Raw genomic sequence first — 995,976 nt, 5'->3', positions numbered from 1 at the left:
CATCATTACCTTCAATGTCTGAGGACAGTTTCGACCAGAGACACTGAATTCACAACCAGCTTGAAGAGTAACTGGTCTAAACTGTGGACCACGGCCGTTTCATCACCGAGGACAGTCTTGAATAAGTCACAATTTAGGGAACGTCATCACCTTCAATGTCTGAAGACAGTTTCGACCAGAGACACTGAATTCACAACCAGCTTGCAGAGTAACAGGTCTAAACTGTGGACCACGGCCGTTTCATCACCGAGGACAGTCTTGAATAAGTCACAATTTAGGGAACGTCATCACCTTCAATGTCTGAAGACAGTTTCGATCAGAGACACTGAATTTATAACCAGCTTGAAGAGTTATAGGTTCTGACCTGATGAACCTTGGTTTCATCACTGAATCTAGAATTGGAAGACAGGGAATCTTCATAGAGTATCCAGTATTGAGAGGAAAACCTCCCCCCTCTCCCAGGCCAAAGTCTCTCTGGACTTCCTAGTCAGATGATAGTCCAAGTTGTTCATTTTCCCATCCCTTGGCCTCACATGAACAGTCTTGATCTGGTCACAATCTGGAGAATGTCAACACCTTCAATGTCTGAGGACAGTTTTGATCAAAGACACTGAATTCACAACCAGCTTGCAGAGTAACAGGTCTAAACTGTGGACCACGGCCGTTTCATCACCGAGGACAGTCTTGATTAAGTCACAATTTAGGGAACATCATCACCTTCAATGTCTGAGGACAGTTTCGACCAGAGACACTGAATTCACAACCAGCTTGCAGAGTAACAGGTCTAAACTGTGGACCACGGCCGTTTCATCACCGAGGACAGTCTTGATTAAGTCACAATTTAGGGAACATCATCACCTTCAATGTCTGAGGACAGTTTCGACCAGAGACACTGAATTCACAACCAGCTTGTAGAGTAACAGGTCTCAACTGTGGACCACGGCCGTTTCATCACTGAGGACAGTCTTGAATAAGTCACAATTTAGGGAACGTCATCACCTTCAATGTCTGAAGACAGTTTCGATCAGAGACACTGAATTTATAACCAGATGGAAGAGTTATAGGTTCTGACCTGATGAACCTTGGTTTCATCACTGAATCTAGATTTGGAAGACAGGGAATCTTCATAGAGTATCCAGTATTGAGAGGACAACCTCCCCCCTCTCCCAGGCCAAAGTCTCTCTGGACTTCCTAGTCAGATGATAGTCCAAGCTGTTCATTTTCCCATCCCTTGGCCTCGCATGAACAGTCTTGATCTGGTCACAATCTGGAGAATGTCAACACCTTCAATGTCTGAGGACAGTTTTGATCAAAGACACTGAATTTACCACCAGCTTGCAGAGTAACAGGTCTAAACTGTGGACCACGGCCGTTTCATCACCGAGGACAGTCTTGATTAAGTCACAATTTAGGGAACATCATCACCTTCAATGTCTGAGGACAGTTTCGACCAGAGACACTGAATTCACAACCAGCTTGTAGAGTAACATGTCTCAACTGTGGACCATGGCCGTTTCATCACCGAGGACAGTCTTGAATAAGTCACAATTTAGGGAACATCATCACCTTCAATGTCTGAGGACAGTTTCGACCAGAGACACTGAATTCACAACCAGCTTGCAGAGTAACAGGTCTAAACTGTGGACCATGGCCGTTTCATCACCGAGGACAGTCTTGATTAAGTCACAATTTAGGGAACATCATCACCTTCAATGTCTGAGGACAGTTTCGACCAGAGACACTGAATTCACAACCAGCTTGTAGAGTAACATGTCTCAACTGTGGACCATGGCCGTTTCATCACCGAGGACAGTCTTGAATAAGTCACAATTTAGGGAACATCATCACCTTCAATGTCTGAGGACAGTTTCGACCAGAGACACTGAATTCACAACCAGCTTGTAGAGTAACAGGTCTCAACTGTGGACCACGGCCGTTTCATCACTGAGGACAGTCTTGAATAAGTCACAATTTAGGGAACGTCATCACCTTCAATGTCTGAAGACAGTTTCGATCAGAGACACTGAATTTATAACCAGATGGAAGAGTTATAGGTTCTGACCTGATGAACCTTGGTTTCATCACTGAATCTAGATTTGGAAGACAGGGAATCTTCATAGAGTATCCAGTATTGAGAGGAAAACCTCCCCCCTCTCCCAGGCCAAAGTCTCTCTGGACTTCCTAGTCAGATGATAGTCCAAGCTGTTCATTTTCCCATCCCTTGGCCTCGCATGAACAGTCTTGATCTGGTCAAAATCTGGAGAATGTCAACGCCTTCAATGTCTGAGGACAGTTTTGATCAAAGACACTGAATTTATAACCAGCTTGTAGAGTAACAGATCTCAACTGTGAACTACGGCCGTTTCATCACCGAGGACAGTCCTGAATAAGTCACAATTTAGGGAACATCATCACCTTCAATGTCTGAGGACAGTTTCGACCAGAGACACTGAATTCACAACCAGCTTGCAGAGTAACAGGTCTAAACTGTGGACCACGGCCGTTTCATCACCGAGGACAGTCTTGATTAAGTCACAATTTAGGGAACATCATCACCTTCAATGTCTGAGGACAGTTTCGACCAGAGACACTGAATTCACAACCAGCTTGCAGAGTAACAGGTCTAAACTGTGGACCACGGCCGTTTCATCACCGAGGACAGTCTTGAATAAGTCACAATTTAGGGAACATCATCACCTTCAATGTCTGAGGACAGTTTCGACCAGAGACACTGAATTCACAACCAGCTTGTAGAGTAACATGTCTCAACTGTGGACCACGGCCGTTTCATCACCGAGGACAGTCTTGAATAAGTCACAATTTAGGGAACATCATCACCTTCAATGTCTGAGGACAGTTTCGACCAGAGACACTGAATTCACAACCAGCTTGTAGAGTAACAGGTCTCAACTGTGGACCACGGCCGTTTCATCACTGAGGACAGTCTTGAATAAGTCACAATTTAGGGAACGTCATCACCTTCAATGTCTGAAGACAGTTTCGATCAGAGACACTGAATTTATAACCAGATGGAAGAGTTATAGGTTCTGACCTGATGAACCTTGGTTTCATCACTGAATCTAGATTTGGAAGACAGGGAATCTTCATAGAGTATCCAGTATTGAGAGGAAAACCTCCCCCCCTCTCCCAGGCCAAAGTCTCTCTGGACTTCCTAGTCAGATGATAGTCCAAGTTGTTCATTTTCCCATCCCTTGGCCTCGCATGAACAGTCTTGATCTGGTCACAATCTGGAGAATGTCAACACCTTCAATGTCTGAGGACAGTTTTGATCAAAGACACTGAATTTTTAACCAGCTTGTAGAGTAACAGGTCTCAACTGTGAACTACGGCCGTTTCATCACCGAGGACAGTCCTGAATAAGTCACAATTTAGGGAACATCATCACCTTCAATGTCTGAGGACAGTTTCGACCAGAGACACTGAATTCACAACCAGCTTGCAGAGTAACAGGTCTAAACTGTGGACCACGGCCGTTTCATCACCGAGGACAGTCTTGATTAAGTCACAATTTAGGGAACATCATCACCTTCAATGTCTGAGGACAGTTTCGACCAGAGACACTGAATTCACAACCAGCTTGCAGAGTAACAGGTCTAAACTGTGGACCACGGCCGTTTCATCACCGAGGACAGTCTTGATTAAGTCACAATTTAGGGAACATCATCACCTTCAATGTCTGAGGACAGTTTCGACCAGAGACACTGAATTCACAACCAGCTTGTAGAGTAACATGTCTCAACTGTGGACCACGGCCGTTTCATCACCGAGGACAGTCTTGAATAAGTCACAATTTAGGGAACATCATCACCTTCAATGTCTGAGGACAGTTTCGACCAGAGACACTGAATTCACAACCAGCTTGCAGAGTAACAGGTCTCAACTGTGGACATCGGCCGTTTCATCACCGAGGACAGTCCTGAATAAGTTACAATTTAGGGAATGTCATCACCTTCAATGTTTGAGGACAGTTTCGACCAGAGACACTGAATTTATAACCAGATGGAAGAGTTATAGGTTCTGACCTGATGAACCTTGGTTGTTTCATCACTGAATCTAGAGACTGTCATCCAACAAATGTTCTTGATTACATCAAGTTGATATGAAATGACAGTTAACTCGAAGGAAAGGGCTCAAATACCTCGAGTAGTAGCCTACTTCCCTTGATAAATGAAACTTCTAGTAGCAAGAAATACAGTAACTTTGAAGGAAAGAGGTAAGATACCTCTCAACATACTTCCACTGATGAAAATAGTAAAACAGAGATGGCAAATTTTGTGTATATTTACATTTTATTAGCATAAGGAATAAGTCTCTATTTACAATGAATACTCTACATTAAAATGCACTGGTTCTTCTATGTCTTTATACAAGGTGTGGAATTCATTCAAAATACTTATGCTATTCATAGACTTACATGATTTAAATAATAAAATTTATCAATAAACTTTCCAATACTTAATCAGAGCGACAGAAACTAATCTAAAATCATTTTACTTAAATGGAACTTAGGGGGAATTTGGCTACTATCAGGAGCCAGCATTAGGATTCCAGTGATAGTGATTAATTGGAAGATTCCTGCCCTGGTAAGCTTACTTTATTCAAAACACATTTTATAGCACTTACTGTAACAAGCAAAGCATTTCTAACTCATTTTTGATAAATATTTTGTTGGTTGAAATCAGCTGGTCTGGGCCCAACAGAAGCCCAAAACCTAACAACACAGATGCAAGATCAAACTGAAGCCAAAACTGACACTTGGATACTTATTATGCAAATCAGAACACACTGCACTCAACATGCTCAATCAAATAGTGGAACTTGAATTGGGAGCGGCAGGGGTGAATGGCATGAAATTTTACAAGATATCTAAGAAGAGGTCTTGGGCCACATTACTGTTAGAAAGGGGGAGGTGGTGAGTATTCGAATGTTCCTTCTTCCCAATATACACCTCACTGGTATAGGACCATGGCAAAGACGCATTCCTTAGCTCAGGAAGGGGCTTAATTGCCACATCCAGCATCATTAATTTCCAATTAGGCAATAGACAATGTAAATGTTATAAATGGGAAAGGGCTTGCAATTATTTATTCACAAAATCATTATTTTCATTTGTCCATTGGTCCCTTAATTATATTCAGCATAGTCTGTCATATATCTTATGCATCCACTATTCAATTGAAAAGAGTACGGTCTGTATCCCAGCAAAATACATTTTAATTATGATCTTTTCTCTCAACATTAGATGAAAAATATACAATTTCATCTTGAATAAAAATAGTCTAAAAACAATTACATCCTTTCAGTAATATGTTTTCAAAGCCTATGTTTTTTTACGATTAAAATTCCACTTCTAAAACAAGTGACTCGATGGACAGATATCCCAATTGGGATTTCAAAACATATTTTCAAAGTCAGCCACAGGGCTCTCTGGACCTAGTAGGATAAAAGGTCCACCAGCCAAATTTCACGAGTAAAATATGACCAGTACATGGAGAAATAACTCACCATAACATCTGTTACCCATAATTATCATTGTGTGGGATTTCATGTCCTGTTTCCCGCAATTATAATAGCTTTCGTTTTCACTGTTATCCAGTATGATAAAGTGTGGGTTTTCCCAATAGAGCCATCTTCATTTTGATGAGGCACAAGCACAATGACTGACTTTGAAAAACAACAACAATATTTTCTTCATTTGCGAGACGGAGTCAAAAACTGACATGACAATCGTGACTGAAGTACAAACAAGAGCAATCTTGTACCCAAGGGTTTTTCACTGTGTATTCTTAACCATGCAACAGTCCAGATACATACCATGAAAGTCCCTTGGGCAAAGGTTGGGATAACATGATAACTGACAATGTACAACATGACTGAAGTATATGTGGATTTTTTTATGAAAACACACAATTCCAACAATGATGAAATTGAAAGACCTCGATTTGTTTATAAGACTAAGTCACTGGTCAAGTGGAAGGTTTTCACTAATTAATCTTCTGTTTTGTATTCTTAATAAATTTATAGATTCGCCAATCGCCATTTTCCATAATCTAAATACATGTGCTTGTGACAGGTGTCAATTGAAACCTGAGCAGACGTCCCGAATTCTTGCTTAAGGAAGTTCATGAATTGTTGCAGAATACATACAGGAGACACCACTGCAACTGCATCCTGCATCAAACAAAAAAAATCCACAACTTTACATAGCAAACAATAAACAATCAAGGCAGTCAATACAATTATCAAAACCTTTTCATGAATTATTGCATCCTTTTTTTGGAAAAACCTTCAACCTGACCAGCATATAAACAATTTCTCACAACAATTAATGATTAAAATCACGTTGCTTTGCAACCATGAGCAAATGATTTTTAAGAGTCCTATGTACAAAATTTACAATTTCTTTCTGGAAGATAAAAATAACTAACAAATGTACACACAGAGATGAAAAGGACCGACGCCCTAATAATATTTTTCCTATTTTTTTTCCCACCAAAGTTTTTATATGTATTTCTAAATAAATATCATCACGTATAACATTTGATAAATTTTTTTTTACTGCAACAACTCGACAAGTTGACAATAGATTGCCAAGTTCCCAGACTGAATGAAAAAATGGCTGTACTGAATTAGGAATTGGTCTGACTGGTCAAATAACTGAACACAGGTTGGTTATAGATGAGGTAAAGGTCATTTCAGATCCTTAGCCAGGCATAATCACGGTTTCACACCACAATCTTCTAAATTTGCAGCATCATTAAATCCAACAGTTTTTTGTGTCAAATGAGGACAGTTTATTTCTCCTCAACACATCCCTTTCACTCTAATGTTTAATTGCTGCTGAAAGTTCACAGGACTAGAGTGTAACTTTGGCTAAATGCTAAAACAGAAAGTAAATGATAAAATGTGAAACTTCTAGGATTCCTAAACGTCAACACGATCCAGAAATTTCACTGCAGGGTTATTCAAAATATATTTCCATTTGAATATGCATGCAAGGTTCAAAGGTCACAACACATAATCCCAATTCCTCAATCATGACATTAGAAGTCGAAGGTCAAGGACTATCCACCTGGTTTCTACAGGCAACTCTTCCAGAATTCACGTCACTGCCGTTAAATCCTGTATGCCAGAGACTGCATTTACTGCTGGCCTTACTGACCAAACATATCCACTGGAAGATCAAACTTAGGCGTTATCCACAAGTTTCTGATCATAAAGTTTGACCTTCTCTCAATTATATATTTCGTATCCTCCATTTTTATGATTTCCTTCATTTTGTAAAAATAGTAACTATAACATGATGACAGATTAAAACTAACTTATTCCAAAAATGCGCAGTTCAACCTTCGAAAACTTTGGATTAATTGGTGGAAGAGTCCACATAGATTTCGAATTTTTTATCACAGAACGTAAAATGCACTTTTGTTCTTCCTATCTCCATAACAACAATATTTGCCAGTTTTTCAAATTACATTCATGATTGCAAAGAGCTTTATATGTTACGATTTGATAACTTTTTTTCAACCTCTCATCATAAACTGTTAGGAAAAATACCTCACTTGAAATTCAACGTGGGCTCAGACAAAATTTTACCCTCCCAGCCCAAAAAAAATTCAGCAGAAATCCTACAGCTTATGATCCACCTATCTGCGGTCCTCGAAGATGAACTATATGATTGGAAGATGCGAATCTAGATAACATGAACGAGAGCGACAATCTCCCAACTTCTGATCAAAAACAACAATTTCGAGGGGAAAGTAAAAAAATTTTAACCAGATGTTTATGTTTTTTTAAGCCCTTTTGATATCACATCGTATTGGCATCTTCAGCTTTTTTTGCACAAAATACTCAAATCTGACTAAAAAACACCTCACAATTTTGGTGAAGAGGGGAACATTTTTATAAAATTTTTGAAGGCATCCCTCTAAATTGCCATTTTTGAATGTTGTTTTGAGAATTTCCTAAGAATAAAATAAGCCTAAAACTAATGCAGTAATCATTTCTTTTTCTTCCGACTACTGCCTGGTTTTGCCTTAAGGTTTTTTGGCGCGTTCAGCGGCAACTCAGTCCGTTGTTCTTCCAAGCGACTTGATTGGACGCGTTGAATTAAACTAAAGAAATCCTCGTCGGGAACGGTCGGCGCCATCTTTTTATTCTCCGGGGGCAAGGCACTACGTTGTTCTTCTATTCTTGATCCCTGAAAGTGGAAATCAAAAATGATAGTTGTGACGTCAATAACAACATAAGTATCATTTTGTCATTAGACCAGACTTGTCCACTTGGAGTAAAAACATGTTAGCCGTTGCCTTACCAGCAGATGATGATAACATCATACCAAATTCGGGCTGAAGAGTCATAAATGAAAACAGATTTGGATCAAATTATTTTTTTTCAGATGTACCTGACACCGCATCAGCATCTCAAAGAAGGAGTCATCGGGTATTGTTCCCTGTTTCTGTAATAATTCCCTGACAGCCTGGCTTTGATGGAGCCCCGGGAACTGTGGCAGATTTGCTCGCTGGTCGTTCATTCTCTGACTCTGGAGGCCGGCCACCATGTCGAGGAACTCTTCTTTATGTTTGGTTGTGGCTGAAAATGGACAGGTATATCACATAGAATGACTTCAAATTGTCCTCATTCTTCATTCACCATCGACAGACAGGTTGTTCCAATGCTTACAACTGATGGACTAACTGATACAAAGAGGAGAACACAGAAATTGCCCTAGTAGTTTGAGGCCATACCTTTTCCTACTTCTGGTTTGGGAGCAGGTTTTGGGAGACCGACTGAGTTGCCAACTGAGTTCTGGTGTTGTAACAATCGCATTGAACATCGCTGATCCTCCATGCGTCTGCTCTGGAACTTGGTGATCAATTCAAAGAATCCATCTTCATCCGGGTTCACTTTCTGAAATTGCGACATTGTGATATAATTGTTAACTCCATTAAACTAAATTAAAGCTTCAAGGACCTATGGTGTAAGAACCCTGCTCGGTTCTATGACCTAGCGGCCATGAGGTCACCTGTTACGATCCCCACTGTCTGCGTGAGATGAGGCAGGGAGGTTGTTGCACTGATTGCTGATAATGATTGGTGAGAACTAACCTTTGTTGCCTGTGCTGTTAGAATGGGCATGTCTGACGTTGATACCGGCCGCTGTCGTTGTAACGGGTATTTGTGTAATCCTGACCCGCTCAGATCAGACGATACTGTCGCTGCCTTTTGAACTCTGACCTTTGGCCTGGCACCGTTCGCGCCCTTCGCTTTCTCTTGTTGTTCAAGCTGGAAATGTGAGAAATTAAGATAAAATGTGAGTCCAAAGTTTCATTGGAATACACTGATACCTGTAAAATACCCCTCCAGGTTTGAAATTTCGAAAGAAAATCCTGGGATTTTGGTTGGAGATGATTGTGTCAACATTCAAAACAACATCTATTTAGACCTATCTCATTATCCAAGCTTTATAAAACTCTCTGCTGGACATGAAACATCATTTCAACAATGAATGTACTGACCACAGAGGGTTTAAATCGAAAAGCTGTGTGCTCACGCAAAAAGCAATATGTCATAGCTAAGTCAAGCGAATACGAGGTTTGTATCAGAGAAGAGAGCCCCAACAACTGAATGAGAAAAAATAACCAATACCTATCAATCGAAATATCCACGATGTCCAAATTTATATCGGAAATCCTGGAGTAGGTGCATGATTCAGAGATCCAAGCCGCACTCTGAGACCAATACAATGTCGTCAATTGAAGTTCCAAGTACCCAGGGTAAAATTAGGTCGATACAGATGAATTGGTTGTTTATTGTCATATATGGTAATGACAAAACTACTCTGATACTTTGATTGTCAGATTCTTCAGGATGCTTTGGGCTCAGTGGATTTTGATTGTTTATGGTTTTTACTCTTGATATTTTTGAGAAAAAAGATTAAACCATTGCTTTTTTTATGTGAGCTGATAAGAAACAATAATTTCTTTGGCCTAGACTTTCCCAGGAAGACCCCAATCATCTGACCAGCAATAAACCAATTATCTTGATATAAATGACTAATTGGTTCAATATTTTGTTTACATTTACTCAATTACAAACAAGTTAGCAAATGGTAATAGACCCAGATAGATAAGGCACATAAGCATTCCTAACTAATTGACCATCATTTTAACCCCTCAAACGAGAAACCAGACACAAATTTCGTAAGCGGCACTAACCTTGTCAGGTGTCAGACTCATCAATTCCATATTTTCCATACTCCGCCGCCGTGCACGCGGGATTTTCAGACCTGAAATAACAAATTTTGGCCATGGTTTGATATGATGCAATTACTAATGGAGAAAACTCAAAGTTGAACTCTTTTGAATCTACGCCTTCCATGCAAAAATAACTTTGGCGGTTAGCAGTTTCCAAGTTCAGTACAGAATCCATGATTAGAACTTTTGAATGACTGCAGCTGTGTGTTACACATAAATGGATATTATTGTTTTTATCCTAAGTACCAAAGCCATGCATGACTCTGATAATATACAACCCCAAATTCCCTGTGCAACAGACCATAAGAATGACTCTGGCAAAAAAGTGTCCGGCAATACCGCAAATGTGTTCAAATATTGATCGGACACTAATGGGCTGCGATCAATCCCAGCTTCCTTCACCATCGTTAAATCAATACCCGCTAATAGATATTGGATAGATTTATCGTCTAGATCTACCAAGTGCGAAGAAATTGCCTTATCGACACCTTTATAGTATCTGTCTAACTTCCAGACGTCAAGTCGGTACACTATGTACACAGGGTGGACCAAAAAGTTTTACATTTTATTCCAAACAATAAGGAAATATCCTTTCCAAAACTTTTCAAAATGTTCAGCTTTAGGCTTGACGTTTGGCACTTACCTGTTTCATCTGAATCTGTAGTGGTGGAAGCAATACTGCTACGGTCTGTCGTATTGAGGCTGAAATGAAAGAGAATAATAATAAAGGAAAAAGGCCCTTGTGGGGGAGGGGAGGTGCCATGAGTGCAACATATTCACAACCGATGTGAAATTGAGGGTCACTTGCTGAATTGAAAGCATTTTATATGAGCTTTAATGCCACACCACATGACTTGGACATACCTAATGTTTTCAGCATTTTCATCAATAGATTTCGAACTTGCATGAATTCCTAGGACAGTCCTCAGATCAGCGAGATTCATTTGCGCTGTCGCCTGGCCGGTATGATCTCCAATCTAAAATAAAATAGAGAAATTATATCGAGTTGCTTGGGCATGTCTGCATCTAAAGGTCAAAGAGAACCAGAGGTTTATGATTGCTTTTTTTCCTGACTAAGAGTGCGAGGGGGAGATGTAGTGGCACAGTGAAAGTGTTCCACTTGAGTTGGGAAAGTCATGAAGAAATGGAGAAAAAATAATGCAAAAACCTACCTCTTTTGAAATATCTAGATGGCGAGTGGCATAATACAACGCCTTCTCATGATTACCGAGCGCCGTGTGAGCATTGCCTAGACTCCAGCACGCCCGACCCTCACCGACCCGGTCGCTTAGATCCTGGGCGATCATCAAATGTCTCGTATGATATTCGATCGCACGGTCGTAATCTCGTAATAATGTGTATGTGTTCCCAAGGCTGTAGCACGCTTGAGCCTCGAGCGCTTTATCACCGAGTTGTTTGGCAATTTGTAACGTACGTCTGAAATAGAGAAAATCAAGATTATATAGGAGTTTGAACACCAATCTTAATTCAAAGTTTGGACTTATTCACTAGCATTACAGCCCCAAGGCAAATGTTTAACTTTTCAGAACCCATCTGAAAAGGCATTTAGAGATAAATGTTTCATGAAACAGTCCATAGTTTTGAAGTACTTACTTGTAATGGTCTGCTGCTAATTCAAAATCTCCTAGAAATATGTGAGCATTACCAAGATTGCTGTACGCTCGCCGTTCAGCACTTTTATCACCAAATTCTTTTGCAATGGCTAATCTCTGGAAGCAAGAGAACAGGTTAGTTTTAGTAGAATAAATCACAGCACATTGATTACCTCTTCCCTTCTGGTTATTCGTCAATAGATGAACACTGATGCCAAATATCTGGATTCTTTTCTTCGATTTGTGTCCACAATTGGGAGCAAAAAGACTCAAAAAGTTTCCACCATCACTTACCTCTTCATGGTATGTAATGGCTTGTTTGAAGTTCCCAAGGAGGTAATGAGTGTTTCCTAGGTTACCACAAGCCCGGCCCTGGGCCGCTCGATCTCCAAGTTCCTTTACAATGGCCAAATTGGCTCTGGAATGAAGACCCACACAATTACATATTGGGAAGACAAAGTCTGATTTCTAGTATAAACAGGATGACAGCATATACGATGGTAATAGTCTGGTATTGATGCAACTTTTCCTTGATTGTCAACAAAGGGGACGATAGCAAAACTAAGCGTAGCATGTTTTATAGAAGGGTTTTGAGAATGTACATTCTACTGATACCACAGAAATCCTAGGGCAGATCGCATTTGCCTTTGTTTCTGTGTAACCGTAACCTCATGACTTGGCGTATCAACGATACTACAATGAAACCTAAAGATTAGATTTGATCAAACTTACTCATAATATTCAGCTGCCTTCTGTAATGAGTCTTTGACTTCTGGTGGGAATTCCCCCGGGTCTTGATGAGCACTGCGCCCCGCATGTTTTCCTTTGGCATGGTAAACATTTCCGAGGTTGTATAGCGCCCTTGCCTCCCCCACCTGTAAAACGTACGAAGAATGTGGAAGAGTTCAGAAAATGCTTCAGTTTCACAGGAGATTTCGACATAAACATTATTGACAAACGTTGTTATGATGATTTAGCAACTGAAAAGATAGAATTGGTCTGCCTTGTTCCTTTTCTGATCATGAAACTCTGCTTTTTCAATTACTATCAATTTTGCCTCACAGATAGAGCTGGATCGCCTTTTTTCAGCAAGCAATGTCATAGGTCAAGTGCCTGAATTATTCACAAACAACCAACCTTATCGTCCAGTTCTCTCGACACATCAAGGTGGCGCTGGCAACATGCTATCGCCTCATCAAACTTCCCTAAAACTTTGAATGTGTTCCCGAGGTTCCCACTGGCCTTGGCTTCTCCTAATTTATCACCGAGAGTCCTGAAAGATACATATTCCAATCATGACTGAGGAAACCGCAATGTTATTCATCTTGGAAGTGCAGCGAGAGCAAGATCCTTTTCAAGGCAAGTGTGAATTGATGAAAGGCTTGAACTATTACCTCCGTTTTGCCAATGGCAATGCTACTTCAAGAGGGACAGGTGGTATGGATCAGTCTTCCAAGAGCAGTTAAGGATGGGATCCAAGTGAGATTCATGCGAAATTAAGGCGAGGAAGGCACTGCATTGGAGGAGGATAGTATATCTGTTCATTGTTCACCTCAACTTACCTGGCTAAGTTTAAATCGTGTTTATGAAACTCCAAAGCTTTTGCATATTCCTGGAGATAAAAGTATGCATTTCCCAGCTGGCTATAAATGGCGCTGAGTGTCTTGAGGTCGTCTGTGCCCACCTGTACGGCTGCTTCGAAGAACTGTACACCTCGGCGGCAGTCGCCCGCCTTGCAAAGCCGCTCTCCTTCCAAGGCTAGTTCCATACAACTGCCTTCCATCGTGTGGCGCTGACCTGAAAGTGAATCAACACAGAGAACGATTATTAAAAGAGCTGTGCACATCTGCTCCTCCAATGAAGAACAGAAAGGATGGAAAGTCAGTGCATCTATGGCAGAACTCTCTCAGACAGCCAACTTCGTTCCACCAAAAACAGAAAGACTGCCTGAGCTTGCATGTCAACATTTCTAAATTCAGAACATGATGGCCCTGATCCAAAATGAGTAATATGGAGCTTTCATGTCCGAGAACACTGAGTAGAGACACTAATTTGTTCCCATGCTTTGTTCAGGACAGTATGTTGCATTCAATCATGGCACTACAATGACCATGGTAACCGTCAGGCATTACAAGAAGCCAAGAACAATTCATGATTATGTGGGAGGGTCGTTCAAAGTCCCTAATGAACAGTACTGTTTCACGCAAAAGTAAGACAATACTCATCATTAGGGATCTTCATGAGACCACTATCTGCAGCAATCAATCATTATCAACAATTCTGACTTGAGATAGGGCAATCATATTCATTGTTATTTGCTTGGCAGTTGACAGAAGAATATTACCTTTTAAAAGAAGTATCACGAGAGTCTTGTCGCTTACGTCATGATGTCAATGCTGGGTGTGTGAAGGTCCAACAACTCATCAAATACCTGCAAATAAAAGAGAAGACTGATGGTGAGCCAGAGAGTGCTTTCAGGTTTAATCTCGGGCATGAGCCTCACCGTTTCTGGCGACACTGAATAGTCACCAATATGATCAATGTATCCACCACTATGTACATGTATCATCACTACCACTGCATCAAAATCGTGACAATATTACAATGAGGATGCACGGCATAAAACCAACGTAAGAGACATTTCTGAAATGAAAGTGAAAATGATTTGGAAGCTTCCTGATCTGAATGATATGTATAATACAAAACCCCATAGAATAACGCCTTCATGACTTTCAGGTTCCGAGTCGAGATGAAAGTGAAAAAGATTTGGTAACTCCCGGTAGATGGTCGGATTAGAAGACAATTTGGGGTTGGATTGGAATGGCACAACGGGTTAACTCCAAGTTTGCCAAACAACAGCATGGCAATAATGTGGTACCAACACATCATGACACTTGGTGCTTGGCTTCGTACCTAATGAATTTCTGCCTGTTCTGACGAGATTCAGTTCAGTTTTTGCATGAAATCTAATTATCCTAGTTCTTATTATCAGATGCATCTGTGCATTAATTACATTTTTTACATGTTTCTATTCAGAGAAGCTGATTGGGATGTTTACACTACAGATATTTTCAGCTCCAGGCCATATATTAAAGAAATATCCACCAAGAAAAAAAACTCGAAACCGACAGTATCAATCACTTTGTCACGCACGTCTTCAATGACGTCAGACGATGAGTTAACTGTATCTGATTGACTGCTGGATGATCTTATCTTCCCCCGGATCGACAAGGGGTCATCTCAGGTGGCCAATCACGCCTGTCAGACCTTATAAACTATTGACATATTACGATGCTTCTGATCAAAATGGTATTGTTCGAAAGACGCGTCTCAATCAGAGACAGTTTGTCTCAAAACACATCAATCGATGTATTATTAATGGGAATTGACTGTTGATGGATTCTATCAAGTCTCCAATGAGAGTATTCGTCTGTATTTTATAAATTATACCTCAGTCTTTCTAGTATTTTGTAATCTCACCAACGTCCACGCAATCCAAAGCCGAGATAGAGAAGAGCTTGTTTCTTTTATTTTGATCGCTGATCAGACCTCAATTTATACTCGTGGCACATGTAGCAAGCTTGTACGGAGGTAGGTCGCACAGATAGAAGAAACGGCATCGAACATCCATAACATGCCTGATACATTGTAATGCTTCTTGGTGATGTTTATGTAACCATGGCAACAGACGTGTGGGACATAGCGAATACCGACTGTGTTTGACTTGCATGTGGAAAGAATTCACCACTTGTATGCAACAGATGGTAAAATTCGGAGGGGAAAGAACAAGATGCATGCTCACAGCGTTCTCCAATTTCTTGACAGCAAGGTGCAGATTCATTCCTAACTTCACCACCACATCCCAAGGAACTGCTAGTCCACAATTCTTAAATAATTGTAGGGCATTTGCTCCTGTGTTATGTTTTTTCTCTTCTGATCCAAATTTTTGTCTACCAGAGTTACTTTTTATTCTATTACTTCTTACCCTCAATTGTACTGTAGCAAGTGGTTGTACTGGTTGCAACTCAGGGCTGGTCTAGTGTGATTAGTGAAGATTATGTTGTCTTATGTTGGCGTCGACCGTAAATGACAATGTCATGACCATGATACACTGGACCAAATTATCGGTCTACCGAAATGAATGGTTGACCCTAAAGTTAGTACAAATGTAAAGGAAAAGGATTGTTTACCTTTTTATTCCAAGGACCCAGAGGTAAATCCTTTAAACCAATCAGAGGTATCAGAATCACACACCCTCCGCATGAGACAGACTATGTCTGCACCAAGCCACCTCAAGCATCAATCCCATAACGCCAGAGAAACAGGTCAATACAGCGAATGGAAAACAATATCAGACTATCACATAAACCTCAAATGCAATTTTGCCTGATAAATCAATTTGTGAAAACGTCTCGAGGTGACTGGGAAATCCGCCAATACAGAATACGTTACCACAGCATCCCGAGACTGTCTCCGTACTGTGCCTAAACCATCGCATCATACAGTAACCATGGTGACAAGATCCAGATAAATATAGCCCGTGTGATTGTATTTAGTAGATGTATGTCGGCTCTTGCCTTGGATTTGGTGAACAAGTCGAGTGAATGGTACCATAGGAGCAACAGACGATACACTGCTGTGAGAGCAGGAGGCGAAGGTCTTGGACTCGGGGAGGTGATATCAATTCAGTCAAGGACAAGCTCATTGCTGGTTTTGTATGACTTCTACGGGGGGAGAGGGGGCGCCCTTTAGACGATTACTGATAAGGGACTAATGACCAACAATACAATAGTTACAGCGCATAAACTACATGTATAATGATTACAGTTTGAATGATCGAAGTCATGAGGATGAGGACTAAATGATCTGAGTGATCACAGAAGAATGGGCTCAGAATAATCACTCTAGAACAAATTTTTTTACATAACAGTCTTGTTTCTCCTTCTAAAACGGGAGGGGGTCCTGGGAGAGGTGCCGCAAACTGTAGGTACTTAAACCCAAAGGCTAGGTCCTGGTTTGCGTTAGCATGATTCTCTAATCTCTCATCTCCAATCAACACTAATCAAAGGAACACACATTTTCGCCTCCCAAAACAAGAATGTGCCAATGATACGTGAACATGAAACATTACTGCCCTACATGCAGCAGAACGCTTCTCGAAAATATGTACTGTTAGCCCAGTCTCAGTCTCACAAGTTACCATGGTTACACAACAGATTCCTCAAAAAATAATAAACATAGCCACAAAATTTTGCTTAGCAAATGTTGCAAACCAAGATTGGTACACCGAAGATATTGACTAACTCACAAATCAGACTTCACTATAAATTTGCTCACTGGAATGATATTTTATTCTATTTCTAGCAGCAATGCCGGGAATGGTTGTTTTATGACAATGAATCGAATGACACCGTATTGAGATCTGACAGAGCACAGCAATTGTGCATGGACGGCCTACCCAAACCAGCCTCCAGATCTTTTTCTGGCAAAATACATTGGAGGACTAAATGAATTGCCTTACTGGTTTCTGAAGAAGGATGACTGCCTCCACTGACTACCTGCATGTTATGCACACTCGGAACAAGTTTGAAATGATAAATATTCTTCAGACAAAAGACCACATTCAAAAATCAGCCAGTGGGAAACAAAAGCGCAACACCTGTAGTAACATCTGTACACAATGGGACAGTATATCATTACCCACTGACCGACATTCAATTTATGAAGCCATAAGCTGCTATAAAGGTCCAGTTAAAGTATGACTGCATGGTTTAAGAGCAACAAATTTTGTCAAATCCATCAATAATAGGGCTTCTGCACAAAAGCCATAGGCCTACTGTTCTATGGCGTTGTGGCAAATTTTAGGACATGCAACATCGTCACAACCTCATCCATCTCATCGACGATTTCAAAGCAGAGAGCTCTTGTTTGGGTGCAGACCAGTCATGCGTTCACCTGGAACAAAAGGACGCAGTGGCTTAAGGCTTTGTGCCTTCTGACCCTGACGTGTTCTGCGTGAGCCCATTTTATAATTTGTTTTGTTTGGGACCTGGTTCGTCTCTTGTCGGAAAGGTCCAATGGCGTTGTGGCAACTTTTAGGACGTGCAACATCGTCATAACCTCATCAATCTTGAGGACGATTTCAAAGATGCGTTTCAGTTTCACCTGGAACAAGAAGTCACAGTGGCATTGTCCAAAGTTTGCTTAAGCCTCCTGACTGTGATGTGTTCTGCGACTCTGTGGGCGCATTTTATGATTTGTTTTGTTACTTTGGCCGTTCGTAGTCTCTGTCGCTGTTTGTCGGAAAAGGCATTGACAATTGTATTCATTGTATGTAAACTGCCCGTATCACATACATTGCCACAGCAGCATGGTGGCTGGACTGAATGAAATGAAGAGATGGCTATGACTTATGTATGAGCCAGCCCAATGGCAATGCTAACAGTCAGAGGAATGGAAAACATAATACAATACATTACTCATTACTACATTAGACTTAGAAAATTTGGATGCCTTTTGGATTTTCTGTGTCAACTTCAGACTTCTCCCTAAAAGTACAGGAATCATTAAAAACACTAAAAATACAACATTTAAAACCTCATGATATAGTAATTATATTTACCAATCTTCTTGAAAAATCACCCAGCTCCAAAGATGGTACTTTGTGAATAATTTATGTCAAATTGTGTGTGACGGTTGTTGGTTTCCTGTTGACTTCGCGCGAAAACGCATTTTCTCGCGAGACATTTTAATTGTGGTTGATTCCATTCAAAAGTTATTCAGGGGGTGATGTTAATACTGTTTACTCAACACCCCTTTGAAAATTGAACTTCTCCAAACAAGATGTCTGCGCCCATCGCGAACACGACGTCCCAGTAAAAGTTTTAAAAAGCTAATTTTTGCTATTCTAACGACTCGATTACTTATCAAAATATTCTGATCAGAAGGCAGAATATATCTACCAACCATGCCAATATCTGGAGACCAGCAAAATATCATATTCGTATGTATTTTTTGATGAAAATCGATTTTTAAAATGTTCATCCTATCTTCCCTGTACATTTTGTGTACATAGGGGATAGGCTGGGCCTACCCCTGTACATTTGAATGATCCTTTCATCTACTGATCTATATGCCCTATTATGACTATTGAGACAGCAAACTTGCATGCATGACAGATATCGCAGTTGTACACCCTGTTGTTTCGTACATCAATTGGGGAACATATGAGATGCCTGTGGCTGTGCAGGTTTGGTACTCGATGGGCAGTCAGAGTCAGTACAATGTTGGCCTACTTGTACAATGTCATGAATGTACGTACTGTTATGTACCTGTTGGTGACCGGTGCACTTGTACCAAAGTCATCAGACTGTACCACCATCTTGGTTTCAGTGAATTTTTTGGCATTTGTAATACGAGCTTATTGTACACTTACCTACACACATATCCCTACGCATTATTGATTCGATAAATGCCACTACAAATACAGCTTGCGGTCACTGCATTCATTATTCTCCACTCATACATTTCTGTTTACTTCAGGAAGAAGATGACCTTCCATATGAAGAAGATATCTTGAGAAATCCTTTTTCTGTAAAATGTTGGTTGCGATATATCGACTTCAAGAAAGGTGCCGCAAACAAAGTGGTCAACCTCATATATGAGAGGGCTTTGAAGGAACTGCCAGGAAGGTATAGCTATCTTAAGTTCTGATTTACCTATTGTGTTGTAGGTTATGTAATAGATGTAAAATTGCTTGCACTGGTACATTGGTAGTTCCACCCTATGTTTGAGATGAGTCGGTCCTATCCAAGGACACATGAATTGTCAGAATCTCCAACAACTTTAACTCATTTTTAAGTTCCTTTTTCAATCCGTGAAAAATTGTGATATCTTTTTCTTCCAGTTACAAACTATGGTATAATTACTTGAAGTTACGCCGGAAGCAAATCCGAGGTCGCTGTATCACTGACCCATCATATGAGGACGTCAACAATGCATTTGAAAGAGCATTTGTGTTCATGCATAAGGTCAGGAATGAATAATTGATATAGAATTATTATGAAATTCTTGTTTTGCTAAATCATTGATTGGAGATGAAGAATTTTCTCTATATGTCCACGAAATGAACCTGAGTTAAGTTGTACTCTGAGTTAAATGTTTTTTAAATTAGTTGCGATCAAGTTCAATAAGAGCATTTGAATTTTGACGAGGTGACTTCCTCTATCCCTCCTGGACAGTTGACTCAGCTGCTGCTACTTACTGCAGAGAGCCACTTTGGATACCAGGATTCCAATAATCATCTTAAAGCACAGACAAGCAGATTCAAATTAAAAGAATCGCTACAGAAAACTAAATATCATTGGTCGAAATGACTTACTTAACTCCGCTGTCTGTGTTGCAGATGCCGAGAATCTGGCTGGACTATTGTCAGTTCCTGATAGACCAAGGAAAAATACCGAGAACTCGACGAACCTTTGATCGTGCCCTACGAGCCCTTCCCATCACCCAACATTACAGAATCTGGCCACTGTATCTCAAGTTTGTGAAAATGTACCCATTACCTGAAACAGCTGTCAGAGTCTACAGGAGATACCTCAAGGTATTGTGACCTTTAGCCCTAAATATTAATTGGGGAAGTACATGTTGTAAAAATAAATTTGGAGATAACTTGTTTATTTTTCATGTCACAGATGACAAGTTGAAAAATTACAAGTTACGTGTGAAAACGAGGCATCAGTATAAACCCAGTAAAGTGCTGTGATAAACAGGAGAGTAGGAGGTTAGCACAAACTGGATCCAAACAGTTTTCAATTAGGATTCCCGCTCATTTGTGTGTTTTCTCACAAGCATTCTAAGGTCATACCTGCATTTTCAGCTTCAGCCAGAGAATACCGAAGCGTTCATAGACTACCTGAAATCAGGTGACCGCCTTGATGAAGCAGCACAAAGACTTGCTGACATCATAAATGACGACGACTTTGTCTCTAAGGAAGGCAAATCGAAGCACCAGGTAGGATTAGAGAATATGGATGAATGCAAACTGATATCAATATTGCTTTTGATTCTTAGAGGTACCTGGGAGCAGAATGTGTAGAAAAATAGATGTTATCAAAACCCTAATGCTCACTTTAGTGATATTTGCCTTCTAAAGACGGGACTTCCTCCCAGCCCCTGTTGCATTGGCTGCTTGATTCTTATCAAAGTTCTCTCTTGGTTTGCAAACATTTGTATTCCTTGATTTTGCAGCTTTGGAATGAATTGTGTGAGCTCATCTCAAAGAATCCAGACAAGGTCAAGTCGTTACACGTAGACCCGATTATTCGCCAGGGAATCAAACGCTACTCTGATCAGATTGGTTTACTATGGAACTCATTGGCGGACTATTTCACCAGAGGTGGTCATTTCGAAAAGGTATGTTTGGAAATGTTCCTTTGATTTTTGGGAAATCGTGAATCAAAAACAAGCAGGTAATTCAAATTGAAGCCTCATTCAACCGCGAGAATTACATCATATCGTCATGAAAAATTTGGACTCAATATTTTTTTCCTTCAGGCTCGGGACATATATGAAGAGGCCGTGCAGACTGTGATCACAGTGCGCGACTTCACTCAGGTGTTCGACGCATATTCTCAATTCGAAGAAAGTATGATCAGTGCCAAGATGGAAACAACGGCAGAATTGGGACCATCAGAAGAAGATGACCTTGACCTTGAGTTGAGATTGGCGCGTTTAGAGGATCTGATGGATCGGCGGCCTCTCTTGCTGAACAGGTGAGAATCACGTGACTTCATCAAGAGAGGCGAATCATTTTTTTTGTGAAGACGTCTGGGTCTCAAAATCCAAACGTAGTGGGTCAATTCTGTCTGGCACAAGCGGGCCTGCAAACTGCCCCTTTAAGGTTCTAATCTATCCCAGGGTTTTAAATCAGAGTTTTCCTTCTCCTAGACTGGTTGCCTGCCACAAGTATTTTCAGCACAACCAAAGCTACAATGTAATGAATAACTGACAGACTTGTCGTAAACTATAATTTCTCCTCTGTATTCCATTGTGCTGTATGTGTATGCTAAGAGTTTAAATATATTTCAGTGTGCTACTTCGACAAAATCCTCATAATGTCCACGAGTGGCATAAACGAGTCAAGTTGTATGAAGGCAAGGCGAGGGAGGTAAGGTCTTACACTCTAGATCAGAAGTGATTCCCATGGCTAAAATGGTATATATTCCTTTGTATTTTGTTGAGCTGAAATCTAGCCTATAAGTTGTGCCCAAAGACAGTACTATCAAAGTATGTTTTGTGTTTGACGGTACTATCAAAGTATGTTTTGTGTTTGAGAAAGTTGAAAGTATTTCATCAATGCATTGGATATATCATTAAACCCAAACAATGACACAGCAACTTTGATAATAGGTGTGTGGCTTCTTTTCCATCTCGATATTGTAAACATTCTCTCCTTCAGATCATCAACACATACACTGAAGCAGTCCAGACAGTTGAACCCAAACTGGCCACAGGAAAGTTACATACGCTCTGGACAGCATTTGCTAAGTTTTATGAAGATGCAGGACAGGTAGAAGATGTAAGTATTAATAAGTCATGACCAAGTCCCTGAATTCTTTTAACCTATTAGTTATGAGCCTGGCGCTCTATCTGCTGTATCATAGATCTCCCTTAAACAATAAATATTTTTATATGCACGCGTATTCATTCTTTTATTTTAGGCCCGAATCATATTTGAAAAGGCAACCAAAGTACCGTATAAACACGTGGATGACTTGGCGTCAGTCTGGTGTGAGTGGACAGAAATGGAACTTAGGCATGAGTAAGTTTGACACATTCCTGCGAGCCGTTAAAAATATAAATATTGCCATAGAGAATAGCTTTGGTTCTGGTATAAACACAAATTTTCGTTGCCAAAACTCTTAATTCATTCATTTATTTATTTATTGACCATGTTAATCATATCTTTTTCAGGAATTATGAAGAAGCGCTAAAGCTGATGCAAAAAGCCACAGCACCACCTCCAAGGAAAGTGGCGTATCATGATGAGGTAAACAAAACCATGTCCCACTTCAGCAGTTGAGCTTTTGATGTTGTGTCGGGGTAGATGTGTTGCTCAGCTTGACATGGTGGTTTATATCCTTGAAATGGCGTGCTCTCAAGAAGAAGTAGAGTTGATCGACTCAGACCGACAGTCCTACACACCACAAGTTTGAAATACAACAAGTTCTGTACTGGTAATACTGATTGTTATTAGTAACAGGTAGTAAACTCAAAACTGCCTGCATTTATTTCCTTGAGAACTTAATGTCTTTTCTTTGATGATCTTTTTCAGGCGGAGACTGTGCAAGCGCGGGTCCATAAGTCCCTGAAAGTTTGGTCAATGTATGCAGATTTAGAGGAGAGCTTTGGCACTTTCAAAGTAAGTATCATTCGTTTTTTTCGAATTTCTCAGGATGAGTCGATTAATCCAAGATCTTCTTGGCACTTTTTCTTTTCACAGAACATGAGATGATTTGCAATGCAGTATGATGCAAAGAGTTGCAGATGTGAGTTATGAGGAGCGTGGTGGTCTAGTGGTTTACACTGCTGGCGACCATGCTGCAATTTTCTATTGTAAAATCATTTTCTCATTTCAGTCTTGTAAAGCAGTTTATGATCGAATCATCGACCTTAAAATAGCCACACCTCAAATCATCATCAACTATGGTATGTTTTTGGAGGAAAATAAGTACTACGAGGAGGCATTCAGGGTAAGATATTTTAACCTCAAAAAACTTGCCGCAGGTGCCTGTTTTTATAATAATAACAACAATAACCCATCAGACCATGTATCCCAGTTCAAATGTATGAACTGACTTTAAAACTTTTTTTTCCCCAGGCATATGAAAGAGGCCTTGCCTTGTTCAAATGGCCGAATGTCTACGACATCTGGACGACATATTTGACAAAGTTTATCGAGAGATATGTAAGTAGCATTTTTTTAAAACATCAACAGATCTGTGATGGTGATGTTAATGTAGAATGTAGGATGTAGAATTTGCATGATCTTAGTTCTGTAAAATGGTTGAAAAGTTAGATGTTTTACCGGTTACTGCTACATGTAGCATGATGAGGTGATAGATTTTCTGACAAAATGCATTTTTTTTCAGGAGGGCAAAAAACTGGAACGAGCGCGAGATCTTTTTGAGCAGTGTCTTGAGGGATGTCCGGCCAAATTTGCGAAGACCCTTTACCTTCTTTATGCCAAGCTTGAAGAGGACCACGGATTGGCTCGTCATGCAATGGCGGTCTATGATAGGGCGACACGTGGTGTGCTCCCAGAGGAGCAATATGAGGTGAGATGTTTTCTCTTCAACAGATCACTTACATGTCTAGCACGGCACCATATATAGCCTCAATGACACTTTCACTGGAATGGATAGGAATTCAGTGTTTGTCATTTGGAGACATGTCATTTCAAATCATTGTCTTTTCAGATGTTCAACATCTACATCAAGAGAGTGGCGGAAATCTACGGCGTCACCCACACAAGGGCGATCTATGAAAAGGCGATTGAGGCATTGAATGAGGAACAGACTGTTGACATGTGCCAGCGCTTTGCTGACCTCGAGCGAAAGCTGGGAGAAATTGATCGTGCTCGGGCCGTCTATGCTCATTGTTCACAAATTAGTGATCCAAGGGTGAGGAACTCTTTCTCATTTCACCCAGTCCTTACTGGGTTTCAGCCTTTTCTTGTCCTTCATGTTTTTTCTGTGGTCTGCTGTAATATAAAATCATGCAACTTGGTTGCCTCCTCCAGACCACTCTTTTTACCAGAGCTTGAATGCACCTCTTTGCGATGTCAAGTTTCTGATTTGGCAGTCCTGGTGTATATGCGCTGGTCTGATCTGACACCTTGCACTGGCACCTTCAAGATACCCTCGCATTCTTTCTCTGGGCTATTTGCCTAATTACTTTACCAGTGTTTTAGTGGATCAAGATTGGTTCTAACAAAATCTTGCTTATATTTTAGGTTTATCCAGGCTTCTGGAACATATGGAAAGACTTTGAGATGAAACACGGAAATGAAGACACTCTGCGAGAAATGTTACGAATCAAGCGTAGTGTCATGGCGACGTACAACACACAGGTCAACTTCATGTCATCGCAGATGTTAGCCGCTACGCAGGGCCAGAAACAAGATGAGACACAAGGTAGGGTAATTTCAAATGTGTGATAGTACTAGTCTTCATATTGGCCACTGTGAGTAACACTGTTGGTCTCCCAGGCAATAGGGTCCAGGTTTGAATTCGTGGTGAACCCAAAAAGAGAACTCATGGCCCTGGCTTTGCCATGGTGAATGTATTGCAGAATTTACAGACTTGTGTGAATCTCTATTGCATGGTAAGTGTGCTAGCAGGGCCAATTCTCATGAGATTACCTGGATTGTACTCTCCTCAGGCGTTTGGTTTTATCATGTTTTCCTTTTACTCAAGGTGAAGCGCCCCCAGCTGGTGGTGAGGATGACCAGATGCGAAAATTGGAGGAACGTGCTCGTCAGTTGGCAGAGGAAGCTGTACAAGAAAAAAGCAAACCCGATAAGGGAATTCTCTTTGTCAGGTATGTGAGAACAGCTGCTTCATCCTTACATTTAGATGTTTACATTTTCATTTGTGTTGTACGGTACTTGCAGCCCTCATTAAAAGTAAGCAGAGCTACTTAATCTGTGCCTATTCCAAGCATTTCTGACTGACTTCTACGCCTGGGTGGAGTGAGGCACGTTAAGCAAAGAGACCTACCCAGAGTCTTACCCTCACCCAGTTCTGTATCAAAAAGATTTGGTATTCAGATCAAGGGTATTTGCCAAAAATATTTTGTGTTTAGAAATGGCTTGGAGCAGCATTTTCATCAGTTCTCCTCACATTTATTGATTATTGTTATAGGAGCACCACCACGAATGAAGAACTGAGTGACATGACAAAAACAAACAACCCGGAGGAAATCGACATTGATGCAGATTATTCTACAGATGAGGATGAGCAGGTTGAAGGTCAGTATGAGACTATTGACCCACTGGTTTAAACGGGCCTTCTGCCAATGAGTAACTTAACTGTATACAGGTAGAACAATTGCCTGTCCTCATGTTTCATTGATAGAGAGGTTTTACTGTCTCAGTGCAGGCCCTGAAACATTTTTTTCAAAAGATAAACCTGTGGCAATTGAATATGTGCTGTGGAGTTTACACTCAATATTGCTTCACCGAGTCATATAGTGGAAACCGGTGATTATTTCAATGTGTTGGAGTGAATTTATAAAAAGTTCAAACATTTATTTGATTTATTTTTCAGAAGTTCAAATTGGTCAGCAGCCTGTGCCATCTGCTGTATTCGGTGATTTAGATAAGGATGATTCAGACTCAGACTAAAGCAGCTGTATTCTAATGACGAATGTTCATCTGTCTATTTTGGATTATCTGTAAAATCAATCTCATGGAAGCAGATACTATGGAAAGGGCACCATGCGTCTTGAATTGTGAAAATTTTTTTTGAAACTGATCAAGAGGGAAATAGACACCTTTCTTGAAAAAAGTGTATTCGAACCCAGAAACTGGAAGGATAAAAGCTTATGAATAGAAGTGAATTGCTTTTGAAGTAGAGCAGGCCCCTTAACTCAAACAAAATTATGTTATTAATAGTATAAAAGAATGAGCCTTGAAAGAATGTGAGTACATGCAGGTGGCATAAAAGTCTGATAAAATAAACAATATATTGATGTATATCTTCTCTTTTTCTTTGCTCCAAGTCCCTGCACATCCTGCTTTCTGGCAGGTTTGGTATGTGCTGTTAACTACATCAGAGCTATCAAGATAACATTGTAATCATCCCTTGTCGGTCAACAATGGGACATTGTCATATGTCCTGGACTCCGAGGACCAGTTTTATTTTCCCGCCCAATTAGTTATGATGGCCGGTATTCCTGTCTAACACATCAATAAACACAGTATGTGCTGGCAATCTGGAGCAACTGTATGGCCAAGTTCAAATTTCCCACCCTCACTCCAGCATCATCAGCAGCTAGTTCCTTTCTTATCCAATAGGTGTGTTAGTGATGCTAAACCAGAATTGATTGATTTTTCACATTTTTAGCAAATTTCTCTCCATCAAACAGGTTTGATGAGGCCGGTATGTGTTGTACAAATATATTTGTTAAATATCTTGGTGTCATAAAAGTCTGTGAAGTTTTTTAGATGGCTTGAGAAGCTGCTGAATGACAGACATAACCATGGAAATGAACAGCAGTCTGAAACATTATATACATGTACATGATGTACACTGCATTGATTATCATGATGTGCCTCTATTATCAGTTGAACTGAATCAATGACTGTTACTATCTGTTTTGTGTGCCACAATTGTTTGGTTCCAATTGGTGCCTTAGTAGGAGATGAGATAATTCCAAAGACAGTTGTCTCTATAGGAAGGTTGCCTAACCATAGCCGCGGCCGCCAGAACAAGGCACCCCTGCCCAAAGACATCACTATTATCATCTTTTAAAAGGTCTTTGAGAGTCTGTCCTTTCCTATTAAACTCTTTATTTCAATTTCAGGACATTTCAAATGGTACACCACCTGTGAGCTGGGATCAACAGACTACAGGTTAAGAGACTGCTAGACATCCCTTCAAGACATTCCTCTGAAAGCATCAACATGGCAACAGGAGGTCAAGGTCATTCATATCCGAGGGTGAAAGAATCACCAGAGAACAGTTGGCCCTATTATATGAAGGGAGATGAAAAGTTTCCAATGACATGTGAAATGGGGTCATTTTTATATACTTGTCGTAAACATCAGACGAACTTGACACTATACCAGTTATGTAAACAAATAAACAGTGGTGCAGACGTCAATAGCAATGAGGGTGGATGGTCTCCATTAGATGTCGCATATTATAACAAAAACTATCTGATATTACGAGTTCTGTTGGCAAATTGTGCGATGGTTTGTAACATTGCATCGCCACTTCATATTGCCATTGCCGGTGGTTGTTTCAGAGAAGCGGAACGGTATCTGAGTAAAGTACATGGTTTGGATGTCTCAAAGCTGCCATCTTTAGTTGGTGAGAGTAACTATACTGAGGGTAACCCGTATGTCGATCTCACTAAGGGAGCTTTGGGAGATGATGTCGAAGGGGAGGAGGAAGAATTTGTCGTTGATGAATCCTGTCTGGATGAGCGCTTGAAAAAGGACACTGCCGTCGAAGTTCAGAAAATTGTACATTATAAATTCCGTTACACACCAGAAATGAAAGCAAAGGCAGGAGCTAATGTAGAGCTAATGCTGTATGATATGAAAACTTTTGATATTAACTTGAAAGATTGCAACTCTGACACGCCACTTCATTTGGCTTCTATCGTCGGAAATACCGGTTTGGCAGAACTTCTAATCAAATGTGGTGCGAACATTGACTTGTGTAACTTGAAGGGGTACCCACCACTTCTCTATGCCTGTAGTAGCTGTAACCCAGATGTTGTCAACTTGCTAATCAAATTGGGCGCAAAGGTTGAGCAGTATTACCGAGGCGATGATGGCATTCTACGGGGACCATTTTTGCATGCAGTTGTTGGCATGGGTAAAGGCAGTTACAAAGGTGTAGAGAAGCTATTGGAGAAAGGTATTAATGTACAGACACCAGATCAAGGAGGCTGCACAGCACTCCACCTAGCGGCACGTTTTGGAGATGTCGACTGTGTCGGTATACTGATTGAACACGGGGCCAATGTCAATGCTGTGGAGCCAGTTACAGGGAGAACTCCGTTATACTTTGCCTGCAATGCTCACCATTATGATGTAGTAAGATATTTGGTAGAGCATGGTTCCAACATGGAAGCCAAAGATCGTCTCTCGGAACCGCCGATTATCGCAGTACTCGAGAACATGGATTACTTGAAAAACATCAACCCATTTTACCTATATTTTGCAAGCATTGTTTACACAGTTCCACGATTGACTCACACGCTGAAAGAACTTATCAACCATGGTTGTCGACTCGTCTTCTTATTCAATGTTGATCTGATGTTGCGTGTCTATAAACGCACCAAGGATATCTTCCGATATCTTATGAGTTCCGGGTCGCAGGTACGAGGGATTTCAGTGAAAGTCCATCGGAAAATCGTCATGGAGATCGTCAACGAAACTGATTCGGATAGCATCATGATGCTGCGATCGTGTGGCTATGACTTGAGTAACGATGCATCCATCATGGGTGGCGACTTGATATGTGCTTTGTATGAACCTTTGCCACTCATGAGTCTGTGCCGGTTGACCATACGGGGGCTGATACACACAAACACGGTCACCATTGAACCGCAATCAAGGCTGAAGAGCTTTTTCAAGAAGCTTTCCCTCAAACCTGACATTCCAAAAGCAATACCTTTGTCAGCATTCGAACCACTCCCATTGCCAAAAGCACTGAAACTATACCTGTGTTTTCAAGATTTCATTGACGTTGCGATCGAAAATGATGTTTCGTATGTTGATTGTTCAGCTATCCGTCTTCACGACAAGGTGACCAGTTTGAAAGGCGATACGGGGAAATTGGAAAAGATGCTCTTGGATGAAGCAATGCAGGAACTGGGACTTGAGAGCAGGCACATGTTCAAAAGTTACTATGAAGCACAGAAGAAGCTATTGAAGGCAATGTATCGGTAAGAATCAGGTGGCATAAGATGGATGGTATAATAAGTATACAGCAGAGGGGTCATGTCTCTTGTTGTTGTCATTCAATTTGACCTCTTTTATCAGGACATCTCTCTATCAAGGACTTCACTTGTCGATTTCACGGTTGAAAATAAGGAGCCTCTATCTTGTCGATGGCATCATTGACTAAATAGGTCTTTGGCTTATTACAAGGCTTAACTGAATGATGGGTGGAGATATTTTTAGGGCTCATTAATGACATAATGGATGTTTTGGGTGTTCTGTTTGAGTTTATTCTGAATGTACTAGTACTTGGAACCTCGTATGAGGTATTCGGCCATACATTTTCATGCACTGTAAGGAAGCGATAGTGTTCTGCATTCTGGATGTTGTAATATCTGTACTAGTTTTAAAAGATGCTCTTGAACCTATTGAAGGCAATGCATCGCTAAAAATCTATGTTATGAGAGACATAGGTTGTGACAAGGGGTGATATGAATAAAGACTAGCAAATGCTTTTACTCCGGTTTTGTACAGGAAGGCCTAGTGTAAATGTACATGGAGATTTAGATAAAAGCATTTGCTAGTCTTTATTCATATCACCCAATGTCTCCAATTTTGGCCAACAAAAGACCAAATCTGTGAGTAGAAATATTTTGTTGTGGCCTCAGGTTCAAGCATCTTTTACTAGTTTTAAAAGGAGTGTTTCGACATAATGTTGTGCTGGCACTTACAGAGTTGACAGAACTCCTATAGGGGGTACTACAGATGTATTAGTAATAAACTTCTGAAAATGTGCGCATGCAGTTTCTTGAGAACATTGAAGTACATTCTCAAATAGTTCTCAGAAACCTTCTCTAAATTCTGTAAACAACTGGTTTGTACCAGTTCAGCTGGCATTGTCTCAAGGCATTTTTTCTCTAAATCTACTTATATATCTTATGGTATTTTATGGGATATGTGAAATATATTTCACTGCCACTATTAAAAGCTGAACTAAAATGCTTTTGATTCAGCGAGTGACTGATGATGTTGTTTAAAAATGACATGCAGATCATGAAAATATAACTTTTATAAAGTGTTAAATGATCAAAGTCGAAGAGACATAAGGGAAAGTGTTCGATGATAAAAGAGACATAAGTGAAAGTGTTCGATGATAAAAGAGACATAAGGGATAGTGTTCGATGATAAAAGAGACATAAGCGAAAGTGTTCGATGATAAAAGAGACATAAGCGAAAGTGTTCGATGATAAAAGAGACGTAAGGGAAAGACAAAAAAAAAGTTCAAAGTACATTGCAGACAAATATTGATGTCAGTTGAACATAGTAAGAGAGGGCGTGGCACATTCTGTGATGTCGCCAACCTTTTTTAGCTCGACTCTGAGTTAATTTTTGTTGGAGGTGATTGTGTTTTAGTTCAGCTTTAACTTACAAACTTGTCATTTTGTTCCGAGTTATTTTGATCTAATAACTTGTGGAGTATTATCATGTGAATGAAAATTGTGTAAGAGCACTCGGTGATCATTTTGCTGCCATTTGCTTTCACCAGTGTTGACTTTGTTATCTGTGATAGAGTACAATTCAAAATTGATTATAGCTATATGTTATAGAATTAGCAGTGGTTACTATCATTTTCTTTTGAAGTTGCATTCTAAAATTTAATCAGCAGTTCCATTTACTGTTGTACTGTTTCAGCCAGTTATCGCATCGATAAACCTATTTGCTTGGATGTGCAAGGGAGGCAATACGGATTATGATGTGCAGTCTAACTGTGGTCACAAGAGACATAGGCTGTGACAATGTCTCAATGTTCAGCCAAAAAAGTCAAATCTGTGAGTAGAATGATTTTGTTGTGGCCTCAGGTTCAATGAGGGTTAATGAGCAATATGATAAGATAAGGTGTAGATTCACTTCTGAGACATCAGAATATTGCAACAGTATCTAACCAGCTAGACAGATATAGTTTGTGATGATGTCTTCATGTAAAGAGACAAAAATGGGCCTAGAGTCTTCATGCCTTGGTGGGACCTTGTGACCCTGTATTCTCAAGAGACGGTGTAAAGGAGGGAAATCATATCCTTGTGGGACCCTCATCCTCGAGGGACAGTGTGACTGTGGGAAACATAATGTCCTGGTGTGACCCTCGGAGCCCCATTCTCATGCTCAAGGGACAGTGTGCGCTCGGGTCATATCCTGGTGGTACCCTCATCCTCGAAGGACAGTGTGACGTTGGGTTATCATGCCCTGGTGGGACCCTAGAACCCTCATCTTCAAGGGACAGTGTGAGCTCGGGTCATCATGTCCCAGTGGGACCCTAGGACCTTCAGTCTCCAGGGACAGTGTGAGTTTGGATCATCATGTCCTGGTGGGACCCTAGGACCCTCATCCTCAAGGGACAGTGTGAGCTCGGGTCATCATGTCCTGGTGGGACCCTAGGACCTTCAGTCTCCAGGGACAGTGTGAGCTCGGGTCATCATGTCCTGGTGGGACCCTAGGACCTTCAGTCTCCAGGGACAGTGGGAGCTCGGGTCATCATGTCCTGGTGGGACCCTAGGACCTTCAGTCTCTAGGAACAGTGTGAGCTCGGGTCATTGTGTCCTGGTGGGACCCTTGGACTCTCATTCCATGGGGACAAATTTACCGAAGGCCATGATGAAATGTAAAGTCGGTTGTGTACCCTACAGTTCAAGAGACAGATTGACGGGATTAATAACAGGAGCATCATTTGCTGACCAGGTACCAAAATAAAAAGGTCAAGACATATTGTGTCACAACCAACCCGGACAGCCACAGTGGTGCTGTCTAAAAAAGGTCAAGACATATTGTGTCACAACCAACCCGGACAGCCATGGTGGTGCTTTCTAAAAAAGGTCAAGACATATATTGTGTCACAACCAACCCGGACAGTCATGGTGGTGCTGTCTCGCGGGAGAATATGAAACTGAAATCTTCGATCAAAACTTTCAGTTTCATCTTTTACCGTTAGGCGGCACATCCTGTTTTCGGACTCCCGAGGATGACGTCATCGCGCAACCGTCTGCACGTGGTGAATTCACGAGGCGGGGGCTTCAAAATTTCTCCGCTAAAACCTTCGATTTTACGTTTCTTTCCGCGAACAAAGACATTATTGGGCGGTAAGTTGATAGCTTAGATTTCATAGCTCATCCATAGATCGATTGTAAATTGTGTTTTTCAATTTTGATGCCATATTTCGTTATTTTTCTGGAGGTGCGCAAAGATGGGCAATGGCGCCGACATTTTTGGCAAGTGGACGCTCAACCCGGTTACCCCCCAAACAAATGTCGATTGGACGGTCCGGCATCCTGACCAAGTTATCTAAGCCAAATATTTGTGTTCTTTGAGTATTTTCACTTCTTGTAAGTGAATTTTATCAGTAGTTTGAGCGTTTTTTCTCGTGAAAAACGTGAACAAAAAAATCGTTGGTGAGAGAACAAAATACACTGTTTCAATGCAATTGCGAATGCATGTGGACCATGTGCATTAGCCATGTGCATGCGTTTCCCAGATGCATTGGGAGTGTTTCCAAATATATAAAACTTGGCCTCTATACTTTTGCAATTTTATGTTAATGCTAAGGAGATCTGCCTTTAGTGGGGAAGCAAATAAAGGATAATATTTTTCTTGTTCTTTTTTTGCCACAGAATTGCATGTTTTCTTTATAACCAGCCCTAATTTTTTAGGACATTTAGTGAGATTGGGCACAAATATTATAAGGCGTGTCTCTGGCTTATGAAAGCTGACACATATATAATAATTGTCACACTCCTTTCACATTCCCATGTGCTGGCTTTATGATCTAAGTTTTGACCCAGCCCAAACTCTGCCAACCCCTTCCAAGCCTTATTTGCATTTGGGTGACCGTTGGAAGTGCAGGGATAAATTGATTCAAAAAACATTAGTAAAACACAGTTTATTAGTTTTCAACTGAGAGTAACTGCCTCTACAAAAGTTTCCACATGGATTCTCATGATAACCACTGTCCGTTAAAAATAAGCATATTGTTTTATTGCAGACAGCCTGGCCAAGAGATGTCTCTCCAATTGTGTTATGGCCAGTGCAGAGCTATGGATTCATGTCACCTATTCGCCATCCCCACTTCCAAGCAATAGTTCAGTTCAAGAGCATGTCAAGGTAACATTTAACATGATTTCAACCTGAATTGTTGCCTTCTCCCTACCTCCAGGGATGACATACTTTATAGTCCAAGAACGACTTAGTGCAGGGCCATGAAACATTTCAAAGTTGTGCCTGAGGAGGACAACCACAGTTGTACATTATGTGTGAAGAATTACACCAATACAATTAAGGGTTGGACATAGAGGAGATTCTGGATGTTTCCCTTCATTTTTAACGTTGGCTGTGCACTTGGGGTTGTCATGTATTATTTATTCAGGGAGAATTTCTCCACCAAGGAAGGATGACCATTTTTGTGCGACTACATTTAGGTGCCAGTTGGGTTCGTTTGCCTAGTGACTCTTTTTTTGGCCATCTGGCGTATGGATGTGACCATGACAAGTCAGTTCAATATTCAGCATAAAACTTTTGAATTGTTTCGTTGCAGATAGCCTGGCCAGAGGCATATTTCATAGTATAATGGCAAGAATGGAGCTATATGGTTTCACTTCACCTCACTGCCATTCATATTTCTAGAAAGGAACAATTCAAACGTGGACATTATTGAGGTATGGTGTTTGTTTGACACTTGATTCATCTAAAATCGGCCTTTTAAAGACAAAAGCTCATCCAGGATGCCCGTATAAGGTAACTAAGCAATTTAAACCTAAGGTCTTTTGTGGGCCATCCTTGGGCGGTTAAAGACAGATGAAACATAGAAGGTTGTGTCTGTTGGGGACGAATCGAGGCAGAGTCCAAGGGTACCCCTGACAAGGACATGAGATCTGTAATGTGTCCAAAGAGACTCGAAAAGGCCACAAAAGTTAGGCGGCTGTTGTTTGGTTTATTGGCCCAGTGACTCGGCCTTCGTCCGTCTGGCTTATGGATGTGACCATGACTGGTCAGATACATTTCAATATTCAACAAAAATTTGAATTGTTTTATTGCAGGCAGCCTGGCCAGACCTGTATCTCCTGGTATTATGACAAGTACAGAGCTATGGTTTCACTTGACCTCGCTGCCATCCCGTATTTCTAGGAAGGATCAATTTATACGTGAACATATTGAGGTAACATTTTTCAACCAGGATCCCAATATAAGATAACTTTAGCAATTGAAACGTCTTTTGTGGGCCATCCTTTGGCGGTCAAAGACAGACTCATAAAAGATTATGACTCGGGACAGGGTCCATAGTTATCCCTGGCAAGATCAGTGTTGTGTTCAAAGAGACAAGTGTCTTTCAGTTGCCTCCAAATCCAAAATGTGAATTGACTTGAGGTCAAGCTGGCTGCCATGGCAGTGGTCCATGTTTGTCTTGTGTGAATAGTGAATAGTCTACAATAGTCTTTTTTTCCCAGCCTGTTCCCAGATCATCAAGGGCATGGATGTCATCGACGCTGTCCAAGAGAGACCCAGCACCATATGACAGGAGAAAACGACGAAGGGGTTTGGCTGGGCATGGCTAAGTATCGATAGACAGACTGTAAAAAAGGGGTTGCATGGGACTTATGTGCCCCCATGAAGTGCCTCCATGTCAGTTTGTTTGGTGACAAATTCACTTGCTGTAAATATACAGATAAATGACTTTCTTGCCTGTGATCTCAGAGATACAGTGTAAAGAGCTGCAGAAACAGCGATGTCAATGAACTTGTGACAGTGATAGCTTGCCAACACTGGGACGAAAAATTGGAGTTAGGCAGAGGACAACCCAATGTTCACACCCAAATTGCATTAACCGCTGGACAATATAAACTTAACAGCAGCATAAAATAGGCCTCTGATAGAGAGGCTATGTCTTTGCAAATAGGATGCCTTGCCACATGTCAACAAGGTAGCCACCTCAGTTGGGGCAACATTGCCAAGAAAGAGCCAGTCAACAAAAGGAGGAACGCGATGAGGATGTCAAAGGGACTAATGGTTTTGAGGTCGGAGGATAGGGATTTCAAAGCTGCTGAGAGACAGTTCTCGCCCCTAAACACCAGGCGTCACCTGCATCTATAATTTAACGACTACATCTGTAATTCCCGCCATGTTACCAGTGCCACCAATAGCAGAACTGATCAAGGTGGTTCCAGTGGGAACTAATGGATTTTTCTTTAAGTTTTTAAAGGTATTCCAAGTTTTAAGTTTGAAATAGATATGAAGTTGAATTGTCACTGAGGTTGCACAAAAGAGTCTCTGCACCATACAGTAGAAGGACAAAGTAGCTTGGTTTGGGCAGTGCCAATGTTACACAGTGGCTGAGTGCTGATTAAGTATTCAGAAATTAAAAAAACTACGTGAAAAGGGTATGAAAAAGAAATCAGAGAATCACACCGAGATTAAGAATCATTAATAACTGGTCACAAATTTATGCGTTCTAATTGTATGGTTTCAAGAAAGATGGGAAGGAGAGATGCAACCTAAAAACAATGAATTGTCTGTTGTATCGGTCCATACACAGCCGGTGAGATCCTGAATAGGGAGGCTGAAAACTGGTAAAGATGCAAATATTTCTCTTAAGGAAACTGTTCTTTGCAGGCCCTAAACTGGTTGAAAATCTTTTAAAGCATTGAACTTTTCAATAAATCCGGGTCAAAAGAATATGTGGCCAAGATTTCTGCTCATATCATGAACCAAAGCCTCCTCAAGATCAGATCACCACAGACTGCAGTCTCTGCTGGGTATACTGGTGTTGGCTTTGAGTGTTTCATCAGATTCGAACATTGTCAATGACATGAATGTGATGAAATCAAACTTACACTGTGGTTTCCAGCACACCCACCTGACGACCAAAACTGGAAAAGAGCAAAGGCCACATCAAGGCTCAATGCAAATCGTCCTACTGGTAACCAAGCCAAGATCAGTCCACATGCTCTGTGAGGGTTGGCAGCACATCACTACCAACATTCCTCCCCCGGCGTTTCTTTTCGATCAACGGAATCAGCAATATCTGACTGGAAACAAGGTTAGTGTGCATGGTCAACCTGTGTATGATAGAAAACACAATATCCTGCCTGCATGCTAATCATAGAGATGTATCAGAAAGCAAGTGCGCAACAGAATGTTTATGATAATAAGAACAAATTCATAACACACTTCTCAGTAGTAAAACTGGTAAAGTTACAGTTGTACGATATGATAGTCTGTGGTATTTGATTCAGATTATAATTTGCAGTCGTTAAAAATTGGTCATTTAGTGTGGACAAAGTCACAACCGGCCTCCAGAGACCAGACTGCTGCGATCAATTCACGGGGTTCCATTTCTACAGTTGCATTAGAAATTGGGGTGCATCCACCCAGATTAGTAAGTCTGCCCGGAGCACTTCTTTGTGCTGTTTCTTAAACAGTCTGTCTTGGTAGTGTCTTGGTAGAAGACGTCAGAATCAAAAGTTAAAAGCGAGTTGTCATTTTCAGCACCCCTTCTGGAAGTCCTCGGGCAATTGAAGCTGGTAGAGAATCATGACTTCTCTCGTAAAACAATCTGGACATGGAAAAGGATGACTTTGACCATGAGTTGCAGATCCAAATCGCTGTCAACAACTAAACAATAGGACCCCTGCCATTCTGACTGGAGAAGATGTCATCTATGCTGGATGTAGGGTGGTGAGAAAGCATTTCCTGTGCTTGTCTAGAATGTGCTTGTCTAGAACAGCATTCCATCACATCTTTACGTTGTCCTCCATGGCTCATAGTCGCCCATTTTATTGTCATTTGTCTTCTAGTTGCTCTCTTTACTTATTAAGGCATGCTTAGAAATTGCTTATGACAAGACCCATTTGGGACCATGATAAAGAGAGTCCTGCCAACACAAACGGAGGTGATAGAAAAAGGAGGTTCCACTGTATAGGGCATGAATTGAGTGTCATAGACCCTCTTAACCTTAAGAGTGAAGGATCAATTGCGGTCGGAAAGACTACTACACCTACACAGTAAAATTAGAGCAAAATGAGATCATTGAAATGCACTTTACAGAAAATTGAACGACGTAAATAATCTTTCTCTTCTTCTCACCATCAGTCCTCGTCATTATTTCAGCTTGTTCCCTGGTAAGGACATCGGATGGTGAAGTACGTGCAGGACATCCTGGGCATGAGGAAAATTGTGGAAGACAGCACCAACAATATCTGGACTTTCACTTGCTCAACTGAGAAGGAACTCTTTTCAATTTAGGCCTAAGGGTTCAAAAGTTATCTTTTAATTCTGTAGGACTATGATTGACTCCTCAGTGGAATATCGGGACAAAACTTTTTGGCCTCTAAGAAGTACCACTCCTCAAACCGTCAAACTCCTGGATGCAGAGAAAGTACCACTCCTCAAACCGTCAAACTCCTGGATGCCGAGAAAGAATATAGTGGTTAGATCTCTCTTGTTGGCTAGTTTTAGAGTTAGTTTTGGTGTTCAAGGATAAAGACAAACAAAATTGGGAGTGGTACTTCAGAGAGGCAAAAAAGTTTTGTCCCGATATTCCAGCTGCTGTAGCTTAGGTAGTGTAGTGAAGATTTTACATTCAAATGCGATTTGCCACACTGAAGGTCCCTCCAGAGATTGTTGGACTGGGTCCATTGAATGTGACAAAAATACCCAACACCTGTTTACAAATGAAGTGAGGGGTCAGCCTTTTGGTGTAACTCCATATAACTGTCTGGTGATTTCGCTCTGGGCTTGTGACATTCTGATCGGTCTGAAATAATCATTACCGCCCATCCCTCAATTTGAGGCCTGTGTCCCGATGGTGGCGTTGAATGGCAAAATCAAAGGGGCATGACGGCGGTTAAACCTGTTGCGAATGGGCAGCATCATTACCAGTTCTGAGATCTGGTGTGGTGTAGGATATCTGGTTACCATTGCACACATCTCCTGAATCTGCGGTGGGTTGGTACCCCACGCTACGTAGGGGGAGGTTGCTGGGTAAGACTTGGTCCACGTGAATGGGTAGTACCTGAAAGATGAGAAGTTGCGAATGGACGCCCTGTGAATATGTCCTTCGACCAGCCAGTGCTAACCCGGTCACTGTCTCCAGGTCACCATGCCTCGGTCAATGAGCGGGCGAAGAACCCAATGGCTCCGTCAGGAGTACATCGTCAACTTCAGCCCGTAGTCAAACCGGTGCACGCACAAATATCTTGGCTGAGAGTGGGGGACGTACTTGCTTCTCATCGGGGTAATACAGTACCACTGTATACAATGACCCCATTTTATTTGGATTTTTATTGAGGAGTGGACGATAATGAGAATTTCAGGCCAGTCCGATTGTCACCAGTTCAGAGGGAGATTACCTGATAGTTATGTGGCATTCCGTCAAACGGTTAACTCTTTCACATCCTTTGTAAATTAGTGTTGCTTGTTACATGTCGCATTCAATGGCTCATTTGAGGATAGTTTCGGTGATTCTACTTGACCACGAGCAGGCCCATTTTGGCCTATAACTGTGTAGTTAGTGCTCTGTAGTAGTATGTGATTTGAAAAGTTGTAAATCTGGTTATTGGAGTAAAGATTGTACAATGGAATATCCACGGGATACCCTAATCTGAGAGCCAAGAGCCAAGACTCCGTTAAAGAGCCAATTAAGTGCCACCAGATGAGCCAAAAGCCAAAGAAAAGGAATAGGCTTGAATGTATATAATTATTATCTTTGGGAATCCTAAGCCTACAGGTACCCTACTTGATAAAAAATGGATTTATTTTGTAACCGTTTATGACGTCGTAAGACATCGCCGGCTGGATAGCGGTATTGTTAACAGTCTACCATGCCAAGATTTTTTATCATACTGTTGTTACGCCGTCTATACAATACGGCGGGTACAGTGTACATTGAGTCTGCACTTCACACCCTGCTTACTCACACGTGTTTGTCATTCCTGCCGTATCATGTAGCCTTGTGCAAATAGTGCAATCAAAATTGTTTTAAAAAGGCATATTGCGCAAATTTGTGAATTCTTAATTGAAATTTGCCAATTCAAGCAATGAGATAGCGTAGTGATACACTATCACTAGGGCCTACCGGTACTCTGCATATCTGTACTGTAAAAAAACGGTGCTCGCGGCTCTTGGCTCTCAGATTAGGGTGTCCCAATAACCACACCTGGTATTTTATAAGTAACTGCAGCTTAGCTCAGTGGAGTGACCTTTTGTTATCACTTTTAAAAACCTATGCGATTTGCCGCACTGAAGGTCCCTCCAGAGATTGTTGGACTGGGTCCATTGAATGTGACAAAAATATCCAACACCTATTTACAAATGAAGTGAGGGGTCAGCCTTTTGGTGTAACTCCATATAACTGTCTGGTGATTTCGCTCTGGGCTTGTGACATTCTGATCGGTCTGAAATAATCATTACCGCCCATCCCTCAATTTGAGGCCTGTGTCCCGATGGTGGCGTTGAATGGCAAAATCAAAGGGGCATGACGGCGGTTAAACCTGTTGCGAATGGGCAGCATCATTACCAGTTCTGAGATCTGGTGTGGTGTAGGATATCTGGTTACCATTGCACACATCTCCTGAATCTGCGGTGGGTTGGTACCCCACGCTACGTAGGGGGAGGTTGCTGGGTAAGACTTGGTCCACGTGAATGGGTAGTACCTGAAAGATGAGAAGTTGCGAATGGACGCCCTGTGAATATGTCCTTCGACCAGCCAGTGCTAACCCGGTCACTGTCTCCAGGTCACTATGCCTTGGTCAATGAGCGGGCGAAGAACCCAATGGCTCCGTCAGGAGTACATCGTCAACTTCAGCCCGTAGTCAAACCGGTGCACGCACAAATATCTTGGCTGAGAGTGGGGGACGTACTTGCTTCTCATCGGGGTAATACAGTACCACTGTATACAATGACCCCATTTTATTTGGATTTTTATTGAGGAGTGGACGATAATGAGAATTTCAGGCCAGTCCGATTGTCACCAGTTCAGAGGGAGATTACCTGATAGTTATGTGGCATTCCATCAAACGGTTAACTCTTTCACATCCTTTGTAAATTTAAGTGTTGCTTGTTACATGTCGCATTCAATGGCTCATTTGAGGATAGTTTCGGTGATTCTACTTGACCACGAGCAGGCCCATTTTGGCCTATAACTGTGTAGTTAGTGCTCTGTAGTAGTATGTGATTTGAAAAGTTGTAAATCTGGTTATTGGAGTAAAGATTGTACAATGGAATATCCACGGGATACCCTAATCTGAGAGCCAAGAGCCAAGACTCCGTTAAAGAGCCAATTAAGTGCCACCAGATGAGCCAAAAGCCAAAGAAAAGGAATAGGCTTGAATGTATATAATTATTATCTTTGGGAATCCTAAGCCTACAGGTACCCTACTTGATAAAAAATGGATTTATTTTGTAACCGTTTATGACGTCGTAAGACATCGCCGGCTGGATAGCGGTATTGTTAACAGTCTACCATGCCAAGATTTTTTATCGTACTGTTGTTACGCCGTCTATACAATACGGCGGGTACAGTGTACATTGAGTCTGCACTTCACACCCTGCTTACTCACACGTGTTTGTCATTCCTGCCGTATCATGTAGCCTTGTGCAAATAGTGCAATCAAAATTGTTTTAAAAAGGCATATTGCGCAAATTTGTGAATTCTTAATTGAAATTTGCCAAATCAAGCAATGAGATAGCGTAGTGATGCACTATCACTAGGGCCTACCGGTACTCTGCATATCTGTACTGTAAAAAAACGGTGCTCGCGGCTCTTGGCTCTCAGATTAGGGTGTCCCAATAACCACACCTGGTATTTTATAAGTAACTGCAGCTTAGCTCAGTGGAGTGACCTTTTGTTATCACTTTTAAAAACCTATGCGATTTGCCGCACTGAAGGTCCCTCCAGAGATTGTTGGACTGGGTCCATTGAATGTGACAAAAATATCCAACACCTATTTACAAATGAAGTGAGGGGTCAGCCTTTTGGTGTAACTCCATATAACTGTCTGGTGATTTCGCTCTGGGCTTGTGACATTCTGATCGGTCTGAAATAATCATTACCGCCCATCCCTCAATTTGAGGCCTGTGTCCCGATGGTGGCGTTGAATGGCAAAATCAAAGGGGCATGACGGCGGTTAAACCTGTTGCGAATGGGCAGCATCATTACCAGTTCTGAGATCTGGTGTGGTGTAGGATATCTGGTTACCATTGCACACATCTCCTGAATCTGCGGTGGGTTGGTACCCCACGCTACGTAGGGGGAGGTTGCTGGGTAAGACTTGGTCCACGTGAATGGGTAGTACCTGAAAGATGAGAAGTTGCGAATGGACGCCCTGTGAATATGTCCTTCGACCAGCCAGTGCTAACCCGGTCACTGTCTCCAGGTCACCATGCCTCGGTCAATGAGCGGGCGAAGAACCCAATGGCTCCGTCAGGAGTACATCGTCAACTTCAGCCCGTAGTCAAACCGGTGCACGCACAAATATCTTGGCTGAGAGTGGGGGACGTACTTGCTTCTCATCGGGGTAATACAGTACCACTGTATACAATGACCCCATTTTATTTGGATTTTTATTGAGGAGTGGACGATAATGAGAATTTCAGGCCAGTCCGATTGTCACCAGTTCAGAGGGAGATTACCTGATAGTTATGTGGCATTCCATCAAACGGTTAACTCTTTCACATCCTTTGTAAATTTAAGTGTTGCTTGTTACATGTCGCATTCAATGGCTCATTTGAGGATAGTTTCGGTGATTCTACTTGACCACGAGCAGGCCCATTTTGGCCTATAACTGTGTAGTTAGTGCTCTGTAGTAGTATGTGATTTGAAAAGTTGTAAATCTGGTTATTGGAGTAAAGATTGTACAATGGAATATCCACGGGATACCCTAATCTGAGAGCCAAGAGCCAAGACTCCGTTAAAGAGCCAATTAAGTGCCACCAGATGAGCCAAAAGCCAAAGAAAAGGAATAGGCTTGAATGTATATAATTATTATCTTTGGGAATCCTAAGCCTACAGGTACCCTACTTGATAAAAAATGGATTTATTTTGTAACCGTTTATGACGTCGTAAGACATCGCCGGCTGGATAGCGGTATTGTTAACAGTCTACCATGCCAAGATTTTTTATCGTACTGTTGTTACGCCGTCTATACAATACGGCGGGTACAGTGTACATTGAGTCTGCACTTCACACCCTGCTTACTCACACGTGTTTGTCATTCCTGCCGTATCATGTAGCCTTGTGCAAATAGTGCAATCAAAATTGTTTTAAAAAGGCATATTGCGCAAATTTGTGAATTCTTAATTGAAATTTGCCAATTCAAGCAATGAGATAGCGTAGTGATGCACTATCACTAGGGCCTACCGGTACTCTGCATATCTGTACTGTAAAAAAACGGTGCTCGCGGCTCTTGGCTCTCAGATTAGGGTGTCCCAATAACCACACCTGGTATTTTATAAGTAACTGCAGCTTAGCTCAGTGGAGTGACCTTTTGTTATCACTTTTAAAAACCTATGCGATTTGCCGCACTGAAGGTCCCTCCAGAGATTGTTGGACTGGGTCCATTGAATGTGACAAAAATATCCAACACCTATTTACAAATGAAGTGAGGGGTCAGCCTTTTGGTGTAACTCCATATAACTGTCTGGTGATTTCGCTCTGGGCTTGTGACATTCTGATCGGTCTGAAATAATCATTACCGCCCATCCCTCAATTTGAGGCCTGTGTCCCGATGGTGGCGTTGAATGGCAAAATCAAAGGGGCATGACGGCGGTTAAACCTGTTGCGAATGGGCAGCATCATTACCAGTTCTGAGATCTGGTGTGGTGTAGGATATCTGGTTACCATTGCACACATCTCCTGAATCTGCGGTGGGTTGGTACCCCACGCTACGTAGGGGGAGGTTGCTGGGTAAGACTTGGTCCACGTGAATGGGTAGTACCTGAAAGATGAGAAGTTGCGAATGGACGCCCTGTGAATATGTCCTTCGACCAGCCAGTGCTAACCCGGTCACTGTCTCCAGGTCACCATGCCTCGGTCAATGAGCGGGCGAAGAACCCAATGGCTCCGTCAGGAGTACATCGTCAACTTCAGCCCGTAGTCAAACCGGTGCACGCACAAATATCTTGGCTGAGAGTGGGGGACGTACTTGCTTCTCATCGGGGTAATACAGTACCACTGTATACAATGACCCCATTTTATTTGGATTTTTATTGAGGAGTGGACGATAATGAGAATTTCAGGCCAGTCCGATTGTCACCAGTTCAGAGGGAGATTACCTGATAGTTATGTGGCATTCCATCAAACGGTTAACTCTTTCACATCCTTTGTAAATTTAAGTGTTGCTTGTTACATGTCGCATTCAATGGCTCATTTGAGGATAGTTTCGGTGATTCTACTTGACCACGAGCAGGCCCATTTTGGCCTATAACTGTGTAGTTAGTGCTCTGTAGTAGTATGTGATTTGAAAAGTTGTAAATCTGGTTATTGGAGTAAAGATTGTACAATGGAATATCCACGGGATACCCTAATCTGAGAGCCAAGAGCCAAGACTCCGTTAAAGAGCCAATTAAGTGCCACCAGATGAGCCAAAAGCCAAAGAAAAGGAATAGGCTTGAATGTATATAATTATTATCTTTGGGAATCCTAAGCCTACAGGTACCCTACTTGATAAAAAATGGATTTATTTTGTAACCGTTTATGACGTCGTAAGACATCGCCGGCTGGATAGCGGTATTGTTAACAGTCTACCATGCCAAGATTTTTTATCGTACTGTTGTTACGCCGTCTATACAATACGGCGGGTACAGTGTACATTGAGTCTGCACTTCACACCCTGCTTACTCACACGTGTTTGTCATTCCTGCCGTATCATGTAGCCTTGTGCAAATAGTGCAATCAAAATTGTTTTAAAAAGGCATATTGCGCAAATTTGTGAATTCTTAATTGAAATTTGCCAATTCAAGCAATGAGATAGCGTAGTGATGCACTATCACTAGGGCCTACCGGTACTCTGCATATCTGTACTGTAAAAAAACGGTGCTCGCGGCTCTTGGCTCTCAGATTAGGGTGTCCCAATAACCACACCTGGTATTTTATAAGTAACTGCAGCTTAGCTCAGTGGAGTGACCTTTTGTTATCACTTTTAAAAACCTATGCGATTTGCCGCACTGAAGGTCCCTCCAGAGATTGTTGGACTGGGTCCATTGAATGTGACAAAAATATCCAACACCTATTTACAAATGAAGTGAGGGGTCAGCCTTTTGGTGTAACTCCATATAACTGTCTGGTGATTTCGCTCTGGGCTTGTGACATTCTGATCGGTCTGAAATAATCATTACCGCCCATCCCTCAATTTGAGGCCTGTGTCCCGATGGTGGCGTTGAATGGCAAAATCAAAGGGGCATGACGGCGGTTAAACCTGTTGCGAATGGGCAGCATCATTACCAGTTCTGAGATCTGGTGTGGTGTAGGATATCTGGTTACCATTGCACACATCTCCTGAATCTGCGGTGGGTTGGTACCCCACGCTACGTAGGGGGAGGTTGCTGGGTAAGACTTGGTCCACGTGAATGGGTAGTACCTGAAAGATGAGAAGTTGCGAATGGACGCCCTGTGAATATGTCCTTCGACCAGCCAGTGCTAACCCGGTCACTGTCTCCAGGTCACCATGCCTCGGTCAATGAGCGGGCGAAGAACCCAATGGCTCCGTCAGGAGTACATCGTCAACTTCAGCCCGTAGTCAAACTGGTGCACGCACAAATATCTTGGCTGAGAGTGGGGGACGTACTTGCTTCTCATCGGGGTAATACAGTACCACTGTATACAATGACCCCATTTTATTTGGATTTTTATTGAGGAGTGGACGATAATGAGAATTTCAGGCCAGTCCGATTGTTACCAGTTCAGAGGGAGATTACCTGATAGTTATGTGGCATTCCATCAAACGGTTAACTCTTTCACATCCTTTGTAAATTTAAGTGTTGCTTGTTACATGTCGCATTCAATGGCTCATTTGAGGATAGTTTCTGTGATTCTACTTGACCATGAGCGGGCCCATTTTGACCTATAACTGTGTAGTTTGTGCTCTGTAGTAGTATGTGATTTGAAAAGTTGTAAATCTGGTTTTTGGCGTAAAGATTGTACATTGGAACTAGTCTCATTTTGTTTGTCACTGTAGTTTAAGGTATTTCAGTTTGAAAAAGCCATCATGATCAACTGCATTTGCATTGATCCCTCAAAAAATTGTTGGACTGGCTCAACTAGATGTAACAAAAATATCCAACACCTGGTATTCTAGTTACTGTAGCTTGGCTAGAGTAGTGACCTTTTTGTTTTCACTTTTAAAAACCTATGCGATTTGCCGCACTGAACCCTCCAGAGAGTGTTGGACTAGGTCCATCAAATGCGACAAAGATATCCAACATCTATTTACAAATAAAGTGAGGGGGCAGCCTTTTGGTGTAACTCCATATAACTGTCTGGTATTTCACTCTGAACTTGTGACACTTGGATCGGTCTGAAATTATCATTACCGCCCATCCCTCAGTTTGTAGCCCAATTGGCCCGATGGCGGAGAAATGGCGATGTCATGACAATGGTTAAACCTATTGCGAATGGTCAGCACAACTAACCATTTACCAAAGACCTCACAATACATCAGGCATGCATCTGGGATCGGGCAGAAGGAGAGAAGAGTTTCCATGATTGAGTTTTACCACAAGCAGGCCCATTTAGCATACAACTGCAGTTTCAGTGCTGTATGTGATCTGAAAAGTTGTGCACTGTTTATGTTTGTCGAATAAAAAGTATACAATTGTACCAACGGTGCCATTTTGATTGCTTTATGGTATTGCATTACACTATGGGCAATGATGGGATTCAGTGGAGGAGCTGCAAAAATGATTTGAATAGGCAGAAAAATAAATCAATTTATTAACAACTCTAATAAATTCAAACTACAGTGGCTCTGAAGTTGGGCCTGATTGGTCTCTGGTTGCATGGCTGACACAATGTCCCAACCTGTCATTAGTGCCCTTTAAACTGATGTAGATTAGTATTAGCTTTGAGCATCTACACAGAGACATGTCAGTGAAGACTGAAGCCCCTATACGGCCAAGAACTGGTGCAACCAAAAAGACAACATTACGTGTGTACCATCATTGACGGCCGCAACAGCTCCTGGCCGTTTTACAGTCGGCCACGAGTGATCCGCACAACCACCAAGGACAAGAACATGTCCCTGCTGTCACGCCAACCGCATGCTGTTTTGCACGGCCAATGACCACATGACATATACATTTTGCAGTAACATAAATACTGCGCCATAGGGGTGGTGGTGTGGTTACTACGACAAAAAAAACGGTCCCGTTATAGTCACAGAACAGTAGAAATTGTCAAACCAGTGATCTGTTCCGCCCGATCAAGATTTTTTTTTTTGGGGGGGGGGGGACACTGCCACAAAGGAGGCACACTGACAAGTCTTCCACCAACCCAAATCCAGCACCAGCTGACATGACTTGTCGTTGCTTGGTGGTCTTGTCGTCTTGTTTGAGAGGTAGCCCAGCTTCTACTTCAAGTCCATTGTCATAATTAACCGCCTCCTTCTAAAAGAAGGCGAAAAAACGCCTTTTTTTCCACAGGCACAATGGATATGTGTTTGATTACAGCCGAAGTATAGTGCAAAGGCACATTACCCCCCCCCCCCCCCCGCATCAAGTCTATAAAATATAAAGCCTATAAGGAACCCCCAGGGATGGTCAACACTGGGGCACTAGTAGTGCTATCTAGCGGAGAAAGATGGAATTGAAAGTTTTAATCGAAGATTTCAGTTTAATTTTTTTCCGCGAGACAGCGCCACTGGCGCCTACGCAAATTGGACACTGGTTTTGATGTATTTGGGGATTATCCGCGCTTCAAAAGAAAGGGAATTAGATAGCAATGATGTCTTGTTTAAGCTGTCAAAACAGTTCAAGCACAGCCAGAAGCCATCTTCTAACACATTTGAGTAGATGCCACCGTGAAGGAGGACGATTCTCTGAAGATGACGATGGACGAGATTTTTGAAAGTTGCAGGCTCAGTAGGGGATTGCTCATTCTATGATCAGGTTTTTGACACTCCTACCTCGTTTTAAATATCAAGAGGCGGAGTATGTTTAAAACCACTGGTTATGTCAGGATGGGGTTTGCTTGGTTTACCGCACTGCAGGTGGAAGAAAACAGCAGTCAAGTTGGTGCGTCAGAGCTAGGTTGTGACAATGTCTCCATGTCGGGCCCTAGGTTCGAAGACCTTTTTTTATCGTATTTCTGAGTCATCTTAACCGTAACAAGGCTGGTGCGAAATAGCTAGTTTGCGACAGTATACATGTTTGGAAGGCCGTCTTTTCTAATATCCTGTATAGCAGAGCAGATACAAGTATCTTACTGGTGTCAGGGACTGAGATAAGCAGTGGCAATGCCTCGATTTTGGGTCATTACTTACACAGCCTTTAGATCAACCCCAACCCCAATTAAGCCCCTCAAGTAAATAGTATACTTTCTCATGCGTTTTGATATTTTGTCTCTTGATCTTGATGGATAGAAATGGCATTCCTTTTCCACGTATTTACCCAGATACCCGCCGTTTTCTTGCCGATTTTACAGTAGTAGCGTGCCAGCTAGACCCTGTTCTATAAAACGCGGGAGATTGGTAGTCTTGCATCCATGTCGTAACTCCGAAATAGGGAGCTTCCGCATCGTTCACGAACTACGGTTACGTACACAAGGATTTCGTCTTTGAATATCTTAATCCGTGTGTGATGCGGACCCTCACTATCATCAGATCAGCTCGCCCTATCTCTTTTGCTATCATCGATGATGGACCCCACCTGAATAGCCCTAAACGAAATGGGTACGCATAGTCTACCTAGAATGAAAGAATGGGAAAGGGCGGGCGTTGAGGGGAACAAATAATTATGCGTTATCCGAATAACCTTTATTTTGTTGAATTGACAACTGGTGACAAAGATAAACATTGGATGTGAATCCAAAACATCTCGACGCAATACTGTTAGTGAATATCCAGCGCCTCTCGAGTGAAGAGTTCGGTGGGTTCTGCGGAGAATCAAGGAAGTTATATAAAACTTCTTTGGGAGATTAAACGAGCCTATACTTAATCAATGGCGCTATCTTTGCTTTTGTCAGCACTTGCTGCATGTACACTGTACCCTAGTCCTGGCGAACATTGAGCGAAGTCCGCAACGAAAGTCCGAACACATGGCCACATAAACACCAAATTTCCACAACGAATTCCCTAACGCTATCCATAGAAAATAGAAATGTAACTCCTTTGGAGATACGATGCGTAAGTTCACTATTTGGTCCAGCTGTAAAATGCACCATGGGACCCATGATAAGAAAAAGATTAGTCCTATCACAAAATTAACGGAGTAGTATCTGGGGCGAGCAGAGTCCGCCACGGAACTTGATGATTTTTCAAAAACTTCTTTCTTCGCTTGGTAATGCTTGGTAAAAATGTATGAGTTTGCGAACATTAAGCCTACTGTTGGTGGGAGTGTCACTACTATTCCTGATGTGATGAAATATGCCCTTTGGAGGTTCCAGTCTATGAGACAGATGTATCCTTCTCTGTAATATTCCGCGCGCGCCACCCCGAAAAGTGGCGGACAGCAGAAGCTGAGCGAAGTTATCCAACAAAACATTATCCAACAGGCGCATCGCACTGGCGACAGCAATGCCGAGTGTCTGTCTGGTTTTCGAATGGCGACATAATGGTCCATGCTGATTAGCATCATGGAATATACGGACGCGAGCAACAATATTGCCATGACGTATGCAGTTATGTGGCAGACGTATTCCCCAAACACCCAGCGGTCAAAGATGGAGGACACGAATGCAAATGGCGTCACGAGAGCGCCCATCAGGAGATCAGATATGGTCATGGAACAGAAAAAATACTTGTTGACACATTTCAAACCGTGGGATCGAAACAGAATGAGCAAAATCAGCGCGTTGGTAAAGAGGATGAGGATTGTCAACACAAATGTTATGACGCATTCCATTCGGGAACGGGAAGAGTCGCCATCTTGCAAACTTGCAGACGACATTGTTGACATTTTGATGGTTGTGGCGTTCGGAGCAAGGCTAATTCCCATTGTGTTGCGAAATCCGTGGTGGAAATTGGATGATCCCCGATTTCGACTCTTGTCGATGAAATGCTAACTTCCTTCTTACTTTGCCTTGAGCAATTTCTGTGACGATCATCCCAAAATGGCCGCGATGACCGCCATCTTTGATAACACTTTGAATTGAATATTCAACTATCACGCGATCCCACTAATTTGCCAGTTTATGTACTTTCTCTGAATTATTCATCAAAGTGTCGCCTTGATTATCACTCGTAGAGCTGAATGACCACACACTAAATAACCGCAGAAATGTCACCATTGGCTATCAGCACAGCATTTCGTCAAGATCAACACGAGCAGGCAGCAACTTATTCCATAGACAAGACACCCAGAAACAACCCGCAAATGCATCACGACATATATTCCAAGCGCATGATTATCTGAATACAGATTTGACCTTTGAAGGACACAGTATCTCATAAAAGATGTCGTTTTTTTCAAATGATCACAGCTTCATGTCGTCAACGCTGAAGAAGAAGCAGGCGGTAACTTATTCAAAACCAGCAGCTTCTCTTGATGAATTGAATTCCTTGTGCTTCAAATCCGAATATCACACAATATCTCACAAGATACTGTCGCCCTGCTGAAATGGTCACAGTTTCTTTGATCCGCTAATTCATTATTCCATTAATGATATCGTTGACAAAGACCCTTCCCGTCTTTTTCGTCGCATCCCTGAATGAAAGACACCGACGGTTGCACATTGAATATGGTACAATCTGAATGGAAAAGCTGATATTTCATTTACACGCAGCAGACACTTTATGATGTACTTTCTCCGTAGTGGACCGTCTCGTCTCTTCTTTAACGTCACCTTTCATCAGTCAGGAGGATACACTGGAGTGTTTCTGAAAAAACAGGAATAAATACTTCATGAAAACTGGTTGCTATGAGAAATGGTGACAGTTTGTTGATTTGAGTGGGCGAGAGGTGCGGGATACGTTTCACCACACTCCTGCTAATGGTTCAGGGATGTAGTTGTACATGTACAAAAGGTGTACATGTAAAATCAAATGGAAAATCAAATCACATGGAAATCAAAAACATATTGCGATACCAGTTGGACTCTCGTCCATATCGGGTCTAACGTATCTGACATTTGATTCGGACAACAACAAGGCTGCACAACATGCTTTCGCGAGGTGAAAAGGTTGATAGCATCCAATGTGTTAATACCGGGAACGAGGCTGTTTACTGAAAGGAAAGGTGACATTTTGATTGGTCCCTTGGCAATACTACGTGATATTTTGATTGGTCCCCTGGCAATACTAACGTTATAGGTCTGCAGGCAAATGATGTAAAGTCATGCGATAAATCATGTAGAGATCTAATATATTGACAAGAGATGAATAAGGGAAAATTATCTTGAAACCAATTAGGTTATGTTTCGACTAGAGTCTGTCAGATCTCCCCTCCCTCAGCATGAAAATTTTGTATTTGTTTGACTTTACTGCCAAGTTGGTATAGAAAGAATTCATAACTCCCCGGACATTCCATCCCAGGACATTTCAAACTTCTTCACCGGAAATTGATCTTCGGTCTCGGAACAAGACGATCGAAGCGTTTCAGATTTTAAACCAATAACACTCGATAAATAATTGATTGCGTCAATAGCTGTCAAGTTATCATGTTACAAGACTCCAAGATCGTTAACTTTTGATATTCGCGTGGTATATACATGTATGAACGATCAACACTCGTCCATTCACGGTTTTTATAAAAAATCGATCACCACAGCTAAACAATTATAATCTAGCGATCCACGTGATTGTACTAATTATATCTGGTATGATATATTAAAGTATTATATCCAGCCAACGCCCTGCGCTGTCGACATGACACGATAGAACTTTCTAATTAATTGCACTCTATTGAGAAAATGATGACGCCTTCAGTTTGGCAATCGTCAACTAACACCATTACCCCATTTTTCGCCTACCTCGCTGTTAAAATAATGCAGGCCCAATACACGGTCTATACATGTATTGATAACCTAATTGATAACATCGACCCCACGAACCTGCTTCCATGGGGGTCGAAGAGCAAATAAACGTATGTACATTATGTACACCACGTCCTGACAGCTGAAACATGAAATGAGATCTTCAGCTAACTATCAACAATTAAAACAAATGGGAGTTTAGTGTTCTGTTTTCCCTCCATCCACAATGGGATAACTTGCCTTCGGTTACACCTGTAAATGCTCAAGTTAGTTTGTATTCTCACCTCCAAGTCAGTAGTATTACGCACATGCCTCATATAGAATATATGGCTGCATGACCACGGCTATGGGGCTTCGTGGCTATATTCTCCCTTTCAAGAAAGCAGCAATAGTTCTAACGATTAAGCATCATACCACGCGAAGTCTTCTACTGAGTGTTCTCATCATACCAGTCGATAGACATGATAGCATCATAATAATGCTTGTAATTGCTTTGTTGTTGTTATTATCTCTGATATATCGGAGTTATATCGATTTATCCCGGCGGCTAATATCAGTCACCGTCAGCTGTATCACGAAGCAGAAATTACCTGAACAGGTGTACTTATCATCAGATCATGCGTTCACTTGAAGGGGTCTGTGCAAAACACTCCGTATCCATTTTGGCCACTTTTTGAAAACCCGATGGAAGTGGAATTTAAGGAATTTATTTGAAAGTGAATGAGACATTAGGACGCCTGTAACACAGTATTACAAACGCTAGTAGAACAAAAATAACAGAATGATAAACTCCTGCCAAGGCATGATCAGAAATGCTAAAATCTGTGTTTGTTGAGATATGGTATGAGTTAGGTGTTTATTATTTACTAATGTATATATGCGTTCGAGTGCACATGCTGTGTAAGTTTTCAAAACAGTACAGGTACATCTTCCGGAATGCCCTTTTAAAGGTCATTGGCAACGGCAGTAGCGTGGCGCATGTATGTGCGCTTGTTACAGGAAATTGACCTCCGCCTCCAACGACTTGAAAAAGCTGGATGATAACAGAAAAAATGCAGGTGGTTTGAGCCATACTCTTAAAAGCTAAACATCTGTCTGAGATGTACATCTGCTGTTTTTGTGAGTTCAAAACCTAAGTAAACCCCAATTAGTTGGTTTACTGCACGTGATGACACGTGAAACAGCTGAACGCTCAGTTTCGTCTCTAATAGACCGTTTGCAGTTAGGTCAGGAATTTGTTTCTAAGTTCCACCAAGCCACATATCTGATAAGGTCTTCTACTCCCAGACTTTTTTCTTTAATCTTATCAAAAGTAACATTTCATCCTGAGAATCGGGTCATTTTTGGTAGATACGGCCGGCATGCTGGGTATATCGAGGAAGCATGGCGGAATTCGACTACATACATTATATAGCCACTGGACTCGACGCTGAACTTGAAAGCAAGGTGTGGGGTGGGGGTGGTGGCGGAGGGATGGCTAGATAATATACCTTGACTTGGGAATGCTAACTTTGTGACTGCTACACAATTAGGAATATTTAGACCCTTCATTCAATCATTACAGAGCGGAGCGAAGGGTCGAAGTTACCTGGACAAGAGAATATCGATCGCAGAGGAAGTGAATGGTAAATCACATGGTTAGTCTGGAAATAACACTCAACCGATGCATAAATCAAGTTGTCAAATCTGGGTATGATCCACTTAAAAACCGGAAGTTTATCTTTGGTTACCAAAGCAACCCAATTACCGTCTGCGAACCAGGGGTGCGCAGCAACGACGAGTAATGATATTAATTTTGATTTCTAGATGTCAGGAATAATGACCAAGCTGGTCTTTATTAGAAAATCCGAATGAAAAAGCAAGAGATTTTCTCGGTGAAAACAGGATGAGAAAAACCCTCCAGCTGACATCGCATCAAATTCTGCAAGTTCCTTATAATGCAACCACCAATGAGGTTGTAAGATTCTTTAAATCTAACGTCTCCATCTCATTCAAAACAGGTATCATTTCTTAACATAGGAGAAAGTCAGACCAATTCAGTACGGTAGGTATGAAATCAAACGAGGTCTTTTTTATCAAACTGATATTCCTGAGAGCATTCTTGTAAATACTTTTGTTATTAGGTTTAATGTACTTCCGAATGGAATAGTTTTATTCAATTGAATCTGTTTTCGTCACTAGTTTCTTCATTAAATGAACTTTCGTGGGAAAAATCATCCACGAAGTTGCACCAGGTAGGTATATAAGAGTAATTGAAAAGCCATCCATGACAAACACCGAACAGGTGAGCGAGAACTACAACTAAATACCGCGCTAAGTTGATTTGGACGCTTTTTAAGAAAATAACATTTTACAAGTTGCTGGATATTTGTACAGCGTAAATAGAAACAGGTGCTCGAATAATGATAGTTTTTAGGATTTTTTTGTGGAAATAGACAGGTGAGGTAGGGAAAGCGTTGTAAAGTACATGTATATCTGTTTGCCACCGGCAGTCCACGGGGCGCGATGATTCAGTATGAGGGAGCCGTTATAATTCTGCTAATCAATTCAGTTTATATTCGACCACCATGATACACCACCCACAGAACTTCAAAATAATAATGAAGGCATCATTACTGTGAGTTTGATTGGTGACCAATGAAACCTGTTTGGGTGCAGAAGTGTCACAACATTTTAATTGCTATTCAATAACTAATGCAGGTATCGGTAATGAAATCAGACCTGAAACAATGATGGGAAGGGGAAGAGAATGATCGAATCTCAATCTCTCCATATCCTTACATGATATAAGAACGCACAACATGTAGAAGCTTCTTATGGGGGCTAGTGCTGGGAAGGAGCACGTTCAGTGAAAAGAGAAACGCGCACTTTCACTGTGATATCAGTTACGCTATCACGGCAACGGTGACGAACACCAGAACACCAAACATAATGAACTACACTTTCTGGAGATTGATAACGGTGATGATATTGCCAATTACATGTTCTTCACAATCGAAACTTTCGACTAGGAAAGATTTGCGTTGTATCAACAATATCCTGTGGTAAACAGAAGTGAAATTCTGAGAAAATGAGCAAGAGGGACATTTCGTAAACATACTCCACAAAGCCCATCACCTCCAACTGCAGTGCTCTGAATCAACGAGGAGAGTACCCTTGCAGATATAAAAGCTGCTGATGGATAAAGATCTAACACACTCGAAACAAAAAAGCAATTTTCACCTTATTGTGTATGTATCCTGATGTATTACGAGAAATCACCGATAGTCCTCCACAAGAAGAACGAAGTAAACACGCGTTTCCTTCGACGATAATGCACATCTGATGACTGCGCCCCTCAAACTCTCGCAATGTCTGACAAACAGCACGTTGCCTAGCAACTGGAGCCATGATATCATCAGATTCCGATGAAATCGATGAAGAAGGATGGGAGGGGGGGGAGGACAACTTGCAACAGGTCGACTGATAGTCCTGGGGTTAACCAAGAGCATAATTTGTCCCCAAAGTGTTGTCACGAATTCAAAAACTGAGCCCATTTTAGATTTGGCCCACGGCCTCCTACAATATCTACATTTCTATAGTTTCTTAATAATTCAGATTATCTCCGTCACTTACCGTCTACGACATTCATTGCATCTCAAATATGTCAACATGACGATAGCGGGCCAGGAAGAGCTATAAAATGTCATGTCGTCTGGTAATCATCGTCTATACGTGTACAGGCAGATTAATCGTTCCATCAGACTCAGTGTGGGAAACCACACCAACTAACCCTGAACCTCGAATAGCAATCATTGCAACTGCACACAGGCAAAGTCACCCCTTTAGAAAGTCAAATCGCTAGTAACTCATGGTAACCATGTTGATTTGCATCTCTGGGCTGACCATTATTCAAGCAATGACGAGTAGATACTTATCTCGCTACAGGGTGTATATATCTTTCTCGGATTAGGAAATCAGGACCGAGACCAATGAAGTTCCATTTGCAGACTCAGGTTTTTGATACTCTTACGCATATACAAATAAAATATCGAGAGACGGAGTAAACCGCTAGTGCCATGATGATGAGGTTTATGAAATACACTCGAGCTCACAACTCTGTGCAAATGAATGAGTCGATCCGCGACTGCATGCCTCTACAATTCAGTACGCCAATCGAAAAAAGCTTCGATGATTTTTGACATTTAATAGCGAATGTGCTTCTCAACAACAAGGCGACCTTAACAATGTATTTGAGTTTCGACCCATCGAGGAAATTACTGTTTATTTTCAATAACCACTTTCTCCTCAAGTTAGGTCGTAAGAACCATGTGCGGGGTTGTCATGGACACGAAAGAATTGGTGAATAATTTAGCAAATTTCCCTCTCTAATTTAAGTAAATACTAATTTAAGTCAATTTGATTCGCGTTTCCGCAAAAATCCGTGCGTGTGCCGATATCCGGTTTAAAAAGTACTTTTCTGTTACCTCTCATTGAAGACAGAGCTAAAAATCATGAACACCATGTGAAAAATCACATAACGGCAATGTTTTTCCTGTGCAGAAAACCAGATTGCAATACTGATATGGTATCAAAACATCAATGTGTAACCAAGTATGACTTTTTTTCAGTCAGTAATTGCAATTTGTAGTGTCAATTTGACATTTTGTGGTACGAGCTATGACAACCTTTTTATTTTGTTGCGCTTATCGTCGCGTTAATTGACATTGCACGAATACTAGAGGTAATAAGTTCACTGGCATTGTGTGTGACAAATGAAGAGATGTTGACCTTTGAAGGGAGTCAATAATCAGGAGCCATCACGTGGGTCAGATTAAGCTGCACGAAGTTGCCGTTAGAGGTATTTGCTTTCTCACAGTACATCGTGAGTAGTAGGGCATGAAACTAGGGCCAACGCTAAATAGGTCAACTGTAGACAGGAGTAAACTACATACTACTATCGTGCACCAGCACATATTTATCACTGAATCAAACACTACTGGGTCCCCACTGTATCACCTGTATACAACGACGAAACACCTTTACTTTTAATCAGTCTGACTTGAAATGAATGAAAAAAAGAACCTTTGAGTTCGTGGGAATCGCCAAAGATGAATTCGCCGCACAGCCTAATTTTCATGGAATTGAAAAATCAGAATTCTCCACTGGTTTTGGATTTCGCTGTTCCGCCACGCTTTGAGCAGTGTTGTAAGGTTTCCATAGCGACCAATTATTGATGTAAATGCGGTAAATGGAAAAAATGAAAGGATAAATTGGACTAAATGATCGTAAAGTCCGTTCTGGGAGACACCAGTAAAATCAGTGCGTTTCATAGGTCTGTAATCGAGCGCTGGTGCCTGGTGCAACACTAAGAGGAATTACGCCCCGCCAAAAAGGCAACGTGGCTTTGTCTCTTGGCGGGACATGATTCGTCTCGTGGTGTCTCTCTCCATCCTTCCGTGGAAGAAGATAATCTTTGCTTGCTGTTACGTACGCTTGATTCCAAGACAGCTCCTGTCGATATCAGATCGACAAATGGGCTTGAGATTCGTATAGCAAGGCTCATTACAAAAGCTAATGAGCGCCAATGTTTCCATTCCGGGTAAGTGGACCGATGGCTAATGGTCGACCAGGGCAGCTAATATGGGGAGAGATTGGCGAAAGCGATCAATCACAAGAGGATCGATAAACGCCGCGATTTTGATCAAGAATCGAATAGAAATCTTTGGTTATAAACGAACTTTAGGCTAAAACGGATTTTCTATCGTCAATATTTGACAATTGTGCTCAGAGATGAGCATTTGCTGAATTTATGATTTTTCGATGATTCTATTTTGAAAAGTCACTGTCCTACTAGAAGCCATTTTTGCCAGAAAAACCAACATATCTCATGTCCATGTCGTCCCTTTAAAGGAACACAAGCACAAATTATATATGTGTTTGATATTAGAATCCCATCAAGCAATCTATCAATCGGTCACGGATCTATGACATCTATGGTATGATTGATATCTTAATAGTCATGAGATATCGACCAATATCTGCAATTGTAAAGATTAAAGGCTTGTTATGATCTTATGAGCAAGCAGCCAACTTTCCAAGTAATCGAAAAACGTTCCGCAGCAATCGCGGATGATGAGACAGAAGGGAGAAATCTCATCGTTCGTAAGGGTTGCGAAACGTGCCTATAGTAATGCTTGGTCCCTTCACCAATGATTAATCACGCTGCTACATACATGTACCATTATCGGGAATCGAATTTAGCAGCAGCACGCTTTTGAGTATCGGGCAGAGCTAGCGGTTTATAGTGCATGGACACGATAGCTCATTTCTTTGTTATCAGGATTTCTAAAAAAATATCAAGCGATGTCCTTTCCCAGCCATCGTAGCCTGTTATTCACAACTTACGCGAGGCCAAAAGCGCAAATATGCATAATTATCAAAGTTCATAATACCACTCAGGTATAATTGGTATCATAACCGTATTTTGATGACGATTGGGTCAATTTATACTTTGTTTGGTAACATTGTTGAGTACAATTGTCATGTGCTACTGTAATGTATGTATGGGCCTTCTCACTTTTTTTGTATAATGTCAGTGACAAAATATTCATCACTTGACCTACATGTATCGTTGTTTTTGTGGTGTTTTTTGTCAGAGGAATAGCAGACCTATTATGTACTGAAGAACAATGAAATGATTGGGTTGCAGAGGATGTGACAAATGCAATGCATTCTAGTGCAGATGGTGAATGATTCACCATATAACGCTGAACAGAGAGGAAAGGCGTACAAAGACATGTTTTTGAACCTTTTTTCCAAAACAGCGACTGACGTCTGTAATCAGCGATATAAGAATGTGAAGGGCGTATGGCTGTGGCAGAGTTTCTGAGCGAAGAATTCAGACCAGAAGGGCACTACATGTTATTATACGTTGCAGGCGTATTGGCGATACTTGCGGTATCATTAGGTTACGACTCAGTGTAAAGACCCACCTGAATAACTTAAAGAAACATTCCTAGGCCTCAATCACGTTCTGAGATCTATGCGATACATAACCACAACAATTTATATGTATGTTCCGTTACAACGGAAAATAAAACGTCTTACCCACGAAAGCTTCTGATTCCAAGGTAACCCTCTAGCTGACAACTCCAAACAAGAACTTCATTCCGCCTGCAATCCAGTTATCACCGATATGTGGAATAACACTTTGACCTTCCGACAGTTAGCCTTATCATAGATGGTTATTCCCTCATCAGTATATCAAACACATAATAAATGATGTTGTCTTACTTATCTTCCTCCCTGTTTTTGTCCGACAGGCTAGATGTTCTGTGTTCGTATTTGTCTGTGAAACTGCTGCAATACAGTGCTACAACTTTCAGTACATTAAGCCTATACGTATGACACACCTAAAACTGAAAGGTACTCTACAATCATAGTCAATGATTACTCCATGATTTGCAAATTACTGGTACAAAATCAAACACTCCGAGCTGGTGGTACACAGGCTTCTTGCAATACTCTCTGATTCGCTGGAGAACGCCGCTCCTTCAAATAATTTGCTCTATACACCATCAGCTGACACCTTTGTGATTGTGATTGATTTCGGATTCACTGCGCAGTGGAGCTGCATAGAGAAACAAGGAAAAATATGGATTTTACTAAGCTATCAATGGTTGATATTTGCTTTTTGACCAGACGGGGCTTTGCATGAAACCCCCGCAGGGTAACGCCCACTTCCCTTGCTGGAGTCAAAGTGCACTGCGCTTTTTGAGGCTACATATAATTAGGACGATGTTTGAGTCCGCCAAAAAGTGTAAAATAGGCTCAGATATTTTCTGAATATGAACCTCGCCAACAATATCCTCACCAAAAACTTTGGTGAAGATATACTCTCTTGCTCACCCAGTCGCACGATCCAAATACTATCCGTTTTATCGACACGCAAGTTTATATGATATTATGACAATATATGAAGGTCGTACAAAAATGTATTTGTATACATACTATATATCAAGCTCGTTTTCGCGGCCGATACCTAATTACATCTAGTTGACCAAGTCATTATCATAGTAATTCAATGTTAAGATGGTTAATGAAAGCCACCCACTGAATATTATACATGTACTTCTGCTACGCGAATAAGTCAAAAATGGATGGAACCCCGGCCATTGCAAACATCTGGGGTTCCTGTCCCAATCAAGGCACCTTTTTTTCTGTACGTTTTCCATTCTTTCTTTATATATGAGCCAGTAATTTTAGTATCTTTGCAATGTTCGAATGTTTCTAACCGAGCTATAAGCAAACAGCCTTGGCCTAACATCCGTGCCATCTAAATCGGAAGATAGGCTAGCTTGAACCAAATAGACGATGCTATGCCAGTTTCTTATTTTGAAACCAAATATTTGTGCTGTGTATTCAGTTACCAAAACCCTATGGAATCTTATTACAGATACCGTAAGTAAGACATGATAATTCGGCGCATAAGAAAGGTTGGCAACCTGATGCTTTCACCATCTGAAGAATACGGGGGCTATATATACATGAATGTTAAACACAAGATATGGCATCAACCTTAACGTGTACAATAGGGGGCGGTGCAAAGTACAGGAATGACGTCAGGCAAAGAGTCGCGGGAAGGTGATTTCTTGCACGGAAAGAAGTTTAAAAGAAGTAGCATTGGGTCGAATATCGTTGTTGATATCCAATCAAAACACAGCTGGGAGGCCTATCGAACACTCATACACCTGTAAGATTTTATGGGAAATTAATATCAACTCTCAGTGAGTTTTTGGACTTCTATATACTTACTACAACTTTATCTATAATGCAGGCTAGTTTCTGGAGGGACAACTTGGGAATGAAGCTTTTGAAGCTGATAACACTGGAAGTGACGTGAAAAAAGAATCGTCAAAAAACCAATCGTGACGGTGACGAAAAAAAACAAACCTATAACATTTCTTCCTCTTCTTCGTCTTCTTCTTCTTCTTCTCCGTGAGAGTAGGTCTCAATTTGAGCGTAATTTACTCTGTGTTTTCATTGGCCTAGACATGGAAAAGATCAATCAACCGAGATTTCTTAATCTGACATTGAAATGTTCATCGATTTGGCCGAGGAGATAGTCTTATCAGTTGGCGATGCCAGGGAAGAGTAGCTACATGTTTCTTTCGCTACAAATGAGCCGGGAAAATGAGCCATCTGAAGGTCAAGGTCATTAACAGGTGGATTGAGTTGTTACTAAGCGATTTTTCGCTCGGTAAACATCTTGTATAGGTTGGTTTGGCGAACACCGGGTTAAATGTTCACAGCGGATAGTCATTGAGACGGTCTGACGTTTTTTTTCAGCATCCACAACTATGCTCCTCCCCTTTAAAAAAGGTTTTAAAGGTCATGTGAAAAAAATGGTTTAGTTTGCTATCGATATTAAAATCATTACGGTAAAGCCCACGGGTGATGGCTGTCACTCGTGCTTGAGTGACTGACCCGCTGCCAGAATTAATGCCGACAGTTTCTTGGCGCGACCCTCTCTCCTGACAGTTTATATGGATGCTTTCGGACGCACAGGCTGTTTTATTACTGAAAAAGATAAATGTATGACTGCTGATTTATATCACTGTAGTTTGAACTGATTTGAACCCGAACCAGAGCTGCTCGCGTTACCCTGGATGCCTTCGCGGTGTAACACGAACCGCCATTAGCATGGTTAATAAGAGTTATGCTGTATGTAGGGGCTCTAGCATCATATTCTCACTCCAAGTGCTTTTCCTCATTCCTAAAGGCCCGATTCCACTCGAGTATGTCCCCACTGCTTTTTCCACCGCGGCACAAAAAGTTGTAGAACTACCAGTGTAATCCGCGAAGGTGAACGTGGAAACGATCCAGCGAAGCTGCGTCTTGAGGTTGGCTGTACTTGTTCTTCTCTCAAAAGATTCTTATTGACAGTTCTGCAACAACATCAGCCAAATGGTAGTTGGGTTGTATGTCTACTTAAAGAGCAACCCAGAAGACTAAATCTTGCTAACGAGCTATCATTACCGCCTAGGTACACAAGTTAGCGCCTTGGAATGCTCGTTTTAGTTGGGGTGGCATGAGTGCTTTGAAGGTTGGGCATATCTCAAATTTTGGGCGTTGAGGTCTCCAGGATAAAAGCCTACGAATGTGTTAGGCCAAATGTAGCAGTGTAAAATTTCGTCTGCATTGAATAGCCTATCTATTGCTTGAAATGTCAAACGTTCAAGAAAGATATTCAAGCATATGAATCATAATGGCTATTAGAGCCACGAATACTCACATACGCAATTCGCCCAATCCCCACCCTTACAGGTACCGGCGGTACCGTGGTCCCTCAGCTTGAGAAACATCGAAAATATCTTTTCAGTTATGGTGAATGTATATGATCTTCGACACATGCATTATGCATGATATGTGTAAATGAGCAATGAGTACTTGAGTAACACCACATTGCACTGAGAAATGAATTGGCTGACTGGGACTTGGCCTATCGAATCATAAGTCATGCAAGTCCCGTTATCTCAGCCTGCCTTTCGCCATTCTCTCACCACTTCCAACCGCAATCACTTGGAACAGGTGAATTTTATCACCAATAATGATTGCCTGGTTCGTACTTCCAGAACCTTGACTTGAATGTCTATTGTCAGTGATGGTTAAAACTGAGTGTGATCACTCCTGTGGGCCAAGGCCTGTAAACCAAAGGCTCAACCTTCAAGTCAAATCAAGGTTGCTGGCAGCAAAGAAATTCAGATTCACCAAATTAACAATCAAACTTAACCTTGACTGTAATATGCATGGAATCCTCCCAACAAGATCTTGTGTTTGGTGAAAATACAAGCAACACTTCGGGATAAATACATTAGGTGAAGATGTTTCTTAAAATAGAAAACTTCATCCTTTTTAAACGTCGGAATGAAATGTCGATTAACATGCCCTTGATCAAGATTGTTATTCGACCTTATTCTAATGGATGTTAAGCAGGTTTCGCACCTTTACGAACAGCTACGAACGACTTAGTAAGGAAAGGTACCTTATCGACGAAAATTTCCCCGATTCTGCTTACAAATAAGTATTAAAGGTGATTTACATGTTGGAGTGTCGCGTAAATGACTTGGCACATGACTTGACAGACCTTCGTAGTTCGTACTGCGACATTCGTAGGGGTTGCGAAACCTCCCTAATGATGTTGATGAAGACAAGGGGGTCGAGTTTGAAACGCCTTTAGAATAACCTGAAGGAAAGTTGTCCTATTTAGAAGAAGTGTAGGAGTGTCATGTCCTATTTACAACAAAGTCGTGTTGTTCTGAATGAAACAATGCTTTTGTAGGAAAGGAGAAAGATGTATCTGTGGGCCTGTATCAAAAGTGCTGCAGACGATTGTCCGTTTTTGGGACATCTTGCATACAAGTACCAGTAGTCAGAAAACAATAATCATAAAATTTATCTTTGATATACGCTTCGTCTTATTGTTTCTACGTTGTGTATTCCGTCCTATATGTGTTTAATGACACAGTGCTACAAGATACTGAGAAATCCCCCTCCCACCTGCCAAAGAATCCAGTGTGCACTTGTTCTTGAATTCATACCAGCAACTTACAAATGTAACACGTAAACTCTACAAGTTGGGATGATTTCTCAAGAAAACTAGGAGGTAGAACGAGAAGTAATGAGATAAAAGGTTGTATGGTTCTTATTACACTCACATCAAGACTTTCTCAGGAAACCAGTTTGAAAAAGAGGTGAAGTTTCGTGTACGGTACGTGTAGGGTCGGTCTGGAAGCAAACAATAGGTAATACATCAGATGATCAGATGATAAAGATACTAGCTAGCAACTCTTACCTGGGAGCAGGTTTGTTTGATGATGATATTTTGGATACTGACCGCCTTAATCTGTATACGAATCGTTAAAAGCTTTGGCACAACTGGATCAACATTCCCGCATGGTGCAGAAATAATAAGCCAAAATAGGATTCACATGTTAGAAGAACACACATACGACCTCATCATGGTACGCATGATCTTAACCAGTTCTGCAAGTAGGCATCCTTCCGCGTTTTTGAAAAACCATAAAAAAGCTTTTTCAGCCAACATAAATAATGTACGCACCCCGTAGACGAAGTTTTTCAGAATCTCAACTCAATCTCTGTATTTCAAAAGGTCAAGTAACCTTTTTAGACTCACGTTCATCGAGAAACTCTAAAACCTCTTCAGTCGTCTGCTACAGGTTGTTTATTGTGGTTTAGAAATCCTGACTAAGTCAGCTCTTTTGGATCTTCCCGATGGCGATGGCCGGCCAGGAACCTCTGTCTATTCATCGATCAACAGGCACACATTGATATCAAATTATGATGATAGGTTTGTACTTTGCTGCTTATGTACTTCTACGTGGGACCCACCGCCATTTGATATTTGATGGAATCCCCATCGATGGATCTACCATGCAAGGGCCATCATAGAATCTATGATGGGATCCGAGTGTAAAACGTGGTTTGTAATATTCATCATAGATATATCTATCGGCCAATCAATAATGCTATAGTATATACACGTATGTGATGGAAACGTTTGCGTGTGTACCTGGTTAAAGATCCCTTGAGGTCACCCCTCCCCTCTGAGCTGCATACCGAGAACAAGGAGTATATCATTACAACCACTGATCAGATGATACCTAGTTAACGATTACAGAGATACCAGGCTGATAAGCTCGTTTCACAGGCCAGAACCCAAGTTTGGTTTACGCCAGATTTCGCACGAAGCGCGCTTGGTGCCCGTCTAGCTCGGTCAGCTTCATTGGTATTGACTTATGTCGCCGTCACTGGTCAGTCTTGTTTTGACTGACTGCCGCATTGGAAAATTTCTTGAAGATGGGGAGGTTGAATCAATATCAAAAGTCACAGACCCCTTATATTGGTAGCTGGGTCTTCTGGGTTCTGAATACATGTACATGTATTCTACAGTTGCGGCTGATGGTGCAATCGTGATCTGCATGGTATTGCAACTGTTAAGCATCGGGTCGTTAGTTGGAAATTGGAGTTAAGGAGGGTAAGTTGAAAAAATAAATGTTTGAATGATGTTTACATCTACATGTGTCAGGGTTCTGTTGGCCGATAGATTCAGATTGATCGTGATCTTTATATGGTCTTCCAACTGCCCGCACGTTTGTGTCAAATGGTGGCTTTTCAGGGATGACGTATTGGTGAGCATTAACAATATCGTAGCACGCAGTACACAATATGGAGCAGAAAACGATCCGAAAAAAGACCTTGTGCTTGATGATAATGATGATGATGATGATCGATAACGATTTATATATAATAATAAAACTTGGTCCTACCTGCTGTGTTTTAGTTTAAAGTAATCCTCTCCTTTCAAGTTTCTCGTACTGCATCGCAGCTATAGGAAACCTATATATGCACATTGGATGCAGACAGAATCATCACTAAAGTTATTTCGCTCCGATACGCTTAACCTGTTGGAGTGTCGATGCGAACCGCGAGGGCGCGTCTTCATCTCGTCTCACCATCGGAAAAAACATCATACCTTTTAAGAAGCTGCCAAATCGATAGGAGACTAAAGTCCAGAGGCCTTAAACTGTGGGAGAGTTTAGCGCTTCGTTTCCGTACAAGGGATACTGCAGTTTCTACGACCACCCAGATACCAAGTACCTTAAATTTTACGTTTTTCTAGAAAGGCCCCATACAGAGCCCTGTTGAATATGTTTGCTCACAAAATTCTGTTGAGTTCTACCTTCCCACTCCTCGATATCAGTCGTCAACAGAGGCGTCTGTTTCGGTGATATCATATCAGGAATGAGCAGCAGTCAGCAATTAGCTGCACAGCGACATCAGACCCGTAAAGTTGTCGATGACAGATTCATTCAATGTCGGAACCGCGCAGATTCATGATCGTCGGTTGAATACAATATTCATATCACAGATAAATAACACAAAAGACGAAATGATGTTGTTTATAATGCGTTTAATTTTGAAAAGCTAAAGGAACTGTTGTAAAAATTTTGCTGCTATAAGTGAATATCTGTCTAGAAAGTTACTTTCGGCTTGCCCTTGGCGAGAAACCGTAGACTGTGCCTTGCCGGGTGAGACTGGCATCGATACTTGGGGTGCGCCTCGTGGTGATCGGCGTACTGAATAAAGCCTTCCTTGGACTTTTCGCTCTACTTCTAACTGAAACCTTCTGTGGGCTTCTCAATCGGCTCCGTGGCTCGTGGTTCATAGGATTGGAGTTCTTGGCGAGTGGGAGCTCGGGGCTGGCACCAGGTGGGTTTGTTCGCCTGGGAGACGAGCTCCGGAGAGATCTTCTGTATGCTCGTGCAGCGCTCCGCGGAGTCCGAGCGAACATGTTCCGTACTCTTCGGAATTTGATTGGACACACGTAGCAGATGGAAGCGGTACAGTAGGCTATCGCGACAACAACACTCGAGAAGGAGATCCAATCCTTGGCTGCCGCGAGAACCGTCGCGATGAATTTGTTAAGCGGGATCCAAACGAAATTGTACACCGCATACAACTTGATGACCTTCTTTGAAAATCTGGAGACTTTTCTGAAGGTTACTTCTCGCACTTTCTTGAAAAAGCTCGGAAAGAAGAAATTGATACTCCCTGAAAAAATGAGACAAAATAAATCAAAAATATATTCAGATGAGTTACGCATCGTAACTCCGCCGCCTCAAATTTAATATCGGTCAAGTCAACACGTAACTTAAAGACACAAAAAGAGGAGAATGAATGAAAAAACCTCAATTAAAACTTACCGAGAACAAAAATCCAGGAGGCAATCGCAGGGGAATATGCGACCCCACCATCAAGACGCGTTGCCATGGCCCATAGTCCACTGACCGCATCAACAATGCCGGAGATGCCGGGTATATTCTGCCAGATTCCTTGCATGTACTCGAAGGTAGGCGCGCCAGTAGGCCACCCAATGTATCTTGGAGGTGGAGGGCGGAACCACCCAAACATTTTGCGAAAACTTCGAGGAACTTTGTGAAAAACGTAAATTAATTGGGAGAGTCGCGCACGAGCTCTGCCCTTCTCGTTCCAAGTTTCCAAGTGAATACGTTGCTAACGTAAAAAAACGTGACGCCAGATGACGTCAGAATTAGCGCCCCTGGTGGAGGCCATTAGAATTAAACATGACGTCAATGACGTCGCGCAATTCAAATTTGATTGACGGCACGTTGAAAATTATTCGATTTCCTCGGTGTCGGCATCTCTGTCGTTCTTTTCGGCTTTCAACGTTTATATATACCCTCACAAAATGTTATCCCTTCGGAATCAAGATATTTCATGTTCTGGTTGATTTTTTGGATGAAAACGTTTCAACAGACATTGTAAACTACGTCCCATTTTCAGTGACGTTTCCGGGTCGACGGGTGTCAAACGGTTTTGGCACACTCCACGGTGGAAGTCTACTTCAAGTTCTATAGTTGCGACCCACCCTAATAGAAATGAAGCTGAGACACAACCTGTGTGAAACCCTGGAGGGCTATCTGAACGTCCAAAAGAGGCTACTGGGGATCACAACAATACACCAAGAGCAGTTCACCACGCGCGTCTTGATGGAAGACCTTCTTAGAAGCGGTACAAGCCTGGGGCGACTTGCGGAGGACCTCGTCAAATTCACACAAACCAGAAACCAAACGGTCAAATACTGCCATAGTTTCTTAAAATGTTTCCTTTTCCATTTGTGTTGGAACCACAGGTATTCGGATCAAGTTGTCATCCGGAAGGTTTTGATGGAATTTTGGAAATGTTCGCATAGTTTTCATCATTTGTTCGATAATATTCACATCATGCCATTTCTCCAGCCAAGCAGACGTGCAGAGGTTTTGGCGAAATTGAGTTACTTTTTACAGCACGCGGCGTCGCTAGAGGTTGAGACGAGAGACGGGAAAATGCGTCTGGTTGACGCCTACATGGCGGGAGAGGAAACGCCACTGGCCTTAGCTTGTCGGTAAGAAGAACATGTTTATGATAGGCCTTTGTTGTTTTATGAAAAATATTTCAGTTTTAGATTTGCGCAGCATTAACTGTTCCGCAAGATAATTTCTTCCTTCTCCATGTACCCCTCATTAAGACCAGTCACGGGAATGGCCATGCTGGGTTGGCCAGTTGAAGTGAACCGTTGTTGTTGCTTTTTTAGGTTCCGCCAACCGGCCATAGTGCTCCTTCTCCTCCGACACGGCGCGAGGACAGAATTGCCATATGCCCGTCACCAGTTCAGCGACTGCCTGGAGGTGCTGCTGACATCTTTATACTTCGTCCACACCACGGAGAATGACCATGAAAATGTGGAAAAAAGTTTACAGTAAGGAAAATCAGTTTCTAGTACCGGTAACTGTGATGAGAACAGAACTAGTTTGTATGATCACAAGAAGAGAGACTACATGGTGTTCGATTCCGGGTGTTTGATACTTTTCATTGTGTTGATCTCAAACCAATACTAGAGGACAAAGTCACAACCGAAAGGTGGGAACAAGACCACTTCATGTTGGCTTGTTCCCGGGGGCTATTAGACTCCCGGGGCGCGAGGTTTTTTACAGGTAGGTTCGTACCATTGTGTACATTAAATTTATTATTAAAATAATTAAGTAAATGAAAAAAAAGCAATAAAAACAAAAAGTGCATAATTGTTTGGGTCCTTCCGAGATTCGAACTCATATATCGCTGATCTTGTTTACTGACTAACAACACGTGCGTTTCTTACTTGATGACGTCAGGCGAAGTTACTGAGCTCTGATTGGCGGTCAATGTACACAATGGTACGAACCTACCTGTTAAAAAAAAACTCGCTCCCGGGGCAGTCCATATATGCTTCAACCTTATTGGATTAATCTCCTTATGGGCGGGCGGCGACAGGACGAGGCCGGTCCAATGCGTCCGGATTGTATGTGTACCGATCACGATTGCCGCAGTCTACAGGGCTAATGTGATAATATTGATATCTTTATCCCGGGTTTTCAGATACATCTGCCGCAGTGCTGAAAGAATCAGCATGAAGCGCCTCGAGCACCGCTTGGCGGACAACATGTACAAACCATCACATCCATCATGGCGGGAAATAATCCCAAGCAGACGACACAAAGATCCCGCCGAATTGCAGCATCTTTGCCGCTGCAATATCAGACGGCAGCTGCATAAATCCTTCTCCCTGCCTAATGGTATAGAAAAGCTGCCTTTGCCTAACAGATTGAAAAAGTATTTGGACCTGGAGTTTGATTAGGCAAGAGCACCTAGCCTACGAAACTGTTGTCCTTCGACAACGATATCAGGAGCCGGGAAATGGAACCCAGGGCCGTATTTAACTTTTTTGTCCAGGGGGGGCAGTGGGATAGATCGCCGAAGGCGATCTGCATGCGCCGCAGGCGCATCCGAACGGGGGGGGGTCTGGGGGCCCTCCCCCGGAAAAATTTGAAAATAAAAGGTCTGAAATGGCATTTACCTGGCATTTGGAAGTGTGAATCAACAGTACTTTTACTCTAAAAAAGGACCACTTTTATGAGAAAGAAGACTAGGGATTTTACTATATGACTTGTATGAAACTCCTCTGTCAGAATAGAATACTAGGGTCAGGGCACTGGACTGGTCAGATTATAAGGGTTGCACCTGAGTTGATAACATCTGCTAGCCATATGCTGCTATCATGCTGGTAAAGCTATGGCTAAGATTAGTTTGTCTTTTTATTACGGTCTGAACATTTTTTTTTCAACATTTATTCCACAGGGGGGGCAGCTGCCCCCCCTGCCCCCCTCTAAATACGGCCCTGGAACCAGCCAAGACATTTGTTTCAACTATACAGCCTTTTGGCAACCTCCTATATACATTGGTGCTATTCAGTTCATGAAATAAAACGGCTCTGTGAAATGAACATGTCTTCTTGGGGGCTATCTTTTAATTTATTGGGAGGGACATCCATGAAGGAAAAACCACCAATGATTACGGCATTGAACTGGAAAGACAAGACAAATATACTTCCCTGTGCGTAATGATAATGCATGTGAGATATATAAAAAGATCGTTGTCTTAATGATTATATTGAATGGTCTATAAAAGAGGCCCTAAGCAGTCCAAACGTCCACAATACCATACACCTTCTGCTAAGCCGGCCCAATGTGTGCTTTTGCTATTAATGAATCTACATATCAAGAAGACGTCCATGATCATGATTCATGTTTCGATCAGTTTATGAAATAAAGTAAGGAGCCAACGCAAGACTTTTGCTTTACTTAATTTGCTAGTCTCCAAACACCCCACCCCCGACCCGATCGTCTCTGAAATAGATGTGGCATACCCAAGGCAATGAGTTGTGACAACCTCCAGCCAAGTCCTGGAGGAAGAAAGATTGCAGCACAAACTGCTGCGAGATAGATAAACATGTGTTCTATTGGCTTTTCCTCTCAGCAGTGTCAAATGTTGGTGCCTCAAATGAATCTACACAAAATATGATTCGAAGTCACTAACTCACAAAAAACAACAACACAGCCATGTTCAAATCAAGTTTTCTAATACATTTTAATAAATAAAACCAAAGAGTTTAGCACAAATGCTTGCATAAAGAAAAACCCACTCTTACACAAGCACTGCTTATACATTTAGGTATCAAATACTATCCACTATCTCCAGAGAAATAAGAGTAGAAATTCACCACCTAAGTACAGAGTGATCCGTTCTTGCAAGTCATACATTTGTTCAAAATAACCAAATTTATGGCACCAACAGCAAACATCTTCTTTCTTCGAAATTTCTTCTCAAAATGGCCCAAGTTGGAAGAGTCACAGAATCTTAGAGGTAGAATGATTGGTCAGACAGGTGAAACTGGACAGCTTTCCCATTAGACCAGCACCAGTGGTACATCTTCTTCGTGACAGGACACACGGCAGTGACAGTCCAGTCACTCCATCTTTAGTGCTAGAATTTGAGACACGAGTATTATTTCTGAACAGCTTGGACTTACAAACTGTAAGTCATTGGAGGACAGTTTTGATGGCTCCAAAGTTGGAATTACGCCATGGAGTCAGTGCTAGCCTCTTCCACTTTCCTTTTCATATGCCGCATACTTAATGGGAGAAACTGGAATTCCTACATGCATGTAGGACAAAAGTCAGCACGAAATTCATACAGGACATTTCATGAACAGTTGGCATGACTGCATGCAGTAGTCCGTAGTCTATCGATGACACACTGCACTGCTTCGGCAACATTGTCAAACACAGGAACTCCGTCTCGATTGGCAACATCAGTCAGATACATGCGTCCTCTATTGTAGTCCTTAACAGCAAGTGGTGTCAGCTGAAAGAACAATTTGAAGTATTTATTGAGCATATTTGTACAGAAATCCCAAAAGCTCAGAATGTAGTCCATTGTGGTGTACCAGCATCCAATCCAAGAGTTATGATACTTCACTATACAAAGGTACCAGAATGAACTCGTGAAGTAAAGAAAGCTGGTAGTAGATGAATATCTCATCTCAGTGTACCAGTAATCCCATTTGTAAACTAATCACTCTTTAAACTTCAGAATTTATTTATGCAAAAAATGCTTACCATTTCTCCCTCAATAACTGCCCCTTTTGGAATGCATTGTATACACAGCACCACTTCACAGCCCAAACCAACATAGAATCCAGCTTCCAACATGGCCGCCGTTGCCCGGGTATCACTGGAAATCACAAACAGCAGCAGACGACAGTTGTTTTTCGTGTTTGCTTCCATTGGGATGTATCGGGCACTCCATTTTGGCATCTGGGGGTTAAAGAAGGAGAGACCCTCCTTCCTGAAATTTAAATTTAAAATCATACTTACAATCAAGTTTTATGGTCGTTAATAGAATTAGAATTACAAAAGTGTCAAGTTTTTTTCCCCTTCACAATAAAACTCCCTTGATGTGTGAATAAAGATAATCAGGAACTAACGCAGGAAACCTTCCCATATGAATGATAACAGTTTCACCTACCTCAACATAGGTATTGCCACATCCTTCCTCCAGGTTGATTCTCCACAGCTGCCCCCGAGAAAGACATCACGCCGACTGAACACATTATCACCCATGTCTTCCCGGAGCGCCCGAGAGGAGGCTGCAATATTAGAGCAAATTATTTATTAAAATGCATTCTGTGCCAAATAAATTTCACCCAAGTGTGTAAATAAGGGGTCGTTTATTTAGTATGTACACAATAAGGAGGGATGGCATGTCCATGTGTACAGGTATGCATGTGTGTGTGGGGAGGGGATTATGAATATAATTTGCCATAACAAGTCGCTAAGTATGAAAACGATGAAGAAAAATGCATTGATTTTGAACAGAAGAAACCAAATGAAAATAAAACACACATGTACTTCTACATATACATGTACAGTACAACATGCCAAGAGAAGAATGCATACACTTAGTTCCTCGAGAACGCCTTGACGTTGTGGCCAATCTGTTTAGTAAAAGATTATAGCCAAGAGATGGCGCTGGGTGTCCAAGAGTCTGGATGAGCCACGCCTGCGTCAGGTGAGACACTATCGAAACAGAAAAATGAGTTGAATTAAACATAGAGAAAGGAGAGGTTTTGACAGATGTGTCTATCAAGAGTGCCTTAAAAGAGGGCGCTTACGGGAAGTATCAGAAAGTGAACATATATGTGCGCTAATATGCATGGTACAAACGATCTGCACCCTTCCAGATATATGTCTGTACCAGTAGGATACATTGTGCCATCCTGGCCGTGTTAAAGTATCCTCTGTAACTCCCCCTTTGCTTTGGCACTAGAATATGACGGGCACATAGTCATATATCAGTCCAGTAAGTGTTCATTACCCACGAAAATATTTCATGTAAGGCAAGAATACTTACAAATTTTCCAAGACCATGAGTAAAGCTGTTTAAATAAGTCTTTAAAGAAGCCTTTAGACTGAAAATAGACAAGGCAAGTGATAAGTATAAGTGGAACAATCTTTCCAACAAGCCTTGCACTACTACAATAATCTATTACAAGATGATAGACTGCTTCTCCAAGGACACCTTGGACATGGTATTCTATCCAAAGCTATTCAAGACATTTAATTATTCTCTATTTACTGAAATAAAGTGATTTTGTTATAGATTGTAATGCATACTTACGCCATATTTAATCTCAGTAACTAAACAACAGAACTCTTCAAAAGAAAATGACTTTTTGTTGGAATGTTTAAGTATCTTTTGGAAGGAAGAGTCGAGCGGACAGTTTGTCAGCGTTTTACAAGCAAGGGTGACCTAGAAATAAAAGAAAAATATGATACTACAAATTGTCATATTGAACTGTTCAGACAGCTACACACACGGACACAACATCATCAACAGTATGGAAACTCCTCTATAGAGTGGATGTTTGGATGTGTCTTATGAGAGGCAAGTCTGTTTTATATACACTTACATCTTCTATACTTATGCTGCCTTCATATTTGACATCGACATGATTAAATGCCTCGCCTAGTTTCCTGAAAGACAGAAGGAGGCATTTTAGATTCATTGTACCATATTTGCAATAGCACTCATTGATTTTTTCACACAACACTTCAAAGAGATCAGTAAATATATAGTCTTTATTGATACCTGACAAAACTAACTGATGTTTAATCACAAAATGATTGAGAGCTTTCAAATAAATGGTCATGGTTGTGACAGTTCTAAGTCTGGTTGATCATAATTTTTTGTAATTTGCGTTGCCCATCCTCATTGGAAGCAGCAGGACTTGGGCTGTGTAGTACCACTTTGAGGACTATAAACTTACATGTATTTATCTCCAACCCTGACATGCGTGTAACGGACAGGTTGCACACCATCTCGCAGTGTCAGCTCTGAAACATCCTGCCCCTTTTGTAGCACATGAGCAGTACACTGAAGAGCTGTTGGTATATCGGCGAAAACTGGAAGACCGCATCGCTCAACTAGGTCATGGAGAAACTCGTGTCCTCGCTGCAGGGATTCCAAATCACTTGAAAAGAACACAGGTCACATTATAGTATAAGTAGTCAATTGCACATCTAATTTACTCATGTGGTGAAGTGCACAATGGACGAGCATGAGGTGCGGGAGCCACAAGTGCATTCGATTTTTCCCATACTGGTACTGGCAGATTTGATATGTTGATAATTCCACTTCCAGGCCCAATGACTTACGTTTTGGAAATCGTTTCTCCTGCTATCACAATCTCAGGTCCCACCAGTGGTATCAGGACCAGCAGCAGCTGTCTCCCACATCCAGCAAGATAAGCTGCCTCGACAAGAGATGCTATGCAACGTGTCTTGTTGTTTATCACAAATAATAAGACCTCTGCTATATGTTTGGCTTGGTCTTCTATCTCGACTAACTCAGGCGTCCAATTTGGAACTTGCTGCAAAGACGATGAGAATAGATTGAACATGGGCTATCACCCATGGCATTTCTCTATTATGATTGCCAGAATAAGCCAATTAATTCACATTTAAGATGCTTGAGTAGAACTTGGCAATTTGGCTAATGCTTCAACATAAGGAGAGTCAAACTGAACTGTCCACCTCCTATTTGGCAGAAGAATGGATTTTTGCATGAGACACAACCGGTGACTGAGATGAGAATGACAGAAACCTGCAGACTTAGGTGTGAATTGTGACTTACTGGATTATAATATGTAATACAATGTTGTTTTAGAAATGGGATGGCTTCTGTTGTCCTCCACTGTGTAGGATTACAGGCCCCTCCAAGAAATACTGAAACAACAAGACAGTTTACAGCTCAATAACAAGAGAAAATACTGACACTGAATTGTCTGAATGATCAAGTAGACACAAACATTTTTCCATCAGGAGGGACCGCACAAGATATGGTCACTTAAAATCTGCTGTTCAACAGGGCCTCAGAATTTCATACTCATCATCAACACTTAACTCCTCTGATGCTGCCAAGAACAAATTCTCACCTTGAAAATTTGTGACGATACCAGTTACTTTTCTTTTCTGTCGCTTCCAAATAATCTCATCTTTGTCCTTCCTTGAAAATGGATTCACCCCAACCATGCTGAAAAAATAAACCAAAAATCTAAATTAAATTTTACAAGCAGGGCCACAACTCATCATGTTTTCTTGGTTTTATTGTGTGGCAGCAAGAAGTGTAAACCAATAGGTTATGTGACTCCCTGTGCAAAGACAACTAATAGATTTTGAGGCTCCTCAATCTACAACATCAAAATCAGCAGTTTCTAGTCTGTCACAATAAGTATTAAACTCATGATTTCCCTCTCCAACAATTTTTTTGTACAAATCGACAAAAGAAAATGCAGTCCTCTAAAATTTGTGTTCTGGATATGCGATATTCTTACCCTTTTTTATAGCCCTCTCTGAGCTCGGAAGCAAGAACACAGAACTGTGCAAAAGACACTTTTTCCTTTTCATGTTTCTCGTAATCTGAACTACAGTACAGGATCTCATACACTGGAAGATAAAAGGACAGAACAAATAAACATGAGGTATGCGACCATGCTGTCATGTGTTTTCCTTATACTGCTATTCAAAACTTACCCTGGGACTTGGTCGGATAAAGTTTCAACTCATTCAAAGCTCGTCGAGTCTCTTCAATGTTCAGATAACCATCTCGATCATAATTTTCAAAACAGTCTAACAGACACCTGAAAAAGACAAAAAAATTAACTTCGAAAATCGGTCAGGGTGTCATAACAAATGCGCAATTCACGTGCACATCATGATATTCGATATGATAGGAATTGAAGGTGTCGAATTGAATTTTTTAATTTCTTGTAATCGGCACTTTTTTCCCTCAAATCCCTGTGTCTAACCCCAGACATGTTTTTTTGTGACAACCTTTAGCAGTTCTTATAGAATATTGCGCAATTTCAAGGCTGTGTTATGCACTTTTTACCAAACTTACACCAGAAAACTAACCTTGTGTAGTCGCCAAATACAAAGGTGTTGCCATGCAACCAATTTCGGAGCGAATCGTCCTGTTTCCAAAACGGCAGACGCGAAAAGACACTGCCCAGCATTTCACAACAATCATTTCACAAGTTGGAGGGGTTTCCCAATACTATCCGGGCATTGCCACGTTCAAAACGAGGCTGTTGGGAATTCCGACTAGATTTTGGTTCAACAATTTTGCGCTAGACGGCGAGTGGGCGACAAAAGACCTAATACCAAAACAAAGACCCTAATGTAAAGACCGAGGAAACCCAACCTAGCTGGCACCAGTTTTTTTCATTATACTCTGCCTCTCGGTATTTCGATTTTGTATATGACGTAAGAGTATCAAAGATGAGAGTCACGACTCCAAGGATATAAGTTTAAGATGGGTGCGGAGGGTCCCGCGCGCGGGCGGAAGATGGAACATTGTAGTTGGCCAACACTTTATCCCCAACACCGGTTATTCCAGCCAAGACGCGCATAAACGGGTTCCACCATGGACAGGTACATGATATTGGACCATCAACTGTGACCTATCAATTGAATTCACGAAACTGATCGAATAATGCCGATTGCAAAACGAAGTGTAAAGATCAATTTTATTTTTTCTAAATTTTCAAAGAGATACATTGCTTACTGACTCCCATGGCACCTTCCACAATTCGCCACTTCCGGGCCTAAAGCTGGATTTGTTTATTTGGAGCATCCTCGCTCGGTGAAAGAGGTATTCAGGGCCAGCCAGAAGCCCCTGAACTCTCTGGTTCCGGAGACAGTTCTTGCATTCTTTCAAGTACCGAATTTCTCTTCGGTGTGGAAAAACTCAAGGGCGTCGCTGAGTTGTTGAAGTCACTGGAAAGGAAACGACAGAGAGGTGAAAGATCTGCCCTCCAGAAGTGGTGGAGGCTGAACGTCTACATGAGATGCAGTAAAAGTACCGACAACGAAATATTTCGATAAAGAATTCCACTGACCAACAAGCCGATCTAGCGTTATCGTGTGTGATGTTCACCGCTGGTTAGTCGGCATTGATGAACAAGGTCTACTCGAAATATTGGATTTATGTTTGTGACCTGCCCGATGCTACGGTATATATTTTAGCAAATTATTTCAGAAAACGAAACTCACTCAGATTCCATAGTGTCATTAATGGCAAGATTAGACAGATTGATTGTGCGGTCTTTATATCTGTTGTAGAACTCCTCTTCGCTCCCTGATGTCAGCGACAGTTCGTCCACGTCCAGTGAAACCTGTGGAGAGTTCCTGAAATGAACCAAACTGTAAAAAATCTGCGACGTGACCGTTATTTAAACTGTGGCCATGATGATTTCATTGTTCAAGGCGCTGGTCATTTCAAGGAAAGTATAACCTTGTCAGTATTGTGCGTCACACCAAAAGAGAAATGACCATACCCGTCATATCGTAGCCGATAAAACATGATCGAATCCTTATAAATATACATGTAATATACAAAATAAAACTTACAGCATAACAATGTAATTTCCACCACCTTTCTGTTGATACAACCGACTCAACTTAATGTACTCTGGCTTCTTCTTCTTCGACTTGAACTTGAAGACATCTATCCATTGGATGACAAGGCGACAGAGACACTTCTGGGGACATCCTGTCCTCCGGTACTTCTGGACTATCAGGAAGATGGACATGGCTGTGGTGAGAGCTGCCGCGATTATAACCAGTACGAAGAGGGCGATGGGCCAGTTAGATTCTGAAAAGAACGCATAGATTTTTCATTTGCAATGGCAAAGTGAAAAGACGGAAAAACATATCTTTGCAAATCTCATGGTCCTGATGATCAGCACTCACCAATCGTCGTCGTCATCCTCTTTTAATACAATCACCTTTTAGCGTGCTTTACCAAGACCTGAAAACTGAATACCGTTATCGACATCGTCGTCGTTGGCGTTGCCATCAAACCCAAGCATGATTGAGATTGATCGATCTTAGTTTTTACTAAAAAATGTTTGATTTGTCGATGTTTACCTTTGTGTCAAAGAGAAACTGACGTTCAACATACCCTGAGATGAGCGAAATACACCAATGACATCATCTCCTAAACCCGCAGAAACGAACGAAGTCGAGGGCTTTTTCAACATGGCGCCTGCAGCTGGATCGGCCATCTTGGGTGCCGGAGAAACAGATGTGGTTACTTCATTCGCATAATCGTCGTAATACAAATCATAAGGCACACTATCTTTAAATGATTTGCTGCTAGGATTATGAAAATGGGGATAAATCGGGTCTTGATCTGAATCGTGAGTCGAACTCGAAGCATGTTCCTCATCCGCAAAAGTCTCTGGTGGTTGTTGCGATTCATGGGCCTCATCATGGGCACCATGGTCGGGCCGGAACGGTTGAAGCGGACCTTTGCCCCAAAACCGAATGTCACTGAGAAGATGGTTAGGGAATCGAATGGTTCTCCTGGACCTGATGTTGAGGCGGCCCGGCGTGCCTGGTGGTCCCATTTTGGCGGTTGCTTACAAAATCCGTAACCAATAAGAACAGAGTCATGAAGTATTCGGAAAAACGCAACTCTGCACAGGCATGACAGGGCCCGTAGTGTCAGTCATGTCAGTCACAAATTTTGGCAAGGCAAGACGCAACGTCGCCTGGCCAACACTGCGCGAGACACTTTTTTACGGTACCCGATAGGCCTACGTCATTCTGCGACGACGTAGATTTACGTCTATCGTGCAAATCCACTGGCGCCAAAACTGTGCTTTTCAATTTGGCGCGCTTTCAAAACTATAGGCCTACCTTACAGAGAGGTTCAAAATACAAATTTACTACGTGCATCAGATGGATGGCCGACTCTCAGGCTGAGCTCGTCTGGAAACTAACCAATTTCATTCATTTTGCGCTGACCATCAGAGAATATCACTGGCCAACATACTGCGTAGATATGACACCTCTGATCTATGGTGGCTTCAGAAAGACCCGACCGCCTCGCAGCCACTAACTGAATCTACAAATCCCAAGAGACATTGCGAACAAACGTTTTCTGCCATTAATCAAAATGGCGGAGCATTTTACCGAAATACGTCATTTGGTAGCCGCGTAATTACAGCGTAAGTAAGTTTTGACAGAAGTCAACGTCTGGAGGTGTCTTCAGTTCTCTCACTTTGAAAATGAGATCAATGGACAGGATTGGTCTCACTTCAAATATGTGAGTGGTCTGTAACTTTGTTAGCGCCATTAACCAAACTCATCATCACAAACTTGTAAAACGTCTGCTATTTCTGGATAGTGGGTGTGAAAATTGTTGGGTCGGGCGTTTTCGTGGTTTTTAAGTTTTTGACTGAAGCATTGATGTGGCAGATGTGACGTTTTAACTTTTTTGCTTCTTAAAAAGTCGGGTGTTGTCTTTTGCGATTATAAACGAGCTTACTTGTAATTCAGCTCTCGGATGCTGTCTGGGTTGGAGTGCTTTATGCTAGCAACCCACAACCCCGGTGTGACATTTTAAATTGTTCCCGTTTCTCCTTGTTTCCCCTCAATGTCCGTGAAGGAGGTTGCTTCTGGGATGAGATTTTAGCTATCTAACCAGGCCCCTAGATTATAAGTGGTAATCTTGAGTACATATAGGTATAGAGTTGGTTTTCGGAATATCTACCTGAGGCGAGGTTTGCAGGCATCATAAATGACATCAGAGCCCAGATACACAAGCATCAACATCCAAAATGACAACTCAACCAGGATGATTGAATTAATCAATCTATTGCATAAGGCGCGTTAATGGAACCAAGAGGGGACGTGTCGCGTCCAATCACTATCATAACGGACGCAGAAGCCTCTTCAAAACCACAAAGACACTACGCCATTATCAACGCTTTGAGCGATATGCCAAAATGGCCGCTGATGTTAAATCGGGACTAAAGATCAAAAACCACGAAAGAGATGCAATTAAATTAGCCATAATTTGATTTTGGGGGACTTATAGTTTGTTTGGGTTGACAAAACGTTTGATCTCATCAATTTGTGCGAAATATTCATATACTAACAGTATACCTGAAGCGGCGGGTTTAGCCGGATGAATTTTCATTGACTGTGGATTTGTCGAGTCGGTGTCACTTTTTACACCGACACTACTGCATATTTTCTTGTAAAAGTGCACTTTAGGGGCATAATTTGATTGATTTGTTTAAATGGTACACGTTGATTTGATATTCTCACTGGCACCACTGAACCTGACAACATCTCTTAACTACACATCCGGAGTTTTCTGAGAGCAGAATTCGGGTGTACAGTTTCAGGAGGCCCTATTTGGGGGTAAGTTCCGGCCTTGCAGAAATGGATGGACGCCGTTTGCGTTCGCGTTCTCTGCAAATGTCAATGTTTTGTCTAGCTCAGAAAAGGCACCGAAACTAAATCTGTTTCCTTCCTTCAATCTCTTTCTCACATATGCGGCGCTTTCGTCAGTGTGAGAGAAGATCAAATCGGACCTAATTACAAAACGCCATATGCTCGGAAGTATTGGGTGTTGTCTTGCATTATATGTTACATATCCGGGTTATACTATACGGTTACCAGTAGATGGGGAGATTGCTTCTGAATCGTTCTTTCTTGCCTTTACAACGAGGAAGCTCTGTCTCGAGTCTGCTCCTGGAACATTTTCTTCTTGTTCATTTTTTTCTGCTTTAGCTTGATTTGGTGACGGCGTTAAGGAACGGGAAAAACACATGACTACATGGAACCAACACCCCAAAAAAGCCCTCTGATTGGCTCGTTTCTAATCAGTGAGCACGCCTGGGATGCTGAATTTCACTTTGGATTGGATATATTACGACCCGAACAAGCACACATAACTGCTTTTGGGTCCCGACCTAAAAATATAAAAGGTGCGGTTGTAGACGGGCTTAGCAAAAGTACGCAAGTATCACTATAATGGCGAGGCTATAAGAGATTGTAACGACCCTCGACTTTTTTTACGCACGACAACGGTGAAAATGACCACGTGTACCTTTATGTTCTTTATATCATTTCCATTTTTCCATACGAATGATCAAAACGTATTATTTTTTAGCCGGTTACATGACATTGAATGCCGCTCATAGTTCGCGCCGGAATGGTGGCAGTACGTTTTCATCGGATACACTTCCGTTCGTAGTGCGCCGTGATGAGGCATCGGCTCGGACGGGGGTCGGATTACTACAACGCCATGCTGTGCGTTATTTCCCTTCACTTACCTTCTGCTTCGAAGACTGGACACTAATCAAAGCAATATCTGCATCCTGAGCCGCAAGATCTATACCCCTAAAATGTAGCCTATAGGTATAACCTTGATGAACTGCAAAAAAACTGGTGAGATAAAAAGATGCGATATCAAAACTCTCCAATGACTGTGTTATAAGGAAATCGTCTGTTTAAAAAAGGGCCGGAGAATCGAGACAACACAGAGAATCGCCCAGCGGAGAATCTTTCGCGAAAGTTGGTAGGCCTACTGATCGATATTTGTTTTCTCAATGGCTCAATCGTTGATGAAAATTGTTGGAACATTCTATGATTTCACAGCGAGAAGCACTGTAATATTGCGCCGCTTAACGCTTCTGCTATATGTCACCAAGTCTGCTTGTAGCCTAGCTGGAACGATGAGTGGACGAACGGGGATTCCATCACCACAGTAAATTACTCCAAGCTTGAATTCAATGTGTCCGGACCAAATGTTCTTTCTTAATTAGAACTGATTTACATGTACACTATAGTCAGCTTTTATGTTTCACTTCTGGCATCTTGACTCTTCTATATTAAATGGCCTTCGGTATGGCGACATTAATTAGGAGTCTAACCTTAAATGCGCTGGCGGGGATCACGAGACGACTTGGTCATTGATATGGATACCGACAAGATTGTATTCTGTTTGTTCAAGATCAAAGTCAAGATCACATCCGTGAATTTGATCGCGTAAACCATCGATTGGATCTGCGAACCAAAGAGATTTGTGTAACTTTCACAAAACACTACAAATGTACAGCATATTGCCGAAATCCAGAGGGTTCTGTTAAAACATGTTCTTTACATAAATCCCGATCTGATGACTGCAATGCTGGTGTCAGTCGCATTTGAACATTGTTCAGTTTGTGACAGTTCATACGTGAGTGGAAAACAATGCTAGCAGTGTATTACAATGTTCTTCCCTTTGTTAAACCACTTATAGCGCAGATATGATTAAGAGCGTTAACGAGAGGAAAGGGCTCAAAATGCCTTGGCGTCACAAAATCTTGTTCCTCAAAGATCCATCCAGGATCTGAGACTAGGGCGGGTCAGTGATCGCCCGCAGCATGTGTCACCGGTCTCACGGCCGTACGCCGGCTGCTTTGAACCTCTCCGCGTCTCATTAGAGAGTAACGATTATCACTAGCTGGTGTAATAGACTCATGGGTTTTTGAGGAGCGAATGTTTAATGAATATTTAGATACGATGTGATTGATTTTTCACTTGGCATGCGATCAAGAAGGTGAATGTAGACATAATTATAGCTGTGCGCTTGATGACTGAAACTTTTAATTGTCACATCGGTTGAACATGCCAGACCTTATGCTTGCTGTTGATAACAATCCTTTTGAGAGAACAGACATTGTGCTTACTGTTGATATCTTACTTTTAAGAGAAAATACATTGCGCTTACTGTAAGTGATATACCTCCTTTTGAAGAGAACAGAACCTGAAACTGAAATTGCCGAATAACTGAATTTTCCGTCTCCTGTCATTTTCCATGGCCAGGTGAGAATAATGTGATTAGTTCATGAGAGTTGCTTATTGGAGAACGTGAGCTTTCTGAGGGAAGTCGTTTTTGAAAAAAAGAGACCTCAGTAAAAACCTATCAGAAAAGTATCTTATCACACGACATGCAACATTTCCCAGTCAATTATTTACTGCTGGAATTGTAGCAATTATACAGGATAATTCCAATTAAACCAGTTTCAAGCACAACTCAAAGTCATCCTGGTGAATAGGGCGGCATGCAGGTGCTTTGCTTAATTGCCGCTTGGTTTTTGTCGATTTTTGTTATTAAGTGGGCTTTTACAGATTTTAAACACGAATTCCACCATAAAGTATACTTCTAAGCGGACGAAGAGAACTCTACTCAAGGTGATGGAAATGGCGTATACTTTCAAAACAAAAGAGCGTCAAGGACGAGAAGCTATAGGAACGTGAGACAGGATCGTTTTTCAATCGAAAATGGCTTCCAGCATGGCCCTGACTTCTCCAAACAGGATTCTTGAAAAAATATTGAACTGCAAAAAGCTGTATATACACTAAAACAAAATATACCAGCAGGCTCACCCGAAATAGGCAAGCCATTTCCAAAAAACTCGCCGTCACTGGCAAAAGTCATTCATTGCAGATTAGCCAAATGTAGGCTATTGTGTATGATGGTAGGTGACGGCGAATGGTGGAGATTTGGGTTTTTATCACATGTCTCACTGAATCCCTCTTCCCTCTTATTTCCCTTTAATACACCACAAAGGAAGGCGATGGCTGGGGCGACGATGGATAAAATCGTGATGAAAATTCAACTTACAAAAGTGTACTTGCAAAAACCGGTCAGGTCGGCGCGTCTTATCGATTCGCTTGTACACTTGATCACCAGAGTGTATCACCTTAAAGGGCAGGGCGAGTTATCCTCACGATATGTCTGTTCTTCTCCTGTTGCATTATTAATCAACAAGTAGTTTTTAATATGATTTTGCGGGGTCTTCAATTTTCAATTTTCATAATGATGATGATGATGATGGTGGTGATGGTCAAGAGTTTTCTGTGGAGGCAGGCCGGACAAATGTGGTCATTACGGACGACACGCATGGCGTCAACCTCGTCTCCGGTGATTTCCTAATTCAAAGCAGTACAAGCTCACCACGCGAATCCTGTGACACCGCACCCCGTCTGCCAATAGCGGCTCAGCATTCCGAGCGTCTGCCCCTTGTTATAAGTATCGAACTCGGTAAACTGTCAGATTGTTGTAACTTGCTGGAATTAACAAGCAGGGTGGATGCAAGGTAGGACCTCGTCATGTTTCCTTTTTCCTTTTTCTCTTCAATGTTTAACTTTTCATTATCAATGCATGGTGATTCTTACTAATAATACAGACCTAGTTTGTCTTAGTATAGACCGCTACTTTGTCATAGTCTGATTTACTCTACATTTTCCGTTAGATAATGGGTGTTTTTCGTAAGTCTCTGATGAATTTATGTAACCCAGTTCATGAAATATTGCACATTTTCACAAATCATGTCGCTTCCAAATTAGAGCTTCGATGATCGACCTAACTTATGTTACTTAGATCTTTTAAGGCGATACGCCGGCGACACTTTGTGGGTAATGAGGAGATAAATCACGTTCGAACCTTAAGGTATCGTCACTGTTTAGTTTTTCTTGTTTCTTTTAATTGTATGATACTTCAATTGCAAGGTTTATATGCTGAAGGATCTCACATTCTCGATTATTCTGGCCTCTTTCTCATGCTTCCCTAACGATTTATCAGGGATTTTGGCATTTAATGGTTTTGATTTTCCGAGTACATGTACGTAACTATAGCAGGGCCTCCGGTCAAACGCATCAAACTCATTGAAATCGCTAATAAAACTGCATTAATTTCGTTTTTACTGTATACATTTAGATTTGAGTGCATTATATTGACGCACAATCATTAATTGTTTTCTATATTTTGTTTTTATTCTCTTGCGAAGTATACGATGATTCAAGTTATTAATGCAGATGTTTACTTGTACTGATATCGAATTCTAGTGTTTTCACGTATCAAAGCGTAAAATATCTGACGGAACCGAATTCTGATCACTTTCCTTGCACTTATGTTCAATTTATACTTGTTACCGTTACGACGCGAGATAGTGCTTTATCAACATACTTATAATTGATTGTGACATTCTGCAATTTCTTCTTAGAGGAGGTCTGGTGATGTCTTTAGATGTATAGACATCACAAGTTGATGCCCATATAAGTCAACTTTCTAACTAGATATCTTATAGACATAAAACATATATGTCTATCAAAATATCAACTGGTTGATGTCTGACAGACATATGAGAATTGTCAGTTCGACATGCCTAATAGACATCTATGATTTTCGGCATAATGCAAGGGCGAATGTCTGGTAAAAAATCAACGGAAACCAGTTGAATAAGTACTGAAACCCGCAAACCTTTGTCTTTCATCTGGCGAGGGCAGGCCGAAACATATGAAACTGACGGATCATCAAGAGCCAGCATGGGCGAACATAACACTGCATTGATTTACGTTGATTCGTCACAACCTTGTGAAAGGACACGTGCTTTTTCTGATGACAACTGATCACAAAAGGTGATGTAAAGGTCAATGTGACATTGACGAATCGGGAAGAAATCTCTAACTGGTTAGAGGACATGAAAACGCAATTCAATTGCAAGGTTTCTTACGGGAGGGTGTTTTTTAGAAATAGAGAAGAAATTAGAAATATATGATGAATTGCTGTATTATCTGTACATAGAAAAGCACATGTAAAAATATAATGAAGCACTCTTAAAAATATAATAGTGCGAGTGAAGCGCTCGTAAAAATACAATGACGCTTATTCAGGCGCATGCCGAAATATTTTAAAAATCTGGTTATCTTATTCCAACTTCTGCGGATCGTACAGTGCTGATTCAGAGTCCTCAAAAGGAGAATTTTTAAACATTTCTCAAAAAACGGCTACGAAAATCAATCGACGTCTAAGATTCCTTCCGCATTGATTGAAACTGGTAGGTTGACGATGATGACCATATTGGACCGCACTTTGCTATGAATGAGAGAAATATGAAAAATATTGTGAATCTGTAAAGGACTGGTTCCACTGCAGCGATTCAGTTGCCACTGCAATTGACGATCCAATTACTTCGCCATTGTAAAAGTTATAAATGAACAACCGTAACAGAGACGCCCAAGACGATGCAGACGAGGAATACCCTTATACTAGTAGCCGCTATAGTCACACCCTGTTGTGAACAAAACGGAGGGGAAACGATTCAAATAAGCCGGCGGATCTAGGAACTAAGGCTACGCGCTATTGTTCAGCACTTCCGTGACAAGTCTTAAACCACAAGCTTTTTCTAAAACTATATATGGGGGTCATTCTTCAAAGGATGGTCATCAAAGACAGAATGCAGGAATCAAGACACGTATAATCCTTCACATGTTCCTTTGTCTGTGACTACAAAGAAAGAATAAGGAAGGTCCTCATTAAGTAACCGACATGCATCCCATGGAAATGATACGGGATATGGTCCGGTTGTCATAGAGTGGTCAAACCGATACGTCCTCTTTTCATCCTCGGAATTAAAGTTTGGAATAGCAACTTGAGGCTGTGCCTTGCGAAGAAATTTCATGCACGGTGAATCTTGCTTCGCCTCTCATGTACATAGTTAGATAATTCTTACTGAAATATTTCTTTGTGAGGCTTTTTGTGCGTGAGCGTGGACGACCAATATGACAACCACAAGCATGTACCCAGGTGTCAGATGGACAGAGCAGTCTTTCTGTCGTCCGGCACCAGATGCTTATCAACTTTCTTGTTAATTATCGAAGATATATCCTAGACTAGACTTTTGATAAACCGGCAATGATATTGGGTCATTTTGATATCGCATGAATAGTCTTATTCTATGACTCCCCTGCACACGACATAATGAATAATGTGCTGCACCGACATGATTCGGGTTCTTTTTAATAAGCCTTCGGATATTCTTCAGACAACGTCTCACCTTTTTCAAACAGCATTTTTATTTCAAATGAAATTATAGGGGGCCCAGAAAATAGACTGAAAATTCGAAACGAAGATGTTTTCCAGACAAGACACCTGAGGGTCGGTGGCCTCACTTTTGAAGTGTACCACCTGAATGTAACTTAGTACGTCTTAAGTTGACTGCTGTTTTTATCTTAGGGCGTCGATATTAACCTTCCACAACATAGATAAAATATTTTACTTTTTCTCACACATGATGACACATGTTCTCAAAAAGACCCTTCGCAAAATCTTTTTTAACCGATACGGCTAATTTCAAAGAAAATACCCCCGCCAAGACGAATTTGATTCAAATTCACATCAGCCATGTCTGTAGGGTTTCCACAATGACAAAGATTAAAGACAAAGATGATGTTTTCACTTGAAATATTGAAGTCAAACCAGTCGTTTGAACAGGTTTTTTTCGTCGTCGACCTTCACCGGCCCCCGAGGGAAGGGGCCATGTACGAGCTCTCATCTCAATTAAGCCTTGATTAACCACCAGAATTAAACCTGGGAAAGATACACAAGGGATAAGTGGATAAATTGAAATATATTGCAGTCCTTCTTATCAAATTAGAATGCCAGTTCTAATAGTTATTCGCATTAATTTTTGTTGTAATTTGACGATAAAAAACTTCAGTCTACGGATAAACCGTCACCTCGGTCATTAACTTGGCCCAGGGTGTTCTCGGCGTGTCTCGCGTGATCGGTTTCATCTCCTGAGGTGTACAAAAACAATATGTGATCAAGATTCCCATAGTGCAATTTTCCACGTCAATGTCGCTTCAGCTTGGTCTGCGAGAGTCAGATTACCCTTTTGGCTAAATCTTGCTTCGTCAGCACAGTTTTCAGAATCGAACTAATCAAAAACCCCCTGTTTACCACCCATATCGGCCAGTGTCTACTTCCGGTCAATTTTCGTTGCTAAATAACAGTTTTTTTTTGCTACGATCAGCATAGAACTGTTACGCATGTGAAGTTTGCGTCGAAAAATTTGTTAACAATCTCTCTCAGCATGTCGCGCACATGCGGCAACCTATTATCTTTGTCGTGGTAATGGGGCTCAGATGATCATTACCCTTGTCGATAGGAAAATTCAATATGCCTATTTTAATGGCACATACTGGCTTTCCTTCTGAAAACACGCCCATAGAGATCGATACCTTTGAAAGAATATTTTATCGTCTTAGTGCTAGTATCCATATAATATGACCCTTTAAATGAAATAAGGAGGTTACACTTGAAACGTAAGCAAACCACAATTAAAGTAAAATATTGGTTTCGTATCTCAACCTCCTGTTTGATCAACCAGTTGTTTAATTAGATGAGATCACTGACATCTGCCGAAATGGAACCATTGGGAATCGATGTGACATGGATTTCAGTGTCCTTGTGTAGGTTACTGTTAGTTTTGTTATTTCGTGACGGTTGTACATCGCCATAGAAATTTAAGACAAAAACATGCTAAATTTTGTATTCCGATTGAACGTTTCGTTGTTTTTCTGTTCTCAGTAAAAAATACACAGTCACTTTCAACGCTAGAATATTCTTTCAACGACTACCTTTACAAAGTAATAAAGGAACAAATTGGAATCCATTTGAGATATTGTGTTATGATCAAAATATTGCATTCCACATAACAGAGTGTTTTCTGTAAAATATATTTTGACAAAACATTTCAACATCAAACATGTAAACACTCCAAACAAAACAACCCCTACTTAAACTCTGATCGATGATAACAGTAAATTTTGACACAAAATCTGTTGATGACAAAATATGACTTTGTGAAACGTGAATGCGACTTCAATCCAATTTTAAATGTCAACTTGAGTTAGAAATACATATTGGTATTTCTGATTTTCTATTTCGCAATCATTTACAAGTTTGCATTAAAGGTTTTATTTACTGTCAAGGTCAGAGGTACATATTAGGTACTGTTCCAGTACAGTGAAAGCAAGGTTAGAAGATGAAAGTATAGATCGACCATTATATTCATCTTTCACAGCCACTGATTCCAATTCGCGACTTTCCTCAGAAAGACTTTTACGACCCCAAGTATATACTTTGGGCCAATCAGATGTGTTCAATGTTACTTCCTGTACCAAAAAAGCATATTGAGGCCTGCTGATTGGCCGCTATTGCAGTCCAAAATAGTGCCTTTGGTGACATAAGTTGATGTGTCTACCTGAGAAACGCCACCAAATATCAATCCTTTAGTCGCGACAACTGGCGTGGAAACATCCCTTCGGTTCTTACTTTCAGGTTTAAGTAACGAACTATAGCATTGGACTAATTTGTTACTTCCATTTGGTAATTAGTGGTCTATGAAGTGAGTGTCACAGATGCTGTTGTGGATTAAATCTGTCAGATTGACAAACCAACTGAAGCAATTTCCAAATTGGAGTGGAAACATGGTGTTAACTCGATGAATCCACTTTGAGGTGAGGATCAGCTATTTTTGGTGTCAGCAGGCCTACCTCGTGGTGACCTAAGGCAGAATTCCCTGCGGAAGGAGACGTTGCTTTATACATCCCCATTCTCTCTCAACAATTAAATCCCTAACGCGAGGTTGGATTGTAGTATACTCGTTGATGGACATTTGTTTGTACATTCGGAGTCGTCTTTCAATGGTTATTTAGTGGGAAGGGCCAGGCTGGTCTTGATGAGACTACGATAAACACAATAAATCAACACCCAATCACGTGACTGTGAAATCAGCCAGAAAGCGTCATTGCGTGACCAACCTTTAATGTAAGCAGAATCTTGCCTTTCCTGTCCATTTTATTGAAAGATTGTCTGATTCTGATTATCAAGGAAGACATCAATGGCGTACTATATGCTTATAAATATCGGACAGGGTTCAGATTCAACACCATTGCAATTTCGCATGGTGGAGAGCTTATAGTCAATGACAACGAATTCGAAATTTTACGAAGTGCCTGACGACCAAAGTAACCTTTGACACAAACAATCCGTTCTCTTCCCTCGCAGCAACCCAAAGAATATAGACTGACTGAAAAAACCTCCGCCAAGGAAATCCGTCATAGGAGGAACTAGTGTAATATTACACCAGTGCATATAGTACAGCCTTTTTCATGACGGAATACATCTGTCTTGGTTGAGAAAATCACATCGGTATTCTCTAACTTCTTTTAGAAACACTGTCACCGCTGAAGGAATCGATGCCGGTTTGTAACTGTTTACTGTTCAGTCGAAAATCGAATGCACTACATGTAACCAAAAACGTATTACTTCAAATAATAAATTTGATGTAACTGATATGGAGTGTTAACGGATTTGCTCTGAAAAGCGAGATCACTTTTTAGTACTCCGTTCGAATTCAAAGGTAACTTTTTGTTCATCGTCATTTCTTAAACACCGTAAGGTTTACTTCAAGGTTTTAAACTCCGTTTCATCTGTTAATGAAATAACTGGTGCTTGGAAACCTTATTTGGGTTTTTGAGTGACATATATGGGTTTAATTAGAACAGAATCTATCAGGAGTTTACATCGGATCCATGGATTGACTATGGTTATCGCTAACTAATTTCAGATCAATTGATATTCAAGTGAATTACTCATATCTAGAGTAACTAATAACCAGAATAACTAAAAGTCATAACTTCTTTTCCGAACAACGAAGTACTAAAGAAACTATGTACGTAAAGTAAGGCGTCCCAAACCTGCTTTTAGGAGATAATCACGTGGTTTATTGGCTTGAAGAACATTTTGCGTGCAATTGAGCCTTTTGAACACGTACAATAACGTAGGAAGTTCACTGAAGACACTATAAAAGTTCCCAATCGAACCAACCAGGAAAACCTCTTCGAAATTCAATGCTTAACGTTTTCTTTGTGAATTGCATTTTTCTAGATCTATAGCGAGTTTAACCACGCGGATTGCCGATGATAGTTCATGCCAGTTTGGCAGCTCAACCGTTGAAATCGAGAAAATTCCCATATCACGCCATTAAGCGCGCTCTCCAATTAATTATTCATTTATCGACAAAAAAGAAAAAAAAGTGGTCCCATTTTGAAACGAGTAAAAAACCTATAGCGCATGTCAGAACCCCCTTACTTTTCCAATGCTTTTTCTTTAGTGGGTGTATCAATTTTCGCTATTTGTTGCTGAAAGAGTTTCTTGTCGTTCTGACTTGCTGAAAGTGAATACACCTGCAAAGTATTCGGTATCATTGACGAAACTGGCTGCTAGTTGGCACATTATCACATTTCCAAACAATAGGGTTAGATAAAGACGAAATTTGCCGGTGTCACTATCTCCGGTTTGGATGTAGATCGGATGGTGATGACACACTATATTTTGGTCACCAGCAAACGCCAACGTTAGCTCCAAAGAAAGCCTAATACCAATACATTTCCGTCTGTCATGTCAAGTGTTATCAAGTATAGATCCATCCATACTGTGCATTAGCAAATATCCGTCGGCTCTTTCAACTTCGTGAGTGGGCAAACACTGTTACATTTAGTCCAAGATGAATGTTTAATGAACTGTTCGGATGAATGGTCATGGCATAGCTCGGTTTTGCATCGGAAACTGTCATTAACTGACCAACAGCTATCGATATGACTATCCAATTGAAGATTGTCGTCAAGAATACATGTATACATGATTATTTTATTGTGTAGTCAAAAGATGCTGTGCGTATACACAGGTAGGCACAGCAACTATAGGTACAGTACCAAGCATATAATTATATAAGCGAATAAAATCTTCTTGACAAAAACCCCGCAGCCCATTTTTATTTGAGGAGAATGTCCTTAACCATGGATACCGGCCCGAGAGTCAACAATTGGAATAAGGAAGATGATCCTTTGATCAGTGTACCGGAATGGTGGGCACGGATTTTGCTTAGACAAACCCTCTTCGCGGTGCATTGACTTGGCTGAGTGGTAGATACAAGTTGGCTGGTCGGAAGGGCATGTCACCTTCACTATACCTATAGTTTAAAATGGACAGTGTGGCCATTATTTTGTTGCAGAAACAGTTGCAGCCACATTTTAGAAGGCTTGGTGAGGTTTAGCGGCGGATGTCGCTCTACATGTACATGTATATTTATTGCAAGAAAGTAAACATAAATTAGAGCACAAATTGGCTCATCCAAAAACTAGAATTCATCGAAATGATCCGAATTTTGAAAAGTCTTTTGCGACGTACACATAGATGGGATTATGTTTGGTGGTATAGGGGCGATAGATTTTTGGTTTATTTAGCTGTTTTGGAGAACTCCCGCAATAATGTTTGTGGAATTGGAACAGGAAGAAAGAAACCAGAACATGAGTGATATCAATATGGTCCGCAGACTGTGAGTCTGGTGCCCATAAAAAACGTTTTCAGCGAGTTCCCGGTCAATTGAAAAGGCATCAGTCCCCATCGTAACATGACTGCAGAAGAAGCCAATGAAAGCTCCCCTGCATGTTCCCTTCTCGACGTGTTGCTTCATCAAAGATGCGACCAAATATTGGCATGTACCATGAATAAAAAGTCAGGAGATCACAATCCATTACTACTTCTTATCCTTTATTAACTTGTGAATCTTGCCTGAAACTTCGACAGAAAATTCCTTGCGATTTCTTTCTTCGCCAGGTGGTGTAGAGCCACAAAGGGACAGGTTGTAGTTCAACGATTGTTCAAGTTTTTACACCATCGGCTCGAATTGTCTGCGATATGAGGTATCTTTGCTAAAAATAATACAGTACATGTACACGTATTTAAAAAGATTGACACATTAATTCTAGTCCTTAGGCGTTGACTTTCTTCAATCCTTAGGCGTTGACTTTGATGTCATGAACTTCTAGGCGAGATATTCTAATGCAAATCATGAAAATAACTGTTCGTATAGCGATGATGGCAAAATTGCCAAAGGCTGTTTACAATTGAAGATGTACGACGTGGTTATCACTTTCGTCAAACTCTCGATATTTAAGCTATTGAGCTTGGGATTAGTTGTGCAAAGGGAAGCAATTTGTATATACTCGAGATCAGATCTTTCTGCATGTAGATGAATGCGACAACCCGCCGAGACATCTCGAGACACAAAAACAGAAAGATAAAATATTGCAGACCCGATCGAATTTAGATGGCAAAATTGATTACATGTAGGTAGGCGCTGACGTTTGACCTCATCACAATTGACACAATCTCGAGTCGTGTTGTAATTTCAATTAAAAGAAGTAAGAACGTTGATATTCAACGAGGGAGCAATTAAGGGGATGGAACGAGATTTGAAGTCGCTACATGTCCCGGTATCACGTTAAGAGGAGCTTAAGTGCCGTGTTCGACGGCATTTCAATCGACCAATGGTTACCATTGTCTATTGCAATGATGATAATGGGGAGGATATGTACACACAAGGGAAGGCTTACATGTTCTCCGTGTTCAGAAATATATACAAGAAATGAGTTGCTCATCGGCAATATTCCTCAAATATCGGGCTAAAAATCGACCAATGTCCAGGTTGTCGAGTGATGCGAACATTGATACCTCCTTGATTACCTGACACATACTTCGTGGCAGCGAAAAGGTTGCACATGCCTTGTACTGATACGTTTTTCCCCATACTTGAAGCCGAGGCCAATCACAATTCTCTCCTATTCTTTGATAGTTAAACCTTCATATATCGGACTCAGCAAAGAATAATAGAAAGAATAGTAATGTAGAATCGCCAATTGATACGGCTTAAAACTTCTAGCAATTGACCTATAAAACAATGGCAGTTTTCTGTCACCGAGACCTGCGAAATATCGTTGTCTTTGAATGAGTCAGATAACCACGATGTACATGTATTCCACTCAGAGGAAGAAAGAAACATGCGAAAAACAACCGGCCCCTGATTACTGATTGGTAACGGTAGATTCTGTAAGAAAAAGAGCATTGCTGAACAAACGCAAGGAAATTGCTTAGAAGATCGCACTAATGGTTTTATCACGGGATGGTTTTTCTAATAGGGCCGTTTAACTATAATCATTCGGGGTTGGATCTTCGGCAATGGAATGATATGGTGAATTGTCAAGACATACGAATGGCGGCGCCTGGAACACTCGATTTGCCACAAATTGTCTTGCGGACATCCCAGATTTACTTGAGGGGAGAGCAGTAAGGGCCTATTTCCCTACTCATTTTCTAAAACCTTTTTGCTTTCAGAAAAGATGTCACGTCCAAGCGAACAGATGTACCTGCACATAGCCTTGGTGATCTTCGTGTGTGTCCTGGTGATGAGCACCAAGGCAGAATGCAGCAGCTTAAATGGCGAACACATGGATAGAGACAACAGGGGCGACAAAGTACCAAAATCAGGTAGGCAGGCGGCAAAGTATCAAATGACGTTAACCTTTCAACAATGTATAAGAACTGGAACAAGAAGAATACAAATTCTGGTTTTTGCCATCATATTCTAATGTCGTGTATCAAATGTCTCCGTCGAAACAAAAACACGGCATTTGTTACAATCTATTGACCATCCGACTATTAAAGCAATAGGTAGCCTCTAACCCCATAAAGAATTCATTACTGATATCGAGTCTCGTTCACCTTTTTAAATATGGAATATTGAATCTATCACCTGTGAAACGGGCTGAAATCAGTGATGTGCAAGACGATATCGGTCTCAGTACGTGCCATTTTGCCATTGAGTGAAAAGTTTGACAAAAGGCGCCACAGGCATTCTAAGCAAGAATATGAGACTTCCGCTGAGTCAGAAGACACCTTACATGCTGCCCCGGCTCGGTAAGTCCTACACAGCTTCTGATTGGCTCATACATCGTAGCCGTAGTCTTATATTCTTGCTTGAGGGAAATGGTGTCAAACAGAGTTAAAGTTTCTCCAAAGCGTTTCATCGCGTGACTCAAACAATTCCCTAATCTCCTCCTCCTCCTCCTAACAGAAAACGACAAGAGTGGCGCCTAGTAAATGCTGTTTAATTGTTTGTTAAGAAATTACTATGTTGCAGGCGAACGTTTCCACTGGTTTACTTACTGAGTAAATGGTTGGAAAATAAGCTTTGTGAGGAAAGGATGAAGTATTAGCACTTGCGCTTTCTTTTGGACCTGCAATGGGGCCAATGTTATGGAGGTATATAAGTTCAAAAAAAGTGAACCATTTTGTGTCAGACATATCAAAAACACGCCTATTATCGGCGGTGATGGGCGTCAATCTCCATCCTTGAGAAGGGATACCTACGCTCAACGCCGATAAAGTGTAGATCGGCATGATTGAAAACGCCTTATTTTCACTTATGTTGATAACGTCTCATTCAGCTATACGATACGCCGTACAACAGTCCGAAGTTACCTTTTCTGTTTAAAAAGTAAGTGACAAGACAGAAACTACTTGAGAATTTAATCAAGTTTATCTATAACTTAGTACATTACTGTCTTCACAAACAAATTGAAGTTTTTATTGAAACGTTTTGTAAAGTAAAGAAGGTGCAATTATGTGACATTTGATATTTATATATCCGATTGTGAACTTGTTTTGGCATTAGGTATCATTAGACACCATCTAATGTTTTCTGCCTGATGGCTATATTTGCACATGAGTATCGATCACAATTAAAATGACACAATGTTGGCTATCCCGGGGCGCAAAATAATTGTCTAAATCTGAAATTTTTCCGATACGACTCAGAAATCAAACTTTTCGGACGTTTGTGAAAGGTTCCGATATTCGATCTTTAATGTACAAAGTACTCACCGAAACTGTCCCCTACGGCACCAAAGACCTTTTGATGAAAAGTGGATTAATTATAAATGAAAATATTGGGCTGCAGGTGATATTTTAGCTCTGCGTATGACGTCAATGGCGAGAGAGGTGTCCGGGATAATGACCAAAACAACATTTTGTTCTAGATATCCGACTCCATGTCAAATCTAATGTACCTGTTGCTTTACCACGTATCTGAGTCAAATGACATTAAGTGATCGGGTCCCGTTTTACGGAATGCGAATCGCCTAACAAGCAAGATAAAGTGAATGAAATTCTTATTAAAATATGAAACTCAAGTCATATTTTCATCAACACAGCGACGAAAACGGTTGTTCATCAAAAGTGTTTCCAACGGTGTTATCAACTCATCCAGTCTGAGGAAATATGCCTGGGTAGAATCTTCGCCGCAGGCCAACAAAAAATCATTTGGAGTTGACAATAGCAAAGAGAACCTATCATCAAAAATATAGTGGCGCGAAATCTCTCCAAGTAGTAATCAACATCCGCATTCATATTCAGCCTTTGTGATTCCACTTTTGGCGGATACAGAAACTACTATAACCCGTATCGATGAGATACAGAACCTGTTTTGCCATCATCTGAGCGGGAAGACCATGTCAGTGTCCGACTGCAGGGCTGCGCCTTGAAGGATAATGACCCGAATATTATCTTTCATGCAAGCCAGAGCGCGAGAAAGTCTTCTTGCCGGGTAGAGTCTTTCCAAAAAGAAATTAATTTCTGGTGTCATTCTCAAATGACGCTATGGCCTTCCGGTCGTGTTATTGTCAAGGATCATCAATCCTGTGTTCATACCAACCTCGTATTCAGGACATGCTCTTTTCGCAAATATACACGAAAAAACGTGCATGGTGGCCTTGGGTTGAGAAACGAGGGGAACAAAGTCTCGTACTCCTTTCCTGATCCAAGCGGGCATAAGTAACATCGAAGGTATCGCTCTTACCGACAGCTATACCATGTGGATTCCCGGGAGGGAATTATCATTCGTTGTCAGGTCTGTTTACCGAGATCCAAGGCATCCTAACTAAGTTTTCGCGTGCAGCTTCCCCGAGGTCCTCCTGTCAGTTGCATTTGAGACTTGGCACAAAAACAGATGGACAGCATATCAAGAGGCGACACGGGGTCGGATCTAAGGAGAAACTCCTGAACTAGCCACTGGCTAAATGACCACACTCTTGCCAGAGTGACATCCACGCAATTCCAGTCGCGCTCTCGAGCACTGTCGTTGGGATGTGCAGTCGGGAACCACCCAGGCCTATTCCTGGGGTACTGCGTCAGACTTCATGGTGAAATTGGACGCGTAAATCCGATGGTAAGCCAAAATGATCGGAAACAGGTAACTGTGCATCACATGCCACTGAGATTGATCAAAGCATCAATCCTTCACCCGAGATCTCCACAACAACTGGCGCAACCATATATATTTCGACAATCAAGCAATTGAAGGTTTACATGGGTTACGATTGATATTTAGAATCTTTTCCCCTCTGCGCAAGTCGGTGTTTTGCTGGCATGTTGCATAGTGTCATCATCCCATTCACTTGAACACGTTCTAAAGGCCATGAAAAATGACCAGAGAGGCTATTGGACTATCAGCTCCAGCCTCAGGACGGTTGGCAAAGCCAGAAGTGACAGCCTTGTTCGCTCACCATGGTCCGAACCCCGCTTCTTGTCGCAGAGATCTAATTCTTTGAACTAGGTTTTCGTGTTACCATCACAATATCTTAATGGCAACCTGTCACTCGTACTTCGATATCGGCACGTACGACACTGGACGGGGAGGTAGCCTATTCAACTTCTGTATTGATGTCATCACGCAACTGTGGTTAAACAATATCGTCGAGTGATTGAAATAATTCGTTTCTTGCCACGTTCGATTTTGTTCGTTGTTTTACAAACATTGCCGCTGTTGCATCTTAGACTGGTAGTGGTTTGTTCTGAAGATGTAATCAAATAGTTGATATCAATTAGTAAGCTCATTATTTCTATATATCAGATTAGAAAAAGAATGAGGAAAACATGTACAAGGGTGCATATTGGTGTTGGCCGAAAAACCATCTGAGGTTTTTCAGAAACTCAAAACCTTTATTTCTATGAGTGCAGTAAGGCTCTCATACATGGCTTACACCCTATGATATCAAACTCTCCGAGTTAAGAATCGACGTATCGGTGTTTGTTGAACGTTTGTCAAAGTAGTATATTATTTCATCCCAAGCACACTATGGCTCCTAAACAATGGCAATCAATGAGAAAATTGGAGGCAATTGCCCTCTTCCCGTGCAACATAAAGGGAAAGGTCAAATCAGGTATTTTGATCGACGACCACAACAAAAATTGTTGTTTGTGTTCGATCCTTTACGCCATCCGCCCGCGCCAGAGGTAAAGACAGGCGGACTAATCCTTCGACCAAACAAGAAAAATTATGCCTTTGACAAATTCTGTTTCTGCCAAGAATGACCAATACTTGGAAGAGGAAAAGCGTTGACCATGCACCAATCTGTCCTCTTCCAGATAATTTGATATCGTTTACAGTAAACAGTGTTATCTTTGCGCCACAATGTGACTGAACCAGGGGAAGCGATGATGATGAATTCAACCTTCTATTACACACCTTTTTAAGGTGTCGTGCATACACATATACACATATACGTATATGCGTAGTGATATCATAAAATAGTTAACATGGAGAGGCTTCTAGAAAAAACTCGCCTGTGAATGCAGTGACCACAAGAGCTTTGTATGTAAATGGGACTACCGCAAAATAAATGTGGGTTTCCTTCTCGACTCGTCGATATGGTCGTAAAGTGGCCATCGAGAAATGGCAATTAGAAGTCAAGGTTTTATTAGAGCTTTTCCTATTCTATACTTGCAGGTGGTCTGAGTGGTCTTTTACTTAAACACTTACGATTTCGAGAATTAGAAGACCCCAACGTCCCCCGGGAATCCAATACTATTGACGAGGAACCAGGAAAAGGTACGTAAACAATGTGGGGATACTTCCACTTATGTTGGCCAACCAGGGGCGTTCAATTCTGTGTCGCCGGTGTAATCTGTAGGAACGAACGAATCACAAGACATTACTTTGGGGTGACTTCATCAGCCGGTATCACTGGACCAGTTTGCTCAATCAACGTCTGCCTTAACTCCAATGCTAAGCCTAACGCAAACGAGGGAATTTATTTCGCTGTAGGAGATAGCACCAAGTTAGGTTTCAACGTCAACGTAGGTGCCTCGCGCTGATGGAGTAAACACAGCATTAAAACTTCCTTTGACCAAAATGTTATTTGCATTTACTACATTTTGCCTTAAACTGATAACAGGGGTGTGAAGAAGATCAGACCGCATCAATGCGCATTAAAAAATGCATTAATCTCGGTAAGCCCTTAAGGCATGAGGCAATATCGACTGGTGTTGCAGAAAACCAGAACGCGTCTCTGGAAAATGAAGCTTTACACTGTTTTTGTTGCATTGACCCTGCTAGAAGCACATGGTGCCTTCCAGTTAACCATTTAGGGTCATTCAGATAGAGAATTCAGACCTATCAATTAGACAAGTACATATTATCTAGAGTGGAATTCGGAAGATATAATCTTTCGCGCCCTGCTTGAAGCTTCTTCAGGTCAGAGTGATATTGACCTTGACCTTAATTTGATACGTTTTCAGAATACAGCAAACGATCAGACGACAGGGCCATCTCTGCCCTTGCTGATGTTCTGGCCAGCATGAGACAGAAACAACACGGGAGTGGCTTCAGGATGCAGACGCTCCGATTCGGCCGCAGGAGGTAAACAAACGACCTTGAAACGGATGTGACGTCACTAAATCCAGACTCGTCCACGCGTGGCCAAAGATATTTTCTTCAATTTTGTTTGGTTTTTATTATGAGACGCGTGTCGATCACCTGTGCCAATCTGACAATACCCCTTGTGTGCCTAAGACTGATAGTCATGTACCTGTAAGAAGCAACTTTAATGAAAAAACATTCTCTCCACGGTTATTTTGTTGTATTCGTAACACCAAGTTCATAGTTGCCAAAGTAGGCCACTATCATCAATGTGAATCCCCTTGCATTACTAAATAATGTCAATCATGGTGCATCTCAGGCTGTTCCCTTGGGGTTTAGTTTAAATTAAGCCGCACGTTTTCTGAATACAGGCGTGTCGTTGTGGAAGATACTCTGTAAACTGGTTTAAGTCCCTAGAAATCCTGTCATCCGTTAGCGTGTTCAGGCACCTTGAGTGCCTGCAATGCTCTACTAATGCCGTTCGCACAAAGAAAGATACCGGGAGGAGATATGTTTTATGGATAAATCGCTGGACGTTTCAGAGCGCCCCGCTCTACAGATAGATTAGCTTTTGACCCCGAGTTTTGATTTTCGAGCACGTATTGTAAAAAAAATAGATTTCAAAAATTGCTCATTTCATCTGCCCGAACCAAGTCGCTAATCCGTTGGAACCTGATGTATTTTGCATATGAATAAAATGACTTCGAAATATACTCGTTTCTTGATATGTCTTTCTTCTTGCTAAGTCTTTCTATTTGACTGCCAATCCGTATGTTGCAGTTTTATATTCGCATATAAGTATCATCTAAGCAATGATTAAAAGGAATGAAATAAGAACGACATTTTCTTGCTACACGTGTAAAATAATGAAGTTATAGAGAGATCACAACCTTATTTACAAGAGTACAACATTCGACAAATCCCTAGTGAGCCAATCATGCGATCATCGCTTTGCTACATCCCCAGCCTCGCTTTGAACTTCAACGACTTCTAAAACTTCTATCGGACGCGTGGTAACCCTGAGTGTTAAATTCTACACTCCTACGCAGCAATTTACATTGTCCAGAGTGCAGCGCACGACGCCACTGCTTTTTGGGAGTCCATCAGTCCATTTGGGTGTGCCCTAAACTGAACACATTACTCAATGCACGCATAAAAGCATAAATAGGTACAAGATATTCATACTGTTTTTGAAAAGTATGTATATGTATGTTTTATAAGTAGTCTTCTTTAGCATTTTTAACACAGTGATATAAGCACGACCTCCCCAGTTGATAGCTATACATTACCCCGTTGCCATCGAGGTGACGGAAACGAACTTTTAAACATTTTAGCACATTTTGACTCAGAAGCTCTCGTATTTTGGTCGTGCGGACAATCCGTACAGACACGATAGATCGGGTCCATCTGAGTTATTTCGGCTTGATGATTCTTTTTCTCTGACGTCATCACAACACGCCATCTTTCGAAACGTGATGAAGACAACATGTTTTTCGTTCCCGTTTTTCTTGAGACACGATCCAGTATTGCTAACAGGACTGAGCAGCTATTTCAAGATATCTTCCTCATTTTCCACGTCGTCCTCGATCGCAGCTACCTGGAGAGGCAAAACAGAAAACTGATGAAAGGTGAGGTTGCTAGCATGTATACCCCACACAAAGACAGATGTCTTCTTTCTCGAGCAGAAAAAGTACCTTGTCAGGCAGATCCTTGCATCAGATCACGATGAATAACACGGTATTTTGACGACCTTCATAAGTTTACATGTATGTTGAACACAGGCAAGAAGTCACAATAAATCTCTTATTTTGTTCAGAGAGAGTGCTGATCGAATCCGGTCGTGTTATCTGATTCGGCGGGGTCAAGAAAACCCCAGAGTGGCTACACCTATACGTACATGATGCTAATCTCTCCTCCAAAAGTCCGATCTGGTCATTCAGTGAAGTCAACCTCTCCTCAACGTATGGATCAGGCTCATAATGGGTCAAACTCGCCGCGACAGGCACATCGCCCCGCTTCGGTGGGGTCGTCCCACTCTGTATGTCCAAGAAGGGGTCCTTGAGGGGTTTGTTTGTGACTCTATACGACCGGAGTAGCTGTGAGATCTTCTTCTCTATGGACTCCCTCTGTATCTCTTTGACATCCCTGAGGGCCTCTGTGTATCTGTTGGCCGTGTTTTCCATGGCGAATTGGTAGGAGAGAAGAACATTCGTTACGTTCCTCTCGAGTTGTTCCTGGAAAATGAGCAACATTGGTAAGAAACCATCGCACGAGAAGGTACATGTAGCATGAAATTTACTCAGACATGTGGGACTACCAGATATATAGTTCTTCCAGAACTTGAGGAATATCGCAAAACCAAAGCACTTCACGTTAAAAGATCCAGATTACCAACGACCATGCCACTATCTAGTTGATGACAACCAATTGTGGATTATTCGCCAAGCTGACTTCGGGATTATAGTTTGGGATAACCTATCGCCACTGTGACAGCAGTTTGGTGTCGCGAAGGTACGAAGAAGAACAACCACTGAATGGTTTCTTAAAGGTGCAGTAGATGGTCAACAGATGGTTCAAGTCTACATATCACCACCACGACACCACCTACCTTCTCCTTTTCAAGTACATCCATCTTTCCCATAAGAGCTGTGTGGCTATGTATAAGTTGCTGATATTCTTTTATACAGTTCAGGCATACTGAAAAGAGACGAAGTATGAAGATATTCTGGCGGAGATGTGGATATATGTAACAAAGGTTAAGAACAGATGAACTGCCCTGACCATATAAAGTGCTGAACAAATGCTGCTACGTTGGAACCCTTCCAAACAAAGCCCCTTTGCAACCGGAATACATTTCCCAGGGCAACGACCAACATTCCATTTCTTTCATCGCGAATTGCATCAATGCGGCATCAAGTTTTTGTGTTAAGTCCATTCGACTTACATTTACACTTTTTCCTATCGTAATCCAAGTTGAAGCCTTCGTAACAGGAACACCGGTAACTTCCGATAGTGTTCTCACACTTTTGCATACAGCCGTGGCGGTCGGAGGTGCATTCATTCAAGTCTGCAATACAAAAATACGCCGCTGTATGAATCAACCAGATGGCAGAAACGGAGTTGAGCTACAAAAATGAATCCAAGAACGCCAAGTTCATTTAAGAAAGAGGTATGACTTCGTCTTATCGTAGCGTCAGCTACTTCGAGATAGATGGAATTGCTGCTGCGATGAAGCGGCTGTTCGACAATCGATCGTAAGTGGTTGTCCGATACGTCGATATGTCAAGAATACCCAAAGAGAGTGTCAAGGAAACCGAAGATCTGTTAGAAAACCCTTGTCCGCAACCTGTACGACCAGGACTCTTCCACTTGCCAAGACCGCTGTGTATTGTCTGCTTGTCAACCAACTAAGGAAATGGCCAACGGCTAACTATGGACAGGCTCAAGCTATGCCTACCAATCCCAGGCCAAATCAAACCAGAATATAGTAAAGAGTCCGTAACCGCAGCTGGGCTCCTTCCCATCGTTGCCATCGATAGGGAAACGGAAAGAAACAGCTTTGTCTTATCCCTGTGGTCGTCAAACAAATGCAAGACTTACCCGTCCGACAATCTCTTCCGTTCCAGCCGTCTGCACACTGACATCTTCCAGGCGATACACACCGACCGCCATTTTGACAGCCGCTTGGGCATATAGCTAAGGAGAATAGAGACATTTTTGAATTGATCCTTTTCCGCAATATCGTTTCGTTTGCAAATTGTTGCATGCAAATGGGAGGCTACCTGACCTTGGTTGCTATTGAACGAGGAGAATTCGTATAAATGTACGTTGATTACAGCTCTTGCTACTCCCAGGCACCAGGACCGTTTGATAATTTTACAGACACCAATCATTTAGGAGTTTCGTCTATTGTTTGGACATGTCCTACTGGCTGACCAGGGGACTCCAAACTCGTCGTCTCGGCACTCACATCAATCACGAAGTGAGTGCTTTGGCACGTATGATACACTGCATGGGCCGGGAACAACAACTGTGACAAATGTTATAAACCGGTCACATTGCAACGGGTACAAGCCCCCAGACTCACGTTTTAAGCAACTTCTGTCATGAGGTGAAAATTTTGACCAGCCATTACAGCAGCCATACTTCATCTCGGTTGTCTCGTGTGTTCTGTACACCTCTCGATAAGCTGTTCTGTAGACCACTCTGGAAAATAAGTCAACATGAGGTTCTTCAGCGGCATCATCAACTTCTTTCCTCGAAAAAGTTTTTCAAATACTTCCTGTTCCTATGAGCCAAACATAAGCTTTTTATCATGTTTCTTCGACGCCAGACGAATGATAGGGGGCTTTAGATTGGCAAATACAGACACTCAGGAAGTCTATGCCGCGTAGGTAAGTTCTCGCAAGTTCTCGTAATTACACGAGGTGACCTGATCATGGTTCCGACGGACCAACAGAGTGAAGTTATCATGTTGCAGGCCTTTGATTACTTCCTTCCCTCCTAGAGGCTGATTCTGCCAATGTTATGATCTTTAGCTTTCTGAACGACACTCCTGATACTATCATACTGTGAATAGTCCTCATGGTTTCTTACCTAAAACTGCTGCACATGCCATAACCTGATCTGCATTTCTGGACAACTCTCCGATAATCTGGTTTACAATAGGACTGCATGGTCTTCACGTTCACCAGTCGTTTCGTGGGTTGGAGACATACATGCCGACTAAAAAGACGATGAGAGATGCGTTTTTACCATTACACCAGCGGGATGAGCTAGAACGAGCTATGATCAAAATAAATACGGCCAAAAAATGCTATTTGTGTAGCTTGTTTTGCAATGACCAAATACGAAACGCTGTAACTTCATACATCATATGGTCGCTCCTAAGGAAGGGATGCAAAACTATCCCAGTAAACCTGAACACTAGTAGGCGAAGACATGAAGAGAGGTTCGAACGGAACGTATAAAAACAAGAAGGCCCCTCTTAGTATTAGCAAGATAATTAGTATTTCCTTGTGAAGTGGTACAACTGAGACACTCAGCTAAAGGGTAAAGAATATTGACTCAGTTTGTTACTATCATTCTGATGGAAGATTGCATTTACCACATTTGAGTGTTTTTGTACGATAACGCCGTTATCGACGAAAACCTGGTACTCAAGCACTGGAAGTGCTATATAAAGTGTGATGGGAGGAAAAAAATGTGTTCAGCTCAATTTTGATAACATTGACCTAGCTAAGTAATGAGTGTCATCCTGACGGGAAAAAAAATCGTAATTTCGAATCTGGTTCAAGTTCGTAATTACGGTTTGTCTTTGTACTTGGTTACCTTTACATTTATGGGTAGTTGGCAGTTTGTCCATAAAAGATTACGGGGAACCTTTGTCGCCCTGATGTTGGTATTGTTAGCTCTATTAATTAAATGTATCTTAGGAGAATTTAACTGCTTGTAGAATGCTTTATGTTCCGAAACCAATAACAACAATTCCTAGCTTTCGGGTGACCAAACAGACCGGGCCCGTTGATGGTGTATACGTGTTTTGGGACTGCTTGGTTGAGAGATGGTTATAGTTTCCAATCAAGCATGTTAGGAATCTAGATTCTGCGTATAGTATATGATTATAGTCATAGAAACCCCCATCACATGATGTTATGTTTGGGAAACCTTCTGAATAAAAATGTATCTTTCGATCCTTTCTGTTGATCTAATTTAATTAAAAGTTGGTTATTGGCCAAGGATTAATCACACGAAAACATTACCGTTTCTGCGAAAGTTCCTCTTAAGCGACCCTGGATTAGAGACAAGTCGTATATTTACCTCAAAGTTTTCTAGTATTTAGTCTCAATTCAAATATTTACAGCTACCTGATTAGTGCAATAAAATCACTCTTTATTACTGGCTTGAAGCCAACGTGGGAAGTTCTTACAGGTGCAAATACATATTTTGGTCTGGGTTACGGCCTCGCCCCTCCTACAACGAAAGACTTATATGTTGAGGATGACTATCGTCTGCCTTGGGAGTCTCATCCTGAGGGACTCAGGGTTCGCTTCTTGAGTCCATCCCTGCGGGAGTCTAGGTTAGGTTATGTTTGACTTCAGAGGGATTCAAGATGAACCCATGGCTTCTGAGATACGGCAGTTAACATGGTTTGATGCTGCAATGGATAACTCCCTGGTTGAAATTAACAATTCAAGTTAACAGGCTTTCAGTTGCTATTTAGCATCTACCTTGTGTCTTCAACGCCGAAAAGCGATAGAAAACTCGTCTATTTATCCATATTGGCATTGAATTCCAAAAGAATGTTGATTTTAAATTCGGAATTCATAGTGAACTTTATATGACCAGAAATGCTAAACACTGACACTTGATGACGGTGAAACCAGTTTTCTAATCAAGACTTATGCAGGTGAAATAAATGATTGTTTAGTCGAACATGATTTGTGGTCAAAATAGTAAGTTAAGTGGAGTGGTTGTTTACTTTGGTTGTACACTATACGTCTATGAATCAACGGTAAGATTTATGTATGATTTACTTGCAGGTTTTCTTCTCAAGATCGAAGGCAAAACATTTCGGTTGCTACGAAAAGAGAGTATACTGAGGAAATGCCAGTATTGCCATTAAGCATTGATGACCAACGCAAAGGATGTATTTGATAAATACATGTAGTAGGTTCACAGAAACAAAAGGGGTGGCAAGATAGAACTCAGTCACTTCACTGATATTTCCGGCCATGTCACTGCTGAGAATCAAAACTGTGCAAATGATAGAGGATATTGACAGACAGGTGATGGGTCCAATTTCCTTGCTGTCTGTCAAACACTTAAGTGGTGAAGTAAAAAACCGGATAATTATCGTAAAAACACGGAGATGTGGTGACACTTTATTATAATACGTGTTTTTTTCGAAATTGATACGGACGACCACTTGAGCGTTAAGAGTGATGAATGTCAGGTTCATTATGACGTCAAGTAGCCTACAAGCGAAACAGGTCAGGCCGTGATGCACTTCTGATTTAGACATTATTTAAAATGAATGTTGCTCATTAATGGATCAACTCAATATTATGATGCATATGCCCATTTGCCATGAGCTTATCTCAAAGATTTCATCACTCGTTTTCAAAATTCTTAATCAAGATCTTTGATTCCGAAGACACAAGGAAGTATACACTCCGAACGCCGTGAACCGGCCTCGTCCCTCATATGAGACAGTATGAAAAGGATGACGAGATGGACTGCCACGGGAGTCTAACAAAGTAGCGCTCCACGCATGAGCAAAACATGCCTTGCGCAAGATACGCGGTGTGACAGGGGTGCGTGGAGATATCAGAATTGAATGGCATCGAGAAGTGTCGTCTGCGACTGAATCGCGTGACATGTCGTCTGCTGAAAGCTGTTTAAACCAAGAAAAAGTGTGATAGTTACAAACTGATGGTGTATGTAATGCGCAAACAATGACCCAATTACCAAATATTTCCTAACGATTTATCTATTCAGTCATAATTTATGCCATATCAGCAGACTGTTGTTTTTTGGTTGGCACACTCTACTCGGCATCTATGAAGCTCCAGCATGTAAGCAAAGGAGGTTTTTCAAAGATGACAACCTGACATTTAAAACCAGACGTTGCTGTTTGTGTCCTGTATTATCCGCTTTGTCATCTACGTGATTTAAAAGTCTTTTTTGTTTAGAAATGTGTAAAAAGACTCGAAATGACAATCGAGCGAAAAGAACTTTATTGAAGATGTGCAATGCTTCAGGGCGGGCAACGACCTGACATGCCTGAGGGGTGACATTTAACGGATGTCATTTCACATAAAAATAAAAGTGACTTTTAAGCGTCAGTCTGATACACAACAGTGCCGATGGTGTGACAGATTTGACAGTGCCTTGTTACAAGCAAGACCCTAAAAAGTGATATTAAAAACTAATTCTTCCAAACAGGAGATAATGCAGCTAACGTCAGTGACAACAAGTGACGATTATTCTCTGTGTTTTTCATTATCAACATGACCAGGTCATAGTTAGTGTGAGTGTTGAAGTATATATTTCAATTAAGTATAAACAGAAAAATATCCCCCGGAAACTAAAAGTGATTTGAATATCAAAGGTCATGTCGCCTGTAATATAAGGTCAACATGTGTCTAATATCACAGTCATGTCACCATGGAGGTCACAATCACGACCAGTGTCGGTTGCAGTGGGCTGATAAGTCTGTGCAAATTCCACTGGTCGGAACGCTAATGTTCTTTGAAATTGATGGCAATTAGTAATATACTGGTGAAATATACTGGTGAAATATCGTCTGTGGTTCGGGTCTTCGCATCCATCTACTGACAGACACGTACGTATAGGGGATCCCTCAACATTACCCTTTACGCACTATTTTATGTATTATAATGACTGAGTGTGTCTTGTCATTCCGCACCATGGTGTAGAAAATCAGGTTTTATTCTCAGAAGAATAAAACCACTTGAAGTAAAGTATTTCGTGTAAGACTGAAGTGTTCAAATTGGCCCTTTTTAGTGATTGTACAAACAAGAAACAGGTTATTTTCTCTCAGGAGGGCTCATTTACAGCAATATTATGCGGAAGACATTGACAAACCAGAACTGACGGACTGTAGGTTATATATTGGGTGGGTTTTTTTCATCGACAGGGTGCCTAATTGTCAACTTAACTGAATGGTAGTTGTTAAGATGATTGAAGGGGCGGTCTATCCTGTTTCGACCAGTTTAGTACAAACGAATTAAATTCGTCTAGGTTTAAAGTAGTTTTCCTTATCGCAAATCATGGTGGAGAAGAATTTGTTGGAGCGACGACTCGAGGTCGTGAGCTGGTAAGGATACATTGACAGTGTTAAGGCAAAAGATGTACAACAGCCCGACTCCATGCACCACCTTCCACTTGATCCTATACCAGTAAGCCGCACCTTGGGCGCGGCCCTTTGAATGTAGTCATCAGGACTCTAGACGAGAAGATACAGGGACGATTACCCAGGTTCCAACGAAGCATGCAGATTTTCTTGGATTCTGTGGTTTGCTTTTAAGTGGTAACAATACCACCATCGCCATTCACATCGGCGACTACCTGTCGATTCAGACATAAAAAGCGGTCCGTTTCTCTGAAGAATTACCAATGCTTCCACTGGCAGTTCCTTGGTATAACTCAATTAAACATATACTTATTCTGGATTCTACTAATAATATCACTTTCCGCACAACCTTGGCCGATATCTTGAGAAGAAAGAGATCTCTACCACCTGTGCCCCAGCACATCTTCTAAAAACAGTATTACAAATGTCTAAACTCTCGCGAGTAATTGTAAACTGCTTTAAACTCAGCTCAAACAAACAATCTTTGAGAGCACCCCAGTTTTTGTGCAAAGCCTGTGTAACATCGTTGAGATGGAGCGTTCTGCTTTCTTTTGGCAAATGTAAACAGTAGGCTATACACTGGCGTTCGATCGTTGTACATAGAAATCACCGGACGTATAATTCACATCTTTTCACATGAAAAAAGGGAATTTTTTTAGGCAGGCTGATGGTGTGAAGAACACAACTTTTATCCTTCGGAATTTTCACTAAATTGAATTGAGTGAAAAACCTAGCCAACATCAGTAGCACACATGTTGAACAAAAACGTGTTTACTACCGCGACTACTGGTTTCATTGATGAAAGCGTTCGATCCCTCTATCAACAGATCAATGGCTTTGCTTTTTCCGTCAACGTAAACTATATTCTGACCTCTTCCAGGTGCGCATGCTATCATTACCTCACCAGGTCTGACTTCACCTTGGCTAGAAATCTGGTCCTAACTTTCGGCAGGTCCACTGTTGCTGCAGACGTCAACGTAAACTATATTCTGGCCTCTTCCAGGTGCGCATGCTATCATTACCTCACCAGGTCTGACTTCACCTTGGCTGGAAATCTGGTCCTAACTTTCGGCAGGTCCACTGTTGCTGCAGACGTAATCCATACTACGTCTTGTTGATACATACTTCACTGGCAGGTATTATCAACTAATCATGTACTGGTCCCATTGGGGCTTACTTTTCAATAAGTTTATGCAGTTCGAACTTCATTTAAGTGAATGTTCGCTACCCAATGATGAGTAAGAATAGGGGTCGATTTCAAAGCATCTCCATGCATGAAGATGGCGCTTTCAAACACTCTTTCAAACACAAACATTCTAAATGAAGTCCAGGTCGATTGACCGACACTCCAAATTACCCATATTGGACTCGAATTTGTCAGAACTAAGTGAAGTAGTTGTACCTTATGCCTGCAAGAATGGACACTTCATGTCAAGTGCCAAGGCCTTGGTTTTACAACTAATCTCGAGAGCAAGGGTCTACGTCTTTGGCACCAATGAATAAATATTTCGACCAAAAAACCACTTAACCTGTCTTATGCGGTAACCCGATGAAAGGGTAAATACGCTAGGATGGGAACAACTGTACTTCGAGTATCTGTTTTTAAAAAGCTATGGAACCAGAAAAGCAGTACATGTACATGTAATAGGAGCTAAAGTAACGGTGTTTGATTTGACGAACTAACTGCACGAGAAGTAAAGGTCCTGAGTGCCCCGGTTACGATTCACCAAATCATCTGATCATATATAAAAGGGCTGGTAAGTTGGACCCATTTCGAAGGGTTTTTGAAAGCAGCATAAGGATACTTCCGGCGGTGTAGTTCGACCGGAAGTGCTTCAGATATGAGATAATCGGGTTAAAACACAGAAGAAGATTGTGGGAGATTGGAACACGAGGGAAAAAGAAGTTCTTGGACATGATTACTTTCTTAAAAAGAGCAATAAATCATTACAACTTAGGAAACGTGTTTGCCAAGCTTTTCTGAGGTAATTGGCCAAACAAATTTAAACTTGTCGAGCCATCGATGGGTCTTCTTTCTCACCATTCAGTGTCTCTGGTGTTGACACAGCTATAGGCATATAAAAAGTTCAAATCATTTGTTACGTCGAGACCATTATTGAAGTAATGTGGGTATTTTCTGGCCATTAGATTTGCGAATAGGCCAATAGTTTGACGACATGTATACATGATTATCATCTATCAACATTGGTGTTACATATAGTCGCGATTTTCAAATGCTTCCGATAGACCTACTAATTTGGGACAACGCCATTGTTATAATTTGGCCGAGAAAGCTTTTTGAAATTGGTGATGAACTTGTACAGTATAGGTGTCTTAAAATGATTAAACTGTTTGCTTTTTGGCAAAACAGGCTTTATTGGTCTGTTATGTATAAATGGCCAAATTTCTTTTTCACAAACCATCTATTGTACACTTACCCATTCGGCTGTATGTATCCTTGGGAATTGGTCAAAGTCACGAAAAAAGCGTTTATCACAAATATTCCTATCGTTAATACATTCGCCATTGTGATATCCTTCAAAGTCGTCATCTTTGATTCATGAACATCAACTTGAACACCCTTATCCGGCAAAAATGTGGCTTGAAAATATCCTCACAGGGACGGAGATTCTCCTTTGACTTATGGCAGCTTTACAACACACTCATGTCCAACGATGTGATCGAGCTCCACCAAGTACAAGTATAAACAAATAAATAAGAGTCCTAAGTTTACATCTCGAACTCCGCAATCCTTTAAATTTGAGCAATAGAATTTTAGAGAAACTAAAACCGACAAACGTGACTGAACCGCACACGCAAGCTATCATATGGAGTGAATTCAGAGCTAATCGGCCTGCACCTGGCCTTCTCTGTCGGGCGTGACTGCAATGTCGTCAACTCGTCCTACATTCGCTTTGCGCCCGATATCAGGTATCAGAACCTTTTTAAGAATGATACTCTCGCAAACGTTCCCGCGCGAATGAATTGCACTTCCCAGTCATGCCAGTGCTACCTTTCCGAGCTACCGACCGACCGATAACGAACTGGCCCACGACCTTGTCGCCTATCGGGACGAATTTCCCGGTCCGATCTGCTTATTGAAGCACTCGGAGTTTCAAGAGTTATGTTTTTCTGTGTCCGGCCCCCGTTTCCTCTCGTCCACATGCAGTCGTTTGTAATCTAAACATCGTCTGCTCATTTTATGCTCACTTAAACATAAGGTCACCCCGGGAAATCAGATCTGCGAACTGACGATCGGAGTGCCATCCGCCCTGTCAACCTCATCTCAGTGTCATGAATCAGCAATTAAACGGTAATAAGTTAAGAAAAAGACACCTCCTAAATTTCTCGTAATGGTCTTGTCGACGTCATGCAAGTATTTCAGATCATCGGGTGCATTTTATACCCGGGATGGTATGCTGTATGGTTTATGGTAGCAGTAAAGTTTGGCAGATAAGACAACAATTAAACAGTAATTATCAAAAACAAACAACAGTAGCGACACCCGTCTCGACAAGTCATAAATATTTCGATCACACCAGAATTCGATCTCAAAGTGCAATGATGAGTCGATACGACTATTTCGTTCAAATCGGTTAGATACATGTATGATTCCGTCGAGATTTTCATGATCGGCAAAGAAGTGACCACCGCGAAATATTTCCAAACATTATCTATATTACTTCTTAGTTGTTATTTATCAAAACTTTCAATTGGATCACCTTCATGTACTGATTAAGAATTTGGTGCCATGACGTCCTTTACTTCTGACTAAACCACATTGAAATGTCCAACGTCTATAAACAGACGCTTATTTGTTTACACGTGGCGTCCGATTGTTTGTGACTGAGTATCAATTTATCTGTTCCCCAAGGCCTGTTACGAACTTATATTTGCCACTCAATGATCGAACAAGGTCAATTGTACTTCATCTATCCTGTCTAATGATATTGTCGCCAAAATGTGGCTTTGGTCGGTCGCCATTAGGTGACCATTTTTCATTTGATAATTCAATGATTCATTATTGTGCCTTCTCGATTCCACTTGCTGTTACCCTTCGCCGGCGCTGACCTCCCTGACCGAAAGTTGACCAGCTAATACTTTTCACCAATCCCAAGCCAAGGAAATGACCCGTAGATGACCACAAGATAAACAATTTGTAGCTAATTCCAAATGAAAATATAACCAAAGCAGACAGCTGAGACGGCAATTCCCGCCAAAGCAGGGAAGCGGCAAAAACACCAGACCAGAAATCTGACGCTTTTTAGGTCTTCTGGACAGGGCATAAATCAGATAGGAAGGATAAACTTCTTTGGTGTCAGCCGCCTGAATGAATCGCCCTTTCTTTAAAACCTAAACACCACTATTTGGAAAAATATTATTAGAAATGGTTCAATATTTTTGTTTTGGTCAAGCCGCGTGTGGCCGTGAGAGTGCAGGACCCCAAGTTGCTGAATGAGTACTAGTACTGTGATTTGTTTGTGGTTGCAGATGGTTTTGACTAAAGGGCTGTTTAAGCAGACGACTTAGTATATGTGAAATATCACTTGGGAAAGCCAGGACAGGCAGTACCCGCCGACCTCTGATCGACGAGACGGGAGGCTGAGCTGAGGAGCTGTGAGGTCAGTATTAAAATCTGGTTCGACGAGAGGTCAGTCGTGCCTTTTGGGAAATGAGCCTTAGAATTCCATCAAATATAATGATGGTATGGATGACTTTCCCACAGCCTGATAATGAATTTGTATTGTCTTATTGGCACGGATTGTCTGATTGCATCCTCTCGGTTGGTGATGAATTATGCTGTAATTGAAGATATGGTTCAAAGGCCTTGTATATGAGCAGTGAAAACGAGGACTATTCAACTTGCCTATCACCCAAAACACCAGATCCAACAGTAATCATAAAAACCCGACTGTATGAGGCTACAGGCCCAGCAGGTGAATAACACTGAATCACAACTCCGGACAAGCGGAACCTATACAGGAATGCTACGGCCAATTTCTTAAGTTACCATTGTTTATTTCTCGAGGAAATCAAAGGACTTTCAAGGCAATTAAGGACATAGCGAGAATGACTTATGTATACACACTTTGCCTCCCTCAAGGCGATTGTTATCTCTTCCTCGGATGATACAGGCGGGATCGTGGAACCGAACGAGTAGAAAAAACACACAAAACATTTTTCTTTTGTATCTCAATTTATTAATTGATCTGAAAGACTAATCAAGTATCAAGTATAAGTGCGAGTCGACCCACCCCACCCAATAAGTGCGATAGCATCACAAAAGGTTTTAATTATTAACACTTGGGTCACTGGCTTGTTTTCCTGACGGCTGCCCATTTTCATCATCATGGTCGATTTCTAAGTCCGCCGCATCTACTCTCTGTTCCTCCTTGTGTTCTCTTAGCGCTTCCGGCACTTTACACTGTAGTTCCTTGAACCATTCCGCATTAGAGAAGTGAGCCTGGCGCATCAGCCGCCAAAGTTTGTAACGACGGATGTCAAAATAAGTCTGCACAACTTCCCGGCCTGAAAACAAGAACATGAAGATTAGGAAAGAAACCACCTCTACCCCTTTCGCGTACCCGCCAAGTTCCCGCCACGTGAGCTTGCCAGGAACATATTTGACGGGAGTTTGACGAGAACATGACGGGGTCGGCATAGATTACCCGCATTACGTCATCTGAATTTGAAGAAAAACGTTGCTGGGTGGTCAGACAGTGCTGAAGAAAAGAACACTGAGTAGGCTAGCACTGCGCCGGCAGTAGAGATGCAAGGCGGCAGACGATGTCCATTGTTGGGGTTTCGTACACTGATTTACATACCTTCAACTGATAATTCTGGAGGCGACTCAAAGCGCACACTGTTTGGTAGCATCGTCTTGTGGAGTTCTTCAAAGACCTACAGAAATAAAAAGACAGTTTAACTCGTAAGCCGAACTCCTCCTTTTGCGAAACTCACCGACCTGTCAACTCTTTTTCCATACTGTCGAAGTCCCATTCCGTTTTTGTGCAAATAATCATGGACTCTTTGGGGGAAGTTGGACATAAGGAACGAGTAAACCTACCTTATAACCTTGTTTGTTTCCTAAGAAAAAGCAACCTAAAACGTAGATGACTGTCTGCGCTGGATTTAGTTTGCTCATGCAACCACCGAGTTTGTTGAAGAAACTGTAATAAAATCATAGAATACTAGAAAATTAGACTGATAATACAACAGGTGATCATATCTCGGAACCATAGTTATCAATTTATCAGTCTATTGGACGACTGCATAAGCCTACCTTTTCATGGCAGGTTGATCCCTCCTGACCAACTTCTGTGGCGTTAAGACTCGGTTCCTCAGCAGATACAAGAACCCTGGTCCACCTTGGCAGTATAACAGTATAGATTTCGCCCGACAACCGGGCCGATATTCTTCTAATTTCTTTCTGATTTCCTCTGAAATAAAGGAAAGTTGGAATGGGTTCTGTTTCGAAATATGACATTACAAGAATGAATCATAACCGTGTGCATTCTTAACATAACTTGTCAACACGTGCACGTCAAAATCAACCATATACACCTACAATAAGTACTTGCAGGAACGTATTTTCGCTTTGTCTCAAGAAACTAAACTGTGTATAAGCTTACGAAACATATATTGGATACTTTTTATATAAAAGAGAGATAGACAGAGATGCATTTCCAAAATCCTCAATTTCGGACTTTCACTCACCTAATAATCGATCGAAATCCCACGTTTCAAAATCCTGAAAAGATGAAGTTTTGACATAACGGCAGCTAACGTTGATGGATACGGAAGTATTTTGAGTTTCGATTTCTGAGAACCTACATGTATAATAGGGAACTGCTGGCTCGCCTTTTCAGAATGATACTCATACCGAGTGCTCTACGTTAATACCACCAAAAATGCCTAAGAACATTACCTGTATGGATCTAATACGGTACGTTTCGTTCAGAGACTTACGTAAGTTATCACCAGAATATCGTCCTCCTTTTTGATTGCATCTACGAGTAAATCCACTTTCTTAATGTTTGAGGACATCAGCTGAAACAGAAAAGGTTTTCAAAGCTGCTACATTCATTCGTTAAATGCATGCAAAGATGCAGTATATAGTCTTCTCGTCAGTCAGGCAACCTTTCAGTCAGCAGGGCTGTATTTGTATGATCTTATATCAATTATACTTCTAAATTATTCATGTGTCGAGATGTGTCTGCCGTGGAGTTGAGGTTTTATGCATATATATCGATTGACAGCATAGCAATTCATTTTGTTGCAGAATCGCAATGGTCTTACCACCAATCTTGGCGAGGGCGTATCCGGCCCCGTAAGCGATTTCTCCATCGTCTGCTCCGACTTCCATCGCGTCCTTTCAATCTCTGACCGGAACACCATCTGGGTCGTCGGGTCTTCAATACCCTCTGGAAGAACACGATTGCTTTGAATACTCGAGACGAAGTTGGAAAAGATGATGAGTTTTGATTGAAATCATTTAGGCTAGGTCTGGTCGTGAACTAACTATGGGTGCTACCAAAGATTTGGCGAATAGTTATCTTACCCGTTGAGATCATTCCTATCGTCCAAGGCCTTGACCTCTGAACTCGCTGCGACCTTCGGCTGTCAAGGTCACAGCAACATTGCCGGTGATCATGGAAGGAGGACTGTTCGTGGGTCTCCTTTCTTCTGAAGAGAGGACTACTTTTTGGTCTGAAATGGATGAAGCAAACGACCTTTTCATCTCGCCAAAAGGTAAGAACTTGTACAACTTTCGCTTCTAAGATTGGTTATTGGATAATTGTGATCATGACAAAGAACACACTCCTCGTCAATCCAAGATGTTTTGAAACGAACGCAAAGGTTACTAACAAATCGTAGAGAGGCAGAAGGCCAACATGACAAAAAGTATATACTACATGTACTTCATATTCAGTTGACCAACCTCATATTCACCGATGCTCATGAAGAATTCTGCTTTAGTTGTGAAATGCGAAGTAGCAAGGACCACGTAAACATATTTTTTGTACCTTTCCGATAATCCCTCCGTTTCTCGTATTTCCTTAAACCGTGCACTTAACCAGGCTAAATCAATCTCTGGTTTTGGTAGGCGGTCGGACCCGCGACTTACTGACGCCTTACCTGTATCCAGATGTGCGCTGCATGTTAGGAGCACAGAAAAACACGAAGTGAAACAACGCAATGGAATGAAGTGAAGCATAATGCACACATGCGGATAAGGATGAAATAGTAACAGGGACGGAATTGCCCAAAGCAACAGATTGTGATGGTTAGGATTTGACTCTTTTAAACGTAAGAAAAAATCTAGTGACTGACGTTAAAGTCGAAGCGTAGAAAATAACGGGAAAGGAAGAACACATCATAAATTGTTATCAGTTTTCTAACACTAATAATAAGACATAAAAGGAGATGAGATGTTTGGTTATTATTCTATATCCTACTGGAACCCCTACATTGAAACTACGGTATGTGAACTACCTCTCTATGCATATATTTGTTATCTTGTGAAGAGTGAAAAATAGATATTTACTCCTGATCATCTCTTTCTGGTTGCGCCATCTGCCGGGGTGATAGTAGTGTCGTTTGCTGCGCATGCGTATGAGTAGATGGTGTCCTCTGCTGAGCGTGCGCATTCGAAGCTGTCGTCTCATCATCTGGCCACGTGTTGGCACGTGACGCGTAGTGGCTGCTGACGTCGTCGCCCATCCCTTCGGAAACCAAAACGTCCTTAATGGCATCGAAGGTCATGCTTGAATGGCTGAGGTCAGAGCGACTGTCAAAGAAATTACCAGATTTAACTTGCCGTTTCTGTGTCGACGTGTTTCTAATACTAGGCAAAATACGGCGAAATGGTTTTGTTAGTATGTCACGTTGAGTTAGAGTCCGTGGTTTGTACAAAATACTGTTTGGCGGAGGGTACACCCGAAGATTACCATCTTGGGTCGAATGCGGCTTTGTTCGATCCGCATACGAGTGTTCTGTTGCTGGACTCGATTGCGGGTGGAAATCAAACTTTTCTCGCGATGTTCCAACATTTTGGAAAGTATCCTTTAAATCATCACCACTTCCGATCAAGAATTCACTTTCTCCCAGAACAGGTAACTTAACCCGATTGTCTGCTGCGACATCGCAGCTGTCGTGCACGTGGGATTGCCCGGTTTCTGTGGGGATGTAATGTCTCCGAAGTCTGTACTTCTTTTCTTCAGAAGTCTGCTCCGCGGTAGGGGGCGCTTGGCCCCGGAAGTGCCCAATTTTCATCCTGACCCTACCCCTACAAGACCTGCGTCTCGCCCTGTCTCCTGTAGACCTAGGCCGACTATAGAACTGACTGATATTGTTATGAACAGACATGTTAATAATAAATGACAACAATCTATGTTGTTATGTATTGTGCGAGAATTTCATCAATGGCGGAGATGAGTCTGTTTACCAGCCTGCAGAGTCCATCCAGAGAATCGCATAGAATATTCATGTCACGCTCCGTCATTATGGCTGCTGCACAGGAGTTATCTGTCTCCACACAACGCACAGGACTAGTTTAGACAAAGACGACCAACATAACCCCTGCGTACAACATACTATTCCCTTGCAAAGAATTCTGAAATAAGCTGTCTACAGTTTTACCCATTCGGGTTTACCATGTGGATTAAGGCATCACGAAACATTTTCTTCTAAAAGGAAGTTCGGAAGTTCGGAATGGCGGCCAACCGCAGAAACTACGTCCCTGCTGCATTCCGTCCAAAGACGCCTTTGAGAATCGAGCGCCTATAACCTCTCGTCCTGGCATCACACGCCACTTAAATCGGATCGACCAGTATGTGTTTTTTTGCTCAACACAATCCATTTAACACGACCGCCTCTCCATAACAGCATACAGTGAACAATTAGCACGCATCTAGTAAAAAAATCGCTCATGATACGTTATAATGATTAGTCCATTCTACTCTTATGAAACAAGATTAATCGTGACTTGGTGTAATACGATAGCTTAATATCATTGCAACCTGGCAACAAATCACATAATTGTTATGTGCATGGCATGATTATTGGTACTGGCAAAGAAAAGCTCCTCGGTAGCAACTTTTATTAGAAACCTTCTTCAAGTTTAGTTTGGCGGTAAAGGTCCAGCTGATTTTACTCCCAACTGTCACGTAGCGGTTTTGACTCCATCTTCGAGGCGTTTGATGCATTCGTAATGACTATTAGCGGCCGGTATGAAAATCGTAGAATCCAATGAATAGCCTCCGTATGAGAACGAATTGTGCATTATAAGGTATGCGCGTTGGGTTGAGAGTGATAGACAGGCCGGCTAAAACATCAGAGTCAAGCTTGATTAAGGAATTAAGCTTGAAGTGGACTACGTCTAAATCTTGACAGTCATTTCCGGGTAGGCGCTGAATCATGAGCGGATCCCGCCTCGCCTCGACTCATTTCACAAGTTCGTGTCCGCTCTACCAGACAAACCGGGCTACATTCTCAGTTGTAAATCCATTTCACGCTTTGTTCACCCAAGTATTCAGATACATCAAAACATGGCAACTGACTTCCTCTCTATATGTATCAAATATTTCAAGCCTCTTCAACTCACACTTAACTAAACTTGTTAAAACCGTTGGTATGGTAACCGACTAAGCGGCTTGGTTGTTCCAAATAGCTATATGGGCCCGGTAAATTTATAGTGCCCGCGCAAAAATCCATATTTTCTGGTTCAAGAGTAATTTAAATTGGACTTCCCCCATCAAAAGACAATATCAAGTCTTCTCTTTGATACTCAATCCAGGCCCTTAACTAGTCACATCTTTAACATGAAGACTTTCAACCCCGAGCTCTTATACATATATATATCTTAAGGTCAAGGGAAATACGGTGCGTATGTATACATCATACAACAAGGTACATGTTTTCAGGGAATTTGGAAACCACCGTGAAAAAGCTGCATTGCAACCATTGGAGCAAACAGTAATGAGAATGTTGTACGATTTCAGATCAAACGTGCGATGGGTGAGCCATCTGCAGGTTCCTACGATAACTAGACTTTTAACGGAATTTGCGAAAAACGAACGTCAAAAATGATAGGAAAACGGAATGACCCCATCGGAGCTTCTGAGAAGACCCAGCGTGCCTTTCCCCAGAGGAAGTCTCACCTGCTTTTTGGCCTAGGTATGTTTCTCCTCGTTGGTGTCCAGGCAGGTCTGGCCGATTGGGGCCGTTGACGACCGGTGCGATTGTCCTTGCTATAAGAGATCGACAACCAAAAATGGAAGAAAAAAAAGTGCAAAGCAATTTGAAAACCGAACGAATAAGATGACAGTAAGTAATTATAAAGAAACTATAGTGTTTACTCGGTGATTTGACCACAAGATGTAACCATGCTTTTTCAAGTAGCATGGTGAAACAATTGTGCAGTCGATTCCAGGACCCAACATATTATTAGATAAAACCTGGTTGATTGGGAATGTCTTATAATAAACCAAACTGAAATATCAAGGGTGCTGATGTGTACGTCCTCACGTGTTGCCAAAGTAATAAATGATCGACAAGATGATGGTTTAACGAAAATGACAGTTGATGCCGTCGGAAAAGTAATCTGCTATTGCTGAAGATGACCGAGGTGTGCTTGCTTCCTCTTATGAAGAACGTTTAGTCACTGGTCGTGCATTAATTAATATAATTCATTGCCAGTCAATGAAATTATACGAAAAAGCAAGTCAATTCCTGCTCACCTCTGCTTAACCGATGGAGCAGGAGTTGTCATCAGCAATTCCCTGATAGGGGGCGCTGACATCGCCCTACTCGGCGGCCTACTCCGGCTATAGTAGTCATCCTGCGTCCGCGCCCACGACCATCGCATGACGTAATCATCGTTTTTCTGATCAGCATGGCGTAATGGGACCGCCTGGCCGGAAAGTTCCAGTGATGGCGATTCGGGCCTCTTTCTATTGAAGGTCCCGGGCGAGGTGTTATATAACCATGCTGTGCGAGCCTAAAAAGCAAGGACAATACGTTTTGCTTTCGTTAAATTTTACCGTTCTTTGTTAATATGATTCTTGCAGTAACAATGTTTGACGACATTATAGTAAAAAAATGTCTACCTTACAGCCACACTTGGTGCGGACTGAATTCAAGAAAATTTACACAAGGAACTTTAAAAAAAGAAGATCAGAATGAACGTAACGTGATGGCTGGCCTAAAGTTACAATGGCAGGTAAGCTATATGAGTGCTCGGTCATTTGATATTGAAGGCGTTAGCTTGGATCATGCAGCTAAGCTTCATGCTAGGATTTGAGTTATTAGTGGAGATTTTCATTCGAATGATAGCATTTTCATCTCGGTTTCCCCTTTCAAGACTCGTGAACTCGGTCGCCACAGGGCTTGTTCTCGAAAAATGGCGTCTTCGCAATAATCAAGAAAGACAACCACAGCTAAATGTTGCTATCAGCAAAATATATAAAGCATACTTTTGGGATTAGGCACATGACACTATACGACCATATCAGTTTGATATATACTAGAAGCATGACGGGTTAGGCAGGATGCTGATTTAAAAAACGTTTTGCCTACCCTTCCAACGAGCATTTTCGGCCTCTAGCAGTTCTAGAACAAATAAACAATCGGGCATAAAGAAAACTGAGTGAAGACAATATGTTATCTTTGGTTTGATATGCGTATACTCCGAGGAATATATCCTAAAAATCAAGAGAGTTGTAGGCCTGGGTATCAAGAAGTTACGTTTAACCAATCATGCAAACACACAATAGTGGCAAGATATTGCAATCCCACGCAACAATGAACCCCGTCGCCGCAATGCTTGTTTCATCTGCAATGATGACCCCCCTCGCCTCAAAGCTTGTTTCATCTGCAATAATGACACCCGTCGCCGCAATGCTTGTTTCATCTGCAGGAAGCTTGCTGTATCCATGATTGCGTCTTTGAACTTTGTTTTGCCTGTTGACTGCATGAGCGATACCGTCACAATGACAAGAAGCCTTCTCCAAATTACATCTTCCATCTGCGATTGCACACTGTGCCATGATCAGAACATCGTATCGATAAAAGCGCACACAACAAACCGTTCTTAAAAAAGGGAAACACCAGCTTATATACCAAATAGAATGTGAAATTCTTTCTGATGAAGATGTCCCACGTGCTATAGGAGGGTGAAAGAATGGCGATGGCCTTACCCTTCCAATCAACATTATAATCCAATTAATATCCTAGAGATTTGTTTGCAGAATCCAAGAATGGCGGTCTTTTACATGTAATGACACAAACTGCACAGTGAGTAGTTCGACCACCTTTCTGTGTCCATATCCAAAGATTTATGCAAATTTGTTCTGGTAATGCCTTTCGATATAACACAGTTCTGATTATGATGGTTGCAGATCTGCTTTTAAATTTATAAGGCAGAGAGTAGTAACTCGTTCTGGTGGTCTTGGCAACGGTTTCGCAAGAAAGAGCAACACAAGGAGACTGCGTCCGTTGTCAATTAAAGCCCGTTCATGGACATCAGTCCTATTGACGTGCGGATGGGGTATACAGTAGTCCGCCGATGCTGACGAAATGGGCCAGTTCACATTACAGCAGTGTGACACAAAATAATCGAGCTTATCAAAGAAAATCTCAAACCCAATGAGTTATTCATTGGTTGCCAAATATTGACTCAGAAAGAAAAACTGATGGATCGATCGATCGGAGAGAGAGAGAGAGAGAAAAAAAAAACCCGACTAACGTCGATATCAATTCCCAAGTTAAAATAATACAAAAATATTTTGAGGAATCAATTCTTAGTGTACTTCAACAGTATCCTATTTGCAGGTCAAATGATTTGGGGGATTTATCCAGGCGTTTATAATCAGTTTATCCCCACTTTGTTCCAAAGTTAGAAGGAAAATATCCAGAGCAAACATATAAAGGACAACCCATTAACTCACCGTCATAACTAAAGAATGAATAGGATAGAATTCTAAAATCTGTTATCCGATTAGTTCAAGGCAAACGTCAGCCATATTGCTGTTTTCCATTCTCAAGTCATCGAAATTTAAAAGAAGATACGTCCCGAACTTTACAGCTTTCTGCAAATTTCTTCTTGTAAGTATAGCCAACCGCGAAAACGTATGGTACACACAGAAGTAAGCACTTTGGTATTATCCTCTTTCCAACAAAAGACAGTAATAAATGTCCCTAACACCCAAAAGCTAACAGAAAATATTTAGAATCAACACTTGAGGGTGTGATAAATATTATTTCGTCAATGAATGGAGTTTGTAACAATGCTGTTTCATTGCAGCGCCAGTCTGTTTTGCGGGAGACTATGAAACTAAGCTGTCATCTCTTGCTAAGTCGACTTAAAAGGGCCATGATCATACAATTTTTTCTCTTCATTCACGTACGTATCATATTGTTATTACTATTATCATTATCATTATTATTACCATTACCATACACATGTAGTAAGCCTATCACCAACATCTACATCATAGGCCCCCTGTATTTAGAAAAAATTAATATTACCAACCACGCCCCACATAAGCAGGGCTTCCTAAATATTCCAAAAAGTGGGATCATTGGGTGAATCCTCGTAGAAAGTGAATGTAATTGTGGCATAATAGAATATGAGTGTGGCTAATTCTCCACTGACCATTGACTTAGCACAGAAATATCCAGATATCTACAAGAAAAGGAATATAACCTATTGGCCTATCTTTTATTTGCTTCAGAAAAGAAGGTTTAGCACAGAGCGTTCTTAAAGAATACACCAGTAGGCTTAATACATGTATATGTAGTATTTCTTTAATGTCTCTGTCTTAGTCTTAAGTCTAAAGCCCGCTGTAGTTATCTTATAGTTTGTCGTGAACCAAGCAAAGAGTTTCCCATTCTGCGCAGTATATACATGTATATAGACATTTATACATTTTACTGAGTAAATTCGTTAAAATATAAAGCCCAGTTATATGCTTATGGCAATTGGAAATCCTCGTAATTCTTTAGGTCAACATGACCAAGATGGTAAATAAAGTTAAATTCTTGCCAAATTGGAAAAGCAAATTTTCATTTTTGAGGACAAACGTATAATCGAATTTTAAAACCTTCAGGCAACAACTGAATATAATGCCTACGCGAATTGGGACTGTGCCTGTTGTGAAGGAAGATGTAGCCCGGGATGGATAGGGAAACAGCTGCTCTCACTTCTTCGGTTCAGATTAACATCCTTGCCAATTGCTTCTCGCTTGCTTCTCGCTTACTTCAAACTCCGTCTTGTCCTCAAGGTTGTGAATGAAACTTTTTGGGTAGAAGGAGTACGCCGACGCCTAGCGCTAATTCGATGATCAACCATCAGCTTGTACATATGTAAGGGGAAGTTGTTATATTAATTATGTAGGTCAGAGGGATCTGGAGGAAAATTACTTTGATAAACTCTGCGCAAGAGAAAAGAAAGCAGCTTTTTAGAAGAACATCAAGGCGGTTTATCCGAGGCCTCAGGATTTGTGCGAAAAACGACCGTCTTCGAAAACGGTCACTTACCCGAAATATTTCGTTCTCTAGTTGTTGTTTCTGTGATATCTTGTAGAGTTTGAAGACCAGATCATTTGAAGCCATTGGTCAATGGTGCATAAGAATCAACATGTCCTGAAACCAAAATGCAGTCGCTTGAGTCGTGTGGTCTAACTCTAGTCCACTAGCTAGACCGTTGAACAAATTCTATAGCATATTGATAGGCCTAGTATGTAGTGATCCAATGACGCTAACTGAGTATGTTTCTCGTAATTACAAGTTCGAAACGTTTGATATCCGATAACTGAAAAAGCACTCACTGATGACTTGACCAGAAAACGCCCAACTTGCGTTATTTGTGCGATCCGAAAGTATCGTTTGCCGATCTGGTTTAGGCACGTTATAGGCCAAGTCACATTATCCGAAATATTTGCACACAAACCAACAAGAATATAATGAGAAGAATCAACTCCTTTCAATGACTTAGCGAATGTACCCACTCAGCAAAACCTATCAAAATTCAATTAATTCTGTCACCTTATATTGTGCCTTTGTATCATATTTATCTTTCTCGACTAAATATAGGTTAACTTAGAAGAAAAAAAAAGTGTAGGTTATTGCCCAACCGTGGGTAAATGTCCTTCAGCTGATCGATCGTGAATACTGGCAACTGGTGTTTTGATATCCGACGATATACATACATTATACTTGACTATAGTTGAAGTTAATAGAGCCTATACTTAAAAATATCTCTGAAAAAAGACGCTTTATTCTGAGTCTAAAAAGTGCTCTTGTTTGATGATATACAAAGTGTCACGAAGGACTCCGCTGGGAATACACAAATAGAGCTGATTACCCTTGTCCATCCTAGCTCAACCATAGTTGTCTCGATTCAAATTTAAGTCCATACCAACACACTGAACTCATGCGGTGCTTGAGATATTCAGAAATCATAAAATAATATGTAAATGCAAACTTACATAAAAAAATACATTAAACTAATCCAGATATCCAATTTCCTTGGCAGAGACCGAGTCCACTCAGCCATAGAATCTGACAGTTAATGGACCAGAGCTGTCAAAATGAAAGTATGACGATTGCTTCGCTTTGCTACACTCCGGCTGCAGTGGATCGGCCGCGTTCCTCCTGAGAAAGACTGCGTTTAGGATGACTGTGGACTGCCTCAGGAGTCTACCTTTGGCTGACTGCATTAGTATTGAATTACGCAGAAATAACAACTCACACTGTATTGCTGTACAGTTGCATTCATGATTCAGTTTTAGATTATTGGAAAATGATATCGATTCTGAGCTCTGTTGGAACAATGATTTTCCTGGGTGTGCATTAACCACTTCAGGCTTGAGAACAACTAAACTTCAAACATTTGATACTGATGCAGAAATGTACTTAGCTTCTGTCCAATATATGAGATCCGGATGCCATTGCCAGAAAAAGCCAGATCATATACCGTTGTGGCAGTCGTCTCATAGGATTCCTCTGTTGCAAATGGCAACTGGTGTCTGAAAGGAGCCTTCCTTGCCATGCAAATTCATTGCATTTCCCAACATGAACCCTATTGTGTTGTGATGGAAAGACTTTGGACATAGAGAGAGAGAGAAAGTCTGCAAAAAATTGGATTATGATTTCCATACCGGTAACCAAAATCGAACTTGTGAGGACAAAGTCACAACCAGGAGGCTGAGATAAAGTACAGTCCTCTTTAAATGATCAAACAAAATGCCTCAAGAGACCAAACAAATCTTAACAATATCACTACTTTATACTCAAAATTAAGTTTCTTTATTATCTTAAAAATCATTGAGATGCACGCTAACAGTATTTACAAAATAAGTCACGTGTTTCCTCTAAATTTTAACATGATAACAAGTGAGTGTTCGTCTTTATACACAGGCATATAAATACTGACATCTAAGGCTGACGAGGCCATTCATGTAAGTGCAAACACACAAGAAGGGAGGCCATCATTTCAGAAGATTCATGTCCAGTTGAAACCTAATAACGACATCCTTATCGATGACAAATCCTCTACTATAGAGTCGTCCAGATTACAGAGGTCAACTTGGAATGAAAATGACCAACCTTTGACCAAAGTTAGTATCCTTGAAAAGGGGTGTCCTGCTTAGAGAGGTCTCCACTAAAAGAGGTTCCACTGTATGTGCATGTCTCTGTAAGTGCACTAGGTACATAATATGAAGAATGAAATAAAGTCTTTATTTATCTTGATACATTTAAAATCAACTTGTATACTTCGATGTCCTTGAAGTAAACTCCACAACGTGTGTGTCTAGACTGAATGAACAGACCCTTTTTAAATACACGTACCGACTGTTATTGAGTAGAACCCAGTGCATGCTGTGAAGACTGGAGGTGAATAATGTCTTCTCGGTCCCAAGAAAGGCACAGTGCGTCACAAGACAACAATCCTTTCTTATATGGGTGAAAATTAGCATTATTTGAAAGTGATCCCTTCACTGGCAATCTTTTTATACTGGTGATTTATGTGCTGAGTTTGGAAGTGCCACTTGTTGCAATATGCAACAGCCAACTGGAGACGATTTCACAACAAAACTGGGGCATATTTGAAAATATGTTGGTCTGCCAAAGAAACGTACCATAAAGTTGACCAACCCTGATCAAAAACAAAGTGAGAAAACTAATGTCACTAGTCTGGCAGTTTCTTTCTAATTTTAATTTTAATTGGAAAAGGGAAAAGATTTAAAAAAATCTTTTCCCTTTTCCAAATACAACAAGAAGTTGTCAACCTTACAACCATTACCTGCAGTAGCATGACACGAAACATAGGGTAGAGTTGCTGTAGACAACATGCTTTTAAGGACGACCCCAGTATTAGTAAGGACACAAACATGACTGATACGATGTAATTACATATATGTAAGAATTCAATACCACAGCAATTTGGCAGAGCACCCTGTTGACAGATATGCTACAGCTGGATAAATGGATAACATACAAATAGTCTATGAGCGCACAACAAGACTGATAAAAAGGCGCGGACAAAATCTAATTTTGAATGAGCTATTTGAATTGAAATATCCTATTTAATCGAGCTATGAAACACTGATACTGGTACCGAATGTTGGAGGTATACAGTACTAACACTAACATTTCCCAGCGTGCACCTGTATCATATTCAATCACTTTGGTGAGCACTGACACTTCTCGACTTCACAGATAAAAGCTTTCTTATGTATCTCTCACACTGATGTCATGATTTACAGAAACGCTTTACAGAGGACCTGATGAGAATTCCTTTGTGTTTTGAAGTGTCATATACCTCCAACAGTTGCTACTTCGATGAGAGTCTCAGAGCAAGATTAAAATGATATGGCCAGATACAAATAGTCAAGTTAAAACTAGCTTCCATCAGCGACTGATAATTGGATAACACACAAATAGTCTACATGTTCAAGTGCACAACAAGACTGATGAAGGACATGTCCATGTACAGAGGTGACACATACACTTACTAACACCGAAATTTTGAACCAAAAGTGAACTGAAATTACGTATAACTTTACAATGAATCACGTCATATCACACAAATGCAGCAAAGGATGCCATCAGATTTCTTGGACTGTAGTGCCACATATTCTTCAGCAAAGAATTAACACTACAGGTGACAATACTATCAGAGCGTACATCTCTTGACTACACTGATTATCCAGAATGAATATACAGGTTATGGGCTTGAACAGAAATGCATTAAATACAAGTGTATAGTGCATTGTTCTTTCTATGATCCATGACAAGTTTAATCATCCTGTCGAAACAGTACTATCTTGACAGATTAAGCGCTGGCTGTTAAAGACAAAATACCCCCTAATGCTGATTCGTGAACCATGAACTTCCACGTTATACAATCTTACACTGGTGTTCAGTTAAAATGATATCTACATTTAGGAAACAGATATTATGCAAAATGTGACACTTGCAGGTACGAGTCTTAAAGGAGTAAGCTTCTTTTCTTTTGTTTCAGGGATGGGTCCTGATCGTAAAGCCACTAAATGCAATTTCACCACATACATGTATGTACTTTGCCATTCGTTTTCTTTTAAAATATACTGTTAAAGCCTGTTAAAACTGTGGTATGAATTCGTTTTTGGTCCTAGATTCGAAAACATAACATTTGCAGCTGTACAGATTAACACCTTCACATGACTAAACTAGGATTGTCACAAAAACATTCAAATATTACCATCCCTTGTAACAGGAACTTGGGAGGTCCCACACATTTAAATTGATGAATAAAATACTCTAAAAAAATAATATCCACACATAAAACTTTTTAGGGTACTCAAATTAAAACAAAAGTGGCCTCTGCAAGGACAAAAGCACCTCTGATGATGATTCACTTGTCTTCCTACAGTGATAGTCAAAATGGCTTTGGAAGACCAGTTGATGCAGTATACATCAAGTATGGGGCCAACAGGAAAACAAGTCAAGGAATATAGGAAATGACTTTGAGCAATTAGTTGTTATCAGTAATGATTTGCTTTGAAGTTTCGAATTGAAAACATCCCTTTATGTACATCTGAAGTATACATTACAATATTCGAAGAAAAAAAATTAAGAATGCTTTAGCGGCACCCCAATATTTTGAGGAGAAACGGGTACTATTTGCTTTTAGTGAAAAGGAAAAAAAAAAAAGTCAATCCTTGCAAGAGCCCAACACCAAAGTAGAGTACGGCACAAAACAGAAACCACCTTCCAACCTCACTGAAAGTTAACAAAAGAATAAACGGTTATCTGAAAACTGACCACTTCCAAAGATGATCCTCGAAAACCGTGACAACACAACACTGAAATCATGATCATAACAGCACACATATAATTATAAATCATTGAAAGATACCCTCTGCAATTATCATAATCGAAATAATTTCACATTTAAAATAGTGTGCCCAAAAGTAAGCCAACCAGCTACACTGAACAATTACAGAATGTAACCTTGAGGCGGAGCCTGGGGAGACGACTGTGACCCTGATCTTGACAAGCCTTCTTCTTGACTGCCAACCTCAATTGTGACCTTGACCTTTAACATAGTTGAAGTTGAAGGTCACTTCTTGTCCTTGGCCATCATGGCTGAAGCTCTGTGTAAGTTGCCTAAAACTTGTTGCCTTGAAAAGAATCCCTCCTCTCATATAGTCATTGGGACTTTCTTGATACTAGTTTACGCTGTCTACTCCTACAAAACAAGAAGGAAAGAAATCATTGGCCACAAGAGAAAATTCTGAACGATCAAGATTTACATGCAACTATTAACCGACATTGCAAAAGGAAAACAAGAAATAATGAAAGAAGTACATGTACATAAAACCAAATTGCCTGAACACAGATACCCGGTATTTGGACTGCCGATCCATTGCTCAACCATTGAGTTATCAAGGTTCATTGTTTTCCTGCTCGATGTGAAACCATTATTGGAAACACCTGAGATTTTACGCTTATTAAACAACACATAAATATTTATCATGATAAAACATATTAGAATGAAGCTATGCATGATCTGGACTTTCAAATGTAGAATGAGCCAGCAACTACAACATGAATCTTACAGCACAGTGCAATGAGATGTAAACATACCTAGATTCTTGTCTAGATGACGTATATTCGAACCACATAACATTTGGTATTAATGTTGAGTCCCTAATCATCATGAATTCTGATACTGGCCTGAAAGTAAAGGAAAAAAGAATTTAGAAAATTAGGTACGAAATCCATTTTCTGGTTTTTACACAGCAATATGTACAAAATACATACATGAATACAGACATACATTGTAAACAATCACAACCTAGCCTATGCCACAAAAAACAATATTTAATACAATTAAAAGACAATTACACTTACCAGGCTGCGATCATTGGGAAAAATGGAGTAAAAACTAAATGCACAATTAAAAACCAAAGTGTTCCAAGTGCAAGTCCAGTCAGAGCTCCTAACACGACCTGACTAGGAGAATGATAGCCTAGGTATACCCTGGAATGAAAAGAGGGATCAGTTAAGTATTTGTTCAGCATTTAAAATGACACAAGTCAAGTAATACTGCAAACATCATTATCATCAGTTAGATACGGATAGACTTTGCAACATTGTTTTCAAACAACTTGCAAGTCAATGAACAGTGAAACATCAATGCATACTGAACTTACAGACTGATATATGATACATACCTACTATATCCAACTAAAAATGCTAGAACATAAGTCAGTAATGCTAAAGCAAACTTCCAAAGGTCTTCAATGATGTTGTAATTTCTATGGACCCTGAAAGATAACAAAAAATCTATTGCAGTAATTATCCTACTTGTACTAAATAATATATCAAATCTGAAAATGGTATTGAAGGTAAAAGTAGAATGACTAGGACTTTTAGATGGCTTACCTCAAAATGAGAAAGAATGATAGATAGGTGGCATAGAACCACATGAATTGTGCATGACTTGAAGGCATTCCATACTCGGTAAACACGGTTTCTCGATCTGAAAGTAAACAAACAGAATCAGAGCACGCAAGTGCAAGTGCTATTCATTGTTTAGGTATTTTTCACTCTTCCAGCTCAGAGGTTTTCCTCTTTCAGCTTGTTTTACAATCAAACAAAGAGTTCCAAATTATTCATGTGAAACTTAGTTGCTTACCCCTTTTAGGTCTGTAGTCTTGTATCATATGCTTTAATACCAAGTTCACCAGTTCATTCAGCAGTAAACCACAAAAATAACAAATCTGCAAATGAAATTGAAACAGAAAATGTCAGGGGCCATACTTTATTTGTAACCTCTATTAGACACTACTTTCACTGATCTTGATGTTCTGGTGACAGGAATTTCTAGTGGAAATCAACATGACCAGGCCTAAGCACAGGTGGCCATTGATTGAAATGATGTGGTTTCTAATTATCCTGTTCCGATAATCTACATACTTACAGTGTGCAAATCTCTCCTGAACAGAATGAGTGTGATGAAACCAATCATGATGAAAATAGGAAGGAGGCTGAGCCAGGCTAAACCCATACCAAATAGATCACCTGAAAGGAACAAAAACAAGATAATCAGCTGGTTGAATTGGTCGTTATTTTACCGGTTTCTCATCAGATCTGGAAAAATCCATCAATCAGGACTTCAGGTAAATCAGGAGCAAACTTAGGCCTATAGTAGCAATTCCTACAAACATAGTTTGGGCCACAACGATAGAGCCATACACTCATGATGGCTTATGACTTAGGCCTACACACAATGTAGCCCCCCCTCCACACACAGACACACACGTAACACATACACACACTACATATACAGTGAATTTCATGAACATGATGTACAGTGAACTGTAATGCATTACAATGCGTGTACAAAGTGGAGGCGTGACTAGTGCTCGTTTCATGCACCAACTTCAACATCAGATTTGAGGGTTATTCGATGTTTTGTTTGGCCATATCTTGGTTTTAAATTTACCTTTTGGATATTCTACATGGGTTAAGGAAATTGCTTTCCATTTTATATCATCGCCAGATGGATAATTTGCCATAGTTTGTTGATTTTTTAGAACTTTCAGCACATCGTCAGCCATATTACTACCCTTGTCGAACCTCGATAGAAGATGAATTTTGATTGGTTCTAACGATTTTTAGGATCTGGATATTTTAAAACAGACATTTTCATTGGTGGCTATTTTAGAACACTAAAAACATGGCAGGCAAAGCTGCACATGCTCTAAGTTTGAGGATAATTTCTGAATGTTCTACATCAAAAGCAAGATGCTGCAAGCTCACATTGCCGCATCATGTAGTTGACACCCCAGTGTTCATGCCTGTAGGCACTCAGGGTACATTAAAAGGCATGATACCCGATCAATTAGAAGAATTAGACTGCCAAATCATCTTGGGCAACACCTATCATTTAGGTCACAGGCCAGTGAGTTATCCCACCGAGGAAAAAAATTGCCTCTGTTTTATTGATGAAAGGCATTCAAACGATTTGAATTAGGGGATCATTTTTCGGGACGTGCAGATTGCTAGAAAACGTCAAAGGTTGACACGTACATGCTGGGCCTGACACGTCCCATTATGATCTTATTGCGACCGTCTCGTCACAAATCTGTCAAAAATGGCAAGCCGGCAGTGGCGTGTGTAATTTTCATGGAAATAACCGCCAAATTAAACCAACGTATAAGCTTTTCTGAAGGACTTAAGGAAACCTATCTTCCTAAAAATGGTCTCTGGTTTGTCTTCTGTAATTAATTAATTAATTCTTTTTTCAGGGGCCAGATGTATTAGACAAAGCTGGCGGATTGCACAACTTCATGAACTGGAAAAGGGCTCTGCTTACAGTGAGTGTCCTGCTTTTAATACAGCAGTTGAGAATGTGAAGATCTTTCTAAATATAGGAATTAATTTTGTGACACAACTCCGTCAGTTATTGATAAGCATCAATTCGTTTTCCAGGATAGTGGTGGGTTCCAGATGGTTTCTTTGCTAGAACTTGCAGAAATCACAGAAGAGGGGGTCAGATTTAAATCGCCACATGACAGCAGCATGATGTTACTTACCCCAGAACACTCAATGGAAATACAGAACTCTATAGGTAAGTGGGAGATGATAAAGACCATAAATGAAAGAGGGCAGTAGCATCATGAATGAAAAAATGCCTGTGTAGGGCAGTTAGATGGCAGAATCTATTTAAACATTATGTCTCCAGGAAGACAAAACTAAATTTCTTTCTTCTAAAAGAAGAGTTTTTTTATTTTGATCGATTGATTTCTGTAATCTGTTTTATCTTCTGCAATTGCAGGTGCTGATATTATGATGCAACTAGATGACGTTATTCACAGTTCTGTTACGGGACCACGTGTTGAAGAGGCCATGCATAGATCAGTTCGATGGTTAGACCGTTGCATCAAGGCACATAAAAGAACTGACAAACAGAACTTGTTTGCTATTGTTCAGGGTGGACTTGATGTTGAGTTGAGGAAAAAGTGTGCTCATGGTAAGGCTAGGGCTTAGTTGCATGGTACCGGAAACAAGCTGCAGACCTAAATACATGTACTAGTAATATAGATCTATCTGCATGTGGCATCCCGTTTGTGACAAGAGGAAACTATGGCAGATCAAGGTTTAAAATGTGACCAACTGTCTATGGTTAACTTGATCCAAAACTGAAAACTATCTTTTCTTTGGTATGAAGGTTAATGGTACGAAAACAATCATTTGCATTTACTGACTCTTGACCATGAATGTTCTAATATTTTCTTTTGCAGAAATGATAAAACGGGATGTACCAGGATTTGCCATCGGTGGGTTAAGTGGTGGAGAAGAGAAGTCACATTTCTGGAGAATGGTCACACTTTCAACGGACATCCTCCCTAAAAATAAGCCAAGATATCTGATGGGAGTTGGGTAGGTTGTGCAATGCAAAAACTCAAGACATCCTAAATCATCTGCATGAAACTGTTCAGATTTACTAACATCAGTGTTTTAATCTCATCACCTTTTGAAGGACTGGTAGTGATATCTGTTTCAGTTAGAGACAGGAGAACTTTCCCAAGTAATGGTATTGTCAAAATCTATTGACACTTCATTTGAAAGCTACTACGAGCACTTTGTGATGACACCTGTGTTGTGATTGTAAATAGACAAATGGCTAAAGTTGCTGAATACTGTAAACTTCCTCTCATATTTCTGAAGGTAATAAAGTTACCATCGTACCTTGTTGTCTTTCAGGTTTGCTGTTGACCTTGTTGTGTGTTCAGCCCTTGGATGTGACATGTACGACTGTGTCTTCCCTACAAGGACAGCGGTAAGCTTCTCCTCTCAATGCCAACACCTCCAGACACTTGTATATCTGTTAGTGCGGAGATGGGATATTCTTCTTACCTCACTTTTATAGAAGAAGTTGTCACTTGACCAACTCTTTAAAGCGTAAGCTTAAGGACATTTAAAGAGGAGAGTGGTTATGGCTGACCTGAGCTGCAGTTGGTGTGGAAGGGAGTAAATCCTATGCTTGTAGCTGTTACTTTAAAATGACTGACTCTTTCATCTGTTTCAGAGGTTTGGCTCAGCCCTTGTCCCTTGGGGTCAGCTGAATCTAAAGAAGAAGAAATTTTCCCAGGACTTTCAACCTATTGACAAAGACTGTCCTTGTCCTACATGCAAGCAGTATACAAGAGCATATCTACATACTTTGGTGACAAATGAGACTGTCGCTTGTCAGATGGTCACTATACATAATGTTCAATATCAGGTGAGCTTATTTTTACGGTAAACTGTGTGTGTCAGGATTGGCTAAGTTGCATCATCCACTTGGTAAGGCTAGACTCCTCATTTATGGATGTGACTCTCAGGAATGCTGTAAATGATCTGTACAGGGGTCAATCTAGAGTAAAGTCATGTAAAAAGAATGAGCAAACACCTGACCAGGGATGCCAAAATGTTACTTACTCTGAGGGTCACAGCCTGGCCCGAGATGAGGCGCCAGTGCCAAAAAGTGGCTGCGGCTGAGCTCTAGTAAGCTTTGGCTAATTCTGTTCTGTCGTCCTTTTTCAGCTGTCTCTAATGAAGAATATTCGGGAGAGCATCATGGAAGACAAGTTTCCTGAATTCGTTCAAAGTTTTATGGACAAATTGTTCCCTGCAAAGAATTTCCCTGAATGGGCTGTGGAGGCTTTAGCTAGTGTCAATATACACTTGAAGAGCTGATTGTGATGATCAACCCCCCTTTATTTTAGTGAGCTCAAAAGACAACCAGCACAAAGAAGATCTGGTCATCACTATCGGTATACCAAGTAGGAAGCGCCGTCTGTCGCTACGGTATGAGGGTTTTAAGGATGCCTGCAGAACAAAATTCGGCATCGGGATGTTCGCAGCTTGTAATGCTACCAGTGACACTGGTGCAAAAGGAAGACAGTCCAAGTTGGATATCATAAGCATTTTATTCCAAAACATAAATAATGATACATTGTATGTACAGAAGTGTTCCATTTTTTAAGAAAATGCAAATACAGTGATTGGAAATGATATTATTAAAATTATGATAAAGAAATTGAATCTCAGATTCAATGTTTTTGTTCATTGGGTGAAGTGATATCAAAATTCATTTATACCACTCAACCCTTTGCTCAATATGAAAAGTTAGACAGTTCTGTTGAATCGAAGTTGTCTTTCGATGACTGTTATTCACTATCAATGTTCGGGTCTGAATGGGAGTCTTGAATGATGTGCAATCTCTCAATTGTGACAGAATTTATTGAAAATATCACACTTTATTCTCTTACAATTCCTCGTTCCCTTTCCCCGCCCCCTGATACAGTTTACTAATGATAGGTTGGACCACTTCCTCCAATTCCTTCTTTTGCTGCTTTAAAGTGTCTGTATCTGCTTCGGGATTATTATCCAACCAGGAAATCTTCCCGTCTACAGCTTTTTCAATAGTTTCCTTTTCCTCACTACTTAACTTGGCACCCAATTTCTCCTTATCATTTAGTTGATTTTTTAAAGAGTATGCATAACTTTCTAAGTCATTTTTCGCTTCGACGCGCTCCTTAATTTTTTTATCGTCCGCAGAGAATTTTTCAGCGTCCTTTATCATTCGTTCAATTTCCTCCGGCGTAAGGCGATTCTTGTCATTATTGATAACAATTTTCTCTTTAATACCAGTACCTTTATCTTCAGCGCTAACTAGTAAAATACCGTTGGCATCTAATTCAAAAGATACTTCAATCTGCGGGACACCTCGTGGGGCTTTTGGAATACCCTCCAAGTCGAATTTTCCCAACATATGGTTGTCTTTCGTCATGGGGCGTTCACCTTCGAAAATTGCGATTGTGACTGTGGGTTGGTTATCGGCTGCCGTGGAGAAAATTTGAGATTTCTTTGTTGGTATGGCCGTGTTTCTGGTGATTAGTTTCGTCATGACTCCTCCAACTGTTTCTATGCCAAGGGTGAGGGGGTTGACGTCGATGATAACGGCATCTGGACTTTCCTCATTTCCTCCTAGGATTCCACCTTGGACGGCTGCGCCATATGCCACTGCTTCATCTGGGTTGACACCTCGATTGGGCTCCTGAAAAACAATAGTAAAACATTAGATTTGGATTGGTAATGTTACCCACCTGATGAAGACATCCAGCCATTTTGTCCGTTTTCCTCAATTGTTAATATTCAAATTTGGATTCAAAGGAGGAAGCTCTGATTCCATATTCCTCTTATTAATGATGAGGTACCTCGAATAAAAGGAACTTGCAAATGAGTCCTCATCCCTGGGCGTAAATGTGAACCTAACCCTTTAAGGTGGATGCCGTCTCGGGATGTCGCATACAGCCGTCTTTGAATCGTCCTTTAAAGAACAATGTGAATCCCTCTTACCTTATCATTGAAGTATTTCTTGACAAGGTCTTGTATTTTGGGGATTCTTGTTGACCCTCCGACCAGGATGATCTCATCTATAGCTGATGGTTGGAGGTCTGCGTCCTCTAAAGCCTTCCTGACTGGCTTGAGGGTGGTTTGGAACAGATCCTTTGGGAGGCAAAATAAGAAGTTCAGCTTGAGAACTCTCTGCATTCCAGTGGTTCCCTTGGCAAGCTCTGAATGAGCACTTTTCAATGAATGGTCATGGCAATAGGTTTTGAGAGTTCTTTTAACCTCGTAGTGAAATTTTCATGTACAGTTGGTCAGATATTACTATTTCCTCTAGCTCCGATTTAGACCTTTCCAACAAATATTCATGTCTGCAGCTTTGACTCTCATCTTGGCTTCTTTGAGCATTCTCTTTATCCTCTACTTTGCAGCAGATGTCCCCAATGCACCTAGAAGTCTTAACTTACCATATTGAGTGCCTCAAACTTGGCCCTGCTTAGCGTCTCGGAGAAGTCATAACCATCGACTATCGATTCAATCTCAACCTTCGCCGTATGGGCTGATGACAGTGCCCTTTTTGCCTTTTCAACCTCGCGACGTAATTTCTGGATGGCCCGGTTGCTTCCACGGATGTTTAGGCCTTTCTTCTTCTTGAACATCTTGATAAAGTACTCCATAACTCTTTGGTCAAAGTCTTCTCCTCCTAGAAGACACAATCAAGAAAAAAAATTGCAAAAAGTTGTCCTCAATTTTGCAACACACCCATCGGGAGCCGACAGGCTGTGCTCAAGGACAATGTCACAACCATCACATTTGGCAAGTCCTGAAACGTGCCACAAGGACACTGCCGCAACTCTCCCTCATTATTTCGGCACAACACCTCAGACGAATGCAATAAACAGCTAGAACCTTCCATTCTGTTTTGACAAGCCCTGAGAAAAATGTCGTTAAGACATTGCCATGTCAAAGAGTCCCAAGACGAATGGCGAAATGCTACAAAGACCCCCGTCACAACATACCATCTCATTTTAACAACTGTCCCATGGCATACTCCTGATGAGACAAATGGATTGAAAAACATTTCCACAACCACCCCATTACATTTCGGAAGCAATTCCTGGGACAATCACATTCAGTAAGGTATTGGCTGACCATGAAGTTAAGAAACTGTACATGCAAGCCTTTACCGAAGACACTGCCACCCAAATTCAGCTAGAAACTGTGGAAAAATAAATCCTCACCTAAATGTGTGTCTCCATTTGTTGAGATGACTTCAAAGACTCCACTGTCAATGGTCAGGATCGAGACGTCAAAGGTTCCACCACCGAGGTCAAAGACAAGGATGTTCTTCTCCTCCTCACTTTTCTTGTCCAAGCCATAGGCAAGGGCAGCAGCGGTCCTGAAATAAAGGAAGTTTCGTACTGTCAAGGACATCCTTTTTCAACAGTTTCCTTCTTTACTGTATCACTTTTGGAAAGAAGTGTCATGCTGTTATTGTATAATGTCCCAGCCAACACCTTCGCCGACCCACCCCTTCTCTGCAGTGACAAACTGACTCCAACCCAAATAAGACCAATTATTTCAACTTCCCGACTTTACAATTGTGCTCGTTTTAAAGGGTAATTGACATCAAGTGGAACAAAGGTCTCTACCGCAAGCCTGTCGGACTCCATTGCTTAAGATACCATCACCTATCATAAAGAAGAGACAAACACTTACGGTTCATTAATAATCCGCATCACATTCAAACCAGCAATGGCCCCTGCGTCCTTGGTGGCCTGTCTCTGGGCGTCATTGAAGTAAGCAGGGACTGTCACAACCGCATGGGTTATCTTTTCCCCAAGGTAGGCCTCTGCCGTCTCTCTCATCTTCCCGAGGACCATGGCTGAGATCTCCTCAGGGCTGAACGTCGTGGTCTGGCCATCAACCTGGACTTGGATACTGGGCTTGTCATTTTGTTCCACAATCTGAAAACGTTACAAGGGTTCTGAAAAATCGTTGAGGAACCGTCGCGACTTTTTTAAGTGGCAGCAATAATGATATTCATGTGAAGCAGTCTGAAATGTCCCCTTGGAAAAAGCTCCGTCTCTATTGTATGATGAAGAATTAAGGGTTTTCTGTTCTATCGATGCCATGACCAGCACAATACCTCTGAGACTAACGGCGTAATATAGATTCAGCGCCACCGGACACTCTATCCTGGAGAACATTTCAAACGTTTACACCCGTTGAAGGCGAATAAAAGGCACAGCTCTTGACTGATTTTACAGTTACTTATGGCACTAGTTTAGACATTTACAGATGCAGAAAATGAACTAACCTTGAATGGAAAAGTCTTGATGTCTTGCTGGACTGACTTCTCATTCCATTTGCGTCCGATTAGACGCTTGGCGTCGAAGACAGTGTTCTCTGGGTTAGAGGTCAACTGATTCTTGGCGGCGTCTCCGATCAGACGCTCTCCCTCGGGCGTGAAGGCCACGTAGGAGGGTGTGATACGGTTACCCTGGTCGTTGGCGATGATTTCTACACGTCCATTCTTGTAAACACCAACACTGAAAGGGTTCGAAACATTTCATTATTTCCTAGTTTCTTTTGAGGAAGAACGAAATTTGGAGAGAGACATGGTTATAGTGTCTCCAAAATGTCCCATCCGTCTTCTCAGGTCTACGAAATGTCCCGTCCATTTTCTCTGCACACAGGACAGGGACATTGATGATCACAACGTCTCTCCAACAATTGGGACACAACTCTACAGTAGGCTCAATATTGTAGCAAACGCTCGATAATCTATAACATCGCCGTCAAGCTGTGTCACAGCAACTTAGTTATAATCTGTCACACGTCATCTTTCTCAAGTTTTCTTTGTTTTATTTTTGGGACACTGGCCGTTCCAGTCGGCCTATAACAGATTGTCCTGGACTTAACCGAGTTATACGTCCGTAGACGATCCAGGACGCGTCATCGTTATCCTCATGACTGACCCGCCAGCCCCACCATAAATCAATGCTGACGTGATTCGACTGTCATTTTTTTCAATGGCCCGGCCCAATATCAGAGAGAAATCTATAATCTCGCGTGCTATTGAGCTAGATTAATCATGAATGGGTTTCTTGACTTAGAGCAAACCTCCTTGAATTTTAGACTAAGTTGTGACAGTTGTCTCTTAGCTCTCGCGGAGAATACGTTTTCGAATCCACCCCTGCCGCCGTGACGGAACGTCCAGATATCGCATCTTGTCCTCACTCTATGAAATGTCTCTCCTGTCTTTTGGGAGGCGAGAATTTGGGATGAACTTACCATGAATATGTTGTCCCCAGATCAATTCCTATCACTGTCCCGATAGAGTCTTTCTTCTTACCATCTCCTCCGAATACTTGGCTTGCCATTACCATGGCAACCAGACACAACCACAAGACGCGCTTCTCCATCATGGGTTGAGAAGGACTAGATGAGGGAGAATGAGAAGGTGCGTTAGGTTTTGGCAACACTAAAATGAATTTGCGGTCATTTCACGACTACGTGTATGTGTATAAAAACTTAAAGGGAAATTGTCCCCAATACTTAGAGTGACCCAATACGGGGCTTGGGGTGAGACTACCCGGCCGGAATTCATCACTCTGATCTAAGAAAATGGGAAAGCCTTATTCGTCTGTCATTGCGTGGAGAGGAGGGATCAATGAGGTGAGAAAATAAAAGTATAACTTTTCAGCAAAGATGCGAAAAAACGAAAACACTTTGTCACAACCACGTTTCCGCCATTAGGCGCGGCGCGCCTGGCGAGTTCACCTACCTTCAATCAAATTAGAATTTCTTGCCGCAAAATCGGATAAGAGTGTGAACACTAATTAAAAGTGAAATTTCCTGACGAGCATATGTTTTTATACGATTCTGTTATCAAAATGTGTCATTTCTTGACCCAAACCCAGTTCAAATAGTGAGCGAACTTATCGTGTTGTTTCTTGATTGGACATTGGTGTATGAGGTTACCTCGTGTTCATGTTTACAAGATCAACAATGTACAAAAAGAGCCTATCTCAATTCGATCAATTTTCCTGGATATAAGGTAGACCCGGTATGTGACGTGTCCGTCCATCCATTCTCCATTGGCAGAGCTTTCTCAATGACTCGCTATCTAGCTTGAAGTTGTCGAACCTTGTACTGAAGAGTGGCACGCCAAGCATGTCGTCTGCTAATTTTTCTGAATTTGCGCGAAATATCTTCGCGATGATGACGCAAGTGGGCAGAAAGTGATGCAAATTCCATTTATTTGACGACGTCGTGTCTTTTTCGAGTGTCCTACCAAGGTAGAATAAAATCCATTATTCTACCTTGGCCCAGTTAACCCTTTTAGATCTGCGATAATATCATATAGATAGGCATATACCCATCACAACTGTTTTCTTTTTCTTTTCCGTTGCCCAAAATCAGATCATGATGGGGGTGGGTCGGGGGCTAGAGCATCAAAAAACCCGCGGAGGACACCCCCCCCCCCCCCATCTTTCAGCCAAGACCTGCACTCAAGCCCGAGGGCCACTTCAAAAGATAACCAGCATCTAATCTGCTCTGGGCCCCTTTCCATCATCAAACTTTAGGTAACTCCATACCCTATGATCAATAGACTCCTATGCAGTCCATTTCGCCACCCTGATCATACTGGGTGACATGACGAGGCCGGTCCACTGCATCCGGAGTGTAATGATCAATTGCGCTCCATTCCCATTCATGTTTTTCTTCTTCTTTTCCAGTTCATAATATTTCGTTTGACATTCTTATCCTGCGTTGAATTGAGTAAAATAGTATAGTTGTTTTGTTTTTGTAATGTTACAAGAAATGTGAGGTCCGGGTTGTGGCCCGGGGGTGCGGCTTGTTAGACCCCTAACAATGAACCTGCTGGACCACGCCCACGCGCGAAAGAATTCGGCGGACCGGTTGCCGGTTTCCGGTCTGACTTTTAGACTGACCTCAAATTAGGTCAAATAATTAGGAAATACATTGTTGTCAAAAAACTTTCTTTCAAGTTTATCCGATGTTTCCCCCATGATTAACTCACTAGAGAGCTGTGTTGCCTCAAGTTGTGAATGTAGACAACATTAAACAACACCATGGCGTCGATTAGAGATGTAATTTACGAGGTTTGTAGCACGAAAACACTTGAAAGTGTCCCAAACTATTTTTGGCATTGCTATGCATGGTTGGGTGTACATCAAGGTGTACATGTACATATTTACATTACCTGTGTATACTGTATGGGTTTATAGGTGTATTACTGTGTATGGGGTGTGTGTATGGTATATTTGTAATAGTAGCAGTGAAAATAAGAGCTCAATAGCCCCTCACAGGCACAGAGCCGCCCCGCCCCCTCGTCTCTGACGAACACAACCCCACTGACAACACTCGTTAAAGAACAGGTAGCCGAGATTGTATGCTTGTGAAGTGCATTCTATTCTAGGTGTTGTCAGTGAGTAGGGTTGTGTTTGTCAGTCGAGGGAGGGGGGCTATTTAGCTCGTATTTTCAATCACCGATTTGACCCAAACTTGGGCGTCTTTGGCTGTGACATTTTACACTTGTTTTTGTGATGATGTTACTCGTTTTTGAGAGATTGTAAAGTAAAGGGAAAGAGGTGGACCAACCTGCACCTCCTAAACCATCAACTTTAAGGAAATTAAATGTGTGTGTGTGGGGGAGGGAGGGGGGGACTATAGGAGAGTGGAGGGTTATTAGTTTGAACATTGTCTTCTTGAGATTGTGGGAATGTAGTATCTATGAATTGCTTTAGGAAGTCATTAACAAGTTACGTCAGGAAATCCTGAAGAATTGAATATTTCCTTTTAGGCCTGTTTATTAGGGGTTTCTATTAAGCAGGTTTCTCTTTACTTTAATAGGCAAAAGGCTGTGATGTTCTTTTTAGGAAAATGGTTGTTTGTGTAGGCTGTCACAGGTATTTTGCAAAATATGATTGTTTTTTAGTGTGCAGCTGTCATTGTGGCATGTTTACTTTCATTCTGACACATGTGCAAGCATTATGCAAGAGTAACACATGTATTGTTATGAGATACAGTGAAAGATATCTAAGAGTTGAAAAAGGTTGGATCTCACTGTGAATGAACTATTTTTTTATTGGGCTGTGTTCTCTGCACCATTTCAAAAATGGATTGACGACTCCATTATTGTTAACCCTCTCCTTTCCAGGCATGGTTCTTCCGTCTTTCTGGCGCCATTAGTGCAAAGGAAAAGAACGGGAAACGGTTGTTCAAATCCAAGGGCAGCTGGCGGGAGAAATACTTCATTTTGGTGAAACTCGGTGACAAGCTTTTCCTGGAATGGTATGACAAGAAACCGGTCAATACAAATATGCAGCCCAAAGGTGAGCAAATCAATGCAAAGAACTTGCAAGATTACAAGAACTAGTTGAAGAAGCTATTGTTTGTTTGTTCATTTCAACTTTGAAATAAAATAGATACAAAATTTCAAAACTATAACGGGTATACTTTGGATTTGGTGCTTTTCAATATTTCGCTGACTTTTCAGATCGCCTTTCCTTGTGGCCGTCATATCGGCTAACCAAGTGTCACGCTGATCGATATGTATGTTCAGTATCAACACCAAATGAGCAAGTCCATGTTGGTGCGACAGATCAGAGTAGTATTGACACGTTTGCCTTTAACCTGCAGACCCAGACTGTACTCAGGGAGACCTTAGAAGGTAAGCCTTTTGCTAAAGAAATTCTTTTATATCTCGGGGTTTCTGCTAGGAGCAGGGACGTAGGGTACACCACATAGCCCCCTTGGCTGGAAGAAGGGGGTACTCTCTGTGCGTAAATATACGCTCTTAATGAATCCTGGCAAAAACCCTAATGAATTTTGATATAATTGTCCAGCAAAGGTTGCTTCGCAATTATCGAAACTGTGAACTGCCATTGCCAATTGGATCATGTCTTCTTTCAAAATCGGAGAACCAAATGAGCTGATAAATCATGAATTGTCTATCATTTATTGCCATTAAGCTTTCGGCTAAATAGGTTAGATGATTAATCTAGTATCATCTGTTATCATGCAGTTATTTCCGTCAAGCAGTCTCTCCAAAAAAATTGGAAATAGATTGTCTCTGCAGTGTTAGATGACCAATTACCTACCGTTTGACCCAATTACCTTCAGTTTGCTCTTTGTGTGTATGTATTGAAAATGGTTTGAAGCTGCAGATATAGACTATAGTCCATTTCCTGCTTCAGGTACATCATTCACAGTGCTTCCAGAGAATACTTTAGAACAGGATAGACTAGGAGCTGTAGGCAGTGTCTGTGTCCTCCACGTATCTCCCTGGGGCATCAGCTTAGCTTTACAGGTAAGTTTAGATGTCATAAAATGGTCATGAAGAATGTCGCAATCCCTTTCATGACCATTCTCAGCGCAGATTGCTACAGAACTCTCTTACGAATAACAGAAGATGCCATGGAAGGAATTGATAATGTTTTTACTGAAGATGATCTCACAGCAGATGTCTTCCATGGATGTGACAATATCTTTTGTACTTTGTTGTGTCTGTGACATAACAACCTTAGCAAAGTTCAACAGCGTCCACAGGTGGCTCAAGATATTCTTGATGGATACAGGCCATCATCAAATCTTTGACGATTATCCTTCTGTCGAAGGCTGATTATGACAGGACCATTTGCCTGTGTACAAAGTCCAACTGATCACAACTTAATTTTTCTTGTTCAATGAAACTTTCAAACCGAGTGTCTTCTCTTCAGCAATCTCGTTCCCTGATAGCTCACTGGCCGCTGAAGTGTGTGAGAAGTTACGAGAGCGACAGCAGAGGTCACTTTACCTTAGACAGCGGGAAGAGGTCTCCGTTCGGTGAGGGGACTTACGTTTTCCAGACAAGGAGGGGGCAAGATGACGAACTCTACAACATCCTTGAGCATTATGTGATGCAGGCAGCAAGTTTAGCTGATGTAGGTGAAATCACAGAAGGACCTCCGGTCCTTTTAAGGATCAATGGCTTTATTAAGGCCATTATAACCAAGCTGTTGGCTGCCCAATCTCCTTCCTTCTACAGAAGTAGTTCCAATCTTTGAAGATAAAAGAGCATGTTAGCAAACTTTGCTCATTATTGGCTCATTGTACAATATTTGGTCAAGTTGTGCTAAAGGAGGAAACTTGGCAACCCAGAGGTAAGCTGGTGTCGAAAGTCTTGCAAAAGAGTGATCTTTGATATGGATTCGGGTGTATTTTATGAGATGGTTGAAGCCACATAATGCAGCACTTTCTTCAACTTATCTCATTATTCATGACATTTCTTTCAGAACTATCCTACAGAGCCAGCAGACGAAGAAGAGACTGAATATAACCATCTGAAACGCTTAACAATCGTCCAACCTCGTCCACGGGAAACTGTCCGGGCCAGTATGTGTTGTTCTGGACTATACGACCATATATTACAAGACTATGGGGACCGTAACTCAGTAGCGACCACTGTGCCAGATATTGTCAGCGATTCAGCTCATGCAGACCAAAAGAACAGGTAATTTGATTGCTAAAATAGTTATGAATGGTGAGAAAGGTGCAGAAAATGATGGTCCCTCAATCCTAGTTGTTTCAGAAAGGACTTTGTTGTGGGGTTGGGGTAGTAGTTGCTCTATCTCTGTTGTTATACCTGTTTAAGAGTTTCTTTGTGTTCATTGCAGACAAACTGATGCTGATATTGGCCACAGTTACAACATCCCGTCACCTAGAGACTCTTCCAAGAGCAACCTGATGAGCTTTCACGACTACCCCGAACTTGTAAGCCCAACAGAAACACGCCAGGTCATGATTAAGCCACGAACTCTGATCGATAAATCCATCATAGTGTCGCAGGATTTACCAAAACCTCTGAGTCTCGCCGATGATCTTAACCAGTATGATGAACCGGACGAGGATTTAAAAGCTCTGAAAGGAACACAACAGCGAGTGAAGCCGTTACCACCTTCAATACCCCCACCGGGCCCATTCTCCAAACCCCCACCTCCAAAACGTAGCGACAGTAAGAATCAACTTGATTATGAAGACCCAAAGGTCGAACCAGTGGAGTATGACGAGCTAGGTCTTCCATGCGGACCACCTCCCCCAATCCCTACGGAGATGACAAATATTCCGCGCCTGCCCCCACCACCGATTCCCACGGACATTGACATTCCACGCATGCCTCCTCCACCTGTCCCCATGACGACATTCTCTTCCAGAAGTCATGTGCCACTTGTGAGGGACAACACTTATGTTGACGAAAGTGACATGAATCCGTATGATGATCCTGATATGCCACTTCAACCACCTCCACCTGTTCCGTTAAGGCCGCCTCCAGTCCCCCCATTTCCATCCACCTTGGCAGTTGATAATGGCAATTTGAATGAATATGCTGAAATGAGCGAAAGTGTTCCTGTTGTAATGGACCCAAGTATAAGTTTAAAACAACAGAGCAAGTTTGAAGATCCCTATGCAGATGCTCGGGACTTGGAAGCGATGAGGCGATTGGCAGTAAGCAGTAGGCCAAATGACTCTGTTGAATATGTTGGCCCAAATGATTCAGACGAATATCTTGGTATGGACTCTTTAGGAGCAAGGCCACCAGCACATTCTATATCTAATAACAGTTCAGTTGAGTATTTAGAGCCAAGTGACACTAATGAATACTTAGGAATGGATAGTTTGGGAAGTGACGTTTCCCAAATTCAATTACGTCGGTCGCCGGACCCTACTGTGATGAATATGAGTGAGAGTGGGGCGTGGGAAGAATATATGAAAATGTCAGACGTCCGTAAAAGTGCACCAGTGACTGTTCCAGGTGGTGAGATGAGTCGTCCAAATTATTTCAAAAGTAAGTCAATGTGTGAATTTGAGCGATCCCCTCACATTGTGGATATTGACATTGATGGGCCTGGGGTGCCTGAAGTTCGGGTGACGCCCGTTAAAGGTTACAAGGGTAAGGATATCAACCGGAATACGATTGGTGGTGACCAGTTCAAGACATGGTCGCATAGGTCACGTTTACCGGATCCTAAACCTGATGATGGTGATGATGATGTTGGGTACTTGCTCTTGCCGCCAAAACTCAGCCGTACACGATTGCAGTCACAGAGCTGTGAGGAATTATCGGAAAGACAGCGGCAGAGTCAGGTACAGGAACCAAATGAGGAGGGTTATTTTGAAATAAACGATGACGGAGTTGTTTTGAATGATGTACCCATGCCATTCACTGGACTCCTTGATATGAAAAATATGAAAAAAGGTGAAAAATCTCCCGTAGGTAGTCAGGAAAATATGCAAGGTGGTCTAAGTGTGCCAGCTACCCTCCGTTTTCAAAGATCTGTTTCGAATCCAGACGTTGCTGGTAAAGGACAGAAAACGTCGCATGGTAAGCGAGAATCGGAGGAGTCGCCTCATAAGCGTCAGTCAAAGTTCTCAGCTTTTTTGTACGGAACTCTGCACAAAAAGAAGAGCAGACCAAAAATTAATACAGATGGGGATGCATCACCTACAACTACACCTCGTTCCAAACCATTGAAGGCTACATCCCCGCAGGATAAACTCTTGAAACCTGACTATAAATCACCGAAAGATAAATCCGATAAACACGAAAAACATAAACGAAAATTGTCGGGACAGGCTGGGAGCCATACAGATATCGTTGGAGGAATTGAGATCATCACCCCAAGAGCAAAATCATTCGTCAAAGTCAAAGCGAAACCCACGGCAGACAAGTCTGGTCCACAGCGAGGTACCAGTTACCCTAATCAGCCAACCATAAGAACACCGAGTCCGAACATTGGTGGTCGACGACTCCCAAGTTTGCCGTCGGAGTTTGATGATCGTGACCGATTGAATGCACCAAAGGCGAACATAAAACATGCTCAAAGTCAGCCCAATCTTCTGTAGGCCATCCTGAAGTATCAATGTTTAAAATGTACTCTAATCTGATGTGAGAATTAGGCCATGTTCTCTGAGGTAATTGCATCACATCTGGACTACGTGGGTGATTGTATGGGAAGGGAGCTGTTGGAAACCAGTCTGTGCATGTAAATGATGATATATTCTCTGATGTAAAGGTGAATGCTCAAAATCTCTACTTAAAAATCATGGTTACAGGAATGTTTGTATTTGTACATGTTGTACATACAGTTTGTATTAACATAGAATATTCCATATACATGTATTATCTTATATCGAAATCAAGATCTTCTATTTCATAAGAATACCGTTGTTTTCGTTTGGTATAAAGTCATGACTTTTATAAGAACGGTAAGCCCTGTCAAATAATTGGCGTGCGGTAACTTGTGATTTCGAACATAATGATCTATGCAGGCCTGGTGACCCTATGATAAGTGTTTTAATTTCGAATTGATGCATAATTTTGCAATATATTTTGAAGAAGTGTTTTTGTGAGTAAATATATCCTTTGACCAATAACTGATTACTTCCATTTTTGATTGATCTACATGTACAGCTGATTTTTGTGTGGCTTTACACCACAATTATATGATTGTAAATTTACAACATTCTCTCACCAATTGAGTCAATTAAAGGAGGCCGACGAGTAGGAGTTCCTGCCATGCCGGCACTAATGTATGGTCTTAAGTTCCTGTTTTGAGTGTGCTCATGGATACAAATGCGATAGTTTATGCAAATTAACATTCCTTTAAAAGTGAAACATAGCTTTATATCCAAGGATGACGTCTGTATGGGGCAGAGAAAACTATTTTTGTAACGTTGGGGAGGGGCAGCACAGAAGTAGGCCTATGTTTATTGCCAGGGCGAGCTCTAACTTGGTTTGACCACTATGAATTTGATAGATTATATTGTATGATAGATATTTTATGAATATATCTGTAGCGGTTTAGGTTATGCTTTTATAAAGACTATTCTGTATATTATATGCTTTGATAGTGCAATGATTTACGCTTTACACGTGGTTTCTATGATATTCATGAGGACACAATACAAGTTTTTCAAAAATGGCAGTACAGGTAACCAGGTGATACATTCCATATTTGAGCATCAGGGGGAAATAAATACAGTGCTTTGTTGGTTTTAGGTGCAATTGTCTGTTGAAGCCATTACCATTTATATTTTGTTAGTTCAAAGCGTTGTGTATGTAATCACTGTAAACTCTGTCAATCATAAGGCCCTATTCTGGGGTAATTTCTGGTCAGTATTGCTTTTGGAAATGGATCAGAGAAAAAAGTTCAGATGGCTCCTGACTGATTTCACAGCAATGGGTCCTTATGAATGTCACAAGAAATTTTAGACATTATTATGCAATAACTCGACTTATATAGATGCTAAACTCTGTAAATAAACCAATCATTGATTAAAACCCATGCATCATCTTGCTTCAATGACATGGAAATAACCGTAGTGGTCAAGTAAGTCAAGTTAAGTAATACCATATAAAAAAGGAGGAGATGGCCTGATTTGATGGTGAGTTCGATTTTGAATTTGTGATGAAATCATCACACCCCACTTGAATTTAAAACTGATCTAAAGTATAACATCTTAATTCCTCTTTAAAATGTTTTGGCCAAACAGGTTGTTATAGAATATTGAATAAAAGTTTAATGCATGTTAATTGATTTTCTTTGTTTTCAATTTGCTTTGTGTCCAGCGAGTCTATCATCCTGATATTCAGGGTTATTTCACTCGTTTGCCATACGCCGAGGCACTCTAACGTTCCGGGTCCAACGAGTCATTCCCAAGCTCCTAGTTTACTTGAACGATTACCACAAGCAGGACAGCTTCAAAAACCTGCTGTGTTCAAATGAGACATTATACTGGAGCGCTATAGCAAAAGCTCACCAATGAGTTGCATTCCTGAATTGTGACCAACAGTGCGCTCCATAGAGTGCAAAATTTTCAACATGGTGGACAAAGCAGCCGACGCGCAATATTTTCGCGTTGCTCATCCAATATGGCAAGTTCTTATCCTAGTTGGCTTGACAATTGTTACAGTAAGTTTTCTAGCTTCCTTTTGACTCTTTTCAATAAAAATGATTTATTTTGATTGGCCTTCGCGTTATGTGAATACTTTGTATAAACTGGGTTAAAAATATATGGAGCGCTAGACCCATCAAAATCTCGTTCACATTATTTTGTGTACCCTTGGGCAAGTTACCTGTCTCAGTATTGATTGATGACTGATGCTACCTTGGACAACACACTTTTTGGTATTAATTGATGTAACTTTAGGGAAGCCATTTGTAATTGTGTTGATTGATGTCACCTTGGGCAAGTCACTTGTCTTTGTTTGTATTGATTGATGTAACTTGTATTTTTACGATTGAAGTCGCCTTTTTATTATGACTGATAGCCATCTACTAGTCTGGGTTTTATATAAGCTGTCTTTTGTTTCAGCTTTGTCCATTCCGCCCCGATTTGATCCCCTACCAGTACATGGGACCATTTGGTTGGTTCGTTAACTGGCTGAATACAACTTACCCCAATGTTGTGTTTGCAATGTAAGTACCCTAGCTTTTTTTGGTCATTAAATATGATTATTATGATTAATAATAATCATGATTTATTGTTATACAGATTTTGCCAATTGCAGTGAAACCTCCCTTTGCAGACATCTCTCAATTGAAGGATGGTGTCTCTATTAAAATCACATGACTTTTTTTGGCCCAAATTGGTTGTTCCCATTCAATTTGACCTCTAGATATGTAATGAGGACACCTTGATCTACTGAACCATATATTTTTTTGAATTGTATCTCTTCAGATTTGTTGTGGCCTTTATCCTTCATGTCGGAGAAGCCTTGTTCGCTATCAAATTATGCCAGTGAGTATACATTATTCCATCAAAACACATTCCCTTAGTGTTGACCTCTATATGTGTGCCTGTACAGAAATGGAATGTTGATTGTCATTAACAACTTATTGGAACTGATTAAGAAGACCTGTGGATCTGATGACGAAACATTTCAAAGACGAAACCAGTCTGAAATTAACTGGTAGCGCAGAGTGATGCCCTGAAAGAAATTTGTCATGATGACTTCCTAAGTCCCTTCATTTTCTCCTTCCAGGGATAAGATGATAGAAAGTCCTGCCAAATGGAAGTGGACCGTCCAAACTTTCTTTTTCGGGATCGCGTCTCTGGGCATTCTCCTAAAATATAAGCCGAAGAAACAGCCATGACCTTCATGTATACTTTACTCACAGAACGAGGCGTTGTACTTCTGAGGAACTATCATTTTCAGGGACAGGGGAACATCTTTAAATACACCGGAAAAAATAACAGGCTTCATCTCCCCTGGTCGAAAAACGAGATAAAATACTTCGGCCGGTTTTTCATTTCTAAATTACATGTATACTAGCATTGTACCCGTGGCGCAGGCAGGTTCAAATGGGGGCTCAAATGGGCTATACCTTGAATAGATTGAATTGCAATGAAAATCTAATGCAATATCAAAGGAGCCATACCGAAGAGACAAATTAAACCAACCATTTGTCCACAGACTCGGACCTAGCTGTGGCGTGCTGTATGCGTGCATATAAAAGTATATCAGTTGGTCCGATAGTGATGATGAGGCAATGCCTCGTTCCTTTAATAGTCAGCAATATGCGCCAGGTCTCGGCCAAGGCACTTACTCGACAGGCAAGCTAGACGTTCAGCACCGTGAGCAGCTCCTTGATAAGGCCATTTCAGGTTCAGCGCGCCTCTTCAGATCAAGTATCATTGAAAGCTGTGGTGAGCACATAAACAGACCATGGTAACCTTCATTTGAAAATCCCTTCATAATCAAGGGCTAGCTCTGGCTAACACAGCACCCATAAACAATAGACCACCAATTTGACCCCAGCTCCTTACTGCGGGAAAACCCAAGTCCAGCAACCGAAAGTACCAAAAATACATTTTTGTTTACATTTGAACTGCACACATGCGTTTGTTTACAATTTCTTTCCCCGCGAAATCTCGAACATCAGGTGACATGCAATCGTGGATTGAAAATAACATTAACCTTAGTTCAGCAGGTCGACATGTACAGGCTCTTCCAATCATCCCCCTACGGCCAGCTGTTCAACAGGTAAAGTTACCCACCCCACAGGGAGTGCAGGTAATTGATTAAGCCCCTGCATAACTAAACACCTATGACTTGGCTTCTGTGAGTGATAAGGAGAATTGACAGTGTCCGATTCAAAATACCTCATTACTGCTCCGCTGAAGTAAATTTCCGAAAATAAACATGACGTTGCATCAGGATAACATATCACCTGCAAACGTGCAAAATTTCGAGACGAAACACGACCCCCAAATGGCACTTTAGCGAGCCGCCTTATAGTATTATGATATAGATATGACTGGTAACGATCAAAGTTGGGTTTTACATGAAATTTCCGCTCTTCCCTTATACACGGGTCGTTGGTTCTACAATACAACTAATGATTTGTCAATTTTGTAGCACGAAAGAATAAAAAAACAGATGTGATTTTCATTTCTCTTGGCTTGGGTTATTTCTAGTTTAATTGGTGGTGTTTTCTTAGTTTTTCCTCTAGGTGTTTCGGGGGCGAGCCGGAGGAGTAGACGGCGCATGGGTTCGTTGGTTTACTAGACGGGTTTATGGCACTTTTACACAGATAGCTGGAAAGGTTTACAATAGTTAGGGCTAGTTATGTTTTTCATCTATAGTACGTTTTCAAGGTCGGAGACGCTTCTGTCTTAAAGGAGCGCACAAAAATGGCGTATGGAGACCACGCCCAACGCATTGGCGAATGGGTTGGCACAATCTTGACCCTTTGCCTTACTGACAGATGAGCCTTGCTTTAAATTATGACTGACCAAGAACGCCTGTCAAGACAGAATGGCTAAAGACGGACAGGAAGGTTGTGCTCCAGTTGGACAAGAATGTCTACAAGGGGATTGATTACCTTCCAGCGACGTAAACCACATTTGCGAGGATCCAAAGCGGGAGAATTTTATTCTTGTGGTGGATGGAGGAGTGGTGAATAGGCTAGTGGTTCCTAAATATATTTCGATATTTCAAACGAAATTTGTATACGCCACCAGAACTTCTTGAAAGAAGAGGTTGCAAGAAAGTTGCGCAACCGTTATCCGAATATGAAACAGATGATGTGGACGGCGGGCGAAAACGTGCGGCTGCGACATGTACGGTTTGAACGAATAGACGAGAAAAGTTGTCAGTTGTAGGGTAAGGTTTTTTCAGTCATGGGCTTCATAGAACCATATACGCTAATCCATCCCTATACAAAAGAGGTAAACACTTTTCCTGGGGGATATTATTCACTGCTACACCGGCGTTTGTTTGGGGATTGCCGTCGGAGGTGACACGACCTGGTCATTTCTAATAGGCGATAGTGTCACAATCAGTAGTTGCATGTATAAATCGAAGCACGATATATAGGCCCTATGGCTGTGTTCAAAGGGCAATACAACTGTAGGCCAGCTGATATCAACTGCCTTTCAATGCATAGGTTCACAGTACATGTACTATGCAGTGTCGTGACTGATTTCGTTTGTCGAAGCTCTCCATACGGAAATGTGTCAGGAAGACAGTTATTGATTTGCGACTAAAGTATGTGCATTTAAATTTGGAAACCTCCGAAAATGGCCACTTGTTGGGGAATATTAGGAGCCGGTGATATCAGTCATGACTTCGCCCTCGCGCTGCAGTTATTACCTGCAACGGAACACAAGGTAGGTCCTCCCGTCGTGTGTTGTCGTTGCAAGTGGTTGTGACAGGACTGCAGGGTCAAAAGTTAAGCCTTTACTCGTCCTCTTCTTCTGCCTTTCAATCCTAGGTGGACAGCCCTGGCAGTGGCTGCAAGTTGCTGTTCAATTTCACCCCTGCACTGACTGCCGTGTATTGCCTAGATGAGATTTTAACAAACCGAGACTGAGACGGTGGTTCCTCACATGTGCGTGGTCTGCCGTACGAGATGTATGGTACCCCGCACCTACAAGGACCACTGCCAGCGAGTGACTTTTGTCGCCCGCTTGTGATTATTACCGCAACTGGGTTGCGACAGAAGTGTATCTCGGGGCTTTTGTTTATATCCACATCATTGTTCGTAACAGGTTGTATGTGTTGCAGCCAGAGATTTAAAGAGGGCACAAGATTTCGCAAATGATGAGGATCACAAGATTGCAAAAGCGTATGGGGCGTATCAGGACCTGGCATCTGACCAGAATGTTGGTAAGTTCGTTTATCTTTGGCGACAGGATGACATTGAGAGGGCCATGCGGATACATCAGAATGTTTGTGTTGTTTAATTGGTCTCGCGGTTTCGTCCAACATAACCGGCCGTCTCTTAGAAATAGTGTCCCCCAAATTTCAGTTTTACTAAACAAAAGACAACGAGGGAGACCATGAGGTGTCAATAGGGAAACATAGAAAAACGTGTCGATCGAGCTGTCTTTCGATTAGCATTCCAAGCTCATATGAGCTAATTGTGGTCCAAATTTCAGACGTGGTGTACATAGGCAACTCGCACCCCCACCACTTGGATGCAGCAAAGCTGATGCTCAACGCGGGAAAGGCTGTCTTGTGTGAGAAGCCTCTGACCATGAATCTGAGACAGTCCGAGGAATTGATAGCCGTGGCCAAACAGGAAGGGAAATTCTTAATGGAGGTAAGGATAAAGATATGGAGCTCTTGAAGCAGTTCGATTTTGCCATCTAATGCTTTCTCTTGGGGGAGGGACGAGGCCAACTCCACTCCGTCCGGAGTCCCATGCGTGTCTCCACCTTGGACCTATGTCAAAAGTGCTACAGAAGCCCTTGTGATGATAAAAATCGTATTATGTCAGACACATATGCCATATCAAATTCAACTTATTTTATTGACTTCAAACAAGCCCTATTGGGCGAAAGAGTCAAAATCTATAAAAGAATGTTCAAATGCTGCAAACTCGGCTAGAAGCCGTCACAACCCCGAGGACTGGAACATAACATACAGGCAATGGTTGTCGCAACGGCCCCTTACCGTTTTACAGCAGTGGAAATGTCGTTGGTGCAAGTGCGGATGAAGTTGTATTATAGTGTCATGCAATTCCTTCCTTTTTTATGCATTTCGTCATGATATATAATCCTCTAAATCTCCACCCAGACACCGGCAGACGGGTCCTCACGGTCGGGCCCACTTTTTCTATCAGAATCTTTCGGGATCAAAATACAAATGATTGCGACTTTTCCAGGGCATTTGGTCTCGCTTTTTTCCAATCTATACGAAAATCCGTGAAGAAGTCACCAATGGAACCATCGGAGACGCCATGCACGTTTCCGTGAAGTTCATGCACAAGATCGCCTGGAAACCTCGGATGTCGGATAAGGCTCAGGGCGGTGGATGTGTGCTCAACTACGGGCTGTATGCTATTCAGTTTGTCCTCTGGGTGTTTCAGGACGAGCCAGAGGAGGTGAAGGCTCAAGGGATAGTGAATGAGACGGGTAGGGTTAATCTTTTAAATCATGTCCTCCTCATCATCATCAACATCATCATCTTGGTATCTTGCGAGGACGACGCAGCCTAGGATCGCAATGCCCAATCCAATAGCTTGTTATAGTTGTAGGGAAGTGCTTGCACGGCGACCGTCGTCGTTGTGGAGTGGGCAGTGTCGTTTGCTGAAACAGTACTGAACATACAAAACACTTTGTTGGGATGGTAAAACATCTTGACACGACATATCAATTGATCTACTCTTGCTGAATGCTCCAAGATGAGGTTTATTATTTCCGTTTTATTATTCTTTTCTCTTAGGAGCGGAAGATGCGTGTACAATTTCCATGAAGTTCAGCAGCGGTCGGACGGCCAACATCTACCTAGATTCCCGGCTCAACGGAGACAGCGAATCAATCATCTATGGTACCAACGGAAAATTAGAGGTACGAAGCCTGGTCAGGTTGTCCGATGTCGATCTGAAGGTGTGGTCAGTCCACTGGCACATGAAGATCAAAACGCCTGCCCTTTATGGGTGTTGTCACTGGGGCTGACGTTTCTATCTTCATGTGCCTGTGGTCAGTTCCATTTCTCGTTACAGATTCATAGCCGAAATGGAGCTTCCAACGATCGACTGTATAACTAAATGTTGCAGTGAATGTACTTGGAAACGTCATTCTGAAGACAAAGTTCTTCAGTGGTTTATGACTCGGTACCTCTCCAATGACTGATCCCGGTTGTCCATCTCATGACTCGTCAATTACCTGGCTCATCCTTCTTGCGGTGCGCCGGTCAAGTGGGTCACAACCTTCGGGAGTCTTGACTATCCTGTCGCAAGGACAGAAGCGAAGACCACTTTCCCTCTTTCGATTTTGTCAATCTGTCGGCCTCAGTGCGTCCGTGTACCCCAGAAAGATGTTGACCTGTATATCTACAGGGCCATTCCCGACGTTTATTAATAATTTCCATTACAGGCCCTTCCTCAATGCATAAAACCTGTTAAACTAGTCACTCCCTCTGGGACATTAGACTATCCCGTCCCGAGGACAGAGGCAAAGACCAACTTCTTGCATACAATGGGCTTCACGTACCAAGCCCAGTGCATCAGAGAATGCCTCCAGAAAGGTAAAACAGACTTGAATGACGCGAGAGTCCTACTCGGTGATAACTTAAAGTCAAACCATGTTGTGCATGATGGTGTCTCACATTTGTTATGCTTTGACTTACCTGAAGGATTAACTATCCTGGAAGACACCCATCTCTGGTTCGAAAACTGACCTGACACACCGTTGCACCAAAGATATGTTTAAACATGGAAACAACTTCAGGATTGCCAGTGCTTTAATTGATAAGATAACCTAATACCAGCATTCTGGTTGTGACTTTGTCCGTCCTCAAAAGACTGGTTTGGAATGAATAGGAAAATCACAACCAAACATCCCACCTCATAATGATCATCTGTCAGGTGTCTCCACCTCAACACAAGGGTCACCTTGAACTCACCTCAGCCCATTATATTAACACAACATGAATTAGAGCTGTAATTTTTGCAGTCCACAAAAGAATTTAAGAATATTTGCATGGCGGGAAGACGAAACTATAGAAGAAGTGTACCCCTTGAATAACTGTATAATCGAACAAATGTTTTCTCTCACCAGGTCTATTGGAATGCCCCACCATGACTCATCAGGACAGTCTCCTCCTCTCTTCTCTTGTGGACAATGTGAGACAACAGATCGGAGTCGACACAGCCGTCTCTGTCACATCCAGTAGATACTAGTCTTCAGTAGTGCTGTCTTCCTGTCAGGGAACAGTTTTCGCATTTGTCTTTGCTGGCTGACTTAATCCTACCTCCATGGATATAAACCAGGCAAGACAACTATTACAGACTGACAAAGTTGTAGGACAACAGCGCGAGACATTGTCACATCCAGAAGACATGTCAGATGTGTAATCTTCTCCTAGGCTATCATTTTGTGTCTATCTTGGCTCGTACAAGTCCATTTCCTTTAATAGCAAACAGTGCTACATCAGCGTCATATCCGGGGAGACATTGTCACATCCATGGGAATACTGTCACACATCCATTGGGACATTGTCACATCATAGCTTTGTATAAGGTATCCGCAAGCAGGCAAGACACACTAGATACATGGATTATTGTATCATAAATAATAACGTCTCATATTTGGCAATATATTTCTTTTCACATCAAAATAAATATCATATTCTGATAGACATTTCACAACCATTTCCTAACCATGTTTGGCACATCCCACTCAGTGGACAAAAGTTTCACAACACAGCAGCACATAGCATATTACATTTCAACAGACAAAGTGTTGTAAGAAAGATACCGAAGGCCTTTGAATCATCATCTTTACAGTCAATTGTAATGGTAGACCATTCTAAGTACAATCACATATCACAATCAGGCATAAATAAAATCATACTAAAAACTAAATCTAAAATTCTATCAAAAGACACACAAAAACTATCCATCCCTACTCGACTACATGTAAATATTCCAATGACTAAGCATGATGGCTCAAATGGGTCTGAAACATAACTTGCTACATATAGTTCAGACCCAGCACCAACATTAAAATAAGTGATCCTTTGAGATCATGCAACTAATATATATAGATATATAGATGTTTAAAGACATGTAAATGATTAACAAAAATAACCTAAACATTTAATCAAATAGGTTTGGCTGTTCAAAGTCAGTTTGTCCTTGGCCTTAAATTTAGCTTGTCGTTAAATCTAGAGGGTTTAACTGAGAGCAGTAATGGGCCAAGGAGAATAGTCTTTCCATCTCCCCAATTATTTTCAACTTTACTTCACAGCAATAGTCATCACAATATTTCAGTGAAAAGCTTACTGGTAGTTTCCACAGAAACAAGTAGGTTTCTGTAACTACAGGTAGGTTTTTATAGAAACAAGTTACTTTCCTTAGAAAAAAGAATGCAAAAAGAAGCAAACTCGGTGGGGAAATCCACTGGAACAACAATCACTGAATAGTCCAAAGAGTCAAATTTAACACCACCGCTCAAAAACATCACTTCTTCTTTTTCTTCTTTCCCTTTCCTTTTCCCTTTTTCTTCCCTCCTTTCTTCTTTCCACCTTTCTTTTTCCCTTTTTTGCCTTTCTTTCCCTTTTCCTTCTTTGGTTTAGCACCTGGGATTGAATAGTCTGGCACAAATGGCAGTTCGTTTATATCCTCAATCTCTGGCAAATCTCCAAGTTTTGCATTGTGAAGAATCTGCCATGATTCCTTGTCATGACTCACAAGATCAGCTGGCTGATATCCGTCGCGTGTTTTTGTTTTCATATCTGCTCCACCTAGAATCAGATGTTTCACAGTCTCTGTGTGATTGGCTGGAAGGGGGAACAGAATATAGATATTAATTTATCTTTGTGAAAGGCAGTATCCTTAAACAGAAAAATGAAAGATTTTCACCAGGGGCATTGCCTTCAATGGCTAATTCACTCTTTGATACGCAGACTAGCAAACGACTAGGAGGTATTAATTACAAGTTAATTACACCCAGATTGTTGCTGAATAAAGGATGGTAAATTTGGTGATGGGTCAATGGGGAGAAAATCTTATATATGCTCCACTAAAACCTAGCCTCGTAATTGTATAATAACCTGCTGCTGCCAAGTGGAGGGGTCTTGTCAGGACTGCATTGAACGTGTTAGGGTCACCCTTAGCTTCTAATAATAGCCTTACGACTTCAGCATGACCACCTGCAAGAGATGAAATTAAAACATTACTGAGCATGAAGCTGTGTTTAAGGCCTGGAATATACATGTAATATGCTGACATATTCTTTTGAAATAGGCCCCCCCTATAATTGTCTTAGGATCAAAGAACAGAAAAGGTCATACATGGTAATTGATAATGATTGTCCTATGTCCTCAAACTAATTTGCCTCTCCGCGTGCTGCCAATTAGTAGAATTACTTAAAAACTAGGACTAGTGAAGAAAAGCATAATATAAAAAGTCCAGTCTGTTTCTTTTATTCTTTAGTGGCATACTCAACACTGAATGTTGAACTACAAAATGAAAGCCATGACAATATTGACATTCCTAACAGGCTTGGGGGTATTGATCAAATTGCCCTTCAAAATTTCACAAAACAGCCCATTACAACTCGTCATTCAATCATCATGTCGTTACTTTGACAAGAAGAGAAGGGGCGCTTTTGGTCTGGCTTTGGGTGGGCTGTAAAAATCATTATAGCAATCCCTAAGTACACACATTTAAAGCTTTACTAAGCACTCAATTAGGGCTAAACTCTGAGGCCGAAGGAAGTGAGCGCAGTTGGTCATGAGAGAACACTGAGAAAGATATGTCAAATTAATGTTCCTGCCCCAACTCACCAGCAGATGCTCTTGCCACAGCAGTAAAACCACTCTCATCCCGAAAATTGGGGTCAATATTTTTCCGAAGGAGCTTTTTAACTGTGGCTATATCACCTCTGCTCGCAACCTCTACAAGCCTGGCCTCCATTATTGAGAATAAATACCAGAAACAATAAAACAATATTGATCATTTGGTGCACTTTTTTGTTTACATGTTGTCAAGTCGCCATGCTTTACCAGGGAGCACGGCCTTGACCTTTGAACTTTGAACCCAGCAATATTTGCTCAAAAAGTTCAAAGTCAATGATTTCAACATTTCTCCGCAATTTTGGTAGAATTCAAGCCAAGATAACGCAACCACTAGTGTCAGATGGATTTATATTTAGTAGAAGAACCGTAAGAACTTCATTTGGTAAGTGCAAAACTTGGTTACTCTTGTGAAAAGGACTTTTTAAGTTTTAATTGGCTGGTGTATTTTTATGGGGCGCCCAAGCAGAAATAAGTAGCTATTTAGTTTTGCATGTTGACACTTGGTGCGCTCACCAGAGGGTGAGATGAGTGACAGCAGTTGGGCTCGACGAGACTTAGACTAGCCTAGAATGCTTGTAGCAAGTTTGATTACGTGCCGCGGTTCCCCTCCCCAGGCACTTATCATATTCTTATCCAGAGACAAAACTGAGTAAGTCACATCCTTGCCCTGTTAGTGTTGGCAAAGACAACGAGTATCTCGCAGTGTTCCCCTTATGATTATCAAAAAGTGCAATGAGAAATTCACAACCTACCTTGTCCGGCAAAGACAGCAGTGTATGACACACAACCTTTTCCTGTCATCAAAGAAGCGGACAACAATGGGCATGTCACAACCAGACTGGCACATTGGTGTCTTTGATTACATGACAAGGGTGTAAGAAATCATTGTTGTCTTTATAACAGGACAAGGATAAAGCAGTAAGACACTCATCGTTGCCGGCCTGTTACCAAAGACCAAAATGTGGGCTTTGCAATCTTGCCATCGTGCCATCTTATCAATAGCGAGTGAAGTCACAACCTTGTCCTGTTATCAAAGACAAGAACTTTGTCACAACCTTGTGTCCTGACATCAAAAACCAACGGTTAGTATTTTTACAGCGTTTCTTTTACTTCAGTTCGATCAAAATCTTCACGAACTGTAGATCTGATCATGCCCACCAAACGACGCTTCATCATTGACACGGATTGCGGGCTCGATGATGCCCAGGCTATCCTCATGGCACTGTCCCAAGGTGTGGATGTTGTTGGCATCACAACATGCAGTGGTAACACTGGTGTGGACCAAGTCTGTAAGAATGTGCTGAGAGTGCTGAAGCTTGCTAACAGACTTGAGGTAAAGAACAAGGTGTACTTGTTTCTTTTATTCTGGAGATTTCCCTGTTAATTGTTTAAATCATCTTTTTACTGGAACTTTTTGACTTCCAAAGTATGGCCAACCTTTTAGAAGAATCACTATCTTCCTCAAAATGTTGCATGTTCGTCTTCTTCATCTGATTCTGATCAAATTGAATCATCTGAGAATACAATTCCCTTTGGCAAGTCACCTGACTCTCCTTTACCAAGTTTTTGTGATCAGTGCTGACATCCTGCACCTTTCAGATTCCTATCTGAGTGTCTCTCTCCTGCGAGACGCCCCCTACCTTACTGTGCTCTATTTCGGACTACCGACCTCTTTCAGATCCCTGTCTTTAAGGGCACCAGTGCCTCCCTCCTGCGAGACACACCTGCCTGTGATGCCTACCATGGCAAAGATGGCCTAGGAGATGTACCTGATTCAGAAGCACCTGATTCCAGACTTGTGAAAGAGGAGCATGCAGTGAATGCCTTGGTACGGATGATCAATCAAAATGCAGGTAAAAAGGTGTTCCTTTAGGAGCTTTGTCTCCCAAATGGTCCTCCAGCTGATGATGATGAAATTGTGGTCAATTCAAGTCTACACGTGGCCTTTCTGTACAAAGTTAAAGATAAAGCATTTGCTAGTCTTGATTCACATGATCCATTGAGTTGGACACCTAACTTCTTAATCCCTCTGGCATGACATTGAAAACTAGTACCACATCTTTTATGTATCGCTGTTAGGTGAGGTGACCCTGGTGTGTCTTGGACCCCTGACCAACATTGCCCTGGCGATACAGATGGATCCATCTATTGGCAGCAAGGTCAAGGAATGTCACATCATGGGTGGAAACTACGAAGGTAAAGTAGAATCATTGTTAAGTTGACCTTGCCAACTATCTCAAGCATTCAGGCTTTGGCAAACTGTCTTTGTCAGCAGTCTGGAGATGAGGCAAATGGTAGGTCTTACAGTGATGACCAGTCAATAAAGATGTGATGTTATTTTGACTAAAGCTATTTCATTATTGAGCTTGATAGAGATACTTGACCACCTTGTGTGTTGTAGAGTGTTAATCGTCACCATGTTGACAGAATATTTGAGTTTGCTTCTTTTATTCTACATCTCTTGGTCAAATCATCAGGTTTAATCATAATAATGGAAGCGTAATGTTTCATTTCTATAATTTATTCTCATTCCAGCCAAGGGAAACATCACAGTCTCCGGAGAATTCAACTTTCGGGCCGACCCAGAGGCAGCAAATATTGTCTTGAATCAACTTGGTTGTCCTGTCACTCTGGTCTGCTGGGAGCTGTGCCTTAAATATAGTTTATCGTGGGTAAGTAGTGTCTCCTTCGACAATTCACTTCGCCAACATCATAACTGATCAGTGCTAAGGACTTCAGGGCCACGACAAAAAGTTTTTGAAACCATTACTTAAAGGAGGGAAGCTGGGGATTATACAATAGAATAAGCTTAGTCCCAAATAGAGGGCAGTTTTAAGATGTCAGAAATGGGCACCAAAAGTCTACCAACATACTATGTAGCCAACATAATGGATCGAATCAGGTGCGTCTCTATGGGCACTCCTGCCCCAAAGTGGGCAATCCAGTCTTTGATTTTGACTGTGAATTCTCAAAATTGAGCCCCGAGTCCAACCTGTCTCTGCTGGTCTTGGATCAGCCCGTGGGATAGGCATCATCTCCTGCATCTCCAGTTTTTAAAATGCTTTCAATTCATGCAAATTATTTTTCAGGATTATTATGATAATCTAGTTGGAAATGGCTCCCAAGTTGGACATTTTATAAAAACATGCGAAAAAAATATTACAGCCAAAATGCGCCATGAGCAGTCCATGGAAATGTACATGTGTGCAGACCAGTTCTCCATGGCGACTGCCTTGGATAATTCAGTTGCCATGGAAACATTGAATTGTTTTGCAACAGTAGAGCTCCATGGAGAGTTTTCCCGTGGGCAGTTGGTTTTGGACCATTCTGGGATGCTGGGGCATAAACCTAATGTTGACATAGTCATATCTATCAATATGGAAAAATTCAAAAGTGTTTTGGAGAAGTCTATTGAAATCTGAAGGTACTGTGTATTTGTGAGTATATTTTTGGTATGTTATCTGCATGCAAAGCTCATGTAACTTATGTTCAATCCTGTGTTCAGGTTGCACAAATGCTCCGCCCAGGATCCATGTAACTTTCATGGTGAGCTGCAAGCAACTTATTATCGTCATGTGCATGTGGCTTATGCTTATGCGGCAGAAGTTAGGTTGTGTCGAGCTAACGCAAAGCAGAGGGTTTGTCAATTGTGACTGGGACTGTAGCTAATCTGAAGTAACATGCTGCCATCATCCTTATCCATCACAGCTCATAATTTATCTGCCATATTTATTCCAGATTTCCACATATTTGACCATTGTAGTTACATTTGTATATAACTAACCTCAATGTGGAGCAGGAGTTCATACTCAATTAGTAGCCATTTTCTCTATAGATTTTTGAACAGAGCCTTTTTACCTGTGCAGACATGGTGATTTCCTAATGGTGTCAGGCAATACATATTGATATTAAATAAATTCTATTCCTTGTGCTTCAGGAGGAATACAACGAGCTGAGATTACCCCGAACAAAAAAAGCCAAATTCCTCTACGCAGTGGAAAAAGGCCTTGTGAAATTCTCTCTGGATAAAGATTGGCCGTATCTACCCTCTGACGAACTTTGTATGGCAACAGCACTTGAATCGAACATCATAACCAAACGAGAACTTGTCTATTGTACCGTGGAATTATCCGGAGAATATTCGAGAGGACAGATGGTTGTGAACTGGAACGGAAGGTTGAACAATCGTCCTAATGTTGACTTGGTGCTAGAACTCGACAGGAAAAAATACTTTGATTTAATGAAGCAAACTGTTCAGTGAACTGTGGGCCCTATAATTGTGTTCTTGTTGATCAACAAAATTATACAAGGGTCAAGAGAACTTTAATGCTTTGCACTGCTGTTATAATCATTTAGGTTGAAGACCCAGAAGGGTTTACTGTAAACCTCTTCATCTCCATGGCCCTGAATGTCTGCTGAACAACAAGCTTGTGAAGTTCTACATTGTATATGACTGGGTCAGTTGAAACATAGGTTCTTTAAAGCAACTGTACCTGTGATAATGAAGTCGAACAGGTACACAAAGGTCCTGAACTAAAGCATTCCATGACTATTTGTAAAATCACAGACAAACACAAACAATTGTTAACAGAATATCAATGGCTTTATTCAAAGTATATCTGGCAGCAATCCTAACATCACTTTGTATTGTTGAACCTCTCTGAGGGGCACTTTGGGACTGACAAATGCCTCAATTTAGAGGTTAAATTGAAATAAAAGCACCAGACCTACTTTTGACTTCACAGTACATGTATCTACAGACAATGAAATGTTAATTTTATGATTTGTCTCTAAACTGCCATCTTGAAATGTATACCAACAGCTCCTTCCTGTGTTGATGATATCTACATGGGTTTATTGTTACTTGATGTGATTTGTATTCAATAAACTATCTTAATGAACTTCTCTCTCCTTTTGGATTTTGTCAACATGTTGTTGGTTCCTTGTCAGAAAGGAGTTGATAACAGAACAAGGAAACCTCCCAAGGACATTGGCTGTCCAAGTCATGACAACTTGGTTGTTCTGAAGAGGTTTATTTTTCTGTGTGGCCCTCTACCTCTGTCAAGTAGATGTACATGGAACTGTGTGGATATTCAGTTTTAATGATCATGAGCTTGTGACCTGTGGACAAAATCAAGTTGTCTGCTTAACTTAACCCATGAAAAGGACACATCGGAAGGATGCCAAGCTCGAAAGGACCAACTCCTTCCTATCCAACCTTCACAAAAGGATACCTCCATGAAGGACTACAGCGGTTGTCCGACGCGAGGGTGTTCCTTCGTGGCATGTGCCCATGTCCCCATTAGCCTGAATCCATCAGCTTTACTTGACAGAAGAGATTTCATGCCACCAGTGCTGCCCTCTTTTAACACGAGAAGACACTATTAGGTGATTATGTAAGGAAGCGTCGTAGCGGAACGAAACCAACGCCATTGTGTTTAGTGATGTCCAAAGAGGCTGCATACCAAAATTCAGCCTCCTAGGACCTCTCCTTCATGGATTCCGACCCCTCCCCCCTCTTTTTTGAAAAATCTTCACTTTTGCTTTGAAAATAATCTTGGGTCCAGGTAAACCAAATTGTTAGATGTACAACCAATGCATACAGTTAAGAATCACTTAAGACCTGGGACGAGGTATTTTTGATATTTTCAGAGGGGGTCTGCATTCGCAAACGATACATGATATCGCTTTGAAAATTTGAGACATTGAAGAAAATTGTACCGACATACAGGTGCCAAAAGGAAATTTTGATACTGCAGTTAGTTTTATCAGAATATCACGAATATCGCGAAACGATAATTGGGTCTAATATCAAGCAAATTCAAATTTTGATAAATATTTTTGATGTTATAGGCAGATATAGTTAATCTAAATCTAATTTCAAAAGCAGGAGGTGAAATCTCATTTACCCAACCAAAAACGAGAATTTGAAATTTTTCAAAATGATGAAATATCACGAGTGAAAAAAGTACTTTCTGCACAATTTTGGCCCAGAATGTGTCACAATATGAAAGAGTATCACTAAAATACCCCAGAAAGACACAAATATCCCATGGAATTTCAATATGGAATGAATAAATCCAAATTATCACCACAGACCTAACAAAAAGTTAAGTGTGACCTCATTAACAATGTCAACTCACAATCACAATGAAAGTAAAATATGCTAGTTATGTACTTCTATGTCCAACGATGCTGCATGATAATTTTCAGAAGAAAATTCCTTCTCTTTCATGCCTTTTTCCCACTTTTTGCAAAAATTATCTGACTTCTCATTGTAAGCAACTCAACATATACAGGGTGTAAGGTAAAAATGCCAACAATTATTTCACATTTTTCTGCATTCTGACCCTGAACAAGTAAAACCTCTTTTAATACCGCTGTCAGCAGGACACTCTCCAGATTTCAGGACAAACATTTTGTTTTGAAATTTGTGATTTCTTTTCAATTTTACCTTTGTTATCATGTCACATCTCTATTAAGGACAGCATCTGAAAGTTCCAAGAGGCTCCATGTTAAAGTCCTTGAGATCAGTCCGCACAAAGCTAGACGGTGTCATTAAAGAAAGGGATTAGATGAAGTTCCCTATATGTCATGGCACTTGCCTGGTTAGATGCAAATGTGCCTCACCCAAGACCTTGAGCACCCTCCAGCAAGGCTCCCTAAGAAAGATTTAGTATGAGGTTTTGACATTGCCCTACATCTCATCCTGACATAACCAGTGATTTTCAATATACTCCGCCTCTCGATATTTCAAGCAGCACTTGTTAGTCCCGAGGTTGTCCTTAATAGAGAAATTCTAATGTCCTTCTGAGTCACTTAAGGTGCTTTCAGTCTAGGTCACAGGCAAGTGTGTATACTGTGCACCGTCTTGGATTCATTTTGAGGTTGTCCTCGACACAGAGGGATCAAATTGATTCCAAGGAGTAGCCAAGTTGTGGCCAAAACACCTCATGGAATACAAGTCCCGAGTTATGCTTTTGTTGTAAATCCTCAATACAGAAGGGCCAAATTGGACAAGAATAGCCTTGTTGTGGCCCAAACGTCCAAAGAATAAGTGTCCACAGATGCTTTTGTTGTACACGTGTACGTCCTCAACACAGAGTGTTCAAACTGATTGGGATTAGCAAAGTCGTGGCCAACACACCACATGGAATAACTTCATGGAGTGATATGTCTGTTGTATGCACACTACCTGCGTCAGCATGCACAGACACAAAAAGGGTGACCCAAAACTCATATTTCAGGAGGTGCAAGCCGAGAACGATCATTTGAGGGCATGTCCTTTTGGCAGATGAGTCCAATAAGCTGTTCTTCTGACTGGGATTATAGTGCTTTTTCCAGTTTGCCGCCAAAAAAGTATATTGTTCTTCAGCGTTATGACAAAGATAATAAAGACTTTGATGTTGTTTTACAAATGTTTTTGTTTATTACTCACTCACTCTCTTTTGAGTTATCATATGGCATAGTAGAGCATGATTTACATAAAACACAGTCGTGGCTTTACTCATACAGTTTAGACAGTGAGATGCAATACAAGCCATGAGGTACAATCACACCCAATACAGAGGATACAGGCAAAGACATTACAAAGCAAAGTCTTCCGGCAAATCAAATTGTCTTGAAAAAGGTGGCTACAATACCAAATAAATGATCAGATCCTTGTTCCTATTAGGCCCATCTGCCAAGGGGACACACTCTCACCCTTTTTCTTGCAAACTTCAAGAGAAAGAGATTTTTACAGGACAATAGGAAACTACTCCCTCTGACAGTAGTAATACATGTACCCACACGGGCAATACCACTGGCTTGAAGACTTCAGAAGCAAAAGCTGCTTTAAAGCCATTCTGAAAGTAGTTGAGATAACTATTGTCAAATGAAACTAGACAGTATCCCTGAATCTGGCAGAATATCAAAGCGTTACAATGCAAACCCACAAAATCCTTCTACGGAAACTCATGTAATAAAGCAGACAGAGCAAAAGCTGCAATTGCTTGAAAACACTGGAAATGGCTTTAGTATATTTTGCATCTGTAGACTCCAAATGTCTCTAGGTTAACACTATACATTGTACATTGTATGTACATGCAGTCCTGATTTAATGACTTCATTAGTTTTTACCAGTCTACATAACCCCTCCAGACAAACAGTACGTAGCTATCCTTCAAGCACAAAGGTGCATTTTACACATCCGTCTTCATCATAAACATATAGGTACACTACTCATTTAAAAGAGATAATTAAAATGTCCCGCATTTCTGAAATCACCAGACTCCCATTATATACACAATGCACTAGGAACCTGTTTGATGAGATGCTTCCTTAGAGGCCCATACGAAGTATGAAGAGAGGATTGCAACTCAAATACAAAGCAAAATAAAAAAAGCCTTTTGATGTTAGGCCTTATGAAAGCCAGACAACAAGCACAAGTCATTTTCACCGCAAGGGAATCTTGACAGTATCTCAAGCCTCACATTGATATTGGATCACAACTAACAATCATAGAGTATTTTAGGCTGGTGAGAAATTAGTACAGATGGTGAGTACAGGCCATTATTGAGGCTTGGTTTCACTCCATAGGTTTACTATAAAGGTTTTGCCAATTTTAATTAACTCGTCAAGAAACAGCAAAGAAATTTAAATTAAATGTCTGTGTCGGCTGTAACAACCACACGTATGGAGCTGTAGACACTGGAGTGGAATCAAGCCTTTAGTACACAAGGTCCCCAAATATCCACCTACATTTTCAGTACACACTCAAATAATCTTTAGTTTTAGCTTTAGCTTTAGCTAAAATGCACCCGATTACTTATATCAATACAAGAGGCAACAAAATCAACAAATATGCATTCAACCAATGACACCTCCCTTTTTGATTCTCAACTGGTTAAAGTAACCTTCAAGTTTCTGCACCACCCAAAATTTAAGATCAACAATAATGCAATCAGCCAACTGGCTCATAAATAAAAGCCTTGCCCTTTTACGGACCGGTAAGTTGATCAAAATAAGTACAACAGATTAATATCAAGTTGTTGAGATCTATCAACGATCCTTTCATTTCTTGAAACCACCCTCAGTCAACTATTACAAAATCCTAGATAAATTTCCTCAATGAAAAGATCAAAATTCATAAATAAAAGAATTTGTACAATTCATTTTCAACCCATTTCTCACATCGAAAACAGAAGGAATACAAACCCTATTCAAGCGTTACGGCAAACGAAGAGCATCAATCAATGAAGGTCTGCCATCTCTCTTAGTTCATCCGCAGAATCCCAAAGTTCATTCACAGAGTCCCAAATTTCATCCGCAGAATCCCAAAGTTCATTCACAGAATCCCAAAGTTCATTCACAGAATCCCAAAGTTTATTCACAGAATCCCAAAACTTTCACAGATTTTCACAAAAGTCTGTCCAATAATCCTTGAAACTCATTTCTTAGAGTCTTTCACAAAATATTCCTCCGTTTGTGGAAATCTTTCCGATGAATAATCGGGATCGTTCTGTAACCGTTCTCGTATATCGCTCAGCACCTGTTGTTCGTAAACTGAATGCAATGTCGAATTCGCTGCCGCATCCTGTTCAATTTCGTCAAAGTTTGTAATTGGTTCAACACCTGCGGCGGCCACAGCCTGCTTTACTGACTGCGGGATGACAGCAGCCGCATTTCCCTCATTAGAGGCGACAGCGCCCGCATTTTGAACAACCTGGAAAACATGGATCACAGAATCAGTTACGGGGTTCAAATCTCGGAGGATCATCAAAGGGCAAGAGTAAAAGCTTAAGAAGGAGATGCATTCAGAAATCAGACTCCTAGGGCGAAATGATACTTAATAAATACAATTCATCGCTCTAAGCTGATAAACAGCAGCTGGCTGAGCAATCAACTCCAGCTGAATCTCCATTGAAACGATTCCTCCCAAGAGCCAAACTAGAATGAGAAGCTGTCTTTTTCTACCAAGATCTTATTCAATGCAGGAAAGGTAAATATTGTGTACTCACCTTCCTCCTCTTGGCTGGCATCCCACTGATGTAAGCGTCACTGAGAGGAACAGGGGGAGCCTGGCGTCTTTGAGTTTGAACATCCCGCGAGATGACAGGGATCCAATCCTGGAAAGGCAACAATAGGAATGAACGTAAACAAGATCGACACGGGGACTTAAATGATAGAGCACTTTGCCCTTAACAAAAGGATGTCACTCCAAACAAAACAGATCAAATATTCTCAAGGTTGATAGAATTTTGGTTGGTTGATGTTTTTTGGCGAATTTTAAAAAATAGTGAAAAATGCATACCTCTGGTAGTTCTCGATGCCAGGGCTGAGAGCCAATCACAACATCTGGTAGATTATCCCGATTGATCACAGAGGGCGTTATTGTATCACCATTCATATGTCGTGTTGATTGTTCTGAGCTAGAGGCCACTGTGACAGGTTCTCCAGCTGCCTCAGCCTCCATCGGCTAGATAATGAAATAGGAAAGATGAAGCTATCTGCATCTACACATGTTTATTTGAGTACATTGATTATATCCATGACATCATGATATCACAGACCGGTATGATCATTTGATCAAGCATAGCATCACAGTAGTAAAGTGGTTAAATTTAGATGCGCCATTCTCACTAAGTTTTGTGATAAAGATTTTTGGCAGCGAGTTGATCACAGTTGAGTTTCAACGTGCTTCTCATTTTGAGAATGTGAAAACCGTCAAGTCAGCTGATGAAGTCCACCATAATCACCCCAGACCTAATACCTAGGTTCCCTTTCCTGCCAAAACAAAAAGGCCAATAAAACCAATCGTACATGACTTAACTGAATCAAACACTAATTGCAATGGTACCCAGGTTGGAGTACCCGACGACATGTATCCCCCGGTCAACCCGGATGTTTACTAGCCTACCTCGACAGCCGCAGAAGTCGCCTCCTCCATCTCGACACCACAAGATGGTGCTTCAACGACGGCTGCCGCTGCAATCGACTCCACGGCACGTACTTCCTCAGCGGCGCTCTCTGTTGACATGAGGGAAGCTGCCTCTGAGGTTTCTGATAGTACCGGACTTGATTCCATGCGCTGACTTGTCCTGATGATGTAATGCTGGATATCATCGTCACTGATGCGTACGGAGGGCAGTATCTGGTGAAGCTGTTGCGATGACATCGTCTGCATCCAGTTTTGTATCATGGGGTTGCTGATGTCTGATGAAATATATTGCTGAAAAGAAGAAGTAATGAGTCAGGAGACAACTTGAGATAAACCAGCAGCAAACTGGGAGTAACGAAACGGCAGGTCTTTCGATTACATAGATATTGAGCAGTTGTGAGCTAACTGAGCGGAGGACAACTTGAACAAGCTATTTTAGAACTATGAACGACACTTTTTATACTTACTATTCTTGAACGTAGAAGTTGATCACATCCGTCAATACCATTCCTCAAACAAAGTCTACACAGTACAATAGCTTCATGGATGCATGTCCTACATTGGTTGAACAGACACTGGCCAAACAAGGGATCATTATCCGTTGACCTAAGTATCAATTTAATCAACTTCTTCATTTGTTGTCGAATGAACTCAGTCAGAGTTGCCTTGAAATCAATGTCATCTTCTACACTAAGTCCAGGCTGTAAAGACAATTGACCAAAATTATGTTTTGATTAGAAAGCCAGGTATAGGAAAAGGGGACAGGTGTCACAAGTATGATGAGGATGAAGCCCAGAGCAGTCAATCAAGAAACCTCGATAGCTGAATTGGTTGAGCAGTGGACCGGCATTCCAAGGATCTGTGGCTCAAAGCCCAGTCAAGGCAACTTGATCCTCCTCTACTAATTTCATTTGACCAAATACTTTGCTCACAAACATTAAATGAGAAACACTTCATCACTTGCCTCGGCACAAAGAAGGTCAATGTGCTCCTGAACGATTCCGATGGCTCTCTCCACCGCGGCGTCCACATTCTCCTCCGTTGGTTCTTGGTCATTCATGATGCGTTCCTGTATAAACGTGCGGAGAGGTTCCCGTAGTTGTTGCAGTGGCTCAGGGCGCCCAAAGAACACTTGGAGAAGATCGGCAAAGTTCATGTGCTCACCAATGAGTTGGAATAAATCGTTTAATAAACCTTCAAAGAAAGGACGAGGTATTGATTATAATTTTTAAGGCAAATATTTTTGAGCATAGTCAGACATTAAAGAAGTTTTGCAGTTGTGCTGTCTAAAATGGTTTGTGTGTATGATAAGTTGTTTCAACTAGCTTTAGGGAAGGGTACCCTACGTGACGAAGAACATCGCATGAAGTCATTGCAGAAGTGAACAGACTATAATAACACTAACCCTGTCCTTGAGTCACATTGTAATTCTGTTCCATCGATCGTATAAAGTCTGTTATCGTTGCACCCGACCCGCCCCCACTCATCACTGTACTGAGTTGACTCCCAATGCCGCTCACTAGCTGTGCAAACATGTTATCACTCATGGCACCTGAACTCACGCTTGTACCAGTCGGAGGTGTAGATGCTGGCCCTGTGGCTCTGCCCTGAAAATATGAAAAGATCATTACTATCAACACCACAGTTCAGTGAATTTGCCTGTATAATACCTGCACAAAGACTGTGTTTATTTCTTCCTAGTGCAGCAACAGGAAAGTACTCTGAACAAGAATGAAGTAGGATTTTAAGCTTACAACCTTCTTGCATCAATTGGAATCAACACACGACAATATTGGATACTCAGTCATGATTGATGTGAACCCAACAGGACCACCTCTTGAAAAATGGCACAAGCTAGAAATGTCCCTCTAATCTGAAGTCTAGGTCACTGGTCACTGGTGATATGCACCGCAACTACAAACCAACACGGACAAAGAAGAATTCAACTCATTTTGCAAGTACCTCTTGTAAGATCTGATGAAGTCTTGATGCAAAGTCGTTCATGCCTGGTGTGTTCGCAGTCCCTGTACTCGCACTGCTACCTGTGGTTCGTCCTTGACTACCAGGGGTAAACAAGGCAGCAAACGGGTTCAACGGAACTGATGAAGAGGTGCTAGTAGTCGTGCCTGTAGACGAGTTTGCACTACTAGTGGCGACACCATTGCCAGACTGGGCAGTTGCTCCGCTCCCCGTCTGTCCTTGTAGATGTGGATTCGGTTGACCAATCAGTGCACTGACTAGATTGCCCACAACATCATTCACGGATTGTTCGCTACCATTCTGGAAAATAATCGGGAATCAGAACTAGGCGTAAAAAAGTTCTGTGGTACTTGTGTTGAGCTAACCATTAGGAAGTGCTACTGGATGGTTAGCAATGATGAATGCTTGACAGCTACCGACATGCTGCGCCGTGCTGAGGTATCAAGAACGTGGAGAGGTCATGAAGTTAAACAGCATATAAATGAGGGGGCCATTTCGATAAAATCGAAGGCATACTTGAATCACAAATATCAGGGAGAACATTTCCACTCTTTTAATATTTCAAAGGGAGTCCAATAGATATGATCAGTGCAAGGTAGAACTTACGGCTCTTCTAGTACTCCTGACCATAGCAAAATGTCTTGAACTACACGGCAGATAGGGGTCAACCGCTCGTGAGTCTAACGCCATCAGTGCTGGCAGTCTAAAGCCTGACATTGTTGGACTCCCTGCATTTGGAGCCGTTGAACTTTGAGCATTACTCGAGGTCGTGGTGGTGTTGGTGCCCTGGGCGCTAGAAGCGGTACCAGCTGTGCTAGTCGTAGAGGTCGCTGAGGTTGTGGTACCCATGGAGGCAGTCACTGTCCCATTTGGTGATGACGTCACACCCGTTATACCCCCTAACAAGTTCAGATAAAGGCAAAAGTTAAGTGCAGCAAGACTATGTATTTCTACACAAAATGTAACAACACACTGATAATTGGACATATCAATCAATGTTCATTACTATACTTCTACAATCAAAAACTTTAAGTCACATCGTGTCGCGGGTGAATTGGCCGAGAGATTCGTCACTTGATGTCACTTAGGTCAGTGGGTACACTGGCAGCACCGAATCACATCAAAACTCTGCAGACTTCTTGTTCCTCAAAGGGATTAAACTCCAATACCACCCAAAACTGTGTTCATGAATGAAAAAGAACTACTTACCAGACATCCTCTGTGCAGCAGCTTGCAGTGCCATCTGAACCAATCCTTGCATGAGCTCTGGCGGAGCACCAGGAGGTGCAGCAACCGTCACTGGTACAGCTCCAGTCGGAATCCTTCCACCTGTGCCTGTCATCGGTATAGACCCTAAACGAATCGGAATAGCACCGGGAGGCAAAGAAAAACTCCCCCCAGCAAAACTTGCCGACGATGTGGTTGAACTTCTGGTTGAGGTTGATGATGCAGAAGCTGTAGTGGCAGTATTTGTCCCCGAGTTCCCGTTACGGTCCGAGCTGAACACGTGAGCACTGATTTGGTTGACGCTCAGGGAGTTCGGCCCGACTTCCATGAAGACATAGGGATTGGTGCTTCCTTGGTGTGTCATGGGACGGGTGGTCGGGGTTGCCCCAGATGTGGTAGTAGTTGCACTGGCATCTGCGGTTGCATTTGGTGCATTTTCGTTGGACGTTCCCTGAAATTATGAGGTTTACAATTAATTTTCCAAGTCAACCACAGAGATTTGGCAGAATATAATCAAGTGGCAGTGCACATTCCTGTCTACATCTATAGTTCACAAATATATTGACTAGCGGAGTAGAATTAGAACTAAGCATTAGGACAACACTCCATTGTAACTGCAACATGGCCACAATAAAAGCAATGACTTCTAAGTAGGAGTGTCTCAAAATAACATGGTCTGGCTTGCACAAATGATAACTACAAGAATTCCCAATGCAATGCAGATACCAGTATACATCTGAAAATGCGCACAAACAGTTTATAGAAAGTTTGTCTGCACTTTCTGATACGTCCCAGAACTGCCCTCTATACAGGAATACAGTAAATATCAATGGTGCGAGGCCAGCATTGGCCATTATCTTGTCTTCATTGTGGAACAGGCCAGGGATGTGACAGGAAGTGCAGTGCCCAGCCTGCAACCAATTTCTTCGTCTATAAAGCTGCGGGCATTACTTCTTTGGCATTTTCTACTTTTTCATTTTCGAGTAAACCTACAAATATAAAACATGTGGCCGGACTTCTTTGTACCTGTGATGCAGTAGAACTGGTAGTAGTCTGACTGTTTGTTGCAGTTGTGGTAGCCGGCTGTCGTCGTAATAATCGTGGACTACCAGCTAAAGATGTGTTGACACTGATCTGGGCCTGAATTACAGAACAAGGCAAACATTCATAAACGACTCAACACGACAGACATGCCCCACTTTGCCGAGGAAATGGAGGTGCCACATCGTTTTGACTCCAGGGAGGTCTCTTTTGTCTGACTTGCCTTACTCCACCAAGATGCATAGTCAGAAATACTCAGGTTGTGGTACTGACTGACTGACTGACAAAGATATGATTAGTCCACCCCCCCCCCCCCCCCAGAAGGAGAATCTCATATTTTAGTCACATGCCCATTCCAAGTGAAAACCGCGACTAAAAGCTCACACAACAACATAAGGATGGCTATCACGAAAACAGAACAAAAAATTCAACTCACCTGGACTGGTATCGTCTGATGAATGACAGCCGTTGGCGGCGGCGGTGGTGCAGGCACCGCCCTCAACTGGCGTGGCTGAGAACTAGATAGGTCAATGATAAGATCACTGATGCTATGGTAGGCATGACTAATGTGGTGAAGGATAACCGACACCTGGTTGATCACACGTTGATTGTTACGTAGTTCATCGTCCTGAAAGAATACAATATCAAAACTTGAGCAAGTCATTTTGAGTTTAGACATGAACTTTGCATCTGCCAAAGCAAAGGCCGAGATGAAATTGTTTGCCTGGTAAGTGGTAATATAACTACACATCTACAGACAAGTCCTCAGAATACCTTTAAACCTGACAAACTCATATCATCAGAAAGAGTTTCCTGAAAACTACACATCTTTGAGAGGAGAAACTCACATTTCCTTCGAAGTTTGGGTCATTTTGTAAGACTTCATTATACTGTGCCAACCATGGCTGGAATCTTTCTTGCAATTCTAGTAGTTCTGTCAAGGCAGAGGAGAGCACAGTAGTGTGGGGGTGCCTGCAACCAAAAATAATGTAATCAAATAAAACGTCTTTATTTACAACAAGGAGAACTCCGAGGCTGTCCAAAATAGACCTGGCACGAATCTGCAGACAGGCTGAGAACTGAAGAGGGAATAGACTGAAGATTGAATTCTCAAGTGCCTCAAAGAGGTCCAGGTAGGTAAGAAATAATATTGGCCATATTGTGAATGATTTTTGATTTGACAGAATATAAAGCCCATAAATTTTGCTTCACGTTTTATTTGTTTCATAGGTAAATGCATGAACAACATATTTCAGCATTAGGAATCATAATTCAAAACAGAGGACCAGTCCCAAACTTTCATTAAACAAATCTTATCTGAAGGTGATTAAACTGTTGCATTAAAAAAGTTTGTTTTTTACTTAGCTGGAAAAAAATCAATACCAAAGTTGAAGTGAATTCTTACGCTTGTATTCTCTGTCCATTGGCATTTGTTTCTGTAGAGGTAGAACTAGTCTGCGTTCCGCTACTCGTAGCTCCTCCTGTTGCTTCGGTTGCAGGTCTGGTCTCTGAATCGACACGGCTACCGGTTGGCGGTGAACCAGAGGGAGTAGACGTTCCAGAGCCTTGTGGAGAGCTCTCACCAGATTGCATGTTCTGTGGGTGGGAAAAGATGAATATAAATTTTTATATTGCAGCACTATTAACAAACAAATGATGAATGTTTGCACCCTCATAACAGACGAAAGAAACATCATTGGATACAGTAAGGGGGGGTCTAACCTCCAACAGCAACTTATTTAGTTTAAGGCTTGAGGCCCAGGGGTAGCTCATTATTATGCGGCTGGGTGGTTAGCTGCCAGCTGGATTGGTAATGACTACAAACTGCCTTCTTCCCAAGTGTCTGGCATTAGAGTCAGGAGTTTTGAAATAACCTTGCTCTTAATGTGGCAGGCCCTTTCATTAGGGGTGACACTATGATAAACAAACCTATTCGGCTGTGAAAACCCTGTAAAGAATTCTATAATCTCAATTCATTCAAGTAGTTCAGCAATAGGTAGAAATGTATTCCCTACCTCTAGTCTATCAAGGGACTCTCTTATCAGACGTATCATGCGATGGACCAGATTTATCCTCAGCTGAGATTCACTCTGCACCATGGCTGGTCCAGACTGATTCAAGTTGATGTGGACATCCACGGCAGAACCATCGGGCTAAAGTAAGAATCAGACGAAATTGAGTATAAATTTAACCAGAGCAAAAAGTTAAAGTGCAGGTTAAAACATTTCATACTTTGAAACAGACTAAGAATGATCACGTACAGGGATGGTTGTTCGCAGTATGAGCCACACAAATAAGACCTGAACAAAGGGTACTCCATGAACCAAGGCTACTTTGCCATGTGACATGCATCCAGGAGGGCCAAGAAGCTGCTATGATGATGAAGACATCTGGGAATGCCAGCCATTCTTTCCATTTTTAAATTCCCCCAAGAATCGCAAGGAGCATCAGGGAAGGGAAACAATTTGAACATCATGACAGATGATGTTAGTCATATTATAAAGTCCTATTTTCTTGTGATAACTGGTATACTTACTGATGTTCTAGAGGTCACACGAGCATGCTGTCCAACATCACCCATCCCTGACAACACTTGCTGAACAATACTCTGAAAAGTACACACCAACAAATTAATGGACTTGTTTGCCTCAGTCATCATGATATCCATCAGGCAGACACTCGATTTATGCCACCAAGCAGAACAGGTATTTTCTTAAACTGAATTTGATATCTCTGCTCAAACCTACGAAAACCTAGGCAGTTTTGTCCTCAGCAAAGGGATCAGGTCTCCAATCTTCTGTCCTGTTCAGTCCTTTAGCTTGCCATTCAAGAAGAGTGAATATCAAATGATGATGTGCAGCAAAACTATAGACAACCAAATGAAAATGCCCGAACTTATACTTTTATCAGCGTGCATTTGTTTACAAATACACACACTATTGATGCCTTTCAATCCCCAAACAATATCATGTGAACACTTTTTTACCTGAACTTGAGATGGATCCATTGGGTCTGGTACAGCGAATGCTCCAATGGCGAAATCGCGGGGCGGGAACCCTCCAGATGGCATTGTAGGTGGCGTGTCATTGGCAGTGGATGCACCTCTAGCAGACGGTGGCGCCCTTTGGACAACATGAATAACTTTGCCGTGAACGTCTGAAACATTGATATGAAGTTGATTTTTAATTTGTTGAGAGACGCTACGTAAAGAACTAGCCGGTGGCTCCTACGCTGGATAATACCATGGGCTCACCTGGGGGTGTCAATACATCTTTAAGGAATCAGCACGACAGTCAGCATGAGATTTCCAGGTTAATATAGCTGGTTATGCATGCCAATGCATTTCCTGTTAGTATATCTTAGCAGGCACCCTGCCTTTTCTCAATTTTCTTTAACTACCCCGTCTTCTGTGGCTAATACATTTCCATTAATAATAAGGCATTGCACCTGGCCTTCTTCTGACTGTGCCCTTTTCTGCCCTGCCCTTTTCAGATTTCTAGCTGAAACAATACATCTTTACATGTAAAAAATCATAAACATAACACTGCCTCACCATAATCGTTTAGTTTTTTATCATCCTGGAGAACCCGTCCTTGATAAATCAGCCTCTGGCGATCTTCTGGAATATTCTGGAACAGAATGCAAGAAACGATGACACAATGCCACCTGCTGGTCATACTAGCAACCTCATCTTTGACCATGAATATGACTAGGAAATGCATCACAACCTGAAAGTAGCTTCATCAGGGCCTACTCTACAATTTAGCGAAATCCACATTTTTATATGCAGATATTTCTGGAATTGTAACCTGTTTCAACAATAAACCCATTCCTTTTAAATATTTGAGCCAAGTTCAAACAGATTTCAGCCAATCAGGTTTGAGTATAGTTTTGCCGCAAATAGCAAGTTGATACACACTGGCCCTGCTTTATTGTGATATTTTTAATAATCTCATTGGATAGTAACAAGTGCCAAGTGTACATTCTTGAGGAAGGCTGGTAGGGGAAGGGTACTTTCTTACCGAGACTCAAGATAGACACCCAACAACTGTATGTATTGAGCATTATACGGTTCTTGCAACAGAGGGGATGACGATGAGAATGACTTTCACAGGGATTCGGAAGCTCAAATCACGTAAATATATCTACTTACTATTGAGCCGGCTATTTTCTCTTTGAATTGTTTAACAGTCGTCTGAAAAAAATTATAGGAAAAATCAATAGCAAAATAGAACAATAGAATTAACGGTGTCAAGATCCATAGATTATCCAGAGAACAGCGGTTTTGCATTTTGAAACACTAGAATCCAGGTATTAGGGCTGTGCTCCTAAAACTCTGCTCAATTCGTGCACTTAGGATACTTGCAATTCAGCCAAAAGAGTGGCCTAACTAAAAAGAGTATTCAGCACACTTTCCATATCTTCCCTTTCTTGATTTACCTGAGAATTTTCTGCAGGTCACATGCCCTTACAACTGTCCACCATCGCATTGTGCAATTCACTAATAGGATTCAAATAATCTTTATAAATTGAAACTTACAGATTCAGGAACAGAAAAGCTCCGATTCTGTCCATCCAATGTCTTGACGGTAACATCCAACATGGTCTATCAGTGAAGAGGAGACCAACTTGAAGAATGATTGTGCTACGAACTGAAAGTGCCTGTAACAGTGAAGATAGATTGATAAGAATTTGTCAAACCCATTTCAAAATAATGCAGTGTGACCTTCACTGGCACATAATGATCTGAAAGGCAAGAGAGAACTTAAAAGTCAAGAATGTGAGAATTTGCGATTTTTCTTGCAGCAAGGAACCTTGCCATATCTGTCTGCAATATAAATGGACAATGAACAGTGTTTGTTTGCTTTGACATGCTCCCTAAAAACTGCAGTCCCGGATACACCAATGGTAACAGTTTGCGCATAACTGACCAATAAGCTAATACGGCAAGCAACTCACGCAAATCTTGCAAAATCAGGTGCACAACGTGATTTGCTGCAATGGCTGGCTCTGTAAGCTAAGTCATATACACAAAGTGTCTTATTACCGGTCGTCTCTCTTCCTCGGCATTTTCCATCAAGACAAATCCAATGAGTGATATTACTGTTCGAACATTTGTTTAGACGGTGTTGGCGCTGGCCGCTGGTGGGTACTTCATGCAGTCTGGGACGACCGCAGCCTTATTCGACACTTAAGAAATTGGCCCAGAAGTTGCAACGGTACGGTTTAGACAATTGGAGACTGTTAAAATGTGGAATGGGGATATGACACTTAAGAAGTTGCGACGGTACGTTTAGACAATGGGAGACTGCTAAAATGTGGAATATGCAACTGGCAAAGTGAGGACGCAATTATTCCCGATTCCACATTTTAGCAGTCCCCCATTATTGTCTAAAAGCATAACATCGCGACTACCGGGCGGCCAACTTGAACTTCTTAAGTTGTCGTATTACAACAAAGACTAGTGATGCCAGTGCAGTAGCCTTGCTTGATGTAACAATGTATGCATTTGCGTGGTGTAGAAGCCTACACTGTCAACACTAATGAACACCACACAACGACTGTAATAGAGTACAGTCAGTAGTCATCAGCCATGACGACATTGATGATGACATTGTGACTGTCAACACAACAGTACATTACACAGTGCATGCATGCAGTGTGAGTGACTGATTCTACAGTCAACAGTGACCGACTCGTGAGCGAGTGGTCAAATGTCTGGCTTCTTCCTGCATAAATTAGCAGGAATACTGCGGTTCTGAGCAGCAAATTTTGACAATCACCTTTTAATGTGTCCGTTTTTCAATACGATACTCCAAATGAACTAATAGAACTGCCAATTTTGGTCTATTTATTGAGGAAATTCAAGGAGAAATGTGTGGAACTTTCTTTTTACACAACCGGAAATTATTACTACGCATGCTCAGAATGGGTTTCTCTAAAACGCGGAACGATTTCTGACGGATTCTAATAGGGACGTTCCGCAAGCCTCACGAATACGTTTTTGGGGTATGATATACATATGTGCAGGCAGACCCTTTTTTGGATCTGGTGAGGACATAATCAAGTTCCGTACTGTATCAGATCTCTGTGATAAAGACATCATGATGCGACAGGGAAATATGACACAAAATACCAAGAATTGGCAAGACTAAGGTCGTTTCGATATGGTCCATATTTTGATACTTCTCATGAAAAAAGTCATGAAAATAATAAAATCAACTTTGTCAGAATCCCGTTTACTATTGCAACGTCACAGTGTCAAATTAGCCTAGGTCTCGTTAGGGAGTTTTTCCCGAATGTACTCGATGATGACGTGCCCCATTAACAGGACGTAACATCTATTTTAAAATGCGTTTCCAAAGTGATTGCATGAGGACAACCCATTTGTGGCGTATATCACTGGAAACCCCCGATTCTCCTGATTCTGCAGGATGTTAAATCGGGCATTTTATTTCTTTGAATAAATCATCAGCGTCGCATTTGCTCCTAGCTCTGTTCACCATCCCAAATGGCAATATTCCCAATTGGGCCGGACAATCACGGAAAACCCCAGATATTATACATTTTTTCCTGAATAATTCTTACAGTGACCATTCTCCCGTGAAAGACAGTTGCTTACTCTACACAAATTTTTTTTAAAAATCGAGTGTCAACCATTGACTTTTTGAGATATATTGAATTTTGCACAAATCAGCGAAAAACGCACCAACTGGCACTTGACGGCATTTCAACACGGGGCCGACGCACACCTCAAGTTCAGTGTACACATACGTCGGCTACAACAGTAAAATGCGTAGTTTCTTGTTAGCCGCCTATTGAGTAACACTCTAGGTTTCAGAAACTCAAAAAAACACGTCTTTGCCAAAACAACTGCTAAATCAACACTGGCATACTGTGATAACCAAGAAATCAATGATTTTTTGGAACTACGGCCGCGCATGACTACAAAAAAAACTCCCTAATGTGACCCTAGGCGTCGGGTGGCGATACTTCGCGGGAGGATATGGAACTGAAATCTTCGATCAAAACTTTCAGTTCCATCTTTTACCGTTAGGCGGCACATCCTGTTTTCGGACTCCCGAGGATGACGTCTTCGCGCAATCGTCTGCACGTGGTGTATTCACGAGGCGCGGGCTTCAAAATTTCTTTGCTTAAATGTCATAGCTCACCCATAGATCAATTTTGATGCCATATTTCGTGTAATTTTTCTGGAGGTGCGCAATGGTCAATGGCGCCGACATTTTTGGCAAGTGGACGCTCAACAGGTTAAAAGAGAAATGTTGTTCTTTAGACGCAGGCTGTTTCCATGTTCATGAATGGGTCCAACCTGTTCCAAATTTTATTTACTTTGACGCCCTGGCTTAGTTTCCATGCGCAGAGGATCTTTGGCGATTTTATGAGCCTAGAATTTGTTCCATTTGAAGCGGGTCCGAGTCCCCAGTTTGACCTCAATATGTAACATACCTTCCATCTGCCACGCGAGGTTGGGCGTAGTTGTGCGAGTGTCAATTATGCTCGTCCAAATTCTAGGCCATAGAGCGAAAAAATAACCGATATGACCCATGTTTTCACATCAAATAAAGAAACTAGATGCATTTGGCTTCTGCCGGTTGTTATGGTGCCTATGTTGGTATGATTAGGCCCTAGCAGGAACTGAAAGACTACCACGTGTCGGTTGCCCGGGGCATATTTGACGCCGCCCTCCGCACTGTGTCACGCCACCTGAGTCAAAAAAAGGCGGCCGGAGATGACGTAATGCGCATGCGCAGATGTCTCATAATCGTCTGCCGCACGTGGTGAATTCAACCAGACCATGCAGGCGGGAACTTGAAAACTTCTCCGCTAAAACCGTCGATTTTTACATTTCTCTTCTCGATTAAAGACATATTTTGGCGGTAAGTTTATAGCTCAGATATCCTAGCTCACCAATGCATCGATTGTATGTCGTATTTTTCACCTTGGCTTCATTATTTCGTGATTTTTGTGGAGGTGCGCGAAACATTGTAATGGCGCCGACATTTTTGGTCAAGTGTGCGCTCGTCTCCTCCAAAAAATGTCAATTTGATATTCCAGCATCCTGATCAAGTTATATGAGCCAAATATCTATGCTCTTTATGTATTTTTACTTCTGGTAAAATGGACTTTATCAATCGTTTGAGCGTTTTTTCTGGTGAAAAACCCCGTGAAAAACGTGCTAAAAAAAGAATGTTGGTGAAAATGGAACACAATGTTTCAGTGGTCATTGCGCATGCGTGTGGGCCATGTGCTGTGACAATGGCGCTGTGACCACGTGCGTGCATTGGGCGTGGATTTTCTTTGCTGCTTTCCAAATATTTATATAAGACGCGGTGCATGACCAGAATTTGGTAATTGCAAAATATTTATGCTAGACCCACTTCCTTCATGCCCCCCCCCCCCCCCCACCTCACAATTATAGATCATCACAGGTTGTATACAGTATGACTACGCTTGTTCCTTTAAAACACCCCTCTAGTCTCAGGGAATGACCATGAATTTTTACCCCCCTTCCCATGGCCTTTTTAGCTTTTTGTACCTCTGTGCGAGTCGAGTCATGAGAAAATACCCCTTACAAGGAGAATTATAAAAGGTACCCCTTTGACTGCTGGGATGCTAGATCCCAGCCTTCGTTCCTCATCCCAAGGTACCGCTTTGACTGCTGGGATGCTAGATTCCAGCCTTCGTTCCTCATCCATTTGGGATGTAAGGCCACAATGCATCTCTCCATTTCTTTTGGTACTTCCCAACCATAAGAAAGGCCAATCTTTCTCAACTTGGCGGTTATCCTTCTTCCACATGTGGTCCTTGCACAGCCAGGATTCCTTTTGCCCTGTAGTGTCTGCTTCAGGGCAGTCTTCCTCTTTCAGTCGCAGTTCCGCTCAAGTGAAAAGACCTTCTCAGTCAGGTCCTACCATGAAAATGTCTCGCGAGTCACAATCTTGAGCATGTAAGATGTTTCAGGAGTTGCTAACTTTTTATTAGTCACAATCTGGGTCTCAACTTTGGAAGCTTTTCCAAATGTTACTGTCCTGGATGTCTATCTCCTGCGGATCCAAGGTTAGCCTGGCAGTTAAGAATAATTTCATCTTTTTCTGCAGGATCATGATTGCAAACTGGTCCCGGACATGCAAGAGTAGGGCTGAAAACAAAGACTTGCCTTAAGGATGGTGGCACCAAGGCGCAAAGAGTGGACATTACTGTCAGGGGAATGGACGGCTAGAGCCTTTTCTGGTACAGGGTAATTATTGTTTCATATATAGGTTTTCGTTGATATCTTATTCAACTTCCTGATCAACATTTATGCCTTCACCTGATTGAAGAAGATATGAAAGGAAGTTCCAAGTCCTGAAAATTTGAAATATCGAGTTGATAGCTTTATAGCGTCAATGAAGACATTCTTTGCTCTTCAAACCTTGCAATTTGTGATGCAATGCAAGAGGAAACTGAAGAATCCGCAGAGGAAACCTCAGCTGTCAGTCCTTTATATGACATGCTTCAATAGCACTTGTCATGTAGTCGCTCTTTTGATCAGACTGGAACTGCTGTGATTTTCAGGTTAATTTTCCCAGTCAGATTATTTCCATAACTTGGGACACAAGGATTTTGTGAGAGATTAGTTTCATTTGAATTTATTTGCTTTCTAAATTGTTTGTGTTATCCAAGACACTGTTGATTGATGCATTTCATGCTGTGGTAACCGTTGCTGTTGGTATGGTGCCTTTGAATAGGTCAGGTTACAAACACAATGATTTAAAGAGTCTGAGCTCTGACTGCAAATAGATTACAGAATTCCTGACAAACTTGGAAGAGCTAAGATGAGACGAGCAGCTGACCAACTACACTTCAATGCAGTGTTTAAAATGATGTCGGAAAGCATGCTAGCTTAGCATCTAGTTCAGTTTTGTAAATGTGTCTTGATTGACAACTTACGATGGTACCAAATTCAGCAGGTTTTTTTAATGAGAAATGTACTAATTTTTCAGGCAAAGTTGTAAACCATGAGCCATGTAAAGACGACCAGAGGGGCACATAATGTTTGAGAGTGAGAACAGCACAACTGGGGCAGTAATGGGGTTCCAACCAAGATCAGCACTGGAGGGACAAATGTGTGATCTAAAGAGTGAGGACAGTAGATATATCTACCAACATTCTGACTGCAGATTTCTACAAGCGCATCACGTTTGGAGAACAAAGCTGGCAATGCTAGTTTGAGAGGTGAGCCTAGGAATCCTGGTTTCTTATTCTTGAAAACTTCCCGAAATAAGATCTTGTATCCTGGGGTGCCTCACCCTTTGGCACGAGTAGAGTCCAGTTGGTCAATTTGAACTTTACCATGTTTACTACAGTATCTGAAAAGGCCAGTTAATGACGATGAGGACGGAGGAGGATCTTGAACCAGAGGTGATTACACATATTGCTGCATTGGGGAAGTTGGGCATCTACCTGAGCTACGCTACCTTGTTATGATAAGATATTGAGAATTGGTAGGTAAAAGGATTTAGCTTCAAAACGTTGTCAAAGAATCTTGTGGGCGGTAAAAGCCTACAAATTACATGCATGACAATTCATTGGTTCGAGTTCTTTTTTCAGCCTGTCTGATATCAGGAGCAATGGTAACACCAAGGCTGTCCAAGAGAGACCCTGGCAACATATTACAGCAGGAAAGACAAAGCTAAGTTTGGTAGCATGGCTAAATATCCACTGACAAACTGTCGAAAAAGGGTGGTGATTTGTGTGCCTCCTAGCTAGACATGAAATTATTTTCACAAATTCACTCTGCTGTAAATATACAGCATGAAATCATTCCTTGCCAGTGATCTTAGGCGAAGTGAGAGCTGCTGAAACAGATGCCAGTAATTGGACTTGTGACAGTGATGGCTTGCCTGCACAGGAACAGATATTTACAATTGGCCAATTTAAGGACAACCAAAAATTGACATCACATTGCATTTACAGGCATTGACAACATCACAATAGGCCGAGAGTGAGGATAATGACAGGATGCCTTACCACATATCTACAAGGTAGCTGCCTCTGCTATGGCAACTTGATGCTAAGAGAGGAGCGAGAGCAGCCACTCAATGAAAGGATGAATGTGATCAGGATGTCAAAGTTAGCGATAACTTTTTGGGTACCTCAGAGGCCTACAGATTTATGATAGTTCTAATTTAATTTCAGCATGGTTTCAAGATCGGTCGAGGACAGGGATAACACAGGCATGAAAACAACACCACTTAGCAAGGATGCACTTCGAAACCTCCCATCTGAAACACGGGCTGTGAACGAGAGCTGAAATCGCACCAAGGAAGACATTGGAGGCTTTTTTCATGTACTGGTAAGCTTTCAAAGTTTCAAGTTTAAATATGAACTGGAATTGTCACAGAAGCTGCCCAAGTGAGAGTCTACACCGTAAAATAACCGAGTCATGAGCTGGATGATTTTAAAATATCCACTGACGAGGTGCCCAACATATACATGATTGAGGGCGCTGAATATTGAGTGCCGAATTTGCCGTCTTTGCAAGAATGAGCTTGTTAGTTGTTTTGTAACAGGTACACTCTACTGTAAGCGGGCATTTGGAAATTGTGCCTTTTGCCTGTGAAATGAGCCAGTTCGAGACAGTGATGCAGATCATAGCACTCGCAGGTCAGACAGAGACAGTTGTTTAGGAAGAAGACTTGTCAACGTATGTTTGTTTAAGAAGATTAAAAGGAATTTGGCTGCAGTCAGGACGTCCTTGCAGTAAAAAACTTGAGGTTGTGCCAAGTTGCACAATGTTTAAAAAAAATAAGAAGTCATTTGGCTGCGGTGAAGTTGTCCAGATCCAAGGTTTGAAACAGAATGGGGCGGCGGAGCTGCAGTCGCATTAGATATGGGGCTGCCCCAACCCAAACTAGTCAAAAGTATGGTAAAAATATATACTTTTTGAGGAGGACATGGGCTGGAATTCCCCTCTGATCTTGGAGCTGTTTCTAAAAACTCTGTCTTTGTAGAAGAAGTTATCAAAATCAAAAGTTATAAAAGAACTATTGTCATTTTCAGCACCACCAGTAATTGAAGCTAGTGCACCATGACATCTCTCGTAAACAAGCTCGGTTATGGACAAGGATCAAATGAACAGAGTTCAAATTTCTATGTCTTCTTTTCATTTGGATCGGCTGAACACGATAGGACCCCTTCCATTCTGACTGGAAAAGACACCTTCATCTGTGGGTAGTGTATGATCAAGGGTATCCACAGTTTCTTAGTTGGGCAATGGAAAACAATAGAATTTAAGGATGGTGTGGAGGCAATTCCTGTCCTTGCCCAGAACTATTGATGACATCATTACACATCATCTTGCATTGTGCACAATTGTTCATGAAGGGCGATTTCATTGTCATCTTTTCGTGGCTCTCGGTATTCATTATATAAAAGGTTCAGAATGGTTAGAAGAGCGGTATTGACAAGACTGGTCATTTGGGATTGATATCACTGTCCCTGATCAAGAGAGGCTCAATCATCAATCGCGTAAAGACTCATTGGCTTTACAGCGTGCCTGGGTCAAACATGGCCGTGGGAATCACCACAGTGAAATTAGTGCAAGAGGAGATCATTGAAAATCACTTGCTTAATAGTCATGCATGTACCTTTTTCTTTTACTCACATTCAGTCATTATCATTATTTCAGCTTTGGTTGAACAGATGCGTCCTCAGATGGTACAGAACGCACGGGACTTTGTGAACATGGAGAATACCGTGAAGAACTGTATCACACCAAAAATACCTGTCTGCCTCATGGACATGGAGTTATACGGGAGTTTGTTTAATGACAAATTCACTCCACTGTAGATACCGGTATACAGTTTAAAATGATGCCTAGTGATCGGGCAACAATCTGTATACAGTGCCAACACCCAAAAAGGTGAAAATTATGGTGGAGACTACTAGATCAGCAGAATGAGGAAGCACTCAGGTCTGCTGGAAGTCCTGCCTGATCTGCCCAAATAACTTCTTAGTGCTGTTTCTAAAACTGTGTGACTTAATTGGCGGAATAAGACATCAAAATACCAGTAATTATATGCAGACTTAAGCTTTGCTTTGAAGCTATATCAGTGCTACACTTGTGAAGCAGTAGCAGTGTTCAGGGTCTTTTTGTCGAACAGGCACATTTGCATACCAGTAATTATGTGCAAACATCATTTTTGCTTTGAAGCAATATCGTTGCTACACTCCTAAAGCAGTGGCTGTCTTCAGGTCTTTTCTGCCTCGCGGGCAAATCTGCATACCAGTAATTATATGCCGACTTGAGTTTTGCTTTGAAGCAATATCAGTGCTACACTTGTGAAGCAGTGGCAGTGTTCAGGTCTTGTCTGCCTCACTGACATATCTGCATACCAGTAGTTATGTGCAGACTTGGCTCTTTCTTTGGAGCAGTACAGTTGTAAGATAAATCCTGTTTGTAATTTTATAAATTAGTTGCTCATAAAGCGCTTACGAAGGTTTTGATGCCTTGCTGGCATATCTGCATACCAGTAAATATGTGCAGATTTATTTCTTGCTTTGAAGCAATATTGTTGCTACACTCCTAAAGCAGTGGCAATGTTCAGGTTAAAAACCTATGCGATTTGCCGCACTGAAGGTCCCTCCAGAGATTGTTGGACTGGGTCCATTGAATGTGACAAAAATATCCAACACCTATTTACAAATGAAGTGAGGGGTCAGCCTTTTGGTGTAACTCCATATAACTGTCTGGTGATTTCGCTCTGGGCTTGTGACATTCTGATCGGTCTGAAATAATCATTACCGCCCATCCCTCAATTTGAGGCCTGTGTCCCGATGGTGGCGTTGAATGGCAAAATCAAAGGGGCATGACGGCGGTTAAACCTGTTGCGAATGGGCAGCATCATTACCATTTCTGAGATCTGGTGTGGTGTAGGATATCTGGTTACCATTGCACACATCTCCTGAATCTGCGGTGGGTTGGTACCCCACGCTACGTAGGGGGAGGTTGCTGGGTAAGACTTGGTCCACGTGAATGGGTAGTACCTGAAAGATGAGAAGTTGCGAATGGACGCCCTGTGAATATGTCCTTCGACCAGCCAGTGCTAACCCGGTCACTGTCTCCAGGTCACCATGCCTCGGTCAATGAGCGGGCGAAGAACCCAATGGCTCCGTCAGGAGTACATCGTCAACTTCAGCCCGTAGTCAAACCGGCACGCACAAATATCTTGGTTGAGAGTGGGGGACATACTTGAAATTGCTTCTCATCGGGGTAATACAGTACAACTGTATACAACGACCCCATTTTATTTGGATTTTTATTGAGGAGTGGGCGATAATGAGAATTTCAGGCCAGTCCGATTGTCACCAGCTCAGAGGGAGATTACCTGATAGTTATGTGGCATTCCGTCAAACGGTTAACTCTTTCACATCCTTTGTAAATTAGTGTTGCTTGTTACATGTCGCATTCAATGGCTCATTTGAGGATAGCTTCGGTGATTCTACTTGACCATGAGCAGGCCCATTTTGGCCTATAACTGTGTAGTTTGTGCTCTGTAGTAGTATGTGATTTGAAAAGTTGTAAATCTGGTTATTGGAGTAAAGATTGTACAATGGAATATCCACGGGATACCCTAATCTGAGAGCCAAGAGCCAAGACTCCGTTAAAGAGCCAATTAAGTGCCACCAGATGAGCCAAAAGCCAAAGAAAAGGAATAGGCTTGAATGAATATAATTATTATCTAGCGTACAGGTACCCTACTTGATAAAAAATGGATTTATTTTGTAACCGTTTATGACGTCGTAAGACATCGCCGGCTGGATAGCGGTATTGTTAACAGTCTACCATGCCAAGATTTTTTATCATACTGTTGTTACGCCGTCTATACAATACGGCGGGTACAGTGTACATTGAGTCAGCACTTCACACCCTGCTTACTCACACGTGTTTGTCATTCCTGCCGTATCATGTAGCCTTGTGCAAATAGTGCAATCAAAATTGTTTTAAAAAGGCATATTGCGCAAATTTGTGAATTCTTAATTGAAATTTGCCAATTCAAGCAATGAGATAGTGTAGTGATACACTATCACTAGGGCCTACCGGTACTCTGCATATCTGTACTGTAAAAAAATGGTGCTCGCGGCTCTTGGCTCTCAGATTAGGGTGTCCCAATAACCACACCTGGTATTTTATAAGTAACTGCAGCTTAGCTCAGTGGAGTGACCTTTTGTTATCACTTTTAAAAACCTATGCGATTTGCCGCACTGAAGGTCCCTCCAGAGATTGTTGGACTGGGTCCATTGAATGTGACAAAAATATCCAACACCTATTTACAAATGAAGTGAGGGGTCAGCCTTTTGGTGTAACTCCATATAACTGTCTGGTGATTTCGCTCTGGGCTTGTGACATTCTGATCGGTCTGAAATAATCATTACCGCCCATCCCTCAATTTGAGGCCTGTGTCCCGATGGTGGCGTTGAATGGCAAAATCAAAGGGGCATGACGGCGGTTAAACCTGTTGCGAATGGGCAGCATCATTACCAGTTCTGAGATCTGGTGTGGTGTAGGATATCTGGTTACCATTGCACACATCTCCTGAATCTGCGGTGGGTTGGTACCCCACGCTACGTAGGGGGAGGTTGCTGGGTAAGACTTGGTCCACGTGAATGGGTAGTACCTGAAAGATGAGAAGTTGCGAATGGACGCCCTGTGAATATGTCCTTCGACCAGCCAGTGCTAACCCGGTCACTGTCTCCAGGTCACCATGCCTCGGTCAATGAGCGGGCGAAGAACCCAATGGCTCCGTCAGGAGTACATCGTCAACTTCAGCCCGTAGTCAAACCGGTGCACGCACAAATATCTTGGCTGAGAGTGGGGGACATACTTGCTTCTCATCGGGGTAATACAGTACCACTGTATACAATGACCCCATTTTATTTGGATTTTTATTGAGGAGTGGACGATAATGAGAATTTCAGGCCAGTCCGATTGTCACCAGTTCAGAGGGAGATTACCTGATAGTTATGTGGCATTCCATCAAACGGTTAACTCTTTCACATCCTTTGATAATTTAAGTGTTGCTTGTTACATGTCGTATTCAATGGCTCATTTGAGGATAGTTTCTGTGATTCTACTTGACCATGAGCGGGCCCATTTTGACCTATAACTGTGTAGTTTGTGCTCTGTAGTATGTGATTTGAAAAGTTGTAAATCTGGTTATTGGGGTAAAGATTGTACAATGGAATATCCACGGGATACACTAATCTGAGAGCCAAGAGCCAAGACTCCGTTAAAGAGCCAATTAAGTGCCACCAGATGAGCCACAAGCCAAAGAAAAGGAATAGGCTTGAATGGATATAATTATTATCTTTGGGAATCCTAAGCCTACAGGTACCTTACTTTATAAAAAATGGATTTATTTTGTAACCGTTTATGACGTCGTATCATACTGTTTTTACGCCGTCTATACAATACGGCGGGTACAGTGTACATTGAGTCTGCACTTCACACCCTGCTTACTCACACATGTTTGTCATTCCTGCCGTATCATGTAGCCTTAATGTGCAAATAGTGCAATCAAAATTGTTTTAAAAAGGCGTATTGCTCAAATTTGTGAATTCTTAATTGAAATTTGCCAATTCAAGCAATGAGATAGCGTAGTGATACACTATCACTAAGGGCCTACCGGTACTCTGCATATGTGCACTGTAAAAAAACGGTGTTCGCGGCTTTTGGCTCTCAGATTAGGGTGTCCCAATAACCACACCTGGTATTTTATAAGTTACTGTAGCTTAGCTCAGTGGAGTGACCTTTTTGTTATCACTTTTAAAAACCTATGCAATTTGCCGCACTGAAGGTCCCTCCAGAGATTGTTGGACTGGGTCCATTGAATGTGACAAAAATATCCAACACCTATTTACAAATGAAGTGAGAGGTCAGCCTTTTGGTGTAACTCCATATAACTGTCTGGTGATTTCGCTCTGGGCTTGTGACATTCTGATCGGTCTGAAATAATCATTGTTGCCCATCCCTCAATTTGAGGCCTGTGTCCCGATGGTGGCGTTGAATGGCAAAATCAAAGGGGCATGACGGCGGTTAAACCTATTGCGAATGGGCAGCATCACAACCAGTTCTGAGATCTGGGGGTGGTGTAGGATATCTGGTTACCACGCACACATCTCTTGGATCTGCGGTGGGTTGGTACCCCACGCTACGTAAGGGGAGGTATTTGGGTAAGACTTGGTCCACGTGAATAGGTAGCACCTGAAAGATGAGAAGTTGCAAATGGACGCCTTAGAATATGTCCTTCGACCAGCTAGTGCTAACCCGGTCACTGTCTCCAGGTCACCATGCCTCGGTCAATGAGCGGGCGAAGAACCCAATGGCTCCGTCAGGAGTACATCGTCAACTTCAGCCCGTAGTCAAACCGGTGCACGCACAAATATCTTGGCTGAGAGTGGGGGACATACTTGCTTCTCATCGGGGTAATACAGTACCACTGTATACAATGACCCCATTTTAGTTGGATTTTATTGAGGAGTGGACGATAATGAGAATTTCAGGCCAGTCCGATTGTCACCAGTTCAGAGGGAGATTACCTGATAGTTATGTGGCATTCCATCAAACGGTTAACTCTTTCACATCCTTTGTAAATTTAAGTGTTGCTTGTTACATGTCGCATTCAATGGCTCATTTGAGGATAGTTTCTGTGATTCTACTTGACCATGAGCGGGCCCATTTTGACCTATAACTGTGTAGTTTGTGCTCTGTAGTATGTGATTTGAAAAGTTGTAAATCTGGTTATTGGAGTAAAGATTGTACAATGGAATATCCACGGGATACCCTAACCTGAGAGCCAAGAGCCAAGACTCCGTTAAAGGGCCAATTAAGTGCCACCAGATGAGCCACAAGCCAAAGAAAAGGAATAGGCTTGAATGAATATAATTATTATCTTTGGGAATCCTAAGCCTACAGGTACCCTACTTGATAAAGGTTTAGGCCTACAACTGTGCAGTTTCAGTGCTGTATGTGATCTATAAAGTTGTTCATTGTTTATGTTTGTCGAATAAAAATTGTACAACTGTGCCATTTTGATTGTTTTATGGTATTGCATAACACTATAGGATTCAGTGGAGGAGCTGCAAAAGGATTTGAATAGACAAAAAAAATTATTTACAGTCAGAGGTGTGGAAAAACTGGGCAGTATTTCAAGGATCTACTTGGAGAGCATCCGGGAGATACATGGCACATTTTGGGAGTAGAATACCTGAAAAATATGCTCTGTATTGTTGTTGTGCATGGAGATCTATAAATTTAAACTACAGTTGCTCTGAAGTTTGGCCTGATTGGTCTCTGGTTGAATGGCTCACACAATGTCACAACCTGTGATTGATGCCCTTTCATCTGATGTAGAGTAGGCCTAGTATTAAATTGGTAGCTATGAGCATCTGTACAGAGACAAGTCAGTGAAGACTGAAGCCCCTACGCCCCTTTACTATAGCAAAACAGACGAGCTGAACTTGTGTTTCTCTCAACCATACAAAATACCATTCTGTGAATAGAGCGAAGAACCGGTGCAACCAAAAAGACAACATTATGTGTACCGTCATTGACGGCCGCAACAGCTCCTGGTCGTTTTACAGTCGGCCAGGAGTGATCACAACCACCAAGGACAAGAACATGTCCCCGCTGTCACGCCAACCGCATGCTGTTGTGCACGGCCATGACCACATATAAATTTTGCAGTAACGGAAATACTGTGCCATTGGGGTGGTGGTGTGGTTACTACGATGCCAAAAAACAGTACCGCTAGTCACAGAACAGTAGAAATTGTCAAACCAGTTATCTGTTCCGAGCTGTCAAGATTTTTTGGGAACACTGCTACAAAGGAGGCACACTGACAAGTCTTCCACCAACCCAAATCCAGCACCAGCTGACATGTCTTGCCATTAACTTGTTATTTATTGCTTGGTGATCTTGTTGTCTTGTTTGAGAGGTAGCCCAGCTTCCACTTCAAGTCCATTGTCACAATTAACCGCCTCCTTTTTTAAAAGAAGGGGCAAAAACGTTTTTTTGCACGGTGGATGTGTGTTTTGATAACAAGCTGAAGTATAGTGCAAAGGCACATTAACCCCCCCCCCCCCCCCCCATCAAGTCTATAAAATCTAAGGCCTATATATAAGGAACCCCCAAGGGATGCTCAACTTCATTGCTAATTCGCTTAAGCACTAGTAGTGCTATCTAGCGGTAAAAGATGGAACTGAAAGTTTTGAGCGAAGATTTCAGTTCTATTTCTTCCCGCGAGACAGCGCCACTGGCGCAAATTTGACACTGGTAGATTGACTGGTTTTGATGTCTTTGGGGGGATTATCCTCGCTTCAAAAGAAAGAGAATTAGATGGAAATGGTGTCTTGTTTTAGCTGTCAAAACAATTCCGCCACAGCCACAAGCCATCTCCTAACACAGTGAGTAGATGCCACCGTGGAGAAGGTCAGAAGTTAACATCTCACTGCTGTCTTCATGGCAAGCAGACCAGGTTGTTCCAGCAGCAGATGCCATGTAATCACACTGTTGTCTTCATACCATGACTAGGTTGTTCCTGCAATCAAATTGGCTCTTTGGCATATAGGTTCTGTTGATTCTGCTGCTCATGATATGCAAACTGAACTTCCAGCTAGCGGCACTGCCTCCAAAGCGTTGACTAAAAGCTGAGCAATGTCAAAACACGGAGGGTCAAGATGATAATACGTGGCAGTCCTGATCATATTTGGCCCTTGCCTCTTTGACCATGGTTGCATTCAAGAGAAAGTGTGTACATGCGAAACGAACATGGTCTGGCTGTGGTGCCAGAGCACAACTTGGGACGCATTGATTGCCTGGCAAATCAAGCAAAAAGGAGTCCCAGCAAAGATTTGAACATTCTGCAGCTTGCAACAAACAAAAAGCATATCCAAATCAAGACACTTGTGGTACAGATAAGTTCCTTCAAAGCCAGCAACTTTCTTTGGAACAAAACCACTCGCCAATTGAATAATAAAGTCAAATAATGTCTTTAATTTATCATATGATATCTTTATTTAATACAGATTATAGGTCGTCATTTTCACAGAAGGCTTTTAAAAAATGTTATTCCAGTCGCTCAGACATGCAATCCCACACAAATGGAAAATTCACCCAAACCATGTATTGAGCAAAACACTAAAATTTGAAAGTAACCAGTTTCTTGTCCCACTGCACTTGTGACCAATACATTCGACAATTAGCTTGTGACTATTCAAGCTTAACACCTTCAGCGCCGAACCACGTAGATCTACGTGGCCCAAATCCCCTCTCTGAGCTGGTTATCGGAGTCTCATGGACTTCATGAAAGAACTACGCCATCGCCATCTTCAGGGCAAGGCTGGAACTGAAAAGAAGAACAAGACAAGTCTTTTCAGTTCCTACCTTGCCCTGAAGATGGCGATGACGTAGTTCTTTCATGAAGTGGTTCTGAACTACGCCATCGCCATCTTCAGGGCACGGGAGGAACTGAAAAGATCGTTCGGTCTTTTCAGTTCCTATCTTGCCCTGAAGATGGCGATGGCGTAGTTCTTACATGAAGTCCATTAGACACCGATAACCAGCTCAAAGAGGGGGATTTGGGCCACGTAGATCTACGTGGTTTGGCGCTGAAGGTGTTAAGTTGTCTCCAAGATCAGTTTAAGTTTATAATGCATGTCAGATTGAATTTACTGCTTTTTTCTTGATGCACTATCAATAGCACTATGTAGATGTCATCTCATCGAAGAACTCGCTGAGCTAATTTGGCAAGCAGGGCTGTGGATGATCAGATTACAATGACATTGCACCACAGCTTGAATGCCCAAGTCGTTTGCGTAATTTCTATAACACTGCAAGCCACCAACATAACACCAGTTAACATCACAACATACTAACATCATATTTTTGAGCCCCATCATGAAGTAACATTGTTTTGCCAATAGCTCTATTAACGAAGGTCAAATAGATATTTTTCCTATAGTTTTGTTAAGGCACAGCACCTTGTCATTAGATTTAAGACTTGAAATTCAAACAAAACAGGAAAACTGGGCACATTCCGACTGCGCCTAAGTAGATCCAGCCTATTGCCAGCCACCACTCGAAACATCAAAGGATAAACAATTTGTTACGAAACAGAAATAAGCAAGCTGATCCAGTACTGTAACACACAAATTTCATCAAATTTCCTGAAATGCTGATTAAGGCTTTGGGGATTGGATATAATGCATGGCCAGCATGTAAGACTTGAATCATCATATTTAGAACACTGGATGAAAAGTCTGATTTGTGCAGTGGTTACGTTCAAATGGGTATATTCTTGGAGATGAGTAAGAAGCAACCTACAAGTGAGAATTCAAAAATTATGGTACCCTTCTTAACAAAAATATTAGGCATTATTGTTTGCATTCGTGTCATTTCTTCGAAGGAGAATCCTAATTGATAGTAGGTATAAAGTGTAACATTTTAACCCTACTTACTTACCTATACTCTATTTTAGTGAATGACAGCAAGTTACTTACTTTCTAAGCTTAGGTTGTCAGCATAAATAAAGCAGTCAAAAGTATGACGTAATATATCTAGAAGCTAGAAATGCAAATGCATGTGAGATAGCACTTTAATACTTCCCCCCTCTTCCTCCAACCCATACGTATCTGTTTATCAATAAAAGCCAACTCAATTACCCGCAACATCTGGAACTTCACTCTTGATAATTATCATAACACAGAATAAACTCAGTCGTCCATAGTTTTCATGTTGGGGCGAAACATCCAAGCTTTTTGGTGAACCACCAACACCTGACAATGGCATCCACACTCCGTAAAACTCAGACAAACATCATCATCGAGCCATATTACTGGAACTAAATCAAAACACAGTTGATATGAATATACATGATGTCATGAGTGAATGTTTTCTACTGAAGCTGATGACTGTGCTACATCATTTGAGGAGAATCTCTGAATAGTGAGCGACTGCTGCACATTCAATATTCCACCTAACCATTACTGTAATGTCTCCACTTGGTATCAGCCATGGCATGCTGACTTTGCACGTAATTGTACCATTTGATGTACGAGATAACCGTGTTGAAGCTAAGTATCAAAGGTAGTATGCCACAGGAGATACCCACTCTCTTTGAATGAAGGACTAGCTCAAAAGTGCAGACGCATTACACTGAGTTTGACAAACTGACAAAATATCCCACATATGAAATGGCAGGGTCTGGTTGCTCAATCCACATTCGCAGAAATGCTGGCTTTAAGTCCTGAGAACTCTTGGTGGAGCTAATGCTGGTGTTTGTCTCTAATGCTGATGCAGCAACAAGGCCCTGGTTTTCACTCAACACCCATCAAGTAGGTACTGTGACAAAGCACCCCTTCAAAATATATTTCATTACTGCGACCTACAACAATCATTCCTGGGATGAGCGATCATTCAGCCGCAGGATAAACCAATAATCGCTGGGTCAAATATTTATTGCAGGTCACCATGACGACCACTTCTTGTCTCAGGCACCAGCCTGCGATATTAACTTGTGATGGCAAGTCACAAAGGACATACATCTATAAACAACATCCTACGGGAAGGTCAGTCTGGCTTGTTCCTAACACAGACTAAATTACTACACAAGATAACGAGATCAATGGGTGCATTATGTCAACATAACAATTTACATCAGCAATTACAAATCAAGGTGGGAACAGCACTAATTACTTTTAGCTATAAGCAACTGAAACTACTGGTATTGAAAAGTTCCAAGTTTGGTCAGAGGACAGCCAAAAGTAATTAGTCTAAATGCAATTTACCCTCCATCCCACCAGGTCTCAGCATTGGAAAGAAATTATGAAGTGATTCTGGTCAAACGTTGCGAAACATTATGATAGAGGATGAAGATATTCTGCTCCCAGATAGATTTTTGCAAGAAAATGATTTGTGGTATTTTGGTAAATTATTACCTCGCAATTTCTCTTGTGTTGGCCCTCTTTCTCTTGACTTTGCCAAAGTCAGGTTGCATTTTAAATTAATATAAACCCCTCTTAGATTATTCAATTCAAGTCCACAGTACAAAAACTATTCACAAAGCCCATTTGCGTAGATTTACAAAATGTTTGTTCACTTTAGCTATTTCGATTCATACTCAACTGACTATTAGTAATACATAAAATATAGTTCACAAAATGTTACATCTTGGATGAAAACAAGAATTGAGTGAAGCAAATCAAAATCACACACCATTATTTATGCAAAGATTCGCTTGACCATAAATATAAATTGAAATGCACATTTTACAAACACACATGTACATACAGTATACACCAGTTACGTCCATCCGTCCGTCTATAAGAAATATGTACATTTTATCCACGACGGTCGTGCGAAACTCCATCATAGCCATAGCAAGGCTTCAACATTAAGTTTAAGCACCAGTCCTGAGTTACACACCAATGCATTACAATCCTTCCTAATCCAACCACAGAATACCTTACATTCGGCCATATTTTTGCACAATCTATTAAACGATACCAAAGATTACGATTATATATTTTTTGTCGTTTCTCAACCAATTTCAATGAAAACTATTTCTTCTTTTGGCATTGATACATGAACTTTAACCACCATTTTTACATAGAACCACAACATCAATTATTTTGGGAAATATCAAAGAACATCTTCAGAAATTGCATCCAATGCGAATCAAACATGGTCAAGTACCATCGAAATGCCATTTAGAACTCTCAAAACTCAAACACAGAACGGTCTTCATTTCAAATGTAAGGCAATATTTTGTGATTTTTTTTTCTTCCTGGGAAATATAAATAAAAAAAACTTAAAAGTGTCCTGTTGGTTAATTTTTTATGAGACTTCGTGTCGTACACAAATGGGTCAAAAGATCACTCACAGACACACAGAAACTGCTGATTATTTTTAGAACAATGCATCTGGGTAGTGCAAATCTAATTAAATTTTGTGCATAAAATGGAAATAATTTTGCATCAGTTTTAGAATACCAAAACAACACACTGCAACTACGATCAAATTCCGAACTCTTTCAAGTGTGAACTTACAAGCAAGTTTTCAGGGAAAGCTTTCCTACAATCTCATTGTCGAGAGAGCCTTGGCACCAAGTCCAATAAAGTGAGTAAACACCAAATATGAACTGCGTTTGAAAAATCAATGATTGTGTAAGCAAGACTTTTGATATGAAAGTAAGACACGCGATCATGAACCCTTTGACGGCCAAAAAGCAACCTCCCTTCAAGTCCAGGAAGGAGAAAGTGAGCAGTAGTGACAGTCTTCTCCAACCACATGCCCAACTGTAAACACATACTTTTTTGCACTTCAATTCAAGAAACCAATGTATTCCAGATTCAAATGAGAGAAGATCTACCCTAATAGTTCACCCCAAGGCACTCACAACCGGACGAGCAACGTGGCACGGCTTCGTACATTCCTGTCATAGAAACAATGTAGCCAATACTACCGCAGGTACTATGCAGCCATTGCAGGGCCATAACACTAGGTACACTATTACACAATACAACACATCCTATCAGATACAACGGGACATGCTATTTTACAAATGACGTCAAGACAACTTGGAAGCCTACTGACAATCACAACCACTATGACGTTACACCAATTTATGCTATGTTATTCAAGTTCAATGCCTTCTATTTTTACACGAATGTTGGTGGTAAAGCCACTTCCTCACCAGGTGACTTGACTCATTTTGACCAAACTTTCAGCAAACCGAGACCAGTTCTGGCAAAACCATTTGCATGTTGTCAGGTAAATATTCAAACATACATGTAATTGGACAGAAGTCTTGTAATGGCTGTCAAATCACCAATTTTCAAGATTACTGGAAGATCAATGATTATTTTAAAGCTGTTCAAAAGATGTTAGGTGACCCCTGGGGTTATCGGGTCTGATTGTCTGTGTGCAAACTCATATTTTGTTGAAATGGTTTGCCAGAACAGGCAACAATTGGTTTCTATATTACTTCTTATGGTCCCTGGGACGCACAATCAATTTGGCACAAGTCTCTAGAAGATAAAGAGACCGTATGGTCGCTTTGCCACAAGTCACCAAGTGCCAAGTGACCTCTTAGCTTTACTTGTTTTTAATGCAAAATTTTAAGGTAGACAAATTCTGGTGGTAACAAAAATGTTTATCTCGGTTACAACTCCTGCATAGATTGTAAATCAGGGTCAACTTCGACTTGGCAACTCAGAGAAATTGGACAAACTGAACCAGAGTGATTGGGAAAGACGGAAGACAATCTAGACATATATTTCGAACACAAAATGGAATACTGGTCGAGCTCATACTTGGAGTGAATTGTGAAGTGTGAGATTGAAAGGCACAGCCTAAACATTCACAAGCACTTTGTCTGTTTTATTATTAACAACATGAATATCTCTGACACCTCTAAGGGAAATGACAAGACAAGACATGGAATAAACTGAGGTGTAAGTTGAGGTACATGTAAAGACCAGGAGGAAGGACGTGGGCTTTAAAAGTCTACACAGGCGCACTTAAATTAGTGGGTGCCTCACATCTGAATACACTTCTGGCCTGCTGCAGATCAATTAGTCGGTGCCTCCCCTCTGAATACACTTCTGGCCTGTCGTGTTGATTTCTGGTATTTCATCACAGAACATTCCACAGCTTCCACCACAGAACCTTCAAACAGTCTCGAACTCAATACAACATGTACAGGCACCCATCAATCAACCATTGGCACTGGCTGACAAGAATGCTAGGCATGCCAAAAAGTCATGAAAGAAGTGAATTGTCCCTGGACATGTCCACTCCTTCAATTGCGTATCACTATAACATTTCCTCAAACGACGCCATCAATTCACTCTGAGCATTCATGTCGATACGATTGGCTTGCTGCAATGGAAGAGAAAAAGCTGTTAACTCAAAGTATATCAGCCAAATTAAGTAACTCCTTCAACAGAGGCTTTTCTCTAGGTCATTTCCACTGTGACAGAACTACCTCCCGGTATATTTAAAGCATACATGCAAGTAATTGCCCCTCACACAAGAACATAACATGAGAACCCAAACCTCATGAAGATGGCTTGCTTCATGATCAACAATGTCTCAACAACACCACTCATTTTTAGACCACAACTGCTTGCGATGAACATCATCTTGTCAGGAGTTTTTCTCTCAATCAATTTCAATGGCACAACCCATGATTTAGGGAGAGAGACTTACAGCTGCCCTCCTCCTTCTCTCCTGTTCACGTAATCTCTCTCGCTCTTTCTGCTGCTGGAGTGCCTTATCACCTTCCCTTGACTGATTCATTTCCTCGGAACGTGATTTCTTCGATCGGTTTAGTGCTTCCTCCTCTTCACGTTCTCTCTGTCGTTCCTCTTGCTTTCTGAGTCGTTCTCTCTCCGCCTGCTCCCGCTGCTGTCGCCGGAACTCTTGTTGTTCTCGTTGTGCTCTTTCCTGGAAAAGCAAATATGTTTTTTTAACCAGCGCACTATTTCAAGGCACAGAATAAAGAACTGGTGACGTATTCCCTTCCAAAATGAAAAAGAATACTCATTGCACTTGAAACAGTGATTGCTTGAAAGATTTTAATGGAATATTCCATCAAAATGCAACTGCTTCAAAAAAACATTGTGCCCGAGCTTTGATATTGGCTCGCCTCTTTCTCCAGTGAATCAAAATGCATTTCAGTTCAACACTGATCAGACACCAGAGCATGTACTCCAGAATTGCCCACTCTGGGATACTGAGAGATTGGCCACAGGGTCATACGATGCATCATTGCAGACCAAGCTCACTCTGGGATACTGAGAGATTGGCCACATGGTCATACGGTGCATCATTGCAGACCAAGCTATCTCTGGAACACAGAGATTGGCCACATGGTCATACGGTGCATCATTGCAGACCAAGCTCACTCTGGGACACTGAGAGATTGGCCACATGGTCATACGGTGCATCATTGCAGACCAAGCTCACTCTGGGATACTGAGAGATTGGCCACATGGTCATACGGTGCATCATTGCAGACCAAGCTCACTCTGGGATACTGAGAGATTGGCCACATGGTCATACAGTGCATCATTGCAGACCAAGCTCACTCTGGGATACTGAGAGATTGGCCACATGGTCATACGGCGCATCATTGCAGACCAAGCTCACTCTGGGATACTGAGAGATTGGCCACATGGTCATACGGCGCATCATTGCAGACCAAGCTCACTCTGGGATACTGAGAGATTGGCCACATGGTCATACAGTGCATCATTGCAGACCAAGCTCACTCTGGGATACTGAGAGATTGGCCACATGGTCATACGGTGCATCATTGCAGACCAAGCTCACTCTGGGATACTGAGAGATTGGCCACATGGTCATACGGTGCATCATTGCAGACCAAGCTCACTCTGGGATACTGAGAGATTGGCCACATGGTCATACGGTGCATCATTGCAGACCAAGCTCACTCTGGGATACTGAGAGATTGGCCACATGGTCATACGGTGCATCATTGCAGACCAAGCTCTGGGAATTAAGGGAGGAACTAGAGACGACAGCCAGGTTAATAAGAGACATAGACCTGGTTGTGTAGTGTAGCCATAAATAGTAAATCGAACGCTAAAAAGAAGAAGAAAAGCTCAACACAGTTGAGGCCAGTTAGACAAACAGCAAAGTTGAATGTGCATGTAACCACAAATTTGTATTTCTGAACAAACCAGACGCGCTCTGCAGTGGGGAAATGTTATCTTACCCGTTGTTCCTTTTCTTTAGCAGCCTGCTTGAATACATTGAAGCTTGCCATAGCTGTTGACTTCTTTGTGGCACTTGATGACCCTCCTCCACTCGACATGGTAGCAAGACTTGACCACGAACCAATGTTCTTTAGAGGTGGTTTCACTTCCTGAAATTGAAACAGCGGAAGTGAGATATCGACAAGTTTATTACATAGCACAGACACACAGACACTACGGATACAGTTTGTACCCGATCTTCTCTCTAGATTGAAGTCTGAAATTAAAGGCATTTAAAGGATGTGAACTTCAATGTAATTTTCACCGTGCCTCTAGTGACAAGCAAAGTATATTTCAAGGGCACCCAATATTAAGTGATTGCAAAATCTGACCTACCTTTTTTGTAAATGACTGTGGTAATGAATGTGATGCCTTCAACTGCTCAGCAAGCTTTCTCTCTCGTTCCAGGGCTGTAGGAGGGGCTGAACTGACTGGGAGCATCACACCAACACCACTTGAGGCTGGAACAGCAGGTTAGACATGTAGAATGCTTTGCTTCATTTGCCAAGACACAGTCACAAAGGTACTGGACTCCACAGTTAAACAAGGCAATCACGAGGGACTTGGCCAAATTCACTAGCAAGGTGGACCTCAATGGGCAAGTACTCTTTCAAACCAAGAATCTGACACCCTATGGAGATTCACTTACAGATTGTGGCTCCAGGAGGTGCTGGTTTTGGACTAGGTTTTGGGCTATTGGAATCGTCTCCTATAATGAACTTGACAGGTGGCTCCCTCCGTTCTATAGCAGGCGGCGTGGCAACCACTGCCGGGGAATGTGGTTTCTCTGGCTGAAGTTTAGGTGGCGCCGAGATCAATGGAGGGGGAGATGGTGGCAGCCGAGTGGGTTGAGTGAGCAGTGCACCGAGGGCTGTATTCTGTGGAGCAGGCATAGATGAAGGCGGAGGCACGCTCACTGAAATGAGAACAGAGATACACAGGTGAATGATCAGGGATATGTTGGACGTTTTTTTATTTTTTATTTCACGGATTGTCAATTTGGAGGCAGCTGCCAGGTACTATCAAATCTTACCAGGATGCGGCTTAGGCTGAGGTTTGGCAGTAGCAGTTGCAGTGGGTCTACTCGGTTGTTGGGGCAACTGGTGGCTGGCAGGCCTCATCGTCGGAGCAGTGACCGAGGAAGTGATAGGTGGCGGAGAGTAAGATTCTATTTTTAGTGGTTCCTCCTTGACCAATGGTGGCGGTGCTGGCTCTTCCATCTTTGGCACAGGTGGGGAGGGTTTGCGCGGTGATGGCATTCTCTTGATTGGACTCTGCAGAAATTATTGATTTGAATCATAATTTTGATGCTTACTAACACGTGTACCATCAAATTGGTCAGTACTTGTACGTAGCTGTTGCAGTGTTTCTGCTGTTTCACTGATAAATTTGAGGTGTTCAGGTGCGGGTGCCGAGTTCTACTATATTTGCTTTGCAGATAGCCCATATGTACCAGGCATCAGTTCCAATTCAAAACCTTGGCTAGTGTCGGTGGCGCAGGCAAATTTGTCTTCATTGGAAGGTAAACCCCAATGCATTTATTTTATTAGACGAGCCTCTGGTCTGGTACAGCGAAATGAGGGCCTAGTCACAATGAACCAATTCTTTTTCTCTAAAATTTTAATAAGTGAACCAGGGCACTTACAATTTTCACTGATTTCACTGGTGGAGAATTGACTATATTGAGAGATTTTGGTGGATCCGCTGTTTTTGAACCTTTCAAGTTTGACATCTTCTTCCGTTTTGGTCCTGAAAATAAGCGCACACAAATCTCACACATAGCTCATTACCAGGGGCAAGGTACAGGTGTCATGTAAACACGAATTAGTAAACTCCACAATCAATCAGCTAATGAAGAACATATTATTCTGTATGCTCCATTATGTCCTTAGTAACATGTTGTGCAAACTTTATGCATTTCTGCAAATAAACCCTGGCAAATCAGCATCCAATTCCCTGTGGACACTACAGTTGTCTGTGGAGATAATAACTGTTTTGTGTGGGTATTAAATAGGGTCTTGCATGTCTTAATTAGGTGCATACCGTGATAAAAATTGGACGGTTACGCATACCCCAGCATAGTCCAGTGACGTTTAAAGTGGTATTGTTATCCATTGTATATGGTGTTGGATGCAGAAAGCGGGAATACTGAGGAGCCAGGATGATGAATACTGCATCTGGCGATACGTTTCTCAAAAGCCTCATGGTGGAATAACCAAACCACCATATCTCATTTTAGATGGGAGTAAACCTGGATCTCTTCCCAGCTTAAGATTGTATCAGTGGACCTTCCCCTCAAATTGTTCACATGTATCATTATGGTGAATAAGCTGCTGTTGAGATCCCCTTCTTTTCTCCAAACAATTATTGGTGCTGGCAAAATTAAACAGCCTGTGAAAATGTCCAGGTTTACATCATTATGGCTTCTGTTTAAGGAGACAAGTTTATAAGTTTGCTTCAGAATGCAAGTTCTTTCAGACACACACATGCACACACACAGACATACTAAATTAACTTCAACGAAGGGAACTTTTTCCTCAAATGGAGACGTTAAAACATGTCGCCAGAAAGAAGTTTGTTTCTTGGGACCAAATCTCCTATCAAAAATAGATGCGAGACAGATTGGAAAGGTCAAGAGAGACCAAGAACAGCTGCAAAGCCATCCTTGCGCTCAAACAATATCGATCAGTATTTCGGGTTCTTTTCCCCGAAGAACATTTCTAGATCAAACCATCAGCGCATCACTTCAGCCTGATCAGGGCTGGCAAAGCAGCTACAGGGGGTGGATCGAAGGCCTATCCAATTAATATGACAACATCCCTTGCTGGCAGAGTAACGGAGGGTGGGACTTTTCTCAAATCTATTTTGGCATATTGTTCCTCATCATATGCCACAAACTATGCTTCAAATCCAATACTTGATTTGACTTTTTACTGCACTTTGCAGACAAGGTGTAGTATGGAAACACTAGTTATGATTCGGCTTGGTAGGAGCAACTTCTCTTTCTGCCCGAAGTGCTGTGAATACGCCTGGATACAGGAGTACCGCACCCTACCTTTGTCAGTGTAGTCTCCAGGCTTCTTTTTACCAATAAATTTATGCTGAAACACCAGTCATCTTATGTTTACAATACAACCAAGTTAAACCAATTCAATGAACATCAAAATACAACCTTCAGTGGACATAAAAATTACAGAGTACATACAAAATATCCCAGTCATTCAAGAACCTTTCAAACAGAAGCAAAACCTTATAGAATGTCAAAACAATCCAGTGCAGAATGTGTTTACATGAGGCCCACTGGTTCCCACTCTCACTCGCACAGAACACAAAGACAAAAGACATCATGTTATCTTCATATGACAGGTTTATTGTGACACAAGAGTACAGGTCTGTTATAGATTGAATGGAAGCATATGTACACAAGTCCGATAATGTACTAAATTTTCTACACACTCTTGACTAGCTCGCCAGATGAGAATCGCTGCAGCTTCAATGCAAGTGTAAGTAAAAGGCATTATGTACAGGAGTAAAACGGAATAACACAAAGCGGAAATGTGACGTCCTGGGAGCCAGGTTTCCAAGGTTCCAGGTCAGACCTGTTGACGAGGTTACCAAGGCCACAGGGATATCTCATATTGGGATGGCTACCAAAAGTGATATGGTGCCAAGAGGATTTAAGTAGGCTCTAAAACAATGGACTGGATGCGTTTAGATCCGTTTGTTTACATGCGTTCTAACACTATGAGTAGCCAGGAGTGCGAGTGGTGTTTCCATGTGAGGCCAGCATGACAAGCTGGACGGTACGCCATGGTAGGAACAGCCCTGGACATCATGGCATCCTATAGGAGGGATGACGAGCTGCTGGGTAGTTTAGATGTACTCCCTGCTGGCCATACCATAGTCTTCTGAACATCAAGACGGTGACACGGCGATGCTTCGAATGATCTCCCCCAGAACTCCGGGATTGAAAGATCGGCCTGCTACAGCAAGAAATTTCCCCAAACATTCACACGCACACTCAAACATATATAAATACACGTTCATCAAAAGTCCCCAGCCGGCCTCTCATGTAAACACATTCTGCACTCAATGGCTGTCAAATAATGTAATGTCAGGCCCATAGTGAGCTAGTCATCTGAATGAGATCAGTACAATTGATTCAGTTGCCTGTACCAAACAATAATCAATACACAAGTTCAATAATAAAAACAAGGTGATTACATAAAATCTCTCGTCAACAAACTATGGGGCCTGCATCAATCGAGCAGTAAAAGAAGAACCCTGTCCACCAGATATCTTAAATTACCAGTTTGTAAATGGAAAGGACTGTTCACAACAAAGCTTTGATAAGACTGCTAACATCAGAGCCGCTACTAAATATTATCTCCAAGCTTAATTACTTTCGATGAATTTATGACCTTAGTTTCTGGAGCAAGCTTGCTTCAATAATTGCAAAAGTTACCATGATTACCATGCGATTTGCCTCAAAATAAAGCCCTTTGATCACATATTTTTTGCGAAAATTAACAGCGCAGAATTTTCAAAAGGATATATTTCCAACTTTACATTAGGAAACCAAAAGATTACCAAATTACCAAATTACAGAAAACAATATTATTGTTTGGTGATGAAAAGAGTACAGGTGAACAGGGCAACTTGTGAATGAGTCGAAGTAAATATTCCAAATGCAAATACAACAATGAATGCTTGGAGAAGGAATTGCCCTCCTAATCAAGAAGACTTTGCTGTCGTAATTAATCTAAATTTTTTATCAATTCGTTTTACAGACGGAAGTTTTTACTTTTCTTCACTCACAAGCTCAACCATGGCATTGAAAAAACAAGTTCACATTACAGCAATTGTAAACTGAAATGTAACCTTAGCAACAGCTACAATGAACTAAACAGGTTTCTTTGATCTGAGCGAGTTCCAATGTTCCTATGGTTAGTTGAAAGTCTTTCTGCATATATTTCTTACGTTTTATATACAATAATGTCAAGATGATGTACAGGTGTGATGAATCTGATGATGCCAGTAATAAATACATGCAGAGAGGTATTTTGTGTTCATAACTCCAGATCAAGAAAGAATAGGCAAAATGCACTTTCTGTTTCGCACCATTAGAACTCTATAACTTGCACAGCTAGAGTTGTGGGCTCAAACGAATGCGTCTCTAAGGCGTTCTTTAAAAAGTTCATACTTTCACATTATCATTGAAAAATTGTCAAATAAAAATATATATCTACTACATGTATTTGGTCTACATTTACACATGACAGTTTCTGAATTATGATATAAATAGTGCTGTATTCTGCCTTGGCGGTTTACTGTGACCTATCAAAGATCATGACTGGCCAGCATCAAAATCAAATGTCAACCAGGAAATCCAAAACGTTTTTTGAAAACACTCCTTGATTTACTTTGAGATCCTAAACACCATCCCAATTAACTTTCCTCCCCTCACATCTTTGGACTAGCAGTGTGAATAGATAACCAATTTTCCGATCAAACCGGATCAGATATTTTAATTGATTTGATCTTCGTAAGATCACAGAAAACGCCAAAGCAGACTCCTTCATAAATAAATGCTCGACTTCTCTTAGAAAAAAGTTTATACAAAACCTCTGCTTTAAAAAAGAAATTCTCATAACTTCTTTCATCATTCACAAATTCACACATTTTTTATACAACGCATCCACATTTGAAAATGCAATTAGCCATTTACAGTTTATAGGCATCAAGTTCAGTGAGTGCCTCTACGATGTTTTTAACAGATCTACGAAAATCAGAGGTGAAACTGCACGAAGCTTTCTACAAGCTTTCACAAAGTTCACATGAAAGGAATGCTGAACATTCAAAAACAAAGCCAAGGTAAAATGAACAGGGACTTGCTCTGGCATACTTTTTGATTTTCACCCACCCTTTTCAAGAAAGCCTTGCCTTGTCAAATCAAGCAGAGACCCAATGCCAGCAGGGATCCATATTGCTATCATTACAATTGAAATTAAACCATCTGTTTGAAGTCACATGTAAGACCAATTCAAGACATCTGTTTGGTTGCTACCAACCTGATGCTCATGGCCAATACTGCAACAAGCAGCAGAGTAGCGCGAATCAAGACTTTTACATGTAACCTTAGACAAGTACCATTGGTGAATTGAAAATGCCTAAATTTTGGTAAAATACCATAACAGAGTCGTCCATCAACAAGTTGGTGGTAAATTGGAACTATTTATTGAACTTACTTGGTGCAAGAACCTATGGTTAAGAGTGTATTCAAAATGAAGAGCATAAATCCCAACCATTTATTAGGAATAAGGCAAAGCCAGAGCAAGGACAACCTGTGAAAATGATTGAAAAGCAGGGATCAGCAGTCGTCATCCACCGGCTTTGCAACATTTGGTAAGACATAAATAACGTGATAATCAGGAAAGTTATCAGTCTAACCTGATTCAGAATCACTTGTGTCGGATGAATCAGACGAGCTGCTATCACTACTAGAATCGCTGTTCGACGAACTGCTACTGCTGGCACTGAGACGACTGGCACCGCCCACCACGTCTACGTGGGACTCTTCAAAGGAATAAGGATCTGAAAGACAGCACACGATATCAAATAAGCACTGGTGAACCTAAAACGGTGAACCTTTTTTTAGACACTGAACACTCCTGCAACTTGACATGGTGTGAATGAAAATAACGTCTCCATTTTCATCATCGTTAGGAAAATCACCATTTGTCAATCAGTTTAATTTTTGCTTCCTCCCCACTGCCAGGCATCATGATTGGCCGTTGAGACGCGAATCAAAGGGCAATGATTCAGACTTAATACTGCAGTCCATGACAGCAACAGAGCAACAACATTATGCTGGCCAACGCCAATCTTCTCCATGGAATTTTCTGCGAGAGGGGTGGAAACCATAAAACATTTACCAAAGGGGAGGGAGAAAAACGAAGACGGGGGGGGGGCAAAAATATTTGTAAGAAGAGGGGTCTACGATTTAAACCACTTACCTTTTTTAGGAGGTGGTTTTTTGTTTGTGGGAGTTGGAACAGCCCCCCCAAGCTGCTCCGTCACATCCTGTAATCTCTTCTGTAACTCCTGTTTCTTTTCTTTTTGTAATTCTTCTTTTGATTTACCAGGCGTACTTCTTTTTGCTGAAAAGGGCACATAATTGTTTTACATCAAAGAAAACATGCAATATATCCCAATACAATGGTCCCAACCAATTCAAAGGCCAACAAATATTGCCTCCCAATGTTCATGCGCATTTGTGTCACACAATCTATCTTCTTTATCTATCCAGAGCCGTTGAATCAAAATTTTACCATCCCAAAGACGAAGTGTACTTACAGTAAGGTTTCCTAGCTTTTTTCTTGAGACAAGACATTACGTAAGCCTCTAATTCTCTAAGTGTAGATGGTTTGAGAGTTTCAAAGTCTATTTCGATTTCATCTGGATTTGAGTCACGCAAGGACGGCTCTCTTGACTGGATAATATGTACAACCCTCCCTAACTTATCACCTGAAAAGAGCACACATATATGAGACATTGTGTTGCTGACCATTCATTTTTACCAACAAGCCAACTGGCTAAAATCCCTTTGAGGTATCTATCTGAATGAGGCTTTAGAAATGGCCAGAATGCCATCCTTGAGCCGTGAGAAAGGAGAACTTCCAAACAATCCACTTTCGTATATCCACTAGAATTTAGTTAACATATCACTTTGCAGATTCCTCACGAGAATGAACACACACACACAAGGGTTGTCCTTCTCAGGCTTTTCTGTGTGACACTGCCAAAAGATACACAGGGGATTCAAACACTTTTTGAAACCTAACTCCCCCAGACAGCATTATCATATCTATGATAACAGACAATTTCAATCCATAAAAGCAAATTCCTGAAGAGCCATTGAGCGTGTCACACAGAAATGCAATTGAGGAGCACCCAGCATTCTGCCTTGGTATTTACCTGGCAGTTTGTTGATATCTAAGCTCAGCTGTCTCTTTTCATCATACGTCATGGGCTTAGCATTGTCCTCAGCATCACTATCAAACGCAGGTATCACTGCGGCTGCTTTGTTCTTTTTAGATGATTTACTATTCGACCTCGGCCGTTTTGGAGCAGCCGATGCCGGAGTCTTTGGAGTTTTGGCATTAGTCTTTGCTTTATTATTGGTGGTAGGTTTGGCTGGCGTTGGTTTTGCAGGCGTTGCATCAGTATGCACTGGCAAAGTGGAAGCGTTAGCGCCTAACCCAGCGCCACCCACAGCGTTACTAGCACCCAATGTCGCAGCCACTGCAGCATTAGCAGCAGAAGCCACAGAAGGCGCTGAACTTGGAATATCCGGTTTCTTGTCCAGTGCATTCGTTTTTGTATCCGGCACTTTTTTCTCCCGTTTTTTCTTCGTTTTGGGTTCTTTGCCTCCCGTTGATTCTCTAGCATGCTTTTCCTTACTTCGAGATATATGTTCTTGTGTTAATTGTCCTAATTGATCCTGGACAGCTCGTAGCTGAAATATATAGAAGAATACGATGACAAATAATCACCACAAGGCGTTATAAACATAGCTACCTACCTGAATAGGAGAGTTTTTTGAAACATACGAAGGAACAGTAGCAGTCAGGACTGTGATCCTCAATATCAAGTCATGTTTTCAATAAATATCATGTCCAGATGTCAAGATTTTGGAACATGTCTAAGAAAACGTGCCATACTCCTGGCACAGGTCACATTTCACTTGGCAATAGCATTGCTTAGGTGAACTTGCCTGTTCCTGTAATTCTTTTAATTGTTTTTCACGCTCTGCCTCACTATCTCCTGCAGCCGCTGCCGCTGCCTCCTCCTCCACCTCACTAACTTCACTTTCAGAAGAACTCTCGCTTCCAGACGAATCATCATCATGCAGAGGACCGTCTGGCATACGAGCAAATTTAATTTCAAACACATCCTGAAAGATGGAGTGAAACTTGCGTTCAAACACGTTCTGAATAAGAAAGACAAGGAAAATGTGTCAATGTTAGAAATTGATTACCGTACACAAGGAGAAAGAAGTCGTGATTAAAAGGAGGAAAAAGTTATGCAGTGATTCTGAAATTGGCAGATTCTATTCATTTGGACCTTTTTTAAAATTTCAATTGTTACTAAAAAGTCGATGATCCCTTGCATAGGGTCACCATTTTGATGCGGCACACCACCCATGGATAGGTCCACTTAGCACTCCCATGATTTCCAACCATTGCTCATGAACACTCACAACCTGATTTCAGACAACCCACTTTTTAGAACTACTGAGAATTTTAGAACCACTAAGAAAAGACAAGTAACAAAGGATGACATTGATATAGACAAGGGGGGATGACGAAGGAAGTGAGTTCCTGAAACAAAGGTTCTTGACTTGGCTGAAAAGGGGAGAAGGGCTTACATGGAGGGTGATGAAACTGATGTTCCGAGTCACAGACTTTACTTCAATACAAATGGTATATTTAATTTGAACCATGATTGCATCACTGTGGTTCTAATTGATCAGAAGAGCCAAATGATCACACTGATTGACCCTCCACCACCAGTACTCAAACAATCCAGCAAAACACCAGAGAGGCAAGCAGCAAGTAGGGTAGTCATTCTGTCAGATGACACGCATGATAGTCGAGCTTCATCATTTCCTGCAGACTTATAATTTGGTCTTCACTACTCTGAAATACTTCTATTCTAGCTACTCTTATCATGGAAGACAAGCTAATTTTGTGACAATAAAATCACATCATTTATGTCATCAAACGCACCTGTAGTTTCCTTGCCATCTGAACGACATCACTGTCAGATGGGTTGTACTTGTAACAGTTTGTGAAAATGAGCCGCACTTCCTCAGCGAATTCTGCACCACTTCGATATTCCCTGTTGTCCATTTTTTGCTAAAAAACAAATTTGTTTTTTGGTTATTTATTTGCTACAGCAAAACTTCACATAGCATCAAGAGTATTTTGAGACACCCACTTTTGGAAATTGTCTCACCAAGTTGTCAGATAACCAAAGAAATTCAAATCGTTTTTTTTCTGTGATTCTTAACACATTTCCAAAGACAGACCTTGCACAAAGCTCAAAGTTCCAGTTCCAGATCAGAAAAGCCAAATGATCATACTGAACAACATTTCCACTGCCAAAGTTACACCAATCAAGCAAAACGCTTGAGAGATGAACAGTAAGCAGGGAGCAGCCATTCGGTCAGATGACACGCATGATAGTCAAGCCTCATCATCTTCTGATAGTGACACAGCGCTAAAGTCTTGTTCAAAGACAGTAAATGACTGGCAGCTGTCAACATACAATGAAGTCTTTGTTGAGCTGGAATCTGATGCAAGTTACACTCACCTTGACAGTGCCGAGGTCCATTGGTTTTTTTATAATGTCAAAATAATCATGAAGACCCAGCATGTCAGCATCCACAGGCTTGTAGAATGGCCACGCATAACCCTAAAAGAGACAAGGACATCTTCAATTCGCTATCAAATCAGCAGATATGAAAACCACGAGATCAGTGTACGTTTAGACTTGCCACCATTAGCCTCCTTTGTGAACACAAACAAGTCTGGCTCACACAAGATATATCCACCAAACAAGATCCCTCTGATATTTAATTCTGAAGATCAGAAAAGCCAAATGATCATACTGAAAGACTCACCACCACAAGTGCCAGACCTATCAAGCAAAACGCGAGAGAGGCAAACAACAAGTGAGGTACAGTCATTCTGTCAGATGACACGCATGATAGTCAAGCTTCATCATTTACTGAGGCAGTACGTATTTTTCAATGCTTTCAAAGTTACAACTGGAACATGTTTATCAGATATTTACCGCATGCTTTTTTGCAAAGAGTTCCTTGAGAATCGTATTACAATATTTCAATTGTTCATTGAGCTTCATCTTTTTACTCTTTGTACTATGCTGCGCTTGGTCTTCCGGGAGATCTTTTTTAGGCTTCTTGATAGGGCGACTACTGCTTTCTCGTCGATTTGGCGGTTGCAATCGGGGTACTACTGGAGGCCCCTTCACACCAGGGTCAAACGGAGGATCAAATGGGGAGGACGCGACCACAGACGTAGGCGTTGTTGTGTCTGCTTTCCTTTTCACTCCCTTTTTCGTCTGTAGAAGAATAGTATAATCAAGCAACTGAAGACAAATGACTGGTTAATTGACAAGTCAACATTTGTAACGCATGGTTAGCAATTTAAAATAGGCCTTCACTTTCCACACTTTGAGGAAGGAAACACTGCCTGCCCTTCGAAATCAGACCCCTGGGCCATCAGGCACATTTGTGTTCCTATGTATCTCAAGAGAAGCACCAAAAGGCAAAATAGATTGAAAAATTTCAAGGCAGTTTGGCTGCGGTGAAAAAAATACGACTGAAGGTTTTTTATCTCTTGTGACCAAAGATAACAGGAGATTGGTGGACCAGCATGACATGTCAATATCAAAGCCTAAAGATGTGAGGTCTATTTGCCATGAAATACATGCACAAGAAGGAAACTGCCCACTGGAAGGATCGAAATGATAAAGGACGAATAAACAATGACAACATTCACAAGTCCAGTAAAGTGTACTCAACTTCTCTTTGACGTGGTTCTCCATGATCGGCTGTCCACTCACCTTGGTTGGCTGTGAGGGTGGTATGACTGCTGATTGCATAGCTGGGGTTGAACCAACCAGATTATTTGTCGGGCTAGTGACCTCTGTAGGCGTGGGCAAGGTTCGTGAGGGAGGTGAGTATGGGACTGTCGTTGATGGCTGTGCATTGGTGAGAGGAGGTTGAGCTATTGATGAATCTGTTTGTGATAATGATGGCGGTGATGCTTGTGCTGCAAGCTTCTTTTCTAGCACCTCCTGAAAGTGAGAAGAGAATGGTTAGATCTCAGGTATACTGGTAAAAGCTTCCATTTCAAATGACTATTACAACAGGACTGTCCAAGAATTGGCAACGACCAGACACCAAATCACAACAGCGTCACACCAAATAGGAAACTCATATCTTGGCTTCACCCACACCACTGGAGCTATGAGATGAGCTGAGATACATCTCAGTGGATCAAATCAATAGGGCAGGGTGGTCGGTACTTTTTCCAACATTGTCGAACAGGTTCCATCAGAACAGCGCTTGTTGGTTGAGCAGCCGGGTCACAGTGTACTTGTTCTCAAGTTCTGTCATGCTGCAGGCATGAGCTCTGCTGCCAAACCTATGGCTTGGCTGAAGTTCACTGAACACCTTCAAGGAGGAAGGATGCTCACAAACTTACCTTCGATGAACTTACTCGCGGTGGCACTTTCCGCGTCGGTTCGGACGTAGAGGAGACTGCTTGAGCTTGTCGTATATGGTGTTTCGCAGACTTTTTTTGGGGTGGTTGTAACTCACATTCCTGCTCAAGACGGGGAGAAGAAGAGAACTCCAATCTTAATTCATGGGTAAAAGAAAATCCCAAACATCATGACTTACTGGGAGGACCCCCCCTCCAAGATAACTTGAAAATAGGACTCTATCATCATTGTAAATCTCAAGTTCTATTAAAAACAGCAAACAAACAAGCGAAGTTAGGTCAAACAAGACCAGGTTAGGTGGAAACTTCAAAGAGTGTTAAAACACTTTCACAAAATCAAAGTTTCTCCACAACTTTTTTACACAACATACCACATTCCCCGCTTCACACTGCAACCAGAAATTTTGTAATTTTAGTTGAAAATCATTCAAGACTAAGTGACAAAAACTGGCGGCAAATGTTGGTAGTCTTGTAAAATACAAGAGCAGTTCTCTTGGTGTTTTTCAACTTACTTCATGGGGCATCTGTGCTGTCTTGTTCAAGAACAGTTTCTCCAATGCTTGAGCCATCAACACAATGTCCTGGAATGAAAAGTGACAACGGTTCACTACTTGTTGTGGACTGTAGCACTGCAGCAGTGCCAAGTCTGAACAAGGCACTTGACACAGACTGGACACTGCCATAGTGCCACTACAGCAGAATTGTTGAGGTGAACACCAACCTGGTCTTCTTATGAGTGGTACACTCGATAGACTCGACGAGCTATCAAAGACTTGCCCTCATCCTCCAGATTGACAGGAGGATATATCGTAGATATCTCATTACTCGATAAAAGCCTTAGCACACACTGCACAGTTGAATAAATCCTGTATGAACGACGTATGGAACTGAATAGGCAGCTAACTGCGTCACCTCATTTTGTAGCTATCCTAACTGAGTACTAAGAATTAATGATCACACAATGGACTGTACCTCGCCAGGTTTGTTGTACGTGTAACAATTCGAGAACATGATATTGAAGTCCATTATACAGTCTTTAGCACTACAGTAGAAATGGCTTTCTAGTCTCTTTTTTATTGTTCCCAAATCCATTGGATGCTTGATGATTTTATGATAGTCCTGAAATAAGAAAGCGGAAGGTCACCAACAAGAAATAGGCAGGTTCTTCAGGGCTTGCGTAATGGCTTGTCCAGACAGCCAAACAAACGTCTTGTTTGAAGTGTTGGCACAAACCATGCTGGCTACCCTTTGAAGAGCCTGGTATAGAAGCAGGCCACCTTAAATTGGACTTTCAAAGGATGGAGAGATGGTATGCATGAAGATTCTAACTACCTCTTGGCAAAACTACACAGTATGCCCTTTTCCTTGCTTGGAGGTGATACTCCTCCCCCTAAAAACTTACTAACAGCCTCGGAGTCGATCAGACCTTTTAATCCACCAACTCTCGGTCTATTTTGACAACAGACAACATCCAATTTATCAACACCTCAATACTTACCGGTAGATTTAACTTTGATGCGTCTACTGGCTGGTGGAATGGCCATGCAAACTGATGTTTCCAAACGGTTTTCATCACGGTCTTTGTTAGATATTGCAACTGATTCGTCATACGACCCTTTTTATGTACAGCGTTCGTCTGTTCGCCTTCTGTGTTGTTTTGCAGGGCCTTCTTATAAATATAAAATCCCTGCAAAATGAATACAAGACCTCAGCCAAATGTTGTGGTCAAGAATGAGACGATGAGAACACTAAGCTGCTGTTGTAGGACATACCAAGGAAATCTCTGAATTGTTCTCAATAAAGCTTGCCACAGGGAAGCATCCTCAGTTCAAATCAGTCCACAGTTCACGTGGCAGAAAAACACTCAATGCACTCTAACTTACCTCGAACTCCTTGCACACCAAGCCAAGCTTGGCACACACTTGACAATTTCCATCCTGAAAGAAAAACAACACCATTTAGTCAAACTTTATGCATGAATGCATGTATTACTCAGTTCTCCAAGATAAGTTACTTTTTAGAGAAGCAAGACGCAATGCATTAAGCCTCAAGGCTTTCTGATTTCACTGTCTACTGTAGCTTCTTCTAAAGGGGCTACACGAAGACCAAGTGGTGACCAATTCTTTTGGAAGTCAGCAATATACCCTAGAGTACAACTTGACATGGCCGCGACTCACTACAATAAGCATGCCGATTGACCCTCAAAAATTCATGACCAAGTTTATTACATGATGAAACCTGTCACACCCCAAATTAAGAAAACTCACGTTGCCATCATCTCCATTGGTGCTAGCTCTGCAAAGATAAAGAAAACACAAATGAGTTTTAGAATGAATGAACCCAATAAAGACAGTCTTAAGTTCACATGATACATCTTGCAATGTATACCATTCATTCAGTACACTGGAATATGGAACCAATCCCAACAGGCACAACTTCTACCACAGTAAATGATGGCCACACTGAAAACCTGAAAACAGACCTCTCCCCCCACACAAATGACCCGAGTCCAAGTCACAAAATGATACATTGTGTCAGTAACGACTACCAACATCAGCGACAAGAGATCCAATTCCAACCAACAGCTCTTCTTGAGCAGGACAGAAGACAATATGATAAATTCAACACCTGGCCCTTTTTTCATGAACTGTGGAATTTCCCTTGTCAATGCCCTATTGGTTTGATTTGTTGCCTCCTTGCATGCACTGTCATTTTCTCTCTGGTTTTATATTCTTACAATACTGTAAGCATTGTTGCACATGTTAATTCTCGAAGTCCTTCATATTTTTTGACATGGAAAGGAGCAAGAATGGAGTCACTGAGATAAAAGCCAGACATCTTTTTTCTACACCAAGACTTAGTGCTGACCAATTCTTTGGGAAATCCAACAGTACCCTCTTGAGATTGACTTGACAGAAGACCCCATATAAGCTGCTGAACTAGCGCATCACCCAGGCATATCCCACCAGTAACCATACATACAACTGGCTTTGTGTCAGTTCAGGGCCTAAGATAAGACCTGAAATCATCTTGATGGCACAATAACCACAATCTATTAAGCATCAACCTCAACCAAGGGGACAGGTCCGAGGTGTTGGGACTGTTATGACACCAGGGTAAGGGATCTGGCTTGAAACCACAAATATTCATAGGGCAAAGATCAGATGGAATACACATTAAACCAATACACTGAATCAATATTAACCTATTGTTAGCAGCTGTCTCCTTGACAGCAATGATAACAGAAAGGCTACAACTCTTTTAAACTGTCTCCGCCCGGTGCAAAATCAAGATTCATCCTGGAGATGTATTCCATTCGATTCCATCAATGTTTTATAAACGTCACACCAACCTTTTTGCAATGAGGCTGTCCTAAAGATATCGTTTGTATGATGTAACAACTACATGTATCTCCAAAAACTTAAGGGTTGGTACAACAACAAAACAAACCAACACTTTCCACTCAAGAAATCCCCAAAGACCAAAACTTTGGAAGAACAAGAATTTTCCAGACAATTCATGTTTCCCTCAACTCTATATTTTTAGAGGAGGGGGTATTTTCTATGGGTAGGTTACATCAGCAAACAACTTAGGGCAGTCTGAAAGAGGGAAGGCTTGAGGTGATATCCGACTGGGAACAGTATTTGTACAAGAACAATTACTTGTCAACAAACTCATAGTTATCGAACAATACATTTTGTATCAATCAAATAAAATTTTTATTTGCTGTAATTACACTAAAAAATGATTTTATATTGCAATTGAAACCATTTCATGGAAAGGAAAAAATAGTGAGACAGAGAATGTATTGACGATTGGTTATTCGTGCTGTCACTTGACAACGCAGTACATACATTCCATAACATTACAATTCACTATCAGTATCAGTCAAGACAGTAAGAATCAAGATACTTCTTCAATGCCATCAGTAATCTTCTCAATTAAATTAAGGTCTTTGTCATGTCAGTTGCATGTAGCCTGTTGTCAAAACCACACCGGCGTTAAAACTCAAGAGACCGACAAGACTAATGAGCAATATAGACCCAATACTTTCGTGACAACAGATAGTCACGATAGTGAAAAATCACCTAGTTTGGAGAGAGGGCCACATGAAGGCGATACCAGTAACAATGATTGTTTGGTCATATAACACACTCATTCCGAGTCCTAGACAATCTGTCTAGCGAAATGTTACAATTTCATTACTGTTCGATGGATTGGACGCTGCAGCGTGTGTGACACGTCACATTTACAACGGGTTTACTGTTGAGATCACTCACAACAGTTCTATTTCTAAGCAAGCTACCAGTCATCCCCCTAGGTTGTAATTTGCTACCAATCCACCCGATGGGCATGGCCAATCGCCATGCCATTGGCCTTCGTCGTCAAGTCTGCGAGGCCTACTTCAAATTTAAAGTCAAGTCTCAAAGTCATGACTAAACTGACATGTGACATGGTGTCACTGTCAGTGTCAAAAAAAGGTAAAACACAGAAAAATGGTGTCAAAAAAGATCACACACCATTTTAACACACCACTTTTTGCATGCCTTGACAAGAATGACCTTGACCAGTGTGGAAAATTATGCACTGAGACCGTGTGCATTGTATGTGTACTACACACAAAATGTACAGCGAATCAATACCTTTGTCTGATGAAACATGATGGACGGCGCCAAATTACCGGCACCGGCTAGACGCCCATAGATGCAAAAATACACACAGAAAACATGGTTTATGATGACCCAAAGGCTCTACAGCATGTACTTGAATGAATGGTCTACATAACGACAGTGCGATGATGCTGAAAAACGCCTCATTTGAGGCGGATTAACAACGACTTTATGGCAGCCATTTTCCAAAATACATGGAAAATCGCAATTTTCGGCAGAATAAATTCGTCCTTTTCAGTCATTACGGACGAGTTTCTGCAGCAAATACGTACACTATCATAAAGCTTGTGAATTATAGACCAACTAGGAATCGACATTTAGACAAAAGAGAAGATGTAAAAGCAGTTATTAGGGTGAAATATTTAATTACGCCTGAATTTTCGAGACGTTTCACAATGGCGGTGCCCAGGCACACAATAATCGAGTCATTTCACAGACATATTTCACCTTAACAAATGAGATGAAAATGAAAAATTTGGACATAGTACCCTGAGGATGAGTTGTGTGAAGTCTGCCGATAGCCTTGCAGTGCCGGATGGGTCTTCGGGTCCATTTTGTGGCTGGATTCTTCCGAACACTCTAATCCCCAGTCCACAGCAATGGCTTCCGCACACACAACAACAGCGCTTTTATACCACCTATTCAAAATCTAGCGCTGTGATTGGTCGAAAGACGTCACATGACACATTCACCTAAATAAAATCTCAATTTTCTCGTTGATATCATAATATTTCTTGCAAATCAACATGCGTTGATATTCCTGATTGTTCATTGTAGTCTCTCATATCAAATAGTCCAATAAAAGTTTAGTTTTTAGTCCATTTTTCAGGGAACATCTCCCCGCAAAATGAAGTCCACCTTCTTCGTAATGACTCAGCGTTCGCCAGGTCACATGCCATTGGTAAACACAAATCAGGTGACTTGAGGCTCTTTGGTAAAACTCATTTTACAAAGCAATACCCGATCAAAATTTTAATCCAGGTACATAGTTATAGTCCAAATGATCTGTTCTCCACGATCAAATAGAGGAATCTATCATACAGATGCTAGAAAGCTTGTACTTAAAGGATTTTTTAGGGGACGACATTACTCCATTTTCAGAAATCTCGCGAGATTATCGCACGCACCTGCGCATGCGCGAGTTCGTCCATGCTTTTCGCCGGCGAAATTTATGCTGGACAAAGTGATCAAAATATTGGATTTTTTGTATCTTCCTTGGACTATTTTGTGATTTCATTACATTCAAGGTATGGGTAACATGATAAGCATATGATATTATGAGTCGTTTTGGCGTTCAACATTTGACAGAATAAGAAATTTAATGTAGAAGAGTTATTGTTGTCATATTCAGGCCATTTTATTGACAGTTTATTAGAGGCAGTATTTATCTCCCTAAACCTGCAGATCTGCTTTGAGCACTGTTTCTCTTTCAGTGCTTGCCACCATCATAACGATGTCAAGTGAAGACACCCAGAAGAGTTCTGAGGGAGGTGACTCAAAGATCTCAATCCCTATTTCTACTCCAAGTGCTACTCCAAGTAGTGGCCAGAAATCAGCCCAGCCTATGGTAAGAGCCTCACTAAGAGGGGAACCATCCAAGAAACTTTGTACATGGAAACCTAATTCTTACAGACCCTTTGACTTGACGACCTTTAGTCTCTGCCGGGATCCCACTACTTATGGAAGATCCAAGACATTGCTTGGACTGTATAATGGACCGAGATCTAAGACAAACTATTTTCGTTTGCAAATTATTGGAATTTTGCTGTTTCATGTTTCGGTACACTTCGAATATGTGCTCTTTTGTTTTGTAGAACAGTTGAACAAGAAACTTCATAAAATGTAAAAACCTTTGCATTCAAAATGCAAAATGGTAACACAAAAAAAGCTGTTGTCACTGTTTGATAATGCCACATAACTTTCACTGGTTTCCAGTAATCAGAGTTCTTCTTTTATTTCAGAAACCTAATTACACATTGAAGCTGACTCTAGCTGGGCATACAAAAGCAGTTTCGTCTGTAAAATTCAGCCCTAATGGAGAATGGCTTGCTAGTTCTTGTGAGTAGTCTGCAAGTTAGTCACCTAAAATCCATTGGCTGTATTTGATGATCTTTTAATCATGCTTTTTAAAAAAGCAGCTGCAGGATGACTTAAGAATTGTTGCAATGTTGTCCCAGAGACCGTAAGTATTTATGCAGAAGGATTCATGATTCGATAATGCATGTACTGGGTATTCTTTTTGAATTACTATAGCAACTGCCAATACTTATTCTGTCTTTGTAATTACAGCTGCAGACAAGCTTATCAAAATCTGGGGTGCATATGATGGAAAATTTGAAAAAACTGTAATGGGACACAAATTGGTAAGTTATGGACATTCTTCTGTCGGACGACAAAAAGTTAATGTTTCAATTTTTTTCTCCGTCGCTCCGTATAAAATGAAGCTCAGCTTAACACCAGCATCACAGCCAGGATCTACTTAAAGGAATGATGTTAGCAACTTCATCAAATACGTCCATTTCAACCAAAGATGATGGGAGCAAAAGTTGCGTCGGTGCCAACCAAAGGTGACATAGACCTCTGTGTCTGTGATTTTAATTGAAAAATGTAATCACTGGTGTTCTCTAGGAGCAAATTGGCATTATTTTAGCCATTGGCAACATTGTCTTTACTGGAAGCCTGCATCATGTACCTTTTAATTAGTCACTCCTCAATCTAATTCTTCTTTCCCCAGGGAATCTCTGATGTTGCCTGGTCTACAGACAGTAAGTTATTGGTCAGTGCCTCTGATGATAAAACACTCAAAATTTGGGAACTAGCATCGGTGAGTTTTTAACATATGATATTATTTGCTAAGAGTCACTTTTGTCTTAAGAATAGACAAGTTCATAGTTGACTTCTTTATCATGGCTGAAAAACTTCTTGCATGAAAAAATTAATTGACAATGTAAAAGCAACTTAGCCAAGAAAGAACAATCCATCTTGTACGCAAAAGGTGTTAGCAAGCTTGTAAAACCTCAGAACAGACTGCAACAAAGGCAAGTTTTGAAGGTTGTTCTGCATTCTTACAGCCTTGGAGTCGGTATCTCTGATTATTTCCATATATTCTATTTTCCTAGGGCAAGTGTTTGAAAACTTTAAAAGGACACAGTAACTACGTCTTCTGTTGTAACTTTAACCCACAGTCAAATCTAATCGTCTCGGGTTCAGTAAGTATCTTTGAACACAAGGTTTCTATGTTCTGGTCTGAATATCTGACACAATAGAGACATTCTGTAACTTTCAGTTTAGAGGAAGCAAATGCATACAGGTATCACTTTCAGAAAGGAAGTAGTCATGTGTTTAAAAAAAGTAATAGAGTATTCATCTGTGTTTCAATTAAGAAGCTGCTGTGCTCAACTAGTGTACATACCGCCCTGCTATTCAATGACCTTGTCCATAAATGATAAATGTTGCTTCCAGTTTGATGAAAGTGTTCGTATCTGGGATGTGAAGACCGGTAAATGTTTGAAGACACTACCTGCTCACTCTGACCCTGTTACTGCAGTTCACTTCAACAGAGATGGCTCACTCATAGTATCAAGTAGTTACGATGGACTCTGGTAAGTTTTGTTCGAGCAACTGTATCCTGTTTGTCAGAGAGTTCACGTACAAGTACCTCTTGATAAATGATCAGATGCCAGTTCATGTCCACTTCCGAAATTCGTGAAGATGAAGGAGATTCTTCTCTCATGGTTATGCTTACACAATGTTTGAAAATTGCCTTCATTACTCTTCTTTCTCCTGGCGTTTACATGCTTTATTCTTTGTATTTTAAGTCGGATATGGGATACAGCCTCGGGTCAATGTTTAAAGACATTGATAGGTAAGACTTTTACTTCCATTGAATCTGTTCAAACAATATTTGATAAATAAACTCAAATTCAATCAAGAGAGCCCCAGTTTCAAGTTTGAATTGGTTAAATTTAGTGTAGAGTTTGGCTGTCAGGCTACTAGTACTACCCTGTTTTTGCATGTTACTGGTCCAGTTATATATTGTTTTCCATTTCAGATGATGACAATCCTCCAGTGTCGTTTGTCAAGTTTTCACCAAATGGAAAATATATTCTCGCTGCCACCTTAGACAAGTATGTATGTTCTGCCTCAAGACTCATCTTACTTATACAAACTTTGCAAATTAACTTTATTTTCGGCTTTGTCGATATGAATGCATCTGTCTGCGACCTGGGGTCTGCAAGGACCCCTTCTTTACACTCTGAGCACAGTGATAAATAAAATTGAAATCATAAGTAGATATAACTAAATATCATTCCTCAATGTGTCTTTTCTCTTTTCAGCACATTGAAGTTGTGGGACTACAGTAAAGGCAAGGTGAGTTGAAATGGGAGCGAAAGTGCGACCTTTCAAACCAGAAATCATAGTGCTGGCATGACAGCTTTGCCTGATTGACAAAGCATGAGTTCTATGATTTTGGTGTAGTTTTAAAATCATTCTGCTTTATTGTTTCAGTGCCTCAAGACCTACACTGGACACAAAAATGAAAAATACTGCATATTCGCCAACTTTTCAGTCACTGGTGGAAAGGTAAGTCTTATGTTCATGTCCTATATGTTTAGTTCTCACTATCAAGGTACGGCAAAGACTTTGTCATTTCCTTTAACTCAGAATTAAAGGGGTTTGCAGTACTTCATATGTCAGAAGTACAAGTCTTATTGAAACTTCTAATTCTTTGCAGTGGATCGTATCTGGCTCTGAGGACAACATGGTGTTTATATGGAATTTACAGACAAAGGAAGTAGTGCAAAAGTTACAAGGGCACACAGGTAGGGCTATCAATTTCAAGATTTGATTACTAATCTCATTTGTCTTTAACATCCTGAGTAGTCGGGAGTTAATCAAGAGTTCGAGCAAATCATGCTCTGAGAAATGTGAGACCAACGCACTTGCATTACGGCCAGACCGCAATCAGAAGAGTTTTCTTGTTTGTTCAGATATTCTTGGGCCCTCTTCCATGACAACACTAAGGGTCATTTTTATTCTCTTTCCAGACGTTGTGTTATGCTGTGCCTGTCATCCATCAGAAAACATCATTGCATCAGCAGCGCTGGAAAACGATAAAACGATTAAACTCTGGCGGAGTGACGTGTAGGACTGTGGCACTGTGCAAAAACAACCAAAATTCGTATGTGAGAACAGTATTGAAAGAACTGTGAGAGGTGTTGATTGTTCAGAATTCATGGTGGTTACCTCCAGTGCAACAATATGCATTGCAAAATTAACTGAAAGATAGATGAACTTCTCCACAAAGCTGTTCTGGGCTGAATGTGATCGCTAGTACTCACTGATCTGGAAAGGAAATTGGAGAATGGCAGGACTGTGCCGCCTCGGACTTCGTTGTGTACAAAGGCTATGAAAGGAATACTTCCGAGGGTTCAGAATGGGCAAAACCCTGACACAAATCTAATGACTTAACTGATACTTGGAAGACAATAATGTCTCTAGTGTCCAGAACATATCTGAGGACATTGCTCCTGCATTTCTTTTTGGTATCACTGTTTAAAATCATTATAACAGGTCTATCTATAGGTAGACAGGAGACACTGTCATTGTCTTTAGTCAAGTGATGGATTTGTCATTCTAAAGACTTCAGAGCAGCCGGTGTTTTTCAGTTGCTGAGCCTATCAATGTTTAGGGTTGAACAAGTGAGCATTTAATGTACTATTGTTCAAGGTGGGGAGAATTCATATAACTCCCACAAGACTTCTGTGGACCCGTTACTACACTTTAATAGAGAATTTTTTTGTAAACTTTTCAGTATCCCTTTACCTGAACAAAATTGGTCTGGAAAAGTATTGATTGTTTCTTTAATCTGCATTTAGTTTGGAAGAAATTTTGCATTCTTGCAGGAGCATTACATGTACTTAGCTAAACAGTGTTGGTTAAGCACAATTTCATACCAAGAAATAGACTACCTTAGTTAGTACATATTCTCTAGATTAATCTGTGTTGTCCAAGATGTGAGAACAATTGCATTTCTTTTCATGTGCTGTAAATATATCATTAATATCACTTCTTTTATATCATGGGAATTTGTAAAAAAACTTGTATTGGGAATAAAGGGAACAATCATTAATCATGACTTTCTTTTTTAATTGCTTGCTTGTAATGGTTACATGTATAAAAAAAACTATTGAAATGAGGAACTTGCGACAAGAAATTACACTTCAACCTGAAGACTGCTTGTCACATGTACAAACTGTTCATGGTGAAGATCTCACAACTTCATCTCGCAGAAGACAGACACAACCTGCGTTTATATTGAAGATGTCACAACCACATATTACTGATGATGGTGTCACAGCTTGCTTGACTGAAGATGGCCTGAAATCGGTTTCACAACCTGTCTATACCAATTTAAGTTTGTGTCATACTGCAGATATTGCACTTCTGTCCCAACCGGCTGTTAGAACTGAAGGTAACACAGCCCCATCTTGCCTTATCATCTTGCTCTCATACTAAACCAAAGAAAGGATGTGTGTAGTGCAAAGACATTATTTATTTACAATAAAACAATATTGTACAAAATTCCATAAATATCTTCTGCATTTGTATCTACCATCTTTATGCCAGAAGAACAAGAGCTGACTTTATTTTCAATGACATGGGATCAGGATACTCCTCAAAGCCCTGGCTAATAACACGAATAACCAAATCCCAAATCAGTTAAGTACATGCAACTCCACATGACGGCAAGAATTTATGATGGTAATGTCAGTACACAAGTGTCCACCAAGCACAAAGAAAATGAAATTCCATCTCGTCTGAAAAACCAGTTTATTTCAGTTATTTCACATCCTTAACGTCGTCCCTGATGCACTGTGTTTGGAATTTGAATCAGTCCGACTCAATTTGTTCGGCTTTCCCCATGTGGCAAGTTCCTGTTTTATAGCGACCTCTTGTCGTCGTATGTGATCCTGATCGAGCTCTTCGTTACTCGGATGCCACAATCGTTGAATAATCCGTTCCATATTCATCGCGTAAACTGTATGTGAAGGTAGCGTACTCCGGTAGACCTGGAGAAAAGAAATCATAATTATTTTGAGACAGTGAACAACATTGATGACAAAGCATAGATCTGATTACAGCACTAAAGTTCAGATTACATGTTTTATTGACAGTAGAACTGTAAGTTACAAATGTTTACCTGCAGTGCCTCAGCAACATCATACATGTTCACTGGTCGCCGAGGCGGTTCCTCCGAACTGCCACAGGCTACCTGAGTCGCTCCGTCCATTTCACCGATGTCCCGCCCTGGTTTGATACTCGGGATGACAGCTCCTTGACTAGAAATATCAGTAGCATGGCTGCAAAAGAGGAACTGTGGCATTAAAGGGAAATTAATGAAAGAAAATTGTGGAGATAATGCTTTTTGCAAATAAAAATAAACACATTTACAAGGTGCATAAAGGAATTTCGACAAAAGCAGGATGGGGATAATGTCCCCACGGTTAGGATGATGTGATATGTATGTAGTAATTCCCAACGGCAGCCAACCTAAGAGATTACTACCTACAACCTTCCCCATGCAACGGTATCCCACACCTCGCATAGCCCAACCTGCCAGTAGCGTGAAAGCCAACACGTCCTATATATGTTGTGCAAAAATTCACAACAAGAGTAACTTGGTTTAACCTAGATTAAGTTCAGGAAATGTCTTAGTGCATTGATACATGCATCAAGTACAGAAAACTGAACAAATTATCATTAGATAGCGTAATGAAATATATCACAGTAAATAATGACTGCATTTTTTATTATCAAATAATCAATGAGAATTCGTGTTGCAAAGTCAAATTTTGTTGAATGACAAAATTATGCTTGAACACTGCTTCATTTTCCAAGATTAGGTTCTAAAAGTTACTACAGACAGACCCTTTATCAATCCCGGTATGTTAAACAGTTGTATTGAAACTGAACATGAGCATACATTTAGGGGATTCCCATCTGGTAAGCTGAATCATATTGATTATACTGGTACTATAGCATTTATTGGAAGTAATTTAGTACCTAATATGTAGGCAGATGGCAACACAGATGTTAACATGTGTGGATCAGGTTAGTGATCAAAACTGGATCTTCAGTTTACAAGAAAAACCAACTGTACCTTCTGTAGTGCAACATTTAAGTGACTATGTTTCAGATAATTTCCTTTTATCTACTAAGACATTTCTTTACGCCTTTCTCTGTAAAGTCTCTAGTTCAAAAAAGGCTCCAGCTGATTGTCCCTGACCAAAACAGTCTGTATTATTTCCATTTTTGAAGGTTTGCCCATAAGACAGACATCAGCCATTGATTTTTACATATTTTCATAGACAGTATGATAGCTCTATTATGTGTTTTGGCATCTAGTGAGGCCAGAAAATGATGTACAATACCATGCAAGGTGGAAAATATGACCAACCTGTCAGTTGAGAAATCCAAGATATCATTTGTGTTTCGTAAATATGAGCTTGGTGCTTGGGTTCCTATGGCGTATTTGAATCGATTCTCTCTCAACTTGTAGCCATTCCGCCGCAAGAGAATTGCTGATATGATATTTTTGAAAAGTTGCTGAAAAACATCAGATACAACTTTGGCAAAACGTCTGGACTTCAGGGACAGTGTACAAGACATGTTACCAAAGAAGAAAAGGGAATAACTTGACATCAATGTTACTTCCTGTAATGTATGGCGCTAATCACCCCAATAAGCATACTGCTAGATGTCCCTTGTGAATGACAGAGTGGCACTGCAGTAATTGGCCCTGCCTTTCTTTAAAAAGGAGTGCACTCTTTGCATTGGAAATCGTAATTAATCAAGCAACCTCGTACACATGCCTCGTACAGTGCATTTGAGAAAAATACATCAATTCATAGTCGAAGCTATTTTGAAGCTAAGTTAAACTGCAAACATTTTCAATTTTATATGAAATGCTTACTTCAGTAGCTGCGAGCATCATCCTCACAGCATCATCCTCAACATTATCCAGGCCAAAATCCCAAGCAGTAACAATCATTCGGCCATGTATCGTGGAGATTCCAGGAAGGATCAACTCTCGCGAACAAAAATCTGAAGAAAGATTTATACTACTCAGCAATTCTGTCAGACAATTCCAATTTGTGACTTAAGGCAACATGGCATAGAGAAGACAATCATAACAGAGAATCTGTAAATATCAATCTGTCTCACAATTCAAACAATGATACGAAGGGGGCAGGGGGTTGAAAGGGATCCTTGGATTGATTTTATCAAATATCACTGTTTAGACAATACTAACAAAGGGGATGTGGTAAATGCCATCAATCAGATTGTGGAGGGGGGACGCTTTGAGATCAAATTTATTGACAATCTCTTCAGGAAATGATATCATTGTGAAGTTGACAAACCAGTATCAGGTATTGTCATTTTTAATCCAACAAGGATGTTACATGTATGGTACATTGTTGGCAAGGTCAGAGCTTCAAAGAGCTAAAAACTGGACTACCTCAGCATTGAAGGACTTGCAAAGTAGGTTACTCACGGATCCCTCCCTCATCTTCTGGCCCCTTGACAACAGCCAGTGGCACATTCTTCAAGGGGTCAGCAGGGACGAAGCGCTGTTGAAAACTTGCTTTATTTGATGACGACTTTCTCTTTAATCTTGGCTTTTTAATCTGTTTAGGACTTGACAGTGAGTGACTGGAGCTGTTGACATCTTTTGGTGCTGCAAGATAAACAGTTAACTTTAAAAAGAGAGCAGAAACAAACATATATTTAAATGTTCATGTCGAAATTTTTCCAGCATCCTATTAACACAGGGGAATGGTATATGATAGTGGTGCAGCGTCTTGAAGGCTAGGGTATTTTGGACAAATAATGTTGAAGCTATGTGTAAACTGTAACCATTTTAATTACATTTTTTTAATGGTTCCTCTGGCATATGTTTGCAAGCTCAAGCAAAACTTTTGTTTGTCTATTTAGAATACCAGTAGAGGAACAAAGATTAAGAGGTCAAACAGAGGTCTATTCATCTGATCTATGGTACAAGTAGTTGCTGCCTGACATTGTCATGCGATAACTCACCCAGTGCTGAAGCAAGACTCTGACATTTGCTCAGGATGGCCAGGAGGAACTCATTATGTAAGTGGACTGAATGAATGGAAGGAGAAAGTGGTATTTTAGAATGAGATTTAAAGGTTTTGCAAGGAATTTGTTTCAGAATCACTCAGGTATGTCGCAAGAATTTTACTCCCTCTTCCAGTGATGCTTTGTACAGTAATTGACAGTGATTCTGGATTATTTTGATGCTGAAAGTATTAAAGATCAATGTTAATCGAGCGACATCATTCATTACTTGAGGTGGCAGACCACAAGCAACTTTCTGCACCATGGGAGGGATGCAGCTCTACTGATTTAAAAAAAAATTCATCCTCCATCATGCGTCCATCACCTCGTACCTGTTTCAGATGTGAGCAGCTTCCGTGCCTCATAGTCAAAATCCTCCCTTGATATCTTTTGCTTAAACCATGATTTCAAAATAATCAAATATCTGAAAAGATTATAAGGAATCCTCATAGATGCAGTGATGACTTCAATATTGTACCCACTTGATCAAATCGATCCAAATGTTTGTATACACTGCCGCTTTACACGTAAGGATTGTGGGATTTGACTAAATATATATGTGTTTGTTGGGCGTCCGACGACGACACTCAAGAGGTCCAAAAGCACCACTGACATGGCACGGGGATTGATCACAAAATCACACATCATCATGTAACTCACTACACCTAAGATTTGGCAATAGATTTGACCTTTGGACGGATGTCATTTTCAATCAATGGAGACGGCAAATCAAAAATATTGTCAGCGATTGCGACTCGTTGAAATACCAAATCAGAAAAAAACGATGCAAATTGTCTGAATCATCCTGATATCAGGCTTTTTTCACTATGCCATGTTTGAAATATCGACAGGTGGAGTATATCGAAAACCACTGGTTTTGCCAGGATGGTCTGAATGGATTGAAAGTACAAAGCTTGCCCACTTGACTTAGGGAGCTGGCGAAATTAAGTTCCTATTTTTCTACAGCTAAGGATAGACACCTCTCTTTATTCAAGTTTACCCACCAGAAGCGCTAGTGCATCACATAAAACCTGAATGAAAGTGAACATTAGACATTCCGATATAAGCTGAATACAAATATAACGTAATTTACGTTTTCATTGCGTCCCCAAGGACGTCTGAAAGATTCTTTTTGGCGACATTTAGTTCTGTGGAGGCTGACATCTTTGTTTACGAGCACCTGTTCGGCGATTCCGGAGATTGCCGAACCGCAATGGAGCTTGCGGATGAAGACGTGGCAGCCCTGCTATTTACTGTTTGCCCTCCAAAGAATATTTCATTATTTTCAATAATACTTGCGAAATATATAGTTTTGTGCAAAACCAAAACATCTTTCCTGCATATTTATGCTTTTCTAAATGTACAAAGTATAACTGATGGTTCTTATACTGTTTGAGGTAGTCTGATGGTGGATGAATATTTTATGAAGGGGGAAGGCAAACACAAAATTGCACCGAGATTTGACGGGGCTTTCCGATATTCGACGATTTGCCCTGTTTCTGTAGTGTACGTGTCGAGTTGTGAATGAAACACTCGATTAAAACGCTGTGATGGCTCAAAGAAATGAATTTATAGACAAGGCGGAGGATTTTGCTGATCAGGTACATGCTTGAGCTAGTATTTCTACTGCGATTTTAATCTGAAATTGCATGAACATTGCAAAAACTGGTTTGATTGTTGTCCACTTTTTTTGGCGTCTTCTCATCCATCAGACAGTACTGTTCAGATATGGACATGCCGGTGTGTACTCAACAATCATGGCACGTGCATCGTGCAAGAACCAACTACCATGATTTTTTCACATCTTGATTGGCAGTTCCAAAGCCTACCACATTTTCCTTTGACTTTTGTCATTGAGATGTACCGGTAGATAACATCAACAAGACACCCCATTTTTAAAGGATTGTTGATTGCGTGCATCTTTTATTCTTACCTTCCACTCGAGTCCCGGAATTCAATTAACGACATGACGTGAAAGCTGCTACAATCCAGTCTATCATTGTTGATATTTCATGATGTACATCTGCTCTTGTCTACGAAAGTGCTGTCCAATACTCTAAAAATGACATGGCCATGGGTTTGAATATTTTACTTTCTACTTTCAGGTCCTCCGTCATGGCAAACACATCTTGCCGCATGTGGCTCGCCTCTGCCTCATCGGCACATTCTTAGAAGATGGTATTCGCATGTGGGTCCAGTGGGACGATCAGCGGAACTATATAAATGATCAGTGGAGCTGTGGCAGCATTATTGCGACAATGTTCGTCATCATCAATTTACTTGGACAGCTTTCTGGTTGTATAATGGTTCTCAGTAGGCAGCAGGTTCCCATTGCCTGCGGTATATTATTTGGAATTATTGGACTACAGGTAAGTGATTTCGAAAGCCGAGGTAAATTTTATCTCAGATGTTGAGGGTTCGTGGAACAAAGAAGATGAAGCTGTGTTACGTAGGAACGTTGTTTCAATTTAAAGGCGAGACTTTTTTATTGGTTGGTACTCAGAATAGCCTTGCCTACTTTTGGTTGGTGTCTGATTTTGTGTGTGTCGGTGTGTCATATTCATCACTGAAGCTGAATTCATTGATCAAGGGAAACAACACCTAATTTTCTGTTTCTTTTCAGACGGTTGCCTACAGTATCCTCTGGGATATACATTTTTTAATGAGGTGAGTTAAGTCTTAGATAAGCTTTTTAGAATCCGTTTTGTCCTTATGTGCAGGTGTTTAAACAGTACACACGTGGCAGTCTGAGGAGAATACGATAATTACTCACACAGGTGGTAATACTTCAGCTGAACAATTCAATATTGATTTGAAATGATAAGCCGAGATAATCACTGTTCTGATCAATATACAACTTTTTCCATTGTCCTGTGAACTGCACTTTCTTGTTCTGTCTTGAACCTAGAGCATTCAAACTATTGTGTCAGCTTCATGACACTCTTATATCATTGTGTAACAACTGATCTTGTATTTGTGTTTGCCATGGTTATTGAAAGTTATTCTAATTGTTGCTCTTTTCACATTCCAGAAATCTAGCTCTGGCTGGTGGGGTCATCCTTCTATTGGCTGAGAGTAAAGCGGAGGGTAAGAGTCTGTTTGCTGGATTACCCTCTCTCGGAGAAAACACATCCAAGACGTACATGCAGCTCAGCGGTCGTATCCTCCTAGTCCTCATGTTCCTCACAATCTTACGTTTGGAATTAGCAGTGTTTCAGATCATACAAAATCTCATCGGATTGGTCCTGATCGGGTTCATTGGAGTCGGCTACAAGACAAAATTAGCGGCATTAGTTCTTGTTTGCTGGCTCACTGTGCTGAATTTCTATTTTAACGCTTGGTGGAATGTGCCATCCTATCGGCCAATGCGCGACTTCCTCAAGTACGATTTCTTCCAGACATTTTCGGTTATCGGTGGTTTATTGTTAGTTGTTGCTTTAGGTCCAGGTGGCGTCAGCATGGATGATTATAAGAAGAAATGGTAAAATAAGCTTATTGTTAGGATATTTTTCTGAAATATTGACCGTATGTGAGAGTTGTTCTGTTAGTAGCCTGTGGATTTGAAGTCACCCATGGGAGCATGTCAAAATTATATTGAAGCCAAAAAAACAAAAGCTGTTCGTCCCCCTCCCCCTCCAGAGAAACAGTGTTAGTTATTTGGCTTCAGTATAATTTTGGCCCGCTCCCTCATGCAGAGTATGCCCTCTGGAGTTAGTCAGAATAGACTCTGAAGCGCCCATTACAAGCTCTGAGAACGACTCGCATGTATTTTTCCAATCAGTCTGTAAAAAAATTGCCAAACTCAGTTGTATAAAAGTGTAAAAATACTGTATTTGTACTGCGTGTAGCTTAGGTGGTTTTCATCATTCTTTATAGTCGTACTTGTGTGTACATTAGACTGAGTGGGTGATGTGATCCCTTACGAAGGATGCCTCTGTTATGTCCGTCTATATTTTCTGAGAGAGTAGAACATTCATATCGCAATTTGACCCTTGAGAGTGAATTTTGGAATCTAAGCACATGTTGTGTGTCGACGATAGTAAGCTGGTTGAAGGGCGCCTGTACAAACTGCCTATATTATGTGTGTTGACCTATTCAGCAAGTTGCTCTTCCTTTTGCTGACTGAGTTACTCTGATTTTGTTGGTTGCTTGTGGGCTGGGTGAAGGTGTACATGTGCCCATAGTGTGCCCTGTCCTCAGCTGAGCATCCTTTCCTTTTATTGTTTGGTATTAGAAAACCTGTTGTTTTGTTCCAAATCGTTTGAAGAACTCTCATTTCAGTTCAGTAACCCATGTGCTTCCAGTGCATTGAGTGATCCTTGCTGTAAAGTTGGCTATGAATGTTGCAGTATATTGTCATTTTTTGTAAAGATGAACAGCTAAGCTTTTTCTGTTTGCCACATCTCTCTTAATCTTTATCTTATTTTGCATGTAATTTGTAACATCAATAGAACTTGATGTCATTTCCTCTTGCATATCATTTACAGTGTATTTTTGTACCCCAGGCTAGTCAGTGACAGTACGTTGTGCTGATATGTGCAGAATTTTGGTTTCTGATCTGTTCTGAGTTATGTTGTGAGGAAAAATCAAGAAAACTTGTCCTGATGCTGTTACTGTGTAGAATCCAATTCCCAGGCATTACATTAATTTTGACTCTATTAGGCTTACATTACCGGGTACCCATATTCAACCAGTTTTCTTGACTTTTGCTTTGTTATTCATGATTGCACACATAAATCACCAATTTGTACACACTCTGTTTTGCTTGCAATCCCATCTTTTAAAAAACTAGACAGAACGGAAGACAAAACAATACTTCTTTCAGTTTGTTGTAAAATGTTAGTTGTCTAAAACCTCTCAGAATATCTTGTATACATGTACCTGTCTAGATATAAAGACATTTGAAACTGCCAAATTTTTATTGAAGGTTCTTTGCAAAAATTTTCGGATCACAGTTCATTTGTTTAGGTATTATTAAAGATATTATTTAATAGTAGTCAGACAGTAACCTCTTTTGGTGTAGAAGGCAGGGTGCAACACCCTGCTTTTAATGTAAATGCATTGGGCTCTGATGAAAAAAGCAACACAGCAGGAGAAAATTGAGAAAAACCAGGCTGCAACCTGCTGAGATTCTTTAGCTGAAAGGTATCTGTTGGCCTTGTGTGGGGCATGGCTCTATTTTAACTAAGGCCACTACCCGCACTGCCATGCCCTCCGAAATGGCCTTCGTGTCCTCTCAAATTTTGTTCCACATTTTCCGGTACCCAAGGCCAAAACGGTTCTAAAGTGGCTGCCCTGATTATTTTCTGATCTGGAAATGGGCCGTCAGGGAGGAAGTGGTCAGATTCTGATGCCAGCTGTTGTTCAGTCAATGGAATTGAGAATGATGTCGATGTGCTCACTAGACTTGAATAAGATTGGGTAAGATCTTTGTACTATAGGCTGGCTCTGTCTGACAATATCAATTGATGTTATGTACACATATGTTCATTATGAAACTCTCCGTAACGTAGTTACAGTTATGAATATGGTGCTGTTAAGTTCCTGAACACATTGTTGATCTTTCCAAGTTGTTCCGTTGACTGGGCAATCAGTTGGATTATTTTATGATAAAAAAAGTGATGTAGTTTGTGTTTACATTGAACTATGATTCTCCGGATTATTGGAGAATTCATTATATAATTATTAAAAATCAACATGTAAATCATCAAATTATATTGAGTCTTTGCTTTTCATTTTGGTTGATGAGACCCTTGTTGGGATTGATGTACTTCATGAATATAGTATTCAGTTTCTAGAATTCTATATCGTAATATGTTGTCAAAAACTACTTGTCTTGTACCTCAAGAATGAGTCACAGTGGATGATTTCAGTCTTATAATTTTGGTGTTGGCATCTGCTGCTTCACATCCTAAAACCTCATTGTTGACACCAAATTTCTAATCGCCCACTGTGTGCCAAAAGACATGTTCATAATGTAATACAGACCGAACAACAGCAGCAGGTTGTGAGAGCTTTGGTTGTCCCCTCAGTTTTTGGGTCCATGCTTGCAGTATGTTTATGTCTTCCCTCTATGTCTTGTTGGTTGTGACAAGACTTCCTTGGCATTCTGAACTCTGTGTCTGTGACACTTTTTAGAAATGTATTGATTTGGGGCCAGCTGTAACTCGTCCCATGTCTGACACAGAAGTCTGCGGCAGCACATCAAATGATACCGTCCACAACCTTGAAGTTTCTAAGCCCTGACTAGACACGGCCTATATATTTCAAGAAAAGATATGTCACAACCTACTGTCCTAAAAACTAATCCAGGAATAGAATGAGGGGGTAAAGTTCATTGACATATTGTTCCCAAAGACCATCATGTCTGTGTTCAGATTTTTCCTCACTCCTTGCGAGGACCTCCAGGATGGAGGGGTGCCATATCCTCGCTGACGGCCTGGCGTTGTTCCTGCTAACCATGGCTCTACTATTCCCAAAGGGGCACCCCGGCAAAGCATTTTTGGAGAATACCAATAAAGGTAAGATGGTTGTGTTCTACCACCAAACTTCAGTATTACCAATTAGTGGCTCATCCGCAGAAAAAAGGTCCAAAGTGAAGACTGTGGGTCATTGGTAAGAGTATCCTGTGTCGATGACGGATTAGGTGTGAAGCTTTGGAGACTGAAGGTGCCTCCATCATACTGATAATGTACAGATTTCAGACGCAGCGTCGGGGCTCCGATAAAAATATAGGAACTTGAAGATAATCCTGTTTCTTATTATGGACCTATCTTTTTGTCTCATACAAAATGACCGTTTAATACATGTCCTTTGTCTAACCCACATCGGTTTAAGCTGACCGCTTGTTGAGTTTATGGCTGGCATCAATCTAAACTGCAACCAATGTTAAATTTTCACAGCAAGGACAAGGTAGATAAGTCATTGAAATATGTATGCTGTATGATAAAAATGCGACCTGGATATTGCGACGTCCTAAGCATAGCAGGACAACCAAATCAATACGAATGTTCTCGACGCGTTGATTATAGACGCGTCACGATATGAATCATCAATCAGCATTATTTCGCATCGAGGTTATCACAACCTAGCCGACCTCATCCTATTTAAATACCAGGGCAAGCCTTCGATACGAATCCCACATATTCATCTTCGTTTTCGAATGAATCCCTATAGGCGAATATGTAAATGAGATGATGATGATGATGATATGTGATTTGTGACCAACAAACTTGGATACTAAATCGTATCAGTCACCACCCGAGTGTACGCACTTGTATGTCTGATTTGGACGTGTCTTATGAATATATGTTCTGCTTATCACTTCTGTTTTAGAGTCGAAACCCACGGCAGCAGGCGACTCCGAGAACGTCTGGAGCCATGTGGAGATCGCCTTCGCTCTGATTGGGGTTGGAACCATCATGTTGGTCGGGTTGCTCTGGTGTTTCTGCAACAGGTCAAGACGATGCAACAGGAATCGGAGATCACGCAGCAGGGAGAGGTCGGTCTCAGTCATTCACATCACTAACAACACCACAAGTAACTGTGTCCTTTTGGAGCGGCCCCCGTCCTACTGTGACGCAATGTCGACCCCTGAGTGTCCTCCCCCGCCGTATCCGGGGTTCGGCTTGGAGAATACTGATATTGGTCGCTACCACTGCCAGAGGACACCACCGCCGGCATATCATAACATGGCGTTTGATTCTGGAAGTGCAGACGTCTTGTCCTCGTCCATATCGGCAGGGACAGGCATGAGAAGAAGCGGTAGTTTTCGTTACAGAGACACTGCGTTCCATGGGGACAGTGAGTTCCGAGTTGAAACTCTGATTCGAACTGATACGGGAAGTCAGGTCGATCAACAAGAAGGGAGAGAAAACCAGGGATTCTTAGACAGTGATAACAATAATAATAGACAGTCGGAGACATCGACGAGAACAATAACTGTATCTAATTCGTCCGACCAATTGGTCGTTCCTCTCCAAGAGGCATCAGACACTCGACAAGACTTGCGTGCAATAACCCCTTTGGACCAGGACAGTGACACATCCATAGGAGAGAGACGGGATGAAAATAGCTCTGAATGCAACTCCTTAGAGGAAGGGCAAGACAAAAATGACTCGAACAGCAGCTCTTTCAGGGAGAGGCGAAATGAAAATGGCTCGGACGGCGAACACGAGCCGATGGTGGCACTGCGGGATATTTCCCTTGAAGATGACTCACATAATAGAGAAAGTGCTACCTCTGAAACTGGGTTGCTAAGAGAATAAGTGCGCATGCTAGCGTTATCCTGGATGAGGTCAGCTGCTTCAGGTACTTTGAATATTGAATTAGTCTGAAACGCCTCGAACTTCAAACCAAAAGATTTGTTTAAAACATAAAGTTCTCTTTCACAGTACATACGTGCAACCACATTGCACATACATCGCTGATCTTGTTTACGGACTAACAACACGTGCGTTTCTTACTTGATGACGTCAGGCGAAGTTACTGAGCTCTGATTTGCTGTCAATGTACACAATGGTACGAACCGACCTGTAAAAAAAACTCGCATCCGGGACAGCGTCCTCCTTCTCCATACATGTTCCCTTCTGCTTACTCAGAGGCAAAGCCTTGAACGGTCCACAGAGCACGCACTTTGATGCCAGTGTATCGCCTTCTTGGTTCTTCCCGATATTCCAGTGTAACCATACACAGCTTTGGAGAGCATAAGACTTTAGGGGGTAGCAGAGAAAAACGTATCAATCTGTCTTTCAGCGTTCCCAAACATTGACTTATACATACATTGTACATGCATAGAAGTCTCCGTCCCAAACAATCATCATCAAAATATTAAGGAAGTGAAGAAATCAAATCACTTATATATGCATTTTGTTTAATAATTTTTAATTACAAAATATATTTCTTTCAAAAAAACATGTGTCGTCTTTTGACTCGTATCTTTATCACGCGGAGATGGTGTCTCGCATGAGACAACGGAGTCCGATGTTTCTTACTGGGATGGCTTGGATGGCTTCCCGAGAGACATGAACTTGGCCATGAACTCCTCTTCAGTTACAGCCATGTCGCCTGAAGGAGAAAGGGGTACAAAGATTTTGAATGCATAGAACTGCAGAAGAATCTTAGCCAGTGTAATGTGTAATGTCACTACTGCTACCAGTATTTAGGCCATACAATTGCCCAGAAAACAACTTTGAATACTAGTGCTTTCGCTTGCGTTGTCTTCACTTCTATAACTGCTGATGCTGCGTCTTCACAACCATGTCAACATTTCTCTCTGTCCCTCGGTCGTTTCGGGTGCGAACAATCAAGCAAAGCCCTCGCCCCACTAAAGATGGTCACGAATCTGAGGGGTACGATATTTTTAAATCACCGGGTTTTATCTTACCATCAGCGTCGAATGAGTTGAACATAGCGACCATATCGGACTGGTCGAGGTTACCGCTCTTGTCAGAGTCGGCCATTCCAAAGAACTTGTTGGCGGTAGCGGCATCACCGAAACCATTGGCGGTCCAGAGGGCGACGAATTCACCGTTGGTCACTGAACTATCACCTGGAAGTGGAAGACGAATTAGACATGGTTTCAAAATATAATGTTTCAAATAAGGACGGGTGGACTGATATGGTTTTCTAAAAATAACACATTATATCCTATGATTGACAATTGTCTAATCGAAAATGAAGAACACTTTTTGTTCCAATCAAATATAAAGGATAGTGAAATCTCGAAGGCGCTCAGCAGAACATTCTCGAAAATTCGGTTTCGGTCTTTAGCGATCATGCTGTTAGATCGTCTTTTCTTCATGTATATAACGGCGACAGGACGAGGCCGGTCCACTACTTCAGGGGTGCTGCATGTTCCATGTAATAGGAGAGAGAATGGTCTCACCGTCAGCGTCGAATGATCCGAAAACCATGGCGAGATCGTTGGCACTGATGTCACCATTACCGTCCTTGTCGGCTTGCATAAAGAGCCCAGCGAATGGAGCCTTTTTGACGAGCTGGAAAGGAAAAACCTCTTAAATATCATAGTTTCGCCAGGCGCGATGCCTAAATGAAATGCCCGGCAGTACACCCATCCTCTAACATCAGGGTCAGTCGTATGCTTCTCCCATTTGCATACATTTAGCTCGGATGGTGCCCCGAAGTCGGAGATAAAGGTTTTTGATACTCCTTCGTCATATACAAATATCGAGAGAGTCATATTGAAAACCGCAGGTGCTAGAATGCGAACCTCAAGATGGATTAAACATACCTTGAGGTAATAACACTATATACTTACCATCATCCAGGTTCCGACGAATTCCTTCATATCAACCTTGCTGTCCACTGAAAAACGGAGAATTTTTGCCTTTTATCTCATTGGAAATCATTACATGTTTATAAAGCCTGTCAGATCTACTTTTTTGTCAGGACGAGGCAGGGCCACTGCATCCGGATTGTCATGATGGATTGGCTATATACTTACTGTTCTTGTCCATGTACTTCTGTTGGAGAACACCATCAGCGCGGTCGATCATACCGTCTTTGTTCATGTCAGTCATGGCGAAAACAGTGCTGCATTCGAAGGTATTCTTTCCGGTGAAGGACATGCAACCGGCGTTCCACTCATCTACGCTGAGTGACTGGCTCGCTGAAAGTATGAGTAAGTGACTTTACTTTCGCGGACCCAGCAGACTGAGAAAATATATTATTACCGCATGTATCCAAAATTGAAATATTCTCTTCGCGCGCGGATCCAGTAAGGGAAAAATGTCACGACGTATCGGATCCAGTAAAAAATTATTCATGTACATGTATGCCAACTTACCATCAGCATCCATGCTGGAGTAGAAAGCGGTGTGCTCGGCTTCGGACAAAAAACCATCCTTGTCGGTGTCTACTTTCTGCCACATGGCCATGGGGATAGCGGCATCGTCCAACCTAAGACAAATTCACAACCTTTTATTATTGAATCAGCACTTTTTCTCGACGGATGTTGTCTTTTGTGACAACTTGATTTCTTTTCATATTATTTGCATCGTTAGTGAAAATGTTTTTGCGTTTCACTCCTAAGACAACTAAATGTAGTTGTTTATCAGGTCTGGGCTATTCATTCAAAGGCAATCACCAAATGAACGAAGGTATACCTGATGGACCTGGCGGCAGCCGCGGCAACGAGGGCGAGGACAATGGCGAACTTCATCTGAAATTATTACCGGTTTAAATATAAATGCATGTTAAATATCGGAAAACGAAATTAAGATAATTGTAAATTCAAATTCAAATTGTGTGAAAAGGCATTATCCAGTGAAAAACTGTGACAGGGGACCGTGAAGCCGGTTTGAGATCACGACGTTTTGCGCATCATAACTCCGTATGTGAATTGGAACTACTAAATGGTGATGTGAATTTTACTTTTGATGTTTGGCAAAACCAAGGCAAAACGGCCATTTCTGTATGCGTCGGAAAAGGCAATAATTGCCCTCGACTCATATTTGACCATGGAATACATCTGACTAAAGAAATATCCATCTTGACCAACTGGAACTAGAACAAGTTACTTACCTTCAGATGTCTATACCGTAATGTAACGATGGTCCTCATTTCCAGTGTATTTATAGGCTTTCTGGTGGGAATTCGACACTTGTTGATTGGATTAATGATTAAGGGATTCCGCAATCATATCAAAATATCGTATCAGTAATAATCGTTTATATCACCAAATTACAAAACATGAAAGAAAAAACTTGTTTTTCAACTTGTTTCGCAATATGATCAAGTAAGGTCGAAGGCTGCATTGTTCACATTTCAAAGACCCAAAATTTGACCATTGCTAAAAGGGTGACAACTCTGGGCAATGTCAAAGAAGATCAGTACAATTTTTGATACGGGGATACCTGAGCAGTTGAGGCGTGTACTCCCGGACGCAGTAGTGGACCGGCCTCGGGGGAGGGGGGGTGACGGGAACTCATTGATAAGCAGAACAATTAACCTTTTGAGGTGCGAACGGGCTTTGTTTGAAGAGAATAAACTGCGGATATACTAACTAAAATCTAACAGCGTTTTGTGACAATGGACATTATATTCCGAGGACAACCAGCGCCGTTTACACCGACGCCGGTTTTCCGCAGTGCGTGAGTTTGAATTTTCCGAATTTTCTACCAAACCATTATGGCTGCGCCCGTGTAACACGTGATTTAGAAAGTTCATCAATATTTTGGCTAAAAACGCCTATTTAGTGTGACTAAAACTATACAAAAATCAGCTTTGGTTAATCTGTTATATATTTTCAAGTGATTTACTGCAGAAAATGGGTGTTCATGCGCAGTTGAGTAACACAAAACGAGATGTAAGTCCCAGCTATATACATGTGTACATTATTGTGGTAATGCATACATATGACGTCGTCTCTCGATCTCCGCCCTAAAAAAATCAAATACATCTTTGTAGATGCAAATATTGCTAAGCTCCTGCCATTTAATGGCAATGAGGTCAGTCTGACTCAAGTTTGCGTTTTGCAAGATCTCTTTTTATATATTCAAATCTTGAACATTCGCATTCCTTTCCTTGGCACATTTTCTTCCTAATTATATTTCAGAAACAATCTCGAAAATGTTACAAAATGGGCAGGATCAAAAAGAGGGAGAAATATAAGAAGTTTCCAAAGAAAGTTGCTGAAATCATGGACCCTGAATTAATGACTATTCATCATCTCAAAAAAAGAAGGTATGTACTTGTACAACTGTTGCTTAGATACTGAAGTAAAACCTCTCGGGCGATACCTAAGTCTGCAATGGCCTTTTGAAAAGACGTTTGTCACCAAAAAAAAGCTCCTGATATCACAAGTAACCTTAAAGATCTTTTTATTTGGTCATTTCAGGACACATCCTCGTGCAAATATCACATTATCAGGAAAAAAGAAACAGAAGATCCTGAAGCAATTGAGAAGGAGTGTGAAGGAGAAAAATGAAATGGAAGGTGAGATTCTGCAGAATTCTTGCACATTGTCAATGGGGATTCAATAAAAGGTTCCTAGCATTGAGGTGAAACCTTAAAATTTTAAAAGTTGAAGGAGTACATGCATCTGTCTTCCTGACCTCAAATGAAGAATTCTTCTTTTAAGGCAACTTTCGGCAGACAGGTGTGTTTCTCTGCCAAAATGTTGTGGGATGTCTCATTGTGTATTTTGTTGAAAACCATTGCCAATGCTTGACATTGTAATTGAACCACTTTGATGATCCTGATTTGCTGACATCTCTATTGAGCAATTATCATCTTTTTTTATCTTCAGTTGTTGCTCCAGCACCAAGCACAAGTAAACCAGTCTCGTCTTCACAAGAATCGAGCAAAAAAGGTGGAAAGAAAAAGAGGAGTAAGCAGTCTGCTTCAGAGGAAATGGAAGTTGAGGAGCCTGAAGAAGTATGATATAAGGAAACAGTGACTTCGTAATTATTCAAAAACTTTGACTTCATGCGCAGAGGATGTATACTACATGTATACAGTGGAACCCCGGTAACACGACCACTCATGGGACCGTGGTCGGAGTGGTCGTGTTACCGGGGTGGTCGTGTTAGCGAGGTTGGGAATCCCCAGACGAAATACATGATTATTTTTCCCGCCAAAATTGCCGACTGCATGGCGTGTGTACGCTGTACTACCATAGCAACGCTGCCTGATTGAGATGATGCACGCTCCAAAGTTTTGTTATCATGCCTCGCAAGAACAGTTCGTCGATAAAATTACATGTTACATTCTCAGAATGAGTTAGAAAAGGTAATTTTGTAACTCATTTTATCCACAAAGTTTCATTATCTGCCCGACGTGACGCATTTGCGGGCAATTTGGTGAATCATCCTCCATGTACCCGACTGTTTGTGACGATTGAAGTAAACTTATCTTATGATTTCACCTGAGAAGATGAGTTGAGTAATGCTACAGTTTTAATCAAGTCTATTTTCAGCCAAAATATTTAAAGAAATATAAAATGATACTGTAGTAAATCAACCAAGTTCTCCATATCATAAAACATTCAAACGTCTCGCAAGCTTGTTATTGTCATAAGTGTGGTCTTCAAACTACCCGCCGTTTATTATCAGTTCATATGCAAATCACGCAAATCACATGATTTTGCTGCTGCTGAGTGCGCATGTCGGGTGCTGAACTGGCTCAGTAATGAATTGAAAACAAACCATGAAAACGTTAGAAAAGGAAAGTTTATTTATTCATTTACACTTATACAATTGATCATACCTGCAAAATCACATTGTATTTTTTGTTTTCATATGTATTCCCATGGCCATTGTCCCCGTCTCAACAAAGCTTGGCAGCGAGGTGCTAATTACTATGCCGCGGTCGCGACCGATTACGGCAATTAGGCCTGGTGGTCGGGTTAGCGGGGTTGATTTTCAGTTTGGGACCGGCCAAGCCAGTGGTCGCGGTCGGGGTACCGGGGTGGTCGTCTTAGCGGGGGTCTCTTAATGGTAATTAGAGAGGAAACCATTCGGGACCAGCGAATCGTGGTCGCGTTGGCGGGGTGGTCGCGTTACTGAGGTGGTCGCCAACCGGGGTTCCACTGTATATTTTTTAATATACTGCTGTGGGGGAGGATGCACACACCACTCCCCGAGAAGCAAATACCAATTTTAGACCTGAGATGGCCAGAAAACACACATTTGGCACATCAAGTTTCTATGAGGGTAAAAATATTTGAAAAGAAACATTCTCTTAGTTTGAAATTTAACTACTGTACATACATACATTGATAAAATAAACTCTGAAATTGGAATACTTCTTTCCTTTGCTTATTTCATGAGTAGGAGCTGTTTTGCTGCTGGTTTTTGCTGCACTTGCAACAAATATTAGTATTACTGGGACACAGAGTTCTGTCGTAGTAAGTACACCCAGACGGGGTCGTCAGTTCTGACAATCTGTCCTCGCTTGATAATGCTATTTTGAACTTTTAAGCTTCCTTTGCTTGGTTGCAACTTTTCTATTTTAGACCATGAATCATTTACAATCTCACAATTTGGTTTTGTGACTATGGACCAGTATTTTTGCTTTGATAAACTAGGAATGGCTTGGTTGTGAGCCCTCGACTGATCGTCTGATCCTCCAGAAGAAATGATGTCGCTCCAAATTCCCTCTTTCATTTTTTGTCATTTGGAGCGGAAAAGATTTCACGCAAAGATGTTGTGAATGACTTCTTGTTATATTTTTTCATATATATTTACATAGATACATACTATTGTGTTCTTACAGTGTAATACACTGATATGGAAATGTTTCGGTGACAATATTTATTGTGAGGTCAAGGCCAACACTGAACAATTTCTGCAAAACAATTTTTATCACAGGTGATGCACAATAATAATCGAATGTATAATCTTGGTAACAATACTTTGGAACCCTATCGGCCGTGAAATATTTTATTCTTTAATTGTAAGACCTTTCATTAACATAATTCACTCCCCTCATGGAAACAGAAATTTCCTTGTGATGAAAATTACTGAATGATAAAGACAACTCATGAGATAAATAAACACTCTTCTCTAAAATATCTTCAAATTACCGTTTTAAGGAAGAAGGAAAATGTCTGATTCTAGAAAACAAATGAACTTCATGCCTCTCCAAATGTTTGTTGATGCCCGACATATTCATCCCAACCTTTCCGGCACGTTCTCACGATCCAATCATGCTCATCATCATCTGGAAAAAAAATCGCAAATATTGAGAAAATTATCAGAATGAATATGATGGATTCATTCAAACATGAGTTGCCCTGCCAGCCTACCATAAACTTCTCCCTCCCAAAAGAGTGGATTATTTACTCACCAGCATTTCTCAGAAACTTGTGATTGTAGTCTACAATGACTCTAGTTTTTGGATTATAGAAACCGTCTCCACAGTCATAGCAACCTTCAGGGATGTCTCGTGGAGGAATACGATTTGTTAGTTGTGACCGACCTGAAAAAGGTAGATTACAGATGGATTAATTTTAGAACACCTCACTAAGCTGTACAGTAGATGGTTATACCATGTCATGAAAATAAAGCATTTGACACACGGGAACATTCAAATACAAAAAAACCTCCACAAAACATAATGACTTCAAATATCATATTTCCCAGCAACATCTTCCATGAGGATCAAGCCATGCAACATGTCAGTTCAGGATATGTTTTCTTTGTTTCTTTCAAAAGTTCTGATAATTCATTGCTATTCCTGTAACTGCATGCTCAACCAATGATCCTACCTGCAGGTTTTAATCCATTGCAGATCTCTGTGTAAAACCTTCTATCATAACCATCACAATATAGCCAGTCCTCCTCTTCATATTCAAGACCATCAGCAAATGTGTACTTTCCCTGAAAGAGTAGAAATATGTTGCAGTTGAAATTGGCAAATATGATTATAGCAAAACTTGGAGGAAAACTTCATCTATCTTGGTTGCTCTACTTTATGGCACTTTATCAATGACATGGAGCTTGGCTTAGTGCATGTTGTCAATGTTATTGTATTAAAGGTACTACACTACAGATATTTACGACTTTTACGACTAAGGACAGCATAATTTTGCCTCATCTTCAAGATGATTCAGCTCACACACCAATGGCCAAGCCTATGTGAACAGAACAAGGTGGAACCCTTGCCCTAGGCCTAAGCAACACCTTGACCTTGTACACTTAATACACTTCTATAAGAACCAGTCGTCAATTTCATATCTAGGAACATGTTTTACCTCCACAGCTATTCCATGCTCCCAACTTGCAACATATTTGCTCCCATTTGGGAAATACAGTGTTCCCTTTCCATGAAACTTTCCGTCCTTCAAGTCACCCTCATATCTCGTCTCTGTTGGGAAGGTGTATTTCCCGCTGCCTTCTAGTCTGAAAAGATAAAAGGAGCAACCTTTGATGAGGATGAATATAAACTCAAAGTGATTGCAAATGAGCAAGCACGAGCATGATTCATTGAATTAAGTGCAGGGTGGATTTAAGAAAAAAATAAGTAGGCCTCAGCCAATCTCTTCGAGTGGATCTACCCAAAGCCAGCGAATGTTTTGGCTTCATACGCTTTCATAGAGCAAAGTTACGCTTCCCAACGATGTTTGCAGGAAACTTTATTAACTCTATTTTGATAATGGACAAATATTTCTGCCTTAAAAGCAGTATTAAGGTGATAATTACCGTCCGTTTTTGTAATCCCCATCATAACTGCTACCCGTGTACTCCATCTTGGCGTCGTCGTCGTCGTGACAACATTCCTTAGCGTCCCCTATGAGCACGAATGTAAACAAAAAAGTGTTGTTATACAGGGTGGTTCAATAAAAACGTTTCTATTAATTTTGCTCACAGTTTTTAAAAATGCAGACCGACTTGGATATTTAAAGGAACCAGTAAAGCAGTTAACCCTTTCACGGTCTTTTAAAGTTTGATCCTAAAAAGTTTTTTCACGCGAAAAATTATTTCACTCAAATGGATTGTGATTGCAATTATTAATTTTGATTAAAAAAAGGAAAAAAGGAAAGGTCCAACTCTATTGGTCGGGCTACTCGCCGCTGCCTATTCACGAGTGCTATCCCACTACTGCTCAACACGGGAACTTTTGCCTGCTGTGTCTCCACCCTGGGCCGGTACGTTCCTCCTTAGGCAACCTGGTCGTCTCGGGCTCCCCCAAGATCACCATATTGATGCCAAGCTTAGTGCGGACACCCGATCAACATAGAGCGACGACAAGCAGAGCTCCCGACCTCAAGCCGTTCACATCCCTCAGCCTCCAGGTCACTGGATTACAGGAGCCCGCCACAACTCCCAGCTGATAACGTGCGGCCTCGAACGGGTAGTCTACCATATGGATACCTTAGCATAAATTATGTGGTGACGTCCTAAAATAAACAGGTTGCAGATAACAATGGAAATCCCCTTTTTGCACGTTCATAAAACAACCAGATGTTTCAGTAAAAACAAAAGGATTTGTCTGAACATCAATACTGCACTAACGTTTAGCCTATCAGTGATTTTTATTCAAAACAATTACTTCTTTGGAAATTGGATGGGTGCTAATTCTCAGAGCGCATCTCCCAGTGCAAATTAGCATTATGCATGCAATTAAATTAACTAACAAAATCATCAATCATTCACAACATATTCACAATAGTGAACAATAGGTTTGCGTTGGTGTATGCGGAAAGCGCTTTAACGGTATATTTCGTTTCGTTCCCTTTCGTTTCGGGTTTTATAATTTGACCAACCAACATGGCAGCCCCAAAAAATGTGAAAATCGAGTTTAGGTGAGGTATTTTCCTTGCTTTCTCCTCTGCAAAAGTAGTTAACGTCAATTGATTATTTCAGAATGATAAATCTATGTTGCTTCTATTAGTTTTCTAAAGTGGTTTTATTTTACTTGGCCGGGACAATGTAATAAATACATTTGAAGTGTGTGGTCATGTGCACAGAGTAATGGCGCCGACTTGTGGCAGGAGGAAGAACTATCGTCTTTTTCTTGTTCAATGTGAAAATTTTGTTTTTATATTGTGTTTTACATCTTTTCAGTGGTGGAGCAGAACTTTTATTTGACAAAATCAAGGTCCATGATGTTGCCCTTCCATTGGTTGCTGATGGAGCCTGTAAGTTTGTTCTCAATTCCATCGAGTTATGTGACTTGCGGGTCGAGTTGGTGAGACAATTGCACAACTTAATTTTGTGACATGTGACCTGCCCAAGTCATGAAGAGAGACATATTCTTGATGTTACTTCATCTGTCACCTTCAATGAAAACACTGTTTTTGAATCTATCCTCCAAACACAGCCTGAAGTTATGAAGTGTCAGAGACGCCAAGCACATCTCTTACAGTATTTCCTGAGAGGAGATGCACATTCTCTCTGAGGTGTGTTCAAAGGAGAACCTGTTGAATGTGTCTTCAATGGAGAACCATTTCAATGGTGTCTTCAGTAGAGACACTTTGACTTTTGCAACCCCTAGTATATTTCCTCAATTATCTTATTCCAGGGAACATAAGGAAGCTCTTGGTATGGATGAAGGAAAACATGCTGAAAGAAAGACCAGAGTTGTTTATACAAGGAGACTCAGTGTAAGTATGTTCTTGAAGGGTCTTTTATCTCAAATTTAGTCATCATGATTATGCTGTTAATGAAAAAAATTGATGTGGATTCTTACTAATTTCATTTCAGTCCCTTTTTAGACTGTGATCATTATTTTCATGACTGATTGTATTCTGTAGGTTGTCTCGTGAAGTGAAAAGAAAAACATGTTATCGCATAACTTCTTCTTCTTCTTGGTTTCAGGAGACCAGGTATCCTTGTCCTTGTGAATGATGCTGACTGGGAGCTCCTGGTAAATAGTTTTATGAATGATGTCTTGTTTTGATACACAGTCTCAATTTTCATGCTGCATATCTCTGTTCTTGATAGTTGTAAATAGACTGCTTGTAGCTTATCTGTCTTCAGTGTAGTGACTCGAGGTACTTCAGTATTGAACCAAAAAATTTCTAAATTGACTTCAATGTAATAGAAAGACCTGTTCATCTGCCAAACAATTGTGAGAAGATTTGAATATTTTCCTTGTTACCTTTTTAGGGGGAACTTGACTATGAGCTTCAAGACAAGGACCGGATAGTCTTCATATCGACGCTGCATGGAGGCTGACACACAAATTCTGTAAGGACTCAAAAGACAATTTCAGCATGCAAAAACACAGCTAACAATCCAGAACAGTGGGTGTTTGACTTGTTCTCTCTCGTGTGTTCAGGACGACACTTGTGGACGGGGCATTTGCAATAATTTATGCATGAATATGACACTTCATCACGTCCCCGTTCAAGGCTTACCAGCAGGTGCACCTCCTTTATGAAAAGACTACACAGAATTCCGTTTTAAAGGAGTACAAAAGGCTGGAGCGAGGGGATTGGTACTCTTCAGGTTACTAAATAGCTAGGTTAGGAGATAAATATTCCTCATACAATACACCAATAGTTTCACTGCACTGAGGGACAGTAGAGACACCGCTTGACAACATTTGGTAACTTCAAATACCCGACCTACCTGCCTTCTGCCTGTAGTCTCCCTTTAATGTATCGATCTGAATTTTCCTGCAGAAAAGAACTTACTGGAGTAGAGTTCCTTTTGGCCAAACAAAGCTATGTTGCTTAATCGTATTAACAGAGTAGAAACAAAAATTCAAATGCTATTGATAATCTTGTTTTTGCTATCAATAAAATCTAGAACAACAGTACATGTATCTTACTTTCTGACCAATTGTCTTTGACGACTAGTATTCGAACAATTAAGCCTCATGCAAACAATTGAATTAAATCACTGCTATACCTGTGACATAAATTGCATTGTTGTTACTGTAAGATGTCTCCGTCTTCAAACACACTGGACCTCTGAGCACCTAGATCTGCCACTGACATCTTAGAGAGGACAATAATAGTCCCATTTGCCACGAAAGTATGGATGAGATGTTGTCTCCATCTTCAAACCTTCTGGACTAGCTCCGAATCACATCTTCATCTTGGACAGAACATTAGTTTTGTCATATTGCTGGTCAAGGAGGGATGAATTCAACAGTGTCTCAGTCCCCCTTCAAACCCCTGGAATCTCTACCACTGGATCCATGATGACATACTCGTATCAGGCAGGATTGTAGTTTTCCCATGCATAAATTGGTGGACGTATATGACAGTGTTGATGGTTGTGACATTGTCTCTGTCTTATGGATCTGACATTGTCTTCGTCTTCAAAACCGTCTGATCAGCCACTGATTGATCAATAACCTATAACAAAGAACAGTATTCTGCTCTTTTGCTGTAAACGGATGGATGTGACATTGTTTCCGTCTTCACAACCCTCTTTTATCCGCCACTTATAACTTTGTAACATCGAATACAGGACGATGGTAGGTTTTCCCTATTGCTGAGAATACAATGGATATGGCACTGTCTTCTTCCAACCCCGGAATCCCTCCTTGTATACGCCATTGATAACCATATTATTACACTGGACACACAGTCTTCCCCGTTGCTATGAATTGATGTGACAATGTCTTTGTCTTCAGACTCCTCTCCAACGTGTATATGTTAACAGACTGGTATTAAGAAGTACAGTATTTAGAAATGTCAAACTATATAAGTTTATTTTTAAAACCATTTGTTTGCATTTACTTTGCCCCTGGAGTCAAAACACACTAATAGCCACGCATAGGCAGAAGGGCGCTTGGAATCAATTCCTGGTGTCTTATTTTTTTACTGGCCAGAATTGCAGTCTTTGATACGGCAACTTCAGCAGTGAACGGCGGGGAGAATATTGCAATCCCATAGCAGTGGTGTCGGGCAATTGCATATCCCATATGGTAAAATTATGCTCAAAACAACAGTATACTTGAGTAAAGTAGGAGTCAGTGTCGACCATATTACACCAAAAGACCAGGCAAAGATCATTGACCGTACATGGAGTTGAAAATTTGGATTACTGTTTTTGACCTGTTTTGCCACCTAGAAAGTTTTGGATTATAATATTTGCTGAGGATTAATCGGGCATATGGAACGTTGTGGTGACAAATATTGGTAGTCTGCAAACAAGGCCGACGCCTTGCTCATATGGGGTGACTTGTGACGTGATCGTCGAGTGAACACTTCATGATTACTATCATTATCACGAACCAAGAAAACAAGTTAGAACTCCAAGCCCAAGTCCTTGTTACCGCCCCCCCCCCCCCCATCGCCCCCGCGCCCCCCCCCCCCCCGAGAAATCTGTCAAGCTATGCAGTCCGTCACTCCCCCTCTTCGTCAAGAGTTGTCCCAGCTGCAGGAAACTGCCGAGAAGGCCTCCAGAAGAATCTCCAGTTGTGATGACAATTGGCATCTCTTTTATCATTGGTTGTGATTATATCTCTGATCTGGTTTAGAACAACATTTTCTCTCTTTAGTGTACATTTTGTACTAAAAAAATCCATGTGTGTGTACTGATCTTTCGATCGCATATTTTTTCCGACAGAACCGATAAAAGGCCACTTTAAAGGTTGAACCATGTAAGTGAATTATTCAATTCAACAGTGGGTCCTACCCAAATATTAGTATTGCTCGTGACAAAATAAGTTTAGCATTTCGTGTCAACATTTATAACTGTTGCTTTAAGTAATGGCTTGAAAAACTTTCTTTAATCGCTTGAATATTACATCACACTATGACGTTTATAGAAATCTTGCACGTGTCTAACTTTTGAAAGCACATTGACGTTTCAACGCCGAACGGACTGATTTGAGCAAGATTTGGTGTTGTCGCTGTAACTATTATCAACGTCAATATAGTCCTAGCCCGAAAGGGGCTATATTATTCAAGGGGTCAATTAATTTCGGACATTTCAAGCCTGGAGTTTCGATATGCAGAAGTTAATTTTCGTCTTGGTTTGCGTCGCAGCCGCCGTTCAGGTAAGTAACATTAACTACCTTTTTACTTTTGATTTTTTTCAAAACTATACTTTTTAGGTAGAAGAACCGTTTTTCTCACGAATATAATTATTCCCAAGGATAGTAGATCGTCAATATACCACAGGTTACACAAAAATTATTGAATCTGAACTTCAAAACTCAATCCAACAATCACAGCCTCTCGTTTCGCCTTTCATTTGTGAAAATACTCCAAATGCACGCAATAAAGCTCAGGAAGTCATTTTTATGAGAATCCGATGTAATAACGTGTACTCTATAATCAACTTTGCTCCACCTGTTCTAGTAAAGATATACAAAGATATATATGTTTTTCATTCGCTTCAAGGCGGATCTGAAGGTCGGACTGCAAAGGTCCCTGGTGCAGAAGTTCAACACCTCCGAGCAAGTTTTGCTACAGAACCTTCAGGAAAAATTCTTCGTGAGTAAATATTTTCGATCTCTCCGCATTTCATTAAAGTGCATAAATAAAAATCACGCGCAATGACCAAAAGTAGGAAACCTGAACTGAGCAAGTGGATCTACGCGGGGCGGGTAGTGGATAACCAGACATCTAAGGGGCAGAGATACCAATTACACATTGCTTGGATGCTATCTAAGATATATTTGGAGAACAATTATCAACGAATATATATATATGTATCTATAACGAGTGACGATGGGTCAAGGAAAAAGCTGCGGCGGGATTTATTTGCGCGAAGCTGTTCTGACAGATACTGCAACGTCAAAGGACTGAGATTGTTGTGGAAACACATCAGTACGCCCAGCAGTTTGATCTAATAAACTTGAGCAGTTTTCAAACGGCAGTATTCAGGCACATTCTCTGGGACCGCTTTATCACATGATATATAGTACTGCCCAAGGTACGCCTAATGGCTAATGAACATGACTAAACACCGTCGCCCCTGAACATAACCTCGGCAACCCTCCCCTATAATATCTTGTACTTCAAGGCATGGAAGGACAGTGCCACTCCCAGCGACCAGACCTTGATGGCCGAAATCACAGATGAGATTGAGGTGGCACTGGTTACTCTGTACCGGAAATGTGAGGTAGGTTCGAGCAAGAGTTATACAAGGTATCTTTCAATCCGATGTTTATTAGCGATATGATTGATAATTTGGGTACGAACATATATATATTCATCTTACGCCGATCAAATTAACGATTTCAAGTATTGTCATGAAAATTAAATTAAATTAAAGTACTGCATGGTGCCGTCACGTTTTTGATGTTCCCCATAATGCATCGTTTCCATACAATAGACAGCTAGAGAGACCATGACTTTTTGATCTAGGGGGAACAAGACAAAAACCTGTCAATCTGTGTGGGAGTTCCCAAACAATGAAGGGAAACACTCAGACACAGAAACACTCAAAAACGTTACACCAGTAACTACGGAGTTGGGAATATGAGTTTTAAATTGCTTTGTTTCTAATGCTGTATCATCTCGCATAATTGTAACTCTATCTGCAGAGGTTGGCAGCCAAAGCTGGGATGTCTGAGATCCCAGAGGCCATCAAACTCGCCATTGAAAAGAAGTTTAACTCTACTGGATACGGAATGAGGGACGAAATTGTCGCCTTGTTCCAGGCTTACCTAGGGGACAGGGATGAGGTTAAACTCTTCGCGGCTGTCAAACAGCGTGTGCCAATGAGGATGGGGCAGTTGATGAAGAAGATCGAGGTTAGTGTGATTAGAAATTTTGATTTGGAGTTTATTCTTGTGTCGTGCCGTACTCTTTGGCGAATTTAAGTCAATTTTTTAAACTAATAGTTCCAAGGATCTTTTTTGAACCAGTAAAGACGTCTAATTAGCTCGGTCGTTTTGGGCGGCCAGTATTGACATACAGCGCTAGATTTTATCCGCTCGCATGGTATATCGTTGAAAAAGGGGCATATCGTCAATGAAATGTGAAATGACATGGGGCCATGTGCTCACCTGTTGTATCGCAATAAATTGACATTTGAATATTTCAAAAGGACGAGCTGGACATGTGACATGCATGTTTTTTAATATAACCATGTTGCCCCTTTAAGATTTTCATTCATCAATCAAGATGATTTTCAGATTGTCGTTGAAAAGGCCGAAAACCAAGGCAACAAGGGCAGCAACAATGGTGGCAACAATGGTGACAACAATGGACAGGGTGGAATGACCCCAGAACTCGAGGGCAACATCAGCGACATGTTCAACACCACAAAATCCAGTCTGCTTGGAGAGCTCCAAGGAAGATTCGAGGTACCTATCTCTTCTGGGGGATCTTTGGTTATCAACTGCTTTCAAATGCATCTATGTAATGGTGCCTACTATAAAAGAGTCAACAGTAGCGAGAGTTTCATTTCGATAAAACTTCCTTTAGCCTAGTTGTTATCCATGAATACTTCTTTTCTCTCAACCATCTCATGAGATAGCTTAAGCAACAACCAGCATGCATCATGGTGCATTACGTTTATTTCAGGCATGGAGAGACAGCCCCACCCCCAACGACCAAGTCCTGATCCAAGAAACCACCGATGTCATTGAGGGATTCCTCATTAATTTATTCCAAAGTGGTGAAGTAAGTATGATCACTTTCTTAGTCCATTTTGCCAGAACTTAAGTTTTAATTTATTGTCGTCAAATTCGGAGGGATGGGCAGGCTTGTAGTTTTAGTACAGCTGATGCTGTATTTGCTCACAAAAAGTCGCGTGTCTGGAATAGGGGGGGGGGGGGGGCCTACTTGGTAGTTTGAAACTAGTATCGTGGTACGGTTGAAAAATAACATCGTCTCTTTCCCTCATTTTGCAGCAATACATTATGGAAAGTGGCAACTACAATACTGAGGAGATTCCATCAGATGCCAAAACTGCTCTCGAGAAGAAGTTCAACTCCACTGGATACGGAATGAGAGACGAGATAGTTGCTGCATTCCGGACTTATCTGGGGGATCGCGATGAGGGCAAACTTTTCGCCTTTGTTGAAAACACTGTCCCAAAGAGGATGGATGCCTTGATGTCAAAGGTTGAACAGGTCGTTGGCAACGCTGCGAAGTACGACAAGCCCACTCAGGGTAATGGAAACAACAACGGAGGTGGCCAGGAACAGGGTGGAATGACCCCAGAACTCGAGGGTAACATCAGCGACATGTTCAACACCACAAAATCCAGTCTGCTTGGAGAGCTCCAAGGAAGATTCGAGGTACCTATCTCTTCTGGGGGATCTTTGGTTATCAACTGCTTTCAAATGCATCTATGTAGTGTTGCCTACTGTAAAGGAGTCAACAGTAGCGAGAGTTTCACTTCGATAAAACTTCCTTTATCCTAGTTGTTCCATGAATACCTCTTTTCTCTCAACCATCTCATGAGATAGCTTAAGCAACAACAAGTATGCATCATGGTTCATTACGTTTATTTCAGGCATGGAGAGACAGCCCCAACCCCAACGACCAAGTCCTGATCCAAGAAACCACCGATGTCATTGAGGGATTCCTCATTAATTTATTCCAAAGTGGTGAAGTAAGTATGATCACTTTCTTAGTCCATTTTGCCAGAACTTAAGTTTTAATTTATTGTCGTCAAATTCGGAGGGATGGGCAGGATTGTAGTTTTAGTACAGCAGATGCTGTATTTGCTCACAAAAAGTCGCGTGTCTGGAATAGGGGGGCCTACTTGGTAGTTTGAAACTAGTATCGTGGTACGGTTGAAAAATAACATCGTCTCTTTCCCTCATTTTGCAGCAATACATTATGGAAAGTGGCAACTACAATACTGAGGAGATTCCATCAGATGCCAAAACTGCTCTCGAGAAGAAGTTCAACTCCACTGGATACGGAATGAGAGACGAGATAGTTGCTGCATTCCGGACTTATCTGGGGGATCGCGATGAGGGCAAACTTTTCGCCTTTGTTGAAAACACTGTACCAAAGAGGATGGATGCCTTGATGTCAAAGGTTGAACAGGTCGTTGGCAACGCTGCGAAGTACGACAAGCCCACTCAGGGTAATGGAAACAACAACGGAGGTGGCCAGGAACAGGGTGGAATGACCCCAGAACTCGAGGGTAACATCAGCGACATGTTCAACACCACAAAATCCAGTCTGCTTGGAGAGCTCCAAGGAAGATTCGAGGTACCTATCTCTTCTGGGGGATCTTTGGTTATCAACTGCTTTCAAATGCATCTATGTAATGTTGCCTACTATAAAAGAGTCAACAGTTAGCGAATTCGAAATAGTGTCATTTCGATAAAACTTCCTTTAGCCTCGTTGTTCCATGAATACTTCTTTTCTCTCAACCACCTCATGAGATAGCTTAAGCAACAACAAGCATGCATCGTGGTTCATTACGTTTATTTCAGGCATGGAGAGACAGCCCCAACCCCAACGACCAAGTCCTGATCCAAGAAACCACCGATGTCATTGAGGGATTCCTCACTAATTTATTTCAGAGTGGTGAAGTAAGTATGATCATTTTCTTCGTCGATTTTGCCAGAACTTAAGTTTTAATTTATTGTCGTCAAATTCGAGGGGATGGGCAGGATTGTGGTTTTACTACCACTGTTTAAGGTGTTACTACAGGTTTTATTGTAACTGATGCTGTATTAGCTCACAGAAACTCGCGTGTCTGGAAATATTTGGTTGTTCGAAAAATAGCTTCGTGGAACGGATGAAAAATAACATCGTCATTTTGCAGCAATACATTATGGAAAGTGGCAACTACAATACTGAGGAGATTCCATCAGATGCCAAAACTGCTCTCGAGAAGAAGTTCAACTCCACTGGATACGGAATGAGAGACGAGATAGTTGCTGCCTTCAAGACTTATCTGGGGGATCGCGATGAAGGCAAACTTTTCGCCTTTGTTGAAAACACTGTACCAAAGAAAATGGATCAGTTGCAGTCCAAGGTTGAGGTAAAGTTCCGTAACCGTGGTTACACTAATGTGTTCAAATGATAATCCGCTTAATAATGGGAAGAGTGAAAAAAAACAAACATGAAAAGTTGCTGTCTGTTTTGCCGCTGAAGAGGAATCAGAAAAGTTATTCTGCTTTTTGAAGAGTTGGTTTTCACTTCAATTGATATCGATATCATCAAAGGGCTTATACCATTTACCCAAATGAATTAAACTTACCGATTGTATCAATCTTCTTCAGGGAGTTGTTGGCCAGGCCAATAAGTTCAACCCTTCAAAGGGTGGCGAGACCAAGGTTGACGGGGTAAGCATATACTTGTATAATTCACGACTTCTTGAAAGAGGTTTCCTGTCATTATAGCAAACCATGACCCTTCGTCGCAGACTCCAGAGTTTAGCCTATCACTATCTTGGCTAATAGTGTCGAATATTTAGCCCTCTGGTCCCTTGTTAACATGAACTTGAAGGTATTCTCTCAAGTTGGTAGGTCTAGTCTTGTACGACTACCCTGCCGTCGACTTCACTTCAGGTGAGGACAGTATCTTGTCCGAGTTCTACACTCCTTATAATCTCGACTCTTCTCTTTCCATAGCTGTCAGACAAAACCAGTGATGATCTCGCCAGTCGTTTCAGCGGATCTTTGCAAGCCCTTCTTGATGACATGCAGACCGTTTTCGTGGTAATTATCATCTGTTCTCGCTCTCCATTACACTTCTCTGAAGGACATAGGTAGAATATATCTTCTGCAAAGTTTTTTCATTAGAAACTGCCAACCGCTGTTTTTAGGAACATCTAGAGGGTAGGTGAACTATCATTTTGGCGGGTGAACCATATATAGATCAACATCCTCAGCATCCGGCGTCATGGGCAGCCCTGCTCGTTCTCTGCCTCCTCTGCTAATATGGTACACAAGAACAGAGTTTGATGAACTCGATAAAAACTGACTGAAAGTGCTTGCGTAAATGGGTGTGTGCTGCTTGTATACAAACTTAACTTCTCTTTGGTTGGTTGCTTTAATTAACCGACAACTGCTTCGCTCTTGAACGTGTCGTAGGTACTTTTTAAGGGTGTGGTTTGGAGGCTAAACTTTATTTGTCTTCAATATCAGATGTCTAAAACGTTGAGTGACTATGTTTTTCTCCTATATAAGTCCAGGAATACTCAATCACATGTATTTCAGGATTGGCAGAGCCACGGTAATGATGCCAAACTTATGAAAGTCGTCGAGAAGAAGCTCAACAAACAACTGACCTCCGCGCACAATAAGGCCGCGGTGAGTGACAGTTTGCCGATCTTTGTATGAAAATTCTCGAAAAACTTCAGCATAAAAGGAAAGTCTGTCCCCCGAAGAAAGAAGTGCAATCGCTAGTGTCCAGTGAAACATTGGAGACATCGATCGGTCGCTAGCCTCAGTCTGGCGCGCCTGGTTTACACGCCAGTGCAGTGGACCGGCCTCGTCTCGTCGCCTCTACATGAGACGAGACGAATAGGATGACGAATTGGACTGCTCCCAGGATTCTAATCTGGTTACACTACATGTTCATATTTTTCTTTTGCAGAGATTGATGAAGATGGTGAATAATGGTAAGAAATTATCATCCAAGGTCAAGGCTGAACTCGCGAAGAAGTTCAGTTCTACTGGACAGAAAATGGTTGACGAAGTCAAAGGTGCATTCGAGGTCAGTATTAATTATTAACGTAGTTTGATCTTACGGTCGAAATGCAGGGAAGACGTCTTCGGTGTTCCAGATTTTGAAAAAGATTAATGACAGGGTCGGTGATGCCCTCTCGCTCTCCCCCTCGGGAACTGGTAATTCTATTTGGATTAAGACAGTACCCTCTGCTTGATATCCTGGGCACGCCCCCACCAAGGCTCTTTCTTGGAGGAATGTAATACAATAACTGGCATCTCCTTTTTTACAGACGTTCCTCCAAGATAAGGATCAAGAAACCATGTTCAGTAACGTCGAAAGCATTGTCAGGATGAGGTTTGGAAACCTTGAAACAAAGGTTCAGGTATGGTTTGATTTTTCTTTGGTTTAAATTTGTTAGAGTTTAAGCTTTGTAATGTTATCAAGTCCTGTGCGAATTCATTTGCGTTACATTCATTCTAAAAGTTGCTTTCCTCAGGCTTACAAATCTAATTCTTCCTTTCAGGGCGTTGTCAAGAAGGTGGAGTAATAACCTTATATCAACCAAGGGACATTGCAGAACTAAAGTAAAGTAGAAAGATTCGTAATACCACCCATGGTGTTAAGGCACCGCATATCTTCTTCCCGAGCGCCATGGGCTTATCAAAGTTAGAATGGATCACGACAGGAGGCAGTACAACCAGCCTCAGAAGGCAATTCTGATGATGGGACCTTTGGAATCCTTCCGCAAAACTATATAATTCATATTCTTCCAATTAATTTCTTTTCACGTCTTTAAGGTCAGTGGCAGAAATTCATTTTCTGGCTCTATCACTGTCATTCTAGATGAATAACTTGGACCGAGGGGTCAAAAGTATAATTCTGCAGGACTTACCTACTGCCCTCATAAAAGTCAATAAAGAGTATCTATATATACTAAGAATAAAAACGATGTTTTTATTACCTACTCTTTTAATACTACTATATTATACATGTAAAATTTTGAGATTTATATAATTACCACACTAGTCTATTTGCGGTAACGATTTATATTTTTCAATAAAAAGCATCTATGAACTTGAATCACTTTTTGACGTGATGATGTCTCTTTATTTTTTAGAGTTTTGTGGTTTCTTGTCTGCCGACTGATAATCGCATTCGTTTGTCTTATGACCTTTGAAGATTGTCCGTTCAAGGTCAATGGTCAGTGGAAGTACTGTGACGTCATTGTTGAGGTAGATCAATGCACGCGTTCTGGAGTCGGGCACCCGGAGAAGCTGGGTGTTTTTTCCAACGAGGAGTACAACCTTGTTACCTTAAAAAGAACCGTAAAAAACGTCAAGGTTGGACTAAATGGTAACCAACTGGCCTACTATAGTCGCTGTAACAAGATGATGTGATTCCCTTCATGTAGAACCTGAAGAGGTTCACAATCACGATAAATCGTACCACCTCCCCCCACCCGATAAAGCAAGGGGACTAAAACGCTAGGGCAAGATCGCCAGCAAGCATTTGAGCATTCCCCAGGTCGATCTCTCCGTTCCATTAAGGGAACTTATGTGGCAAATTTCCCCGGATATCTTGCTTTGATGTTCGAATAACGGGTTTCGAACTTACCGACATTTGCCAATATAGGGCATTCACATTCATCGGGGAGGACCCATTTAGTATAAAGTCCCATTGGCATCTTTTGAGCAGGGCGGAGATCTGCCTGGATTTTCAGTGGCCAACTCTCCGTAGACGCTTTCCTTATTGTAGTCTTGTAGGCTGAAATTTTAATATGATGGAAATTCATTAATAAGTATATTTTCTGCCAAAGTGCTTTGAAAATTGTCAAACTGGCGGCATTCACTGAGTGAGATGTCAATTGCTCTCTAGATACGACCAGCGGAGTTAGATAACGTCTTCTTCAAGAAAGAAGTTGAAGGTCAAATTACCAAGGATATATTAGATAAATTTCTACTTTGTCATTCTCAGCTCAGAGATTTGTTGGGAGAGCCCATTGCCAATCGAGCCGCGGCATGGAGGCAGGATCCATGTTCACTCACCATTGTTGGCCAGACAGAAAACTGGAAATATCCTCTTTGGCACCTCCTCCATACATACAGGACAAGCAGACGACATCACGCAGGGGGGTGCTGTGGGTCTGATCACGCATCTCTCCTCACATTGCTCAAGCATCTCGAATCGATTCTCATTTCCTAGGCAACCACCAAAGCTAAACTCTTCGCATTTCTCTGACTCGTTGTTGTAGAAATATCTCCGGATATTTGCGTAGCAAGGACCAGCCCGCCTTGGCAAGAGGCAGACGTCTCTCGTTCTGGTTGTCGTTGAAGCTGGTGTATTAAATCCCATTCGTTCAAGTGCAGCCGGCACCGGGGCACATGCCTTCTCACACTCTGCTGATGAGTCAAATCTGTTATCATTCCCCTTGCAACCACCATACATGAATTTCCGACATTTCCCGCTGGACTTGTCGAAGAAATATTGCTTGAACAACCCAAAGCACGGCCCGTGGTCTTTGCGCATAGAGCACCTGTCAGCTGGCATTGGTGGCGTGGTGTCCTTTGGCATTGCTCTCGTTGTGTTAAAGCCCATCATTGTGGAATTCTGAGACACTGTAGAAGCTGATGTTTCCGTAGACTGGTTGGCAACAGATGGCTCTGTGTCGGGTGATTCCGTAGGTTGGTCTGTGGGCTCAGCAGATGGCTCTGCAGCCGGCGATTCTGAAGACAGGTCTGTGGGCTCTACAGATGATGATTCCGAAGGCAGGTTTGTGGGCTCTGCAGATGGCTCTGCAGTAGGCGATTCGGTAGACATGTCTGTAGGTTTTGTAGATGGCTCTGCAACAGTTGACGCTGTAGACCTGTATGCAGGTTCTGCAGATGGTGATTCCGTAGATTGGTCTGCAGGCTGAGCAGATGGCTCTTCATCTCCTTCATCTGTGGGCTCTGCAGACGGGCGAACAGTCGTGTCTTGATTCTCATTGCCATCACCTGAAGCGGTGACACAGATCATTTCACACATCTCAACAGTATTGAACCTATTGCCATTGCCCCTACATCCTCCGTACAGAAACTCCTCGCACTTGTTCGACACTGGGTTGTAGAAGTACCTTAGAAAAGATGCCTTGCATGGACCAGTATCTGGGCCTATGGAACAAGCATTGGGAATTGCAGGAGTAGCAGTTGTCGTCAGGGCAGATTCTGTGGGTTGTGCTGGTACTTCTATTGAACGTTCCTCAGGCATGCAAATCATTTCGCACATTCCAACAGTCAAAAACCTGTTGCCGTTTCCCTTGCAGCCTCCATACAAGAATTCCTCGCATTTGCTTGTCTTACTATTGAAGAAGAAATTCCTGAATACTGCTCTACATGGACCTATCTCTACATCCAGCAAACAAATGTCAACTGGAAGAACAACAGAAGTTATGTTGACCTTTTTGTCATCTGGTGCCGTGGACGGACTTGGAGTAACTGGAACAACAGTGCCCTCATCCACAACTGACATCGCGCAGATCATTTCACACATCCCAACAGTTGCGAACCTATTACCATTCCCTTTGCACCCTCCATACAAAAACGCCTCGCATTTCCCTGTGCTTGGGTTGTAGTAGTAATAAGTGAAGGCTGCTTTGCACGGACCAGTTTCCGGGCCTAAAGAACAAACGTCAACTGGCATTGAGAGAGTTGTTGCTGATGGTTTAGGTGCACACTTGTCTTCGCAGTCTTTCAAACTATCAAAGCGATTATCATTACCAACACACCCGCCGTAGACAAATTCCTCACATTTTTTGGTCTCTGCATTAAAGAAGAACTTCGTAAGAGTCGCCCGGCACGGGCCGCGATCTAGTTTGAGGGAGCAGACATCTGTAACCACTGGGGATATACTGGTTACTTCTAGCATTTCTGTTGTCTGCAAACATCTTTGTTGACACAGTGTCACGGACATAAACCTGTTCTGGTTTCCTCGGCAACCGCCGTACAAAAATGGCTCACATTTCTTGGTGGATTTGTTGTAGAAAAACATCTTGAAGGCGGCATAACACGGTCCAGAATCTCTTTCAAGTTCGCAGACATTGTCATTTTGTGTAGGTTGTATCCCTACATCTCTGCTGGAATCTGCAGGGGTCACTGGGGGAGACGTAGTACTGACAGGTAAACATACATTCTCACAGTAACCAGGGCTGTCAAAAAGGTCGCCATAACCGTTACAAGCGCCGTAGACTACCTCACATTTGTCTGTCGTGCTGTTGAAGTAGTACTTGATGAAGGAGCGAAGACACGGCACACCGCCGCCGATATCTGTCACAGGTGGTGCACACAGGACCTTTTTATTTACTTCTCCGTTTTCGCCCCCGTCTTTGCCTTCACTTTCAGGACCGACAACAATATTGACGACATCAGTTTCGATCTTGGAGACGCAGGCTCGTTCACACTCCTTCAATGACGGGAAGCGATTCGCATTACCTTGGCAACCACCGTAAACAAATGATTCACATTTTGTGGTCATAATATTATAGAAATAGCTGAGGAAATATCCGTAACACAAACCGGCATCTTTTGGTAGCGAACAGTTCGGATTTGTGGGCTCGAGAATAACACTAACATCGACAACCTGTCCGCCGTCAGTAACAGGCCCTGAATATCCCGGTGGAAGTGTAGACTTCACCACCAATCTCTCAGACTCCGGGACGCACAAACTTTCACACTTCTCTAAGCTATCGAATCTGTTACCCCCAGAGAGACAACCACCGAAGACTAGCTCGCATTTTGAAGTGTAAGGGTAGTAATAGTACTGCCTGAACTGGCCAGTGCAGGGACCGGAGACCTTCGGCAGCTTGCAGACGTTGATCTGCATTGGCCTCTCCGTCACTTCTGGCTTTGGGAATGATGAGCAGGTTTTTTTGCAGTCTTCCATGGTGCTGAACCTAATAATTGTAAATAAGATGCGCGAGTGAGTCCATTACATACAACTCTGTCGCAGCGTATCATGCAATAACTATCGGTGCTACGAAAGTACTGAGCCACCAAGATAAGCATAAGAATCCCTCATATTATTTCAAGCTTGTACATTTGCAAGGTCAAAGTCTTAAAAATGGAAAAAACGACTACAAGTCGTTTTGCCAAGACGTTCGCTTTGTTTTCCGAACCTTTTGAAACCAAACGGTCATCCGCGATGGTACACTTCGGAAGCAGTGGACCGGCCTCGTCCCTCCCCATGAGGAGAGACGAGGAAGAAATGTACTGTCAGGAGTCTATCCGATGGAAGTGCACGGTGTTTTTCGCGGTGCATATTCTCCCCTTACCTGTTGTCATTGCCCTTACAGCCTCCAAAGACGAACATTGCACACTCGCCAGTAAACTTGTCGAAGTAAAACTTCCTGAAGTAACCACGACATGGGCCTCTGTCCATCTGGAGATCGCAAACCTTGTTGACGGGCTGGGGTCTAAAACGAAAAGAACGGAGATTCCAGAGAAGAGTTGGAACAAAATAGAAAATCTATGCAGAATTGGCTGGTGTTATACGCGCGCAATTCCTACTTCGTACAGCCGCGAACCATCTCTTATAAAGAAATTCGTTTCGGATATTAACACCATTTTGATATCTGAGGAATTAGCCAGGATAACCATTACTGAGTAAACAACATCGTAACCGGATATCAAATGATATCTTGCACTGATATTACGACTTTCGCGTCAACTTGAGCCGTTTGCCTGATAAAACAGTACATGTTTGCAATCTTCCATAGTTTTAAAGAGGGAATGTCAGGGGCCCGTCCAGGCTTCTGAGCACAGGGGGGTCTGGACCCAAATAACAAATAAGAATCAATCAGTTGTAAAGGGCAAATGTTAGATTCGGCTGATCAATATATAGCATCAGGTTTAATGCGAATTGAACTCACCCCGAGATATCCTCATTTTCGGTTGAGTTCTCTGTATTCTCTTTAAAAGCGTCCAAGACCCGATGAGGAAAAATCACTTTGTCCAAAACTATGTCTCCAAAGTCGCCTGCGTTGCCCTGGTTTCCAGCACCAGTCATCCCTGCACCATCTGAAACACCCGGACCATTCTCCGACTCCTCGACCGCAGCCTCTCCGCCCACATTGTTTGCACCTGCAGCACCAACATTTGCGTTCTCGCTTCCGGTATTAAAAACTGCGGCGAGTTTACCCCAGAATGTCCTATCAGCTTCTTCGATTTCAGAATCCGTTGCATGAGCAAAACAGAGAGCAAAAACAAGAACAAGAAGAACGCCTAACTTCCCGCGTGCCACCATCATTGCACAATTTTGAAAGCCGTGTCACGGACCTTGGTCGTCCAACTGACAAGTCGATGTGAGACACTAAATCGTGTTGGCGTATTAGATATTCTGTTACGTAAATCTCTTCTTGATAAGATATGTCACTGACCCCTGCCCGCAAATATCCGTGATCGGGTTTGAATGAATATCTCCTTGACAAGGGCCGAAGCAAAGATTTTCTTGAGATTGCTCTACCCGTAGCGGGAACTTCCATTTATACAGCCACCCCCACGTTATTTGATCATCTTACCTAAACACATGTGTAATGATAAACGGGAGGGGATTGATTTATCTTTTCCCCGTCTTCACACCATTATAGACCATCATTACTATTCAAGAACCTTCGACCTCGACCTACTATTGAAGGTCACAAGGGTGACACTCCGAAGTTCTCTAAATGTGGTACAGTTTGTCCCAATTTGTCCTGGAATCTTGGATTTTGACATGAAGACAACTTGGCCAAGTGAAAATAATTGACAATGAATCTAGGTGGATGTGACCTTGTTATCTGGTCAATAACTAGGTCAAGGTCATATCTTGTTCAGGGTAAGCCATGGCTTCGTCTGTGGGAACCACAATTATACGGACTGATTCATCCTAAGGGAGGGGTATTGTGAGACAATTCAGAGCCAACACGAGGCTGAAACTATTCACTCATCATTTTGTTCCTCAAGGTGAGCACAGTGTCTCTCAGACATTTCATTTTTAAACTACAGATTTCTGGCAGCTCAATAATCAGAAGAACAATAACTAAAACAACAAATATTTACAAACAAATATATTATGTATGATTACTTATTATCAGATATCTACACATACAAATACTGAGGCGTCAACACACTTTCAAAAATACCTTTCTCTTAAAGGGACAACTTGGGCACAGGATATCAGTGTGTTGGTTTTACAAACACAGCTTCCTGCTAGGCCATGACTTCTCCTAACAGGATCACTGATCAATCTTTAATTTTTGATATACACCACTATAATGGAATGCCACTATAGGCCTACCTGAAATTCACAATCTTTGTCAACAAACAGCCACGCAACACTAGTGAAACGTATAGAGATCAGCAGTAGTGTGATACTACATGCAGCGCATCATCCTCTTGGCCACCTTAATAATCACATGATCGATGACCAAGTTGTCCCAAAACAACACTTTCATTGCACTTTCTCAATTGTGTGGGATCAAACAAGATGCAATGGTTCACACAGTGACCCTCCCCACAATTTCATACATCCATCAGGGAGGGGTGGGGAGGGGGGGGGGGCTACAAACTCTAGCCTTCCCAATTTATAGGGATTTACAACATACAAGTAAATCATTGCTAGAGGGTGATGGTTGTTAGATGGTTACCAATCTACTCACTGGAACTAGTACTGCCTAACATATAGCGACGATATGTCTGCACAACAGACAGTAGGATGAACTTATGTCTCGGACTGCCGACATCGAAACTTCAAATCAGCACTTTTATCATAGCAGTGGTCATGTTGTGATAACTGTCATGGAAGCCTATTGCAGCAAATAAAAAAGAGAGAGGGGAGACTGGTTACTGTGTGCCACAAACGAACCTGAAGCAGTCAAAAAGCATCAGCACTAATAGGAAGTGCAGATCAATTAAGCGACATATACATACTCAGCAGACATTGAAGTCATAGATACAAATTATAACCAACCAAGGGTAAAGTCTTTCCCTGTCTTTACAGATTTTGATTCCCTTATGAATCCCTTATAACTTATATATGAAACATTTAATGGAGGGTTTTACAGTGGCATTGATGGTCAGTCATGGCATCAGCTATTTGGGACATCCATGGTCAGCGCGTCACGACATCAGCTATTGGGGACATCCATGGTCAGTCACAGCATCAGCTATTGGGGACATCCATGGTCAGCGCCTGAACAATCCAAGGGTCACATTTAGACCCTTCTCGAAACTCATCTTTGGTCAATTTACCATCTCGATTCTGAAATAAACAAGATTTTAAACAATATTACTTTAGAGACCAAACAATGGCATTTTCTCTTACTCCCACCACTTAATGCAGCCGAAAGTCCAATAATATTTAGCAGAGTTATGAAATGCTTCTAACTGAGGGGTGAACTTACCGTGTCCATCTGTGCAAAGATTTTGTTAACTCGTTTCTCGGGGGTATCTTCATCTTTTGGAAGATCCAGCATGTTCCCCACCATACTATAGATGGCGTCCACGATGTCAACCATCTCCATTTTTGTGATGTACCCATCATCGTCTAAATCATACAGACTAAATGCCCCTGAATCAGTAAAGGACAAAGTCAGTAAGACTATCAGAGACCAAGAAGGGAGGTTTTCTCCCCGTTTTCAAATTTCTGGTATGCTATTTTAACACTAGGTGGACATACCAAGCTGAAGACAAGCCCTCCAAGCACGATTCGATATTGCAGTTCGCGCTTTCAATTCTGAAGGCAAAACCACAGTGCCTTGTCATGAGATTCACATCACAGTTGCGGCTTCAGTCAAGTGTTGTAGGTTGATATTTTAGATCTTGTGCTTCAGCTTTAAAGTCGCTAATATCAATACTTCAAACGAATTGTTGATCCATTTGATACTCACAGTCTAACTTTTCATCCAGGGAGCCCCTTGATGTCACCGATAGTGCAATGATGAATTCCTTAAAGGATATATACCCATCCTGAAAGTGGACTTTTATTGAGACCAAAGGAGTAGCAATCACTTGGTCTCCAACAACATTGATGGAAACTGAATGAAATCCTTCTGATTGTGTGAAGAGATGCCATGATTATTAATTCCAAGAACTGTACATACTCTTATTATTACTACCAAGAACTGCAGATACCAAAATATTACTACCAAGAATGGCAGATGCCCTAATTTTACTTAAAGATCTGCAGATGACCTAATTCTCACAACCAGTAAAAGAACTGCAGATGACCTTATTCTTACCAGCAAGAACTACAGATGACCTAATTCTTACTAGCAAGAACTGCAGATGACCTAATTTTTACCAGCAAGAACTGCAGATGACCTAATTCTTACCAGCAAGAACTGCAGATGACCTAATTCTTACTAGCAAGACCTGCAGATGACCTAATTCTTACCAGCAAGAACTGCAGATGACCTAATTCTTACTAGCAAGAACTTCAGATGACCTAATTCTTACCAGCAAGAACTGCAGATGACCTAACTCTTACTAGCAAGACCTGCAGATGATCTAATTCTTACCAGCAAGAACTGCAGATGACCTAATTCTTACTAGCAAGAACTGCAGTTGACCTAATTCTTACCAGCAAGAACTGGAGATGCTCTAATTTTACCAACAAGAACTTCAGATGCCATAATTATTACAACTAAGTATGACAGATTGGACATTTCTACAACATAAATACTATTGCTCACCAACCTTATTGGAGTCAAAGACATTGAAGACGAAGTTAGCAAACTTTGTTGGGTCACCATTTGGGAAGAACTGCTGGTAGATATGCTGGAACTCCTAAAAAGACATACATGTATATACCATAACGTCAAGTATAGATTAGATATCCATACTTGATAACTTTGATCAATTTTAAACTTTTACCAACTCACTGAATGACGCTCTGTAGGTCACATGAAATATTGGTCAAACATCTTTAGCCCTAGAGAAAACAAGTCAAAGGATTATGATACCATTTCTAAATAATGGTGTAGGTTTGGGGATTTCTAAATCTCTGTGTGAAAATAAAAATAAAAAGAGCTACTTTCCTCTAGAATTGTATCTAAAATATCACAGAAAAGCATAATTTTATAATCTTATTTAATCTCAAGAACAACATCTTATAAATTTGACTCTTAAGAGTAGAAAAATATCAATAGAAACTTAAATACACAAATTAAGTGACCAACTAAACATTTGAGTCCTTGAGATAACAAGTTATAGGATTGAAAGGACCATTCCCTAAATAGTGTAAACGAGTAGAGTCAATCTTTCGTCTAAAGGTGCAAAAACACACATTTTAGGGGTCATGACCTACAGAGCACTTGGTAGAAAACACAGGGAAATATTTCCATCATACAATCTATGATGGTGATCAATCATTATAGATTCTACCATGGGCATCAGTGATTCTATGATGAAGAATCTCCATCATAGAATTGTTGATGGAAACACATGGTACCATGGGCCCATAATTGATTCTATGATGAAGAATCTCCATCATAGAATTGTTGATGGAAACACATGGTACCATGGGCCCATCATTGATTCTATGATGAAGAATCTCCATCATAGAATTGTTGATGGAAACACATGGTATCATGGGCCCATCATTGATTCTATGATGAAGAATCTCCATCATAAAATTGTTAATGGAAACACATGGTACCATGGGCCCATCATTGATTCTATGATGAAGAATCTCCATCATAGAATTGTTAATGGAAACATATGGTACCATGGGCTCATCAGTGATTCTATGATGAACAATCTCCATCATAGAATTGTTGATGGAAACACATGGTACCATGGGCCCATCATTGATTCTATGAAATGATGGAATCTGTCATAGAATTTTTGAGGTGCCATCAATAAGTTTTATTCGAATAGGAACCACTCTTATTTTCACGAATTCTGAAGATTGTTACTCCAATGGGTTTATTCTTTCAAATTGATACTCAGGTGCACTTCGGTGGGACGAACCGCACACCACCAACGAGAGAGTCTTCTGTTGCATTCAATAACTATTGCAGGTTGCTATGACAAAAATCTCTTGCTTGTGGGTGGGCACTTACTTTAGCATAGCGGCCAGGTCTGCGCTTTACGAAGTAGATAATCTGTACTGTGTCATCAGTTCATTTGAATGTCAAACCAATTTCCTGAATTATTTTCATACATCAAGCACATCGGAGCGGTTAATCAACCCTCCAAGGAGACAAAGGATTTAGGAGGAATTGGTATCAGGGGATCATCTTTTTAATTTACCCAAGTGAGCAATTTATATCATCCTTTAAGCTATAATGCTTTACAACACATATATTGAGGCTTTAAAACATATTTTAATCCATTTCTGAACTACTTTTTTAGTATTTAGTATTTTACATTTTGGCTGCATCAAGTACTCTTCAGAGATAAGAGAAATGTGCATCTTGGAAAATGGAAAACATTCTAGATCTTCAGAGACACACAACACTATTCAATGTTTCTGCCTATTTGCTCAAACATCCAGCTGAAAATATGTTCAATGGTTTAAATCATTACTGTCGGTTTACATCTGGCTAATTTGTTTACCACTTAAAATTTAAAATTTACTCATTAAGATGTGGCAAATGATCCATGCCAGATTGTTCATTAACCCATTACTGTCACAACAAGTTTGTCCAATCAGTCCGACTCCTTGAGTTGGTTTGTTAAATGGTGGTTCCATACTTACCAGAGAATATACTTGAACATGTAGTACGCTGGCACAGAAGTGCATGCCATAAAACTGGTACATGCAGAACAAGGACTTTGAAATTATTGTCAAGGCCCTACAAGATCCATTTTTTTCAAATGATACCGACATTTTCTTTCACCTTGAGACAACTCCCTGCTGTGTGGTCAAGGTTTTAATTTTACCAAGTTCACTAATTGGCAATTAGTATCTGAAGTTAGTTAACTATCAAATGGTATTTTAAAATTTGAATGGGGTCACAAGGTGGTAAGCCCCTTGACCTGTCAGATTAGGAAAAACATAGCTTCTTATGCTTTGATAAACCTCGTAAAAAGAAAATAATTGGGATTCAGGGTGTCTCAAAAAGTCATTTTGGGTAGATCAACATGGTAAAGACCAGTGTACTGCAGCTGACAAATATACCCCCAAGTGAAAGATTTTTTCAGTTTAATCTGATTAGCTGTTAGCTAGTACAATCCTCAAGTCAACGTGGCTCGATTTTATATCACTCTATGCCTTTGATACGTATTACCAATAACGAATACAAAATAATGAAGAAAATTCTCCATTAAATATTCAAATACTGATGAGAAACAAGGACGCACCTCATATAAACCCAAAACCACGAGGCCAATTTAAAAAAAACTTGACCAATGCCCCACTGGGCAGAAGTGGCATTGTTGACACATAATCTGTATTTTAAAATCATCCACCACAGTTCAAGCCGTCAGAATAGTATTAAAATAATCACCTCTTAATCGCTGAAGGTATGCCACCATAGTTAGGAATTAAAGGATCATATTCTCTCTCCATGACGAATATTATTTCACCCAGAAATATTTCAAAATTTTTATTTTGGAAGAATATTGGCCATTCCTTGGAGTTAAAGGCATGTTTTTTCGTCCACCACCTACTGTACGTCTCATCATAAGCCCCAAATTACAAGACTGCCCTAAATTTATAAATGAGCCGGGCTAATCACTCGATAATGTTCTTGCCAAGACACTGATATGTCACACCAGGCATCAGAATTAAGTCTGCAACAAAATGTGATATCATCTGCAATATTATAATGAATGACTTCATTAAAGAACTGAACCGTTATGATAACTGCCATATGCTGTCTTTCCATATTGTCAAATGTCCTGACAACTGAGGTCAAGTTGAATGGCAAAGATCTGTGCCTTCTTTTAAAGGGGGCCTACAGGCAAGGGCAGGTGGGCCTGACTACGTTACACAGAATTGCAGACAGGTATCTCTCCTCATTCTTCTTCTTCATCTTGGTATGATCCTTGCGGTCATTGGCAGACACTTAGCAGGAGCTCCCCAACTGCTTGCATACTCGGATATTCACTACACAAACAGGGACCCTGGATGTGAAACTCCAGCATTCTGATGCATTTCTATTTAAAATGTTTAGAACATCTTTCAGCAACACACTCATGGACATTACATGCAACACATGAAGTTACTTATGACAAGGACTTTCCCAAGAAATAAACAACAACTTATTTCTACATAATACATTTATCCATCACCGATACCATACCAATGGCAAGATATACAGGAATACATTCATTGTATTAGAGAGATAGTGACAGGTGAATTAACATAACTAGTAAGTTCTATCTTTTTAACATTGCTTGACTTATGATTGTTTGGTTTATTTATATATTCATGTAGCAATTACTTTTTATTGATACGGCCACTCCATCTTTCAATTTGAGAACCAATTCGTGATTCTAGACTCCCTAACTCACAAAATCAATCAAAAAAACACACATCTATTCAAATGGATAAATGAATACATGGATACAGAAAACTAATAGTTGCACAAAAGACCCCGATTAAGGTTTTATTCACTGGGGAAATTTGCGTCAATCGGATAATCTTAAGGATCATCTTTATGATTCATGCAATATCATCAACAGCAGAAAGAAATGAGTATGAACAAGGATTATTCGCCTAATAGGTCGCCCACAAAAGTTTTTTTCACTCACGCATCAAAATTCATGTTTTTTAGCAACTCATATTATGATTATCATCCTTCTGAGCACAACAAATAAATTCTATAATCTCAAGAAAAAAATTGCTAATATTATACAGCTTAGAAGTTTATGATAAGTGCAAAAATACAGAGGTTTTTTTCCAGTATCAGTCTTAGCATATTTCTAAGCCTAATAAATAAAAATACAATTTGTTGCATTCTGGTAATTAGAATCGGCAATCAATTTGACTATCAATTTGAAAATACCCAAGCTAAAGGATAGCTACGAGTCCTCTTGGCATAATTCTCCTCTGAAATCAACACGGCTGTGAGCAGAAAAGAGTCTTCACTGATGAATTGATGAAGAGTTCATGACAATCAGCTTTATTTGTTAAGGTTTTCGGAATGTCCAAAATGTACAACTTCCTTCCTCCAAGAAGAACCAGTGCAAAGAAAGTTACTAAATGATAAAAATCCTTCAAAAGTTAGATATTTCAACAGAACTGATGGAATTTTGACACATGCTGGATCATCTTCATACAATTTAAACGTTGTCCACGATTCTAAACTGGTCCATTCTGTGGCCAGTGGTCCAGTTCAGGCAAGATGCAAGCACAGATCAATCAAATTTCTGCAAAGTCAAAAGTCCAGCTTTTTACCTTTGTTTTTCAAGATTTCAAGAGCCTCTGACAGCATATGTGATGTATTTCACTGGCCGACTGTGTGGATCTGGGGTTGCCTTATTTTTCCAAGTCGTAGATGTCGTGGGACGTGTTAGTCTTTGCACAATTTCATCCATTCGCTCCGGATTCACTCGCTTATTTCCCATATATTTGGTGTCCAAGTCGGGAATGTAAGGTAAAGTTTTTAGCCTTGGTGTTTTCATGTACTCGAAATCCTTCTCAAGAAGGTCTTTCCCACCTGTACTAGCCGACGTTGAGCGGGTGACACGGCCCGTGATACTGTCCATTTCCTCCTTAGATACCGTACTGCAGCCCAAATAATGTCTGTCCATCCCTGGTAACCATGGCAAAGACTTGCATGACGACCGTGATGGTGGTTTACTCTGGTTGCTAACGCTCGCATCCCCTTCACTAGATTGTGTTCCGGAACTCATACTCCTTGGTGGCACTGAAAATGACGATCCTGCTGATTTTATCCGACGAAAAAGCAAATTTACATCCCTGTTCCGCTGTAGCTCCTGGTACGGGTGAACCCACGGATCCTCTCGTTGTAAGAATCGGATATGTGCCACTTGGGGATCGAAAGCAAATCTGGCCGCGATCGACGCATTAGTTGGAGTTCCTGCCAAACGTTCTACAATAGTATTAACATTAATACTCCCATCATTGTAAATTGGTCGTCTGGCCATTGTGGGAAATAATACACCGGCTTAAGCAGCTTAAAATATTTATACAGTCAGTCGTGCCAATCTTCCAGAACTTTTTCACGTCTCGCAAGTCCTTCGACAAATCGACCAATCGTCCTCCGTTCTCAACAATGATATATTGCCCGAAAGTTGACTTCCAGAAGAATAGCTGTAATCTTTTAACACCTTAAATCCAAGTTTTAGCAGGAAGTGGGTTAATCGTTGATCATCTGTGGTCTAAAGCTTGATCTTTCTAACTCAATATATGAATGTCTCTGACCAAATTCCTGGCTCAAAATACTTGTCAATGGTGGGTGAATCCTATTTTATAGATAATTTGCGTAATCCTTCATCCATTGTTATTAAATGAATGATTGTCATTGGTTGATCACCTCTTCCTCCACCCACGGCAATGATTTTGCTTGTACTGATTTTAAAATAGTGGCTTGTGGGTTATATCCCGCAGTCTCCAAGCGAATAAACAATTCTGTTTATTGGCGGAAGTTAGTATCCAAAGGCCTCGTGACATCATTAGACGAGACCAACAACCGAGAAAATCGTAAAAGGTTTTATTTGGCATTCTAGAACAACATGAGGTAAACTTCCTAATATATTGTTGTAGAAAACACAAGCAAATTGGTCAACTTGTAATAAACTTGTTCAGGCAAAACAAGTATAAGAAGTGTTTCACAAGAACATCACTAAACCTAGTCATGGTGGTGGGAGGGGGGTACTGTCATGTAGATAACATATCATGTTTCCATTCGTTACCTCTAACGTTACTTTTTAACCAAGAAACCGCGCTATTTGTGGGGAAATTGAATAAAGATACCTCTGTTTTGTTGGCTCTGGAAACAAATGACTTGAGTTGTATCAAACATTTCTGGCATCCTTTTGTATTTTAGTTATTATTTTTTGAGAACTAAGGGCTAAAAAGTTCAGCTTATGGGAAGAAGACCTGTCATAAGTGCCAATTAGTGCAAAGTATTATAGTTGACCCACAGGGTCACACTCAACCTTATCAATCAAACGTGATTTGAGATCGATAATCTTCTACTTTGCGCAGGCCGAGAAAAAATTATAGGGGCAGGCTGATTGAAGGGTGAGTAGTGCCAGCGATTTGGCACTGGAGTTACAGATATCATAATAAGTCACAATTTAAAATCCACGCCACAGTGAAAAAAGAAATATTCTGGTTTAATATTTTTTTTCATTGATAAAGGGACAAACAATACTATTTAGATATTTTGAAAAAAATCCAAAATCAAGCAGATTTATAAACTTTACAATGAAGAAATATCATTTGATGAGCAAAAGTAATTGCACTGGCCTGAAGAATATGGTGCAAAGTATTCCAGGAAATAACCATATCAATAACAACCGTGTGAAAAACGAATACGTCATTTTGTACAATTTGTGATTCACACCCAAAATGCAACAACCAACGTATTCCAATGACCTAGATACTCGAGTACCCTTATTTTTAATAGCCAGCACCTCATTTTGGCAGAAATTGAATGAACAGTATTTTGGAACCATCTTTAATTAGAGGAGAGGGTAAACCAATTCTTCAAGAGAAACCACAACCCCATCTATATATCTAGTTTTTCACTAAGACAGCAATCTGACTTGAATAAATTAAACCACAGCTCGGAATCTTAAATTTCCACCAGATTTTTTAATCAAATAATGCAGACAACCGCAACCCAGTTCCCCTAGTAATCAATCTAACATTGGTACCAGAAATATTGGTACCATCTCATCAGCCCTGCGGACAAATAGAATCTGTCTGCTTTCACAGATGGATAATATGCCAAGGCTGGCTTAAAGGGGGACTAAGACAGGAATCAGAAGACTGGGTCATATTTGATTCAGAGATGAATCAGCATCCATATCAAAGCATCTAAGCGAGTAATCTCTCCTGGTACTTTTAAATGATTGCACAAGTGATTGACTATGATAGATACTTTTAGTTGATCCATTTATCAAAACAGCCATCCCCTCTTACCCCAAGGGCAGGATTGGACTAATGGAAAAAGAAATTGACCATGTGGGCAATCTTGCGCTTGGCCAGTTTAGATCATATTGGGTTAGGCAGATGATGTTGCGATGTATTGGTGAGCAAGATGATATAGCTTGGTGTTCTAAATTAGCATTAGCAACTGTCACATCAGAGGTCACTCTCTCCAAAAGCATATGTCCTGGAACACTGACTTCTCACCACAGAATTCTCATTCACTGTAAACCATGAGATTTTTGTGATGCTGAAGTTTGAGGAATTTCCCCATTTTCACTTGGCGATAACCTAAATATCACATTGGTAAAGGCATTCGAGTGGAAATTTGTGTGCTTTTTAGTCCTGTCTGATGGTGCATTTGCCAAAATAAAACACTTGTGAAAACAGTTTATGGTATTTGCTTCACTCAATTCTTTTTCTAGCTCTGGCATGGTGTCTGTTATTGTAAACAGCTACACATGACATCCAAAGGTATAATCACAATAGCGGCATAGCATTCTGCGATACGTGACAATCCTGTACCAACGTGCAACTTTCGTTTTTCTCTTGGTGCACTGATTGTATTATGGTTGCCATGGCACCCATGTAAATACAAAATAGCAGTTTGATTTGTGTTGACAGTCTACTATTAAGAATCTATACTGAATATTTATTAAGTCCAGATTATGATTACTTTTTGATTCGGATTAAATGGTATAGCAATATGTGCAAAGTTCTTAAGCCTGCAGTTAGATGGCGCTGAAAAGCCATCATAGAAAGACAAGAAGTGTTAATAAATGGAATGAAAAATATCCTTGTCACAACAGCCTCGCTGCCACGATATAAGAAGGACATCCTGTTATTCTAATAAAATAATTAGTGCCGTGTTTCCATAGCAATACCGCGATGTGATTGTGATGAAGCTGAACGACACAATGCTAATGTACAGATGACTTTTACGTGGTTGAGGAGACTGAGATAAGTGACATCAAAAGTAATGCCGTAAAGGAAGACACATTTTTTCTTGGTAAGATGTGACATTAAGGCTAATGCAGTTACAGCATCCAGCCACCTTATGTGACTGTAGCATTTGCACACTGCAACAATCCATTTCGACTCAAATTGTCATGAAATACCCTCCCATATGCTGTTTTGGTGCATGTCCGTGAGTACCTATGCTACCAATACTGCTTCAAATGATGCCAACATTTGTTGATTTCCCAGTAGAAAGAGCAGTTGACAGCTCAATTGAACTGCCCTGGTAATTCGGTCACTCTGGCAACAGGCTATCAATAAAAGCATCCTAGGATAATAACAATTAGTGAACCAATTTGATTATGACATGATGAAATAAGGAACAAACTGACCGAGGAAATTGTGAAGACTTTTCAGGACACCAGCGATACCCAAAAGTCATGTCAAAGACAATAGCTGGTCCTGATAGGAGAAGTTACCTGTGCAATACTTACCTCTTTCTTTAGAAAGCCACTTGGACAATCCTTCATAAAATCCTTATACCTAAAACAAAATGTATAATTTCAGAAAGTTAAAAATATGAATTGCTTTTGTAAAAAGGTAAACTGCTTCATGTTTTAACACAGCAAGGTTGGTGACTGAAGAATTTTTGAAAGTCCCAGTCAATCTGTTTTAAAATATTTGATTTATAAGAAATGTAGTTTGAATTCAAAATTTTTACTTTTCTGAATATGCATATTTCAACAACGCTTATGCAGGGATATGATATACATGCCAAGTTTTATCATGATAAGTTGATGGTGGAACAACCTCACTATGGGTATGTGTATGTATGTTTCCAAGTTATAGCGGAAAACAAAGAAGGTGCTGTGGCAAAATTAAGGCCACCATTAAGGTTTTAGAGAACTGTGCCATCCTCCATAATGAACTGTATAAAAACCACTTAGCACAATCAACAATTGGACAATTTATGCAAATACTTTAAAACAACAAAAACAGGCCAGGAAACAATGGGTGAAAACATCACAAATAATGATGATAATAACAATAATGATGATTGATGTTACACCACACATAGCGGGAAGTTGATATATCTATTACAGCTGATAATGGCTAGGACCCCTCAAAGAATAGACAACTAATTGCAGATCAAATAGTCACTAATGATATCATATGCTAGAATAGAACATGACAATGAGAACTACAGGTATAGAGTGGGACATTACTTATGATGCAGAGCTGACATTGTTCATTGCGTTGGCAACCAGTTGCGTTCATTTTCCCCAACTCATTTTGTCCTTATGTATAAAATGCCATGTCAACAATTTAGATGGCATTGGCAGACCCCTGTTTTAATGCACCGGTAATCTCTCATATTATCAGCTTGAAGTGAAATGTTATAATGAGAACTACAGATAGAGAGAGCTTTGACATGGTTGATGGTAATTGCAACAAGTTTGACTGTAAATGATGAAAAGGTTGCTTTATCTTTTATTCAAGTACATTGAAGTGCCAGCCGTAGCAACCATGTTCCACTTCCTTCAACAGCGGGAGTTATCATCACTTACCATTGATGTATTTCTTTCTTGTCAACTGAAAAATAAACCATCAAGAATATTTACAAGAATCTTCGGACTATTCATTTCCTCGGAAGGACAAGTTATCGTTCCAATCTTTTTCAAATATAACACTATTATCACAATGCATCAATAAGGATCCCATCACGATCGGCAGCAGTCATAAGGCTATATCATGAATGAAACTTGCAGCCAAAAATATCTCTGATAATTGATATATTAAACCTTCTTTATAATTGGTTTTCTCATTACGGACTAACAACCTCAGTGGTAATGAGGAGAATCTAATAACCCAAGACGATATCAATAGGAAAGTTAACCCTTTAACTGCTTAAGAATGGATGGCAAGGTGGTTCTGTGATGGAAACTGGGCCCTGCATGCCATTACCTCGAGACCATCTTCAAGTTTTAGTCACAATCTAGTGACATAAGAAAGAAAACTCCTCCGACAGCAATCTTTCTCAAAGGACTGTGCTTTCTAGATGACGTTAAACCAAAATCTCGGCTGTCTAATTACCTTGATTATTGACCACATCGTCATTAATCAATCTATCCTGATTATTCAATAAGATCAATCACAATCTAGAACAACTTTGAACACTAGAACACACAAATTTTACAGATTCTATGATATTGCCAACTAAGCCTATGACTGTGATAGGCAGCTCATTGTTTTCATCATTAAAAAATCAATATATTGATTACTGAGCCAGTAGGCCTAACCAAGGATGACTCATCTGGTAAATTGATTTGATATTCTAATGAACTAAGTATGATCACCCGTTCAGCAATGCCATGCTACACGGAGTAGGAGCCACTGATTTCCAGCTTATTCTTAGTCTTACTGAATGAATGGGGAAATAAGAAGCATAAGATTGCACAGTCTTTTTGCCATCTTTTTGTAAAATACACTTTACTGTTGTTCCATTAGAAAGTGCATCTTTTCAACGCAATCTTTAGAGCATACCACTGAAATATGTATAGGGCTGTAAAATAAAGGGGTTTGTCTCATCAAGAATAACTAGTACTTAGTGTCATATATACAGTGGAACCTTCCTTAGCGGACATCTCTCTATTTAGGACAAGCTCTCTATTAAGGACACTAGTTTTGGTCCAAAAATTGCAGTTTCCATCCAATCTGACCTCTCTAATCAGGACACCTCTCTATTGAGGACAGCACTTGTCAGTCCCAAGGGTATCCTCTATAGAGAGGTTCTACTCTATAAGGATTGTCATTGAAACCAAAGCAATTTAGATTGTACCGGTAGAGAAGACTGACTTAATGTTGACATACCAAGTGATAGCTCCCTTCCTCGACCCCACCCTCATGACACCTCTGGCATACAGCAGTATACAGCATGACTGCCACCCATATCCTTATAACGGTATATAATGTATCTTTATACATGAAATGTACAAGGGAAATAACTGAGAAAGATGCGCTCGCAATAAATCGATAATTTTATTAACTTACAATAAGTGCACGCCGTCAGATCTTTCACTTCTCCCGATGTCAGCTTACTCGAAGGTTTCCCCATCCTTGGTGAGGTATCCAAGCGTTTTATTCACATTTTATATCAATATTTTTTACTCAGCAGCTTGACAGCAATTTTGGTCCGTCCGCCATATTGAACAGCCACAGCAACCATGTATCACATGACTTGCATCTCAAAATGACGTAATGGTGATATTGGTTGTTGGCCTTTGGCAAGACACTTTACCACGCAAGATATTGATTATGGCTCAAGGGGTTTTTCACACTTAACGGGAAAGGGACTATAGACAGGGGGCAAAGCATACCTTATTACAACGCTATATAGTTAATTTAATGGCCTTGACTGTCACTCAGTGTGACCATCGGTAACTTGTCTGTCACAGAACTTGGACCAGCCACTTAGTAAAGAGTAAAGGATACTGAAACTGAGCTGAAAGAAAATTAGTGTCATCTGGCAAAAAGCAAGACCAGTTTTACGATACAGAACGAACTTTTGAAGTAACAATGTTTTGTAAAAAGAGCTGTTTTATTTCCGAATGCAAACTTTACTGTGATAACATCGTGTGGGCGATGCGGTCGAAAATTGTTTTGAAGAACTTGCTGCAGCTCTCTCTTTTAATGGACTAAAGACTATTTCTGATATACCGACAAAACTAAAACATATGGGCTTGAAACAGAATCAAGCCTTTTTGTAACCTCTCTAGTATATATTTCTAAACCTCTCTAATATTTTAAAACTACATTTTTCTGCACCATTTCGAGAGAATTTGTGCCTTGGACCTTTCTTAAATGGGGGACTGTGCGGATTCCTTTAGCACATAAAACGTACAAACGTTCTAGACGTCTCTATTATGACTCCAAAATGTCTTTCCTTTGCCGAATACAAAACTGTCTTTCGTCCATCAAGACATTGTGTCAGGTGATGATTAAAAAAGTCCATTTGGTTCAGGTGCCACGGAGAGGGTCCAGACTGTCTCCAATTCATTCTGAGCAGCACCAACGACCAACTTCACGGAAAATAGTTCGGTGTATAAATCCTAAACGTGGGTGTTGCATTATTTCCATAGAAATTCAGTCCGCTTGGCTCGCAAAACACCGCTGGCAACGCCGTGTTTGGTCGAGACGTAGGCACGTCATTGCGCAATCGATCCGTCTGTCCCTGCCATGCATAGCTTCCGAGAGTCCCACATTTCTGCTTTAAAACAGGACTGGGTATCCTCTTCGAGTCTGGCGGACCCTTTTCATAAGAGGACAAACGAGACGAGATAAAATTCTGCTCCTCGAAAGTGAGCTGCCGATAGTTACCGACGAATCTGTCTGGATCGAGGACAGGGAGCGGTGAGATTGTCACAACCCGTCGCCTGCCCGCAGACTGATTTCCCACTGGTTTGTTGCGGCTTGGTGCCTGGGCCATCATCGTACTCCGGGAGCTGCTTGACATTGTGGGCCGAGTCAGGCGGCTCAAGATGAGCTGCATCTCGCTGAAGGTGACTACGCGCGGGATGGCCGAAATGCGGTCCTCTCTCTTTCGGCGGCGCCGGCCGACATGAACGGTCGTTGCTGGTTGTTCCGCCATGATTGTCCGATTATGACTCAAATGTCAATATTGCTCGAAACAACCACAATTCTTTGATCCAGCAACCAGTCCTGGTTTTGGTGAATGTCGAATTGGACTAACCTCGTGCCGTTGCGGTTTTGAAGGGTTCCCGGCGATGTCCAGAAAAGGCGGATTTCTGAATTGTCTTACACAGTATATGTACCGAAAGGAAAAGGAGTGCTTGCCAACTTCCGTCACCGATGTCTCTATGGATTACGTATAAATCCTGTTTGTGACAAACTGACACTCTGCCCTCAACGTAATGCCCTTGAACGTATTCTCTCAGTCCAGTTTAAGTCGCAACCTCACAGTCTAGTTTCAGTCACAATCTTGATCCGGCTCGTTTCACTTTCGGGCTAGCTCCATTCAGAAAGCCAGTAATTTTCCAAAAGACGCAAGTCCTATTGATCATATACTTAGCAGAAAGTTACTGATATCAAAAAGTGCATACTTCTCACCTAGAATTTCACGAATATATGGATTGAGTTCACTGACCTCACTGCGAAGTCACAACTTGTTATAACGCCATGGAAACCTTAAATCGTTCTTATTGATATACCAATATAGAATTGAAAGCAGTTAATTTATTTAAGGCAAAAATAACATTTTCTTTTAAACTTTTGTTTTTAAAGGATTTATGACCCATGTACAAATTGGTTATCGCCGTATATGTCGACCAAAAAGGATATAATCTCTGCCAGGGCTGAGTTAATCTAAAAGCAAGATGCATGTTCTTGGGCTACCGTAGTCACCAGAGTTTATTTATATTCTTCTTCTTCTTCTTCTTCTTGATATTATTTCTTCATACGGTCGGATTTCTATGTCTCGCAGACCAACGACGACATGATCATTTCCCCGATTCATGATTTCCCGATCAAAACCCAATGCTTCTGTGGATATGTTAACGAGCTAACATAATGTACCAAAACACTATCAAAAGATTTCCGAAGGCAAAAAGCGAAACAATCAGATTTTAAAAAGTTTATTTATCTTAACTAAATTTGATTTTACGAGTAACACGCGAGTTTATTTAAAGCTAAAACTAATCTCATTTCAATAAAGTTCAACAACTGCTATATTTTCTTTCCTTGCTAATTGATCATTTGCTCAATAATCAATCAATAATGGATAAATACGATCAAGCATTCCAAACATTGGAGAAATAATATTTGATCGGCCAGAGACGCAGATGATCGTTTCAGGTCAGGTTATCGCGGAATCGAGTACATTCGGGTACAGCCTGGGTTGATTTATGCTGTACTTTTGAGTGATTTTTTGGATGTTTTCTACCATTCGTTAGTTGGAACAGACAGTAGGTAAATTTTCCTCAATTTGTCCAAATAATCATTTGCATCTGGTAAGATTGTATTTACAAATGTACGTGCGATGTCGGCAAGTTATGTTGAAACCGAGCTCTGTCCAATGGAAGTTCCGTTATAGAACCATGCAACAAGTTTCACTCTGAGTTGCCAAATCGAGGAGTGTAATCGATTACAAATACAGACATAAATCTACATACTTCTAGTGTGAAATTAAACTGGAATGCAAATTAATAATGCATTAATTGATTAGTAATATACTGGCTACCATAAACATCGTGTCAGTAGCGTGACAACCAGAAAATGGTACAACCCGAGGAAAATTCTACATTTTGAATGTTAACAGCATTACCTTATCAATTGAGTGGGATAGAAATTTAGGACAGTCAAAAGGCGAGGTACGTGTTTTTTAAAGGTTTAGATGTTCTTTTATTATACATGTAGACGGGGCTCCCCCCTTCATAGGCCTGAATATCATTGATGCACTGCGAAGCACAGGTTTTTTCATAATCATCGTTGAAAAAATGAGTTTTAAATTTCTTTCAGAGTGTGTATCGTAGACAGCCATAGGCGATAGGAAGTAAGCCCATAGAAAGATACTATATTTTCCCAAAAGAAATGTAATTTATGATTTACGCAAAAAAACTCGTATTCTTGCTTTTAGAATTGAAGATTTACACTCTGGTAGGCCTACCCCCTGGCTACATAATTGAAGTGTCATCAGGCTGGTATAATCCTGTATTCAAATATTTGCTAGGAATGTGCATACTAATTTTGCAGGGGGGATATTTAAGGCTGATATAAGTTCAAGTTGTCCTTGCCTTAAACATGACAATGTCCAATTGGTGACACTTGATTACGATGTTACATCGTGACGACATGGAACTTTTTGATGACATGGTAAGCCGAGTGGTAACCACGAGAAAATGACTTCGGTAGAAGTCGTCAAAAAGGGCTGACGGGGAAAGGGGTTTGAGTGTAAACCATCGATTTTGCTCGTAATAAGCCAGATTAATCCGCAATTCTAAAACCCCTTTATTCTGTTCAATATATTCTTTACAACCCTGACACTCGCCTCCATTTGAACTAACAAATATCGACCACATGGGAGTTAATTAGTGACAGTAGATTTATGCTTATTTAGATATCCTAATTCAGTATTGTCGAAGAATGTCCTTACATTTTTGGTATATAGTGGATTAGGGCCTAACAACCATCCCAATATATCTAAGGCAAAAGTAATGTCAGGGCAATAGTACACGAATAACCTAGCTACTTGGAAACTGGAGCGAAGTCTTTCAGCAAAAGCTCTCCTTCCTGTCACACCTCCAAGTCATGTGGTTGAGCGGCGACCTCACGGCAGCCATGCGTTTCCCGCTCCTGCATCCGCCAGTTCTGCGGGACTATAAGGTTCGTCTTCTGTTTTCGCTTGCTTCCCACCTTCGGGTTGTCGTTTCACACATTATCTTTTCAGAGAACACGACCCATGTGTTGTCATGTCTTCGCAAAATCAGTTGTTGGAAACGTAGCTTATGCTGTCGCCAAAGCGATGCCCGACAACCCCTTTAAAACAGAGGAAAACGCCATTGTTTCACTTCCTCACCTTTTCCCGAATTCTCTCGTTTCAGGTTGTCCAGGAATCCAAAATGGCCGAATCCGCCATAGATGTATACTCACCAATCGGACAGGGACACTACACGGAGAGCCAAATCGATGACATCGTTGACCGAATGCAGCGCCCTACGACCTCTCACGCCCGCCATTCGCGACTTTGGTCCCGGGAGAGGCGGTACTATGAGCAACAGGAGCTCGAGGCTGCGATCACGGCTGGGAAGGACGTCTACCGTGGAGTGATTCTGTCCAAACACTACCCGGGGACCTGGCGTTCAGCCGACCAATATGAGGTTCAGGGCATCGTCAGTCGAGTCAACCGGCCAACTGTCAGTTACAAACTCAGAGAAGCGTCGACAAAGATTTATTGGCCGGTTTGGAAGAAGCCCCAGAAGGGAGACTGGATAAGCAAAAGTTACGTTGAGTTGCCTGAATGTCCAAAAACCTCTCGGCAAAGAGAACCTCCGTCCCCAGTACGGAGTCGGAGCCTCTCTGCCTTTGATCGGTTATCCAGATTTAAAAGGGCTGATGAATTCAGGCCTCAGTTTGAGAAACCAGCGGAAAAGAAAAGCTATCTGATACCAAAACAGGGACCGGAAAGTGCTTCAGAACAGAAACAAAGAGACACGGTAAACACCCCCATAAAGCAAAACAAGAAAGCAGCTACACCGTATGTCGTTCCAGCCGCCAAAAAACAAGCAACGTCAAGCAATATTAAAAGAAATGACATGACGTCAGCGAAAGGTCGAAAGACACCAGTAAAGGAGTCATCAGCAGGCAAGAAAATCTCGGAACATCCGGCAACCAGTGTCAACAAAACACAAAAGCAGACGACATCCCAAAATGGCGCGACAGTGGAGAATGAACTGGAGAATATACGGGAGGACCATGATATCGAAGATGGTCAAGGTCACGTAGAGGTTCAGGGACAACAAATAGGTCAAGATCGAATAGAGAATCAAGGTCAAAGTCCGAGTGAGAATCAAGGTCAAACTGAGTATCAAGATCAGGTGGATGTGCAACGACAAGAAGAAACTGGTACTGAGCCTACGAGCCGAGGAACTCCGATCGGGACAGAAAATACGAATGAGAACGAAACAAACGTGGCCCATAAAACTGGTTTGGAAAATGCAGAAAGCGATAATGATGTAGTTCAAGGTCATCAACAAGAAGGTGGAGATGCGCCCAATGAAAGAAGGCGCAGCAGCAAAGGGAGTCGGAAGAAAGGGTCGGGAAAACGGAAAAAGTCGAAGGGTAACCTTGAGGACACGGACGATATTGCGGAGCAGTGATGTCATCAATCGACACCAAATCGGATATGATCTAATTAGCAACGGACAGAATTGCCTTTCACGCCGGTCAAACGAGGAAGAAAATGATGACGAGTAGAACAGAGAAGCTTTCGTGTCGTCAGCTTTCAAAGGAAGGGAATGACACCAAAGTGACAAAGCTGAAACTTTATATTCATGTGACTAATGTGAGAGACGCGGCTCTCTGTGTCCGAGCCGACACACTCATCATATCTGGTGGGAAGATATTGTTTGCTTTGTCCATGGATATGGGTTGATAAAGAACACCCAGAACTTTGGGTTCGACCGGCATGTTCTTAGTAGAAATTCTGGTGTAGCAGTATTTATGTCCCCAGGAAAAAGTTTCCTTCCCTGATATTTGGTAATGGATCAGGTATGGTTCTAAAGACACACGGGACCTTCAATACCTAAGGCACTAAATACTAAAGGCACATGATAGAAAGGAATGCTCTCTCGAATGGACACTGTCCTCCAACCGATCTACAGTCTTTTTATAAGCCTCAGTCAATTGTCGCGTCAGAAATATGTGGCTGTTTGTTCAAATAATGCATTCTTATGATGTTTGGAAGTATAGAGTTCATATTACTGTAAATGATTATTGTCCATTAAAATTTATCATCAGTTTACCTGTTGTGGTCTCATAGATACGCGTATATACGTAGACGGCTCCGGAGTCTGTGAACGCGGAAAGTGACTTTGACGAGTGCCTGCGCTGGTAGAGCTTGAGTACAGTGCATGCACGGACGGAGTAGATCAGCCTCGTTTATCTCATGAAGAAAGTAAGAAGGATGACGAATGGGCTACCTCCGGAGTTTAGGTTATACCATAAATGACCAACTCTGCTTTGCCTGCGTGGTTTGATACTGGAGACAATATCACAATCTGTCTTCAGACGTTTTAGTTCGTGTGTGTGAGCACTGGTGTCTCTACTGTACATGGTGTAACCATAAGAGTAGTCCTACAATAAAGTTCGCCAATGCAATGCGGAGATTGTGTAACTCTGATGTCGGATGGGCTATTGAAGGAACTGACACCAAGAAGATGACACTTTATGTACCATTTCATCTTCAACTCCAAGCATTTTCAGGCATTTGTAATGACCGCGGCCGCGACGACACTATTCATTTCGCAGTCACAACCATGTCTGTGGCACATGCTGTGGTCCGCTGTTGCCGTCGAGGAAGGAGTGGATTTTTTCAAAACTGTATACATTCAAATTCAAATTTCATCTTCAACTCCAAGCATTTTCAGGCATTTGTACACGAACGACAAGTACGCAGACTAGTTCGACATCACATAAAATGTACATTTTTTATACATATCATACCAAGTACCAGTCTCCTATGCGGAAGTGGAAAGCTCATGACTTCGAATCGCCCACTTTTGATCTGAAATTTCTCTTAATTTCTTCTTAATTTGGACCATGATTACTACCAGATAGTGCCAACATGTTTAGTTTAGGTGGTGACGAAGATGATCATGATTTCATGTCTGGTGGTAGCAGGTAAATGTACAAAATATGTTCTGTTCTGACTGTGCAGACGAATTTTTTGTCTTGATCAGTCAGATTGAGATTGTAAAATGTCCATGAAGGGTTTCTCTTCTGCCTGAACCCTTTTACTAGACCCCTTATAACTGACGCATGACTCAGTGGCATGTGCCCCTGACATCCCTGACCCTGTGGTTACCCCCTCGGCCTCAATGTTGAAAATAGCCGAGGTCAAGTAAAGTTAGAAAATATTAAAATGCTTGTGATGTGTTGTGTATAGTATACATTAGTAGGCCTGGGGCTATGAACAGTGCTAACGCCACACGACTATCATTATTGTGCATGCATTTATTTGTAATAAATGTATACCATTGCATACAGTTATGGACAATATTTCATTGGATTTTGTGCTAGTAGCTGAAGCTTACTAATGGGTTGATTATCTGCTATTTCAGCTCCAAGCTTGCTAACTTGTTTGGAGTAGACAAAGCTAGCGGCCAGGGCGGCAATGAATCATTGAAGTATACAGCTCCAAAACAGCCAAAGAAAGGTATGTTAGCATTGTTACAGTATCATTTGGAAAGGCTATAAAATCACTTGCATTCTATTGTACAATCTGTATTCCTTGATTTGTTTTAATTTGCAAAACAACTATTGGATGGATAGAATAGGATTGTCATTGTACATGTTTTAAGTGACTGTCTGATGATTCGGAGTCTGTTTAGTCATTCATGTCTTCAAACTTGTTTCAGAGCTTTGTCATTTGAAAGAGATGTCATGATAACCAATTCATTTGTTTGAAATATTTCTGTGTTTTTGCAGAAGCTCCCCAAGCTCAGCAGAGTGGTGGTGGACAAGCCTCTTCACTGATGAAAGCATGTGCTGTTCATGCATATAAATAGTAGGTGTAGTTGGCAGAAAAGTTCAGATACATAAGGTCATTAACAGTCCCTTGAATGGGATGAAGGAGATGTAGAAGTATGACACGTCGCCATGAACTGTGGGGAAATAGTGTTTTCAGCTGATGAAATGAAACTAAGAATTTAAGTATCAATGATAGCTCATCTTTCTCTATACAATCGTAAATCTACAGGAACAGTGTGCATGTTTTGTGATTCAAATTGAAACTCTAAGGCCATGCTGTCTTATATTTGATGCCATTCTGGCTATTTGAGACAGAACCTGCCTTTGGTCTGTGATTCTTGTACAGAGATTGCTTTGAGAATAGCACTTTGCACTTTTCATTTTGCATCAATCATGAAATAACTTTTCTTCTTCAGTGTTGATAATCAATATGCAAGTCAAGGAAAAGTAGGAGCAGCTGTGTTAGGACATCCACAATCCAAAGATGTGAGTTTTGTTGATTTCGTACAGCACCACATGTAAAGTCACCATGTTTTTGAACGAAGTTTTGAATTCTCACAGATTGCTCAGTTGCAAGATCTGTTATGTGATTGCACTGCAATCAATGTTGAAGCTATGTACTTTAGATAGCAAAACTGACTAACACTCTCCTTCTTTCTCATCTGTGACACCCTGTAAAACACTAGTCAATGTGTTGAGACAATAATGACCTGTACATCAACTACTTTTTATTTGCAGTACAAGATTTTACTCTACTACAGTAAAACACAGCCCCTGACCAGCGCCAAGATATCAGCCAACTTTAAATTGACAGTAAGTTTAGCATGTTGTGGATGCTTCAGTCTTGTCACACCCTCTTCGAACACAGCATATTTCATTATAGCAGTTTTTCCAACATTATTGAATCCCTTACCCATGACAGACCATCTCGTACATGTGAGTTGGAAGGCCTACCTGAATCTCTCAAGTTGTGCAATAGATTCTCCAGGAAGATTTCATCAAAATGTACTCCATGCGTCATCTTTCTCTTCAGGTCCAGAAAAATAGATATGCAACATTCTATGATGATTCCCGCCAAAGTTGGTCCATGTTGTTTGACACCGATGCAGACATTATAGAGTTTGCCAAACAGGTGGCGCTAGGCATAGCCAACTGCTGGACACCAGGCCAGGAGGCATTAGTTTCCCAAGATCTTGATCTCGGCGAAGGGCCAGCTCTTGAAAATGATGACTCAGTTGAGGTCCGTTACACTGGATGGCTCCTTCAGAATTATATGTTTGGACAGGTTTTTGATAGCAATTTGTCTGGAGATAAACCATATAGGTTTAAGATTGGGAAAGGCAAAGTCATTAAGGTGAGTGTTGGTCCTTCTGGCATAAGCTTTGACCTTGTAATACTTACCTCTTATATAAAAAAGGCAAAATGATGGAAATGGCATTTGTTATTTTCTGATACAAACTTTTTTATTCATTCCCAATTATTTTTCAGGGCTGGGATGAGGGTGTCGTTGGAATGTGCAAAGGTGGCAAGCGTCTTCTTGTTGTCCCACCATCCCTGGCGTATGGAGCTCAAGGCAAGAGCAACCGCATCCCGCCTAACTCTACCCTTATATTTGAGACAGAAATCGGAAGGGTGAGTTGGAATTCTCTTCAGTAGATCATGGGTCGATCATCTTTGAAGTTTTAAGATCTAAATGTTTTCAAGGAAATTATATAGGAAAAGAAACCTGTGGTTTGAGGTTTGTAGCTGATATCTACCAATAACAATCCCAGCGAGTAAATTATCAAAATATTTTCAAGAGAAAATAAGTCTTCACACATCATCAAAAGCGCTATACCTGGCAGTTATCACTATAAACACTATTCTGTTCTCAACCAAATCAACTCTAGTCTCCACAGTTTCCATGATTTAAAACCTTTTTCAGACACATTATCCTTCACTTTCTTTAGGTTAAGTTCTCAAGAGACCGTGAATCACCAGAGACGAATGCTGTCCCTCTTCCTGCCTTGCCGACTCGAGACAGCTTAGACCAACCTGAGGAGACTGTGAAAGGTCGATCAAAATCTATATCGGAACAGTTATCACAGGTAAAATATCTTCTTTAGGAAAACACCAGGCCTGCTGTGCATTGACAAAGAAAGCATCTTGGCCGAAGTCTCCTATGATGAAGTCTGTCTCAGGCTATGTGGCCATGGTGTTCAAGTATCTCCTGACTCTCTTTCATCTGCATTGGAATAGAACCCAAGGTTTTTGAATATTGCCCAAATAACTACACCAGTTTGGATAGCTAGATAATTATAATGAAGATTGCCTTATTTACTTCCAGGCTCCGAAAAGTGACAAGGCTCGTCTTCTTTCCCGTATGAAAAATTTGGGTCAAGCGATCATTCCGTCTGCTCAGTCACAGTCACATGATGGAGATGATGAGGCAACAGATGCTTCAGCAGAGGTAGGTTGTTGTATGAGTCATAAGTGTGTGTCACTTGTTAATCTTGCTTGTGTCAGTTATGAAAAGGACAATCCAGAATGTAGCCTATCTCATATCTTACCGAAGTTTGTATCTCTTTTGAGGCTTGTCTGTGCCAGTGACAATACGGATGAGACAAGTTGTTATTTCATATACCCAAAATTAGGGTTAAAAGCCCAGTATTTCTTGTTGTCAGTCCAGAACAATGCAACTGATAACTCGCCCTAACTTATATAACTGAACCAGCCTGACCTGTTGATTACATGTAAGCAAGTCATAGTTTATCAAGAATTTAAAAAACTGGGTCAGCATCTGATTATCGTAATAGAGGGGCAGGAGACTTACTATGAATGTAATACGGTGTCATGAATGAACTGATAAGTTGAAAAATAGGACTAGGCCTCATGGCATCACATGGCTTGGAGATTGTGTTAGTCAGGTGACACGCATTTATCATATAGATTGTCCATTTGTAGGTCTGAGTGTGTGTGTTCAGGTGACTGTATTGCTTTACTGTACATAACAATGGAAAGCAGGAAATGATCCGTTATGTGAGAGATTGGCCATTTTACACCAATTTGAATAATTTTGTGGATATTGAGTGCAAGGAAATTCTGACTCCTTAAACATTTGTACACTGGTGATGGCTACAAGTGAGTACTGGCTGAGTATCCATACACATACACACATCTGTTAGGTATCGGTGTACATATATAAGTCCACAGTGGGTCATGACGGGGTTGGTTTAGTGTGTGTTCTCACCATGACAGGGTGTTGTGTTGAATCATGTACCCTTTCATTGAAGGAATAGGAAGGGGGTACCATTTCACAGCCAACAAACTATTTTTCTTGACATGAGAATTTCAATTCATTTGAATAACATTTCTACTTTCCTTTTCCTAGGAGTCACCTGAGTCACCTCAAGTGATGGAATCCCGCCCACATGTCAAACCAGCCCTGCCGAACAAACCTGTGATACACCAACAACAGACCATGCCGGTACAAATGAATCCCATGATGCAACAGCCCATGACGACGCAGCAACAGATCGCCGAGAATATGATGACTCAGCAGGCGATGCTGCAAAATATGCATGGGGTGCAGGCCCAGACGTCGCAGTTGGCGCTGTTTCAGCCGATGCAGCAGGGTTTCCAGCAGCCTGTGTACGGCCAGCAGCCACCACAGTATAATCAAGCATTTCCTCAGCAACAGATGCAGCAAGGTCGGTGCTCCATCATCCTCCACTAGGGAGTGTGACATATGTCATTTTTGGTTCTGTTAGCTCATCCCGCCTGACATTGTGTAATGTCATTTGAAATAAACAACAGACAACAGAGGGACGTCAAGAGCTTTTGACCTTGAAAAGATACTTGACTAGCGTCACTATCTACAGGAGTTTGCCTCCTCATTTCATTATAAGTGTGGTGTCCTCTTGCCATCAAACAATAGTCCTAACATTGTTTACTTGCATTGCAGCCCCTGCCCCAGTACCAGTGCAACCCCCACCTCCTGCCGCAACACCACCACAGTCTCAGTCAGATGCAAATCTTCCGGTGTTTTTCTCTGAGGCTCGCCAACAAAGCACAGAAGTGCGCCTCTCCATAGGCAAAGTGTCGGACAAAATAGATAGGATTATGGAAAAGGTAATACAATCAACTGTTAGTGTAAGATATGTGGTCCAGGGATGTGACATTTCCTATATTTAAGGATCAGATTTTCGTTTTTTCTCCTCCTGAAAGGTTAATGGGAAAGATGTGTGCTGGAGCTCTCTTTGGAAGTTAGAATTTTCAAAATTGAACCAGAGAAAAGCATTTTCGAAGCTTATTTTGGCACGTAAGACCAGTTCTTATGACAGCTTTTAACACACTGAAAATTTGTTCTCATTGAAAAACTGCAAATCTTGTTCGGTGGATGTCGCTTTCATTCAAAGTTTATATTTCAGATGGACTCTATGCAGAATGCTGGTAACTTGAATGCCCAGCAGTTGGCGCTACATTCCTCGATGCCAAATATGGAGGCTGGGATGCTGATGCAGAATATCCAACGCCTCGTCCAAGACAACGATCGACTGAAGAAAGATTTATTCGAGAAAAGTCAAAAGATTGAGAGCCAGAATGAAAAAATAGCAGAACTTCTCACTAGGAATCAGACGTAAGATTTTTATAAGGTCTCTAAACGTTTTCACCAGACTGTCAGAAAAGTTGTCTCTGTGATATTATACGGTAGCAAAGATGATCTTACAGTTTCAGGTACAATACACTTCTTGATAGTTGAGTCAGGTTTTGTGGAAAAATAGTATCGTGTAAAGAATAAAAAAGACTTTTTATTCTTTCTTAACTTCTGTTTTTTCATCTTCAGGGATGTTGAAAAGCGTAATACATTTATAGAAGAGAGGAACGATGCGTTCAAATCCACAGCTACACAATCCCAGGCAAGGGTTCTACAACTTGAACAGGAGAAAGTACGATTAACAAGCAACTTGAGTGAAAGGACTAGTCAAATCAGTACACTGCAGTTGGAGAAAGGAGAATTGAAGCGGACAACGATAGAATTACAACAGAAATTAGACAATGCTTTAAGTGAGCGACAGGGAAAGGGGGATGAGATGTCAAAGTTAAGAGCTCAGCTGGCCGGTGAGTTGAAATGCTCTGGTCTTATATCTTGTCATTCCACGCAAAAATGGCAGTGCATGAGAAAAAGCCTAGATTTGAAAATATTTTGCTTTAATTGGCACATACCAGGGAATGTATTGTCCGATTCTGACAAAGGGAGTATTTTTGTATGCAACCTTATAGAATAGCTGATGCTGCACTGATTTCAATCAGTGTGTGATATTTCCTGTTATCTTTTATTTACAGAATTTGAAGATCAATTAACAGACGTCAAGCGATTACACAAAGAGGAGAAACTTAGTCGTAAAGCCGCTGAATCTAAAATCGATGGCGTCAAAGAAGAACTTTCAGACATGAAAACGTCCAATGAACTGCTAACGAAAAATCTAAGCGAACGCAAGAAAAAGGCTTTGACGGAAAAAAGACGCTTTGAGGAGGAGGTCGAGGATTTGAAATCGCAGCATGAAGAAGAGTTGTCGCACTTGAGGGAGAAGCTGCGTAAGGTTAAGATGTCAACAACGTCTAATACTAGCGAAAAGGTATCTAAGAATGATCAGCAGGTTTCGATGTGTATAGCAACTTCTCACTGTATAGCTGTATATATGTTCGGCTTAAGCACCAAGCTGTAATTCATAGGTTGGTGGTACTGGGAAGGTTTTTCAACATGATTAGGAGATCAGTTGAAATCGTTAGCCATGTTCCTACAGGCAATCTTAAAATGAGGCTTTACTTTACCGGTAGTTTTATGTAATTTGTTTTTCTGTTACTTTACAGCTTAGCCAAATAGAAGAAGAATTAAACTCAGAATGGCAGGCAAAATATGACAAAATGCTGGCAACAACACAAGAAAAACATGCTCGGGCGATGCTGGATGTTCAAGAGGAGAGACAACAGTTGGAGAACAGATTAGTGGAAATGGAGGAAAAGGTAGGTGAAAGCCAATTGTTCGTGTATGAGAGCTTTTTAGATAAATATCCCTCCCTGCTTTAGTGACCTTGTAGTCTATGTATCTCTTGTTCTACCATCCTGCTTCAGACTTTCAGTTTGAAATTTTAGAACGTTAGAATGAAGCAGGAAGAGACTGCCAATACAAATAGAGTCTTTTTCGCAGACATATATTTTCTTTATCATCTGTAAACGTGAAAATAAAGGTATCCAGCACTGGGTTTACAGTATTTAACCTCAGGACGTGTTTATATCTGGCTGCCTGTTTCTGTATTACGTTGTGTTTGTCATGTTGTGACATCATCGGTGTCAACAACTTGTAACACCTGTCCCTGTCGCATGTTTTGCTCGTCTCGTCGGACCGCTCTAACCGCTTGTCTGCATGTGCTTTTCTCCAGTTCACTAGTGCCAAGTCTCAGCATGGCCACAGCAACCAGCAACTATCCAATCTCCAAGAACAGCTGGAAGAGATGGGAGTATGGAAACTAAAGGTGATTTGAATAACCACTAATTTGGTCCTTTTGTTCAATATTAAGTTTGGACATGTTTATATCCAGTCCTTGCTGTTCTCAGTCCAATTGAGCGTTGATTGTTCACATCGAAAACTTGTGTCAAATCATCCTTAGGGATGTTCACAAGTGTAGCTTGGCAAGAGTTGTGCATATGGCATGAAACTTCAATACAGGTTATTTTAATATGATGAATATTTCGTGTTACTGCTCTCTTTTCGTTGTTGAGTTCAGAATTTGGAAGTCTGATCCTAAATTCCTGAGTACGAGAAGAACCTGAAGAATCTCTTGATTTCCTGCACGTGGAGTATAAAAGTTCTGGTTTGGGTCGGATTTGACTGTCTGTCAAATGTTTATTTCGTAAAATCCATTTCAGCATGAAAAATTACAAGGTCAGGCCACGACAATGAAAGGAAAGTATGAAGACAGGATCACAGAACTTACAGACGAAAATGAAGAATTGACTGAGAAAATGGCCACCCTGCGGAAACGGTATGAGGAACGTATTACTCAGATAATCCAGGAACGCGATGAGGCCATTGAGAAAGCGAGTATATCCGTTCAAAGGCCGCCTCTAGAGGAAGCTGCAGTGGATCGAGAGGCCATGGTGGCGCAGGTCAAGAAGATCATGAATACTGTCTTCCATGGATTGCGGGCCAAGTTTGATGTGAATACGAAGTACTTAGGGAAGGATATATTGCAGGCACTGCTGAAAATTATAAAGGTATGCAAAAAGAGTGGCATGAATTACTGTTGGCCAACAATAAAACAAGACATTTTTACAGAGTGCTTGTAGTGAGGGCGCTACAGATATACATTAGAAGGTACACACAAACTGTTGGATCTAATTTCCTTGTGATTTTCAAAACCTTTGCTGATTATTGTGTTGGGATTTTTTACAGGAAACCACATTGAAACTATCCAGTGGAGAGGAGAGTAAAGGAGACAAAGAAAGCTCCGAGGAAGAAGAAGAATCCGAAGAGGAATCCGAAGAATCTGAACAGGAGGATGAAGAAAAAGTTGAGCTTGTGGCGGAAACACCATTGAGGGCTGCGGTGGGTTGAACAGTATTGCTTCATTTTTAAGTTCCCACACAATAGCTGCTGAGTTACACTTACCGGTAGTAAAAATTTTGAATTCATTCCCAATGTCACTGTCACATGCAAGATTTGTATAAGTGCCACCTGGCTAATAGTACTGATGAAATGATCTACTGACCATATTGCAACTTTAATTTATTTCTTTTAGAGTGTACGTGTAGAAAGCCGAACACAGCAAGAAGCCAGTCAAAGCCCAGTAAAATCCGCTGGAGATTCTTTTGCGCAAGACAGCGTGTCGGAACCGATAAAATCTATTCAATCGGAGAGTGATGATGACTTTTCATCAGATGAGGAGGAACCTCAGCCTGTCGTTAATGAAGTCGTTAGCGACCACAAGGTGGCAGAACCAGTCTCTCCTACTGTTGATGTTGTCCAGGAGGAGGCAGCACCAGTGCCTGATGATGTCAGTTCAAGCAAAGAGGTGGCAGCATCCGGTGATGTGGTGATGTCAGAGGATATGACCCCCGTGACTGATATTGATACATTCCAAGGTAGTTTTTGTCATTTGATGAAGCACATGGCTCTGGCTGGTCTACTGTTACCAGAAATCTATTCTCAACTCAAAGTAGTCTTATCGATTAGGAACTGTGATGACCAATGTTCGACATTACATTTGTCCAGTCGAGTGAGAAGGGTCACTTGCCGTCATCACAGGGATCGTCACAAAAGTAATTGAACTATAAAAGGACTTGATTAGATATTTTGGGGTTCATCAGGAAGGGGGTTGATAGCCATCCTCATCTTCATATTGTTAGCATCCAATGTTTGTGGGTGAAACTGGTAGGGTTGTTGACTGGGGTTCAAATCTTGGATGCTTTATTTGGTGAGACTTTAAAATCTGTTCTGCTTCCAGATGTGAGTGATTCCAAAGATGTAATGGCAGTAAATGGTGAAGTGACAGAAACTAGCGATGAGGAACTATATACTTCAGGATCAGGTAAATCTTTAAATAATATGATGTAGTTCCCCCCCCCTCAAATGTTGTAACTTTCAAGTTTGCATTAGTCTTTGCATTAGCATTGAGCTGGCAAATGAAAAGTCACATATTTGTGTTTGATATTTTTCAGAAGCGAGGTTGGAGGGCACAAAAAGTCCTGATGATGCTTTTGTTGATGCCAGTAGTGCGTCTCCGGTGGTCGATGAGAAGTCTCCTGTGGGCAGTCTGGTGGAGAAAGTGGATGTTGATGGTATGTAGAGCATTCTCAGAAATTGTTTGACGTACTGTGGTGTGGTCTACTGTTGGTATGTTCACACCTATGCCTGACTGGAATCTAATTTAGACCTCCTCAATCCTTTCATCCTCAGACATGTTTGCCTAGCTTCTAAAGTTCACAGATCAATGCTTATTGCCCAGTACCTCTTCTCATTCAGGAAATCTTTTGACATTGGCAAGCTTATAACTTAGATTGGAAACACACAGCCATCTTGTGATATTGGCATATAACCTAGCCTGGTGGGGCAGTTTGATTCCTCCGATTGACATAAAAGATATTACTGGTTACCTTCTTAAAAGCTTCTGGAAATTTTCAGAAAAAGATGTGTTAGAAGTCGACCTTCCAACAATAGACGTTATAGCTTCCTCTAGTGAAGGTGATGCAAATCCTTCTGAAACAGAGACGTCCCTCGGTACGGGAGAACCACAACAGTTAACAGAAGAGCCAAAGAAAGACACCCTTGATCCTTCCAAGGATGTGTCAGAGTTGGAGAGTTCAATGGAGTTTGAGGATTCTAGTCGAGTGCCACCTCCTGTTGATGATCACAAGTAGGTAGTCTTTTGATATTTGGAACTGGTGGAAGTCACTGCACTGATGCACTCTGCCTGTAAAGCTCATAATTCCTAGGACATCTGCTGTATCTGCTGAGGTGACAAGGGCCAGGTTACGTAACTGTACCATCTGTAATTGCTATGGGAGACTCTGCGAGTGGTGATATCACTGCAGACAGCTCTTGCTATCTTAAATCTGTCACATCATTCAAGCTTGCCTCCTCTTTTTGCACAGGCCCTTGTTTGGTGCTGACAGCGATGATGAGGCAGATCCATTTGGTATTGGGTTTGCCGTGAAGAAGGAGACGCCGGTCGTCGATATCAAGCGAGATCGGAGCAGCAGTAAAACTAAAACGGTGAAAGAGAAGATTGAAGAGGACAAGAATGACACTGAAGATGAGGTAATTAGCCTGGGTCGCAAAAATCCCACAGGCAAGGGGAAAAAAGATAGTTTTAGCCTCTGTTTGAAGCACTCCCTCAAGAACTGTCAACATTGACACCAAAATGGAAGAAGTGGTGATTGCCTGAATATTTTAGGATAAGATATGCTTCCCACAAAGACAAAAAAACTTAGTCTACTGCAAGAGCAGTTTCTTAGTACATAAAGTTACGCTGTGGAGATCTTTTATAACAGCCATTGTTATCACTTACCTAACCTTACAGCTACTTGTACTTGCAGGATGTAAAACCACAGCCTCCACCCCCTCCACTCTTTGGAGATGACGACGACGATGATGACCTTGACTGGTTCAAATCGAAATAATCAAGGTCAGAAGTTGAATCAATTATGGGCCAAAGACACGGAGCATATCGCATGAAGTGAACTTTTGAATTGAATGTGATATTCGTAGGAAATATATTCAAAAATTGACAATTGTCATCAATGACAGAGATTATGGATTGATTTTCAGGCAAAATATGAAAATACTTTGTTTAGCTGTCCAAGTTCAGAGTCATGAGGAGACTCAGTGCCATTGTTTTACCATTTAAAAATGGGTGATCTTTTGTAACTTAATGACCTACCTTGTACCTGTCTGTAGTCTCCCTAAAACCATTTTGTGCTTCTTAATTACATGATATTCACTCAAGACTCCTTTGAAATGTTTGTATATTTTCTAATGTATGTGATAATAGCTTGACCAATTGTGCCTCTTCTCTCATCCTTTAACCATGTGCTTGAGCTACAGGTTTTAACATGAGTATCAAAGGTATAAATCTCCCTGATACAAACCCAGACTTGAAGCTAGAAGCTCGAGTGTAACCTATATTTCGTTTTGTATGAATAGCAAGCTGTGAGGCGCATCTTAAAAGTAATGGAGTAGTCAAGTACAGAAAAAAGAGCATGCCAGGGTATCACCTTTGTATAGTTCCTGTGTCAAAGTCTGTTAGGCTGCTTCCTGTTACTTACAGGCCTGTAGCTAGCTTTTTGCTCATGGGGGGGGGGGGGGCAAGTACCATAGGTCTGAACAATCTGCTTTAAAAACACCTCTTTTGTGACCCTTGGGAGACATTAGCCCCCCTACCCCTCTAGTCCCTGATTTTCAAAGACGTTCTACCACATACCTGTGTACATTGTTTGACGTAACCTTGTGCTGCCCACATCACTGTTATCAGACATTTCTGATGGTTGTCTTACTACGTTTCGTTTTGAAGTATTTTAACAAAATTATTACATCATGATACCTACATGTAGCTATGAGAATATTATTATGTTAAACATCATCTTAAAAATCAGTAGTCGTGGTTGCTGTTACCTATATGGACAAGTATAATTTTTGTAAATAGCTGAGAATACCAAGGTCAATTCTGCTTGAAATAAATCTGTGATTCTTTCACTAGAAACAAGTTTCTCTGTTTTTCTCTACTTCCTGGAGGAGGGGGCTACCCATGTTAAAAATACTTGCTCCCATGTTTCTTCGGGGAGGGCATGGGAGAAACAGTTGAGATAGAAATGATAAGTCCCCAGGATTGTCCCTTGGTTGAAGCACAACCTAGGACACCCTGATGTGACGTGGAGACAGTCTGATGAGAAAGAAATGACAAGTCCCCAGGGTTGTCCCTTGGTTGAAGCACAACCTAGGACACCCTGATGTGACGTGGAGACAATCTGATGAAAAAGAAATGACAAGTCCCCAGGGTTGTCCCTTGGTTGAAGCACAACCTAGGACACCCTGATGTGACGTGGAGACAGTCTGATGAGAAAGAAATGACAAGTCCCCAGGATTGTCCCTTGGTTGAAGCACAACCTAGGACACCCTGATGTGACGTGGAGACAATCTGATGAGAAAGAAATGACAAGTCCCCAGGGTTGTCCCTTGGTTGAAGCACAACCTAGGACACCCTGATGTGACGTGGAGACAGTCTGATGAGAAAGAAATGACTAGTCCCCAGGGTTGTCCCTTGGTTGAAGCACAACCTAGGACACCCTGATGTGACGTGGAGACAATCTGATGAGAAAGAAATCATTCTTAGACACATGATCTGAAAGCTGTTAAAGCGAAATTGATGAAAATATCAAAAGTTATCTGGATGAGAGGAAATATCGTTTTCATGATATTTAGAGGAATTATCGCCAAACCAACATTGATATCAAAAATTTCACTTTACCACCATTCAGATTATGGGTGTTTCAGCTTCACGTGACACACCGTAAGCAGATGCTGGCCACTTGGCCAGGGACCAAATGACCGTATGGTTGTGACGTTCCTCATTCCTATGTCTCCTGTCTCATATGAAACGTATTGCAGTTGCTATGTGATTGTACCCAAGTTCTCTGTATACCAACAGGATCCAATGCTGCTAATATAATAACAGACAGAGAAACTATTTGTACAAACGGATGGGTGATCTCAGTGAATTTGCGCTCGCTGGGCAATCGCAACAAGCTCCGAAATGGCCAGGAACCAAATGACCGTATGGTTGTGACGTTCCTCATTCCTATGTCTCCTGTCTCATATGAAACGTATTGCAGTTGCTATGTGATTGTACCCAAGTTATCTATATACCAACAGGATCCAATGCTGCTAATATAATAACAGACAGAGAAACCATTTTGTACAAACGGATGGGTGATGTCAGTGAAGTCGCTTCTGCTACGCAATTGGAGACAAGGCGGGACGACCGACCATACGGTTGTGACATTCCTATATTCCCATCCCTGGGTCGTTTGTATCCTCCAAAACGTCTTGGAGTGTCTCTAGTTGTGGTAACTAGTTCCTCTCTGACTTGACCCCAGAGGCTGGTCTCTACGATTCGTTGTTCAGCCATGTGACCAGTCTCCACTCAGTGTTCCAGAGTGGGCAGTTCTGGGGCCAAGCTCCGGTGTCTGATCTGGTTATCAAAGTCATAGGTTCTGATTAAGTATTAATGGGCCGTATTAGTTACAACCTTAGATGGGATGGATTGGTTGTGACAAGAGAGCATCATATTCAGAGTGGTTGTGACAATCACCGCCACCACTGTTCATGACAGAGGGAGACCTTGCATTCGATCAGGTTGTAATTGATATAACAATACAGAAACTTATCTACTCAGCTTTATTCTACTCTGATTCTGTTGCAAATATCAACATTTTGACCTGGCATTATAAAACTCTGATTGTGGTCAATCTGAGACAGTCTTCATTTCCAGCTTATTAATAGAGCATAAAAGAGGTTCCACCTCATGACGTTGCCTTTGAAGTTTTATGATACCGGGGCTGGGCCCAAAGGTACTTTACATTCTTAGCAAATTTGACTTCATCTGTTTACAGGACATGACACCAAAACCATTTTTTTCACATCAACAGTGTCCTTCAGTTCACATTCTCTTCTTGCCGACAATACCAACCAAGCAGCTTTTGGTCATTGCTCAGAGTTGGACAGCACCTGGATCATAAATGCAGAATTCCATAACACACAGCACAGCATTTGTTTCCAATGTAATGGGTATTCGTAGGTCAAAGTAGAAGTCAGTCTACTGGCACGACAAGCAATGGTTTCCCATTAGTCTTTTCCAATGGGTATATCAAGACCCAGATCATTGCAAGTCTTCCCTTGGGTAAAAGCAAAGCAAGACAAAGACCGTTCTAGATGCCATTCCCGATGAGTATCACAAGACAATGATCAAAGTTCATATCTTCCTATGGATACATGTAAACAAGACCGATTTTTCCATAAGTCTTTTCCAATGGGTAAAACAAGACCCTGATCATTGTGAGTCATTGCAAGGGTTTAACAAGGCAATGATCATTACACTAGTCTTTTCCGACAGAAAAGCAAGGCAATGACCACATCCTGCACACAAGTTTTTTTCCGTCCAATTCAACCTTGACCTTCATTCATATTCATCTTCCTCTGTTGCGGGTTGTTGTTGCATCTGTTGTTGTTGTGCTGCCTGCGCCGCCTGCTGCATCTGAAGCCATTGTTGTTGCTCTATCGCTTCCTGTTCTTGTCGGGCCTGAAGAGAAGAAACTCAACTTTAGAAAAATATTTTCCAATTATATTATAATCCTAGAGATCACGGCCAGTGTGATGTAAAATATCAGGAAATCATATCCTCTGGCCAAAAGATAAGGAAACATAACACAGATAATCTCTCCAGGTGCAAAACAACAGTCATAAGCACTGACTATTTGTATATTTCCTTGGAGGTCACGACTGTGAAGACTACCAGTGATCCTCTTTGACCTTAAGGATGGAGGGATATACCACTGGAGTTAGAATTTATGACGTGAAAGAGAGGTAACATACTTGAGCAAATAATTCCTGTTGCTGTCTCAATAACTCTTCCTCTGGGATGCCCAGGTTTTCTAATCTGGTGCTCTGGCGACGCTTCTTTGCTGCTACTGCTTTTGCCTCTGCCATGACTGCTTGTGCTTCAGCCCGATATTCACCAAATCCCAAAGCTTCCAATGCTGAAAATGATAAAAAAGATTTGTGGTCCTTGCAGGAACTAGTCTGCTGGCAATTACATGAGATTTCAGAAAGCCCAAAAATTTGGTTTATTCCAAATTGATTATCCGATCAGATCAACTGAGCCAATCAGAAGGCTCTATTGAGGGTTCAATTCATTTTGATAATGGGTGAATTCTAAAGGACTGATAAGGTTAGTTCTCCATCAACTCAGCCTGTAAGAAAACGGCTCCAACGTACCATTTAGAACATGATCAGGAGATATTGTCTTCTTTTGCTGTTTATTGCATATATCGTTCGCCTCTGATGACAACAGGTGTATAAACTCAGTGCAACAGTTTGATATGAGTTCTCTTGCTTCGTTAGCTATCCTTGTGTGTGGAAGTAGTTCTTTGATCATTTTGTTGAGGGCTGCTCGAGGAATACCAAGATCATCATCTTCACGGTTCTCAGCCATCGCACCCCCTGCAACAAAAACCATCACATTTACTTTTACCATTTAGGTAATTTGATTTTGATCTAAAATTTTACGATCTGTCATGCCTAAAATTATAATAAAAGATGTTGTAATTTAACAAAGAACACCAACATGGATTTAAAGCCATAAAGCCAAAGGAGCATTGGGCCTATTAAATTGTCTGCAAATTCATCTCAAAACGTAATTCATTCATCTCTCAGGGGCTGGCTGCCATAGCCATAGTGCATGCAATCAGTGGTCTCCTTCCTGGAGTGTGTCGTCAGAGTCAGTCCCAGTACACCAAAACACTAAAACTGTAGTGTAAGGGTAACTAACACTACAGCAGTCAGCAGTGCACTGTGCAGTACAAATGACAGTAGTACAAAGTTGAAAGATTTTCATATACCTTTTTCTGTTGAACTACCCGTGAAAACTTTTTAGTTCTGCATAAACAAACAGAACAGTTAAAGGTCTGCTATTTTTCTTAAACGATTCAAAATTTAGTAATTTAGTAATTTAAAACGGAGGAGTTTTACGACGAGCTTTAAAGTTTTAGTAGAAAATTTAGCATCGTTTATACCACGTACAAATTTTATTGACTAATTTCTACACAAAAATAAGCAACTTTTGTTAACTGAAATAGTTATATTTTTGTTTATGGTGGGTAAATAAATATCAAAATTACTCAGTTTACTTATCAACTCTTAGTAAATTGGCAAAAACCATATTTATTTTTAGTGATAGAAAATATTTTGTAAAGGACTTCCCCCGATAGATGTCACCCTTGTCGTTCCCGGATTTCCCCTCTTGACGTTTCAGGAAACAACATGAAAAAGTTGTGAAAAACCTCTCTAAATATGTATCTAATGATTCACGATGAGGAAAGTATTAAAGTGGTGAAAAACATATGTCTGAGGGATGGCTACCTGCCGTCAGTGGACTCTTATTCACCCGTTGGAGAAGGTATGAAACACTGTTTACATACTTGATTCATATTTTGCAAGATTTACACTACAGGGTGTCTGAAAAAAACTCTTGCTCCTTTCTGGATAAAACTTACAGATTGGTCATACTTTTGCCGAGACAAATACACGTCATTGCACGTCATTGTAAGATGTAGGTTGCCTGTGAGTCGACTGTCGTGGAGCGTCGTAGGCCCATCTTTCAAAATTACTTTGCAAACCCCCCCCCCCGAGTCCTGTGTCACCGCGAGCCAAGACGACATGACCTCTATGTATTATGTACAGTGTACTTGATTAAATCTACAGCTATTGTTTTATCATCTACCTATCTTCATGTGCTGAGATGTACATCTGGCCTTGGCCTTGGGATCTAATCACACTTGACATCACTTTTAGATTCAGAAAAATCTATACGGCCAGTTGACATTGCATCTTTTGGGTTGAGTTTTGATATGTTTATTGGCCAATTACTGATATTGATTTCTGGTGAAGAGTGCTTCATGTACTTCAGTACTTGTGGAAAACAGAACGCTACACTTTGGCTGACATAGAATGAAAAACTTAACCCTCCATGGTTGACAGACCTGCATTAATGTAGTGGTAAATGAATTTTTTAAGCTAACAAATTCGGGTATTCCAATATCCTGCCATACAACTTGGTGTTCCTAACATCTGGAGCTTAGGCTGCCCATTTTTGGCCCTGTATCATATGTGACATAATTTGAGGGAAAATGACAACAAAATCAACAAACAATGTTCTGTGTTGCAAAAGGAAAACAGATAAAAGAGAATTGGTCAGATTTCATTGACATTCCCAGTTACAATTAATAAATATTATCATTTAAATCAGAAGTTTGACACTCGTACATCGCTAATCCCATTAAACAAACATTGTTTATTCTCTCAATTGGTTTTCATTAAAAAAAACACCTGTCTTTCTCTTTTCAGATGGCCTTCCTGAAATTGAACCTGGTATCTGGTTCAAAGCGGAAGTCTTCGCCGGAGTCCTTGTCGATTGCACCCAACGTGTCTTGAAATGGACAATAGAGGAAGAGACGATTTCACTCGACACATCATTTGTCACCAAAGACCGCTCAGACTCAGGGGTGGATTTCAGCCTTTTCACGCGGCATCTTTATGAAGGAGAATGCTACGATTTTGAAACTGGTATCGATGATTTGTTTGACACGGCAGCAAGCCTCTTGGAGAATGAACGTGCACGTTCTTCCCGCGGGAAAAGGAAAACCTCTTTCAATTCGAGCAAATTGATCATCCGCATTCTTCACTGTCATATTTTACCGGCGATCAAACTCAAACCGACAGATTTGTGGAAGGTTGAGGACATTTACAAGCAGCAGGAAAAGGTCCTGCAGGGGTTGAATGCAGAATTGGAGAAGAAAGCCCAAGATATTGACAACACGAAACTCGGGATTCAGTTGAAGCGAGAAAGTATGGTGAACGAGCTGCAGAGTATAAGCATGGTTGAGGTATATCCGCGAGATATATTACTGCTCCTGGAAACTCAAATCCAAGGGGACATTGAACGTAAGTCGCGTGAGCTGGATCGAGCACAAGGAGAAGTAAACCAATTAAAAGAAGAACCTAAGTCTGGTGATCTACTTTTGAAGAAGCGCAAGGTGCGTGACTGCATACATGAAAAGCAGATTCACTTGATTACAGTGCGGGAAAATGTTGTTCAAGTTCTCAAGACGATGGGGAGAAGGAGTAATAATAAGGCGTCTGCTATAAAATGGCAACCGGCTTGTACCCGTGGCAGTGAGATGATGGATGAAGAGATAGTCTGCACAAGAGGAAACAAGGATTTAGCAAGTCAGTACGTCATGTATATGAAGGTTAATGACTTGTTACAAGAGCAACGGAACAAGCGTTTCATTGTAACGTCAAAGTTAGAGTTTATCATAAGCGTCAGGGAGACTATAAACGAAGCATTGCGGGACTTAAGAAGCGGGAAGGAATCAGTGGGATTTTCTCGTGATCGTACAAAAAGAGGGCGCTCCACTGATATCCTGAGGCATACGAATATTCCGGAGGAGTGGCTGACCTTGACTGAAAAGGTCGGTGACCTCTTGATGGAAGGGGACAACCCATTGCGGAAGCGACACCAAGAATTCGTCTCTCAGATCCGTGATAAATTCCTGGCGGCAATCAACGTAGCCACGGTCATGCTTGATCGTGGTGTGGAGGAAACCAGTAGGCGGCGCCAGCGTCACAGAGCGAGGAGTTTAATGCACAAAGAGTTTAAAACGATTGTGACTATCACTGGTGACGATGACGAGGACATTAAGTCACAGACTGCTACAATACTTCGCAGTCGGGCGCAGTCAAGTAGAAGCTTCAAACGTCGAATGGATAGCCTTGTTGGGATGCCCATTGAAGAACCAAACAAAGAAGATGATGACATACAGAAACAAATCGGGACTGAGATTTCTTTTCTGCAACAACAGATTCATGCACATTTCGACTTCATGAGCTCCGAGTTACAAATAGCAATCGATCAGTTTTCTGATACAGTGTACTATAAAACGTGGTTGTGTTACGAGGGACATTTCTATCGTGATACAATGGACCGAATCATGGCTTTGTACAAATTGAATTACCGCCAGGTTTGCAATAACCTGGAAAAGAATGCATCTCTTGTCACAACCGAGGATCTTGGAATAGAAGATCGTTGGCTGATGAACTTCTTTGTCCAGGAACCCCTTGAGAAAGAAAATCTTGCTCAAAGGCAGATGGAGGAGGATGGATTTATCTGTTGGTCCAGTCCACCACTTGCTAAAGATAATGAAAGCACTGCTACTTGGGTTCAGAACATTTCTCCTTTGATCGGTTCAGCTAGTTCAAACCAAAGTCAAATCACTGGGGTTGAAGTCGAGTTGAAAACTGTCACAAGGAAACCGGAGGAATTGATGGGGACAGTTCCAGAAGAGGAAGATATCCCTTCTGGATTGAGTCCAGATTTAGGAGGTTGTGTCGACACTGCTAAGGATGGCCTTTCAGGCACTGATGAATCAAACACTGGTGCTAATCTTAGTGGTGAAATAACCGTTGATCATGCAAGTCTTGCAGATGCAGATAGTGTGGCAATCACAAAGGAGTCGGTTGATGATGAAAGTTTTGGAGAACACAAGCATGAAGCTGACCCAGGATTCCTGAATCCTGCGTATCTTGAAACTGACATTGATGCATTTGAAATTGAAGGAGGGAATATGCAAAACAAAAAGAATGTCAATTCAGGCTTTGTGAATCCGATGTTCCTTGTAACCTTAGATGATAAATTTGCAGTTGATAACGTAGTCTCGTCAGAATCCGCTACTGATTCTCAACATCCAGAAGGCGCTGTTGCAACAAGGTCTGGATATGAACTGTCTCGAAATGATCAAGATTGTTCTACTGCTGTTTCCGGGAGAGAAGACACAGATGATAAAGACCCTGACCCTTCGATGGACATTGGAAATCAGACAGAAGACGGTGACCGAGCAAGTATGAGTGAGCAGAGTGGCACAATAAAACCTTCCGTTCTTGATAACGGTAGCTACAGCTCGGAGGAATCTGTAGATTTCCCTGGTGATCCGCAACGCGCGGTGACAGAACTGGTCCAACGCAAACTCAAACCAAACCAGAGCAGAAAGTTCATGGAGGTGTTTGCGCCAGCAATAGCGTGTGTGGAAGCCATCTTGAAAGAGTACATCCCACTGAATAAACTCCAATTGATGACGAAGTGTGTACGTACGGTTCAGAAAATTGTGGCCCAGATTCAGAGCGAAATCAGCTCTGATTCCCAAAATGTGATGTGCTGCGATGATTTTCTGACCATCATCCCATTGATTTTGCTCCACGCTGATCACACCTCGATGGCTGAGTTGTACCCGCATATCATTTTGCTAATGGATTTAATGGCACCATTTCTCACAAATGGTATCCATAGCAATTCGCTGACACATTTCTACGGGGCGTACCAGATTTTGTTCTCTATGATGGTGGTGCAGACAAAACATTAAGTAGGTATTGGGAACATTTCTACCCAGGAAATAAACTTACAAGTGTTTGCAGAGTATTTTGTTGGCAGAAACAAGAAAACTATTTTAAAGAGGGGGATGGTCGTTTGTGGGATGCCAGTATTGGCCTAAATCGGGATTTCCAGGGTACTACTGTACCATCATTTTAGCGGGATTCAGGACAAGCAGATGATCACATTGGGATTGGGTTGAAATTGCTTATCAGGAAACGGGATTGGGTAGTTTTTATAAAGGGAAGTTTGGGACACAAACACCCTTCCCCCCACTGAAATGCTACCGATCAAAAGATGTATGGTGCTGTATCTAACTTGCCTGTTACAGTTTCTTCCCAGTTGTACTTACATTTACACCACTTACTTTCTTACTCATTCACAGTTGGGCAGTTTAACCCTTTTATAAAAATTTGGTACAACAATCATGTGTTTGCATCATGAGCTGATTTTCCATAATCTCTTTGTACATATTGTGTATATTCAAGTACGTATTTCAATGTATACTTTGATGGTGCTAAAATGTATGCTATGTAAAGATCTCACACTGTTTGTAAAGGTAATAATGTGGCTTTCGGGTAATCTTACAATTTATGATGCAATAGCTACTTGTAGAAAACACTTTAGAGGTCTTGATGCAAAACTTGTGATATGTTCAATGTTAAGTAATGGAATTTGAAAGAAACTTATATTCTAAAATGGTCTGTTTTTACTTTGGCTGTGAGTGGTGGAGATTGCCCAATTCACCTTCGTCACAGGCATTGTAAGATAGCTTTGAAAGTTAATAACTGGGGCCACTCCCAATTCACAGCAGCAGCTGAAGTGGAATCAGGCCTCAAGACCTAAAAAAGTCCATCCAGTCATTCAGTTAGATAATTGGTGAACCCAGAAGTGTCAACCACTGCGCATTGCTGTTTTTGGGCTTTCAGCAAACATTAGAACAATTGGTCAATTGCATATGTACACCACCCACTGCAACTCTTGACCTAGTTCAATGTCTACTATTACTATTGACTTTGGTCGATCGCTATCATTTCTGCTGGTACTCCTAATATGTACGTGTATTATTCTTGATTCGAAGTTGGCTGAAATCATGTTACATTGCCGTATGACAGTGTTTTTATAACGTTACTACTGAGGTTAACTTTTTCTGTTGCACGGGATATCACAAACCATTACATGTAGCAGAATGCTCATGAAATTTGACATCCCAAAACGTGAATGCAGTAATTTTTCATCAGAATGATGGGGATGGCTAGTAGTAACACAGTTGTATGTCCTAGCACCTCCTTTTGAAGAACACAGAGTCCCATGGGAGTCAGGAAATGGTAGCCTGAACTATTTATCCACGCACTTGTATTCGATGTTCATGTACTTGTATAGATGTTGATAACATGATTAGTCCACTTAAGTCTTATTTCCTGTTAGCCTTCATCATTTGTACAATTGAGAAATTTTTTTTCTATTTGTGATAATTATTATGCATGTATTTATTTGACTTGACCTGCTTGGTAATGAAATAATATTAGTAATTGGACAAACCAGTTAACTCTTTGATGCCCGAGATGACACTATGTTTATATTTTTCATTTTGTCTTAAGGAGTTGGATAAATGAGAGGAAATTTCTTTTCCAAGTGCTTTTGGACAAACAGTCACCAACTGCTGAAAGTTATGATATGCAAATTTCAAGACGTTTTTGATGTTTATACTCTATACAATGGATCACCCACCGAAATGTTTATGAAATATTTTATTCAATATACTGTAAGGCCTGGATTACAAACCATGTGCATGCGACCTAAAGATGTGATACAGCTTTCAGAACAAAAGATTGCCTGCCTATTTTTCATATCTGTCCTGGCTAAGCCATTTCCTATTCCTAATGGAAAATATATATAAAGCTCGCTTATATATTTTTGCTAAATGAGTGTGTATAAATATCGTGGTTCCTCAAATAGAACATTCCTTCCAGTCTTTGGATTCAAATTCAGTCAAATCGATATCTTTTGAGAGACCACTGTATAATGTGACTATGTGCTAATTTACATTCAACTATCTCATCTTGCAATAAATTAAAACTTTGAACTTAAAAGCTGTTTAAATTTTGGTTATTAGTTTGGGACTATATCAGAATTGCTGGCTGCCAGAAAAAACTACAAATGTTAGTTTTGACCTCAATCGTGGACCACCAATGAGACTCACAAGACAGTGTGGCATATTGACGTTGTGGATTTGCAAATGATGCTATCTCTCCACAGCCAGCTGTGTATCGTGAAGAGCACACCTGGGCTACCCTTGGTTTTGACACTGAGTGATTGACCATGTTGTAACATTGTAAACAAACTTCAAACTTGTGACTTTCTACAACCAGTTATGTCTGACGAAGGACTCAACTTGGCTTTTGATCTACCCTTGGTTGTGACACTGAGCTGAGCACTACTCATTTCTAAGTTGTGCACTGTCCAAAGTACACCAATCATGAGGTCCCACTTGTACTAGCTTAGTCATCACGAACTACACTAACAGAGAGACTTGTGAGTGAAGTGTGAATGTGTCACAGAGACTAGATGAAGTACACCTTCAGCCTGACAATGAAGTAAGCCTTAGGCAATGTGTCTTTTTAGGGCTTGCCCAGACTGTCCTCATCATATTGGGGTCTCTTGCAGGGTAGTGGACACTTCACAATATTTCAACAGTTCAATGCGTAGAGCCTGTAAAAGCCAAATGGAGGATAAGGATATGAACCAGAAACATCAAATTCCATTGAGCTGTCTCCATGGCCTGACCGTCCGATGACGTCGTTCAGTAGCCAGAAAGCCAGGTGCTAAGGGATAAAACACCTTCAGTGTGTCGGAAGGTGGGATTATGGTTATGTTGTGTTCTGTCACCAGGGCTACACCCGTACTGCCGGTTTACACTGAGATGCGATACTCTGCACAGCACTTACCCCAGGGTGATAGTCACTTCTCCTGCATCCTTTACTGTGATATGGTCCTTTCTGTAGGCATGTCTGACATGCATACCCGACACTGGCAGCACTTTCTATGGAGTTCTTTCTTTTCGGTAGGGACACCTGTGCTTTTGTGTGTCAGGAGCTGTGTTGTGATATGTGAATGGACTGGATAAAGCCACTTCCCAGTCCTTATTAGGGCCATTTAGACTAGTCCTCAAACATATGAGGTAACATGATTATCTGCTCCCACCTGCAGGTTGTGTCCACCTATTGTCAGGGGCAGACAAGCTGAAGGCTTTTAAAATGACTATCTGCCATGTGGGGTAACACCCAGCTCTGCAATTCTGCCAGTATCACAGTGTACCTCCTATCGACCCATCCTCGGAAGCGACAGGCATCACTACCTTGTCTTGTTTATGATTCTCAATTCAAGATTGGTCAGTGATTAGCCTAGTGGCCCAGTGACCAACTTAGAGTCAATTCAGTATCTAAAACTTCAAGGACAAGTTTTTAATGCCAAGTCATGACTATGAAGTTGCTGGACAGTGTGATCGACAAGACCATCGAAGTAGGATTTGTACTTTGATCCGGTCACATGCCAGACCGAGTTGTGACATGCTTTTACGGTCTTCTCACAAAATATTGCCCGATCTGACAGGAAGAAGCCTTTGTTGACAATCCTGAGAGCGTCAACATTACAGAATAAAGACTTTATCCAATGAAACTCAATTATCACGATATGGATTTCATCCAGAAGTCTGTAGGGTCAGATTATGACGGTTCAAACAGCTTTTTGTGAAACAATCAAATTCATACAAAATACAGTCAAGTAAACAAGTCAAGAATTGATTCTGAGGAAAGCAAATGTTTATTACGGTTCCAACTCCAAGTTACAGAGACATCTTAGCTAATCTGAAAGCTATGGGTACATCATTATATGGCTAGAGAATCAGAGAACAGAATACAGAAGATATAGTTTTTCAATTCATATTCATCAAACATGTCATATTTTTCGATTTTTTTCGGAAGAAGATTATCACAGGTGAATGGATGTCAACAGGACGGTCGAAGTACTGCAGATGTTATGTATCAACTGTTCCATCCAGTTGCCTGTGACAAAATCCTGCAGTTCATCATTTTCATAATGTAGGACTCCGTCTTGACACAACTTTTGTTAAGGTTTCTTTGTTTCATGTTAAATCAGGACGCATGAGAATCAGTTACCAATATAATGATTACAAAGCATACAGCTTGTTCCGAAAAACATCACCCAAACCACCAGCAGCAGATATACGTATTCAAGCTTACTACGTAGACTATACAGAGAGCAGTCAATCTTTCCAAACCTAAAACAAGCTAGATTTACATCCACTGCTTCAACAGCTGACATCAAACAGCTCGTCATCAACTTGAAAACAAAAACCACAGACCAGACACCTATTAGGAGAATTATCTAACCAATATGCAAGGCATACATCCTTATGATGGATAAGCTACATCCATATACAGTCGATTCAGGCCAACCACAAATGAAACAGGTGCATGATCACTCGACATACACAGTTTCAGTCCTGGTTAGTATGAACAACTTCTTCACAAAGGGTATGTATCGTAGGGAGCTGAACAACAGTCTTCGATTGCTTGAGAGCAATAGAGGAAAAGTATATACCTTGAGAGCCGGAGAACAAGTGCAGGTTGTCCATCTGTCTTTGAACTCCCACAAAACAGTCACATCAAAAACATTTCCAAACTGAAGCAAACTTGTCCAAAAAGAAATTTATGACCATTCAGATTTTCAAAATTGAATCCAAATATATCTGTTGATCTTGGCGTCCAACCAGGTTATATGATATAACCAATGCTCTCTGAAAAGCTAAAATGCCTTTCAACATACATGTACTATTGCACATTTGTAATTTTACTCTTCAGGACAGCTGCACAAGTCCTCGGACCTTTATGGAACCGTAACAAAGCACATATATGGGCAGCTAAATGATTGCTAAAGTTAAACAGTTACGTAGGCCTAATCGCAGACCAGGCCTACACCATGGTCGGCCTCAAACAAGGATGCTTGGAGGCCTAGTTAGGTTAGTTCGAGAAAAGTGTTTGCGTAAAATCGGTGTAGTCGTATGCGTCAGGTATTTCATGACCGCCCTTGTCGATGTACTGTTTCATGTGACGTAGACAGTAGTCCGCTTGGTCCCTCGGTAGATTCTGGAAGGCGAGATTGACAACGAATTAGAACGGGTCACGAAAGAATACACACAGCCATTTGCCATTACCATCAACCAAACAGAATATAAAGCTCATCCAACCTTATCACATAGATGGATGGACTGTTGAATTGTAGCAAGCCACCTAGAGTAACATCAAACTTTACAGCTTCCATGAAACTCTTCCAAAACCATGCATGAAGCCTATTTGGTAGATGTATCCTTTAATCTATCAATCAAAAACAACCAATGAAAACAGAACTCTGTCAAGCTTCAATAACGTTCATGCATGCTACAAAAAAACTTACTGCATAGAGCTCTGCCGAAGTGATATACGCTTTTTCTCCATCTGCAGTGAGAGCTCGGAAAGCTTCGATCACCTCTTGGCTGGTCTGCACGTTCTCTGTCTCCCGGCTGATCATAAACGCCATGTATTCTTGTAGCGACACAAGACCATCCCTGGAAAATTGGAGCAAACAGATGAGTATCAGTGGTACACTAATTTTGGTCCAAACAAATTTACAAATGCATTCACTTAGTTTCAGTTTACAAGTTATATGTGATGAGTAACTTCTAAGGTAATACTAACCTATTTGGATCAACTGAATCTAGGATAGCCTGGAACTCGGGATCAATCTGTCCTTCCTCCACCATGGGTAGATCATAACCCAGGGCACGCAGACAAGACTTGAACTCGTGATGGTCGAGCTTGCCGGACTTGTCCTTGTCGAAATGTTTGAACATCATTGTGAACTCTCGCAGGGCATCTTCTGATACACCACTCTGGTTGCTGGAAAAAGATAAACCAAATTTTGTCAATATACGTATCATGGGTTGATGGTTTTGCCTTTTATCAGCTTATGATGACCAGTCAGTCAGCCGTAACCTTCATTTTAGACCTTTGATATGCAGAGACGTGATACACAATTTCATCTTAGAGTACGAGAGACTGAACAAGAGTTCTGATGGATCATTGGTTCAAAGACCACAAACGTACCGAGCCTGTATCTGTTGCTCCAAGTTGTGCTGCATTCTCATGCCCAGCTGGTCTAACTGATCCCATTGTTGAGCCAGACCCACGGTGCTGTGCTCGGTGTAACGGTTATCCAGGATGAGTCGCTCCTCCATCGCTGCACCCAAATCTTCTATACGTTTCAGGTGTCCCTTCTGGGCACGTACTTCTGCTGACTTGCGCTGGAAAACAAGCAGATGGCTCTTAATCCAAGTCCAGAGAACAGTCACTGATGAAAATTGACTTGCCACAAGGGTTGCTTGATCAGTGCAGTAACGATATATTGCACCACATGAGGCAGGACAACATCGTCACCTAATCACCAGTAATCTTCTGGTGTCCGAGCAGGTTAAAGAGATTCTAAATCCGAAACAGAACTTGGACAAGAAGGCAAACTGAAACTGATTTTCAATTTGATATATAGATTCAAGGAATTTGAAGTTATTCATTACCTTGACAGCCTCCAGCTGTTCCTCAAGAGTACCCGATCCTTCCATCATCTCAGACCTTGTCTCAGTCAACCATGCGTGGAACTGGTTAGCCTCATGGGCAAACTGTTTACGCAGCTGGTCGTTATCTTCTTGACGCTGTTGCTCACGAGCAAGCTCCATGTCACGTTCCTGTAAGTAGAATGAAAGTGTTATTTATAAGGACAAAACGCAACTTGAAAACTCAAATATGTGCAGTCATGGAAGGAGTTCAATCTCAAGTAACTTCATATCAATTTGTTTCTACTTGCCTTGATGATTTTCTGTAGGTTCTTCCAGGTGTCTTCCAGGGCGTCCATGGTGAACCAAGTGTAGGGGTTAGCTCCCACATTGAAGCTCTTGATCTGCTTATCGAGGGAGGCGAGCTGGTCAAAGTCTGCCTGGGCAGCGCTGAGGGAGGCCTTGAACTGGTCATGGGCTTCACGAAGAGCCTGCAAAGAAAGTGAAAACATGAGAACATCTTAGTTACAAAATAGGGACAACTTGGAGATGTGGGAGGGTTCCTGGATAAAGAAACTGAAGATATCGAATCGAATTCAAATCCAGACCATGTTGGCCTATGTAAAATGGTCAAACCATTATATTTCACTGCCTTAAAGCTTCAACCATATGCATACCCCAATCTACCTCTGGTGATGATGGTGAACTAAGGCTTCTTGGTCTTGTGACAGAGTCCAGAGCCAAGAGTTTAATTCCATGAACATTTGGTCTAAATCCAATGCCTCTTTTCCAAAGTACTCACCTTGATCTCTTCTACGGAGTTGCAGCGGACTGGGTCAGTCAAATCTTCCTCTGCATTCTCAAACCAACTGTTGAAGGCTGAGGCCTTCTTGGCGAAAGTAAGGTAGAGGTCTTCTACTTGGCGATACTGCTCTTGGAGTTTCAGCAGACGCTGGCGGCGGGACTCAGAGTCACCCAACAAGTGCTGCCACCTGAAGTGAAATTGATGGGTAAGTTAAAAGGTCCACTATTTTCAAATCAATCCACAAGATCTATGCCAAATCCAGGTTTCTAATCACTCCAAGCTTCCAACTGCCAGTCTCTTTGCATGCCTTATGGTGGTCAAGTAAAACCTACCTTTCGATGACATCACTGTATCTCTTCTCAATAGCGGGTGTCTGGTGATGCTTGGCTTCCACCAGTTGTTCCTTCAGAGCCGTGATGGTCTGGATTCCTTCCTTCTCAAATGCCTGCAAGCCGGCATCGAAAGTTTCCTACAAGTGGAGAACAGATTCATGCATTTATTGGTTGATGATTCATTTCTGCTCATTCTTGTCCAATAACACTGTCGTAATATTAAGGACCCGAAAGATCTAGTGTTAAATCAAAGAAGTTTATAGACAAATTCCATTCAATGTTTGTGGAAGACTTACTTGTTTTGTGAGAAGAGTCTGCACAGATGACAAATCACGGCCGTAATCCTCCGAGCGGACCTGGGTCTCCTTGTCGGCAATCCAACTCTCAACGACGTCGGTCTTCCACATGAACTGGAGGAAGGCGGAGTTGTCGATGAGCTTGCCACGGCGGCGGTTAGCAGCTGTCTGCAGGTTGTTCAGCTTTTCTTTCAGGCCTTCGCAGCGCATGGTGATGTTCTCATGTTGGAAGTTACCCTGAAAGCAACAGGACGCAATGGTTTAACATGTTGCTCTATCGATGTCTATGTCCTAGACATCATGTTGTTATCCGAGAGAATGAAATGTGGCAAACTGAGCAGAATTGGATTTTGTAGTTATTCCTACCTCTTCGATGAGCACCTCGCCCTGCCTTGAGATCTCGGTGCACCTGTCTTCATGGACCTTGAAGTCGGTGGCGAACGCATCGTGCTTCTTCATTAGGCCTTGAACGGCAGCCAGGGTGTCGCCGTAGTCTTCCCCAGAGAGAAGATGCTCCTTCTCTAGGATCCACGCCTCTTCTTCTTCGATGCTGGCGCAGAACTGTTGGTAGGCAAGAGATTCCTCAAGCTTCTGACCCCTGGAAAGAAAAGAGATTGCTTAGTGACAGAGATCAAGAACAGGTGGCAGAGGGATGCCTTATTTAGTTATGACAGCCGAATTGAGAGATAGTCTTTCTTGACATGTTGTCAGAGAAAGTTAACCTCAAGGGGGGAAGTGTCGGTACTCAGATACATCAATCAATCAACTTCAAACTCACCTGTTGGTAGACATCTGCCTTAGCTCTTCCCAGCTCGACTGCAGTTGCTCAATCCTGTTTTCTATGTCCTCACTTCCGAGGGTGGTCTCCTCCATCAGCTTGCGTCCAGCCTCCTTCACTGCTTCGATTGCCGGCTCATGGCTTCCCACTTCTGCATCGAGACGTTTGTGTTTCTTCCTCAGGTTCTGCACGCCGGTCAGGTCACGTCCATAATCCTCAGAGCCAACCAGGAGCTTCTTTTCTCTGATCCAAGCCTCTTCGTCATCAATGTCTCTGAAGAACTGGTGGAGGATGAGAGCTTCATTCAAACGGATGCGGCGCTGCTCAGTGATCTCCTTTACTCTGGAAAAAAATCAGGAACAGACACTTAAGAGTTCAGTAGATACAAAACATTTTTGATAACTAATGTCGTAGCATCTTCCCGAGAGCCCCTGCTACTCTCCTGGTAAGGATAGGTGCTGCCACCATCATACTGGGATAGCCTCGTGGATCCTGCCCTGCTCCCTTGCCAATCCTGGACTAAGCATTGCAGTCCCTGCCACTGCCATGAGCACATGGCTGTCCCCATCAACCCAAGTAAGTTCTGTCTCCAATTTCTTACCTTTCATATCTCTCATTAATGTTCTTCTTCCTCTCGATGATATTCTCGGAATCAAACGCATTGGCTTCGACAAATTCATCAGCGACACGGTTCAGCTCGTTCATACGATCCTGATGTGCTTCAACATCAGCTTCCAAAATCTGGTGCTTCTTGTTAAGATTCTGTACACTGGCGAGATCCTTCCCGTAGTCATCAGATTGGATCACATGCTCGACTTCATCCAACCAGAATTCCATGTCCTTTACGGCGGCATTGTAGACAGCCTGGCGGTTGGCCTCCTTCAGTTTCTCGCTCTTCTCCGTCGATTTGGTTACGAGGTATTCCCACTGTTCCGTCAGGTTGACGATGCGAGCTTTGACGGCGTCGTCAGTGCCCATGCAGCCATCACCATCAACAAGATCTGTAACGGACAATAACAATAATAATCATTATCGCTTTCAACAATTCAAGAAAGAATTTACAATATATACAATCAAATATACAACGCACAACAGCAGATATTCGACTGCCTCTATTTTGTACAACAGTTTGTCAGTGCTCACCAGTGCCTGTCCGCCCATCAGATCCAACCAAGTCTGTAATGGACAATGCCAAGAATATTGTCAACCTTTTGCTTAAAAAAAACTCAGATAGTTATAAAAGAAGCAATAAAAAAGTCTATCAACGTTCTACAGTGCAGCCATTTGATTGGAAATTCATTGTTATCAGTTGGCCTGTGCTCTTTAACTACCATTAGTCATACCACTATCCTGAGAAACAAGCCAGCCAGCCAATGCTTTCAAACTACCATTGGTCATACCATTATCCTGGGAAACAACCAACTGGCCTGTCCTCTTCAGGTAACTTTGGTCAGGCCGCATTATGGAGTTTTACCGTTTTACCACACTAGCCTGCAATGGCTTGCAGTGACCTACCAGATACCCCGGTCCATTACGATCAGTCTTTACCAGAACCAGTGTAAGGATGCATTTTCATTTTTGAAGATCTTGATTCATGTTTCACACTCAACACACTCAACCACCTTCTCTGTTCACGTCAGAAAGAACAAGAAAGTGTGTTGTATGAAACCTGAAGGTGAAAACTGACACATGAGCATCTAAAAGCCCACACCCAGAAAACTATTTTTCTCTTCATCCAAATTTCTACAAAAAAATAAGCAGAAGACTTCAAGCTGACTTACTCTGTCCCATGTTGAGAACCATCTGGAGTCTCTCGGAGTTGGCAGCAAGCTCGGCTTCAAATGCCTGGTGCTTCTGGTGCTTGCTCTGAACGTTGGTTGGATCCCTGTAGGACTCTTCAACAGCCAGTTTCATCCTCTCTGTAATCCAGCTCTCCATCTCGTCAGCATCACGAGAGAATGCCTGCAAGCTCTGGGCCTCGCCAAGCTTGGCGCGATCTTCGATCAGAGCATCCTTCAAGTGGCTCCATCTATGATACAGAAGATGAAGTTAATGACTGGTGAGGAGGGCGGGCATCAAAATTTCGGCACTTTTTTTGCCAAGTCTCAACACCAAAGAGGGACATCACTTTTCACGAAGGTCAATGGAAACAATAGACAATATATTTGAACTAACCTTTCTAAGACCTCGTCTCTCTTTGCCTCAATTTCAGGGGAATCATAATGATCAGCAGAGCAAAGCTGCTCGGCAAAGTTCTGCAGTGAAGCGATCTTCTCTTCCTGTGCGTTCACGGCACGATCCAAATCCTCGTGCTTTCTGATGGTTGCGTCGACGTTCTCACCATCGACGGAGTCTCCGGAAAGTGTGGCTTCACGGGTGGCCATCCAGGTCTCAGCTTGGTCGCAATCACGGAGGAACAGCTGCTTCTCGAGGCATTGGTCAAGTTTGACACGTCGAGAAATCCAGGCCCTGAAGGTACAGAAATTGTCGGTGAATATGCCAGTGGAATATGCCCAAATCTTATGGAGTGTATGGAAAGAATAAGCTGCATTATAATAACAGCATATGCACCAATCAACTTTATTCATCGAGCATGAACACAGTTGGTGTCCATTCATGTCGTCAACCCCACTCTTGATGACACTGGTGCTCCACTCCCGATATGTCATGTCAACTTACTTTTCAAGAGCTTCTCGGGATTGGCCAAGACTCTCAAGTTTGTCCTTGACCTCATCGCTGGCATAATGGTTGTTCTGGAGAAGTTGGTTGCCGAACATTTCAAAGGCTTGGAAGGTACCGGCACGGGCATCGATTTCAGTGCGATGTTCCTAAAGAGAAGGGAAGACATGTTCAGATAGATTGATACAATCATCGAAGTTAAACGGCTTGACAAAAGGCTACCACCAAATTTGAGGGTTTGTTCACACAACACTTGTTGACCTGTAACGATGATCCCTAGAGTAATTTTCATGTTCCTCATTCCAGTCTGAGAAATTGAACATCTCAAAGCTCGGTCTCAGTACGGCGTCTTCAAATTCAAATACTTAACGCAGAAATGCAGATTGTGTGGCATTTCTACCCAACATACAAATTCAGAAGTAGCTTTTTACAGAAGAATATGAGAAAGGGAAACAAAAGGTTTTAATGTATTTACAGTAATTCACACAATTTCAAAGCATGTGCTCAATCAACCATTTTTTGCCTGGTATGGAAAACCACCTGCGACATAACAAGTGTAGGAAAACCATCTGCGATATAAAGTGTGCTTATAGGTGCTGAAATACCCTTTAGTGGATATCAACCAAACATGCCTGGTGCCTTTATAAGAGCAAAAGCTGCTGTGTGTTTCTTCGAGTTGAAACAAAATGGAAAGGCAAGCACAAGGACTTTTAACTTTGTTGCGCACAAATGGCATATCAGGTCACCTCCAACACTTAAATAACGATCTGATGCTTTAACTTCATATGTAGTACTACCATCCTGCGATTTTTACCTAATCCTCGGACCAACTTTAAGTACCTCCCCCCCCCCTCCTATGATATTGTACTACCCCTCTGTTGCACGCCCCTAAAGTTTGCTAAGAAACTCAACATCATGCCATGCTTAATGTTATACCTCTCCAAATCGAGAACAAACCAGTTCAACAACATAACGACTTCCTATTTCTATACCGAGACTCTGAAATGAATGTGTTATCGGGACATGTTAAGCTCTCTGCAAACAAGCCAGTTTAGCCGCTGCGAAGAGGGATAAAAAACTGCTGATAATTATCTCTGCTCGCTGCAACAAATAAACTCATTTGCAGAGCACTTTGGTGGCATGTCGGTAATTGCAGGGATTACTACCAGTTACTACATCTACTAAGCTGAAACCATGGTTTGCACACCCTGTTTGGTCTGCATACCCCATTTACCCTGTATTTCCATATCAACAGTTTGAGAGTGACCTGAACACAAGTCAATGAATTACACATGGGAACAAATTTTAGTACTGGACATTTTGAAACATCCAATTATAACTCAAGTCTCTTCAGAATTTTCCTCTCAATTTAGTTTGAAGAGACAGTGGTGATGGAACAATCTGTCCAATACTGAAGCATCCCCATTATAACAGCGGGGGTAGGGCACTTGTGTACCAGACAGATGACTTGATTCTTTTGAGTCCAAAGAAATACATTTAGGTTGAATAGCTTTAGCTCACTATCTTCACCTAAATACGCTGGGGCAGGTGACTGTGCCATGTGTACAAAGACCTGAAGTAATCCTTTTGAAAACATGGCACATACCTCGACAAGGTTAGGATTCTAAAAGCACATAATTCTCAGAGGAGCTTGGGACAAAGCCGAGTCTTACCTGGTGCCTCTCCAGAAGTGCTTCAGCTCCGGTTACATCCTTGGCGAGCTCCTCTGAAGATACTAGCGCCATCATACTGTTGATCCAAGACATCAGATCACGGTAGTCACTCAGGAAACGTTGAAGATCATAAGAGTCAAGAAGTTTGGATTTCCTGGCATCAGCCTAAATTTGAAACAAATAAGAACCAGTTAGAAAGCTCAACCAAACATCATCAAAAGTTTCATGAAATTTCCATTTAATTACCTCCGAAATAACCTCAGAGGCATTTAAGACAACCAGGAAGGACAAAGGAAAATCTCTGTTACATCCACAACATTTAGCACTGTTTTGTGAACAGGGCCCTGATATTTACCTTGCCAGTCAAGTTGTTCCACTTCTCATTCAGCTCGGTCTGATGGTGATAGATACCCTCAGCCTGGTCAGGGTGGGTCTGCATGATCCTGTTGGCGGTCTCATCAAGGTCGCGCACCTTGTCGCCAAGAGCGGCCAAGTCTCGCTCAACACCCTCGTGTTTACGCTGCAGACGCTGTACAGTAGCCAGATCATTACCGACATTCTCCACGTTGAGGGCATTGTCTTTCTCATCGATCCAGTCGAGGGTTTCATCAACATCCCTGGAAAGTGGTCATAACATTTAGTCAAAATCAGTTACAAATGATATGCTTAACAAAGTGTTGTTTGTGTTTCGACAGAGCCACAGTGGTCTAGTGGCTCGGATCCTTGGCTTGCGGTCAAGAGGTCCCTGGTTAGGAATGCTTTGCTTGAAGCACTGATTGAGCAGCTCATCTGAAGTCTACTACAGGATAGGCCAGCTTCAACCCTAGTTTGACCTGAGGCTGAACACTGCTTACCTGTGGTACCTCTGTACCTCATGTGAGCTCATCAAGCTCTCTGTCTTCTCACATGTGACCTGTTCAAGGGCCGTCCAGCGCTCATTCAAGACCGCAACCTGGCCACGGACCTTATCAGCCGCCTCGGCTTGACCAAGAGACTCAAGGGTCTCAGCGATCGTGTTCATTTCCATGAGACGAGCTTCATTTGTCTTCAGATCACGCTGGAATTCTTCGAACTTCTTCTGCTGTTGCTCGACTGACTCTAGATCAGTCGCAGTTTCTTCGGTGGTGGCAATAGTTTCCTGAAGCAAGATGAATAGATTTGTCAGAGAAGATTTTTCCATCAAGCTTCAGTTTGCACAATAACAAATGTCAATGTTCTGACAAACGGGAAACATGGGTAACAGTTTTAAGTAACATATCTTCCTGAAAAATCAAAATGACGATTTTATTGTGGAACTACAGAAAACAATACCAGAACGGAAATATAAATTGGCTATGAAAGATAATCCTCATTTCAACAATACAAATAACAGGGCTCTCTTGAAGCCAGAATAAAATCATTAAAGAGCTCGATAGACTTTGTCTGTCAAGAGTGATTTTTAATAGTAAATCTTCACAAAACTGTCCAACATGCCTAAGTAAAACTCACACCCAAAAAAAACTTGACCATATCAGAAAATAAATTTGGTTGCCTCTATTTCTGTACATCACTGGCCTCATGCAATATTCGTCAGATCCTACGCCTAGGATACCAGGTTTAGGTAACCACTGCTGACAGAATTCATATTCTAGTGAACCACATTTTATCACATATAAATGACACTGGTAGTGGTACCCACAATTAGATCATCAGCAAAAACAGCCTGAACCAATGTCAACAACCAGGGTTTCCACCAGGATCAAATTGGGGGGGACCCTCCCCACTTGAATCTTCTGAGGGGGCATGTCCCCATCCCTCCTCTGGAGGAAACCACGCCAACTAAGATGCAACCTTAAATACCGGGTTGGTTAAATACAGTGGGCACGGAAATAGTTACCATGACAGCTTCGTCTTGAACAGCCTGAAATGTCACGTCTTCAATTTTTAATCTGATACGTGTACCGTAAACCATGTCATTTCACATCAGTCACCTCTATCCTGACCAACCCAAGAGTAAGACGTACCCTTAAATACTTTTCCTGAATAAGTCACAAAATAGCTGTCAAGACACTACGATTGTCATGTAGAAAGCACTATGTGTACATTTCAAAATGAGTGTATACATGCTTTAGTCACCACACACTTCACCCAGTAGTTTCGTATTTTGCGTTTAATAAAACCCTTCATGCAATGATGTTATCATTCATTCTTTGCAAAAAATTCAAGCTCTATCAGTAGGCTTTATGAAAGCCAAGCTCTTTGACACTGAAATAAACTCAATTCCCTAAACTCATACCCGTGCCACATGGGCACCAAAGTAGTGGACCATCAAGTACTATTCGACTGCTGTACAGGACAGATAATAGGCCCGGGTAATCTACAGACAGACTCCAAACATGCCAGTGATGATCACTGAAGAAAATTTACAGACAGTTTATAGCAGAGTCAACCCTCAACCACGAAATCTGAAGACAATACTTCAGTTCTGCCCTAACAAGGCAGGTAAGAAAGTGCAATGAGTTGTGTCTTTAATACTTTGTCTTTGCATTAGCACAGCGCCATCAAGGCAAAGAGGAACGACTGGCATACTGCATTCCTAAGATGGAGCTACGGGCAGGAAAACATTTTTAGATTTCCACATGCACTTTGACCATTAGAACATTATGCCACAGGCATTATGCTGGATCAAACCATGGACATGAATTCTGCCCAATCACAGCAAAATCAAAGATTAGTTTAGCAGCCTCCTTACTGAAAGCAAAATCGATTCAAAGCTAGAGAAAAATACTGTAAATGGTCTTGATATTATGGGTTAAGCCAAAGCAGACACACGCTGTAAATTGTACTAATGCTCATCATAAATCGATCCTATAGTGTGCAAATTCATTTTGCAAAAGCATTAAAAAGCATTTTATATTATCTTTTGACTTATGTGCCGTTTTAGCCACACAAGCATGAAGCATGGAAACCACCGATCATGGTTCCCGACCAAGTGACCTCAGTTCTTGCCACCTATTTCTCGACAGATTTCATTCCTACTTTCTTGGTGCTTGTCTGTGCACCAGACAAACACCTGTGTTCACAACCTTGTCTGAACTGTGTCCACCTTGAGAAAACTATACTGCCCTTGGTTACCCAAATACACCTTCAGTGACGTGGACATTTCTAAATAGTCAGGACAGTGATAGTTTTCAAACTTCCCTTATTGTTGATTTCCAGCAGGAATGAAACTTCTGTGGAGAACTGGTTTTCGGAACAATATGTGCAGGGTCCCTGACATTCGGGAAACAAAGGGTGAACATTCGAAGAATTGAATTTAGAACCTGTTGCCACTCAAGCGTCGGAGCTGATTGACACGTAATGAACGTGTCCTTACGATCAACGGAAATGGCTTCTTCCTATTACCAGCAGATGAAAATGTTATATATCCGAATATCAGAAGCAAAGAACACGTCAATGACAATCTACAAATGTCTATTCTGACTCATTAAAATGGGCTGATTTGGTGATCACGACACATGAACTTGTGGCGTACAATAATATTGGTTAGGTCAGACTTTGTGGAAAAGCTCATTATCTATGGTACCATGTCAGGTAAAATGTACAGATAGTTAGGATGAATCTGCTACAAAAGTAGAGGAACTGCTACAGTTTTGTCGAAGAGCTGAAAATGCTACAATATAAACACACACCGGTGTTGGGTGACTGAAAACAATTTGGGGATCAATCAGATCGTAACTCTCAAAGTCATTGAACCTCACCTTATCTTGAATCCACTGTACGAGTTCGCTGGCTTCACGGACAAGTTGGTAGGCACGGCTCGATTCAATCAGCTTATCTTTTCTCTTTTTGCCAAGTGTAAGGAGGTGCTCATACCTGGAAAGATAATGGGGATTTAAACAAATCGCTAATATTCTTATACACCACTAAATCCGTGCCTGCCATTTATGCAACCAAAGAACGATACCGGATCAGTAACAAAGATTTGCATGTCCCTAAGTATCAACCCTTCACTTTATAGGACTTGAGGACCAAATACAATCCTGACGTCCAAGTTGTTTAGTCCAGAATAGCAGAACCATACAGATCTTCAATACATAGCCAAACTTTTTAAAGACTCAGCCAAAAATGAGTTCCAAAATGTTGAGATTCAAGGTGGGTATAACTTACTGATCTTCAATCTGTTTTTGTCTAACAGACACGGTGAATTCATCGGCCAAGTTCGATTGGCTGGCTGTCAGACCAGAGTCGATCTTCTTAACGTATGCAGCAGGGACAAATCCTTGACGATCATTGACCTCGACCTTCCACCAGTCCTTGTTGCTGCTGTTCAAGAGGGTCAGGACGTCTCCCTTCTTCATGGAGACCTCGCGTGGGCTCTTCTCGGTGTAGTCATAAAGAGCTACGACACACTCTTTGCCATAGTCATCAATAACTGGGGCTTCTTGTTGCTGCAAGATCAATCAAATTAGATTTGAGAACATACTAATACCAAGAATTAATGAACACTATTCTTCTTGCAAAGCATTCACTTTTAGCAAGAGACTATCCCGGAAAAAGATCACCAGAAGTTTGAGCTAATCTCCAATGCTTACCCTGCATGACTGAGCCTGATCCCTCAGATCATCAATGCTGGTCTGGAACGCCTCAATATCTCCCATGAGTGCCTCGTGCTTCTTGAGGAGCGCCTCGCTTGCATCTTCATCTTTACCATAGTCAGTACTGCCAACGATCGGTTCCTTCTCTTTCATCCACGATTCGCCCTCGTTGGCATCGGCAAAGTACTGCTGGGCCTGGAGAGAGTCTTCCAAGTCCTGCGAGCGCTGGTTTGCTTTCTCCTGAAAAGTGGAGGAAAACAGGATTCAGGTTTGTTGCTGGTGTGTCCAGGCACAGCAGAAATGGGCAGCTGCAATCTGGTTCAGGACCGGGATAATGGAACTTATTAAGACGTGTGAAGCCAACCACTATGTTTTCTCAGAAATGACCTAGGGATCCCCAAAGAAGATGTACAGTACAGGGAGACCGATCCTAAACTATTATGTCGAACATTGCTGTAATTTTTACCTTGGTATTATTCCACTTTTCATTCAAGTCCTCGATCTTGTTATTGATATCATCAGCGGCATAATGCCCCTCGTCCACCATAGCCTTGCCTTGCTTGCACACATCCTCAATGCGGTTCTCGTGGCCAGCTACCTCTGCTTGAAGTGCCTGGTGCTTCTTCATCAGGTTCTGGACACCTATCAGATCACGCCCCCTATTGGTGGAGCCAGCTAATGGTTCCTTTTCATGGATCCAATCTTCTTCGTCTTCCACATCCTGGAAGAACTGCTGCAGTTGCTGGGCATCAGCAAGCTTCTTTCGTCGCTGGACTATTGGTGCCTGAAAGTTTTAAAAGTTGGAAATGTTTAATTCATTCTATCAAAGTCATGAAGTTATGAATCAATAGTTGTATCAATGGGGTACATTACCAGACATCAACAAAGGGAACCGGATCTTGTAAACATTGCATATCATGAAAATATTTCATTGCTTTCTAAATATCAGATAAGCAAAACAAGGGGCAACGAAAACTGACAATTTAATTGGTCAAGCAGCCACACGACTCCACGTGCGGTGAGAAACTGAACATTTTCTTTAAGTTACCTGCAAGGCTTCGTATCTGTCCAGAACTTGCTTCTTCTTGTCGTTAATGTTGTCTGCATCGAAATGTGCACATTCCACAAAGTTTGCCGCCTGGCATCTGATCTCTTCAATTCGGTCTGAGTGAGACCCAATGTCGCCTTCCACCAACTGATGCTTCTTCTGAAGGTTCTGTACGCTGGTCAAGTCCTTGCCATAGTCCTCAGACATGAGTTGGCCTTCCGATTCAGAGAGCCAGATCTCCATGTCCTCACAGTTACGGTTGAACTGCTGCTGGTCGCTGGCTTCTTTCAGTTTCTTGCCTGTGAAATGAGAGGGAAGACTGGGGTAATTTTGGGGTAAATTCAGGCAAATTCCAAGTCAACTCATGCATAATCCGAGTCTTTTCTCAAAATACTCAGTCAAAAACAGTCAGCATTTGTGTTATACATACCTTTCTTGTCTTTCTGTGACTTCAGCTGTTCCCATAATGACTGGATCTCCTCAAGACGCTCCTTGATGGGGTCCTGGGCGTAATGATCATTATCAATCAGCTCCTGTCCCGATTTCTGCAAGTCATCAATGCGATGCTCATTGGCCAATATCTCTGTGTCGAACGTCTGATGCTTCTGGACCTTGCCTTGAAGATTAGAAGGATCCATATAGTTCTCATCAGCGGCTGTTTTCAATTTTTCGTTGATCCAGCCCTTTGTCTCATCGCAGTCTCGCTCAAACATTTGATATCTGTAGGAGTCTTCCAAAAGACGTCTGCGGGTTGTGGATTTCTCGTAGAGGATGTTGCGGCGCTGGATCAGCTAGAAAATAAAATATAACATTCTTTAATATCTTGATATACACAAAACTGCCGACTCCACCGAAAGTTAATGCTGGTTAGTTCAGACATCCAAGGAAGGTACTAGAATTCCATCACCAAGGCAAGCCTTTCTGGTGGAAACCGCGAATGAGGAAAAAATTTCATCATCACTAACCAGCAGCACAGAATTTCACTGAATTTAAATGAAATGAAGGAATATCTGTAAAGGGAGATGCTCTTTTTTGTTCTTAGAAGGTGGAGGTATACTGACCAGATCACGCCTGTGAGCGACATCATCCGAAGCGTAGTGTTCGCTCTCGATAAGCTTGGTCGCAAAGTCATCCAAAGCCTTAATCTTCTCCTCCTGGGCAGCGAGCGACTTTTCAAAATCTTCATGCTTCTTGATCAGGGACTCAACGCTGTCAAGCGAGTCACCAAGATCCTCGTTGGTCAGGAAGGCTTCTTGTTTGGCCATCCAAGTTTCAGCTTGCTCAGTATCACGATAGAAGAGCTGCAGATCCATACACTGCTCGTACAGGATCCTGCGTTCCTCCCACAAGTCCAAGAGGCTGGTTTTCTCATTTGCCAAGGTGACAAGTTTTTCCTTGACCTCCTCGACAGCGTAGTGGTCAGACTCGAGGAGCTTGTGGCCAGCTTCAGCTGTAGCCTTGAAACTGTCTTCTCTGGCATCGATTTCACCCTGAAAGTTGAAAGAAATTATACTATATTATGCTATTCAATGGCAGAAAGTTTACTTCAATTTACATATGAATTCAAGTATCCTAGATATTGAGATATTTCTTATCGGAACTTCAACTTAACAAGTTCATATCACTACATTTAAACTGCCCGTACCTTATGTTCCTGGTGCCTCTCAAGTAGAGCCTCGGCCCCGGCCACATCCTTGGCCAAATCATCAGCTGATATGATTGCCTTCATATCGTGGATCCAGCTGATAAGATCACGGAAATCTGTCAAGAATCGGTGCAGGTTGTAGGAGTCATCAAGATGCATCTTGCGGTCTCCTCCTTTCCCCTTCAGGTTTTTCCATTGGTCGTTGATCTTGTCTCTCGTGGAGCAGATTTGCTCAGCATGGTCGGGATGGATCTCGCTAAGGCGATCAGCCTCGGAGCTTAGGTTATCAACCTAGGAATAAAGTATAGAAGATTAATGTCGATATTCACGATTTTTTCCAGTTGTGTTCATTTTGTTTCTCTTCCCGAGTAGGTCTGTTCGGATGGTTGAGGTGGTCAGCCTCAGGGCTTAGGACACCAACCTGGGATTATAATGTCAAAGATGAGATAGAGAACATACTCAATTCTATAACGAAATCCCTGTACCAGGATTCCTTTTCATTAACATGATACTCACTTTCTCTTCCAGGGCAACCAAGTCTCGCTCCATGCCCTCATGTTTCCTCTGCAGAGCTTGTACGCTGGCCAAGTCACGGCCATAATCATCAGTGGAGAGTACCACATCCTTCTCGTTGATCCAGGCGTTGGTTTCATCCACGTCACGGTTGAAGCGCTGGATCTCGTGGGCGCCGAAGAGACGTTCTTGGCGGTGGCGGGAGAGGTTCTTTAGACGTTCCCATGCTTCGTTCATTTCCTGGAGAAAAGATTTAAACGCTGATACACACCGAAAATCACATACATTGAGGTCTCATTTTCAGCGAGGTTGATCCAACTAAAGACAACTGGAGCTTATTCCAGGGAAATGAGTGAGGAGGTTGGTTCATTATGAACAGGTCAACCCATTATCAACCAGGATGAACAAACCACAACAGACTGAAAGGTATGGCAGGTGAGTAATGAATAGAAGGGTCTCCAAATCAAGCCAACATCAGTAAAATCATACGTACATCTTGTTTTCCTTTGATTTTCTCTTCCTCGGGATGAGTCTCTTCCAAGAGTTTCTCGGCAAGCTGATTCACTTCTGTCACGCGATCTTCATGGCTCTGAAGATCTTTCTGGAATTCTTCAAATTTCTTTTGCAGTACCTCAACATGTTCTAAATCGCGACCGATTTCTTCTGATGTTACAAATGTTTCCTGAAAATTAAGCAAGAGATAGTTCGTTTAGATGTTTAATACACATAGTCTCCTACGATATGAAGTACAAAATGTATTTATGCGTGCCATATTAGGGCCAAAACACCCAAGATCTGATCAAGCTTATTCTGGATTCTTGATTCACATGACCTGGAGTATCACTCCCCCTGGATGGAATGGTGGTTTATTACAAACTAACTTACCAGTTGAGACCAGCACACACTTTCCTGGGAGGAGAAAAGCAAGGTACAGTTCACACAGGCGCCTTGCTCAAAGACCCAGAGATTATCGAAGTGGTGGTCCCATTGACTGTAACACATGGCACATCTAAATTATTCCTTTCTTACCTTATCGTGAATCCAGAATAGAATCTCATCAACTTCCCTCAAATACTGAACCAGCTGGAGTGCCTGTTGCAGACGCACACCCTTGATGTTGAGCTTCTGGAGCAGCAAGTCCCACAGACGATGCAGCTCATCCAGACGCTCTTGGATCGTTTCTGAAGCATAGTGCTTCTCGTTAATCATTTCCATACCAGTGTTGTCAAGGACGACAATGGCATTTGAGTGGGCAGCAACCTCGGCTTCAAAAGCCTGGTGCTTTTGGATCTTCGCCTGGAAGGAAATTGAAAGAGGATTTTGTTAATTTACTGTTAATTCTAAAACATTTTCCCTTGCTATTGTCTATTGAAGTTCAAATCTTGGTGAGCCTTCCAGACAACTGGTAAAGGGATGGCAATCTGGTTGTGATCAAAACTTACTAAAGATGCACAGCAATCAATTCGTTTTATTTTGGAACATACACATCCCTAGACAAGACTTTTTATTCAATCAGTTTCATCTGTTTTCCTAATCTTTTCTTATTTTTTTTTGTCTGTGATGCTATTTAGGCTATAAACCTAAAAGCCACTGAGCACCAGTCCAAAAATCTTTAATTGTGTTTTAAATCATAGTCTGATTCATAGGCATAGCACCTAGGTAGTCTTATATCCTACAGGTAGGCACCACTGATAAGCCATGGTAAGAGTAAGGAGGCTGCTATATGCTCAGTTATGTATCTGAAGTAGTGAATACAGCCTGGTTAAGCCATGCAAGTTGAGCTTTTCATCCAGACCTATTTCATGTATTTTCAACTACTAACTTCAGTCTGACAGGAGTCGGCTGCAATTTGCATGCAGTACTTGGCCTTTCTCTCATGATTATATAATCAATAAAATAGCAGCCTGATTTTATCTGTTACAACCATTACTGTCATTTCAATGCAATGCTAAAGCGAGACTGTATTCTAAAACCAGACAAACCTGGAGGTTAGTGGGGTCTTTGAAATTCTCATCTGATGCCGTCTGCAACTTCTCGAGAATCCAACTCTCCAACTCATCAGCATCTCTCTTGAAATACATGTAGCGCCTGGCATCCTCAAGCCGCTCCCTACGTTCCTTGGTAGCATCTTTGAAGTTCGAGTAGCGTCCCAGGACCTGGCTACGCCTCTCCTGGATATCCTCGACAGTCTCGAGGATCTTTATCTCCCGAGGCTGAACCTCCACCATCTTGACCTTCTTGGATTTGGCCTACTGCAACGAGAAACGTTTGACAAAAATATAAGTATAATAAGTTTTTAAACCCATGTACAACATTTCAATGAATGTGAGGAAAGCAGCAATGTATACTACCAAGAAGTACTCAGAGGCCGCTCCAAGATTCCCGCTTAGCGCCACTGCAAAAAATTTCAGCTACTACTGGTGTACTGTGTATAGACTAGAACCTAATTCTCAACAGGATAATTGAATAGGGTGTGCTTGCTATCATTTTATCACTAAATGCAAATAATGAGCAGAACTACAGTGTATGTAGGTCTGGAATTTGGGCCATCATTTCTAATCAGCCAGGGTTATACATTCAGTCAAGTATGCAGACAAGGGAAAATGGTGTCACAGTGTCAAAGAATTCTTCTTCAGGTCGGGTGGATTTTAAAATGATACTTGGAATGGGATAGCTGGGAGAAGTAAAAAATTTGCCTTTGACAAGAAAACTAGTTTGCAAACAACAATGAGTCTAACTGTCTCAACCATTGTCAACGTTCAAATGAAGAAACTCTTTCGGACAACACATTTCACAGACAGGGTAATCATGGCAATATGTTTTATTTCTAATCTCTACTGTGCCAACTGTACATTAGTACATATTCTTCATAACACGTAACTATAGTAGTAATACAGGAGCCAACAACACTGAACGGATAACTTAATTGACCAATCACAACACATTATTTATTCATCTCCTGACTCACCCTGTCTGACTATCCCAAGCAAATAAACCAGCCAACACCAGAGAAAGTAAAGTGCTCCGTAGGCGACGAATAGCAGTAGGATGAATAAGAGGAATAGATCGGGGTGTTCTTCAAGGAACGGGCACCTGTTCATTCGGCTAGTTACCGCTACGTTATCGTCAAGTTATAAACATGTACAAAAATGAACCTCCTCAGTGGATTTCGTGGGTTATGTTAGGTAATAGTTGGTCGGAATGTTGTACAATTGTGATATTGCCATCATGAAGAACAGTTCATCATCAGTACTTGATTGAGCTTGTTGAGGTGAACGAATATCGCCATGATCTCATCGCCAGCTGTCACTAGTGTCAGACCAATAGAGCCAACAACACTAACAGCAAGTTATCAACAGCTGACTAATGTCTGTCCTCGGAACATGAATTCCATACACACAGAGAAAGATTGTTTCGAGACTAAAACTTTGCCTCAAATCCAACAGCCACACCATCAGCCTCACTACGTTCAAATCAATACCCATTTTTAAGTCAGATCAATAGCGGAGACTGAAATTTGCTGATATGGTCCAGACATCCGGAGGAAATTATCTAGGCAATGTATTTTATCATCGTTTTGTAGCCAATGTTGCTAAGCAACTGACAGTCAGTTCAGAAATCAGCGGAAATGATATGTTAATATTCAACTGACCAAAACTATCAATGATTGATTTGATTTGGAACATGAAATCCTAACCCTGAACATCCACCAGGTCTATCATACTCCCAATTAAAGTTGTCATGACTACCGTCTCAACTACAAATTCTGGTTGCCTATATCCTGCCCATCCAAAACTATCAATGATTGATTTGATTTGGAACATGAAATCCTAACCCTGAACATCCACCAGGTCTATCATACTCCCAATTAAAGTTGTCATGACTACCGTCTCAACTACAAATTCTGGTTGCCTATATCCTGCCCATTTTTGCCATGAGAATCATAAAAGTTCCAAGTCAAATTGCATTCACCAAGACAACACAGCCAATTCCTGGGTGTGCCTGATCGTTGATAATGAAACTGACAATTATTACATCCAGGGTTTTTAAAACACTATGCCAATTGTGCGTAACGGAACACCTGTAGACATAATAACATGAATAATGATGCTAATGAAGTGAACATTGCTGGACGTCAGACATGTATTGGGTGTAACAAGCACTATTAATCAGCGCTCACCTGACTATTGACTACGCCAGTCTCGCTCTCTTTGCGTATGTCCAATAGTCAAGACCGACAAGGAAAAATTTGTTCACCTACTACATGAAGAAACAACTCGCCACAACAAAAGACTTGAAAATATGTTCAAGAATGCGACATGGAAATGTCATGGAAGTGTTCATTCAAACTTTTCCATTTCGAGAAAGCAATAACAATTTGGACAGACAATACTATATCAGGCAACTGCAGTACCAAGCACACGACGCAATGTTTGGTAATGGCATTCCAAGAGCACACTTGACAAATCAAGAAACGTTAATCCAATACAACATCAGGCATGATGGGGAAGCATTTTTTTTCAACAAGAATGCGACTCTAAAACTGAACTGTGGCATCGGAATCAATAAAGTTCAAATTGTGTATTACATGACAGCTCTTGACGTCGCCAAAAATTTATCCGCATGTCACTTGTAAAACATCTTGTTGTAACTCCAAATGAAGCTAATGCGTCTAAATCGAGACACTACACGAGACAATGAGACGGTCGCAATAACCAGACAACCAAAACGATAAACCAGCCACCAGATGTGTACTGCTGTACCTCGGTGCCTTCACCCAGCGCTGATGCTGGAGGAGAGATTCTGGTTGAATTCTACACTGCTGCTATGGCTATAGTGCTATCGATCAGGATGGCTGTCACCATGGCAACTGTCTTGAATTTTCCGGTGATATAGGGAGATCAAAAGAAACCACTACAGAGCATGCGCGGAGATGGCTTGGAAATTTCCATTGCCGTTTGGTAATGCAGCTGGAGCTTGCATGCACTATAAATGTTGCCAACAATCTAGCCACCGGGATAAGTTTGGCACACTCAAAATGACTGGCGCAATCAACAAAAAAACCTCATTTGAGCAATCAACCAAAGACAATAGCTGCAATCAACCAAAGTCAACTGATTTTAAAACCAAAATGGTACCAGCAACCAATGACAAATAATGGTGCAACCAACCAATATCATCCAGACCATCATTATTTATATTCATCGATGATTGATGCAACCCAATCAACCAAATTGTACCACCTCACACTCACTCAGTCATAGTCATACAACAGTGGCAGCGAGAGGCACCACCTGAACAAATTTATTCGATGTACATTATGCATCAAATTAGTTTCTAAATTCTAGCAATAGCATGCTATCTCATCATGTGGAAAATGAATTTGAAATCGACCTTTACGAAGTGGTTTGTTTGGGCGCTTACCAGTCATGCGTTTCACCTGAAACAAAGGGTTGCAGTGGCTCATGGGATTTTGTCCAAACGGCGAAGTCGGCTTCACGAATAATGTTGCATGATATTACTAGTCTATTAGTATTAGGCTAGTACTTTAGTACTAGTAGGCCTACCGTGAGTAGACTGTGAGTGACTGTACAGAACGGTGTACGCATTGATTTATTTGGGCTCCGATTTGTCTTCGTCAAAAAGGCCTGCCGGTATATTACTATTTACTTCTCTATCAATATGAATATGCACGCATCACTAATCAATACAACCAGACAATCCAATTATTTTAGTAGTTCTCTGTGCAGTCTCATGAGTCTGCACTGCAAAATGGGAGGGGCACCTGTATGTACGCTACCTGTACAAAATGTACAAGCGTGATGGGAGCGGCGACCTAATTTTCAAGCGATATTCGTGCACGTAGTACAGAATAACAAAAGATGCAAAAAAACACAAAATAGCAACACTTATACATGAATATACAAGGTTTACGATTACATCAACTTATTTGTTGGAAATCGAATACTTACTTCACAATTCGTAAAATTCTTCGACCGTCTCTTCCCTTCTTTCTGCTCTGCAGGAAACCCAAGATGGCGTTACAGAAGAGCATACAACCTTGGCTTGAGGAGAAGGTTTGTGTATGTTGTTCTACAGGTGCGCGTGCATTTTAGCTTCGGGTAAACGAGGCTTGTAGTGAATAATTTTTTTCCCCGCCTCAGTTTTTTTAATTAACCTTTTTGAGAACCGTTTATGTCTTTAAAATATTAAAAGACAGCATTGAATCATTCATATTATTGACTCAAACTAGAAAATGTTCTTTAAAGCACAATCGACTTGGCAATATTGACCTTGATTTTAAAACTATGTGAATAAAGCTAGGGGAATGGCAGTCAAATGTAACAGCCAATTCCATAGGTCTCGTTAGGGAGTTTTTCCCAAATGTGCGCGATGATGACGTGCCATCTATTTTAAAATGCGTTTCCAAAGTGACTGCATGAGGACAACCCATTTGTGTTGTATATCACTGGAAACGCCCGATTCCCCTAATTCTGCAGGATGTTAAATCGGGCATTTTATTTCTTTAAGTAAATCATAAGCGTCGCATTTGCTCCTAGCTCTGTTTACCATCCCAAATGGGAATATTGCCAATTGAGCCGGACAATCACGGAAAACCCCAAATATTATACCATTCTCCCGTGAAAGACAGTTGCTTACGCTACACAAATATAAAAAAATAATAGTGGGTCAACCATTGAACTTTTGAGATATGTTGAATTTTGCACAAAGCGAAAAACGCACCAACTGGCACTGGACGGCATTTCAACACGGGGCCGACGCACATTCCAAGTTCAGTGTACACATACGTCGGTAAAACAGTAAAATGCATAGTTTCTTGTTAGCCGCCTATTGAGCAGCACTTTAGGTTTTAGAAACTGAAAAAAACACATCTTTGCCAAAACAATTGCTAAATTAACACTGGCATACTGTGAAAACCAAGAAATTAATGATTTTTTAGGAACTACGGCCGCGCAAGAAAACAAAAAAAACTCCCTAATGAGACCCTAGGCGACGGTGGCGCTTTTTCGCGGGAGGATGTGGAACTGAAATATTCGCTCAAAACTTTCAGTTCCATCTTTTACCGTTAGGCAACACATCCTGTTTTCGAAATCCCGAGGATGACGTCATCGCGCAACCGTGTGGTGAATTTACGAGGCGAGGGCTTCAAAATTTCTCCGCTGAACACTTCGATTTTACGTTTTTTTCCGCGAATACGTTAGGGGTTGACCGCGCATGAATAAAACGTGTTGAGCGGTAATCAAAGCACAAACTAAAAATTATCATTAAAACATGATTAAAATCGTATCGCGTGCTAAAAATAGTCTGCTGAATAAATGATGGCGGCACTTCTAAAATGTTCGCACATTTTTCGGAATATTCGACAAATATACTCCCTACCAAAGCATTCAGTTTTGTTCATCTTGCTCGAGACAAAACTCCCATATATATCCAGTAAGTCTCAATGAGAAAAAGTGTCCCTGAAGTTGCTGCCAGCAAAGAAATCGGGCTTTTTTTCCTTTGACTTTGGATGTAGGCCAGCATTTGCAGTGACATGCACTGTCAGTGTGCATGTGCCATGCATGCATCTGCATGTACTCGTTACTCAGCCTTGCCCTTGGGGGGGTTTTGTTAGCCAGGATTCATACTGGTGATAAACCATTGAATGGGAACTCAAGGGAATGTGATCATCTGAGGGATATGGATTTATACTGGTGATATTAACCGTTCAATGTGAACTCAGGTGACTCAATGAGTGGTCATCTGAGGGAACTTTATCATGTGTATATGTGTGCACAATAGCTACTTTGGCCACTACTCAACATTTAATGTCTTAAAATACCAGTTGCCTTGGTTCCTTGAGTTTTTTCCCCCAGCAATGTAACATACTAACAATAACAGTACAGCAACGGTCAACGAAACCGGCCATGTCATGTCATGCGACAATAGCATGTGTAATGTGTTGATTTGGTCCTTTCTTTCCAGTATGTCAACATTCAACCTTCTCCAAACGTTCACACACCTGTGGTGAACTGAGTTTGAATGATGTCGGAAAGGAAGTTACCCTATATGGCTGGGTTAAGTTCAAGAGGATGGACACATTTATCATACTGCGTGATGCCTATGGAATCACGCAGCTTGTACTACCTAAAGATCAAGTAAGAAAGATTGTCTGATTATAACATATAATTGATAGGTCTGATGTGTACAAATAACCTTCCCCAATTTCCCTGTCCCATTGTTTGAAACCTCAGAGTGCCTCTGTGCAGACAGAATAAGATACTGACTCATGCTTGTAGAAAGTAAAACATAGATCGATCATCTGATGTGACTTTTGATTTCAAATTTGGATCTCTGTAAAAGAGATTTCTTTTTGTCTCATTTAAGGGCGACCCACTTCACAGGTTATTGTCCATCCAGCAATATGAGAACGTCTTGGAGGTGAAAGGAACAGTACAAGCCAGACCACCAGGTCAAGAAAATAAGGTTTGTGCTAAAACAACACTTGGGTGGATTAAAAGGGTGGCTCGTGGTTAGAGAGCAATGATTTCTCAGGGCATACCTCCACAAGAAGCATTTATCTAATTTTAGCCCACCTCAGATGCGCAGATCCTCCCTTGTTTCTGACATCATGCCCTGGGTGGGGCTGCATCCCCCCCCCCATTTTTCCTAAAGTCCTGGATTCGCCACTGTAGAGCTTAAGTGATCATGCAACTGGTCTAAAGCGAACTCTTTGCTAACAAATTGAAGAATTAATTTAACAATTTAATCCAACCAGATAGCCTTTTATATTTATTGCAGAAACTACAAACTGGAGAGATTGAAATTATAGTCAAAAATGCCAAGGTGCTAAATGAGCGAAAACGAGATCTGCCTTTTGAGATAAAAGAATTCCATAAGGTAAATTGTGAGTCAGTTGATGCTAGCAAAGGTGCTCCCTGTGAATACTGAGTCATAGAAAATGCAATTCTGGGTTCTCCTGAAACTGAACCCGTGCCCAATCGCTTGGAAGCCAGCAGTGTTAACCACTGGACTATCAAGTGTCTCATTATCGCATTGATTACATAGCTGATATATTTCAGGTGAAGGAGCCCCTAAGACTTGAGTATCGCTTCCTCGACCTACGTCAGAGCCAGATGCAGGCCAATCTTCGGTTACGCTCACAGATGATGATGAAGATTAGAGAATTTTTGTGTAACCAACATGGTATGTTTGTCTCATTAAATGATGGAAATAATGATGAGAATCGGACAAAAATACCCTGAATCAGTCAAATAAATATTTCATTTAGGATGCTGTCCCGACACCTGAGTCAAACTCTTATATTCTGCCTAAAATCACATTGATATGTCAACACTGCTCTTGCATTTCTGATCTGATAACAATGAACAATGCTAATTGAGGTGTTTGCAGAGTTGTGGCATCATTCGAACCAGACTTGACAGTAAGAACAGAAACATTCCACGCTGTTCCCCGCTTGAAAAGCATCACCCAGTGGTCCCGCTTCCATGTCAAAATCTCAGGAATGCAGTAGTAGTGAATTATTGGGTCACCTTGGTGTGTAAGCCTGCTTCTGTCACATCTTTTTGGTCTTAGATTTGTACACTTGCCAAACATACAGAAAGAAAAGAACTTTGGAATTTGAAGCAATGGCGTAGCAAGTGCAACTTCACTACATCACCCTGCTGTTTGAACCAACTAGTTCCTGTGTCTGTTATGATAAATAAGGCAGCATTGGATCCCGTTGGTTCAGAGGACAAGGGTAGAGCATCAAACAATACATTTTAATGGAGGCATAGGAATAGAAGAACGTTTGGTCCATCCCCCGTCCCCCGGCACTTACTACTGTATATTACCCAGCTGTTTGTGCCAACTGGTTTCTCTGTCTGTTTTGATAATAGCAGCATTTGATCCAGTTGGTACAGAGGACGTGGGGAAATCAGCAAAGTTGGACAAGTCTTTTGTGCGAAATCACGCTTGAGGAGCTACAACCAGCTACCGATTTACAGTTACAACTGCAAGTGTAAGAATTTGGTAGAATGTTTGTGTCCTAATCTGATTCAATTTGTTTAAGGTTTTTCAATGTTTTGTGTACTTGGAGATGAAAGTACTTTGTTCAATTTCAGGGTTTGTTGATGTGGAAACTCCTACTTTATTCCGACGAACTCCGGGGGTAGGTATCAAGGGCAAGCTGTATATCAATGTCCTCCTGGACGTATTGGTCCTAATTGTAACATTAGATTCTACATACGTGAAAAAGAGCTCTGATAATTTGTCTATGGCATTTACCTTACCTTTTACCCAACTCTCACATTATTTGATTCTTCTTGTTTCAAGGGTGCTAGAGAATTTGTTGTGCCTTCCAAACATCCGGGCAAATTCTACTGCCTGCCTCAAAGTCCTCAGCAATTCAAACAGTTGCTGATGGCAGGTGGAATAGATCGGTACATGCAGATTGCAAGATGTTATAGGGATGAGTCTCACAGACCTGATAGGCAACCAGAATTTACACAGGTTAGTATGAAGCCTGGGGCAGGGTAGTCTAGCAGTTAAGGTGCCCTACTCATTGTTCTGTTGCACAGTTTTTGCTGTCATAAGATTGACCTCTATTTTCTCATTTACCCTGGAACCACCCTTAGCGGACACATCAGTTAGCAGGACTCCCTCTCGAGAGAAGTTCTACTGTATTTGCTTTTCCAGCTGGATATTGAGATGTCATTTGTGAGCCAGGAGGATATACAGAGACTGATGGAAGAGTTGATTGGGTTTTGTTGGCCGGAAACCAGGCGAAAACCAAGAATTCCTTTCGCCAAGATGACATATCATGATGCTATGAAATATTATGGGATTGATAAGCCAGATACGAGATTTGAAATAAAGGTGTGTAAACCACTTCCTTACTTTTCTCATTTAAATACTTCACTCAATTTTCATGGTGAACTTTCTATCTGGTCATGACAACCTCACAGTCTGCGCTGGGTAGATGTGTTTCCAGACAGAAATACTTCCATCTTAACTTATTAATAGTTGACTATTCTTAAATTTGGCAAACCCACTTGCCGAGTTTCCTTGGCTTGGTGACCTCCTTTTCTTCCAGAGTGATAGGGCTTGTATGGAGCAGCAGTTCTGTTCTGTATTAGTTTCTGTAGCTAGGTTCGTATTGTACTAGTTAGGGGTTGATAACCACATGTAAACGGGGCTCTCAACTTCAAGGTTGACAGGAGGGGTTATTGTGTTCATGATGTGTTTGGTAGGAAGAAACACACATGTTAGATTAGTTTGCAATTAGTAATCCTCAAATAATGTTGTTTTGACATAAATTATTCCAAATTACAGTGTATTCCAAATTTGATATTTCCTCGTGCACTTAAATGTTCCAGCTCTGTAATATCACTTCAACAATAAAACATTCTGGATTGAGTGTATTTGAGGATTTGTTAAAGGATGAGAATGCTACTGTCCAGGCCATCAACATCAAGGAAGGGAATGTAAGTTGGAGCATATTGCCCTTTAATAAATGAGCTACCTGGTACGTAAAGGGAGGTGATTCTCCTGTAAAGTACAACCTGGATGTCACTGGGCTGTTGTTCAGATCAATATATCAAGTATCAATATCCGTGGGTGTACTTTCAAAAGCCATTCACTCCTTTGGAAGCTTAGGCCACCAGCTAGTTTTCTCCATTGGCCTAAGCAATATTCTCTCAAGTCCTTGCCATTACTAAACTTGGATTGAGTTTTCATTGTCTCGATATTATTGGTGTTGTTCTGTGCACATTTCATGTTTTTCGTCCACAATAAATATTTCATTTCAGAAATATTTCAAAAAGAAGGATATAACAGAACTCAGTGATGTCTATACGCAAGCCACAATAGACGTAAATGGTTCAGGACCTATAGAAAAGGTTAGTACTTAGTAAATTCTTATGTCACAATGCGACATGTCCCCCTTCACTTTGATTAATAACTGTAAAACTAATGCTGGATATAGTAGTTTTCTATTCTGAGAAAAGCTTTTTCAAATGGGGACGATTCAGTCACGGTATAGATTTGGTTCCTTGTGCTTGGTGGCAGCACTAACAAAGGTTTGCAATGAGTATATTCAAGTTATTTTATCATCTCCAGTTTGTGCTCGTGTGATTTTGCTACGCATCCCTTGCAGTTGCATAACATTCTAGCATTGTGCAAAGCTTAAAAACCTCTTCATTTAAACCCAATCGAAATGGGCATTGAAAAATCTCATTCCTCAGACATGTCTTACAAAATAACACACGACTTGGGTTTGTAAAGTCAAAAGTGAGACAGGATTTTTGCTCCTTGAATTGAACCAATCAAATCTGTGTGCGATTGATCTGGTCTAAATTTAACAATCATTAAAATTGTTATCCATTCATTTCATCTGATGAGGAGACTAACTAACTGTCTGCTCTTACAATATTTTTTGTTTGATGGATCAGACATCCCCAAAAGCTTTAGGGAAGGTAGGTAGGTATATATCTTTTTTATCAACAGCAAAATAATCCCAAAAGACCCTCCAAATAAAAAAAAGATCTGGAAGAAATGAAATGTTTCTAGAGTTTTCTTCTTTCCTAATTCAGAATTTTCATATTACGGTAAGTGTTTTTTGCTATGGATAGGTCGGGTTAATTTTTAAGGGTAGCAACAAGAAACACTTTTTGTCTACCTTTATTGCAATACTTATTACTACCCAGATTAGTCCATTCCATTCCGTCCATATCTCTGGTTGCCATAATGTCATTAGTGCTGCATTCTGGCTGAATGAAGTATATCTTCTCCGATTTCTTCAAAAATCACTCATGTCTGATCCAGTGCGTGAGCCAACTTACGCTCCATGAATTAAGGCAATCAAATTTTCGCAACCACTGAGCTCAAGTAATCTAATTGTTTCTCTAGTCATCATTGAAATCATCCCGCTTTCTCCAGGGTGATAAGGTTACTGTTAACCAAGAAATTCTTCGGGCTCTTTATTTTTCAATAAGCAAAAGTTATCAAATTTTTAAAAATCTCGCTTTTTTGGCTGACTATGATATTTTTTGTTGTGATTTTATTTTCGCGAATCTGGATTGTATACAAAATCTGCAAAAATAAACTGCCAACGAAAATTCAATGATTGTCCAGTTGTTATTCATTCTGTTGTGATGGTGCGTGGTACCATGAAACTTTCTTAACCGTAATTTGATAACTTGACATGTATTTTCTCTGCTTTGATGCCCACATGTTGATTAACAGATATCGAAAGTTATCAATCGCTTTCAGTAGAACATGTAGAATGTTGAAATCAACCTATTTTGTTTGGATGTAGTGTTTCTCGGCGGCTGATTTGATTTACTCTGTGATTTGATTTCTGATTCTGTGATTGGAAGGTGAACTATTTTCTGGAGGCTGCAAATGCCTGACTCTTTTTCAGCATAGTTAAGTGCACTGTTAACACAGCATTTTCTGAAATGCCTGTGTTGGCCGCTTCATCGTGTCTTTGATGCCCATTTCATGTCAACCCAGCTGTAGATAAAATAGTTAACGATGATTGCTCACTTGTCACGAAATCTTAGATTGATTTTCATTCATTGCAAAATGATCCACGTGTTGCCTTGGGGCCACCGTTCCACTTTTATACAACCCCAGTTATCAAGTGCAGCAGGTCTGTTTTGTTTGTGTAACGTTGCGATTTATCACATAAGACCAGGACGCAGCCTGATGCAATACCCGTGAAGTCTCCTGATTGATTCATAAAGCATCGAGATCATTTTATCATTGCGTGCCTTTATCATTTAAGCCAGTATCGGCGTTATTGATTGTGTTGATGTTCACCTTTTAGCAAATGTTTCGATAAACTTGGATGAAAAGTGTCACGAAGTGTAGAGTTGGGCATATTCATCCATAAAACACTGAGAATAACTGTCAATAGCGTCATATGTCTCCAGTTTAAAATGTTGATCCCTCAAACAGTCCAGCCTTCTCATGTTGATCAAAAGCAGCCATTTTTCTCTTGGTGTATCAAGCCTAAACATTTTCTGGTCATGATTCAGCAATTATTAGTTATTCTGTTTAATTAAATCTCAAGTTTTATTGCATGCTTCTGAAAAACTTATTAATTCTACATTGTGGGCTTGTTGCACATGAGAAGTTTGATTGGCTGTTTTTTCCTACAAATAAATTGCGTGCAATTTGATTTATTAAGAAAAACTCTATATTTGACATTTTGGACATGACAGAGTTGAAACTTTTATTCAATAGCGCTATTCTGCTGTCACCATAAAAATACCTTATGTATGTTCTGGTGCAACTCTGTTGCGTTGAGGTATATCTGAAATCTTGAACTTTGAAGTTGAAATTGTAATGAGACAAAGGTAAGTTCACTTATCCATCCAGTTTAGAAAATGTACATTTACTGGTTTACAGGAATGCCCAAGATCATCACCACAAGGCTAAATTTCATCAATACCAATGCATTGTTCTACAGCAGACTAAAACAAGTTAACCTTTACCAAAATCACCAGATTTATCAAATATTGTCATTTTAAAATGTTACAAAGAATCAACATTAATGCACCAAACAAATATTTTCTCATCCTTGGACCCCATTTGCAGTAGGCTTCAGCCACTAAGTGAGCTGCTAGAGTGTAAGTGTATCAGACCCTTGCATGTCAAGATGTCCTTTCCCATATTTCAAATCTGCCACAATGCTTCACATGACATCTCCCAACACGAAAACTATGACTGAGTGATACCAAAGTTGATGGTTCTCCCAAGGCAGATAGTTGATGAAGCTCATTGCAATGGTGTTTGTTTTCAACTGAATTAATCAATCAAATCTCATCCGTTTTTAGCGGTACTCCTCTGTGGATGCACTGCCGCCTGGGCCGTAACATTGGGATGCTGCGATGCACTGATTAAACACTTTGGAATTGATCAACATCAGGACTGAAATAGCAAGTTTAGCAATCGGTGATGGAGTGTTGCTCATGATTTTAATAATCGTATGCTATACTTGGTTTGTAAAAATGGTGAGTTTTCATAACAGGTGAAGATGGCCCGACTAGAAACCACAGCATGATGCATAAATAGAAGTGTAGCTGCAGGTTGTGATTTCCAGGTTAAAGGCAAATATGACGTTATCGTCCCTGCCATGTTTTATTATCAATGCTTGTTTACCTTTCATTACATCCACACCATGAATCCCACGTGAAATCTTGCCATGACAGCTCACAGATAATGGCTGATTGAGTCAATTTGTACTAAACAGACTCGCCGTCATATTTGTGTCCTTAATGTCCTTCTTCCGATTAAAGCAGTAATTTTTTGAGATTGATGGTACAGCATTCATTTACTTTTCCATGTTAAAGAGATGCAATCAGGATTTAGATGCGTTAGATCAGATCATTAGTTTAAAGATGATCTTCTTTCCCACTCATGGATGTGACTTGAAAATATTTTGTATTCCGGTGTATTAGTTTTGGTTTGTCCCTATAATATATATTGCAGTGTTTCAGTTCCGTAGCCAACTAGCGAGACCATGACTTTGTAATTGAGAGAAACACTGTCATTCAGGATTCCCAAACCATGAGGCAAAAACTCAGAAATGGAGACACTCAAATGGATGCCAGCTCACATGGTAAAGCTCCCACTAGAAGTACAAGATTTATCACTGAAAGTTTATCCAACCCTAAGGTTCTGACTGGGTCGTACAAAAGTCTGAATTTTTTACAATTTTTGATGTCATGGACATGGTTTCCTTTAATTTCCATGTTCTGATAGAAGCAATAATTATCGAGATTGATGGACCCGTGTTCATTAACTTTTCCATGTTAATGACGCAGAAACGTCTTTTTTTTCGTTGTGTCGATTTCATTAGCTTGTTTACAGGAAAGGCCGATAGCGAAATTGTGCTCATTATTTGTTCTTTATGCAACGGAGATTGCTTCTGAGGGAACTTGATGATCAGAGGTGAGGCTGGCTGATTGATATTAAGCGCTGAAAAATAATGTAGGAACACCTCAAATGCTATGTTGGTGTCATTACGGCAAAACCTTGGGTGCCGCCTCTGTGTTTGCACGCATTTGATCTCCCTTGGCGTGATAGGTAAGACAACCGATACCTCCAGTTCGATATCAAATCCTTTAGAATAAAGTGGGAATCCAACCCAGGGGAATTCTAAAAGGTTTTGCTAAACTTTGACACTTGAGATTCAGAGTTTGCAAAAATAAAGACATGAAAAGTTACAGTTTTAGTTACTTTATTTACATTGCTTTACAACATTAATAGAAGTTAAAACTTCAATTAAATCACACTTTCTTATCTTATACCTCTGTTTATACATATTTACATTCACTTCTCCTTGTTCACATTTTAGAAAATAATTGAAGTTTTGATATTTTAGTATTTACAATGAATTATATTATCACATTATAGGTAGTTCATGATGACACAATAACATCAGAAGAGTACATGAATATAACATATCAATACTTAATGCTTAAGTCCTTTTCCTAGATGCAAATTTATGTGTGTAGGTCAGGGTGTCGCAAAATGTTTTTTGTTATAGTGGCAGGTTGGGCATGATATACTTTGGTTTTTCCTTACGAAAATTGCTTCCACCTGAATGATGACTCAAAACAGGAAAATAGACTGAACTGAACTGAACACTTGATCAATATGTTCTAAGTTTACAGGGGTCAGGAAGACCTCAAGACCTATATCAGCCCTCAAGAAACCGACGTGAAGTTTTCCTGTTAACCCTTTGTGTCCCTAAGTTTGAAAAGACACCAATATATAGCAAGTAATGCAATGTCTAAACCCAAGAGGTGTCATTCTCCCCATCATCCGTTAACTCGCAATAACTATCTCGCCGTGTCCGTGGTTTTAAACAGCACTTTATGAAATAGCACGTGAGGACTAAAGCTAAAACGGCTAATACTATTAGAAAACCAATCGCGACGTAAATTATTGTCTTATCTCCTTCATCCATACAAGAATCGAGATGGAAGTGTAACTCTGTCAGCGGAATATCCGTCCATGCCTCGGGCCACATACATTTGTATAGTTTCGATTTTGACATATTGATAATCGTAATGTTCGATTTCCGCGCCCAGTGAATGAATTTTAAAAGTTCACACGTGCAATGAAAAGGGTTGTGTGAGAGGTCTAACAATTTCAAACGGATTAGTTTCAGAAATAAGTCTTTTCCGACACTCTGGAGTTTATTGTTTGAAAGGTTTAAAAATTGGACTTTTGTTTGGGAGTGGAAGGCATCATGAGGCACAACTATGATTTCGTTGCTACTTAAGTCTAAGTTTATCAACTCAGTTAATTTTAACAGCAGTTGTCTGTGGAGGAGTTTCACTCCGATGCTTGGGATTGATAATTCCTGTAATTTTACCAGAGGTGCAAGTTCATCTTTTCCATGGGACTCGATGTATGCCCCTAGAGGATTATTACCAAGCTTAAGACGGGTCAATTGCCTCAGTCCCAATAATGACGAATTGAGATTCGAGATCTTGTTGCCATCTAGGTCTAAGTATCCTAGCGTGTTTTTTAATTGGTGAAAAGTTTCTGATTCAACGGTTGTGATTTTGTTGCCGCACAAGTTCAGACTCATTATCGACATCCAACCGTAATCACGTAAATATTCTATCTTATTGTACGAAAGATCCAGGAGTTTCAACGGTGCAGAAATAAATGTATCAAGGTCAATTTTCCCAATCTGATTGGAACTCAAGTTGAGTAGTGAGAGATGTGATGGAAATTGTTGCGAGTACAACCGAGTTATTTCATTATGACTCGCGTCTAAATATTGTAATTTCACAAGATGGTAAATGTCATCAATGTCCGTCAACTGATTCTTCTGAATCGTCAGAACTTCCAGATTTTGCAGTTGGGCAATTTGTTTCATATCTTTGAGTTTGTTATAACCAATGCTGAGTGTTTGAAGGTGGATTAATTTTTGTGCAATCGTCCGCGTGAATTGTTCAATGAAATTACTTGTGATGTCAATCATTTTTAAACTCGGGACATCCTGTAGTGCATCGTTGGGGATATCTTTGATCATGTTATGCGTAGCATGAAATTGTTCCAAGTGATGCATTCCGTTAATTCCGGCAAGTATTTTCATCTCGTTGTAATTCAAATTCAGATATTTCAATTTTGTCAGATTTGAAAATGTCGTCTGTTGTACTTGGTATATCCCATTGTGTGACAAGTCAAGATGTTCAAGCTCAGCCAATCGGATGCCACCGAAAAGGTTGTGACCTTTCCGTAGATTCATCCATCGCATATCCAAGTGCTTGATTCTAGATGCTTCCAAATCGCCCAATAGCTGGCGTAGTTGTCTGGGCGGGATTTGCGTATTTCCTTCCAAGACGAGTTTCTCTAGTTGGTACAGCTTCCCAAAGGAGTATGCGTCCACCCGCTGGATATTACAATAGGACAGATTAAGCGCCAAGGATCGCGTATGACCCGCCCACCACAGGATAGAATCAAATGCATGCGGCTCAAAGTATGACAGATTATTATGACTCAAATCCAACATATGTAAATTACTCGTTTGTTCGAATCCGTCACCAAGCTTTGGCGACACGAAGCGGTTATAACTGACATTAAACATGCGCAAGTTTCCCAAATTCCACATGATTTTGTCTGGAATCGTTTGTAATAAATTCCTACTCAGGTCTAACTCTTGCAACTGGTGTAAATCCTTGACGTATAAGTGATCCACCGCCTGAATCTTATTTCCCGCTAAAGTCAATTTCTCGAGGTGATTCATGTGACGAAAGGCATTCTGATTCACATTTTGTAGCTCGTTATTTTCAATACTGACTGTACTCAGAATTGTAAACAAACGGAAAAAATCATTGGGGATGTTCGTGATTCTGTTGTTATCCAATAGGAGGCGTTCCACAATCATTGGGACATTTTCCGGCATTTTCGTAAGGCCTTGTCCCCGACAGTCGACAATGAGGTATCCCTTCATGCATTTGCATTTGTTTGGGCAAATATTGAGGGTGATTTCTGGCGTGCTGGTTGTTATCCATTGCAGGAGTGTCAGTAGAAGAAGGTATCGAGGGTTAAGCCAACCATATTTTGAATGGATGTCGGCCATCTTGGATTTTTTGTCAGAGGTCATTCGAGGTTATATGTTGCAGCATTTTCTGGAAGTAAAAATAAAAAACTGTAAGACTATTTGAGAAAGAAAATCTTAAGAAAACAATAGCACTTTGGAAAAATTATGATATGCAGTGATTGGCGGCCATCTTGATTGGTCGAGGTCATCATTCCCTCAATGTCTGAAAGTAAGGAAGATAATATGATGAGGGAAAGAATTTTGAAGATTTAACATAGCAATCTTTCGAATGAGCACAAATTGAATGTCATTACTCATGAACAGTATTCTACGTTATTTGAAATGGTTGCTTTCAATGTGATTTGACCAAAATTGGGCAATACCCGGGGGGAACGATATCCGAAAAGTTTCCATTGACTTTTAGATTCTGAATTAGAAAATGCATTTATCAAACTTTTGATTTGATTTCAGCATCATCACGGAGATGTCTACTCTTTTGTGATGCAATTTTTGAATCTACTGGGAGCATCAAAGTAGTTTAAATGTCCATTTATGTCATCAGATATGCTATAATTTACATAAATAATGGTTCATTAACCGAAAAAATTTCCGTGTAAAACTATTTTGATATTGATGTTCAGACAAAATAGTCATGAATCAAAGAAAGTAGGAAATATAATTATGGCGGGAAATAAACTTTCAAAGAATTTTTAATGCAATTTACATACATTTTTGGATCTGTTTTGGAATTATGGGCCATTTCCATCCCAGTCTTAATTACATTCGGTTCAATTTTCTAAATAGGATTATTCAGTATTAATAGTCCTGCTTAAGTATAAATTTCTCCTCATTAATTGAATTGGCTGGAATTAGATTATTTTAAATTACTGTCGAGCTTAAAAAGTACAATGGATTCAATCATCAAAAGAAAAAAGTTTATTGCACTCTTCACACTCTTGATTTTTCATTTTAGCAACAACATTACATTTGTGGCTCAATCTAGAAATAGGGATTCCTCAAAAAGGCCATCTTGGGTCTTAAATGAGAAGTAGTTATTCAATCTCTTATTTGGTTGTTGTAATGCACTTTCAAGTGCACCACAGGTACAGGAGAAGAACAAATTTGTTGAAGGAATAACCCTCCTACTCCTTTAAGGCAGCTTAGATCTTAAAACTTCCCATTTCCTCTTAAAATTCTATAATATCAAAACGTGATGATTAAAATTATTGTCACAAAGGAAAATGTCATCCATGCTCAAATTTTCATTAAGTCAAAATAAGAGGCTTTTTAGTGTTGTATCATGCATAGATGGGGGAGCTGTGTTTTCATTGGTCGTGGAAATTTTCAATACATTTATCAAAAGCCATAAGGAGCTTTTCATTATCTTTCAAATTGAAATAATGACAATTCTACTGTGTGAAGAAATTGGCAATCTAAAGTGAAATGTATTATTAGTTAAAGTCTGCGAACAGGCTTGGGCTCATCAGGTCGAAGCTTATCCCAGATTCCATTGACTATGAGTATCACTCCCCTGGATGTGGTGCTGGTCCATCCTAATTTTCCAGCAAGACACGTACCAATGTGTACTCCTATGTGAAGAGAAGCAATGAAGGATTAAGGTGTCTTGCTCAAGGATTCAGATGAAACATCAATGCTCCTTCATTGAATCAGTTGGTATACTACTTTATTCTTTGGCCGGGGGATCTTCTCATGCAAGTACACCATGTTGATATCATAACTTACTTGAACACTCTTTGTAACAAAGTCAGTTCATTTAAAAGTTTCCGAATAAGTGGTGATGTGTAAGCTAAATGCCAGTCAGATATCGTTGTTCAACTTTCAAGGGGCTTAGTAATGGATATCTTCGCTAAGTGTGTAATCCCGGAAGAGACATTACCAGAAAAGTGCTGGATAATCCCTCAATCTCACGTTGAGACCATGTCAGTTTTACATGTCACTTAAAGATTATGTTCGCCCAAAAACCAAAATCATGAAGGCACCTTCCTCGTGGTTTGTAAAACTAAACATGAAAAACTCTATTACAAAATTTCTGGTGAAGTAACTGTCAATTTCAGCGATAAAGTTTTGAACATTCAGGACATAACTTCTTTAACATCTACATTGCCTACATCATCTTTGTACAAAGTAAATATTGGCTTCCTAAGACATTTTGTAATCATTTTGAAATCTCATCGATCCTGTCTTGACATTTAATTGCAGAAGTCATAAAATATTTGACAGTTATATGAAATATCGCTCACAATATTGCCTGGCAATTCTTCATATCCGTTTTTCTTAAATTTGAACTGGACATCCTGATTTGCTGGGGCAGCATGGTCTTATGACTTAGGGCTTTTAAGGTGTCAGACTAATGATCCAAGCCTTGTGGGTCGATGCAACATTCAACACAGACACATCACTTGTGACCTAGGGAACGCACTTTACTTTGATTCCAAGCCCTTTGAATGAGACTTGGAATGGAGATTCTTTGTCAGACCCATCCAACTGAGAAACGTGACTGTCTTGTGATGGATTCCTCCTCCCTTGGTGAAGATCAGTCACAAGACTTAGCCAAAAATCCCTCTTGGCACCAAACCACAGTATAACTTTGATCTTTCTTTGAACTCCCCTGGCATTTGTATCTTGAGCATGTGAGGCACTGCTAGGACTTCAGTACAGCCATTAGACACATTTTCCTGAATATGAACTCCCCTGGTAGAGTTTCCATCATAATTCACGTTTAATACGACGTTTTGCCGATTAATCGAAAAGTTCTGTAACCGCCTGATTTATTGGAACATAAATGTAACTTGTTTTATGGAGATTTCTATTTGATCATGAATTTCATTATTTTTATTGCCTGTTGAATTGCTGTGGACATGAATGTGTTGCATATGATAAGGGACGTTATTATTCTTGGCAAAGTGGATACAAGAAACAGCATTAACGCTAAAATGCAACTATCAATGCGTGTCTTATACCCCCCTTTTCAAATTGGAAGAGAGAAAATTGGAAGAAGAAGTGATAAATATTTATTGCATGCATTTCCATATCTCATTACGTAAGTTGTACTTTGGTGCTTTTACCTGTGCAAATTTTATTTTCTCCTTGAATCATGCCGTGGAAATCATGATGGCAATGATGTTCTCTCCCTTTTATAGGTTCCAGATCCGGCCTAATATCAGTGATGGCCAATATTTCCGACTGAGTCCCCCCATTGACTGAGAAGTTCCGATAACTTTTTCCCACTGCAACTTTTATTATGATACATTCAGCCAGTTTTCGTTATCGGATACAATGTTTTTCGATCTCATCTCACCAGAGTGGACTCCATCACTATGAATACATCATTGAAACAACATGGTGTCCATCATGGTTTTTGTCGCCATTTGATGAGTTGGGACAATTATTGGATGGACATTTCCAGTTGAGTGCTCTCGTTGGCAAAGAGATTTCCGATAACTTTTGCTGTAGTGGCAATTGCAATATTATAGTTCTTGGTGCTGTGTGAGTTTTGTTATTGTTTTTGTTATGAATTTGTTCTTTATCAAAACATAGAATGTAAAACATGCAGGCTTGAGCCAGTTTTGACTACACAGTTAATAACAATTAATTATCATGTATTAGGCTGTTTTTCTAATTGAATCGACCGAACAAATGAATATTTTATGATCGTCTGAATGCCTGTTGTTCTTGTATCCAACGTAAAATATTTATCATGTTTATGATAACTTTTTTTGCAGGATTTTCTTGCCATTGATTGTCACAGATGATTCAGCATGAACTCTTTCCTCATGATTAGATATCTTCCTGCACAATTGCAAGTCAAACAAAATAACGCTGAAATATTATCTCTCCACATAATGCAGGAAATCCGTGCCATTCTTATCAAAAATTCTGCCTGCGTGGTCACACCATTGAATCGCAGATGGATCATGTATTACATGCACCGGTAGCCAAGACTTTTTCCAACACCGATCGTGCCAAGAATAAGTCTGGTGTCGTAATAGAAAGTTATCCGGATATCGTCAAAGCGTATTTTTGGAGATAGCGTAAGAAACACTGGATGTGTTATTCCAGTGTTTTTAATTCATGACTGGTGCCATGACTCATTGATCAGAATTTAACCACGCTATTGACCAGGATTTGTGGTTTTGTAATGATTTACAGTCGTGAAGATACTTTCCAATGCTTATGGAATTGATACTGAACTGGAGGTATTGATTATCTCACCAAACACCAAGAGATTGGAGCTAAAATGCAAGCCAATAGGGTGAATAGAAAGCTCTATCGGAGCGGTGTTTGGTGTTGAGGATCAATTCCTATTCGAAAACTTGATATTTTAGGCATATAGTACACCAAGAATCTGCTTTTGACACTTTTGACACCAAGCCAACAGGTTATGGTTGTATCACCAAAACCTATGCGGTCAAAATATGGCTAAATTAGACATTGTAACCAAGCCGGGTGTTTTAGAATATTATATACCAATATGTATCTCTTGCAGCTGCATGCATGCTGATCAGAATAAGCAGCTAAACTTAGTGAATTATTATTGAAACTGCTTGTCATCATAAGTTGCTGAAATTGCTGATAAAGTCATTGAATTTCCATTTAAATTGCTAGTCAGAATCGCAGGCATACTCCACAGCTTATCATTGAAATTGCTAACGAACCCGGCCATCTGAAAAACTTTTCAAACTAATCTGTGATTGGTGTGCGTGATAGTTTCAGTCTTAATGACGGTGATTAAAAGTTGGTCCCCATGGCAAAATATAGCACTATTCATTAAAATGATAACCAAAAGCCTGCTTGAAAATTCTGTCGTTGACAGTTGTCAATTGTCGATAGTAATAATGTCGGAAATAAAAAAATATCATTCCTTATTTTCCCCTTATACAAGAACTAAACAGCCCCCCATTGTGATGCAGACTTGTAATATAACCGTACACGCAGGAAAATAATTAACAGCACTTAAAAACCAGGGGCTGCGCAAGCCTTTCAATTCAAATAAATCTCGAACCTGTTGCGTGACAATTTCAGACTTTAATTATCTTGATTGGAAGTTGGTCCCCTGAGTTTCGGATGGAGGCATCTGATTGAAAACAAGTACGTGCCACAAAATTGATTGAAGAGCTACATTACTTCGGTTCATCGCTATTTCGGAATGGAAGTACGCTTGGCAATTTATCTTATTTGAGGACAGGTCACTTCATCAACCTTATTGATAAGAAAGAGGTGGTTGTTTCCTGGTTACAGGTGAGGTGATGGATATTTGATTAAAAAGTCCATTTCGCAGGTTTTTAGACCAAGAAAGCTAAATGTTTGTCTGGCTATGTGGTAGGAATATCCTTGGTTTAGGAATTGATATAGATTACCTTCTGTCAACAATATCAAGAAGGCTTAGCTTTGACAATGTACTCTGGGATCATGAATTGAAATACATTGCCTCAGTATCAATGGTATATGCTGTGTGGATGTGGTTGGGGGGTTATTGGCGTTGCTAGTGATTGTACATTAAATGAGGCTGGTTCATTGAAGTAGACCAAGTAGACTGTAGGAAGGAGCCAGGTAGGCCAGATGAGTTGGACAGAGTTGCTAATAGGGGCCTCTGCGATCTCAGAGTACATAAGTTTTCGTATTTTGTTCACTGAATCATGCATGACCCATTTCCCTCGCCATATTATTCACCTGGAAATAACCAATGGGACCCTTTAGCCTTGCCTGTAGTAAGGAGTTATTGAATCCTGTGGGTCTTGCTCAGAAGGCGTGTGGAAATGGTTATGTATCTTTCATGTTTTTACTTCCTCGTAGTAAATGTAGCTTCCCAATCAACTAATTGTATGTTTGTTGCTTGAAGTCATCCAGGGTAACATATTGCTCAAAAGCCTGACCCATTAGTCTATTTGTGGATTGCTAGGGGCTTGAATCCACCAGTTTCTACTATCAGGGTAAGATTTTTACTTCCTGTATCTGAGACACAAAGAGCTGATAAATCATATGTGATGACATATAGCGGTGCCAGAATGAAAAAAAATATACAGGAGAACCTTTCCATTAAGGGCCCCTTTGGACTGACAAGTACTGTCCTGAATTGAGAGGTGTCTGATTAGAGAATGCTAATTGAACAGAAACAACAAATTTGCTACAAAATTGGTGTCCTTAATAGAGAGGGTCTCCTCATTAGAGAGGTGTTTGCTAAGGGAGGCTCCATAGTATTACAATGTAGAACCAACTGGAGCTATGAAGATTTTATTTCTCGATTTTTAGCTCATTAGGATTTGGTAAGTTGTAAAATTAAGCTAATGTTTGAAAATTGGCAGTCGATCTACTAGGAGGGGAAATTTGGCCCATTATAAACTAATTTTGCTCATGAGTAAGCGCAGTGGAAGCTATGTTTCCGTCTGGTATTCTGTGGAGAGACCATCATTCTTTGAAGCTGTCCAGGGTCATCTGTTGCACCAAAGCGTACCCATTAGTTTATATATTTAGAATGCTAATGGCTCAATCAGCCGATTTCTTCTGCAGTGTGTCTATCTGTCATGAGGGTAATATGTTTGCTTTCTGTACATCACATAATAGACAATACCCCCAGGTAAAATGAATTTGCACGTATCGCAGTACCAACAAAAAATATATAATCCTCTGAAAAAGGGTACGAAAATGCCATTTTCGTGGAAGAAAAATGAGTCCCAATAAATTCTGGATGATATTCCTTGTGAAAAGGCAGTTAGGTCACCCAACTTATATATGAAACTTGAATAAAAATCCCCTGAACTTACTTTACAAGATGTTATCCGATACCAAGGAACTGACAAAATGTCATCGATTTAAAAATCCTTGTGCTTATAATGTGAGAAGACAGGGCAGAAGCACAAAAATCCTAGACTGAATCCTTGATCAAAGGGTGATGTCAAAAATAACTTTTTGCAGCATCATATTTGCATCTGAGCATTGTTGATATTCTCCCGGTGGAGGATTTTACTAGATCTTGAAACTTAAAAATATTCGGATTTACGAAATCTGAAAAGACAGCTTGTCTAACTTTCTGAATCAGTCCCTATGCGCTACTCACAATGATCAATCTGATTACATCCACTATCTCAGTCAGTCAGTAAGTCAGCCAGAATTATCTTGCACAAGAGCTTACCATAATAATTCAGCTAATCGTATTCCTACATTGCCATAATATCCGCAGCAGCCAAGTTGCCGATGTAATTCCTTCGACCGACAGACCACGTTGTGAGTCGTATCCAGGATGATGATTGTTTGGTACTCATCAGCCATCTACCGGCAAAATTAAACATACTCTGTTCCTGAAATATTGATGCTGGCTTTCGTGAAATTATTGTAGCGGAGAAGTTGCTGATGTTATTCCTTCGACCGACCACCCATATTGTAAGTTGTATCTAAGATGTATCTACTAGAGAAATTAAACATATCCCGTTCCTGAAATATTGATGCTAGGTTCCGCGGGAAGTGGTTGAAGTGGCAAAGTTGCCGATGTTATCCTGTGAGCAATTGACCAAGTTGTGCAAGAAGCACTGGTAATGTGAACGTCGATTCGTTTAAAGCAATCTACATTACCCTGGGCTGTCCTGAAATAGTGATGCTGGCTTTCTTGGGAAATGATCCCAAGTCAGTGAGCGCTGTTCCTATGTTTTGTTCATGGATGTTTTCTATCCACCAAGAGGTTTGGTCTAATTTTGATGTGGTTGGAACTGAACCAATGGCTGGATAGATTTAAAGTATGTGGATAGCACATCTGTTAAACATTTGTGCTAGCCATTGCATCTATATAGTTAGGAGGCTTGGAATAATCATTCTTCCTACTGGAATCCCTGATGCTGAAAATATGTAAGCCATGATTGGCTAAGAATTCCCTGACAAAATAAAAACAAGAACCCACACTGCTTGATGTAACACTGAGTGCTCCGATGCCCCGAAGGTGGTCATTTGCCTTGCTGGTTATCATCTCTAGCCTATAGCCACCCACCTAAGGACTTATTCTACTCTACTGCCACAAAACCCTCGTTGGTGAGGCTTAAAAGGCACTGCTAAGAGCTGGGGATCGGTATCTCTAAATCCGTGTAAGGGCCAGCTCTTGAATTCTCTCTTCCTCATCCTTTCCAACCATACATAAGCCCCAGGGATGGCCATCCATCATCCGTCTCTTGCTTGCCTCTCTTGCCTCAAGTTGTCAGGGACTGACTCTACAGCCTCAGAATCCACACCGTTGATCGAATTTATAAGAAGCATCTGCTTCCTTCCCACAGATGGAAACCGAGCCAAATGGGTCACCTAAAATCTCATTAAAAGCCATTCTCTCTGCTATAGAAACGCTCTATCAGCTCTTCGAGTGCGCTTAGAGTAATTAGACTGGTTACTCTAAGATCAGCTATGTTGTGGAGGCTTTTTTTCAGACTTTGCCTTCGAAGCTTTTTCTGCAAAAGGATTGGAAGGTGGGAGAAAATGATGGCCAGATGAGTGACTATCACTGTCAGAGACAGGAAAGGAACTGTGGTTCCAGAGTGGGAGAGGTTCATGCCGATTTGCAGGTTTTTGCCTGAGAACTTTTCCTGTGTGTAAGCTATCGCTGCGGCAGTGACCAGGGAACGCGCAGAGAAACGACGCTTCCTTGTTTCCCCGTGATGAATTTGGTCAGCAATGCCAATGACTCTTAACAGAAACCGGTCTGTCTTCCAGGCGATTGAGACCTGGCCCAAGATAGCTGTTAATAAATATTTCACGGCAACCTTGTCTCAAGGTAATGGCTCATACCACTTGGTGTGAATTCTCTGTTTTCATGGTTGTGATGAGAGCCTCTCGCACGTGGGGTTTTCCCAAGGGTCTGAGGAAATCAATATCTTCAGAATGACCTGATGTAAAACACTATTTGTGAGAATAGTGTAAATCGAAGAAACACAGATATATTCATTTGCTTTTTGCTTTTCCATTTTTTTTACGTTTGTGGATTATTTCGAAAACATATGGCAGCAAAAAAGATCTCATTGAAGTTACTGTATCATAGTTGTCAAAACGCCCAATTAAAAGCATGTAAAAGTTGTAATTTCATTAATCAGGGAAATGAAACGACAGCAGATATTTCCATGTTTACAGTAATACCTGACATTGTAGGGGAATCGCACTTAACCACTACAAATAATGATCAGGTAAATGTTCGCCGTATCCTCCGTGGCCCCGGATTGACAAAAAGCCTCGGCAACGGAGAATCAAAGGATAAATCTCTTTGTGACTACAAAAGACTCTAAGCTAGAATCAGAAAGCTCTCTAAAGGTTGCCAGTAAGTGGGTGTCTCTGTGAAGACCTCAATGTGTCAATGCGTTTGTTCGCCTCCTAGGCATATTGGCTTTTCCCAGATCCACTATTTTGTGGTGTGAGCTTGGTCACCCAATACTAGTTTCAGATAAATTCGTCTTCAGATGTGATTATGTGAAAGCCCCCTTCAATTAAAGGGTCCTCATCCTGCAACTTTTACGTGAAGTGCATTTTCGTGGGCTTTGAAAGTGTACCTTCTTCTTCCTGTTCCTTCAAAAACAGGCCTTGTGAAGCGCATTGGTTGACTGTTGTGAGGAAAACACACCAACTTCACTCACATCACTGTAGGTTTTAATCTTGACACCACAAACCTGAGCCGTGGGCTGCTGGGATAGAAACCAAAACTGGTTTAACAGTACAGAGATGCTAGTGCACGAGCTGGGTTGTTTACTAATGGATGGAGAAAAAACCTTTTCCTTTGGTCTGGGCACTCATTTGGACTGGTCACCGAAGGTCTGAAAGCCATACAACAAACCTTTGATGTTAATGTTTTGAATACACAGCAGTATAAAGCGCGAGAAAAAAATGAAGGATATGTTTCCTATGTTGGAGCTCATTACTCTAGATCTAGAATGCCGTCGCCTGCGATATTCTTGTTACACGATCAGAAAAATACCCTCGGTTGTTTGGATAAACAGAGACACTAATGTGGAGACTTCTTTGTCAAGAAATAAAAGCAAAGGACACGACAGTCGCCTGTTTGTCCTGGTAGGAACCATTAACATCTCGCCTTTCTGTCAGTATGTTCCTTTCTTTGCCAAAAGCCCAAAAAAACATTTTGGTTTCAACAGGGATATTTCTCATTTGATGGTAGTAGTTGGCACTATTTTTGCTGATTTGTTGGCCATCTTCAACACTTTGGAGCCAGCTTTCAATGCAAATCAAAAAGGAAGCTACGAAGGATAAAAACATGAGATTTTGACTCTAACTGAACTTTACAGTTGTTAAAGATCATGGTTGACAGTTCGGCAGCCGTTATTTGTTTGGTTGTGTGTATGGCAGCTTTTAGACAAGGAAAAAGGACCACCAGGCCTGTTTCTCACAGGCAAAATATGACATAACCTGAACACCAAACATCAAACAGTTTGAAATATTCACTGACTTCCTGTCAGCAAAAAAATGCAAATGATCAAAATAAAAAAGCAGTTCTAAGACACATTCTTTTATATATTTTTGAAAAAAATGTCAGGACATTAAAGTGCCTGACATAAAGGGTCTTCTTAGCTCCTTATCATCATGTTAAAAGGGCATATGTCATGATTTCCTCCTATTAAACCTTGAAAGGGAGGTATGATGTGTTCCAAATGTTAGCTCTTCACTCCTGTCATTGAACATGCAGACTATCTTACATTAGAACCAAGCTCAATCATTCATCACAATATTGTTAATTGCATGATCACAACTTGTTAGTTCTCCATCATGATCTTAACCGAAACCGACAGCGGCCATTTTGATGGTGTGTGTCACTTAATCAATTACTGATGACAACCAGTCTTGATTGGAAGCTGTCAGACTGGTCAGCATCGCCATGTTAGTCTCTTAAAGGGAGACTTTAGGCACATTCAAAGTGGGTCAAATTATGTTTCACGAGGTCACCAACAGGTGTATTTACTGTCTCACCATACATCAATACTTTTTATGCTTGTTTGAAGAATATTTTTATCACCAAGGCAAACCTGATCCATCCACTCCTTTAAGTGATCAGCATTTCTTTGAGACAACAATTTGACCCACTAGCTCCTGCCTACAGTCCGCCTTTAAGAACAGATTACAAAGCTACACTGGCTCCATGGTAGTTCAAAGTTGCCATGAGAATAGTTGATGGAGAGTGAAGTGGCCCTTTTATTGTGCCAGTCTATGGCTTACAAGAATCTGCATTGTCACCTGGAGTGTTTCTCCTTGAGGCAGCCATCAACCGGAAGTCCACCTTCACATCAGCATATTGGAGGAGTTTAGTAAGGAAGTAATAACATCCTGTTGGCCACAACCATTTCTTTATTGCGTAGATGGATAAGTTCTTGGTGATACAGTATACCAAATTGTCACAGGAGTTCTATTTTTAAAGTTTTTGCAAATAACTGATGTTTGCCAGGTGGATGCTATTTCATCTCTGTGTGTTTGCTTCACCAGCCCCTAGATTCTAATGTGGACATCTCTAACAAACGTGTTATATGTTTGTAAGAAAAGTGATTCAGTAATCAGGCTTGGGCAGTCTGTAAAAAACTCATCAAAGACTGGCCAAGCCGTGTATTTTCTATCTCGTCATTAGGAGATTAGCAGGTCCTTTAAAGGCTTATGCTGTCCGTGTACATTGTTTTTGTTTGTTCCACAAGTAAATAGAAATAAACATTGCCCCATGAGGTAACCAGGCACGCCAAGGTAATGAAAATTGAATAATTATACCGGGATTCACTGTCAATAGTTTCAATTCATACTCAATATATATTTACATAACTGAAAAGTCTCAAATTCAATTTCAAATTTCGTTAAAATGAACAATAGTCATTTGCCTTTAAGAGTGTATTGGCGGCATTTTGCGTAGGCACAGATAAGTTTCTCTTTTTCCGTAATATCTTTTGTGAGGAGATCATTCAAAAGTCCTTCTGCTGAAGATGACAAAGGTGTTCTTCGGTAATTATGTGTTGTATCCTGATAACAGGTTTGGCGAGAGATTGACGTTCGGCTGGTCAGTGTAGCTGGGCAATCCTCGTGGTCAGTCGTAAGCTTGCACTTGTTGATAGTTCTATAACTAGTCAAACAAAAGATGCAAGAATCAATGATAATATCAGACAAATCAATCTTCAAATATCATATTCCACTTTCCCATCGAAGAAGTAATACTATATACTAAGGTCGATTTCCCTCGGCAGCTGACCACTCTCCTGCCCCAAGGCAATTGTTGAGAGGGATCACATCGTTATCCTACTTGGCTCCCACAATTTGATCACTAAGAGTAACTCGATCACCAATATAATAACTTGGTTACTGAAAGTATCTTGAAAGTATGATTGACCACAAAGATTATCTTCAAAGGATGTTTCCCTATCAGCTGAGCATTACTCTATTAGTGAAACCATTTGAGGCAAGGAGTTTGTGACAGAAATCAAGCCACAGCCAGCCTGGTGGAATGATAGTCATTTGATAGGAGCTTGTAAAAGCCTTCTATTGTCAGTGCTAGATAAGATGGTGTGGTATTTCTTCAACATTCTCTGGTCACGACCTACAGTTCTAATGGAACTTGGGTCCATCCATCAATACTTGACCTGCAGATTTTGTGGATCAATCGAACAAAAAAAGCATTAACTATTGGGAAGGTCATAGGATCATGTTTTTGAGCCATAGACAGAAAAGGGAACCATTAACCTATTAATTACTTCAGCAGATTAGCAGACCAATTAGGGAAGGTTCACGTTTTATGATTTATCGATGATTGGGCTTATAGTTTGTCAAAAGGCAATTATTTTCGACCATGATATATGTAGGCTATAGTATCCAATTATCTTCTTCAGTAACTTGAAAAAATCTGTTGGATCATCAGCCAATCCATCTGTTTGATCATCAGCCAATCTGTTTTTTTCAGCAAAATAGTTCAAATCGACCATGGATTTTGAAGTGATCTTTGAATTTGACAAAGATTTTGAGTGTGCGCCCTCATTCTCTGAATCCTTGATGTGCTCCTGATGGCCTAGCGCCCTTGCGGAAGACACCAGCAAAATGATTGCTTGTTGTTATTGCTGCATCTCCTTTACGGCATGCCCATGGTTCAGAGTAAATCATGCTGCATTGCCTAAAAAGCGATGCAATATAATGATGATGAACTCGCTGAATCTAACACCAAGAACGTGACTGCACTAAATACGGCAGTTTTTCCTTTCCTGCCAGGAAGGTGTTGCCAGAGAGATAGTTGCTGTACGTGTTGAGAGAACCTTTTTTTCTCACTAAAGTTAACTCAAAAACTAAACGTTCCTGCTTATGCACAGTCACACTAAAGCAGCTTGTACTTTCGCATCTCGTGATACAAAATTTCCTTATCTGTCTTGCCGCCATAATGTCTGATTGAATCCAATATCCTGTTCAAAGACGAACTGGCCATCATCTGAATGCCTAAGTGATCATAACTAGTTTTCTCACAAACCCATGTCTCATCATCCTACCTTGCCAATATCAGTTTATGTAGGTCTTATTTCCACATGTTCTTTACATGTATATAGCTACAACCCAGCTCTTATGGCCAAAATGTACTTTTCTCACAAAACATGGTCATATTTTCCTCACGTGCCACGTGTTTTGGTCTTATTTCATTGGCTATAACTCTTTTTCTTCTTTTCTTCGACCGAGACATACTTAACCGATATGTTAAGTTATCAGTCCTGCAGCCATGATGCCTGAATGACTCTGGTATCCTCTTCAAAGACAGACTACAAGTTCTTGATTTACATCTCAATGAAAGATGACCATATTTTTCTTACTATCCTCGCATGCCCAAAGCTATTGAGATCTTATTTCATTGGCAAAAGACTCCTTAGCAAAGACTCTTATCCGATTCTATATCAGAGTAATGTAAGATGAACAATACTTTCTCACAAACCATTGTCATATTTCATGCCTAATTGCCAGGTCTCAGTTCAGTTGTCCAGACATTTCTGGCATATGATATATTTGGCCTTCATCTCACTAGAGCCAGTTAACAACACAGTGAAACAGAAGATGTTGAACACAAAGTAAGGACCCCCACATACAGTAATCTCTCTGATTTTCCCCTCCCACCCAAAATGAATACTAGCTTCTAACCACCATGTAACTCTATCTGAAAGTAGCTTTCGGCAATGTTGAAAAATATTACTATGATTTGTGATAAAGAGTAACATGCAACTTGCGTGTTGGCTCCAAGTTGCCAGAAACGACTTAGGATCATATTACAATGGGTCTATCAGGCTTTCACCGCCAATTCAATAAAATGTCCTAAAACATATTCTACTAAATAAATAATCGACGCTAGTAACAGTAACTCATTTCCGAAACATGTTGCTTTGTGAGCATGTTGAGCTATTTCTCATCATTACAACTGTAACATTAACTGATTTCGGAAATGCGGGGCCTTGTTTCATTTCGAAATGACAAGGACAAATAAAGTCAAGAGTTGAAGACAGTAAGTTAAGAATGTGAGACAGCTGTTGAGTCGGTCACTTGTGTGCTCCCTGCAGCATCCTACCTATTTCTAAGTAACCTTTCTCTACATCCTTTCTACTTTGGGACATGTTTGTGACTATAAAATCCTCCATCTACCACTTCCTAATTGAACATTTAAACATGATACCAGATTTTTGGATTTCTCACAAATCGCGATTGCTTTCATGACCCAGGAAAGAAAACCTTATTGGCCGGAAATTACTCTATGAAACTCGATAAGTTAAGGAGCTTGAAGAATCATGTTCCCGCTGCCATGGATGTTGGCAATTATGTTGGTCAGATTGACACTGGTTCATGTCAATGATATCGGAATGCATTAATCTTTCTTTGATTTGACCTTGGCTGAACGCACTTCCGCCATCTTGCAAAGCTGGAGTAACTTGTTGAGGTCACTTCGCTTGGGAATGGTTGCAAACGAAAGGTCATGGATATGTCCCAAAGCCTATGGTCAGTCGCCTGTCAGCTGACACAACAAATGCCTTCTGCTGGGTGATAACTCAGGCTGATCATGTGATGAGAAACCAGAAAGTGTCGGGAGAGAAAAAAGATTTTGAGAACTGTAACCCCGGTCAGCGACCACCCAGGTAACGTAACCACCCCGGTAACGCGACCACCCTTGACCAAGAATCGCTAATAAAGGGTTTTGGTGATTGAACTAACATCATTGACCTAAGAAAGTAATAGGTCACTGATTAGAAAATCATTATACACTTCTTGAATGGAAGTGGATTGTAGGGAAGATCCGACTCCGAGATCTGAGTCCCACGTTTCATTAACAGCTGTGGGGTCGAAAACAAGAAAGCTCCTGAGAGACGAAGGATGTAGACGATTTATCTGAGATCAATGACCTGTGGAAATAACGATATGGATCGGAAATCATTACTCAATGAAAGATAGCCCAAAGGTGAATATCCCGATAAACCAATTCCTCGGATGGACCTTGGGGGTTGCTACAATTTATCATTACTTCAAAGTTGATGAGGTTTGTTTGGTACTTTACGATTGAAAAGTTGGAAAAAGCAAGAAAAATACTTAAGTATCGTAGTCTTAGCATAGGAGCTTTCTACCTTACAGTGTCAAGTCATCAAATAACTTTTATGCTGGAATAAAAGTACAGGTCTGAGACAATATTACTTGACAGAGGAAAGTTTTAAATTTTTTTAATAAAAGGCTTACCTAAACACCCCGCTGACCCCCACTTTATCACTTTTTGCAGATTTTGCATGAATTTTGAGCATACTTTTCTGAACCATGCACAGAATATTGGATTACATCCACAAATCCATGCCAGGAAAAAATACATCCCTGTTGCATATGACGTTGACGAAAAAGTTAACCAATACCTGATGTTTGTTTTTCTTCACCGAGTCATTATCGTCTTACACTCTTATGGGGTTTCATTTGGAAAATAATCCTGATAACCAAGTAAAGAAGCTTTATGTGTGCTTTGGGTGTCTCGGTGCTGTAATTGAAAGGTGTCGTGAAAAAGAACCAGCTTCAATTCTCTACTGGAACTCTATGACAATAAACTAGGAACTTCTGTAATTCCTTCTTTTATGGAATTCGAATAAAAATATATCAATCTTTCTGCTAAGAATTACTTTGCAGAAATAAAGGGTTGACATCAATAAATGAATAAATGCTGAATGGAATCTACATAAACTTTGTACAAACCTAGAAACTGACAACCAGATTTGGTGTATTTTTCCGGTTTTCGTTGTCGCATCTGATACCGTTGATGGAGTGGAGGAATTTTTAGAAAAAAAGAATGGGAAGACTGCATCATTATTGAGAAGCTTCGCATACACCTGATCTCTCCACACTGAAGTGGAGAAAAAGTTGATTCAATATAAAAAAATGTGTCCTAGGCCATTGGGTAATGAAAGATAAAATCTATCTGGTTCATAATGGGATTGAAATCATTGTCTTGTTGAGCATAGTGAGAAAGTTACACAAAGTTGTCATCTACTGTTAATCTGCTGACAACAACTGTCCACAAGATATTGTATATTTCATCCAAGTTGGTGAGAAAAACGCTCTGTTTATGTATAAGATAATCATATTTATTTGAAAGACAGCCTGAGGACACTCAAGGATGCTCAGGTTTCTGAGAATATTTCTGAATTCAGATTTGTATTCATTCTTTATTCTGAATGGTAATAGTTCTGTCCTGGGGTGCACCAGACAAAGATTTTTGTCTGTCTCTGCATGGAAGGTGCAGTGTGTTCTTTCAAAATTTGGCACTTATAGTTTGAATTTGAAGGGACTGCAGAATCCGTTTCTATTGAGGTCATGCCGGTTGAACAACGTGGACACTTCAATTACCTAGTCAACTGCCCAATTCAACTCACGAAAGGAGAAAAAAACCAAATTTAATGAGTTTCATTACATGATATTCTGATCTTATTCCTTCAAAATATCTAGATCCAGCTGCTGCACTGTGGTCAGGTTTATATCTTATTACCAGTGCATCACATATAAACAATGAGCACGCATGACTATGGCGTTTAATCATTCTCTCCTGATTACACTTATGGGTTATGGGAGGCAGTTAAGTTGATATGGAGTGGCTTCTCATTGGTATTGGATTGAACATTCTATTGACTGTAAGGCGTTGCCGTCATATTGCGTGGGGAACATGCGATCCTGGATCGGTTTGTTGAGGATAGAATTGGCGTGGGTACAGTACTTGACAGGCAGAAATGACTTGAAATATTAACCAGGAATTATAGTAAACTAACCCTAAAAGCCAATAGGGCAGGGCGCCCACTATTTGTCACGAGCACCATCCAGTGCTTAGACTCCTGGATTTGTCTCACCTTGGCACAGCAGAAATGGTCCTGATGCATCTGGACAGACCTCGATATAGAACCAGCTCGATTGATAGTCCACTTTGAATCTTGACTGGTCCACATGAGAGCTGATTTAGTTTCTGTTTACTCGAGGAAAACTTTAGACTGCATTTGGCATGTGTTTGGATTGAATCGGATCTCATTGGGTCTTTTTCTAGTTGCGAAAGTAACCCTGTTATCACCGAAAGTTTTAGCCTGTGATATCCGAATATATAATATGTTTTCAACAATATTTTTTAGAGCTTGTTTGTTAGAAAGCGTGTTAGCTCATGACATCATGTTGACATCCCATTTCATCAACATGTATACAAATGAAACGTCATGACAACATGATGTTATGAGCTGACAAGCTTTCTTACAACCTGGCCCTGAGTTACAAATCCAGATTCTCCCTGAATCTAAACCCAGGATCTATTGCAGTGGTTGACGAGCACTTTTATCCAGAGACGAATGCAAATATCACACAGATGAAGACAGATCCAATCCATCAACAAATCTGTCCATACTATGGTAGATCAACATACGCCCGGACCGGAAAGAGACCTTTACTTGATTAATCATACAACGGATGCGTGCTTCAATGAGCTGAATTTCAAATGTCACAACATCTTCAATCACTAGCTACTCCCGGGAGGGGTGAATTATGAATTGAGAAACCTGATCTGCCTCAGTGTCAGACATGTTACAATTCCTTCTTTTCGAATATTCCTGGTTCCCAGTTTCAAAAGAGACCAGCATGTCTCATCATTGGCTGCGTTCATGCCTCAACTCGGGCAATTTTCGATGGTCAGGTCATGCCCGAAGGAGAAATGTACTGCTCTAGTAGCCTACGGTAGCATGCCTGATGACCGAGTGTCTCAGCAAAGTGAGGAGCCCAGCTCCCTTAATCAATCTTATTTGGGTGAAGAGGCTCTCATCTCAGAAAATGACTGATCTTAGACATGATGGCCATTTATTGGGCGAGACATGCTTATGATAGGTTACTTTGCCTTAATGATATGTGCTTGCACAACGTCCTCAACCATGTGAGGCTGTAGGATGCCTGATTATTTCTAAAAAAACTGAAAGAAAGACATGGGGCTGATATTGTATCAGAGTTTTTTTAATCTCTACATGTCTCTTTCAGGAAAAAAGGCTGAAAACTGAAGATTTCCTCTGTAGACCTGTGCGTGCTAACATGGCTAAATGTAGGGATATTTGAAAGCTGTTTTTTTAGGTTTCCAGTCCAGAAAACAGGACAGCATGATAGGATACAGCAATTCATAACTAGCTGTCAACAATATTGATGCTGGGTAGTCATGTTGAATCGGGCAAATCTATATTGGCAGGCAATATTCTCATAATAAAACACATGATGGCAATATCATCATGCTCATCTCTGGCATGGCTAGTTTCATTACTTTGTGAGAGCTTGTCATCGGAGAGGTTGCACACTATCACCGTTCCCCTCATCCACTCCGAGTTAAACTGGGACTGAGAGTCTGGGAGTCAAAAAGCAGGTTGGGCTCATCAACCCACGAGAACCAACTTGCATGGCGCCTCCTATCCAAACTACCCTCTCATAGTTTCATCACAGTTAGGGTCCCCGATCGGTCCTCGCTCTATCTTAAAATCAATTCAATTGAATTCCCCCTCTCTTCGGCAACAAATGCTCCTGCCCCTCTACCCATTGTACCTGCGTCATTCTAAATCTATTTTTCCAACTACGTTTTTTCTTCTCGAGCCTGTGATTGATTTTCTCTATCTGCCCTGTCTCTAGACACAATTGATTGGATACACCCCACGGCTCTACCTATCCAAACTCCCCTCTCATTCAGACCTCATCAGCAGATGTTCCAAACCGAGGTTGCCATATCCCAATTAGTTTTCTGATTTTTTACCCAGGCGAATGGCAGTAGCCGCCGGTTTGCGATAGCACGATGAATTTCCAATACGGTGCTCGTATAAGCGGCTTATTGTCCGGAAGAACAATCGAAAGTCTGTTCCGTTGGTAGATTTTAAACTCTGTTCTCTGGAAATTTGGAATTGGTTAAATGACAATTTGTCTCATGGCTGTGGTGGAGAGGAAGCCAGTTAGTATGGCAAGTTTCTTGTTTCCTCTGAACTTTGATTTAAAACTGCACCAAAGATGCAATTCCACAAAACCGCCAACTATGATAGCTGGCTATTTTTTGTGGTTCACAGTATTCATGTTTCAATAGAATCCTATGAAACTGCTCCAAACCGTACATTGCATATTAGTGTTATTACCCTGAAACGCACGATAATTTTCTAATAAATTGATACCTATAGTATACGGCACCTAGGGTCATATCCCCAAGCCGATAATTATCGATCAACGCGTGCCTTGACATCCTGTTATTTCTCTGGGTAGTTATTATGGTTTTGTGATGACAGATTTTTTATCATATACCCGCGAGTGAGAGATGATCTGATATTATGTACGAAACTTGCCAATTTTCATGGAAAAAACCAGTCGGAATTTGGCTGGATGGAAACCATCGCAATGCATGTTTCTCCTACATGAAAGAGCAACTCTATGAGAGTCACTCATCTTTTCATTTCAAAAGAAAAAACATCAAAATCATCTTAGAAGCGTTCGTGTGGCACAATTCAAATGAGAAATTTCCTACCAATTTTACACCACGGTACCGCTAATGACCTCAGCTGAGTTTTCCTTTTTTCAAATTTCAATTTCCTGTTCAGAAAGAACTTCGTCACCTGTTGATTCTCTATCACTGTGTGAAACCTGTTGATATGAGATTCATTTTCAAGAGGTGAAATAAAAAAAAAATTCTTTGCATCTCTCGGATATTTAAAAAGTCTTGGATTTGGCATACATGCCTGTTTATCTTTCTACCTGGCACATCTGCACCTATGCAGAAATACTGGTTAAAATTATTTCCCTTAAGTCGATCATCTTTTCTAATTTCAGTCTAAAAACTACCAAATTTTTCCTAAAACATCATTCAGCACGATTCAAATGAGAAATTTTCTACCAGTTTTTCTGTTCTACTTATCGCTAATGATCTTGAGTCATGGTTTTCTTTCATCCAATTTCAATTTCGTCTATCTAAAGAACTTCATCACCTGCCGGTTCTCTGTGGGAAACCTGTTGCTGGTCGATTAAATTTCAAGAGGTGAAATATTTCTTCTGGTCGCACGGCAACTTGAGGCCATGCCAATGTTTAGTTCGGATGGGAATACTTGAGTTTTGGCTCGTCAAAATAAGGTGCGTCTACAGACACAACGTGGAGACTGACTGTTAGTTTCTTTGGAACTGTTTCTTTAACAGTGTTAATGAAGTTCGCTGAAGTGAAGGCTTACCTCCCTGAGGTAAAGGGGGTCGGTGTTCTATTTTAGATTTTAGTAAATATGCATTAATGGTGAGAGAACAGTGGATTAGTCCAGTTTATATTTTGGGTAACTTTAGAGTACTTTCCCCCAATGATTTGTCTTGTTTGTTTCTTTTCGTTATTATTTCATTTGGTATCTTGACGTCCCAGGGGTAAAAACTATTCATTTTGGATTTGGATTTCCATTGTTTTGTCTTTTCGCACGTGCCTGGCTCAAGTCTGATTACTTCTGAAACCTTCTTCATTGTCTGAGTTTCTACCTGAGGTGATCCAAGGGTGGAGTGTTATTCGATCTGTATCTTATTTTGTTCTACATTTTTTCATCAAGTTCCATGGCAAACCATTGCAGAAAAGTAGGTTGAGAAAAGAAGGGAAAACGTCAAGAAATATCTCTCTGTCAAACTATGAGAATTTATCAAACCATGAAAAGACTCATTCTGTACTGAAGCTTTCACTGATAGTGTGTGCTCTATTTGGAAATTAAATTTGCTTAGGGGATGTTTCCTAAAAAGACCACGGGAGAAATATAAATTACTCCTAGGGAGTAAGGAGAGCTGTTACATTCATGGACATACTCAGGTTTACCGATCAATTTGTTTCTACGAAATCAGAAAAAAGGTCAAGACGGAAAATGGTGTTGTGACCAGCGGACAACTTGGTGTCACAAACTCATTGTCAATCAAAATAAACCATGTTGATCAGTATCGATTGACCCATGTGCATGATAGCTACTGTTTCTTGAACATTCAGAAATGGTCTTAGAATGGTGAATTTAACATATGTTATTCTACTAGTATCTCATCCCCAGACATACTATCTGCAGATAATTACCAGACAATACGCCAATGTCTTCAGCGGATTACAGAAGATACATACGCATCCAGAACTAATTCAGTCTGACGATATCCAGCCTGCAGGTCTTCCTTATCAGACAGTGAGATATAGTATGTCTCAAGGTTACTTCTGGTTGTTCATGATGCTTAGAGTTGTCAGATTGATGGCTATTTTTCATACATGTCATGGCGCAGATTGATGTGATGTCTGTCCCTAGGCATAGTCAGCGGGAAGTTGCTGCAGGCAATCCTAGTTTCTGTCGCCTTGAACCTAAAGACTTCACTCTAAACCTTTATTTTGATTCCCAAAAAGTTTAAAACTTATTTCTTTCCTTAAATCACTCTGAAATAGGGAACTTTCTAGGTTCCATCCGATGGTGATAATTGTCATCATAAGATATGGTGATTTGTCATCATAAGAAAAGAGTGTCCAGTTTTACTGGCTTAGTTGATACCATTTGCATTTGATGAGCTTCGTGTCTATAAAATGGATAACTGCACCTGCGTGTCTGGCAAGCCTCGTATAGTAACTGATAAAAACCTAGTTTCCAGTATGAAGCTTGTCCACCAGGTAAGATAAATCTTTTAGTTGAAGATCATCGCCTAAGCTTCTGGTTGTGCTGAACTATTTAGCCTTCTGGAGGATTTTGTGTGGGTAATAGGTGGGCTTAAAGGACTGGGGAGGACAGCCCCGGGCACCCAAACCTTTGGACTACCTCCAAGCAGTTTATCCATGAAGACAGAACCTGAGAGAAGAGAATGATCTTCCCTTGAGATATCATCTGTCAAGCAAATTTAGTTACATAGTATTGGATCTCTCTTGTACATGTATTCAATTATCTCCGATTGAAAGAACCGTATTAATGAGAAATATGAGCTGCCTGGATAAATGTGGTTGGGTTCAAGACTTGTTGGTGTCACTGACTGGAGTCAGATGTCTTGGAGATCAGCAAAAACAGTCTGTTGACTCAGACAGTTTTGGTGGCTCTCATTCCCTTGCAGTCAACTCATACCATCTGCTTTGCATATGTGTTCCTGCCCCTGCCCCCCCCCCCCCCAAACCCTCTACTACTATTGGCGATCACAGATGCTCCAATGCTGTAGAAATGTTGGCTTTGTCTGTCTCCAAAATTTGTCATCCAAGTCTCTTGCCATCTGCACCACAAAAGCAGAGCAATCCAATTCATGTCCACTTATAACATTAGAACCTCCAATAACAAAAAGAAATCTTCGAGCAAACTTCTTTTCTGATGTGTCTCGTGTCCATCATCTTCAAAGCCCCTCATCTACACCGCTCAAAGTATCCCATCACTCCCCCTAGCACCACAAACACAGGCTAGTACGTGCTATATAAAGTCTCTAATGATCAAGGCTGTCTTTGAGCAAATCTTTTCTCCCAAGCAGAGGTGATACTGTAAGATGAGTTTGTCCCATATCCTTCAAACCCCTCATCACCATTCAGAGTTTGTCTGCTCAGCCACCAGCTATCCATCCCTCAATCTCCCAGAAATTCATATCATGCATACTAATAGTCGTCACAAAAACTTCCCATCAGCAAATTTAGTCAATTTTTCTCATCTCGTTACGTCTATTTGCACGCTTGGGTGGCTTGTTTTATCAGGCGGACGTATTCTGATTGTTTCGATATGGCGATTGCAAAAATAGCTGTTGATCAAAGTTTTGGGGTCAAATTGTGTTTACGCAGGGTAATTCATGTAGGATGGTAATTATTCTTCCTTGGGTCAGGTTCTTGTGATCCGATTAAGCGATGAGGTCTGTGCTGCTTTATCAAAGGATTGGATCGAAGGGGTGTTTTTGCAAATAGCTTTGATTATGGTGTAAGGATTCTCCATAAAGTGTACTTTTGTCCAGTGATGCCCTGGCATCTATCAGAAACCTTTATTGGGTCAGGTTAAAATATTGAGTAGGTTTAGGAAATACAATAGGAAATGTGTCAGACAATGAACTCCGATGAAGTGGCTGAAATAAACGGTTTTTGTCCTCGTACATCTCTGTTTCCATGGCTTTGGAGAAATCTATTTGGAGGATCTTTTTGAATGTCGACGCTATTCTTATTCAAAGAAACATTCATCAGAGAAGATGGATTACCACTACGCATTTGGTCACACTTACAAAGTGTCACACAAATGCCCAGCCACTCTTGACAGATAGGGCTCTTGACAACATCTGATAGAGAATTAGTGATCGTAAATTTAGTATTATGACCAAGGCTGAGAAATAAGCGGCTTGATATGACATGGATTCTGTCTTTGAGTAGATAAACCGGGCAAAATATGGGTGAGGCAACAAGGTTATAGTGTTTGTGTAAGGTGCAGTCCTGGAATGTATCAGCAAATGTACACAAACTTTTTACAAACTGTTCATGCATATTTTCTACTGTGTATCTCTGGTGCCTTTTGGAAAAAGTTCTCTGTAAATACCACAAGTTCTGACCAATCACTACTTTGAGACACGTACTCCTTTAATGCGGGATAGAGGTTTAGGGTAGTAGTTGGCGGTATTTTTGTTTCTGCCCTGGAAAAGAGCGGGACTGGACGATCAAGCATCAGCCGAGGCTATGTGGTGTCACGCCCAGGCCCACCACTTATCAATCTCCCTAATGGAAGAAGTCATCCCACTGGATGAATTATGGTGATGAAATTGGTGGTGGGTCAATGTAAATGGGAAAATTATACACGAAGGTCTCCGACCAAGGTACGTAAAAGAGAGAAATCCCAATCTCGGAATCATATCTATCTCTTGTGTTTTTTTTCATCCACACATACTCTTTGGCAAATATGTACATAATATGTGCTGAAGAGGCAACCTTTCTTCCCTGTTCTTTCCACATGAAGATTTTTAAGATGTTGGACAGAAACATTACCACCTCCGCATCTGTGCAATGAAAACTTCCATTATGATTGTCCGAATGATCCCCCATGTGCCTCATGAACTTATGAGATTACTTTTATGCAAGAGATATGAAAATAGTCAGGCGTGGGTTGACCAATATGTGACAAGCATCTCTTTACCTTCTGCCTTTGTTTGTCCATACGATTTCCAGGTTAAAAACTACTCACTAATATTGGGCTGCAGACATTCTCATATGATTTTGCCATTTATATCAGGGAAACCATCTTGCTAGTCATGAAAGATGACTTATATTACCATATAAAACATGACATTATGGTAATAGCGAGGTATGCGACTTGGCATGTTTTCGAGTCAGCTTATTGCGTTGCTTATATATGCTCTGTTGGTGTTATTTGTTACTTCCCGATCATTAAAGCTGTACTTTGACCTTTAGTCCCAAAGGTTCATGGTAGTAGAATTTGACATTCACATGTCCGCAAGTCTTATTGAGTTGCTGGTTTCAATGGGGTTTGTTGGACCTGAGCGGATTGCACTGGTTTTGTTTGTTGGTAATGGCCTGCCCTGGGATCACTAAGCTGCACTGTGATCTATAAAGCCAAAGCCTTTGTATAATGTTATTTGACCTTGACCTTTGTTGGGTGGATTTCACCAGCTTTATTTGTCAATAATGGCCATAATGGTCTACTTTGGCATCACTAAAGCTGAACTGTGATCCATAGACCCAAAGCTTGCATGTAAAGGAATCAGAGGACCTTTGTTGGGAAGATTTCACTGGCTTTATTCAGTGATACTGGCCAACTCTGATATAGTGTGAAAGCTGACCTACAAAGTCAAGGTCAGGGTGAATTTAGAAGTCGGGACTGCTATCTTTGTTTAAAAGGAGGCCCTTTTTGTACCTGCCTGAAACTAATGTACATCATGCTTGAGCAAGGCAGAGCTGGGTGTTCTTCTATGAGCTAACAGGTCACATTAACCAATTGGATATTCCCTTTCGTTCGATTGATCAATGATACTCAGGTAACAAAGAAATATCAGTGTATTTCAGCGCCACCAGCATGCTGATAGGTCGATTATATCCCCTTTGGGAGGGCACACTGGCACTAAAGTAATTACTCTTCCATTGGATAAGCAACCAATGTCTTGGTCCATTGGTTTTGTTCCCCTTTCTCTACTTGAGAGCTTTGGGGTGAAGCTCGGAGCAAATGATGTGCGATTTATACTGCTTGATTGGGTTGTTGCAGTTCAAAAATGGTTTGTTTATGAATGGTGCTGTGTTAGTCAACTTTAAAAAATATCCAAGTTTCCCAAATTCATGGTAAAAACCCCTTGATTTTCACCTGATAATTCGCTTCTCCAGACTGTCTTGTCATTGGTTTGCAGTGATTCTTTCCAAAAGGGGTCAATAACCAGACACCCAAGTTCGCCGTCAGACACAGTGGCAGTTAATCTCACTCTGTCAGATATTACCCTTAGATCACTAAGTCATTGCTAGGCATATAGATATAAGTTAGCAATATCATTGATAAGCAATAATGGAGCCATCAGTCAGAATCAGGGCAAAAAGAGATAATTGAAAGAAGGCAAGGTGCTGCACCCTGCTAAACTCTTAGCTGAAACAGTAAATGGTTTGGTGTTAAGGTCCCGAGGTTACTGTCACCTTTGCTCTACCATGATCATCTCATTTTCTTTCAAAATGGCTTCAGTAGCTTTTGCATCTGACTCATCATGTGATATGTCAGGCTGGAAAGGTGTAGGTTTGTGACAAATTCAGAGATGGCACTCACTCATCAAGTATTGACAATTGCTCGTTATGGTTTGCTTAGATGTCTGACTTTCCCCATCAACCTCCATATCCTTTCATTTCAGCCAATACATCAGTCTGCAAGATGTCATTTTGTCATCACCAGTGACTTAGTGATGGACAGGAGCCTTGTTCATTGGGCTTTTACGTTGTCTATACGTCCAATAATCATTATTGACAATTGTCCCTGATTGTATTTGATTGGACGATTCGATAATGTGACATTTGACACTATCTTTTATTAGGCGGTAGGTAAAGGGAGACGTATGTCAATGATTGGACAGGGGAGAAATCAAAGATTTTGTCCAAAGTTAAATATGTACATGTACGAGAATGTGTTACTTTATCATCTTCAGACATTGTCAGAGTCAGCTATGATTAAAAGTCATGTGAGAACATTGAATCGAAGCTTCATCATGTTACAAGCAGTTAATTGCTGATTTGACAGATTAATGCAGATCTCAGTTTAGTCCTCACGCGGCTGTCCAGTGTATTTGGGCTTCTATCCAATGAGATGTGTGCTTTTGCAGCAGGATGCATGCACTTGAACACGTGCCTGGCGTGAAATCACACGTAAAGTTACCTCTGCTGCTCACACCTTACAAATCTTGAATGAGCGCCAGGAGAAGTGGAGCGTGAGTGATCAAACAGTATAAAGTGCATCCCGTGCGACGGACGTCGTGTTGGAGGAATCAAACGTTCTCCGTTTGCCTGATGGTCTCACTCTCTCTGATAGGTGGATCGGATCGTAATCTAGCCCGCTTGAGGCACCATCAGAACAAAAAGATTGTCTAAATAAAGATGAACCTAAACATTAAGATAAGTGATATCATCCCCAAAGTTTTCCATTATCGTCATCCCCAGATATCGTTCATCTGATCGTTTAAAGCTTTTTTTGCAAAACACTGTGTTGTTTTAGCTGCAGGAAAAACGGAGTCGTTAATGAATACAAACATTCTGCAACCAAACAAAAACTGTTTTGTTTGGAATTTTTCTGGGGAGATAAATAGGAATGTACTCTTGAGATAAAAGGTGGGATGATGAGTTCACCGATGTTAGCTTGATTAAATCTGTTTCACGTTGAACTAATTTTGAGTTGCTGCCAAATTTTTTAAATAAAAAACTGCAAAAACTCAAAAGGAATTCAGCTGGGGATGCAGTACTAGAGTGGCAAATAGTTGGCAAACATGATTCTACAACCGCAGCATGGGAGAGATCAAGTTTGGCAAATTATTATTTGCGAGGTGCATGAAAAGTATGTACACTGTGAGAAAATACAGCTGGGTGACGCAGTGTGCAATGAAAGGATCGCCCGTCTGTGGCTTAAAGCAGTAAGCGTTGGGTTTGATATGGATTGCTGGTCGCTGTGATCACTGGTACTTTGTAGGCACCTGCGATGATCTGGCCTCCAGATGCGATGATCTGGCCTCCAGATGCCTTGCTATGAGTGTGAACTCACAATTCTCTAGGAGGGAAATGATATGGTATGTCTATGGCGACTAAAAAGATTGGAGCTGCTACACAACTCTTCAAGAAGATTGTTAGAAAATTCATCACAATTGTCAATTGCGCTTAATCAAGCTTCTGTCTGAGTGCAATCGTTCATTGTTAATCAAACGTGACATCTGTAATGAGCCTTTAGTAGATTCTTGATTGGAAGTCAAGTTCATTTAATTATTTTCATTCCCTCATCTATCCTGCATCATGTTAGCCCGTTCAAACATCCGTCGAATTGACAGCAACTATAATTAATTTCCAATTCCGACAGATTTTGTCGAGTTTGTCATCTGCCAGACATTGCATTGGGGATATTGATTGGATTGTGGAGTTGTCCGGGGAGACTTGTTGTGATTTTATTTGAACTATTTCATCCATTTTTAGAAGTATGATTTATTTCTCCATTTCCCCACTTTGTAATCAAAAAGGTCCCTGTAGATGGGAACCAATTTTGGAAAAGGTGACCAGTATTCGACATTTCCTTTGGCGGAAAATATTTTGTTGTTGACATAAAGACGTTTGTTATTGTTATTGTTGTTTGCCACCAAAATTCTTTTCCTTTAAATCAAATGTTCTGCTGCTGATCAAACCAGACAGTCAAAGAAGAAAAAGATAACAAATTCAATAAAACGTGAAGCGTGAACGTTTAGGACTAAAAGCTCAATTCACAAAGTCGTTAAACTCTGAAAATAAGACTTAAAAGGTTTGGTAGGAATTCCAATAATCATCAGGTTTCGTAAAAAATTAAGCGATTGCTGAGACGACTTAATGAGGCGGATATGTTTTTCTGCTCTGTTTAGGAAGAGTGTTGTAAAAAGGATCGATCTAAATTGATCGATATTCCCGGGAGGTTTAGAAGAAAGGACCAGGATGTTCAAATATGTCATAATCAACTGTGAATATCCATTGTACTTTTATAAAACGGTCCTCACTGGCCCCTAGCTTGCAGTCCTTAAAGATCAATAGGTCAAACCAGTTGTCGTATGTTACCTTGTCATAGACCATAAAGAGTCAAGGAATACCTATATCGACTATGTTGATTTTATGACAGGGTTTCACAACATTAATCTGCGGGTGGTAATCAATCAGCCAAAGGAGAGATTGGTGACATCAGCCATCCTGATCTGACTCGGACCCGATACCAACAGAATGCAGCCAGATATGCCAATAATCAATACGCAATCGAGTGTCATGAGTTTGAGGACGGCCTGTTGGCTTTGCGACTGGGTTTCTTCATATCAGTATATTGATGTGGTATTGGCCTGTTTGAGGCATGGTGGACTTAAAGGCATAAACACTGCCAACACAGATATGTAACCAATGAGGTTTTCCAAAGAAATGAGCTTTTCAGGTGGTCAAGAACCTAGGTTTTTCATGGTCCCCAAATAACCTTTTGGCGTTGCATAGTGTTGGCTGAAAACCTGTTGACATTGTTCAAAAGTAAAGCCAGGATTTCTAAAGACCTTTGTCTTACTAATGGGTAGAAAGCAGCAAAGATTGTGGTACCAGTACTCCAACCGAAGGCAATTCTTGTGGCAAAATAACATAAGCTATTCATCAACATGATCAAGGCGGTGATGAAGCTGCCTCCCAAAGGTGGTAAGTGCCGACTCATAAAGCTTGTGATAGTTCCATTAACCTTTTGAGTTATGGTCTCCTTGTCCTAAAGGTTGGCTAGATACATCAAATGCATTGGGTTCTATTGGGTTCTGGGATGCATGAAGATCGAAAAATACCTGAAAAAGAATTGTCTTTTCGTTTCAAAGACATTTAGAAGATTGAGAAGCAGCTGAAGATTGGGCAAATGGCAATCGCTCGTCGTGTGGACATGGCTACAAAGCCAGTTGCTATGAGAGATGTCACTCGTTTGCAAAATGTGCTTAACTGCCTGATGTGTTCAGATTTTATCTGTCCACTTTGAACATTGCAGGCAAAGCAATTTTCAGTGCGTGTGCACATGAAACAGATATTCAAGTCCTTCTTTTCTGAGCAACAAACAACTCAAAAGAACATTCAGATTGATCTTTTCAAGCTCTAAGTTACCCGATGATAGGTTGCTTGAGATGTCATTGACTGGGTTTTGCCAAAGCCTATATATTTGTTGTAACTAGTTCCTCTTTAAGCTTTCAGTTCATCTTCTTGGTTTCATTCAAATGTCGTCCACCTTCTCGTGTGAATTCCTGTATTGTTGCACTTGGAAACCTGAGCCAGCTTCCATTCACATCACTCTCGATAAGCCTGGAGTTGTTAGTAACGTGACAGGATGAGATATCCCTCGATGTAAAGACATAGGACGTATTACAAGCTTTTCCTTGGGCTTATTCTTGCCAAAGAAATCGAGTATAGCGTATAAATGTTGGACAATACATACAACATGTGCTAAAGCAGTGATACTATGAACAAGTAACTTTCCTAGAGATCTTTTAGCAATACAAAGGAGCGGTATCTTCAAATACCTTTGTCTTATAACAACCATTTCCTTTGGGAAATTCTCACAAAATGATTTCTCGGAAAAAAGCTCGCTTTGAACAGTATTACATTCTTCGCTTCCCAGGAGCAAAGGTTGAACAAATTGCCAATCATGTGAAGCATTTGACAAGTTTCATTTGGCTGTCTTCAAAGAAATGTTTGAATTGTTCAATTAAATTTCTAGTTTGCAAGGGCGCATCAATACCTTTTGATGGTGGCAGCTTTGAAGGCATGTCAGTACACAAAAGCGAGGGAGATTTTTGAGGTAGGACTACACTAAAGTAATGGCCTTTGGCTTTGGAATTCTTGCCAAAGGCAATTCTTATGTGAAAGCATGTTGAAGTTTTTCAGAACTTCCCCTTACACTGTTATCAATGGATTGTGTTGCCTAATTTGAAAAAGTGAAATTGAGATTCTGGGAAAGTTACATCAAATGATGCATCAGATCAGTTACGGAGCATCTATACATTGTCATGAACTGTCAGATACCCGCATTGTATCTTCCCGAAAAGTTGCAGTTTCCATTTCCTGCATTCACATTACTGTGGATTCTGGGTTGTTTTTTTGCCTCGCTCAGGATCTATAATTTTATTGCAAGTTTTATTACGGACGCGTTTCCTAATAACGTCTGCATTTCTGTGACTTCAGGTTGCCATGTTGGGGCAGAATAAATTGATTGTTGCCATCGTTAGGCTTCTTGGTGTTTGATAAAAAATACCAAAAGAAGTCTGGTTTCATTGCTCTAAGAGCAGTTCGGGGAAGTAATCAACAGGTCTTAGATAGGTGAAACATGAGTATGTTGTTTTATTTCTCCTCTAAGTTAGTCCTGAAACAAGAGTGTCTTTGTGCCAAACATACCATATCGGTGTCCACTGACAAATGTCTGTACCAAAGCGCTTCTCAACAACTGTCACTAATTTTCATCTCCACAGAGGCACTCTGGGTATCAGGGGACTGCCACTCTGGGTATCAGGGGACTGCCACTCTGGCTATTAGGAGACTGCCACTCTGGCTATTAGGAGACTGCCACTCTGGCTATCAGGGGACTGCCACTCTGGGTATCAGGGGATGCCACTCTGGGTATCAGGAGACTGCCACTCTGGGTATCAGGGGACTGCCACTCTGGGTATCAGGAGGCTGCCACTCTGGGTATCAGGAGACTGCCACTCTGGGTATCAGGAGACTGCCACACTGGGTATCAGGGGACTGCAGTTATTTTAGCACTCATCTGAGCTCGAACTGGACAAAGTAGCTACCTGCTGACAGGGCTTTGAACCCCGGACCATTGGATTGACAGTCAGACAGCTGAACCAGTATGCCACTGATGCACTTCACTATGCAGTTGCAGGAAAACTTAAACTTTTCTTGTCTTCCAAGTACAGTCGGTATTTCCATCACTATTTTACCATAGCTGGAGTGTAGTGTCTACACCGAAGCTGCTTAGAGTCAACAGCTTATCATTTTAGAGGTATTAATTCTTGTGTAAGGCCATTGGTGTTACATTGCTTGTTTCTTGTCAGATGCTGTCGTGTGATTTTGGCCTAATATGGAAAAATGTATTTTTGCCTGGGGAATATTCAAGAATAAAGGATTTTGTTATGGCTCAATCTGGCTTACTACAATTGGTTAAGCTGCTCACCGCAACCCTCAGATAAGCAAACTTGGCAGGAGACTATGTCATCATGTACCCTCCCATGGCTATAATGACAACTGGTAATGAATAATGAATACTGAAAATATCTTGCACAAAATTTTCAAAACGCGCATATGACAGGAAACAAGTATCTAATTTCATTGGCCTATCCATCTTTTGTTCTCTCTGCCTCTGAATGTTTTATCCGTGTTGCTACCTGTTTCTCTGCCGGTGGATTGTTCTGTCAACATTTCACCTCGATTCCGCAAACAGAGTGTAAATTCTAGAGAGTGCCGACACTTGTGATGAATTCTTTGACTTTTGGGATCTGGGAGCCTTGCGAGTCAACATGGCATATCACTGTATTCTACAGTCCAAATCACAATTGACATCCTTCCTGCCTCGCATCAGTGACGCGCAGTGTATGCCCGAGTTTAGTCGAGTTGCATGCCAATGACGCACCAGTGACGCACTCATCTCTCTTTGTTTCGCGTAAATTTGTGCGAATGACGTGATTTATGGGATGTCAGTTGTGCTTTGTACTGTACAGTCTGGTCTGAATCACAACTGCCTCTGTTAGAATCGGTGACTTGGGTTCACATGGATAATAACTGAGTGTGTTGCTGCAGATACTACTAGAATAAACACCCATAAAAGTGTGTTAATTCTGCGCAATACAATATCAAATGTGAAATTATTAAAAAATGTTACCTTTTCTCCCAGAGGACCAACTCATGCCTGATTCAGCTAACAGGGTAAAGGAGCAATAATCCAGTCAGCGTGATGAAAGCACTTATCCTACTCTACCCAACGCAAATTTTATCAGATTTACCTCCCGTTGTTGTCCTAGCAATGACAGTACTGGTGGTATGCTTCTCTCACAAGATATTTATTACAAGGTTTGTTCGTGACAACTCCACCACATTTCTGTAATCTATTGATTTTAGGTTCGTTGAGGATGTGTTTGTCGCTGTCTTAAGTTTTACTTTGATGATATTGGCATCATCATCACCACCACCACCACCACCACCACCACCACCACCACCATCAGCCCATATGAAACTCCTCTAACATTTGTTGGATTTCGCAATCTTCTTTGTTGGCATTTTGATAGAATTCCAGTTGAGAAAAATATTCTGTAAAAAAATTGTGTCTTCCACTTGGGGCATTGCTATGTAAAACACATCATTTTGACACTTTTAGATACCTGGCCAGGGTCCCGTTCTCTAATAATCAAGTTCCACACAACAAAATTTTGTGTGACAGTCCAAAGAGTTGTTCAGTTTTTGTATAGTGTTTCTTCAGTATTTGATGGAAAATTTCAAGTTCTATTTAAAAAAAGTGTTATTTGACTCAAGGCATTCAACGACACTATTAAATCTGCTGCAATGAACACATTATTCTGACACCAATAAATGCCCAGGGTCAAAACTCCTGTCATGGAGTGCAACATCGGTATTTGACAAAAAATGAAGCCATTAAGATTTCTGCATCGAAATCAATTATCTTCATTTTACCTCCGGATATTTCATAGGTTGTTTTACTCAGCAATCTTGGGAGCAGCCCTGGCAAATTATTGATGTCGACTTGTTGATGATGAAGACAGTATTGCATGTGACAGGGGTGTTATTCTAGGCCAGGACTGTACCCTGATCTCATCAGGTTCGCAGCGATCAGTTAGACAAACAAGTGAAAGATCGGACTAATTCTGTTAGGAATTGTTCTTGGCCAATATCAGCTGGTGCGTCTGGTATAGAGACCGGTCATTAGCCTTTGACCAATCTTGTGGGGCTGAGTTATGGAGAAAAGCTCAAGGTATTGAATGACTTTTCGCAATAAACCATTGGGCACCAGTCAAGAACTCTTTGTCTGCTCAATTACAAGTTAAGACCAGTCATTAGCCTTGGACCAATCTATCAGGTCCAAGTTATTGGAGAAAGCACTTGATATTGACTGGCTATCGTGTAGCGTATTGGCAATAAACCAACTGGCACCAGCTATAATTGACTTTGTTGGCAAAGAACAGTTTCTGAGACCAATTTCCCTTCAGTGTTATGTTATCTTCAACCAGGTCCTTGAACTGTGCGTAAAGTTTACCACCCAGCTCCTGCCAATAGTCCGCCTGTAAAAGATGAGCCCCTGAGTTGCGGTGTACTCTAAACCATTTACAATGTACTCTCTTCTTCTGCATCGTCACCACCATTTCATGAAGTCTCATGACAGCTGAGGAGGAAGACACAGTGGTTGGCTGCTCTTCCTTGGGGGTACGCTTTCAAGTCGAACATGTCTAATGAGTCGTAATGAGTTTGAGAGGTTTTAAGTGTGCTCTAAAATCTTCATACTAATTCTCGTCATTTCAACAGCCTTAACTCTTTGAGTAGGTATGCCGTTCATTCACATATATTTATTGATGGTTGAACTATATCAACTATTTCCTATTTCTAACTCCAGGTGATGTCACAAATCTGCCAAAAACTGCAATTTTTCTCTGGTACCAGTACTGCAGTGGCGGATTTCATGGAAACTTTGAAGGACCACTGTTTGAGCGGGTGTATTTTTTCAGAAAAACAGGATTCAAAAGCAAGAACTCGGGAACGCTTAATTACCTATGCCCCATTTGCGAAAAACACCAACCGACATTTAATTCAGCTTGAGTAATAGGATACAGCAGAAAAAAACATCAAACTGTCATGAAAACACTTCATTCAATTGCCGGAAAAAGGTGAGAATGTCATTTCCAGTTTGGATCAGGTGATTTCCACCGAGATTGGTGGGAAAAAAGTGGATAAGTTGAAAGGGATGTGGGGGAAATGAGGTGTGCACATTGCAATTGATCACCCCAGTTGTGTATCTCGCGAGAATATCATCTGAAATATTTTCAGTGCGGCACTCCCTAGTCTGTAGGTAGAGCGGCAGGGTGACCTGGGCATTGCCAGTACGCCCTCAAGTTGACAAAATTAGTTATTCTTAAAAAACAGTTGTTTGCTTGGGAGTGTGTGAAAACCAACTCTGCACTTGACGACAATGATGGTGTACTCAAAAGATGAACTCCACCAAGTCAAAATGCCTCATCTTAGTCCCAGGATCTTAGTCTACAACTGAATTATCAAATAATGATGTTGAGCCTTCAATTGCAAATGATGGGTCTTAACTAGGATCATCAGGATTTGCTCGATCTTTATCCCAATGTCTCAGATCGAATGAAAATAGCCTGGCTTGACTTCATGAAGACGAGATTGGATGTTAATGGCTGTTCCAAAGTATATTAGCATCTGTTTTGTTGCATCTCTGGACTTGAGGGAGATGGACACTATGTTGGCCGTGGTGATGTCATCAGGACGTATTGGTGTCAGTTTGATTAGCGGCACTGGTGAGCTTTCGTAATCTGCTAGGTAACTGACCTTCATTGATCAGTCAGATTCCTTTTGGATGCAAAAATATTCATCAGCTTAACATTAACAGTTCTTTTTATCACAGGCAATAGAAAATTTACCTTGAGTCGATAATTTTTTCCATACAGAATAGGATTTTGTCAGTACATTGCTGTCGACAGAGGTTACCAGGTTGGGTTACCTGACCTCTAGATTCCGTGAGTCAGCGATGTCATCTTACGCTGTAGGTGATTTCGATAAAGTCAAATTCCCCTGACTTTGTGACGAATAATGATATCGAGCCTGGATTTAGTAAATCTTTATCCTAATGGCTCACATCTGATGGATGATAGCCTGGCTTGATTTGGTTGATCCAACTGCAGCTGCTTTTGGGCTGTCGCCCTGATCGCTCTGGGAGCTTATGAAGAAACGTCTCTTCTTCGTTCTTGTCATCTAGTACGTCATTCCAAAATAATGGTCTCGTTATCCGAATAGATTTATGGTGCACTATGGGAGACAAAACGTGATCCAATAACACAGAAGCGCCCAAGTTCTGCCGGCGCGTGATCCGTTTAAGGTAACAAGTTCGAAATTGAAATTTGAACAGTGAAAAAAAATCGAATTTCGATTTTTGCTTTCTGAAGGGATACCCTTATTGGAGAAAATATTCAGTGCTAAAACAATTTCTAAGTGGAACTTTATCATGAAATTTAGCTTCAGAGCCAAAGGCGAAATATTCCATTTCGCGATGAACGCCGACGCTCTAATCATATTAATTTCTGCGCATGGCAATTTCCAGTTTTAAAATTAGCTTTTAAGTTAGAAATTCTGTATCATCATTGGGGGATTAATTTCAGAGGAACTATGCAATATGCAACTTAATGACTTTTATGCTAATTTCAAAGGATTCTTCTTGTTAAATTCCTAAATGATGCTTAAACATGTTAAAAGTCCGTTTTCATAATGGGCTTGTGTTTGAACGGTTTTTTATGCGACTGCTTCATTATTTTGATGTTGCTGGTTGTTTTGAAATGTTTGTGCATCTGAAGTCAAGAGTTTTTCTGGCCAATTTGATACTGATTTCCAACTAATTAGGGCGTTATTTCACTCTTTAGGGAAATGTCTTGCTTTGACCGAACATTGGTACATTAATGATAATTTTTTCTCTGCCAGAAACAGGCAGTAGGGCCATTCTCTAGACAGAGTGCATGCCGCAGGTCTTGGCATGGCGGTAAACATCAAACAATCAATCTGGCGCTGAGTATATACACAGGATATACATATCATGTATGATAGTGTCATGGTCCCCATCTCTGCTAAAAAACCATAAAGTGAATCCTTCCCTATCGGTCACACCAGCACTTTATGATCAAGCAATCCCCAAATGGTGTCCGTTTTTTCCTTTGTAAGTAATTGAACCAATCAGTGAACTGTTTGATATGCCGCATCCTCATGCTGGGTACTCCTCACGATATTGATCTCCCCTGAGTAGTGCCCAGTGCCACAGGCAAGACAAAAAATCTGTTTTTGTCCAGGGGTGATGGTGTGGTAGATGTCAGGAGGTTGCCACTAATAATGTTACTGGTGAGAAAAAGGAGATCCAGTTCCGAGTGACATAAGAAACTCATGTCATGGATGGGGCTCCCAACTGGTACTTTAGCATGTTTGTTCAGAATTTAAGTTTGAAATTGAATTTGAGATTTCCCACTAGTGTAGATGTAAGGCCTACTTTCAATAAACTAATGGTGAGAGAACTTGATCTGGGTCTCATAAAACTTGTGTCATTCCCCGTGGCGGAGTGATCGATTTTCATCAGAGCCCAGTTTCCGATGAATCGCCATCAATTTCTCTGTCGAAGGGAGACCGCTCGGCTAAATGACTCCCTGTGGTGTAATTTGTTTCAGGAGAGAAGGCAATCTACTCCACCCATGAACACATTCTATTCTTGGTATACAGGCAATCTTCATGTATTCTGTAAACTCGAAAAATGTTCGTGTGCAAATGATGCCTAGCTGAAGCTCCGCTGAGGGTGTATCCAGTCCCCCTCTCCGTTTCCACCTGGGCAATTTCCCATCTCCAAATGCTGCAGAAATCCGGTCTATTGACGGTATCTCTTCCTCTAAGTCCATCAAGAATTCATGCATTTTCCTTAAAGTTTGTCCTTCTGAGGAAATGACACTTTTCAAAGGTTGAAAGCGGAAACTTTTTTAGTTATAATGGCCGGTGGTGACACAGCTTGGATGGACGAATGTTGTACAACATGTATGTTACTGAGAGGCGAATGCTCTGTAGCATGGGATGCATAGTTTGTCCCGAGCAAGTTGGGATATCAACTCTTCGATGTACCAGTGGTCTTTGCCCTATACATAGTCCGGCTTACCCTTTGGCTTGAGAGTATTGTATTGACTTTGGCGGCTGTCATGGAAGCTGTCCAAGGTGATCACATGAATAATTAACAGGTAAACTGCCTGTCAGTGTTTGCCGATGAGCTCAGATCCGCTAAAGGTACATAGTAATTAGCAACTTTGGAGGCTGAACAATGCCCTGAACTTTGTCTGGTGTTGAGGAGTGACATTCCAATTTTGAGGTTGTTGCATCCATCAAGATCAAACTAGCAGCTAGGGTTCTCTGCTAAAAATGTCAAATCTTGATGTGAAAAAGAAAAAGAAGGGCATCTGATTGCCAAATATCTTTGGAAATATCCATGGACTTGTGCAGTGTTAGTTCTCTGTGCTTTGATTGTATTGTGGCTGTGACCATCTAAGGGTTTACCCTCTAACCTGGTAAATATCTCAGCCAAGATATCCCGTTGAGAGCACAAATTGATTGCAAAGGTTGTCTGCCCTGATTATAGAGGACATGTTGACCTTGACCTGTAATCATGACCTTGAAACTCCTCGCACATCCCATCATCCTCTGTGTGGGGTCGTTGTAGATGTAGAACAAGGCTCTGATGAGCCTAATTCGGCGGAAATGGCATGTCCGGTTCTTCATCCTGGGTCATAATTACCTGCAAAGCCAGTGGATCTGAGTTAATGGTTTGACGACTGCAGTCGGCATAACCTTTCAGAAAAACGTCCTTCCTACTTTGTTAGGAATGAAATTCTGCAGACGTATAAGATTTTGTGGCCCTTTATTTTCCGATACATGAAAATGTTTTAAAAGGATCTGTCCAAACTGTAATATCAAATTGTACCGACACCCTTAAATAGAGCAATTGTTGCTAACAAATAAAAGGTGACATCTTCATTGCATGTTGGACCATACTTGGCACTGAAGAGAAACCAAAGTGATATACAAATTACAAGAAACTGTGAAAAAACTAAAAAGGTGGCTATATTGTGTGATGAAAAATAATGCTTGAATGATTTCTAACGAGAAATTGCATCTGACAACCCATTATCTGACCATAAAGGCAAATTCTGCCTCACCGACACCCCTCAACTCAAAAATTGCAGCTAACAAAATAAGGTGACACCCTAATCGCATACTTTCTCCTGTTAACTTCTTTGTAAGTATTTGATTGAATTTTAGAATCCCCTGCGGACTTAGCCCTTCTTAACAGTGATGTCGAAATCAAATTATCGAGTTTGATTGTGTTGGTCTAATTGAATTGATCACGTGTCTTGTTTTTGTTCCCAGGTGTAGAATAACATCTGTTGAGTCTGCGACTGAGTGTTCGGTAGATGGACTCAGTATTTAAAGTCTTATTTCAAGTTTTAATCAGAGCAAGGAAAGTAGGTGCCAGACTTGAAAGTGTGATTTCAATGAATCTAGAATATTCTGGGTGTTAAGCCACGGAGACTCTCTGGTACTTAGACGGCAATATCAAGATATCTTAAAGTCTTATCAATGTAACAAGGCTTGTTTACTGATTTCTCGGGATGGAGAATGGTGTTACTGAATCAAATGGAATCAAAGAGAAAGTCCTCGCATGATGAACAATGACAGTGTAGAACTTAACATTCTATGTACATGTACATGTAAACGGGTAATGTCCGCAAAGCCAAAATACCCTTTCTACAGAAGTGCCAGCTCACCAATATTTCCATTTAAAAGTGGAGCAATTCAACATTCTGAAAATGAACTCCGGCTCTGCAGACATTCTACCAACTGTTTGAGTACACTCTTGGATGTATATCTGTGGTGCCGTCCTGTGTGCAGGAACTCTGTCACTGTCATGAGTACCGAGCATCTCCAGCTATATTCGCCTCCCTACTGCTGAAAAAAACAGATTTGGATCATCGATTGGATGCCTCTGTACCATAATGTAATCCGATACCTACCGAGAGATTAGCCGTTTTTCTTTATTCCCAGATCCAATTTTCGCAAACAGAAAAAAAGTGTGATCCTATTGGCATGGGCTCTGTGAGGGGCATATTGGATATAAAGTTAGCGGGGTGGAAATGAGATATCGGGGTAAATGATGACAAGCAAAAAAGTTGTTTGGACTCTAGTTTTGGTACTATCGTGTTCTTTCTTTCTTTGAGAGTCTGGTGCAATGGTATAAAGGGTTGCAGACGATGCCGGGGCCAGGAATTGAATCAACGATCCAAGCTCCACTACTCATTTGGAACTTTTTGTGAATCTCGAAAAAAAGAAGTGCAAAATTTGGTGGTTTTATATATTATCATCCCATTTTTCTTCCTCACTGCTGAAAAAGCTTTCTGTTATAGGACAAAAGTTCAGACTAAAACACATTTCTGTTCCCACTTTTCCATTAACTTAAATGCCTGTCCATCAAATGCCGAAGACGTTACCACAAAAACCTCGGGTAAGCACCACTTACCAAAAAGTCTCGAGCATTTCTTCATGCGGTCTCTTGGGATTATTTTCTCATTTGTTGACCGCGGTTACCATGGTAAGCAATTCCCAAAACGTGAGGAGCAATTTGCGAAAGATTTGTCACCCAGCAGTTGATGTCTGGTGCATTATGGGCTTAGGAAGTTGGCGGAAAAAGTCATGTTTGTCTATCGTAAGAAGCTTGCGGGAATTTGCGGCAATTCCCTTGTCACCTGCTAGCTTGGCCTAAATGCTATCCCGGTGAAATGAGATTTGTGATAGTTTGTGTTTTTGCACTTGCGGCAACGATCCAATTTGTTTGAGCACTTGGCATCATTTTTGAAAACAGGGAGCCAATTCTTGTCCATACCAATGATTAAGAGTTCGGCAGTATTGCTTTGCTGCTGCTTCAGGAATTTTTTGTCCTGTTGGTTGATTAATTTTGAGATAATCCTTTTTTGATCATTCTGCTCCTTTTTCTTGAAATGATTAGGTTCCTATTGGGGCATATTGGCTCTGTGCACGAGAACATGGAGTGATAAAACTTTTGGCAGAATCTGACGAACCTGGCTCCTGCCTTATAATCTCTCTCTAAATTGATGTCCAGACACAAATTTCTAGGAGTGAATGGGTTGTTCAAAAAGGCTGTCCTGGGAATCCATGATCAAACAGCCCATAGTTACCCAGAAATCCCAAGATACTTGCCACCACAACTTGATAGAAATAGCACATTAGTTCTGAATCATTGGGCATCATACATATTTCTGTGGAAACAACCATAAATAACGTGTCTGTGAAGATGGTTAAATTGCTTAGCCCTGATGCGGATAATTAGAAAAATGCTAGAGAAGACAACTGCCATGGATCACCAAATGATCTGCCGGATATCGATTAGGGTGATATGTCGCATGAATTATGGGGATGTATTATTTGACAATTCATATGTGTAATTGGTTGGCGATGTCTCTAATTTATTTTCACATGATTTATACCAATATTCAGACAGATACCAACAGGGATTGTTTTCATCAAAACAGTGGAACCCCGGTAACACGACCACGCATTTTATTGTATTTTCATGAAGGTTGATCACGAAATCTTCCAAAACAAAATGCCTGAAAACATTTTGTGGTTTACATTTTTGATCTGGCAATAACCAGAGTGAGCCAGAATCATGATCTATGTGGTAAATCCAAACACTAATGGACTTCCAGAGGCCATAGAGCCAAGTAAATGATTAAACATGGTCACACTGATCTCGGCTCGGAGCGAAATTGCATAATGGATTGGTGATCAAAGTTATCAATAAAGATACACACTCGTGATCTCATAGGGGGTACTGGTCTCTACCCCAGGGCCTTGGGACTGTTAGATGATGTTAACGGCGGATGAGATTAGAGTGGTCCTGCTCGTGATCAATGGGGTTACCCGACTAGATGGTCGTGGTGGCTCAGGCCCAGTGGGCATTTCTATTGATGCAGCAAACATTCTGTCACAATGAAAGGGCTCTGGTAATGGTCTTCTTGTTGAAAAAAATGCTCGTTGGATGGTATATCAGATGATCATAATCATAACCGCGAAGAAAATTTGATTGTACCAGAGTATCTTTTAAACACTGATTTATTTCATATCAGATACCTATCTCAAGTATATCTACAGTTAGGATTGTTGGGTCACCAAATGAAATTGCAATGGTGGATTCCCTACCAATGATATTGAGCATTGAGTTAAATTAATCAGAGGATGTTATATATGACCAGTTCTTTGTGAAGCATCTTTTGATGTTCGAAGCTTTAGATTATCTGACTTGAGCAGAATACTACTGCTCTGGTATTCTGTCTGCGACGGAGGACCCCTGAGATGGTTGGGACAAACAGATAGGAAGTTCGATCAATCACTCTTGTTTGATCGGGGAACATCACAGAATCGGGTTCTTTCTCTCAGTAATTATCCTTACGACTGGTGATGGGCCATCCATCGCTATTCCTTAACCCATTTGCTGGTGAGCAAATTGAGTTTTTCAGTTACCAAGCGCCAAAATTGGAGAAAGTGAACAAAAACTAGCCCAGAAGTGATGCAAACACTGATTTGGAAAAGATGCCCTCCTCTTACCACGCTATCTATCAACTTTCCCTCTTACAATTAAGGTTCATCAAAAAGTCTCATAAATGCGACTGCATGCAGGATTGGACCCAAGCAAGTGCATTGTCACAGTCACGTACATGTTTGTTTTTCCTTAGCATCCACCGAGGAATCCTAAAGAATATTGGACAAAAGTCTGCACAACGGGCAACTAATGGGAACATAAATAATTAATGATACATATTTGGTTCCACTCTGCGGATACAAGTGTATCCCATTATTGCGTATGAATAAAATATACCAACTCAGACCCAAATCTAAGCAGGAATTAGTTATGTATTAGAAGGATTTGTCCAGTATAAATAGAGATTTTTGTTTTTAAATCTGTGTTCACAGAATTGTAATCTCAAATGGAAATGACGTTGAAAGTTTTATATCTTCGGAAGAGAGGTTTTTGTGGTCCCTTTCACAGATTTGTGTTTCTCATTTGGAAAATAAACGTTGTTCCTTCTCGTTGTAGGTACCAACGAGCGTTATCCGAGTGAAGGAAGATGGCAACTGGCAGGGCCCGATAACCAAACACATGTCCAAAGAGACGATTGGAGAATTGAAGGACGTCTTACAGATTGAGCCACATGATGTCATAGTCTTCGCAGCTGGCAAAACAAATGAAACTGTAAGTTTTTAAAGGAGACTTTAGGGAGGAGCCAGTTAGGTCAAGTTAGGTATGCAAAATCACTGATAGGTGTTTCTCCTATCTCATAGTACTGATAGTGACTCTTCCTGACGAGCACAGGTTTCCTCCTACAGTATAAGTCACTCAGTATTGTCCCAAAGAGACAGTACAGCTTTCAAAGTTATAACTTTAACCAGGGACATTGAGATATCTAACTGGGATATGCGTCACAGAGTTAGTTACTTGGATAATTCTGTATTTTCAGTGCAAAGTAATGGGCAAGATTCGACTAAAGGCTGCTGACCTTTTGGAAGAGAAAGGCCTCACCCTCCGAGATCCTACTGCCGATAACTTCCTGTGGGTCCAAGGTTTCCCATTGTTCCTGCCGAGGGAGGATGGTCAAGGTTGGTATTCTATGCATTGATATCTTGCACCAGAGCCCTAAATCGTGCGCCGGCTGAAGCTAGTGAAATGTCTGGGTGCTGACATCTCATCGATTCGCCTTGAACTCAAATTACTACTCCTTAGAATACCTGGTGAGGTGGTGAGTTTTGGTGGCTGAGACATGTAATCTGAATCCAGGCAACATCGAGATCCAATGAATCTGCCCAAAAAAACTACAGCTCCAATCTTCCATCAGTGTACCATAAAACATTCTGGAGCAGACACCACTTTTAGTGCGACACCCTCGCTATACGAGTGATTTCTTCTGTTCTGCTAGAGGGCACTTTTATTGAATGTGACACCTCTCTATTGAGGACATCACTATTCTGTCAGTCATAAGGGTGTCCATAATAGAGAGGTTCTACTAAATTTGGAAAATTTTCACGTATAATTATTTGTGATATCGTCTTCTTTAGAGGGCCTGGAATCAGTTCATCACCCATTCACTGCTGCTCATCCCGATGATGCTCATCTCTTGAAGACACAACCAGAAAAGGTAGGCATTTTTAGGAATTTTCAATTACATTTAGATAAGATAAGATATAACCATGAGACCGATCATCCCAAGATATCCCAAAAAGCTGAAGTGTGCATACATGTATGTTCCCTCTTTAACAGAGTAATTTAATTCTTTTGATTCGTTTTTGGTTTCAGATTCGCAGCCAGCATTATGATCTTGTCTTGAATGGCCAGGAGATAGGAGGTGGTAGTATACGAATCCACGACTCTGAATTACAGAAGTATGTCCTCGAGGAAGTTCTTAAGGTCAGTGTGAATACCTGATAGATAGAAAATCATATAGTTTTCAAGAGTGTCTAGTAATGCCAACATCAGCCCGATACTCAGCCTCCATGATCTTTGTGTCATGTATAGCTGATATCTTTGTAGCAGTCTCGTGGTGTCAAAGACTTGGTGGGCAAGATGGATTACTCAGAAGGTTACAGAGATGGCAAAGAGGGAATACCACTTCTGAATTGGTCCTAAATTTGTCCATTGAAACTAACCTCTATAAGCAGGACACATCTCAATTAAGGACAGCATTTGTCAGTTGCAAGGGTAGGTTCTGCTGTATTGTCATTACTATACATTGAGTTTTTGTCTCTTCCAGGAGGATTCAAGTCAGTTGAGTCACTTGCTAGAAGCTCTGGAGTTTGGCTGCCCTCCTCATGGCGGAATAGCTCTAGGTAAGATATAAAGTTCCTCCGCTGTCGGCGAGGCCTGATCAAGAGGGCAGTAGGGTATTGGCAAAACTACCCGGCTGGTACGTGGTGCTGACTGCAGAGTCATCTTTCTGAGGAGTTCAGATGGATGTTATAAAATGCCTAATAGCTGCAAACATCACAGCATTGGATGGGTCGGCTTGGGTTTATCAGTACTGCTCTAAATATTTATCCAGAGAAGACAACATTTCAATCCTTTCTAACCTTTTGATTGTTGATTTATGATTAAAGATGCAAGGATCAGGGGATCCTCATTTCAAACTTCAAGGAGTAGGCATGATACATTTCCAGATTAAGTAATGCAGCTCTAAATATCGGCATGTTAAATTTCCAGGTCTGGATCGTCTCTTTGCGATAGTTTGTGGTGCCAAGAGTATACGAGACGTGATCGCATTCCCCAAGTCCCTGGACGGCAAGGACCTGCTGAGCAAAGCCCCAACAAGTATATCACAGGACGAAATGGACTATTATCATATCGCTTCAAAGGATTGAGATCAGTGATTCGACACCATGGCAAATTGTCAATAAACGGTTAGGCTACTAGATATGAACAGAGCAAGAGACAAACTCTGCAGTGTGCAGGCTAAAATGACATGAAATTGTTGAAAGGGAGGATTATAACAATCTTGATTAAAAATAACTAATATTTGTACTTTATTGTTATTTGTCTTCATCAGAATGTTCGACGAAAAGACATTTTGCTCCTGTAAATGTAACCGTTACTGATCACTGTATTCTGGTTGTGACTTTGTCTCGAGAAAACCACTTTGAGACAAATGGAAATATTAAATAATCCGCGCTTCAAAAGAAAGGGAATAAGATAGAAATTATGTCTTGTCTTTGTAGCTGTTAAAACAGTTCCAGCACAACCACAACCCAGTTGAGTAGATGCCGCCGATAAGGACGGGACCACCAAAGCCGTCCCGACCACCCGTTATGTGTCCCGACGACTGTTAGTATTCTAAAGTATACTCCAGCCTAAAATTGACCTTTATCTTGTATTGGTTGGAACAGCGTCACAACCTGTGATGTAGATTATACTTGGGTTGTGACATTGTCCCTGTCGTCATGAGACATAATGCCGCGATAATGAGGTCACTGCAGCTGCTGCCCTCTATTTCCCCATCGCTGAATTGCAGGCAATGTCGGACAAACATGCGGTTTGGTAATGGATTCTGGCTTTATAACTAGGGCAGTTGGATTCAATCTGGCACATGTCCGAGTGTTGGAAATACTACATAATTGTTTTGAATATTTCTCTCTCTGACTCTATGGTATCGTTCATGCTAAAAACAATGCAGGGTCAAAGATAATTGACTTTGAAATAAGCTCAAATGCGTAGAATAAGTGTAGTGTCGATGTCCGACTGTCACGTGACTAAAACGTCATCAATATCTTATTCAAATGACCTTGTGGGCTATAAATAGTACAAAGGACAAAATATTGCAGTACTGTTATTGTCTGCTGCAACGGCCCTTCGACCAAAACCTTCAGTTCTGCGTTTTCCCGCAATACAGCGCCACTGTCGTGTAAGCCAATTTCCATTGAAATTCCGCCTGTTCTTTTGGGCAGATAGGCTTAATGTAATTAGACTTATGTTGGGACTGTAACACAGTCTCCGCTAGAAACTGTCACAACCTCAAGGACAACAATATAATGCAAAATATTTGTTCCATCAGCAGGGAAACCATAGAATAATCAAGACAGCTCAGTCACGGCCATATTGACGAGAAAATTTCCAGTTATTGCTTGGTTGGGTTTTGTTGGACTGGTTTGCCCAGGCCCAGCCCCCATTCCATCGTCACAACCATCTCATCCATGAAGATGTCTAGAAGTGAACCTTTGTCCAAGAGGGGAAGAAGATGAAAAACGATGGACCTTTGTTGCTTATTTCTAAGCGGGTAGAGCTAAATACCCCGTTAATATCCCAACATAAGTCTAATTACATTAAGCCTATCTGCCCAAAAGAACAGGCGGAATTTCAATGGAAATTGGCTTACACGACAGTGGCGCTGTCTTGCGGGAAAACGTAGAACTGAAGGTTTTGGTCGAAGATTTGTTCTATTTTCTGCCGCAAGACGGCACTACGTGGAACTAAAGGTTTCGGTCGAACATTTCAGTTCTATTTTCTGCCGCGAGACAGCACCACCGTCGTAATTGCTATTAATTTTACAGTGGGTTCTGAAATTGATTGTATAATTGGTTTTTATTATTATCATTGATTGGAATATTGGCTTTCATACCAGGCATAAGTGTCATAATATGTATCAAACAAAGGGACTTGGCACTTGCCGGCCAAATACACTAGTTCTAGTCCCAAGTTTCCAGTCCAATTTGACCTCTCTAATCAGGACACCTGTATTAATGACTGCACACGTCAGTCCCGAAGGTGTCTTTAATAGAGAGGTTCTACAACTGTAATGAGTTTTTGGGCCTACACAAATTGATCCCATCTCAGAATTCCGGCTGTGATTTCGTCCCTGTTTGTGTAAGGAGTTTCAATCACAGGAGGGGGAGCAGCATTTTACTCACTTGAGGCACATATGAATATAAAAGCAATCATTAATTGATAATAAATGCACTACTTTATTAAAAACATACTTAGTGCAATACAGTGAACCTGAAGAAATCTTCTTTTCTCTCGTTTGACAGGTGATAGCAATTGCTTCATGAAGACGATTCTTACTAAAAAAACCAGCTGAAGAGGACCAAAAATATTTCTAAGAAAAATCACTATACATCCAAAATTTCCAATCGATACTGTAAACTGCCTCATTTTTGAGAATGTCATCAAGATAAAAATGCCATCATGTTCAAAGCTTGTCTCTGAAATATTACGTAACTAGCTTAATGTCATAGCAGTGCCAGGATTTCAAAAGATACAGGGGCAAATTGGTCAATTTTGAAAGTGCATTTCAGCTTTTCTGGGTTAATTTCTCCGGGCCCTTGCTAAGAACGTACTTGAACCACCCAGCAAAAGTTGTTCACCCACCAACTGAAGTTTTTGTAAAATGTTCCGATCGTTCAAATTCAGGTCACATAAAAAGAGGATATTTTTGACATTATATTCTGAATTTGTCCAAATTTCCCACCATTTTTTAAAAACCAAGCACACACCTGTTTTCCTCTCAAAATGTTTTGGTCTTTTCAATACAATTTTCACCCTGGAAAATCATTCCCCCAAGACCCAAGCAGCGCTATCCCGGGCAGCCTGCTCGTTAAGTGGGAAGGCCTTCTTTGAATACCCAAGATCAAGATAAGATTCTCAGCAATCTGGGGACCTGATTCTCCAGGGTGTTTTTGTCGGAAATAAAAAGAGCACTGGTCATATGAGCCTAGCACACTAAATTATTCAACACTCCTTGTGTAAACCTAAAGTGACTGAGCTACCACCTATGGGCTGAACAATAACTAAACTGTCCTTTGAGGAAAATATGCTACCAATCTGAAATGATTTGGTAAGACCTCTTGTTTGATAGATTCACAATTATATGACAATAAATTGAAAGTATTGCAGTAAAAAGAAAAGAACCTAAAAATGGGACAATGGGCAGGTGTCGTCAGGGCTCGGTTGATGTTCAGCAAGTCACCTATAGGTCTCTCTGGTACAGCAGAACTATTCCTGCTATGAGCAGGCATCTTTTTATCAACAGATCTCTCCTGACCGTTCCCCTATTAGTCACCTAGACACCACCAAGCAGACCTGACGGCTCCTACCAATAGACCTCCTTAACTCACTCGACCCCCAGTCAAACAGGTAAAGAAGACACACCTAAGTACTGCTCACATTTTCAACAAACCTATGTAGGGGGGGGGGGGTATTATCCCAAAGAGTAAGGTAGGCAGAGAACATACCCGATAATAGCCCACCCAATGGCAATGCAGGGGTTGAATGAGGTCAGTATATAGTAGTAGAAAGTACTAGTACGAGTACAATTCTAACATCCATCACTGCAGATTTCCCCTACAGAAGTGACCGTGAAAATATTCTTCAAATATAATCATTTAGGTGTCCTTCTACTGTGTCTGGTGTAAGGTATAACTGCGTGACTTATTTACAATTTCCTTCAAAACACTAAGCTTTTCAACCTTTGACTCTGAACTTCACTTATAGAGCAGATTACTTCATGACAATTTTGTTCAGATCAGATTATAACGGATCATATATTCTGTTGACAGAGTCAAAGCACTTTGAATTCTCTTGACATCAAAGCTCATTACTTTGGAGAGGTGGCTTTGAGAGTGGTGTTATCATGGAAATGCGTGATTGATTGATTGACTGATTGATTGAAAGTCAAGGTGCTATGAAGGCCGTAGAAGTTGAAGTACATGTACTTTGAATCCAGCTGACAGTGTTTGAATTGCCAACAGCTGCACTGAAGCATATTGTTGTGCATTGTAGTGCTCTCCTACAATATTTGTAATATTTGAGATTTTGATTCCCGGTACATATATCTTTACATCTGTACACCACAAGTCGCCCTTCAACACCAAAAAAATAGCTACATTTTTTCTCACCACTAGGTCAAAGGCAAAGAAGAGACATACATTTCGAAAAAAAATATTGCCAAGCATTTCTTAGTTTCACTCTTGAAAAACAACTGAAATGTTTTCTCTGTTACAATCCACTGCCACGCCATTCTGACCTCAGGAATTTGGTAGGTCAAGGGATGCCTGAAAAGGGGTGATTTTGGTAATTTTTTTACACTTTTAAACCAAAAGATTAAAAGATACCAGGGGGATAGTAATGTTATCTCGGCAGATTCTGGTATTTGGAAAGCTATTGCACCTTATACAGTTATTTTTTTCCAGGGGTGCAGAAAGGGTTAGGGAGGGGGTTGTGAAAGGCTGGCGGTGAAAGTATTAATTCAAATCACAGGACTCTTTTGGGAACAAAGTAAGTACTCGTATGAAGGATTTTTTGTCAAAAATTGGGGTAAAAATACAACAAGACAAGCTATTTTAGCCACCCAGAACAACCTAAGAAACAACCTAATTCTCTAATTAAACTTTCAAGTTAAACTTGATCATGAACTGTACATATAATGCCACCTGGTGACAAGACTAGTAACTACAATGAATCAACCCAGTCCCCAAGGATCGGAACGGATAAAAGTACCAAGGGGACGAGGTTGGTGGACTACCTTACCACAGGGTGTCTTGAAAAAGATCTTGACGAGTCAGGTTAAGATTATCAAAACTTTCACGTTCAGTTGAACCTAAATAACAAGCTTTAATCAGCGAGCGTACCAAATCTGAGTTAGATGCTACCCAAATCAATTTACGAACATTATAGAACTTTGTTCTCAGACACCCTGTTGTTTATTCTGACTGGGTGATTGTTAAAAGATATACATGTGATCTCTGATACGCTTAGACACTATAAACCCAGAACTCTTCATATGCCGTTTATTTTCTCTGTGAACTATCAAAATGGCAGCAGCTATTTCCGGGCTTAAAGTATACAATGTGACTATACTAGGTAATAATAAAGTATTTGATTGTCTGGTGTTCTTATACTGGCGTTCTCTCAATTAAAATATTGACGTATGACTTTCACCACAGTGATGGGCGATATTTATCACAGCAATGAGCAATAAAAAAGATAACTCGCCCACAAGCCTTATTACTCATCACTGGGACTGCAATAAAATATAACGTGTTTGATATTTATAGCACGTTGCGGTGATGGACCTTTCTCGCCACAGAAACCTGTCATAAGCCTACAGACAAGTGACTTATGTAAAAATCAACATTGGCTGCAATAAAATTCACTTGTCAACTCACTTGTGCATATGAAGTATATTTTGAGTGTATCTCCCTTATAAAAGGCATCGAAGGCATTCTCTATGCATTTGCATTGATGCAGAAGGAATGAAATAGAATTTGAACCGTTAAGTAAATTTTCCACACAATCTGAAGTTAGCACAAATGTTCACCAATCAAATCACAAGCACATGATTAGGCACACAAACAGACACTCATAACTGCAACTGTATAGCCTGTCAAGGTTAACCATAAACACACCAAGAAAGTTTGGTAACTTTTCAAGACATGTGTGCTTTAGTTCAATCTTTAACATGATAGGTTAAGGCAAACTTACAACGGTTATAAGAACAAAACACAAAAGTTCAAAGCATATTGCAGTCAAAAATCATGATGAAAACAAACTACTCATGTTTCAAATGCAATAAAACATTGCCAGTTATTCAGATGTGTTACAATTATTAGAAATAAAGTTCACCATTCATTTTTTCAAAGAAAATTATCTGGATTTCTCTTTAAAGATAAATCATCTATTTAGATATGAACACTCATGTTTTTTTTAAAACTTACCTAGGTACTAGCACAAAAATTCAAACACAAACAACCTGACTAGACCTGTACAACATTTCACTCCAAAACCTTTTCAAATCTATGTGGCCTTCAATGTTTAAGAATATTATACTGCAGGGGTCTTGGTAAAGTACAGAATGGACAACATCTTGGGTACTTTTCTCTCAAACTGGCATGAGCCAATGTCTTTTCGCTTACATGTACAATATTCAAGATTCCAAGACGAAAGATTCGCTTCCAAGACGAAAACACCAGCAGTATTCTAACAGTTGAAGTCACATCAAAATCTAAACAGACCCAACATTACTGTTTCAGCTAAAGAGTTCTTGTAGGGTGCAGCACCAAGTCTTTTCTCAATTTTATTTTTTTGCCCCACCTTTTTCACAAGTGGCTATTGCATTTCCATCAGGATACTGCACCCTGCCTCTTCAGGCTGTTCCCTTTTCTGCCCTGTCTTTTCAGATTTTCAGCTAAAACACATAACACAATGTTTACATGCAAGACGTACATGCTTCTTACTACAAAAGACGACACTTAATGGACAGATTGTCAAAGCTGTCAAAAATTCAACTATCATTTCAGTACAAGAAGTTGGACGAAAGAGAAAGATTTTTTTTTAAATTGGTTGAGACATGCATTACAAAATGATAACTCATGATTTTCTGATCCTTGTCTCTAAAAGTATCGAAAACAAAACTTTGGAATTATCTAATACTCTTTTGGATAGTTAGAGTGAGACCAATTAGCTACATAAGTCAGGGGATTGGTGCAGGACGGTTTGAAAATCAGTCAGACACAAATAACCGTCAAAGTTACTTCTTCATTAGTTCCTTTCATAACCACACACAAAAAACAGAACTGATCGTGTCAGTATTACAATTTTGAGTAAGATGCCCAAAATGTCATGCCAAAGTTTTTAAGTGAAAAATAAAGTATGTTCAAGGAAGAAGTTTTAAGAGCTGATTCCACTTTGGCCTTTCCCCCGAATGGCTGATTATAAAATGTTCCATTTGAAAGATATTTTGATTTCAAAATATTTTGAGCACACACTATCTCAAACTTAACTGGCCTTTAAATTTGTCATGACTATGCCTTGGAATACAAAATAGCTATTTGAAGTTCATATGGACTAAGAACTACATGAGAACCAAAGAAAACTGAAAATATGAATGAGTAGTTAAAAATTCCATTTACTAATATCATTTTTGACCGGCTATAAAACAATGAAGTTCCAAGCAGAAAGCCAACATTTTCAAAAGGTTGTGATCTGGAAACTTCATTTTGATGGGAAAGGGATTCTACATGTATGATTCTACGTGTCACCATAGAGGGTTAGAAGTAGAATGGTCCATTTTGTATACTACATCACCCATAATTTGGGACCTGAAACTGATTTTTCCAGTTAAGGGTCTCAATTAGGGACTGCCACCCAGCCCACCATCATTCCCTTTTCACTACAACAGAAGTTACACACTCGTTGAAATTGCATACAAGGAAAAACTGGCGCCGTTGTGACAGTTAATTGTCTGCACCTGTCCCTTCATGATCACTGAATACTTCAAGTCAGCGACAGATGTACTGTTGACAATAGGTGATATTTTGAACGAGGTGCCATCTCCATGTGGGAAGTTGGATTTCAGAGTGTCAGCGGACACTGTTTGGCCCAATGACTACATATGTTGCTGTATTCGAGCTGTCTACATCTCAAATCAGTTTTTGGTGATTGCTTTAAACCACTTTTAATTCACCTGATTCCAATATCCGCGCATAACTGACCAATCAGCTAACAGAGCCAGCAAAGGACGAAAATCATCAGAAGTGGCGTATTAAAATGTATTAGTGGTTTGAGGACAAACAGATTTTCAAGTCGGTGATAAAAAGTACCAAAACAAAAACCGACCTTGCCAGAAAAGGACAATTGACAATGGGAATATCCTTCAAGATCATTAAAATCATAAATACTTTCTCAGCATGTAGAGTTAAAATAACCCCACCCCACTGCAAAAGCAGAATTTGTAAAATGAACAGTTTCTTTTAGACAAAGTTTTTGTGGAACAGCTGGAAACAGTCAATATAAAGAAGTTTTGTACAGTTATAAAACAGCAAGATTCCAACAATTTCTGTAACTTATGTGTAAAAACTAAAATCTGGAAGTGCAGTTACAATGCCAGGTAAACTTTCTCAGGCAAACCTGGATTGGAAAGAATCACTGAAAATCGTGATAACAAAATGGTATGTCGAAAGCGTTATGTTTGGCTAACTCTGATCAGCACTTATAAACTGACCATTCAGATAGTTCAGCAATACTTGAGAAGGATTTGGGAATTTTTATACACATGTAAGCTGTTAATTCCAGTGATTCTTTCCAACACTGAATCTACATTATGTGTTCATACATTTCATCAATCTATACAACTTGTAATAACATTCGACAGGGCATCCTAAAATATTGAAATATTTTTTATTACCGTGAAGAAAAGCGGTTCGAAACCAACCCATTTTATATTTCAAATGCTTTCGCTCTTCCTAATTTTCCCCCATATGAATGAACCATCTCCACACAAAATATACATCTTTCCAAATATGTATTTCAAATCTATACTTGATCTTTCCTCACTTCATGCCAAACACAATGCAATTGAAATCTAAAATGGGTTGTTTTTGATTACCTGATAATGCATTCAATATATACATGATTTTTTTATTATATATCACAAAATAAATAGGTGAACAACTGACACCTCCTCGTGCCACATCATTAAACTAGGTCAAGGGCAAGGTCTTTCTCAATTGATTTGAAATCTGCAGTGCTCAATGAAAGTTTGAACTTTACTGAGATGAAAAAGTCATAAGGCAATCATTTTTTTCACACCATTATCTTTCTCATCATCATCAGTTGAAGACTCTAATTGTCTAGTCTTATCTCAAGTGATAGGAATTATAATGTTTTTAACTAAAACAATTTGAGAAATTTATGACTGATTTACAGGATGTATGGCCACAATGTTTAACCTGCAATTTGTTCTGGAAGAAATTAATGTATATGGAAACTACAGATATATATAAATTGGTACATGCACATTATTCATAAATAAAAGGTCATGGTCCAGCACAAAATTTGTTCAGATAAACAATGCAGATAAGATAGACCAGACATTGTTTTTTACATAGACAAACCACAGTCCTGCAATTGTCCAATATCATTTTCACTCATGGTTCATATGGATGTACATAGATACGTGCGCGCAAACCATATGAATTTTGAACCATAAGGGTATGCTTTTAAAACTATAGAAAGGAATTTGAACTTTGGCACTGATTTTCTCAACCTGATAAGGGGGCATTCTGTCTTCTGAAAAATTATTTACAAATTTGCCCTCGACTGGTCAGGCATCAACTGAGAAAGACCTTGACCTTCATATTCTCTCCTCTCCGAACCGACCTATTTGCGTGTATAAAGTGGCTCTACCTGGCGAAATGGACAAGAATTAACATCTAACCATATGGCAGCCTTTGGTGCCACAGTTTGAACGATCTGCATCAACGTGATACAATCATCCTCCGACCTATGGGATATTGGCGGGTATATCCCAAACACTCGTCTGTAGATTTCTCGTTGACTATAGGAGACTTTGGCATGAGGCAGGATATCAACTGCTTTGTCTTCTCTTTGAGATGTATTGCCATGGCTCTTAGGTGTAGTGGCAAGTCTCTGTGAGGTGTTTTGATTGTCATGTTCAGGTGACTTGGCTTGGGCGCTGTTCGAATGACTTGACGTCACGTCCAGCTCATCACGATCCTTCAAGCTCAAGTTTAACGGCGCTGTCAATGCACTTCGCAAGACTGGGTTTGCTGCAAGGGAGTCCTGGGGTTTGAAAGCTGAGCTGTGTTCCGCAGCAACTGGATTACTATTCACAGCATTGTCCACATTGGCACTCAAAGTCTGAGGTCTTTTTACATCTAAATTCTGTCTTTTTTCCATGTTAAGAGCAGCTTCCCGAGAACTCGAAGATGAGTCAGGTTTTGGATGGAGACAGTCCTCCATCTCCAAACTCTCCTTAAAGAATTCCTCAGTAAAGTAATCATGCCAGTAAATGATGGTCCCAAGAGACTCCAGCCGTGGTTTGTTATTGCCTGCATCGCCATTATTACCCTGAGAGCTACTCACAGGTTCGGCACCCGAATCAGAACCAGGCGAGTTACTCGCCGCATGGACCAACTCACGTACACTTGCACTATCGCTTTCAAACAGTTTCTTCTTTACTTTCTTCGCTTGACTGATGCCATTGTCATGTTCAATTGAATCTGACGGTTTTCGTTTTGTTGGACTGCGTGGGCAGCTACGCAGAGATGCGGATATGAGATTTGATTCTGGGGTCTGGCATCTCCCCTGGTGATCTGCAGCTGAATTTGATGTGGACGCGATTACACCTTCCGATACCCCAGAAGAAATCTGCGGCACAGCATTCACTGATGACACACTTTCGGGAGTTTTAGATTTTGGGGAGGCATCTGTTTTTACAGAATCAACCTTGCTATTCAAATCCGGACTGTCAAAATTAAGAGCGTCATGTCCACGACTGAACCGCTTTTTTGCAGGCTTACGAATCTGCACCTTTTTCTCACCATTGGGTCCTGCAACCGAGTTCTCAGAAGTGCCACTATTTACATACACAGAGTTCTGGGCAGATTGTCCAAGGGTACCAGTACTGCCACACTCACTAGGTTCAACACCCTTCGTCTCACTTTTCTCTCCTTTTATCAGTAACATCTCACCTTTTGAAGACTTGTCACTGTTATTATTTACAGAGTCTAAATTTTCATTGGATACCCCTGCAACTTCTGCATCCAAGCTTTTTGCCGAACCAGGTCGCATCAGACTAGTCTTTGTAGGCGAACTTGGACTTTTGCTATTCACAGTAGATAGAAGAGCTGGGGGACTTGAACCCCGATAAGTCAAACCGCTTGAAACAATAGCTGGAGGACTGGACTCTCCTGATAATGAATCAGATTTATCACTTGTGACAATGTCTTTGATCGAAAAACTTGTAATTTTCCGCACGCCATTCCCTTTTGTATCACTTATTTTGCTTCCAGCAGGACTTGATGATTTCGTGGCTGGTTTTGTACTGAATACAGCGTTATTGTTTCCTTCTGCGTATGGGCTACACAACCTACTTGTACTACCGTCATTATTAGTAAAACATTCTACTTTTGGGCTGGTGCCACCTGATCTGATTACAGTCTCACTGCAGTCCTGCACCGGACTTTCGCATGCACACAAAGCCTCGGCTGAACCGCTGTCTGGATGTTCGACACGCTTTGCAGTCAAACTTTTGAAATCACCACCACACAGTAACGAAAGTGAGGTATTACTGCTTAAGAAATTAGGTTTACAATTCATTATATTATTTGATTTTGTGTCTGATTTTGAACACCCGATTTTCTGACTGTCCTCATTCTTTCCTTTGGAGGTAGAAGGCGACACATTACATGCAGATGAATTAGGTTTTTCGTCTGATTGCAGACTGGACTGGGAATGTCTCTTTTTCAGATTGTCTGTTTGTTTTAAAGTCACAACGTCACACTTTGATGAGACAACGCCATTGGCTGTGGCTAGGTCATGTGACATTACTGATTTCCTGCTCCATGCCATTGGAATGTATGCACGATTGTCTAACGATTGGAACATTTCCCACGTGTCCGCACAGACAATATCAGCAGTCAGTTCGGATCCAACGTTGAGAATTTCCGTTTTTAGAAGCGGGTAATCGAATCTGTTCCCACAGTGAGCAAGGAAGCAAATAGGTGGCGCCAGTCGACGCAGGAACACATCGATTAGGGCCACGGCGTCTTTGTCAAAATCTGATTGGTTCTCTAATGAATCACTGTACAGACCTGAAAAATATAAAGTAAACACTTTTAAAACCAGTGGCAAAGGCTTTTTGAGACATTTGTCTAAAACTGATTGGTTTCATAATGAATGTTGTGTGCACACCCGGTTGGGCACCTTTATGACTGGTGCGCTCCGTCTCCCTCTCAGGTCAGTTTTTTTTAGTTTTCTCTTCTAGACTGCTTGCCGAGCAGGGCCCAGGACCCCAGTCTCCCCATCATGCCCATATCATACATCATTTAGGACTCACAGTCACTAGAGTGGCATCATAGAGAGAGCTTTCCAATACCTCAAAACATTTTTACAGCACTTACTGTTCATGGTGAGTGAATCAATTCAGTCTTCTGCGCAAAAAACTATCAATTTACCTGTCATTTCCATTGCCTTTGGTGTGATAGCCTTCCTCGGGTTGAAGCAAAGGGTCAGTTTGTTTATGATCCTTGGCATGTTACTCCCGAGGTGAGCCTGCAGGAATTCACTGCAGTGCACCGCAATCATTGTCAGTTCTGTGATCTTAGGTTTGTGGATCGGGGACAGGAGGCCGGTTGCCTCCAGATCCAAGAAAACTAATGTCTGAATATTCACCATGCTGGCTAACTGCTGGCACCTAAAATAAGACAGGGAATGTTCTTCGATTAAGTCATTAGGAATGCACACCAAGAGATACTGAGAGCTGTATCATCCCCAGCGAGGCAAGTGCCTCTGGCTAGGTGACTTCTGGGTAGTGGGTGTCTGTACGCCTACGCCTACAGCTAATATAATTATATAGGCCTTGACCTATCGGCAGTCAGTGGTATTGGTAGTGAACACATATAGTCGGAGAAAGAGAGCGCGCCGTCGGGCAGTGCCCCCCTCTCTCTCGATTGTGGTGCTTTGAATCAACTGATGACTTGATGAATGAGACCAGAATGAAATAGGGCCTAACTACTCAGAATAGCCGGGACAGTAGTAGCTCTGTACATTATGTACTCTGTCCCTCTGTACATTATGTACACATTCCAATCATTTAGCACAGAGTGTCCCGGGTATTCTGCAGTTGCTCCTGAAATAGAAATAATCATGATGACTGATGTGAGCACGCATCATCAGCATGTGCACAGTTTTCTGTGTCTGTAATATTTGGTTGCATTTTTTGTTTTCGACCCTAGGCCTTGGCCTAACATTTTTGCACTTGTTTACCTCTTTCAACCATCTGATCGGACGCTAAACTAGCTTTATTTTGACGTTTAAGATCTTCTAATCAATCTCACCTATCTAAATACGGGAAATAACCATGCTCTGTATGAGTAAATTCGGAAACTCATTGTGGAATTTTTGCCAAAAAAAGAGGTCATTTCTCTCCAAAGCGTCGTCAGCCATGATTCCGGGGCGGTTTGTTACATCCTGGATGAACACTTCGACGGATGACGGAGTTCTACTAGAAATAACAGGTGACGTCACCATTAGTTCATAACGCGGGAAATACGAATTAGCCTCGATCCGCTCGTCTCTGTGGCAGCAAGGCTGTGAACTGTCTTCTCTGTTTTCACATCGAGGTTCACAATCTCAGGGAGGCCAGGTCACAATGATCATCAAGCTATATCAAAATAATGTCGGGAAGGTGGAAGACAGAGTTGCCAATAAGCACAAGAATCTTACAATATCCTACTTGCTGACTTTGAGCTGGTAATCTATGGGTCAGGCTCCGGTCACGTAATATGGGGGGGGGGGGGGGGGGGCTCACAGCAAGACACTTCACACCAACTTCGGTCTTTGCTGAAGTTGCCAATTCGGGTTAGGCCATTTGTCACACTGGGTAGACTCCCGCGGCAGTCCATTGCCGCGTCATCCCAATTGGATCCCCTAATGGTTATGATGAGGGGACGCAGCCGGTCCACTCAATGCGTCCGGAGTGTACGAGAGGAAGGTGTAATAGGTTCCTGGTCACACATACAAGCAGTGTCACTCGATGTTACTAATAACTATGGGCGAGGCGCATGTGTAGAGACACCATCAGGTGATTTTGTGTATAACTTAGTGTTTAACATTCCCGGGCAAACTAAATAGGTATATTCATGTTGGAATGGGAAACTTTTTTACGTCAGTCTAGTTAGGGTATCGAGTGTGGTTAAACTTGGCGATGCTTTGTTAGATTGTCTACCTGAGGCGTCTAGCTGTTCCCACCAAGTTCAATATCTAGTAGATTCTACATCACCTTGTGCTAACAAGCCCTGGTTAAGAGCAGACATTTTTGAAGTCAGCTTTTGTAAAGGAGGAGAAGAGAGTTCGGGGAAGAGCTGCGGCCGTTATTGGAAGGTATGTGTTACCAAGAATAAATAAAGGCTAGTCTTTATAAATTATTCAGTCTTACACCCAACAGCCCCTCACATCTTGACCACCAAGGTTTTTGCATCTCATTAAGATTTACCCCCGCCTGCGTTTAAAGGGAGTATAGATCATGAGGTTCAGGATGCCCCTCACACTGTGTATGTAGGAATCTCTATTGACGCCACATGCATGTGTTAATGATATACCGACCTGTACCCGCCAACTCGCGCAGTGCACGATGGGAACCACATGTCGGTCCAAACTCCTGCGCAGGTCGGAACTAGGTTTATCATTTAGTCGTTTGGAAATTGGTCTGGGCATGTGGTCTGGTTCCTCAAATCTGTTCTATGTACGTGTGGTTCGTCATCAAGGTTGATCTTCTGGGTTGAATGACCGCTCTGGTTCTGTAAATCGATTGCACGAAGATCAGTGTGATGACATTTCTCATCGAATGATCCATATTTCCCAGTCCAAATACATGTATGTAGCTAATCACTAGTGTTCGTATGTAAGACCTTAAGGGAGGACGGATCGATTCGCCTGCTGATGCCTGACAACGGGTCGTCATGGAATCCAGGCACATGCGCCCTGAAGCTCAGGATGTAGTATTGTAAAAGGTGCCAGAATTATATCTTTGCATCTTGACCACCAATGATTTTCTGGCAAGTGAGTCCAATGTACATTCTTAGAACGGGTAATTGATTCCGATGTAGCAGTGATTTTAGATACTTGATACTTCGACATTTCAAATGAAATATAAATGAAAATTGTTCAACGGCTGCGTATCTGTGTGAATCACCCAAAGTCCCACCGCCATCCGATATTCTCATGGAATGGACTATAGACATTTACCAGTAATCATATACTGTTATTCACTGGAATTGAATTGGAATCAGGTCATCCCCGACATCTACAACAAAAGATATTCAATATATTATACCAGATGATTTGAGCCAGGTGCAATATGGCTGCAACCACGATGCACTTAATAATAATGCCGTTGACAACACTTAAGGTAAGAGCATTGCCCGATGTCTGTATTGGACGATGTCCTGTATTCAATAAACGCGCTGAGACATTGCAATTGATTCCCAAGGATCTGCGTCGCTGTATACTGCCATCGGTGAGCCAGGATGGGTTCTATGCCGATCACAATTTGCACCCCCGTAGTCAGCACCTTCATTATTGTAGGACTCGTGAGATTGTCCATTCGTCATCCTATTCATGCCTTGTGAGTGGGAGGGACGAGGTCAATCCGCTGCATCCGGAATGTACTTCAGTGGTAGCAAATCAATTGCAGCAGCGCTACTAGCTGTATACAGTATAGAACCTCTCTGTTAAGGTCACGGCCTTTTGGGATTGACAATGCTGTCCATAACAGAGAGGTGTCCTGATTACATAGGCACAAAAAGGACCTACGCACAAATTAAGACCAATTAATCACTGTCCATTATAGAAGGTGTGTCCTGCTAACAGACGTTGTGAGGGCATGTGAAGAGAGGTTCGACTGCAGCGCAAAAGTATAATTATGTCCTTTTCATAAAATACAACTTTGATACTTTTTAACGATCATGTTCGTCACTCTGAAATGAGGCCACTCTGTCTGGAAGATAAAATATGTCGTCTCCAACTAGGTCATTCTCAAAAGTCTATGAATAAACTTAGAACATCTGTTCCACCATATGCATGGAGGTAGAAAACTTACATCAATATGAAGTTTTTGGCACCAATGATGTCAGTCATGGGGTATTTGCACTAAAGTTCGAGTCGATTCTCTTCGAGTCAAGTCTGCATACTTCGTTTCTCGGTACTCTCTTCATTTCGTTTGAAAGCCTAATTTGTCTTTCTTTTTTCAGGCTAAAGGTATCACACATCACGCCGACGCCTCCACGTGGACGTAAATAAGCCTGAAGTAAAAGAGGCCGTTCAGACTCATGCAAAATGAGGATCGCGACAGATCTCAATTAAACTCTACTTCGCTAGTAAACGACACCTTTAGTACAACATACGGCTGTTGCTAAGGAAACGGGTGTACCTTTCTGCAAGGACGAGTCTTGTTTGCGGATAGTCGATTTCTACTTCAGGAGTACTGATTTCACGGAAGTGACCTCATCATGGATAAAGAACTAATATCCCAACAGGAAGCGTCAGACTTCATAGATAATGTTTTGAATATCAAGGTGGAGAATTTCGATGAAAGAACAGGGTTACAATTTCTGAATACAATGATAGAGAGATTCTTTGAAGAGATTCCATTTCAGAATCTATACCTTTTAAGCAACACTAGACTACCATCTTTTGAGGAAATTAAGAGTAATATGTTCAATAGGGTTGGAGGAATCTGTTTTGAACTGAACATGTTCATGGGGCAGCTGCTACAAGCATTTGGATACCACGTCTACATGGTCAAAGGTGTCGAGAACGGGGGCGAAGACAGTTTGCCACATACGTTCCTAGTTGCCGAAAATGTTGAGAATGAGGGGGACGCATATTGTGTGGATGTGGGATTTGGTTACCCCATGTTTTTCGCTGTTCCTATCCATGACCTGGCAGTGGGGGACCTGGATACCAAAGGTTACGCCCTCGGTTATTGGGCGTTTAAGTTCACAAGGGAAACCGAGGATAGGTATTGTCTACGAAGTTTTGACGATAGCAAACGGCCTCAGGACGTTGTCGAATTCATGGATAATGTAGAAATGCCAAAGCACCCATCTTGGACAGAGGAATATTCGTTTTATTTGAAGCCACTCTCCTACCAGGAGGCGTCTGTGATTATGGAACCAGTTTATACCCTTCCTCTGCAAAGCTACTTCCTCGTAAATTTCCACTGCGTAACGTTTCGCGGCAAGAAAGCACTGGCTTACAAAAACATGGCGCTTCTGCGCGAACGTACGCACGACTGTAAACTAAAACTGCAAGAGGTGTTCTATAGCCTTCCAGACTTGCAGGAATCCATCGTGGAACATTTCACTGCGTTTGATGAAGAAATCGTCGAAGCAGCGCTGAAAAATCTAGAGACAAACCAGGCGAAATCACCGCATCTCGTCGCTAAAGTGAACAAGATGCGAAAACGCTCTATCTGTCAAGAACGCGCAATGTCCTTTACGATCCATGGAGACATATCGCCATGAACTAGGCTTGTCAATAGGCTACTGTGGCTTTAGGCTAGACTCCCGGGGGCAGTCTATTTCGTCATCCGTCAAGGAAGAGGCCGGTCCACTACGTCCGGGGTGAACTTTAGACAAGACTGAGGATTTGCGACAAGACTGAAGATTCGCAGAGGTGCGGCCTCCCAATCGATTGACAATCAGCCAACCACTGAAAACACCATTCTTTTACGTGTGTTGTCAGTGGGGGTGCATTTGTCAGTCGATGGGATTGGTGGGGATGGGGGGGGGGGGGGGGGGTAGCAGGAGCGCTTTGACAGTTTATATGGCACAGCCCATGTCCGATTTCATTGCCTATAAAGGGATTATAGACCATGGGTTCAGGTTATTTGTGGAGGGAAGATGAATTTTTTCTGTCTCTCTGAACGTCATATCACCGCCGGCCGAGCCCTTGGTCGAGGGCAATTTATATTTTTCTGGCCCGAGGAAAATATGTAGTATCGCATTCCGAGGGGCAGAAAACTTCATACTGAAAATGTAGCCACGTGTCTCAAACTCCTTGAGGGACATCTTCGTACGACGTATAGTATTTTCAGTTAAATTTCCGTAGCGCTTTATTTTCGCGACTATTGCAATCGCGGTAAAGGCGAATGTCTTCCTGATCATAGTAATCGAGATGGTCGGGACCAACTAGCATCAGGGACTAACATGGGTCGCCCACATTCGTATTCCAAGGGGCAAGGGGAGCGGACAGGGGAGTCATTGCTATCATTGCGGTCCTGACTTTCCTTTAGTATGGTGGTGCTCAAACCTCGAACGGATTGGGAAACCATTCATAAGAGTGGTCTCACTGCCAGCGCAAAACGCGAGATGGCGCGACCGCGTTTTAGCCGTTTTATGACGTCATCAGCAGAGCGCGAACAACGACGTCACCGCAAAAGCTTCCCTAGTTACGATTCGACGCCTGGTGCATGCATTTCCACACAATCTTCCATGAGGAGATAACCGCACAAGTTTTAAAAGGAACTTCGAATATATTATACAGAGGACTTGACAGCCGTGAATAATTCAAAATGCCTATGCCAAAACATGGAAAGAGTATTCTGATGACACCAGACCCGTACCATACCCCAGGGTGAGTGACAGTGATGACTTTAATTTTTCTTGTCTTCAATATGATAAACACGCGTGGGCCGAAACGGAAAAAGCGCATATCTAGTGGTAGCTGTGTAATCAGGTGAAAGCAACAGAACCGTTTAGATTCATTCAGCACTTAGTTTTTTTCTGGGCTTGGACCAAAGATCCCCCCCCCCCCCTCCTCCGTGGTCCTCCCTCCCCAAAAATAGGTTTATTCACCAAATAAAACTCATAGTCTTCATGTTCCATGCATTTTCCCAAGGGATGCGCATCCCAAGATTCGGACCACGCATCGCCCGCGAAAACTATCTATTGACGGTAAAAACAGTCAATAGATAAAAGGGATTATTCATTGTTCTTTGTCAACGTAGGAGATGGGGGATGTGGGCAGGCTGGACCTAAAGTCATAAGTTAAACGTCCTTACTCTAAACGAAGCTTATCAGTGAGGACGACTTCAACTCGACCCCAAGAAGGACGCCGACCCAAGCCGACGCATATATAGTGGGTTTTTGGAAAGCCGTCAACCCTCCTCTAAACAGGGGCGACAATGAAATCCAATCTTTAAACGTTATTAAAAAGGCAATCACATTTTGTGCAAGTCCGTGGATATATCGATTTTCATCAACGTATACTATGGTAATGGACACCCAGTGTACGTGGTTTCCATCTTTATTTGCTTAGACTATATCTCGTGCGTTGTGAGCGAGTCTCCCCCAGCGATACCTAGAGGGTGAACACTGTTTGTGACACTGTCTGAATAGTTTGCACGAACCTCCAGCGAAGTGTGCTATGTTGTGTGTTACAAGCTTCGAAAAACTAAACCCTGAGCGGCAACACGGTCATACTCTTGTATGCTTTCAGTCATCCAGGCAGTTTAAAATAGAATGTTCAATCTTTTTACTGGATTCAGTCGAATCTATTGGGATAACAGCTTCACCGAGGCCCAACAGCTTCTTTAGGACGACGTCCTTCATGTCCTTAACGTTCAGTGTCTTCCAATGAATTTACTGAAAGACTCTGGCTATATTCATTACGGGAACGAGGTGTTTCTAAATCTCACTTGTATTTATATCGGCGATTTCTCAATCTTCATGGTTAGAACTAAGAGCCTACGGCGTCCGTCAGTTCGCCGTCACAACCTGGATTAATACGAGGCCAAGACGACCGGGAAGACGACCTTAAATCCGGGGCAATATGCAAGCTATTTCATTACATCTTTATTAACAAATTCACTGTGTATAGGTATATAACAAATCCGCCACAACAAGTGGAGGATTAGACTTAGAGGTGGGTCACTTGGTTAAGCGCGCTTAGAAGAATATCAGACTTAGTATTATTTCGCCAGGTTAGAATAGGCTTACCTCTGAGGTTGTTGGGGCATTTAATGGCCAAGATCATAACTTAATTGATTTGATATCACAACGAATGTTATAGCTGAGACAATCACTCTACATGCGATCAGAACAAATGACCAGGGCAGTTCAACTTTAGGAGGTGGAGAAGCTGGTGTGAAAGGAAAAGTTGTCTCGAGGAGAGAGTGTCTTGGATCATGGAACACTACCAACTACAGTCTAGGACCTTTGCCTATTTAGACAACCATATCGCAGATCGTGATTCAGACTTCAATCCGTGAAGAAGGGCAGGACACTTTTTCGATGGGGACACAGGTTTTTTTCACACCCAGAGTGTCACATTTTTCGTCCTCTGCAGATAGAGTATGCTGACTGCTGTCTTCAAATCAGTTCCTGGATGGTCGGATCTCTGCCAGCAAACCAGCATACCCATCACCAACATCCCCCTCCACAATTGTTTTCCTGAGAAAAAGTGCAACCATCAATACCTTTTTCTCCTCCGCAGATGGTGGATTCTGTCCTCAGTTCATGGTTCCAAGTGGGTGAAACTTTCGGCAGCACCACACTGATCTCATCTCGCTGATCATTGACGGACCATAGACTGGCAATCCGACCATGAGCACCCCGGCCCACCCAAGCCCACCCAGTCATGCCTGTATTCTACTTCTCAAGAAATACTTGTAGTCAGTAGTACAATTATTCGTTTCTTCCGCAGATATGGTGGATTCTGTCCTCAGTTCAAATTCCAAATCGGCGAAACTTTCGGCCGCACCACATCTCGTCTTTTGAAGGACCCAAAGGTGGTCAGTTCTGGCCAACTGGTGCTAGCTGACAACAGGTTCGGCGGCCCACATACAAGCCTTGGTGAACCAAATATCAATTATGGTGAAAAGGTGTCCTTGATCAAAAGAAGGACGCAGAACTATGGAAGTCAGAAATTGAAAGAAACGATGGTGCCAGGATATACAGGTGAGTTAAGGCACAACCAGAGACTAAGAGACAGAGATATGGGGGGGGGGGCAAATATACTGTTCTTCTCTCTAACAAGACAGTTCTAAACAAGAGAAATGATCCCCAATAATCTCTTCAATCATGTTTATTCACCCAGTTGTCTTTGTTCCATAATGAAGAATTGTTAACATGGTAAAGACCTATCTTCCTAAAGTGCTGCGATTTTGAAACGTCAATCAACTGTCTATAAACAAGACACATGAAGGAATTTTCTAATGAGCTCCCATGTGGACAAGTGACAGTGACAATCATCTTCTTTAAACTTAGTAAGCAAAATTAAGATGTGTACGCTGATTAAAGGTCACTCAAGAGATAGGTTGTCCAACATGAAGAGTAAGAGAAAAGGTGTTTATCAACCCTTTAAAAACCTTCATGCCCCCAGTGATAATATTCTTCATACAAACATGAATAGTTCTGATGAACTGTGAGATAGGAGGCACCCATATCAGTGACTGTGCAACTTAATCTGACCCACATGGCTCCTGCCTGGAGTCTCCCTTTAAGGGCCAAATGATACCTTGGGGGAGCTGAGCTGAGGCTTTGTGGTTAGTCACACAAGGGAATAGTGCCACAACACTTCAGTCAGAAATGATGGGAAGAGGTAGAACACCTTGCATACAGAACGATATACGAAGCGTTTAAGTATTTATAATACAACAAGTTTTAGACTTTGATCTCAGGCCTGGTTGACTGAGCAATATTTTCACAAGCTTTTCCAGGATTATAATATCAGTGTACCAGTGCAGTAGGTATCATAGATAGAAATATAGACGCGTGTGCTGTCACAAAAGCTAATACCCAGCAGGTTCCATTTAAGTCCTAACACCTACTGGATCGGAACCACTGGCCTAGTTCGATCTGGTATGTCTCAATAGACTGATCAAACATCTAAATACAAATTGGTAAGGTCCAATGTTAAGTTCGAAAAGCAGTATGTGAATATTGCTGAAAGTTTTAGCACCAAACTAAAAAGTGGGCCAGTAATATAATAATGTTTGTCTTGTATAAAGCACTGTTTAAAGTTTGGTTACGAGACACTCTTTTCATTCAAAAGTCCTGTCTCCAAAGTCTGGCTTTTACGAGAAGGCAGTTTGTGTCATCACCATATAAGCGAACATCATTGGCATCGTTGCTCAACAAGCACAAATGCCACTTTTAGCCAACTGAATGACTGAGCATCATTTCCTTTACTAAATTTCATTAACAAGAGCAGCATTAGGGCTAAATGTCAATGATAATGCTAACGCACATTGAGCAACTGGGTTCCACCCACAAGGGGATGTCGTTTAGCATTAAGTCACTGTACCAGTGTGTCTGTCAAATTAAGAATTTCAAAGATTCTTCAACCACACAGGTCTTCTCTTTGCCCTTAGGGACAACTAGTGAGATTCTCTTGGCAATGCAGCTAATATATTACCACTGCTGATATTACTGTAAACCATAAAACCTACATTGTCGCAGCATGAACCTTGAAATCATATTGACCCTTATGCATTGATAACCAGCCCATAATAAAGAAGGTACAATGCTTGGCTGGTAGCATTAATCATGTTAATAATGAACACACTGTCAACAATGAAGAGTCAAAATTGCCCTTTTGAAAAGTAATGGCTGGAATAAAATGACCTGTCATAAGTTTAAAAACGTTTTATCATTGATATGACAGTCTGAATGAAATGATCCTAGACGGGTTTGAATAATGTAGGCAATATAGGTTAGTTTGATTATTGTGACACGTGTGTACAATTTTAGTTCAGTTCAGTTACAGCCCTTCAGCCCTTTTTAGAAAGTGCCCAGATGCACAAAATTACAAAAATCTCTATTTCACTTTCAGGTTTTATCCCAAAAAGTCAGCATTATTTTGGCAAGCGATATGCCGAGAATTGCCTCAACTCAATCGTGGACTTTGAACAGGACCAGATTAAACGTCGAGATGCCAGATCAAGTGTGTCAATGGGAGGGGAAGGAGGTCCAATGGTAAAGGATCTATCAATTAGTATTCAACCCAAATGCTATGCAGCCAGTCTTTGTGAAGAACTCAAGGCCAGGTTGGCAAAGATTGAAAAAATAACAGGACTTGTCACACTGAAGTTTAGAACCTTATTGCAAGACCTTTTACTACAAAGCTATTGATGAGTTCTTGCTTATCATGTTGAGATTGCTGGGGGGAGGGAGTAATTGTTAATGAAAGTGAGACTGCAACTATGTACGTTAGCTCTATATAAGACCTTGCAGTTCATTTCATTTTCTTTTCCAGGGTGGCAGTCACCAGCCACATCCACCCCTCCAAGCCAAGGCAAAGGAGGCCAAGCCATATATCTCCGTCGACGCTCACCATCACTCCATGTCTCCATACTATATGAATAACAATAACCCAAAGAAGTCATTCATGTCAGGTGAGTGGTAAAAACCAATATGATGGAGAGAATCAGATGGTTTTCCTTTTTTATCTTTGAATATTTTAACGGCCAAGTTGATCTAGTTGATATTTCCATGAAAATGACACCAGATGGAGAATTTAGTTTCTTTCTTTTCAGGATATACTGGTTTTGTACCAAGAGCAAGAGGCCTGATTGGCAAGAGCTATCCCTTGATCACCCATCAAGCTCTGAATGACTTCTCAACCGATCTAACCAAGTTCAACATGCTCACCCGAGAACCTGTTCGTATCCAGAGGCAGCAGAGTCAGAAAATGGACCATTCACAGATTTATCCAGTTTTCTCTGGGATGGTGCCACATTATACAGGACATATTCCTGGTATGTATCAGTCAATATACATTGTGAAATCTATAAATTTGGGCAATGACCACTTTTTAAAAATGCAAGCTAGCACACCAAACATGATCACATGTTCTTGAATATCGTGAAAATCTATCCTACTCATTTACTAATTGTCTCTTGTTTCCAGGCCAGAAATTCCGCTACGGAAACACATTCGGAAACAGCACCGAGAATGCTCTGAGTTCGACAGCCGTTGGACTATCTGCTGCTCAAGCTTGTGCATAGAGGATCGCAAGAACTTGCAAAAACTTTTCAAATATTTTACCTCTCCCGTAATCTTTGACAATATTTTTTGCCATCTCCAGTTCCGACACGTCCAATGCAAAACTTTTTTGATGCATGCAAGGAACGGGAATATCCATAAAGAGAGAATCTTAACAAAGTACAAAGTAGTGAATAAATTTAAGCGTTTAAAAAGGAATATCTTCAGATCATTCCCTGATCTCATTTTTTCCATACCAAATTTTTTAAGGCAATTTTTGTTGACCTCTGTCTGAAAATAATAAAACAGTGGCAGCCACCCTTTTCTCGGGGTAGAGAGTTTCTTCCAGCAAAATGGAAGGGCAGGGATTTCGAAAATTAGAAAAGAAAAGGGCGGCGTGAACTGAGAAAAAGAGCAGCGTCAGCTCCCTTCTGTACAAAATGCATAAGCTTTTCTGAAAACAGATAGGGAGAACTTTTAAAGGGTGCAGGGTGCAGTGACCTTTTAGTTTCATCTGGAAGAACGTTAGGGTCGTTCTCTACAAGACCAATACAACATATTTTGCTGATTTAGTTAGAGAATTTATAGCGTATGTACCTGGTCATTTCACCAAACAAGAGCTAGAAACACCTCTATATTTTAACCCCAATGCACATAATAAATTCTGGCTACTTTCAAGGTGGAATGACCCTTAAAAACTGTGATAACTCTGTGATAATGGCATTTCAATTGCACATTACGAAAACTAATCTAACCACTTCACTACAGGACACACTTTGACATTATTATTAGGTCGACTATGGCTTTCTACACCACCAATGGCAGCAATGACCGAACACCATGCTGTCTTTCATGCATCATATTACACTGCGTCATGACGACGCAATATCAAAATTTCGGTCTACCCGAGCGTGTGCTTCCCTCGTTTGACCAAATTTCGGAGGAGTGAAGTGGTTAGAGCTCAAAGAACAAAACAGTATTAAATAAGGTTGGCTTGGGTTTGTGAACCTTTGCTGCAGCAGCCATTTTCAGTTGGTGCCAGGTCATTGTATAGCAGTGGATACCAAAGCTGAACAGGCAAATACTCAAAAGCATAACAATTTATAGTACCAGTACATGTATTTGGCATGTTTTTCGAGACACTGCAGCGAAGTACCGATGTTTTCCTGGTGTGCAATCATTGTTGTACAAACCCTTCATCATAATGCAACTCATATGTGTAAATAGATTCATATTTATAGTTCATTAAAGTATTTATAAGATAAAATTGTTCCTGTTGTCTTTCTGAATGGACATACCTACCCAAAGTCAATTTCAATTTTCCTGTCAACAACTTGAAACAAGGAGATACCCACAAGATGACTGACAACTGCTTTCCCAGTGAAATACGGACGACCATAAGGGGTTTGAAGCAGCACTGACTGAGTGAGCATTTTAGGTGAAGTATCAAGGTACAAAATGCTCCAATACAAGCCTAAGTCTGGTCATTATTTGAACTCCAAAAATAAACATAACAGAAAACAAAAGTTGGATTTTAAATCTTTTTTTAAACATTATAATCCTGACTTACTCCAGAGATTAGAATAATGTATCAACAATTACATACTTGTGGCTCAACAGGTGGCCATTAACAAAACTAATCTTATTCTGTCCATAATTGGCTACCAACCTGAACAAAGAGAATACACTGCCATCTCCTGGCTTTCTCAAGAACTAATGACAAATTGGTTCCCATTTCAATCCGTTTTTAAACAGAGTTCCAATTATAGAACACAGCAAGGTTCCCAAAGTTACCCAAAAATCCAAAATGTAGCTCTGGAAGTATAGAATACATATGTTTATGTAGCACCTTCTATCTAAAATCAAGTCTAAAGCTAACAGCCCTCAAGTATCACTATCGTTGCTTGACTTTTTTTGGCACAGAATTGGTCTTCATCTTTTCAAACTTTGCCTTCTTTGGTTTTGTACTAGACTCCTGAAAAGAGAAATCATATTTCAGTTTAGGCGAGGGCTTGCGCAACACCTTAAAAAACAACAGTTAGACAACAAAAGTAGAAGTCATTAGAATCCACTTCTCGAACTAAATATTGTTCATAAATACTTTCTATATTTTACACATTTTGTTTTTGCACTCTTTCCATTTACAAATAAACAAAACCTACTTCTGATTTCCTTTTCTTTGCTTTCTTGATTGGTTCCAAAACTTCTTCTTCAACATGTTTTGAAGATTTTTGGTTCTTCCCTTTGGTATTTTGTGACTTAGATTTCTCAGTTTCTCCCTTTGATTTCTTTCCTTTACCACTGAATGGAGAAGAAACACTGGCTGCTCCTTTCGATTTTTTCCCTTTAGCATCACCATTTGAGGGTGGTACTGGTAGATCGTCTATTTCTTCTTCTTCAAAATCAAAGTCACTGTCTGCTTCTTCTTCTTCTCCCTCCTGCTCAGATTCAAAATCTTTCGCTGAAGAAGAAATTGATACACATTTGGTCTTGAATTGGATAAAGGAGGCATACCCAGGACAAGAGACAACCGCTGACATTATCTTTTTTAATAAATCAGCATCTGTTCAACTCACCTGGGTGAAGATCGCTTAGACTATCGACATCACTCTCGTCACCGCTGGCCCCAGATTCCCCCTCATTCTTTTGTGATGGACTCTCACTTTCATCATCACCAATTGAATCCTGTTTCCGGCGTTTTCCACGTGGAATGAACTTCTCACCATTTTTCTTGCACTCCTCCCCTGAAAATAAAAATAAACCATGAATTTGTTAGATTGTTTTCAATTTCAATCCTTAGCTGTGGAAAGAAAATGAAATGGCCAGGGCCATTGTGCTCACCTCATGTGGAGGAAAGATGGATAAAGAGCATGGTCTTGTGTCATGTAGTGTTAGGTTTGATGTAGGTCCAAGCAATTACAATTTCCCCAAAATGGCCAATTTACAGTACATTCGACCTCTGTGACCTTGAAAAGTAGGTCAAATCAAAGAAGACCCGGGTGTCACATTGAATGGATGTTAGAATTAGATGTACCTATGATATAAAATTGGTGCCAATCGGGCAAGTCATTACTAGGAATAATGGCATTTTGAAGAATTTAGGATTTGGCCCCCTCCCTGGAGACCAAACGGCAAATCAGATCGCACCAAACTTCGGTACCTGAGATCACCTGACCAAGGGGTACATGTGTACTTAATTTGTGATCAATAGTCATTGCAGTTAAGAAACATGCCATAGTTACGGCCTGACGGCGAATTTACGCCATTTGACCTCTGTGACCTTGACAAGAAGGTCAAATTAAAAACCTGTGTGACATATACTGTATGGTGGTTAGATGTACCCATGATATCAAATTGGTGGCAATCGGGCAAGAAGTTAAGGAATAATCACATTTTTAAGGTTTTTGGATTTTGCCCCCTGGTGGTCAAGTGGTGAATCATATTGGACCAAACTTTGGTCCCTGAGATCACCTGACTAAGGGGTAAATGTGTACCAAATTTGGTATCAATAGTCATTGCAGTTTAGAAACGTGCCATCGTTACATCCTAACGGCTAATTTACACCATTTGACCTCTGTGACCTTGAAAAGGAGGTCAAATCAAAAACCCGGAGGATATATGATGCACCTTTGCTAGAAGTACCTACCATATTTTTTTCAAAATTTCCCGACTACTATTAAGGGAGATATTGCATATTTTCACTTTTAACGTTTGGCCCCCTGGTGGCCAAACCATGAAACGAATCGGACCGAAACTTGGTCTCCAAGGTGTCATTACATAAGGGTACATGTGTACCAAGTTTCAACTCAATAGCTCTAACAGTTACGAAACGTGCCCTGCTAACGGACGACGGACGACGACGACGACGACGACGACGACGACGACGACGACGCCGACGACGACGACGACGACGACGACGACGGACGACGGACGCCACGGTATGGGATAAGCTCACCTCTGCTAAGAGGTGAGCTAAAAATGACATCACATCATTAAGCGGGTTTCCGTAAATCAGAACCACATTCCTAAACAGCGTCTCCGTACGCACTGCCAAAACTCCACAGTGGCTCATTCTCCAGTACTCATGCCACTGGGCTCTGCACTACACACAGATTTCAGCACTAATAGCCACCTCAATTACTCACATCTTGCTAAAGCCCTCTTGAATCTCTTCCCATTGACATGACGCAGGACATGCACGGGTTGTTTGTTCAGTGTGCGTAATGTCAGCTTGCAGAACAGCTGGTTCCTAAAGTAAGACACAGACAACAAAGGATAAAGAAAAAAAGTAGAAAGATCCATTTTATGATTTGAGTAGTCAGTTGAGTTCCTTCAGTACACATCTATCTAGTGTTCCTGGGGAGTCTGTCATGGACAGGACCACATACTATGCAACAGGATAAGGAAGTCTGGTCCAAAATCTGATACAGTGAATTCTTTTTACATGTTGACCTACTAGTACTATACCTAAATTTACTTGACAAGAACCAGAAGAATTATAGACAATGATAAAGATGACATAGATAAGAAGAAGTCAGACATGAAGTATGAAGCAAAGACTATAGATCCATGCACTTGATTGGGAACAACGTTTGCATAATGTAGTGCTGGCCGTCGTCTTCACAAACGTTGTTTCCAATCAAGCGCATCAATCTATAGTACTACCTATTACTTTCCCTCCATAGTTAGTCAATATTGATGGACTTCACTTACTCATGTTTTTTCTTTTTATTTGGCACAAGATGCTGTTTATATTTTTCATAGTCAAATTCTTTATGTGACTGGAGTTTCTTGAACTTTTTCCCTTCAAGATAGCTGTTGATTGCCTCTGGTTTGCATGGCATTTCATGACCAGAAAGTCTACATTTCACCTGAAAAAGGTAAGTCAAAAGATCTTAAGGAAATCGATTTTAAACAGAAATTACCCAGTGAGAATTCCGCCTCCTCCCTGTCCACACGAGTCCCACTATTTTAAACCGATCGTTGGGGAAAAATACATTAGTTTTATGTCATGGTAAACTCCAGTGGTAGTTGAATGAGAATGAGGGGATAAATCATTCAATGAAAAGTAGGCCTATTAATTAGTCAACCATCTATTAAACAAGCAGTGTTTTTATGATGTGCCGTTGGCCAAGACAGACAGCTAGGTAGCACTAACTTGGTGAATTATTCAAGTTACCTACTAGTTAAGTCGTACCTCCACATCATCATCGTGGATAGTAGGCCTGCTGTACACAGCTGACATATGCGTGGACGGGATTGGACACTCACATTCCCGATTCCGTTACATAATAATGATGACCTACACCTATAGTCCTAGGCCTACCACAAGAAGAGCTATTAACCGTTGGATAATTCATGGAGTATGGGAGGCTGGTTATGGGAGATTCCGGCATGGGCAATGCATTGCAAAATGCATGTAATGTCGGCCTACACATGCATGACAAATCATCAAAGCTTTCACTCAATTTTCCGCCCTTTCACTACTTTTTTCGAAAAAAATCCTTTGTGTATGATTGGCCTCTTCAGAGCTATTGCCTTTCACCTTCTTTCCATCGCCAACAAGACTCAGGTTGGAGTAAAGATTCAATAATTCTTGAATTTCCCCCAAAACACGTGCTTCCGGTTTTGATGTTGCCATTGCGATTCAATGTACACGCTTGTTGGCTGATCATCAATTGGTCTCCCCAATTCTGTGGTAAGTGGGAGTGTTTATGGCGCATGCGTTGACTGAAGAGTTCCTCATCTTGACACCAGAGGCGCCTTTGGGTTCTGTTGCCAGGATTCATACTGGTGATAAACCATACAATGGGAACTCGGGTGGTTACCAGGACCTTAGAGTAACTATGGTAACTCTAAGCCAGGACTCGTCCTAACAGCTCTCTAAGAGAGTCTGGGTGCTTTTGCTTGTCTGCCATCTGGGGGGGATGTGCATGAACTCCAGAACAAAGATTGTGATGTCCTGTAGTTAGACATCATAAGGGGGTTAAGATGCAGTTAGACATCATAAGGGGGTTGATATGATCTTGAGCCCCATTAGGTCCCGTGGAAGCTTAGATTGAGACCAAAGCCAAACAGAAATTGAGTAATAAATAAATAATCAACAGAAGTTGATAAATACAGAATCATAAAATACTAATAACTCATGTTTGGACATCCCTCTGCACTGAATGGTTAATCACCACTATGAATCCACATCTCTCTGACGACCACAGTCACTTGAGTTTACATTGTTTATCACCATGAATCCATATCCGATCCACAGATGATCACATTCACCCGAGTTCCCATTGAATGGTTTATCACCAGTATGAATCCTGGCTAACAGAAGCCAAAGGCCTAACTCATGTTTGGACATCCCTCCACATTGTATGGTTTATCACCACTATGAATCCCCATCTCTCAGATGACCACAGTCAGTTTATCACCAGTATGAATCTATATCCGATTCCTCAGATGATCACATTCACCCTCCTCATACTCCTTAATAATGATATTATTAAAAGCGTTTCTATCTCCTAGTGCATAATTATGTATTGTAGGGCCTATGGAAGTTATTATTACTAGACCTTTTTGTGTCATGGAAGCATGGGAATCCGTCCCAGTGATCCAAGTGTTATTCAGCTAGAAGCAATTCATCAACCAAGCTCTTGTGCATTTTGAAACCATGGTTTAGACCAACTGTAAAGCCAGCCAGGTGCTGTTCATCATATCTGTCACCTATAAACTATATAAGAACTATATTACTCCATTTCTGAGTAATCGGTGTCTTTTCAGAAATAAAACTTTGCTCAAAAAGCACACATCTTTGCATGTCTTAGTTGTTTTTAATTGATGAACTCCCGATTTACTCCGTCAATTGGGTTAATGTTGCTTGACAGTCGGTAAGAGTTAGTGAGATATCTTTGAAATTAATTTTCTCCTTGTCTGTACAGCGAGTGCGGAATCTGTGAAATACTGCACCGTGCGTTGTCGTCGTCATCCGTTTACAATACACAAAACAGTGGCATGACCCCGAGGCTTTGTTTTTATAGAGAGCCTACCACTCGAGGGGGCAAGCTCATGGCTTTTGTTGATTGTTGTGGCCAAACAAGCCAAATCAAAGTATCGTGTTTTCGGCCGGCCAGGTTATTACTGTGGACAAGTGCGTCACAAGCACACCCTGCTTTACACACAGCAAGAACAGTCAAATGGTAACGTCATTTGTTATTTAGGGTGCACAAGGGCACATTTTGATGCCAATGCTTTCACCCAGCATGAAAAGACCTTGATTGTCGTGTGGTAGTGAACTACCCTGCAAGCAAATATTATGATCAATGGACTCTTCTCCTTGGGGTGCAAAGGTTAGTATGCTTGCAGTCCAACACAGTGGTTATGGACGTTTCAACTTTATGCATAATCCGCCAGGTAAGATGACTTCAGAGGCGACTGAAACAAGCAACACTAAAAAGTGTTTCATTTCCATCTTCGATTGGGATGCAAGACATAGGAAGGTTTTTTTATTTGACCTATTTGTCAAGGTCAAAATCTGGTCAGCACGACGGCTCCGGTGAAAAGGCCAATAAGAAAGAACTGTTTCTCTTTCAAAAAAACTTTATTGTTGTACATTCCAAGGAAGACACATGACGAATTGGAAAGTCGTGTAGGAGGAAACCCGCATACCGGGAGAAAACCTACGCAATCGGAGGGAGTCGCCATCTCCATCACACAGGTGACAGGCGCTTATGTTTCAAATGAGTACATACATTGTACATTATTTTTTTGCTGCACCACTCCGAAAGCCAAACACAAGAAGAGGACCAGGAGATAGGACAGTTAAGCACTATCCCTTTAAGACATGGTCAACTTCTTTACAAGATATCACAAAGAAACACTGATAAGTGTCCTTGCAACCCAATGCTAAATTGAGATCAAACACAATAGACTCAACGTTCCAACACAATGGTTTGAGTTAGCACTAAACCTCTTCATGCATTCATCATGTTTATTATACATGAATAGCTATTGTATGTTAGCTGACAATAGGTTTGGTCACTGCTGTTGATTTGCAGGACTCAATTTGAATAACAAAAGAACCACATTTCTCATGTCCGCTGGACAGATCTGGCTGCCAATTAGCATGACAAAAGGAGCAGTTCTAACATGTTATTTGCATGACAAAAGAGGTGACCTTGACATGGCAAAGATTAAAAGTTGGGTTTGCCATACTTTTTGCCAAGTCATGGAGTCTATAGATCTCATTTATTCAGCATTTTACAAAATATTTAGTTTACATACAGTATTTTCAAATACATTCATACAGGAACGTCTAAAAGTTGCAATTTTTAAATTACACTTTTCTCGATCAATTCAGTATTATGTCCAAAATTGTCATGAGGGCAGGTACCATTATGCTCAACTATTATCCAAGGAGATGTACTCATGGAGAACATCATCATCAACAATTTGGGGTCCCTGGTAAGCCGTAACAAAACATGCATGCATGCCACCATTGTCGAATGACACGCTTTGACAACGGCGCCGTGTGACCACTAGGGAAGGATCAGTCTTTAAATTTTCAATAAAACAGTGAGAGTTTATCCAACTGTTTTAGTTCAATTGGAAAGATGTTTGGTATTTTAAGAAGGAGGAAATTTAAATTCAACTTATCACTGTCGGTCAGTTGTCTCGAGCATGAAGGTACATGTACTGAGCAACTGATCCAGCCAGTGTGATAAAGGGTCCAGGGCATCAGAGCCCAGGCCATGTCAGTTGATTCTGTGGTACTGATGAGATCGAGAAACAGTATGAAAGGCCTACGTTTCCATCAGACACATGTGTTCTTGTTTCGTGGGGTCAGCGAAACAAGAACACATGGACCCCATGTCCAAAGTGATGGATATAATCAAATGAATATCTGATGAATTCGGTGATTTTTTAAGCAGAAAAATAACTTTAGCCTGACAAGAATTTCAGGGTCCTGATATGCCCAAGGCGGCTGTTGGCAACCCCCACCCCCTAATTGTTCTTTCTTCTGTGCCTTATTGGCTCCCTTGTTAGCTAATAACAACCCAATTCCTTGATATATAAAGTGTAAGATTTTGAACCATGGCATAAGTCATGGTCATAACCAAGATTTGATTAAAAGAATCTATGCTTGTCATAAGCTAGATAAATATTTGCCTTCTCACCATCAGAAAAATTTGAATTTTCATTAAATCACCTTTCAATCAGATATTTTGATAAAACAATAGGGCCTACGGCGACATAATACAACCGTCGTACTGTTACTTGACGGCGATGGGAGCATGGTTGGGATGTGCTAGGTCAACAACATCCTTCTCCCTTCTGTGGGATGGCTCATCATGCTGAAAAGAAAAAGACAACATGAAATGATGGTTGTACATATGTAAGAGCACATGCGAAGTTGATAATTCAATGTCAAGGGGTCATGGTGCTCACTGTATAGATAACTAGTGGACAACTTCTCTACAGCCTTCGTTCAGGATTCTCACTCTCAGTCTCAGTGCTGCTTTGAATTAGCAAGAGACACAAATGTGTATCCCTCCTTGACATGCCTGATGTCATTACAATGACAAATTCTATCCTTAGAAAATCAGCAGTTTAAGTTCTCAGTTTCAGAGGGAGGTGACAGACTGTAGAATTTGAGAAGTTTCGTCAAAAGGGCAGTTCTCTTAAGGAACATTTTCCAAGTCATTTTTGGGATTTTGGAATTGATACCGAGCTGGAGGTTCAAGGTTGTCTCTCCAGAACCATGAGGGTGGAGCTAAAATGTAGACCAAAAAGCGAGGCGGAGCTGAGGTTGAACTCTACCCTCGTAGTTTCGGTTAGACAATCAATACCAACGGGGCACCAACCCAAGCAGCCTAGCTATAACCGCTGAACTCAAAACGAGGCTTCGTTGGCGCATGTTGCATTTACACTGTAAAGTGCGGTTCATTGTAAATCCAGGTGTTTTAATACTATTTAGTTACGATGCGATTTTCATCAGAATTGCACAGATAATAGTTTTAACCATCCTTTCTATTGTAGTTCCTTTGCCCTCCCCTTTGTATAGTCATTGAAAGTACGATTGTTTTCATGTTTTCAAAGCATTTTTCCTTGTAAAAACCATATTTCTGAATGATGCAATCATATGGAGGAGCAAGCTTTAAACATGTTTAGAACGTGCATTCCTTATTGTCTACTTCTTTTTGCACATTTTGCAACAGTGTATTGTTTTACTAATTGCGATTGGTCCAAACTATCATCAGACATCACTGTGAGTTTGATGAAAATCACATTGCAATTGGTATCCCAAAGACAACGTTGGAAAATTGTTCCTCAACAGAGAGCTCACGATCTCTAAATCAGGCATTTGAAAAACTGAAATTGATTTGTTTATATTACCGTGTGATGGCATCCTTCCGAAGGTATGAGATAGGCTGTCCTCATGGTGGCTGCAGGATATCATGTCAGGACTCTATGACTGTAGCTTTCCCCAAGTCCAGAGAGTCCCTTTGGAGTTAGATTGTCAATATAGTCCATTAGAATATTGTCATTATAGTTTATAGAATGACGGACATTCAAATGTTCAATCCATCCACACAGCAAACACGTTCCCTTCCTGATCTTAGCGAAGGTTCTCCTTGAATTGGTCTGTCAAGGCATCGTTTGCTGAACTGTGGTTCGTCACTCCTGTACTTGGATATCCCTCAGCGCAACCGTTCGATCCACTGAATCCACTCGACTCTCAGTCATCTGCCCATATCTGTGAGCGTCTAGAAAACAAAATTTAAGGTTACTCCATTGTTCTACTATTATTAATGCATGTGCCATAGGGCCTTTCATTCAGTTTCATCAAATTCACCACAGCAGTTTATGATAGAATCACAACCCTTAAATCCTTAACTGTTCATTAGAAGTCAGAAGTTTGTGATTAAATTTGAAATTTCCAATTGCACAAATATGTACTAAATATAGACTTCAGGACTGGCACTGCCGTTGTATAGAAATACAAATACCAGAAGCACCCAGTTTCAGCAAACTCACATGCATAATAACTGTTCTACAGCATTGTGTATAACTGAAATTCAATTTTCCTGGACCACCAGTAATAACAAACGGTGTACCCCTTAAGTTAAAGCCCTCACTCAGCCCCTTATCTCATCGCGTCGCGACATCTTGTCTGTCCCTAAAGCATAATTTACAAGTTTCGGGCTTCTAGTCTTGATATCAACAACGGTTGAGACTGTCACCCTACTTTTAACTCTTACCCCAGTCTATGCCGAGAGATTTCAGTGGAACTGGAACTCAGATTAGCTGCTCAATCAGCACTACAACCTGAGCATTTTCAACTGGAGAGCCCGGGACCTCATGACTGCTTGTCAGAGACCCAAACCACTGCAAAAGTGTGGCTCTTTTACTTCTATTTTTGACACAGTTTGTGTTAAGTAAGGAGCGATGCAGTGACAAAACCATGGAATGAAAATCTAATAGCCTGTCTATTTCAGTGCAGCCACAGAACATATGGAATATTTATTGGCACACCCTGTAAATACACTTTAGGGCCGAGTTTGTTCGGTTTCACCAGTACAGTACATGCAAGTCCAAGGTTTCCCAATCAATGTGCGAAATCTTCCTGAAGTTGCTGAAGTCTTCAAGCAATATGGGGGTATAGTTAGCTTAGCGCATCTCTGCCTGAATAATCGGGTCGATCAAAACAAGGCGGCTGAAGTGGGTTTTTCAAAAGCTAGTTTCTGGAAGGGGTTGGATATATTTAAGAAATGTGTTCTTGTCTTAATTTTCTAAAAGCCTTAATACAGACGACCACAACGCTATCCTACTTGACACTTGATTTGCAATTCAATTCCAAAATGAGGTTGCTTGTGCAGTTTGAAGATAAAATCCACCATTTTTCGACTTGATGAAAAGAACTCAGCCAATGGCGTGTTCAACCATATACTGTCTTGTCACCTATTTATACTTACCATATATGCGTTGGATTCCTTCGTCATCCAAAATATTTGAGAGTCACATCTACTCTAGTACGAATTGTAGATCTTGGTTGAGTGGTCAGGGTCTTCTCGACAGCCATCATCTCAATCTGCAGAGGGCTAGATAAAAGGAAAAATACATTCAAGGACCTATATCAAAATGAATAGATTGAAACCAAAAGATTTTCTTCTTTTCATTTGGGTGAGATGGTTGTCACTTCAAGTGTCAGGTTTCGTTTTCATAAACTTTCTGGCTTTACTTTTGAGCTCACCTTTCAGGAGAGCTTATACGATACTATGGCGTCCGTCGTCGTCGTCGTCCGTCGTTAACTTTTGAGAAAAGAATGACACTTTTCTTAACCACCCGACCCAGAAAGTTCACACTTGGTGTGTGAGTACCACTGGGCAAGACCTTCTTCCAAAATGAAAATTAGCCCAATTTGGCTGCTTGTAAGCCATATAGATGGCACTCTTTGAAAAGCTATTTTTGGCTATAAACGCTGCTAGCTAGAATCATGAAATTTTTACGGTGGGTGAATGTCATAAGGGTGCTTGAAATATAACTTGGGTTTTTGATTTGAGGTACTTTTCAAGATCATAGAGGTCAAAGTAAGCTCTGGCATCGCCTTTAGGCAATAGTGGCATGTATCATAACCGCTGGTGTAACTAACTTGAAATCTTGTACCCCTCGGTCAAATGACCTCAGAGACTAAATTTCGTTGTGATTTGATTCATGGATTGGCCACCAGGGAGCCGAAACCCGAAACACAAAAGGCTATTTCCCCGGAACTAAAGGCTGGGTAATTTCCAAATATTTATCATAGGTACATCTCGTAAGGTTACATGACATTATACCCGGGTGTTTAATTTGACGTACTTTTCAAGGTCGCCGAGGTCAAAGTTCGCTATTGGCATCGCCGTTAGGCAATCGCGGCACGTTTCATAACCGCTTGTGTTACTGACTTGAAATCTTGTACATATATACCCCTAGGTCAAATGACAACTTTCGATGTGATTTGATTCATGGATTGGCCACCAGGGGGCGGAAACCCGAAACACAAAAAGTGCTATTTCTCCGGAACTAAAGGCTTGAGCATTTCCAAATATTCATCATAGGTACATCTGGTAAGGTTACATGACATATTACCCAGGTTTTTGATTTGACATGCTGTTCAAGGTCACAGAGGTCAACTTTGGAAATTTCAACAAACATGACACGTTTTCTTACTATGTGACCTAGATCCTAACTTGTACAAAGATGCCTCTTGGCAATTCCGACCGAAATGGCAGGCATAATCTTCATGATGCCTCGCCAATTTCATTTGTTGAAGACAGAGTCTTCAGTTTTTAGTCATAATAAGGGGGATAGGGGGTTCACAGAAAAGAAAGAATATCTTTTGGCTTCAGTCTATTTGGGATGATTCCTAAGTACAAGTTGACACCAATGACACCCTTCAATTTCTACTCCTTTTTTTATAATTTTTCTCTGATCGACTCCTAATTCTTGGGTCGTCAATGTTCAGATCGGAATTTCAGCTTTAAAACCAACTTTGTTCTATAAACAAATTCTCAAGTTGGCTACCTCTGTAAAAGCTATTGTTTGGTTTTGACTGATAATGTAACAATAACCACGATGTCACTGCAAGCATCTGGTGACAGTGTCAGTGAGGATTTTGAATAAAAATATGCCTAGAGTAAAGTTACCAATGCTTGCATCCTCCTTCAAAACTCCTTCAGACAGTGATCGACTTTCATCTCGGCAACTTCGCTCGAGTCGGGCTGGCCCTGGTGATGATGCAACATCGTCTTTTGTGTCCCTTGTCCTTGTGTCCCTTATCCTTGTGTCCCTTGTCCTTATGTCCCTTGTCCTTGTTTCCCTTGTCCTTGAGGCCCTGGACCTTGTGGCCCTTGTACAATGTTGGCTCGGGCTGCCTAAAAATAATCAAATTTTTGGTTAAGGGGTTTATCTTTTTTCTGAGCGTTTCTACAGCATGCTACTTTCACACTGGATCCAATTAAAAACTGTTTTCCAGAGAGCACTCTCCGGAATACGAATTGGCTACACCACACTTGGTCTAATCAGCATGCAATTTGATTTGAAAAGTGCAACTCTTGCTGCGTATTGTAGTAACGTGCCTTTCGCGTATGAATGTCTTGTCCCTGCCCTTTGTGGTAATTAGAAGATAATCAAGACAGGAACAAGCTAGTGACCTGCAAGCCTAATGCCAATGAATAGACTATTTTAATACGTATTGACGCCAACACTACACGTTTCAATGAGAATCAGTTAATGCGAATTCAATAAAGCACATTCAATTGTATTCTGGAACCAAATTGGTTGAAGCGGTTTCAAATCTGTATGAACAGAATTGAGTGTGGCACCCCATGTATAAAAATTGAAATCGCACGTCAGATTGATACTTTTTAACATCATTTTAACATCTTTGTAATGTTTCTTTTAATCCAGACGTAACTGACGACTAAGTGATGCTTACCCTGTATGGCTCCAACATTGGCAGCAACATATTCTTCAGGTCCATCCAGTGTCTTCTCGGCTCTCGAGCTGGAGGCCGGCTCTCCTTCTTCATCGCCGTCTTGTCGATTTCAGCGGGTATATATGTCGGTTTTGTGAGGCACAAGGAGGTTGAGAACACTGTTGTTATTCAAAGAGCCCAATGTCTTCGTCATATGTACTAAACTGGTTTAGCACAAGTCCCACACGGACACGCCTGACATTTCGTCCGACGAAATTCCGCAGGTTAACAACAGGCCTCTAACCCCAGTCATTCCATCCCCCTCGAGATCAGGTAGGGGATCGCTGGCCAGCTATTGCTTACTATTGTTAACAGTCGTAAGACTTATCCCGCCAACACTCTAAAACAAGGGGACCAATTGAATGACTAGCGACACGCCACCGTTAATTGCCCCCATCAATCAACCACAATGACTCAAGGGGAACACGTACTTTGAACCTAAGTCCATGTCATCACAGTCGAAACATAGATGAGGACCGTGGAACAAAGTGGCAAGCATGCCTGGGACCCAGCCACCGCGCTATTGACGTGAGTTAGACTCAGTCGCAGTCACGATAACCAAATACACCAAGCGTATAGCTTGAATCGAACCCGATCTATCATCGTCATTGGTCACCTGGCCTGGCCTGGACCAACTGAAAGCTGAATAGGTAAAATAGATGATAAGCAGGGACCAAAAGAATAACAACTAAGCTAGATAACTACGATAGCTAGATAACTACGATAACTACTCTAACAACTAGAATTACAACAATAGCTACAAAATGAGCAAGTCAGTGATCAGACACACTTCCAACTCTCTCACAATGGTCACCATAGTCTCCCCCCCCCTCACCTCCCGCACCCTTTTCCTATCCCGTCTCAAACACACACCCACACACACACATCATATACTGTGATTACGACTTTTGAAAATCCACTGGCATGAATTGCTGATGGAGGCGTCACTGTCAATCTATATAACATGTTCAAAACTTGGTGTACATTGTAGCAGTGGCTTTATTTGAGCATTTTATAATACATTGTATAGACAAGGTAGTTTTAATTCCTTGATCTCTCAGGAAAGTGCACATGAAAAGGTCCTTGCAATTGGGATAAAAGTTGTATGTGATTTGCGATACTTTTTAAATTTCAGTATTAGTTCATATACCTCACTGATAAGGCTTGGTCTATGACAAGTGTCGGACTTGCTTATTGGTTTGTCATATCTTTCACTAGTGATACTTACAATATTCAACTTTCAGTGCATGGCTTCTATCAGTTTTCACCACGTGATATTGCTTTGAAACTGAAGCACTGAATGCAGGCAAATCTGCCATTAGCATTGTCAGTTAATTCCTTAGCTTGCTGGCAGAGTGCTGTAACTAAGAGTGACAGCCGCTGACACATTTGGGGACTGACTTTTCACTTGTGGCCTTCAATAGCATTGTTTTACTATTTTATTCTAATAACGGTAAACAAAATTTGACAGTGGCAACTCCATCAACAATTTGGGCAAGTTGTTGCTTGATGCATACCCTTCATCCGATCATCTTGCGGTTCATCCAAAAATCTTCGGTTGCAATTGCGGGGTAGGTTTGTAGCATCTGTAAAGATAAATTCGAACAAATGCATAATGCAATATTACAGCAATTCTAGTGTTTTTAGTCATGAAATTACTGCCTAAATATGATGTTGAAATACATCATTTTTAGTCATGAATTACGTTTCCTTCATGGAATTGATAGACTTTATTCCTTTTATTTTATACAAAGTTGCCATTCTTACGACTAGTTATAACAAGGATTTATGCAATTTTTGGAATTAGGAAGTTGAGATTGGTGTTAGGGAAGGGTTTGGGTTTGGGTTAGTGCTAGGAGGAAGGCTTAGGGTCTGGGCTAGGGTTAGGATTAAGAGACAAAAGTGAATATGACTGTCGTAAGAATAGCCAGTAGTTTGTATGTAAAATTCAATGGGACCATCAGAACAACAGCAGTGGCCTTGAACTTATGTAAACATTCACGTGAGCAAAATTCGTGATCAATCCAAAACTAGCAACCAATGAGATGGCATCACCGCTTATGGCCTCCTGATTTAGTGACTCGATTGTACTCTCCAGTTCTTTTGCGCAAAAGCATGCAATTCTCATATCTTTTGTAATTTGACAGTGGCACCTCTCAACCAATCGGAAAGTCAGAATCTTATATACCTACATGTATCCCTTCACCTTGCAAGCCATACTAGCGAGAATCTTTCTTTGCAATTGCGGACAAGGTGTGCGTCATCTGTAATGATAAATTGGCACAACGCATAAGTTCCAAATTCCTTAAGTTAGGGGAATTTTTCATCTTTTGCTCAGGTGACCAATAGTAAAATAGCTATTTGAGTGGTGTCTGTCCATTCGTCCCTCAATCCATCTGTCCTATCCTAAGGGGCACAATTTTACTAAAATTTTGTGTACTTGAATGATTATTATAACGTACCATAATGGGTCATAATGCCATAGTGCCTTTTGGCAAACCTTAAAATGGTTCTCCGAGGTAGATTCTTTCTCTATATTGAAAAATACCAGGGGAAAATACAAAGAAAAGTTGCCCTCTTCAAATATCCTAACAACATGATTCAGTTAGACAGAAGATGACACCCACCTTGTAGAAGATTTGTGCTAAACATAAGTAATTTTGCTATTTCAGATGTTGAAATAAGTCAAAATTTGCATGTGCACCATGCTGCCATGAATTTTCAGCATGCACTGCACAGTCGAAGCCAAAGCAAGCATTGGAAGGCTTAAAATGTGACAGGTAGTGGTTTTATGTAACACTCCCACACATTCTTTCAAGGTTGGCAATGTCCTTTGTCGCTCCAAACAATCAAACAAAGGAGTCAGACGACCAAAGCTAATCCAAATTGGTAATGTGATTGGCCATAAGGAATAAATAAAACAAGTAACAAGTTTGATTTTGGTGGGACTGATTTGGAAAAAGTATAGGGTGTTAATCAATAGTGTTGCTAGTGGTAATGTTAAATATTTTTTCATATATAATTGTTTATTCCCTGGAACAGTTTCTTGCAATAAAAACCAAAAGGAAAAATGTTGCAAACCTGAATGATACTATAGCCATTCATTCACACTTTTCATTGCCAAACTTCTTTTTGAAAGAGTTCAGTCAAAAACTAGCAGTAGTACTACTCGATTAACACCCTGCCGTAAATCATGGTGTGGTTGGTTTGATTTGTTTGTTTTCAAAAAGATACAGCTTTTATTCCATTAAGATTTTTTTGGGATTAATATCTAAGATTAAAAAGTTCATGAACAATTTAGAGAAGCAAATCCAAACAAAAATAGAACACATGTTTGCAGACTTTTCACTTGATTTTCTTGATTTGGGGTAAAATTATGACTATGAGAAATTTATGAACATGGGGGGGGGGGCATTGCAAAATGAGATCCGGTCAGGGATAAAATCAATGGTCTCTTAAAAAGGAGACATAAATAAGCACAACATGCGATTTATTTCAGTCAGATCTCAAGTTAATGTGGTCATCTCAGTGATGAATTAATATTGCAAATAAACCATGAGTCATGCCATGAGTTCACATTAAAGAGTTTAACTCGACCATGAATCCATCCATCATTCATAATTTCATTGGTCTAGACTAGCGAGGCTAATTCTTATTACCCACGCTATGAACTAATGCGGTCTACCTAATGCGCGTCCGGAACAATTTGTGCGTCCGGAGCGCGTCCGGAAGAGAAAGTGCGCGTCCGGAACAATTTCCTATGTAAATATGAACCTAATGTTGCATTAGATGGCTTAAATAGCATTTTAATTCCATGTAGAGAAAATAAAATTGGAAAAAATCTCCTTGGTGACTTTGTATTTTACAATTTTCAGCGGGGTGATTTGGGTGTTACACAGCCATCAAATCCCAGTTTACTGACGTTTCTCCTCAACCAATTGTTGTTGCAGTTGCGGAAATTCGATAGTAGCCGTGTTGTAATGGATTAGACTGGTATCTGGTGTCTCAGCACATGGAATGAATTTTGTTGACCCCCTTCCCCCGCCCCCCTCGATCCCCTCCCCTCCCCCCTAAAAGCGCAAATTGGCTTCACAATAATTGCTATTGCCCCTTATCCCACGGCACGCAAAGACAAACTCATACCGACTTAGACGACCACAACAGGAGAAGGCGCGTAAGGAAGTTGGGATATGAGTATGGCATTAGTAATTAACCACCTCGCTGAAAATTGTAAAATACAAGTCACCAAAAAGATTTTTTTCAATTTTATTTTCTCTACATGGAATGAAAATGCTATTTAAGCCATCTAATGCAACAATAGGTTCATATTTACATAGGAAATTGTTCCGGACGCGCACTTTCTCTTCCGGACGCGCTCCGGACGCGCAAACAGAGTTCCGGACGCACATTAGGTGGACCCAACTAATGGGATGGTGGCGTCACCTGTTAGTGTTATTACCAGAAGAACTCCGATATCCCTCGAAGTGTACACCGAGGATGTAGGCCCCTAACAAATCTTCATCTTCCATCGACAGCAGTGCTTGCATGCAATGCACGCAATGAACTTTAACATACATGACATAATGAAGCATGCCATGCATTGGCATTATATTGGCCACTGCACAGAAAACATACTACTTTACTGGAATGCATTTTTCTAATGTATTTTGCGAGAATTTACACATCACAATGGAGCCAATCACTCCTTCGATATTCGATTTCTATTTTACATCAGAAAATTGGTGGTTTAACATAGCAAAGACGGCAAAATTGATTGAAAACAAAGGTAAAAACTTACAAAAGTTTTGATGACCTTCCGCCATATTGTTAAATTTCCTGATGTCAAGGAAAGGGAATTGTGGGTACAACTTTTACAGCTACAGACCAATATCATAACATTTAATGGCATTATATATATATACACATATTTAATTATATATATTTTTCTGTAGAATTTTAAAATAATTTATTTTTTTTAAAGTGTGAAAACTGCAATTGCTATGGCAGGAAGGCTATTAAATGTTATAATATTTGGTCTGTGGCTGTAAAATATGTACCCACAATTCCCTTTCCTTGACAACAGGAAATTTAACAATATGGCGGAAGGTCATCAAAATTTTTGTAAGTTTTCACTTTTTGCTTTCAATCAATTTTGCGGCCATTGCTATGTTAAACCAATAATTTTCTGATGTGAAAAAGAAGTTGAATATCCAAGGAGTGGTTGCCTCCATTTTGATGAATGAATTCTCGCAAAATACATTAGAAAATTGCATTCCAGTAAAGTAGTATGTTTTCTGACCAATGGCCAATCCATGAATCATTGAATGGCAGTGCATCATTGCATGCATTCAATTCATGCATGTATAGTAGCAGCACTGTTGTGGTTTGGTGAACTGTCATTGTAAACCGTGTATTTATTGTAGGCCTAGGCCTAGCTGGTGTCATAAAAGGCCTGTTGTGGAATAAATAGGAGTACCGGTACTCCAGTAATTGTCATAACTCATATACTCACGACAGACATAAAACACCACTAGGCACTAGAAAGTAGAAGATCTGATTTACTCATTTACTACCTCTACAATTTTGGAAAAATGATGCTACATACAGCATGTTATACCATACTATAGTATAAGAATAAACATTTTGTTACTTTCAGAAATGAAACTTAGTGAAAATACCAACCAAATCCAAGAGTAAACCAGAAAAGAATGAGCACAGAAATTGCAAATCCCCCACCCCAGAACCCTCTCTCCAAAGATGGTTCCCCAAGAGGTGGGGGTAGTCCTGCTTCACTGCACAGTGCCCATGGTGCCAGGTCGCAAAGGAGCAGAGAGAAGGCACTTACTCCCTATCAGAATGATGAAAATAAAGGTTTTTATCAGTGCAATTTCTACCACCTCAATAGAATGACACACAAGGATTTCAGATTGTAACATCCCCCCCGCCATCCACTCTCCCGAAGTTCTACCTGGGATTTTAAACTTGTTGGGAGGAAGTTGGTTTCAACTATAGGATTGTTTGAGCAGAACTAGAACTGCCCATTTTCACCATATGCTGAATTGGAGAGTTGAATGTTTCGATATTTTGGAACTGATGTTTTCTGTCCTTCAGATGAACTCATTGATCCAAAAAGAATGCATTACTAAATTTGGCTGTTACTAAATTTGATATCAGTGATGACAATTGTTTCACTCAGACATATTTGTTGTGTTGTCTCCTTCAGTAAGAGTATAAGACTTGGATCATAGGAAAGAGATATATCTACTTGCTTATTCTTATTTACATGTATTCCTCTTTCTGACTTCACTTTCAGTTTCTCTCCCAAATCTGAAAAATAGCAGCATTGCTGTGGACAAGTCCAAGCCTCTACCAACGTCTCTCCAAAGTGACTTCATCCCCCAAGATGTGCTCATGTCCCTCACTATGCCAGCCCCTCCTGCTGAGCAGCTGGGGCCGCCATCAAGATACCGCAACCTTAACACATCATCGGTAAGCAGAGGGTTCCAGTAGTGTGAAATCTTTGATTCTCTTCAACTGCAAGTTGTACAATGTCTGACCTAACCTTTCTACCTGTACTGTACTCTCTAACAAATCTCATTCAAATTTAGGCATCTTTCATTCCTTACAATATACAATGGTATCGTCTTGAAATCCTGTAGTCACTACATGTACGGGTATGTTGTCATTCAGTGACTTGAGTGGATGTGCTAAATATGAGTGTAATTAAGAAAAAATCCTAGGAAATGAAGCTGTAGAATAATTTCTTTCTGTGACTGTGAGTTTTACTTCACCACTTACCTGACTAGAAATGCATTTTAAAATAAACTCTTCAAAATCTCTTCTCAAAACTCTAAACTCTGCAGCTGTCTGCTGGTTCTGGAAGGCGCACATGTAGCTCTTCTGCTGTAACAAGTGTCAGTATTAGTAACTTCTCTGCTGTGACACGTGTCAGTATGACTATGAGCAGCACCTCAGCATTGACAGAGGTAAGCTGAGTGTGGAATGAATGTTGCTTCCTCTGGTCGTTCACAATCACAGACCAACTTGTTTCCAGAATGGTTTGTCAAAATATCTTAGAATGTGGCTGAATGCAAAACTGGAATTGCATTGTCTGGAGCGTTTTTTTGCTACTGCATGATATACTTTCTATTCTTTCATGGTTCAAGTACTATTTTAATTTGGGCTCTATGCATCAATTTTCCATCATTCATTGGTGATCAAACGTCCATTTTGCATGCAACACCACAACACATGTACCTCATTGTTTTTGTATCATGCTGTGCAACTTATGCATGTTTTCACAACTACATGCATTTTGATACCTTTATCAAATGAACACAGGCCTTTTAAATTCTTTGCTTATGCATATATATTTCCATTACTATGCATTTTTCAATATATGTTTTTATCCCGGTAAATATGATTAGAAATCCCCAAAACGAAAAAAATTACGAGGACATGACATATTATGACGTGACATGACATTTCGTTTGCGTATATCAATATGATGAATATTACTACTATTTTATATTTTTTTATCAGGGGCCTGTGAAGAAACGAGCATCAAATGTGTGGAACTACAGAGGCCAGCGTGAAAAGCTCAAACATCTTACAGAAAATACAATCTGTGTGTGCGGCGCTGGTAAAGACATCTCCTTCCTGTACGATGTGCCTCAAAAGGCCGAGAGCAAGGAGAAAGCCGCCATGTTCGACCAAAGTGCTGCTCGCTTGGAGCAGACGCAGGAAGGCAAAGAGAAACCAGTTAGTAGTTGATGGCCATGGGTGGGGGTCATTTGAAAAAAATAGATGTGTTATTCAGGGTCAATTTTTAGATTATGATATTTCACCTGGAGGGTTTTTGGTAGTCCGTTCGATTTTTCCTCAGACGGGGTCATTGACATGAATTTTCAGTGTTGTATCCGATCAACAAATTTGTCAATTCAAGGTTTTTCATTGATAATTGCTCTTTATATTTTTAGCCACTCCAATTACCCGACACTCTGATTCCTGAGGAGTATCATATCGTAAAGAACAAGGGTGTTATGGGGCTAGAATATTATGATGAGTAAGTTATTATCTCATTTTTGTAAACAATATTGCCATGACTAGTGGCATGTATGGTATCAGGGAGCGTTTCGAAATTGCTTGGGTCTTCTAAATAGGAGATCCTCTTACAGATTTTGTTGTAATTCTGGTATGAGTCTGTTATACCAATAATACAATTATGAGGTCATTATGTAAAGAAGACATTTTTTTGAAACTTCAAAACTTATACAGTCTTCATTTCTCTTTCAGTGAATTTTCAACCCAGCCCAGCGACCATGAAAAGCACTTGGTGGTGTTTCCATCTATGTAAGTCTTTGGTTTTTCTCGCCAATGGCAGAATTATGAATGTTATGATGGATTTATGTAGTTTACCACATGATTTAGAGGTTTCATTGCAAGTGCATTTCCTTGAGAAGAGGTACACAAGACAGGCAGTGCCAGTTCCACAACTCATGGGTCTTTCCGTTCTTGCAGGAAACCAACCAGTCGTTTTGAGGTGATTCAGCTGAAGAAGACACTAAATGAGATGATGGAGCGAGCAGGCGTCGATCAAATCCTGGAACTGGAGGGGGCCAGAGAAACACAACTACATAAACTGCTGGAACTCATTAAAAAAGAACAAGATATTTATAATGTGGTCTTCCATGAAGTAATCCGTCAGGTAGGTGTAACAACAAGGGCACAAGTTATAAATAGTTTTCAGTTTCGTTTTCTCAAGTGTGCCTCTGTGACCAGTCTCCTCAATGAACTTGTTGTTTGTGCAGTCAATTGAGGCCAGTTGCTGTGTGTCTGTCATGTTTCAAGTGCAGTTAGTCCTTTGATGGTTGGGCGTTTGTGTTTTCTTACAAGGCCGCTGGTTGCTTTATGCCAGCTTTAGTGACATTGGGCTACAAAGTGCAATTTACCGGATCACTGTTTTTTTCAGGTCACAGTAGAGTGCGTAGAACGTGGTGAACTCCTGAGTTCCGTTAGAGAGAGGTACCACAATCTGTTGAACAAGGTCCCAAAGCAGGTGAAGAGCCTTCACGAGGAGGTGATGGCCCAGAGAGCCCTTGACAGGCGCCTGACAGAAGAGCTGATGAGGTTTAAAAACACCATTGGAGTATTGACGGGGTAAGGTAAAAACATTTCATCTGTATTACTTGAAATTGACAAGATGTAGGCCTTTGTCTCAGAATTGTCATTATATCAGATAATTAGCCATAATGATGTACCATTGAGAGCTCATCTTGTGGTGTCGCATCGAATTCTTAAGATGTCATGTGAAACAGAGACAGATTTCATGTCAATTGTCGTGACTCTGCTCTTGATGTACAGGTATAAAACTTATGCACTGTCCATACCTTGCCTGCCTGCGATCAGACTTATCTCTCAGCAAGGACTTGGCAGGTTGGTAGGTTCTCAAAATGTAACAGAGAAGCACTGATATTCCTGGTCTGAAATTAGAATAATGATGATCTCTACTCTTTTCTCTTTTGTGTGCAATATTGCATTACCTATCTATACATTTACTGCTGCGAGTTTTATGCACTTGTAAACCTTTTTTGCTGATCTTTTCAGTGAGTTATCCCAGGTGAAAGATCATGACCTGAGGGTGTCATCTGCTGCCCAAGATGCCCAGGATGATGTAAGTAATGCAAGACTGCTGCAAGTTTAGGGGCTGTTATGTAGGACTAGACCTATGGGGTTAATGTAATGTATTGTATATTGTGTTGCCATCTTGGTACATTTGGACTCAATACCTATTGTGTGGACCCAATTGGGCCTACATAGGCCTGTGGGTTTTCGCTCAGTCTCGTTTCTGTAGGGGCTCCCGTGCTTTCAACGTCTGTGGGAGCTAGCTCATGTGTTGACACACATGTGCTTGGCTCCAGTCTACATTTGAACTTTCTCCTATTTCAAGCAACACTCTAAGCTTACCACCACACCAAAAGAAAACCGAATGGAGAACACAACTTATGATACTAAAATGAATTATTCTTTTTCCAGTTGAAGCACGCCTTGGCTGAGTCCCAAAAGAATTCAAGTTTACTCGCTGAATACCACGACCTCTATGAACTTCAGCGGAACCGTTTAGAACTCCAGGTCAACATGCTGACCGATGAGAAAGAGCTCTGGAGCACTGCGGCGTACAGCCTTGCTTTGAAAGTCACAGAGGAGCATAATCTCCAGACGGCAAAGCGGTTACACATCAGCGAAAAAGCGTGGCAGAAATTAGCAAATCACTTTACTATCCTTTTGAGCGATCAAGACACCGGCATTCTGACGAAGTTGCAGGGTCATGTTGATGGCTGGCGGGATTTGTCGGAGGTTTTTAATTTCACCATGAAGCGTCGCGATGAGACCATGAGGGATGCACTCAGGATGATCAAACATGAAATGGAACAAGTCCGAATTGATTTTCAGAAAATACACATGTAAGTTAGACTGGCGAATTCGCTTTCACTGTCCCGGTGTGTCTGAAATCTTTGTCTGCCAACACAGTTTATGATTTCATCCCCGTTTCTAGCCCGATTCACTTCCAGGAAACCTACATGCTATGGCTGACAAGCAACTTGTGTATTTTCAAAACGTTGGAAAATGAAAACAGAATGAGCTGTTATTTTCAGATTGTTTATCCATTCATTATTATTATTCATTGAGGCTTTGTCTTCAAATCCAAGTACAGTAAAATGTATTATTTATTGTGGTTTGCTATTTGCTGAAATATCCAAGTGTGTTAAGGGTGTTTTCTGCCTTTTTCCGTTGTGTCTTATTTTTTGTATTTTTCATATTGCATTGCAGGAGTGAGGGAATAGGGTAGGTGATTTCATCGCAAAGCTCTTTCTTGCTTTGAATGAAAATCTTTTTCAGCTTCTTCCAAGAGGTATAATCAAGCTCATTTTATCAACTCATTGTAGCATTTATCCCAAGCTTAAACTTGGCAAACTGAAATACCCCCTGCAGTAGAATTTACTAGAGATTTAAAAACAATTTGAAAGAGATTAGACAAAAGTCGAATTTAGCTCCCCCATATGGTTGCTAATTATGCAAATAGAACTGTAGCAGGCTCCTTATCCATGGAGTAGGACGGTCCTGATCTTCATCACAGCTTCCTTGCTAATCCTTTTCAACTCCTGCTTATATTTCAGACCTGAAAAAAAAACACGAAAGAAATCTATTTTCCAAAAAAAGGCCCATCTTGATCACAAACAAAAGTAACTAACCATATCACCAGAGATCCCAATTCCAAAACTTGTCTGTTTTTGTCACTGTTCTAGTTTGTTTACATGTTCTAGTATCCATAAGATGCTTGATGGTGACTTTGAAATTCAGGTCTGTAAACTCCTTATCCTTTGATTCCTTCATCTAAAAGGATTTTCCAACAATGAAAATGGTTCTTTGGTTGGTGAAAATAAAAGGGTTCACTGTATTTTGGTCAGATCAAATAAGTTCAATGTTAAGTTGACCAGCATCCTATCCTGGGGGACTGATTCAGCCAACACATACAATGTTTTTCAAATTCATTTACATTCCATCAAGCATCTCGGTCCAAGCGTAGTACTGTTTCCCTGATCCTCCGCCTAAGTAGGGTACAAGTAGCTGTATGTCAAGCTTTTCTCCTTTTAGTACTTTTCTCCAATCAACCCAACTATAAACCACAGCATTTTGATTCTCTCTTTTACCCAATGAAATCTTTCCACCCATTACCAATGATTAGTTTTTAATACCGGTAATGCACAGGTTTCTAAATCATCTGCAAGATGTCACACTTCAAAATTAATCTTTTCATCAAAATTTCATCCCAAAAGTAGTTTTAAGTCAAGTCTAGGTTTCTAGCTGCCTTCTCCATTTTTTATCAGTCAGAGAGAAAATATTTTGTTGTTGTTCATATCAATCAATGGCGCAATTAATTCATGTGCTTTTGAGAAGTTCAGCAAAAGGATCCAATAGACTCTTTCTATAAGCAAAAATATATAGGCTCGCATCTTTGATATAAGTTATTGAATTGCAGTGATTAATAAGACGCTTTAAACGGTTGTCAGTAGCTTGAATGTCATTGTTAAATTGTTTGCCTGTTGCTTGTTCTTTGACTTGTTTATACTCTAGTTTCACCAAGCAATATAAGACGGTTTCTGAATATTCAAGTCAACCCTCAAATGAGCACACCGTCATTCGATTTGAACAGACAATCGGTTGGCATCACCAATTTGTCTGATGGTCATGAGGTCTTGTTTCCGCTTGGCCTCTGTTTCAATTTTAGCAATCAATAAAGCAGTTTTTGATTGGTGAAACAAGAGTATTTTGGAAGTTCATGCCTTTTATGTTGTGTACATTACTGTTGGCCCGAGTGCTCTGAAATTTGGAGGACAGATTAGTCATTATATGGGCAATGCCCATGGTAAGATTAACTAGAAAAATATGGATATTGTGCATGCCGTGTTTTGCAATGGAACTCTTATTGTGATATCATTGTCAAGTTTTTATATTTGTGACAAAAACCAAATGCAGAAAGTTATCTCAGCTCCTTTGAGTTTGGAGCTGTATGGGTCGATTTATGACGCTTAACAAAGAATTCGACCTGATGATAAATTGTCTCTGTAACTCGCCTTTCAACTCACATGTCGGAGATAAATCCAAACTATGTGTTTCAACAATCTTTCTCTTTGCTTCAGGGGTCGTGAAGGTAACATCCTCAAAGTGCCTGACAAGGAGAAGGTGGCAGAATATTACAACTTTATCAAATCTTGGGAAGAGGTAAGCATGTTGTTGTCATGGTGATCATGTCAACTGCTGTCATAGGAGTATAACTATCTGTGGGCCATCATTTTTAGTTCAATCTCAAAGTAGAAGGATGTGAAATGCACCTTTTCCTCTGGTCTAGAGACGCTTTGATTGAAACAAAATGAAAGTGTTTGTTTGACATTACGTATGTATATGACAGGGGAGATTTCTAGAGAGTGTTATGTCCATTTCATACTTTGGCAGATGTGGTATTCATAAATCCATTGTTTTTGACATTGAATGGTAGTTCAGATAGACTTTTGCTCATTCTGTATACTTTTAGGGATGTAAGGTTGGATTTACATGGTTCATGTGTCCTGTGCAAGACCTGCCTAATGTCAATGTTTCAGATGTTAACATTGGGTGCCAACTTAATTGAACTGTCTTTTTCTCAGCGAATGGATAACCTGCAAGAAGAGTTTTTGAAACAAATCCCAGATTTTCCTATACCTAATAGATCTCATAGTAGCGTAAGGATATGTGTGCATTCCATTTGATTCATTCAGTTGCAGTCATTTCTGTAAACACAGCCAATTGAAAATCCTCAAAATCTTTTGTTTGTGTTTGCTCTTTTTCAATTCAGGAAAGAGGTGTTCGGATTTCAGTCACTAACTTTTGTAGTCTCAGTTTCTGAATCAAAGGCACAGAAATCCGAATCCACCTTTCTTAGTAGATTAGAACCATTCAATCATTTACACCTTATGTTTTTTCTTCTTGCTCAGAGCGCAAAAGAACAAAAAGAAATAATCATCGATGATTCCACCCCAGCGGTTTGTTTATGTTTTATTTTCATTTATACAGGCCAGGCAGATGACGTCATCTGAACAAAAGACACATTTTGGATGTCAAATTCATGTCATTCACCCACATGGCGCATTTGACGTCTGCTCAATGATGCCAGTGTTGACATGTTACAGCAGCATCAACCAAGCGATGTCCTTCATGTTGCACACACTATCAGTGGGGTCTAGGATATGGTTTAACTTCCAAAATGAATGACAAAATGACATCCTGCATGGCCTTTATACTCTTGTTGCCACTCTCATTTCTGCAGTTGTCTAGTTTTGAAATTCTGGGAGGTGGACAAACTGCTTTTAAAGTTCAGATTGGCAGCAGGAGTATCTATCACTAGTTTCAGGTTAATTTGCTGTGACTTTTTGTTTGAGAGGGTTTATGGTGTTAGAATATTTTGGTGCTCAAGATAGTGTGGAAGTTGTACACAGACACAGATAGTATACATGTACACCTATTTAAAATGCAACGTTTGATGCACACAAACATTTTCTTCACATAATTTATTTCATTTTGACTTTCAGGCTGTTGTTGATGGACTTGGAAAGCTCATGGTTATTCTACTATAAATTAATTCATCAAGCCCCCCCCCCACCCTCTACGCTTAAATGCCCAATGATATTCGATCATTGGAGCATCTATAGGATGAACTAATGACAACTAATTACCCAGAAACCTGTAACCCAGATCCTTGTCCCATGGCCAATTTGATATCCACAAATCGTTGTCTAATAATGCTTCTCTGGGAGTCAATATTCCGTCTATCTCTACACAGGAGTCAAATAATTGAAAAACTGACTAAACATTGTATCTTTAGTTTAAAGTAATTTTTTTTGTTTAAATTCACTAGGTTTGCTATCACTTCAACATGGTGAGGTTGACTTCGGATGTATTTTATCGCTTTGTGATTTTGTCATCAATATGTGACGATTTTCAAGAGTATCATCTATGTCAAAAGTTCATTAAAAACATTTCATTGGTTTGATTTTGATTTTTTTGTTCTTAATCATTATTTGAAATTAACCGTATGCTATTTTTCAAGCTGTTACTATTTATATCAGTGTTCTCCACACCTGAAAAAAACAAGTCGAACATTTGGTTCGCTCTTGTGACGCATGCTTGATCACTTTTGTACCTTCCGCCCTGCCAACCCTTCTGAAACTCTTATTGAGTCTAAAATTGAAATCCACTTCTAATGCTGAAGGACCTCGTTGGTGACTGCATCAGATTCTTCTTTAAATTATAAAACTTTCATTAAAGAAAACAACTACATGAAGTAAGAAACACAGTACGCGCGCAAAAATCAAATAAAAAATCTGCTATCGTTACTAAATAACAAGTGGAGAACACTCTTCATTTCTCTATCAGTTTTCAGGCAGTTCAGTTTCTTCTCTAATTTATTTCTTTGGTTTATTTTGCTAAAATCTGATGAGACAGTCTACATACATGTACCAGTATCAAACTGTTGATCTCATTGTACAAGTAGCAGCATATCCAATTGAATCAGTCGTCAGTTTTGACACCTAAAATTATTATAAAAGTCTATTTTTAATAGGTTTTTGATGAAAATATAATAATTAGTCCCAATCCTTCCTTGCATCACCCTAAATTTGTAATTGACCCTGCCCATGACCAAGGCCTGCATGATCTCTGTATTGAAATCCAAAATAAATAAATAAAACCTTTTGAATGTTTTTGGATGAGTGAGGCTTAAATCATTGAGCATAAAATGTTTAATATTTTGACTAATTGAGTACATCTATTTGAGTGTTGCTAAACGAAATCTTGCTACATTATTGTATCGGAAATTATTGTGTTGTTAGACTGAGCCCCAGACTTGAGAAATATTAAAACAAATTTATTGAGTCTTTCAAATATTGAGCCTAATTTTGTTTGGTTATTTTGCTGAAAACTTGCACAATCAATAAGAAGAAAAAAATATCATCTGTATGGGTCTTGCTTCCAGGAATGATCAAAAGAACTTGCTTACAGGATATTTTTTTAAGAATCTCCAAATTTGCATTTCAGATGCTCTCTGAAGAGACGGAAAAATTTGGAGGTGACATAATGTTAAGTATGCAAGAAGAGTTGACGAAGATTAAACATGAGATGTACGGATGGACAGACGCTGCGTTGAAGGTTTTCAATCGGCATCGCGGAGAAGACGGCTCCAACTATCCCGACCATGACGCCATGTTGAAGATGAATGACAGCGTGGAGGAGCTTGTGAAACAGTATCAAGTTCGTCTGACAGGAGATAATGGTAGGTATGGTGGACAAACCCAGTTGACTGGGAAGTCCTAGTTTAACCCTACAGTAAACAACAGTAAGCAACCCAAATTTAGATATAGCATTCTAATTCCATTTCATTGCAATTTCAGGTGTGGCCAGAGGCTTCATCCACCTGTCCAATGTCCTTGAGACCTGGGACACGCGTCTGAACACCGTGTTGCACGGTTCAAACCCGCTGCCAGATGCTGAGTGGACTCGCTTCTATCAGCTGCTGGAAGATTGGATCAACGCCATTGATGAGACACATGCCTGTATTGGACTCGCGCAAAAGGAAGAGGACAAGGTCGATGGTAAAGAACATAAAAAGTAAGTCAATAAAAAGTGATTATTAGTTGAAAGTTGAGTGTAAGTTTGGTGTCACCAGCTCTCAAAACAATATCATGTTACTCTTTTCACTCAGCAAGTCAAGTGAGATTAACTATTTAGTATTCTTTTCCAGTGTTGAATACATCGATGCTGTCAAAGTCACACAGAGATGGGTGTCGTCTGCTACCAATGGCATCGACAGCGAAGACGCTAAACTCGTTGAACAGGTCTCGCAACTTCACACAGAGATGGTGAAATGGATGGTCCAAATGTTGCTACGGATAGCGCCAGACATGGAGGCGAACTCCGCTGAGGCTCACGAGATGGTGCTGCTGGGAAGTACCAGTGTCAGCGACCTTCAGACAAATGCCAAGTCATTGTTTGAGCGGCTGGATTCGTTCACAAGATATGTTAGCCTGTAAGTACTTCGGAGCAATGTCTGTTGTTTCAAAAGCACATTACTTCAAAGTAATGGAATTTGCTTATACTCTTATGTAAAGTTTGGGCTGGTCGACCTTATCATTGGGGCTACAAAATATCTCACATCTTTTTCTTTTCTCTTCTTTCTAGATGTTGCAATAACATAGTAAAAGACGCCATGCAGAGAAAGGTCGACGCTCATGAAGAAAATGCAGATCACGAGTATAAAGAATTACAGAACTTGAAATCGGAGTCGGACGAATGGATCCAGACGGCCATTTTGTTGTTGCACGAGTTGACGGGAGAAATGATTGAGTTCCGACCTGCGACAAGTAGCATGAAGGTTGCCGAGTCTAAGACAGGGAAGGAGTCGATGTACTATGACCATGAGAAGCTGTCAGTTCCAGATGTAAGTATGTGCTGTTTGTCTTATTGTGACGACATAGAAATCTATCCAGATATCTAATTGATCAGTCTGCAGCCCAAGTGTGAAAGTAGGACACTTGCTATGTAAGGTCTGGAACAGAAGTGTATCATCCGTGGTGAGTTATCCAAGTACTTTTTTCCTTCAGTTAAAATTTGACTTGAGTTTTTTAATTTTCAGACATCAAGAACTAGGCTGACCTCGGATACTGGTGGTGATCGCAGTGACATGGGATTCTCCGACTATGGCCAGACAGACCGGTCAGGTCAAGAGTCATCACAGGGTATGGGAGGGCTCTCCCTACAGTCAGGTGCTGGTTTCTCTGATGTCTCAGAAATACCAGCTTCAGAAAGATCGAGGCATGCATCAGAAAGATCAAGACATGCATCAGAAAAGTCTGACATAGCTCTATCAGGAGGCGGCCTGACTCCGGTGCCAACTGGTCCAGCTGAAGAACTGGCCCAAACACCAGAACCAAGTGAGCAGCAAGATGTTGTGGATGGGCCCACCCCAGCTATTCCATTCGATTCCATCAAGCAAGCAAGTCCAAGCCCAAGCCCAGTGCTACCACCAGACAATCCGAGCCAAAGCCAGGTGCCACCTGGAGAGGTGAGCCAAAGCCCTGAACCACCCACCTTGGAGCCTGCGGCCACTTCTCTGTCCGACGTTAGAGAGGAGGCTGAAGGGGAGGATGCTGATAAACAGGTAGGCAGGGTTCACCAACTTTACTTGGAAGCAAATTGTCTTAAAATATATGGTGATTCGATGTTATTTGTTCTTTCCAATATCATACATGTAGGTGATGTGATAATTCAGCATAAGCTAGCACACTTTACTATGAATTCTCGTTCTGCAGGATGAGGCTGCAGCTGCCCCACTCCCAGAGGAACCAGAGTCAGAAGAACCAACAAACGAACCGATAAGCCCAGCAGAGTCACTAGAAAGAGTCCAGGCAATCGGTTACGATCGGAACACCCACTTCAAGAGCCTTGAGCAGAGCCCAGACAAACCTCCTTCTGCTGGTGGTTTCCAGCTGCCAGAGTCACGGCAGGAGACACCAAATGCACAGCGGGCTTACGAGGCACTGGCTGCTGTGGAGACTTTGCAGTTACAACTCATGTGAGTCAGATAGTTATTTAGAATATCTTTAGAGTCCCAAGCGTAATTAGTGTCTATGCTGAATTAGGCTGTATATAAAATCCATCATAACACAGTGACTGTGAAGAGCCTCTCTTCATTAAATTCATGTCTGCACAATCCTAATTTCTCATCATTAAACTTTTTCAGATCTGCTGAAGAACGTGCACAGAGTGCAGAAGAACGATGTCACACCATGGAGGAGGAACTTAACAAAGCATTAGAATCTGTCCGGGCCTTGGAGAGAAAACTAGCACCCTCCGTCTCTGCTGAATCGGTCCAGGCGAGCACCTCCCACTCGGCTAAATCTCGCTCTGATAAAGACTCCGCTACGGCGCTTACAAAATCGCAGGAAACAAAAACCGAGAGTGTGAAAAGTGACAAAGGACCTAAAGAGAAACGATCGGATTCACAGGCGTCGGTGAAATCGTCGACATCAAAATCATCAACAAAGAGCCATAAAAAGAAATAGACTGTGGTCCTTAAAAGTGTCATATTTGACCGTGGTCTGCTGGCTTCGTAAAATAAACAGGGTTTTATTTTCCTCTTCATGTTTTCTGTGTAGAGAAGATCAATACAGTAAATATTTATGCCATCCTTGGAATATCAGCTAACTTTTTCTCTAATATTCTTGATTTTTACATCTATTACAATCTATGTTGATATTGGAAAGTATGAAACTCATTTTAGTCACTAAATTTCAAGTTTCTCTCAACAGAATGGGTAAATATTTACAGATTTCTTCTCATTATCATGTCCATGTATCACTGACATTTCAAGAATTCTTATCATAACATACAACATGCTTGTACCTTCTCCCTTGACCTGGAAGTTGTGTCGTGAGTACTGGTCGTGATTTGTAGCAGAGAGCCTTGCAAAGACCAAATCTGTGACATTTTCATTATGAATTTTCTGTCTTTTCCCAAAGTATTCTTGTATTTATACGATGTCTGTGATATTATTTTGTGTGACTCCGTCCATCAGGAACGTAAGCCATTTAATTAGAACAAGCTAAAGTAGCCTGTAGTTGCTGTCTACAGCAAAACTGAAGGGAAATGTTTGAGGGTACCGTTTCAAAATTCTCATTTACTTCCCCTGTTAACATGCAGACCGTCCATCCAAAACCGTCTTATTCTGTGACCTGTGATTATTGACAGATTGTTTTTACTGTTTTAACAGTGTATTTGTGCTAAGGCTTAAAATTGCAAATTATTCTTTACCGTCCAAAAAACATGACACACTGTCCAAGAATGTATTTGCAGCATTCTATGATTTATAAGTCATGTACCAATAGAACATTCATGGTCAGTATCTACATTGTATATTGTATATATTCTGATAAATTATCTCTATCATTCTTTTGTATATATTTGACTTGTAAGAAATGGTCGTAATTTTTAGTCAAAATAAATTTTGGAGAGTAACGGATGCAGTTGTGTTGTTATTTCTTATATCTTCGAAGTCTGATAGAATCCATGCACTGAGAGACAGGTAGTGAACAATGGTGAACCACTACGGCCCATGTTGTGACATCATCTCACAATAACTGTATTGCTCACGAATCAATGATGCCCTAAAAAATGAAATCTAGAAATGTACATGTACTTCATTTCCAAATGATACTTTTATTCACATATGTAAGAAATATACAGTGTTTCCTTTATCAGGTATGAAAGAATGATGAAAAAGGTTACATTTTACAAGGCGTATAATATCTTCGGGGCAATTAGTCAAACACTCTTATTATGCAACTATTCTAAACTTAATTTGTTATCTATGTTTCTCTGGGGGTAACATATGGGTAAGAAAACACAAATATTTTTAATCTAAATTGTTTTATCTTTGCAATCTGAATTCAAATGATGGTGCGTATTCAAAATTATAACTTACAAGTTCCTCCTAATAGCCTTTAATGACTAGATTTCTGTGCTAAACAGCTTGACTACAATAACTCTCACTACATATCCATATATGAAGACATAAATCTATATACAAGATTCCAAATATTACAAATATATAGCCCAAATTTCTTCATTTCATTAGATATAACAGAGCATGCTCTGTGTGACATTGCCAACCCTATGCGACACCAGAGCCCGATTCCGGTTTTGGCTTATATCTCAAATACTATTTGTCCTAAAGCATAAAATTTACAAATTTGTGATCAGAACTTTACAGAAAATTACAGAATTTAATTTTAGCGAGCTAATTTACCTGGATTGAACTTGCTCAACTGTTCTCATGCATTCTGCCACAAATCAATAGCTGCTTGGACAAATGACATTTTTGGATCCAAGACAAAAAGTTTGTCTGCGACCTGTAAAAGTTTTATCTATGCATTCCTTTAATAACATTACAAATTTACCATCTAAATGTCTTACTACATTGTCGTCTTAACAAGTGACACCCAGTGACCGCTATATGAACTACTCCGATTATCATAAATGTATTTACAATATTACAGTCATAATGTATTGAAATGCAATTAACAAGGGGCAGTACAAAACAAGCTATGATAAATTTGAATAAGAATTATAAGATTTCTTTTCCACCAGTCAAAACATCCACGAATCCCAGGGTCATTTTTTCGCTCCTCTTGCACACATAAGCTCTGTAGGTCCCAAGTGATAGGCCCTGAAACTCAGGATGCCAGTCAAGAGAGACTCCATTCCATATTCTGTATACCTTGGTTACTGCTATGGTAACCTTGGTTACTTATCAATGTGTATGCAACCAGGATTTTGTTTTGACTTCTACCGACCACGTTGTTGATACAAAGTCTAAAAGGAGTTCTACGATAACATTTATGTGATCCACAATATCAAACATATGAATATGTACAAGTCTGACAATATAAATTTGCATCCAAACCAAGATACACTCTGGCAGGACTCAATAGTTTTGAAGTAAACCAATGTAATTGAATCCTCCAAGGAGAGAGGATATTGAATATTTTATAGAGATTGAAATTGTGTACTTCATGGCCTGTTGTATTTTGGAGCTGAAAATCTTCAGTTTTTAGTCCTTTGAGAGAAAATTGGTGTCGTTTCAGTTCAATCTAATTTTCAATGATCCTGTAGAAGATGCCTTGAGTTTGCAATCTTGGCCTGAAACCAATCTATACAGTTCACAGTCGGCAGTCAACTATTTGTTGTTGCCAAGGAAACCTTGTAAAAGATTTATCGGCAACGGAAACACAATTGTCGAATTTTTCTCGGCGGATATCGTGTTGAGTGTCTGGAGATAGCGCAGTTGAATGGCGGCCGGTGATTCCATCATGACGTCGGCTGCCTCCTTCAGGGCACGTGACGCCTTCTGTTCTCCTTCTGCAGCGATGACCTACAGACATGAAGAGAAGTACATCAGACAACATCCATTGAAAACATTTTGCAACACAACACAATATGTGACCTTCACACTAAATCAGTAAGTCCCCAGGCTGAGTGTTGAGCTATCACTGACTATTATGAAACAAAGTCAATTTTGATCCACTGTCAGATTATGACAAAATCAGCATTATAAAGACCATATCTAAGTCTTTTACAAAAGCAAGTGGATAACTTCATGACTCAAATGAAGCTTAACTACCCTTTTGTGTGATCGGTCACATATACACTGGGTTCATCTCATCAACCAACCCTTGACCAGTTCCCAGCACGCAGAGACACTGCGGTGTGATTGTCACAACAACTGAACAACAATAAAGACAACAATGTCGAACAATTGCTGATATGCGAGTCTTCAGCTAGCCTTTAACTTCCAAATCACACAACTAGTCAAATCTCAAGTCTAATTGTGAACTTTTGCATGTTCAAATCACACCGGCCGGCCTTTCCAACTTTATTCTATGGTGTTTTTGCCCATGAAGGTTTTCATCATTTCAATGGGAAGTGGGAACACCACTGTTGAATTATTCTCTGATGCAATAGTGTTCAGGGTCTGAAGATAGCGCAGTTGGATCGCTGCAGGCGACTCTGATAGGACACTGGCGGCCTCTTTCAGACTACGTGACGCATTCCACTCTCCTTCTGCCGCAATTACCTGGGAAAAGGAACAGGGCATACTTGTCAGAAAACAGGCAAACTTTTCTTAAATCAAGTCTTATTGCAAAAATCGAGTACGATAAACTTACGAGTTTACACAGAATGTCACGATTCATATGAAAGCATGACCTGCACGTCACAGGTTTCATATAGACATTATAATGCCATGACAGGTGAAAAGATACCTTCTCTGTAAACATGTGACACCAACCTTTGCACGAGCCTCCCTCGTGGCCTCTGCTTCAGCTGCCATGGCCCTCTGAAGTTGGACTGGTAAACGCACATCTTTACTGAAAACGAAATACAGTAATATTAAAGAGAGGGCCTGAGGTTGACAGGTCTCAATACAAAGCCCCTTCATTTCCTCACAGTGTCTCAGTCGGTGTCAAAGCGAGGCTGAATGAAACTCTCGAATTGATTCATGATGCATGACTATGGAACTTCTTGTTCACGGACAAAAGATTAAGCAATTCTGAAAGTTAAGCTACGATCTTCTGGTTATGATATAAGTCTGAGGCTGCACCAACTCAATAACTGTTTCCCCACATGTTGTGTGATTGGTTACAATCTTCATATCCTTGTCACACACAGAACACATCCTTCATGAGTTGAGGTAGAAGTTCACCTTGACCACCTAGGCTTTTGCATCTCATGTAGACCATGAGGTTCACGATGGGACATAAGTTCAGCTGTTTGTACTTTACTTACATCTCAACTCGCTCCACTTTAACACCCCATGGGTCAGTTGCCTCATCCAGTGAATTCTGGAATAAAAGGATTGGAATATTGTGAATGCTTTTCCCAAGAGTTCTTCTGGGTCTAAACTACATTGATTTTCTCTAGGAAACACAAGACATTTAAAGATGGAGACACAAGACATTCGAAGATGCAGTTATCTATGCACTCAAAAACCTCTGCTTCATTATAATCACCAAGAAAATGACAAAGCCAAAACATGATGTCATGGCCATCAATCAAATTGGTGTCGCTAACCCATTGCTACTCCAAATTTAACATGTTGAGTGGCATCAAGTGAGGATGTGCTCTGGTCTTCGATTGGTGAAACTCGAGCTTGTACATGTGTGTGTCTTTAATGAAACCTTGGTATAATTCAATATAACAAATACATTTCAGTTTAATATGCGCAGATTTTTGACTACTATAGAAACCAATACAATTCTAGTAGATCGCTTTACCGGTAAAAGTAGGCGATAAATCACAGCAACAGGTGATGAAAATGCTTTACAAGAGGATCGGCAGGTGTAGGCTGTTTAACCAGGAATCAACAGGCTACTTGATGCATGGTTATGTGCATTTCGCACATTATATAGTTTGCCTAGGTATAGGCTCTGTGATCATAGTTTGCCTGTACATATAGGCTGATATGAGAGGCACTAATACAAAAGTGTATAAGTTGATCCAATAACCGCCTGTCATTGAGGCGTTTTGTCATACTGTCTTTAATATGTCTCAGTTCAGAAACCTTGTCACCATTGCCACATTTTAATCAAAATATCTGCGTTTTTATCAAACAACTATCATTGATATGAAATTTCCCATGATGCATCACTGACCTTCATCATTTCGCTGATGTGTTCCCGCTCCTGCAAGACCTCGCTTAACGTTTTTGTGCCGAGGACATTCCTCAGGGTGGTAGCTGCCAGGAGACGGGTGGAGCGTGTCGCATCCTCGACGTTCGTCACGGATATACAAGCATTATAGACGCGATAATAAACTACAGCATCGACGGCAACCGTCACGGAATCTTTAGATAAGATCTGGAAGATGAAGTCAAGTTATAAGTTACCTCATTAGAGAAGGACTATCCGATACATCGTTGTGAAATTGACACAGAATTTTCTCACCATTGTGCTGATTGGCATAGTGGAAAAATCATCTGAGAATCATCTCAGTGCAACATTCCACTGGTCAATCAAGCATGTCCCCAACAGTTCATTATCTATGTCATAATTAATAATTCTTACTTATCAGTTGATCTTATCTTTGCTTTCATGAAACCCTTCCTCCTACAAATGTTTAATCAGAGAAAAAGATCTACAGTGGAACGTCCATTAGCAGACACTTCTCTATTAAGGACACCCTCTCTATTGAGGATACTTGTTTTGGTCCAAAATTGGTTGTCTTCATTCATTCTCTGTGACCTCTATAATCAGGACATCTCCCTATTAAGGACAGCATTTGTCAGTCCCAAGGGTGTCCTTATAGTAGAGAGGTTCAAGTGTACTTCGGTACGCATGCACTCAATCTAAAGCAGCCGAAACTGCCTCGTCTTACCTCCTGTGGCGGGACATCAAACGAGACCGTCCTCAGATCAATCTTAGTATAGTTGTCAATGCATGGTACGATAAAAAAGAGCCCTGGGCCTTTGGCACCACCTTGTATCAAGCGACCGAGACGGAAAATTACTGCACGTTCATATTCCTGAACAACCTGGAAAGACAGTGAAAGGAATGTTTAGCAAGTCACTGAGTCCTTTAGTTGGCCGCCTCTGCTAGTGACGGAACAACTCCAACAACTGCACTGATATTATATAATATATCATATATCGGTGAAACTAGAGTAGATTTACAGGATATCACTTTGTCTCACAACCCAGACAAATAATGCCAATTCAGCTATGTCAGCCACCGCTGGTCTCTAGGGACAACATCTGTATACCAGTGTAACGAATACTGTGTACTACTGCCTCATTTCCATAACTCTGGGGCACAGCTATCCCAGTGGATTATAGCTAATGTGTCAGTTAAGAAACAGAAGTAATTCAGTCTGGCATCTTGTCCTTATTCTCACCACGGACGAAAACTAAATCATATTTTGACCCTTCATATCAGAATGTTGATATGATGAATACCCCAATGTAGCCAAATATGGCACATACAAAGCGAAAATGTCCACAAAACCCTAAGCCAATCTGTTTGGGATAATGCCACATGGATCATACTGCCCTCCAAATATAAGCATTTCATATTGAACTGCCAGGCTGCCGAGATGAATGGGCGATATGACTTCCTCATAATGTCTCGGGACTGAATATGTCCTAAGGAGGTTGGCCAATTTCCATAATTCATCTGGCAACTCCTGTGTGGAATTTCAACAGTGTGAGGAGGATGACGTTTTTGAGGACATCAGTGACTGTCGAAGTGGTGCATTGGAAACACCAGCATCGCTCACCTCTCAGGTTTTTGTACACAGAGCTCTGTAATTGACCAGAGATGGGCTGATCAATGTCGTTACATTAACTCAGTACTGAATTGATAAAAAAACATCGGGTACAACATCGAAGTTATCTGTGCGTATCGGGTTTATGCTGGGATAATGATAGATGGTTTACTCGATATGGCTGGTATGGTGATCAAATTTCTATAATAATCCAGAGCAACATTGAGATTTATTGCTTATTTAACTCTTCAAGGGATAACGTTGCCATGATGGAGATTATTATTAAAGTGAACTTCCCACTAGCAATATAATGCCAATCCATTTCTCATGTCTCACAAATGTATTTTAGGATGGACTTACCTTTAGGCAAAAAACCAAAGAAAAGGGGAAAGTAATGGCAATCGTTAACCACGATAAGATGATTAGGATGTAACTGCAACATCCCATCCCCTCCGAGGAAGCTGCAAAGATACAAAGGTTAACACTATAAGTTACCATGGTAACAAAATAAATTTTGTTCAAAGTCACTCAGAAAAACACTCTGTTCTCAATGTGATTTGACTATGCCGCCACATATTCTATTTTCATCTTGTCATCAATTTATTCCGGACAGGAAGGGGCTGAAAGGTCATAAAATCATTTTTTAGATATACATCACGGGTTAGGTGGCGTGACGTCATGTTGATGAATGCAAACCTGGTGGAGTCAGAACGATAAGCAAACATTTTCATGTGAAAAATACGAACTATTGGTAATCTTGGGACAGAAGCAGCCAGAATTGATTGAAAGTTGGTAAATGAAGACTGGCCAAAGTGGAAAGAAACACATACAAATACTGTAACCCTGATAATGTTTTTGAAGCCATAACTTTGTAAATTTGCTCATTTTTCATTTTGCGGACACCAAACTCCGCTTCTGCCATCGAAATTCAATGGTTAATGCATTAAGAGTTGAAATTTGAACAGGATAATGTTTGCATTTGACATCCAAATCACCAAAATCACAAAAAAACAAAACAAATTTACAAATACCAGCTTATCTGATATTCCCCTTCATTTACATCAACAGCTATAAAATTCATCAAGCGGCACATATCAGCATTACCATCGCCAACCAATCTACAAATCGTTGCCAAAGCCATCAAAAGTGTAATGGCTGTCATTTATCTTCCAATCATGTCATCCGAGAGCAACAGCGTTTCATCGACTATGGTTTGATGGCGGTTATGCTGTGGTATGAAGCTAGCTACTATGGGTTACAGAAAATGTGATAAAAAGCTTAAAATTGGTAAAACCGACAGCAATTTGTAATCTCGAAAAACACATTTTTCAGAAATTTTTTCAAATCACAAAATAAATGAGGCACAAAAACTTGCCGGGTGACAGTTTTCCCAGCATCCGTTGACAACTAATGGCATGAGTTGACAACAATCTGGTCATCAAGGGACCGGATCGAAACACACAACACACCAAGGCCGCACCTCAAGATTTTGTCAAGGATATCATATTCTGGTTGCCATGGCAACTTGGGACATCTCACTTAGTAGGTCATTTATTCTTTCATCCGTCTCCAAAAACTTGATCGAGACGACTTATCTACTGTAGGGTATTGTCATGACAAGGGATGTTGACTTCATCTTGTTTTATTACATCCTGCTACTTGAGATCTGAGAAAGAAGATGTACTTGGCCATTTCAATCCGGTGGCAATGGATGGCCAAGTTCAAACCCACAAGTCGTACTGGCTCTTCCTCTGTGCCATAGCGCTTCCCTAGGACTGACTCTGCTGCCATACACCTTCATATTGAGCGCACTTTCCCGTGCCAAACATGTTCTTTATCCACAACACCAAACCTTAATTGCCAGCAAAGGATTCTGAAGATGATGTTGATATCAACACAACATGCTAATGGAACATGCAGTTATATAAAATCTGATGGAGTGGCTGTCAAACAGTGACTCTCCAACTCAAGACTGTTAAATGTTGTCATCTTTGTCACCCCTGCCTTAGCTTTGGACACAGGTATATATTTGTAAGGGAATTGGTGACTTCATAACGGAGTTTGGTTGATATGATCCTGGCGAATCAGTAACTCTGTGCCCAAAATTCATCGCTTTGGCAACATTTAATAACATTTGTTCATTCCCAACAGTCCAAAACTGAAACCTGTCGACATGACCTTCAACTGGGAAGCTCGATGACGATGATGACCACTTTTCAGTGACATCATTTATGTGGTGATAGAGAGTGTTATTGTGTCAATGAATCTGTGTCAAAAATAGATAGCTAACATTCAAAAAGGCTCCAGGTCGTGATGAAAACACATATCGCTGACTTTTTTAATGATTTTTCTAAAACAGTTGGTTTTAAAGTTTATGTTTACCTACTCTCTTCTTGCTTGGCGGTCCGACTCGCGTGATTGTTAGCGACCTGGGCATGATGATTATTCGAGTGGATTGACCAAGGCGCGATTATTACGTCCTCATTGTAAATCGGGTACATTTCATATTCGTAGATCCAAAATTGTGCTCAGCAGAAACGAAACCCTTATGGATATGATTTCACAAGCATAGGTGTCAAATATTCCTCCCTGAATTTTAATGAGGGACAATCTCATCTGATGTTATGTATTCCACTGTTTGTTTTCTTTTACAGCAGAGCAGATGATGTTGACAAACTGCCAAGGTGCAGCCTCTTTCACGGGTCTGCGTCATGCACATTTCTCACAAAGTTTCAAATCTCAAATTCCGTTTGATTGCTTCTTAATCTTAGCACAGTTTATTTTCACCCTTTGCTGTGAAATTCTCACTCAGAACAATTCCTATAGTTGCCCCCTATAAATTTTATTGACTGATTCTATGAACCCATTTCAGCTGTCTTGAAGTGGTTCTCAGCAGCAAATGGGCCACTGTCATGACAGTACACTGCACTGATGCTTTTAAAGCCGCAAGGTTTCAAGTAGAAATCAGACTCTAAGACACCAGAATGAAAACTTAGTTTATCCAATATAACTGTAACTTCTTACAATCAACACTTGGAGGCCAAAGAAGAAGAGCTCAACTTTTTAGCTGTTGTACAGTTGTACTGTATAAGTCACCAAGAACTTACATTTTTATTGAAGTGCCCCTTTCATAACGTTTTAGTCCAAAATCAGTAAATCAGGCTCTTTGATGTGATCAGAGGGGTGAATTTGGTCATTGGGACCGCCCAATCCAGTGGTCATGGTCTGGGTACCGGGGTGGTCGTGTAATCGGGGGCCTTGTAATGGTATTTAGAGAGGAAACCATTTGGGACCGGCGATTCTTGGTCGTCATAAGCGGAGTGGTCGCGTTACCGGGGTGGTCGCGTTACCGAGGTTCCACTATACTTACTTTTACACATTTCGCAGTCTCTACGTCCATGTTACACTTTGAATTATTCATCAGCCATAGTACTGACGATCTAAACAGTGGGTTCATTAGCGGCTAAACTCTTTCATTATCTAGCGGTGCATAACAAAATGTGACAAACTACCATTTAGAATCTGAACGTAATGAAATTTTCAAATTATTGAAATTTGTATTTCCAATGTGTTTAATTGCATCGTTTAAAACAAACAAAAACGTTTGAGGTTACTGCCCAGAGTCAGGAAGGAATATTCTGCTACCCATCCCTGCCTAAAATATACCAAAACAAAAGTGATAGTAAATTCATTGGGTGAAATAATTTTCAAGAATGTCATCGAAATAGGCAACTGTATAACATAAGTCATATGATTACTAATACATGTTTGTTTTTGGGTTTGATAACTTTCACATGACTTTAGATACAGTTGAAGTATCATAAACCAACAAAGCTAGTTAGAAGGGAAGCGGGTAAATAACTGAAGGGAAAGTGGCTTGCCCAAGGGCACAACTCAACTGACAAAAACAGTTGATCTGCATTTGACCTTACCAATGCTTTCATCCTTGGCAGGATTTGAGGCACTGCTCGTGCTCGGCAGTGGTTGCCCTGGCTGATTTATACTATAAGTCTGCTTCCCATTCTGCATCTTGGACGCTTAAAGTCTATTCCGACCTCGAATGAAAATGTATTTGTGTTGGACTCGGGTATGGTAGTGTGTCCAAATATCACTCTGTGAATATGAAATTCCAATCCAGCAACTCGAATCAATCTGGCCTGCAAATCAGTAGTCACAGAAACATCAGTCACCTAAGTCCAGATTTTAATAGCATCAATCAGTCAAGTATTCCTCATTCTAAACTGAAATACAAATAATGTACGATATTGGAAAGCTATATGAATCCAAACCATTCAAATAGCTAATAGCTAATAGCTAATCAAAACGCTAATTGCCGTATCAGAACACCTATAATCCCATGACCAGAATGCATTGCACGGATCTTGATGTTGTCCGCTTGCACCGCTTTCACAATGTCGTCCTGTACGGAATAGTGTCACATCGCCGCTACCAGATGAATTCCCGCTAGTGCTACCTAGCATTACCATATGCTTCCTCAACAACTTCAAGTGCCAAGGGAGCAGATATTAATCAATAACCCGCTACGGGGAGCATTGCGGTTTTGCGCCAGTTTTTCATACGGAAACTGGCTAATTGATGGCTGTGTGTTGACGAGTGTTAAATTTTGAGATGAGGACATAAGTAGTTTCACAAGGATCTTGCACTGACATCACCAAAACGTCCATTGCTGAAACCACCAGAACTAGCAGCAGCAACCAGGATACAAATATCATCATAAGACCATTAATTGCCATTATCCTCTCGTCCTGCATTTATGCCATTAAAGTAAATAATGCAATCATAGCTGCTTTTATTGAATTTACAAAATGCCTTATTTGTTCATGATAGTTGTGCAACAATTCAAACACTGCACTCTATTTACATGCTACCAGTAGATCAACGTGGTCGAGTGAAAAACTAATCAATCAAAGTAGCGGTGAGCCATTGCTCAGCACCCTTGCTCAGCTCAGTCTCCATCTGGTGTCGATATATGGAACCAACTAAGTTGTGACCATTGTTGTTATGGTAACGGACTGCATGGTCACCCAACATCATGGTTTTGAAAACCAGACAGATTACCTTGCCTGTGTCCTTGGTCATGTCACTAAACACTGACTACTGTTTAGCTTGTGCAAAGGCTTTAAATGAATGTCCTGCCAGTGAGAGCCGATGATGCTACAAGGGCCCATAACGAGGAGGGGGAGGGTTAAACATGACCTGTTGTGCACTCTCCTTCTCAGAATTAGAGATGATTGGCCAAAGTGCATAACTGCAGTGATATGCACAAGGCCATCTGACCTGCAGGAAACAATGAAGAAGCAAAACAACCAATACATTTTCAATTGCCTGATATTTTGTCATAGACACCCTTATTTTAGCAGGATTTGGGACAGGCAGAGGGTTGCGTCAAGATCAGTAATGGGATGCAATCAAAGATGATGACAATGCAAATGTTCCACCACAACGGTTTTGTCCGTGTTATAGCTTACTTCTGGTATAATTGTGGAAACTGACCAAGGAAAAGCGGAAAAGCTTGGGAATGTCCCCCCCCCACATCACTTACCCCCTGGATTTTCAGGATCTTCCTGCCCATGCTCAATTACGATATATCCTGATCTTTGTTTCGACATTCTGATTTGTATCAAAATATGAGAGAATACACCCCAAGCCTTTCCTCTAGGCAAAATATAGACAAACAGCAATCAATGACTAAACAGATCTCACTTGAAAGGAATTGGCCTATTGGTCTATTTCCGAATCTGTTGATTTCATTACAAATATCGGAGAGTGATCACTTGACTCTGAGTCATATCTATCCAGGTCTCATAAAATCAAGACTCCTAAATAATATGTACCTGATCAATAAGTTTTTGAGCATTCATAGCCACAAATAATGTAAGATATCGTTAGAGGGGGGACCATCATGAACTCTGTATGACATGATATCTGTTCATCTTCATTTTCTCCTCCTATTCTCATTATCCGACACTCATATCAAATGAGAGTAATAATAGCAGCATTATCTGAAAAACATGCCTGTTTTCCGCACTAATTAGTGTAAACCTCGTTAACCGAAGTCTCATCTTGAGGAAACTGAGCCTCAAGGTCAAAAAGATGGATGACATTGATCTCATGATCACTCTCACATGATAACTGACTATATTTGGCTTGATCATACAAATATACATTGCATAATATTGATCCAAACATCAGGCACCGAGTCTCAGAAAGAAAATGGAACTTTAGCACTAGTCCCTCTTTTTCAAGGAATAATAAATCGTCGACTAGGACATGTGTATCAGATCAGCTTATCCATGTTTTTTTCAAATCTCTGCTACAGAGAGTGTTCTTTATCAGCAGCAGCACATCTTAATGGGTCTACTTAAGCTTGGCTCTTGGTGGTAGTGCTAACGCGATTTGACTAAATCCCACAAGGACATGGGTCAAAGCAACTCACAGGGAACTATTTAATATGGCCCTTTACATGACTAAGCACCCTCCACAGTCAAGGGTCACCTTGGCATCTGCCATGGTGTTATTGCAAATATAATTGAGAAACTGGCTAACCATGAGAGCATTCGGGAACTTTGGCAACATAGCAATAATTCATGCTTCTAGCTAATTTTGTTCATGATGAGTGTTGACATCGCACCATATACATTGACAACAAACTGATGGAGGAAGCATGAGATGAATACTCGGTACAAGCTAGATAATCATCACCTTATTTTCCTAGCATTTACCAAGTAATTTATATTTGCTTTAAGCTCGCAGATGATGAGAAAAATAATCACCTTGGAAAACTGAATAGGTTATTTGTTATCCTCTTCATCAACTGTGAGAGTGCGTTTCAGCAGCACGGAATTTTAAGCCAAGTTCCCTTTCATTGCATTATAGGAATTGAGGTGACCAAGTAGATAAATGTAAGATCATTGAAGCACATACCAATGCTAGTGGTCCTGCCACAGTATAACAGTAATGTAACTTACTGGTTTTGTCATAATTCAGTAAAAGCAACTCACTGAAAGAAACCTGAAGCTGTCATAAAGTAAAAGCAACTTATCCAAGCTTGTCATAAAGGAAAAGAAACTTACTGATATTGTCAGAAAGTTAAGGCAACTTACTGACACTGCCATAAAGTGAAACGTACTGGTCTTGTCATAAAGTAAAAGCAACTTACCAAAGCTTGTCATAAAGTAAAAGAAACTTACTGATATTGTCATACAATCAAGGCAACTTACTGACACTGCCGTAAAGTGGAAACGTACTGGTCCTGTCATAAAGTAAAAGCAACTTACTGATGTCTGCATCCTTTCCTGGGTATATCACTGGAGGTACATCAATAACATGATTGGACCCATGTGTCCCTCCATTCGCCTCTCCTTGATTCGCCTCAGACGGTTCCCCTTTAGAATGTTCCTGAATCTCAGTCATGACTTATCAAAGTGACTTTTTATGACGTGACGTATTCAGCTAATGTGACTTGGTAGAATTGCTGACTTCTCACAACCCTGCACTTCTCAAAACGTCGACTGAGTTACTACACTGTACTAACGTCTATCCCAAAATATGCTTTTTACAATGCTGATGTATTGAACTGCTACTTAAGTGCCGACCACTGTGAGCATAAAACAAGACCGGCTCGCAATAATGATCGCGAGTAGCTATTCGAATGCTATATGAACCGATGGGTGATTATAAAAGTTGGCATGGCAATGTCGATGCCATGAGGAGCAGGGCAAATGAAGATTGTTCTAATTAAAAGCTCTTGCTCTATTATATTGATTGATTTAGAGCGTTTTCATGTTATGACTTTTGTTGATTAATACAATCAATGACAAGCAATTCACTCAATTGAGGGCATTCTTAGGGTGACAAACACTATCAAGTATGTATGAAGACTTTATACATACTTGATACTATAGATATCAAACTTTGGCTAAGTTGCATGTCTGATTATTGCTCTAAGGCATGGTGTATAGCTGAATTTCAACTTTCCTGGACCACCAGTAATTAAGAACGGCGTTCCATTTTAAAGTCAAAAGTGAATCTTCGTTCCATGCAGTCCAAACACAATTCCACATTTTATCAATTGAACGCTGCATTAGCGTCAAGAATTAAAGATGTATTTTCAGACACAGTATGTCAGTAACGTTTACTCATGAACTCATTTAACACCTCGATGTGAGACAAGTCTTACATCAAATGAGTCTTTGGAAGTGTCTGAGCTAACCAAAAAGTATTTTACCGTTTTTACACAAAAAATAACTGCATCAATGACCTAACCACAACGTTTGACAATTTGCCTTTAATTCACAAGTATCGGTTATCTATCATTGATTCTGAGAGTGAGATGGCAACCTTCCAATGACTTTGAACACATAAAACAGGTTGAGCTCCACCCATATGGAATATAATCTGCCATTATATAATCTGTCATTATCACCAGTTGCCCCTTTGGGATAAATAAAGCCTTGGGGGTGATGTGGAGTCAGATGGTCGAGAAGAGATGGAGATGTGAAAACAACAAGATGATTTATATCAACTATAGCCGGCCCCAGAGCACGACAACAAACTTGTTTTATGGGAAAGTAAAAAGATGTTTTTCATATGTTTCATGAAATCATTGCTTTGAATAGACAAGACTTAGATGATTTAACATCTTTCTGAAGGGTGGAGTTATGGTAAATGCATAATGGCCAACAAGAGAAAGTCAAGTCAATGACAAACAAGGACAACATATATTTCTACAGAATGTGCCTTTAGGGCTTACAGAGGCCTCGCACCTCTGGGGTGTTTTCCCAATGCAGTCGCCATTGTGAGAAAACTACCCCTTGCCCCAATGGGTATCTGGTAATTCAAATACCACTAGCGCTGTTGGCATCTTTACTTCGACTCTTCTCTACTTTTTGCCATCAACCATCAAGCAGGTTAGTTGAAATACCAAATCACACTGAGGCTGGGGAATTTGGATTAGAGTTACTGTCCGCAATTGCATTTTTAGAGGGACATAGAATTTGGCCGATAATTGGGAACTAGGACACAGTTTTTTTAAATAATGTGACGTTGGGATAGGTGTCCCCCATCCCTCAAACCCAGGCCAAGAACTCCTAAGTGGAATTCAGCTACATGCACTGGCAGCACCCCTGAGAAACGCTCAGAAACAACACCACCTATGATTGGCCGATTACACAAGAGATGCTCGACATTTCTATCCACCATTGATCGCTTCGAGTCAAATGTGCGCACACAGTGGTATACACAATGAAATGCAGCACCGCCTCCAGACTCAGTCCAATCTACAACACGACTCCGATGCCTAGTTCCATCTATCCAACTCATCATGAACTGAACTCGGCAACCCATTGATTTTCTGCCACCTTGATTAACTGTTACTTCACTGATTTATGGAAGGTTCTCCGATTCAATCAACACGCTAGGCTGGGTTCCCGAACAAGTTCACTTTTTACGTATCATGATTCACAATTCAGAATGAGTAATCAACCGATTCTCCCTCAAATCAAAGGGTTAACCAAAAGTTCGCCAATATCAGTCTTCTGTGCAAACAGCAACATTATGCGGGTTTCTCAATAACAAATCAGATCACGTCTTTGCTATGATAGCTGGAATCCAGTGATTTAATTTCTGCAACAACTCAGAAGCTTTATTCTGATTGGTCGTTGGGAGATTCGTTGCTAGTCTCCGGTCAGTTAGTTACATTAATAAATCGAGTTATTCATCAAGGTTGGTTTGACTCAAGGAGTCCAACCCTGACATTAGACAGCACTGTGACTGTGCCATGACAGTTTTGCTGTCATTTCACCAACTGAGTGAGGTTGTATGCCTGAAGTGATCAAAATACAGTGGACTCTCCCTGAGCGGACACATAGAACATCTCTATAAGGGACAGAGTTTGCTCCAAAATGGGTCGTTTCTGTACTACAGGACACCACTCTATCAATGACAGCACTTGTCAGTCCTCAGACGGTGTCCCTGATAGAGACATTCCACTGTAGCTTGATTAGCCTGCCACCTGTCTTTAGAGGATCCTTGCCCTTACAATCAAACAACTAAAAACACCAATTTGTCTATTTCAATCAAATCAACTCACAAGGTAATCACATCTTACAGACATACATGTAGCTTGGAAATAGTTCAATTCAACTCAATTTATGTCTTGTTACATGCTACAATCAATCCGTCAAAACAGCTAGTTGAGAACAAACGCCACGATCTGGTTCATTCTGAGGCTGCTATTTAGAAACCAAGCTTGCAACCAACTTGTGGAATGCCAAGTTTAATCTGGCAGGCTTAAACCTGTGGGTGCTACTCCATAGACATATTATTCACTAGGTGAAACTCTCCGACATTTTCTGATGCTCAGGTATGTTTCTGTACCTCTAGCAACCTGATAAACCTGACCGGTGATGCACAACAACCTAAGAGAGAATGCAGAGAAAAAGAAGATTCAACCATGAAGCTTTCCAGAAAAGTTAAGAGCAGCATTCCATGAACGTTTGTTCAATATACAGACTAGCACTGACTGCTAATTGAAACGTCCCTATAAGCCACTACTACTCTGACACTTTCAATTTGACATTTGCTGAAATAACTTCTATTTTGCCAGAGTCGCTTACAGTTTCTAATGCTTCAGTCAATAACTGTTCAGAGCTACACGACAGCAACTTGAAGAAATCCCGATCACCCATGCCATTCATCTTTGGAGATGACAGACCATTGAGGCATCTCTACTTTGGAAATAGAAGCACTCCGCGCTCTCTGACATTTCCGAACGCTCCAGTCAACATTTGCTCACCGTGTGATCCACAGCTACAGCAACCTGATGAAGAAAACCTCTCTCCATCACTCGATGTCCCCGGGGACTACACCACTCTCTTTTACGATAATTGATAAGATTTTATACTCGCATCGATTGGCCGCTATAAATAGAGATAGCGCGCTACTATATAGCGACAGAAGCACACTATTTATAGTACGACCTGCTTGGTAAACATGAAGGCAAGAGGATGATCTCAGAAGCTGGTATGCTAATTGTTAATACTCTTGACTGTAAATTGAGTGCGTGATTTGGCTTTGAGCGGCAAAGACTGGTTCTAAGAAAATTTCATTATGTGGGGAACAGCAAAAGTGTAGTGGTGCCCCGGCTACTACTGACAGAAGTATGGTTTGCTCGGAAAACATATAATTTACAGAGGATGTTTGCTGAATGAAGCCAGGATGCTGGTTGGTACTTGAGATGGTAACACTGAAAGCATGATTTACCTTCGCTTTAAGAAAACCTCTTGGGGCAAGCTAAGACTGATCAATTCTCAGGATATTTTATGGTGTGGGGAACAACTATAAAGAATGATAGTGGGCTATAGTGATAGAAGCACACTATATTCAGACTGGCCTACTTCCAAGACATGAAGGCTATGGAATGCTCGTTGAAGCAGTGATGCTAGTCAATACTCTCCAATTCAAATCTTTGCCTTTAAACCATCCAGTTCTAAGGAATCTCAAACAGTGGAGGAAAATTCATCCTCTAGCTTTTTAAAGCCGATTCTCTCTTGTATTCTCCTACATGTAGGTCACTAAGATAAAATACTAACAGTTGCTTGAGCGTTTCTGCCAATAAGTCATTGATGTAATGAAACTGCATGACACAGTAAAAATATCCTTTGAATATCTGGTAAAATCCTCCTCAGTAAGTCATCGTTAGTAAGAATATGAATGTGGGTAAAATATTTTATATTTGTTTGGTATCCAAATTCATGAATAGTTGATGAGGCTTCGGGAAATACTGATCAGACCAAGGCTTGTTATTGGTTTTGATATATTCAATGTTTTCAATATTGCTTTGGAATTTCAGCATTGCAATTCTAATTTGCAATGTTAAACATGTGCAGAGTCCCCTATTGGCATCTTCATGTAACACAATCAGACCTATCCGGCCCCTGCCTACAGTCTCCCTTTGAGTGATCTTGGTGTTAGTGCCATGAGACATGCATTAATACAAGTAAATTGCATTAAACTGGGGGGCAGCTCAAATGCCTACAGATAATGACAATTACTCCCAAGACATTTGATACGCATATTTGACGGCTCATAACAATTCACAATGTGCACAATCATGAATAACTTGAGCCACCACAGGAACAGTCAGATGACAGTTTTCATGGGTTTTCTCTCCAGGGTCCTGTCTAAAAAGCTGAATCCGATATTTATACAGACACCCTCTATCTAGGGTCATGTTTCCTCTATGATAACCAGAACATTCAAACCCCGGTAACAATCACTAAATTTCTTTGTCATTGGTTTGACACAAGTACTACCATCAAATTTGTGACAAAAGTGTTTTTCTCTGATAATCAATTGCTTTCTTGAGCTGCTGCAATGCTTTACCATTATCAAGATTATTGTGCAGTGATTTTGATTGACTGACTTATTATTGGAGGTTGTCAAGGCAGTTGATGGAGTGTGTTTAGGAGTTTGGCTGTGGACTAAAGTCAGCCTGTATGATGTCTGGACAAATCTACAAAGTGGTTGTCCAGATCATGATAGTGCCCCGAGTGATATAGACAAATTTTGAAAGGGTTGTGCATTTCATGACATCAATGCCTGGGCTCGAGTGATTTATCTCAAGAGACTTTCTGAAACATCTTTGAGCAACATTGTGTATTAAATCTTATAAGAATCATCCTGGTTACCATGGCAGCTGTATTTAAGCTGTGCACAAGCCAATGGGAGCCAACTCGCTATTGCAGTCAACGAAGTAGATTAATTTGTGGAAATGAAATAAAATTGTAAAATGACACTAATGGGTCATTACTATGACTGACCTACCTATTACATTAAAATGAGGCCATTTTATGAGTGCACTGCATGTTGAGTTGTGTCCGCTGAGGGAGATTCATTTAAGAGAAGCAACCCGAGAATAGGATAGGCCAAGGAACTTTTGTATCATCAAAATCTATGTTAGACGAAGGCATTTTAAAGGTACAGTGGAACCTCCCTTAGCAGACACCTCTCTATTAGGGACACCCTCTCTATTAAGGACATAAGTTTTGGTCCCAAATTGGTTGTTTCCATTCAATTTGACCTCTCTAATCAGGACACCTCTCTATTAAGGACAGCACTTGTCAGTCCCAAGGGTGTCCTTAATAGAGAGGTTCTACTGTATATGCCATTTGTATACTGGTCAGTCAAAAATTGGAAATGCAGTTATACATGGAGCATGCATGCATGGAAATTGGCTGAAACTTGGTAATTATAGTGTCTGTAGGCTATACAGTAGAACCTCTCTTTTAAGGACACCCTTGGGACTGACAAGTGCTGTCCTTAATAGAGAGGTGTCCTGATTAGAGACATCAAATTGAATGGATCGAAACATCCAATTTGGGACCAAAACTAGTGTCCTTAATAGAGAGGTTGTCCTTAATAGAGAGGTGTCTGCTAACAGAGGTTCCACTGTATTTGTCTACACCATGGCAAAGTTGACATTTATATTCAGTGAGCATTTGTTTTATTATGCAAACTACATTGGCCTTAACGATTACATACCGTGAATATTCCTAAGCCTAGGTAGCTAATGATGCTGACATCTCACAATCACTTGCTATCCAGATTGTAGGCCCTTCTCCATACCATGGAAATGGTTGCCATGGCAGCAACGACGGAACAAGTCTGGACAATGTGGCTTTGCTTGCATACAGCTGGGCCTTCATAGTTTTGAGCTATTCTATTTGATGGTAATCTCCATCCATATGTCAGTAATCAAATGCAGTGAATTGATTATATCATAATTGAGGAAAATTCACTGCAACTTGGAGTAATATACAGCATGAAAAGCTTACAACAGCATGACTTTAAAATATGATAAATATCAATGTGAAAAATTGTACGAAAAAACATCCTTTCCAAGAAATCATTAAATGCCTACTCTGCTGGTGTGAACACATCTTGAATAAAAATGCGCTGCAGAGTCATCCTCTGTACCCTTATTGGCTCCTTGGGCTGAATGCTGTCCTTAGAGTGTTGTCCTTAGAGAGGTGTCCTGATTAGAGAGGTCAAAATAAATGGAAACACCCAAATTGGGACCAAAACTAGTGTCCTTAATAGAGAGATGTCAGCTAAGGGAGGTTCTACTGTAATATACACCAAGTATAGATTTAATCTATTTAAACACCTGACCAGACCACAAAAACTATCAAGGCAGTTTCCTCTTTTACTAAGGAATTCATAGAGAAATACACTCGACTGACAAGAGTGTATTTGGCTAGTGAAAGCTACTACACACTCACCATCATCAGAGTCTGGAGCATTATATCCCGACAACGTCTGCTGCTGTTTAGTAGCAGGGTCATTTTGGTTTACAGGCTGAAAACTCCCCCTCTTATACTCCGTTGCCATTGGAAATGCGCTTAAATCCAAAGACGACACTTAATTAATTCTATTTCATCCAAAACCGAGGCACAATGCGAGATATCCGGGAATGAATCAGTTCATTTTTTGGCAGACGACAGGCACCAAATCCAGAACTCACATTGTTGTTGGTGAGTTGCTGAAGCTATAGATGGCATATTCGCCTTATACAATTTGGCCTTCGAGACGTACTTGGGATTTTAAAGTGTTCTTTTCCCGCCATGCGCTTGACTGTCAAAATGTTCCTTCTGCTTCCGCTTCCGTCATGATGTACACAAAACGAATCATCCTATAAAGGTGTCTATGCTGTGTTTAACGTGGTGAGAAATTCCATCACAAAATTGTCTGAGGACAAAGTCACAACCAGAATGCCGGTGTAACGTCTAAGAGTGTCTCCCCTTCTGAGCGTTTTCCCTTCATTGGAACGCTTATTGAAACGTTTTTATGTGCTTATCCCTATCGAAAAGTCATGGTTTCTCTAGCTGTCTCTTTATGGAAAATTTAAATTATGGAAATGACGCCCACAGTTGTTCCACACGAGGTACATGTCTGGTCTGTCTCTATATGTCAATACAAATACACTTTAAAATGGGTGTCCATCAGCCCGGAGTATATACATGTACATGTATAAGCTTACTGCCTACATGTTTCACAATGGTTGTGACAACTGTTTCATTGCGACTGGACCAGCTGTCCGTTTACAACATTGCGTCGGCATTGGACTCGTATACATTCCATTTCTTCATCCTGTCCTTCATCATTTGTCTTTCCTCATTACCGTGCGAAAGGACGAGGCCGGTCCACTGCGTCCGAAGTGCCACACATGTCATGCGGGACTTCACCGACGTTGTATAGTAACTCTCAAGCGGTACAATCCGCACACTGCAATTGGCCTTACACGTTCTGTCTAAGTCCTTGCCACATTTTCCAGATGTCACCACCCGTACCCAGCAACAATTGACACTCATAGCAACAACAAATGACACTGTATTTCGTGAGACCGATCGGGAAGTGATCCGGCCGCAAAGCTCTGCAGTCGAGCATCAGTTGGCTTAGGCTTATGTCGAAAAACAGAGTCGGACAGCAGCCCGACCAGACAACAGTTTACGAGCACATCGAGCTAGAGGACGGCTCGGGGGAAACTTTGATCGTTTCTTTACCGGCTCCAGCAAGTGCTATATCTGCCCCTTGGACAGCCATGGCAAGCAAGCATGGGATAACTAACATTGATGATGGGTACACTCAGAATTTCGGGATGTCTTCGGGGGAACCGGATAGAAAGAAACAGGGAGTGGAGATAATCGGAGGTGAGTGATGTCACAACCAGGGTCACAATTCTTTAGATGGGCCTAATAGGAACAAGGGCCTGGGATTCTCATAAAGATTGACATATAACCTTCCTTTTGGTGGAGTCTGTGGTCAAGAGTGCAAATACTAACTCTTGCTTTGGTGCAATGAGGGAGGGTTGCTCCGAGGGGGCGGGGTGCTGAAAAATAGTGCCGTCCGCCAGCCCTTCGTTATTCAGACCGTTAACAGCGCTTAAGGAAGGAGGATTCGCAACCGTTACGAAGTGCTACAAACGACGAACTAAGAAGTATATACATGTATGTGACTAAATGTAATTTGTAGATTACTTTTGTTGAATATTTCCCCGATTTTTCGTACAACTACAGAAGAAGATGATTTGCGAGTGTCTTAAAACGTTTTTCGTATGGACTGGAGTCTCTACTTGCGCTCACATGCCGTTACGACGCCGATGGTGAACGAAATAGACGCAGTGTTTATCATTAGCCTAGTATTCAAAATGCGCACATTAAAGACTGTGGACAAGTTTGATTTGAATTGTGAACATTACATGAATGCAAAAATTGAGAATGACCATGTACATATATTCAGTGAAATATTCACAAAAGGACACGATGTGAATTGTTTCATCGAGTGTCTCTGCCCTACATCGGTCTTTGTAATAAGTATATAGCCTATGTATGATATTGTGTTGACAAGATAGATGGGAGATGAATGTATGCCTATAAAGGCCTTTAGAATTGTCTGCAATATGGTGCCATTTTATGACCTGAACCTCTGCCAATAACAATTCATGTATAAAACGATGTTTTAAATATCTCTCAACATCAAATCAAAATGAAAAAGTCGGCTGGCTGGTAATACTCTATCGCAAGCATCATGCATTAGAGACCACCGATTTCGCCTCAAATGTTAAGCCCTTCCCTCTCGTGGATCGGGGTTCAAGAATCCACACGCAACAAAATTGGGTGCCCAGCCAGCCTAAGGCGTCATCAACATTCTTTTGCTTCTTCGGGTCCAGTTCACATCGAGCGTACATCGGTTCGACTGTACGCTTTGTCTCGGGTGGCAAGGAGCAACACAGCTGACGACTGTTGTGACTCAATTTAGCTTAAAATACGCGGTTTTTTTTGTTCACCCCTGAGAGTATACCATTTCATGGAGCCAAAACAACATTATGTACTCTATACATGTGTGTCAAATTCTCAAGGACGTCCGGTAGATGTCCGCTCGACATCATTCTGACATCATTCACAGGGATGTCAGGATGATATCGATATCCGCAGCTTCATTGGTGACGCGACGACTGACGGACGTGTGACTTCAATCTTGCAAGGTGCCGACTCGACATTTGCGTATTTCCTGCCTTCTATTGAAGTGGGTCAGAATAAGAACTAAGTTATTAAATCAGGGGCATTTTTACTTTCAGCGGATGAAAATGCCGTCCAAGGTATGGGATGTTGTGGTTGGTTCCTTACCATCCTATCCGGTCTTCTCTTCATTATACTACTGCCATTTTCATTGTTCTTTTGTCTAAAGGTAAGGAGATCTCCACATGTTATCCGTCAGGAGGTAATTTTCACAAACCTTTCGAACGTCTTCGACGCCAATGTGAAAAGTTCTGTCGTCAGTGTCAACAAGCCCTCCACTGATATTTTGGCCATCCTAGTAAAAGTACGAGGAATTTGTGAAATCTTCAAACTTCCTTTTCAACTTTGTTGTCGTTTGTCGATGTCCGTAAGGATTGCGAAACCTAAAAATGTTTATTGTATCATAAGTTCTTCTGTTGTTTCAGGTTGTGCAGGAATACGAGCGCGCTGTCATCTTCAGACTGGGTCGCCTGCGACCGGGAGGTCCAAAAGGTCCTGGTATATTTTTCGTGCTCTCGTGCATCGAGAATTTCATCAAAATTGATTTGAGGACTGTGTCATTCGACGTGCCTCCTCAGGAGGTAGGTATCGTCATAGCTTTTTTCATGAAAATTGCAACAGCCATCTGCTAAGATGGGACAGCACCATTTTGAACTGGTGGTGCAAAGCCTTTTGAATAACAAACAGTGATATTCTTCGTCTTGTGAGTGGCAAAACTCTGAAAGCGGTACCGATAAAACAGGATAAGAGACTTTTGTTTGGCAAAGAGACCGGAAGTAACCAATGGCTGCTTTGTCTTGACCTCAGGTTCTTACGAAAGACAGCGTCACAATCTCCGTGGACGCTGTTGTCTACTACCGCGTCAACAACCCCACGATATCAGTGGCGAATGTTGAGGATGCCCATGGTTCAACGCGACTCCTCGCGCAGACGACACTGAGGAATACACTGGGAACAAAGAATCTTGCCGAAATCTTATCGGAGAGGGAGTCCATTAGCGCCTCCATGCAGGTAAAAAGTCATGGTTGCCTCCTGAGCAGAATTGTGTCGAAATGTTTTAGTTTAGCTTATGGTTTTTCAACCAGGAAAAACGATATTGATGAGCAGACCAGAGAGAATGTCTTAAACGTATGAATCGTTTTGTCCCGCACTGACCATGCGGCTATATTTGGGACATCCTGAGCTTGACAAGGCGGCACCACGTCTGTCCTCAGTGAACAGAAGCTCTTTCGGTCACTGGTATATAACCTTAGTACGTAGAATACTTTGCATTTCTGAAATCTCAGGGTAGGTTTACTGAGATCGTTGCTTTCTTCTTCATTTTATATAGGAAGTTCTTGATGAAGCCACAGACCCTTGGGGGATCAAGGTCGAGCGCGTTGAAGTGTAAGTGCCAATTGCAATGTCAACTATCATTGCGAAGTGCAACCTTCCAGATGGATTATCAGTTTTTGTGTTGTGATTACAAATGTATTTCGTAAATAATGGCAGTCTGTTTCTAATGTAACATAACTTTGCCAGCCACCGTATTTGCCCAAGCGTCAGAAGGCTCAAGAGCAGATCGGAACCGGCGACGTTTATGGTAGGCGGGAGGGGACATAAATCAGAATACATCCAATTAATTACTTGCGCCGCAAAGGCCTCCCGCGAATGATGCGCCGCACACAATGCCCCGCTAAAAACACGCTGCAAAAGAATGCGCCGTAAAAATCTCGTCGCGTGACCCAATTTAAACCAATCAGGAGCCAAGGACGGTTTGAATTTTGCGGCAGAGGTATTTTCGCGGGAGTCTTCTGCACGATTTGCGGGGACTTATGCAAATTTCGCGGGAGACCTTCGCGGCGCACTTCTTTAACCAATCAGAGACATCGTAACTTCGTAAACCCGCCGGAAAATACTCCACGCAGTGTCTTATCCATGCAACTGTGTGCGGAGGTTGATAGATGGCACGGTCTGGTAGAGGTAGGTCAGGTAGTATTGTTTTTATGTAATAATTGTTACCACTATAGTAGAAATGTAACGAATTAAGAAAAATATAGCATAGAATTTTTTGGTAGTATTTTGTCGTGGATTAGGCCAGGTGAGCGACTGTATGTGAGAGAATAGCAGGCTATCGCGAATGACAATGTCAATGGTGTCGCCCTATTTTAAAATGGAATCGTCCGCGCATTTCTCCAACCATGTGCTATCTTGTGCATCTTCTCACTGCACTGCATACAGTCGTCGTTCGCGAGGCGTTAAAAGTTTTGGGAAAAGTTTTAATTGTTAGATTTAAATGTCAAAATGCCGCTGCCGGGTATTCTTGCTGCTCAGAATGAGTTGAACGAAGCCTTGCATCGGCCAACGTTCATTCAGTCATTTGCTGCGAGGTAATGATTCGTACAAGTGAACGTATCGCCGCCTATCGCCAATAAGTTGGAAAGTAAATATGTCTCTGATTGGTTAAAGAAGTGCGCCGCTAAAGTGTCGAAATTTGCATAAGTCCCCCGCAAATCGTGCAGAAGACTCCCGCGAAAATACCTCTGCCGCAAAATTCAAACCGTCCTTGGCTCCTGATTGGTTTAAATTGGGTCACGCGGCGAGATTTTTACGGCGCATTCTTTTGCGGCGTGTTTTTAGCGGGGCATTGTTGCGGCGCATCATTCGCGGGAGGCCTTTGCGGCGCAAGTAATTAATCGGCCGATATATTCTGATTTATGTCCCCTCCCGCCTACCATAGACGTTGGTGCAAAAGCCCGCGCCGGCGAATGCTCCAGCATTCATAAAAAGTAAAGAGTTATCCCATTGCTTTTTCTACAGTAAGGACGTCCGCCTGCCCCACCAGCTCCAGAGAGCCATGGCCGCCGAAGCTGAGGCATCTCGCGAAGCTCGTGCAAAGGTATGTCCTAGAGGTTTTTATTGTAGCTTTCCATTGTTATTTTAGTAGGGACGTCCGACTTCCGACGCAGCTGCAAAGAGCCATGGCCGCGGAGGCGGAGGCTTCCCGCGTGGCCAAGGCCAAGGTACACATGGCAGGTTCAGTCAACATTCTCCTAAAAATGAGCATCCTGCATGTCCGGCTTGTGCCCCGATTTAACTGATCACATCAGTAGGACATGTAAGGGAGTCGAACGTGCGCAGCACTGTTCGACTTTGCGGACGCCCTGGAACTCCTTATCGTCCCCTTTTTTCCTCAGCGATGTTGAGGCAAGATTCTTCGCCCGACTTACTATATAACTCTGACTTATTATCTCAGCCGCCTGACCTATAGGCCGGTGAGTTCAAGATGGATGCCATCGTAAGTCAGTCGCCTGAATTAGTAAGATGGATGCCATCGTAAGTCAGTCGCCTGAGATAAAAAAAATGAACGTCGTCATTGAAGAAGAAAATATCACCATGTCCTTTCCCAGCCACCGTAGGTATCTTTGTATACTGTCCAATTTGGACTTCAAGTCTCCCAGGAATAATATTTTACGAAACTCACTCCTTTTTAGGTAATCGCCGCGGAAGGAGAACAGAAGGCCTCCCGCGCTTTGAAGGAGGCGGCAGACGTCATGATGGAGTCGAAAGCGGCACTCCAGCTCCGCTACCTCCAGACTCTTAACAGCATCTCCGCCGAGAAGAACTCTACCATCATCTTCCCTCTTCCGATTGATTTGATTTCTGGACTGATGAACAAATAGACAATACGAACATTCTACATTTACTCCTTGTGGGCTGCATTAGGTGGCCAGGGCTTGACCTTTTGCATCATTTAATTCATAAGATAGGCCTACTATAGTATGTATAATATGAATAAGTATATTTGAAAAGTGTTTAAGTTTGTGGAGTTTTTCTGATGGTTTTTGTAAAATGTTCGCTCCTTCAATGAAAATTGTAGATTGTATACCCAGTACCTTAACCATGGATATTTTCTCTGTTGCTTTCTTCGCATGAAACAGCGTCGGCATCATCGGCACCGGTATATCGCATCCTTGGGCATGGCACTTAACCCTAGGTACTTGCTTCTCTCCACCAAGGCTTGCCTGTGAAGTAAACCAGTGATAGAACACCATCCTATAGCCAGGGGTAGTAATACTCCCAGTCGCTTAATGCTTTGGAAACCAGAATAAACTCCGGCCGGATGAGCCGTTCTCGGCTAGGGCTATGGCCCAGCTTACTTAAACTTTTTTCAACTTTTATTCCTGATTGATGCCGATGAATATATATCGGTGCTGAATCCTCAAGTCTGACCGTTCCAGGCAGTATCAAGATGGCACATGACCTGATAACGCGGATTCGATATAACATTGACCATTGAGACAGCTGCGCTGAATTCTGTCCTCATGCAATGCACATCACCTCTCTTGTCTTCCTGGATGAATTCAACTTGCGGACAATCTCAGCAAGCTTTATAATCTTTCCTCGACGTTGCATGGCCCTTACGAAAAATGTGTCTCCATTTCACCTTGGTGAATTACAATTCACCATTGTAAACTGACAGCACTTCACCATGGTGAATTGGGACGGTGAGAAATATTTACCATGGTGCACATTAAATTCTCTATTCACCATGGTGAGCATGGTGAGCATGGTAAACCCGATTTCACCATGGTGAACGCGGAATTCACCATGGTGAATCCTTGATCAGTTTCGTAAGGGATGATTAACATTTCACACAAGCTGGTGGGTAACTATAGATTCACTTGATTGGGAACAACGTTTACATGACGTAGTGTTGGCCGTCGTCACGTCACCATGCATTTTACATTACTGTAACGTGACGAGACGCGACGTTTTCGTATAGACCTCTCCATTTTCGCCTCTCACCTTTATGGTAGATGGAGACACGTGCTATCGTCTGCCTACCCGTTACCTAGTAACCAGGGCATATCCTTGATATAATTGCGGTGCTATTTATAACCGCTAGGGTAGTCATTATCTGGTTATATGTCGAATCGTATTTCGCCCGACATTGAGGATCTCGATACAGAGAGATATATGGCATCTCGACAAGGGTTGGAAATGAAGAATTCCCATCATCAGCAGGAGCAAGCGACGATAATCGGAGGTGAGTTTAATTGTGATGGTTCTTTACCGTCATAGCTGGTAAACTGGTTTGGCGGCAGGCTGGCTGGCGGGCGGTGGGGGGTTGAATTTTAGATCGAATCGTCCTGCTTTATTGAGTGTGCAATAGTGTCATAGTGATATACCAGCCGCAGTTCCATTGATCCTTTAATAGAAATGTTATTTATCTATTGACATTGTTGTGCTGATTTACCGTTGCTTGCGTGGTTGGGTGCTCATGCCGCTGCGCTGTAGGCCTTGGACAACCCACTTTATGCCCTGCACTACACCAAGCAGATGGGTTAAGGAGGCAATTACTTGAATTGAAGAGTCATTTGAGGCAGCTGGGTGCTATTTGTCTAGTATGGCACCCAGGGTGCTTATTGTCTAGTCGATCTCGAACCTGGGTACCATTGGTCGGCACCCAGGACGACATCCACCCTTTCAGCCACAGTGCCTATCATTCTCTCAACATCATATGGCACATTTGTCAACCCTGTTCCAGTGTTGACTCACTTTCACCATATCCATCACCTTGAGTGTGTGGGTCCTTGGTCAACACACTCTACTAGTACTAACCTTTAAAGAACTGACCTGCCAGTACATCTTTTAGTAGAGCCAAAAACAAAGGCATTTGTTGACCTAGTTAGCGGCGGATTATTTTTCAGCCGAACCGGGTACATCCGGCTCCAAGGCTAATCTTATAATTGGAGGTAGGCCTTCGGATAGACACTTCACAATAACCTACGAGTCCTTGCTTCATTCATAACCCTACCTTAACCTTTAAGTCTACAGTAGAACCTCCCTTATTGGACACCTCCCTATTAAGGACAACCTCTCTATTAAGGACACTCGTTCTGGTCCTAAATTGGTTCTTTCCATTTAAATTGACCTCTCTAATCAGGACACCTTTATATTAAGGACAGCATTTGTCAGTCTCGAGAGTGTCCTTGATAGAGAGGTTCTACTGTATAATCTATACATTGAATAGAAGTTTAACCCTCTTAATACTGCTGAACTGGCCTATTGGCAATCTCAATATCACCCTTAAATCTTCCCTAACTGAACTCGCCATACGGCGAGCGTAACTAGTCTTGCACAAGCCCCTAAATAGCTTCACGTGGTTTTAGCCCTCATTTGCGCTATGCAAGACTTGTGCAAGTTATTTTCCAAAGAAAAAGAAATTAATTTTTGCCACTTTTTTTTCCTTTTCTCCTAATAGAACACTAACAGGTGCCAAGGTCTTACAGAGCAGTGGGCCTTGAACCTCCAAATTTTTGTATTTTCATGCACTTACTGGTTGTAAGTCAAATGCTGGCATCGTCCTATCTCCATGTATATGTTTATTATATCTAATATTTGACATTCTATCTTTATCAGTCAATATGATATTTTCCCCTAGCTAATAATGATAAGTGATCAACAAATGTAAACTGTTAATACGATAATATCATTTAGGCAGTAATCAGAATGTCTTGATGATATAATATTTACAAAATGCTCGGTAAAGTCAACAGAAAATGTTATGTTAATCAAGCTATTAACGGAATTGAATTATTTATCGTGATCATGTGCCTAGCAACCCGTAAACAAATTTGGCCATATTTTGGTTGCTAGGGTCAGTTATATGGCTTTTCCAGTTATCGTGTCTCGCCCCTTGATTTCTACTATTATTATCAAACTCAAAGGTATAAATTTTTGATATAATTTGCATCTGAGAATATAAAAAATTCAGTCACGTTCTTCAATTTGGGAATAGGGAGACCAGAACCTGAGTAGCTAAGTGGTAAGTGTGCTAACCTCATAATATGACTATGAGGTCCTGGGTTCGACTGAACGATCACAGCTGTTTTGTCTTTGGGTCCTTGAGCAAGACACTTGACATACACTCTTTTTCTTTTTCTTTGTCTTCGAACTTATACCAGGTTATTGACTCATCACTTGTCACAGTTTCACTAATGAAATGAAGTAAATTGAAAGAGTCTGCAAGGGAAAAACTTCACATGCAACATTGAGTTTGTACTAGTGACTCATTCTATTTGGTTGCCAATCTCCCGCTGAATTTCTCTCCTGATGCAGAATCTGTTGTTCGACATCAAATACATCAGTCATCACGCATTAGTACTCAACATACTCAGTGGGATTGAATGTGTATAGGAGCTCTGGAATCGATTGACTTTTATGCATTTCTCGTTGGTGTTTCTGGTGACCTGGTAGCAATTGACATTCACTCTTGTGCTTCATATCATGAGATTTTCTGTGGTTTTTCGATTGAATATGAGAGATTGACTACAAATTCAAAGCCAAGGATATTAAAAGATTTGAAAAATAATATAGATAGAATACATAGATATTGGATAATTTACCCTCCATTCAGATTGATATTAGAAAGCCGAACTTGGATTGTGGTACTGCTGCTAGCAAACATTGATTCTTTTTCTGAGGATTTATTATTCAACACTTGTATGAATTATTTCACCTCTCTGGTACTATAACTCAGCCTTTGGACTAGTTAGCTACTGTGTGGGCGGCTTCACATATCGTATGACATTTCAGGAGGATTAAGTGTGCTATTTTCTTGCGTTCATGAGAAGATTAGTACTGTGATATAAGAAGATCTATACGCCGTCACGAAGAGTGGATTTCTTTTCAACCTCTGAATTTATACTACCCTTATAAACGCATATGGATTGTTGTGCATGAAAACAGTAATAAATGACCTGACTCTCTTTTGGAACGCACTGTAATGTCAGAAGATTCTAGTACAATTTTTAATTTACCAGGTACTTGCATAATGGATGAGGAGCAACGTCACCAACCAGGAAACAGGGAAATTGTTTTCGGAGGTAAACAAATTTGAACCAATCAGGGCCGTGCAAAATTATTGTGTGTTTCGGGTTTATGACTAGTGAGATGATATAAACATGTCTGGATTCGGGCATTTCCAGCATTGCATGCTCTTCTGAGCGATATGTGTAAGTGTGTAGTGCCGTTGAACTGTTAGAGACAAACATTGGTGATTTGGTGTAACTAATCTTGCCTCCCTGACGCCTGCCTATAGTGTCCCTTAAAATCAAAACAGTCTATATGTTTCCGGTTTATTGAACTTGATATATAATAGAGTGCTTTAAAATGAATTTTAATCAGGTCAATATGGCATTTTGCCTGAAAGAAAATTTGAATTTGTATATAGAATCAAGTGTTTTGAGCTCCACACCTGAAACTGCTCTACCTTTATATATTAGCAGCAGCTGATATTAGGTATAGATGCTGGCAATGCTTCATCCCTTTGCCACAAATTAGTAATTGGGCACTATTTTTGGCAACTCATCCTAAATACTAACAAGGTGCCACCCCATTTCTCAATGGCACCCTCACCTTCTCAGATTCCTCGAGCCATGCCTGAAGGTTTCAATAAAGCAATGCAACTGCAACAACCCACCTCCCTCAAACCAAAATCATCGTCATCATTTGGTATGGAAAATTAAAGTAAAAACCCGAAACATAGATCTATTTGAAACTGTCCTTCCTATAGAATTTTCCAAATCTTGATGTTTGTTTTGCGATACCTGACCCATTTATTTTGTCCTCAGCCATTATTGCCTGCAACTAAACACTGCAGCAATATGCATGCTAGTGTTTTGCTTAAGCTTACACTGTCTAGGCACATTGTTACATTCATTTCCTTTAGATTGTTAGAATTTCATTCCAAAGGTTAATTTTCAAACACCATGAGTCCAACTAATGCACTTAAGGGAGAGAACGTTTTGCCTTTCAAGTCAGTCATGATATATTTTAAGCCAGTCACAAAGGTTTGCGGTGTTCGTGTTCAGGCAGTTTTCATGCCTAAGAGTTGCATAATATCTTGTTGTGTCACTGTGCGTTGCTAAAAAACAAACCAAGAAATAATGAATGTGTAATTACTATATATGTCAACATACGCCAATGTACATAAGATTTGCGTGTGCATAAACCATCAAGCAATAGTCATTTCTGTATGAAACTTACGTATGGGTGGCTAGGAATGGACGTATTTTAGCCTTTATTATCTTTGGATTTAGATAGTCGATTTATACAATGCCGAATACAGAAAACCAAGTTTATCCTGTTGGAGGTAACATCATTTTGTATTATACTTTTTACAATCTGTCCTGGTTGACTGTGCTGCCCCCTTGTGATTTTCTGTGTACTTTCATCAAAGGGACAACTTTGGCGTGGGATTGGGTGACCAAAGTGCTGATGGTCCTGACTCCTGCTTGAAGGCCTTTTTGCCAACATATCTCAATCTCAGGGATGCTCTGTAGCTGATAATAGAGAATATGAAGAACTGAATGTGTGTTTTGTCAAAGTAGCTTGTACTTGGTGTAACAGTCAGCATTACAAGTTGCAGTTATGACCATCAGCCATTAAATGTAAATCAATATCCCCTCATGTTGATAAATTGTTTACTATCACCATTAATTCATCCAAACCTTGTGTTGCCATAGTGATACTGCAAATTGATTGAACACACTCAAAGTTTTGCATCGAATTAGCTGGTCAACTCACTCCTAGTCCTAGTATAATATTTTTTTAAATTGGTGCTGGATGCTGACAATGTATTACTGATCCAGAGTTCCTGTGATGTCGGGTGTTGTAAACATTCACTAACAGCGGCTGTGGTGCTAAATCAAAACCTTAATATGATGATTTTTTGGGCCATCTAGACTTTGAGCGACACCTACACATGCACAATTGTTGCATCCTTATCCTTAATTGTGAACAACAATCTCCTTTCCACACACCTAGCAGAATTATTCGTCATCAAAGGCGAGCAAATTGATGTTGTTGTGTAATAATGGGCTCATTGAAACCATTCAGATCAGAGCATTTCCATCCATCCATTACCTTGATTAAAATGGCTTCCCTTTGAGAAAAATACTCAAAGGGAGAGGCAGACAGCATAAAGCTTCCGAAACAACTCATTTGAAGAAGAAACCAGAAATTGCGGTCATTTCAAGAGGTGTTTGCAGAAAACTGAAAAATAGCAAATGCTCCTGTACAACTACAGCTCAATGGAATTTGATGAAATTCATATGGTAAGTGTATTTAGTAAGGATATGTCATTTTTTCACACAAGGTTTCAGTTTGACCTAATTTCCAAGGTCACAGAGGTCAAAGTTGTAGTCTTTGGTATTGCTAATGCTATACGTTTCCAGACTTTGCTGTGCTGTGCGGTATTTCTTGATTTCTATTTCTTTTGGGACAGTTCATCGCCACACATTGCTTTTTGTTTGAGTTTTCAGTCTCTCTCCTCTATGATGAATGTACATTCATATCTCCTTATTTACTCATGTACATGTCCCAATAGTTGCCTCCTCCCAAATTGTCTCCAAGGGCAAGTGCCAAAAACAACATTAATGTCATTTCAGTGTAATAATCTGATTAGCTTGATGGTGACAGCACTGTCCTTTGAAGATCAGATTCTATTAGGAGATCACGGATGTCATGGAACGTGATGTCTTATAAAATTACATTTGATAGATTAGTCCAAATAATGGTTGGTTTTCTCACTTAAGCATGGTTTTGAAGAGACTTCTCCTTCTCTTAGGCTCCTGGTAGCAGATGAAATTGCTCACGAAAACATGAAGTCATATTTTGCTTCTTTTTTTGGTTTTGAGATATAAAAAGGAGCTATAACCCCATAGAATTGATTTGTAAAATTTGGTATTGTGCACAACAAGATATTTTACCCAGAATAGAAGTGATGAAAATCTTAGGGCAAATTCCTTTCTCAGTACTGCGCCTTAATGGTTATTGTCTCTGAAACCATCCTTTCTTGTCAACCTGGCATCTCGTGCCTCTCCAAATATTCTGACATATCTGAAGCAAATGGCTCCATCCATGGTGTCGATCGTAGGTTTATGTGCAAAATTCTGGCTGGAGCTCTTCAACGCCACAGTTATTTTCCGATCTTTCTCAAAATTTGGTCAGCTATCAGCCTTGTTCAGCTATATTGATACTAAAACAACATGACTCATCACCCATTTGCATAACCTTCCCTCCATCATTTACCTGAGTGATAAATAACACCCACCAATTTCTGTTGTAAACTAATCACATAATCAACCCCACAAATCATTGCTGCACCACAGTAACGATGACAATCCTCACCTCCATTTCACTAACTAAATGGAAAGTGCAGTCAGCTAGGAAATGATCCTCGATACGTGCGCATGCGTTTTGGCCAAAATAAGGAAAATAGCTTGATCAATCTATAATCTGCTCATCGAGACTCCTTAACACTAACAGACTGGTATGCTGTGCTGTCAGTATCCTAATGACTTCTCCATTACCCAACATACTAATGTGTGCTGATGATGATTACATCTTCCTCATTAGCTATAAAGGTTTGGGGTGCAAAATAAACAGTTCTCTTCAGTGGCTCATAACTGAGTTATGAGGAGTCTGCACTTGTTTTGATAATGGCATTGCAGTTGTGAGCTGCAGCAGTAGATAGAAGAGTACATGTACTTTTAAAAATTATCATCAACACCAAAATGACTTGGACAGAAGAGGTTGGGTTTGAGGAGGGGTTCTGATAATTGAGAATAAAAGCCTGTGGAACTTATATTCACGAGTACGCGTTTGGTAGGCACATCCGCATTTTGGCAGGTCATTACCTGTCATGGCAAGTAAATAGACAGAAAAATGAAACCAGCCTACGGGTGTGCAAACAGCAAACAGCCTATTTTGTCACTGCGCACAGCCTGAGGATGGTCACAAATCAGTTGAACGCATCAGGAGAATGGGGACACAGGTCCCTGTGGAAGGGCTTGGCGAGGTTGCGCTTGATAAGGTTCCAGGTGACAGAGGGACCCGGAAGTCCTTGGCAGGTAATTTTAACACCCATTAACCAATGCAAGTACGCATATTTAGTAAACCAGGGTTGAACCAACTTTGTAGAGTTTGGTCCTTAATGTGATAATCCATTTTGAAAACAAAGTTTAAAGCTTTTAACTGGGAAATACTTTAGACGTTGTTAGAAAGGTTTGACTATATTTGGCCCATAGTATCGCGACTGCTTGAGCAAATTAGCTGGGCTTCACATTTAGTTGACTTCTTGAATGAAAGCACAACATCTTGAATAGCCAACGTGAAGTTTTCAGGTAGTGATGTTTATCTCATTTTGGTGCCAAACTCTTCATATTTGCTGATCCACCCCTCACGGCTTGTAAAAACTATCGCTTGACCAAAAGTGTATCTTAAAATGTTCTTTCCAGCTGATGACCGTGCAGTGGAAGGGCTCGGATGCTGCGGATGGATTTTAACGATAATCTCATGGTTGATGGTTGGGTTGACCTTCCCATTCTCATTATGCGTCTGCCTCAAGGTCGTCCAGGAGTATGAACGAGCTGTCATTTTCAGACTCGGTCGCCTGCTGTCTGGTGGAGCTAAGGGACCCGGTAAGTGTCACCATGTCAGGAAAGTCTAAAGATTTTAGTTTTTTCAAGTTCATCATTTGTGACTCTACAAAGCTATCATCCCTGGAGATACTCTTGGCATCTTAATTGTAGTAACAAATGGTAGGATTACAAAAAAGTCTTTATCTCTAAGTAATTCTAAAACGTTCCATTAAGACAGTATTGCCTTAATTACGTTTGTGGTGCTTTCTCTGCTCTTTGATTCTCAAAATATTATGAGAAATTATCCAATACTGCCTGGCGATATTCTTATAGGTATATAATGAACCATATTTTCAATTATTAATTTCTGAGTGAGTGACATTCGTTAAGCTGCAGGCACTGTTTTGCAATAAGAGGTTGTTTATGTTTATGTTCTGGCGTACATGTATAGTTTGAATAAAGTTGACTGTCTGAACCAATGTGTCACAGAACGAAATTGCCAAGAAATCGAAATTGTTGTTGCTTATGATTTAGACTCAGTATTATAATAGAGTTGAAAGAACATTTCTGTATACATTTTTTGTCTGGTGCATGCTTTACATGCATGCATCCACTTCATGATATCGTATTTGTATAATGGAGTGGAGTAGTCAGTTGAAAAACAATTAAGTTATTGGTTTTTTATATTTGTAGACATGTTATTTATTTATGGCGTACCTCACTGGCATGTGTCAATCATTCCTTTTTGAACTACTTAAAATCTGCCTAATAATTTAGCTCTTTTGCAGACATTTCATCAATAATGATTTTGAATGTTTCAGCATTTGTTGTGTTATCTCATTTCAAGAGCTTTCCAATGATTTTCCTTAATTGAAAATAACAATCTTTCAAAAACTGGGTTCCACTATTTATGGATATTTTTAGACAAACTTGTATCTTAAGTTGTATTGCCATCTTCGGAGGAATTATGCAACTGTATGTTTGTGTGACATCCTCTCCGGGGATCGAAGATTATAGTGTCTCAAAGTCCTTTGTGCACGTCAGTTCAATAGACTCTCTGAAAACTCACTTGATAAATGATCATGCTTGAGTAAGGTTCACAATTTGCAACATCACATTTGAACATAACTTTGAGAGACATTTTCTTAACCCAAGGAGTGAATCCCTGATAAGCTAATGAGGGATCCAGGGTTGAAAGGTGTCCAATTCTGACCTTTCTCAGTGACATATGGCATCAGATAACTGACCTAAGGGAATAGGATCACCTCCGTTCCTATTCGAGGTGCGTGATGTTTTTTCTCGCAACTGGATCAACCGTGCCATGGTTGGTGAGCGGCAGCGTGATTCCTGACCTCAGGATATTGAGTTTTTGATAAATGAGCTCGGTGCACTCATAATGTATTGATTTCATGATTTGTGAGAGGTCTGGGTGCATCCTTAATCTTTTATTAATGTTTTGAACTAGATGCATTAATCTGATCATGAAATAAATGTCGTTCAAGTATTGGCAGAGATGAAGGTCTGCTCTCCCAGATTGGAACTCCGAGAAGATATCAATGATCTTGAGATGGAGGTGCATGGGGTGTCGCAGATTGGAACTCAAGAGAAGAGATTGATGGTCTTGGCAGAGATGTCCCAGATTGGAACTCCAGGAGGAGATTGATGGACTAGGTTGGATATTGCTGTATGGATTCAGTGGTGAGAAAGAGAGGTGGTAGTCTAGTGATATTTATGGGTACATCAATGTCACAGACACAAAACCTCAAAATTTTGTTCGAACTTCTGCCAAGTGCGGCACTGAATCAAAGTCGATGAGAATAATCCAAACAATACGACATCTTGGGATTTATTCTATACATGTACTTTTATTGTAAACATGTTGTGCAGTTGGTTGCTAATTTGAACTGTGACAACAAACGATTCCCTAAGGAGCATTAGCCTGATAGGATAGACTGCTGTATTTTGTTTGGTCTGACAAATGAAATTGAGGAGAAGCAGAGTTGGGCAGTAATGCACATTGAGTGGAGTTCGATTTGAATATGAGACGCAAGTGCTTTTACGGTTGTACGCATTGTGTTGATTTCCCCTGTTGAAGCTGCTAATACATATTAAGAAGTTGAAGTAGGTCCTCTTGCTGCGTTGGCAAGAAATTGAAGTAGGCAACTGGGAAGCAAACCAGACAGCTCTGTGAGTTTGGGATTAGATTATTTTGCAATGAAGTTAGTGTTGCATAAGACGAGGCTGCTGTGAGAATGCCTGCAGCAAAAGTGGTAGTCTATCAAGTGCTAGTTTTGCTTGGGGGAAGTGGCAGTAGAAGAATGCCTGTTGTCTGTCCGATCGCCGGTTGTGATTGAAAACCTGGCCATAAGACACCATGCTAGAAATGATGGCAGTGATACAAACTATCCTCTGAGATCAGCCTGTTAGGTTAGAAACCTGACAACCAGTAGTCTTTTATCATTGGAGTATGTCTGAATGCAATCATACCCTCTTTCCTGCTACTGACAAAGCATTTTAACAATATTGTTCAGAAAAGGCCTTGACGAGTACTTCCTATCTGTTAGCCTAAGTTGGCCATGTCAAATCAACTGAATAGCACCACATAGTTTTGCTGCTGATATCTCATTTGGGAATTGTCAGCAACCTCCAGTTCCTACTGGAACATTTAAATTACATGTACCCTCTGTAAAACCGCTGCAACATTATATTAGGGCCATGGCCTCGGGGAACCAAGACACTTACTTTACGAGGATGGATTCCCTTGGGCATTGGTGGTGGGCTATTTGGCTAGTTAGGCATTCCACTGAGGGCTTCTTTACTCGACTTGATGAATGCAAAGGAGACACGACTATTGTTTCTTGCCTGAAGCAGTTCTGCAAAAGGATACCTTAATAGCCTCTTGGCTCTCGTTTGGAAAAAAGTTGTGCCTTGCTGAATGTTTTGAGCTAATTCTGTGCCATCGACTTGCCGGTATTGGAGAAGCAGCCTTTGACCTGGGGATTTGTGTGCCAGGTCAGATCAGATTCTGCTTGGCATGAACCTCCAAAAAGTGCAAAATCAATGCAGCCTCTCAAAGGCATTCTAGCTTTTTGTGTGGGCTGGCTGATTTAGACCATCCTTACTTAATACAATAGTCATCCACATGCTCCTCCACTTTGCATAAGGATAAAATGCTTACAAAATAGCTCTACTATATCCAGGAGTTTGAAGTGCACGAGGTAAAACCTCTTGTTGTCCAAAACTTTGATATCGCAATGTAGTTCAATGTTTTATAATAGAAGAAGGACAACTTGATACCAAACCCTAGTTAGTCAGTATGGAGGAGGTAAAATGTCTCAAGATAAATCAGTTCTGTGTCACTTATCAAAGCTTCAGATGATAGATAGCATTGCCGGCGTAGGTGTTAATGCTGGCAAGTTTGTCGTCAGGAAATCGCCATCACTTTAAATTCTCACGTATCGTGAGCATTTGTCACTGTCACACAGAATTGTTGCGTTTGGTGGCATTCTTTATCATATGATGGATTGGTCTCCATTGTCGTTCTAATCTGTTTAGAGACTGATCGGTTTTCCCATGATACAGGGTAGCAGATGATTGCTTTTGAATTTTGGATTGCATTTAATTTCTGAAGATGCAGCTGAAATCTCTCCTCTGGCGGTTCATTCAGGTCTGTGATGGTTGATGGCAGCATGGACAACAAGCTTTCATCTTTTACTGTGTTCTCTGTGTTCTCCTATTTGTTCAGTTCTGCCCAATCCAATTAAAATGCCCTTTCTACTATGATGCAAAGGTAATCTGATTATTTCTGATCTATCATTAGACCTTTGACAAATTGTTTGAACCTGGAGACAAGTTTTGACATCCTTTTCCAATATCCATTGATATCCCTTAAGGCTGATTTTCTGCTCGACTTGAATCTACAACTCAAGAAAGTGAAGAAGATCAAGATTGCCAAGACTAAGTGCAATAATTTTGTTATTCGCAAGGGCATGGTATGACAATCCCGGACTTCATTGATGCCAAATTATGAGTCAGTATTGCATATTGAGGCTGAAAAGATCATCAAGGCATTTCTCTTCCTCGATGGACCGACTATTCTTTCCCATGGTCATGGACATAACCATGTTGCGGAGGCAAACGTGTAGAACATGATCAGGTCATTTATTTGATTAGCTTTAGATCGTGCTTCATAAGAGCCTTGATTAGATTGGGGAAAAGGAGCAGCTGCTGGGAATAGGCATCTCGCCCTTGCAGAACACATCCACAAGATCGGTTCACCACCAGACATGCTGGCAAGGTTATCAGACAGCTCGGGAGGTAAAAGGTTTGACTCATAGCATTTTCGTTTACATCATTTGATCCCATGAAGTGAAGTGTCCATCGATGTGTTTCCCATGGACAACTGCCAATTTATTCTGTTTATCCCATGTTTTGTTTCAAACGATGCCTCCAGCGGTCTTCATCATGTCTAAAGATAGGCAAACATTATTTCCTGTGCACTTCTCATCTTCAAACGACCACCTCTCACAGCTTTAATCTCAAGTATCGGCTGGCGGCCATCAATTGATGTAGTCAACAGCAGTCTTCTTTCTGGGGCGTTGGGGCCCATTCACGTGGCCCATTCAAAATTTACCTTGTCCCCTTCAGAAGTTTAGGGCCCTGTTTGAAGTTTAGAATGTAGCCTCTGATTCGCATGCCCTCCCCTAGCTAAGGTCATCTTCTATCATACAGGTGTCATCAAAAAGACTTCCAACTTTGAAGGTGAAATTTGTAATCTTGCTTCTGATTATTGTGTCCTTTGTCAAAGTCATAGATCTGCTCTCCTTCAGGTATGAAAAACCTGCTATGATATTGGTAGAAACTGCCATGACACAATCACCAAGAATAGATCCAGTTGTCCTTGAAGTCAGCAGATAATATCCTGAGGCTGTCACCTGATGTTCTCGAGCTTGTGATTACTGACAAGACTGATACCTTCTTTGATGGCAGCTGTTGACGTAATATCGACATTATAATTTGATATTTTGTGTTTTATATGTTTGATGGGTGATTCATATCTATATTGAGTGAGGAGGAAAAATGTGTTGCGCAACAGATTATATTGCCACTGCCTCATTGGCAGGGTTATCTCTGCTCCTGTATGATTGTTCAGTGGGAAGAAGAGGACTAAGAATCAACCTAAGAGGCTTGCAAACGAGCTATCTAAATTGCCGCCAGTGGCAAAATCTCTCATTTGCCATGGTCATTACAGGTGCCTGCGATGAGAATGAGTGATTGTAGCATCCTGTGATCAATATCGACTATAATCGCATGATGCAGCAATTAAATTGCTTGTTTGCGCTGCTCCTGAGGAAACATACTGCCAGCCAATGGGCAAGGTATAGTGCCTTAGCTGCCCTCTCCTTGAAATCATATCAAACCAATACTTGCAATACTCTGAATCTACTGATGAGGCATTATGCTTGAGGCGATTCTGAAATAACTTGTTAGTTCTTGAAGCTGATAGGTATTCTCTATTGCTAACAGGCTTGCAGCGAATCCTGTCTGACCTTTCACAGTGAGAGGAGAAGTACACCGTTCATTACAGAGAGTACATCTTCTTACTAGATAAAGTGGGAATGATAGCTTTTTCTTAAAGATTATTTATTAATTTATCGTGATGTCATTTATGGAATGGCTTTTTGACAACCTTATGACTGAGGACAGTACAGATGTTGCAGCGATATTGTTGAAACTGGGAGGTGGGTGGCAGAGGAGTGTGGCTTTGTGCAAACTATTGTTGATGAGATCTTATGGATGGATGATTCATTATGTACCTGTAATATATTGTCAACTGATAATTCATCATTTGTGTCAACGATGGTAGGATAAAAGGCCAGTCTACATGTGAAATTACTGTCTGAAGAAAAGAAGGGAATATTTCAACATCATCGCAAAAAAACTTCCAGAGAATGGAGCTTGAATCATAAATGTACTGTATAGAGCTAGCTAGGGTAATAATGTGAAGCACTTAAAGCGTTGAAACTGCATTGGATTTAGCTCTACAGAAGTCTCATCAGCATTAAAGTGTATGCAGTTGCAGCCAAATAAAAATCTCAGCATGCCAAAGCAACATGTTCAGTATCAACTTATTTCAAACACACCACCGCTCATCCAGCCTGCCAGCTATCTTTGAGGCAGCAGTGATTCCACCTGTCACAAAACAACACTCCTACTTCTGCATTGGAGACTTTCTCATTTCTTCTCAGCTTGCGACTATTTGGGACTGATGCACTGGATATCGTTCATCCTGAGTGACATCCTTATACTACAACAGCAATGTGAGAAACAGTTGATTGCCCAGCTTACTGAGTCCTGGCAAGTCAATCAGAAACCAATTGGTCGAGATTGCTGATGCTGATGATACTGGCGCAACAAAATCGCAGGGAAATCCTCAGCTATACCGAATTGGGGCATCATGTTTCAAGGTTTGGTGTCAGTTTTATCAGTCACTTCTTGTGCATCTTTATGCAATTCGCTAAGTTTTTGATTTGCTTCTTGGCGCAAGCTCTTCTCCTGCTCTCTCGCCTCTCCTAATACCTAAACTTTATTGACTTGCTTTGAGAACATTACCAACCCAATGACCAAGACTCTTATCGATCGCATAGATAAGTATTTCACTGGAGATCTCTGATAACGTGGGATGCATATTAAGTGGACCATGGGGTGGATTAGCCTGGATTGTCAGCAACGGGTGCCTTCCTAAAAGGGCATTCATTCTGGTCTTGATCTGATTGGACTTAAGTTTCTATGGGAATCTTAGATTTATTATTGTGATTTGATGAACTCCTGTCTTTTGCTATGAGATGAGTAGAGACAGTTTGATTTGCACCCGAGAACTGAGAGTTCATGTGTGCTTCAAGTTCCAAAATGACCTTGATGACGGTACTCTGTCACCATTACTTATAGTTTATTGATAGTAGCTAATTGGATATAAGGGAAATGACATTAACAGACTATTGCAGGATGGAGGAAATGATGTCTATTACAAGTTTAATGGCGTATATGTAGGTAGTCAATAAATCCTGCAATCCTGGCTTAATTGCTCCGTTTTAAAGTAAATGATTGTTCAAATTAACATGCAATTGCTGAGTATCGTACTTCATCATTGGCAGTTCATTAAAGATTCATGCTGGGTTCCCTCAGCGTGTGTGTGTGTGTGTGAGAGGGGCGTAGACATGTCCCCCTTAATTAGTCAAGAGGTAAATCCCCTATGGCACATGGTGAGGAAGCAATCAAAGAATCATACTTATGGGGGTGACATGCCCTGACGAAAATTAGTGACATTATCAAAACCAGTGCGCTGCACTGCACTGGTCCAAAGTATGACACGAGTATACAACATAATTTATTCAATTCTCTTGTGAGCTCTATCTATGCTATTAGCTGTCATCAATCACTTAAAACATATGTTTGGCCTTGTTGTATGGTTTTGTGTCGCTGTTACACTGACAGGTTTTGTATTCTGCTGCTGAGGTGAAATATATAGGCGAAATCTTCATCCAAGGTGACTGTTGCGGTGGCCTTGCGTATTTGGCCAAGTTCGCATGTCTGAGTCAAACTAGTATCCATTTGTTGTCTTCGAGGGCCAGAATTTAGTGTACCATTCCTCCATTAGTTATCGCAAAAGTTCAACCGAACCAAATGTGCAAATGATAATGTAGCAAAGATCTGACTGAATATCGATTAGTTTGAAACACGGCGTTACACAAAAAGCCTCCTAACTTATGCTACAAATGGCTGTTATCGACCATGTCACTTTCTGCGCAGTAAGCCAGCAAATAGGCAATTAAAGGATTGTTGGTGTTAACATACTTCGACTGCTATGGTTGCTTTTGGTTATAATCATACCATCGCAACAGGAAAATTTGCTGAAACTTGGTATTTAAATAGTAATCGAATATTTTTCTACACAGCTGTATTTTTGAAATTCATACTCAGTGCGCATTTGCACAATTAGGGTCATTGGAAAGCTCATGAATTGTTTATCAATCCTTCCCATTTAAGAGAAGAAGAAGTATAGTTTATCACTATGCAAAATTTATTTTCAGGGATAGTTTACAGCAACAAAAGCAGGACCTTGCAAACCCCTCCCTTTGGATCCGTCATGACTATTAAAATACCTGGAAGTCAACAGCGAGCCTTGTTCTGAATGACAAAGCATACAAACTGTTGCCTTCAAATTTCTGTGACAATCTTTCCAGCACCAGTCTGTTCATCATCATTTCTTACATTAAATAACTGTTTCCAGGCATATTTATGGTTTTACCATGCACCGACTCTTACCAAAAAGTTGACCTACGGACCAAAAGCATTGATATCCCACCTCAGGAGGTATGTCGGGTAGAATCGGCCTGGTCTTGTTAAGAATGAAGCGAGCGAAGGGCAGTAGATCACCATGGTTGTTAGTTCACCCTATCCACTAACATTGGATTGGTATTTCCCCTCTATCTCTCTTTCCTGAAAGCCGCTTTTAGGAACAATCCAGTCATCCAAAAAATACCATTCCCTGGCTTTTGGTCGAATTTTCAAATTATTTTTTCTCAATAGGTTTTTGGATAGAGAACTTTTTAAGACTGCAACGAAATTTGTTCGAGGGGGTTTTCTGTCTTCGCTCACTACCTTAGACAAGACAAGGCCTTGGCAATAATGTGATGCATGCTCGCAGTGTTGTAATTATTACATTCACATTTTATTACAGGCATCTTTTTCGTCATGCCCTGTATAGAGAACTATTGCAAAGTCGACATGAGAACGTTGAGTTTTGATGTTCCACCACAAGAGGTTGGTACTGGCTCCTCCTGTGACATACTGGCAAATTATAGCAACCTGGTGAAATGGTTTCCTATAGACCCTAAAAAACTGTGTCTTCTCATAAATTGCCTTGTCTTCGTGTGTTTCGAACTGTCCCTTCTATATCAAAAGTGATCCACTTTGCTATACTTTGGTAGTATGCAGAAAAGCACTTGCCATCGGGTGTTGAGCATTCACAGTGAGGTTTTATTCCAGCTGGCAAGTTGGTATAAAATCCAATGCTGATTCTCAACCTCGATCCTAGGTTTTCAACTGAAGCTAAACCTTCTTTTCCAGATTTCTGTACGTTTGTACAAATTCTAGGAAATTACGTTCCAAAAGGATCCAGTTTTCCAAAACTTCTTTGGGTTGATCAAGAGGTGTGGCATAATTTCCATCCATTGGACATGCCAAAAGCTGCCAATCCTATTCAGAGCTGAAGCATGTACTCCTTGTATGATTCAGCCTTTATGTCATATTTGGTAGAACAATTTAATACACTGGATTACACTGCTTATGATATATCGTATAAAAGCACAAAAAAATATCACCAAATGATTGTGTCACTCCATGTCAGTGTTGTAAGATTGGTCTCAACTGAAAAATAAAAATTCCATCATCTCTTGGTCTTTGCAGACGTCACTTTGAACAGAAATGCAATAGAATGTTATGAGCAGCTGTGGCTAACTCCGTTGGAAATCATGCCTTGCCAAAACCACTTCCGTAGCCCCTTTTCCTGGATAACTGGATCCTCAGTAAATTCTTCCAAATTTTACTCTCGTTTGAGTTTTACTGCTCTGTTTTGCAGGTATATTCTTTGTACTACCTTGTATAGAGAATTACACAAAAATCGACTTGCGTACCGTCTCGTTTGACGTACCACCTCAAGAGGTTTGTTTTAAGAACAATATCAGCCTGTGACTTAACTTACTGTAGGCTTTGCAACTTGGTTTAAACCGCCAGCTGGGATATTTCTGCAGAGTGGCGCACTGGGACATTGGGTCCCACTCAGTCCATCACTCAATGCGAAACAGTTATCAATATACTGCTCTGAAGTGACCTTTATGATAGAATGTCCTATATTATTCAAAAGACTTAAAGAATGCCCCTAAAGGATGATATATACATATCCTTTAAAGTAAACCTGGTCTTAGTAGGATGAGAGTATTGAAAGGTTTCCTAGTGAGACTGGGGTATGACCCGACTTTTGGCTCTCTGGAAGAAATGGTAAAACAAAAAAATGGACAACTGACGGAGCTATCCACTTTCTACACAGACCAATCCCAGACTTCTCTTGGCCAATTAGAAGTGTCAGTCTCAATTACTCAATACATTCTCATGCATTTGTGTTCAAAAGTTGAAATTTACTTCTAACTGAAATGGTGATCAGCATTTGTCTTTGGTTGACAGATCAACATAAAGATCTTCAAGACCAGAATGTCTCACTAAAATCTTTCTGGAGAAGATTTGGAAGCTTTCAAATAAAATCCAGTTTCTCTCACCAAAAAGCATAATCATGTTAATTATGGTGTTTGAAAAGAAAGTGCATCTCGATGATTGAAGGCACGAATCCCTTGGCACTGAAGCTTCTAATTTTCAAAGGCTTTTAAGGAATTAGATTACAGACTGGCCATGTAAACCCAACATTTTCACTTTCGGTATAAAGTTTAGAAGGAAATGTATTGCCTTCTTCTCTCCTGAAGTAATTACTTAAGTGCCAGGATTGCAATTGATGCAAATCAACTCAGTCTTTTGGATTCATCACTTGAAAAAAACAAGGTTTGAAATGTCACTCTGCAGATATGTCTCTGGGCGGTTAAATATAAATGTGTGACTTTTGAACCTGCTCATGATTGTGTTTTATTTACGTTTATTCATTATTTCTGCCATTAAAAGTGTTTTCTTTCACCCTTTATTGTTCCCAATGAAGATTCTTATGCTTTCTACCTTCTTGCACCCCAACACTGTGCACATTTTGTACAGGACAATATTGAGGTTTTTCTTGGTTTATCTATCAAAATGGTTAATCGCACAGTTGAAATCTACAGGTTAAAATGAATCCAAAATGTTTGAATGGCCATGCATGTAGGCCTACTGCACTAGCCTAAGAAATCTAAATGATCTGAAATGAATATCAGAAAGGTATTATGGTATCATATATCGGGATAGAGTTACATCCAATCCTATACTTTGAAGAATAGTCAACAAACCACTGGAAGTCATGTTCAAAGAGAATTAAGCAAATAGTTTGCTCCAAGATGATGACAAATATTTCATATCACTCTCATTTTCACATTTTTGCTACGGAATGATGTGCATGCATGTGCAAGCGTGGTCTATGCTACTCCTATTAGAACGAACAATGCTAAAACAGTGATTGCCAAAACCAGTAGAATAACGCGTGTCTCCTTCATTTGAAGAAACCCTTGTACCAAACTAGAACCCGTACATCTGTCATACAAAATGTTTCTCCCGACCCTACCTATTATCATTTACCATTTCTGTTCAGTGCCTGCCTTTGAGAATCATTAGGTTCTTGCATGCAAGAACCAAGTAAGTGCCACTTTCAGCAAAACAGATTTTTTGGCACCATACCGCTATGTGCCATTGATCATGTAAATAATTAAACATTTGTGCATCAGCCTCGCTACCCTGAAATTTGGGTGACCGGTCATCAAGAATTTGTTTCCGATGTTTTTCTCAAAATGGCTGAAGTGGCACTCACCAGATTAGTGCATGCATGCACCCTTTCTCTTCATCATTTTGAATATGTTCAATGAGCAGCTTCAAAAGTCACCAAACTATTTTTGATTTGAGCTTGTGGTGGTGTCGATTATTTTGAATTGGGACTAAATTCAGAGTATCTTGGTCAGACTTTTGCAATTGCCAAGCAAAATTGTCACCAACATCTTCAACTGTCAAGTGTTAGCCTACACCTCACTACCCCTGCAGCAGATGTCAGCATGGGAGGTGATGTTAGCCCCTGACTGGTCAAGTGTGACTTGCATCCAAGACAGTGCGCAATATGTGATGACTATTGAAAAGATCACTCTTGAATTTGTCCAATTTTGTTTCATATAATTTGAGGCAACATATCTTTCATCTTATTCGCAATGTCTTATCAGTTTAATATTAGAATTGTTAGATTCCTTTTCTGCATATATGTTGTATTTGATCTATTTTATTTTCATCTTATCAAATTTCGCTTACTCTTCATGGTCTTTGCGAAAGGAGGTAGTTGGGCTAGGGACAAGTCAAGGAAAGGTCAGGGTTAGTTGTAGATGTGAGGCTGGTCCATAGACATAATCTCCAAAATAGAAAATATTTTCTATGAGTGTTAAACCTGTATTCTGAGCGTTTCCTGAAAAAAAGTTGAAGGGAGACCGAGACAAGAACCAGGTAGGTCAGATTAAGGTATATGAAGTCACCAATAGGGGTCTCAGTGGCTGCAATTGAAATTGCCTTGACCATACCCGTAGAATTTGGCAATTTGATTTTACTCATCAATCATGATAACATTCCTTCTTGTCATACAGCCAGAATATTTTTGGAATGTGATTTGCTTATGTTATTGCTGTTGGGAGCAATTACTGGTATTTTCTCTGCGTCGGTCGCAAACCATGATTTATCACTGGCATCACCTAGCCTTGTCACTTACCATAGCCTCCATGAGTTATGAAGAGGTTTTGGACCCGTAAAAACACATAAAAATCCAACAATGCTATGGAGGCTGCTGTCCAATTCCCCTTGGAGATCAACCAGAGAGGCAATGCATATCAACTGTTATCATAATTTCCGATGGTGTGTTTTTCAACCCACCTGCTTTAGCTGAGTTGTTGATAAAATAAAATCACAAACGAAATGTTAGAGTTCGACCAGAGAGACATAAACAGAATGGAACAATATAGCTTTGGTACTCAAGCAGCTGTTAGTTTGACTTCCTGTCTGCTTGCTTGATATGGCTGTAAAACACGTCAAGAAAAAAATAGAGGGGAATGAAAATAATTAACATCATGGTTCCTTCCAAAGGTTCCTTTGGAACACTTTGCTTGAAGCAACGGTGAACTGACTTGGAGGAAATTATCTTCCCTGTTTTGGCCCTACTATTTGTAAATACTGTTATACTAAATATCGAGTAACCTGTCCTGTAAACCTCAGCACCACTCGGTGGCCCAAGGGCCTGGTTTACATGTAGAGCTACATACATGCCAGCGAGCAATAGCTCTGCGGTCATAAACCCTTTGTGAAGCGGCGTGGCCATGTACCATGTAGTTCTCTGTAAACTCAGTCTTGCCGAGGCTTGCATGCCGCCTACCATTAACAGACTTCAAGGCAATGTTCATTAGGTATCATTGAACGGAGTTGAGTCAAATTTCTCTCATATTTGAAAGAAAGGTTCTCTTTTTATCTTTATGCCCCGAATGATTTACCAATGGCAGAACATTGTTTGACATGTTACATGCGCAGGCAAAGCCTAATTAAATCTGAGCATGTCCCTTTTGAAATTGGATTGCGAAATTGCATTAACTAGTCGTGAAATATACCCCAAGTTCAAAAATTCTTGTCTCATTGTTTCACCAATATGGTACACCTTGATTTCACCCCATGTTGGGATAGAGCAGCATGTTGTCACCAAAACTGATTGCCAATCAGTGTATGAAAGTGTGACGTATTGCTAATTTGATCAATCACGTGCAATACAATCCCTATACTATTCCACGACTGCTGCCGTTTGTGAAGAAGTTTACTGCCGTAGACATGGTAACGGTGGCACTTCACTTTGTCATTGTTTACGTCCGTATAGTTTTTGCTTCATGGGGGGCTCTCTCATCTCTGAAGCAGGTAAACACGTCATGAGGTGAATCGGCTATTCTGATGGCGGGAATACTCTCCTTTCCTGGTATAAAAGAGAAAAAGGCAATTGACTGAGTGCGAGTAAGGTTACTCATTCTTGGTATGTCGCATTGCCAATTTGACAGCTTCTGCAACAGATAACCAAAAAAGAACCTTGTCAGTGTTACTTCCCCGCAAAATTACTCCAATCATTTTCTCGCATCGTCGAACATCAACGATGCCATTATGCCCCTGCTGTTACATGCTCGACCTGTCGTTTGACATCACTGTTGTCTAGACAACGAAATTGACAAAGAAAATGGCCGGCCTAATGGTGGCCATTACCAACCAGGCAAATTGGAAAATGGTCATTGATAACAACATTACTGTTGGTGCAAATAGTAACTCGCAGCTAGCAGTTTGTTTTAGAGTATGTGACCAGAGAACAAGTCAATTCATGCCAAAATGGAATCTCTATGGGTTGTGAGGTCCAACTAACAGGTGCTCATACATTGGCAGAAGCTAGGTTTTTGCAGCTGCAGATAAAGGACATTTCTGTCATTGCAAATAAGAACTCGCTGCAAACAGAAGAATATGTTATGTGCGTTCCTGTTGATTCATGCGAGGCCCCATGGGAAGCACTCAGAAAATCTCTTGTTTGTGGGCACTTTTGTTACCATTCATGGCAGACTACCACATGTTCTTATTCAGCGTTTGATTAGTGCATCTTTGGCGGACAGAAAACGTGCAATCTCACTAGTCACAATCACACAAAAAGCCGTAGATAGCGTGTTGGTAACCCCAATAGAATAACCAACACTTGCTCTGATCCTAAATGGCCTTCTGCATGCATTGTTGAAAGATCATCGATCACAGACGATGAGCTGCTTTGGTGAATCAGTTGCACAGCCTGTGCCATGCAGTATGTTCTAAAACATGGCAAAATTTACCAACATTTATTCCAACCCCAAGTGGTAAAGTGCAGTGCTTATCTCATGCTGTAGCCAGTATGTGCCCATCCATATACATGCTGCATCACTGCTCATATGGGCAGTTGCGACTGCATCATGTCGAGGAAAAGCATTACTTGTTCCAATGCCAAGTGGCTCTCCCTCGGGCAATATCATTCCATAGAAGGGAGCGAATTCAGCCAGCTCCTCACAGCTTATCAGTTTGGGCTGTTTCATGGTCATACACTATTTTCCATTTATTGGCTAATAAACTCCAAATGATGATCAAAATAAGAAGGAATCAGTCAAATTTAGTGACTGACAGTGGTCACAGTCAAAAAGCGTACAAAGCCCAGTATATAGTGGAACCGAACCTAAAGGGTGGCTGTGCTTGGGGGAAGTGTGGCAGTTGGGTTGTCATTTGACTTTTATTACCAGTAGACAAATATTAGATTGTGTGGAAGACGGGGAGATCTGCGGTACTCTATCATACTGAAGGATACTGAAAGGCATGATATTGCAAGAATAGTGGTAAGCAGTTTACCATCAAAACCCATTGGAAGAAAGAAGCATGCACTGAGTGTTACAGTAGGTGTATCAGCTCAGAATACATTTCTCGGAGCTCGTTCTGGTAGCCAAGAACTTCCTCTCTACTGATTGGCAGGACAAGTCTTGGGAAGTTAAACCAGTGCATTCGAGTGGTGCACTAATTGTGGAAGATTAGATCATGATTTTTTCTCTCAATGATTGGAGTTTCAACAACTCTTTAGTCTCCACCTTTGGTGCAACTCACCTGCAAAGGCAACAACTGTAGAAGAGAAATTTGTGGAAAATCTGTTCAGTTTTGAGTACTTCCCATGGTAAACTTTCATGAGCCATCATAGTCAATTAATTTTATTGGACTCAGACTACCTCCAACTCTAAGAGGTTGATATCAGCAAAAATAATGGATAATTTTGTTCCCTCTTCCATGAGACTTCATACCATGAACATGCTCTCAAACTTGCGCATAACCTTCTGATTTCTTCTTATAAATCAATAATAACAATAAAATTGCCTTCAGGGCTCCATCACATCTTTCAACCAGTAATAAAAAACCAATTTGAATTCACTTTTCTTTCTTATCAGTCAATTTAAAATCAACAGTTGACTTTATGTGCAAAACCTGCTTTGACTTAAAATCAGAAAGTGAGAATAATTGCTCATTTTGATACTATTTATGAACTGGTGTTGAAGTTTAGAGGCGAAATGGATATTTCCTTGCATTGGAACCCATTATGCTCGTTCCTGTAAAATCCCTCTGTCATTCTTAATGGAAGTAAAATCTTTTCCAGATGAGCCCGGTAGTAATTGGCCTTCCCTTAATCTTTGATTGATCGGAAGAATTTGATTGTTTGCGATTACCTTTTTTCGATTTGTTTACGAGCAACAACTTGGCAGTGTACTATCTGAAGACGTAAGCTGAATCATGGCTTTTGCAGGCAGCCAAGGAATGTTTTGCCGAGCAACTGACTACTTTCTGGCTGTTGCCCATAGTCACAGTATAACACCTGTCTGATGTGATGATCTACTTCAAGACAGCATCGCCAAAGAAGGAGGCCTAGCCTACTGTCTGCGGTATTCATGATATTGCTGTTGATATTATGATAATGCAGCTCATACTGATGGCAAAGCCAATCATCCAGATCCTGTAGACGCAACACACCATAACCTTGCACTATCAAAACATCTCCTTGGAGAAAACAAATTTACTGTTTCTTGATTGTGCCAATTCATTATACCACCCCCTTGGGGCCTTTTTACATGTTCTTTTCTAGAAACAGTGCTGATAGCAATCCCAGAGTTACCATGTAAATTATCAATGGTGCATGCGAGGGCAATATTTACAAGAATAATGATTGATAAAAGTCAAATGTTATAAGCCCTATTTCGATTCGTTCTAGGATCAGAAAGCTGAAAATTATTCCTTCTTCCGTCCAATTTATGCCTTCATTTTTTGTGCAAAATATTTGTCGGAATGCCTCAATGCAGCGCATTTGCTTTGCCACTGTGCTTTCGCAGCTGTAAAAATTTCAGTCAGACCCAGAACCCTTTTCATTCCTACAGCTATATTTCCTTTCATGTTTTCAAGAAAAAAATCATTTTACATTTTGATTTGCTCAAAGTTCATTTCAGCTCATCATCTGCTTTTGCACAGCTGGAAGTGATGTACGGGTGTGGCAAATGATAGTAAAATATTACTTTGCGGTTGCTGAATAAACCTCATTTGTCTTATATGACACATGGTTATCGATTTCGCAGCTAAAAGATTAGTTTAGAGGCAGTAAATTATCCTTACATACACTTTCATCTCAAAGATGGATCGTCTGGAACTGCGCCTTAAATCAGTTGCTGCTTTTGCACAGCTGGAAGTGATGTACGGGTGTGGCAAATGATAGTAAAATATTACTTTGCGGTTGCTGAATAAACCTCATTTGTCTTATATGACACATGGTTATCGATTTCGCAGCTAAAAGATTAGTTTAGAGGCAGTAAATTATCCTTACATACACTTTCATCTCAAAGATGGATCGTCTGGAACTGCGCCTTAAATCAGTTGTCTGGGTTTTGCCGTGTTATCTCTTATCTGAGGGAATAAGAAAAATTATGCGTCCTGGTGAAAATATTTTTTGGACTAAAAATCGGTGATTCAGGCTCTCGCAGACATTGCACTTCAGACTCCAAGCGTTGACCTGTGTCTAATACCCAAATTGAAATATCCATAACTTTGATTTTGTCCTTGGGGGGAAACTTGAGCTTCAAAATCAAATCAGTTTTCTATGATTTGGCTCCTATAGCCTCGCAAGCAAGATTGATTCTCTCTGGGGCGTCTTAAGTCACGCTCCAAGATTGATTTCCTGGTCACTTGATGCATAGTCGATAATAATTCTTGAGATGGAATTTTTATGGGAGGTCTTGGTCAACATTTGTAGGAGAATCTTTGGTACTATTAGTTTCAAGGCTCTTCCATTTTTGCTAGAATCGATTGACTGATGGATAGACGGAACTTTCCGCCTGAAGACTTGTAAGTCTAGTTCACAGAAATAGTTCTGTCAATCAAAAAGTGCATGATTTGTGATGAGAAAGTCAATCCAAAAGACTTCGGTTCTTTTATTTGTTTCTATAACACACTTTCACTACATTGGACTACCAAAATCGCCCAGTGCTATTTGTTTGAACTCCATGGCTTACATAGATATAATCAGAGAATATTGAATTGCGCTCCAGTCTCCCACCTCAAAGTGAGTAGACACTAAGCATATTGACTGAGTTGGGTTTCATGATGATTACTCTTGTGTACAAAGCTTATTAACTTGATTACGGCTTCTGTGGTTATCAAATTTTGTCCCTGGTTCTTGGGTGATGTAGTACAGTAGTTGAGTGCAGTGGCAAAATGGTTAAGGCAACCGATTATCAAGGCAAGGGCTGCTGGTCATCGCTTTGTCCTTCACGAGTTGAGCTGTGTGCCGCACGAGCAACTCCTTGATACCCCTCCCCAGGGTGCCTCTGCGGAGCTTGACCTGTCACAGAGACAGTCATTTAAAGGGCTTTGTGACCTACCCTGGTCAGTGACCTGGGCTACATAAAAGCCACTATCATTTGTATTGGGAATAGTGTGTGTTTTAGAGGGGAACAGATCTGTCTTGGAGTTGCACCCAAAACATCATTCATAAAGGTGAATGGGTTGTTCGAAATAGTGTATTCTTAGGTTTAGTCAAGAGGTTCTTTAGCTATAGTAGCATCTTTAACATGACTTGCCGTAAAGCCTTGTAGTGCTGCTCAGATGACCAGCTCTTTGGTACTTGCCCTCGGAGACCTTTTGTAAGAAGGATTTTGCCTGACTGGTTGAAAGCGTTGGTCACCAGGTGAAATGAAAAGACATTGAGCATTCTATTATATCCTTCCACCCAATATTCGGTGGCATTATCCAAAAGCTTTGGGGACGCGTGATTCTCCATCATCAGTAGAAAATTCTTTTACTCCCAGCAATTTATTTGCTGTCCCATCCATGACACAGTTAGACCGGATGCTGCTGGTTGAGGTAATCTCGTAGAACACACTATGTTCATTCAAGCATTCTGACTGCTGATGAGTTAATTTCGTTGCGGCTCAGGAGGACATCTTGGCTTTTTGATTGAATCGCTTTTTGATGGTAATAGAAAGCTATTATGGTACAGACCGAGCCAAGCTTCAGTAACAGTTGTTTCTGAGGTGCTGGTGTAGGCTAAACTGTGCCTGTACTTGATTGAAAGGATTCGAGATTGTTGCTTGATCCAGATCTCTTATTTGGTTCTCCGCAATTTGTGCCTGATGAAATGCTCAAGCCAGAGTGTACTAAACTTATTTTCAATGGTCACAATGCATAGAAACTACATCAGGGTTTGGTGTGTTGGCCATTCACTGTTTTTCGCTGTATGTCTTGTATAAAGCCAGGCCTCACCCATGGCACAGCTGGCATTGTTTACCACTGTGTCAACTCGGCAATATTGACGTAATCGAAAATGTCAGCTAATCAACCAAAACATGGCATACGCACTTGAGCACGATGACTATCGAGATTGGGACACCTACTGTTGTTCTTGGTGATTGGAATGTGCTGAGCTCTAAGATTGTGTTGTCTCAATATCACATCAGCTGTCATGCAGGAAGGCTGCTGAGTCTGCTGCCAGAATTGTCTTGGACACTGTAATGTGAAGTGCACATCTGGCATGTGGAACTATACAGATGGAGGTATATAAAGCTTAGTGGGCCAATGAACCAGCCTGTTCTATCATAAAGGAATCTTATTCTGTCATTGGAGTTGATTTGTGTAGTCCAAGGGCAAACCCTTGGCAAATCCATTCATTTGCCGCCATATTTCTCTGAATAATGTATGCCTCCAGGGAAATGGCAAGCAGAAGCCAGCAGTATAATTCTTTTAGTAAATGAACAAGTCGAGACCTCTAGGGTGGAAAATTAAAAGCGTTGCTCCAGTCTGGTGACATCGGTAATTCTTCATCGAGTGCCATCTGCCAGATTACCTCCCAGGCCTTCAGAGGCTGCAGATGCCGATGGCTCAGAGATTATCATCGATTTTATCAACAATGTTTACACGACTATTGCCCAGGTGAGAATATTCAGTGGCGCTTCTCCGTGGACCAGCACAGTGTCGGCCACTTTGCACCATCTAATGCACAATGTACAGCAATTCACCCATTTTTGGGCAAAAGTGGCAAAACATGGCTCTGGCATTGAAAGAGTTAACAAATGTCTGGATCAAGTGCGAATATTAGTGATCAGTGTCTATCAGCAAAATGAAATTAGTTTGAAAAACTTTTATAGTAATTTCTTCTAAGTCAACATACGAGATCCTCAAGGGATGACATTAATGGAATCGTTGTGTTAAGTTAATTTCAACCCCGCAGAAATGAGGTTCTGTGTTTGCTGCTATTGCGATGAAATAGTCAGAGGCTCTTAATTGTTATGTTTAGGGTTTGAAAGAGTTGTTAATTTGAAGATAAACTGAACATGCCCCATTTTGCCAAATGGATTTGTATAATGTTTTATTTAATGTCACATCCAATGTAGATGTATTCATCTTCGTGGTATGTTGTCACCGGAGGTGCCAATCCATCTTCTCAGCGCATCCTCCATGGAATCGAGAACAATGCAGTCCCTCTTGTAATACTATATTCCTTCTCAAAGAAGAGTATCAGTGAACTGCTTCTGGTCAGGGTGAAGATCAGCATTATTCATATATGCGAGTGGGTACCATGGTGAATGTAGAAATAGCATTCTGTCTCGATGAGTGTCAGTCAGTTGGTGATAGACGGGAATTATGAATGCGAGGATGCAGACAGACTGCGTGGACTGCTTGGGTTGTTTTTCATTCATATTTACGCTTTCTGCTCAACTTACTTAGTTAAAAGGACCAGCCTCTTTGCATGACCTAGCAACCTTTGCCTTGTCATTACTTAGCAAACAACCCAGGTTTGTGTTTTGTTGTTAACATATTTAGTACACTTCTTTGCATGGCCTTCATTGATGAGATTTTACACTCCCATGCTGAATATCTCGCTCGTTTGGTTCCAGGTCCTGACCAAAGACAGCGTGACTGTCTCCGTTGATGCCGTTGTCTACTATCGTGTAAACAACGCCACCGTTTCCGTCGCAAATGTCGAGGATGCGCACCACTCCACGCGGCTGCTCGCACAAACCACTCTCCGTAATGTCCTCGGTACCAAGAACTTGGCTGAGATTCTTTCCGAGAGGGAGACTATTAGCAATGCCATGCAGGTAAGTTGGAAGTGGGCAAATCTTTCTTATTGATGACAAATCTTGAGAAAAAAACTTAAATGTACTCTAATAACAAATGATTAAAGAAGTTGCGGAGTAGGCTACTGTACAGTAGTTGTCGAATTGTAGCACTAACATATTGAAATAACTCTTTAGCTTATGCAAAGTTAAAATAACAGGCCCTTCAGAAGATTCATCATTGTTGCTGTGAGAAACATTCTTATCTGTAAACTTGTTTGCTCTTGCAGTGACCCCTACCCTTTTGCACTATCATTTTCAGCTAGAAATATGAAGATTGTCCACATCAAAGACAAAGATAATTTGTTCCAGGTGAATTTCTTCATCGAGGTCTAATTTGGTTTGTGTTTTTTTGTAGAGAAACATAAAAGGACTGAATATTCCCAAAGATCTGATGATAATGGAAAATTAACAAGGTACTTTTTTCTGGGTGTCTCACAGCAGTTTTGGATCAATAATGGTCTATATTCACACTTAAATAGTTCGGTATCAGATCAAAGAAGAAAAAAGTTCATTGGTATTAACTCAAAATCCAGAACACGTCTGTTTTGGAGAAAAAAAGGAAAACTGGAACTTGTCGGAGTTATAGAAGAAGCCCTGGAATGGAAAACGCCAAGTAATCAGGTGGTGTTTATGAATTTGATTATGGGTGTCATCGTCTTCCACTTAAAAGTACTCTTCTTCTTTGAAGCCTCAAGAGCCCAGCAGACTGGTGATTTTCATTGCCGCAACCTGCCTTATGCAATCTCATGTTTGTGGTGGTCATTGCACCTGCGGCAAGAGTTGGTGATCAACATTCCTTTATCGTCTCTGGGAATTGAACATTTTTCATCCGATTCTCCACTCATCCTTGCTCAGCCACAAATGTCATCTTCTATACAGATTCCCAATAACGCACCGAAGAAACGCATGTCGTAAATAGATTATTCGACAATGAAAGGATATCATGAGAATATAGGAAGCAAAATAATCCTTTTTCTATGGATTTTCTGATAATTTAGCCAATTTTGGTCGTGGCTGAAGGCCATGATGTATCTGGTTGGAGTCTTACAGTACTACATCGATTGTGTAGACCCTCAGACAAGTACGCTAGGTTAATGTGCGTCCGATGTCTTTTTGTGGGCTGACAAGGAGGTGATCAACAGTGGCATATTGTAAAAGGAGTCGGAATTTATGTGTAACTTCGGGTTGAGAGCATACAAGGTGGACATTGTTCGCTCTTTATTGGGTGATTTGTAATAGAATGTGATGTAGGAGGAAACCTGCACTGTCAGGGAGTCACTCTCTTAAACACATGAAGGTGTGCACCGACTGAGCGTCGAAACCACAATCTCAAAGGTGCCAGGTCCGATGTGTTACACTGGTCCTTAATACCAGTGTGCCACTCAGACAGTAAAATCATTCAGTTGACATGGCCTTTAGTACCAGTACCATAGAACCCAGGTCGCAAAGATGTCAAGCACTGATCTTACAAGTCAGCTCAGTGTTCATTTGCCTTTGAGTGAAATATCCCTGTAGTATACCTATTCTTAACACTTCACTCTGCCATCTAAGCATCCATATTATGGATGGATCCCCAGCCGATTTTCCACCCACAGGGATACTGTGATTGAAATGGTTGACTTGCGATCTTTCCAGGAGCCATGAAGCAGTGGCTCATGTATTGATCCATGCCAAACTGCTTGGCTTCAAACATTCCTTGTACCTGTATGGTGTCAGTCTTTTGTCATTGATCTTAAATTCTAATTCCTTGCAATTTCAGAGTTCAAATTATGAATGAACAAACATGGCACTTATGCAAAATGTTGAGGTATTAGAACTTCCCTGGCACTTGGTATCTTTCCGTATTAGCAAATTTACAGTGTTCATCAAAATCATGGCTCAAACACCTAAATATATGCACTTTGTGGTGAAAGGTATCGAGATTTGGATAGCGTGATATCTGATTTTCCATTATGGTCATGATCCTAGCTGAATTCCCACCCCACAGGGACAGCGTGATTGAAGTGGTTGCCTCCTGGTTGGGCAGATCCCTATTTGCATATGAATGCAATCTGTGATGTATTGACAGAGTGTGCCGCTGTCCAGGTCAGTTTGTCGGATACATCAACTCAGGATTTCCTTGGGGATGTTGATCCAGATGCTCATTGGAGTGGAAGCATGGCTGGTGTATGGCTTGTGTACTTGGCAGTCTGAGTGACGACTTTTTAGATTGTGAGTTTGATTACTGAAAACTGCCATGGTTATGATCTGACCTTGTCAAACATGTTTACACCGGCTCTACATCCTTCCAATGAAACAAAACTCCTAAATACAGCCCTTCCTCTTTCTGTCATCTCCCCTTCCCCGCTTTACAATGATGACAAGTTCAATTTCCATCTTATTGGAAATGATATGACCAAGAAAAATCTATCCCTGAGGAGAATTTTCCCTCCAGCTTCTTAAGATTAAGACGTCAGATGTCACAACTGTAACAGCTGCATCAGCTGTGACATCTTGGTGATTCCACCAGTTTCACGATCAGGTTGAGGCTCACTAACAGTTCATCGCGTTCAAGAAAAGAATAAAGTATAGAAGAACCCATTTTTCTCACACGTTAACTTTGAGATAAAGATGAGAGATGATCAAAATAAGAAAAAAGTACTGTATGTTTTCGCAGGTTGTTTTGGTTTTCACCTGTATATGTAAGCACAAGTCAGAATTCGTCCATGTGTTTTTGAGTAAAAACTTGTCTGGCAGATATGTTGTTAACTGTAGCCTGATAACTTGGAAGTGATGCATGATAATGGCCTGAATGGCCTGGCCCAGTGGTAACAAATAGTGCTGACACTCCACATCAGAATCACAACTGACAAATGATATTTTGAAAAAGAACCTCATCTTCTGATCAGTACTTTGTTCAACACATTGATAAGAAATTGATAAGTGTTATTAACACCATCTGAGGTTATTGGACATCGTGATGTTCTCAACATTTGGAAGTCCTCACCACGCTTGTCATGTTTAGAGTTCCTCAACCTGTAGATGGGAAAATCTTGTCAGTTCCTCACACTTGTGATATAGCTGAAAGCTTTTACACCTCACTCATACCAATCATACAGCCGAACATGACAATTTACTCATTGCTATTGATATCTTCTGATCACAGGTTTCTGCAGTGATATCAAAGTTCCTTCGGAGTGAGAAGCAGATCATTTTTCAGTATTTCTCTGCTTGTCTAAGAATCTGGGGAATTTTATTTATTAGTTTCTGCTCCCTAACATTTAGCTTTGTAAAGCACAGGTGAGCAAGAAAAACCCTATGACTGCCATCAAGTTTTTATCACAGTTTGAAGCAGAGCTTTTAAAATTCCACTATTTACTCATAGCAACTGAGTTACGAGTCAGTATTCATCAATAATACATTACATTTGAGATGGTTAATACAGTAAATCGTGTAGTTTGGCCAATATTGTCTGGGATGTTTACGGTCATTACTAAAAGATAGCAGATTTGTCAAATGAAGAAACTAATGTTTCTCTTTCAGTAATGTGTCTTCTTCCCAATCAATAATTGATGATTTTGTTTCTTCCAGCCATCAAAATAACAACGAATGACTGCGCTGAATGATATTCGTATTAGTATAAAAATGTTATTTGCCAGTTAATTGTTTCACCATGCTACTTGGTTTTCATCGACATACACACACTGTACATAAAACGGCAGCGCAAGGCTTACCTGGAACTGCCATGCCATCTGTCTGTTAAAATGGTAACTGATTATAACCTGCCATTTCCAGTGCCACATCAGAATAGACTTGATACCCCCTTGCCCTCTATTCTACACAGGAACGACGTGATGATCATTAGTGTCACAGGGCTTTATCTCAAACAGCCCCTCCTTTAATACCACGAGAAGAAAATTGATTTCTTATAAGTTGTTTTACCCTGAACACAAGAACTTAATGCCAATCAAGAAGTTTAGTGATTTTGGTTTCAGTAATATGTAAGATGTGTAAAATGTTTATTATCTTATGATTTTTCCCTAATTAGAGTAATCTTGACGAGGCTACTGACTCGTGGGGCATTCTGGTCGAGCGTGTTGAAATGTGAGTACAAAAGGGGGCGCTACCAATCAATGCATGGTGCCTGGTAGTCTGTGACAGTCTGAAGGTAGTGGTCTTGTTGCGTGCAGTGTTGTCATCTTATGTCCAGGGAAAATGGTGGCTGTTCAAACTGATGCAAAGTGGTGACCAACATTAAAAATACATTGATATGTCGACAAAATTACCTGAAATGTGTTTGGTTAATCCCAATGTTTGAATCCCAATTGAAACAAGTTACCCTCCCACCACTCATATTAATGATAATCGGCCCCATTTGCCCTGGACCAATAAATTTTAGTTGCATTATAAAGTTATGAAGTTTCTCATCTTCAGCCTGAGTCTTTGATTTCTTTCAGCTATCCTCCCCCCTCCCCCTAGCTGCATGGATGCATCACTGTTATCTCCTGCAAATAGTCCAGTGACGTTTTCTGTGTTTATTTTTAATCGTAGGAAGTATTGGATGAGGCGACTGACCCATGGGGTATTCTTGTCGAACGTGTTGAAGTGTAAGTAGACTTGTAGTCTGCATGTTGTCAGGCTCTTCATGGACGCATGCGGCAAAATGGCTTTCAAGAGTCTGTGACAAGAAATTGCTGTTGTTTGCATTTATCACTTAGTCATGGACTTGTTGAAAGTTGTCTTGTCAGAGGAGTGTGCCTGGCTTTAAGTGTAATGCTTTAACCCAGCTAATATGCTTTATATGGTGAATGATAATGAGCTTTAATAACAAGAGAACTGCCTCCTTGAGATATATAATGCTAGAGCGGCGAGACAAGAGCAGAAAATATCTGTGCTTAATCTTTTGATATTTTTTCCACTGATCTCTACTTTTCATATCTTAAAGTTCATTTCGAAATTCTACTTTCCAAGCTATCTTATCATTTTACACCTATCATCTCAATTCGCTACTTATCACCATTGATGTTGTGCCATTTGTTGATTATTTGGAGTTTCTCAACAGATCTAATCTCAACATGTAATGAGAGGTTTAAGTCTTCAGTGATATACTTAACACTGCCCTAATCATCAACTAGTGCTCATAAGTCTTTAGAAATGGAGTCGATACAACCCCTTATTGTGTGATACTGAACTGCAACATCTGAGTTGATTTAACAACACAAATAGTAACAACAAGCCACAATATGACAAAAACAGAGCTAAGTTGTTCAGACTGGAATATTCTCAGACACAAATATTAGATGCGTGGTCTTACATTGTAATAAAAATGGCCTATGAGGCATTTAGCTATACCTCAGTGTCACGAAAACTTAAATTTTACATAATATTATGAAACAATCTACAGATACGATCTGTGTTGTGAAGCCCAATATATGAGAGCCAAAACCTAAAGCATTCTGGTTATGGTCGCATCGACTAATGGAGAATTACAGTTTGAATAACTTAGCCTAGAAACTTAGAACCGCGCAACTGACGCGTTCTATCTTACTGTTTACAGCAAAGATGTACGTCTCCCCGTCCAGCTCCAGAGAGCTATGGCTGCAGAAGCCGAGGCAGCTCGCGAAGCCCGTGCCAAGGTATGTCCCTGATAGGTATTTTACTGTCTCCTTGTTATTTCAGTAAGGATGTGCGCTTGCCCGTGCAGCTACAGAGAGCCATGGCCGCAGAGGCCGAGGCTACTCGTGAGGCCAGAGCAAAGGTAGGTTTGGAGTAAGGTGATGTCGTGGCCTTGGCGTGTCAAGTTGTGTGGCTTGGTGTTAGGTTGCTGCCGGTTCCTATATATCAACGTTTCAAGTCATCTTCCTACTGCTGCTGTTATCATTCAAATCACTACAAATTTCATGCCCTCCTTTCCAATAGTTAACCATATTATAAAAAGTCTCCTTGCATATTTTAAATGCTCCCCGTCTTACTCTGCGTTCTCCTTATTCAGGTCATTGCGGCTGAGGGTGAACAAAAAGCCTCCCGGGCATTGAAGGAAGCGGCTGACGTCATCAACGAATCCCCTGCCGCCCTGCAGCTCCGATATCTGCAGACGTTGAACACGATTTCAGCCGAGAAAAACTCCACGATCATCTTCCCGCTACCGATTGACTTCCTGCAGACGTTCATGAAGCGATAAATAGGACAGAGAAGTGGAATCATTTCAGGACAAACGTTGGAAGGATGATTTGCATCAAGGGCTTGGTTCTTCAAAATGACGTGTTATTTACTTATCATTGAAATAGAGAACAGTATTTAACTAGTTTTGAACCACCAGGCCCTGTTCATCGTAACTTGATATAACTTTTTGTGTTTTCTCTGTGTACTTCTGTACAGGCATTTGGTATCAAGTTCAGGTGATCGGAATGTTTATGCATCAAAGCCCCGATGAGTTGTAGAAACAGGAGGATGACAGTTCCTGATAGGGTTTGCATTAGGCAGTTTACTTATTGTCCAAGGACAAATATATAGATTAAAATGATATCATTTATAGCGGCAATTCTCTTGTATAGATTCATGATTCCAAACAGGATAATGGCTAACAATAACTATTTCCCACCCTTCCCCATAGTTTCATGTTGCGTCCTGAGGTGTGTTGAATCGGAATTACACGTACTAAAATGAGGTGTACTGAATGAATATAAAAGAGCTTTAATTTGACTGCTTGCTTCGAAATTCTCTTCATCTGCTGTTCCAGACGGTTTACCTTTAAATTTGGTGTCTGTTTACAAATCGAAAATGCATTGAGGTTCTATAAAGGCAAGCTATTTTAAGGTTATTGACACCAAAACTTTCTCCTGTTGACGTTAAGTTTTCCAAAATAAGTTTGCATGAATGAAGTTCAAAGACATTTTTATATTGCAGGAGAAGTTTGGTATGTTTCCTTGACCATAGATAGAACCACTTACCTATTGAAATGAACTTGTTTTAAAAATGGTTGAACGGCCAGTTAGATTTAACTTTTGGGATCAAACTTGGGGATAACTGACGAAAAATTTGTAAATGTGGAAGGATTGATTCTTTGCGGGGTCTATTTTTTACAACTTTTGTAAATGTGAAACAGTTTTTGTGGTTTAAATACTTCTTGTTGTATGTATGATAAATGTTGGTAATTTTGAAGAGGATCGTTGGCAGACACTGCCATATATTTCGGTTGTTTGAATATACCAGAAGACAGAATATCAGTTGGCTGCAATAGGCCTTTTTGTGTTCATCGTGTAGGCCTATGCCCCTACCCGCAGGCTGAGATAATACATGTACCACCATTTGAATATCTATCGGGGTGGAGGGAACCAGCTGTCAGCAGAACTATCTGTCATATTGTCTGTCGTTGGTCGCTGTAAATTGCTTCTTGTGGCTCTTATCCATCCATTACTACTCAAGTCATTTTATGAAATCCTATCTAGTCATATTGAAGAATTGAAAATATTGATCAGTATGCATTTTATTTTCCCAAACGTTGCAAAGTTTATAGATGTGTTCAACAAAGTTTGTTTGAGCGCTGACCAGTCATCGCGCACCTTATGCCAGAAGTAACTTTATCGTGGGTTAGGTCTTCTGACGTATTCTGAGAGTGCGCATTTGTCTTACTTGGACTCTGGTTCGTCTTTGTGGAACTTATCAAGCTAGTCAGAAAATAAAAAATGACCGTCATTTTCTGTTTCGAAGGAAGTTCATGTGGGGAGGCCATCGACATCCTGTCTCCTTGCAACCTTTCTGTCAAAAGTGCCTAACAGGTTTTCCTCGACTTTACGTCACATCACAATATCAATTTCGTCTAGTTGAGCTATAAACCACAATTGTCTCAAAATATCAGTTCTACATTTTGATTGTATATCTGAAGAAAAAGATAATATCTTATTTTGACTGATGGATGCTATCATAATATAAATGCATGTACATGTATAGCCGGTGTGATATACTTTCTATAGTTTATTTTGCTATTTTGACAGTAAGGACTTATAAACAGTTAGTCAAGGTTTGTGATAAGAAAGTTTAGACTGGATCTTTTGTCTTTATTCAGTCATTTCTCACACATGCAGTTCATGACTGTGCTGTGGTTTATTAATAGAAGTCAGTAAAAAATTGAATTGAAAGCAAAACTGCCAAGAATTAAATTACATTTGTACGCCCATTAGCTGTTGATGAATTTCAATTGAAATTAGCCGATGGACATAATCTATCAGCAGTATCTTTTTATCCCAGTGGATTAATTAATTCGCTACTGTCTATATAAGTTTGTTGTGTCTTATAGTCCTCCAATGACATGTAAATTCTCTGTGTGTCTTACTATACCAAGATGAACTCTATGTAGTCTTAATCGGTACATAAAATTACTTGAAATGAGCCAAAATTGTGGCCAGACCACAGTGTGAAACATTTTTCGATGAATGATCTTTATACTGTATATATTGGTACAAATATAATTTGTATCTGGCTATTTTTGTACCAAATGTAGTCTCAGAAATGCTGTAAATAAGCTCTAGTTGTCTCTTTATGTTCTTCAAATGATCAAGGTGTGTCCATTGCATCATCTCTTATTATAGTCACTAAAATGGCGAAAGCCTAATAGAGCAGGGTCCAGTTCCACCTCCACAATTAGTGTATGAAGTTCTCTGTCAACGCTGTAAAGGAAAGAGGCTACCTGAAAATAAGGCTGTGCCTGAGACAAATTTGGCTGCAAAAAGATTTGTTGTGCTGGCACTGTACGCTCCGTTCTGTACCATCAGAGTTAATCGGTCCGGTGTAACGGAGTCCGGGTCGGCGGAGTGGATCCAAGGCTTGGTCAAGATGTGTATGCCCTTATTGATGAGAAAAACCAATGACATTGCAACAAATATTCTTAGAAAACTAATCGTTTGGTAAATTGACAACATATTCTGTTCAATAGCTATTGTGAAGTAAGTTATAGTTTAAAGAATAAAAGTTACTCTGTCTTAATGATAAACTTTGTTTGCTTAATTTTTTAACTGAATAAAAGGAATTTCCATGCGTTGATGATACTGTTCGGACCCTTACGAAAAAGATCTCGGATTCACCATGGTAAAATCAGAGTTTAATTACCATGCTCACCATGGTGAATGCAGCGTTAACCATGGTGAATTCAGAGTTCACCATGCTCGCCATGGTAAAATATTTCACCGTCCCAATTCACTATGGTGAAGTGCTGTCGGTTTTAATACCATGGTGAATTTTGGATTTACCATGCTGAAATTGAGACACATTTTTCCTAAGGGGAGGCATCCAGAGGTAAGGAACTGTAGCAAAAGTGTGTGAAGCCAAAAAATTAAATGTACATGACATCATCGCCTTGCTCTTGCAGTATACAGAACCTGCCTAATGTGCGTTGTCACAAATTCTTTGATTCCTCTCCCTAACTTGAGCCTTCTGGCTTGCCTTCAAATCCCGTCTCCACCTTGAAAGTCAATCTGTAAAACGAAGCAGTACCCCAGGTAGGGCAGGATGTAATAAGACAACAAGGCAAATGTCACAACTTGCCCAAAGGCTTGAGTTCATTGTCACAACCTATTCAGAAGCATGAATGTTTTTGTCACAAGCTGTTGGGAGGCATGAGGCACTGTAGACCTGGAAATGTCGATGTGCCTTTTATTGTATTTACAGATAATCACAGAAATATATGGCAGTGGAAAAATCTAATTCGTTTCAATGTTGTCGGTAATTGTCAATTGAAGACAATGTCACAACCACAAGAACAACTGGCAATTACTGCATTTCACAGCTCATTTCAATGATTTAAATGTTCAGTTCTATGCTGAACACTTTGCCATCTCTAATTCTTGACTTGAATTTCCCACCACTTAGATGTATGATAGTCACATCCCATTTTGTCCCATCCAGTCTGAGATTTGCACAAGACAATCCCCTGGCGGGCGAAGACAACACTAAGAAATCGAAGAGCTCACACGTGTCGGCCATCTTTTTCTCGCCGGTTCACTACGGGTAGGTATTTTTCAATGGAAAAATAAGCAGGAAATCCTTGACCAAATGCGATATACTTGGCGCAGCAAGTAGAAAAAAACCAAAGGAACATTTTGAGACCATTATTTCATTCATGAGTTGTGTATTTATTCCGAATTCCGGTTTTGAAAAAGTGTCTCGGCTGGTGTCCGTCTGGTTGTGCTTGCGACATGCTGTCTGGCTGGCGAGGCTGATTTTTCTGATCCGTCTGTCACCTGTTCGACATCTAAATTGACCTTGTGATCTCGTCAAAATTCCTCTTTAGGTAACCGCCTTACTGCACATTTGCACAGATATGCTCATTTTGCTGTAGGTTTTGTAACTGCAGAAATTTTTCGGGATATGCTATTGCAAGAGGAAGTGACTGATTTTGCGCAGGATTTTGTGTATTGTGTGTATCAATGTACACTGACAGTACAAAATACACTACACTTCTACAGTCTACACATCATCATGTGGATTGTTATGCAGAAGAGGTGCTGGTTGAGTCATTCTCAAGGTATATGAACCTGTTGTTATGCACTGCATTAATGACTGATTATGAATATAGTGTGGTGCAAGATAGAAATAAGATAATGATGATGTAATAAAGTGTCCAATCTCTGTGTGATATCGCCAAATAGTTGCAACCATAACAACGCCACCGCACTGCGACCATAAGCGGAGATCATGTTGGTGTTGTTAAAAAAAAGATGTACAATGTCAGTGCTAAATGAGCACTGGTCCATTAAAAAAGTGATGCGAGGCCCTATCTGGGATACGTTGCCCTGCTATCAACCGTCTATATATAGAATGGAAATATATATTTTTAGTGGATAATTTTCTAGTGACCCAACTGTTATCTCTTTTCTTCTTCTCTCATGGATGTTGAGTTGATCCTTTTTGTGATCTCAGGAGGATTTTGGCCTCTCAAGCTTCTAAAATCGAAGTCCAGCAAAGGTCAAGTTTGGAAAGAGTGGTCAAGGGATGCCTTACAATTGCATGGATAATGGTGTCTTCGCTAAACTGCCACAGAACATGCTGTCGGGAACCAACCATCCATGGGCCTGTCTCCTCACACTTGACCCAGTCCAGGGCTCAACACCTTTCACCCCGGGAGGGGGACACCCCTGCTTCCCCTATGGGGTCACTGCACTGAAGCAACACGATGAGTTGCTATTAGTGTTGCCAGTACAGCTCCAGTTTTTCCCAACCATTTCACCATGTCAATAGATTTTCCCATGAAGATTTCCAGACTTTTTATATCTTTTATTTTTTTATTTTTCAGAAGTTCAGTAATATTTTTCTGCCAATTCCATATTTCAAGAGACGGTAAGGGGAATTTTTTTCTCACCACTTTCAAAGATTTTTACACAACTTACTTTTGCGTTCCATATGTGACATGTACTCCCACTTGAGTGTAACTGTAAGTCAAGTGCAACGTCTAGACATTGGCTGTACTAGACATTTTTTGTTCAAAAATTCCTTTAAAATTATGATCTGTTCTTGAATAATATTAGGTTACTCTCTTACATTTTGTTGACTTATTTTATTCCTGTTACTTCTTTATTTCTTGTTTTGCTTATGTTGCACAATGACATGATTTATACCGTCCTTACTTTTGTAATTAGTCATTGTCATTGTAAGGGCACTTGGCTGTGTGGTGACCTTTACACAAAATGGTGCTCATCATTATTGAAGAAGTGATTATCTCGGCATCCTGACCTTCTGAAATGATGTTTTCTATAGTAGGATACATGATATTGTTTTATTTTGAGCTTTATTTTCCTTTTTTATCTGTTGGAAAACCTAGTTATTTCACCTTGCTACATGAAGTCACTGAAAACAAAAGATTGTGGGATTCAGTGGATGTTTGGTTTGAAGGTTCGAGGCCAGATTTCGCTGTCCTGGTTTAAAAGTCTTGAGCTTTTGCCTTATCCTCAAGCACTTGTCTACAGCAATCTCCTATTATATGTATTTTGCATTCAAATGCACAAAATGACTCCTCCCAACTCTTATTGCCAGGAAGCAGATAAACAACTGTAGCTCTTCTATAAACTAAAAACAGGAAATATTCATGACAGAATGTCTTCGTTCAGGTTTCAGTTTCGTTATCAATCGTTTCGAAAGTTTTGAGCCGAAAATTCATCAGTTGCAATTCATGTGGACTTGGGAGGGTTCATTTTGTCTCTGAAGATTTTCATTATCGACGTTAAAGGTTAGCACTAATGGTGTGTATAAAGTGGCAGATGACCAATGGTCTTTTTTAAAAGATGAGGGAGGTCTGATATGAAACTTGAAACACTGAAACTCGGGCTGGCATTGGATAACTTCAGGGCAATGCCAATGGAATGAACATCTCGTAGTCGCATATCACATCATTTGATGTTGCCCTTACGTTTTTTATGGTCCATGACCAATCCTGCATTTTCCTTCAAGAAGTCCAGAGAAAGTCAATTCTGCACCAGTTGGCTGTTGTGTTTTATAAAAAAACAACTGCTCATAGACCGCCACCTGAGAAAGGTCTTGGCTCACGGCAATATTTGAAATGGGAGTGTCTCGTAATGGTGCCAAGGAGACGTTTCTTTTGAGAAAAAAATGCAAGATTGCTCATGGTCTATGATATCTTTCCATTTGAATTATTTGTACGGGTCTTGCGGTGAGGTGCAAGTATTTATTTCACTGATCGCTTGTTGCTAACATTCTTTTGTTCTCTTTTCTAGTGGTAAATATGGGCAGTTAGCACTCGTACATAAATTTTTAACTTTTTTTTCAATTTTTTTCCGGCCTAAAGAAGGCTCAAGGACTGCACAGGATACCACTGTCGTCTTTGGAACTCCATACCTCAAATCTGTGATCAGCCAGTGTACTGTGAGAAAACTCCTGGATTATAACAATCTGGGATTTGAACTTTAGTCCAACATCAAACAGTTACCTCAAATACTGGACCTTCAGTAAACCTGGAAGAAGTATTTCGCCATCTTCTTTCAAAGCTGTGAAAAGGCTACAGGCTGTGATTTGAACTTGTGCTAGAACTTGCATTTTGTCCGTTGGGATTATCGCATTACTGCCATCTTGGACTTTCTCCATTTATTGTGATCTCCCGTTACATTCATGATGGCTGCTATGGATACCGACCATGACCATGACACGGTCAGCGGCGAGGATACGCGTACGAATCTGATTGTGAACTATGTACCACAGACTCTCTCTGATCAAGAATTTAGGGAAATGTTTGCGGCGATTGGGCCAATCAATGTCACGAAAACCAAAATAATACGTGACCGCAGTACAGGGTATAGTTACGGATTTGGTTTCGTCGAATATGATCATAATCGGGATGCTGTGATGGCGATAGAGCAACTAAATGGTGTGGAATATCAACACAAGAGATTAAAAGTTGCATTCGCTCGCCCCCAGGGGGAGCAAAGTAAACAAACAAATCTTTACATTCGTGGGTTGCCAAAAAATATCACTGCGATGGACTTGGAGGAATTATTCACAGAGTTTGGGACAATTATCAATTGTAAAATCTTATCGAATAAGGGTGGAGAGTGTACGGGCGTTGGGTTTGTACTCTTTGAGTTAAAGGATCAGGCTGCGAGAGCCATGGAGTTAATGACAGGCAAGATGCTACCGGGAGGACCGGAACCGCTCAACATCAAGTTCGCCGAAGAAAACGCCAAGAAGGTGCGACCGCCACCGATGTTGCACCCACCTCCGCCGCCACCGAGAGGATACTTTGGTGGGCCAATCAGAAACCAAGGCTTCCGTTATCCAAATCGTTACAATCCCATGATGGGTGGTGGTCTGAGTATGCCAGCGCCCCCTGGAAGTTTTTGTGCAAACGGCGGAGACAATCAGGGTTACACATTGTATGTTTATAATATTGGACCTTACGCGGAGGAGCGACAATTATGGTCGCTATTTTCCGCTTACGGTCGTGTGTTAAAGGTAAATGTGATTTGGGATCATGCCAAAAATATGTGTAAAAATTATGGGTTCGTTACCATGGCAAATGGTCATGATGCGGATAATTCCATTGCGGCTCTAAATGGCCGTTACTACATGATCGACAAGCCGCTACAAGTCTCTTATTATAATAAGAAAACTTAATTATAACAAACTTAGGTCAAATTTGTAAATTTTACCGAAGTTGACACACTTTGCATCTGTTGCTAAGGTGTACTCAACACAGTTAGTGTTGCTAAGCAACATTCTGACTGATTTGTTCTGGGATACTGGGCAACATAATCTGTTGTAACTGTTGCTAGGTTACATGTTGCCTAGTGACCAAGCACAAATTAATATTGTTGCTAAGGTGTTGTGATGCAGTCCTCCGCAGGCGATGATTGAGAAATGTATCCGTTGCTAGGATACATGTCATGGTTCTGCGTTGCTTGCTGGTATTGTGATATCTGGATTCTACTGGTTACTGTGATGGTGACATATTTTCACAGCCATAATAATCCACTTCTTACACTTTTATCAAAAGATCTTTCTCAGTCATTCCCATGACTCTGCTTAGCTTCACACTCGCAAAGATTCTTGTTGCATAGTTACCATAGTTGTGATGTCCATAGCAACCATAATTGAAAAGGTCTCCAGTCAAATATCTAAAGTGTTGTTTTGAATTTGAAGATGCCTTTAAAAGTCTCATTCAATGCAGAGTGTCACATAGTGTGTGTTTGCTTCTCATGATTATGGAAGTGACATTTTCAATTCAAAGAAAGTGTGATCATACTCATTCTAGATCAGGCAAGTCAGCTCACTAGTTATTGTGTCTTTCAAGATACATCTACATGTAGGACAGATTGATTTGGTTTCTCTACAGCTCAATGCATGGCGTAGGGTCTTCACCAACATCCCAATGTCCCCCTCGGCATCTGCAGTGCGCCTGCCTTTCATATTGGTGCAATTTCAGTGTGAAAATGACGTGGTTGAAATTCGACCCACATTTTCACCATCCACCAAAACACTAATTCGATTCATTATTTCACTAGTATTTAAGTAGATTTATGTACCATGTATAGCAGTATTTCCAACATATCTTTCCATTGTACACACATTTGACGGCAAAGGTGCTCTGGCGAAAATTCCAATATTGAGTGGATGACGTTGGTTGTCCTAAAATACAGATACCTTGGTAACTGTATGGTTCCATGTATTTATAACTGGAAGTACATGTTACTCTGATAACCTGCTATTTTTATGTGGGTGATGAAAAAATGAATTTTTATTGGTATTCAGAATCTTGCACCTCTGATTGTTTTGCGATGCGTTGGCAGATTTTTGGCTAGGCGAGGAAAGAAAATGCCAATTCTATTGTTGCTAGGCATTCTGAAAAAAACTTAATTGCCAGCTGAGCTAAAAACTAACTACTGATCTGAATGTTGTACAGCTCTCAATCAGCTGAAGTACCCTGTTCTGTCTCGAGGTGAAAAATCGAGATAACCTATCTTCCAACTCGCATGTAAATGACGTCAGGAACAGAATTACATCAAGTGTGTATGTGAGTTAACTGTTTGTGAAAGGGTGGGGAAGTACTCTTAAGATATTGGCCAACATCCGGTGGGAAAGGGGAATGGCCTTTACATGGAATTGTTACTATGATACGTGCACATGCACGTGCATGTGCAATCATTACATTGCGATTCCTGCCATGCTTGGTAAAACATATGTCCAAAATCTGGAATACATTTTTATTCTGTGGACTAAAACATCAAATATGACTGAGTCCCATGTTTCTGTTTCATTGGATATCCTGTCTGTGGCTCAGGCTCCTAGCTCTTGCTTTACATTGCAGTTTGGCACAGCTACCTTCTTCTCTTGATAACTCCGATCTCATTTATGTCATACCGATCTCATTCATATCATACCAGTGATGAGCCTCTATCGCGATCTGATACCTCTCTTCGAGGTGGGAGAACTGATAGCCTTCCTGCGCTGAATATGTAGGAATCTGACCGAAAAATCCCTGACCCTTAGCATAAGGGTCTCATAACATAGTAGGTAAAGTTGACTATTAAGCTAAGTAATAACTGAATATGTGAGTCAAGCAGGGTGGCAGGAGGAAAGGAATTGAGATTTTATTTTGTAAAATGAAGATACCTCCTGTTGTCGCAAGGCAGATTGAGCCAGCTGGTAAATTCATTTCATGGAAAAAAAAAAATAATTCAAATAACTGTTCAATTAAAAAAGCCAGTTTGCATACTATCTTTGTATGTATTGGAAGCATTTTGCCATGAGATGGTAGATGGTCTACATGTTTCGAATTGTGTAGAATAATGTATCTCATACTTAGCGAAAACTGGATGGCAGTTGGCCAACTCCGTTCTGAATCCATCTATTTGCCTGCTCACAGTTATATGGCCCAGTGGATTACCAATATGGGCACATTTGCCGTCTATTAAAAAGGAATATCGTATAAATGGTCAATTTTTTACGCCAGGGAAGTTTATGTGGACTTGATGATTATGCTTCCTGTCTTGTTTTTATCAGCACTTGGTTTGCATCAGTGCAGTATGTAGAATCGTAAATCCTTAGTCAAATGGATAGAAGGAAGTTGAAAACACCAAATGAATGCACGAAAACTGGCATCTATGATTTTGTCGGCATAACTCCATAGCCACATAGGAGTCTGACGATTTCCAGATCGGGGCCTCTAGTGTTGGTGCTCTGCTATGACAGAGTAAAATGGCTGACTTACTGGGTAGGCTACTGTTATTACATCACTCGTTTGCGAGCCACTCTAATCATGCAAATACTTTGACTATTGTCTCTCAAGTTTGTGCACCAACTCCTATCCCATGTCCAGCTGAAACAAGTGAGAACTCCTTAATGCCAAAATGACATGGCCCAATTGCCTGTTGGCTCTGAGAGGACTGTTGTTATGGAAGATTCGGTGGCCACGATGGCTGGTATGCACATCAATTCAGTCTCACAGGGAAACTTGTGAATACTTTATTAATTAGCCTGTTGATTGAGATGGCCGGGATGATAGTAGCGAGTTATAGGGGATTAGAGTTATCTTTCGTGTGATGGCATTGGCTGGCCTTGGTGAAGTTTTCACTTTATGATCTTGGAATTCGTTATAACATGTATAAACCTGTTGTATCCCCTGATTGTTTGTCCTGCTCTGTCTTGCTCGTCTCTTCGATTCAAAATTACAAGATGCACAGGACTCATAGGAGTGCTCACTTCTCAAAAATTTGATATGTTCTAACCATTGTTTAGCATAATGAAAGTGATCTCAAGGAGAGCATTTGAGCTGTGATAGTTACTTTCTCTGGTACTTGTTACATATGATCATGTCGTCCTGTAAATAACCATTATACTGTATAATCTTCTAGTATCTAACGAGACATCTTAGAATTAATCATGTTGGATATGGTATGGTCATGTCTTTGTATTGTCTTGCAAAGATCATTCGAACTCGAGAACATTTTGTCAAGGATTGAGTGTCTGTGGAATGTTGTTGATGCTTTGAAGAGGTGTTCAGTGGCGTTGTTCTGTCTACTGGATGTCTCTTGTCTGCGTTCAGACCTTTGCACCATAGCCTCTGTCAGGCCGCAACAAAATCGGCTGTTAGCTAGAGGTCTTTGGCGGTTCCCCACAGGTTAGTCTTCAGTGACTTTGGCTCCGGCCGAAAGTCTTGCCTTCTTTTCATCAGGGGACAAAATACTGCAGAATGTGCCAGGCATTGGATGGAGCCCTGGTCTCTTCAGGTGCTGGTTGAGTCAGCCTCCACGTGTTTGTAAAATGATGCTACAGACTGTGTTAGAGAACTCCCACGACTTGTCCAATAGTATCAATATTCTATTTAATGATTTTTGTAGGCGTATACAGGGAAACGACAAGGTTTCAAGCTAGGATTGTGGTGCATTTGTTGCATTCTAGTCATGTGTATGGTCAGGGCAATCCACCAATTCTGGTCTGTGGTTTATCCGGCCCTTGAAGCTCTTAAAATCCTCCCACGACTTCTCCTTGTAGATGGGTCTTTAATTTGAAGGTTGTTGCCCTTCAGAATGTCGTTGCTAGACGTGGCTAAACTTTCTGGTGCTAAGTCAAGTGTGTCATGCCAATGTGAGTTTTGTGTTGGTCTTTCTCTACCAGTTGCCCTACCCTGGATTGCATTTACTTTTGAAGCTGTATTATCTCACTTGAAAACTCTTGTTCTAGCTCAAGCTGCATCACTTAGCCTTATCCTAATATTGTTTTGTTGGAGTGTCATGTTTATATTGTATGTAGTGAGAATCCTTGCACCTGGTTGTTTATTAATAGCCATCGTATTTAAAACAATTACTTGAGTATCTGGTATCTATCTGATTTTGTGATGGCATCAAGTCTTGCTTCTGTTTCTGGCTTCCACAGTTTTGCCTTAAAAAGCAAGTGCTTCGATGAGAAAAGTATCCTCATCAGAGAGAAAAGATGCGACTCTCTTTATCTGCAGTTTTCAGTTACTGGAAAATTTTGACAAGGATTGAGACATAACTTTACCACTGAGCTCCTCCGCTAATATACTGAGGAGCTCTACAGGCAAGCAAGTTATCGAACTCTGCTATGAACTGACCTTCTTCTAGAGCTACATGTATGTGATTGGAATTGAACAAACATCTTTGAATAAAACTGCGGTAGACTGAGCCTACTGAGGTCTGATCTGATTCTTTGCCAAGTCAACAGATATCAATCCGGGCAACTCTACCTTGACATAACATGTCTGACTTCCTCATTCCAAAAGCAATGCCTTAGTATTAGTAGGCTCATCCAAACATCTAAGATATCCTGTTCCTGAAAAGGATCTTCTTGTTAGAAGACTTAAGAGCAGTGCCTGTTAGAAGACTTAAGGGCAGTGCCGTAAGTAGAGGATTCTATGCTTGTCTACATTCAATTCATGAACATCCTGGCAAAGTTTTTTTTCTGAGACGCATGCGTGATAAAGCTTCTTACACTCAGGTTGCGAATGTAAAAGTGGACACATCGACTTGCTAACATGTCGTTGCATAAAAATCTTTGTTCAAAGTGTTTGCTTAGCATCCTAGCTTGCACACTCGGGTCGATACAAAGATCAGCTTCTTGGACTGCTACCATGAAGATCCTAGTATAGTGTTTCATTAAGTTTGCTCTGCATCTCCTTTGCATGCAAGGGTCATCTACATGCTCTTTCTTCCCTTGCATGGTACTGCAAAGTGGTCAATTCAAAAGGTTAACCTGCCAATTCTTGGGATGGCTAGTTGCTATAACAGGTTGTTGAGGATTGACATCATACTTCCTCAGGAAGGCTGCATGGTCATGGAGTGTGGGTCATGTCGCTTGTCCCATCAGAAGCGTAGGGCAAGGAACTGTCCATTGCTCCTCTGAAGCTTATGTGAGACGAGACAGCGTGTATTGATGTACACGCCTAGATCGACATCTCCATTTGTATGTATGCAGAGCAAACACAGATAATTGATCCTTCTATTTCAGTAGGCTATTCATATGACCCGACGCCAAGGCGGATCAATCCCAGCATTCTCTGGGGCACACGCCTAATTCAATATCGTGCGTGGAAAGTGCCACTAAGTACTAGTTTAGAAAGATACCTATTTGGAGCCACTTTTTGCGTGAAAGGTTTCCATGGGCCAGAGAGCTGTAACCAGATTAGGACATGTTAGCATCAATTTACTAATTCTCTAACTGTGGTGAATGAAAATGTACTGATCGCATTAAACATTGTTTGATGGCAGTTTGGCATCAGTCAAAGTCCCCCATTGGGCGTTAAAGCCATTTTTGCGTTGTGATGTTCAGGCAAGTCTCACCTTTGCAGCTTCGATGGAAGGGGGCTCATCATTGACCCATAAGTCTTGGTTTTAAAAAACACATTGACCTCAGGTTAGTGGAGTTCTGTCAATGCTTGCAGTCAGTGTGGAGACTTTGATAGTTGATACTGAGTTGCTATTCTGGATGGTATCTAAAAATGTACACACGTCACTGTTTGTACTTCTGCATCTAAAGCACCACGCCAAACAAGCAATCATTGTTGCAACTTGCGATCATAATCGCATGCGACAGAAATCACAGCGGTTTTACCAATAGACGAGTGATCTTTTTGTTGCACACAGCAGCAAGTCAGTGCATGCTGACCACAGGATTCCACGTGGTGAACTGGCAGATTTGGACGATGATTGTCTTCATCACTTCCCTCCTGGTATTTCTCTCCCCGCTTCACTGTAAAGCAGACATGTAGATCCCACAGCTGCTGCACAAACCAGCAGGATAAGAGTACGCCTCCTCTGATGCGACAGGTGGTGAGGTTACCAATTATTTTACAAAAGAGACAGGAATAGTCTAAGCTGTTGCCTGTTGCATCACTGTCAAGGGGGCCAGACAGTTTCAAAGTATTGACTTGGACCACGATTCATAAAAAACCAATGGTCAAGTTCATTCTGGTGAAGACGATCTTCTACTTGGCATTTGGCCCACCCGCACTTAAGTTTGCGATATCCACAGGTTGCGGGCAGTAGTGTGTGAGCATGATCAGCAAATGATTATTGACCTATGTGTCAGGTTATGATGATTGATATATATAATTCCTTGTCTAGTCAGGGCTTTGTACTTATAGGAATGCACATGTGTATTCTCAAGATGCTGCCGCAAATATGTCTGGAAGATCATACGAAATCTCTGCAGGAAGCATCCGATTACTGGTCATCAAGCCTTTGGTTTTAAAACTTTCTCGTTTGAGTCCATCATGCCATGTTGGACATACTATTCAGACCAAGGATTCATCTGAGTTCTAGGTTTTTCATTACACCTGGGTGCAGTAAAGCATGTTGGAGGAAGAGACCTGCTGCAAGTCTCACACCGACTGGGTTTCAACCAGGGACCTCATGACCGCCAGCCCAAAGTCTGAGCCACTTGTACCAAATAGGGTGTCTTTGGTTTGTGCTGGAAGAGAAGACCTTCTGTGGAAGCTCTGTTATAAGATGATGAATCAGTTATGCATTCCAAGCTGTGGTTATTGCACCATCTTTATAAACAGCGGATCATATCCATCCCAAACGAAATTCCTACTGTCTCCTGGCAAAAACTTCTTGCAAGATGCTTTTAGAACCTCCCACTCTTTGATCAACTGCTCATGGAGGTCTGTGGTAGTCGTAATATTATACTGACATGATTGTCATGGCAACATTAATATGTCATGTCTAGATTTCTAATGTCATATTTGAGGTAAATTGTCAGGAACTCGGTGATACTCTTGACTTGATAGACTCCGTGCAAGGAAAAATGTCTGCCACCAACTGTAGTCATGGTGACGGGAAAAACAAAGTCCACTCATGTCTGAAGTGTTGCATTTTCTGAATTAGCCAATTACTAAACTTATTGTTGGCAACAATAATCCGGTAAAGGTTGTACCAGGAACAATATTGATCTGAGCTGCATGGGTGAGTCAGAAAGGATCAGTAAATTACCTAAAAATTGCACACCATATACACATCAGTCCGATTGTTCTGCTCGGGTCCGGCAAAAAACTGTGCAGACTAATTTCCCTTCTGAAAAATGCTGCAAGTGGTTTTCAGTTATACTTCTGGGTGTCTGCACTCATTGTTGGATTTCAAACACTTTTTTCAAAAGCTGCATGATCAGACAGAAATGTCACTTGGGAGACTTTGGCTGGCAGAAAAGGCAAGGCTCCCGATACCTTTGGGTCTCATCTGGTTCTCAAGATTAGCATCGAAAAGGAAAAGGCACTCCCATACATGATTAATTTGCGAAAAGTGCAATTGCAAGTTGAAGTCATGAAGACCACTGGCTTGGATCCTGAGAAATTGACCTTGGTGTTTCAGTATTAAAACCAAGCCATCAAATAATGTTCAGGAAAAAGCTACTTCTCAACGCTAATCTTGGAAACAGTGGCGTTTTATCATGATTAGTGCAGATCTAGTGATTTGATGGATGCTTTCATTTAATGTGCTATAGTCCTTGGTGATTGGATTTTCATCAATGTTTGTTGGAGATGATATCAGGTAAAAGGAATTGCACTTACTCCCTTTTCCTTGCAGTACTCTATTTGAAATTGAAGTGACCCATTGTAGTTCTTTCCTTATAGCATGCAACCAGCATCAGAACCATTTCATACTTAAAAGTTGTTGGGACACCACTACCCAGATTAGGATGCCTATTGGATGTGGTATTAAAGCTGCATTTTCAATTATTGTGGCCATATCTTGGCAAGAGGGATCACCTAATCCTCAATCCAGTCGATCATCCAATTCTAAATTCATAAATTTTCATTAGGATGCGTAAAAGATGCCTGCTTCCTTAACTTGGTATGACATTAATGAGAATAAGCTGTGATTTCTGGCCTCAGCCACAATCATTTCCGACTTGTCCGATTCTGGTATCGAATGGCCATTTGCCTTCCTTTGTCTGCTCTGGTTTAGACAAATGATGCTTTGGTGTTGGGTAAGTCGTCTCGCCAAGCAGGGACAAACACAGTGCACAGTTGAAAGCACAGCAGTCGTTACAAATGTTGTCAAGAAGTTAACCAAAAACTATTTGAGTGGGGCGAGGTGCTTTTGAACAGCCTGTGGTTGTCATTGCCAATGGCCAACGTCATGACCAACCAAAAAGTGTTGTGATAGTCAGCACAGCCGTTGAACAGTGTTTCCAGGCAAAATAACGTCTTGTTGGAAAATCGGCACAATCGGTACTTTTGATATCATTCCAAAATTGCATAGTTATCTGTCCGAAATGCCTTGAATTCATTTGCACCAAATAGCTGTACTATCAAAGTACAACGCCTAACATGCATGAATACTGTGCAAATTAGTGCTGAAGATTTCATCGATCATAATACCAGGCAATAAAAATTCTTGTATATGATTTCAAGCTCCTCGAGACTGCAATATTTAAAGAGTAAGTATGCATGATTTTGTATTATAAAAGTCGTAAGTCTGATATGTGTCATGTCGAGACAACGTGCTTGAAGAATGATATCATTTATTGACGAGGGTGGTACTTGCAGATGATTTAGAACTAAAAGACAAATGGAAATTTTCATTTAAGCACATTCCAGTTTCTATTTTCTGGATTTGACTATTTTGGTGGAGTCAATAAGGAGGGTGCTGAGGCCTTTTGTGTCCAATTAGATTTGAGCCCAGTACTTTAAAGGAGCATTTGCCATGAACTCATTTTGCATCCAGACCTCTCATAGTGCGCTGTGCCACTTGGAAAGACTTCTTCACTTCTGCCTTTTATGCCAATATAAATAATGTAAGTCGTTGTTTGGCTGCCTTGGAGGCTTTGCATCAATGTATTGACCTTACCCTTGAGAGTGGTTGGAGGGCACTTGCTAAGTAATTAGAAGCCCCGGCAGACGTTGTGCCAGTAGATAGCAATACATAAATAAATGAGTCTGAGCGCCATGAATGACTTCATTCACTTTCGGTAACTTTTGGAGAGTTCCTGGGAAGACCTCTGGATAAGAAAACAGTAGAATGTTGTTCAAAAGTTGCGGGTACAACAATGCTAAAACTTCCTACCGGCAGTCTGGCCTGGAATCTGGAATCTGGTGTAGGGAGCTTTAAATGTGGACCAGTTGAGGCAAATTCACTGAGAGGGCCACTCTGTCTTTGAGTAATTAGTAGCCATAGCATGCCAGCCCATCATCATGAATAAATAAATCTGTATGAATGGGGTGCTTTCACATGTCAAGTTTTGCAAAAGTGCATGATTTTCCTGTGGGAATTTTCTAGTCCAGCAGTTCTGTATGTCAGTGGTGCTGCAGTAAACCTTGCTCAGCTTGCCAAGATGGAAGTGTTTTGCTACTGTTTAATCTGGCTGCACCCACAGGAATGGAGGCAGGCCTTGAGATGAGGAGTGACGGCCGTCAATACTTCTCACTGCAAAGCCCTCTAGCTGGGGATGCTGACTCTTGTACAGGACAACACCATCAGTGTTATAACCAACCTTGATGCAAACATTCCCTGTAGTATGAGCAGGTGTTGTAGCACTCTTCTTCTCTGACAAGAGCCCCTGATGGCATGTAAGCCAAGTAGGCCTGGTGTCCACTTCTCGAACAATGCAACAAGATGCTACAAGTGCCCAATAACAATATGAGGTATAAATTGCTTGCTCCTTCAGTTTTGGTACAGCTGTTTTCGGGTGCCTGACAGGTGATGGGACCTGTATGCAATCCAATTGCAGATAGCTGTTGTGTGAATGCATACATGACTCACAACAAGATAATTGTTGCACCTTCTTCACAGCTGTTTCTGGGTACCTTACGTTATGATGGATTGCAAAAAGATGCTGTTCAAATGCACTGTCACAACTGTATGACTGTATAGCAATGAAAAGTGTGCTCCGACCTACACCAAGATATTGTTGCGATTTGTTAATTGCTATCCTTATCTCATTTGCCAAGGTCCATCTAATTTCCTACTGCCAGCAATGTGACCTTGGCGCTGTCAGTGTCATCCCCTTCTTTGCTGGTACACAACAGATATGGCATGTACGAAAGGCTGCAGGTGTTCAGGAACAAATACATCGGCAATGTCTGCACAGTCCATTCCCTGTTGGCCTGATCTTTGGGGCTGATCAGGTTTAGAGTCACACTTCCTAGTTGATGAATATCAAACATTCACACTGGGGTCCTCCCAATCCCATGGAATATGGGCTGAAGGCTGCAGTTCTGGCTTGCAAGTTGTGACTTCATGCAATTTCTAAACCTCAAACTTGAATTGAATTGATGCTGAGTGAGACCTTTTTTGAATTTCTTCATTTTTAGAACGTTTTGTTCTGCTTACATATAAAGTGATCCATTATGAAAAGAAGATAATGATTAGATGAATAATTTAGAAGCAGAATTCTTTGATTTCATAAATCACTTCATATCATTTACACCTGTGATTTGTTTGTAAATCTAATCCTTGGTACAATAAAGTAAATTTGAATTCAAAATGATCGAGAATTTTACATTTGATTTAGGTTTAAATTGGTACATGATCCCAAATTTATGTTTTGCTATCTTTGCATTTATTCATTTACCAGATGAAGACTTGGTCTCCTGTCACATTATTTATTTGTGTAAGTATTTATTCTTAATTTGTATGAAATACAAAAATATGTATCTAAGATTGTTCTAGAGTTTGAGGACGAAGGAAAGTAGGAATTGCATCATGATGTCAGGAGTCAGATGTGTAAGGAAACTGATCTGAGCTAAAAAAAGATGTGGCTCTCTGTGAACTCTTTAGGATATTTGTCCCTGTAGCTAAAGAAATGGCTGTGATGTACAGAGATATACTTGAAGCCTTCCCTCCTGCTCCATAGCAGTCATGATGCTTAATTTGCTATTCTTATAGTACATAGAAAGGTTACTTGGCTATTTTTTGGTTTAAAACTAATTTTCAACAATTTTTTCTCTCAAAGAGGCGATGGTACTGTTTATATAAAAAAACAGATCTAGTAGATTTCAGAAACAATCCTGATTGTGTTATTCTAGGTTGTCACAATTCAATCTCAAATTTTCTTTTTAACTCAGATGTAGTAACTCGCCTGTCTGTGAATTTTGAAATGTCTGCACATTGCCAGAAGGTTCTTTTAGTCAAGTTTGACGAAATTAAGAGAATAATTGGTATGAACCAACTGGCAACACCACGAACTGAAAACTGTCAGGAAATGAAATGTGATACTTGAAAATTCAGGTTTAGCTGTGTTTTACCACTGTATTATGACAAACCCATGGGGTATGTGTTGTGCCCAGTGGTTTGAACAGGGTAGCTTGCAGGTTGCAGTCCATAGCGATCAGACAGTATTTTGAACAAAGAAAGTTTGATTGGAATATATTGTCGGTGCTGGGTTTTGTCAGACTATTTTGTCAGAAAAACTGCTAACATAACCTTGCATCTCTTGGAGCACAAATGACATTAGAAACCCATAGCAGACTGAACTACATCAAGGATCATCTTGGTTTAACCGTGTAAGAAAGATAAGCAGACACGACCAACCGTGAGCAATATTGACAGTAACGTAAGTTCCCAATTGGCCAATCAAACTTTCCAAGTTGCATGAGACAAAGTTTTGATGTGAATAATAGTTTGGAATTCTTCGAGTTTTTTCTAGTCAGATTTTCCAGATTTTTTGAGTCCGAAGGACATGTTTTCAAAAGTATCAGGTGAAGAGAAGTAATGACTACAAATGTACCTCAGCTTTACTGTACCTCAGTCGTATTCAACTGTTTCAACTATTTGACTAAGTTTTGCTATCCTGAATTATGTGGGGCAATCTCTCAGATGAAAAAAGGTTTCAGGCTTTTCTTACTTCTGGTAACTGTTGCTAGCTCTGGTAGCTGGCATTGTTACCGACTGGGTGAATTGGTGCAATAGAGCAGTACACTTGGTGTTTGAGGACTCTGGCATGTTTAGCACCGTTGCTATAGACATCAGACATTGACTACTGTCAAGTGAAATTTTTAACGTAATCAATTTCAATTAGAAGAATTCTTAAACATGATGCTTTGAGATAGCTGAAAAGAAGCCCAGTCTAGAATGGCAGAAGCCAAAAGTCGTTCAGAGGTGAGAAAAGGGAGGATTGCAAGAGTTGGTCAAATTGTGGACATGTACTTTCAACTTTCTATCTATAAATGTGATGTGTAAGATGGTGTTGTTGGAGGAGAATAAGAGGTCATTCATCATGGACATATGAAAGTGTTTTGCGTTAAGAGTTAGGGTAGCTCGACATCCTGCTACTAAAGAGTGTTTGCGGATCGGAATATTTGTCTTTCATTTGATTAGTAGCTGAAGCTGGTTTGGTTGGAATGAAATCATTTCAACTTGCGAAGATGCTTGTATGTACATAATGAATGACTTGTTATGGATATAATGCACGTATGCAGTCGACAATCAGGGTATCGGTGGAATTGTACGTCAAATAATTTCCTTATAAGAATTTGTAGATTGTTCCTGTTACAATCTGGTTCCTAACCTTCGGGGATGGGGTGGCCATTGCCTGGGGACTGGGTCTCTTGCATTTATTTGGAAGACTCCATGCTTATCAACTAGGTGCTTGTGCATTTAGAAGGCTCAGTTATAGGCTATATTAATAGCTTTATATAGTCATTTAGGTGCAAATGATTCGGTTACTTTGGACCTGACATATCAAAAATTGCTCTCCATCCCATCCCCATCCTAGATAGCCCTCAAATCTGCTAGTGGCTATTAACAGGAACAGCACATTGCATTTCTTTTTGTATGCTGGGTCTTTGTGACCGCACAAGTCTTTGTCATTCTCTTAGTTTGTATACTGTCCTGCGTATTTCGTGATTTTCACTTTCATCAGCAATTGAAGTCGTGAAAATTATACCTGTGTGACGTCTTGCTTATCGTCTCTGCTGAGTAGACCGAATCGCTGAATCAGTAGTTACAGGTTTTAGGAGCCTATTTTAGTAGACATGGTAGAGGAAGGGAAGCGCATTTCAACATGTAGTTGGTCATGATCAATTCATGCACTTTAAGGTTTGAGATACGTTCCTGACCATGTGCTTGTCTAAGTTAGAGCCGGACGACCGCGTATTTTGGAGATATAATTACCCATAGCTTAGCTCATGTTTGTGGAAAAAACAGATGTAAGTGTTTCTTGTCTGTAAACATCGTGAATATCATGGCAGTCACCTCTGCCAACTCTCCAAACTTGAGGTAACCAATCTGTTTTGAAATTGCGTGGGTTGGTTGTTTGAAGTGTACGAAAATCACATTTCGAACATGATTTCACTTTATATGGAGAAAAAATTAACCAGTTGGCGTGTTTGATCAGGTTTAGCGCTCTAGTTTAGACTCTTCTAAGGCTAAAGATTCAAAATGATAAGTTTAGCCAGCAGTGCTGGTGGTGTTGTGCTAAGGTAGGGGATGACATCTTTTAGTGACCAGCTGGTTGTAGAGACTTGTGAAATATGAAGGCAATTGAAGTTGATTTATTGGTTTCCTAAAGTTTTCCGCTGTTCAAAACGCCACCTGGTTCAACGGAGTTCAGTACCCTTGATCTTGTGTGTGGCTACTGGCAGGTTGTCAGACAGTGTTGCATGAGGTGTTTTGAAAGCTGCGTTTGCAATAAGCAACACTATTGATGAAAATGTCAAATTTTATTATTTTTAGCTCTCCAACCAGCTTGCCTCTGAAAGCCTTGCTATTTTAAGTTATGGTGCTTATATTAAAAGCTTGCTTATACATGTACCAGGCATGTGAGTGTGATTTGTCCATAATTGTACTGGTATTGTTAGGGCATACACTGCCACCTAGGGACTCGTGTTGAGACTAGAATCGTCACAGTGTCAAGCGTCAATTTTGCTACAAAGTTGTCTGAAGTATACCTTCACCTTTTGAGAGTGTGGTATGTTATCACTGCATCGGTTGTTTCAGTCAAGTTTGAGGAAAAATCGGCAAGTTTTGTTTTTCCCCTGGTTTGCCCATTTCAGGGTATGGGTGCTTCAATAATCAGGCAACAATAGATAATGCTTTGTTTTCCGGTAAACGGGGATTATTTTGGGGAAAATCAGGGGTGAAAAACATCGGCTGTTTTTGTATCGTGATCACAAGTGCTGCCAAAAGGAAATGTGATAACAGTTTATTGGAGACCAATGTTTTATTTGATGACAATACGCTCACCACTGAATATCTGCATATTGGTACGGAGGTGCACTTCCTTGTTTTAGATAGTCTTCATAAATCAATATCATAATTAATATTGCCGTGTTGCAATAATTGGAAAAACTACATGTACAAGTTTTATGGGTGATTTTACTTCTCTTTTGATTTTTTGTGAAGATGCGTACATAGTAAGTGCGTAGATGATGAAATTGTGAATATTTAGTTGATGCGGTTGCTTAGTTACATGGTTGACATAGTGACCACTGGTTGCTAGACAACCTGTCCTAGATACAGATGACTACGTTTTCTGAGTAGTTGATATGGTTGATATGCCAGTTACATGACTTTTCAAATTAGCAGGTAGCTGATAATTTTTTTGTTCCACCTGAAGTTTGTATGACATCTGTTGATTGATTTACTGCAAAATGTATAGATAAGTCACGCAAACTGGAGTTGAAATACTGAAGAGGTCTCCATTGGCAACAGTTACCAAGAGCAACTTTTAAGCTTGTAATGGTAACACATGTATTTGTTTCCAAGGCAACACTCGATGCTATTGGTAGTACTGGCTGCTATTGGTAGAACTCTTGCTCATGGTGGTAGTGGTTGCTAATGCTGATACTGGTTGCTAATGGTGATATTGGTAGCACTGGTTGCTATTGGTATTGGTAATTCTAGTTGCTGGTGGTAACTGGTTGTCATAGAAACAGCATTCTCTTAGCGTTGAGAACCACATTCTGGTCAATGTTAGGACTGAGTTTTTTGTGCCATTTTATTTATGTTTCGAACGTAACTAGTGTACAGATTCTTGTACAGGTTTATCAATGTTAAAAATAAACTTTACCATCCAAAGATTTTATCTTGTTTTAATTCATTGTTGTTCGTTTCATTGACTTAGTTATGATCTGTTGTTTTTGGCAAAGAGTCACAAGGAAAGTATCCAAATAAAGGGTCTAGATAAGGGCATCGTTGTGTCATTGGCTTGTGGAGGGGGAGTGTCAGAGGTGCATTTAGACCTACAAGAATACTTCCTCATAACCTCTGATCCAGTGATCCTTCCTGTGATATCCAGTGCTGGAAATCGGGGAAGGAAAATCTTCAGGTTATCAAGCCAATTTCTGAGCAGAAATGAAAAAAACACTACTGAGAAGTCTGAATCTTCCCATCGTCATTTACAGGTTTAGGGGATCAACTTGCTGATCATATCCCAATCAAACCTGAGTGAGGGTGATGAGCAAGTCGACTGCCAAGTTCAGGCCATAAAAAACGAAATCTTGATCTCCGACACTTAACGGTTCACTGGACTGCAGTTTTATTCAAACTCTCAGATTTGGTCATCTTTCTCACTGGACAGTTTTCATCGCATTGTCAATTTTTCATTCTGTTTTGAAATTGTAGTTTTAATCATGTTTGAAACTGTCTATCTATACTTTATCGCTGGTTTATTTTCTTACTGCACATTTTTCTTTTAACAAAGCTATTTTCTGGTAGTTAGTTGATCATGAAATATTGATTAATGTTTCTTCTTTGCCAAATTTTTCTTCGAATATTGAAACTTACTGATTGATATTTTTTTTCTTTTCAAGGAAATTAGCAGATGCCATTTTGATGAGGGACCATGAATATTTACCAGGTGTCATTTTGATGAAGTTTCAAGAATATTTTTAATGGATCTTTTTGCTTCAGGAGTTTTCATTTTTCATCTTTTTCTTAGGATTAGGTATTTTTCTTTTGCTTACCATTTGATACAACTTTCTTCGATGATTCAAAAGCCTATTGAATGAATGGATAAAGTTTGGGGTAGCTGGGATTTTTTCAAAAAAAAAAGAAGTGGATTTTACAGTTAAAATTTAGTAGTACTGCTGGGAGTTCTATGATTTTTTTCTGAGGAATGTAACCCGAACATTACCATTGGTGTAGTTGCAGTACCGCTGTGTTTCCAGGGGTAATTTATCTTGAAATATAACCAATGTTACCCTTGGAAGCAAAGTTTGCTATTTTTCATGAGGCCTAGAAAATTCTGCTTTGGGTTGTTTTCATGTTTACATATTTTGTCAAATTTTTCCCAAATATTGGAAGTTTTTACTAAAATATTAAAGTTTTTATTTTTTCCAGTGCGGTTTTTGAAGAAGAGATCCCAAGGTTTCATAGTTGAGACAACATTTTGGGTGTTATATGTTGAATTATTGCTAATTGGAATTGGGAGCTTTAGATTTACAAACAAGTTCCGGCAAACAAGAATCAAAAAGATATAAAATCATTTTTCAAAGTGAGAATGGGAAGTTTTATACCATACATCCAAAGAGTTGTCTTAGAAATTTTTTACATGTTTTGTTTATTTCATGAAAATTTTATGACTTGTCTTGTAAACAACGGGATCATATTTTTTTCTCTTTTTTCTTGATCCAGACAACAGAAGACCAAATTTGATGAGAAATTAAAGATCACAGCCTCAACAAAGATCGTCAAAACCTGCAGTAAATTCCTCCAGTCTCAATAGAACTGTTTTTGAAAGTTTCTTCAAATTCCACCAAAGAAGGTCAGTTTTGACGTCAAAGGCGACGAAAGGTTTCTGTTTTTGAACCACTTGGACAGACTTCTTACAACTGGCCCACACTTTTTGAATGACCGACATGGATACGCAGGACAACTGTAATGCAGAAAATTACCAGCATAATTTCTCTGGTAAAGATAGCAAGTGTAACCTTATTGTCAACTACCTTCCCCAGGAGTTGAACGACGATGACATGAAGGAATTATTCGCGGCAATCGGCCCTGTCAAAAGTTGCAAAATCATCCGGCACAAGCACACCGGGTGGAGTTACGGTTTCGGCTTCGTTGAGTATGGTGAAGCGGAACATGCTGAGCAGGCAATCAAAACCTTGAATCGCTTGCAGTTGAAGGAGAAGACCCTGAAAGTTGCATACGCGAGGCCGCCCGGTGAATCTACGAAAAACACAAATCTCTATGTCCAGGGCCTGCCATCGACCATGACGCAGTTGAATTTGGAAGATTTGTTTAAGCCGTATGGCGTTATAATCCAGGCCAAAATCTTGACCAATCAGACCGGCGAATGCAAGGGGACGGGGTTTGTATTGTTCGAGAACAAGGACGCAGCCCAACAGTCCATTGATGATATGAATGGGAAGGATGTGCTTGGCGTGGGGAAGAATTTGGTTGTGAGGTTTGCCCAGGATAATGCTTCGAAGGTGCGGGCGCCACCTGGTGGTCATGAAGGTGGACGAGGAGGAGGCCGTGGTGGTGGACGTGGAGGAGGATTTGGTGGATACGCAATGGGTGGAGGTGGCGGCCCAGGATTTGGTGGCCCGATGAGGAACCAAGGTGGACGATTTGGGAATCGCTTCAACCCTATGCAGGGTCAGGGCGGCTACAATAACAATAGTGGTGGCTTCTATGGAACCGGAGGCGGTGGTGGATACAATCAAGGAAACCCCAGGGGTGGTTTCGGTGGTAACCAAGGATACGGCCGCGGTGGTGCTCAGAACAGTTACAATAATCAAGGATATGGCGCTGGTGGTGGTGGTGATTATTTTGATGAGTACAGCCACTATGGTCAGGGGAATGGTTTTGCAAATCCACGTGGTGGCAACCGAGGGGGCGGTAGCTTCCAACAGGGTGCTGGCGCAAGGGGTGGTTTCAATAATGGCGCCATGAATCAGAATTTCCAGAATGATGACTTTTTCATGGACACTGGCTCTGGGGCGGAGGCGGAAGGTCATATTTTGTTTGTTTACAACATCGGACCCGACACCCAAGAGCATCAGTTATGGCAATTGTTCGGCAAATATGGCACCGTCTTGAAAGTTAACGTCATGTTCGACCACAAGAACAACAAGGGTAAAAACTATGGGTTTGTTACGATGGCAAATTACAACGAAGCTTGCCAGGTGATTAAGATCTTGAATGGCAAGTCCGCACTTTGCCAGTATCCCCTACAGATCAAGTTCAAAGATGATAAGAATAACAAAAGTTAAGGTGGAAAATAACGCTAGGAAATTGATATGTTGGAGTGAATTGATATGTCAGTAGTATGTCTTTCTGCGTGATTGTTAAACTTGTCTGCTGTAACTTGTCTAAACGTGTCGGAAGTGTACACATTGAGCTGAGGGGTGTCCCTTGTGAGAAATCTTATTAAAGGGGACGATGAGCTATTTCTGTTGAATTGCAATTAAATTGTGAGACAATAAAAATCGCATCCTTGGCCTTAAAGGAAAAAATCAATGTATAATCCAAAAAAAACGGAAATAGTGAGCAGTTGGCTGTGAACTGATCTTTGTGCTCAGTCTTGAAGACGTATATATATAAATAAGCTTTTGATATATATCTGCTATTAGATTTTTTCCTGAAGCGGTGGCATAGTGACGTCTGGAATGTCGTGCAAAACGTCTATTGATCGCTTGTAGGGAATGGAGAATTCCAGCAGATGTCACCAGCAGTACAGTCTCCACTGCTGTTGTCAGTTTGCCTTTTCGTCAGGAAAAAGATCTATTCAGGTAAATCTCAATGTGTGAGTTGTGTGGCAATAATTTGCTCTCTGAGAGTAAAATCACCAATGGAATATCTGAGAGACACTTGGTCTTGACTTCTCTCTGATGGTTTGAAAGGAACGGATCACAAACACTGGCATGTTGAGAATGAGAGGCACCCGAACGTCAATTTGGGGGTTTCAATTAGAATTGCTTTTGTGTGTCCTTCGTGGAGTTAAAATAGTCAAGTTTCACAAACTAGATCTTCAAAAATGATGGAGAAGAAAAAGATGGTAAGATACGAAGACTATAAATATGTAGACCTACAAGTTGATTTGAGGAGGTAAATCATGGTGACTACAGTGTGGGTTATTGTAAAGCCTGTCAACCGCACCACCTGTTACCTTTTCCTAAAGTTTTATCCATGACTTGTGCAGGTATCATCTAAAACATTGAAAATTAAAAGATTATTCTGCTGTAAAATCAGTCAGGAGCTGTCACAACCATGTAAATGGTAGTGTCCTATCAGTAAAATTCCTGAACATTGCCTTTGGCATCACTTTATATGAGACAGGATGGCTCTTGACTGAGGTTGCAGTATTGTATTGTCAAATTGGGACATGCTCTTCCTGGTAGCAGGACAAATTAGGAAGATATTGTGGTGCTTTTCACAACAGAGATGCCAATTGGGCACTGCTGAAACTACTACACGAGAGACTAAGACAACTTAGGATGTCTTCGACAGTTTGTATTCGTGAGTTTACTTTATTTCATGACTGGATTCCTAGTCAAATTGGAATCTTCGGATCCCAAGGAACAGCATGTCACGAGTCTTTTCTAAACTTTTGTATATAAAGAGGTAAGATTTTATCATTCTTCAGTCACATTACTCTCAAATTGAATATCGAGCTGGACAAAAAAACTGACCGTAGGAAAAGTGTGGGTAGGAAGCAGTAAGATGAAGCATCCACTAACGGAGGAAAGAACTGTGATCTTTTAACATATGCACGGAGACGCTAGGTGTAGAATTATGTTGTTGTCGTTGCGCTGTTTTGAGATGCAGATAGAGATCTTCAAAAGCTTGAGAGGTCGTATAAACACTGTGAAGTGTGATATGTATGTTAGGTGATGTGGACTTGTTTTGGTAGCAGTATATGTACATGCAAATATCCCAATGGGTGGCGCTGATTTTCACGTATGTGTCGGTGACGTCAAAACTCCGACAGGATTTCAGGATACAGAGGAGGACGACTAACAGGATCGGGAAACAGGATCGGCAGTATGATGAGTGAACACGAAGAAAGAGGAGGACATGTCGCGTCTTTGTCCCACCATGCATTACCGTTATGACAGTCAGCGCCACGTAGCGGCAGCCATAGTTTTGCTGGTACCCTTTTGTTCCCAAAGGTTCCCTCCATGCTGTTCAGTCAGCATTTGATGGGTACTATGGGCAGAGTTTCCTCGGTAACGATTGGTCAAGTTGTGTTGCTACCATTACAAGTCCTGGCTCTTAAAATTGTTTCAATTTTCATTAGTTTCAAAAGATTAAGATTCTGAGAAAATGCTCTCCAAAAAAGCTAATGTAAAGTCTCGGGAAACAGGGATGCAACCTTCAGGGGGCCTCATAGACTAGTAGAGGTTGGCTTCAAAATTAATCAGCTGTGATCACCGACTATATCCTCGAGTTTGATGTTGGGTGATAAGATGTTCTCTTGTTAGAGTCTCTGAAGTCCATCATTCACAAGAGGTCCCGTGACAATGTTTTGAATATGAAGGAAGTTGTAATTGTGTAATTTGTTCCAATTTATGATGTTATAATGTTAGTACCGGTTCCAGTGTAAATATTGTTGAGAAACTAAAGGGGTTTGTCTCAAAGTCTTCAGCGACTTTTGAGACGAAAAAGGAATTGGCAGCAGACTTCTAACTGCTTAGTCCTGCGTACTCCTTACCAAGGCAGGTTCGCTCAAGCCAGTTATCACCCTGCATTTGCATCACCTTGTCATTATATCAATTTTGAAGACTTAAGGACAAATCCCTTGAATTTCTCTGGTTCAGCTAATACAATCATACATTGACGATTTTGCTCACAAGTGCTTGGAAATTAAATTTCATCTCTTATTCTGCAAGGTAGATTAGTTTAACTTCTTATTCTGCAAGATAGATTTCAGTGTTCTCCAACTTGTCCAAGGAGCTTAGAATCTGAGACTTTGCTTTAAAGAGACTATCACTATAAAACTAAGGCGTTTGATCCAGCCTACATGTATAAAATGTTACAACTTGGGGAATCGGCTTTTCAACTTGTCGGTAATCATTTGTATTCTTGCAGGCTCTCCAACAGACTGAGCTGGCTTAACCTGGGAAAATGAGTGCATCGCAATGTTACAGCCAATAAGTGTGCTCAGTTTAGTTGGGAGGCCAGCCTGATCTTGGTGAGCTGAAAAATGGATTCTCCAGAGTGGTGACCCTGGTTGGATGAAAAAAGTGCAGAGAGCATCTCGTGCAGTTATAGCTTAATGTGAGTGTTTTGGCAAAGAAAGATTTCCATTTATCAAGTGTAAGGGAGAACACTGTAGGTTGTAACTGTAAGTGTAAGGGAGAACACTGTAGGTTGTAACTGTAGACACTTCGAACTTATTGTATTCAAGAGGCTGTGTAGTTTCTTTTTATCCGGTGTCTAATTTTGTTTTTAGAAATAGGTTTTTCATTATTTCATGCAAAAGTGGGTGGATTTTGAATTGATCTATGATTTTTGCCACAACCTTGAGCACATGGCCCATGGGGTCACTTAGCTAGTTCATTTCTGCTGCTGATGTTGTTGTTGAGGGTGTCCTGACAGATGTGTTTTTGTTGGCAGACAATTGGAAAGGGTGGGTTAAAATAGCTCATAGTTAACGTATTTTGTGGGGAACAGACTTATGGTGAAAAATATTTCCAACATTCACAGGCCTTAATAGTGTTCAACCTCAAGTGGTTGTGAGATTGTCCTTAAAAATGATATGGTAACTGTTGCAGTTGTGTAAAAGACCAATACCCATCAAAACAGGTACCTGTCATAACCTGTGATGCAAAAGTAAATTCGTGGTCTGAATGTGAGTGATGTCGTAGTGTCCATATTTCCCTCTGATCTCATTCTTGACCCTGGAAGCAAAACGTTGTGCCGACAAAAACCATTTTTTCGAGACACCTGGTCATTTCGCTAATGTGCACATCATGATTGTTTGCTGTCAATATTTTAGCTTCTTATGTTATGTGTTCATTTGTTCTAATTTGCATAATCTTTCGCTAAGATGATGGTGTTTTTTCACAAAACCATTTGGTTTGTTCAAACAGGGAGAAAGATTGTGGTGTGTTAAGTGGGGAAGTGTAACGTTGGAGGTTCTATTGGCACCGTTTCATCGTGGCGTTGTGCATATTATCACCGAAATACGATTGAAAATAACGTTATGACGTAAACGGTAATGATACTAATACGATCCTTGAGGCAATATTTATACTTCTGATGTTAGTTTGAATTTTGGTCTTAGTCTCTTACGAGTTTTGATAGGAAAAGAGGTTGTGCTGTTACTGTCTCAAACTAAGAAGCTTGTTTCTGTGTTTGAGACGTCTGCCATGTGATTGGATTGGTTTGTACTTATAGGGCTTGTTGGTTTCAGACATCTCTGATGGCGGGACAGACTTGATATTTGATGCCATTTTGACCTTAGCAACGTATGAGCACCCATCTTTTAGCAATGGTGTCCAAGCATGCTGCTTGGAACTAGCAAAATTTGATTGTCTTCGGTCTGCTCACCAAGCGTTACTTTGTTGGTCAATTTACTGGGCATCGCCTGACCCCCATCAAGAGTATCAGGATCCAACATGCTCCAAGAGAAAGAAGACTCTGAGAAATCGGTGTCATTTGTAGTCAAGAAAGGAGAGTCTGTTGATTTTCATTTTAAAGGACATTCCCCTTGTTCATTGCTTTAACATGTTACTGGTTTAGCCACTTAGTAATTCTTGTCCAATATTCTCATAAATGTTAGGAAATTTTGTTAGGTTACATCAGTGTGGTCTGAAGGTCCATCTCCAGAATAAGCTAAGCAGATAGCTTTCTTCTAACATGTTAGTAGATGGCTGCACCCTTTTTAAACTGGGTAAAAGGAGCTAACACGCAACTACTGCAGAGATTGGACGCCCGGACCTAGTTGTAACCTATTGGCTATAGAGGGCTATAGAGGGCTGCCAACACCACTGACGGCATACAGTTTATGGTCGAAGAGCAGACGGTCCATGGTTTAATGTGATTTATTTTGGGAAAGAGTTGGGATGGATTACTGAAGATTGTTGATCAGAATTGTAATTTGTTGTGGTTAAGAGTAAATGGTTGGGCCAATGTCTGTAAAAATAACATGACAAGGCTGAAGTCAGGTTGGTTGACTTCAAGAAGTCACGAAGATGAAGTGGTCGTTCAAATGACAAGACGCCATAGCCAGGCCATGCATGCCATGATTGAACACAGTTTGCAACAATGTCCCTACTCTCATCAAATGATGCACTTTGTTGGTGAAATATTGTGATAAGATGACTGTATGCCGTCAGTGTTATATTTAGACTTGTTCTGTGGCTTAAAACCTGGTTTAAAAGAATTTTCCACACAAAATGATTTTTTATGTGGTTGTCCGGAGCTCAAAGAAGTCATTGTAAGATACAGTCACAAGTGTATATTCGATATATCAATCATTATGCATACATGTGGTACATTGTTATACTAATCAGGAGTGGTTGCAACTTTTTGGTGGCAGGGCATCGTATTCAAAGGGGGTTGTAGGCAGACACTTGGGGACCAATTGGTGGTCTTCAGGTAAGTGATATGCATCGGTTATGAAACTCAGTCTGGTGACTTGACAACAAGCGCGAACAGTGCTGATATATTGTGAGATAGTAGCAGAGATTGTGCAGACACCTTTTGGTGTTGTTCTAAATCTGTCTCCTGCATGTAGTCTTCCTCAAAGGGATGACATTCCTAAAAGTCGTCCTGCCCCCTAAAATGCAATGGCTCCTGATTGAATGCAGTGATAATGTTGGGTAGAAATTCAAGGAGGGTCTTGTATGAGCTGGGGAATGTTCCAAACGTAAAATAAATTTGACACAGAAGACGTGGACAGTCTTACCTACATGACCCTTTGTATACAAAAACTCCTCTTGTCTTTTGCTCCAGATGCGTACACCACCTAATACTTGCTGATGTGTCTTTGCATTTCACTGCAATACCAACTGCTGGGATACATTTCCAGTTGTTGAATTTCTACCCAAGAGACATTACTACTCATGAGGTTGTATACTAATTCTTATCAAGCTTGTCGCTATTTAGAGCTTTGCTAAAGATCATATTCGGCTAGATATGGTAATGGTGCATGCTCCATTATCACTGTGCCTAATTGATACAACAGTATTGCGTTGGGGAATAGATTTGCAGTAACAATAGACGAGCCCGATCTTTTGTGTCAGGTGAAATTGAGAGTGTTAGCTATGAAGCAAAGAGTGCATTTCACCCCTCTGAGGCTAAGTATCTGTAGGCTGTTCTGTTGTGAGCTTGTTGACTTGTGGGGTTGTATCCATAGTCACCATAGCATGTTCCCTGGTACAACCAAGGGTTTATTTTGTATGTGGGGCGTCACAGGCGAACACGGAAGAAGGGAAAACACCACAAGCGAACAGTCTCTTGATATGCCGCCTCAAATTTGTTCCAGTGAAGATTCAAGTGAGGAGTCTGTTGTGGCATGTAACCAATGTATTCATTCGATTAGGCACCGTTATAATGATAGTAGGGCTTGGTCACCCACAAAAGTCTAGTTCTTGCTCACTGTCTTGCCTCTCACAGTCGACTTTGAGGCAGACAGACAGTATGATCTACAATGCTTGTGAGGTTTTCTCACCACCTTTGGCTCGCAACTCTGTATCGTGATCTCCTGTTGGTAGCCCTTTCATCGAATGTGACTGACAATGTATTATCATGATAAATAAAACTGTTATGGTTGAAATATTGAGTCCTTTTTATATTTGTCCTACTCGTGGCATGTTGACCTCCAAGTAGGAAATTGCCCTTTTGTGGCATTTCAGTTCCACCAACCCACGTTAGTGTCTCAAGATCTGGACTGCACTGCTAGGTGGAATGATCTATTCTTGAAACCTTAAATTTGCCGGAGCAGCTCATGGGACTTTCTAGTTGATCAGTGATTACTGTAATGTCGGTAAGGAGCTATCTTGATACAAGCTTGCAACACCATGTAATACTAGTACATGTACCAGTTCATTATTGTCAAAGTGATGCTATCAATAGAACATTGAGATGACTCTTGGCCGATTTTACAGTATATCTATCAAAGGCCATTGCCATTGCCAGTGGCTATATCAACAGGAAAGACACAACCGCACATCTTCCAAGAGCGACCGATGGCCTGGATACAAGACTCAACTGTACATTTTCCAAGAGCAGTTGCCAAAGTCGAAAAGAAGTAAGCAAATAATTTTAAAAAACTAGGTTTATTTTAAACATTTAATTTGACTAGAGCATCTAGAATCACAATAATCTATGCTTTACAAACCAATGCTTCGCTTTTGAACTTCAAACCCTTTGTTGCAATGTTGATCTTTGCCCTTGGGCACCTAACAGCCAGGCGTAAGAGACATACATCTACATCATTGGGCACCCAAGGCCTTTACTTTAGCCAATCCAAAATTCAGTCGCATCAGAATTAACTGGCTTTGAATCGTTCTTGCAAGAGAGCATCAGTCCGTTCAAGTACGTCCATACATTGTCCACGGATTTTGATTGTGGCTAGGTCCTCGGCACGTGTCGGGCCAATATTGACGATGGCTATCGGTAGCTCACGTTTTGAGGCGGCAACAACAAACCTGTACCCAGAGTAAACCTGTCAAGAGTGAAGAGATATCATATCATTAGCAATTGTTCATTGGCAATAGAGCTCAAGAAAACATGTGAAACTGGAACTAATTGAGACTTTAGAGTTTAAAATGGTGTCTGTAGTTCATAATACAATCATCTAATCCAATAGGGTACTTTCACATTTGAAAGGGTGGCAAAACCTGCCTATTCTCTGACTGAGTTCGAAAATTAATCACCATCAGAAAAAAGGACAATAAAATTCTCACCTCCAGTGAAGACCCAAGGACCAATACGCTGTCACATTCTTCCACTTTCCTGAAGACGAACATTACAATGGGTTTGGCAACGTTGGCACCAAAGAATACAATCTGAGGTTGGAGGACGCCGCCACAAGAAGGACAAGATGGAACCTGAAAGAAGGGAAGTAAGTACATGTACATAAAAAGCATTTTATTCCTTTCATGGTTTGCAGGCAAATGCCAGGGGGTCCAATTGGCGGTCTTTGGGTGACTAGTATGAGCAGTTTGGGGCACGGGTTGTGTTTGATTGAGCAATCATTTTATTCCTCATACAACCATGAATGGTTTTGATGTACTGTGAGAGGGGAGGCCCCTACAGGCGTCTTTGTGTAACTTAGTCTGACCTACCTGGCTCCTGCGCGCCTCTTGTTTCCTCTAACATAATGGACACAAGTGAACTCACCTGAAAACTCCTAACTTGATAATCTGAAAGCTGCACATCACCATCTGGGGCAATGTCAAGAGATTCTTCATGGAAGTGTGGATTCATGTCCGCTATCAACTCCTGGAGCCGATGACGCATCATGCCAGAACCGCACTGCAAACACTCCACCCGGTGAGAACAACCATGCAGCTCAGTCACGTTCCTGCTCCCAGCCTTGTGGTGAAGAGCATCAACATTTTGGGTCACAAGCCAGGAGATTTTCTTCCTTTTTTCCCAGTCACTAAGAATCTTGTGTCCACTATTTGGCAAGACCGATGAAAATTTGGGCCAGCCAACATAATTTCGAGCCCAATATCTCTGCCGGTTTTTCTCACTTTTTAAAAAGTCTCCATGTTGAATTGGGCGTTTGTCACCCCTTGCATAGAGCCCCACCCCCTCTGATCGGTAATCAGGTATTCCACTAGCAGTTGACATACCAGCCCCAGTAAGGACGAAAATCCTTTTGTGCTTTTCAACAAAGTCTGCAAGTTTTGATATCACTCTCCAGAACTGGGTTGCTCTCGGGGACAAAGCGTAGATTAGGTTCCTGCAGGATCTTTGCCATTGAAGATTGGGAGAAGGAGAAAGTTCTGATTAACGATTGTTGGAGGCCAAGTCCTTGAAGCTTGTAGAAAGATCCCCTGCAGATTGTTCCAGCCATTTCAATTTAGTCTTGTCACAATGCAGAAGCTGAAAAGAGAAAGGTACATCACCTGCAGACAGTAGTATGGAAACACATGTACACTGTACTGTAGTAGTGCATGGGACTTACCAGCTGATCCCCTGGGCAAGGGATTCCCCAATGATTTCAAGAAATGTACCACTTCAATAATGAGATACCTATATTGAATATCAACTTTAATACTTTTTACACAAAATTAGCTCACAAAAATAAGGATCAGACCGTTTGATTGTGTTAAAGTGGTATTTGTTTACAGTTAATCAAAGTCCTTACAGAAATATTGGGAGCTAGCGCCGCCAGCGCATCAGCGGGAACAAGGAAAAACTAAATCTTTGGGAATTCCTGAGGTCATATTCGGGATTCCCAGTAAGGGCATCCCCAATCAGTGAACATGATGGAGGACGTGTCGGGTTTCCTCGTTTTCCTCTCAATAATTTGCTGTTTATATCCCGTATTCGGTGCTGATGTCGACAAACAGGGATACATTCTGTTCTGTCCATGTATGGGTAAGTGAAAACACCAGTTTTGATCACTTGCAGCAGTTTTTTTCGATAGTTATTTGACTTTGAAAATTATCAAAATTTGCTATGCAGAGTACATCATCATACATGATCACCATGCAGTACTGTAGTGACAGTACACATCTACACCTGTACTAGAGGATGTACCACAGTGACACACACTGCCTGTGCATGCTAGCATCAAAGGGAATGTGTTTGCATTCCCCGATCACGGAATAGGTGCCACTTTTCAAAGGATTCATGGGGGATTTGATGCTAATTCAGTGATTGCGCTTATCGTTTTAAACAAGTACGGTAGTTAACTATGTCCTTGTTTTCGTCACCATTGAAGCTTGCATGTTCATGGCACATGAAAGCATGAGACAGTGTGACATTGACTAACATTAGCTGATATCCCTGACAGGCCGTTCGTACGGTTTGCACATAACCAGAACTGACCAATCAGCTGACAGAGCCATCAAACCTGCCATGGAATTCTTCGTGATTTCAAGATCCTTTATTGTCCCCAGATGGACAGTTTCAAGTCTCTGGATTCAGTGCAAAAACTGAATGCAACAACAAGCCAGAATCTCTTAACATTTGTAACAAATGCTAAATCTCTCCGTTATTGATAAAGATTAAAAGTTGGATACAAAGTATAATTACACAGTATTTTAAATTCTCAGAAATTCCTAACATTTATCTGCAAAGTTTGTGTCATAAGATAATCCTATCCAAAAAGATACTGGATGTTTTAATCTAACTCTTAATCTGAATTGGCGGAGCTAAATCCAATGACATATAAGTTACGAGTGCTGAACAATATGAGGCACTTTCCTGAATGTCATTATTTGTGAAATTTATATCGCTTAAATCGTTTCAGTGTGGAGCTTGTCTAAAATGGCACCGCCAGGATTTAACATTTTGACTATAAAATCTGTTTGGTATTTTCAATTGGCGGTTTGTGTTATAACAATGTCAGCTTGGCAACTTTGTCTTTCTGCTCAAAATGAAGGAATCTTTATAAGTTATATACCAGAATTTTGGTTGAAGGTATGATTTGTACGGACGGCATGTCAATATGATTGGCTGGGCATGCTATCAAATGATGATTGGTCAAGCTGTGACAGTGTGTGGTCCCTGCTGTGCCAGATGAGTGGTGTAAGGAGTTATGGCAAAAACCTGTGGATTGGTTGAGGCCTGTTGGTAACAAATGATGACCTCTTTGTCTCGCTGGGCATTCAGGATGGAGCAAGGCAATTTTGATCCTTGGAGTCATCAGCTGACGTTGAACTAATTATGTGACAGCTTTTATTTACATGTTGTAATTGATCATATTTGGTTTGTCTTGAATCCCTGGTACCAAAACAGACCATTTCCACAATAGTAACTAGGGACTGTTGTGGAGACTTAGAGAATTGCTTACATCTATCCATAGACATTTAAAAAAACTAGTGAGACAATTATCTTGATTTCTGAATCCCCGGCCCGCTGTCAATTTTATCACCATATTGGCCTACTATCGATTGTTTCACCATCCCGAGACCGATCTGTCATCTTCCGAGATAGAGTCGTTCACCAGCAACGGCTGCATTATATTTTGATGTCAGTGGCAGTGATTCAATCCTTCGATATCTGTTCTGTAATCTGGCTCAAATTAATTGTTATGGGATTGAAGAATGGCATATGCTATGTTATAAACTGTTAAGTTAAGCCTAATTTTAGAGTCCCCGCGCCCTGCCAAACTCGTTAGCTTCAACAATGCGACAGGCTTACAATTGGCTCTAAAAAATGATTAAAATACCATATATTAAAAGCACCCTGTCAAGATGGTCTTGCTTCTCTGCATCTATTTAGCTGATGGAAACAAAAAAGGTTGTCTGGTTGAAGAAGTCCAAAACCGCTTTTCCCGATATTCAGGGAAGACGCCCTCCTCACTTTTCCCAAATTGATGCTATATCTTTGTTTTATATTTAACAGGTCGGTTTGGTAACCAAGCCGATCACTACTTGGGGGCACTCTCGTTTGCCCGTGCAGTAAATAGAACTTTGGTGCTACCTCCCTTCGTCGAGTATCGACCTGGAAGCTATAAATCTGTAAGTATGGCCAAGAATTAATAAAGATTTGTCTTTCTTAATCCTTGGTGGCTCAACTATAATAATGTGATGTTTTGCTTCAGAAAATCCAGCTGTGATGAAATTTATTATTGAAAGTTCTAATTTTTTATTTGAAATCGACTTAAAAACTGCTGGTTTGACTCCCTAATGAGAAATTCTTGCTTTAACACTGGGAATGTCCTTATAATTACTTTGTCCAGTGTCCGTCTTGAGTGGTTGGTTTTCAAGACACTGTACTGCTCAGCATCCAACTGAAGTGTCAATTTGTAATAAGCCTCCTTTCTTTTAGGTCCAAGTGCCTTTCAAAACTTACTTTGAAGTGGATCCAATAAAACAGTATCATCGCGTTATAACGATGGAAGATTTTATGTCGGAGCTTGCTCCAAGTATATGGCCAGCCGGCCAACGGACAGGTATGGTGATATTGACAGTACAAAAGTTTCGGTATCTGTGTTGGGTGGGGGGGGGGGGGGACATGAATTTTGGCAAATCTCAAAATGTGTGGTGATATTGGTAACAGAATGAAGGGAAGTAACCTTGATTGGATAGTGCAAAATGCACTCTGGCCAGAAAAATACATAGAACTTATTTCAATGTACTCTGTCTCTTGTTCATCATGTTTGCGATTTCAATCAGAGCAAATTTCTATTTCAGCATATTGTTATTATCCGCGCCATGGTCCAACCAAGGGAGACTGCAATGCCAAAGACGGCAATCCGTTTGGCCCATTTTGGGATACGTACAGTATTGACTTTGAAAAGTCAGAGTTCTACCAACCATTACAGTTTGATGCCAAAAACCCTCGACAAATGCAAAAGTGGTTAAGAAAGTAAGTAAAAATGAACAGTCAAGCCTCTTAATTACTCTGTGACAAAACTTTTCACTGTACAGCCATCTTGCCCCACACGTTGCCGATCTCGGAGCTTTCTTGTGTCAAGTTGCGTACAGCATTTAAATCAATCATTTTAACATTATGACTCTATTTGGGAGTCAGGATGCCTGTAGCTAAAACCTGAGGGATTCAATCTTTCATTTCTTCAAGCAGATGTGATTAATGATTGGTCTCTTTGAAAATATTTTGTGGTTCTGAAAAGAACCATTTGAAGCAGGATCTTGATCTTTCATCTCACTCATCGGTGTCATAGAACTCATCTTCGGTGCTTGATTCGTTGTACAGCTTCTCGGTCATTTCTGCAATTTCTTCGGCCTTGAGGTTGGTGTATGTATGATAGGCTCTCTTCACGCCCTCCAAGGTCACGATCTGGATCTTCAGGTTGTAGCGGGAGGCTCGCCGTCCGTTGGTAGTCGCCACCTGGAATCGCTTCTGTAGATCTTGTAGTTTTCTGTCGATCAGGAGGACTTGCTCACAGGCCTTGAAAATCTTTCGCTCGGTGTCTTGGATTTCGAAGAGAACATCAATGTCGGCTTCCATGACTTCCATTCTTGAAGATTTCCGAGATGTGACTTGGGATATAACTTAAGTTAATTGAGATATGACTTGGGATAAATCTTAAGTTAACACTGTGGTGGTCAAATGGATTGTGAGGTTGCATTTCCAGCCCTGGGTTTTATACCCCACTTCATGTCAGGTAGATTCCTCAGTCAGATATTGACATATTCCTATAACATCACCAAGCCTTCAACCTAAGGTTCACATCATGTTTTGTTTGAACCTGTCAACATGTTATTATGGGAATTTCGATTATCAGATCATCTACAATTATATGTGTGACCTTATTCACTTCATCACTAAAATCACAAGTCAAGCTGTACCAAATTATTGACTTATCAATAAAATCACTAATTAAAACCTGATGAAAATAAGTGTAAATAATGAATGGGTAATTGCATGATTTTACAGGAATTTAATTGTAGGGGGTAATTAACTTCTAATTAGCATTTTTGCTTGCTTCTCTGATTTGATAGTCATTTGAAGGTGAGTTAATTAACAGGTGTATTGATTAATGAACAAAGGCCTAATGGGCTTGCCTAATTAGGGTGATGTTTACTCATATTTGACAGATTAGTTCAGTAATTTTATCATGACAAATTTGACAGAATCTTATCAAATGTCAGTGAATTACCTTGTGACACTGGCAATTCCTGGGGACGGGTATAAAATAGTTTGTAATTTTTGATTTCATCAGTTGTTTTCCAACCCTAACGAAAGTGAAGCTATATTTGTCTTGTTCGATTTGAGTCGTCCACTACAAACTCAAAGTCCAGGTCGCAGAACACAAGTCCAGGTCACAGAACACAAGTCCAGGTCGCAGAGCACAAGTCCAGGTCGCACAGCACAAGTCCAGGTCACAGATCACAAGTCCAGGTCACAGAACTCAGTCTAGGTCACAAAACTCAGTCTAGGTCACAAAACTCGGTCTTTGTCACAGGTCTCAGTTCAGGTCACAGAAGTTCAAGTTAATATTTCCCCACTAGTCTCACCATGGCCTACAACCGTCAGACGCTAACAGCCAAGATCCGGTCTCAGCTGCGGGAGGTTGAGCGAAAGATGTACAGGGCTGGCGAGCAAGTTGTAATCCTGGACAGGAAGTTGCTAGAAACAAATAAACGACTGGTGAAAGCAACAATCGAGATGCGACGTTCCTGGATGTACACGTTGCGACTCCAACAAGTCACGCTAGAGGGCGTCAGAGCTGCGTACCGCGAATATGCACTCTCCAAGCATGCAGAGATGTTGGAATTGCAGGACAAGGTGGAGCGCTTTGAACGGTTGAGCGACTCCGAGGATGATGAGAGTGATGAGTGAATGCAAATATCCCCAACGGTTCTTTTCAGGACCACCAAAATTTCTAAAAAGAGACCAATCTTTCCATAGAACTGCTTGTGACATCAAGGTTGAGAGACAAACCTTTGATATTGCTTCTTTTAATGGAAAATATGAGAAATTTATAAAGAATTATGAGGTAAATAAAACCTTAGCCAAGTGTTCAGCAGGTCAGCAAATTTCCTATCTTTTGTTCCAGATACCCTGCAGAGCATCATCTCGTGCTGGCGTTCGTTGGTGCACCAGCAAACTTCCCCATCTCCGAGGATGATTGGCAACTACAGCAGTATTTGATATGGAATGAGAAAATCACCAAGCAAGGTGATAAATTTATACAAGAATATATCCCCGAAGGACCATGGATTGGGATTCATCTTCGCAATGGTGTTGATTGGGTGAGCTGAACTTACTGATATTTACCTTGTGATTATATATTGTTAGATAAACTGTCTAAGGCTTTGAAAGTCTATTTACACTCAGCCAAACTAGACATGTTAGTAGATTTTCATTCTAACAGTGTACATGTAGTTGGACGAATTGATGCCCTCGGCCCCTGAACTATCCGTGGTGAAATCAACTGTCAATTTTAAATGAGATTCCATATCAGCCCATTATACAACACTTATATGGCCAAAATGTGAAGGGCAGCCTTGGTATTCAAGTCGCCTTCTACCAACCTCAACTAAGTGACTTTGGCTGCCTGCCAATTGGAGATGCTATATTCTCACTGTAGCACTCCAGCAATCTTGAAAAAGAACTTCTGAAATGGTTGTAATGCAGCTACAGTTGTGTCACAAGTTTTCAGTGAAGTGTCATTTAGTGTCATTTAGTGTCATCTCTCAGTTTGCATTATTGGACCACTGTGCTGTTGATACAGTCGTTGTTTCGTCAAGGGTTTTCAATGTAATGCAGTGTCATCAAGATCATCTCTCAGTTTCCGTTATTGGACAACTGAGCCATTCGTTTAAGTATTTGCTTTTGGCACTACTTCTCTTCGAGTAGTTTGAAAGTCATCATTTCCTCTTCAGGTAAAGTGTTGTTTTGTGAATACGCAGTAAACATAAATTTCAGCATTGCTGTTGTGTATATAGATATACAAATACTATAAATACCAGGTTGCAGTGAATTCATGTTCATAATAACTGCACCAGGCATTGTGTAGTGCGTCACATTTTCCTGGACCACCAGTATTACGAACGGCATAGCCCTTTAAAAGCTACTTTATTTCTGGTTGTCAGTGTTGAAGAGAATGGCTTACCTGGAGTAGATGAGCAATATACGCCCATTGATCGTCGATCTCTTCATATATTAGATATTATATGTGACAAGTGCACTCAGGTTGTGTCTGTCGTTGATTTGATAGAAAGTGGTGGTGGTTTGGGGCGTTGAAAGGTTTCCCACGTCACTGCTGTCTTCTCGATGTTTGATAGCATTGCACGTGAACTTTTCTTATGACAGAATGCTGTCACAGTAACAACAGTACTGAAACTTCCACTGGAGTCCAGAATTCAGCTCCCATGCTTCATTCCTGCTCCCTACAAATGAAGAATACAGAGGAATGCTGGGGCTCTGGGGCTCTGTGGCAGAACTTAGGACAGCCAGATTCGTTACCAAAAACTAACTGAATGTCTGGCGTGCATCTCAAATGACAAGACATGTGTCTGAAATATAACCAACTGATCCCAACTATGACAAATAATGTGTCTGAAAGAGCGCTCAAGTTGGCAAACAGTCTGGCGATTTCATAAACAAATCATGGATCATCCCTGTTCTGTTATTTTTGTGATATTTCCCCGGAGGATTATCCAATATAGCTCAGGGTCTTAGGCAAATAGAGATGTTTTTCTTTCCGATCTCAATCATTTCCTATATGTATTATCAGTGGTATTATGTGGGTGTTTGGTGAAGAGCCATTGAGCCCTGTTGGTTAGGTCACTGTGCTGACATCCAGGACATGTGAAGATCAACCAAGGCAGTGGGATGGGGAATGATGTTGGTTATCAAAAGGTCGAAGGGTATCATCCATTGTTGACCATGAGAAGTACAAATCTAACATGGCTACTGACCACCTGTGCAGGGTCTTCTAGTTGCCCTGGCATGGACATCAAATACAACATACCATGGCTTAAACTGTCACACATGTTTTGGTACAGGGATGCTCAAAACATTTCATCGAAGTGAGCTCCCCTTCCCCGGGAAGAAAATACAGCCTTGGGGTAATAAATAGTCTGTGAATAACTACGAATCCGTTCATCCCATTGGAATCTGATGCCTTACAGTGGCGTTACAAAATTTTGATGGAACAGTCATCAGCAGTAAAGATAATGGTTCTTTGCTTGAAGGGTGAGATGAGGAGCTAATGGCATTACATTGCTTGAGAGTTAGCGCATGTGTTGCAATCGTCATCACTGCATTTGTTGCTGATGATGTCGACGCATGATTTCCATGGGTTTTGAAGTGCAACACTTGTCATTATCATGCTAGCTGTTTGATTGTGGATATTTTGATGCTGTGCTAATGGGTCCTGCCACTTAGCCTCTCAACGAAGCTAGCTATGCTCATCGAGGGCTCTCCGCTAATATCGCTAACAGCGGCAGTTTGCTATTGAGGTTTCTGTTTCTTCTGAATGTGTCAAGTTGTGATGAAAGGCATCATTTGCATTGATACATGAGTCAATTGCAATTCGAAAAGGGCTATTATTGAGATATGTCAAAGTGGAAAATCTTTTGGGATTAGGCATAGAAACCAAATTTATCTCTGGATGAGAACTGGCCATGGTCTTTTCTCTCATTCAACAACTAAAAATTATCATCTTTTTCTTCATTCTCATATCTTTCCAGGAAAGAACATGCGAACACATCAACGACCGAATCCCAAATATGTTTGCCTCCCCGCAGTGTATTGGTCATCATCCCAAACCGGGCACGCTCACTCAGGAAATGTGCTTCCCTACAACAAAGACTATCTTGTATCAAGTCAAAGAGTTAGCCAAGAAGACACAAGCAAAGACGCTATTCGTTGCGGCGGATTCGAATCACATGATTCCAGAGTTTGAAAAATATCTAAAATCATTAAAAGTGTGTATTATTTAACATTTATTTTTTTGCTTACGGATTTCCATCCATTCATAGAAGGCCACAGGATAGTTTCTTTAATACACTTGCATCGGCAAATATTCGATTGGGTGTATTTTAGAGACTGATATGAAGGCATACTGTGGTAGGATAGGATTTCTTCATCATCATCATCATCAAAAACGTCATCAATATCGTCATCATAATCGTTTGCTGCTGTAATGGTCATCATGTCCAGTTGCTGTGCATCCAGTGATTCATGATATGCATCGTTGGGTACTGCTCTGTACACAACAGTGTGATGTAGGTCATGCTAGATATTTTCTGTAATTTTCATTGCCAAAAAATAGATTAACCACATTTGACAACTGGATGTGACAATCAGTACCTCTATAATGGACACCAATACTACATTCTTGGTATTCCGTTATAGTGGATGAGGTCCCCAGTCTATCGTCCAGGTTAAATTTCTCCCCAGCAACTCAACCCAATTTGCTGAACACTTTCGGAACTATGACCAAATCATCGTTTTATATCAGATAGTAACATCAGATTGACAAATCTCAAATGATGCTCTAATTGACTGGATACCTCTTCAATCATCCCCCACTTCACATGAGCGTGTCAAAAGTTGATCGAATCTCAAAGTCGCACTTATGAAAATTGTGATTGAGTTATTGATTCTGTGACTTGATTGTGACATCGGAAGAGATGAGATCCTTAATATCCCGTAATCTCTTTATTCAGGCGCATCTCCTTATCATCGAGATGGTACTTTATCGAATTTCTGAAAATTATTATTGAGTCGATGATTTCTTTTCCGCCGTATTATTAGATTATGGGATATTGTTGATAAAGACGTAAATGGCGTTACGTTGTATTCAGATGAGATTTTGAGTGAATCGTTTGCTGATAATAATTTGATTATTTGACGTGCGAGTTATGAATTGGTCTGCGGGCTGTTAACTGTTTGCGGGGCTGGGATGGTATGACGTTGCTTCAAAATATCCCTAGCAAAGGAATTTGTCTCGGAAGTCTCCTTCAGTTTTCGGACTGCTGTAGTTCAAATGTACATGTATTTGAAGAGACATTATTCCTTTCAACATCCCATGTAATAAACTGATACAGTTGATTTAGCCAACTGGTAATTGTAAATATAGATACATTTATGGACAATCTGTCGTCCATGATAAAAGTTCCACCAAGAACAGGAGAACAATCTAATTTCCCTCTGCCCCATTGGGACCATTCCCGAGACCATCCATCGTGCTCGGACTGATATAGGAACTGATACATGTTACAAGACATGCATATCTAGATGTTATAAATCACCAGGGATATGTGAAGGCAATATTTGCCAACTAATTTAAGCTGAAACAATGGTCCATGTAGTTCGACAACCGTCCCTATAGTTGACAGTTGTCGATATCTTTATGAGTCACTTTTGGCAAGGAGGGTAAAATCAGATGATGTATTCAATACTTCTTTGGAAATTTGACTGAATTGGCTGACAACTGACTGCCATTCAGTCCAACAGACATCATTGTCCAAGGCCAGTTTTCTGATGAGTCAGTGGGTATTGGAGATTCATATATGGTTAGAGATTAAGTCAGCCTATCAATCAAATTCGGTTTTACTAACTTCAAAGAGTGATCGCATGCATGCTTTTCTGTCTTATCATGTAGAAAACCCAAACACAGTGATAATTATGGCTGGCAATTTGTCCAAGTCGATAAGAAAAACCAAAAACCACATAGATATGATTGTTTGTTGGTCAGTTCACAATGTTACAGCCGCTTCTTCATCACTTTCGGTTATCTTCGAAGAACCGTTTAAGGCTGAGCTGTCAAATCTTAACAAGCGTTACAAGATAGATGGCTATTTGGGAATCCCTCGGCGATCATAGAACAGAAATCAGTATTCAGTAATACTCTGTAAAATGTCCCAATCAAGGAAAAATATCTCGTCTCGCCAAGCGTAATTTGGGTGAAGTCTGCTGTGTTATTGTTGTCTGCCAGGCCAGAGAAAATTGATGAATTTTCCTCGGCTGTTGCCCAAATTGATTGAAAAATTAAATTTTTAGTTTCTGTCTCTCTAGAGTTGGGTGCCAAGCATTCTCCAGACTGAGATCAGAATGATTGTCCAAAGGACACATGGCAGGCTATATGGTCCTGTCAGTATTCTGCCTGCAACTGCCTTCCAACCTAGTCTAATCGCATTTGTTAATACACAGCCAAACACTCATCAATTTGTCAGCTGACAAAATGAATCATGATTCATTGACAAATGCCCAATAGCGTTGATCAGCATAACCAGTCCATGACCACCTTGGCTGTCCATTATCAGTTGGGTACTAATCCTTAGGGGAGTATAGTCACATCATTCATCGTCAGTCAGTCTCATCCGGTTCAAGGTCCACACGTCCTTAGAGAAATCAACAGCCAGCTTGGTCATAAATCTTTCTCCTGATTTGAAGGCCGCTGCACACGCCACTGAATAGTCTTTGCCTTCAGATGGTGAGCATCAACATCACAATGTTTACAACATTTCGTCCGTGCAAGCTGGGCAAGACAATTGGCAATTCTCTTCTTGTCTTCTCATCGTCTTGACCATATAATTCTTATCATTCCAGATTAAGGTAATCCGCTACGAGCCCTCCAGCCCTCACCTCGATCTCTACCTTCTCGCCCAAGCAGACCATTTCATCGCGAACTGCGTATCGACGTTCTCAAGTTTTGCCAAAAGGGAGCGTGATATCAACGGAAGAGCATCATCGTTCTGGGCCTATCCTCATCCTTCAAAAGAGAAATCAAAACCCGTCCAAGATCATGATGAATTTTGAAGTTTTTTATGAGAATCTCAAATTATATTTTTTCCTGGGTTTCTTTCCTTTGATGACTGTTATACTCTCACTAGAAGTAATATCACAGCTGATCTAACGAGTCCTTGTGATGTTTTTAGTACCAGTAATGTACTTATCATAAAGGTTTTTGTTGCAATATTGTTGTAGATAATATTTTATGTGGAGATGGGCAGGGTATGGGTTGAAATATATCTTCCTAGGATGATTGGGTATGTTGAAGATACGTTATTTGTATGGCTTTATTTACTTGTGTTTTTGCTATAAAACAATGACTTACTTACTTACATTACTTTGGATGACATTTTGTCAATTTAAGACATTTAATTATTGATTTGTACACTCAGATGTATACATATGTTGTCCTGGTGACTGATTCACCGTACCTCTGGTATCAAAACCTTTTCAGGCCGGCACTATAAACAGAGAACTCTTTTATAATTGTCAAAACCTACCCAGTAAAAACACCAAAGTAATTGAATTGTTTTTTGGCTCACCGTAAGGGGAGTCTATATGATAGCGCTGTGTCCGTCGTCGTCGTCGTCGTCGTCGTCGTCGTCGTCGTCGTCGTCGTCGTCGTCGTCGTCGTCGTCGTATCCTAACAGTGGCACGTTTCTTAACTGCTAGGGCTATGAACTTGAAACTTTGTACACAGAATGCCCTAGGTCAGCTGACCTCTGACACTGATTTTCGGTCTGATCTGATTCTCTGTTTGGCCACCAGGGGGCCAAATGTCGATATCTAAAAAGTGTGATATCTCGCTTATTAGTGACTTGTTTTCGATGAAACTTTTGTTGTAGGTACTCATAGCAAATATACATCTTATATCGTATGTGTTTTTAATTTGACCTACTTTTCAAGGTCACAGAGGTCATATGGCGTAAATTGGCCATTAGAGTGTAAACTATGCCACGTTTCTTAACCACTAAAGCTATTAACTTGAAACTTGGTACATATAACCCCCTATATCACATAGCCTTTGGTGCTGAATTTCAGTTTGATCTTATTCTCAACTTTGCCACCAGGGGGCCAAAAGTGGAAATCTAAAAAGTGTGATATCTCGCTTATAAGTGACTTGTTTTCGATAAGATTTTTATGGTAGGTACTCTTAGGAAAAATACATCACATGTCCTACGGGTTTTCAATTTGACCTACTTTTCAAGGTCACAGAGGTCATATGGCGTAAATTGGCCGTTAGAGTGTAAACTATGGCACATTTCTTAACCACTAAAGCTTTGAACTTGAAATTTTTTACACATCACTCCCTTCGTCATGTAACCTCGGACACGGAATTTCGATCTGATCTGGTACTCAACTCGGCCACCAGGAGGCCAAAACTAAAATAGGTAAAAAGTGCAATATCTCGTTAATTAGTGACTTGTTTTTGATGATATTCTTATGGTACTTACTCCAAGCAACGATACATCACATGTCATACCGACTTTGGTTTGACCTATATACTATACATGTACAATGTTTCTTAATCTGGATGAATTCCAAAGCACCAAATATCTATACGGTGAGCACAATGGCCCCTGGCCGTTTCATTATGCTAGTGATGCAGTGGTCAGTGTCTTGGGGGTCAAAATGAATGTTGTGATGACATGGACTTACTTTGAATAGCTGGAACCTGAGTACGAGAGCTTTTGAGTGTATAGTCATTCCATATTAGGCTGCCTGCTTCCATGCCAGTGGGTTATTTGGTTGAACATGTGATATTTCCACCATTCTGATATGTCTAGTATAATTGTGATGTGTAGCAATAGATTATCATGTACTGATATAAAAAATTTGGTCACTTTTGGAGAAATGCAATTTCGAATGTTCACTCATAGTCAGATCTTGTAGTGTTCCGGTATGCAATTAGCATTGATGTGTAGGCTAGCAATCTTAAGGTGTTGACCAATTTTCTATATGTCTTTACATTTTACACTCTTTCAGGGTCTGATGTCTACCTGTTCTTTCTCTCTCAACGTTCTCGATTAATTAATAAGGGGTCCAGTCCATCAGTTATCAATACCTTTTCATCACTCCAGAGAATCAAAATCCTAAACACCGAGTAATATGAGGTTCCAAGCATCTTGTCCTCCTGAATCGGCCCAGGAAAGTCCATGTCCCAAATATTTAGTATGTAATTGGAAGAAGAACTGTTCACGTTGATGGACTGTGCCTTGAATGCAAAGTTCAAATATACTTATATATGTCCATAGGCATATGTATTTTGTAATGCTATTCGATAGAATTGATTCCATGATATTCGATTGCTGGTATGGACAAAACAGTTCTTCTTTTGTAGAGATTAGTAAGGATTACCAATGGGTCTTTTTTGCAAGAATTATCTTAAGATCTGGATGTAGTGTGATTTACTATGAGGCAGTATATTTTCAATATTTATTAGAAAAACCTAGTGTCAGATGTTTCACGTAAACCAGACTGTCATGCATTTATCAAAGAGCTGTGTCAAGATAAGACCAATATCGAAATCATTCTCAAACATGGTCTAAAGGCTGTTATTGGTTGTCAGTAGCAAATCGGTGTGACATCTATGATCTTATTGGTGTTTGGAATCGTAATACTTTGGTATAAATAATAGAAAATTGATATAGTCCAAATGTCATGCTGAGTGTCGTACAATTATGTTACTACATGGTACCACTTTACCTTACGAGTAATTTTGACTTAAGTATGTAAGCAAGGAGATGTTAGTCAGTCACTGCACATAGAGATAGGATGCTGGTCTGCAAACACTATCAGCTCCTTGGAAACATACTTTAAAAAGAAATATCAAGAAATGTAATAAATATATTTTCACAGGCAAAATGCTGATGTTGGCTTTCTTTGTTTGCAGAGTGGCTACCAAGGTATTTTAGTGTAGACTCCTTGAAGAAATGGAAACCTGGAAATGCTTGTCCGCCCTTTATTTTTGCATTGACAAATTGCCACTATGTAAACAAGCTCATGGACCTTGTTATAAGAAAACAACAGGCTCTACCAAGGATTCGAAGCTCATCCACTCCTCCCAGTTTAATTGTTGATCTACGTGGCCCAAATCCCGCCTCTTTGAGCTGGTTATCGGAGTCTCCTGGACTTCATGAAAGAACTTCGCCATCGCCATCTTCAGGGCAAGATAGGAACTGAAACGACCGTTTCAGTTCCTATCTTGCCCTGAAGATGGCGATGGCGAAGTTCAGAACTTGAAATAATGCGAGGTGTGGGATACGTTGCATGGGGAAGGTTGTAGGTAGTAATCTCTCAGGTTGGCTGCCGTTGGGAATTACTACATACATATCACATCATCCTAACCGTGGGGACATTATGGTTGATCGAATAGGTGTTGTTTTTAGTAATGCTTCTTTCCTGTCATTTCCAAAAAATGTCAATGGTTTACATGGTTCTCAAAGGAAAAACAGCAAAAAGAAAAAAGCACATGTCACGAAAGACTGGTTCAATGAAGAATGTGAGGCCTCCAGAAAACTTTTTTGTAGAGCTCAAAAGGAGTACAGACAGGTAAAAAACACTGAAAACTTCAATAATTTGAAGCGTTCAAGTAAAGAGTACAAAATGGTTATGAAAAGGTGTTACAGAAAACACAAGAAAGCTGTGGATCAGAAAATTAGAAACTTACGCAGTACCAATCCCAAGGAATACTGGGCTATTGTGAGTAATAAAAGTAAGAAGTCTAGTGATATCTTTAAACAGATATCCGAAGAAGTATTGCATGACCATTTCAAAAATCTAAATCAGGCTCCGCCGGATCATGCAGTCGATGGAAACATCAACATAGAACTCGGGAATGAAAATGAAATCTTGAACAAGACATTTACTATTGAGGAAATTAGAAAAGCTATTAAGAAGCTTAAAAATGGTAAAGCTCAGGGCCTTGATTACATTTCAAACGAGCACACCAAAGCCTCGGAGGGTAATATGATTGGAATTTTTTGTAAACTTTTCAACCTAGTCCGAAAAACTGGTGTTATTCCCTCAGCTTGGACTGTTGGTGTTATACAAGCGCTATATGAAAACAAAGGTGACAAACAGGACCCTGGCAACTATAGGGGTATTACTATTTTAAGTTGTCTGGGAAAGTTGTTTACTGCATGCTGTAATCCAGTTTGAACAATTGTGGAATTGGTTATTTATGGGTTGAAAGAAACCAAGTCAATCCTTCATGGTTAAAATGTAAAATTAATCAATGTCTCACAGATCAATCTAAGCAACGTTGTATAAGTGATATATTTGATCACCCCAAGTGCTCTGTGTACAGGTCGTTGTGTAATGAGGACAACAAGTTTGAAATCCAGAAATACTTGATTGATCTTCCTGATTTTATGGTAAAAGCACAAATTTCATTCCGACTAGGAAACAACAAGCTTCCAGGTGTTAGAGGTCGAAACTACAATGGCAATAACCAAGAGTTAAATAATACTTGTCAACTTTGTGATAAAAATGATGTTGGAGATGAATTCCATTACCTACTTGTCTGTCCACATTTTGAAATGGACAGATACAGATACCTTGGTCAGTATTTTTTTCCACCGTCCAAATATGCTCAAATTTAGTACATCTTTAAACCAAACATCAGAACAAAAACTTAAGAAATAAGCTATTTTTTGCAGCAAGATTTTGAATTTTTTTAGAAATTATAATGTTAATAGAGGATAGGTGCTTTCCTCCTTTATTTCTCACTTGTATATATGTTATTATGTTACCTTTTGGTACTCTTGTACCTTTTATTAAGGTCTGAGTAATAAAATTCATTCATAAAATTCATTCATTCATTCGCCACATACAAACATTCATGCAGTCATTTCCGAGCTTCCTGTTTTCAAAGTTTAGGTTTTAATCATTTAATCATTTTAATCATTTAATCAGTCACATGTCTGAGACATAACATAACATAACATAACATAACATAACATAACATAACTTCGTTACCGGCAGGTGCTGCCACCTGGCCGTAGGCTGTGAAAGTTGGATGCAGCTTTTCCAATCGTCGGCCAGATGGCAGCACCTGACGGGTCGCAAATCGCCACATAAAAACATTCATACAGTCATATCCGAGCTTCCTGTTTTCAAAGTTTAGGTTTTAATCATGAAAGTTGCGTATTTCATCGAGTCCAACACTCATGAAATGAAGAAATTCGCCCAATAGGCATAGAAATGTGGTTTTGAGTAACAAGTGAAACTTCGTTACCGGCAGGTGCTGCCACCTGGCCGTAGGCTGTGAAAGTTGGATGGAGCTTTTCCAATTGTCGGCCAGATGGCAGCACCTGACGGGTGGTAACTCGCCACATGCAAACATTAATACAGTCATTTCCGAGCTTCCTGTTTTCAAAGTTTAGGTTTTAATCATGAAAGTTACGAATTTCATCGAGTCCAACACTCATGAAATGAAGAAATTCGCCCAATAGGCATAGAAATGTGGTTTTGAGTAACAAGTGAGACTTCGTTACCGGCAGGTGCTGCCACCTGGCCGTAGGCTGTGAAAGTTGGATGGAGCTTTTCCAATCGTCGGCCAGATGGCAGCACCTGACGGGTCGCAAATCGCCACATGCAAACATTAATACAGTCATTTCCGAGCTTCCCGTTTTCAAAGTTTAGGTTTTAATCATGAAAGTTATGTATTTCATCGAGTCCAACACTCATGAAATGAAGAAATTCGCCCAATAGGCGTAGAAATGTGGTTTTGAGTAACAAGTGAGACTTCGTTACCGGCAGGTGCTGCCACCTGGCCGTAGGCTGTGAAAGTTGGATGGAGCTTTTCCAATCGTCGGCCAGATGGCAGCACCTGACGGGTGGTAACTCGCCACATACAAACATTAATACAGTCATTTCCGAGCTTCCCGTTTTCAAAGTTTAGGTTTTAATCATGAAAGTTATGTATTTCATCGAGTCCAACACTCATGAAATGAAGAAATTCGCCCAATAGGCGTAGAAATGTGGTTTTGAGTAACAAGTGAGACTTCGTTACCGGCAGGTGCTGCCACCTGGCCGTAGGCTGTGAAAGTTGGATGGAGCTTTTCCAATCGTCGGCCAGATGGCAGCACCTGACGGGTCGCAAATCGCCACATAAAAACATTCATACAGTCATATCCGAGCTTCCTGTTTTCAAAGTTTAGGTTTTAATCATGAAAGTTGCGTATTTCATCGAGTCCAACACTCATGAAATGAAGAAATTCGCCCAATAGGCATAGAAATGTGGTTTTGAGTAGCAAGTGAGACTTCGTTACCGGCAGGTGCTGCCACCTGGCCGTAGGCTGTGAAAGTTGGATGGAGCTTTTCCAATCGTCGGCCAGATGGCAGCACCTGACGGGTGGTAACTCGCCACATACAAACATTAATACAGTCATTTCCGAGCTTCCTGTTTTCAAAGTTTAGGTTTTAATCATGAAAGTTACGTATTTCATCGAGTCCAACACTCATGAAATGAAGAAATTCGGCCAATAGGCATAGAAATGTGGTATTGAGTAACAAGTGAGACTTCGTTACCGGCAGGTGCTGCCACCTGGCCGTAGGCTGTGAAAGTTGGATGGAGCTTTTCCAATCGTCGGCCAGATGGCAGCACCTGACGGGTGGTAACTCGCCACATGCAAACATTAATACAGTCATTTCCGAGCTTCCCGTTTTCAAAGTTTAGGTTTTAATCATGAAAGTTATGTATTTCATCGAGTCCAACACTCATGAAATGAAGAAATTCGCCCAATAGGCATAGAAATGTGGTATTGAGTAACAAGTGAGACTTCGTTACCGGCAGGTGCTGCCACCTGGCCGTAGGCTGTGAAAGTTGGATGGAGCTTTTCCAATCGTCGGCCAGATGGCAGCACCTGACGGGTGGTAACTCACCACATGCAAACATTAATACAGTCATTTCCGAGCTTCCCGTTTTCAAAGTTTAGGTTTTAATAATGAAAGTTATGTATTTCATCGAGTCCAACACTCATGAAATGAAGAAATTCGCCCAATAGGCATAGAAATGTGGTTTTGAGTAGCAAGTGAGACTTCGTTACCGGCAGGTGCTGCCACCTGGCCGTAGGCTGTGAAAGTTGGATGGAGCTTTTCCAATCTTCGGCCAGATGGCAGCACCTGACGGGTGGTGAAATCCAGAAAATACTTGATTGATCTTCCTGATTTTATGGTAAAAGCACAAATTTCATTCCGACTAGGAAACAACAAGCTTCCAGGTGTTAGAAGTTGAAACTACAATGGCAATAACCAAGAGTTAAATAATACTTGTCAACTTTGTTATAAAAATTATGGTGGAGATGAATTCCATTACCTACTTGTCTGTCCACATTTTGAAATGGACAGATACAGATCATGGTCAGTATTTTTGCCACCGTCCAAATATGCTCAAATTTAGTACATCTTTAGACCAAACATCAGAACAAAAACTTAAGAAATTAGCTATTTTTTGCAGCAAGATTTTGAAAATTTTTAGAAATTATAATGTTAATAGAGGATAGGTGCTTTCCTCCTTTATTTCTCACTTGTATATATGTTATTATGTTATCTTTTGGTACTCTTGTACCTTTTATTAAGGTCTGAGTAATAAAATTCATTCATTCATTCAATTCATTCATTCATTCATTCATTCATTGAAATGACTTCACGGACGAACTACGCCATCGCCATCTTCAGGGCAAGGAGGAACTGGAAATACCTTTTCTTGTCTTTTCAGTTCCTACCTAGCCCTGAAGATGGCGATGGCGTAGTTCTTTCATGAAGTCCATTAGACTCCGATAACCAGCTCAAAAGGGAGGGGATTTGGGCCACGTAGGTTCGGCGCTGAAGGTGTTAAAAGTGCACAAAAGACATTTTATCCTTGGACATTTCAAACTGTTACACCGATGTTATGGTTGGAGTGTTTCCGCTGAAAGATGCCGATTGTCAAACTATATACTGAATCGTGCACAATCTCAGCTTGGACTTATTCGCCCCGGAAGGTTGGGGAGCTGTGGGCCCTCCTCGTCCTGCCTTCTCACAAATAAGGACGGGACCACCAAAGCTCTCCCAACCACCTGTTATGTGTCCCGACGACTGTTAGTATTCTAAAGGTCCCGATTATCTGACTGACAACAGATTGCGCATCATTGACGGCTCACATTCTGATTTTTACTTATGTCGAATCCCGCTAGAAAACGGTATCTATCGTATGAGCTAATCCGTCTATGGATGTTCCTCTAGAAATGTTCCTTTTTCCGGCGACTGCTGCACAAGTGAACGACCTCTCAAGGGACTCTCAAGTAAATATAATACAAGTTATTTTTAATGGGTCTTGAAGAATGGAAGGAAGGCATCAATCTTGTCACGCCGGTTTCGTTGTAGAGATATGCCAAAGTTGCGACGTTTCCATACCGATTTTACAGTAATAGTATCGGCTGATAAGCGCGGGAGATAGTAGTCTTGCTCCAGCCAGTCTTCCCTACCATTCCACTATCAGTGCGGTGCGGGTTCGAACATTGTCCGAGACTGAGAACCACCACCACGTTTTGATATTCTTCAACTATCTTGATGGATTACACACTGAAGATATCGGGATACAGGAAGGAATATGTTGTTATGGAAGAATCATGAGTAGATCATTCAGCAGGAATACCCCTCGTCGGTTTTGCTCTGTGTTGAAGTGATTTTTCTACATTTTTTTCGTCATCCTAGGCCTATAACTAGGCCTTTGTGTCCGGCGCTGGGGTCAATAAAATATCACTTACTATGAGAATTTCCACTTTTCTCATGATTTAAAATAATCCGGTTGCAATTTTGAGAAAGTAACTGCACTAGAAATATTATAGTACTCATAGAAATACATCATCTTTAAAAAAAATTGATTGTGATGCTGGATTATTAAGTTGTTGACTGATGTACTCAAAAGCTTCCAATCACAACTATACGTTTGGTAATAATACATCTTTTTAGAATACAAAAACAATTTATTGTATTTATTCTAGTTGAGCCCTGGGAGCTGAGGTTCACCTGTATGTAATTTCAACAATGAAGGCATCAAGAAAGAGGCGCGGTTTCTGCTCGTGGGGAGATAATTATACATCTTTAAAGCGTTGCCTGGCAACAACACCAAAACAAGAGGCCCAATGGCCTGGAGCTGGGATGATCGATAGTGTTTATTGATATACATGTATTACCCAGGAGAACACGGACAACTATTTCTTCATCTTAGTCAGCACTCTTGTCTTGGAAACATGCATGTTAAATTGTCCGAGTAAGTTCTCTTGTTTGAGAAACATGCATGTTAGCTGATTCCGGATGGACAACATGGAATTGTCTAAAAAGAAGTCTGACGACCTCGCGCCGAAACCTCGGACCGGTACAAACGTACAAAATGAAATTTATAGCGCTGTTCGTGTAGGACAACATGTGCCATATTGCAAAGTTCCTCGCGACATAAATCCTTTCTTTCAGTGGTTTATAATACCAGCCATCGTGCACAATGTTGTATATCACCATAGGGAAGGTCAACGCTACGAAAGCCAATGTTGTTGTGACCATCATGACTGTGTTCGATGTCGCCTTGGTCTTTTTAATTTTGCGGAAACCGTTAACTTTAATTGCAACCAGAATGTTGCAGATTAAGATAAGCGTACATGGGAAGAAAGCGTAGACCACTAATCCTGCATAGTTAAACACATTTTCAAACTTGCTAAATTTCTCGTAAACTAAGCATATCCCGTTCTGTAATCCCCGGATGAAAAGATGAGGGCAGTTTTTCACAAAAAGAAGCACGAAGACTGTGATGACCATATAAGCCGGGTGTCTTTGTCCGTAAAGGCGTTTGGACCTTAACGGGAACCAAACAGCTACTGCTCGCTCCAGGGAGACAAGAATGAGAATCCATGCGGACAAGTCTACGCTATACGTGTTGACAAACCAGTTGAGTATGCATCCAGCGTCGTTGAGATTATAGATATTCTCCCCCGTTGCGTAAGCAATAGTTGTGACTAAACAGGACAGGTAAAGGACAGCCATATCGACGACAGCAAGGACGGAGAGGAATAGATTCACGGGGGAGTCCCGCAAAAGTTTTCGTCGGAGCACCAAGAAGGCGAGGACATTTCCCACTGTGCCGAGAGGCAAGATGATGGCGGTGATGGTAACCCTAACTATTATTTCAAAACGCTGCGCACTCTTTATCTCTGATAGCAATTCCGTGTCGATCGTTGGCACGGCGACTCCATCGTTGACGGAAGAGTTCATAGTCGTCATGTCTTGGGAAGTGTTTTAAAGGTTCATTAAATTCAGCTTTCGAGTAAACATGGTGATACTTTGTTACCGATATACCTTAGCAACCGCCGAGTTACCCTAAGCAGCATTAATAGTAGAGTACGCATTCCATGAGTAACGAATATGTTCCCTTAGTACAACGAACGTATTCCATGACCAAACGACGAGTTCCCATTAGCAATAGAGAACTAATTCCATAGCATCAGGCTAGTTCACCTCAGCAACTACAAATGTATCCATTAGTAACCAACCAGTTTCCTCAAAAGAAATTCATTAGCAACGGATGGGTTCTCCTTGGCAACAGCGAACATATTCCATGTAATTACTAACTTTGCAGCCCCTCCTTGTAACAACGAACGTTTTTCAACGAATTTTTTCGTCGGTGTGGGCCTCCTTGGTAACAACCACATGTTCAACCACTTTTCCTTGACAGTTATATACTTAAAACCGCAACCGCCTACGAATGCTTTCCAAGTGGTATCTATTCATATTACATTCTGTTTATCGAGATGGAATAACTCGTGTTTAGAGCTATTATGGGGAGTGGCTCATCAAACAACTGGTTAGATACCACATGACGGATGTGATATCTCAGGTATACGCATAAATCCATCGCCCGAATTACCCCCAGGATTGGCAAACACCGCCGTTCAATAAGTTCTCTTGGTACAGAACGACCTCGGAAGCAAAGAAACTTCGCCTCCTATTGATTACTAGTATTCGATTGAAAATGATACTTAAATTGCCAGTAACGATAAACTGGGTAGCTCTAATAGTAGTTAATTTGACCATCCGCCATTATCGAAATTATCGACAATGTTATATTGCGGCTAGGTTTACTCAAGTGTTTTTTTTGTTGGCACCACCTCCATGAAGACTTGCAGCATGCAGCAGACGTCGTCTGAAAGGAGAATGATCACCAAGAATTAAGATATATTCCTTGATTTGACACAGTTTTTATGTCTAACGCAATGAAAAAGAAGAAGAAGGACAACATGGGTGAGAGAGGATAATGTACCTTCTCTCTGCCATGCACCGCAACATGTAGCATCACAAGGAAGCTGATATGATATGCTGACCAATTATGAGGCGATTTTGGACATGCCTTGCGTATTTCAGCTTGACCTACGGTTACATTTCTTTCTAGTGAAGCGTCTATTGCAGTTTAAATGTTTTAATGGCCCTGCATTGGAGACATCATGGTCCTGCTGGAAGATACTTTGAATGAAAAACAATCATATCTTTCGTCCAAGTGTTCCCTTTCCAAACCACCGGCACTGTTGAAACAGTGCATAATTCAACTACACTTACCCGAAAAAGGTATATGAATCCGGTAGTACACAAGTGGAACATAGAAGACTACCCCAAATAGGATAAGTAATGTGGCATACAAGAACTCCACCCGAGGGTCATTCACGATGGGCACCACAGTCAGGAATAAGCCTATCAGGATGTTGATAGCCAAGATAATGTTTGGCGTCTGGAATAGAAAAATGTCAACAAGATTCTAACTTAGATCAGTTTTAAGTTATAAAGTTGCGTAAACATGTCATAAATTGATTGAAAATTAGACGGATACAGTAAATCCAGTCAGAAGGAGTCACAGCTTTTCAAGGAAGCAAACAGTTTTGGCTGAAATCTGATGCCTAACGAGTGTAATCATAGCCAACTTAATACCGTGAACTTCCGTTTTGCATCTTTCATGGTAAACCGGAATACGATGCACGCTGCGATGGTGACCAATCTGAAGACCCACTCGGCAAACACCGCGTAGTTGATCAGGGTGAAGATATCAGTCAGGCCCATGTAGATGAGTGCCATCACTGCCTAAAATATAAATTCCACACCCAGTCTTGAAATCTTTATGAAATATACGGTCTAGGTTGCAGACAGAATCCTCCTAACGTTTTTTGAAAACTCATTCCTGGTACCATTATCATAGGAAATCGGACCACAGAGACGAAATAAGTCCGCTGAAACATCTGTGAAAATAAAAATTCGAGACATACTCAAAATAAGTTGCTATCAATAAATCATTTGATGTTGACTATATGCCGTCCACGTTCTGTTTGTTGAGCCGAAAATGCATCTTGATTTGCGAACTCCAGCGAAGAGAGGTCTGAAAACGCCGTTGGCATCTTTGAAAATGAAGCACAAAGATTGGCCTATACCTGAAATATGATGGCTGGAGCTGGGGTGACCCTCTCCACGTGAACCATGGACAGTATTGATGGGAGGTGTCCCTCTCTTCCTGCCGCAAACCAACTTCTGTAACAGTAATTGAAATAATGGTTTCTCTTTTTTAAATTCACGGCCAACTCGATGATTGCCTGCACTCAGATGAAACTGTGGGGGTCTTTCTGAACCGTTTGATAAAAAGGGCGGCTAGAGGTCACCGCTAACTTTGCTATGTGCACTCCCGGTCAAAAGTTAACATACAATGATATGGAATAGCATACCTTCCGTTTGAGAACATAGATCCATTGAGCGCTCCAAACACGGAACAGCAGACGGAGATTGGAATGATAAAGGCAGCCACACCGAGCGCTTCTTCTCCCCAGCTCTGCAATGAAGATGAGACAAGACATCGTCGATGTTTGGTCGAAGTGGTATCGACTTACGTCTCTTGGAATTACTGAACTTGAAGTTCGAAAAAAGAAAGCCCCACCTTCGATAACAAGTAACGTTTCAAGGGGTATCTTACCACTGCAACAGCCCCTGATGCTACCAGCGCCGCTGGTGAGAGAACGGTGAAGTAGGAGACATTGGTCAGCATGTAGACCATGGTGACTAAACCAAGTCCCAGGAAAATACCCAATGGGATATTCCTGCAAAAAAAGGATTTGTACAACTATAAGTTGGCTCGCTTTATATGACAAAACGCTTTGACTTCAGGCGGGACTTCATTTAAAAGCTCTCGCTGCTCTAAAACAAGATCAGCTAAACTAAAACATGCAACTACTAGTCTGGAACAAAGTACCAGATTCTGACAATATTTAAAGGATAACTGATGCTAACCTGTCCTCGAATATCAGTGTCAGTTGTATGCTTCTCCCCACGCACGCATACGCTATAAGCTCCGTAAGTACTGATTAAAAGGCCCCGAAGTTCAGGCTGTTGCTAACCTGACAAAGTTGTAAAAACACGTTGACGTACCTTCGTGGGTTGATGATTTCCTCCGCAATGATGTTTACACATTCTCTAGAAAATGAAACAAGCGGACGGAATCAGAAAAACGTGACGGGTTGAGCGGACCTGGTTTGCCTCTAAAGCCCGCTACACACCATATTGTAAACTAGAGGATGGTATAGCGATGAGTGTGCGAGAGGGACAACTTTTCTGTAGTTAGGTGAATACTGATGTTGATGAGACGAGGTCGCGTCCGAGTCTGACGGCAAAGTAATGCCGACTTCCGCTGACGGTGAGCAAACGATCTTCAACATTTTCAAAACATCTCGTGGTAGAACCTTGAAACGAAGTCACCTTTTCGTGCTACTAACATGTACTTACGATCCTCCATAAGCCCATAGACCCTTGTAGCAGGCGATTGCGATGCTTCCTGCCGTTACCACCGTGCCTTCAAACCCGGAGGCAAGGATGTCGGTTTGTCCTGAAGTTAAAACATCAATTGGTGCATTTATACTATCCGAGTTAAGACTTCGTTCGATAGTCACAATGGGCGGCAACTGTTGGTCAGTTCTATAAATCGACATCCTCCGGCAGAGACATAACTAAGAAATTTGCAGTGACCCAGCCTGGACAAATTTATACACTCCGGATGCAGTGGATCGGCCTTGTCCATCCCTATGCAGACCATGTTAACACCTTCAGCGCCGAACCACGTAGATCTACGTGGCCCAAATTCCCCTCCCCTTTGAGCTGGCTAACGGAGTCTCATGGACTTCATGAAAAACTACGCCATCGCCATCTTCAGGACAAGGGAGGAACCAAACGGTCTTTTCAGTTACTACCGTGTCCTGAAGATGGCGATGGCGTAGTTCTTTCATGAAGTCCATGAGACTCCGATAACCAGCTCAAAGGGAGGGGGATTTGGGCCACGTGGTTCGGCGCTGAAGGTGTTAAGTATGACGAACTGCCCTGAGAGTGTAGGTAAACGACACCTAACTACAAGATTTGACGAGATTTCGTTGGTTAATCAATCATTGAACATAGTGATTCATTTCAACCAAAATGGACCACGGCCCAAACTGACGTGTCTCGTTTGAACCTTAATCCAACACCCAACAATAAGATGGGGACACTTATTCGAGGGACACTTATTCCGGTCACACCGGGTTGTGAACGATCCATACTTTTCCCTTCTGCCAATAGGGTGTCACATTACAAAACATAAATCATCGCAATAATCACCATACCTTGTAAAATTCTGATGATGCCTACAACTGATATCATAACAACGGCAGCCGTCTTGATAGCTGTGAAGATGTTCTGGACGGAGGCTGCCATGGAGATGCTGTACACGTTGATCATAGTCACTGTTACTAAAAGCAAGGCACAAAGTTTTGTTATTTTGGACGTGGACAGAACGATTTGAAGACCCAAAAGACCAAGTGGTACACATATATAGTATATTTGTGATGTCCTTCATTATATAAGAAACCAACTCGTTACCACATGTTTGCGTTGATATTGAAAAGCTTCTCAAATCCGGAACGTCGAAGACGCCATTTCCCAGCATAAGCCATAAAATATCTGGTTTCGATAAGCATGTCCCATACTAAATCTGAACTCTGCGGGAGCGGATTGGTCTAGAGTCCCTGGACATTTTTATCAACTTACATATCGTTGTGACTGCAATCGTCTTCAGGATGAACTCCGGAGGTCCGCAACCATCAGGAAATAAGGGATCAGTGATATAGTGGGAGAAGGCAAGGGCAAGAACGGCCATGCTTGCAGGGGCCTGGAGCATTAACCTGTGGAGATTTTAAGCAGAAATAAATTTATTTTGTGCGCTGGCAACAACCTCAGTTGCCACAGCAGCGCCTTCCTGGCCACTTGGCCTCTAGTTTATCAAAGAGTCAGGTCGGAACTTCGTAGCCTCTTGACAAACATCTACGCTACCTCGGCGGAATTTTCCGAACACAACGCCGGAAAGCAGACTGTACAGAGCGGAGCCTCCCTGGCCGCCAAGCTGGAAACCTCCGCTGTGGAATCCTAGCTTTACTAATCAAACCCAAATGCTTCGGAAAGAAGCCAGCTTCCAAAAGAACAAACGTGTCACGTTGGATTAACCAAGCTGACAGGCGTCTTATACCAGGAAAGCCCCGCCCTTGCAAAAAATGTTAAGTCGACGGATAACATAATAAAGTGTTCTTGTTGCTTTCTTCCAGTAAATCTGATCTGACAGGGCGGGGCATCTAAACTACTTGGCCTCATGATAAATAAAGGCCGGCGGCCAGTCTCACTTCATCCAAATGTTTAGGAAACCAGGCAGCGGACCAAAGAACTTGTGTTTGTCCCTGAAGGCTTCCACAATGTAGATGTAGTCACCGCCATGGACGTGGATGATGGTCCCCAACTCCGCGTAGATACAAGCAACTGAAATTCAAACAAAATTATGTCATCCATCTCCTTGCTTCAGTTTTTCAGTAATAAGAGGGATGGTATTAACAACTACAGGTAGGATTACGAAGGAGGAGGACAAAGGAAGAATAAGAAGACGACGACGACAAGTCGAGTCCATCAGTGCAGATATTCGGTTTAAAACGATCAAAACATTTAAGTTTCTGATTAGCGAAAAACAATTTGCCCACTAAGTACTTACATGATATCGATATGAGGCCACACAACATCCATATACAGAGGGTGGCGCCCACTGACCCTACCCCCTCCACAATACCTTTGGGGGAGATGAATATCCCGGAACCTGGATTGTCAAGGGGTGAGATAAATACTCAGTAACCGGCAATAATCGCATTGATCTAAATTCACAATCTCGATACCGATGGTAAATCAGAAACATCAATTTTACTTGGAAATGATTTCTATGGTCTTGTATAGGATGACCTACCCTCTTGTCTGGTCCATCTCCTTCATTTTGCCATCGAATTATGTTGGCATCTGAACTGGCATATATAAAAACCCTTTCCCGGCAGAAAGGCAATTCTTGCAAGAAAGAAGTAAGTACCGGTAAAGTTTAGCCTGCATACCAATTACGGAAATCGTTAACCTATATATACCAATTACGGATACCGGTAGGTTAGCCTACATACCAATTACGGATCCAATGATGAAGGACAAAGCAGTCGTCAGTCCTATCTGCTTTTTTAATGGGATTGTATTCTCCATCTCTCCGACAGGGGGCTTTTCGTTCCTGACAGGGTCCATCGGTGATGCCGTCATCCTGGAAAAATCTCAACAGTAAGCAACCTCAAAGGAAATGAACATAGGAGGGGACGGTCTCCCAAAGGGTTCGCTTTACTTCCACACTGCCGCCAGCCCGGGTAATAAAAACATCCGTAGTACATGTATGTCTCACAGTTTGTCTGATCATGATATGTTCTCATTAACGACATAGCCAGAGGCCTCCCACAAGGCATTATAGGCCTCTTACTAGGCTTGTTTTTCATTTTCGTTTTCATTTTATCTTTATCTTTTCTTTTCTTAGAAAGTCTTAACTAATGAGGCGTCCATTCGTCATCCTGTTTTTGATTCATGATGGGCAGGTTATGGGCAGGTTATGCGACGAACTAGGAACGTCTGACGTGTCTTCAAGTCCTATGCGGATTTGACTTGCGCGCCACACTTGTAAGGGGGAAGGAAATATTCACAAAATATCCTTGATAAAGTACATTACTTACTTCATTTTCGTCGTTCGTAACTCTTCGTAAGGGCTGCGAAACCGATATGCACCGCGTCCGGAGCGTTATACGATCATATTCTTGGCCCACTTTTACACTCTTGGAAAAATGAAATTCGGTCAAGAGTTACCGATTAATGACACTTATTACCACTTGAGACATTGTTCTACCTTGTTTAGTATTAACCTATATACATGTTTTTTATTTTGCAAACACAATTGATTGTCTTCGACGCCATGTATATTCTATATTATTTAGAATTTAGAAAACATCATTTGCAAGAACAACCTGTCTCGTCAGATGTTCTTTGCCGAGGAGATTCTCCTCCGAAGGTAGCTGGGTTCCACTCAATAAAGAAACTGGAATAATCCATTCACAGTTAAAACCTCTATATTAAGAACACACTTAGGACTAACAAACGCTCTCCTTATCAAATAGGATGATCTGATAACGGACAGGAGAGAAGCCTGATCACCCTTTTGGGACCGAAACCACTGTCTCAATATAAAGAAATATTCCACTGAAGGAGGTTCCACTTAATGTTCAGCAAGGTCTATCATCGAATCAAATTAAAAACCTTGAATTTTGAGTCATGAAAACCAGGGATGTGAGAGTTGTTTGAGCAGGAGTACATAAAGGCGGACACTGAGTCATGGATGTGACTTTCAAATGTGTATTCGCACATGGTTGTGACTTTGTCCTCAAAAGACAAATGGATTAGATAACACAGAATCTTTTTCTGCATAGGCAACACAGCAATGATAAGGAAGATATGTTATGTCTCTCCATTATAAGAATGACATTGTGCTCAGATGGGCCTATTGTTGCAGAAGTAGAATAGGAAGTATACAATGTACCGCCATTTCATGGAATATTTGAATGGACAGATCCATGAATACGTTGTCTCATCAACAAGAACTAAGACAAGAGATATGTTGCAACAATCACAGTTTTATTGCTGAATCGAAAGTATACAATGTGCTTCAGTCACAATATAAAAATCATGTGATCAAAAAAGAAACTCATTGGAAAAATATTCAACATTAGAATATTTGCTTAATCAGTATAAAAATATATATCTTCAGTTCAACAAAAGTAGAATCTGGTAATTTATAACATACTCTGTCCATTCACAAATAGCACATCTCATGAGCGTGTCATCACTGATTATCCTTTTAAGTGTACCTTCTGCTCTCTTTTAACCATTTAGCTGACATTACCGGTATATACCGGGTTGAGGCCTTACTAAAGAATCCACTGTACTGCCTAGAGTCCCCTCAAAACTGAGTAAGTAAAGAGAGTTAGGCCTACTACCTATTACCTACCACCTGAAACCACTTGCCATTTTACGACAAATCAAAAAAAGATTGTACCGAGTATTGAGACATTTAAGTAGAAAAACCCTAGACCCGTAGCCTGTGGTATCATAAGTCGCACTTCCACCTATCAAATCCCCGTGTCTTTTGCGCCTTCACCTATGAATTGCCGTGTCTAAATAGACCCGTGTGTCAAATCCCCGTGTCTATTAGCCCCATCGAGCTCAATGGGGCTAATCGGGGGCTAATTTAGACCCGTGTTCAACACGGGTTTTTTGATAGGTGGAATCTGAATAGACACGGCAATTGCAAGTTCTAAGATCCGGCAACAGATGGCGCGGTGTAGTTGCCTCGGTATTGCGCATGCAAAATTCCCCTCCAATGGGAAAGAAACACAGGAGAGCTCTCTACCTACAGCGCACCTGTCGCCGGGGCTATTAACCATTATCTAACACCACTGATAGGTGTAAGTGCGCCCCAGGTTTTTTGACACACGGCAAAGACACGGGTCTTGAAAAAACACGGGGTTTTATGATAGGTGGAACTACGACTATAGTAACCCTCTTCCTGATTGAACTAACGTATAAATAAGACATTAAAATATCGAATTGAGCTGAAGGTCAACAAACACCACATATCATAATCTCTCCTATGAACACCTCGAAGATTCAAATTCCCAAACTCCAAGCATTACGTGGTTCCAAGCATCTCAGGTTCCTTTGCATTCGGGCCAGCTGTGGACAGCTTTCAAGAACTGTAGTTCCGCTAAGATCGCAAATATAAGCAACCCAATCAAAAGGTTTTTACAATTCAGCCTACTGGATACTTAATGTTAAACTTCGATCATTGAGTCCCCGAAGGGCCCCAGATCCCAATGTCCCAGTAAAATAAGAACAGAATTTGGTATTTGAGACAATGGAGCAGATGCTTGGAAGAAGGTTATGCTCGGAGCTCTGGAATTGATTCTCTGGGGTGATGAAATAACATTGAAACAATCACAAGTGAATCACAATCAAAATATCACATCACTCATTTCCTGAAGAGGGCCCTCTCCAGGCCAATCATGGGTGACTCGAATAGAAGCGAGGTAGCAAACGCAATCACGTATGCGGCGACCAAGTGTCCGAAGAATGAATAGATCTGGAAAGATGAATAATACGCCATTCAAATAAAGCTCTGACATGAAAGGTGCATGACGTCAATGAATTCAAGCTCCTTTAGTTCCAACCTGCCCTTCAGGGGGCGTTCATTTTGTTTTAACATTGAAGCCTTAAGAAAACAAATAAGTTGCTGGAAGAGGTGTCTTGGTGACGCAGATCAATGTCAGATGGCACTGAAAGTGTCCATGTATAACCTATGTCACTGAAAATCATTAACAGGAATTTTAATTGAACTGTTTACAGATGGATGAATGTGAGTGATAGCCTAAAGATATAACTAATAAAAGATTTTAGTACGGTAGTTTTTTTATACATACCAGCATAGTATCCGTGGCTATGTATGGCGCTCTCAGACTCGTATAGTAAACTGTCATGATGACAGGATGGACAAGATATGCGCAGTATGTCAGACGACTCAGTGGGATGAAGCCTTTCCAGGAGAGGAACATGTTAACAAAGCCTGGATGGAAAAAGTTAATCAAGTTAGTCAAAAACAGTTTAGTACTTCCATTGATTAGTTTAAAGAATGCATACAATCATTGGCCACTATCCTCAAGCAACGATTTGTGACTTATTCACAGGTACTGACCAATCAGAAGTGAACTATTATGCTTGTTCAGCGTAGACAGCACAGCCATAAACAACTACTGGGGTAGTGATCAAAGAAAGTCTGGACTCGTACATACCTCCGTAACCTGTGACACAAGCAAAGATGACCCAACACACTGCCAACCCCCAACCAGTCCTGGCGGTAGCATTGTAAAGAGAGGCAACAGCCTGCGGAGAGACGCTGCCATCGTAGTCATCATAGAGACCATAGACGACAAGGATTCCGAGGACGATGGCTATACACCAACCAACGACCATGATGACGTTTGTCATCTGAAAGCAAAGTAGAACTTTGTATAAGATATTGATTAGAAAGGTGAGGGATAAACACACGTTGTTTATGCTGGCTCATATAAAGGAGAAAAGACAGAAGTACACAGTAATCAAATTGCCTTGACTGGGACTCAGGAAAACCAGGAACTTCCACAGCAGGGGACCAGGGCAATTCAAAGATCTGTGCTTAGCACACATTATCAGGCAACTTTGTAATGCAGAGGGGAAGAGAAGTGCCGCATCAACTTTGAAACTGAACAGTTTGAACACCAGAGCATGAAAGAAGTATGCCTGCTATAACCAATATGGAAAATGATGGATTTCAATACCTTGCATTTTAGTAAAGATATCCATACTTGCACTGTTTGTTTTGGTATGGACATCCATACTTGAATACTCACATAATCATGATAATTCAAAACAGCAAATGCTGTGTGAACGGGCACTCATATCGAAGAGGTTAGGTATGAAAATCCATCCCCTTCCACATTGATAACAGCCATATTGGTTCACTTCCTTGGTAAAATTTCGCATCCAAGTCTACTTACCAAACCCTTTTTCACTTTACATTTGTTGACATGTAAGATATAGCCAAGAGCAATGCCAAGTGCATAAGGTCCAATCCTACACCATGGCTTCCAGTAGATCTTGTCAGATATACTAAAACAGAAAGAGGAAGAAAATTAATGCCTGGTCTCCTCATAAGATTTGTCAACATGTGGCCCACTGGAAATAAGGACCCAAGTGAGAGCGATGAAACTTGAAATACACAGTTTATTACTTTTTTAAATATTGATCTTTCATGCTGTTCTTCATCCTGTCAATGTCAATGATAAAACTGTCTCTTCACTATTGCACTGATATGCCTGATTACTTACTCTGCCATAGCAATAAATGTTGCCTGTGCATTGTTTTCCGTAGTGATCACTCCGCTAGCAATGAAATTCATCAGTACCAGAGCGGCCGTAACAACTCCACCTGCCGCAGCATTACTGAAACAAAACGAATTTAATTGAGAAAATGACAGAAGCATATGACACCATGTTTACACACATGCTTTGTTTTCAGTGCTTACTATTGCTTGCTCTCTGTAAAACTGTGGCACCGGCCTGTTTTTATACATTTTAGAGGACACTTTGGGGATTTTAAGACTGGTGCCACAAAGAGATGCTTTGGGTTTCAGGCGATAGAGGGCAGCCTGATAAACAAAAAGATACAAAAGAGAAACAAGCTGTTAACTTACAAGTAGAATGCCAAAAGGATGATCGGACTGATGATGAAGAACTGCATGTCATTAGCCAGGTACCATGACCATCCCATGCACTGAAATAACAATGACCAAAATAAACAGGGAAAAGCATGGACTGCTACTTCATCACTGCCATATTGGGCTTTAAACGCATGGTCTTGGACACCACACAATGATGTTACATCAGTTCAGCAGCAGAGCGCTCTGTGACATCATATACCAAAATGAAGCAGTGTGGATTTTACATCACTCTTTACAGTAAGTGAAAGAAGAGGGATACTGCCAGGTTGCTTCAGTACATCATTAGGAAGACTCTGCTTTGGGAAGTTTCCACAAAATTCACGAAATACAAAATGTATACACACCTGTTGAGAACTATGAACCAAGTTATTGATGTACAAGATATTTGTCCACCAGTACTTTGGACAGTTCACATCGATTCCATAAGCAGCCTGTGGGTATTGTGGACCTTCAGACCAATAGCGGTACAATGGAACATACATAAGCATCACAAGCATGTATGGAGGGGTCAGTCTGAAAGTAAGTTGTGAGTAGTGACCCATTACTCTAAATCGGGTAGTAATTCCCCAGACCTAGTATTAAGCAATCACTAATCAGAACGTCGTTTGTTCATGCAATGTTACATGTAACGCCTTTAAGAGCAAAAACAAAAGAAGGCAGGTCTGTGATGCTCAAATAATGATGAGAATGATTACCTCCAGTATCTGTGAAAGTAAAACATGAACCAGTTGACTTTCCTCGGACCTCCCATCTTACCCATCTCCCTCATGAACAGGTAACTGAGGAGAACACCGCTGAAAATAGCTTAAAAGTTTAAAGATTGGCTGACAATCAATGAGTGACTAAAATAATAACTTCACTTGGCTTGTCACACCTTTGAGACGAGACTCATCATTGTAACATCAAGTGGCAGGGGTAGCCAAGACCTGTGATGAGTGAATAACAGGAGTAAATACAATGGAATCCTCCTTCCTGGTCAAAATATTTTAAATTTTCAGATCACTTCACTTGATACACCAAATTTTCATATGACCAGAAACAGAAGAAAATCTCTGTTCGGAATAACGACATATCAATATCGATGTCTTACCTCAGGACAAAAAAGGTGTCTACAGATACAGTGGCATTGAGGATAGCTTGGGCCGTCCATCGTTCCAGCATCATCTGGTAGTAGGGTGCAATATTTCCTGTATGATAAAAGTTTGGAAACTACATTGTATAGGAGTGGTTGAAATGGTTTGTGAGAACAGGCTACATGAAGTGAGAGCGATTCTTGACCCATCCCACATTGCGTCCAACCCCAGACAAGATCTATGGGATGGAAAAGGCAACCTGCACCATCTGCTCGGTGCTTCATGATCAAAGAGCTATTGTGATGGGAATGGGATTAGCTTGAGCTGCTGACATTAGAAGAGGACCGGTAAGGGCAAAAGGTTTTCACCCATTGGCTTCCAACGGGTCTGCATCGGAAGGGTCAAGAAGAGTTTCAGGAGAATGGTATAATCTGAGTGGCCCTGTAAATTAGTAGAACCCATTCAGAAAGTCTACGTTCATGGTAACTTACCAAGAGTCTGTGATGTCAAGAGAAAGAAGAAAGTGTGTCCAAGGATAACCCAGGACATACTGATAAAGCGAATGCCATGGACTGCCCGGAGAGACCCCTCAGGTTGTGCTGTTCCCAGCATCTTAACACCATTCGTGTAGACAGAGAAGGCCACAATGACATTATGGAGAATACCTGAAGGAGATGAGTTATAATAGCAATCAAACTCTTTGACTGACAATTAGGAAATTATAACAATTGAACAATTATAACACTATCTGTATCTGAGACAATTTGTGTCAAAACTCAGGAAAACAAAAAATGTTGAAAACATAATTGATTTGAAGGCAGACTATAGGCAGCAGCTGGGTGTCAAATTGGTAGTCTTCAGGTGACTGGTAAGCATAGTTAGGGGAATGGATTGTGTTTGATTTAGCAATGAGCTATAGGAAGCAGCTGACTATAGGCAACAGACTATAGGCAGCAGCTGGATGTCAAATTGGTGGTCTTCAGTTGAGTGGTATGCATAGTTAGGGGAATGGATTGTGTTTGATTTAGCAATGAGCTATATTCCGTAGAGTATTTGTACATCAGTCTTTGGCACTGTTGAAATCTATATTCACATACAAACGGCAATTTCAAATTCACGACCAATTGTCAAATTTCTGAACTAATGTAGCAGGTCTTTAAAAGACCCACCAGGTTTTTGTTGCTGGCCAGGATCTGACATCTTGGAGTATTTCCCAACTTCACCACTTTGCTTGACATCCACGCTAGCTGACGAAATCGTCTCGCCATTTTCCACAGTGCTGCCATCTGCTGATTGGTTGATGATGTGCTTTTCCGACATGTACAATTTTGGCCTATTTTTGAAGATCCCGGTGTGTTGATGAAGGATATCATAGATCGTACCGATTATGAGGAGGAACGTAAAGAGCGACAGGACACACCTGAAAAATCAAAAAGACAAACACTTCTAACAACAATTATATATCATTTTCATACTTTTATTTATTTATTTCTGAGAGCACGTTTACGTCCAGTAATCAAACGTGGCCGCAGTGCTACAAATAGGCAGGCCAGCAAAATGAAAATTGGCATACGCTAATGAGAAACCGCGATTGTTTTTTATGTGGCCTGGCCAACAACTTACAGCGCAGCTATAGCCCCACCTGTCCATTCAAGGTCAGCAGGTTGAAGTTTACACTCTGAAGTAAACACCTGAACAGTACGGTTCTGGACTGGAAGCCTCTGCGTACCAGTTGCAAGTCCAATTACTGAAAGGAGAAAAAAAAAGATTTGGGACTGAACCATAGTCTGATATCACTATCACTATCAGCAACAGTAAAAATTATCATTCAAATTCACACATTCACGCTGATTTATCATGAAACCTTTCAGGAGATCTCAGATGAGCTGCTCAATCAGCAATACTTGAACTTTTGCATAACAGACAGGAACGGTACTCAGTTGTATACCGAGGTGGAGTAAGGCAAATTGGGCAAAGAACCTGGCATGAGCGTCATGCATGCTGTCAGTGGGGTTAAAACCAGGGACCTCTTGTCTGCTAGTCAAGAGTCTGAATCTCCTGACTACATTGGCTCCACATGGAGAGCAGAAGGCTAAAAATCACTTCAGGAGACATTGCTTTATTATTCATTTGGTGCAAATGCATTAAAGAAGAACCCTTCAAAAGTTTCACATTTTACAACTGAACAGTCATGACAGTCACAGTTTAAAAGGCACACATAGAGACATTGGTATCAGACATCTGTAACAGTGCCTTGTTCATGGACACGGTCCAAGTGAAATATACATGTCCATGTACACCCAAACAATCTTTCTTTTATTGTTTGCCCCAAAGGTCATGGAAATCACTTTCATTATCAGGTTACCAGATAACACTTGACCAAGATAAAAAGCAAGGTTTTAATCTTAAGCAAATATCATTTGCACAAAGTAAACTCCATTGTAAGGAAGATTTGCATGAAGAAACTCCATTGTAAGAAAACAGAATAATTCTAGATTACAAGATAGGGAAATCTTCTTGAGTAAGACTGCAAAGGCCAGAAACCTTGGGTCACAGGAAACTGATTACACAAATTTTTTTGCATAATAATGTCAAGATAGCAGGAGGAAATGAGTCATTCCCTCTAATTGAAGGTCAAAATGTATGATTGCAACCTAGTTTTGAGCGATTTCAAGAAGTCCTACCATATTAAGTCACAGGCATTTTAGCCCAGGCACTCTGAGAACAAATATTTTTAACTTTGAAAGATACTCATGTCTGTGAATACTTAAATCACGAAGGATACCAAAATCGATTAAAATTCTTCACTTGATATCAGTTTTTGAACTGAGGTACTCACAAGTGTTGAACATCACCTCTGCATCTTCTCCGCTGCAGCTGTTTGGCAAACACACCCCGTAGGTGACAGTCAATGCTCCCTGAAAAGTAAATGGAAATTATCAGACATAACTGACTCGTTAGGAAAATCAGTGACAATGGTTTGGGGCTCCTAACTCACAGGTGGAATAAAAACATTTTCCACTGATAAAACCACAAGGTTAACCAGTATCGTGCCCTTAGTTTCTGACTATGTCCTCTCTGAAAAATCACAAAAATGTGAGGCTTGCACAAATAAAGGAGAATGCAATATTAATGTTGGTTTTATTCAAATTAGGATAGGTCAAGGGAACTTAAATTATGGCACTCACCGCGATCCCAAAGGGCACCTTGGCATGTGGTGCACCTATTCCCATCTTACAATACCGGCCATCAAAGTCGACTGAGGAGTCATTGATGCTGCTAGCATGGATGGTCCAACACTCATCATATGAACCGAACCAGTAGAGATTTCCCTCCATCAGGCCACTGGCTGGCTTTCCAGCTGCATCCAACACTGAAGGGAATAGAGACAAATTAGAAAATAAAAATGAATCAAATTCTCAAGAGATTACATTTCTACACAACCGAGGAAAATTCAGATCCGTAAGTAGCAACAAGATGTCGAAGGATTCCTGCTAGGTGTCTGGTTTCCTCCTTCTTTACACTACAATCACAACACATTGTCATAGACCTCGTAGTAGTCACTAAGCTCTCAACTTAATATTTTAACAGTAACTCAGTTTTTAAGATCTTATTTTCTGCATACTCACTTTTGAGAGCCCATCCCTCTCTCCGGAGTAGACCTTCCACAATCTGCATAGTGTTGTTGACACAAGTTTCTGAGATGTTCTGCTGCAGCAATTCATCCTGAGTACTACGTAGTTGATATTTCCGTTTTAACAAGCTTGGCAAAGAAAACAGATTTTTCAAAACATCCAAACTATCAGCAAAATCAAATAACTCGTCCTGAGTTGTTGTGTTACTAATGCTAGTTACATCATGATGTAACCTTTCTAGAGATCTGTATCTACTGGCATAGCTGGCATCCTCAGTGCTTGAACTTAGGGTACCGGAACTGGCCCCAAGGAACCCCACCAAGAGTAGGAAGACCAGAAGAGTTTTTGATGGAATGTGGCTATCCATTCTCATGTTAATGTGTTGTGCAACCAGAACACCTTTGTAGGCTGGACTCCCTTTTGTTCTATCCCGAATAGAAACAGCTGAAAAATAACGATATTTTTAAAAATACATGAAAACATGTTGAGATTTAAAGTTAATATTATAAAATGAAGTAAGGGTCTTGTACTTGTAGATTGAGACTAGTAGTACACATATGGTGGCAGGTAGTTCATATGCCACAAACTCGACGTACATGTAAAGCCGTACCGACTAGCAGGCCTTGATGTGATGTACACAATGTCATGTGCATTGAGTAATTGACTGTCAGTGACAGTGTCATAATGGAAGAGCACTTTTTGGCATGGTATGGATGGACCATGTCATATAGTAGTGCACAGGACAGATAGTGTGAATGAAAGTAAATATTTCTTACCACTCCAGGAGAACTGCTGTGAAATGTAACGAAGGAACAAAGTTGTTTCGTAAGGAGTCACAGGCAAATCGGACTTTGAAATTGGTAAAGATAAAATTTCTAGAGAAACATGAGAAATTGTCCGTCTCCCATTTTGTATGAAAACCACGTGATGTCCATGAACAGCTGGTTTAGCCGCATATATAAAAATATAAAATTCTACTATCATAAATAATATTATCCCTTGAAACTGTTCATGTAGTAATTTAAAAGGAAGCGTTATCATACATTTTGAATTGAACGAAGGTTTTTGAAGAAAATGATTTTAAAACTATTTTTGATCGGCTATTAAAATCAACAGCCACCTAAAATGGCCGCCAATGTAAACAAATTTACAATTTGTAAGAATCTCGGAAATTTTGTCTGATTAGAGGCGCATATTAAACTAATTGTGGGTGATACGTGCATAACTCTGTGTCTAGATTGCATAATTAAAGAATCTCATGGTCTAGATGTTTCTAAAACTCCTCAAAACTGAAGGATGTGGGCTTAGTTATTATAGGAGGGGGCGTGGCAGCCGCACTGGCAATGGGCATTAATGCATCACCTGTCAGAGCTAGATAGGTGTTTGGCCAAGCCATGCCAGTGCTTTAGCTCTTCAGATGCCAATTTCTTTATGCACACGGTAGATCATTCATGACTATTCAATCGTCCACACTTCATACATGCATCGCACACAGTCGTGTGAATCAGTACTAGTCTATTGGCACACGTCGTCCATAGCGGCTTACGCCATGGACGTCCTAGTTGCTGCTGATCCATGCAGCTCCATCTAGATCTGCTGGTCCATGCCGCTCCATCTAGATCTATTGCTGTAGGCCAAGGGGCTGGGCATTGTTGGCCAAGGGCTGGGTAGGCCAAACTGAAACATCATGCAGCCTGCATGAATATCATTGGGGGGCCATATAGATCAACAGAAATTTGTTGATGAAACATCGGACAATCAGTCGAATCTTTCCTTACATTTATAAAAACAGTTATGTCAGTATGGCAGTGTGTGCATGACTCTTCTGTCATTGCGTGAAGTCCTGTGATAGTATACAGAAAAGAGTCGCAATTAAGGCCTACTGTTCACTGGCTCGAATTTTACAAAAGTGGAGGTAACATTTGCTTTAAAAGTTAACAGTGTCATGAATTGTTTCTATTTATTTCAGCCTAAGCTTGCCTGAGAGTGCTTAATCAAGTATTCATTCAGTCCACTCATTCAAAAAACATGGCAGATGCCTGTGTAACTGTAAGAGAAGAACTGGGTGTGAGAATTGAAGAGATCAAAGATGCTGTACCTGTCTGCAAGAAAGTGAAATCATTCAATCCTGCCATGGCCATTAATAGGTGGGTTTGAGCTAGGTGAAGTTATCTATCTTAGCCTAGGTTAGTAAGGTTGTATACAAAGATAACTTTGGGTCCAGTTAAACAGATCATCATGTTATTCACTGGGAATATGTGTAGTGAGTAGTTTGGTGCATTCCCTAAAAAAAGTTTCAGATCTATTCTGAGCCATTTTGACAGGTAAAATCCTTCTTTCAGTCAAGTTGCAAATTAGTGGAAAGACTAGTTTAGGCTTGCTGGTAATTGTATGACTTACTCTTTTCTTTCTCCTCCAGGGAGTTCAGTCTGTGTACTTTGGCTGTGTTAGCAGAGAAAAGAGATCAGCCTGAATGCCTTGATGCGTTTGGCTGCACAGGTCTGGTTGGACTGCAATGGAAGAAGAATCTGAAACACAAGGTTAAGGTCACTGTGGCAGAGGTCAATCCGATCGCCTTGGAAACGATAAGGAAACATGTTCATCTGAATAACTGTTGTTTGAAATCCAGAGTAAGATTTGGTAGCTCGTCTGACACTTTTGCCGATGTGCTCCGGCCAAGTTTGAGGTCTCCGACTACCGATAAAACCTTTAGTGCAGCATTTGTGAGGCGGAGTTTTGAAAATCAGATTCCTCAGGAGCCACAAATTTCAAGTGAGGATGTCCCTTTAACAGTTGAGGTGATACAGAGTGATGTAAATGTCCTGCTTCATCAAAGACGGTTTGATTTTATGTAAGTCCATGGTCAGATGCAAGGGTGACCATGTCATGATCACTACCATTTATTCTGTGTTACCCTCAGACTTAAGTCCATTTGACTTGGGCAGATCCCATCCTTCACAATTGGTGCCCAAGATGGCAGATTAAAAGATGTACCCTTGAGCATTTTCCGTTTACACTTTAAATGACCTGTTGGGATTTGTTATCATATGATATGAAAAATGAAACATAGGTTTTACTGAGAAAAGAGCCGAGTTGTTTGGCATCCTACCTCCCTTCCCATTTGAGGGAACTCACTCAAATTTCCAAACACAATGAAACACAACTCCCTCAACATCCATGTGACTATTCTGACCTGACTCCATTAGGATTTGTATAGGGGTTAGGGTCAAAGTTAAGTGGAAGGATTAGGGGTTGCAATAGGTGTCATAGTGCGGTCAAGAAAATAAATGACAGGATTCTAGCCCCAGTCTAGACTAATTATGTGCATTTTCCTTTCAGTCATCTTGATCCAAATGGCTGCACAGTGCAACAGATCCAAATGGCTGCACAGGGGTTGCAATAGGTGTCATAGTGCAGTCAAGAAAATAAATGACAGGATTCTAGCCCCAGTCTAGACTAATTATGTGCATTTTCCTTTCAGTCATCTCGATCCAAATGGCTGCACAGTGCCCTACCTGGACGCAGTCTTCAGAAATATCAATGACAATGGAATTGTTTTGCTCACGTCCACTGATGTTGCTTCACTCTTTGGAAAATGTCCTCAGGTTGCTCAGCGAAATTATTGTGCTCGGTGTATAAAGACGGATTACTCCAAGGAGTTTGCTGTCCGGTTGGTTACGGCAGTGGCAGTCAGGTTGGTAACTAAGTGTGTGAAATGAAAACAGACATGCTGATGAAATAATGCAGATTCTAATCTTTCCACAGCGAATGCCCTGCTCAAAGATTGATTGGCTCCTGTCGGAGAACGTCTTTTACTCTTGGCGGCCAAAAATACTTCGCTGCCATCTAGACAATATCCAGAGCAAGAGAAGCTTCTTTAATGCAAATTGCAAAGTCATTAATTCTCAGTTCTCAATGAACAGGCTGAAGTCTGTTCAAAATGGGAATAAAGAGCTATATGATACTATTTGAGAATCGGTAAAAATGAAATTGATAATCAGCAGTTAGGAATGAGGTATAGGAAATGAGTCGCCAACTTCAAAGTTGACATACAACCTATGATGAAAAGATTTTTTACTATTAGAAAACATCAATACAATACCTAGCCGTCATCTTTTCTCCCAGGGCAGCTGCAAGGAGTAATAAAGGCATCAAAGTCCTCTATGCTGTAGCAGTTGATCACTTCATCCTCGTCGCCATCCAAGTTTTACGTGGACCCCATCATGCCGATCGGAGTGTGAATCTAATAAGAAGAGTTTTGCATTGCCGGTGTTGTCAGGAACATATCATTTACCCGCTGACGTGTGAGCCAATAGGTAAGTAAAAAAAACCTAATGGGCTGAAAAATCAAGCCAGATAGAAAACTAAATTTGTCTTATTAATCTTCTTTTTCTCCTTGCATGATTTCAGGAGACCCCTATGCTTTGCTACCGTGCGACTGCCATCGTCACAATCAAGCAAAAATAGGTGTGGAACTTGGGCCAGTTTGGTGAGTTTTGTAGGGCATGCACTGTAGAGAATCTTCAGGCTATCATTCTTGTTCAGGTAGAAACCTGTAAAGAGAGGGCAGATTAGGGTACAGTCTAAAAGAGGCAGGGAAATGATCTGAAAAAAAGGTCAGGCAATGTGAAGAGGAAATTTAGAAAAGGGGCAGGGCACTAGGTAAAGCTCTTTAGCTGAAACCCCGAGCATGCTCCCTGGGAGTCAAACACATTTCTTATTTCATGAGGGCTGGATGATGAAACCAAGGCTGACCTTTATACTGTTTGCACATGTCAATGAGTCCTCTGAAATCATCTTATTTTTCTTATTTCATCGATCTTTCTCCTTCCCCTACAGGGCTGGAAATTTATTCGACATAGATTTCATCAAGAAAATGCAGCTTGCAGCAAAGACTTTAAAACTGAGTAACAGACTTGTGTCGCTGCTCGTTACCTTGGTAACAGAGGCTGTCTGTGCATCGAATTCCTCGCTGAATGTGTCAGTTGAGAGAGGAGAGGAGACTATTCCAGACTCAGACGTACCAGTTAGCAAGAGGATGAAGGTGGATGATTTTGGACGAGGAACTGAATATGATATGCCACCATTTTATTACTTTGTGTATCACTTGAGACTCAAGAATGTTGAAATACCAAAGTATGTTGACCCAATGTCTATTTTTCAATCGATTAAACTTAAAACTTTTGAATAATATTCAGAGCTTTGCATCATTTCATATCATGCCCTCAAATTTTGATAGGACACACTGGGCTCATTCAAGCACAAGAAATTTGTTCTATTCTGATTCTTCGCCACCGGTTATGTCGAAAAATGTCAATTAAATTAACCAGAGTACAAAAAATAAATGAAAAAAATCTTAGCCCCCAGTGAGATTTGAACTCACGACCCCTGGTTTACAAGACCAGTGCTCTAACCCCTGAGCTATGGAGGCTTGGTTGATGTATTGAGCCCTACTTTTAAAGTTGTACGTTCTAAACTAAGTCAATAAAAGGCATCTGTCACAATCCAACATCAATAAAATCTGTTGGAGACTATGCTGTCCCATTGTCTCAAGTCAAGCCCATTGATGTGCATTACTGTGAATGTAGGTTTCTCCTCAGCTGGATGTCTATGTTTAGGTGATAATTGATGATTGATAGCTGTCGGATGTTTATGTTTAGGTGAATTGATGATTGACGGCTGTAGACTTTCATGTTCCTTTCGACCAGTTTTTACCTCCGCTATCTTAGTGTTAGCCTAATCCTTCAAAAATGTCGGACAGATAGTTTTTGGGCAAGGAAAATCATTGAATTTTTATCACAAAAGCATACCTATAGGCTACCTCTTCAAAGGTTTTGCTACTCAGTAATACCAGCCCATCTCTTATTTGCATAGAGTGATTACTTGAGCTGTATTAAATGATATTTTGGCCATCGATCCTGATTTCCTAATGTTTGTCTCAATTCAGGTGCAAGTAAATTATATTAGCTGCCTAGTTTGTGCATGTTTTCATGCATTCCTCTTAAAATTATAACCTGACATCAGCTGACTTAAGCACTAAATTACAATATTGTGTAGCTTTGATGATACAGTATGATTGGCTGTCTTTACAGGGCAACCAGACTCATCAAACTTGTGCAAGACGAAGGCCATCGCTGCAGCAGAACTCACTTTGATCCCACAGCCATCAGGACGAGCGCCAATGGACGACAGCTACGTGATATTCTCAATAAACATTGTCACAAGAGTTAGCTTCAGTGCTTTGCAGCAACTAGTGACACAATTGTCAGTCTACACAGATGTTCTGTGTTGTATAATGACGGATTAGGTTAGGTTCTCTAGAGACCCTTGGATTTTATTACCAAAGAGATTAAAAGTGCATAATATACTAGAATCGTTTGTATCCAGGACAGTCTATCCCACTGGTAGTACATTGAACCTGTAACATAATGCATGGTCACTTTCTAATGTGCGTCAAAGCTAGTACTGTGACACCAGTCAGGAGCTACATCCCGTGTGCTGACTTGTCAACTCGAACTTCTGTCTGAAATGCTAATCAGAGTTGTAAGCTTTTGACTTGTCAACCTATTTTCCATTGGGACTGAATTCTGTAGCTAAGACTAGCCCTGGTACCCTTTACCCTACAGGTTGATCAAGCCTGTTTTCAGAATAGCTGTGGTGTTTTTCTGATTGTTGACATTGGCCCTAATGAATAAGTCAGTAATGAATCACCAGTGACTTTACACTAAAAGGTTTGTACAGTTGAAATATTTTAGTTTTACATTGATATTTATACACCAAGTTATTTGCTTGAATGAACAAGTTAGATATTGTTTTAAATATATAACGATTACACATTTCATAGTTTTGAATCACTTCATTTCGTTAGAGCAGCCATGCTTTTTAAACTAGAGAAACTGTCATCATCACCATCATCTGAGACTGGATGTGACCATGTCTTATTTGGGACTGGATGTGACATTGTCTCATCTGGCACAGGATGTGGCATTGTCTCATCTGGTTCAGGATGTGGCATTGTCTCATCTGGCACAGGATGTGGCATTGTCTCATCTAGTACAGGATGTGGCATTGTCTCTGCCAGCATTTGATGAGGCTATGTCACATTGTGGAATTTAAACAACAGTGCCACATATAGTACAGATGTAAAAGAAATCATCTGGGACTTGATGGGGATGCTCCTAATCTGAAGACCACAGAAGACCGCATGCATGATGTCTAGTCAGTGTCATAAAGAATTTGGACATTCTTGGTCTCATTGAATGGGAAAGAAGAGTGCATTTGGCTTACTGCCTACTGTCTAAGGCCTTGATTGCTGCCATGAATTCTCTAGAGCGATATATGGCAATTTTCATCAATGTAATGGACACAATAATATCCAATGTATATGCACTTCTGTGTGATCTGTATTTGGCCATCACATTCTCTACTTGGATCAAAGGCCGACATAAGTTTCTCTCTTTAATTTGGCTTGTTTACATTCTCCACTTGCACTGTCTCTGTTAATGTTATCAAACAGAGTCAATTGTTCCAGCGGTTTGAGATTGTGGACTAAAATCATATAGAGATGCTGGCACGCTTGGTCAACAAAGTTCATCTTGTGGAATCTTTCGTTATTGCGAGGGCGGATTCCCAGCCTCTTCATCATTATACCAATGTAGCCGTCCTCCATGGCTATGGGGATCTGGACGCCGAATAGCGGCCGCATCTTTTGGATAACGTCAAAGGAGAAGAAATAGACGGGACCCTCGATGAGATCAGGGAAGAACTTCTGCGGGTAGTCCTTCCTAGAGACATATAACGGATTAGTCTCATCTCTGATCGGTTGGTCTAGTCTGATCATCTTTCCAAGATAGATGTTCCTCGGGGCAGTCTTGTACTTAGATGTTATCCATGCTAGCATTGAAGGCATGTTGATATACTCATGATCTGGGACTTTGAGGAGGAACGTGGGCTTGCATGGAGACAATTTCTGGACGATCCACGTCACACCGACCATAAATTTCCGCGTCTCTTCCTGTTTTGATTCCATGAAGTCCGCCTGGATGATGTCGCCATTTCGTTCATTCTCATCCCTGATTAAGTCATCGTTTCTATCATTACTGCGCCCCATTACAAATACCGTCTGCCACATCTTCTGCTTGCCTTTGAACTTTTTGTAATTGTCCTGCGTTCCCCATGTTTGTCGAATCGCATTCCTTGCCTGGTACCCGTCCATGTCGCTAGAGACCAATATCACAAGCAACAGTTCCTTACAATCAACCTTTGGCCGCACGACTAAATTAACGGGGAACTTTTTGACATTTGGTTTGGGGATGTGCTCTAGGTGGACCTTTTCCTCAAAGTCTCGGTCAAAAATGGGAAGTTTCGGCATATCCTTCCCTGCCTCCTTGATATTCTTTTGCATCTCATCCTTGTACTTTTTCTCAATGGCCTCGACATCGATCTCGTTCAAGACGGGCGCAGGAAAGACCTTTCCAGTGTTGGCGCGTCTTTCCGACATGTTGTAGAACTTGTAGAGGATGAGGCTGACCACGAACGCCACAATGATCCAGCCGATTGGCGACAGGTGGACACCGGAGCGCTTGTAGCGGAGTCTGATCAAGCTCCAAGTGTCCATCATCTTGGAGACACACAAACTGAAAATAGAAAGAAGACATTTTTTGGATTCTTTCTGAGTACTGTAGGCTGAGACTCCTCTGAGCCGTTCTTTCCAATGATAATAAGGCAGTGTGTCGAAGGCACTGTCAATTCAGGGTATCTTAATGAACAATCCAACCCAATAAAAGCGAATGTCCTGGTTGTGACGATTGTCCGATGAATAATCATATTACTAAAAGAGATTGTCCCCTACCTTTTCACGACTCGGGTATAAAGTAGTTCTCAGTGTATCTCAAATATTCCTCTCCTTTTCGTATTCAGCATAAAATTGCTTTGCCTAATAAAACGTTGCGAAATCCGTGCATTGCATTCGTGGCACTGAGAGACCACTATTGGGACACTTGACCACCTGTCCTGGACCAGACCACATGCTCGTGTTTGGAACTTGGTAGACATACGGAACTCTGATCAATTGATTGATTTCTGACTGCTGCAACTCGTTTCATAAATTTATAGATTTTAGTTGATATGACTCCCATGATGATGTGTGGAACATCTGATGCTCCTGATGCCAAAAGAGGCTTATCCCTGTCTACCCTCCGGACGCAATGGCATCGGCCTCGTCCCGCCTCATGACGTAGCATGAATAGGATGACAAATAGACTACCTCGGGATTTGAGGATGTGCGGCGGGGTTCCACTCAGGGGGTTCGGGATCATAATTGTAGTCATTTCATTTCATTTCATTTACGTGAGGGAGTGAGTGTGACTCATTGCTTGAAACCCCACCGCTGGGGTTCTTCTTATTCAACGTTTGCGCAAGTCGAAGGGCGAGACGACATCTTGCTTTTATCACGAATAATTGGTGACACCGATATATTGTGAATAGGCAGCGTTTCAGTGCATGCTGTACGATTACTAAATACACTTTACATCGATTTACATATGTTAAACAATATAATTTCTTCTTCGATCATCGCTGCGGCATATAAATTAATAAGGGTTAGAGAGGTTTGGTACAGGCGGCACATTTTTACAACTGGTTCCCGTTCTAACATTTCTTTTCTTTCATCTCCAGGCTAATGTCACCATTAGTAACGAAACCTGGGTTGTCTGCCGGTATTTGGTCTTCTTTCTTTCTTCCTTTCTTCTTAGATCTGAAACGGAACATTTAAGAAATAATGGCTCTGCAATGCTAACATTGGTGACAAGCTTAAACGAAACATTCTTGTTGGAAAATGTATTGCCTCTTGTTTATAGCAAAAGCGTATTAGGAGCGCGTCATTTTTGTATCAATGGACAACGTTTTCGATGTTGCTGTCAACGAATTTCTTAACACTGAGGCCATGGTTGTCCTTGTCCGTCCCCTTTTTCTGTGTTCTTTCTTTGGTGACAATGCAATGCATATTTTACCGCCAATACAAATTCCAACACCTACTTTTTGCCCAGGTTAAGCGCATCTTCCAGGGTGTCAGGCAGATCGTTGCCCATGGTCTCCGGCAGAAAGCAGGCCAAGAACCCGGCGATTATGGCTGCACTTCCAAAAATGACCAGAGGTAGAAGCTGGGCGTATTTACCACCGATAAGTTTGCCCTGTAAACACGAAAACGAGAAACGAGACTCGGTTCAACTTATGAAAGTAGCCCTCGGATGTAAAGTAGTGAGCCGTTCCTCAAAGCATGTCATGGGCGTGACAAATTTGAGAAAAAGAGTGCATGAAGTCTTGACTTGTAGTCCTGGACCAAATCAGACAAAACCTTCTTTGGGATCATAATTTAGGTAACACCGATCTGTTGCCACGTTGAGTGGGCTATGCGCTGGTCTTGCCTCGCGCTGGGGTTCTGGCCTTGTTGATACTCATAATCTATTTCTTGCCATTGGTGAAAATGGATGAAAACCCTGCTGGCTTCTAGATGGAAACTGTTTCGTTGATGCTAGAGATTCTTCTTACCAAATCTGCAATGTAGGGTGCTGCCATGGAAAACACCCTCGCTCCAATAGCACATACTCCGATGGAGGCTGATCGGACGGTTGTGTGGTATAACTCTGCAGTATACACGTATATAATTGAAAAGGCTGCTGTCACCCCGAGTTTGCCAACGTTCGAAAGGACGACCAGGAGCCAGTTGAGGGCTGGAATGTGAGAGATGTATTGTGATGTTATACGTTCTGTCCCACCATGCATGTCTCTGAGACATTGAGACACTCACTTTATACCCAGCCGTGGCCGAATCGCAAAACTGTCACAGGCATTCTCAGATGAGTCGATGACAAAGCTCCCCCATCTTATCAAGTCTCAGATGTCCTGGTGTCACAGTCCTACACGAGATACTGTCACACCCAATCCCAAGCTGGACACACTGCCATTGATAGGAAGAGACACTGCAAGGCTCTTACCCGCTAAGGAAGGTCCCAGTCATACTTACATTGATCTGCGAAAAAGACGACAGGGATGGTCGCCAAGCAGGACACGCCGCAGAGCATGATACTGAACACATGGGGTCCCTTCCTCCCGATCCTGTCCAGGGTAAACATCGCGAAGAGGATTGCCGGGATTTCAATAGCTCCCTGCACCAGGAAATTAACAAAGATGTCTCCTACTAGATTGCCTGAGTTAAGAGACAGACCGTAGTATCCAATCGCTGCTGCGCCCCTGCAAAGACATTTCAGAGACGGTAAGGTCACGCGCACCAGACAGTTTTAAAAAAAAGAGCGTTATTACTATAGTCGTTGTGACTCTCTCCTTTACAAAGAAATAAACCCGTCAGAAAATGATGACCGCATAAACATACCAATTAAAGAAAACTATAGCTGTCCTCCGCAGAAGCGATCCATTCTTGAACACCTCTATGATGGATCCCTTTGGCACATCTTCGATCGTCTTGAAGTCTGTCTCGTCGTCTTGAAGTAGTTTCTCTGGCACGATCTTCTTGTTCACTTTCGCTGCTTTCTTCACGAACTTCACGGCTGCTTCTTTGTATCCCTTCGCTATCAACCAGCGCGGGGAGTCCGGCAGGAGACTGGAAGAATAAAAAGTAATGGTATTTCTTGAGTAGTGGTTAAGAAAATGCACGTGATACGTTTACGCAAACCGTCCCACAGACCCGCTATATCATTGTATAGAGGTAGAAAATGAACGAAACTTGATGTTCTTGATAAAAAAACTGTTCTAGTATGCCGCCGGTGTCGCGAAAATAAAAATGCCGAGGTGGATCGAAAATACCTTTTCCTTTAAACCTGTCCCAGGCCTCCTGTCTGGGCTTACCATATCCAGAGCTGGTGGTTTAATAAGGTGTCATATAGACGACGACCCTGAAAAAACTTACCACCAGTACGGCACAATTAGGAGACATGGCACAGTGAGGGCTATCACGAGGTAGACCCAGTTCCGAATGAAGTATGCCAGTGGTGTCACGAAGACAGTCCCAAATGCGTAGAAGATACCGATTCCTAGACCAACGTCAGTTCTCCTATCCGGCCCGACGATCTCCATGGCTGAAATATAAAAGAGGGGGGGGGGGGTCATTATCGACAAGACGAGGAGTTTCAGTGGCAATTCATAGCCATAATGTCCATGGTTCCATGTTTCCGAGGCAAACCATTGAGTTTCCACGAAGTCATTTTCGTCGACCTGTTACCATTCAACATCAGAACAGTGTTCTCATTTTGATCGTTTTAATTGGAAGGTTACGACAAGATGTAGCACCCCTTGTGGTCGCCACCGCTGAAAAACTACGCTTCAGCGGGTATTAGGTTATTCAACGTATCATTTGGTACAGTGTGATTGGGAGAGAACCAGAACTATCATCACAAGACGCCAATCGCACTTATAGTGTGTCAATTTTAACTACATGTACCAAATAAGCGCTGGGCCAGAGTAAGTTTTCCCGCAGTGGCCACCACAGGGGAACTCTTTGTAGTGGAACAGGGCCTTGATACATGACCTACCATAAACGAATGCAGCAGCATACGCTGGCATGCTAAAGAGGCCCATAAGGAACCTAAACGCAATCAGCATGTAGACATTAACGGACAAGGCAAATCCGACAGCAGCGGCACCCTGCAGGAATGTCCCAATGACCAACACCGTCAGACGACCAAATCTGGAACGATTAAATGAGGAAAGTGAAAGGTTCGGTCAAAAGCATCCATGGATGCGAACCCGGGATGCAAAGAAGTGCAATGCACATTGCTTGCGATGCACTTCAGCTACGAAATAGAGGACTTCAGAGGCAGCGATCAAAAAGTCCGCACTCTTGATTGCTTAGAAAGTGTCGGGAGACAAGAGAAATTTCAGATGTTCCGATTATCCTACTCGATTCAATTGTCGTATGTGCGTGCTAGTTTTGATACTAACAGACACTGTACTCAACAGGCCAGCGTTTCCTCATTGGATATTATGGAAAATGAGCAACAAGAAGGGAACGTAAATGGAGAAGGGGGATTATTTCGTGCGATTTTGCGATGCATATTTGGATCTCCTGTCACGAGTGATATGCCTTTGGTGTCGCGAGTGCTTGGTTCATGAGTGATATTGTTGGACACAGCTCGAAGGGTTAAAATCATCATCGTTTATTGTCGCGTTGCATGTCAGCATTGTCATTACATCAGACTCAGACTCATTATGTTATTATATCGTTAAAAAAACTTGCTTAATTCAAGTTTCAATTAAGTTTCAAAAAATATGGGGATGAGCGACAGGAAACATATTGCCTTTTGATGATTTCGTAACTTCGAGATGTGTTCAATCATCATGAAAAGATCATTCAAGCTTCAGATGAGGGTTGGTTGTTATTATGGAAGGTCCAATAAAAGTTGTGTCCGAAAAGCACATTCCTGTTCCTGCTAAGGTGCCTAAGACCCGCCAGAAAAGATCCCTGGAGTTGGTCCGTCACACTCCCACAAAGGGAAAGAAAAGTGAGATAAATTTACCAGTCCGGTCTCGGCCTCGAAAACGTACCTGTCAGTTAATGCCCCGCCTATGAATCCCCCACACAGGAAGCCAAACATGTACGCCATGGTCACCACAGAAGAGAAGATCTCCTGGTTGCAGACCAGGTCAAACTGAAAGAGAAGAAATGGGTTACATTTGAAATTATTCAATTACCTGCAGAATTTTGCAAGTTTGTCGCTGGGGGACTTTTGGAAATCGGGAACGGCGGGTGGAAAATAGGAAAAAAACATTGCACCTTTGCTGACTTACGTCCGTGACAGCAGTAGATGTGAATAAGCTCCTGTCATAAACCCAGGACGAACACGGCTCCATGGTCTGGTTAACCCCTTTGCCACCAGCCGAGTAGATTTTGCACGTCTCTCCCGGCGGAATGGTCGCGTTGATGAGAGACTCGTGATGGGCATCGACAACATCAAAGGTGTCATTCTCTAGACCTGGGATGGCGCATCTGAGGAAGGATACAGTGGATAAACGATGAGGATGGATGGAAATGTCACCCAAGATCCACTAATTCACAGTACCGGTATGCAAAAAAGTAAACTATGTAAGCAAAACATATACCACTCGGAATAAGAAACTCCGTCATTCCCTTTTTCTTGTCAGATCCTTACGGATCTCAGATGGATTGCAATAAAAACCAATGGCCTTATTACAGATTCCCTGGGACTGAGGCATTCCATTTGAATGTATACCGGTGAGGAGCGGGAAAAATATAACACAGATTAACAGAATGCTTGAACCGAGATTCATGCTCTCCTCAATTAGTGAGTTTTAGCGGCCGCGGCCGACCGTTCGAAGGAACTTGATGAATTCTCTTACCTGAAGTCGGGGGCGTAGAAAAAGAATACCGCGCTCAGGTTCATCATGGCAACACATATTGACTGCCATCCCATGCAGCAATAAAGAATGATTTGATATTTCCCAAACGATCCTAAATGCTTGAGAATCGCATCGAAATCCATGGTAACTTTGTACAAAATAGATAGGCCTAGTTGCGGATTATCGTTTCTTACACCTCAACTCCGCGTTGATCAAATGTTGTTGATCTGTTTATATGGGACATTGGGGATAATGTCCCCCCTATCAACTCGGACCAAATCCTTGTTATCAAACAGTAGACGATCAAGGGCATGAATACAAATATTCTTGATACGTTTTTTATCGCTCCTCATGGTTATGTAAAACGACGTAAATGTGTCTCTTCAGGTTGTAATTTAACAAAACAAAACCTGATATGATTTAAAGCCATTTGGTCCCCATCCAACCAAGAATGAAAAACAGGCCTATGCCACCTGCCTGTGCAGTCCATTTCTTCATCCTTATCGTCCTCGCTCGATGCGACTTGACGAGACTGGTCCATTGCGTAGTGGGTTCTTGTTCTTCCTGCTGTCGAAATCCGGGCTTGTATCTCTCGCCCTATACACCTTTCCAGAAATGGGGCGCTGAGTGTCCGAAATAGTGATGTCATAAGGGGAAACTGGGCCTTGTGGTGGAGGGACAAAGGCGATGGTTGACCAACACACTTGAATGCCTTTAATGACGGACAAGGGGAAAAGTTAATTCCAATTCAAGCCACCAATTTCGGGAAGCATGTATAATTGCTATGAGATGAAACATTGGTGATCCCTCCAAGAGTCAAACCTACGACTTGCTGATCATGAGCCTGGCACTCTCATCACAAAGCCATTATCTCCATATCAGTAATGCTTAACATGCACAACCTTTACTTCAGCAATAGGAATCACACCTTACTAATTATGAAATTGTTGATGCATTTTACCTTTAAATTGTATCCGTATTCAGTAACACTACTGTTGTTTAATTTAGATCTGCTCTTCAATCAGGTCAGCTATTTGATTAGACTCTATCGTGTTAGATTATGTATTAAAAACCATTGTTTTCTTTCATTAGGCCGATAAGGATAACAATACTTTTACCGATTGACAAGAGGGTAACATGTCCTAGACTAGTAGTGCTGTCTCGCGGCAGGAAATTGAACTGAAATCGTTGACCTAAACTTTCAGTCCTAGGTTTCACCGCGACAGCGCCACTGTTGACTTTGCCGATTTCCAATTACATGTAGTTCGGTACTTTTTCAAATATAGATTTATTCGAATTTAGTTGGGGAACGCAGATCTGCCAATTTTGTTCATTTGCTAAACATCTTGGAGAAAAATTCGACAACGGACTGGAAGCTAGCCAGACAAGAACACCAAGCAGTAATGCCTGGAGTTGGCTACTTAGGCCTATCTATATGGATCACTGTCTCCGCTCTTACATTGAGAATCGGGGAACTAGTACTTTACTTGAGAATCGGGAATAAGCAATAAGTAGCTGACTTCAGGCTGGCGACTTATTGACAGCATCGGTTTGTTTGGGTAGATGGAAGACTTGTTAGTGATCCCCTGAAATCTTGACAGGGCGGATCAGGGACAACCTGAACCGCCTGAACTAGATGATTTCTCCTGTTCAAATGGAAATATTGTGTATACCCCCCCCCCCCCACACACACAGACACAGATTGTGACATTATCCCTGTGGCAGCAACCACCGGATATGTGGAAACTCGCATGGCTGGGACAATGCCACAACCGGAGACTAATCTGCATCAGTGTGATGGGCGTCTATCACAGTTGTGACTTTGTCCCAGCCAAGTTACCTGAGTTTTTGGTGCACGTTTTTCACGAGATAAAAACACTCAATGAACAGACCAAATCCATTTTATTAGTAGTAAAAATACATATAGGGCACAAATATTTTGCACAGATCACTTGGTCAGATTGCTAGAACTTTGGGTGTCCTCATGCCAAAAATATCGCCGGGAAATATCGGCGCCTTATCCGTTTTGCGCACCTCCATAAAAATAACGAAATTAAATTCATCAGACGTTAAAACCCCCGAATGAAACCCATGTATGGATGAGCTATGACATCTTAGCTATCAACTTACCGCCAAAAGATGTCTTTACACGTCATTACCGCCTTGTGAATTTACCACGTGTTGTTTGTTGTCAGTAAAACATGGATGCGCGTTATATTTTTGACGACAACCACAACATCACGAAAAAAGTGAAAATTTTCCTCAACTATTGCTGATTGTAGCTTTCAGATTAAGTTTTTTACATCCTTATTCAGTTTAATACATTCTTCCATAAATAATCTAAATAATTTAAAAATGAAATGTCTTAAAATCCATATTATTTGCTGATATATTGCATTTTTCGCCATTCAAAATCAGAATGGGTCTTGTACGTGTATACAGTGTGTCTCAAAAAAGAGAATACCCAAATTATGGCTGGTACCAGTATGTTGTCAATTGTCTCGGAGCTTTTAGAGTAAAACCAGTTGCACTGATTTGATAGCAATATTGACTGTCAGATTTCAAACCTTGGAAATTCAGTGAAGTGCAACCCAGTTGGATGCAGTAGAACCTCTGTATCAAGGACACTGTGGCTGCTGTCCTTAATAGAGAGGTGTCCTGATTAGAGATATCAAATTGAATGGAAACAACAAATTTGGGACCAAAACTAGTGTCCTTAATAGAGAGGTTGTCCTTGATGGACAGGTGTCCACTAAGCGAGAAACTGCATGCTGTATCTGTCAGACCTTATTCATTCTCAACTGATCCCGTCATTTGTTTTTCAGAGAATACCACTAGAAACTAAAGAATTTTTTATGGATAACCTGTTCATGTGTCTTTGAATACCAAACTGAAAATGGAAACTCACAATATATATGTGACAGAGGAATCAAAAGAACTTGTACAGCCAAAGTCCTCTGCACCGGTAGAGACGGTTGTTCCTCCTCAAATAAAAATAGAGGTGCCAGATGAAAATGACATTTTACAAGAAGACAACGACATGAATTTGGAACTAGCTGTTTACACAGATGCTGATGTTGTAAAGCGGGAACTAGACTGTGAAATTGAGTATGAGGGTTTAGAGGAACAATCCAATATCCCTGACTGTGGTAATAGTGATAAGATGAAGCAGGAACCTTATGATGGACAAAATGACTTTGAAGAACAATTTGCTCACTCGGAATCTATTGTCAGACAAATATTTGACCGAATAAGCAAGGAAGAAAAAAAGGCTGTTGAAGGACAATTTTCTTACTCAGACTCCAGTTTAATCAAACAGGAATATGAACCGACTGCTGATCAACAGTGCACTGATCAATCTGGTCACATTGACCACATGACACATTTTGTAGGTGGAGACCAGATACAGGTATTTGATTGCCAAACCTTTGGTGAAAGTTCAGTGAAGCAGGAAGGCCAGGACCTGTCTCGTGATGAATCATTTGAAAATGACCAAAATATTCCCCTAAAATTAGAGCTTGAGGTAGCAGTTGCAGATGCTCAGAACAGTGACCATGGTGATTTTATTGTAAAAAGTGAGCTGGTAGGTGATGATGAGGTCCAGATGGATGTTGGTGCGATGGCTGTCACTGGACCGGAGGCTGGTGACCTGAAGGTGGATCCATGTCCTGAGGAGGATACAGATAATGTAAGTCCAAGTTGGTTCCCATTTTCAGAAAGTTAGGCAGGGTTATTGAATCTGATTTAGCAAACTTTCCTCCTGAAGAAGACGAAACTTTTAATTTTCAATTGCTTATGATTTTGCATTGGGATTAATTAAGTTCATGTTTTAACTAAAAGTTTTTCTTCCAGGCTCCTCCTGTTGGCCAGCTGCCTATACCAGAGTATGAGCCACCCTCATTTACAGATAAAGAGTCAGATTCCTCAACAGCAGGTAAGCAAGCATTTCTGCTCTGGACATAGTCATAAGTCAAGTTATGATAAGCCGAGCTCAGCTCTGATCTTGAATTTTTTGAGAGCAATGAATTCATGGGCTCTCATCCTGTCTGAATAACAGATGGACATATACTTTTAAAAGCTGCAGATTATACGGAAGTGACAAACCTAATACTGCTGAAAACAATTTTTTAGGGACACAACAACTGAACACGTGCTTCCTGACTGTTAATTGCCATTTCAGATGATAACTGGAGACCTTCAAAAAGGAAAAGGAAATCAACCCGTGGAAAGAGGAACAGCAGTAAACCACGGAATAAGGACAATGCTGGTTCTCCATCATCTCACAAAGAAAGAGAGAGATTTGAGGGCAGCAGTACTTCCTCAACACCTGCTGGGGAAGCACTGGTTAAAACAGGTGCTGGGAGAGGGAGATACAGCCAGGTCGTGGAAGATGTTCCGGTCGTCAAGGTTCATCGAGTTAATCCAATGGGTATCCCACTTCTCAATCCACTCGCCTCGCAAGGAGCCAGTGGCAAAGTGACACACCCAGGACAGTTTATCACACTGCAGGGTGGTCCATTTTGTGGTGCACAGGTTATTCAACTTGTCAATGCACAGTTGGGCACCCAAACAGGCACTCGAGTTAGTACCCCACAGGGCATTCAAGTTTGTTCTCAAGTAGGGACTGTTAGCACTCAACCTGGCATTCAGGTTGTGACACAACCAAGCATTCTAGTTGGTACTCGCGCGGGCATTCAAGATGGAACTCAGCAAAGCATTCGAGCATTCAGTACTCAGTTAGGCATTCCAATTCCAATTCGAACTCTGTCTACTCAGGGTGTAGAGACAAAATGCGCCCCTAGTACTGCCCTGCCTAAACTAGTTGCTAAAAAACTTCCTACCTTGATGCCAAAAGGTGTTCCTGCTGAGCATACTGTCATCTACTCAAAGAAGAAGAGATTCGCCTGCAAGTTTTGCGGTAAAGAATTTGATGCTAACGCAAATCTCAAACGACACGAACTTCTTCATACAGGCGAACGGCCGTTTAAATGTGAACTCTGTGATAAAACATTTATACAATCTGTGCAGTTAGAAATTCATAAACGGACGCATACTGGACGTAAACCATTCAAATGTGCATTCTGTGATAAGGCATTTACTGAGGCGAGGTACCTGAAAAAGCACGTTGTTCTCCACACCGGAGAAAAGTCTTTCAAATGTAAAATCTGCTCGGAGGATTTCGTCAGCTGGTATCGGTTGTCACTACATGAGAAGACCCATACGGGAAAGATGTTGTTTAACTGTAAAATGTGTAAGGCAGGATTCAGTAAGCGGATAGATTACGTTCTACACAAGCAGCAGGAGCATCTGAATCGGGACCCTTGGAAGTGTGACGAATGTGGGAAGATCTTCACATGTAATAGTGAGTTAAAGAACCATAGTTATCAGCACTCGGGACAGAAACCTTTTGAGTGCGGATATTGCCAAAAACGCTTCAGACTAAAGGCTCATATGCTGAGGCATGAGACACTTCATACCGGAGAAAAGGTCTTCAAATGTGCGACCTGTGCAAAGGAGTTTTACAAGGATTGGGAATTAGTGAAACACAGGCAGAGTCACACTGAGCAGCAGTGAACTTTGAGGAACCAGAGTAACCATCGTACCGGAGGAAAGAGTTGGGAATAGGTTAGGCAGTGAACTATGAGGAAACACTACTGTCACACAGGTATTGAATGTGGTATTCAAAAGACGTGTCGAGACCAATGTCATGCGGTCATGTTTATCATTGCATTGACGTACCAATCAAAAAAATGTTGTAAATTTTGCATTCCATTTAGCCTTTTAAGTAGTCGGCTGTAGAGTCTGCTGGTATTTCGTTACTCTTCACTGTCTATTGTAATTATCTACACGTCAGTCGATCAGAGAAAAGCTGACAATTGTTGTTTCAACTACATCCAAACTCTAACTGCTGTCTGTTCAACCTGTACTGTCACTGACCCATCAACGACAGTCTGAAAAAAAGAAAAGAAAAGAATAAATATTTATGCGTTTATGTAAACGTAAATCTGAACGTCCGGCCTTTTGTTTTTTCGCGGTCCTCATTGATTATTCATCAGGAGCACGGGCGGAGACCCCGTAGTAAAAAGTAGCGTACGCTTCAACGTGCGACGTGCGAGAGAAGTCAGTGTCCCGTAGCGGGGATTGTTGGGGGACGACAACGCAAGCGCAGCGTCGCGAATGTCGACTCGCGTTCACACTCACAGAAGGTGGTCTTGCTCTTGAAAAGATCCGAGAAGGAGGAATCGCAAAACAAAATTTGAAAAGGCCATCATGTCGGCAAGCCCAGCGCGTATAACCATGCAGTGTGCAATGTCCCAACCCATGGTCATGGTATCGGAGATCACACTAAAAACAAGAAATAGTGCCGGTTTGCTAAATACCAGCCAAAGGATGATGATGGGCGGTACACTGTCATCAGTCAGTGCACCGCCAAGGAAAAAGACAGGGATACTTTACCGTCCCCGGTCGAAAACAGCAGAGAAGGAAGGTGAGAAAGTCAAGAAAAAAGTCAAGAAATCACCAACACAAATGAGGGAATATGTGACGACGGATATGGCGATGGACACCCTGCGCAGCCGACTCATCCCTTTTTCGGACACGATTGTACTTCTCAGGAATTTTCACTTTACGGAGCGAGATGTCAAGAGGATTTTAGTGATACAGCACGGAATGGCCACATCACAGCGGGCATGGTGCCATGCTGAGCGTCTGAAATCTCTTTTTGAGTTTTTCTTTGGGAGAAAAGCGACAAAAGTGTTGTGCAATGTCCTGCCCGACGACGCAAATCAGATATCCGGACCAACATTGTCGATAGGAAAGCGTGAAATATTGCTAAATGCTACGGTTTCATCCAAAAAGGTTTCTTCAGTAAAGTCTCGCAACAAACCGGTAAAATACAGTGTCAACCGGCAAAAAAGAACAAGGACAATGAATCATGATATAATTCCAGTCATGCAGAGGTCTCAGAAGGCAGTGGTCTAAGCACACCCTTTCTGAAATGCAAAACAATTCTGAGAAAGCAGCAGAAAGGTTTGCCATGTCGCTTCAGCACAAGATCATGTCAATGAATTTTAGAAATTATATTACCGGTAATAATTAATGATTGGATGAAGTGCGAGTAATTTCCTTGGCTGTATTGCAACATGAAAAAAATAAAAATACTAACATTGAGATGTTGTCAAGAGGATTATGTAAAATTACAGGAAAAGTCAAATGTTGACTTGCCGATAGAGACGAAAATAGTCTAGTACTAACGAGCCAATCAGAGGGCTGCGATATTCGTTGGGAAAGTTATCGCGCAAATTAATTTTGGCTAACAATTTTCAAAACATGGAATGTCAAAGCATTTTGAGAACACCGTTTTCCGAGGCCGAGATTGCCTGCGACTCCATACCACAAATAAATGCTTTGATTGGCCAATTGGTCATCTGTAGAAAGGTGATTCCCACTCCAATGTTGATATATTGTCAACATCTCTCGATATCTGCCTGATATTTGCAAAGTTTTTGTGTAACTTAATAGATATGCGATTACCCTTATTTTTGGGAGCGTGTAATGGCATTTTGCCAAAACGGGGACAGCGATTTTTCGAAAATATTCATATCTAAAGCTAGAATTCCGACGAGAAAAACGGTCAAGCAACAGATTTGCAATTAAATTGCTTCCAAACAAGAAACGTTCATTAGAAGGAAATAAGAACCCAAATGAGATATTGATGAACGTCTTGACTTGTATATAAATAGATCGGTTAATTCCCAAGGAATCTGATTGTCATAAAAAGGCTTTAGATATTGACTTTAAGATAGGTGAATCCCCAAATATTCTTTGACAAGACAGGACTTAGTGATTGGCAGATTGGGAGGGCGGGGTAGAAGTTTCAGGGTATATATACCTTAAGATTCTTTTGACCAAGTCATCATTTGACGATTTGGTGCTGTCATCAACACGAACATTTACCAAACCTTCGCTGCTTTATCTTCAAGTGAACTTCGCAGAGAGTTTCATTTGACAATCATTGGACTGTGATTGCTCATCTTACGAACGAATTCGATAAAACTGGTAAGTTTCAATCACCTATTTTCTCGATTTCCCTTTTATATTTTACCCTGTTTTCCGATTTAAACTTGATTATTGTGGCCCCCGATCGCGACTCGCACTTGATATAGCAGATTAGGGATTTTAGTTCAAGTTAGATCAAAGAGTAGCACTGAAATTGAAAATTGATGATCTAAACCTCAAATAATCAGAATGTGTATTTTATACAGATAGCCTGTACAATGTTTAGTTTTTGTCATAAACACACAAATAAGATGGTATTTTCTTCTAACAACAGAATCACCAGAATCAAAAAAAAGAATCAAAATCTTAATAAAAAAGCCCGGTGGCCAGTAAAATAATGGTCTCATGCTTTCCAAGAAGGCATTTTAAACCGAACTCAGGATCTAGTTTAGCGACATCGTGATTTCGCGGACAGAAATCATATGAAGACATGACAACTTGCCGATAGCTATATAATATGTACACATTTCATGCCTATCTATCATTATTTTTCGCCAAGATATATCAAAATTCAGTATACATCATTAATAAGATGTTTTGTCTAATCCACCCATTTCTTTGTATCTTTCAGAACGCCATGTGGAAAGACACAGAGAAACAAACGTCCTCGTCGCCAGCCCAAAAGTCCTCCCCAAGGTATACCAAATACACGCAGCTCCCCCTTGAAGATGGCACCACGGAAATATCTGTGAACGAGACTAAGATTCCACTGAACTCAGACCGTCTGGATGAGCCCGTGATCTACATCAATGAGGATCTGCTGCAGCCCATACCCTTCGCGAAGCCCATCCGCAGACGACACAAACGGCCGAGTTCCGAATACGCGGCCATGTTTTTTGGGATTACAACGTTTCTGCTGCTGTTTTTTATCATCCTCATGACCTTTGAGTTTTCCGAATGGAATAGCACTTCCCCTTGTTTCGGAGGCGAGGATATTGATGCGGAAAGAGTCCTGCCTGCAGACCATGGCGTCTTCACCGAGTTGAACCTTGATGAGATCCGGGCGGTAGAATACTACATGACATCACAACAACATCTTAATATCGTCTCAAGCGAAAGTGTCAAGATGGACTCGACGAGGATTTCACTCATTGAACTCTGGCTCCCAAACAAAAAGGAAGCTGTAAACTTCCTCGATAGAAACGGAAGTAGACCCGAACGCAACGCCCGAGTTGTATTAATCCGTGGTGACGTAGCGATACCAGTGACGGAGGAATACATCGTGGGCTTCCTGCCAAAACCCACGTTTCATCGTCTGCTTTCAACTGGGGACGACAGACGGAAGAATCCTGTGATGTTCCACAACCGACCAGCTGACATGGCGGAATATACTGCACTCAGAGAAATAGTGCAAGACATCGCAGTGAAGGCTGATGTTATCCTGAAGGAATCCTACTCCATGTCCGCTATCAGTTGTGATAGGAAAACAATTGCTTGCGCTCGCTACGATAACGCTGCTCCCGGTTCAGTCAAACAAGGCCAACGCCAGACCTGGTTCCGATTCATGCGCGATGAGGAAGGTTTCTACCTCTATCCGACCGCCTTCCAAGTTCTTGTTGACTTTAAATCTAAGAACGAAAGAGAGTGGAAAGTCATCAAGGTTTATTACGAAGGACAGTATTTTGATAGTTTAGATGAACTTTTACTCGGTTACAATACGAACGCTATCAAGAAAACTAAACTCCCGTATAATCCGGAAAAGATCGAAAGCACGCTACGCCACCGCGGTAACCCCAGACCAAGCAAGGCTCAAATGGGTCCAAGACAGTTCTACCCACAGGGAAAACGGTTCAACGTCAATGGTAACTCCATTTCCTACTTAGGATGGGAGTTTCAATACTCTTTCTTCACATCTCTGGGACTGCAGCTGTACAATATCGAATTCCAAGGGGAGAGGATCGCTTACGAAATCGGGCCACAGGAGGTCGCAGTTCTCTACTCCGGAATCACTCCACTCAGCTACACCACGAACTTTTTCGATTCTCAATACCTCCTCGGCGCCTTCAGTTTTGAGATGGTACCAGGCGTCGACTGTCCAGAGCACGCTTCTTACATGGACGCTGTCGTTTACAAAAATGGTCGCCCAGTCAAACTTCGCAAAGCCATTTGCGTCTTTGAGCACAACACCGGCATGCCTCTGCGACGCCATTACGAAATGGACGCCTTTAACTATGCCCGGCCCAGTTCTCCGCACGGGAAGGACTCAAATCCTGACGCCTCCTATCTTTACTACGGTGGCACTGTTGACAATGTTTTGATAGTCCGAACAATCGCAGCCATCTTTAATTACGATTACATCTTCGACTACATCTTTCACAATAATGGAGTCATGGAAACCAAAGTCACGCCAACTGGTTACATCCACGTCGCTCCGAAGATTGCCGACCCAGCGCAGAAGGAATATGGATTCAATGTCTTTGGGAATGCTGTCGGCAGCATCCACAACCATCTGGTCTCTTACAAAGTCGACTTAGACGTTCTTGGCGAGAAAAACAGGTTCGAAACGCTGGATATCGTCCCAGACAAGATCAAACTCGACTGGACTGAAAGTCCAATGGAACTCCACCAACGAAAGTTCAAACGTAACTTGAGAAAAACGGAGAAGGACGCCGCTTTGAAGTACGACTTTAACGCACCGAAATACTACTTGATGTACAACAAGAACGAAACGAATGCTTATGGACACGAGAGAGCCTACAAGCTCAAGCTGAACGGTATCTCAAAGATGATGCTTCCCGAGAACGTAGGGATCGAGTCCGGTGTCTCGTGGGCGAGGTACCAGCTCGCTGTTACCCAGAGGAAGGACAACGAACGCTCCAGCTCGTCCATATACAATGGAATCGATCCGTACGAGGCCATCAGCAACTTCCAGGGCTACATTGACGACGACGAAAGCATTGTTGATAAGGTGAGAAACCTTTCACCCGTTACATTCACAGCGTAGTTTTTAACCTCTCTATTTTCTTGACTCTGGGTGATAAAAGTGCTTTAACGTTGAATTAGCGCTCATGCCCACGCACGTACTGTCGAACCACATTTCGTACTTTGATCTTCAGTGCATGAAAACTGTAGTACCGGGTAAGTTGCTTTCAGACTAACTGTGACTAAATGTCCCTTTTTATTCGTATATTTTCAGGACCTAGTTGCCTGGGTGACGCTTGGCACCATGCATATTCCCAGTACCGCCGACATTCCGAATACTCCGACAACCAACGGCCATCTCAGTATCACCATCTCCCCGCACAACTACTTTACGGACAGCCCCTCAATGGCCGTAAGGGATTCCGTCTTCATCGAACCTGGAAAAGTGGATCGACACGGAATCAAAGACTTCGTCAAATGTGCACCGGACTACAAACCATTTGAATACGATGGGAATGAAATCAAACTGTAGTTTGTCTTCAAAAATGGGATCGGAACTCTTCGCATGTTTCCGGAATGATTCGGAATGTCAAAAAAATGTTCTCGAAATCGTGACGTCGAAAGTGAAATACGTCATCAAGTCAATATTTTATTGTATTTTTGTTTTATATTGTACATTTTTATTTATTTTGTGTTACAAATTGTAAAAAAATACGACGACTGTTATTTGTGAACAGCAAAATACATGTAGTAATAACTAATCGATGTGAGCGTATCCCTTTATTGTCATGAGCTGTTGCTCAAACGAACTTGCTGCTAACTTTTAATAACTTTGTGTTGATTAAATGGGCTTAAATGAATGACATATCGCCCACTGGCAGTAATACGTTTATGCCAAGTAAGAGTGAAGATATACCCTGTGCTTGCTTGCAAGTATTTTTGCGCTAATTTATCACATTTCTGAGCAAGAAGTGTTCGTCTGTAACCCGGTTGTTGAATGCCTAATATTATTTGTGAATAAATCAAAAATGAGTAATAAGACTTAGTGTTTCCTTTGTCACATGGGATTTGTATAGTACCCCCAGGTATATGGCACGGCTTAACCCGCCGGCCATGAGGGTTTATGGCCTTTATGGCCCAGTGGTTGGCGCGTTGGCCCCAGAGTGGAAGTTAAGCAACGTTGAGCGCGGTCAACCTTTGGATCGGTGTACAATACAGGATTTATAACTAGAAACTATGTCCGATGATAAATATCGCACACTGAATCGAATCCTTTGTCGGCGCGGTCTATAACCCTAACACCGCAGCAAGTTAACTCGTAGATGCCCGCCGTGAACAAAACTCGTAGATGCCCGCCTTGCAGCAAGATGACAGTGCACAGCAACAAGCGATTTTGTCCGCGATCTTTTTGTTGCACGTCTGTCGCTGATACGAAAATCGTAAGTCGTGGCGACGAAATTCTTTAGTCTGCAGAGGGCAGATCCATCTGCCAATTCGGTGCCTACGTATTTTATATGTTTCGGTTCGAGAGCACTTGTCAGGTCCGCGCAGTATTGCATTCAACAGTTGACGGGGCAAAAACTCGGGAATTGCAAAATATAGGTAAATATATTCATGGCGCGGCCATTAACGCCGTCAACAATATTGAAGATATGCCAACGTCGTGCCATTGGTTTGATTAATGGGAATAGACTCTTTGTATTACTTAAAGGCACCATTATAAGGATAGAACCGTCACGAAAAGGCATGATAGCGTCAAAGAAATAAATCGATTATTGGGGAATAAAAAGGCTATCATGAGTCTATAAGAGGTCAGTTCAGGATGGATTCCTCGCTGCTTACGGTCGTGTTCGTTGTCCTATGTTGCGCCAGCGTGAACGCTGTCACTGTTTCCACCGGAGTTGGCGATATCGTTGGCATCCAAAGCAGTTATAAAAATGCTTTCGTTAATAAGTTCCTTGGGATTCCGTATGCAGAACCTCCAACGGGTGATCTTAGATTCCGACCACCCGTTCCGAAACGTCGTTTTGCGGCACCGTACTCTGCAGATAAGTCCGGCGCGCCCTGCATCCAGAACCCCAGTGTTATAAAAAGTGTCCCTCATCAGAATATGAGCGAAGACTGTCTGAGTTTAGACGTGTACGTTCCAGCAGGTGGTGAGGCGAAAAAGGCGGTCATGGTTTGGATCTACGGTGGCGCTTTCGTATCAGGAGCGAGCTTTCTTTACGATGCAACAAAGATGGCCGCCATCGGTGATGTCATTGTCGTGACATTGAACTATCGGCTAGGAGTCTTCGGTTTCTTCACGACAGGTGATGCGAATGCGAGTGGCAACTATGGATTACAGGATCAACAATTGGCTCTTATTTGGGTGAAAATGAACATTGGTAGTTTTGGTGGCGATCAGAACAGGGTGACCATTTTCGGCCAATCGGCGGGTGCAGCTTCAGTTTCTTGGCAAATGTTGGTTCCAAGTAACCAGGGCCTGTTTCATCGCGTCATAGGACAGAGTGGTGGTGCCTCGTGTCCTTGGGCTTTGCCAGATCCGAAAACTACTTCCGAGTACATGAAACGTCTCACAAGAACTGTCGGCTGCGCCGGATATAAGTCGAGCGAAGTCGTTGCATGCCTCCGAAAACTTCCAGCCAAGGCGTTTGGACAAGAATTGGCTATTTGGCCACATAGTGATTCCCAAAATCCTAGGACTCCAGCTGGACCAAGAGTCGATGGAAAATTCATCCCAACCTCGCCAAATTGCCGCGAACCGCCGCCGGATTGAAGACCAGCCGTTATTCAGATCGGTCGACTTTTTGCTGGGGTCGAACAGATTCGAAGGTTCACCATTCTTGGAGTGGTACATTGGCACCTATTTGCTGGCAACAGGAACCAGCCTTTACAATGGAGTGCCCGAATCCGCTTTCAATCACATAGCACAAGGCCTCGGAGGATTGAACAATTCTGACTCTATAAAACGTCTCTGGAACAAGTACGCAAAGGGAAAGAAAGCAATGCCTGACGCAAGGGAACTGTTAGAATTTATCGGCGACTCGATGTTCTACAGATCTATCATGAAGTTTGCCAACGGCCACGCGGCGTCTTCAACCCGTTCGACCTATTTCTACAGCTTCCTTCATAAGCCGAGCAGATTAATAAGTCCATTGAGTGTGGGCGTCTCGATTGCACCATATGTTAACGGCTCCATCCATGGTGACGAACTTGCGTTTTTCTTCGCACCAGGATACGTCTGGTTGTCACCAGGACTCACCACTGCTGGCGAGAAAAAACTCTCTGATGTCATGATAAAGTATTGGACCAACTTTGCCAGATCGGGGTAAGTATAGGCTTTTACTACTTTATATATACCGCTAATAGATTAACATATGAAGGAGCATCCGAGGCGTCAGGCAAATTTTGTGATTTGACAGAGGAAAAACAGCCACCTGTCCTTTTTGAACTCCTTCTTTCGTAAAGTATGATGGAATAACGAGGAAAAACTGCAACCCGCTGTTCCAAAGTTATAACTGAAATATCATACAAATGTAACGCGAAACCTAAATGTAACGTACTTTCCCTTTTCAGAAACCCAAACATACCAGCCGCAGTTCCGCACCAGTGGCCAAAATACAAGGTAGACCAGAAGAAATTCATTGAGTTCAACATCAAGAACGATCAACTTGATCTGCGCAATAGCTCGTCTTACCGAAGCCAATACATGAGTTACTGGGATGACATCCAACCGAGGTTGCCGTCGCTGTGTGTTGCGAAACCAAGCGCAGCTTCATCTACTTCTCCAAGTGCCCTGCTGGTGGCGATTCTAATCGCAGCCATTTTGAAACTAATTCAGTAATGAAGACAAATTTTGCACTTTTCACGAAGCCGGCGGCGTCGTTTAGAACACGAAACATTTGCAGGACCCAGTTCCCTATACTGTGCATTGATACACCTGAAGACCACGAATTTGTCTCCCATAGTTCCTGCCTTTAGTCCCCCATCCTAACATAATCAGTGGTTTTAAAAATACTCCGCCTCTCGATATATTTTGTATATGATGAAGGAGTATCAAAAACCTGTATCTCGGGATGTTAGTCCCCCTTTAAGATTGGGATTTCTTTTTCTTGATTACGTATATTCGAAGAACGCTCAATGTTTAATTCACGTATAATGTACATATAACATGCAAAATGTCATCCCGATGGTACGGCAGATCTAATTTAAACGGATGGCAAGCAGTTTTCAGGACTGTCATTTACACTGGACTGTCCATCTTCTGCTGTGTCACCGTCAGCGATGTTACGGTCATCACCAGTATTGGAGATAATGTAGAAATATATAAAAGATACTTGAGAGAATGTCACTTTCACCGATTTGCTTGGGACTCCCTTTTGCGGAGCCTCCCGCGATAGGTGACTTGAGACTCCAAGCAGCGGCTCGGAAAACGCCTTACGCGACACCATCTCTGCCGAATTCCTTTACATCTATTATTATTCAGGAACATATATCTTAGCCTGTCGAGGACATGTCCTATGTCTTTTGTCTAGTACGGTAGTATATAGGCTATAGAGACTGTATATTTTTCATAGCTATGACCTTTACAGTCTGGTTCAGAGGATTTAACGGCATCCTCATAACGTATGGATTATTTTTGAAAAGAGTGTTGACATTCCGATATCAAATTTTTTTCCCCTGTGTTTGTAGTTCTTTTATAAAGATGTCACCTGTGTCATACCATCTGCCAGCACCAATAAATAAAGTAGGCCATGCAGTGAATTAGATTATTTTTATAACAAACATTTGCAACATGCTGTATACCTACCCTTTCTTTGGCCGATTGGCTTTGTCGACAGACAATTTACAGCCTTCACTATCAAGCACATTCCGAACGCATCCATGGTCGTCAAAAGTGTTGATGTACGCTAAGATTGCAAACAAAAAGCCAAAGGTTTCTAAAGCAATTCACGGCAAACTCTTCCGTACATTTTCCCTTCTGCCATATTGACCCTCAATGAATTGACGATGCTCAGCTTCTGGACAACGCGCGTATCTGATGGGCGGAGGCTACGGAGGCAATATCGCTGTTCAGTATGCCTTCTGCTTGCTCATTACAAAGCATCATTGGACGGTTTACCTGCGGATGAATCATCCACAGTGCCGCATAATTTTGGTAAGAACCGAGTGTAGGTCCTGAAACTCAGCATTGGTTAGAAACTTCTCCATACATGTTCCCTTCGCTTGCTCATTACGAAAAGTCAATGGTCGAACGCAATATTATTGGTACCTAGCTATCAAAAGTCATTTTTACCTATATGGTCTTGATCAGAGGTTACTTTGATGTGAAAAGGCTTCAGACCCTGATGTCTCGACAAAGAGTCAGGATTCTTCGACCCCTATTTCAGTATTTATAGGTTGGAGGGCTTTCCAGGTGTGAAATTCACCAAACGCGCGGCGCTTTACCGCGGCTGTTGTGAAGACAGTTTTTCGTCCGCCTCTTAATCCAAGGTCTTTGGTTCGAACCCTGGACTGGCCATTGCTTTATCCTTCACATATATAGACCCTTGTTGAAATTCATTACGCATCACTTACTCATCCATATCCGCACAGGACGAAATGAAGCCCGAAGATGCCGTCCACGGCATGGACGGTTGTCCCCATGTTTGGGGTGCACTCTCGCGGACACCAAACCAAGCCAGGTCAATCTAAGTCCGGAATCGTTGACCCAGTTTGACTACTTTTTAGTATTAATGGGACAACTTGGGCATGAGATATGTTGGATTTTCTAACGAAATTGGCTTCCATCAGGACAATGACTTCTCCAAACAGGATGATTGAAAACTCATTGAACTGCAATTAAAAATGCCCAATGACGGGGTGTAAGCCAACGGTCTGTCTGAAATTCTCCACCCATCTCAGTTTTGGTCCGGCTTTGCGCAATGTTTCAAATTGGTATTCTTTATTTATTCCTGATAATTTTAACGACTGCAAAGGAGTGTACAGTGGAACCACTCTTAGCAGACACCACTCTATTAAGAGAGGTGTCCTCTATTGGCCTATACCCGACTCCTGCCTAATCATGTAATCTCCCTTTATCATAGTCTTGGAATGATGATTATCTATTGCCTTGGCAGCTACTTGGGTCCCCTTCCACCTAGGCTTCCCCACTTTAGTGGACTGTCGGCATTGGTCTCTATGGGCTTGTTCAAATTTTGAGCTTGAAAATAGGGTTTTTAATGAGCATGGCTGTAGAGAACAATGTCAGGGCCAAGGACCTATGATGAGTGTATGTACAGAAATTTATCCTGAGGAAGTCTTTTTGAAGACAAAGCATAAAATAGAACACAGTGTATTTCAATTTCTTTATTTGTAAAAAAACCCTGATGTACATTCCTTCTCAAATTACGACACTAATCTTAAAAATAATTTATCAATCACTATTTGCGTCATTCAATCTTTAACAATCACCACAGTGCTAGATTTAACCTTATTAAATGCAATGCAGTTTTAAATATAATTCAATCAAAATCATCTATTATATACAATCAAAATATTAAATTCAATCAAAACAGTTAAAATCAATTCCAATTGAAAAATCATTGCCTTACACACATTGTTCAGTAAGTCTACTATTGCCAATAACTGGTAAAGTAGAACCTCTCTATTAAGGACACCCTCGGGACTGACAAGTGCTGTCCTTAATAGAGAGATGTCCTGATTGGAGAGGTTATATTGAATGGAAACCACCCAATTTGGGGCCAAAACTAGTGTCTTTCATAGAGAGGGTGTCCTTAATAGAGAGGCGTCCACTAAGGGAGGTTCTACTATATATCAATTTGAATCGCCACGGTCATTACACTTTCTTTACGACTTTGCCAATTGATCAATGCAACCTGTATTCCTCTTACTGGACCTAGTCTCCAAATTTAACATCATTCAACCCTGCAACTGATTCCTTAATAATCTCAACTTGTCAAGCTTCGCCTGTAAAGTAATTTTTCGAACCTGATACGAATCAATCAAATCTTGCTGAACTTTCTTAGCGGTTATCAAATCATTAATCATTGTTGACAAATCACGATTCTCAAAATCACTTTTTGCACCATTAATGGCGAGTTTCAAATCGTCTATTTCCCATGTATTCAATTTATTGATGTTCTGAATGTCTGTTTTGATTTTATTCAACTTTGACGCAGACGCTATGATGTGGATGATTTTCGTCTGGAGTTGATTGGATGCGTTGCTGTAGCCAATTTCAAGGTCATTTGTCAATGGTTGAAGGTCACTGCACCTCTTCTTGGCTGGCTGAACCATTGTGTTGTTAGTATTGGTAACATTCAGCAACTTTCCATCCAGGTTGTTCAACGTTGTGTCGCTTATCTGTTGGAGTTGTTGTGCCGATGAGGCGACTGGGGACAGTTCCTGAAATACAAATGATGAAAGTGCAAACTACAACTACAAATGACAATGTTCCCTTATTGCTCCTGGGAATACCAGATTACTGATGGATCTATGGTTCTCACTTTGTGTACAGTGACACTGATAACTTTTAGAGACTGTTCGGGCAGAACACGTCCATGCATAACCAGAGAAACTTGGGCACATTTTACCAACTTCTTGAATCCATTTTGCCAGAATCTGAACTTGGATCAGCATTTGAAGTGAAATACTGATGACTTTTCCCCGAGCCATGTTAGTTTTTTTGAGTGCAGTGCCATTTCTTGTGAAATGAAGTGTGGTCCAACAGGTGTACTTCTCACCCACCTTATTGTTTGCATCTGCCTGCATCTTTGCCTGACTTGAGTTATCTCGTGCTCCTTGTGCGTTGATCTGACTCTCATTCAAGGATGAGCGGAGAGTCTGAGCGCCCATGATTGCTTTGTGGCTTAGGTGTTCAAGCGCCTCAACCATCAGGAGGGAATCATTTGCTGCTTTCTCGACAGCTGGAAGAGGAATTTGATAATTGGGAAGATGATCAATAAAGTTAATAGTGCATTTTTTATGTCATAAAATTTCCAATCCCCCTTCAAAGTTTTTAGAAATGCAGCTCAGAGGGACTAAGCAGACCTTCGTAAATCTATGCGACTTAACTGTTCAATGCTTTGGTCTCAGATATACAGACACTAGCGCTGGTACCATGCATTCAGTTGAAGCAAAGAACTGGCAATGCCACTGGGCCTCTACGTGCCTTGCTCAAGGACTATGACACAATTCTTACCTTGAGCTTTATTATAGAAGTTCTGTACGATGTTCATCATCGTCTGTGCATCATTTAACGTCTGTGCCTCTAGCGACACAGCTGCTGAGGCATTCTGGGATGCCACTCCCGCTCTCGCCAATTGTTTTTCTGATTCTGAATGCAGATTTTCTGTTGCCATGTTGAGTGCCATGGTTTTATCGCCGGCAGTCTTGATGGCTTTCACTAATGACTGGTTGGAAGCAGTTGCATCATTAACCTGAAAGAATGTGATATTTACACAATTGCGACATCGAGCAACTTACTTTACCATGAAAAGAAATCAACCAGGCTTTGTTGAAGCTAATTGAACTTTCTGACTTGTTTATTATGCATCACTAGCTGAAAGGAAAGGAGAATTACCTCAGAAGTCAATGATTGTGCTTCACTCAATTGCTTCCCAATCCTCGAGTTGAATTCAGCCGTTTTAGCAGGGAGATCTGCCAAACTGTTCACGGTGAACAAAATGCTGTTAGCTTTTCCATTGATAGATGTCGCTGCCTCCTGTGATGTTTCGGCTCTCTTTAACAAGCTATCAGCATCAGTGTGGATCATGTTTAAGAACTGCTCAAGTTGGGTGATGCCGGCTGTGGTGTTTGCTTGAGTTGCAACAGCATTTTCTGCCAACTGTAAAATAAAGGACCAAAGGACCAATTTCATTAAAAAAAATTTCTCATAATAAATGTACTATACACCATCTCAAACCTTCAAGAGGCAAGTTTGTATGGAGTAATTCATCTTTGTTGTCATAATTTTAAGGGGACCTCAGGCAAGGATACACTGAGCCGAACTCGAACACCCCTTCTTTGACTGTGATTGGCCCCAAATGACCTTTTAAGGTCATTAAGTAGGTCCAACCCTCTTTCCATTGGTAGGCAACCTCTATTTTCTCTGTGATACTCTTCCATCTTCTCTGTGACATGTGTGAGGTAACGCCGCCATCTCAGTGAGATGACTACTCTTTTCGTCTACTGTTCTCACCTTCTTTGCCTGTTTTGCTGATGCCTCAGCGACATGAATGCTGTCCTCCATCTGTGTGACCAGCGACGTCATGTTGTTGGACTTGTGGTAGGCGTCCTGGTAAACAGACTCAATCTCCTTCTCAACATGATCAAGGCTGTTTACCAACTTGTCTATACCAGTCAGAATGTCACCCAAAGCACCTGTGTGAAAACAATACTGAATATATAGGGATACTAATACCTTTTAAGCATGTTTTGACCCCAATTCAGGCCACAATTAGGCAAAGAAATGTTTTGTAGAATGGTCAATTGAGGTGAAGTTGGCAACTGGCCTGTAGGCCTCCTAGTAAGACTCATCTAGCTCCCACGGGACAAGGGTTCTGTTTCTCCCTCGACCACACGCCACCTCACCCCATCTTTCAAGACTCTGTTGTGTCTTTTGGCACAAGGGTGTGTTTTTCCATCTCTTGATCTGAAAGAAGTCAAGCGTCTTGCCCATGACCACAGCTACCTTGGATGAGTTGGTAGTTCCACGCCACCGTTGAATTCACCGTTGCAAGTAGTGCATCATTCTGACTCTGCTGATCTGATGCTGCCTGGAGAGTACTGTTGGTGATCCCTAGGGCATGTGCTCCAACTGTTTGTAGCATTGTATCGACACGGTTCAGGTTTGCAGCTAAGTGGGCCACCTCGCTCAGGACAGTACTTTCTGCATTTGTGGCTTGTGACAACTGAATTTTAAAGAATATTTAGGATTTATATGTTCGATACAATTTTGAAGGAACTCAGTTGTTCAAATGAATGTTATAACAGTAGTTTGGTGTCTGCTGTAGTTTTACTTTTGTTGAAAATTTTAACAGAAATCGAGGCTAAATACCTGGCCGAGCAACTGCTCAAGAAGCAACATCATCTGTTGAAGACGGTCAGAAAATGATCCGATTCTACCGTTTTCGTCTGCAGATTGTAATTCCTGCACCAAGTTTGACAGGTTTCCCTGGAGAACTCGTAACAAGCTGACCTCATCCTGGATCAGGTCGTAGCAGATGTCACACTCTGAAATAGACATAAAAATCAAAATTGTAAACAATGCAAGGATTGGAGTTCCCTATCCCCTGATATACCGTAAGTGAACACAGACAGGCATTATCCCCTCTTTGGAATGACAATCATACATTTTTGGCAGTTCAACTGTTGGTGAAGGCCAGAGCGGTGACTGCCCTTGCTATTGGCCAGAGTCTCAAATGCTTTTGCTACGTATGATTAAATATGACTTACTAGAACATCCAGATGATGAAAGATCAAAATAGTTCTCCTCGCATATATTACACCTGTCCCCAACAACGTGCGGATGGCACCCACAGAGGCCCGACGTCTTGTTACAAACTGGTGACACTGATCCTGTAGAGTCACAGTTACATGCTGTAAGACAGAGGTGAATTATTATCCAAATGACTGTTTGACATGAGCTAAAGACTAACTTGAGAATGAAGTTAGGCCTACATCTGTCTTGGAGGACGAAAGTACCTATATCAAACTTAGGTTGAACTGGAGATGGCCCAATCCTAACTGCTCCAGCCACCAAATCCTTTCACATTTAAATGAGGGGACTCAAATGATACTATGAGGCATTGCTCATGGCTATTCACTCACGCAGAACCAAAGTGTACAGACTGAATAGTGAATTTCAAGAAAACTTGACTCGGTACCTTCACAGCCATCTTTTTGCAAATTCCAAAAAGCGTCTTGACAAGCGTCACAATCTGCCCCCACGACATGAGAGGCACAGCTGTCACAGTTGAAGCCAACAGTTCCGAGACGACAGTTCAAACACTCGCCAGTCACAGCACTGCATTCTGGGACAGCTGTGTCTGTGCGTCCGGAGCAGTCACAAGGTTTACATGGTGTGTAGGAGTCGCCATTGGTGATGTTGCGATGAGTGCCTGGCTTGCAGACGTCACATGAGAGACCTGAAAATAAAACGGTCATCATTCATGAATCAAGTTGCAGATGTTCTTATCCTTTGATTATGGTCTATGACTTACTGTCTGCTGTCATGGTGAAGAATCACACACACAGATGAATGTAACACAGGTTCAGAGACCTACCTTCAACATATCTTCCAGTGCTACAAGTGCAATTCTCCACAAAGTTGACAACATCTGCAGGCATTCCATCATCCTCCATGGCGGAAATGAGAGAGACATTTGCTATCAGAAGTGGAGAAGACCCCACAACACTCCGGATATCAATCCCTTGCAGATTGGCCAAGATTCCTGAAACAGAGTTAGAGTAAATAAGTACTGAACTGATCCTAGGAGTGGAAAGAAATCATATCTGTAATGTTTTGTAGGATGTGACTTCAGCTAGGATTTGCCACAGGAATTTGGCACATTGGTTAAGATTGATCAAAGGAATTAACATTGGCTCTAGCACTTCCTCCTATGTTCTGTTTTCGCAGACAGACATACACCTCTCATGAGACAGAGCTGACATTAACTTTTTAGCCAAAACCTATGACTTACAACATACTACTTGTACTTACTTTGCATTTGGATAGCAGACGGCCGGGAACCATCTTGGAATGTCCAGAACTTCTCATGAAGATACATTTCAACCTTGGTCAGATGTGTACTGATGGTGATGTTTTCAACTTGATAGTAAATGACGCCACCATTTCCCTCTAACTTCCCAAACACTTGATCCACGATGGCCACGTGCTTGGTCAAGCCTCTCATAAAGACAGTAAACGCCTGAGCATAGGGGCGATGCTGGTTGCCAAGGAACTTGGAAGGAACAGCGAAGTAGTCTGCATCTGATGCTGTGTTTAGATTAGTTCTGTAAAGCAACAATTTGTAAGTTTTAGAACTCGTAGGCAGGGGGATAGTCTCTTTTGAGACAACTGATGCTACGTTTCCTGTGAACTCAATCGAAATATATTCCATTGATGATTTTCCAGATTTGCTGAGGCTCTTCAAATTGGAGGCATATCTTTACTTTTTCAAACAAGTCACATTTTAAAAGTAAAACCAACCCTTCAGTATAAATCACATCTTTCACAAATCCGCTTGCCGAGGAGCACATCGACCCATGATCGTAGCAGAAACATGGCTGACATCCGTCTGGGTTGGCGTCCATCAGGTTGAAAGTGCCATCCTTACATGCGTCACATGACCTGCCTTCGGTGTTGCTGCGACATGGGCACTGACCTGTGATCTTGTCACAGACGGAGCTGGTGGAACCGGACATCGTGCATGCACATGGCCTGGAATGAGAGGATTAGGACATTTTACTTTAAACTGCTAAATATTACAGCTGTTTTGTTTTCTGAAAAAAAGCCCAAAACTTCAGCAAGTTGCCTCGGTTTTAGTCTACATTTCAGCTCCCACATGAAGTGTTTGGTGAAACAACCTGTACCTCCAGTTCAGTATCAATTCCATCAACATATTGATGAGCAAGGTTTGGGACTCTTTGAACAAAACTCACATGCATCCCTTCTTTGAAAATCCATAGTATCCATCCTGGCATTGGTTGCATTTCTCGCCCGTGATCGTCGGCTTGCAGACGCATTCTCCCTGGTCGTTACACTGCCATATATCGCTACCATTGATATTACAGTTGCACTCCCTACATCCTTCACCACCGGAGAACCCATAGTAATGCTCCTTGCAAGCCTTGCATTGGCGCCCGCCGGAAAATCCTAGGTTGTTTGGGTCAGTTGATTCTGCAACATTTGATTTGCAGTCGCATTGTCCTGTCGTGTAGTCACAGACGAAGTCGTGGGATCCAAGGGCGCTGCATTCACAAGCTGAAAAAAACATACGATTCAATATTCCATTGGGTTTAAAATATCAAAATTTGTATCAATGGTCCATTCCACTTGTCAGAGACTTGTTAAATGCCTGTGTACCTAACTGTCGTGCTAAGAAGATAATTGGCAGTTATGGATCCTTGTGAACTCGACTCCTGAGCATGTCACTGCGGCTGAGTTAGAAACTAAAAACTACATGTTTTAATGTTCCTCAAAACAGTGCCTCTTCAAAGTTATTAGCGCCACCAGCAATGCCCAAGTCGTTTTTGGAATGGCAAAATATGAACCCATAAGTCGTTTTGCAGAAGCTTTAGATTCTCTTAGAGAAAATAGATGGCATGCTTGTTGCATAAATGGATTTTTTTAATGAAAAATCAGAAGCATCTTCATATCCTGTTCTTGTCAAACTGATCTTGCGATGAGAAAATAGATGGCATGCATGATGCTCATTACATGCTGGCATTTGTTAGGGATCCTTCAATTAACAGCTTTGGTGCCAGGTTTGCCTTGGAAGTAAAGCTGTGGACCATGCAGCATCCTTATCCTCCTAGTACCGGGTATATGGAATCCAGTACGAGTTCTAGCCAGATGAGCTGGTCGCCGCCTGGGCAATAGCCCACAGCACACTTTAACTATAAACATTGACTTATTTTTCATACTCCTGACCAGGCCAGCCTGCCTAGGAGAAGACATACCACTGTAGCTTTTTCTGCACACTGACATGACACAATCACTGACCATATCCATCCACTCTGTTGCATGATAAAAAGAAATGAATATGAACTCATGATAGATTTCATGTTTTTTATTCAAAATGTATAAAATATTCCCCATGCAACATGAACATAGAAGTGGTCACGGTCAACAAACATAGTCAACCGCTGGAAACTGGAAATGGCACAAGCAAATTTTGCAATTTTGTATATTGTCTCATGTGTTGACAACAGCTTTGCTTAATCAGTTTCTAATCATGTATTTACATGGTTGGATATCAAACTTGAATGATGGCTAAGAGTCAGGCGAGATATAACATCCTTGCACCTGACTGAAAGGGAAAACATTACACTAACAAAGATCCTTGGCATAAACTGGGACCATGACGCTAAAGTGATGATGAAAATGATGATGATAAGTACCTAGTCTTGCATCATACAAGAGATCCATGAACCTCATCTATCGGTCCTAACTCCTTGAAAACATTGAGCTCTGACTTTGTCAAATGCTGTGACAATATCTTTTGCAACTCTGGCTTGTCACGTGTCGAATTGAAATCCAAATTGCTAAAAGAAGACCTACGAATGTTTGGCGCATCCTTACGTTTCAACTCTATCATATTAAAGCTCAACGTCTTTTTAACTTTTCCTGTCTGTCTCGGTGTTTTAGCATCCTCCGCTGACAGCCTCGTCCGTAGGACCCAGTTATTAGAAATTGACGCCGGTTGAGAATTATTCAATTGATGAGCTTGGCTGATGGCACGCTGTACTGTCGGTTTTAACTTCGGCGGTGGTTGTGTTGTGTTGTCTATGTAACTCACAGTACTCCTACGCTTCTCCATGAAGGGTTTGAAAACTTTTTTCTGCGCACGTTCAGGTAGAATCATCAGTACGATTAATCCGATGAGAATTAATGCAAAAATCACAACCAGAGCTATATATCCTGCGAAGTTGATTTCAGCCGGTGTTTCACATATCAGATTCGGACAAACTAGAAGAGAGAATAGCATTTTCCGGAGCTAGAATCCTTTCAGAGACTGCCACCTCTCTAACCATTCACTAACAGGGAACCCCATTGTACCTGTGAAGCACCTAACAGGGAAGGTCTAGAAATGTGTCATCTAGGCATCTAATCAACATCACAACTTGATGTCTATTAGACATCTATCCAACTAGGTGTCTAACAGACATCAACTTGGTAGATTATCAACTTGGTATGTCTTCTGGTTGGTGTCAGATACCTATTAGCCGTATGAGAGACATCTATACAACAAGATCCACCAGACTTTCCCTGTGTAGCCTATGACATGGCTTGACAGTGGTCGGGGGGGGGGGGGGGGGGGGTACCCATCACCAATAGACCAACAGTCATTGAAGAGATCAAGGGATAACAGCAGCAACCAAGCTGGGATACAACCGAGTAAAGGGAGAACTTTGGCATCTGTTAAAGAAGCCTTGTTAGGAAGGGTGGGGGAAATAAGATCACACACTTCTTTTAGTGCCCCTTCTCACAAGCTGTCTAACACACAGTGATTGAGCAGTGGTTCACCTGGTTGCCTGAGCAATGGTTTGCCTGATGTCATGGTCGATCATTCTCAGCAAGTGTTACATAGATCTGGGATCTATCACCATGGGCCATAACTTAAGGAATACCTTCCTATGAGAATTCTTTCCGTACAGCTGACCGTATCCCTATTCAGAATCATGATTCAGAAAAATATGATGAGCAAGCAATAGAAACATTAAGTTCAGGTCAAATTTCATGTTATTTCTTCACTAGTTCTTCCGCGACTGTAATGATGTCTTTTTATCCGTTCCCGATACATAATGATAATGAGTATGATCAATTCTACTAGCGTAACGACCACCGTCAGCATTATCAGTCCACGATTGAATTCTCGCTTTCGAATGAGTACCAATGAGCATTTGTGTCCTATGCAGGCTGGAAATCGAAAGTCGTGTGTATGGAGATACTGACAACTAAAGTTATTTCTTCTTTAGAGGTTCAAATTTAGCAATATGTATTTATGATAGTGGTGCTGAGTTAAATTCCACAATTGGTAGTTGTTGGCAATTTGATGATATTATTCTTTTACCACAATTAGCGTTGGTAGGAAAACGCATTAAGCAATCAAAATTACAGGATATTATGCCCTTAAGCAACACTTTTTCTGAGTAGCTTTCTTTGTAGCCTATTGATAATAAAACATGGATGAAAGAAGAGTCACTTTGCTGATACAAGCAACTAGTAGAGCCAAGCAAAGGTTTGGTATAAACACTGAAGAACAACGCCTTCCAAAAAAGACACTGCAAAAACACCTAGACATGCAACCCTTCATTCTTAGGTTTCAAAATGGCTTAACTTGCAATAAGGATGCTGTGCCAAATCAACTGACAAAACTTCACCTTCTCTTAACCTTAATTCGGGTTGCACTCCTGCAATAATGCCTTGCCAAGCCATGGATAACTCCTGTCTTGGTAATAGCATTGCTGAATGTAATTATCAGAGACAATAAAAACCATAGACAAATTCCCTCAAATGGTAGCATGGGGGCTGTAAATAACTGAAGCCTGCCTCTCCTACAGATCTCTGTGGTGGATATTGGCAGATAAGCCAATCTTGTGAATTCTACCCACATGAGACAACACCACCATTTGAATATAATTCATTTGGCTGGAGGGAACTAGCTATCAGTAAGAGAGCATATTTTTTAGCTGTGGGTAATATATTTGGACATGTATTGAAAAGTGTGTGATGTTGCCTTTGAACTATCTCCTTATATAAAGCAATTTGATCTTCTTCAAATGTATAACAAGCAAAGCGTGTAGAGGTGTAACGCTAACATGCTAAAAACATATTTCTTGAAAATCATGATACCACAGATAATGTAAATTAAAATAGAAGAAATAAAAAGAAATAAAATATCAATACATGTAGGCCAGGGGAAGATATCATGCAAAAAGAGCTTGATGATATAGAATAATGTTTAAAAGGAGATTCAACATGCAAAAACAAGCACATGCAAAGCAGCAAAAGGTAAGAGTCCTTAAATGTAAAGTTGTACATGCCACAAAAATGGTGATGGCTGCTGATGGTAATTAAAGTGCATAGTATCTATCTGTGCATGCGAAATGAAAACACATTTCTTATTTTGTTACTGATTGCTAGAAAACCTCAGCATCTCAAATATGAATCTCAGGGGTGTCATTTGTCATCTTTCTTCCAATATTATCTTACACACTCCTCTTCTTTTGAGTAAATAGCGGTCTGTCCGAGGCAATGTGAAATTTTTTTAGATGTTGTAGAGTGTTCCAAAATGTAGACAAGAAAATGTACTAACCTGTGCATCCACTGCTGGTGAAGTTGAAGTATCTTGGCTTGCATGTATCGCAAGTGCGTGCGAATACCCCTGGTTTGCATGAGCACTGGCCACCGATAGGTTCACAGGGTCTGGAGGTGTTAGCGCCAGTCGAATTGCAGGCACAAGCTGAAAGAGTTATGCATTCATTTAAAACAAACCTTGGCATCATCATTACAGAAAATGTCTCATGACTTCATTACGTTTTTGGATAAATGATGCACTCAGTTTCTTACAAGTCAAAGCAATTCTTCAAAGTTTTAAATTTCAAAATGAATCTGGAAAAATACAATTGCGTTAATATATGTTCTCTTCATATAATCTAAATACAAATCCAATTCTTATCAGCAAATGTGCATGCATGATATCTGCTCTGCAGCACTGATGATATCTTATTTTGCTGAGCCACAAGGAAATAAAATGAACACAACTACCCGAGGCTTTTAAAGTAGAGGATAGAACCCTTACCCATTGTTCCATTGTATAGTTCAGTAAAGTATGAGAAAGTGAGAGCCCGACATGTCGGGTCGTTGATTGCCTCATCCCTGGTCGCCAGAGATGAAATCTTAGTTACACAGGCATCATACTCTTTCTTCTTGGAGGCACCTGTGGATAGAATCAATCAATCAATCAATCAATCAATCAATTATTATCCCAATTAAGGATTTTGCTGGAGATATACTACCCGTTACACCTTTCCCCCAGATTTCATTCTCATCTGATGACGATTTATCTCTAGTTCAACCAAAATAGCACACTTCATCATACATTGTCCTTCAAATAATACTTACTTGCGCTGTCATATACTTTGAAACTATACAGGCCAGGAATGAACAGTAAAGAATCAACGATTATATCTGTAGCATGAGAGTAGCCTGCTCCTACGCTCAGCGTGACTTTCGTTCGACACCGGGTATCAATGTTCACCTGGGTGCTGACAGACTGACCAAGACCTGGAAACAAAAAGATGACAATACAGTGGAACCCCGGTAATGCGACCACCCCAGTAATGCGACTGCCCCGCTATGACGACCAAGAATCGCCGGTCCCGAATGGTTTCCTCTCCAATTACCATTACAAGGCCCCCGGTAACACGACCACAGCCTCGGTCGCATGAGTGGTCGTGTTACCGGGGTTCCGCTGTATATGTACCCATTACAGACATTTATACTTCCAGTACCAATATTTACTCTTTCAGTACTGATATTTACACTTTCAGTACCGGTATTTACACTTTCCGTACAGACATTTACACTTTCAGTTGTAGTTTCAGATATCTACCATCAGTGCTCAATTGTATGCATTTGAAAGCCTCGAAGAAATGCTGCCTCAAAAGATGGCCATCATTGGTTGCAACAAGAAACTTACAAGTGCTACAAATAAACACTCACCAGGAGGGAAACTTAGTGCACTGATCTCCGTGGTTCCAGTCTTTGGACAACTACCAGACGAACTGTCACCGACGTAAAGGTGGTTCAACTTGGCACCATTCCATGTGGTTGTGCCATTAAGATTGTAACGGATGGCAACTGTGTTTGTCCTGAAAAATAATGACTCAATTTTGTCATCTTTGTGAAGTGAGGTAAGGGTCAAGGGGCAAATATGCAGGATTATCTTACCATCTAATCATGCTTCGAAATAACATTACTGACTTACCATTGCGTCGGAGTCACTCCAATTAGTTTAAACTCCTCGAATTGTTCAAATTCTACTTCCTGTCCTGGCGCACATGATGCGAATTGCGAACCAGTAAAGGGATTCTCAGAGTTTGCAAGTTCATCAATCAATTCGCATGACCCTCCATTCACTTGGTATGCAGCAGCATCAAAATGTTGCACAAAACGATTGGTTGTTGTCTCATTACATCGCCTGCCTGTCACACCAGGGCGGCAAGGACACTGACCAGTCACCTTGTCGCAGACATCACTCAGTGAGCCACCGATGTCACAGTCGCAGGTATTGCACTCCTGAAAGAAGATTGGCACTGAGGATTGAAGAAAATATGATCAACTCTTCATTCTTGAGAACACTCCCGTTGTTTGTTAACTTACAAACAGTTAAGTATGGAGTCATATTCACGCAATATACACAAGGAGAATAATGACATGGGCTTCTGAAAAGCAGGTGGAAAAGACTTGAATTAGTGATTCATTCAAATAAACCTAAAACAGATGAAGCAATGCCCAGTAAGTTCAAGAGAATTTGTATTCATGTTTGTAATGATGCACAACTGAGATGATGTAGGGAGAAAAACAAGTACAAAGAATCCTTTGATTAACCAACTTACCACAAAATGAGTCCAGGATATGAACAGCACCAATGTATAAACAATGCACAATCCAAATTGTCTTATTATTTTCAACCAATACGGTCTCATGTTGACCACTGAAGCAACTGCTCTCCAATGGACCATTCACTTGCTTACAAGAAAGCTAATCCTTCCGTGGGACATTCATCCATTGTAAATCCATGAGTGATAGCCAGGGCAAGGCCATGAGGTTCTCCAAGGTACCGGCTGACCATGGCATTGTCCGCTATCCTGATTGGCGATAGCATGCAATAGCCTCTTCATAGCTTAAAGGGGTATGCCATTTGTATCTAATCATGGGTCAGGAGAACAGAAATAAAGTAATACACAATGCCGTAGTGAATATCAGGCATGCAACTTTGTATAACTGCATTTATATTTTCCTGACCCATGATTAAATACAAATGGCATACCCCTTTAATGGGAGATACATGTACCTCCTCGAAATATTTCCCCCAAGATGTCCTTAATTCACAATGGCTATAAAAACACTGATGATTCCATTATCCAGAACTCTCTAATAAAGGAATCCTTTGTGTGTACATAGCACTTTGCTTAATTTCCTCTGATATTTGATCAAGAAGCAATATCTGCCAAGTTAATTGTTTACTTGGTCCAGTCACAGATTGCAACAAACTAATTTCCTGCACCAGGTTATTTATATTAGCAGACAGATTAATGGAAAAGAGAGCGAAATATTTGTTGGGAATTGAACCCAAGATCACTTGCACAAGACACCAAGTTGCCAACATCTCAAAAGATCACAACTGGAAATTGAAGACGAAAATTACTTTAGCTCCAACATCTAACTGCTTAGAAGCATAGGTCTTTGTCAATTAGTTTTGAAATGCTTAGAGAAACGATAAGCACGATTCTCTGCGGATACTTCACAAGCTTTTCATGGGAATTGAACCCAGGTCGCCAAAGTTGCCAGTGATCTTAGACCACATCTCTACTATTCCACCACCCTGCCAGACAACCACTCCAGAAAGCAGTGTACTCAGCCAACACTTCCATCAATTGCATCAGAACTTAATCCGAAACTTCCACAAATCACATTTCTCTACTAATCCTTCGAAACCCTAGAAGAAGGCAGAGACGATTGATTACACAAACTATTGCCATCAAGTGAATCACGAACAAATCCACATCTGCTTGGGATCAGCACCCAAATAGTGAGAGCTATGGACCAAATCAATACAATACAAGACTCACTGCTATTGTCGACAACAACGATCGCAGAGCCAAAAAATTACCAGATGTGACCAAGAATCTGTAAATTTAACAATTCATCACAAACATTTCCAATACCAATCATACCTCGATGACATTACCACCTGCCATTGTATTGATAAATTGCTAAAATGACTGCCGGTGAGTCGTAAATGGAAATCAAACAATTTTGCTAAAAAACGATAGAGATGCCAATCAAGGCAGACTACAACTTACAATGTAGATGATGTAGATATTCTGCCAATATCTATCAAAAACCAATTCTTTTAGTGATTCAACATTATGAAATACCCACCCTTTACCTCTGTCTGTTATCCCCAGCACTATTGTATTGACCAAATGTTAGAAGACTGGGATATAAAAGAAACCGAGCTTGTGGGATATCAATTTGATTGATGTAGAAGACATATATCAAGAAAGCCATTCAAAGCAGACTACAAAATGGAGAAACTCAGCCAAAACCAATCAAAAAAAGGCATATTTATAGCGATTCAACATCATGAACAACCCATCCTCTACACCACGCTAGTCAACCGTTGTATTGACAACTGTTCAAATGGCTGGATCCAGAAAGCAAATAGAATATCACAAAAATACAACCATCCATCAATGTAATAACTGAATTACAAATCCACCGGAATCCTAAGGGTGCTCGGACCATATTGATGTGATTGAAACCAGAGGAAATATCTTGGCAAACCCATACATGGCACATCTTGTAAAAAGTAACCCAAGCTATAAAGATCTGCTAAATTTATCGATTTAACATTATGAAATATCCATCCTTTTTTACCTCAATCCCATTTCATTTGATAGAACAACTTCTTGAATATATTAAATGTAAAGGAAAACTGCATATCACAAGAATTGTGCCGCAAGAAACAAATATCACCATACTTCAATTAAATTAGAAATTGGTCCATTAATCAGCATCCGAATTAAACAAGCGTTCAACGGCATTTATATACGCTTGTTAACGAAAGCAGATTCCAGAATATTCTGTGGCAATACAGTTTTTCCTTGTTTTCTGAAGTCTATATGGCCTCGAGCTTCTGTGTGAATGAGCTGCTATCAAAAGAGTACATGTACCTCCTTTCAATACGAAAGTTGAATATGCTATGAAGTTGGTGATGAGAGCATCTTCAACTTGCTAATGAGCTGTATTTGATGATGGCTGATGTGAGTGCAGCACACTTAACGAAGAGGGAAAAAGCTAACCAGCAGACGACATTATGCCACTTTGGCTTTTGTCAAACGTGCATGAACCGTATCAGATGCGATTATACTATTTACACTTACTCCGCTTGCACTATTCATTTCAATTGCTAACGGGCCCAACATCATCAATTCTACACTTTCGCTCAGTGCTGAAATCCTCAAATGACCCATGAAGCAATCGAACATGTCATTAGAATTTATGCTGCACTAAATTATGCGTATTTACATGGGGAATCTTCAATCACTCCGCTGCAAATAAAACGGTACTTTATAAGTCCCTAATGAAATTCCCTTCAAATTCGTCTCGGTTGTTGGCGAAACTTTGCCGAGCGATTAACCCTTTAAAACAATGAGGTAAGTATATGATGATGCGTCTGCATGCAAGGTTATTTTGTTGGCATTTCATTTGATCCCGACTTGCCCTTGATAACTCAGCTACATCAAAAATTTGACCCCGATGGCATTCTGATTGCTTTTGCAACATCACCATGGCCAGAGCATGTCCGAGGCACAGACAACCTCTCATACGAATGCTCCCAAGAAGTAGTACCTTTAAAGCTTGAACGCTTTCAGTGGTCTCTTGGGCTGAAATGAAAGTTATGGGTCAGCTTTTATGGACAGTGGAGCATGGTGGCATTTAACACATGGCATCAATGGTTCAAACTGGAGTCTAGTCGACTGTTGCTCTGGCATTCTTGTGATGTACTGCATGAACATCTCTTCAATACCCATATGAGGATTACCGGTACTTCATGTAGCATACAGAATTGTTAGATGTCTCCATCACGGAGACATCCTTAATTACTTGAAGGTGCCACGATTTACATACTCTCATCACAGAAAGAGTTTATGACTGTAATTTGTTGCACTAATGGAAGTCACAGTGATAAACCTTCAATTATTCTGCTTAGATTTATATTTCAACCCACTCTGCAGCTTATTTCTAGCTGACGGCATGCCTAGCATGGTTTGGAAGCCACTGGAACTGGGAACTAGTTGGGCTATTATATACCGATGGAGAATATGTCCATTTCTCCTGTTTCTTATTTCTGTAGTTTTTTTGGCAGGCGACAGGAATCTCAGTTTTACATCTTATGCAAAGGACATGCATGGCAATCAAGCTAAAAACGCTTTGCCCAAGACCATTAGCAATCTATCAGCATTGGGTTAAACCCACAATGTACAGTTTATGAGTCAAACACTTTACCATACACGCAGAACTTGCCAGCCATCTACTGGATGGAACTCAGCCAACGTGATCATCTGACGATCACCAGAAATCCCCAGAGTTGCTAAATACACCCTTGAGAATTACAGCTAGACTGAGATTTCGAGATCATGCATAAATGAATGACAAAATGGTTGCACAACCAAAAATAAAGTCCTCTGAACTGGGTTTGGTCAATTGCTTTCTACACGAGGGAATACCCTTGCATACGCCCAAGTGGATTGTTACTAGAAATTGATGGCAACAGCTTGCAAAGTATGGGGTACAAATTTCCTCCCAAACTTACTATGCAGACAAAAGCTTTCTGGTGTGTAGATGACATCTGTATCAGGGACTGATTCAATGAATTTGGTAAGGGTAAGGTTCATTTGCGGCGACCAAGCATTAGCACTAATGTGCGCCATTCTCGATATCCTGAACAGGCAAAATGCTACTTTGCCAAGACATTCTGAGAGACCTTAAACCAACACCACCGGATGGCATGAATCACCAGTGGACACATCACGACCATTACAGCGAATGGACTGTCTAACACCACAATAAGAGGCAATTTTCTTTCTTGATAGAAGAATAGCACATCATTTTTCATGGACAAAGTATAGATAGACATATGGATGATGATGAGATACAGGTAATCCTTGCACATATGTGCAAAACTTATAAGGTTCCTGAAAGAATATCTATAGATATTTTATCTACTTTTTGATGATGTCTTTATGTGATATTGAGTTGAGGACTGAGCATCAACCAGGACACTATCACGTTTATGGCAATTTTGGGTGATTTGTAGAAGAAATCTGAAGCCACGGAGGAAACCTAATCTCTAATTCATGTGATAGAGGAGATGATTGCTTTGGTTTACCTCCCATGTCATAAAAAACTGCATGTAGATAAAGTATGAGAGGATAACCTGTATTCCTGCTAGAAGAAATTCAGTGAGAATGAGTGCATCTTTTATCATGGGGAACTGAGATAATTGTAGATGCCCATTACCACTTATTTCCCGAAGGTTAGCTTATGATGAATCTTGGGAAAAAAATCTATGTTGGTTTGTGGAGTCCATTCCTTTAGGAGATTGACCATCAAGTCAATCCCTCAAGAATCTATTGTAACCAGCATTGGCCTTTATAGGAACTTCCGTGCAACTCATTCTCATTCCTCATTTTACACCAATGGACTTTACTTTCATCAAATCAAATATGAGTTTTCATGGAATATTGGTTGGCGTATGCACACAATCTTGAGAAATATCCATTATTTGACAGCATACTTATGCTTGAACCAATTAGATTAGGCAAACAAGTCATGCTCCTTGCCCAAGACCAAGACGAGGCAGTAAGATGTTTAACAGAGATTATGTCGTATAAACTGATGAAGTGCTAGAATGTGAAGTGAGCCAAAGAAAACTGCCGCCTACCATCTTAAAGGCGTATGTCGTTCGTAATTACTGGTGGTCCAGGAAAATAGAAATGCAGTTCCTTCCTCCCCAATGGTTCAAAAGGAAATCCATCATGCACACTGGTTCTTGAAGAAAGAATCCTAAACAAAGCATTTCTCCATACTGGGGCCAGAACGAAACCTAATCCTGAAACTGCTTTAGATAAAACACCTTTGCCTCAAGGCAGAACCTTCTTACACAAGTTTCCGAAAGAAAACTCCCTGCACTTTGATTAGGAAAAGTCCCCAGCTACAAATGATATTTGAGGTACTCGAGAACTTAACACCTTATGTTGTTCTCCACAAAGCATATCAAAATGTGACATATAAATCAGATCGACTCATCATACGTGTGGGGCTCCCTCATCGTCGTAGAAACGAGCATCCTACATCCAGTGCAGAGGTTTGGATAATCATTGCCACATAGACTGTTTCAATCACTTAACAATTAGGGACATTCTCAGAGATAATCAAATGGAAAATGTCACTAAAATTCACCAGCATTTGAACATAAATCTGTACAATAGGTAGAAAAGGGTTAATGGAAATGGTTGATAGGAAAGAGAAGACCATTAGAAATAGGAAGTTGCCCCATAACATAGATATACACCACAATCGATGGCATTTTAATTCCTCTCTTAATTTCTAATTACATTACTGGCTTAAAAATCAATAAAATTAGTCATTCATTAACAGTAAATCATGGAATATTAGTTTCCATGATGCCTGTATTGCCTGTAGTAAGTCATCAGTGCATTTCTCTCAGCGCATGCAGTGGTTTATGCATGGCACACCTAGGCTGACTGTCCAGCCTCTTAACAGATATGAGGAGAAATAATGTCTTTGCAAACACAACCCACTTATTGATCAGTTTGGAATTCACATTCAATGGCCTGACAATTCAAAGTCCAGCATGCTGACTCCATTGTTAGTTACCATGGGAACAGGCAACAGGTGTCCACCACGGTCCATCTGATGCTCCACTTCACTGTAAATTGATTCAATCACCAGTGCATCCATAGTAGAGAAATGTTTACCGAGTTTATGTCTTGAGAGAAGTCGACTCTCCAACAGGTTATCGGTAATCCTATGATTTGATAAAAGAATTTATAGATTTTTATTTGACATGCTCAATGATAAAAATGACTATGTTGTTGTTGATAAATATACTCATCAAATTTGAGTACAATTAACACTTTAGGGAAAGCTGAGGGCACACAAAACACTCATTGAGATGTGCATATTGTGTAGCAGAGCTGACACTCAGGTCAGGTCATTACATTCCTACCTCATCAGGCGTGTACTTGGGGAAGCCATAATAAGCGTCCTTGCATTCTCCACAGATGCGGCCAGTGGTTGTCACCTTACATTGACAAGCTCCCGAGGTCTTGTCGCAAACATTAGTTTGATTGAGGGTGCCATCGGTATCACAACCACATCCTGCAAAATATACACAGCATCTCTTAATCATATTGTCAAAATAACTATTCATTGCAATACAGGTCATCAGCGAGTGGTAAAGTTCAAGTTTTTATGAAGTGCTTTTCATGGACAGGTCCTTGGTCAAAGCGATTTGTCATCCCAGGACTTCTGGGGATGTTAAGGGGCAGCTACAAGTGCTTTGGAAACAGCTCTAGTCGCTAGCTTAAAGAAGAACAACAGGAAGAACAGTTCCATCTATACTGTGGTCAGGTCACCAGGGATGCGTCCAGTAATCAATATCAAAGCCTAATTTTACCTGAAGATGAGAGATTTTAGTTGCACATAACAGCATTCATAATCGCAGATCTGAATCTCTTACTTGCATGGTGGTTCAGTGCTGAAGGATTCTGATCCTGAATTTCAACCCACCCTGACAAACTCCTGGTTGAATTTCCGTCATGTACAGCCCATAATATTCATCTTCGCAGTCGTCGCAGCGTCGTCCAATCACATGGTCTTTACAATAGCACTGACCAATTGGTTTGACTGAAGTTGCACTTTGAAGACATCTTGGGTTGCTATTGACCACGCCCAGCATTTCGCAGTCGCACTCTGCAAAAAATGTTAACAAGGGTCATCTAATGATCTGAAAATTTGCTTATACTTTATTTGTACAGTGGAACCCCAGTCGGCGACCAACCCGGTAACGCGACCATTCAACCTCAGTCCCATGAGTGGTTGTGTTACCGGGGTTCCACTGTATATGGATTCATCTTTTTCAATTCCTTGGGCTACCCTGCTGCAACAGGGATAAAATGATACGGGTAATGGATGTCCGCGCCCTTCTGGACTGCTTTGGTCATTCGTGCTTCGTCAAATTCTTACCTGAGCAATGATTGGGATTGTTCAATGCCAGCGTCTCATTAGGGTAAAACGCATGAGAGCACAGCTCACAGTGGAGACCCCTGGTATTGTGGTAACAGTCGTTACACTGGCCATGGCCGAGGGTCGCGTTGTAGGTACAGCTATCGGCGTGATCGTTACAATTGCATTCTGAGGGTAAATGAAAGGCAAAAGTATGAGAATCAAGCTGGGAAACGGAAGTATCATAATAAAAATGATGCTAATGACATTTTCATTACCAATTGCAGTTTTTTCAGCACTGGCAGTGAAAACCCTCTGATGGAGGCCATCGATTAGCATTTTTGAAACATTATCAACTCTTTAATTAGATCAAGCCTTGTGTCTTTACAACAGGTTTCAGCAGCTGGAAAATCACTGGTGCCACCTAGAGGCAAAGCAAAGAACTATTGGAGGATTAACTTTACCGTACAATACTTTATACAAATGAGAAGGTGTAATAAAGCCCCATATTAATAATTGATACCCATTGGATGGTAGTTACAGAAGGAACTAAAAACAACCAAGAATATAGCCTACACCTATATTAATCATGGCATACTATTAGGCCATGAAATATTAATTTTAAATGAGTACATGATTTTGGTCCACAGGCGTTGCAAAGATTTGTTACATGTGTGAGAGGGTGGATATACTGTGTCGATACTGTTAAGCCAGTTGAGTCACATCTGTTTGATGTAGGCCTATTACCTGTAAGATTAGTCTTTTCTATGCTAGCCCCTCGACAGGTTTAATCGCATCTGCACAGTATGCTATCAAGAAATCTGCATCCCCAGTACCAGGACAGTTTTTTATACCAAGAAAGACCAAATGGTATGGTATGCCATACTTACTCTTGCACTCATTGGCAGTTCCTGATGGATATGGTAGATATGACCCCTGTTGCCAGGGGGCATCGTTGAACAGGGGTTGACATCGTTCACAGTTCTGACCCTCAGTGTGATGCTGGCACTCGCAATGAGGGACCGAACCTTGGTATGTGCAAAATTTGGCATGAAGATGGCAGCCACATCTGAAATGTTTTAATTTTTCATAAAAAATGTTCATTAAAATATTTGGAAAATACAATGCCTTTCTACAAAGAAGGTCTTCACCCCAGACTCATATCATGGTCAGGTTGGCTTACTTATTGTAAGGTAAGATGAAGCAAAGTGAATATTATACCACTAGTCCTTTCATGGGTTGAAGTTGCAGTAGGAAACTTTCATTTCGATATATTAAAGGGTTAGCAGGTTTATTACTTCCGTCATGATTTTTTCCCTTTTTGTATAAATGATGTGTCAGTTGGACCCAGTCTGATATATTTCAGTTTCAATTCAAACCCAGGCAGATGAAAAATTAACATTTGATGCATCTAAAAGTGAAAACCTCACCTGACTGTGACTCCAATGTTAGAAATGGCGTAATAGTAATGGAGAAAGTCTATGTAAGATCCAAAGACCTCCTTCCCGTCGGTGGCCGGGTACAGCAACTTAATACGAAGATCAGTAAACGTCATATATTCATCCAACTGCGTATTCTCAAATGCCGAAAACAGACTTTGATAATCAGAATACGCTGGTCCAAGGAAAAGTTTATAGCGCGACTCGGTGACGGAAAACGTCACTGTCCCACCAGAGCGTGGCAGCTGGCCACTGTAACTTTCCGAACAAATGACCTTAGCGGGATTTGCCATGGTGATGTCGGTTTCCAACCCTGCACCGATGTTGTAATATTGAGTACAGTCTCGAGCATAGTACTGCAGCACAGACCAGGTGGCGCCATTATCTGTCGACTTTTCCAAAATCATATTTTGGGGCCTACCCGATTTGAATAAGATTCCTAAATCGTCCGTTAATTCGTAAGTTTTTCCGAACGATAATGTTATGGTGATTTCTGGCGCGTTTGGGAATGACGGTTTTGGCCATGTTATACTTTGCCACCAGGTGGCTGATCCTGACTGGTCCACTATGTTTGCCGGAGGATGGCTGTCTGTGGTGCTGTTTGAATCACAGTACTTGCATTCTTTAGGTACTGTCTGAAATAAAACATGACGTTGAAATGATTATTGAAGAAATATTGAGGGATTATATTTTACAGAATCTGCTCAGAGTATCTTTTTTAATGATAAACCAATTGTGTGAGTCTGGCATTAAGCCCAATGGTAGGAGCATGTGACAGACCCAGACTAGCTGGCTATTTCCAATCAAAATACCTCTCAATCTTCTATATTGAAGGGTACAAGTACTCATGTATTGATCAGGAATGCAAATTATATATACCACAGTCTCCAATAGTGGGTTTGCTATGTAAAACTACACAAATAATGCAAAAACATGCAATATTGATGGAGGGGAGATGCTGGCTGAATAGTTTGATTACTTTGCTCCAGAGCAAACCTGCAAAAATGGGTCATTGGACTCAATAACAGGGTTGGGTCTAAGAGGCGGGCATAAGTATAATTTCAGAATAAAGATTTCATCTTTATACATTATGTTTTTTTTCCTCAAGCATCCCCTCCCCCTTCAACATCTTTGAAACCTGGAACCTGGATTAACTATAGTTGTTAGCTCGAGACAAATTCATTTAACAAATCAACGGGTGGACTATACCTTTAAACATCTCAGGATTACATTACATTATACAACCTGATTGAGACACCTACGCAGCCAATGAAATATCTTGTTTTTGCTATCCTAGTCTTATGTCATATTATTTGCAAATTTTATCTTATTTAAAACATTGTCAAACATTCCTTGCTTATGTACTTATAGGATGATAAGACAAGAATATAAGAATTTGTGTGGGATCGAGGCAAAATTGGTACTTTGCCATGTGGTCATCAGAAATCTGAGCAATATATTTTAAAACCAGAATTAACCCTTTCAATGTTATCTCCAAATTAAGAAAATATTTAATTGAGACAGCATAGAATGAACAAAAACCAAGATTTTGGACTTAAAGGCAAAGTACAACCATCTATTTCAAAGTCACAGAAAATAATGAGACTTACCAGAGTACAGTATAACAATGAGGGATCCCCACATGTGGAATTCTCTGGCTCCACGGACAAGTTATAAAAACCTCTGGCACTGGAAATCAGGGACAGTGGCTCGCTGAAGCAGGCATGATACGCAGTACTTCCATCGGGTAGCAATTCCTCACATTCCGATGACTGTCCGAAAACCACAGTTGTCGATGACACCAACAGCAAAATTGTCGCATAGATTAAATTAGAAGTCATTTTGAATGATTATCTCCTGTAAGTCTGTTCCCTGAGTATATTCAGTTCAGCTGTTTTTGAAAAATACCTGAGCTCTTTCCTGAGTGAAGAGGTCACAACTAATTCAAGGTCTATAGATCATGTATGCTACTATGATGGCTACTATACATTAGCCTTCCACTTCTTGGAAATGTGTTGCGTCCCTTTAAATCTGTAATGTGAGGGAATACAATGTTAGACCCGTGGCGTACGAAACTGAAATGTTCTGTTTTTCACAGCTGAGTCCGAAGCGATATATGTTTTCTACAGCTATACAGCATTCAAACAGGCAGGGCATTTAGGGCTAAGCAGTCCGGCTGTGCCACCCAAATTGGAGTAAATCTGAAATGAAGTATACATTTTGTTCATTTGACAGTTATACAGTAGAACCTCTCTATTAAGGACACCCTCGGGACTGACAAGTGCTGTCGGTGACAGAGAGGTGTCCAGATAAGAGGTCAAACTGAATGGAAACACTCAATTTTAGACCAAAACTAGTGTCCTTAATAGAGAGGGTGTCCTTAATAAAGAGGTGTCAGCTTAGAGATGTTATACTGTACATGTATTTGAAAATATGTGTTCCAGTTGGTGTCCTATAAAAGTATGACCCCATTCAAATAAAATGCAGGAGGAAACCAGAGATGTGACAACTTAACAGTGGAACCTCTCTTAGCAGACACCTCTCTAAGCAGGACACCCTCTCTGTTGAGGACAGATTTTTTATCCCAAATTGGTCATTTTCGTTCAATTTGACCTCTGTAATCAGGACACCTTTCTATAAGGACAGCAATTCGCAGTCCAAAAAGAGCACATGGGGTCCCTAATAGAGAGTCCATGGTACTCTAAAAACTCTTTCTTCATGCCAAGTGATTCAATGTACTTTTAAAATCCACATTTTCCATGAACCACACCCATGCTTGTATTGTAGACCTTTTTAAATTATTATCAGTTATGCTTCATTTAAAATCGGGACAATCTTCAAAAAAGGGAAGCTGGGGAAGCTAAATAAGAGTTGGATTTGATCTACTTACCTCAATAGAAGAATACAATAGATTTATTGTTCCCCAAAGCTTTCAAGTTCAGTGGCTATTAAAGGCTCTTAGCATGTGTCAAAAATTACAATGCCACTTACGGGCAAATCCCCTGATTGGTCAAGTGGGTCAAGTGCTGGTTAGGAGAATTGAGATTTGAGATTTCGGTTTCACATTTCTCCGCTTGGTGGCAATATTCAAGATGGCGACCCGCATTGCGTGTTTTGTGGCTCGAAAATATCCGAGAAAAAGCTCAAATTCTCCGAGGTACTTCAATATTTTGAAGATTATTTATCATGGGTGTTGAGTAAATATTGTAGGCCAAATACAGACGAAGTTTCAACGTAATCAGTTGTATTCTTCTGATTAAAATGTCTGTTTAAGTGGTGCCCTTCGAATCAGACCTATTCAGCATGTACATTTGTACGTACATGATCAGTACATGCATGCATGACCCATAATATGACCATGTTACATCATGCAGTGAATTGAATAAAATGATGAAGCCTGGGGTGTTGTCAACTCTCCTGTCTAGCTGCATTGGACTGTCGGCGTTGCCGTTGGTGCAACTTGCTGGTGTGTAGCCTACTTGGGCTACTAGTAGTCTGGGCTATACTATATAACTTATACTGATAGTGATAACTATAGTATACTATACTAACAAATGGATGAAATGAATCCATGCCATTGTCAGCTAGCTACTAGTTTTCAACTCTAGGCCAAGACTAAGTAGGAATTGGCATGACTTTCTGAAGAGTTTCTAAGTAAAATTCTTGACATCTTTTTTCTTTCCAGATTTGTGCGTTCGTTCTGCTCTAGCCAAAATGGAGGTGGCCCAGTTAAAGACATCACCAGCATACCCCTGTCACAGCCGTTGCCTAATTTTCCCCAGGCGAAACATGCCATGATCAATACACACACATACGATACCAATGTGACCACGTTAGACAATGGACTGAAGGTGGCCTCGGAAAATAAATTTGGAGAATTTTGTACCGTTGGAAGTAAGTTTGTAAGATAGGTCTAAGGAAGAAGAATTAAGAAGTCGGACTTCTTTGATTAATAACCTCTGTGTGTCAGCTACCAGTGCCACCAATGAACACCTGTCATCACCTTTATTAACAACTCACACCAGTACCTAAGCTGGAGTATAATCCTCTACATGTATTACTATATTGATCTTCATTCTCTTTCAGTTGCCATTGACTCTGGCCCAAGATATGAATCGCCCTTCCCAAGTGGTATCCAGCACTTCTTGGAAAAGTTGGCATTTTCTGTAAGTAACTGTTTGGTGTTATCAGTCCACCAAGCCTACATGTATATCGCTCCGACCTTTGACTTGGCTTGATACAAAGAACCTCGATTTTACATCTCACTCAAAGGATGAAGCAAATAAGGTTTGAGTGTCTTGCTCAAGGACACTTACTGACTTAGACAAAACAGCAGTGATCCTGATGCTGAAATACGGCAGCTGGTCCACTCTTTTCAGTGATTATTTGAGAAAGTCATCTTATGTCATTTTTCAGTCAACGACAGAATTTGCCAGTCGTGATATGATTCTTCAAGAGTTAGAACGTCATGGTGGAATCTGTGATTGTCAGGGATCTCGGTAAGGACCACCTCATGAAAGGTGACTCTGTCTACCTTGAAAGTATATTTTTGGCAGCTAGTGCCTTCACAACTGATACATGATGAAGAAAATCTTCGTACAGAACACTTCAAATCTTTCTCAATAACTTGAATAGCATCGCAAAATTGCTACGTTTTATAGTTGTAAGACAAGAATGGTTGAATTGTAATTTACTTCTCTTCCAGTGATACATTGATCTATGCTGTGTCTGCTGCAAGGAAAGGTCTGAGTTCTGTGGTAAATCTCTTGTCAGAAGTTGTGCTACGACCCAAGCTTACTGAGGAAGAGGTAATTACTGTGGACGTCCAGATCTGCATCCCAAGCATAAAAGCTCTGTTTTTATGATGGAGAAGAAAGTCTTAGCTCCTGTTTACATTCAAGATTTTGTGATAGGATTAGACAAAACTGAGATATAGCTTCTGAAATTTTTAACTAATTTTTGTATTCTTTCAGATTCGAGAAGGTGCTGCTGCTATAAGTTTTGAACTTGAGGCATTGAATATGAGGCCAGACCCTGAACCTCTATTGATGGAGATTATACACGAGGTACGATCAGTGGAGATTTTTCTATTGCATTCATGGAATCCAATGATTTTGGTTGACACTCGACCCTAAGACCTGGCGTTATACCGGTAGTACTCCACGGCCTCACATTAACATGAAATTATGATATCAATTTTGCATTTCAGGCTGGTTATCGTAACAACACATTAGGGCTCCCAAAAATCTGCTCAGAGGAGTCACTGCCTTTAATCAACAGAAATATCATAATGACATATCTAAAGAATTGTCATGATCCGTCACGTATGGTGCTGGCTGGAGTCGGCGTTGAGCATAACGAACTTGTGCAGATGGCCGAGGAATATTTTGGTAAAAAGAAGCCGATTTGGATGGAGGAATCTGGCATTATTGATGCATCCAAACACCTTGACGAATCTTTGTCGCAGTATACTGGTGGACTAGTGAAGGTGAGATCAGCTTTCTCTTTGTTGTTGTGGTTTTTTGAAAGACAATATTTCTGTCCTATTTTGTCTAGAATTGGATGGCCAGTATCATCCTCCAACAAAAGCTGACATAATATTCAGGCATATTCTCTCTGCCAGTATCAGCTTCCACGTTGTAAAGTCACAAAACCTTCACCAGGTCATATGCCGTTGAATAAGTAAAGTCTCAAACACTTTGTACCGCCCCATCTGATAATGTACATTTGTAAGCATGAAATAAATCTGTCTTTGTCATTTCAGGTTGAAAAAGACTTGTCAAATGTAAGTCTTGGTCCGACGGCGATGCCTGAGTTAGCGCACCTTGTGATTGGTTTAGAGAGCAGCTCACATAAACATGATGATTTCATTGCATTTTGTGTGCTCAACATGATGATGGGAGGAGGGGGATCTTTCTCTGCAGGGGGTCCTGGAAAAGGCATGTTTACACGGCTTTACTTAAATGTTCTGAATAAGTAAGTTTTTGAATGATTTCTGAATATTTCTCCAAATTTAAGTTCTCGGACTTGACATTTTGTAGAGGAAGTTGAGCCAGTTATTCAACCAGGGGCCACTGCTTTAAGTCTGCCTTGGAGGTGCGTCTTAAATCCCAGTAGCACATTCGGAATTTTTATAAGGTCATGAAGACAGAGCCATTGGCTAAGCATCATATCACGGAAATAAATGATTTGACATTATCTCCAAACTTTTCAGACACCACTGGATGTACAATGCGACAGCCTATAACCACGCTTATGCCGACAGTGGTCTGTTCTGCATCCACGCCAGCGCACATCCAACAAAGATGAAGGAGCTAACGAGCATCATAGTGAAGGAATTGGTAAACACATGTAGTTATGTGTCGGAGGTAAGACATATTCTTGCAAATTGGTCATTAGTTGATGTACAGTGGAACCTCTCTTAGCAGACACCTCACTATTAAGATCAACCTCTCTATTACGGACATTAGTTTGGTTCTCAAATTGGTTGATTCCATTCTATTTGACTTTCTTTGTAGAATGAGTTGAACCGTGCCAAAACACAACTGCAGTCGATGTTATTGATGAACCTGGAGTCTAGACCGGTGGTATTTGAAGACATAGCAAGACAGGTGTTAGCCAATGGCTGCAGGAGACCTCCGCAGTGGTATTATGATGAAATAGGTAGGTTTGGGAGGAAGGCACAACAAGTTTCATTCCAGGGGTTTAAGGAATTGATACCAAACTGGATGTCCGTCTGTGATATGAGATAAATGAGCAATTTAAATAATGAGCAATTTACCCGGTGTACAGTAAAAATATTGCTCTTCTCTGTCATTTCAGGTAAAATCACAGAAGAGGACATCCAGCGTGTAGCAGCGCGTATGATGAATTCAAAACCTGCCGTGGCTGCTTTGGGAAGTCTTCAGTTCCTGCCAGAATATGAAGAAATACAGCGAGGCATGATAAACAGAGACCGGCGCAATGCTCGCAGATTCTCGTTATTTCGATAGTAGACTGAAAACATGTTATCTGCTTGGACTTGCTTTCAATGAGGAGTGTAAATAAGACTATGACTACTGTGTCTTAGACATGATTTGAGACTCATTATACTGTAAACCGCCAGATTATTTTCACGACATATTTTTTCCAGAAATTTTTGCAAATGGCAAAAAGAGGTGCAATGATAAGCAATGTTTGCTCGCAAATTGACCTTGGAAGTGCTTAGCCCACCGATTTTTAAAGATAAAGTGATACAATGTACCTAGATGACTCAAAAACCCTTCAAAATGAATTTGAAGTCCATGAAACTCTGAAAATATGACTTTTAAAAGTATCAGACAAGAAAACACTTTCCTCATGAATGAAAGATAATCAAATGGTGCAAGGACTATGACAATGTGGAGGGGGTGTTGGTTTTATAAAGTGAGTCTGCTCTAACACTGCACTGGTTGTAATATTTTTGTTGCACTATAAAGTTAAAAAATTTCACATTCTGTTCTGAGTTGTCTATGTATTTATATATATATGGATTAGTAGGCAGAATGGTCAACGATGTGACAGAGCTTTAGCCTTTGAAGGGCACTTGATCCTGTAAAGTACATTTTTGGCAAAGATTGTCTTGTAACCATGGCCACCTCTGTCATAGTTATGGATAGCGTTATGTGATGCATTTAATCATTTACTGGTGTGTGCTACTCTTACGAAAACTACAAATCAAAAACCGGATTATGGTAAGTCATTTAAGTGTTCTTGGCATGATGAGTTGCAAACTGCACATGCATGAACTAACAAACAGCAAGCAGTATTCACTAGAGACGTTAGAAAATGCACTTTTAACAGCAAGATCTATTAATAAATGGACCCAGCCTTGATCTCTGTGCTGCCTCTGATGCCTGTAATCAGTGTGTACATGTATTTGATTATGAGACTACTTGATGGGGTTTACAGTGACTTGAGAAAAAAAAATCTCTCGATCATCATGTTCATAAATTGTCTTCAACTTGTACAGAATATTTTGCAGCTTTGTAAATAAATTCAGATAGTATAAAAGATATTCTCATGGTTTTTAGTTTGAGTGAGAAGGAAATATCACGATGCAAGTTTACTGTAAAGCCCAGTATTTTCACGATATGATTCAAGGAAAAAATATGTTTTCTGGAAAGATTGCAGGAGTTGACCTTCTGATGTTTTGGTCCCAGCACAGGAGATCAGTGGCTGGGGCATGGCTAGAGAGACCATATAACAATCAAGGGGACTGTGATAAAATGCTCGAAGAGTGATAACAGTCCTCTATGGTTGGTCTTTCGAGCCATGGTCATTGGTTTCACTTCTCACCACGGAGAGGGCCCTCTTCCCTCCCATCAGTCCTCTCCACATCCTGTGGCTGAGCACTAACAGTTCCATCTGGTTGTGTCAGTGCTTCTCATTGTTTGCCCACTAACTATTAATCTCGCATTTGCCTGTCCCTCAACTAAAGAGAGTTTTAGTCCGTGGGATGCATACAATTCAGAGACCAACCGGAGTGGCCTTTTCGGCTACCATAGACAACTTTTTCCCTTCTGCTGGCCCACCGTAGATATTTCCTCACCAGCGACATCTAGCACACTTTACTGGAACTGGACAAAATTACGAAAATTACCATATTGTAAATTCTCCCAACTCTTTGCATTTGCATAATTTATTCACCGTTGCCGCATGCTGTTACTCAACCCGGTAGCAAAATTGACTACCTCTAAAACAAACTGGTGAGTAGTTTTCAAACCCAATTTCTTGATGAATCATTGTATATTTCGTTGGAGGAATGCCCAATTTATTGACGTTTCTTTTTCGAGTCTTTTCACCCTTGTTTTTGATAGTTTGATAAGCGATTACTATGTGTGACGCCCAGTGCTTGAGTCGTGGACCTTGCGTGGACCCTGTGTTTCACACGCTCAAATCTAAGAACTCGTTTGGGAAATGGTGAATATTGATTTCGATTTGATACATTAGGGTCTTTTGATTCGTGTGGTGGTCGTGTATTTGTGATTCATCATTTGTTCTCGTCAAATAAGACAAAGTAATTCAGTGGAATTATTGCTGGTAATGTGTGACAGGTGGGTTTGTGTAAAATTTGAACTCTCTATTCTGTGGCAATTGAAACGAACTGCAGCTATGTAATTGCAGTAATGATGTGATATTATACTTTTAGACCTTTCTTATACATATAGGCCTATATATCTAGGGAGAGAGAGAAATAATGGCTGGGTCTATTGTATTCTAAACTCACCCCGAACTTGAGACACTGAAGTCCCCACCAGAGATATCAGTCTCATCCTGAGATACTGAAGTCCCCACCAGAGATATCAGTCTCATCCTGAGACACTGAAGTCCCCACCAGAGATATCAGTCTCATCCTGAGATACTGAAGTCCCCACCAGAGATATCAGTCTCATCCTGAGATACTGAAGTCCCCACCAGAGATATCAGTCTCATCCTGAGATACTGAAGCCTCTACCAGAGATATCAACGTCTCATCCTGAGATACTGTAGTCACCACCAGAGACATCAACGTCTCAACCTGGAGATACTGTAGTCACCACCAGAGACATCAACGTCTCATCCTGAGATACTGTAGTCATCACCAGAGATATCAGTCTCATCCTGAGATACTATCAAGAGAAAGAAAGACCAGGGACATCGATGACTTGATACTGATTTGTTCATTCATTCCTAAACATTTTCATTCCTAATGTATTCCATATCTTTTTTCAGTGCATGGGGATCTAGCAGGATACAGCCGAAAAATGTTGTGCCATAATTATCCCCCGAGTGTCCGACGGTCACCAAACTCTGCTGGTAGGAGTACAACCCTGACATTCTACACCTTCATCATTTCTATATCATTGACATTTTCTATCGCCTCTGGTCAAACCTGTGCGTCCACTGCGGCCTGTTACCCTGGCTTTGGAAATTTATTAGACGGCATTTCAGAAAATAGCTTTCGGACTTTATCCGTGTCATCAACATGTGGGACCCCCAATGAGACTTTATATCGCCGTTTTTCTCAGACGTTAGATTTTCATGAATATGCGTGCAATCAGACTTCAGGTTTCAATCATCCTGAAGAATTAATGCATGATACTAAAGTCACATCCTTTCCTGGGTTGACGGAAAATACCACAGAAAATGACGTCTTGACGTATTGGCAGTCTAAAAATACCATTTCATCACCAGGAGCAACCCCTACGGAGGAGTTTGTTTCATTAAATCTTACGCATAATTTCTTGATTCGGTCGATCATCGTCATGTTCACTGCACCTCTCGAATTGGAATCTTCGATCGACACCATTGACATGCGACCCGATTCCATCATTTTTGAAAAACAGGACGAATCCAGTGGTGGTTGGTCTCCGTGGAGATACTATGCTGAAAACTGCTCCGAGTCTTTTCCCTCTGTTTTGTATCAAAGTGGCTCAGAGGCGTTCGATTCAACGACTGTTTATTGTGAGGAGAAGTTCTTCAGTACGGACCCCGACTCCAGAGATGCTGGATTCAGACAACAGGTCAGTAGAATCTGTTTTTCTTTGGAAATTTTAGACTTTATAGGGTCCCCCCCCATATGTTCCAAAATACTTTTAAATCAGCCATAGAATTTCAACAACATCAGTGTCCTAGGGTGTTCGGCTGAGAGAGGTGTCCGTAAGGTCCCACTATACTTAATATTTTCCTTTGGCATTGTTATGTTGGCCTTACTTATAGGGAGCGGCCACATTGAAGGACTTGCTGTTTCTTAGTCAGAGTAGACCAGGAAGTATACATGACCAGAACGAAGCAAAATAGGTGTGACGCTCCACCTTGTTCAACCTTGCACTATATTACATGTAGAACACTTTTATCAAATCTTGGGATTAAGACAAGTTTGTTTGAATTGCTTACAAGACTTGTTCTTCCTCTTTCATTTAGAGATAAGCGTAGTTATTTCTATTTGCTGAGATTCCGTTGTAATCTCGATAAGTTTTGTTTATGTCACCAGTGTTTGGGATTGTTGCATATTTCGTACCAAGTCAATAGCGTAGGTGTCCTGGCCGAAGTTCATTTTTAAAAAAAAGGCCAAACAATTTTGCTATGTCGACTCTCCATAATAAGTAATCTTTTAACATGCAGCATTTGATTCTGCATTGACATCTAAGGAGGCTAGCGTACACTGTATATAGTACATGTCCCCACACGTTGTTTGCAAAAAAGACAGACTGTCAGATACAACAGCACTGAACAATGGAATATTATGCCAAAAACTGTGAAAAACTCCTGTGGATAGTTTTTGTCTCATGTAGAATGGGCGTGGTGTCCAAATTGGTAATACATGTAGATGTGACAAGGGAATACCAACTAGTTTGATAAACATCTGAGTTTTGTCTCCCTTCAAGAAACATCATTGAAATATTACTTGCATAAAGAGTGTGACTCATGCATTCATATTTGGTTGAAACACCCTTATAAAGTTACACCCTTCAAAGTTCTAGGAGTTACACCCTTTTAAGGTTACACCCATTACAGAATGATTCACTGTTTCTAAGTGATGATAGCAAAGAATCAAAAGTTTATCCATTTACACATCTTGGTTTTGTCTCAATACGGCCCTGGTTTGCTTTGACCTATCTCGGTCAAATTGCTGCAAAATGGTCATCAGCATAGTTTGATGTACCAGTTCTGAATATGACCCCTTTAACTGTGTAACTGTAAGGTAAGCAAAATAGCAGTGGTCATGTACATGTACTACATTTGTAGTGTAACATTCTGCTACATATAGCGTTCCTTAATCCCAGCATACATAAATTAATCATCATTATTTAATCATGGCCCTAATTATGCTGCATTCACCTCGCCTTGTTTGCATTGATTTTTTCTAGCCAGGGTATCAACACACCAGGTGATATTTGTCTCAAGAGTTTTGATCAATTCCTGTCCATTATTTAAGATATTAGGCTTAAGAAAGAATTTGACACAGATGTGTTGCCACTTTCTATTGTTATGAGAACCTTGAGGAACAATAATGTTTTCCTTCAAGGTTTGAATATTGTCTTTTGGGAACAATTGATTGTCCAATCTAACTCCGTACAAGGACCACTCTGTAATATTTCATTTTGTGTCATCTTTCAGGTTATATTCAACCCGAACCTTGAGTATCCAGACTCCTTCACAAATGACCTGACAACCCAACGCTACTTCCTAACCTCAGCCGTAAGGTTTAGACTCCTCAATCCAGCCGATAAAGACCCAATAAGTTCGTACTACACCATTGCTGACTTGAAGATATCTGGCCAGTGTGGATGCTTTGGACATGCTACAAGGTGTAAAGGACCAGTAAGTTTACTAAATCTCTTCTTTTCTTCTTCTTAGAGCTATTGGCATACTTACGCCTTTTTAGGTTAGGGAGGATGAGTCACGAACATACCTTACTCTTGCTCTTTGTTTGATTTCAATATTCAAACTCAACTTCAAAGAACATGGCAAATTGAAGTAAAGTGACTTGCCCAACGTCGCAAAAAGTAATATTAAAGTGTATGGTATTGAACCACAATGTTCGGTATATGAGTCGGACACAGTACCTGTGCTACTAGGCACTAGGCCATGCTGTACCTAAGATACTGGCCGTTGCCATGCTTGACATTTTTGATTCCAGAATTCTGCTGTGTGCGTCTGCCAACATAACACGACGGGCGATAACTGTGACCAGTGTCTCCCTCTTTATAATAACAAGCCGTGGAAATTGGGCAGGGACGGAGAAAACAATGAGTGTGAAGGTAGGTCGCTAATTATCTGTATTATACATTTGCAATAGCACGTTGTATTATCATCTTCAGATATTTCAAAGTCAGTATGTTTGAAAAGAAGTATGTCCAACTCGTGCAAGGAAATCGTCCCTGGAATAAAGTTTCTTTTCATTGAAGGTCTTTGGTTTCTATAGCCATACTCATTCATCAGTCATCCAACTATTGACGCTGTGTCAAGTTGGCCGAACGGAAACCGTCACCTAATGCATTGCTTTGTTCTTTCCTTCAGTTTGTGACTGTACCGGCCGTGCATCATCTTGCCACTACGACTCGTCAAAGGGTTATGGTGTCTGCGATGGTTGCCAGTACAACACTGCCGGAGACAGATGTGAGCTCTGCGCTGATCAACACTACCTCAATCCCAACTACGGAGCAGCTGACCCAGAGTTCTGCGTTGGTAAGTCAGCATTAAGCAGTTAAGGTCAATCTAAATGTCCCAGTGGCAAAGTTCGGCAACCCTTAAACATTTATTACACAGTGATGTCCTGAGGATGGACCTGATTGGGTAGGAAAATTTGTAATCAAATGTATTTTCATGAGGTTGTTCAGTGTTTATAGTGGTGGTGCTCATTGTCTTATCATTTTCAGCTTGTAACTGTAGCATAGCCGGCAGTGAGCCCAGCTCTGGCCTAAGTTGCAATAACTACACTGGTCAGTGCAGCTGTAAGAAGAACACTATGGGACGAGCATGTGACATGTGCATTGAGAAGACTTGGACTCTACAGGGATCGAACACCAATGGATGCCAAGGTATAAATCTCATCAGATCAGCTCAATGATATTTGCTTTTCTCTACACCAAGATTGTGGCTGTCTCAGAACAAGTATGTTTCACAAAAGAGCAAGATGATAGTCGGTGCTGATGGAGAGAATGTATTAATAAAACAACCTTGACTGCCTGATTCCATGTCTTCGTAAGAATCCTGACAATGCAGTCTTGAGCATAAGACATGCCGTGTTTACATGTATACAAATATGGATTGACAATTCATGCAATTTCTGTAATGTACTACCTTTCCATTACAGATTGCGACTGCGATATTTCTGGCTCCTTTAACAACACAAACTACTGTGACTCAGCTTCTGGGGCGTGCCAATGCAAGTCTCATACAGAGGGATACAAGTGTCAAGACTGTCAGGTGAGATTATGTCCTGTCCAAGCATTTCAGGATAGTGATGCTGGTGCAAATGAATCACCTATTGTGTTTGGTTTACAAGAACAACCTTAACAACTCAACCACTGCCTCCTATGCATTATGTTTTATACTTAAAGCATCTTTTTTTAGGATGGTTACTATAACAAGACTTCTGACAATCCAGATGGATGTGTTTCATGCCAGTGCAATCCTGGCGGATCCCATAATTCCACCTGCGACAAGGCGACTGGACAGTGCCACTGCCGTCCTAACATTGGTGGGAAGAACTGTGACCAACCAGATAACGATTTCTTTGTGCCGAAGTTGGACCATCTGATATATGAAGCGGAGTATATGTCAAATGCTGATGTAAGTGGGCAAGGGGATAAACAACATGTCTATTTCATTATGCTTTAGCCCTGAAAGAACAAAGGATGCTGAGTACCTGCGTTTTGGTGCCTGTCAGAAAGTTGTTTGGCAGTGCGGTTATCTGTTGGCCTCTCCTAATGTTTTTAAAAAGGTTGGTGTTAGGGTTCGACATGATCACTGGCACCCTGGAGTAAACACCTGAAGTACAAAGTGCTGAGTTATTTTATGAGAGGCATGAGAATCTTTGAGAATGATATAGGCTACTTTAAAGCTTTGGAGTGGTAAGAGGCAGTTTGCATAAGTTTTTCTATATACTTTTCATTTCATTTCAGTTATTCATGCTTGTGGAACGCGAGGGTCAAGAGAACCAGTCAGCAACGTTTACAGGCAGAGGCTTCCTAGACCTAGGTCCCAATGATGTCTTCACATTCTCTACAAGTGTGAACGTCCCCGAGACGCAGTTCTATGATCTAGTTGTCAGATATGAGGTAAGCCAACTTCATTACCCAAACGAATATCACATTTCAGTGATCTAGTGGTCTGATATGAAGTAGCAGTCTGAAGCAGGCAAGAACCAGTGGGAATGTAAAGGATCTCATCAGGAGGTAGTAGATATTAGCTCTCTTTGCCATAATGAAAAACCTCTTTACTATAATTCCAGTCGAGCCAAACATGGAACAATGTCCTCCTGACTATCTCCACCACTGACCCATCACCTTATTACTGTGGGAGAGTGCCAGAAGTGTGGACCACCAAGCCTAAAACTGCTAAGGCAAATGCTGCTTACAAACAAGGTAACAATTGAACCTCATTCACAGATGAGGCTGTCATTAGCAACCTCATTCACAGATGAGGCTGTCATTAGCAACCTTATTTGCAGGTGGTTGTCATCAGCAACCTATGTCACAGGCAAGGTTGTCACCAGCATTGTACATTGCATTTTCCTGTGGTGCGGATGAATAGAAATAAATGTTGCTGTAGTTATGCATGCAAATTTGCTGAAACTTCACATTTATAGTACTTATTTGTATATCACTCTACATGCTATTCTGTAGACTTCCATCCTTGAGTCTTCAAAGGCTAAGTGTTGACACTTTCTCCATTGCAGGATTTGTAAACTTTGGCAAGGTGTGCCTGAGCAGTGTCAAACAGTACACCATCACCCTGACCTTACCCAATGAAAAGACCAAAACAATGCTGCTAGATTCCGTAAGTATTTTTGGTCAAGTCTCGTATTTGCCTTGTCAAATGAATTTATTTCAAAGCTTTGTGCATGCTGGGATGATATGATATGATTTGGAATAAGATAAAGAATGATACAAGGACCAATGACTTGCTGGTAGTTTTGTTTGCACATATCTCCTGAGTTGACTTTTTACAAATTTCAGCTGGTCATTCTCCCTGACCTCTCCGAGTTGGATGCATACACCACGGCTGACAGCTCAACCCAAGCTGCAATGCAGCAGTGCTTCACAACCATACAGACAGTTGACCATGCCTCAAGAGAATCACTTGGGTGTGGACCATACGAATACTCAATCATGGCTGAATTGTATGGCAGGGCCTTGGGTAAGTGAGATATTGCTATGACGGAACGACAATTGATCTTTTGAAGTCCTTTTATGATCTAACAACTGTCAGAATGTCATAGTGAGACATAAGACCTTGTTTCGAGATGGTTTTTAGTTGTGGTCAACCCCTGGATAGGCATCCGTCTGCTCTTTTCTCTCTTGCTCTGGCTCAGTCACACCCCTAGTCATAATTCACACGCTACTGCATTACAGGTGGATGAAAGTGAAGATTCAAGACTTAGTTTATACAGCTACAGTTAGTGTCAATTTGAATTCCAACATGCCGTCACAAAAACCTGATCTAATTTCTTCTTTAGGAATCAATTCAATTCAATTTCAGCATGTTCCTGTGTTGGTGCTGGCACAATCCTCTTAACTGCCTGTGATCCATTTGGCGGCCAATGCATGTGCAAGACAAACGTCATGGGATTGTCATGTGACACTTGCGACGTCTATCATTTTGACTTCGGCGTGACTAGTGGGTGTAGATCGTGCGCTTGTGATGCCTTTGGTTCGGTGACTCCGAGTTGTGATCGCAAGACTGGGCAGTGTCCTTGCAAAGCTAACGTCACTGGGGAGAAATGTACAAGCTGTATACAGGATCATTATGGACATAGCACAGGTGAGATATGTGCATCCTTTTACATCTTCAAGATTCCACAGTGGCGAGACCAGTGCATGATGCATGTCCAAACATCTTGCAACTTTCGCCTGCCCATAAGTACACTTGGGGTTTAAAGTGGACCCAAGTCACTCTTCCGTCGAATTGCTCATTTGTGCCACAGAGTTGTACCACCTGCATCCCATTGCAGTCACTATGTGTGGATGCCGTGGTCATATAAGCTGGGTCCTGTACTTAGGCCTTTGTATACTATGGAGGGTGCTCGAATCAAGAAGATCAGAATTTAGAATCACTGCAATATTTCAAAGCTATAAACAGATAATCATAAAACAATAAGACTTGACCACAGAGTGTAACATGCATCATGTTCTATATTTCAGGAAATGGGTGTTCTCCTTGCCAATGCCTCCTTCAGTACTCTCTCAACAACACATGTTCTGATGTTGGGCAATGTTTGTGCAAGACTGGGGTCACTGGTCTCGTATGTGATGCCTGCCAAGATGGGTGAGTTGAAGGTCAAATCATGACATTTTAGGGGAAGCTGTGTGGTTCTAATGTGGCTAGCATGATATATGATGACAATTAAGAAGAAGTAGAAGACATGCATTGCTTCCCTTCTCATGTGTTGAAAGCCAACCCCTGGGAAAACCTGCTCCACTGATTTCGATAAATCTTTTGACTTTCCTTTCAGATACGCCCATTTGGAATCTACTGGGTGCACTTCCTGTAACTGTGACACTGTTGGCAGCCAGTCGTCAGTTTGTGATCCGATCACTGGAGAATGTCCGTGTAAGAACCATGCAACAGGAAACAAGTGTGACGTCTGCCAAAGTGGTAAGTGTCGTCATCAACATATCTATAATACCGGCACCAATGTTTGTCCCACAAGTTTGAAATTCTACTTAATTTATCTTTGGTAATCAGAATACCTCTTCATAATGTTCCACAGACATGCATTTTTTGTAAAGATGATACTTGCTTCAATCAGACATATATGAAAGCAAGTGAATACTATTCGGTCCTGTCCTGTCCTTCATTTCATGTACAATGTATTTTATATTTTCCAGGTTATTTTGGTCTTGGCGTCTGGGGTGAGCAAGGGTGTATTGGATGTGTCTGCTCGGGCCACAGCTCGGACTGCACATCTGCCCCGGGTTGGTACAGGAACACGACGGAAAACGGTTGGTCCATGCTCGATCCTAGCAGCATTGATGCTCAGTGGACGGGCGTTGATGGTAGTGGGCTAGCAATCGATGTGACGACGCCTATCCTTGCAGGAGAATCAACTGCACAGTAAGTCAATCCCTGATCTTCCTGAAGTTGCTTGATTATGAAATTGTACCATAAATTGATGAAAATCATATGGTTTGAGAGCCATTGAGATGCCATGTGCACCCAGAATGTCTACCTGCACGATCTTGATCTGGAAATGGACACTCAATGATCAATGATGTCACTCCAACCTGGGATGTGACTGGGGCCTGGGGACATACTACCATGTTGTTTCATGTCCAGGTATCAAATTAAAACAAAGGAAGGTTTGCTCTGATGAATTCATATAATACCATATTTATGGCTGTAGTGATGGACATTGGCTTTGTTGTCTTCGATCCTTTAACTTGCTGGGAGTTTCAAGAATGTTTAGGAATGTCAGGTACAACATGTTTAAAAGGTGTGCTGGTCTCACTCGTCTGGCTTTTATCATGTAACTTTGCTAATTCTCCCTCAGATTCATCATGAGGATCACCAACTCGGCAGAATACATGCTCAGACAACATCTGTACTTCGTAGCTACTGAAGAATTCCTTGGCGACAAGCGCGCCGCCTACGGGCAGACGATAACATTTGCTTTGAAGATTTCTACGGCAGACAATCCAGTCGTGACGACAAAGGGAGATATTATCCTCGAGGGAACAGACACAAACTACATCCTTGTGGCAGAGTTGCCAAGCTTACCTGGGACAACTAGTAGTACAGTTTTTTCAGTGAGTATGAATACTGGTAATATGGTTTAACTTCAGTGATGAACTGGTACAGACCAGACTTGTTTCTATCTTCTAAAGATAGAAGAACCAGAGTCTAGCTAAATTGTGTCTTGTTCACAACATATTCAATAACTCTGATATGCTCTTGGATAATGGTTGTTGTGTGTTCGACGTCTATTATTTTAATTTCAGTTCCAACTTCGTGAAGCTGAGTGGAAGGTCGGCACAACAATGGGACGACAGGCTACTTATACTGACCTCCAGAAAATCCTAACCAACATCAAGGCCATCAAAATCAGAGGAAAATATAGCAACGTAAGTCCTCATGTTTGATATTCATCCAAAGAGATAGAATCACTGGTAACGATTTTCTTACGCACCATGTTCATGCCTGGACATCAGTTGCACTGAATCATGCAGTGACATTGACTGATATTTGTTGCTGCGCTGTTATCTTTTCAATAAACTTCTTCTTTTTCTCAGGATGTTGATTCCTCTACTGACTTGTCCTATGTTGCGATGAATCATGGCGCTCCAAGCCCTACGTCCAATGTCACAATCAACAATGTGGAGCAGTGCTCATGTCCAACAGGTTTTCAGGTAAGTTGTGAGGGGCTTGAGTCCAATTTTCAATGTCACAATCAACACTTGACTGCTACTCACCTGTCACAATCAGTATTTCAAAATTGTACACATGTCTAACTAGTGTCTGCGTAGGTAGTTTGGCCTACATGTACATCGACAATGAATTGTCGATTTTGAATCTGCGTTGACTCAACTTACTTTTACAATTTCAGGGTCAATTCTGTGAAAGTTGCTCAGCTGGCTACACCAGACAAACAGCGAATGGAGGTCCATTTGTATCCTGTGTCCGGTGTGACTGTAACGGACATGCGTCTGCCGATTGTGATCCAGAGTCGACAGTCTGTTCCTGTACCCACAATACATCAGGAGATCATTGCGAGAGTTGTTTGAGTGGTTACTATGGAGACGCAACAGCAGGTACTCCAGGTAGGAGATTATAGTGACATGAAGAATAATGACACAAAACTCATCTCACCTTAAAATGGCGATGACGTAGTTCCTTATGTCAAGTCCACGAGACTCCAATAACCAGCTCAAACAGGGGGATTGGGGCCACGTAGATCTATGTGGTTCGGCCGTGAAGGTGTTAGATGCCACAGAACAAGCCTGGGTTGTGGTGTGTTCTTTGAGCACAGCATTTGTCATCGATATTTTTTAATCATAAATATTTTGAATCACATTTTTGCCATTTCAGGTGACTGCAAGCCCTGTATGTGCCCTAGTAATGTCATCGCCGGTGACATCAATGTGTTTGCCTCCACCTGCAGCCTGGGCTCCTTAGGAGGGCCTATCTGTCAGGGATGTGCCTCAGGTCATACTGGCCAGCAGTGCCAATTCTGTGCTGAAGGATGGTTTGGGCAGCCGTCGAACATTACTGTAAGTTATGATTTCATCCTCATTGGGTAGATGATCAGTTGGTTCTGACCAGAATCTCCATGAATGGGATTGATTACAAGGCTGCAGCCAACAGCTTGTCACAATCTCGCCTTCATCTTACTTTCAGAACAATGGTGGCAAATGTCAACTCTGCGACTGTAACGATCGCTCCAATGTTTGTGACACTGTGACTGGTGAATGCCGAACCTGCGTAAACAACACTGCTGGTCCAAAATGTGAAATCTGTGCCCCCGGTTACTATGGAGATGCCATGACAAACAGTTGTGTCCGTAAGTATGATGAAACGAGAGTTCACGATCTGTGAATGTGTTGTGAAACACAAAATGAGCATTTTATCATCTCCTTAAGAATGGAATTATGAGTGGATTTATCGGTTTACAAAGAGTAAAACATCATGATGTTGCATTAATTCTGTCATGGACTGTTTTTTAGAACTTGCAAGTCTTCACATTCTTTGAAAATGATCTAACAATTCTAGAGATTCAAATTGTGAGTTCCTCGTTATTTAAAGCACTGAAACAATAAACGTTTCCGGTTCTTCATTATGTTAGATACAATGGGCATTTCATGCTGATTAAATCCTTTCTCTCCAGCTTGTGGATGTAGTACATTAGGATCAACTGGCGTCTGTAACCATATAACTGGAGACTGCGAATGCCATCCGAACGTTGAGGGGAAACAATGTGACGAATGCGTAGCCAACTCCTATGATTTCACCAGCGGTATTGGATGCACCATGTGTAACTGCAGCATGACAGGTTCATTTGACCTCAGCTGTCATTTGGTAAGTCGCCCCCATTTTGCTGTATAGACTCCTCGAGTCAATGCATTGGAAGAGTCCATAAAACTGGGGTTGTAAAGGTTGAATAGTGTACGTGGTCAAGTGGTGACCATCGCTAAGGTCACATACCTTGATTTTTTTGGTGCCCAGGTAGGCTACCAGAGAACTACACCATGCAAATGAACACAGTGTTTTACAAGACCACTCACTATTCAGACATGAGAAATGTTTTGCATCAATATTTTGCTCCAGTGATACTTAACTTTACTTTCCGCAGCAATGTGTCTTATGTTGTCATCAGTGCGATATTCAGAATAAGCAGTAGTATTAATTAGCATGTTTGTACCTTGTATTGTCAATTCATGTTATAGGTGACAGGCCAGTGTCCATGCCGGCCTAACGTGATCGGTCAACACTGTGACCAGTGTGCAGATGTCCACTGGAACTTCAACTCAGTTTCAGGATGTGATGGTAAGTTATACATCTCAACTACCCACAGTAATCTTCTTCTGTGTCAGCTTCTGTAACCATCGTACTCTCAGGTTGTGCGGTGCAACAAAATTGGCTGACCGCTTTTGTGAGTAGTATGTTCACTTTAGAAATGATGTTGAGTTTCAGAGATTTCACAGATGATTCCATTTATAATGTGTGTTGTCTATTTCAGCTTGTAACTGTGATGTTCGAGGCACTACAAACACAACACCCATATTTGGGCAGTGTGACCACCTGACCGGGCAGTGCCCTTGCACCAAGAGCTCTATCGATGGCAGACGATGTGAGAAGTGTACGGAAAATTCAAAAGGTAATGCTTTCTTTAATTTTTCATTTGGGGGAAAAAATGTGTTGTCAGTTGGTCTTGAATGATCAAGTAGACCTAGAAATCGAAAAATAAATCTATATGCTGCCCAGCAGTATTGTTTTGGCTCAGTGGGTACAGCAATGTCAAGTTGCAGGAGTGAGTATCAGTGAGTACTTTACCATGACTGTGATAATTACTAATGTCATTGAGATTAAGTCACTGCAATTGCCACATCCTTGGAAGCAACCCACTCATTACTTCAGTTATGCCAAAAACGTATTATCTGCAGAAATAAGTTTTTGGTCACTCCTAATGTATCATAATGTACATTAACATATCATTGTAGGCTTCTTCCCCGCGTGTGAATTGTGTGGCGAGTGCTATCAGAACTGGGAGACAGTCATTTCTGAACTAAACAAGGACATGATGGAGCCATTCAGGGAGACACTAGAAATCTGGACTCATTATGGTGAGAGATTGAAGTCATCTGCCTACCAAGTTGTATTGCTTTTATACTTGTTTCAAATATGTGCATCTGGTACAAGCTGGAGCGGAATGAACTGAATTTTGGTCTTCCCTGACATTTGATGCAAAGGACCAGCTGCTAGAGCGCATCTGTAGAACTTCATAAAAACCAAACCAATTCATAAATTGGCTAAACTTTGTGACAATTTAATTCATACTTCCAGACAACATGACGTTGATGGAGCTGCAGCCAATCATCAACAACCTCAAGACCAACATCTCGAAGGCCGAGGTGGCGATCACGACCATCGGCAACATGAGCACAGAGATCAGTCTTTTGGAGAATGAACATCAGCAGGTTGGTGCATTGGGAGGTTTCATGGACCTCACATTGGGCTATTACCCTGACCTGACTCAATTGGTGGTTTCTTGTATGCAAAAAATGAGGCAGACTGGCCTCATTAGCCTTAGTAAGAACTGCGTCTAGGATGGAGAACTTTGAAATTGAACCAAGTAGTCTGGGCTCATCAGCTGTTCTCTTATATTTCAGATCTTCTCGTCCCTGTACCAGTTTGGAGTGACCCTGCAGACTCTTCAAGGTCATTACAACTCTGTCTATGCCAGACTCCTCAAAACTCTCTCATTTAATGGATCAGTGCCGACAATGGATGGAAAACTAGCAGACGCCAATATGCTAATGAACTTGACCAATGACATGAATATGCAAATTAAATCCAAGCAAGCAGAAGGCAATGCAACATGGCTGAACGTCCAGAAAATTTCAACTGATATTCAGAGTTTGAACTTTAGTACAAATAATCTTTTGATGGTGATATCTATGGCGACAATACATCTTACAAACATTACTAAAACTCGACAAGAAGCTGAATTGTTAGTCGGTTCCTCATTCGAAAACAAATTCCAACAGAACGATTTGAAACTCAAGGCCGTTAACGGATCCATCCAGGTACTTGAAGGTCATGGGAAAAATGTTGCAACCGATTTGCAGCTGACTGAGAGCATCGTAACCCAGGCAGATGGTTCCGCCCAGAATGCCTTAGCAACGGCCAACAGCAAGCGGGAAACAATGAAATCGAAGGTCCTTGAAGGTCAGGTGTGCAAGTACAATGCATCGCAGGTTCAGCAGGCGATGTTGAGGGCGCAGAGTGCTGCGATTAATTACAAGGTAAGCTGCATTTGTTGCTTGCATTTTCTTTAAAATTAATACTTGTATAATTGAGTGCTGATCTGTTTATGCCAATTGAAGTCATCTCAAACTGACAGCCAATCCTTCAGTCAGCTAGGCTATTCCCCAGCTGCAAACGACACATGAGACTGGAGCCTTTCCAGGATTCTGTGCCATTAAGCAACTAGGAGTACGACTCCCCTCTCGATAGGATGCTGGTCTATATTGCTGGTTATAATTCCAAGTTAAGACAAAACTTTTGTAATATATAACTTTTTCATTCGCTTCAGGATACAGCCACAGCTGCAAAAGCAAACATCACACACGTCAATTCAGAAATATCAATGAACCAGAACACACTAGCCATGGTAGCCAATCAAATCACTGAGACAACCAACCTGACCCAGACGATATTAAAAATGGTGCTTCAGCCTGTGGTGGTGATGCAGTATCTCGTGGATTCCATCAGTAGTACCGCCATTGACAAGGAGGATGTGAACAGGACGTATCTGGCTGGGAGTAGTGCGTTGGGGAAGGCAGAAACTGCATTGGCTTTGACACTAAGTGCTGCGTAAGAGTTCTATTTCACCTCGAATTGTATTGCTGTCCGTCATATGAGAAAGAAAGTGACTTAGCATGCCTGTCGCCAGGTTCTAACATATAGGAACTTATAGAGTGGTGCACCTTTTGTAATAAAGGAAGGCTTGTATAAAATTTAAAATATGGCAACTTCTTCTTTTGTGTTTGCCTCATTCACAAGCTGTTGAAAGGGCATCATCGTAGCCTCAGGCATGACACTTGTAGTGGTTTTGTTTCACCTGAGTACCGTGTATGATCATTTTGTCTGAATTGTTGCAGGCACGAAGCAGAGATGGCTCTAGAGCAGGTCCAGGGCATCGAGAACAATCTTGCTGGGGCAAAGCTGAACAGAAACACAACAGGACAACTGCTAAAAGACATCGCAGCAAAGGACACTGAGATCAGTAATGTCATTTCTGTGGTTGGAGCAAAAGCGTCCAGTACCAAAACCAAGGGAATTGAGATGTCAACCATGTTGGGCCACCTGATGGGGGAGATTGCCGCAACTGGACAATGTTTTGGTGACAGTGCTTCTAAGATTTCGTTGGCAAAGAATGAGTCAGAGATTTTGTATCAGAAAGCGTCTGATTACTATAAGGTGAGAATCCCAGAATTTTTGTCATTTCTAAACAGAAACCATGTTTTGAATTCAGCTCCTCTCATGTGATGATCAGTAGTGGCAGAGCTCCTACGTATGAGAAACTTTGCTGTGACAGTAATATTTTATCACAAAACATTGGAGCATATTTCTTTAAATGGAGTCATACCAGCACTGTCCTTAGTATAGATGTCCTGGTTATGGGTCTGCACCAATCTAATTGTTGTAATTGGTTGAAAAATTGGTCTGTTCATTTGTCCTCCCCAAGTCAAGATGAAATACTCTGTTAACATTGGAAGCCAAAAAGATAAAGCATCTACATGTATTAGCTTTTTAAAACTATGCTTTTTCCATTCCAGATTCACAACGAGACAGTCCTTGGTTTAGAAGACTTGAAAAAGAGTACCCCAGTGTTGCAATCAGATGCCCAGTCTGTCCAAGTGGAACTGCAAGCCCAGCAGGCAGAGATGGCAGCACTAAACAACCAGCTGGAGAACGTGCAACAGATTACTAACTTGACCGGTGAGTTTTGCTTCAGACGCTTGCTGAGCTACTTAGTTTAGGGATAGTGAGTGCTATTTTGTCGTGAGATGGAGTCTAGGCAGCCCAGGCTTTGTACATGGCAGGGCATGCATCTATAGTTGAATTAGTAACACAGGGGATCAGTTGGCACTTAGTGCTTTAACCCTTTCTGCTCTTTTCATTTCAGTTCTTCTCGACGATTTCAGCCAACAGAAAACTGACCTCCTGACTTTGGGGAGTGAACTGGGTACTATGGAAACGGAAATCGACAACATCCTAAATTTCTTTGAGGTTACAGATCCTGCCTCATCTAGCTGCACTGATACTCATTCTTGATAAGTTCGAAGACTTTCTTTGCGGCAAATTTATATACTTTTGTAAACCAGTTACTCATTTGGAAACCCTGCTGATCTTCAAATAAATCCAAGACCAGGTTAGATAAAATCAAGTATAGAATCTACAGATTAGGGATTACTTAAAAAAATGGAGTTTTTTATCAGCCTACAATTGGCACCAAAGTCACCCTTACGGTGATGGCATGCAACGTAGTGTATTATATTCTAGATATTGCCAAAATGTAGAATTGCAATACAAATGAAATTCAATAATGTATAGGTTTTTTAGAGAGAATGTGTTAATGAATAATCTCCTTGACTTAGAATGTAGAATTTGAATTTTTGTAGGTTGTTTTATATTTCAAGAGCACATTAAAGCTGGTTTTTGTGTGTGACTTATGATTGATAATGATTTGGTTGTTGAAAATACTTAAGGGCCTGATTCTGACATTGTGACCTGATTGTAATTATTATGTGAAAGTCACATGCCTCTTGTACACTTTTGACATGACTACATGTATGCATCATATGTATCAAAATGTATGTCATGATTACATAGTAGAGAGGCTTCTTTATAGCCTGTATCCTGATTCCACCTTTCCGCACAGATTTCAGATCCAGCAATGATGTAGTATAATGAGAACAGAATAAAAGTATGATTATATCAGTTACGTCTCACATTATTTCATGGGGTTTTATTGAAAATAGAAAATGTGGAGGTGGGCCCTGGTAGGCTAGGCCCCTGACTACAGATTAGAGTCCATTTAGTGGGAAGTGCAATGATAAACTCTGCGATGCGATTTCTCCACCAAACATCATGCAAGATTTTCATTAGAACCTATTGAAAAAAAACACTGCCTATGTGTTTGTTGATGTCTAAGGATGCTGCATATGAAAATTCAGCTCGAAATTCCAACCGCTTCATGGTTTTCCAGACTTTGGGTATTTTTTCTGGAAAAATTTCCTTCAACATCAAATAGTGATCTTGGATCCAGGTCAGTGGTGACCGAAAATGTACATGAATGCATAGGACTGGAACATCTCAAGACCTGGGTACAAGGTATTTTTGAAGTGGCCAGCATCTGCTTATGCTGCATTGTATGATGCTGAAATTTCGATAAGAATGCTTGTTTGGGGGTAAAATTCTTCAAAATATCACGAAAATGATATTCGCTCTCAATTACATATCTTTTTATATTTTCATCTCAAATCTCTGTTCAGGACTTGCACATATATTGTCCATCACATGGTTATGAAAATTATCATAAAATGTGGATTTTTGAGGACCTGTCCAAATTATCATTTCATGATATTTAGAAGCAAACACTGCAAAACCGAGATTGATATCTCAAATTCGCTTTAGCAGCTATCAGATAATGTATCTCTGATTGACATGCAAATTTTCAGAGTCATGTCATCAGTCATAAGCGGATGCTGACCACTTCAAAAATACCTCATATCCAGGTCTTAGGTGCGCTTGAGTCCTATGCAATCGTGTGCATTTACGGTCACCACTGACCTGGATCCAAGATCACTTTTTGAGGTTGAAGGCAAATTTTTCAAAAAAAATGCCCAAAGTCTGGAAAACCATGAAGCGGTTGGAATTTCGAGCTGAATTTTTGTATGCAGCATCCGTAGACATCAACAAACACGTAGGCAGTGATTTTTTTAAATTTCGACATGTCCAGATATCAATTATTGCAATATATCATTTTGTGTCAATATACTGCCAAACTTGCATTGATATCAAAATTTCGCTTTAACATCTATCAGATTATGTATCTATCATCAATATCCCGCAATTTCTGCGTTATATCACACACAGTTTGCGGATGCAGACCACTTTAAAAATACCTTGTACCCAGGTCTTACAGGCTTCTCAGTCCTATGCATTCATGTACATGGATGGTCATATGGGCCCTGGATCCAAGGCCTCTTTTTGAGTTTAATGAGAGAATTTTACATATCAACAGTCATCCAACACCTGGATCCAAGGACACTTCTCTATTTCGAAGACAGAATTTTGATGTGATGTCCTCCAACAGATGTTGACATGGGGGTAGAGTTGATGGTAAACAAGACAAGTGTTTTACCACTTATTGTGACCTCCTGGGTGGTCTTCCATTCCAGGGAGTGGTCATCAGTCAAGACGTTCCCTCAATGGCAAGATATAAATTGCAGCTCTACTATTGAGGCACTGTTCATTGTATCATTTGCAGCTCAGAGTTCCTCCTCGTGGCAAGGCTGTGTTTGCCTCCTGAACCTACACATACATACTACATATCTCACTGGTCACCAGGCTATTTTCCTCCTCAGAAGATGAAATGGTCAAGCTGAATGTGGCCATCTTCAGGGGCATGACAAATGTAGTCCACGTAACTATACTCAGACTACATTTTTAGCCACAGTTCTGACTATTCTCAGTCTGACTATGTTCATGTGTCCGACTGACTTGGCAAGGTGTACAAGAAAATGCAACGGCCATGATCACCAAAGTCAAGAGACTCCCTTCCCACTGGGCAGGCAAACGAGGCAGTTGCACTCCCTTGAACACCCTGAAAAAATAAAGCAATGCCAGAGTTAATATTGCATACAACACTTGTTTGAGACAATCTTTAACATAATGATAACACAACCACATCTATCTACACATCAATGACATGGCACAACCTAATCAAGTCATACACAAGGACTCTACTACAGCGTGTCCTGAAAAATTAAACCCAAGACTAAAAGTGTCATTAATCGAACCTTTAACACCTTCAGCGCCGAACCACGTAGATCTTCGTGGCCCAAATCCCCGCTCTTTGAGCTGGTTATCGGAGTCTCATGGACTTCCGTGAAAGAACTACGCCATCGCCATCTTCAGGGCAAGGTAGGAACTAAAAATACCAAACGGTCTTCAGTTGCTACGCCATCGCCATCTTCAGGGCAAGGTAGGAACTGAAACGACCTTTCGACCAAACGGTCTTTTCAGTTGTCCTTTCAGTTCCTGCCTTGCCCTGAAGATGGCGATGGCGTAGTTCTTTCATGAAGTCCATGAGACTCCAATAACCAGCTCAAAGGGGAGGGGGATCTGGGCCACGTAGTTCTGCATGGTTCGGCGCTGAAGGTGTCAAAGAAGTGTGCATCGACATAATGCAGTTATTATGCATGCAAATTTGCTGAAACTTGGTACTAACAGTACGTGTATATATCTGCCGACGCAACAGTATTGTTGAAATTTATATTCACACAATTAGAAACTTTCAAATTCCATTCAATTTTCAAACAACAGACAGGCCTTTAAGACATACATGTACATCTCAACCCAATAGGGCCGCAAAAACAAAGGGCTTTTGTAGACTTCAGGATTATGCTGTGAATTATTTGGAGGTGAATCTAGACACTTCAGGTAGCAATATGTGGAAGTATTAATGATGAAGAGTTATACAATGAGTTTTAGCCATATCAGTCCTGGTTTGGCAAGCCTATACGGGGCATTCCAGAAAAATTTCCCCAGAACAATAGGAACTCAATATGATTGCCACTGAGTGTTCCTTTTACATATTTCTGGGCCACCCTGTATAAAAGGCCGCCATGTAACATACACAACTAGCTTAACAATAAACAATGCCATATTTACAAATATACATTATGTATAAGCACATTATCCATTACAGCTGGGTGTGGCGGCACTGTTTCGTAGAACCAGGGAAAGTGTAGAACATACACTGAACAGATACATATAATATACACAGACTAGTAGAATGTTAGTGAGAGACAATTTTAAGATCTTTCTTGCAAAGCTCAAGCAAAGCTTGACTTGACACAAGTTTTGCAGAACTTCTTCGACAAGAGAAAATTAGACCTTTGAATACAAGAGAGAAATTTGTCGATCATGAATCTTTTACCGCACCCTGCCACACCCTGTAGCACTCTCCAATATTAACGGAGCAATATTTACAAAGTATTCAAATGACACTTATGGCACTTCTTAGCGTGAGAGTTGGCGAGCGCTAGTTCTTGGTAAACCACTCGAGACCGAGGTAAAGCTGCCAACAAGGACAAACTAATCGGGATTCATTCCGAGAGAACATGCCAGCGCCAGTAAACTCTGACGGGAGAAGAGCCCACATTACAATAGAACAGATGATTACTCTGGTTTTGATCTGTAGTGGGAATACATATTTCAAGCATCTGAGTAGCACATTCCTTGCTTAAACAATGCCAGACAAAAATGACAAGAGATTTTTCAATCGGAGATACTGAGCATCAAAACACCCCATGAATATGGGGATAAAATAGTTTCAAACAGGCTGTATTTAAAGGCAGCCAGACTGGTGGTCTCAAAGTAAAACGGTCTTGCCATCTCTCAGGCTTACTTGAATAAGGCTCTTTAGGCCTAGTGGCGTAATAATCAGGTCTTAGAAGGGAAGACCGGAAACCGGAACCATGATATACAATAAAGTGTGCTGGCAAATATGCACCATAAAAGTATTAAGGGTATACCGCTTTGAAGACCGAAACCAGCTTAAATCGCAAGTCTTGCCTTAACTCCACCTCAAAGCAACTGAGCTAGGAAGCCAACACAGGTCACATTCATGGCAACAGCAGATATTAAACACTGCAGCAACAGTCCATCCCCCCAAACAAAAATGCAATTGTTACTGAAATCAGCACAACTACTTAGTTTTAACCTGACCTTGAATTCTGTAGGCAAACGCTTCACTAAAATTCACTCAAAATAAAACTGACTATTTACAAAACTAAAACACACACATTTAAGATTTGGATTGTCGGCCTGCACTAGAGCTAAAGAGCTCTTGTTCAGATGGGCAACCATCAATGGTACAGCTCCAAGTTCTACAGGTCAGAGGGGCCATAATCTTTTAGATGTTTCTTTGTGCTACATGTAGGTCAGAAAGCTGATACCTATTATGGGCACACACACTGGTGTTTATTAGGAGCAATCGAGAGGCTTATTGGTACTACGATGCATCATATTGGACACTGTTATGGAGATAATGTCAAAGAAGGCATTTTCTACCAATAAGACAGAAAAAACATTTCGAAATATTTCATTTCCGTTTTAACTTTTCCTACATGTCAGTGAGTGAGGCCATGACAGTCGTTACATCAGAAAGCCCAATAATTGTGGATAATGTAGCAGATTACCTGTGCTGAGGTGTACCAGTGATGGTGCACGGTCCATCTAAACAAAGAAACGATAATTGTCAAAACAAATTGAAGTGTACAGCTACAGAATTCAAAGCCTGTTAGTCAATTTTCCTTGCCACAATAGAACCAATCATACAACAGGTTGGAACAGATAGTGAGTCTGTTTCTGAACAGGGCCAATTGGCAAAACTAAACCATTGCAGGCAAACAGAGTTTCTATCACATCACTATTATACATAACTGCACAAAACATGGCAAGTTTCAGGAGACGAATTCGATTCACTGAACTAATTATATTACCTGAACTGAAATTCTATAACAAACGTTCAGGAAGGGCCATATTTCCCTTCTTTCAAAGACAAGCAGTCATTCACTAGGAGCTTCTTATGCCTTACTGGAGTGGATTGGATGCTCCGCATTAAGACGTCACACAGGTTTTCACTAACAAGTCCCTTTCAAACCCCACCCAAACCCCAGCAAATGACAACCTGTACTTGATTGACTAGTTAAACACATTTACATGATCTGCATGACAATAACATAACCGTTACAGAATGGCAAGGATGAAAACTAAACCTACAAACTCAATCTATTCTATGTAAACTAAAATGTAATTTCTTCTCGAAGTGAATACAGAAATTCTATGTAAACCCAGCCTAAGAACAAATGTAAACCTGGAAAAGTTTGCGGTCATTTTATTTTGCGGTTTTGTGACATCTCCATAGCGCGAATATGCAGACAACTTCCAAGGGCGAGACGCCACCTCTCTTTAATTCAAATCGGCAATAAGCCTTAGTCGACAATATCTACATTAATAAATATCATTGCATAAATAGCTTGTATATGTCATACACTCATGGTTCATGGTTATATACACCCTAGTCAAGCCACCTCCACAAATGCCAGGGAACACTTTTGACTCAGTTTATCAACAGACCACCTTGTCAGCTACATTCTTGAAATGACCTGATCTATGTTAGGATCTAATGGTTATGCAGTATCTATTGGTTTGAATGATTAAAAGATACAACAAAAGATATTTCACAAAGAAGGCCTTCTTGTCTTCTAAACAATGATATCACTGCACCCCGAATCGCTATTTCCTACAATGGAACGACCCAACCAAATGGAATTGAAGTATCCATATTGATAGACGGTCAGCGAGGTGAGAGAAAAAAGATATGTTCAGCATATTCTTTCAGAATATCTAAGGACTTATTTGGGCAGACAAGAAGATGACAGATAGCCTACTGTCCTAACAGCTGCACAATGATAACAAAATTCTTTCTCTCCTGAGAAGTTACCCGAATGTGTTTTGTACAAGACATGGCAGTGTTACAGATACAAATTGCACTTGGTCGAAGTCACACAACAAATAAGACCGTTTCTTATTTTCAATTTTGACACATTAGTGAACCAACCAGAACCTGTGCGAGCCCTTATAAACTTCTATTTTCCATGATTACAACCCAAGAGAGAACTTTCTTCATAACCAAATCCTTAGTCCTTAGATATACTAAACAGACTAAAATATCTCAACAGATCGAGGATTAACGAACAAATCCTAAATGAGTCAGAGACTGAAGTAAATACTTGCAGTCATACCTGGTATAAAGAATCGATATTGACTTTGAGGTAAGTCTTTAATAAGTCTTACCAGTATGCAAATCAACCATTCCTAGGATTCTCCTAGCCAATGGGTTAACCACACAACAAAGACAAATTTATCTGGAGCACCTAAAACAGTCAAAATAGATAATGAACAAAACTCAAACTGCTGGTGGTTGTTCTTTGACCTCCTTCCCATCCTTGGTCAAGCCGCCCTCCTTTTTCTGCGTAACGACCCGTATAGACGTCAACGTTTTCTGAAACCAGGTATTTTTCGATGACTGTATCTCGTTCAGTGCGGCGTTCAACTGATGCGTTAAGTCTTGGGTCTTGCATTGCGATTCGACGAGTGCTAATTTCGTTTGGGCGAGCTCCAGTTCCAGTTCTCGGATCTGGCGTTCGGCTTCGACAAGTTGTGGGTTGATTTCCCCAGGAAGTTGGGCAGACGCTGCCTTCATTTGACCGTCGGGGCTGAACAGCTGGCAGCATTTCTCACATGCTTTGATGATTGCCTGAAATTTGATTTTTTTAAAATGTTACATGATTCCCAGGATGTATGTACCAGTACCACATGTTATATTAACAAGTTAATTGGAGGTGCGTGGCTTAAGATCTGTGCCTTCCAAATGAGTTGAGCAGAGTTTCTTGAAAGCTTTGTTTTTCATACTTTGTGGCATTCAATCGACAAATGCTGGCGACAAGGTACCAATACAGTCATCTACCAAAAGTCCTACCTTGATCTTGCCAACCTCCTCCTTGGTTGCAGCCTGTTGCTTCTCCAGCCTTTCACTCAACTGAGAACAGATCTGCAAAATAAACAAGCAGCACCTGATAACATAATGACGATCCTTGAGGACAGCAAATACATGCTGTTATCTATGCACACCATATACAGGTCATGATGTCATTGACCCAGTCAATCATAGCTATGCTTTTAAGACATCATCCCAAAAATAGTTTGTAGAGAAGCCGTTGCAGGTCACTGCAAAATATCCACATCCCCCTCTGTCATCTTGACAATGGACCTCACCTGTTTATAGTCGGCAATGATGGCGCTATTCCGTGTGATTTCTGCCTCGCTCCGGTCCAATTCTCGCCGACACATCTCCTTGAGTTGCTGTGCCTCGCCCTCCAAACGCTTCTTCTCCTCCTCGGTTTCGAGCAGCATGGTCTTAGCCGTCAAGAGTTCCTTATTGAGGCATTCGCATCGATCTTCAGCCTAGAGAAGGGAAACAATTACAATTTTGATTCTTGAAGAGAGATCGGTTGATCAATTATCGGTACAGCTGACATGTTACAAAACTCATTAGGATACTTTACTTCAAATTGAAGAGCATATTCTTTGTCATCTTCTCTTGTTACCAGGAGCTATAGAATTGCAAAATCTTTTCCAAAACTTGTTACTTTTCTCAATTTACATATTTTGCGGAACAAATCGGAAATCAAAATATTTTCCGGGTTACAGTATACAGTCCAATTGATAATTTTTCCATCACCAACACAAGATATTTCCTGACCCAAAAACATTCAAACTCAAAAACCAAGCGAAAGAGATAAGAAATCTTTGATCAAATGAAGTTTTTCTCTGTGGTAAAATCTGCAAATATTTAGTGTGTGGTCTGACATATATACTAGCCATAGTCAGATATAACATCAAATTCACTGATATTTTCTGGCGGACAAAATCTAAACTTCCACCTTAAGCTTATTCTTTTTGTAACTTCTTAAGTGACCTTTACCAGAAACCTGAAGAAACTCAATGCATACCCATCTGATCTGGAAGTTGAGAGAGTTTTGCTCATTTATGAAAATATGTTAGTTTAGATAAATCTATATATGCTTGCTTAGTACATATCATTATCCTATTGGCACTTCAAAACAGCAGGTATGGATTTAAATGGTAAAGTTTTTGCCACGACTCCTAGCCTTTCAGATGTTCAGGCTGAAGGCATGTCAATGATTTTGGATCTCTCATTATAATCAATAGCAAGTAACAGTTCTTATCATGCTGAAAAATGCTGAATTTGACCAGTGTAATTAACAGGGGCCTGCACATCTATATAATGCTCAGATTGGTAAAAGCCCTTGAGATACAACTTTGAACCATGCAAATTAACCTTTGATTCAATTGCAGACACCTCGGCGAGTTCAAATTTTATTACAACCCGATGACTTACGTTGTCCAGATCATTTCTCAGAGCGATTTTACTCGTCACCAGCTCGTGGGCCAGATCATCATTTTCTTGTTCTAGTCGCATGTTGTTTTCCTGCAGACGTTGATTTTCCCTCTGAAAAAGAGCAGCAGAAAAATCAGTCAAATCAGAGTCCACAGCAGACACACAAATCATTACTACACCACCATACTATATTTAATATTATCAAACATGTAGAAACAATACATACCTCCAATCTTTCAATGGGATCCTCAACCTGCAGCTCTTGTTCTTTCATTGCAATGTACTCCTTTTCATACTTCTTCAGTTTCTTCCCAGTCACCTTGAAAAGAACAGAATAGATAACATCCTGTATTCTTATTTGAAAATGATGCTTTATCATTTGATTTGTTTCAACACCCCTTACAACGGTCGGCCCAAAACCACTGACAAATCATTGAACATCACACCAATGAGAAGGTTAAAGCCTTATCTAGCCGGAAGAGACTGTCCAACATGTCCCATGTCAGACGCAGCTTTAGAAACATCTTGGGCACATTACTTTTGAATTGCTTGCAGACGCAGACAATACTCACCTTTGTATTAATGGCAACATGGATGAGGTCCCGCGCATTTTCTTCACTTCGATACTTTTTCGGAAGATGAACGCGGAAATACTTGAGAATGCCCTCGAAATCCAGGGCGAGCAGATCTTTTCGCGCCGTCTGTAACAATAAAGTTTACTCATCATCACAGGAGGAAAATATTTAGCTTATCATGAGATGGAGAAATGCCACTATGATTTTGATACAAGGATATTTATTATAACTGAGGAATCATCAGGACAGAACGATACCCTGATCTTCTGTTGCTCTAAAATCAAGGGAATACCCTTTGCAAATTCTAGTATCAAAGTCAAACCAGCAAGTTATCATTTTGCTTTTTGGCAAACTAGACCACAATTTAGATCTATTCCTACTCCAGACTGATTTCATGAGACACACAGTTCTGTGCAATCGCTGCAATTGAATAGTTTCAAGTGTCCAAAATGTCCCTCAAATCTTTTTTACATAATATTGTCTTATAAAATTACCTTGACATGACATATGGATGAAAACGAGAGAGATTTCATTGATAAATATTTTCCAACAGTCAAAACACGTACACCAAGATAAAACACCACAATCATTACCTTAAATGAGATGATGATGCTTGCTACATGGTGATGAACCACACAGCATCACAAAACGGAATAAACGGTCAAATACCCACAGCATCTCAGCATCCGATGCACAGTAGACTGTTAACGTATGAATTGGCAGGTCTCTACAGACTCCTAGCATGAGTCATCATACCGTTAGCGAACGTATCTAGCGTCTGCTAACGGCGTCCCGTTAATATGCGATGAGCGAATCAAATCAATACGGAGATGCCTCAAATACAAATGAGCTGCGATAAGAGGACATTCCATATCAACTTAGACCGAATAACCTTTACGCACAAAGGCAAACTGTGTGTTTACAAAAATTTGAAAACTGAACTTGAATTTGAAAAGTCCTGACTGTGTAGGTCAACAACGCTGTTGTTTAGATTGATACACAGATACTATCAATGCCAAGTTTCAGTGAAGCTGCATGCATAATCACTGCATAACGGCAAAGTTTAGTTATATCTACTTGAGCCACAAGAATAAACATTGGACACAACAACGTAGGCCTTTAAAGGAGGAATGCCTCTAGATGATACTTGGATGGCACCAGAGTAGTTTATGAGTTCCTGTACAGAGGCCGCTGCAAATATGCACAAACAGTTTGTAGAATGCCTGTTTACATTTTCTGATGCATCCCAAAACTGCCCTCTATACAAAATCTTTGTAAAATTGGTTGGTACAGGCGAGGAATTATCTATTCTACTTCCCAGCAGCATCGAATTTCGTGTCTTTGTCTGGTGATGTACCCACAAAATCCTTAGTCCTATCACTGTCTTCCGCAAAGGTTCAAGTCATCTCTTATTTGCTCAGTACAATAGACACACTTGCAAATGAAACTTGTCTTACCTTTAGGAGGGCGACAGCAACTCGAAAGACGGTCTCAGTTCCTTCACTAAGGTACAAATCCAGTATATGGAACACCATGAAGAGAGGGAACTTGGCAGTAAAGAGGGTCAGGAACCACTGTGAGGCAAACATGTGAGCCTCCAGGCCGAGCTCCATGAAGTGATTATACAGGTCAGGTAGATGGTCCTGCAATGAGAGAGAATGTGCAATCAGCTGACTTCATGACAGTATATCACATAACAGAAACTGAAAATCTTCAAAAGTAAAGGTATGACCACAGAAATTTCATGAATTACATCTGCAGACTTAATAGTAAATCGAATGCTTGCCCAATCGTCAAGTAAAGTGGTGTGTTTAGTTTTGACAAGGTCGCCATAAGGAACTGCTACAAATACTGACCTGCATCAACCGTTCAAGCTGATAGAACTTGAGGTGGAGCATCTCAAAACCCTGGCGGAATAATTCCCTCTGCCCGTAGTCGAACATGACCTTGACGAGAACACAGAATGCTTGCTCCTCGGGCATCTGGAAACCAACAACATGATGACATTAGATACACCAAAGAAAGACTATGCGAGCAAATGGATTTCTGGTTACACTACCATATCTTAGACATGACTTCTTCAGGGACCAACATGATATGAGCTCATCTTCCAGAGAAAGTAGGTATTTCTGCAACTGCAGGAATGACTCCAGGTCCTCGAAGGAGTATAGCAGAGGAAGAAAGGAACCTCCTCCCCAGTGGATGCCATCCACATCTTCAAACACCACACTAATGAGCTTCCTTGAATTAACTTACATGCAGAAGAAGAGCCGCAGCAAGGAATGAAAGTCCCTGGCAGTAACCGATCTCCTCATCATAAACTGAGTAAGCCTGAAACACAATTACATGAAAAGTCACTAACATTTTCTCAATACCAATTACCTCACAACTCGGCACTCTCAAAGCAAATTTATCAAAACTGTAATCAGGCAGGACATACAACACTAGGCATTATCAAATGTGTATAAAAGAATAGCAGAGTTCTGTTGAGTTTTATTAGTTTTGTTTGTTTTTTACCATGCTGTGGGTTAGAAATGCCTTTCCATCCAAGCTGTTTGCTCCATGTCATAAAGGGTACAGAAGTTTAAACTGATGGGCTATTTGTAGCTGCATCCTCCTGCGAAGTTTACCTTGCTAATCTTATAGAGAGAATCCTGCCCCACGCCGCCCGACTCCTTGAAATAATCGTGAGCTGGGAATGTACGATTGATGTCTCTCATGATCACTTGTTCGCTAGCGGAATCCTGAAGAAGAATCAATGTAAATGTTTGAGTGAAGCGTCAACAGGGACATTTTATCAACTCAAAAACAATATTGGGTGACGTGTAATGTAATGTAGAAGGAAACCGGAGACCCTGGAAACCTACGCTGTCAGAGAGAGTTGCTCTCTCTATCACATAGATGTGCACCAACCAGAATTTGCACCCGCAACCCCTTAGGTGACAGGCGCCGATGTTTATTTCAAACCTCGGTTTCACCACTGCACCACTGATTGCCTAGTCATCTGTGGTCAAAATGGCAGTGAATTGTCAAGTTATATTTTCAGTCATAACCAAAGTCTGACAAACAAGTTCTCACCTTGGCTATGAGAATCCTGTAGACTTCATACATATCTTTGCTGTCGTGGCAGCCAACCAGCAGCTGCCAGACCTCACCCCGCAGAGCTTCAGGGACACCTGCAATCAATGGAAATACTGATACTAAGTCGAAATTCTTTATGTGAATATGAAACAAAAATCAAATGCTGACGAAAATTTCACAATTTACAGGATATTTCTTCAGCTTTTCTTTGTCGATGACACCCACCTTTTCTTGCAAGCTGATGAACCTGCTTCGGTCTACCCTGAAGGTTCTGGTGCCACTTAGTGACGACTTCTTGCCAATTTTCCAACAGGTTTTCATCTTGGATGTCCTTGCTGACGATACCAGAGCCACTTGGCAGCGGTTCATCTCCATCTAGAAATAGATAAGATAATAGTAGTCACACCAATTGTCGTTGAGTGTTTTGTCAAACTCAGTCCTAACGTTTTGTACTGGCGTGGTAAAATGGCTTTAAAATGAGTGCCCAATAATTTTAAAACACGAGGCCTTTAGGACGTCACATCAAGGTATCTGGCAAAGAGTGAGAAATATTTACCACTGCCACAATCCATGTAAATTGATAACTCCATCTTAATTCAAGCGTTTTCCAGCTTTTATTTGAAATTATTCCTTGCTATATTCCAGTAGAGCTATTAGAATGGCAGCCTTTGTGAGATGCAAACTTCAAAATGATCGAGTTCAATGAGACACATCAAAGACCTGGACACAGTCGAACAAAGAAGATTTGCACATTAAACCAATTTGATTTCTTTCTTAAGTATGCAACAAGGATGTTCTGTGCAAATGTTGGTACATCAGCCGAGGTTCACAATGACACCAGCACAAAGATCTAAAATGCCACCAGCAAGGCCTATGTAGTAGTATTAAGTGCATTTGTACCTAGGCTTATCAGTATGAAGGAAACTCTTATAGATGACACACAAAGTAATCAAAACATTTACAAAATTTAGGTCATGGAATTTTGATGTGTCTTACATTAAGGAAGTATTTGACAGAGCCCCAACTTGTGGCTTGGGATCTTTTTTTAGATGACATGAAATTCATATTGGGCTCATTCATCATTCAAGTTAATTTCTATAGGAAAGATTTTATGGTTAGATTTCAGCCTGAATACACAATGGTTTATCTGTCTCCCATTTATCTGTCTTCTTTAGTATGTAGGTCAGTGAAATGGCACATGCACTTCAGTTTGCAAAGCTTGCTGGGGACTCCCAGGTAAACTGCATACTAAGAATTTCAAATGATATCTACTCTAGTGACTCTTTAACTTGGTCTAAGAGAATGTTCAGAAAGATAATATGCCTGGAAGGGGGGGGGGCACACCACCAACTGTCTATCTTGCCTGAGATTCAGAAAGCTAGAGGCCAGCACCTTTGAGGGAGGGGCACCACAGTAAAAACACGAGACCCACACACCATTGTATATCTTACCTGACTCCTCATCCTGCTCTTGAGGCGTCTGTATGTTATCGGGTGGGTTTTTACCAGGAGACAGGTTCAGGGCAAGACTCGACTTCCTGCGGTCGATCTCAGTTTGACTTTCGAGGCTCACGACTTCAAACTCCCGCTCATCTGGATTAGTGCACGACTCGACCTGAAATCGTAAGAGCATTTTTTAGAACAGGCAAGAACGAAAGTTATCAATGGGGAATACAGTCTACTGCGAAATGAAAATTATCAAATTCGGTAACATGCCCAGTTTACAGTAATTTACTGTAAATGTTGATTCACTGCTCTCAAACAAACAGTTGCGACCTGAGGCCCAGCCTGCCTCATTGAAAATACATCACTGAAACCAGCGCTTAGTTGCTCAAAATATTAGCACAATGCCTCCATCCTGGTATGATGATATGATTTCCAACTAGACCAGTCAACAGACTTAACGCTTAGAAGATAGTGTCAATCAAACAGAATGCCAGCTCTGTCGTAAATATTTCAGCTTCATACGCCAGCTCTGTAAGTAATAAAGTAGTCCTCCTTCTTTTTCCCTCGAAAACAGCCAGACCCGATACAGCACATGGTCTATATGAGTATCAAGGAGGAAATGCCACAGGATGAATCCACTTTAGACGAAGCACCAGACATGACCCATCACTTAGTAATACACTGTAGCTTCCCCTAGAGATATTGTCCACAGTATTTATATACCGACTGCACCAAAAATGTAACTTCGTCATTATTAATTGGTCAATTGACCAATTTAAGGTTGTTTAAAGTTGGTCAACTGCTCGTGACCAAATTCTAGGCAAGTCGACCAGCGTTGCAGCTGGAGTTAACTTACAAGCAAGATTTTCAGTTTACTAACTCAATTCAGTAATTGGTCAACAGAGGAAACAATTTTTGGAAATTCAGCTGGATCAACCTGCACAGTCAATTCTACCATAGTTTGCTAATAGATGCTAAATAAAAGCATACAAAATTCCATCACTCTGCACAAAGCCAATTTAATGATTGCTCATTCTTTCATTATTAGTAATTTCCAAATTGGTGGAAAATCAGTTTGAATATGCTATACTACTGTTGATCTTTTAGATGATTAACAGTAATTCTGGCAATTGTCTATGATGTTCTGATTAAGTGAATAACTCATCTCTTGCAGTCGGCCGAGGCCAAGTGAGTTCATTTAATCAGACATTTATTAAGAATCTAACTTTGAAACCAAGGGTAACGCTTCCTATTACACTGAATTCAGTTACCTTGAACAACACACTTCAATCAAGAATAGCGTCTGCATAGCGGCATATCTACAAGCCTGAGAAAGGGGATGTAATTCAGAACAAGGTATAATCTAGTGTTTTACAGTGACTTTTCATTTTCAATACTTCACCTTGTCAATTTCAAAGTTACTTTACAAAGGGGGAAGGGGGACCCAACCCTACAAAACATGATCATGTTGTACAAACCGGGAACAATAAGTTTCATGCCCAAGCAGGGACTTAACTTCACACACACAAGAACAGGCGTCATGCAGGATGATGGGACGTCAGCATCAGTTCATCTTCACCCTTCACTTTGCAAATTAGTTTGCTGAACTGAAAATCTTCAACAGCATGCATGTTTACATTCCCAATTTACCAATTGGAATATATCAGTACAGTTAGGTAGTTCTGAACATACGGTTGAAATAGGTGATCTTAGACTTTAGGAAGCAAAATGTGATGCAGTATTAGTACAGGTGCTGCCAGTTGGAAACCAGGTGCAAGTTTTAGTTACCCGCTATACTTTACTAAGAGTATGTACACAAACGTACCATACGATGTTCAATACCGCCACACCACCACCAAAGATCTGATAGACCTGAGCACAAATGGTTAAGACATCGAATGATTTTAAATTTGATGATTAGGTATGGTGCACACAGATGTAAGTAGTTCAAACCACTTCGAAACTGCACTGACCAAAGATTAGACGTCCTTTATTGACTGCTGCAATAGAGGTCGTGCCCTGACGTCATTTTGGACATTAATCCTTGTCCTTGATGCTGCTGGCGTCGAAAAACAAACCACGCACTGCGTGTAGATAGCCACTGGTTATTGTCACCACACTTCACAACTGCCATCGTCGCACAAGGTGGGTCAATGGCAGGTTTTTCTGTGCTGACGTCATTTGCATTGCTTCTATAAGGCCAATGCACGCAAAGCAGACGAACGTATGGCCAGTACTGTCTCAAATATGACTGTCACAAAGAATGCAGTGTAATGAGTCCCTTCTTCACTGTCAAGAGAAGTCAAAGTAATACTGATTCACAGCTTAACTGATGCATTCTACATGGGAGGAGTCATACCAAACATCTCTCCATTTTACCGACCTAACTGATGATCGATCAGGCTCTCACCAGGTAAGAATCTGCTGTAAATGGTGTATGCATTTTCCTTTGTAGAACAGCCAAGTTTAAAACTGTGCTGCCACAGTCAGACAGGTCAACAGGATAATAATAAAGCAGGAGTCCCCCAGACTGTCTGACACCTCTTGGTTCCAACTTCCTGGAACCAGTCTTACTTGTGAAGTGAACTTGATTCAATACATCACACTGACGATAATATAAATGAAGACAAGAGAAGTACTGTCCACTGGCATTTTGGATAGAAGTCAACAAAAGTAACATTTTTATAGAGATGCCTTCATCTTCAGGCAGAATTTCACAACAACATTAAGAGGTTAAATTATGTGACAAGAATCGAAAATGAATGAAACTTTGTGCATAATGTATGTAGCCAGATGCTTCAGTGCGCAAGGAAGCTTTCATCACTAAGATTTGATAATTGCAAAGCTGCAGAGCCTGGCAGTTAAGCCTGCTGGCTACCATGCCAATTAACCCCAGTTCAAGTCCTAGCTGTCCAACCAGTATTAATTGTTTCTTTTGATTTACCAGCGGGGATTCAAGAAACTAAAATTCCTAGCTCTTGGACTCATCGACTATACAAACGAATGAAGGGAAAATGCATACACACAAGCACATGAAAGTTGCTAACTTAAAAGGCTGAACAAGCTGCACAAACTGGGATTGGGGTACGAAATCTAGAATAATCAACATACGGTGCCATCACTTCCTATTGCAGGGGGAGGACAAAGTGGCGCCACCTGAAGTTAGAACACAGTAACTAAAATCACGCCATGAAAATGAAGCTCATTCTTTACAGACTTCTAAAATGATTTTGAAATCAGACTTCATTTCACCAAGAGAACAGAAATGGGTAATTCTGACCACTGGCTTCCTGAAGTACTTGTCTTAATCTTCTCCCAACCCAATAGAATTGTCAAAATTTAAGATGCATAGAAACGAAATCTCTGGCTATAGCATTTATTGGGCCTGTGCCCCACGAGCATTAGTACAAGATTCAAGAAAAGGCTCTCCCCAGACAATCTCAGCAAAATGATAAGTAGCCTTTGAAGGCACTAACAAATATTATGGAGGGCCCGCCATCTACCAAGTCTATGCCAGTACATGTACGTACATGATTATCCAACACTGGTTATAACATACCACAATGACTGCACCGTACCCTCCAAGGATCCAATGCAGATACATGTATTTATTTGTAAAAGATGACTATCATGTGAAGTAATACTGTAGTAATTTACTAACGTTGGTCAAGCTAAATCCATGACATGGAAAGAAAATTCATTTTGAAACTTCTGTGAAATATCCTCAATCCTAAGGTTTTCATTTTGAAGCAGGGTATTTAAACAACATACAAGCACAAAATGTAATCGCCACACAGACTTTTGGTTTATTTCCTTTCCACCTTGTCCTATTTTGCCTCAGTTTATTTCTTCATTCATATTTAAATATTAAAGCTGGCATGTATTGCAAACTTTACGCAGAGCAGGCCAGGAAATGGAGGGTCACGTCATCTGTAACATGAAATCTCTATGGAAGATGAAACGCCCTGAACCAAGCCAAACATATTCTTCTCTCTGATCAGCTTTTAGTCACCAACACAGGCAAAATGGAAATGGTGAAAAGGAAAAAGCAAAGTGGGCAAACAGACTAGACATTGACAGCAACATACCTCCTTCAGCCTCAAGTGGAACTGTTCTGTTGGAGGTTTCTTATTGTAGACCCAGAAGCGTTCGTTCTGGGGGAAGATCCTTGCCTTGGTTTCAATCAGAAATCTGACTGGTTCTTGGATGCCGATGACGACCAGGTCGACCGCGATCGTCATGAATACTCGATGGTCTGAAGAGAAAGAAAGCAAGATGTCACCATATTCAAAAGGAGGAATGTCCTTAATGGAGTAGCGATTGAAGTGCTCAGCCAAATCACCAAAGTTAAGCAATGAGGAGATCATTTCAAGTGGTTGTTATTGAATGCCAATGACAACCTTGCCACAGCAGTCTGAAAAGAGGAAGGGAGAAATTGTTCGCTGTCAAGGCTGAGCAGAGGAACCTCACATCAACAGGATAATCAAGGGGTGAATGGCCTTGTTCAAATATCTGAAAAGAAATGTATATGAAGGCACAAATACGATCTACCCACATAAAAGTATAAACAATTCATGTCCAAACTCTCTAACTGAGAGCTCTGTAGTTTCCTTACCACATCTGAAATATTGCATGCCGCATTTATCATCTGACTGCAGAGGGCAAATCAAACAAATTTTATTACTATTCAGGCTACAGCCCTAGACACTGATTACTTACTACACAGACATCATCTATGGAAAACAAAGAGGTGAGAAAATAGAGTTGGCCAACCTGAGCCAATGAAAGTTTCTGTTTTAAAACAATTTCTTTGGAGGACAAAGAGTGATGAAAAAAGTCAGCCAACCTGAGGAGATAAATGTTTTCATATCAACAACAATTAGTTTGACACTTACTTGGCGTGAGGTCTATAGTGGGCTTAACTGAAGGTGATAACACCAAGTTTAAGTTAACACTAAATAAGAAGTGAGAAGGTTTCAAATACAAGATTATAACACTCTTGGACCTCTGGAGAAAGTGTTGAAAATTGTCTATGACTAAAGCAAGGAAGCAACAGAAAGTCACTATTTCAGTGAAATTTGTTTAAAAATAAAGCAGTAAATGCCAATTTGGTCACAGCTATTCTATTTGAAATAAGGAATAACAGTAACTAACAGAAACATAAAATGCAAGCAAGAAGGACAGAAAAGCAATAGCATTTAAAAGCGACACTCTAATTGAACACACCCAATGAAGCAAACTAGAGACAGATGAGGTGAACAGCAACTCTCTTTGAGGATTTTTTCGGACCACTGTGTCAATTGAAGACCTGAAATAGTGTTCGCTCAAAGTCTTATCCCAGGTGATAGCAAAAACATGAAGCACTACTCCCAGCCCACTCACCTTCAGCCGTCACTGGCACGGTGTCTGTTTCTGGTATCTTCAACCCTAACAGCACAGAAACGGATGACACACTTAGTGCATGCAATGGGGGGGGGGGGGGGGGGCAATCGTGCATATAATACGAAGCAAACACAATTTCTGCATTCCTCCAGAAACTAAAGCAGCAAAATTCTATTCCAAGCATCCTGAGCATCAATATGTGATCCATCACACATTGCAAGTGGCACTTTAGGCGCTGACTACGGTAACCTAAACTCTAGTGTAGGGCCAACTCGTAATTAGAAACATTGGTCTTCCTCTGAAAGTGAAAGGAATGGACCGACCACAAGAACATGCAACTTTATACACATTAAATGCAAGTTTGAAATAACAGATAGATTTGATTTACAGATTAGATGTGATGAGTGAATTGTGGAACCTACGGTTGTTACTTGTTAGTACGAAACTGAAAAGCTACTGTCGTCAATGTCCAGAAGAAGAAATTTTATCCCTCTTGCTTCCGTGGTCACTTAGATACCGGAAAGACGACATGTTTGTCAATCTGTCATATAATATTAAGCTCCCCATTCACATCATATTGAAGCCAGAGTGTAAACACTGGAATATGTAAAGGCATCTTGTAAACGATAGGCAGGGAATCACCTTCATTATGAACAGCGTTCGAGATGGCAACACTGACTTATCATATAGTGAGTCAGAAGTCAGTGGGGCTGGATGTCACTTGGTGATTGGTAGGAGTTCTCACTCAACTTGTCTTAAATAAATTGTGAACTTGGAAACAAGAGCACCAATGAAAATTAATCGTCAAATTGGCACTCTAGAATGGCACCAATAATGGCACAGTTCCACTTTCAAGCTACATGTACGTACATTACATTTCCCCCAGAGAATCTAACAAACACAGATGAAAGATCCCAACCCTGCAGGTGAGTGAGAGACAGGTGAGAGTGAACAGGTTAGTACAATGACATTACCGTTTTTTCCTACAGCCACCAGATGGAGTTGGAATACAACAGTTTTGGATTAGAAATGTTACCAAGTGGATGACCCATTACCGTTGGATGTTTATCATCCGAAGGACAGCAAAAACTACATATCAGTACATGAAACAAACTCATCTTCAAACCATTTTCATACTTTTTTCCCCACGAAGTGTATTTTGAAGCATAACATTTGGCATTGAACCTCAGTTTTCTAAGACTCAACATTCTTTTGCCTGACCCCCCTTCCCAAATATTTCATAAATTTCTCATTTGGCCAACCCCCTCCAAGAAAGTAAAGTGAAAAGCCTGTCTTTTCGACTTTTTTGTGGTGTAAGTTCTCAAAAGTAACGGGGATACACAGTGTGATCGTTGGAGTTGGATTCATTTTGCTGTCCTTGAATGGGTTACCAAGTGCACTACTAGTACCTCTAACCTTGTTACTCTATGGAAAAACAGACTCACCAGATGCCCACATGGGCATAACACTGTTCATGATGCCTAGTGGCATTGATGTATTCATGCCTTCACCTATTGTATTGGAACAGACAGTTCATAAAGGTCCTGGGAACCCATCAAATGATCAAGGTAACTTAAATTTTCTGGAGCTGCTTTTAAATTGACTACACTTACATGATTTGACACTATCTTTGATTTCTGATAAATCAATCAGAACAAGGCCAAATTGATGCTCTATAAAACTTCATGATTGAAAGTGCATGAAAGGAAAGCATTTTTTGTGGCCTATTGCATCTAAACTTTTTTAGAAATATTTGTCACCTCACCTTTCGGTGTTTCTGTGTTCAGGATTTGGAAGTTAGGATCCGATGGGTCCCAGTGACCCGAAATCACATATGCCTTGTTGTCGTTAGATACGCCCATGGATACCATCTCTATTAAATGCATGTCGCTATTCTTGACGTTGCGACCGGGGGCGATCAGCAAACCAAAGCACCTAGGGAATGAAATGGAATTATATGATATATACACAAGATCTAATGACTACTATACATGACAAATAATTTCTGGGGTTTTTCACTTGGAGTCATTGATCAGGACATGATGTTTTTGACATGGGACAAGCTTAAGATTGCGGTGAAACAAACTCTTGTCAAGATAGCAAGAAATGCAGCATACTTCGTTCTCCCCCTTAAAGGTTCAAAAACCATGAACAATTTATTTGATTCATTAATTTTAAAAGACAAAGCTCAGTGAAATAACACATACACAATGGTCATGGATGTTCTTGAGAGGTACACTGAAATGAAACAAACTTTGTCACATTTAAAAATCTTATAGCTGCTAAAAAGGGCTCGAATTTGACTAAAAATTGACATATCCTACCGTTCTATTTTGAGCTCCCGATTAGATATCTGTTGCACAGCAATGATTATCTTCTTCTCGACATTCGACCGAAGTTTAAACACAGACTTGTCTTTCGGCACCGTACTGAAATTGCCCTTCCCATCATCCTCTCTGAAGTCATACGTGACGCTAAATCGGAAGAGGAGCGATTCTGGTACAACCGCTGTGTCAGCAGTTTCACTGATCATCGCGCTCGGAGATTTTGGCATTCGTCTGAACGATGTGGCAAATCTGTACAAGATCTTCCCAACCTGAAAATGTTGAGAACCTAATGAGGAAACAAAACACTTGATGGTCCTGATGAGAACAGAAAAACCTAGCAGTATTCTGAATACATTTGTTAGCATTTCATATTCCTCATCTGATTTAAGAACAACTGAAGAATCAAAATGCTGGAATAAAGTTCTTGTAAACATCCAATTGAAAAATGACCAAACTGTTATCAATTCAAATGAAAATCCCCCTTTTAGAAATTTGCTGATAAAAACACCAACATTTTTGTGGCTTTATACTTTACCAAACCTTACCGATTCATGCTGATCACACCTGAACACATGACACTGGAATATGGCGTTCTCTGATCGATCGCCATGACTACAAGTAAATGCAAAACATTTTTTCTCGCTACTATCCACAGGTCCCCGTGCACAGAATAGGATGCGATAGATTCTAAACGTAGCGATCTCTGTGTTAGAGTTTGGCTCCAACAACCTGAAAATCATTTGTGCAGGGAATTAAATAAAGGTCAACAATTACAATTAGATCATTCCACTATACTCTGCATACAGCGATGTTGGCCAGAACAGAAAGCTTAATCTCAACCGACGCACTATTTGCAACAACAATCAAATGTCTAAAAGGTAATCTGTAAACAAGTTCAAAGATAGCCATGTTTTTTAAGGGCAGTGATTGCTACGACCTATTTCAGAATCCCTGTTCAACCCTAAAACATACCTTACAATTCCTTCCGCATTATGTGGAACTGACAACGTGACAGGAATGGCCATCTGAGACTGTTCATTTAATACTTCCATATTTCGGTTGATTTCAACCTCGCTTCTAGGGGCATTCACAGATGCAGAACCGAGGTAGGTGACACCTTGGAAAATGGTCAGTTCATGTTCGCCTTCACATGGGGTAGTGGGGCAAGACTGGGACCTTGCACGTTCTGAAAGATCGCATCAAAAACTGTTACTCAATGAATAAGAAAATGTAAAGTAGACAAGATTTGAATTATATGAGTGTGAGTATGACCATCACGAAATAAAATTCAAATAGTCACTTTATAAAGCAATGTTGTGACACGAAAAGTCGTAGGGTTGGTTGTAATTACATGTATCACCTGTAATGTCTTCTCAGGTAGTGCTGTATTGACAAACGAGTTCATGGGACTTTGTACATTTCCTCTTACAGCAGCATTCCCTACTGCAGTACGTAATGAATTACATTCAGTTTACAGTGAAACTATTTCCCACAGGCAAAACAAGACGAACCTTTTTCATCAAATGGGTTTTTTACCATCCTCCCAGTAGGACTTGTTATATCATTCACATGATCATCATTGGTTTTTGACCGTGATCGTGGTGCAAGTGGATGGTCAATCATATTTTTGGCCGGGTCAGCTGCAGAAATGTCTGCAATGATCCTCTCCATTGACTGACTGTTCAAAATCATGCATCTAGGAGGTTCAGCACGAAGTTGGTCAGAATGGGCATTTTTGCCCTCGCCGTCATTTAACACCTCACTCATATTTTGTTCTAAATCGGTGATATCACCGTTTCCGCCTATTTTCAACTTTGGTTCTGCATTCACAACAACGTAATCATCGCCTGTAGTTGAAGCCGAGTCCACAGAGGTCCGACTAATGGCGTCTCCGTCCATCTTTATGACACCATGCTTAGGATTTAACCCAGCACCTGCAATAAAAAAAAGAACAGTTGCACAGATTTTTTCCGAGGTGAGGCATAGTACGTCTTGTTTTCTCTCCATTCAGACCACGTTAATCATTGTGCAAGTTGTGACTGATTTTACTAGCGTATTGGAACCGTGGCGTCGGTTGCCAATCACGACACTATATCATATATGATCAGCTTGCAATGAATAGTCATGTGCAAACAGGTCTTATCAATTCATCCCCCCAGCCAAAGGCGAAAGGGTTAAAAAGACTACAAATATCATGAATGGAACATCTGGTGGTTAACTGGATTTGTTTTGGCACTGAATCGTCTTCTTCGAATCCTCCATGATCATGATGATGATTGATGCGTGTTGCATGCAGTGCATACTGTGCACTGCAGTGTATGTGTGCATGCATTTCGTGTGTGTTGATAAAATGTCAAACCATCCAGACAGATCAACATCACATGTTTATGTTTCCTTGGTGTTATTCTTATTCCAATTTAATGGACTAGAACCATACTTTGGATTATAAACTTTATGTTTAGCACCAACGATAAGATACTGGCACCTTGTAAAACAGCAAAATGTGTGTTTATTTAAGACTAAATTCGACGAAAACAAAACTTCACATGCATTACCATCGAAGGGGAAGGTGTAAACTGTTGATGAAATTGCTGATGAAATTGCTGATGAAACTGTTGACGGGTCCTGGTGGTTTGACATTTGTTTGTTTTTTAATGTTTTTCAATCAAATTACGCTATGTTATACCTTAGAGTCATCTTGTAATCTTGTGAGGTGGTAAAAAGGAAAATAGAAAATGTTTTTTATATCAATGGGTGATTTTGATCAAAGACCGGATGCCATTGTTTGACTTGAGGTTTTCGAGATGCGCCGTTAGGTTTTTAGATTCTGTTGATGTGTTGATGTGTCCTAGTGCTTACAGATTTTCAGCGTTTTTGTTCCAAATTTGATATTTCTGTCAAGTCCAAGTTAAATTCTTTCACAAAATAACTTTTTATTTGAATTACGATGAAAGTATCATCGAGTTTAATAACCCGAAGCATCCAATCTCCCGGGGGCCGGGCCAAATGTTCAATTTATATGCACCCGCTAAAATTGTTGCAGAGATAGTAGGTCAAGAAGCCTTCGCGACTTTGATTACCGTTGACGACGCTTGGAGAATGGTAGAGGCTAATTCCCAAAGGTCTCATTAGGGAGTTTTTTTTGTATTCATGCGCGGCCAAGCCCTAACCGTAGTTCCTAAAATCATTGATTTCTCGGTCATCACAGTATGTCAGTGTGGATTCAGCAGTTGTTTTGGCAAAGACATGTTTTTTTTTGAGTTTCTAAAACCTAGATCGCTTACCGTTGTTGCCGACATATGTGTACACTGAACTTGGGATTTGCGTCGGCCCCGTGTTGAAATGCCGTCCAGTGCCAGTTGGTGCGTTTTTCGCTGATTTGTGCAAAATTCAACATATCTCAAAAGTTCAATGGTTGACCCTCGATTTTTTTTGATTTTTGTGTAGCGTAAGCAACTGTCTTTCATGGGCGAATGGTCACTGTAAGAATTATTTAGGAAAAAATGTATAATATTTGGGGGTTTTCGGGATTGTCCGACCCAATTGGCAATATTGCCATTAGGGATGATGAACAGAGCTAGGAGCTAATGCGACGCTTATGATTTATTTAAAGAAATAAGATGCCCGATTTAACACATCAGAATCAGGGGAATTGTGCGTTTCCAGTGATATAGGGCCTACGACACAAATGGGTTGTCCTCATGCATTCACTTTGGAAACGCATTTTAAAAATAGATGTTACGTCCTGTTAATGGGGCACGTCATCATCGCGTACATTTGGGAAAAACTCCCTAACGAGACCTAAAGCATCCGCACTTCAACTTCCGCCTAGAATTTCGCACTGCATTGTGGGGAAATATAACTGACCGCTGTTCTTTTGTTGAATTGGCTAAAGTTATTTTTGCGGTAGATTTGAATGTTGCAACCGCAAAAATACTCCGTGAAATTGTTCCAGACGAGACCTAATCGATATCTTTCCTTTATTGTATTCATTGGTTTGTTTGATTACTTAGAACTCTTGATCTACGTCCCCAACAATTATGGATTTTGATGGATTACGTCCTGCAACAATGCTGGATGTGCGTGATGCACCACGACGTAGATTCCTGTGTTTATAAAAGCTGAATCGCAAACGTCACAACGTCATTTATGTTTGTGTAGAGGTTCATCAAACGTCTCGTTGCAAACAATCTGTGAAAACAGTGATAAAAATTGCCATTTTTGTCAAATTTAAACAAGAATTAACAATCACAAAATGGTAAGTTAGTTAAAGGGAGACCATAGGCAGGAGCCAAGTAGGCAAGATAAAGTTTGAAAATTTGCCAATAGGGGTCTCTGAGTCTGAATCTGGCTCTGCTAGGCCCATCACACACCGGTGTCACCGCGTGTCAGTACATCCGACATCAGGCATGCAGGCCCTACGTCTTAGGGGAATATGTCAATCACTGCAGAATCATTCTAACAGACAAGTCCAGGTCTGGTTTTGACACTGACAGTATGCTGAGTATCTACACTCTCATCAGGTCTGGTTGTGCCAGCATCTGGCATCTGCAATCTGGTTTTAAAATACTATAACTAACTTTCCTTCAGCGTGAATGTATCTCCATCCATGTTGGACAAGCTGGTGTTCAGATTGGCAATGCCTGTTGGGAGTTGTACTGCTTGGAACATGGTATCCAGCCTGATGGCCAGATGCCAAGTGACAAGACCATTGGAGGTGGAGACGACTCCTTCAACACCTTCTTTAGTGAGACTGGTGCTGGTAAACACGTCCCAAGAGCTGTCTTTGTGGACCTGGAGCCAACCGTTGTTGGTGAGTTGTGACAAAAAACAAAGGCAGCGACCAATGATTGACTGTTGAACTGGGTACACACTACAAAATATACTGTCCTTTGTCATGAGAGACTGTGTTTTCATAATTTCAATCACTGCAGGAGGTAATAAATTTAGCACACAATGATTTTGTGATGGACACCATGTATCATGTTCTCTTAAAAATTGCAGACCAACCCAACTCAACTGTCAAATTGGTATCTTTTGTAAATATTAACTGGCATGACCCCAGTTTGGTTCCTTCAGATGAGAGTTGATGAAGTTCATCAATCAATGACTCATTAACTGGTTCCATTCTTTAGATGAGGTGAGAACTGGAACGTACCGTCAACTGTTCCACCCAGAGCAGCTGATTACCGGCAAGGAAGACGCTGCCAACAACTATGCCCGCGGTCACTACACCATTGGAAAGGAGATTGTTGACTTGGTCCTTGACAGGATCCGTAAGTTGGTAAGTCTTAGTCACAACCTGCATGTCTCTTGTCTTTGAGGAGACAACTGAAGACGGGACCGATACAGCCTGCATCTTGTGTCTTATAGAGGAGATGACTACAGAATTACAGGACAGAGTCACAACCTGCTTGTTTTGTTTTTGTCGAGACAGCAGCTGCTGTCTAGGCAAAATAGTCTAACTATGAATGATACTAAATTCATCAGTTATGTAGCCTACATTGTCAATGTGTCATTGCAGTCGAGACGAGTTTTTCATTTAAAAATTACTTATTTGGTCTATTCCTTTTCACAAGACATACTCTTATGATTCCAATTATTTTCAGGCTGACCAATGTACTGGTCTCCAGGGATTCCTAATCTTTCATAGTTTCGGTGGAGGATGTGGATCTGGATTTGCTTCCCTTTTGATGGAGCGTCTCTCTGTAGATTATGGAAAGAAATCCAAGCTCGAGTTTGCAATCTACCCAGCACCACAGGTAGGTGTTTCTTTAAACTTGGAAAAAAGAATCTTCCTAAATCTTAGAATTTAAAGTTTGTCATCTTCCATCATCATGACATGACCATTGAGACAGCACTTAAGTGAAAATATCACAATCACCAAAAATTGCTTTAGTTTACAAGATTTGTTCAATATTTTCTTTTCCACTGGCACTGCTGAAGAAGACTTTGACTTGTGTGAAACGACGGATATGGTGTTTTGCTTCTCAAAAATAGTCCCGGCCCTCGAAAAGTTGTCCAAGGAATCTTATACTGATCTATCCTAATTTCCATTCCAGGTTTCCACTGCTGTAGTTGAGCCATACAACTCCATCCTGACCACTCATACAACTTTGGAGCATTCTGATTGTGCTTTCATGGTCGACAATGAAGCTATCTATGACATCTGTCGCCGTAACTTGGATATTGAACGCCCAACTTACACCAACTTGAACAGGCTCATCGGTCAGATCGTCAGCTCCATCACTGCATCTCTCCGCTTTGATGGTGCACTCAATGTCGATATCACTGAGTTCCAGACCAACTTGGTGCCATACCCACGTATCCACTTCCCTCTGGCCACCTATGCTCCAGTCATCTCTGCCGAGAAAGCCTACCATGAGCAGCTCTCTGTCGCTGAAATCACCAACGCCTGTTTCGAGCCGGCCAACCAGATGGTGAAGTGTGATCCTCGTCATGGAAAGTACATGGCCTGCTGCATGCTGTACCGTGGAGATGTTGTCCCCAAGGATGTAAACGCTGCAATTGCCACCATCAAGACCAAGAGGACCATCCAATTTGTCGACTGGTGTCCAACTGGTTTCAAGGTCGGAATCAACTACCAGCCACCCACTGTTGTCCCAGGAGGTGACTTGGCCAAGGTGCAGCGTGCGGTCTGCATGTTGAGCAACACCACTGCCATTGCTGAAGCTTGGGCTCGTCTTGATCACAAGTTTGATCTGATGTATGCCAAGCGTGCCTTTGTCCACTGGTATGTCGGAGAGGGTATGGAGGAAGGTGAATTCTCTGAGGCGCGTGAGGATCTTGCTGCCCTTGAGAAGGATTACGAAGAGGTTGGTATTGATTCCGTCGAGGGGGAGGCTGAGGAAGAAGGTGGTGACGAATACTAGACAATCCATGCCAGGCACCCAGACTCCCTAAATCCACAAACTTGGTAACTCAACTCTTTCAATAAGATGAACAGTCATTTAAAAGTAAATCTGTGATTTAATACCTTATTTATTGACAAATTTGGCCAAAAAAGCATTCCTATATACTTTTACAATGATTCTGTGTGTATAAAATTGTATATTTGTGGCTGCAAATAAAAAAAATTCAAAAGGATCTGATATCTTCATTTCATCTTGTTTGTGTACTGATCATCAGTGACACTGGTCAGCAAGCTCAAAGATATTTCAAGCATAGGAACTGATGTCCATCACTGGAGAATACTAGTGAAGAGGTTTAGCAAACTTATCAAAAATAAAGCCCCACAAAGCCTTTCACAGATAGCCATAGTATTAGTAAGAGTCCACAAGTTTTTTTAAACTCCAGTCAGTTTTCTGCACATCCTAGACCTTATTGTCAAATGTTTTTGCACCGAGTTCATCCTTTATCTCTTCTTGGCTTTCTTCGTCTTTACGAGTTCATCTTTAACCTTGATTGTTCTCTTGATCTGGAAAAAAGATGACAGCCGCATCACAACCTTCACTGATCTAACACTGACACTGTGTCTTTTCCATAAGAACATTTGCCCATAAGCCAAAATATCACATACGACCCAGTAGTTCCTCTGGCAAATAAGAGTCACAGATTGGACTAATCTGGATCACATGCGAAACCCAATGGTCAAGAATTTTGAACCCTGAAATCTGTGTTCATGAAGTCATTTTGATACCAGTTGCCAGATCATGATCTCCTCCCCAATTTCCTAATTGTTATACAAGACAATTGAAACTTGCATGAATGACCTGAATTGAGCTAAAGACTACTGAGAAATACCCTAAGTAATGTGAAATGAGACTCTGATCAATTATTTACCTTTGGTGGTGTTTTCAGATCTTGAAATTTCTTGAGGTCAGCACTAAATAGAACCTGCAGAAAAAAAGGTGGTAGCATGTATGATGTGGAATGAAGACGGCAACTAAAAACTGAATGCAATTTAAGATTCGTTATATGGGTGAGACACAGCACAGCAACCAAATCTTATAATGGGATCCATAATGACTTGAGTTAGAGAAACACACATCCAGCGAAACAGTACACGTAATTTGTTTCTGGCAAAAAGCATCATCGACAACTTTCTAGAGCCTACAGTCCCGGTCACACATTCAATTACTCCTGCAACTTGACATTTCAATTGCAACTGTGCCACCACATCCCCCTATGATCCTGAGATATCCCCCACGGAACATGACTGGCATCAATCGGATATGACAGCGGTACATCCGTGAGTTAGAGGTGATGATAAAAGCAACAAAACTTACCGAATGTGCCCATCCAGCATAATCCCCCCAAAGATCACGAAAGAAGTCCCCTAGAAGAAAGAACAGATTCAGTATATGACAGAATTTCAAAAGGTCAGAGAACATCTCTGAAATCTGGATACTCGGATCAGCCACTCGTGCAGTTTTCTTATTGTATTGCGTGCATTTGTACAAAATTCACTTTAAATACATACCTATCTCCTTATAGATAGTGTCAGTAAGTGACTTGGCCTTGCTTAATTTTGGCATGTACTCCCGCATTGCTATCTGCCAGACATGGGTGTCCACTGGGATTGCTCCTGTCTTGTCAAGAGACATCAGGCACACACAGTCTGCTACCTTGAAGATTAAAACAAGTTTACTGTCAAAATCACTTTTACTAATAATCATCTCATTTTTTCCAAAATGGATTTTAACTGCTTTTTCCTGCAGAATATTTGACTATTGATGAGTTCCATTCATCGTCTCTTTTCTTACCTTAGCACCAACTCCACAAAGATTCATCAGTTCACGCTTGGCCACCTCATATGGTTCCAATCTCAGAGAATTGAGCCAGCCATCATCTTTGTTTTCACAGATATACTTTGCTGACTTTGAAATAAATTTTGCACGATATCCAAATCCCAAGTTTCGTAACTCCTGTTCAATGCCATCACCAGAAAGTGTCAGAATGTTTGGAAATGAATAATAGGAGACACCATCTAACTCTGCAACTTCCTCACCATAGTTTTGACAAAGTTTTTCCACCATTCCGCTTATGCGAGATATGTGATTGTTTGACGAGCATATAAAAGAAAACAAATTTTCAACAGGATCTTGCCTGAGCATCCGCACACCAGGAAAATCTGATGCAACTTGTTGAAAATTTTTATCAGCAGCACTCCACTGGGAATATAATGCTTTCAAGTCAACATCAAGTTGAAAATAATCACGCAAAATTGAGTTGTTCAAAACAGATGACGCATCATCAACATTTTCGTCTTTCTCAGCTTTCATGATGAGGCTGGATTCTTGCTTCACAATCACCTTATCGGTACTTTTTGAATCTTCATTTTTTTGTTTCAGCTCTTTTCCCCTTTTTGATTTAATTGGAAGAGGTTCTCTTGGCACTGCCACAGAGCCATTTTCAAACCTCACAGCATTGGTTGGTCCTTTGACTTGGTAAAGAATTTCTTCATCTGTTTGCCTGAGAGTCCACACACGACCAACAAGGACACCCCTCCAAACTGCCGGTGATATTTCCCTCCACCTTTAAAAAAAAAAGGGGGAAAATTTAACTGCTGTTGCTCTCTAAAGGAGTAATTCCTTTGACGCTTCTGTCGTTCTGAAAAAGAAAACAAGAAGCTACAGAAGTACTTCGAGCCACCAAATTTTCACAGGCATTCTCAGACTCATGCTTGTCCTATAAAAGAGTTACATCAGGGCGTCAGTGGAGGGGGCCAGCACGGCCATTACTTCAGCTAATTTTGGAGCATATCATGATTGTCGCGCAAACGGAACCTGCTCGAATAAACTGATCGAACTGCCACGTGTATGTATACTGTAAAATGCACCATCTTATCTGCCACTTTTTTGATACACACTGTAGACACACTCGTGTACATGATACATGTTTACAGAGTCGGAGAGGTTACTAGATTGATCTTTCGACTTACCTGAACGACTGGCCGCAAGCAAGTAATATATCGAGTCGAATATCACTTGTTTTACAAGGTAGACGCCACCAACTTGCCATAATTTCCCTAGATTGTTTTAGAAACGGAAAATAATAAGGAAATTTTCGGAAATTTTTCTATTTTTGTGGGCGCAGCCATCTTTGATTCGTCCCCAGGATTAAATTTCAACTGGGGTTCAGGATGAGAGCAGAAATTCGTTATTCGCAGACAAATAAGTGATATGATGACATGAAACTTTGTAAAGGTCAAGCTTATAACTTCATTGCTATATAGGCGACGTTTTAAACCGATTAATTTAGCCGTTTTGGAGATATTCGCCAAAATATAAAATTTTCGCGCATGCGCCGAACCTTCATCCTTTCAGAAAATAGCCAGCCCCCAAGCCGAAGCTATCAAAAATTGAGTGGAGAAAGTCCCTCAAAACCTAAATATGGTACACATTTTGATTAAAAATTATTTGTGCATATATATGTTAAATACATTTCTCCAGGTTGACGAAGTTTCAGTGTACGATGAGTTATTTTGAAGGAGAAAGGGGAGGATTATTGGGTGGTGTCCGGGTGATATTTCCTTCGCTGTATGTGTATTCGTAGTGCATTTTGTACATGACGTGTGTATGTCGTTGTATGTCGGAAGAGCATGTGCAACACTGCAACGTGGACATGACATGCATACAATGCATAGCCAGAGATCAAAGGCCGCATTATTATTGGCGTATCGTATTTGTTGTGAACTAGGCTATTAAGGGCCCCATGCTTTATGCTGATTTCTGTCGACTTAGTACACTTACACTACAGGCCAGGGACAGGGTTGACTGACTGTCGTCGATATTGGCATCATCATCCTGGCTGGGTGTCGTCGCGCCGACAGCGACACTCACCACACTGTCAACTATATGTGAAGTGTGTGTGTGAGCATGATGGATTCATGCATCGTGAAGTTAGCAGCTTTCCCGGTTCTTTCAGTTTCACATGTAAATGACGAAATGTATTCATTTCTTCCATAATCTATGACTAGGCCTACTACTTTTTGCATTCACATGAACCTAATCATTCCATTATTAATATTTCTGAACCTATCTTTCTGGCAGGGGTTCGTAAAAGTTGTCAAGAACAAGGCCTACTTCAAGAGGTTCCAGGTCAAATTCAGGAGGAGGCGAGGTGAGTGAATAGGCCCTTTTCTAGATATGTCGGTACCACCTAGGATGGCAATACAGAGCTGTCCTTGGCAGCCCCATAACTTATTTTACTGTGCCATGTGAAGTGGAAGGGTCAACAACAGAAAAATTAGTTGCATAGGACATACCGAGTAAGGATGTCGCCACACTGCACTAAATGTCAAGACAGCTATGAAGAGGAATTTAGCTTGGAGATTGCATTGTGCTGCTATTCTATTCAGTTATAAATAAAAAATCAGATTAATGTTCTCTTTTAGAATTCAAGACCGACTACTTTGCCCGCAAGAAGCTTTGCATCCAGGACAAAAACAAATACAACACCCCAAAATACAGGCTGGTTGTCCGGTTCTCAAACAAAGACATCACATGCCAGGTAGCATACGCCAGAATCGAGGGAGACTATGTGATGGAGGCTGCCTATGCCCATGAGCTCCCCAAATATGGCTTGAAGGCCGGGTTGACGAATTATGCTGCTGCCTATTGCACAGGGTTACTCCTGGCAAGGAGGGTAAGTTATCGGGCATTGCAGGTTGAATTATTTTGGACACGTTAAGTGCTTGTATCATCTTTTATTTCGGACATTCTTATTTTGAAATCATTGTGAGATACATATAACTAAATGTTTTGGGGAATTCTTGATTATGTTGGTTTTGCACACACATAAGTATAAGTATTCAATTTCTACAAAAGGCAAAGGGCCACAAGGATTTATGATGATGTTGGGATATAAATCATTTCATTATTTTTATTAAGAATTAAATGCCTTTGTGTTGTAGAAGATATTACCAATGTAATGATGCATTAACATTTGTCCTTCACAGCTTCTGAAGAAACTAAATCTCGACAGCATCTACAAAGGTGTTGATGAGGTGAACGGTGAAGACTACTATGTAGAGAGCGAGGATGGCCAGCCAGGTGCATTCCGTTGCTACTTGGATGTTGGACTTGCTCGCACAACCACAGGAGCACGTATCTTCGGTGCACTCAAGGGTGCTGTTGATGGTGGATTAGACATCCCACACAGGTACAGAATATTTAATGTTGTGCTTTAGTCTGAAAAAAACCCCAGATGTTTTGCTGATTCTGGTGAACCCCTGGCATCTTGAGTGAACTGTAACTGTCCTCGAAGCAACATTCAGTTAAAACTAGGACACTAATCAACCTTGAGTGTGTTGTAAATCTTCTTTGTTCAGATGTCGCAAGTCAACTGATTCTCTTCTTTCCAGTAACCGTCGATTCCCAGGATATGACTCTGAAAGCAAGGAGTTTAATGCCGAGATCCATAGAAAACACATCTTTGGTGGCCACGTCTCTGATTACATGAATGTCCTGCAAGAAGACGATGAGGAAGCATACAAGAGACAGTTTTCACAGTACATCAAAAGTGGCATAAGTGCTGATAATGTAAGTGTTTCATTTGTCATTTAGTGGCAGGCATTATGGACTCAAGATCTTAGCTCATACCTAACTTCTCTGGTGAATGGAAAAGCAAAGTTAAGACGGTAATTCATGCGTGAGGAAAGAGAGTTTTGCGTGATAAAACTTCTGAATGATATGTGGGAATTTCTTTTGCTAATCTGATTCGTCCATCCCTTTCAGCTTGAACCCACATATAAAAAGGTCCATGCCGCAATTCGTGAGAATCCTGCACGGGGGACAAAGGAGAAGAAGGAAGTCAAGTCGAAAAGATACAACCGTGCCAAGCTGTCCAAGGCTCAGCGTGATGACCGCGTCAAACAGCGAAAGGCCGCCCACCTCAGAAAATTGGCGGGTGGGGCTGATAATTGAGACAACTAAATGATATATTTATCTGGCAGAATAAAAAAAAAAAGAAATAATATTTGTCTTCTTGTGAATGCCTTTCCTAGATGTTGGTTACAACTTGATTCCTGGTTGAGAGTGTGCTGCAGCTTGTTGTCAGTGCATGAGCCACAGACACCTTGATCTGCCATCGAGTGTTGTTGTGGTATCTAGTGTACCGGCTAGTGCAATACTGGCACATCCCTCTGGTTGTCCTAGGATGATCATCAACACTGTCTACAACCCACTTGGATGGATGATCTTTCACCGTCTGCCATGAACTGATGGCATTGTATGGTGTGCAGAAATGCATTGGTCTTGGTCATCTCCAACTACACTACGTTTGGTTGTGACGTTCTATTTTGCTTCCCAATTGGTCATGAAATATCCTGAAAGTGAATCTCAATTTTGGTTGCAACATATTGAATTAGAGTTTCGTAGATTCTTCTTGAATCATCACAAATGAAATCATCAAAGCCAAAGGCATTGATTGTCCCTGTTCGGATCATGATGTCTGTTGGGCAGGGAATTGGTCAACCCCCAACCCCCCAAATCGAGGCTCGTCAGGTGGAGATTGAAGGAGGTGCATAGTTTGAGGTCCCAAATTATTTTTGATTCACAATAGTCCCCAATCTCCACTGCGAGGGCAAAATGCTGTAGTTTCCACAGGTTTCGGAATATTTTCTTCGAAAGAAGTAAAATGATAGTGCTTGATTGGCATTTGCTCCACTGGGTGCATAACCAGGGAATGATATTGGCCCGTATACTTCCATGCACAAGTGGTACAGCTTTTGACTGTTGATGGAGACCAATCGCGTCTTATGTTCTCTTTTGACACCTGGTTGTGACGTCTTCGCAAACTGCTGTGATGATGAAGACACAAGAAACCAGGATGCCTCCAGCTCATTGTATGCCCCAATTGTCTATTACAAACATTGACATCCTGTGACCATGAGGCCTGATAATGTCTTATCAACATCGCTTGGGTAGACCCCAAATTATTGAAAACCTTTGGCTGGAACCTCAGATTTTTGTCGGCTTTTTTAGTCTACCCCACTGGTCTTGATTGCATAACAAAGGAAAGCCAGTCTGTATGAAATCCGTAGGCTCGGTTCCAAAGACAAATAAATGAAATTGAGACCTGGTCAGGACTTGACAAGGATACTGACAGACTGAATTGAATGAAACAGACAAAATGTAATTCATATACAATTTTATCAGCTTTATGATACTATGATGATTCTGGGTACAGACATTATTACAGATATGCTGATACTGATAGGTGCCATAATTATTTTATGTATACAACTGAAATTGATATCACAAGGAAGTTATAAAATAGAACCTCAATATATTGTAAATTCAACAACTCTCATTACAAAAAAATTACGAAGGACCAAATGCCCTATACAGTTATTACTAATCTTGATATGACAATGACAAAATTAGATGATGGAATGGCAGTTAATACATGTAGATCATTGACGGCTCATCACAGATTAACAGTAATTGATTTGATATGAAAATATAAGTACTATATTCTGTATGCAGAAATCTTGAACAATGATGTCTTATTACTGATAAAGGGACACATAGGCAGCAGCCCGGTAAGCTCGCCTTTATCCACTTTTTATATCGATATGGCCAGGGTTGTCAAATTGCTGAAGTAAAGGTCCACCAAGGTTGAAATATCACGAATCTGCAAATATTTTCAAATGATAAAAATGTCTTGGATATGCAAATCAAACTCAGTACTGCAGTCAGTTTGTCATGATTTTGTCGCAGACGAATTGTCAAAATCGCCAAGATAAGATTTCTGCATCCTCTTCTGCAAAACCTGTGCAAGTTCGCTTATCTGATCGGTCTGCAGCATTGTCTGCCCGGAAATTTTTCTGGGTTTGTCCACAGGTGACGCTGCCACAGGGCATCTGATGTTTGCTTTTAGTTTGATAGCTGAAAGACAATGATGATAAAAAGTTAAGAAGCTGATTCCAATTAAACCTATCTCCCAAAATTTAAATTTTACTCCAATATAATATTAAAGCCAACCATCACATTAATGCAACATTTGTTTGTACAATTAGGTGTTGATGCAAAGTGCTGAATGAAATGTTTCCAATAAATTGTTATGTCAATTGGTCAGAATTCTAAGTACTGTCCCATACTTTGCAACAAATGATCACAATCAGACTACAGTCCTTAGAAAATTGGGTTCTGAAAGGATTAAGAAAGCATGCAACTGGTTATCATACATGCACAAGCTTGCTTTGGATGGGTGCAGTGAAGCTGAAAGAAATGTGGGTCAAATAGGCATTGGTCAACCTGCTCCATCAGCATTTTGGAAATATATCAACATTGGTTTCGCAAACTATGCACCTGTGCAAATAATTAGTAAATAAAATCCAACACACGTTTCTCTTTCCATATCTGTCCTTAACCCTAAAAAAAGAAAGAGACTGATTTTTTTCCACCAAACCTCTTACTTTTGTCAATTATTGTCAAGTCAATCGATTTCTAAAGGGGTGACTGATCAAAGTGCCACCTACTACTGTAAAATCAGCCACAAGTTCTTCCAACAGGATTGCAGAATTATTTTGTGAGGCTAGATTCCATAACAGTGGCTTCTGGCTGATTTGACAGTAATATCAGACAATGTTTTCAATAGGACACAGTGCCTACACCAAAATATGAACTCGTATTGTGCATTTGGCATGCTTCCCAACACCAAGTTACAAATATATTAAGATAAACTTGGCTGTTTCTTTTTGTTATGAGAAATGTAAGACTGAAGAACCAGGGTTGTGTTAAAAACTATAGTTTAATTGGAACCTGTTTTGTTGTCATCTATGACATCATATATATCATCTTCATCGAAAGAATCAAATTCATCGTCTGAATAAAACAAGTCATCGCACAATTGTGAATGTGAACCTTAAAATAAAAGATTCATAACCAGTTGTAAGTCAAGTGACTGGAAGTCTATCTTGAGTCATGGACTTACACATTCGCCCAAAAATATATTTTTGTTGCAAGGACATGAAAAATTGCAGACATGCAACTGCATTTTTGATGATAAATACATTGCTGGCAAGAGGGAAGTATTGTTAAAAATGCCCTGAAAGAGAAGTAACTGAAAGTTAAGCAGGGCCAGCATTAATGTTTAGTATCAGAGTACATTGTGGAAGGCAGAATAAAGTTTCTCTCGTGGACTATAAACATACCTGCAAATCCACCTTCTGGAAGCGATGGTCGTTGTGGTTTCTGCACTTTCACTGTGCAATCTGACGCCTTCCTGTCTACAGTGTAAGAACCTTCTGATACACGTCTCTGTTGCTGTTGCACATTCCCCGAAGTGACTTGGTCTGGTCCTTTCAACCATTGTGCTCCTAAATCAGACGAGAATTGTTTCGGGGAGGACGGCTTATGCAGTGGTTTTGGTCGGACTGCCTCTGGGGAAAGTCGCGGAGGAGGCCGATTGGGAGGATCCCGACGTCCTGGGGAGACTGGTGACACAGGTCTTTCCTGGTTAATCGAGCCTGCTTGGGGTATTGTGCAAGGATTGGACAACAATTTCGGTTGTGGTGGCCTGCCCGGTTTACCCGGTCCTTTGGGGAGCCGTGGAGCTTTTTTGGGTAAATCATCAGTTGTTTTATTAGAACATGTCTTTGCTACTTGAGCCCTCCAATCAAACTGCGTGGCTACATTTCTCTCTTGAATTGTTCGCTTTGGGAGGTCATCAGTAGTTCGAGATCGACGCTTTCTTTTAATTGGTCGAAATGGCTGGGCATCATCTGGTAACTCCATTGCGTCCACATCTTCATAATATTCCTCACCTGGAGTTGAGTAATAATTATCTGTTCCATCAAAATCCATGTTATCACGACAACTACAAATGGACATCGCTGAAGGACCAGGCAGCCCAAACTTAGCTCCCGTACAGCCTAACTTGGCCTTCAAATTGATCCCAACTTCCTCATACAAATTTTCCTCTGGTTTCAAATCAGCGTAAGATGCTTCCTCAATGTTTTCCTGATCTAAACCTGAATAGCCTCCGACTAGCTGTAAATAGGGTGGATTATCAAACTCTCCTCCCGAATCAAGCAATTCTGGAGCAGGCGTCCCAGAGCACTTTGGACGAAGCGGTAAGTTAACATACAATTGATCATTGTCTTCATGCACCTCTGGTACTAAGGATTGCGAGCGTTTCCCATTTTCAAACGATACAGTTATTTTCGGGGCTGCGTGAACAGTTGGCGCAGATGTCCGTCGGCTAGCAAGAAAATTTGCATCATTTGGCGGGTCAAATTTCCATGCTTGGCCACGGGATTGATTGTCATGTAGGCATTTCCATTTGACATCAAATTCATTCCGTGGGACATCATCGGAAGCAATTGCTCGACTTACCTCAGGTTTACTAGGACTCACGGTTTTCCCAGATGCATCCCTAGCCCTAGATTTCTTCAATGCCTGTTGCCTGACTATTTTTTGTGGCGGTAAAATAGTTGGGACATCCCTCGCCTGGGTTTGAGTCGGTTTCAATTTTGGTGCTGGATGTTGCAGAGGGGGTCGAGGTGGTGCATTCTGAGGGACGTTTTGTCTCAAAAATTCATAACGCTCCCGCTGAATGCCAACACAAACATTTGACCCTTTTTTACCATCCATTTCAAGAACATTTTCGCTGCTTTTACTTGTCACTTTTTTCATATCGCTGTCGTCCACACCGAGTATATTATCTAAACTACGAGAAAGGAGTCCTTTCTTGCGTCTTGGTTGAGGAGATACACGATGGATTGGAATTTTGCCATCATTTTCAGCCATCTGAAATCATACAGAGTTAGATAAATTACCAACACTCAAAAACATCACATGCAAACCATTCTGAAAATCCTCAAGGTATCCACCTAATTATAAATCGTAGCCATTTCAATTATTCTTACCAATTGTATTCCTGAAAATCCTGTTGTCTTATCATCATCAAGTGCAGCTACAACCTTTGCTTTCCCAAGGTAGTCCTTCTTGCTCATGTTAGCAACTAAAGCTCTGTCAGGTCTGAAGATAGCATTTACTGGTATTTCAATCAAAGGGAAGGCCAATCCATTCTGTAAAACAATAAAAAATGATTAGACAAACGCTTAAACACAACAAACCTTTTTGATGGTGTGAATTGATAACACTCACATAACACAGCTGCTGTTCTGGAGTAAAAGCTAAATCTGAAAAAATTGTGATCGAGTCGGGTGGGGGGGGGGGGGGGGGGGTCATCAGTTTTACCATCACCTGACCATTGATGGACTTCACCTACCTTGCATGATTCAGCTGCTGGTGTGAACATTGCCTTATGCTTGAGGGTGACTTGAAGCCTGATCGCGTCTTGCAAGACTCGACTTGCTTCTGAATAGTCTCCAAGATAGAGTAGGGTCAACGCCAGGTTGTGCCGAATCTAAGTCGTAAAGAGGAAAACAGAACTGAATAATCGTACATTTTTTGCATTATGTTAATTGATAACTCTAAATCTCAACTAGGTGATTAGAATCTCCACAAACAATAAGGCAGACTTTTCACCGACAGCCTAGTCAGAGCCACTAGTCCACATCGACTCCTGATCCAATGTTGCGTTAAAACAGATAATACTTCATATTTATCATTACTGAGTTACATGGAGAGAGATTCCATGGTGTTTGAAAACATTTTCATTCATCCCAAATGGGTAATCATATGGGGCGAGGACAAAAGTCACAACCAGGCCTGGCTGAGGTAACTTTAATTCAGTTGTTTCTAACCTCTTCCATCTTTAACACACACCCTTCTTTGCTCTTCTCCTTTGCAACCAACTATTATTTCTTCTAAAAGCCCTACCCTACTCACCTCACATTCATAGAGATGATATCTTAGCCCGAGCGGGCTGTAGTTAATCACTTTCTTCCCTTGCACTCTTTCCAAGGCAAAGTTCCAATACAGGGCAGCATCGCGGTATTTTTGTAACTTATGGTAGCATATTCCACACTGGAAGTAACCAATGGCGAGATTGGTGTCCTTCTGAACACACAGCCTGAAGGCCTGGAAGAGGAATGATATAAATGAAAGCTTAAAATCAACTTTAATTGTATGGCTTATTTTCTTCAGAACAATTACGTATTCAGTATTATTATCATTTAACGATGACAACTCAATGCACTTCAACAACTTGACATAAAATTTAAATAGGCAAAAGACAAAGACGAAACACTGTTCTGATATGGTCTGTGCACAATAGGTCACTTTTGTTCCATGACAAAAAACACTTCAGTCAGTCATCAATGACTCAATTGAAAAACATATCATTTTGAAAGCCTAGGCAGACAGACATGTTTTATCTATTAAGTATCTAACACCAAAATTGTTGTACTCTTATAATCATTTTGACAATTTTTTTGTGCTTGACTAAGCGTACATTCTATTGAGATAACCACACTCTCAATTTAAAACAATACTGGATATCTATAAGAAAATCTTGACCTAACTCTTGGACATGTCCCCCAGCTCACTTCATTGTAGAAAAATAACTTGACCTAACCTACATACTAATATTATCATCTTCCCAAATATCTTGGAATGTGAATAATGAATAATGTTACAAATACTTGGAATCATATGTTTCTTTTAGTTTACTGTGTCTGACTCATATGTTTCTTCTACTGTATTGTCCAAAACTTTTTCTCCTTGAGACTTGCAGTGACTGTCTGTATCATGATGCCATGACTTAGATTCAATTCAACCAAACTCACTGAAGTTTCAAGGAAGAGACTAAAGAATCAGGTCCAGGACATCAGTACATCATACCCACCACACGCGAATTCATTGGATTATAGGGCCTGCGCCCTCTATACAAGAGATGTATCTGCCATTTGGAAAGGGCTTGGTCCTGATCTTTAGTCATAACCAAGTTTCAACATCACTCTATAAAGATTGATGGTATAATCGCCATCAGCTTTGCAAAGCTACAAATATGGTGATTATTTGTTACTCTGTTGTAGGCTAGCGCCACTTGCGCGGTGCGGCAGTCTCCCCACAATCAACGATAGGTTTTACCTTTTAGATTGTTAGTAGTGTACAAATACAATTTCAAATACAATGTAGGCCCAGGCCTGCCTACTGACAATACATAGCCTAGGCTTACATACACATGGTCCAACAAAAAACCATACGCAGACAACTAGGCACACACCTCAACAGCTCTTTTCAGAAGTCCAGTACAGAGAAAATCACAGCCAATATTAAACAGAATTTTATGGTTCGGTTCTCGGACTTGTTCGAACTTGTCAATCGCTTCTTGATATTTGCCCTGATCGTGAATTGCTTCGCCTTCACTCCACTTCCTAATCGTGTCAATATCGGTTGTCATTTCGACGGAAATGCGGGATTATTTAAGGATTTTAGATGATTTCGTCTGCATATTCTGACAACGGCCTTCTGACAATTCCCCTTTGAATCTCGCACAACGCAGTAAACTGGAGTATTTGAAATTCATGATGCATAACTTTATTGGCTCGTGTGAGACTAGCAAGTACTTTAGGTCTCGTTAGGGAGTTTTTCCCAAATGTACGCGATGATGACGTGCCCCATTACAGGACGTCACATCTATTTTAAAGTGCGTTTCCAAAGTGAATGCATGAGGACAACCCATTTGTGTCGTATATCACTGGAAACACCCGATTCCCCTGATTCTGCAAGATGTTAAATCGGGCATTTTATTTCTTTAAATAAATCATAAGCGTCGCATTTGCTCCTAGCTCTGTTCACCATCCCAAATGGCAATATTGCCAATTCGGCCGGACAATCCCGAAAACCCCCAAATATTATTCATTTCTTCCTGAATAATTCTTACGGTGACCATTCTCCCATGAAAGACAGTTGCTTACGCTACACAAAAATCAAAAAAAATTGAGGGTCAACCATTGAACTTTTGAGACATGTTGAATTTTGCACAAATCAGCGAAAAACGCACCAACTGGCACTGGATGGCATTTCAACACGGAGTCGACGCACATCCGAAGTTCAGTGTACACATACGTCGGCAACAACAGTAAATGCGTAGTTTCTTGTTAGCCGCCTATTGAGTAGCGCTCTAGGATTCAGAAACTCCAAAAACACATGTCTTTGCCAAAACAACTGCTGAATCAACACTGACATACTGTGAGGACCGAGAAATCAATGATTTTAGGAACTACGGTTAGGGCTTGGCCGCGCATGAATACAAAAAAGTCTCTAATGAGACCTTAAAATAGAGAGGTTTAGAAACGTGAATATCAAAGTTGGACTATTGCGCCCGCTAGTGCGCCCGCTATTGCGGACGATGGGCGGGGTCAAATCCATCCCCATCTTGAAGACAGATCAGTGCCAGCTCTGGGCGGTGGTGTATTGGGGGAACAATCCATCTTGGAGACTGATAAGTTCGAGTGCTCTGCTGGCCGGCACCAGTCTGATGGGGGACAATATCCATCTTTTAGATACGTCAGTTCGAGAGCTATTGACATGATGATACCCGATATTTCAACCACACAGCAACAGTATGGGTACTGTCTCAATTATGTCCTTACCTATCCTCAAAGACATGGTTTATCATCAATGACACTACCGCAGCTTCTACCATTGTGTCCCTAGAAAAAATGGCCATGATACATGGGCCATTACCACAAACTCAAATGTCCTACGGATTCACATACCGTGGCCCTATGTTGTATATCTGCTAGGGATAACTGTGTTCTTAAGAAATGCCCCCCCCCCCCCCCTCCCCACGTCAGCAGTGCACGAACAGTCGTCGGTTCAGAGCGAGGAGTAATGGGAAATAGATGACCTCACAACATGTATGTGATGCAAAATATCGGATTCCGATGGAGGGGGGGGGGGGGGGGGGGAGTCTGATGCAGACGATACTTACTATTTGCAAGCTGGAGCCGCATCCTCAGGTAAACATTGAAACCTGGTAATGAATATGCATAAGTTTGCATTCCTCGTCTAAGCATGGCTATAATACCGGCATACAGGTTATAGGCTTAGGCCTGCTGCAACGATCAGAACTTCCACGACAGGCCCGGGGAACTGAAAAGAAGAGGATGTGGATGGTCTTTTTCAGTGATTTGACTTCGAATGTCTTTGGCTGTGAGACAATAACCATTCCTCACAGAAAACTGAGGTACAAAGACCAACAGCCAAGGAGCATTTAATTCAGCAGCAAGGACTCTCTGAAGAGGACGTGGATTAAATAAACCAAGTACCGTACTTTGACGTTAGTCGTTTTTTCCCCAGTGCTATCCGCTTGGTTATGAACTGCAACGTGTTAAGATGTCCGAGGTGACTGTTCAGTTGTCGTCATTATACCTGGCTTATAAACACTCCTACTTTGACGTTGTTGAGTTTCTTATATCAGAAGGGGCGTCTTGGGAGAACTTGATGACACCCCTTCATCTTGCTGTGGTTCTTGGAAAATTGGAAAATGTGGAGCAGATCTTGCAAGGCAATATGGACATTGACGCAACAGACTGTCACCTGAGGACACCATTGCATCTAGCATGTCGGCTCGGATACAACGACATCGCCGTGAAGTTAATTCAAAATGGGTGTGACCTTCAACGTCCGGACTGTGAAGGTCATACACCTCTAGCCCTAGCCTGTCACGCTGGTCACCCTGATATCGCAGAGTTTCTGCTATCGTATGGAGCTGACGTCCAAGGTTACGGTAAACATTTCCCGCTAGAGATCGCCTGTCGTCGAGGGTATACAGATGTGGTGACGCGACTATTACAGTGTGCTCCTTACGCTCTCAACAACTGCAACTCAGACGACATCTTGATGTCAGCATCTCGTCACTGCCACCATGACATCGTGCAAACCCTTCTGCTGACGATTTTAAAAAACAAAGCGGTAATTGGCACGAGGTTGCTGAGCGACGCTTTATGTGCAGCATCGATTAGCAAATCGTTTCGGAGTGTCTCAACGGCACGTAATCTCGTGACATTTGGCGCAGACATAAATCTACGCGACAGCAAAGGACGCTTGGCGTTGCATTGCGCCATCGTGACCAATAATGTCCCCTTGGCGAAATTTTTTATAGATTCCGGTGCTCATGCAACTGCGCCTTCAGCACCAGGATTTCCTGGGAGAAAGACTGCACTTTACCTTGCTTGCGATAAGCAAAATTTCGAGATGACCCGTATTCTCATAGATGCAGGTGCGTACGTAAACGTCTGCAGCGAAGGGACGAGATTAGGGACGCCTCTGAGTGTCGCCTGCCACCATGGGAACTTAGACATTGCTAAAATGCTGTTGGAATCAGGAGCCTACGTGAACCCTCCCCTTCGATCCGGGTCTTTGCATCCTCTTCCCCCACTCATGGCAATTCTGGATGCCTGGTTTTTGAACATGCTGGAGCGAAAACGTGTGACTAGATCAAGATACATCGGCGTTTTTCAACTCTTACAAGAGTACGGATGTCAGTTTAGTGTCTTAAACATGAATGGCATCATACGAAAGCTTTATAAACTGGATAGAGACGGGTGTCTTTTTATCTTACATGGTGCATGTGCGAAATTGCGTCATATCCGCGACAGTCTTCTGACACTCATTCTTGACAGGAACGATATGGATGCCATCGCAATTTTGACAGACTGTGGTTACATTTTTGATAGTGAGCAAATGGCGAGAGTCAACAATAACCGAGACAAAGCCGTAGCGAGGGAAGTAACTCAAAGAGTTCGGGAAACCGTTTCGAATTCAATCTCCCTTTTCGGCTTCTGTAGAATTGCTGTCCGGGAGATTTTGAGCAGACGACATCCTTCTGTGAGCGCGGCAGTCACCAGGTTACCAATTCCGGGGCGGGTGAAAGATTATTTGGATATGCATATCCCTTGATCATATTTTGTTTGTTTTTATATTAAGGTTATTGGTAAAGCTAGTACATGTACCAACCCCTTGCAGCACCCCTCCATTCTGTTGGTTGCGATTCTACTGGACAAAAGCCAACGAACTGCAACTGCATGGTCTGCCGTAGAGAACATCACCAGCCATCTGCTTTCTTTGGAATTAGTCCCGTCCCCAGGTATCTTTATTGATATGCATTGTACAGAAATACATGGAACAGTTCATGAAAATCAATCGGGTGATCGAGATTAGACGCAACCTTTACCAAAGCAATATTGGAAGCATCCGCTTTCGATCATGAATGTTTCAGGAATTCTTAGACATAACTCAGCATATTCTTGTTGATGAGGCAGACGTCTTCACTTGAGCATGCGCAAACAGCAATCAGCTGGTGGATGTAAACAAATGTGAATCGACTGCTACGGAGAACTAGCGATATAATAATAACTTTTGACGAAGTGTAGCCTTTATTTTTAATGCGACGCAAAGTTTTGGACGGAAGGGCTTGAAGGAGCTTTAGTCACGTTGAGGTTTTGGTGAAGCTGTGGTCAAATCAAAGGGTCGGAAATCTCTTGATGAGGGTCCCCCTTCCGAACGAGAACTTTTGAAAGTGGGAGGTACGATTCTTGATGCTGTGATTTGCGAAATCCTTTGTATCGTGACGGCCAGCTAAATGCGCAATTGGATTAAAGTGAACATCAGACAGCTAAAACTTATTTTTTGATGTGCTAAAAACATTCAAATTCATTCTGGAATAAACTGATGCCACGTTTTCATGGAATAGGCCTATTCTGATTTTGAAATGTGCTTGAAGGGATAATCTTCCGGACCTTCTTCTTTGTAACTGATTCCTGCTGTAACGGACCTTTAGAAAGCGATGATGGGTTAATCAAACATTATATACGCATGATTCAGCCGAGATAGTGTTGTTTTTTTTAGAACTGCGTGTTCACTTCAGCAAGTTTGAACTTCTAGCTGAAACTTTGACAATGCCGTACGTTTTGCAAGAACTCATTAACAGCTCCGAGTCGTAAGGCTTCAGTTCATTTCAGGCAAGGGTAAACAAAATGGCGGATATCTATCTTCTAGAAAAAGCCTGCCAGACAGATGACGTGCAATTGTTTTTGAACAGTTTCCAAGGGAACAATGCCACTTTCATCTACGAGGACCTAAACGGACATTGCGTTACACCATTACATACTGCTGTTAAGTTTAGCGCCGTTCAAATAAGCAGGGACCTTCTGTCGCGTGGTGCTGACGTCAACATCATGGATGACATCACAGGAGACACCCCTTTGCATGTCCTGTGCAAACTTAAAGGAGATGCTTGTGATAATGACGTGTACCTATACACTAGCGAAACTAACGGTTTTTCATCAAATGATGACGTTTCTGAATCCATCTTGAGCATGTTGTTGGCAAGGAACCCAAACATGAACCAAATGAACTATCAGGGGGAATTACCGATCACAATCACCAGCCGCAATAATGACGTCATGAAAGTTTGTAAACTACTGGATCATGATAAAACTCAAACTAGCCTTCGAAACGGTGGAAGTTTTACGGCGTTGCACGAGGCGATTATTCATGTCAGAATGGAAACAGTCTCCGTGCTCATGGAGTATGGGGCAGACGCCAACGCTACTTGCCTTCAGGAGGTAAACACAGGAGAGTTTATCGAAATGACGCCATTGCAGCTGGCCTACAAACATTACTCCAAGGATATTTTTGAACTTTTGCTGGCGAAAGGGGCAAGACAAGTCGAATTGGGGCCAAAAATTCATTTGGCAACATTCTTGGGAGAGACTGATGACGTCAGATCTCTTGCGCTGTGTGAGAGTGTCAACATTTTCGACGAATTCGGAAGAAGTCCCTTACACATTGCCTGTGGCGTCAAGGATAAAGGTATGGTGGAGTTGTTGTTTGAATTGGGAGCAATTGAAAAGAGAACGACAGACACAGAGCAGACGCCATTCCTTGTTGCCTGCGAAACCGGAAGTGGTGATGTTGTCAGTTGTTTGCTGCGTCGCGGCTTATACACAGATTCTGCCATTCTGGAGGCAATAGATGTGACTTTGAGTCGCGGCCATGTTGACGTCCTGCGCGAGTTACTGACACATGGTGCCGTGGGTCTGACTGATTCAAATGTGGATAATCTCTTGGAGATGGCGTGTGAGAGACAGAACGTCGATCTCGCAAAGCTGATTCTTGGGCATTGTCGTCCGAAAACTCGCGTGGTGGTGGACATGAAAACTTTGAGCAATTGTCTTTGCATGGCATGTGAGAGGGGCAACCGAGATTTGGTCCGCTGCCTGGTGAAATACGGGGCAAATGTGAATAGCCGGAATGCCAAGAACAGGTACCCGTTGCACTGCGCCATGATGCAGGGCCACACAAAGCTGGTCAGCGAATTGATTGACCTTGGTGCCAGGGTCACCTCCCCGATGGGTCCTGGGTACCATGGTGACCGGACCGCACTCTATCTTCTTTGTGACAGGGGTGACATAGAAATGGCCAGCATTCTCATCAGAGGCGGTGCGTCTGTGAATATACCAAGCGACACACGGCCCGGGACGCCCCTGAACTCGGCTGTCTACAAGAACAACATGCCAATCGCAAAGTTACTGCTTGAAGCTGGAGCATGCGTGAACGCACGCTCCCCAAGAAGAGGTTGGTCTCCTATCAATACTCTCTTGCAAGCCTGGGTCTCAAACATCACAGAGGGAAAAGAAACGGAGCCATCAGAATACTTCGAGACGCTTCAACTCTTGGATGATTACTGCGTCTCTTACAACGATTTGTACACAGACGACCTTATTCAACAAATCTACGTCATGGACAGAGTCAGCTGTCTCCGTCTGCTACAGATGGCATGCGGAAAGCTCCAAAAGGTAAACGCGTCACTGCTGACATCAATGCTCCAGAATTGTGATCTGGAAGGACTAGCCGCACTAACTGCCGCAGGATACACGATTTTGGAGAAGGTAAATCGATTGTGTCTTGAGAACCCGGATTGTCCTCGACTTGACGCCATGTCTCTTGAGGCCAAGGATGCCATGACACTACAATCACTGTGCAGGTTGTCTGTCCGACGTCATCTTCACTCTCTGCGTGGCCATGTGCGTTTCCAGGTACAGGAACTCCCTCTCCCGAACAGACTGAAATCGTACCTGAACATGGACTTTTAAGGTGTTCTGTGGAACCAACCTGGCCTTACAAGTCAAGGGAATATTGGTCCTCCGGATGAACTCAGTGATTAAACAACATGGACCCAGCTGGTTTTCGTGTCCATGAACTGAGGGACGGGTCATCCATGCATATACATGTACTAGTATTTTCATATGCCGTGACCCTTGTGAGGTGAGCATGATATTATAAACTCAGAGACATATGAATATACACACTTTATATACCAAGAGCTGGCAGTTTCATGAGTGTTAGGCATGGCAATATGTATTTTAGCCTTAAATAGAATTTCGTGGAATTATGTGTTTCTGCCGTAGAGAACTTCAGAGAACACCTTGCTAACGATAACGATAGCGGAAAAGTTGTAGTAACGTACTGACGCCGTTGTCGTCATCGTTACTTTAATGTGTTAAACGAGGAGAAAAGTTGAAATTAACTTAAAACGACAAAAAAATGCACAGGAATCAATACGATTTGCGTTTCGGAACGGACATTGCTCTACCAACAAGATCACAACCAACCAACTGATGACGGCGAGGTGGTGACGTTATTTGAAACAACGTGCGTCATCGCATAGCACCATTAGACAAAGATCCACAAGTATCAATAGATGTTGTGGATGATGATAGTGGTGATAACGATGATCACAGACCTATACTCAATACTTCATTAAAGTCAGACTGTGTTGATCGACGTTGCTAACACTTTTTGAACAACCCATGCAGGCTGAAATCGGCTAATCTAACTCGAAACACATCACTGTCCCCGTTGAATGTCTATTTCCTCTTATTTTTGTTTTTTTTCGGATGCTTTGTTTTACTGTCTACGACTGCCTGTGCGATTCGTTTGATATCATTGCGTGATAACATCTCCTCATTGATGTCATGAGTGTCGTACTCGTAACTTTCTGCAAATAAAAAGAACATAAATTGTAACTTTTTATCGATGTTTTTTAACCCCTCATTTATGAGTATATACATTGAGTGGGACTTCTGAGGCACACTACACCCGAGTGATGGTCTTTGGCTTGAGCCAATACTACATATGATATATTTTATCTTCTAGGGTAAGTTGGGTGAGATGGAGAAACCGAGGAACCTACCAGCGCTTATAGACGGGAAACTCGTTGATAGTTTTTTTCTTATGTTATCTGCTAGCTGCTCAAGTCGGATCACATGGTACTGAAAAAGAAAACGTTGAGAATGCAGTCAAAATTAAATGTCGGTGTTATATCAATTCTGAAACGGCCCAGCGTACTCGACGTGTGTTTATTTTAGCCCCGAGCTTCTGGCGTGCATTAACCTACTCCTTGCGGAGCCCTGAACATCGTTTTCTCGCATACTGCAAGCTAGTCTCATGTCGGAGAATGTGTGATTCAATACAACGCGGCATTAACTTATCAGAAGTAAAAGAATAATTTGCAGTACACACTTTACCTCTGGTTGCATGATGACTTTTTGGATAGAATCCTCCAAACCAATCTTCGCGAGGGACTGGTCCACGCCCTCCGTAAGCAACACCATTTTCTCGCGGCAAGTCTCAAGATCTTCCACGACGTCACCATGGGAGTAGTTCCTCACATCCTGAAAAAAAGGAACCCAATTTGGGCCTGTGACTGAAAAACTGCTCGGCCATCGCTATCACAACTTCACTGCAATGTGGATTCCCCACTTATTTCCGACTTCTACTGCCTTCCAATCATTCTGTTCAACTCCCGACAGTAGAGAACCTCTCTATTGACGGGAACAAGAGGGGAGTGCTGGAGCATCACCCGCATTATTCGCCACGACCTTCTCGGCGTGAAGGGAACACAAAGGATGGGGCCTGGGGTGTAAGGATGGAAGAGCTTGAGCACCAAGCACCAGTCACTCACAGGTTTAAGTTTCATAGCTTTAAGTTTAGCCATGAGACCAAGGATGACAGTCTTGACGTCTGTAATGAGTCTTCCTGACATGTGCAGTTCCTCTTGGTAATATTCCTTCCTCTCTTGCTGTTGATGAATGTTGTCAAAAAACTGGCTCATTGCATTTTGCGCACTGGAAAATCATTGAAAAGACACTGTTTCAAAGGAAAGGAAAGTTGGAAAGCATATTGGGCAAGTGATTAAATTTGGATAATTCCATTGACACATTGATGAGATAGGGGGTTCGGAGTGGACCCATGAGTCTGAGTAGGCCCGGGGTACCCAAGCGGCCAAGGTGCATGTTTTACGTACATTTCCCCCAAAGCTATTTGAATTTAAGACGACTGGTACATGTAGGGTATTGCAGATAGTCCTGATTCTAAACATTTCAAAATTCTAAGGTGTTCCAGCTAGACGGGAGCGGCTTTTGAAAAAGGGGAATTGAAAAAGTAATCTGTAATGCTTTTCTGCAACGATGATTTATTGACCAGAGCGAGGTTCGGCAAATAAAAAAACGCCGCCATGAATCAGTATCGGTTTTATGTATGACGTGATATCACAATCTGTGACGTGGCCATACATTTTAAATCGATACGGATACGTCATGCATCAATCCGCCGAAACTCCTTGCCTGGAAATTCTCCCACCGACTGCATATCTCAGCTTGCTTCTGTCATCTTGGAGTTTTTGCCTATCCTCATCGGCGAAGTCGATATTCTTTCTCAGGTCAATCGTCTTCTCCGTCAGCCTGCGACGGACGTCCTCCTGTTGTTCAATTCTGTCGATGAAGTCCTGTCAAAGGAGGTCGAAGAGAAGTTAAATGGAGACTATGTATTGGCAGGAGCCTGGTGAGATTCAGTTACGCGAAGTCGACGGAAACTGTTCACGCTTTTACGATGAATATTTTTATCGTTGAATCAAACACGAACCAATCGCCTCCACACTGGTCACATGAAAACCACCAATCATTCAAACTTTAATCAACAACGTTTTACTTTCCCAGGACAGGCAAGCTCGGCAAACTGAAAGGCCTGTCTGATTCTCGGCAATCTGGGGAATTAGTGATACTCCGGAAAGGAGTATACAGCCTATAGAAACACAAAGAGCTGACTTGTGATCAGTAACTGGGAACTTTCTGCCGTAATATATGGGGAAACGATGAAGCAACTATCAGCGTCTACATACATGGAGTGACGTCAGATATGTTTCATCTTTTATTCTCTCGAATATGTCGTCGTAGTGAAACCGCCTGTTTCTGACTGCTATCTTCTCCGCCTCAACACGGGTACAATCATGCGATTCAACCGAGCTCATATTATCTGAAAATTTAGAAAACCTTCATTCAATGCAAGTTCATTTCCTGAAGAAATCAACTTGGGGGGGGGGGGGTCGAGGACACTGCAGAAAGTCCCCCTCCCCTAGTTGAACTAAGGTCATTCATTGGTCTCCAAAGCCCTCATGGAACAACTCCGGACCCAGTGGTCATAGACGAAGGACGATCAGGATGGCGAAATGGACTGCATCGGAGTCAACGTGGCAGTAAGGTGAAGATTCTTTCAATAATCGTGAATAAAAAGCAATCATGGGGGGGGGGGGGGGATACCTTTCCCGATTTTACAATATTTTCTGCCACTGATTGCCACACTACCTCATGTATATATTTATATCCCATGATATTCTCACCCCAAATTCTCTCACCGACCTCGGAGCAAAGAAAAGGCCTGCTAACTTCAGATACCTTACCTAGAGCCTTTATTGCCTAGAAGAGTGAGAAAAAAAAGATATTTGAAAATATAAATGATATTGAAAAAAAAGTTAACAAAACCGTGCACTGCCCGGGAATCGAACCCGGGTCGCAAGAATGGGAATCTTGCATGATACCACTACACTAGCAGTGCCATCTGGTCACAATCGCGGAAATTTAGGTAATTATACAAGAGCTCAACTCATATGAGTGTAAAACCCTTTCCCAGCGCTTTAAAATCCATGAAATAAATGCAAATGGTTGAAATAAGTAAAGTGAATCATGCTATTATCATTAGAACAATCACTGTACCTGAAATCAACCGATATATTCACTGTGAAGTACAGGAGTACTTGTTGGCTTAGTGTAGTTATTTCCCACTAGATAGCGACACTATAAAGTAGTTTTATATTAGAGAGGTTTTGACCTCATAATGAAGCCTTCGGCAAGCGTTACGATTGGATTTACGTTGGGTGACCGGCGCGAATAGAACACAGCATGGGAAGAAAGCATGGGTCATGTAAAATGGCTGTGTATATAAGTACATTTTGTATTAAACTTAAAGTCAAAGTCTGCGTGTGGTTTTATCATTACCCGTTTGCTGTTGGCTGGTGGTTTCTCATCCCATGTACTCTTGCGCTGTTCCACTTCCTTCCGGGTGGCGACTAGTAGTTGGTCCCGTTTGCGTTTTGCGCCTTGACAGTCCTGTTCTAACGTGGTCAGTTCTTCCTGTAAAAATAACGTAATATCAGAAAGATGCTGTGGGGTAGACTGGAATCGGCTCCGACTTTGGACCTTGAAATGTGCAATGACATTCCGGCCGCGCCCCGCGAACGAGCGGTTCAGGGTTATCTGGGCAAATCTTGGTATTAAACATCAACCCCAAAGAAACAGCGTTCGTTTGAGTCGACATAGGCCTAAACGGGCAAGGGCAGATAAACGTAATGGTAGAGGCCTACAGAATGGCGGAGCAAAGGTCATTGGTCTCCACTACATCTATACTTTAATCTATCATCGAACAATAGTGTGAGACAGTGTATTCCAAGGAGACACCGAATGCTGTACACCGGCAAACAAAATAATAAGAGTCCCCAGGCAATGACTCGATCATTTTTCGTGTCTATATATACCCACCCTTGAAACCTCTCGCGCATCACGCGCCACCTTCAGCACTCTCCTCATTTCTTTGAGCTGACCTCTCTGGTACATGATTTCATTCTCCATCACATCAAGCTTCCCAGGATAACATAGACTTTCCTGCATGAAAATAGAATATGTTGATGAGACAAAATGAGACTGGTGAGACTTACGTATCCTGAGAGACGCGGCGAATGTCCCAATGAGAGTATAGATGCGTACGATTGTCGCAATTGAGTATACGTATCCTGTGGGTGCTTTCTCATTCGGAGTGGTAAGATGTTCACCTGATAGTTACTATACCAACGCGACGAATTCTGCACCAATCTTTCTTACCTCTTTCATTTTCTTCACGATGAATTCATATTGGTGGCCGATACTCCGGCCCATGTCACACTTCATTCTGGCCTTATCAAGGGCGTTCTCTAGATTTCGGATGCGCTGAAATAGTAAGAATGTGTATAGGCTTATTGACCCACAAAGCTTTGGTTTGACCTCACAGACAAGGATCGCTCCCCAAAGCCAAAGCAACATGAGACTGTGAGAACGCCGGTTGAAAGCGAACTGGAAGACAAGGGAAGAGAGAATGGTATTGATATACAAGCCACAAAGCAACGATAGCCTATAGTCGAACTTCCACTCGATCATCCTGCTATGTGATGATAAAGACCTTCTGGGGGGGGGGGGGGGGGGAGTATGCCATACCTGTTCATTTTCGAGTTGTTCCGATGTCTTTTCCATTGCCGAGCTCATGCAGACCAGACCTGCTTTGAATTGCCGTAATTTTTCCTCAGACGTCACACGGGCGTAGTGGAGAGCGTTCAAGAACTTGGCCTTTGCGCAGACTAGCTGATCCATTTCAGTAACAGCTTCCTGAAATCACAATCAAGACACTAAGAGTTAAAATCTGGTTACGACTGGTTCGGTGTTACACAGGCTGTCGCATGTTGAGGACGCACCTGATGCAGCCCGTCCAGCGACACAAGATGTGAACCGGAATGACCTGAATAAGGTAAGTTTGCGCTTACCTTAGCAGTGAACCTCTGCAAAGACATCCTCTTCTCCCTTCTGTCCTGGAAGACATTGTTGATCACCTTCGAATCTATACAATCGGCATTTCGTTTGAGTTCAAAACGTCTGCTTCGGACGTCCTGGCGTAAACCGATGAGAACTTCTTCGTTACGTCGTCTCTCGTCTTCTGTCCATTCATAGTGGACTTTATGATCGAATTCTGAATTTGACAAACACGGCATTCAGATCAGAAGGAACATATTATAGCCTTCACCCTGACAGTGTTCCGAGTCCGATGTCTCACATATTGCGGGTATGAATATACTCTCAGTCAAATTCACCACAGACTGCATGCGCATTTCCCATGCTCAGTTAACGCTTGATTTTGATCGTTTTCGCCGTCATTCATCATTAATGAGAAAGAAATTATACATTCAATATTCAATATTCATTTATTCATTTGTTTTGATTGACTTCGATTTGCATGCCTACCTTTCAATTTCAACTTTCCTCTCACTTCATTGAGTCTGTCTTTGACTTTGGTTGTCCAGCCTTCCCAGACGACCCTAGCCGTATCTCCAGAACTCATCACCAATAGTTTTTAATAAACAAATTTGATGAAAAAAAATTAGAGACATGCATGCACATCATGACTTCATGTCTCCTCATGCATGTCATGAGGTGACGATGTCCGAACGTTGCGAAGACACGGGTGCAGCGGACACTGTTGTGTGCGAGACGAGTGACGTCATTTTTTGTGCAATGACGTCCTCTACCGGTCGGTGTTATATCCAATCTGCGTTAGCAGGTCATGTGATCTTTGAGGTTCAAACGCACCTATCTTTTTATCTTCTTTTGCAAATGCGGCGTCTGTTGGATATCATGCATAGGATAAAAAGAGTATTGAAATAAACAATGGTAGACTTCAGCTCCCAGCTCCCTTTTTAGATTTACTTCGAAATAACCCGACCACGTGGTCGTGCAAAAATACCGATTTCCGCAGTTGCATTATGGGAGCGGGTCAATCAGCGGTCATCATCGTCAGTGTTTGCGAGTAGAGTCGAAATATCTGGTACATTTTGCCCGATTTCTGGCCAGCATTGCCGAAATTTTACATTTCGAGGTGTTAGCACGATTTGGGATGAAAAATGGATCATAATGATCTGGGTAAGTATTGTTTTTACGGTATAGTAACTGAGAATCGGCGTGTCAAAGTGGTCGCCCCGTACTCCCACTCTGCATGGTGAGATTGTTTTGGTTAGCTCATTATACCACTCTCGTCCCCAAAAATGATTTTGTGCAGATTTGAAGATATTTCTGTACATTTTGGCTCCTGGAAGCGAGGTTCTTAGGTTATACAATGTAGATGGTTAGTGAAAATGTTGTAGGTTTTTCATCAAGATCAACGTGTTGTCGCCGTAAATGTGTCACGTACTATGCATTTGGCGGTAACCTAGCACAAGCTCCTGTCCCTAATGTGATGATTTTGTAAGTATCTTTGTGATTTGGCGGTTGTTTTCAGAGGTAAAATCCCAGGCCATGACCCCATGAACTTTGATTGACCCTGCCTTGGACTACCAGGCAATTGTTACATAATGGCCATGATGTTAGCTTCATTCTGGCAGTAAACAGGCTAGAGGAAACAATTTACTCAAATGAAAATAGAGCCTTCCTTCTGTGTCTCATTTATTGTTGATATAGTTTGTTCGGTTAGTCGTAATTAGATGGTCTCTTTGAATTTGTGACAGTCAATTCATTGTAATGGTGGGGACTTTAAAAACTTAACTCATCCTGGATGATGTCCTAAAATGCCCTTTGAAAAACTTGAGAAATGTAATCAAGTTTTTTGAAAAGCCTATAGATTGAGCGCTCAAAATATCTTGCTGGTCAACAGTAAATGGACTTGTATTTATATATAACGGAAAATGAGAATAAATGTAAATAAGGTATACGCTTCATTCTTTTATGGCCTGTGGTCAGTCTTCTCTAAAAGTGCATGTCCAGTGAACATAGGTATAGACATTATGTAATCCTGAACATTGATCAAAAGGGCCTCTGCCAGTTATTGTTTACCTACATGTCCATAATCTTGAGTGTCATAATTGGTCACAACTAGTTAGTTAGATCTAAGGCACACATTAGCCATGTTCTAACTGGAAATGTTTGCCACGATTTTTCATGAAAACCCCTGCGGACTGGTGATTTGAACGATAACAATGGAAAAAGTTCACAAAAGAGGACATTCCCATGTCACCAACTTGGTGAAGTTTTAAGTCCTTCAAGGTTGTAGATGGTGCCTACAATGACAACATATTTGCATACATTTTGAATGTGGTGAAATTGTGACTCGGGCACTTCCCCCTATCAGACTGTTGTAGGGAAATTTCAGAGTTACGCCTGGTTATTTGAGCTAGGTATGGTTACAAATTGTTGGTCTCCCTTTCCTCAGGGCAAAACCTATTGTGCCAATGACAACAGATTTCCAAAAGAATTTCCGACATTTTCCTATGTGTAGTCTCCGTTTCATTCCTTCAAACTCATGGTTTGGTGACGGGTACAATGGGAACAAATTTATCACCAAAATACCGCTGCCAAGAAGACCTAGGGAATTTTTTGGGCAGTCATAGAGCTTATGTAAATGTATCATTTATTCATCTTCAAGAAGAAACGGTTCAAATCCACAAAATTATGTATGCAAAAATGGACAGGTCGGTCGGCGGGAAAATCTCATAATTGATGTTATGCAACTCTACCCCAAACTTTCAAAAACACCTCAGTTTTGGCAGCGACATTGTTGGCGGGGAAAATCTCATAATTGATATTACACAACCTTCCCAAACCCTCAAAAAACACCTCAATTTTAGCAGCTACCCCACACTGAAAGAACCCGAAAAAAACCCTCTAATTTACCAAATATTTCAATGGTCTATCTTAGCAGCTAACTGCATCAATGAATCCAAACTGTCCAATTTCTTTTGTCCGAAATATTGCATTGTGTCCAGTCATTGTTGTCATGTATCAAAAGTTTTATATTGGGCCCTCCCGCCCTTGGCATGATAAATAGGTGCTGAAAGGCTAGGTGAATCAAAGCACCATAACAAAAGCTGAGACAATGTCCTGTTGAGTTTCATCCTTTTTTCTCCTGAAAATCTATTCTGCAGTCAGTGTGGCTCAGCATCCTGTTATGTAAGAACTCATCATTGCAGCTTTTTGCCTGTAAGGGGTGGTCAATTATAAAACATTTTGCTTGTCTGGGGAGGGTTAGTCTTGAGTTGGCTATTAGACGTTTGGGAACTGTCCATGCCTGTGATATATTTCCCAGTTGCTTGAATTTTGGATTAAAATTGGCAGTTTATGTTGGAAAATTTAAAGTAAGGGTTTATTGCTTCTATTTCTCTCATTTTGTCATTTTCTTCAGGAGGAAGGTAAGGACTGTAAAAGCTCCTTTGTGTTTGGTCGTAGTTACACACCATAAGAGTGTGTGTTTAAATAAGCACACTTTTGTTGCAGCTGAATATCCTTTATGGGAATTATGCTATCAGCAGTGTATGACCGGGACACATAATACATGTACTTGCATTTAAAAAATGAAATGCTCTGGGCCATGTGCTCACTTGTTTCCATGTGCTCACTTTTCCCTCCAAAAAGACATTTCCGAATTCCTTCACAACTTTTAAGTGCGAACATCTGTGAAATAGGTCCTTATGCAATATCTGAAGGACAGCATTTACCCCTAATTCGATACCCGGAGGTTTTTATGTGACAATTTTGGTTTCCTGCACTATTGTTTGGTTGCGCAACTGATGGGGCACAATGGCCGGCAAGCTTTCCATGGCAGTTCTACTTTGGAGACCATTTGCTCTGGGGAGAAGTATTGAGAGGGTGAAAAGTTCACTGTAGTAAGTGTGTGTTCTGCTGGGTGACAGCACGTGTCTTGTTTTGATCCGAAGCGTGTTGATTTTGTGCGTGATTTTACATTCATTGTGCAGTCAGTCTCGTTTGGGACTTACAATTTTTTACCAAGATCATGATGGACTAAAAGATTTCCTGATAGTGATAATTACCTCATTTAAAAACTAGTGCCTTCTTTGAAATGAAATACAAACATATGTTCAGTCCTGCTTGATTTGTCAAGCTGTTGAGGTATTGAACTTTTTTAACAGTGTCGGTTACTATTGCTCATCTCTACTAACCTGATTTGGGAACTTTAATATGTATCAACATGGCAAAATTTACTCTGATTTTGCTCCTGGAAACAAACAAGTTTCTGTCAAGTTACATTTGCTGAACTCCACCTCCAAGTTCAGTCTAAAAATAACTATCATGAATCCGTGGATAATTAAGCCCCTCTCGATAGCGGTGTAACATTATTGTGAACGAATTTTAGAGTTTGAGTCTGTTTTCTCGGCATGGGTGGGTCAGGCAGAGGCCATGAGCATCGGGAGAAACAGGGATGTGGAGGCAGACAGCACAAAGGACTGGGGGTCTTAGAATACCGAAGCGTTCCAGATTTTGATATGGGAGTGACTCAGGATTGACCCCTGAATTTGGGTGTCTTGTAATTTTGGCGCAGTTCACTTGAGCATTATAGTTTTGGTTCTGTTATCGGTGGAAGTGTTTATCTTTTCTGTAACATTGTGACTACAATTAACAGAATTTTGATTGTTTACTTCGCAACTTCCATAATCAGATGGAGACAACAGAGTGATCAATGAAACGGTGTGTATGATGAATATCGTCAAGTCGGAACTTCCAGTCACAATACAAACACCAATATTTCAAAATTATATAATCTGTGGCTTGGACATACCGGTACTAGAATTCATAGTTTGATGGAATGGCAGATTTGGATCCATTTGAGTATGATTCAAAATGAGTGTGATGCGGAGCAGTCTGCGATAGAGTTGACTGACACCGGGTGGTTCCAGTTACAAACACTGACATTTAGGCGTACCTGTCTGCGTGGTGATTAGCATTAAAACACACGTCTTCTTCGCCCACCAGTTTTGCTCACATTGTCATGATGATGTGGTACCTGAACCATCGAACAGGTATGTTGTGGTTTCCATAGTGATTTATGCAGACATTCTCAGCGCTGGTGCCGATCCAATTTTTGGGAATTATTGAACCAGATTGTCGCTTTGGTGTGCTGATTCTTGGCTGTACTTTTCAAACACCTACTGTGAGTACTCGGTCCTGAAAAATAATTGGACTTATCCAGGTTAGGTAAGATAGGTTGTGTGGGCAAGCACAGATTTTCAGAAACTTTTTAGAAGTGACCAGGAATCTTGCACCCTGAAAAGAAGCACTGCACCCCCTCTTTCTAAAAAGCGCCCGCCTTTTCGTGATTCAAACTGCTGGATTCATCTCTGTCGAGTGTAGTTTTCTGGCCTTTCTCATGCAACTCCTTTTTTTGGGGGGGAGGAAGGTCTTAAAGGAAATTACTGATGAAAAGATGGAGGGATGCAGATATAATCAGGTTGTGATCACTTCAAAACTTTGCAGTCAACGAAGTTGTTCACTATCGTCTTGTTTTTTTTTAGATGGAGAGGGAAATGGGCTGCAAGACAGAGGGGGGAGGGGCTGTATCTGATTCCCAATGATTCCTTTCCTGGGTGTCATTGTCTTGTCATTTTTGTTGTCCTCTATTCTAATAGATGTGAACAAGTTGTCTACTTCTAACACTCTAAAGTTCGTAAAAGTACCCATGGACTTCTATATTATATCAACACTCAGTAAACACTACAGCATGTTACTGGTTAAAATTTCATTCATTTATGAAAGACATACTTGATAACCTGTTTTTAAAAACTGCAAAATCTATTTTTGGTATTGTTCCATCCCATTTTTAGGTCGTGACCTGATTCCTTAAATTTGTAAAAAGACCATCTTTGTACATGAGATAAGTCTATAGGTGTACTTTGTGTAGACTTTAGTCGTGACTATCTGATCTTAGGAATCATTGTTCAAATACTTTTAGTGTTGGTGTTGACGTTTTGTCTGTCATTTCATAAACTGACTGGACTTCTCAGTTGGCCATCTTGGACACGTCTCAATTCAAAGGCCTTGGTATGACCAAACCATGGAGGCTATGCCGGTAGATTTTGATGAGGGGTCTTTCCCCTTTATGCAAGGTAGGCAAAGACTTCTGTGTGTGAAAAATTCCAGTCCTGTTACTGACTTTTAAGTTGTGATGAAACGAGATTGAGTTGGTAACTGTAGCTGCCTTGCCTGTCGGCCAACTTTGGTTCTCGGTTCCTGATCTGCATTGAATTCTCTTGGGCCTGCCTTCAGCTGGAGGTACTTCAGCAGCCTGTAAGCACAATGTCTCTGGGCATTTCAATTGATATTTTACTGCTGGACATAATGATGGACTCTATACCTTGGGTCGTCTGATGACTTTCTTGAACAAAACTAACAAACATTATGAGAAGTGTGTTATAGGAATTCGCTAATTCGTTTGGAAATCAGGTAAGTCAGGATTAGATGTCTAGACTGATTATATATGTTGAGTAAGACCCCAATCCCCATGGAAGTCTCCAGTCATTTGGGAGTTTTGGCCTGTGCATATCAGTGCTGGTGTGTTGGTATCAGATATACTACATATATGGTTCCATCATGAATCCACCCCCCCCCCCCTGCAATAACATCAGATGTAACCTCATTCTCCAAAGCAGAAACAGATTTCACTGCAGTACTTTTTTGGCCTCAAAATGTAGGTTATTGGTACATAAATTTCTGCTTCCAACAGGTGCCCTGACCGACATTATTACTCCATCTTGCCTAATAAAATGATAATTTATTCCACCACAACTTGCATAAAAAATCAATAGGTAAACTGTATCTGGTCTAAAGTGTGCTGAATTCAGGTATAATAATGTGATATACTGTACAGCCAGTCAGTAGTTTGAAAAAAAGGGAGAGCTATCAGTAGTATGGAAAAAATACTTGACTTTGGCGTACTGTGGTATTGAGTGTGCTTTAGTTGTCTAGCCAGTGGCCAGGTCTTATTATAGGTGACCCAAATTCTGACTTCTGTGTGATAATCTGTGAACACAGCTGGGATTTGAGGTAGGTCAGTTTTTTTATTTCGATCCAAAATTGTGAAGAAAAAAATGCAATTGAGGTAAAAATCTCATCGGTACATTCGATACACGTACTTAGTTAATGGTGGCAAATATGGTGAGATCTCAAACAATAAACATATGTGTGTGCTGTCTGTTGTGAATGCAATATGCGAACCTTTGTGAGGCATCTTGAAATATCTTGTGATATCCATTGGCAGTGCCCATAAACCGGTTTTCCTTCTTAACCAGGCTAAATTCGCATGCATATCACATGTCTTGTAGTGGGGATATTCGGTGACATTGCAGAGAAATATTGTGCCCACATTCTCCCTTTAACAACCTGGCCTCATACGGATGTACAGAATACATAATACACGCACAGAAGTTATGTATCATATCTGTGTTTACTGCTGATAATATGAAAGTATTGATCATCACATTTTATGACAGGTCAATATGTGTGGCTTGAGATGGAAGATTTGCTGGGGAAATCAAAATGCTTCATTCTTCATAAGACATGAGGCCGACAGTAGTTCCATGATGCCCTTTGTCAGGGCAAGGTTGACTCCCATTTCCGGAGTAGGTACTTCCGACATTGCAGGTGTTCATTGCCCTCAGATCAGTTTAGTTCACAAATGACACCCCGCAAAAGGCTATGATATTCCCCACCCAAGTTTGGGTGTGATCAGGGCTTACATCCTGTGTTAGGATTGCCAAATTGAATGTTCTCCTATCACCTTTGTCACTTGTTTGTTTGACCTCATTTCATTTCTTTGCAGATTTCATTTGATGTAGCCAGTAAATCAAATGGGTGATAATTTTTGTGCCCCTTAAGTTCACGATTGTACTCCTTCTTACAATAGTATCACGCTCACAAAAAGTAAGAAGTTTGCAGGTTACATAATTTCCTCCTCCCCTACTATGACACCTGCATGACTGAATTCTAAAATCGGTCACAACACCACACATCAAGGGCAGGAGGACAGATATCTACCCCCCTCCCCGCCCCGAGATATAATTTCAAATACACCAAAGATAAGTTGATATGTGACATCATAATTAATCATATTTTGTCTTTTCTTTGTAGATTCCCTTGAATCTAGCCAGTTGAGTATGGAAGGTGTGAGCTCGATGAACTCGCCACCCGACATTAAACCAGACCTAGCCTCGCTTAACCCGAACAGTAATTCCAACCCGATATCGTCATCCGGTTTCTTCATGTCGCACTCAATGGGATCCAATCAGATGTCACCAGGTATGTATAGGGGGCGCTACTAGCGTAGTGTTGCAAGACCTTTCCAAAATATATCGTTTTGGTTTCCGAATTGATTTATGCCAATCATAAAGTATGCCGTTGGGAACCATCTTGAAATTCGGATGATGCCAAGAAAGGTAGTTTTGGCAGACATCGGAAGGGAGGCCAGTAGGTGTGAGACTGTCTCTTTAAATAGATGCTGGTTTCAATCATCACTTCATCTGAAGTGAAGATTACGCTGTGCCTGACCGTCATGGGGGTTCTGATTGTTGCTCTGCAGCAGTGAGGGATTGGATTTTTAGTGAGTTACGGAAAGAAAACCCCCAAACCCCTCTTACTATAGCTACATGTATGAGTAAAGTTAGTGGCCAATAGAAATGAATCTGTGTGACTTAATCTACCTGAGCCAAAGTGTGCTACTACAAATCACAATCACTTGGCTTATGTGTTGGCATTGTCGTAACTATATTTTGGAAAGGCGGGCAATTACTTGTTTCTGGCATGTACGTGATTTGCTCAATTGTCTAACTGTTGTTTATTGTGATATTTCTTTCTTGATGTGCTGATATTTTCCTCCTTTAATTTTTCGTGTGTGATACATGGCACCGGTATATAGTGCTGCTGGGTTCAGACAAAGATAGTTCTGAAATCTTGAAATGTGGCAAATTTCTGAGGCCTTGTTATCTTTAGATTACTTTCATCACCAAAATTCTAGCTTAGTTGTCCATTTAGCACACTTATTGTCTGTCTAAAGGTTTGAACTTATATTGTTTTGAAATGAGAAAAGATTTGAAAAGTTCGAAAACATTTTTTTGCCGGTGCCTAATGTTTGATTGCTCTTTATCGTCTCACTTCAGGTTGGCCCTTACAACAGAGCTGGCCATCCCGAGGCCTGTCAGACAATGAGGCTGACGCACATCCATCAGGTACATACACCGGGCTATAGGGGGCGCTGTAATACTCCTCCTTGTCACTTGCTCGGTTTAAAGGGACCCATAGCAACCAGAAATAAACACTCCATTCAGCTAAAACTCTTATGACGCATTCAGATAGGATGTGTGAGCATTATAATCTCAGCCTTAATTGCAGTAAGATGATGCATTTGGCAGACATCTATGGCTGTATTTGTATTCATTCTGTACATATTTTGCGTTGTTTTTAGATGATGGCAAAGCTAATGGTGTCGATCTGAAATAAAAGCCTGGAATTATTCAACAATAGATACTAAGACAGCACTCTGCACCATGTCTTTTGATAATGCGCGTATTTTTCAAACTGTAAATCATAAAAAATCCCTGGCATTTATTTTCACAATTTAGCAATTATCTTCTCGAATCATACAGTATAACCACCCTAACTGGACACCTTTCCAATAAGGGCAATCTCTCTATTGTGGACACTAGTATTGGTCCTAAATTGGTTTTTTCAATTCAATTTGACCTCTCTAATTTGGACACCTCTTAAGGAGAGTACCCAGCCCGGAGGGTGTCCTGAATAGACGGTTTCTATTGTATTTCTGTGTAGTTGTTCTTCTTCTTTATGTCATTTGTTGCCCCATGTTAGTTAGAAATTTCATGGTTTTATAGAAAGCAATGCAATGCTCAGTCATGCTAAACTTGTTAAATAAGACTCACAATTCAGATTGCCCACGAGAGGTAGAGGTGAAGAAAAAGAAGCCCGGATAGTGTTCAACTAGGGCCATATTCAGAGGTGTCACAGAAAAACATCTTTTTTCACACAGATATGGGGAAAAAAACCGTGAAGTTGTATGCTTCCAGTTTTGATTTTTGAAAAATACCAACAACATCATCTATGAAATGATATTGTGATTATATTACCAGATAGTATGTACTGCATTTCATTTATCGATACAGCTATATACCCTCAGTCTGTTTGTCAAAAGAAACAGACGCGTGTTTAAATGTCAGCTTCATAGTACCATGGTAACGACCGTGTAACTCATACGGTGCTTGGTTGCCTGTCCTTTTATCAGAGACGAGGTAAATGTCAGGCAGACTTGAGACTCTCGTGTTTGTAACTCCTCAAATCTCTATATATAGCGGGTGAGATAATGTTAACCCTACGAAGACTGAGGAAATCTAGGTTGATAAAAAATGAACGAAAAATATTAGTTAGCCTAATAGAGTGGTAACAAACCCTGCAACTTGACCATACAGTGCTTCATTGCCTTTCATTTCGTCAGCCGCTGGGTGTTCGTCAGGAAGTTCTGCTGTTTGACAGTCATGCACACAAGCAATTCTGGTCTCTCATGAGCACAGGTCACTGCAAGTGCAACAACAGTCTCATATGTGGGGGTGCTTAAAGGCGGAAGACATAATATCGGTTCCCTGCTGACAATTTAAGACCTCCACAACGTCCTACTTTGTCTGAGTTGATTACCGTAGGGTTAACTTCCGTCACTGCGGATAATTTTGAAAATTGCGAATAATTTCCTTTAAAAGATCTTATGATTATAAAAGTTGGTGTTTCATTCAAAATCCTCCGTAAATGTCACAGTTCATAAAATGTTTCATCTTCGCTGCGATGAGAAGCACAGTTTTAGTTGCTTGGCAACAGTGGTGTTGAGATGCACAACAACCTCATTACGGAGAGACATCCCCATTGTCATGATTGTCATTGCCCGGAGATGAAAACCTTGGTAATATTGTTAGATTTTTAATGCATTGCTGGCAAAAGGCTGGAACGATTGGCTAACTGGACTTTGAGCAACAAAAAGCTCTTGTGTCCGAAAGCCGGAGATCCAGAAAGCTGGAAGTATTTCTGGCTATAATATAAGTTGTGTGGTTCTGCCAAAAGCACCCTCCTTATTTGGTCATACAAAGGATACACTGTAGTTGCAGTTTCAGTCTTGATAGAGTGCCAATCTAACGCTTAAAGTTTGATGTGACATGACACTTTGTATCTTAGCAGAAACTATTTGACAAAACACTTCTTTTTGCCTTTACACAGCAGAAATTGACTTCGGGGAAGAACATGTTTTTCAGTGCTGTCTTGGGGGGATTTGGCCCTCTCTTGGGGGGATTTGGCCCCTTAGTGGGATTTAGCCCTGTGGGGTTTGATTTTTTGACAGCTACGTTTCTGAGAAAAGTCTATTGCCAAAAGAGCCAGTGCCACAATGTAGCAAGTATTTTAACCAACACCAAAGGAGATGTCTAATTAAATGTTATATTTCAATCCTGCAAGTTTCTGCAATTCAAACTACTTTTATTAGGTCATTCACTCGTCATTTTTCGTCTGAACATTTCCTTCTCTGTTTTCAGTTACATCTCCCTCCTTGATGAACATGGGCTCGCCAAACTCTGGCCTCAACTCACCAACATCTCTCGGCGCTATGTCTCCGGGGTCCATCTCATCCTTAGCCTCACCTGGCTCCATGGCCTCACCAGAATCCACTGTAGGAATGTCAGGACTTTCAAATAAACACATTTGTGCAATTTGTGGGGATCGTGCGTCTGGCAAACATTATGGCGTATACAGGTAAGTACTTTGCTTTGGAAAACTGAAAATTTTGAATTGAGAGCTGAAAACAGAGATATTGAATAAGGCTGTTTCATAACGCAAGTGGAAAGCTGATTCCAGAGTGAAGCCCATGACAAAGTCTTGATTTGGAAAAAACTTATGACCTCAGAGGTGGAATCGGCTTGGAAATCAAATAAACGGAATTGTTGATATTCGTCAGAAATATAATTCATGTGAAATTCTGTTTTCCAGTTGTGAAGGGTGTAAAGGCTTCTTCAAACGAACAGTCCGTAAAGACCTAACATACGCATGCCGAGATGAGCGGAATTGCATCATCGACAAGAGACAGCGCAATCGATGCCAATATTGCCGATACATGAAGTGTCTGGCCATGGGCATGAAGAGAGAAGGTGTGTAGTGCTCTCATGATGTGAAATTGTGACTTTTTTTCAGCCTTTGATAAGGTGGGTATGAAGTGGCTGCACTAGGGTCTTGTGGGATATGATTCTTTTGGGTGAGCCAAGCCAGTGCAGCTGATCCATGATTAACAATGGCAAAGAAAACCTTTAGGATGTCCTCTGGCTGTATATTTGGATATAGTGTCATTTGACGACTTGGGGGACGAAGATGGTTATGTCGCAGGAAGCAGAGATGATGAGATTTCCTCCCCTTACGAACCTGCCGCAGTGATTTTGCCCTTTTGCCATGGCAGCTCTCTTACTAGCAGTCGAGAGGTCCTTGGTTCAGTCCCCACTGTTGGTGTGACAATCTAGGCAGGGCTCTTTGCCTTTAGATGCCTAACTCCATCCAAGTGTATACATTTTTCAAAAATGTTCACTATTCAAATAACTTGTTGCTGGTACTGTCTCATGACAGCCAGTCTCTGTCATAAATGTGAATGAACTTTTAACCAAAAAATGTTCTAAGCCAAGATTCCACAGTGAAAAATCAATGGCCTGTACGTCATGTATGTTGTGTCAGTTCAAACCAAGTGAACATGCACTATTGCCTACCTGGTAATTCTACGTGGGAAATAGTGTATCAGCCGAATGTATCTTATGAAACTAATCATGGAGAGAAGAAAAACTTTAAAAAGAATAATTTTGAGAGCTTCACAATCAATGCAAAAGTTACAGGGTTTGTTGTTAGAATATTTCGGCCTCCTGCACTTCCTGACCCTTCCTTGCTCAACACGGGTCATAGGTCACCAAAAGTAATCCGTATAACTTGTCTCGTGACAGACGATACTGATTTTGATGACGTTGACCATCTAAAAAGGTGTCCTTGTTACTACTTCAGCTGTTCAAGAGGAGCGCCAGCGCGTGAAGGAGAAGGGAGAGGGAGAAGTGGAGAGTACGAGCTGTGCAAATTCAGACATGCCAGTCGAACATATCCTCGAGGCAGAACTGGCTGTTGAGCCGAAGACTGACACCTATATAGACGCACAGGTAGGGCTCAAGTTGTTGTTTTTTCAATTTGATTAAAATATTCTTCATTTGTTCGAGAAAGTTTCATTCAGCTGCTCGACAAATAGCTACTATTGGAAAACATAGTGGAAGCTACAGTGGAACGTCTCTTAGTGGACGCCTCTTTATAAAGGACAGCATATGTCAGTCCAAAGGTTGTCCTTGATAGAGAGGTTCTACTGTACTTTGAATCTGGCAAAACATTTACATGAGTGAAGAGGTGGGCTTTCACACATCAATTAGTCAGGACCAGCATGTGTCAGAAGTAATGAACTTTTCACCCCCACTCGCTGGTAACTTCTTGTTTGCGATGAAAAGAATTTGAAACAAATAGAAATAGATTTTGCCAGAAATGTTATGTAAATGTTATTAATCATTCAGATACCATTGGCTCTCCAAGGCCAAAAGGTTCTGAACTGGAAAATGAGTTCAACTTTAAAATCATCCGTAAATTTGTTTCTGACACAAGACAGTGTGCATCATTCAATTTTTATCTAGGGAGTGTGTCTGTGCTTTTAATTATGACCGGATTTGACAATTATTTGCAGAAAGATGCGGTGACCAACATTTGCCAGGCGGCAGACAAGCAACTCTTCACTTTGGTCGAGTGGGCCAAACGTATTCCTCACTTCACAGAACTGCCTCTCGATGATCAAGTTATATTATTGCGTGCAGGTAAAACTCGGATTCATTCTATTTGTCTTGAAATACTTTAAAATCTCTTCTCGGAGATTGTTTTTCTTTGCGCTTTGGATTTTACTTCAGTCAGTTAGTCCTAGGCGCGCTGACAAAACTGTATTAGATTTTGGCATGAGACATTCGCCCTGAAAAAAGTTCAATGTGTGGTCCAGAGTGTTTCGTAGCACACAGTTTATGAACATGAAAACCTGATCTCCCCCAGTCTCTGTCAAAAAGGAACGCTTGTCAATGTTTCCAAATCTGTCCTTTCCTTTTGTAGGTTGGAATGAACTTCTGATTGCTGCATTCTCACATCGCTCCACGACTGTCAAAGATGGCATTCTATTGGCCACAGGTTTACATGTACATCGTAGCAGTGCACACCAGGCCGGCGTGGGCACAATATTTGATCGCGTGCTGACAGAACTTGTGGCGAAAATGCGAGAGATGAAAATGGACAAGACAGAGTTGGGGTGCCTTCGAGCTATTGTTCTTTTTAATCCAGGTAGGTAGCAGCAGTAGATGGTCATTTATTCCCATGTTTGGGTTGTCATAGTGGCACAAAGGGCAAGGCTCGATGTACGACGGAAAGGTGGTGGGTCGTTTTAAGGCTTGACCAGTGCCACTTGGTATGGTCATTTCAACTTGCCTGAAATGGCCAAGTGTAGCACAGTAAGTTTCTACAGAACGGTTTCTAGATAAAGATAGGGAATGAGTGTAAAGCACTTTGAGACAGTCTAGCTTCTTCCCCTTCACCCTCCGCCCAAGAGACACAATGACCAGCTGTCAGATGGCTTGCTACTCCTATGAATTTAATCAGAGTCAGGGTTTTTTATTCGTCTACCAAAAGTGGCCTACCAAAACGTTTTAGTCCTCCTAAGTCTTTCATTTCAATGTTTTTTAGATGCAAAGGGTCTGTCCAGCGTGCTCGAGGTAGAAAGCCTGCGTGAAAAAGTCTACGCATCTTTGGAGGAATATTGCAAGACACAGTACGCAGATGAGCCAGGACGCTTTGCTAAACTACTCCTTCGACTGCCAGCGTTACGGAGCATCGGCTTGAAATGTCTCGAGCATCTATTTTTCTTCAAATTGATCGGAAACACACCGATTGACACTTTCCTGATGGAGATGTTGGAGGCACCGAGCCAAACAATGTAACAATTGTAATCAGTCAGTGAAGCAGACGTTAAAACATTTGAGGGAATGTGAAACATTTGGCATATTGTGCATAGCAGCAAATTGAAAGTGTTTTATTCTTAGAAATGTGGACATTTTTGGAGTGTGAGAGAAGTATTCAGCAGATGTGTATTTGATGCATTGGAAAACGAATGTGTGAATATTTCAGACCTACGTTAAATTTCATTGTATGCTGATTCAGAAAGAAGATTTCAAGAAACGTTTTTGAGATATTTGGGTTGGTAGAGATACGTATTTGGGCTTTCCAGTGCTGTTGTTTTTGGCTTTTTAATTGTTTGCTGAAGATGGTGAAAAGGCATCAACATTGCTTTTTAGCTCACCTCTTAGCAGAGGTGAGCTTATCCCATACCGTGGCGTCCGTCGTCCGTCGTCGTCGTCGTCGTCGTCGTCGTCGTCGTCGTCGTCGTCGTCGTCGTCGTCGTCGTCGTCGTCGTCGTCGTCGTCGTCGTCGTCGTCGTCGTCGTCCGTCGTCCGTCGTCCGTTAGCAGGGCACGTTTCGTAACTGTTAGAGCTATTGAGTTGAAACTTGGTACACATGTACCCTTATTTAATGACACCTGGGAGACCAAGTTTCGGTCCGATTCGTTTCATGGTTTGGCCACCAGGGGGCCAAACGTTAAAAGTGAAAATATGCAATATCTCCCTTAATAGTAGTCGGGAAATTTTGAAAAAAATATGGTAGGTACTTCTAGCAAAGGTGCATCATATATCCTCCGGGTTTTTGATTTGACCTCCTTTTCAAGGTCACAGAGGTCAAATGGTGTAAATTAGCCGTTAGGATGTAACGATGGCACGTTTCTAAACTGCAATGACTATTGATACCAAATTTGGTACACATTTACCCCTTAGTCAGGTGATCTCAGGGACCAAAGTTTGGTCCAATATGATTCACCACTTGACCACCAGGGGGCAAAATCCAAAAACCTTAAAAATGTGATTATTCCTTAACTTCTTGCCCGATTGCCACCAATTTGATATCATGGGTACATCTAACCACCATACAGTATATGTCACACAGGTTTTTAATTTGACCTTCTTGTCAAGGTCACAGAGGTCAAATGGCGTAAATTCGCCGTCAGGCTGTAACTATGGCACGTTTCTTAACTGCAATGACTATTGATCACAAATTAAGTACACATGTACCCCTTGGTCAGGTGATCTCAGGTACCGAAGTTTGGTGCGATCTGATTTGCCGTTTGGCCTCCAGGGAGGGGGCCAAATCCTATATTCTTCAAAATGCCATTATTCCTAGTAATGACTTGCCCGATTGGCACCAATTTTATATCATAGGTACATCTAATTCTAACAACCATTCAATGTGTCACCCGGGTCTTCTTTGATTTGACCTACTTTTCAAGGTCACAGAGGTCGAATGTACTGTAAATTGGCCATTTTGGGGAAATTGTAATTGCTTGGACCTACATCAAACCTAACACTACATGACACAAGACCATGCTCTTTGTCCATCTTTCCTCCACATGAGGTGAGCACAATGGCCCTGGCCATTTTTAAACATTTGGGAGTGATTTTTATCTATTTGTGAAAAGTAGTGTCGAAATTGTTCTTTCTTTTTACATAAGAGCAAAAGTAGGCTCCGACATATAGGCAATTGACACTATAGAGCAAATAAGATCTTTGTTCATGGCTTACTCAGATTCTATGACAATTTTGTCAGTTCATTCTGTGCCCGATGGTTAATCAGAAATCTCGTGGATTTTAAGGGTACGTGTAGTTGGCCTCCTTTAGGGAAATATTGGCCTCTTTTGTCTAATGCATGAACAATTATCGTAACAATTTTTTGGGCAGCATTCATCAACCCCAGTTGGCATTGGCCTAGTTCAAGTGGACTCAATTCTGTATCCATGTTTGTGCTAGCTGCATTTTTTAGCTGCTTATTGTGGCCTTTTAGCACCACAATTTGTTTTGTGGGACATTGTACACAAATTTTATGCTAAGGTATTTGTGATGATGTATTTTCATCAAAGTGTGTGAACTTATTACGTTTTAACATTTGTAAATGATGAAATAAATCTGCTACATGACAAAACGAAGATGTATTTATTTCTACTAGCCTCATGCTAATTCTAAGTAATCAAGGCCTGTGAATTGTGTCCTTGCCTTGTACATATTATACTGTAAACTGCAAAATTTCTATGGCTCTTTATTTTTTGTGATTTGCAAAAAAATAAAAAATTCATAATTCAATCAAATTTTTTTGCAATTATTTGCAAAAGCTGCGAGAATAAAATGTCCTTGAAAGTTAAGCAGTTTCCAGTCCATAATTTGGGTCACCAAAAATTGTCTGTTGATTTTGATCTTGTTAAGAGAATGATCAGCCTACTGAACAACTCTGTCCTGGGCCCACTTGCTCAATCGGCATTAAAGAAACTGTCGGAACTAAGCTTTGCCCTCCCCCAACAAATTTCATTTACTGTAGTTGCATTAGGACTTGATGCCACCGTTACTGCTCAGGCCGATTGAGCACCTGGGCCCCGAATGTTTCTTATATGTTTGTTGTAGTCATGCAAAGATGAGGGGGTGGAGGTCCCTGGACCGACACACGGTGATGATAAGTCGGTTTGGAATGTTTGGATAGAGTGCTACTTCATACGGTTCATTGAAACGGTCTCGTGCAGGCTCCCTGAGATGAGAAGAGACTGAGTATAAACTTGCATGATCTTGTACAGTTTTGTTTAACAGGGTTTCACTTCATGTTGTATATACTTGGTACACAATTTATAGTGCATTGAGATGTCTACTCAGCTTGATGTCAAGCAGAATTGTTACACTGTAAGTGTTGCAGTTACATTTCAATTCAAAATTATCTTTATATTTGATCATGGAAATCAATTTTCCTTAACCTTGGATTTTTTTCGTGCAATTAAGTTTCTGTGACAAATCAAAAGACAAAATTTCTTTACTTAAATGTCACAATGTTTTGAACAGGGTCTTGGTAGATGTTCGACGACGGAGGACAATCATGTATAGGAGAAATGATGCTGAGTATCCCTAAAAACTGTCGCTCATAAAACTGCAGAATTCAGTCGATGTCCATTAGCAGTTTTGGTAACGCTTACAGTCATTAGCCTGGTACATGTACAAAATGACTGCTTGACAGATTGCAAGCATCGTGATCCAGAAATAACGGAAAGTCTTTCTAAACTACAACTTTTCAGTGATGCTTTTATGGGACATACTTTACATTGTAAATCTACTTTTCATCTGTCACTTTAGTTCTATGATATAGTTCTTCTTAGTCTGTTGGATCATAAACCCGTCGTCATAGCTCGTAAGACGTAGTGTACAGTCGGATGTTTATATTTTTTCAATGCAGCTACTCAAATATATGACTGAAAACTTGATATGAAATCAATAACTCTGAATATGGTCTCGTGAAATTAAAAGTTGAGCGGATTGGTTTTGGGGTTTGTTCTAAACTTATTCAAGCCAGATGGCTATTTCTAAATTCTGTTGAAACGTGAATGAAATTTTGTGTTAAATTGGCTGATCACCAGAGCTCAGAAATGAGTGTCTGTTAGTGTTAACGTACTGTTATGGGTTTTGATAAATTTAAGATTTTTTAGGGGAAATTTTGGTAGGTGAGTTCATTGTGCTAATGCATTTGCTCTCAGTTCTATGTAAAGGCAATGGGTAGGGATGAAGTTCCACTTGTTTGGAATAGATTTTATCTTATCTTATAAAAACACCATCATGGGTAGCTTTTGCAGAGCAAAATTGTTTGTCTGTGCTATGTATATAAAACTAAGGCATTGTGTTTGAAATTTTCTCAAAATTGTACAATGAGGAAGTTGTCAGTTTTGCTTTTGTCTATTGGTAATTAGAGCAGTACGTGTATTTTTTGCTACAATGTTGTCAAACTTTGCTTTTGATAACCCTCCGAGAGGGTATGCTTTGTTATGCTTGGGTGGAATTTTAGTTGTTAAGGGCTTTCGGGAAAATGAAATGTGTAGATATTTGGAATTGTATCAGAGTTGAGATGAAAGTGACGAGCTGAAAATTAGAAAATTTGTCAATATTTCAGTACCGATATTTGCTGTCCGAGTAAAAGGCTACAGCCAAGATTATATCAGTGAACTTGATTAAAGGGGTAATATATTGACATCAGCACACAAAGCCATGTAGTGACTTCAAAGCTGTTTCCACCATGCCGAAAAACAGAACTGATCTTGACAATGACATGCATGTGTTTTAATCTAATAATGTCCAAAGATATGTCATTCTGATATTTCTGATATAGCCTACATGGTGTCATGCAATTATAGTCATTGCAAAATGGTTTTTTCTGGTTGAAGAATATCACCTTTTTATAGCGTCACATGTAAGCAGGTATGTCCAAGTGTCGGACATAATTATGTAGTAACGTAGTAGACAGTAGACATGACCCAAGATAATACCCGGTAAAGAGTTCAGAATTGTGATAAAAAACAGGTGAAGCCTGTTGCCCAGGGCTAGATTGTTCAAACAGTGAGTAGGTCTGATGGTTTTTGCCAGGGGGTTGAGTGTGAGGGTCTTCTCTGATATAATTGCTTCTTCTGCAATTCAAAATGTCCATTCTTTCAATTTTTGGGAATATTCTTAAACTTACATGTATCTACGGAGGTCATTGTGCTTCATATCTCTCCTTCTGGCAGGCCTGCACCCCAACACTGTTTGGACAGTCACATCCAGATCTGTTGATATCACTTGATATTACCCGCATAATTCTGGGATTGGACTTTCAATGACCAATGGTGTTTACCAGTAAAGCTTGCCTGACATTTTTTATGCCATCTGCTAACAAGAGAACAGTGCACTCTGAAGCCTGACCTAAGATTGACAGTTCGCACTTTGATGGTGTACTATACATATGTCATCTGGCTGCAAGTTTAAAAGTGTCTTTAATTGTGTGAAGAATAATATTCGAAGTGAAAACTTTTTCAAGTGTCAGCAAAAGCTAAATGAAAACCTTTAGAGATTAAGGAAAGGTTTTGCAGTGATTAAATCATGAATTAAGGTGCTCTGTTGAGGGTGTCACTACTACTTCTTTTTAATGACTCACCTTGCCGAAGGACAAGGGTGTCGAACCTCCCCCTGCTGTTAAAAATAGACTTGCCTATATGCTGGAAGTACTAGGAATGGAATGTCTCATTGTCACATCGAGGGTGGAAGCTCAGTATTGGTCATTGTAAGCTCCAGTGCCAGCTTCTCTATTCGTAAATATATGCATATAAACATATTATTGTATAATTTTGAAAATGTTCTTAGCCTGTCTATGTCTGTACATGAAGGACATCAATAAATAAGAAATAAGAAAAATGGCATTGTTGATTTCATCTTGCATTGGAATAGAGCTGTCCTTGGGACCCAGAATAGTGGTGATCCTCCAAACGTGTCAGGAATGATGTGTGGCGACATGTCATAACTTAAAGGAAAAGTCTAGTCTGCCCTGCATATCAAGAAGTCAATTACACCTGGCAATTTTGAAGATGCCAACCACTTCGACTTCGGCTGTGTAGCATGTTTTCCAGAAGCTTACTCGCCAATTTGCTTGTATGTTACACTCCCAAGGAGTGGTGTTCTCTCTAAGCCTTAGGTGAAGCCCTTCTCTTCTCTTCAACAACTGCATAGGATTAGTAGTGTGTGGGAAGGGCATAAGATGTTGGTAAACCTCAGCATCCGGGGCTCTGCTATCTTCTTATTTGATTACTGTCTTCAAGAAAAAAGGCTGCTTGCAGTACACCTGTGTTTTTGTTTACATTCTAATTTTAGAAACTACTCATTCCGGCAGCTGCCGGAAATTGTCGAACATTCCCGAAGAGCAGACTAAAATGGCGACTACCATGAAAACAGAATTTCCGAAATGAGCACAGTGGCACAGTTATTTCGGTAACTACTCATTATTAGATGCAATTTCTTGCACAGGCAGCTATAAGACATTCTAGTCTAACATTCCAATCCAAAATATATTGCATGTTACTTATATGTCTATGTTTTTGGAGGCCGAAAACATGACCCCTTCGAATCTTGCAAAAATGCACTGCATATGTACAGCACATTCCTGTACAAACATTGAAGGTTGGCGTTCTTCCTCTTTAGTCTTTATCGTGTTGTTTATCGAATCTGTGTACAATTAACCATGCTATGCTTCTGGGTGACGTCATTTTTTATCACTTATGCATTCACAGTATTCACAACTGCTATCGTTCTGTCCGTTGACATAATGATAATGACTGTTTTCCTTCAGGTTTTACATTATGTCTTCCCATGTTTCACTTTCAATTCAAGTATCGATGGTTTCACTTTTATCGAATTTCAACTGTTGTAGTGATGACACTGGTTGTCAGAAACAGTCGATTAGGTGTAATGTTGTTCCTCATATCATTGCCTCATTGCGATATGGACCTTTTCGTAGAAGTTTGTTTGTGATGTGCATTTGATTCGTTTGGGCTCTAGTTTGTCTTTGCTGGAAAAGGTCCATTGTCATGACGTCATCTTCATTGTATCAATAGCATCCTCTGAGTCTAACTGGTGAAAAGTTACCCATACTAGAAATAATATGACTTTCAGGGAAATGGGATGCTGTGGTATGAGATTGAGAAGACGCAATCAATTACATGGTACGCAATTATCCAAAATAAGTGTTGGCCATACAGCAGACCATCTTAGGAAAACCATCTGATTCTAATTTGTTCGATACTTCATATATCATCGTTCACAACTCATTTTCAGGCAAGCTGAATCATTGAAGTCGAGCACATCCGATTCGTCATTTGGTACCAATGAAGCCTGGGTATCAAGACAGAAGTTACAGGACCTGTATCAGCGCCTCCTAGTGGTTGATTTAGAATACTCGTTAGATAAAAAAGTGGAGCAGGATTTATGGAACCATGTTTTCAAAAACCAGATCAATGCCATGCAGACACAGGCAAAGGATCGCCAGGTAAGTCTTGAACTAAGAATCACAGGTTTTTGCCCTGGCTACTCAAGACATAAGAAGTAAAAGATTAGCATCTTCCTTTGCAGAACGCCAAGAGAGCAGAGATTCAGGCCAGTTTGAACCTGTTCTTAGAAACATCTAGTGGATTCTACGTGCAACTCCTACAGGAACTATGCAGTGCTTTCAAGCTAGACCTTCCTTTCCGCAGGAGGTCATCTTACTTCGGTATTCTACGGGGTAAGTATTGATGATTTATTTGCGAGTGTGTCATTATTATTACTACTTGTATTGGGCCAGTGGGCAAGCATGAGCAACATAAGAGAGGATGTGGTGTGGGTCTTAAATGTCCTGGGCATATCTCAAGGCTTTTAACTCATTGATTTCAGAGCCGAATGCAGTAAAGGGTATGAAAATGCCGAAGAAGAGCTCATCTATGTATATTTGTCAGTACTGCTTGGTTCATCTTGGAGACATTGGTAGGTACTTGAATGCATTTACTCACACATTCAATTCTTGCACCTTGACATTTCTATGTCAACTGTATCGATTTCCTTGCTAGCCTTTCGACAGCCTTAGTGGTTGTGTGCATCACATCAAGCAGATTTGAACCTGTTGCTGTGGTTGAAAAATGTGGAAATAAAAAGTACTTAAGACAATACTTAGTAAAATATACTATTGAACCTAGTTATATACCACATCAGCTCCTTAATCCACTCTCCCTGTATTTTGATGCTGCGTCTCAACCCCCTTCCTGCTCCCAGCGTTTGTATCCAGATCTTCTGTTTTCTCACAGCACGGTACCGCCAACAGATCGAGCAAGCACAAACCTATTACCGACATGCAGCTTTCCTTGTACCATATAATGGCCAGCCCTATAACCAACTTGCCATTCTGGAGGCTGCCAAGGGGAGCAAACTCTCCACAGTGTTCTATTATGTTCGGAGCTTGGCTGTGAAACATCCATTCCCTGTGGCTGCGACCAATCTGGAGAAGTTCTATTCCAAGATTACGAAAGAGGTGCTAGATATTCGTGGCAAGCTTACGATGTCCGAGATTATTGCTGCATTCCTACAGTTTCATGCTTTTGTTCACCTATGCACAGGTATGACATCAGTTTTTTTCTCTTCTGTAGGTGATTTGTGTCGAAAAGGTTCTGTTATTAAAAATGCTATATTTGCATGTCTTAGTTGTTTTTCTTCCATGTTTGTGAGCATGTGTTACAAGACAACTACGGTAAGGTGATGATGGGTTCATTGGACTGGTGACTCCGTCTTGGGCCAGTGAGGAGTGGTCCATCACAAGCTACCATCGACTGGATGGGATAGGTTGCTTGCCCTGGCCTCGACACTACATGTAGGTACAAGGATGTCTCAATCTGCAATTACCTAATTGTGCTGTCCCTTTTCAAACAGATTTAGATCGAGCTCAGAAGTTGATGAACCAGCTTCTTGTCAGCCTACCATCTCACATCACATCCATGAGTTTTAGCTCGCATCAGTTCATCGAGATGATTGTCATCAACTTGTTTGCGATGTACCATGCCAAGAAGCATCTGGACAAGGGAGACAAACCAAGTCAAGGAGAGGAGAGGTGTTATAACTTGGTATTACAGTTGACTGGTAAGTAGTTCTACAGCCGGTCAAGCCTCAAATTCCAAGTGAATCTGGTGGTGAAACTGATACGTTTATATTTCTTTCAGTATCGCTGCTTGACAACTTACTGCACAGCACTCCGAAGAACAACAAAGCTCGTGAATATCATACCCTGCCTGCCATCAAACTCATCATGGACTGGCTAAAGGTCAACCAGGATCTTTTATCAAAACCAATCATCACAAACTCTACGTAAGTTTACTCATGCAACTAACTTAAACTAGTGTTCTCTTAAGAAACCAATTAATTACTTTAAACTTGTTGCTATCGTGTTTCATTCAGAAATGAAAGAGACGTTGTTGTGAAAAGTTTGACTCATTTAGGTTCTCATTTCTTGTCGTATATTTTTTTTCAGAATCTGGCCCTGTGCAAGCAAGCTTTTCAACCACATACAACACTGGTCTCAACAAAAAGTTGGAAAGTTCAAGGCCTCTGACTGTAAGTACATTACATTGTATCCTGTTTAAGAGATATATATACCTTGGAGTTTTCCGAGTTATGAAAGACTTCTTTCAAATTTGAAGTGTTGTTGTCATGGTTTCATTACATACTCTTTGACAATAAAGTGATAGTCGTAGTGCTGGTGCATCATATAATTACCTTTCGATTTTGTCTTGCAGATGAGCAGGTCCCACTACCTGAAGACACCGAAGTCCAATGTTTCCAACCGGTCGAGAGCTGCTACACAAAACTCGATTTCACTCGACAGCTGATTGATAACCTGCCCACAGAGACTGAGACTCATATACGATGTCACCGACTGGTCAATCATGGGATATGGGTATGCGATGAATTCCCAAGGTATGCTCTTCTCTCAGTTGTCACTTAGTTTGCAGTGTATTCACAGTTATTTTCCAGAGGCCTTCTTTGTATTGTGTACATTTTCGAATTTGTAAAGAAAACTTTGAGAGTGTGAATAGAATGTCTAAAGTTTTAGGAATCTACCAAAGGTAACTCTGCTTTGCGAGTTTTTTATTACCACACCTAATGTTTTCAGAAGGATATTATATATTGACATTTCAGGAGCAAGCAGACAGTAATTTCTCTGCAAATTTCTGGAGCAGCATGCTCCATGTGGTCAAGAACGTGAGCCCCTACTACATTCAAACTGACTTTCTCCTCTTCAGTTTAAATCTACTGAACTACCAAAAGCAAAAGAATGGCTACCACCAGTTCAGTGCTCCGACCGCCCATGTGAAACTTCTGCCAGGTGATAACGACAAATCGGGTGGTAACTCTGATAAGAAGTCCACTCGGCAGAACGTGGCAATTCAAGCCATCCTGCAACACAAGGCAAGCCAGCCAATGCCAATTCCAAAGCAGGACTCTGAGACAAACAAAAAGGAGGTTAGTACATTTAGTGAACACTAGTTTTAGTTGAGTTTGGGACAGTTCATTCAGTTGTAATTGACTGAAGAGATTCGGGCTTTAGAGTATTTCTTCATTTACTGATTCAAATTGAAAATATGTAAATGCAGATAAAGTGAATAAATTGAGTATAATTTTATGTGCTGTTGGTGTATTGAGGAGAGTGTTTTGGCACCGACATTGTCATTATTGTTGAGTTTAGCTTCTCTCACAATGAACCTAGTCCTAGATGCTTGCTACCTTTCAACACTCATTGCTTCCAGGGCATCATGAAGTCCAAACACTCCGGTGATCAACATGGAAGTGGGAAAAACCAGATCTGGCCAAAGCATGTCCAGATTTTAGCACCACCCCATTCTACACCGGCAAAAGTATCATCACAAACCACGATATCTCACAATTCACCACAACTGCAGGTCGCGAGGAATTCACCTCAACCACGAAATTCTCCACAGTTGATTGGGCGAGATTCTCCCAATGTACAGCCACCCCCGAAGCAAATCTCGCCGCAGTTACCAGTTGGTGCTAAACCCCAACCGGGCCTAGTTAACGTTCCAGCATACTCTTCGGCACAAGTATTTGGGCAGAAGATGGTACCATCTGCAGGTCATGGTTCAAACAGTATTGACTTCACTGGGATACAAGTGCCCCCGCCCCATCTTCAGCCTCAAGCCAATAAGAATATTCCCCAGCACATGCAGCCACCGCATGGACAACCCCAACAGCATCAGCAACAGCGAATGATGAACCCAGCCGTGGGGAAGGAAGCAAAGCCACAAAATGACATTGCACGGAATTTTGAAGCACAAAATCAAACTTTTAATATCTTCAGTCAGGGTTTTGGATCCCTGCTGCAGGAAGGTGGCAGTGCACCAGGTTTCGGAGGATACTCTGAAAATTCCTTGCAGAATCATGCAGATAAGCAATTAGGTCCGGATAATGACAATGGTGGTTGGTCCCAGTTTCCATGGCCACGTGAATCTAGTAACCAACAGCATCAAATGCAACGCCACGGACAGAAACAAAATTTCCACGGCAACCAGCAGCAGTTCCTTAGTAACCAGAACCCACGGCAACAGGCGCAGCAGAACCAGGTGCATTTCCGGAATAACCCGTTAGGTCAGGTGAATCCACAGCCACAGCATCCATTGTTCATTGGGAGTCCAATGCCTGTGCAGCCAGGGATGCAACAGCAGTACCCAGGCAATCAGATGCCTTATCCTGGCAACCAGATGTCAGCTCGTCCAATCGGTTCAAGGGGGATGGTGAATGCAGACCAGCGGAGAGATGCCCCAGGTGAGTGTGTCTCACTCCCTTAGCCCTCTAAGGTTAGGGCTATTTAATTGAAAATTTAACCCCAGTTTCAGCTCCAGCATAATCAAAAGTAATAAAAAGTACTTTCCTCCTCTGTTGCAGGAAATATGAACCAAATTGACCATGCCAGATTTTCCATGGCGCCAGGGACAGCAATGGCACAGGACCAGCGAGGACGCCCCATCGACATGTCGGCATTCAAGATGCCTCCTCCAAATACTATTGGAGTGTCGGGGTATCCACCCAACGCAGCTGATTTTGCTCGGTTATCAGAGGGAGCTCCTAAACCTGATAGTCCTCTAGATGCTTTGCCAAGGTACTATGAGTTCAATATCACTTTTGTAACATTATTTGACCTTGTTATCAAAATGGTGAGAACTTCAAATGTACGATAATATACATGTGATGCATCACAACTCTTGATCAGCGCAGTACAGAATGTGCTGAGATATGATTGTGTAACTGCCACCTAGTTTTGCTCAGCCACTATAATCTACTGCTGAGCAGTCCTAAATCTTTTATTTCTGAATCCTTTCAGGCCAATGTTCCCGTCAGAAAAGCAACCTCCCAATGTGCCTGGTGGTGCCACCTATTCATTATTCAGCCAGTCGCCCTGGTCGATGGCGAAAATGCAACCACAGGAATCGAAAGGTAAAGTCATTTAGCCATTCTACTGATTTGGAAAATCTTCTTAATTTTTGCATTCAAGGATGTTGAGAAAGGTGCAATACGTTCTCTGCGAGTTTTCCTTGTTTGTGACACTCACACCTTTTGCAACGTAACTGAAGATTTCATAATATAGTACCAGAGGTATAATTCTACAGTCTGGCTTCCCCCTTCTAAACCATGTCTTCAAATTTCCTTCCAGGGTATGGCATGATGCAAGGATATAGCCAGTCCCAAGAGAGTCCACCAGAGCAGGGAACATCTGGACCTTATACTGGAAATAATCTGCAGGTACACATCGCTTTGCTACTAAGATAGCTAACTCTGGACACTAGAACCCTGTCATGTTTCATTTTGTAATTTTCACTCTTCCATATTTTCAGTCGCTGTGGTCATCAGGTCCATCGCCGCTGGAGAAACTGCTGGAGCAGCAGAAGCAACAACGTCAGAGTGAACCACACTGAAGGCTGTCAGGAAAGCTGATTGGTCAGAAATCAAATACAAATATGCGCTAGTGATTCTTAATTGATCCACGTGCAGTTTATATTACGAGAAAATTTCTCGAGAAATCGATGCGATGATCGATGCAACATGACGAAGGTATGAATCAGAAAGAAGCTGGATGCAGCAGGGAATTGCTGCGGGATGCGATAGGTGGATGAAAGCTTAGTGCTGAAGAAATGCATTGATATATGCAAACATTGATATGGTGAGGCAGTTCTCCAATGGGTCAAAATGGTAGAGTGGTTGTCACAGAATTGAAGATGTTGCACATGATATGAGTGTTCTGGTATCTTTGGAATCTTATATCAAACCATTATGAGCTTGTAGCTTTTATCATATGCGGACCAAGTTGTCGAGATTCGATGTTAGTTAAATTGAATGAAAACAGGGACATTCTAGCTCATTAAAGTTTGTTGATATAAAGTGATCAGTGCAGATGATCAAAACGTGAAAGATTCAGCATAAAAGCTAACATAAACTGGATATGCTAGTATTACAAGTTTGTTATGTTGACCTGCCCTACTAAAATTTCCCATGGAGACTACTTGTACTAGCGAATGCCTAGAATGATTTTCTGCTCTTATTTCCTTTGGCGGGACTGTTTGCAGAAAGTCTTAATGGCAAAGACAATAGACTATCAAGTCTTCTGTAATCACTGGGTGATTGCAGAAATTTCTTCCCAGAGTTTGATTAGTTGATATTTCATCTGAATTTTCTTCACTCTGATATTTAAGGCTACAGATTGCAGAATATTTGCTAATACTTTTCCTTCAATATTCATATTCTGCAGAATATTTGGTCCGATATACCTACTGAAGTAGAATACAATGTTTTCTATGTCACTTCTGCCTCAAAAATATTGTAAATTGTAATCTTCTGAACACAACGTGCCAATACTAAGACTGATCTAAAACATTTCTGCAGTCATTTAAAATGTGTTAGTGGATATTTTGGAATGAGAAATCTAGATGTCTGATTTCTTGATTTGACCACAACTTTGCATATCCAGCAGAAACACCTACCATAGTTTATTATTGTTCCATCTGGTGGCAGTGGTGTTAATACTGTTGTTTTGATCTTAGGGTGTTAACAAAAAACATAATGTAATTCTTCTATCGAGCGAGTTAGTGTCACCCCACACAAGCTTATATGATTGTCTTGTATAAGTCTTATAAACGCCACATGATCTGTCATCATGACGACATGTCATTTAATTATAATACTTTCCGATGGTACAAATTTCAAACTATTTTTTGATAATATATTTTCTTCTCAAAATCCATTCGAATGAATAAAGGGTTAAGGTGAGTGCTTTCTAATGACATGAATAAGTCCATGTCATGTGAATTTTTTTTCTCAAATGCCCAAAATGTTTTGGATGGTAACAGTACAATTTAAGGACCCGAGCAGGCACGTGTGAAAGTGACTTTTGTTTGTTTCAACATCTCATTCATTCAAGGAACAAACCTAGTAAGTTCAAAGAAAGACTTTAACACTAGCACATGCTTATTTTAGTTGTAACTTAAACATTTTTAGCCTGCCTAGATTGACGGGAGTGTGTGATGCACTGAGGTGCTGCCATCGCGCCAATAAGTAGGAGGTCCACAGTGGGAGGGTATACTTGTATGTAATAGTGTCAGATGAATTGAAGTCCTCTCCCATGCCCTCTGTGAAAAATCCTCTTTCATTGGAAAAATAACCAGTTTTTGGTTGAGAGTTGTCTTTCGTCAGATTTGGTTTGACTGTCGAGACATCAGAGCTCTGAAATAAGTTCTTTGTTTGCAAATGTTCAGCTTGTCCTTGACTAATAACTTTAGCATGTCTATATGAGTCATTGACCACACATAAGAATACTGATATCACTAGCTGCTAGAATTATGAAAAGGGACTAGCTGAATTTTGCAAGTTTCCCAAAATATCTTAGATTTGTCAAGTGTGAAATGAAAAATGGGGTGATGTATTTTGTGTTTGGTATTTGCTTGGTCCAGTTGATTTCGTATGGTTATGTAATCTCATGGCTGGTGCTTATGAAAATAAGGTTTAAAATAGGTTGTGTCCACCATTAAGGTTTGCAGTAGCACGAGGGAGCCAGAAAAGACAGTGGTTCTAGGATAATCAATATCAACAGGAATTTATAAATTCTTGATATCAGTAATACTGAACATTGCTAAAATTTGATTATGTTTTGCTGCTCATCGCTTGTCTTGATCATGCCTTGTCCAATTTTGGCAAGACGAGTATTTCTAGATATTTCAGACTTTGAAGTTTCACCTGAAAAAAGTTATGTTTTTCAACCGCACCATTTTCTGTGTGAAACTGCCTAAAAGTCTGAGGGCCCCTTTCTCTTGAAATTGCCCACAGGTAACCAGAAAGCATGGCTAACTTTCTCCTTGCTGTGCCAACTTCAGGGTCAGGGAGAAGAGTAAACTCGATTGGTTAATTCCTCAACCATCACATGTGTATCTTCACTTTCCTGCTTTTATGGTGTCCCATTGGATTATTTTCAGCTTTTGTGATTGTTCAAGTTTGAATTGTAACTTGGACTGTACGGTGCATGATTATATTTAAGTTTCTGTTTATTTTATTGGGGACGAAGAAGAAAAAATTGGAATCGGAGCTGAAAAGATGCCCATGGGAAAAGTGGTTTACCAATTCAGATCAAGCAAATGTCTTTCTTCACAGCAATAGTGTTATTCCAATGCATGTAGTGCCCTTAACCTGGTAATCTGGACTCTCACTTCAAATCTAATAAAATTTGTAGCAACTAATGATGAATTTGTGTTTTTTGTTCTCTTTCGTCAAAGATTATGCAGATAATAATGCAATAACGCTTGCAATATAATTATTCAATCTGTAAACTATTGGCTCCATTTTGCCTTCACAGAAATTGTTCTGATGCTCACACTTGTTTAATTTACAGCTATAATGGTGCTGTAACCATTGAATCCTCTCCATAGGGTGATTGGATTGGGCTCAAACTCGATGGGACACCTCTCCAAGTCCACCCACCCCATCGTGCCACAAAAATAGGAAGCCCATCACATGTTTCGCTCTGCAGTTAATCTGGAATGCAAAATACAAGATGGCCACCTGGACGCTATATTGGTCAAACCATTCCCTGTTTCATTTCCTCTCAGCGGGGCATGCATGATAATTAAAAAATGAATGACGTTTTTCGGATGCCCAGTATATTGTTACAAAGAGGGTGCGTCATTGTCATTAGATGTTCTGGAAATGACACCATTGGTGCTTCTACACTATGCAGCAGGCCAGTCTGTTTGAGTTTGTGCCATGCCCATCATGCTTTAGACTCTAAATCTATTGAGCCATGTCGGCAGATGTTTGTCTTGTAAACAGAACTTTGTTTTGGTATTTGTTTATCACCAGATGTTCACTGTAGAAGCCACTCTAGGAAAAATGGCACAAAAATACGAAATAGGAAATGAGGATTTAAGGATATAATTCAACATCATGAAGTGTGTGACTGATTAATAGAGCCACACGTGTTGGAATTAATCTTCGTGTGCTCGGTATTAATCCTGAGGCCTGTAAGGAGTTTCCTAATTTGAAGTGTATGACGTTGAAGATGCATTTTGCTTTGTGTTGTTTCTTCCTGTTTTTCAACAGACCTCATGCATCAAAAGCCCAACCCAAATAGTCAAGGAGCATGATTTTACAAAGAATAGAAAACACAACAGAATCTTGGGACTGTATCATTTCCAGTTTTCAACAAAAAGACAACTAAAAATTGTACAATAAACATATATTTTGATATTTTCCCCCTAACATGAATCAGCAGTTACACCAAATACTTCTTCTAACATCAAAGGGAACTACATTTCACCTCGCAATTTTAACAATCTATTTAAAAGTAATGTGCTTGTGAATAGTTGGGGTTAACAGTCACTGATACTTTTTGGCACAAAAACATTATTATGAACGCAAATCTTGCAACATCAATACAAAAATACTACATGAACTACTTTGAAATATGCAGGTCATAAAAAAAGTAATTCAAAGGCCCCCAAGGAGCATTGGACACCCCTGAGAATTCATCAAATAAACGTGTCATAACAGAGCTTTCTAGAATCACCTCCAGGTAGTCTCCCAGGTAGTCTTTCTCGAAAAAAAATGAGGTAGCCTTCGATCAAGGAGGGAGATGAGTAGATTCAAAATTCAAGCTTGACACAAGTAATGTAATATTCCTATTGTCACAAAAACTGATGACCACCAGTTGATAAACTGTTCACTATTTGTGCTACGGTATGCTACCTATCACATTTGTTCAGCTACAGTTACAAATATACTGTACTGTGTCAAAGAGTTTAAGCTGGTTTAGGTTCATCTGTACAAAAAGCCTTTTTACCTGCAACAGGCCTCTCAACTAGCTTAAACATGTCCACACAGTATCATTTTTTATCAATGAAATTAGCACAACATAAAATTCCTATCTCAGCATTAGGTTTCAAAGGCCAGGGTGAAAGACATGATATAAGTGAGACATTTGAAGCCCCTATGTAGATCTTTGGGCAATTTTCCAAATCTGACTTGTCACGAAACTTTTTGGCCATTTTGGCCAAAGTGCTCCCTACTCTCTTCCATCAAAAGAAGAAATACCCTGCACTTTTCAAATCCTTCCAGAAGTACTAAAGACCGACTCCTAAAGTCCAGATCAAGAAAACCGTTATATCTCAGTGTCCAGCCAGTGCACTGGTAAGCTAAATACCTAAATGTTCGAATGTTAATAGACAAATTCACTGGAGTTCTCAGTCCAGATATACCGGTATTCGTGAAGTAACTTCAGAGAAACGCTCTCCTTGAACCACTCTTAAGCCATTTAAAGTTCAAGTAGTTCTCTTATAACAGAGCTCATCATCATTGAACCTAGCCATTAAGGAGGATTCAATACAGTGGGGCTTCAATTTAAACTACAGAATAACTTGATTACACATACACTCCGCAGGTCATCTTTATTAGCACAACTTGAGCAATTATCTTCAGCCGTGATGGAATTCCTAACAATTATTGGTGACATGACCACAACAAACTACCAAAGACTAGATTTTTGTTCTTCTTCTAAAAGTCACCCGACTGTTTATACTTGGCCATACTGGAGAAATTCTTGCAGTTTATTCTGACAGCCATCACAAATAGTTATATACTTTGTGTATTGACACTTGAGATATAATAGAACCCATCTAAACCACATATTCAGGCCTTTGGACAGGCACCCTTAAACCGACTCAGTCACTAAACTGTCCTAAAATGTACTTATGACATCCATCCTTCATTGCCAACGGGCTCCGTAAGATGAACGGAACAAAGAGTAAATTGTTCTCTTGGAACTGATCTGATGCTTTGTGCAACAGTGCCACCTGGTAGAGAAGTGTGTGATAGCGATTCTGTTTGGACGAGTGATGCACAAATTCGTATTGCTTGAGGGTCATGAGGTACTGGCGTCTTATCCACTGGATATTGCGCAACGATTCATTGTTTTCTGAAAAGATAGGATTGAGGGAAGTGTAAGGTTAAGTCATTGCCTGATAAAGGTCTAATACAACATCTGCCATAAACCTTTAAACTCTTCAAGCTCTTATATGCTAGTCAGAAACCATACAATGTTTACTTAGAACTGGAATGACTTCTACCTTCAGGGTGTGAACAAGAGATGAGGCCGATGATGACTGAAACTCCCCCATTTCTACTATGATTCATCACTTTTTTAACTGTTATGGAAAAAGCTGTTGGATAACCTTAGAGATAATCGCATTGCTATTTACGTACCAACATTAAGCAAGATCAGCACACGCAGCAGGCCATGTTCCTCGGGTGTCAGATGAAGTTTACAGAACGTCACAACAATTTCTGCAACAATCGCAAGAATCTTTAGCCCCTCATTGTACATCTTGCTCTGGGGGTCGACCTGCCCATTCATTTTGTTCATATAGCCGTTAAACTGGTGGGTGTACTTCTCGACCAGCGATGAAAAATGCTCCGACATATTCGCTGTAGAATTTGATTCACTTTGCATCGAAGTCTTTGACGATTCCCGACAAACCTCTGGGGCCAATAACTGGTTCTCACTTGAAGTAATATCGAGCAATAACATTGTGTGCCACTGCAGTTTCAGAACTTTAGTCCATTCGTCTACTGTCACTTCCTTGAAAAAGGACAACTCTTTTGCCCAAGTGACGAGACTTGAAACAGTCAAGTCTGTCATTTCACAAAAGCGTTCCTCAATGGCCTGTTTCGTCATTTTGCGGAAATTTATTGTTGAGTCGATTTTTGGCATGGGGTGACATTCAAATTTTAACAGCTCCAAAGCCTCTGGCTGAGTTTCCATTTGTTCCATCGGCGGCCATTTTTTATGTATTGGTTCTATCGGGGTCGGGTAGTCGTTCCTTCGAGGTCTGTTGAGGTCCTTTCCACTTTGTGTACGCCTCTTGTGCTTTCGATATTTGACCTGTCGAAAAACAGAAAACTGATTTTTTAACTAATACTGACTCCTTTCCTCTAAGCAGGTGAATCCATAACAGTTTAATAGAAAAAGACTCATTATTGTCACACTTGAGTGCAATTATCTTATATATTTGACGCATAGAAAAACTTATTGCAAACAAAATCAGCATTATTGTTACATATTCTGACAGCAATAAAAAGTTCACAGTCATTTACAAAACATTTATTTCAATTGCTATCTGGGTGAACCAAAACATACCCACATGATTTTAATGAGTGCAATTAAATAGGCTGATAATTGAAAACGAGTTATCCATTCCCAGAACTATTATGCATCTTTAGTCTGGCCGATTTTCACATTTTAGTCACGTTTCGTGACATGAGGAGTCCTTGATGTAACCTTCCACCCACATACAGGCTTAAATGATATGATTAAGTCAAAGCCTAGCATAACATGAACCCTCCAGATATGACCTCCCTTTCAGCTAGAGTTTAAGCAGGGTGCAGCAACCTGCCTCTTTTCAACGTTCTCTTAGTGCCGTGCCGTGTTTTCAAGGTGCCGCACCCTGTCTATTTTAGGCTATGGCCTTTTCTGCTCTGCCAGTTGAGATTTCTTGCTGAAACACTACTAATCAAATCTCCGGGGAGATTCTTCAAAGAAACATGGCTTGGTTCGATAATTATTGAAGAACCCCCCTTATCTCAAATACTTGGAAATCCAAATTCCAAGAGCTGTTGCTCAACAATGAGGCTTGTCGATTATGTACCATACCACACCCTCTGTTATGCTCCAAGGAGGTTTGGATTGTACCCTTCCCTGACACGGACAGTTTTTTCACAATTAAAAGGCTGCGTCGAGTTCTCCAAAAGGCTAGGATAACATCCTCATTGCCAGGGAGAATTCCGCATACGTTTCAAACAAAATATATAGATAATATAAGATGATATATAGATAATATACTTGATTGTCTAATCAATTGCAGATAATAGCTGATGACAACATCTCCTCAATTATGAAAAAGGCCACCAGCATGTTCAAATGAGTATCAGGCGACTCATCACATGTTGCTAAACGTGGTTAAATCAGTTGATACGGTAACTTATGTGTTCTTTTTCTGCGGGATCAAATGACGATGTACGGTATTAACAGACTAGAACAGCATCATCAAACACGTATGTGCGTGCGTATGAGCCCCCAGCTATTACTCAGCAGACGGCGGGGGTCCTCATCCTAGCACCAGCTGCAGGTTTTCAATTTACTGCACCTCTTGACACGACAAAGGAGTAAAAAGGTTCAGGTGTCAGGGTGGGGGGTCCTTAACATAGTACTAGCACAGTCTGTAGATTTTTTCTGGGAAATAGTGTTCGGTCTCTACTCATATCAGACTGAAGCAACTTAATAGAAGCTGGTTTCCCATATTTCATTTGGTAATTAGAATAATCGAGCCTATTTTCAGCAAAATCTCCAATCTCTCAAAAGCAATGAAATGCCCCTGGGGACACCAAGTTGAACAGAAAGCATGATCCGCTTTACCAAGTTGCTCAAAAATAGGAAAACTGTACTTTCACCACCCAGAGATCCTAAGCTGAGCTACAGGTGATGACTCATCGTGGCAGAAAAATGAGATATCTCCATTTAGTTCAGTAGTTTTTGCTCCAGAGCCAATTGTGCGAAGCACTGTAATTGAGAGTACTTTCACTGTTTTACCAACTCTGTTCTCCTTTTGGCTCAAATCACCCTCGATTTTGATTCACAAAACTGGCCCTGGAGCTACGAGTCGAATCAAAAAAGATCTTGATTTCAGAGTTCTTCTTGGAAGATTCTCCATCTAATGATGCTCTAAGTGACAGTTTGAGTGTCTGCATGGGTGGTGGAAGACTGTGGTCAGCTTGGGTTTTTTGTCAACGGCCCTTAAGCTGTATAAGGTCTAAATTGCCTCGAAAATATATACCAACCTTGCACAAGTTATAGAGGGCACCAGCATTGCGTCCACCGGGCATACGATCTTCACGCACAGCTGAGAAAGAACACATTTTGAAAAAGATTAAAACCTTAAAATGAAATGATTGCGATTTTTTTTGCATTTCCTTTTGTCTTACACTTCTTACTTCAGCATGAGATTTGCACTTGGAGATGTTATTCACAACAAAGCGCAAACTATGACAAAGTTTTCTGTTATAAGAAATCTTTTGCTTAAGTCATTCTTATACACGTCTGTGTCTATCCATTTATTTGTTATTTACAGTAGAACTTAGACACCTGGTGTTCTTGCGGTGTCCACTGAGGGAGGTTCAATGACTTACCAGCTGTGACCATTCCTTTCTGCAAACACTTCTTGAAGCGGCAGCACTGACATCTATTCCTCTGTATCTTGTTAATGACACAGTTCTCTTGCCCAATACAGGTATAGACACGCTTGTTTTGGACGGTTCGCTTGAAGAACCCTTTACACCTGAAAAAGACAGCCAACCTAAAAGGTTTAGTTCAGTTTTACAAAATCGGCCAAATCTTATATTGTCCGGCTAATATCTTCATTGGTTATTTTCCACTTTTAAGGAAAATGAGATACAGTCTGTTGGGCAATAGCTGAACGAGTTAAATTGCTGCTAATTGCAATTATGATCGTGTGCGATAACATCAGTGCCTGCAACAAGAATCGGTCAATATGGGAAGCCTGAAGCAAATACTTGTACTCAGGTTTTACCGAATTTCAGATGCCCAACTGCCTTGGAACGCTGAAAACTCTCACAAGAATGAACCTAAAGAAAAACAAGAAGGAAATGACCAAACTTACCCTTCACAAGTTAAAACGCCATAATGCAGCCCACTTGCCCTGTCCTCGCAGATTGCACAGTACTGGTCGGGGAACTGGTGCTCACGAGCCAAAGTGAAGTTTTCGAGCTTGAACCCTCTTTCCTGAATGGTTGGATGTATCAACTTATTCTGATCAGTGGGAATCTTCTCCCTGTGATCATTGAAATACATCACACCGGGATACGTCGGACATTTCAAAGTTACTTCAAAAGGTGGCACCGAGTGTCCCTGTGGCTTGTGTTGTGTTGACATGTTAAAAACAGGTATTTTATGTGTCTCGAATCCAGACATTTTTTGATCATACTGTACAAACAGCGAATTCTGATTGGGTAACTTTTGCAGTAAAGCTAGTGGTGGTTCATTTGGAGCTTTCTTATCTTCCACCTTCATATTCTGTCGAAGGCGTTTTGCAAATTCCTCAAATTGAGCTTTTTCCTGATGTTGTCTGAGAGAGTCCGCAGAATCGTCACTGTTTGTGCTGGAGTTATTATCGGACAAATCGGACATGAAGCGTCCATCGCAGTCCCCGCAGTCACTGACAGATGAACATGACGATAGAGAGCTGCTAAAGACTGACTCGCCATCGCTGTTTCCGATTGTCTCTGTCAGGCGTCGTCGTTTGAGTTTTATGTCGTAGAAAGAGGGCAGGGTGTCAATCGAGGACAACATCTTGTTCTGCTGGGGGTTCATTCTACAAGAACAAAATATCAGAGAAGTGTGAATAAATCACCCCAGGCTGAAATGGATCCTATGATGGCCAACTCAGACCAATAGAAAACAACCCACATACACGTCAGGCAAGTGTTTGTCAGCGTACGTCTTGGTGCAGCCCAGAAGTTATTTACAATATCATTAAGAACTCGAGCAGCGCTGATCGAGACAGTGTTCTAACTCAAATACCAAGTTACAAGATTCCTTATATCTTCCTGCTGCTTCATTAGCATCATCGACACAGTTGTGACCTTTTGCTTAACAACAAATTTCCTTTTTAAGACACAAGGTTTCACACCTTGCCCCCTTCTGAAAACTGACCTTTGTATCAAGAGCGAAAAATGACTGTAGGCTAGTGCTCAATATTGGTGTTACTGTAAGGTGTTGGATTTTGAACAGCGTGAAATGTGCTGGTGTCAGGAATTTTAGCCGAATCCCATGGACAATCAAGGAACAACCTGTCCTCAATGGCAATACAATCAGAGCAACCTGTCCCATGGACAATCAAGGAACAACCTGTCCTCAATGGCAATACAATCAGAGCAACCTGTCCCATGGACAATCAAGGAACAACCTGTCCTCAATCGCAATACAATCAGAGCAACCTGTCCCATGGACAATCAAGGAACAACCTGTCCTCAATGGCAATACAATCAGAGCAACCTATCCCATGGACAATCAAGGAACAACCTGTCCTCAATGGCAATACAGTCAGAGCAACCTATTCCATGGACAATCAAGGAACAACCTGTCCTCAATGGCAATACAATCAGAGCAACCTGTCCCATGGACAATCAAGGAACAACCTGTCTTCAATGGCAATACAGTCAGAGCAACCTGTCCCATGGACAATCAAGGAACAACCTGTCCTCAATGGCAATACAGTCAGAGCAACCTATCCCATGGACAATCAAGGAACAACCTGTCCTCAATGGCCATACAGTCAGAGCAACCTGTCCCATGGACAATCAAGGAACAACCTGTCTTCAATGGCCATACAGTCAGAGCAACCTATCCCATGGACTAGGAACAACCTGTCCTCAATGGCAATACAATCAGAGCAACCTATCCCATGGACAATCAAGGAACAACCTGTCCTCAATGGCCATACAGTCAGAGCAACCTATCCCATGGACTAGGAACAACCTGTCCTCAATGGCAATACAATCAGAGCAACCTATCCCATGGACAATCAAGGAACAACCTGTCCTCAATGGCCATACAGTCAGAGCAACCTATCCCATGGACTAGGAACAACCTGTCCTCAATGGCAATACAGTCAGAGCAACCTATCCCATGGACAATCAAGGAACAACCTGTCCTCAATGGCCATACAGTCAGAGCAACCTGTCCCATGGACAATCAAGGAACAACCTGTCTTCAATGGCAATACAGTCAGAGCAACCTGTCCCATGGACAATCAAGGAACAACCTGTCTTCAATGGCAATACAGTCAGAGCAACCTGTCCCATGGACAATCAAGGAACAACCTGTCCTCAATGGCAATACAGTCAGAGCAACCTATCCCATGGACAATCAAGGAACAACCTGTCCTCAATGGCAATACAGTCAGAGCAACCTATCCCATGGACAATCAAGGAACAACCTGTCCTCAATGGCAATACAGTCAGAGCAACCTATCCCATGGACAATCAAGGAACAACCTGTCCTCAATGGCAATACAGTCAGACCAACCTGTCCCATGGACAATCAAGGAACAACCTGTCTTCAATGGCAATGGCCATACAGTCAGAGCAACCTATCCCATGGACAATCAAGGAACAACCTGTCCTCAATGGCCATACAGTCAGAGCAACCTGTCCCATGGACAATCAAGGAACAACCTGTCTTCAATGGCAATACAGTCAGAGCAACCTGTCCCATGGACAATCAAGGAACAACCTGTCTTCAATGGCAATACAGTCAGAGCAACCTGTCCCATGGACAATCAAGGAACAACCTGTCCTCAATGGCAATACAGTCAGAGCAACCTATCCCATGGACAATCAAGGAACAACCTGTCCTCAATGGCAATACAGTCGGAGCAACCTATCCCATGGACAATCAAGGAACAACCTGTCCTCAATGGCAATACAGTCAGACCAACCTGTCAAATGGAACTTGGCAATTGTAATCGAGTGTCAAGTTGGATACCGCTGCTATAAATGCTTATGGTCCCAGGTATGGGTTTTAGACCGCTTGCCCGACCAAAATTTGCCAGGTTGCTTGTTTTTTGTTGCTAGCTGTATGGTAAATGTGAGGTGAGCCGTGCCATTACATAACCCCTGATATGTTATGTTAATAGTTGGTATAATGCTATACCCATGTATTGATTAACCTTGGTCATATGACCTGCTCAGCATGAGACTTAATGGGGTACCGAGTATTCAATCGAAATGTTTTAACCAGACATAACTATGGAACTAAAGGCTGTCTACAACTTCAGTAGAACCTCTCTATCAAGGACACCCTCCGTACTGACAAGTGCTGTCCTTGATAGAGAGGTGTCCTGATTACAGAGGTCAGATTAGATGCAAACAACCAATTTGAGACCAAAACTAGTGGTGTCCTCAATACAGAGGTGTCTACTAAGGGAGGTTCCAATGTATTATTCAAGGTCTGCGATCAGTTCTACTGTTGCACAAGTTCCACAATTTCTCCTGCAAAAGCCTTGATGGCTCCTGACTGAGTTTACAGTTGTCATTCAAATGACTCCCAGGTAATGGCTTTAAAACTCATGTAGGATACACTCCGGACGCAGTTCACCAGCCTCCTTCCTCACCACAAGGAGACCCAATTAGGATGTCACAATGGGCTGCCCAGGGAGTCTAATGTAGGCCTGCTCATCATTTCCCCCCCAAGGACAGGGTAGCCAAATTTGACCAAAATGGGGCTGTTCTAAATCTCATCCTTTACGAGCAGCGCCAGCCGCAGCTCCGACGATGGAAGACCTTGATACTATCAATGCCTCATAAGGAATTGGCACACACCGCAAAAAGCCCTGTGCAAAGTACTGGGAAACCATGGAAACATAGTAAAGACAACGCCTACCTTTTATGCAACTCCTACATCCATCACCCCTCCATGTTGGACATAAATCATCTAACTTGCTGCTAACTCCACGACAGTTTTTTACTCAAGATCCATTCCGACTCAATTTTGTTGTGGGTCAACCACAAGTCCCAAGTTATCACTACTTTGAAGTTCAAGGCCCAATATCATGGATTACGCGCGCTTACAACTTCTTACCCACCCGCTAACTCAACGCTGACAGGTGCGCGGAGATTTTCTGTTCGCGCAGGGAAGGTAGTGACGTCGGTAAATCCCAGATTAAACGCAGCAGACCACAGATCGGGGAGGTGGGGGAATATATCACTCTGCTGGGGGGGTCAAAGCAGGGTTACCGGTAGACCACCGCCCCCCTCCCCCGAATTGGGTCAGTCACACGCCTGCCCTTTGCTGAATGGATTCCCGAAACCCCCGGGTACCGTGATTGGATTTAGAAGTCGACAGTGGCGGTGTATATCTTGGCAAAGTTGTCCTTGCAAAGTTGCGGTGAAAAGCAAACGTGACGTGAAGGTCAGAAAACGTAATCGGATTATACTAGTACATGCCCGCTTAACCTGTCGTTTGGTGGAGTTTTCAGTTGGACAAATGCCAAGGTTAGAATATATAGCCTGTTTGACATTCGGACTGTAGCAAAAAAGTGTATGCCGCAGAACTAATTAGAGGTCACATCGCCATTATCAGACAATTCTGCCTAAGAAACTTATTTATCGAAAGAATTTCTCTTTGCCCCGAGACAATCTCACTCCTACTAGAACAATCACTGCAGCCCTCGCCGGGTCAGGGACCGTTCATCTCTCAAGAAAATGTTGTACCCCCAAGAAAATTGACACAGGGAACAAGGGCACCACGTAAGCACTGAGCTCGTCCCTCCTGACAATAATTTGTCTCCTGGGTTCGTCCCTTGGTACAATTTGTCTTCTGGGTTTGTCTCTAAAGAAAATCTGTTTCTGGGTAGTCTCTTATACGTTCGTCCGTTAGTGCAACACGTCTCCTGGATTTATCTATAGTACAATTCGTCGCCTGGACATTAGTCCCTTGATCTATTTGACTTCTGTGTTCGTCCTCTTTAGGTTCGCCCATTAGTGCAACTCGTCCCCTGGCTTCATCAATAACACCTTCAGGGACTTCATGAAAGAACTACGCCATCGCCATCTTCAGGGCTAGGTGGGAACTGAAAAGACAAGAAGAGGTCTTTCCAGTTCCTACCTTGCCCTGAAGATGGCGATGGCGTAGTTCGTCCATGAAGTCATTTCAAGTTCTGAACTACGCCATCGCCATCTTCAGGGCAAGGTAGGAACTGAAAAGACCGTTTCAGTTCCTATCTTGGCCTGAAGATGGCGATGGCGAAGTTCTTTCATGAAGTCCATGAGACTCCGATAACCAGCTCAAAGAGGCGGGATTTGGGCCACGTAGATCTACGTGGTTCGGCATTGAAGGTGTTAATATCCGAGGTATTGACTATAGAACCAGTGCCCCTCTTTGAGCTGGTTATAGTTATGGCCCGAAGCTTCGTTCATTAGGACAATTGACCAGAGTGACAATTCATCTTAGAACATCATCGTTTTGTTCCTGGGAACATTTCACCCAGGGAGGAAATTCATCGGTCTGCAGACGTATCTTCCTTGGAAGATTTTGCTCACTTGGAAACTTCATCCATTGGACAGTTTGTCCTCTCGGACAATCATCTCAATGGAACTTTCTTGATTTGTATGGGAGAAGTTCATGCGACCTTCACCAAGCCCCTAGCCTCTACTATGAGGGGCTTGCAGAACAATTGGTGCTTTATGATGCTATTATAATCTGCGATGAATGAAGGTATTTGACTAGAATTACTTTCAAATATTTTTTATTTGAACACTGGCTGCTGCAAGAGTTCCCATGTCACTTTAAAATGATCCAAATAGGTACCCAACAGAAATCAACTCAACTACAGAATTACAAAACTCATCTTAATTTTATGATCCCTGTATATAGAAAATATGAAATCAGTTTGAAATGCGGATGTAAAAGAGGACATCATACCAGCACCTAATATTTGATAACGGCAAACATTTCCTAACAGTAGAAGTAATACTAAGCCAGGCTGTGGCAACCCAAATTGGTTCCCCAACAAATTCTAACCACCAAATAAATGCCAGAGGAGTTCCTTATAAGGCAAAATTATACAACTGACCCTGGCATGCCTATCAATTGCATGCCCCCTGCACCCTTCAAGGGTGAAAGTTCATCTGCTAGCACATGTTTGATAAGAAGTCTGACTAAGCACATAATTTCTAAGACTAGAAAGAGGATTTTCAGGGCAGCTTTTATATAAACACATTATTAATAATATTCATGAACTGATTTGCTTCCAGAGTAGACTTTTTAAATCATTCAATATCAACGAGTGTTCCATATGCATATTTTTTGAGTAAACGTTCAATGCTGTGCACCGTTCCAACAGTCTCTGCACCTCACCTTGTATCCCACTAGGAGTATCACTTAGTATATAGTCATTGAGGATTTCACACACGACAGAGAGACTAGGTCGAATCAAGTCTCCAGTGCACCTATGAATCCCTAAATTACATGTCGTCTTACACTGTTCTGTATAAATGCACTCCTCATCTTTTGAACAAAAATGTCCCCGTAATAATTTATGTAAGGTAGCATTAGATAACAATAATGATAAATCTTGGATGCGAACATCAAACTGTTTTGTATAGCCGATATTTTCCGGCTGTGTGTCACACATATAAAAGGAACCGTCCGGGCCATGCTGATACACTTCTAATGCAAACTCCAACAACCCCACCGCAATTTTAGCCCGTTTTTTCCAATCCGGTAATCCCCATAGGTCTGATCTCAACACAGACATAAGCCCGGATTTAGACCGCAGGTACAGGTATGTATTTGGTATCTTCTCAATGGCATACATGTCACCGCAGAATCCGTTCACTTTTGGGACGTGGGCGCTGTCTGATAGAATGATCAAGAGGAAGAACTCGTTGTTCTGTAGCAGGGACCAGATTGTCTTCGCTTCAGACAGGGAGAGCTGAAATAGAAAAGTTTAGATAAATAAACAAATAAACAGGTCACAGACCTTTGATGAAGGATTTTCTGGAGAGGCAGTTGATCACTTCATCACCTTTCTCCTACAAGATACTGCATTTCAGCACAGATTTATCTGGAAAGCTGACTTATCTTTGGATCCAGTCTAAGAAAACCATTGAATCAGCCCAAGCAAGTAAAAACAAAAATCATCCCACCTACCTTCCCATCATTGTTTACATCTGCTAGCTGTATAATCTTGCGATAGATTTTACTCTGATCCATTTTTCCAAACTGAGCAAGGAGAAAATCTCCAAGAAGCGACCTGAATTCTTCCATACTTGTTCCTTGCTTGGGCGTCTCAAACCTCGAAGGACTGGCATAGCGTTCAACTTGGAATTCACCGCTCCACTTGCCAAGTCTGAGTGCGTATCGATCAGTGAAATAGACCTGGAAAAGGACACAAAACAAATTGCGTTGGATTTTGTATTGGTGTGAGAGATAATTCGCTGGATTTTTGCTGCTTATTTGAAGTCCGCTTAGTTGAACTTAATAAGAGGGACATCTTTGTAAGATCTCATTCCTTGATTGCAATTGATTATTTGACTGAACAGTATTAGCTAGTTCAGTTTTGTTTTGCAGAGGTAATGTAAAGATACATATAACAATGTCAATATTATCCAGACTCATGTACCATTTTCGACTTGTCTTTGTCAGTCTCACATGTCTTGATCTGTATTTCACCAGTCTTGCAAAGTTTTGGACAAAGTGGCCCTGTGATGATGTTACGGTCATAAAGAGAACACTGAAAAAGAAAAAGACTATACATGTAAAACAGGTCAAATGAACAACCGTAGACTACGAGGGTTAATCCAATCCACTTACACCATCAAACATCTGGACTGGACTGTCAACACTTACCATGTGCCTCTTGAATGAGTGTATTTGACAGTTGTCATAATAATGCTCAATGGCAATTATTGTTAGCACCATAGCACCAATCACGGCCAGACCGAGGATGATGAAGTGTCGACATTTCAGATGCGAAAAGAACTGAAATATAGAAATTAAGAGTGATTCAAAGACAACACAACCAATTCTTACACTAAGCAGGTTGTTTCATCTCTAAAGCAAGAGATGGATGTTTCTGCTGAACACCCAATCATTGTAGCTTAATTTAATGTGTAAGCAAAATACAGAGTTATTCCTGTCATAGCCATCACCCTCATCTGATACTAAATAGACTTTACAAGAACAATTGGCATTGGTCGGATCACAGACATGACAGATTGCTTTGCTTTTACAATAAGTCACATGTTTCATCAAGTGAGTATCGGGAACTTGTTAAGGCTGTTTGGAAATTCCAAGGATATTATCAATTTTCATTCTGCCCTAACAGGACCAGGGGCAGTGTTGTTTGTTTGTGAATGTGATATTTTTCTTTCTCTGCAAGCAAGAAGAGTGGACTCATAGGAGGCAGTGGATGAACAAGGATTCCCATGTTGAATCAAGTTCAAACAAAAGAAGCGGTATGATACACAGCATGCAACTAAAATAGCAAGACCCTTCCAAAGTGGCAAATACAATGGTAGCACCAAAGATGTGAATGCAAAAAAATTAGGACTTAATCAAAAATTAAAGAAAAGATAATTTAAGTTTGAAGAGTATGAAGACCTCATTGGGACAATAAGGATAAGACAATAAAATCAAAATGAAAGTCAGACTATTTCTAGTCGGAGTGAACACCTCATCGTCTGTGGTGGACCAAGCATGTGTTTGAATAACAGAATAGAGTGCTCAGAATAGTGATATAGTAAGTGTCAAAAACTGTGGCTGAATCATGAAATGAATGTAAAGTGATTTCACTTCATTACAATGTTTTTGGTACTTTACCAGAATAACTGCAATAGGGACACCACAAACTGCATTTGTACATGCCTACAAAGGAATCAATGATAATGAATCTTATTGTTTTTGATAAATAAAAGCAAGGCTTAGGCCTTCTGATGTGTTCTGAGTGTGCGCATTTGGTTTGTTTTGTTGCAGAATCCTCTTCTTCTGCATTCTTAATCTTAAGGCCTACCGCGCTACCGCAGTACCGGTATACTACTGTTGAAAGTTTGTGATTGTGACAGAGATGGACAGCAAATGAGCATTCCAATAGACAGGATCACAAGTCCCTACCAATAGTTTGTATCAGAACCATCACGCAGCCCCCTCCTCCCCCACACTGCAACCTCAACAACGACCTGTCATGATGAAAAATGGGCAGTGCACACAGTGCATTGCATGTAGCTTGCAGGAGAATGCAGAATCCGAGAATGCACGTACGTAAAATATACAGTGTACTTTTTGCCGATTTTTTGATCGAGTTTAATGACATACTTTGAGTGCTTGGGGAATTTTTCGGAGAAACATCCGGATAATCTGGCCACAAAGGAAGGCACTAGTACGTATAGGAAGGGTTTTCATGGAAAGCAACCACGTAATTTACTGAAAATTGTTCGTTTTTTATTGATCTGGTCTGCTTTCTTAAAAGCGGCCATGACACTTTGACCTATTTCTGTTATATCCTGAAAGTACATATGGTAAAAACAAAATTGTTTCCTATAATCACGACTTTAAAGACAACATTTTATAAATTTCTTAACATGAATTAAAATTTTGGTATATTATCTCGTAAGATATTCTAAAAACGTACTTATTACTGCTGTTTTAGGTATTTTATTAACTCCTATTCAGAGGTTGGAACCCTCTGATTTTGGAATTTTCACCCCATACTTCCTCTTTAGCAGTCTCCGTGCTGAGGTATTTTTGCCTTGATTTTCACCTCAAATCAACTTAGAAATACACGATAACTTGAAGCTCAATCAAAAAAGTGAAAAAACAGTCTGAATCTAAATAAAATGAAATACGTGATATAGCAATGGCAATGCCCCAATAACCCCCATTTCAGAGAAAAAGGGGCTGAAGTGAAATAAGCCATCGCAAAGGTTCCGAACCAAGATGGCTGCGCCCATGGTTTATGTGTATTCTACATGCTTCCCTGTACATTTACACGTGAAACAATGCACTAGTTTATGGTGGTCACGGTGACTGCTGAGTAGCAAGTTGGCTACGAATACCACTAGAGCAAGGCGCCTGTGCTGCTTGAGTGTTGCTTCTATCTCAGTATCTGCCATCCGGCCATGTTCGTGCCAGGTCCGTCCGGATCTCTAAACGGGTATGGGTAAAGGGCTGGAGCCTGGGCAAGGCTGTGTTGGTAGGCACCACTTGCACTTGACAGTACGTGCCTGGTGAAGATGAAGCGTGGAAGATTGTACGTATCTGGTAGGCCTCTACCTACCTGAACTCGTAAAGTATATTCAGTTTCTGTATTACTTTAGGCCTACCAGTTCTACAATATGCCATGTAGTTAGTATTCGTTTAGCTAGTGCAGATCGCATCAGCAGTGTAACTTTATTTTGAAGCGTAGCAACTGGGTTGTTGCAGTTGGGGTAGTTCGCTCTGTAAACTTGCTGAACCTTCCATTTCAGTAATCATGGCAGACGATGGATTAGCCGTAGCTGAAATGCCCGAGATCAAGCTCTTCGGGCGCTGGTCGTCAGATGATGTCCAGGTTGGAGATATCTCCTTGACTGTAAGTATGGAATCCATAGCCTGATCTGGTTCACTTCTTTAGAAGAGTAAAAAGACATATCATGATTTTGTGGATGAAAATGTTTAAAGATCCAAAAAGTAAAGATTACCAGTGGTGTCTCTGCCGATATTTAACCCTTTAGTACTTTGAACAGAAAAAAATTCAAGCTGACTGGTCACATGCTATTTTTATTTCAGCTCCATCCTTGGAGATTTATTTCAGAAATCCCGCAAAATCAAGAAATCTAAACTATTAAAATCTAATTATGTGTGTTGAATTGCAGGATTACATTGCTGTCAAGGAGAAGTACTCCAAGTACCTCCCTCACTCTGCTGGACGGTACCAGGTAAAACGTTTCAGGAAGGCCCAGTGCCCAATTGTCGAGCGCCTCTGCAGCTCCCTGATGATGCATGGACGAAACAACGGCAAGAAACTGATGGCTGTCAGGATTGTACGACATGCCTTTGAAATCATTCACCTTCTAACTGGTGAGGTAGGTAAACAAGTTGGAATTTGCTTGGGGGTGAAGATGTTATCAAAAGAAGTATCAGTATGCCAGTTTATTATATGGTTGCTGTAGCTATTTTCAAGCAGTTCAATTCAAACCACTGTTGTTGATACACCTTTTGAGCAGGTTTTCTTATAAGTAACCTTCTTGTTACAGAACCCACTGCAGGTGCTTGTGAATGCCATCATCAACAGTGGCCCACGTGAGGACTCCACCCGTATCGGTCGTGCTGGTACTGTGAGACGACAGGCTGTAGATGTGTCTCCCCTGCGACGTGTCAACCAGGCCATCTGGCTGCTCTGCACAGGAGCTCGGGAAGCATCATTCAGAAGCATCCGAACCATTGCTGAGTGCTTGTCTGATGAACTGATCAATGCAGCAAAGGTACGATTCTTGTGGTCCGCTCGGTAACTTGTACCAACCTGAATGGGCCAGTGGTGGGTGAATTGGTTGCTGTTCTACAAAATTGTTCATTATGATAATAATAAATTGCGTGCTGTGCAGCTATTGTAGTCAAATGACATCCTGCAGCCGCAATCAGTCCTTTGCACATTATGGACTTGGTTTGAATTGTTGGATGTCTTTTCCTTTGCACATTATCATTTTACACCCACACCCCTTCAAGGTGTATGGATGTATGAAATTAGAATGATATTCTGCTCGCGTTAATTGTACAGTGAGATTCATGCCCTGTAGGCCGATATATATATGTGTCTGATTTCTGCGTTGGTCTGTACCTTGCACTGTCATGTCATTTCTGCATAATCATGATGTTTACTTGACTTGTGATTGGTGATTAACACTGCCACATATTTGATGTGATATGTGAAAAATGTTCCTTTGAGCTTATCTCCCTCTACATCTATTTGCAGGGATCCTCAAACTCCTACGCCATCAAGAAGAAGGATGAATTGGAACGTGTTGCCAAGAGTAACCGATAAACAAGTCATTTGTATGTAAAGAAGTATGTAAATGAAGAAAAAAAATACTGAAAAATCATACCTTGACTTTGTTATTCTTTGAGTGAGTTGTTACGGAAGGAGTCAAATAGACCATTTCATTTGGCCAAAGTTTCTGGTTGATAGTAACTGCTGGCACTAGTTGGTCAACCCATTTCTTGGGTTTTGGGTTGTTGGGAAAAACACCCTTTTGCCTACTAGTAACCTCAAGGAGGTGACAGTGAAATCCCTGACCCTGGTGTTAGCGTACAGACCACTTGGATTCGAAGTGACTGAGAAAGTGATTGAGGCAGTTTTTCACCCATCTGGCAGTTGACCTCGCATGGGTCGAGTTCAGAAGCTGGTTGCGTGCTGTTTATATCGCCAGCTAATTAAATAATTTTCATTCCTGGCTATGGTGTTGCACAGGCAAGCTTTCCGAGATCCCATTATAAACATTTTCAGGGTAACAGATCGGGTATCGAATGCGAAACCAAGTCGTCTGTGAACTGCAGGGTGACAAGTCTAACCCGTTGGCTGAGAAATGTATTCTTGCTTATCTTGACTGGTTGTGCGTAAGGCAAACCAGTCCGTTGTCCATTTGGATGTAGAAGTTTTACCTCCCCATTTCATAGTGGAGAGCCAACCCTCAGTGCGGAGTGTTGCACTGGAGTTTAGGATGACAAGGTTGCAGTCGGAATCTTGCAATGTCTTAAGTGTATAATGTAAGGATATCCGTTGAGTGTTCTTCTGAAGATTCTTGGTGACAATCTTGTAGATCACTCTGAACAACCCAGGATTCAAAAATCGAGGACAAATGATATTCTCCTAATAACTTAGGTTTATTTACAGAGCACCAATCAGTACAAACATTCACATTCCTTGTGGACTAACTTTGTGAAATATACAAAATTTGTTGAACCTCCTTTACTAGACACCACTCTTTGGGCCCAAACTTATCCTTGTCATTCAAATCAGGACACCACTCTATCAAGGATGCCAAATATCAGTCCCAGTAGTGTCTTCATTAGATAGGTTCTACTGCAAGGCATTCACTAATATTAAGAAGTCATTTATTCTTGCAAATATGCATCCATCTTTGGACCTGTCCAAACTCAAGTGTCCAAATAAAAAGATTTTCTGTTCTTTTTCTTGGATTTCTCCGATAGATAGTCCTTTCTTGCTCGGCTTGATATAAATTCTAGGATAGATCCAACTTTTGACACAATCTCTTTGGCAGTGCTGACGTCTGCTTCAAAGTCGTGGTGGTCAAACTTTCCGTTTGTTTGTTGGAAAACCAGACGGAATAGGCCTTTACCTGGAAAAGAATAAGGAAAAATTTCATCGACATTTCAAAAATAATATTTGATTCTCATCCATTCTGAATTGTGCCACTGTTCAGTCCATTCAACATTTCAGGGAAAGTTTGGTGACAGAAATCGCAAACTGGGAGATGTTTGCAGAGACTTCCAATCTCATACTGTCCAAGTTGAATGAGGAGAAGCACTCTTTTTCAATTGCTTGTATCTCAAGTAGAACTGGCCAAATTTTACTCCACCTGGCCTGATTTCAAGTCTTCGAGTATTTCCATTGTATTGGTTCACACCTATCCAAATATTTCAGTCTTTAATTTTCTCAGACAGGTTGAGTTTTGTCTTACAGACGTCTAATGAGGTTGCAGTCTGGTTTCATTGCCGAAGTACAGAATTGCGTTCAATGTGCTTCATGTTACAATGGATGAATTATTGAAAAATACAGTACATGTATCAAAAAGGTGCAACAAGAATAGTTACTAGCCTAGACAGAGAATGTTAAATTGTACAACGAACAGTGCAGATCTTTGCCCATTATGGTGGTTCTGTCCATTTTATGCAAATCTCAACTACACATTTCCTGAAAGACAGGTTTCTTTTCCTTTTTTGAGTGTCTATCCCCTTGCAGTGGATTGGAGAGTGTTCACGATGCTTTGAACAAGATGCTGATTCAGCTCAATCTCAACTGTGAGGATGGTGGGACACTTCAAATACTGAATAATGCATGGGGCAAACAATTCCTGACACAAGCCTTGGGGCTGCTCAACTTTGCATGCATGCAAAAATGTTGATGATATTATGACATTCCCTCATAACAAATGGAGTCTATGACGATCACTGTGCTACACCCTCTTGTCTTTTAGAGTAGACACATGAGTGCACTTTAACAGGTGTCAAACCTTCGCGACGGGGACAAAAACCACCTACAGTACTTTGCTAATGAATGCCAGCCCACCACCAAATGTACTACTGACTTGATGCAGTACTTTGCCAAAAATGCTCGTACAACATGCTTATAAGCATGCTTATTATATACATAAACTGTCTCATTTTTACAAGCATTCCAAGATATCAGGAGTTTGCAACCACTCTTATATTTTGTTAAAGGGTTAGCTGTCGTGGGTTGGTTACTTGCAAATTTTGAAAAATTCGCAAGATCTGTGCAAAAATTGAAGTAAGGTTGATTTTTAATTCTATATTTTTACTCTGTGTTGATAACAATGGCGACAAGGGGGGACAAAAGACTGTAAGCTACATGTTTCACAAGGACTTTTACTCCTGAAATGAAATCATGAGTGATGTGGTGAAAAAACAAGAAATTTAACGCATGCCATTATCAAGACTAAAGCAATCTGTGTGGTGTCAAATCCAACTGGGTTCAGACTTCAACATAACAACAACAGTGAAAGAACTTCAAAAATGTGAAATGAATTAGGTTTTGCATGTATAAACGGAGCAGATTAGTACAAATGGATACCCCATCCAGGTGAGTGATAACTTAAAATATGACAAGATTTCATGGGTGTTCCTCTGAAACATCTATGTCCAACTGAAGACCAATCCCCCCACATCTCAGCAAACTTTTTTTGATATTTGAAGTCTTCACCCAACTCGATTAAACACTCTGTGTTGTGTATAATAAGAATGAATGCACTCGGGAACAGTTCAACCAAAGCATCGACAGACTCACTTTTCTGGTGTTCAGAAAGAGAACAGTTAAGATTTGCTCCTGAAACATTGAAATCATATTTGCAAAGAAAAGATTTTCACAAAAATGCTACAAAGCAGCTGGAAATGAACCAAGTTATTGGCATTTTAACTTGCAGAAGAAAACCTAATGTGACACAGAAGTAAAGCAATGGTGGCTTGTTCAGTTCATCTCAACCAATAAGGATTGTGGTTATTTACACTGCCTGGGCATAGGTGCAAAGGCATTCAAAAAGCATTGGCTACCGTCAGTGTATGCTTGTGCTTTTGGTCTGTGCAGCAGTTGCTACAGGCATCAGTGTCGAAATGAACTAAATAGAAGTTAAAAGACCTTGTGCTTCGAGTTATAAATGCCATGCTTTGCCTTGTGGATGTTTTCATGATTGAGGGAAAAGCAATGAGATATCTACAAGCATGTTGGATCCTGTTAGTCTTCTGAAGCTGATCCATCAGACTTGTATCTGCTGGCTATTTCTAAGAAGGATTATTTCACGGAATGAGAAGAGCACAAACACCCTGTTCTCCTCAAAAAGTAACAAGCATCAGATACCTTACCTGTAGATTTCTCATCCAGCATATCACAAGCAGCGATTGCATCCATGTCATACGTGTAGGCCTTCTGGTTAGCAGCCTTACGATTTGATACTGGATCGATTTCTATTTGTTCTCTTGATATACCTGATAAGAATGAACAAATATATTTTCAATACTACTAGCTAGCAACGCAATGTTTAAGTCTGCAATCATAAGGGAACAAAATAATACATATGGAATTGACGGAGCATCAAGTGACACACTAGAACGTTGTATAAAACTTTATCACAATATCATGGACAGATTTCTAATGATTTCTTATGTGATCAAGTGACACAAAATGAAAATGTGGTGAGGTAGAATTTTGGTTGAATCTATTGACATTGCAAGGCTCTTGACGGTGTGTTACTAGCCTTCTATCAACTGAAGCATCAACATCAATACGTTTAAAAATACAACAAACATGAATATACCATTGACCAGACCCACCTAACTGAACCTCCTTACTGCGACTGAATAACTTCTGTGGCATCGATGCTCTGTATGTTTTATACTGGAATGAGCCAAGTGACTCGAGCATAGATGGTTCCAGTTCTACATTACTGTCAGGAATGTCTCCACGTTTGCCTGAAAAGGAATGATTGCAGGATATAATAGAGAAATTGTTAACTTTGTTATCTGCTTGAAGTTTGAATCAAGCAGCTTTGATGCTTAATGACCTGGCTAGATAAACATTCACATCTGACCAGATGGAGCATAACAGTATAAAGCTGACTTACTATTTTCTCTGAGCAGACAGAACTCGAGGGTATCCATGGCATTGAGGGAAAGTTCCAGGTCAACAGGAACACCTGCTTCGCTTTGTTTCTCGAGGTTGTAGTCCAGACCTTCAAAAGAAACAACAGAAGTCTTTGAATTGAAATAGAAATAAATTCATGATGGTCTTCTTTCAATGAATGTATTCAGCAACTTTGTAAGATCAATCATTTTATTCGGAGTGTGAGGGATTAACTGAAGATATCAAGTGCAAATGATATTATCGCGCCAAAAAGTGTTTTAACTGTATCATTAGAATCAGATGTAGAACAGCAGGTACAGAAAGACACCATACAAGTATTATGTACCACTGAAGTGAGTTTGATAAAAATTGGACATATACTGGGGCCTCACCTTTAGTTTTAGTGCCCACACGCCTCTTGACCACCTTGGCCAGAATTTCCTTCATTTTAATGCTTTGGTTCTCCACTTGGATCTTGGTTGATCCTTTGCCAGGCATATTTCTGAAATAAGATACCAAAGAAATTTTAAAAGCATAGGAGCATGTCCCATCACATTCATACATGGAAAACTCTTCTTCAGCCTGACACCAGAGCTGTGCTAGTGTTGACTTCAATTGCCCCACACCAAAGGCCTAAGTTTCATTAACAAGCCTTATCCTGATAGCTCAGTGACCCTTATTTGCACAATGAGTTTACATACAACATAATGTTCTAAGGACGTATTTTCATAGGTGGAGAAGACTAGTGGGCACAAGCCCAGTGAGCACATTAAAGAAACAGCACTTACACAGTCACGAAAATATAATCCTTCGGGGTTGAGGGCTGGACTTTCTCGACTAGAGCCATACGTGTGAAGCCAAATTTCGATATGGGTTCCCTTTTGTCAATTGCAGGGAAGTCATTGTCAACTTCACCATCGTCTTCTGCTATGTAGAGGTCGTAGATGTCTAAGTCTTCCCTGGAAAAGAAGCTTCAAGGTTTTTTTCTGAGTTGCCTAATGTGATTTGCAACAGACTGTGTTAGAACACAGAAAGACAGGACTTTGAAAAGCTGATACTCCCCCCGGTAACTACCATCTCGCTAACCAATCAGAAAATGAACTGGGCATCATCATACCACTGTCTCCTTTTTTTGTTTTTTCTTACTCACTTGAGTTTGGGTTTCCTGTTCTCGTTGTTATACTGCCAACAAATCAGACCTATGAGTTCAATAACCTTGGATGTGCTGAGGACCACCACAACCATTGGGAACGCTCTTTCATCCTCATCCAGCATGGTCAGGAAAATACCAATCTTCTTCACTTGTATGCTCGGGTAATTCTGAAGATATATCATATTATATCAGTCAGGAAAGGGGGATAAAAATGAGCGGTCTCAAACTTTACACGCTTTTCTCTAAACTAGAGCAAAACAGCTTTTGCTCAAATGAACTAATATACAAAACAAAACAGAGAAAAACATTTACCCTTCCATCAAACCTGGCATAATCTTTAAATGGATTGTCAGGAATACTAATGCTAGTTTCTAACTGCTCGGACAGTGATGACGTTCGCTTGGTGTCCTTCTTGCGGATCTCTCGCTTGCCGAACATCTCGGTGATGTCATCATCTGAATAAGGGAAGAGGGAACGTTTAAAAAAGAAAATATCAGGAGTTCCAGAGAGAGGTCACCCATTCACCATGCGGCAGACGTGACTCAGGACAAGTCGATTCAAAAGGGGAAGACATTAAAACTCAACTTGGAAGCACTTGTAAACTTTCTTTCTTCATTTTTGTAATTGTGTAATAGACTATAGTATGACTTTACCTGTCATTTCCACTTTGTTATTTTTCCACTGGATGTGTTTGATGTCTCTCTTAGCCTGCTTGTCCCTCTTCATTCTGTCCAGTCGCATTAAAGTGTTTGACCTTCTTCGATGAGCACCAAAGTCCATGTCTGGGACGATATCAAAAGACTGTGCCAACTCGGGGTTCTGACCCGGTTGATGTTTGGTAATCATTTTCCATCTGAATAATAATATAAAAATCCACCAACCACCATCTTTTCAAATACTATTAGTATTATCAAAATATAAAATGTTTGGGCATATTCTGGAATTTTGGTAATCTTTGAAAGAAAAAATACTTGAGGGGAGGGGCTTTTCAGGCAGATGCCTTTAAAAAGGTGCAACATGGCCTCGTTAATGTACACTCTCAATGTATTTGTATGATGACATTGGAATATTGAGGACATCTTTCTTAGTTTAAAATGTTGATTGACATCTTGTCTTGGCTCCACCCCAGAGGGTTAATTTTCCCAGTCTGGTCGTATAAGGTTGAAGGTCTGGTTGAATAAGATTTATTGCCAATCTTTACCTCTTTGCCACAGGATCCCAATCTTTCTCCGACACATCCTCATTCTCTATGATCAGTTCGCACATTTGGGTGTCGTCGCTTGTGATGAACGACTTCCTGATGTGTGTCACCAGGAAGGAGAGATTGTCTGTCATCGCCATGGCAACAGGATGTGGTTAATTTCCTGGAAAAGAAAACATGGGGACATTAATATTCATAACACGCATCAGAACAAACTAGTCTATTCCATAGTGAACTAAGAACATCCTATCATGGCTGATAAATGGCCATTTGAAAGGAAGTGTTCCTTCCAGAGTATGAATTGGAAAATAAATCTTGGATATTTTTTAGTGATGATCAAGCAACTTTCTTACTTACTCTTACTTCATGAAATATCACAATTATTTTTATTGTGATTTGATCTTGCCACATGTCACATGGTTCCTCCACCTACCCTGAAATGTTTTAAAATGGTATTCCAGGGGCAAATAGATCAATTTATAAGGGCTTTTCAGGGTCGATTTTACCTAAAATTCTTCCATCAAGCACAAATATCTTAAGAAAATATGATCCGTTTCAAGTGATAGCCATGCCTGGTCAGAGCCAAAACAAACTTCTACGAAAAGGTGTTGATGTTCTCCGATCCAGCACTCGACAGACGACTCTGTCTCTGCACAACCGCAAATCACAAGACAAGAGGGGGGAATCCACAGTCTGGGCACAGAGTAATATACTAAAGGACTTCTGTTACAGCAGATTCCTTCTCAAACTTCTACCTAAACCCTTCATTGACACTTTACAACGTTTTAACCCCTTATTAATCCTAGACTCAGTGGCCTGATGAATTTTTATGACCCACCCTGTAAATCACTATTACAAACAGCCAAAGAAAATGTGCAATATAACTGCTTTTATCAAACTCACTGACTAACAAAATGTCATTTTTTTATGCGAGCATTTTGTTGAACAAAGGTGTTTATCATTACCCGCTCAATCGGTGTGATCTTGAAGCCGAAAATGTGTCAAAATTCGAATTTATTCGGAGATTTTTCATGTTTCACAAAACATGTTTACATTTTTAGGTCAAGGTCACACCTATTTTAGTTCCTATATTACCCGATCGCAGCGCTGGCATAGAAAAAGCTACAAGGTGTTTCATAAAAAAACATTTGAAAAAACATACCCAGCTATGAATTAGCAATTGATTATTTCATAAATCCACTCTTGTACTTGCTCTGGTTCTGGATAGTAATCGTGAGTCTTTTTACAACTGGAATTTGACGTTGATGATCAAATTTGTTTTAATCTCAATTACCCTCTCCTCTTGATGACATTGCCATTGGGGTCTTAGCCTGGTGTTTTCCAAATATCAAAATGTGCTGAGCATCTTTTATGAAGGTACAATGAATAATAAAGCACTGAACTATCATTAAAATTTTACTCAGCATCTGATACTGAGACTGTGAGTGTGAGAGAACCTTGCCATGTGTCATTCACAAATAGAAATAAATGACATTTGCCAGGTAAAATAAAGCATTTGTTGAACAGTTAAAAACTGTCAGAAATAATTTATTCACATCAACATATTGATCGCATTTTATGTCATGTCGGTCTCTTTTGATCTTTTCCAATCAAAGTTACCCTGTAAATAATAACATGTCAATTCTACAGATCAACTGTCAATCACAATCAAGGGTGGGAGCCAATTACTGTATGGTTGACCTAGTTACGGGCAACTCAGCAGGTGCGCTGAACTCTGACCTCAACGATGATTGGCCGAGAACGCAAATATGCAAATTCACACTGGGGCCATCATTGTGGATCAAGGCTGGAGACGTTGACTGGCAGGTTTACAATACCCTCCCAAAACTCGCTGCTGACTGTCAAATTATACATCAAAACTTGACCTGGATCGCATGGTGTTCTAAGGAGGACTTTCTCAAAGTGGAGAATCCGTATTAATTGGAATTTATTCGGGGATTGCTCCGCAAAACGGTGTTTAAAATGGATGATCAACAAAGACTTATGCACCACCAGCAGCCCGTTTCGGCGATGGCTCAAGTTCAGAACATGGCACAACCCCCGTATCACAATATGCCCCCGACTTCAGACCCAAATATGGGCCAAGATCAGGAGCAGAGAAAGCAAGAAATAGGAGATATTCTACAACAGATCATGACCATTACAGACCAGAGTTTAGACGAGGCACAGGCTAGGTATGACGCCATATTTTTTGAACAAAATCCTTTCATGTCTGATAAGATTTAGCCTTACAGCACTTATCTGTAGTACATTCCCTGTATATGTTTGTGTACATTTTAGATAGAGCGGTCAGTGTGCTCGGCTTGGTTTCTTTTTATACTACTGATAAGCGCCTGTGCTGTTGTTCATGTAGTCTTCATATTATTTGTTGATTTCAGGCCTCTACTAGTCTTATTGACAGCTGTTGACATGGTTGATGCTGTTGGCTCTCATGCTCATGGCTACCATATATATTTCAGAACTTGATAAGATGATGTATGATGCCCTTCGGCTTGCACAAGTGTTTTAAAAAAGGGGGCTCGGCCGATAGATAGTTTTATGGCGTAGTTGTATTTTATGTATTTTTTAAAAGTCGAATGACATTAGGCCCTATGAGTGTATTCAGTATTGTCGCCAAAATCTACTGTCATGACATGGCGATGTTTTGACGTGAGAAACGGTGAAGACTATCAATGCCACTCGGCATTTTCACAGACGTTAACCTACAGTACATACATGTTTTTCTGAGCACCCTTGACTTACGTTACATTGTAAAATGAAAATTTAAGACTTCATCTGAGTTGCTTTTGTAATAATAATGCTATGCGGCTTTGGATGGAATCCGCCTCCATCGTTTTTTTATGTTGCTTATTAACCCAGCCCACCTGGCCCAGACATGTCCCCAAATTCAGGGAGGTCTCATCTCGATCTCAGAACACGAGATAAGTGTCGAATCTTGCATCTCTTGGAGTTTGCTAAGTAAGGTTTACAGTCTAGGCTCTGATTTTCTCAAAATTTGAAATGAATGAAGATAATTCTTCTGGTCATTGAGAATGATATCTATCCCTAGCCCATCAATCCCCCCCCCCCCATGCTTTGTATGTTGTGACTGTAACGTTGTACATGTAAACGCGAATGTCCATGAAATAGGCTTCCAAGAGTGGTGGCCTATCTTACAAGCTCTGACTTCTTTTCCAGAAAACACACATTGAATTGCCACAGAATGAAGCCAGCCTTGTTTAGTGTTTTATGTGAAATCAAAGAAAAAACAGGTAGGGATTCAAAATAGTCTAAGAATAAAGTGCAAACTACTTGTGACTGTTACATGTAAACCATCAGACCTCTCATTTTCCCCAAGGACACACCGTTTATCTGCCCAAAAGAGGGGACCATGTCTATTTTGGAGAACGGAACTGTATGTCATACTGTCCACTGAGTGAGAAATTGCTATTCAATACTCATCGCGAAAAAAATCTCATCAACTAGTATTTCCGCTACCTTTCTGTATGACTTCATGGCAATGAGACCGAGTGAAATCCCTTGCGGCAAGAGATGCGATTATTATGCAAATCACCTCCACAATTTTTGCAGCTTGTACTATCAGTGGTTCTCACGAACCCACTGGGATGCAGGATGTGTCGATAAAAATACTGTGGCCAGTGAAGCGATGGTTCTTTGCTACATTGTCAAGGGAGAATCTTCAGTGTTTTGATAAAAACCTTTGGGGAGAATCAACTTGTGATACTTGTATGAATAGTGAAAAAGGTCTTGTCGAATTTTTAGGGCCACAGGCAAACATAGCAGTGCCCCATTTCGCCAGTGGTACCAGGTACTTGTGTCACTGGTGTGAAATTTGGGCTGTGAACATCATTTGATTTTAATTTGCGATGAAGAAAATCCTGGCGAGAACCCTTCTTCTCACACTCACAGAGCATGTTTGGTGGGCCTAAAATGCAAATATCGGCATGATGGACTGGAGCATGCATTTTAGGGGCTCTGGCTTCTGTCTCTTGCAGTGTATGTCATGTATCTAAACATGGCATGCCAAGACAGTCAGTTGGGGTGTCGAATGCAGGATGTTAAAGACTGGGTGATGGCACGGTTCGATGGCACGGTTGGTTAAAATTGTGTACTCGGATATCACCAGTTCTATCCATCTCAAAATATTTATAGTTGGTGGTTCCTCCTATGGGCTATCATGTTAGATCAGACGAACACCTTTTTAATGGCTGCCTTGGTGCCAATCATGGCAATCAAACAAAGACTCTCCCACCCATTGCTGGCTTCCTCAAGGTCATAAATTGTGAGCTGTAACTGGTCAGTAAATTAACCGTACACGTTTATGGTCAAACTAGTGATGAACGTTCTGGCCATAAAGACAAGTTTATGGCTGTTTCATACAGTCCAAGTGCGAGGTTGTTTAGGAGGTGCAAATGGGCAATATGGTGACAGAATAGAATTCAAAAACAAGAAACCTCAAGCTTGTTTTAGGAGTAGAATGCCATCATCAATAAACCATGCTGCATACTGGGTTCGCTCAGTGTTATTTGTTATTGTTATTTCTTGTCTCATCTGTGCATTGAATCTGTGAGATTGTGCTCTTGCTCATCAAAGTAATGGTTCTTTTTTTCCAGAAAAAACAAACAAGTGTTTCCATTACAGTTTCTTCTCGCTCAGTTTGAAACTTCCTTAAACTCAAGATGCAAGATATTTCTTTTGATATTTCCAGACCTTACATTGATCATAACTTTCAATACGTCAAATCAATTTTGTGTACAGAAATGACTTTCTACCATCTGTTTTGGTCCCTTATGACCGGATGTCCCTCCCTTACTTCTTTCTTTCCCATGTCTTCTTTGAACATTCACCTCTCACCAAGTCTTTGTCAGTCCGGGGCATACAACATCGAACCCTGTTACCCGGGAATCTCATTTTCAGTTTCACCAAAACCTATCTGCTCATTGGGGTGTGACTTTACGACCGTCCCAAATGACCACCGCCCCAAGAAGATGTTTTTCCGTCTAATTGTCGTTCCGCAACCCCAATCGCCTTGGAAACGCATCATTTATTTCACGTCCGTCAAGTCAGTGGTATTGTGGTGTCTTCCGCCGCGTTTTAGGGGTTGTGACGTTGGTGATAAATCAGGATAAATCGGATGGGCATAATCTTGGTGGCAGTGTGCAGGTTCAAATGCAGTGGGGATTTTTAGGCCGGATGTCATTAGGTAGAATGGGCGCTACTTGTGTGTCAATGGCTTATTTCAGTTTAGAGTTCATGTCACTTTTAAAATAGTGTCAATCAATACTAGCAGGCAGATGGGAACACGAAAAGCTGATAAACACTGCAAAACTATTTACGGTTTAGTCACATAGAAGTCCACCGCAGGCGACAGGGTCCAGGTTTTGCAAAGTGTGTCACTGTGAGATGAGATGTCACGTATGAGATGACATGTCTAAGAAGTATAAAATGTTAAATTGCCGAAAAAAGTTTGCCTCCAATTCGTGTGATATTCACACGGGTATCAGGATATTAGACCCATTACCGTGGCCAGTATCTCAGTTTCTTCACCTAATTCCCCAACCTTCGAAGATTAGATTAGATATCAGTAATTGGAATTTTCATGATCTTTGTTTTCCACTAATGGAATTTGTGGAGTTGATTGTATGCTCTTCATTGACCACGTAATGTTGTCCTTTTACAAAATACTTTTAGACATGCTCTAAACTAAAATGCTCTGCAGACTCTCTGCCCCAGAAGAGAAGCATTATGCTGTGCAGATTTACCACCGAAGAACAATGGATAAAGCCACCTGGGATTGCGTTTTATTTCTCAGATATCATTGCGAGAATGCGATGACCAGAAGTGACTAAATTGTGAAGAATCTGTCTCGGAATCATACTCTGACTCTCCTGTGCACAGTACTGTTGCAACTCACCATTCAAGTGTTTTGTTTGCCACACCGTCCAGAATATCATTTGCAACTGACTCTCGAGCCTCTCACAGGAAGCATCTCATTTGAGCAGTAGACCTTTTGGTTTTGCTGTTTCTGTATCCAAACACTTGCCGAAAGTCACAAGTGTATCCCATACATGAGGTATAATATTGGTTACATTTCCTTGAGAGCTAGTTAAACATGCCGCGGAAACATCTCGCCTTATTGGATATAAATTCCCAGTTTCTTGTGTTTGACTGGCTAGTGGAATCTGACTTAAGCGGTGGGCCCCCCGAGATTATGGTTATGCTTTGACGTGCAGTCTTGCGCTCAGCAGGTTTTGGTGTCCAATTCAGGTGACATCTCAAAGAGACTTTGAGGCCAGGGGAAGGGATTCTGTGTAGTTATCAAACAGGGCTCTTTCCCTTTCTTGATAAGCCTTATATCCTGATACCCGTGTGGCTGGATCCCTGTGAGTGTGACACACTGTTCATACACTTCTCCTGCAAAACCATGCTAAAGTAAGGGTGTCTATCTTGTTTATCCCTGTCAACCCATCCTCCTGGCAGTGGCAACCTGAAAAAGACCATTCTCCCCTCTAAATTGCCTCTGTTCCTTTGACTTGAGGCTCAGCAATGCTATCTGCTCATTGTTGGTGCTCTGCTCTGTTAAGATGGTGCAGATGGGAAACAGTGAAGTTGGTCCCATCCTTGAATCAGTCGTTAGAATGTGTTGGTACGCGGGCCATTTCCTGCACCCAAGGAGAGTATTGGCATATTGATGCATCAGTGACACCAGCAAGAGCTCTACATCATTGGGCAAACAGTGTCTGAGTACCGCACTGGCTGAGATTGCTTTTAGGGCTTTATGCGATCAGATTCAGGGCTCGCATCTACATACATGCTGCCACCGCTGCCATGGTAGTCACTGCCTTCCAAAATGGCCATCATTTGCTCTCAAATTTTTCAGTAGACGAGGCCTGTTATTTAAACAAAGATACAGTCAAATGAAAAGATATGATTTTGGCGTGGTGTGCCCAGACGATTTAGAATACATCAGTTGCATTGCAAGTCCATTTCTTCCCACATCCAGCTTTAGGACAACCATTTCTCGAAGACTGGGGGGAGGCAATGATTCTCGGAGACCGGGTGTGATCTGCATCTGTTTCACTGTCCTTGCACTTCACTGTCCAGTTCTTAGTTCAAATCAAACCCGTGGAGTTGTGCCAAGCCCTGCTGTACGCAGCCATTTTAGCTTGGTTGTTCATGCTGTAAAATAACTTGCATTTCAACCTGCTCTACACGCCACAAGGGATCAGCTCGTTTGAACCTCTCCGGGTGATTAGCCAGCTGATTAAGCCGAGTCCCCTATTGAACAAACACAACCTAAGTCGGTTACTCTGCTAAAACAGTCAGCAAACCTGATTAAATGCTTTCAGAATAATTTCCCATGACTAAAACCTGGCAAGTCACACATAGTTCAACACCGTGTTGTAAATGAGCACAGGGAACTTTTAGCAAATGATCGAACTGGGACATTCGTTGCAATCTTACTTGCAATATGCACTGGGATGGATCTGCACCGTTTATTCATTTCTTGTTTTGGTTGTGTTCTTACTTGAAACTGGAGTATGGTGGAATGATATCAGATTACTTGAACAAACTTCTGATATCAGTTTACTCTGGTTTCGAAAGTTGTACCCTGTAGCTAATTGAAAATGCACCCTTCCCTTATACCAAGCTGACCAGGTGCCAGCAATTTAAAATCTGTGAAATGTTAAATTGCTCTAACTAATTTCTAATTAGAGCGTTCAAGTGCATTTCAATCTTCTCAACAGCAGTTTACTCTAGCTCATGAAAGTGAGACCCAATCAAAGCGACGTCTGCCCCTCCCAGCGAATCTTCTCTCGACAACCGTCAACAGTCCGTTTCTTCAATTGACAGCGTGTTTTATCTGGCAAGATGTCCGCTCTCCTTGATTTGACGACGTACATGACGGCTACACAACCGCACAAAGCATAATAACTGTGCACTTCGTCTTCTGAGACATGTTCGGTCGACATGGACAAGTTTTACACAGCACCAGTTGTTTGCGAGTTTAGAATCGGTTTAATCTTATATGAATTAGGGTCATCGGTGCTCAGAAATCTTGGCGACCTGTTTTACATTTTGATTGTCTGTGCGTCTTCGTTTAGGATGACTGATACAGCTTTTGTCGTGAGGGCTTTGTGGGGAATATCGCTCGTCCAGATCAGTTGGAAGAGAGTGAAAATAGATTGAAATTGTGTGGGTATGATTGGGCTGTGATACTATTTTTGGTTGGGCCAACTCAGGGGTTTGTCCTTCAGTGCCGCTTGTCGAGGTAATACAAAGTCGGTTCTGAACTAAACAGAATTTTGTAAACTTGACAATTACATTCATACATACGGATAACTGGGTGGGGGTGGGGATAGTTTCAATGCAACAAGGACTTTAAAAAGCTTATACTCATGTAATTTTGAAATTGGGAGTGTATCCTGACCAATTATATTGTGATATCATATGAGGTTAAGAAAACTCCCAATTTCGTAAGCAAGGTATTCAGCATGGAGTGTGTCTTGAATAAGTCATTTGAAATAGGAAACGTATTGGTGCTCCCCTGTCCCAGCTGTGAACATGATGCATGCAACAACATCCCCCATGGGTGTCCAGGTATCAATTCTTTTCAAACACAGGGACATTAACCACTCCAGTACAAGTCTCTTACCATCACAATACCATTGTCCGCCAATTGTGTGGAACTGGCCACCAGAAAAATTTCTGAAATGTTGCCAGCCGTCTTCTATGACAAAGTCACTAACAAAATCTTGTATACTCAATAGATTTAAGCATTAGCACAATCCCTTCTTTCAAACTTCCCTTGAAATTCGCCTCTTGTTCATGGTTAAATTAATGTCAACAAAGGTGTTTTATCAAGACTGCTAAAGCTATCAGCGATGTTGGACCACGCCAACTTATTTCCTGGACACACCAACCAGTGGTAAATCTTTTTGGTTTATGTCAAGTTGCTAAACCAGCCGCCAAGTAGAGCTGGTCATCTTTCTTCACAAGCCAGTTGTCCTCTGGGGTATTTTTTTGAGAAACGGGTGAACTAGTTGGTTGTTGTAATGTATGGTAAGGCAACTTCTCAAAGAACTTGCCCGCTCTGGAATGAGGTGGTCTCGGGCAACAGGATCACAAGTAGATTCGAACCCTGATAGTGTTGGGCAGAACTTCAACTGCATCCCGTGCTCCTGGTCATCTTCTTCTGCTGTCCCACTTCTGAGGGGGATGTTGGGTGCTGCTACGGTTGGGTTGGGCACTGACTGGGACAGCTAGCGTTCTGTCTTACCTGGGAGAAGAAAAAAATCAAATTCCATCACAAACTGTTTTGGTTTCCTGTTTCCGTTGTTGATCAAGGTTTTGCATGTCAGGTTTGGCTTACATACATGAGTCAGGATTCCTTCACATCTGCCGTTTAAAAAATGGCTGAAAGGGAAACTGAATTCCGAGGTAAAAAAACATTTGTGTGTCCTAATTGTGGCTTGTCCCATCAGGGGGAAGATTAGTTCAGCCTTAGATTGTTAGAGTTCACTGGAGAATAAGGGGTAGTTGATTAACTCAGTGGGGACGCAATAAGCCAACTCTTGTTTTCGGAGCTTTGGTGAAGTGCCTTAGAAGTTTCCAGACAAATATTGTGGATGATTGTGGTGGCTGTGGCATTGTTCCCAGGGATGTCACTTGTTTACCTGAAATGACACCATTGCTATACCTGGGAATAAAAATGACGGTAAATGTCTGATCGTACATAAGAAAAAAATGAAGGGAAGTTGCTGCAGCTGTTTCAGCTGCATCCATTTTCATAGTGATAACCTTTACAAACAACAAACTCCCAACTGAGACCGCCAAAGCATTCCACCATGGACAAGGGTCTCACCAACCGCATTTTAAAAGTGGTAGATAATTTCGCGCAATCTGAACTTTCTCTGCGTCTCCGTGAGCCTGGGGCCCCATCCATCAATCACCCGTGGCAGATTGACAACCAGCAACTACTGGCGTGCTCTAACAAAATTAATCACGGCCCTGATCACTAATGAATTTAACTCGCCAACCAAAAAGGGCAAACGATTTGGATGTGAATTGGAATACGTAATCAGTTTGTGTCTTGGGCTCTTAAGACAAATCTTTTGGTCTAATTCTGCCTGATATTGAATGCATTATTTCTGTTGCCAGATACTCTTTTGGAGTGTGAACCATCGCTCAATTCCAGAATCCTATGCAAATTCCCCAATAAGTCGTCACTGCCAAATGGTTCTATGGCGAACCCTAACCAAAACTTTCCCTTGAAGCATTTGTCAGGGATTTTGCAAGCAAGCGAAGACCCCCTTATTTTTAGGGTTTTTGTTGTACATTGTACACTTGCTTTCTTCCCATAATGCTTTCATATTCTAAAACCAGTACAGGGAAGCATGGAACACATTACTCTCAAAAGAACGTAAAACTTGAGAGCAGACAATATATCGACCTGTCAGTACTAATGTTTCCCTATTGTCCACACCCCATTGATGGTCCTGGGTTTTGCCGCACAAATCCAATTGACTTCCTGTGTTAGCCGCCATCATTGATTTAATCGAAAAACAAAGGCTGTGCTGCTGAGCAGTGTGTGTTCAGTCGTGTCAATTTCAGACGGTAAAGTCTCACTCTGTGAGAATTTTTCATTGCGGTTTTTGGACTTTGATTTGCCAAAGTGTGTGACATGAAGTAACTGTTTCTTTCTCTTGCAGCCTCAAACCCATAACCAATGTTATGAGAGGAGGTTCATTTGACTGTGCTGCCCTCTGAACTGCTTTAAAATTTCTCCCAAGTGCACTGAGCTTGTTTGCATGGAGATACCTCATCATAAGGTTTGACGCTGTAAAAAAATGTCTCATTTCTCGCGTTTCAATCATCAGGCAAAATCTCGGGGCTTAACTTAGAAATCTCAGGATAAGAACCATATGATGTGGATTGATGTACGGTGGGCCAGAGTTTAAACTATGTCTCTATATTGTGTATAATTTGGTCTTAGAAAATGATTGAAAAAATACTGCGTTCATCCGACTTATTGGGCATAGTTTTACTCGCTGGGACAAAATCGCACAGATTGGCTCCAAAATCCCATCAGATTGTAATTAATCTTCGTAATCTGTGACATAATGAATATCTCGCGACATTCGCCCGAACCTAATCAGGGCCCGCCGTGTAATTTCTCGTTATGAAAGGCGTTGTATCGGCCCAAATATGATCAAACTACCATCCATCATGATCGTGTCAGCCCAGCACTGATTTTTCGTTAAATCCGACATCGATCGTTGTTTTTGTTCTCCATGTTGGTTCAAGAGTACCAGGGGAGTTGCATGGAATAATTTTGAAAACTGTATGATCTGCTCACCGCTGGCCAGGATGAGGGGCAATAGGGGTGCGTGGGGTCATAGTAATAGTAACAGCTTTTGATGGAAAGGTCGTGAGCATGTGACTGAGCCATCTTCACCAAAGTGTCCATTGTGCCACCGATCAGACTGCCCAGGTTTTGGAAAGTTCCAACTGCGAAAAAGGAGGCAATGTTAGAGAAACCCTAGTGCTGAGTTGTCTCCTGGTAGGAGGTTGTGGTATCTGTTAGGTAGGGTATTCTCTTGTAATCTTGAGTGAGTCACTTGACTTCAGTTCATATTAAAACTTGCACACAAACCCAATCTTCATCAACGCGCAATAATTTCCTAAAACATTGTCTCGGCTTAAAAAACACCAGGAGTGCTTGTGTCCAATTACTCAACCTTGTTGGTAGTTATAATGACATCATAACTAACATTAATATTCATAACGACGGCGGACATTATCGTTACCATGGTGACATACTCCAAACCTTGGTTTCTACGGGGTCTTAATCTGCAATGATAAAAAGGCTTATGCGCGGCCATTGGGGCTCTTTATTGGTGTTTTAATTGTGATGATCCCATAAACTTGGAAGTTTTCATGACATTTTCAGCTTGCTGGAAAAAATATCATTGTTTATTAATCACCAATGGGATGTTTTATTGTATGACTTGGGTACTTTAGTTGGGAAAAAGCTACTCTGATTCTTGCAACGTGATAAAATATCCTGATCACTTCACAACAGCACCCAATATGATTGTCGCCACTTGCAATCCTCTCTCAACATGCAGCCAACTGAACTAAACTTGTGACTTAATTCGATTAGTCACGACGAAATCGCTTAACTTCCACCAATATTCCAACCACGCAATGGAATTGAGCCATCGCCACATCAAAGACTAAGTGGAGATCTGCTACAGAATAACAACAATATCCTTTAACCGATATCCCCTTTTACTTTGAGAAAATTCAATTTCAGCGATGGCCATGCAACAAAAAATAGATTGCGGCACAGCCATCAATCACGGGTTGAAGCGATATCGTGGCAGGGCTTAGTATTGTACGCCACGATAACGATACGCTATAGACGTTCTGTGATTGTCTGTGTGTCTTTGAACATAGCGGGAGAATTTCTCTTTGATGAGGGCGGATTTGATCTGGCGGCTCTTGTGTGGTATCATGGTCATGTTCGTGTTAGGGTTTGTTTGTGACAAGGATGTGAAATGCAGTGTCACCAAAATGGATTCTCATCTCACTTAGTGACTTGGAGTTGGACAACTCCCACTTTGTCTCCAAAATTCTTAGAGGTGACATTTTGGGGAACAAGGGACTTGGGTTATGAATTTTGTGGTACATGTAAATGGAAGAAAGAAAATTCCTAAGAAAAGTCATTAGAAGGAAGAACTCCTCTACACATGTCTTGTACTGAGATTTCTGCCCAGGACAAATTATAGAGGTGATAATGAGAAGTTTCCACATTTCAAATGTTGCCCATCTCTCACAGCGGTTGTGCGAAATTAAAGTTACTCCAATCCATATGTTCTGCTTCATGCACATGGTCTGTATCTAGGGGCTTGTCAGCCCATTTGCCGTAGTTGCAGAGCATCTGTTCTACTGTAACAAGTGCAATTTATTGGTTTATCCTCTTTGTCCTTTATGAAATCACAACAGTGATGATCAATTATGTTCCACGCCCCTGTATCTTCTTCATACAAGCAGAATATTATTCATTCTGTAATCAGATTATGTAGTCACCAAGGACAGGTATGATGACATGTCCTTAAGTGGTTGACAACTCTTCGAGTCCTATTACATTAAAATCCCCCTAGCGGACACCTCTGCTTGCGGGTCAGAATCAAATGAAACCCTTTGCACAGTATAGGTTTCCTTCACTTGGACCCTTGACTTCTCGACCACCCCTTGTTTTGACTGGACCCTTCACCCAGTCCTGCCCCTGTCTGCTCATCCCCGACCAACCAACCCTAATGACCTGTTATGGCCATCCCCCATATTTATCTCACCAGCCACATCCCCTCCCCCTCACAATTTCCCCATACCTGGCGTCAGAAAATGATACGTCCACATTGTCCGCTAAGTCCCCCACTGATTAACTTTGGTCGGGGCTATAATTCTCGCTGTCATGGCGGGCACCAAGGATCCCGTGGCTAGTTTGTACAAGGTCCCTTCGTTGTCACTGACCAGTGATCTATGAGCCCCTCGGGCAAACAATGTGCCAGACTCCGGAACCGAACAAGTTCAGCCGAGATTCTAACTGATAGCAAACTCATTTTGCAAAGATGGGCCAGATGCGAATGATCGGTGTAACCATTCGAGTCACGGCGGAGGGAGGATTCATTCTTGTTCTCTGATCTGAAAAGGATTGACCAATATATCAGTCCAGCGTCCTGCTTGGGGGTATAGACTAGTTTCAGAATGGGGGACCTAACAACTTTTTTCGTGAATTTCTTAACCTTTATTCTACTTTGGGAAGAAGCATCTCTTTGCATGACATAGCTGCCCGGCACGACATTTGGAAGGCGTTTGGTTTCTTTGACCTACAACTGACCTACATAAGAAAAGTAAGCCAACCAACTGAATTGTTGGCAAGTTCTGCCAATGAACTTGAAAACAAGCTTGAGATAATAAGTGGTTCAGATTATTTCAATATTTTGATCACTGCTAAAATATCGCAGTGTACACAAAGTAGAACGTGCTTTGACTGAGACTTCATATTGCCTGCACCCAATGCCACCAACAAGTAGAAAACGCACGTTCATATTTTTTCGTCCAACAGAAAACTGCACATTAGTTGAATCTGCTGCTTTGCATAAAATGTCCATTAGCTTTGTGTGCAGCGAGGAGAGAGGTCGTTTAGATATCAGGGGATGTGAGTTTGCATAAAACTACAATGGAAATACATTATAGAGTGTATGTTTCACTCAGTACATGAAGAACATTATGGAAAAAATGATTTCGTATGTTTCCATATCAGATCTGATGAACCATACTGTATCAATCAGATGATCATGGCTCTCATAAAAGGGCAATTTCCTTTGGATGTGAGAGGTGACTGATATACTGTTGAGACGAAAAAAGACTGGTTAGAACTTCTTCAGTTCATTCACTCACTGCCGTGAGTAATGGATCCCCCTTTGAAACAGACTGCTCTACCAGGATTGACACCATCCACTGTAATCAATAGGTTACCAAAATCTCAATACAGAGATTCTGCTTACATTGTGTTTGGAATTATCTTTTCTCTGATCCTTGCCTGATTATCATAAGGTGACCAAGTCGTAGTCTATTTCTGGACTTTTTCCTGTGGGGTTTGGTGATGAAGTGGTAGAATTCTGTAGAACAGCTGAAGAGTAGCCTGGGGTAGTCCGTCTTGATAGACATCAATTGGTCTAGACTTGGAGAGATTCCCGTTCTGATATTTGGCCCTGAAGATGGTAAATTGTTTCAATTTATGTCACTGAAAATGGATGCATGGCAATGATAGGTGGTATGAAAGTCAGAAGCTACTTCTTCAAGTCTCTCACATCGTCGCACCCTTAAACTTTGCAATTTAAAACAAGGTTGTGTCTTGGGTGGAGTGGTCAGTCATGACAGCACACTGTAGTGGCATTAGAGGTAAATCAGGTTGGCTGTGGCGATGTAGTGTTTAAAAGTAGGAATACACATGCTGCTTACATACTTGGCAGATGAGGCAAAGTCTCAAATCTCGCAAACCCTTCAATTTCTCGGTAGCCAAGAGCAGCAGGTAAGCCAAGATGAGTCTCTATTCATAATAGTAGTGGAGAACTACCAACTGTCATCTCAGATAATTGATGAGCTAGCGGCACTATTAATAGGCTCAGAAACGGGGCTACTCATGGGGGGAAGCGCCAGGTTCTGATTTGCAGTGACTCAACTTCTTGCGTCGCTGTGAAAATTGAAATCCCTTAACTTGACCTTAAGCAATTTGTTTAACCACTAATTTTCCTTTCATTCTAGTTCTAAGTATACGAGGTACACAGGAAGATGAACCTCCAGATCCACAGCTAATGCGATTAGACAATATGTTGATAGCAGAGGGCGTCGCAGGGCCAGAAAAGGGCGGTGGACCGTCGGCTGCCGCCAGTGCCACAGCTGCGGCCTCTGGTGGCCAGCCAGAGGGGACGATTGAACATTCAGACTATCGGGCGAAGTTGGCGCAGATTCGACAGATTTATCATACAGAACTGGAAAAATATGAACAGGTATGTATATGATAGATTGGGAAATTCAGTAAGTTTTTTTATGGGCCATGCCTCCAATTGTCCATTGGAAATTGCCAAAAAGCATTGACATGAGTTTTAATTAGAAAGGTCTTGTTGAGCACTTTCTGCTGCCATCAGATTCGTAAAGGATTGAATAACATCTCAAATAGCTCCAGCCCATTGTAGAAGGGTTAATGGTAAGGAGAATTGTCAAAGAAGCAACACTGGCGGCATTGTTTTACATCACACGTCCGTCTCAAGATATCATCTCCCAAATTCTTAAGAACATGACTATCATTGTTCCTATATCATCCTTTGAGAAAAACACTCGGCGTTTCCATGGCAACGGCATCTACCAAAGTAGCGACTTGTTTCCAATTTGCTATAAATTGGATCTTTTTTCTTTGAGTCTGGGACATTTTGAAAAATGACACGAGCATGCTAGTAGAAGTTGTAAGGAATCTGCGAAGGCAGCGTTTGAAACAATATAAATGAATTAGGAGGAGACAAGATGGTTGGCAAATCAGCCAAACATTGACATGTATGACACTCACACAGGCACGACAGGGAGATGTGCAGTACAATCAGGAGGTCATAGTTCAACTCTCGGAAAGACTACTGTGTTTTCCTCTCAATGTCCGTGAGCGAGATGCTTTATGTACCCTTTATTGCTTTGTCCTCCAATGAGATTTAAAAAATCACTCCTCAAATGATGATTTGTCGCTGCAACCTGCGACGTAACCATGACAATGTGAAAATCGCTCGTTTGCGGAGCACTGTAGTTCCTAGAGCCTATGCAGGAAAAGACCCATCCAAGTTGACTCAAGATAGAGATGGATTCATCTCCTTTGATCCGAAGACAACAGCACAGCTTAGTACAGCTGAGACAAGACCCGATTTGGTGGTATTTTGTAGGCCTGTTCTGGACTTCGAATTTGAATTTACTGCAAATAATTAACATCAATGACCTTTTGCCATTTGTCATTTTATGGGAAGAAAATTAATGGTTATCTGCGCGTAATCACCTCGTTAAGATGCTCGTTAGTCGGTGATTCATTGATGAATCAAACGTTCGAGTTAAGATTCAGGATCTGATTAACCCTTTTCACCTTCACCAGACATAAATTTCAAGAAATTGCAAAAAAATAACATCATGCTGTTGACTCTCGTGTGAAGATTTCAAATGTTGAGAACTAATATCTTGACTTCAGCCAGGTAATCTCAAGTTATGAGAAAAGAAATGCCCACAGCAAACTATTCTTCGTTGGAAATTCTTTTAAAAATTACGATTTTGTTTAGGCTGTGCAGTGAAAGCGAGCCAGAGCGCAGTATTTTCTAAGCAATTGACTATTGACAGTTTTGGCATCAGTTTTCCCAACAAAATGACCTAAATGCTTTCACTGCTACTAACCGGGCAACTGGAACAAAGATTAGCACGTAATACTGCATGGCTTTAACGAGATATTTAGATCTAATAGTCCATTATCGACCCAAGGGAGTCGGGATTCTTTGTGATGTGGTGACGACTCCTGTGGAGAGCAGCCATCGTGATCAACGCAGCGTCATTATCTTCAAGTCATTATGCTCCCGCTGGTACGGTAGTTACGCTGGATGCACGGCCATTATTGTGAAATCGTTAGCGGCGAGGCGGCAATATGAGTTTATGACTATTCATTAACTCTTCGATGACGAATAGCATATTTGGAAAAGACATCAGAGTTTGAGTTGCCGCCTTCGATAGTGCCTTAGACATATCTATTCTATATCAAAGCTTCTTAAAAATTGGCAAATTCTAACTGGTCTTTTTTGGTCAAGACACAAAATTTCTCAGTCAGAAGATTCAGAAAATGAAAAAATACACATAACTATAGTTGCCTGAGGGAGTGTTTGAGAGTCAGTGTGTGCCAAATATCTACTCTAACCTTTCTTTCCTGGGGGTACATTTTTGGAGGAGACCCGTGTTGCAGTCTAAATTGTCTAGCCAACTATTGTATCCCTACCATGTCCCCCCCTTGGCAGGTCTGGATCTGCCTGGGAGTGAGCACAGCCGACAATGAGTCTCTCGCTGTGAGTAATTGCTCATGAACATGATATGCAGCATATGCCTGCTTATTACGTCTCCAATATCTTTTAATAGAAATTCGATCGCAGGACAATTAATTATTCTCGTTACTGAGTTGGATATTGCGTTACTGAGGACCATAACAAGATTGCAAAGAAGGAATGCCGTCATGTTTCTATTGACTGGTTTGTAGTTTTGTGGTTGGTGCAGGACTGACTTATCTGGCAAAATCAGGTCATTGTCTCTCCATCCTTTAGTTTTATGATTGTACCTACAGAGAATCAAATCCTTAACACGGAGTAGCAAGACTCCGCCCTCCTGATGATTCTAAAAGAGCAGAAACCATAGTCAGATGGGGAAGGGGCATTTTATCATGAAAGCACTGTAGTTTCAAATTACAGTCATCTTTATTCTTTTAAAACTCATCTATTCATTCGACTTTAGCTTTATTATCAAATGGTTTGCTCTTCCAGGCCTGTGATGAATTCACGACACACGTGGTCAACTTGTTACGAGAGCAGAGCCAGACACGTCCTATTGCTCCTAAAGAGATCGAGAGAATGGTCAACATTATCAGGAGAAAGTTTAAAGGAATCGAAATGCAGCTAAAGCAAAGCACTTGTGAGGCTGTGATGATTCTTAGGTCAAGGTTCTTAGATGCTAGGTGAGGTGATAGCTTTTGAACAGATTGAGCTGAAGAGTTTTTGGAGGAGTTTCCTTGTCTTTGGAATTCGTTACCCCTTCCGAATTTACGTTTTACGGTCTAAACTGTGTGGCAGATAACTTGCAAGGATACATTTCATTGTATTTTGAATAAGCAAAAACTGGTTACATGATTGATAGGTTAGAAAATCTACTTCAGACATAATTTGTCACTCTTTGAGACCACTTCTGTTGACATTACTTATATGTTTATGTCTACCTTTCAGACGGAAGAGGCGTAACTTTAACAAACAGGCAACAGAGATCCTGAATGAATATTTCTACTCACACCTCAGCAACCCCTACCCATCAGAAGAAGCTAAGGAAGAACTGGCCAGGAAGTGTGGATTGACTGTGTCACAGGTGAGGAACTGAGCAGCAGGCTTGGTTACTTCAGGTTAATCAGTGAAATTCGATCTTGATGACGTGTATACTGCAAAAGCACATATTTTTCAACGGTTTATATTCACCTGGAAGTAATGACCTCAGACCTACATAAACCAAAGCTTGAATGATGTTCTGTCACTAGGAAATATAAGTTTCTGGCTCTTAGTGTTGGGGTTAGCCAACTTGTCTAAGAATCCTTGGCAATATAACTGTACAGTTGAAAAGACTGCTTGTCTGACTCTGACATGCATCGGCTGATCTTCTGTCTCTAACTCGGCTGATCTTCTGTCTCCAACTCGGCTGATCTTCTTTCACTAAATCTCTCCTCCTCCTTTCAGGTGTCCAACTGGTTCGGCAACAAGCGAATCCGCTATAAGAAGAATATAGGTAAAGCCCAAGAAGAGGCGAATCTTTATGCAGCAAAGACTGCCGCAGCCGCAGCGGCTCAGACCCAACAGGATGTCCAGGGTACTCATGCTTTACAGTTACTGCTCAGTCTTCTTTTGTTTCGCCTAACAACGGCTCAAGATGATCACCGAATAGTTTTTTATGGTCACTAATGTGACAGATTGATTTTGAAAAAGGGTAAACTGGCTTTGAAGTCTTTCATCGGCTGAGCAGATCTTGACTACAAGACATAATGAATTGCTGTAGGCATTACAGAAATGCATTTCAAGAACTTTGAAATGTTTGCCAATTTATTACTGCTTCATGATGTTTAGACCTTTTTGTCCCCCTTTTTGGGTACTCTTCCTGTTAAAATGTATGAGAAGAGTCCATTTCAGAAATTGGAGATGTTAAGTTAAAACATTGATAAGATCACATCTTAATGCAGATTGAGTAAGAAAGTTAACTACAGACCTAAAGCACGGTTATTATATGTGTAAGGATTCATTTTGCATGATTTTGAGTTTATTTCTCAAATATTTTTTCATAAGACGACCCAAAAATTTGAAAAATGCCACAAGAGTGCACTTAAAACTTAATTGCGTCAATCATAATGTGATCATCTTCAGTCTGAGGAGGGCATAAAATGCGGCTGACTCTTGAGCAACTTTTCGCAACTCAAAAATGTCATCTATTCGTGACACTTCACTACGTAGCTTGTCAAATTTCAGACAAAAACATGAAATTGAGTTAACTTTGCTCCAGATTGGCCTAATCATGGCTGTACATTGATATGCACTCCCCTGTATAGAATGTACATCATGTTTAGGCGCTCTTGAGTGAAACAACTTACCCACTAGCCATCCCTGTTGGATTTGAGTAACTGCAGGTGACGAGACCTCATCACAATTGCATTTTTGTGAAACGATAATAATACCCCTTCCTGTATATTTAGGGTTATCTTTTAACCAGTCCAAGGAATTTTTTCGGCAAATTTTATTACAAAATCTTGAGTATAGATATATCTTCAAAACAAGGCCAATGGCAGTTCTTACCAGAAAGTTTGTTGTGTTCTCAATACTGAAACTTGTGCATAAGTCAGAAAAATTCAGGGATCAAAACGATGTTCCAGATATTATGGGTAGAGTTAAAATGAGCGGGATGGCATTTTGGGGTTGTGAAAATCGCTATTATTGCATGTTAATTTTAGATTTTGTGTGGGCCTTCCCTTTTTGCATGAAACTTCCCTGAATTTTTTAATTTTAGTTCTGATATTTTTCCTTGGTTTAATTTTAAGTGGTTTGTTAATAGAGATGTTGAGTTTGACAATGAAAATCCTTATGAAGGCATATAAGTAGTGTTGATTGTTCGTTTTGCATCGCGTTCTAAGTGCAGAGATTACTACGCAGGTGGGAGCACCTCCCAGTGTAGTAGTCTGATGCAGTTCATGCACAACAACTCTGTTTTTCTTGAAAAGATTAGAATGAAATGACAGTTAGTCCTGATTACAAAGCCAGGACAAGTTGAAAGGAACTTATCAGTGTGGTCCATGTTTGTTCTTAGATGGAGAAGACGTCGGTTGTAGTGTTTTGGGGGATTTTGATGTATTGGATGTATGTTATTAGGAGAAGATGCCGGGGAGGGGGGCTGACTGCTGTCGACCTTGGACTAACAAGAATACTAACAGGTTTTTAAGGCAATTTCAAATAAGTGTGAAGTTCTTTGATTTGCCTGATAACAGGTAGGGGGCGTAACACGTCACTGAGTTCTCGTCTCATTCCAGGTCCCGGAGGTTACAGCATGCCGGCCGGCGGGCAACAGATGCCCGGGCAATACATGAACCTTAACGGGGACAACTACCAGTCAGGTGAATCGGTGGGCTCGAACGTTCAGTCCCAGGTAGGCTCCTCCATGGTAAATCATCACAGTTTAATACCCTTATTGACGTTGTCTAACTTATTTAGTTGACTTAGTTTTAGTTTTAGGCGCCTATTCTCTGTGATGCTGGTGTTGTGCTTGTAGGATTAGCAACGTATTCCAGCCGCATGAATGCTCTCTTCAGTGGATAATCTTCCTTTTATCAAATTTTCATTGTATGGAAAGTTCCGAAAAGAAATCTGCTTGGCCTAAGCATATCTGTGATATGGGAAATTTTCAAATGAATCGGTGAAATCAATCAATATGTGCCCTGTACCTTATATGTTACACGACGAACACATACAGAAAGAACGACATTGCATTGAACCCATTCCCCTGTTTGTGCAGATACATGTATGGTGTAAAAAAGATAATGTCATCAGTTGAGAGAGGGGGTGGTCTTCCACTTAGGGATAAAGCAACTTCTGAACCCTTACCTACCATGTGAGTCCCTCCAGTGGCTGGGTCCTTACGTGATTAGTATTTGACATAGTTAGTTAGTTGGTTAGTTTCTTTTCACCCCACTGAATCTAGATAATCTCATTATTGCTTATGCTTAGTTATATTCTAATCCTTTTCTAGTCAGGCATGTTTTTGACATTCTTCCATTAAATGAATTGGGATGCATGTAAAGTATGTTTCCCATGAGCTGGTAGTGGGTCACTGCAGACAGAGATAGGTGTACAAATGTACATGTGACCCAATTTGCTGCTCGCCTTTTTTGTGTCATTTTCTGATAAATCATTAAATGTCCTGAGGAGATGGTTATCAAAAGTCATGAATTTCAGCCCCTGATTACTGCAAATGGTGAAACGAATCACAGAATATCTTTCATGCTTTTAGCCTAGGATCCACTTTTAGCCTAGGATCCATTTGTTTTTCCAAGTTCTGAATGTAATTCGACCACACCAGTTACATTAGTACTCCATTAGCATATTCAAGCTTCTAGTCTCCGTTACAGGTGAATGCTTTGAGGCACGTTATCTCGCAGACAGGCGGCTATAACACGGACGGGGCCGGCATGTATGACCAGCATCTTCAGGTAAGATATGCTCAAAACACTTGGCAAACAGGACGATTGGTATCCTTGTACATTTCAATACAACCTAACTATTATCATGTGTTTTTCGTGATTGTCTGCATTTCAATCAATAGATGACTTTCATATTGACTATGCACATTGGGGCCTTTCGTCCCCAAAATTATGATACCAGTCGTCTCTCCTGTGGTAGCTAACTGTCTGATGATCAGGTACCATTCGTACCGAGGGAGCATTTAGAACAAGAATACACAATGATACATGATATAAGATTTTGCCTGAGTGTCGTATCTTTTGTCTCATGAATGTATATAATTGGTCTGTGGTTGGAAAATCCCTTCATTTCATTTTTATGCCTGGCGTAAATTCAGTTATTTGGTTCATCTCCTCCTTGAGATCATTTCTTTATTTGCCTTGCCTTTCTGTTGCTTTCCTGCATGCCTTTTTCAACCTTTCAAGAACTGAAGGCTTTGACATTTGTGGTGTTGATGCATACTAGTATAATTGAGGTGGTGATGTACGATGCTGTCAGTGCAAGTGACACTGTGTGATGACCTAAGTTATGCTTTGGGATAAAAACAACTTTTCATCCGATCCTGACATGACATGTTCAGACATGTACGTCTTACCAAAACTCTTCGTTTTGGTAAAATGCAAGCCTTTAGTTCTCTTGACAGGTTCCCTTTTAGTTTGCTTGGCGTTCAGTAATCCAAAACCTTTCACATTATTTTCAGACATCTCCCTCGCATCATCAACAAAACCCAAGCTGAGCCTCTAGATCTTTCTGTAGTCGATTGTTGTAAATCCAGTCTTTCGCCGGGGAATTCCGTGAATTCGCAAAATCGGGAAATGTTTTATAAATGGCAAATTTTTTATTTGCAACGTTAAAATGTTGAGATTTGGATAAATACTTTAACACGTTTCTTGTGAACTGAAAGGACTCTAGCTCTAGTTCAAAATGACAGTTCTGATGTGGCTACCGAAGGGTTGCAGTGGGGGAATATGCCTTCATTTGACAAATTGTCTGAGCGCCAGAAGTGTTGACGATAAATAAGAAAAGTCAATCTGATGATTCTGCCTCTTTTCAGACTGGCTGTCTTTACACAATATCATGACATTTCGGATAGACGTACACTTATAAGAATGAATCAAAATACAATATGTATTTATGCATTATATTTCTATATTGATTACTATAAATGAATAAAAAAGATAAATTTCAAGAACATATTTTTGGTTATTTTTCACATTAACAGTATACTAATGGTCATACTTCACTTTTCACCTAATCTCTTCAGTTGCATTCTTTAGGTTGCATGCATACTGTCCTGATACTGTGGACTGTATTATAGTGGCAACCATCTTTTATACTCCACTTGTGAACCGTGGTCAGCCAAGAACCACAAGGTCTAAATTCGATGGCAAATGTTTACTATGAAACCTTTTAGAATAGACGTTAAAATCTCGCTGTTGGTCCTTGGATGTCTAATAAGTCACCAATGGTTGGCAGTTGGAGTATGAATTCATATAATTATGCCCACGGTACTCTGTCTAACTAATATTTGTCTTTTCACTCACAGCTGCAGCTTGTTTGCCTATCTGACGGCAATTTTCCCACTCAATTTTCACCCTTGGTAATCTTCACCTTTAGGTACAGTACTAACTCATGGCACAACACATTTTTGTCTCCATCACTTGAACACACCTCACACACATACACATGTAATATCTATCTGTACTCAGAAAACACTTACACTTATACACACTTGATACTCATAAACACTCTCAGTAACACTTCATAAATACTCACAACTCAAAGTGAAAGATTGTGCAGGCAAGAATTGCTTCACTTAGAAGAATGTTGTCGAGGATACTGTACTGCATTGAGGGTTTAGTAAATCAAAAACATCTCCATTTATTGGAGGCACAGAAGAAGTGACTTAGACCCTTGGTTTTGGACTCTAGTGATGTCCTGCCTGTGTTACACCAGCAGATATTGGTGCGAAGAGTTCAAAATGGTCTGTGAGTCAAAGAAGGTCCTCTCACTCAGTTGAACCTCCGCCGTTCATGCATTGTATATTCAGTCACAGTTCCTTAAAACTGGACATAAAGTTGGATGACAATGTGATGTGACATGAGTTGGTACATTACCCCAGAGACATCGGACATCTACCCAATCATGCATGCCGTCGTTATGGTTGAGAGCTTTTATGTTCTGTTGCCTATCATTTTGTTCTGTTAAAAAACTTTGATGTGGCAAATCTGTTACAGTTTGCTGCCAAGTGCTCTGCTATTATCTGATTCTGCAACTGAATTCCTTTTCAATTTCAATGTCCCTTCCTCTTGAAAAATATCTATGAAAAAAGTTTCCCAAATTCTCAACAAGTTGCATCATGTTTTCATAATTCCAGGGAGCCCATTCTCGCGGCGGCAGCCACCCCAACAGCACCAATGCGTCCCCCAACGGTAACCACGAGGACAAGAACGGGGACCACCCGGAGGGCTGGTCTGGAGAGCGCCCTCTGGGGTTCCATAACATACAGGGACTCGGCTCCGAGGAGGACAGCACATACGATTCGCAAGATGAGCCACCGACAAAGAGACCCAAGGTCTAGGTGGCGCTAGTGGTGAATTTGTATTGTCAGAAGTGTCTGTCAGGGGTGTCTGCCTAAAGATGGCACCAGCACTGCAATGGAAAATATCTCTGAATAGCTCTTTTGATATTGAAAGAGAGTCAGAGGCTGCCATTTTTGTTAACCATAGCAACGCCCATGTGTTGATGGAAACCACTGCTATAAAGTGTAAAATGTCATTTACCAATACTGTAAACTGCTAAATTTTTACGCCATGCTATTTTCACCGATTTTGCGAACAACTGAGACTCAATTAGTCGCCGTAATTCACTCACCTCAGTTCACTATCGCAAAAAAGTGGCTGTTTACAGTACATCATTCGCCTCATCTTCAGGTGAGACAGACAGACATTTGTCCAGGAATATAAGGAATTTCAAAACATGGTTCATTATTGTACTATCATTGAATGACATTTTGTATCAGATTTAGAAGAAGAGTATTCTATGAATTGTTGTGTGAGGTAGTGTGAGGTGAAATGGAGGAATTTAAGTATTATTTTTAAAATACTCAACGAGAATAATGATACCCCTGCAAAGCAGGTGGTCTAATTTCATGGGGGTTTTTCAAGGATGCATTCAAATGACTCCTTAACAACCAAAAGGTGGCAGTTCTAGATGGTAGGATGTACAGTATCAGTGCATCGTATCATAGTGCAATCCCTGTTGGGTCTAATTTAGTATAATTTATGACAAACAAATGGCCAAAATTCCTTCGCTGATGGGATTAGTGTGTCACCATCTTTTCAGCGAGTCAATTGGGAGGGTTTGCCAGTGTTCTTTGGGTCTTGGTTCTGTGTGGTAAGGGTATATCAGTGCCAGGGTAAGGGTTTGCATTTTATAAATGGTACAGAGTACAACTAATATTGCCATTTTGTCTGAAGTCTCATTTTAACCACCATGTTGAACATGTTTCATTCTCCAATTTCCTAATAGAGGTCTTACATCCGAGTTCTACTTCAGGAATTGACTGACCGCTTTTGGAGTTTGGTTCATTCTCCAGTATTTCATCATGTAATAAAGTGTTAATCGTTTTTGTAGTTACGTCAGTACACCGTTTCATATCCGTGTTGTTGATTCAGACCGATGAATATAGAGGGAGCAGTGAGATTTTGTGGAGTTCGATGGAGATTATTTTGGGTGTGAGGTGGTTTTGTGATTGTTTTTTAAGACGGGCTCATCAGAGCTCCATATGAAAGTGTGTTGAGATTGGGGTTGGGAAGTGACTTGTTACAAGTTGCTTTAATATTGTGCCTAGTTTATGGTATGCCTACCTGACAAGGCCCAATATAATGACTACACCACTAGGGCTTGCAGTATACCATGTGCCATAGACCGCTCGGTTTGAATAATCAGCAATTTTCAGTTTTAAGTGTCGAGTTAAGAGCACGGCTCTTCAGAAGAAACTCCGGCGAGCTATTTTCAGTTTAAGAAAGACTGCAGCCGTAATATCAAATAATTCTTTCACTGGATTGAATTAACAATGATTTACCTTTGAAGTTCATGTACGGTGTACCTTCTTATACCAACAGTATTGGTCCTTATGTCAAGGGTCAGCTGTCAAACTAGGGTCTGTGGGAAATGCACCCTGGGTGAATTTGTGCAAATTTTTTGTGCTCTTGCGTCTTTTGAGGTGATTAAATGCCTATATATGATATATATATCTTAATATATAAGTATACAATGTACATCTATATTAAGTGTTAATCCTGTGTTTTTTGTGCGGACCGTGGTAGTTATATTTGTAGAATGATTTGCATTATGAATTTTAGCTTAGGTGAGGAATGTCACAGAAAATGTTGTATGAACTGGAGCCTGAAATGGAACTGTTCCGCTTTAAGGCATGAACAGTATTTGAAATTGAATAACATGACCTACGAATATTGAATGGGTTTCTATTGAAATCACAATGTATGTATCTGTAGAACTGTGTTTTTTGTTGGATCACAAATCATTGGCTGCCGATGTATTTGCATTGGACCGACGTACGACGCTGATAAATTGGCATGATTCTAAGAGAATTGCATGTGTAACTTATTGAGGCACAATATTGACAGCCATTCAACGGTGTTTCCTCGTTGAAAGATCACTATATCACTCTTTTTGATCGACCGATGAGAGTATGTTTTCCATTTGTTTTGTGGCGACACCGACTCGTTAAATCTTAGGTGCGATAGAATTGAAATCAATACCACACTGTTGGGTCTCCGTAGTAAAATTGAGCCTGTCACATGGGGCACCAATTCTGAGGGTTTGGGCCTACATGTCAGCTCCACACTCTCCGTCTTAATGTTAGTGCAGAGACCTGCCAGTGCAACATTTTCTGTTGGTCTATATTGGCTATACTGTTCATGCCAACATCTTGAGAGCCACGTCACATTCTGTTGTCATAGGCAGATCCAAGGAGGGGCATAAATTTCAGTAAAATTCTTGAAACGGACCATAAATAGTCTTTGAAATTGATCAGAATCCTGGCTTGAAAGTTTGTATGAAACAGTCAGTTACCATATTTGCACCTGCCCTAGCGGTAATGGTTGCCCATTCTTAAACACCTGGATTTAGAATGAACCGCACTGGAAGTTGGAACAGTCAATAGAATACCCCAAGAACTTTGTTACTATTATTATCTACAAAAACAAGACCAGATATCGTTTGTGTGTGGCTGTCTTGATGTTTATAGTCATGATATTTCAGTTCGATCCTGTGACGGGTGTGTTCAGAACTGTTCAGGTGCTTTGCGGCTGTAGTTTAGCTATAAGTGTCCAACACTGGTTAGAAAATAAATATTATATACCCAGATCTTTGTTCTCTTGGTCAGTTGTCATTGTCAGTCCAGATTTCTGCGAACAGAGAGGGAGTACAGAGTTGGCTGGGCTCCTGTTTAGCATTGAGATCACTCCAGAAACTGTTCTTATATTTGCCTGGAGAAGCACCTGTGGAGGCTTCTACTTGAAGTGGCTGTACATCCCTCTTGGGCCAGCAGGACCAAGAGGTACAGTTTGGGTCCCCGCACGTAGCTCATCACGCTAAAGAAATCAACAAGACATGTTTCGTACTAGGGGCTTTATGCATGATCTAATAGCTAACATGTATTTGAGCTAGTTCAGTTGCATATTTTTTATATAATCATAAAGGAATGAACAGAAAGGTATCACCAGACACATTCTCATTTGTCATACGATGCATTGCCCCAACTGAATGCATCTGAAATGCATCCCGGTGTAGTATCTTTTCGTGTTTTCCCTACAGTAGATCAGGCTTCAAATAGTTGTTGTTGTCACCTTACTACCAGAATAGGGGAACAACAAGGGAACACTGAAATATGGAAATACTGACAGATGGTACGCCGGTACCAAAGAGAAGCTGTATGTAACATTTACATGCCTGACAAAATTATTGTATTAGTATATCGAAGTAGATTTTATTGTTGATGATTGTGTCTTTGCTCCATGTTTTGTAACTTTCCTGAGTTCACTGAGTTCATGGTCAGTAGTGAGTTAGTTTGATTATGTTGGGGGACTTTTTTTAAACATATAAAGCGACAGGTGACCTTTATGTTGTAAAAACTGGTAAAGGGATCGGCTTTATTGTATTACAAGAAAGGGAGGTTATGACGATCGAGAAGTCCACATCAACTTGGGGTTTTCTGCATCTCAGTCAACTTCAGTGTCGAACTGCCGCCGGGCGGCGCTGAGAGAGTGAACAAGTTCCCATTGGGTTGCACTCCATGTGGAGCCTTTGGTCGCCTCCGTCCCGGCCGGTGTTTCCACATGCATTCAAGCAAGAAGATGAAGAGGCAGAAGCATAGGAGAAAGCCGAGGAGGATGAAAGCACTCTGGACCTCCTTCAGGGGTGCAGCTTTTGCCACCGTCTGCTTATCAAGGCCCTTACAGACCAAATTCTGCGGGGTCCATTTCTTGATCCAGAATTCCAGTAGGCCCGCTTCCCTGATTTTGTTAATGCTGCAAAAAGATTGTAAGAAAATTTTATTGCAACTCATTCTGTTTGCTATGGTGGAGAGGAAAAAGATGGGGACTCCACACCTTCCGCCAGCCTCTCACCCCAGTGCTCTCTCACCAGCTCACAGTGTCTAAGTTTACACGTAGAATCCTATGGGCGCTGTCACGTACATTGCAAATGGACCTGCGTGCGTGTCTGTCAAAGACAAAGAAGCACCGCCAAAGATCTGTTGCTCATGAAAGGCATCTTTCAAACAGAATAACAAATTGGTCCTCTAGACCTATAGGCACGCGATGTTTGTGCACAATAACCAGATTCCTTTGGTTTACATCAGGATGCCCAGTGGGCAGGCCTGCCTCACAGTGTCGACAAGAACTGTAGAAGAAAACCAGACTGCTTACGCTTCATTAAATATCTGTAAGTAGGACGACCCCTTGGGGAGAGACCACGCATAGCTTGTTGGAAAGAACTCCTCCTTCGCCATGATTAGGTCACAATCATTGATTTGTTCCTGTTGGTACCAAGACTTCTCCGCTATCAGCGCCCACTCCTCTGAAAACGGGTAAACATAAATCTGAGCTTCATCCAGTAATGAAAGATATCATCTTGCAGAAATGCAATGGAAACTTCTGACAGTAACTTCTAACACTTCCTATTATGACATATCAATTTCTCACAGTAATGTTATAGTAGTTTGCCACAGTAATGTATAATGGTAGTTTCCTACAGTAATGTAATGGCAACTTATTACAATAATATAGCTGATTACTGCAATGCAATTGTACAGTTATGCAAAAGTAGCAATATTTTACCCGTTTGTAGCTTCTTGCGAGCATCATCATATGATTTCACTAGATTTTGACTTGGGTTAGCTTCAATAGCGGCCCATACCTTCTTGTAGTCACTAATGTTCGATTCCTGAAATTTAATGCAATGTTAAAGGCTGAAGATCATAGCATGAGGGCGAATTGAATCCACACGGACAAAAGAGTTGCCATCTCTTTTCTACCGCTACATACAACGTTTTCCGATTTGCCAGTTTTGCATTAAAGCCAGTTTATCCCTAATGTCATAAATTGATATGATAACCTCGCCCCTTCCTCTTGTTTCGCTCTTGGGATGAGGTACTAGCGAAGGCAATGATGGATGGAGGAGCCTTAAAGACGTGTCCCAACCTATAACCCGAAAATGGTCCGCAAGCACGGTGATGTGTGAGCGATGCGGATGTGGATAGCGCCCAATTAAGAAAGCCCGCTTCATTGCACTACATGGCTAAAGATTTAAACGGATGGAATGCCATCCGCTAAAAAAGAAGTTGGAGCCCGTGAAGGAGAAGAAGAAGGACTTACTCTGAAGAGCATATTGAGCGCCACACCATCTACCGTCCCCCACGGCAGTTTGTTTTGTTGGACCATCTCGGCGATTGTATTGAAGGGCATGTCGACCTGTTTTACGGCAAGGAAGGCGATCAGGTTGCCTGTGTAGGTGGATATCATCACCACAGCCATGATCCATTGGAAGGCCGCAAAGCAACGCATAGATTGAGTCTCGGCGACACGGTTTCCTCCTGAAAATATGATGCATAAGAGCGTAATGGAAGTGCGCGTCATCATTTCGGCGTCCTTGAGTGACCATCTTTCACTTCCACCTTCCACCTTGACGTTTGTCCTCCTCGGAGCCAGTACCTTCGAGTGATTGCATTCTTGAAGAGCAATCTGATGCCATATCACCACAAACGCGTTTGTCTTTACGGCCTGTCTTTCCGTAATTGTGAACGTCCTTGATGAGAGAAACTGGCTTGGGGTGGGCAGGCGATTGTCTTAGCGGGATGATTGTCTTGGCGGGATGAGCTGGGTGGGAAGGCGATTGTCTTCGAGGGATTGGTTACTCATCCCGCCAAGACAATCGTCCATTGTCTCCTACCATAAATTTATAATGCCACAACGTTCTTACCTTGTTGAACGACGCATCCATAAGCATACAGCATACACGTGATTAGAACGAACCGATAATATTGGAATGTCGTCTGAGTTGGGAGCCGGGCTGGGTAGACGCCTTCGTAGGGGCTGATGATGGCCAAGAAAGTCAAGAAAAGCCCCGAACCAACAACGCATCCAATTAAGCAGAACCATACCGTGTAGGAGTAAGGCCGGATGTAGAGTGGCGGACCGGCCGAGTCCTGTTTCCGAAATATGATGACTGTCTGTTCGCTGTAGTACGGAGACGCCATGTCGGTGACATGTTGCCTGTCGGCTGTCACTGAGAAACAGGCAGCGGCGAAGTCCACTTTCTGAAAGACGATGGTGCAGTACATAGTAGCAAAATTCAATAAAGACAAGCCTATTAATTCTTGATGGTGGGGACGGTAGCGTGACATCAAGGGGTGAGGTCGATGGGTCTGAATGATAACTTATTCCCGACGAAACATCAGCAATACTACTTATAGTGGAAGTGGTCGTGGTCCTGGTTGTGCGAAGGGAGCGGATATCGGACTAATATCAAGGAGACACGAGAGATGCAATTCCTCTTCTTACTCCGACCCAAAATGGTGTTTCGTTGAATGATAGCTTGTTTAATTATTTCACTTTCCTTCTTCTTTGGGTTGTTACTTACTTCGTCGAGGACCTCTCTGATCATGCCATTCCATTGTCCATCCGTCTGCTTGATTCCCCAAAATAAGTCGGGAGGTTCTGTCACTTCATACCTTGACGATATAAAAAAAACACATTGCAAAGCAGCTATTTGCTGCACACTGCTGTTGGCGGGCAACGCCTGCGCGTAATAAGCTGATGTAGATATTGAAACCATTTAGGGTTGATGGTATAGGAAATCATTCTTGCCAACTGCTACGGCCGCTACAGCTCCAGACTGTAGGTGCTTTTAAAAAGCCTTACACCTTTTGGTATTGAAGGTTTCTGCAGCTCATTCGGCGTGAACTTTATCAAAACGTGGACATGCTGCCAGATTTCGTTGCAGGGGTGTTTCCAGGGAATCTCCACACTTATACCTACGTGAAGTTTAAGACCCTCGCTAACTCATTCAGGATCTCAAAGGTGAGCCCCACCCACGTCATTTTACCGCTGATATTCCTCTTCTGTTGGAAATACGAGTACTGTAAGAAGAAAGATGATTGATATGCCTAAAGAAATTTCTCCTCTGATGAATGAACAACAGTCTTGTAAACAAGAGGCCCAAGAGGCCCAAGGGCCTGAGACTTGGCTGTTAAAGCCACTGTAAAACCACTCACATAATACTACAAGTCCGTGGTGAAACAAATAAAAGTATGGTGAATCATAATTTCTGTTGGTGTCGAGATTTATAAAGTCGTTCCTGATTGCTAAAACCTCTTGGCAATATACTCACCGCCAAGCAAAATACAGATTTAAACCCACCTCAAGGGAAGATACGACGAATTTCCGTCCTTGGAAACCCCACTGCGTCTTGGGGAAAAGCTTATCATGAAACTGTAGCTTCCTTTCCGCGTCCCACGTCGCTACTTCTTTGATTTGGCCAACGCCAACATGAGAGTCGATGCGAAACTGAGTGATATTTGGATTGATGCCGAAATAAGGCCTGTTCGCCTGAAAGGGAAGTATGTAGACTGGGGGAAAGCTAGCCTCTTTTTTACTATAAACCTCAATTACAGAAGAGGTTTCTTGGCAGATGCACTGAGTCAGACTTGATATCATGACCAGGTCGACCAGGGGCAACCTTTATCCCAGGGTTTTGAGTACCAAAGCTAGCTTGTAACTGAGCACAGAGCGTGCAAAAGCGGGCAGTTTCCCGCTGCGGAGTTCTTGTCAACGAGGCCTAATGGCGTGATGCTTAGCTGGGAAAGTTATGCTTATACAAAACCTACATACCTCCAGTACTCTTTGCAGGGCATTAGTGAATTCGGCGTTGGCGGAGTCGGTGCATTTCGATATGTTTTTGAGCATTATGTCAGATAATGGACTGGTAAACATTTCACCGAATGAGACCATCAGCGTGTTGGAGAGCTCCTGTGAAAGCAATAATTAACTCACGTACAAAGCGAAAAAAACAGTGCAGATGCAGATGGTACGTGGTATGAGAAACCATTCTTACCTCATCGACTACTCTAAAAATTAGGTTTCTTGGGCGTTGAAAAATCTTTCAGGGTTTATCCACCAACACAAAAGTACATGAAGCTTTTTGAGCATGTGAATAACTCAAAGGGTCTTTCATTTCGCTGAAAAAAACTTCTAGGGGGTAGATTTTTGTGTTGGCTGAAACCCTTAAAAGGTTTTTCAAAATTTACAAAGCTTTTATTTCTAAGAGTGTTTGTATAGCTCAGAAAGAAAACCATGAAGATGGTGTTTGCTGGGTGGAGGATTCGCTTTACAAGTATACCTACCTCCTTCACCGTCTGTTCGGTAATCCGGGTATCACTCGATACATGGCGAATGATGGCCATGTTGTCCGTGAGAGTGAGATTCAGGAACAAGAAACTTTCACATCTATTGGGCCACTTAGGGTGATAGACCAACCATTTCTGTATCATATTACGCATCTCATAATCTGCAAACTATGACAGAACAAAGGGAATGAAATAGGACGGGAGCCAACACTATCTGTCTGTATAGTCGGGGTTTCATTTTCCTTTTTTATTGCTCAGAATGGTGGACCATTATCACCAAGGCTGGTATCAAATTTCATTGATGAAATCACCATCAACATCATCAAAATCACTCCAGGCGTTTTGGCCCTCCTGGGTTTTTGCGTCTCAATCTTAGACAATTGATCTAAACTTTTGATAAAACGTTCCATCTCAACGTCTCGGTCTCTCGGTCAATGGGAGCTAGAGAAGGCTTGGTTAGGTAATGGCACATACAAGTACATCAATTGGCGCTCAGGATAGAACTTCAGATTTGACCGAGATGGGCCAAGGCGTTGAAAGAGGACCTTACCGCTTTCAGAATAAGCCCCGCCTTCTCCATGGTGCACAGAAGCAAATGCTGTCCGACTTCAAAATACCCGAACGCAATATCAGTTTTTAGCGAAAACAGAAGTGGCCCAAGGTCAAAATGAAGTGTTTCTTCTGTGAGGTCAGTGACATCGATGATTGTCATGGATGTCGAACTTTCCTGTTTATAGATCGTGTCAATGATGAAATCAACGTTTTCTGGAAAAGCAACGAAATGACGTTTATTTTGCTTTCCTTTTCGATCTTTGATAGCGAATCATCCTTCACCAAGTGATATTTGAAAACTACATAAAGATGCGAACATTCAACTGAATGTTCTATTGTCTACAACAGCAATTATTATTTGCGGTGTCCTCTAGTTGCCTCAGTGCACTCTCTGAAACTCTAGCGTCGATCAAATCAAGTGAGATTAATCTGAAGAGTAACCAAGGAGTAACACCTTCAGCGCCGAACCACGTTGATCTACGTTGCCCAAATCCCCTCTCTTTGAGCTGTTTATCGGTGTCTCATGGACTTCATGAAAGAGGGGCCACGTTGATCTTCGTGGTTCGGCGCTGAAGTGGTTAATGTAACCTTGAAATGATGCAAGCGAGACAAAAACCGTCCTAGTGTTACCATCTTACCTTTACCGGTGGTTACGTCATAAAAAATGTTCAAATGATTCCAATTTTCCCTCTTGATGATCTCAAGTACAATTTTCGTCCAAGAATACACGGGACGGTAGAACAGCGCGTTTTTAGCTGTAACATCATAGGGTCGGCATGGGGACGTCACAATGAACAGGTGCGCGACGGGGAATGATTGGAGGGCTTGAGCTGCTCTGGGGACGTCATCACAGGCGACATCAGATATGACGAGGCTGATCCCATTGTTGAGGATCGCATCACATACTGTAAAAAAATACCGTTTTATAGCGCTTTCGGGTGCTGCATGATAATATGGTTACAGCAGAGCAGTGAGTGTGCGGCATCTGTTTCGCCGTATATACAGTATTGTAAAAATATTCTGCAAAAGACAGAAAAAAGAGAACACTTGATCGAAAAACAATCGCGGCGTAGTTTACCTCTATAGAGCAGTCGGAAGTCCGTAACTCCATAAGACATATTTACGCTTAAGTCGACGACATTGATCTTTATGTTGCCCTTCATGTTCGTTAGCGCATCAGCAAGGTAGAAATTCTTTGCATCTTGTACCCGTACCCCTAGAAAAAAGATATAAAGGAACATCAGTTCCTGTTCCACCGTGGTGACAACGGCTAGCTGTTGTTTTTGGTCCAGTGTTTCAAGAATCAGTTGCTAAACCGTTGAATATTTGCTGGTGTGAAAGAAATGTCGTGCTCTGATAGCAAAGCCCTGGAAATAAAATGCATGGTTCTGAAATAAGATAATTTTTACGGGTGTTAGTATGGGCTGGGACTCACCGGAAGAAACACGCTAATTTATATGATGGAGTGGCATGATTATACCAATATATTTTTGATATCCTTTGATTTTATGCGGGGTAGTCTATGAGAATTCGACTATAAATATTATTTTAATGCTGTTTATCAAAACATCAGATTCATGAATATTTCAGATTCTTTTTATTACGCCACTTGCCTGACGTGGGACGTGGGAAAGTTGTAATTTTATCATCGTGTGATGCATGGGGAATTGTAATAGGACCCTGGAGAGTTTTTTCATTATACTTAATTGTGAAGCCAGTGGTCGTGGCATCAGTCATAGTGTTTACGGATCTCCACCGCGCCCGAACACTACAAGTTTGTTCGGCACTGCAGGGGTTAACTCTTTCAGTGCCAGACCCGTCGATCGACGGACAAGACAATGCATCCATCCCGTCAAATCTTTTCAAAAAATTGGGACTGCAGTTTTTGGTGATGTTGGTTCATTTTGAGGGGGAAAAAAAGTGAAAAGACGACGACGAAAATTTTCAACTGACTGAGTGATGAAAAAATTTCTAAGTACAAACATTATCTTCACTTTTTTGTGCTCAAAATGAACCAACATCACCAAAAACTGTCGTCGTTGTCGTCATCGATGCGTTTCCAGCTGAAAAAATTGCATAATTTTTGGCGAATTCAGTCTCAGACAACGATCCTTCCCCAAGTGATTCTGTGGATTCAGATGGGCCATGATGAGCATGGTTAATCTGAGATCTTTTTCGTAAGGGTGACGACCCTATCCTATCAAGTTTTTATTGTGTTTTTCAATCAGTTTAGATAAAGCTGAACCACTGGAAAGATTTTTTGAATAAAACAATAAAAACAATAAAAAAAAGCTTTTTTCAAAAATAATAAAAAAAATTTAACTATGCTCTGAACCCATGCGGGAGGTAGACGGTAAACCGGATTAATTATTCCCATTGCCTTGAACTTGGTCCAGTAAATTGGTAAAATTTAGCAATAACCGGTCACCACAGTTCACAACTCCCATGATAATCAAAGGCTTATTGAACAGATAATCCGTTAATAACACACCCACAACAAACGAAGACAATTTCATGATAGAATTGCTATTATCAATAATTATCAATAATGGAAGCAATTAACCTTTTCCCCTCATTATTTTATGTCATTAGCGATCAGAGCCATCGACTGTATAAGTCACCTTGCTGATCCCCCCCCCCCCCATTACATAAACATAGTATCAATGAAGCTACTAATCGTATTTTTTCGCCGCCAAGTATCGAAAGACGACAAAACTGTTGGAGATCTACTGAAGTAATGGTAATATGATCTTCCCTATAGAGATTATTCGCGCAATTTCGCGGACTTATCTCTAAATCAAAGCAAGACCCTTGCAGTTCCACAACTGTAGACCACCTATCAATACTCCTATATTCCTCTTCCCTATAGCACCCCTGTAAAATAACGCTCAACGATGTTTTCGTTTCTAACTGCTGCGCTATATAGCTAAAGCCTTTTGGAAGATAAGGGTGTGGGGGGTAGTGAGGGGGTCAGGCGCTGATAACTGACTGATACACCAGATAAGGGAGATGATTATGAGTGACGCATTCCAATTCCAAATGTCCTCGCGCAGTTTCCGAAATGGCATAACGGCCACGGGTATAGGACCAGGAGAGGATGTGGTGAAACTTACCTATTGATATCTCCTCAGAATTCGCTGAAGGAAGCCTCTCATACCAAAACGCGAACGAGAGTACGACGAACGCCGGCCTCAAATGCCCCAGCATGATGTTTGGATCTCTCGTCCTGATGAGTTGTCCTATATCAATCTGTGTTTATGAATGTACATAAGCCTGTCCTGGCTCCTTATTATGAATTGTCCTCAGCGCTTTTTACCTTGTTGAGGTAAAATATTGTCAGTTGAACCTTTTCGCCTAAATTGCTATTGTTTCTGTAATGTCTTCCGCCTGAAATTTATCACCCGATTCGTTTGTTTTCAAATTTATTCCCGAGCATTGCGATTTTGTAGGATAATGTCCCAGGTTACTTTACATTAATGTCCTTTTATCGATTTACCTCTATGAGACGCAGTTATAGGATTCATGATTCCAGCACCTCGTTCTTAAAAAAATATGTTTGCTTGTAACATCATGGTGACATGTTGTTTTATGTACATTAGTTTAAGGTTTGATAAGTGCCATATTCCGTTTCAAGCCCGGGTTTTATGTTCCCGTTCTCACGTCCACCGTCCGCCTGTCGTTGCTACGTAACACGCGATCAAGTTCGTGTTCTGCAGATTATATTTGCCAGTGTGCATTAACTAGAACATTGAAACGAGTATTTCCGGATTCTAAGTGATATAAAACATGATCGAAATCGAAAGCACCGTAAATAACGGATTCCCTTTTCTCTTTGCTGGTTGTTAGGCCGAGAGTAGCTGCAGTTTAGCGGAAATCCCGTGATTTGCAGGGTAATTTATGAACATTGGCACTTTATCGCTGACTACGTTAGACTACGAATGTCCAAAGGATTATTTGAAGTGACACTGCATGTTGTCTTCATGAGTTAGTTCGGTAGTCCAGATTTCCTGTCCTCCCATAACAGGTTCAACTCCCATCAAAATTTCGTTTCTTGCCTTAGCCGAGGAATAGGTGAGACATGCAGACTCCTGAAAGAGTAATAATCCCATGGATGATTCAAGCCGCCGGCCACGACTCAAACTGACAGAATTTCAGTGAAACCCAAATCTTTTATATTCGGTACATTCTATATGCCAAGCCCTAAAACTGAATCGTTACATCGATTTTGGAGGTTGCAACCAATCAGTGTTCGTCTCTCCTCCGAGGACAACCTCTTTTCCGTTTGGTCTGTATTCACCTCCCATTCAACCGTCGTCGCCAAACTCTAACGGCCGTCGCCCCACTTGACTTCCACTTACATATCCGCTAATAATCGCATCCATTGAACCTGTTGCACGATGAACGACTGAGGGAAATTGAATAATTCATCATATTATCGGGAAAACAAATGGTCCATCGAACTTCGTCCGAACTAACCCGTGCCGTCACGAGGTTCATCCTCGTAACCAGTGGTTTTCAATACTCTCCGCCTGTCGATTTGTTTTGGAGTGAAAAAAACCTGAATCTCTGGATGAGTGTGGTTGTGACTTCACTATGAGTGTTGGAGCTCCCTGTTGATGAGATCATCCTGAACCTCATTGTCTTTACTCCCTAATATAGGCATATCTTGGTGGTCAAGATGTAGTGAGATTGATCTTGTCCAGTACAAGTTTGGTAGTAGCGTGAAGTTAATCATTAAAGCTAATATTTTCGAGGCAGGGGGTTGGTTTCGTTTGCGGATATTGTCCTCGATCAGTTTGGCCCATAATAATCGATTGTGATAGCGATCTAGGATCCCAGTGATCGAGGCTCAAACTTTGCCAGCCCCAGCGGTGACCAATAAACGATTATTCCCATCATGTTATATAAGTTGTTACCTGCTTAGTGCATGGTTACTCTGATGATTTATTCTAGCGGATCTCAGCACCTAAGTTCCTCCGATCACAACTCACACATCGTAAGGATAGGATACAACACAAGTTTGAATGTCCTGGAATAATTCGCGTCTCTTTGCGAGACCAAATCGGACGCTCTGTAATGTCACATCTTTCTTACTCCAGGGTACAAGTTGGCTATCTCATTCGGGGTTGAAACGGGATGCAAATTAAGTTACGGTACAGACTCTGGGCTATTTCGTCCCTGACCGCAGGCGTGAGGTATTTTTGGTGAAGAAGGTGCATTTGGAAAGTGCATAAATCTCACTTTTCGAGAGTGTCCCCCACGCTGAGAGACCGAAGGACAAGAGACAAAGGCTGATATGTCATTCTGGATTGAAACGGGATGCAAATTAAGTTACGGTACAGACTCTGGGCTATTTCGTCCCTGTCCGCAGGCGTGAGGTATTTTGGTGAGGAAGGTGCATTTGGTGTCGTTTGGTAAGTGCATAAATCTAACTTCTCGAGAGTGTCCCCCACACTGAGAGACCGAAGGACAAGAGACAAAGCCTGATGATATCGAAGGACAAGAGACAAAGCCTGATGATATGGCAACTTTTATTGGGCAAGTATATAATATATACGTCTACAAAACTTGGAATACAATAACACAACGTTGATACTGCTGACGCCGCTTGAGCCGCTTGAGCAAGCGTGTCAAGGGATCAGATGTTGGGTCAGTGCGCATGCGGGGCATGGGATGGAGGGTGGTGCACTGTGAGTGTCGATAAGAATGGGGGGGGGGAGGGAGGGGCAAAGGCAAATGACAATGACAATAGCATAATAACAATTGAACAATGTACAAGTCATAAGTAACCGTGACCGCTTTCAAGGTGGCAAGAACTGATTGCTGACCAAAACAATGACATATTCTGTTAACACCAATGGAGCATTCTCTTGTACTGTATTTTAGCCCAAAACCGCCCAATCAAAATGGTGCAGAGACTCGATTGACGTTTATTGTCTTCAAGAGGAAATTGATCTCAAAACTGATATTGGCCTATAGTATAAATAATATCCTACCTAAAATATAGGCCTTCTGTTAAATTAGGCCTGCCTTAAGAAAAAAGAAAGAAAACCTACAACCAATTCCTCTTGAAAACAAATATGTCAATAAGGCTCATCCATGCATCATTTGAGTAAAACAATGTAGAAACACATTTTTGCTATGATCAAGAAATAGCTCCATTGTTGTAATGTTGCACTTCTTGTGCTGTGAAATAGCTCAGATACGGTAAATGGATTGCCAAATTGAAAACGGAACAAGAAATAGCAATATTCTGGATCAGCGAGTACATACATGAAGTGCTATTGATTTCAGGAATAAGCACATATTTTGCATGGTAACAATGTTCGATGTTTAATTTTCAGGGTCGAAAACAGGTGAGTGTCAACCCATTCTGAGCCAACAGCATGAATTACACCAAGAAAAGGGTCAATTCCGTTGGGAACTGCTGTTCCCTGATCATGGCTCTGGACTACTGGCTTGGAATACTGGAATAGAAAGGGAAGATTTAGATACCAAGAAACATTGAAATATACAATTTAAGAAATCATTTTTCATGACGTTTTTTTTTAAAATCTTCTATTATAGCATATCAGTAATATGTCTGTGACAGCCTCATTGGCACTAATAAGATGAATAAACTAAATTAAATTGTGAGGCAATGGTGGTCAACCTGCCTCGGGTTTGTCCCAATATCAGTCACATGATGACGGACCTAAAGCCTCATTTCATCAACTGTAGCCAGCTTATCTCACTTACCTCAATTGTGTTCCACAAATCTAGCATCCTGAATATTTATCTCTCAGAAGTGCCTCGGTCGCGTTGGCTCGATTCTTGGGACGGGACAGCGAAATCACACGAGATGGAGCAATCCACCTGAAAAAATTGGAGACAATTCGAATGCTGCTTCAGTGAACAATGGGCAATCTGTTCAGGAGACGTCTTTCAAATCGCCCATTGTTTCATAAACGAGAGCTGGACAGACAGTTCCAGCTACTCTTCGCAGATTTCCTTCTTGCAATGCATACATCGCGTTTTGTCTCGACCACACTTGCATAGCTATTTACTTTAAGGTCACGTGCAGGTCTTATTGGTAATTGCTGGGGTGAAACTTGGTACTGCGGGACAGACTTACATGTCCACAAAACGCAATGTCACTGCTGGACTGATTTACAAGTCCACAAAACGCAGAATCGGACATGGACATCATTACCCCAGCAAGAACCCAATGTAACCCCACAAATAGGGCCGTTTATAATGTTTAAGACATGTTTATACAATAACAATGCTGAAGCTATTGCCTGCAGTGACCTTGCTAATGATTTTTATGTGGGAGGGGCCAGGGACCGTGACTATTGATAAAGTCCTCACGATATTATATTCGTCAACAATGGGGCACAGACTTTCAGATATTTTCGTGACTGACCTATATTACCAGTACAGTCCAATATATATATTTTTTTTGACTGACCTCTATTACCAGTACAGTCCAATATCATTCTATTCTTCGTGACTGACCTATATTACCAGTACAGTCCAATATATATTTCATTTTTCGTGACTGACCTATATTACCAGTACAGTCCAATATATAGTCTATTCTTCGTGACTGACCTATATTACCAGTACAGTCCAATATATATTTTATTTTTCGTGACTGACCTATATTACCAGTACAGTCCAAATATACTATTTAGTCTGTATATTATTCTAGGGCTGGGGTGGGGGATGGGGAAACTCTCCAGTGACAAACTTTTTGATTGTCATTCTGGTAAAAAAAAACACGTCCAAAGAGGAAATTTATTCTCATAACTTTTTACAATGCTCGAAAAAAACTTTTAAAATGTTCATGTGGCGAGTCGCCACATGTACCGACTATACCTGTGGATCTAAATATATATATCATCATTGAAATCCTCAGAGAAATTACACCAAGACAAAAAAGGGTTCCATGCCCTTGGTTTCCATGTACCGCGAACGATGCTAACGATAGGATTTAGCTGACAGGATTTGGCCACATGAACCCCTCCGTGTCCAGAAGACGCGGGGGTCGTCAGATCAATTTGAAACCGCCATGGACATCACTTCTTCCCCCTCACAAGTCGGTCGCGATGACCTCCATGTGCAAACCATTTTGGCTGTGGATGCTCCTGGTAACCCATGTCGCCTAACCAGACATAGCGCGCTGCCTGACTAGAAGTTACCGCCTCTGAGACCCAGGGTTGAGACACTGGGGTCTGCCCCTAGCTGACAGGTGGCTGGAGATCCATATCATAGAGCATACCAACCGTACATAACCGGCTGGACTGGTACACCCTATCAGGCTCAGACTCCCCAACGGAGTCTATTGAGCGCAGCCGCAGCGCCAGTTAATATGGATGGATTTACGTCGTCAAATAACTGTCGACCTGATGAGCATTCGTTAACGGTACATAGAGTTTATCGGGGTTGGGGGCGAAGAGACAAGACCAGGAACTCCTATGGGGTCGCGGGCGCAATGCAACCCGAGGAACGAGATGCACCCAAAGTACAAACTCGAAAATAACTGGCTCATCCTTCGCCATAGGTGTCAAGTATGTACCACTTATACAGACAGGCGTCATTAAGGTTGGGTAACACCTCACAAGGAGCAATACCAAGCATTTTCAAGACCTCATATTTAGCGAAAAGGTGTGACAACAATGATAATATATCAGATCCAATACCAGTCCCTTGACCCAACCATTTCTTGAAAGTTCAAAGGACGTCAGGGCTTCTGAAAGAAAAAAGAGTTGGCCATGACCGCTACGGTAGATAGATCGAAGTGATAGATGGGCTAACTGTCTATCTGAAAAGGGCGGGTAGCGAATTTTTTTTCCTGAACCTTTTGGGCACTATAGTGTACATTTGTACAGGGACTTTCAGCCAATCAGATTTCGACAAATACATGACGTCAGAAGTCTTAGAAACTTTAGAGCAGTTCATGAGTTGGTAGAGCGCTCGTCAGAAGGGGCAGAATACGATGTTCGATCCAAAGGTCGTGAGTTCGAGTCCGGTTGTGGACAACATTTTTCTTTTTCTTTTTCTTTTTTACTCTTTATATTTTATTTTTATAACGCGTTTCTTTTCCCTTGTTATTTGGATTTTAGATATTTTAGTTATTTCTGCTGCCTGCAACATACCTACAGAAAGGACAATAACAATAGCCCATCTCCAAGATCCAAGGGATAGTCCTTCAGATATCATATTGAGCATGCATATACAATGAGACTTGTCTCATGTGAATGGTCTTCCTCCAGTAGGAATATGTTTCTCTGCAATGAGACTTGTCTTTCGATACTGCCTCGTGTGTATGGTCTTCCTCCAGTATATTTTGATACTGTATGCTTCAAATTTGATTAACAAGCACAAAACTATACAAGCTTACTTCTAAGTTTCATGGTGACGCCCCGATGACGACACAGACTTATCGGATTTTGATTGGCTGAGAACCTGTGTACAAATGTACACTGTACTGCCCGAAAGGTTCAGGAAAAAAATTCGCGGGCGGGCGATTAAGCAGGCGCATACAGTCAGATATTAATATGGTAACAAAATGGCCGAAATTTATCTTCGCACACCATCTTTATACTTGTATAGGAGCTATAGGTAAAACTCAATGGTGACGAGATTATTACTGCTCCCGAAAGAGGTTTTAAGTTGCCTAAGTCTTTTGTTGGCTGCTGGTTGCTGCGGCTTTCAGCAGCTTCCTATACCGACGGCACAAGGATATCTTTGAAAGCCACCACGTGACCGCAGGGCCAATGCATTCGTGTCATTATTCACATTTATCATCTTCGTGACCACGCGAAAACATACTTAAAGCTGACATGCATGCATAAAAACCCAAACGACTAAGATAGAAAACACAAACGCCCGACCACCAAACGACAGACTGCACTTGAAACATGATAGTCACCCAGCGACAGGTCTCACTTGACTGCACAAACACAATTTCATTGACGAGACAGGTCACAGAGAAAAAAAAAATTCCTCGAGCGGGTTCGAACTCGGAACCCTCGCCACTTCATCCTTTCCGTCTTTTCTAATTTGGCCGTTAGGGTTTTTATGCATGCATGTCAGCTTTAAAGGGACAACCTGGGCATGGGATTTCCCTGGCCAGGAGTATAATACCTCTGCTTGTCACCATGCGCCGCCACTTACCTCAAATAACGATTTTCGCCAATGTGCGAGGCAGTTTTGGACATGACCTGTGAAATTCAGGCAGGCACCCAGTTTTTGTGCACTGTTTATTGCAGTTCAATGATGTATTTCAATTTTCCTGTTTGGACTGAGAAGTCACGGTTCTACTGGAAGCCATTTTTGTAGGAAAAACCACCATATCTCATGCCACAGTTGTCCATTTAATACCACTGAATACAAGAGGGGGTAGGCCTATCACTGAACCATGGTCATTTCATAACACAAGCCTGGGAACAACTGGCAGGGTTTATCAAAGCTCTGGGATGCTGATCTCCGATTGATCCTCGATCGTCGCACAGTTGGCAGAAGAGGTGAAAAGAGACGATTGGTGATCACTAAATCCTAAAGGCGAGAGGGAGGTAATTATAATATGATCTCCACCCCCGACCCGATGACGTCATTACCGGAATTCTCATATTATAATTACCTCCCTCTAGCCTTAAGAATTTAGTGATCACCGAGACGATTGGTAATTTCTGCCATGTCTTCATGTAAATGTCTCTGAACTACTTAGATTGTATGCCTTATCTTTCTGATCTGGTCAAGGTCCTCATCATACATATCACATGTCACAGTATCAAGGGCTGATTGGTTCAGAGATAGAATGTGTTATGAGCACGTGACCCATTGCGCCAAGAACGTGGCGTGTGACGTCATAAAACATGGCAGACATGACCGATCGTCTCATTTTCTTGCTGCCAGAACGATATACTACCATATATAGGGAATGGGCTAACAGTTTCCTCCTTTCAAAGGTGAGCTGAGCCGAGTGTGGAAATATTCAGAACAGCAGTGGCGGATTTAGGGGTCCCGCATGAGTCATCCCTCTTTGACATTTTAGGGCACCTCTCAAGAACCCTCCCCCTCATTTTCAGGATTGCACCTTCGGCTCTATCATGAGTTCTCATTGGTGGGGCAGCACCCCCCCCCCGCTTCTTTCCCAAATTTCTGGATCCGCCACTGCTGCAGAGATGAGAAGTTTCAAAAGAATACATGTATGTGCGATCAAGGAAGTTTCGATAGAGAGAAAAATAACTCACCATGGTGGTGTTCACGTCGTATTTTGTGATAAACCGGTTGGTCAGCAGTGGGTGTGCAAGACAGGACAACGTGTCTGGCGTCTGCAAGAAATGAAAATGAAAAGATAAGATAAGATTATATATTGTATCAGACAATAGTCGCAAAATTTGGGAGAAAAAGTTGTGGAGAAATCAGGCTAAACTCACCAATGTTGAACCAGTGCTTCGACTTGGCGTCGACACAACTGAACGCTCGTGTTCCCAAAACCGGTCTGTCATACCAGGAGCACAGCCAAATTCAAGGCCCGTATTGAGTACGTTACGTCAGAGAGGTTACCAAACCACTCATCTATTCAAATTGTGATTTTCAATCAAATTCATTGACCCATACACGAAAATGCTCACGATATAAAGCTGATTGGTCAAATACTGAGGTCACGGTCGGATGAACAGGAGTCGGACAACAAGTGACATAACTTCGCGGAAACTTGGCTTTTGTGGTATTTTTAAACGAGTCTACGTGACGTAACATGATTATTGAAATTTATAGCCAGTGGTATTCACACATGGCAATTTTTTTTAAATTCAAGTTCAAGTTTGCGCACCGAGCGATTGAAAGTGGTCCGTTTTCGCGTACGTTGGGTGCGCTCAGATGAATTGATAGCTTATGCTGCTCCGCCTGTCCAGCTGAGAGTTATGGCTGGTCAAATCTCATGCTGTGGCCACACCCAAAACGTTTGGGGGGAAAATTCCCAAAAAATACAAAACTTCATAATTTTCTCATATTCGATTCCTCTTATTTCAGCTCACGACCGCGAAGCATAAAAAAACGTCTTCCTGCTCGTGAGTCGTCTGTATTAGCACAAATAGCAGACGACGACCACATCAATCTTGTACTCACAGTGAGTGACTAACGGATTCCCGGGCTCACTGTTTGAGGGAAAACCCTGGATCCCTGCCCTGGAGGTGGAGGGTCTGAAAGCCCTCTTCCCACCCCAAGAAGGAATTTGACTCCTGGAAGAATTTTAAAACCGAGCGGCCCCCTCTACATCCTTCTCGCCACGCCGAAGACAGTTTGTGACGGCCTCCACGGACGAAATTTATTGGTGTTTACCGACAACCACAACTACTATACGGCCAATGTGGAATTAGTTCACAAAGGTTTATCAAAAACCAAAATTGCGTCACTATCCGCAAGTTCACAATTTCACGTCAAAAACATCGTTTTCTATCAAATCTACCCAATAAATATTTAAAATGGCTGAACAGGATTGGGATCAAGTTACTTATCTCAGAAAACCAGCTCAAAAAGCTAGTCACCTGCGTTCACAAAAGGTATAAATCGGCCGTTATTTGTTGTTTTTCACCGCATGTTTATTTTGTCCATGCATGCGTATGTTACCGTATACATACATGATGTTGTATGTAGGCTACATGAAGTACGTACTACATAAACTTTCATCATAGTTCCTCTAAATAAATGGTGCATTCGTCACGACATTATAACAGCATAGGGAATGAGTTTACAATCCCCGTTCACAGCCCAAAAAACAGGTCATCGGTTAACTAGAGAAGCGCCACTGACTGTTCAATGGATTTGTAGTTGAATGGGGTCAAACTACGACGTCATTTCCGATCGGGGATTGTAAATTTTAGCTCAGTACAGTGCTGATGGGTATATTGTTTATATATGGATGTCATAAACTCCTTTTCCGGTATTGCCTCCTCCAGTCCATGCGATTGAGAGTGGCCGCCATAGTAGAGGTCTAAGCTGAAGAGCTGATTGATCAAACAAATTGTGACAACCTACCTGGCCTGGGTGAGCCAGACAATGACATTCTATTCGGTTAGGTGCCAATTGGCAAAGTGAATCCATCTTCTTCAGATGGAGGTACATTCCACTGCAAGCTACTTATGTTTCTCACTTGCTGGTGTCTTGCTTAATCACGTTTTAATTAGCACGACACTTTACCAATTTGCCACGGAGTTCCCTATTTCCTTTTTTTAGGTTGTCAATTCTGCATTGAGGCAGGGAGGAAGTGTTGAGACAACAAAGAAGTGTAAGTTCCTAATAAATCAGTTAAAGTTTGCAATAGAGTAAGCTGAGGTTCCAGTAGTTCATTACTTAGTATCAAGAGGGGGCAAAACCCCTTGAGTCTTGGGGGGGGCATGTCCCCGTCCCTCCCCCAGAGAAACACTGACTGAAGACTAGTCTGGTATATGCCAGCAACCGGTGTATGAGAGAGTCCAGTATAACCAAGTTCTTGTTCTATTGATAGAGAAACAGCTGAAGTCGGATTGCAAATGAGTAGTGGAGGGAAGAAATTTTAATGTTTGCATGTAAGTTGGAGCCAAAAGTAAATTAACATGTGCTCATCAAAAATACATTTCACTAACTCCTGTTTATTTTCTTTTTCTTGCAGTTTCAGCAGCAACTAACAAGCAGCACAGCTCCAATAAAGACACGGCTCGACTTGATGGAGAGACAGAAGAACTCCACCATGAAACTGTCCCTCTCTCTGTGGGGAGAGCCATTCAGCAGCAGCGCGGCGTACTCAAACTTACCCAAAAAGACTTGGCAACAGTAAGTATCACAAGAATAGGAAAATTGAGAAAAGAGTCTGCTTTCCAGAACAGGTCTGTGCAAATTTTGTCAACTTTGTAGTTGACATTTTCGTGATGATAAGTTGAAAACATTTTTATGCATCAATCAAGAATTGATAACTTATCCTTGATATCACGATAGATCATAATTTAACTATTGAATTCGTATTGCTTGCAGAAAGTGAATGAGAAACCTCAAGTCATCAATGACTATGAGGCGGGCAGAGCCATTCCTAATCAGCAGATCTTGAGCAAGTTGGAACGCCATTTGGGTAAGTATCCTGCTGATACGACATTGAAAAATTGGTGGTTTATAGTAACATATGAACAACAATAGAGACTACAATCTCCTCAGACTCCTGACATCAATGTGGATTGGACCAAACCAGAAACCTCATGCTCGCTAATAGGAGACTAGAGCCACTAGAACATAAAAAGCATCACATTGATACTGTTATTTATTTCATTTCCAGGCATTAAGCTTCGCGGAAAGTCGATTGGGGAACCGCTCGGCTCAAAGAGCCAAAAGAAATGAAATGAGGTTGAAGAAGATATCGCTTCTGTACTTGGAGAAACTACACATCTCGTTCGTGATATTGTAAAACAGAGACTTCTAATAATGACTGCATCGTTCTGTTTTGGACATTATGTTCTCAGATAGCAATGGAACCAGGACAATTTCAATTGGAAAAGTGTTGGCATGCTCAGCTCCGTCATTTTCTGCAAGATGATTATTACATTTCTGTACTAACAACGGGAACGCGAAAGAGGAAATACTGGCGTGATGCCATCAGTTTTTGTGATTTCTATAGATGAAAGATTGAATATGTATGTGACATGTCTTTGTAAGACCCTAACACCGGGAATGAACTTCCAAGTACTCCATTCTCTCTGCCAGGTTAAAATGTGTTTCCTTCCTTTCACCAAGAGTCCAAATGCCATGAACTGAGAGTTTCTGCTATACTAAAAGTTCACTATTGGAAAATAAGACACTCATGGAAATTTGTAGTAATTTTGGTGTATTTCTCCTACTGGGTCTGTTTTCGTTTGTGAAATTGTCCAGGGTTCCAAATGCTTGAAAGCTTAATTTAAACAGCCTTTTACATCAACCTTCAAACCCTCAGTCTGCCCCAGCAGTCTTGATTAAACAACCAAGGACCAAAATCAATTCCTTAAACTAAAGAGTTCTCAGAGCTTGTATTTGGCTCTTAAGCATTGCCTGTGCTTCTACAAATTTCTCCACACCATATGTGATTTATCAATCCTGTGTAATTTCTCTCTGAGGTTGCAGTGTGTATTCATGCTTGAAACGTGTTGTCAAGTGACGTTCTTTGTATCAATCACCATCACAATTCATGGGAAATTCATCAGATTAAGAAACGTGTATTGTATCAATAATGTTGCTTTCTTAATTAGCTCATTCTGCTTTTAGATGAGGAGAATATAGCTATACCATTGGCTGCCTTCCATTCTAAATATGAAACATCGGTCTTTGTGGCTTTAGGGTTGGGCATTTCTTATCCCTTTTATTTGCATCGTGGAAAAGGTATCATTTGCATTGGGATGGGAGTTGGCATTTTCTTCGTTGGGATATAATGGTCAGGTATGTTTGATATTCAATTTCAATTCAATTAAAAAATCAATTTATTTCTAATGCTATGTTACTTAATTATCTAGGTTTAAACATCACCATGGAGACCTGGGCCTTTTTGTTCAAATCAAGTTTTGTTTTGAACTACCAGGCCCTGACTACATGTACATATCATAGAAAAGTATGACATAACCTGTAAGTCATGTTGAGATGACACATCAAGAATGGATTAATCTAATCTATATTTGATGATATGAAGTGCTTCATTCAGTTAAATCTCAAAATGCTATATTCACCACTCTAAAATATGTTAGTTATTTCTTGATAAAAAACAATCTGATAGTAAAATATCAAGATAAGTACTGGAGGAGAAGCTTAATAATCGAGTTTTGATGAGCTTTCTGAATGGATAGTTGAGGTTGCTTGCGTTTTCGGCTTTTGGCTTTAAAATTTCAAGTTATGGAAAGAATTCGTCAACAGAGTTTGATTTATTTGGATACTTTCTATTCAAACAACCTGTCAAGAAGGTTAGATAATCAGTTGTCTATGATTCTTTTTCCACTTAAGGTCACTTGTAATTTCAGCATTTGACTTTAAAAATCTATTTTATGGAAAGAATGTTGACTTTCATTATTTTAATATTATTTTCCATAAACAGACTTCTCACCTGTCTTGTGAACTGCCTCTTTGTGTCATGTAAAACTTGTGGTCCTATCCCAAATACTGATGTGACCTTGTACCCAGTTGGCTAATTGCGTTATGCGGACTGTGTGTCATCAGTATTTATTAGCTTCTGGACATGAGGCCACAGAAAAAAACTATTTTTTGGGACATTCTGTAGTTCAACAATGCCATAAACGATTCATGTACATGCTATGCAGGAGATGATTTGGACACTTGAATTTGCTGGCTGTATTTCGGTCGCTGAAACAATTTGTTATCATTTATATAAATAAAGGTGGGATTATGTTTTTATTGGAGAAAGGTTGTTGTGTCTTCTTCTATTTATTGAAGTTTCATTTAGATATCAACATGTTCTGACATAATGAATGGCCCATTTCAGATCTGCTTTATCAATGTAGATGCTTGCCAGGGGTGTTCTTAACATCTTCTTTTCCTGTCATCTAAACATTCCTCAAGTGTGCTTCGTGGGCTGTGAAAATGTTACCTTCACAGCCTGTTCCTGAATTAATTGGCCCAGGGAATCCAAAAATGACCCCAGTTGTGACCAAAATACTTTACTTCTTGCCTCCCAGCTCACACCAGACAGTGTCACATCTCTTGTGTGTGATCTCCACTGTTCAGTATTGGAGATGGGAACGCATCAACAAAGACCCGCACAAAACCCAAACAATTCCTTGGCAGAAAAATGGAAGGGGGGGGGTTCAAATTACCTTTATTTTCTATATCATTGGCCAAAGACCACCATCCACTTTGCTAATGCCTGATCCTGATGGTGGCAAGACCATCCACCTCAGACTGACTGCCACACACTCTGCCTTGCTATATGTAGGATGTCCCAAGAAATGATCCAACATGGAGACATTGTCACAACCCATCGCTTTCATACAGCAGTATGTCTCAGAAAACGGTCTTGCAAACCAAGGGCCAGATGAAGAGACATCGTCACAACCTATCTTGCACCAGCACACACTGTTACAATCTCCCTTGCCATCCACATAGTTTCTCAGACAAGAATCTATCAGGCCTTGCAAACCAATGCGGAGACGTTGTCACAACCTCTATTCATCCTGTCAGACATGTTGTATACAATGTTTCGGGGACCACGGAACCAGCCCGAAATTGGCGAAACTTGCCGGCTAAATAACGGAAAGAAACCCTCGTGTTTCTATTTTACAAATCTAACTCTTTTATTAGCACCTTTAAAATGTAAAAACAATAGGAGAGCTCCAACAAGTTTAGTGGCGGGAAAGACAAAAAGGGGGTTTGGTTACAAACTACAATCACAGATGGCGACACAGCATTAGGCCTAAGATTAAACTAAGAGGTCAATCTCCAACATTCTCCCCACCTTGGAGGGATCCAATATCACTCCAATTTAACCTAGAGGGAAAATATTATACTATACATGAAAATCATACTTTCCAAGTGAGAGTTCAATGTAAGCATTACTCAAGAGCAACAAATAACCAACGTCAGAATTAGACAAACGCACTAAGGCACCAAAAACCAACAGCTCAAGACTAATCAATAAATCATGCCTACATTAAAGTCTACACCCAGAGCTACTATTATTAGACTGAAAGAAAAGGTTCAAAGGGGTCTAGTTTTAACCAGCTTCACAGTAAGGAACAAAGTTGCTTCTCTATTATACATAGCTATCTGAGAGAAATCCAAAATACCAGCGGTGCTTAAAACAAGAAATCATAAACACTAAAGATTTTAACTTTACCATACATACATGTAAAAGTGGTATGATTACAACCAACAGTCAACAAATCCTACAACTCAAATTACACAAGTATGAAACATACTACAACCCAATAGTCACAGGCTTACTGTTGCTAATTAGTAGTCAACTTAGACACACATCCAATTCAGAAATTAACCCTAGTTTACCTAAACATTCATCTCTGCATACAAATTACTGTAAACTCCAACAGGTCATGTCTGTCCACTTAGCAAATATTGACAATACTCAAACATGGCAACCTTAATTTAGCACAAATCTTACCAGCTGCCCTTGAACACAATGTAGGGGTAAAGAGACTTTAGCAGCTAACACACTCTTCTACTCCCAATGAGCATACAACTTCTCCCAGTCAGACAAATTACCTAGAAGCAGATACACTCACAAATATCCGGGTACTTACAAATGTTACACACAGTGTCCCTTATCAAACACGTCTCTACATGTATGTCACATTCTAATTTCCTCAGCAAATACAAATCTAGGAACATCCAAATTGGGTGCACAACTGGTACACGGTTTACCTTACAGTATCAAACATTTCAAATCACAATCAGAAGAAATCTTGCTCAAATGGCGCTTCTGAGTAAAACACTGTACACAATACAAAATTACACCTCAATATCACTGATTCTGTGTTGTACATGTAACACATACAGGCGAAACATACTAATAATCATGCAGTTATCATGGAATACACAAATATTCTTCACATTCACCAATAGAAACTGTCTCTGATTGTACCTATACCCAATATTGTGGCAAATTCAGCACATCCTACTAAAATCCTACAATTACTGGTAGAAGAAAGTGTATCAGACAGATAACCAATGCAGACAAATTCAAGTTCAACAGCAAGAGTACGGAATTTACAGAAAGTCACCTTTAGAAACTCAACGCACCTCAAGACAGATAGTTACACTATACCATATCTTCACAGATCCAATCTATCCCGTGGTCTAACGACCCGGCCAGTTCTAGTAGTCTTCGCTACAGCAACGCTATCATCAGATTCACAACTAGGCCTAGAGGGGGTCTCTGTGCTTGTCTCAACGACAGAGACTGCCTCAGTGTCAACATCAGTATCAAGATTTCCTCTCAAGTCAGCGACAAGGTCCTGACTGAAGGATTCATTCAAATCAACATTATTGGTTTCAGAAGCATCAGAATCTTGGTTAGGCAGGGGTGCACTGATTTCAAGGTCATGTAATCTCTGAACAGATCTAGTGAGAAACCCAGTGGCAGTCTTCAGGCGAACACTTCTCACAATGCCATCCCTACCAGGAAAGGTCTCAGTGACCACAGCTAGGGGCCAAGACATCCGAGGGACATGATCCTCTCTGATCAACACTACTGATCCAACCTTCACATTGCAAGAAGCCTGAAATTTCTTAGACACAGGGGGAAGGTTTCTCAAATAGTCATCGCTCCACACCTTCCAGAAATCATCCAGCCTAGCTTGACGGACTGCTTCTCGAGCACCCAAATCCTTCGCGAGCACAACCTCAGGATTATTGAGAGAATCCTTCGCAATCTCAACTTGAAATCCAGCGGGCCTACCAATGAGGAAGTGTGAAGGTGTCAAGGAGTTTGGGGAATCCAAACTGTCACCAACGAAGGTCAAAGGTCGCGAGTTGACATTTGCCTCTACCTCATGCAACGTAGTCTCAAGCTCTGATCGAGTCAGTGATTTCTTACCCAGCGATTTCCTCAGAGACCGCTTCACTGAACCCACAAGCCGCTCCCAGAACCCTCCCCACCATGGGGACCTTGGGGCGATGAAATTCCACTTTGGACTATGGGGACCAAAATACTGCTGCAACAAAGTATCTGCCCCAGTGAACGTGGCTGCATTATCAGAATGGAACTCAGAGGGGAGACCCCTCCGAGCAGCAAACCTCCGAATCGCCAGGATACAATCAGTTAGGTTCAATGAGTCTGTGAGCTCAAGGTGGACAGCCCGGACCACCGCGCAAGTGAACAACAGGATATAGAATTTCTTCTTGGGAAAATCTATACAAAACAATGGGCCACCATGGTCAAGGCCAGTGACCGCGAAGCAAGGAGCATCCTTTACTCGAAATCCGGGGAGGGGGGCCATGACTTGATTACATGCCCTCGCCTCAACTATTCTGCATGGAACACATTCCTTACAGACATGTTTGGCCAACTGTCTCAGGCCTACTATCCAGTAGTTGGACCTCAAGGCAGTCAGTAGAGTGGTGACTCCAGCATGTTTCATGAGGAAATGCTGAAATCTGACCAGCAAGTAGGACACTCGTCCCTTGGGCAGAATGATTGGGTGTTTACTATCATAACTGAGCTCAGAAAACTGGAGACGTCCCTTCATTCTCAACAATCCAGTCTTATCCAAGAAGGGGTCCAACTCCTTGTGAGCAGAATCCCTTGGGAGGGGTTTACCCTTTCTCAGAGCTTCTATCTCACGGTGATAAGAAGCATCCTGCATCAACCTGAACAACTGAACCTGGGCCTTCGACCTCTCATCCTGAGACAGCTGTCCTAGCCTTCTATCACAAGCAGCAGACCGTAGGTTGTGACAGAACCTCATCACTAAAGCCACAAGCCGAATTGTCCTTGGATAGGACTTCAAGTTGTTCAAGTCAAACAACTGAGAGATTGCCGGTTCCTGTTTCACAACTTCACCACCAACAGGCACTAGAAGACTTGAGACCGATTCATCACAATTCTCCAATTCCGAATCTTCCTCAATCAAGTCAACCGAGTCTGAAGACGACGCCAACCACACAGGACCATGCAACCACGACTCAGAAGTGATCAATTTCTTGGCTGATAACCCTCGCGTAACCAGGTCTGATGGGTTTTCAGGACCTGGACAATGTGACCAGTGAGAGGGCGAGGTGAGCTGTTGAATCTCACCAACCCTGTTCGCTACAAAACTTTTCCATCGACAGGGGTCTCCCTTGATCCAAGCTAGAGCAACCTGAGAATCTGAATAACAGTGATACGTCGTATCTTCTGGCAACTTCAGGGCTGAGCGAGTGAACACAAGAATTCGAGCACACAACAGGCTGGCTATGAGTTCCAATCGGGGCAAGGACACAGGCTTGACAGGGGCAACCCTGGCCCTGGCAAACACCAGCGATACTTCATAAGTACCATCAGACTTGGGAATCCTAAGGTACACACAAGCTCCATATCCAAGGGTCGAAGAATCTCCAAATGCATGCAGCTCCAGACCCACAATGCCCTTCCAAGGCCCACCTGATGTGTAACATCTGGGAATTTTCCACTGTTTGATGACACTAATGCCATCCAACCATGAGATGAAACGCAGCTTCAACTCAGGGGGCAACTCTTCATCCCAACCCAACCCAAGGCGCCAGATTTCTTGGAAAAGAATCTTTGCCATCATGATGAAAGGGCTAAGAAGCCCCAGGGGGTCGAAGAGTCGAGCAGTGAAACTCAACACAACACGCTTTGTACAACTGAGTTCTGCGGAGGGAGGAAGGGGAATGCCCTCAAACACAAAGCAATCCTCACGGGAAAGCCAACTCATACCCAGTACCTTTACAGACTCACTGTCCACATGCTTTGAACCAAAGTCGCTCCGAAACTTGTCCACCAACACCTTGTTGTTGGACGTGCACTTAGCAAAGGTCAACTCTGCTTCACCCATCACCTCTTGTGCCTCATCGAATACCTCACACCCTCTGGTAGCCTCATCGCAACCTGAAAGGAAATCATCCATGTAAATATTATCCTTCAACTCCTGTACAACTTCAGAGGGGGGATAACTATCCAAGTGATGTCTTATCGTCGCATTCAGGAGGAATGGGCTTGCTTTGTTCCCAAAGGGGACCCTGACAAACTTCATGACTCGTACCCTACCACCATCATCCCATAGGAAACGATGTACATCTTGATCTTCGGGTCGGACTCCTATCTGTAGGAAAGCTTTCGTCACATCTGCTGTGATCGCTACAGGCCATCGCCGGAAGCGAATCAGGATATCTACCAGACTAGCAAGCAATGAGGGTCCAGTCTCCAAACAGTCGTTCAAGGACACCCCATTATAACCTGATGCCGAGGCATCAAACACCGGCCTAACCTTGGTAGTCAGGCTGTCTTCACGGACGACTGGCCGATGAGGCAGATAGAATGTGGGGTTGGGATTTTCCATCTCATGAGCCAGCACCTCCACTATGAAACCACTAGATTCATACTCACGGAATACTTGGTCATACCTTTGCTTCAGCTCAGGGTCTCCATCAAATCGCCGGTTCAGCTGCTTCAACCTTTTCCAAGCCATTGCCTCGTTGTTCAGCAGTCTGCCCTTGGCTGTTTCCGATTTCCAAGGCAGCGCCACCTGGTATCGGCTCCCATTCTTCTGGACGTTCTCTGAAAAATGCTTCAAAACAGGATCAATTTTGGGGTTCAAAGTTTCCTGTTCAGTGAGAGAGATCCCAACGGACTCCAAGTCCCAGAATCTACGCAGATCAGAGTCACCGACATTCCCCAAGCACATCAACTGAGGGGAGACTGAACAAGCACCTGATTGAACAGACTGAACTCCACCACCTGAATCTGACCACGAACCTGATAAGACCCATCCAAAACACGACTCCTGAGCAACCAGCCCACCAACCTGTCTGAACCTCTGTGGCTTCATGAGTTTCCAATAAAGATCTAAACCGACGAGGATATCCACTGTAATCTCTCTGTTCTCTGAGACTGAGTCAGCCAACTGGATGTCAGAGCCGAGAATGTTCAGCAGTTCGCACGGGACCAAGGGCCTCACCAATGGGTTACAAATGACTGGTACCTCGGCGACATTTAGAGAAATGTTCTCACCTGAACCTGTGTGGCTGCCACTCAAATGCACATTGTATATATTACACTGGCGTTCCACACTAGGAGTGTTGCACCCAAAGGCTGCATAAGAAATGGGTTCTGTGCCAACCCACTCCGGTTTCACTCTCTTTACCATTGATGAGGTGATGTATGACCTGTCTGACCCACTGTCAAACATCAATGTTGCCTCAGTGCAGCCCTGCCTGCCCACTATCTTTACCTTGGCTGTCTGTAGCACAGTGTTCACCCTACTACCTGAATTAACACTGCTACCTGCTGAAATAGAATGCATATTAGCTTTCATCGTACCAGTATCCTGACCCTTAGACTTCTCAGGTGTCTTGACCCCAGTATCACTACTACTAGATTTACCTGTCCCCTTACTATCACCACTCTGGGTTTTGCTAACAGAGGGTGAACCACTTTGCCTAGCCTTGTTCACTTTACCACTACCACCACCACCATTGCACAAAATGGCATGGTGTCGACCCTTACACTTTGAACATTGTGCAATACAACCCTTGGCAAAGTGTGACTTACCCAAGCACCTGAAACACAACTTACATGACTGCACCTTCGAATGTCTCTCTGAAACTGGGAGGTTTAACAATCCCCAGCATTTCTCAGTCTGGTGGGTTTTCCCACATACACCACATGAATTACCACCAGAATGTGAGGCTACACTAGGTGACTGCAAGGCGGATGCAGTCGCCACACGTTGCTTGTCCTCAGCCATGTCAGCTGTTGCATCAATCCCATGTCCCTGGGTACCAACATTGTCAGTCTTGGTCAAAACCTTAAAGGTTTCCGATCTCTCTCGTCGATTTATCTCCCTCTTCATGAAGTCTAGTAGGAACTCCAAATCCGCTTCCCTTCCGTCACTCTCCCGTGCCCACTCCATACGTATGTCATTAGGCAAGCGTGACAGAATCAGGGGGGTCAGTAGGAAACCATATTCCGATCCCTCTATACCGAGGGCTTGGAGGCTGCGAATGTGTAGCAATAGTTCGTCCTGCAACCGCCAAAGTGCTGAAACTCGATTTCCAACCATCTTTCCACCCTGTCCGTGTCCAGGCATAGACGCATTTAACAAGGCCTGAACATGTGTGAAAATAATCCTTTCACGTCTTCCATACCGATCCGTTAGCAACTTGCTTGCGATGTGATAGTTCTCCTCCGTCACTGGGAGACCCTTTATCACACACTTAGCCTCACCTTCGAGCAGCGAAGAGAGGTACGAGAACTTGCTTATCTCCGGTATACTCTCGTTTTCATCGACAAGTGCGGTGAATTGGTCCCAGAATGACTGCCATTCCGTTATCACCCCTGAAAAGGTTGGCAGTTCCAACTTGGGAAGGCGTACCCTTCCCATCGACGCCATGGAGCTGTTCGAGGCACAACTTGCCCCGTCATCGAAATCGTCATTACTGTCTTTCGATTTTGGACCCTTTGACATACGGGTCACAATCTCTTCCAACATAATCTGTGCCTCGTGCCTAGACTGCTTTGCCTCAGATATGAAAGCAAAGGCCTGATCAATGTCTTGCTCTTGTGCAAGCTCATCTTCGATTGTCATTTCAACTTCCGATTGGGCCTTCTCAAATGACACCAAATATCGATCGAAGTCATTGATACAGCTTTCTATTGCCACTTTACTTACGGCATCCTTCCCAAACGGTTGACGTGCATCCTTACATGCACGCTTCAGTGCATTGGATGCACGCGTCACCCAGCCTTTCGCCGCTGAGCGTGATTTTCGGACCGCATCACGTCCTTCAGGAACTCCGGCCTCGTTCTCCGGCATTTTCGCCAAACAAGTGTTCAAAACCTTCTTAAGTTCTTACTCTCCCGGGTTTACGGCACCACAATTTCGGGGACCACGGAACCAGCCCGAAATTGGCGAAACTTGCCGGCTAAATAACGGAAAGAAACCCTCGTGTTTCTATTTTACAAATCTAACTCTTTTATTAGCACCTTTAAAATGTAAAAACAATAGGAGAGCTCCAACAAGTTTAGTGGCGGGAAAGACAAAAAGGGGGTTTGGTTACAAACTACAATCACAGATGGCGACACAGCATTAGGCCTAAGATTAAACTAAGAGGTCAATCTCCAACACAATGTGTATCATCAAACGAACTATAAAGCGTCCTTAACCAAGGGCGTGATGTGGAGACATTGTCACAACCTAGCTCTCACACCAAAGTTTACGTTTTGCAGGCAAGGAGATGACACAACCTGGCTCTCACACACAACTTGGACACAGTCTTGCAATTTGCAAAACCACCCGAGTCATGATGTCATTCAAACTGTGAACTTCGAACAAGACAGATGCAAGTCAACCCCAGCCACCCTGATGAAGCCTAGAGGGGCAGAAACGCGCGTCGGTGGAGCAACACAACAGCCCAACAATAGGGACCGATGGACATTGTTGTAAACTACAGTGACGGTATCCAGTTTTACTTCTACTATTCTGATTTTATTGTCTGGTCCATGTGTATCATCGGTTGATCCTGTACTTCTCAACATGTGCCATTTGCACAGCCCACCTGCTTCATGACTACAACAGAATGTTTCAACAACAGAGTCGCAACAAAGTCTATAACGTCACAACGTCATTGAGAAACCACCCCTGAGTCATGATGTCATTCAAACTGTGAACTTCGAACAAGACAGATGCAAGTCAACCCCAGCCACCCTGACGAAGCCTAGAGGGGCAGAAACGCGCGTCGGTGGAGCAACACAACAGCCCAACAATAGGGACCGATGGACATTGTTGTAAACTACAGTGACGGTATCCAGTTTTACTTCTACTATTGTCTTGTGCAAAACGTAAACCTTGGCGCTCATTTTATTTTCCGAGACATCCTGTATTGTAAGGAAAATTGTGACATTATATTTATGTCCAACTTGTGGGAGAGAGCTAGGTTGTGACAATGTCTCCACATCAGGCCTTCGGTTTAGCTTCTGGGAGAGAGCTAGGTTGTGACAATGTCTCCACATCAGGCCTTCGGTTTAGGACACTTTATAGTTCATTTGATGACACACATTGTAGGCAACAAGGAAAACTTCAACATGTCACAGTGTAGAATACATTTAAGAAGGAGCAGAGTTTTCTCTCAATTGAACAAACCAGATGAGGAATGATTTACAAAACATGTATATACAAAGAAAGTTGTTTATTTCTTTACACACATATTTACAGAAGACCATGCACATCAGTGGTACATGTACCTGACTTAAGACCAATCTCCCCCCACTGATTTACCAACACAGAAATCCAGTCAGTGTCACTCTGAGGAGTTTTCAGCACATTTTCATTCAAGCACATGAACAGGATGAGATAACCTCCAACAGTACCACCTATCTATTCCTCTGACAAATGTCAGATATCAGGAGGAAAATCGACCCACTATGAAATGTTGCCTCAATGGCCATCTCAATATCCTTTGTATGTTGAATCCAATATCTTTCAAGTTCACAAAACATTGTCAGGTTAATCTCTCCTCAATGGGAATGATTCGGTCGTTACGCCTTCTTTAGTGATAGTGTGAATGACAACACCATCACCAGTATAGATATCTCTCTCTGCAGCCGATATGAATCCATCTTTGATCACACTTGCAGCTTTTTCCTTGGTCAGTGGAACCTTTTCAACACCAGTTTGATTCTTGTATCCAATCTGAAAGAAATGTTCAGAGTTTTATCAGACATTCAAACAATGATAAGATATGGAGACATATAGTTGGGGCTCTAGTATAATTTTAACACCAATCAAACTGAGCTCTCTTGACACCATTATGATTATCTCAAGGTAAGAGGTCTTGAATTAGAAAAAAAAAGTATTTGGGGACGGATTATAGATATCTAGCAACATACCTGGTTATCTAAGAGAGGTTGTAACATAGAGGAGGCAGATCCACCAGCCCTATAAAATTCCCTTTCGTAAGAACCAACCGGGTCAAAACTGAACACACAACCTTTTCCTGAAAAGAAAGCATGACAGCATTTAGGTATTGCTATGTGTCTAATCAGGATGAACAGTAAACCTGTAACATGTCGCCCGATTCATGAACCTAAACACAAGGCACATTAACTTCAATATCAAATTTATGCACCTCGGCGCAATAGAGGTCGATATGACGTAACATACAATTTTGTGACTTCATGTGATGTAGATAGTGGCCTCCATGGACCAGAGCAGGTTTTTTTGGTGGGAATGGCCAGCCAAACGTAAATGGGCCCATAGAAGTCATATATAACCTGATATCCGCTCAGAAGTTTCTGGGTCGTTTTAAAAGCTCGCTGTGACAACAGAAATGAAAAGCAGTGTGGCTCTGTTCTACTTACTCTTAAGTGCCTCATGCATCAGAAAATGAAGCTCAGATTAAAGAAGCATTTTCAAATTTATCTTGTGAATGAAACTTTGAAAGTAAGTATAGTTATTAAGAATCACCGCTACAGGAAACAGCCACAGTTGGAAGCTGGCAAGAGCAATCCTATGTTTTCATTACAAGAGTTTTCTTCCCATGTTGATTCGCTCACCTTCATCATCAAGACCAGCTACAATGTTATAGGTATAATACGGAAAGAATCGCTTGTAGTACAACATTGTGGACAACATGGCTGCAATGGCAACAGTGGACATCTTGCGATGGTGTTCATGTTCGTACATCTTTAACCTGGCTTCGATGATCCTTGTGAGTGTTAGTACGTCTCCGTGGAAACCACAGCTTCCCAGCACTGTGGTGTTGGTTCTGAAATAGGAAAGGTTACAATTACTATCCTTGCACATATTAGATTTTGCATAAGTTTGTGTTTTATATAAAGTTTGTTGGTAAAGATGTGCCCTGACCTGATATATGCTCTGTGTCCTAGGAACAGCACTGATTATCCATGCAAAAAGACCCTCTAAGGTTAGAATGCCCCAACAAAAGAGGTATTATCCTGCAGTACAGGTAAGGGTAACATTTGGAAAACAATTTTGCTGAGGGACACTAACTGACCAACTTACAATTCATAACCTTTTGGAGTCTCTCTGGAATGGATGGAGAAGCCTTCACTCAGCCTCGTGTCAGATGCAATTACTGAGAAGTCATCACCAGCGATAGCAACCACAGTTCTGAAAAGAAAACTAACTTGATCAAAACTTCAATGAGAGAATAATTCTTGTCAGTCAAGGTTTGAATGATCCAAGGTAAACATATCCAGCATCATCAATAGTAAGAATGGACCTTTTTGACAAAGATGAACAAAGGCCCAAACAAAACAAATGCACCCAAAATAATTTTACTTTTGAAAATTTTGCTGGTCATTAAAATAAAAAAATTAAAACGTACGAAATTTACCTGTACCGACAACATTTACTCGTTATGACGATACATACTACCATGCATGACGCATTGCAAGTCGACATTGCCTTGAATGACATTGTAGGGTAAAGTACTCAACGAAAAAACGTCGTCAAAAATGTCCACTGCACTGGGCAAGTGGTTAAGACTTTAGACAAGTGTCGTAATCATGTAATAAACAAGCTTTTTAGTACAACTGGTGACACTTCTAAACTGTTATCTAGAAGTTCTGTAAACAGATATATAGCTTCATTTCACACAAGGCTATGGCTTCTTCATGTACATTGCATAGTATAAATGTACAGCAACTTGCTGTGTCATTTTGTGATATGAAATATTTTTTGATTTTTTCGAAAACTAACCCTCCGTTCATGGCGTATGGACTGAAATATGCTTGCTTCGGCACGTTTTTGTAATCTTCGATCGATCCGCTAATTGGGTCCATGACTCCTAAGAGAGACATATCTTTACTTTTTGAGAAAAAGAGAGTTTATTCGAAAAGGTTTTGTAAAAATTTGGTAATGGCAGCCTCCAGTAACCGAAATCTCGCGCTCACTTCTGAGCGAGATTGATGAAAAATTTATATGAAATATTCTAAAAGTCCTCCACTTGATTTATTTTGAAATATAATAGGAATATATTATACTCTTCAAAACAACAAAATAAGATTTCGGCAGTTTCAGTAATTTCTCACCAATCTCGTCGTGCCGCGAATCACAAAATCAAGATGGTGGGTGCCGGCAAATATTTTCAGAATTTTCTCCGATAAAAGCACAATTTTGATAGATCTGTGTAGTACAATCTCTTAATATATTCTTTTTCTGATTCTCTTACAGTTGTTCTACTCATTTTTCAAGTCCTTGGTGGGAAAGGATGTTGTTGTTGAACTGAAAAACGACTTGAGGTGAGTGCATGTTGAAGGTAAAACCAAATTTTCGCCATGTCCCCAAACATGCCATCATGCTATTTAGGTTATTTGCGTATATATTGTTGCTTCTTATCAACTCACTATATTTGAATAAGTGACATGTTTTCACCATTATTTAGCTCAAAATATTTCGGGTGAGATTCTTCCCACTTCCTAAGCAAAGTAAAATTTACCATTGACCCCCCCCCGCCACCTTCATCGACATTCAATGGTCTGATGGTTGGAGAGTCCATGACATTAAACGTAATAAACATGTAGGCAAACTGGTTGTTGCTGACTTAATAAATATCAAAGGAATGAATTTTTTCACATGGTCAACCGTCTTGAGTGGAGCCCTACGTATCTACTGCCCAATAACACGAACACATTCTAACAATGGTGACAAATCTTATTTTCAGTATCTGTGGCACACTGCATTCTGTGGATCAGTATCTTAATATAAAATTGACTGACATCAGCGTGACAGATCAGGAGAAATGTCCTCATATGGTAGGTAAAGAGAATCAAAGTCCTCGGCTGTGTCTTGCTGCAACATGGGTTGAATGTAGTCTTTACAAAATTTAGTTCTTTTGCTTCGGCATAGTTTAAATGTAGTCTTTACAAAAACCAGTCCTTCAAGTAGTTTTTAAAAAGCTACTGCTAGTCATGCTAACTTGCTTCTGAAATGAGTAAATCCCAATTGAAAATATCACTTTCTTCTAGTAGATGGCAGCACAGTACATCATCTGTCTTTTTCATTTTATTTCAGCTCTCTGTAAAGAACTGCTTCATCCGTGGTTCTGTTGTGAGGTACGTCCAGCTACCGGCTGATGAATGTGACACAGGATTACTGCAGGATGCAGCTAGAAAAGAGGCGGCACAGAGCAAGTCTAGATAACAACTGAATGGACATTTTTAGGACTTTTGCTGTGCGTGCTGCAGTTAAAGACTTTAAAAGTTGTTATGGAAAGTCAAAGTACATGTAATGTGCTATCTGAGACAGGTTGGGACAGTTTGGACCAAAAAAATAAGAACAGTTTATTTTCAAACTTAAGTGTTTTGTATTGTTGGATTCATGAAAAGGATACACAGTTTCTGCTTTTTGAATGTCCATCTTGTAAGCTGGAAATTTGATAAGTTGACAGCAAACAGAAATTCACAGTTTCACAAGCAAGAGGTGGTTGTATCCATCAATAAATCCTGGCAGTCGGGTTTCTGGGGGTCAAAGTTTTACCCTTCCTGTGAGAGGTGTGTTACTCTGATTTTCTGAGGGGCACATTTATCATGGTCCCATGTTTTAGCTAAAAAACATGAGAGAGTTGGAACAAAAATGATGTGTTCAGATTTGGTATATGATATTAATATCAATAAAATGTAAGATTTGTAGAAAAACTTGTGATCTTTTAATTCAATTAGTTATAGCGGTGGGATTTCAACACTCTACTCTTCCTCTGAGTCCCTAAGCGTCAACTAGCTTGAAAATTGATTGTTTTCAGAGAAATTGTCACATCCAGGTGACCTGGGTTTTTTTTGACACGCCCTGTAGCATCATAACAAAAGCACGTGCTTGAAAGGGAATTCCTCCCCTCACTCAAACCACGTGACTAACACCTGCGCCAATCCGCTTGCTCCATTAATTGGGTCAGGGAATACCATGTAAAGAACTTTCTTGCAAAAAGTTTAGGAAGCCCGACTAAAATCATGGAATTATCTACGAAGCAGGAAAAGAAATACAGAGAGGAGTTGGATAAGGTGAGTTATTGTTATCATTTATCCTTTGATGTGACGTGTTTGGAGAAACAATGTTTTTGATCACTGCAGTCGGCGAGTTTGTAAAGCGATTTTGTTTGACCCAAAACGAAACATCAATGGACACTACTTACAGTACAGGTTGTATACAGGGTGTATCATAAAAAAGACTGGAGGCAATATAGGTAAATTCATGCCTTGGATGACCTCATCCATTCTTGCAACATGCAAGAACAATTTCTGTATAAACTGAAATATGGAAAGATTTTTCTGAATATATATATAAGAAGTTCTTTAGCTTATACTAAGTTATACAATTTTATGCCAGTAGTATTCTTTCTTTTTCAAATGGATGAATGAGACACGACATCTTGACCCGCAATGTTTTGAGATCGCTAAATCACTCCCCCCAAACACCCATTTGTGGAGCTCGATAGTGGTGATGCAAACGCATGAGAATCAGAATGGAGACACGGAGTACTCGCAGTAAAGAAGTTGTTTTATGGCTTTCATATTACAATTTTATTTTATGGATCATTTGTTAACTGGGTCGCACATCTAGGGTAGGCAAATTGTGGTCATAAAGTAAATGCACCATGCTATGAAGTGAAGCTATAGAAGTAAGTTATGAACTGAGGTCTTTTGTGGTTTGAAAAGCTGACTGATTATGATAACGGTGAAAGTGCAGATGCTGCTGTTCATGCCAAACATGGTAATTTGGCAGCAAAAATCCACTGGCAAACATTGTAAGGTGTATGGTAAGAGGGGATGTTTTGTTGATTCTGAATATTTTCAATAAATCACAAAATAAGGTCCTATTAGCCTGTAATTGACAAAACAAACAGAAATTGATTCAAAAGAGGGTGATATTTTTCTCAATGCTCAGGTGTTCTCTCCAAACCCGATATTCTGATGCCCCGACAAGAATGTCTGAACCTCAACAAGCAGTTTACCAACTTTACATGTCAAAAGCCTATTTAGAGGGTGTTCCCAGGTACTCATGAGAGTGCTGCATATAAATTTGATATCCCGGTCAAGATGGTATGAAAAAATGTTTCACATCAACATTAGTACCGGCATTTCTATTGCAGTAACTTGAGTTGAGCTTATGAACAGATAAAAATGCCCTCAGTTCACAACTGTGCAAATTTACTTGACCCATATAGTAAGACTTGTCTTGGAAGTAGTTGCGCAGACAAGGCAAACAAAGTGATTGATTTGGAAACAGGTTGCTGTATAATGTGCAAATTCTTCATATTGGTGTTAATTTGAAGTAGTAAGGTATGAAAATTAAGCAAGTGTGTCGAATGAAATTAAAAGCCATGGTGCCTGGTACCTGAGTGTCTTTGCCAGTCATCACACCCTGGGGATAAAAGTGTATATTACCTGTGGCAGACACACAAATCTCAGGCAAAATCCTAAAATAGGGGTATATGTACATATGTATGATGCTGTGATGATGGTGATTATTGTTAACAGTTGGATCTGGGAAGTCAATTTGGTATTCTACATGTACTTCTACTATACATGTATTACATTCCGCTATTACTGGAATTAACAAGTTATCTGTCTGAAGAATGCCATGTCATGAATAAATGATGTGATTCTCATAATGATAATAGCCGCACTTACACCACCTGAAAATGGACCACCAATCTTGGTTCGGGAACCAATGCCGCACCATCGAAAATCCACCAAGCGCTTACACCAGCGCTGTAGCTAGTTATAAAATCCGGCTACAGATGGCGCGCAAACAATAAGCAGAACGCAGAAAGCCTTGGCAGAAAGCGCCATTTCGAAAGCGCCGCCTGGAGCCGAACCATCTAACTAGCTAATTGCCGATCCATTTGCGCTTACACCACGACAAAGCCGAGCTTTTAACAAGCCGGGCGAATTTGGACCATCAAGCTTGGTGGGACAAATTCGCTCGGCAATTTGTATCGGCAATGGATTGCCGAACCAATTTGTCGCGGCAATGTGGTGGTGTAAGTGCAATTGGTCCACCAATATTTCGTGGTGTAAGCGCAGCTAATATGATGACCCAGATGAATTGTTCATCAGTTCATTACTATTGAGAACAACAACTTTTATGATCAGTGACTGTCTCTTTATGACATTGTGCCAAACAGCAAACACATGATTACTCTCCTAGCAATAGTTGAGCAGAATTTATCATGTTTTCGGGCATACCAAACATTCCTCTTTTCGCCAATGGACCGTCCTGGAGAAAGCAATGGGTGGACATAGTGTACAAATCATGAAGTAAAAGTAGAAAGAATGCTTCAACAGCTGGATTGATTGGTGAAAGAATGCCTCATCAACTCCTGACATCGCAGGAAAATGCATGGATATCGAATTATGCGATGGATTATCTTCTCAACATGTTGCAGATAGAATGTCGGATGTATTTCAGGCTCAAATTCCAAGGCTGGGGTAATCGGGAACCTCTTAGATGAGTGCCAAAAATTGATTCACTCACATAAGGCTACTCATTCACTAAAAACATGAAAATTAAATTTTAAGCTGTGATCAGGAAGAAGTCTGATGAGACATGACAATGTGCACCTGCAAGAGCCATCCTAAGATTCTCTTAAGCACTCAGTTATCTGGGATGTGACATCCAATGTGATGTCAGATGATGACATCACATTGGATGACATTACATTGGATGTCACAATCAAGAATCCCAGAGTTTCAGACAAGACTAGTGCTGAAAAGCAATCAGTCTTCCTTAGCATCATTTTAAAATGAAATGTCAGGTTCAGTGCCAATGTTGGGGGTGCTTTGCCAATTGTCATTTGGGTGAAAGTTTCATTGCCAGATCTTCAGCACTACATGCAGTAGCTATACATAATAGTTGTTTTCTGACACACTTGATAACCTTGTTCTCAGCTGTAGCCTCAAGAAGCGTGCAGAGTATGAAGCAAGGAGAACCTGCTCAGATAAATCACTCGCAGGCCAGGTGAAAGCCTTTGCTGTGGTACAATTATGTAGCTTGAGGAGTTCCTTGCTTACTTGATTACAATGTAATTGGACGTTCCCACGTTTCTTGGGTAGAGGAGTCGCAGCATCCAACAGAAGTCTGCACAAGTGACTTGTTTAAAGTTGATACTATGAAGGATGAGAGACAATCATGTTTTCAGACCTTAATGGAAATCTTTTGACCATCTTTGAGAAGACAGTTTTCCATTATCTTATTCTTTTAATGCCATAATGGAAATGTATGGCTTTTGGAGGCTTGGGACTTGGGCATTATCTGATTCACAGAATACCAGTTTGTATTCAGTCTATAGCTTAATCTTCCTGACAAACAAACCTTTGAATAAATTAATTTCATACAATCTACCATCTGTTTCTGATTGCGTATAATCCTGTGAAGTGTCCTCACCAGAACAAGTAAACAGCGCATCCAAATTCCGTGTCCTCCAATCGGCGTCATTACACTTAATCAGAAGTGAAAGATATAACTAATAAAATGGCCAATTGCGAGCTCAGTTGCTGCGAAAAGTGTAAACATTTACATCTTTTTATGTCAATTATCCTACTGATTGGCACAATTGTTTCTAGTAGGCCAATACTTGACTTCTGCTGGGTCACCATTTAGATGCAGAGAATAGTACTAAAGACTTAAAGGGGCAAGTTCAGTGGTAATTTACAAAATGTTCATATTCAATTGGGCTTTATGTCTTCATCTATCTTCATCTATCTTCATCTGTGTTTGCTTCTGTGACTGACTTCTGTATGTCATTATGTTAAGGCACCTGTTAAGCAGCCAGGATGGTTGTCGCCAAAGAAAGTATAATCAAATAATAGCTATATTGGGTTTCTACGTCTCGTCTCAGGGAATGAGGGACTTGCCCAGGTCAAAAACAAATTGCATTAACATTGTTTGTATTTTGTGTCTTTTCAGAGGTTCCGCCCGATATTCTCTCCAGTAAGTATCAATGTTTAATGCGATAAGGGTTCACATCAAGTTGGCCAAGAGTTTCATGCAAATATCGACTGTGTCCTGTGTGCGGGCACACTACACAACGACAGTAGTAATAACTTGAATCAAATTATGTGCAATTTTATTTGGTTGGTAAAATTAGCGGTTGTCTGCCATTACTTCATTTGTCGCTGCCCCAAATTGAAAAATGGATCATTCTCTCATGAATAGTTAATAAAAAGACCATGATTTATACCGTCTCCTGTCTACCGTGTCGCCATAGAAAACTCTGAATGGATTGATTTTTAAATAGATTTCTAGGACAGGACTCACCATCATGAATATCTAGTATAGCACAAATGACAAATATTCAATGAGCAAATATCTCGTAGATGTTGTCAATGTTTGTTAACGTGATCGGCCTAACAAGTGAAGTGCGGATTGTGGACGGGTGTTAACCAACTATTTCTAATAATAAAAATAGTCGGTTGACACTAACTAATTGTTGGTCAGCTCCAACACCCTCAAAAGTGTAATTTCTACATATCAATTCGGCCTTAGATTGTCGAGTTGACGAAATGTTAGGTACTATTAGGGTTAATCCTAGGGGCTTGGGTCAATCCCTTAGTGATGCTGATCGCTTGATCTCAGCCAGTGGAGTTGCATTTTACCTTTAAAAGTCTTTCAAACAGGGGTCTGTGGATAGATCACAGTTTCAAACGTGTATTCAATTTTTAAGAGCGGTCTACCATCTGCTGTGACAAACATGCATGTAAACATGGTCCTTCATCAAACTATACTATGTCCATATGGACGTTCATCAATATCATGTAATATTTTAGTACAGAATTCAGCACTCGCTTACAATACACTGGAATTGGATCAATCAATAATGATCTCATTCAGCATAGGAGTAGACTAATATCGAAATTAAATTCAATACTTGACATGAATTAGTAATTAGTCAGTTTAAGACAATTGGATGTGAAGTGCTCGCAAGTTCTGTTTCTGTTTATTAGAATATAATAGAACATGATTAGGTTTTTTTCAACACTTCTCACCTTAGCAAGTGGAAGTCATTCCCATTGGTTTGATAAGAACCACAGGTGAAGTGCAGTTCCCGAGGGAAGAAATGTACGATAATAGCAGTAATAACAATGGATAAGTGAAACTCATGTCAATCTATCAAAGTAAAACAAAGTTTGCTGAGCAAATACTTTCAGAAATGAATTTCAAAAAGCCCTTAAAGTAGTGGGGTTGATATGAATGATAATATGGCTTGTGCCAAAGTAAATGATGGCTCCGTTAGTTTTTCTGCCTCTTGTCTTTTTGCAGACTTACAGGCGCGATTTTCAAGACAGGTGCACTCATGTGTCACATTGATTCAATCTTGACCTTCCAAATGTCTTAACATGTTGAAGGTGCTGATCCTAGGAACCCCCCCCCCTCCCCCACCCATGGTGGCAATTACCCTTTTGGTATCTTCTGTTACAGTATCAGGAAGCCGGTGGCATTCCAATCTCGCTCCTCCGTGAGAAGCTTTACGATGACCTGGAGGTTACAGCCGGGATACCACAGGACAGAATCGATCTCCTGTTCCGTCGGGCGGACACGAATCGAGATGGGCGGATGAGCTTCGAGGAGTTCATGAGGCTGGTAAGGAGATCAGATAGGCATCAATTGGGGTTACTAGCGCTCATTAGGTCCCTACTGTACTGGACATAAGAGCATGTAGTCTTTTCGCAACAGGCCCTGCCTACTGAGTTTGCCAAGACTTTTTAAATAGGGTTTGCTGCAAGTGGCGACATCTGGCCTCAAAAGCTAACATTATCTGACTGGCCTACAGCATGGTTTGTAAATATCCTTTTAAAGTCAATATCATAACTTATTTTCAGATGACAAGCGGGTCCAGCAATGTGTTGACAACCAAACAACTGACGAGCTTCCAGAAGATGGTGCGAGCAACTGTCAGTACTGTCGTCCCAAAAAATGCCGTTAAACACTCTGTGGACAGTTATGTTGAGGCGTACAATTGTAAACCACCACCGCTCTTCATGATAATTGTTAGTTTAGCAGAGGTAAGAAAAGCAACCAGGGGCAAGTCACTTTATGTGCTTTGCTTTGTAAGCAGGGCTTGTCCTCAGAAAACACCTTAGCCCATGGGTGGTAAAAGAATGTGTTGCCAAGTGTAGCTGTAATGCCCCCCATCATTTCTGACAAAAAGTCCCCAAGAAAGGGAGTCAAAATTCAGATGGCACTACTGCCCCTTACATTTGCTGAGTGAGGGGGCTGGGACATTGACATTGGTTAGGATGATAATTTGTCCTAAAATCTACAGGGATTGAAGGCCGAAAAACACATAATGGTAAACTTATCATTCCTCCCCTCTGTATTGGCCCATATTTTATGATCATCGAGATACCCTGGGAGATTGATAGTAAAACACTCTCCGCCACAGGTCCCAGCTGGGACTTCCATCATAAAATCTATAATAAAATTCACATTGTATAGAATAGTACAATACATGTAATATATATAATGAGAATGTACTACTCCGCTGCAAAATGTGCATGATGGGAAATGGTTTTATGACATGGATTGTTGGAGTGTTTAAGGACAGAATATTTATATGAGAAGCTGTAAATATATACCTCAATAGTAAAACTGACTTCGTATTAAACAGGTGGAACTCCATGAAACACTGTTATTTTCTCTCCAGTCATGCAAATTTCTTTAACTCGAACTGATCCCTGTTTAAGTTTAAAAGGGACATTTGGTTGCACAAGCAGCTAGCAAACAGCAGTGAATTCAGCTGCATGATATTTGTCATAATGTGCTCGAAAGTGAGCAAGTATACATGTATAGTTATCAGTGAAAATGATCATAATGAAAACTAGATTCTTGAAATCTCGGGGACCATACATGCTTCGTTGCCCACAATTTCATCTCGATCGTCTGTCTTACAGATTGGCGTCTTCATTTATTACGCCTTGGACCTCGCCAAAGCTGGCACGCCTATCACAGCGACCTCTGGTGTGGCAATATATTCTCCTCTCATCTATAACCCGCTGAGACGTTATGAGGCTTGGCGGTATTTGACATACATGTTCATCCATAATGGGTAAGTTAACCAATATAGTTATTATCAGTCTGGATAATGACTTCCTCATTCATTGTTGGTGGACAGTCCTAAATGCTGTCCGCTGACAGTATTAGAACCATCTAAATAAATCAGTAAATAAGATGTGTTATCATCCATCATGTTGGATCTATTTAAGAAATCACCTTCAAAATGGTCAAAATTAACTTCATGAAATGTAAATTTTATCTTTACAGATATTTTCATTTGATTTTCAACTTGATCTTCCAACTGTTGCTTGGTCTCCCCCTGGAGGTGGTCCATAAGTGGTGGAGAGTTGGCATTGTCTATGGTCTAGGTGTTGTTGCAGGTGAGTGGTCAAGGGTTGATGTGTTCCCATAACAACTTCAGTTGTTCTATGGGGAATTTCTCTCCACCAAAGATTTCATGATCCACTCTTTAAGTGATTTTCTGCTTCTTTCTCGTTAGGTTCCTTATCGCACAGCGTGGTTGATCAGCATTCATATCTAGCCGGAGCAAGTGGGGGATGTTACGCTATTCTTGGTGCTCATTTTGCAATTGTTATCATGGTATGTATGAAGTCGACCTCCATCAATGCCCTTAGAATGAAGTTTGTGCCTATCCACTTTCGTAGGAGGCTATTTCCAAGTGGAGATAAGGCAAACACTCCACAATTGGAACCACTGCTTTTATTATGCAGAATTCCTGAGGAAGAGCCAATTATTATCTTCATTGAACAAGTTACCAAGCAATCTAAAGAGAAGTATTTGTGAGGGTGATAAGATATTGGGGCCTGCACAAATACTAAGAATGTATGGTCCCGATGATTTAAACTTCAGTGCATCCAGTGCATCTAGAAGACCATTGCAGTATGTGTGGACTGGGACTAAACAACTTATACCGTTACCGGTACAGATATCTAATCGACAACATGAGGACTTATCTGATCTTGCAGTATGACAAGTACTGTGCAAAGTATGAATTTCATTTTATATTTGTTTCAGAATTGGGAAGAGATGCAACATGAATGGATGAGTGGACCAATCAAATTCATCCTCAGCGCACCGGTGCGATTAGTTGTCTTGTTTCTAATGGGCGGCGCTGATACTGGCATTGCTATCTATGAAAGATACAAGACAGGCAAGAGTGCTGTTGGTTTTGCAGCACATTTTGGAGGCATTTTAGCAGGTGAGGCTGCACCACATTGTTGCTCGTAAAGTATGATCCATTTGGGATTCTGTTTTACCTCTGCAACCAAGATGAGGTGATAACTTCCTTATGGAATTTAAGACATTGATTTTGCTGCCACCACAGTTTGCCTGTACTAAGTTGTTGAGATGGATCCTGAGAGGAAATTTTAAGTTGTTTAGATAGAAGACTTCTTATTCTTTCAATGGAACACTCTGCAACTTTTTTGTTACTTATCTTTTGTTATGTCTCTTCCAGGACTGCTTGTAGGGATTCCCACGCTGAAGAACCTGGATGTCAAACAATGGGAAAGGGTTCTATTCTGGGTTGCTCTCATTGTCTACATTTGCCTTGTTATATTTGCTGTCTTATGGAATGCGTTTTATCCCGACTTCCCTGCTATGAACTGGACACCCTGCTGTAGCATGAACAATACAATAATCCCTCGAGTATTGACACCCTAGGGATTTGGATTATTTTGGGAAGTTTTATGAAAATGTAAAGTCCCTTGAGACAGAAATCATACCAACAAAGTTTCACGGCAAAGGCCCGTTCCTTGGCCCGTTCCGATGCCTTATTTGATGATGATGATGAGTTTGTTTTAGCAGCATTCTACTAATGCTTGAGTCAATAGGTTTTGAAAGGGTCCTCAATTTTTAGCAAAATATTGTGTGTGTTTGTCCCCAGTGTTTCTTCCAGAGAGGGGGAAACTTTCTATTATGCTCACATAAAGTAATCATTTGCATAAAACATCTGTCCATTACAGGCATTCTGGTCGGGATCCCTGTCCTAAAAAATCTCGACGTCAAACCTTGGGAAAAGATAGTGGTGTGGTTTTCCGTAGTTATGTATCTAATTCTGGTGAATTTTGCCATATTTTGGAACACCCTCTATCCTCATTTTGCTTCACCGAATAAGACGCCATGCTGTAATATAAACAACACGCTACTTTTCCCAACGTGACTCAACAATGACGCGGCAAAATTGGTGAACAAATTTCTTCTTCATATCTACACTGTCATGGTAGTTGCCTTGAAATTAACTAAGATTTTCTTTCTGTAAATGCCATTAGCCGTTTTATGATCTTGTAGTGGGAACTAGAGAGTATCATTTACAAAGGGTGATAGTTCTTAGGCTTTTAAAAAGGTTTTTTTTAAATTTTGATCGACAAGTTTTGGGGCCTGCTCAATGAAATCATGGTCCAGTGTTTAATTTTTGCAGGTTTTGCAAGCAGCCTAGCTTCGCAAAAAGAAAAGTTTTCCTAATAAGAATGTCTTCCCTACTGCCTTCCTGGTGGTTTAATATTGTGAGATATACCCAGTATTTCTAGGCTCTTTCTATGATTACCTGGTCTACACTTTGTCACTCTTCATGATGGTTTTAATGATGCTGTCTCCTGCTTCACAATACGTGCACTTTGAGTAAAATTTATATATTTTTGTACAGTGTAGTTATTGTTTTAGAGATTTCAACTTCCTTAAAGGATTGATATGAATGAACTGTAGATGTACTGTATGTTATGTGAAGTTTGTAGGTTTATCCAACCTGTTATGACAAGTAATATTTCAGTCTGCCTGTTAAGCCAAAGATGAAAATTCACTGCAAAATAAAATGGCGGCAAATATTACCGTGTTCTCATTGTCTTACCTGGTCTATTAAGAGTTGTCGTTATAGCTTAGGAACAGTACCATGCATGCTACCAGAAAATGAGGCATAGCTTTGAAATAGCAAGTTCTGGCAAATCCCCCAAATTGCTCCAATATGACATATTCATATCAACTTGCGTATGAGAGCCTTACAACTTCCAGTACATCGTTTGTTAATTGACACCTATACAGTATATTAGAGAATTTCTTTTTCTTGATTTGCTAAAACTCGCTGATACAAGTATGTATATTTTGCTACTTATACCAAAATGGATCACTGTTTTATAAGTTATAGCATCTTTAAGACGAATGTTATGATTTTAGCAAACTTATCTGAAAATTATGCAAATTACAACAGTATTACATTAGTATTGGTACTAAAACAGACATGTTGTAGGTAATGGCTCTGTCAATGTGTCTTATCTGTTGAAAGTCTTCTGCATTTTCTGCTTCTGCAGTGTAATTATTACTGTTGCATAGTGTCTCACCATAATAGCCCATTTGTCCGTTTTTTACAACAAATGACTTATTGCAATGAAACAGTCAAGTAAAATGGCTTAATTTTGAATCAGTCTGTCTTTCAAGTTATCAAGTTAACAGAAACTACCAAATGCTGTAAAAAATACTGTATGGGTTTATTTTTGTCAAATTTTAGTCTCATAGACTCGTTTACATTTTAACATGTACTTTAATCTTCCAGGGACAAGATTTGATGGATCATTTGAAAGCGGACAACTCATCCTGCAATTGAGGTTAACAGGTGCAAAATATTCAGCGCCAACCTGGCTCCCCTTATCACTATTTCAGGGATAACTGTTAAAAACTGTTAGAACATGTTGTACATATTTTTATAATAATATCTATTCGCATTGTTGGTAGTTCCATTTGTATGTTAAAATTGTTAATAACAGATTATTCTGAGAGAGTTAGTAAGGTAAATGGGGAACTTGCAGAACACATTGATAATGCTCACAGAGGTTTTTAATTGAACTGATGCTATAATTGTACCACTTTACCCAACATACCCCATTGATGTGAGAAGGGAGAATAAAGACATGGAATTTCATCATATTTTCAATAACAAATCATCCCCAAGCTGGCCTTTGACTGCCTCAGATTCAGCAGTGTAATATATTTATCGTTGCCCCACATACTCCCGCCAAAGAAAAGCTGCAAATATTTTGGTCAAGGTTTTCTTAGTGGTTATGTCATCCTGAAAACATATTCTAAGATTTGGGGGGGGGGGGGGGGGGGGGACACATCTCTATTCTCCCTTTTAAGTTAAGAGTATCAAATCACTGCTGAATATCCAAGAATGGGTTCAGGATTGTTCACCATCGAATCATCACTCCATGGTCATTTGCTTTCACAATATTTTTGAAGTATGGCATGTATTGAATTTTTCAATAAAGATATTTAAGAACATATATCTGTTTTAGTGTTTAGTCTACTTCAGTTTAGTGGGGTCCATCAAAAAATTACCCCTCTTTTGACACATATTTAAGGCACAAATGCAGTGTTAGTGTCTTAAGTAGCTAGAATCAGAAGGACGTTTTTTGAGTCATTCCAGGATGAATTGGTTAAAATAGGTAATCAAGAAAGTCATGGCTTGGACCTCATCTTTCACACTCTCAGCAGATTAGATGAAAACTTTCACTACGTCTTTAAGGTCACTCTGACACTCCCAACAGACATTTTGCTCAGCGAAAACCTGTTGTCGGGTATCTGAGGACATTCATGTCCAGTCACAATCAGTGTCTTTGGGAAATTCACGCATAAATCGGATTTATCCATTCCAAAGTCCCGAAGACACTAGTTGTGACTGACGGCACCTGGTCAGTGATAACGGGACAGACAGAAAAATCACAAGAGACATAATCGAGAGCGAGTCATGGACCTTTGTACAAATTCATCCCATTGCCATCCGACGGACAACTTGCTATCCGCTATAAAACATGTGCTATTGCTTTCCCTACGCCCCGCCCTACGTATACGAAAGCGCATCAACAGGTGTTATAAGGATCAGTACGTTTGCTTGGAGGTTTTGTAATCTGAACCTTGCTATAAGCTATTAAGGAATACTCAGTAACTAGGTTGAGATTCAACGACTTCTACTTAAACTTTATACGATGCCTGGATGGACGGACTAAGTTAACAAGATACTGGAACAACTCAAAGAAATCGGCCAGGGTACATAAAGTTCATGACATCCAAAAATGTCTGAAACAGTAGGAGTCATGCGACTGATGTTGGCAACAACCCTATTAGCCTAACCCCGTGGAAAAGCTGATGCGATAGAAACTAAGATTCAATTTGACACCGAAATTTTGTCATTTGACTGCCGAAGGACATAATTATCACGATTTGATGAAAATGAATTTGAGTTTTTTGGGGACGCCCGTTTTTGGTGAAATTGACAATGGAATTGACCTTTGACCCTCAGGGACACACCCTTGACGACCTTGCTGAGTTTTTATCAGCATCTGTAACATGGAACGACGGAATGTGACAAAAGAGTTCCAACTGAGAGGATCTGTGATAAAGTGGCTATGTCATTAATTTGGACCAAAGCGGGTCTTTTTCTCAAAAGTTTTGAGGGGGAAAAAAATCCTCAAACAACGCTCCCTTGGCAACGCAACTGCATCATTCCGTCATTCCGCAGCAGGACGTCTTGACGAGCAGACGTCTTTTCGCTTTCTCCGCATTTCGTTCATAAAACTTCCATAAAAACGCTAAGAAATTAAACCGATTTCAAACAGATAAGGTCATAGCAAGACTCAAGCAGTCAACAAAAAGCTTCGTGCTGATCAGAATGGGGAAAAAAGGTGAAAAAGGTAGGCCTAATAATCCTGACTTTGGACTGAAATCATCCGATTTTGTTGACAGAATTCAAAGACACAATTGACAACCCCCATCCTTGTCAATGAGAGCCCCACCCCACCCCCAATCCCACCAGCCTTCCTGAAACGCATACCCTGACCCCGCAAGTCGTCGTTTTAACCCGTTCTTTTGTAAATATTTCAATGATTTCTTGTCGTTTCGACGGCGCTAAAATGCCGTCAAAATTTTCGTAGCGGCAACGCATTATCACTAAGTTCAATGACGTCATAGTCATTACCGCCAACTTTTTTGTGACGGAAGAACCTGGCAACCGTTCATTTTCCTGGAAGAGATTTTTTCGTGGCTTCTTTAATAAAACGTTGCCTCCTTGATTTCAGACCGCCCAACAGCGATGGTTGCGGATCAGAGTCCCGAGCGGGGATGCTCTTGCATCCCGTTGCCAAAACGTAGGTACTTTTCCCCTCCCCTCGAACCACCCGCTCGCAGTGAGCTCACAAATGAATGCATCCGAAACATCTTGTAACACTCCCCAGCCTGTGGTTGCGGTCAAACGCAAGTCTTTCCTCTCCGCGTTCAAAAGGGACTTTTGGGGAGGGTACAACTTTACAGGATATAAATAGTGACCCCACTTCAACCACCCTCTTTCCTTGTTATATCCATGTTTATGTGAAGTAAGCATGCTGCATAATTAAAAATGAAATAATTGAAATGAAATAACTGCTAAAATTGCAGTCCACTTTCTTTTACCATTTTTTTACCAAGCATGTCTGGTCAAATTCATGAATTCCGCTCTGTCATGAAAAGGCGCATGCTTGAAAAGGAGAGTGAATAGAAATGATGAAAATTATGCAGCATGATGACTTTATCCGTTGTATTTTTATAATGATAAATTGAAGTGTTGGAGACTAGCTTCTCTCCCGTGTCACGATGGAAGAAAATACGTCTCAAAAGAAGTTGCCTTGAGTTAGGTCCCATGTCATCCTTCAGATTTGAATTTTTCATAAGTTCAAAATTCTGAAAAATTTGGGGGCTATTTTGAGCAAAAAAACAAGTGAAAAAAATATTTTGGACTAGTAGTGTTCAGTAGCATTCATATTCTGAAATACTTTATGATCTTTGCAAAAGATGTGGTGTAAATTTCTTTTCCTAAGGACTCTTCCCAAATATTTGATAGTCTTGACTTTGTCTCTGGTGAAAAAGTGCACGTGTGGCAATTTCGCTGCTAACGCCCAGCCATGTCCGGGGCAGCTGTTTGTGCCAACTGGTTCCTTTGTCTGTTATGATAAAATTGCAGCATTGGATCTGGTTGGTAAAAAGAGGGTGCGTGGGAGACATAGGAATTAGGAACGTCACAACCGTGACAATTTGGTCCGGCCCTGGCTAGGTTGGAGCTACCGATTGCGCATAGCGAGGACTACTTCACTGAGATCACCCAGCCGTTTGTGCCAACTGGTTTCTCTGTCTGTTATGACGAAATGACAGCATTGAATCTGGTTGGTACAGAGGACGTGGGTACAACATCAAATGTACCGCATCAACTGCCTTGCCATTGCGTCCTTATCTATTCATGTTCATAAGCCCACTGGGGCGGGGACTGGGGAACTGGACGACACGCGTCTTTCTATTGTGTGCATGGTTTGAGACCAATGACCAGCGCTGGTGTAGAAGTTGGAATGTCCAAGGATAGAATGTCCGAGGAACAAAGGATTCTCTCTAATGCGCTATAATCTTTGAGGTATTGACGGCCATGGTCTCTTTACATATGTATAGCACCATTTACGTATCGTAATCCGTAAGTCGAATACAATATGGTCGGACACTTCTCCAGGGGGACATTTTCGACTGCTACGCTGCCTGGCGTAACATAATTTCAAGTACCGCTGAATGAGTGTCACCTACGACCAAGCCGAAACTGGAGACATCTTCAGAAACTGTTCCGAATTAAGTCGCCTCTGCGTTTCCAACTAAACGGCCTTGAACAAAGGGAGCGCGGGTACATTGCAGATTGAGTGCATGGTTCGAAACCGGGCGGGGGAGTTGATGCGATATCATGCTGTGCCTTTGTCCCCATTTCGTCGACTTGTCAACTGTTGAGGACAAAGACCGAAGAGCAACCATACATTACAAGGGGTTTACTTGCTGTGAAGTAGCGAGCGCCCCCCCCCCCCGTCTGTCGGTGTTGGGCAGGGCTATTGAGCGAACATATTTACCGGTACCTTTTAACCGAGACCTCGAGTGCGAATCAGTTAATTAAAGGGCTCAGTGGCTACTTCTCAAATGAGTGGGCGGCTTTTTACTTATGTCCCTGGTCCTTTAAAAGCTTTGAATACAAGTCTTTAAAACATTGCAACAAGATGGTCTCCTTTGAAAAATATGGGGTGGCCCTGATAAGGGCCGTTGGTGGTGGAGCTGGAGTAAAGGCAAATGACCCTTTACTTCTTTGCGGCCTTCTTGGCAGCTGGCTTCTTTGTTGCTGGCTTTTTGGCGGGAGACTTCTTGGCCTTCGTTGGCTTGGCTGCCTTCGAAGTCTTCTTGGACTTGGCGGCTTTCTTGACCTTCTTTGGCGGCTTTGCTGCCTTGGGTTTCTTTGCCTTCTTCGGCGACTTTGCTTTCTTTACTGCTGCTTTGGGCTTCTTCACCTTCTTGACTTTGGGCTTTTCGGCTTTCTCCTTGGAGGGGAGCTTGAAACTTCCTGCGGCACCGGTTCCCTTTGTCTGGACAAGTTTTCCATCCCCGACGGCCTTTTTCAGGTACCTCCTGATGAAGGGGGCCAGCTTGACGGTGTCACACTTGTAGTTAGCGGCAACGTATTTCTTGATTGCGGCAAGGGACGATCCTTTTCGGTCCTTCAAGTTTTTGATGGCGGCATCGACCATTTGTGCAACTGGAGGGTGCGATGCTGCTACCTTCTGCTTCCTTGGCTTGGTAGCCTTCTTGGCCTTGGCCGGAGCTGGGGCTGCTGCGTCAGACATGATTTGCTTTACGAATATGCTTCTCGGCAGACGATAAGAGTCTTAACAGTGTATGCCATTATATCGCGGAACTCGATATATCACGAGTGAATGCGGACGTAAAAGAAATCAGGTTTTGTTGTCATTTTCAGGCCACAATATGGCCGCTATAATTTCGATATTTTGTGCTTCTCACTACAGAAATTGTTTATTTTCTCAAAATTTCTGACTGAAACGCATAAACAAAGACCCCCTATCCTTCGACCAGGTTTATAATCTGCCGCCATGAAAGTTTCCAAGGCTTGTTACGTCCTAGATTATCTAAATTACGTAACTTTACAAGGGAAGATTAGGCGCAAAATTGGCGCGAAATTCAGGAACGCTCTAATAAAATGTGGTTTATTTCAATACATATCGAATGAACACCAACCAAAAGTACCAAACATATGCACAATTAAGTTTTCTTCAACTTTCAATCAAACATAATTTTTCCCAGGTGCTACAATTTGAGATACAGACGACTGAAGTTGAGAAACTAACACACGTCTGCTTGTTGACGCCATCTTTACTCTTTCCCGCTCCAAATGAAACGGCAAAGAATTTCGCACAAAATCATCTTTTTCAGGAAAAATATCTATATATACAAAAAAAGAAGACTAGGAGACGTAAAGAATTAAGTGTCCCGATTGTTTTCATCCAATTAGACCCCTCAACGAGGCTACATTGAATTGCTATGCGGCATTTTAAAATTTGACGTTTGTCTTTGTTTGCATCGAAAACCGAAAGTTCTTAACCATGATATTTTCAGCTTGATGTTCCAAAGCTTTAATATTATTAAGTGTGCAACAAATCCTTTAACCGATACAACATAGTCTTGTGAACTGATTTGAATCATAGGTTTCTGTACTGACATGTCTAGGCATCATTTGAAGTAACGGGGTTGGGGCCAATTGGATTAGCGCTCCGCAGGTTTTTCACCAAAACAACAGAGAGGACGCGCTCTCGGATTTATCAAGGCATGCTCGTTCAATTATGCCAATGTTATATTTTCTCTAGGCTAGAATCCTCGCTATATTTTACAATTATTTTATCACTGATTTATAATTTTATTTTTACTGAAAAATCTTTGGCATATTTGTCTGGGAACTGCGTCAACCGGTTCGTGTATTAATAGGGGATCAATTCGTTTTGATAGCTCTTTTAAATCACCACCCTCACCAGCAAAACACCATGCTTCAAACTATCATTTCCTTCCTACAAAAGAATGACTGGCAAACAACTGCAATGAAAATGTTCTTATATCAAAGAATATTTTTAAAAACAGCATTTCCAGTAATTTTACGAAAAATAATCATTGGGTGTTGTTTGAATGGCGGACGACTCGGATAACGAAATTTCCTTCAGCTTTACCAAAGAAAATTATTTTTTCGCGAAAATTGAACGCCTAACAGTGCTCAATTAATCAAAAGGCACAGGCAATGCAATTTATCCCCCCCCCCCCCACAGCCAATGTTCCTGAAAAGATGACACTTTGTGTTTTTACTCCTATCTTTAGGTTGGAGGCGCACAACAAATCGCTCTGCAGCTTTCAATGGTGGTGCGAAACTGAAAGAAAACCAAGCTGAAATAGGTATATTTTTGATAGGACATATTTTTTGGTACCTAATAAGAAAAAACTATATGTACATGTACCGTAGTAGGTGCAGAGGCATTGTAATCTGCAAAGTTAAAGAAAACATCGTTCCAGTAGCCCACTTGTCACCAGTCGTAAAATCATAGCTTTTTTCATCTCCATTGTTGGTTTGGCTCGCTTATATACATTTTGTATTTCCAGCAAAAAGAGCAAAAGGATTTTTCAGCCGCCTAAAGGAAAAATTATACAGGAACCGCGTCATTCCTATCACTCCGGGTATGTATATATTTTTTTAAAAATAATTATTTAATTATTTAATTATTTAATTATTTAATTATTTAATTATTTTATTATTTAATTATTTAATCATTTAAATATTTAATTATTAAATTATTTAATTATTAAATTATTTAATTTTTTTAGTTTTTAAATATTTAATTATTTAATTATTTAATTATTTAATTTTGTATTATCTATTTATTTATTGCGACTTTTTATCTCTGGTCGTTGTCGAACCCTGCGGTCCTCTGAAAAGATGCGCTCAAATGACACCACTGCATGCTGTTGGTTGAATTCAATAAAGGTCCATGGACGAAACCTTTCAAGTAAAACATTTGAACGAAGAAGAAAAAATCTCAGCAAATTTCCGAAGAAACTATGCTTGTATAGGTAACCATTATGAAGATGCACGGATTAGCTATGAGTTGGGTTTCTCTAATTTGCAGATATTAGAAATGAGAAGGATGAAAAGGATGTGCAACAGGGGACAAGCCGCCCGTCGAGCCCGAAGCCTTGCACATCTAGCGCGCTCGTGGACCCGCGCAAAATTACGTATGAGAGCCTTACGGATGCACCAACTATAAAGGTGTCCAAATCAACCAAAAATAAATTCAAGCAGAAAGTGAAGAAACTCTCACAAAAGCTCAAAATCGCCAAGCGTAAGTGTAATAATTTTTTTAAAGTAATTTTTCAGGTAGGCCTAATGGTAAACCACTGACTTCAATGGGTCAGTGGTAAAACAAAGAAGGTATGATAATTCTTAGTAAATGTTATTTGAAATTAAATTAACAAGCTAAGGGAAATAGAAAAGAAGAAGCCATAACAAGTTTTTTTGAAAATAACTTCTTTCTCAATAAATCTAAACGGATCACTCTACGAAATGAGGAAAATTTCGCTCTTACTAAAGATTTTTAAGCATTTCTTATCTCGATCTGTACATTTGTTTTGAAACTACATGTAAAACCCTAAGAGAAACATGAGAAAATTAAATATAAATTATGCGTTGTATCTACAGGATCTAGGTCCCCAAATGATGCGGACGTTAAAGAGCTTTCTTATATGCTTTCGGAGATCAAGGAGTTTAATGCGAAGATTGGAGTGGACTTGGATCGCAGCGAGAGCGAGGAATCACTCATGTCACTGGGCTCGTCCTCCACGATTACCTCGGTCACTTCGGTCCACTCAGTCACCTCGTCCTCCTCTGACACCTCTAGCGGTAGCATCGGTCAACGCACAATTAGTAAGTTGACGGTGAACAAGAATACCGAGCTACCGGGTTTTTTCCAGAACACTCTTTCCCTGGACCGATTTTCCTATTACATATATATCCATCCATTGCTCATGTAACATCTCCATTATTTAAGAGCAAACGACTTATCAATCATTCCCTAATTTACATGTTTCTCTCTCCTCCAAACAGTTAACGCCTTTGCCGCGCACGACGGAAAGTCGCGCTTTTCCCGCAGCAAAAAGGGTGGCGTTCGATTTGCAAAAAGAGTGAAAGTGATTGCAATCAGCCCCAGGCCTTGCGAGAATCTCACCGTTGTTGATTTGGAGCAGGATGATATCATGCCAATTGGTAAGTTCAAAGCGTTCTTTACCGTCATGTGAATATAGCCTTACAATCACATGTATATTGGCTGTAAAAATAACGTAATTTCCTCTTGACATCACAAAGTATTACCAAAAATAATATACAGATGCGTCTTTATAGAGTTTATACTAACTCGACTATATTGCAATGACACACTATCGAATTTTATAGGCGAAGCAGCATCTATTGTGGCCGAACCAAGTCAGCCAGCAGAAGATGCAACGCAGGATGCCATTCCCATTCTCGGACAAGGCGAGAAGGACGATTGGACCGTGTCCGATAGCCAGATGGGTCAGCTGACACTTAAAAAGCTTAGACGCCGCCATGCAATCAAACACGATTATTTCTCGCGGGACTTCACGCCAAGGCAAACTGATGATAAGTTCCCGAAGACACAGAGTCCATTCCCAGTTGGTGCCTGTTACTTGGCCAGTAAGTTGAACTCGCCAAACCCCAAATTATAAAACAATTTGTTTGCATGTTCTCGCTGGAGTTAGCCAGGAAATTGCTCAATTACAGCACAGGAACAGATGAGGCGCACCACCACCACCACCACCACCACCACCACCACCACCACCAGCCGACCACACATAACTGGGGGAAAAATACATCCTGCAGGTTTACCTATTATTAGGTGCAAGACCAACAAACTCAGAAAAATGTAGATGTTTTGATATTTAACACCCCTTCACCCCCAAAGTTCTGTTACAGCCTCATTTCCCGCGATACGTGGTGGCGTGATCGCGGCAGGGATAGAACCCAATTTGATAAAATACAACCGGTAGTATAGAATTAACCAGTCGTGTCTTTTCGCTTTCATAATCTCATGTATTGAAAATTTATGTATTTATTATATTATAACAGGAAAGAAAAGCATCAAGGCCAAAGCGCAGGTGTCACACCCAATCGTTGCCGAGACTATCCCAGAGCAAGTGCCAGAAGGTAGGATAAATTTTGAACAAATTCGACAGATGACAATTGCGTATCTTTTACATGTATTGTATGTGACCTTGAATGAATATTCTACGTTGCCTTTGACCTTGGCTTTCTAATTCATCAAGGTACTTTGTAGGTCTACGACTTTGAAATGCATATACTTGTATTATCATTTATCGATATGATTTTTATCTTGAAAAACACTGAACTCATTTTACCTCCACCCTTGCACATTTAGTATCTAGCCCTAAAGATCCCGCCGCATATCTCCAGCTGGAGGAAGTAGATGATGAATGGGACATCGACAATGTTGCGCAGAATCTTTACCCAGAATCAGTGCCGACACCTCCGAGGTAAAGCGTGACTTCACTATCTGATTCAAGTGTTTAAAAGGACTTTTGCTCTTGAAATAATAAATGGCGAGTTTGCATAATGTTATTCCACATTATCGTTGTAAAGTACAAGTATACAAAACTTAAACAGCAAAGAAGCTGTGATAGAAATCGGATTGCTGCAGCATCTGAGTTGCATTTTTACCGCATGATGTCATCCTATAAAAAGATACAAGAGAAACGTTTAAATTTTGATGGTCACTGTTAAACGAGTTTATACCTTCTTCATCTTTTCAGCCCCGCCCCGTCACACGATTCAGTCAAGGACGGTCCAGATCTGGATGATATCTGTGAAACTACCAACAGGTAGGCCTAATCTTTTTTGGCTGATCAAATTTATGTTAGTATTAATTGTCACTGTTAAACGAGTTTATACCTTCTTCATCTTTTCAGCCCCGCCCCGTCACACGATTCAGTCAAGGACGGTTCAGATCTGGATGATATCTGGGAAACTACCAACAGGTAGGCCTAATCTTTTTTGGCTGATCAAATTTATGTTAGTATTAATTTATGCATTTTGTATCAAATTCACGTTTCATGTTTTGGTATTATATGTACATGGCGTGAATACTGTACATGCACATTTCGCTTATGATCGTACTTTTTTCTCTGTATCATGGCTAACATATTACTGCATTTAATTTCAGGGTCAATGATGCCGAAGTTCCAATATATGAGGATCCGTTTTTCGATCAAGAGGTACCAGTTGACGAAGGAAAGCTGGGTAGAGCAGCCCAGTTTTAGTCAACTGAACAACTAATAAACAATAACTAAAAAAACGCAAAAATACAAAAAAAAGATAAAACGAAAAGACAAAAAAAAGAAAAAAAAGGGAGAAAACGACAAATGAAAAGGAACAAAAACTTGGGCAATCGCTTGAGGCAATCGTGGTGCTTCGTTCCTCGTCACATTCAGGGAGCCAACCTTCGAATGGACACACAGAGACACAGTCAGGATCGTGGTGGCACAGTTTTCTGCACAAAAAATCTCTTCGGTGAGGTCCCTTTATTTTCTCTCACCTCCCTAGCCCGTTACAGTCATCTTCTCCGCCGATATCTCAATACCTGTGCTATCCTTATAGTCTGCCTCTATGCAGATTTTCGGTGTGGCCCACTTTATTTTCTCACACCATAATTCCTCTTTACAGTATCAGAAGACATGGGTGGGTCATCTATATCATCTTTTATGTTACATCTTCGATTCTGAGTACGTAAAAAGCTCAAATCGTTTCGTGTAGTGTGAGTAGAAGCGTCTCTCAATGACTTCGAAAGCGCTCCTTGTATGAGAAGCAATTCCTTCTTCAGATGGTTTAAATGTCATTCAGAGTTACCTTTCTAGCGATCATTTTTAGCGTGAGTAAAAAGCCGCTCAAAGGGTTCTTTAGTGGGTGTAGAAATGGCCCTCAAAAGATTCATAAGCGTGTGTAGATACGCCGCTCAAAAGGTTCTTTAACGTGAGTAGAAATGCTCCTCAAAAGGTATTTGAGCGTGTGAAGAAATGCCCCTCAAAGGTTTCTAAGTGTGAGTAGAAATGCCGATAAAAAGGTTCTTTAGCGTGAGTAGAATTGCTGATAGAAAGGTTTATAAGCGTGAGTAGTAATGCCACTTAAAATGTGCCATAGCGTGAGTAGTAATGCCACTTAAAATGTGCCATAGCGTGAGTAGAAATGCCCCTAAAAGGATTCTTTAGCGTTGACCAGAAATGCCCCTGAAATGGGAGCAGAAATGCCCCACAAAAGGTCTTTAACGTGTGTAGAAAAGCCACTCAAAAGGTTCTTTAACGTGAGTAGAAATGTCGCCCAAAAGGTTATTAAGCGTGATTAGAAATGTCGCTCAAAAGGTTATTAAGCGTGAGTAGAAATGTCGCTCAAAAGGTTATTAAGCGTGAGTAGAAATGTCGCTCAAAAGGTTATTAAGCGTGATTAGAAATGTCGCTCAAAAGGTTTCTTAGCGTGAGTAAGAAATGCCACTCAAAAGGTTCTTTAACGTGAGTAGAAATGCCCCTCACGGCTTTAGTGCCCCTCACGGCTTTAGCGTGAGTAGAAATTACCTTTAAGTGAGTAGCAATGCCTCTCATAATAGTTTCTTAGTAAGAGTAGAAATACTTCTCGCAGTGTTTCTTAGTGTGAGTAGAACTAACTCTCAAACTGTGTCTTAATGTGAGTAGAACTGGCTCTCAAACTGTTTCTTAGTGTGAGTAGAAATGGCTCTCAAGCTGTTTCTTAGTGTGAGTAGAAATGGCTCTTAAGCTGTTTCTTAGTGTGAGTAGAAATGGCTCTCAAGCTGTTTCTTAGTGTGAGTAGAAATGGCTCTTAAGCTGTTTCTTTGTGTGAGTAGAAATGGCTCTCAAGCTGTTTCTTAGTGTGAGTAGAAATGGTTCCCAAACAGTTTCTTAATGTGAGTGTGCGAGATAAAATACCTCTCAAAAAGTTCACTTACAGTCTAGCCCTGTTTCTAGTGCGGGAAAAATGCTCAAAGAATTTTCTCGATGTGAAAAAAAGTAGTGTGTAGTAATTAGCTAGAGTAGTGTGTAGTGAGCAGCTAGAATAGTTAGAGTAGTATGTAGTAAGGAGCTAGAGTATTTAGAATGGTGTATAAGAAGCTAGAACAGGTAGATTAGTGGGTTGCATAGCAAAATGAATGCGAGTAGAAACCGGGAATCAAGTAGTGAGAGAGAGCAATACAGGCCAAGTAGTGAGAAACAGAGTAGATGCTTCGGTAGAAGCGACTCTCAAACGCTCATTTTGTGTGAAGAAAAAAAGAAAAGCTATGTTTCTTTTAAAGTGAGTTGAAATGCTTTTATATCGTGTGAGTAGTAGAATCTGGTGGTATTTAACTGGTGAGACTGGCCTTGAGTGCGTAGACAAAATGCTCAAAACATGTACTTCGTGGAACAAGCAGAAACCTTCTTTTTCGTGAGTGGATCGAACACTTCGCGTGCAGGATCTCACCTCATTCTATACAACCTTTTGGTCACTCTGACCGGGGTCCTTCGCTGTCTCATTATCCCCTTTTTTCTCCCTAGTGGAAAAGCAGTAGACTTACTACTTTTGTACTTCATACATTATGTATTTAGGATCCAGTGAATCTTTCACGAAGTAGTTATCTATCTGCAGCGCTTCTCCATTTCCGTTTCGACTTCCTTTATCTTTCTGGCAATGTAATGCAGTAACTACTTTTGTACTTCATACATTATGTATTTAGGATCCAGTGAATCTTTCACGAAGTAGTTCTCTATCTGCAGGGCTTCTCCATTTCCGTTTCGACTTCCTTTTTCTTTCTGACAATGTAATGCAGTAACTACTTTTGTACTTCATACATTATGTATTTAGGATCCAGTGAATCTTTCACGAAGTAGTTCTCTATCTGCAGGGCTTCTCCATTTCCGTTTCTATTTCCTTTTTCTTTCTGACAATGTAATGCAGTAACTACTTTTGTACTTCATACATTATGTGTTTAGGATCCAGTGAATCTTTCACGAAGTAGTTCTCTATCTGCAGGGCTTCTCCATTTCCGTTTCTATTTCCTTTTCTTTCTGACAATGTAATGCAGTAACTACTTTTGTACTTCATACATTATGTATTTAGGATCTGGTGAATCTTTCACGAAGTAGTTCTCTATCTGCAGCGCTTCTCCATTTCCGTTTCTATTTCCTTTTTCTTTCTGGCAATGTAATGCAGTAACTACTTTTGTTCTTCATACATTATGTATTTAGGATCTGGTGAATCTTCACAAAGTAGTTCTGGATCTGCAGAGCCTCTCTTTCTACTTCGTTTTCGTTCAAAAATTACGTTGGACTTTCAAGATAGGATCGAACTATCATTAAGAAATCTCCATCTTGTCTGCCACAACTGTGGTGGCATTCCCCGCTTCTTTCTTGAGATCCTGGACAGTAACGAAATTGATTGAGTACTTTTTCAAGGTCATTCTACATACTGACGGGATATCTTGGTAACCAGTTCATCAATGGGAGGACCATGTCACCAAAAGCAAGGCCAGTAGTAGGCCTATCTCTCACACGCAATATGATAGATCTAATGGACGGTGACAAATTCACCAAAATCAGGTCAATAATATCTCTCACACGCAGCAAGATACGAATAGATGGGTGGCCAAGTCGACAGTATCGGCTCTCACACGCAATAAGATGTTCCCATGGTGACCTATTCACCAGGCTGTGTCTCACACGCAATTACACACAACACAGACTCACGGTGACCTACCTATTCACCTATAGCAGACCATTAGTGTCTCCCACACGCACGAAGATACGGTGACCTATTCACCTATAGTAGACCAATGGTGTCTCCCACACGCAATAAGACACGCACTCACGGTGATCTATTTACCTAAAGGAGACCGACAGTGTCTCTCGCACGCAAAAAGACACAAACTTGCGGTGATCTATTCATCTCAAGCAGACCAATAGTGTCTCTCACACGCAATAACATCCACTCTCACGGTGACCTATTCACCTTAAGCAGACCAATGGTGTCTGTCTCGCACGCAATAAGACACACACTCACGGTGACCTATTAGCAGACCAATGGTGTCTCTCACACGCAATAAGACACACTCACGATGATCTATCCACCTTAAGCAGACTAATAGTGTCTCTCGCACGCAATAAGACACACACTCACAGTGACCTATTCACCAAGCAGGCCAATGGTGTCTCTCTCACGCAATAAGATGCGATCTGATGGTGACCAATTCACCAATGTCAGGAGAACAGTATCTCTCTCACGCAATAAGATACGATCTGATGGTGACCAATTCACCAATGTCAGGAGAACAGTATCTCTCTCACGCAATAAGGTACGATCTGATGGTGACCAATTCACCAATGTCAGGAGAACAGTATCTCTCTCACGCAATAAGACACGATCAGATGGTGACCAATTCACCAATGTCAGGAGAACAGTATTTCTCTCACGCAATAAGACACGATCAGATGGTGACCAATTCACCAATGTCAGGAGAACAGTATCTCTCTCACGCAATAAGATACAATCTGATGGTGACCAATTCACCAATGTCAGGAGAACAGTATTTCTCTCACGCAATAAGACACGAACAGATGGTGACCAATTCACCAATGTCAGGAGAACAGTATCTCTCTCACGCGATAGGATACGATCTGAAGGTGGCCAATTCACCAATGTCAGGAGAACAGTATCTCTCTCACGCGATAAGATACGATCTGATGGTGACCAATTCACCAATGTCAGGAGAACAGTATCTCTCTCACGCAATAAGACACGATCAGATGGTGACCAATTCACCAATGTCAGGAGAACAGTATCTCTCTCACGCAATAGGATACGATCTGATGGTGGCCAATTCACCAATGTCAGGAGAACAGTATCTCTCTCACGCAATAAGACACGATCAGATGGTGACCAATTCACCAATGTCAGGAGAACAGTATCTCTCTCACGCAATAAGGTACGATCTGATGGTGGCCAATTCACCAATGTCAGGAGAACAGTATCTCTCACATGCAATAAGACACGATCCTATGAAGACAAAGCCAGTCTAGTCATTTTATTGGCGTTTGACTCAGCCCATCTATACTACAGATTGTGATTGCATGCTGGATTCTCGATCTAAGCAACAATATCCAATCTTCGGACAGGTTTATCTTACCTCATCTCATACTGAGGATGTCTCACACTCAAATTGTGAGCATCATAGTATCATTTAACAAGATGATCGACCCACCCATGTCTTTCTACGCCCTATCTTGGTCTATTTCTCATCATTTGAAAATCTCTAGTAGTCCACTGTGTCACCCAACGGCTAAAAGCGCAGCATCGAACAACGAACTCTCTCCTACCTCCAAGAAGCACCACCGAAATAACACGAATGAAGAAGAGTCATCTTCAAGTTTGCTGCCATTAAATACAAAAATCTAACCAAAATGTGTCCGTGTTTTATATTCGACCTTTTTAGAGTTGGATGTAAAAGAACACTCTGAGCTTCATCGTAAAATTTACCAATACATGTAAATGGATTTTAGTTAGTGTCTCACTTTCCTAATGAAGTACTGCTTCCCCCTTTCCCATTAGGCCAATCTATCGCCATCCATCGCCCCCAGCCACTCTCTTTGCCGACATCCCAGCCTGCTACTGGCGTTGAGGACCATTAGCTCGTATCCTCACGATTGGTCGTGATACTTTTTACACTGAGATCAGTCGTGCTGGTGTTGCAGTTACGTCCCTGGCTATCGCTAAACCATGAACAAATGTGTGAGGTCTGTTTCATCCCTTACATGTTAACCTTACAACAATGTTTTAAGGTCTGGCTGACTTATCACTTTCTCCAGATCCTTTTTCGTGCAAATGTCTTGGCTTATTTCATGATTGGTTGCGATGCTTTTCGCTCTGATCAGTCCTGGTGGCATTTTGGTTGCGACCCGGACCAAGCGCCCGAAAGCGAGAATGATAGAAGAATGCTAACGATCGCAAGAAGATTTTACTTCCGTTTCACAACTTTAAAAGGCACTATAATGATCTCTTCCGGCATTACATATTAAGTTATTTACTACAAATCTGAGCCTGTTTCCTAGTTGCCTAACAGACAATAATTTGCGAAGCGTTGTGGCACCTTTTTCCAAGATGCTAGTTCGGGGTAGGCAATACATGTACTGTACGTCAATGACCTCGCCCAAGGTGACTGACTTCAACTAAACCATTCGGGAAATGCATTCTGGAAAGAATTCCTGTTCAGGACCGAGGGTGTCAATCATGGAGACGATATTAATCGTCCAATCGAACCCGCGGAATGCTAACTTCCCAGAAACCTCGCACATCATTCGCGTTGTTATAGAAACGCCGACCAAACGGTAACAGTTATGACATCATGATGCACGAGTTTGCGAATATTAGCTTGACTTTCTTTGTTCGTCTGCTCTGTTTTTAATCAATCGCGACCACGAGCTGTTGATGAGCAGACGATCGTATTCATTAGATATCAACAGATCAATTGATTTTGATTGGGTGTGAATATTACACTCCCTGCAGAGGCGATCCTTCAACACTTCACATCCTCGCGCACGCCTTTTTCGTGACGCTGCTTGGAGTTTAATGCAACTCTTTTAGAAAAGCCATCCCATTCATACCGATCCAGCATTTTATTGCTTTCTTCGGACAGCGACTCTTGGGAGGTTTCTACGTATCTCCCAATAGGACTTAGTGAAAAGTGCATTTAGAAGGCTTCAATTTTCTTCAATACTTGGCTGGATGGGGTTTTAGAAAGCAGCTGTGTATCGGATTCGAAGTATTTCAAGTGTTAGGTGAGTTGTCTTTCATTTAACAAATATTAGATGAGAAGTTGCCATGGAGTGTTTCATACGTTATCACAGTCGTATTATCAGTTAGTGTCGGGAATGAACTAACGTTACACTGTTTCCATGATCTTCTTCGTTTTACAGTCAAGGAGAACCCCAATCAAGAAGTTGCGACGTTTTTTCACCGTCAGCCATGTTGGAGGCGTCTTCCCGCCGACCGCCGATGATTTGTCATGTCATGATTTTTTGGGCTTGCTTTCTTTTGTCTGTCCCTTATATGGCCGGTGGATGATGACGTCACGTGCAACCGCTCTATAAATATCTGTTGCTAAAATTGGGTTTCCAGAGTTGGGTTTCCATTTCACTGTTGCTACTTCAGTAGTAGATCACTTTCCAAAGGAAACTTACTTTATCATTTCCACCACCAGCTGACGAGACAAAATAGGCGGACAAGTAGCTCATGATGAAGACTATGACAAAGATGCGGAACTTTTTGCTTTTCTCAGCAATATTGTGTTCTGTGAATTCAATGTCAATCAAGTTCCCTGGACTACTGCCCAAGCCACAAGAGTCTTCCGAAGAAGAAAATCCATACAAAAACACAAAAGCTGCGGAATCATTGCTGGAATTTCCGTACAAAATTCATCTCGACCCGAACGGCCGTCTGGTACTTAGATGGGCGACGGACTTTGAGCGAGAAAGGATTGTTTTCAGCCTTCGTGCTGCCATTGATGACCATGAGAGGGTCGGGATGGGGTTTTCCGCCTACGGGGAGCCGGAGGAAGCTGACCTGGTGCTGTTCTGGAGGGATGAAAAGAGAAAAGTTCATTTTAAGGTAGGTTTGAAATTTTTGCACGACTTTATTCTTTGTTGAAGAAAAACTGACTGAAGAAGCCCCCCGACAACATCTTGGCGTTAGTCAGCAATAGCTGCAAGTTTTTAGAATAACCAGCCTACTCTAAGCTATAATATACAGTTAAAGGCGTTACAAAACTGAGAGGTACACGAATATTCGATACACGGAAATGTGCACACCACATGTGTTGAGAGGATGCCCCTAGCGAAGTTGTCTATTATTTCCCCACGCTATTCGCTGATGACATAATCAAATACATGTCCATATATATTCCACGTTTATTTCCTGGGTCCAGTTACTCAATAAGCGTTAGAAACCAACGTTACAAATTCAACACCACAGACGTGATAATGATGTTATAATCATAATAGCGAGTTTCCGCCACACGAAAATGGCGTCAACTCGACGTATTAGTACGACTTTTAATTATTGCCCTTTAATAACTATCTATCTATGATAATATGCAAAATAGGTAATTGAGGAGTTTCGGCAGACACGAATTTCGTCGGGTATGACGTATCCGTAGCGATTTTACGTATTGCCGCTTCACAAATGACAATAAACGTTTCGCAAAAGCGCATACGTACGCCGGGAGCTGGAAGTAGTGCAGGAAATGATGCATGACTGGAAATGGTGTCGGAGACCGGCACATGATACCAACGCAATACCGACAACTCATTCTTAATTTACCATAAACCAACATCAGATATGATGATTATTTACCAAAGAGCCTTCCGTAAAAGAATGTTTATACTATAGGAGAAGCAAACCTGCCCCCATCTCACGTTTATAGAAAATTCTCCGTCATTTCGGATCGGATTTTATCAGCATATATTTGTGCGTTGACGGCATAATTTCCGCGGGGTGATTAGTCGATGGTTAGTTGACGGGTGTGGGACGCTATCTGATGCTTCCAGCTTCTTGATTGCACACTATTTCAAAATCACAGAATGGCTGATTTAACGTTTCACTTATGTTGAGGCAGCAAGTAGTGGACACATTAACACACCCATGTGACCCCTCGATCCGCGATAGTTATGCGTTTTAGAAGACCCTCGATCGGCTTCAGGTCATTGGTCTCAATAGTCATCCATCTTTTATATTTGTAATTATTGAACAACAGAGCAAAGGCAACCTTTCCAGGGAAAATCTTGGAATTTTAAAATCACATATATATCAGAATTTATCTGCTTTGCCGAGAGTATCTTACCAGAACTTGCTGATAACTGTCGGTGGGGTTTTCTGCCAAAATGTCTGTAATAGTGTTGGTATGGGTAGCCATGAGCAATTGCACCTCACAACTTATTGATAAAAGCAGATTTCTTCTGATGTCGTAATGATGCTGATGTTACCGGAAGTGGATGAGAGACAATCTCGCCGCCAGCTGGCGACAGTGATTATCCCCGGCCGGTGGGACGAGTGCTTTTGATCCGTGGCTTCTAATTGACTTCATTTCTGCAAAAATATGTCGTCTTTGACGGATGCAATCGCTAGACTGTATGAAAGGAACACACTGAGCAGTCTGTCCTCTTGCCTCTATGTTGGCCCAAACTTAGTAGGCTACCAACGTGAACGCGAGCGTTTTTACAAGCCTGTCGGCGGGGACGGTCACGTACGACAACTGCATCATCAGATACCAGACTTAAGCATTTTCACGAGCCTTTCGGCAATGTCGTTCAATGTCTGCAATTTTATCAACATATACCTCAGTCACCCGTTAATCATTTGTCAATATCTTTCAGGATGCATGGACAGACAGGAAGGGGTTAATTCACTATGACGAGCACGATGACTATCGTCTGCTCGACATAGATGACGGAGAGGAGGGGGTCGAGATCACTTTTGAGAGAAAGTTCGACACTTGTGACGACAACGATTATAACCCAATAGATGTAAGTATCAAAATACGTGTATACTCGATATTCACTTTATGATCGTTGACAATTTGGTATGAAATCACGTGACTTGACGTCATGGTGTTTCCTTCCCTGGGCCTCATCCGAGCTTGAGATTTACTCATAACTATATTGCAGAATGGAACCACCCACATCATATTCTTCACAGGGCGCTTCTACGGCAAACCTCGCGGCCTGGACGGAGTTGAATTGTCGCTTTATCGACCGGGCATCCAGAGGGCGCAACTTTTAAAAAGTCAGGTCAAGATTCCGCCGATAAGGAGCGACACCTTCATTGTTGATATGATGGTGACGAAAGTTCACGTTCCTGACGATGATACAACGTATTGGTGTCAGATCCAGAAGCTTCCTGAGATGAAGAAAGTTCATCACATGATAAGGGTAGGTGTGGCAGGACAGGTTGGACAGGAATATGGATATTTATCTGGATATGCGGAATGTGGATATTTATCAATGAAAACACAATAAACCAACTATGATGTCACCATTATCAGCCGTTTACATCATTACGATGGGCAGTCTACGTCACCAATAGCAGCGGTCTTCGTCATCACTCAATCTACATATAATCTCTAATATTTCATTTTCAGTTTGATGGTATGGTAGAACCGAGCCACGAGATGCTAGTTCACCACATGGAGATCTTCCACTGTGAGGTGCCAATGGGTGTGGAGGTGCCTTACTACAGCGGTCCTTGCCCAGAGGAGGGCAAGACCATGGCCCCGAATGTGCCAAAACCCCTCAAGGAGTGCAAGAGGGTGATAGGCGCGTGGGCAATGGGCGCAAGGGTGAGTTAATGGCCCATACGTGTATTTTATTTGTATTGTATGTTTCTAATTCCTCAACAGATCTTTGCGTCTATGCATTCATCTTTGTGGATAATCCAATATTTTAAAAACTGCCTAGATTGTGGCGTCAGCTCGGCTGGATGACGTTACGAAGTATTTTCTTTGTTCTACATGTAGTTCGACCAATCAATGCCTCCAATTCGCTCTTAGTCTTAGGGGACTGTGGACTTAGCGAATATATTGAAGTTTTCTTCATTTTCAGCCGTTTACCTATCCGGAGGAAGCAGGCGTCCCAATCGGAGGGAAGGATTTTTCACGCTACGTCATGGTACAGGTTCATTATAACAACCCAGAGAGGAAAGCAGGTACGTGCACCCCGTAATCATCATGAATGCTCCTTATTATACTGATAATTTATAAAACAAGGGGGTTACATCTTTCGCAAAACGTACTTGAGAAATAAATTCATTCAAAATTTGACGTTGATTAATATTCAATTTCAGGTATCATTGACAGCTCTGGCATTCGTTTCTACGTGACGCCCCATCTCCGCCAGTTCGATGCAGGGGCATTGGAATTTGGGCTGGAGTACACACCTAAAAATTCCATCCCACCGGGACATGAAGGATTTTGGCTGACCGGCGACTGTATATCAGAGTGCACTCGAGTGGTAAGGACAAAAACAATTTCAGTTATCGACGCAGTTTCGAAGCGCTCAATCCGTCAATACTGCTGGGGACTAGCCTAGCGCACTATACGTAGATCACTACTGCTTGTAATGCATCTTGACCCTCAATGTTTTAACATTGCCAATCTTTCCGACAAAGCGCTCCTATACGATGGGAATACCTCTGAAGGATCACAGTGCTTGTAAATGCAACACTTTCTCTCATTGCCAGGCCCTGCCACCTCAAGGTATCGTGATCTTTGGCTCACAGCTCCACACCCACCTGACAGGAAGGAAGGTTGTGACCAAACACATCAGGAATGGGGTCGAGTTGCCGGAGCTGAACAGGGACGAACACTACAGTCCACACTTCCAGGAGATAAGACTGCTAAGTGAGCCAAGACTCGTCAAACCGGTGGGTGGTGATTAATCACCTACATCCTTTTTTCACACTATAAGTTTGACAAGTGCTAAAAGTCTGTGGTTTGACGGAGGCCCAATAATTGGGGACAGCAGTAACTTTTTAAGACACTCCCTAAAACCAACTTTTCACAGAATCAAAATGATATGTGCAATCAAGTGAAAGCCATGGTCTCTATAGCAATGAGCCCGTGAATAACTGTTCGGCTTGAGGGCTCTCTAATAAGCAAGACTGAAGCCCAATGACGTATTTTCGCAGACATTCACCCAGGTTAGTACGATGAGCGTCTCCTCGATCATATCTTTCCTTTTGTTCTCTAGGGGGACTCCCTGACCACCTCGTGTATGTACCACACCACGGACAAGATGAATATTACGATGGTAGGTCGATGGAGTGAGGACAAAAAAACATTCATTTCCGAGACCGGTTCCTCCAGCTCCGAAACGTCCGAGAATGATGCGAGACGGAGTTTTGTTATTAGGCAGCGCAATTTTCTGATTCAAGAATTGTCGAATTGTAATACACTGTACATGTACTTGAAATCTGAACAAATTTATCAGAGAAATATTTGCCTACGTGGTCCATAATGCTGACGACGAGGCAGCAGAGAGTCCCGAAACATGAGAAACACCGACAGACTATCAACTTCATCCGACCATCCGCAGTCTAATTGCTTGCCAAGGGAATTTAAAGTATACCTTTCATTATCACAGGGTGGTTTTGCTATAACGGACGAAATGTGCGTCAACTATATCCATTACTATCCAAAAATCGATCTCGAAGTCTGCAAAAGTTCCGTCGATACTGATGTCCTCCATGGATTTTTCAAATTCATGCACAAGTAAGTAGTGTATGACCATCTCACAGCATGTGATTCAACTAAACGAAATGTTTAGAGACACTTCTATGACAGGCTCAGCCGATGAGATGCGGCCGTTCATTCGTACGAATTACTTTCGTGTGGACAGAACACAGTGGGTTCGGACGAAAGGCCATATATTAGGAATATATTGTGATTATTTACTGACACTTAATGATAGAAGTGCCCGCAGGAGCGTCTCATTATCAGGTGTAAAAGAAATGGTCATCCTTTGAAAAGATGTCCAAGTTACATGTAAACGTAACGCCACTTCAAGTGTAATGATAACGCAACATATGGCAATGATAATCACATGAATTTTCTAATAGAGCCTGCACAAAATTGCAGTTTTTCTTTGAAAACCATTGAATTTGACCACTTCTGTCCTCTTAAGCTGGGACAAAGACGCCACCTCACCCAGTAAAGGCATAGAGGACAACTATCGCTCCATACGATGGACGCCGATGACGTCACACTTGCTCAAGACGCTCTATGACGAATCCCCCATCTCCATGCAATGCAACAGATCAAATGGTGACAGGTTCCCCGTAAGTTCATGCTACAAAAATTGTTGTGGGTTTGATTCCTCCGACCGAGTTTTTCAGCGAGGCAGTGAGGCGCACTAGGCGGGAAAAATCTATCGGAAATGCGTAATTCCGATGGAAGCTGTCGAAGCTGATGCTCGGTACACCCGATTCCTCGGACAGGGACTAAACTCATTCTTGAAGTTGTTCACAACATGGAATGTCTGAAATTTCGTTTTCTGGACCCTACTTAGGCCATTCCTTCTGTTTGCAGGGTAACTGGGATTATATGCCTCAGTCAGAGATCGTCTTCCCCATCAAGAAGCCAGAGAGGCGCTGTCTGAATCAGGCAAGTCGTGAAAGCTATGAGGAAGAGGATGACATCCGGAAATAATGGGATATTTGAACAAAGCAAAATTGAATATTATCTGAACTCCCAGCTCTATGCATGACGGTAATGTAAAACGATCGCATCAAGCAATAGTGAGAGTGAGCATATTTTTTCTAACCGTTCTTTTGAGAATCTAGAGTGGACCTGGAAGTGTTAATACTACCGCTAGCCTAATCGACGGCAAATCGATTTCACCTGGGCACACAGCACGTGCATATGTGGCAATTTTACTACATGCATAAATTGAAATGTATTATCACGCCAAAGAATAAATTATTCATAATCTTTCCAACCATCCAATTGTATTTTGCTTTTTCGGTCCAATAAAAGGCCGGCTGTGGCTAACGCGTGTTCGCGGCAACTGCAGCTAATCTGGTCCCCTGGGTGTGACACTTTCGGGACAATGCTATGACAGACGGATGTTGCCCGAGGGAACGATGTAAATCGTACTTGACCTTGTTGCATGATGAAGGGAACTCCATCCCGTTTAAAATCTTCAATATGTGACCACGCCCATACGTTCTGATGGATCGGATGAACTCAGTGCTCGCCATCGGAAAGAACTGACTGTTTCAACGCGAGAGGTTGTCATGGGGCAAGCAAAGGCTTGGTCTTCGAAGCCAGAGGTGACCCCCTACGGCCACTTACGACAGCAATGAAAAACACATGATTTGATGATAATTATGGTGATGAATAAGACACTTTATTATACATCCGTACAGTGAGCCCTATAATGGAGTTGGCTGGTCCAATTATGATTTATTCAAAATGAACCAAATCCAGCAACTGGGTTTGAAGAATAATATTTGTACTCAGTGGTATTATGCAAGACGAAATCGTCCCTCAAAACCAGTTGCTGAACAGGCGATGTATTCTGATCGAGCAATCTAATAATCCGTCAAACCACGTGACCAATATCTAGAAAGTTCAAAAATTCTCTGGGTTGCTATGTCAACCGATGCCTGGCGTGAGATTGTTGAAGTATCTGTCCAAATTTCCTCCAATCACCTGGTTTACGTGGCAAACCAACGCGTGTTCGAACTCCATGCCTCCCAAACGTGATCAATTCATCCACAACCTCGTCCCTGTCCATAAAAATGCACTGAGTATAAATTCACAAATTGTGCGGTGCCCTGAGACAAAGACCAGGGACAAGATGCTGGAATATCCTTTTAAGTCTTTCATATCTAACCTTTATATGTTGCTACGCAACGTTGTTTCTCTGTTGCTAGGCAGTGCTTGCTAAGCAACGCTTACTATTCCTTCAAATAGTCTCTGGGGTCACGTGGTGCTTTCCTATTGCTTGCTGAACCAATCTAGGGTCACATGACACGATGACGCAATATAGATTGACTGTACAAATATATATGCTTATATATTGTATATATATTATATAAATTAAAAAAGTTGAGTCCATGAATTGAATCAGTCCCGCAAGATGATTGGTTGGTCCCGGATATTAGCTCCGCAGCAAACTATCGTCTGCCAAATTGTAAAAAACCGCACTGGCGCCGCGAAGCAGCTTCGTGGAATAACACTCACGAGACAGAAACATTGTTGATGAAATAGCAGTTCCTACTCTAAGATCTTTACAGTAAAATATCAAACATTGCATGGTGGCAGGCGTTGTTTGCATAATCTCTACGTTTACTTCTTTGCCGGTGCTTTCTTCTTTCCCTTCTTCGCGGGTTTCTTCTTTCCGCCTGCACGTTCTGGAAATAGAGGGAGGAGAAAATAAGAAACTGAGGACCAAAAATGAAATACAGATTTTCGATACTTCGGAACCTTTCGTCTCATGCCTTGAAATCAAATAGCTACAATTCGCCACTTTCCTTATAAATACAATACATGTACATTCCCAATTTCGGTTGTACTGGCGAATCATAATCCCTCGATCTGGCTGCACCGCCGCAGGGTTTCAGAATCCAACCGATGTAAAATTCGTATTAGACCAATAGACCAATAAGAAGATCTGAATATAATTTCGACGGTATTTTTTGTGATTTAGCTGAATACTTACTTGTGACTTTTCCTGTTGGCTTCTTTGCCTTTGCTGTAAAAGAGGAGAAGTTGTGTAAGTTTTTTGGATACTAGTGGGTATGCGATCAGGTGTTCAGAGTGACATCAATCATAAATTCTAAGTGGTCTTGGTCATAAGATGTCACTGTTTTTAAGCCAAAGAGGGCTACCATAGCATTTATGGTCTTTAGTGGAAAGTAAAACATTGAAAAAACCGTGATGTGACCCTCTACTCGGCTTACACACAAACTACTTACGTTTTGATGTAGACTTTGGCTTTGCTGCGGGCTTTTTTGCGGCTGATTTGGCCATGTTGAGATACTACGATTTGCTGCCTTTGCTTCTTTGAAAAATACTGCAAAGAGGAGAGGAAATGGTAAGCGACTGAATCAGACACCAACAAGGATCTGTCTGTTTCATAAAGTCGGACACGCCGGCGTCGCGTTCCTTCAGTCCGTGTGCAGGCTTTTAAACAGATTTCATTAAAGGCTTGCTTTTTCGCGGGCACTTTATAAACATATCGCGGAACCGCCGTTTGCGGATTTTCTAGGAGTAGATGTGCAATAAAATAACACCTCCCAAACATTCTACTTTGACTGTACGATACCGACAGCGCGCGATGAATTGATGCCGGGATCGGACTTCTTCGGAAGCAGTGCGCACCATGATACTTATGGCGGGAAATTACTCAGCGCACCGGGTGGCCTGGGCTGACCCCAGGTGCCTGACCTGCTTATCTGTGTCAGTGTGCCACAGGCATGACAGGAAACGTCATGTAACCGCTCATTTCCATGACATTCTTGAGCAAAGTTATGAGCACGAAAGGCCTACTGACCTTGAGTATTCACGTCAACTAGTTTCATTTAAATATTTGAGAGAAGACGATCGTGAAGAAGACGATTTTGAAGTGAAGCATCCAGGGCGTTGTTTTCCTCTCAATCCATATCATTACATATATCATACAATCTTGCGACCGCTCGCTTGAGTTATGTTGCATCAAAATCTGTTTCTATATTCGTTTCGGTTTATCATCTCCGCCCACTCGAAGTTTTCTTTTGAAAAGTCGCGCGCGATTCCCGCTCACCGCCGCAAAGCTAACAATACACAGTGGTTGAGTGGGAATATGATAGTTGCGAGCTTTCAAAGCAAGGGAACACCATGGTCCATTGAATATTAAGGTGTCCAGTGACCTAAAGAAAAATATAGGCCGAATACTAGTTTCAACTTGCAAATAATCAGATTTTTTCTCTTCGTATTGTTGTCACGCCGGTTAGCGCGCATACTTTTGATAAAGTATGCATTAGCACGGATGTACGTATATACGAATTAAGCTCGCGATAGGCCTAAATATAATTCCCCGAATGGCTTTTCCACACCAATATAAAAACTGTGCACGAGAGACACATAGCTAAAAAGTGTGAGTTTTCTTTTTCTTTCTGTTTTATCTTTAGCGCTCATTTTGAAAGTTACAATTTAATCATCATTTTCTTCAAAATGCAGAGACGAAGAAATAATTTAATCGACTACAATTAAGTCACACAAGGATCCGTTGCTCAACTTTTGCCGTTTTTTAAAACTCACTTAAATTGAATTCACTCGAACGGAGTAGGCATACCGGTATAGTTCTGCAGCCCGACTCCGACCCCAAATACCTAAGACAGAGATGGTCATCGAACTATGAATCCATCAATTACGTTAGTGAAACTTTTTAATAAATAACACTAAAAAGGCAAGTTCTTTTTAGAATCAAAACAATTATACAAATAAACTATTGTGAAGAACATCGTAGAAGGAGGAGCAAAAAAATCTCACGAGGAAACTGAATCATTCGGTAGCTATCAGCGAGCTAGCTGCCATGGACGACCCAACCAAACAAAGACATTTCATTCTAACTGCTATAAACAACTTCATAGATAACCTCACATAATTTGGTGAAAATGAAACCATATTATGAAAGGGCCGTTTTTGAAATGTTATCAATAATATAATCTTTATGATAGAGTTATTCAGGGCCCTTAATTCTTAAGTTGCCTGAACAATAACATTTACAATTTTGCAGAACACAAAGTTGGCATCTCAATCCAGGCACTATTCCAAAAACAAAGAAGAGAGCGCAGAATTGCTTGGACAACCCCGCAAAAGCTGTTGCGTATGACATAAAACAACATCCCCATTATGAGTGAACTGCTTCAGTTCACTGAGAAGATTACATATTTTTTTGCATTTCATGCCATTTTGGTATAAAGCGCCCTATCTCGGAGAATTTAAGACGCAAACTGGGGGCGCGCGCGGCAGATCCGAAATTTATTTTATAGGCGCCATCTTGATTCCACAAGTAAACGAACCAGATACAAACGAATGACCCAATTCGAATAAAGCAGATATAATGACATGTTGAGCAGACGACAAAATAATGAACACGCCAAACTATTTTACAAACATCAAGAAAATCGGTGCATAAAAATCGGATAAATCTGAGAACGAAAAATTGGAACTTACCAGATTTATAGTTCGCTTGCGCTCTTCTGCTAAAGGACGCTAAAAACGACGCTAATATTATGAATGCAATATTATTGATATCAACATTGTGTGTACGAATATCAGCCAATAGCAGACGCTTAGTATTAATGTGAAAATATCCAAACCAATTGGAACGCGGGAAAGAAAACTGGGACACCATGACCTGCATAAATTTATAACCCGAACAAAGAATCAACAAAGACTCGGGAGAAATTTCTCCGAATCCGATTGGTTCCAAAGCGCGGGATAATAGAAATGCGCTTAAACTTGTTCCCAAGCAACTTAGCAAATTAGTGCAATGATCTATGCGTGGGACATTCAGCTAAACGTTACCTGGTGCAAGGTTGCCTTGAAGGGCTATTCACTACACAAATAATGGGCACATTTCTATTGAAAATACCAGTTTACACCTGCACTCAGCCGAACAAAGAAAAAGCTCCATATCTGACATTCTCAAAACATGAAAAATGTCGACACGTTTTGTTGTTTTGATAAGGCCATCACTATTCAGCCTTGATGATATTGCGCCAATTTCTATGACAACGCCAGGCTGTGCGCGCGCCGAAAGCTGCTGATGGGGGTCATATATAAATAGTTAAATAAACTCTATAATCGGAAATTGATGTCTCAGAGCCTAAAGATGGTCGTGAGCAAAGTCACATAAATTTCACTGTAGTTATCAACCGTCGATGTGATCGACCAAGCATTTCATTGAAGATATCAATCATTATGTGATCGACCAAGTATTTCATTGAAGTTTAATCATCCATTGATGTGATCAACCAAGTACTTCATCGAAGTTATCAACCATTGATGTGATCGACCAAGTATTTCATTGAATTTATCAACCATTGATGTGATCGACCAAGTACTTCATTGAAGTTATCAACCATTGATGTGATCGACCAAGCATTTCATTGAAGTTATAAACCATTGATGTGATCGACCAAGTATTTCATTGCATTTATCAACCAGTGATCGACCAAGTACTTCAATGAAGTTATCAACCATTGATGTGATCGACCAAGTATTTCATTGCATTTATCAACCAGTGATCGACCAAGTACTTCAATGAAGTTATCAACCATTGATGTGATCGACCAAATATTTCATTGAAATTATCAACCATTGATGTGATCGACCAAGCATTTCATTGAAGTTATAAACCATTGATGTGATCGACCAAGTATTTCATTGCATTTATCAACCAGTGATCGACCAAGTACTTCAATGAAGTTATCAACCATTGATGTGATCGACCAAATATTTCATTGAAGTTATCAACTATAGATGTGATCAACAAAGTACTTCATTGAAGTTATCAACCATTGATGTGTGTGATGGATGAAGTGTTTCACTGAAGTTACCAATCATTGATGTGACTGGGAACTTTTGACGAAAAGTGGTGTGCCCTCAAGCACAGGTTACCCTTGGCAGGAACAGGAGAGGATCGCAGGGACAGAAGACGACGGGGAAAGTTGTTTGCGGCCCAAGTACTTAGAGGAGCAAAGGGTAGTGGCCGACTGATTTACTCACGAATGAACAATTTCATCATCAACCTAACCACTGTACGGACTCTAGCTATCACTGACGAACTCGTGTCATTATCATCCCTTGAGCGCTGACGAGACCATTTCATTTACCGTACTGAAGAAATGACTATCAACTAGACCTCTGAAAACAATGACAATTTAAACTGACGAAATAATTTTATTGATATGAACTTGATTACTGAAGAGACTGTCCAATCACGGAGGAAATCATTTCATTACTAAACCAGAAGTGACAATATCTTTCACTGACAATATCATTTCATTTCATTATCAGCTTACGGCAACTCCATTTGATACCTTTCATACTTGATTCATGATTGTCTTCATCAAGGAAGCCACCATTTCATTTAGATTTGGTATCTTCCTTGTCCCAGCATGGGGACCAATTAGTACAATGGACCCCCTTTACAATCCAGGTTCAGGATTTTGGTAGATCAGTAACTGACTGGTCCACAGTACTCTCTGTCGTGAATCTCGTCTTGATTCGATGTCCACACAGAACACTGGATCACAGTTAACTGGACAAACTCTTTCGGAGCAAATGAAACTGGGGTTTAAAGCAAGTATGAGGTGGTCTAGGCAAGTGTCCTGTAACCATCCACCAGAATCACCACAGACAGTACCGTAATGTCATTTTGACAAAGCGTACAAGGACAAGAAAACAAGACAAAACAAGTCTCTAATTTCACTGATATATTTCATTTAACACAACATACAACATTCACACATCAAATTGCATAGCTTAACCTGTCCAGATCAGGAACATACTGTAGAACCACGTCTCCATCAAGGACACCCTGGGGACTGAAAACTTAAGTCCTTAATACAGAGGTGTCATGATTAAAGAGGTCAAATTGAATTGAAATGACCAATAAGGGTCTAAAATCAGTGTCCACAATATAGAAGGTGTCCTGCTAACAGAGGTGTCCGCTAAGGGAGGTTCTACTGGACTAATGTCAAGAGTTTAGGGTGCAAAGGGAAAACCAAAGGTTCCGAACTGCTCAGACCCGAGGACACCGTGGCACTTAACTTCCAGGTTCAAGGACAGCGATCCAAAAATAAGGACCCCACTGAAAATTGGACTTGGGACTTGGAAGATCAGTGTGTTATGTGATTAACCTGTTGATGCTATTTCAATATACCCCCACAACTTACTCAACAAGTCCCACCTGCTCTTGTCTGGACAGTAACAAAATGCACTGAAACATACAATATCATCTGACTAATATGCCTATCTGAATGCCCATATTTGATTTTTTAAACAAGTTGCCTTTTTAAAGATGAGTGCCTCTTGTGGTGAAGTGTCTGAACTTAGCCAAGTTATGGGGTTAATCAACTCTGCTGATTTCAATGTCACAACTGACATGATGTAGGAAACATCTAAGGCTTGCCCCATAGGTCAGCTATCTTGTTTCCCTACAACATAGGGTCGCTGATCAGAAAAGAAGCAAATTATCATTCATGAAATGTAAATGTCCTGTGTATTTCTCTCATTAGCTGAATTAATTTATTTTGACACGCAGTTAACTATACTGCAACAACCACTACTTACCAGCCAGGCCTCACTTTTTAGAAATGCATGTTGAAAGTACATGTATTAGCCTACATATATATCAATTTCACTGAAATCTATCACCTCAAAAACGTTTAACCTAGAGACGGAAAAATGCAAGTTAATTACACACAGGTATGCAGCATCAAAGGAACCCAAGCAAATGCGGGGTTTTATTGTGGCACACTTGTGGGATTTACTACCTGTTCGACTAATCTGTCATTTGTGAAAAAATTGAAGGCAATGAAATAGATCGGAGGTAATTTAGAATAAGGCACAAAACTTAAATGAACAGAATACACAGAACATTCCAACAGGGTTAACAAATCCACCCACCCCTTGATGCTGGGGACTGAGAATCGGTTCTCATCAATGCACAAGAGGCTATTCTGTAAACAGTTAAATTTTTGTTTGCTGGGTTTTTTTCAGGAGATTTTGCAAATACCCCAGCTTCACAAAAATCAAAAATGCCAAAAAATATTTGTGACCTGAAAACTGAAAAAAATTCAAATCCGTGAAGCGGCCCCTTAAAATTTGGCAGTTTCTAGTACACTCAGTGCAGAATCATTTTCCAAGAAAAAAGGGAAGGGTGTAACAATTACAAATGCACTAAATGCACAGCCCCAACAGGTTCCTATATAATCCTTACATGTATAGTACATTTAACTCCAGTATATAAAGCACATTTTGATAACATGGACAAAAAGAAAGGTGTCCAAAGTATCCATCTTTGAGCATACACTCATAAAGACTCCAAATCTGTTACTGATAGTTCCTTAATTAAAGGCGTTAGATAACTGTTATAATTGTACCCGACTGTAAACCCATCATCTTCACGAGCCTTCATACATGTAATGCAAGCACTTGCAGACAGCCTCAGCCAACCAAATGAAAACACCATCTTTGAAGAAAGCCACCCTGGTTTGACCCAAGACATAGGCCATACTAGTTTTGATTGGCATATTACCAACTGTGTGTGCCATATACCAGAACAAGACAACCAGTGGACACACATTTAACCAGCCCAGGGGCATCTAAACCATAGGCCTGTCCTTACCTATTTTAAGCCTCATAGAAAGATAGCACACAGCCGACTCAAAGGACAGTACCCACAGAAGATTTTTACTGCGAGTTATTGACTGAAAGGGTAGCTGGGTAAAGTTCGGAACTGAACATTGAAGTTCTTTTTGAAATGTTTCGCAAAGATTTTCCAAACGCCGAAAATGAAAAACCAATACCAGAATTTGACATTTTAAAGAGAAGTTATCTTATTTAACAATAATCAGTACAGCTGCAACAAATGGGTCCACAGTACCAGTACCGGTACTCATCTAATTTTGAACTGAGTTTGAATCTACGGAAGACAGATTTGTGGCGGGAAGATTTGGCATCTTTTGTTGAGGTGACTGAACAGCTAAAGGCGGACAGTGGTCGACTTTTCCAGAATGGATGTGAAACGCTGGTGTCACCCAAGATCCACAAGGACATCGTTCACCTGGAAGAAATTAAAGTAGAGACAAGGTAATTGAAGAAATAATTATCCAGGAAACAAACTGTGGTAACATTTAGAAATTTATGAAGCACTCAAATCATGTCAAGTAATGGCGATCTACTCTAAATTTCTGGCTGAATTCATTATTATGGCTGATTTGTCATAACATACCTTTCCAAGAGAATGCTCCCAGTTTACTGTCACACTTTGGACAAGAAATCTGGAAGGAATAGATAAGTGAATAAACAGCTGAAAACATTGCAAATACAGTGTCTACCCAAACGGACAAAATTCATCGTAGGATCGAGAGTTGGTATTTGTCTCAATTCGTATGTCAATATCCGATATAAATATCAACAACCAATCCTGGTAGCCTTGTGGTTAAGGCTTCCAACTCGTGACAGAAGGTAGAAGGTTTGAGGCCCGCGGATACCTGGTTCTGAAGCAATTGTTAGCCACCAGCTCGTTTTAGGTCGCATTTGATAGACCTGAAATGATCCTACCTTTCCCTCCATTACCATAATGAACCCTTTCATCCACTGTACAGGCTCTATAAATATGGACTGTGTACATTTCTCTACATCAGGGGAGTCAGCAGTTTGTTCAATCTGATTTTTCAGGTTTCTTCTCCAGTCAAAGGCCGCTTCACCTCTACCAATATAGTGGGACAGGAGAGAAGAGGCCTTGAATAGGGCTCGCCTGAAATTAGAAACGCACTCAATCAACAGTTAGTCATACACTTTTAGTTTTAAAGTCACTGTTCGAGATTATAATGATCTTATTAAACAAGCAGTCAATTTAAAGCAAACACATCTCATCTGTTAGCAACGTACCTGCATTTCCTACATTTATATATTGTCTCCTGTTGATCTGTGGCATTCTGCGGGTCAGAACCAAGAAAATCAGTTGTAGCACCGTCGCCGTCATCCAAGCATTCTGGAAAAGGAAATTTGATTTGAAAACAACAAGCATGATTGCTTTTACCGTAAAGAATTATTTGTATCATTCATTTCATTTTAATGTAGAGCTGCAGGCTTCATCGTTTCTAATGTCTACGTCTTATTAGTACATTCGCTAAGCCTGGAGAATGCTACAGTACAACAAGCAATAAAGCATCAGCACTTTGTACAGAGCTCTTCTCTAAATTTAATGGCACTGAAAGTTCATTGGTTTTTTTCTGCATAATAGGCCTAATACACACAGCATACATTTGAAACAGCTCCACAACCCTACACAACAAGAAAATGTGACTAACCATGATAGAAAAGGACTGATTGAGACTGCTGGTCATCTCCGAAGGACTGATTGTGACTACAGGTTATCTCAACTACTACAGCAGCAGAACATGGTCACCAAACATTCATCAATAACAATACATGTATCACAGTATAACCACTCTAATTATGACACCAATGTTACTGACAAATGCTGTCCTCATTAAGGAGTTCTAATGACAGAGGCTAACTTGAGTTGAAATGACAAGTTTGGGACCAAAACATGTGTCCTTGATAGAGACTGTGTCCTGTTAGGACACACTTACCATTTTTTATCCTTTCTCCTAGTAAGTTAAGTCGATAGAGTTTATAATTTTCATTTGTTTTGTCAAACTGGGAACCCATATCATTCAGGAGTTGAAGTTGGTATATGAAGCCCTCATTTGGTCTGAAAAAATACAATTTCCTTTAATCAACACTCAACAGTCACCAACACTATGGCCAGCAACAATATTCAAAACTATTCCCTTGGTTGTGACGATGTTTCCTGCTTGCAGCACAGTCATCTAGTTTGGTATAACATGTAACATGTTGCAACACAGTCATATATTTTGGTATCCATAATCCTCCTGGCCAATTTCATTGGAATGATTTTCCAAGTTGTGACCAAGATCCTTCCTGGTTGTGACATTGTCTCCAATATTTTTTATGTCTGTGAAAGTGACAGCTTTTCTTGGTTGTGAAGGTGTCTTAGACTTCATGGATATGAGCACACAGCCATGTAGTTTTTCAATATTTCATTGCCCTTAGATACAAATCTCAAAACAGGTCAAGTCCTTATTTTTACCTGATTTGTGGTCGCTTCTCCTTGACTTTTTCTAAGGCAGCCTTCAGAGAAATCCTCTCCTTCATCATGATATAAGCAATTACCACAGTCGCACTTCGTGACATACCCATCAAACTGAAACAAAAAAATAATTAACAATACCAGTCCTCAAAATTATTTCAAACACACTACTTGAATATGCATATTGGTTGTTCATTCCTTTCCCGCACTCCCCTGTGGTAAACCATGTACCTTTTAAGAAAGCAGTTAAAGTGTAAAGTTGGATGACAGTCTCTTTCAATCACAGTTGATATTGATATCAGAATATAGCGTAAAAAAATCCTCATGATAATGTTAAAACCCAAACTCACCAGTGTACTAAAACACCTCCAGCTCTCCTCCCATTTTCAATGAATTCAAAACATTCCTCAAAATGACTCAATAGATCGGTAATAACCAGATCATAACACTGAATACATTTATATTGAAAGTACTGTGACCAGTCTTCATGGAGCTTTTTCTCATCGATGGTCAGTATGTGTGCGATTCCAAAATGATGAAGCTGGCTGGTCTGTTTTGCATCATCCAGATCTCCAAGGTATAACCCATCAATGATTTTAGTCATATGATATTTGTTTGCCATATTGGGTGAGCTTGGTAGGGGCAGGGGCTGCTAACTGAAATGAGACAAAACAATCATTAAAGGTGGACGCTGTCCGCTCATATTTACTGGTGGCTCAGGAAAATAGAAATGCAGTTATACACAATGTCGTAGGGCAGCTATCATGCATGCAAATTTGCTGAAACTTGGTATGTATAGTATTTGTCCTAGCGGTATATATGTCTAAACAACGGCAATGTTGAAGTTTATATCCTGTAGTGAACACATTTACGAATACAATCGGCCTGTGCTAGTAAAGTAGTCTATGTGAAGGACTAGGCCTAGGGTTTCGACTGAGTTAGAACCAAGTAATGTAGCAATGGTAATAGTGCATTACTCCACGACATGATCGTTGACTAGGCTACTGAGTACTGTGCAGCATTATCTCACAGAATTCTACTACATGTATTTTCCTTAATCAGAATTTAGGCCTACGCCCTACTGATCTACAAGGCAATCGATCGGGAACACTTTTCATGTGGAATCTTGTGTAGCTTGTGCAAATCATCATTCACCATCAAGTCATGTATGCCTGGGCATGAACTAGATCTGGAATCCAGCTAGCCTAGCTGTGATGGGCAACCGAACAACCACCCCAACAAGCTACAGGGTTAGCAGCCAATAGGAACATCCTGTGCCATCTCATACCAGGCTCTGTTATATAATGCTACCAGGTGAACCAAGGGGTACTTGCTGCAGAGAGGGAGATTAGCCTTGGCTATGGTCAAGTATAGACCGAGCAAAGGAAGCAAGAGGTCTAGAGGAAGTAAAGAATATAAAGGATGGATCGCGTTGTCATTGAGTTGGAACCTGGAGAGCGAAAGCTCGTACACTACATGGCGTTGTCTATGACCGAGCAAAGGAGGCAAGAGGAAATAGGCCTAAAGGATATATCGCGTTGTCATTGAGCTGGAACCTGGAGGGCGACAGCCCGTACACTACACTATCTACACTGCATACTGTGCATCTGAGCTAGTGTTCGGACAGAAGTTTTTGACACAGCCGGCCCTTAATCGACGTTGCATGTGCTTCCAATATTCACATATTTTGCTATTCAACAACTTAACAATGTTCTTTGATATTACTTTAATGTTTTGGAAGAGTATGCACGGAATATGAGCAATAATTTTACGGGAAATTGATTAAGAACACGCTTGCAAAAATTTTCTAGGGAAAGTTTTCACCCACGTGCTGACAGCGCCACCTTTGGATACCGTTAAATCATATCCTCCAGAACGGTAATGACTTTTGAACATCTATGTGACAGGTTTTTCCGATAGAGGCGCCACTGTCCATAGAGGGTGTCAAACTCGCACAGTGCCGAAATTAAAATTCAATTTCAGACACTGGAATTGGTAAAATTCCGCCATCTTGGATATCGGCATCCTGAGATTCAGGTGTTTTCAACACTGCGTCACCACCACTTCAAACTCCAAAGTCTTATCCAGGCCTAGTAAGTGCCACATTCTTTCATAAAATGGCTTGTTTTATAAATAAATAACAAAATATGATCTTTGTAAATAAAACCCGAGATGTTCTGGTGTGTTTTTACGTGAATTTATTGCAAACTATCAATGCAGCATAGTGCAGCCATCGTGTTCTCTGGTGTAGTGGTGATGCGATAGCCTCTTTGCAATTGTAAAGATTCTTTACATTTCCACATCCGCGGTACTGCTTTTCAAGATGGTGGCAATTCACCAGTTCTAGAGGCGTTGTCAGGAACGAAATCAGCGCCTCTAGTGTCAAGATTGCTTGAGGCCAGAATTTTGAAAAAAAATTGCCCAAAAATTGAAAAACCATGAAGCTGTGTGAATTTTGAGCTGAATTTTGGTATGCTGCATCTTTGGGCATAAAAAAATACACTGACGGACCATTGTTGTTTTAATCTGACTCCAATTAGGTTTTTTATCCAGCCTTGGGGAAAATGATATTTTGCCATTATTGATATCAAGACATATCAAAATCAATGAAAAAACGCTGCCAATGTAGTTGCTGATGTCCAAAGATGCTGCATATCAAAATTCAGATGAAAAATCCAACTGCATCATGGTTTTTCAGAAATTGAGCATTTTCTGGGGACAAAGTGGCATGAACACCAAAAAACACTCTTGGCTCCAGGTCAAATATGTCTTTACATGCACTGAAAGCATAGGACTCAAAAACCCTTTAGACCTGGGTATGAGGTATTTTTGAGATGGTCAGCATCCGTAAACGATGAGGGATAAGATGCTGAAAATGTCAAATTAGTTGTAGATACATTATCTGATAGATGGTAAAGCGAAACTTTGTTATCATTGCTAGTTTGGCAGTTATTCTTCAAAATATCACGAAAATGATATATCCTCTCAATAGAGTAGATTCAGATATTTTTGCTGCAAATCTTGATTCAGTACTTGTGCAGATCTGATATAAAAATTTCGCTTTAACATCAATCAGATATTATATCCATCATCAATTTCCTGCATTTTCAGTGTTATGTCATCGTCCGTTAGCGGATGCTGACCACTTTTAAAAATACCTCATATCCAGGTCTCTGGGGCTTTTCAGTCCTATGCAATCATGTACATGTGCTGTCACTGCTAAACTGGATCCGAGGTCACTTTTTCATTCTCAAGGCAAAATTTTGCCAAAAACTGTCCAACATCTAAAAAACCATGAAGCAGTTGGAATTTCGAGCTGGTTTTTGGGAAACAGCATCTTTGGACATCAACAAACTCATAGGCATTGGTGTTTCTCTTTCCTTCCACTGGACTTCATCAGAATGGGACGGCTCGTGCTTGTAGATGTAACCAGGGCAGTTGAGCCTTGAGATCGCCTTCCAACTGGGGCCTGATATTGCTTGGTGGCACTGTCAATCACCAAGACTTTTCAGCTCATAGATGATGACTCTGGCACCTGTTTCTCCACTCCCCATCATCCGTTTGATTGGATTTTCAAAGACAAGCACGCTCCTTTCAAGGCCTATTAATCAATACACAAACCAAGCAAAGACTGAAGTATATATAGTTCATGATATATTTATTTACGTGATATTCAGCAATTTTCTCTGGACAGCATAAAATGGTGATAAATGCAGATTATTTACAACCCAAGTCTTTATCTTTCCAAGTATACAGTGTGTCCCAGAAAAACACGCCATCAAATTTTTATATTTGACAGTACTTCATACGCTTCCCTATGTGAACATTTGTGAAACAGAATTTGCCAGATATCCTTAAACTGATATGAAATAGTACAGGCAATTCCCTCAAAGATTTCAGCAGGAATTAATAAAGATTAGTCTTTATTTATTCTTGATTTCAGGCATGAAATACTTGAAGTACTCCCCCAGCCGTTTTCACGTTATAACACATCAGTAAACTTGGCAGACAAGGGTGAAATGACCTAAATCGTAGCTCCAAAGTCCTCACACTATAAAGTATTCCCCAAAATAACTTTTCTGATTGATAATATTAGCCCTTTTGCATGCATATTTCACGAAAATATGACCAACCCAAACTCTACTCCTATCCATATGCATGTTCATGATTTTCCATTCTAAAACACCTTGTTTGCTACAAGAGTGTTGTTTTTTATGTAAAAGAGGTCGTGCCTTGCTTTGCCTGCAGTGGTTTTTGTGTCCTTTGAACTGCTTGGGTTAATACTACAATATCTAAACCAATCCAAATCTCATTTCATTGTTTCGCTTGAGGTGTTTTAGAATAGAAATTGATGTAATTGAATACTTCAAGTTCGATAAGCAAAAACTCACCCAACTTGGCCACTCAAAATGCAACTCTTCCAAATTTAAACAATGTAGCATACATAGCAACAATTTTAGGACAACTATTCATAGTACAAGATTGTTTTATATTTCAAATATGCGCCATAATTCCAATAGTTCCCTGATCAATTTAATGAATATATACAAACTTTGATACACCATTCAAACATGTGCATGCCAAAATCAATTTAATAGTAATTTTTATATACACATAATTACAAATATTCGATTACAGAACTTTGCTAATTTCTTGAGTGGGACGACACATCCTTCATCCATCTCCCATGTGTATCTATTTCACTGAGGATACATGTACCTGGTCAGCCATACCAGAGTCTTTCAAATACTTTGTAAAGACTCTGGCCATACAAATGAATGTTGCATTCCATATCTCTGCAGGGTTCACAAGCCAAGATTTACTGTGAGGGTTAACTTTTAGAGGGAAAAAAGGTTTTTATTCAAGACCTTTTACTTACAGGTTATGTAAAGAAAACGCTCTACCCTGCTGGCGGAGACCCTGCCCTGAGTTCTAGGATTAACACAAAATCATAGTACAGCGCACCAAGCACCTCATGGACAAACAAGATGAGGTCCACTAAAGCAATGCATTGCAGGTGACTTACCTCACCTCTCTTTTACATACAGTGTGTTTGATTACTGGCAAAGCACTTGGATAATAAAGCACCGGATTTCACACCTTGACCTGCATGTCAAAGAACTGAACTGTGACGCAATAAATCATATTTGTTTACCTCACAAAGCCAACACATGTGAGATTGCATGCCCCCTTTTCTCAAAAATCACATCATCAGCCACTCTACCCGCTTCCACGATTGCTCACTATGACCTGGCATGAGATGAGAAGCCAGTTCCAAAAAGAACACTCTAGCGCTTACTTATACAAGCGCTCCACTAGTAATCAAACACATCAACCCTGTCATATTTACATAATGTTATATCTATATTTCTTCAAATCGAAGAAAACTGTAACGTGAACCTCGACCGACAGCGGTAATCCTCTCACCATAACAGAAATACAGAAGTTCATTGGAATATCAATTGTTAACATAAATCTTATATCTATACACTTGGTATTAATGCTGGTGATAGGCTCATCAGTGTATTCTAATAGTGTTTACAACACCAAATTCTAACACCCAGTTCACTGAAATGCGGAAATTTGAGTCAATGATAGCATTTGCATACTGCGGTTCTCCAAGTTGGGCGGTTTCAAGAACCAACACTGCTACTTCAAAACTATCTGAAAAGTGCCATTGCTAAGTGGCCATTTCTCATACAAGCTACCATACAAAATTCATATCATGAGATACTGACATTGCAATACACTTTGATTTTACTTCCCTATACCAATTCTGGTGTTGATCTTCAAGACTGTACAGAAATCTTCTATTTTCAGGAACTATCATTATGGGTCACCCTTTACTATTTTTGTTCATATGCAATCTGGACAACCCTCATATCAATTTATATTCTCAATCTATATCTAATATCATCTCCAGCCGTAGAATGATCAACGAAGCATGTGTTGTGACACAGACTGATATAAAAATATCTACATCTAATAAAAACACATGCCCATATGTAAAAGCTTTAAAAATCCACCAAATGAAACTGCCCACAGTGCAAAAACAGGACGGAGCAAGGAAAATGGACCTGCTTTGATAGCCTTAAGTAAAATGAAGGGAAAATGTTTGTTTTTTGGGTAGGGTATATGTTACATTAGCAGTTTTGCTGTTGACAATTCCAGGAATTTTAACACAATGGGTGAAGAAACTCAACAGTAAAATGGTGAACTTGTTCAAAGTAATACTTTTTCCAGCAGTTTCCCAAGAGTAGTGGGATGAGAGCCAAGAAGCTATATGCACCACCTCTCAAAAACGAGATGGGGGACATGGGGGTTAACAAGTTGGGAGTAATAAACATATTTTTAGGCCTATAACACTGAAGATAACACAAGGTCATAACACAACTGGTAGCGCCTCCTCGCAATTTAAAAACACAGATTTCTGACAAATGTGCAACTGACGTATAGGCATACAGCTGATTAGCATTCATCTGCTTTCTTGTAATTGTCAGTGTAGTGTTCTTTAGTATGCAGCAGATTCTAACTTTTCTAGTCCTTACTGTTGTGCTCTGTCAGGACAAATTCGAGACAAACTACAGACAAAAACAAGTAACTAATCCACCAAATATAACCGGGAATTGACCAAATTCTGCACTATCCCTTATACAGCGCCATCTATGAGACACGGAAAGAACAATATGGAATGCATACATGGCCGTGACAAATAGCGACAGAATTGTGGTCAGAAATGGTTTTCTATGAAGTAAAGTATCACAAGTCATTATTTCTGTACTTCGTTGAAAGTGACGTCGCGAATCCAATGAAGCTCGCTCAAAAACAGATCTTTCATTCTTAAAGCGACAAATTACAAACGACAACATGAACTGTCTGTAAAACCGGCCACGGTGGCTGCACTCTGAATTCATAGTAGATGTCATATCTTAACTTAGTTCCAAATAAGTTCAATTTGTAAGAAGATTAGAGGAGGCATTTAGCACCAATCGGCCATGTATTCGAATCCCTTGAACATTTCCTGATCATCGTCTGTCAGTGGATGTGGTTCCTTGGGCGGCGTCAGGATGGCCAGCTCGGCCGTGAACTCCTCGTCAAAGTTACTAACGTCCTCCATCGAGACGACAGTTGGAATAAATGGCGGCTTCACTTTGCGCATCAGTAAAGCGTCCCAGTCGACATTCTGCAGAAGAAAATAGAATCTTTTTGAATGTATGATAGGTTACATTCCTGTTTGTGATCATTTGTGGTGATACTCCCTGTCTGGGTAACGCAAACACGAGCAAGAGATCTTTATGACCATGTTCCTTCAAGGAAAAGCATCAATTCCCAGAAACTCACAGCAACACGACTGACGATTCTGATCTTGACTGACCAATGGCAAACATACTAAGATATGCCGAGGAGATAACATAGACTGGATTGAATATTCTCTGCTCTTACCCTGAAGAACGCCTGTTTCTTCACATCTTCTGCATCCCTCTCGCTCGATCCCAATCGCCTCTCGGGGTTCCGACGAAGCAAACGCCTCATGATGGCGATGGCTTCAGTTGAGAGGTACCTCGGGTAACGCACTTCATCATTGACGATGCTATCGAACACTTCTTCTTCATCATCACCCGGGAATGGCGACTGAAATGGAAATAGGAAACTTTGAGATTCTGGAAAGGATTTTTATGTGCACTGAGACATCTCCTGTGGTCGAGAGCAATTAACTTTTCTTCGAATGCCATGTCCTTTGAGTGGGACATAAAACAGACATTCCTTTAATATGGTGCCCATGGCAAGCCAAAGACCTATGACTGAGACAGAAAGAGAGAAAGAAGGAAACTCACCTCCCCAACCAACATCTCAAATATCAGTACCCCAAGTCCCCACCAATCCACAGCTCTGGTGTAGCTGGTCTCAGTCAGGACTTCAGGGGCCAAGAACTCGGGAGTACCACAGAATGTACTAGTCCGGTCGTTGAAACCCATACCTTCTTTGCACAGACCAAAGTCGGCAATCTTGAGGAAACCCTCTGTGTCTAGCAGAAGGTTGTCAAGCTTGAGATCTCTGAAATTTGTGATAAGAAGATTTCGATAAATAACAGATGAAATAGCTTGATAAATGAATGCAATAGAATTGATTTGCAGTGTATATTGGCAAGAGCATCTGCTGAAAAAGCAGTTTCACCACAAATTGATACAATGGGCATTGTGATTTCCAGCCCTGCAGGCCCACACGGTAACCCAAAATATGGAGATTTTATATCTGAACCACGGCCATCTGCAGTGATGAACTTTTTATTTACCTGTATACGATACTATGTTCGTGGAGATACTGCAGGCCCAGGACGACACATCCGGTATAGAAGACCGTGCGAGGCTCTGAGAAGACGTCATTGTGAATGTGCATCATCAGATCACCACCTGGGGCATACTCCATAACAAAACAGACATGTTCCTGTAACATAAACAGCAGCTGATTGTTAAACACTTTCACCATTATAGACACGAACATTGTATCATTATTTCCGTGTTTCACAAAGGCATCACGCCACGCTGGTTTGTCAAGTATTACAATCCAAGGTTCTCTCTTGGATTGAACCCAGGCTCTACTGTGTGGTAGCCAGCAGTGATAACCACTAGGCTATGAGGCAATGAGGCTCTTAACCTAGTGCTATTCAAACAGAACCTACCTCTGTCTGGAAACATGCAAACAGGTTCACTAAGAACGGATGTCGTATCGAGTTGGCCACCTCAAATATTCGTTTCTCTGACAACAAACTCTCCACTTCCTCTCGAGATATGATGTCACCCTTTTTCAACGCTTTGATCGCAAAGTATTCACCCGTGTTTTTGTACTGCGACAGTAACACCTGAAGAAAGAAACAAATGAAAGAATTAGCACTTGAAAATCATATCTAAAAGGCTAGCTTGACTATCGGGATCAGTGTCAGGGATGATAAGATGGACTTTTGACAAAGTCTAAGAATGTTTTCTGCTGCCTGTCAAGCTCTCTAAGTTGATGTATCCAAGTTTCCCTTGCCTCCGTTACTCCTGATGTGGTGGTCTGAAACAGGTCACTTGGAATAGAAACAACAACTTACCTTTCCAAAATGCCCCCTACCGAGCACACTGATGCATCTGAAGTTCTCCATGGACATGAACTGAGACACACTCGATGATGTACTTGAACGTACACTAGAAAGAGAGCAAATGACATCACTAAGCTAGTGAAAGAACAAAAGTTCTTCTCGACCACAGTTGTAAACTTCCACCAATGTTATATTCACCACCAGATACTTTCGAAATAGGCTTGTTCAGATTTTCAATATGGCCTGCCTTCTCAAAACTGGTGTAGGCTGAGAGGTTATGCTCACTTAGCAATGCTAGTTTTACTGTTAACTTACCTGTGTTTTGACCTAACAGATGAATTATCAGAAATGACAGACTCGGGCCTAGGGGACACTGCTGGCGGAGATTGAGAACGTTTTTTAGTCTCCATTTTCGATATAACCGGCGTGGTTGGCTCCATATCATCCAGACTTATTGTTTTCGTACCTTCGGACATCAGGGCATCTGGCAGGAAGTCAAACGATGAAAGAGCATTCTGGAGAGAAAGGTTTTAAAATTAAGATGCATCTAACTCATTTTACCTTTTCTTTTTAGGCAGTCAAATGAGTTTTCAACCATTACTCATGTTTTGTCTTCAAAATGTTTGGACTGCTACCAGTTTTGAGGTCCTGTAGAACCAACCAGAGCGACACAGACCCCCCCCCCCCCAGCTTCATAGCCTCATTATGCAGCAGCAATTCATAGCACCCATATCATACAGAGAAGATATTTCCATTGCCCCTGCCCTGTTTTTCAGAGTGGTGCTAACACTTCACCCTTCCCCTTTCAAAAAGATGTGCAAGGTCAACTCACACTCACAATGCCCTCATCCGGTGACCTATCATTTGGAGGAAGGGGCGGAAGCGGCCGGTGTATCATCTCCGGGGCGGCCTCCTGGTGTCGGCTGTTGTCAATAGGTGGCGGTTTCTCCTCTGGTGACAATGGTTCAAAATTGAGCTTGTGGATTGGAGGCCCTCGATCAGATGACATTATGCCTGGAATGAAGATGGATTACTTACAATTGAAGGTTGCGACATTATTTTATGGACATTTTCAAGCTAATTCCCATCTCCCTTGATCTTATGAGCCGACCAGTCTTGTTTTATTACACACGGCTTGAAATACTGACCTCTTTATAAAGCAAAATCAGTTACTTAAATTGGTCAGCCAGAAAAGGAAACTTATGCAACTCATACAGCAAGGCTGAAGAAATATCTCACCAGGAGTGCCTAAGTCAGTTGGCGGACTTAGCTGAGCGTCCGGATCATTACAACTCTGAGGAAATGCACGTTTCATTAACCGGCCCCATGTCGCCACATTGATGTTCATTTGGCCTGGACGATATACATTACGACCTGAAGAGGAAGAGAGAAAATCATTAGAAACTTTATAATTTAGATTAAATGAATTAAACCAAACTCTATTCCACTCACCTTGAGTTAAGGACGGCAGAGGAGACCACATTGCTTTGGCCTATTGACCAGTATTTTCAAATGACAGCGTCCAGCAAAATATCTGTTCATTTTTTATCAATTTAATCTTCGACATTCGAGGTGACTTTATGATGGCATCCCATCAAAAGGCTTATACTTACCAGTATTGGCATTTTGTATCGCCATGTTTTTTGTTGCAACCTTTTTTCAACATCTCAAAACGACAAAATGAGTCACTTGCCATTATTTTGTTTTCTGTTACTTTCCAGCATGCCTGATCTATTTTTCAAGAGTATTTGGGTACTTTGGACATTATAGAGTAGTGGGTAGAATGGAATTCTAAGAGATTACGTCAGCAAATGACGGGGAACAAGGGAAACTTTGAAAACACTAAGAGCAGCTCACCTCAGAATTTCTTAGAAGCTTTGGAAATTTTACAGAAATTCACACTTTGATTGACAACTCAACGTTGATTAGACAGTTTATTGCACTCTTTTTTAGTGAAGGGCACTCTGTAACTACTTTATAGCAGTCTATTACAGATTGATGGCACTCTATTTCAAATTCAATCCTATGTTAAGAGTTAAAGGAAGGGGGACACATCATTGAGATATCACGGAGTTAGGTCATCTCTTATCAAACATGTACACTGGCAACAAATGGTTAAAGATATTACTATTTGAGGTGTGAATGTCTAGGTGAATTACTCACTCTCAAATGTTTTGGAATATCGCCTGTGCCTTAATGCATTGTCTGATGCTTTGTGAGAAAGAAAGGTTTAAACAATACACAAAGGCAAAGAGAGCCAAGAGGCAGGCTTGAACCTAGACCTAATTTTTCGAGGATTTAAGAATGGTGAAGAATAGCACAGTGACCAAAGTAGGCTCAAATACTTTCATCACCAATTATCTAGTCTGGGTCCATTAACGATAACTTCACAATTTCACAGTGCACACAACTGTAAATCTAAACACCATCGAGCTGTTGATTTTTGACAACTTCAAACATGGAACTTACCTTGATGTTTTGGAAATATCTTTCTTTGTCGCTTTAACTTTGGCTTTCTTGATATTGTTGGATTTATAAACGTCACCTGAAAATTTAGAAAGAATAAATGGTTTGGCACAACTTCCAAGCCGAAAGATTCGAGTCAAGTTCAGAGGTACCCCACCCTCTACACCTTAAGTATCTTTGAAAAGCCTCCTGTGAATATTGGGTAAAAAGCAATGCTTCTTATGTCAGCTGCGACTGCTGGCTATTGTGTCAGTGAATAGATATTTACATCTACTCCATGACAGGCTATTCTATCACAACTATCTCAAACATCTCACCTCAGCAAAAATAATTCCCTGCGGTTCTAAGTGTACGACCATGCCATGTCGTTGGTTGTCGAGAAAGTCCTCTAATCGTAAGAATTTAACGCCACACATCTGCCGCCAGTCTCTCCAATAAATCTGGATTTCTAACTCACGTGCCTGGAATTCAAAAGGCTATCGTTTTTAACTTGTAATAGATATCATCCAGGGGAAATGAAGCTCTTCACAACGGGACGAAACAACATCCACCCATCAGTGGCAATGCCTTTCTTAAATCCTGTCAATCAGGAGGTTGAAAGTTCTGACAAGCGCTGAAAACTTAGCCTGATGTGGCCAGCGATAATTGACTGATGGTACACAAAGCCTTCCCTCTAACAACCAAGCATCAGAAACAAAAGTTTTACAATAAAGAGTGTCTCAAAGTCATCAGCCAACTGAGTAGGGGTTCTTTCAAAAATAAGCGAGCTCATATATCTTTGGTTCTTCTCATGAGCAGATATAAAATCATACCTTTTCTAACTCTAATGACACTCTCTGATCCCAGCACTGCTGACTACAGGTCCTCCACGGCGACTGAGCGACCTGCTGATTATCTAGTTTTAATACTGCCATGATTTCATCTGGAACAAAACAAACATCAAACACTAACATGAGCAGTTTGAGAAGATGATTCTTTTTTGATAACCTGTAACAAGTTAAAGACTTGAATAGAAGCCGAAACTCAGTTTTGGTATTGCAGGGCACTCGAACTACCACATATTTCTCAGGCCCTTCAATGGAGGTTCCTCAATCCACTGGAGCCACTTGCTGAAGTATCTTTTCTGTGTTCACTCATCATCCATGGCGGTCTGGTGCATATCAATTAGTTTCCACCATGACAAAGAAACTCAGTTTCAAAAGACTACATCAAGCCAGGATTAGTACACTGCTTTACCAGATTGATTATACAGGTTTTAGCGTAGGCCGCAGTGGACTCTCTAATGACATCTGAGATGTGAATTGAAATACACGTGGAACAGCTGTCACCCATAACCGGCATAATCAACCTAATGAACGGATGTGAAAGTGCCACAAATCTCTATTCTGCTACACTTACAGGATAAATCATCTTTTACATTATATTGTTTGGTATTACCGCGTCCATGGAAGCTCTTGGCTTTGATGAATCCCTTCTCCTCTTTCGTTATACCGTACATGGTAAGACTGTCACGGCGCGTCCGTCCAGGGATGTCGTCCATTAAGTCTTGGCATCCCACCAACCTGGAACAAAGACCATGGGAACAATGAAACATCTTCAAGATGACACTAGGTGTTGTCACAATGTTTGCTCTCCACTCTGCACCTCTTCATGGACTATTCCTCATATTGGCCAAGCCATTTTGTCTTCAGCCAGTGTGATGCTCATAGCCTGCTGAAATTTGGTGCAATTCAGACAGCATTGCGGCGACCAAGCCCTTTGTCAGTATGTTTATCTACCGCACCGCATCGCTACTTACCGGACTTCTAATCGTCCTGTTAGCGCAGCTGGTTTTGCAATAGCTGAGATATTCTGATTAAGTTTTCCCCCCCTCGATCGTTGAGCATACGCTGATGGACTCGCACACTTCAACTCCTCCTGTAGCACTTTCGACTTTGGGGATCCGGGTGTTAAGTCATTTAAACGTCGTTCTAGAGACAGTCGTAAAAGTTCATATTTTTGGTGTGATTCTGCGAACCTAGCTTGTGCCTGAAAAGGAAACAGAAGAGAGTTCTTATTCGAGATATTCATAAACCAGACCAGACTACAGATTTGAACTGCTGTCGAATCCTTAGAAGAAGGAGACTGAGGATAATGGAGCAGTTCAGTTGACATGTAAGCCCCTCCCTAACCTAACATTAGAGTTCTTACATCTAGATTCAATAGCAAGACAGGGTGATTCCAACTTAGGTTTATTTTAGTTGGAAGAATATCAAAGTCCTATCATTTGAAATCAGCATGATATGAAACCCCTCCCCTTTCCACTCACCTCTTGTAAAGCCTTTTTGTCTGGGACTTTCTGACTTTGTAAAATTTTCACCACATTTTTGGCACCATCTATCATGGCTGCTTCTATTCGTAAGTGATGGCGTAACTCTTCTATTCTAACTTCTGTGGGGGATAGCACCTCTTGTTGACCAGATACTGAAACAAGAATGAACAGAACATCAGCATCAGCTAAGAAATAACATTAATTGGAAGGCTAAAATGAAATGGCCAGGGGTCATTGTGCTCACTGCATGATGCTTAGTAGACAATTTATGCCATTTGACCCCTCATACCCTGAAGGGTCTTGGTTGAGTTTATACCATGGTCCTTTGCACTCAGAACAAAGGCTGCTGGAATTTTGCTTTGAAATAATAAGTGGAAACAACAAGGTTTACTCATTCTTGAGAGATTTGTGACATTTCTTAATACTGCATCATATGCACTTACTATCTCCATTGCCTGAACCCTGCTCTGAGCTCTGCTGAACCCGTAACAATTGCATCCGTATTATTTCTATTTTTGTCTTGGCATCTTCTAACATCTGTTGAGCTTCGGCGAGCAGTTTTTTATCCTTTGAGACGCCGCTACTATACATGTGGATCATGTTCTCCGCTCCCTGTTTGACCTGGAGAGAAAGGCGAAATATGATTACAGGGACACAACTACAGCCTTTTCTTTCTTCTTGGTATACTGTTTTGGAAGCAATTATTGGCATAATAGAAGAGTGTTGGACTCGATATCTGAAGGTCACGAGTTTGAGGTTCGGCCAGTGCCACTATGTTCTCTCAACTTGCCTGGAATGGCCAAGTGTAGCAGAGTATGTGAGCTTCGTGGTTTCTACAGCAAGGTTTCAGCTTTAGTCTGGGGAATGAGTGTAAAGTGCTTTGAGACAGTATAAAGCTGTATAGTATGAAGGATAGCATACCTTGTTTTCTATATCTAATTGTTTATGTAATGATGCTAGCCTCATGGTGAGAGGATCGACACTGTCATTTTGCTGACTGTCCTTCTCCGGGGACTGGAGGATTTCTGGAAAGACAGAAGAGTCAAAATAGTGAATATCAAACGCCACGCAAGAGGATAGTTGCACGTCTCAGTCATACAGATTGAGTAGTGCTCGTGGCACATGGATGGCCATGAACTGGACAGTTCTGTTTGGAACTAACTGGAGCAATGACAGTGAATGAGCTATCATCCGCATGAAAATAAAACAAACTGTCATCCTAGCACTTGGTGTAAAATTGCTGATTATCGGCTGGCCGCTCTACAGGTCTTTTGTTGACGGTGGGCGTCAAGTTGTAAATAATAACCAATATTGATTGACCAAGAGAAATCAATGAACTTTTGCTGCAATGATATGTATGTACATGTATACGTGAAACTGTCAGGTAATAATATATGGTACACAGGTGAAACATGTATATCTGTATTTTACACGCATGACATGTGGGGTACGGTATTACACGCATGACATGTGGGGTACAGTAGGACACTTTGTGTCAAGGGTGTTGGGCTGACACACAACCCTGAGACAAGGAACATCACAGTGCCATGTATTGGACCCCTGACTTGGAGGCTGGGGGTCTGAATCCCTTCTGCAAGTATGGCTCTCCCGAGTTGAAGTTCAAGGGTCAAATGATTCACTGAGTATCTGTTCCCACAGACCTCAAAGAAGGTTTATAATGCTCTGACTTATTCATCCATGGACATCTGACATTCACTCTTATTATCGCATTTGCTATTGAGAATGGAACAAGATACTCTTGCTCGCTTTAAGCGGAGCTAACATTCTTGCATCCTTTTATCTCTCGCTCATTCCACGAGTAATCCAGCATTGGTACCATCTATGTTGGCTATCTCGTATGCCTCTGCCTACAGACGATGAGGCCCAATTCCTCTACTGCAGTTAACCCATCACGGTTTGCCACTTTCGAAGGATTCGTGGTCAGTTAACAGTGTGAAGCCAATGGCTCAGATCAAAATTACTCCAAGGGGATGTGTCTTCTCAGGGAGGTTCCACTGTACATGCTTTTCCCCACTCAACCCACATGAGCAACTCACCAATGACTAACCTATAAATAAGACTTGTCTAACCTGGCAGGTAAACCAGCTGAAAACCCACATCATTTCGTGCGCAAGAATGAGAATCAGGTGATGGCACTTTGACAAGTTTATCATCAGCAAGGAAATATTTTGTACATCTTTGTATAACTTATCCTTCACTTCACCTATGAGCAAGGAACCCACAGTATGAGTCTGGCCGATATCTTCTGCAACATCAACCAAGGATTCTTTGAGTCGCATCAACACCTATTGACAACTGAAGCAGGAATTCCTCCCACGCGTTATGTCCAAATTCCAATGTGATGAGACAATGAGCTCCTCAAGGCATATTGACTCAAACCCATCTAGATCTAACTCATCAGTCATTTCAATTCAAAACATGAAACCTTTTGTTTTGTTTTTCTCATGAAATATTCAGCGGAGTTCCACCTCCAGTTTCCTGTTGTTGGCATCTCGTTACGAAAGCCCGGGTCTGGTTTCGTCTGCGGTTTTAGGTCGAGTTACTGCCTTGGCTTATCATGACTGTTCATATCAAGGTATGTTTTAATTGTAACTCCAAAGTCAGAAAACTTGCAAATCTGAAGCAGATGAGGTCATGGGCACTGGAAACTGATTCGCGCAGCAAGCTCCATACAAGCAATCAATGAACTTTGCTTGCAACGGTTGAGTGTGGCTAGATCTATTGATTTGCCAACAGGTGATTTTCAAATACGTATTCTTATTCTAATCACACTGTAGAAATCTATAGTTTGTGTCCCAGCTGCCCTGAATGCGAAAATCTCATGGTCTTAACCAGTCGAGCTTGTTATTGCAATTTGATGTGTATGTGTTGGGTGAAACAGGTTTTGTCCGAAGTTGGTCCTCAGCAAGTCCCAAGCACGGATGAATAAGCACAGTTTTTACCAATTATGGAGAATTGTTTCTGTCACCAATTGACCAAATGATAATGGTCATCTGATAGCCCTGATATTTGAAATATCCTGGGCAGAAGTGACATCATCTTGACTAATGAATTAAACAACCAAATCTAACCTTGCCTTCATGGCTCCAGGATAGTTTTCAATTGAGTAATTTAGAGTAACCTGTTGAATTTATATTCAATAATTAAAACGCTCTTCATATAAACATACATGCATCTGTGACAGAACCAGCTCTCATTGTCAGACAGATTTCGATCTTCTATGTTGCTATATGAACAGTGTGACAAGAGTTCTGATTCATGATATGCCCAGGGGCAAATCACAGAGATTTGCAGTTATGACAGATAAACCATAGCTATACACCTTATGCCACCAAAAGAAAGATTCTGAACAAATAGTCCTAAACCAATAACTCTTCTGCCAAGAGATACCTCCAGCATATTTAAAGATGTCTGATATCAGGATGCACCACATCCACAACAAGTTAAACTCCATAAGATGTAACCATATCCACAACCTGACAGGCAGAACCCGAACATCATGACTGAGAAATGAGAGTGACTAATTCGATGAGACCCAAAGCACCCATGAAGATACTAAAATAGAATTCATTATCTAGAGTTGATACCAATGCCCAGAACTCGAGAATCATTCATGTTGGATCTGCGATCTTCGCTGCTTTAGATTGAACTTGAGAATTTGTCAATGTTCAAATGAAGAGGTATGGAAGTATCCAAGGTCTGAAATTCTATGAAGTAACAGTGGTGATTTGACCCCTCCCCCTTAGCATATGTTTTGTACGTTTCGAAAATGTTCACATATTAAGGATGACCTTAGCCCTCGGACTATAAAAGGATATGCCGTACTTCCAATACCCCTTTGAGTGACTTGCATTATGGTACAAAACTATCTAGATCTAAAACAATTACTAAATTGATTTCACACAGGGAAAAAACACAGAAGGAATTGCAAGGAGGTCTAAGACAAGAAAGAAAAGGAATTGAAGAAAAATTACAAATAAATTCAAGTGATACTTCTCAACTCTTCGATAGAAAATGTTTTTATCATCACTCAAAATTCAATTTGTTAAAAGAGCAAATGGACTGGTTTATCTTTTTTAACCAATATTGCAGGTTCAGGTTTTAAAAAAGAATTTATCTTGTCAATCTAACAAGACACATAACGATAAACACCAAGTTACAATACAATTGCACGATGAATTTTAGGTGGTGCATGACCTTGACAAAGTGGGAATGTGCAATGAAGGAGAGGAATCTTGAATGTCGATGATAGCGACTTGTTTATCAGTAAACCAGGACACATCAAACGCAATAGTCCTACCACACCATGCTGTTCCACCATCCCCAAAAGGAATTTTCCACTTTTTTGAGCGCATTGCCAAATAATGCTTTTTGCCCAGTTACCGCATGCCAGCTTTGTTCCGAAGTGAAATGATACGAGTCGACCAAACGCTTTGCCCAAGATCACAAACATAAAGTGAGGAAGCCAGTGTTGTAACATGATGTATAGTAGTGATAGGTGTCTCCACACAGAATGAAATCTAAGCCATTCAAACACATCACATGACACTACCTTTTGTGGACGGAATGGGCGGTGCAGACCGCCGTTTGAATTTCATGTATTTATCCTTCTCCGAAGATTTTTTTCGTAAAAATGCTGTAGGAAAAGAATGGTTGGGATGAAATATTATTTGGTGGGGAGGATATTGTTAAAACAGCGAAAGAGGCAAGTTAACGCCACCACCACAATGACAAGACTGAGGGGGGGGGGGGCTAGCTTTTCCTCACGTCTTAAAATTCAGTCATCAAAGCACTAAAGGGTCAAAAGCAAGAGAAAGTTTTTAGATGCGTCTAAAATCTGAAAAAATTGCCCTTCGTTTTACTGTCAGTATCAAGATGGGTGTGACAATAGTGACTAATTATATTTCTGACCAACATTAAAGGCACATTGCCAAAACTGACGAGGTGTACTGTCAGTACATCATATCAGTATTTACATTCATGCAGTATATCGCCTGTAATTCATTGTATTACACCCAATACTTCCATGACCTATAAAATGTATTCAGCCGATTTTCTACATGACAAAGGCCTAGAATAGGAAGCCTGTCTGATATCGTGCTTTAGAACTGAACTGTACGTAGGCTATGAACAGTTAAGTTTGTGTTTGAGAATAAGTCACAATCTCATCATAAGCAAGCCCCTAATATTACAACCCTGCCATCATCCTTTGGAGACGTGTATCACTCTCAATGACAAGACAAGATTTTGCTGGCAGATTTTCCTAAAATCTTACCTTGTGGCGCCGACTCATTTTTATTAGCCATCAACAGATGAGCGTTTAGTTCGTTCAACTCCTGGTGTAATTCCTGAAGTTTATTGTTCGCCTGTTTCACAATACTATTCACGTTCGCCAAACTCTTTTTATCCGTTGTGGCCTTCCGGAGGTTTTCAGCGCCCTCTTTGATTTTGAGTTCTCGGCGTATTTCTTTTTTGAGCGTTTCCTTGACATCCTCCAGGCGGTGCTGAAGGTCGTCCTCTGGGAGATTGGCATCGATGTCATAGCGTTGGCCAAGCTCTTGGTAGATGCTCTGACGGAAATTGGCCTGGAAAATATGACAATGAATACTCGTGGTAAGAAAGATAATAGATGCATTCCTTTTTCACGATAAACCATGTAAAAATCTACCTCATCTTGACAGACTGCATCTCAATGTTATCATATTTGATACTTTAAAAGAAGAAGTTATAAACTGAACTCGTCCTCATGTAAACTGTAGTGTATTGGAAGTGACAAGGCCAACCCTGAAAGTAAAGACGTACAAATTCTGAAATAAAGCAATTATTCAAAGCACTCCCTCCTACACTGAAGTCCATCTGGCCAGGTCTACATATGATTCAAGTAGTTCACACATGAATCGTATGTAAACCCGGCTTCTGAGGAACACAGTGATGTGACATCACTTTCGCATCATCTGAGGCTCAGCTATGCTGTGCATTGTGAGTTCTATTCTCAGGTTGATTGTCGGTGCGACATCTATCTTGCTGTACACTGGATCACGAAATGAGAGCTGGGAAACCTGATTATGACCCCCCCCCTGTAGTGACTGATAGCAAATAATTAGATGAATTGAAAGATCATGCAGAATGAGGTACAGGTTGTTAAAGGATGAAGCTTACAGTTAAGGCGCTCGGCGTCACTTGACCACTCGGACTAGGACCAATGCAAAGAAAGTTCCGCAACGATCCGCTAGGTGGCGGGGATGGAGGCTCTGCTAAATTCCACAAAGTCGCCTGGATAAACGTGTCATTCACACGAAGCATGCTGTGGTCAATGATAGGTGGCAGCACGTGGAGAAAAGCGAGTGCAAAGCAAAGACTAAACTAGTTCTTAAATTCAGAAACGATAATGAGTTCAGGAGAAAACTTGTTTATGACCTTTTTTGTATTCTTTGGGACATTTTTCCGCAAGGCACCAGCTTTGATGCCGATATTTTTCAGAATTTTATCGTCATCGTCAAAGGAATTTGCTCGTGATTGACACACTAAACTGATTGACGTGATTCCACCAGTGTGAACTGAGAAAGTCTGGGTGTCCGAGGCATCTGCTGATTTCACACCATATTTACGACTCATTTTCGTCATTTTGATCCCTGGAAATCGAAGTATGTATCCAAGGTGCCAATGACACTTCACGAAACAAACATAAAACCTTAAGAGAGCTTTCCTAGTAAACGGGTACTCCAAATTCACCTCACTTTAGCTGAAATATCTGCACGAGTGAACTTCGATCACTTCACTTCACTGTCACAGCCACAGGTAGTTGATGTGGCTAAATAGTCCATCCACAAAACTGATATCTGAACATTCGTTACTGGTAATGAGGTTAAAGACGACACAAGATGACCATTTTAATAGATCTATTAAGTCTGAAAATCCAATGTCCGTCCATGCAGGCGTTGTAGAGACCTATTTCTTTAGAGCCTCAACCCTGCTTTCAAATGATGCTATTTGTCCCAGAAAAAAAACCTCTCAAGTCACAAGGTATCAAAAACCAAACTTCCAAGGTTGTTGTGACCATAAAGGTCTATGCACTACAAACGGTACTGAACTAATGAAGGTATCCACAATATATGACCAAATCCTTAAAAATTCTCCTAATTAAGGCACATACCAGTTGGGCTGTCCTATCACGTAGGAGGAACTGTTCTTCATTTACACAAAGGCCCTTGTCTTTAAATACCTTTATTTCCACTAGGCTTATCCTGCTGAATAAAGTATGTCTCTAATCTAAACCAAATTTTATGTAGATTTAGTGTGGTGAATGTGCATAAAAGTCCGCCCAAGTAAGGACGGATATTAATATTCAATGCATTTCACCTGACAAGAGACAAATTTGAGGCACTATAGATACAATCATAATCTACTCCTTTTGGTCTACTTGGGTTGAAAAATTTATCAACCAAAGATAGTGTCTGGTAGGAATCCTGGTAAAATTTTCACATTTACTAGAACAGATTAAGACATATTAAAACCCAGTAAATCTTTGTAGATATTGAACCAAGTTAGGTTAAAAAATGACTTTAATGGAGGGACAAATAGCAGTTAATAAATTGGTTTTTGTAACCTCTAGGATAAACGTTTTGCCTGAGGCCCAACAGGGTGATCAACTATGGGTAATGTGACCGTGTGAAATTTGATACTCGCCTGCAAACACAAACAGACGATAAATGCTTCAATGGGTTTGGATTTTATGCAAGAAATGTTGTGAGTCACGATATTGGTATTGAAATAGGGCTTGTTTAGACTGTCTAATTATGTATGCCTATTGTAGGTCACTTTATTCTGATGTCTGATACCTCACGTGGTTTATCACCTCAAATATGTAGGCACTACATAGACTCAAGGGACTTGCTATCTTAGAAGATGCACATCACTGCAATTCCTACTTGGGAGTCAATGATGGCCAGGTGAGTTTTATTGGAAAACAACAAGAGAGAGAAAAAAAGGAACCCTCAATGAATTAGAGCCATGCAAAGTGGTTCCAAGGAATTTTGTCTATGATTCACCTCTTCTTGAATACAAAATTTCAAATAGCAATTTAGCCTTGGGCTGAATTAGCACATCAAAACAGGAAATTAAATTGAACAATTTGTTAACAATGAGTAAATGAGATGCACAAGGGGGACAGCTCGGTCAGATCAGAGAGTTTTTATCAGACACAGAACAATAGACAAAGAGCTGTTACAACTGTAAAGTATTCCCATCAATCTTTCGATGACAAGGTTGGTGTTGGTGAAAATTCGAAAACACTCCCGAGCATTTTGGTGACTACCATTTACGCTCTACGCCCAGGACAGGAGTACAGGAGGAGTCATAAGCTTATGTTACCATTGTTAGCAAAAAGCAATGACAGTATGGTTCTTTGATCTACTTGTCTTCGGCTATAGCCTATCAGCAATTATGCCAAATCACTGAATAAATTCTAAGCCAGGTGCTGCCAAGTTACAGAATGTGATTGGTGGCTAGGCTAGACTGCTACGCTTTTGGCAACTATCAGCGCGATACCTACATTAAATACCGGATAAACAAGAGAACCTGAGGATCCCATCCATCCATCACTCCTTGGGCGAAGCCGTTGGCTGAGTGTACGGCTCCGTGAATGTCGCCTTTGTGCCAATGTCCCGCTGCTGCTGGGTATATGAGATGCCCGCCGGGGTTGAACAGGTGGCAAGGATCCATCATTGGCATCCTTCTTGGAATCCTTGGAGAAAATGTCCTGCAACAGGCGCCATCTTACAGAAAACATTGCAACTAATCCAACAGAATTATTATCATGAAATGGGCATATATCCAAAGTATTTATGATTTTTGAAGAAATTGAGAATAATCCAGTTTTGAATTTCAATCAGTCAGACATCCGTGGCTCATACATGTAGTTTTCAACGTTGTATACACTGGACATTTGAATAGTTTACTCAAATGCAATACCCTTCATTCACAGAAATGAAGTTTGATCTTTGAGAAGGCTCTCGTGACGATCTTGTGGTCATGCTTTCCTAAATTCAAGTCATTTGCCTTCAGTAGAAATATACAGACTATCCGCAGTTACTTCCAAAGTCTACGAATCTTTTCCTGATCCTACATAAAGACGGAATCTTACATCCCAGGTGTAAAACGTTTCTAAATGATGTCCAGAAACAGAACTAACTACAGCTGTTCTGAAAAAAAGATAATGTTTTGCTAACCATTGAGGCCAGATGCGTTTCCTTGAAATATCCCAGTAACATGTTTCCAAATTTCTGAGAAGACTGCCAAGTTTGGTTGACTGTTGGCCATGTGGGTCTAGACTGACAAAAAGACTTGTATATATCAGCACATCCACCCTTCAGAATGACTTTTAGATCAAGCTTGAGATAGAACTGTCAGCTACATGCAAGACTGGCCCGAGATCGACATCGAGAGCTTCAATGAATAGCCTACTTCCAAAGATCGTGTTGATCCAACATAAGACATTTACAAACTTAGGATATGTTTATATGTAGATTTTGGGCCACATCAAATAATCAGATTAGGACAAACAAGGTCAACACTGAGGCCAATATCGCTGTCCAAACTTGATATTGGTTTATTAACCCATTCAGGTTAAAGGTGGAGATGCTTGTGCCCTCCCGGGACTGTCCTCACAAATAGATAGATACCCTTATATCGCTTATCATTTGCTGTTAGCAATGGCCAATGGAGGTGACGGATCCAGGAAACCTGATCTCACAGACTTCATCTAATCATCACGACAATCAAGATGCAAGTAATCCAAAATCAATCTCAAGAACGTTCAATGTAATCACATCCTAATGACTAATGTACTTGCTTTTATCCTAATTTGACGGTGACTTGATATGAGAAATGGATTAGCTTGACATGCGATTGGTTTGGCAAATTGACCACACCTATGTACGCTGTAGGCACAACCAGGAAGACAAGGTTAGCTCCTGCACTAGACAAACACTAGCAGTGTTTACACCATACAAATTTGACCCAGCATATTTAACCTGGTTCAGAATTTGATTCAGATCAAACAACATCATGCAGGTGTCAACTGACCTCAACATAAACCTTCAACAGCCTGAATGCACCTCTCTCTTTGCACAACAAGGAAGACACAAAAAACCTCAAAGAGCGATCAGTCTCTTCAAAAATTGATATTACTTTGATATCTTTCAAAGTATCCCCATCTTTAATCCAGAAAACAGTAATCCTACAGAATGCAAACTTCCATGACTCGATTCAGAAAGAATTCCAAACCTTGATCAACAACCAACACAACGCGGAGACTTGGTTTGCATGACACTGTAAGTCACTATGTCACCAAAAATGGTGATAAAGCCAAAACCCGCATATTGAAAATACACACAATTCACTGTATACATTGCTTTATAACCTGACAATTTATAGAAACGTGAAATATGAGTGCTATGCACAGGGCGTATGTATGCAAGGTAAAAGTATATCAATTTCTTGTTTAACTAGACAGTATCCACCACATAATGTGGGTTTTTTGTCACTCTTTTAAGCAATACTCATCAGGTCTAACCAGATTTGTCGAGCAGTGGCAACAAACCAATACCACAGGCAAAATGGTAATCGTTTTTTGTAGCTGAAGTGGTGGTACTTGTAAGGATGCATCAATATCAATATGCAAGCTTTTAGAGCAAATTAGTGATAATCGTTTGAGCGATATCAAAACATAGCACTCTGTGACCGTCATTGATTGTGACAACAAGTGATGTCATCAACACAAAAGGCTGTTACGTCAATGAGTGAATATACAGCAGAGACATAATCAGTTGTGTAGCATGTTGTTATTATCATCACTTTGTTTAACATGTTACACTTATGACTGAGAGAATCGCCGTTAGAAGCTAATGAAATCATTATTACATTACTATATTATAGCAAGTGCATGTACTGTCAGTGACATCTCGCACACCTTACACATGTATGATGATAAGGCAAACTAAGCGACATGAATGCCTATTATCTCTAAACTGTCCATCGGACACCATCACCTGATTCACCAGGATCATGCACTTGGAACACCAATGATTTACAAACAAGTTATCAACACTGCCTGGCCTAAAACTTTTATGAAGCACAGACAATAATGATGTCCCAAGTCTGACAAGTAAATCAAATTCTCAAGAGCACACTTTACAAATAGAAATAAACAGAGCATGAAAATTCTTTTCAAATAAGATCTCAAACTGAATGTAACAAATTTGACAAGTGCTTTTCAGGTCATCTTTGAGATTTGACAGTTAAGGAAGGTCAATGCCAAGGGATGACAAGAACAATCAATGTTGCTGTTTCTGACAAATATCATTGTTTAGATAAACCATTTGTTTCCCACACACTGAGAAAACCAGCAACCAGCATTACAAGAGAGGCTCTCAGGTCGAACCAATAAGGGAGGCAACGACCAAGCTGACCCTGCAGGGAGAAAGTCCTTGTGATGAAGTCACATTTTAAGGCAGCAGTAGTTGGAGAAAGACAGTGGAAGACCGACGCTCCAGATGGAGCCAAAATAAGCTGAGTATTTTGGACACACCATTCAACAGTGCTGCCCCCACTTGGTCAACAAAGAAACAACATTAGGTGACATTTGTGGACTATGTCGCCTCCTGAATGAAAACAGCCTACACACTTAAACAACAACTTATAATAAGCCACTTTGGGTTAAATGTAGACATTTTTCTGGTCGACAAACAATAATCTTGCCATACTTCGGGTCAAGGAGGGCTCAAATGTGTGTGTAGGCCATGGGCTAAAGAAGACGTTGGATTGTATTTGGCCATACATGAGGAGGAATTTTATGTACAACACTATAGCACATGTCAGAAAATATATCAATACATGTACATGAACATTTGACCCTCATCAATAAAATCAATCCATCAATTATTGAACATGTTATTATCGGGAAAGGCGTGTGTGTACAACCCATTCAAATTCCGCCCACTGAACTTGCAAGAACTCAAACGAAGAATTTCAGTTTTACTGATGAGCTGGTTTCATTGGAAGTGCTCCAGTACAAAGGTCATAATCCTGCTGTAGCATTTTACAGCATCCAATTGGACCCGGGACCAACCCCCACTGGAACTTGTATGTTTTAACACTTTTATGTTATAAAGACAAGTTCTGTGTCAAGAGAAACCTACATCGCACTAAATGCCAACATAGGGAGGATAGAAAAGTCTCCTCTCCGAGATCAATGCCAGGATTCCTGGTGATATCACCATCAGCATGCGGGTAGGTGGTTTAGCACCATGCCTACAAGTTATAAGTACGACATACACAGGAATACTCACAAGTATGCGGGTAAGCCGGAAAAACATGCCACAAGTCCTTGAGCCAAAGCAATTTGTTATCCTCACTATTTCCTTGATTACTCAATGCAACATCATTTTCCGAATGTTATTCCATTCCATAGAGGAAGTGATCCAGAAAATCAGGGCAACAGGGAAGCAATGTCCATGATTAGACCTTCACAAGGTATAAAGTTTTTGGAGGTGCATGACCACGTTCCACTCTACAACCCTTGCCACATTATTGTCTAACATTCCCCCATCAGCCAGTGTCCATCAGCCGCAATCTTCAATTCACCACAAAATAAAAATTCACGACAAATTGAGAAAGGAATAGAAATGAGAAGCGATGTTGAATATGACGTCTGCAGCATATGATGAACGCAGACAAAGCCAAAGGAAGCAATTCAATAACAAGTCAAGAGTCCAAGTCAACAAAGGAAAATGTAGCAATTGAGTAAATGATTGTGTTTAATTGGACCACAGGTTCTTCAGATGAGTTATTACCCAATATAAGAGATATCATAACATCCCTCAGTTACAATAATTTCTACATAGTAGCAATAACAAATATACACAGTGGAGAAACGGGTGCACCTCCTCCACTTAGTTTTATCTGGGCCACATGGCATACAAAGTTGTCACTGTGCAAAGACATCAATAAAATGCTTTGTGTACTTTATCAGTGAGTGTCAGTGGCAGTGACAATAAAATTAAAAGAGCTGCCTGACAAGCCAGCTTCAAGTTCAAGTAGCTGACTTCTGAATAGTTCCTTTTCGTAATCGAAGGACAAGGACATGAATATGTCCTTGACTAGCCATCCCAAAACTTGTCCTGGGACGTATCCAACTCACCTGACAGCTTTATCCCAAAGCCGTTCCTCTCTAAACTAACGCAAAGCTAAACATGTCTGGACTAGTGAAGGCAAAAACCAGTCACTTCGCACATGCAGCTACTATCGCTCATCTGCATTGTTATCACAAAACACACTAGGATAGGAAGGAGTATGCAAAAGGGCAACATTAAGGATGCGAAGTGCAACAAAACGACAATAAAGACATAAATGAGTTACCACAAAACGACATCTTAGATTCTTACCACACGATACATAAACTTCCCCATTCCAATTTGTAACAGTTACATCCAACTTGGTGTATGAACAACATACTTCAACCTCAATGCCAGCACAGAAGAGTTCAGGTAATGGATGAAGCCATGACTGACTGAGTGGCTTTACCAAGAATTGCTGATAGTGATATCATTTTCAAGTAGGCCAACATTTGTAGCTCAAACACTTAATAGTAGGATGACATCACCTCTAAAGAATTTTTCTTGTTTACAATACAACAAAAATGTGTTTGTAATGAAAGCAGTACGTGTCTATTGGTTCCTCAAAATAGTCAAATTTTGTTAATTTTTAGAACATTTTACAAATTGACTTTGCCACACAATTCTGCCCTTAATGGCCGCAACTGCTCCCTGCCTTTTACCACAAATTAGTCAAAAGGAGATAATGAGCAGAGGCCTACAGCATGGCAAGAAGAATCCTTTTTTTATAAGGAAAAGTTACAAGTACATGAGAGTGCACTAAATCCAAGGGACAAACAAACAAATCATCCAGCATCAATTTAAAAAACCGACTGTATTGGGTTTGACAAAATGTCCCACAGTTGAGTCAAGCAGCATACATATGCATGTAACTCCCATTGAACCAATTACACAACCGATGGACAATTATTGATAATTGATGCCAGCAGGGTGCTCATAACTCTCGAATTCCTACACAAATGATAAATTCCACGACACAACAATGTCGATGATTCACTGCATGGCTTGAGGCAGGGTTGGGCAATTTCACTCACAAAAGAAGCCATTTGCTTGGTACTTCTCATCTTATTATGGTTGGTACCCGAGTAAAATATGGCTAGCTCTGGCTTACAAAATATTTTTTAACAATACATACACATATTACTCAATTGTAAATGTAGGCAAACATCATCAGAATTCATATTGTAGAATTTACAATATTTACAGTGTAACATGTATTTATTTTGGCCTACAGGTAGGCCTACAATGTCGAATGATAACTACAATCAATGAATCATGACAATTACCATAATCTTCAAAATTACCAGTTACTTCAAAATTTTTGCCCAGAGATACAATGTAGAAAAAGACTTGAAAACTTTAGTTGATGATACTGATATTAATTGCTATTGCCCACTTCAGCTGGTAACTAAAGGTTGTAATTGTAAAGGATGTTCACAGCATACATTACACATGTAGCAACGGTGCCTTTGTTTGAACAATACCTCAGAATCTGTGGTTCACATATCATTGTATTGTGCACTCAATATGATGTCGGAATATTGCAGGTAATGATATGTTTGACCCAGTGCTTTCACTGTATGCATCATCATTCATACATCCGATTTCACAGCAAATACAAGAAAATGACGCGTCTATGCGATAAGATCAGAATGAAATTATTTTAATCGATTGAAGCTATGCAACTTTACGACTAGTTAAACATTACTTAATAAAAGCTATTGAAGCCTAGGTATCTTAAAAATCAAACCAAGGTTACTGAAATGGGGGCAATATGAAAAATCACCACTGCGCTGTCACCACCACCACCACACTGCCGGTTCATGAGATTGAGACGAGGATCGATGATTCGATGACGTTTTAGTACTCTTACTTAGCAACTTTCATGACTTCGGTGCTAGGGAAAACCATAAAATACAACATCAGGGCGATATATCAAAATGACAACCACTGAAATACAATGCACAGGTAGGACACTTACCAATAACCCACACTTGCACAACTGTCAGGTCAATAATGCATTGTTTTGAAGCGATACATACCTGGTAATATGACGACGACCCAGGTTCACCGGCCATTTTGGATGTGTTGGACTGGACGAAGTCACCACCCAAAACAAACTTTGTCTAGCTGTGATTACTCATCTATCACTTGAATAAATAATCTGATTTGTTCTTCACATAGAATATTGCTTTTTCCTTTATCCACGGAAATTTGGTTGTGATCAGAATCTCCTTTAATGTGTTTTTGTGTGTTTGTATACAGAGTTCAGCCTACGGGCACTGTCCAGAAATTTTGAGTGAATCACTCGTCAGCCAATCAGCATGAGCCTTCTTTATAAATGTACGGAATTCCCATGTCCAAACACAACCGATAATTTTATTGGTCAAACTAATATTTATAAATTTTTATCAAAATTTTTATATTTTCTAGTTCCACAAGTAACAAGTATTACATTAATGAATCTACCTGTTGTAGAAAATCAAAAATTATGGTGTTAGAATGTTTTTGATTAATATTTCGTGACGTCATTTCCGGGAAATTGCAAAACAATAACATTGTAAAATGCACACACATGTTCATATGTAAACAGACCTGTCATTTAATATGCCATTCTCCAACTTTCCCGAATTCTGATTGCAGCCTTTGCTAGTCCTTGGGTTTCATTATGTGTGGAAGAACTGCCAGGTACACTTACTCGGACGGGAGACCTCACCTATGATAATGATGATATGGACCGCCCCCCCCCCCCCCAGCCATCTGTCAGAGAATGAGAAGGAGCAACTGCAGAATACCCGGGACACTCTGTCTGTGCTAAATGATAGAAATGTGTACATAATGTCAATCTCAATCTGCCGTGAGCCTGTCACATTGACCCTGACTGTGACTGTCCATGTCATGATGTGTCAGTACGTCGTTGCAACAATCTCGGGTCTGCCAAACCACACCTCGGCCCCATGGAATGGCACAGGGTTGGCAGTAGGGAAGGTTGACTGAAGGAATGACTACTCTAGCTCCTGCATGTGACACAACACACTACGCGTATACATCTCTACTCTCTATGATCCTTGCAGTGCTACCGATCTTGTCAGGTCTCAGGAGGAGACCAGGGCTCATGCATCATGGTTCTGTGCAGGTCGATCAGTCAACTTGAGTTTGTGATCTTGCATGCAATCGCCCAACTGTGTTAAGTTGGCATGACAGACACTTATTGAGTTTTATGATTTCCTTGCAGCTCGTTGGGTCCAGGGGATGTTGTCAAAGCCTCGAGATACACCAACCGTCGGACAGGAAGGCGCGAGTCACCAAGATGGAGGACCAATCCTGGTCAGAGTTATCGCCCTTCATACAATGTGGCTCCTGGTGGCACAACGTAAGCGTGGTTTCATGGAGCACTCTCTTTTAATATTTTATCATTTTAAATACTTGAGCATATGATAGGAGACATAAACATGTTTTATATCAAGACTCTGCATTGATACCGAAGAAAGTGAAAGTGTATAGAAGTTGCTTTGCCAACAAAGATATCTCAGTTTAACCCTCTGAAAGGACAGCTATTTTTACTCCACTGGTTGATTGGTTCTTATGTCACTATGGTTCTTTTACAGACCAGTGATAGTTTCCTCCAAGCATTTCAAAGATTCCCCTCCAGAGAAGGAGACCCCAGCTACAGATTGCCAGCCTGAGACTGATGCTGAACCGGAGCGTGTAATCCAGCCAATGAGATGGGGCCTTGTGCCATCTTGGCACAAAGGAGAATTGAAAAGTTTTGACCTCAAGACTTCCAACTGCCGCAGTGACAATATGCTCAGTAGTCGAGTTTACAAGGGTCCATTGGAGAAGGGAAGACGATGTGTCATTGTTGTGGATGGGTGAGTGTCTTTTTGTGTGTTATCTTAGACACCAGAGAAATCAAATCAAATACCCCCTTCCAGGAAAGTAACTTGACAACTGTCATTTATCAAAGCAAGAAGATGACGCTGCCATGTTTTTCCGCGAAGGTAGGCAAGTTAGTCCACACAGTCTTGTTTGCCTGAAATTGTGTTGAAACAGATTACATGGATGAGTTTCAGTTAGTCATCCTTCCCAGATGATTGTTTTCTTCAGAAGTGGCACACTGTTATGTATGTTGTTAGTGTTCCTTGATGTCTGTGATGGGGTTGTGTGCGAGTCTTGTGTGCCAACATGGTCAGAGGTGAGCACAGGGAATAACTGCCATTTCAACATATTCATTCCTTCATTAATTTAGATTTTACGAATGGCACACTGGGAAAGACAAGAAACAACAACCATACTTCATCTACTTCCCTTCGGAGAAAAAGGTCGAAGAGGGTGAAAAGATGCCATCACCAGAAAGTGGGGATGTGGAAAGTGTGACAAAAACAAACAAAGCGGAAGGATCAAAAGAGACAGAGGATGAAGGTATACTTTCTGTTTTCATTTGTTCAACTATTTAGTTCTGTTCTTCTGTTTTGGGAATTGCCCGAAGAACCTAATCAAAACATTCGGTGTGTGATGTTGGATAGGTTGAACAGTACTCATACAAAGTAATGCTCCCAGAAAACCGTTAATATCTCAATTCACATTTTATTTTCAGAGTGGCCCAGACAAAAGGTTCTTACTATGGCAGGTGTATTTGATATTTGTCATCCAAAAGACACTGTAAGTCTGTCTCATTTCTTAGTGCATTCTTTCATGTCTCAGGTGTGTTTTAAAATGCTGTATTACTTTTGAATAAAATCATGCATTGTACAGGTACAAGCCAAAAGCTTTCCAACAAATGGTCATGACAATAGATATTTACAACTTTCAGCTTTTGGGACAGGTTCTGTGCCCCGTAGTTTGCTACAGATCTCACCAGAGTTAAATCATAACTTCTGATTTCTTTAGGAGGGTGAACCTTTCTATACCTACTCTGTCATCACAGTAGACGCTTCTGATGCCATGTCATATATACATCACAGAATGCCAGTAAGTATAACGTTTAGTATTTTGTCCGAGAAAACTTGTGCATATTTGAATGTATTGTCTTCAGATTATCACTTCTGTGTGGCCTGTTAATCTTCTGTTTATTCCTTAAGATAAGTTCATTCAACATACTATTTCCATAGAACTTACACAGCGATTTGTGTCACAGTCTGCAGTTGGCAAGATATAATGTCAGCATCACTCAGTCCTTATTAGTATCAATCATTACACTACGTGGGATCAGTATTATGGTCCAGAGCATCTTGGCGTGGTCCAAAATACCGGTCCAATGACGTTGTAAAAACAAACTCATCTGCTGGTTGACAATAGCATCCTCATTTTCCTTAGGCCATTCTAAACACAGATGAAGAAGTAAGACAATGGTTAGACTTTGGGGATGTACCACTCAAGGAGGCAGTTGATGTGATACGACCAACAACTTCCATCACCAGCCACCCAGTCTCCTCAAAAGTCAACAATTCAAGGAATAATGCTCCTGACCTCATTGAGAAAGTTGATCCTAAGTGAGTTGGATTTAACTTTTACAATTTGCAAGGGAACTAATGGTTTTGGTTGCCTCACCAAACACCGCAAGTGTGGAGCTAAAATGTAGGCCAAAACTGAGGCGGCAGCCAAGATTTTGTGTTAAATGATGACTCTGCCTGAGCATCTTTAGTTTAGACTACCAATACCAACAATGAGGTATCAATTTCTATTCTAAAGCATCCAAAACTAAAGAGTGAAATCAGTTGACCTTTTACAAACTTTGTTCTGTTCTTTTGTAGTAAGAAGCCAAGCCCGACTGGATTGACAATGTGGTTGAAGAAAGGAACGGAAAAGAAGAAAGATGACGAAGATGAGAGTGTGGAGGAGCCTGAGCCAAAACGATTAAAGACGGACTGAGAGATAGGTGTAGCATGAAGGTGTGATGCCCTCCTCAATGTAGATGTGAGGGACAGGGCTGAGCTCAATGGCAAAGTTCACATCTGGGTGTTTTTGAGGGTCGCATGTTGCCTGTCGGCATCGTCATCGTAGAATTTGTGGTTCAGTTGTGACGGACAATCCATGGAGCCAGGCTTTTCCATTGGGACTGAATATAACTCGATGTCATTTTACACATCTAAATGGTTGTCTTTATGTGCCATAAGGAAGTCTATAAGGCAGGAGCTAGGAAGATCACAAACTCCCCTGATGGAGGTATCTCCCATCTCGCTGTAAAACAGGGTCCAGAGTAATGATCGACAGACCAGATATATCAGAACAAGGAAATAAGAATGTAGTGTTTAGATCTGAATGAATATAATTATACTTCAAAATATTGTAGTTGTAAGAACTATTGTGTTGATAATTTCTTACATAGACGGGGGACATAAGTCTTCTCTGTGTCATCGAGGGTGACACATCTTGTCTCCTGAAGGTGACTCAGAAAACGCAATATATCTGGAAAAAGACCGGTCTTTTCCCGCAGCACAGTTTTCACTCAACCAAAGACATGACCAGTCTCCAATATGACAAGGGGCGTTCACTTGACAGAAGTGTCTAAGTCAAAACGGATGGGTCTCCAAAGTGACCAGATAATGACAGAAGACTCAGAAAGAAAAGTAAAAAACAAACATGTGAAATAAAAATTATTTATTGACCGATTTTTGATAAAAGGAAAAAACGCTGCCCCATCCTTTTAAACAACTTATTATCGCTTGCTCCCTGGTATATCATAAAGACAAAAGGTGTTTGAGCACTCTCCCTGTTATGAATTATATCAGGTACTGTAATCCACATTCAATTGCATTTTTGTACTGTAATCCACATTCAATTGCATTTTTGTACTGTAATCCACATTCAATTGCATTTTTGAGGTTCCCTGATGAACAGTCTTTTGCAGCTCAGTGTCACAGTTATGATCATGACGGGTACTTCTCCTTTAATAACTGTCTGTTGGCCTGATCAGTATCACAAGTGTATCACTCATTGACTAGCAGATATAGTTCCTAAACTTGGGCAGGCATTTCAAGACTATATTGAATATATTACTCAAATGATGGGACAAAAACTATGTCCATAAATATATATCTCGAAAATCTCAACAAAATCAAATCAAATATATCAAGAACCAAAATATGAACTACTAGTCATAATCAGCCTTGAATTATTTAATTATCAACAAAAAATATAGATTTTAAGAAAAAATATGATTGTATTGATTAAACCTGAAAATACTTCAGTTGTTAGAATTGGAATGCAGATATAATTCTGGGCTATCGTCTTCAAGGCTGCAGTTGCCTTTTGGGTCACCCTCAGCAACCATTGTAAGTTTCCCGAGAAAGAGTTCAGAATAACGAAAATGGAAGACTTATAAAGTTCATAAATGCTCAGTTCCGCACAGCACGAAATGTGGGAACAGTCGTCAGCGGAGCGGGGTATTTTCTCAGCCATGTTGGACCGTGGAGTGTCTCCCTTGTCTGTTCGTCAAGCCAGATGCCACGAGGGATGTAGATATCACGAGACTTGGCCCCCTCGTCCAGGACTGGTGCGACTAAGATTTCATCACCGACAAGGAACTCGGAATCGTTGTTCAGACAGTTGTCATCTTGGGTATCTAGCCACCAGAGTGGCCGGATGATTGGCGAGCCTGGAACAAAAGTACTGGTACATAAATACATAATGTTGCATAAAAGTGTAACGTCAGTTCCTACCACCTTTACTCTACTTTGGAAACAACCCGGAACAACCAGATCAGTCCTCAACAAAACCAAGTCTTCAGAGGAATTTTCCATTAACTGAACCTCTCTTTATAGTATACACCTCTACCATGACAAAATACCGTTTCACCAGAAACAAAAGATTCAGCACCAAACTGATTAGTCTCTTCAAATGAGGACATCTCAAAATTCAGAACAGCATCTATAGCAAGATGTTTACCAGCGATAGGACTTTGTACTATATCAGAAAAAAAGATGAAAGCTGAATATTAATATTGGACACTTGAAGGGAACATTAGTCTCAAGGGCCCCAATATTCAGGACATCTCACAAAGGGGACAGCTTTTAATCCATCTAGAGGACTGTCCTCACAGACAGGTAATTTTTTTACCATCTTCCTTTGTCTGCTTAGCTGCCTCAAGAATAATGGGCGTCACAACCTCCTCATGTATCTTCATCATCCGCCGTGCAATCTCCACCACCTCCTCATCATACTGCCATGGTGCAAGCGAGAACTGCATGCTGGGTAAATATGTTGTCAACTGCATCCAACGGATGTATAACTCTCGATCTGGAAGAACAGGGTCTCCGCTTGCAAAAGACTGCGGATCAACAGAGCCGGTTGAGTCTGTCGTCCAACCGTAGGCATTTCCACCAATCATATCTGGGAGAATGTATGGGTATCCAAGGATTCCGAACTGGAAGACTGTTGGAATGAGGGTTTTTAATCCATTGTTGTAACCCCAGTATGAATCCTTATCAAACATCCTGACGAATATTGGGTATTTCTGCGACTGATAGGCAGCGCGGAGTTCCACATTTGCGCCAAACTGCACCACAAGAGCGGCATATTTAGTTGTGTATTCTGAGGGATTTGCCATCTGGGAATGTGTGGTGATGCAGTGAGGAACATAGAAAGACTCCCCAGCATCAAATTTGAAGGAATCAAGATTGTATGTCTTTTGGAACTTCTTCAGCCTCGAGACGAACCAGTTGACGGCATCAGGATTTGTCACATCAATTAACCCACCGACGCCTTGCCACCATTTTGTGAGTGCTGGGACACGTCCACGTTTATCCTTTACCCAGAAGCCCCTGCTCATTCCTTCATTGAATGCATTTGTATCAGTATTAGCGAATGGTACAATCCAAGCTGTGACACGAAATTCATTTCTATGAAGTGTCTTCACCATGGTTTTAGCATCAGGGAATTTCGTTGTATCGAAATCGAATTCTCCATATTTGGTTGTGTACATATCATCAATTTCCAACTGGCTGTTAGGAAAACCATGATCCATGATTTCCTGGGCATACTGGAGAACCTTTTCTTGATTCACATGCATTTTATACCTTGCCCAAGTTGACCAAACAGGTGACTTGAGCATGCGAATATCAGGAGTATCCATCGGCCAGCCAAGATACGTCTTCTGCATATATTGATGGACAGATTTCATATCATGCCCAACGCATAGTGTATAATGCAGATGTGGTAATCTCGAGCTCAGGTTCTCATATGGCAAAGAATATTCAGACTTGAAAGTAAACTTCCCGTCATTCTGCGCATTTGCTGACATATGAAGCGGAACATCCAAAGCAACAGTTGCGCCAACCCCTGCAGAATTCAACCAATAGCGTTCTAGGACAGATCCATAATATGGACTTGTTGTTGCCTGGAGATAGTCATTGGTGACATACGGCTGCATTAAAACTTTCTGCTCATTGATTGGCCAATGTTGTTCGTAAAGTTCTGGTCCACCGTACCAATGCCCTGAACCTATATTAACACTATCAACCGGTACGACTTTGGGGTTCAAAGCGTCCCATTGAATATCATAGCAAATGATACCATCCTGCAGTTCCCGGGTGAGGACTTTAAGTGTTGCGGTATTGTCCCATTTTGCACAAATCAGCCCTGAACCTTCTGAGCATTTAAAAGCCGCATCTTGATCAAGAAATTTCCCGATGTCACCAGTCAGTAGCAATTTTCCACTCGGGTTCTTCAAGGTTAATCTCCGGCTATGAAGGTCGATGTGCAGACCTGATGTCTCGATGTACGTCATTGTTGGCCGGTCGGTGGGTTGCTGTTGGTAATACATGTATAAGTTTTTAGCGTACCATAGGATTATAGCGAGTATGAGGGTCATCAGGGCGTATTTCATGGTGGTTCAATTAGGAGTGGAGACCATTCAAACCCAGAAGGAGAAACAGGGAAAATTAGGTGACAACACCGAGAGAACATGCAAAGGAATCATGCACTGTAAAATGTCGGATAAACCAGATTTCAAATTCTCAAGGAAGGAGGGTGTGTCTCAAGATAATGCTGGGTATTTACAGTTCCTGTGTAGAAGGTGCTAGAGATGTGCACCAAGTTTGTAAAACGTTTGTGTACATTATTCTGAGCGATACATCCCACAGCTCGCCATCTGCAGGCCGAACTGTGGACATATCATGTGCGACAGCCTGGTATCATCATGAGACAATTCTCCTCTGGAGTTCTGAAGCGGACATCTCAACCCAAGTTAAAGGACATAGTGAACCTTTGAAAGAGGAGCTCCGCATCAGAAAATACACATATTAAACATTCAACCGTTTGTGTAGACTTTCAGGTGTCAATCTCCAACACCCTCAGACAGGAACTCTGAGCTATTAACTAATTGTGGCTAGGCAACAAATCCCTCCAATCCTATTAATAGATCGCTCCTCAGGCTCAGGTCATGATCACATCGTTAGGCCAACAGGCCCGAATTACCTTATCCCTCGTCTTGGAGTGTATTACTAATGTAAGGTTGGCAGTATTGTTTTATTCCATAATTAGTAGACCCCTATCAAAAAACTCCATTCCTGTTCAAGTCACAAGTTGCCATTTTTTGAAACACCCTGTATGCAATACAGGACAACAATGTATCTTATGTATCTGCTTATTGCTTCTCAGATTCATTTGCAGCACATATATAAGCTCTTGACCAAATAGTCTATCTTACTATATGTTAATTAGTTCTTGTGATGATGAGGGAACACCTCAAATGGGTTTCTATTAAATATTTGGTCCCATTTTTCACAAATTGATAGATAATATCACAGTGGATGTCAAAATTATCATTTTATGCTCTTCCCACAATGCAACGTGAATATCAAATATCGTCTGCTCTACTAGTAGGCTACTAATGAGATTGGGACTGTACCAATGGGATATAATAGTAGGGGGACCCAATAGTAGCCTGAACATCACCTCTCTGATTGTTATATCACACAATGACAGACATTTTTGACTTTTGCCGACAATGGCAAATATGGCTTTTGGCTGTGCTCGAGCTATTTTGACAGCTAAAACAAGTCACTATTTCAATCTATGACAGATTATCATCATGAGTCATTCCAGCATCCAGTGCTAAGGCGACGGTAACGCTGTTCCGCGGCAGAGAGAAGAACTGAAATCTTTGCCCAGTTTATGCAGTTCCACTTTTAACCGTTAGAGAGCACTACCAGCGCCTAAGCCAAATAAGAATGAAATTGGGCCTTGGGCCTTAGATTTGCTGCTTATTACAAATGACACATGTTTGGGATTTAATGGGCCCTTTATAGGCTAGTACTACTAATGAGATCTGGACTGTACCAATTGGGATATAATAGTAGCCTGAACATCACCTCTCTGATGTTATATCACACAATGACAGACATTTTTTACACTAAATGTCCATGAGGTCAGGCTGCAGAGATAAAAAAAACCTATAAAAACAAAACTCTTATTGTGTCGTTTAGTAGAGGACACACAAAACTGGTTTCTAATAATGTAGGTCTCTCATGACCACTGAGATACGGCTTTGTGGACTATTACCTCCTGTGTATGTTTTCAGTTTTGACCTACCTTATTTGACAGCGACATTGACGGATTGAAAAACTTAAAACAAGTCCCAGGTGCCTCTGTCAGCCTTAAACGCCTAGCATTGAATAGGATTTCCTCAATTGGGTTTTGTATAGACTTCGCAATGGAGGTCAACCTATCACTAAATCAGACTTATCCATTATCTTCCGGATAATCTGAACTACTGACACAATCAAGTTTGAACAAGACCAAGGGCAAATTATAACAAACTGGAAAACAGCATGACCCCCCTCCCCCTCCTACTTTTCAAGGAGACTTTGGCCCAGAAATGGGCATTCTCAATCAATTCGGCCAAACCGAGGACAGAATTTGTTGACCAAAAGTTGTCCTGCATGGTGAGGTGTTACAGTGCATTATCTATGGTGCGACTGCCATCCTAATGGTGGTCTTGGGGCAAAGATGGGAAAGTTCATTCAACTACTGGTACAGTGGGATTAGAACAGTAGTGTTGTACCACTTTGAACCGAACATCCGAACAACTAAGGCAAGGTTCGCTGATCGAAGACGATTGCCAGCGCCAATGCTGGACAAAATCTGACAGGTATAATAAATGGAGCGAATATCTGTTCATATTAATAGTCATTTTATTATTTTTTTTCATATTAAAAATATGTTCACATTTTATATGACATGGCAGTTTACTAAAATTTCCAAGCTTTTTCTAATGAGGATGATACCTTTGATGACATCATCACCAATTCTCGCAATTTATCATGTAGCTACCAATCTTTTGATGTTGAAATTGTATGGATGACATCAAGTAGTAAAGATATACCCCATGAACAATTTAGCTTCCTCTTACGCAAGAACATTCTTCACTGAAGTTGGAAAAATTAAAAACCAGGGATAACCCGCCCCTTCTTTTTCTGCTTCTTAATCTTATTTTCAATCCGCGACTGTTTCTTCGCGGAGATATTTTTCTTCCGTTTCACTTGTTTATCATGCAATTGTTTTTCAGTCCGTTCTGTTCTCTCCTCCCATTTCTTTTTACGCTGTTCTTTCATCTTTTCCTTCTTTTTCAACGCCCGTTTCAAATGTTCAGGATTGTCTTTGACCTTGACCCCCTCCGCTTTATGAAGAGCTGTTTCCCAGGCAACTTTTTCCTGAAATTTTTTGCCCTTCTCAGCGTCTTTTTCACTCAATTCTTGAATTTTCTGCTTCCGTTTTTCCACCTTTTCTAATAATTTCTTGTAATCTTTACCAGTCATTGGATTAGATGACTTCTCTTTATCTCCTACATCCGTAAAATCAAATTTACTGAACACCATTTTCCCCTCCTTATTGAAGATTGGTTTTGCAGCAGCTCCTTTTGGCGTTGCTATGACATGACCATTAACTCCTTGCACTGATTTCTGGTTTTTATCTTTCTTACGTTTCATTTTTAGTTTTAGTTTGCTCTCTTTCCGCCTTAATTTTTTTCTTTCTTTCATTTCTTCTCCGGACAAGGTACGTTTACCTGAAACGATAATAAACACAATAAAATTAATGGTTTACATCGATGAGACTTAAGACCATGAAAGATTTTGTGAGTGTTTGACCCATCTAATTTAGTTATTTTATCAAGACCAATACTTACTTTTGAAGGCCTCTATTCTTGAATGCAGTTTTTCAAGTAATGCCTCCTTGGTATTAGATTCATTCATAGATTCCGATCTCCCTTTTTTCTTTCCCAATTTTTTTCTTGGTTTATTTTTCTTCTTTCTTTCTTTTACACTTGTAACTGGAAATCAAGATGTACATGAAAGTTTGGGGGCACCGCCACAACCTACTGATCAACTAAACTTACAACACATAACAGTATAACACTTTAGCGTCCAATGTTCCGAGGTTGAAGGGAAGACACTGAAAACTGAATTCCAAGGCATACCTGATGATCAAACTAAGTCTCCCTGTTTTCCGTTTTAACAGCATGAGGAAAACGGGCAATGCACTGCACTGCAATGCAGATCTCAAATAAGCCAACCAGACTGTTTTATAGATCATGCTATTTTAGCTGCAATACAAACATCATACACAAGACAGCTTGAACAACTCAAGACACTTAGAAAACACTACCACTGGATTAAACAGGCAGTAATTACAAATCAGCTGGTCAGTGATGTCGACACACCTTCTGCTAACTTACAAGGTTCTTCCTCTGATTCTGAGACATCACTTTTCTCATGTGTCAATGTTTTGTTTTCCAGCATCATCTCCTTGATCTGCGAGACTGTCCTCTGGTGCTGTGGGTCGAACTTTAAGCGTTTGATTTTGGCTTTATCAGACAACACTGACCCATTCCGCTTGTTTTTACCTGTAAAAAATAAAGGCAGAGGGGTTGTATTGACTACTCAAGTGGTAACTATGTCCGAGGTCAAATTTTTTGAGACCTTAGGTAAGTCACATTACTCAATTGCCATGTCCATTGAAAGAGCCATACGGACTGACCTGGTGACTTATATATCAGGGCAAACCAAAGATCTCATTCAAGGTAGCAGCTTCTGAAGCACTCCTCTCCCTCAGCCTGTTATGATACAAGGTCAGGTAAGACCAGCGCCATTTGTTTACCGGTACATTGACTATTCAAGGGAAATCCGACATTCTTGACAATAAGAAATATGAATTTTTCCTCACCTTGATCTTTAAATTTCTCTTCCAATTCTTGACTCCTCCTCTCTGCTAGATCAACCCTAGTTTCCTTATCGAAATAGAACTGTGGTGGGATGTAATCAATTAAGCCTTTGAAATAGGCATCATCAGCCTCTATGGTCGGATTAACAGACATGATTCTGCAAAAATAGATAGACATAGACCAATATGAGTTAGGCATAGACCAACAACATGCAATCTCAGCAATGCATGTAGGATGTATTGTATGTGTGTGCACTGTGCAGTGCAGTGCCTCTTCACTTGCCACAACTTTTATGGACTGTTCTTTCGTCGAGAAAAGGGGAACAGTTGATTTGATTGCACTTATATGTAGAATAACCGACCAACTTTACCTATATTTTTGGATAAATTGCACAGTTAACGAGAAATAATGACCACGAATGGGTTGTTTTAGCGAGTTTTATCTACTGCATCGTGTCCACATGGTTTCATTTAGTTTCACCATTGACCATTGCGCTTATTTCCTATCCGTGGGAACATTCTTCGGTGGAAGGCTTGACAATCTTGACGCTAGAGGCGCTGATTGCCTTAAATTTTATTTTCGTCACTGTGCGAGTTTGGAACTATAGCAGACGACAGAATGGGGGGCGGGAACCGAGATTTTTTTTGTCATCCTAATTGAATCTCCTTCGCCTCTCCACTCTTCACTCACTCCGGCCGGGACGCATTTTGGACCGGTCACCCAGTACAATTACTAGAATGACGCAATGGACTGCCCCGAGTGTACATGTTGTCCACCATGGACTCGTATGTGACCACTTTAAAAGTACCTCGTTTCCAGGACTTTGGGGTTTTGAGTCCTATACATTCGTGTACATTAACGATCACATCTGACCTGGATCCAAGGCCACTTTTTGAGTGAGGACAGATTTTTGCAAAAATGTAGCCAATAATATCTGAAAAACCATGAAGTTGTTGGAATTTCGAGCTGAATTTTGGTATACAGTATGTTTTTATATCAATAAAAAAATACAGATTTTTTTGCAGTTGGGATTTTAAAGGGAAAGATGTCCCAGCGATGAACCAAAGGGCTACCAAATTCAGCAACATTCCCAAATTCAGAAGTTGAGGCCGAAAGATCCAAGAGGCCACACGGCCTAGAAGTCAAGTCCTGGTCATTTTCAGAGTCAGCAATAGAGGGAATCTCTCTCTCTGTCTATGATCCATCGCATCACTTTTAATTTAGAATAAAGCTACGAAATGAAGAAGGCAAGAGGAATAGTTCCCATTTATCTACAATAGCTTTATTATATACAAGTTACATAAGCAGCAGCAAATATACAGACACCTACATGTTTTAATGGCTGTGAGATGGCGCCAAGGGGAACATAATAAGCTTGTGTTCAAGACAACCAAGACGCTTTGAGTGTTTCTTTTGATACAATGGTCGAATTAATGGGCAATTTTTAGGAAAGGTGATAATTTGGAGTTATTTTACTCTGAGAATATTTCAGGCTCCTGAATTGGCAGATGTGCCTGACCTACTGCAAGATTCTTGGACATGGCAATTGAGCTACAGCCTGAGTGATGAAGTTGTTAAGAAAATGCTGTTTATCACGAATATAAATCAAGAATTTGAAAAGGAGCCGACCTTTTTTAGCTTTGTATTTTACAATTCAGGAGAAACTAGAATCTCTTTTAGTGGGAGTCAAGAAGAGAATTGAATCTCTTGCATACCAGTACAACACATGCATATAAAACACTTGAGTACATTTATATGAAAATGTTAAAATCTTGATCAGAAGAGAACTTAAGTTAGATGCCGAAATGTCGAATACATGTGATAAAAGTTTGTGTATCTCACTGCAAGAATTGCTTGTTTCTGAATGAAAACTAAACGCTTAGAAAAATACAGACTTTCAACTTATACTTTTCATTATAGATTATATCAAGAATTGATAAAGACTAATCTTTATCATTTCTTGATTATGCCTGTCTTTTAAACTGGTTTCACAATTCAAATTGGATTACAACACCATCCTGCCACTAGTTGTGTCACAGCTAAGGCTACACTTAAAGGCCCAGTACATCTGCTTTATCAACAAAATGACCCAATTACAAAAAGTTCACATGTACACTGTGTACATGTAGGTCTGGCATAAAGTAGCACATCAATACAAGACCTTTATCATTTCAAACACTGTGAATAATAACAGTCACTTTTTCAAAAGTTTAAACATGAGATATACGTACATGTATGTCATCGGATAATTTGAAATTCAAATCCTCATAAACTTTTTTATATGATTACTGGACCTTATAAAGCTGACAAAGATTTATACAATCTGCAAGAAAGGCATAAACATTGATGGCACATAATACAATAACTATCTGCAATATAACTCAAAAATTACTCCAAGAAATTGTTCAAAATCTTATGAGTGATTTTCAATCCTGATATCATCAATTCAACACATTCAAAGCAGAAGTTGATCTTTTTAAAGCAATTTTTGCTTGGTAACTGGCATATTTTACATTCCACTATCAACTGATTGAAACTGCCTCCCTAACAATCAAAATTTGTTCCAACGAGAGCCTTTGGCGATTCCTTTAGTAAACAGTCAATGCAACGACCTAGAAGACAGAAATTGAAAGCCACAGCAATGTCCCACACATAGTAGCACCACAGCCCGTCACCACCATTTTGATACCTTCCCTAGCTATTATGATTAATCTCACATATCTCTACTATTACTGATGACCTAAATACAAAAAGTTATGGCAAAAATTATTATAACTAATTACTACTGTTGAATCGAATACAGCAGAAATTTGGTAACAAGACCAACTGTGTCTACGCTGTTAGTTCAAAATTTGAAATTGAATATGAGATTTTTGATTATGTAAATACGTACCAGACAAAAACGCAAATACCGTAGGCCATTTAAGGCAGATTCAGACTCACTAAATTTGTTCAAATTAGGCTTGTTTTGCAACCAGATTTCCCTGCATAAAATCATAAATGAATTCCATGATCATGTACATAATTACCAACTGAGTCAAAAATAATATACAAAGTTAGGGAGGCTTAGAAAGGAATAAATAACATATAATGTACTCTCCAAATAAATACTACGTCAAAAGAGATAATTTCTCTCAAACTAATTACAAACATATTTCAACATAACTTGGTAGAGAATTAAATTGACCTGCCATAATACAAACTGGTTAGATTTTTAAAATTCTATAGTTTCCAAATGCATGGAGTACGCCCATCAAATATCAGCACTTCTGCACTGCGAGTCAAGTGTTATCAAAGTGAGCATTGCCCTACATAAATTCTCTCAGTGTCTCTCTCAATCAGACAAGTGTTTGTCCAAAATATTGTTAGGCATACCTGTACTATCACCACCAACTATCATAAAACTGAACATGGGCCTACTCACTTTCATTTTCTATTTCCTTTCTGAAGTTCAACGAGATTAGAAAGTGTAATTTTAGATGATTTTGTCACTTTGTCAAAAGAATATGATATTACCTGGTATACTTGAACTAATACTCATAAATTACAATGACAAAGTTCACCACGAGATATATCTGTATGTACAACTATGGACAACTTTCACATTCTATCACATTTTTGAGTCATCGATAATCATTCGATTATTTTCTGAATCAGAATGACAATAAACACCTCCAAAACAAAAAAATGTTTTTACAATGTCTTTGATCAAAATGCCGGCATTTCAAAATGATCGATTACAAAAAAGGTTCAATATCTTCAAGAAACATAAAAATCCCCCTCTCGCAATACAAAGACAAGCATATCAATGCACTAGAAGCTCCACATAAAAGCAACATTGTATACAACATCTTAATTGGACATTGGAGATGCTTACAGGTTCATTTTAAAGCCACAGGAATTTCCAGGTTTGCAGTTTTGTTATCATGTGGTCTAACAGTTTTATCCCTCAGCAATATAACACAGCACAGACACACACATTATTTACTTTGTATGGCAATTTGAATTAAATTTGAAGAGTATTAAAACTACATGGCATATTGTAACATACACATGCAGTCATCAATAATGCAATTCCAAAGAACAGAGGTAATTGTAGACATTATTATGAATTGAAAATACCTAAGGATCGGTGCACATTTGAGAGTATGAGTCCAAAAAGCTGTCCCTTGACTTCCTAAGGATGCCAGCCTTCTCGAAAGTAGTTTAAGAACTAGCAGTGCCATACTCCACAACACAAGTCAGGAATATTGAAATACGAAGTCATGTCTTAGCATACTTCGATCGTGACTTAAGAACACTAATTTCTGAAAATGGCAAACTTAGCTCTTCTAGACTACCGGTACTACAGATTGTCACTGACAGAATTGTAACTTTCTCCCACCTGAGTACAAATGATAAAGACTAATCTATGACAGAATCAACTACATTTGGCAATGTTCCCAGCTTCGATGATTGTTTGCTGTAAGAACTAATCCCTTCACATACCTTGCACAATATATAATCTGCATACTATATGAACAACTACATGTAGTTAGAGAGTAAGTATATTCACCAACAGTTCTCAAAACCAAATTTCAATATTTATACATATAGTAGCACGTTTTGTTCAATTCAAAACATTACAGTGGTGATGAGGTAATGATAATATTTTGAAATAACCCACAGGAGTTCAAACAACTTCAGATGAAGTCTGAATACATATTGAACCAATATAGGATTAAAAGGAGACATAGGCAGGTGCCAGGTGGACCAGATAAAGTTACATGAAGTTGCCAATAGGCGTCTCTACTATCTCATGGTACATCGGCACTATTCACGCATGTACAAGGAATATATTTTTACGAAGTCCAACCAGACCCAGTCCTGGAGGCGACCAATTTGACCCCCTTGCCCTGTCTATAGTCCCCCTTTAAAGGTGTTTCCAATACTTCAGTTTTGCCCCAGAATATAAATGACTGAATCTAGAAAAGACAAAAGTGTTCAACTTTACTTTTTTAGCCCCTCTCCCTCTGACAATGATTGAATGGATGGAATGAAGTCAATAATTTACCATTAATGTACATGTATATACATATCAGAGTGCTGAATATGTGTTTATATAGTAATGTGGTGTTATAATATAACATCTGTATTAAGCTCACATACATGCACATGTATAAATGTGGTAGTTCCAGGAAAATCACATACATGTTCTTTGAAACCTGTCCACTGAGAATCATCACCACTCCATGGTCAAACTCGCAAAAAGCCACTTCCAATTAAGGTGTCATCCAACACAGACTTATCCATTATTGAATATGTAGGAGTGTAAGGTTATGTACAAAACACTGACTAGTATGAGACCACATAACAACTGCACATAAACAGAAGTCACATTTATGTACAATGGTTCTAGGTTTGTCCACAAGGGGGCAGCTAGGAACCAATGTAACGTCACAACACGACAATCCCGACAATTAGTATGGATATCACATGCCAACGTGGACCACTTAATTTCGTTTCTGAATGCTTCGACATGCACATCACACCCTCCTAGCACCATGCTGTTGTTTGGCTCCACAAGAAAATGACGTCTCAAATCTAGCAGCCACCTGCAGAAAAAAGATTAGAACTATAGCCAATGGCACAGAACCCATTATTTATAGGTGCAGTGCAATAGATGTACCTATCTCAGTACTTCTACTTTCTACTAACAAAGTTAAGGTTCGTTTGTCAAGAACATGGATTTCTCTGGAAACAACAAAAGCCAAAGAATAGCCAGATTTTGCTAACAGCTTGATTTTTATGTATCGCTCATTGCAGCAATAATTATCGCTGGTCTTTGCAATAACACATCTTGTTTGCGGGGTGATTAAGCTGAGGAGATATCTATTGTACAACCATCAGCTAAACTGACCAACTTACTCTCTCAGACTACAGGGAGAGCCCAACATGTGGCCGTCTTATCGGCGCTCGTACTGACGAAGGCAAGCTGATGAGGATGCCACCGACATTGTATCACCTTGTCGGTATGTTCGGCGACAATGACCTTAGGCAGAGGCTGCATAAGATCTCCTGAAGAGTAAACAGAAGAGACATGAGATGATGTACACACCAAAAGATAAATGGTGTGGCTAAATGGACAGAGAATTTTAAAATGGTAACCAAATCGTCATCACCATCATCAAAGATGGCCTGTTGGCCCATAATTGAGCCTTTGCCATAATCCTATTTCTCTTTTAGGTTGGTGGGCTGATCAGTAAAAGGTAAGATAGGCCAATCATCTATGGTTACCAGGGATGACTACTTGTAGTAAGCTTTGCAAAAGTGACCCACCCAGTGGTTTTATATTTCTTCTGCTTCTGAACTCGACATAGGATGAATTCTTGGAGGAACTACTCATGATGCACACTAACACAAGACAACACCAAATATTTCCAAAATACTGAACTTCCAAGACATTCAATCCATGGCAACTCAGTCAAATCCATCTGAAATCTTACCATGTAAATCTGTGAGTGATATATTCTGATCGTAAGATCCTGTCAATAAGTAGTAAGCGTTCGGAGAAAATCGTGCTGATCTGACGTCACCCGTGTGAGGTTTGAATGTTTGAACGACTCGACCGCCTCGGATGTCATACAGCATACACGAGGAATCTTCCTGCCCTGACGCGAGCAGACGTCCTGATGGATCCACACACACAGACGCAAATGCACTCCCTGAAAAAAGACAAGAAGTGTTCATAAGGCAAACTTGGCCACACATTTCTCAACTGATGGCACCACATCAAACCAATGTCTTCACAACACATTTACATAATCAGAAATTTCGCCAACATGATTAATACAGTCAAATTCTGATTGGGGACAATGCGCCTTTAACATCGTATCCTCGAACTTACCAGGACTAGGACTCTGAACAACGCTGATGGCAGCCGACGCTCGCAGATCCCAGAATCTTGCTGTCTTATCCTGCGATCCACTCACAAACATACAGCCACCCCATGTGTGTAGGGAGTAGATGTGACCTGTTCAAAGAAGTGATAGCAAAGCATGAAAAGAAGAAAATGATCTCAAACTGATTTTTTCTCTCCACAAATGCAGAAAATAGCTTAATTGGCTGGGAGAAGTTGTCACTATTTTGTCTCAAATGGTTCATGGTCTTGTCCGATTCTGGCAAAGTAAGTCTTTTTAAACACTTTCAGATGAAATGTAAAATATTGTTAAACAGCTGCAATTTCTGTGTGGAATCACCAAAAAAACGATTGCCATTTTCTCATGATTTTAGCCTATAGACAATCTCCTTACCCGAATGTCCCGATACGACCCGTATCGGTGTGCCAGTCTCACAGTCTGTGATATATATTTTACAATCACCCGCTCCTCCACTGATCAACAGGGATGACCGGTTACTCGAGTCTTGCATGAAGACCAGATCTCGTACGGTGCCATCGTGGTGGTTCAGTTCCAGCTCTGATGCTGCAAGGAGGAAACAGTGTTATATTAGTAGTGTGGTATCAGGAGCCGTGGTGGTGTTGTGTCTGACTAGCCGCCATGAGGTCTCTGGTTCAATCCCCACTCTTGGCGGGATATTCTTGGCAGGTCTCTCTGCCTTCCATGCCTTAGCACTTTTTACATTACAAAGCCCTATTCAAGAAATCACATTTTTAGTCCTTTTTGAATCAAATATTTCGCTGCCCACTCACCGACAGTCGCAAAGTTGTCGTTGTTGAACCTCAACATCTTGATGGTCTTATCGTTGGAGCCGGTTGCCACAAAATCACCCATGGGACTCCATGCACAACAATAGATGGACCCCTTATGGTGTTTGCCTCGTTTGAACATCACCTGCGGTTCCTCCGTCACATGGTCATCCCTATATGTGAAGAAGATAATTCAAACTCTTTCTCAATGAAAACAAAATAGGGATCTAAACAATCATTTTATCATTGAGCTACCATTAGAACGAAGGATCCAAATGTTTCTATCTTTGGTGGAGTTCAATGCCAGAAACTTTCATTGAAATAATCTCTTGGTGTTTTGACAAGCTTTTGTATTGCAAGAATGGAATGGGAGGTTCCCTGCTGGGTCTTAGCCTAGAATGAAAGATCTTCTCAAACATGGCTGAGAACTAGGACGCTTGTCTTTTGGTTTTCCTATTTCATGGAGAACGCAGAGAAGACTTGAAGCATTACAATTCTACACTGACTTACTTTAGCTCTGCTACATTTGGGAATGCACAAATTCGAAGAATCTTGGAATTTGATCCGATGGCATAGTACGTTCCTTCGGGGTGAAACGCCACCGATCGGATAGCCTGTTGATCCTCGAGGGTCGTCACTGGCAAGAACCGTGGTTTGTTGCCTTCCTGACTTTTCTGAAATGAAAAAACAGGAACGCAAAATTAAGAATGGAAACATATCAAATTGGCTCTTTCCGTATTAAAAGTGTGACACCACGGGGTCAAAGGTCATATCGCAATGAGTGTACAATACACTATCCCTGTAAATTTAGACTTAACTCTTGTTGAAAAAGTTATGGACCATTTAAGAACATTCGGTAGCAATAAAGCAAACAGGAGTACCACTGCCTGGGTAGGATGCTGGGCTATGGTAGGTCAACTTCAGTCAGGACTGACACCAATTAAACTACTGGGTGGAGAAGCAAAGAAGGGATGTGTGTCTTGCTCAAGGATACAGAGATGAAACAGTGGTGGTATTTCCAAATGTTGAACCCACAACCTGAGTACCTCCTGATTGCGAGATGGCAGCTCAAGCTACAATGCCACTGGCCCCAGTTGCTCAATCGGCATTAGAGACAAATGCCAGCCTTGGCTCATCTAATACACCAAATAGCGTGGTATCAACTCAGGTGTTTACCACCAGCATCATCTCATTCGAAGGACGAGTATTGCTGGCCAATTCTTACCTCAAATAGATTAGGATCAGGACAGAACATGTGCATCATAAACCTCGGTGGAGGAGACGGAAGATGGTAGAGCGTCATTTTAGCAGACGATCTTGAATTTTTTTCAGTTCACACAAACATATTTAAATGTTTCAATGCTTTCAATGTTCATATCCAAATGTTTCAATGCTTTCAATGTTCAAATCCAAATGTTTTTAGAATACTGTCCACCATCATCCCCTACGTGTTCCAACTATAATTTGGAGCAATCAATCCGTATAGAAGTGATCCAATTAATTTTTGACACACACAAGTACCTGTGACCGATATTTACACACCAAATCGAATCAATTGATCCATTTAGGGAGCGGATGCTAAGAAAATGTGCCAGATACCAAATGTCAACAACTTGATCTGACACGAACTTGAGGCTCGTCTCCAGAATTTTAGAGTGTGATATTTCACTTGCTACCTGATTCAACTACAGGTGCAGTTTCAACTCTGAAGTTGAAACTTCTAGTCTAGCCATGAACTTTCTGATGGTGTGTCAAAAGTTGTGAATGACGGTGCCACGGATTCACAAGCCATTATCATATGAATGGATTAGCTTTATAATGAAGCCAGACAAGTCAACATAGCTTTATCCTAATTTCCATCTATTGCCCAAAAGACCTGTCTGCAATATTTACTATGCTTTTGACCCAAATTGCCTTGCTTTGTTGTGGGCAAAATGACGTGAAAAAAGCGTTTGTCGCAAATGATATATCAGAGTCAAAGACTTGTTCATTCATGCCTGTCCGATCAATTATGCCACTTTTTTTCATAATTCATAATAGTGTTGATAATCAATGCACCTGTCACGCACTCTGGAGTTTTTTTCGATGAAAAATTGAGTAAAGACAAATTTACAATTCATTTCCATCAAACTTATGAAACAACGTCCATATCCACATAGAACTATGATCTTCCTTCCCTAAGAACTGCATGAAAACAAATACGCCTGAGGACAGAGAAAATCCTGACGAAAGTATATGTCCGGAAAAAATACACCCACAGGACAAAGAACAGAAACAATATCGCATAAAGATAGATGATCGTGTCACTTGGAAATCCCACAGGTACGACTATAACGGTTATCCAGAAAGCTCCAAAACCAACCAAAGATTTCAGCCCCACACACATAGATGTGTCTCCACAAGTTTCATACTTAAAGCACAAAGAATTGAAATCTGTGAAGTTTAAAAACTCGAAATATCATATTCTGTGGGGTAAACTATGACCTGGATTGACAATAGGTGGCTTTCAGCACGAGGTGTGGATATTCAACATGATAAAGACCGGAACAATCACGAAAATTGCCATCTATTCGATCATTGTGGAAACCAGACAAAGTAAAATAACCTCGCTTGAGATCTTGGGCGAATCACTGTCCATTCTCTACCATAATAATTACTGCAAATATCATCTGAGGTCTTTTGTATGAGGTGACACACTTATATCTCCAAGGTGTGTAATCATGAAATACCACATTGAGAAAATTCTAATAGGGCAAATTGAATTTTCACCGGAGGTGGTAAAGGAGGGTTCGTTGTGCTGAATGTTTGCAACAATGAAAGAATACATTCATGCGGCACTTTGCACTTTGGTCTTTTTTATCACGAAAACCACGACTCTGTCCAGGGGGTTTTCTGATTTGTATGGAAGTTTCATTTGGCTGACCACAAAGGCTTAGGTGACAAAAATCAGGCCAAATGAATCAGATGATCTTGGTGGACCATATTTTTTCCTTTCAGTTGGGTATTGATGACATTATTTCCATGATCAGAAATATGAAAGAAAGGTATGTGTTCAAATCTACCTCTAAGAAGAATATACATGTGCAATGCAAACAAAACGTTAAGTTCTCACAAGAACTAAAATTCCTTCATGTATCACTAGTATTAAATGACCATTAAACAGAACTATGTCTCTGTGATGTTAACTTTAAACGTGATGTATGTACAGTTTGTGATCCTCTCCCTGATTATTTCTTTCTACAAAAATCACAACTTAATTTATATGTGGGTGGTGTGTATTCCCCCGCCACCAAGGATATAACACTACAGCCACATCAATTAGTATTCATGGATATAATGCGTACTCTCATGCTATTAAACGATATTTGCAAAGCATTATATGCACAGCAAATGGTTAAAAAGAGAGATTTTTTGCAATAATTGATGCTGACGGGTCGGTCCAGTATCCAAGAACACCAATTGATGTGGCTGTTCAGATCAACTACATACATGCATGAACTGATGCAAGAGGGTATCTGCCAACTTCGTTCTTGACAGTGGCGTCACCTGTGGTGGACAAGAGAAGCAACAAATAAAAACTAATGTGAAACAAAGCAACTAAACAAAAGCAACACGAACGAAATAACATATTTCTTAAATTGTTCACTGTGTCTTGTCTGTCGATGCAAAGTTATATTGTAAAGAGGGCTCAAAGCAAAAAAGTGTTTAGAACAAATGATTTCTTGACAATGCCTCCCAAAATGAAACGAACACAAGATTTGATTGTTTGGTTGTGAAGTGTCTTCGCTAGCATAAGTGTCTCCATCTAGCAGAAGTACAAGGAACTGGTGGTTATCATGTAAAGCTGTATTCAATCAAACCAAAAGAAAAGTATGTTAAAGATTCAAAAAATTACATAAAACAAAATAAGGTGTACCAACAACACTCTACACCAAACACACAGCAATATGTGATCGATTTAGAAAAAGCAACACACACTGCAATCAGCACATCACATGAAATAGTGTCTGTTAATCTGGTTGGGGGCAGCACCAGGGGAATAAATCTCGTCGCCAAGGCGCTCCAATCATTGTTGCGATGCTTTCATCATGTGCTGCCCTCTAGTGAGTGATAGAGACTACTGAATTCCACATCATCTCGTTTTAAAGCTACAATTTACAGCTGAAGGGAATGGTTAAGACTACAATCTCAACTGTGTTTTCTAGTTTTTTAAAACACATCAACTATTGAAAATGGTTATTTCAAAAGATCATTGAAAGAAAAGTAACGAATACGAAACAGAATAACGTGACTCTCAACAATGCAAAATACAGTTGGTGAGTTCACGCAATGCTTTAGTGAGTCGGTGCAACTCCTTTGATCCTGCATGCAGAACACAGAAACCTCAAGATCATCTAAGATGAGTCCACTCCTGATGCAGAGTGGGAAAGCTTAGACTCCTGCCTAGTTGCATAACTACATCATTCCATGACCGCCAAAACAAGCCACCATTTTTTATCCGCCATGCACATGATACCAGAATCATAGGGATCGATCAGCCCAGAATAATTTGATACACACAAGTTAATAAACTCTACACATACTCTTTTATGACCAGGTTTTATTCTGTAGGTTTTGAGGTGACTGATCGCTATGGGTCTTGATTCTGATAACATTGTGCGCCTGTGACACATCCGGGACACCGTGGTGCTATAGGAATCCGTGATGGCAAAAAGAATATCCTTCGATCTGCTTGGAGAATGGAGAAAGCCAAACATTCCGCGACCAAGCCAGGAGACAGAAGGTGCCTTTCACTACCTGTGAGTCAATTTGTGATTCAGTATCATCAGTGCTGTCATTTCGGAGGTAAATTCAATGCAATTCCGAAACCAAGTGCAAGGAATATGTAGCCAGGGTGTATATATAATGGGGAACAAATGCATTTCACTCGAGTGTACCACCCTGCACCATGATGATGGAGCTGTGCGCTTCATATTCCCAAACCAAAAATGACACTCTAGAGCACAACCGGAACACATTATTAACTGAACAAACTTCAAAACATATTTACAAAACACAGCTGCTCTCAACTATTTCTCCCCCAAATCCTTCTATATTCACTTCCATATTGAAATAAAATATTCAATATAAACTACGTACACAGATGGACAAACTCACTAATGTACAAAACCACTGTACGCGAGAGCACAAGCCAATGTCAGCTATGTTCACCGTGGGTGGCGCGTACCTCTTCCACCAAGGATGAAAATGATGTGTTGAGTAAGTTTGAATTACCGGAAAGAAAAGCAAATTTCTGGTGGTTTTTTTCAATATTTTGATATTACCGGTACTGGTATGATAGGATGTCCATATCAGTTAGTAGCAATATGAACAAGGCTTGTAAAATGTGAGGCCTGAGGATGAATGTGTATCACCACCTAGTTGCAGCGTTGATCAAAGAAAGTCTTCAAAGGAGTAATGGCAAAAGATTAGGCCAGATTTTACAGTTACAGGCCTTGCTGATTTTCTGTCAGTTTTTTTTCTCTTTTTCCTCAATCATCCTCAGTGCCCAAAGGTTTGGAGTGAACTAAGTGTAAAGCATTCAACGTAAAATAATATTTACTTCGTCTAACGCAAAATGTTGATTTCTAAACAGGTCTTGTATGTCCTGAAGAGAAAAAAAATTACTCATGAAATAATTCAATATAACTTTAAGCTTTATCCTGACTTGATATAGATTTCACCTCAAAATTCTGCAAGGCTGAGAGATGGCTGAGAGATGACAACACCGAGCAGGGGATCGAAGTGACTGAAATGCAAGTGAAAGAAAAGGAGACACACTGAAATTGAAGTCAAAGCCATATGGATAGGCCACGGTCGACTGGAGAAATCCCCCCCAGTCTACGTGTAACAAGTTCCAACAAACTTTGGAATCGACACAAGGAGGTATCACTGCTGTTTCATCTTTGTGTCCTTGAGCAATGCACTTTTAAAACCTTATTGGCTTTCCTCCACCCAGACTCACTATTACTGCCAGTCGAGTACAAGTCCAATCCATTGGGATGAGATGAAGGGAAGGTTGACTCTAAATACATCTCAATTGAAATTGACACTCACCCTTGGTGACTGCATACTCGAGTTGTTGAGGCTCCGGTTGTCGTCATGGAGAGGTTTAGGGGGAATTCTCGTCGGGTCATTGATGTTACGATTCATATCTGAAAGTCGAAGCAACACTTTATACAGTAGGAATTGATAGGGGTTAAGATACCCCCACTGGAGATGGTTAACCAAGTGCTGAAAGCTGAGTTGCACCCAAGTCAGTATTGAAATTGCATTCACAGAATATTAGGAGGTGAATGTAAGAGTCGGAAGATTGCTGAATAGAAATGATGTCTTGACTCTAAATTTTCCTCTGGCCCAAGATGTAGCTAAAAGCACCTGACAGATTTCGTAGTGGATCTGCAGTTCTATCAAAAATGCTCTAGCCTTTTTGGAAATTGGACTCGATCTCCACTCTTTAGCAACCAGAGGAAACCCCTGCACGTAATGGCAACGTTTCGAGTCAAAATAGTAGAAAGCGTCTTCTTACCTCCACTTTGTCTGAGGGCACTCCGCAGCGGCTTCTGTCCTTGATTGGTGTCTGTGAAGATAGGTGACCCCTGGGGTTGGGGTGTCGTGTTCTGTGGCCCAGGTTTGGGAGTACTGCTCGTAGAATCTGTAACGATAACGACCAAGGTCAATGACCAATGACACAAATGGAAAAAGCTTGTTCCTGAGAGGAAGAATCAATCATTGAAGGTTGGGGAGGGTAGGTTTAGTTGAGAGGGTCCCATGCCCAAGGCTTAATTTGAGGCCAGGTTTTACAATGTAGGAATGGCCCACAACTTGTAACATGCCTTTGACAAGTCACTTAGATCCCTTCTTCGAGCACTTGCTCTGTCTTTAGCTGAGAGTGGGCCCTTTACAATACAAGGGCTATCTTGGTATTTTAAAGTTTCTTAGATTTCTTGACGGCGACATTGGCTACTGACCCCAACATATTTAAGCCACCGAGATCTGCCAAAAAACAAAAAGTATAGTATGATGTGTGTTATATAAACCAACCGTAATCAAATAGTGTTGTGCCTGTTAAATTGGAAAAACAGTAGGGTATTGACAGTGGTGCCATACATGAAGTGTCATTTTAAACCCACTCAGTCATGTCAGTGGATGGGCCAACCCCTTTGGATCCCCAGGGCCTACTAAAATTCCGTATGAAGTGAACCAGACCCTAATCTTACAACCAAATGATCCCCTACAGACCTGACGGCTTTGTCCACAAGTTTTGAATGTGGTTTAATTCCTTATCTCTTTTCAAAACCTCATGTAGGACATACACTTCCAAGGCTTGGACGAATCTTAATATATCTACAAGTGTTATTTTTTCGTAAAATGGACTACACACATACTACAGCCCAATGATTGCTTCAGATCGTTCTTCATTACACTGGAACATAATGTTGATTAGCCTAGCCATGCTAGCCTTTTTGTACACTAATTGCTAATTCCTCAGCATACCCGTACAATCCCCGGCCCCACAGCACATCTTTGGAAGATAGCTTTGCTGATCAATAATTACCGACAATTTGATTATGCTGAGGAATCTCAAAACCACTACAATCAAAATAGTACGCAGGCTGGCATACATTCATACATTGAGTGTGGTGGACAGTAACCTATGGTGGACTCCATGTACTCCCAGCAGGGCTATGACCCCAGTAATTATGATGATGATGATGATGATGACGATGATGATATCAATACCCTGGATGTCAATATGGGCATATCTTCGGCCAGGGAAACTAAACAAGTTGGCGAGACCTCCTCCCCAACTCTTCATTTTTTAGATCCTTCGGCATCGCAGCCAACAAACAGTTGCAGAGTTAGGCAGACTGCTTCTATGGATTCCGCAACCAATGGCTACAGAACATGTAGGAAGTACATGTACAAGTATGTCCATATGTGCACCAGTTTTCCGATAAACTAGCCAACTAAGCAAAATCAGCTGAGAAACTAAACAATATCAATCGTACCCATCCCCCTTAGCCACTAACTCTGTAGACTGTAGTCATAACACAAATTATGGGAGATGCTGAGCAAATAAAACAGTGACATGAATGAAATTATCCATCCATCATTCAACAATAATAGCATGCCTTTGCATCAGAGATGAACAGTTGCCTGACTTGCATATCAACTGGCTGTGCATAAATGTATGTAGATGATGATATTGAATTTGAACGCTGTATGACAACAATGCAAATAGCACTCTTCTCATTTGCAGAACTTCCTTCAAATTAGGCTCATCCCTACATGTATGTATCCCAAATCAAAAGGCTTCTATATACAGTCTTGATGGCAACACCAATGTCCATGATACTTCACAATACCAAACACAAACACGTATCAACTACCAGGTGTTCCAGTTTTTATTTCATTATCGAATGGCTTGTGAAAGGCTCTTTGCAAAGGCTGGTTATTGATGCCTTGGATTGAATATCCCCACTTTTTTCATCAAAGCATGAATGTGTGATCTAACACATGTAATATGCTGCAGCTGGAGCCAACTGGTTCGTATGTGAAAATCTGGGACTCGAAGGGGACACAGATGATTGATTTTGGCTTCCATGGCATTGGCACTGCCATTGCCATTCAGCCGCACTTATATTATTTGTTGAATAATGGGATTTCTACTTTCAATTTTGGGCTTTTGAGTGCAGCTTTTCCGTAATCAAACAAAAAAACAGGCCTCGGTACATGTATCACTTTGATATTTGACTGAGATTGTAGGGTAGGGCGTATAGCAGTAGGGCCCCTTGAACTTGAAAGTCCATGTACAAGAAGCTCTATTTGTCTAATATGCACGTACATGACATGTAATTATCTTCACAGCCAATATAATGTGGTACGCATAACATACCACAACAATAATGGCACAAAAACAAGAACGATTTTATCGCAAATTCATGTTCTAGATTGGTAAATCAATAGCCCAATATCCAGCTTGCTAAGCTAGAACTATTTCACCTGCTGCATCTACAGTGTAATGCACCAACGGAAGATGTTTCTTGTAACATGTAACAGCCACTTCTTCCAGCATCCTGTGAGTGGAAATATGTTATGCTCAAGATTGGTTTACAATGCTTAGGCCAGGATTTTATCAAATGAAACGAAATGTTTTTGGATGCAGACATGCCAGGCTCAAGCTACACTTTTACAGTACATGTACTTTACAATGTACACACAAAAAAGTTTCTGTCATAGAATCTACATGACACGCACACCTAGGAGTATGGACACTGTATGGTCATGATGATGAATGCCCTGCTGGACTCCACTTGCCCCGAACTAAACTGATATTCTCCACTGATGGATTTTCATACATTGAAAGTCATTCCTTCATAAACATATTCCTCGGACAATAGCAGATCATCTCTCGGAATGCATAAATATATATTCAAGGCAACCAGCCAAGAACTAACCCACACATTGACACGATGGTTTATTCTGTCCACACCAACCCAAAATTCTGAACAAGGATGGGCTGAACTCTATGCAAAAAAAATTGGTCAACCATGACCTGGAGGCCATTCTCAATCAATCATATTAACTTCAAATAGTGATATCTGGACAAAAGAATGCTAGATGTATCTACGTTTGTGCATTTGACACCGATTTCGAGACCCGTGACATTCCAAATATGAATTTACAATAGGTGAATAGGGTTGTGCTTATTCCGGGTTGTGCTTCCGAATGGACTGATTTGATCCGCAATCAGAACTTTTGCCAAATCTGCGACCAGTGACTGAAGTTCGATAACTATCATACAAGTATCTACTTCAATACTTGTCAGGCAATACTTACCAGAATTATCAAGTTTCGAGTTTTGTCCTGTTGGCGTTGGCCTGGTTCTGCCTGGGCCATATGGGTCTTCGATGTACCGATTGTCCGCCTCATAGTAGCGTTGTTTATCTGTTTCGTATAACTGCCTTTCGTACTCAAGTCGTTGTTTTTCCTTCTCCTGCATCTCCTTCTGGAATCGTTGTTTTTGACGAGTATATTCTCGGTATAATTCGGAATCTCGGGAATCAGAACTTTTCATACTGCCTGTGATGCTCTGGTGTGGCGATCCGGACCTAGGCGGGGTCATCACAGCGTCTCCATCATTCAGTGCACGGTCCCGACTTGTCATTATAGCTGGCGTGGAGGTTAGGCCGGGGCTCGGTGCAAGAGGTGGAGGTGGGGATCCCCTACGTGGTGTCTCTGCAAAACTTGGTGCACTACTTGCAATGCTGATACTAGATGACATATCATATGTTGCTTCGTCGAATAACTTATCCACCGATGTATTCATCATGTTTCGTTTCCCAGGTGTAGCGTTGAGATGAAAACCTGCGAATGATCGTGACATCATACCCATGTCCATCGACATCCCCATCCCTCGACGGTTCTGCAAACCCATCGATAATCCATCCAACTGTGGAATCATTGACCTTGACATGATCTCCGCGGAACGTGGTCGTGTGCTTGGCATCGCAGAATGTGGAAATGTTTTAGGTTTGATCGGAGTGACGAGGATTTGTTCAGACCACGACGCCTCAAGACACGGTTTCACAAATGCCTTGGCATCAACGTGGAGATTCTTTTGCTCGAATGGACATGAAAATGCATCATGTGGAATGCTTTCTAACCACGAGAGAAGACTCAAATCCGCATCGCTGACTGGAGCACCATTCAACAATGGTGGTATTTTGATCTCTTTACAGTCCGATTCTGTACTCGTTGCCTTGTGTTGGCAGAAGTCGACACACGCCTCGTACATCAAACCTTTGATTAAAAGCTGAACTAATCGATCCTGTTTTGCAACTCCAGTTGGTTGATCCAATCGTCTGTCAAAAGGTAGAAACTTCTCCGTCAGTTTGTAAGCATTTATGAAACACTCCACCCTGGCATTGCTAGGATTCCAATTCTGATATTGCGCATGATCTGATAACTTTGGTAAAGTCAGTAATAAACACAGTGTGCTGTACTCTTCCTTATTGGGGCAGTATTGCTCCAGGGCATTCAGACACTTGACCACTTCTTCTACCGTGAAATCATTATTAGGTAAGGGGCCCTCAGCTTTGATGCACAACAGTTCAAGATATTTGTGTTTGTGTACAATATAGAGAAATTGCTTCATTTGAAATTGTTCTAACCCCTGCAACGGGTGAATGAAATCGACAACGTCATCCCACTGTCCGTCCAAAATCAGCTGTCGCATGAATAACATATCATCTGAATATAATCCGTTGATTAATCCTGTCTCCCGTTCAACAGACATCAAACTTATATTCAAGTCTCGGTTCTGGAGAAACTCCAGAACCATTTTGATGACGTCCTGCTCATCGAATGCAATATTTGTACTCGGCATTTTGATGTTTCAGTTTCACTGTTACCTGTAAAAAATATGAGATATATTCCTCCTTACTCTAACATATCACGATAAGAACACTGTAACGTGTCCTCTCATGCACCTGATGAGTCAGTCCTTCTGAAACTGTCCCTCCCAACACAAGTAAAGCGAAGTCATAAAATGTACACAAAAATGTACACAAAATGTACACATTAGCTCCAGAAAATGACAGGACTCTGGACAGACTATGTTTGAAAAGCTGCCATTCAAAAACTATCAAACTGATTATGGCGATTTATGTCTTAATTGAAGCCTAAACATTTGATCTATACAACGGCGTTGTTAATTCATATGAATTCCTCAAGGTTTCGACGTTCACGGTGTCTTTTCACCCGGGTAGGCTGGCTTCAGACCTCTCTGGTCACCATATTCATGACATTTGAAATGTGCGCATGCCCGAAATAAATTGCCACGAACCTTACCGATTGCGACATTTCTGCAAATATAAATAGCTTTAAGAATTATATTGATGATATCAACTGAAAGTAAAGAACTTATACTGCAGGAATATGTGTTTTTTACTGAGAATAGCCGTATAATCAGGATTTCCTGGGAATTACGTCATCGTAGCTTCCATAGTTCCAAGATGGCCGCCTCCGTGATCCTGAATTTTAATGTTGGAGTTTTGGGGCATGTTGACAGCGGAAAAACGAGCTTAGTAAAAGCCCTGAGTACTGTTGCAAGTACTGCAGCATTTGATAAGAACCCCCAAAGTAAGGAGAGGGGCATAACTTTAGATTTGGGCTTCTCCTCATTCACTGTTGACCTCCCAGAACAGCTCCAAGATGGAAAACATGAAAAGTTGCAGTACACACTTGTTGACTGTCCTGGCCATGCCTCCCTCATCAGGACAATCATTGGAGGTAGTTATTCACCTTGGTCAAGTAACCATATCATCCTATCAAACTAATACTGGTCAAAATTGTCAATAGTTTGGTCTATTTGCTGTGTTATTTAGGATTTTGTGAGCAGGAAATGAAATTTTGCAACCGGCAGACGACGCATGCCATTGGAAAATGTGCCAAAGTGAAAAAGATGTTTCAAGACTATTTTCTCAGTTTTTTTGTCTCGTTTCTTGTAAGTGAAAGGTGACGAGGAGGATATCACTTCATTTTGAAATTCTATTAGTATTATTAGGTTAAAAAGTGAGTGAGCCGTATCTGTCAATCACTCGTCTCAGTCTCCAAGGCTAGGCACTGGCAGCTGATCAAATCTGACACTCTCAGCCAAGTTACCTGTCATCAGCAGACAGTCAATTCAATTTAGTAATTGGAGAAGATGCAAGCCCTGTTGAAACTGCAGAAGTTCAAGTATAGCAAAACAGTCTCTTGATCAGTTTCTCTATCATCTCATCCACAATTTGCCACTTCTCGATCTTTTTTTCTTTCAGGTGCACAGATCATTGACTTGATGATGTTGGTCGTTGATGTCACTAAAGGAATGCAGACCCAGACTGCCGAGTGTCTTGTCATCGGAGAGATCACTTGCGATAAAATGATCGTCGTCCTCAACAAAGTTGACATGCTCCCCGAGGCAAAGAGAGCAGCTGCCATTGAAAAGATGTCCAAGAGGTTATTGAAGACATTGGAAACAACCAGATTTGTTAACTCGCCTATTGTGTCAGTTGCTGCAAGGCCAGGTGGACCAGAGGTTAGTACGGTATGCCTATGGTTAACCTAGTGCTAGTCTGTTGTCCCATCTGCAAGTACAGTTCCAGATCCTGCTGAAAGTGGTGTCTGAGTATGCCCAACGGGTACAGTGATTCATCAAAAACTTATTACCGTAACGTCATGAAACTTATGTACTTTGTTACCTCCAATCACTGACCAATATCATTTTTCAGGGTCAAGGAACAGAGGTTATTGATGTTGACAAGTTGATAGAGGCCCTCAAACAGAACACATACAAACCAAATCGTAGTCCACAGGGAACCTTTATCTATGCTGTGGATCACTGTTTCTCAATCAAAGGGGTTGGAACTGTCATGACAGGGACCGTCCACCATGGCAGTGTGTCTGTCGGAGATGTAAGTGGAAAGTTTGTTTTTAAATCCATGTCTTTTTATCTGTATTATTTGTGTTCAGGTGCTCTCTGCCATGTCAACTTTCAGACAAATGATATAAAGTAGACGAGCAGCTACAGCTGGAATGGTTACTCCTCTGTTGAAATCAAGTTTAAAACTTCGCAATTCAAGTCATGAACTGGCCACACTTATGTTTTATACTTGTGCTATTATAAACTATTACAGGTTCAGAACCCTGTCGGCATTGCATAAAATTTCATCCTTTCTTGCAGACAGTTGAGATTCCCTCCATGAAGATTTCTAAGAAAGTGAAGTCCATCCAAATGTTCAAGCAGCCGGTTGAAAAGGCAATTCAGGTAATCACTCTAAAAAAACAGGTTTAAACTATTGAAATGTTGTCGTATCACAACTGGGCTTTGATAAATAAATGCTATGTTGGCAACCCAAACCATTATTGTCTCAGATCACCAAACTCTCTCCGCTCTTTTGCCTTGGATCACCTATGGATATTTTAGCATGGTGTGTCAGTTTTCACAGTGCTGCAATCTCTCCTAAGAGATGAGATAAGAGTGACTAAAAGGCCACGTTGTAAAACAGATATCTGCCTGGGGACAGCTGTATTGATTTATTGTAAGGCAGCACGTGTTCATCTGAAACCTAATGCAAAATAAAGCAGCTGCAGCTGTTGAAAATTGAAAATGATTTGTTGGTGCAGGACCTTCGATGAAGTACACACTTGGCATAAAGGGACAATGTAAACTAGGCCTAGAAATAGGATGTAAAATTACTTCCGACTCGTCCTAGTACATAGACTGATAGAGTTGAACCTTTGAATGAAGACAGGGTCAGTTGGCCAATGAACTGGGCCACCGATTGAAGGGCATGCAAACCATTTGAAAGTCATCTCAGTCTAATACTCAATGGCGAATGATTCTATCACAGAAGAAGAAGGCCTATTTAGTCTTTGAAAAAATAACATCAAAATGATGTCACATTCTGTTATCACTTCCATTTTCTTTTTTTCAGGGTGACCGCGTTGGAATCTGCGTCACTCAATTCGATCCTAAGCTTCTGGAGAGGGGACTAGTCTGCAGCCCTGGTGCCCTTCCCACAATCTCCGCTGCCATAATTTCAGTCAAGAAGATACCGTATTTCAAGGGTAACGTCATGACGAAGGCAAAGTTTCATATCACGATGGGACATGACACGGCCATGGGGCGGGTGTCATTTTTTGGTTGTGAAGAGGAAACCCCTGAAACTGCTTCAATGGATTATTCCAGAGAATATAAATACCAAGATGAATTTATAATGACCGATAAAAAAGATGGTGCTACTGAAGACAATTATTTCCCAAAACGTCAATATGCGTTGATTGAGTTGGAACGACCTTTGACCTGTGCTCCAAACTGTTTGGTGATTGGTTCGAGGCTTGATACTGATATTCATGCAAATGTATGCCGAATTGCATTCCATGGCCAAATGTTGGAAGCGATCACGGACATTAAATATCGCGAGACAGTTTTGCCAAAGTTGAAGGTTTTCAAGAATAAAAGTCGCGAGGGCTTGGTCGAGAGGGTGACGGATGAATACACGATTATCGGAAAGGCGTTGTTTAAGAAGGAGACAAATCTCAATGCATTTGTTGGCCTCAAGGTGTCGCTGTCCAGTGGGGAGCAGGGCGTGATTGAAGGAGGATTTGGTCAGAGTGGAAAGTTCAAAGTCAGAGTGCCAAGTAAGTGTTATCATTTCACTCCAATGAAAAGTCCCAGGAGCTCGAGATCAGAGATAAGATCAGCGTGGAGACTCCAGAATTGAGCGTCACTTTTGAAATTATGTTATTTGTCTTGATTCTTTTAGTCTCTTTCACTTGACATCACTGAATGAAGTGAAACCCTGCACTTATTTAGTCGTGTCATTATCTATGTGCCCCAGTCCTATCCTTTGTATTCTTTACCATTGATGAATTTGTCTTCCACTTCAGATGGTCTTCAACCGACCACTGTCCAGAGATACGCAGGAAAGAAGAAGGGCAAGAAAGGGAAAGACACAGGAGCAGAAGAGGAACCACCTGCGGCAGAGGGACAGGAAGCAATCAAAATATTCCTTAATTTTAAACGCTTCATCTACGATCCAAAGAAACAGATGTTCCAGACATGACAAGGATGAAGACTCGTGTACCATAGACGTTGTGTTTCTGTCAAGTCAATGGTTGATCACTCTTGGTACGTTGGTTGCAAGGCACAGATGATGTCAATTGTTGTTTTGTATGCAAAGGGCATATCTGTGATTCATGAAAGATTAAAGTATTATATTGTGGAATAAAATTTTAGTTCAAGATTATTGCTGTTGTCCTTTAATTTCATTGCGCCACCATCCATGAAACTGTCCCATGACGAAGTTCAATTCTGCAGTGGGAGAAAGGGAGACATTTTTGATGGTTGGTTTTGTGACTTGCCCAAATCCTTCTGTGGCCGATTGCCTAAGTCTGGAAGGATGGACAAACAAATGAATTCATGATAGTCTCAATAAACTTAAAGTAAAGTGTTCTGCAGTGCTATAAATTGAATGAAAACAATTGAGAGGGCAGAGACTTCTTCAGAAGTGAAACCCTGTGGTAGCACAGCCAGCCAAGACCCCATCCGATGGTCTTTCAGTAATCTGGTTGTCTCGTCAAATTTAGCTGTTTCATCACCCATCCTCTCTGGTTCGAAGGAAATTAAAAAGCATACTTTTTGCCATTCCGAGCAGGTAGACTAAATGAAAAAGAGACATATGGAAAAATAAATAATTTTATTAGCTAAATGCCAAATTTTTACAGTATCTACACTTAAACCATATTGAATACATTCAACTGAGGTGACAACCTGGATCTTGCAATGCTTAGAGAGGAATAAAATTGAATTAATTAACAATATTCAGATATAAATTCGTCTTCAGAGGCTGTTACCAAAAATAAAGACTTGTCCACAGTCTTTGCCTTGAAATTCTGTATTGACCTTTCTCTTCGGCCAAAATATCTGGATCACTAAAAGCTTAATTTTTCCCTGGCCGATATCAATTGTTATTTTCCTTCATTCATCAGCAATCATACTAACTTAAAGCATTAATACTCATTATTTAGGTTTCCCACATCCTACTGATACATGATTATGTCTATGAGCCCCAGGCCGACTGCCATGTTTTGTTGCCATGGTAACACGACCCAAGTGGTTTTCTCCCCCGTCTGATATCATGGAATTTGCCTCCCACCACTTTGTTTGATGTTATGTTGTTCCCGGCGTCTTTTCACCCTTACATCCTGGGAATCATGTCCAAATTTTAAAATACTGTGTAGACGCTATTAAGCCGGTTTTGATGCATCAGTTTCACATGGGCTTATTTCAAGAAATAAAGGCCTTTTGTACAGGCGCCCTTCAACCAGCTCAATGGCGTCTACACAGTATCTAAGTTCAACAAAGTGGGACTATAGAGAGAAGACACAGACTCTGATTGGTCGTGTCCAGTGGGAGAACTGGGACTTGTTTGATTTGGTGATACAACGAGTCCCTCAACAATTACTCATCTATTTTCACAAAAAGATGAAGATAGGCGTCCCCTGCCTATAGTCTCCCTTTAACTACTATTTTCATCAAACCTGACACTTACAATACAGAACGCAACGATGAATACAGTTCTTACAACATCTTATAAAGATGACCTAACACCGAGGCCTGAGGCAAAAGTTCGATCTGTCAACCTGTGATATTAAAGTTCTATAACATAATGCGACGCATAAATATACATAATCCCACCAGGAATTGTGACCTACAAACCAATATGGGGCATGCCGTCCTCACATCCGATATCACATCCCTGGATGATGTCATTAAGTTGACGATTGTGACCTTATGACACCTGGCACAACCCAAGGATGTATCAAGACAAAATATAACACTAGGTCCCCCCCACCACTGTGTTTTCACTTACGGTTCAGTCTTGTACTAGAACGGTAAGCCCATTAATGCAATGTAGGTGAACCAATTCCATATATTCCACAATATAAATTCCCATAGATTAGGCTGACTAAGCTGCAGAAGCATTTATCCCAGATATTAAACTAAGCTTTCACTTTGAATAATATGCCCATCTGCCCAAACGAAGCAAATTTTCAGCCAAGCAAATTACTTCAGTAAAGAGGTCGCCCCACAAGCAAGTGCAGATTAGCCAGGTTTCATCTAAAACATGAAGACCTCACAGATAACCATCTTCGACAGGTTCCAGCACTTCCCTCACTTGGTACTGCCAAAAACCTTAAAATCAACCACTTCTGACTCTATTTTGGGTCTAATTCATTTTCTTCACAAGGTTTCCCAATCTGTACATTACATGTTTAATACATAAAGTTATATTCATGACAGCACCGACTTACAAGACCAACACCACAGACATATTCCAAGACAATATGACTTGGTACACTCCCAGTCCCAGTTCAAACTACATATGTAAGTAGGCATGAGGTACATCAGAAACGAATAGTGAGTGAGTGAACATTATGAAAATCAATCCTAAGGAAAATACTGAATTTTTTTATAACTGAACTGGTGATATTGCAGTGATATCAGCTGTTTTTTGTAAAAGCCACTGCAGCAAAAAAATATTGGCAGTTGTCTCTGCTTGAGAAGTACAGTGAAATTGCCCACAGCAAATACCTCTCTATTAAGGACACCATCCTAATTAAAAATGCTACATTTGGTCCTCTGTAATCAGGACAACTCTTTAGGGACACATTTTTCGGTCCAAAGTAAGTCCTTGATAGAGAAGTTCTACTGAATAACTCACTAACATTTTCCATCCAACTCAGAGTGCTGGAGGTCTTAAAGAGTCACTCCTCGCCCTTCACCGCCAACCATGCCAAACATGATTGTGACGTCTCCGACATGTCACTGCCCGACGGCATGCCTGCGCTACCCTCCCGAATGCAGCTGCAATGTGCCCTGGTACCAATTTATACACTGGCACCAAATCTCGGCAATCGAAGACAATATCTCGTTTCACGGACACCAATTTTGCAACAAAGGCTGAAAATACTCCCCTATTTACAAAGTTCCCTATGCAAAATTTGGGTACGATCCTTGAATCATGAGAAATTTTGCCATATTTGGGCTTATCTTCTGCTTTGGCAAAAATGGCACAATTTTTTTGCTGGCCATCCTCTTTCAGAGCACCCCTGCCAGAGTTTGACATGTCTTTCAATCGTTCTTCAAGAAAATGCCCTCCGTATTTGGGCTTGTCTCTTACCCTCAGATTGTTTGTGCGATATTTGGGCATGTCAACTGCTCTCAGAGAATGAAGAACAATATGAGGACGATGATGAGAATGATGATCAGTGCGACTATTGCTATCCATTGCCGCTTGTCTGTAACGAGATAAAAAATAAAAGAACTTTAAACTTCAGAGAAAATCGAAAAACCGGGATTCAAACGTCTCCTCAAGTAGCAGTTGAGGCCTGATATGTACCACCGATTAGGCTATGACTGGGCCTATGATTTAAATTAGTGACCTAGTTCTACAGCAAAACAACCTGACAAATCCTACAATAACACGAAACAGCTAAGACCCTCAGCTGAAAAATGATTCCTACCTCCTGCAATACAGCTTATACATGAGCACGCCATCATTCACAAACTTTCCCCAACCTTTTCTAGAACTTCATTCCTTCATGACAAACCGGCTAATGCGATACCTGTAGATGAAGTGCATTACCTGCTTAAGGCTATGCCCACTATTAGATATGTTATGTACTTATCCAATCACAGATAAGACCCCTTTCTTGTGCAAATATTCACTGATCTATAGTACAATAGAAATTTTCAAGGTGAATTGTAAATGGGTCTCTTCATGTGTATAGTCACAGACATTGGCACTGGCATTAAATTTTTTTCAAAATGAAATCCCAAAATATGTAAATTGTAGAATCTTATTGTAAACATGACAAAATACCAAGTAGGCGATATAAAGCTTGTTGACAGGATATACTTTATGATGAGCAGGCTTGTGCATGAATAAAGGGGTCACAAATAAATGGGTCACAAATAAAAGGGAACGTGTAGGCCTACTCTCTGATGTCTTTGACTTTTCAAATGATGGATAAAATTGGGTAAATTGAAATGTCATACACGCAGTACCATGACTGCAGATAAACCACCAAAATTTGACTCAACCTGGGATTACATGTCTAAACTAATAGGAAATTGAGATTATTTTTCACCCAAGCTTAATAAATGCAGATGAAATTGGAAATTAGATAAGCGATGACAAAACAACTTGTGCTACCTTGTCTTCAACACTCAAAAAAATGACAAAGGCCAACAATGACCCTGGACATTATTCAATGGAATATCAGGATATAGTTACCTGTATAATTTAACAATTTTTATCCAAAGCAGAAACTGAAAGCCTCACCGAATCAAAAGAAAAGTTGATCTGGTTATGGTAGGTCTGGTGGCCTCTATGAAAACAGTGGCACCTAAAATATGAGATTGTTCTGTCTGTTTTGAACTCGTTCAGTTATCAATTTGACTTTCGGGCAACCGATTTAATTACACCAGTTTCTGCAACACACACATAATGCATTTGACTTTGAGGTCACATGCAATGATTATAGATGAAAACTTGTATAATGACCCTAGTGTCTAGGTCAACTAAAACATTAACAACAAAGGCACCTGACAGATTTAGAGTAATGACTTTGCAATATGATTATCCTCATAACAAACTGGCAGTTTCAAATAAAATTTTGAACAGTCGTTTGAACAACCATTAATATTTGAAATTTGTAATTGAATGTGAACATTTCAAATTTTGTAAATATGTACTACATTTCGACAATACTGTTGTGAAGACAGATACTCAGATACTATAAATACTAAATTTCAGCAAAATCGTATGCACAATAACTGCACTACGGCATTCTTAATGGTGTACCCCTTCGTATTGAAAAGTACAATGCTGCCATCTGAGGACAGACCACAAAACTATCACTAAGTGTAAACCAGACCAACACAACTGCCAGTAGGGTTAAGAGCCTTGCTCAAGGAGACAAACTTCAACTCACCGTTTGACATGTGTAAAACTTTTGCCACCTTTTTCATCGTTTGATCTAATTTAGACTCTGTCCGGTCCATTTCACCTGAAAACTCATCCAGCATACTGAAAAGGGGAGTAGGAAAGTAAGGGTAAGAAAAATGTAGCCTTTTTGAGCTCTCGTGCATGAGACTATTACTGGGATGGGTTGTCCTTTACCATGTCAGCATTAACAGAGTCCCTATTAAAGCCTTTGCATAACAAATGGAATCTGGAAGCTTCTATACTATTCATTTATACATACACTGCCTGCTCATCCACCTCCGTGCCTATCCGATGGCTCATATCTTTTAAAACTGTCACACTTGTCCCGACCATGTCCAATGTTTCATCTTGTTGTCGAATCATCATCTGAAAAACCCGAACTATTAGTCAAAATCTTCCTGAGCGTTTGCACATTTGAGCATTATGATGCGTGCTACTGTAGTTGGGCACCATTTGGGGTTAATGGCCAAGTGACTCCATCTTTTGGAGAGCAGTCCATTATAATCTACACATGTTTCTCAAATGGGGTCTTCCGCTTGCCCAGGTGTAGGTACCTTGTTATAGGAACCTTGGTTATATATTTCATCAAAAGGACAATTAAAAGCCAACTGTACACGAGCCTATCACTCCTAGTCCCTCAGAGAGCTGTTATCACTCACTACGGGAAGAGAAAGTCCTTGATCACGTGGAGGGGAAAGCAAATACATAAACCCACCGCTTGTTGTTGATGTGTGTCCTCAATAAACTTCTGATTCGAACGTTCGATCTCATTATCAAGCCGCGTATACTTGTCCATCGGGCGACTGGGACCATTCCCGCTGCCATTTAATAACGTCTGTCGGTTCCGTCGGTCTTCCTTTGCCCGCACCTTTGGACTCGCCATGTGGTCTCTCATATCCTGTAATGACATTAATCACCAAAGAAAATGACGTTTTCCTTCGTTCTGACACTCGTCAAAGCTAAGTAGCAAACCTCATGGAACGAGCTTAGTAGAATCCCCGATGACGGCCAAAAAGATGGGTGCATATACATTTGTACATCGTTCTGCTTCATGTACCATACAATGTAGGTACCGTATTTATTAATATGAGAGAATGTGACAGGTCCCCGGTCATTTTCTGTCTTTAGTTCATCCATCACGCTATTAACAGACCAGCTACAGGCAACCAAGGACTAATTTACCACTGCCTCCCATTAGACTTATAATATAATGTAACCGCATATTTTCCAATAAGAACAATATTGACCGCTGCACAGGCTATAAATGAAATTATTGGGTTGGGTAATGGTAAGTTAATATTTTGACTCCGGGCTGAACATGCGAACATGATGGTGCTGAAAACATGATGGTGCTGTAGCGGGCTAGAGTCTGATCGGGAGACAATGCTGAGGTCACACCAGGGTCTGTAACATGTGGCATCACAGCATTAACCTCTAGCAACCGGAGAAAGTTTCACAAAAAATCTTACCTGGACTGTCTTTTTCGTCTGCGCTACGAACTTTTTTCTCTCAACCAGCTCGTAATCTTCTATCCTGAACTTCTTCGGGTTCTTCTCCACGATACTTGAAAAGGGTTAAGGAACACTGACAAAGATCAAGACTGGATTAGACATTGAGTTCTCATTCAGAAACAGATTTCTTTTAGCAGTGACTTTCTGTGGGTTTGATAACAGATTTCTTTTAACAATTTCTGTGGCTTTGATAGCGAGCTGACCTTGGGATAGGAATAACCTTGGGGCTAGTAAATCCTACCTCGAACAGAGGAATGCCCTTGGGAAATGTGGCGCTGAGTCGCCACACCAGGGTGATCAAGATGTGGGAGAAGCGATGCAGCAAGACACCAGAGATCTCTTCTGGCCCCTCTTACGCACTGACGACAACGTGAAGTATGAATAAGAAATGAACTAGACTATAGATCACTGGGCATGGTGTACATTTTACATAATTGATTGCTTAATGTACAGTGAGTGAATGATATTGCACAGGCGAATCAAGTCAACTAAAGCTGAACTGACACACTCATAACATATGTATGTATCTTTTCAAATCTACCCAGTACTGAAAAACATACACCACTCCATGAAACATAAGATGACATACAGTCACCTTTATCGCATTAATTTCTTTGAGTATGCAATAAAGATTGGAAAGAATTCATGATCTTGCCATATATCAAGATCAGCTCACAAGGCCTTACAGAGCTGTACTAGCAAGGGAGGGGACGACAGAGGGGCAAATGTTCCCAACACCAAAAATGTGTTTGTGATGCAGATTTTGAGACTGGTGCAGGACAAAAGGGGTGGTTTCCTTGACAACACTACGTCCTGGTGACACTAGTACTGTCCTCCTTACATGCTAACACTAACAGGTGAAATATGAGATTACATAAGTCCCTGGGAGACGAGCTGGGCTCTGATCTGATATCTTATCACTTCTCCCTTTGAAACATTACGCTAATTCATCTCTCGGAAGCCAACTAAAAGCGTGAGAGAGAAAACTTTGATGAGAAACCTAAAACAGCTTCTCAACTATCAAAGATAAAGCTTTACTAGATATTTCATTTGATTGAATTTCAAATTGAAGCGTCAAGGTTTAAAATTCGTACATCTGATGCACTCATTACCACGTGAACTTTAAAATGGAAATGAGCAGATCAATTTGTGTGTGTTGGCCCTTGATGGTTCCAGATGGATGCTGCAAACCTCAAACTGATATCTTGCAAAAATGACTGCGTCACAGCTGTGTTTTTTTGGGAAACGAGCCCGTACCTGATGAAGTTATGTCACGAAACCCAAACTGTACATATAGACATTTACCATGTTTACAGCCAATAAATAATGTCCACAGTTCATTCAGGCTGTCGTTTATCTAGATTTATCCTAACGAATCTGTGAATTGTGTTTGTCTCCCGGACCAAGCATTCACGCCATATCGACCAAACTGACCGTCACAAACCTCCAAAAATCAAATCATTCGAACCAAGCAACAAACACGCAAGTTTCATACAGCCGATGTAGCCATCCTCAGAATCTAATCTTTGAAACCCGGACAAACGAGAATGCGTTTACTGCTCGTTATTCAAGCCTGAGGGTCGTGTATGACTGGTTAATGAGGAAGCGAGGATGGGAAAGTAATTGGTGTCGACCACATTTCACCTGTACATTAAGTAAGTTATCTCGAGAGCCAGGGGGCGTAATCATTCTCGGGGCATCATGTGGTAGTGGTTTCATTGCTGTAGGCCTAAACCATTATTTCACTTTAATTTTTCATCCAGGGTGAATTTTGCGTTGGCGGAAGGCAGGTAGGAAGTGGTGTTCAAAGTGCTTTCGTAGTTGGGAGGCACAACCTTTTTTAGCTTCTCAATTTAATTTTTATGAAGCCTGGGCTCCATAATTGAAAGATTTTACCAGAATTTCCTTTGCTATAAACTGAAAAATATTTTATTTCTGTCTAGAGGAACTTTTTCAAATAACCTATGGGCTGAAATGGAAAAGAATACCAACATTGATAATTAATAAAAACATAGGTTTCCATGGTGACCATTCAACAAATCAACCACGGAAATGAAAGAGCTTGCAAATTGATCCAAACGCCATGCCATGCACTCCATCTGCGTAAAATAGGAAACCTCCAAAGAATGCAGCGGAACAAAAATGTCACATCCAATATCATAAACCACTAGCAATAGCATGTTCTCATCCCCTCATAACAGGTATATGGTCGTGCTTCAAAATGTTTTTATTATTCCTTTTTTCTAAGTTCACACCTATTATGAAATCACTAGTGTGAAAGATTGATAAGAATAGATGCATGTGAAGCAATTTTTCCATGACAATATAGAGCTAATGTTTTTCAAGGGAAAAATGACGCAAAGTAGAACTAGAACATGTACAAAGGGCACCACCTCTTGCTTCACCTTCAAACTCTTACAGATATGGCTTGACAGGAAGAATTTTGCGCAAGAGCAGCACATTGCTTGAATCGCTACAGCACCTCACTCCACAAAAGACAAGAACTGATGACTTTTTATAATGAGTTTCTGCTAATCTCATTAGATGCTATACAAAGAGCACTTCCACCAAGTCGATCAATAGCCACTTAGAATGCTGCCAACACTGCATGCAACTCTATTATAAAAGACAACAGCTCATTTTCGGAGCTCCAACATGGGACTCTTTCAACTGTATCTCATTTTTCATTTTCCAAAAAGCTACCACGTTCAGCAAATAAATTACCCAGCATAAAATTTAAATTGATGTGTGGAATTTCCGCGAGTGTCTTCAAATCCATCATTTATTAAGACAGGAAGACAACCAAGTATTTTTAAATGAAAAACGATGATGCTGTCCAGGAAGCTACCGTACTGGTTTCCATGGTTACATCATCGCCTCAGTAAGCAATTATTTACCTGTGTCATGTAACAGCAAATTAACAAGCATTTCCTTGACAAGACAGATGAGACACAACCACGGATTAACGCTTTTCTTTCAGAAAGGGCAACATATAAAGCTACATAGTAACGACAACAACTGTAAGACAATTAATTCCTCTAGGTTATTTTCAAAAAACCATGGCAACGCTAAACGACATCAGCTTTATGGTATACTGAGATTCAACAGAATACCATATATATTCATACCAGATATCAGAATTTCTTATGAAATCTGTTTTCTATTTTCCATGTCTGTTCAATCCAATCAACAAAATACATGGTGAGCAAGAAAGAGGAGATGAGAGATGTCAGGTTTTGTGGTCCACAGATGCTCGACTGCTTTCACACATCAGATTATCTCAGCTTTTTCATTTGTACAGCCCGACCGTGATAGGAATAATCACATTACCTGAATCTGACAAACCAACACGTCTCAATTTACTCTTCAAAAAACAGGTCAAGTGTTCAATGCAAATCAATGGCATCAATCCAATTAGGGTAGGCTGAGCAATATGGTCATATACAATACTGAGTTTACAGAGTATACATGTATGTGTACAGGTTGTCTCTTAGTTGAAGTATGCAAAATGATGTCACAATATGTTAATCAAAAGAATAAACAATTTGAAATATAACCAAAGACTTTTTCACCAGAAAAACATAATTCAAAAAGGATATTTATAGTTTCCTCGAGGTCTTCAAGGTCCCAGTCAATGCTCCGCAGACTATTCCTCAACTCATTTGCCGTCCAATCATATTCCTCCTTAGAGACGACGTTAGGGTCATCCACAAGTTCACACCACCGCTGGTACAGGCCTTGTGCTGTTTGCACAGCTTTGTTGACCTCCCTGGAAGAAAATTCAAACTCATAATTAGCTATATCTAAATATTTTAACATAAACAAGATGAGGACTATGTCGATGACGAAAATATATATCACGGTTACAAAACCAGATGATGGTGATGATATGGACGACAACATCACATGGTAACGTAACACGACTGTGCAGGTACAATCACTGACATGTGACTGTCAATTGACCGAATTCCACTGAATCTGAGGTCGGCCCGAGAGGGCATCGTCATCGAGACGATAAAGATAGATTGTAGATAGGTCATCAGAAAAAAAGACGAGAGACAACACCACAACAGTTCACAGCTATTGCCTAACTTTGACGTATGTGACTCATGAAGACCAGAGGCAAAACACTGAAAGACAGCCAGTATGAGTACAGTTAAAGAAGTACAGAATAGTTGAGCTAAATTAAAAATACACACTAAAAATACACATGAAGTGACAGTACATAATGTACAGGGTGAGTCATCCAGATTTTACTGTCAACTTAGAACTCAAATTTAAAAAGGTTCTGTTCGCAATACTTACTCCCGGACAACAAAGAATGGATCTTCAAGTGACATAGCTTTAATCTACCACATCGAGGAGAAATTACAATAAAGGACTTGGGCGAGAACTGTGAAAATTTGGAAATTTTGCTGCCGTATTTTCGCCAGGAAGAAGAGATGGCGTCAATGACCTCACGTGACACATGCGTCATTTCCCAGATACTAAAAATAGAATGGTAGATCCTAGAAAACACTGGTTTTAGCTCTTTCGAGCTGACGTCATTGCCCTCGAATTTTTTTAGAAATATAGTAAACCACCCATGTGTAAGAAGAAAACGATGAGGGTGTTATCTAAATATTGTAATTGTAAAAAGTATTCAAAAACCTTTTTTCTTGTTTCGAAATATACGAATCGTAGGGTTGAAAGTTTACTGAATTCAGTCAGTCAATCACCGAAGCGCGAGGAAGTGCGCGCGCATTCGACCTACTGAACATCGAGAAAGATCGAACTGAATTTCGTCGTTGTTTTGTATCGATATTTCTTTATCAGACTGTGCAAACGTCGCATTAATAAGTTAAAGAGGGAATGGATTCCGCAGAGGAGGTACTGAATGCGAGTTTATATTGAAACAAACGTTTGATTTTGTGTACTTTGCAAGTAAAGTCGTCTAAAATGTTATCCGGCTGATGGCGGCCATTTTGGGGCTGTTGTTCAGGTCGAGCATGGTGGTCCGTGTCACGTGACTCGTATACTGCCGGGAAATTATAAATGATGGCTACGCCCTTTTCCCACGTGTTTTATTTTTGTTTAACCCTTTCAGGACTGAATTTTTTGGCTCACCGTAGGGGAGTCTATACAATACCGCAGTGTCCGTCGTCCGTCGTCGTCCGTCGTCGTCGTCGTCGTCGTCGTCGTCGTCGTCGTCGTCGTCGTCCGTCGTATCCTAGTTCAAAAACAGTGGCACGTTTCTTAACCGCTAGGTCTATGAACTTAAAACTTTGTACACATGACCCCCTAGGTCAGATGACCCGTGACACTAAATTTCTGTCCGATCTGATTCTCTACTTGGCCACCAGGGGGCCAAATGTGGATATCTAAAAAGTGTGATATCTCGCTTATTAGTGACTTGTTTTCGATGAAACTTTTGTTGTAGGTACTCATAGCAAATATACATCTTATATCATACGGCTTTTTAATTTGACCTACTTTTCAAGGTCACAGAGGTCATATGGCGTAAATTGGCCGTGAGAGTGTAAACTATGGCACGTTTCTTAACCACTAAAGCTATGAACTTGAAACTTGGTACATATAACCCCCTATATCACATAGCCTCTGGTGCTGAATTTCAGTTTGATCTGATTCTCAACTTTGCCACCAGGGGGCCAAAAGTGGAAATCTAAAAAGTGTGATATTTCGCTTATAAGTGACTTGTTTTCGATAACATTTTTATGGTAGGTACCCTTAGGAAGAATACATCACATATCTTACGGGTTTTCAATTTGACCTACTTTTCAAGGTCACAGAGGTCATATGGCGTAAATTGGCCGTTAGAGTGTAAACTATGCCACGTTTCTTAACCAGTAAAGCTATGAACTTGAAACTTGGTGCATATAACCCCCTACATCAGATAACCTCTGATGCCAAATTTTGGCTCGATCTGATTCTTTATTCGGCCACCAGGGGGCCATAATGGAAAAAGTAAGAAGTGCAATATCTTGCTTATTTTTAGTGATTCGTTTTCAATAACATTTTTATGGTAGGTTCTCCTAGCAAGGATACATCACATATCATATGAGTTTTTTATCTGACCTGCTTTTCAAGGTCACAGAGGTCAAATGGCGTAAATTTGTCGTTTGATTGTAACTATGGCACGTTTCTTAACCACTAAAGCTTTGAACTTGAAATTTGATACACATGACTCCCTACGTCATGTAACCTCGGACACCGAATTTCGATCTGATCTGGTACTCAACTCAGCCACCAGGAGGCCAAAACTAAAATAGGTAAAAAGTGCAATATCTCGTTTATTATTGACTTGTTTTTGATGATATTCTTATGGTACTTACTCCAAGCAACGATACATCACATGTCATACCGACTTTGGTTTGACCTATATACTATACATGTACAATGTTTCTTAATCTGGATGAATTACAAAGCACCAAATATCTATACGGTGAGCACAATGGCCCCTGGCCGTTTCATTTTCTAAACGTCCGCTCTGGACTGGATATTTTTCAAGTTTTTTCGTCCAAAATCGAAATTTAGGCAGATAGCAGCTACTGCATGTACTGGCACTGGCAGTGGCAGTTGTAATAATTTCCCATTGTTAGTCATCCAGTTCTTTGTACTTGTAGGTAATGGACTCTGCGAGTGCAACATCTGATGTTGATTCTGCGACTGAAGTGAGTGAGGTTGAAGAAGATCTAAAAGAACTGAAGCTGTTTCTCGGCCAGGCTCAGCGCCCCCGCGTCAAAGAGCTGCTCCAGGATGATATCAAGAAGCTGGAGTCTGAGGCTAGTGCTGCAGCGGCCGCATCCAAAGCACCAGAAATGCCCGTTGTGAGAGAGGAGACAGTGGCGTCAGCACCTCAACAGAAGAGACTACCAACAAAGAAATTGGATACTTACGGTGAGGATCATTTTCATGTGATACATATTATGAATTGTCATTAAAAATGTGTCTAAAGTTAAGGTAAAAGGTCTCACAACCATCTTGGCCTTTGACCTACCATTACTGGGATTACAGTATAACACACTTGGGCAGAACTATCCGACATAATTAATATACATTCATGACATTGTAGTCCCAGTATCAGTATCAGCACGACTTTCAGTTTCAGCTATGTAAGAATAATGTGACGGCTTTCATTTAAACATTTTATCTAAATTACAGCCAACTCTGACCTGGGTCATAATATAGTGAAAAATAGGATATGTATTCACATGATACCTACATGTAACTGCTGATTGTTTGCCATGTTTGCAGTTAAATCTTCCTTTCAGCTCTACTTTATCCCGACAATACATATGAGCATGCTTTCTTTGTTGATTCTTTATCCTTGTCACTTCTCTTTGAGAAATGCAAGTTTTATTAGAAACCAAAGTAGGATTTCAGAAGGTGGTCATGGCTGATCGCTCGATTCATGATAATGGTTGGCATTTTCCCATTAACACAGTCAGTATATTGGGATGGCGCCACTCCTCACAAACCCAGTAGAACCTCCTTGAATAAAATCTGCCTTTCCGAAATTCGTTAAAATTTCTTGGTTAGATTATTTTCTAAAGTAGAACACTTATAGTTTGTGGCAGTAAGAGTGACAAAATATGCACTTTCAGAAAAAAATTAATTTGAGGAATATGGGACTCCAAACAAGTTCAGAAAGTACTGTTCGAGTACAACTACGTAAATGAAATTGATATTTACTAAAAGGAGGTTCTACTGTCTTTGTAGGAGATCCCGACCAAATGGATTCTGAAGACATCATTGGAGATGCAGCCAGTTTTGCCCAAGATTCAATTGATGCGGTCAAGTCAGACTCCGAGTTTTTACAAATTGTGAACATTATCAAATCCGGTAATGCAGGAGAACCAGAACAAATGGACACTGACAGTAAAGCGAAAGTTAATTGGAGTGGCTGCGAATCTGATGAGAACATTGGAGAAATTGCACATAATCCCGCTAAAGAAAACGATCTTGGAAATATTTCATCTGTGGAGAATTTAAACAAAATGATAAGCAACGTTATATCTGATTTGAACGATGATGAAATCAGATCGGCTTCTGGTGGCACTGAAAGTTCAACTCTAATTGACACAATGACTAAAATTAGGGATGACTTTTCCGAGGAGGAAGTTGATGAATCTTTGGGGGAGAGAAATAAAGTGACTGATTCTGATCCAGAGTGGGAATCAGAGGAACCTAAAACTAAGAGAGCCAGGAAATTGTCTGTAGGAAGCCCTGTCAAAAGTACCAAGCTGGGGAGACCGACGCCTGTACATGAAGTTAAAGTGGTGAAACCTACAACGCGAGGGACTAGCCTCAAGAGCGCTGCACCTGCTAGTGCTAAACCATTGTTCTCTGTGCTACCTGGTTCAGGAAGTGTGAAGAAAAGTCGTCCCCCTGTTCCAAAGGAGAAGAATTTTCAAGCAACAATTTCACTGAAGTCTGGTGAAAATATTGTCGTGGCTGTGAAAGAGCGAAACCGGCACGCACTTTTAAAGTGTAAGTTAGATTCTTTCCTTTCTGTGTTCCTTAGGTAATAATGAGCAAAATTATGGTTTACCACACACATGACATAGTTCTGGTGTTTTAGCAGGCTTTCCCACTAGATATACTATTATACTAAGTACTCTATTCATGTAGCAGAAGAATGATTCAAAGATATGAACTGAAACTAAACCTACTGGCTTCAGTAACTTTAAATGCTGGTAAGTATTTTGATAGTGTTCTAAAGAAACTTGGGTAACTATATCTTGTGAACGGAATATTATATTCTACATTTTATCTTAAATTGTGCGTTTAATTTCATTCCAGATTCAGCCATAGTCTGTGCCAGTATGCAACAATACATTGCCAATCATGCCCTTCCTAAACATGGTGAAAAACCATTGTTCCTAAATCTGGATTGTCTCGGAAAAACTGCAGATAAGAAAGGGTATAAATCTTCTGATCTCATTGGGTTTGGCAGTGGTTCGATGGTGATGGAGACCACATGTAAACCAGGACCATCGGTAAAACCTCCTGAACCAAGTCAGGTGATGCCTGTTGGACTGATGGGATTGAGTTCTTGTCTGCTTTCTGCAGGACCTCCTTCTTCATCAACTAGTGGAGGAAGTGGTCATGGCTCTTTGCCTGGTACTGCTCTTCAAGATCCCTCCAAATGTGAATCGGTTAATCCTCAAATGCGTTGGTCAGAGACAGAGACAAAAAAATTATTAGCTCTTTATAGAACGTATAAAGTCGATCTCCAAGCATTTAATGCCAAAAAAAGCAAATTTAACCCATTGGTGAAAATCACACAGCTTCTAAATAGGATTCCAGCGGCCCACAAGAACTGTGAACAGGTTCGGGCCAAAATCAATACCATACGAAAGTCACTTTACAAGGCGTGTGTAGCAAGGGACTCGCAGCGCCATACAGGAGTGACACTGCCGGAACCATCATTGCATTTGAAAGAGTTGTATAGTCTCTTCGAGGGTGACCTGCGGAGCCGAAAAATGGATGAAATCAAGGACTTTGCTACCCTGCATGAGGAGTTGACCCGTGGGTATACACCCCCAGCCGCAGACGTCCCTGTCAAAGAAGAGGTTCTGGGGCTTCCTTATGAAATCCTGGTTGATGTAGGAGCCGTGTCTTCTCATCAAGGCAGAGGTGAGCACAGGAATACGGATACGAGGACGACCCCTGTTGCAGATGCCCATCATGATTATTCTTGTTCGTCATCGCCGAGGAAGCGACGTAGACGCCGCGTCCGTGGCAAAGAGCTGGAGTTGGAAACCATCAAACATGTCCAGAATATGATGGTGCAGTCTGACCAAAGACTTAACGACACGCTGTTGCAACTTCATGCAGAGAATAAACGGATAATGGAGAAGTTGATTGCGAGGTTGTAGGGCCAATCAGCAGTTTATTGACCATCTTGTTGACAGAACTGCAGAAATAACTGGCACTTTGAGCTAGTATTGACAAAAGAGTATAAAGAACAACAAATAATTCGGTTCCGTGAAGCTGTGGTGACATCACACTAACAAACAGTTGGGAGTTCAGTACATTTTGTATTATTAGTTAACAAAAAATAGTTGTCTTCTGCATTTATTGAAATAAAATCATATGTTTCCTTTATCTCTTGAGTTGGATATTTATTTTTCAGAGGCATGTTATCATAAGTGTTATTATCAATCGGACAAGCAACCTCCAAAACTCATTCACTCCCAGTTTGTTTCTGTCAATGTATCAAGTACAATGGAGCACCGTATATTTTATCTTTTGTTTTCTTTTCGTAATTTTCTCCAGCCTGATAGTCATCAGGATGGTCTGGTAGTCGTGTTCTGTTTTGGAAAGATTCTCCCCATCTGCTCCAAGATGAAGTCTCTTTTAGAGATCTATCCCAAAACTGATTGTTCTTCCCTTGTAGAGACAGATTCTGTCCACCCACACTCCCTTTGTGGTTGTATGTGTTGCCAAATATGGATGAAAGATTATTGAAAAATGATTGCAAACAGGGATGAGCCCTGAGACACACCAAGAATTTAGGATTATTTTCGGTCGAACACGCCTGAATATGAACAGTAGAACCTCTCCATTTTAGAACTGCTTGGAAAAAAATTAAGATTTTCTATGAAAGACATCACATTTTCCTGGTCCTTGTCGAACCAAATGTTGATTATGCAATGGAACACTATAATTATTAAGACCTCTGATTAAAAAATGTACAAGTTGTAGGCAGATGGTTTGAAAGTTTTCTGAATCTCATGTGGTCTCTTGTTGGGTTCTGCTGTTCCTGCCATGTAGGTTGACTGCGCGAGCCAAGAACTAAGAATGACTTTCAAAAGGAAAATGAAGCTGAAATGCCTGCAGTGTTACCAAATTTTAAAAAAACTATCAAAAGTATAATAAGGATTTGAATTTTGACTCTTAACGTACAAACTGCAGTTATAGTGGCTAGTAGGATTCTCTGGGCAAAGTTATTCTTATAGTTTTGGCTCTCAAGACCTTCTCAAATTTCAGGAGGAAATATCTCAATAGTAATCTATATAGCATTTAGTTAAATTAAGTCTAAAAGAGAGGTTCTGCTGTATTTTTAGGGCGTGTTCAAGCTACAGTAGCATCCCCCCAACCACTGCCTGAGGTGCCATTGGGAAAGTTCTTGATCAAGATGAATTTGTTGGGCACCAATAAGGACATCTGCGTCTTGGTGAAGGAGGAACACCGGGATAAGCTCATGGAACGTAAGTGCTTTTATGTTTTTTGGTTGCGCACCTTGGCCAGTGTAACTTGCTGTAGAAGTCATGAATTGTCAGTAGAATTTCTTTTTCGTAATTACAAGGTTTCCTGCTAAATACCATATCTTTTCAGTGACAGTGTGGAGATGACGTTGTGATATGCAGGGCTTGAGCTGGACTCTCTTGACAGTGTGTCGAGGGTCAATGTTTTCACAAAATCTCTGGTGTACTGTTACAGTTTTAAAGTTCACAATTTCCAAATTGAGTCTCCTAGGCTGAGTTTTAATCATGCTTCAAAAGAGACTTTGTGGGGGTCATTTCAGCCCAGGATAGAGAAATTTTTGGTGAATCAACATGACAAATTCCTGCATACTCCTCCTTTCTTTTTCAGACACCCAGACCATTTGCTCTGGATTAGCAAAGTATGTCCAAGATAATGGTGTACCTGACGACCCCCTTCACCTTGACCTCGACTCATTTACTGCCCGTGACGTAAAACAACCATTGATGCCTATAATTACTAGTATTGGCGAGCCGAATGAGATGACTCCAGCCCGGGTTACATCTAATGATGCATCTGATGAAATGGAATATACAGTGAATTCTACTGTTGTTCGTCGCCACATTTGGAGCAAAGCGCACACAAGGAAAATGTTCGAATTGTTCAAAGCGTTCGAACAGAATCTCGATGGTCGGAAAAAGAAGTACCCCATTTGGCAAGTTATTGCAACAGAACTTAAGAAACAATTCAAAATTGATGTCAATGCGAATCAGTGTGTGCAACGGTTCAAGAACTTGAAGATGAAGTGTCGGCGTGAGATTGAGGAGAGAGATCAACGGTTGTTGGCTGATGAGCCCCTCGGGCCTCCAACTACGTACCATCGAGTGATGTGTGAAATTCTTGGTCTTGAATACACTCCTGCAAATGTTCAAACGAGTACCCCTGAAGTACCAGAGGAGGAGGAGGAGGCCGTCTTGGGTGTGCAGCACATGTCTGATCTTGAAAATCTTGCCGAGATGATACCAGACGAGGGGGAAACTCGTGCACCGCATTCAATCTGGAGTTATGCAGAGCAGAGAAAGTTGTTGCAGCTTATTAAGAAGTACAAGACTCAGTTCCATAACGGGCGTAACCATTTGCCTATTTGGAACATGATTGCCACGGAGTTGAAGCAAACAATGAACTCGACTAAAGAAGGCGAGCAGTGTCGTGCCAAGTACAAGAACATGAAGAAGAAATTCATGAAAACTTGGCGTGCACGGAAGGTCCAGCAAGAGGCTGGTGAACCACTTATGGAAACCGACCGAGAGTATGATGCGATGTTTGAGATCTGTAGCCAGGACATTGTGGTGAATCAGAAAGATATGAACGAGACCATGGCTTTAGGTGCGGGTTTGGCGGGCGATGCTGTGATGCAAACGATGAGTATCACGAAGGCAGATGGCAGTGAAGAGAAACCTGTTACTTTGCCGATCATGAAGAGAATGGTTGTCGAAACTCCGGGGCCGGGACGGGTGAAAAAGCGTGACAAATTGCAGACAATTCAGAAAGTGCAAGATATTATTAATCAATCGGATGTCAGATTGAATGAAACTTTGTTGGCACTACATGCCGAGAATAAGAAAATTATGGAAAAGTTGATCGAGAAGTTGTGATTCCTGCAGAGAGCACTTTAAGATTTATTGTAACAAATGCATTTTCAGAATTATGGTGGTTGCAGGGACCAATGTAGCCTGTCACTTGCATGTGACCTTTTAGCCCCAGCCTTAGGTTTTATTATTCATTGAGAAAAATCGGACAACATTTTGATAAAACGTCTGGGTGCTGAGCGTCTGCCATGGAAGTTTTTAGTAGCGCAATTGTTTAAAGAATTAATAAAGACTAGCCTTTATTACATGTAATTCTTGATTGTATATATATACATGTACATATATATAGTATTGTCCAAAGGTTTAATACATTCATTTATTTTCTTGTCTTGTTTTATAATAAAATATTTGTAAATCATTGTAAATCAGTAGTTTGTTTTTTTTGTCTCGGTTTTCAGTGGGTCCTAAACACGTAATCACAACATGATAAATTAGGATGACAGAAAAGGCTTCTAACGAGGAAATGGTTCAGAACACAAGTGCTAGACCAATGGCCGGATTTATATTTTTGCAGGTTGGGATCAGTCAGATAAGTTCATGAAGATCTATATAACACTGAACGGAGTCAACAAACTGCCGAAAGAAAATATAATCAGCGAATTCACAAAAAGGTGAGATATTAATTTGACCAAAAACTTAATACCATACAAGTTACTTTGAAGTAATGGTGCTCTTCAGGTGACAAACATGTCACGAAGTCAGTTTCGTCATTTCAGAAATTGCAAGCAAAGAAATCTATTCGCATTTACCTGTATCAAGAATGTACTTGTACACATCTTGCAATTTGTTGCTCAAAGCACTGAACGTATGTACATGTAGGGTGTTAACGGGTGTACATTTCTCTCTCTTTCAGTACATTTGTAGCTAGAATAGAAGATCTCAATGGGAAAAATTACGAACTGAAAGTGACACGGTTATTCAAGGATATCATTCCAGGAGAAAGCTATCACAAGGTATATGTGGTGTTTGGCTTGATCCGTGAAAAGGGTTTATACTATAAACTGTAGTCAAAACTAAAATGCCTGCAAACATTTTGCAATTTTGCTGATATAAAATGATGTTTTCTTCGATCTGATCTTGTGTTTTTAATTCCAGGTTAAAACTGATATGGTGACGATATTCATGAAGAAAGCAGAACAGAGCAAAACATGGGCTTACGTCACTGATGTTGAACAAAAGTTAAAGGATATGAAAGAGTATGTTGATTTGTTAATGTGTCATTTTATAGAAGGGGTCGAAACCTTGGTTAACATAGAGTTTACATCGTCACTTGCCACTTGTATCATGTCACTTCAAGGACGAATTAATATGTAGTTTTGTATATATTATAGCATACATGTAAGCACATACGTTTGTATACTTTGTAGGCGCTATTTAGCCAGTTTGGGCACCTCTGTTTCACACAGGCCTATAGCACGTGAGATAGGTCTTTTGTGCAGATGTCTCTCTACCCACACAGTATTTGAACTTGTACTGTAACCAAAATTTGGTCTGTTGTAGGTCACGAGAACCGAAAGCAGATGAGAAAGACCCCTTGATGTCGATGATGAAGAAAATGTACGATGAGGGCGATGATGAAATGAAGCGCTCGATAAACAAGGCGTGGTGTGAGAGTCAGGAGAAACGGAATGCTGGGCAGCAGGACTTTAATATGCCGCAACTCTAATAGGAGTTGAGATAGGATAAGCTTCATGGTCTCCTGTGATAATTGATACTGTAAACCATGTAATCGTTTTTAATTTGGAAAATCACCAAATAAAAAGGCCACCTGAAACCCAGATGTTGTTGACTTATATAGCCTTTGAGTCCTTCTACTATTATTTGAAAATTTGAGAATTTATCTCCAATTAAAAAGATTTATAATTGTGTAAATAGGCACTGAATATCAATTTCGACAATGCCATTGTGCTGACAGATACACGTATACACATACATGTACTTGAATACCAGGTTTCAATGAATTCGCATGCACAACAACTGCATTGCAGGTCAGTGTATTTCTGTTTTCCTGAGCCACCGGTGAATACTATGATCACAATAGCATTGTTGTTGAGTAATTTGGAGAGAATAAGTTTTTGGGGTTTGCAGTATCGAATGTTACATGGAGATAAAGTCTTGTGGCTGGTTTATTAGTGGACTGACAATTGTGATGAAATAGGAATGGTCCTCGCTGGCTGATGTAGATGTGTGCTTTATCCCCTTGATTGCATATATTTCTTGTTTCATTGCTCATTATCATAACAATCAGTTATTGAATCATGACATAGGAAACCATTTTTGACGTACAGGTCTTTTGAAGATACCATATGATATCATCCTGTCACTATTTGATAATTTTGTGCTAATTAACAAACAGCCCTGGTTGTTCATTTCCCTTGTGTGAACAAAGATGCCGATAAGTTTCTCTTCATCCGGGTTTAACTTTCACACGGTGAACAGGACTGTTGAACCGTTGTGGGTTCTCAGCTTGCAAAACCAAAATCATGAAACTTACATTTTTTCCCGATTATGATCAACTCATTTTTGCCTAAAACATTGCGATTCATCAATAAAGTTTTTCTTGAAAAGATTTTGTATTGTTATTTCGATCCTTTCAAAAAGGTTGGCACTAAAACTTCTAACAACCACACTTGGTCAGTGGTCAGTGATGAATGATTCGTCGGCTTCGTGTTGATCGCCTGACCGGGGGGGGGGGGGGGGGGACAGGATTTACATTGACTGCTGCATAAGACATGGTAGAGCTAAATGTTGTTCCTCACATGTTGATGGCGAATCAAACGATTCCATTTAGTTGCACTGTTTTGCAACATCTACATGTATCCCGTATGGGACTTGAGTGCATTGTGTCCTATTTTTAGGCTGGACATGCTACAATGTAGATGCTTCATTCCTCTCGAGTACCCACAGAGCATCTTAGAAGTGTGAATAGCCTCCATGGACATTCTCTACTTCCTGTGGTAGCACACACAGCGACCCCTCTGAAAAGATGCCTGGATCTCCCTGGCCTGCATTGGCAGTGCCAATGATTCCTTGGAGAAACGTAGTTCTAAGAAGGAAAAGCAACAATAGATACAATTCAGCCTTGTTTTATTCCAAATCTTTCTGAATATTTTCAAACATAACATACATGATGGATAAGTCTATACACTTCTGAGATACTGCAGGCCTGTAGCTAGCATTTTGGACATACAATGTAGGGGGCAAAATTGATTAAACTATTAAGAACTATATATACATGTATGCCTACCACTGTCAGTCAATCATACTTAATAAATATCACAACATTTGAAAAAACTTGCACTACTATTGAGAAGGCACGTGAACTATGCATGTGATTGATTCACAGCTTGTGCAAGGAACTGCTAGCGGAACTAGTGTGACACTGCTTTTCTCTACAGTACACTACAAAGTGAAAAGAATGCTCCCTCTCATACACATGCATAGTTCTCTTGTCTTCTAACACATCATTCATGATCACAGTAATCATTTTTTTTTTCAATACTTGAATTACAATGGACAGAAATAGTAAATTAATACATGTATATGCTATTAGAATTATCTCTAGCTGAGTCACTGGAAGACTGTAAAGTCATAATATCATTACCGGTTCTCCCAGGACCCTATTGCGTGGTAGCCAGCAGTGTTAACCACTAGGCTATGGAAGCTCCTCATATATCTATAAACATGATAAATACTTGGAATGTATACTTCTTGGGCCAAATATGGCTATGCTGTCTGGCTATCTGACACCACTGTATGGAATGCATTCAGCAAGCCAGTTGTGCAATCACACAAAAGGATAAAAGTCCATGGGTAGAGACGAGTGTCTACCTTACCAAGCTGTCCAGCTCAGAGCACAGAGGAAGAGTAATATTGCCACATTATCCCAAGTCATTCTCCCTTTGTTATTCCATTGATTCCGGCGTTTGTTGCCTGGAAGTCCGCCCCATCGTTGCTACACTGAACTCCTGATGTTTCCTTATGGCAACTGCTGTGATTTCATCAATACTTGGCCGAGTGTCTGGGTCTGTTCTTATACAACTGTTTACCAGTTCACAAAGCTGAAACAAAAGAAGAGTAGGATTTATAATGGGACGGCCTGGCAAGTCTTAGACTGCCTCAAATCAGCCTCTGATCAGGGTGGCAACAACAAAATAGAAGACATCCACAGTTTAAGAGAATTCTAATCCATGCCCAACAAGTAATTCATGAGGAATTTCTTTATAATTGGGCTGGCAATTTAAAGAAAAGTTTTAAGACATCACCTTGCTACAGTATTATAGAGACAAGCATCTTGCTCAGGGTTACATACCTCCCCTGAGTAGATTTCCGATGGCAGAGGTGTGTAATCACACTGTTCAATCTTCTTACATAATGAATACAAGTTCATTTTATCACCGTAGAAGGGAGACTTCAGAGCTGCCATCTGCTCGAAAAGAAAGAAAGAAAATTGCATCAAAGGGACAAGTGGTGTAATAGATTACCCCCACCCCCTCTACACTCCATACAGCAACCTCACACGTACCTCATATAATAGACAACCGAGTGACCAGATGTCTGACTTGAAGTTGTAACCATTCTCATGGATCCGCTCAGGTGACATGTAATAAGGCGTCCCCACTGAAAGAAGAGAACAATCCTTGAAATACTTCAATATCAAGAAAAAATACAAACATCCATTCTCCAAGCAGACATGATATTCAAGCATATTCTCTCTGCTAGTATTAGCCTCCATGTTGTATTGAAACCTCTGCTGTCAAAGAGTCGCCTACTCTATCACAAAAATACGTGCACCGACCGGCAGTCGAACCCACAACCTCAGACTCGGAGGTGAATTAGTCACTGACGTCAAATTCTAGCATTGGTCTTTCAACTTCGTCAGTCTTAACAGTCCACCAATGCCAAATAACCTACCTAAGGAATGTGCCGCAGTTGTTTTTGAGCTGAAGAAACGTCCAAGTCCAAGATCACCAAGCTTTGCCACTCCAGAAGCTGTTATGAATACATTTGCTGGCTTGATGTCTGAAATGAAGAAAGATACATGCAATCGCTTTACGTGGAGGTTTACATATGTTTTTAGCTGTAAAGCACATGTAAATTCAACTTGAAAATGCCTCCGAGTGACCCATCTCGTTAATGAAGTTGTTGTTTGCACAATCAAGTGAGAACACTTTGCTGGCTCTATAATTTTTTAAGTGCGGTAGGGCATTTGACCTTTCTAACCGGGGCTCTGGGAGTTTTTGAATACATATCAGCTTTCAGTTTCAGTCACCTGAGTTCACCTCACCTCTATGCATAATCCTCCTGTCATGCATGTGCTGCAATGCACTGCAGATCTGTACGAAGTATTTCCATATTGTCTTCTCGGGTATCAATCGAGACTGTTTCTTGAAATGCTACAATAAGGGTTAGGGAGAGGTTGATATTAGGTTATCATCTCAGACTGGTACAGCAGACTATGTCCAACCTCGATGGACTTGGTACTTGAGCAACGCAGCATTGCTAAGAGCTGTTAGCCTATGGCATTATAGGGAATATCTCATGCTCAAAACAATGCACCTTCATTTCTCGTGCTCTGACAGATCAAAGTAAGCATGAATGAAACTGTTCCAAACTCTGCATGACTCATTACTATGGAAGTCCACAAAACAAACTGATCGTGTGAAATTCTCTTTGAAAATTGAATCAAATCACTAGCAGACGCTTAAGCTCAGTCCTTCATACATAATTGGGTACAATTTCACCTACCCTAATCATTCTGGACAAGTCCCCAGCATCTGCGAGCTCCAAGACGATGTTCAGTTCATTATTCTCAATAAATGAAGCCAAGTACTTGATCACATTAGGATGATTAAGTTGCTGAACGAGAGGAAGTTATGTTATCATACAAGATGGAAACCAGTGCATGCTCTCCACAGCCGCTTTTGCTCTGGTGGGAAGGAGTAAATCATATCCTCTCCCAGACTTAAATAAATTCATCAAAAAGGACAAATATTCTCAATATGACAATAAGATAACTGTGTAAAATAAGCAAGTATGATAGTTCATGACCACAAGATAGAGGTATGGAGTCTGTGTTTAACATCTTATTTATGATGCCCCTACCTTTAGCAGATCAATCTCCTTTATACAATCTTGCCTGGCTTTAGCATCCATCATCTCAAAGATCTGAAGTGCAAACAACAGGATTAGGAAAACACCTTGTCTATTCTATAATGTCGGAGACCCAAGATTGTTTGACATATCTGTGTACAATAGAATCACTGTTAGTGGACACCTCTGAAAGCAGGACCCCCACCCTTTTATCAAAGACACTGCTGCCAAGGATGGAGCTGACATTTTGCCCAGTGATGCTCCTCGGTTTTCAGCTCCACCCTCTCGAGTGTTCGGTAAGACAACCATGCCTCTAATTCAGTATTAAATCCGACACAGACAAGAATTTACCTGGATCTTTTTAAAAGCTACCGTTTTGCCATTTACCATGTTCCGAGCCCGGTAAACCTCACTAAATTGTCCCTTTCCAATCTTTTTTGTAATATTGAAATTCGCGATAGCATTGAAGTGAATGTCTGTGCCATCGTCAGCCATTTTGGTTCAAGGTTGGTTAGAGGTGGAAGTTCAACTGCTCTAGCTGGAGATGAAGAGTTAGGTTGTTAATTGCTAATCTACTGCTGAATCTACTGAGGCTCACTGTGAAGAAACAGACCATGCAGATGTTGGTGTGAATGTAGCCTGTCCGTGTTTTCACCTCACATTGTAACTGAGTGGTCCTAACTTGTTCATAAGGCAGATGATTGTCAAATGGAACTCAAATTAATGACACGTTTGTCTTACTGACAAAATAATTGAAAGAACTAAAATCTTCATTTGTTCAGACGCATCACAATGAATTACTGTACATTGCTCTCATCACTCTGACCGTAGCTATGTTAGAGCAACTGGATGTCCATCAGGCATCAGTCTGACAAATGTTACAGACGGCTATGTTTATGGTGAGCCCTTGAATGACCTAACTACAGTAGATGAACGAAAAAGAGTTCACACCACATATTGCCCTGGTCTGTTTCCCCACAGTGAGTTTTATACATCAAAACATCAACAACACATTACCTGGACTTTCTTTAACGCAACACTACGATTATCCGCAGTATTCGTAGCTTTGTACACAACACTGAACTGCCCTCGTCCAATCTTTTTCTCAATTACAAAATATTTCAAACTGCCATACAGCTGATCTGGCGTAAGTTGTTTGATTTCTGTTTCTTCTGTTGCCATGGTAGCTGCCAATCGTATGTCTCTATCGGGGCTTAAATAACCTTTTCTTTTAATCGTTCTTCACAGTCCGAAACAACAGCTGCAATCTGAAACTAAAAAGTGAACGAAATTTCCAATCATACTGTTACTCCTTTGAAAAAACAGACAATTAGTATGTGTGTAAGAGTTCCCCCAGGAACCCACACTTTAGTCCACGGGGTATTTCAACGGCCCAGGGGAAATTTTACTTACTTATATACCAGGCGGGTAGTGCAAACCCGTTTCAACTGACAGAAATGCTGCATCATATCAGAAAGTTGACTGGTGAATCGGAAAATTTCTAAAATTATGAAATTAGGTTTTCCTGTGAGGTCTCCTCAGCTGCATTTAAGGTACTTCACCAGCTTTTCCCAGGAAAATGTTGACAAAATTTTGGGACACAAAGATTGATGTCAATAGGATATACTCAGCAAGACACCTCTACTGTAGGTCTAAAAGGTGACTGGCAAAGGTGTCATGGCGTAGATAACATGAAGGAACTAATTGGTGCTAAAGTCAAAGACATTAACACTTGTTAACACACAAACCGGATTGTCTTCCACTGTGCCAGACCACACTTCTCTTGTCTCTTGATCATATCAGTAACATCATCACTCATCATTTAAAACACTAGTATCATGCCATGTCTCTGAGTGGTCAGTCAAAAAACCACAAACAACTATTTTCTAGAAAAGCTACACTCTTCATCATGCGTTCCGATGTCACCCATTGGGAGTGTGAACAACATGCATCAGGTCCTTTGTTCAATGGGTGTGAACAACTCATGTAATGTCATAAAATAATGAGGCCAAGAAAAGCAATATGAAAATCAATAACTTGTGTGGTATTGACCTTAACCATAACTCTAATGGGATGCTAGCTATGTTAGCAATGTTGAGATTATTGACCTGTTGAGAAGACACAGCCACGGTATCAACACATGAGGGTTTCGATTGCAATTGTTAAATCAGCGAGTAGTTTTAGAATTTGCTTGTAGCCTAAGGTAAGTCACTCGTCAGTCTAGTTAAGCCTATAGAGTTGTAGCTAATAACAGTTTCTGTCATGTCAGTGGCTACATGCAATATACATGTAGTATATAGGTCAAGGCACTGGCATATGACTGGCTAGATGATTTAGGCAAAATATTTCAACTTTCAATTTTACAGTAATTCCACAGAGTGTCTTGGGTTTCTCTCTTACAAAGAGATTGTTCGCTTTTGCGAAATTGCCATCCTTGACGATGCGTCAACACCCAAAAGGCAAGGTGTGACATTTACTCAGAGTCCTTAGCATCAACTCAAATTTCTCTCCTGAGGCCAATGAGGGAAGCTTGATACTGCATGCACACTTCACCAACCCTCTGCATAATGTCAGGAGGTGTTGTGCGGAGCAGCTCAAAGACGAACTCATCTGGTCCAACAGGCTGATGATTAAACTGATTATATGGTAGCGGGTAAATGACATCTTGGCCCCGCCCGGGTCATCTACACTCGACTCCAGACACAGTTGACCGGCCTCGTCCTATCGCCGCGCCAGACGATCAGGACGAAATGGACAGCATGACCCAAGGGTACGTCATCAGGAAATAGCCAAAAATAAGACGACAAAATAAAATGTGCATCTGACATCACACAATAGCCTAACTATGATGTTTTTGTGTTAGTCACAGGCGTTTGAAAAGATCAGATTGCATAAGATGATTGCCTGGACTGGCTGGAGAGAGGATCAGAAACAAAATGGGGCATTTTCTAGATACACCATCTATACTTATAGCTGAGTGGGATATTGAATGCTTAATTGAAGTATACCTCAAAGAATGTAATCAAAAGTGGCTTGGTTGTCACTCAATGTCAATGCTGTCAAAACTATGACCCACTCTCGCTTTCAGGCTAAACAGTAGATTTGTACATATGGTCGGGCTGTAGAAATTAGTTGACTACTGCCTGGAAGCCAGGTCTGAATGGTATTGATTTATTCTCGCGCAGTATCAATTAGTGATTTCTGCGACGTTGTGCACAACGTCCTGTACATTCTGCGTAAACTGCTAATTGCATTGTGTGAGATTATAAGATGGTGGCCATGCTTTGGAATCTTTGTATTTTGATCTAGAAAACACCATATTTATTCATATTATACAGAAAATAACACGACCTTTATTAAAACGTAGATTAAGCTGTACTTGTGTTTGTTATCAGTGCCAACTTTTGTAAAAATATTTTCAGGGAATTGGGAGATATTTCAGTTTAGGTAAGGAAATGTAAAATCAGCTGCCCAGCAAAAAGTCATTCACTGTCATGACTCATGGACATGGGCATAGCAAAAAGTGGACTTGCACTTTGACTTTGCCTTTGACTTTGATATATCTTTCACTACTGTTGGCGAGTATGTGATGTCGAAATAACACAATTGATCTGGAGACATTTTCGCATTGTTGCAATCTCCTCCCTCAGTCCCTGGTCTTCTTCCATCAAAAGACTATTTGAAGTTTTGAAGCCACTGGGCTGACTGGCAGTGGTAGTTTATGTCTACTGAGTTTTACACTACTACACTACAGCAAATGCATAGGCGCGAAGAAGAAAGACTTAGAAGAAGACTAATCAATCAGAATATGGCAGGCCTTTGGATATGGCCCCATGTGTGGGGCTCCTTCTCGGAGTCGGACTGCGGTGCAGCTCCAAGTCCAATCACGATGACTGATCTTCTGATGCATGAAAATAAGAAAAACAATAGGACTATAACTTTAGTAATCTTCTTGTCATAACCAGAATGGCAATGATGAATCTCTTATTGACAGACTTCATTTCTACTTGATTCTTCACTTTCAGATTTCTCAAGTTTTTACGAAAGATTTTCCATCAGATCTTGAGACCACTGTTTAGTGGAGAGAAAAAACATTAAGGTTAGCCAGAAGATCATCTGTCACCATGGCAACTGCAGAAACTGAGGTCAAACAGCTCACTCAGGATCAACTGTACAGCAGTTTGAAATTTTTCGCAATCGAGAAAAAAATTGGACGCGGGCAATTCAGTGTTGTTTATAAAGCTAGTAATACAGCTGATACCCGCTCTGTGGCCCTGAAAAAGATTCAGGTAACTTATATTAGGTGATGGGTGTTATTTCAAAACACACTGTGGAGTTCCCGACCAGATCTGACCGTTTTAACATTTTTAAATCATGTTTTGTTACCTAAAGCGAATTCTAGAAAAAAAGTAAATTCTCTTTCTTGAACTATGGATAAAGTTTCTGGAGACTTACAAAATTTTGATAGCTGATTATTAATTTATGATTCTTTCGTGATCAAAAACCTTCAATTCAGGTTCATAGTTAGACAATCAAGTCACAGTTCATCACTAAATTTGATAATTGAATTGTGAGTAATCAAATTTCAAAGTTAATTTTTTTTTCGTCTCAGATATTTGATAATGACAATTTTTGTCTGCAATAAGACTGGTTGGTTTCTTCACTGTGCCTTAACTAGATATAGCAACTAACAAATTAATATTTTTCTCTGCAGAGATACAGGTTCACCTTGTAACAGACTAACTTTAGCCTCTAACTGACCTTGAACCAAAATGGCTGAGGACTCGGTCATGGATGACACAGACATGCGCTTCAATACTTTGTCAAATTTCACCATCGCTAAAAAGATTGGAAAGGGGCAATTCAGTGAGGTTTACCGTGCTCAATGCTTGGTAGATAACAGTGTGGTAGCTCTTAAAAAGGTCCAGGTAATACAATATTTTACAAGTGCATGTTGTGTTTTGTTTTTCAGCATTTTGTTGTCACTCTTTGTTTTGTGGTTCTTGTGATTGTTGGCACAATGAGTATTTTGACTGAATTTTAAATTAAGAAGAGTCTGTCAGATAAGACTTAAGTTGTGATCCCTTGTACCACTCTGTCAAGATGTTTAGAAAGGTATAAATGTCTCTCTCCAGATCTTTGAGATGATGGACGCTAAAGCCAGACAAGATTGTATAAAAGAGATAGATCTGTTGAAGGTAGGTACATGTACATTGAAAAAGATATGGTCAGATTGTGGTCCCAAACCTGTCCTTTCTATTCAAATTGACCTCTGTAATTGGGACACCTCTCTAATAAGGACAGCAGAGGTAATTCCCAAGGGTGTCCTTTTAAATTAGAGTGGTCTATTGTACATCCGCCCACACCATTTTGCGAGCATCTCCTAACAGTGGTGTACCAGATGACTTCATACTTTCGCAGTAACCCCAATATTCTCTTCATTTCCAGAAACTGAATCATCCTAATGTGATCAAGTACTTGGCTTCATTTATTGACAATAACGAACTGAACATTGTCCTGGAGCTCGCAGATGCTGGGGACTTGTCCAGAATGATCAAGGTGAGGAAACATGGGGCTCTGAGGTTTTCTGCTTCAAAAAGTGAACACATTTTGGATTCGGTAGTACAGATGCGAGAAGATGCCTGTGTCATAGCTAGCGATCAGCCCCAATAAACTGACACACACAATCAAAAAAATTATAAATTTATCACTCTTTTATATCCAGGGTTACATGTGTGTTTTCTTTGGGTTTTGAGAGGACTGATCGATTGCTATTGAGCTGTTGACTCTTGATATCATCACATCCCTGTGCCACATCGGGACCTCCCAGTGTATATGGAAGTCAGTCATATGATAGAGAGAATATCCTTTGATCTGCTTGGACATTGGTAGAAGATCCCAATGAGTGATACTTGTTTTTTTCTTCTTTGCAGCATTTCAAAAAGCAGAATAGGCTGATACCGGAGAAAACAATTTGGAAATATTTTGTACAGATCTGTAGTGCTTTGCAGCACATGCATGAGAGGAGGATAATGCATAGAGGTGAGTATAATTTATGAGCTGATCTAACAATCTAAAGGCCTACTCCATTTTCCAAAAACTCAAATTTTGTATCTTGACACATTTGCTCCTGGCAACCACGTAGATCTACGAGGCCCAAATTCCCTCTCTTTGAGCTGGTTATCGGAGTCTCATGGACTTCTTGAAAGTACTACGCCATCGCCATCTTCAGGGCAAGGTAGGAACTGAATGTACCGTGAAAATACCGTTTGGTCTTTTCAGTTCCTGCTTTGCCCTGAAGATGGCGATGGCGTAGTTCAGAACTTTAAATGACTTCATGAAAGAACTACGCCATTGCCATCTTCAGGGCAAGGTAGGAACTGAAAAGACCTAGTTCCTACCTTGCCCTGAAGATGGCGATGGCGTAGTTCTTTCATGAAGTCCATGAGACTCCGATTTATAACCAGCTCAAGGGGGGGGGGATTTGGGCCACGTAGATCTACGTGGTTCGGCGCTGAAGGTGTTAATGTGGTCATTTACTTTTTTTTCATTTCAGACATCAAGCCAGCCAACGTGTTCATAACAGCTTCTGGAGTGGCAAAGCTTGGTGATCTTGGACTTGGACGTTTCTTCAGTTCGAAGACGACAGCTGCACATTCCTTAGGTGGGTGATGTTAAGCTCTACTATCAGTCACACACCAAGGGCATTTACAGTCCTACCTCGCCTTTGAATTCTCTATTCAGATGAATAAATATGAATAAATATGAATCATGTGTGATGTGTGAAGAATTTCGGAGAAAATTATCAAGTCGGTTCTGAATACAGCCACGCAATCTGTGTGGAAATGTTGAGAGAAAAGGTTTGGTGCTTGGGGTTGGAACAGATGCATGAAAAAACAAGAAACAACAGAAGACTTCTTTTAACCAATCCTGCAGCTATGAGCAAGGGTTGAATACTTTGAGGAGTGAAGCTTAACGTTGGATGTATATCTTAATGTACCGTTAGTCCTTACTACCGTTGATACTTAATATTTCACACTGACTTATGTTCTAGAAATCTGCTTCCTCTTTCAGTGGGGACGCCATATTACATGTCACCTGAGCGAATCCATGAGAATGGTTACAACTTCAAGTCGGACATCTGGTCACTAGGTTGTCTCTTATACGAGGTACATTTTTCTTCCATCCTCAGTCATGAACAGAATCAGGCCTGTCCTCTGTTTTACCTCAGCTTGTCCATTTCCTGCAGTGGCTCTTGTTGGGCTATGCCGTTCGATAAAAATTTGAAACTTGAAACTGCATTTCTATTTGCCTGACCCATGATTAAATACAAACAGTGTACCCCTTTGAGAGTCTTGGATCCGACCATGTCTAGTCTTTAACATCATTCCTGTTCTCTTTTGTACAATAGATGGCGGCCTTGCAGTCCCCTTTCTATGGCGATAAGATGAACCTATATTCTCTTTGTAAGAAGATCGAGTTGTGTGATTATCCATCACTGCCGTCCGGACATTATTCAGAGGAGGTAAGAAAATTCTTTTTGGTGTCATTGGTTGTTGAGGGAAGACTAGTCTGGACTTATCTGCTCCTATTCTAGTGGTGAATCAAGGGGGCACCCCCCTCTTCACCAAATTTTTTAGAGGGGAGGTAGTTTGACTCCTAAGAGGACAACCATTCTTTTGACAGATGAGAAAACTTTCTAATTATATTCTTAATCCTCCTTTTTCAGTTGCGAGAACTAATCAATAGGTGTATTCGAACCGATCCAGATTCCCGTCCATGTATAGATGAAGTAAAAGCTGTCGCAACCGAGAAATATGAAAGCTTTTGTGCAGCATCAGGATCAGCACCAGGTTCAGCCTCCGGACAACGAACACCTGAGGCAATGGAATCCACCTAGTCAGCTGTTGTGGAACTATGCAGCAAGTTTTACAAATTGAGGGTCAGGGCTGTGTTTTGTAACTTGCTGTACATATTGGATATTGGTCATGTCGGCACAGCTAGATGTAGCAATCTCAGTGAAACTGGTATCTTTGGTATCTCCTGGTATGGCCAAATCAAGGGGTTATCACCAGTTTCTTTCCTGAAAAACAACTAGGCTTTCTGGGTTCCTTGCCTTACTGTTTTGGTTTCCTTATATTGCTTGAGAAACCTGAGTATACATAGATTGCACTGAGTATCGGACAGTTCAGGTTCCTGACCCGCCTGGCTCTCAATATGTAAAATGTTGTGTTTATTTTTGTAGAAAAGTCTAGCCACCTGTGATCTCTTGTTTGATATTTGAGTTTCATACTCTTCCATTCCTTGCTGAAGTTCATGTCACTGATCGTAATCATTAATGTCTTAAATTTTGCTGTGAGAAAATATGGCACACTTGAGGTGACCATGGCAAGAACTGGAGACGATGAGGCCGTATAGACTATAATAATTGGAAATTCAAATATTGTTGGTAACTTTTGTGCGAAATGTACATAGCCTTTAAGTCCATTGTTTTTATTAGACTCTGTTGAGATTCAAAATAGCTAATACATGTGTGTCTAGAGAAGATTTCCGTCCACTGTTATTCCAGTATTGAATATTGTGATCAAAGATTAGTCGGATTGAAAACAAAAGGATATGCACATATCTATGCTTAACCTTTTATACTTGTGTGCATTGCACATAATTGCATGACTTTTCTTTTGCTCTTATTCTTCTGGTATTGCTCTTTGAGTGCACATGTTTGCATGTTTCTCTAAAGGTCAGCCTTTTAGAAAATGAGGTCTCAGCATGTAAGCTTACTAACACTTAAACAAACTAATGCGGTTAAGTTTCATTACGTCATATTGGTCTACATTTTAGCTCCACCCTCACGGTTTTGGCGAGACACCTCCAGTACGGTATCAATGAACATGTACAAAGTAAAACCGCCCATATCCTTTTGTTTTCATATTCTGTCAATGGTAGGGATAGTGGTGTAATTGTATAAAGATTGTGAAGGTGTTATCTAATGCGTGGTGGGTTGATGTTGTTTACTAAACTAGTGTGGAGGGCTATGTTGGATTTGGTTTCCTTTCTGCCCAAAGTCAGGCTGGTTAAGGAGTATGATACTTTTTACCTCATTCATATCATGATAGAGGCTTTGTGGTTAAACCGTAGCCATTTTGCTGGCTGCCAGTGGGTCCATTAAAGTGTTAATATTGTCTAAGCAATTTTAGCGTCACAGTGCCATGAATCAGTGACTCGGTTTTATAGCAGGTACTGAGTTATCAAAATGCCGCACATGACAATGTGATAATTGAGGTTAGAATGCGGCTGCTGATCGGTTAAATTGCATTCACTTGTCATTTTGTCATGGCCTCGTTTGGGCGGTGCTGGAAAGTTTGTAAGGTCACGTTGCAGTTATAGTTTGTTAGTTTTAGAATCGCGCGTCAAACTCACGGCTGCTACAGAATCACTCTGACTAGTCTCGGACACGTTTACCCGTCACTGCTGAAATATCCATTATGAGCTTTCCAGGGTTATTGTCACTTTTCAACTTGATTAGCAAATGCTAACCCTTGATTGGTCATGATGGAATTACCATTACCGTCCTGAAATGTGTTGTTTTATGTGCTACATTGTTAAATCCACTTCAGATTTACTCCTATATGTAGTTTTGTCACTGTGTGAAAGGTAGAATGAACACAATACCAAAACCTCGATACCTTGATTGGAATTCAAACCGTATCTCTTGTATTGCCCGTCCTCTGCTCTACCATTTAGATGTGTCGCGGTCCCTTGTTCTTCTACAAGGTGTGACACCATTATTATAACCAACATTAGCAAATTGTTGATGGTATGCAATGAGGTGATGAGCCTTAGATCTCCATGAAGCTCATCATCAAGGTTTTGTGTCACAACAGATGAGTAGAAGGTTGGTAATGTCAGTTTTACAGTACTGCTTTGTTTATGATATGTACTTTATCATGTATCATTAGGTAATTCACAGAAGAGAGTATGGAAGTCAGCAAAATAGTAAAGGTGTACAGATTTAAAGTGTTTTTAATTTGCTTGTAAATAAACAAAATGTGCACATCACTCTACTTTTGTTTAATTTTATATCTTTTAAGGGTTGACCATAGGTACCACCATTTTGGCTAGACCTCCAAACCCTAAAGCAATTAGAACTCTATCCAAATGTATTGAATGCTCATTTAAATCATGGGAGGCAGGTCTCTGGAAAACAAAGAACAGACTCCAGCCCTTGAAAGTTTTGAAGGAGTTCTAATTACTCGTTTCTTTTCACAACCATAAAAATGCAGCATAGTCATTAGGTAATGAGGGCAACAAAATAAATTTTTGATTTCCATTTATTCATTGGCTGGCTTGGGTCATGGAACTAGCAAAATCAATCAACACACAATAGATTACCCCAAGCTTATCACAAGGTCAATAGTGGGGTACACCAAACAAGCCCCTCAGCCTGCCACTGATGGTGGTTAGATGTACCCATGATATCAAATTGGTGGTAATCGGGCAAGAAGTTAAGGAATAATCACATTTTTAAGGTTTTTGGATTTTTGCCCCCTGGTGGTCAAGTGGTGAATCATATTGGACCAAACTTCGGTCCCTGAGATCACCTGACTAAGGGGTAAATGTGTACCAAATTTGGTATCAATAGTCATTGCAGTTTAGAAACGTGCCATCGTTACATCCTAACGACCAATTTACACCATTTGACCTCTGTGACCTTGAAAAGGAGGTCAAATCAAAAACCCGGACGATATATGATGCACCTTTGCTAGAAGTACCTACCATATTTTTTTCAAAATTTCCCGACTACTATTAAGGGAGATATTGCATATTTTCACTTTTAACGTTTGGACCCCTGGTGGCCAAACCATGAAACGAATCGGACCGAAACTTGGTCTCCAAGGTGTCATTACATAAGGGTACATGTGTACCAAGTTTCAACTCAATAGCTCTAACAGTTACGAAACGTGCCCTGCTAACGGACGACGGACGACGACGACGACGACGACGACGACGACGACGACGACGACGACGACGACGACGACGACGGACGACGGACGCCACGGTATGGGATAAGCTCACCTCTGCTAAGAGGTGAGCTAAAAAGCAACACACATTTACAAATTACATGAAAGAATCAACAGTTTGCAGGGAATACCACATAGCTATCAGGTAATAGCCCTCTCAACTGGTGACAATCAGACTGGCTTAACTTCTCATTAACGACCACTTCTCAATTACATTAATAAAACAAAAAATGGGTCATTGTATACAGTACTTCGATGAGAAGCACTTTAATTTTGTCCCCCACTCTCAACTAAGATATTTGTGCGGAAGGTTCAATGCGGCAAATTGCATGGCTTTTTAAACCTGTAAAGAAATAGGTCTCTACACCACCTAAGCTACACTGGCTAAAGTAACAGGACATTTAGACAGTAACATAGACTGTTAACAATACCGCTATCCAGCCGGTGATGTCTTACGATGTCATAAAAAATAAATCCATTTTTTATCAAGTAGGGTACCTGAAGGCTTAGGATTCCGAAAGATAATAATTACATGTATATTCATTCAAGCCTATTCCTTTTCTTTGGCTTGTGGCTCATCTGGTGGCACTTAATTGGCTCTTTAACGGAGTCTTGGCTCTTGGCTCTCAGATTAGGTTATCCCGTGGATATTCCATTGTACAATCTTTACTCCAATAACCAGATTTACAACTTTTCAAATCACATACTACTACAGAGCACAAACTACACAGTTATAGGCCAAAATGGGCCTGCTCATGGTCAAGTAGAATCACCGAAACTATCCTCAAATGAGCCATTGAATGCGACATGTAACAAGCAACACTAATTTACAAAGGATGTGAAAGAGTTAACCGTTTGACGGAATGCCACATAACTATCAGGTAATCTCCCTCTGAACTGGTGACAATCGGACTGGCCTGAAATTCTCATTATCGTCCACTCCTCAATAAAAATCCAAATAAAATGGGGTCGTTGTATACAGTTGTACTGTATTACCCCGATGAGAAGCAATTTCAAGTATGTCCCCCACTCTCAACCAAGATATTTGTGCGTACCGGTTTGACTACGGGCTGAAGTTGACGATGTACTCCTGACGGAGCCATTGGGTTCTTCGCCCGCTCATTGACCGAGGCATGGTGACCTGGAGACAGTGACCGGGTTAGCACTGGCTGGTCGAAGGACATATTCACAGGGCGTCCATTCGCATCTTCTCATCTTTCAGGTACTACCCATTCACGTGGACCAAGTCTTACCCAGCAACCTCCCCCTACGTAGCGTGGGGTACCAACCCACCGCAGATTCAGGAGATGTGTGCAATGGTAACCAGATATCCTACACCACACCAGATCTCAGAACTGGTAATGATGCTGCCCATTCGTAACAGGTTTAACCGCCGTCATGCCCCTTTGATTTTGCCATTCAACGCCACCATCGGGACACAGGCCTCAAATTGAGGGATGGGCGGTAATGATTATTTCAGACCGATCAGAATGTCACAAGCCCAGAGCGAAATCACCAGACAGTTATATGGAGTTACACCAAAAGGCTGACCCCTCACTTCATTTGTAAATAGGTGTTGGATATTTTTGTCACATTCAATGGACCCAGTCCAACAATCTCTGGAGGGACCTTCAGTGCGGCAAATCGCATAGGTTTTTAAAAGTGATGACAAAAAGGTCACTCCACTGAGCTAAGCTACAGTAACTTATAAAATACCAGGTGTGGTTATTGGGACACCCTAATCTGAGAGCCAAGAGCCGCAAGCACCGTTTTTTTACAGTACAGATATGCAGAGTACCGGTAGGCCCTAGTGATAGTGTATCACTACGCTATCTCATTGCTTGAATTGGCAAATTTCAATTAAGATTTCACAAATTTGAGCAATATGCCTTTTTAAAACAATTTTGATTGCACTATTTGCACAAGGCTACATGATACTGCAGGAATGACAAACAGGTGTGAGTAAGCAGGGTGTGAAGTGCAGACTCAATGTACACTGTACCCGCCGTATTGTATAGACGGCGTAACAACAGTATGATAAAAAAATCTTGGCATGGTAGACTGTTAACAATACCGCTATCCAGCCGGCGATGTCTTACGACGTCATAAACGGTTACAAAATAAATCCATTTTTTATCAAGTAGGGTACCTGTAGGCTTAGGATTCCCAAAGATAATAATTATATTCATTCAAGCCTATTCCTTTTCTTTGGCTTGTGGCTCATCTGGTGGCACTTAATTGACTCTTTAACGGAGTCTTGGCTCTTGGCTCTCAGATTAGGGTATCCCGTGGATATTCCATTGTACAATCTTTACTCCAATAACCAGATTTACAACTTTTCAAATCACATACTACTACAGAGCACAAACTACACAGTTATAGGCCAAAATGGGCCTGCTCATGGTCAAGTAGAATCACCGAAACTATCCTCAAATGAGCCATTGAATGCGACATGTAACAAGCAACACTAATTTACAAAGGATGTGAAAGAGTTAACCGTTTGACGGAATGCCACATAACTATCAGGTAATCTCCCTCTGAACTGGTGACAATCGGACTGGCCTGAAATTCTCATTATCGTCCACTCCTCAATAAAAATCCAAATAAAATGGGGTCGTTGTATACAGTTGTACTGTATTACCCCGATGAGAAGCAATTTCAAGTATGTCCCCCACTCTCAACCAAGATATTTGTGCGTACCGGTTTGACTACGGGCTGAAGTTGACGATGTACTCCTGACGGAGCCATTGGGTTCTTCGCCCGCTCATTGACCGAGGCATGGTGACCTGGAGACAGTGACCGGGTTAGCACTGGCTGGTCGAAGGACATATTCACAGGGCGTCCATTCGCAACTTCTCATCTTTCAGGTACTACCCATTCACGTGGACCAAGTCTTACCCAGCAACCTCCCCCTACGTAGCGTGGGGTACCAACCCACCGCAGATTCAGGAGATGTGTGCAATGGTAACCAGATATCCTACACCACACCAGATCTCAGAACTGGTAATGATGCTGCCCATTCGCAACAGGTTTAACCGCCGTCATGCCCCTTTGATTTTGCCATTCAACGCCACCATCGGGACACAGGCCTCAAATTGAGGGATGGGCGGTAATGATTATTTCAGACCGATCAGAATGTCACAAGCCCAGAGCGAAATCACCAGACAGTTATATGGAGTTACACCAAAAGGCTGACCCCTCACTTCATTTGTAAATAGGTGTTGGATATTTTTGTCACATTCAATGGACCCACTCCGGTCCAACAATCTCTGGAGGGACCTTCAGTGCGGCAAATCGCATAGGTTTTTAAAAGTGATGACAAAAAGGTCACTCCACTGAGCTAAGCTACAGTAACTTATAAAATACCAGGTGTGGTTATTGGGACACCCTAATCTGAGAGCCAAGAGCCGCAAGCACCGTTTTTTTACAGTACAGATATGCAGAGTACCGGTAGGCCCTAGTGATAGTGTATCACTACGCTATCTCATTGCTTGAATTGGCAAATTTCAATTAAGATTCCACAAATTTGAGCAATATGCCTTTTTAAAACAATTTTGATTGCACTATTTGCACAAGGCTACATGATACTGCAGGAATGACAAACAGGTGTGAGTAAGCAGGGTGTGAAGTGCAGACTCAATGTACACTGTACCCGCCGTATTGTATAGACGGCGTAACAACAGTATGATAAAAAAATCTTGGCATGGTAGACTGTTAACAATACCGCTATCCAGCCGGCGATGTCTTACGACGTCATAAACGGTTACAAAATAAATCCATTTTTTATCAAGTAGGGTACCTGTAGGCTTAGGATTCCCAAAGATAATAATTATATTCATTCAAGCCTATTCCTTTTCTTTGGCTTGTGGCTCATCTGGTGGCACTTAATTGACTCTTTAACGGAGTCTTGGCTCTTGGCTCTCAGATTAGGGTATCCCGTGGATATTCCATTGTACAATCTTTACTCCAATAACCAGATTTACAACTTTTCAAATCACATACTACTACAGAGCACAAACTACACAGTTATAGGCCAAAATGGGCCTGCTCATGGTCAAGTAGAATCACCGAAACTATCCTCAAATGAGCCATTGAATGCGACATGTAACAAGCAACACTAATTTACAAAGGATGTGAAAGAGTTAACCGTTTGACGGAATGCCACATAACTATCAGGTAATCTCCCTCTGAACTGGTGACAATCGGACTGGCCTGAAATTCTCATTATCGTCCACTCCTCAATAAAAATCCAAATAAAATGGGGTCGTTGTATACAGTTGTACTGTATTACCCCGATGAGAAGCAATTTCAAGTATGTCCCCCACTCTCAACCAAGATATTTGTGCGTACCGGTTTGACTACGGGCTGAAGTTGACGATGTACTCCTGACGGAGCCATTGGGTTCTTCGCCCGCTCATTGACCGAGGCATGGTGACCTGGAGACAGTGACCGGGTTAGCACTGGCTGGTCGAAGGACATATTCACAGGGCGTCCATTCGCAACTTCTCATCTTTCAGGTACTACCCATTCACGTGGACCAAGTCTTACCCAGCAACCTCCCCCTACGTAGCGTGGGGTACCAACCCACCGCAGATTCAGGAGATGTGTGCAATGGTAACCAGATATCCTACACCACACCAGATCTCAGAACTGGTAATGATGCTGCCCATTCGCAACAGGTTTAACCGCCGTCATGCCCCTTTGATTTTGCCATTCAACGCCACCATCGGGACACAGGCCTCAAATTGAGGGATGGGCGGTAATGATTATTTCAGACCGATCAGAATGTCACAAGCCCAGAGCGAAATAACCAGACAGTTATATGGAGTTACACCAAAAGGCTGACCCCTCACTTCATTTGTAAATAGGTGTTGGATATTTTTGTCACATTCAATGGACCCAGTCCAACAATCTCTGGAGGGACCTTCAGTGCGGCAAATCGCATAGGTTTTTAAAAGTGATGACAAAAAGGTCACTCCACTGAGCTAAGCTACAGTAACTTATAAAATACCAGGTGTGGTTATTGGGACACCCTAATCTGAGAGCCAAGAGCCGCAAGCACCGTTTTTTTACAGTACAGATATGCAGAGTACCGGTAGGCCCTAGTGATAGTGTATCACTACGCTATCTCATTGCTTGAATTGGCAAATTTCAATTAAGATTTCACAAATTTGAGCAATATGCCTTTTTAAAACAATTTTGATTGCACTATTTGCACAAGGCTACATGATACTGCAGGAATGACAAACAGGTGTGAGTAAGCAGGGTGTGAAGTGCAGACTCAATGTACACTGTACCCGCCGTATTGTATAGACGGCGTAACAACAGTATGATAAAAAAATCTTGGCATGGTAGACTGTTAACAATACCGCTATCCAGCCGGCGATGTCTTACGACGTCATAAACGGTTACAAAATAAATCCATTTTTTATCAAGTAGGGTACCTGTAGGCTTAGGATTCCCGAAGATAATAATTATATTCATTCAAGCCTATTCCTTTTCTTTGGCTTGTGGCTCATCTGGTGGCACTTAATTGACTCTTTAACGGAGTCTTGGCTCTTGGCTCTCAGATTAGGGTATCCCGTGGATATTCCATTGTACAATCTTTACTCCAATAACCAGATTTACAACTTTTCAAATCACATACTACTACAGAGCACAAACTACACAGTTATAGGCCAAAATGGGCCTGCTCATGGTCAAGTAGAATCACCGAAACTATCCTCAAATGAGCCATTGAATGCGACATGTAACAAGCAACACTAATTTACAAAGGATGTGAAAGAGTTAACCATTTGACGGAATGCCACATAACTATCAGGTAATCTCCCTCTGAACTGGTGACAATCGGACTGGCCTGAAATTCTCATTATCGTCCACTCCTCAATAAAAATCCAAATAAAATGGGGTCGTTGTATACAGTTGTACTGTATTACCCCGATGAGAAGCAATTTCAAGTATGTCCCCCACTCTCAACCAAGATATTTGTGCGTACCGGTTTGACTACGGGCTGAAGTTGACGATGTACTCCTGACGGAGCCATTGGGTTCTTCGCCCGCTCATTGACCGAGGCATGGTGACCTGGAGACAGTGACCGGGTTAGCACTGGCTGGTCGAAGGACATATTCACAGGGCGTCCATTCGCAACTTCTCATCTTTCAGGTACTACCCATTCACGTGGACCAAGTCTTACCCAGCAACCTCCCCCTACGTAGCGTGGGGTACCAACCCACCGCAGATTCAGGAGATGTGTGCAATGGTAACCAGATATCCTACACCACACCAGATCTCAGAACTGGTAATGATGCTGCCCATTCGCAACAGGTTTAACCGCCGTCATGCCCCTTTGATTTTGCCATTCAACGCCACCATCGGGACACAGGCCTCAAATTGAGGGATGGGCGGTAATGATTATTTCAGACCGATCAGAATGTCACAAGCCCAGAGCGAAATCACCAGACAGTTATATGGAGTTACACCAAAAGGCTGACCCCTCACTTCATTTGTAAATAGGTGTTGGATATTTTTGTCACATTCAATGGACCCAGTCCAACAATCTCTGGAGGGACCTTCAGTGCGGCAAATCGCATAGGTTTTTAAAAGTGATGACAAAAAGGTCACTCCACTGAGCTAAGCTACAGTAACTTATAAAATACCAGGTGTGGTTATTGGGACACCCTAATCTGAGAGCCAAGAGCCGCGAGCACCGTTTTTTTACAGTACAGATATGCAGAGTACCGGTAGGCCCTAGTGATAGTGTATCACTACGCTATCTCATTGCTTGAATTGGCAAATTTCAATTAAGATTTCACAAATTTGAGCAATATGCCTTTTTAAAACAATTTTGATTGCACTATTTGCACAAGGCTACATGATACTGCAGGAATGACAAACACGTGTGAGTAAGCAGGGTGTGAAGTGCAGACTCAATGTACACTGTACCCGCCGTATTGTATAGACGGCGTAACAACAGTATGATAAAAAATCTTGGCATGGTAGACCGTTAACAATACCGCTATCCAGCCGGCGATGTCTTACGACGTCATAAACGGTTACAAAATAAATCCATTTTTTATCAAGTAGGGTACCTGTAGGCTTAGGATTCCCAAAGATAATAATTATATTCATTCAAGCCTATTCCTTTTCTTTGGCTTGTGGCTCATCTGGTGGCACTTAATTGACTCTTTAACGGAGTCTTGGCTCTTGGCTCTCAGATTAGGGTATCCCGTGGATATTCCATTGTACAATCTTTACTCCAATAACCAGATTTACAACTTTTCAAATCACATACTACTAGAGCACAAACTACACAGTTATAGGCCAAAATGGGCCTGCTCATGGTCAAGTAGAATCACCGAAACTATCCTCAAATGAGCCATTAAATGCAACATGTAACAAGCAACACTAATTTACAAAGGATGTGAAAGAGTTAACCGTTTGACGGAATGCCACATAACTATCAGGTAATCTCCCTCTGAACTGGTGACAATCGGACTGGCCTGAAATTCTCATTATCGTCCACTCCTCAATAAAAATCCAAATAAAATGGGGTCGTTGTATACAGTTGTACTGTATTACCCCGATGAGAAGCAATTTCAAGTATGTCCCCCACTCTCAACCAAGATATTTGTGCGTACCGGTTTGACTACGGGCTGAAGTTGACGATGTACTCCTGACGGAGCCATTGGGTTCTTCGCCCGCTCATTGACCGAGGCATGGTGACCTGGAGACAGTGACCGGGTTAGCACTGGCTGGTCGAAGGACATATTCACAGGGCGTCCATTCGCAACTTCTCATCTTTCAGGTACTACCCATTCACGTGGACCAAGTCTTACCCAGCAACCTCCCCCTACATAGCGTGGGGTACCAACCCACCGCAGATTCAGGAGATGTGTGCAATGGTAACCAGATATCCTACACCACACCAGATCTCAGAACTGGTAATGATGCTGCCCATTCGCAACAGGTTTAACCGCCGTCATGCCCCTTTGATTTTGCCATTCAACGCCACCATCGGGACACAGGCCTCAAATTGAGGGATGGGCGGTAATGATTATTTCAGACCGATCAGAATGTCACAAGCCCAGAGCGAAATCACCAGACAGTTATATGGAGTTACACCAAAAGGCTGACCCCTCACTTCATTTGTAAATAGGTGTTGGATATTTTTGTCACATTCAATGGACCCAGTCCAACAATCTCTGGAGGGACCTTCAGTGCGGCAAATCGCATTTGAATGTAAAATCTTCACTACACTACCTAAGCTACAGCAGCTGGAATATCGGGACAAAACCTTTTTGCCTCTCTGAAGTACCACTCCCAATTTAGTTTGTCTTTATCCTTGAACACCAAAACTAACTCTAAAACTAGCCAACAAGAGAGATCTAACCACTATATTCTTTCTCGGCATCCAGGAGTTTGACGGTTTGAGGAGTGGTACTTCCTCTGCATCCAGGAGTTTGACGGTTTGAGGAGTGGTACTTCTTAGAGGCAAAAAAGTTTTGTCCCGATAGTCCACTGAGGAGTCAATCATAGTCCTACAGAATTAAAAGATAACTTTTGAACCCTTAGGCCTAAATTGAAAAGAGCTCCTTCTCAGTTGAGCAAGTGAAAGTCCAGATATTGTTGGTGCTGTCTTCCACAATTTTCCTCATGCCCAGGATGTCCTGCACGTACTTCACCATCCGATGTCCTTACCCGGGAACAAGCTGAAATAATGACGAGGACTGATGGTGAGAAGAAGAGAAAGATTATTTACGTCCTTCAATTTTCTGTAAAGTGCATTTCAATGATCTCATCTTGCTCTAATTTTACTGTGTAGGTGTAGTGGTCTTTCCGACCGCAATTGATCCTTCACTCTTAAGGTTAAGAGGGTCTATGACACTCAATTCATGCCCTATACAGTGGAACCTCCTTTTTCTATCACCTCCGTTTGTGTTGGCAGGACTCTCTTTATCATGGTCCCAAATGGGTCTTGTCATAAGCAATTTCTAAGCATGCCTTAATAAGTAAAGAGAGCAACTAGAAGACAAATGACAATAAAATGGGCGACTATGAGCCATGGAGGACAACGTAAAGATGTGACGGAATGCTGTTCTAGACAAGCACATTCTAGACAAGCACAGGAAATGCTTTCTCACCACCTTACATCTAGCATAGATGACATCTTCTCCAGTCAGAAGGGCAGGGGTCCTATTGTTCAGTTGTTGACAGCGATTTGGATCTGCAACTCATGGTCAAAGTCATCCTTTTTCATGTCCAGATTGTTTTACGAGAGAAGTCATGATTCTCTACCAGCTTCAATTGCTGGAGGACTTCCGGAAGGGGTGCTGAAAATGACAACAATTCTCTGTTAACTTTTGATTTTGATGTCTTCTTCTACCAAGACTGTTTAAGAAACAGCACAAAGAAGTGCCTCAGGCGGATTTACTAAGCACCCCAATTTCAAATGCTACTGCAGAAATGGCACCTTTATTCCTGATGTTTACAGGATGTCAATATCACAAGATATCACTGTCAAATAAAATGTCAGAATGACTTTTTTAAAGTGACCCTATCACGGCAGTCTGGTCTCTGGAGGCCAGTTGTGACTTTGTCCACAAATGACCAATTCTTGATGACTGCAAATTAAAATCGGAATCAAATACCACAGACAATCATTTCGTACAACTGTAACTGTCACTAAGCAACTAATAACCTACTTCTTACTAAGGAGGCAAATTAGGCACCGTACAGTTATTGCCCAAACCAATCAGCTTTGTCCTTCTACTTGAGCTGAGTTTTTCTAGAACAACCTCGGTGACAATTCAAGTTCATACTTAAACTTAAAACCGTGAACACCTTAAATAAACTTACAGGAAAAGCCTTTACAATGTAGTTCTAACTGGAAGTATCTTCGCCAGTCCAGCCATTGGTGGTGCTGGCAACATGATGGGTAATGCAGACGTCTTAAGCTTGATCTGGCTCCAGCTCTCGTCTACAGGAGGTGTTCCAGGCCCCTGTGACAAGTGTCTCCCAGCATCCTTGCAAAGTGATGGTTTCTCCAGGCCCCTGTGACAAGTGTTTCCCACCATCCTTGCAAAGTGATGGTTTCTCCAGGCCCCTGTGACAAGAGTCTCCCACCATCCTTGCAAAGTGATGGTTTCTCCAGGCCCCTGTGACAAGTGTCTCCCACCATCCTTGCAAAGTGATGGTTTCTCCAGGCCCCTGTGACAAGTGTCTCTCAGCATCTCTACAAAGTGACGGTGTCTCCAGGCCCCTGTGACAAGAGTCTCCCACCATCCCTGCAAAGTGATGGTTTCTCCAGGCCCCCGTGACAAGTGTCTTCCACCATCCCTGCAAAGTGATGGTTTCTCCAGGCCCCCGTGACAAGTGTCTCCCACCATCCCTGCAAAGTGATGGTTTCTCCAGGCCCCCGTGACAAGTGTCTTCCACCATCCTTGCAAAGTGATGGTTTCTCCAGGCCCCCGTGACAAGTGTTTCCCACCATCCTTGCAAAGTGATGGTTTCTCCAGGCCCCTGTGACAAGAGTCTCCCACCATCCCTGCAAAGTGAAGGTTTCTCCAGGCCCCAGTGACAAGTGTCTCAAAGCATCCTTGCAAAGTGATGGTTTCTCCAGGCCCCTGTGACAAGAGTCTCCCACCATCCTTGCAAAGTGATGGTTTCTCCAGGCCCCTGTGACAAGAGTCTCCCACCATCCCTGCAAAGTGAAGGTTTCTCCAGGCCCCAGTGACAAGTGTCTCAAAGCATCCTTGCAAAGTGAAGGTTTCTCCAGGCCCCTGCGACAAGTGTCTCAAAGCATCCTTGCAAAGTGATGGTTTCTCCAGGCCCCTGTGACAAGTGTCTCAAAGCATCCTTGCAAAGTGATGGTTTCTCCAGGCCCCTGTGACAAGTGTCTCAAAGCATCCTTGCAAAGTGATGGTTTCTCCAGGCCCCTGCGACAAGTGTCTCAAAGCATCCTTGCAAAGTGATGGTTTCTCCAGGCCCCTGTGACAAGTGTCTCAAAGCATCCTTGCAAAGTGATGGTTTCTCCAGGCCCCTGCGACAAGTGTCTCAAAGCATCCTTGCAAAGTGATGGTTTCTCCAGGCCCCTGTGACAAGAGTCTCCCACCATCCCTGCAAAGTGAAGGTTTCTCCAGGCCCCAGTGACAAGTGTCTCAAAGCATCCTTGCAAAGTGATGGTTTCTCCAGGCCCCTGTGACAAGTGTCTCAAAGCATCCTTGCAAAGTGATGGTTTCTCCAGGCCCCTGTGACAAGTGTCTCAAAGCATCCTTGCAAAGTGATGGTTTCTCCAGGCCCCTGCGACAAGTGTCTCAAAGCATCCTTGCAAAGTGATGGTTTCTCCAGGCCCCTGCGACAAGTGTCTCAAAGCATCCTTGCAAAGTGATGGTTTCTCCAGGCCCCTGCGACAAGTGTCTCAAAGCATCCTTGCAAAGTGATGGTTTCTCCAGGCCCCTGCGACAAGTGTCTCAAAGCATCCTTGCAAAGTGATGGTTTCTCCAGGCCCCTGCGACAAGTGTCTCAAAGCATCCTTGCAAAGTGATGGTTTCTCCATGCCCGTGGGACAAGTGTCTCCCAGAATCCTTGCAAAGTGATGGTTTCTCCAGGCCCCTGGGACAACCAAGCCCATCGATATTGAAACCACGCTGAAAAAGGACACAAACCATTTGAATGATCATGAACTTTTGGCCATTACGCATGAAATTCTAATACTCTGACATCTGGAAGCATTCACATTTTTGTTGACTTGCTCTCGATATCTCATCATAGCAGGGTAACTGTGGCGGCTACCTGATGTTGTTGGGCAGCCAGTTTGAAACTCTTTTTCACTCTCGGTGGCAG

At 41.0% G+C, this 995,976-nt stretch overlaps 93 protein-coding genes, 4 long non-coding RNA genes, 2 other non-coding genes and 1 pseudogene across 188 annotated transcripts; 49 read left to right on the top strand and 51 right to left on the bottom strand.

Moving 5' to 3' along the window:
• Nucleotides 1–4,291: 4,291 nt before the first annotated feature.
• On the bottom strand, nucleotides 4,292–18,604 carry LOC135501271 (G-protein-signaling modulator 2-like). The gene is made up of 15 exons (XM_064793300.1): nucleotides 18,512–18,604; nucleotides 14,234–14,320; nucleotides 13,452–13,686; nucleotides 13,027–13,162; nucleotides 12,622–12,764; nucleotides 12,184–12,307; nucleotides 11,891–12,006; nucleotides 11,449–11,713; nucleotides 11,141–11,253; nucleotides 10,920–10,978; nucleotides 10,238–10,308; nucleotides 9,129–9,305; nucleotides 8,769–8,931; nucleotides 8,426–8,613; nucleotides 4,292–8,221 (listed from the first exon to the last, which is right to left on the bottom strand). The coding sequence occupies exons 3-15, from the start codon at nucleotides 13,670–13,672 to the stop codon at nucleotides 8,021–8,023; spliced, it is 1,977 nt and encodes a 658-aa protein (XP_064649370.1). The 5' UTR covers nucleotides 13,673–13,686; nucleotides 14,234–14,320; nucleotides 18,512–18,604; the 3' UTR covers nucleotides 4,292–8,020.
• A 138-nt stretch (nucleotides 18,605–18,742) lies between these two features.
• Nucleotides 18,743–26,627, top strand: LOC135501219 (pre-mRNA-splicing factor SYF1-like). Its single transcript, XM_064793168.1, has 20 exons — nucleotides 18,743–18,892; nucleotides 19,432–19,580; nucleotides 19,796–19,919; nucleotides 20,294–20,491; nucleotides 20,768–20,902; nucleotides 21,139–21,303; nucleotides 21,445–21,662; nucleotides 21,979–22,057; nucleotides 22,349–22,468; nucleotides 22,611–22,711; nucleotides 22,864–22,939; nucleotides 23,225–23,311; nucleotides 23,529–23,642; nucleotides 23,771–23,857; nucleotides 24,042–24,227; nucleotides 24,369–24,572; nucleotides 24,905–25,085; nucleotides 25,368–25,491; nucleotides 25,815–25,921; nucleotides 26,220–26,627. Exons 1-20 carry the CDS (start codon nucleotides 18,857–18,859, stop codon nucleotides 26,294–26,296), a joined length of 2,568 nt encoding a protein of 855 aa, XP_064649238.1. The 5' UTR covers nucleotides 18,743–18,856; the 3' UTR covers nucleotides 26,297–26,627.
• A 354-nt stretch (nucleotides 26,628–26,981) lies between these two features.
• Nucleotides 26,982–30,046, top strand: LOC135501490 (ankyrin-3-like). The gene is made up of 2 exons (XM_064793631.1): nucleotides 26,982–27,053; nucleotides 27,478–30,046. Exon 2 carries the CDS (start codon nucleotides 27,578–27,580, stop codon nucleotides 29,576–29,578), a length of 2,001 nt encoding a protein of 666 aa, XP_064649701.1. The 5' UTR covers nucleotides 26,982–27,053; nucleotides 27,478–27,577; the 3' UTR covers nucleotides 29,579–30,046.
• Nucleotides 30,047–36,551: 6,505 nt separating this feature from the next.
• On the top strand, nucleotides 36,552–39,088 carry LOC135501516 (uncharacterized). The gene is made up of 3 exons (XR_010449601.1): nucleotides 36,552–36,647; nucleotides 37,097–37,285; nucleotides 37,718–39,088. It is a non-coding gene; the product is annotated as an uncharacterized LOC135501516 (long non-coding RNA).
• A 9,478-nt stretch (nucleotides 39,089–48,566) lies between these two features.
• LOC135501321 (G-protein coupled receptor 52-like) lies at nucleotides 48,567–65,292 on the bottom strand. Of its 4 annotated transcripts, none has more exons than XM_064793377.1 (2): nucleotides 65,060–65,292; nucleotides 48,567–50,634 (listed from the first exon to the last, which is right to left on the bottom strand). In XM_064793377.1, the coding sequence occupies exon 2, from the start codon at nucleotides 49,751–49,753 to the stop codon at nucleotides 48,779–48,781; it is 975 nt and encodes a 324-aa protein (XP_064649447.1). In that variant the 5' UTR covers nucleotides 49,754–50,634; nucleotides 65,060–65,292; the 3' UTR covers nucleotides 48,567–48,778. The 4 variants fall into 4 exon arrangements, with proteins under 4 accessions (XP_064649447.1, XP_064649448.1, XP_064649446.1 ...); XM_064793378.1 differs by lacking the exon at nucleotides 65,060–65,292 and adding an exon at nucleotides 59,004–59,247; XM_064793376.1 differs by lacking the exon at nucleotides 65,060–65,292 and adding an exon at nucleotides 58,818–58,997.
• A 2,245-nt stretch (nucleotides 65,293–67,537) lies between these two features.
• On the top strand, nucleotides 67,538–68,967 carry LOC135501022 (ankyrin repeat and SOCS box protein 17-like). Its single transcript, XM_064792741.1, has 3 exons — nucleotides 67,538–67,698; nucleotides 67,888–68,052; nucleotides 68,709–68,967. Exons 1-3 carry the CDS (start codon nucleotides 67,538–67,540, stop codon nucleotides 68,965–68,967), a joined length of 585 nt encoding a protein of 194 aa, XP_064648811.1.
• Nucleotides 68,968–70,231: 1,264 nt separating this feature from the next.
• On the bottom strand, nucleotides 70,232–75,771 carry LOC135501216 (uncharacterized). Of its 2 annotated transcripts, XM_064793154.1 has the most exons (14): nucleotides 75,644–75,771; nucleotides 75,263–75,369; nucleotides 75,064–75,175; nucleotides 74,665–74,762; nucleotides 74,364–74,455; nucleotides 73,886–74,100; nucleotides 73,498–73,701; nucleotides 73,141–73,204; nucleotides 72,849–72,980; nucleotides 72,582–72,639; nucleotides 72,128–72,247; nucleotides 71,697–71,817; nucleotides 71,288–71,516; nucleotides 70,232–71,033 (listed from the first exon to the last, which is right to left on the bottom strand). In XM_064793154.1, the coding sequence occupies exons 1-14, from the start codon at nucleotides 75,742–75,744 to the stop codon at nucleotides 70,872–70,874; spliced, it is 1,815 nt and encodes a 604-aa protein (XP_064649224.1). In that variant the 5' UTR covers nucleotides 75,745–75,771; the 3' UTR covers nucleotides 70,232–70,871. The 2 variants fall into 2 exon arrangements, with proteins under 2 accessions (XP_064649224.1, XP_064649225.1); XM_064793155.1 differs by lacking the exon at nucleotides 72,128–72,247.
• A 7,793-nt stretch (nucleotides 75,772–83,564) lies between these two features.
• On the top strand, nucleotides 83,565–99,674 carry LOC135501751 (uncharacterized). Its single transcript, XM_064794027.1, has 4 exons — nucleotides 83,565–83,673; nucleotides 93,600–93,752; nucleotides 98,050–98,151; nucleotides 98,841–99,674. Exons 1-4 carry the CDS (start codon nucleotides 83,667–83,669, stop codon nucleotides 98,963–98,965), a joined length of 387 nt encoding a protein of 128 aa, XP_064650097.1. The 5' UTR covers nucleotides 83,565–83,666; the 3' UTR covers nucleotides 98,966–99,674.
• Nucleotides 99,675–99,678: 4 nt separating this feature from the next.
• On the bottom strand, nucleotides 99,679–110,916 carry LOC135501750 (signal peptide, CUB and EGF-like domain-containing protein 1). Its single transcript, XM_064794026.1, has 8 exons — nucleotides 110,278–110,916; nucleotides 103,558–103,686; nucleotides 103,049–103,167; nucleotides 102,562–102,657; nucleotides 101,906–102,028; nucleotides 101,570–101,658; nucleotides 100,859–101,195; nucleotides 99,679–100,558 (listed from the first exon to the last, which is right to left on the bottom strand). Exons 1-8 carry the CDS (start codon nucleotides 110,388–110,390, stop codon nucleotides 100,527–100,529), a joined length of 1,038 nt encoding a protein of 345 aa, XP_064650096.1. The 5' UTR covers nucleotides 110,391–110,916; the 3' UTR covers nucleotides 99,679–100,526.
• Nucleotides 110,917–113,068: 2,152 nt separating this feature from the next.
• Nucleotides 113,069–124,559, bottom strand: LOC135501439 (uncharacterized). Of its 4 annotated transcripts, none has more exons than XM_064793560.1 (14): nucleotides 124,330–124,559; nucleotides 123,380–123,484; nucleotides 119,581–119,840; nucleotides 119,002–119,091; nucleotides 116,388–116,630; nucleotides 115,867–115,995; nucleotides 115,401–115,549; nucleotides 115,139–115,263; nucleotides 114,809–114,889; nucleotides 114,557–114,590; nucleotides 114,123–114,279; nucleotides 113,907–114,009; nucleotides 113,665–113,740; nucleotides 113,069–113,368 (listed from the first exon to the last, which is right to left on the bottom strand). In XM_064793560.1, exons 2-14 carry the CDS (start codon nucleotides 123,452–123,454, stop codon nucleotides 113,130–113,132), a joined length of 1,761 nt encoding a protein of 586 aa, XP_064649630.1. In that variant the 5' UTR covers nucleotides 123,455–123,484; nucleotides 124,330–124,559; the 3' UTR covers nucleotides 113,069–113,129. The 4 variants fall into 4 exon arrangements, with proteins under 4 accessions (XP_064649630.1, XP_064649631.1, XP_064649633.1 ...); XM_064793561.1 differs by lacking the exon at nucleotides 124,330–124,559 and adding an exon at nucleotides 120,419–120,451 and having other exon boundaries at nucleotides 123,380–123,479; XM_064793563.1 differs by lacking the exon at nucleotides 115,867–115,995.
• Nucleotides 124,560–125,126: 567 nt separating this feature from the next.
• On the bottom strand, nucleotides 125,127–130,960 carry LOC135501657 (dolichyldiphosphatase 1-like). The gene is made up of 8 exons (XM_064793892.1): nucleotides 130,839–130,960; nucleotides 130,314–130,414; nucleotides 130,029–130,113; nucleotides 129,776–129,872; nucleotides 129,565–129,657; nucleotides 129,242–129,370; nucleotides 128,975–129,064; nucleotides 125,127–128,576 (listed from the first exon to the last, which is right to left on the bottom strand). Exons 1-8 carry the CDS (start codon nucleotides 130,951–130,953, stop codon nucleotides 128,537–128,539), a joined length of 750 nt encoding a protein of 249 aa, XP_064649962.1. The 5' UTR covers nucleotides 130,954–130,960; the 3' UTR covers nucleotides 125,127–128,536.
• Nucleotides 130,961–131,072: 112 nt separating this feature from the next.
• On the top strand, nucleotides 131,073–134,385 carry LOC135501437 (queuine tRNA-ribosyltransferase catalytic subunit 1-like). The gene is made up of 8 exons (XM_064793557.1): nucleotides 131,073–131,297; nucleotides 131,644–131,712; nucleotides 131,828–131,966; nucleotides 132,174–132,368; nucleotides 132,640–132,778; nucleotides 133,103–133,178; nucleotides 133,428–133,622; nucleotides 133,925–134,385. The coding sequence occupies exons 1-8, from the start codon at nucleotides 131,073–131,075 to the stop codon at nucleotides 134,075–134,077; spliced, it is 1,191 nt and encodes a 396-aa protein (XP_064649627.1). The 3' UTR covers nucleotides 134,078–134,385.
• On the bottom strand, nucleotides 134,300–139,612 carry LOC135501436 (endoplasmic reticulum chaperone BiP-like). Its single transcript, XM_064793555.1, has 8 exons — nucleotides 139,524–139,612; nucleotides 139,031–139,177; nucleotides 138,054–138,285; nucleotides 137,453–137,700; nucleotides 136,975–137,132; nucleotides 136,201–136,436; nucleotides 135,743–135,892; nucleotides 134,300–135,440 (listed from the first exon to the last, which is right to left on the bottom strand). Exons 2-8 carry the CDS (start codon nucleotides 139,162–139,164, stop codon nucleotides 134,649–134,651), a joined length of 1,950 nt encoding a protein of 649 aa, XP_064649625.1. The 5' UTR covers nucleotides 139,165–139,177; nucleotides 139,524–139,612; the 3' UTR covers nucleotides 134,300–134,648.
• A 1,105-nt stretch (nucleotides 139,613–140,717) lies between these two features.
• LOC135501435 (uncharacterized) lies at nucleotides 140,718–148,327 on the top strand. Its single transcript, XM_064793554.1, has 7 exons — nucleotides 140,718–140,865; nucleotides 141,924–142,098; nucleotides 142,263–142,436; nucleotides 142,963–143,075; nucleotides 143,485–143,688; nucleotides 144,040–144,257; nucleotides 144,421–148,327. The coding sequence occupies exons 1-7, from the start codon at nucleotides 140,836–140,838 to the stop codon at nucleotides 146,645–146,647; spliced, it is 3,141 nt and encodes a 1,046-aa protein (XP_064649624.1). The 5' UTR covers nucleotides 140,718–140,835; the 3' UTR covers nucleotides 146,648–148,327.
• Nucleotides 148,328–148,587: 260 nt separating this feature from the next.
• LOC135501558 (transmembrane protein 254-like) lies at nucleotides 148,588–151,199 on the top strand. The gene is made up of 4 exons (XM_064793717.1): nucleotides 148,588–148,716; nucleotides 149,120–149,223; nucleotides 149,486–149,545; nucleotides 149,790–151,199. The coding sequence occupies exons 1-4, from the start codon at nucleotides 148,627–148,629 to the stop codon at nucleotides 149,899–149,901; spliced, it is 366 nt and encodes a 121-aa protein (XP_064649787.1). The 5' UTR covers nucleotides 148,588–148,626; the 3' UTR covers nucleotides 149,902–151,199.
• A 930-nt stretch (nucleotides 151,200–152,129) lies between these two features.
• LOC135501796 (trans-1,2-dihydrobenzene-1,2-diol dehydrogenase-like) lies at nucleotides 152,130–156,395 on the top strand. The gene is made up of 7 exons (XM_064794113.1): nucleotides 152,130–152,419; nucleotides 152,801–152,918; nucleotides 153,191–153,354; nucleotides 153,919–154,168; nucleotides 154,479–154,603; nucleotides 155,132–155,282; nucleotides 155,816–156,395. Exons 1-7 carry the CDS (start codon nucleotides 152,330–152,332, stop codon nucleotides 155,935–155,937), a joined length of 1,020 nt encoding a protein of 339 aa, XP_064650183.1. The 5' UTR covers nucleotides 152,130–152,329; the 3' UTR covers nucleotides 155,938–156,395.
• Nucleotides 156,396–156,498: 103 nt separating this feature from the next.
• LOC135501797 (ankyrin repeat domain-containing protein 54-like) lies at nucleotides 156,499–158,676 on the bottom strand. Its single transcript, XM_064794114.1, has 3 exons — nucleotides 158,547–158,676; nucleotides 157,812–157,910; nucleotides 156,499–157,538 (listed from the first exon to the last, which is right to left on the bottom strand). Exons 1-3 carry the CDS (start codon nucleotides 158,674–158,676, stop codon nucleotides 157,219–157,221), a joined length of 549 nt encoding a protein of 182 aa, XP_064650184.1. The 3' UTR covers nucleotides 156,499–157,218.
• Nucleotides 158,677–158,752: 76 nt separating this feature from the next.
• LOC135501795 (nucleoside hydrolase-like) lies at nucleotides 158,753–163,459 on the top strand. Of its 3 annotated transcripts, none has more exons than XM_064794110.1 (7): nucleotides 158,753–158,940; nucleotides 159,674–159,891; nucleotides 160,237–160,411; nucleotides 160,638–160,754; nucleotides 161,094–161,230; nucleotides 161,648–161,995; nucleotides 162,496–162,634. In XM_064794110.1, exons 1-6 carry the CDS (start codon nucleotides 158,832–158,834, stop codon nucleotides 161,978–161,980), a joined length of 1,089 nt encoding a protein of 362 aa, XP_064650180.1. In that variant the 5' UTR covers nucleotides 158,753–158,831; the 3' UTR covers nucleotides 161,981–161,995; nucleotides 162,496–162,634. The 3 variants fall into 3 exon arrangements, with proteins under 3 accessions (XP_064650180.1, XP_064650181.1, XP_064650182.1); XM_064794111.1 differs by having other exon boundaries at nucleotides 161,648–161,982; nucleotides 162,496–162,595; XM_064794112.1 differs by lacking the exon at nucleotides 161,648–161,995 and having other exon boundaries at nucleotides 158,783–158,940; nucleotides 162,496–163,459.
• Nucleotides 163,449–179,623, bottom strand: LOC135501794 (large proline-rich protein BAG6-like). Of its 2 annotated transcripts, XM_064794108.1 has the most exons (21): nucleotides 179,511–179,623; nucleotides 178,268–178,389; nucleotides 177,881–177,922; nucleotides 177,281–177,356; nucleotides 176,714–176,883; nucleotides 176,264–176,335; nucleotides 175,743–175,880; nucleotides 175,133–175,323; nucleotides 174,576–174,699; nucleotides 174,164–174,355; nucleotides 173,713–173,826; nucleotides 172,669–173,137; nucleotides 172,066–172,358; nucleotides 171,442–171,759; nucleotides 170,885–171,086; nucleotides 170,444–170,673; nucleotides 169,947–170,180; nucleotides 169,459–169,770; nucleotides 168,853–169,017; nucleotides 168,560–168,667; nucleotides 163,449–168,264 (listed from the first exon to the last, which is right to left on the bottom strand). In XM_064794108.1, the coding sequence occupies exons 2-21, from the start codon at nucleotides 178,328–178,330 to the stop codon at nucleotides 167,989–167,991; spliced, it is 3,789 nt and encodes a 1,262-aa protein (XP_064650178.1). In that variant the 5' UTR covers nucleotides 178,331–178,389; nucleotides 179,511–179,623; the 3' UTR covers nucleotides 163,449–167,988. The 2 variants fall into 2 exon arrangements, with proteins under 2 accessions (XP_064650178.1, XP_064650179.1); XM_064794109.1 differs by lacking the exon at nucleotides 173,713–173,826.
• Nucleotides 179,624–193,776: 14,153 nt separating this feature from the next.
• Nucleotides 193,777–219,667, bottom strand: LOC135501231 (bromodomain-containing protein 3-like). 3 transcript variants are annotated; one of them, XM_064793221.1, is made up of 23 exons: nucleotides 219,043–219,667; nucleotides 216,152–216,179; nucleotides 215,768–215,821; nucleotides 215,383–215,571; nucleotides 214,857–215,003; nucleotides 214,397–214,465; nucleotides 213,867–213,989; nucleotides 213,223–213,456; nucleotides 212,431–212,718; nucleotides 211,948–212,049; nucleotides 211,362–211,490; nucleotides 210,347–210,562; nucleotides 209,548–210,088; nucleotides 208,927–209,097; nucleotides 208,587–208,730; nucleotides 208,021–208,164; nucleotides 203,216–203,319; nucleotides 202,604–202,844; nucleotides 202,220–202,486; nucleotides 201,907–202,031; nucleotides 201,531–201,680; nucleotides 200,000–200,236; nucleotides 193,777–199,669 (listed from the first exon to the last, which is right to left on the bottom strand). In XM_064793221.1, exons 1-23 carry the CDS (start codon nucleotides 219,105–219,107, stop codon nucleotides 199,604–199,606), a joined length of 3,834 nt encoding a protein of 1,277 aa, XP_064649291.1. In that variant the 5' UTR covers nucleotides 219,108–219,667; the 3' UTR covers nucleotides 193,777–199,603. The 3 variants fall into 3 exon arrangements, with proteins under 3 accessions (XP_064649291.1, XP_064649293.1, XP_064649292.1); XM_064793223.1 differs by having other exon boundaries at nucleotides 210,347–210,526; XM_064793222.1 differs by having other exon boundaries at nucleotides 213,867–213,986.
• On the top strand, nucleotides 219,455–224,670 carry LOC135501232 (WD repeat-containing protein 5). Of its 2 annotated transcripts, none has more exons than XM_064793226.1 (13): nucleotides 219,455–219,535; nucleotides 219,988–220,121; nucleotides 220,516–220,612; nucleotides 220,844–220,917; nucleotides 221,289–221,378; nucleotides 221,674–221,763; nucleotides 222,017–222,156; nucleotides 222,373–222,419; nucleotides 222,606–222,681; nucleotides 222,892–222,925; nucleotides 223,064–223,138; nucleotides 223,290–223,377; nucleotides 223,603–224,670. In XM_064793226.1, exons 2-13 carry the CDS (start codon nucleotides 220,008–220,010, stop codon nucleotides 223,701–223,703), a joined length of 1,026 nt encoding a protein of 341 aa, XP_064649296.1. In that variant the 5' UTR covers nucleotides 219,455–219,535; nucleotides 219,988–220,007; the 3' UTR covers nucleotides 223,704–224,670. The 2 variants fall into 2 exon arrangements, with proteins under 2 accessions (XP_064649296.1, XP_064649295.1); XM_064793225.1 differs by lacking the exon at nucleotides 219,455–219,535 and adding an exon at nucleotides 219,695–219,801.
• Nucleotides 224,671–225,082: 412 nt separating this feature from the next.
• On the bottom strand, nucleotides 225,083–229,865 carry LOC135501445 (transcriptional adapter 1-like). Its single transcript, XM_064793570.1, has 8 exons — nucleotides 229,791–229,865; nucleotides 229,030–229,121; nucleotides 228,656–228,721; nucleotides 228,114–228,296; nucleotides 227,532–227,662; nucleotides 227,016–227,164; nucleotides 225,759–225,918; nucleotides 225,083–225,627 (listed from the first exon to the last, which is right to left on the bottom strand). The coding sequence occupies exons 1-8, from the start codon at nucleotides 229,859–229,861 to the stop codon at nucleotides 225,403–225,405; spliced, it is 1,077 nt and encodes a 358-aa protein (XP_064649640.1). The 5' UTR covers nucleotides 229,862–229,865; the 3' UTR covers nucleotides 225,083–225,402.
• A 321-nt stretch (nucleotides 229,866–230,186) lies between these two features.
• Nucleotides 230,187–234,412, top strand: LOC135501596 (surfeit locus protein 4-like). The gene is made up of 4 exons (XM_064793784.1): nucleotides 230,187–230,298; nucleotides 230,803–231,066; nucleotides 231,321–231,364; nucleotides 231,729–234,412. The coding sequence occupies exons 1-4, from the start codon at nucleotides 230,248–230,250 to the stop codon at nucleotides 232,180–232,182; spliced, it is 813 nt and encodes a 270-aa protein (XP_064649854.1). The 5' UTR covers nucleotides 230,187–230,247; the 3' UTR covers nucleotides 232,183–234,412.
• Nucleotides 234,413–235,029: 617 nt separating this feature from the next.
• On the top strand, nucleotides 235,030–237,557 carry LOC135501340 (uncharacterized). Its single transcript, XM_064793400.1, has 2 exons — nucleotides 235,030–235,218; nucleotides 236,033–237,557. The coding sequence occupies exons 1-2, from the start codon at nucleotides 235,107–235,109 to the stop codon at nucleotides 236,962–236,964; spliced, it is 1,044 nt and encodes a 347-aa protein (XP_064649470.1). The 5' UTR covers nucleotides 235,030–235,106; the 3' UTR covers nucleotides 236,965–237,557.
• A 40-nt stretch (nucleotides 237,558–237,597) lies between these two features.
• LOC135501021 (uncharacterized) lies at nucleotides 237,598–240,280 on the bottom strand. Its single transcript, XM_064792740.1, has 8 exons — nucleotides 240,242–240,280; nucleotides 239,824–239,879; nucleotides 239,505–239,617; nucleotides 239,163–239,327; nucleotides 238,977–239,023; nucleotides 238,584–238,695; nucleotides 238,083–238,247; nucleotides 237,598–237,763 (listed from the first exon to the last, which is right to left on the bottom strand). The coding sequence occupies exons 1-8, from the start codon at nucleotides 240,278–240,280 to the stop codon at nucleotides 237,687–237,689; spliced, it is 774 nt and encodes a 257-aa protein (XP_064648810.1). The 3' UTR covers nucleotides 237,598–237,686.
• Nucleotides 240,281–240,854: 574 nt separating this feature from the next.
• LOC135501407 (uncharacterized protein C11orf98-like) lies at nucleotides 240,855–243,461 on the top strand. Its single transcript, XM_064793521.1, has 4 exons — nucleotides 240,855–241,025; nucleotides 241,275–241,402; nucleotides 241,557–241,654; nucleotides 241,968–243,461. Exons 1-4 carry the CDS (start codon nucleotides 240,987–240,989, stop codon nucleotides 242,099–242,101), a joined length of 399 nt encoding a protein of 132 aa, XP_064649591.1. The 5' UTR covers nucleotides 240,855–240,986; the 3' UTR covers nucleotides 242,102–243,461.
• Nucleotides 243,462–243,881: 420 nt separating this feature from the next.
• On the bottom strand, nucleotides 243,882–245,945 carry LOC135501533 (MORN repeat-containing protein 5-like). The gene is made up of 5 exons (XM_064793685.1): nucleotides 245,863–245,945; nucleotides 245,415–245,562; nucleotides 244,929–245,040; nucleotides 244,508–244,639; nucleotides 243,882–244,381 (listed from the first exon to the last, which is right to left on the bottom strand). The coding sequence occupies exons 1-5, from the start codon at nucleotides 245,907–245,909 to the stop codon at nucleotides 244,293–244,295; spliced, it is 528 nt and encodes a 175-aa protein (XP_064649755.1). The 5' UTR covers nucleotides 245,910–245,945; the 3' UTR covers nucleotides 243,882–244,292.
• A 976-nt stretch (nucleotides 245,946–246,921) lies between these two features.
• Nucleotides 246,922–249,047, top strand: LOC135501452 (ubiquitin-related modifier 1-like). Its single transcript, XM_064793578.1, has 5 exons — nucleotides 246,922–246,965; nucleotides 247,228–247,301; nucleotides 247,685–247,766; nucleotides 247,981–248,029; nucleotides 248,272–249,047. The coding sequence occupies exons 1-5, from the start codon at nucleotides 246,931–246,933 to the stop codon at nucleotides 248,338–248,340; spliced, it is 309 nt and encodes a 102-aa protein (XP_064649648.1). The 5' UTR covers nucleotides 246,922–246,930; the 3' UTR covers nucleotides 248,341–249,047.
• Nucleotides 249,048–250,952: 1,905 nt separating this feature from the next.
• On the top strand, nucleotides 250,953–258,735 carry LOC135501020 (uncharacterized). Its single transcript, XM_064792738.1, has 17 exons — nucleotides 250,953–251,122; nucleotides 251,469–251,561; nucleotides 252,094–252,192; nucleotides 252,617–252,826; nucleotides 253,211–253,381; nucleotides 253,602–253,700; nucleotides 253,931–254,320; nucleotides 254,539–254,637; nucleotides 254,859–255,248; nucleotides 255,476–255,574; nucleotides 255,811–256,029; nucleotides 256,271–256,333; nucleotides 256,622–256,708; nucleotides 257,210–257,302; nucleotides 257,589–257,708; nucleotides 257,953–258,045; nucleotides 258,187–258,735. The coding sequence occupies exons 1-17, from the start codon at nucleotides 251,075–251,077 to the stop codon at nucleotides 258,208–258,210; spliced, it is 2,397 nt and encodes a 798-aa protein (XP_064648808.1). The 5' UTR covers nucleotides 250,953–251,074; the 3' UTR covers nucleotides 258,211–258,735.
• Nucleotides 258,736–258,749: 14 nt separating this feature from the next.
• LOC135501019 (papilin-like) lies at nucleotides 258,750–263,939 on the bottom strand. The gene is made up of 5 exons (XM_064792737.1): nucleotides 263,566–263,939; nucleotides 262,969–263,109; nucleotides 259,709–262,590; nucleotides 259,278–259,427; nucleotides 258,750–258,975 (listed from the first exon to the last, which is right to left on the bottom strand). Exons 1-5 carry the CDS (start codon nucleotides 263,937–263,939, stop codon nucleotides 258,770–258,772), a joined length of 3,753 nt encoding a protein of 1,250 aa, XP_064648807.1. The 3' UTR covers nucleotides 258,750–258,769.
• Nucleotides 263,940–264,728: 789 nt separating this feature from the next.
• LOC135501325 (neuronal calcium sensor 1-like) lies at nucleotides 264,729–278,907 on the bottom strand. The gene is made up of 7 exons (XM_064793382.1): nucleotides 278,754–278,907; nucleotides 277,271–277,295; nucleotides 276,197–276,245; nucleotides 267,371–267,460; nucleotides 266,563–266,641; nucleotides 266,077–266,243; nucleotides 264,729–265,934 (listed from the first exon to the last, which is right to left on the bottom strand). Exons 1-7 carry the CDS (start codon nucleotides 278,815–278,817, stop codon nucleotides 265,836–265,838), a joined length of 573 nt encoding a protein of 190 aa, XP_064649452.1. The 5' UTR covers nucleotides 278,818–278,907; the 3' UTR covers nucleotides 264,729–265,835.
• Nucleotides 278,908–285,962: 7,055 nt separating this feature from the next.
• Nucleotides 285,963–298,207, top strand: LOC135501282 (FK506-binding protein 15-like). Of its 2 annotated transcripts, XM_064793313.1 has the most exons (24): nucleotides 285,963–286,115; nucleotides 286,556–286,650; nucleotides 286,923–287,001; nucleotides 287,381–287,450; nucleotides 287,703–287,777; nucleotides 287,998–288,318; nucleotides 288,453–288,596; nucleotides 288,914–289,051; nucleotides 289,291–289,413; nucleotides 290,335–290,653; nucleotides 290,908–291,074; nucleotides 291,374–291,582; nucleotides 291,790–292,064; nucleotides 292,290–292,582; nucleotides 292,818–292,970; nucleotides 293,387–293,479; nucleotides 293,874–294,221; nucleotides 294,400–294,552; nucleotides 294,746–295,088; nucleotides 295,451–295,534; nucleotides 295,665–295,784; nucleotides 296,128–296,359; nucleotides 296,598–296,763; nucleotides 297,042–298,207. In XM_064793313.1, the coding sequence occupies exons 1-24, from the start codon at nucleotides 286,060–286,062 to the stop codon at nucleotides 297,123–297,125; spliced, it is 4,140 nt and encodes a 1,379-aa protein (XP_064649383.1). In that variant the 5' UTR covers nucleotides 285,963–286,059; the 3' UTR covers nucleotides 297,126–298,207. The 2 variants fall into 2 exon arrangements, with proteins under 2 accessions (XP_064649383.1, XP_064649384.1); XM_064793314.1 differs by lacking the exon at nucleotides 293,387–293,479.
• Nucleotides 298,208–299,884: 1,677 nt separating this feature from the next.
• On the bottom strand, nucleotides 299,885–302,359 carry LOC135501213 (protein Dr1-like). The gene is made up of 4 exons (XM_064793145.1): nucleotides 302,118–302,359; nucleotides 301,495–301,719; nucleotides 301,093–301,256; nucleotides 299,885–300,799 (listed from the first exon to the last, which is right to left on the bottom strand). The coding sequence occupies exons 2-4, from the start codon at nucleotides 301,709–301,711 to the stop codon at nucleotides 300,677–300,679; spliced, it is 504 nt and encodes a 167-aa protein (XP_064649215.1). The 5' UTR covers nucleotides 301,712–301,719; nucleotides 302,118–302,359; the 3' UTR covers nucleotides 299,885–300,676.
• A 128-nt stretch (nucleotides 302,360–302,487) lies between these two features.
• LOC135501212 (uncharacterized) lies at nucleotides 302,488–308,778 on the top strand. The gene is made up of 2 exons (XM_064793144.1): nucleotides 302,488–302,674; nucleotides 303,622–308,778. Exons 1-2 carry the CDS (start codon nucleotides 302,569–302,571, stop codon nucleotides 306,690–306,692), a joined length of 3,177 nt encoding a protein of 1,058 aa, XP_064649214.1. The 5' UTR covers nucleotides 302,488–302,568; the 3' UTR covers nucleotides 306,693–308,778.
• Nucleotides 308,779–310,503: 1,725 nt separating this feature from the next.
• On the bottom strand, nucleotides 310,504–333,705 carry LOC135501214 (spectrin alpha chain-like). Of its 5 annotated transcripts, none has more exons than XM_064793147.1 (33): nucleotides 333,626–333,705; nucleotides 329,636–329,905; nucleotides 328,683–328,949; nucleotides 328,147–328,335; nucleotides 327,657–327,893; nucleotides 327,141–327,431; nucleotides 326,557–326,985; nucleotides 325,926–326,286; nucleotides 325,496–325,794; nucleotides 324,914–325,231; nucleotides 324,445–324,687; nucleotides 324,020–324,300; nucleotides 323,611–323,725; nucleotides 323,173–323,247; nucleotides 320,725–321,008; nucleotides 320,226–320,487; nucleotides 319,871–320,035; nucleotides 318,198–318,346; nucleotides 317,694–317,987; nucleotides 317,300–317,547; nucleotides 316,662–316,694; nucleotides 316,120–316,519; nucleotides 315,519–315,860; nucleotides 315,107–315,338; nucleotides 314,741–314,977; nucleotides 314,445–314,581; nucleotides 314,110–314,299; nucleotides 313,619–313,798; nucleotides 313,332–313,499; nucleotides 312,865–313,061; nucleotides 312,457–312,657; nucleotides 312,176–312,326; nucleotides 310,504–311,868 (listed from the first exon to the last, which is right to left on the bottom strand). In XM_064793147.1, exons 2-33 carry the CDS (start codon nucleotides 329,879–329,881, stop codon nucleotides 311,743–311,745), a joined length of 7,347 nt encoding a protein of 2,448 aa, XP_064649217.1. In that variant the 5' UTR covers nucleotides 329,882–329,905; nucleotides 333,626–333,705; the 3' UTR covers nucleotides 310,504–311,742. The 5 variants fall into 5 exon arrangements, with proteins under 5 accessions (XP_064649217.1, XP_064649218.1, XP_064649219.1 ...); XM_064793148.1 differs by lacking the exon at nucleotides 333,626–333,705 and adding an exon at nucleotides 330,622–330,638; XM_064793149.1 differs by lacking the exon at nucleotides 316,662–316,694.
• A 1,286-nt stretch (nucleotides 333,706–334,991) lies between these two features.
• LOC135501607 (aspartate--tRNA ligase, mitochondrial-like) lies at nucleotides 334,992–391,955 on the top strand. Its single transcript, XM_064793806.1, has 16 exons — nucleotides 334,992–335,108; nucleotides 335,640–335,812; nucleotides 336,042–336,140; nucleotides 336,456–336,554; nucleotides 336,737–336,860; nucleotides 337,781–337,827; nucleotides 337,992–338,168; nucleotides 338,355–338,534; nucleotides 339,035–339,142; nucleotides 339,467–339,556; nucleotides 389,328–389,483; nucleotides 389,749–389,887; nucleotides 390,344–390,423; nucleotides 390,582–390,692; nucleotides 391,036–391,111; nucleotides 391,482–391,955. Exons 1-16 carry the CDS (start codon nucleotides 334,994–334,996, stop codon nucleotides 391,637–391,639), a joined length of 1,932 nt encoding a protein of 643 aa, XP_064649876.1. The 5' UTR covers nucleotides 334,992–334,993; the 3' UTR covers nucleotides 391,640–391,955.
• LOC135501606 (insulin-like growth factor-binding protein complex acid labile subunit) lies at nucleotides 343,889–379,433 on the bottom strand. Of its 3 annotated transcripts, none has more exons than XM_064793805.1 (2): nucleotides 379,284–379,433; nucleotides 343,889–346,816 (listed from the first exon to the last, which is right to left on the bottom strand). In XM_064793805.1, exon 2 carries the CDS (start codon nucleotides 346,789–346,791, stop codon nucleotides 344,461–344,463), a length of 2,331 nt encoding a protein of 776 aa, XP_064649875.1. In that variant the 5' UTR covers nucleotides 346,792–346,816; nucleotides 379,284–379,433; the 3' UTR covers nucleotides 343,889–344,460. The 3 variants fall into 3 exon arrangements, with proteins under 3 accessions (XP_064649875.1, XP_064649873.1, XP_064649874.1); XM_064793803.1 differs by lacking the exon at nucleotides 379,284–379,433 and adding an exon at nucleotides 353,879–353,960; XM_064793804.1 differs by lacking the exon at nucleotides 379,284–379,433 and adding an exon at nucleotides 353,511–353,954.
• Nucleotides 391,956–393,713: 1,758 nt separating the features above from the next.
• On the bottom strand, nucleotides 393,714–404,737 carry LOC135501175 (uncharacterized). The gene is made up of 3 exons (XM_064793072.1): nucleotides 404,627–404,737; nucleotides 403,745–403,983; nucleotides 393,714–403,381 (listed from the first exon to the last, which is right to left on the bottom strand). Exons 2-3 carry the CDS (start codon nucleotides 403,962–403,964, stop codon nucleotides 400,926–400,928), a joined length of 2,676 nt encoding a protein of 891 aa, XP_064649142.1. The 5' UTR covers nucleotides 403,965–403,983; nucleotides 404,627–404,737; the 3' UTR covers nucleotides 393,714–400,925.
• A 913-nt stretch (nucleotides 404,738–405,650) lies between these two features.
• Nucleotides 405,651–409,071, top strand: LOC135501122 (uncharacterized). 3 transcript variants are annotated; one of them, XM_064792950.1, is made up of 2 exons: nucleotides 405,651–405,671; nucleotides 407,540–409,071. In XM_064792950.1, exon 2 carries the CDS (start codon nucleotides 407,798–407,800, stop codon nucleotides 408,812–408,814), a length of 1,017 nt encoding a protein of 338 aa, XP_064649020.1. In that variant the 5' UTR covers nucleotides 405,651–405,671; nucleotides 407,540–407,797; the 3' UTR covers nucleotides 408,815–409,071. The 3 variants fall into 3 exon arrangements, with proteins under 3 accessions (XP_064649020.1, XP_064649017.1, XP_064649021.1); XM_064792947.1 differs by lacking the exon at nucleotides 405,651–405,671 and adding an exon at nucleotides 405,976–406,698; XM_064792951.1 differs by lacking the exon at nucleotides 405,651–405,671 and adding an exon at nucleotides 407,394–407,417.
• LOC135501123 (ciliary microtubule inner protein 2B-like) lies at nucleotides 409,070–416,501 on the top strand. The gene is made up of 6 exons (XM_064792952.1): nucleotides 409,070–409,925; nucleotides 411,996–412,249; nucleotides 414,126–414,268; nucleotides 414,549–414,687; nucleotides 414,829–415,050; nucleotides 415,202–416,501. The coding sequence occupies exons 1-6, from the start codon at nucleotides 409,864–409,866 to the stop codon at nucleotides 415,297–415,299; spliced, it is 918 nt and encodes a 305-aa protein (XP_064649022.1). The 5' UTR covers nucleotides 409,070–409,863; the 3' UTR covers nucleotides 415,300–416,501.
• A 346-nt stretch (nucleotides 416,502–416,847) lies between these two features.
• Nucleotides 416,848–420,917, bottom strand: LOC135501124 (surfeit locus protein 2-like). The gene is made up of 6 exons (XM_064792953.1): nucleotides 420,822–420,917; nucleotides 419,990–420,147; nucleotides 419,422–419,525; nucleotides 417,853–418,020; nucleotides 417,439–417,737; nucleotides 416,848–417,251 (listed from the first exon to the last, which is right to left on the bottom strand). Exons 1-6 carry the CDS (start codon nucleotides 420,915–420,917, stop codon nucleotides 417,171–417,173), a joined length of 906 nt encoding a protein of 301 aa, XP_064649023.1. The 3' UTR covers nucleotides 416,848–417,170.
• Nucleotides 420,918–422,851: 1,934 nt separating this feature from the next.
• Nucleotides 422,852–434,612, bottom strand: LOC135501755 (uncharacterized). Of its 2 annotated transcripts, none has more exons than XR_010449632.1 (8): nucleotides 434,584–434,612; nucleotides 431,978–432,049; nucleotides 431,303–431,371; nucleotides 429,747–430,427; nucleotides 428,956–429,183; nucleotides 427,246–427,371; nucleotides 425,666–426,036; nucleotides 422,852–424,623 (listed from the first exon to the last, which is right to left on the bottom strand). It is a non-coding gene; the product is annotated as an uncharacterized LOC135501755 (long non-coding RNA). The 2 variants fall into 2 exon arrangements; XR_010449633.1 differs by having other exon boundaries at nucleotides 425,666–426,026.
• Nucleotides 434,613–434,871: 259 nt separating this feature from the next.
• On the top strand, nucleotides 434,872–449,390 carry LOC135501172 (axonemal dynein light chain domain-containing protein 1-like). Of its 2 annotated transcripts, XM_064793063.1 has the most exons (19): nucleotides 434,872–434,906; nucleotides 435,442–435,656; nucleotides 436,099–436,274; nucleotides 437,328–437,546; nucleotides 437,765–437,850; nucleotides 438,081–438,137; nucleotides 438,306–438,492; nucleotides 438,757–438,944; nucleotides 439,392–439,458; nucleotides 439,821–440,248; nucleotides 440,616–440,630; nucleotides 442,487–442,568; nucleotides 445,416–445,650; nucleotides 445,769–445,985; nucleotides 446,119–446,403; nucleotides 446,556–446,814; nucleotides 447,010–447,534; nucleotides 447,686–447,948; nucleotides 448,117–449,390. In XM_064793063.1, exons 2-19 carry the CDS (start codon nucleotides 435,494–435,496, stop codon nucleotides 448,436–448,438), a joined length of 3,774 nt encoding a protein of 1,257 aa, XP_064649133.1. In that variant the 5' UTR covers nucleotides 434,872–434,906; nucleotides 435,442–435,493; the 3' UTR covers nucleotides 448,439–449,390. The 2 variants fall into 2 exon arrangements, with proteins under 2 accessions (XP_064649133.1, XP_064649134.1); XM_064793064.1 differs by lacking the exon at nucleotides 440,616–440,630.
• A 181-nt stretch (nucleotides 449,391–449,571) lies between these two features.
• Nucleotides 449,572–470,094, bottom strand: LOC135501244 (band 7 protein AGAP004871-like). Of its 5 annotated transcripts, XM_064793250.1 has the most exons (8): nucleotides 459,537–459,712; nucleotides 459,122–459,430; nucleotides 455,550–455,650; nucleotides 454,305–454,460; nucleotides 453,584–453,787; nucleotides 452,718–452,773; nucleotides 452,221–452,299; nucleotides 451,312–452,007 (listed from the first exon to the last, which is right to left on the bottom strand). In XM_064793250.1, the coding sequence occupies exons 2-8, from the start codon at nucleotides 459,216–459,218 to the stop codon at nucleotides 451,807–451,809; spliced, it is 894 nt and encodes a 297-aa protein (XP_064649320.1). In that variant the 5' UTR covers nucleotides 459,219–459,430; nucleotides 459,537–459,712; the 3' UTR covers nucleotides 451,312–451,806. The 5 variants fall into 5 exon arrangements, with proteins under 5 accessions (XP_064649318.1, XP_064649320.1, XP_064649319.1 ...); XM_064793248.1 differs by lacking the exons at nucleotides 451,312–452,007; nucleotides 459,122–459,430; nucleotides 459,537–459,712 and adding exons at nucleotides 449,572–451,305; nucleotides 462,488–462,853; XM_064793249.1 differs by lacking the exons at nucleotides 459,122–459,430; nucleotides 459,537–459,712 and adding an exon at nucleotides 469,493–470,094.
• Nucleotides 470,095–470,548: 454 nt separating this feature from the next.
• Nucleotides 470,549–476,432, top strand: LOC135501434 (band 7 protein AGAP004871-like). Its single transcript, XM_064793553.1, has 7 exons — nucleotides 470,549–470,920; nucleotides 472,348–472,457; nucleotides 472,714–472,869; nucleotides 473,096–473,299; nucleotides 473,619–473,674; nucleotides 475,088–475,166; nucleotides 475,762–476,432. Exons 1-7 carry the CDS (start codon nucleotides 470,674–470,676, stop codon nucleotides 475,948–475,950), a joined length of 1,041 nt encoding a protein of 346 aa, XP_064649623.1. The 5' UTR covers nucleotides 470,549–470,673; the 3' UTR covers nucleotides 475,951–476,432.
• A 737-nt stretch (nucleotides 476,433–477,169) lies between these two features.
• Nucleotides 477,170–514,617, top strand: LOC135501841 (band 7 protein AGAP004871-like). 11 transcript variants are annotated; one of them, XM_064794217.1, is made up of 8 exons: nucleotides 477,170–477,317; nucleotides 480,097–480,159; nucleotides 484,576–484,758; nucleotides 494,339–494,421; nucleotides 505,425–505,628; nucleotides 509,677–509,732; nucleotides 511,186–511,264; nucleotides 511,621–514,617. In XM_064794217.1, the coding sequence occupies exons 1-8, from the start codon at nucleotides 477,197–477,199 to the stop codon at nucleotides 511,807–511,809; spliced, it is 978 nt and encodes a 325-aa protein (XP_064650287.1). In that variant the 5' UTR covers nucleotides 477,170–477,196; the 3' UTR covers nucleotides 511,810–514,617. The 11 variants fall into 11 exon arrangements, with proteins under 11 accessions (XP_064650287.1, XP_064650288.1, XP_064650286.1 ...); XM_064794218.1 differs by lacking the exon at nucleotides 494,339–494,421 and adding an exon at nucleotides 493,439–493,521; XM_064794216.1 differs by lacking the exons at nucleotides 494,339–494,421; nucleotides 509,677–509,732 and adding exons at nucleotides 492,989–493,071; nucleotides 510,180–510,235.
• Nucleotides 514,618–515,590: 973 nt separating this feature from the next.
• LOC135501054 (ELAV-like protein 1-B) lies at nucleotides 515,591–544,748 on the top strand. Its single transcript, XM_064792779.1, has 3 exons — nucleotides 515,591–515,630; nucleotides 516,916–516,959; nucleotides 536,660–544,748. The coding sequence occupies exon 3, from the start codon at nucleotides 536,875–536,877 to the stop codon at nucleotides 538,243–538,245; it is 1,371 nt and encodes a 456-aa protein (XP_064648849.1). The 5' UTR covers nucleotides 515,591–515,630; nucleotides 516,916–516,959; nucleotides 536,660–536,874; the 3' UTR covers nucleotides 538,246–544,748.
• LOC135501018 (ELAV-like protein 1-B) lies at nucleotides 518,635–519,743 on the top strand. The gene has a single exon (XM_064792736.1). It carries the CDS (start codon nucleotides 518,742–518,744, stop codon nucleotides 519,741–519,743), a length of 1,002 nt encoding a protein of 333 aa, XP_064648806.1. The 5' UTR covers nucleotides 518,635–518,741.
• Nucleotides 544,749–545,283: 535 nt separating the features above from the next.
• LOC135501428 (NAD-dependent protein lipoamidase sirtuin-4, mitochondrial-like) lies at nucleotides 545,284–547,338 on the bottom strand. Its single transcript, XM_064793544.1, is given in 5 exon segments — nucleotides 545,284–545,648; nucleotides 545,890–546,033; nucleotides 546,326–546,836; nucleotides 546,838–547,036; nucleotides 547,302–547,338. Coding segments are annotated over 4 exon segments (1,002 nt in total). The 5' UTR covers nucleotides 547,008–547,036; nucleotides 547,302–547,338; the 3' UTR covers nucleotides 545,284–545,471.
• An 88-nt stretch (nucleotides 547,339–547,426) lies between these two features.
• Nucleotides 547,427–558,848, top strand: LOC135501489 (GDP-fucose protein O-fucosyltransferase 1-like). Its single transcript, XM_064793630.1, has 7 exons — nucleotides 547,427–547,534; nucleotides 549,509–549,624; nucleotides 549,935–550,058; nucleotides 550,300–550,474; nucleotides 552,630–552,825; nucleotides 555,271–555,507; nucleotides 558,137–558,848. Exons 1-7 carry the CDS (start codon nucleotides 547,531–547,533, stop codon nucleotides 558,344–558,346), a joined length of 1,062 nt encoding a protein of 353 aa, XP_064649700.1. The 5' UTR covers nucleotides 547,427–547,530; the 3' UTR covers nucleotides 558,347–558,848.
• A 10,571-nt stretch (nucleotides 558,849–569,419) lies between these two features.
• LOC135501348 (b(0,+)-type amino acid transporter 1-like) lies at nucleotides 569,420–575,494 on the bottom strand. Its single transcript, XM_064793416.1, has 14 exons — nucleotides 575,419–575,494; nucleotides 574,831–574,961; nucleotides 574,383–574,484; nucleotides 574,024–574,156; nucleotides 573,398–573,531; nucleotides 572,974–573,099; nucleotides 572,108–572,207; nucleotides 571,754–571,798; nucleotides 571,302–571,425; nucleotides 571,057–571,160; nucleotides 570,769–570,865; nucleotides 570,275–570,424; nucleotides 569,909–570,077; nucleotides 569,420–569,498 (listed from the first exon to the last, which is right to left on the bottom strand). Exons 1-14 carry the CDS (start codon nucleotides 575,421–575,423, stop codon nucleotides 569,434–569,436), a joined length of 1,485 nt encoding a protein of 494 aa, XP_064649486.1. The 5' UTR covers nucleotides 575,424–575,494; the 3' UTR covers nucleotides 569,420–569,433.
• Nucleotides 575,495–576,353: 859 nt separating this feature from the next.
• LOC135501705 (nose resistant to fluoxetine protein 6-like) lies at nucleotides 576,354–585,660 on the bottom strand. Its single transcript, XM_064793950.1, has 16 exons — nucleotides 585,531–585,660; nucleotides 584,749–585,198; nucleotides 584,308–584,492; nucleotides 583,959–584,037; nucleotides 582,743–582,866; nucleotides 582,289–582,539; nucleotides 581,611–581,784; nucleotides 581,137–581,233; nucleotides 580,742–580,840; nucleotides 580,391–580,559; nucleotides 580,020–580,099; nucleotides 579,655–579,768; nucleotides 579,325–579,436; nucleotides 578,581–578,776; nucleotides 578,212–578,354; nucleotides 576,354–577,874 (listed from the first exon to the last, which is right to left on the bottom strand). Exons 2-16 carry the CDS (start codon nucleotides 585,125–585,127, stop codon nucleotides 577,764–577,766), a joined length of 2,313 nt encoding a protein of 770 aa, XP_064650020.1. The 5' UTR covers nucleotides 585,128–585,198; nucleotides 585,531–585,660; the 3' UTR covers nucleotides 576,354–577,763.
• A 214-nt stretch (nucleotides 585,661–585,874) lies between these two features.
• LOC135501781 (TRMT1-like protein) lies at nucleotides 585,875–592,133 on the top strand. Of its 3 annotated transcripts, none has more exons than XM_064794088.1 (8): nucleotides 585,875–585,910; nucleotides 586,724–586,901; nucleotides 587,174–587,605; nucleotides 588,236–588,448; nucleotides 588,880–589,070; nucleotides 589,165–589,243; nucleotides 589,594–589,890; nucleotides 590,847–592,133. In XM_064794088.1, exons 2-8 carry the CDS (start codon nucleotides 586,783–586,785, stop codon nucleotides 590,983–590,985), a joined length of 1,470 nt encoding a protein of 489 aa, XP_064650158.1. In that variant the 5' UTR covers nucleotides 585,875–585,910; nucleotides 586,724–586,782; the 3' UTR covers nucleotides 590,986–592,133. The 3 variants fall into 3 exon arrangements, with proteins under 3 accessions (XP_064650158.1, XP_064650157.1, XP_064650159.1); XM_064794087.1 differs by having other exon boundaries at nucleotides 585,877–585,960; XM_064794089.1 differs by lacking the exon at nucleotides 585,875–585,910 and adding an exon at nucleotides 586,033–586,194.
• Nucleotides 590,113–590,185, bottom strand: Trnat-ugu (transfer RNA threonine (anticodon UGU)). Its single transcript has one exon. It is a non-coding gene; the product is annotated as a tRNA-Thr (tRNA).
• Nucleotides 592,134–592,174: 41 nt separating the features above from the next.
• On the bottom strand, nucleotides 592,175–593,706 carry LOC135501782 (beta-1,3-galactosyltransferase 1-like). The gene is made up of 2 exons (XM_064794090.1): nucleotides 593,606–593,706; nucleotides 592,175–593,390 (listed from the first exon to the last, which is right to left on the bottom strand). Exon 2 carries the CDS (start codon nucleotides 593,372–593,374, stop codon nucleotides 592,187–592,189), a length of 1,188 nt encoding a protein of 395 aa, XP_064650160.1. The 5' UTR covers nucleotides 593,375–593,390; nucleotides 593,606–593,706; the 3' UTR covers nucleotides 592,175–592,186.
• Nucleotides 593,707–594,402: 696 nt separating this feature from the next.
• LOC135501016 (organic cation transporter protein-like) lies at nucleotides 594,403–599,267 on the bottom strand. Its single transcript, XM_064792735.1, has 10 exons — nucleotides 599,125–599,267; nucleotides 598,555–598,753; nucleotides 598,312–598,415; nucleotides 597,300–597,454; nucleotides 596,678–596,846; nucleotides 596,144–596,371; nucleotides 595,778–596,004; nucleotides 595,303–595,484; nucleotides 594,790–594,944; nucleotides 594,403–594,508 (listed from the first exon to the last, which is right to left on the bottom strand). Exons 1-10 carry the CDS (start codon nucleotides 599,265–599,267, stop codon nucleotides 594,403–594,405), a joined length of 1,668 nt encoding a protein of 555 aa, XP_064648805.1.
• Nucleotides 599,268–602,020: 2,753 nt separating this feature from the next.
• Nucleotides 602,021–605,057, top strand: LOC135501015 (transcriptional regulator Kaiso-like). Its single transcript, XM_064792734.1, has 3 exons — nucleotides 602,021–602,812; nucleotides 602,977–603,058; nucleotides 603,305–605,057. Exons 1-3 carry the CDS (start codon nucleotides 602,021–602,023, stop codon nucleotides 604,696–604,698), a joined length of 2,268 nt encoding a protein of 755 aa, XP_064648804.1. The 3' UTR covers nucleotides 604,699–605,057.
• Nucleotides 605,058–605,520: 463 nt separating this feature from the next.
• LOC135501014 (diamine oxidase [copper-containing]-like) lies at nucleotides 605,521–610,595 on the top strand. The gene is made up of 3 exons (XM_064792733.1): nucleotides 605,521–606,012; nucleotides 607,754–610,090; nucleotides 610,319–610,595. The coding sequence occupies exons 1-3, from the start codon at nucleotides 605,521–605,523 to the stop codon at nucleotides 610,574–610,576; spliced, it is 3,087 nt and encodes a 1,028-aa protein (XP_064648803.1). The 3' UTR covers nucleotides 610,577–610,595.
• Nucleotides 610,596–611,866: 1,271 nt separating this feature from the next.
• On the top strand, nucleotides 611,867–614,811 carry LOC135501013 (cocaine esterase-like). Its single transcript, XM_064792732.1, has 3 exons — nucleotides 611,867–612,431; nucleotides 612,748–613,375; nucleotides 613,624–614,811. The coding sequence occupies exons 1-3, from the start codon at nucleotides 611,867–611,869 to the stop codon at nucleotides 613,889–613,891; spliced, it is 1,461 nt and encodes a 486-aa protein (XP_064648802.1). The 3' UTR covers nucleotides 613,892–614,811.
• A 1,605-nt stretch (nucleotides 614,812–616,416) lies between these two features.
• LOC135501012 (laminin subunit beta-1-like) lies at nucleotides 616,417–637,159 on the bottom strand. Its single transcript, XM_064792731.1, has 22 exons — nucleotides 637,099–637,159; nucleotides 636,842–637,009; nucleotides 636,336–636,407; nucleotides 635,823–635,974; nucleotides 628,767–629,077; nucleotides 628,502–628,650; nucleotides 627,902–628,063; nucleotides 627,579–627,716; nucleotides 627,093–627,239; nucleotides 622,714–623,035; nucleotides 622,262–622,492; nucleotides 621,773–622,065; nucleotides 621,336–621,503; nucleotides 620,937–621,197; nucleotides 620,506–620,649; nucleotides 620,108–620,283; nucleotides 619,742–619,961; nucleotides 619,250–619,431; nucleotides 618,632–618,895; nucleotides 618,251–618,488; nucleotides 617,797–617,975; nucleotides 616,417–617,454 (listed from the first exon to the last, which is right to left on the bottom strand). The coding sequence occupies exons 1-22, from the start codon at nucleotides 637,157–637,159 to the stop codon at nucleotides 616,969–616,971; spliced, it is 4,524 nt and encodes a 1,507-aa protein (XP_064648801.1). The 3' UTR covers nucleotides 616,417–616,968.
• Nucleotides 637,160–638,246: 1,087 nt separating this feature from the next.
• Nucleotides 638,247–640,100, bottom strand: LOC135501011 (netrin-G2-like). The gene is made up of 2 exons (XM_064792730.1): nucleotides 639,870–640,100; nucleotides 638,247–638,894 (listed from the first exon to the last, which is right to left on the bottom strand). The coding sequence occupies exons 1-2, from the start codon at nucleotides 640,098–640,100 to the stop codon at nucleotides 638,247–638,249; spliced, it is 879 nt and encodes a 292-aa protein (XP_064648800.1).
• Nucleotides 640,101–641,351: 1,251 nt separating this feature from the next.
• Nucleotides 641,352–646,290, top strand: LOC135501159 (mitochondrial-processing peptidase subunit alpha-like). Its single transcript, XM_064793034.1, has 11 exons — nucleotides 641,352–641,416; nucleotides 641,945–642,153; nucleotides 642,346–642,425; nucleotides 642,676–642,758; nucleotides 642,965–643,067; nucleotides 643,233–643,325; nucleotides 643,469–643,747; nucleotides 644,024–644,235; nucleotides 644,474–644,627; nucleotides 644,778–644,922; nucleotides 645,082–646,290. Exons 1-11 carry the CDS (start codon nucleotides 641,352–641,354, stop codon nucleotides 645,249–645,251), a joined length of 1,593 nt encoding a protein of 530 aa, XP_064649104.1. The 3' UTR covers nucleotides 645,252–646,290.
• Nucleotides 646,291–648,572: 2,282 nt separating this feature from the next.
• LOC135501010 (netrin-G1-like) lies at nucleotides 648,573–651,257 on the top strand. The gene is made up of 4 exons (XM_064792729.1): nucleotides 648,573–648,782; nucleotides 650,380–650,583; nucleotides 650,903–651,023; nucleotides 651,205–651,257. The coding sequence occupies exons 1-4, from the start codon at nucleotides 648,573–648,575 to the stop codon at nucleotides 651,255–651,257; spliced, it is 588 nt and encodes a 195-aa protein (XP_064648799.1).
• Nucleotides 651,258–651,730: 473 nt separating this feature from the next.
• On the top strand, nucleotides 651,731–663,483 carry LOC135501009 (laminin-like protein lam-2). Its single transcript, XM_064792727.1, has 27 exons — nucleotides 651,731–651,803; nucleotides 652,079–652,191; nucleotides 652,339–652,557; nucleotides 652,890–653,045; nucleotides 653,219–653,351; nucleotides 653,666–653,766; nucleotides 653,946–654,126; nucleotides 654,469–654,750; nucleotides 655,131–655,254; nucleotides 655,442–655,584; nucleotides 655,818–656,043; nucleotides 656,480–656,735; nucleotides 656,928–657,050; nucleotides 657,219–657,335; nucleotides 657,533–657,746; nucleotides 658,015–658,196; nucleotides 658,324–658,486; nucleotides 658,811–659,001; nucleotides 659,370–659,469; nucleotides 659,663–659,800; nucleotides 660,144–660,266; nucleotides 660,487–660,620; nucleotides 660,813–661,448; nucleotides 661,739–662,019; nucleotides 662,307–662,625; nucleotides 662,985–663,147; nucleotides 663,335–663,483. Exons 1-27 carry the CDS (start codon nucleotides 651,731–651,733, stop codon nucleotides 663,481–663,483), a joined length of 5,040 nt encoding a protein of 1,679 aa, XP_064648797.1.
• Nucleotides 663,484–666,062: 2,579 nt separating this feature from the next.
• LOC135501047 (rab GTPase-activating protein 1-like) lies at nucleotides 666,063–687,807 on the bottom strand. 7 transcript variants are annotated; one of them, XM_064792766.1, is made up of 23 exons: nucleotides 687,723–687,807; nucleotides 686,749–687,171; nucleotides 686,210–686,423; nucleotides 685,783–685,966; nucleotides 685,235–685,506; nucleotides 684,676–684,845; nucleotides 684,356–684,421; nucleotides 682,911–682,955; nucleotides 681,617–681,783; nucleotides 680,640–680,684; nucleotides 677,535–677,697; nucleotides 676,309–676,458; nucleotides 676,081–676,178; nucleotides 675,633–675,746; nucleotides 675,259–675,333; nucleotides 674,859–674,984; nucleotides 674,460–674,645; nucleotides 673,000–673,128; nucleotides 672,654–672,746; nucleotides 672,428–672,538; nucleotides 671,281–671,469; nucleotides 670,985–671,056; nucleotides 666,063–670,762 (listed from the first exon to the last, which is right to left on the bottom strand). In XM_064792766.1, the coding sequence occupies exons 2-23, from the start codon at nucleotides 687,134–687,136 to the stop codon at nucleotides 670,412–670,414; spliced, it is 3,408 nt and encodes a 1,135-aa protein (XP_064648836.1). In that variant the 5' UTR covers nucleotides 687,137–687,171; nucleotides 687,723–687,807; the 3' UTR covers nucleotides 666,063–670,411. The 7 variants fall into 7 exon arrangements, with proteins under 7 accessions (XP_064648836.1, XP_064648837.1, XP_064648840.1 ...); XM_064792767.1 differs by having other exon boundaries at nucleotides 687,675–687,744; XM_064792770.1 differs by lacking the exon at nucleotides 680,640–680,684.
• A 2,025-nt stretch (nucleotides 687,808–689,832) lies between these two features.
• Nucleotides 689,833–692,139, top strand: LOC135501272 (tubulin alpha-2/alpha-4 chain-like; annotated as a pseudogene).
• Nucleotides 692,140–692,233: 94 nt separating this feature from the next.
• On the bottom strand, nucleotides 692,234–695,299 carry LOC135501274 (N-glycosylase/DNA lyase-like). Of its 2 annotated transcripts, none has more exons than XM_064793302.1 (6): nucleotides 695,142–695,299; nucleotides 694,624–694,735; nucleotides 693,681–693,825; nucleotides 693,487–693,536; nucleotides 693,041–693,094; nucleotides 692,234–692,675 (listed from the first exon to the last, which is right to left on the bottom strand). In XM_064793302.1, the coding sequence occupies exons 1-6, from the start codon at nucleotides 695,219–695,221 to the stop codon at nucleotides 692,613–692,615; spliced, it is 504 nt and encodes a 167-aa protein (XP_064649372.1). In that variant the 5' UTR covers nucleotides 695,222–695,299; the 3' UTR covers nucleotides 692,234–692,612. The 2 variants fall into 2 exon arrangements, with proteins under 2 accessions (XP_064649372.1, XP_064649371.1); XM_064793301.1 differs by having other exon boundaries at nucleotides 692,237–692,675; nucleotides 693,964–694,735.
• A 190-nt stretch (nucleotides 695,300–695,489) lies between these two features.
• On the top strand, nucleotides 695,490–698,177 carry LOC135501526 (large ribosomal subunit protein uL18B-like). The gene is made up of 6 exons (XM_064793678.1): nucleotides 695,490–695,595; nucleotides 696,253–696,322; nucleotides 696,597–696,847; nucleotides 697,161–697,363; nucleotides 697,566–697,743; nucleotides 697,939–698,177. Exons 1-6 carry the CDS (start codon nucleotides 695,593–695,595, stop codon nucleotides 698,125–698,127), a joined length of 894 nt encoding a protein of 297 aa, XP_064649748.1. The 5' UTR covers nucleotides 695,490–695,592; the 3' UTR covers nucleotides 698,128–698,177.
• Nucleotides 698,178–699,337: 1,160 nt separating this feature from the next.
• On the bottom strand, nucleotides 699,338–705,591 carry LOC135501741 (neutrophil cytosol factor 2-like). 5 transcript variants are annotated; one of them, XM_064794009.1, is made up of 7 exons: nucleotides 705,344–705,591; nucleotides 704,005–704,196; nucleotides 703,442–703,579; nucleotides 703,077–703,238; nucleotides 701,361–702,957; nucleotides 700,551–700,578; nucleotides 699,338–700,092 (listed from the first exon to the last, which is right to left on the bottom strand). In XM_064794009.1, exons 1-7 carry the CDS (start codon nucleotides 705,518–705,520, stop codon nucleotides 699,933–699,935), a joined length of 2,454 nt encoding a protein of 817 aa, XP_064650079.1. In that variant the 5' UTR covers nucleotides 705,521–705,591; the 3' UTR covers nucleotides 699,338–699,932. The 5 variants fall into 5 exon arrangements, 4 of the variants coding, with proteins under 4 accessions (XP_064650079.1, XP_064650080.1, XP_064650081.1 ...); XR_010449630.1 differs by having other exon boundaries at nucleotides 699,974–700,092; nucleotides 700,551–701,070; XM_064794012.1 differs by having other exon boundaries at nucleotides 700,061–700,092; nucleotides 702,544–702,957.
• A 1,869-nt stretch (nucleotides 705,592–707,460) lies between these two features.
• On the top strand, nucleotides 707,461–713,136 carry LOC135501008 (ankyrin-3-like). Its single transcript, XM_064792726.1, has 2 exons — nucleotides 707,461–708,599; nucleotides 710,078–713,136. Exons 1-2 carry the CDS (start codon nucleotides 707,461–707,463, stop codon nucleotides 712,221–712,223), a joined length of 3,285 nt encoding a protein of 1,094 aa, XP_064648796.1. The 3' UTR covers nucleotides 712,224–713,136.
• On the bottom strand, nucleotides 712,998–718,605 carry LOC135501007 (outer dynein arm-docking complex subunit 3-like). Its single transcript, XM_064792725.1, has 13 exons — nucleotides 718,509–718,605; nucleotides 718,034–718,236; nucleotides 717,711–717,878; nucleotides 717,342–717,446; nucleotides 717,003–717,125; nucleotides 716,463–716,597; nucleotides 715,868–715,883; nucleotides 715,310–715,443; nucleotides 714,756–714,916; nucleotides 714,095–714,257; nucleotides 713,658–713,804; nucleotides 713,324–713,402; nucleotides 712,998–713,128 (listed from the first exon to the last, which is right to left on the bottom strand). The coding sequence occupies exons 1-13, from the start codon at nucleotides 718,603–718,605 to the stop codon at nucleotides 712,998–713,000; spliced, it is 1,662 nt and encodes a 553-aa protein (XP_064648795.1).
• Trnag-ccc (transfer RNA glycine (anticodon CCC)) lies at nucleotides 715,952–716,022 on the bottom strand. The gene has a single exon. It is a non-coding gene; the product is annotated as a tRNA-Gly (tRNA).
• A 436-nt stretch (nucleotides 718,606–719,041) lies between the features above and the next one.
• Nucleotides 719,042–733,926, top strand: LOC135500936 (retinoic acid receptor RXR-alpha-B-like). Of its 5 annotated transcripts, none has more exons than XM_064792638.1 (9): nucleotides 719,042–719,183; nucleotides 726,171–726,338; nucleotides 727,196–727,264; nucleotides 729,620–729,836; nucleotides 730,071–730,228; nucleotides 731,097–731,266; nucleotides 731,833–731,959; nucleotides 732,243–732,467; nucleotides 732,867–733,919. In XM_064792638.1, the coding sequence occupies exons 1-9, from the start codon at nucleotides 719,165–719,167 to the stop codon at nucleotides 733,118–733,120; spliced, it is 1,407 nt and encodes a 468-aa protein (XP_064648708.1). In that variant the 5' UTR covers nucleotides 719,042–719,164; the 3' UTR covers nucleotides 733,121–733,919. The 5 variants fall into 5 exon arrangements, with proteins under 5 accessions (XP_064648708.1, XP_064648709.1, XP_064648706.1 ...); XM_064792636.1 differs by lacking the exon at nucleotides 719,042–719,183 and adding an exon at nucleotides 724,018–724,150 and having other exon boundaries at nucleotides 732,867–733,922; XM_064792637.1 differs by lacking the exon at nucleotides 719,042–719,183 and adding an exon at nucleotides 724,018–724,150 and having other exon boundaries at nucleotides 731,118–731,266; nucleotides 732,867–733,917.
• A 5,049-nt stretch (nucleotides 733,927–738,975) lies between these two features.
• LOC135501284 (nonsense-mediated mRNA decay factor SMG7-like) lies at nucleotides 738,976–748,375 on the top strand. The gene is made up of 15 exons (XM_064793316.1): nucleotides 738,976–739,045; nucleotides 739,889–740,099; nucleotides 740,183–740,333; nucleotides 740,483–740,572; nucleotides 740,890–741,198; nucleotides 741,509–741,715; nucleotides 741,796–741,940; nucleotides 742,104–742,186; nucleotides 742,369–742,549; nucleotides 742,876–743,095; nucleotides 743,380–744,412; nucleotides 744,533–744,746; nucleotides 744,969–745,081; nucleotides 745,299–745,387; nucleotides 745,480–748,375. The coding sequence occupies exons 1-15, from the start codon at nucleotides 739,020–739,022 to the stop codon at nucleotides 745,558–745,560; spliced, it is 3,153 nt and encodes a 1,050-aa protein (XP_064649386.1). The 5' UTR covers nucleotides 738,976–739,019; the 3' UTR covers nucleotides 745,561–748,375.
• A 1,029-nt stretch (nucleotides 748,376–749,404) lies between these two features.
• On the bottom strand, nucleotides 749,405–755,564 carry LOC135501005 (nuclear hormone receptor family member nhr-91-like). The gene is made up of 5 exons (XM_064792724.1): nucleotides 754,855–755,564; nucleotides 754,364–754,512; nucleotides 754,016–754,077; nucleotides 751,385–752,063; nucleotides 749,405–751,097 (listed from the first exon to the last, which is right to left on the bottom strand). Exons 1-5 carry the CDS (start codon nucleotides 755,562–755,564, stop codon nucleotides 750,844–750,846), a joined length of 1,854 nt encoding a protein of 617 aa, XP_064648794.1. The 3' UTR covers nucleotides 749,405–750,843.
• Nucleotides 755,565–760,555: 4,991 nt separating this feature from the next.
• LOC135501798 (divergent protein kinase domain 1A-like) lies at nucleotides 760,556–764,221 on the bottom strand. Of its 3 annotated transcripts, XM_064794115.1 has the most exons (6): nucleotides 764,070–764,221; nucleotides 763,578–763,622; nucleotides 762,606–762,737; nucleotides 762,379–762,489; nucleotides 761,907–762,134; nucleotides 760,556–761,688 (listed from the first exon to the last, which is right to left on the bottom strand). In XM_064794115.1, the coding sequence occupies exons 1-6, from the start codon at nucleotides 764,154–764,156 to the stop codon at nucleotides 760,987–760,989; spliced, it is 1,305 nt and encodes a 434-aa protein (XP_064650185.1). In that variant the 5' UTR covers nucleotides 764,157–764,221; the 3' UTR covers nucleotides 760,556–760,986. The 3 variants fall into 3 exon arrangements, with proteins under 3 accessions (XP_064650185.1, XP_064650186.1, XP_064650187.1); XM_064794116.1 differs by lacking the exon at nucleotides 763,578–763,622 and having other exon boundaries at nucleotides 760,558–761,688; XM_064794117.1 differs by lacking the exons at nucleotides 763,578–763,622; nucleotides 764,070–764,221 and adding an exon at nucleotides 763,869–764,059 and having other exon boundaries at nucleotides 760,558–761,688.
• Nucleotides 764,222–764,449: 228 nt separating this feature from the next.
• On the top strand, nucleotides 764,450–766,831 carry LOC135501286 (small ribosomal subunit protein uS7). The gene is made up of 5 exons (XM_064793318.1): nucleotides 764,450–764,492; nucleotides 765,221–765,324; nucleotides 765,608–765,817; nucleotides 765,989–766,216; nucleotides 766,705–766,831. The coding sequence occupies exons 2-5, from the start codon at nucleotides 765,226–765,228 to the stop codon at nucleotides 766,771–766,773; spliced, it is 606 nt and encodes a 201-aa protein (XP_064649388.1). The 5' UTR covers nucleotides 764,450–764,492; nucleotides 765,221–765,225; the 3' UTR covers nucleotides 766,774–766,831.
• Nucleotides 766,832–767,593: 762 nt separating this feature from the next.
• On the bottom strand, nucleotides 767,594–774,524 carry LOC135501552 (target of rapamycin complex 2 subunit MAPKAP1-like). Of its 6 annotated transcripts, none has more exons than XM_064793708.1 (13): nucleotides 774,422–774,524; nucleotides 773,814–773,890; nucleotides 773,457–773,619; nucleotides 772,909–773,108; nucleotides 772,568–772,710; nucleotides 772,253–772,422; nucleotides 771,891–772,061; nucleotides 771,495–771,604; nucleotides 771,104–771,211; nucleotides 770,814–770,951; nucleotides 770,346–770,468; nucleotides 769,774–769,812; nucleotides 767,594–768,088 (listed from the first exon to the last, which is right to left on the bottom strand). In XM_064793708.1, the coding sequence occupies exons 3-13, from the start codon at nucleotides 773,594–773,596 to the stop codon at nucleotides 767,886–767,888; spliced, it is 1,545 nt and encodes a 514-aa protein (XP_064649778.1). In that variant the 5' UTR covers nucleotides 773,597–773,619; nucleotides 773,814–773,890; nucleotides 774,422–774,524; the 3' UTR covers nucleotides 767,594–767,885. The 6 variants fall into 6 exon arrangements, with proteins under 6 accessions (XP_064649778.1, XP_064649779.1, XP_064649777.1 ...); XM_064793709.1 differs by lacking the exon at nucleotides 774,422–774,524 and adding an exon at nucleotides 774,360–774,377; XM_064793707.1 differs by lacking the exon at nucleotides 773,814–773,890.
• Nucleotides 774,525–775,248: 724 nt separating this feature from the next.
• Nucleotides 775,249–800,978, top strand: LOC135501120 (pre-B-cell leukemia transcription factor 1-like). 11 transcript variants are annotated; one of them, XM_064792943.1, is made up of 9 exons: nucleotides 775,249–775,651; nucleotides 776,655–776,728; nucleotides 788,814–789,058; nucleotides 791,594–791,784; nucleotides 792,050–792,185; nucleotides 792,548–792,677; nucleotides 794,380–794,495; nucleotides 795,475–795,555; nucleotides 797,964–800,978. In XM_064792943.1, exons 1-9 carry the CDS (start codon nucleotides 775,440–775,442, stop codon nucleotides 798,165–798,167), a joined length of 1,389 nt encoding a protein of 462 aa, XP_064649013.1. In that variant the 5' UTR covers nucleotides 775,249–775,439; the 3' UTR covers nucleotides 798,168–800,978. The 11 variants fall into 11 exon arrangements, with proteins under 11 accessions (XP_064649013.1, XP_064649005.1, XP_064649010.1 ...); XM_064792935.1 differs by having other exon boundaries at nucleotides 794,380–794,510; nucleotides 795,463–795,555; XM_064792940.1 differs by having other exon boundaries at nucleotides 776,637–776,728; nucleotides 792,548–792,596.
• Nucleotides 800,979–801,278: 300 nt separating this feature from the next.
• On the bottom strand, nucleotides 801,279–811,294 carry LOC135501391 (glutamate receptor ionotropic, delta-2-like). The gene is made up of 14 exons (XM_064793481.1): nucleotides 810,185–811,294; nucleotides 808,150–808,287; nucleotides 807,710–807,976; nucleotides 807,070–807,284; nucleotides 806,517–806,687; nucleotides 806,005–806,142; nucleotides 805,534–805,722; nucleotides 805,153–805,253; nucleotides 804,755–804,845; nucleotides 804,095–804,431; nucleotides 803,491–803,708; nucleotides 802,954–803,059; nucleotides 802,543–802,693; nucleotides 801,279–802,143 (listed from the first exon to the last, which is right to left on the bottom strand). The coding sequence occupies exons 1-14, from the start codon at nucleotides 810,276–810,278 to the stop codon at nucleotides 801,813–801,815; spliced, it is 2,547 nt and encodes an 848-aa protein (XP_064649551.1). The 5' UTR covers nucleotides 810,279–811,294; the 3' UTR covers nucleotides 801,279–801,812.
• An 8,164-nt stretch (nucleotides 811,295–819,458) lies between these two features.
• Nucleotides 819,459–823,470, top strand: LOC135501503 (endothelial differentiation-related factor 1 homolog). The gene is made up of 5 exons (XM_064793650.1): nucleotides 819,459–819,625; nucleotides 820,299–820,350; nucleotides 820,714–820,874; nucleotides 821,073–821,166; nucleotides 821,368–823,470. The coding sequence occupies exons 1-5, from the start codon at nucleotides 819,548–819,550 to the stop codon at nucleotides 821,427–821,429; spliced, it is 447 nt and encodes a 148-aa protein (XP_064649720.1). The 5' UTR covers nucleotides 819,459–819,547; the 3' UTR covers nucleotides 821,430–823,470.
• Nucleotides 823,471–825,850: 2,380 nt separating this feature from the next.
• On the bottom strand, nucleotides 825,851–831,553 carry LOC135501004 (uncharacterized). Its single transcript, XM_064792723.1, has one exon. The coding sequence runs from the start codon at nucleotides 831,551–831,553 to the stop codon at nucleotides 825,851–825,853; it is 5,703 nt and encodes a 1,900-aa protein (XP_064648793.1).
• Nucleotides 831,554–832,910: 1,357 nt separating this feature from the next.
• On the bottom strand, nucleotides 832,911–835,641 carry LOC135501456 (proteasome subunit beta type-1-B-like). Its single transcript, XM_064793583.1, has 5 exons — nucleotides 835,460–835,641; nucleotides 834,761–834,868; nucleotides 834,292–834,503; nucleotides 833,626–833,732; nucleotides 832,911–833,428 (listed from the first exon to the last, which is right to left on the bottom strand). The coding sequence occupies exons 1-5, from the start codon at nucleotides 835,558–835,560 to the stop codon at nucleotides 833,243–833,245; spliced, it is 714 nt and encodes a 237-aa protein (XP_064649653.1). The 5' UTR covers nucleotides 835,561–835,641; the 3' UTR covers nucleotides 832,911–833,242.
• A 152-nt stretch (nucleotides 835,642–835,793) lies between these two features.
• Nucleotides 835,794–837,383, top strand: LOC135501464 (U6 snRNA-associated Sm-like protein LSm2). Its single transcript, XM_064793594.1, has 4 exons — nucleotides 835,794–835,827; nucleotides 835,934–836,001; nucleotides 836,424–836,514; nucleotides 836,774–837,383. The coding sequence occupies exons 1-4, from the start codon at nucleotides 835,825–835,827 to the stop codon at nucleotides 836,900–836,902; spliced, it is 291 nt and encodes a 96-aa protein (XP_064649664.1). The 5' UTR covers nucleotides 835,794–835,824; the 3' UTR covers nucleotides 836,903–837,383.
• Nucleotides 837,384–837,653: 270 nt separating this feature from the next.
• LOC135501500 (rhomboid-related protein 2-like) lies at nucleotides 837,654–849,033 on the top strand. Its single transcript, XM_064793646.1, has 9 exons — nucleotides 837,654–837,756; nucleotides 841,664–841,687; nucleotides 843,176–843,337; nucleotides 843,577–843,759; nucleotides 844,648–844,802; nucleotides 845,018–845,130; nucleotides 845,250–845,350; nucleotides 845,786–845,969; nucleotides 846,228–849,033. Exons 1-9 carry the CDS (start codon nucleotides 837,706–837,708, stop codon nucleotides 846,431–846,433), a joined length of 1,179 nt encoding a protein of 392 aa, XP_064649716.1. The 5' UTR covers nucleotides 837,654–837,705; the 3' UTR covers nucleotides 846,434–849,033.
• Nucleotides 849,034–852,870: 3,837 nt separating this feature from the next.
• LOC135501709 (histone H1A, sperm-like) lies at nucleotides 852,871–853,428 on the bottom strand. The gene has a single exon (XM_064793955.1). It carries the CDS (start codon nucleotides 853,426–853,428, stop codon nucleotides 852,889–852,891), a length of 540 nt encoding a protein of 179 aa, XP_064650025.1. The 3' UTR covers nucleotides 852,871–852,888.
• Nucleotides 853,429–865,149: 11,721 nt separating this feature from the next.
• Nucleotides 865,150–872,245, top strand: LOC135501443 (dopamine beta-hydroxylase-like). 2 transcript variants are annotated; one of them, XM_064793566.1, is made up of 12 exons: nucleotides 865,150–865,537; nucleotides 865,960–866,366; nucleotides 868,130–868,279; nucleotides 868,421–868,684; nucleotides 868,894–869,091; nucleotides 869,354–869,456; nucleotides 869,595–869,761; nucleotides 869,991–870,173; nucleotides 870,500–870,559; nucleotides 870,893–871,020; nucleotides 871,433–871,586; nucleotides 871,837–872,245. In XM_064793566.1, exons 2-12 carry the CDS (start codon nucleotides 865,992–865,994, stop codon nucleotides 871,954–871,956), a joined length of 1,902 nt encoding a protein of 633 aa, XP_064649636.1. In that variant the 5' UTR covers nucleotides 865,150–865,537; nucleotides 865,960–865,991; the 3' UTR covers nucleotides 871,957–872,245. The 2 variants fall into 2 exon arrangements, with proteins under 2 accessions (XP_064649636.1, XP_064649637.1); XM_064793567.1 differs by having other exon boundaries at nucleotides 865,676–866,366.
• A 378-nt stretch (nucleotides 872,246–872,623) lies between these two features.
• LOC135501738 (uncharacterized) lies at nucleotides 872,624–876,599 on the bottom strand. The gene is made up of 4 exons (XR_010449629.1): nucleotides 876,472–876,599; nucleotides 874,230–874,327; nucleotides 873,974–874,006; nucleotides 872,624–873,665 (listed from the first exon to the last, which is right to left on the bottom strand). It is a non-coding gene; the product is annotated as an uncharacterized LOC135501738 (long non-coding RNA).
• A 2,124-nt stretch (nucleotides 876,600–878,723) lies between these two features.
• LOC135501586 (dual specificity protein phosphatase 12-like) lies at nucleotides 878,724–885,022 on the bottom strand. 3 transcript variants are annotated; one of them, XM_064793763.1, is made up of 8 exons: nucleotides 884,979–885,022; nucleotides 883,501–883,806; nucleotides 883,151–883,264; nucleotides 882,630–882,751; nucleotides 881,923–882,025; nucleotides 881,593–881,788; nucleotides 881,261–881,309; nucleotides 878,724–881,092 (listed from the first exon to the last, which is right to left on the bottom strand). In XM_064793763.1, exons 2-8 carry the CDS (start codon nucleotides 883,770–883,772, stop codon nucleotides 880,929–880,931), a joined length of 1,020 nt encoding a protein of 339 aa, XP_064649833.1. In that variant the 5' UTR covers nucleotides 883,773–883,806; nucleotides 884,979–885,022; the 3' UTR covers nucleotides 878,724–880,928. The 3 variants fall into 3 exon arrangements, with proteins under 3 accessions (XP_064649833.1, XP_064649832.1, XP_064649834.1); XM_064793762.1 differs by lacking the exon at nucleotides 884,979–885,022 and adding an exon at nucleotides 884,923–884,972; XM_064793764.1 differs by lacking the exon at nucleotides 884,979–885,022 and adding an exon at nucleotides 884,876–884,962.
• A 1,769-nt stretch (nucleotides 885,023–886,791) lies between these two features.
• Nucleotides 886,792–912,493, bottom strand: LOC135500934 (serine/threonine-protein kinase N2-like). Of its 5 annotated transcripts, none has more exons than XM_064792630.1 (21): nucleotides 912,242–912,493; nucleotides 905,579–905,785; nucleotides 902,303–902,612; nucleotides 901,580–901,663; nucleotides 897,928–898,031; nucleotides 897,450–897,627; nucleotides 897,004–897,158; nucleotides 896,494–896,723; nucleotides 896,094–896,257; nucleotides 895,508–895,617; nucleotides 895,013–895,156; nucleotides 894,699–894,774; nucleotides 893,469–893,603; nucleotides 893,062–893,243; nucleotides 892,545–892,744; nucleotides 892,242–892,335; nucleotides 891,831–892,010; nucleotides 891,444–891,595; nucleotides 890,986–891,205; nucleotides 890,594–890,782; nucleotides 886,792–890,333 (listed from the first exon to the last, which is right to left on the bottom strand). In XM_064792630.1, exons 1-21 carry the CDS (start codon nucleotides 912,275–912,277, stop codon nucleotides 890,130–890,132), a joined length of 3,354 nt encoding a protein of 1,117 aa, XP_064648700.1. In that variant the 5' UTR covers nucleotides 912,278–912,493; the 3' UTR covers nucleotides 886,792–890,129. The 5 variants fall into 5 exon arrangements, with proteins under 5 accessions (XP_064648700.1, XP_064648702.1, XP_064648701.1 ...); XM_064792632.1 differs by lacking the exon at nucleotides 912,242–912,493 and adding an exon at nucleotides 907,312–907,394 and having other exon boundaries at nucleotides 905,579–906,227; XM_064792631.1 differs by lacking the exon at nucleotides 912,242–912,493 and adding an exon at nucleotides 907,216–907,345 and having other exon boundaries at nucleotides 905,579–906,227.
• Nucleotides 912,494–912,752: 259 nt separating this feature from the next.
• LOC135501374 (abasic site processing protein HMCES-like) lies at nucleotides 912,753–916,500 on the top strand. The gene is made up of 8 exons (XM_064793453.1): nucleotides 912,753–912,887; nucleotides 913,435–913,572; nucleotides 913,808–914,071; nucleotides 914,449–914,621; nucleotides 914,797–914,861; nucleotides 915,090–915,170; nucleotides 915,516–915,691; nucleotides 915,953–916,500. The coding sequence occupies exons 1-8, from the start codon at nucleotides 912,868–912,870 to the stop codon at nucleotides 916,068–916,070; spliced, it is 1,035 nt and encodes a 344-aa protein (XP_064649523.1). The 5' UTR covers nucleotides 912,753–912,867; the 3' UTR covers nucleotides 916,071–916,500.
• Nucleotides 916,501–916,784: 284 nt separating this feature from the next.
• On the bottom strand, nucleotides 916,785–921,834 carry LOC135501687 (myogenesis-regulating glycosidase-like). 3 transcript variants are annotated; one of them, XM_064793928.1, is made up of 3 exons: nucleotides 921,732–921,834; nucleotides 918,258–919,947; nucleotides 916,785–917,796 (listed from the first exon to the last, which is right to left on the bottom strand). In XM_064793928.1, exons 1-3 carry the CDS (start codon nucleotides 921,747–921,749, stop codon nucleotides 917,537–917,539), a joined length of 1,968 nt encoding a protein of 655 aa, XP_064649998.1. In that variant the 5' UTR covers nucleotides 921,750–921,834; the 3' UTR covers nucleotides 916,785–917,536. The 3 variants fall into 3 exon arrangements, with proteins under 3 accessions (XP_064649998.1, XP_064649999.1, XP_064649997.1); XM_064793929.1 differs by lacking the exon at nucleotides 921,732–921,834 and adding an exon at nucleotides 920,848–921,020; XM_064793927.1 differs by lacking the exon at nucleotides 921,732–921,834 and having other exon boundaries at nucleotides 918,258–921,020.
• A 475-nt stretch (nucleotides 921,835–922,309) lies between these two features.
• LOC135501442 (surfeit locus protein 6 homolog) lies at nucleotides 922,310–925,002 on the bottom strand. The gene is made up of 5 exons (XM_064793565.1): nucleotides 924,731–925,002; nucleotides 924,363–924,517; nucleotides 923,875–924,042; nucleotides 923,326–923,469; nucleotides 922,310–923,205 (listed from the first exon to the last, which is right to left on the bottom strand). The coding sequence occupies exons 2-5, from the start codon at nucleotides 924,511–924,513 to the stop codon at nucleotides 922,583–922,585; spliced, it is 1,086 nt and encodes a 361-aa protein (XP_064649635.1). The 5' UTR covers nucleotides 924,514–924,517; nucleotides 924,731–925,002; the 3' UTR covers nucleotides 922,310–922,582.
• A 618-nt stretch (nucleotides 925,003–925,620) lies between these two features.
• Nucleotides 925,621–943,887, bottom strand: LOC135501125 (WD repeat-containing protein 47-like). 3 transcript variants are annotated; one of them, XM_064792954.1, is made up of 12 exons: nucleotides 941,930–943,887; nucleotides 938,616–938,741; nucleotides 938,144–938,241; nucleotides 937,650–937,694; nucleotides 935,537–935,593; nucleotides 932,558–932,721; nucleotides 932,051–932,220; nucleotides 931,653–931,823; nucleotides 931,247–931,372; nucleotides 930,846–931,064; nucleotides 930,268–930,417; nucleotides 925,621–929,954 (listed from the first exon to the last, which is right to left on the bottom strand). In XM_064792954.1, exons 1-11 carry the CDS (start codon nucleotides 943,476–943,478, stop codon nucleotides 930,272–930,274), a joined length of 2,871 nt encoding a protein of 956 aa, XP_064649024.1. In that variant the 5' UTR covers nucleotides 943,479–943,887; the 3' UTR covers nucleotides 925,621–929,954; nucleotides 930,268–930,271. The 3 variants fall into 3 exon arrangements, with proteins under 3 accessions (XP_064649024.1, XP_064649025.1, XP_064649026.1); XM_064792955.1 differs by lacking the exon at nucleotides 935,537–935,593; XM_064792956.1 differs by lacking the exons at nucleotides 935,537–935,593; nucleotides 937,650–937,694.
• A 136-nt stretch (nucleotides 943,888–944,023) lies between these two features.
• LOC135501337 (selenocysteine-specific elongation factor-like) lies at nucleotides 944,024–947,879 on the top strand. Of its 2 annotated transcripts, none has more exons than XM_064793399.1 (6): nucleotides 944,024–944,233; nucleotides 944,911–945,170; nucleotides 945,364–945,546; nucleotides 945,816–945,899; nucleotides 946,570–947,275; nucleotides 947,525–947,879. In XM_064793399.1, the coding sequence occupies exons 1-6, from the start codon at nucleotides 944,107–944,109 to the stop codon at nucleotides 947,698–947,700; spliced, it is 1,536 nt and encodes a 511-aa protein (XP_064649469.1). In that variant the 5' UTR covers nucleotides 944,024–944,106; the 3' UTR covers nucleotides 947,701–947,879. The 2 variants fall into 2 exon arrangements, with proteins under 2 accessions (XP_064649469.1, XP_064649468.1); XM_064793398.1 differs by having other exon boundaries at nucleotides 944,025–944,383.
• A 437-nt stretch (nucleotides 947,880–948,316) lies between these two features.
• Nucleotides 948,317–958,634, bottom strand: LOC135501858 (syntaxin-6-like). The gene is made up of 7 exons (XM_064794240.1): nucleotides 958,467–958,634; nucleotides 957,763–957,930; nucleotides 954,120–954,216; nucleotides 953,366–953,548; nucleotides 952,910–953,016; nucleotides 952,637–952,731; nucleotides 948,317–950,938 (listed from the first exon to the last, which is right to left on the bottom strand). Exons 1-7 carry the CDS (start codon nucleotides 958,499–958,501, stop codon nucleotides 950,862–950,864), a joined length of 762 nt encoding a protein of 253 aa, XP_064650310.1. The 5' UTR covers nucleotides 958,502–958,634; the 3' UTR covers nucleotides 948,317–950,861.
• A 271-nt stretch (nucleotides 958,635–958,905) lies between these two features.
• On the top strand, nucleotides 958,906–969,588 carry LOC135501857 (calcyclin-binding protein-like). Of its 3 annotated transcripts, XM_064794239.1 has the most exons (6): nucleotides 958,906–959,030; nucleotides 960,785–961,058; nucleotides 967,536–967,632; nucleotides 967,875–967,974; nucleotides 968,117–968,217; nucleotides 968,522–969,588. In XM_064794239.1, exons 1-6 carry the CDS (start codon nucleotides 959,013–959,015, stop codon nucleotides 968,685–968,687), a joined length of 756 nt encoding a protein of 251 aa, XP_064650309.1. In that variant the 5' UTR covers nucleotides 958,906–959,012; the 3' UTR covers nucleotides 968,688–969,588. The 3 variants fall into 3 exon arrangements, with proteins under 3 accessions (XP_064650309.1, XP_064650308.1, XP_064650307.1); XM_064794238.1 differs by lacking the exons at nucleotides 967,536–967,632; nucleotides 967,875–967,974; nucleotides 968,117–968,217; nucleotides 968,522–969,588 and adding exons at nucleotides 965,234–965,377; nucleotides 965,763–967,386; XM_064794237.1 differs by lacking the exons at nucleotides 967,536–967,632; nucleotides 967,875–967,974; nucleotides 968,117–968,217; nucleotides 968,522–969,588 and adding exons at nucleotides 961,881–962,651; nucleotides 962,964–965,207.
• A 463-nt stretch (nucleotides 969,589–970,051) lies between these two features.
• Nucleotides 970,052–976,353, bottom strand: LOC135501134 (serine/threonine-protein kinase Nek7-like). 2 transcript variants are annotated; one of them, XM_064792981.1, is made up of 9 exons: nucleotides 976,123–976,353; nucleotides 974,132–974,388; nucleotides 973,127–973,189; nucleotides 972,770–972,880; nucleotides 972,309–972,417; nucleotides 971,936–972,043; nucleotides 971,547–971,641; nucleotides 971,334–971,447; nucleotides 970,053–971,082 (listed from the first exon to the last, which is right to left on the bottom strand). In XM_064792981.1, the coding sequence occupies exons 2-9, from the start codon at nucleotides 974,294–974,296 to the stop codon at nucleotides 970,927–970,929; spliced, it is 921 nt and encodes a 306-aa protein (XP_064649051.1). In that variant the 5' UTR covers nucleotides 974,297–974,388; nucleotides 976,123–976,353; the 3' UTR covers nucleotides 970,053–970,926. The 2 variants fall into 2 exon arrangements, with proteins under 2 accessions (XP_064649052.1, XP_064649051.1); XM_064792982.1 differs by lacking the exons at nucleotides 974,132–974,388; nucleotides 976,123–976,353 and adding an exon at nucleotides 973,466–973,750 and having other exon boundaries at nucleotides 970,052–971,082.
• Nucleotides 975,070–983,162, top strand: LOC135501133 (serine/threonine-protein kinase Nek7-like). 3 transcript variants are annotated; one of them, XM_064792980.1, is made up of 10 exons: nucleotides 976,380–976,561; nucleotides 977,140–977,213; nucleotides 977,829–978,042; nucleotides 978,250–978,312; nucleotides 978,563–978,673; nucleotides 979,048–979,156; nucleotides 979,671–979,778; nucleotides 980,189–980,283; nucleotides 980,526–980,639; nucleotides 980,844–983,162. In XM_064792980.1, exons 3-10 carry the CDS (start codon nucleotides 977,887–977,889, stop codon nucleotides 981,012–981,014), a joined length of 927 nt encoding a protein of 308 aa, XP_064649050.1. In that variant the 5' UTR covers nucleotides 976,380–976,561; nucleotides 977,140–977,213; nucleotides 977,829–977,886; the 3' UTR covers nucleotides 981,015–983,162. The 3 variants fall into 3 exon arrangements, with proteins under 3 accessions (XP_064649049.1, XP_064649050.1, XP_064649048.1); XM_064792979.1 differs by lacking the exons at nucleotides 976,380–976,561; nucleotides 977,829–978,042 and adding an exon at nucleotides 975,070–975,317 and having other exon boundaries at nucleotides 977,140–977,403; XM_064792978.1 differs by lacking the exon at nucleotides 977,829–978,042 and having other exon boundaries at nucleotides 977,140–977,403.
• Nucleotides 983,163–991,475: 8,313 nt separating this feature from the next.
• LOC135501768 (uncharacterized) lies at nucleotides 991,476–994,081 on the bottom strand. The gene is made up of 3 exons (XR_010449635.1): nucleotides 993,991–994,081; nucleotides 993,284–993,464; nucleotides 991,476–992,843 (listed from the first exon to the last, which is right to left on the bottom strand). It is a non-coding gene; the product is annotated as an uncharacterized LOC135501768 (long non-coding RNA).
• Between the last annotated feature and the right edge of the window lie 1,895 nt (nucleotides 994,082–995,976).

Source organism: Lineus longissimus, chromosome 17 (assembly GCF_910592395.1).
Source record: "Lineus longissimus chromosome 17, tnLinLong1.2, whole genome shotgun sequence".
Taxonomy (NCBI): Eukaryota; Metazoa; Nemertea; class Pilidiophora; order Heteronemertea; family Lineidae; genus Lineus; species Lineus longissimus.
This window is presented reverse-complemented; position numbering and strand designations above follow the sequence as displayed.

Coding starts and splice junctions, on each gene's coding strand:
- LOC135501271 (XM_064793300.1), bottom strand. CDS start 13,672: ATGGAAGGCAGTTGTATGGAACTAGCCTTGGAAGGAGAGCGGCTTTGC. Junction 13,163..13,451: donor CACGATTTAAACTTAGCCAG/GTAAGTTGAGGT, acceptor TGTATCTTTCAG/GACTCTCGGTGATAAATTAG. Junction 10,979..11,140: donor GAAAATGCTGAAAACATTAG/GTATGTCCAAGT, acceptor CTTTCATTTCAG/CCTCAATACGACAGACCGTA.
- LOC135501219 (XM_064793168.1), top strand. CDS start 18,857: ATGCCAATATCTGGAGACCAGCAAAATATCATATTC. Junction 19,581..19,795: donor TTGAAGGAACTGCCAGGAAG/GTATAGCTATCT, acceptor TTTTTCTTCCAG/TTACAAACTATGGTATAATT. Junction 20,903..21,138: donor AAGGCAAATCGAAGCACCAG/GTAGGATTAGAG, acceptor TTGATTTTGCAG/CTTTGGAATGAATTGTGTGA.
- LOC135501490 (XM_064793631.1), top strand. CDS start 27,578: ATGGCAACAGGAGGTCAAGGTCATTCATATCCGAGGGTGAAAGAATCA.
- LOC135501321 (XM_064793377.1), bottom strand. CDS start 49,753: ATGGGAATTAGCCTTGCTCCGAACGCCACAACCATCAAAATGTCAACA.
- LOC135501022 (XM_064792741.1), top strand. CDS start 67,538: ATGCCATTTCTCCAGCCAAGCAGACGTGCAGAGGTTTTGGCGAAATTG. Junction 67,699..67,887: donor CCACTGGCCTTAGCTTGTCG/GTAAGAAGAACA, acceptor TTGCTTTTTTAG/GTTCCGCCAACCGGCCATAG. Junction 68,053..68,708: donor AATGTGGAAAAAAGTTTACA/GTAAGGAAAATC, acceptor CCGGGTTTTCAG/ATACATCTGCCGCAGTGCTG.
- LOC135501216 (XM_064793154.1), bottom strand. CDS start 75,744: ATGCTGGGCAGTGTCTTTTCGCGTCTGCCGTTTTGGAAACAGGACGAT. Junction 73,702..73,885: donor GGAGAAACGATTTCCAAAAC/GTAAGTCATTGG, acceptor GTTCTTTTCAAG/TGATTTGGAATCCCTGCAGC. Junction 72,248..72,581: donor CTCATGGTCTTGGAAAATTT/GTAAGTATTCTT, acceptor CTGTTTCGATAG/TGTCTCACCTGACGCAGGCG.
- LOC135501751 (XM_064794027.1), top strand. Junction 93,753..98,049: donor CGACAAAGTACCAAAATCAG/GTAGGCAGGCGG, acceptor CTATACTTGCAG/GTGGTCTGAGTGGTCTTTTA. Junction 98,152..98,840: donor TGACGAGGAACCAGGAAAAG/GTACGTAAACAA, acceptor ATACGTTTTCAG/AATACAGCAAACGATCAGAC.
- LOC135501750 (XM_064794026.1), bottom strand. CDS start 110,390: ATGACGACTTTGAAGGATATCACAATGGCGAATGTATTAACGATAGGA. Junction 103,687..110,277: donor GGATACATACAGCCGAATGG/GTAAGTGTACAA, acceptor TCGTCTTTTTAG/TCGGCATGTATGTCTCCAAC. Junction 101,196..101,569: donor ATGTACTTGAAAAGGAGAAG/GTAGGTGGTGTC, acceptor CTCATTTTCCAG/GAACAACTCGAGAGGAACGT.
- LOC135501439 (XM_064793560.1), bottom strand. CDS start 123,454: ATGGCTTCAAATGATCTGGTCTTCAAACTCTACAAGATATCACAGAAA. Junction 115,264..115,400: donor GATAGGAATGATCTCAACGG/GTAAGATAACTA, acceptor GTGTTCTTCCAG/AGGGTATTGAAGACCCGACG. Junction 113,741..113,906: donor GAAACAAACAAGGTTATAAG/GTAGGTTTACTC, acceptor TTATTTCTGTAG/GTCTTTGAAGAACTCCACAA.
- LOC135501657 (XM_064793892.1), bottom strand. CDS start 130,953: ATGGCTGACGATGTGCTGAAAGTTCTAAAAAATCAACAAACTATGGCA. Junction 130,114..130,313: donor TCAGGAGAGATTTGCACACT/GTAAGTATGTAG, acceptor TTTCATTTGCAG/ATTTGTTATTTTTGTGGTTT. Junction 129,371..129,564: donor TTTTTAGTTGGATATAGTAG/GTATGTATCATA, acceptor TTTTCATTCCAG/GGTATACCTAGGCTATCATT.
- LOC135501437 (XM_064793557.1), top strand. CDS start 131,073: ATGGCAGGCAAAGCTGCACATGCTCTAAGTTTGAGGATAATTTCTGAA. Junction 131,967..132,173: donor GGAAATACAGAACTCTATAG/GTAAGTGGGAGA, acceptor CTGCAATTGCAG/GTGCTGATATTATGATGCAA. Junction 133,179..133,427: donor TCTTCCCTACAAGGACAGCG/GTAAGCTTCTCC, acceptor CATCTGTTTCAG/AGGTTTGGCTCAGCCCTTGT.
- LOC135501436 (XM_064793555.1), bottom strand. CDS start 139,164: ATGATGGAGAAGCGCGTCTTGTGGTTGTGTCTGGTTGCCATGGTAATG. Junction 137,701..138,053: donor TCAAGACTTTTCCATTCAAG/GTTAGTTCATTT, acceptor TAACGTTTTCAG/ATTGTGGAACAAAATGACAA. Junction 135,441..135,742: donor AGAAATACTTCAATGATAAG/GTAAGAGGGATT, acceptor ATTGTTTTTCAG/GAGCCCAATCGAGGTGTCAA.
- LOC135501435 (XM_064793554.1), top strand. CDS start 140,836: ATGGCGTCGATTAGAGATGTAATTTACGAG. Junction 143,076..143,484: donor GCATCAGCTTAGCTTTACAG/GTAAGTTTAGAT, acceptor TCTTCTCTTCAG/CAATCTCGTTCCCTGATAGC. Junction 144,258..144,420: donor CATGCAGACCAAAAGAACAG/GTAATTTGATTG, acceptor TGTTCATTGCAG/ACAAACTGATGCTGATATTG.
- LOC135501558 (XM_064793717.1), top strand. CDS start 148,627: ATGGTGGACAAAGCAGCCGACGCGCAATATTTTCGCGTTGCTCATCCA. Junction 148,717..149,119: donor TTGGCTTGACAATTGTTACA/GTAAGTTTTCTA, acceptor CTTTTGTTTCAG/CTTTGTCCATTCCGCCCCGA. Junction 149,546..149,789: donor TTCGCTATCAAATTATGCCA/GTGAGTATACAT, acceptor TTCTCCTTCCAG/GGATAAGATGATAGAAAGTC.
- LOC135501796 (XM_064794113.1), top strand. CDS start 152,330: ATGGCCACTTGTTGGGGAATATTAGGAGCCGGTGATATCAGTCATGAC. Junction 154,169..154,478: donor AGGGATAGTGAATGAGACGG/GTAGGGTTAATC, acceptor CTTTTCTCTTAG/GAGCGGAAGATGCGTGTACA. Junction 155,283..155,815: donor CAGAGAATGCCTCCAGAAAG/GTAAAACAGACT, acceptor TTCTCTCACCAG/GTCTATTGGAATGCCCCACC.
- LOC135501797 (XM_064794114.1), bottom strand. CDS start 158,676: ATGGAGGCCAGGCTTGTAGAGGTTGCGAGCAGAGGTGATATAGCCACA. Junction 157,911..158,546: donor TGTGGCAAGAGCATCTGCTG/GTGAGTTGGGGC, acceptor CATCTCTTGCAG/GTGGTCATGCTGAAGTCGTA. Junction 157,539..157,811: donor CCTCCACTTGGCAGCAGCAG/GTTATTATACAA, acceptor TCCCCCTTCCAG/CCAATCACACAGAGACTGTG.
- LOC135501795 (XM_064794110.1), top strand. CDS start 158,832: ATGATTTCAACATTTCTCCGCAATTTTGGTAGAATTCAAGCCAAGATA. Junction 159,892..160,236: donor AGCTTGCTAACAGACTTGAG/GTAAAGAACAAG, acceptor GACCTCTTTCAG/ATCCCTGTCTTTAAGGGCAC. Junction 160,755..161,093: donor CATGGGTGGAAACTACGAAG/GTAAAGTAGAAT, acceptor TTCTCATTCCAG/CCAAGGGAAACATCACAGTC.
- LOC135501794 (XM_064794108.1), bottom strand. CDS start 178,330: ATGTTGGATGTTACCGTCAAGACATTGGATGGACAGAATCGGAGCTTT. Junction 171,087..171,441: donor TTCATCAGATCTTACAAGAG/GTACTTGCAAAA, acceptor TCATATTTTCAG/GGCAGAGCCACAGGGCCAGC. Junction 170,674..170,884: donor CAATGTGACTCAAGGACAGG/GTTAGTGTTATT, acceptor CTTTCTTTGAAG/GTTTATTAAACGATTTATTC.
- LOC135501231 (XM_064793221.1), bottom strand. CDS start 219,107: ATGGACCCGAAGACCCATCCGGCACTGCAAGGCTATCGGCAGACTTCA. Junction 210,563..211,361: donor AGATGGCAAGGAAACTACAG/GTGCGTTTGATG, acceptor TTTCTTATTCAG/AACGTGTTTGAACGCAAGTT. Junction 199,670..199,999: donor AGAGAAGGAGGAGGGCAGCT/GTAAGTCTCTCT, acceptor CTTCCATTGCAG/CAAGCCAATCGTATCGACAT.
- LOC135501232 (XM_064793226.1), top strand. CDS start 220,008: ATGTCAAGTGAAGACACCCAGAAGAGTTCTGAGGGAGGTGACTCAAAG. Junction 222,157..222,372: donor AGTAGTTACGATGGACTCTG/GTAAGTTTTGTT, acceptor TTGTATTTTAAG/TCGGATATGGGATACAGCCT. Junction 222,420..222,605: donor ATGTTTAAAGACATTGATAG/GTAAGACTTTTA, acceptor TTTCCATTTCAG/ATGATGACAATCCTCCAGTG.
- LOC135501445 (XM_064793570.1), bottom strand. CDS start 229,861: ATGTCAGCCTCCACAGAACTAAATGTCGCCAAAAAGAATCTTTCAGAC. Junction 228,722..229,029: donor GCTGCTCACATCTGAAACAG/GTACGAGGTGAT, acceptor CCATTCATTCAG/TCCACTTACATAATGAGTTC. Junction 225,919..227,015: donor TTGGATTTCTCAACTGACAG/GTTGGTCATATT, acceptor CCTCTTTTGCAG/CCATGCTACTGATATTTCTA.
- LOC135501596 (XM_064793784.1), top strand. CDS start 230,248: ATGGCTCAAAGAAATGAATTTATAGACAAGGCGGAGGATTTTGCTGAT. Junction 230,299..230,802: donor CGGAGGATTTTGCTGATCAG/GTACATGCTTGA, acceptor TTCTACTTTCAG/GTCCTCCGTCATGGCAAACA. Junction 231,365..231,728: donor GATATACATTTTTTAATGAG/GTGAGTTAAGTC, acceptor TTCACATTCCAG/AAATCTAGCTCTGGCTGGTG.
- LOC135501340 (XM_064793400.1), top strand. CDS start 235,107: ATGGAGGGGTGCCATATCCTCGCTGACGGCCTGGCGTTGTTCCTGCTA. Junction 235,219..236,032: donor TTTGGAGAATACCAATAAAG/GTAAGATGGTTG, acceptor CTTCTGTTTTAG/AGTCGAAACCCACGGCAGCA.
- LOC135501021 (XM_064792740.1), bottom strand. CDS start 240,280: ATGAGGACCATCGTTACATTACGGTATAGACATCTGAAG. Junction 239,880..240,241: donor TACGGTATAGACATCTGAAG/GTAAGTAACTTG, acceptor TAATAATTTCAG/ATGAAGTTCGCCATTGTCCT. Junction 238,696..238,976: donor TCGTCGGAACCTGGATGATG/GTAAGTATATAG, acceptor TTTCCTTTCCAG/CTCGTCAAAAAGGCTCCATT.
- LOC135501407 (XM_064793521.1), top strand. CDS start 240,987: ATGGGTGTTCATGCGCAGTTGAGTAACACAAAACGAGAT. Junction 241,026..241,274: donor TGAGTAACACAAAACGAGAT/GTAAGTCCCAGC, acceptor ATTATATTTCAG/AAACAATCTCGAAAATGTTA. Junction 241,655..241,967: donor GGAGAAAAATGAAATGGAAG/GTGAGATTCTGC, acceptor TTTTATCTTCAG/TTGTTGCTCCAGCACCAAGC.
- LOC135501533 (XM_064793685.1), bottom strand. CDS start 245,909: ATGGAGTACACGGGTAGCAGTTATGATGGGGATTACAAAAACGGACG. Junction 245,041..245,414: donor AGCATGGAATAGCTGTGGAG/GTAAAACATGTT, acceptor CTACTCTTTCAG/GGAAAGTACACATTTGCTGA. Junction 244,382..244,507: donor CAAGTTTCTGAGAAATGCTG/GTGAGTAAATAA, acceptor TTTTTTTTCCAG/ATGATGATGAGCATGATTGG.
- LOC135501452 (XM_064793578.1), top strand. CDS start 246,931: ATGGCAGCCCCAAAAAATGTGAAAATCGAGTTTAG. Junction 247,302..247,684: donor ATTGGTTGCTGATGGAGCCT/GTAAGTTTGTTC, acceptor ATCTTATTCCAG/GGAACATAAGGAAGCTCTTG. Junction 247,767..247,980: donor TTTATACAAGGAGACTCAGT/GTAAGTATGTTC, acceptor TCTTGGTTTCAG/GAGACCAGGTATCCTTGTCC.
- LOC135501020 (XM_064792738.1), top strand. CDS start 251,075: ATGCAGAAGTTAATTTTCGTCTTGGTTTGCGTCGCAGCCGCCGTTCAG. Junction 256,709..257,209: donor ACATGCAGACCGTTTTCGTG/GTAATTATCATC, acceptor CATGTATTTCAG/GATTGGCAGAGCCACGGTAA. Junction 258,046..258,186: donor ACCTTGAAACAAAGGTTCAG/GTATGGTTTGAT, acceptor TCTTCCTTTCAG/GGCGTTGTCAAGAAGGTGGA.
- LOC135501019 (XM_064792737.1), bottom strand. CDS start 263,939: ATGGTGGCACGCGGGAAGTTAGGCGTTCTTCTTGTTCTTGTTTTTGCT. Junction 263,110..263,565: donor GAAAATGAGGATATCTCGGG/GTGAGTTCAATT, acceptor TTTTCGTTTTAG/ACCCCAGCCCGTCAACAAGG. Junction 259,428..259,708: donor TTTCTGTCTGGCCAACAATG/GTGAGTGAACAT, acceptor TTAAAATTTCAG/CCTACAAGACTACAATAAGG.
- LOC135501325 (XM_064793382.1), bottom strand. CDS start 278,817: ATGGGGAAACCTTCGAGTAAGCTGACATCGGGAGAAGTGAAAGATCTG. Junction 277,296..278,753: donor TCTGACGGCGTGCACTTATT/GTAAGTTAATAA, acceptor TTTATTTTTCAG/TTGACAAGAAAGAAATACAT. Junction 267,461..276,196: donor GTGGCTTTCTAAAGAAAGAG/GTAAGTATTGCA, acceptor ATGTCTTTTTAG/GAGTTCCAGCATATCTACCA.
- LOC135501282 (XM_064793313.1), top strand. CDS start 286,060: ATGTTTAGTTTAGGTGGTGACGAAGATGATCATGATTTCATGTCTGGT. Junction 288,597..288,913: donor TTGAGACAGAAATCGGAAGG/GTGAGTTGGAAT, acceptor CACTTTCTTTAG/GTTAAGTTCTCAAGAGACCG. Junction 292,065..292,289: donor GTTAAGAGCTCAGCTGGCCG/GTGAGTTGAAAT, acceptor TTTTATTTACAG/AATTTGAAGATCAATTAACA.
- LOC135501213 (XM_064793145.1), bottom strand. CDS start 301,711: ATGGCTGAGAACCGTGAAGATGATGATCTTGGTATTCCTCGAGCAGCC. Junction 301,257..301,494: donor TCCTGATCATGTTCTAAATG/GTACGTTGGAGC, acceptor TATCATTTTCAG/CATTGGAAGCTTTGGGATTT. Junction 300,800..301,092: donor AACAGGAATTATTTGCTCAA/GTATGTTACCTC, acceptor TCTTCTCTTCAG/GCCCGACAAGAACAGGAAGC.
- LOC135501212 (XM_064793144.1), top strand. CDS start 302,569: ATGTATCTAATGATTCACGATGAGGAAAGTATTAAAGTGGTGAAAAAC. Junction 302,675..303,621: donor TTATTCACCCGTTGGAGAAG/GTATGAAACACT, acceptor TTCTCTTTTCAG/ATGGCCTTCCTGAAATTGAA.
- LOC135501214 (XM_064793147.1), bottom strand. CDS start 329,881: ATGGTGGAGGTTCAGCCTCGGGAGATAAAGATCCTCGAGACTGTCGAG. Junction 317,988..318,197: donor TCCCGAGAAGCTCTTGAAAA/GTAAGTTGACAT, acceptor CTGTACCTTCAG/GGCCTGGATTTCTCGACGTG. Junction 313,799..314,109: donor ACTCCGTAGAAGAGATCAAG/GTGAGTACTTTG, acceptor CTTTCTTTGCAG/GCTCTTCGTGAAGCCCATGA.
- LOC135501607 (XM_064793806.1), top strand. CDS start 334,994: ATGGCGGCACTTCTAAAATGTTCGCACATTTTTCGGAATATTCGACAA. Junction 335,813..336,041: donor TTGTACTACCTAAAGATCAA/GTAAGAAAGATT, acceptor GTCTCATTTAAG/GGCGACCCACTTCACAGGTT. Junction 389,888..390,343: donor GCCGAGGGAGGATGGTCAAG/GTTGGTATTCTA, acceptor CGTCTTCTTTAG/AGGGCCTGGAATCAGTTCAT.
- LOC135501606 (XM_064793805.1), bottom strand. CDS start 346,791: ATGACCTCTGACAAAAAATCCAAGATGGCCGACATCCATTCAAAATAT.
- LOC135501175 (XM_064793072.1), bottom strand. CDS start 403,964: ATGGTGAATATTCAGACATTAGTTTTCTTGGATCTGGAGGCAACCGGC. Junction 403,382..403,744: donor AAAGGCAATGGAAATGACAG/GTAAATTGATAG, acceptor TATATTTTTCAG/GTCTGTACAGTGATTCATTA.
- LOC135501122 (XM_064792950.1), top strand. CDS start 407,798: ATGGATAAAGAACTAATATCCCAACAGGAAGCGTCAGACTTCATAGAT.
- LOC135501123 (XM_064792952.1), top strand. CDS start 409,864: ATGCCTATGCCAAAACATGGAAAGAGTATTCTGATGACACCAGACCCG. Junction 414,269..414,548: donor GAGGGGAAGGAGGTCCAATG/GTAAAGGATCTA, acceptor TTTCTTTTCCAG/GGTGGCAGTCACCAGCCACA. Junction 415,051..415,201: donor TTATACAGGACATATTCCTG/GTATGTATCAGT, acceptor TCTTGTTTCCAG/GCCAGAAATTCCGCTACGGA.
- LOC135501124 (XM_064792953.1), bottom strand. CDS start 420,917: ATGGCAACATCAAAACCGGAAGCACGTGTTTTGGGGGAAATTCAAGAA. Junction 420,148..420,821: donor TTGTTGGCGATGGAAAGAAG/GTGAAAGGCAAT, acceptor TACCTTTTTCAG/GTGAAATGTAGACTTTCTGG. Junction 419,526..419,989: donor AATAAAAAGAAAAAACATGA/GTAAGTGAAGTC, acceptor GTCTTACTTTAG/GAACCAGCTGTTCTGCAAGC.
- LOC135501172 (XM_064793063.1), top strand. CDS start 435,494: ATGAGCACAGAAATTGCAAATCCCCCACCCCAGAACCCTCTCTCCAAA. Junction 438,493..438,756: donor TCCATGAAGTAATCCGTCAG/GTAGGTGTAACA, acceptor TGTTTTTTTCAG/GTCACAGTAGAGTGCGTAGA. Junction 445,986..446,118: donor GATGGTAAAGAACATAAAAA/GTAAGTCAATAA, acceptor ATTCTTTTCCAG/TGTTGAATACATCGATGCTG.
- LOC135501244 (XM_064793247.1), bottom strand. CDS start 462,623: ATGACTGAGATTCAGGAACATTCTAAAGGGGAACCGTCTGAGGCGAAT. Junction 454,461..455,549: donor CTTTGGTTTTTTGCCTAAAG/GTAAGTCCATCC, acceptor CTGTCTTTCCAG/GTTGTTCAGGAATATGAACG. Junction 452,774..453,583: donor ACATCAGCGAAATGATGAAG/GTCAGTGATGCA, acceptor CTTTTATTCCAG/AATTCACTGGATGAGGCAAC.
- LOC135501434 (XM_064793553.1), top strand. CDS start 470,674: ATGTCGAAAAACAGAGTCGGACAGCAGCCCGACCAGACAACAGTTTAC. Junction 472,458..472,713: donor CATTGTTCTTTTGTCTAAAG/GTAAGGAGATCT, acceptor CTGTTGTTTCAG/GTTGTGCAGGAATACGAGCG. Junction 475,167..475,761: donor CTCGCGAAGCTCGTGCAAAG/GTATGTCCTAGA, acceptor ACTCCTTTTTAG/GTAATCGCCGCGGAAGGAGA.
- LOC135501841 (XM_064794217.1), top strand. CDS start 477,197: ATGTCGAATCGTATTTCGCCCGACATTGAGGATCTCGATACAGAGAGA. Junction 477,318..480,096: donor GCAAGCGACGATAATCGGAG/GTGAGTTTAATT, acceptor TTAATTTACCAG/GTACTTGCATAATGGATGAG. Junction 505,629..509,676: donor CTATTAGCAATGCCATGCAG/GTAAGTTGGAAG, acceptor TTCCCTAATTAG/AGTAATCTTGACGAGGCTAC.
- LOC135501018 (XM_064792736.1), top strand. CDS start 518,742: ATGATGGCTGCTATGGATACCGACCATGACCATGACACGGTCAGCGGC.
- LOC135501054 (XM_064792779.1), top strand. CDS start 536,875: ATGACCGACATGGATACGCAGGACAACTGTAATGCAGAAAATTACCAG.
- LOC135501489 (XM_064793630.1), top strand. Junction 549,625..549,934: donor GACCTGGAAGCTATAAATCT/GTAAGTATGGCC, acceptor CCTTTCTTTTAG/GTCCAAGTGCCTTTCAAAAC. Junction 550,059..550,299: donor GCCAGCCGGCCAACGGACAG/GTATGGTGATAT, acceptor TTTCTATTTCAG/CATATTGTTATTATCCGCGC.
- LOC135501348 (XM_064793416.1), bottom strand. Junction 574,157..574,382: donor TGGCCTCATATCGATATCAT/GTAAGTACTTAG, acceptor TTTGAATTTCAG/TTGCTTGTATCTACGCGGAG. Junction 572,208..572,973: donor CATCATCAGAATTTTACAAG/GTATGGTGATTA, acceptor TTTTAACTTCAG/GACAAACCGACATCCTTGCC.
- LOC135501705 (XM_064793950.1), bottom strand. CDS start 585,127: ATGAGAATGGATAGCCACATTCCATCAAAAACTCTTCTGGTCTTCCTA. Junction 580,560..580,741: donor TACTTTCACAGATACTGGAG/GTAATCATTCTC, acceptor ACTTACTTTCAG/ACTGACCCCTCCATACATGC. Junction 579,437..579,654: donor ACATTTATTGCTATGGCAGA/GTAAGTAATCAG, acceptor TTTCTGTTTTAG/TATATCTGACAAGATCTACT.
- LOC135501781 (XM_064794088.1), top strand. CDS start 586,783: ATGGCAGATGCCTGTGTAACTGTAAGAGAAGAACTGGGTGTGAGAATT. Junction 587,606..588,235: donor CAAAGACGGTTTGATTTTAT/GTAAGTCCATGG, acceptor TTTTCCTTTCAG/TCATCTCGATCCAAATGGCT. Junction 589,071..589,164: donor GCTGACGTGTGAGCCAATAG/GTAAGTAAAAAA, acceptor GCATGATTTCAG/GAGACCCCTATGCTTTGCTA.
- LOC135501782 (XM_064794090.1), bottom strand. CDS start 593,374: ATGATGGACACTTGGAGCTTGATCAGACTCCGCTACAAGCGCTCCGGT.
- LOC135501016 (XM_064792735.1), bottom strand. CDS start 599,267: ATGGATTTCGATGCGATTCTCAAGCATTTAGGATCGTTTGGGAAATAT. Junction 598,754..599,124: donor TTCTACGCCCCCGACTTCAG/GTAAGAGAATTC, acceptor ATCCTTCCTCAG/ATGCGCCATCCCAGGTCTAG. Junction 596,005..596,143: donor GCTATAGTTTTCTTTAATTG/GTATGTTTATGC, acceptor ATGTCTTTGCAG/GGGCGCAGCAGCGATTGGAT.
- LOC135501015 (XM_064792734.1), top strand. CDS start 602,021: ATGGAAACTCACAATATATATGTGACAGAGGAATCAAAAGAACTTGTA. Junction 602,813..602,976: donor CTGAGGAGGATACAGATAAT/GTAAGTCCAAGT, acceptor TTTTTCTTCCAG/GCTCCTCCTGTTGGCCAGCT. Junction 603,059..603,304: donor GTCAGATTCCTCAACAGCAG/GTAAGCAAGCAT, acceptor TTGCCATTTCAG/ATGATAACTGGAGACCTTCA.
- LOC135501014 (XM_064792733.1), top strand. CDS start 605,521: ATGGGCGGTACACTGTCATCAGTCAGTGCACCGCCAAGGAAAAAGACA. Junction 606,013..607,753: donor TAAAGTCTCGCAACAAACCG/GTAAAATACAGT, acceptor TGTATCTTTCAG/AACGCCATGTGGAAAGACAC. Junction 610,091..610,318: donor ACGAAAGCATTGTTGATAAG/GTGAGAAACCTT, acceptor GTATATTTTCAG/GACCTAGTTGCCTGGGTGAC.
- LOC135501013 (XM_064792732.1), top strand. CDS start 611,867: ATGGATTCCTCGCTGCTTACGGTCGTGTTCGTTGTCCTATGTTGCGCC. Junction 612,432..612,747: donor TTGGGTGAAAATGAACATTG/GTAGTTTTGGTG, acceptor CCAAAATCCTAG/GACTCCAGCTGGACCAAGAG. Junction 613,376..613,623: donor ACCAACTTTGCCAGATCGGG/GTAAGTATAGGC, acceptor TTCCCTTTTCAG/AAACCCAAACATACCAGCCG.
- LOC135501012 (XM_064792731.1), bottom strand. CDS start 637,159: ATGCTAATCGATGGCCTCCATCAGAGGGTTTTCACTGCCAGTGCTGAA. Junction 628,651..628,766: donor GGAGTGACTCCGACGCAATG/GTAAGTCAGTAA, acceptor ATTATTTTTCAG/GACAAACACAGTTGCCATCC. Junction 618,896..619,249: donor CAGCAAAACAGGCAAAGAAG/GTGAGAACAGTA, acceptor TTTATTTTACAG/TTGGCAGAAAATGCTGTTGC.
- LOC135501011 (XM_064792730.1), bottom strand. CDS start 640,100: ATGACTTCTAATTTAATCTATGCGACAATTTTGCTGTTGGTGTCATCG. Junction 638,895..639,869: donor CATTGTTATACTGTACTCTG/GTAAGTCTCATT, acceptor GTTTTATTTCAG/ACAGTACCTAAAGAATGCAA.
- LOC135501159 (XM_064793034.1), top strand. CDS start 641,352: ATGGCGACCCGCATTGCGTGTTTTGTGGCTCGAAAATATCCGAGAAAA. Junction 643,068..643,232: donor CCAAGCTTACTGAGGAAGAG/GTAATTACTGTG, acceptor GTATTCTTTCAG/ATTCGAGAAGGTGCTGCTGC. Junction 644,628..644,777: donor CATGTAGTTATGTGTCGGAG/GTAAGACATATT, acceptor CTTTCTTTGTAG/AATGAGTTGAACCGTGCCAA.
- LOC135501010 (XM_064792729.1), top strand. CDS start 648,573: ATGCGACCCGATTCCATCATTTTTGAAAAACAGGACGAATCCAGTGGT. Junction 650,584..650,902: donor CTACAAGGTGTAAAGGACCA/GTAAGTTTACTA, acceptor TTTTGATTCCAG/AATTCTGCTGTGTGCGTCTG. Junction 651,024..651,204: donor AGAAAACAATGAGTGTGAAG/GTAGGTCGCTAA, acceptor CTCATTCATCAG/TCATCCAACTATTGACGCTG.
- LOC135501009 (XM_064792727.1), top strand. CDS start 651,731: ATGGGACGAGCATGTGACATGTGCATTGAGAAGACTTGGACTCTACAG. Junction 654,751..655,130: donor TCATTATGGACATAGCACAG/GTGAGATATGTG, acceptor TCTATATTTCAG/GAAATGGGTGTTCTCCTTGC. Junction 659,002..659,369: donor TTGACCTCAGCTGTCATTTG/GTAAGTCGCCCC, acceptor TTCATGTTATAG/GTGACAGGCCAGTGTCCATG.
- LOC135501047 (XM_064792766.1), bottom strand. CDS start 687,136: ATGGACGGAGACGCCATTAGTCGGACCTCTGTGGACTCGGCTTCAACT. Junction 684,422..684,675: donor GAACACAGAAACACCGAAAG/GTGAGGTGACAA, acceptor CCAATACAATAG/GTGAAGGCATGAATACATCA. Junction 680,685..681,616: donor TCCACTTGAGGCTGAAGGAG/GTATGTTGCTGT, acceptor TTCTAACTTCAG/GTGGCGCCACTTTGTCCTCC.
- LOC135501274 (XM_064793301.1), bottom strand. CDS start 695,221: ATGGCAAGTTGGTGGCGTCTACCTTGTAAAACAAGTGATATTCGACTC. Junction 693,826..693,963: donor TTTGTGGAGTTGGTGCTAAG/GTAAGAAAAGAG, acceptor TTAATCTTCAAG/GTAGCAGACTGTGTGTGCCT. Junction 693,095..693,486: donor ATGCTGGATGGGCACATTCG/GTAAGTTTTGTT, acceptor TTTTTTCTGCAG/GTTCTATTTAGTGCTGACCT.
- LOC135501526 (XM_064793678.1), top strand. Junction 697,364..697,565: donor GGATTAGACATCCCACACAG/GTACAGAATATT, acceptor TCTTCTTTCCAG/TAACCGTCGATTCCCAGGAT. Junction 697,744..697,938: donor GTGGCATAAGTGCTGATAAT/GTAAGTGTTTCA, acceptor CATCCCTTTCAG/CTTGAACCCACATATAAAAA.
- LOC135501741 (XM_064794009.1), bottom strand. CDS start 705,520: ATGACAACCGATATTGACACGATTAGGAAGTGGAGTGAAGGCGAAGCA. Junction 704,197..705,343: donor TTCTGAAAAGAGCTGTTGAG/GTGTGTGCCTAG, acceptor TTCCTCTTCCAG/GCCTTCAGGCTGTGTGTTCA. Junction 702,958..703,076: donor GATTTTCAGGAATACAATTG/GTAAGAATAATT, acceptor GTATGATTTCAG/ATGGCTGAAAATGATGGCAA.
- LOC135501008 (XM_064792726.1), top strand. CDS start 707,461: ATGTCCGAGGTGACTGTTCAGTTGTCGTCATTATACCTGGCTTATAAA. Junction 708,600..710,077: donor GTTTTTCAACTCTTACAAGA/GTACGGATGTCA, acceptor GTAAGGCTTCAG/TTCATTTCAGGCAAGGGTAA.
- LOC135501007 (XM_064792725.1), bottom strand. CDS start 718,605: ATGAGTTCTGGAGATACGGCTAGGGTCGTCTGGGAAGGCTGGACAACC. Junction 716,598..717,002: donor ATGCGCGAGAGGTTTCAAGG/GTGGGTATATAT, acceptor TTATTTTTACAG/GAAGAACTGACCACGTTAGA. Junction 713,805..714,094: donor AAGCTATGAAACTTAAACCT/GTGAGTGACTGG, acceptor CCTTTTTTTCAG/GATGTGAGGAACTACTCCCA.
- LOC135500936 (XM_064792636.1), top strand. CDS start 724,099: ATGGAGGCTATGCCGGTAGATTTTGATGAGGGGTCTTTCCCCTTTATG. Junction 726,339..727,195: donor ATCCAATCAGATGTCACCAG/GTATGTATAGGG, acceptor GTCTCACTTCAG/GTTGGCCCTTACAACAGAGC. Junction 729,837..730,070: donor AAACATTATGGCGTATACAG/GTAAGTACTTTG, acceptor TCTGTTTTCCAG/TTGTGAAGGGTGTAAAGGCT.
- LOC135501284 (XM_064793316.1), top strand. CDS start 739,020: ATGAGCACAGTGGCACAGTTATTTCG. Junction 740,573..740,889: donor GGTTCATCTTGGAGACATTG/GTAGGTACTTGA, acceptor GTTTTCTCACAG/CACGGTACCGCCAACAGATC. Junction 741,199..741,508: donor TTTTGTTCACCTATGCACAG/GTATGACATCAG, acceptor CTTTTCAAACAG/ATTTAGATCGAGCTCAGAAG.
- LOC135501005 (XM_064792724.1), bottom strand. CDS start 755,564: ATGAACCCCCAGCAGAACAAGATGTTGTCCTCGATTGACACCCTGCCC. Junction 754,078..754,363: donor GAAAGGAATGGTCACAGCTG/GTAAGTCATTGA, acceptor GTTCTTTCTCAG/CTGTGCGTGAAGATCGTATG. Junction 752,064..754,015: donor CCCTCTATAACTTGTGCAAG/GTTGGTATATAT, acceptor GTTTTTCGACAG/GTCAAATATCGAAAGCACAA.
- LOC135501798 (XM_064794115.1), bottom strand. CDS start 764,156: ATGAAAACCCTTCCTATACGTACTAGTGCCTTCCTTTGTGGCCAGATT. Junction 763,623..764,069: donor AAATTCCCCAAGCACTCAAA/GTATGTCATTAA, acceptor ATTCCTTTGTAG/GCATGTACAAATGCAGTTTG. Junction 762,738..763,577: donor TCCCTATTGCAGTTATTCTG/GTAAAGTACCAA, acceptor TCTATATTTCAG/TTCTTTTCGCATCTGAAATG.
- LOC135501286 (XM_064793318.1), top strand. CDS start 765,226: ATGGCAGACGATGGATTAGCCGTAGCTGAAATGCCCGAGATCAAGCTC. Junction 765,818..765,988: donor TTCACCTTCTAACTGGTGAG/GTAGGTAAACAA, acceptor TTCTTGTTACAG/AACCCACTGCAGGTGCTTGT. Junction 766,217..766,704: donor AACTGATCAATGCAGCAAAG/GTACGATTCTTG, acceptor ATCTATTTGCAG/GGATCCTCAAACTCCTACGC.
- LOC135501552 (XM_064793708.1), bottom strand. CDS start 773,596: ATGGCGATGACAGACAATCTCTCCTTCCTGGTGACACACATCAGGAAG. Junction 773,109..773,456: donor TGGGATCCTGTGGCAAAGAG/GTAAAGATTGGC, acceptor ATTATTATTCAG/ATGGAAAATGATTACCAAAC. Junction 772,711..772,908: donor TAACAAAGTGGAAATGACAG/GTAAAGTCATAC, acceptor TCCCTTATTCAG/ATGATGACATCACCGAGATG.
- LOC135501120 (XM_064792932.1), top strand. CDS start 775,440: ATGGATGATCAACAAAGACTTATGCACCACCAGCAGCCCGTTTCGGCG. Junction 776,729..788,813: donor TGAAATCAAAGAAAAAACAG/GTAGGGATTCAA, acceptor CTTTCATTCTAG/TTCTAAGTATACGAGGTACA. Junction 794,511..795,462: donor CCCAGGTAGGCTCCTCCATG/GTAAATCATCAC, acceptor TCAAGCTTCTAG/TCTCCGTTACAGGTGAATGC.
- LOC135501391 (XM_064793481.1), bottom strand. CDS start 810,278: ATGCTGGGGCATTTGAGGCCGGCGTTCGTCGTACTCTCGTTCGCGTTT. Junction 806,143..806,516: donor CCGAACAGACGGTGAAGGAG/GTAGGTATACTT, acceptor TTGCTTTCACAG/GAGCTCTCCAACACGCTGAT. Junction 802,694..802,953: donor TCGCAAGAAGCTACAAACGG/GTAAAATATTGC, acceptor ACCCGTTTTCAG/AGGAGTGGGCGCTGATAGCG.
- LOC135501503 (XM_064793650.1), top strand. CDS start 819,548: ATGGCTGAACAGGATTGGGATCAAGTTACTTATCTCAGAAAACCAGCT. Junction 820,351..820,713: donor TGTTGAGACAACAAAGAAGT/GTAAGTTCCTAA, acceptor TTTTTCTTGCAG/TTTCAGCAGCAACTAACAAG. Junction 820,875..821,072: donor CCCAAAAAGACTTGGCAACA/GTAAGTATCACA, acceptor TATTGCTTGCAG/AAAGTGAATGAGAAACCTCA.
- LOC135501004 (XM_064792723.1), bottom strand. CDS start 831,553: ATGCCGGAGAACGAGGCCGGAGTTCCTGAAGGACGTGATGCGGTCCGA.
- LOC135501456 (XM_064793583.1), bottom strand. CDS start 835,560: ATGTCTCTCTTAGGAGTCATGGACCCAATTAGCGGATCGATCGAAGAT. Junction 834,869..835,459: donor CCATACGCCATGAACGGAGG/GTTAGTTTTCGA, acceptor TTTTCTTTTCAG/AACTGTGGTTGCTATCGCTG. Junction 833,429..833,625: donor AACCTCTCTTAGATAACCAG/GTATGTTGCTAG, acceptor CATTTCTTTCAG/ATTGGATACAAGAATCAAAC.
- LOC135501464 (XM_064793594.1), top strand. Junction 836,002..836,423: donor GAACTGAAAAACGACTTGAG/GTGAGTGCATGT, acceptor TCTTATTTTCAG/TATCTGTGGCACACTGCATT. Junction 836,515..836,773: donor AGGAGAAATGTCCTCATATG/GTAGGTAAAGAG, acceptor ATTTTATTTCAG/CTCTCTGTAAAGAACTGCTT.
- LOC135501500 (XM_064793646.1), top strand. CDS start 837,706: ATGGAATTATCTACGAAGCAGGAAAAGAAATACAGAGAGGAGTTGGAT. Junction 841,688..843,175: donor TCCGCCCGATATTCTCTCCA/GTAAGTATCAAT, acceptor CTTCTGTTACAG/TATCAGGAAGCCGGTGGCAT. Junction 843,760..844,647: donor TAATTGTTAGTTTAGCAGAG/GTAAGAAAAGCA, acceptor TCTGTCTTACAG/ATTGGCGTCTTCATTTATTA.
- LOC135501709 (XM_064793955.1), bottom strand. CDS start 853,428: ATGTCTGACGCAGCAGCCCCAGCTCCGGCCAAGGCCAAGAAGGCTACC.
- LOC135501443 (XM_064793566.1), top strand. CDS start 865,992: ATGATGAAGACTATGACAAAGATGCGGAACTTTTTGCTTTTCTCAGCA. Junction 869,092..869,353: donor CGTGGGCAATGGGCGCAAGG/GTGAGTTAATGG, acceptor CTTCATTTTCAG/CCGTTTACCTATCCGGAGGA. Junction 869,762..869,990: donor TATCAGAGTGCACTCGAGTG/GTAAGGACAAAA, acceptor TCTCATTGCCAG/GCCCTGCCACCTCAAGGTAT.
- LOC135501586 (XM_064793763.1), bottom strand. CDS start 883,772: ATGGCAAACAAATATCATATGACTAAAATCATTGATGGGTTATACCTT. Junction 882,026..882,629: donor AGGAGAAAGGATAAAAAATG/GTAAGTGTGTCC, acceptor TTCCTTTTCCAG/AATGCTTGGATGACGGCGAC. Junction 881,310..881,592: donor TTATGGTAATGGAGGGAAAG/GTAGGATCATTT, acceptor TATTCCTTCCAG/ATTTCTTGTCCAAAGTGTGA.
- LOC135500934 (XM_064792630.1), bottom strand. CDS start 912,277: ATGGCCGGTGAACCTGGGTCGTCGTCATATTACCAG. Junction 905,786..912,241: donor GGTCGTCGTCATATTACCAG/GTATGTATCGCT, acceptor CGCCTGTTGCAG/GACATTTTCTCCAAGGATTC. Junction 892,011..892,241: donor GTAGGGGGCATTTTGGAAAG/GTAAGTTGTTGT, acceptor TTCTTTCTTCAG/GTGTTACTGTCGCAGTACAA.
- LOC135501374 (XM_064793453.1), top strand. CDS start 912,868: ATGTGTGGAAGAACTGCCAG. Junction 912,888..913,434: donor ATGTGTGGAAGAACTGCCAG/GTACACTTACTC, acceptor ATTTCCTTGCAG/CTCGTTGGGTCCAGGGGATG. Junction 913,573..913,807: donor GTGGCTCCTGGTGGCACAAC/GTAAGCGTGGTT, acceptor GTTCTTTTACAG/ACCAGTGATAGTTTCCTCCA.
- LOC135501687 (XM_064793927.1), bottom strand. CDS start 920,025: ATGAAATACGCCCTGATGACCCTCATACTCGCTATAATCCTATGGTAC. Junction 917,797..918,257: donor TAAGCAGACAAAGGAAGATG/GTAAAAAAATTA, acceptor CTTTTGTTCCAG/GCTCGCCAATCATCCGGCCA.
- LOC135501442 (XM_064793565.1), bottom strand. CDS start 924,513: ATGTCTGTTAATCCGACCATAGAGGCTGATGATGCCTATTTCAAAGGC. Junction 923,470..923,874: donor AGAATCAGAGGAAGAACCTT/GTAAGTTAGCAG, acceptor CTTGATTTCCAG/TTACAAGTGTAAAAGAAAGA. Junction 923,206..923,325: donor AAGAATAGAGGCCTTCAAAA/GTAAGTATTGGT, acceptor TTATCGTTTCAG/GTAAACGTACCTTGTCCGGA.
- LOC135501125 (XM_064792954.1), bottom strand. CDS start 943,478: ATGCCGAGTACAAATATTGCATTCGATGAGCAGGACGTCATCAAAATG. Junction 937,695..938,143: donor CGAGTATGCAGTCACCAAGG/GTGAGTGTCAAT, acceptor TTTTCTCTTCAG/GACATACAAGACCTGTTTAG. Junction 931,065..931,246: donor TGTTCAGAGTCCTAGTCCTG/GTAAGTTCGAGG, acceptor GTCTTTTTTCAG/GGAGTGCATTTGCGTCTGTG.
- LOC135501337 (XM_064793398.1), top strand. CDS start 944,107: ATGGCCGCCTCCGTGATCCTGAATTTTAATGTTGGAGTTTTGGGGCAT. Junction 945,900..946,569: donor CGGTTGAAAAGGCAATTCAG/GTAATCACTCTA, acceptor TCTTTTTTTCAG/GGTGACCGCGTTGGAATCTG. Junction 947,276..947,524: donor GTTCAAAGTCAGAGTGCCAA/GTAAGTGTTATC, acceptor CTTCCACTTCAG/ATGGTCTTCAACCGACCACT.
- LOC135501858 (XM_064794240.1), bottom strand. CDS start 958,501: ATGTCACTTGAAGATCCATTCTTTGTTGTCCGGGA. Junction 953,549..954,119: donor AGACGAAAAAGACAGTCCAG/GTAAGATTTTTT, acceptor ATGTCATTACAG/GATATGAGAGACCACATGGC. Junction 950,939..952,636: donor AGTTTTACACATGTCAAACG/GTGAGTTGAAGT, acceptor ATCTCGTTACAG/ACAAGCGGCAATGGATAGCA.
- LOC135501857 (XM_064794237.1), top strand. Junction 961,059..961,880: donor AAAGAAATTGGATACTTACG/GTGAGGATCATT, acceptor CTGTCTTTGTAG/GAGATCCCGACCAAATGGAT. Junction 962,652..962,963: donor CCGGCACGCACTTTTAAAGT/GTAAGTTAGATT, acceptor ATTTCATTCCAG/ATTCAGCCATAGTCTGTGCC.
- LOC135501134 (XM_064792981.1), bottom strand. CDS start 974,296: ATGGCAACAGAAGAAACAGAAATCAAACAACTTACGCCAGATCAGCTG. Junction 972,418..972,769: donor ACTTGTCCAGAATGATTAGG/GTAGGTGAAATT, acceptor CCCTTATTGTAG/CATTTCAAGAAACAGTCTCG. Junction 971,448..971,546: donor TCGGTTGTCTATTATATGAG/GTACGTGTGAGG, acceptor CTTTTCGAGCAG/ATGGCAGCTCTGAAGTCTCC.
- LOC135501133 (XM_064792979.1), top strand. CDS start 977,239: ATGGCAACTGCAGAAACTGAGGTCAAACAGCTCACTCAGGATCAACTG. Junction 978,674..979,047: donor ACTTGTCCAGAATGATCAAG/GTGAGGAAACAT, acceptor TCTTCTTTGCAG/CATTTCAAAAAGCAGAATAG. Junction 979,157..979,670: donor GAGGAGGATAATGCATAGAG/GTGAGTATAATT, acceptor TTTTCATTTCAG/ACATCAAGCCAGCCAACGTG.